The sequence below is a fragment of the Schistocerca piceifrons genome, chromosome 7, assembly GCF_021461385.2.
Source record: "Schistocerca piceifrons isolate TAMUIC-IGC-003096 chromosome 7, iqSchPice1.1, whole genome shotgun sequence".
NCBI lineage: Eukaryota > Metazoa > Arthropoda > Insecta > Orthoptera > Acrididae > Schistocerca > Schistocerca piceifrons.
The window spans coordinates 503,554,415-504,707,847 of record NC_060144.1 but is presented as its reverse complement, the minus strand read 5'-3'; the positions used below and the strand labels follow the sequence as shown (position 1 = coordinate 504,707,847).

General features: G+C 43.1%; 2 protein-coding genes, 3 non-coding genes and 1 pseudogene across 6 annotated transcripts; 2 read left to right on the top strand and 4 right to left on the bottom strand.

The window, feature by feature from the left end:
- The first annotated feature begins 145,634 nt into the window (after window positions 1–145,634).
- Window positions 145,635–145,718, top strand: Trnas-gga. Its single transcript is given in 2 exon segments — window positions 145,635–145,674; window positions 145,684–145,718. It is a non-coding gene; the product is annotated as a tRNA-Ser (tRNA).
- Window positions 145,719–174,348: 28,630 nt separating this feature from the next.
- On the bottom strand, window positions 174,349–174,423 carry Trnas-uga. The gene has a single exon. It is a non-coding gene; the product is annotated as a tRNA-Ser (tRNA).
- Window positions 174,424–187,570: 13,147 nt separating this feature from the next.
- On the bottom strand, window positions 187,571–864,447 carry LOC124804965 (cyclic AMP response element-binding protein A-like). Its single transcript, XM_047265356.1, has 9 exons — window positions 863,878–864,447; window positions 294,495–294,738; window positions 223,137–223,498; window positions 215,896–216,019; window positions 212,904–213,121; window positions 208,242–208,385; window positions 197,498–197,734; window positions 192,091–192,176; window positions 187,571–191,216 (listed from the first exon to the last, which is right to left on the bottom strand). Exons 1-8 carry the CDS (start codon window positions 863,959–863,961, stop codon window positions 192,141–192,143), a joined length of 1,449 nt encoding a protein of 482 aa, XP_047121312.1. The 5' UTR covers window positions 863,962–864,447; the 3' UTR covers window positions 187,571–191,216; window positions 192,091–192,140.
- Window positions 380,786–380,903, bottom strand: LOC124709151 (annotated as a pseudogene).
- A 29,482-nt stretch (window positions 864,448–893,929) lies between the features above and the next one.
- LOC124805097 (helicase POLQ-like) lies at window positions 893,930–999,266 on the bottom strand. 2 transcript variants are annotated; one of them, XM_047265539.1, is made up of 14 exons: window positions 998,001–999,266; window positions 979,524–979,702; window positions 979,135–979,414; window positions 975,954–976,159; window positions 975,743–975,882; window positions 975,526–975,653; window positions 975,188–975,441; window positions 973,284–973,683; window positions 953,786–953,943; window positions 949,403–949,498; window positions 919,149–919,322; window positions 918,944–919,057; window positions 899,125–899,259; window positions 893,930–894,269 (listed from the first exon to the last, which is right to left on the bottom strand). In XM_047265539.1, exons 1-14 carry the CDS (start codon window positions 999,001–999,003, stop codon window positions 894,168–894,170), a joined length of 3,369 nt encoding a protein of 1,122 aa, XP_047121495.1. In that variant the 5' UTR covers window positions 999,004–999,266; the 3' UTR covers window positions 893,930–894,167. The 2 variants fall into 2 exon arrangements, with proteins under 2 accessions (XP_047121495.1, XP_047121496.1); XM_047265540.1 differs by lacking the exon at window positions 998,001–999,266 and having other exon boundaries at window positions 979,135–979,419; window positions 979,524–979,661.
- A 70,928-nt stretch (window positions 999,267–1,070,194) lies between these two features.
- On the top strand, window positions 1,070,195–1,070,266 carry Trnap-ugg. The gene has a single exon. It is a non-coding gene; the product is annotated as a tRNA-Pro (tRNA).
- The last annotated feature ends 83,167 nt before the right edge of the window (window positions 1,070,267–1,153,433 follow it).

The window sequence follows — 1,153,433 nt, the reverse complement described above, 5'->3', positions numbered from 1 at the left end:
CTCAGGTTACATATATGTCCACTCCGCACAGTAATTTCACCTGTACGTGAAAGCCAATAAAATGGCCCACCTTTGTAAATGTACAACACACTAAACCATTGTCACGAAGCATTTGGTGATCACTTTGAAATTACATCTCAGTTTCTTGAAGTATTTGTATAAATATGACAATATGATGATACACAGCCACCCACAGTTCTACATCTATACGGATAGTCTGCGAATCACATTTAAGCGCCTGGCAGAGGGTTCATCGAACCACTTTCACATTTCTCTATTAATCCAATCTCGTATAGCGCACGGAAAGGACGAACACCTGTATCTTCCCGTACCAGCTCTGATTTCCCTTATTTTATCGTGGTGATTGTTTCCCCCTATGTAGGTCGGTGTCAACAAAATATTTTCGCATTCTGAGGAGAAAGTTGTTGATAGGAATTTCGTGAGAAGATTCCGTCACAACGAACAACGCCTGTCTTTTAATGATGTCCAGCCCAAATCCTGTATCATTTCTGTGACACTGTCTCCCATGTCCTGCGATAATACAAAACGTGCTGCCTTTCTTTGAACTTTTTCGATGTACTCCGTCAATCCTATCTGGTAAGGATCCCACACCGCGCAGCGATATTCTAAAAGAGGATGGACAAGCGTAGTGTAGGCAGTCTCCTTAGTAGATCTGTTACATTTCCTAACTGTCCTGACAATAAAACGCAGTCTTTGGTTACCCTTTCCCACGACATTTTCTATGTTTTCCTTCCAATTTCAGTTTTTCGTAATTGTAATACCTAGGTAGTGAGTTGAACTTTTAGATTAGGCTGATTTATTGTGTAACCGAAGTTTAACGAGTTCCTTTTAGCACTCATGTGGATGACCTCACACATTTCGTTATTCAGGGTCAGCTGCCACTTTTCGCACCATTCAGATATCTTTTCTAAATCGTTTTGCAATTTGTTTTGATCTTCTGATGACTTTATTAGTCGATAAACGACAGCATCATCTGCAAACAACCGAAGACGGCTGCTCTGATTGTCTCCCAAATCGTTTATACAGATAAGTAACAGCAAAGGACCTATAACACTACCTTGGGGAAAGCCAGAAATCACTTCTGTCTTACTCGATGACTTTCCGTCAATTACTACGTCTCTGACAGGAAACCACAAATCCAGTCACATAACTGAGACGATATTCCATAAGCACGCAGTTTCACTACAATCCGCTTGTATGGTACAGTGACAAAAGCCTTCTGGAAATCCAGAAATACGGAATCGATCTGAAATCCCTTGTCTATACCACTCAACACTTCATATGAATAAAGAGCTAGTTGTGTTTCACAGGAACGATGTTGACTGTGTGTCAATAGACAGTTTTCTTCGAGGTAATTCATAATGTTTGAACTCAATATATGTTCCAAAATCCTGCTGCATATCGGCGTTAACGACATGGGCCTGTAATTTAGTGAATTACTCCTACTACCTTTCTTGAATATTGGTGTGCCCTGTGCAACTGTCCAGTCTTTGAGTACGGATCTTTCTTCGAGCGAACGGTTGTATATGATTGTTAAGTATGGAGCTAATGCATCAACATACACCGAAAGGAACCTTATTGGTATACAGTCTGGACCAGAAGACTTGCTTTTATTAAGTGATTTAAGTTGCTTCACGACTCCGAGGGGCCGGCCGATGTGGCCGCGCGGTTCTAGGCGATTCAGTCTGGAACCGCGCGACCGCTACGATCGCAGGTTCGAATCCTGCCTCGGGCATGGATATGTGTGATGTTCTTAAGTTAGTTAGGTTTAAGTAGTTCTAAGTTCTAGGGGACTGATGACCTCAGCTGTTAAGTCCCATAGTGCTCAGAGCCATTTGAACCATTCGACTCCGAGGATATTTACTTCTACGTTACTCATGTTGGCAGCTGTTCTCGTTTCGAATTCTGGAATATTTATTTCGTCTTCTTTTGTAAACGCATTTCGGAAGGCTGTGTTTAGTAACTCTGCCTTGGCAACACTGTCTTCGATAGTATCTCCATTGCTATTGCGCAGAGAAGACAGTGATTGCTTCTTGCCGCTAACCTACTTCACATACGAACAGAATCTCTTTGGACTTTCTGCCAGGTTTCGAGACAAAGTTTCGTAGTGGAAACTGTTATAAGCATGTCACATTGAAGTCCGCGCTCAGTTTCGAGCTTCTGTAAAAGATCGCCAGTCTTGGGGATTTTGCGTCTGTTTAAATTTGGCATGTTTGTTTCGTTGTTTCTGCAACAGTGTTCTAACCCGTTTTGTGTACCAAGGTGGATCAGCTCCGTCGTTTGTTAATTTATTTGGTATAGATCTCTCAATTGCTGCCGATACTATTTCTTTGAATTCAAGCCACATCTTTCTACTCTTATATTATTAATTTTGAATGAGTGGAGATTTTCTCACAGGAAAGCGCCAAGAGAATTTTTATCTGCTTTTTTTATAGGTATATTTTTCGCTTATTTTTGGAGGATCTGGGGATTGTAGGACTCATTCTCGCTATGACAACCCCGTGTTCACTAATCCCTGTATCGGTTTTGATGCTCGTTATTAACTCAGGATTATTTGTTGCTAAGAGGTCAAGTGTGTTTTCACAACCGTTTACTATTCGTTTGGGCTCATGAACTAACTGCACGAAGTAATTTTCAGAGAACGCGTTTAGCAAAATTTCGGATGATATTTTATGCGTACTTACGGAATTAAACATGTATTTTCGCCAACATATCGAGGGTAAAATAAAGTCACCACCAACTATTATCGTATGAGTCGGGTACGTGTTTGAAATGAAACTCAAGTTTTCTTTGAACCTTTCAGCAACTGTATCATCTGAATTGGGAGGTCGGTAAAAGGATCTTATTATTATTTTATTCCGGTTGTCAACAATGACCTCTGCCAATACTAACACACAGGAAGTATCTACTTCAATTTCGCGACAAGTTAAACTACTTCTAACAGCAACAAACACGCCGCCGCCAACCGTGTTTAGCCTATCCTTTCGGAACACCGTTAGGTTCTTCGCAAAAATTTCGGCTGAGCTTATATCCGGCTTTAGCCACCTTTAAGTGCCTATAACGATTTGAGCATCAGTGCTTTCTATTGGCGCTTGACGCTCTAGTACTTTCCCAACACAGCTACGACAATTTTGGATGGAGAGTCGTCGACAAATGTAGAGGTAACTTCGGACGTTTTCCAGAGAAGTGTGTTGCGTTTCATGCTATTCTTGTCATACGTTAACCCTTTCGTGGGCAAAATTATTGAGCAAATTTTTTTAAGAATGGAGAGCAGATAGTAGTTAACAGATAGGTATATTAATCATACAGAATATCAAATTTGCTCCAACTGTGAAAGTGAGGTCACACAAGGTGGGAAGTATTCTTCCCACTGCCCTTCCTTGGAGTTAAATGACAAAAACAACTTGTTCAATATATGTCTTATTTATTTGATAAATTTACTTCTCTTGTTACAATGATTGTTCACAATTACTTGCCATGAAATTTTCTGAAACATAGGTCTATGCAAAGTGGTATTTGACAATATGTACAAACACAGCGAGTGCTCTTTTCCGCAGCTTTGGTACTACAATGACGGCACGTCCAGTAGGTTTCTCCTAAAATGGGTTGATGCTCCCCTACAGCCACATGAGGAAAATCTTCAGGTACTTTACCCCTTTTTGTCAGAAAGACAGGTTTTTGTCCACGCCTTTTTTGGGATGAGAAATCAACGATCAATTGTCTGACTAGATGGATCCTGTATGTGAGCTGATCATGCTGTCCACTTTCTCTTTTACTTATTTTCCACAGGATAAAACTGTTCACTACAGCAACGTCCACCAGGAAATAAAATATTCTGTGCCACCATTTTACAGAACGTCTGCCAATAGCATACCTTTTTCGTAATTGATCAAACTTATCGACACCACCCATTATTTTGTTGTATTCTGCCAAAACTTCAGGACAAGAAATCTTTGTACTAGTACCATCCTTGTTTTTCCTTTTCACTGTGACTGTTTCTCATGGGTCATGAATTGAGGACAGGATAGTGACTGGACGGTTGTCCATCCATTTTACTGCAGAAATGCCTCCTTTTGTTTCAAACTGGAATTCTCCTCGTTCCAGTTTTAAGTTTTCCTTCATAAATTGGGGTAAATCAAAAGTATTTACCTTATTCTATTGCTCTGAGGAAAAAATCACAAAATGTCACGCAAGTAACACTGAAAGGCTCCTCTGCAGAGCAACACTCATCTATACAATGCCTCTGCGCGAAGGTATAGCAAAAACGGCGGGAACTTGCGATTGGAAGTAGTACCCTATACTGTTCACTAGAGTGGTAGCACCATACAGAGGTGGGAACTGTGAATCCCACGGGACTAGGAGCGAGTTCATTGTAGTGGGAAGCATGTTTCCCACGGCTCATGAAAGGGTTAAATGACCTTGCAGACAATATTAACAGTAAAATTACCAAATATGCAGCAACCAGTCGCAAAATCATGTTTTATTTATTCACTTTTGCAAATCGATTTCAACTGATTGTCAGCCATCATCGGTGCTTTCAACCAATATGTGCCCTGAGTGGTAATACTGTGACTTTATGTTTGAGCTCAGCTTAAGACAGAGGTTTGCAAAAGTGAATAAATAAAACAAGATTTTGCGACTGGTTGCTGCATATATGGTAATTTTATGGTTTACGGTCGCTGCACAACTAGGGAACCACATGGTGCCCACCATTCATAGTATTAACAGTAACCTCAGACTTTTTGCACATGATGCGGTTACCTATAATTTGCAACGGAATTAAAGGATCGCTTTTTCGAAAACCTATAATTGTCTCCCATTGCCACTAGCAAGTCTGAAATTTGGCTCAAATGTTTCTTTTCTCTAGAACCTTCGCCTCTAAGGGTGCGAAACCACGGCGCCCTGCGACGTCAACCTCGGGCTCGATGACGCTTGAAACAGCAATGCGACACATGCGAGAAACGGCCCCAGTTGGGAAGTTCATGTGACGCGTAAGGTGGATTAATGACGTCACATTCTACATCTACATCTACATCCATACTCCGCAAGCCACCTGACGGTGTGTGGCGGAGGGTACCTTGAGTACCTCTATCGGTTCTCCCTTCTATTCCAGTCTCGTATTGTTCGTGGAAAGGATTGTCGGTATGCCTCTGTGTGGGCTCTAATCTCTCTGATTTTATCCTCATGGTCTCTTCGCGAGATATATCTAGGAGGGAGCAATATACTGCTTGGCTCCTCGGTGAAGGTATGTTCTCGAAACTTCAACAAAAGCCCGTACCGTGCTACTGAGCGTCTCTCCTGCAGAGTCTTCCACTGGAGTTTATCTACCATCTCCGTAACGCTTTCGCGATTACTAAATGATCCTGTAACGAAGCGCGCTGCTCTCCGTTGGATCTTCTCTATCTCTTCTATCAACGCTATCTGGTACGGATCCCACACTGCTGAGCAGTATTCAAGCAGTGGGCGGACAAGTGTACTGTAACCTACTTCCTTTGTTTTTGGATTGCATTTCCTTAGGATTCTTTCAATGAATCTCAGTCTGGCATCTGCTTTACCGACGATTAATTTTATATGGTCATTCCATTTTAAATCACTCCTAATGCGTACTCCCAGATAATTTATGGAATTAACTGCTTCCAGTTGATGACCTGCTATATTGTAGCTAAATGATAAGGAATCTTTCTTTCTATGTATTCGCAGCACATTACACTTGTCTACATTAAGATTCAGTTGCCATTCCCTGCACCATGCGTCAATTCGCTGCAGATCCTCCTGCATTTCAGTACAATTTTCCATTGTTACAACCTCTCGATATACCACAGCATCATCCGCAAAAAGCCTCAGTGAACTTCCGATGTCATCCACAAGGTCATTTATGTATATTGTGAATAGCAACGGTCCTACGACACTCCCCTGCGGCACACCTGAAATCACTCTTACTTCGGAAGACTTCTCTCCATTGAGAATGACATGCTGCGTTCTGTTATCTAGGAACTCTTCAATCCAATCACACAATTGGTCTGATAGTCCATATGCTCTTACTTTGTTCATTAAACGACTGTGGGGAACTGTATCGAACGCCTTGCGGAAGTCAAGAAACACGGCATCTACCTGGGAACCCGTATCTATGGCGCTCTGAGTCTCGTGGACGAATAGCGCGAGCTGGGTTTCACACGATCGTCTTTTTCGAAACACATGCTGATTCCTGCAGAGTAGATTTCTAGTCTCCAGAAAAGTAATTATACTCGAACATAACACGTGTTCCAAAATTCTACAACTGATTGACGTTAGAGATATAGGTCTATAGTTCTGCACATCTCTTCGACGTCCCTTCTTGAAAACGGGGATGACCTGTGCCCTTTTTCAATCCTTTGGAACGCTACGCTCTTCTAGAGACCTACGGTACACCGCTGCAAGAAGGGGGGCAAGTTCCTTCGCGTACTCTATGTAAAATCGAACTGGTATCCCATCAGGTCCAGCGGCCTTTCCTCTTTTGAGCCATTTTGATTGTTTCTCTATCCCTCTGTCCTCTATTTCGATATCTACCATTTTGTCATCTGTGCGACAATCTAGAGAAGGAACTACAGTACAGTCTTCCTCTGTGAAACAGCTTTGGAAAAAGACATTTAGTATTTCGGCCTTTAGTCTGTCATCCTCTGTTTTAGTACCATTTTGGTCACAGAGTGTCTGGACATTTTGTTTTGATCCAGCTACCGCTTTGACCTAAGACCAAAATTTCTTAGGATTTTCTGCCAAGTCAGTACATATAACATTATTTTCGAATTCATTGAACGCCTCTCGCATAGCCCTCCTTACACTACATTTCCCTTCGCGTAATTTTTGTTTGTCTGCAAGGCTTTGGCACCAAACTTCACCTCAATTGTGCCCAAAGCTACCGTGGACTTGTCACATGGTGGATAGGCCGTCACAGGTCCTCTTACCCACATTTCACCACATCTTTGGCACCTCTGGGATGGAGGTCAGAACCACGACGCACAGCGTTGAAATCACGCAGTTTTCTTATGAGTGGCCGAGGAAAACATATTAGAGGCACCGTCGCTCATAATCGGCACGAAAAGGCCTCATGGGGTGGCATAAAGGGCTCAGTGACGTCACCCCTTTCCACCGGGCGTTGATTCCCACACATCTCGTGGTCGAAACTGATGGATCGCAGTGCGATGAGCAACAGGAGACGTTCTTGACAAACTTTGGCACTGCTGGCACCGTCGGACGTTTCCAACCTTGTCTAAGGACAATGTGAGGCCGGATCCCCTTTGGAGGGCAGCGTGGCCGTAACTGTCTCTCGTGAACGGATTGGAGCCGCCAGGGACCTTCAGAAACCGTTCGACGAAATTTGAACGCGACACAAAGCAGCGAAGGGTTCTTATGCTTTTTGATCCCTCTTATTTCACGCACTCCTACGGTGAGATCATGGGGAGGAGAGGTAGGGGTGGGGTAGCGACGTTCGTTGACACATGCATGAATAAAACCGCAAAGGCCCCCTCTAAAACGCCCCAGTTCGGCAAGTCGGCAAAACCTTCTGTGGAACCCGCCCACCTTCACCAGAAATTTTAAAAATGAACGTGTACACGCTACGGTCGTAGGTTCGAATCCTGCCTCGGGCATGGATGTGTGTGATGTCCTTAGGTTGGTTATGTTTAAGTAGTTCTAAGTTCTAGGGGACTGATGACCACAGATGTTAAGTCCCATAGTGCACAGAGCCACTTGAACCATTTGAACGTGTACAGAAAGAACAATTACAGTAGTCCGAGACGCTTGCAGACAAATGGTTCAAATGGGTCTGAGCGCTTTGGGACTTAACTTCTGAGGTCATCAGTCCTCTAGAACTTAGAACTACTTAAACGTAGCTATCCTAAAGACATTACTCACATCCATGCCCGAAGCAAGATTCGAACTTGCGACCGCAGCGGTCGCGCGGTTCCAGACCGTAGCGCCTAGAACCGCTCGGTCACCCCGGCCGGCGCTTACAGACAGGCAACTGGTTTTTCACGGGTGTCAAAGAGTGGCCTAAAGACTGGCAAATTGCTCAAGTCATACCAATACCCAAAAAGGGAGGTAGGAGTAATCCGCTGAATTATAGGCCTATATCACTAACGTCGATTTGCAGAAGGGTTTTAGAACATATGCTGTATTCGAACATTATGAAGTACCGCGAAGAAAACGATTTATTGACATATAGTCAGCACGGATTCAGAAAATATCGTTCTTGTGAAACACAACTAGCTCTTTATACTCATGAAGTAATAAGTGCTGGGGGGGGGGGGGGGGACTGATGACCATAGATGTTAAGTCCCATAGTGCTCAGAGCCATTTTTAATAAGTGCTATCGACAGGGGATGTCAAACTGATTCCATGTTTTTAGATTTCCACAAGGCTTTCGATACAGTTCCTCACAAGCGTCTTCTAACCAAACTGCGTGCCTACGGAGTATCGCCTCAGTTGTGCGACTGGATTCGTGATTTCCTGTCAGAAAGGTCACAGTTCGTAGTAATAGACGGAAAGTCATCGAGTAAAACAGAAGTAACATCCGGCGTTCCCCAACGAAGTGTTATATGCCCTCTATTGTTCCTGATCTATATTAATGACATAGGAGACAATCTGAGTAGCCGTCTTAGATTGTTTGCGGATGATACTGTCATTTACCGTCTTGTAAAGTCATCAGATGATCAAAACGACTTGCAAAATGATTTAGATAAGATATCTGTATGGTGCGAAAAGTGGCAATTTACCCTGAATAAAGAAAAGTGTGAAGTTATTCACAAGAGTACTAAAAGAAGTCACCTAAATTTCGATTATGCGATAAGTCACACAAATCTGAGGACTGTAAATTCAAATAAATACTTAGGGATTACAATTACAAATAATCTAAATTGGAACGATCACATGGATAATATTGTGTGTAGGGCAAACCAAAGACTGCGATTCATTGGCAGAACACCTAGAACGTGCAGCAGGTCTACCAAAGAGACTGGCTAATTTACGCTTGTGCGCCCTATTCTGGAGTATTGCTGTGCGGTGTGGGATCCGCATCAGGTGGGACTGACGGATGACATCGAAAAAGTACAAAGAAGGGCAGCTCGTTTTGTATTATCGCGAAATAGGGAGATAGTGTCACAGACATGATACATGAATTGGAGTGGCAATTATTAAAACAAAGGCGTTTTTCGTTGAGACAGGATCTTGTCATGAAATTTCCATCACCAGTTTTCTCCTCCGATTGCGAAAACATTCTGTTGGCACCCACCTACATAGGGAGAAATGATTATCACAATAAAATAAGAGAAATCAGGGCTCGCACAGAAAAATTTAAGTGCTCGTTTTTCCCACGTGCCGTTCCAGAGTGGAACGGTAGAGAGATATCATGAAGGTGGTTCATTGAACCCTCTGCCTGGCACTTTATTGTGAATAGCAGAGTAATGATGTAGATGTAGATGTGGCCTATCTGCAGACGCCCTCTGACTGCTTTACAGGTTGTTTCAGTGTACGATCATTTTGAAAATCTCAGTAAAGGTGAGCAGGTGCCATCAAAGGTTTTGCCGAAATGGGGCGTTTTAGTGCGACCCTTAGCCGTTTTATTCACGTGTGTGAACGTCGCAGACCCCATGATCACGCCACAGGAGGTCGCGAAATAGGAGGAATGAAAATGCGCAAACCCTTTTGCACCACGGATCACGTTCAGATTTCGTCGAATGGTTGTGAATGGTCCTAATACTTCCAACCCGCACACGAGAGCAAAAATTGCGGTCGCTCTGCCCTCCAAAACGGTCAGACCACGTTTGACGGGAGTGCAGCCCCACAATCTCCTTAGAGAAGGGTGGAAACGTCCGAGTGTCAAAGTTCGTCAAGAACGTCGTTCTCTTGATCATAGCACTGCGAGCCGTCGTTTTCGGCCACGAAATGTGTCGCAGTCAACGCCCAGTGAATGAGGTGGTTTCATTGACGCCATTTATGTCTATTCTGAGTGGCAGTGTGTCTGAAACGTTTTTCTTGGCCACTCCGTCACTGTTCTGACCTCCATCGCAGAGTTTTCAAACGAACTGTGACGACCTTTCCACCATGCGATAAGTACACGATGGCGGTGGACAGAATTGTGGCGAAGTTTGGTGCCAATGTGACATCATTAACCCACCTTACACGTCACATGAACTTCCGAACTGGGGCCTTTTTGCCCATGTTTGGGCACCTGACTGTTTGAAGCATCGCCGAACCCGAGTGTGAGGTCGTAGGGCGCTCTGCTTTTAACTTATACATCGCGACTGGACACAATTGCGAGGTTTAGAAAAAGCGATCTTTTCATTCTGTAGAACATTGTATAACGTAGTACAGTCTGAAAGAAACTGCACAAATGTTCTTGAAAAGATTTCAAAGAGGTGCATAGATTGACAATTTGCTTTAAATGTTCAGAAATTTGAAACTGTGCACTTTAAAAAATCAAGTGTCTACTATATCAGCGAGTCGTAACTGGAACCCGTAAACTCAAACAAATACCTGGGTGTAACACTTTGTAGGGACATCAAATGGAACGATTACATAGGCCCAGTCGTGGATGAAGCGAGTAGCAGACTTTGATGTATTGATGGAATGCTAGGAATATACAATGTCCACGATGAAGATTTCTTACAAATCACTGGTGCGACCCATGCTAGATTATTGCTAAAGTGTGTGGAACCCGTTCGAAGTAGGACTGATAGGGTATACTGAACGTACACAGAGAAGGGCAGCACGAATGCTCACAGGTTTGCTTGACCTGCGAGGGAGTGTAACACAGTTATTGAAAGAACCGAATTAGCAGACTCTTGAAGATAGACGTAAACTATCCCGAGAAAGCCTACTGACACAGTTTCAGGAACCGGTTTTGAATGATGACGTTACGAATATACTACAACACCCTACCAATCGGCCCCATAGGGATTGTAAGGACAATATTAGATTAATTACAGCATGCACAGAGACATTTAAACACTCATTCTTCCTGAATGGGACGGGAAGGAGTCATAGTAACAGGTACAAAGAGAAGTATCTTTCCCATTCGCTTCACAGTAGTTTTCAGAACATGTAAGTAGTTGTTGATGAATACCCGTTGTCGCACTCTGTTCTGTTCTGTCGTCATATCGCTCTACTACCTCAGATACTGGTTGTCTCAGTCGCTTGCGGACGAGGCTTGCCATCGGTAATGTTATTGTGATTCGTTTTCATTGTATTCTCTGCTTCCCCATGCAACGTGTTTATTTTACGAGTCAGGCTGTCTGAACCTAACAGACCAAGTGCGCAGAAAAGTGAGAAGCTATCACAACGCTGCAAAAATCAATATTGCCCTTTAACGAGCAGCATCTGAACGCAATCAACTACGGAACTACATAGCTGTTTCTGCCGCAGATATTCTGCACACCGAAGTACAACTTCGTCCCTTTCCCTGCTCGGCTGTGAATTTTGTTGTTCAGTTCAAGGTACAGGAATCCTTACTGCTTCGTGGTAGACTGTGCAGCTTCTGCCGCTTTCTTGAGGATTGTGGGTTGTCATTTGTTTTATTGACAACAGTCTTTAATAATGGTAATCACACCATTTATGCTTTGTTCATAGCATGTTTAAATCTGATGAAAACAGTGCCCGCTTTCTGATTGGTAATCGAGTACAGCGCAACTATTCCAGACGTTCTGGCGCCGCTGGAGATAACCCATATATATATATATATATATATATATATATATATAACAGAACAGTTATTCCGTTGTTATTCTAGCGTGAATGCGAAAACATTGACATGGACAGTTACTTTCTCTGTCCAGCCAGTAGTGTCCATATGGTCTTGTTTGTATGCGCTGTGAAAATGTGAGAAGTTTCTCCGTGTTCTGTAGTGAAACATAGCCGCGGAGAAATCTAAGAAAGCAGCGAGATACTGATTATGCACAGTGTCTTCGAGATGTTTTTGGAAAATAAAAATCCGCCGCTAGCAACATGGCTGATTTCAAAATTAAACCTAAGTGTACCAAATTTTTCTGTATTGAGCGTATTAGGCAAGTGGAAAAGAAAACGGAACACACTTAAACGTCTACTCTGGAAAGCTCAGCAATAGGCATTAACATTTCACAAATCTCACTCAGGTGAAAAATCCTTTGTTTACGTATAGTTTTTGTGGTTCGTTCTGTATCATATCTTTCGCTTTCTGTTTATTTCGTATGTAGAATAATATGAAATTGAACTGTATATTAGTTAATAGTTTATACTAATTGTACTCAATGGAATTTGAACTTTTTTAAAAAGTTATGCAACGGATTTTGGACAGCATTCACACAACTAGCCTCGGAAAGATTTTTTAACTTTTAAATGTATAACAGTCTGAACTGTTAAAAAACAAGTTCCTCATAACAGCCATTTAACCTGAATGTAAGTCAATGATCTAAAAAAATAAAATACTTTCATTAATATGAAAGGAGGGTTGATAACGCAAATCTTATTCTTTTAATGCATTATAATGTAATTTTTTTTAGAAAAATCACTAAGTGCGTGTGTGTGTGTATATGTATGTGTGTGTGTGTGTGTGTGTGTGTGTGTGTGAGAGAGAGAGAGAGAGAGAGAGAGAGAGAGAGAGAGAGAGAGAGGGAGAGAGGATACAATGAAATCTTACCATCTCTTTTGGGTGCTCAACTTTTTTTGTCAGGCAGTGCATATTACGACGACATTAATATCTTCTTAGAAAGTTCCATTATGATAGTTTCCCAGGAGTGTGGATACCACTTCTGCCTACAGAACACAGAAAAGATACATGTAGAAGTGGCCCTACCAAGAGATGCAGCTTTGCTGTGTCTAGCGTGAAATGAAGGCTGAGTACACCATCCATCACTAAGCTATTTTCAAACAAATTTATTTCAGTATTTCCAAATATTGTTCCAGCTCTTACAATTGACCTTAACTTACATTACCAGTCGCAGTAGTTCACAGTGGAAGATCTTTTTCTAAATTATGTCGCCCCATGTCTCTGTCGGGGCAATGAACCATTCCTGTGTCAGTCAGCAGAACGACATCATAGATAGGGAAGTGGTTGACAGGCTGAAGTCCAGGTACCGTTATGCAAGAGGGTGTACTCAGACGGCAAGATCACTCCTTCAGGACGCTGACAAAGTGGAAATTTGTGGCTGTTCGTTAATGATATTGCAGTGTATGGAAAGGTGACGTCGTTGAGTGATTGTAGGAGGATATAAGATGACTTAGACAAAATTTCTAGTTCGTGTGATGAATGGCAGCTAGCTCTAAATGTAGAAAAATTTAAGTTAATGCAGATGAGTAGGAAAAAAACCTATAGTGGTTGAATACAGTATTAGTACTGTGCTGTCGATTAAATATCTATGTGTAACATTACAAAGCAATACCAAACGGAATGAGCATCTACGGATTGTAGTAGGGAAGGTATATGGTCGACTTCGATTTTTTGGGATAATTTTAGGGAAGTGTGGTTATTTGTAAAGTTGACCGCATATAGGACACTAGCGCAATCCACTGTTGAGTACTGTTTGAGTGCTTGGGATCGACACCAGCTCGGATTAAAGGAATACATCGAAGCAATTCAGAGGTGGAAGGCTGGATTTGTTACGAGTGGGTTACAACAACATGAAAGTATTATGGAGATGCTTCGGGAACTCACAGGGGAATCACTGGACTGAGGGTGACGTTCTTTTTAAGCAGCGCTACTGAGGAAATTTAGAGAATGGGCATTAGAGGCTAACTGCAGAACGATTCTAGTGCCGCCAACGTACATTTTGCAGAAGTACCATGCCGGCCGCGGTGGTCTAGCGGTTCTAGGCGCGCAGTCCGGAACCGCGAGACTGCTACGTCGCAGGTTCGAATCCTGCCTCGGGCATGGATGTGTGTGATGTCCTTAGGTTAGTTAGGTTTAAGTAGTTCTAAGTTCTAGGGGACTGATGACCACAGATGTTAAGTCCCATAGTGCTCAGAGCCATTTGAACCATTTGAACCAGAAGTACCATGAAAATAAGATCAGAGAGACTAGAAATCGTATCGTGGCATATAGCAGTCGTTTTCCCCTCGCTCTACAAGTATTTGCGAGTGGAACAGAAACAGAAATGACTAGCAGGGGTACAGGGGTTCACATACACCGGTGTCCAAAATTAAAGCAACAAACGGAAATTTTGCAAGGTTGCGTTTATTCTGTCAAAAAACAGTACAAACAGGTGATAGTATAGAAGAAACAATGTAATGAATACAAATCCTAAAAAGCTGCAACATGCATAACGGTAGACAACAATGTTCTTCATTTTTTTACAACTTAAGGTATTTGCAGTCACATTCCGACAACTGGTTAACGTGCTCCGTATGGAGTGTGACCACCTCTGACAGCGATACAGGCCTGACAGTATCAGGGAATGCTGTGAACGATATCGCCAGTCTCACGGTGAGGCAATAACGTCCATTCTTTCTGCAGAGCAGCTAAGAAGTCTTGGAGAGTGCTTGGTGGATGCTGAAGTGAAGCAACCCGTCTCCCCAGAGCATCCCAAACGTGCTCTATGGGACTGAAGTCGGGAGAGCGAGCAGGCCACGCCGTGCGTGGAATATCTTCCGTTTTCAAAAACACATCAGCAACCTGTGCTCTATGAGGTCGAGCATTATCGTCCATCAGTACGTTGCCTGCGCCCGAAGCGTCTTGCAGTAACCGCAGATGAGCTCTCAAGATCTTGTTACGATACCTGACACCAGTTAAACCTTTCCGATTCGCCCATATAATTTCACGAAGAGTAGTCTGAGTGGCCAACGTAATCCTTGCCCACACCATTAGGGATCCTCCTCGAAATAGGTCTTTTTCCACGATGTTTGGGTCCCGAAATCGCGTTCTACGTTCCCTCCAGATACGAATCCGTTGAGAATCACTCCCCAGACCAATTCGGGACTCATCTGTGAAAAGAACTTTGGCCCACTTTTCGACCATCCAGGTGGCACGTTCCCTTCTGTGAAGACGCACGTCTCTGACAGTAAAGACCAGACCACTCTGCCGAAGCCTTCTGTGAAATAGCAGTTTGTTGCTTTAACTTTTGGACACCATTGTATACACCCCCCCTGCCCCCCCCCCCCCCCCCCGTCGCCCACAAATGAGACGATCATTCTCTGATATTCGTCGTATTGAGCAGTAAGCAGTATCTTGGTGCAGTAGTATGCTATGTGGCGCAGTCTATGCCAGCTAATGACTGTCTGCCACCCACAGACATAGCTGCCAGTAACCTGAGGCTCCCACCTGATGTTGGTGCCTTTGCTCAGCTGTCTCATCCACTGGGTGACTACCTGCTGTTGCTGGCTACCTCCTTGGTGGATCACGAGTTCAGGCGTGGACTGACTTGCCCCAGCTACACTGTTGCTAGCATCCAGTCTGTGTGGGCCTACACTGTTGCTGACCTCCACCCCATATGGGTGCACGCCGTCGTCTTTGGCCATGCCAGATACCACAGAGCAGCCAAGCCATGAGGAGCTGCCGCGGCCTTCGCTTGAGGGCAGCTTCCCTCACGCATTGCCTGCCTCAAGGCCGAGATGCTTATGCTGAGATGTCGCAACTCGTAGCAACCTACTTCACTGAGGCCAGCAACCTTCTCTCCTACTACAGCTTCATTCCTGTAACTGACATGAATATTGAACAAGTAGAGATAGTTTCACACGCATTTAAATGTTTGACTCAATATGTCCCGGACTATGTATCATACAATGATAGAAATTTGCAAGTACATTCAGTGGCACCTGTGAACACTACCTGCAAAATATGTTACAATTAGCAAGGAAGCAGTAATAAATTAAAACGCCATGCTGGATGCTGAAGTTTTACTCCATGAACAGCGAAAAATAGTAAGTGATAAACTATTTTCGCCGGCCGCAGTGGCCGAGCGGTTCTAGGCGCTACTGTCTGAAACCGCGCGACGGCTACGGTCGCAGGTTCGAATCCTGCCTCGGGCATGGATGTGTGTGATATCCTTAGGTTAGTTAGGTTTAAGTAGTTCTGAGTTCTAGAGGGCTGATGACCTCAGAAGTTAAGTCCCATAGTGCTCAGAGCCATTTGAACCAAACTGTTTTCCTTTGATTTTGTGGTGGGTGTCAGTGAAAAAAAATTATCTTAAGATTTGAAATTACGTGTTAAGTTTGTTAAAAAAACGCTAAGTGCTCTCATTCTCAAATAGTGGATGAATATAGTCTGGGTAATCTGCATACAGCGAGTTGCACAGCCTTAAGACATGTATACAGTTCCTAACCGTAACACTTCATTACTGTGTTAAATATTTAATATAAGATTATACCTATAAATGAGTACATCACGACAGTGTTTTAAATTTTTAAATTCGTTCAATATTTGTATGAAATACTGAAGTTAAATTTTTGCTGTCCGTGGAAGCCGTTACATAGGCAGCCTACAGCTGGGACGGTACACCATGAACCATGAATCAGAGCAGCAGTTTAGTAATATAGATGTGTGATGAGATGATAAATCAAGATTCTACAAAATATGTTTTTGTCTGAATCCTAAAACAAGATTAATATCTTTATTATTATCTTTATTTCATCATTAGAAATGCTTTATGAAAACATGGGACTGTAAAGACAATGCTTCTGTTTGTTATACACTAAGATTTACTGCTGCCAGTCACAATTTTCCTTTGTTATTTTCTGCCCGACGCTTGTCGGGAAATAATTCCGATTATCAAGTGCATTTTTCCTGTGTTGTGTGATTTTTAGGCGTGACGTTAGTGATGTGTGAGCTATTGCATTATTCTTGTTTTGTTGTTATCAGTATCACTCAAGGTATGTGGCGCAGTTGTACGATCCTGCATGGCCGACTGAACAATATGTCTGCCTTCTCAGACCCTAGTTACGCGGAGCTGTTGAGTTCCTACGTTGAGTATGACCTTCCCGAACCCATCGATTCCATATTGAAATGAGTTGTCGGATGTCGACTAATGCAACCAGCAGTGTCCATTGTAGACCTCGATCCTGCCATTGATGAATCTGCCACATGCTGCTACACGTTTATTCTTCTAGGGTGAGGCACGGCTCGATCTTTTCAGAAACAACCAACATTTCTGAATGAAAATACACTGCATTACCTTTTCTTAACGGAGAATTTAGATGGCATTATTCCTACCTAGTTTCTGTGGCTACACTTAATTGCTAATCATTTTCACACCCAAGAATATAGTACCTTTCTTGCCAGTTCAATTTTTGTTGCTTGCTGCCTTCATGGTATGCAATTTTAATGGCTAGTAGTGTATATCAAATATTTTAATATAACTAAAATAATTTGTTGACATTAATGCTTAGTACACCAGAGTAACTTCCAATAAATTGCAATTCTGAGCAGTACATCATCTGAGAAGCACTTGTCCGAAAATCTGAGAATGTCTCACCCAATTGATTTAAGAGCCATAGTAGTGACAAAGTCACACATATTTGACAAAGTCCTAATTTAAACTACATAAAATCACGTGTAGTAACCATTGTCAGTGTTTCACTTAGCACTATGGGTGTGTACAAAGGTCTACAGAGTACAGCTGTGGGAGTAAGCACATGTAAAGAATGCTGTATCTTTCAGTCGTTTCCATCTAAGTTCGAGAACGCCAGTCTTTGTATTATGTTTATTTCTTAGCACAGAATCTTTCCTTTTCTGCATTACCTTACTCAACTCGTATGGTCTGTTGTTTCTACATATACTCTGTGTTAAGCACAGTTCGTTATTTTCCAAAATTTCTTTAGTTTTCGAGACTTTGTTTTCATGCCATACGTTATTGGGGGGGAGGGGAGGGAAGTCTTGACAGTTCCCTCCCCACTCTTCTTCATAGATCCACGCCTCCTGGTAATTGACATACCCGAGAGATATACGTAGTATCTGTTCTTTTGGACACGTCCAAAAGAACGGACACGATTTTGATCCTGCAGCCACTATGAATCAAGACACAAACGAATTAAAGACATTAGCTGCCAGTGGACACTGATTTATAGCAACCAGGCAAGCTGAAAATTTGTGCCAGATCGGGATTCGAACCCAGGCCTCCTGCTTACTAAGATGCGCCGACCACTACACCATCTGGGTACAGTGGTTACTATGACCACACGGACTATCCTGGCATGCCTCGCTCCAGACCCAAATTCTCAACTTATACCACATACATGAAGTAGTGCTCCTGCTCATAAGCCTCACTGCTCATGGCCTCTCACCAATTCCTGTAAGAGTTCGAACTTGGTGTGCGTCTGCACTGAAGTGCTCACTGGCCATCATCAAGTTAATGATGATCAATGATTCCTTCAGTGCAGATGCACACTAAGCTCCAACTCTTAAGAGAACCACCGAGATGCCGCGAGTAATGAGTCTAATGAGCAGGGGCACTACATCAGTAATGTGTGGTATAAGTTGAGAATTTTATCTGATGGGAGGCGTGCTAAGGTAGTCCATGTGGTTGTGATGACCCCTGTGTCTGTATGGCACATCTACCTGATAAGCAAGAGACCCAGCTTCCAATCCCGGTCTGGCACAAATATTCAACTTGCTCCATTGATATAAATCAGTGTCCACTGGTAGCTAATGTCTTTAATTCGTTTGTTTCTTGATATGCGAGAGACTTATCAGTCTCATGTGGGAGACCATGAAGCGCCATCAACATATTTGTAGTTCTTCTTCACTGCATCCCTCAAAAACTCAATGGAGTGTTGGATGCTTAGGAAAGGTGGACTTTGTATTAAAAATAAAAGAACCATCCTTTATTTAAATTTCATCAATTATATATCTTTTTGTTTTTATTCGCAACAGAATGCAGTGACTGCTATATCCCTCGAGCTACAAAAGTTCTGATCAATGAGGATTCATATTTCTCATGTACGAGGTGTGGCTATAAAATAATGGGACTATTACAAAATTGTTAAGGCTTTCGTGGCCACTTGTTGACAAACTGCCTATTGGCTTCTGTCTCGGGTTCTTCGGCCGACGTTCATCTAATGATTTTTCTGACGTTTCGCCAGCACGAGTGGCTGGCATTGTCAAAGCTTCACCCTCCATTGCCGGTGGTGAACTGGAGCCGAGCTCGTGGGCGCAGACTATATGTACCTGGCGCGCCAACGTCCGAGGGCTTCTCCGCGGTCATTTCCGATGCGGTTCTCCTCTTGCTACCTGCGACGGTCGTTCGCTGCAGTACGGGAAGCCAGGATCCGTTGACCTTAAGGCTTTCCTCTTTCTTGTCCAAACTGTTCGCGTGTTTTTGTATTTCTACAGCTTCTCTGAACAAGCGCGTGTGATAGTGCTTCTCTACAGCCAGAACTTCCGTGTCGGCGAATTTTATTACGTGGTCGGTCTCATTGAGTGCGTGCTCTACCACGGCCGATTTCTCCACCTGCCCCAACCTACAATGTCGCTTATGCTCGTTGATCCTGGTGTTGATGGATCGTCCAGTCATTCCGACATAAACTTTTCCGCATGTGCATGGTATACGGTATATTCCCGACATTGCAAGTGGGTCTCTTTTCTCCTTCGCCGATCTAAGACACTCTTTGATCTTCCTTGTCGGTTTGAAAATCGTCTTTACGCCATGTTTGCGCAATATACGGCCGATTCTGTCCGTCACACTGGGAATGTATGCCAGAAAGGCCGTACCCGACATTTCTTTTTCTGGTTCCTTACTTCGCCGAGTGTTTGGCTCTGTTACACTTCTAATATAATTTTTGGAATACCCATTGCTCCTCAGGACAGTTTCCAGGTGTTGCATTTCTCGTTTGAGGAGTTGCGGCTCACATATTCGTCCTGCTCTCGTTACGAGCGTACTAATCATGCCTCTTTTCTGGCTCGGGTGGTGGTTTGACAGTTTGTGCAGGTATCGGTCCGTGTGTGTCGGTTTTCGATACACGCTGTGTCCCAGGTTTTCGGCGTCCCTTGTGACCAGCACATCTAGAAATGGCAGTTTCTTGTCCTTTTCTACTTCCATGGTAAATGGTAAATGTTATGTTGGCATGGAGGCTGTTCAAGTGTCTTAGGAAGTCACCGAGCTGTTCTTCACCATGGCTCCACACCACGAAAGTATCATCGACGTACCTGTACCACACCTTGCAAACCGGAAATGACCGCGGAGAAGCCCTCGGACGTTGGCGCGCCAGGTACATATAGTCTGCGCCCACGAGCTCGGCTCCGGTTCACCACCGGCAATGGAGGGTGAAGCTTTGACAATGCCAGCTACTCGTGCTGGCGAAACGTCAGAAAAATCATTAGATGAACGTCGGCCGATGAACCCGAGACAGAAGCCAATAGGCAGTTTGTCAATGGGACTATTGCTGTAAAACTTTTTACTTAAGAAACAAACATATTTAGTAATTGTCACCCTGAATATACTTCTCTCTGCTATCCCTACAACACTCCATGCGAATTTTCCATTAATGAAGACAGTGCTAGAAGTCTTCCTCTGAGAGCTCCTTGATGAGGCGCGCTGATTTTTCTTTCACTCCTTCAATAGACTGACATCTTGTTTCTTTTAATGCAGGTTTGACATCATGGAATAGAAGAAAGCACATGGTGCTAGATCAGGCGAACAATGTGGGTGTTCAAACAGTGGGATACTGTACTTCGCTAGAAACATCTTAAATAAACAGACAATGCAGTATGAGCCGGTGCGTTGTCTTGCAGAATCCATGACTTGTTCTTCCACAAATCGGGTCTTTTTTCTCATTTTTTCACGGAGTTGAGCAAGAATCTCGAGGTAATAATGTCGATTAATAGTTAGACATTCAGTAACCCAGCGAAGAGACATAGGCATTCAGCAACCCAGCGAAGAGACATATTTCCATGAATACTGGGGAAAAAAATTATCATAGTTTTGGATCTTGATTTGCCCATTTGGACTTTTTTCGTTCTCGGAGAAGTTGGTCTCTTTCATTGCATGGATTGGCGCTCAGTTGCTGGATCGTAAGTGAAAACCCAAGATTCGTCACATGTGATCACTCTTTCCAAGAAATTAAGATCGTTTTCAGTGGTATTCAAAGTGTCTGGACAAAAATCTATACGCGCTTCTTTTTGTTCTATAGTGAGAGTTTTCGGCACCAGTTTCGCACACATTTCTTTCATGTTCAACTGGTTATGTAAAATTTGCCTTACGCATTCTTTTTCAATTCCTAATTTTCAGCAATCGGTCGCATACTGAACCTACAGTCAGATCGAATAAGATTACCTGTTTTTCGATATTTTCATCTGTTTTTGATGTTGAAGGGCGTCTCGGGCGTGTCATCTTCAATGTCTTCTCGGCCATCTTTGAAACTCTCGAACCACTCAAAAATTCGTGCACATGATAAACTGTCTTCGTCATACACTTCTTTCAGTCAAATATAGGTTTCATGTGAAATCTCACAACAATTCGTTGCTTTATTATTGCACTTACGATTTTTTCTGAAAAAACAAATTAACAGCTTTTACATGAACGAAAGCCACGGCCTCTCTGATTTTTCTAGAGACAGCAGAGATGCCACATTCGTCTGTCATTGAGAATGCTTCACGATTCACAGCTACTGGTCGTTCATTTTTGGCTCATACGTGCTTACTCTGTGACAGAACAAGTCCCATTATTTTATAACGCACCTCACAAACACATAAAATGATGTAATTTAGTAGAAGCTTCTCGGATTTCCAGCTTGGCGAGTTGGTAGAAATGGCGGTACGTTCCAAAGCGTGGTACTCTCTCATCTTCTGGTGAGGTATCAGAATGCCATCTGAATATATAAATACATGCTGTACATAAAGTCCGGGAACACTTTCAAGTATTTATTGCACAAGAACTAAACATTGTACAGATGTCATACATATTGCCTTTTGAAGAGAAACTCTGAAATTTTTTTTACAAAAAAATTTTTTTTACAAACATTCGATGTGCGAACCATGAAACAGTTGTACCCTTCTGTAGCAAGGACGATCCATCGATTCGGGAGCTCCGTGTATGAGGCCATTTACGTGAGCCATCTCTGGTGAGTTCTTGTTGCAACTGATCATTAATTCGAGGGTTTTCCCTTTCCAATACTGAGAGGGATCCCTCGATGAAACTGACCCATTGTACAATTTCAAATTCACCAGGCACTCTCTTATGGGTTCCTCTAATCCAAACTTGTCCCCGACTTGGCCTTTTTTGCAAGAAGAAATATATGAGTATATTGAACCAGTCGAGGTCGGACATGGCTGTGATTGCTCTCCTTCGTCGTGGACATTTCTTAATTCTGGTGGCAATAAATGGGTCAACCCTAAATCGGCATCTACATCGTCTTGAGGAGTATGTACAATCGTGGACGAGGTGGATGTGGTCGTCATCATGTTTCCATATGATAATTTCTCCAGGGTAGACTGATGCGATAGAAGCAATTCGTCTACCAAATTCATCAATATCGTTCGGTCTTCTGATGACAATGACATCAGTGTAATACCATCGTTCTGAGATTTCAGATATTCGCAAAAGTTCTGGCAACCAAACGATAATTGTGAACAGGAATTTTCGAATTTCGTCAAACAATTCAAAATGGTGAATATGTATGTTCCTAAGGGTCCATCGGTTGCTCCCAACTGGCAGTGTAATCTCGTAGCAATCCAAATGAAGATTTTCAGGGTTGGATTCGTCAGGTGAGCTTGAACCAGCGTGAAGATGGACTGAAAGATCTCCGTCAGCGTCTCCATTAGAGGTCTGCAAGTAATAAAGCAGGTAAATCATCATCGTCGTCTTCGGAATCAGATACTTGGCTTAATGAGCCACCACAACGTACACTTCTGAATAAAGGACAATTGGCACAGAACATGCACCAAAGGCTATATTGCTTAATTTGTGGAGGACAAATTACACCATTTGAAAAATATGGTGGCTTGGTAACCATATTAATTTTCATATCAGTTAGAAGTGGTTGTAGTAGCGGATTTTGCCAGGAATCTGATAATTTATATAAGCAATTTTCACAAATGGTAAATACGAATTGCTTATAAGTAATTTCATAAAAAAACATTTTAATTTTAAATCGACTTTGCCAGAATGTAGTAGTATCGAAGAAAGACATTGTGGTTAAAGCAAGTGTCTCCCATGCAACTGGAATTCCAGCTCTTATTTTGGAAGCTGCTTCTATTGCATCATTTACAATTTCGTTAATCATTGGGACATTTTCACTTCTATGAAAAATATAGCATTCTGGCAGTCTATATGAATTCAGCATGAAATTGAATTTTGAATATCTGAATTCCAGTAAAATATCATCTCGTATGGTTTGTGGTACTTCTAATTGATACACATCTAAAGCATTTGCAAGTCTTCCACAAACAGCAATACGTGCAAGTTTGTACAAAGTGTCCATTATACAGAAATGTACTTACTGTTTCTGGCAGCTCGTCACAGACAATAGACGTTTTCGACGTGTAGTCAGAGGACATACTGTGAAGAAAACAATTTTATGCCCCTTATATACTAGATTAGTTGCTAAGTTATCAATACTTACATTATTATCACTCCAAAAAGACAACTTTTACACGCGCAACCTTTTGCTGGCGTGGGTGCTTGCTCAGATAATTGTCCTAAAAGGACAAATTATCTCGGCTGGACAGTGACGCCGCCATCGCGACCTTGGGACCCGGGGGGCCCCTTTTTTTTAGCAATTGCAGACCCTCGAATCATGAAACGACGCGCCGCAGTCATGTTTCGATTCATGAGGGTCTGCAATTGCTAAAAAAAAAGGGGCCCCCCGGGTCCCAAGGTCGCGATGAAAGTGGGATTAAGTCCCATCCCGCTGAAAGATGAACGGAGAGTCGGATTGCATTTGAGGCATCAGCCATTGCTGCAACATGTCCTAGTAGGAATATCCAGCGACAGTGCTCTCGGCGAAGAAAAATGGCCCGTACTGTTTTCGACGTACCGTTAGTGTGAAAAGTGGCTTCGTCGCTAAAAATTAAGCGTGTTAACAATGCCATCCCCATCCTCATTATTGCAACTGCGAACAAAACTCAAACAATTGTCTTTGTCGTCTTGGTTAAAATGGCCCTGAGCACTAAGGGACTTAACATCTGAGATCATCAGACCCCTAGAACTTAGAACTACTTAAACCTAAATAACCTAAGGACATCACACACATCCATGCCCGAGGCAGGATTTGAACCTGCGACCGTAGCAGTCGCGCGGTTCCGGACTGAAGCGCCTAGAACCGCTCGGCCACCACGGCTGGCTTTGTCGTCTTCATTGAGCTTTTGCACTAGCTATAATTTGAATGGTTTTATAGAAAGCTTCTGTCGCAGGACTTTTTATACTGTTACTAGAGCCATTTCGAATTCACAGAATGCACGACGTACCGATTTCTTTGGACTCCTTATGAATATCTCTCGTACACGCTGCACATTCACTTCACTCACAGTGGGACGTCCGTTTCTCTTTGCCAGGCGCAAGTAACCCATCGTAACGAATTTGTTGTGCCAGTGGTAAATGACCTTCCTTGTTGGTGGCTTCTTACCGTACTTGGTTCTAAACATACGTTGAACAGCTGTAGCACACTTGTTTTTGTCGAGCTCCAACACACAGAAAGCTCGTTCCGCACCTGAACTCGCCATGTTTGTGACTAGCGCTCACTAACGGTAAATTACCAAACTACGCTGCGCCGATATACATGGAAAAAAATCTTTAAGGGTTTCTCTTCAAAATTACATGTTTATGATATCTCTACAATGTTTGGTGCTTGTACAATAAATAATTGAAATTGTTTCCAGACTTTTTGTACACCCTGTATTTGCTATCCGAGCAGGTGCTCGCAACATATTATAGCCAGTAATGGGCCCCAAGCAGGGCTCAGTTTGTAGCCTCTGTCTCTGTTCATGAGGCCACCACAGGCCATTTTCAATAGCTTCCTTTGCTGTGCTTCTTTTATATACATTGCATCCGGAAAGTAGCTGTGCACTGGACTACAGGATATGGACTTAAATTACGTTGGTAGTTAGAAAAAAACTAGCCAGAACACAAGTTGGCAAACTTATTTCATAAATACATGATTGTTTTTTAACTCGTTCTGATGTTGTATGACATTTAACCGTTTGGTTCAGTTGATGAAAGCTATTGCGTGTGACGTGCGCATTTAGATATTCAATTTGTTTTTAAATTATGGTGCTTTCCACTGGGGAAAGTATACATGGATTTAGTGCTAGAGACATTTGCTGAAAAATTCCCAGAGACGGCTCTGCCTCATCGTAAAGCAGTTCATCAACTATTTGAGAAATTTCGAGCAACAGGCTCACGTCAGATGTCAAATGTAGTGCAAGACCACCTAAAATAAGTAAACAGAAATTGTTGGATATTACTGACTCTATGCATCAGAGCCTGACAAAATCATTGTGCAAGTTGGCAAAAGTAAAAGATACTTGGCTTGCAACTGTGCATAAAGCAGTGAGGCAAACACTGACATTGTTCCCGTATAGACAGTAGTGCAAGAATTGAAAGTCGCGGACCATAAAGAGCGAATCCGTTACTACTTTGAGGCTGGTGACTTCTGGTACCCCCTTGTAGATGCAGCCATTGGATGTCGGTACCTGGGAGTTGTTGGACGGACGCCTGACGGCGCCAGAAAAACAGTCAGAAAATTTTCAGTGCTCTTTATTATTGCATCTTGCCGCCCCCGAGTAAAGGATGGCGGCAATTCACCCGAGGAGATCCACTGCCTTGGGTATTTTTGATGCCTGGGGTAGCTTACGGAGTGCATCGTGGCGTTACCTCCTATGCCACCAGTGCTTCTCTACGCTCAACGGCCCCTGCAAGGCCCTCGTGCTGCTATGGTGCAATCCTCACCCATCCCCTCCTCCCTGTGTTGTTGGAAGGTGGGGACTGGTGACGTTGCAGGTAGTGACTCACTGCCCCTGGCTGTTGGTCGACAGGCTGCTACCCTGGGCCAACGTCAGTTGGCTGCAGTGGTAGCTCCAGGACAGCATCAGGGTGGTTGTCCCCATGTAGAAGAGAACTGTGGTCCTCAATCACCATCCCATATGGTGGCCAGACGACAGCCCCCATGGTGATAGAGCTATGGTACTGACAGAAGTGATTTTAGTACAGATGACTTGGGTATAGATTGATCAGCCAGAACATTATGACGAAATACCTAATAGCCTGTAGGTCCACCTTTGGCACAGATAACAGCAGTGATGCATCGTACCGTGAAAGCAATGAGGCTTAGTAGGTCTTTGGAAGAAGTTGGCACCACATCTGCACACATGTCATTTAATTCTTATAAATTCTGGGGAGAAGGGCAATTGGCTCTGACGCCACGTTCGATCACATCCCAGATGTGTTCAATCGGTTTGAGATCTGGCGAGTTAGGGGGCCAGCATATCAATTGGAAATTGCCGCTGTGTTCCTTAGGCCACTCCCTCACTTGTGGCCTTGCGACATGGCGCATCATCTTGTTGAAAAACGCCACAGCCACTGGGAAACATGACCGTCATGAAAGGGTGTAAGTGGCCTGCAACCAATGCACGATGCTCTTTGCCCATCATGGTCCCTTGCGCGAGCTCCATTGGTCCCACAGATATCCACATGAATGTTTCCCAGATCATAATGGAGCCACCACCAGCTTGTCTCCATCCCACAGTACAGGTGTCAAGGAGCTGTCCCCCTGGAAGACGACGGATTTGCGCCCTCCCATCGGCACGATGAAGGAGGTATTGGGATTCATCAGACCATACAATGCTCTGCCACTGCGTCAACTTCCAGTGCCAATGGTCACGAGCCCATTTCAGTAGTTGTTGTCAATGTCACAGTTTTAACATTGGCACATGCACGGTCTGTCGGCTATGGAGGCCCACTGTTAAGAGTGTACAATGCACTGTTTGTTCAGACACACTTGTGCTTAGCCCAGAGTTAAAGTCTGATGTTAGTTCTGCCTCAGTTCGTTACCTGTTTGTTTTATGAGTCTGCCCAGCCTAAGATGGCCTACATCTGTAATGAGGGTTGCCCACCAAACCCCTCAGTGTCTGTATGTTGTTTTATCTTGGTTTCGCCAAGTATTGAAGACACTCACCACAGCACTCCTCATACACCCAAAAAGTCATGCAGTTTCCAAAATGCTCAGGCCCACCCTCCAGCCCATCACAATCTGCCCTCAGTCAAGCTAAGACAAATCGCGTGCCTTCCCCGTTGTACACAGAGAGCACACTGACTGATAACGCATGCACTGTGTGTTCACCAACAATAATTTCACTGTGCATGAGTTTTGGGCTTCCCTCGCTACCCTGTTTGAATATGCTGTGATCTTCCTTATATAGCACGTCTGCAATTCGGTTTCCTTCATTTTTCATGCCTGCTTTTATCCTCCAAATTTAACAACTGCTGCACCTTTATCTGGACAAACTCCTTCAGCATTCTCCACTTGACTGAACATGCATGGACCGCATTTGACTCTGGCTTCCCTGCTACTGCCAACTAGCACTCATTCCTCGCCAGGTGACGCTGCTGTGGCCTGGACGGCTTTATATTCATGGTAGGTCGGTGGGCACAATGTTATAGCTGATCAGTGTTGTACGTGTTTGGCTTGTGCTACACCATTTGGCACTTAAACATGAGACACTTCGGCGGCTGCTGGTTTGGAAAGGCTTGTGAAACCTTGCTGCTTGAGTACTGCTGTGTTAACTACTTCCACACGATACCAGGCTGACCTGCCTCACAACAATTTCACAAAGCACAACACATGCGCTCGCCTGCGGCTGGCTCTGCTGCAACCCGCTTTTAACTTTGAGCATTTATGGCCTAATGTGGTTGGTCCACTACATTACCCACGCCGTCAGCGAGTCCCTTGGGCCGCCTTAAATCTAGCTTACATTTGTACAGTCTAAAGTAACAAGTTCTCTGTGTGGCTCTATTCTGTTTTCAGCCGCCGGCCGTTGTGGCCGAGCAGTTCTAGGTGCTTCAGTCCGGAACCGCTCTACTGCTATGGTCGCAGGTTCGAATCCTGCCTCGGGCATGGATGTGTGTGATGTCCTTAGGTTAGTTAGGTTTAAGTAGTTCTAAGTCTTAGGGGACTGATGACCTCAGATGTTAAGTCCCATAGTGCTTAGAGCCATTTGAACCATTTTGTTTTCAGTCCTTTACTAGGTTTACCACTATTATTTTCTTATGCAATACCTATCCTAAGTTCTGACGGTTTCTTGCTGGCCCCCTTTGACTCATAAGCACTTCCACTTATAGTGCGTTTAAAATAAGTAGCGACTTTTGACAGTTCAGCACAGAGTTAAGTGGAGGGAAGCGTGTTTGCCAGCGTGTGTAGCGGGCGTCAGCAGATGACCACACACGGAACGTGGGAGTGTCGCTTGACTGTGTGGACAGCAAGCTGACCGAACTGCGATATTTCTGAAACGATTTTAGAGAAACTCTTCGGTAATAAACTCTCATTCTCTCACATCCTATAGTTTAAGCCGTCAGCTTCATGACAAACCATCTATCATTTCGTTAATGGTCATAGTTATTGTGATATTTCACAAGCAAGTAAATTACTGCAAGAAATTCTTAGTTTGCAGTGAAACATTGGTGTCGCTATGAATTTGTGTTTGATGCGTGTTAGGTTACATGTTGCCGTGTATTAAATGTAGATAATACATTGAGTTACTCTTTAAATTTGCCAGAATGTCGCTGTCTGTTTCTAATCTTGAGAAAATGGAATGTTCGAACTCGTGCGTCAGTGAAAAAACTATAATGAAATATTCATAAATTCCTCGTATCTCATAAATATTTTGAGGTATCGAAGCAATATTTTGGTGAACGATAAGGATTACAAGACTTGTTTTGCCGTATGATTCATATGCGGAATTTGCATATCTACAGCGATAGTCAAGCGACTACAGATTTTTTCAAAGAAATAATATAATTATTGAGGGCCATGGTGAAACTAGAACTGCTATGGGTTTCATAACAATATAAGTGAAAAAGTTATACCTTTACTTTCATACTGAGAATTTGCTGTTTCATAAACTACTGAACTGACTTGCATTCAGTTGTTAGTTTAATAATAAACTATTTCAGGATTATGTCGCAATTTCAGTTGCATTACAGTGTTAGTGAGATGAATATTACTAAACTCTGCTGTGTTTTAACAAGAGAAGATTTTAATGTAGCAGCAGGAGAAATTAAATATTCTTCAAAACTCGTCACAATCCTTTATGAATCAATGTCTCGTCAACTACCTTCTTGGTATTATGGCTGACAACTCAAGACCAGCCCTGCCGTGTAACATTTGCAGTAGCTCTTTTTATCAGCATTTTCAGTCTCAGAGAGTGAAACTTCTTGCTGTTTCCTGCCACATTACTTTCCACCTAGACCCATATACTCTGTCGGATTTAAATAAGCATGATACGGATAAAGACTGATTAAACTATGTCCTTTACCGTTTGCCAGTTCATGTGAAGTTTTCGCTTGTACAACACTAAAAGTTCCATTAATTTCGCCTTATACATACTAGGTTAAACTTTATCTCATGGAACATTTCTTTGTATCCAGAGCAAAATATCCACTTTCGTCCATTGCACTGTTGAAGCTTTTCTCATCACAACAGTGTGGTATGGGTTTTGTCCATTACTGTCGTCGAATTCTGAGGAATGTTTCACAGCAGAACGTTATTTTCCCAGCCGGTGAACATGTTCTTGGACGACACTTTTGTTGAAAATCTCGTATTCGGATGTACTGCACTGTTGTCATTAATGCGATGCCAACACAAAACACTTGTTCACAATACCTGACGACCACGCAACACTTCAACGCCAGAAAATACGACTTTACAACGAGAGCTGACAAACGTTGATGCATCTACAGCGTGACACTACATGGTACTATTTACTCATGATTTGGCAACAGGGGCGCTTTACCAGCCAAACCACTGGCGGTGTGGTAGGGAGAGCCAGTTGCCATTGGTGTTACCTGGGCAACGGCGTCATGTGCTCCTCCAGTCAGCTAAATGTCAAAAGCCGGAACTAATTTTAAACGCACTATAATCTTCATTTTCGATTTCCCCCGTTGCCTCTTACACTCTGAAAATACAGTCCATTGGGCTTTGAATAGTAGCTGGTTCAGCCGATTGTTCCATGCTCCGCTTCTTGTAAATGAAAGCAGAGTAAGTGTTGCTGCGGAATTTGACACGACCACTCTGACAAGCAACGCGTGATTTACCTTTTGTTTGATATGTGTTAGGTAACATGTTTCTGTCTATTAAAAGTAGATAATAAATTGAATTACTCTTTAAACTTGCCGGGATGTCGCTGTCTGTTTCCAATCTTGAGACAATGAAATGTACATAGAGCGCTCTGGCACGAGCTCGTGTGTCAGTGAAAAAACTGTAATGAAATATTCATAAATTCTTCGTATCTCATAAATGTTTTGAGATATCGAAACAAAATTTTGGTGAATGATAACGATTGTGAGGCTGTTTTGCCGTATGATTAATGTGCGGAATTTGCATATCTACAGCGATAGTCAAGCGACTACAGATTTTTTCAAAGAAATAATATAATTATTGAGGACCATGGTGAAACTAGAATTGCTGTGGGTTTTGTAACAATATAAGTGAAAAAGTTACACCTTTACTTTTATACTGAGAATTTGCTGTTTCATAAACTACTGAACTGACTTGGATTCAGTTTTTAATAATACTCGTACACTATTTCAGGATTAAGTCGCAATTTAAATTGCATTACAGTGTTAGTTAGATGAATATTACTAAACTCTGCTGTGTTTTAACAACAGAAGATTTTAATGTGGCAGCAGGAGAAATAATGTATTTCTCAAAACTCGTCACAGTCCTACACAAATCACTGTCTCGTCAACTATCTACTTGGTATTATGACTGACAACTCAAGACCAGCCCTGCCGTGTAACATTTGCAGTAGCTTTTTTTATCAGCATTTTTAGTCACAGAGCGAAACTTCTTGCTGTTTCCTGCCACATTACTTGCCACCTAGACCCATATACTCTGTCGGATTTAAATGAGCATGATACGGATGAAGACTGATTAAACTATGTCCTTTACCATTTGTCAGTTTGTGTGATGTTTTCGCTTGTACAACACTAAAAGTTCCATTAACTTCGCCTTCGACATATTAGGTTTCGAGAAATGTTTCACAGCAGAACGTTATCTTCCCAGTCGGTGAACACGTTCTTGGACGACACTTTTGTTGTAAATCTCATATTCAGATGTACTGCACTGTTGTCATTAGTGAAACGTCACCACAAAACACTTGTTCATAATACCAGCCAGAAAAAACGACATTACTACGAGAGCTGACAAATGTTGGTCACCTGCAGCGTGACACTACATGGTACTGTTTACTCACGGTTTGGCCACAGGGGCAATTTACCAGCCGAACCACTGGCGGCGTGGTAGGGAGAGCCGGCTTGCCATTGGTGTTACCTGGGCAATGGCGTCATGCCCCCCCTCCCGGCAGCCAAACGTCAAAAGTCGCAACTAATTTTAAATGCACTATAATCTGCGTTTCCGATTTCCCCCATTGCCTCTTAGGCTCTGGAAATGCAGTCCATTGGGATCTGAATAATAGCTGGTTCAGACCATTCTTCCAAGCTCCGCTTCTTGTAAATGAAAGCAGAGTGAGTGTTGCTGTGGCACTTGCCACGACCACTCTGACAAGCGTCGCGTGATTTACCTTTACTGTAGATGGCTTCCATCACCAAAATTTCTGCTCATTCTTGCCTGCTGCTCTGTTCTCATATCATGTCAATAATCTACATCTACATCTACATGATTACTCTGCAATTCACATTTAAGTGCTTGGCAGAGGGTTCATCGAACCACAATCGTACTATATCTCTACCATTCCACTCCCGAACAGCGCGCGGGAAAAACGAACACCTAAACCTTTCTGTTCGAGCTCTGATAGCTCTTATTTTATTTTGACGATCATTCCTACCTATGCAGGTTGGGCTCAACAAAATATTTTCTCATTCGGAAGAGAAAGTTGGTGACTGAAATTTCGTAAATAGCTCTCGCCGCGACGAAAAACGTCTTTGCTTTAATGACTTCCATCCCAACTCGCGTATCATATCTGCCACACTCTCTCCCCTATTACGTGATAATACTAAATGAGCTGCCCTTTTTTGCACCCTTTCGATGTCCTCCGTCAATCCTACCTGGTAAGGATCCCACACCGCACAGCAATATTCTAACAGAGGACGAACGAGTGTAGTGTAAGCTGTCTCTTTAGTGGACTTGTTGCATCTTCTAAGTGTCCTGCCAATGAAACGCAACCTTTGGCTCGCCTTCCCCACAATATTATCTATGTGGTCTTTCCAACTGAAGTTGTTCGTAATTTTTACACCCAGGTACTTCCAAGGGAACCTCCCCATCGCACCCCCCTCAGTTTTAGTTATAAGTTGGCACAGTGGATAGGCCTTGATAAACTGAACACAGATCAGTTGAGAAAACAGGAAGAAGTTGTGTGGAACTGTGAAAAAATAAGCAAAATATACAAACTGAGTAGTCAATAGGCCACATAAGCACCATAAAGGGGTTTGTGGGATTAGGAGCGCCGTGGTCCCGTGGTAGCGTGAGCAGCTGATAAACGAGAGGTCCTTGGTTCAAGTCTTCCCACGACCGAAAATTTTACTTTCTTTATTTTTGCATAGTTATCTGTCCGTTCATTCATTGACATCTCTGTTCACTGTAATAAGTTTAGTGTCTGTGTTTTGCGACCGCATCGCAAAACCGTGCGATTAGGAGACGAAAGGACGTGCCTCTCCAATGGGAACAGAAAACATTTGTCGCAAGGTCATAGGTCAACCGATTCCTCCACAGGAAAACACATCTGATATATTCTATACGACACTGGTGACGGCATGTGCGTCACATGACAGGAATATATTGTCGACCCACCTAACTTGTACACTTGGCGAATGGGTAAAAAGATTCTTCTACCTTGCCCGATTTAGGTTTTCTTGTGGATGTGATAATCACTCCCAAACAAGTGATGAAAACATAAGAGTTTGTCACATAAACTGAAAATAAAAAATTAAACTTTTCACTCGATGGAAGATTTGAACCTAGGACCTTTCGTTCCGCAGCTGCTCACGTCACCACGAGACCACGACGCTCCTGCGTTCCTACCGTCCTTAATGTTGCCTATCTTCCCTTGATCTACTCAGTTTGTATATTTTGCTTATTTTTTCACAGTTCCACACAACTTCTTCCTGTTTTCTCAATTGATCTGTGTTCAGTTTTTCAAGGCCTATCCACTGTGCCAACTTATAACTAAATCTGAGGGGGGTGCGATGGGGAGGTTCCCTTGTTAGTTGAATTGACAGCCTTGAGAATTGTACTATTTATCGAGTAATCGAATTCCAAGGGATTTCTTTTGGAACTCTTGTGGATCACCTCACACTTTTCGTTATTTAGCGTCAACTGCCACCTGCCACACCATACAGCAATCTTTTCTAAATCGATTTGCAACTGAAACTGGTCTTCGGATGACCTTACTAGACGGTAAATTACAGCATCATCTGCGAACAACCTAAGAGAACTGCTCAGATTATCACCCAGGTCATTTATATAGATCAGGAACAGCAGAGATCCCAGGACGCTTCCCCGGGGAACACCTGATATCACATCAGTTTTACTCGATGATATGCCGTCTATTACTACGAACTGCGACCTTCCTGACAGGATCACGAATCCAGTTGCACAACTGAGACGATACTCCATAGGCCCGCAGCTTGATTAGAAGTCGCTTGTGAGGAACGGTGTCAAAAGCTTTCCGGAAATCTAGAAATACGGAATCAACTTGAGATACCCTGTCGATAGCGGCCATTACTTCGTGGGAATAAAGAGCTAGCTGCGTTGCACAAGAACGATGTTTTCTGAAACCATGCTGATTACGTATCAATAGATCATTCCCTTTGAGGTGATTCATAATGTTTGAATACCGTATATGCTCCAAAACCCTACTGCAAACCGACGTCAATGTTATAGGTCTGTAATTCGATGGATTACTCCTACTACCCTTCTTAAACACTGGTGCGACCTGAGCAATTTTCCAATCTGTAGGTACAGATCTATTGGTGAGCGAGCGGTTGTATATGATTGCTAAGTAGGGAGCTATTGTATCAGTTTAATCTGAAAGAAACCTAATCGGTATGCAATCTGGACCTGAAGACTTGCCCGTATCAAGCGATTTGAGTTGCTTCGCAACCCCTAAGGTATCTACTTCTAAGAAACTCATGCTAGCAGCTGTTCGTGTTTCAAATTCTCGAATATTCCATTCATCTTCCCTGGTGAAGGAATTTCGGAAAACTGCGTTCAATAACTCCGCTTTAGCGGCACAGTCGTCGGTAACAGTACCATCGGCACTGCACAGCGAAGGTACTGACAGCGTCTTGCCGCTTGTGTGCTTTACATTCGAGCAGAATTTCTTCGGATTTTCTACCAAATTTCGAGACAATGTTTCGTTGTGGAACCTATTAAAGGCATCTCGCATTGAAGTCCATGCCAAATTTCGCGCGTCTGTAAATTTTAGCCAATCTTCGGGATTTCGCGTTCTTCTGAATTTCGCATGCTTTTTCCGTTGCCTCTGCAACAGCGTTCGGACCCGTTTTGTGTACCTTGGGGGATCAGTTCCATCTCTTACCAATTTATAAGGTATGAATCTCTCAATTGCTGTTGCTACTATATCTTTGAATTTGAGCCACATCTCGTCTTCATTTGCAATGTCAGTTCGGAAGGAATGGAGATTGTCTCTTAGGAAGGTTTCTAGTGACACTTTGTCTGCTTTTGTAAATAAAATTATTTTGCGTTTGTTTCTGGTGGATTTGGAAGAAACGGCATTGAGCCTAGCTACAACGACCATGTGATCACTAATCCCTGTATCAGTCATGATGCTCTCTATTAGCTCTGGATTGTTTGCGGCTAAGAGGTCAAGTGTGTTTTCGCAACCATTTACAATTCGCTTGGGTTCGTGGACTAACTGATCGAAATAATTTTCAGAGAAAGCATTTAGGACAATCTCGGAAGGCGTTTTCTGCCTACCACCGGTTTTTAACAAGTATTTTTGCCAACATATCGAGGGAAGATTGAAGTTCCCACCAACTATAACCGTATGAGTGGGGTATTTATTTGTTGAGAGACTCACATTTTCTCTGAACTGTTCAGCAACTATATCATCGGAGTCTGGGGGTCGGTAGAAGGAGCCAATTATTAACTTAGTTCGGGTGTTAAGTATAACCTCCACCCATACCAATTCGCACGGAGTATCTACTTCGACTTCACTACAAGATAAACCACTACTGACAGACACAAATACTCCACCACCAATTCTGCCTAATCTATCTTTCCCGAACACCGTCTGAGACTTCGTAAAAATTTCTGCAGAACTTATTTCAGGCTTTAGTCAGCTTTCTGCATCTATAACGATTTCAGTTTCTGTGCTTTCTATTAGGGCTTGAAGTTCAGGGACTTTCCCAGCACAACTACAACAATTTACAACTACAATTCCGACTCTTCCTTGACCCAAGCACGTCCTGTATTTGCCATGCACCCTTTGAGATTGCAGCCCATCCTGTACTTTCCCGAGGCCTTCTAACCTAAAAAACCGCCCAGTCCACGCCACACAGCCTCCGCTACCCGTGTAGCCGCCAGCTGTAGCTAATATTCAACTCCATCTGGTCCATCTAAATTAAACTTATTCTCATCTCTGAAGATCACTTTATACCATTCTGAACTCGATGACATATGCTTTTCAGCAAACTCCAGTCTAGCCTGTTTGTGTTTGATAGTTAGAGAAAGTTGCTGCAGCCGTTTCTTGAATGAAAGATGTTTGTCATATGACAAAAGTTGACGTACACGTCTGGCAGTTACTGGGGACTGTAAATTAGCGACAAGGTGAGAAGAATAATGGTTTGGGGCCGTAACCTTTTCGATGCCTCATAATTTTCTACTTTGCCCACATTTTCCGTTCTGCCCATATCGTGCACCCAATCAACGAAATTATCGATCACTGTACTCGAAAGGTTCAACTTCTCGGCGATCTGACGACCAGAATGTCCCATTCCCTTGTAAGCACCGATTTTTGCTTTTTCAACACATGATAACGGTTTTCCGCGTGGCATCGTCACAATCGTGGTCTATGTGCACAACACACACTGTCACTAATGGTGCCTGTTTCCAGTACGCAGTGAACACGCGTATGCACTCACCAACACCGCACAGAATCGACCCTCTATCACCTGAATCGTTGATGTCCTGTTATGTACTATACTAATGACATCAAATGCAACAACATTTGGCTGCATTTGTCGGTATACTGGATCTCATACTACTGAATATACACTGTGCACAACTATTCCAACTGACAGTGTTAATTTGCCTGGAAATACCCATACCTTTATATTGATTTCTGCTACTGTGCCGGTGTCTGCTGGTGGTTATACCAAAACAATGAAACTTAAAATACACAAATGATAAATCAGTGAGTGTTGTGACATGATGCTGGATATCAACAGTCAGTTCACACATTCAGTTAACTTGATATCGTCACGAAAGCAGCATACGTAGACACACAAATGGTTCAAATAGTTCTGAGCGCTATGGGACTTAACATCTGAGGTCAACAGTCCCCTAGACTTAGAACTACTTAAACCTGACTAACCTAAGGGCATCACACACATCCATGCCCGAGGCAGGATTCGAGCCTGCGACCGTAGCAGCAGTGCGGTGCCGGACTGAAGCGCCTAGAACCGCTCGGCCACAACGACCGGCACGTAGAGACAAGAATCATGGTCATTATTAGCAAATTATCAGCACACCCATACTGCATTCGGACACACACATAACAAAATAATTTAAAGAGACTACTTCGCGCAGTGCAGTGGGAAACGTATTTCAGTAAAGTGTTTTCTATCTGAGTCCAGTGTCTTACGTAACTATTTAAGTTTAATGTGTCAGGACCAAACAATAATATCGAACACATAGCTTCAACTGAACATTGTAAGATTTCAGTTTTTGCACATAGAGGCAAATCGAATGGTTTCAGTTTTCAAACATGCTAAACCCCGACTGGAGCTACAGAAGACAATACGATAAAGAAGAGCAATCGTTACTTCCAAACCTATGATTATGAGAAATTTGCCACGCTTCGAACAACCGTGATCGTGCTTTGATGTCAGCTGACGCAGCCTGCACAGTCATTTAAGCAGCGCCGCCCTCTTCCAATAATGCGCAAGCACGTCCATCTGTGATGACTAAAATCTTCAACTACATCTAAATGGTTACGCCGAAATTCACTTCTGAGTGTCCGGTAGAGGGCGCATAGAACTACTTTCAGATTACTTCTCTATCGTTCCACTTTCGAGCGGAAAGTGAGAAAAATGAAGAACTCAAGTCTTTCTGTGCGAGCTTTGTTTTCTCTTACTTTATCATGATGACAATTTCTCCCATTGTTAGTGAGAGTCAAACAAATTTAATTTTTTTATTCATTGGAAACGCACCCATGCCGTGCAACGGATTACATTCACATTACATTACTTGTCTTTGCTATAAGCTTGCGAATGACCGGGGCAAGCAGTGTATTTAACACTAAATTCTTCTAGAATCTTCTTATGGAAATGATGCTCTAAGCCCCCCCCCCCTTTTTCTATCACCGAATTTTGCTGTTGCACATGGATTAAGAAGAAACGCGAACCGACTGTAATCGACCCTGCAAGTGGAGTAGAAAAGAGTTTGGCACCTGCAATAATTTAATTTGATAGAACTTAATATGATAAAGGAAAGTTTCATTAACGTAATGAGAAATGAAAGGGTTGCTCTACCGATCTACAGAATGAAAGTTCTGTCGAAAATAACAATTTGATTTGTTACGACTAAACTCAAAATAATAAACAAAACACATGAAACATTTACAATACGCCAAACTGGATTCTCAAATAAATGCTGTGAAGGTGAAGTTGTCCATAAACTAGCTCGTGACATTTATGACCAAGTGGTATGTGGAGCCAATTCCTTGCAACTCAAATCTTAAGAGAAATACCAAGCCAACCCAACATTAATTGCTGCTACAGTAGTGAGAACTCAGACAATGAACACCCAAGACCGAACTACTTTAGGAAAGATGGGAACAGGCGCACTCTGCTGAGTTCTGATTATCACATAGCAAAATTCCCTAAACTCCCGGTGCTGCGGACATACATTACCAAGCTGTCTTCTTAACTGCAAGGACACGATCTGGCGCACCGGAGGCAATGGCTGGTTGCTTCGATGTCCCGACGTGGTGATGATAATGTCGCGAGTGTAGCCTGAAACAAATTATCCTTGTCTGGTTGTTCCAGACTAAAGACTTCCTAGCAATACATATGCGCCTCTGAGGGAGACGAAGAAGGTTCGCCACACAATCACTGACGGTACAGTGATTGATTTTAACAAGCGGAGTCACACAGTAACTCCAATACAGTCAACTTTAGCCAAAACTGCTCAAGGCGGACAACATAGGCCGCTTGTACGCAGAATGCTCAATTGCCAACTGTACTCGGAAAGTTACGTTGAAGACGAAACTTCAGCAACTTTGTCAAACAGTTACAATTAAATGAAAGTATATTAGACAGCCAACGGAAGGCAGGTTGTCCAGAGCAGTGAGAGCTCAGTCTTGTAACCTACTCTGACCGAAAGGCGGGACTCGACACTACCAAGCGCACCCGTACAAGCCGAACACAGAACATTACTGCCTGCATCACAGTGGCCGTAGTTAAACGTGCCAATCAGCAACTCGAAAACCGGCGCAAAATTTAACTCTGTTGCCGAAGCACTACTATTCCACTAATGGAGATACTTGGCGCCAATTTCTGCGCCGATTTTGCTACGTCACGGAGCTATCCTCTGGGCAAGCCAATCACAGTTACGATTTTGCAGAAAACGTGTGAATTTTCCCGCCAAGACTGCCTGGGAACACAAGTCATTCCCACGCATCGCTGGTAGCCCATCAGAAAGTGTTTTCACTAAGTTTCTGTGAACTAACAGAATCTCTAACCTCAGCCGCTCCTTCAGGCCTCTGTGGGCTTGTCGCCCCCGCTCTTATGACAATGTTGGCGTCTGGACAGCATCCACTCGACTCCCTCACACCCGTCAGCATAACCCTTTCAAGATCAGCAGAACCCGCCTGTCACCGGACCACCTGGGTGATGAGAGACGCTGCGTGGGAAGTCTGCGTGTGAAGGAATAGCAACTTTTCACTGCATGCAATTAGAGAGGAAAATATTCATATCTCCTGAGTTCTCAATACTAGCCTTGTAATGACCATACTCGGCTATACTTCCCGAAATGGAATTGCTCAGAGAAAAATATAAATATGAGAGGGGGCAAATCACTGTGTGCATAGTAAAGGCATGCCAACTCTCAAGCTATGATGAATTTCTGTCTATTTCTGCATTTCATAATATGGTATCGGTCACAAAAGTCCAAGCACAACTCACACTCACATTCATCATTTGGTTTGTGAAATAGTTTGTTGCAATGCACCTTGTTGTGAAAACCCTGGGTTGCCAGTCTCATCGTCACGTGGTGCATTTCGTGCTTAGCTTCCATCCAGGTCCTGTTTTGCATAGCATCTTTTGTCTTCTCACGCAGATCTTGCAGAAGCTGTTTGAGGGCTGCACTAGCTGGGACTATGAGCTCGCATCTTAGAACCTCTGTCAGGAAGGTCTCCCAGATAAGCATGTACACTAGCCTCGACCATGAGTTCAATTTTATGGCACCAGGAGTTGACTAAAATTTCTTGAGGAGATTAAAAGCCTGCCACATCTTATAAAACTTAAACTGAAAGTGCAAACGAAGTTTTGAACGAGTTTCACCATATTTTCATAGCACATTTTCAAATATTAATCGTAGATAACCGAATCTACCTCGGAAAATCAGAACCTTCGCAAGCGTGACAAGGGTTATTTGTAATGCGTTGCTAAATAACACACACTTAATGTCACTCGAAAAATTATTAAACAGTGAGCAGTTGTGGATCTGAAAACTATCAAAGCTCTGCTCCAAGGTATCCTTACCTGGGAGCCGTAAAATATTACGAAAGGTAGCTAGAGCATGCATAGCAAAGTGATGGTGCTTTGCTTTCAAACCAAACCACACAGGGAAATGGGGCTGGATACCAAAGGCCACGTCATATCGATATAAACTAACTGAGGCACTTGGAAATTATCTACTGCAATTAATACACTTATAAAAATGTGAGAAATGAGTATTATAATGTTCGGAATAATATTACAGAAAAGGTAGTCTGACATGGACAAAATAAAACATCAGTACAAGTGATGCACAAGTTTGTGAATCATATAACCCACATGAATGATTAAGGAGACAATCTGAGTAACTCTCTTAGATTGTTTGCTGATGATGCTATCATTTACCGTCTTGTAAAGTCGTCAGATGAGCAAAACAAATTGCAAAACTATTTATACGAGATACAGTATCTGTAGGGTGCCAAAAGTGGCAATGGAAACTCAGTAATGAAAAGTGTAAAGTCATCCACATGAATACCAAAAGGAATTCGCTAAATTTCGGTTACCTGATAAATCACACAGATCTAAAGGCTGCAAATTCAACTAATTACTTAGGGATTACAATTACGAATAACTTACGTGGAAACCGTCACATACGTAATGTTGTGAGTAAAGGAAATCAAAGACTACGATTTATTGGCACAACATTGATAAAAAACAGCAGGTCTACTAAAGAGGCTGCCTGTGCTACACTTGTACATCGTCTTCTGGAGTATTGCTGTGTGATGTGGGTCCCGCATCAGATAGGATCAACAGACGAAATCGAGAAATTTCAAAGAAGGGCAGCTCGTTTTGTACTATCGCGAAATAGGGGTGAATGCGCAACAGATATGATACGTGAATTACGGTAGCGATCATTAAAACAAAGGCGTTTTTCATGGCAGCAGGATCTTTTCATGAAACTTCAAATGCCCACTTTCTCCTCAGAGTGTGAAAATATCTTTTGGCGCCCACCTACAGAACGATCATCATAACAAAAGAAGAGAAATCAGAGCTCACACAGCTGTTGGAGAGTGGAACGGTGGAGAAATAACATAAAGGTGGTTCGAGGAACCCTCTGCCAGGCATTTAATTGTGAATTGCAGAGTAATAATGTAGATAAAATCCGTAATGAAAGCTGAAAAATGTTTTCTATCATTTTTATAAGAGAAAGAGAGATTGCAAACCATTTATATTCATGGATGGAAACCACCAATTGTTTGCAAACCATATAATCAGTTTATTAAATCCACAGTGAAAGCTGCGAAATGTTTCTTATGGGTTTTACGAGAGAGGGAGATATTGCAAGGCATTTATGTTAGTGGAAGGGATAGTTATAAATGTATACTACAACTCACGTTGCGCATATGGATTCAAATAGGTCACAAAGAAATAACGAAATCCCGTTGCAAATCGTCAACTATGCGACATGAGAAGCTGATTTGAACAAAAATTACTTGAAAATACACTTTCAACGCAAGAACCGCGAATGTAACACTGATGAATTGCACAATGCGAGCCTATAACAGGCAGCAATCTCACCCTGTTGTACCATACAGCATACTGAAGCACTGAAACACCATTATCTTCTGCCAGAACGTCTGAAACACGACATAGCAAAAGCTTCCTCGTTCAGAGCTTATCGGTACACCTAAATTTTAGCGGCCTGCTCCCCCATTGGCTCTCGCCGGTCGAAGTTCGTAAGCTGATCGAGATATGACACTCAGAGCAGAAAGATGTCTGCCGCTGGCCTGTCGAACCTTCTAGGCATGTGATCCTTTGCACAAACAAATGACTCAGGCTGAGCGCGCTTCTGTAGAAAATGGAAATTTTGAAACAAGGCTGAAAGCACTGCCACATTGTATTTCCAGATCTCGCCACAGCTAAAAGGGCTATTGTTTAAATAATTGCAACTAAAACTCGTGTGTCATAACCTGAAATCCTCCCCTACTTCACGATGATACAAAATGAGCTGCCCTTCGTTAAATTTTTTCGGTTTCCTTTGTCAATCTTATCTAGTAAGGATCCTATACCACACATTTATACTCAAGAAGACGACGGACAAGCGTAGTGGAGGCATTCTCTAGGGTAGATCTTTCTGCTGTAAGTGTTCTGCCAATAAAACGCGTTCTATATCTCTAAATTTGTGTGATTTATCCGGTAACCAAAATGTAATGGAATGCCTTAGACCTCATGTGGTAGGCCTCGCACTTTTTATTGTTTCGGACTAATTGCTACTTTTCTTACCTTGACTTATCATTTTGTAACTGATTTTTAACTTCTGATGACTTTTATTAGATATATAGTCAGGGAGAGTTAGCGTCGGTGTATGTGCGGCTCTATGACAACATGCACATTTGTCGATTTGATACGTAAAAACTTGACGAGACTGTGAATCGTGAAACTTAACGACTGACTGTTGAGATTGCCATAGTAGTGCATAATGAAAGCTGAAGCGATCATTATGAACAGAAAGATCGTACGATTTGAGTATTTATTAAGTGGACTGTGTCTCAACTTGTACCTACAATGTTTACGCGAGTAGGCATTAAAGTCAGTGGCGGCCCGTTTCCACAAATTTTGAGATTCAGATAAATCTGAGAGTGTGAAATTAATGGCATCTGCTGTGTAACAGTTATGCTCATCAACATATTTATACAACTACAGTCGATAATAAAAATAACAACGATAATAATAACAATAGGCATAACTTGTCTGAAAAAAGAAAGAATTGTATTTCTGGAGTTTTGTCGTTTTGTACATAATTAAGTACAATTTAGGGCAAGGAGGAAATAGTGTTTAAGCTTTCGCTACTGTCTGTTTGGCATTTTTGTGTAAGTGGGAGTTGACGTGCTTTTTTTAATTTTTTTCAGACAAGTGTACAAGATCCCTAACAGATGTATTAGTTAACGAATTAACGTACAGGCTGAAAATCAGACATTCATTCGTCGCACCCACACAACAGCTTACGCTTATTATACAATTCTTTGTTGAATGTTCGCTTATAGTCACCCATATTTGAATTCGTCACTATCTCAGTCACAAGATGTGGTCTGGGAGGCCATAGTTCCTTTGCAGCTAACTTTTCTTGGGTATTTTCTTTTCTGTTAGCACTTAAAACGGATTCAACAGAGTTCATGTTGCCACTGCACACAGAAGCCGATTCTTGCGCAGTAAACAACCGTTTCTGGAAATGATTAAATCCAACAAGTACTGTCTGCCAACAATAGTTCTTGACTAGAATGCAGATGAGGCGCTGAGAACCGTAGCGACCAAAAGCCATCATCTTCAGCCCAACATTTAAGTGAGTACCAGAGGAACCAGTGAGGCAGCTTTTCGTGAATGTTCATATATACAGTATGGGCCTACAGTACAGATAAACCTGACCCACCAGAAGATCATGTCAGAACCGTGAAAAAATGGTACAGTCTCACAATCGACGATGATGTGCTTTGTGGTTCTCAGCGTCTCAAATGGATTACTGTATGATAAAATCCAAATCTTAATACACTATATTTCATTCAGAATATCACAAAATAGTTTTTCCATCAGTATAACTATATCATGTATTGATGTCCAATCTAATTTTCCCATGTAGTGAGTGAATTGGCATTTCTGAGGAGTGTGCTGCCGTCTAACGAGGTTTATGCCAAGCAAAAGGGGATAAAAGTCTGCTGCAGTGTGCATTAACGTAAACTTGAACAAGGGCACGCCGTGAACTCTGGACGTGGTTTATCAAAGCCGTATGTATTTTGGCCCAGCAAGGCAATTTCGTCACGTCCGTTGCACATGCGCAATAGCTTCTTAAAACATGCACGACTGAAGGTGTGCTCGCGACCCTGATGAAAAGTTTCACGGAGTCTAGAGGAGCAGCAATGTACCATAGCGCGGTAGATTTAGTGCAGTGAATATCATAGTACCGCATCTATGTTGCGTTTAACGGCATTAAAAAATAAATAAATAAAAAAAATTCGCAAGGTGTCAAAAGTTAGGTTGTTCATGTGCTCTTACACAACAGCTGCTAGTAATTACAGTTATTGCTACGGAGTGAGTGAAACTATTTTTATATTTAACCGTGTCGCGAGGGCCAAGGCTCCATTGAAACATGTGTACTGTACAGGGTGTATATAAAGTCTGGGAATACTTTCAATTATTTATAGCGCAAGAAGGAAACATTGTACAGACATCATACTTATGTTATTTTGAAGAGAAACCCTGAAAGTTGTTTTTTTTTTTCATATATACCGCCACAGCGTAGCTTAGTAATTGGCCGACAGTCAGCGCTAGTAGAACACATGGCGATTTCAAGTGCGGAGCGAGCTTTCTGTGTGTTGGAGTTCGACAAAAACAAGTGTGCTACAGGTGTTCAACGGATGTTTAGAACAAAGTACGGTAAGAAGCCACCAAGAAGGAAGGCCATTTATCACTGGCACAACAAATTCGTAACGACGAGAAGCGACTGAGCGACTGCCGCAGTCGACGATACCACGCTAGGACGGGTATGGCCAGAATTCGATTACCACATTGACGTCTGCCAGGTCACTCATGGTTCACATATCGAATGTTTGTAAAGAAAACTTTCAGAGTTTCTCTTCAAAATGGAATATGTATGACATATGTAAAATGTTTAATTCTTGCGCAATAAATAATTGAAAGTGTTCCTGGACTTTATGTACACACTGTATTTGTTTTCTTAATGAACAGCCGAGTGTTTGAAGCCGTAACTGTCGCGGTGAACATAATTGTGGATCAGGTGCGAGCGCGGCTTTACTGACTGTGAATTTGTGACTGTGGTAGTCTTATGCAAACGTGATGAATTGCTATATCGGATTGGAAATTATAGCGAACGGTGTGTAAGGTACTGAAATGAGAAACAGATGTGTCTAACGGGTAATAAACGGGTTCATGTTAAACCTGGGGGATTATCACCAACATTTACTTCTTTTCAGCCAGTGGCCTTTTAAACTCCACGGCAGATGACTTTGTAGCTTAACTGAGAACAGACTTTACCAGCATACTTCGCCGTGAAACTACGATGAACGGCGCTGCTGTGGTAACTTTATCTGCATCATCACAAGCTGCCAGCCTCATTTCAACATTCCGCCACGTCTCTCCAACAATGAACAGATAAGTTGCATTGCTGCGTACTCCCCCGAGTAAGACACTAATAGGATCCAGCGGTTCCTGTTACAAATATTTTGTTTCATTATAAAAGGATACTCTTTCTTTTCCTTTTCTTAACTTTCGCTATGTAAATCAAATTGCTGGAAGTGAGTTACTAACTTTCAGTGTAGCTTACTTGTCCACCATTAGTTATAAGCATTTTTCATTTGCTTCAATTATCCCTTTGTTTTGAATTAATGCTGCTGCATTTGCTTGTTTTTTTTTTGTGTGTGACTTCTAGAGGGAAGTATTATAAATGTATGTGCAGTGTTACTCTCAACGTGAGTTGGCATACCATAATGTCTTATATGGTCACGAGCGTAAACAGCGGCGTCCATTATTATTTTCTGGGCACCAACCAAAAGAATTAAACGTGCTTGTCCACTGCTGGTCTAAGCTCCATGGCGTGGGCAAAACTGAATGTGATAGCTGTCAAACCAAGCAGGCTATGTTTACATCGTACTTAGGATCATGTTACCACACTTTTACGAATAATAACTTGGTTGTTGATGATTATAGGGGCCGGCCGGAGTGGCCGTGCGGTTCTAGGTGCTACAGTCTGGAACCGCGAGACCGCTACGGTCGCATGTTCGAATCCTGCCACGGGCATGGATGTGTGTGATGTCCTTAGGTTAGTTAGGTTTAAGTAGTTCTACGTTCTAGGGGACTGATGACCTCAGAGGTTGAGTCCCATAGTGCTCAGAGCCATTTTTGATTATAGGGGTAAGTGAACAGATGTAGAGTCTAATCCTACAGTGTTTATGCTATCAGTAACAGAACTGTGTGTGATTTACAAAGTTTAGCGACTAGGTTGAATCATATTCTACACAATTCTGAAATATAAGTTCTTCTGGGGGGGGGGGGGGGGGGGGTAATAATCGGTCAAAGAAAGCTGGAACTATTTGTGCTGCCTTTCTCTGTATATGTTCAATATCCCTTGGTAGTCCTTTCTCGTACTGGTCTCACACACTAGAGCAAATTTTACAATGGGCTTGCAAAAGTGTTTTATAAGCACTATTCTTTGTAGACTGTTTGCATTTCTCTAGTATTCTACCAATGAACCGAAGAGTAAAACTTGCTTTATCTATGACTGTGTACTCCACCTGAGTCACATGTCTATGTGATGAGGTTGGAGAAAGTGAAGTGGATTAAAGACTTGTTGCCAGAATATAATGTATGTAATATTGATAAGAAAGGCCATCCCTCATGTACTGTGCTCCAGTCGAAAACCCATGTTGACAAATAGGAAGCAGTGACTGGAGAATTAAATGTATAGTTGTTAGTGAGCCATACTGCAAGGTCGATATCTCGCACCCAATTTGTGAGTATGTCTGTGGTGCTGTGATGTGAGGCTCTCTGGTTTGCTTGAACAGAGCAGTCTGGGGCAGCATAAGGGGAAAGATTTCTGGCCGTTTCCGTTGAAAGAGATCGCAGGCGGTTTTGTTTTGGCTTTGAGGCTGTGGATAAGGAAGGACTTTGGAGCTCACTGGGTGATTAACGACAACACTGGGCGATTAAGGAGGACGTTCCTGCACACGTGACCAGAAGACGTGCGGCTTGTGGCAACACCTGTTTTCCAGATCTCGCTGTTGGTCCTGGTTTATCTGGAGTACAAAGCGATGTTGCTCCTGGACTTAAAGACTGGGTGAGCATTGTAATAATCCTCACGTGTTGGCAGTTTTTCTCAGGTATGGGCAGTGGAGTGTTAGCATAGTTCTGGAATATAATTTGGCGGCTTGCCCGTTTGCGCTGCTTTCTTCTTTATTTCGACATGTGCCCGTAGTGATTATTTAGTGCACCTTTGGCAATCGAGCAACGCAAAGCTCACCCTACCTCTATGATGTAATTTGCTTTTGCTTTTGGCTCCTATTACCAAGCATTTCTGTTTTATTGAGTTGATCTTTATATGTTATCATGTTTGGGCTAGTGTAACCAATGTTAATACTTTTGCTATTTGAGCCACCTTTTGGCATTTCACGTTTGAATTTTTTAAAAGTTGCAACCTTTATCGGGGTACCTCCTTTCTTTTTAATTACTCTAGAAAGGGTGATTTTAATAAGCGTTTTCTCACTTGTCTTAAAGAGTGTTGGTGTGTTATAGAAGTCATTTATAATGTTGTCCCTCATGTCAGCCTTGGTGTGTGCCTGCACAGCCTGGATAGACCTTGTGCATGCCTGTTTTGATCAATGTGTCAGCTGAGAACCTTGACCAGTCTTTAGAGGCCCCATTTCTGTCTGTAATCTGCTTGTTATGTTTGGAATTTTTATCTTTTATCATTTGTAAAGGTTACTATTGTTTGTGTGTATTCCGTTTTCTAAAATAAAGAATCTTAAACCTGTTTACATGGACATTTGGATGAAACTTAAACGAGTCTTGAAAGAGAACCTAAATTCTGTTACCTAGCTTGTAAGTTTTAATGCCTCTGTTTTATTTTATTTCTAATGAAATAGTGATTCCCTTGTTAAAATCACCTTTATTTACAATAATTATCTGGTGCTCAATTTGCATTTGTAGTAATAATAACAACTTTATGGCCCAATAAATCTAAAAATGTTTCGGACAAACAATGCTCAGTTCCCCCACATTTGTTAAGCCAAGCACACACAGTGGTACCATAGTGCCACTCTATGGCTAGAAGAGTGGGGGTGTGGTTGTCAGTTGTGAAATTTCTCATATGACGCCAACAAGTGGAATGGACCTTGTTGTTGAACAATAAAAGAAATGTAATGTGTTTTGTGCAGTGAAATAAATGTATAGTAAAATTTATATCCTGCAGCTGAAAAGTGAAAGAAATGTAATGTTTTCGAACAATGAAATACATGTAATGTTTTTAAACATAAAATATATATATAGAGAGAGAGAGCAATTTTTTTTGTTTTTGTTTGTTCACTCCCTGTAACACTCTACATAAAATAATACACAGTCCAGTCCATTAATGTGACGACAGTGTGTATTCGATGTCAACATGCACTAACCACCCACACATGGTAGGTGGCAGCAGTAGCAGTGGAGAGTATATAAAGCATATTGGGGGGACACAGAAAACAGTGCAGTCGTTGTCGTAATGCAGAAATGGAGCAATTTATCTGATACCCAATTGGACATGATCATTGGTCGTGGGGCCAAGGGTCGACGCATTCCTAAAACCGCTAAGTTTGTAAACTGTTTACACAACACTACAATTAAAGTATACAATGCATGGCAAAATGGCACTATCCAAAACTGACTCCAAGGCAACTGTGGAGGACAACATGCCATATATGACAGGAGTGAACAATGGATGCTGAGATGTGTAGAGGCAAATAGATGTGCAACTGTTGAGCAACTGACAGCCTCGATGAACCAAGGGGCTACCAACAATGTCCCCTCAACGATCGTTGAGCATGTATTACTGCATATGAGCTTCCACAGCAGGCGCCTGGCCCTATACATCCATGCTGACAGCTGTTAATTGGCGATGAAGGCTGGAATTAACACACTACTGGATGTCCATTGAGTGACGACAGGTGGCCTTTTCAGATGAATCACGTTTTATGCCCCATCGGAGTGATGGCCTTTGGCATGTATGGTGTGAAACATCTGAAAGCAAAGACCCTGTGTGGGTTATGTCTGGGAAATGTTTTTGACACATTCCCTGGGTGATCTCGTCATTCTGGTAGGTGCAATGGATCAACACAAGTACACATCTATCCTTGAGGATCGTGTCCACTCCTACATGCAATTTATTTTTCCTTAGCTAGATGGTATCTACCAGCAGAACAATGCAAAGTGTCACTCAACCCACAGTGTAAGTGCGTGGTTTAGAGAGCACCAGGATGAGTTTACTGTACTCATCTGATCACCAAACTCCTCAGATGTAAACCCAGTCGAGAATTTGTGGGACCACCCCAACTGGGCTGTTTGCACCATGGATCCTCAACCGAGAAACCTTGCACAGGCCATGGAACTGGAATCAGCATGGATCCACATCCCTGTTGGTACCTTACAGAACCTGAACAACTTTTGGTAGCTTTCTTCAAGCTGATTTGGTTGGCCTGATTGCGTAATCCAAATACAGTTCAGGTTATAATTATTTATTAATAGTAATCGATGTGTACTCCAAATAATGCATGGATTGCTGTTTCCAAAACTAAACCGGGCGCTGAGGTTGGATATGCTTTTAGAAAAATTTACAGAAAGAGTAACTGAAATCCAAATCATTTACAGACTAAGGTAAGGTTTTACAACAGCCATTTCAAGAAACTGGTGGAGAAACATAAGATTAATCGCTATTCATCGTTTTCCAAATTGAAAGCTCCAGTTGTGGAACTACTCAATAGAACTCTTGAAGGAAAGATGTTCAAACGTTTCAGCAGTCAGAGTTTTTTCAAATGGACAGATATGGTACAAAATCTAATAAGGCCAACATAATAGATCCACAAAAACTAAATTCAGTGTTAGTGATATTGTTAGAATAAGTAAACACAAAGCAGTTTTCGAGAACAACTATACCTCAAATGGATCTATTAAAATTCATGTAGTTCAGGAGACTAAACCAAGAATGTATCTGCCACAAGATGATGTGTCAAAACCTATAGCAGGAGATTTCTACAGCAAAGAACTAAAAACAAAATCCATCCACATATATAGTAGAAAAAGTCATATGAAGGAAAGGAAATAAAGCTTTCATAAAAGGCTTGTTTTTGATGAAACACGCTATACCATCTGAATTACTTTATAAGAGAGAGAGAGAGAGAGAGACATGTTTGTAAGGAGTATAGAATACATAAGAGGTATGGGTGTATGTTTGTGTGTGCATGTGTGAGTGTGTGTGTGTGTGTGTGTGTGTGTGTGTGTGTGTGTGTGTGTGTGTGTGTGTGTGTGTGTGTGTGTAAATAATGTAACACAACATCAAGACATCATTATGCCAGAAATAATGAATAACTTTGACTTTCAAGAGGTATTTACTTTATATTTTATTGTACACCTGTTACACCATTTTAATACTATGCATCAATGTGTTAAAATGAGGGGGGAGCACGATATAATGCATAAAATTGTTCTATTTCCACCATCTGGATGTTAAATACTGTGCTATGATTGGTTGGAGACAAGGTGAGGAGAGGAGGGGTAGAGGGGGGGGGGGGGAGGAAGAGGAGGGTATTCTAAATTTTTCATTAACACAGTTGGGCTATTTCCACTGAGGGAAAATGAGAGAAGGCTTTAAATTTTTCTTTAATCCAGTTGGGCTATTTTCACCATCTTGGATTGTTTTAATCTGTTGTTCCATTTTTAATACTGTGCTACAATTGGCTAAAGATAGAGTGGTGAGGGGGGAGGTGGCACAGCTTCCCACTGGTAAAGATGATGATGTCATGGGAAGAGTGATGGTGTCATGAGTTCAAAATCGCAGCTGACATTATGCGTGACCCTCATGATCATGTGATGCCCTTGAAGGTCAATGTCCACAATGTATGTCAAAGTGTTCCAAAAGTGTGCTGGAGTCACAATAGTGTCACTACTAATACCACATGCCTTCTTACTGAAACTTGGTCCTTTTTTCCCAAAGGCACCGTCTCCTCCTGGATGTCTTTCACTGATGGGCTCGTTAATTTTGTTCAGTCTTGTTACCCCAACAGCCAGCAGCTGGTGCTGCAATGAAGTGAGGGGCTGGTTGGGAATTATCACCCATTTTTACAGTCCTAATGTTACAAAGGGCTGGAAACATATGCGACCAGGAAAGCTTGTCTACCAAACTGCGACATGTGCTGTTAAATATTGCCTGCCCACCGCTTCTACTAATAAATGGAACCCAATGAAGTGATGCCATATCTTGTCATCTTGGATGCATCTAACTCAATCCTACCTGCAGATATGCAATCACTTTATACATTGATTATTACAAGCTAAGTATGGAGATGGTGGTGAACAGGAAGGCAGTATCACAATCATAACAATGGGAAAAGCCCAAATTCTACTCCTTAATTCGGATATATTCTGCATTCAGAATTTACAGAAACTACGGAAAACGAATATTAAGCACTGAAATCAGGAGGAAAGAGTGCACTAGCGTTAAATATCAAGCATCAAATAAAATAAAAGTTACAAAAGTTTAATTAATGAATTGGAGACCAGCGAGCGAGAAAAATTCTAGCAATGAGCTGTTACGCTTTAGCATGATAGTGTGTGTTACTTCGCCTGTAAACCGCAGCATCTCGCTGTGTTGTGCCGACGGCGCCTGGCAGCTGTCCACTAGGTCTTCTGTGATGGACACAGATGCTGCCTGTTGCCTGCTACAGGGCGCCGACAAAAGTGAAGCTGATTCAGCCTGATGTGTCCTGTTTAAAACTCGGTCCCAGAAAGGAAACACCATACTGTAAGGATAGACACTATTTTCTATTGCAACCCTAAATGTACATTCCTACAACAAGCTATATGTGTCTTACCAGCAATTTCTGAGAGAATTCTCCACATTTGTTGGGTTACCATTATCTGGCTGGTCCTAACCGTCAAAGTTTTCTCTGGAATAGACTCCTGTGCTCCTGGCGTCCTTGCTCATACCGAGGAGATTTCAGGGGCCGCCGTCTTGCTGAACACCAATAATTATGGTTGCCTTGAAACTAAGCTGGCCAAAAATTAATCCTTTACAGAGACAATAAGTTCAAGGAATTTCAGTTTCACTCTTGATGACACTCACAAGATAATAGAGAGTCTGGTTTTTTCGTTTTAATTTATTGCTCAGTTTCCTAATAAAATAAATATAATGACACAATCTGAGGGAGGTGTAAAGGATTTGAGATGTGCATATGGCGGTCGCCTTGTGCAGATCATTTTATTTGACAACATTTCGGCGACTTGCGCGTTGATGATGATGAGGACAACACACACACCCAGTCGCAAGCAGAAGAAAAAGTTCCTGGCCCACTGGGGATTCGAGCTCGGGACCACGTGATTATGAGTCGGCAACTTTAACTACAAGACCTCGATTTGCTGACTGTTTAAGTGGAGAAATGGCTATAGAGATTCGCAAATTATGAAGGTAATGTGCACAGCTTGCACTCCAGAAAGAAATTCGAGTAAGGAATGTGAAAAAAATGACTGTATAAATGCTTCTACGGGCGCTGAAACTATTTTAATCTTGCCTTTGCGATCCCTACAAGAACGATACTTAGGGGTTTTTATTATATTTTAGGTTACTCACATAATACTGGTTCACAGGAGAGATGGCGTCTGTTTCCATCAGGCTTTCCCGTGAGTCAAATGAGCTTGTGACATTCTGGCTGCCCTCCTCCATTCCAAGGCAGTATGCTACGTCCTAACTATGTACATACGCAGAGTTCTGTCACAAATTTGCTTAACACATTCGATCGCTCCTTTGTTAATAAGCATTCGTCATGTTTGAGTCAAGTTTCAGGCATCAATAAATACTGCATACATCCAATTGCCTTGGTCCATGGCTTTCAGTATGTCTTGTGAGAGAAACACAAACTGGGTTTATGCATGACCAATGCTTTTGGAATTCAAGCTGGTTGACATGGGTGAGGTCATTCCATTCAAAATACCTTATTATGTTTGAACTCAGAAAATATTCTAAAATTTTACATAAGATCGATGTCACAAATATTGGATGGTAGTTTGTTGATCACTTCAGACACGAGGTCCACCAACACTGATTAATTGGGAGGGGGGGGGGGAAGCAGCAGATAGACTATAAATCACAAGGGAGTCTAAATGGGAGATCCCCTTGAGCAAATGTGAAAAAAAATTGGGATCTAAAACCAATTTTTGAGCATTCAGGATGCCTCAGACAGCACATTTCACACCTAAAACCTGCCAATTTAAGCCTCAGTTAAAACATATTTTTCGATTATGAACAGATGAGACCTCTACATTTTTAAATACTGTATTAGCTTGATTGTTAAAACCAGTTTCAGAAAGTGAAAATAATCCGACAGAAAAACAAAGTGTTTCATAGTTTAAAGTATAGACCTATGATTGTAAAACTGGAAATCTATTACTTTACAAGAATACCCTCCAAAATCCGTACTGCTTAGTTTTCTTTTCCTGAGTAACACGGGAGAAGCTGCTACTGGTGAATTATTAGCTATAAACCTTTTCGTAGGAAGAATCAAGGAAAAATAATATGTGCAGAACATAATAGGCTATATGCTATATTTAGATCAATTTAAAAACCAACTGATAAATACCTACGAACTAGGTGTTCTACAACACTGTTCTTGTAAAATTTAGTAAATTGGAATACATTGTGTAATAAATATTTACTTACCATCATTGCTTGCCTTTTAAAAAAGACAAAATTCATGAACTGCCCTGAACTACCTTCAAAGAATTCCAGTTGACTCTTGCAGTGACTACGACTTTTTTATTACGTCAACGCAGCCCTGTAACTGATTGTCGCGTGGCGTTCGATTGTTAGCTGTCTGCCTCATGGTTATCCCTCCTTCAAACATACGGCAATACCAAGTAGATTCGTGCTTACTTTTCAAAAAATATTGAGTAGTGGTTGGCGGGCGCGTCCTCCCTGACCCCTAGTAATTTGTCCATCTGCAGAATGTGACAGTGGATTTTGAAATACAGAGTGTTTGAAAAAGAACTCCCTAGTTTTAAGTATAAATTTAATGGGGAAATTAATGAAAAATTACATCAATAAGTACATATGATGAAGGAGAATTCCTTCAAGTTTAGTTTAATGTTAGTAAGGTTCAACGGGGGATCCATTTGTTGCCCTGCACACGTCGAGACGATATTCCGCTTCTCGCCACGTATTGACCAACATTTCAGGTGTAACTGTCTCAACCGCCGCGACGATTCTTTCTGGTAAATGATTGATGTCTCTGTTCTTTTCACTGTACACAACATACTTTATGTGGCACCAAAAGAAAAAGTCCATTTGGGTTAAGTCTGGGCTTCGTGGTGGCCACGGTATTGGGCCAGCCCTGCCTATCCATCTTCCTGGAAAGCGAGTGTCAAGAGCTGCACGCACATACCTTTAGGTACTCCTAATTGTAGACTACGTCTGGCCAATGACTTCTTTGGGCTCCGAAAACACGAAACACATATCTGTTCAACAACATCTTCAGAATCTCTCAGTCTACCTGGTGATTTTGCTTTAAAAACACCACTGGTTTCCTTGAAAGACTTTAGCGAATGACATATACTTTTTGCTGTAGGTGGTTCACGAACATACTGACGTCTAAAATTACGGTGCGCTGTTATAACTGACTCAGTATTCACAAGCGAAATAACACACTGCGCTTTCTGTTACAGAGTACACATTGTTGCTGAGTTGCTCTGCACTGCACTGCATGCACACCTGGATTGAACTGAGGGAACAGAGGAAAAAAGCAGCACTGGTGACCTCTCAAGGCGAAGCAGACCTGCCAACTGCAGGGGAGCCAAACTTGGAGAGACGATGAATCAAACACCACAAACTAGAATGGCGTATGTCAGTTTGTATGAATTCTAGGGCACATTAAAACTAGGGAGTTGTTTTTTAAACACACTGTATGCCATGAACCTTTAAATATGTAGTTGTTCCGATTTTCCCATCTGTGCTTAGTCACCAGTCTGACTAAATAAACAATAATAGCCTTAACATCCCTGACTTTGGCAGCAAATATAACTAAGCCTACTCAGCGTTTCCAAGCGCAATCAGAATAAAAAGGCGCTGCAGTTGTTTAAATATTCCACACTGCGCTTGATCTCCTGACAAATTCTTTAAATAAACTACATTCCATGTACCATATTGTATCCTGTAAATTGTTCTGGTATCCTGTAAATTGTTTAAATAAACAATATTCTACACATTGTCGAAATTGTTTAAACAATATTCCACTCACGGCAATCGCTTTCCTGACTAATTCTTTAACTAAATAAATAAACTATATTCCATTCACCTCCTTGAATCCCATATATTGTTTAAATAAACACTATGCCACACATTCTCTAAATTGTTTAAACAATATTCCATATACTGCAATCGATTTCCCTCCAAATGACCGATCAACTGAGTCTTTCCCGCCAGTTTCCAGGAGGAGGATGGGAGAGGGAGGGATGGGGTGTTTACCAGAGGGTAGATTTAATTAATTGATCGATTTAATTACTTAGCCAATCAAATTAATATCAAAAGTATGCTTGTATTGGAGAGGGGAGTTCCCTGAGGGATGGCAGAGGAGGAGATGGAGGGGGAGGAGAAGAAGGGGGAGGGGTGGGGAACAATAGGTGAAGGGTGTGCAACTCAAAACAAAGGATTATCCCCAGGGTGTCATAACCATCAAAAGGATGGGGTATCCCCAGGGGTGTCTTAATCCTCTTATCAGAACAATAGTTCAAGGACTTGTCACTCAAAGGAGATCAATAAGCTTGCCCCTGAATGTATACTTGCCCCTGATGTAGGTGACACCCAAATTGTGCTGATGGCGCTGTTGACCTACTACTAACACAGTGATGCCAGACATCTCTTGAAGAAACAATTTGAGAGTCGGATTTCGCTTCGAGAAAAAGATTCCAAATACAGCGGAAATCGACAAAATTGAGTGGTCAGGATAGAGAAAAACTTCCTCATGTATGCATTCTACATCAGACTGCAGTGCTGGTTATTCAAACTGCAACTGCAGGAAGGGTAGAAAATAATAATATAGTCCAAGACAAATTAATCGGTAGATATGATGGACATGTATAGACAAACAAATGAGTACAAATTAAAAAAAAACTAGATGATTTTTTTCCAGAGATAGAACTTCACAAACTGAGCAAATCAATAGTGGGTACACCCACCTCTATCCCTTATGCAAGCAGTTATTCGGCTTGGCATTGATTGAGAGAGTTGTTGGATGTTCTACTGAGAGATATTGTGCCAAATTCCGTCAAATTGGTGCGTTAGATGGTAAAAAACCAAAGGAGTCATAGCATGACAGGAATGGCACCACAAACCATCAACTATTGTTATCGGACCTTATGGCGAGCGACACTCAGGCTGGTATCCAGTCGCTGTCTGGGCTGTCTCGCTGGTCATTGGGGATTAGTTCAAAGTGGGACTAATTGCTGAAGACAATTCTGCTCCAGTCAATGAGATTCCAGGCCGAATGTCTCCGACACCACTCCAAACAGGCTTGGTGGTGTATGGAAGTCAATGCTAGTCTTCACAAGGGGCGCCTTCAGCTCAACCCCTTGCTGTGAGCTGTCTGTTAATGACCGAGAGAAGTGGCGCAGTGGCTAGCACACTGGACTCGCATTCGGGAGGATGATGGTTCATTTCCCCATCCTGCCATCCTGATTTAGGTTTTCCATGATTTCCCTAAATTGCTCCAGGCAAATGCCGGGATAGTTCCTTTGAAAGGGACTTCCTTCCCTATTCAGATGAGACCGGTGACTGTGCTGTCTGGTCGCCTCCCCCAAAATCACCCCACCCACCCCCATCTGTTAATGGTCCTTGGAGTCACTGCAGCACCAGTCGCACATTGGAAGGAAATTCTCAAAGAATTTATACCTTCGTGTCGGCATGTCCCCTGTTTACTATCGTTATCAGCTGCACAGTGAAATTGCATTGTAGCACCAAACATTTCATTCATCGACTGCCATAGTTAACAATTTTCAATTTCCCACTGATACTTGTATCAATATCTGTCTGTGGCCAATTGGCTTAACTCCTTTGTAGTGCCTCCTTTTCGTCTTAGATTATATTTATGGACATATGGTATAGAACACATGATTAAATATGAAGAATATTTGAAGGTATATAGAATGCGAAATTTTTTACACTGAGCTAGCAGAAATAGTGGCTCTGGGCATCGATTGTAAATGAGATTGGACGACAAATACGGGTAAGTCATTCCATACCACTTCAACTCTATGTCAGAGTTCATCAGTCATAGTAGCAGGCAAGTTCTGATATGACAGTCCTTCGGCAACATGTGACCAGATGTGTCTGTGGGTGAGAGATCTGGAGAACTGCTGGCAATGACAACTGTCGAGCGCCATTTGTATGGAGGTAGGTCAGGACAGCATGGGCAGCAAGAGGTCTTGCGTCATCTTAGATAACGCCACGAAAAGCACGAAGATAGGACAGTGCTCCCAGCCTTAACATGTCAGAAATGCAACAGCTACTGTCCGAATTTCGACTATGCAAATCGGACATGATCCAATTGTGTACCCTATGGCTCTCGTACCATCACATAGGATGCTGGACCTTTATGATGATGATGAATGCAATCTGTTTGTGGGACATAGTCAAACAGTCAATTCGTCCACAAAATCCAGTACCGGCAACACTTTCACAGTTATGGACGGCCATAGAGGCAGCATGGCTCAGTATCTCTGCAGAGGACTTCCAACGACTTGTTGAACCCATGTCATGTTCAGTTACTGCACCACACAGGGCAAAAGGAGGTCCATCCCATGACTTTTGTCACTTCACTGTATGTCTGTCCTTTCAGGCGCTAATCACATGGTGCAATTGAGATCTAACATGCCACTGAGTGTGATCCTATAGAACCCACTGATTCCTTATTCACATGACAGTCATGGGCTCCTGACAAACATAAGCAGCGGTATCCCAAAAGGATAACCAGCAGACTCTGCTCCTTCATCGAGACGTAACTTGGCTGAAAGATGTTCAGGATTAGCCCGGACAGTCGTGTTTTTTTTTTTTTTTTTTTTTTTTTAGTGCTGACATGTAGACACATGCACAGAAGGCTACCATACATGCTCCCAGAAGTTGAGATGCACCGGCAGCTGTCAAACCACACACAGGTCCCCGCAAGCAGGAGACGGCGACATCCTTTTCATACTTGACACCTGAGAAATTCCTCTCAAAATACACGATTGCCTAGGCACCATTGCTGACACGACTGGATGGGAGCGAAGACCTATTTGCAGAGCGCAGACCCTCCAAGAGTGTGCGTGCGTCGACCCCACCGTGAGCGACTGCCGGACACAAGCCAGTGTGAGCCATCACTCTCATGCAGTTGCTGATGGCATGTGAAAGTTCTTTGAATGTTATACTGATGTCACAAGTCTGTCTAAATAAGCGCCAAGTCGTCCTCTGGACCGTGTGTGTGCATGTGTTTGCCACTGCTGACGTCATCCCCTCTCTCTGCCTATTGTCCAGTGAAGACCTATTTGCAGAACTATTCACCCTTGCAGGCGCTGTAGGAAACTATTCCACAACTCGCGACATGTGTGTGATGCACATACTGACGTCACAGGTCGTCAAATTGACATCTGTTCGACCACTCGCGATTCTAACGGGACATACATCATGTGTGGCTCACACATCGCTGCTCATAGCAACATACTATCGCAAGCCCATCTAACAACATTCTCAATATTATACTCAAACCACATCCTTAACCAAAATAAGAACCAAGCCGAACTCTCGGAAATTGTATGGTGCCCCAGAAATACTTAACGCCCGCTTTCTTGATGTCTCAGCTTGTCTGCATGGGAATTCTTGTCCTAACAGAACCTGTTTACGAAAATAGCACATAATAACGTCGAATGCCTTCTTGTTACTCTTCCTGCTCTCAACATACGCAAACGTTCTCACTGTTATGTAGAGACACCAATACCCCAGTACAAAGGATGTCTTGTGAATGAATAGAACATTATGATTGGCTCTTATCGAACTTATCCTCCGAATTACTGATGCCGCCGGTGTGGAAGCACTGTCTGCCTTTTCTTTCTTTCTGCAGATGGCGCTTTCAGAGACAAAAAACTATTTTACACAGATCGCCATATTGCATCGACAATTAAACCCTGCAAAGTGCCACTACATATCGTCAAATACGGAAACACTCTTACTCAATTACACTGCTCTCCGACTGAGGACAGGAGCTTGAATATTAGAGCGTGAAACTGATCTCCAACCCAGCAATATATCACTACCTACTGTCTCGATGTAGTAAACATACAATTCGTATCATGTGCCATACAAAATCATCTCTTTTACATCACTCATACATATACTGCGAAGACAGACAGCGGCATATATACCCCTCACAGCACTAGATATTTCCCTGTGAGGTCAGCTATCATCCACGCCCAGTGGGTGACCAGAACGCCCTCAGAGGACTGAAGTCGCTCTCAGAACAGTTCTATAAATTTGGACTCGCTTCCCAAGGCACAAACGCATTACTGTTTCTGGTCCAGTCGTGATTGCTTTCTTGCTTTTCTACACCCATCTCCGGACTCTGGTATTACGAGAACAGATGTATTTTCGCATGGTTTGCGATAATATTACACCATTTTCGCGCTACTTCTCCGTATCAAGCACACAGCAGCATCCTACTCATGCAACATAATTCCCAAAATATAGACTGGAAATTATTTCTCTACAAACCCCAAACACTAGCGAGGTGGAGCGTGCTGTAGACCACTGAGTAACTAGAAACTTATCCCGTGTGCGAGAACCTTTACGTGAAAAAACTCGATAAAAGAAAAATAGAGGAAACTGGTATTTCCATTTGCAAAAATCGATGTCGATCATGTAACAGATTCCAAATCGTCCCCATAATTTACAAAGTCAAATAACGTGTTTCTCATGTCTAGAGAATCAGCAAATATGTCTTTGACCTGCTAGATGCGCACACCAACTAAATAACACTCAACTAAATAAAGGCGCGAAATATGCAGAAGCAATGACCTGAACAATTTACATGGGCTGGAATAATGACCCAGCACAAACACACGTCCATATTGAATCTTCTCAAATTTCCACGTGATCACGAAAGCTATCCAACACATACTAAGTATTAGTTCGCTATTCTGCCATCTAGAGGACGACAAAGTTAACTCAACTACATTCCTACAATCCTCTCCATTCAGACAGATCCTACCGTTAATGGTAAACGTGAACCATGCCCACCACAGACCACGAATGGGCAGAATCATCCTAGAAAACCGTTCACATATATGTTTTATCATTGCACTTACAATTAAATGTTACAATCATGGTCTCAACTGAACGACATTCGACAATGAGCGAAGTACTGGAAATACACCCTGCTGACCGTTGTGTCTCTGGAAATAGAAATATCTGTACCATTCTTATGACTTGACATACTCCTCAATCTGCTATCACAGTATTCCACAGTCATCTCCTTTGCATATGTCGGAACACAAACACGTACTTTGTAAGCCTGATGCTCAAGCCGAACCTATCACACATCCCCTACTACTACTAAGTATAATATTTGACCAATAAATGATACCACACGATACAAAATAATACTGAGAGAAAATCAGCGATGGGTGGACATGTCTCATACGATTTTCATGCGAGTGTTACCGCTGTGTCTTAGAAACAGAGGCGTAATCGGCCAGATGTTAAAATAACCCGATTGCAACAACTATTGTAGTTACTGTCTCAAGCGGTCTTGGTTCTTCAGGTGCACACAAGTATACATGTTAAAAGCTATACTGGCTTTATAAATCGAGGTATGGCATTATCTACGAATCACGTCGTTTTTCCGGACAAATACCGAGACGATGATCGTATGAGTGTATATTATCATACCAGCAGTCAGGTTACACGTAACCCACGATGCAACCTCGTCATAAAATCGCTCAATTTTGAAAGTGTTTCGGCAAAGGAACGTGGTATGAAACCGCTATCTGCAACTCCCTCACGCTGCTAGATATTTCTACTGTATGTCTAATGTATTCTGTCTCGATACCATGTCAGAGGCTCTGCACTGTATCCACTGAGTTAAAGGCGATGACTGGTTGGGAAGGATCACAAACAGCAGTAGATGGTGTACTGATTAAGGTCGTAAGAAATGTACACTAGCTTTTCAGATCTATAGTGTTACATTATCTGCTAGAAATGATGCCTATGATTTAGAATCGAGCCTCTCCATTCAACCACATACCTGCGTTGGATCCTATGGAGAAGTCCTCTAACGATCACAGTCACTAGTGAATCATATTTCTGGCACTCTAATATCTCGAAACGATACACCTTTCTCGAATCTGTCTGCTACAGTAAAATTCGAAAGTGATTTTAGTCAGTCCCTACGCATCCTGCAACTGCTCCCATTTTTGCAGCTTTGTGCATGTGATCGTTCCAATTTAAGTCGCAACTGAACAGAAGTCGGAGAAAGCCATATCCAGCACATTATGCAACCTGTGTAGAAACAGAACGACGTGAGTCAGTGCAACAGGACCATGTTTTGACCATTCAGTGGAAATGCGCGCATTGTGGTGTGTCTCCAAACTAGATACAGATACTACAATCCGAAGCAGATCCGTATCCATTCACATCCATCTCCCCAACATGCTATCATCGTTATTCTGTACCATCCAACAAAGAAAAATTACGAACCATAAAATCTCCACTAACTTCATCCGATATAGAACTCATCTAGGCGCCGCTGCTAGCACGATGACACACAGCTGCGATGTGGGCCCAATGCAGACAGAGAGTTGTGATGCTTCCCAGAATAGCATTACTAATGGGACACCCCATCCGTCATCGAATTTACCTGTCAAACTGCTGCTGCTGCGGGACGATCCTATTAAATATACAGTGTTTGATCCATTGCAGAGGCCAGTTTAAGGTTACATCACCCATACTGTAGGAGGATGGCTGTATCCCACAGACTATACTGTAAGTCACAAGAGGTGCTCCCTGTGACCCTGTGTCGTTGTTTGAAACATTGTTCTCTAACACGCTTTGTGCAATGCTATACATTTTTTTTCTGCCATGACTTCGAGGTCTGTGTCAGGTCCTAAACTGACATTAAGACGCTATGATCTCACAGAAAACTAGACATCGCACATTGTAAATCATATTGTTACTGTGGCTACAATAACACACCACAAACACTGGATGATATTAAATAAAAGAGAGTTACAACATAAGCAAATTGGGGGAGCTTTGCAGCGTTGTGGATGGTTTCCAAACTACAATCCGAAAGTGATTCACGAGCTCTACATTTCAACTCATCTGTCATGGTCATGGAATAGCTGATGACTCTACGTTCCGTTTCGACTGATTCATCATATTGCAAGCATGTACACGATCACTGTTTCGGTGGTATCCCCCACAGGAGGTGTTGTCCATCCACCAAAACTCTTTCTCCAACTCAAACAAGCGATGTCAGTCATTATGTGGTAACCAACAGTGTGCCAGTGGACGGATGGAGTGGAAAAGACACCATCTTTCAACACCGACCAATGATGGGTCAGCATGTTTCCCAATTTCAGTATCCTAGCTGAACCACCCCTACTCGACTTTGCGAGTATCATTGCGAACGTGGATAGATGACTGTGCAGTACGTCCATTCATTGTTAATTCTCGATCACTTACGCCATTGACGTATATTAAACAGCGCTCTACATATTTATAACTCCTCGAGCTTAGTGCTTAATTTACGATCTTTGCGTATGGGAGTTACAGAGCATTCTCGCTGTCTTAGGGTAAAATTAGAAAGTGAAAGAACCTCCTCACACTGACATTGACCAAACCGCCCTGCAGCACCGTTACCGATTTAATCTGCAACTGACCAGAAGTAGGCCGTCTCGTGAATGAATGGAGCTTGCCAAGTCATCACCCATCCAAGTGCACAAGATTTCTCGAGATGTGCCCATGTCGAGGAGGTTAGCACTCCTTATCGACGAATAGTAGCAGATTTGAAAGTGGCGTGATGTAATAGCAGACGGTTAAGAAGAAACAGAAATGGATGATTTTTATGCAAGATGGAGCTCCAGACGGATGGAGTTCGACCCATTTTTACGTAAATCAATCAAGCTATCAACTCTAAAGTATTGTTCTAGAGTCTAGGATCAGTACCTGGAAGGTATTGGTAAGAGAGAACATAAACACACACACTCATAAGGCTACAACGTTCTGTACTTAAAACGTTCTATAATGTTAGATCACTTGCATTTCCATATTGAATGTGGTGCTGTTAATATTCCAATGTAAGAAATATATTTCAAGCTAATGGCATACGTCCTTCTTCACGGTTTCTCTACGATAAACTATGTTATCGAATGGTAAAACGAAAAAACTACTGCCTTAAAACATAGGCTCTGTGTGATTCAAGTACAATATAGCTTTCGAGAGATGTATAGCGCCCACTGTTCACATCCGATCACAGTTCGGAAATTATACTATGCCTGCATCAGCCCTATATAAAATGATCGTTAGTAATGGCGAATACCTCTTACATGGAAACAGATAAACGCGTAGCAGCAGCGTCCGACATGTGAAAATTACAAATCATTCTGCCACTAACTCTGTAAACAGCACTTCTGTCAGGCAAATGTATACTTGAGGATTGCAGTGCTTCACAAGCATCCATCGCTAACTTAATTATGAAGCTGAAGTCTCGATTTTACACCCAAGATGCGATAGGGGGATGGAGTAAATCGCAAAAATCAAAGTTTGTTTAGAGGAATGTGCCACGTTTCATCGCACATGTGATGGAAGTCCCCTGATGACCGACAGGTTTACCGTTAACGATCGCAAGTAGACAGTGCTTTAAATCACATACAGAACACATGGCCGTATACGAGTCGAACATAGGCTATGTCACGTGACTGATGCATCCTGACAGAACAGTCGAAAAATTGACCTGCAGCAACTTCCCCCTCTCTAGAATGCATCATCAGTCCACCATTAAATTGTACCTCGTTAGAGCTCCATCTCAGTCGATCACCCCATCCACTCTCTGTTATCCTTTAACACAGATGCAAGTAAGTTTAAGGTGGATGGTTCTCTGTCATCCTGAAAAGTATCAAATACAGTAGTCAACTCGCGTGCATCATTGGTACCTCAATAGGCATACAGGATAATGCTACCGCGACGGAAAAAATTGACTGCTTCCCTGATTCCCTTCACTTCAATGTCGACATTTTCTCAGATTCCTCTTGATGCTGTATACTTGTTCCCATGTACGAATTGTTCTGCGCGAACCAGAAGATACACAAGTATTTCCTCAATTTCCCCGCATTTCGGTGTATATTCGGTCAATTTATATCTATTCCCCGTCATTTCTCGCAATTCTGTCATTTTATGTCAATTCTATTCATGCAATCATGACATAACCTCTCCGTCTGCATTCTAAAATTGCTTGTAAATGTAGTACAGCTGCCAACACCTAGCCCAAATGCACTGATCGCAGGGTGTGGTATAGCACTGTACTCGATTGTATCCAGTCACCTCCACAATTTCTTACAACATTTTCAAAAATATTCGAGAAAGTCATGTACACAAGAGTGGTTAGTCATCTCAACAGTAATAGGATATTAGTATGAAGGCTTTCACGAACGGATGAAATATCTTCTGGTAAACCTTGCGGGATGTAAGGTCGTGGTCCATGAAACTCTTCAGCTCCTAACGTTTCGTCCAGTGCTTCGCTGGACATCTTCAGAGGGGTGTTTCTCCTCCGGTGAGTCTTGCCGACTGACGGGTCGGACGTCTGAGAGCGACTTATGTATCGTAGAAAGTGGGCGTGACCAGAGTTACACGTGATATGCAGAGATAACCTTTGTCAGAGATAAAGCTTAACTATCGATCGTAACCTTGTCACGGATAAAACTGTCTAGCAATTCTGTAGTGCTACTGTCCAAATATCACTAAGTTTCATGGTCTCTTCTTTCCGATTAAAATTATCCCTATGTTTATATATTTCAATTGCTTCTCTACAAAGCCGTGGGTAATAGTTCGTCGTCGTAGATAAAATTTTTGTTTCGGAAAACTTCACTTGATGATTTCCTGGCTGAAAAGCGTGTTCTGCTACAGCCTATTTATCTGTTTTTCCTAATCGGCAAAGACTTCTGTGTTCTTTTAACCGTGTATTTACGCTTCTTTTTGTTGTTCCAACATAAACTTTACCACATGTACACGGAATTTTATATACGCCACTGGCTGATAGAGGAGCGCGTTTATCTTTTACATACCGAAGAACATGACAAATTTTCTTCGTTGGTCTAAAAACAGGTCTAATATCATGTTTACTTAAAATCTTTCCAATCTGATCCGTTACTTTCTTTATAAAAGGGAGAGAGACTGTATTCTTCCATCGTTTTTCGGACTTGTCCTTAAGCTTTTTGTTGTTTGGGTGCAGAATTCTGCTTACTTCTTTCTTTGAGTAGCCATTTTTCTCAAAAGCGTGCTTCAGATGTTTTAATTCGTCGTCTAGATACTCCGGCGTGCAAATCCGTCTGGCTCTGTCAACGAGACTTGTAATCACACCTCTTTTTTGTTTTGGATGGTGGTTAGAGTTTTTATGTAAGTATCTGTCTGTGTGCGTTATTTTTCTAAAAATCTGTTGTTTCAAGCTTCCATCCGTCTGTCTCATAACTAACCTTAATAATATAAATCCAAGAATCCAGTTTACCATGGAGAGAGAAAATGATAACAAAATACCGTTTTTGGATGTTTTAGTTATGAGTTAGTTTGAGCATAACATTGAGAATGTTGCTAAATGCACTTGTGATGGTATGTAGCTACGCGCAGCAATGCGTGAGCCACACGGGACATATGTCCTGTTAGAATCGCTAGCAGTCGAACAGATTTCTATTGGACTATATGTGACGTCAGTGTGCATGTCACAAACATGCCACAAATGATGGAATAGTTTCCTACTGCGTCTGTGAAGGTGAGTTGTTCTGCAAATAGGTCTTCGCTGGACCACAGGTAGAGAGAGGGATGACCTCAGCCGTAGTGAACAAATACATGCACATTCCAGAGGATGACTTGGTGCTTATTTAGATAGACTTGTGACATCAGTATAACATTTGAAGAACTTTCACATGGCATCGGCAATGGCGTGAGGGTGATGGCTCGTTCTGGCTTGTGTCTGGCGGTGGCTTGCAGCGGGGTAGACGGGTGCATGCGCTTGGAGTGTCTGCCCTCTGCAAATAGGTCTTCACTCCCATCCAGTCTTGTCAGCAATGGTGCCTAGGTGATCACGTATTTCGAGAGGAATTTCTCAGGGATTTCAAGGGATGTCGCCGCCTCATGCTTGTGGGGACCTGTGCGTGGACTGACAGCTGCCGGCGCATCTCAATTTCTGGGAGTGTGTGCAGTAGCCTTCTGTGCGACCTAGTGGACAGGGTGCGGTGGGTGGTGCTTGCGCATGTCTGTTGCATTACTTTGCGAGCAGATCTGTAGGCTGCGCTTTGCTTTATTTGGACAGTCTAGGAGTTCTCAGTGTGTCTACACATCAGAGTACTGCATTATTTAGGAGGAGTTTGCATGTCGGTACCAAAATTATTTCGGTAATTTAGGAGTTGTTTGCGTGTCTGCAGAGCATTATTTAGGAGTAGTTGACAGGTCTGTGGGCTGTGTCGTGTGACCCCAAACATGTCAGAGCGTGTGTTTTGTATCAGTGTGACATATATACTATCTTTCCAAATCCATCCCTAAATAAATTGTTCCAAAATAAATAAAGTACACTCCTTCCTTACTCTCTCCAGCAGCCCAGTGCAGGCTGAGTCATTTTCGGGCCATTTTCCCCCTCGAGACCACCATCTTGGATTATGTAACAGGAGGGATGACAGCACCCTCTGGTGGTGGTACTGTGTACTAGGTCAGTTGAAGTCCGGACTTTGTGGTGAACTCTCTGGATGGCTGTACTGCATCAACTTGTTTAAATAAAGACTGGTGCATGCAAAATAATAAAGACTTATGTCCAGCATAGGCCAAGTCGTCCCCCATGCCATTTTCTAGGACGAGGTGGCAGTTGGGTGACTTAGCTTAGTGGAGGTAGTCCAAGTGATCTATCTTCTCGCGATATTGTTAGGTTAGTAGAGGTAAGTGTGGTGTGATGCATTATCCTGATAGAATTTGAACTTCCCGCCATTTTCTGGGGGAGGGGAGTCAGGTTAGTGGACGTAGCCCAATTGACCTATCTTCCTGCCATAAATCATACTTGCCGCCAAAATCCGCCATCTTGTATAACGTCATCAGCTGATGTCACAGCCGCCATCTTGGATGACGTTATGTGCTGTTGCCAAGTGAACACGCTGCCATCTTGGATGACGTTATCGCCGCCATCTAGGATACATCTGACAGCAATGGCGAGAGGGGCCGCACCGCCCCTGTCCCCCTACTTATGTTCAGTGGTATCTGGACATAGTATGTGCATACTAAGTGGTTGTAATGTTAGTGATTCATTTGACATTCAGGAGACCTGTCTGTTCACCCTCTGTTTTGCCTATGTAAGCAGTAACTATGCTGAGCTTAGAGATGAACAGTGTTTGCAATATTCATTCTCAGTTATAACCCTGCCTCACCGACGAGTACATACTCATGTTGAACAGCTTCAGCCGTTTGAACGGGGACCCACTGCGGGACTGGGGAAGCTGGATGGACATACTAGCGGGTTGCTGTGTCTTTTTGGTAGGATGTATTGGTGCTGGGTTGTTGCTTTGAGCAATGGGCTGTGGAACATTCCCACACGTGCAGACCAAGTTCTGGACGTCCATACAGTGCAGACACACATCAAGATCGACGCATTGTGGAAGTACTGGTGGCCAACCGAATGTCATCCAGGGGCGAAATATGGCACATGTTGCACTTGCTGCGTAACCACGGACAATTGCGAACTGTCTTCTTGCAGCAGGATTACATCACGTGTCCCTGAGGCCAGGCTTCCACTGACATCACGACACTGACAGACATGGCTACTCTGGTGTGTGAAAGAGTTGACTGCAGAGTGGAATAGCTCTCTGTTGTCTGCAGTGATGAGAATAGGTTCTCTCTGTACGCGAATGATGGATTTTGTGAGCTGTCTATTCCAGAGTGTAATCGCGTGCAACACATAAGTCCTGTTCCAGGCTGCATGGTGTGGAGCGCCGTCAGTTACAAGTCACAGTCACATTTGGTGTTTCTGCGGGGTAAAGTAAGCAGTGCCCTCTACTTTGCACAGGTTGTTATCCCTGTGTTACTACCATTTCTTCGACAGGAGGTTGAAGGAGCATGCACAACTGTTCGTGGTGATCACACACCGTACTAAGAACCGTGTTCCGCCTTTTATAATGTCCAGGGGACCATCATAAAGTGCGGTAACTTCAATGTAATTATTTTTCTTGTATAATAATGTCAATCCTGTTCGTCTCATTGCGTAACCATGTCAGTTACCTTCTCTATTATATTGTTGCAGTTCTTTTCATGCATGGCCCAAGTTTCATTGAGAAACATTACTTGGCAGTGACACATCATGTGAAAATTCCTTTCGTTATTAGGTTTTGCACACCAGTGTACTTCTTGCCCGTGACGTGGTGGGAACGGCAAATGATGTATGGCAATTCAGGACCTCAATGTAGCTTCCATTCGTCTGTTCCCGACGATTTATGGCGAAACTCCGCTTGTAACAACTGCCCCTCTTTCGACCATTGTCATCCGTGCATTCTTCAGAGACAGCTGCACAATCCTTTGATCTTGTCGTGTCATCAGTCTTCTGGCTGGTTTCATGCAGCCCGCCACGAATTCCTCTCCCGTGCAACCTCAGTGTATCAGAGTAGCACTTGCAACCTACGTCCTCAATCATTTTCTGAATATGTTCCAGTCTCGATCTTCCTCTACAGTCTTTGCCCTCTATGGCCCCTTCTAGTACCATGGAAGTTATTCCCTGATGTCTTAACAGATGTCTTACCATCCAGTTCCTTCTTCTTGTCAGTGGTTTCCATACATTCCTTTCCTCGCCGATTCTCCAGAGAACCCCCTTATTTCTTATCTTACCAGTCAACTAATTTTCAACACTCTTCTGTAACACCACAGCTCATATGCTTCAATACTCTTCTTTTCTGGTTTTCCCACAGTCCATTTTTCACTACCATACATGCAGTGCTCCAAGCATACATTATCAGAAATTTCTTCCTCAAATTAAGGCCTATGTTTGTAATAGTAGACTTATTTTGGCCAGGATTGCCCTTTTTCCAGTGCTAGTCTCCTTTGATGACATCCTTGCTGTGACCGTCGTGGGTTATTTTGTTGATTAGGTAACAGAATCCATTAATTTCATCTACTTCGTGATCACCAATCCTAATGTAAAGTTTCTCGTTGTTCTCTCTACTGTTACTTTTCATTACTTTCGTCTTTCTTCTGTTTACGCTCAGTCCATATTCTGTTCTCATTAGACTGTTCATTCTATTCAACAGATGCTGTAATTCTTCTTCACTTCCTCTGAGGATAGCAATGTCATCAGACAATCTTATCATTGATATCCTTTCAACTTTAAACTTAATTCCACTCTTGAACCTCTCTTTTATTTCCATCTTTGTTTCTTCGATGTGCAGGGCGAAAGACTACATCTCTGTCTTACACTCTTTTTAATCCGAGCACTAAGTTCTTCGTCTCCCACTCTTATTTTTATCTGTTGGTTCTTGTACATAATGTGTATTACCCATCTTTCTCTGTAGCTTACCTCTACTTTCTCAGAATTTCGAACATTTTTCACCATTTTACACTGTCGAACGCTTTTTCTGGGTCGACTAATCCTATGAACGTGCCTTGATTTTTCTTTAGTCTTGCTTCCATTATCAAACGCAACGTTAGAATTTTCAAATAACTTCCGGGAATTCAGCCAGGTAACACTTTCAGCGACCGCCGATATTTCGGCGGGAGAACACCCCGCCATTTTCAAGGCAAACTGCAACGGACAGGCGACGTACATGCAAATTTAATACATCGGTTCTCGGACCCAAGCAGGAAAGATAACACACACACACTGAACACTAGTGCCACCAAAGATGGCCAAAGTCAGAGCTATCGATAGTGAGACTATGAATTCGCAGGTGAGGTAGCATTGAGTCTGTCCCTCTGTTTCTTGACAAGGGAGAGAGCCGGATTCCAAACAGAGTTTAAACAGAAACCTCCATCCCTGTTAACAAGGTTGCTCGCGATGGATGGAGGGATGGAGGTTTCTGTTTAAACTCTGTTTGGAATCCGGCTCTCTCCCTTGTCAAGAAACAGAGGGACAGACTCAATGCTACCTCACCTGCGAATTCATAGTCTCACTATCGATAGCTCTGACTTTGGCCATCTTTGGTGGCACTAGTGTTCAGTGTGTGTGTGTTATCTTTCCTGCTTGGGTCCGATAACCGAGGTATTAAATTTGCATGTACGTCGCCTGTCCGTTGCAGTTTGTCTGGAAAATGGCGGGGTGTTCTCCCGCCGAAATATCGGCGGTCGCTGAAAGTGTTACCTGGCTGAATTCCCGGAAGTTATTTGAAAGTTGTATACGCCAGGAGAAACTCAGGTCTAACGTTAGAATTGCCTCTCTGGTCCCTTTACTTTTTCTAAAGCCAAACTGATCGGCATCTAACACATCCTCAATTTTTCTTTTCCAGTTTTCTGTATGTTAGTCTTGTCAGCAACCTCGATGCATGAGCTGTTATGCTGATTGTGTGATACTTCTCGCACTTGTCGGCTCTTGCAATCTTCGGAATTGTGTGCATGATGTTTTTCCCAAAGTCAGATGGTATCTCGCCAGACTCATACATTCTACACATCGACGTGAATAGTCGTTTTGTTTCCATTCTCCCAATGATCTTACAAATTCAGATGGAATGTTGTCCATCGGTTCTGCCTCATTCGATCGTACATCTTCCAAAACTCTTTTAAATTCTGGCTCTAATACTGGGTCGCCTACCTCTTCTAGATCGACTCCTGTGTCTTCTCCTATCACGTTGTCGGACAAGTCTTCTCCCTCATGGAGGCCTTCGATGTACTCTTTCCACTTATCCGCTCTCTCCTCTGCATATAACAGTGGAATTCTCATTGCACTCCTCATGTTAGCGCCTTGCTTTAATTTCATCGAAGATTGTTTTGACTTTTCTGTATGCTGAGTCTGTCCTACCGACAAACATTTCTTTTTCGATTTCTTCACATTTTCGTGCAGCTATTTCGCCTTAGCTTCCCTGCAGTCCTATTTATTTCGTTCCTGAGTGACTTGGATTTTTGTATTCCTGAATTTCCCTGAACATTTTCGTACTTCCATCTTTCATCGATCAACTGAATTATTTCTTGTGTTGCCCATGCTTTCTTCGCAGTTATTTTCTTTATACCTACGTTTTTCTTTCCAGCTTTTGTGACTGTCCTTTTTAGAGATGTCCATTCCTCTTCAACTAAACTGCCTACTGAGCTACTCCTTATCGCAATATCTATAGCCTCAGAGAACTTCAAATATATTCCCTAATTCCTTAATACCTCCGCATCCCACATCTTTGCGCATTAATTTTTCCTTACTAGTCTCTTAAACTTTACCCTGCTCTTCATCGCTACTAAGTTGTGATCTGAGTCTGTATCTGCTCCTGAGTACGCCTTATAATCCGGTATGTAATTTCGGAATCTCTGAGTAACCATGATGTAAACTAACAGAAATCTTCCCGTATCTCCCGGTCTTTTCCAAGTACACTGCTTCCTCTTGTGGTTCTTGAACAGAGTATTTGCTATTTCTCGCTGAAATTTATTACAGAACTCAATTAGTCTTTCTCCTCTCTCATTCCTTGTCCCAAGTCCATATTCTCCTGTAACCTTTTCTTCTACTCCTTCCCCTACAACTGCACTCCAGCCGCCCACGACTATTAGATTTTCATCTCTCTTTACATATTGAATTACCCGTTCAGTGTCCTCATACACTTTCTCTACGTCTTCATCTTCGGCTTGAGACGTTGGCCTGTATACCTGAACTATTGTTGTTGGTGATGGTTTGTTGGCGATGCTGATGGGAACAACCCTATCACTACACTGTAACTCATTCTCTACTCTACCATCCTTTTCATAACGAATCCTATTCTTGCTACACCATTTTCTCTTATCTTGCTGTGGTAGCTGTGCGATCTGCCACAGCTGCCCTTACAATACGACCATCCTAGTGGGCGTCTGGGTTGCATGGACGTCCAGAATCTCGTCTACGAGTGTGAGAATGTTCATGTGACCACTGATAGCAGCACTGTTGCACAGCAGTTGCATCATGTCCAACTTGAGTGGCAATTCTCCAAAGGTACCGTCCCACCACTTAGAAGGTCACAATTTGACCCCTTTCAAGCTCAATCATTTGGCTGCAGGAAGCACGAGTGCGTCTCCATGGCATAGTTGCCTGCTTGCTTCACACGTTTGCGTAACACTGAGCCTTCTGACTGGGCAATCCCTATTATAGGGTAGACAAAGATGGCATTCTTGACTATGCCAGTACGCTATATGTTGGTGGACGACATTGAAACCATTATCAGTACTTCTGCTATGCCCCAGGTGACATATGCCGTCATCAGATCAAAACTGACGTCTTCCTTCCTGGTTATTTACTTTTCCTGGCAGAGTAATATCTGCAGTATTTGATGTTCTGTAAATATAAGTGGGCTGTCTCTCGAGAGCGTGTTTGTCTGATTTTGTGAAGTTTTGTAACATGGTCTGACACGGACTTCCTTTTTGTCTGACATGTTCATGGATACTGAAGTTTTTATTTATGTATGCCACAGACAGGACAACATGACTAGCATGTGGACAAGAGAGGAAATGTGCGTCTTAATAGAGCTAACGTAGGAATTGTACGTGTATTCATTTTTGTAAACAAGCTGTGTAGTTTATGAATGCATGGTAGCGCGGCGATATGAATTAATAAAATTCTCTCGGGCTTCCATCCGCGTCAGGTGGTTAAAATCTCACGAGCTTTCGACGGGAAACCAATGGACACCTCAGCCACAGTGTCTACAGGAAACCGACACACACAGATCGGTATCTGCACGCTCTCAGCCACCACCGTCCGGCACAAAAAGGTGGCGTTCTGAACACCCTCGTCCATCGTGCTAAAGTCGTCTCAGACGCAGAAATTCTGCCACTAGAACTGAGTGAGCCACCTCCGAAAAGTCTTCCGGGAAAACGGGTGCAGCCATGGACAGGTGTCACAGGCTATATCTGGTGTGACACGCAAGAAACACATCAACAGAGAAGAGAACACCACCGAAGAAGAAAGCAAGAAACTTGTGTTTTTGCCTTTCTGTGGTACAGTGTCGGGGAAGATTAGCCGGATCGTGAAGAGATATAACATTCCATCGGTGTTCAGGCCCCCAGCAAAAATTCGTCAGCTCGTGAGGCCTGTGAAGGACGATCTAGAGCTTAGAACGCCTGGAGTGTACAAGATACCATATCAGTGTGGCTGTTGCTACGTCGGCCAAACAGTACGCACAGTGGAGCAACGCCGGACGGAGCACGGGAGGTGCTTACGCCTACGCTATTAAGAAAAATCAGCCGTGGCAGAACGCGCCTTAGCAAATAGACACCGAATTCTGTTCGATGAAACATCTGTCGTTATGAAGACGAAGGGATTTTGGGACAGCGTCATAAAAGAAGCTATTGAAATAACAACCTCTGAAAACGCAATCAACGAGGACGGCGGTTTGCAGCTCAGCGCAGCCTGAGATCCGGCTATCGCGATGTTAAAACGGGCGCGACGGTCGTGGGATGAAAACATTTACCGTATATGGGAGGAAGAGAGCACCAGTGACGTCACAGCCAGCAGTGCGGCTATATAACGATGCGGCCACGGCGACACAGCAGTCATTGTTACCACTTGACAAGGACTGAGGAGAGCTCGATCGGAAGCACGTGGGATTTTAACCACCTGGAAGCCCGAGATAAATTATTAAAACTGTGTAGTTTTGCGGGCCAAAAAAGGCTGACGTTAACCAGTCCGTCCCGTGTGCCGATAGCGCGGTGTTTCGCGAGGTTGGATTTACATCCGCGTCCATGTCAACGTCAGTTGCCTCGTCCCGTGTGAGGAAGACTTCAGCGTCGCGGTAGGACCACTCATATGTTACTCCGTACTCAGAGAGTGCGCGACGGCGTGTTGGCGAGTGCAGAAACTGCCCGACGAGTGCGCCGGCACATAGTCCAAAGCGACTGATGGGGAGCGAACGCTGCCCAGGCGACTTCGCTAGCGAATGGAGCGCTCTAGCGTGTAGCCCCTTCCCAGCGGCTGAGGAAACGCGTCACAGCGCAGCGCGAGGCGTGCAGGAAGGGCAAATTCGTGGTGTGCGCTCATCTGCGTCGCTAGGCTAGCCGCGCAGGTGACTGTGTCATTGGGCGAGGTAGCGTCGGTCACCTCGGGCAAATTCCGTCAGGCTGTGCAAAGTTTATTAGTCCTCTGTCTCGGTTACCCCAATCGAGTGACTACCGTGCCGATACGGCACGCTCTTGCAGTTTTCTGTGGTACGATCCTCAGTGTGTAGGCTTTCTTCTAATAGCCCAGTCTTGCCGGGGCGGAGCGTTTCCGCGCTGGCGCTCACTTCCGACTGCTGGCCGACGGCTTTTGACAGAGCGCCAGCAACCTTGGCGGTGTGTTGAGTGTGTCAAGAGCAGCAGGGAGGCTGTGGCTGTGGCTAAAATAGCGCGGCCCCAGCTGACTGCGGCGCCACGCGCTGTGCCAGGACGCCTCGTAAATCTCCAGACGTGCTTCCGAGGACAGCCGCCGCCAGACCGCCAGAATAGTTCGGCCGCGTCCCGCAGTTGCGCAACTCGCCAGCAAATAGGTCAATGAATCTGCAAAAATAGCTTCGCATTTTCTCTTCTGCATTTACGCAGAGGTGACAAAGGCCGTGTGATACCTCCTAATATCGAGTGAGACCTTGTTTTGCCCTGCATAGTGCAGCAAGTGGACACGGCATGCGCTCAACAAGTCGCCGGAAGTCCCAAGCGGAAATACTGTGCCGTGTTCGCTCTGTAGCTGTCCATAATTGCGAAAGTGTTGCCGGTACAGGATTTTGTGCACGAACCGACATGTCGAATATGTCCCATAAATGTTCGATAGGATCCATGTCGGGCGATCTGCGTGGCTAAATCATTCGTTCGAATTGTCCACAATGTTCTTAAAACCAATCGCGGATGATTGTGGCCCGATGACAACGGTTTAATGTCACCCATAAAAACGCCATCGTTGTTTGGGACCAAAAAGATGCAAATTGTCTCCAAGCAACCGAACACAATCATTTCCAGTCAATATTCAGTTCATTTTGACCAGAGGACCCAGTCCATTCCATGTAAACACAGCCCACACCACTGTGGAGTCACCATCAGATTGCACAGTGCTTGTTGAGAACGTGAAGTTTGTGCCACACTCGAACCCTGCCATCAGTTCCTCCCACCTGAAATCGGGACTCATCTGACCAGGCCACTTTTTTCCAGTCATCTAGGACCCAACCGAAATGGTGACAAACCCAGGAGAGGCGCTGCAGGCGCTGGTAGCAAAGGCATTCGCGTCGGTGGTCTGTAGCCATAGCCTATTAACGCCAAGTTTCGCCGCACTGTTCTAACGGATACTTTCGTCGTACGTCCCACATTGATCTCTGCGGTTCTTTCACCCAGTGTTGTTTTCTGTTAACACTGACAACTCTACAGAAAGCGGCTGCTCTCGGTAATTAACTGAAGGCCGTCGACTACTGCGTTGTCCACGGTGATAGCTGATGCCTGAAATGCGGTATTCTCGGCACACTGTTGACACTGTGGATGGCGGAATTCCCAAGCAATTTCCGTCATGGAATGTCCTATGCGCCAAGCTCCAACTACCATTCCGCGTGCAAAGTGCATTAATTTCCGTCATCTGGCTATAAACACACCATAAGACCTTTTCACATCAATCATCTGAGTACAAATGACAGCTCCGCCTATGCACTGCCCTATTACACCTTGTGTGCGCTATACTACTGAGATATGTATATCTGCATATCGCTATCCCATCACGTTTATCATCTCAGTAGTGATGGGCAAACTGAAACACGTAACTGTTTCGAAACAAAATGAAACACAACAATGTAATGTTTCGATACGCTGTTTCGAAACAGTCAAGCAGTTTGTGTTTTGTAATCGAATAGACCTACACATTTTATCATCTTGAATGTCTACTGTATAAGTATGTCCATATAGACACAAATGAGGTGCGAGAGCGCTAATCATATCGCAGAAAGTATGAAACTTTCACTTAGATGTCTTGGCAGTTTCGTATTTCCTGCAGCAAATGCGCTGCTTTCTTGTCGTGTGGCTTTCATACTTTTCAATTGGATGAGGATAGAGTTTGTACGTTTGACATAATAGATTTTGCCAAACCCGTTTCACTGTATTCTAGCTCCTAGTTTTGATAGGTTTTATGAGTGAAAATCCGTATGTGATCTTGAAAATGCATATCATGAGATGTAATTGACTGAGATTACAGTTGTAACGGTCAGCTTGTTTGTTGTGGGCCCTGAGGTTACAGTTGTAACGGTCAGCTTGTTTGTTGTGTGCCCTGAGATTAGAGTTGTAACGGTCAGCTTGTTTGTTGTGGGCCCTGGGATTACAGTTGTAACGGTCAGCTTGTTTGTTGTGAGCCCTGAGATTACAGTTGTAATGGTCAGCTTGTTTGTTGTGGGCCCTGAGATTACAGTTGTAACGGTCAGCTTGTTTGATGTGGGCCTCTGGGAAGTGAGGCACTGAATTGACATTTATGAATGTGCCACTCACGCCTTTCTTACAGTTAAATTTTCCGTTGTTTGTCACACAGAGCAGGCCTGAAAAGTGACTGATGCATGCATATCAAAAAATTACCGTAACAGACTGGAGCATATAACGCAATGGTCAAGTATAGCAGTTTTTCATCAAACATTCACAAGTCAGCTGTATGCAGCTCTTAATATGTACACTTGATAGAACCGGAAAACATGTTAAGATATTTTAAGGTAACTGAAATGCAGAGATCGATATGTTTCCTTGAAGTATAAAATCCAGACTAAAATTTAAAACAGTTCATACAGTGCAATGCCCTTGTGATATCTACATCATGGCAGATCTGGCTCTTCACCACTTACAATTCTTGCTAAAGAAGTTTGTTTGATGTACAGTCATACGGGGATCACTCAAGTACTCACAGCAAGCGGATATATTTTCATTTTATTGTCAACTTCCCCAGGAAATCAGAGATAGATGAAGTTAAGTTGGTGTTGGAACGTAATTTTTATCACAGTATCCGAACACAAAAACAAAAATATCAAAGTACCATTGTTGAACTGCCTGAGAATTATTTATGATACACTAGTATTCAGACAACTATATTGTGTAATAACCAAACATAGCACATTTACAAAAATAAGCACACAAAAATATACATACATAAATCATATAATTATTCTCAAACACATAAATAAACGTACTTAAAAATTAAACTCACTGAATGGTGAACAAAAACGTGTCTTCTGTGTGCAACAAATTTGAGAAATATGTTCTTGTAAGGTAGCTATATGTAAGATTTAGTGGACTAAACAAAATACAGTCGCATACAAATTCATGCACATTGTCCAGAGAAGAACAAAATCAATATAAATTTTACTGTTTCATTTCTGAGTAGATCTACTGTACCTGTTCTAAGTTGTAGTATAGAAATATAACTTTTGATACCTTTTTGCTTGAAGGACGGGATCGTCTGTCTGTTATTGTCTGCTCCTGCTTTGAAAATATGCGCTCCCATAGAACAGAGGTGGCCATAATACAAAGACATCATTTCATTATTTCAACAGATGATTTTCTTTCCATCACGGCAATAGATCTGGCATCTTCATATATTTATCAACTTCGACTATACTTGTAGCACGTGGATTGTCTTCACTTTGGATCAACCCTTCTACAGCCTGGTCAAAATCTTGCCAAATGTTGCCACTACTAGAGATGAATGTCCTCCCCTCAACTTGTTTGGCTGGTGGTGGATTGTCTGTAGAACAGCTTGTGGGTTTCTGTCGTATTAAACAACACTTGTTAATTATGCCATCTTTTGTTTCTTTTAATCGCTGCCCAGGTTTTGGAAATCTATGCTGCGTGAAGAGAGGATCCAGTAATGTTGCTCCGCAAGCAATTGGTTTATCTGCAAACTTTTGAACGAGGCGCGTACAGATTCCATAGTCAAGTTTAGCAATTACTGTTTTAATGGCTTCATTGCTGTAATCTGAGTTTTTCAGCCTCAGACATTGAATTTGTAAACCTTTTCTTAATAAGACAACTTTTGACAAGGTTACATTTCTTTTGCTGCTAATTTCTGTTGTGACTTGCTCAGAAGGAGATTGTATTTCACAAGATTTTTCAATGACTGATCAGTCTTCATTGGTCAGTTTTGTCTGTGAATCCAAGCTGAGGATGGCGAGGGTGCAAAGGCTGTTTAATTTTCAAAAGCCTGTCAACAATTTCATACATGCAATTCCATCTCGTAGGGTAATCTTGTTTCGGTGTTAAAATACGGAAGCCCATTTGCTCCGGAATATTGTATAATTTCTCAAATGCTCGAGGACTTCTTTTGAAAAATTCCACTATTGACTTCATTTTTATCCTTGTCTATGTAATTGGTTCAAAGCTTACTTGCACAATTAAATTCCGTGTATGTGCAAAACAAAGTATATGCCACCATTTGCACATCATTACTGCCTTCACCATATTAGGTGTATTATCTGTAGTGCGAGCTATAATTTTATTGGTAATACCCCAAGTTGGAATCACATTTTGTAATTCACTGTAAATGTTTCCAGCTGTATGCTTGTTATGGAATTTAAAACTAGATAACAAATATGACTTCAGATAGCAGTTTTCATCAATGAAGTGAACAGTCACTGCAATATAATTCTCATTTTTCACAGATGTCCATCAAGCAGTCGTAAACCGGATGGAGGATGCAGCTTGCACTGCAGATCTTACATTAGTGTGTTCTCGAACATTTGAGAGAGTAAGTTTTTGGAGACGGTTTTTCTACTGGGAGGTACACAGTTTTCATTTAATAAATAACTCATTTTTCTAAACTCTAGACTCTCAACTACATTAAACGGAAGATATTCTTTAACAACAAGTTTAAAATCTGTTCGTCTATTATGGCTCGCTTGGATGAAGGCACTCGTCTTGGTGCAGTTTCAGTAATGTTTGTTTGTCTACCACAGCTACCCAGAACTGTACCGGCAGATACCTGAACAGTTGCTGTGGACGTTGAACTGACTTCGTCACTGCCCAGATTCATAAAAACTGGTTTCGAAGGAGTTTCACTCAAATTAACTCTTGGATGCTTATGTCGCAAATGTCTGTTTAAGCAAGAGGTTGAAATACTTTTAAATGACAACACTGCCGCGCACAAGTTACACTTAATTTCCTCAGGATTCATCTTCATAAAATAATACCACACCGTGATTCGTAACGCCATAGCTGAAGACAGAAGAACCACCACGAACGGAACTGGAGGTGGGAGCAAACTGTAGAAACAACGGATACGCTACTGGGATTGCCACATTCTGTTAGTATGGGTAATATACCCATCCTGCTAATTTCCATGCACACAAAAGGAATCAGTGTGGATAATAGCACAGCGACTATAGACTCACATATAAAGCCAAGTAATTCGAATAAATAACAAAATATAACAGAAAAAATTTTTGTCTTTCAAGGTGTTTCGAAACATCATTGTAAATTCAATATGATTCCCAGCCCTTCCCGTTCACCATTACACTATCAGTGATATGCCTAACAGATTGCTTACAATTATACCTACACCAAATTTATGTATATGTCTAATAACTGTCACTCTACGCCTTTTTTTTATTCAAAATGTTGTAGGCTTACTTGCGTTTCTTAATATGATTACGGTACTGTACATGAACAGAGAAGCGTATGTTATAAAAATGTGTGATTTAACTGAATGATTTTCACACATTTATTATTTTGAAAGTAAATAGAGTGCGTTATTTTATTGTTTGGTTAGTGTTTATAAAGCAGATGTTACACCATTTCGGACTAGGGCAGTTAGCTAGAAACGAAGCTTTATTTTCGGAAATCTTAAGCTTCTTGCTATTGCTTGTCGAAAAGATTTCGACACTCTTGTAAGTGTTTCATGAAGTGGTTTGCTAAATGTGTTTCAATACCTGTGCTGGGCACGAATCTCATCCGACATACAGCGGAATGAAACATCACTGTTTCGATACAATTAGTCCGTTCCAAGCACAGGTGGACTGAAACAGCCGTATTTTGAAACAACAATACAGCTTTTGCGTCTGGCTCGAGATCGAATCTGGTCCGGTTATCCGAGACAGGGGCGGAATGAAACACCACTGTTTCGAAACAGTGAACCATAGCCGTTCCGAAACACTGAAACAGTTCCACGTGTCGATACACTGTATCGAAACATAGAAACAGTGGCCAAGTCTACATCTCAGTGTTTATCAGTACTGCCCAAGTCACTGTAAGGTGTTTTGCAGAGGTTAACAACCTACCTGTTTCATGACACCACCACACCTCGCCTATATATTGAAAGATATTGTTACGATTAAACCATCCTTTATTTTGTGTTGTTCACTAATACGTAGTTTCGGCTGTGTAGCGATTCTAAGGTATCTGCAATACATATCAGATATAGCGTAATTAAAACATAAAGCAACCATCGCTTGTTTCGTCGACAGAATAAAAACAGAACAGGGTAAATGCACGTACTTTGGCCAGCGTGGTTTTCTATGACACATAATTTTAGAAACAGTGCTTGGCTGGACTGACATACAATAAAATAAGCATGAATTGAGTAAAGTTAAAAACTGTAAGTATACAGAAAGGGGGAGGGTATCATACAATAAAATATTTAACAACGTTAACAGACTTAAACTGCTGCTTTCGTAACTCCTGGTATCATAATTATATGGGGAAAATGCTGCAGATAGATGACGCAAAAAAATTACCTATTCAAGATGCAGTAATGAATTTACCAAATACACACTTCAAACCATGGAAACTGACATGGAACAACAACTATGTAAGAGAACAGAGCACGTTTAATGTGACACACATATGGATAAAGGATTGGAAGAACTCGGTGGTCATCAACTAATGAGGACTTGTCGACAGCCTAAGTTCTGACTATGGAGTACCTGAGCAGACTCTGGAAGTGTGTCCTGTAAGAAAATGTTCGGGGTCAGCTGAGGACTTCACAGAAGACACACCTCGTGCTGCAAAGTGGATACTATATCTGGACAGCAACGTACAGTCAACAGCTTGTCTCGCATGCTACATACTTTAATTCTGTGTGTTCGCTATGTGATACTTACATCCTTTATGTCCTCTTATATATGCTGCACAACTGTATTACTTTTTATTATTGAATTTATATTTTTATAAACTTAATGAATGCAAAATTTAAAAATTTGGTGAAATTACGAAATTTACGACAGTCCATACGTTTAACGATGGGTGGTAGTAAAATTAAACAGTGAACTGGGTCCATTAATGCCTATCACACCTGTCTGTTTGTAGAGATTCATAGCAACAGAGCTTTTCATTTGCAGTTAAGAAAACACACCAGGTATAATTTATTATTTGCAGATGTAGTAATAACATATTGCTTCATTTTCTTGTGTTCCTATACGCTAATGTTCTTCACTGCGTGTGTGTGTCTCTGGATGCTGGATGACCTGTTTGGAAGCGAATGCTGGCCTGTAGCATCCCAACAGCCGTAGTGCACGAATAAAACATAAAAGAGCGTTTTATCAAAAAATTTAACGACGTTTTAAAGTGCAAGTATCTATGGATCCACTTTGCTTGGATACCCCAATACCTGGCAACAGCTGTTGCTTGTGCTAAACGTGGAAGGGGAGCACACCAGCATCAGCACATCAGCTTGTAGTGGAAACCCTTTCCCCATAGCTAAACCTAGCAGAAGAAGGTGCTGCACGCCACATGTTGCACGATCCAGATACTTGGAACTAACGGCAAACGTCATTCGTAGAAACTGGCTATATGTTGTATTTCGAGATGCCGTGAAACTTTGTGAATCACGTTTACGTACGTATAAGAGGCGCTGATGCTTCTGTCTAAGGAATGAACAGCTACGTATTGATGCAGTACCGAACGTATAACTCCTTCCTGGAAAGATATCTAGCGTCCGTCAGACGGAGCCGAACGCAAGAAGTGGTAAGTCACGCAGGCCTACATTCACGGAACCAGTGACTCAGTCATGCTGCTGTCTTCTTGTTGGCGTTGCTTCCTGCTAGCTCGTGCATGCGGTGAATGTAACCACGAAGTGAAGCCCTGACCCTATGTCCAACACATTTCGACCATTTTCAGTGTAGTAGTCGGGGAACATGCAAACTATTGATACATAGAAAACATTGTTCTTGTGAAACACAACTGGGGGTTTATTCATACGAAGTAATGAATGCTATCGACAGGTGATTTGCAATTGCTTCCATATGTCTAGATTTCCAGGAGGCTTTTGACACCGTTGCTCACAAGATACTTCTAATCAAATAGCGTGTCTATGGTGTATCGTCTTAGGTGTGCGACTGTATTCGTGATTTGCCATCAGATAGGTAACAGCTCCTAGCTATTTACAGAAAGGCATCCAAAAAAACGGAAGTGTTATAGGCCTTCTGCTGTTCCTAATCTATGTGAACGATTTGGGAGACAATCTGAGCAGTCCTCTTAGATTGTTGCAGACGACGCAGTCTTTTACCGCCTATTAAAATTATCAGATCGAAACCAATTGCAAAACGATTTAGACCACTTTCTAGCATTTGTAGACTTAGAGAAAGCTTTTGACAATGTTGACTGGAATACTCTCTCTCAAATTCTAAAGGTGGCAGGGGTAAAATACAGGGACCGAAAGGCTATTTACACTTTGTACAGAAACCAGATGGCAATTATAAGAGTCGAGGGGCATGAAAGGGAAGCAGCGGTTGGGAAGGAAGTGAGACAGGGTTGTAGCCTGTCCCCGATGTTATTCAATCTGTATATTGAGCAAGCAGTAAAGGAAACAAAAGAAAAATTCGGAGTAGGTATTAAATAAAGTCCATGGAGAAGAAATAAAAACGTTGAGGTTCGCCGATGACATTGTAATTCTGTCAGAGACAGTAAAGGACTTGGAAGAGCAGTTGAACGGAATGGACAATGTCTTGAAAGGAGGATATAAGATGAACATCAACAAAAGCAAAACGAGGATAATGGAATGTAGTCGAATTAAGTCGGGTGATGCTGAGGGAATTAGATTAGGAAGTGAGACACTTAAAGTAGTAAAGGAGTTTTGCTATTTGGGTAGCAAAATAACTGATGATGGTCGAAGTAGAGAGGATATAAAATGTAGACTGGCAATGGCAAGGAAAGCGTTTCTGAAGAAGAAAAATTTGTTAACATCGAGTTTAGATTTAAGTGTCAGGAAGTCGTTTCTGAAAGTATTTGTATGGAGTGTAGCCATGTATGGAAGTGAAACATGGACGATAAATAGTTTGGACAGGAAGAGAATAGAAACTTTCGAAATGTGGTGCTACAGAAGAATGCTGAAGATTAGATGGGTAGATCACATAACTAACGAGGAGGTATTGAATAGAATTGGGGAGAAGAGGAGTTTGTGGCACGACTTGACAAGAAGAAGGGACCGGTTGGTAGGACACGTTCTGAGGCATCAAGGGATCACAAATTTAGCATTGGAGGGCAGCGTGGAGGGTAAAAATCGTAGAGGGAGACCAAGAGATGAATACACTAAGCAGATTCAGAAGGATGTAGGTTGCAGTAAGTACTGGGAGATGAAGAAGCTTGCACAGGATAGAGTAGCATGGAGAGCTGCAGCAAACCAGTCTCAGGACTGAAGACAACAACAACAACATCTGTATGGTGCGAAAAGTGGCAATTGGCTATAAAAATTAGGAAGTGTAACATCATCGACATGAGTTGCATTAATTTTCGGTCACGCGATAAATCACACAAATTCAACTAAATAATAGGGATTACAATTACGAACAAGTGAAATTGGAATGAACACATAGAAAATATAGTCGTTCCAATTTAAGTTGTTCGTAATTGTAATTCCTATGTATTTAGTTGAAATTGTATGACTTATCGTGTAACCGAAATTTAATGGAGCTCATGTGGATCACATCTACATCTACATCTAGATTTACACCTACGTCATTGTTATTTACAATAAAGTGCCTGGCAGAAGGTTCAAGCTGTCTCTCTACCGTTCCACTCTCGAACGGCACGTGGGAAAAACGAGCACTTAAATTGTTCTGTGCGAGCTCTGATTTCTCTTGTTTTATCATGATGATCATTTCTCCCTATGTAGGTGGGTGCCAAAAGAATGTTTTCGCAATCGGAGGAGAAAACTGGTGATTGAAATTTCATGAGAAGATCCCGTCGTAACGAAAAACGCCTTTGGTTCAAATGGCTCTGAGCACTATGGGACTTAACATCTGTGGTCATCAGTCCCCGATAACTTAGAACTACTTAAACCTAACTAACCTAAGGACATCACACACATCCATGCCCGAGGCAGGATTCGAACCTGCGACCGTAGCGGTCACGCGGTTCCAGACTGAAGCGCCTAGAAAGGCACGGCCTCACCGGCCGGCGAAAAAACGCCTTTGTTTTAATGATTGGCACTCCAATTCACGCATCATGTCTGTGACACTATCTCCCCTATTTCACGATAATACAAAACGAGCTGCCCTTCTTTCTACTTTTTCGATGTCATCCGTCAGTCCCACCTGATGCGGATCCCACACCGCACAGCAATACTCCAGAATAGGGCGGACAAGCGTGGTGTAAGCAGTCTCTTTAGTAGACCTGTTGCACCTTCTAAGTGTTCTGCCAACGAATCACAGTCTTTGGTTTGCTCTACCCGCAATATTACCTATGTGAATGTTCCAATTTATGTTATTTGTAATTGTAATCCCTAAGTATTTAGTTGAATTTACAGCCTTCAGATTTATGTGACTTATCGCGTAATCTAAATTTAGCTGATTTCTTTTAGTACTCATGTGAATAACTTCACACTTTTCCTTATTCAGGCTCAACTGCTACTTTTCACACCATACAGATATCTTATCTAAATCATTTTGCAAGTCGTTTTGATCATCTGATGACTTTACAAGACGGTAAATGACAGCATCATCTGCAAACAATCCAAGACAGCTACTCAGATTGTCTCCTATGTCGCTAATATAGATCAAGAACAATAGAGGGCCTATAACACTTCATTGCGGAACGCGGGATATTACTTCTGTTTTACTCTATGACTTTCTGTCTATTACTACGAACTGTGACCTTTCTGACAGGAAATCACGAATCCAGTCGCACAACTGAGGCGATACTCCGTAGGCACGCAGTTTGGTTAGAAGACGCTTGTGAAGAACGGTGTCGAAAGCCTTCTGGAAATCTAAAAATATGGAATCAGTTTGACATCCCCTGTCGATAGCACTTATTAAAAATGGCTCTGAGCACTATGGGACTTAACATCTATGGTCATCAGTCCCCCTCCCCCCTCCCTAGCACTTATTACTTCATGAGTATAAAGAGCTAGTTGTGTTTCACAAGAACGATATTTTCTGAAACCGTGCTGACTATGTGTCAATAAATCGTTTTCTTGGATGTACTTCATAATATTCGAATACAGTATATGTTCCAAAACCCTACTGCAAATCGACGTTAGTGATACAGGCCTGTAATTCAGCGGATTACTCCTACTTCCCTTTTTGGGTATTGGTGTGACTTGAGGAATTTTCCAGTCCTTAGGTATGGAGCTTTCTGTGAGCGAGTGGTTGTATATGATTGCTAAATATGGAGCTATTTTATCAGCATACTCTGAGAGGAACCTGACTGGTACACAATCTGGAGCGGAGGCCTTGCCTTTATTAAGTGATTTAAGCTGCTTCGTTACTCCGAGGATATCTACTTCTATGTTTCTCATCTTGGCAGTTGTTATTGATTGGAATTCAGCAATATTTACTTCGTCTTCTTTGGTGAAGGAGTTTCGGAAAACCGTGTGTAATAACTCTGCTTTAGTGACACTGTCATCAGTGACTTCGCCGTTGTTATCGCGCAGTGAAGGCATTGATTGCGTCTTGCCACTGGTGTGCTTTATGTATGACCAGAATCTCTTTGGGTTTTCTGCCCGATTTCGAGACAGAATTTCGTTGTGGAAATTATTAAAAGCATCTCGCATTGAAGTACGCGCCATATTTCGAACTTCCGTAAAACTCTGCCAATCTTGGGGATTTTGCGTTCTTTTAAATTTGGCATGCTTTTTTCGTTGTTTCTGCAACAACGATCTGACCGCACACTTTTTATTTTTTATAGTCAGTTGCTACTTTCACACCACACAAGTATCTAGTCTAAATAATTTTGCAATTGGTTTTGATCTTCTGATGACTTTATTAGACGGTAAGCGACAGAATCGTCTTATCTCTCAAATGGTTTATATAGATTAGGAAAGGCAGAAGGCCTACAACACTTCTTTGGGAAACGTCAGGTATCACTTGTCCGTCCTCTTCTGGAGTTTTGCTGCGCGGAATAAGACTCCTATCAGGTACGATTGACGGAGGACATCGAAAATCTTCAAAGATGGACACTCGTTTTCGTGAAACAGGGGAGAGAGTGTCACGGATATGTTACGCGAATTGAGGTGGGGAAACATTGAAACAAAGGCGTTTCTCGAGGCGACTGCATCTTTTCACGAAGTTTCAATCAGCAACTCTCTCCATCGAACGCGCCTGCCAAAATAGGAAGAAATTATCGTCGATGTAAATTGAGATAAACCAGAGCTTGAGCGGAAATATTTAAGTGTTCGTTTCTCCCACATGCTTTTCGAGAGTGGAACGGTAGCAGAGTAGACCATTACCCCTGAGTGCAATCAGACATTAGCTAGTAGCATCCCCCAACTCCCCCCCCCCCCCCCCCCCCCCCCGCCCCACCATGTCCCTCATTATCCGCCAACTTTAGCACGTAACTAAACTGTAGAATGAAAAACTTTTCTCGGATCACTTCTATTTTTAAAATGATGAAGAATATTTGATATTTAGTTAGTTTGTGTGTGTGTGTGTGTGTGTGTGTGTGTGTGTGTGTGTGTGTGTTAGAATGAATGACGAAGGATTTCGTGGTGCATCGCAAGTGCTACTCACAATTCCTTCTCAGATAAGAAAGATCGCTACCCACAGTGAGGGCAGACGCTTGTTACAATACGTACTTCCCCTGGATTACACCTCTCGACTGCAGTATGCAGCACTTGCTTCATCTGCACACTGCAACCCATTTAAAATCAACCAAGTTACAATGTGTACACACTATACATACTGCTCGTAAATCACTTTTCTGCTGCACTCCTTACTTCTGAACTGGCAGAAATTGGAAGGCTACAGGCTGTTAATGCTTCGCGTCTGATCGCAGCCACTAATAGTCATAGTAATAACAATAATGCTGTGTACAGCATTAGGTAGCTACTGCTGTGTCGTGCTGTCAGTTAATTCGCTAATCTGTTTCGAAGCGAGTAATGAAGCAATTTCTGGATCAGTAATGTACGGGACAAAGCACAACATACACTCCTGGAAATGGAAAAAAGAACACATTGACACCAGTGTGTCAGACCCACCATACTTGCTCCGGACACTGCGAGAGGGCTGTACAAGCAATGATCACACGCACGGCACAGCGGACATACCAGGAACCGCGGTGTTGGCCGTCGAATGGCGCTAGCTGCGCAGCATTTGTGCACCGCCGCCGTCAGTGTCAGCCAGTTTGCCGTGGCATACGGAGCTCCATCGCAGTCTTTAACACTGGTAGCATGCCGCGACAGCGTGGACGTGAACCGTATGTGCAGTTGACGGACTTTGAGCGAGGGCGTATAGTGGGCATGCGGGAGGCCGGGTGGACGTACCGCCGAATTGCTCAACACGTGGGGCGTGAGGTCTCCACAGTACATCGATGTTGCCGCCAGTGGTCGGCGGAAGGTGCACGTGCCCGTCGACCTGGGACCGGACCGCAGCGACGCACGGATGCACGCCAAGACCGTAGAATCCTACGCAGTGCCGTAGGGGACCGCACCGCCACTTCCCAGCAAATTAGGGACACTCTTGCTCCTGGGGTATCGGCGAGGACCATTCGCAACCGTCTCCATGAAGCTGGGCTACGGTCCCGCACACCGTTAGGCTGTCTTCCACTCACGCCCCAACATCGTGCAGCCCGCCTCCAGTGGTGTCGCGACAGGCGTGAATGGAGGGACGAATGGAGACGTGTCGTCTTCAGCGATGAGAGTCGCTTCTGCCTTGGTGCCAATGATGGTCGTATGCGTGTTTGGCGCCGTGCAGGTGAGCGCCACAATCAGGACTGCATACGACCGAGGCACACAGGGCCAACACCCGGCATCATGGTGTGGGGAGCGATCTCCTACACTGGCCGTACGCCACTGGTGATCGTCGAGGGGACACTGAATAGTGCACGGTACATCCAAACCGTCATCGAACCCATCGTTCTACCATTCCTAGACCGGCAAGGGAACTTGCTGTTCCAACAGGACAATGCACGTCCGCATGTATCCCGTGCCACCCAACGTGCTCTAGAAGGTGTAAGGCAACTACCGTGGCCAGCAAGATCTCCGGATCTGTCCCCCATTGAGCATGTTTGGGACTGGATGAAGCGTCGTCTCACGCGGTCTGCACGTCCAGCACGAACGCTGGTCCAACTGAGGCGCCAGGTGGAAATGGCATGGCAAGCCGTTCCACAGGACTACATCCAGCATCTCTACGATCGTCTACATGGGAGAATAGCAGCCTGCATTGCTGCAAAAGGTGGATATACACTGTACTAGTGCCGACATTGTGCATGCTCTGTTGCCTGTGTCTATGTGCCTGTGGTTCTGTCAGTGTGATCATGTGATGTATCTGACCCCAGGAATGTGTCAATAAAGTTTCCCCTTCCTGGGACAATGAATTCACGGTGTTCTTATTTCAATTTCCAGGAGTGTATGTGTGTAGTGGGTGGACTGCGTGAGGTACCTGTAACATCCATGACATTAATGCTACTAACTGAGAAAAAATAATTATTGACAACTCGTATAATTAATATTAGAGCCTTACAAAATTGTGATGATAGTAATGATCTTTTGGAAATAATTTAGTTTCGTGACTGAAACGGAATCGAATAGTTTAGTTTTTAACACTCAGAAAAATTCTTTTAACCTCTCAGGCCCTAGTTACCCCTCCCCCGGTTGGGAACCATTGACTTAAATTAAAGTAAAATAAAGAAATTTTTCTTGTGCGTGTCAGGTCTCGAACCTCACTGTCCCTGACGAATCGGGTTCAGTATTTCCGTGTAACGTCACATTGACACTGAATGTCCAAAAGACATGGGAAAGCGTTGTGTGTGACGTCGGTCGTCAACGGCTGAAGGCAGAACGACTACGGCCGACCGATGAAGCTCATCTACTGCAGCCAAGTCCGACACACAGCCAGAAACTGAACTGAAGACTTGCCGGATGAGACCGTTCCTGATGTCATAACATGAACTAATGCGAACTGCTCTTAGCAAATGTCTTTCTGAGGCTTGACAAGTAATAGACTGTGCGTTTGGATTAATGACTAATAAACGAAGATTGCTACAAAGTAGTATCGAAATTGATAAACATACTAATATTCGCATCATTGTATTCTTGTTGCACAACATCTAATTGTCAAGTAGAGCGACGAACAAGCAGCTGCATTCACTTGCCACCGAACACAATCGACAAAAACATACACCACTGTCAGTGAGAACCGTGACGTCAGTGCAGCGTGTTCCATTTGAGATAAATTTACGACGTTTATTTACTCGGGGGAAGTGCGCAAATGAAAACAGTTTGAGTTCTTTACAGAATACTAGTTACTTACTTCACCAAAAGAAATAACTTCCATAATAAAATCTTTAAAAACAAAGCATTCTAGTGGTTTCAATGAAATATCAGCAAAGTTAATTAAGGCATGTTCTTGTGAGTTTAGTACAATTCTAAGTTACTTGTGTAACCAGTCAATTATAACTGGGACGTTTCCTGATTGCCTAAAATATGCAGATGTTAAGCCTCTATTCAAGAAAGGGGATAAAGACATACCATCAAACTACAGACCGATTTCACTTTTGCCAGCATTCTCAAAAAGTTTAGAAAAAGTAATGTACAGGCAGCTTCTCAACCATCTGACCACAAATAACATATTATCAAGAACACAGTTTGGATTTCTGAAGGGTTCTGATATTGAGAAGGCTATTTACACCTACAGCGAAAATGTACTTAATTCATTAAATAACAAGTTACAAGCAGCAGGTATTTTCTGTGATTTGTCAAACGCATTCGATTGTGTGAACCACAACATCCTTTTAAATAAATTAGAATTCTATCATGTCATGGGCAGCGCTGCAAAATGATTCAAGTCATACCTCACTAACAGGAAACAAAGGGTGTCAGCGCAAGGGGCTAGTGAATTAAGTCATCAGTCATCATCAGAATGGGAAGAAATTACATGTGGTGTCCCACAAGGATCCATCTTAGGGCCATTGCTTTTTCTTGTGTACATTAATGATCTCTCATCAGTTACACTGCCAGAAGCAGAGTTCGTTTTGTTTGCAGATGACAGAAGTATTGCAATAAATAGTATGTCGAGTGTACTTCTAGAAAGATCTGCTAATGATATTTTCATGGATATTAATAAATGGTTTAAAGCCAACTCACTGACATTAAACTTCGAAAAGACTCACTATATGCAATTCAGAACCTGTAAGAGGTTCCCACCCAGCGTGTGCATAAAGTATGAAGAAGAGCAGATAGAAGAGGTTGACAGTCTTAAATTCCTGAGATTACAACTTGATAATAAATTCAGTTGGGAGGAGCACACCACAGAACTGCAGAAACGCCTTAACAAATCTGTATTTGCAATTCGAGTGTTAGCAGACATAGGCGACATAAATATGAAACAGCTTGCATACTTTGCCTACTTTCATTCCATAATGTCATATGGTATAATATTTTGGGGTAACTCTTCAAGTCACACAAAAGTTTTCAGAGTCCAAAAGCGTGTAATACATATTATTTATGGAGTAAATTCACGGACGTCCTGTAGAAACCTCTTCAAAGAACTGGGTATACTAACTACTGCCTCTCAGTATATTTACTCCCTAAAGAAATTTGTCCTAAATAATATATCTCTTTTTCCAACAAACAGCTCAGTTCATACATACAATACCAGGAACAAAAATGATCAGCACAAGGACTTAAAAGCACTTACTTTAGTTCAAAAAGGGGTCCAGTACTCAGGAACACTCATCTTCAATAATTTGCCAGCAAACATAAAAAATTTAGTTACAAATAAAGATCAGTTTAAAAGGAGCCTGAAAGACTTACTAGTGGCCAACTCCTTCTACTCCATTGACGAATTTTTTAATAGAAACAAATGATGTATTGTATATATTCATACTATTCAGATTTTAAAAAAATGACATGTTCCACATCCACGAGTATCTCCTCAGCACGGATCCATGGAATGAAAAACTAATCTAATCTAAACGTTTGGTTGAAGGCCTTCTTATCTTTCATTCTAAGGAAAAAAATAAAGCGACGCACCACGAAAGAATCATACGAATGGGACGGCAATCGATAGGTGTGATGTGCATGTACAGGTAAGAAAATGGTTACAATTTCAGAAAAAATGGATGATTTACTCAAGAGCAAAAGCTTCAGACATTGAGCAAGTCAGTAGCGTGTTGGACCACCTCTTGCACTTATGCAAGCAGTTATTCAGCTTGCCGTTGATTCGTAGAGTTGTTGGACGGTTTCCTGAGGGATATTCTGCCAAAATCTGTCCAATGGGTGCGTCAGTATCCCGAGATGGTTGGAGGTCCCCGTCCATGATACTCCAAACTTCCTCAAATGGGGCGAGATCCGGCAACCTTGCTGGCCACGGTAGGATTTGCAAGCACGATGACATGCAGTAGAAACTCTCTCCGCGTGCTGGCGGGCATTCTCTTCCTAAAATGTAAGCCCAGGTTGGCTTGCCCCAAAGGCCAACTAAACAAGGCGTAGAAAATCGTCGACATACCACGAAGCTATTAGAGTGCCGCATATGACAACCAAAGGGTCCTGCTATTACAAGAAGTGGCACCATTCCTGGTTGTCGGGCCATATGGTGGGCGGCAGTCAGGTTGGTATCCCACTGCTGTTCGGGGCGACTCCAGTGACGTTTTCGGCTGGAATTCCATTGGCTGGAGTAGAATTGTCTTCAGTGGTGAGTTCCATTTCGAACTGAGCCATGACGACCAGAAAAGACCTGTCCTGAGACACCCCAAACAGCGATGTGATACCAGTCTGTCTGTCGCCTGCCATACGGCCTTACAACCAGCAGTGCTGGCCTGAGGTTCCATTTCTTTTCATAGCAGGACTCCCGTGGTTGTCATCCGCGGCACCCTCACAGCACAACGGTACGTCTACGACCCCATCTTGGCAAGCCATCCTGGGCTGACATTTCAGCAAGATAATGCCCGATCGTAAACAGCAAGAGTTTCGGCTGCATGTCTTCGTGATTGTTAAAGCCTACTCTGGCCAGCAGGGTCCTTCAACTAACTCAGGATTTTGACGATCTAACGCTCCAATTGGTGAGAATTTGGCACGGAATCCCTCAGGAGAACATTCAACAACTCAATCAATCGATGGCAAGCAGAATAACTGCTTGACGAAAGGGTCAGAGGTGGACCAACGCCTTATTGACTTGCTCAGTCCGTGAAGCTCTTTCTCTTGAATAAATCATCCCATTTTTCTAAAATTATAATCATCTGTTCGTCTGTACATATACATCTCATTTACAGATTTCAGTTGGCTAATTCCTTCGAGATACGTCTTTTTTTTGTCTTAGAATGTATTTTATTTTTAAGTATCGCCCCTAGCATTTTTAAGCATTGTTACTGAATGTGCACTGAACGTCAGGTATCACATACTGACTAAATTTGATCGCACAGTATTAGGTTTCTTGCTTCATTAAAGTTAAAGTTTCCACTTAGCTTTCACAGTCACATCCCCAGCAGCTTTCAACCATAGTTGCCTCTGTAATTCGCAGTGGTAATATCTCTTGTCTTGTATATAGCACATTAATCTATTTTCATTCACGTAACTTATAACCTCAACGTCCATAGTTGGTAATTAAGTACGGAAAACAGACTTAAGCAACAACAGGCACTCGCTTGCAGCGACTACGTCCGACCACTCCCATTACGCTGGGATACGTTCGTCAGCCGACCATGTACCGTATGAGGTCGGCTTGATCGGTGCTACATGTCTTGGGATTCGTCGGACGAACACGGTTCCAGCGGACGCTCAGCCTAAGCGGTGAATTTGTCTCTGTACAGTCCTGGTACGCATAGGTTCCTAACGTTTCACATTCTGATTCACAGCAGTAGCCTATCACACTATACGGGTCTGCAGTGACGACGTGACGACCGTTCGTCGGACACCTCAAGTCGTCCTGTGAGGTGGTTTACATGTGTGGAATCTTTGTCTCTGTGATACTGAAGATACATCACAGACACTGTCGGCCACGGAAACTCGAGTTCTAGCGGTATCTGTGATACGCTATGACCTACACCAAGAAGAAATGCAGATGATAAGCGGGTATTCATTGGACAAATATATTATACTAGAACTGGCATGTGGTTACATTTTCACGCAGTTTGGGTGCATAGATCCTGAGAAATCAGTACCCACAACAACCACCTCTGGCCATAATAACGGCCTTGATACGCCTGGGCATATTGAGTCAAACAGAGCTTGGATGCCGTGTACAGGTACAGCTGCCGATGCAGCTTCAACACGATACCGCAGTACATGAAGAGTAGTGACTGGCGTATTGTGACGAGCCAGTTGCTCGGCCACCATTGACCAGACGTTTTCAGTTGGTGAGAGATCTGGAGAATGTGCTGGCCAGGGCAGCAGTCGAACATTTTCTGTATCCAGAAAGGCCTGTACAGAACCCGCAACATGCGGTCGTGCATTATCCTGCTGAAATGTAGGTCTCGCAGGGATCGAATGAAGGGTAGAGCCATGGGTCATAACACATCTGAAATGTACCGTCCACTGTTCAAAGTGCCGTCAATGCGAAGAAGAGGTTGTAATGTCCCCACAGAAAATACCCTCTACCACGCACCAATTAATCGTTGTCAATCAAACCATCCATATTCATTCACTTTGGAAAAGTATCCGATCTGATTTTCTTGTAACATATGCGGCGACAGCTCGACGACGCCAAAGTATTTTCTTGTGCGTTTATTCTTTGAAATAACAGAGATGCATATATGCATTCTCCATGGTTGTTAGAGTGGTAACTAGGACAGCTTCTGGAGTATCTGTTGAGGGATTGACGTGTTTCTGAGAGATACATATTCTGCTTTTCTTCTCGCTAAAGCGAGCCAATTAACATTTGTGCCGCTAGCGGTTTGTTTGAAGAGAATGACACTGTAAACGGAAAATAATTAAGACGTGGATCACCGGAGATCTGGACATGTATTGGAGATGGATTTAATACACGATTTCCTTCATAAATAGGGTTTGTGATTTTTTTGTTCTGGAGTGAATGAACGAATGAGTTTTTCTGAATCATTTGATGATCACGTTGGCCCTGTAATTAGTGGGGAAGTTTCAGATGTGTTGAAGAGAGCCTGCAAGAACTGAGTCTGTGTTAAATCGCCCAAAAAGGCTTCGGACACACCTGGAATTCGCAATCTTTCGTAAAAGGAACAAATTGTCCACACGATTGATTCTCCCGATTGAATGCAGTGTTTAACAGTAATAATAAATGTAAAGATCTCTTACAGTAAGCCAGCCACTGATTACCAAGACGAAGGACTCCACCAAAGATCCTATTTGGCTGATTTCACGTAATGAAATATTATATTAAAAACTGTACAGAGATAAAGGAGAGAAAGAGAGAGAGCGAATGAAAATAGAGATAATACTAATAATCCTCCATGGGAGGCCCTTACTTTACTGTATAGATTTGTGTGAAGGTGAAGGGATCTTAAAGGCAACAGATACACGTCTATACAGACAAGACATTACACAAAGTTAGCGGCTAGCTGCATTCATCATCTATTCTTAGATGAAGAGACGGCAACTTATTATCCTTAACATTTAAAACATGTTAAAAGGTGACCGAGACGTGTTACCAATGGCACCCCATACCATCACACCGGGTGATACGTCAGTATCGCGATGACGAATATACGCTTCTAATGTGCGTACACCGCGATGTCGCCAAACACGGATGCGACCATCATGATGCTGTAAACAGAATCTGGATTCTTCCGAAAAAATTACGTTTTGCCATTCGTGCTCCTAGGTTCGTCTTTGAGTACACCATCTCAAGCGCTCCTGTCTGTGATGCAGCGTCAAGGGTAACCGCAGCCATGGTCTCCGAGCAGATAGTCCATGCTGCTGCAAACGTCGTCCAACTGTTCGTGCAGATGGTTGTTGTCTTGCAAACGTCTCCATCAGTTGTCTCAGGCATCCAGACGTGGCAGCACGATCCGTTACAGCCATGCGGATAAGATGCCTGTCATCTCGACTGCTAGTGATACGAGGCCGTTGGGATCCAGCACGGCGTTCCGTATTACCCTCCTGAACCCACAGATTCCATATTCTGCTAACAGTCATTGGATCTCGACGAACGCGTGCAGCAATGTCGTGATACGATAAACCGCAATCGCGATAGGCTACTAGTCGACCTTTATCAAAATCGGAAACGTGATGGTACGCATTTCTCCTCCTTACCCGAGGCATCACAACAACGTTTCACCAGGCAACGCCGGTCAACTGCTATTTGTGTATGAGAAATCGGTTGGAAACTTTCCTCATGACAGCACGTTGTAGATGTCGCCACCGGTGCCAACCCTGTGTGAATGCTCTGTAGAGCTAATCATTTGCATTTCACAGCATCTTCTTCCTGTCGGTTAAATTTGCGTCTGTAGCACGTCATCTTCATGGTGTAGCAATTTTAGTGGCCAGTAGTGTATGTTTCTTGTACCGATTATCAACCCACGTTCGGAAATGGTACAGCTGTGATCAATACACGGCTGTCTGTAAGACTGCAGTCACAGCGACAACGACGTCGGTGAATTCCGACGACGACCGACATCAGCCGACTAGGGCCGAGAGTTTAAAATCAATTTGCCAGTACGTGCGCGGTCACAGTGCACCCGATCTAATCGTCCGAACCACAGACGCCGATTATGGGTATGATCGACTCACTGATGACATTGATGGGCGGCTGGCTTTTGTAATACACCACTGTAAAATGGTTACCTGAAAACAGACGCGTAACTTAATTCGTAGGAATTAAAATCCTCGTTGACATATAAGTGAAGTTACCGTTTACTAAAAAGTCCGAATATTAAGGGAATGACAGTTGTTAAGTCAATAGTGTAAATTGTAGGCGGTATTTTTAATTATTATTATTGTATTAAATAACTAGAAATGAAGCCGGCTGCGTACAATACGATGAAAACGTTTATACTATGAAGTACGAATTTAATTTGCTGTTTCTTTTAAGATAACCTTTTAATACAACCACATACGTTACCAGTGAGCCGAAATACCTGCTGCGAAGAGCGACCCATCCCTGCTAGTTAAAACATTCTGCCAATGCACAGTACTCATAATAGCTTGGCGAAGTTCTTTGTGCTTTCATTGGCAGCTCTGCAACAATCACGAAACGAATCAACCAGAGAGATATTTTTTTCTTTTAAAATAATGTTGAATTTGAATTTCCAGACTTAAGCAATTGAACGATCAATGAAGTAGTCGGATGTGAGCCAAGTTGGTGACACTTCGCTCTTAGCTTCAGGTTGTGATGGCTTCACTTACACAGCTTGCGGCTGCAGTGAATGGGCACCACTATTGTGGGCCGGCCGTGGGGATCCAACTGACGTCCAGCACGTCAGAGTCCTCCAATCGGTCCTCACCAATGGCCAACCTAGCTACTGCTTGCACTGAGGCTGGCCCCTCACCTGTGGTCGAGTGGGAGGTCGCCCTGGGGCGAAGCAGGTGGCGAAAGTCTTCTCAAGCGGTCCCACATAAGGCCTCCCCAGTTTGTCTAACAAACAGGTTCCAGGTGCTGTCTGTGACTGACATTGTTGCTGAGCCAGATGCTGTTGCCTGTCCTGTTTCAGAGGAAACCATTCAGCCTGCAAGATCTGGGCAATCGCAGATGGTGGGATTATTGGTAGTTGTGAGCTCCAACGTTAGGCGCATTATGGGGCCCCTTAGGGCCTTGGCTGGCACGAAGGGTAAGAAATCCAATGCGCACTCCGTGTGCATGCCGGGTGGAGTCATTCTAGATGTGGAAAGGGTCCTCCCAGATGTCATGAAGAGCACAGGGTGCAGCCAACTGCAGGTGGTTGCTCACGTCGGTACCAATGATGTGTGTCACTTTGGATCAGAAGAGATTCTCTCTGGTTTCGAGAGGCTAACACAAGTGGTAAAGGCTGCCAGTCTTGCTTGCAAGATGAAGGCAGAGCTGACCATTTGCAGCATAATCGACAGGACCAATTGCAGACCTCTGGTACAGAGCCGAGTGGAGGGTCTGAATCAGAGGCTCAGACGGTTCTGCGACCGTGTAGGCTGCAGTTTCCTCGACTTGCGACAAAGGGTGTTTGGGTTTCGGGTTCCGCTGAATAGGTCAGGTGTCCACTATACGCAGGAGGCGGCTACACGGGTAGCAGGGGCTGTGTGGCGTGGACTGGGCGGTTTTTTAGGTTAGAGGGTCTCGGGAAAACACAAGAAGGGGTTGTCACAAAGGGTGCAGGCTGAACACAGGAAAAACGTAGATACAGGAACCACTGGTATAACAGTTGTAAATTGTCGTAGCTGTGTTGGGAAAGTACCAGAGTTCCGAGCGCTAATAGAAAGCACTGATGCTCAAATCGTTATAGGTACTGAAAGCTGGCTAAAGCCACATATAAGCTCAGCCGAAATTTCTGCGAAGAACCTAACGGTGTTCCGAAATGATAGGCTAAACACGGTTGGCGGAGGCGTGTTTGTTGCTGTCAGAAGTAGTTTAACTTGTCGCGAAATTGAAGTACATACTTCCTGTGAGTTAGTATGGGCAGAGGTCATTGTTGGCAACCGGAATAAAATAATAATTGGATCCTTTTACCGACCTCCCAATTCAGATGATGCAGTTGCTGAAAGGTTCAAAGAAAACTTGAGTTTGGTTTCAAACACGTACCCGACTAATACGATAATAGTTGGTGGTGACTTTAATTTATCCTCGATATGTTGGTGAAAATACATGTTTAATTCCGGAGTTACGAATAAAATATCATCCGAAATTGGGCTAAACGCATTCTCTGAATATTATCTCGAGCCCACGCGAATAGTAAACGGTTGTGAAAACACACTTGACCTCTTAGCAACAAATAATCCTCAGTTAAAAACGAGCATCAAAACCGATTCAGAGATTAGTGAACACAGGGCTGTCGTAGCAAGATTGAATACTGTAATCCTCGAAAAATAAGCGAAAAATATACCTATTCAAAAAAGCATGTAAATATTCACTTGACGCATTCCTAAGAGAAAATCTCCACTCATTCCAAATGAATAATATAAGTGTAGCCCAGATGTAGCTTAAATTCAAAGAAATAGTATCGGCAGCAATTGAGAGATTTATACCAAATAAATTAACAAACGACGGAGCTGATCCTTCTTGGTTCACAAAACGGGTTAGAACACTGTTGCAGAAACAACGAAACAAACATTCCAAATTCAAACAGACGCAAAATCCCCAAGATTGGCGATCTTTTACAGAAGATCGAAATTTAGCGCGGACTTCAATGCGAGATGCTTATAATAGTTTCCACAACGAAACTTTGTCTCGAAACCTGGCAGAAAATCCAAAGCGATTCTGGTCGCATGTGAAGTATGTTAGCGGCAAGAAACAATCAATGCCTTCTCTGCGCGATAGCAATGGAGATACTACCGAAGACAGTGCTGCCAAGGCAGAGTTACTAAACACAGCCTTCCGAAATGCCTTCACAAAAGAAGACGGAGTAAATATTCCAGAATCCGAATCGAGAACAGCTGCCAACATGAGTAACGTAGAAGTAAATATCCTCGGAGTAGTGAAGCAACTGAAATCACTAAAAGCAAGTCTTCCGGTCCAGACTGTATATCAATTAGGTCCCTTTCGGAGTATGCTGATGCATTAGCTCCGTATCTAACAATCATATATAACCGTTCGCTCGACAAAAGATCCATACCCAAAGACTGGAAATTTGCACAAGTCACACCAATATTCAAGAAAGGTAGTAGGAGTAATCCACTAAATTACAGGCCCATGTCATTAGCGTCGATATGCAGCTGGATTTTTAACATATATTGTGTTCGAACATAATGAATTACCTCGAAGAAAACGTTCTATTGAAACACAGTCAACATGGGTTTAGAAAACATCGTTCCAGTGAAACAAAACTAGGTCTTTATTCGCATGAAGTGTTGAGTGATACTGTACCACACAAGCGGCACGTAGTGAAATTGCGTGCTTATGGAATATCGCCTCAGTTATGTGACTGGATTTGTGATGTCCTGTCAGAGAGGTCACAGTTCGTTATAATTGAAGGAAAGTCATCGAGTAAAACAAAAGTGATTCCTGGCATTCCCAAAGGTAATGTTATAGGCCCTTTGCTGTTCCTTATCTATATAAACGATTTGGGAGACAATCTGAGCAGCCGTCTTCGGTTGTTTGCAGATGACGCTGTCATTTATCGACTAATAAAGTCATCAGAAGATCAAGACAAACTGCAAAACGATTTAGAAGAAATATCGGAATGGGCGAAAAGTGGCAGTTGACCTTTAAATAACGAAAAGTGTGAGGTCATCCACATGAGTGATAAAAGGAACGCGTTAAACTTCGGTTACACGATAAATCAGTCTAATCCAAAAGCCATAAATTCAACTAAATACCTAGGTATTACAATTACGAACAATTTAAATTGGAAGGAACACACAGAAAAGGTTGTAGGGGAAGGCTGACCAAAGACTGCGTTTTATTGGCAGGATACTTAGAAAATGTAACAGACCTACTAAGGAGTCTGCCTATACTACGCTTGTCCGTCCACTTTTAGAATACTGTTGCGCGGTGTGGGATCCTTACCAGATAGGCCTGACTGAGTACATCGAAAAAGTTCAAAGAAAGGCAGCACGTTTTGTATTATTGCGAAATGTGGGAGAGAGTATCACAGAAATGATACAGTATTTGGGATGGGCATCATTAAATGAAAGGCGTTTTTCGTTGCGACGGAATCTTCTCACGAAATTCCAATCACCAACTTTCTCCTCCGAATGCGAAAATATTTTGTTGGCACCGACGTACATAGGGAGGAACGATCACCAAGATAAAATAAGAGAAATCAGAGCTCGTACGGAAAGATGTGTTCATTCTTCTCGCGCGCTATACGAGATTGGAATAATAGAGAATTGTGAAGGTGGTTCGATGAACCCTCTTCCTGGCACTTAAATGTGATTTGCAGAGTATCCATGTAGATGTAGATGTAGATGTACAACGTGTAACCCGCTGGACGTTAGTGTTCTGTTTGACTTGTGTTACCTGCGTTTGAAATTATATTATGTTTTCATACCTTGCGTGTCAAAATCGTTAAAACGGATAAGTACATAGTGGAATACGAAAGGACGTCGACTGGTAATCGTTATAGTGATGGTGATATTGAATCGACAACGTGTAGCAGTACTGAAAGTGGCAGCCGTAAAAACTATTCAAAAACACTGGGCCAGGATCACGAAAAAGATGACAGATTGCTTTTTTGTAGGTCTATATGCGAAAACAAGAGACTGCCTCCATAAACTGTTACTGCGAACAAGGATTCTTACAATGTATTCGTTAAATATGGCTTTAAGAACTGGTCCGTTGCTCTAAAACGATTCAAATGCCATGAAAAAAGTACTTTGCGTGTGTGTTCAGTCAGTACAAATAATTCTATGAAAAAAGGAATTAATATTCTGTCATCAGTTAGTCGTTCTAAAGCAAAAGATATGCAGGCTGCTTTTTTTAATGGCTGTTTCAGAAACACTGTTACTTCAGTATTGTTCTCGGTTTGCCAAGACAGTATTCTAATTTTGTCAATCTTCTGAAATTACGTTCCGAGGATGTACCCGAATTGAAACTACGGTTTTATCAGGTAGATGTCTCATGACATAATCAATGAAATTATACTTTGATAGGCATGTCTCTTCAGAGAATTGTGATTCGACAAATGAAAGAATATGATTTATATGCCTTCATGTTGGACGAGACATCCGATATATCAATTAGACAGCAGATATCTGTTCGTTTTCGTACTGTTGACCAAAATTTTGCTGTTCATGAGATGTTTTGTGCTTTTTGAGCTCCCATTAACTGATTCAGATACTCTGTTTAAACCTGTGAAGGATATATTATGAAGATATTCTATTTCTGTGAACTATTGTTGTGGGTAGTGCTATGACGGTGCAGCAAACGTTAGCGGTTGCCTGCTAGGTTTACAGTCACTAGCTGGCCGGAGTGGCCGAGCGGTTCTAGGCGCTACAGTCTGGAACCGCGCGACCGCTACGGACGCCGGTTCGAATCCTGCCTCGGGCATGGATGTGTGTGATGACCTTAGGTTAGTTAGGTTTAAGTAGTTCTAAGTTCTAGGGGACTGATGACCTCAGAAGTTAAGTCCCATAGTGCTCAGAGCCATTTGGACCATTTCACAGTCACTGATAAAAGAAACTAAACCCAGGACTATTTACATTCACTGCTTCGTTCATTCCATAAAGTTAGTTGTTCAAGACTCATTTAATAACATTCATTATTAAGAGATATTCCGTCAGTTCGCAAAGATTGGATTTCATTTATTCGTGGTTCATCCAAGAGCCTAGGAAACTTCGAAAATCGTAAACAATTGCTTTCAGATTCTAATTACGTTGAAGCAGGTACTGTCCAACTCGATAGTGCATGCGTGTTGTGTCTCTGTTGTGCATAGACAATAATTATGAAGTTCTTTTACAATTTCTTAATCATAAACAAGATGAAAGAAATGATGTTGGTGCAAAAGCTAAAGGATTTCTAAAAGTCTGCAAAAATTTGAAAATCTGTTTCATTTCAAGATGCTAATTTTTGTATTCCAAAAAATAGAATAACTTAATGCAGTACTTCAAAAAGTTTCACTGAATTTCTGCCATGCTCGTAATTCTGTTGATTCTGTTTTATCTACACATATACATTTTAATCACTATGGGAACATGCTAAAGAAATGTGTGATGCATTGCGCTTATGTCTCCCCACTGTTTAACACCGTAGAAAATTGCCATTAAAATTAGCAGGTGGTGACAAGCACAATTCATCAGATATTCAAGAAAAGTAGCGAATTTCATTTTTTGAGTTTGTGGATCAAACAGTAAGCAGCTTTAAAAGCAGATTTCCGCCCGAAACAATGTTTTACCTTGTCAAAATAGAACAGTTTTTATTAGGCAAAGAAGGAATAGTTGTTACGTTACTTCTTTTTACGGTGACGATTTCGCTTGTGTGAGACTGACTCATTCTTAGAGATATTGTGTTGGATATGTAAAACAGCATAATGTTACGCTAGATAGCTTTGAAAGTGTGATCTCGCAAGGGAACTGAACCTGGAACCTCTGAGCAACGAATTCATGAGCAAAACAACAGTCTGGAGGAGCGCATTCCAGTCTCTCCCTTTTTAAGTGACTGATCATGTATTTTACGTTACTTTGTAGCATTTACATTTACTGTAATTATGTAGAGGGTAATTACGAGTTTTAAAGTGTAACATGATGAGCAAAGCACAAGATTTTCAAAAGTCGGCACCTGTGGTCCAAACTTACAGATTTCGGACGATAATCAGTGAAATTCAGATCAGTTTATTTTCTTCGGTAGAATTGGTCGACGTTCTCAAACACGTAATATGGATTGTGAAAAACTGTTTAGTCCAAGAAAGAAAGAATTTGTGGAATCCTGAGGATGAAAAATATCATAATCGGAAAATGGCTCGGAATCTATGGGTTGAAATTGCTGCTTTATTGGAAACCCCAAGTAGGCAAAATCTTTATCGGAAATTTTAGGTGTAAATTACATTCTCAAAAAATAATATGTTCAAGTGAGAAGGGTGCTTATCTTATGCTTAAAGTTACAGTTGCGGATCTTTTTTGGGTTTTGGTATGTGGGCATTATCTGTCAGCGAATTATTATTACTGATTACTGGCGTTTTTATGCCAGTAGGGTGGTGATTCTGCTATATGAGATGGCTTGCAAATGTTGTGTCTGTTTTCCCACTTTTCAATGCTTTAGGTGTTCAGAGTATCTCGTTCTAAAATTTATGTTCGTCCTTCAAACATACGCTGAATGCCAGTCATTGAAGATTATGTTTGTTTGGCTGTATTTATTTGAAGTTGTGAGAGTGCTTGTAACCTTGGTGTTCATTGTCACATCTCGAGTATGTAAGTGTAATCGCGTTTCTCTCTTCATCTCACATATTCGTAGGCATGTCTGGTTATTCCAGTAACTGAGGACAAAGTGTGCAGTAATCGCTATGTGCTTTTCCAGACAGGTCTAGCTCATTCATATTTTTTTTCTTCTTTATTGTGATTTCATTCTCCTGCCCATACGGAGGGCTGTCAGTAGCACAATCCGTCGCTCTTCAGCAGAGTGACATAACAACTTAAAATAAGAATAAAATGTTACATACATAAGGCGAGAAAGGGGAACTTAAAACAGAATAATGGGAGAAAATGGAGGTAAAGAATAGACTAACACAGAGACGTTCATGGAGGACAGTTAAAAGTCACCAGGAAGTTAAAAACACAGTCGGCGAGTCTTCAAAACTCAGAGAAGACACTGAATGGACATGCACACGTTAAAAGTCGGCCACAGTAGTAAAAACACTCCGGAACAACACACTTAAAACCCACTTGGAGCACACACGACGAAGAATAAAACTGCCAGGCGGGACCTGCCGAGGGAAAGGGCAGAGAGGATGGAAAAGGAGGGGAGAGCAGGGGGCAGCAGGGGAAGCGGCTGGATGAAGAGAGGAGGGGCATCAATGGGTACACGAAGAGGCGGGAGACACGTGGGGTGGGAGGTGAAGAGGGAAGACAGGGCTGGAGGGAGCGCAGAGACACTGAAAGGAAAGATGGAGGGGGAGTAGGAGGGGGAAGCCGCTCAGGAGGAGGGTGGGGGAGGAGAGGGAGCCCTGAGAAGGAGGCAGGAAGATGGGGTTAGAGTTGGTAGGAAGGGTAGGTGTCAGGGCGAAGCTCATCATCCGGGATGGGTAGGCGGTGGAAGTTGCGTTGGGAAAGGAGATGGAGGGTGTGGAGATGGAGAGAGGGTGGGACACAACGGTAAAGGCACGGCAACTGGTTGGGGACTCATTCATATTTTTTTTTTCCTTTATTGAGTTTCGATTCCCCCTGAAGGGGGTGGGCTGGCAGCAGCTTATTACGCCGCTCTTCAGCCTACAGAATTTGTTTTAAAAAGATGAAGATAATAAAAAATAACAGTTGGCGATAAAATCGGTGACTTAAAGGTAAAATGGCAGAAAATTCTGGAACTTAAAACATAAAACACAGGGTTTATGATGCTAATAAAATACACAGGAAGCAGAAAAATAATAGACGGACAATTAAAAAACACGGGGACAGTCTGGTTTCTGTTCGCAAGAGAGATAAAACGCACACCCAGCGACAGCACGATTTCTGTTCGCAACACTGAACACTCACTTAAACACTGCACTAAAAAGTTGGCACAAATATGACATACCACAGCCGAGAGCAGGTGGGGGGAAACTGGACAGGTGACGGGAAAAAAAAGGGGGGTAAGGAGAGGAAAAGTGAAGGGGGGAGGGGGGAAAGGAGCCAATGGAAGATGAGGATCCATAAGAGGGGTGGGGGGTGCTGAGCAGACGTGCCAGGGAGTGGGGAAGGCAGAGGAGGGGAATACAAAAGGACTCGGGGGGGGGGGGGAGAAAGGAGATCGGGAGAGGTTAGGTGGGGAGAAAACACAGGATGGAAGGGGGGAGGAAGAGGGAGCCCAGGGAAAGGATAGAGGAAAGGAGGGGGGTGAGGATCAGATTTGATAGGAGGGATAAATGGTGGGAGAGAGGGCATCATCCGGGAGGGGGAGTTGATGGAAGCCACCTTGGGAAAGGAGATGTAGGGTGTAGAGATGGAGGGTAGGGGGGATACAACAGTGAAGACGTGGCAGGGGGAGAGGATGGGAGAGGAGAGGAGCAACCAGGGGGTGAGGGAGTTCAAGGCAACGGGAGGTGTAGAGGATGCGGATATGTTTGAGGAATAGGAGCAGATGGGGGAAAGGAATGAGATCATAGAGGATCCACGTGGGGGACGGGAGGCGTATACGGAAGGCGAGGAGGAGTGCATGACGCTCAAGGATCTAGAGGGACTTACAAAATTTGGGGTGGGGGGCAGATATCCAAGCAGGACTGGCATAACAGAGGATGGGACGAATTAAGGATTTGTAGGTGTGGAGGATGGTAGAGGGGTGCAACCCCCATGTCCGGCCAGAGAGGAGTTTGAGGAGTCGGAGGCGGTTGTGGGCTTTGGATTGGATGGAGCAGAGATGAGGGATTCAGGTGAGGTGACGGTCAATGGTGAGGCCAAGGTAGGTGAGGGTGGGGGTGAGGTGGACAGGACAGGCGCAGACAGTAAGGGAGAAACCCAGGAGCCGTAAGGAGCGAGTGGTACGACCTACGATGATTGCCTGGGCCTTGGAAGGATTGATTTTTAGGAGCCACTGGTTACACCATGCAGCAAAAAGGTCAAGGTGATTCTGGAGAAGGCGTTGGGATCATTGGAGGGTAGGAGCAAGGGCGAGGAATGCGGTGTCATCAGCATATTGCAAGAGGTGTACTGGAGGGGGGGGGGGTTGGGGCATATCTGGAGTGTACAGGAGGTAGAGGAGAGGAGAGAGGACAGAGCCCTGGGGCACACCTGCAGAGGGGTAGAAGGTGTGGGAATTGGCTTTATGGATGGTAACATAGGAGGGGCGGTGGGAGAGGAAGGAGGCCATCAGACAGATGTAGTTGATAGGAAGGGCGTAGGTTTGGAGTTTTAACAGGAGACCGGGATGCCAGACACGGTCATAGGCCTTTTCGAGGTCAAGGGAGACAAAAATGGCGGAGCGACGGGAGTTAAGCTGGAGGAAGAGGAGATGAGTGAGGCGGAAGAGTTGGTAATCAGCAGAGAAGGAAGGTCGAAAGCCACATTGGGTGTTGGGGAGGAGGTGGTTTTGACGGAGGTGGTGATGGATGCGCCGGGAAAGGATGGATTCCAAGAGCTTGCTGAACACCGATGTGAGACAGATAGGACGATAGGAAGAGGCATCAGATGGAGGCTTGTTGGGTTTGGAGAACATCAGTATACGGGAGGTTTTCCACAGGTCGGGATAGAAGCCAGTGGCAAGGATGACATTGGAGAGGGTGGCAAGGATTGAAAGGAAGGAGGGACGGCAGTGTTTGAGGTGGCGGTAGGTAATGCAGTCATGGCCGGGAGCAATGTTGCGTTTAGTGCGGAGTGTGAGGCTGATGTCCTGTGTAGTGATGGGAGTGTTAAGTTGAGATGGTGGTGTGTGGCCCAAGTACTGGAAGCTAGGAGCAAACTCATTCATATGTCTTCGGCGCCTTTCTAATGGCAAAAGCCGCAATGCAACACCCGTCTCCAAGCATAGCGGTGTCGTTATAACCTATCCCAATGTAGGAAGTTAAAATTTAACCTGCTTCATACATAGAATAGATTCTAAACTAACATAATGTCCTTGATCGCCCCAAAACAGACGAAGGGGATCGGACGCAGTATGACCAAACTGTCGGCCGACATTACTGGGCGACCTCTGGCGATGGCGTCTGACAACCGTTGTCGGTGCCACAGTGAACACAGCCTAAAGTCGGGTTCACACACGCAAGTAATGTGACGACAAGGCTTGTGGCTTTCTGTAATGGCACCATGAGCCACAAATTGTACGTAGTTGCACAGCTTTCAAAATGGCATCGAATAAAATCATATGGACGGTTATCAATGTTGCAGTGCAGTTTATGGAAGGAGAGCTGTGACAAGAGTTAAATACAGGGAAGATGAAACCCAAATGTTGAATCCGAAAAGAGATGTCGCGCAGGGAGAAATCAAGGCTCACACACACTGAAAAAAAAACACTCGGAGACGAAAATGCTGTCTGCAATGCTAACTAACCATACCTGGCATGTAAATATTATCTGCAGACAGCCACTCTTCCAAGATTTTAGAATATTTATTCTATTCGTCGGCATTTCGAATAAATAATTTTTAGTTTAACAGCTGCACGTCACAATCGGAGGCTATATTTCCTGCATATAATCCACAGTTTATACAGTGCTTCGTCTCACAAATCTCGAAGTTTATACGACTCGTTTTTTGGGGGGTGATATGAAGTTTATTTGATTGTTCATCCAATCAAAAATCTTTAAAAATTGTGGAGATACATCATTAGTTTGTACAAACACACACACACACACACACATTTCTACAGAAAATTAAACATATGTTGTTGTTCTCGTAGTTCTAGTAGCTGCAAAACTGTACCTGCCAATAACAGTTAACACTTTTTTCAGTAATAAAATGAAAACACACTGAAATATAATACATGAGCAATTATTCTACGGTAATTGCGACAGAACGCTAGTGTTTCGAAAAAAAGCCGCCAGGGAGCAGTGGTGGAAGGAAAGTGGCGCAAAAAAGTACAACCAAGTTGAACTTTTTGTGGCATGACAAAAGTTGCGTCTCTTAAGTTGCACCACTAAAACCTGGGAGTTCACACATGCAACTGCAGTATGGCAGACGCTGTTGTGAGTGTGAACTTGGCTTAAGAGACAGGTCATGTACCGTTTCTGCACTCGCGCCATATGCGATATCTAGCCGCAACATTTGGGCACCTTGTGTTGCCATATCTAACTGGGACCTCGTCGGCACACTCTGATGACGAAAAAATTTTATTTAATATAATTACTTTTTATTTAGAACACAATTAGATGGAACCTATTGTGGCAGAAGTAGAAGAAAATTTCACATTTTTCAGCAAGTCAGCTTGTAGTTAAACTGCCCCTGTAAGATTTATTGCCGGCCGCGGTGGTCTAGCGGTTCTAGACGCGCAGTCCGGAACCGCGCGACTGCTACGGTTCGAATCCTGCCTCGGGCATGGGTGTGTGTGATGTCCTTAGGTTAGTTAGGTTTAAGTAGTTCTAAGTTCTAGGGGACTGATGACCACAGATGTTAAGTCCCATAGTGCTCAGAGCCATTTCAGATTGATTCCACAGTTCCCGGCAGCAGTCGATTTCTTTAATCAGTCCACTGGGCCGACATCAATGAAAATACTCTTTCCACTGTGGCGTTGTTTGCGGAAAGAGAAAACAAATACTCGCATAATTTTAGCAGTTGGCATTTGCGTTCAAGATTTTCAGTAATCTTACGAAAGTAAACTCACTTTTTTCCATGGAGTGTTTAGGCATCGATTCTTCCAAGTCACGCTTATTGTCTAAAAAGCTCTTCAGATACATGTATTCCTGAAAACAATAGTCGCCTAAGTCTTCACACAATTTTTACTCAGGTATATAATAGTGTTTTCAATCATCACGCAATATGAGGTTTCAGATAGTGTCAGCAAATCAAATGCTTGACATTTATTAAATGAAAGAACCTATTTCTCAAAGGAATGATCCAATAAGACATGTCGAAACCTACCGTGAATTTTTTTACACAGGAAGAAGACGACGAAAGAAACGCACTACCAAAATTTTAACTGCTAAGAGGCACTGCAAATATTTAGTAAAAAAAATGGTGGAAGTCCACATTTTTAGTGCGCTAAGAACAGCTTATAACAGCGGTTTGTGCAGCCCTGCCCGCCTAGTGCGGGAATCACTCATGCAGCGCCGTGTAGCGAAATTAGCCGGAGTTCACAGACACCAATTTTAAGCGCCTAAAGCCTGGTGTACAATGGACCGAATGGAAACGAATACGTGCTAATGAGCATTTGCAGAAAATTCACTACCATTCGCTTGTATATGGGTAGAATCGTTTATACTAGAGGGAACGGAAGAACACGAGGTAGCGAAAATTGCCTATTATTGCTGTGTTATTAGGTTTTACTTTTTGGAGTTAACATCCGGCTTGCAGCGACGCCTACCTTGTTAGAGCCACAATGCGAAACTTTGCTATTCAGTGAGGATTATTTTGCATGGCGAGCGCACTGTTCTTGACGGAGTATGCAAAATGGCGCAGGGCAGGAAGCGTGACATGCGTACAGATCGTGCCGTCCACTTTACACGGAATTGCGTCTCCATCTCTCCTTAGCACTGGTCCAAAATTTTCCTTGTATGTCGGCTGCCATTTTCCCTGCCTTCTCATTACCATTGAGGGGAAATTTATAAACAGAACTCTAACTACCGAAGACGAGCATCATCTCAAGAGGTGACAGCTAGCGTTTCCACTATGCATGTAAGATCCAATGATCATATTCTTTTTTTTTTTTTTTTTTTCTAAAACAAAAATGGTCTAGTGGCAAAGCGCGCGCTTCGTGATCCAGAGAGCGCGGGATCAAATCCCGTTCAGACCACAACTTTTTCACTAAGATTTTTCACCGAGCATTCACTTCTCACAGATGTTGGAGCTGCCACGACAGACATGTGGTTCGGATTCCACGTTAAACTGCAGGTCTCCATTTTCCGATTAGGTAACTGGGAAAGGTTAGGGACACGCAAGTAGCTGACGTGGCGTCAAGTTGAAAGACTTGCAAGAGGCCTACCAGGTACACCAGACAGAGTTCTCTTTTGCTTGTGCTTGTTAGCTTGTTTGCTCCGGTGAAAACATGGCTTAAACTATACCAACATTTTTTTAATAACCTCATATCGACAGTTCAATGCTTGCCCATGTACTTCTGATAAAAGTGGCTAGCAGAGAAAATAAAACAGTGGCGGTGTTTGGTGTCACAGACGACTTCCATCAATGAGGACTTGTAATTTGTTGAAATGAAATGTGTCCTGCAGTACTACTTTTATAACAATTCCTGTAGGCCATTCCTTATAATAATGTTTGAAGTTGTACATTTGACGATCAGTGAAAGAGTTCTTTGTTTGTTTATTCCCTGTAGTCACCACAAAAATGCGAAGTGTCTATTGAATGACAAAAACAAACATTTTTCTTGCACCAGGCGCACCGGACAAATGAAAAATTGATGCAGTCCGGCAGTAACCACTAGTTTTATTTGGACAGAACTAGAATGGAGTCAGAAATGGTCCCGGTCGTTGTTTTGCATATTGCACTGCATACGTGATGAAATTCGTAACGGGTGGCGAAGAAAACTGGTAATGCACAAATGGCTAGAGCTTAAGAATACTGTTCCGCTGATAAACCTGAAATGAGAGATACACTCCTGGAAATTGAAATAAGAACACCGTGAATTCATTGTCCCAGGAAGGGGAAACTTTATTGACACATTCCTGGGGTCAGATCACACTGACAGAACCACAGGCACATAGACACAGGCAACACAGCATGCACATGTCGGCACTAGTACAGTGTATATCCACCTTTCGCAGCAATGCAGGCTGCTATTCTCCCATGGAGACGATCGTAGAGATGCTGGATGTAGTCCTGTGGAACGGCTTGCCATGCCATTTCCACCTGGCGCCTCAGTTGGACCAGCGTTCGTGCTGGACGTGCAGACCGCGTGAGACGATGCTTCATCCAGTCCCAAACATGCTCAATGGGGGACAGATCCGGAGATCTTGCTGGCCAGGGTAGTTGACTTACACCTTCTAGAGCACGTTGGGTGGCACGGGATACATGCGGACGTGCATTGTCCTGTTGGAACAGCAAGTTCCCTTGCCGGTCTAGGAATGGTAGAACGATGGGTTCGATGACGGTTTGGATGTACCGTGTACTATTCAGTGTCCCCTCGACGATCACCAGTGGTGTACGGCCAGTGTAGGAGATCGCTCCCCACACCATGATGCCGGGTGTTGGCCCTGTGTGCCTCGGTCGTATGCAGTCCTGATTGTGGCGCTCATCTGCACGGCGCCAAACACGCATACGACCAGCATTGGCACCAAGGCAGAAGCGACTCTCATCGCTGAAGACGACACGTCTCCATTCGTCCCTCCATTCACGCCTATCGCGACACCACTGGAGGCGGGCTGCACGATGTTGGGGCGTGAGCGGAAGACGGCCTAACGGTGTGCGGGACCGTAGCCCAGCTTCATGGAGACGGTTGCGAATGGTCCTCGCCGATACCCCAGGAGCAACAGTGTCCCTAATTTGCTGGGAAGTGGCGGTGCGGTCCCCTGCGGCACTGCGTAGGATCCTACGGTCTTGGCGTGCATCCGTGCGTCGCTGCGGTCCGGTCCCAGGTCGACGGGCACGTGCACCTTCCGCCGACCACTGGCGGCAACATCGATGTACTGTGGAGACCTCACGCCCCACGTGTTGAGCAATTCGGCGGTACGTCCACCCGGCCTTCCGCATGCCCACTATACGCCCTCGCTCAAAGTCCGTCAACTGCACATACGGTTCACGTCCACGCTGTCGCGGCATGCTACCAGTGTTAAAGACTGCGATGGAGCTCCATATGCCACGGCAAACTGGCTGACACTGACGGCGGCGGTGCACAAATGCTGCGCAGCTAGCGCCATTCGACGGCCAACACCGCGGTTCCTGGTGTGTCCGCTGTGCCGTGCGTGTGATCATTGCTTGTACAGCCCTCTCGCAGTGTCCGGAGCAAGTATGGTGGGTCTGACACACCGGTGTCAATGTGTTCTTTTTTCCATTTCCAGGAGTGTATGTATCGGAAATTATTTTGTCTGATAATTTCCTGAAAAATGCTTTCCACTGTCGAAAAAATTCTTTATCGAGAGGTTGAATCGCACTAGTAGTTCCAGGCTGAATCCACATTACGTCTAGAGATTTTTCGTCGTCCTCCACAAAAACAAAGGCGTCGTTATGTCCAGATCATGAATTCAACAAAAGCAATGAATTAGGAATACGTTTAGAACGAAATGTTGAAAATTATTCTATCCAATTTTTACACATTTTGATACACCGATTACAATATTTTTGCAACTAAACAGTCCATTTTTTATTTTTGGTCCTAATTTGCCTTGCGGTTCTTGAAGACAGACATACAGCTGCGGAAACAGCAAACCACTCATACTTATCACTGTCATTATCGTACATGAATGTGTCATTGCATTCATTAACTGGGCAGCCGACTTCGTCGTTTTTTCACCCCGAAATGATAAAGTGCGATGTGCATCCAGTTGTTTTACGAAACCTGCCTGATCATCGATATAAACAGCAGTTGCGGGGATAACAGCAAGTTTAGTCTTTCTCTATACTCTATAGCACTGTCTATCACTGGTAGCTGCCTTACCCGTTTACGTGACGTAAACTTAGTAATTTTGCGACTTCCTACTCTGTAAGATTTCTTGAACCTGCGTAGCCACGTCGACGAAGCCTGGAAATTAGCAACGTTCATGTCAGATGCATTTCGCATTTCGAAGAGTCTCCCATCAGTAACGGTGCATAGCCTCTCACGAGCAGTTCTAAATCTTTTGAACAATTTTTCGTTCATTTGATTTCGTGTTTCCGTTTGGCGCATATTGTTTACTTAGTGTAATTCATTCTTTCATTTGTACAGTTACCGCTCCGATTTTACGAACCGAAAACGCCTTTGCACACTGCGTAACTTCAAGCGTTTTTTTCCCTCCTCCGTTTAACCAATATTTCACTGCCTTTTCTTTGTGGCTGAAAGCTGTTGCAGTACGTGTTCTTTTTAGGCTTGGAAGGTATTCCTCTTCAGAACTGTTACTGGCACAACTGGAGTCGTCCGAACCACAATTCTTGTTATCGTCACAGTTATTTCCTATTTCCTATTTCTTCTAACGTATCCGTAATTTCTAACGAAATGTCGATATCATTCGAATGAATGTCAAGGAAATCAACTAACAAGTGACACATATGTACGTCCTCAGGAGAAGCAGGTGATCCAGGCTCGAAACCATGTTCTTTATATTTCATCATTGCTAAATTGATAACGTTAACTGGTTTCCACATTACTGTGAAACTGGAAGAAAAAAAAGGTATTATTAGCAGGCATGCCTTACGAAAGCACAATAAATATTAATTCAGCTTTATCTGTATTGTCAATACTTACCAATACTGCAAAATGCAACTGATAATTTGTAATAGATGTTACTTGAGTGGCTAATTCGAGAGAAGAATAACTGTGTACTGTAGTGTCAAAGAAACTATCAACGAACGGTAATCTGAAACGTTCTTTACAAATTACGATCAGGCTGTGTTGTCTTTCCTGTTTACAAATGTACCGCCGACCTTGTGTGTGTGTGTGTGTGTGTGTGTGTGTGAGTGCGTGCCTAGTTGCTCATGCGCAGCAGCTACAGAGCCAGTAGGGGTGTACATTTCTACCGTCGCCTGGTACGCTACGAATTTAGCAATTTCCAACAACTTTTTATAACACTTGCAGTGCCTCTTAGCTGCTAAAATTTTGACATTGCATTTCTTTCGTTGTGTTCTTCCTGTGTAAAAAATTTCAGAGCAGGCTTAGACATGTCTTATTGGACCATTCCCTTGTAAGTAATCAAATGTATGGTATGAAAGTCATTGTCTCTTCCTCAAATTTCGAAAAATTAATTATTTCTTGGTTAGGGTTCTCATTCTTTTTGTTCAAATTCATCTTGGTTTGCATGCCAGAAAAACTGGCAGTCTTCCTTTCACTCTGATATCTTATTAATATATTTCTTATTTCAAGTATCGAGAATTCATTCTTCTCCGCGATTTTTATATATTTTTTCAAACATAGCCAAGTTTGACTGCAGAAACACGATGTATATTTCACTGATCGGACTACTGCAAAAATCTGAAATTGTTTTGGGTAGTCTGCCTTCGGTATCAAAAAATTGTTTTAGTAAAACCCAAAGCTTAAGAATTCTCTCAGCTGCAGGTAATAACGACAGCCATATTATTTTTGAGTGAGACAGAAGAGTTTGATGGTTGACATCCACGTACGAGCAGAGCTCTTTCGGCTTCTCTGTCCTTACAGTGTATACTGTAAAATAATTAAATACTTTCATGACGATTATTGTAATGTTGACTGTTAAGACTCGACCGGACGGAGTGGCCGAGCGGTTCTAGGCGCTGCAGTCCGGAACCGCGCGACCGCTACGGTCGCAGGTTCGAATCCTGCCTCGGGCATGGATGTGTGTGATGTCCTTAGGTTAGTTAGGTTTAAGTAGTTCTAAGTTCTAGGGGACTGATGACCTGAGAAGTTAAGTCCCATAGTACTCAGAGCCATTTGAACCATTTGTTAAGACTCCAGCAGTGCTAATTGGGCAGGGCATCCAATTCCTTCTACATTTTTGCCTAGTTCTCCTTCAGTTTGGTGATACATATGCCGCTGACCGCGTCGATGAAGCCCTTAGAAGTTGGTATTGGTACTGTCTCCACAAAAGCAATTAATTTATCTAATGGAATTTGCAGTTGTCTTAAAGTGTCTAGACAAAACTTTACAGTTGTCTTCGACGTATCAAACTTCAAAAGCTTCTGTTGGATTTCGTCAGTTCCAATAAAGTATTGAACAACTAAAAAATGGTTCAATATGGGACTTAACATCTGTGGTCATCAGTCCCCTAGAACTTAGAACTACTTAAACCTAACTAACCTAAGGACATCACACACATCCATGCCCGAGGCAGGATTCGAACCTGCGACCGCTAGACCACCGCGGCCGGCGAACAACTAAAGGAAATACCTTTTCCACCTCGTGTTTTAATGCGTCGGTGCCTGTACCGTAAAATGAAACTTCTTGCAACTGTTTTACGCATTCGTACATGGACTGCGGTGCGATAAAATTTTTAACACTCGCCGTTGCTTTGGTCCGGCTGTAGATTGCTTTGCGGCGACTTTGGAGTCGTGATACATTGCGGCATTCAGTTTTACGCTACAGTCAAGACAACTGATGGACTGATGATGCTTGACAACTTTATAAGCTGTTGTTAGTTCTGCACTAGGAACGAGCATTCTTCTTGGAGATCTTCCTTAAACATGACTGTAGAAATAGGCTTTGCTGTCGATGCTACGGGGTATCTACTTGTATGATTCTGCGTGTGTGTGTGTGTGTGTGTGTGTGTGTGTGTGTGTGTGTGTGTATGTGTGTGTTTTTAAAGCTTGTGGGCGCTCAACGGCGAGGTTGTCAGCGCCCTTATACTCATTAAAACAAACAAATATGATTCTTCGTAGAAATGTGATGCCACACATCTGCCTTACCTCCTTGAGTTACCGATAGCCACAAATCTCACACAACACTTCCTGATCCGTACGCCCTTTCTTGACAAAAGACCACTCTTTTGCGCAACCATCCGAAAAGTGACACTTCCTCTTTCCTTCCGTAGGCTTTTTCGTAAGCTACGTTAAGTTTATTAGACGGTAAACAGTCGACAATAACAATTTAGTCGTCGAAGTATACGCCACTGTACTCTTCACACCCGCACTAAACACTTCCAACATTACTAGCTTGCACTCGTATTCGTCTTACGTTTAGAAAAACTCGACTTACCAGATCACTGTTCAGACGGGAACTGCCCGACTCTTCCGAGTGGCGCTGCTTAAATAGTTACAGCGCCGTACTGCTGGAGAGGTTTGGAATTTTCTCGAATGACAGCGCTAGATGTAGAAGGTGCTTGCAGCGTCGGCACAGGATATGCAACATGCAACGCCGTTTGTGAGACGACATTGTCGATATAAACTTGTTGACATAAATAAAAACCAACTGTGGCTGCAATTAGACGTTACGCTAACAGATGGCGTTACTTTAGTACTTGAGCCAAGCCCGCAACAGTATTTTGCAAGATCGGGAAAAAATTGCGACTTGTTGGGATGTCGGGACAAGAAGGCGACGGTCCCGATATAATCGGTACTGATGACAACGGTACTAGTACGCCACCTCTATAAATGAGATTACTCTTCCCGTGACTTTTGACCTCCACCAGCACACTGGAACACGTTTCTTTCTTTACGCGCCGGCCGAAGTGGCCGAGCAGTTCTAGGCGCTTCAGTCTGGAACCGCGCAACCGCTACGGTCGCAGGTTCGAATCCTGCCTCGGGCATTGATGTGTGTGATGTCCTTAGGTTAGTTAGGTTTAAGTAGTTCAAGTTCTAGGGGACTGATGACCTCATATGTTACGTCCCATAGTGCTCAGAGCCATTTAAACCATTTTGTTTTCAGTTCCTTACTAGGTTTACCACTATTATTTTCTTATGCATATCTATCCTAAATTCTGACGGTTTCTTGCTGGCCCCCTTTGACTCATAAGCACTTCCACTTATAGTGCGTTTAAAATAAGTAGCGACTTTTGACAGTTCAGCACAGAGTAAGTGAAGGGAAGCGTATTTGCCAGCGTGTGTAGCGCGCGTCAGCAGATGACCACACACGGAACGTGGCAGTGTCGCTTGACTGTGTGGACAGCAAGCTGACCGAACTGCGATATTTCTGAAACGATTTTAGAGAAACTCTTCGGTAATAAACTCTCATTCTCTGACATCCTATAGTTTAAGTCGTCAGCTTCATGACGAACCATCTATCATCTGCTCTGAATCTTCATTGAAACCAATTAAAAAATACTGAACTGTAATATAAATAACCATTGGTAATGTCCAGCATAATAAAATAATAAGGTCAGTGCTTTCTGCAGTGCTCACCAGGATGCTGTAGTATACAGAGAAGTTGCAGCATTAGAAAATTTCAGCGAAATGCAGGAAGATCTGCGGCGAATAGGCACTTGGTGCAGGGAGTGGCAACTGACCCTTAACATAGACAAATGTAATGCATTGCCAAAACATAGAAAGAAGGATCCTTTATTGTATGATTATATGATAGCGGAACAAACACTGGTAGCAGTTATTTCTGTAAAATATGTGGGAGTATGCGTACGGAACGATTTGAAGTGGAATGATCATATAAAATTAATTGTTGGTAAGGAGGGTGCCAGGTTGAGATTCATTGGGAGAGTCTTTAGAAAATGTAGTCCATCAACAAAGGAGGTGGCTTACAAAACACTCGTTCGACCTATACTTAAGTATTGCTCATCAGTGTGGGATCCGTACCAGGTCGGGTTGACGGAGGAGATAGAGAGGATCCAAAGAAGAGCGACGCGTTTTGTCACAGGGTCATTTGGTAAGCGTGATAGCGTTACGGAGATGTTTAGCAAACTCAATTGGCAGACTCTGCAAAAGAGGCGCTCTGCATCGCTGTGTAGCTTGCTGTCCAGGTTTCGAGAGGGTGCGTTTCTGGGTGAGGTATCGAATATATTGCTTTCCCCTACTTATACCCCCCGAGGAGATCACGAATGTAAAATTAGAAAGATTCGAGCGCGCACGGAGGCTTTCCGGCAGTCGTTCTTCCCGAGAACCATACGCGACTGGAACAGGAAAGGAGGTAATGACAGTGGCACGTAAAGTGCCCTCCGCCACACACCGTTGGGTGGCTTGCAGAGTATAAATGTGGATACAGTGAGATATTTTATTGTCTCTGTTCCCAAAATGGTGACCTATTGCGCGTCACATGCATATTTGTATCTTGTCAGTATAGTGACTCAAAGTACAATAATATAAATTTTCGTCTTCGTCTGCCATCACATATGCAAAGGCATATGTAATGACTAGAGATCACAAGCGAAAGCAGAGATTTAAATTACCTGCGCTGTATCCCTTCACTGCTAGACCAGAGACATAATATACTCTCTCGAAAAGTACCGTATTTTAAATATTGTTTTCAACGTTGTAATGTGAAGTACAATACGCGTTTGTCTAAGCGTTGTGTCAGTTCCATGTGATCGGAAAGAAACATATGTCCGAACTGTGACGTAGGACTTTTCGAAAACGGAACCAGAGTGATCTAACACAATTTACACGAATTATTTTACTGCCCTCCCTATTAATATGTTGAAAATAATCGAAATCTTGAGCTCTGCACAAAACTACTGTTGTCTGCTCCCAAGCGTTCTGCGGAGTTGGCTGGCGACTGTTGACTTCCTAGTGGGAGCAGTTCTTGAAATACCGTCCGGCTGCTGCCAGAAACCTCCTTCCATTCTTACCGGCGCACCGTAAAATTCTCGCAGACTCGTTTCACCGCGCTAGCGAAACAGTTACCGGTGAACGAACTAGCTTCTACTCGAAAGAGCAGCCTGCTATCCTCGCCATTGGTGGAGCTCTGGTCTGTCTTGTAACAGCCTGCATCTGCCGTCACACAGGTAGTGCTGCGGGCTGCAAGTTTTGAAATGCAACCCAGGAAATGCTTTCATGGACATATGCGACTACTTGTCATTAATGTCACTAATTTAAATTGTAGCCTACTCGAAAAGCAGCGTATCCTTGTTCTAGGGAGTAAAATGGTAAAGTATTACAAAAAAAAAAGTCAGAAAATTTGTTGTGTGTCTGAAATTTCATTTGAAATTCTGATAGGTGTAGACACAAGAATGGAGCTGAAAACCGGAATTTTTTCTGAGGAGAACGGTAAACTGGAGTTTAACGTCCCGTCGAATACGCGATCATTAGAGATGAAGCATAAGCTCGGACTGAGGGAGAATGGGAATGGAAATCGGCCGTGTCTTTTCAAGGGACCATCACCCTATCTGATGAAAAGTACCCAGACACCTATTAGCAGACATTAATATGGCTCGTGTCTACCCTTCGCCTTTATGACGTCTTGAACTCTGCTGGGGATACTTTCAAGGAGGTGTCTGAATGTCTGGAGGAACGGCAGACCCTTCTCCCTCAAGCGCCTAACGATGGAAAGTAGTGATGTTGGATATATGAAGTCTTCACGGGTTGTCAGCCGAGTAGCGTCGTCGTCTCGTAGCAACATTTCGATGGAATGCGTCTCCATCATCTTCAGGCGAAGTGTCGGGATATCACTGTCACTGTCGCTAAAATGACGGGCCTTGTCCTTGGCCTGAGGCATAGGAGTTTAAGCTTGACTAAGCTATTCCTCCACAATTCCTCGCTGTTTGGGATGTTTTGCCTCTGGTTGTGGATGGGCCTCTGGTTGTCTGTAAAAGAAAGAATTATCGGCCAGATGTCTCTGGTGGCTTTTTATTCTTCTTCTTCTTGTGGTTTCCAGGCTGTCTGACTCGATTTTGGGACTTGTGATCAGGATATCCAGACAGTGTACAGAAAGAAAACACACACAGACTTCTATCTTAATGCCAACAGCTGCCACCACCCTGTGCAACGCAATTCTGTGCTCAACATCTTAGTGCACACGGCCAGGTCGATCTGCAATAAGGCAGGTTTGCAGGGAGAATTGCAACACCTCAAGGACACCTTCAAGAAAAATGGATACTGTGAGACACAAACAAGGAGAGCTCGAAGACCGACCACAAGAAGAGAGAAGACCTTCTCGGTTCAACCAAGGATCCACTAGGTCTGACGGCACCTGGTGTGTACGAGATCGGATGCGAATGTGGGATGCAATATATAGGACAGACGCAGCGTTGCATGTCACAGCGCCGCAGTGAACACATTAGGCATGTACGCTTGGGTCAGACCAACAAATCTGCTGTGGCGGAACATAGTACTGACGAAGCACACCTTCGATTTCGAGTACACAAAGAAAATGTGCAATACAAACGGATTTTGGGACTCAGTAATCAAAGAGTCCATAGAAATACGGTTACATGACAACTTAATCAACCGTGACAGTGGCTACAATCTCAGCACAGCCAGGGAGCCTGCAATCAGGAAAATCAGAGAACAACGTTCCGTTCCACCAAAGGCCACGGACGGAGCAGACGGAGACGGTCGCCGGGACGCGAATCCCGCACACAACTTAATCAACCGTGACAGTGGCTACAATCTCAGCACAGCCTGGGAGCCTGCAATCAGGAAAATCAGAGAACAACGTTCCGTTCCACCAAGGGCCACGGACGGAGCAGACGGAGACGGTCGCCGGGACACGAATCCCGCACACGCGTCCCCCCCCCCCCCCCCCCCGCCCTCCCACACCCGCCAACCGGCTTCTTCAGGCGCATCGGGCGCCGTGGACGCGTGATTGGCCGGCGCGGGAAGCGGAGAGCGGTCCAGCAGAGATATTAGCCCGCGGCCGACGATATCCCGACCCCGCCAAGTACCTTGGCGTAACCTTGGACTCTCGTCTTACGTGGAAACCCCACATAGACGAGGTCCACAGGAAGGTCTGCGCCAGAATGTCCATCCTATACCCTATCCTGAACACAAGCAGTTCCCTTCCCTGCCCAGTAGCAGTAAATGTATACCTGGCCCTGATCCGGCCAGTAATGGAGTATGCGTGCCCTGTCTGGGGATACGCGGCAAAGCAGCACCTGGACAAACTCCAGAGGCTGCAAAACCGCGCCCTCAGATGGGCACTGCATCTACCTCTCGGATTCCCCACAGACGACCTGCACGCCGCAGCCGAAATCCCACTCCTGAGAGAGCGTTTCCAGGATCTGGCAAGGGCCTTCTATGAAGGTACTTCCAGATCCGGAAATGCACTCATCCACTCCCTAGGTCGGTATGACATGTCCCGCAATAAACACAAGCGCCCTATGACGATCTTCGACGATTAAGTCGAAGAGAAAATCCCAATACCCAATCCCTAATCCAGTTCCTTCCCATATATCACCAATCATCTCGCCTACCTCAGGCAAGTCCCAGACACACTCACAACAATTCATCACATATCACAGACACCAAAAATATATAGAAAAATCACACACACATGTACACAGGGGAGTAAAAGCCAAACGGCTACAAACTCCCCCTCACACTTCCCCAAAGAGGGGAAAGTATTAGATGAAAGCAGCAGCAGCGATATCCCGACACTTCACCTGAAGATGATGGAGACGCATTCCATCGAAACGTTGCTACGAGACGACGACGCTACTCTGCTGACAACCCGTGAAGACTTCATGTATGAAATTCGCTGGAATAGCCTGCATTCACATGTAGTGATGCTGGACTCTGGGGTCTGGAGAGAAGTCGACGTTATAACTCATACCAAACGAGTTCCATTGGGTCCAGACTGGGACTCTGAGCAGGACATCATTTTAGGAATTTTATTGTCCACAAACCATTGCCTCATAGAAGCTGTTTCGTCACAAGGTGTGTTGTGATGCTGATGCAAACAACAGTCGCCTTAGAACTATTCATCCACAGTATGCAGCACACAGTGCACTAAAATGTGTTCATATCCTTTCACGTTTAGCGTTTTCGTAAGCGAATAATTTGCCCCAGGTATTTGTCAAAACCAAACACTTCCATCGAATTACTGTAGGGTAAAGCATCATGATTCATCGCTCTAAACCACTCCTTTCAGTCATCCATTGTCCGGTGGCGTCGTTCTTTATACCATCACCAGCGCTGGCTACGGAGGTGCTCGGTCGGTGCACCCCATGGTTTTTAGTTTCCTGCTCACAGTCATTGTGCTAGCTGGACTGCTGGTAACCCTTTGGGGAACTCACGAGTCATTCCTTCTGCTGATTTCATGTGACTTTTTACAACCGTCCTCATCAAAGCTTGACGGTCCCTGTCCGTCAGTATATGAGATCTGCCTGGTCTCAGTTCAGATTTCTCAGCATTTACGTCTCACTGGACAAACAAACCTGCAAACATTCCTGCTGCCCTTCTTTGTGTACATTCAGTATCCACTGTTAGCGCTATTTATATGGGTCCCATGCACTTTAACAATATTCTAAGGGGGGTGGCACGAGCGTTTTGTAGGCAGTTTTCTTTGTAGACTGATTGTATTTTCCTAGTATCCTATAAATGAACCTAAATCTACACTTACTTTGCTGACGACTGTACCTGTGCGATCACGGCATTTCATATCCCTACAAATTGTTATACCCAGGTATCTATATGAGATAACTGGTTCCAACTGTGACCCACTGATACTGTAGTCACAGCACAAAACATTTTTTTTTGTTGTTTTGTGTAGTGCACAGTTTTATTTTTCTGATCATTTACAGCAAGTTGTCAATCTATGTACCACTTTGATATCCAATCAGTGTCTGAGTATTTGTGCAGATTTTTTTTGACAGTACATTGTGATTGATAATGCTTCAGCTACAAAACGGCGGAGATTGGTATTAATCTTGTCTTCAAAGCCATTAACACACAACGTAGCCAGCAAGGATCCCATCACGCTCTGCTGAAGCTAATTCTACATCTGTCAATTTCTCTCCACCCAAGAACACATTATGTATCCTCCTTGGAAAAAAAAAAAAACACAGAATTTAATATCATACTCACGTTTAAATCAAACTTTAGCTAAAGGCTCAGGAAAAGTGAACACATAGACTGCATATAACACAGATCTCATCTCACATTGGCATAATTAACAGTGCCGTTGTTTATTCTAAGAAAAGAGAACTAAATTGGCTGTACCGATTAAGCTAAGATGTAAACGTAGGCTGGTACGTACCTGTGCGATAGAGCATAGAAATGAAATCAAAGAGTAACCTTGCAACGAAACCATACATATCGACGAACTACATGTGAGAACATCGTGGACAACCTGACAAATAAACATTTATGCTACTTATCTAGAGAAAAAACTCATACTTACATTGATTAAATGTACATAGCATTAAATGTGTGTCATAAAGTAGCATCGTAATTTTTTTTAAATAGCGCAATGGTCGTTGTTGTTGTTGTGGTCTTCAGTCCAGAGACTGGTTTGATGCAGCTCTCCATGCTACTCTATCCTGTGCAAGCTTCTTCATCTCCAAGTACCTACTGCAACCTTCATCCTTCTGAATCTGCTTAGCGTATTCATCTCTTGGTCTCCCTCCACGCTTCCCTCCAGTACTAAATCAGTGATCCCTTGATGTCTCAGAACGTGTCCTACCAACTGACTCCTTCTTTTAACAGGTTGGACTACAAATACCTCTTCTCCCCAGTTACGTTCAGTACCTCCTCATTAGTTACGTGATCTAACCATCTAATCTTCAGCATTCTTCTGTAGCACCACATTTCGAAAGCTTCTATTCTCTTCTTGTCTAAACTATTTATTGTTCATGCTTGGCTTCCATACATGCATACATGGCTACACCCATACAAATACTTTCAGAAAAGACTTCCTGACACTTAAATCTATACTCGATGTTAACAAATTTCGCTTCTTCAGAACGCTTTCCTTGTCATAGCCAGTCTACATTTTAATCCTCTCTACTTTGACCATCATCAGTTATTTTGCTCCCCAAATAGCAAAACTCATTTACTATTTAAGTGTCTCGTTTCCTAATCTAATTCCATCAGCATCGTCTGATTTAATTCGACTAAATTTCATTGTCCTCGTTTTGCTTTTGTTGACATTCATCTTATATCCTCCCTTCAAGACACTGTCCATTCTGTTCAACTGCTCTTCCAGGTCTTTTGCTGTCTCTGACAGAATTACCATGTCATCGGCAAATCTCAAAGTGTTTATTTCTTTTACATGGATTTTAATCCCTACTAAAAATTTTTGTTTTGTTTCCTTTATTGCTTGCTCAATACACAGCTTGAATAACATCATGAATAGGCTACAACCCTTGTCGCTCCCTTCTCGACCATTGCTACCATCACATGCCCCCGACTCTTATAACTGTCATCTGGTTTCTGTACAAATTGTAAATAGCCTTTCCCTCCCCATTTTTTACCACTGCCACTTTCAGAATTTGAAAGAGAGTATTCCAGTCAACACTGTCAAAAGCTTTCACTAAGTCGACAAACGCTAAAAACGTAGGTTTGCCTTTCCTTAATCTATCTTCCACGATAAGTCTTAGGGTCAGTATTGCCTAGCGTGTTCCAACATTTCACGGAATTCAAACTGATCTTCCCCGAGGTCGGCTTCTACTAGTCTTTCCATTCGTCTGTAAACTATTCGTGTTAGTATTTCGCAACCGTGACTTATCAGTGACTATCAGTTTGATAGTTCGGTAATTTTCACACTTGTCGGCAGCTGCTTTCTTTGGAATTGGAATTATTATATTCTTCTTGAAGTCTGCTGGTATTTCATATGTCTCATACATCTTGCTCACCAGATGGTAGAGTTTTGTCATGGCTGGCTCTCCCAAAGCTTCCAGTAGTTCTAATGGAATGTTGTCTACCCCTGGGGCTTTCTTTTGACTTAGGTCATCAGTGCTCTGTCAGATTCTTCACGCGGTATCTTATCTCCAATTTCATCTTCATCTACGTCCTTTTCCATTTCCATAATATTGGCCTCAAGTACTTTGCCCTTGTATAGACCCTCTATATACTCCTTCCACCTTTCTGCTTTCCCTTCTTTGCTTAGGACTGCTTTTCCATCTGAGCTCTTGATATTCATACAGGTGGTTCTCTTTTCTCCAAAGGAGTCTTTAATTTTCCTGTAGGCAGTATCTATCTTACCCCTTGTGATATAGGCCTCCACATCCTTACATTTATCCATTAGCCATCCCTGCTTAGCCATTTTGTACTTCCTGTTGATCTCATTTTTGAAACGTTTCTATTCCTTTTTGCCTGCTTCATTTACTGCATTTTTATATTTTCTCCTTTCATCTATTAAATTCAATATCTCTTCTGTTACCCAATGATTTCTACTAGCCCTCGTTCTTTTACCTACTTGATCCTTTGCTGCCTTCACTATTTCATCTCTCAAAGCTACCTATTCTTCTTCTACTGTATTTCTATCCCCTGTTCTTGTCGGTTGTTCCCAAATGCTCTCTCTGAAACTCTTTGCAACCTCTGGTTCTTTCAGTTTATCCAAGTCCGATCTCCTTAAATTACTACCTTTTGGCCAGTTTCTTCAGTTTTAATCTACAGTTCATAACCAATAAATTGTGGTTAGATTCCACCTCTGCCCCTGGAAATGCCTTACAAATTAAAACCTGGTTCCTAATACCATTATATAAACTATCTGAAACCTTCCAGTGTCTCCAGGTCTCTTTCACGTATACAGCCTTCTTTCATAATTCTTAAACCAAGTGTTAGCTGTGATTAGGTTGTGCCCCGTGCAAAATTCTACCAAGTGACTTCCTTTTTCATTCCTTACCCCCAGTCCATATTCACCTACTACTTTTCCTTCCATTCCTTTTCCTACTATCGAATTCCAGTCCCCCATGACCATTAAATATTTGTCTCCCGTAACTAGCTGAATAATTTCTTTTGTCGCCTCATACATTTCTTCAGTCATCTGTGGAACTATGTGTCATATAAACTTGTATTACTGCGGTAGGCATGGGCTTCGTGTTCATCTTGGCTAGAATAATGTGTTCACTATGCTGTTCATAGTAGCTTACCCACGCTCCTATTTTTTTTACTCATTATTAAACTAGCTCCTGCGTTACCCCTATTTGATTTAGCATTTGTGACCCTGTATTCAACTGACCTAAAGTCTTGTTTCTCCTGCCACCGAATTTCACTAATTCCCACTATATTTAACAGTAACCTACCCATTTCCCTTCTCAAATTTTCTAGCCTACCCTCCCGATTAAGGGCTCTGACATTCGACGCTCTGATCCGTAGAATGCCAGTTTTCTTTCTCTTGATAATGACGTCCTCCTGAGTAGTCCCCACCTGGAGATCTGAATGGGACACTATTTTACCTCCGGAATATTTTACCCAAGAGGTCGCCATCATCATTTAACCTTACAGTAAAGCTGCATGTCTTCGAGAAAAATTACGTCTGTAGTTTCCACTTGCATTCAGCTGTTCGCTTTACAAGCGCAGCAAGACCATTTTGGTTAATGTTACAAGGCCAGGTCAGTCAGTCGTCCAGACTGTTGCCCCTGCACCTACTGAAAAGGCTGCTGCCCCTCTTCAGGAACCACATGTCTGTCTGGCCTCTCAACGGATACCCTTCCATTGTGGTTGCACCTACGGTACGGCTACCTGTATCGCTGAGGCACGCAAGCCTCCCCACCAACGACAAGGTCCATGGTTCACAGAGTGATGGTATAAATTTAAGAAATGCTTTTATTTGTAATATTAGCTTCTAATTTATGAGGGTCATCCACAAAGTAAGTTCTGTTTCTATTTCTATCGCGGCAGTGCTACGATCGCAGTTCCGAGCATGCACTGCAGTTACTCCGACTCAAGGAGAAGACATGTACGCCATTTTCAGATCGCTGCTGCCGACGTGTGCCTTGTAGTGCTTATTTGTAAAGTCAGCCTTAATTGAAAATGCCGCCGTGTGTGAAATCAGATATGTGATTTGTTTTCTAAAAGCAAAGAAAGTTAAACCAAAGGAAATTCATCGGCAAATCTGCGAAGTTTACGGAGAAAATGCTATGAGTGATTCAGTGGTTAGAAGATGGCTCAGATTGTTCAATGAAGGACGTGATCAAGTGCACGATGAAGAAAGAAGTGGACGCCCGTCTGTGGTTACTGATGAACTGGTTCACACAATTGAAGAGAAGATTAAGCACAACCGTAAGTTTACACTTAATGCCCTTGCTATGGAAATTCTATAAATCTGACGATTACTAATTCATGAAATTGTTACTGAAAAACTGAAATTTCGAAAACTTTTTTTCCGCGATAATGCCCGACCTCACACGGCGAATATGACCACACAACTCTTACGTGAATTTCACTGGGACGCGTTTGATCATCCTCCGTACAGCCCGGACCTCGCTCCTAGCGACTTTCATCTCTTCTTACACCTAAAATCTGTCCTTGGTGATCAACAATTCAACGATGATGACGAGCTGAAAGAACATGTTACCACATGGTTGAATACACAGGCGGCAACCTTCTGTGAAGAAGGCATACAAAAACTTGTACCACGCTTCTAGAAAATATTACTTACCTGTTCGAATATTCGGTTGCATGTACCTTCGTTACTAGGCGACAGTGCGGAAACATTCCTTTACAGAGGAAAGTCCATGAGTACAGCCCCAGTGTAACTGTCACATCACTGAAAAATCGACTGATACAGGTGTTAGTGGAGAAATACATCCATGGCAGAGGCAGGCGATGATTCAGATTTGACACAACTTTGAAATATGGAAAGGTCCTGATCGCACAATTCTTTATTAAGTGTTACGCGTTTCAAAATTTCACCATCAGGCAGGATCTGTGGGATACACTGTACAACGGAATTAACGATAATGAATGTATACATAGTAACAGAAGTATGCATATTAGTGATCCATATACAGAATTTTCAATTAATTTCATACTTACATTTAAATCAAACTTTAGTTAAAGGCTCAGGAAACTGAGCCCATAGACTCAATATAATGCAGGTCTCATCTCATATAGGCATATTTGGATGTGCTGTTTTCTGTTCGAAGAGAACAAGTGCCAAACTGACAGTGGTGGTTAGTCGTAGAAGTAAACGATGGCCGGTAGGTGGTGCTAGCACTGACCACAGAAATGAAGTTAAAGAGTAACTATACAAAGAAACCATACACAGCGACAAACAACATGTTAGATCATAGTGAACAACTTCACAAAGACACGTTTATGTTACTTATCTAGAGAATAAACTCGTATTGACATTAGATAAAATTTACATAGTGTCAAATGTGCATCATAAGGTAACATCGTGAATGACGAGTCAGAGATACTCGCTATCAGTAATCGAAACAGAAGACACATTTGCAACCATTAACTGGTGTAGTACAATGTAAACATAAAACAGGTATAGATCACAAAATAAAACAAAATATGAATTGTGAAACCATGAGTTGCAACCGTCACAAGCTAACGTGTTACACGAGTATTACCAAAGGTAGCCATATTGCAATAGTGAGAGAGAAGCGTGTGACGAGGGCCTCCCGTCGGGTAGACCGCTCGCCTGGTGCAAGTCGTTCGATTTGACGCCACTTCGACGACTTGCGCGTCGATGTCGAACATTTAATAAATGACATACAAATGAAGCATTTAGGTAAGCCTAGATGAGTGGCGACAACTTGAAATATGAGCTACGTCCACAAAGTAAGTTTCGTTTGGTTATATAAAACAAACGTGTACAGATACAGAAAAAAATATTTCTTGAACAAAAATCGACAGTTGTTAAACTACTTTACTACATAGCTTCCAAAATTTTGTAGGCACTTGTCCTAAGGCTGGAATAATGGGACCGACAAACATAAATGACATGGAATACAACGGCTGTAGCTCTGTAAGACTCCTCACAGACGACGCTGGTAGGTTATTCCATGTTTACATACGCGAAATTGGTTCAAATGGCTCTGAGCACTATGGGACTCAACTGCTGAGGTCATTAGTCCCCTAGAACTTAGAACTAGTTAAACCTAACTAACCTAAGGACATCACAAACATCCATGCCCGAGGCAGGATTCGAACCTGCGACCGTAGCGGTTTTGCGGTTCCAGACTGCAGCGCCTTTAACCGCACGGCCACTTCGGCCGGCTACGCGAAATTAACAGCAGATAGACCTGAATATGATGCTACATACAGCGAAGGTTTGATGAAGCGAGCTGTGTTGATTTGCTACTGAACACAGGAACAGGAAGTGTTACACACATAACAAAACCTTAATTTTTCGTGGAAAGACTCTGGTGCATACTGGGATGTGAAATAGTTAAAAGTATGTTACGAAATGCAGAGAAAGACCTACACATAATCAGTGACTAGTGCAATGATTAGCAGTTGACTATCAACGTTATTACCTAATGTAATACAATGCGCCGAAATACAGGGCTATTACAAATGATTGAAGCGATTTCATAAATTCACTGTAGCTCCATTCATTGACATATGGTCACGACACACTACAGATACGTAGAAAAACTCATAAAGTTTTGTTCGGCTGAAGCCGCACTTCAGGTTTCCGCCGCCAGAGCGCTCGAGATCGCAGTGAGACAAAATGGCGACAGAAGCCGAGAAAGCGTATGTCGTGCTTGAAATGCACTCACATCAGTCAGTCATAACAGTGCAGCGACACTTCAGGACGAAGTTCAACAAAGATCCACCAACTGCTAACTCCATTCGGCGATGGTATGCGCAGTTTAAAGCTTCTGGATGCCTCTCCAAGGGGAAATCAACGGGTCGGCCTGCAGTGAGCGAAGAAACGGTTGAACGCGTGCGGGCAAGTTTCACGCATAGTGATGTGAAAGATTCAGTGTTTAAACCTCCTCTACCAAGAAACGTGCCAGAGCTGCGAGCTCGCATCAACAATGCTTTCGAACTCATTGATGGGGACATGCTGCGCCGAGTGTGGGAGGAACTTGATTATCGGCTTCATGTCTGCCGAATCACTAAAGGGGCACATATCGAACATTTGTGAATGCCTAAAAAAACTTTTTGAGTTTTTGTATGTGTGTGCAAAGCATTGTGAAAATATCTCAAATAATAAAGTTATTGTACAACTGTGAAATCGCTTCAATCATTTGTAATAACCCTGTACATGCCAAGATTTTATGGTGTTTAACTACGTGCTGGGTTATCAGACACAGGAAACAGGGGAAACAGAGAAATATCTATGAGGAGCTGCTTGGAGCTGTTTCGAGTGAACTATCGTATAAATCTAGCTGTGGAAGAATCCTATGGAATCAGAATCCTCATCAAGGTTTGATTACCCCATCACCCATATTGTTCTCATTTACCTCTCTAAACACCATGTAGAACGATTCTGATTTCAAGCTCAATCCTACTATTGCCCAAAATGAGTTACTTACAATGACCACTTAATCCAAGAGTGCAATAACACACATGTCTTCACCGCAAGTCCAGTCATCTCTGAAAACCATGTCTCAAGTAGGAATACCCATTACCCATCCATACCTACACCCATCATTCTGGAAAAAAAGACCCCTCCAAAAAACGTGAAATGACTGTCCCCATCCGCCTCATAGATATACCACACCATTAAAAGAACCCCCCCCCCCCCTGTTCCAGCCACCAGCCACACCACTGAGGATCGCTGTATGACTACTGTCTTCCACGGTAGCCACCGCTTTGAGCGACCCAGTATCCTTCAACAGATCATACTGAAAGCCATGGACACTGGACTTGCATCGGGAGGACGACGGTTGAAAACCACGTATGGCCATCTAGATTCAGATTTTCCGTGATTTCCCTAAATCGCACCAGGCCAGTGCCATGACAGTTCCTCTGAAGTGGCAAGGCCGATTTCCTTCCATATAGTTGACACAATCCGGGCTTGTACTCCGTCTCTAATGACCTCGATGTCGACGGGACGTTAAACCCAATCTTCCTTCCTTTCTTCTAGATACTCCAAAAACTACGTCCATTTCACTTTCTCACACCTAGAAAAACCTTGTTTCATTCCATTCCTATCATTCTATTCGCAGCATTTCCAAATATACTGCATACAGTCACCACCAGAAGTACAAGTTCCTTTTCCTTTATCCTGATTCTCGAAATGTATTCTGAGCTATTCCATTCATCAACCCCTAACATCAGCTTTCCATCTATGTTCCACTTCCTCTTTCTTCCTCATGATCTAATGATCCAACTACACCAATCATTTAACAGGATCTAGCAGGATATCAAGCTTTCGAACATAATGTACCAGTCAACCTAAACAAACGTCAACATCATAAGCAAACATAACATGAGAGTCACAACGTTCACCGTGGAAATCATCATCGCGACATCGAAATTACATTTTTGAGTAGTATCAGCTGCTTGTTTTCACGTTTTATTGTTTATTTTTAGCCACATTTTTCTTAAAAAGCTGTACAACTGAGGAGCGATCGCACTCTGCTACCTGCTCACCACACATCTGTTGAATTACCTGACAATAACAGAAAAAAGGAGGGAAAGATAAGGGAAAAGGAATGTTAGGAAAATGGACTTCATGCACGAACTTTCTCCGAAAAATTCTTCCGTATTTTTGGTCGCTATGGGATACTTACCAAGTAAGCTGAACGGAAGAGATGAAGAGGGCTGTGCGATTCATCGTGAGACCGTTTAATCAACTTGAAGGTGTGACAGAACTAGAGTTGTTATTGTCATTGGCGAATGATTCTGCAGTAGACAATTCTTTGGTCACGAAAATCGTGCTTTCTATACAGAAAACGTTTCATTGGGCAATGGTAGGTAATCACGGAGAGCAACAGAGGGAAGACATGTATGACCTGTTTGTGTTCTTCCAGAGTGCCCCATTTGTATCTACACTGGAACTTTCTTGGTTTGCGTTTCAATCTGTCTAGTTTTAGGATGTAAACACAATGGTGTTGCAAAACTTTTAAAATTGGCCTTGTGGTAAACTTTATTAAGTACACTTGGGGTAGCATTTTATGAAGTGATGATCCTATGAAGGTTTCCAGGTAGCAAAGTTTACTTATGTTAATTATATGTGTCAAGCCATCAAAGTAATCTGGTTTTGAATCATATAAGCTTTGTTCTCTTTCTTGGAGGTGTGTTCTGTCTGTGCAACTAAATGAAAAGCAGTTTGTTCTTTGCCATGCGCGTTTCGCTTCTTTTATTTGTGAAGCATCTACAGTGACATGTGATTCATATTTCCTTTAATATACAAAAGAAATGTATTAGCCGGCCGGGGTGGCCGTGCGGTTCTAGGCGCTACAGTTCGAATCCTGCCTCGGGCATGAATGTGTGTGATGTCCTTAGGTTAGTTAGGTTTAAGTACTTCTAAGTTCTAGGGGACTGATGACCTTAGAAGTTAAGTCCCATAGTGGTCAGAGCCATTTGAACCATTTTTTTTTAAATGTCTTATTAGTAGTTACACTGTGTTATTGTGGTACATTTTGTCATATTTTTCTCTTGTTATTCAGAGTAGAAACAACTTTTGTAGCACAAATATTCTGATGTTAAATTACCATTTGGTGTTACTTACGATTTACAGTGTTGTCAGTCCATATTAGTCCATATTCATGGTCCTGGAGATATGGTCATTCGGTCCTCATGCTCCAGCTGGCCGATTTCCGGCGTTTTTTCACCCACATTTATTATAACACGTCACTCGTACATTTCATTTTGTGATCTGTATGTGTGTGTTTAAAGTGTGTAGTGATACCATTTGTAGCTGTGTGTTTATCTTTCGTCGAGTGTTGCCAACTGTCGTGTGTGTTTATCTTTCGTCTTTTGTTTGTGTTGTGTGTGTATGGTTTGATATTTTTCATTTGTTTTGTATGTGTGTGTATTTTGTTATGTGCCGTTCCTTGTGAGAGTGTTTTTTTTTAATATCTGGATATTTGTGTGTGTGTGTGTGTGTGTGTGTGTGTGTGTGTGTGTGTGTGAGAGAGAGAGAGAGAGAGAGAGAGAGAGAGAGAGATAGAGAGAGAGAGAGAGAGGGAGAGAACAAGAAAGAAAGGGGGGGGGGTTCAGGTTTTTGTTTGTTACTCTTTTTGTGGATAACACGATCAGGGTATTGTTAACCTGTTTCAGCTGCTTGTGAATAGTATTCTCTGAGGAACGATATAGAGTCAGTCTCAGCATTTGCCTGCTTTCTTGTTGAGCATTAAGGCTGTTTCACATGCTACGGTTTGCCTGCACAGGTATCTTTGCGTGCAGTAAATAGGCATAAATATTATGCGTCCACACTACACAGTTTCAGGCTAGTGCTGCTCCGCCATCTGTCGGTCCAGGAAAGGAATTTCGACACCAAGCGGCTACGCTCTCGCTTAAGGGCCCTTCACATGGTCAGATATTTGCACCGACTTGTCTGAAAGGTCAGTGTTTGCACAGACAAATCGTTGCTTGTTAATGATTTGCCGACATAAATTTTTTGAGTTCGTGTCTGTGTTCGGCTTCTGCAAAGTCTGGCGGCGCTTAAACTGACGCAGACTAGGTATGCAGACCAGATGAAGTGCTTTAGTACTTCATGTATCGTAGTAAATGTTAGTGGAATGATTTTGCTCAACGACGCAAATGATACCACAGCATTAAATTTCACATCAGCATAGCTTCTGGCAGTTAGCACCTCAATGTTTCTGTTAGTCTTTCATAAGCATCATTTATACATATACGTGTACTATGTAACACACTGCAACAACTCAAAGTAAGTCTCTCCATCCTCCATACATAATTCTTCACGATAAAGGATGACAGCCAAAAACAGTTGCAGGATAAAAATTTATTAAAATTCTTGACCAAGGTTTCGTTACATATAAATATACCTTCATCAGAAGTAAAAAATCCTGAACACGAAGACACTTTCATTAGAAAAGCCTTAGCATCGGAAGTGAGAAACACAAAAGCTTAAGTAACAGTGAAATTACCAGAGTAATACAGGCATAAAATCTTTAGTTACTTACTAAAATTACATCATGCAATTTTAATAAATTTTTATCCTGCAACTGTTTTTGACTGTCATCCTTTATCGTGAAGAATTTCAACAGTTGCTGTTGCAGCCATTTTTAAAATCTTGCTCCATACATAACCCAGTATTATTTTTCAATTTTTAGCCCTTTCAAAAGATTAACATGGTAAGGCGTTATAGGTTTTAGAGGGCACTCTTTTGTTTTGTCCATCTTTACGGTGCCAATCTTTTTCTTTTTACAAATTTAGAAAAAACAGCACTAGATAGAATAATTATTGTATAAGCAAATTTTCATGGGCAAAAATGCTCTGCACTCTCGGACTATTGAGTGGGGACCGTGCAAAAGCAGCATTGTGATAGGAAGATTTAAGTGCGAACTGAATACTTCAGACCAAATATACAGACAGTCACTGCGGACAGTCTGCTCAGACAAACCCGAACTTGTAAAGGGTCCCTAAGGATATTTTAATTCAGGGCACTTGCGCTTAAACAGCAGAAATTCTTTAGCGCTCTGTGTTCGCAACTTGTCTTGCAAAAATATGCCAAGTCTCAGCTCATCTAAATGGTAAAGACAGTGCCTCATTAAGCGACAGCAGTTTACATATACAAATTTACTTCCCAAGCTGCTGGATGAACCCAATGTCTTATATAATTATTTACAAATGTACATGGAGATGTTGAACTGTACCTCACGAAATACAAATAAATACTTACAAGGCGAAAGCAGTTTCATCACATAAGTGGCTGACAGTGACATTAGGAGACCTTAGCTTTTCCCGGCGAATTGAATGTTCAAATAACTTACGAGTTTGCTGCCGGGTGACATCGTCGACCACCGCCGATATTTCGACAGGAGCACAACCTGCCATTCTCAAGGCACAACTGCAAGGAGGAAGCAATGTGCAAGGGAATTTAATACCTCGGCTCACAGAGGAGAAACTAGTAAAGATACCACACACAGAACAAGTAACCGCAGAGTCAACACACAACCAAAGAAAACAAACATCAAAATTGGTTAAAATGGCTCTGAGCACTATGGGACTTAACTTCTGAGGTCATCAGTCCCCTAGAACTTAGAACTATTTAAACCTAACTAACCTAAGGACATCACACACATCCACGCCCGAAGCAGGATTCGAACCTACGACCATAGCAGCCGCGCGGCTCCAGACTGTAGCGCCTAGAACCGCTCGGCCACCCTGGCCGGCCTGACCAACATCAGAAATGTCGATAGTGACTATTAATCAACAGGTGAGGTAGCACTAATTCTGTACCTCTGTTTTTTGATGAGAGACAGAGCCAGATTCCAAGCAGCATTTAAACAAAATCCACCATCTCTGTTTATAAGGTTGCTTGATAGTTTGATTTCAACAGCTTCCTTAATAACACTACCCCAATAGCTGTACGTGCAAGCCAGAATCTCAGTGTTGTTATATGCCATAAGATGACCGGTGTCAAGTCAATGTTCTGCAATAGCGGATTTGCTTGGCTGTTGTAAGCGTGTGTGATGCTTATGTAAAGTACACTAGTCTTCCACAATCCTGATTGTCTGACCAATTTATGACATGCCACAATTGCAAGAAATACGATAGACACCAGCCTTACACAAACCAAGATCATTTTTTACGGACGCCAACAGGGCCTTAATCTTAGAAGATGGTAGAAAAAACACATTTCACATCGTATTTCCGCAAAATACGGCCAATCCTGTTGGAAATGCTTCCTGCGTAAGGCAAAAAGGCCGTTGAATTAGGTGCCGCTTTATTGCTATCGTCACTCACCCGTTGCACAGAAGGCCGATAGCGCAACTCTCGTTTGATCTGGCTCTCACTATAACCATCCTGACGAAAGGTGACTTCAAGATGTGATAGCTCAGCTGCCAAACTTTCAGGGTCTGAGATAATATGGGTCCTGTGAACCAAGGTATGAAGTACTCCTTCACGGTGAGCTGGATGGTGACAACTATCAGCTCACAGATACAAGTCAATGTGAGTAGGCTTCCTATAAACAGAATGTCGCAACGTAGCATCAGTCTTCCTTCTGACCAACACATCAAGGAAGGGAAGGCATCCATTCTTTTCCACCTCCATAGTGGACTGAATATTCGGGTGCATTGTATTTAGGTGTTCCAAAAACGGGTTTGAATTCTCACTACCATGAGTATCGTCTACATATCTGAAAAAACACGCAAGTTTCAAGGTCGCTGACTCCAACGCACGTTTCTCAAAGTTCTCGATAAACAAATTGGCCACAATAGATAACAACAGGCTTCCCATTGCAACTCCATCAGTCTGTTCGTAGTACTGACCATTGAATAAAAAGTAAGTGGAAGTCAGCACATGTTGAAACAAATTTATTAACTCGACACCAAACTTAACCTCAATTAGCTGCAACGAATCAGAGAGAGGAAAGCGAGTGAAAAGAGAAACCACATCAAAACTGACTAAAATATCAGAGTCATTCAAATGCAATCCCTGCAATCGATGTAAGAAATCTGCAGAGTTCTTAATGTGGTGTTCACACCTACCTACTAGTGGGCTCAACAAACTAGCAAGATGTTTAGCTACACGATATATCGGAGCACCAGTATTAGAAACAATAGGCCTCAACAGGACAGCCTCTTTATGGACCTTAGGGAGGCCATATAATGTAGGTGGTACAACACAGTAAGAAATAAGACTCTTGATAGTCTCCTGTGACAAAGAACTTTTCTTCAGGAGGTTATTAGTCTTTCTCTCAACACTCTTAATAGAGTCAACACCGATTTTGCGATATGCCGGATCAGAAAGTAGACACTGCATCTTTTGAATGTAATCATGCTTGTTCAACAAAACCGTGGCATTTCCCTTGTCCACAGGTAAAATAACAATATCAGGATCCATTCTGAGTTAATGTAAAGCAGCCGCCTCAGCTGCTGTAATGTTTGACTTAGGTGGACGGGCCCCCGTCAACACACAACAAGCTTCCCTCCTAACCTCTTCCGCAGCCTCAGAAGGTAGTTTATCAACAGCCTGTTCAATAGAACTAATAAAATCAACGACTGGTAAACTCTTAGGCGTCAGTGCAAAATTCAAACCTTTCCCCAGCACAGACAAAGCTGTGTCGTCAAAAGTTTTCTCCGTGAGATTGATCACAGAACGTCGAGAATAAAAATTAGAATTAGACACTGAGCCTAGGAAACGTTCAAACTTCGCCGAATGATGAGCAGTTACAGACTGAAATTCCCAGTCAGACTGTGACCAAGAGCCACCATCCACCCAATCCCAAGAAAATTCAGAAACATTAGACGCCATCATTAGATGTAGCTGAAATAATTACTTAGAAACAAAATCTAATTGACGGCGAGTATAGTGGATCCTTTCACGAACAAGAGCTAAACCAGCACATTGCTTGATGCGATTGGCGGCAGGAGAATTAATATGATGCACAACCTTAGCAAACGTTGGAACCACACTATGATTTCGACACTTCAATAAAAACGATAATGCACATTCCAACCTTACTCTGCTGCTGCGAAGTTTATCCAACCTCCACAATCAACGATAGATTTCCTCCCCCTAGAGGTAAACAATGTGAGACCTTAACTTTTCCCGGCGAATTGAATGTTCAAATAACTTACGGGTTTGCTGCTGGGTGACATCATCGACCACCGTCGGTATTTTGACAAGAGCACATCCTGCCTTCTCAAGGCACAACTGCAAGGAGGAGGCAATGTGCAAGGGAATTTAATACCTCGGTTGTGTACTGACTCGGCGGTTACTTGTTCTGTGTGTGGTACCTTCCTTGTTTCTCCTCTGTGAACCAAGGTATTAAATTCCCTTGCACATTGCTTCCTCCTTGCAGTTGTGCCTTGAGAATGGCAGGGTGTGCTCCTGTCAAAATATTGGCGGTGCTGGACGATGTCACCTGGCAGCAAACCTGTAAGTTATTTGAACAGTGACATTAAAATTTCAAAGATTTAGAACATTCAACTTCAGTGTCCAAGCAAGCAATTAGCAAAATAATACCTAACACAAGCAAAGCCATATACTTACTGTTCTGTAGAAACATTTCATAAAATAGAGTATCTCAGTTATGTAATTTATCAATTGTTACAGACTTGTCTTACATTTTTAGATGTCTTTAGTAGTGCATGTATATTACTAAGCCACCAACCCACAACCTGTAACTTCTCTCTAGTTGCAGGGTGCCTATCTAAAGGCTTCCAGGGGCAACAAAAATTTGATTTTCAGCGTTCTGTGTAATAAGTGACTGAATTTCAAAATTTAAAATCGTACCATAATATACTCATGAAGAGATATAATCTTACATTAGAAGTTTAACACAATGTGACAAGTATTAGTTGAAAAACCTATGTTTGTCCTTAAGCAGTGTTGGCTGTTGATCTTTGGTGTGACGTCATAAGCGCGTGACTGCGTGTGAGATCGCTCTCTAAGTTTTCATCTATTTTTAGTTTTCAGATATATATTTTAACTGTTTTTGTGATAATATTTACTATATAAGTGACTTATTAGTGGTTTCTTCATTCACCTCTGCATTTCGTGTGTTGTGGCCTGATATTTGTGAGTGTTTTGTATCGAGCAACTTAACCTCTTACCCGTGTTTACATTCCGCGCTGACCAGTTGCAGCTGTAGCGGCGCATCGAAAGCTAAGTACTAATTAATTGTTTGTGTATAGTATTTTATTTAGGAACTTTAGTGGTCTTCAACCGGTGTTCTTGGTGTTTTCCGGTGAAATAACTTCAGAAGAAATTTTTGCGAACTGCTTTCAGTTTCGTTACTGTCATTAGACGTTTGATTTTCTTTCTGTGTTAGTATTTTGTTATATTCTCATTTGTTGTTGATTAATACTTTCAATAATAGTAGTTACTTCCCTTGTAGAGCAAGTTTGTGATAATTGTAGTCAGTTTTTAACATCTTCTTATTGTAGTAGCGGAACTTAGATAAAGTTGTTTTCTTGTTTCAATAATTGTAAAATTTTACCATGAGTGAGAAGTGTGGGCTTTGCCGTAGGTTCGTGAGTAGTGGATTGCGGTGTGAGACTTGTTCGAAGTATTTTCACTGGGGGGAATGCAGTGGGGAAGCCAGTGGGCATTCTGGTGAGATCCTCTCCTGGAACTGCAGGTTATGTAGCAAGAGTAAGTTGATAGAGGAGCAGGAGCGTAAGATCTGTGCCCTTCAGGTGCAGTTGAAAAACGCACAGGAGGAGCTAGATAGGATGAGGAGGGAGAAGGGGGTTGGGGAATGGGAGCTGGCTGTTGGCAAGAGATCTGCTAGGAGAAGGAGATTTTCAGATAGTTTTACTATTGGTGTTTGTAATAGATATGACCAACTGTCAGAGTCTAGTGGAGAGGAATCTCTAGTAGCTGTAGATGTAGGAAGTATGCAGCAGACCTCAGCAGTTACGGTGGCTAGGACAGTTGCAAAGTCTAAGAGAAAGAAGAAGGTTCTGCTGTTAGGTAGTTCTCATGGTAGAGGTGTAGGCCAGCAGTTGCAGGAAGTTTTGGGGAGTGAGTACCAGGTCACCAGCATTGTGAAGCCTAATGCAGGATTGGCTCAGGTGACTTTTAACATAGGGGGGTTATGTAGGGATTTTACTAAAGAGGATCAGGTAGTGATTGTGGGTGGGGCTGGTAATAGTATTGATAGGGATGGGAAGTATGACATAGATGGTGACCTGGAAAAGATAGCCACTCAGACTGGCAACACGAATGTGCATTTCGTGGAACTGTTTCAGCGTCACGATCGGCCTCATCTTAATATAGCCGTCAGGCGTAATAACATGAGACTTGGGGGTGCGCTGATGACAGAAGGCATGAGTCGCATTTCAGTGGTGTCGGTGGAGTCTATCAGTAGGACGGGTTTCACTAGACATGGCCTGCACCTCAACAGGTATGGGAAGGGGAGGTTGGCAAAACTTATAGGTGACAGCATAGGTGGGGGTGGTGGGATCACTCATGGGAAAATTCCGGTAGTTGTGGGTGTTAGAGCTGTACCTTTTTTAGATTGAAGTCAGCTGATAGGTATTCCTGCTTAAGGGAAGTCTCTCTAACAAAGAAACCACTTTCTACAAAGCTTGGGTATCCGATTAATGAGGGAATTAGTATATTTCATCAAAATATACAAGGTATTCGAGATAAAGTTAGTGAACTGCTTATAGATGTTGACTCTGAAATTATTGGTATATCTGAACACTTCTTAAATAAGGAGATAATTCAGAGGCTTCCTTTACCAGGATACAGGTTGGCTGGCAGCTTTTCTAGGAGCTCTTTGCGGTGTGGGGGAGTAGCCATGTATGTGAAAAACGGTATCCCATTTGAGTCAATTGATGTTTCAAAGTACTGCACTGAAAAGGTGTTTGAATGTTGTGCAGGTGTGGTTAAATTTAGTGGAGCTAAACTTCTTACTGTTGTTATTTATAGATCCCCAGACTCCGATTTCACAACATTTTTGCTAAAGCTAGAGGAGGTTCTTGGTTCACTTTATAGGAAATACAAAAAGTTAGTTATATGTGGTGACTTCAATATTAATTGTATAAGTGATTGTGCAAGGAAAAGGATGCTGGTAGACCTCCTTAATTCATATAATCTTATGCAAACCGTATTCTTTCCAACGAGAGTGCAAGGGAACAGTAGAACAACCATAGACAATATTTTTGTTCATTCGTCATTATTAGAAGGGCATTCTGTTAGCAAAAAGGTGAATGGCCTTTCAGATCATGATGCACAAATTTTAAGCCTAAAAGATTTTTGTGCTTCAACACATGTTAAATATAGTTACCAACTTTTTAGGAAAGCTGATCCAGTTGCTGTACAGACTTTTGTAAACCTTATCAAGGAACAAGATTGGCAAGATGTTTATAGTGCTGATACAGTAGACGATAAATATAATGCTTTCCTCAAGACTTTTCTCGTGCTCTTTGAAAGTTGCTTTCCGTTAGAACGTTTAAAACAGGGTACTAGCACAAACAGGCAGCCTGGGTGGCTGACTGAAGGGATAAGAATATCTTGTAGAACAAAGTGGCAATTATATCAAAACGTTAGAAACAGTCAAAATCTAAATGCAGCAGCCCATTACAAACAGTATTGTAAGGTGCTTAAAAAAGTTATTAGGAAGGCAAAAAGTATGTGGTATGCAGATAGAATAGCTAAGTCTCAGGATAAAATTAAAACCATATGGTCAGTCGTAAAGGAAGTGGCTGGTCTGCAGAGACAGGTCGAGGATATAGAATCAGTGCGTAGTGGGGATGTCCGTGTTGCTGATAAGTCGCATATATGTACAGTACTTAATAATCACTTTCTGAATATAGCAGGTGAACTAAATAGAAACCTAGTCCCAACAGGGAATCATATAGCGCTCTTAGAAAAAAGTGTTCCGAGACTGTTACCTGAAATGCTCCTCCATGATACTGACAAGAGGGAGATTGAGTTAATAATTAAATCACTAAAGACCAAGAACTCTCATGGATATGACGGGGTATCTAGCAGAATACTGAAGTATTGTTCCACGTATATTAGCTCAGTACTTAGCCATATCTGTAACTTTTCCTTTAGCAGTGGTCGGTGTCCTGACCGATTAAAGTACTCGGTAGTGAAGCCACTTTATAAAAAGGGAGACAGGGATAATGTTGACAATTATAGACCTATTTCTATGCCATCGGTGTTTGCTAAAGTTATCGAGAGGCTTGTATATACAAGGTTACTGCAGCATTTAAATTCACATAATTTGCTGTCAAATGTACAGTTTGGTTTTAGAAATGGCTTAACAACTGAAAATGCTATATTCTCTTTTCTCTGTGAGGTTTTGGACGGATTAAATAAAAGGTAGAGAACGTTAGGTGTTTTCTTTGATTTAACGAAGGCTTTTGACTGTGTTGACCACAAAATATTACTGCAGAAGTTGGAACATTATGGAGTAAGGGGAGTAGCTTACAATTGGTTCGCCTCCTACTTTAAGAACAGAAAGCAGAAGGTAATCCTCCGCAATATTGAGAGTGGTAATGATGTTCAGTCCCAATGGGGCACTGTTAAATGGGGCGTTCCCCAAGGGTCGGTGCTGGGGCCACTGCTGTTCCTTATTTATGTAAATGATATGCCTTCTAGTATTACAGGTGATTCAAAAATATTTCTGTTTGCTGATGACACCACCTTGGTAGTGAAGGATCCTGTGTGTAATATTGAAACATTATCAAATAATGTAGTTCATGAAGTAAGTTCGTGGCTTGTGGAAAATAATTTGATGCTAAATCACAGTAAGACTCAGTTTTTACAGTTTCTAACCCACAATTCAACAAGAACTGACATTTTAATCAGACAGAATGGGCATGTTATAAGCGAGACGGAACAGTTCAAGTTCCTAGGCGTACGGATAGATAGTAAGCTGTTGTGGAAAGCCCATGTTCAGGATCTTGTTCAGAAACTAAATGCCGCTTTATTTACCATTAGAACAGTATCTGAAATAAGTGACATTTCAACACGAAAAGTAGTATACTTCGCATATTTTCATACGCTTATGTCATACGGTATTATTTTTTGGGGTAATTCTTCTGATTCAAAAAGGGTATTTTTGGCTCAAAAACGGGCTGTTCGAGCTATGTATGGTGTAAGTTCGAAAACCTCTTGTCGACCCCTATTCAATAGTCTGGAAATTTTGACATTGCCCTCACAGTATGTATTTTCTTTAATGTCGTTTGTTGTTAGCAATATTAGCTTATTCCCAAGAGTTAGCAGCTTTCACTCAGTTAATACTAGGCAGAAATCAAATCTGCATGTGGAATGCACTTCCTTGACTCTTGTGCAGAAAGGAGTGCAGTATTCTGCTGCATCCATTTTCAATAAGCTACCACAAGAACTCAAAAACCTTAGCAGTAGCCCAAACACTTTTAAGTCTAAACTGAAGAGTTTCCTCATGGCTCACTCCTTCTATTCTGTCGAGGAGCTCCTGGAAGAGATAAAAAATTAAGCAAATTCCAGTGTTACATTCTTGATTTTCTTTATTTAAACTAACGACTTGTTTCATTTTATGTGTTTCTACAATCGTGTTATAATTTCATGTATTGACTCGTTCCATGACCATGGAGACTTCTCCTAAATGTGGTCCCACGGAACAATAAATAAATAAATAAATAAATAAATAAATATGATGCGCAAATACCCGGTCTTTATTCATCCAGTGTTTGAGAATGAGAGCACTTAGCGACTTCCAACACACTTTACACATAATTTCAAACCTTTTTCTCACTGACACTCCCCACAAAATGATGAAAGGAAAAAAATTTTATCACTCATTATATTTTCGCTGTCCGTGCAGTGAAACTTGAGCATCAGACATGTGACTATTTCGAGTTGTAGGATAGTAATAACACACTTTAGACGTCGAATATACATTTATTTAGCACAGAAGTAAGTGTACAAACATAGTGCGCCGAGAGAATCAAGAATTTTATTCAGCATAGATTATTTTACTATGATGTTGGCTTCGTCCTACAGGATGTACTAATACATACAGAATAATAAAATAAACAAGTGTCAGTACATTATAGAATACATATCAAGCATGGCAGAGTACCAAATTACACCAGGATAGCTTCTAAAAGTTAATGCAATAAGCTATACTATAATCTAATATAATATAGTATTGTATTGTTTATTGTATACATTATGTAATTGCACACAATTAACCACAGCACACAATAATATGTTTAACTACAGACAACTTTTAAATGCCAATATCCTCCTCAGGCATCTCAATGAATTCTTTAATGTCATAGAATGGATGATCTGACAGCCAGCTGTACCACTTAATTTTTTAAAAAAATTATATTCATAGACTGAACATGAATTGTCAGTTTATTGAACATTTTGAGTGGGTTTATTTTGTGGGAATTTCCTGTTATTACTAATCTGTGGCATGGTACATCTAAATTACCCTTAGCCCTGGTGTTCTGTTCATATATTTCCCCTGTGGCAATAAATTCTGGAATATTATTTTTAATATAGAGTACAGACACATAGATGTATAAATTTATAATTGTCTGTGTTCTGAGTCTGGAAAAAGAGGACGACATTGCTCCCTATGACTTCCATTACATATTATGCATAGTTTTTTTTGTAATTTCAAGATGTTCTTGATGTGAGGCGAGTGCCCCCACATGAGCAGACCATATGAAATATGTGACTTGAATAGCCCATAGTATGTCACCCTAAGGTTCTCCAAGCTCACTACTTCCTTTAGTTTCTAGATAAGGTATGCCACCTGAGATATTGTTTCACATACATGATTGACATGTTCCTCCCAATAAATTTTTGAGTCAATGTCAATACCTTAGAGTTTTACCGACTTATTGCCTACTTCATTTGATGTTCCCATTAAAAGTTGTTGGGTTTTATTAGGATTGCATAGGAGCTTATTAGTTGCAAACCAGTCCAGGGCCTTATCAAATATTTATTTTTTAGTTTATTCAGATCTGCAATGTTGTGATGTGTGGTAAGTAGTGTTGTATTGTCAGCATAACACATGACACAGTGGGCTATGTTTTTAGGTAAATCACTAATAGCTGAAATGAAGAAGATGGGCCCAAGGATAGACCCTTGTGGTACACCTGTGCTGGTTTCCATTACACAAGAATTTACATTTCTGACTGAAACGAATTGTTTTCGGTTACTTAAATAAGAATTTATCACAGCTATTGTGCTCCCTTTCACCCCATAAAACTCTAGTTTCCCCAGTAGTACAACAACAGGAATGCAATAGAAAGCTTTGCTTAGGTCACATAATACCAGTGATACCATGTTATTGTTTTCAAAAGCTGTTAAGGTTTGGTCAGTGATTTCCAAGATGGCCCCTGTTGAGTTTTTCCCTTTGTGAAAACCAAACTGATTGCTACATAGGATATTGTGCCAAGAAGCTGCTTATTTGTGTGTGTATCAGTGCCTCAAATATCTTTGAGAATATTGGAACAATGGAGACTGGTCTGTAGCTTTGGGCAAGACGTTTGTCCCCTTTTTTAAAAACTTGGACTACTTTTAATACATTAAGTGCATCTGGAAAACTCCAAATTCTACATATTTATTAAAAATAAAAGCTAATTGTTTAGCGATTGAGTGTATTGCCTTTTAATTATGTTATTTGATAACCAATAACAGTCCATACTTTTAGAATCTGAAAATTTGGATACAGCTTTTATAACATCAGCAGGTATGACAGTCCTCCATTGAAATACCAGGTTAACAGGCAGTGGTGTTTCAACAAGTTCCATTGCAGATGAGTTTGTTGCTGTAATACTGTTACTTATTTCTTTAAATGAGTTTAAAAAGTACTGATTTAATCCCCCAGGTTCAAGCAGAGCTGTTTCTGTGCATTTTGGTGTATTCTCTTGTTTTATTATTTCCCATGCTGCATTGCATTTATCGGAAGACCCTTCTATATAGTTTTCCACTCTTTGCTTTTTTGCCAGAAGAAGTTTAGCTTTGTAGTATTTTTTGCATTTCATATATGACCTGTTCTGCTCTTCGGTTAGCGGTTTGCTTATGCATCTGGTAAAGCGTATGCATATTTCCTCTAATTTCTGCTAGCTCTTCTGTAAACCATTTCAGACTTTTCTTTTTCATTTCACTTGGATATCTAATTTTCTTTACTGGTGAGCAAGAATACCATAATCTGTGTACTTTTTAAAGAAGTTATCGAAGGTAATTTCAGCTTCCCTTTTTCCAGACTGATAATTTTATATTAAGTCCCAATCTGCACTACCTAATCTATTAACAAACATACTTAGGTATTCTTCCTTTTGTCCTTGTACCATTACTACTTTACGTTCTTCAATTGTAACTGCCTGCCTCTTACAGAGTGTAAGGAGTAGTGGCTCATGGTCTGCAAGGCCACTTCCTGCAGGTCTGACTGTGAAATCCTCCATATGGTAATTCACAACAATATTGTCTATGCAGACATTCTTATGTGTGGCATGGTTATTTGTACAATACAGGTCTAATGATCTTAGCATATTGAAAAATGTTCTAGAAACTGGCCTCTGTGTGTTTACCATTTCCATGTTGAAATCACCACATATAGCAATTCTTAATTTACTCTTCAATATCTTTTTAACTATTAATTCACATTTTTCAATAAACAAATTTACATCACCATCTGGCGACCTATATAGACTAACTACCACTATATTTTCATTCACTAGTTTTACACAACTGAACTCCCCATCTAATTCTGAGGAGTACATAGATACATCAATTCTGGAAAACTTTTTTCCTTCTTTGACAAAAATTCCAGCCCCACCATTCTTTCTCTGTTTTCTACATATCATGTCTCCCACAACATATGCATGGGGAACAAATATATTCTGTTGTTCTTGGGTTGCCGGCCGGAGTGGCCGAGTGGTTAAAGGCGCTACAGCCTGGAACCGCACGACCGCTACGGTCGCAGGTTCGAATCCTGCCTCGGGCATGGATGTGTGTGATGTCCTTAGGTTAGTTAGGTTTAAATAGTTCTAAGTTCTAGGGGACTTATGACCACAGCAGTTGAGTCCCATAGTGCTCAGAGCCATTTGAACCATTTGTTCTTGGGTTAACCAGTGGAGGAGGAGGAGGAGATTAGTGTTTAACGTCCCGTCGACAGCGAGGTCATTAGAGACGGAGCACAAGCTCGGGTGAGGGGAGGATGGGGAAGGAAATCGGCCGTGCCCTTTCAAAGGAACCATCCCGGCATTTGCCTGAAGCGATTTAGGGAAATCACGGAAAACCTAAATCAGGATGGCCGGAGACGGGATTGAACCGTCATCCTGCCGGTTAACCAGTGCTCAGATACACATCTAACATCTTCATGCTCAGTGTTACATAAATGTTCTAATTCTAAAATCTTATTTCTGATACAACATATGTAAACTTGTAGAAAAGTAAGTAGTTTGTCTCTGTCTGTATTCCTCCGAGAGCAATTTGGCTCTATATTTGAAGTTGTAGGTTCAGTTAATGTATTTAATCTTGATGCACTGTGATCATCTGTGTTATGATAGTCACATACCTGTTCATCCACTTGATGACTCACTTTCTTAATTGCTTTCTTCTGTGAAACCACCGTTGATCCCACGAAAAATCCTGGTCCCTTGGTTGCAGTTTCTGTCTTTGGGTAGACTGCCATATTCCAACTGTTGATATTCTCATTCCCTGAGCTTGAGTTGCTGTTCTTTTTGCAAGTAGGTCTCTCTTCTTATATGGTGTCTTCTTTCCTGCCACGTCATTTGCTGCTCCTCAGGAGCAAAGGTTTGCATTTTCGTTGCTGCACTATTAGATTGCTTTCCTTTTTGAACTGCGTTCTCTGTTGTGGTATGCACGCTGTGTTGTGAATCTTGTTTTATGTTGGATGCCTCAAATCTGCAATTTTTACACATTTTTTTCTTGGCTGATTCTCGCTTCTGTAGTTCGTTAGTTAGTACAGGTATAATTGTTTTCGAATACTGTTCCTGTTTTACTATTCTGAGTTCATTCTTTAACTTTTCGCGCACACACGTTTTCAACAGGTCTGTTTAGATTTCGTCCATATCGTCACATTCAGTACGAAAACAATCACTACATTTACAGCTTTTCACTCTATTCGTTGCATTTACACACGAGTAATGGAATTTCCTCTTACTCTTTGCACAACTCACGCCTTTTGTTACTGCTTTGTTACAGGAACACGTTTTATCCCACGCTTCCTCACTTATTTCGTAAATAGTATTCCAATTTTCCGAACTGGTCGCGGCCATTGTGCACGAGTTAGTTACAAAACACAATATGTCCCTTTTCTTTCAACAGATCGCCGTATTTTTCGTTACTAGAAGGGAACAATTACTAATCCACATGTACACACAATAATATGGTTAGCTTAAGTTCATTAAACTATCAAAGTAGCTTATTGTATGCACAATATTGCAATATGGCGGCAAATGTACACGTAACTTTAAACCGCTCTGCAGTTTTTGAGGACTTAATTTCAATCAAGTGTATTGTTTGTGACGAAACAGTGCTAAATGGAGTTAGAATATGCGTGTTTAAGCATAAATGGTGCCATTCATGCTGTTATGCTCAAGAAGGTTTACAAATACAGTGTAAATGTGACATAGAGTGTAACGGCCGCGAGATCGCGAGTGAAAAGTGCTACGCGGGAATAGAAGACAGCGTGCATGACGAACTTCAAAAAGAACTTGACATTATAAAAAAAATATATAAAAACAATGGAAAATTTGGTACTAACCACACGGGAACTGTCTGAATCGTCAAGGCAACAAGATCTCATTAATGCTAGCCATAAAATTCGTAGGTATGCACAACCAAATGTACAAAGTGTAAACAGTACGACTATAACTAGCAATATGAACGAACTGATCACTCTAAAAGACACAAGTGAATTAAACGCAAGAAAAGAAAGTGTTAATAGTGCATCTATGGATAAAAATATGAACAAACTATCCACACAAAAATATACAAGTGGATTAAACGGAGAAAAACACAAGGTAAATATTCGTAAGGAAAAAAAAGTAAACAACCACGTTATGCATAAGCAAGGATACAAGCAACAGACATATATTTTTGCAGATAGTCATGGGAGAGGAGTTACGGAAATTATGAGAAGAAATCACCCAGACCTTAATGTAACAGGCATCATCAAACCAGGCGCGCCATTACGCGAAATTCTGAAAAACAGTGACAACATATTAACGACGGGTAACAGCTGCATCATAATAGGAGGCGCAAATGATGTTTACTGTAATGCAACTTGGCGTGCAACGAGAATCCTAAATGAAACAATCAAAAGGATGCCTCGAGTGCATTTCTACATTGTTAGTATCCCCAGGAGGCACGATCTGATGGAAAACTCGTGTGTAAACATCGAGATTGTTACAACAAACAGGCTATTTGAGAAAATATGTAGAGGTTTCCAGAATACGACTTTCGTAGAGATAAACAGTGTTCAAAGACAGCACTTCACAAGACATGGTCTCCACATGAACGTAAAAGGGAAAAAGATTATTAGTGCCGAAATACTTAAATTTATTAATGAGTCATCTGTAATGGAAGTGTCTCCAATCCCAATTCCGCCAAAACAAGAGTTGTCTGTAACAGTGGAATCATCATTATCTGCAGTAGAGCTACAACAAACACCAGTAGCAGCAGCAAAGGCTCAGATATTCTCAGCAGCAGTGTCAGATAAACCAATAGCAGCAGAATCACCACACTCATCAGCAGAGCTGTCGTCATCAGCAACAGCATCCAGAACAGCAGACCCCATAATACTACCTCAAGGCAATGAAAATGCATGTGAGGAAAACATACAAAGGTCATTAGCCGCAGCAGCTAACAAAGAAGGGCAGTCACCAAGTCGGGGAGCACAGGAGCCACCAGCAACAGCAACCACACAGAAGAGGTGCCTGAGGCCTGGGAGATCAACAGCAGAAGCAGCTTCCAATCAAGACAGATGCCTGAGAACTAGGAGACCTGCTACACTAAGTGAGGATTTTTTATGGTACCGAGTAAGCAGAAAGAGAACATGAAAAAAGATGTAAGTAAAACTGTCCATCTTAAATACCAGTGTGACAATAGTGAGAGGAATATAAACACCGGACAAAGATACGATCCAGGTTTAATGACACAAACCGAAAAAAATCACTGCATAGTACCAGAAGCAAAGAGAGCAAGTGAAGTGCTTAGTATATTACAGGAAGGGGAACTATTACATTTAAAGCCAACTGTTAGAATACTTCACCAAAATGTTCAATACATAAACAATAAAACAGAGGAACTAGAGGTAATATTACAGGAGTATAGGCCAAACATTCTAGTAGTTACGGAACATGGGCTAAAAGAAAATCACATAGGAATTTACAACTTGAAGAATTATGTGAAAGTAGCCAGTTTTTGCAGAACTTCCTATAAAGGTGGTGGGGTTGCCATTTTTTCTAACTATAAATCAACTAAAGCCATAAATATAACAAAACATGCTATAGAATTGAGCTTTGAAGCTACAGCACTGGAAACTAAAATTGCTGGGAATTTATGTTGTGTATTAGGTTTGTATCGATCACCACATGGTATAATTAAAACCTTCTTTGAACAGCTGGAAGATATAATCCAACACCTCTCAGAAACATATGCTTATTTGATCATTATAGGAGATCTGAACATAGACACGAGTAAAAATACAGACAATACTAAGACCCTACTGGACTTATTGTGCATATACAATCTAAAAATAAAAATAGATAAACCAACCAGACGAACAAAGCATAGTGAAACTATTATTGATCATGTAATAACAAATATTCCTACATGCTATTGTGACACACAGGTAATAAACTCCACATTAGCAGACCATTTTGCAATCATGATAGACATAAATATAAAGACTAGTGATTCAGTGCAGAAGATATGGGAGATGAGAAGACAGAACTACCCACATAACATAAATCTGCTAAAAAAGATGTTAGAGGCAGAAAACTGGGAAACAATATATGCAGCTAAAGATGCAAACACCAAATGGAACCAGTTTTATTCTTTATTCAATTATTATTATGATGTTACATGTCCTGTTAGTAAAAGGCTTGTCAAACAGCAACAAAAAAAGAAAAGCTGGGTGACTGGAGAAGTAATCCATGCCACAAATAATCTGAGAGTGTATTATGACCTCTCCAAACAAAAAAATAATGAGGCCTACAACACACTGTATAAAATAAAAAAGAAAGAGTACTGTAGTTTTATCAGAGAAACTAAAGCATCATTCATCAGGATGTCTATAGATAAGGGAAAGAACTACTCAAAAGGTTTATGGTCGTTCATTAATGGAGAGAGAGGAAAAGTAACAAATCGGGCAGAGGACATCTGCCCACTGATGAGTGGGAAAAGCAACGCAAACCCTCTAGAAGTAGCCAATACTTTTAACAGATATTATATTACTGTAGCAGACGAATTAATAAGTCAAAATAAAACAAATGCAGTAAGTAAATTGTTAAACCACCCACATACAAATCATACTATGGTTTTCATACCTACAACAGATGCAGAAGTGTCAAACCTAATAAAACAACTTAAAATTAAACGCTCTTCTGGCTTGGATGGTGTTACATCACATTTCATAAAGGAATGCAGAGAATGTATATTAAAACCATTGACACGCATGCTGAATGCTGCGATAAAAGAAGGTATATTTCCAGATTCACTGAAAGTAAGTAAAGTGAAGCCAATATTTAAGAAAGGGAACAGGGATGAATTAGGAAATTACAGGCCAATATCATTGATCTCAACATTTGCTAAAATCTATGAAATGATAATAAAGAATAGAATTGTAAGTTTTATAACAAAGTACAGTATACTGCATTCATCACAACATGGTTTCAGAGGAGGGAAGTCAACAAAAACAGCATCAATAGACATAATTGAGCACATTCTTAATTTACTTGACAGACAACAAAAGACTTGTGGGATTTTTATGGACCTATCTAAGGCATTTGATTGTGTGAACCACTCAAAATTAATGATGAAATTATATCAGTATGGAATTAGAGGAAAATGCTATGACATACTTAAATCATACATTACAAATAGGAAACAATGCACAGAAATCAGACATACTAGTGGGGGAAATTTAACAAACTACATATCAGAATTACAAACAGTTAAACACGGTGTGCCGCAAGGATCTGTGCTTGGGCCAATACTATTTATACTCTACGTAAATGACTTCCCTAGCTATATAAATCAGAAACTTATAATGTATGCTGATGACACAACAATCATTTGCACAGCTGACACAAAGGAGGAGCTTGAGAAGGAAGCACTCCTGACTATTGAAAATGCAAATAAATATTTAACACAAAACAACCTGTTTATGAATCAGTCTAAAACAATGAATGTAGTATTTCAGACCAAGCATAGTGAAAATTATAATATAAATGTTAATATAAATGGAAAGACTATTAAAGAAGTAACCAGCACAAATTTTCTAGGAACTATAATAGACAAACAATTGGCATGGGGGGAGCACATAGATGCACTGTGTAAAAAGATAAACAAACAGATCTTCATCATGCATAAAACAGCTAAGACTGTGGATGATAAAGTCCTCAGATCAATGTATTATGGACTTGTCTTCCCACATTTGTCTTATTCAGTTCATATATGGGGAAATGCACAAGCTGGCTACCTAAAAAGAATATTCACAATTCAGAAAAGGGCAGTGAGATGCATTGCAAAAATACCACCAAGACAGACCTGTAGGCAAGCTTTTGTACACTATAATATTATGACAGTATATTCACTGTATATATACCAAAGCATAATGGTGGTAAGGTCAAGTGATAAACACCTCCTAAATAAAGATGTACACAAACACGGTACAAGAGGAAATGAAAATTACTACATGATAAACAGAAATCTAAAACTGTCTGTGACTGCCCCAGAAGAAGCAGGCAAAAGGGTTTTTTAATAAACTCCCCAAAATCATTAAAAAAGAAACAGATCTAAAATGTTTTAAAAATCATTTGAAACTATATCTCACAGAGAAATGTATATACAGTTTGAGTGAATACTAAGATGGTGTTTAAATATATCATTACTGAAATGTATCTGTAAAAATGATCATTTCTGTATGTTTTTTTGATTTGTGTGTACGTATAATGTGAAATATGTAAAACCTTTGTATGATTATGGACTATTTCTGTTTAATCATTTGTTTCGTTTATATATATATTGAAATCAAGTTTGATGTTAAAAGGCTATTGTATGACACACCCAATACTCTCAGCTGGATTTTCAGCTGGAGTCCATGGGCAAAGAATAAATAAATAAATAAATAAACAACATTATCAGTACACAGCCATTCCAAAGACATTCGAGTCCAAAGATATAGCGCATGCATTTAAAGACGCATTCAAGAATTACTAAACTTATCTGAAATAGTTACTCGCGCCTTGCCGAAAACGGATGCTGGTACTCATACAGACCTGCAGTGTCAAGTGCTGTGACGTGCGCGCCACCGCTTGAGTTTCTCGTGGGCTTCGGTTCAGGTGATACGATGTCACAAACATTCTGATGCAAGAAAACTAGCTTTTGCACAAAATGGCGCACAGTAAAGCTTCAGCGTCAACGACGATATTTTAATTTGTTATCTCTTTACTACTAATTGTTATACATTTCACAGACAGTATCTACTGAATGTACCTGAAAAATAATGTCATTGTAAGACACATAGTCCAGGAGATATGAAGTCATAAACATTGAGATGCCTGAAATATTTGCTTTTGCTTGGAATGGAGCGCAAATTATCTACGCAATTCCGTCCAGTGTTTAAAGTTTGACGATGAGAGCAATTAGTGGCTGTCAATAAACCTTAAGCACAATGTCAAACCTTTTCCAAACTTTTTCTCGATTACGTTTTTAACATTAAATATTAAATACATTAACTTATTTCGAAAGTAATCAGGCGTTTGAAGCCACTTCACGAGGGCTGTTCAAAAAATTCCGAAACATTCGTAATTTCGCACCAGTGATGTGTTGGAGCGAAATGCGGTTGTCATCCCAGCACATGCGTAATGTGTAATTTCCGGAAGTTTCTTTGTTGTATGTCCGTTAGTTATTGTTCAGTGCTATATTGAGTTGAACGTTGTGTCGTGCAGTTTGCGAATTTCGAGATGGCAGAGTTAGAGGAGCAACGCATCTGGATAAAATGTAGCGTGAAACTCAAGAAAACCTTTACAGAGACACACCAAATGATGCAGCAAGCCTACAGTGAGGAGTCATTAAGGCAGAGGCCCACTCGGCGTTACAAATGGTTCACACGATTTAAAAATGGCTGGGTGTAAGTTAACGGATGGCCCTCATTCAGGACGCCCATCGATGTCTACTGACAACTCTCATGTCAGGAAAGTCATTGAAATTGTGCATGCCAGTCAAAGACTGTCTGTCCGAGAGATTGCAGAAGAACATAACATTTCAGTTGGATCATATCATGAAATCCTGACACAGCATCTGGAATGCATCATGTTGCCACCAAGTTCGTCCCAAGGCTCATGAGTCAAGACCAGAAAGACCTTCGCCTCGCAATCTGTGAAGAGCTTTTAGATCCCGCAAATGAGAACTAGATGTTCCGTAAGAACTGGTAAGAATAAGTGATGAGACGTGTGTCGACAGTTATGTTTTTGAGACCTAGTTTCAATCTTCACAGTAAGTCGGGAAAGGTTCTCCAAGATCAAAAAAAGTTCATTAGGTCACTTCAAATTTCAAAGCCATGCTGATAGTTTTCTTTGACTTTGAAGGATTAGTTTACCATGAAATCGTGCCACAGGGACAAACTGTTAATCAATGGTACTATCAGGACCTGTTACAATGCCTGCGAGAAAATATGAGAAGGAAACAGACTGAAATGTGGTGAGATAATTCATGGCTCCTGCATCACAATAACACAGCTGCATCTTCTTCCTTATTGGTGTGTGACTATTGCACAAAAAACGAAATCACAGTGCTGCCTCATCCTCCTTACTCTCCAGACGTGGCCCCTGCTGACCTTTTTTTACTTCCAAAATCGAAAACCCCATTGAAAGGACGAAGATTTGGAATGATAGAAGAGATAAAAGAAAATTCGTAGATGGTGCTTCACACAGTTCAGTTAGAGGCGTACCATGACTGCTTTCGGAAGTGGAAACAGCATTGGAAGCAATGTATTGGTTGCACAATAAGTAAAAGAATTTTGTGGAAAAAGTTCCAGAACTTTTTAAACAGACCGCATATATATGGGAGTTCTGTTCTTTAAAGAATTGGAGTTTTACTGCTATAGACTAACAATTTATGGATGTGGGCAGTAAGGTATCTTTTACTTTGTTTCTGAGTGTCGGGGATTTCCAATTTGCTATCTGAAGTCTACCAGAATACCTGTTATAGACATTCAGAATTCTGCCTTCTGGTCCCAATTGCTGTATTCCTTGCTCTCAACTATCCACAAACATGTGTGAGACCTATATATTTCAATAAATTCAGTGATGGGCTCTCTAGAGCAGTCATGCATATCAGCCACTAAGAACTTAGTGTGTACAGCTTACACAGGTTTCTGGGGAAATGTTACAGGGGTTGATACAGTCTTCAAATTACAAAAACAAGCAGTGAGATTGATATGTGGGGTCTCTAACAGAACATCTTGCATAGGTCTCTTTAAGACTCGCAGGGTATTTACTGTTACAAATCAGTGTCTATACTCTCTGATGATATTTGTAACCAGCAACAAGGCATTATTCCATTAAAACTGTGACGTTCACCAGCACATCACAAGACACAAAACAGGGGAAAAATTTCCACCAAGGGTCTGCATCTCTTAAAAAGTCACAGCGGAGTAACTGAGTCAGGAAAAAACCTATGTAACAAGCTTTCCACCAGCATAAAAAATGAAACTGATAACACACAGGTACTCAAAAGGAAACTAAAAACATTCCTCACAGAACAAACTTGTTATAAAATGAATAAATTCCTGTAGTAATAAGGCATCCTTCTGAGTAAAAACAGAGGAAAGAAAATCTTTACATATGTCGGATTAGATTAGATTAGATTAGATTAATACTAGTTCCATGGATCATGAATACGATATTTCATAATGATGTGGAACGAGTCGAATTTTCCAATACATGACATAATTAGGTTAATTTAACAACATACTTAAGTTGATATAACAACTTTATTTTTTTGTGTTTTTTTTTAATATTTTTGTCTTTTTTCTTTTTTTCTTAATTTATATCTAAAAATTCCTCTATGGAGTAGAAGGAGTTGTCATTCAGAAATTCTTTTAATTTCTTCTTAAATACTTGTTGGTTATCTGTCAGACTTTTGATACTATTTGGTAAGTGACCAAAGACTTTAGTGCCAGTATAATTCACCCCTTTCTGTGCCAAAGTTAGATTTAATCTTGAATAGTGAAGATTGTCCTTTCTCCTAGTATTGTAGTTATGCACACTGCTATTACTTTTGAATTGGGTTTGGTTGTTAATAACAAATTTCATAAGAGAGTATATATACTGAGAAGCTACTGTGAATATCCCTAGATCCTTAAATAAATATCTGCAGGATGATCTTGGGTGGACTCCAGCTATTATTCTGATTACACGCTTTTGTGCAATAAATACTTTATTCCTCAGTGATTAATTGCCCCAAAATATGATGCCATATGAAAGCAATGAGTGAAAATAGGCGTAGTAAGCTAATTTACTAAGATGTTTATCACCAAAATTTGCAATGACCCTTATTGCATAAGTAGCTGAACTCAAACGTTTCAGCAGATCATCAATGTGTTTCTTCCAATTTAATCTCTCATCAATGGACATACCTAAAAATTTGGAATATTCTACCTTAGCTATATGCTTCTGATTAAGGTCTATATTTATTAATGGCGTCATACCATTGACTGTACAGAACTGTATGTACTGTGTCTTATCAAAATTCAGTGAGAGTCCGTTTACAAGGAACCACTTAGTAATTTTCTGAAAGATAGTATTGACAATTTCATCAGTTAATTCTTGTTTCTCAGGTGTGATTACTATACTTGTATCATCAGCAAAGAGAACTAACTTTGCCTCTTCATGAATATAGAATGGCAAGTCATTAATATATAATAAGAACAACAAAGGACCCAAGACTGACCCTTGTGGAACCCCATTCTTGATAGTTCCCCAGTTTGAGGAATGTGCTGATCTTTGCATGTTACGAGAACTACTTATTTCAACTTTCTGCACTCTTCCAGTTAGGTACGAATTAAACCATTTGTGCACTGTCCCACTCATGCCACAATACTTGAGCTTGTGTAGCAGAATTTCATGATTTACACAATCAAAAGCCTTTGAGAGATCACAAAAAATCCCAATGGGTGGTGTTCGGTTATTCAGATCATTCAAAATTTGACTGGTGAAAGCATATATGGCATTTTCTGTTGAAAAACCTTTCTGGAAACCAAACTGACATTTTGTTAGTACTTCATTTTTACAGATATGTGAAGCTACTCTTGAATACATTACTTTCTCAAAAATTTTGGATAAAGCTGTTAGAAGGGAGATTGGACGGTAATTGTTGACATCAGATCTATCCCCCTTTTTATGCAAAGGTATAACAATAGCATATTTCAGTCTATCAGGGAAAATGCCCTGTTCCAGAGAGCTATTACACAGGTGGCTGAGAATCTTACTTATCTGTTGAGAACAAGCTTTTAGTATTTTGCTAGAAATGCCATCAATTCCATGTGAGTTTTTGCTTTTGAGCAAGTTTATTATTTTCCTAATTTCAGAGGGAGAAGTGGGTGAGATTTCAATTGTATCAAATTGCATAGGTATGGCCTCTTCCATTAACAGCCTAGCATCTTCTAATGAACACCTGGATCCTACTATATCCACAACATTTAGAAAATGATTATTAAAAATATTTTCAACTTCTGACTTTTTGTTCGTAAAGCTTTCATTCAATTTGATGGTAATACTGTCTTCCTCTGCTCTTGGTTGACCTGTTTCTCTTGTAATAATATTCCAAATTGTTTTAATTTTATTATCAGAGTTGCTGATTTCAGACATGATACACATACTCCTGGATTTTTTAATAACTTTTCTTAATATAACACAGCAGTTTTTATAATTTTTGATAGTTTCTGGGTCACTACTCTTTCTTGCTGTCAGATACAGTTCCCTTTTCCGGTTACAAGATATTTTTATACCCTTAGTAAGCCATGGTTTGTTACACGGTTTCTTACGAGTATATTTAACTATTTTCTTGGGGAAGCAGTTTTCAAATGCATTTACAAAAATGTCATGAAATAAATTATATTTTAAATTGGAATCAGGTTCACGGTACACCTCATCCCAGTCTAACTGCTGTAGGCTTTCCCTGAAATTTGCAATTGTTAAATCGTTGACTGAACGTACTACTTTGGAGGACTGCTTAGTGTTGCTGAATGGAGCTATGCCATATATTGTAACTAGCTGTGCACCATGATCAGAAAGACCATTCTCAACAGGCTGAGCATTTATCTGGTTAAACTTATCTTGGTCTATAAAGAAGTTATCTATCAGTTAGCTGCTATCCTTTACCACCCGAGTAGGAAAATCAATAACAGGTGTCAAATTGAAAGAACCGAGTAATACTTCATGGTCATTTTTCCTATTACCCTCTTTCAGAGAATCTACATTGAAGTCCCCACAAATAATAATTTGCTTCCCCCTGTCTGACAGATAGCACAACAAGGAGTCCAAATTTTTCAGAAATAGATGAAAATTTCCTGATGGGGACCTATATACAGTTACAATTATAAATGTGCCTTTATTTAATTTAAGCTCACAGGCACATGCTTCTATATGTTTCTCTACACAAAACTTTTTTGTTTCTATACTTTTTGCACAATGTCATGAAGACAAAATCACGTACTTCAAACATAAATAATAGTGATAAAATGTAAATATATTTATATCATAGGTTAAAATGTACACTACCATTTATTCTACCCTAATGAGTATTCACTTGAACTTATTTAAGTGATGAAGATAACACTTTTGTATTTCAATTCAAATCATAGTTACAAAATGTAAATTTCATTATTTGATTGTGGTACTGGGATAATAATGTGTACTTCCATACATTCTGGTATTTTAAGTATTCACTTGAACTTAAACCAGTAAAATGCAGGTTTTAATATTGTCTACAATCAATTGTTTATAGAAAATAAGTATTTGTATGATATATAAAATGCTCACATAATTTTGTGTCATTTCACTTGACTTGTCCTATATATTACTAGTACACCATTTGTACAATATGTAATTAACATGACCAAATAAAAAATTAAATCAACGATTTGCAGTGATTTCGAGACTACGATATCTGCAGAATTGATTAGTGTCCTCAAATGAGAGCAGTTTTGCTCCAAATTTCAGTTTTGCACACATCTCGTATCTGGTCAAATTTCGGGTCTACGCGCCACAGTTTGTCAGAGAGCCCAATGCCACGGAAGTGGTGGCAATGCCACAACCACAGTGCACACTGAAGAAGTGGCCCATTGTGTTGCAGCCGTCGCTGGTACCAGTGGCGACCTGGCTTCCCTACTCTCCTCGTGGACTACTGTTCTCAACTAGGTGTTTTGTGGTAATGCAGAAATTGCAAAAACAAAGAGAAAGATGGAAAAAACCTGTGAGGTTTCAAAAATGCAAATTTCATAAATATAAACTGTTCAAACAGAATGCACTTCTCACGTCACAGTTTAGGCCTATATATGAACCACAAAGGAAAAGTGGAAATGGTGATATGCATAATAAATGCTTTTATCACTGCAACAAAAGGAAACGGGCAGCAAACAAAAATAGAAATGTGTGACAGATCAGTACCAGTGGCAACAACATCTCGTGAAGCCAGAGAGACTATTTCTGACATTCAATAATCTTATCCAACAAAAACGTCAGAAGAATGTCAGCCTTTACAATTGTATATAGTGCAGAAGAGGACAAATCAAAAAATACAAGCAGCCCTACACTAAAAAAGACTTGATGCTCCACAAGAAAACAGAAACCATCAGCTTACAGACCCAATGAGCTTTTTTTATAGAGACCAAATATGATGGAGCCCTCATGAGTACCAATACTCGTGGTACCCTAGGCAACAGTACAGTCTGTTCACAATGAGGTGAATGAATTCTGAGAGGGAAGGTGGGTGTGGGGTGTGTAGGAAGCAAACTTTGTCCACTGACTCACAGCACATAGGGTACCAAGGTGTGAAGTGGTGGGGGGGAGGGGGGGGGGGATACGCAGGGGGATAAGCTGCAATTAAATCGTGCAGTCGTGGCACTACAACACTATACTTGCATTCACATAGTAACTTATGCTCCAAGCAAAGTTGATAGTGCCATCTACTGGCTGCTGTGACAGCTGTCAGCTGCTGTGTGTATTGCACATCTACAAAAGTAAACACTGAGACACAGGTGTAACAGAATCTTATACAATTCATGAAATCAAAACTGACAGTTTCATGTTGAGTGATGGTTGTTGTTGCTGCTAATGCCGTATCATTTCTGGTAGGGCCAGAAGTAAAATTTACCTTGTGGCAAGAAGAATGATTAAAATGTTGAAAATTCATTACCACAGATGTGCTGAATTGGAAGTACACATAAATCAGAATGAATCTCATTATATTCCTCAGCTATACATAATCTGTTATTAAAGTCACTACTATCCAATTCAGCAGTATCAATAATGATTTCATCAATTTCAAGTTTGATGACACTGTTACTCTTCCAGTAATCTTCTTGTAGTTGTTGCGCCTTCCTGCCGTGCCCTCTGAGCAGTTACTAGAAGATGGGCTCTCTGGCAGTCTTAGACAGATTCTCATTGGATATGTCTCCTAAAATGTTGTACTCCATAAACAATCTTTTCACTTTTGCCCATACCAGTTCCACTCCACTTAAATCACAATTATACAATGGTGAGGGTAAAACAATGTGACTTTTATCTTTAGCCATTTTGTGGACCACATACATCTTTTTGAATTAAAGAGAATAGAGTGTAAGGAGTACTACAATCACTGGTGTTATTGTTGGTTGGTTGATTTGGAGGACGGGATCAAACAGCAAGGTCATTGGTCCTATCGGATTAGGGAAGAATGGGGAAGGAAGTCAGCTGTGCCCTGGAATTATCCTGGCATTTGCCTTAAGAGATTTAGGGAAATCACAGAAAATGTAAATCAGGATGGCTGGATGTGGGTTTGAACTGTCGTCCTCCGGAACGAGAGTCCAGTGTGCTAACAAGTGTGCCACCTCACTTGGTACTGGTGTTATGATGTAATAAATCATACTCCTTACAAATTGCTGGTTTCTGGAGTGTATGGATCTGAGCATGCCTTTTTTTTCCAGGTGAGGACTTTGTCTTTCTATTAATGTCAACAATGTCCAAGTGCTACTGGTCACAAGTGTGCATGTGAGAAGGGAGTTGTTGCTCAGGTTTCATAAGGAGTGGTGTCATCATGAATTGTCTGAATTTTCTAAAATGAAGATTATGAGTTTGAAAGTATTACATTGATTCATAAGGTGAAAGTAATTGATGATTCGGTTTATTCACAGAAAGATGCAAGTGATTATTTATGAAAACTGTAAATGAAGCAGCATCATTTTTGCTATTAGTAGCTCCCATTAGCAAAACATATCACTCTTTGAACTTTGGTAACATGATAGATTAATTCACAAATGTAGTGCAGTGATGGCAACTGCAGCATGATGGTGGAATAAGCATAACTGTTAATACAAATGTGGCTGTTAGGAAGTGTGTTACATGCCAAAGGGCAATAAAAAGAAGTAATATGATTTGTACTGTACACAGACAACATCATCCTCCTGCCAACATTTCCCAATTGTCATATAACTGTCTACCAAAGTTTAACTGAGAGAGAATATTTTTATAGCTGCTTTGTTAATATGTTTCATTTCTACAGTGAAATGCAATTGGAAAGCAATAAGGGCTCCATGCTCTAGCAGTACAGACCTCTTATTTTGCACTTTTTCCATGTGAATCCCATGGACAACAAAATATTACTCAGAGATGTAGTACACCAACTCCAGCTGATCTTTTCCTGGAATCCTGTCAAAGTTTCCATAGATTTGGGGGGGGGGGGGGGGGGGCATCTTCTGCACCAAGTAGAAGTCTTCCATTGTTTGTCTTCCGACACTCTTGTCGATATTATCCAACAGGATTTTCCCAGTACATCTTGGCCTATAAGTGGACGAGAATTTCTTTAAAAAGTCAGAAATTAGGACTACTTTCTATGCAGAAATGGTTACCATTAACAAGGAGAGGTCTTCAAGGGTGGGAACAACTTTTTGAAACCAGCTATGCAGTTGTGTAAGTTATAGTCCCAGATAGCACACCATGCTGCCACAATTAACTGAATAAAAATAATTATGACAATAATTTTAAGGGGTAAAAAAGGTTTAGTTATCTAGTGGATCACAAGAAATTCCTTTTTGTTAATTACTTGCAAATGAGGGCCCATCAGCGTAAATGACTTTCCAAGTAACTTACCCTGTAAATCTATCCTCTATGCTGATGACACAACATTAGCTAATTCCGGAAAGGATATAAACAGATTGAAGGAAGAAAGTGAAGAATGTCTCAAAATATCTAATATCTGGTTTAAAGATAATGAATTAACTATGAACCATGAAAAGACTGTCAAGATAATCTTCAGTCTATCAGACAGTAACACTGAGTTATCCTCTGTTAAACTACTAGGAATACACGTTGACTCGAAATTAATGTGGGACACACATACAGATTATGTATGTCAAAAGTTATCACGAGTTATCTATCTACTAGCCAAACTTAACTCATGTGTTACACAAAATTTATTACTTCAGTATGTATAAACAGTGAAACTTTAATGCATAAAAACTGCACTCAGAATGTACAACCTCAAAGCAGCAGTGAAACTTCAATGTGTATAAACAGTGAAACTTTAATGCATAAAAACTGTCAAACTAGAACGTATAACGACCTTGTGGGAGTATTCACTACTGAAGATTCAATGAACACGCCAACCGAAGTCGAAAAATTTCGAAATGAACCACAAAAAGTAAACAAACCGTTGCACGGTGAACTTCCGACTGCTAACATTGTAAAATACGGAAAAATATGCGTGTTAGGCGATAGCCAGGGCCGTGGAGTTGCCGCATTGGTAACGGAAAAATACAATTACAGGGCAAACGGTTTCGTGAAGCCTGGGGCTCCATTAAGTGAACTGAAAAACCTTACAAAATTACGTGAAGTAACTAGTTTGTGTAAGGATGACTTTGTTGTATTGCTGGGAGGATCAAATGACGTATATAGAAATGAGTCGTTCAAGGCTAGAACAGAATTGAGAAAATGCCTCAATACTTTATCTCACACGAATGTACTCGTTGTAAATACCCCGCATCGTCACGATTTACCGAGGTGGTCGTGTGTAAACAGTGAAATTCATGCCGCAAACAAGAGCTTCAGTGAAATATGTTCTCACTTTGTAAATACAGACGTTATTGACATAAACAGTTTGGAGCGAAGGCTCCATACAGTTCACGGTCTTCATTTGAATGCATTAGGAAAGGAGGTACTTACGGAAAAAAATTTTACTCGTATTTCACGGTGCAATGAAGTACCCAGGACAAGTGGAAATCAATCGCAAGTAACAAAGCGTTATTTTCATGCAGCGAACAATACAGTCATCAATCAGTGTCAAATCACGAAATGGTTTAAAACCAATAGGCCAGAAAGTAACATTCAAGCTGGGAAACAAACTCAAATTACGAAATGGTTCAAGCCAAAAAGAAATGAAGTACAAATTTTGCAAGCTCCAAAAATACTGGAAGACAAACAAGCTGCTGTACGTGTGTCTTCCAGAACAAGGAAAGCTCCAGAGAGGAACAGTGATTTTTTATGGCTGGCACCAGGGAAATCACTTCAGCACCATCCAGATCCAGTGCCATCAAGAATCTAACTATGGATGTAAGTACACAACATCAAAGTGACAAAGACATATACAAGCCAAGTGAGCAAGGTGATGGGATGCTAAAGAAGAATCCAGACCTACCGTTTTGTGAGGATGGCTCATTATTTAAATATTAGGTCTTTAAAAAATAAAATTGATGATCTTAGTAGTAACTATATAATGCATTGTAATATAAATGGTTTCAGTGCTGAATACTCATGTGACAGAAGCTCTAAGTTGGATGAGCTACAAGTTTTTTTATCTGAATTTCTAAGTGTTAAAGTAATTTGTTTAAATGATCACTGGCTTAGTAGTGATACCATAAAAATCTTAAATAAAATTGAAAACTTCAAGGTAGCTACCAGCTTTTGTAGGATAAATAAGTCACGAGGAGGTTCATGCATACTCATTCATTCTGATTTAGATTACCATGTAAGATGTGACTTCAATTGTTTTAATGAAGAGTGTATTTTTGAAAGTTGCTGTGTTGAGTTAAAGGACTTAAATGTTGATATAATATCAATTTATAGAATCCCAGGGAAGGTGACAACTGAGCATTTCTACGTAAATTTCAGAGTTTGTTTGAATACCTCAGTAAAGAAAAGAGGAAAAAAATTGTGGTTGCTGCTGATTTCAATATCAATGTGTTGAATGAAACATGTGAGGTATCAAAGTTTACAGACTTAATAAAAAAATATGGCTTCAAATTAAATTTTTCTGAATCTACAAGAGAAAATGCTCAGTCAGCCACATGCATTGACAATATTTTAACGAATTACGTATTTGAAAATGGATATAAATTTTGTCTAGCTCTAGGAATTTCTGATCATTTAGCATTATTCATTGAGCTACCCAGAGCAGGTAGAGAAGTCCCATGTAAAAAAGCTTATGTAAAAAGGATCTTCAACCAAGAAACTTTGACTCTATTCCATGATAAGCTCAAGGAGACAGAATGGCACTTTGATAAAAATATTTCATGCACAGCAAATTTTGAAGCATTTCTAAGGGATTTTCTAAGTGTTTTCAATGAAATGTTTCCACAAAAAACTTATTTTAATAAAATGACAAAATTAAAATGGATCACTAAAGGTATAAAAATCTCCAGTGCTAAGAAAAGGCAGCTACATAAGGAACTAAGACATAATAAAAAAATTGAATTTATTGAATATGTTAAACGATACAAAAGTACATTTAAGAAAGTTGTCAAAGCAGCAAAGCAAATGACAAATAATAAATTAACCTTAAAACACGAGAATAAATCAAAGGCAGTGTGGTCAGTTGTAAAACACGAATTAGGTATCAAAGCCTCTAGACATGGAATTAGTACAATTAAGCTTGAAGATGAGATCATTGTAAATCTGGCTCAAATTTCAGAATGCTTCAATGAGTTCTTCATTAATGTAGTGAAACCAGATGTTAATGTTGCAGATTATGGGAACAATGTATGTCCCTTTGGACTAAATCATAATTCTGAATGCCTCACAAAATTCAAAACAGTTTCAACAATAGATGTAGAAAAAATTATATTAAAATTAAAAAACAAAAATTCTGCAGGTTGGGATGGAATACCAGTAAAAGTCCTTAAATTTGTGTGTAAAATAATAGGATACCCACTATCTAAAATAATAAACCAATCCTTTGAACAAGGAAGCTTCCCAGAGGTGCTGAAATATGCGGAAGTAAAACCGTTGCTCAAAAAAGGGTCAAGAGAGGATATGGGGAATTATCGTCCCATCTCCCTCCTTCCAGTCCTTTCAAAAATCTTTGAAAATGCTGCTGCTATGCAGATTCGAAATTTTATCAAGAAATATGATATTATTACGGAAAACCAATTTGGTTTCCAGCGTGGCAAAAGTACTATTGATGCAATTAACAAGTTTATCGACAAGATCAGCACATCATTAGACAACCATAATAAAGTTGCAGGAATCTTTTGTGATCTCACAAAAGCCTTTGACTCTGTAAATCATGCACTGCTTATCTATAAGCTTGACAAGTATGGGATCAAGGGTAATGTTCTAAATTGGCTTACTTCATACTTATCAAATAGGAAACAAAGAGTGATTGTCTCATCAAATGCAGCAAATTACTATTCAAAACGGAAACCAGTAGCCCAAGGTGTCCCTCAAGGCTCGATTCTAGGACCTATTTTGTTCTTGTTCTATGTTAATGATTTACCGAACAATATAAATGCTCCATCGATTTTATTTACAGATGACACATCTGTATTAATTGAAAACCAGGAGCCAGAAAAATCCCTCTCTACATAATAAACACAATGAACAAACTAAAAACATGGTTCCAACTGAATGGATTAAGATTGAACATCCCCAAAACCCACATAGTCCAGTTCAGAACAAAACAGTCAAAGCCCCAAGAAATTAAAATAACTCATAAAAATCAGGATATAGAAGAAGTAGATTCTGTAAAGTTTTTAGGGTTAAACCTAGATAAAAATTTAAATTGGAATAAACATGTTGACTACCTGTTAAACAAATTATGTAGCTTTGCATTTGCTATGCAAATATTAGCTGGTGCAACAGACATGAATACAAGGAAAATTGCATACCACAGCTACTTTCAATCAGTTGTAAGGTACGGTATTATTTTTGGGGGAAATTCAAGCAATATATTGCACATACTAAAGCTACAGAAAAGAATAATAAGGAACATGTGTACCGCCCATCCAAGGACATGATGTCGCCCACTATTTGAAAAACAACAGTTATTAACAGTTCCCTCCTTATACATCTATGATATTATCATCTTTCTACATAGCAATTTAAAGTTATTCGAGAAAAACTGTTTCAGTCACTCATATAACACAAGAAACAAAGACAATTTTATGCTTCCCACTCATCGGTTAAACCTGTATGTGCAGTCTCCTCAGTATATGGCAATGAAAATCCATAACAAGCTAAAAGGAAAGAATGTTCTGAGTATGAAGCTAGAGACACTGAAAACAAAGCTATATGATATACTTGTCAAACGCTGCTACTATACTGTTTAGGAGTTCATGAAGGATGAACTGAACATTTGAGCAGGATAAATTTACATATAGTCTTGTGTGTAAATGTAGCTGTCCTTCACAAAAGGGAGGAAAGAAAAATAAAAGTTTATATTAATGTTAAAATTCTTTGTACCAATTAGGCATAAGTTGTGTTATCCATTTTTTGACGTGTCTCCTGTACACTAATCATATGATTAGAAATTGTATGTTATGAGACGAATAAAACACTATTCACTATTCACTATGCCTTTTATCACTGCCATCTGCAATATGGCATTCTTTTATGGGGTAACTTCCCAGGAGCCAAAAAAATTTTCACTTGGCAGAAAAAAGCAATTAGACATCATTATGGAATCACTGACAAGAAGACCTCATGTAGACCTTATTTTAAAGACTTAAAAATTCTCACAGTCCCATCTCTTTGTATATATTGTTGTCTATTAAACATAAAAGAAAACTTAAACCACTACACTGTAAGGAAATTGTTCGTCAACACAATACTTGACAAATAAATATTATTGATATAAACACAACCAGTCTTAAGAAAACCCAATCTAGCTATGAATACACAGGCACAAAATTATTCAACACTTTACCCATACAGGCTCAATTGGTTTCACTGGATATTCTCAAAACTAAAACCAATGTGTGGATGAAGGAAAATACTTTCTACAGTGTAGAAGAACTTAAGAATAGTTGTAAAGATGACCTAATTTATTGATAAGTTAAGGCTTACTGTTATGTATAGAGATGGGTGTAGAGGCAGCTATAAGCTAATAGGGTACAACACTGCTATATTTTTTACCCTGTAATATTTTGCTATATGAAACATAATGTACAAATAGCTATAATTCTTCTGATGGCATCAATTGCATGTCAATGGTGATAAATTAAGGCTTACTGTTTTATATAGATATGGGTGTAGAGACAGTTATAAGCTAATAGGGTACAACACTGCTATATTTTTACCATGTAATATTTTGTTATGTAAAATGTAATGTGCAAATAGCTGTAATTCTTCTGACCACATTGATTGCATGTTAATGCTGAAAGATGGCTAAAATAAATAAATATATTACAGGGTGTGATGTCATACCTGGGACTCTAACCTACACAACCACATTTGTGGTATTAAATAGTTGATTCCTCCCGTGAGGACCTCTCCTTTTAATCCTTTCAGCCCTGAATTATTTAAAAATAGAAAAAAAATATGTTTGCCCTTTTTTGTGTCTATGTGGACCTATTTACCAAAATTGAAATGTGACATACTTAGTGTAAAAAATAAAAAAAAATTTCCAATAAACTGTACATTGGGTCTTGTAGGTAGTGAGGATGAGTAATAAGAAGACAATAGTTACACATTTTATAACATTATTCATTGTGAAAAATCTTTACAAAAGTAGAATTTTTACAAAATATGGGAATCTATACATAATATTAATAATTTTAATTAATGATATTATTTTTACAGAACAATTAATAAACTGAACAGTTACAGAAAATAATTTTTTTAACATTCATTTCTTATGAAAAGCCATATTTTCATGTTTTAGGCAATGTGAACATCAGTTTTGAACAAATTATTTTTGATTTCCCCTGACGTGGGGTGCTTTTACGTCTTTTGATGGAGGTTGTCTCTCTGTTCTGGATCTTCTCTCTTCAATCAGTTTTTCACTTATTCACTGCTAGGCTTACCTCTTTTCCTCTTTGAGTTTGCCTATGTCTTCACAAGACCTTCAGCTACACTCATTCAAAAATGTGGTAAGGCGAATACTTTGTTATCTTGATTTTTTTTTTTTTGATTGCACAGTATTTCAGATATTCTAACTACTGTTGACTAAAGCAAAATCAATAGAATGCCTCAACATGCTAAGAGCCCATTTTCTGGATCTAACAAAGGTTCTATACAGCCCATTCATCTGATCAAACAAGTCTACTGTACCCATTGCTTGTGTATACAGCTTAACAACTTTGGGGCACCTGATTTTTACATATGATCTTGATGATTTAACTCATTGCTCAACAAAATTTGAATGCAATACCACATTTCTGTTATCAGGCCACTTTGTCAGCACTACATTATTGTCTCTACTGACAACCTGGTCAGAAAATCCTCTCTCCTTCTTTCTGATATCACTGTCATTTATCAAAGTTGAAGAAAAAGAGGTATTTACATGAAATGTTCCAGTAGCAAAAGTTTTTTTTGTGTTTTAATACTTGAAGAAGATGAAGTAATTGTGTCCTTTACTTTTTATTCTGTCACACAAATGGAGAATGACGGATGCACCTAAACCAAATATTTTCTTGTTCTGTTCATCAAGCTCAGCAATACTACCCTAATAAATTAGGAAATCGTAAGCAACACCAGCACCAAAACCGAATTTAAGTGAACAATGTGTGTCACAGATGAAAATGTCATAAAATACATACATATTACTGGATAATGTCCCTAAAATAATTTATTAGCTAACATTTTATGCTATGAAACAAAAGAGAAATAATACATTACTTGAAAGAACGTTATAAGAGAGTAGTGGATTGAAAACAGCCATTATATCAAAGCCTACACTGCAGCATACTAGATGAAAAATATTGCCACAGAGTCCTGATGTCCAGAATTTTGGACGACATTTATTTTTATAATAGCTCAATTACGTTCATAGTCTATTAGGTTAAACTCAATCTTTACAGATGGCCCTTTCACAACATTTTCTTTCCTTCCCTTTTTTTTTATTTTAATCAAGAAATGTGTATATTGCAGTAGTCGATATGTAAATATGACTTACCTGGAGCATTTCACAATGGGTCCACCATCTTATCTGTTTTTCAACATAGTACACTATTCCAGCAACAGAGTGCAGCAAGGAGCATGAAACTAAAAGTGACAGATGTCCAGTAAACAGGCCACTAGGCTTCAATGGTGAACAAAATCATTTACTGCTGTAAAAAGTCAATGTACAACATACTGGATGCCAGGTCTGAGAGGGTTTCAGGAACCAGTAACGCAAGTTACTGCAATAAGTAATGGTGTTTTTACATACATAAACAAAATGATAATTTTAAAGTAATTCACACAAAAGGGAAGGTAGTTTCATAGCACTGTCAAAGTGAAAAATTTGAATTGAAATTTATCTCTTTCATCTGGGAATTATTAGTGATTTCCCATGATTCTTTGCAAAAATTTCGAATTCTCACAGAGATGAAGCTTGCTCCTGTGTATTGTTTATCTTGTCATCTGAGAGAGAGCATGGAGCAACACTTTATGTTTGCACTCCTGCTTGCAACATTCATCGACATTACTAGTTATGTTTCTAGTTCCACTCCGTCACTTACCACCCACTGGCTTTCTCCAAAGAGTGGAAAGAATATCCCCCCGTTATGGTCCAGTACACATTTCTACACTCAACAGGAGCTGTATCTGAGACACAGCACAACATGGCACAACAATCCTTTCACAATGGATACACACGTAAGGTTTGTATTAGATCACTGAGGTTGGCAGCAGCTGGGCACAAAATGTGAGTGTGCTGAAGTCTGCCAACTTCCACCAATGCACTATTATGGAGCTTGTGTACATTCCTTTGTGAACAGACTATATAGTCTACTACTCCTGCCAAAAAAATGAGAGACACAACTTTTCTGTATCCAGCCAGAATATATTTAATTAACTCGGAGACATTGATTTCTTACTTACAACAGACTTGAAATATATGACCAGTTTGGTTATTTAGATAAATATGAGGATCAAATATGAAACTTTTAGAAAAAAATGTAATAGTATTGTATGCTGTCATTATTGCTCAACAAGAAATGCAAATAGTTTTCTCAAAAAAATCTTGAAATACTACTAAACAGACTTCACCAAAAAATGTACCAATCTTTTATGGAGACTTTAACGTTGATTTTGAAACTGCATGGCAGTGAGAGAATCTCTATTGAGTCTTACAAGCTCATTCAATCTGAAAGCTACTGTAACATGCCCCATGAGATTAAAAAACGAGACAGCTCTAGACCAGATATTTGCAAACAGTCTTTATCAGTCCAAAGTACCTGCCCATTCAGGCTATTGTGAGCAAAATCCCCTACCTTATGAATGTCCTCCCTTTTAGCTGCAACAAAAAATACATAATTAAAGTAAAAAGTTAGAGCGGCAAAAACATGAGAACCTTCAACAATATCCGAGCATCAGAAAAATAAGCTGAAGCAAATGAAGCAGATGATACAGACAAAAAGTTGGAATCCTTCTTAAATATCTTTCTCTGTTGCTTTGTTATTCCTTGACTTCTCATAGTGAAACACATTAAGTCAATTAATCTAAAAGGAAGCCATGGGTAACAAATGACATAAGGATTTCCTGCGAAAGGAAGAGAGCTCCGTTGTAGTGCATAAAATGTATCTATCTCTCTGCTCAAGACAGATAACTAAATTAAGCAGTATGTCAAAATCTTCACAGTACAAGCCTAGCAAATGGCTAATGATAGATGTGTGGCAACATCCTCAAAAAGGCAAATGCATTTTGGAGTATCATAAGAAATGAAACATATCAACTGCCTCATGCACATGAACTATGATTCACAACAACTCCAGAGTCACTAATCCACAAGAAGTTGCAAATATATTCAACAACTACTATGGAAGTATTGTAAAGAAAGTACTACAAAGTACCAACAAACCCACACCAAATAAACAAAATAAAATAAAGACTTTGAGCCCCAACATTCTTCTGGAAAACTACTGCTGACAAAATTATACACACATCAAAAAAAGTTTTGCATCACCCCAGTTCCCAGAACTCCTGAAGACAGACGTTGACTGTGGATATTGTATCACAGACACAGTCCCTTTGACTGTTCAGAAATGTCACTAAATCCACCCAAAGATGTAAGCAACCATGCATGAGCAGTGCCTATTAGACGGAGGGGGTCTGACAGCTGATCAGTTCCAGTCATTCCACCAGGAAGGAGGTACAAGGCTCATGTTGTCTGTAGCTCAACCATGCCTAGACCACAGTTTGATCATGTCTGCATTGTTACCTTGTGCCAGGAAGGGCTGTCAACAAGCGTAGTGTCCAGGCATCTCAGAGTGAACCAAAATGATGTTGTTCAGACGTGGAGGAGATACAGAGAGACAGGAACTGTTGATAACATGCCTCGCTCAGGCCGCTCAAGGGCTACTACTGCATTGGATGATTGCTATCTACGGATTATGGCTCAGAGGAACCCTGACAACAATGCCACCATTTTGAATAATGCTTTTCGTGCAGCTGCAGGACGTAGTGTTACGACACAAACTGTGTGCAATAGGCTGCATGATGCGCAGCTTCACTCACAATGTCCATAGTGAGGTCCGTCTTTGCAACCACAACGTCATGCAGGGTAGTACAGGTGGTCCCAAAAACACACTGAATAGACCACTCAGGACTGGCATCACATTCTCCTCACCAATGAGTGTCGCATATGCCCTCAACCAGAAAATCATCGGAGATGTGTTTGGAGGCAACTCGGTCAGGCTGAGCACCTTAGACACACTGTCCAGCGACTGCAACAAGGTGGATGTTCCCTGATGGTTTGTGGCGGCATTATGTGGGGCCTATGTATGCCGCAGGTTGTCATGGATGGCGTCGTAACAGCTGTACCATACGTGAATGCCATCCTCCGACCGTTAGTGCAACCATATCAGCAGCATATTGGCGAGGCATTTGTCTCCATGGATGACAATTTGCGCCCCCATCATGCACACCTTATGAATGAATTCCTTCAGGATAACGATACCGGTCGACTAGAGTGGCCAGTATGTTCTCCAAACATGAACCCTACCAAACATGGCTGGGACAGATTGAAAAGGGCTGTTTATTGACAACGAGACCCTCCAACCACTCTGAGGCATCTACGCCAAATCGCCATTGACGAGTGGGACAATATGGATCAACATTGCCTTGATGAACTTGTGGATAGTATGCCACGACTAATACAGGCATGCATCAATGCAAGAGGATGTGCTACTGGGTATTAGATGTACCAGTGTGTACAGCAATCTGGACCACCACCTCTGAAGCCCTTACTGTATGGTGGTACAACATGCAATGTATGGTTTTCATGAACAATAAAAAGGGCAGAAATGTTGTTTATGTTGATCTCTATTCCCATTTTCTATATAGGTTCCAGAACTCTCAGAAACAAGGTGATGCAAAGCTTTTTTTTGGTGTGTGTATTAAGTGCAAAGAGCCTTAAAACTAATCATCTGGCATTGATGACATCCTAAATTTTATCATAAAGAGCTGCATAAATAAAATAGCTGCCCCACTCTCAAATGTATGGAAGTGCAAAAGCCATCTCAGCCTTTAAGAAAGATGAGAAAAATAATGTGGAAAATTAAAGACCCATGTCATTGTTATTGTGTTTGGAAAACTTCTGGAGTGATTCATTTACTAAAGATTAATTAATTTGCAGGAAAGCAACCAAATTGTTTGAAGCCCAGCATGGCTTCAGCAACAATAAATCCATGATGCACAGTATGAACAGTCCACCTTATATGCTTTAGACCAAAAAAGCAATTTGGATCTTCCCACATTTACCAAAGACATTTGATGTCATACCCATAAAATTCTACTATGCATTAGACAAACTGCACTTCTATAGCTTCAGATGCATCCCTCTGAACTGGTTCAGCTCAGGAAACAGAAATTTACTATTAAATACAAAGATCAATGACATATCGGAACTTATTACTTTGATTATGGAGATAGTGACTAAGATGCTTCAACCAATTCTGTCCCTTCTTTACGTAAATGACTTACCATTGAACATCAGTGCCACTACCAGTACACTATTTTCGGATAATACCAGCATCCTCCTTAACAGCAGAAATGACCATGAGCCCTAAGAGGCATGGCTGAAGATATAGGTGAGTTGAGTGATTGGTTTGACAGAAATAACCTGATAATCAACCTGAAGAAACCCACCTTCCTGAACTTTCATCTGATAACAAAGAAATTTATGCCCAGTATGAAAATACATGGCTCTGATATATCCACCACATCAGAAACAAAATTTTTAGGCCTGTGAACCTCATATGGTAAACACACCTCAGCAAAGCTAGTACAGTAGTGAACTGAGTAAAGGGAGCTACATCTTACATATCCTTGCATATTGCATAAATCAAGAGATTGTTCCTACTGTTTACTATGCACAGTTTCATAGTTTAATTCAATATGGTATCATATTCTTGTGAGACTTCCCAATAGCTCAGACATTCTCCTAACTAAGAAGAGAGCTGCAAGAGTTATAAACAGTGCAAAGCCAAATGACAGCTGCAGACTTCTCTTCCAAAAATCACTCATTTACCTTTTAGCAGTCTTCACGTATTATAAATGTGTAAGTTCGTAGACAGTAACATCATGAAATTGTGGAAAAACCATGAATGTCTATGATCTTGGTACAAAACAGAAAGTGAAATTTCCATGTCCAACGAATGCATACAATTGCTAATAAAAATTGACTGTTTAAATAAGGCATTCAACTTTGCAGGAGCCCACCATAAGAAAAAAATAAATAAAAAAGTAAAATAAAGTATGATATCTGTCTTTGTTCAATAAGAAAATGAAAATCTTCTTCCTTGATCATTGCTTTTACACTGTATTTGAATTTTTGAACCAAATTTGTGCAAAGAAATATGAAATTGATTGCAGGAATGATTTTTGTAAAAGAAATAAATGTTTTGTGTGTAGATCATCTGCAACTATGACAAATGCGTGCTTACTTGAAGTATGTGTGTGTGTGTTGTGTGTGTGTGTGTGTGTGTGTGTGTGTGAGAGAGAGAGAGAGAGAGAGAGAGAGAGAGAGAGAGAGAGACAGAGAGAGAGAGCGCGACAAGGAAAGGTGTGTGAAACTGTAATTTCCTTGTAATAAGTTATAATCTGTAACAACACCAACCAGGTCCTTGTTTTGTACAGGGTGATCATAAGTACACTTTTGCTACCCCAGAGGACCTCGACCCCCCCACACACGCACATGAAAAACGAGTGATCATAGGACAATGAAACTTTGTGGAAACATTTGCAAGGACATGTGAAAGAGAAACTATGAATAAACCATAGAAAGAAGCACATTTTAATTTCCACAAAAGTGGGTAACATTTAACTGTAGTGTACCATGTTTGTAGTCAGTGGTATAAATGTTGCTCAAAGTGATGATCACCTGCAACTACAACTGGTGGAACTACACTCAAGAAACCATTTCACAATTGTTTGAAGCACTTTTTGAATGGTGGTCGATTGAATGTTCAGTTCTCATTACACGGCTTGTTCACTGATTGAAGGTCACAAATTGTGTCGAGTATTCTCAGCCACATCAACAGTAACTCTTCAACAGTTTTTGGTGCAATTAGCATTTGGCTGCTCCCAGAAGCAACTCCTGAATCGCCAGTTAATTCGAACTTCTGAATCCCTTTGTTCAACCCCAGTGCAGAAAGAGAACCTCTCTGTACTCCTTAAATGCACTGACACTTGCGAAGAGCACAAGGACTATTGCTGTTGTTATGGTAAAATAGCTCAACTTGAAACTTCCTGGCAGATTAAAACTGTGTGCCCGACCGAGACTCGAACTCGGGACCTTTGCCTTTCACGGGCAAGTGCTCTACCAACTGAGCTACCGAAGCATGACTCACGCCAGGTACTCACAGCTTTACTTCTGCCAGTACCTCGTCTCCTACCTTCCAAACTTTACAGAAGCTCTCCTGCAAACCTTGCAGAACTAGCACTCCCTAAAGAAAGGATATTGCAGAGACATGGCTTAGCCACAGCCTGGGGGATGTTTCCAGAATGAGATTTTCGCTCTGCAGTGGAGTGTGCGCTGATATGAAACTTCCTGGCAGATTAAAACTGTGTGCCCGACCGAGACTCGAACTCGGGACCTTTGCCTTTCGTGGGCACGTGCTCTACCAGCTGAGCTACTGAAGCACGACTCACGCCCGGTACTCACAGGTTTACTTCTGCCAGTACCTCATCTCCTACCTTCCAAACTTTACAGAAGCTCTCCTGCGAACCTTGCAGAACTAGCACTCCTGAAAGAAAGGGTATTGCAGAGACATGGCTTAGCCACAGCCTGGGGGATGTTTCCAGAATGAGATTTTCACTCTGCAGTGGAGTGTGCGCTGATATGAAACTTCCTGGCAGATTAAAACTGTGTGCCCGACCGAGACTCGAACTCAGGACCTTTGCCTTTCACGGGCACGTGCTCTACCAGCAAGTGCTTCTGTAAAGTTTGGGAGGTAGGAGACGAGGTACTGGCAAAAGTAAAGCTGTGAGTACCGGGCGTGAGTCATGCTTCGGTAGCTCAGTTGGTAGAGCACTTGCCCGCGAAAGGCAAAGGTCCCGAGTTCGAGTCTCGGTCGGGCACACAGTTTTAATCTGCCAGGAAGTTTCATATCAGCGCACACTCTGCTGCAGAGTGAAAATCTCATTCTGGAAACATCCCCCAGGCTGTGGCTAAGCCATGTCTCCGCAATATCCTTTCTTTCGGGAGTGCTAGTTCTGCAAGGTTTGTAGGAGAGCTTCTGTAAAGTTTGGAAGGTAGGAGATGAGGTACTGGCAGAAGTAAAGCTGTGAGTACCGGGCGTGAGTCGTGCTTCGGTAGCTCAGTTGGTAGAGCACTTGCCCGCGAAAGGCAAAGGTCCCGAGTTCGAGTCTTGGTCGGGCACACAGTTTTAATATGCCAGGAAGTTTCATATCAGTGCACACTCTGCTGCAGAGTGAAAATCTCATTCTGGAAACATCCCCCAGGCTGTGGCTAAGCCATGTCTCCACAATATCCTTTGTTTCGGGAGTGCTAGTTCTGCAAGGTTCGCAGGAGAGCTTCTGTAAAGTTTGGAAGGTAGGAGACGAGGTACTGGCAGAAGTAAAGCTGTGAGTACCGGGGTGCGAGTCGTGCTTCAGTAGCTCAGTTGGTAGAGCACTGCCCGTGAAAGGCAAAGGTCCCGAGTTCGAGTCTCAGTTGGGCACACAGTTTTAATCTGCCAGGAAGTTTCATATCAGTGCACACTCCACTGCAGAGTGAAAATCTCATTCTAGCTCGACTTGTCCAAACCCATGTTGACTGTCTGCAACTGTAATCCACACTGATGCTTGTGTTTCAACACTATGTCACCATACCAGACCCATCACCTAATGACAGGTCATGACACTAACACTACCAACAACGTAAATTCTGCAGCACTCAGTCTGAACATCACTCCTATGAAGTTGGATACCCCTATGGCAAAAAGTTTTCTGTCTAAACTGGCTTAAGTAGCAAAAGTTTGGTTATAAGCACACAGTCTGTGTGTGAGTGGGTTGTGAAACTAAAATAACATTAGAATAAACAATACCTATGTTTTATAAATTCTCATCACATTGTGATGAATTTTGACTATTCCTTGTTGGTATCTTTTGTTATAGGGTGAAATCAATAATTGTTTCATAACTTAAATTATGTTGTTGACATATAAACAAATATAAATTCTATACTAATTACAAACATTTGGGGGAGCAACTAATAGTATTCTTAATGGATCTATTTGGCTCTATTCGAAAACATGTTAGCAAAGCTGGCTCTTAATTAATTCCAAAGTAATTAACAGTTTTGTCCAAAGTATTGTTTGCGTACTTATATTTGTTAATTTCATGATTTAAACAAATAGTTTGGCCTAACTCTTGTGGTAGAAGAAACTGTTAAAAAGACGGAATTTTTTGATGTATTCAGTTAATGTAATGAGTTAAGTTTTAATTGTAATGTCTGTAAATTAATCACTGCCCGCCCAGTTAGCCATGTGGTCTAACGCACTGCTTTCTGGGTGGGAAGGTGTACTGGTCCCCGGCACGCATCCGCCCAGCAGATTAGTGTCGAGGTCTGGTGTGCCGGCCAGTCTGTGGGTAGTTTTTAAGGTGGTTTTCCATCTGCCTTGGCAAATGTGGGCTGGTTCTCCTTATTCTGCCTCAGTTACACTATGTTGGTGATTGCTGCACAAACACTTACTCCACATATGCGTACACCATAATTACTCTACCACGCAAACATTTGGGGTTACACTCATCCGGGGAGGGGGGGGTCTGGTTCACTGGGGGCCGAACTCCACAATAAACCTGGGTTTGGTGTGGGGCAGCAGTGGCAGTGGGGTGAGTGGACTGCTGTAACCTGTTGTGGGGTTTTGTACCACTGAAGGCTACTGCGGGGACAAAGCCTCTCTGTCGTTTCCAGGTCCCCAGTTCTATACAATACAAATTGAACATCGAACAATGTGAAGTTTCAGTACCTGTTATTATGAGGCTATATAAGGGCCCAATTTTTGGTCCCAAGACAGTCAGTCCATGGCTGAGTTTCAGACAAAGTATCTGTATTGGTTATATCAACAACAATGCATCCGTGAAATAAGTGTAACACAATTAGGCTGTGTGTTAAAACAATGACAGTGTCTGCTCCATATTTCTTCAAGAATTGTGAACTTCGTGGTTAGGTTTTTAATGCTTGTAGATGTTCAATAGTAAACTATTGTAGCAGTATGTGGAGGTTTGCCTGCAAACTATTAATGAGACTTATGGAAAGTTAGAACAACAGTGCACTAGCCATATATAACTGTGTATTATTGGAGGGTTGTGAACAGTGAAAGTAAACTACTGTGAAATGCAACTGTGCACATGTCGGCTACATTATTTAAAGTAGTCAGTGTTGTACTTCCACACCCCATTTTTCAGCCACTATCACAGTGCAGTACGTCGCCACAGAGGACAACCATCGAAATAATAAAGAAGGTGAATCGTCACAATATCAACTCATTTCATCAGCCATCACCTCATAAAATGACTTGTCTAATATCATAATGTACGTTTTGTGCATCGCCATGTACATGTTGCCTACAAGAATGATTCAGGGGACAAATAAGTAAGTAAAAAAACCATCCTCTTTTACATAAACCTGCTAAGATGGACCCAAATGCTGCTCACTTCTGTGCTCCTCCTCCAGATTCTGTGGGTGGAGTGATGGTGTGGGAGAGATTGTGCTAAAATGGATAAATTGAAACAGGTACTGTTCCTCCATAAGGTAACTTCACATGCCATATTTAAACAGCAGTGTACCTAGTCTCATGTTGTGAGAAATGTACAATGAGGGGTACCAGTACTTATCTGCCCCACATGTTCATTTGTCATGTCAGCCATCACATCTGGGATACATTTGATCACCATCTTGTTCGAGGCAACTCTTACAAATTGGATGGTGGAGGAGATTCTCTAGGAATATATCCAGGCTCGCTCTGATTCTCTGCTGCATCATTTCAAGGCTCTGATTATTACATGTGAGTGCTTCACAATTTCAGCAATGTATACAGTTCTGTAATGATTTACAATTGTGCACTGTTATGTATGGCACCTGTGGCAATCCAGACGTACTGAGATATTAGTTATTGAAGATACAAAACTGTTTTCCAGTGGTAACCATGAAAATAGTGTAATGCCTAATTGCATTCAGTTGTTACCAATAGAGCTGTTTACATAAAAAGAGTTGCACATTCTAACCCAGCACTGCACTCTCTTGAAACTGCAACTCTGCACAAGATACCACAGTATTTATATTATCATATTCATTCAAAATTTTTTGTTCTTCTTGGCCACTTTCTCAACTACCTTTGAAAAGACTGGAAGGAGTGATAATATACGAGGGCCGTTCAGAAAGTAACCTCCGGTTGATTTAAAAAAATACACCAAGTTAAATAAAAATATTTTAATATATACATCTTACAACTACATCTTTGCACTATTTTTCTACATAGTCTCCATAGTGATTGAGGCACTTATCGTATCTCTTCACAAGCTTTGAACTTCCTTCTGCATAAAAATCACCCGCCTGTGCCTGGAGCCAGCCTGTGACCGCATCTTTGAGCTCTTCGTCGTCATCAAACCGCTGTGACCCGAGCCATTTCTTCAAATGCATGAAGAGGTGATAATCACTTGGCACCAGGTCTGGGCTGTAAGGTGGATGGTTGATAACGTCCCACTTGAAGGACTCGAGAAGGGCCGTTGTTCTGCGAGCAGAGTGAGGACGGGCGTTATCGTGCAAAAAAATGATACCGGAAGTCAGCATACCACGGCGTTTGTTCTGTATAGCCCGTCGTAAATTTTTTATTGTTTCACAGTACACGTCTTGATTAATGGTCGTACCACGTTCCATGAATTCAACCAACAACACCCCTTTGGCATCCCAAAACACCGTTGCCATCAGTTTTCTGGCAGAAAAATCTTGCGAGGCTTTTCTTGGTTTGGTAGGCGAATTTGAATGTGCCCACATCTTTGATTGTTCTTTTGTCTCAGGGTTCACGTGCTTAATCCAGGTTTCGTCACCGATCACGATTCTGTTTAACAATGGTTCTCCTTCGTCCCCATAACGTGACAGAAAGTCTAATGCAGAGGCCATTCTTTGAGTTTTGTGGTGGTCGGTAAGAATTTTGGGCACCCATCGTGCACAGAACTTACGGTAACCCAATCTTGCTGTCACTATCTCGTACAAGAGAGTCTTAGAAATCTGTGGAAAACCAGTAGACAACTCCGACATTGAGAAACGTCAATTTTCACGAACTTTTGCATCAACTGTCTGAACGAGTTCGTCAGTCACCAATGATGGTCTACCACTCCTCTCTTCATCATGAACGTTTTCTCGTCCACTTTTAAATAAACGTACCCATTCACGGACAACTCCTTCACTCATAACTCTTGGTCCGTACACGGCACAAAGCTCACGATGAATAGCTGCTGCAGAATATTCTTTGGCTGTAAAAAACCTTATGACAGCACGCACTTCACATTTGGCGGGGTTTTCTATTGCAGCACACATTTCAAACTGCCACAAAAACTAAACTAGCGCAGGTACGACGTTCACTCGACCACGGCTTGATGCCGACTGACCTGTTGAGTGCGTGGACGCACAGATGGCGTCGCTACTCCCCCCACAACCCGCACTGTGACCAATCGGAGGTTACTTTCTGAACCGCCCTCGTATTATAAGTCTATAATTGAAGGTGGATTGATTATCTCCAGTTTTGTAGGTGGGTGGCACTACAGCATATTTAAATCTCTGGACATTACAAAAGGCAGAATATGGTTCTTAATAGGGTGTGTGACCACCATGGATGGCAATGCGTGCTCAGCAACATGTTCCCTATCTGGCTACAAGGTTGGTAAGTAGTTTTTGTGGTAAGATGTTCCATCCCTTCACCAGCATTGTTAACAAATGCCGGATGGTCATAGGTGCATGTGGACATGCTGTGATATGGCTCCACAACACATCCAACATATACTGGAAAGCATTTAACTTGGGGAATGAGCAGGCCAGGTCCAGTCACCAAATAACTTCTCATTCCAAGAGCTCCTCCATCTGCACTGTTCAGTGTGGTCATGAATAGGAATCCGTAAAAATGAAATAAGGGCTAAATGCCCCCCTGAAAAAATGAACATGAAGGAGTACAGTGTCACAAAAATTTGAACATTAGTACTTCCATGCAATATTATGCCTCACATGCGATAACACCTGGACCACCAAAACAACTGTGTTAAATGATGTTCCTGGATGCTTTAAATATTCCCACCTCTTGCCATATAAGGGTATATCCATCATTGTCAAAAATGATCTTTTTGGTGATCTAAGTGTTGTGACGTGTAAAAGCTTAATGTTGTATGGGTGTACTAACCTCCAAATCTTTGAACACAGTACACTCACCAGTCAACGTCACTGTTGCACTACTGCTTGAGGATCGCTCCACTCACTTGTGTCACCAGCATTGACACTCAGTGTATTTAGCTGGCTGCCTCAGACATAGCTGCTTCAGATTTACGAGTTCAACATTATGTACCTCTTCTCAATATGTCTTCCTGTGCAACAGCAATTGAATATAACTTGTTAACCACATATTAGTCTGAGATTCTCCTCACATAAAGCAATACAAGACCTCACAAATGAAGTGGTAAAAGAGCTAAACAAGAAAAATTATCCTGTTGGTATATCCTGTGTCCTTGTCAAATCCTTTGTGCGGAACACAAAATTCTGTTTGGCAAACTAGAGTTATGATGCTAATGGCATCCCCCTCGTACAGATGAATTTAAAATTCTATAACAGCAATGAATGGATCTCATTAACAGACAGTATCTCAAGCATAGAAATAACTTCAGAATGGGGAAACATAAAATATGGAGTGTCACAGTGATCAATTCTGAACCGGCTCTTGTTTCTAGCTTACATAAACGATCTTTCAATTACTTTAAAAGGGCAATTCAAAAACTGTGACGTTTGCTGATGACACAGATGTACTAATAAAGAGTCCAAACTCAACCGCAGCAGATACAGCTGAGATGGCAGCTGAACAGGCCTGCAAGTGGTTCACAGCTAACAATTTAAGACTTAATCTTACAAAGACTCATATTTTACAACTTCAAAAAGTAATAGTGCCCCTTTAGCATCTGAAATGGACACTAATGGTCATAAACTAAATAAAGTACACACTAAAATTCCTTTTGGTGGATAAGTAGTTAAAATGGAGTAAACACATGTATAAACTAATGAAAAAGTGCAATTCAGTGCGATAGACCCCTACAATCATATCCAATTGTTCTGACTTAGGATGAGACTGTTGCCTTGTTTTCATTGTTGTATCATGGAATTGTCTACTGAGGCAGTGCATTTGAAATAAATGAAGTGTCTGTTCAGCAGAAGTCAGAAGTGAGAATTTTCTTGTTAATATGTATTTTTAATACTTTTATCAGTGTGGATACCATAATCTCAAAAACTGTTCTGTATTATGATGCAAAAATTTCTTTATTTATTATTTGACAGAGAATAAATGAACCCACTGAAGATGGGGAAACTCCTCCAAAACGTGTTTGAATATTAAAACAAGAAATATTGTTTTTGCTCAATGCAGAGTCACATATTCCTATTATATAAGAATATTGTGTTAAGTTGATATTCATACTTCTTGTGGAACACTTTTTAAAGATCATGGAATTCTTACAATTACTTCCCAATACATTTACTGCTTAAGGGGGCAGTCCTCTTTGAAAATTAAAAAAAAATCTTTTTTTTTACTGAAAATATTCTCTGGGATGACTACTTTATTGAAAGGTTCCACCCACGTTTGCCAGAAACTCTGTTACCAAGTGCTAAGGCAATTTGTGAAAAAGTGTATCCAAAAACCATTCACAGTGGGGAAAAAATAGACAAAATTTTGGCCAATGTGGCAGCATGTAATTTCAACAATGGTGATTATAGAAATTATGATGTGCTTTAACTTGAGATTGGACCAGAACAAAAGCAGATCAAAAGGCTGCCAGAGAGGCCCACAGGATCACCATTACAATGAAGATGATTTAGGACCTCTTTTTGGATCTGGAGGGATTTCTGTATGATTCAGGGATCACTGGCTAAGGGTATGTTTGACTTAATTACAAAAAATGTAACCAGAAACTTCAAACATGTTTCTCTCGAAATTGTATTTTTAAAATTGACAGGAATCATAGCTTGTTAATAGTATGTATGATACTGTTTGTAATTTTATGCCAGCATTCTCTGTGAGCATACATAACTGTTTAGCAATAACATCAAAAGTCTATTTTTGGTGCACACTTTTGCCTCAATTTTTTGAGTGGAGAAAATGACATTTGTTTCAACACCTCACATTTTTTTTAGAATGTAATATTTTTTAATTAACCTATGTATGTTGATAGAAAATATATTGAAAATGACTAAGTAAGATTATTTTGTTACAGCTCCAATAAGGAGACTTCAGAAATTCCCGCCAATGACCATTTTTCCGGCTGCAAGGGGTACTTCCATATGTTGCAGCAGTCACAGGGAGCATCTGACGTGGACACAAAAATGATTTCATATAGACAAAGGTGTAAGGAATAAAACTATACCATCTAATTTAGCATTAATTTTTATTTTACTTGGAGAAATAATTATGAATATCAACTTTTTTTATGCATGCAAAGGCACCCTTAATGGTTGTTTTTGCTGATAATAAAATCAATGTCAGATCAGCTATGATATATACAATCACAATAAAACACACAAAAGTAATTTCCCCTTCTTGCCCAGGGCTCAGAATGGAGTTATGCACTCTAGTGATAAGATATTCAGTAGGCTCCCATCTAACATAAGCAAGAAATTGGGATTCCCACTAATTCAAAAGAAAGTTAAAACCCTGTCTCATTAGCCACTCTTTTACAAATTACTGTGTCTGACTATCTTCACTGGTGTCCAAAATTAAAGCAACAAACTGCTATTTCCTCTTCCTGTTTTTAAATAATGATATAATTATACAATCTGTCAACCAGATGTCCTTAGAATCGTGTTCCGCATGGAAGATGACATTCCGTTCAATGGACAACCCTGCCAGTGGCAATATCAAGTCACCTATGAAATGGGGTAGTGATTGCCGGGTAGCCCGACATCCACAGTCGTTATCTACACATTCACAAATGGTGTGGTACAGCACAGAGAAGACGCATACCAGACTCTCTGTGATGGAGAGGCATAGAAATGATGGAAGCAGGACAGTTGCAAATTGATTTGGGCTGATGGCTTAATGTGAATAATTTTGTTGTTTCTTGGATATGGCAACATTTTATAGAGACTGAAACTGTATCCTGAAAACCAGGACAGGGCGTTCCACATGTAACTTCAGAAGAGAGGACCATTATTTGGGAGACTGAAACTGTATCCTGAAAACCAGGACAGGGCATTCCACATGTAACTTCAGAAGAGAGGACCATTATTTGGGAGACTGAAACTGTATCCTGAAAACCAGGACAGGGCATTCCACATGTAACTTCAGAAGAGAGGACCATTATTTGGGAGACTGAAACTGTATCCTGAAAACCAGGACAGGGCATTCCACATGTAACTTCAGAAGAGAGGACCGTTATTTGGGAGACTGAAACTGTATCCTGAAAACCAGGACAGGGCATTCCACATGTAACTTCAGAAGAGAGGACCATTATTTAGCTGTAAGGGCACAACATTACTGCCATAGTACTGCATGGCAACTGGCACGTGAGCTCACAGCACCCACTGGACATGTTGTATCGAGGCAAACGGTGCGCAGAAGGATTTGGCAGAGTGCCTTTATTGTCAGAGACATGCTGTATGTCTATCTCTGGTGTCTCTTCACAGAAGGGAACGTATACAGTGGAGCCCTCAACATGCCACCTGGGTGGTCAAGCAGTGGGCCAATGTTATTTTCACAGATGAGTTCCGATTTAGTCTGGAGAGTGATTCTCGATGGATTCATATCTGGGGGGAATGTGGAACATGATTTTGGGACCCAAACATTGTGGAAAGAGACCAATATTGAGGAGGATCCCTAATGATGTGTGCAGGGATTATGTTTACCACTCGAACCCCTTTTCATGAAATTGTACGGGTGAATCGGCAAGGTTTAACTGCTGTCAGCTATTGTGATGAGATCTTGGGACCTCATGTGCAGTTGTTGCAAGGTGCTGTGGGCCCAGACATTGTATTGATGCATGATAATGCTCTACCTCATGGAGCATGGGTGGTTGATGTTTTCTTGGAAACAGAAAATATTGCACACAGGGTGTGGCCTGCTCACTCTCCCGATTTGAATCCCATAGAGCATGTCTTGATGCACTAGAGAGGTGGCTTGCATCATGTCATCATCCACCAACCACACTCTAAGACTGCCTCAACATGAGACAGATGACATTATTCACAGCATGCCCCATTGTTGTCAGGCTTGTATTGCTGCCAGAGGTGGTCACACCCCATACTGAACACATTAATTGGTTCCCAGAATGTGTGTGCAAGTCCATTAAGTTGGAAAAAATGAAGATTTTTATCAACTGTTATGCACGTTACACTCGTTTGCGTTATGTATTCCTTACATTGTTTATACTTTACTATCTACTGTTTTCACTATTTTGTGGTATAATAAATGCAACCTCGCAACATTTCCTTTTGTTGCTTTATATTTTGGACACCAGTGTATATTCAGGGATAGAAAAATTCTGTTTGCTATAAGGCAAGTTGCAGTGTTTGTTATAAAGCTATATGATGAGTAACAATGTTGTATTAATAGGACTCTATATTAATAAATATTTAACTATTTTCTGTGAAAAATACCATTGTAATGTAGCAAATATTAAGCTACTAATAGCAGATAAACAGCAACTGTATAATAAATCAGAGAAGGTGGCAGCCCATTTTCAAAGTAGCAACTTTCTTGCCAATTTACTCAATTGGATTTAGATAGCATAATGCATGAATAGCATTAAGCAGTAGGGTGATAGTTCACTGTTAATACAGTACACAGATTAAGTTTCTGTAATGTCTTTGTCTCATGGTAATGCATGCGTTCAACTGTTCATCATCCATGAAAGTTCTCTTTCTTGGTAGAATCTATGGAACACAATGAATGAATGAGAGACTGTCAAAGTTAATTGTCATAGTGGCCAAGAGGTGAGAGTTTTTGGTGATCCTAGGGGAGAGTTACATCAGGACAACAACAGGGTAATCATGAGAGCAGGAGATGTGTTACAGTCTATTTGAGTGCAGGAGCTTCTGAGTGAAGGTGTTCCTACCATCTCAGTTGAAAAGGAAAGGTGAATAAGAATAAGTATGTAAATAACTGAGATACCTATAATGATACATGAATTGTTTGATTATACCGTATTTTATCACTTAGCAGAGATGCTGAGTCTCAAATAGTCACAACGAAAAGACCGTCATAAATAAAGCTTTCACACACACACACACACACACACACACACACACACACACATACACTTGCACGCAAACACATCTCTCACACATCACTGCAGTCTTGGGCAACTGAAGTTACACTGCGCACAGCAGCACGAGTGCATGATGGGAGTGGTGACTGGGTAGGATAAGGAAAAGGCTGGGTCGGGGAGGGAGAGGGATAGTAGGGTAGGGATGGTGGACAGTTAAGTGCTGCTGTGGACAGCCCAGGGACGAGGTGGGGAGAGGGTAGAGCAGCTATATGCAGTTGGGAGGTTACATGGCAGGCAGGGGAGAGGTGGTGAGGAGAAGGGGTAACGGAAAAGGAGAGAAGTAAAAAGACTGGGTGCAATGGTGCAGTGGTGGAATGAGGGCTGTATAGTGCTGGAATGGGAACAGGGATGGGGCTGGATGGGTGAGGACAATGACTAACGAAGTTTGAGACCAGGAGGTTTATGGGAATATAGGATATATTGCAGGGAAAGTTTCCAGCTGTGCAGTTCAGAAAATCTGGTGTTGTTGGGAAGGATCCATATGGCACAGGCTATGAAGCAGTCATTGAAATGAAAGATGTCATGTTTGGCAGTGTGCTCAGCAACAGGGTGGTCCACTTGTTTTTTGGCCACAGTTTGTCGGTGGCCATTCATGTGGACAGACAGCTTGTTGGTTGTCATGCCCACATACAATGCAGCACAGTGGTTGCAGCTTAACTTGTAGATCACATTTTACAGGTAGCCCTGTCTTTGATTGGATAGGTGATGTCTGTGACCGGACTGGAGTAGGTGGTGGTGGGTGGATGTATGGGACAGGTTTTGCATCTAGGTCTTTTACAGGGGTATGAGCCATTGAATAAGGTGTTGGGAGCGGGGGTTGTGTAGGGATGGACGAGTGAATTGTATAGGTTCGGTGGATGGTGGAATACCACTGTGGGAGGGGTGGGAGGATGTTGTTGCATACCATCCTGGATTTTCTATTGTTTGATATTTTATCATTTCCCGTTATCTAAGTGTTGGAAAAGGGGTGGGTCTCAGAGGTCACTAATAACTTGAGATACTCTTTTATGGGTGTTGGCAATATATTTACAGAAGTTCAGTCAGGGTGGTTATAGTTAAATTTTTGCTACCTGAGCTGGTGTAGACAGAAAACTATTTACAGTATGGATACCCAACTTTATAGGAATGATGTTCAGACTGTGCAGGGCAGGATTTGTGTTGTTAGCATCATGACTTGCCATTTGACACCATTGCTGGTAAGGCGATGTTTGGTTGAAGCACAAGCATCAGTGTGCATTACAGTTGCAGACAGTCAACAAGGCCCTGGATGTGCCAAGCAGGGCTTCACTAGTAAAGCTGCTTTATCAAAACAACAGCAATAGTGCTGTTGATTTTTGTGGGTATTGATTCATTAAAGGAAATCTGAGAGGTCATCTTTCCACGCCAGAATTGCAGAACATGTTGTGGAAGTACAAATTAACTGGCGATTTGGGAATCACTCCTGAGAATGGCCACATGCTAATTACACCACAAATTGCTGAAGAAGTTACTGTTGCCATGGGTGAGATTGCTGAATGCAGTGTGTGATCTTCAAGATGTGCCTGAGCTGTGTCAAGACAACCAAACATTCCATGGTTCACCTTTCAAAAAGTGCTGTGAAGTTGTTACATTGTACCCAGGCTGCAATCAATGTGGATGGTCATCACACTGAGCAACATTTGTAAGCTGGAACATAAATGCTACACATTTAACAAATGTTACCTTCTCGTGTTTCTTTCAATGAGTTATTCATTATTTCTCTTCTGCATGTCCTTACAAATATTTCTACAAAGTTTCATCATCTTACAATCTATTGTTTTTGTTGGGAGCCCTCTCAAGTAGCGAAAGCTCAATTATAACCACCCTGTATAGGGAACACTGTTGATGACTGAATAATAAAAAGCAAAAACCTTTTTGGATTACACCAGAAATGGATATATATTTAAGGATATTTGTGTTAAAGGATTGCCTTGTTGCATTAATTTTAAACACATTGTTTCATATCATATTTTTTTATTTATATCTGTTGTCCCCACACTACATACTCAAAAGTGCAAAGTGACATGAACATATATACTTTTTTTTTTACTCCATAAATGCCTGTTGAATTCTGTGGATACACTGCACCACCATACAAACTACTTTACGTAAACTTCACTACTTCCCTTTTTAATACATGTAAGAGATCAACAATAACCTCTCTATTTTGGCAAGATCAACAAATTCAGCCACTTAGGAGGAAGTTAGTAAAATATTGCACACACATGAAGTATAGACAGCACACAATAAAACTTGAATTGTATAGGATTAAAATGCTCAGCTCAATATCAAAATTAAAAATGTGCATAAAACTGTGAAAATGCTTAGCTCATAATAACATATGCAACAACATGATATCGAACGAAGTGAATTACATCACTAAAATGTATGGGTAACATAATTCATGTTTAAAATAAATACATGTATTTTATGTATCTTCATAAATAAAATCTCTATGAAACGAAACACCTCACAATTAAGGAATAACATTGATTTTTAAACAAAAATCTACCATAACAACTCTTAAAAATACTATTCAGTGAACTGATTGAATAACAACAAATTTCATGTCTGATGGTAATGTGAAATGTCTTAACAGTGCCAATATATACAAACAATGCATGACTATTTTATTCATACTAATTTTTGGTTTTAGAGCATATTTTCCACAAAAGATGAGACAAAAATTGCCTTGTCTTGTCAGAATCACAAAATATATATTATATTTACATATACCATAGCAGAAATAAAAATTTATTTTATTTGTTTGTTGCTTTGTTAAGGCAATGATATCACATTTTCAAGACTTATTTCATTTATATTAGCTACCAATGACCATCTGATACACAAGATTCACAATAATATTATAGCTTGATTTAACAATATATTTTATTATATAAACTCTATTTGAAATAGTAAGTACCATTATTTCCTCTTACAGTATGTCTAATACCTCTTGCCATTGGAAATCCGTTGCACATATCTTAAACGTACCTTCAGTAACTCGGTTCTGCAAAGCAATATATCAACTAGCATTTTCTTAAGACGGCAACAGGTTTCATTATGTATAATTCATATGTACAAAGTTACCACAGCATGTTTAGCATCTTTTTGCAGAAATTCTATATACAAGTTGCTAAAAATTCTGCATAATTACATGCTGCTCTTTTAAAACATTATCATTACAGGCTATAAAAATATTTATAATAGTCACATTTTGCACAACTTCTTAAGGAACAGGCACTTAAATGTTTGCATTACTTTCCTCAATTGACGATGAATTATATTATTGGCACAATTTTTTCAATGGTTAATTTAGTTGGACAGAGGAGTTCCAACAGGCTGACTGTGTGGAGTGACATAATTATGGGCATGTTAACAATTCATTGCAGTTGATCAAAATTCATTCTGGAAGAAAGAACACAATTTTTCCATCTTAGCATAGGTATATAAAGCAGGAGGTAAGTACCATCTATCGGAAATTTCATTTTCAGGAAAAATGGTTCTGAACACTGCACAAATTTTACTGAAACAGTAAAATGACTGAGTTATTAGTTTTTGTTATTTTAGTGGCCATAAAATAAAATATGAGCACTGTCTGACAAGTGCACAAAAAGTAATTTTGCATGAAACATTTATTATGTCTGTGTGCATGTATGTGTGTCTGTTCTGTATCCCACAATCTGGAAAGATTTATAGGATGAATCAATAAATCAATTTATATGCATATCTGGTACCTATTATATTTGTCAAATAGTTTGCCTGTTTAACTAGTACAAATGTTATTTTTAAAAGGAACTTCAATTTAAGATGCTTTTCAATACCTTCAAAAATAAAAATAGTTCACACTGTGTTGCAAAGTATCTGATATAATCTAAATGTCACTGTTTTATAAAAACCAATAAGGCAACACTGGAGCAATGTGTTATTCAAAAGTGTGAGATAAAAGTTTGTTTATTTAAACTGATATAAAAATCACCTGTGGTGTAGTACTATGCTGTATATTACGGACAAATTAAGGACGTCAAGACTGGAACTGATACATGTTTCATCTAAAGACTTGGTGTGCATGTAGCCATGATTTTTAAAAGATGATAATGCTGGTACTATTGTAATTTAGTTACAGATATTTTTTCTGAATTACATCTCCTCAAGCAAAATTTCTGGGTACTTTTAAATGTGCTTATATGTACATATATAAAAGAACTTTTCATTTTTTATGAGGCATGTTATAAAAATTAAAACTGCACCTATTTATCATCATGTCGATGTTACAGTGAAGTTAAAAAACAGTTTCATTCAGCAGAAATAGCCAAAATAATAGTTGTAGGCTGTGGGAATTGAATGTGCAGTAACTTCACAATAAACCAATATGGTCAAAGGAGCTAAAACTGTCTGCATAAAACTGTGTTACATGTAAGCTTTTACATACAGCCAAATGAGTCTCAACACCTATGCATCAGTCAACATAAACTGTAAGTACAGTTTTTTTCTGTCAAGCCAAACTCTTCAACACTCACACAATCATACATAAACCATTTTTTCAAAAAATACTGACTATTAATGTACACTGTAGTCATTTGTACCTTTAATTACAACACAGTTATGACACCAATACAACTACAAATTTAAATTATTCAATGGAATGTAACTAGTTCGAGTTAAGCATAATGTTACTTCTTTTAAATTGCCACAAAGTGTCCAGCAGCAGCATCCTTTTATGAAATACACTCAGTATAGTAACATTAGTCACTAGCCTTGCTCCTGACTGATAAGATGAGAACATTCAAAGCTTGGATGCAAAGTTAATTAACCTGCAGCTACTATACTGATAGTACTTAATTAGTTTTAATGTAGGTAATGAGAAATCTACAATTATGACATCAGAGAACAAATGTCACAAAGAGACACACCTTAAATTAGAGCCAAATTAAAATCTATATTGAGAATAGTTTACCACTTGTGCTGTAGTGGCATGCATCTAATTTATCATACCCTGAACAAAAATATCATGCTACTGCTTAGAAATAAAGTCTTATAAAAATATTTTGCATTCCTAGCTGAATAATCTTTTATTTAAATGGCCCCTGAGACAAACAAACAGGGATTGGTGTAGTCTGATAAGAAATGGACGTAACTTTATAATCCAGACTTTACAGTGAAATTGTGATAAATTAGAGCATGATTGCATTTACAATTTCCATCTTTGTCATTCATGTTACATGTACATATTTATGTATGGATGATAATGCATACGTTATTTACATAATGAGAACTTCCATTTCTCTATAATTTGTAAAGTTCATTCTGCACAGAAATTGTGTCATTAAAAAAATTAAATTGTAATTTACCACATCTCACTGCGCAGAGCTTATAGTACATTTTATATTCAAACATTTTATTCTTCCATAGGAATACTAATTTAATTTTGAGTTTTCAGACTGCTTAACAAGTAATAAGCATTCACATTTCAACAATCCACTTCACATTATTTCACACACTTCCCTAATATTCTTTCCGATGATGTATGGAAGACTAGCAGTGAGCTTTTAAAATGATGAATGGGTTGGAACGCTGTGGCAGACTTTCAAACGCATTCCAATCTGTGGAAAGGAAATATGCAATGAATACTTTGTTGTTCAGCAAACACAATATTTCTTTAACACATATTTGACACATAATAACTTCATTTGGAAATTATTCTATATTGACAGTGAAATGAATTAAGAAAGTACATGGACTAGAGGGGCAAGCTTTGAAACTATTGGTAAACTACTCCTAATGACAAAGAAGTGCAGATTATGATATAAAATCTTCATAACACACTGATTGCAGCCATCTGTAGATATAATTGAGTTAATATACAGTCACGGTGTTCAACAATGTGTTTAAAAACAGCCCAGGTCCTCCACTCCCTCCCCCCCCCCCCCCCCCAACCAACACAAACAATCATATGTTTGCTCTTGACTGCAAGTTCTTTCAAAACTAAAGTTTCATTATTTAGGAACTGTAATCTAGAATGGCAATGTATTTATATTTTAATCCAAAAGGGAGAATCAAAAACAATGCAGAACAGCACAGTATAAAACATTTCTTCATGAATTTGCAAATAAAGTGTGATGTGAGTTACAGAGTAAGAAGAATGTTTTTATCATTTCTTACTTTACCAGTAAATATCTTGAAAAATGAAAGAAAAGAAAACCAAAATCACACAAAAATCCTCCTCGTTCCATTTTACCTTTCCATCTTTATTTCCAGAGTATAAAAATTGTCAGTTTTTATGTTATTTTGGTTTTCTTTTCCTCTACTCTGTCGCATTTCTTTTCACTGAATGAGTTCCTCTATTGATCTGTTTAAAATTTTAATTTCTATCTGCTTATCCAAAGTTTGTATTAGTTCTATTTTTTACTACAGTGTCTTACTTTCCAACATTTTCTGAAGACAAAGTTGTATTTATAAAACGTAGATTCCACTTACCACACACACACAGCATAACTGCGCCAGACAGCAGCATTATTGTGAAGGCTCTACTTCATAGAGCTCCGTGAAGAATGCTGGTGTGACTGAAACAGAGGGTATATACTCTCAGATCACAATTGTCTGCTGCCTCTACTCAGCGAGTAGTGGTGTGTTCATAAGCACATTTAGAACATTTAAACAATGGAAAATCCAGGATGGAGTGTAACAATATTATGAGAAGGATAGTTGCTACTCACCATATAGTGGAGGTGCTGAGTCGCAGATGGGCATAGCAAAAAGGCTGTTGGAAAGTGAGCTTTTGGCCAACTCACACATACATGACCACAGTCTCTGGCAGCTGAAGCCAGACTTGGCTCCAGTTGTCATGTGTGTGTGTCTGTCGTCTATTTTTGACAAAGGCCTTGTAGACCAAAAGCTCATTTTCCAACAGTGCTTATTGTTGTGCCTTATCTGCGACTCAGTATCTCCACTATAAGGTGAATAGTAACTATCCTCTTCATATTGTTGTGCTCAGAACATTTGTATTTCATCTTGGATTTTCCAGTACGTCAGTCCCACATTCAAACAATTTGATTATGTGCTGTGCACATTGTTGCTCTTGCCTATCATATACTTATTTTATCAAGAATAGTGTTAAAGAGAAAAAAAATACTTCCACTGCAAAAGTATATGAAAACCCTTCCTATATCATGACAAATATTGTACTGATGATCCATTCGGACTTGAAAAACTACAGTCTAAAAGTGAATCATTTACATTCTTCCCTAATGAGCAGCATTGGGATAATAAGACTTGCAATTTTTAGACTTAACATGTTCAGAAGTTTTGGTTGCAACAATAACTGAGACAAAAGATGCCTCATCTCTCAGCCATGAGAGTCTACAGTTTTTAAGAAGACAATGATGCATGATGTTGGACGAAAAGTGTTAAAGTGCTCAGTGGAAACTATGTATTTAATAGTGTGTATTATCTTAGAAACACATTAACTTTATTGTAATAACAATAATAATAAAAATAATAATTTGTTATACACATGAATAACAATTATTTGAAATTACAGATATAATTTGACAACCATCTTCTATCTTTGTCCACCACATTACATCAAACAATGGAAAATCCAGAATGGAATGTTGTTGTACCTATCTGTGACTCACCATCTCTGCTGTATGGTGAGTAGCAACCACTTTACATCAGAAAGTAACTCACATATCAATCAAATGGAGAATTCATTTGAGTAAACTGAAAACTGCAAGGAGACCGTATTGCTGGTTGGTGATTACCTTCTGGAAGTGAAAATCTAAGTACTGCCAAAAGACACATTTAAAAGTAGAAAAATATCCCTACACCTTGGAACTCTTAGTTCCTTCCTCAGAGGGGAAAGACAGAGATGTTTAAGGAGCAGCTGGTCACTCAGACCACAGATTGAGAGGGATGGTCCTACTGAAATGATGAGGGGAGACAAAGATAATGTGGGAGGGAAGGGGGGAGGGGAGAGGGGAACATCAGAGAGAATAAGAGATCAAAAATAGTATTTTGCTAAGCACTGTATAAGCTTCAATCCAAAGATGATAGAAGGAGCAACTGAAAAGTAAAGATTAATTAAGAGAAATATATCTAAAAACAAAGGTGATGTGACTTACCAAATGAAAGTGCTGGCAGGTCGACAGACACACAAACAAACACAAACATACACACAAAATTCAAGCTTTCGCAACAAACTGTTGCCTCATCAGGAAAGAGGGAAGGAGAGGCAAAGACGAAAGGATGTGGGTTTTAAGGGAGAGGGTAAGGAGTCATTCCAATCCCGGGAGCGGAAAGACTTACCTTAGGGGGAAAAAAGGACGGGTATACACTCGTGCACACACACACACATATCCATCCACACATATACAGACACAAGCAGACATATTTGAAGACAAAGAGTTTTTGTCTTCAAATATGTCTGCTTGTGTCTGTATATGTGTGGATGGATATGTGTGTGTGTGTGTGCGAGTGTATACCCGTCCTTTTTTCCCCCTAAGGTAAGTCTTTCCGCTCCCGGAATTGGAATGACTCCTTACCCTCTCCCTTAAAACCCACATCCTTTCGTCTTTCCCTCTCCTTCCCTCTTTCCTGGTGAGGCAACAGTTTGTTGCGAAAGCTTGAATTTTGTGTGTATGTTTGTGTTTGTTTGTGTGTCTGTCGGCCTGCCAGCACTTTCATTTGGTAAGTCACATCATCTTTGTTTTTAGATATATTTTTCCTACGTGGAATGTTTCCCTCTATTATAATCATTTAATTAAGAGAAAGATAAATGAGATGCATAAAGAAAAGTGCAGTTAAGAAGTAACAGGAAAGCAGGAAGGGAAATGGAGGAAAACCAAGAAGAGAGAAAAAGGGGGAGATGACAAAGAAAGAGTAAAATAATTAAATTTTACTGATGAAGAAAAATAATTCTATCATTGGGGAGAGAGGGAAGAAAAGTGGGGGAAGGAGGGTTAGTTATTATAGAGGTTAGGTCCAAGAGGGCAGTTTGATGTGAAAATATGGTAGAGATCAAGTTCCTATTTCCAGAGTTCACAGAAACTAGTGCTGGATGTTATGACACAAACAGTGTGTTTGCTGCAGCAGGCACTCAGGTCTCTAGAGTTATGCTGTAGAGCATGCTCAGTACTTGTGTACTGAGTGTCCCCAAGGGCACACAGTTTTGCTTTATGAAATGATCGTATGGCATTATTGATCAGAAGACCCAGTGTGGGGTTGTTCAGTGCCGGATGCAAATTCTTTTATTTGTGCACCGAATGAAGATGAGGTGAACAGTTTAGGACAACACAAACACCCAATCCCCAAGTGCATAAAATCTCCAACTCAACCAGGAAATGTACCTGGGACCCTAGAAGCAACAATGCTAACCACTAGATGATGAGCTATGGACACAGTTCTGTTGTGTCTGTTCATTTGCTCAATCAGTGTATTAGTGATCACATATTCAGTGAACACTTGGCATTGATGAACAAAAGACTAGCTTTCACACATTGCTCTGCCTTTGATATTGTAGGATTTTCTAGTGGTGGGGCTAGAGAGCACCAGGTTTCACAATGGGAAACAATTACTAGGATAGGAATCTTGAGTGTTAGGGGTAGGAGTCTGGGAATGTCATATTGTCTGGAAAATATTTTTACAGAGGATAGGAGGACAAATGAAGGTTATAGGGATTGATATGGAAGAGAGAATGGGGAGAGAATTGAACAAGGTTCTCCACTTTCCAGCCAGATGTCTCGGTTGTTATGCCAGCAACACTTTCGATGATAAGCGTTTACCATATGGGAATGTAAGTGGCAATCATAAAGGTTTTGTTCTTAATTTCTGGGAAAATTTGTGCTCATGGACCCATATATGATAATGAAAAATGTTCAGTTCCCAATTATCTATCAATCTAATCAGTTTTGGGTCGATTGCATGTCCTGAACTTAAGGCTGGTTTTTTCAAAAACAGATGGGCACTGAGGCAAAACAACTTTGAGACTTTCATTTTAGGTTGTGCACAAGTGACCTGCGAAATATGAGCAAAATATGTTGGATGTGTCTCAGGCCTTCTACTTGTTACTGGAAACAAGTGTCCTAGTCACTTAATCAGGTTTAATGTGTAAGCAGACTAAGTAGGCACAAATCCAAAATTCTTATTTCAACTTTATGATGGAGTGACATACTATTCTTAAAAGGTGAGCTAGTGCTTAAATTAGTGAAATAAAATTTTATTAGAGATTATCTGCACATTGTATATTGAAGTAAAAGAATATGTTGTAGAAGAAACACTACATACTGCTGAATAGGGGTCACAGAGTTCATTATTGCTGCAGCCCCTGCATGACCTTAAAGTGGTCATATATGCATCAGTTATAGGTAAGGGACAATGAGTTTCGAGGTGTGCTATAGCTCATCATTGTGCTTAATGTTTGCCATCCACAGTATGAAATTCCAAATATTTCTAGCTTGCTCTTTTCCATTCATTCCTCAGTCTCCCTGTTACTTACATATGGTGCTGTGATCAAAATTTCTTCCCTAATCATATCAGTAACTGATACCAGCATTCTTTTCTTATTAAATAACACTTCGTCTTGGCTTAGTTAGTCAGCATCTGGAACATTCTTTCTCAGGTTAATATTTTAATTGTTTATACCTCTTATATATTGTTTATTCACAAACTAATTTCCTCAGTGTGTACTGTACTCAAACCAAACAATAATTATCTTCAGAATGAGATTTTCACTCTGCAGTGGAGTGTGCGCTGATATGAAACTTCCTGGCAGATTAAAACTGTGTGCCCAACCGAGACTCGAACTCGGGACCTTTGCCTTTCGCGGGCAAGTGCTCTGCCAACTGAGCTACCAAAGCACAACTCACGCCCGGTACTCACAGCTTTACTTCTGCCAGTATCTCGTCTCCCACCTTCCAAACTTTACAGAAGCTCTCCTGCGAACCTCGCACAACTAGCACTCCTGAAAGAAAGGATATTGCGGAGACATGGCTTAGCCGCAGCCTGGGGGATGTTTCCAGAATGAGATTTTCACTCTGCAGTGGAGTGTGCGCTGTGAGTACTGGGCGTGAGTCGTGCTTCGGTAACTCAGTTGGCAGAGCACTTGCCCATGAAAGGCAAAGGTCCCGAGTTCGAGTCTCGGTCAGGCGCACAGTTTTAATCTGCCAGGAAGTTTCATATCAGCGCACACTCCACTGCAGAGTGAAAATCTCATTCTGGAAACATCCCCCAGGCTGTGGCTAAGCCATGTCTCCGCAATATCCTTTCTTTCAGGAGAGCTAGTTCTGCGAGGTTCGCAGGAGAGCTTCTGTAAAGTTTGGAAGGTGGGAGACGAGATACTGGCAGAAGTAAAGCTGTGAGTACCGGGCGTGAGTCATGCTTCGGTAGCTCAGTTGGCAGAGCACTTGCCCGCGAAAGGCAAAGGTCCCGAGTTCGAGTCTCGGTCGGGCACACAGTTTTAATCTGCCAGGAAGTTTAATAATTATCTTCCTTTTTCTCAATTGTCATCATGGTCCATCAAAACTCCATTGTGAGGGATCACAATGAGTTATTTACTTCAGCTTTCCATGTGCACTAATACTGTTCAGGCTTTTCAGGCGTGTAACACATTTCTTTTTATGCATGAATTCTTAAGTAGACATTTCCTACGAATTTTCAATACTCAATTGCACTCAGCAATGTCTGTCATCTCAAGCCCTATAAGAGCCACTCAGTACCATAAATCAAACTGTTTCTCACAATTAAAAATAATGTTACCTTCCAGTAATGCACCTTTTAATAAGTTATTTTGTTTCAGTAGGATATATACATAAGATCAGCACACACAATACACTTCAACAGATAGAAAAAACAAGCCATTCATTATAAAATATAATAAGAAACTTACTGTTAAAAATGAAGAGCTATCACTATTCCTTGCTGCCCTTGAAGCTACAGTTCCTGCTGCTCCTCTCGCTACAATGGCCTGTAGTTTCTGCAGCTGACTTAACAGTGAAGCGTTGCTGTCTTCTAGTGTCTCTATCTTCTTCTTGTAGTCTGAATTCTCATTCTGGAGTATTTCCACCTTCCTTTCTAGTGCATCCATGTACTCTTTCTTTTTCCGTCTACTTTCTTGTGCGGATATCTGTTAACAGACAACATTACAATTTACCTTAATAGTCAAACAAAATTTTTTATTTGACTGTTGCTTATTGTTTGTCTAGAATACTGTTCTTATTCTTGATGTATGAGATCAAATACAAAGAAGGTTAAGTCAATATTTCTTATGATTTATCAGAATACAGCTGAAAACAACACTTATTATTCACATTTTCTATTTATATTCTAGATAAGTTATTATTTTTCCAACAACTGTATCATCACATTTATTTTAAAGAGATTTGTTGGTTATGGGTGGTTGTTTATGTTAACATATTGGTGCAAAAATAGTGAGCCCTGGGTGCCATCTGCTGTGTAGTTTTGTGTCTGAATGGTGGAAGCTGGGTTATGAGAGACTGCTCCTATAAACAGTTGGTATATAGTAACAGAACAGTTGGTATATAGTAACAGCTTTAAGGATAAGCAGTGGTAATAAGAGTTTATCAATAACCAAAACAAAATTCATAATGGATCTTCTTGACAAAGGTCATATAGTAAGCTCTTCACATCACTGAGAGTGTCATCCAAACATTTCAAAACATAAACATTTATTTGCTGAAGAAAATGTATAGCTAAAGGCACTTTGTTGTTTGTGTTTTATTTTCTTTTGAGGTATCAAATAACATTCAAATTATTTTTCTCCTTCAATACAACTGACTTTTTAACATCTGAAACAGTGTTCATTAAAATCATTTTTCATCTGTTTACATTTTTATACATGCATAATATAAGCTTTTTCCTTGTCCAGATATTGGAAAACATAAGTAACCTGTTGCTTTCAGATGTGTCAATCAAGGAATGTTGTAGGAAAATACCAAGTCCTCATTCAAGCTTTGCAGTTGTCACAAAAATAGAGAAACAATAAAAATAAATATTAAGAAGACAAAGGGAGGAAGGAAGACTAGCTTTCAACATCCCATCGACTTCATTAGAGGCGGAGCACAGGCTTGGATTGCTTCAAGGATGGGGCAGGAAATTGGCCATGCCATTTCAAAGGAACCATCCCGGCATTTGACTCATGCAGTTTAGGGAAATCACAGAAAACAAATAAATATGGCCAGATATGGATCTCAACTATCATCCTCCCGAATGTGAGTCCAGTGTGGTAATCTCTGCATCACCTCACTTGGTTAGGAAGGAAAAACCTACTACTAGAGTCGCAGTGAGTGTGGTAGGAATTGGTTATAACTTCCAATGTTATCAGACAATGCAACAATCTGCTGTTTCTGAATGTGTGAAGTCTTATACATTATTAGCATTTTAGAACTCTAGAATTTATCATTGATGCTTTAGAAAATAAAGTCACTCATATAAAACAGGCTTTTTAAAATTGTTTTCTGGGGCACTGCACCTAAAGTAAATAAATTATTAATTTAGCACAATGTGTATAAAAAATAACCTAAAATAGATAAGTGTACAACTTGCAGATGTCTCTTTAAGGATATTGGAATACTTACAGTCACTTCCCAGTACATTTATTTCTTAATGGTTTCTGATAATAAAAGCCAGTTTTAAATTAATTGTGATTTTTACAGTCACAATACAACACATAAAAATGATTATTTGTGAAGATTTTGCCATCTTGCCTGGGATTCAGGGTGGCCTTATGCAGTCTGGTGCAAATGTGTTCAAGTTACTAATATAAAGCAAGAAATCGGAAAACATTTCCTATTCAAAAGAAAATTTAAAATATACCCCATTAGCCACTTCTTTTATAAATTATCAGATTATCTACATTCAGTTACTCAACATTTCTGTTAATTACTTGGCAAGTTGAAGTGTGCCTTATAGTGTACTATTGTAAACAGACTCCAGTCTGTACACAAGTGGGTAACTACTTTCTTTGAAAAAATGCCAGTACAGTCTGGTCAATATTAAGCTGCCAATGGAAGATAAATAACATCTATTCAGTATGACTCAGGGGTCATGGACTTCATCCCACAACTAATTAATAATGTTCATCCACTACTGTTTTTCATATAATTTCTGAAAATATTCAGCTGCCACACATAACATCTAAAAATTCCCTAACATGAAAAATGTGGTATACCAACTTCATCAGCAACTTCTTTTTAGAGATTTAGCAATTGCCAATAATTTTGTTCATCACATTTTAACATACTGGGGCATCCGATGTGTTCATGATATTCAAGTTCGCACAGCCTTATTTGAAAAATATTTTATTCATAAAATATTTGACAAAAGTAAAATTTAACATTTACAATGCTTGGTGCTGCATTTTACTCCTTTCTTAAAGTAACATTTAATGCAAATCCATTCTTACAGTATTTTTACAAGTTAAAAAGCACTTAGCTTACTGAAAATGTGTAAACTTCTCGACAACCACCAACAGAGTTAACACTCAATATGAATAATAATGTCAAAATAGATCAGAAAAAGTGACAATTGGACATATAAACTTAGAAAATAAAACTAAACAATTCTGCGTACTATTGATGAAATCTGGTACTGATAGCAATATGATAATAGCTCCTTCACCATGGAGATTTTTGAGCAAAATATGAAGGGAGACTAGGGTTGAATGTGCCATTGATGATGAGGTAACTAGAGACTGAACACCTCTGCAGTTTGCCAAGAGACAGAAAAAGAAACTGATTGTGTGCTTTTCTATGCAATTCTTCTGGCATTTCCCTCAAGTGATTTGAGAAAATTGTGGAAAATCTAAATTTAGATAGCTAGATGAATTTTTGATCCCTGTGTCTAGTGCCAGTACAATTGTGCTAGCACACTTGGCCAGAGGTTGAAAATACTGCTAAAGTTGTAAAGTTCTATTATTATTATCACACAACCGGTTTCAGGCTCTTATGCGGCCATCTTCAGGTGTCATAACTTGGTGCTGTGACCCTCAAGTGCCGTGGTGGACTTGTACTTATACATCTACATATATACTCCGCTAGCCACCAAGTGGTATGTGGCAGAGGGCCTTATTCGCGCTAAAGTCATATTCCACCCCCCCCCCCCTCCCCCCCGTCTGTCCCACTCACAGATCATGTGAGGGAAAAACGACTGTCTGAACACCTCAGTACGAGCTCTAATTTCCCTTATCTTTGAATGGTGATCATAGCGCGATATGAAAGTTGTTGGTAATAATATATGCTCTACATCCTCAGCGAAGATCAGATTTTGGAATTTAATGAGCAGCCCCTTCCGTTGTGCATCATCTATCTGCAAGTGAGTCCCACTTCAAACTTTCTATGAGATTTGTAACGCTCTCATGATGGCTAAATGTACCAGTCACGAATCTTGCTACTCTTCTTTGGACCTTCTCAATCTCTTGAATCAGACCCAACTGGTAAGGGTCCTGTGCAGACAAACAATACTCTAAGACTGGTCGAACTAAAGTATGGTAAGCAATTTACTTTGTTGAAGGACTGCATCACTTCAGGATTCTACCAATAAACCACAATCTGGAGTTTGTCTTACCCGTTGCTTGTGTAATCTGATCATTTCACTTGAGATCATTTCCAATAGTCACTCCCAGATACTTGACAGATGTTACCACTTCCAAAGACTGGGCATTTATTTTGTACTTGAACATTAGTGGGGATTTTCGCTTTGTTATATGCAGTAGGTTACACTTACTAATATTGAGAGATACCTGCCTGTCATTACACCACGCATTTATTTTCTGCAAATCCTCATTAATTTGTTCACAACTTTCATGTGATACTACTTTCCTGTAGACTACAGTATCATCAGGAAACAGTCTAATGCTGTTGTCAATAACATCAACTAGAACGTTTATGTAAATCGTAAAAAGCAGCGGACCTATTACACTGATCTGGGGCACACCTGATGTCACGCTTGTTTCTGTTGAAGTCTGCCCATTCAGGATGACATACTGCTCTCTGTCTGTTACATAACTTTCTATCCAACCACATACATAATTGGATAGATCATAAGCACGCACTTTTTGAAGCAAGCGACAGTGTGGAACTGAGTCAAACCCCTTTCAAAAGTCAAGGAATATGGCATCAACCTGGGAGCTGGTATCTAGAGCCTGTTGTATATCATGCACAAAGAGGGCCAGCTGTGTCTTGCATGACTGCTGGTTCCTAAAACCATGCTGGTTCCTGCAGATGTGCTTCTCAGAGTCTAGAAAGGTCATTATGCCTGAACACAGAATATGTTCCATGATTCTACAACAAATTGATGTCCGTAAAATTGGCCGGTAATTATGTGCATCCGATTTTCTAGCCTTTTTATAGATTGCTATGACCTGGGCCATCTTCCAGTCCTGTGGAACCTTCTGCTGTTCCAATGATCTCTGATAGATGATGGTTAAGAATGGTGCTATATTTGTAGCATAGTCAACATAAAATCTTATGGGGATACTGTCTGGGCCAGGTGCCTTCCTGGCATCTAAGGATCTTAACTGTTTTACAATCCTAGATACACTAAACACTATGTCAGCCATCCTTGCATTTCTTCGATAATTGAAAGGGGGAAAGGTGCTGCAATCCTCGACTGTAAATGAGTTTTTAAAAGCTAGATTTCGAATTTTGCCCTTCTGTTTACCATCATCCTTTACATTACCCATACTATCAGCAAGAGGAGGTATTGAATTATTTGTAGCGTTCATAGATTTTACGTATGACCAAAATTTTTTGGGTTTATTTTTATAATCTGCAGATAAAATATTGCTTTCAAACTTGTTAAAAGAATCTTCATTGACCTTTTGACAGCTGCTTTCATTTTGCATAATTTCTCTTTGTCAGCAGACCAGTGATTACATTTATAATGACTGCGTAAAATTCTCTGCTTTCTCAGCAAGGTGGATCTGTTCTCTCCCCTACATTTTTGCTACGCACATATTTCTCTAGCATGTGGTGGACAATACCTTCAAATTCTGACCAAAGGTGCTCAATATCTTTGTGTCCCATGGTGAATGCTTGGAACTGACTATGAAGATATTCATTAATGACACTTTTATTTACTTTCCAAACAAGAAAACTCTATGCAGTTTCTTTGTTTTTTGTTTTGCAACTTCCACTGACATAGAAGCCACAATGATGTTATGGTCGCTAATACCTTCTTCTAGATTAACTTCCTCAAAAAGATCAGGTCTGTTTGTTGCCAAGATATCTAATATGTTCCCATCTCAAGTTGGTTTTCTAACCAATTGCTCAAGGTTGTATGTTTAGAGTGCTCCTAAAATAACTTCACATGTGTCTTTGCTTCTGCCCCCTGTGATAAATGCGTAATTTTCCCAGTCAATGGACGCCAGATTAAAGTCTTCACCTGTAACTATGGATAATTTGGATATTTATTTCCTATGTACTTTCCCTGAAACGTTCTGTGATGTTTGTTGCAGATGCTGGTGGTCTATACAAACATCCTAATAGAATGGTCACTCCTTGTCTGATTGACAACTTTATCCAGACTATTTTGCAGACCGGCCCAGTATCGATCTCAATTTCATTTAAACAGCTTTTAACTGCAATGAACGCACCACCTCCCATAGCATCAGTCCTATCCTTCCTAAATATTGTCCAATCCGAGTTCAAAATTTCACTGCTATTTATGTCTGGTTTCAACCAGCTTTCAGTACCTAATACAATACTGGCATTCTACATCTACATCTTCATGGTTGCTCTGCAATTCACACTTAAGTGCCTGGCAGAGGGTTCATTGAACCATTTTCATACTACTTCTCTACCATTCCACTCTCGAATGGTGCGTGGGAAAAAGGAACATCTAAATCTTTCCATTTGAGTTCTGATTTCTATTATTTTATTGTGATGATCTTTTCTCCCTACATAGGTGGGTGTCAACAAAATATTTTTGCATTTGGAAGAGAAATTTGGTGATTGAAATTTCATAAATAGATCTCACTGCAAAGAAAACTGCCTTTGTTTCAGTGACTGCCAACCCAACTCGCGTATCATATCACTGACACTCTCACCCCTATTGCACGAAAATATTCCAGCAGAGGATGGACAAGTGTAATGCAGGCTGTCTTTTTAGTGGGTTTGTCGCATCTTCTAAGTGTTCTGCCAACAAATCGCAGTCTTTGTTTCGCCCTCCCCACAATATTATCTATGTGGTCTTTCCAGTTTAAGTTACTTGTAACTGTAATTCCTAGGTATTTAGTCAAATTGACAGCCCTTACATTTCTGCAATTTATCGTATACCCAAAATTTTTTGGATTTCTTTTAGTACCCATGTGGATGACCTCACCCTTTTCTTTGTTTAGTGCCAATTGCCACTTTTCGCACCCTACAGAAATTCTCTCTAGATCATTTTGTAATTGGAATTGATCATCTGATGGTTTTACTAGATGGTAAATTATAGTGTCATCTGCAAACAATCTAAGGGGGCTGCTCAGATTATCACCTAGATCATTTATGTAAATCAGGAACAGCAGAGGGCCTATGACACTACCTTGCGGAATTGCCAGATATCACTTCTGTTCTACTAGATGATTTACCGTCTATCACCACGAACTGTGACCTCTCTGAGAGGAAATCATGAATCCAGTCACACAACTGAGATGGTACTCCATATGCATGCAATATGATTAATAGCCACTTGTGAGGAACGGTATCAAAAGCCATCTGGAAATCTAGGAATATGGAATCGATTTGAGATCCCTTGTAGACAGCACTCATTACTTCATGGGAATAAAGAGCTAGCTGCATTGCACAAGAATGATATTTTCAGAATCCGTGTTGCTTATGTATCAATAAGTCATTTCCTTCAATGTGATTCATAATGTTCGAGTACAGTATGTGCTCCAAAATCCTACTGCAATTTGAGGACAGTGATATGGGTCTGTAATTCAGTGGGTTACTCCTATTTACTTTCTTGAATATTGGTGTGACCTGTGCTACTTTCCAGTCTTTAGGAAAGTGAGCGGTTGTATATGATTGCTAAGAAATGCACTATTGTATCTGCATACTCTGAAAGGAACCTGATTGGTATACCATCTGGACTGGAAGATTTGCCCTTCTTAAATGATTTGAGTTGTTTCGCAACACCTAAGATATCTACTGTTATGTCACTCATGCTAACAGCTGTTCTGGTTTTGAATTCTGGAATATTTACTTCGTCTTCTTTTGAGAAGGAATTATGGAAAACTGTATTTAGTAACTCCGCTTTAGTGGCACCATCATCGATAACATCTCCATCGCTATTGCACAGTGACGGTATTGACTGTTTTTGCCACTGGTGTACTTTACATATGACCAGAATCTCTTCGGGTTTTCTACCATATTTTGAGACAATGTTTCCTTGTGGAAACTATTAAAAGCATCTCGCATTGACATCCACACTAAATTTCAAGCTTCTGTCAAACTTAGCCAGTAAAGGCCAAATATGTCTGCTTGTGTCTGTATATGTGTGGATGGATATGTGTGTGTGTGCGAGTGTATACCCATCCTTTTTTCCCCCTAAGGTAAGTCTTTCCACTCCCGGGATTGGAATGACTCCTTACCCTCTCCCTTGAAACCCACATCCTTTCGTCTTTCCCCCTCCTTCCCTCTTTCCTGACGAAGCAACCATTGGTTGCGAAAGCTTGAAATTTTGTGTGTGTATGTGTGTTTTTTTATTGTGTCTATCTACCAGTGCTTTCCCATTTGGTAAGTCATGGAATCTTTGTTTTTAATATATTTTTAGTGGTTTTAGTTGATATGGTTTTGAGCCTCGCTACAATGACCTTGCGTTCACTAATCCCTATATCTATGATTATGCTCTCTATTAGTTCAGGATTATTTGTGGCTAAGAGGTCAAGTGTGTTTTTTGCAACCATTTACAATTTGTGTGGGCTCATGAACTAATTGTTTAAAGCAAGTCTCGGAGAAAGCATTTAGTACAATTTCATAAGATTTTTTTCTGTCTACCACCGGCTTTGAACATGTACTTTCACCAACAAATTGAGGGTAGACTGAAGTCTCCACGAATTATAGCTGTATGAGTGGGGTACTTATTTGAAATGAGATCCAAGCTTTCTTTGAACCGTTCAGCTATTATATCAGCTGAGTTGGGGGGTCGGTAGAAGGAGCCAATTATTATTTTGGTACAGCTGTTGAGTATAACCTCTGCCCATAGTAATTCGCAGGAAATATCTATTTTAACTTTACTACAAGATAAACTACTACCAATAGACACAAACACACCACCACCTACTTTATTTAACCTATCTTTTCTGAACACAGTTTGCGCCTCTGTAAAAATTTCGGCGGAATTTATCTCTGGCTTTAGCCAGCTTTCTGTTCCTATAATGATTTCAGCTTCAGTGCTTTCTATCAGCCTTCAAGCTCTGGTACTTTTCCAACACAGCTATGACAATTTATAACTACAATACCGACTGTTGCTTGGTCGATTCTCGTCATTTCTTTGCCCTGTACCCTTTGAGACTGGAGCCCTTTTTGATCTTTCCCGAGACTGTCTAACCTAAAACACTGCCCAGTCCATGCCACACAGCCCCTGATACCCGTCTAGCCACCTCCTGTGTGTAGTGGACACCTGACCTATTTAGCGGAACCTGAAACCCCTATGGTGCAAGTTGAGGAACCTGCAGCCTGCATGGTCACAGAACCGTCTTGAGCCTCTGATTCAGAGCCTCCAGGTGGCTCAGTACCAGAGGTCCGCAATCGGTTCTGTCAACAATGTTGTTTATTTCAGAGAGTAACTCGGTGATCTTGCTACAGACACTTCGACAATTTACTAACATGAGATTTAGCATATTTGAATCCTTTGGAATGACCTGTTTAGATGAACTGACAATTTTTACAGTTGGCACACCCACATCAGTGTTTTTCAGGCCAATGGTTGGGTTCACAGCACCGAGTTACGACACCTGAAGATGGGCATATGAGAGCCCGAAACTGGTTGTGTGATAATAGTAAAAGAACTTTAAACTGTATTGGTATTTTCTGTCTTTGGTATAATGCTCAGCTGCAGATGTTCCTCCAAGAGGATTGTTATTAGCTCACTTTGGCTTAGAGCAGTAGGTGCAGTCCATCCTTCATGCAACTCTACGTGCCATATTTTGTGGTAAAGTCATACTCCATGTGACAAGAATTGTGCACCTATTTTTCAAGGAAAGATGGGCACTACCACTTCCTTGGCTTGCGTGGCTGTGTGTACATGCATGGCAATGGAACATGGTTTGTTAGCAATTTATCCATCACAGTCCTTTCAGAACCACTGTTGGTGCCCTGTGGAGTCACATATAAATTGCATGGAGGAAGATTCATCAGGAATATTTTCAGGCTCTCTTCAATTCCATACCGTTATGTTTACAGAGTCTTCGATACTGCTGGGGGTGAGGGTGAGGGTGGGGTGGGTGGAGGTGGGGGTGGGAACACCACAAACAGCCTCAAATGTGAGGCTGGTTGTGATCTCCATCAACAATCTTTCATCAAACAATATCTATGGAGTTCAACAACATTGATAAGAAACACCTACAGATTTTGAATGCAGCATGGAGGTGCTCTACAACATACTGAATTTCGCAAGTGAGACATTATTTACAGTTCTGTGAACTTGTTATTTCTGTACTGTAATGAACCCAATCAGCAGTATAACGTTCATTTCAGTCATACTTCCTCAGTTTTGCAGTTTGCACAAATTAATATATGTCTCATTGATTGTTTCTTGTAATGTCCTTCATTAAGTATACTTTTGCTTTGAGTTTCATGGTGATCACTTTTTGACCATATGAAGGGTTGCAGGAGTACCAGGTCAGTGAGCGATCCCTACGCTCCAGAAATCAATATACATATATTGCTTTGAGTAAAGTCAGAGCCTTTGTTTCCTCTCTCTTATATTTCTAGTTTTTTACTTAGGTACAAATTTCTAAGTTTTGTATGGTATTGAGCTGTTTTCAGCTTCAACTCAAAATAAATATGAAAAAGTAGATACCATAGTTTAGAGAATGGACAGTGATGGTGAAGGTACTGTTACCAGTTCAAAAATTGTCTGACAACTGACTTGTCAAGCAATTAGGATATTTTAGCTGTAAACAAAGTTCTCCTTGCTGTTTGAAACATTTTGCATATTAAAAAAAATAGCATATGCCAGAGAAATATATTGTTTTTGGAGTCATTTGCAAATAAGTTGAAAACAAATCAGGTAAGACTTATAAATACGTAAATGGTAAGGATTTACAACAATTCAAACTTTTTGACAAAAATATTAACTCTCTTTTACAAATCAAATGGTCATAACATACATATTTCATTAAATGTTGTTTGTAAGGACCTATAGTACAATTTCAAATTTTATAATCAGGATAAGACAAATTAAATAAGATGTAGCTGAAAGAAATCTATAAGCAATTTAATGTGTCTTTTTGTATGGCAATGATTGCTCAACATTTATCACACAGTGTGCATTTTGCATGAATATTTCTACAAGCAAGCATTATTATATATATTCTTTAGTGATATAAAAAATATCTTCAGGTAGTAAGAAGAGAGTAAGTATAGTTCAGACTGTTAGTAAACTGCAGCTGCATCAGTAATTACCTTATTCTTGATTTTTCTCCTTATCTTCTTTAGGGACTTTTCCTCAGCTTTTGTGAGTGGAAGTCTTGTTGGGATTGGGTATCCTTCAGCCAGAAGTGTTCTCTTCTCTTCCTCTGTCAGTATCAACATTCCTGTTGACCCTTTCTGTAAGAGATACATTTTTTGAATCAGGCTTTTTCTCACAATGATTACAAATTGTTTTTAAAACTAAAGAGTACTATCCCTCAGAAATCCTATAACATGGAAAGTTAAGCATTATCCAAGTGCAACATTCTGTTTGCTTGTATGTTAACCATTACATTAGCATTACTTAATGGTGAGACCAAATCATCATCACCACCTTCACACAACAAAGTCTGTTTCTAAGGTACCACAGAATTTGCATTTTACCTGAATGATTCCAGAGAAAAATGAAATGATTCATAAGAATAACGCCTTAATATATTTACATCTACAGATACTCTGCAAACCATAGCAAAGTGCATGGGAGGGGTATGTTCCATTGCACCAGTTATTAGGATTTCTTCCTGTTCAATTCATGTATGGAGTGGGGGATGAGAAGAATTGTTTGAATGCTTCTGTGCTTGTTGCAATTATTCTGACCTTGTCCTCATGATCCCTATGTGAGTGATACATAGGGAGTCATCATTTAAAGCTGGTTCTTGAAACTTTGTTAGTAGACTTTCTCTGAATAGTTGTCCACCCCCAGTAGCTGAGTTTTCAGCGTGACAGACTGTCAATCCTAAGGGCCCGGGTTCAATTCCCGGCTGGGTCGAAGATTTTCTCCACTCAGGGACTGGGTGTTGTGTTGTCCTAATCATCATCATTTCATCCCCATCGACGCGCAAGTCGCCGAAGTGGCATCAAATCGAAAGACTTGCACCAGTTAGTTTACATCTATATTCAAGAGTCTACCAGTTCAGTTTCTTCAGCATCACTGTAACACTTTGAATGAGTCAAACAAACTTGTGACCATTTGTGCTGCCCTTTTCTGTGTATGTTTAATATCCCCTGCTAGTCTTATTTGGTATGGGTCCCACACACTTGAGGAATATTCTAGAATGGGTCACATGAGTGATTTATCAACAATCTCTTTCGTAGACTGCTTGCATTTCCCCAGTATTTTGCCAATAAACTGAAGTCTACCACCTGCTTTAGCCACAACTGAGCCTATACGATCATTCCATTTCATATCCCTGCAAAGTGTTGCACACAGCTATTTGTATGAGTTGGCCGATTCCAGCTGTGACTCATTGATATTAGAGTCATAGGATAGTAAGTTTTTCAATTTTGTGAAGTGCACTATTTTACATTTCTGAATATTTAAAGCAAGTAGCCAATCTTTGCACCACTTTGAACAATCTTATCAATCTCTGACTGAATATTTATGCAGCTTCTTCGAGACTGTACTTCATTATAGATTACTGTAATAATCTGCAAAAAGTCTGAAGTTACTATTAATATTGTCTGCAAGGTCATTAATATACAACATGAACAGCAAGGACCCAACACACTTTCCTGGGTCACACATGAAGTTACTCCTACATCTGACAATGACTCTCTGTCCAATGTAAAATGTTGTGTCCTCCCTACCAAAAAGTCCTCAGTCCAGTCACAAATTTAACTTGTTGACAGTAAGTGTAGGTGTGGTACTGAGTCAAATTCTTTTCAGAAATCAAGAAATACTGCATGTTCCTGACTGTCTTGATCTAAAGCTTTCAGTATGTCATGTAAGAAAAGTGCAAGTTGGGTTTCACATCATCGATGTTTTCAGAATCCATGCTGATTGGCATTGAGGAGGTTGTTCTGTTCACGACACCTCATTATGTTTAAACTCAGGATATTTTCTAAGATTATACAACAAATCAATGTCAAAGATATTGGACTGTAGTTTTGTGGGTCATTTCTACCACCCTTCTTGTAGATGGGTGTTACCTGTGCTTTCTTCCAATTAATGTGCACAGTTTTTTGTTTGAGAGACCTACAATAGATTAGAGTAAGAAGAGGGGCTAACTCAGCTGCAAATTCAATATAGAATCTGAGAGGGATTTTATCAGGTCCTGAAGCTATGGAGATATGGGTGTTACTTTTGCTATCTGAAAGTTGATGAAAACCTCGTAACTCCATATGTCACTCAAAACCTCACAATTTAGTACCCAGTAACTCCATTATCAAAGATATATTTGAAAGTGTTTGGGTTTCTCTGATCTGGCAATAACTGGGCTTCTACTACCTTGTTACACATGTATGAACTTTATCTGAATCAGTTTATATAATATTTAAAAACAAAGATGATGTGACTTACCATACGAAAGCGCTGGCAGGTCAATAGAAACACAAACAAACACATACATACACACAAAATTCTAGCTTTCGCAACCAATGGTTGCTTCGTCAGGAAAGAGGGAAGGAGAGGGAAAGACGAAAGGATGTGGGTTTTAAGGGAGAGGGTAAGGAGTCATTCCAATCCCGGGAGCGGAAAGACTTACCTTAGGGGGAAAAAAGGACAGGTATACACTCGCACACACACAGATATCCATCCACACATACACAGACACAAGCAGACATTTGTAAAGGCAAAGAGTTTATATATATTTTTTTAAGGAACCATTTTTGCTTCTATTGTGAAATATAGCAAAATGGAGTTCGAGATTTTCATTGCCTACCGTCAAAGTGCTACAGTACATGTCATGACAGAATTGCACCAAAGTAAACGAATAACTATAGTTTTGTATGCTTCATTAAGTCATTACCATCTCCCACATGTTCACAAATGACAATCATACAATTAGTTAATTATTCAAATAGCTTTCAACAGTTTTGTTTAAATTTTATGATCCCCTTATATTATTGTATTATCTGAGAAACATTGTTTCTGAGTAAATGGCCATGGAATGGTTGTCATGAAGTAGGTGACTAACATGCATATCAGTAATTTTAAAAGACACTGCATATTTGTAGCACAAAACATAATTTTTTAATGTGTACACCTGATACTGTATATTTTATGCATAAAATGTATTGTGTTTTTAATCATTTTGTCTGAATTTGTAAAAGAGTATAATAATTTTTCACGATAATGGATGACAGCCAAAAACAGTTGGCTGTCATTCATTATCGCGAAGAATTTCAACAGTTGCTGCTGCAGCCATGTTTAAAATCTTGAAATAATAATTTTTCCATCATTGCAGATGTTGTATTTAATATCTACTTTTACATAAATACTACATAAGCCATTATATAATATATGGATGAGGGTACTTTGTACCAATATTTTTCCTCCTTTTTCTTTTCTGCACGCAAATGAAGTGGGAGGAGGATGGAGGGAGGGCAGGTAATGGATTGACTTCATTATATGCTTCCATATGTACGTATCTTTCCTTATTCACACAATCCTTCTATGAGATAAACGATGAGAGAAATAGAACTGTTTTACAATCTTTTTCAAAGTTGCCTAATAGCACTTGCAGCAATAATGTCCTTTTTTTTTTTTTTTTTTTTTTTTTTCCAAGGGCCCTTACGGAAACTCACTAAGAAATTCTGTAATATTCTAGTACTGATAAACAGCAAAATTAGATCATCATGTTTCTGAATCCATTCAGTTTTTCCCTCTGATATGACTTTGTCATGTACTAACAATACTTGCACCAAGGGAAATGACACAATTGCTTGACTCTAACTGGAGTTTACAATGTTCTCCCCAATAATTTGCTATGATTTTTAAAAGAGTAAACTGCCGTTTGATGGTGTATTACTATATTTCACTTATGTACTATCTAGATTTCAGCTTTTATGCCATTATCAATTACAATGCTAAAAGTTGTTAGACTGTTATTATGTCATGTCATGTGATGCGTGGTCTTGTTTACATGCTTTGGACTGCCTTAACAGATATGATGTAATAATGGTCTAACAACTTTTGGCATTGTACTTGATAATGGCATAAAAGCTGAAATCTAGATAGTACAGTAGATAAATATAGTTATACACATTGAAATGGCAGTTTGCACTCTTAAAAATTACTGCATGACTGTGGTTCAACACCACTGAAAATTTGGTATGAATACCCAGATGACATCTTAGCCATGGTAACCTCCTTCCTCCTGAACAATATTGGTCTCAATGGAATATTACACCCTTATCTTCACATTTCCTGTTTACAATCAATGATAGCTCATACAGCACTTATCAATGCAGTCAACTTTGTAGCCACACTTAAGTTTCACATAATTTTTCCGAGAAATCTGAAACATCAATCTGCTCCACATAAATTTATTTTGTGTTTTTTTTTCCTTTTAATAATGCTTTACAAAATTTATCTATCAATACACACAGGTATATAAATTGAAGTCATCTGTTATGGTTCCGTCTGTATGTCTGGGCTAATCTCAGGATGACTGTGACTGTAGAGATTTTGATATGATTTTCACTAATAGGTAGACATTTCCAAGAAATGTTTGTGTATATAATTTATAAATATTTCAGAAAGTGCACCAATTTCTGATGTTTTTCCCGAGGACAGCCTTACACAGGTATTTTCTGATATTTTACAGGGGACAAATGTAAATAACGACAGGCATTTTCTATACTGCAGTTTTGTGAAGGATATGAAAGCGCTAATATAGAAGCATTATTTGGTATTGTTTCACTTGGTACACTTACTGGCTGGTTGCTGATGAGTGGCGTCTGGATGGGCTGCCTGCCAGGGGCAGCAAGCAGGAGGCGAGGCTGCTGAGTGGTCGAGCCAGAGCTGGAGCGTTGCACGCGGCCCCCCACACATGCTACACCTACTCCTGGGGATGTCGGTTCGCGCCCTGGAGATGCGTTGCCTTCACTGTCGCTAGTGGTTGAGGACGGTGGTGTCGGTGGCAGAGTGAAACCTGTGTGAGCAATGGCCAAGTCAGCAACTCTCATCTCTGTCTGATGCTACATACAGAAAATCATCAATACCACTAGCTAATGAGTCAGTGACTCTTTTTTTACATTGATCAAGAATGACGCCGTTTCAAAATTAGATTGAAATAAATTTGCTGAATGCGAATAACTTGGCATCCGCAGTATTAGGTATGGATGTTCTACCTGTTGGTGACATGTGAAAATTTGTACCAGACCAGGACTCGAACCCGGATTTCCTCTTTATTGTGAGTGGTCACCTTATCATTAGGCTACCCACGCATGCATCCTGGACAGATCCACATTTCCATATGTCATGCTATCTACAGCCCTATACCACAGTCTTTTTACTTTCAATACTGTAGTATAAGGATGTAGATAGTGTGACATCTGGAAATTTGGTCAGTTTGCATGGATAGCCTGATGGTAAGGTGACCACTCGAGATGGTGGGATACCCAGGTTTAAGTCCCTATTTCGCACAAACTTTCATATGCCACAAACAGGTAGAACACATCTACCTAATAATTATGGAAAACTTAAATATGCAGTCCATAAAAATGAAGTAATTCCCCTCTAATTACAGATCCATTTCATTCCTTCTAGTCCTTATAACAAATTTTGAGAAAATGTCCTACAATAGACTACTGATTCATTTTTATGGCATAACCTGCTGACTGCCTGTAGCCTCCCCCCCCCCCCCCTCCCCCTCTCCAGAGAAAGCTCACAATTCCTGGCAGGGATAAGAATGCAAAATTATCCTCTTGATTTATTCTGTGATCTTGAAAATGCCTCTGATTCCTTGAAATTCTATTCAGGAAACTTAAATGTTATTTATAATGCAATAGACTGGCCAGACAAGGTCCAAAGATGTGCACAATGATAAATCCCAGCAAACTGAAATAATGCAAGGATCGTAGATATGATCAGACACTGCTAAAACCACATTTAAACTGAGGGTTTCTAACAATTGTCCATGTATGTAACACAACTATTAATATTAATAGAGAACAATTTAACATGAAAGAAAAATACAGTATATTATGAAATAGTGACTTCAACATTGATATTCTAAGTTGATTTTCACTTTTACCACACAAACAACTAGACATACTTGTTGTCTGAGTATTATCAACCACACTTTTTCCATACTGATAAAAAGCAGCAGGTCAGATATTGTGAAAATTAAGTTCACATGTATAAAATATACAGAACATTACTATTGTGCCAGCTCACAATTCTAAATAGTCATCTGTAACTCTAGTGTAGCAACTGAAGACAGTGGCCTTGATCCTCACTTTTAGTTATTGTCAGGATGTAGAGGGTGACAGTTAATGAACTACATGAAAAAAATGTAAATTAGTTACAAACTACAGCATTACACACTTTTTTAACATGTAAACGTGACTACAGATATTCAGATTTAGGTTATTACATGTTTGATATATCTGCCATCATTGGCAATGATGTGGCGCAGACGAACAGGGAAATTGTGCATGACCCGCTCAAGTGTTGGAACATTGATGCTGTTGATGACCTCCTGAATGGCTGTTTTCAGCTTAGAAATGGTTTTAGGGTTATTGCTGTGCACCTTGCCTTTGATATAGCCCCGCCAAAGGAGTCACATGTGTTCAGATCTGGAGAATATGGCGGATAATCGAGGCCCATGCCAGTGGCCTCTGGGTCCCCTGAGCCAGAATGCGGTCCTCAAAGTGCTCCTCCAGGACATCAAACACTCTCCTGCTTTGATGGGGGCGAGTTCTGCCTTGCATGAACCACATCATGTTGAAATCAGGGTCACTTTGGATAATGGGGATAAAATAATCTTCCAAAACCTTCATGTACCATTTGGTAGTCACCGTGCCATCAAGGAATATCACACAAATAATTCTGTGACTAGACATTGCACACCACACAGTTACCTGCTGAGAACAAACAGATTTCTTGATATCAAAATGCAGATTCTCAGTTCCCCAAATGCGCCAATTTTACTTATTGACGAACTCATCCAAATGATAGTGGGCTTCATTGTTAAACCAAACCATACTAATTCCCATCATGCCCTGTGGACAACCATGCAGTTTGAACATCCTAATGCATACCATTCAGATGTTATGATGATTTTATTTCATATAGCTCAATAATTGTCACCGTGTACCTGTGAAAGAGGTTTTTTAATATATGCAACATAACCACGAAACAAAATTCAGCTTTGACTAGTCAAGACAATGTGTCACAAACATGCAGACAGTGGACTGACTATGTAAACAATGGATTGAAACACTCTGTGGTTAAGACAGTAATGGTGGCCACCTGTAATGGAAAAAATAACTTTGTGGAGCTACAGTGTAAGCAATGTGTAAAAACATCACTTCAAAATTGTGGCACTTTGTAGCCATTTCGTGGGGCTAGCACAATCCTAGGAATTCATACAGATCACTTAGAACAAGATGCTCCATACATATATGAATACTTACACAGAGGGCTTAGTGCATGAGACATTTTCTCCAGAAGTTAATTTGGTGGTGTTTGTCCAGACATTTCATTGTCTCTTTTCTGTCTGTCTACATATTTCATAAAATTTTTGTTCTATTAACATTTTTACCAAAGAAAGACACAGAAACTTTAACAGTATTAAATTTAAAGGGTGACAGCAGGGGATTATTTGCAAATTTGCATATTTGTACCTTCATAGTATGTGAATATCAACAAAAGAGATATAAAGAGGAAATTATTGACATCGCAAAATGCATGCAAACACACCTGAAGTGTTGGGTTCAACTTTGATGTTGAGCTTTGGTATGACCATTTTCTGCTGTGCGAAGATGGTACCGCGTGTCGCCAGCAGGATGGTGGGTTGCTTCAGGACGCTTTGCTGACCACTTGTCTGCAACAAAAGTCTCCAGCTTTCAGACAACACTCCAAAAATGTCAGCACACACACACACACACACACACACACACACACAGCTTCCAAAGTCACATTTATATCCCTATGCTCTCAACATTTTCTATGGTGTCATCCCAACACTTCAAAGAGGTCTATTCTGGAAATATGAAATGAATTTTATTTGCTCTTTCAGCTTCAGAGACTGGATGTTTTTTGTGTGCAAATTACAGATGCACTAGTCACTTCCAAATTGCACAACACATTAATGCAATTGTTCCAGAAATTGCCGTTAACTAAGTAAAATTTTTCTTTCAGTAGTCTTAACAGTGCAGCCTTGAATAGAATAAACTCTCTCCCTCATTCATTCTTTTCATCCCAATTTTATTCATTCAAGCTTCATTCATTCACACCGGGTGATCAAAAAGTCATTATAATTTTGAAAACTGAATAAATCATGGAATAATGTAGATAGAGGGGTACAAATTGACACACATGCTTGGAATGACATAGGGTTTTATTAGAACCAAAACAATACAAAAGTTCAAAAAATGTCTGACAGATGGCGCTTCATCTGATCAGAATAGCAATAATTAGCATAACAAAGTAAGACAAAGCAAAGATGATGTTCTTTACAGGAAATGCTCAATATGTCCACCATCATTCCTCAACAATAGCTGTAGTCGAGGAATAATGTTGTGAACAGCACTGTAAAGCATGTCCGGAGTTATGATGATGCATTGGCGTCGGATGTTGTCTTTCAGCATCCCTAGAGATGTCCGTCGATCATGATACACTTGCGACTTCAGGTAAACCCAAAGCCGATAATCGCACGGACTGAGGTCTTGGGACCTGGGAGGCCAAGCATGACAAAAGTGGCGGCTGAGCACACGATCATCACCAAACGACGTGAGCAAGAGATCTTTCACGTGTCTAGCAATATGGGATGGACCGCCATCCTGCATAAACATCGTACGTTCCAGCAGGTGTATATCAGCCAGGCTGGGGTGATGCGATTCTGTAACATATCAGCGTACCTCTCACCTGTCATGGTAGCAGTTTTGCTGTCCAGCGTCATCTGTCAGACATTTTGTGAACTTTGTTTTTTTTGTTCTAATAAAACCCTATGTCATTCGAAGCATGTGTGTCAATTTTTACCTCTCTATCTACATTATTCCGTGGTTTATTCAGTTTTCAAATTTATACTGACTTTTTGATCACCCAGTATATTCATTCATTTCATCATAGTTGCATTCACTTAAGCTTCAGCCTCTCATTCTTATTAACCATTTATTCAGTGCTGCCTTCATTAATTCAAAAATATTTAAAAATAGAAAAAGTTAAGGAATTATATAAATGGTCTGTATGTTGCCATATTTTCCACTGAGAAGATGTACAGTAATTATAACACTGACTTGCTCCATTTCATAGTGATAAGTCACAATTATGATCCATGGAAAACGAACACTAACAGTAAGTACCTAGTTTCCTTCATACATTTACTTGTAGTTTGCTACATTCATTCATTCCTCCCTCTGCCTCCTTTCTATTGTTCATTTATAACTTCCTTCTTTAATTTATTCTCCCTTCCTCTTCCATTTACACTAGCTGATCAAACGTGTCCAGATGCTACTACATAACAAGGAATTGATCACTATATGGCACAAGATGTGAAGGCTATTACATTGTCAATAAAAAAAGCAGCAACAGAAGAATGGGTGAGTCAGGAGAGCTCAGCCACTTCAAATGTGACGTCACATGAGTAACAAATACACCAGAGTCATTTTACTCTTCTACATTCCACTGCTGGTGATGTGACTGTGAAGCAGAAATCCAAAGGAACAACCACAGCCATACTAAGACCAGACAGACTAACAGGGACCGCTGAGCATTGTGGAGTGTTATTGTAAAAAATTACATGACATCAGTGGAAGGAATTACTTGTGAGTTCCGAAGTGCCACCAGCAGTCCAGCTAGCAAAATTACTGCCTGCAGGGAGTTATAAAGAATGGGGTACAATGGGTGAGCAGTTAGTCATATGCCACACATTTGTATTTGATGCTTGAGGTGGTGGAAAGAGCAATGCCACTGGACAGTGGATGACTGGAATTGAGTGATTTGGAGTGATGAGTAATGCTAAACTCTGTGTCAATCTGATGGAAGGGTTTGAGTTTGGTGAATGCCTGGAGAACATTATCTGTGATTGTGTGTAGTGCCAACAGTGAAGTAGGGAGGACATAATGTCATTGTATGAGAGTATTTTTCATAATCTCCTGATTGTATTAAGAAAACAATAAATGTGGAAGGATATGAACACATTATGCAGCACTGTTTACTGTGTACAATACAGGAAAAGTTTGGAGATGATGATGCTATGTATCAGCATAACAATCCACCATGTCTTAAAGCAGAATCTGTGAAGCTATGGCTTGTAGACAATAACATTGCTGAAATGGACTGACCTGCCCGTCTGTATGTTGCCATATTTTCCACTGAGAAGATGTACAGTAATTATAACACTGACTTGCTCCATTTCATAGTGATAAGTCACAATTATGATCCATGGAAAACGAACACTAACAGTAAGTACCTAGTTTCCTTCATACATTTACTTGTAGTTTGCTACATTCATTCATTCCTCCCTCTGCCTCCTTTCTATTGTTCATTTATAACTTCCTTCTTTAATTTATTCTCCCTTCCTCTTCCATTTACACTAGCTGATCAAACGTGTCCAGATGCTACTACATAACAAGGAATTGATCACTATATGGCACAAGATGTGAAGGCTATTACATTGTCAATAAAAAAAGCAGCAACAGAAGAATGGGTGAGTCAGGAGAGCTCAGCCACTTCAAATGTGACGTCACATGAGTAACAAATACACCAGAGTCATTTTACTCTTCTACATTCCACTGCTGGTGATGTGACTGTGAAGCAGAAATCCAAAGGAACAACCACAGCCATACTAAGACCAGACAGACTAACAGGGACCGCTGAGCATTGTGGAGTGTTATTGTAAAAAATTACATGACATCAGTGGAAGGAATTACTTGTGAGTTCCGAAGTGCCACCAGCAGTCCAGCTAGCAAAATTACTGCCTGCAGGGAGTTATAAAGAATGGGGTACAATGGGTGAGCAGTTAGTCATATGCCACACATTTGTATTTGATGCTTGAGGTGGTGGAAAGAGCAATGCCACTGGACAGTGGATGACTGGAATTGAGTGATTTGGAGTGATGAGTAATGCTAAACTCTGTGTCAATCTGATGGAAGGGTTTGAGTTTGGTGAATGCCTGGAGAACATTATCTGTGATTGTGTGTAGTGCCAACAGTGAAGTAGGGAGGACATAATGTCATTGTATGAGAGTATTTTTCATAATCTCCTGATTGTATTAAGAAAACAATAAATGTGGAAGGATATGAACACATTATGCAGCACTGTTTACTGTGTACAATACAGGAAAAGTTTGGAGATGATGATGCTATGTATCAGCATAACAATCCACCATGTCTTAAAGCAGAATCTGTGAAGCTATGGCTTGTAGACAATAACATTGCTGAAATGGACTGACCTGCCCGAGAGTCCCAACCTGAACCCAATGGAACAGCTTTGGAGTGAGACGGAATGTCGACTTTGCTCCAGAACCCAGCTTCCGACACCACTAGCTTCTCTGGTTTTGGCAACGAACTGCCGTTCCTCCACAGACATTCAGACATCTCACTGAAATTGTCTTCAGCAAAGTTCGAGCCGCCATAAATACAAAGTCTTGACACACTTCTTATTAATGTCCACTAAAAGGTGTTTGGGTACTTTTGACCTGATAGAGTATAATTCATCACCCTCCCTCCTTCTTCCATTCATTCACTCACTCATTCACCCATGTACCCAACATCACATTACGTCCCATCACACCTTGACCAGAATGAGATTTTCACTCTGCAGCAGAGTGTGCGCTGATATGAAACTTCCTGGCAGATTAAAATTGTGTGCCGGACCGAGACTCGAACTCGGGACCTATGCCTTTCGCGGGCAAGTGCTCTACCGTCTGAGCTACCCAAGCACGACTCACGCCCCATCCTCACAGCTTTACTTCTGCCAGTACCTCGTCTCCTACTTTCCAAACTTAACAGAAGCTCTCCTGTGAACCTTGCAGAACTAGCACTTCTGAAAGAAAGGATATTGCGGAGACCTGGCTTCGCCACAGCCTGGGATATTTCCAGAATGAGATTTTCACTCTGCAGTGGAGTGTGCGCTGATATGAAACTTCCTGGCAGATTAAAACTGTGAGGACGGGGCGTGAGTCGTGCTTGGGTAACTCAGATGGTAGAGCACTTGCCCGCGAAAGGCAGAGGTCCCGAGTTCGAGTCTTGGTTCGGCACACAGTTTTAATCTGCCAGGAAGTTTCCATCACACCTTCTCTACCTTCAGCCCATTTGTGTTGACCTCCTCTAATTATTTTCCCCCTCTTCAGATCTCTCATTCCCACATCCACATATATGGTATGTTGTATATAAGGTCGGTGGATAATTTAGTAGCGTTTTTGTTTTGTATTTTGGTATTCCGCTTGCTAAGGGTATATTTATCGAATGTTATTTTTTATTCGTGCTTCACTGTTGTTATTTCAGTTTACCTATCGTCATTTGGAGATAGTGAGTGGTGCTGTCGATGCTAGAAAATTGAGTGCCGAGTGAGAATTCGGAACATATTCTTGTGTTTTGAGTTCTGTAGTGGGGTGACAGCAGCGGAGGCAGACAGAAACATTTGCGCCTTGTATGGGAATAACGCCATTGGACAGAGCACGGTAAGAAAATGGTTTTCTCCTTATAAGGATGATCGTTTTGACATTAGTGACTTTCCAAGTACAGTACTATCTTCGGGGATTTGGTGCATTAATCCACAATGGTTCACGTAAGTGTGCTCGTGAACTGGCAGATGTGATGAACTGTGATCATTCCACCGTCATGCGACATTTTCATGCAATGGGGAATGTTCAAATATCGCGTGTGCGGGTACTGCATGCTCCGAGCCAAAATTACAAAATGCATCTCTGCTCGCTCGTCATCAGTTGGCTCGTGAACAAAACTTGTCATTTCTATCCTGTATCGTTACTGGTGACGGCAAATGCTGTCTTCATGCTAACATAAGGAAAAGAAAGGAATGGTCGAACCAAAAGAAAGCAGCAACTTCCCGTACCAAGGCCTGCGGGCATCCGCAAAAGTTATGTTGTGTATTTGGTGGAACAGTGACTGTGCGATGTACTACGAATTGAGTTCTCTAGACGTAACTATCAATGCTGACATTTATTGCCAACCATTGCAACATCTTGCTGACGCAGTCCGAGAACAACTAATAAAAAGACAGCGTGAAGTGATGTTAATCCACCATAACGCCCGCCCGCATTCCGCTAGACTGACAAAAAAACACTATACAGGAGTTGAGTTGGGAAGTCATTCCACACCCGCCTTATTCACCTGATATTGCGCCCTCAGATTTTCGCCTTTTCCGCTCTCTATCGAACGGCCTTCAAGAACTTACTTCCGGTTGAAAATGTCCTCTGAACACGGCACGACGATTTCTTCGTCTCGAATCGTCCGATTACTACAGTCGTGGAATCGAAAAGTTACCTCAGAATAATTGGCGCACTATTGTAAGTACTGAAGGAGAGTATATTATTGGTGACTAAAGTCTCTCTTATGTGTATCTGTCGTGTTTATCGAACTTATCGAGAAACGCTACGAGCTTATCCACCAACCCAATACCACAGTCTAACGTAACAGTCGCGACACTTCTCCTTGATTTTGTTACCTACCGCGCCAGCAGCGCCCCAAGCGGCCAATAACTTAATCTGTGAGTTCGGCGCGATCGTGAAAGCTAATAGTGGTTGTTTATTTTGACTTCTACAATGGTTTTTACAAGCGGGAGCGTTTGTAGCGCAATAAATTGCAGCAACAACAGGAAGAAGACACCACAGCTGTCTTTTTTTAAGTTTCCTAAGGATCATGTTACTAAACTGTATCGTCAGGATTCACTTGCAAACTACACGTGTATTAATGATTAATGTTTCGTTTTAAGAGCAGAAAATGGCTAGTTAATAGCAGACAATATTAGGTTTCGTTCGCTACATTTCGAACAAAACCAGTTCATGACGCACACAATAATAAACTCGTATGAAATGCGGTACCCACACTGTTTGACATCCAAAATAAGCCGCCTTAGCTGACGATGAAGAGGAAACTGCCACAAAGTTTCGACAATCCATCTAAACCTGTAAAACAGTCCTATGGCGCAGAAGCAGGCAGTTCAACTCTCCATGTATCAGTGCCAGATTCGTGTGAATCGTCAACACAGACCTGCTTTGACGATGAAGTGGTCAGATTAAGCGCAGTTATTCGTGTCTAACGAAAGTGTAATGTTTGGTATGTATTTCATTCACTTATGTTGTTAGTCACTTAATTTTCCTTGCTTCCTTCATGTGATGACATTATTTTGTTAGCAACTTGTTCACTGACAGATTGTTCGAATATTATTCAAATATTTGGGTTTGCGTGAAATGTAATGTAATCAGCTCATTATAATGTTTTCAACATATTTCTCCCACTATTTGGCAGTTGCTTGTCCCACATAGAATAATATGAAGATGAAGGTCGTACTTGTGACAACAGGCGACGACAATGACAAACACAGTAGGCCTACAGAACGATAAATGAGCTGTCGATCGCTGTGCTACTTACATGTGAATCTGTGTGTTTATATTCTTTTGATATCAACGTGGTAAGCTGCAGTTTTATCCAACGTCACAAGTGTTTCTTCACGAGTGTGTTGTAACTTGCCACCCGATTCACGGCTTTTGTCCATACTTGCGCTTATTTTAGAATCATTTTTAGAAACATATATGCCTTCTGATACTACACAAACCCTTGGAGGCAAGAAAATAACTCAAATATTTCGTAAATTACGTAGGAAATGGTTGCAAAACGAACAGCATGCTTGCGACGTGTCTGACGTTCACCTTACTCGCCGCTTGGAGCGCTAGTGTAGCTCGATCTGTCAAACGGTAACAACTTTTACAGCAGTGAGTGTCGCGACTGTTAGACTGTGCCAATTCCCAATTCGCTCACCCGTACACCCTCGGCCTTTATCTCCCTCCGCACGGCGGCGCCCTGGGGCTGCTGTTGCTGGTGGTCGCGCACCGCGGGGGCGGCGGTGGCCTGCTGGGGCACGTGCTCCGCCTCCGCCTCCGCCTCCGCCTCCTGCTCCGCCTCCATGTCGACGTCCACGTCGACGTCGACATCGACGTCCTGGTCGGAGGAGCCCGGCGACAGCGGGCAGGAGTCGGAGGGCGACGGCGGCTCGCTCAGCGGCTCGTCCTTCACCAGCACCGGAGACCCCACCGACACTGACGCCGACCCCGCAGACGTGGGCTGCGGCCGCGACGTACGCCGGGACCCCGCAGCCAGCGGCCAGCACTCGCCCTCCATCGCTGCGGCACACCAGAACAACGTTACGTAGCACATTTTTCTCCATTACAGAGCTGGAAGACATTCACAGAGACGGTTTCAAAATTTAAATTCGTAGGAAAAATTTCAGAACCCTTCCGAATTAACGCAGAAGTTCGGTAGGGCGATGGGCTCTCGCCGATGTCTACGATTTGGTATCAGGCAAGGTCATGAGACAGTAGGTTAAAGAAATACAAGAGAAAAACAATGAAGGAATCAGTGGATATCCATCTTATTGCATGATCGAGGGACCTACCATGCCAAGTACCAAGTAAGAGCCAGGTACTGCAAGATGGCACGATATTCAGAAATTTTTTTTGAAATAGAAGGTTGTGGCATAGTATCCAAACTGCTATTAACAGCAGTGTTGAATTCACTTGTTATAACTGATAAATACGGAAGCCAATTTGCTCAGTAATCAGTTTAAATTTGTAAACTCGTCACCGGAACTTAAACTACTCACTGAAGCTCGGAATATCGTACCGAAGCCACGTGGCACATACAAGCATATTTCAAGGTGCAACAAATTATAGAATATCATAGATAATATACAGGGTGGTCCATTGATAGTGACCGGGCCAAATATCTCACGAAATAAGCGTCAAATGAAAAAAACTACAAAGAACGAAATTCGTCTAGCTTGAAGGGGGAACCAGATGGCGCTATGGTTGGCCCGCTAGATGGCGCTGCCATAGGTTAAACGGATATCAACTGCGTTTTCTTTGTTTTTTGTTTTTTTTAATAGGAACCCCCATTTTTATTACTTATTCTTGTAGTAAGTAAAGAAATATGAATGTTTTAGTTGGACCACTTTTTTCGCTTTGTGACAGGTAGCGCTGTAATAGTCACAAACATATAAGTACGTGGTACCACGTAACATTCTGTCAGTGCGGACGGTATTTGCATCGTGATATATTACCCGTGTTAAAATGGACCGTTTACCGATTGCGGAAAAGGTCGATATCGTGTTGATGTGTGGCTATTGTGATCAAAATGCCCAACGGGCGTGTGCTATGTACGCTGCTCGGTATCCTGGACGACATCATGTAAGTGTCCGGACCGTTTGCCGGATAGTTACGTTATTTAAGGAAACAGGAACATGCGAAACGTCAGCCACGACCTGCAACAAACGATGATGCCCAAGTAGGTGTTTTAGCTGCTGTCGCGGCTAAACCGCACATCAGTAGCAGACAAATTGCTCGAGAATCGGGAATCCCAAAAACGTCGGTGTTGAGAATGCTACATCAACATCGACTGCACCCGTACCATATTTCTATGCACCAGGAATTGCATGGCGACGACTTTGAACGTCGTGTACAGTTCTGCCACTGGACACAAGGGAAATTACGGGACGATGACAGATTTTTTGCACGCGTTCTATTTAGCGATGAAGCGTCATTCACCAACAGCGGTAACGTAAACCGGCATAATATGCACTATTGGGCAACGGAAAATCCATGATGGCTGCGACAAGTGGAACATCAGCGACCTTGGCGGGTTAATGTATGGTGCGACATTATGGGAGGAAGGATAATTGGCCCCCATTTTATCGATGGCTTTCTAAGTGGTGAAATGTATACTGATTTCCTACGAAATGTTCTACCGATGTTACTACAAGATGTTTCACTGCATGACAGAATGGCAATGTACTTCCAACATGATGGATGTCCGGCACATAGCTCGCGTGTGGTTGAAGCGGTACAGAATAGCATATTTCATGACAGGTGGATTGGTCGTCGAAGCGCCATATCATGGCCCGCACGTTCACAGGATCTGACATCCCTGGATTTCTTTCTGTGGGGAAAGTTGAAGGATATTTGCTATCGTGATCCACCGACAACCCCTGACAACATGCGTCAACGCATTGTCAATGTATGTGCAAACATTACGGAAGGCAAACTACTCGCTGTTGAGAGGAATGTCGTTACAAGTATTGCCAAATGCATTGAGGTTGATGGACATCATTTTGAGCATTTATTGCATTAATGTGGTATTTACAGGTAATCACACTGTAACAGCATGCGTTCTCAGAAATGGTAAGTTTACAAAGGTACATGTATCACATTGAAACAACTGAAATAAAATGTTCAAACGTCCCTACGTTCTGTATTTTAATTTAAAGAACCTACCTGTTACCAACTGTTCATCTAAAATTGTGAGCCATATGTTTGTGACTATTACAGCGCCATCTATCACAAAGCGAAAAAAGTGGTCCAAGTAAAACATTCATATATCTTTACGTACTACACGAATATGTAATAAAAAATGGGGGTTCTTATTTTAAAAAACGCAGCTGATATCCGTTTGACCTATGGCAGCGCCATCTAGCGGGCGCCATCTGGTTTCCCCCTTCAAGCTAGACAGGTTTCGTTCTTTGCAGTTTTTTCGTTTGACGCTTATTTCGTGAGATATTTTGACCGGTCACGATCAATGGACCACCCTGTATATAACAAAAAGTACCACCACAGCTGTATCTTGGAGAATGTCTTTATTCTATCGCACCACTAGCTTCGGCGGCACATTACCACCATCCTCGGGCCCCACCACTACTAAAAGAGTATTTGATTTCCTTGGCGCATCTGCTGTGAGATCCTTGTTACTAGCACACGTGGACTAGCACAAGGAGTCTACACTCCAGTGCCCAATGGGCATGTAGTTGCAGAAAAATAATATTTACCCATGCCACTTAAGAGCCAGGTACTGCAGGATGGCACCATATTCAGAACTGATTTCTTTTCTAGAAGGTTGTCGCATAGTATCCAAACTGCTATTAACAGCAGTGTTGAATTCACTTGTTATAACTTATAAATACGGAAGCCAATTTGCCCAGTGATTAGTTCAAATTTGTAAACTCGTCACCGAAGCTTAAACTACTCACCGAAGCTCGGAATATCGTACCGAAGCCACATGGCACGTACAAGTATATTTCAAGGGGCAACAAATTATAGCACATCATTGACAGCATATTAATCGTGAAAGAAAAGAGGACAGTACAGATATTGATTAGTAAACTGATTCTCTGTTAGTCTGTGGTTTTGGGAAGTTTAGTTAAGAATATAAATAGAGAAGAGATAATCACTCCATCATTACCTCTGCAATAAAATCTCGCGTACATCATGTATCTTCGCAGCAAAAAGTGAATTAATATTTCATTTAGTTTTCACGTAATAACACGGTTCGCAACAGTCGCCAACAGTAAAAGAGTAACTGGAGGACGATAGCGACGAATTCCTTGCGGCACTGTTATTGTTGGGCCATTATCATCTACAAAGCATTGTCTCTCAGTATCTCCACTGTAACATTTAACAATCCGTTATAGTTTACTTGAACCCGGTCTTTAAGAACCTATTCAAATTTAGTTGCCACGCACGACCCGAGATATGATCACCCCGCCTTATCGTGTTAGTCACCTTTCCGGCACCTTCTGTTCCCATGTTTACATCTTTTTCGGTACTTCCAGTGCGTCAGGAAATTCATCACTCTGTCGTTTTAACTTATTGAAGACCGCTCTTCGATGCATTTGCTCGTTCTCGATACATTGTGGGCGGCACGCCTTAGCTGCCAGCACCATGTGTAAAATTTACACAACGTTCGGAAGAGTTATTTATTGAAAAATACTAAAATTAACACCATTGCCATTAGTCTCAATTTCGTGAGACCCCATTTTATAACAAAGCCGTCTTTTACTTAGCAACATTCTACTCTACTTTCTGTAATTAACCCGTTAACGTTGATGTCTCCTGTGGTAGAGCGTTTATCAATGCTGGCTACTGACGAAGAGGTTCTGGGCTCGATTCCTTGCGACCAACCTTGATTTTTCAGCCTCTTTCCTATAGTTTCACAATACATGCAGGGCAGTTCGAAATGAATATAGCGATTACAAGCGACTATAACTATTTAATGCATAGCTACATGCCGGTAAGAATACGGAAAGTTTAAAACTTCTTCTTACATACTTTCTAAGTTTATACGAATTCTACAACGCTACTATTGGTCAGGCAGAAATATCTAAGCGATAATTCATTCCACGCCACACATTCTGAAGAATATACGGAGTCTCCGACACTAGCGCATCAGAAACGCGGATTTTTGAGCTCTGTCAAAGTAGGCACATAAACAAAGTCTTTCACATAACCTCATAAAAAGAAATCTATGGATGTCAGGTCTGAAGATGTAGGTGGCTAAGAGCCGAACACAACGTCGACATGTCCAGCACGACCGATTCACCGGTTTGGAAGGTGTTAAATTAAAAATGTGCAAACGTCTATAGCCTAATGTGGGGAAAGATGTGAAGCGTGGAATCCGTATCAAGCAGTGTCAACAACCATTGCTCAAGGATGTTCAGGTAAATAAATGTTTGTTAAAACACTTATGTGCATGAAGAAAAACAGAATGTATCACACATACGCCAGCTTCCGAGTCACTGCGCCTGCGCAACGACCGGAATTTTGAACTTACTTTTACATTTTTTATAACTGTTATCGGCGTTTGGATGAACATTAGCTACCGCCTCAGTAATCGCTACATTCACCTTTAATAATCCTGTATTATCTGTATTAGTCCAGTTATGCTTCATGAGATAGAAAATAGGTATCTTTTGGCTGGCTCTGAGCACTATGGGACTTAACATCTATGGTCATCAGTCCCCTAGAACTTAGAACTACTTAAACCTAACTAACCTAAGGACATCACACAACACCCAGTCATCACGAGGCAAAGAAAATCCCTGACCCCGCCGGGAATCGAACCCGAGAACCCGGGCGTGGGAGGTATCTTTTGAAAGGAACATCATATAGATGCGTTATTATAATAAAGAATTTAATCATCATTAAATGATTTTAAGTATGATTAGTACAATTACATCACAAAGGGGAGGTGTGTGGAAGCGAGCGCCATCGCCTTTCTCCGGCGTGGTGTACTGCTGCTCAAGTCGCGCCCGCCGGTTTGGAAATCGCATCGCCGCTCCAACATCCCCCCTCACCCTTGAGTGAAGCTACCGAGTTTCACTCCCCTTTCACAGGAGCGACTTTCTTCTCTCATTCAATTAGTAGTGTTAAGTGAGTCTACTGCAGCGCCCCTGGCGTTTTATTTCTGGACAGCCTCGCCTGTCACGAGTGGTCAATTTTGTCGCCGAAATTGCTTGTGTTATGAGCAGCGTTTCCAGATCGAGTTTTAGAAATTCCAGCATTGCAGACAAAAAAAAAAAAAAAAAAATCGCTAAAGGTTACCCCATCGGCAAGTTTTCCCCAAATATCTTCAACATACCAATTCCTTTTAAATTACTATTAATTATCAGTGTTGGCAGCCTGAAGAGGTGGAATTATGTGTTCAGAACTGTAAAATTATCGAAGATATCAAAATATTATAGTACATAAACTAATATTTTTAAGTAGTCAATGAAAACAAAAGCGAACGGCCCTGCGGCAGTGATAACACCGGTACCTGTCAGATCATCGGAGATAAACGTTGTCGGGCTTGGCTACCACTTGGATGGTGACCGTTCGGTCTGCCGCGAGCTGTTGGCAAGTGGGGTGCACTCAGCCCTTGTGAAGCCTGTTCAAATGGTTCAAATGGCTCTGAGGACTATGAAACTTAACATCTGAGGTCATCAGTCCCCTAGAACTTAGAACTACTTAAACCTAACTAACCTAAGGACATCACACACATCCATGCCCGGGGCAGGATTCGAACCTGCGACCGTAGCGGTCGCGCGGTTCCAGACTGAAGCGCCTAGAACCGCTCGGCCACTCCGGCCGGCTGTGAAGCCTGCTGAGGAACTGCTTGATGAGGAAGTAGCGGCTGCGGTCACGAAAGCTGACAAAGGCCGAGAGAGCGGTGTGCTGACCACATGCCCCTCCATATCCATATCCGACGCCTGTGGGTTGAGGACGAGACGGCGGTCGGTCGGTACCGTTGGCCTTCACGGCCTGTTCGGACAGAGTATCGTATCGAGTCCATAAAAAGAAAAGGGCGACAAGAAAAACAGGACTCCTGCTCTAGGAGCACCACACTTGCTTTCTTCATGCTTTTTTCATTGTTCTGTTGATTTACCATCAGTGCAACACCTCTTCGCAACTCGACAATTCTATCCACTACGCTACTGTGAGCACACAAAGTTCGTGCCGGTGTTTTCTACTTACTGCTCCTGAAGGCTCTTAACCTCCGATCTGTCATTGCCTTACATATAACAAATCATACCAATACCGGCGCGTTTTCGAGAGATTCTCAATGTTTCAAACAGCATATATTCATACGACATACATTATAACATAAAACCCAATAAGTACAAGCTTATTTTAAATCGAAGAAATTCAGAATGGCGTCTCCTCAACACTCAATACGACCATGAAAGTCAACAGATATGCCAAACTGTGCAAACTGGGCATGTACCCGTCATAATGATGTCACAGAGAAGTATCACCGCGACGGATCTAACGTCTCCCATTAAAGGAAAGATGTATCGATTGATCTGAAGAGAGAGTGTCATCTAGTGAATATCTAGAAAACTAAGTACGTGTTGTTTGAACTACAATATCGCCGCGCGGGATTAGCCGAGCGGTCTGGGGCGCTACAGTCGTGGACTGATCCCGGCGGAGGTTCGAGTCCTCACTCGGGCACGGGTTTGTGTGTTTGTCCTTAGGATAGTTTAGGTTAAGTAGTGTGTAAGCTTAGGGACTGATGACCGTAGCAGTTAAGTCCCATAAGATTTCACACACCATTGAACATTTTTTGAACTAAAATATCTGAGATGAGATTAGCAGTAAGGCTAGGCAGATAGAAAAACATCCCCAATTTCCCCGGTACCGAACTTTCTTCCCAGAAAATTTCCCCAATGTTTCAGTTTCTGCAAAAGTCCACACACCAATCCAAAAAAAACAAAAAAAATTTTTTTCCTCGAAATTGCGATAAAGAACTCCGATTTGGAGTGATCGGTTGTGAGACCTTTTGGTGTGAATTTCAGCACCCGAAATTTGAAAGTGAGGCAATGAGGCAAAAAAAAGTAACTGAATTAAGGAACTAGCAATGACAATAGTGTTTACTAGTGAACGAGGCAAAATTCATGGTAGATGTGTTTGACAAGGCTCGTATGATAAATTTTCCACACTGCTAAAAACTAGATGAATAGGAGAAGTGTAGTCAAACATTACAGAACGTAAATATTTATTGCTCGAGAGAATATATACATCCAAACACATTAAACTATAGTGAGAAGGCAGTATACAGCACCTTACTGCCTTATCGTCTGTGTCTTGTTTCTTTATATATGTCAAATGACATCCTAAACTATTTATCTCTTTTGACAGAGCTCGTTTTTTGAATGTTGAAACAACTTTCAAAAAATCTGTTGCACTTATTTACGATCTTATTCTTGCACAATGTAGACTTTTTTGTCCAGGTATTGTAAAACGCAGGTACCTTTCTGTTTTCAGACATTTGTTGCGAAAAAACACTAGTAGGAAAAATACCAGGTCTTCGTGCAAACAGACAACAAAATAAAGATTGAGAAGACACGAAAGCACAAGTTCCACTGCTACAAGAGGAGTGTGCGCATCGGCGGACGACGTCACGGCCCCCTCTTTTTGCGCATGCGCAGTCTTCAGCATACTCAGGAGCTTAGGACTCCACATTCGGTAGAGTCACTGGCCCGCTCGTGACACAATGATCCACACGTAGGCACGAGATGTGCACCCACCACGACTATTAGATTTTGAGCAGAAAGTCCCTCCTGTAAAACGAAGTTTAGTCTGCGAGATCTCCGAACCGCGTTTCCACATCTGAGGAGCGCGATAATTTGGCGCCAGCCGCGCCGCTGCCGGAAGCTGCCCGCTGCCATTGGCTCCTTGCTGTTAAGCGGGACGCCAAGTGCTCAGCGTACTTACCTAACGGGAGCCGCAGCAGGAGAGACGCTAACACGCTGGCATTACCATCTTCCACTAACGCTTACGCGGTTCGATAATTGAGTTTGGATACACCACTCGGCGAACCACATCAGGATGTTTCTACTGGACGAATGTTACCTCCGGCGGAAACAAAGACCGTGTCGTGGACTTTCCGACCACAGACTTTGCGACCCGTGACGTCAACGTGTTGTTTCCAACCACAAAATTTTTAGGAAGTTTGGCCGTGGCTTTTCCCCTCTTCAAAGGAAGCCACAACAGTGGGGAGGCTCTGGTAGGATCACCACGGTGCAAAACTGGTTGTTGTTAGCCATGTGTTTTCTGACCGTTTCGTGCTAAGAATATCCTTTCACGCTTTATCCAGGCTTAGGACGATAAGGTTGATTTATCGATGGAGTGCGCATGGCCTGCTGCGCACGTTCTCAACATCAAACTGGGGTAGTCACATGACTTTGGGACGACGCTGCTTGTTTACAATTTCCGAAAACAGCGAAATTTGAATATTACATGTATTCGCCTTGTTTTATATACGTTCTTCACGCTTGAGTTTTACTCACAACTACGGTGCAGTTTTGTCTTTGCTACATATACAAAGAGAAGTGTGTGAAAGGAGGACCAGTTACTTTCCATAGGTATGTGCAACAAATGTATAATTGTCAATGCTATATTGATATGAGGCACTTTGTTGGTTGAATTACATACAGTCTTGCATTGCAGGGACAATTTCTGTGATTTTATTGCCGTATGTTTACGAGACAGGTGGTAGATAAATCTGCAAGTGTGTTCGAGTAAAGTGACAGTGTTTACATACTGGTGCTATGTTCACATGCAAGCAAAATTTATGCATGACAGTCTGATTAATTTACTCCAGTCTACGTAAGTTCTGAAACCCTGCGGTTATCAAAGTAGTTCAGCATTGGACAGTTTCCTATACAGTGTCATCGTAACATAATTAATTAGGTCAGATTTGGCAGTATGAATTAGAGCAATAAAAAGCGTAAAAATATTGTTATCTGTTACTTCTTTTATTCCTCCAAAATTCGAGCACTGATCTTGTATTCTTTTATTTTTTGTGCATAGTATATGGTTCTACTTTTCTGATGAAACGACGAAAAAAATGTTATAGATAGTTTACTTGCATGTAAAAAGCAGAAGGGTAAATAAAGAAAAATAGAAAATAATTACTATAAATAGCTTACCGCATTGACTGTAACAGCTTCATGGTTCCAAATGCGTTGTTTTTTTGTGACAATGCGGCGCCGTCTACAGTGTCGTTGTAAGGTAATTAATCATAATAGAGATTCGACAATGTGAATAAATGCAACAGAAGACGTAAAAAAATTGTTGGCTGTCACTTCTTAGCCCGTTACCGAAAAAACGTAAATAGTGTGGAATCTGAGGTATGATACTGTGGCGAAAAAGCACAGTACCATCACTCTTCACATTTTTAAGCCAACCTCAGTTCCTAGTATCGAATTGCTAAGATGTCAGTAAAACGCGTATACGAAGTTTCACGGTACTTCTGAATGTCATCTCTCTGTAGAATCAAAGTAATAACACTCAAAAAAATACGCTAAACGCTATACGGGCTAAGATGCGCCGTCCCAAAATCACGTGATTTGAGCTGCACTAGGTGATGCGGACAGAATTCTCGTTGTTCCTCTCCGAATGATCCCTACGTAGATATTTATACCCAATACTTAGGACTGGCTATTCGCAGAGTACATGTTTGAGTCTTTTTTTTTTTAATTTAGCTCGACTCTGTTGGACTTCAGCATGAGCCTTAATCCAAATTATCCAGTTTATGCATAACATTCGCAATCCCTATTTTACTCCAAATATGTCACGTATTTATTTGCTTGATTCCATTTGCTGCGATATTTCCATTATTTTTACGCACTTCTACGGTCACTTAGCACTATAAGATTTTGAAAATTTTGATATTCGTCTCGCCCGCAGCAATGACATTTATACTTTTCCTTGTCAGAAATACTTCGCTGTTCATATCCGAATATGTCGCGGTTTCCGAGGATGTTGTTAAACGGGAACCTAAGGATAATGTGTATATTGCCGCGAGTGAAACGAGCACCTATGATGATGGATCTCTCTGTTATTGCATCAAATGAAGCTGCAAAAGTGGGGGCGACTCTGGTCGGGATTACTAGGGTGCGAAACTGTGTGGCAGGAAGTGCCACAGCACCTGAGGCACTTTGAAAAGGGTCGGCAACGCCGTGGTCGGAAAGTCCACGGTGTCACATGCACATTGGGAGAAGAAACCAGCACCCAGCTACACCCGCTAATGAACCGTAACGAAAGAGTCAACGATATGAAAGTACAGTACTCCTCCAAGGACTGCAATATAACCTGGGGAAACGTCCAGGAACCGACTAAGGTCAACCTGGTACAACATGATTAATGAAACAATACTAACGAACACTTGACAAAATACATTTATCTAAAATTGACAATGCAGGCAGTGTTAACTCATCGACACCCTGCCACATAGAAACGTCTGTGGAAAGAACAACGTCATATGAGAATGGTGTAGAGGGAATGCAGCGTTCATTGGCAGAACAGCCAGGCAGTACATCCCACAACCAAGAAAACTGCCTGGACATGGTTGGTAGGACGTACTCCGCATTACGTAGCTAGTAACCGGGAAGAGCGATCGTATCCGGGCGAACCAGGCACAACTACTAACGAAAGGCGCTAAATTTAGGCAAAAGTATGCATATTATATGTCAGCACTGGAAATAATGAAAATATGAGATGAAAGAAAGGGGAAAAAAGAATAGAGGTATGTGAAAGCTGTTATTGCAATTTCTGTCTGGTCGGCTTCCTCCAATGGATTTGGTGCTTTTGCCCCTGGTAATCTACAAACGCACGCTGCATGGGAAAACAGATGAAGCATCTGAGATGGGCGACATAGCTGTGACTGATCACTCTTCTAAGTTAAAATGTGTTATCACATGCACAGTTGCATTGATAGTTCTGAAATGTCTTTCACTGCAGTTAGAAAAGGCCAAGTGACCGTGTTTTCTAACAATACACGCTGAACCGAGACAACCCAGAAGAGGTTGCAGAGGAAGAAACTGATGACACAAACACAGCAGGGCGATGGAACAGTCAAGACGAAAATTCTAATGGACAATTAGCAACAGCAGTGCACAAGTGCTGATATCAGTTGGGGCATGTGGTGGCAGCAGTACAAGGTCTCAATATGAATGGTGATGTTATATTTATCAATAGTTTTTGAGTAATTTATATGACGAAATACGTATGCTGCGTGTTGTGAATGCACTGGTATTTTTAGGGTAATAAACAGTTAGTTTTTGCAAAAAAACAAAAAAAACAAAGATTACACTCGTGACAGGTGACACAGAGAGCCCAACGTGAAAATGGTTCGATGTTGTTTGACTTCCGTTTAGTACAGGGGCAGTTTTAGGTGGTACGTGGTCCGTAGAACTTAATGAACTGAATCACCTTCTTAAATTTTTAAACGTATTACCGTTGCCATCCCTCTGTTTTATAACATTTGTATGTAACGTCTAATACCATTTTATTTAATTAATTTAACCACTAACATATGCTACTCACCTTAATTTATCTGTCAACGTAAGAGACATTAATCGCTAAAACTAACCGTCACAGTTGACTCTTATTAGCGTTATGCGGACATCAAGGAGAAACCACTGTTTACGAACAGTAAGTACCTCCACCATAAACTGAAATAATTTTTTTTTGAACCAGCACCTAATAGGCTGTCTAACAGTAACAGCAACTACCCCTAGTGTTGTCAAACACGATTGAGTGTAGTCTGGGTAATTTACGCTTAATTTTAAGCTAACATAGTTTTCCACACATCTCAGTGTTTATGAGGTCATATCTCTTCCTTTACGCCTCATGAAATGACGTTATTTTGCAGGTATATTCCGTGCTATATGTGGATACTGTTTGCGAAATGTGTTGCGAATAGAGTTAGTAATAAAGAAGTAATAACCTAAAACGTCATGAGTGATGATGATGTTTTACTGCAAGCACAGCGAAAATGTAATAAGTGACAAACATTTTTCCTCCCACTATCTTGTGTGGGGTGTCACCGAGAGAAAGTTTCGAAAAAGTTTAAAATAATATTTAAAGTTTGTGGGAAGTCCCTAAGTGCTGTTATTCTCAAATACTAGGTGAATAGAGTCTGGGTAATTTGCACTCCGTGATTAAACGTAACAGATAGGACCTTTACTCTTCTTTAACGTTAGTTACCACCAGATTCTCATTCGCATTAATTAATTGAAAAGCTAATAACACGTCGACAGCAATCCTAAGCATAGCCAAATAGGGGCAATATAGTCGATACTACGAGGTGTGATTGGAACGTTTTAAGAATGGATCCGCTACTACTCACTGGTTTGTTGGGCAGGTACACGGAGGGCGGGGAGTGAGTCATTGATTTGTCCTTGAACGCCCTCTGTTAGGAAACTGCAATTCCTTTATTCAGTTCGTTGTGGCAGCTGGTTGAGTGCGGGTCTGTTAGGGCTTGTTACCGGATTCTGTCTGCGTGAAAATGGATGTAAAAATGGAGCAACGAGTTTGTGTGAAATTTTGTTTTAAAACCGGGAAATTAGCTTCTGAGACTTACGAATTATTAAAAACAGCTTTTGGAGATAATTGTATGACCCAGTCAAATGTTTTTGTCTGGTTCAACAGATTTAAAAATGACCATGAATCATTTGAAGATGAACTACAGTCCTGCTGTCCTTCACGTCAGAAACGAATGAAAATGTTGTGAAAGTTCGCGACTTCGTGTGCTCTGACTGTAGACTTACAATTAGGGCTGATGAACCTAATTTAAGTTTCTATGCAGTTCAGTCAATTTTATCTGAAGACCTGAAAATGTCCGCAAAATTCATTCCAAAAGTGTTGTCAAGTGACCAGAGACAATACTGTCTTGAAGTGTGCCAAGAACTGATTAATCGGACTAAAAATGACCCAGATTTGTTAAATAGAGTAATTACAGGTGACGAATCGTGGGTATGTGGATATGATACTGAAACCAAAGTGCAGTCTTCACAGAGGAAGACTTCAGGTTCACCACGACCGAAAAAAGCACTGCAAAGTCGGTCGAAGGTGAAGACAACGTTGGTGATTTTTTTCGGTTCTACCGGTATTGTGCATCATGAATTTACCCCTGGAGGACAGGCAATTAACTAGGAATATTACAAATGTGTCATTGACCATTTGCGCGAAAAGGCGCGGAAGAAAAGTCCTGCATTGTGGAAGGACAAGAGTCGGATGATACATCATGACAATGCTCCGGCTCATCGTGGCTTCTCCATCGTCGAATTTTTGACCAAATTCAAAATTCCTGTGCTTCCACAACCGCCATATTCTCCTGATTCGGCCCCTGTTTCCTAAACTGAAATTTTCACTGAAAGGGAAACAATTTGATTCGACTGAAGACATCCAGGCAAATACGGAGAGCGCCCTTAACACACTTCAGGAAAAAAAATACAGAAATTTTTCCAAAAGTGGAAACACCGTTGGGGTCGATGTGTTCATTCAGAAGAGGACTATTTTGAAGGAGATGCATCACAGTAGCATGTAAGCATTGTACAATTACAAGCACATTTTTATAACTTTCCAATTACACCTTTGTACCTTGGGAACTGTTATGATGAAATAAACCTGTACAAAGTATTCCTTGTGCCTCAAGTGGACACTGTAATTGGTAGGAACATTTGAAACTGTAGTCTATAGTTAAAATCACTATAATACCATTAAAATCATTACATATATTTTAAATCTGATGTTATTTGAAATTAAAAACAGTATTAATTTAAAATATGAGTCTCACTATGTAATTGCAAAGCATTATCCTGTCTGTGTGAGATGTAATTATTGTCATTAACAGGAACGATAATTGCAAATAAAATAAAAAAAACTACTTCAAGGAACTTCCAGACTTTCGAAAAACAGACTGTTATTGCCAAAATTAAGTACAATTTTATTGAAGCTAGGGAACATCCTAGGAAGAAACTATATTCGTTTTTTTTTCATGTAATCCACTAAAATGCAATATGTATTGTTATATTTATATATATGCCTATTTTCACTGTGAATGAAACTGTTGTGTAACAAGATACATATACTTCGTAATGTCATGTTATTTTACGACTTATACTATGTTATTTTCTATTTTAATATATGTCAAAATTCATTGTTCTTCATTAATTTTTTGTTTTAACAATCACGGACATTCTAGCAAGATGTATAAAAGGCCCACGTGGGACAACTGTTGTAAGCCAGTTTCGCTCATCTTCCGAGGGGGTCTTCGTGGCGATCTCATTTGTAAATGTGCAATAGATTGTTAGAGGTGTCTGGTGGCTCTCTTCCGGAATGTAGACCCATCTGCGATTGTTCGGAAGTAACATTAAGAAGACGAGTGACCTGACAGCTTGAGTGAAGCCTAGGGGGTGTACTCACAAAGCCTAACGGTTGAATAAACTGCTCGCAAAGACAAAGGAATGTGTGTTGGCGTCCTGGTTTGTCAAAAATTTTCATTAGTCTCGAGGTATCTTTTCATCTCACTGCCGGCCAAATACTGGCGATGAAAACATCTGCCACCACCAGGATTCGAAACCCGCTTGTGCGTTACCGACCTCAGATACGGAGACGGTGTTATCTCTTCGTCATGTAGGGTAGGTCGTCACGAAATGCGGAAACACTTCTGTGATTTACTACCTTTCTTTTCCACTAGTGGTGCTTGGGAATAATGTCTGCTGGTAGGCCTGCACTTCAGCTTGAATGTCTCTAATATCATCTTCATGCCGTTTTCGTGAGATGGATGTAAGGAGAAGTATTATGTTCGTTGATTCTTCTAGCAACGACGCTCTCAGAATTACCACAGTAACCTACATCGTGAAGCACATCTCTTCTCTTGCAGCGCCGTGACGCTTCCGCGTTTATTACGAACCCGTAACGAACCTGCTGATGTTCTTTGGATCTTCCCTGCATCATCTATCAGTCATACGTGGTAAGGGTAGGCGCGAAAATTTTCAGTTGATCGAGGGTTTCGTATGCTACCTCCTTCGTGAGTGGACAATACTTGCTGAGGTTTCTTCTAATGACTCTTGAGTCAGGTACTTGCCTTTCCTAAGATTATTTTTATGTGATCGATCCACTTTAAATCGCTCCGTACGCTTAGTCGAAGACTGTGTAATGGGAGCGACTGCTACCTTTGATTGTTCGGCAATCGTGTAATCGTGCAATAACGAGGCTTTTATGCGAAATACATTACACCTGTTTATGTGTAAGGTCGACTGCCAATCCATGCACCAAGTCTCGATCCTCTTCTGGACGTCCGCCGTTTCGTTACAGTTCTCCAGCACTGCGATTCCTCTTTTTTTCTCAGAGGTTGTTCTGGGATACTGTCTGAGTCTTTCAGTATGAGGGAACCCTGGTCACCGATAGCTCGTTACAGAGTAATACACAGAGAACAAATGACAACTCCTCCAATTCACTGCCCTTTTATACCTCGCGTACGTGATACTATCGCCACCTGTATAGTGCATATCGCTACCCCATAACTTCTGACACCTCAGTGAATGTCTGTTGTGAGCACTAATGGTTCTACAGCACTCCCGTACGGTATGCCCGAAGTTACTTCTACTTGCGGAGATTTCTCTCCAACGCCATCCGTTGTTTTACTACTTTGAAATTTTGCGCGGTGAGGGAATGATCGACAAAACTGAAACATTAGCGCACACATTAGGAAGAGAGGAAATAGCTGATTTAATTGTTCTGAAAGTAGGTTACGAGGGAAAAAGAATCGATGCAATTGAAGAATATGAAGGATAAAAATTAATCTCTGGAGACCATAGGGTACTGTGTCATTTCTTATCGCTGGCCTCTCAGCTACCGACCAACAACACTCTTGAACATCTATATACTTAACTCTTCGAAGATAGACTGCCAAATCTCTTTCCAGATAACAGTATTTAACAGGAGCGCGAGATTACAGTATTGACGAGTTTCACGATGAATATCGAGTTACTGAATTATTATAACGACTCACTTCTTATGTAATGGGTAGTTAAATGAAAGCGAGACAGATGAAAATGAAGTAAGTAAACTGTTTCTTATATCACAAGTAATCGTGATAACTGTTAATATATTTATACCACTGGGAGACAAGATGGTCAATGCCTTCATGGAAAAATTCTTGCGGTTGCCTACAGAAGCATAATTTTAGCTAGGTGTGCACCTTTTCATCCGAAGCAAAGCGACTGCCGGGAATGTCTTTCTCCAGCGCTCTAAAAATATGGAAATTGCATGGGGAGGGATCAGGACTTTATGGAGGATATGGACTTCCGCAGAATGGTCGAAACTACCTGCTTACAAAATACCCGCTCACATGTTGCCAAGGTTGTATCTAGTGCGCTGCAAAGGTTTCCCTGGGAAGCCCTTACACATTCTACGACTTCGCCCCATGCACCATACAATTTCGTTGTTTTTGAGATATATATATCTCAGATCAGAATTGGATGACAACGCAATATTAACTCACTTCATTGTTAGTCTGTTCAGTACAGGTGCAGGTGGGCGTGGCCCACAAGACCTGCACAGGTATAGGACATTATTTGTAACTGCAGTAGTCCACTAATTAGAATATATGCGTAATTCCCAATTAAAACGGATTTCCTCAGTCATTAGAATTTCAAGATCTCATGGCCTCCGTCGCATATCCCACGAAAAGAACAAAAGTACAATATGTTGTTGTTGTTGTTCTAGTCTGTAGTCCGAAGACTGTTTGTTGAGCACTCCACACTAGCCTATCTAATCTTCACCGTACTTCTACAGCACTGTACTTCAAAAGCTTCTGTTCAGCTTCTGTTTTTACTATTTACCGCCCATGTTTCATTTTTGTTGAGGGCTACTCTCTCCAAATACTTCCAGAGAAAGCTTCCTAATGCTTAACTTTAGATTAGGTGTCAACACAGTTCTCTTTTTCAGAAAGAGCTTCTTTTGCTTTTGCCAGTCTACAGTTTACATCCGCCCTCTATTTCTGCTTTCGTCAGTTATTTTGCTGCCCAAACAGCGTAAGTCACTTACTACCTCAGCGTCTCTTTTATCTACCTATTCCCTCAGCATCTCCCGATTTAATTCAACTACACTCCGTGCACTTGTTTAACTTTAGTTGCTTCCAATGCCTTTTCTGTCTGTGACAGAAAATCAATGTCGTAAGAAAATCTTAACTTTTTTTATTTATTTTTCCCGAAGTTTAATCCCTTTCCAAACTTGTCCTTAGTTTCCTTTACAGCTTGTTCAATGTACAGATTGAATAATCTAGGAGCAGGGTACAACATCTTCTGTCTATTTCTTAACTACCGCCTATCTTTAATGCTCTTCGACTCTGGTTCTGTACAGGCTATATCCCCGTATTTTGTTCCTGCTAACTTTAGAATTCCAAACAGTGTTTACCAGCTAACAATGTGAAAAGCTTACTGTAAGTAAGTTAATGCAGATGAGTAGGAAAAATAATCCTGTAATGTTCAAATACGGAATTAGTAGTGTACTCCTTCACACAGTCAAGTCAGCTAAACACCTAGGCGTAACGTTGCAAAGCGATATGAATGGGACGAGCGCGTAAGGACGATAGTAAGGAGGCCAATGGTTGACTCCGGTTTATTGGGAGAATTTTGGGAGAGATCACTGGTGCGACCCATGGTTGACCACCGTTCGAGTGTTTGAGAACCCCATCAGGTCCGATTAAAGGAAGATACCGAAGCAATTCAGAAGTGTGCGGCTAGATTTGTTACCGATAAATTCAATGGTTACGCGAGTGTCACAGAGATACTTCGTGAACTCATACGGGAATCCCTGGAGGGAAGACGACGTTCTTTCCGCGGAAAGTTAGATAACCGGCATTTGAAGCCGACTACAGAATGATTCTGCTGCCGCCAACATACGAGGATCACTCCAAAAGAAATGCACACTATTTTTTTAAAAATTCATCTTTATTCTACATGTTTGAAAGTTTTACAGTGTGTAGATACATCCTTTAGGAACAATATTTTCATTTCTTCACATAATTTCCATCCCTCTCAACTGCCTTATGCCATCTTGGAACCAGCGCCTGTATACCCGCACGGTTAAATTCTGGACCAACCTGTTGGTGCCACTGTTTGGCAGCGTGCACAAGGGAGTCATCATCTTCAAACCTTGTTCCACGAAAAGAGTCTTTCAGTTTCCCAAAGAGATGATAGTCACATGGAGCCAGGTCAGGACTGTAAGGCGGGTGTTTCAGTGTTGTCCATCCGAGTTTTGTGATCGCTTCCATGGTTTTTTGACTGACATGTGGCCGTGCATTGTCGTGCAACAGAAAAACATCCTGCTTTTGCCGATGTGGTCGAACACGACTCAGTAGAGCTTGAAGTTTCTTCAGTGTCGTCACATACGCATCAGAATTTATGGTGGTTCCACTTGGCATGATGTCCACAAGCAAGAGTCCTTCGGAATCGAAAAACACCGTAGCCATAACTTTTCCAGCAGAAGGTGTGGTTTTGAATTTTTTCCTTGGGTGAATTTGAATGATGCCACTCCACTGATTGCCTCTTCGTCTCTGGTGAAAAAGATGGAACCATGTTTCATCGCCTGTCACAATTCTTCCAAGAAATTCGTCTCCACGATTCTCCTACTGTTCCAAAAGTTCGCTGCATACCGTTTTTCTTGTTTCTTTGTGAGCCACTGTCAACATCCTGGGAACCACCTGGCACAAACATTTTTTAACGCCAAACTTTCAGTAATCTGCAAACACTTCCTTCCCCTATCCCAACGTAGCGTGACAATTCGTTCACTGTGATGCGTCTGTCAGCAGTCACCAATGCATTAACTCTATGCACATTGTCTGGAGTGTGTGCAGTACGAGGCCTGCCGCTGCGAGGACAGTCCTCAATATTGCCGTGCCCGCTTTCATCACGTAACCTGCTTGCCCACCGACTAACTGTACTGCGATCGACAGCAGCATCTCCATACACCTTTTTCAACCTCTTGTGGATGTTTCCCACTGTCTCGTTTTCACAGCACAGGAATTCTATGACAGCACGTTGCTTCTGACGAACGTCAAGTGTAGCAGCCATCTCGAAGACATGCTGTGACTGCGCCACTCATGGGAACAGGTTGAACTAAGTTTGAAAACAAGCGGGAAGGATGTATCTACACACTGTAAAACTTTCACTCATGCAGAATAAAAACTGTATTTTTACAAAAATAGTGTCCATTTCTTTTGGAGTGTCCCTCGCACATTTCGCGTAAGGACCACGAATTATGTTAAGAGAAATTAGGGGTCGTACGGATGCACCGTCGTAGGGATGCATATATATAGTCATTTTTTCCTTGCTCTACTTGCGAGTAGAACAGGAATGGAAATGACTAATAGCGGTGCACAGTATCCTCCTCTACGCACCATACGGTAGCTTCCGGAGTATGTATGTAGATGTAGATGTGATTGTAAATGTAGATGATAGGTAAAACGTAGCCCTGGCCATGCAGGTTACAGCGGTTTGCTGTATTATTATGCTCAGGTACATTTGCCACACCAAGACAGAGATGGACTTCAAACACCAATAATTAAGTTCGCTGAAACACAAAATGTATCACTTCATCACCTTCCGAAAGTCCCGATTCCGCACATCGTAGGCATACATTCTCAATGCTCAGTCCACCCTGCCACGCTGTTTCATTCGACTCTCGAAGATAATTGCTGTGTGTTCGCTCTTCTTATCGTTCTTTTACGTCAATGCGTCACGCACCACATCTGAGACACTTTCTTTTATGATATGGACGTCATTTACTAACTGAAGTGTAATATTAGCTCTTGTCTTGAGTGCCATCTCACATCTGGATATATCTGCGTTTGATAGCAGGGCCGCAACGTAAGTAGACGGCCAATGATACCACCTGCAATAGCACGGATTTGGTTTTCGAGAGTCGACGAAGCGTGTTAAGAAATTCGACAACGTGACGTCAGGCCACTGGATAGTTACTAACACTCTGTAACATATCGTTTCCGGGGTGCACCTCTCTGTTCGTTTCTGTGGTTGTTGTGTAGGCCAGGGAAGGAGGTTTCACTACCTAAGGTGAGTGGCCGTATAAATGTAGGAAACGAAACGTAACTTCACAGGTTGACTGGCTGAGAGCGTATGTGAAGTTATTGCAGTGATTAACAGAATCGAGTCAAATTTACAAAGAACTTGGCAGTATGAGCCCATTTGTCAGTAAGACGTTCCTCCAGTTTAGCCCGGATACATCGACTGATTCGGTTCGGAAGGGCGTCATACAAGCCATTGTATCGTCTCCTGAGGCAACCTGGCTCGCAACTGTTACAATTGGTACTTTTAATATCCAGGATACAGGCGTTGACGTCTGAACTGATTCTACACTTGTTCCGTCAGGGACAAATCTGGAGATCTGGATGGCCACGAGAGTACCTCAGTATCACGACAGACACTTTACAGAGTCACGTGCCATGTGTGGACGAACATTGTCCTGTTGGAAAGTGACACCACGATACTTTCACATGAGAGGCAACACATGAGGACGCAGCGTGTCCGTGATGTACCATGGGCACTCAAAACCCTCATGCATTACCAGCCGTGACTGAAGGCGTACCCGATGGCTCCCCATCCCATGATACCAGGAGGAACAACGCTGTGCCTCCCCAAAACACTGGAAGAATGGGCTCCCTCCCCATGTCGAAACCATACTAGCCGACGATAGTCATCAGGGGAGGTGCAGAACTGCGATACCTGATGACCTCAGATGGTAAGTCCCACAGTGCTCAGAGCCATTTGAACCATTGCGGCGCCATTCATGAGCAGTAGATGCTTCCTGGACACGGAAGCTTTCCAAATGCAGCCATTCGTGTTGGCGGCCGCCTCCGCATGGTACGGTAATTCCCTAGTCCGGCCACTGTTAGTCTCCGACCAATGGTGCGTGGATGGCGCAGAATGTTGCAGGGAGCCCAATACTTATTCTCGGTGCAACATTCGGCAATCCTCCCTGGACCTAGTGGTCTGAGGTGGTCAACCGGAATCTTGACCAAGAGTATGTCTGCCCGCACGTTCCCATGTAGTCAAACATAGGACCACCGACACATCAAGTTGCGCCACAAATCTGGGTATTACATACATGATTTAGCTAGCTGGCCAAATGGAGACCCAAAATGAGGCCCCTTTCAAACAGAGACAGGTGCTGATAACATTGTCTCAAATGAGTACACTCCATCTCCGTGAGCTTCACGGTGATCACTCAACACCTGACGCTGTTCACACCCTTTTATATGCCCTACCAGGCGTAGAGGAGGAGATTAACGTTTAACGTCTCGTCGACAATGAGGTCATTAGAGCTGGCCGCTGTGGCCGATCGGCTCTAGGAGCTTCAGTCCGGAACAGCGCTGCTGCTACGGTCGCAGGTTCGAATCATGCCTCGGGCATGGATGTGTGTGATGTCCTTAGGTTAGTTAGGTTTAAGTAGTTCTAAGTCTAGGGAACTGATGACCTCATATGTTAAGTCCCATAGTGCTCAGAGCCATTTGAACCATTTTTGAGGTCATTAGAGACGGAGCGCACGCTCGGATTAGGGAAGGATGGGGAAGGAAATCACCCGTGTCCTTTGAAGGGAACCATCCGGGCATTTGCCTGAAGCTTTTTAGGGAAATCACGGAAAACCCACATATGGATTGCCGGACGCGGGTTTGAACCGTCGTCCTCCCGAATGCAAGGCCAGTGTGGTAACCACTGGGCCCGATCTACCAGGCGAGATAGCAAGATTAAACACGAACAGTACTGCGTTCGGGAGGACGACGGTTCAAACCCGCGTCCAGCCATCCTCATTTGGGCTCTCCGTGATTTCCCTAAATCGCTTCTGCCAAATGCCGGGATAGTTCCTTTGAATGGGCACAGCCGACTTTCTTCCCCATCCTTCAGTAACCCGACGTTTAACGTCCCGTCGACAATGAGGTCAATAGAGCTGGCCGCTGTGGCCGAGCGGCTCTAGGCGCTTCAGTCCGGAACAGCGCTGTTTGGTCCCCTCCCCCCAAAAAACCAACCAGATCAACGAACAATACTAATCCACACTAGGGCCCGTTGTACCTGTCACAATGAATTTCAACTCTAGCCATTTCCATACCCGTGTGTACATGTGCGAAGCTACATTGAATCCGACCACGTCTTTTGGGTGTTTCACGCTCAGTGTTTGTGGGTGAAGTTGCAATACCTCCAATACTACCCACCTTCGATCACAGTTTTTCGTGTTTAGTGCTACCTCTGGTTCATCGCTTTGCGCTATAGTCGTTGTACTGTGGTAGTTGTTGTGGTTATGAACAGTCTGGAATCGCGCGACCGCTAAGGCCGCAGGTTCGAATCCTGCCTCGGGCATGGATATGTGTGATGTCCTTAAGTTAGTTAGGTTTAAGTAGTTCTAAGTTCTAGGGACTGATGACCTCAGATGTTAAGTCCCATAGTGCTCAGAGCCATTTGAGCCATTGAACCATACGGATTTAACGTCTGACTGATACTATATCCTATCTTTTATAATATGTTTGATCGTAAACCTGTGTGCATAACAGTAAGTCTTCCATGTTTTAATTGTTACTTTTACAGTGTGCTTTTTATATGACGAGATAATTTTTGTTATTGTTTTAAGATCCAGCTTCTCAGTTTTATTTCTATCGTCCTAGTACATAAGTACGCTTCAAAATCACAGAATACTCTAAATTATCCAATAATGACGGATAGGTAATTTTTTGTTGATTTAAAACCGCCTTACAGGGAAAATGGCATCAAAGGTCGAAGGAAGGCATGGGCATACCACGTCCGAAAGGACTATGCCTAGAAAATAACTATGGTTCTCAATCAATCTTCGGATTGACGGTAGGTTTTCCTTTTATTGGACCAAACGGACCTTTTTAGAAACAATGTCGTACCTAACAGAGAGAGTGCAAGAAGAGGAAGCTGACGTCTTGAAGCTTAAGTGGACTGCAGAAAACAGAATAAAAGAACGGCGCGATAAACGGGCGAAGCATGGCAGAATGCCAGCCCTTCACGCAGTACATTACAGCATGCCTAAAACTCTTGTCTCAAGGACGGAAAAAAATGCATACGACATCACAAAAAGGGGGTATTCGGCAATTGGAGAGGTTAACACGTACGGGTGATAGCAGCAGGATTCTACGTTACAGGGCGTATAAAAAGAAAGTAGTGTGCTCAGCTGTCAGCGAAGTCCAAGGCCAGGCCAAATGGTCTGAACCGTGATTAAAGTGCGCGGGGTCATGTGGTGTTCGAAGCAAAATGTAGCTTCGTTGTGTGGAGTCACCTTACTCAACACTCTCTCTCTCTCTCTCTCTCTCTCTCTCTCTCTCTCTCACACACACACACACACACACACACATACTCACACAGGTAGGTAGCACACAGGCAACGGGAGAAAGTTCAGTGAAGCATAGTACTAGCATAGTACTAATGTCTCACGAAGACCCGTATGTAACAGAAGCCTGAGGGCTGTGTGTAATTTCACGTCGCAAATCCACGTAGTGTCTTTCATGGAATCCAGTGGAACTGCGTTGCTGAGTTTCCATAAGACCGTACATGGGGTAAACAACGCATGGCGTCTCGATCGGCAGACGGGTAGATATCGGTCGGGGCAGATGACGTTCCTTTCCAGAAAAGATTTGTCAGCGTTTTTCATTTCAGTCAAGTCGCGACAGGTACCGACGAGTGGTTTTTTCGGGTGTGGAGGTGTGCGCGACAGACTTCGCACACACTTTTCTCTTCTTCGTAACAGCCTGGATACGATCGAACGTCGACTGCTTAACACCGCCTCCCCGTAACTGACTGGCCGAATGCACATCTGTTGTTTACACTTGTTCAAAAAATGGTTCAAATGGCTCTGAGCACTATGGGATTTAACAGCTGTGGTCATCAGTCCCCTAGAACTTAGAACTACTTAAACCTAACTAACCTAAGGACATCACACACATCCATGCCCGAGGCGGGATTCGAACCTGCGACCGCAGCAGTCGCGCGATTATGGAAAAGCAGAAGAAGATATCACTTATTTCCCCTCTGACAATGTAAGTTAACGTGATAAATGCAGAGTTACACCGTGATCCCAGTCCCTTATATCTGGCTGAGTAAGCTCATTCGAGGGTAAATGGAAGGTAAGGGCATATATCTCCAACTGCCATGTTCCACCTTACTTTCGGGACCTTATTTAATACGAGGGTCGTTAAGTAAGTAATGCAACACATGTCTTTCTGAAAGCATGTTGTTTTCATTCAGGATTACGATAAATAATGTTATTCCCGACTCTTTTGGCTACGAAACCTTATTTTTAAAAATTATCTCCGTTCAATTCGACGGCCTTATGTCACCTTACTGGGAGTGCCTGTATGCCCGCATGGTACCATCCTACTGGTCGACGTCGAAGTCAACGTCTTGGTTCAAATGGCTCTGAGCACTATGGGACCTAATATCTGAGGTCATCAGTCCCCTAGAACTCAGAACCACTTAAACCTAAGCAACCTAATGACATCACACACATCCATGCCCGAGGTAGGATTCGAACCTGCAACCGTAGTGGTGGCACGGTTCCAGACTGTAGCGCCTAGAACAGCTCGGCCACTTCGGCCGGCGTCAACGTCTTGCTGCATCAATAACCTCCCCATACACCGCGTATTGCTTGCATGGAGTGCATCTTTCACTGTGCCAAACAGATGGAAGTCGGTAGATACGAGATCAAGGATAGAGGGCGGATAAGGAATAACAGTCCATTGAGGTTTTGTGAGCTCCTGTTGGGTGAGCAGACTTATGTGAGGTCTTGCGCTGTCGTGGAGAAGGAGAAGTTCGTTTGCATTTCTGTTACGACAACCACGCTGAAGTCGTTTTTTCAATTACCTGAGGGCAGCACAATACACTTCAGAGATGGACCTTGAGGGAGGACGTCAAACAGAATATCCCTTTCAGAGTCGCAGAAGGCTGTCGCCATAACTTTGTCACCAGGTGTGAGTGCGGCTTTGAACTTTTTCTTCGGAGGAGAGGTGATGTGGCGCCGCTCCATGAACAACCGTTTTGTTTCCGGTTCGAAGTGATGAATCCACGTCTCATCAGCTGTGAAGATGTCTCATCAAAAGTTGTCACTATCAGCCTCATAACGCGCGCAACAACTCCACGTTGCTGTTTATGGGATTCTGTTAGCCGGCGAGAAAAGCAGTGGACACACACCTTCGAGTACCCGAACTCGTGGAAGAGTGTCTTGCCACTACCAACGGAGACGTCAAGTTCTGCAGCGGGGTGTTTGATTGTGATCCATCAGTCATCTCGAATGAGAGTGTCCACACGTTCCAACGTCGCAGGATTGGTCTGCGCTGTCTTGTTGCGAAGATGACAGATGCCTCACCCAACGACTCACCGTGGCTTCGCCCACTGCCAAAGTCTGGTTTTCTGGAACGCACCTCCGTTACGGACGCCATTTTGAAGGCTACGTATAGCACCGCCACCTATCGGAATTTCACGGAAGTACAGAGCTAAAGTGGGTCTATTCGACGATGTCCATAACAAATTCCGCATTTTTTCCACCGAAACTCGCCAAGAAAAAAAGTGTTGCATCACTTTTTGAACGACCCTCGTAATAATAATGAAAGCTGTCGAACTGGAAGGCGCTCTTTGAAGGTTCAGAACGAAGAAAGAGGGCAAAATGTTTTCGTTATGGGTACTGGAACTGACGTTTCGCTACAAGTAATTGCGTCGTAGTGTAGACACGAGGTCTTCTTTTGGCGGGTGGCGACCCCCCGCCGGCCGCTGCCTGCTGCCGCTGCAGATTCCCACCCCGTGCTGCCGTGTGCAGACGACACGAGCTTCCACCAACACGTGTCGGGCCGCCGGCACCGTCACAGCGCGCCCTGCCGATACCGGCGCAGCGCCGACGCTGACGCAAACCGCCATGTGACACGGCCCGTTATGCACGGCCCGATAACCTGGCGAGCCCGGCTGCAGCGAGCGAAAAATTACCCCGGTGCCCGCTGCCGCCCGGAACGTATTTTCTGTTTGCAGTGCGGATCGCGAGCACGTTTAGTTCCTGCATTTGGGGAGCACGGAACGAAAGCCCAAGAGTTGGGAAACTAAATAAAATAACTCAGCTGTGGAACAGAAAAAAAACAAACACAATAAAAGCAGTTTGTGCGAAAGTTATCCTCTTTGAGTTCAAAAACTGCTGATGGGTACCAATCAGTACCCTGTGGCTCCACCTCGCAAATTTTAACATGCTTGGATCCTCACTGGCAGGGTGTCCACAAGCTGGTTGACAAGTTGCTCCACAAGTTCGTCCCAGTCTTCGATGGCGGCCCTACTGAAGTCATCCACTGTCTGAGGTCAGTTTCTCTGACGCAGTCGAACGTGAACTAGCTGTCCAAGTCCACTGTTGGTGACGTGATCGTGAAATGGAAAGGCGAAGGAACCACCACAGCTAAACACCATGACAACGCAACCTGCCATAAAGCTGCACCTGTGAGGCAATGGTTTGAGGACAAAAGCACTCCTGAAACGCGCTGGACTGCACTTGCACCTGAACCTATTGGAATACTTTTGGGATGAGTCAGAATGTCGCCAGACCCCAGCGTCCAACATCACTGCCTTCTATGGTTTCGGCTTTTGAGGAAGAATGAGGTGCCATTTCTCTGTAGGGATTCCGACGTCTTATTGGACCTGTCCCTGCAGAGTTGAAGCCATTACAAAGACGAAGGGTGCAGAGTCGACTAATAGGTGGCCGGATACTTTTGATCAGATAGTTTACTTGTGGATTGTCTTGACAAACGAACCAACTGGCGAAGTGTTGACTGCAGGGATGGACTACAGGGTGCAGTATCCTGCTCCAGTGCTGCACAGCGTTAAAATTACTCTCGATAGCGCTGATGGGCATCCTAGACCGGTACGTGATACTGGCCTAAAACACGAACTGTCCACCTCCCTGCTGAACCTGTGTAACTTCAAGCCTGCGATGAACATCGATACCTGGCCGCCTTCTCTCTCCTCTCCGACGGTCATCAGGCGTCACACAGATCCTGCAGCCGTTGGTGAAGACACACCGACGCTGCTGATTCAGGTTCCAATCTAAGTACGCCGTTGCATACCTTCTTTGTGCATAATGGGCACCTTGCCGGCTAATTGATCGTGTGTGTGCACAGTTACGTTCTGTCCGCGTCGACACAGCATTTCCAGTTGCCGCGCGGGATAGCCGCGCGGTCTTGGTCGCCTTGCCACGGTTCGCGCGGCCGCCCCCTCGGGCATGGGTGTGTGTGTTGTCCTTAGCGTAGGCTGTTTGGTCCCATAGGAACTTAACCACCACCATTCCCAGTAGCCTGCAAGAAGATGACAAACAGTTCTGTTGCATCCTCCTCGGACGACATACGACGCAAAATTTGTAGGCATTGGTCAGTAGCTGACGTTCTTGACCGCGGGCAATCACAGCGGCGCAGGGCGTGGATGTTTTATGTCTAACAATAGCAGCTGAATGTTATGAAGACGCCGCTCTATTCCACACTAAATCGGCGAGCAACTTCCTGTGCTAATAATCATTCTTGCCCAAAGTGCCAACATCTGCAAGAGCTAAACTGGAAATTACCCCTCGAGGCTCGTTGACAGACTGAACAGTGCACGCAAGCCGCATTGTTCCGTTCACAATTACAGAGTGTAAACCTCAAACGCTGTAAGGGCAATTTTTTCGCGAAAGTGTTTTCATGCTGTTGCGTTTTCGCTGCTCTGTTGCATGTCCCTAGACTTGTTCCAAGTGACAAATCTCGGAGAAAACGTTTAAAATATTCATTACTAGACGGTTCATGATCTTTGTGCCAAGCATTGCGGCCCTCTGAAGTTCCAAGTGAGATGTGTCAAGGTCTGCTCCATTTAGTTGACGTACAGTGTGTGTGGTAAGCAAAGTGCATGCAAGCTTTGGACTGTATCAATAAAACGTCATTGTACTGGAGTTTAAAAAACAGTAAAAAAGTAAACAGCAGTGTGATCAAAGGGTATCATACTCATCCGTGTCAAATAGTTACTAAACTTCTTACTCTGACACAGAAGAAAGAAAAACTGTCAATTTATTTAAAAGGGGAAAGATCATGGAAGATGACGCCATGCCGCAAATCAAAAATCAAATGTCTCTACGCGCTATGGGACTTAACATCTGAGGTCATCAGTCCCCTAGACTTAGAACTACTTAAACCTAACTAACCTAAGGACATCACACACATCCATGCCCGAGGCAGGATTCGAACCTGCGACCGTAGCGGTCGCGCGGTTCCGGACTGAAGCGCCTAGAACTGTTCGTCCAGAGCCATGTTTATCAGTTGCAAAGAGAAGGATTTGTTGTCGATGTTGCCAAATTTTCCTCAAGAGCAAGACAAAACCGCCTTCCAGAAAAGGAGGCTCACTTCTGAATCCTCTATACAGCCAGTGCGTAAGGGGTACGATTGACTAGGTTACCATTATTGCTAACAGTACTTCTTACAACCCCTCCCCCCCCCCATATTATTTGTGCGACTGGGTATCAGAAAGCGATTTAAAGTCGTATTATTTTCGTATAAGCGGTATCGATAACAGCAGGTATCTCTGTGTAAGAGACTAAGCAGGTTGAAACACCAGTTTTGAACTAGTAAGTGGCCGGTCGCAGTGACCGAGCAGTTCTAGGCGCTTCAGTCTGGGACCGCACGACCGCTACGGTCGCAGGTTCGAATCCTTCCTCGGGCATGGATGTGTGTGATGTCCTTAGGTTAGTTAGGTTTAAGTAGATCTAAGCTCTAGGGGACTGATGACCTCAGATGTTAAGTCCCATAGTCCTCAGAGCCATTAGAAGTAGTAAGTCGGGTAGGTCGTAGTTGGCAGGATGGATAGATTTGAGGAATGATTTTGGTGGTCTTGGAGCAGGAGGTGGTTGTAAATGTAAAGGATGTGGAGTATGTGGACATTTGAAGAACGAGGCGCGCGAGTAGGTTGGAGGATGTAATTGGGTGTTGGGAGACACAGGAATACCAAAGGTATTGAAGGTGCTGAGAAGGTGTGGGAACTTTTTGAGCTGGTACACGATACGAGTGAGGTAGCGTAAACAGATACAATTACAGAAAACGCAGCAAAGTGCATGACTTTTGACGTTTAGGATGGAGTCGTAACACCTGGGAGGGGTCGGATATTCGTGCAGCATTTCCATAGTTGAGGATGGATGCTTTCTCTCGGTCTGTTGGCTGCTTATCTACTTAATTTGTCGTAACAGTGACTAATCCAGTCACACACGAGACGACAGCAACTGTGCGGCATCTGTCTTTACCATATGCTGGATGCTCTTTCCAGGAACAGTGTGTACCTTCCATGTAATGGTGGTAATTCTGACGAAGTATCACGTGCATAAATCCATCACAGCACATGTCTGTGATATCTAGTTAATTGTAAAACAACCGCCGCCATATTGGTTTTTACAATTCACTGCTGCCACCTGTTGCACTTTTTTTACTCTCAGACTCACTCTGCTTTTCTAATAAGCCACTTTTCTGACCTCCGTCAAAACTGTCCGTATTCCCTTTTATGGAAGCATACACGCTCCGCATCAAATGTTTCCGTAGGGCATCGTAGGCGTTCGCCTTCGCCAGGTTCTTCTCTTGAAATGTGGAGACTCTTTCGGATAGCTGATGTCAATCTGCAAAAGATTAATTGTGAAGCAGTAAGTTTCAGCTGTCATTTTGTCACGGCTATTGACAGACGACTTGTTTTTGAATGTCCAACCGAAGTGACGAGTCCACTTTCTTGCAGATGGGATGTCGACGGCTGACCAGTACTCCGACCGAGACCTGTTGCTAAAAACGACTTATAATTTATAAAAGCATTAGATTCTTTCTCGTTGTATTGGTCACGGGAAAGATACCACATCATATGAAAGCTACAGCCATATTAAAACCTGGGAAAGAAAGTAATAGCTCTCAACTACCGTGAAACTTCTCTACTCAGCAAAATCCAGAAACTGTTAGAAAGAATCATCTTCAACAGAGTTAGCCGTAGAATATCGGAAGCCGCTCGTTCTGAGGCGTCTTGTCACGGCCTGCGTGGCTCCCTCCGCCGGAGGTTCGAGTCCTCCCTCGGGCATGGGTGTGTGTGTTGTCCAAAGTGTAAGTTAGTTTACGTTGGGTTAAGTAGCGCGTAAGCTTAGGGACCGATGACCTCCGCAGTTTGGTCCCATGAGACCTTACCATAAATTTCACGTTTCCAAATATTGGAATGATTTCCACCCCCGACACATCGGCTTCCGACGAAATAGAAGCTGCTCAGACCAGGTTCTTTCTTTAACTAATGGTATAAAAACAATAAAGAAACATGGTTACAAACATAGTTAACTAAATTATCGTATTCAGGAAGTCTTCAACTTTTCCGTGTAGGCTCATACTGAACATGTCCCCACTGCATGCTGGACTGTGTGTGCCTTTTGCTCTACAGTTGCGTTTCTGAAATGTGTTCAGTTTCCGTTTATACAATCAATCTGCTCATTTGCCATGGGGAATTTTCTTGGGGGATCAAAGCTATTTGGTTTTTGACAAAAACATCGGAATTTCTTAATTTCTTGAGATCCCCAGTTAGGCTATCTTTGCAGGCTTTCTTCCAGTATTGCACAATATCAAAATTTTTATTTTCTCAGTATTTAGCTTCCTTAGATGCTGGGTTTTCTAGAGCGGATTCATCCGGCCAGAGTGGCCGAGCGGTTTTAGGCGCTACAGTCTGGAACCACGCAACCGCTACGGTCGCAGGTTCGAATCCTGCCTCGGGCATGGATGTGTGTGATGTCCTTAGGTTAGTTAGGTTTAAGTAGTTCTAAGTTCTAGGGGACTAATGACCACACCAGTTGAGTCCCATAGTGCTCAGAGCCATTTGAACTAGAGCGGATTCGTTTATTATTTATATAATCAGAGACCGAGGAAACTGAAGTTGTTGATTGTTTTGAATTTTTCTAATGATTTTAAGAAGTCCCCTAGAACTTATAAGTACTTAAACCTAACTAACCTAAGGACATCACACACATCCATTCCCGAGGCAGGATTCGAACCTGCGACCGTAGCGGCGGGAGTATTATTAATCCTGCCTTGCATCACTCGTATCGTGCAATTTAGGTCGATGTCTATTTTCTTGGTGTGAGGGCTGTTAAACCAGACAGAACAGAAGTATTCTGCTTGTGAATAAACGCCGGCCGCGGTGGTCTCGCGGTTCTAGGCGCGCAGTCCGGAACCGTGCGACTGCTACGGTCGCAAGTTCGAATCCTGCCTCGGGCATGGATGTGTGTGATGTCTTTAGGTTAGTTAGGTTTAAGTAGTTCTAAGTTCTAGGGGACTAATGACCACAGCAGTTGAGTCCCATAGTGCTCAGAGCCATTTGAACCATTTTTTTGTGAATAAACCAGAGCTAAAAGTGTTGTTCCTAATGCAGAAGTTGAAAAGCCCCATATGGCGGTTGATTCCTGTCCCCTGGCTTGTCTCTCTAATGTCGAGTGCCGTTAAATGAAATGTGTTGACAGTTACGAGGACCGAAGTAAGGAGACGGAAATATCGCCACCACGGTACGATGCAGCGGTGGACACAGACCGTTACTACCCGGCTGACCGGCGGTTTTAGATGTCCTGTTATTGTACAGGGTGGCCAAAATAAAAGAGGCCCCATGTCTTATAAACAGCACAAACACAATTCACTTGTTTATTTTAAGTACAGAATACAGTGTAGTAAATTATTATTATGAAAAACAACGTACTAAACATTCAGTAGGTCAGTAGTTCACAGGAGGTGCTGAAAATGTTCACCATAAACTAAGATAAATAACTCAGCACGTCACAACATGTTTCTGTAAGCTTTTGCCAGTTCATTTGATGCGATTTCCTCAACAGCATGTTTGTTTTGCTCTATTGAACTGTAACCGGGTTGTTGCTGTAGACTTTACCCTTTACACTGCCAGACCCCGTTAGGTGAGTGGCCAGCGCGGCGGAATGCCACGCTGCGGGGTCCGGGTTCGATTCCCGGCTAGGGCAGGAGATTTTTCTCCGCTCAGGGACTGGGTGTTGTGTTGTCCTCATCATCATTTCATCCCCATCTCCGACGCGCAAGTCGCCCAATGTGGCGTCGAATGCAATAAGTACTTGTCCTCGTCGGCCGAATTTCCCCGAATGAGACACTCCCGGCCCACAATGCTGTACGCTCATTGCCATTTTACCCTTTACACTAGCCACAAATAAGAATCACAGATAGACAGATCGGGCGTTCACAGTGCTGTTACAGAAAATGGGTCCTACTTTCAAATCGTGCAGAGGCACTTCAAAGGGTTTCCTGGGATTGTCTGTTGACCAATAGCGTGTGTTTTGAGAGTTCACGTACCGGCTAAGGTGAAACCATGCTTCCTTTGAGTTGAAGTAAAGATTCAGATCCAGATAACCATCAGCGACATTCGTGAGTAGCTATTCGCAGTAGTGTTGTTGTGCGCAATTCGTTGGTTTTAATGCTTGCATCACTCTTACTTTGTACGTTCGCATATGTAACAGCTTCAACATGTTCTGGTATGACGTTCGTTTGATTTTTTATTAGGAGGATAGACGTCTAGTTGATTTCCGTGGGCTTTTTACCATAGTCTCATGAACACATTTAGTGTTTTCAAGTTGACAAATTTTCTTTTCATGATTACGTTTGGCGTTATCGACTGAATATCTTGCTCTAAATTTAGTGATCAATGTCTGCACAACACTTTTTGCAGGAGCAGCTGTCTCCGTATATTTTATCGTGAACTTTTTATTTAATGTTGTCCGCCCCTGGTAGCTGAGTGGTCAGCGCGACGCAGTGTCATACCTAACGGCCCGGGTTCGATCCCCCGGACGGGACGGAAATTTTCTCCGCTCAGGGACCGTCAGCTCGAAAGACTTGCACCAGGCGAACGGTCTACCCGACAGGAGGCCCTAGCCACACGGCATTTAACGTTTTAAACGGTTTACATCAGAAAAAGTTTCAACAATAAACACTCTTTGTTGGATTGGAAATGACATTCTGCAGAAATGACAGACAGAGGAATAGAAAAACAATTGAAATCGCTCAAAAGAGGAAAGGCCGCTGGACCTGATGGGATACCAGTTCGATTTTACACAGAGTACAAGAAGGAACTTGCCCCCTTTCTTGCAGCGGTGTACCGTAGGTCTCTAGAAGAGCGTAGCATCCCAAACGATTGGAAAAGTTCACAGGTCATCCCCGTTTTCAAGAACGGACGTCGAACAGATGTGCAGAACTATAGACCTATATCTCTAACATCGATCAGTTGTAGAATTTTGGAACACGTATTATGTTCGAGTATAATGACTTTTCTGGAGACTAGAAATCTACTCTGTAGGAATCAGTATGGGTTTCTAAAAAGACGATCATGTGAAACCCAGCTCGCGCTATTCGTCCACGAGACTCTGAGGGCCATAGACACGGGTTCCCATGTAGATGCCGTGTTTCTTGACTTCCGCAAGGCGTTTGATACAGTTCCCCACAGTCGTTTAATGAACAAAGTAAGAGCATATGGACTATCAGACCAATTGTGTGATTGGATTGAAGAGTTCCTAGATAACAGAACGCTGCATGTCATTCTCAATGGAGAGAAGTCTTCCGAAGTAAGAGTGATTTCAGGTGTGCCACAGGGGGGTGTTGTAGGACCGTTGTTATTCACAATGTATATAAATGACTTTATGGATAACACTGGAAGTTCACTGAGGCTTTTTGCGGATGATGCTGTAGTATATCGAGAGGTTGTAACAATGGAAAATTGTACTGAAATGCAGGAGGATCTGCAACGAATTGACGAGTGGTGCAGGGAATGGCAATTGAATCTCAATGTAGACAAGTGTAATGTGCTGCGAATACATAGAAAGAAAGATCCTTTATCATTTAGCTACAATATAGCAGGTTAGCAACTGGAAGCAGTTAATTTCATAAATTATCTGGGAGTAGGCATTAGGAGTGATCTAAAATGGAATGACCATATAAAATTAATCGTCGGTAAAGCAGATGCCAGACTGAGATTCATTGGAAGAATCCTAAGGAAATGCAGTCCGAAAACAAAGGAAGTAGGTTATAGTGCACTTGTTCGCCCACTGCTTGAATACTGCTCACCGGTGTGGGATCCGTACCAGATAGGTTTGATAGAAGAGATAGAGAAGATCCAACGGAGAGCAGCGCGCTTCGTTACAGGATCATTTAGTAATCGCGAAAGCGTTACGGAGATGACAGATAAACTCCAGTGGAAGACTCTGCAAGAGAGACGCTCAGTAGCTCGGTACGGGCTTTTGTTGAAGTTTCGAGAACATACCTTCAAAGAGGAGTCAAGCAGTATATTGCCCCCTCCTACGAATATCTCGCGAAGAGACCATGAGGATAAAATCAGAGAGATTAGAGCCCACACAGAGGCATAACGACTATCTTTCTCTCCACGAACAACACGACACTGGAATAGAAGGGAGATCAGATAGTGGTGCTCAAGGTACCCTCCGCCACACACCGTCAGATGGCTTGCGGAGTATAGATGTAGATGTAGAAATGTATTCACGTCGAACTTCAGATTGACTACGGACAACACAGCACTGATCACTAAGTCGCCACTCGACATCACGATATCCCGCTCGAGTGCCACCCTGGCGTTAAGGAATAAAAACACTCAGATAACTTCAAATACCACGTTCAGTATAACACGGGGCATGTTTCCTACACAGGAGAATAAACAAATGACACAAATGAAACATACACCTAATGAATGTGTACAAAGTGTACTCTAACATTTAACAGACTGCTGCAGATTGAAATGTCCGGATTTGCGGCGAGCTGCATGGATGAACGTCCGCAGAAGAAAGAATTTACACCGACAGCATTATTACTTTAAGTTTCGCGGTAAAGTAAATTTTGAAAAATAGGACACAAACAGCTGAAAAAATTTTGCACCGCTGTCGTGAATTACATGTCGTTGTCATTGTTGAGTACGATGAACGGTTTGGCGCAGGTCTCTATGCTAGTCTGTCCTCTGTAAGTCTTTCCATGTCTGCTGTAAACTACAGCCATTCGACCCTGCTTCCAGTAGTAAAGCCTCTGTCTCCATCTGCAATTTTTATCCTCCACATTTTCCTCTACTCCCAAATTAACTAGTCTTGGTACTTCCATACGTGCACTATCAACCGATCCTTTGTTTTACTCAAGAAACTTGAAGTACGTGTAGTAGGTGAGTGTTGCTGTTTGGCCAGCAAACTAACTGATGATGGCCGAAGTAGAGAGGATATAAAATGTTGCCTCGTGATGGCAAGAAAAGTATTCCTGAAGAAGAGAAATTTGTTAACATCGAATGTAGATTTAGGTGGTAGGAAGTCTTTTCTGGAAGTGTCTGTCTCGAGCGTAGGTATGTGTGAAAGTGAAACATGGACATCCCGAACCGCGCTGCTGCTACGGTCGCAGGTTCGAATCCTGCCTCGAGCATGGATGTGTGTGATGTCCTTAGGTTAGTTAGGTTTAAGTAGTTCCAAGTCTAGGGGACTGATGGCCTCAGATGTTAAGTCCCATAGGACTCTGAGCCATTTGAACCATTTTTGAAACATGGACGATAACCAGTTTAGACAAAAAGAGAAGCGAAGCTTACGAAATGTGGTGCAACAAAAGAATGTTGAAGATGGATAGATCACACAACTAATGAGGAGGTACTGAGTAGAACTGGGAAGACAAGAAATTTGTGGGACAACTTGACCAAAAGAAGGGATCTGTTGACAGGATTTATTCTGAGACATCAATGGATCACCAGTTTAGTACTGGAGGGAAGTATGGGGCGGGGGTGGTAAAGGAGACCAGGAGATGAACACTGTAAGCAGATTCAGAACGATGTAGGTTGCAGTAGTTATTCGAAGATGAAGAGGTTCCCATAGGATAGAGTAACATCTAGAGCTGCATCAAACCAGTCTTCGCACTGAAGACCACAACAACAGAAGCCGAAAGAGTGGGCAATAATACGGTGTACAGAAATAGTGCATGAAACCGACCTGCTATCAGAAACAAATGTGTTGCATTATTCATTGAACGCCACTCGTATTTTACGCATCATGAAAATGTTCATGGAACGTGGATCTGTGATTAAAATTTTGCCCGGGCTGGGAATCGAACCCGTGCCACACACGTGATCGCCGAACATTCTACCACATAGCCACACGACCTCTGAGGAAATATTGACCTTGCTTTAGCATAGTGAAGGCTGTCGGAGGGTTGTGTCTAATTGCTTTTGATGACTGGCACTTGAATTCTGAACTTCACGCACGATAAATATAAAAATACAAAAACCTGATTGCCATGTGGTTGCCTTGTTGGTAATTTTCAGCAACCACCTTTAAGTGATGAATCTAGGAATATGCTACAACCCCCTACGTATCGCTCCCGTTGATATCTCGATGACAACAGTAGACTAATTACTACGCGCAGAGAAGCGTTTAAGCAGCCTTGCTTCCCGCGCTCCACACGTAAATGGAACGGGAAGGAGCCCTAATAAGAGGCATTTCCCACGCAGGGTCGTTCCCATCAGCCACCGCGCCGCGTGCAACTTAGTTTGCGCGGGCCGTAACTACTAAAATGGAAAGGACCCTTTGCCATGCACATCACGGTGGCTTGCTGGGTATGGCTGAAGATTTAGAACGTAGGTGAAGAGGCGCACGCCGGCCGGTGTGGCCGAGCGGTTCTAGGCGCTACAATCTGGAACCGCGCGACCGCTACGGTCGCAGGTTCGAATCCTGCCTCGGGTATGGATGTGTGTGATGTCCTTAGGTTAGTTATGTTTAAGTATTTCTAAGTTCTAGGGGACTGATGACCCCAGATGTTAAGTCTCATAATGCTCAGAGCCATTTGAACCATTTTTGAAGAGGCGCACGTTCCGTGTGATGAACGAGCTCCTTCCTGAACGTGCACTGTCCACGTTCAGCGTGCTTCGCGATAAGAAACACGTGCCATTAGACGACAGTTTTATGGTCTTCGTATACGATCAAACAGTTTGTGAAATTTCACTAGTTTGTCAAATTATTTGACAGAGTCTGGCTATGTTTGACGTGATTGGCAAACATAGACCGTGTTCAAGAGAAATTTCGGTTGACGGCAGATTCAACAAGACGGCGGACATTGCTTGTGTTGACGTTTTGCCGCGTATGTTTATCGTGAAAGAGTATAATTTATCTCACTGTATCGTTGGTTCCACAACTGTGAAAACTAGGATCAAGGATGAAAACAAAAGAGCACTGACAAGTATCAAAATGACAGTGTTGTGTCTTTTTCAGCCATATACTACAAGAAAGATGTCGAAGAAAATCAATATTCTACGCACAACATAAAAGAGTGAATGCAATAAAATAAAATGAAATCGAAACTCTCCGATTCTTCCACGAAACGATGTATATGAAGGTCTTATTTCAATAGTGGTACAAGTCCATTTTTGTTCATTCTGAGATACAGAGTCCTAAAGTTAAAAGTATATATACTTGAATATTTCTGGTATCTCAACTGCAGATTTTTCAGCGCTCTTTTAACTTAAGGACCCTGTATCTCAGAATGAACAAAAATGGACTTGTACCACTATTGAAATAAGCCCTTCATATGTTCCCGCGTTGTGGTATTGTAATGAACCGTCATTCGAGGGCCAAGTAGAGGAGAGCAGATTTTCTAGTAACTGTGTTTTCTTTCTCAATTTGAGCACGAAATAAGTCGAACAGGCTATTAAAAGTTTGATTGTGCATCCGGAGAAAGTTTATGAGGCCTATGGTTCTGAGTGTAATGTTTTATTTAGTAGATTTTCGTGGATATATTTATCTCTCTTCCCTGGAGCAGCGCTTTGTTTCCTTTTCCTTATTTACACACAGTGCTAAAGTCAATGCATGAAATGCATTGTCTGCGTTTGTAGTTACTTTCACTAGTGCCAAAATACTTCGCGGTACGAGAGCTCGGAGTGACAGCCGCTTCAAAAGTGAGGTTAAATTTGATAAATTCGGTTGCCATGTCCGTGCGCTTGTTTGACGCGTGGATGGAAACCAGCGAATTTGACAAACTAGTCTGATGGTTACCAGGAACCTTTACACCTGATCCCGTATGCGGCCTTCAGGAACTCGTGCAGCAGGGGGACTGAGCTCCCAGCGGGCCGCAACGGCAACGAGCGGCATGTGCGTGCTTGCAGCGGGCTGCTGGCTTGTTTACTGTGCGCCGGTCTGTCGGCTGTGTTTAGCAGGCGCCCGCAAAGCCAGCCCCGCCGGCGTCGTCAATTAGTTTGAGAATGAGTGGGGGGGGGGGGGGGGGGGGAGCGCTCGGGGTGGCGGGCGTTGGGGGGGGGGGGGGGGGAGGACGCTGCTCCGTCGCAGTCGCAGCGGTCACCGACTCGAGGCGGCGAGGCGCGCCCCAACCGGAACTGCCAACTGCCCGCAAACAAACTTCCTTCCTTCACGCCGAGAATCCGTTTCGTACTCGTGTCTCCCAGTAGCAGGCTGGAATGTAGATGTCTCTCTGGATTCTCCAGAGTTATGGGTCGTCCTTGAATCCCCCCTCAAACAACTCCGCAAAAAAATAACTGCATCGCCAACCTAAAGGCTGCTCCGCACGTGGAGATTCTTCTGCGCTGACAAATCGTAGCGCGTGGACTAGCAATTTAAGCAAATATGAGAAGTGCGCAAACATGGAAGTTGAAATCACAGATTTGAGCACAACTGTTGCTCAGATCTGCGCCGCCCGGCTTGTTGGTCCAAAGGTGAAGCCGTGCCTAGAAACCGAGGGGTCACGGAATCGAACCGCTGTCAGCCCACAGAAATTTTAACTGTAATCTAGCCGTCACCTTTCAACGACGGGAGGAATCACCAACAACAATACGTGATTCTAGGAGGAGATTAATGTAGAACGTCACGTCCATAACAAAGTCATTAGAGATGGAGCACGTGCTCGGATTAGGGAAGGATAGGGAAGGAAATCGGCCGTGCCCTTTCAAGGGAACCATCCCGGCATTTGCCTGAAGCGATTTAGGAAAGTCAAGGAAAATCTAAATCCGGATGGCCGGACGCCGGTTTAAACCGTTGTCCTCCCGAATGCGAGACAAGTGTGCTAACCACTTCGCCACCTCGCTCGCAATGTGGTTCGGATCGTCAATTAAGCTGTAAATCCTCTTTCGCAGGTTAGATGACTGGGGTCAGGTTAGTCGCCGAAGTGGCGTCCAACCGCATGCATTTACTACATTCATACATAAAAATGGTATCGGATTGTCTAGGAATCGCCGCAAATCTGGCGCGCGAAACGTGTTTGAGTCAACTGTTTGTTCAGTCTAGAGGTTCTAGTCTTCATGTGCACGCTGTATTCTAAAAGGGTTCACATGCAGTACCGCTCTAGAGAGTTCATCGCTAAATTTATTGAAACCTATAGGGGTCACATATGACTTCGGAAAGATGAGAGCAAAGAATACAGCGATTAGGATAAGAAGTGATCTTGCAGCAAAAAAACTGTAGTACAAAAATAAAAATGGACACGGACGTTTCATTGTGACGAGTTAAGTAATATAACGCAATATATTCACTCGGTCTCAGAAAATCCTGGGTCAGGGCAGCGTATAGACACTGAAGAGGCAAAGAAACTGGTACACCTGCCTAATATCGTGTAGGCCCCCCGCGAGCGAGCAGCACTGCCGCAACACGACGTGGCATGGACTCGACTAATGTCTTAAGTAGTGCTGGGGGTAACTGAAACCATGAATCCTGCAGGGCTGTCCATAAATCCGTAAGAGTACGAGTGGGTGGAGATCTCTTCTGAATAGCACTTTGCAAGGCATCCCAGATATGCTCAATAATGTTCATGTCTAGGGCGTTTGGTGGCCAGCGGAAGTGTTTAAACTCGGAAGAGTGTTCCTGGAGCCACTCTGTAACAATTCTGGACGTGTGGGGTGTCGCATTGTCCTGCTGGAATGCTCAATGGATCTGAATGGATGTAGGTAATCAGACAGGATGATTACGTATTTGTCACCTGTCAGAGTCGTGTCTAGACGTATCAGGGGTCCCTTATACTCCAACTGCACACGCCGCACACCATTACAGAGCCTCCACCAGTTTGAACAGTCCTCTGCTGTCATGAAGGATCCATGGATTCGTAAGGTTGTCTCCATACCCGTACAAGTCTATCCGCTCGATACAATTTCAAACGAGACTCGTCCGACCAGGCAACATGTTTCCAGTAATCAACAGTCCAATGTTGGTGTTGACGGGCCCTGGCGAGGCGTAAAGCTTTGTGCCGTGCAGTCATCAAGGGCGCACGAGTGGGCCTTCGGCTCCGAAAGCGCAGACAATTGTTGATGGCCCAGCCCTGAAATCTGCAGCAGTTTGTGGAAGGGTTGCACTTCTGTCAAGTTTAACGATTCTCTTCAGTCGTCGTTGGTCCCGTTCTTGCAGCATCTTTTACCGGCCGCAGCGACATCGGAGATCTGATATTTTACCGGATTCCTGATATTCACGTACACTCGTAAAATGGTAGTACGGTAAAATCCCCACTTCATCGCTACCTGGGAGATGCTGTGTCCCATCGTTCCTGCGTCAACTATAACACCACGTTCAAACTCAATTAAATGTTGATAACCTGTCATTGTAGCAGTAGCAACCGATCTAACAACTGCGCCAGACACTTGTCGTTTTATAAAGGCGTTACCGACCACCGCGTCGAATTCTGCCTGTTTACATATCTCTGTATTTGAATACGCATCCCTATATCGGTCTCTTTGGCACTCCAGTGTAGCTTTGCAAGTTCCGACAGAGCTAGCTTGGACAGTGCAATGGAAAATTTCAAATTCTTATCGTGCTTGGGTAGCTCAGGTGGTAGAGCACTTGCCCGCGAAAGGCAAAGGTCCCGAGTTCGAGTCTCGGTCCGGCACACAGTTTTAATCTGCCAGGAAGTTTCATATCAGCGCACACTCCGCTGCAGAGTGAAAATCTCATTCTGGATTTACAAAAGATGGTTGTATATTAATAAGACCATTCACAAATAATTTCCCCAGTCTTTGGACTCGCCGTGTACCTTGCTAAACGAATTAAAGGGAAAGTGCCGTCGCCTTAGGAGCCGCAGTCCTGGCAATCTAAGCCGTTTTTGCGCCTCTGACACTTTGTTTGCACTTTTTGTAAAGACAAATTGCAAACACCGACCACAGAAGAGTAATTAAGAACTGATATCCCAAACTGAATATACGTAATCCCTTGCGAGAGCGAAGCCTCTTGTTCCTGTAAGTTCGTTTTCTAGATTGACAGACGGCAGGTCGGCAGTAGATTCAGACTCTGTCAAGTGGACGTACGAGGTTTATGAAGATTTGTTGCGCGTAGAGATATATGATCAAATAAATCATACCTCGTGCACCCACATTAATCCGGCCACTGTTAAGGTGAAAGTTCTGATGGGAAAAATTTCATTTTGCTTCTGTCAACCCCACTAGCGCTCACTATGTCGAAGAGCCTACAGTATCCTTTCCGAATGACGTGATTAAAAAAGCGGATCATTTATATGGAAACAGTAACCAGTCGTTTTCTTTTTTTTTTTTTTTGCTTTTATTCTCCCATTAGTTACATTTCGGAGCCACTGCAGGGTCACTATCTGGTGGCGGGTATTTACAAGCATTTTTTTATTTTGTATGAAATGTAGGTACTTCCTGTGATGGTGACGACGTAATGTAACCACGGAAGTTGTGAGTGTGACGTTTCAAAAAGATCCATTATGCACCAGCGTGGAGAGCACAGTTTCTACATGCACTTGGTTTAACAAATAGCGTACGATCATTCACTTTACGCGCTAAGAGTAGCGTCTACGTACTAGGAATTCCTGACAGATAATATATATTATTCCTCAAGTAAACATCCCGTTTTCTCAGCTCATACTAATCGTACAGGAAAGAATAAAGTATCGTCAGAAGGGTCTTTTAACCGACTTCTGACACTGCATATCGATTTTGCGCGAAAACGTACTGTTTGTGGAAAATTTTAACACATTGAAGTGCCAAAGAAACTAGTACAGGCATGAATATTCAAGTATAGAGATATGTAAACAGGCAGAATACGGCGCAGCGTCCGGCAATGCCTATATAAGACAAGTGTCTGGTGCTATTGTTAGATCGGTTACTGCTGCTACAATGACAGGTTATCAACATTTAATTGAGTTTTAACGTGGTGTTATAGTCGGCGCATCTCCGAGGTAGCGATGAAGTGGGAATTTTTCCTTATGACCATTTTCCGAGTGTACCGTGAATATCAGGAGTCTGGTAAAACATCAAATCTCCGATGTCGCTGCGGCTGACAAAAGATCCTGCAAGAACGGGACCAACGATGACTGAAGAGAATCGTTCAACTTGACGGAAGTGCAACCCTTCTGCAATTTGCTGCAGATTTAAGGGCAGGGCCATCAACAATTGTCTGCGTGCGAACCATTCAACGAAGCATCATCGATATGGGCTTTCTGTGCCGAAGGCCCACCCGTGTGCTGCCATTGATGACTGCACGGTACAAAGCTTTGCGCCTCGCCTGGGCCCGTCAACACCAACATTGGACTGTTGATTTCCGGAAACATGTTGCCTGGTCGGACGAGTCTCGTTTGAAACTGTATCGAACGGATGGACGTGTACGGGTATGGAGACCATGAATCCACGGAACCTGGATGTCAGCAGAGGACTGTTCAAGGTGGTGGAGGCTCTTTAATGATGTGGGGCGTGTGCAGTTGGAGTGATATGGGACTCCTGATACGTCTAGACACGACTCTGACAGGTGATACGTACGTAAGCATCCTGTCTGATCACCTACATACATTCAGATCCATTGAGCATTCCAGCACAACAATGCGACACTCCACACATTCAACGTCAAAGGGAGCCATATTGGCATGTGAGCGAGTTCGAACGAGGCAGAATGATATGTCTCCGGGAAACGGGGTTGTCATACCGTGATATTTCGGCTCGTGCAGGGCATGCTGCTACGACAGCGATGCGTGTGTGAAAGCAGTGGATAGAGGAAGGTCGTACGCAGCGACGAGCGGGAACTGGACCACAGAACATGACCACAGAATGGGATGACCGTCGTCTTGTCCGCATGGCCATTACGGACTGTACAGTGTCATCCACAGTGTTGCTCGTCGTTGGAGCTCTGCAACAGGTGCGAATTTGTCTGCGTCGGCGGTTCGTCGCCGTCTGCTGCAGGATGGACTGGTTGCACGCATGCCATTACGTCGGCTTCAATTCTGCAGAAACCACAAGCTTCTCCGACTGCAATGGGCACGTGAACGCCGTCACTGGGGTGCTCAGTGGCGATATGTAATCTTTTCGGATGAGTCCCGCTTCAACGCGTCCTACAGTGATGGCTGCATACGTGTCCGGCGGTACCGTGGTGAGCGCAACCTGAAGAGCTGCATTGAGGAGCGGCGTAGCGGACAAACACCAGGTGTGATAAATGATGACTAACTGAAACCCTCACCTGCTGACAACTGTTGTTGATATACGTCGATGTGGACAGCTGAGGGTTTCAGTTAGTCATAATTTATTCCAAGGAAAAGCTGCACGGTCAACAACAGTAATCTGTTCTTTCGAGGACAGTTACTATCTTCATACATACCATGTGTGATGGTTTAGGGCGCCATTGGTTACAATAACCGATCTCGCCTCGTACGTATTGCGGGCATCTCCACAGGCCACCTTTCAAGAGGACAATGCCTGGCCACATATTGCGAGGAATGTACAGGCCTTCTTTGAAGAGCGACGGGTACCATTGCTTCCCTGGCCTGCACATTCGCCAGACATGTCGCCCATCGAACATGTCTGGGATATGGTTGGTCGGCACCTGGTGCGTCACGGTCCTCCAGCAACTGGTGTCACGGATTTGTGGGCTCAGATACAAACTGCGTGGAGGGAAATCCCTCAGGAACGTATTCAGAACCTTATTGATTCAATGCCACGGCGTATAGCAGCTCTAACTGCAGCGCATGGTGGCCACACGACATACTGAATAGTAGGGCTCAAAGGACATGTACAGATTTGAAAAAGTGATCATGTGTTACTTGTCATATACCTAATCTGTGGTATTAAATAATTTGAATTCGTGCGTTTCCTTCTTGGTGTTGCAATTTCCACAAACTGTAGTGTACTTCACACGCCTCGCGTATTGACAAAGTGTTCTAATACTGGATACTGATTCAGTTCGCACCTTTTGGCAACATGTGGAAGCGACGGAAGTACAGTTCTGCAGGCCAGGGACGCCACGCCTTAAGCGAAACCGCTACGTCAGCGCACCGTCCCTCCCCGTTCTCCGCCACCGACAGCAAAAAGCGAGATCGAGAACTCAGCGACTTACAGGAATTCGCCGAGGACGTCTTTCTGACTCTACTAGCATGGATGCCCACAAACTCAGCGTCTCGTTTCCGTCCGCTTATCCTGGAGGGAATACGTTCTATCTGTATGAGGGTGTCATTCAATTGCGTTGTGCGTGTAGATAGTACATACGCGGGTACCATACACGTTCTTGCCGAATCTAAACGAACTTTGGCTACGTCAGCTCTTTTTTTTTTAGTTTAATTCCATTTTAGACCACGAAGAATATAGCAGAGGTTATTTACAGCTATCTGTCCGTAAATAGCACCTCTTTCACACACACACACACACACACACACACACACTCTATTGTGTGCGAACGCGCAGCCGGCAGCTGTGGACGAACGGTTCTGTGCGCTTCAGTCCGGAACCGCGCTGCTGCTATGGTCGCAGGTTCGAATCCTGCCTCGCGCATGGATGTGTGTGATGTCCTTAGGTTAGTCAGGTTTAAGTAATTCTAAGTGTGGGGGACTGATGACCTCAGATGTTAAGTCCCATAGCGCTTAGAGCCATTTGAACCATTTTGTGCGAACGCGTTTTAAATATAGAGTGTTTACCAACCTCATAGAGAAGTAAGATATGGTAGCATCACTTTCAGATGTGACCTACAGCGCAGTTTAAAAAAAAAAAAAAAAAAAGGCTAGGTGCGGAAGGGACTCATACACTGCGGATTTCATACAAAAATAATTATGTATATGTACAGTTCATCCATTCGGTGAATCGACAATATCGACTTTTCTTGCCTATTACTGACATTGATACTGAGAACATATCGGTCCCATAAATTCCAAGATTTTCGAGAATGGCGTAACAAATGACAACAGAAACATTTTTTCGTGTGATATAATTACAGACTGACAATTTTCGGATTTTTGTCCTTTACTTGTATTGCGAAACCTTGCTTCTTGCTAAATTTCATCAGTATAGGTCAAAAGGAAGTAGCCTATAGATTTTGATGAGAGATTTGAGAGTATCAAAATAATTATGTGACATAAATAGCCGTATCTTTAGATTGCATTGACTTCAGTTTTTTTTCAACGCCAACCACAGGCCTTAGCATGTGACATAACTTGATACGTCTACCGATTCCTGAGGAAAAGAGGTTTTTGACAGTCGGACAGACAGACAGAGAGACAGGCAGACGAACAACAAAGTCATTCTATAATAGCTTCGTTTTTACCGACTGAGGTGCTGAGTCCCAAAAACAATATAACAGGTGGCATTCTCTGAAGTTTTTTGCCGTAGAAAGACGTTTATACAAGTCGTCAGAGGACAGTCCATTGTCACCGGATGCAGTAAAGCTGACATCTAGTATCGTGTCTGTGAAAGACGAGAAGTGTTTGGCATCCTCTTTTTTAACTCAGTCGCATAATGGGCACAACACCAAGCCAATGCGACGCAGATGTTTCCCGTAGCAGCCGTGGTTGAACCCGAGGCGTGTTATAGCATTCTTGAATATTCTGGAGCACTAATGTTTCTCGTGACAGAAATTATTCACCAGGAGCGGCTTAATTTATTATGAGTGTGCCATTATGTGTTCCATCTCTCCATGAAGTTATTCTCTATCTGTTGCTAGTGGCTGCTTTGACCAGACTGTTGCCACTTCATTTCCAAGAATGACGCAGTGAGCCTACACCCAGCATACAGTAACACACAAATCCCGGTTGCGAGCTTTAATGTCAGATTCGTGAAGTGTTATCCCTCTGGATGACTGTTTCGTACACTGCAGAGGTATCTCAGTAATTAAAGCGCTGATCGGCGACCAGAGAGGATAAGGATCAAAGCCGCGCGGAGTGGCCGCGCGGTTTGAGGCGCCATACCACGGATTGCGCGGCCCCTCCCGCCGGAGGTTCGAGTCCTCCCTGGGCATGGGTGTGTGTGTGTTTTTCTTAGCATAAGTTAGTTTAAGTAGTGTGTAAGTCTAGGGACCGATGACCTCAGCAGTTTGGTCCCTTAGGAATTCACACACTCACACATAATGATCAAAACAACCAGATCCTTCTAGTTATATAGAAGAACTGCGCCATAAGCTCAGTTGCAAAGATCGTTACTGCCTTAGGAAGCATGAAATTCTTAATCCCGTGACAGCTGCTGCGCGTTTCGTCACGGGATCGTTGACCTGGCGAGAGAGCGTTATGGTTCAAAAATGGCTCTAAGCGCTATGTGACTTAATATCGGAGGTCATCAGTCCCCTAGACTTAGAACTACTTAAACCTAACTAACCTAAGGACATCACACACATCCATGCCCGAGGCAGGATTCGAACCTGCGACAGTAACAGCCGCGTGGTTCCGGACTGAAGCGCCTAAAACCGCTCGGCCACAGAGGCCGGCCGCGTTACGGAGACTCTAAACAAACTCTACTGGCATACATTACAAGTGAGGCGTTGTGCACCAAGGAGAGATTTACTATTGAAATTTCGGGACAGCACTTTTCAGGAGGAGTCAGACAACATATTACTTCCGCTCACATACATCTCGAGTATTAACCACGAGGAGAAAATTAGAGGCAGTACAAAGGCTTACCGACATTCATCCCACGCACTATTCGCTAGTGGAACAGGGTTGGGGCGATCAGACAGTGGTACCGAAAGCACTCGCCGCCACACACTATTAGGTGGCTTGGGGAGTATGGTGTAGATGTAAAAGAAGCCACTGGACAGCCATACGCATATATACAGATCTCGGGAGTATAAATGGTAGTGCATTGGCGGAGCTGTCATCTGTACTCAGGTGATTTATGTGAAAACGTTTCGTAAGTGATTATAACCGCACGACGGAAATTAACAGACTTTGGACGCGGAATGGTGGCTGAGGCTAGACACACAGGACGTTCCATTTTGGATATCGTTAGGGATTTGAGTATCCCGAGATCCACAGCGTCAAGAGTGTGCCGAGAATACCACATTTCAGGCATTACCTCTCAATACAGACAACGCAGTGGCCGACGGCCTTCACATAACGACAGAGAGCAGCTGCGTTTGCGTAGGGTTGTCAGTGGAAACAGACAAGCAACACTGCGTGAAATAAACGCAGAAATCAATGTGGGACATAAAACGAACGTATCCGTCAGGACAGTGTAGCGAAATGTGGGGTTAACGGGCTATGGCAGCAGAAGACCGACGCGAGTGCTTTTGTTAATAGCAGGACACCGCCTGCAGAGCCTCTCCTGGGTTCATGAGCATATCGGTTGAAGTCTAGACGACTGCATAACCGTGACTTGGTTAGATGAGTCCCGATTTCAGTTGGTAAGAGCTGAAGGAAGGGTTCGAGAATGGCGCAGACCCCTCGAAGTCACGAATCCAAGTTGTCAACAAGGCACTGTGCAAGTTGGTGGCGGCTCTGTAACGGTGTGGGCCCTGTTTACACAGCGTCGACTGGGTCCTCTGGTCCAACTGAATCGGTCATTGACTGGAAATGGTTATTTTCGGCTACTTGGAGACCATTTGCACCAAACAATGATGGAATTTTTATGGATGACAATGCGACATGTCACTGAGATACAACTGTTCGCGATTGGTGTGAAGAACAGTCTGGATACTTTGAGCGAATGATTTGGCCACCAAGATCGGCCGACACGATCGCATCGAACATGTATGGGACATAATCGAGAGGTCAGCTCGTGCACAAAATCCTGCACCCACAACACTTTTGCAATTGAGGAAGCATGGCTCAATATTTCTACAGAGGTCTCCCAGAGAAATGTTAGGTCCACGCCACGTCGACCTGCTATACTACTGCATCGACAACACTTTTAAAATTTAGACGGCATGACTCAGAATTTCTGCAGAGGACTTCCAATGACTTTCTGAGTCCATGTCACGTCGAACTGCTCCACTATGCCGAACAAAAGGAGGTACGACACGATATTGGGAGGTATCCCATGACATTTGTCACCGCAGTGTAAGTTGCCCCAGAAGTGGCATGGACCAGCCAGTTCTTATAAAAAGTTTCGGTACAGAAGTGTAGTGTATGAGGTATTTGATTGTATCTGCAAGTGTGGTCATGTAGTGGCGGCTTCAGCGAGACGTAAGCTCCAGTGGGGCAGCGGCGGATGTTGGCTCGATACTGCACCCTTCCGTCAGCTGGCTCTGTCCACCTGCTGTGGCCGGCCTCGGCCGAATGGCAGAGGAAGTCGGCCGTGACATTTCGCTGGGACACCAGGAGGCATGTGTTTTGTATGGGACGGGCTCGGCCATAAACTGCGCTCGCCAGCTGTCTAAACGCGCCACCGCTTGCCTTCCCACGCGGCTCCCGCTAGCTTCCATCCGGCGTTTCGGCGGCATTACATTCCGCGTCGCACATTCCCTCTGCAGATAACTCTACCACTGCTTCCTTTCTACATTCGTACAACAATCGTTCACGGGAGCTGTTGCTATCCACATGCCCGTTCGTCCCATGTACGACTTCGTACACAGGAGAAGTGGGCTGTAGAATGGTGCGCAACTGTTGTCTTGGGAAAGCTGGACAGGAGTAGAAATGATTAGAGAACAAGTTGACACAACAAACAGAGGATTTACTTGTATTTCTCCGAGCAAAAGAAGACTCATTATAAATAATGTAGCAAGAATTAGAGTCCAGATCATGCAATAGAAACTACGATGAAGCTCGTTGTACTAAGCACAATCGGTGGTGTCGTAGCGACGAGGTCCAAGTGCAAGCCGCTACTGGCCACGCTATACTGTGCGGTAGAGGGCGCTCATGGTCCAGAGGCACTGAAGGTGTGGCTCAGCGGGCGCGCATCACTGGGTCCGCCATATCCCACACGACTGCCATTGCCGTTAGATGGAAACCTGCTGTTCCGTTGCCAACATCGCGACGCCTGTGGGGTGGTATCGATTCACGATACCACACTTGAACTAATCAGAGCATATTGCAGGGTCTGTCGTTCTTTTTTCCTCACCGATTGTCTGGACACAATTACACGCCACAGGCAATTACGAAGAAACATCCTTAATTCACCGAATGGAAAAAGACGCCGCGACTGGTAACAGACATGCACTAAACTCAATATAACTCTACCGAAAATCTCATTTTCTTACTGGGAAGTTTTCCACCTACTTACCGGCCGCAAACCTATCCCAAACTATCGAGTCCTCCACAACAACCGACCCCTCCCTGGCAACCTAAGTGAAACAGTCATTTTCGCCTCTTCCTTTCAGGCTACTTTCACCATACTCAACAATACTATTGCAAAGTAACGCAATGCAGCCTCCAATACGGCCTCCTGTCTTTTTTTAGTTTAATTTCATTTTAGCCTTCGAAGAATATAGCGAAGTTATTTGCAGCTATCGGTCCGTAAGTAGCACCTCTTTCATACACACACACACACACACACACACACACACACACACACACACACACACAGAGAGAGAGAGAGAGAGAGAGACACTATTGTGTGCGCACGCGTTTTAAATATAGAGTGTTTACCAACCTCATAGAGAAGTAAGATGTAGCATCACTTTCAGATGTGACCTACGGCGCATTTAAAAAAAAATGGCCAGGTGCGAAAAGGACTCATATACTGAGGATTTCGTACAAACATAATTATGTATATGTACAGTTCATCCATTCGGGGAATCGACAATATCGACTTTTTTTGCTTGTTATTCGCTACGGTCGCAGGTTCGAATCCTGCCTCGGGTATGGATGTATGTGATGTCCTTAAGTTAGTTAGGTTTAAGTAGTTCTAAGTTCTAGGGGACTGATGACGTCAGCAGTTAAGTCCCGTAGTGCTCAGAACCATTTGAACCATTCCAGTAAAATCTCTTTTTATAGACCCATTAGCCATACCTCAGTCTTCAGCAAGGTCCTTGAATCCATCCTTTCCAAATGCATCCACAAGCACCTTAAACAACACCTCTCACTCCATGTCGTCCAGCGTTGTTCCCATCCTGACTCCTCCGCCGATGATCAACCCCTTCCCCTAGTTCATAACCTACACCAACATCGGAACAGGCGCCGTCAGCTTCTCATCCTCTACCAAGACATCATAAAGTCTACCACTGTGTCTGGCATTTTGATCTCCTCTTGAAACTGCACGTATGCGCTTCCAATCAATTACATCCGCCTAACTGCATCCTTTCTGACGTCCATCCTATGTAACTATCGCAAAGCTCGCTCTCGAATTTTCCATCCAGCTGCAGACGTGCCTGAAGGGTCTGTCCCACTACCACTCCTTTATCGCCTATAGACAACCAAAACCAAAACCACCCTACCCTGAGTACCTACTCCTATACATTGACGATATCAACCTCCTTTCAATCCATCCTACCCTCCATCCTTTCCAGCGATCCCTCCATCTCCACAACTTAACCTCCAGGCGTAGCCAGTGGTAACCTAGGCAATAATTATAGGCGAAAACATCTGAGCATCCGTCCCAGAGGCCTTTACCTGGCAATCCACAATCACCCAGTCCACTTATCTAAAACGCTAACGTACGGTGGACTAATACTCGATTAAAAACTAGCATGGAACCCTCAGCTACTAACAGTCCTAAAGGTAGCCCAGAGTAGACAAACTATTAACTAGCCGAACATGTCGATGGCCATTAGCCACACATGTAAAAATCCTCAACCATCCTGCACTTACCTATGCTAATGTATCACGGACTTTCGCCCTTCCCAAGTTTTATTATTCCCTCCACATGCTGAAACTTGCCAACAAGCACTCCGTCTGTTTTTCTGTATTGGACTACTTTCTTCAACCTATACTCTGAAAAAGCTAAAAATTTTGCATACCTCTTCCGAGACACCTTCGCCTCTTCTATGTTCCCCATAAACTTGGGTCCCAGTGACTAGCAATCTCCCAAATCTGTGAAGACCCTGGCTTCCTGCCGCATCTCTATCAACAAGTTTCATTTTCCTCCCAACTCCGTACACTCCATGTTTTATACTAGCATAATTTCAATCGCATTCCCGTCTCATATTCATCCCTGAAAACTACCCTTCCTTTCAGCAATAACCTACCCTACCAGCTCCAGCGTGAGTCGTGCTTGGGTAGCTCAGACGGTGGAGCCCTTGCCCGCGAAAGTCAAAGGTCCCAAGTTCGAGTCTCGGTCCGGCACACAGTTTTAATCTGCCAGGAAGTTTCATATCAGCGCACACTCCGCTGCAGAGTGAAAATCTCATTCTGAAAAGTCCCTGTTTCACACTGAGGCTGCATCTCTCTACCACACCACACAGCTACAAAGCCATAATCTGACTAATTCTCACCCATGCCAAGATCTCCTGTATATCGCGGCACCAAAATTTTACCACCCTTCCAAATCCTCGAACGTCATGTATTCCGCCTCAGCTTACATACCTGTCCCCATCTCCTCCCTCCCTCCCCACCCCCCTTAATCGAGTTCTGTGTCCACTTATTAATCCCTGTTCCTGCCTCCTCTCCAATAATGAACCCTTCGAATTTCCTAAACTTCGTGTAGAACTTGACCCTAACCGCCCTACTGCCTCATCCCTGCAGATAAACTCTCCTTCCTTGCCGCGCTTGTTCCGACATATCTTCGCAATCTTACACATACACGCTCTTCACGTCCTACCTAATGACGCTTTAACTACCTCCTCTTACCTGAGCAAGAAATCCCCCTCAGACATATATGCGTCCTTCCAGCTTTGCAGACTACTACTTTCCCTGTCCGTATCACGGGGTCATTTCGTAAACGAGAGAACATTATGGAGGAGATTAACAGACACCAATGGTAAGGGGCACTGATCATCATGAAGGGGCTGGAATTCCAAGAGCGTACTTTCTGAAAAAGAGTGGGTAAACATATTACTTCGTCCCAAATGCACTATCTAATCTAACGTATCCGGACACCTCTTTGTAGCACGAAAATTGACCACCAGATGCGGGCCCACATGATAGGAACCGGGGACTGTTGTTAGTAGAGAAGCAGTAACAGCAGAATGGGTCTGCCAAGAGGGCTCAGTGACGTCGAATGTGGACTAGTCATTGGGTATCACTTGAATAACAAAGCCATCAACAAAATTAAACCTTCTAAAGCTGCCCAATTCGATTGTTGGTGATGTGACAGTGAAAAGGAAAGCTGAAGGAACAACCAAGACGTGGCGGACCTCATGTACTGGCGGAAACGGTCCGTAGAACATTTCAGAGTGTCGTTGTAAAAAATCGCATGAAATCAGTGGAACGAATGACTCGTTAGTTCCAAAGCGCTACCAGCAGTCCAGCTGGCACAATGACTGAGCAGGGAGCTACAAAAATGGGGTACAGTGGCGGAGCAGGTACTAATAAAAACGGTTCAAATGGCTCTGAGCACTATGGGACTTAACTTCTGAGGTCATCAGGCCCCTAGAACTTAGAACTAATTAAACCTAACTAACGTAAGGACATCACACACATCCATGCAGGATTCGAACCTGCGACCGTAGCGGTCGCGCGGTTCCAGACTGTAGCGCCTAGAACCCCTCGGCCACTCCGGCCGGCGCAGGTACTCAAAAGCCATCCATTTCTGTAGCCAGTTTTGAGCGAAGCATGAGCGACACCACTGGATAGTGGATGACTAAAACGAGTGATTTGGACTGATGAGCCACGCTGTACTCTGTGGCAATCCGATGTAAGATTTTTGGTTTGGTATGCCATCATGTGCCAACAGTAAAGTCCGGAGGAGGTAGTGTTATGGGTTCGGGGTGTTTTTCGTCGTGTGTTCAAAAATGGCTCTAAGCACTATGGGACTTAACTGCTGAGGTCATCAGTCTCCTGGACCTAGAACTGCTTAAACCTAACTAACCTAAGGACATCACACACATCCAAGCCCGAGGCATGATTCGAACCTGCGACTGTAGGATCGTTAGAGTGTGATCTCATTACTGCGCTTGAGAAAAAGCTGACTGTCGAAGAACATGAACACGTTTTACAGCAGTGCCTACTACGTGCAGTAGAGGAACAGTTCGGGGACGGTGAAAGTATTAGTACGACAATGCACCCTGTAATAAAACAGTATTTGTGAGGTAACGGCTTTGGACAGTGTAATCTCTGAAATGGACTGGCCAGCTCAGAGTCCTGAATAGAGCGCAATGGAACACATCTAGGGTGAATCAGAACGTCGACTGCGCTCCAGATCCAAGCGTCCAGCATCACGACTTTCTGTGGTTTGTCTTGAGGAGGACTGGGCTGCCATTCGTCCACAGACATCCTGACACCTCACTGGAAGAGTTAAGGCCGTCGTAAAGGCCAAGTGTGGATACACTCTAATTTCCACGAATAGGTGTGTCCGGATACTTTTGATCAGACAGTGTACGCCTCGTGTCATGAGCACGATGAGAAAATCTGAGAAAACAGAGCTCATATGGAGGTTTATCGACAATGGTTATTCCCACGTGTCATCATCTTTTGACGCAGGTAAGGAGGGAAACTGTAGTGGTCCTACAGTTATCCTCCACCACACAACTTGAAGTAACTTGCTGTGTGTAGATGTGGGTTATCAAAAAAATGTCTAACTCATTAGCGTACTCTTCTACGGCAGTACAGACCGGTAAGCACGTGCAAGTTCCTGACAGCATGCTAAGACGCCCCTGCCAGAGTTCCAAGCCTGCGAAAACAATATCTGGAACAAGTAATGGTTTCTGACGTCAAAGCTGACATTGTGCTTTGTAGCTGAACGCGTGCTACACAAGGAAGACGTTCTGGCATTCAGGTTATGTCACGCAAGAGTCTCTGCACAAGTGTTAACACTTCGCGTGTCCCACAAAAGAAATGCATTTATCTGCTATGGAGAATTTCGCTTGGAAACAAGTCGGCAGAACATACAGCCCGGTGTCTCGAGGAAGATCCACTGTGTTCTAGGGAAGTGCCGAAACAAGTCTTAGTAGAGTATTTCCTCTTGTTGTAGGTACGTATCGTCATCATTCTATAAAAGGAGCAGATGGAGTGCATCGTCCAGTATTTCCTCTTGTAGATAGGTACCATCATCATTCCATGCAAATGTAACGGATGTAACCAGGAAGTCAACGTTTCCCGTTAGGGTACCCTATACTGTACGCTATTCAATTTGTATGTGGAACAAGAAGTACAGGAACCAATGAGAAATTCTGAAAAGAAATTAAAAGTTCAGGGTGAAAAAAGAACAACTTTGAGGTTTGACAATGAAGATGAAAATGTAATTGTGTCAAAGATGGCAAAGGACTTAGAGGACAGATAAACGGAATGAATGATTTTGCAATCCAAATAGCAAAACTAGTACTTGAAGCCTTGTATCTTAATTCTTCCTTAATTCGACAACGCTTCATTATCTGTGCTTTACTTTTTTAGCTGTTCTTCTTATAGACTGTTTTCGAAACATCGCTTGTTCCTTTTTATGCCTTTCATGAAAAGATAAATATAGTATATAAAGAATTATTTCGGTTTACTTGCATTGTAAGTAACGCGAAAATAGAAAACATTCCGTATAAGGACTCACCCCACGATCCTCGGATTACTGTTCGGTACTCTTTCCGTCGCGCCAGCCGGAGCATGGAAACAATGCTAACACACACTGAGGTAACAAAAGTCACTTGATAGCTATAGCCACATGTACAGTTGGCGGTAGTATCGCGCACAGCCGGCCGCGGTGGTCTAGCGGTTCAGGCGCTCAGTCCGGAACCGCCGGACTGCTACGGTCGCAGGTTCGAATCCTGCCTCGGGCATGGATGTGTGTGATGTCCTTAGGTTAGTTAAGTTTAAGTAGTTCTAAGTTCTAGGGGACTGATGACCACAGATGTTAAGTCCCATAGTGCTCAGAGCCATTTGAACCATTTTTATCGCGCACACAAGGTATCAAAGGGTAGTGCACTGGCGGAGCTGTCATTTGCATTCAGGTGATTCGTGTGAAGTTTCCGCCGTGATTGTGACTGCACCACGGGAATTAATAAACTCTGAACGTGGAATGTAGTTGTAGCTAGACGCACGGGACATTCCATTTCGGAAATCGTTAGGGAACTCAATATCCCGAGATCCACAGAGTCAAGAGCGTGCCGATAACATCAAATTTCAGGCATTACCTCTAACAATTTCACTTTTTACGACCGAAAGCAGCGGCGTTCGCGTAGAGTTGTCAGTGCTTACAGACAAGCAATTCAAAAATGAATCAGTATGGGACGTACGACGAACTGTCCGTTAGGACAGTGCGGCGAAAAGTGGCGTCAATGGGCTACAACAGCAGACGACCGACGCGAGTTCCTTTGCTAACAGGACGACACCGTCTGCAGCACCTCTCCTGAGTTCGTGAACGTATCGGATGGGCCATAGATGAGTGTAGGTCAGAGGATCCCGATTTTGGTTGGAAAGAGCGTGGCGCAAACCTCACGGAGCCATGGACCCAAGTTGTCAACAAGGCACTGTGCAAGCTGGTGGTGGCTCCATAATGGTGTGGCTGGAATGGATTGGGTACACTGGTCAAACTGAACCAATCATTGACTGGAAATGGTTATGTTCGGCTACTTGGAGACGATTTGCAGCTGCTCATGGACTTCATGTTCCCAAACAACGATAGAATTTTTATGGAGGGCAACGCGCCATGTCACCTGGACACAATTGTTCTCGGTTAGTTTGAAGAACATCCTGGAAGATTCGAGTGGATGAAATAGCCACCCAGATCGCTCGACATGAGTCCCAAAGAACTTTAATGGGACGTAATGGAGTTTTTATTTATTTATTTACACGTCTAGCTTCGTAGGACCAAATTTAGGAGCAAATCTCCAAGGTCATGTAACGCGTCACTACCTGAAATTACAAGTAATAACCGACAGAAAATACAATGTTTATGAACCCAAAAAAGTCAAACCATAAGTTTAAGTAAACGCAGTCAACAATATAACATAAGAATCATCTTGATTTTTCAAGGAACTCCTCAGCAGAATAGAAGGAGTGACCCAGGAGGAAACTCTTTAGCTTAAATTTGAAAGCGCGTGGATTACTGCTAAGATTTTGGAATTCTTGTGGTAGCTTACTGAAAATGGATGCAGCACGATATTGCCCGAACTGCCCATTTCTGAGCCAAAAATATCCTTTAAGAATGGGAAGAGTTATCCCAAAATGTAATACCATACGACATAAGCGAGTGAAAATAAGCAAATTAGACTGATTTTCGCGTCGAACGATCACTTACTACAGGTATCATTCGAATAGTAAAAATGGCAGCGTTAAGTCTTTGAACAAGACCCTGAACGTGGGCTTTCCACGACAGTTTACTATCTATCTGAACACCTTGAAATTTGAACTGTTCAGTTTCACTAATCATATGCCCATTCTGTGAAATTAAAACGTCAGGTTTTGTCGAATTGTGTGTTAGAAACTATACAAATTGAGTCTCACTGTGATTTGGCGTTAGTTTTTTTTCTACAAGCCATGAACTTATGTCATGACCTGCACTATTTGAAACCGAGCCAATGTTGCACATAACATCCTTTTACTATCAAGCTAGTGTTATCAACAGACAGAAATATTTTAGAATTACCTGTAATACTAGAAGGTATATCATGTATATAAATGAGAAACAGGTGTGGTCCCAATACTGAACCCTGGGACCCCCCCCCCCCCCCTCGCAATTGAACGTACCCCACTCAGACCCCACATCATAGCCATTTTCAACACTGTGAATAATGACATTTTGCTGTCTGTTGCTAAAGTAAGAGGTGAACCAGTTGTGAACTGCTCCCCGTATTCCGTAATGGTCCAACTTCTGAAGCAATATTTAGTGATCAACACAATCAAACGCGTTAGTTAAATAAAAAAAATATTCCTAGCGTCCAAAATCTTTCGTTCAATCCATCCAGTACCTCACAGAGAAAAGAGAATATAGCATTTTCAGTTGTTAAACTACTTCTAAAGCCGAAATGTACATTTGATAGCAAATTATGCGATATAAAATGATCAATTTTCCTTACATACACAGCATTTTCGATAACTTTAGCAAACACTGATGGCATAGAAATCGGTCTTAAATTGTCTACATTATCTCTTTCTCAATTTTTATCAAGTGGCTTTACTACTGAGTACCTTAATCGTTTAGGAAGCTGACCATTCTTAAAGCAAAAATTACAAATATGGCTAAGTACATGGCTAACATTTGCAGCACAGTACTTTAATATTCTGCTAGGTACTCCATCATATCCATGAGAGCCTTTAGTCTTCAATGATTTCTGCTAGGTACTCCATCATATCCATGAGAGCCTTTAGTCTTCAATGATTTCTGCTAGGTACTCCATCATATCCATGAGAGCCCTTAGTCTTCAGTGATTTAATTATTGACTCAATCTCCCCCTTGTCAGTTCCACAGAGGAGTATTTCAGACATCAATCTCGGAAAGGCATTTGCCAAGAGAGTTATATGATTCTCTGTAGAAACTAAATTTTTATTTAATTCACCCGCAATGCTCAGAAAATGATTGTTAAATACTGTACATATATCTAACTTATCAGTAACAGAAATATTTTTACTACGAACTAACTTTATATCGCCGACCTTGTGCTGCTGACCAGACAAAATCCTACACCGGCATCACCCGTTTATAGAGTCAGTATGTCTCAATATTTCTGCAGGGGATTTTCAAGGACTTGTTGAGTCCATGCCACGTCCAGTTTCTGTACTACACCGGACAAAAGGAGCTTCGACTGGTTATTAGAAGGTATTCCACGAATTTTGTCATATCAGTGTCAACAGCTCATGCCTTGCCTGACCCACTCCAAAAATGCTATTCTTTCTAAATGCTTGGCCCTCGAGCTCCCATCATTCTGATTTCAGGCTAAGTGCTACATATAGCATAAACCTGGAGGAAATTGATGATGACGAGTAGGCACGAGAGAATTTCCTTACGATCGTCTAAAGACAATACTTTTCAGTAGATATCTGTGAACTAGTCCGTCAGATTGGGGGCTGAGGAGAAATTATTATATGCATCGGGTAGGCAGGTTAATTTCCGTTTTCTGGTTCATACGTTTCTCCGTTTCAAAACTATCTGAGTTGAAGGCGAAATCGAAGGTGGAATTTCAGCCGGAAGTTGGGACTCATTAGAGACAGAGACGCAGTTCCGTTACTTCCCTAGAATGTGGGCGTCGTAGGAGGTTCTCTTGAGCTGGCGGATAGTGTAGCAGACTGCAAGGGAGAGTGGATTAGAGTGCAGAGCGGCAGTGGGGCGCGCTGGGCTGTGACGGCCCTTCCTGGCACGCCACAAGCTGCCAGAGGTTGTTACCCCCCGCGCCGCACTAGACCGCTGCCCGCGACACTCTGCTGCGAGGCGGGTCGCGGAGTGCCAGGGGCCTCAGCGCTATCTCCTCAGACATCTCTCTCGTCGATACGGAGGATCTCGATTCGGAAACAGCACAAAAATAGCTTCGCTCCACCCCCCACCTCTTGCACTGTTTCTGCATGCATTTTTCTGATCGTCTTAGGTGTGCGACTGGATTCACGATTAATTGTCAGAAAGGTTACAGTTCCTGGTAACTGAAGGAAAGTCATCGAACAAAACAGAAGTAATACAGGGTGGCGCACGAAATGTGTTACCATTTTGTTTTTGAATATAAACTTCATTGTCAATACATTCTGAAAGGAACATATACTACAGTGAAGAGCCGCCCATGGAGATTTGTTCTAACTCAGCACATGCTCAATATGTCCACCATTTCGTTTCCTAACTTCCTTCAAACGAACACTGAAGTTAGTGATTACCCTGCGGCACATGTCTTCCGTAATTTCACTGCAAGCTTGAAGAATAAGTCTTCTGAGCTCCATTAAATCACGTGGACGTTCCGGGAAAATTTTTTCATTTAGGTACCCCAAAGAAAAAAGTCACATGGATTGAGGTATGGACTATTCGGGGGGCCAATTTTGTCCGTCATTGAAGCGACCTGGAAACCTGAGTGAAATGATCCGCATGTCGAAATGCTCGTGTAAAAAGTCCAACACAGTGTTTGCAGTATGTGGCCTTGCTCCATCTTGCATGAACCACTGCGTGTTGAAGGGCAAGGCAGTAGCAAGAAGCTGTGGAATGAAGCTATTGAGAAGCATGCTCAAATAACGCTAACTGTTCACAGTTTCTTCAAAGAAAAAGTGTCCAATAAGTCCGTGACTGGAAATTGCTGCCCACGCTTTAATCCTCGGAGTATAATGTTGTTCATGAAGCACTTGTGGGTTTTCAGTGGCCCAAAAGCGTACATTTTGTTTGTTAACTACACCGTCTAAATGAAAATGAGCCTCGTCTGAAAACTAAACGTTGTTGAGAGTTTCTTCCCTATCCTCCAACCACTGAGCAAACAGTAGTCTCTGGTGCTTGTGTTCTTCACTGAGCTTCTGTGCACAGGTCATCTTGTATGGGTACATATGGAGGTCACTTTTAAGAATGCGTTGAACAGAGCGTCTGGATATTCTTAGTTACACTGCTGCCTTTCTACATTATTTTCCGGGGCTTCTCTGTACAGCAACTCGTACCGCTTCAATATTCTCCGGCGGACAAACAGGATTAGGCCGAGGTCGCTTCGCTTCCAATGCTGTTCCTTCCTGTACAAATTTATAGTACAACCTGTGGATGGTCTTCTTGCAAGGGACCCATCGTGTGTTAAACCGTTGTCGAAAACGCCTCTGAGTCACAACAAGGCCTTTCGTTTCATGAAAAAGTAACACAATTGCCGATCGTTGCTGTGTCGTCAGTCTTCCATTGTCAGCCATTGCTGCTTACTAGTCTCCTAGCCGCAGTATCGTGAATTACACGTCATTTCGTAGCTAATTTGTTTTCCAAGCTCTGCTGGTACTTCTGTAGAGATCCCAGCGGGATAGTATAATGTGCGTCGTAAATTGTGAAAGAAACAATTGGTAACACATTTCGTGCGCCATCCTGTATCCGATTTTCCCCGAGGAATTGTTATAGGTCCTCTGCTATTTCTATATGAATGATGTAGGAAACGATCTTAGCAGCCATCTTAGATTGTCTGCAGATGACGCAGTCATTCACCATCTAGTAAAGTCATCATAAGATCAAAACCAACTGCCAAATGACTTAGATACGTTATCTGTGTGATACGAAAAGTGGCAGTTGACTCTAAATAAGGAAATAAGTCCGTTAAATTTCGATTTCGAGATAAATCACACAAATTTAAAGGCTGTCAAGTCAACTAAATGCCTAGGAATTACAATAACGTACTACTTAAATTTGAACGATAACATAGATAATATAGTGGGGAAGGGAGGCCAGTGACTGCGGTTTACTGACGGAACATTTCGAAGATACCACACATCTACTAAAGAGACTTTCTATACTGTTCTTTTCCGTCCTCTGCTGGAGTATTGCTATGTGTTATGGAATCCTTACCAGACAAGATTGACGGAGGGCATGGAAAAAATCCAAAGAAGAGCAGCTCGTTTTGTATTATCGCGGGATATGGGAAAGAGTGTCAGGTATATGATAAGCGAGATGGATTGGCAATCAGTAAAACAAAGGCGTTGCTCGTTGTGGCGACATCTTTTCACAAAATTTCAATCACCAAGTTTCTCTTCTGAAAGCAAACATATTTTATTGACAGCGACCTTCATCGGAGGAAATGAGCACCTTAATAAAAATCAGCGAAATCAGAAGTCGTACAGAAAGATTTAAGTGTTAATTTCTTCCACGTGCTGTTCCATATCGGAACGGTAGAGAAATGGTCTGAGGATGGTTCGATGAACCCTCTGATGGGCACGTAAGTGTGAATTGCCGAACAGTCAGGTAGATATAGCTATCAACGTTCTTTTGATCACAAGAAGGTGCTGTGGAACGTTTGTTAGTCCTGTCGTAATGCTAGCACACTGATTTGCGGTATTTGTGTCTTATTACTATTTGATCACATTCGACATAAAAGAGTTTATACAGTGACGGACCATAACATTATAACGACATGTTTAATGGAGTGTTGGTCCACCTCTGGAATGGACTGCAGCACAGATCCTGCCTGGTGTGGAGTCGACAAGTTCTTGGGGGAAATTTGGAAATTTGTCGTAAGTTCCTATGGGGCCAAAGTGCTGAGGTCATAGGTCCCTAAGCTTACGCACTATTTAATCTAACTTAAATTAACTTACAGCAAGGACAACATACACCCATCACCGCGGGAGGATTCGAACCTCCGACGGAAGGAGCCGCGCGGGCCGTCAAAAGACGCCTCAGACCGCACGGCTACCCCGTGCGGCAGTTCTTGATGGGTTTCCGTGTTTACGTGGCACCAGAATATAATATACAGATCCAGGGAACCTGTATAAGTATTTTTCCCTGTTATTATTTTACTTTACCCATTACATTTTGCTGTAAATGTCAATGTCAACACATTTTAATAACACATTATTTGAACATAGAGATTTCAACGTAATTCCGTACATCTTTGCTATAAGAGGACCTGTTTCGAGTACAGAGACTAAACTATCCAGTGGTAGGGCGGTGGCGAACAAGAACGATGACTGTTAACGCAACGGCGTGGGTAGTGTGCTGGTTTTTGTGAGTAAAGGAACATATAAACAATTTAAATTACTATATGCAACGCACTGATGTGATCTAGAAAGAGAGACAGTGATTAATATCGAGTAAACTGCGAGCTGTACGCTAAGATTTTATGCATGGATGAACTAAGACAGATTATACATGTGCAATGGACTCATATCGGTGGGTCACTGGTGAAACAGTGCGCGTGTACGACGTCAGGTTGACATTTTTTCGAGGACTGTACTTTGATGTGAGTAAGCCTTAAATTGTGTCGTATCAGTCACTGAACTAAGAGTGTTTCGCGGGAGCCACGGAATAGAACATCGTATAGACGAATACACTCCGTAAATACGTCAGTGCCGCGAAACTCAAATTGTGCACATGCTGGAACTGCAGTTCCACGACATCAAGGTCGCGACGACAGCTGCTACAGTACTAAAGGCTGCAGCAGATGGATAAATGATCTGGAGACATTATTTCCAACGGAGAATCCCGTATTAGCATCGCGCGTCGACGTCGCCACAGTGTCTCGAAAACCTGTAACGAGATGAGCCGCAGCCAAGGCGGAGATATATGAAAAAGGCTGCTAATTACAGTCAGACTCTCAATTGCTACAGTAATGTAGTACTTTGATTTCTCTTTAAATAGAGTGTTGTTCCGGTTGTAAAATAATAATTTGTCGGTTTATGTCAATATGGCCATTGCAACAGTGGTACCATATAAATGTAGTGCATGCCCCGGATCCCTTCCTGCACCCTACTGCTTACTGAAATAATAGTCACACCTGCTGTCACTTGTCATATTTAGTAGCTTCTAGTTTCTCACGTAATAAATAAGTTTGGGACACGAACATCTTTGCAACCCGCCGTTGGCTGAGGATCGCGGCCTGGTTAGTCGAATCTCACAGCTGGTGAACACGTATTTGCGGCTGGTTTGTTTACAATAATACACGAGTTGCATAAGTGTGGCGCATCAGTGAATTCCGAGTAACTGAGTGCTTGCATACTTGTTATTTAACGACATTGATATCACATACTTGTGGAAAATATATTTTTAATGCCAGAGAATGATATTTATTTAATTTTTTTATCCTATTTTTTGCATGTTTGGTAAGGGAACAGGGCGAGTATATGAGTACATTTTCAGTGCTTTTGGGTTACATAGTAAGCATAATTTCGTATTTTAAACTCAGAGTCCCACACGTGTATTTATTCACTTTTGATTAACACACTTAAGTTCATTCAGTGTAACATAAAGAGAATAGGTGCGCGATCTATCCGAATTTAGTCCAGGGCAGATTGTGATAACGCGCAGACTTGGCACGAGCATTTTGCACCACTTGTCGAATGTTCGAGAAGTGCTATGGTGAGTAACTTCAACAAGTGTCGAAACCAAGGTGAGGCCACGCCCAGACGTCGTAGGGTTGGGCGGCCACCCATCATTACAGATGACGGACGATGTAGGCTGGGCAGACAGGCTGCGAACTGTGGCGGAACTAAAATCAGCCTTTAATACTGGGCAGAGTACAAGTATGTTTGAAAACACAGTGCATCGAAAACTCCTAGCGTTGGGAGTCCGCCGCCGACGACCCATGCATATGCGAATGTTAACACTACGGCATCGGCAACTACGACAGGAATTGGCACGTGACCTTCGGCACTGGACGTTGGCACAGTGGCAGAGCGTTGCATGATCTGATGAATTCCGATACCTTCTTCATCACGGCGATAGGAGGGCACAAATCCATCGTCTCCCAGGGGAACGGCTCCTTGTCGCCTGTGCTGCGGGACAGAGACAAGCTGGGTCCATTATGTTTTGGGGAACATTTACGTGGACACCCATGAGTCCGATGGAGCTCTTGCAAGGAAACATGACGGCCAAGGAGTACGGTACACATGCTGGAGACCAAGTACACTCCTTCATAGCGGTCGTGTTTCCTGACGGCAATGGCATTTTCCAGTAAGATAATGCGTCATGTGACAAGGCCAGGAGGGTGATAGAGTGGTTCGAAGAACACTATATTCACGAAGATGCAAAGCTGGTACTTCTTGTCGATGATACAAGTATAGCTATCACACCCAACAGACAAGAATTAACTGGTGAAATTGTAAACGATGTTTTTCAGAAAATCATTAAGTGGTTCTCTGCAAATGGGCTCTCATTAAACTTTGACAAAACACAGTAATACAGTTCCACACAATAAATGGAATGACACCATTAATAAATATAGACTTCGATCAGAAATCTGTAGCTAAGGTAGAATATTTAAAATTTCTAGTTCTATGCATTGATGAGGAGTTGAAATGGAAAAAACACACTGAGTATCTGCTGAAACGTGTGAGTTCAGCTACTTATGCTATTAGCGTCATTGCAAATATTGGCGATATACATCTCAGTAAATTAGCTTACCACGCCTATTTTCATTCTCTGCTTTCATATGGCATCATATTCTCGGGTAATACATCATTGAGTAAAAGAGTGTTCATTGCACAAAAGCGTGTAATCAGAATAATTGCTGGAGCTCATCCAAGTTCATCCTCGAGACACTTATTTAAAGAGCTAGGGATCTTCACTGTAGCCTCACAATATATATATTCACTTATGAAATTTGTTATTAACAATCCGAACGAATTCACAAGTAATAGCAGTGTACATGGCTACAACACTAGGAGAAAGGGTGATCTTCACTACTCAAGGTGAAATCTAACTTTGGCTCAGAAGGGGGTAAATTATGCTGCCACAAAAGTCGTTGGTCACTTGCCTAATAGCATCAAAAGTCTGACAGATAGGCATATAGCATTTAAAAGGAAATTAAAAGAATTTCTTAATTGGAATTCCTTCTACTCATTAGATGAATTTTTGGGTAAAAAAGTGAGTAATTTCCCCAACCCCCACAAAAAATTGAAAATATTAAGTGTCATGTAATATTTTGTGTAATGTAATATCTTATATAGACACCTTTTATTAACCTGACACGTTCCACATCATTACGAAGTGTCGTATTCATGATCTATGGAACAAGTACTAATCTAATCTAATCAGTGGCGAGCTCCAATTGATACGCTGGTCACCAACTGGCCAGATGTGAACGAGAACGAACACGTCTGCGATGTGACTAAACGTGGCGTCAGAGCTCATCGGCTCCCTCACCGGAATATACGGGTGTTAGGTGACTTGTGTGAGCAGATGTGGTGGCAACTCCCTCCAGTGACCTACCAAGACCTCATTGCTTCCATGCCATGACGCGGCGCCGCTGTTCTTCGTGCTAAAGGTGGACATACCGGCTATCAGGTAGGTGGTCATAATGTTGTGGCTGATCACTGTGCTGTGTGCTCCTGCGATTTGATTGTCCCGGTGTAGTGTGTTCGATCTCTTTCGATTCGCTTTGCGGTGCGCGAGTTGGTGCGACCTCTGGGATTCCGTGCGGGAAGCCGAAAGGGAGTCTCGGGCAGAGAGAGACGAGCGGGGCTGGGCGGAGCGACGCCGGAAGATCGCGGATGTCGCGTCGGCAAGTGGGTGAGTGTGGCAGTTGCATTGGGGCCGGCAGAGCAGTGGGACTGGATGTGCTGCAGTGACTCGCTGTCGTTCGTTCTGTTTACGAGGTCAACATTCCTCACGCTGTGGCTACGGGCTGGTGTTATTCTGGCCATCACCTTATTAGCGGCATTTGGTTAATATTGTTAAAGGTGAGCCGTTAGTTTGGTGCATCTTCATCTGGTGAAGGGAAACACGGAAGCGTCCGATCCCGCCCGTCTGCTTTGACCCGTGACGTCAGAAATATGGCGGAAACAAAAACAAACACACACACTTTCCACAAGAAGCCTAATGACACTAACGGGACAAGCGCGGGAAATGGGGTGTTTTGGGTGGGGGGCAAACTAAATATAAACAAATTTAGACGCCTTGCGTAACTACAACGTGTAAGTGAAGACAGCCATGCATGAATACCCACCCACCTCCCCAGGGGTCGTAACCCCTGCAACCCATAGAAGATAAAGATGCTTCAGTAGCTGATTAGTGTTTTTTGTCTTTAAAAAAAAAATCTCACGGGATAGAACGAACAGATCAGAAAGATAAATATAATAAACTAAAACAGAAATTGGAGGAAACAGATAATTAAAATAAGTAATAAGTGTCTTTAAATTTAAAAAAATCTCACGAGATAGAACAAACAGATCAGAAAAGTAAATAAAATAAGATAAAACAGAACTGGAGACAGCCACACTCAAACCAAACTCCGCGCCGCCATGACGTCACACACGACAGCACCCTTACGTCACGGGTCAAAGCCGACGCGTGGGATCGGACGCTTCTGCCGACCCCTGGTGAAGTTACAGCGAGACTTCTTTCTGTCGTATTCTGGCTTGTGCTGCTGAGCAGTGAGTGTTCCCACGTCGCGTGTCGAAGTTCTGACTTGTGCCCTGGTTGATTTACGTATGAACTGGAGTGCCTATGGGGGCGTGTTTGCTTAAATTGTTGATGAAGTGTTTCACAATACCCTTACTTGAGTGTCTTTAAATGGCACTTCAGTTTGTCACTGAACTTATGTCGATTAAGGGACACCCAAATTGTCACTCTAGTCAAGTAAAGTTTAAGTCTACTGTGGCACCACCGTTTACCTGTTGGATTAAAATTAATTCAATCTTAAGCACAGCTAGGAATAATTCAAGGCTAATTGTAAGTGCCGTGTGTGTTTGTTTTTTTGTCCTTTTCTCTTACTCACTACTGTTGAGTGTTAAACTGTTTTGGAAACCCCTTTGACGTCATTTCACGGTGTGGTTTTAGGAAGAGTTCTGTGGGTGCTGTTGTTAACGGCTCCTGTTGCAACGCGGTTTCTGGCCCACACATCTATCGCACGCCGGGGGTTTACTGCCAACCGCCAACAGTGCGGTAACTTGCTATCAATTCTTTTCGAATCACCGTCTGGCCTACGACTATTGATGGATTTATGTGGTAAAATTCAAATGGAGGCACTGTCTTTTTAACTTGTCTGAACTGAATGTGCTTGCCTTGTAAAACAGTTCATTACTGATTCTGAGTAAGTTAAGCAGTGGTAGGGCGCTCGTTATTCTGGACCAGACTGTACTTGGCATTAATTGCACTGTCTTGGTAAATCGGTGTGCTACGTAAGATTATGACGCAAGCGGCATTGTGGGTAATATTTACCATTTAACTATACGAGTTGGTTCTGTGAATCATTGTGGCACACAAGGTCACGTAAGACAGTGCTGTAGTGGACAGATATTGCTATACGTCTGTGATATTATTTCCTGTAAGCTATTGTGCCCATTAGGTTATGTAAGGCTTAAATACAGTGACCAGTTTGGTAATTTTTTGTGTTTCAAATGGTTCAAATGGCTCTGAGCACTATGGGACTTATCTTCTGAGGTCATCAGTCCCCTAGAACTTAGAACTACTTAAACCTAACTAACCTAAGGACATCACACACATCCATGCCCGAGGTAGGATTCGAACCTGCGACCATAGCGGTCGCGCGGTTCCAGACTGTAGCGCCTAGAACCGCTCGGCCACCCCGGCCGGCTTTTGTGTGTCGTAATAACATTTTACAAGCATTAAAATTTTGGGAAAGGTTTAAATCCCATATTCGCAGATTGTTTGATGTTAGATAACTTGTTGATGATTCATGTTAAATCAGCTGATGTACATTTAAATTGAACAAGTTATATGTCAATATGTTGTTACCAGTACCTTGCACGAATTTTCTTGCGTAATTAAATTTTATATTCTATCCTCAATTTGTTGCTCAGTCTTCCACTCCAGCAGCCCCTGTATCCTGATCCCAACCATATCAATCACTGTGTGTCTGGGGAACTGCTGATGACTTGAACACACACACCGTGCAGAGTCGCTGCTGCATTCTAAACGCGGTATCGAGCACGTGGTTGTCAGTGCGGAGAACAGCTGTAGCCGAGAGCAGAGGCGCAGCGTGTCACGCCGGAAATGCATATCCTCCTATTTCCATCTATAGTACTATAAATTTTTTTTCCTTATTTTGTTACCTGAAGGTATGACATTTATATATTGTAATTGTTTTACTATTTGTATATACAGGGTGTTTCAAAAATGACCGGTATCTTTGAAACGGCAATAAAAACTAAACGAGCAGCGATAGAAATACACCGTTTGTTGCAATATGCTTGGGACAACAGTACATTTTCAGGCGGACAAACTTTCGAAATTACAGTAGTTACAATTTTCAACAACAGATGGCGCTGCAAGTGATGTGAAAGATATAGAAGACAACGCAGTCTGTGGGTGCGCCATTCTGTACGTCGTCTTTCTGCTGTAAGCGTGTGCTGTTCACAACGTGCAAGTGTGCTGTAGACAACATGGTTTATTCCTTAGAACAGAGGATTTTTCTGGTGTTGGAATTCCACCGCCTAGAACACAGTGTTGTTGCAACAAGACGAAGTTTTCAACGGAGGTTTAATGTAACCAAAGGACCGAAAAGCGATACAATAAAGGATCTGTTTGAAATATTTCAACGGACTGGGAACGTGATGGATGAACGTGCTGGAAAGGTAGGGCGACCGCGTACGGCAACCACAGAGGGCAACGCGCAGCTAGTGCAGCAGGTGATCCAACAGCGGCCTCGGGTTTCCGTTCGCCGTGTTGCAGCTGCGGTCCAAATGACGCCAACGTCCACGTATCGTCTCATGCGCCAGAGTTTACACCTCTATCCATACAAAATTCAAACGCGGCAACCCCTCAGCGCCGCTACGATTGCTGCACGAGAGACATTCGCTAACGATATAGTGCACAGGATTGATGACGGCGATATGCATGTGGGCAGCATTTGGTTTACTGACGAAGCTTATTTTTACCTGGACGGCTTCATCAATAAACAGAACTGGCGCATATGGGGAACCGAAAAGCCCCACGTTGCAGTCCCATCGTCCCTGCATCCTCAAAAAGTACTGGTCTGGGCCGCCATTTCTTCCAAAGGAATCATTGGCCCATTTTTCAGATCCGAAACGATTACTGCATCACGCTATCTGGATATTCTTCGTGAATTTGTGGCGGTACAAACTGCCTTACACGACACTGCGAACACCTCGTGGTTTATGCAAGATGGTGCCCGGCCACATCGCACGGCCGACGTCTTTAATTTCCTGAATGAATATTTCGATGATCGTGTGATTGCTTTGGGCTATCCGAAACATACAGGAGGCGGCGTGGATTGGCCTCCCTATTCGCCAGACATGAACCCCTGTGACTTCTTTCTGTGGGGACACTTGAAAGACCAGGTGTACCGCCAGAATCCAGAAACAATTGAACAGCTGAAGCAGTACATCTCATCTGCATGTGAAGCCATTCCGCCAGACACGTTGTCAAAGGTTTCGGGTAATTTCATTCAGAGACTACGCCATATTATTGCTACGCATGGTGGATATGTGGAAAATATCGTGCTATAGAGTTTCCCAGACCGCAGCGCCATCTGTTGTTGAAAATTGTAACTACTGTAATTTCGAAAGTTTGTCTGCCTGAAAATGTACTGTTGTCCCAAGCATATTGCAACAAACGGTGTATTTCTATCGCTGCTCGTTTAGTTTTTATTGCCGCTTCAAATATACCGGTCATTTTTGAAACACCCTGTATGTATTTACGCATTTATGTCGATGTATAATTGGTTTGTTATGTAAACGGTCTACCCGACGGGAGGCCCTAGCCACACGACATTTCCATTTATTTTATGTAAATATTATTTGTATTTTTACGCTGGGTCTTACCTAGGGAAAACTATGCTATCGAACGATTACATCGATAGGTCGTGTGGAGAACCAAAGTGTTTAGGATCTTTGGTAGTCTTAACTTTGCCGCATGGAGCGCGGGCAGAGGGGGGGGGGGGGGGGGGGCTCTGGCTGGAGTAGGACGGTGGAGCAGGTGTGTTGTGTGACGCTCCCGCGAGTTGCTGCGCTTTCGCGGTTTGGCAGCATGTAATTGCCCTCGACTTGCTGTGTTAGTTTCTGACATGGTGTCGCGGACGGGAAGCGTTAGCTGGCACACATCAAGAGCCCGTTTCGCCTGGTGACCGTGTCGAGGAGAAGACGCGCCAACGTCCAGTTTCTGCAACAGCGACGGCTGAGAATGAGTGACTGTCGCCACATCCTCGATCGACGACTTCAAACCTTCAATCAACCAACAAGGAAGACTGGAAGCACGTAAAGTTTTATAACTGTATGTCAGACCTCAGCTTTTCAAACTGTTAAATTTTTCTCACTAAATTACAGCAACATAGCGTGAACCTTTGTTGCTCATTGTCCCAATTGCATTACCAAGCAGGGTCCCTTCCTTTTCCGGAATGAACCCGAGTGACGTTGAAATTCAAACGCCAGCATTAAAGTAATATCATTCCATTTCACTGCTTTAATTTTAAAGTTCAGTTGAAGTATTCATAGCTGGCTACAATATTTAGATTACACAAGCAGAAATTAAGAGTGCGAGTTTTGTCACCATATTTTAGCTTACCTGTGACTGCAGCTCAGCTTGGTATGTACTAAATTTTACTATTGTTAATTGTTCAGAATCATTTAATTCAAGTTCAAAGTTAACCCTCTTATTTCTAAATTGCGTAGATTCAAGTAGCTTTTGAAATGATTGTTGAGGTAGCCCAAGACTAACCTTATTTTACTGAATTTCGTAGTGCTTTAGAAACAAAGTTTACTATTAATTTCAGTCACTAAACTGATCTTCAATTTTCCGGTTTTATTAATTCTTTTGCTAAATTAAGTCAGAGTGTAGCGAATTTTATTACTTCTGACAAACATTCAGTTTTCACACAACACGCGTCAACCTTCAGTTGCCACGCTTTTAGTGCTAAATATATATGCATTAATCTTTCATTTTCAGTTATTATAGTAGTTGTCCATGGGACTGACGACCGTAATTTTCCCCAAATCTCAAATATCTAATTAACGCCAATTAATTGTTAACGTAACGACCGGACATTTACTTTCTTTATTAACTTTACCCCTTTTCAAAATTAATTTCCACCAATTTCATTTGCATTTTTCCTTTCATTTGGATGTAACCCTTTACTCCCACTTTACCGACAGGTTAACTTCGGTGACGATTGCTTTTCCCAAATTTCCACTAGGTGTACGCGGTTTAATTTTTCACTGTCATTAAGGTCGATAAGTGAGGGGGAGGTTACAAGCGGCGGCGGCGGCGGCACTCACCGTCCATGACGCGGTCGAGGCTGAGGGGCGAGTCCGGCGGCGAGTCGGCGTCCGCGGCGTCGTGGTCGTGGTCGTGGTCGCCGTCGGAGGCGAGGCTGTAGGAGTGCTCGCTCTTGATGGGCGCGCCCGCGGCGCCGAGCGCGGCGTCCGTCATGAGGCGGTCGTACAGCACGACGTGCGGCCGGGCGTCCAGCAGCCCGCAGCCCCAGTCCGGGTCGTCCGCGTCCCGGAACACGTCCATGCCCTGCAACACGCGGCCGCCGGCTCACGTCGCGAGCAGGGGAACAGCTGCGGCTGTTGCGAAAACACTGTATAACATATGTACACTACTGGACACTAAAACTGCTACACCACCAAGATGACGTGCTACAGACGCGAAATTTAACCGACAGGAAGAAGATGCTGTGATATGCAAATGATTAGCTTTTCAGAGCATTCACACAAGGTTGGCGCCGGTGGCGACACCTACAACGTGCTGACGTGAGAAAAGTTTCCAACCGATTTCCCATACACCAACAGCAGTTGATTAGCTTTTCAGAGCATTCACACAAGGTTGGCGCCGGTGGCGACACCTACAACGTGCTGACGTGAGAAAAGTTTCCAACCGATTTCCCATACACCAACAGCAGTTGACCGGCGTTGCCTGGTGAAACATTGTTGTGATGCCTCGTGTAAGGAGGAGAAATGCGTACCATCACGTTTCCGACTTTGATAAAGGCTGGATTGTGGCCTATCGCGATTGCGGTTTATCGTATCGCGACACTGCTGCTCGCGTTGGTCGAGACCCAATGACTGCTAGCAGAATATGGAATCGGTCGGTTCGGGAGGGTAACACGGAACGCCGTGCTGGATCCCAACGGCGTCGTATCACTAGCAGTCGAGATGACAGGCATCTTATCCGCATGGCTGTAAGGGATCGTGCAGCCACGTCTCGATCCCTGAGTCAACGTATGGGGACGTTTGCAAGACAACAACCATCTGCACGAACAGTTCGACGATGTTTGCAGCAGCACGGACTATCAGCTAGGAGACCGTGGCTGTGGTTACTCTTGACGCTGCATCACAGACAGGAGCGCCTGCGATGGTGTACTCGCCGGCTGGTGTGGCCGAGCGGTTCTAGGCGCTACAGTCTGGAGCTGCGCGACCGCTACGGTCACAGGTTCCAATCCTACCTCGGGCATGGATGTGTGTGATGTCCTTAGTTTAGATAGCTTTAAGTAGTTCTAAGTTCTAGGGCACCGATGACCTCAGCTGTTAAGTCCCATAGTGCTCAGAGCCACTTGAACCATTTTGATGGTGTACTCAACGACAAACCTGGGTGTACAGATGGCAAAACGTCATTTTTCGGATGAATCCAGGTTCTCTTTACAGCATCATGATGGTCGCATCCGTGTTTGGCTACATCGCGGTGAACGCACATTGGAAGCTTCTATTCGTCAGCGCCATACTGGCGTATCACCGTGCGTGATGGTATGGGGTTCCATTGGTTACACGTCTCGGTCACCTCTTGTTCGCATTGACGGCACTTTGAACAGTTGACGTTACATTTCAGATGTGTTACGACCCGTGGCTGTACCCTTCAAAAAATGGTTCAAATGGCTCTGAACACTATGGGACTTAACTGCTGAGATCATCAGTCCCCTAGAACTTAGAACTTCTTAAACCTAACTAACCTAAGGACATCACACATATCCATGCCTGAGGCAGGATTCGAACCTGCGACCGTAGCAGTCGCGCGGTTCCGGACTGTAGCGCCTAGAACCGCTCGGCCACACCAGCCGGCGAGTACACCATCGCAGGCGCTCCTGTCTGTGATGCAGCGTCAAGAGTAACCACAGCCACGGTCTCCGAGCTGATAGTCCGTGCTGCTGCAAACGTCGTCGAACTGTTCGTGCAGATGGTTGTTGTCTTGCAAACGTCCCCATCTGTTGACTCAGCTATCGAGACGTGGCTGCACGATCCGTTACAGCCATGCGGATAAGATGCCTGTCATCTCGACTGCTAGTGATACGACGCCGTTGGGATCCAGCACGGAGTTCCGTATTACCCTCCCGAACCGACCGATTCCATATTCTGCTAGCAGAATTATTGGCTGATTTATTGTTCATTCCCTGTTTGTTTTTGTGGAAATTTAAACGTCAAAAAAAAAAAAAAAAAAAAAAAGGGAAACGCTAGAGCTTACAGGCCTATCCAATAGCAAACCTGCCGTCGGTAATGCGGTCCGCTATCCCCTCTCGTCAAGTAAGTAGCATACTGTGCGTTAAGCCGTACGATCACGTCAGTAACAATGAAAAATAGTGAATGTGTGTAATTGGAAATTTTTTGCAAGTTCTATAAGACCAAACTGCTGAGGTTATCCGTCCCTAGGCTTACACACAACTTAATCTAACTTAAACTAACTTACAGTAAGGACAACACACACACCCATGCCCAAGGGAGGACTCGAACCTCCGACGGGGAGAGCCGCGCGAACCTTGGCAAGGCGCCTCAGACCGCACGGCTACACTGCGCGACAGTGTATGTGTACGTATGTGTGTGTGGAAACGGAAGGGGGGGGGGGGGTTTATACAACTACTTGTCCGTGTCACTGGCAGAGTTTCTGGTCACGACTCAACTTGCGGTGCCGTGCCGGTGAGTAGGAGAAAGTATGTCCACTCAGATATAACGACCCGCGATAAGCAGCTACCGTTAACAATTGTGAAAGCGCAGGCTCCGTGTTTTCGGTGGACAGGCCTACAGTGTGATGATGTTTTGAACAACCTGCAGGTGGTGGAATTGTTTAGATGGTTAATCAACATACAGGGTGGCGCACGAAATGTGTTACCATTTTGTTTTTGAATATAAACTTTATTATCAATACAATCTGAAAGTAACATATACGACAATGAAGAGCCGTCCATGGAGATTTGTTCTAACTCAGCACATGCTCAATAGCCGGCCGCGGTGGCCGAGCGGTTCTAGGCGCTTCAGTCCGGAACCGCGCGACTGCTACGGTTGCAGGTTCGAATCCTGCCTCGGGCATGGATGTGTGTGATGTCCTTAGGTTAGTTAGGTTTAAGAAGTTGTAAGTTCTAGGGGATTGATGACCTCAGATGTTAAGCCCCATAGTGCTCAGAGCCATTTGAACCATTTGAACATGCTCAATATGTCCACCATTTCGTTTCCTAACTTCCTTCAAACGAACACTGAAGTTAGTGATTACCCTACGGCACATGTCTTCCGTAATTTCACTGCAAGCTTGAAGAATAAGTCTTCTGAGCTCCATTAAATTACGTGGACGTTTCGGGAAAATTTTTTCATTTAGGTACGCCCAAAGAAAAAAGTCACATGGATTGAGGTCTGGACTATTGGGGGGCCAATTTTGTCCGTCATTGAAGCGACCTGGAAACCTGAGTGAAATGATCCGCATGTCGAAATGCTCATGTAAAAACTCCAACACAGTGTTTGCAGTATGTGGCCTTGCTCCATCTAGCATGAACCACTGCATGTTGAAGGGCAAGGCAGTAGCAAGAAGCTGTGAAATTTAACGGACCTCAGAAGACTTATTCTTCAAGCTTGTAGTGAAATTGCGCTTGTATCGCCAAGACCCAACCAAACTGTCACCTTACAAGAGAAACTAGATCTCTGGAAAGGTACAGACCCGTTAGCACAACGTACATCCCAAAAAAGAAATAGTGAAGCAAATTAATTATTGGTGGTCTTCTGTCTTATTTTGTGTGTGCCCGTATGATGACGTCACATCATCGATTAAAGTCGAACAAGTATCGGTAGGTGCAACACCTTACTGTGTCTCTCCCCTCCCCACATTTCAAGAACTGTGCTCTACGTACCTTCCGCCCCGGGTCATAAACAGTACTGATGGGCCGCTAAGCTATTGATAAGCAGTAACAGGTTACAACGATCCAGTGGCAACCAGGCAATGGGTCCCAGAAACCCGTTAATTATGTGGTACGTTACATTGAAACAGCGATACAGTTTGCAAAACTGCTGTAGCACGCTGTGAATGGATAACTCTTACTGTTGGGTGCCTTCGTTGCAGGTATTTTCCCAGGATACTCACAGACGTTTTGAAACAATGTTTGACCAAAAATATCGCACGGTGCACAGTTGTTACTTCCGTCTCCTACGGAAAAAATATTTCCATAAATAAATAGAAACTTACTTCCGATTGACAATCACGGGCTAATATACATAAAATTAAATGATAAATTTCTATACTTCACTTTGCTTTGCAGATGCAGGCAACTATAAGTGCATAATAGGTTCCGAAACTAAAATCTGAGGCTACCTGTCCCAGTGGCAACGCACGAATGGTATTGATCTGTGTCTGAATATTAAAATTTGAACAGCATGTGATGAGCGGTGAAAACTCGATTTCCTTTTGGTGAATCCTACCCTACTATAAGTCACGTAGGGTCAAACATGGAACGTATTATTTGCTCAATAGGTACGACTGAGAAATAGTGTTGTTTTAACGGTTATATTTAATACCACCCATCCTTAGCAAACAGTGCGAATGTGATACAGAGACCTCTACCGACCTGGGACGATCTCTCACATTTCGTCACTATTATCTCCTCCCATTCCCCCTCCCCCCTCCCCCGCCTCCATTCACATACGCACAGTGTACACGGTGAAGTTGTGGTGGAGCGGGGAACGGCAGAATGTATACTGGAGGAAAACAGGAGTCCTCCGCGATTAGATTAGTAAAGCCACGCACAGGAAGTGAAAGCGCTGTTACCCACCGTCCCTTTCGTAGATAGCACTCGTGGCTCCTCTTCGTGACAAACTGCACGAAGCATAATGTTCAATAAATGTGGTCTTAGGGCTGGAGAACTAACTGTAAGTGGAAAGAGTACAGTAGCTGAGACGTGTATTGGACCATACACTAGCTTTCTTTTCTAAGACTCGTCAGGATAATTTTCTGTTTTGCAACATGTATATATGGCCAGTACAAACAAATACTGCTCACACGTGTTTCAAATGACACGCTGAGTCAACAGAAAACGACGATTTATTTTCTTGTCGTATTTCTATATGGCCATTCTACCGACAAAAGGTAAACTCCCCTCTTACTCCCCTCAGATTTAGTGATAAGATGGCTCAGTGGATTGCGCGTCAAAAACTGAACACAGATCAAGCATGAAAACAGGAAGAAGGTGTACTGAACTGTGAAAAAAGAAGCAAAATAGAAACAGTGAACGGTCCACACTCAAGATGTGCAACGTCGAGTGAATTTGAATAGCCGCTGGGTCGTTGTTACGTGGTCACGGTGTTAGATTGCGAAGGAGGGATCCGCGTTCAAATCGCTCTCGTGATTTTTTTATTTTTTTGTTCACAAAATTATGAAATTTCCGTCCTGTCACTGACGTGTCTGTTCGCTATGTTCAAATTTGTGTATGTGTCGTGGTGCGGCGTCCGGTTTGCAACAGTGAGAAATGAGACCAGACGTACGTACCTCCGATCTGTTCTATACAAGTACCACACGTTATGAATCTTGAGTTCCGTTTTGGAGGATTTGACTCTTGAATTCCTTTGTTGTAACATAGTTCACACCCGTTTATTTGTTGTTTTCATTTCTGTGAGAGGTCCAGGCAGCGACGGTAATATATTGTTACCAGATGACTCATATTCTATAACAAATTTGTAGTATGACAACTCCAAGACTACAAAAGGAGAACAGACACATCAGTGGCCGGACAGAAAGTCCATAATTTTGTGAACAAAAAAAAAGGCACATGAGGGGTCTTTGAACACGGATCTTCCGCTTTGCAGTCCAACACGGTGGTTCTTGCAGTTCCCTGGATGTCGCACATCTGGAGCCTGGACTGTTCGCTGTTTCTACTTTTTCTTTTTTCACAGTTCAGTACACCTTCTTCTGTTTTCATCCTTGATCTGTGTTCTGTTTTTGACGGGCTATTCACTGAGCCATCTTACCACTAAATCTGAGGGGCGTGAGAGGGGAGTTTCCCTTGTGAGTGATCCCACATTACTCTACTGCGATGTTTGGTTTAACGACATGTGTTAAGGAGCAGAGCGAAACACGAATAATAAACTGAAATACGAGGCCGTATCTATAAAGGATCATGGCTATGGTCCATCCTCCTATAACAAAAACAGGTAGCTAAACTGAAATTTAAAGCCAAACTGTATGAGATGGGAGAGGGGGAAAGCTTGTGAGGCTGAATTACCACTATGGCGCCCATTTTCAAGGCCATGATCTTGGAGCCAACTTGTAATTGTCAAACGGAAAAGAGGTCATGTAACATATCAGTCAGGTAGAGATACACAAGAAAAATTACGGTGCCCTTCATTTGGTCACAGCTTTGTTCGTTGTAGCCTTCTCCGATTTACCCCACGTATTTACGTGTCGTTGCCCGGATATCGATTTTCTAAAACAGTAAGACGCAGTTCTCTCAAAAACTCGAAAAATCAACATTGAAGGTTAGATTTTCGAGCACTTGTTAATTAAAAAACATTTGTTGATTATTAACGAATTAGTCGGAAGCTCAGCCTGTAGCGCAATCGTTTTGTAAGTACAATGTTGCTATTTTGGAATTTCACTAGTAGCGTGCCTTTTCTCTTTTCCTTTCTTTATTTTTAATTCCTCATTTATTGAACCACAATTGTTAATGAAAACAACGTATTTTTTATCCTTATTAGTGGTTGTAAGAAAATAAATTAAAATCTGATACAAATGCCTTTTTGTAATGGGAAAACATTAATGGGGTGAACAACAAGGTTCAGAAACGGAAGACCCCGTTCAGAACACATTTTCGACCTGAAATCCGTAATTCGTCGCAGATTAATAAACTTCAAAGACATAATTACAACATTTATTTATATAAAAAACCTTTGACTGTGTTGATACGGGAACCTTAGATAAAATAATTCGTGATTTTGGGGTTAAAACTAAGTTGGCAAACATAACTCGTGAAACTCTGACAGAGACAATTTCAAACGTAAAATGTGTGGGTGAGAGATTTCAATGTTTCAAAATAAATAAGGGTGTCAGGCAAGGTGGCGGTTTATATCCACTTCTTTTCAACTGAGTCATGAATAAAATTGTAAGAATTTGGAATGATAAGCTGAAACAATCCAAAATATCACCATTAGTGCTAGGGAGAAAGAACAAAGGTGTTATAATAAACTGCCCAACTTTTTCGATGATTTTGCCATACGTTCTGAAAGCATGACTGAGGAAGCAATACAAGTCAACCTTTTGGAATATACAGCCAAATGGCAAGCATAACAATCTCTACACAGAAAACAAAATTGATGACAAATATTAAAAGTGGTCCAAAACATTTAGGAACAGATACTGGAGAAATAAAGACAGCAAGAAAATCTACTTTAGAGGAAAGGATACACAAGATGTTATAACTGAGAATACCTAAAACAAGCGGTCGGGAAAGACTTGGTATGGAGTAAGATAAGAGAAGAAGTAGTATTTTAAAATACATTTTTAGGGGAAAAAGTTTTAAACTGGAAGAACTCCAAGGCAAGAGTGTAAAGGAAACTGGCACAAAGTGGTCAGAAGACAGGAAAAAGGAACATAACAAACAATACAAGATAACTGGAAAAAAGAAAGAACAACAAAGGATAAAGAACTGAAATTTGAATGTGGTCTCTAACAGGCCTCAACGCAAGAATAAGAAGAAGAAGAATACTGTTCAGTCCTTAGAAATAAAATAGTATTTGATTTTGTAAATGGATTTCGCAATTTTGTGCGACATTATAATTATTTATTGGGACTACTTGCATTTTCATGCAAATAGTAATTCAATGTAAAAAATGTTGTCTTTACAAAAAAATAATTTGTCAATAAATACTCTCATTTTTAATGACTATGAAATTCACAGAAAATGAAACACAAGGAACGCTAAACGCGGGATTCGAACAAGCGACAGTATGATTACCATACGATTACATCATGTGCTGAACAATCGGCGAATTCGTTAATAATCTACGAAAGCTTTATATTTAATAGTGCTTGGACATCTTCTAATCCTCAAAGGTGATTTTTTTTCGATTTTTTAACATTAGGTCATCGATGACCAGGCTGGTACACACAGGTATGGTGAAAATCGGAGAGTCATTCTGTGGGGGGCATCTTGTGAGTTCACAAGCGAGAACGCAACCCTGGACAGGGCAGCACTGTACACTGTACAGGCTCCTGGTCGGAAACAGCTTGTCAAACTTCACCTGTCCTCTCCTGCGGACAACCTGGCATTTCCCAGGACTCCAGGAAACGTGTTTCCTAACGCTCCGGGAGAAGCGCACGTTGCGATGTGAGATCCGCCTACGACATTAATTCAGCCGAAGGCCGACTACATCTCCCGGATGTCTCGGTACGCATGCCAACACTGCGAGAAATTAATCACATTCCAAAGTCGACGTCGCTCGATGTTATCACTTTCAGGGCCCTCAGATGCAGACGTCATTCGTTCTCTCTCAGTTCGCCTAAAAACTATAGAGTCTAGCTTTGTAGACTCTATCACACAGTTTGGTCTGGTGAGTATTTCAACTATTTTCTGTTAGTCATACACTGTGCACGTTTTCACTCATCTGCCTTTTATTCACGATTTGCGTATCCCACTATCAACATTGGGATTTTGCAATCCCTCCTTCAGGTGTCCAGCAACATAACCAAGACGAAAACAGTGCGGTAAGAGATACAACTGTCCACAGCCGGAAGACTGTTTGAGGTGGCAAGCCGTTACTGTACTCTGACGTTGGAATGTCCTAACCAGCCAGTTGTAGCGGGACCTATGCAGGCTGAACATTAATAACACAGACAAACTGCAGGGACGGATTCCAACTGCAAATGAAGGAAAAAAGGTCATATCAACATGTGTCCGAAAATGGACGATGAGCGTGCACGCATCCACGTCACAACAGATGTTCAAAGTGGCTTCAATGGGACGCAATGCACGCATTCACACGCCGCATCTTGGATTGCCGCACCCTTCCGCGCGTTACGGCCTCTTTCCGAATAGCGCCACAGGGGTCGTGAACATGCCGTTGAAGGGTTCGAAAATGTTCAAATGTGTGCGAATTCCTAAGGGACCAAACTGCTTAGGTCATCGGTCCCTAGACTTACACACTACTTAAACTAACTTATGCTAAGAACAACACACACATCCATGCCCGAGTGAGTACTCGAACCTCCGGCGGGAGTGGCCGCGCAACCCGTGATATGACGCCTCAAACCGCGCGGCCACTCGGCGCGGCACTGTTGAAGGTTCTGCACATCAGGAACTGGTTCAGCATACGAAACATTTTTCAGATGCCCCCAGAAGTAAAAATCCATGGGGTTTAAGTCAGATGATCTAGCAGGCCTTGCTACAGGGCCTCCTCGTCCTATACGACGTTCAGGGAAGATGCTGTTGAGGTGTCGGCGAAAAGTAAGGCGGTAGCAGGCTGGTGTCACATAACCTGTCGTATTGCCAAAGGCACATTCTCCAGCAGCCCAAGCGACGTATTCCACAGGCAGTCCAGGTACGTTCCTCCGTCAAGACGTTATGGAATAATAACCGGTCCAAGTATGTGGTCGCCACATGTGTATGTGGCCCACACACATTGATCCTGAACTGATCCTGATGAGATACCTCAACCACCCTCCGAGGATTATTTGTATAGCCCACAGATGACTATTGTGCAGATTAATGATGTCAGTTCTAGTTAAGGCTGCTTCGTCGGTAAAGAGGAGTGATGACACAAATCCCAAAATTGTCATGATCTGGTACAAACACCTTCGACTAAATACTTCCCATAGAGGGAAATCCGCTGTTGATAACACTTGTACTCGTTGCAGGTGGTAGGGATAGTAACGGTTGTCACGCAGGATGCACGTAATAGTACTTTGGCTCAGACCATGCTGGCGGGCCACTCACCTAGAGCTTGCACTAGGATTTATCTCAATATCCTGTAGATCCTGGTCCTCCAAATCTGGTGTACTCACAGTCCTCGGCCTCCCTGCATGTTCGTCTGAAAGGACCCGTGATCACCCGAACGTCCAGAAAGGGCTTGAAATGTTGTGCGAGGTGGTTGGCGTCTGTGAGGATACTTGTTTTAGTATAGCCGTACTGACTCTCGACCGTTTCCATCTACTTGACCTTTCACAAACACCATTTCGGCTTATTCTCGACATGAATATCGGACCATTCTGCTGTTTACAGTAAGCTACGTCAATCACACAGCCTGCAACATACAAGGAACACGTGGTTCGTTCTCAGAGGAACTTCCATTCGTCAGCGCCTCCTACCGAGGCAACCATGCATATCCGGACACATGTTCAAAGGACCCCTTTCCCTCCATTCAAATGGTTCAAATGGCTCTGAGCACTATGGGACTCAACTTCTGAGGTCATCAGTCCCCTAGACTTAGAACTACTTGAACCTAAGGACATCAAAAACAACCATGCCCGAGGCAGGATTCGAACCTGCGACCGTAGCAGCAGCGCGGTTCCGGACTGGAGCGCCTAGAACCGCTCGGCCACCACGGCCGGCGTTCCCTCCATTCCCAGTCCGTAATCCGTCCCTGCAGTTTGTCAGTTTTATTACTGTTCACCCTGTAGTTTAACGTGGACTTTGAACCACCGTAAAACTCAATATTTTCACAGTAACCAATCATAAAAAATGGTTCAAATGGCTCTGAGCACTATGGGACTTATCATCTGAGGTCATCAGTCCCCTAGAACTTAGAACTACTTAAACCTAACTAACCTAAGGACATCACACACATCCATGCCCGAGGCAGGATTCGAACGTGCGACCGTAGCGGTCGCGCGGTTCCAGACTGAAGCGCCTAGAACCGCTCGGCCACTTCGGCCGGTAACAAATCATACACAGAGGTGAAACAAGTCATGAGTCACAGGAAAAAATCTCTGAGCGAGATATGGATCGAACACTTGACCTTTGGAGTAACAGTCTGGTTACTCACAATTAAGTTATTGTGACATGCCTACTGGACAATACACCAACCTACTAAATACAATGTCACCGTAGTAGAAGCATGAGAGAGATTGCTGTGTCCCGTAGAGATACGAGACACAGCCTTACACAGCAGAGCGCCGAGCAACTACGGCAGCACTGAGTTACGTCTTGCGTCCACAGGGGGAGTCCACACGGTAAGAATACTTTACATATACGCCATAGGCTATTGAAATAGTTCCACACTAGACGTCCATCCGCGAAACGCAGATGTACGTACGTGCACTTAGACGAAGCAATTTGAGTATCCAATCTCATCTGCTATGTTTTTCGGCCTCCCTAGATTTTCTACATTTTTTTTATAAACTATGATAATGGTAACATTATAGTATACCTAGTATCCAGTCAGTGCATAGTAATATGAGATTCATAAATAAGCTTAGTTCCATTGAATTTCATTGCTCACTACATACTACTTGCTAATGTAGTTGCAGTGATCTAATTAGCTAACTCAGAAACTTCGTTAATTGTGAAATATTGTTAATTGAATGCAATTCGACGTTGTATAGTTAGTGAGCGGTAGGTGACGTATTTCGGCGTATTAACACCTATACTTTGGAAGTATATATCTCCAGCTTTTCCGCAAGGTGTCTAGAACTGTTTGAAACTAATTATCTTCCAAATTAATTAACATTAAAACTTTAAACCATTGCTAACTTCAGTTACAGATTATGTCAAAATTACTGTTGGATTCTGAATCTTGGTATTATAATTTTGTTGATATATTTTTTATGTTTCCTTTGATGTGCAGCACTTGTTAATTAACTCATTAATTAGAAAGCATGTATATAGCACATCTGACGTCAGGAAGTCTGCGGCTGACAGTAAAGTGAGCAACACCTATGTCTCTTGTGAGATATTCGCATATATTGCGACAGATCGTTTTCTTCACTCGTGGGTTTATTTCCTGACTTCTGTGACAGTAATTACGAACACAATGATTAACGGTGAATGGTTAACAAGATATTATTGTTTGGACTTACTGATAATTTTTGCGCACTGCCTTGTTTCGAGTTCCTTAAATATACAGGGTGTTACAAAAAGGTACGGCCAAACTTTCAGGAAACATTCCTCACACACAAATAAAGAAAAGATGTTATGTGGACATGTGTCCGGAAACGCTTAATTTCCATGTTAGAGCTCATTTTAGTGTCGTCAGTATGTACTGTACTTCCTCGATTCACCGCCAGTTGGCTCAATTGAAGGAAGGTAATGTTGACTTCGGTGCTTGTGTTGACATGCGACTCATTGCTCTACAGTACTAGCATCAAGCACATCAGTACGTAGCATCAACAGGTTAGTGTTCATCACGAACGTGGTTTTGCAGTCAGTGCAATGTTTACAAATGCGGAGTTGGCAGATGCCCATTTGATGTATGGATTAGCACGGGACAATAGCCGTGGCGCGGTACGTTTGTATTGAGACAGATTTCCAGAACGAAGGTGTCCCGACAGGAAGACGTTCGAAGCAATTGATCGTCGTCTTAGGGAGCACGGAACATTCCAGCCTATGACTCGCAACTGGGGAAGACCTAGAACGACAAGGACACCTGCAATGGACGAGGCAATTCTTCGTGCAGTTGACGATAACCCTAATGTCAGCGTCACAGAAGTTGCTGCTGTACAACAACGCTTCTCAACAACAGATTCGGTGACCGATGGATTGGTAGAGGCGGACCAATTCCATGGCCTCCACGCTCTCCTGACCTCAAGCCTCTTGACTTTCATTTATGGGGGCATTTGAAAGCTCTTGTCTACGCAACCCCGGTACCAAATGTAGAGACTCTTCGTGCTCGTATTGTGGACGGCTGTGATACAATACGCCATTCTCCAGGGCTGCATCAGCGCATCAGGGATTCCATGCGACGGAGGGTGGATGCATGTATCCTCGCTAACGGAGGACATTTTCAACATTTCCTGTAACAAAGTGTTTGAAGTCACGCTGGTACGTTCTGTTGCTGTGTGTTTCCATTCCATGATTAATGTGACTTGAAGAGAAGTAATAAAATGAGCTCTAACATGGAAAGTAAGCGTTTCCGGACACATGTCCACATAACATATTTTCTTTCTTTGTGTGTGAGGAATGTTTCCTGAAAGTTTTCCGTACCTTTTTGTAACACCCTGTATATCAATGGCTCTGAGCACTATGGAACTTAACATCTGTGGTCATCAGTCCCCTAGAACTTAGAACTACTTAAACATAACTAAGCTAAGGACATTACACGCATCCATGCGCGAGGCAGGATTCGAACCTATGACTGTAGCGGGCACGCGGTTCCAGACTGAAGCGCCTAGAGCCGCACGGCCACACCGGCCGCTTAAATATACAGGGCGTTTCAAAAAGAAAGAGCAGATTTCAAACATTTATTTCTCAAAAACTACAAATGATAGAAACACAATTCCAACGGTCCTTCACTCAATATGAGTACCAAATGTTACACAACAAATATCAAAACTGTACCTCAATATGAGCACCATTTGTTACACGACAAATATCAAACCGGTATCTCATTTCTTGCCACACACGACGCAACTGGTCTTTAGTTACCGAATTCACGGCCGCAACAATTCGATGTCGTACCTCTTGAAGAGTAGCGGGCATAGGTGGGACATAAACACAGTCCTTTATGTACCCCCACAAATAAAAATCGCAGGGAGTAAGGTCTGGTGACCTGGGAGGCCACAGACGATGACATTGATCTTGTGCTCCTGCTCTTCCAATCCACCGTCCTGGAATGGTGTTATTTAGGTACCGTCGTACAGGTTCAGAGAAGTGTGGTGGGGCGCCATCTTGCATGAAGATGAAGTGATTTGAATCTTCCTGAAGTTGAGGAAATAGCCAGTTTTCTAACATGTCCAGGTAAATGGTTCCTGTGATAGTTTTCTCCATGAAAAAGAAAGGTCCATAAACTTTGTTTACCGAAATTGCACAAAAGACGTTAACCTTTGGTGAGTCTCTTTCATGTTGAATAACGTCCCTCGGAGTTTCACTCGCCCAAATTCGTACGTTATGCCGATTAACTTTACCAGAAATGTGAAACGTTGATTCATCTGAAAAAATTAATCGTTCGGCAAAATTGTCCTCTTCCATGTCCTGTAGAATTGCAGTTGAAAATTCGAACCTTTTGTTGTGGTCGTCAGGACGCAATGCTTGCAATAACTGCAGTTTGTACGGCTTCATGTGCAGACGCTTACTCAGAACGCGCCATACCGTTGTTTTAGACATGTTTAGTTCGTGACTTGCCCGTGTCGTGGATTTTCTAGGGCTCCTTTCGTAAGCTGCACGGACACGCTCGACATTTTCATCCGATGTGCGTGGACGACCCGTGCTTTTTCGCTTGCAGATGCAACCATCTTCTACGAATCTGTGATGCCACTCATAAATTTGCTTATGACGAGGCGGCTGTTTGTTGAATTGACGGCGGAATGCACGTTGCACACCAACAATGGACTCTAACTTTGCAAATTGCAGCACACAAAATGATCGTTCCTGTGGTGTCGTCGCCATTTTCCTACAAACAAACGCCAGCGCCACTGCGGATTTGCATGGAACTTCTGCGCGGACCATTGAAAAACTTTGAACCTTTCTCTGACAAGAAACGTTTGAATTGTGTTTCTATCATTTGTAGTTTTTGAGAAATAAATGTTTGAAATCTGCTCTTTCTTTTTGAAACGCCCTGTATATCAGGATTGTGATATGGTGAGTTGACACGTTAAGTTTTTGCCACATGTGAATCGCTTTGAACCGCTGGAATCTGGTGTGTGGTCCCTGCACTAGAGTAATTTAACAATCTATGAACTAGTGTAGTAGATAACACGCTGCATTCTTTTAATTTGAACTATATGTGAGACCCCAACAGGCCATATCAGTGAATGCCTTACGCCAAGATTGTAACTAACGTGTTTTAAATCTACTTCTGGTGTCGATCACATACTGCTATAGACTATGAGTAGAATAAACATCTTTCTCCTAGTTTTGGAGCCAGCGCAACTACCGAGAAGAGCAGAAGAGGTTTGTGCGGAAGGAAGGAGGTTTGTTGCAGCAAGTATAAATATGAATCTTTCTGGCAGATTGAAACTCTGTGTGGGACTGGGACTCGATTCGTTTGCCTTTTGAAGGAAAATTTTGTTCCAACTGAGTTACTCAAAGCACGGCTCACGACCCGTCCTCGTATCTTGACTCCCGCCTGTGTCTCATATCCTACCTTCGAAACTTCACAGAAGCTCTCCTGCGTAGCTTACGGGACTATCACTCCAGGAAGAAATGATTTACGGAGACGTAGCTTAGCCACGGCCTGGGGAATGTTTTCAGAAAATACTTTTCTCTCTGCAGCGGAGTGTGCGCTGATACGAAACTTCCTGGTAAATTAAAACTGTGTGCTGGACCGAGACTCGAATCCAGGACCTTTGTTTTCGTGGCAAATTGGTCTATTGGATAACCCACAGAAAGATTTATTACTCTGATTTTTTATAGGACAACATTCTATGATTTTCGACATTATGTTGAATAGGTTTTCTAATTTTTTGTGTGCATTTGGTGTCTTTCACATACATCTTACATGTAGGACAGTGAGCGGAAATTCGCACAGTATACCATTATTAAGACTAGGTTGCAATCATGATAGTGCACCGTCTGTGTACAATGCCACACGTAGCTCTACCAAACCATTTTCGTAGGGGAAGCTATGAACTGCATCAGTCGTGAGGAACCTGAGGGACAAGTGGCTCCGAAAATCGACGTTAGCGGCCAAGTGGGGAATGGGGAATCCAATCTGCACTCCGCAAGCGCTCGAAAGGAGTGCAGCCATGGGTTTGTGGCGTACCGGAGTCATTTCCTTCCCTCCTGTTCCATCTGTGAATAATACGGCACAAGAAGCGTTCTCAGTACCTCTTCATACACTCCTGAATTTCTTTGAATTTGATAATGGCGATAGGAAACGACTTTTTTAAGGTCTTGCACTTGGCTTAAGAACATCTGAAGCAAATAGTTTTACTTCAAGCACTTGCCAAGAATAGCCACGCCTTCTTGATCTGGAATAAGTATGAAAAAGTGCAGGCGCAAGAACCAGACAAACATGTAATTTGTTACATACAGACATAAAAGCAATAGAACAAAGGCTGTGTGTGTGTGTGTGTGTGTGTGTGTGTGTGTGTGTGTGTGTGTGTGCGCAAGGTCTGCAAGAAACACAGTAACCAGCAGATGGAAACAGTAATTGGTCCATTATTTATTATTCGTCTCCTATGCATTTACAAACGTGGTGTTTCAAAGCCAATAAAACACTTGGGCTACCATAATTACGTGTAGCTTACAATCTGAAGTCGCCTCCTACAAAAATGTTCTAATTGTATTTTCAAATATTATAATAAACTAACAATTTGTAGAATTTACATAAATATATTTATGTAATTCAGCAACGGCCTTGCCGCAGTGGATACACCGGTTTTCGTGAGATCACCGAAGATAAGCGCTGTCGGGCGTGGTCAGCACTTAGATGAGTGACCATCCAGCCGCCATGGGCTGTTGCCATTTTTCGGGGTGCACTCAGCCTCGCGATGCCAGTTGAGGAGCTACTCGACCGAATAGTAGCGGCTTCGGTCAAGAATCCCATCATAACAACCGGGAGAGCGGTGTGCTGACCCCAAGCCCTCCTATCCGCATCCTCCTCGGAGGATGACACGGCGCTCGGATGGTCCCGATGGGCCACTTGTGGCCTGTAGACGGAGTGTTTTTTTATATTTATGTAATTCACCTGTTAGTTTATAAGTAAAATCAATGAAAGGAACCTCTCAAAACATGTCATTACTAGGATTAAAACGTGTATGAGCCGTGATGTAGCCTGCCCTAACATTTTGATGAATCACACCAGTTTTTTAAATTGAGTGTTTTAGTCTTTTGCCCCAGAACAACACATTGGCGACTAATATAAACTTTTAATTCACAAAATCTAAGCTCAGAATTGAGGAGGATAAAGTGGTTACCTATTAAGCGGCAAAATACAAGATTTAAATTGTTGAAAATATTAAATGACTGTGAGGGATAGCTTTTTCAAAGTGAGAACTCGTAAAGATTACTTAACTGGTGGTGTCGATAAGCTAGACGTGCACTAGATCCAGGACGGATGACGCCCGCCTGTAGATGCGATCCACTCTAATAGTTGGGATTCGAAAGTGTGCGCTAAAAAGCCGGAATAAAAAAATTGATAAATCAAGTTACTATGCGACAAGTGCGAGCCGGCAGAAAAAGGAATCCGAAAAAACTAAAGAACAAAACTACTGGGAGAAGACATATCACAACAGGTCAGCAAATACTTCGAAGATGGCTTTCTTAAGGAATCGCTTTGTTCATTTAACCACCGTTGCGCGCATTTTTTCTTTTAATTAGTAAAAATTTCAGACTTCTCAAGTATATCCAAACGGCATCTTTTAGGAATATATTGACAGATACGAAGATGATCTTCGGTTCCTGCTTTGTCTGCATCTCTTTTTTAAAATGAGTACAAATAGGTGTATTATTATTGTCTACGTTACAATGTTATCAAAAGATCTGCAGAATTTGGGACAAGCACTACAGTTCATCTTATAGCGTAAGGACAATTCTTTAAAAAATCCAAAGAAATTGTCAGTGAGGACGGGAAACATTGAGAATATTAATAACGGCCTAAATGTCTCTTTGAGACTTGGAAGGTGCATCCACCGAAAATGAATCAATATAACGCAAATTTTCGTGCCTTGTGCGTTTCTTCAACTCCGAAGCGGCTTAGGCCAGCTTACACACGGTATGCGATGGAGAGAGAGAGAGAGAGAGAGAGAGAGAGAGAGAGAGAGAGAGAGGGAGAGGGGGGGGGGGGGGAGGGGAGGAGAGGTACCGGTGTGTGGTCCAACCGCCCGTCGCCGACTCCTCCAGTGAGCGGCTCCTAAGGTCGCTGACCCCTGGGACGGGCGCACTGCCGCTTTCCAGGGGCAAGGCCGTGCCAGCCGGTCACTCCTCTCCCCGAGGTCTCCTTGTGCAGACTAAACTGCGCCATCACGTCTGAGTGTCAATCGCCGCAGTTTCCGCGCGACCGTGAGATGCTCCGTTTTGGTCATCCACATCCAGTGACGGTGCAAGAACAATATTGATCTGCTTTGTGGAGAGATATAGTTTCTATGAATGAAATATTTTTGTTGTTGTTGAACAAGTTGGGCAAGTCAGGTGTAAACTTGATACTTCACAGCATATTAAAACTGTGTATTGGACACGGAATCGGAGTCGAACCCAGAACCTGTGCTTTTCGCAAAAATGATCGCACCGATTGTGCTACCCCAGGGCGGCTTACGACCCGCCTTCGTCGCTTCTCTCCTCCATCCCCAACATACAGAAGTGCTCCTTCGTACATTGTTGGAATAAGACACTTGGAACGAGGGGTATTGCGGACAAATGGCTTAGACACAGAGGTTCGAGTCGTCGGTCCGAAAACGAAAACTAATGTAATGACAGTAAAAAATTCAGTCAGTAATAAAACAGAACAGTATTTGGATGACTACATTTCACAAATTTAAAACCAAAGATAGACAGAAAATAAGTTATTAAGAACGTTCTAACTATCATACCAGAAGACTGACTTGTTCTAAGTGCCAGCAACAAAATTTTTGTTTCAAGTGTCATTAATGCAGAATAACTACTTTTTTTTGAGGAAGTAACATGCAAAACACGAATATGTCCACTAAATGCAGTTTTTCACAATTAACACAAAACTTCTTACAGGCATACTTATGAGCGAAAATAACATGTTGCAAAGCAAACGTCTTTACTTTTGTGCTAAAAGTCAGTTTATGTCTGTAAATCAACTCTACAATGAAAATATTCCTTTAAAAGCTACATTTAAATGTGGACGTATTCTCATTTGCGTGAACCATTTGCACATGTTCGGTTTCGAATGATATGTTGTTTTTTCAAAATAACTTACATATTATTATATAATGCTTGCTATACTTTATCAGATTAGGTGTTTGCAACAATTTAGTACATAATCAAGGAAAAATTGTTAACTGTTTAATGTAACATTGATATTCAGAGTTTCATCGTAAAATCTGAGTTTATTGTTACTTCCTAATTATTTAAAATATTTCATATCACCATAACAGAAAACAAAGAGGTAAAATGGCATTACCTATTATCAGAACGGTTCTTTGACGTAACTGTTACGCTGAAACATATAAACCAGATGCATCGTCTAAACAAACACGAGCAATTTCCTCCACCTCTTTGTTGAAGAAAATGGGTAGATCGTCATTGATGGATGTACACCAACTTAAGTCCTATTGATTTTGCCAGTCCTCTCTGAAAATAGCGTACAGCAAACTATCAACATCTTTCTTCTTGTCATCCGAGATTGGATGGCTGAGAAGTTCATCGGCTCGTGGTTAAGAAAATATTTTCTAATGGTCCATTCGCGTTTCTAAAGCGACTTCTGCTCTTGTATATCCTGCCGTGACCTGTAGAATACAGTTGGGACCTTATCAATATGAGTGTTTCCCGTATCTTCGTATTCGTATATGAAAATTCGTTTCCCTTCCCTTATGTGATCTAAATTTCGTAGATCTTTACATAGAAATCTCCTGTCTGGAACTCTTCAATCTTCACCAATGTATCTTATTTCATCCACTCAATGATAGACCTCATTATATTCCTCTTTTTTGGAATTGTTGGTCTTTTTCGTAGAAGCTCTAATCTACCGAAAATGCTGTCACCAGGTAAGTAAGTCAGCAGGTAAGTAACTGTGTCCTCGTAATAATAATTATTAATATTAGTACTATGCAATATTATCAGGACGGAGGGCAGAAGCACAAACTGATGCTAACAGCTGCTTTGCGCGGTAACGTCTGGCCATAAATAGAATGGAAATCACGTGACTGGATCAGCGTCTGCTATTGGCCGCAATGGACTAGTTCCTCTACGCACGAAATTTATATGTGGACAGGTTCATGTTTGCTGCGAACCATGTATTTTGACAGGCTTGTGTCATGGCACTTTTTTTTTTTAAATTGTGGACATGTTCGCCTCTGCGTGCAACGTCCTCATTTGTGATAAGGCAAATACAGAAGTACATTAGTAATATTTCAAATAGTAAAACTATAGCCAAAAAGCAATTTCTCATTTATTTTAGATTTTGTTTACAAGAGATTAACAAAATTAAATTCATAAGTAAAAATCTCTAGGTACTGACTTCTGTTTCTTACACAATTCCATTCCTGGGTTCAGACGATGTAAAGTTTAACATAAACTTCCCGTGCTGTTGGCGAAGAAATCTTCTGTTTTGCAACTGATAAACATGGCTGATCTTTAAGACGAAGTACTTCATGGCATACATCTATCATGGACTTTCCTCTTTTGATCACATTGCCATTTTCCATTCTTATGTTTCGGAGTTAGAATTTCAATAGCTATTTGAGACAATAGCTATTTGAAACAACAGCTATTTGAGATTAGAGTATGAGACACTGTCATCATACAGCATTTGGAGACATTACACGCCAGCATTGACAACAATGTTTCAGCAGCATCATTAAAATCAAAGAAGTTAGTCGTTCGCACTGGGTTGGGACCTGGAACTTCTGAGGGAACCGCCGCTTGGCACGACGACCACACATCAAGTAGAAATGCGTGTTTGAAACATCTTCTCCATTACTTGATACTTGGAGCAGGTCTGTGGGCATGCACAAGAGTGCCGAGTAAAAAACAGCTCTGAAGATGCGTCCGTTGCCACTCTTTACATCGGCAATGGATTGAACAGTTTATGTAGTCGCAGAAGGAAGAAAATACCCAGTGCTGTGAATGGATGATGACACTTTTTGTGACTGTGACGACGATGGTGATATTAATGTTGGTAATGGCGGTGATGATGATACACTGAAGCGCCAAAGAAACTGGTATAGGCATGCTTATTCAAATACGGACATATCTAAACAGGTAGAATACGGCGCTGCAGTCGGCAACACCTATAGAAGACAAGTGTCTGGCGCAGTTGTTACAGCGGTTACTGCTACTACAATGGCAGGCTACCAAGATTTAAGTTAGTTTGATCGTAGTGTTATAGTCGGCGCACGAGCGGTAGGACACAGCATCAGCGAGACAGCGATGAAATGGGAATTTTCCCGTACGTCCATTCCAGAAGCATACCGTTAATAACAGGAATCGGGTAAAACATCGAATCTCCGACGTCGCTGCGGCCGGAAAAAGATCCTGCACAACGGCACGAACGACGACTGAAGAGAAACGTTCAACGTGACAGAAGTTCAGCCCTTCCGAAAATTGCTGCAGATTTCAATGCTGGGCCTTCAAATAGCGTCAGGGTGCGAACCATTCAATGAAACATAATCGATATGGGCTATCGGAGCCGAAGGCCCACTAGTGTACCCTTGATGACTGCACGACACAAAGCCGTACGCATCACCTGGGCCCGTCAACACCGGCATTGGACTGTTGATGACTGCAAACATGTTACCTGGTCAGACGAGTGTAGTTTCAAATCGTATCGAACGGATGGATACGTACGGGTATGGGGACACCCTCATGAATCCATGTACCGTGCATGTTAGCAGAGGACTGTTCAAGGTGGTTGAGTGTCTGTAATGGTGTGGGGCGTGAGCATTTGGAGTGATATGGGAGCCATGATACGTCTAGATACGATTCTGACAGGTGACACGTACGTAAGCAATCTGTCTGATCATCTGCATCGGTTCATGTCCATTGTGCATTCCGACGGACTTGGACAATTCCGGCAGGACAGTGCGACACCCCACACGCCCAGAATTGCTACAGAGTCGCTCCAGGAACACTCTATGTGTTTAAACACTTCCGCTAGCTCCAGACATGAACACTGTTGAGCATATCGGGGATGCCTCACAACGTGCTGTTCAGAATATATTTCCTCTCCCTCGTACTCTTACGGATTTATGGACAGCCCTGCAGGATTCATGGTATCAGGTTTCCCCAGCACTTCTTCAGACATTAGTCGAGTCCATGCCACGTCGTGTTGCGGCACTTCTGCGTGCTAGCAGGGGCGTGCACGATATTAGGCAGGCGTACCGGTTTCTTTGGCTCTTCAGTGTATAATGGAAATGGAGTCATCTATTCGTTCCAGCATGCTCCTTGACTGTCTAAGATTGGGCAACAAAAGTGCATCTCCCTGGTCGTCTTTCGGAGTTCGGGCGCTAGGGATTGTCAGGAGAGGTGCTGAAGTCGCCTCGTCGGCTCCACGTCTCCCGCAGCCCTCAGTGTGTGCACGTGTGGAGCCTCGTGGCCTTCCGTGACCGCCAGAGACTTGTGTTGAGGTCTGCGGCAGCTGCGGCGCTACAGATGCGTGCCCTCCGTAAACACGTCGCGCTCGCGTGCATCACGGCACGGGGTCCTCGCTGCTCGTCCTACTTCTGCTCGTAGCAGAATGCTCCGTGGTCTTTACGAGACATCTTCACAATGCTCCCTTTACACTGAGGGTTCCAGACATCAGCGATAACTCTTGTTACTTCACGTCCTGATTCTTTAGCCCGCGTACACTCGACACCGAAGACACTGGAGATGACGCAAGTTCACTTACATCCGACGCATTATCGTTGCAGGTATGGAGCTCGACGTAGCATCATCTACGTCATCATCTTCTTATATACTCTACAAACCGCTGGGGAGTGCATGGTGGATGACACTTCGTACTAATACCAGCGATTTTCTGTAATTTGTTCAATCTTGCCTTCGCGGTCCCTGTGGGAGTAATATGGAAGGGATTTGTAGCATATGCCTGGATACCTCACTCAATACTGGTTCTTGAAACTTTGTAAGTAGGCTTTCGAAGGATAACTGGCGTCTGCCTTCAAATTCTGACAATGCAGGTTCTTCAGCATCTCGGTAGCGCTCTCCTATTGGGTTAGCAGAAGAGACAGGGAAGATCCAACGAAGAGCGGTGCGTTTCGTCGCTGGGTTGTTTGGCCGGCAAGGCAGTTTTACTGAGATGATCCTCCCAGATAGCTGAGAGCGTTAAAGCTCCGCTTCCGGGATACGGGGAGACGAGCCTGGCCTGGAGGTAATCCGTATCGAAGGTTAACGACGAGGGCTGGAGAGCTGACTAGCCTGGATGTCGTTTTTAGGTTCAAATGGTTCAAATGGCTCTAAGCACTATGGAACTTAACATCTGAGGTCATCAGTCCCGCCGACCGTTTTGGCCGAGCGGTTCTAGGGGCTTCAGTCTGGAACCGCGCGACCGCTACGGTCGCAGGTTCGAATCCTGCCTCGGGCATGGATATGTGTGATGTCCTTAGGTTAGTTAGGTTTAAGTAGTTCTAAGTTCTAGGGGACTCATGACCTCAGATGTTAAGTCCCATAGTGCTCAGAGCCATTTGAACCATCTTCATTATGATTATGCTGTGAATACTCCCGGCTTTCTGTTGAGTTCCAAGGCACTTCGGTATTGCGGGGAACAAAAAGGCGGATGTAGCAGCCAGAAGATATTTCGTGATACTCAGTTGCTTAAGTACGCCATCCCCCTGCGTGCTGTCGCCTCGCTGTTGAGGTACAGAGTCTTGCGGAGTTGGAAAGAAGAGTGGCTGGAAGTGACAGACAGTAAGCTGCGTCTGGAAAAGTCCTCTACGCCGCAACGGCGTACCTCCTTCCAGGCACGCAGGCGGGATGCGGTCCTCCTAACTTGTCTTCGCTTAGGGCACAGCCCTAACATGTTTGGCTTCTTGATCCAGTGGGAGCACCCTCCACCGTCTGTTGATTAAGGCGTACAGATTACAGTGCAGCACATTTTACTACACTGTGTTTTATTTTCAGACCAAAGGGCGGCGACTCACTTGTCGACGGATTTCCCAGCTATTTTAAATGTCAATCAAACGACTGTGGTACAACTTTTAAGCTTTCGTGCCACGTCCGACATGTTCCCTAAAATTCTCGGCAGAAATTTTTAAGGTATTACCGGCGTGGCTGGCTCATTCACGCTTTTTTGTAAGTTGTTACCCGGTCACATTGCCCTGTGTTTTTATTTTAGCTCTTTTCTTGTTTTACTTGTATTTTCATTACATTTTTATCTCATTCGAGGGTTTTTACGTTATCTTCCGCGATGTGAGATAGTGTGTGTCTCAGGGCGACCATGAGTGAGGTTGGGAGAGAGTGACTGCAGTTCTGTCCATTTACTCCTCAATGTTTGTTAAATTTTTATCCATTTCAACCGCCTTCGTCCCTACTGATTTTCGTGTAGGTGTTGATAGCTTTACCACTGAGCACCCGCAAACGGCGAAACCACACACACACACACACACACACACACACACACACACACACACACACTCCTGTCTTCCAAGATAACTGCCTTGGTCACTGTTTCGGCGCACACACACGTTCCTGGTTGGTTGCCGTACATTCGGGCACCCTATCCCATCTCGACTGACCCGATAAATCAGACGATCTTAATACCACTAAACACGTATGAGACTGTCTGCAATAGCGGTTGAAACGTAGCAGTCAGCATCCCGACAGTTTGGTAGCTGTACGGAAGCTAATCATTAATGAGTGGCTACAACTGCATATGCCATGCCAAGAAGTTAGTGAACTGTGTCGCTCGTGAAATGGCGGCCGTTATCAAGGCTAGAGGCGATAGAGGCGATGTTACACAATATTAGCGTGATGGGTCCCGGCTATAACTAATTTTTTGCCTAGTGTGCTTATGTTGGCCATACACACTACTTTTCTACCAAGGCAGGGCGAGTGTCCCAAATGTCAACCACACCTGATCTGAAGGCAATAGCCCCACCACACCATGTTTGATCGCATGCAGTCAGATCCCAGCTTTCGGGCGACACAACACTTGGCGGTGAGATCGAGTCCCAAATCAGTGATAGACAAGATACGGACGGAGGTGGGAGATTTTTAGCTTCATTCGCCACTTCTTTGCCTCCATCCCGACTGGGGACGTGAAAAGTAAGACACGATTTCTTCATGTTGATACCAGCTGAAAAGGCGTTAAATGAAGAACCCAGTGGAATAATATTTTGGGCTTTCATTAAAGCTAATGTGCCAACTGTGTTATGTTCTTAATATACCTCATCATCATATGTCCTATATCGCCTGCAGGCTATGTCGGCAATACCGGTGTTTTAGATCGCGTGCATATTTCCTCGTACGTTTTTTAATTATTTTAACTATTATTCAACAGTTAAGTTCCCTGATTATTGGATCAATACGGAATTCAATTTTTCAGCCCTACTCGGGATGATTTATTGCAGTTTCCTTTCCATCTAGTTATAAGAGACAGTCTTCAGCTTCCAATTTGCATCGCAAACGACGTGCTGACCGAAAACAGTCTGCTTCATTTTTGAAGAAGAACCCAATGTTGTCGGTCATCACACGGCAAAATGGCTCTGAGCACTATGGGACTTAACATCTATGGTCATCAGTCCGCTAGAACTTAGAACTACTTAAACCTAACTAACCTAAGGACATCACACAACACCCAGCCATCACGAGGCAGAGAAAATCCCTGACCCCGCCGGGAATCGAACCCGGGAACCCGGGCGTGGGAAGCGAGAACGCTACCGCACGACCACGAGATGCGGGCATCACACGGCATTCTAGAGGTAGGATCTAAGAGTTCATTGGCCAATACATGAGATTTCTTTTTATTAAGCTGCAAGAACATAACTCGATAATAAAAATAAAAACTGTCTTCAATAAAACAATTAATGCATCTCTGTGTTGGTCTTTACATTCCGTCCAGATCACGTTGCAATGGGGATGTGTGCCAGACTAGCAACTGCTGTGGCATATACTACTAATTCCGTGTGGCAGGCTACATTAGGAACAAGGATAGGCAGAATTAGGTATACGTTTGCAGAAATTTACACTTTGAGGTTTTTTTTTCAAACTCGCTTGAATAGTTTAACCTAGAAGTGGGTATAAAGGCAAAGGATTCCTGAAAATTATAGTAGGATAGTATCTTGTACATATTTAGTATCCAGCTTCATCTGACGTCATAGGAGGGAGAAGCGAGAAAAAATATTTAAGGACGGCTGTATATGGGACACTCATTCTATGAAATGCCTCCACATAGCGGTGAACGATGGTTTCGCCAAGACGATATGTGTGTACAGCGGAAACAACAGTCCACTGAAATTTTCATAAGGGCTAACGGGTTGTGTGTGCAGCCGTGGTGTGGGCGAACGGTGCGACTTGTACGTATGAAATGTTAACGCCCCCGGTACTTCCCTGATACGAGCTATCACCCGCGTTACGCTTTCAAAGCGAGGCTACGCTTATACTGCTAATGGAAATCTTATCGCCCCTTCCGTAAACCTAAGCAGTTACACTCGTGTGTGGCGAAGAGTCAGTGACGCACACATGGGTTTCGAGAGCTCTTTTCATAATCAGCATCCTCAGCCATTTGAGATCCAGTGCCTAGTAAATGTGTCCTTTACACTTGCCCGCGCATTAAGGCTTCAGCCTTATGTACCGATACTGGACCGGTATGTTTTCTTTTGCTATCTATTCAGGTTACATTAGATCGTCGTTTCGGTATTCCTTTACCTATTACAGTCCATCAAAGATCTTCGTCCATACACCATTCATTACTATCATAATTACATCTTCAACTCCAATTAGTTCCTTGATGCATTTCTGCCGACCGCGGTGGCCGAGCGGTTCTAGGCGCCTCAGTCCGGAACCGCGCGACTGCTACGGTCGCAGGTTCGAATCCTGCCTCGGGCATGGATGTATGTGATGTCCTTAGGTTAGTTAGGTTTCAGTAGTTCTAAGTCTAGGGGACTGATGACCACAGATGTTAAGTCCCATAGTGCTCAGAGCCATTTGAACCATTTTTGATGCATTTCTGTACACGATGACATAACAGATGAAGTTCTCTTATGAAAGAAACATCTGATTACAACGTAGATTTTGATTTCCGCCCTGAGCACCCGGGAACAACAGTCCCTCCGCTGCCTGCTCAGGGCGAATAGAATATTTACAGGAGCAGTATTCTTGGATACAGAAAATGCATTGACCGCGTCTGGCACGGTGGATTCGTATACATTGATATAATAGGATGCCTGAAACATTTTATTTATTTACACATCAAGCTCCGTAGGACCAAATTGAGGAGCAAATCTGAAAGGTCATGGAACGTGTCAGTACATGAAGTTACAACATAAAAGTAATAACAGATAAAAATAAAATGAAACTTCCTGACAGATTAATACTGTGTGCCGGACAGATGCTCGAACTCGGGACCTTTGCCTTTCTCGGGCAAGTGCTCTACCATCTTTTTTTTTCGTTACTTTTGGTTTGGGCGGACGTCAACAGATATCCGTTCAAGTTTATCGTTGATTCCTTTGCTCAGTTTTTTTATTACAGAAGGCGCGCAGCCCTCTGACCGAACACACTGAGCTACCGTGCCGGCATCATCTGAGCTACCCAAGCACGACAAGCAGCGCTGTCTCCGCCTCTTTCGTCTCCATCTGGATTTCATTGTCTTTAACGTTCATGCCAAACAACAGTATTTTCTCCTGTATGATGATGTTACTACATGCGAGCTTTAATTTGGCGGCGCGTCATGGGCGGGGTTACTGTGAGCGGGGCGAACAAGCTCCGCCTCCAATAGGCAGCACAAACCTCTCTTTTCGAATCATAGCATGTAAGCTTTCACGGCCGGCGTCTTCATTAATTAAAACTTCCGGGCTGAATTGCCGTGGTCCATATATAAAACTTTTTCTCCTTCCTGATGTTTTGTTGCCGACTGCGGGCAACATCTTCTGAGGTGAGTCGGCGACTCTTTTTCGAGCTTCCACACGACAACAATGTGCATGACGGCGGTAATGATAGTTAAATCGAAACTGACAAGAGAGGAAGATTACTCATAACTGTATCATTTGAGCTGGTTGTTGCCTCTGGCATTTGTAACAGATCTGACAGTTAAACTAAATGAGATAAACAAAGAACTTCAAGGAAAAAAAAAGATCGTGATAACTTTTATGCCTTCTATTAAGTGTTTTGTGGAAAAACTTTACCTTTGGATAACACAGTTACAGAAATTAAATTGAAATACTTTCCTCAAATACAGTTAGAACTGTCGGATCAGCAAACGTTATTGAATCACGAAGCTGCAATGAAGTATTCAGCCACCTTGACAGCAATGAAGTATGAGTCCGAAAACCCACTTTCAGATTTCAAGGGAATGAAACCTGTTCTAGTTTTCACAGCTCAACCTTCCCAAAAAAGTGACCATGGAAGTTATTTCAATGACAATGAGTACACTCTTCTCTTGTTGCGACCTTGAACTTGAAGCGGAAATAATCTGAGTTCAAAATGACACCTTCTTAAAGTTACAATACAATGAAGATAAACTTCTGAGAATTAGTGAATGTAAAAACCTAGGCTAACACTGTAAAAGTGGCATCGCATGTTTTACCGTATTTTTGAGTCAACTTATCCATACGAGGCAGCACTTTCAACGAGGGACGCGGTGAAATATAAGTGTAGAAATAAGCTAACTGATCCTATCCTACAGACTGTGTGCGGTTGGCTCTGAAAAATTATTGTTTTGTACTTGATTCTTTATGGCATTTGTAAGTCAGTAGATGTGTAAATGGACTAAATTGCTTGTAATAGATCTCAAGCCTGAAAAGGTTGAGCACTCCTGATCTAAAAAGAGTTCAGATTTCAGTGTTAGACAACTAAACACAGTAGCTAAGATATCCGGTCTTGAAAGCCATCATTGTACGAACTCCACAGTGTGTTGCAGTAAGCAGTGACAACAGTCGTGACACACGGATCACAGAGGGCTAACCAGTTCTCAACTGTTGGGAAAACAACGCATAGGATCAGACCTTATATCTGTCAACGCCTTAGGGAAACCACAGCTTCTATCACACCACAGCACGTTACATTCAGCCAATTTACGAGTTAAATGCTCACTGAAACGAATATTTTTCGTAATTGTATTATAAACGTGTATAAGCCCTGGTTTACCATATGCAGTTTCCTACTTACATACATTTTCACGAAGGGTCGTCGAACTAACGCAAACACCTACATGCCAATATCTCTGAAGTCAATCTGTTGGAGAATTTCGTAAGATATTTTATGCTCGCGGATTATGGCATTTACAAAGATAGAAAATCTCTTCTGTAGGAGTCAACCACCCAACCTGCCCTGTTCGTACACGAGACCCAGTTGGCTGCACTCCATGATGCTGCGTCCCTTGACAATCGGATTGCGTTAGACACAGTCCTGCACTGCCGGCTCATGAACGAAATACCAGCTGGCGGAATATAAGGCTAGTTGTGTGATTGGACAAAGGAGTTTGTAGCAAACAGAGCACAACGTGTCTTTCTCAACGGAGAGAAATCTTCAGAAGTAAAAGTAACTTCGGGCGTACCTCAAGAGTGTGTTACATAGGACCATAGTTTTTCACACTGTCATGGAAAAAAAGTATTCATACACCGTCGTTCGTGTAGAATGACTGTATTTATCAGAACTAAAGATCATAGCGTGAGATGTTATTTCGTAAACTAACTGTATGGAGTTTCCTCACTAATCTGCACACATAAAAGGATTAACTACCGGCTGGCGTCACACAGTGAGGAAAAAAGTATGCGTACATACTCGTACAAACAACATTACAATGTACTTAAATACACTACTGGCCATTAAAATTGCTACACCACGAAGATGACGTGCTGCAGACGCGAAGTTTAACCGACACGAAGAAGATGCTGTGATATGCAAATGATTAGCTTCTCAGAGCATTCACACAAGGTTGGCGCCTGTGGCGACACCTACAACGTCCTGACATGAGGAAAGTTTCCAACCGATTTCTCATACACAAACAGCAGTTGACCGGCGTTTCCTGGTGAAACGTTGTTGTGATGCCTCGTGTAAGGAGGAGAAATGCGTACCATCACGTTTCCGATGTTGATAAATGTCGGATTGTAGCCTATCGCGATTGCGGTTCATCGTATCGTGACATTGCTGCACGCATTGGTTGAGATCCAATGACTGTTAACAGAATATGGAATCGGTGAGTTCAGGAGGGTAATACGGAACGCCGTGCTGGATCCCAACGGCCTCGTATCACTAGCAGTAGAGATGACAGGCATCTTATCCACATGGATGTAACGGATTGTGCAGCCACGTCTCGATCCCTGAGTCAACAGATGGGGACGATCAGTTCGACGACGTTTATAGCAGCATGGACTATCAGCTCGGAGACCATGGCTGCGGTTATCATTGACGCTGCATCACAGACAGGAGCTCCTTCGATTGTGTACTCAACGACGAACCTGGGTGCACGAATGGCGAAAAGTCATTTTTTCGTATGAATGCAGGTTCTGTTTACAGCATCATGATGGTCGCATCCGTGTTTGGCGACATCGCGGTGAACGCACATTGGAAGCGTGTACTCGTCATCGTCATACTGGCGTATCACCCGGCGTGATGGTATGGGGTGCCATTGGTTACACGTCTCGGTCACCTCTTGTTCGCATTGACGGCACTTTGAACAGTGGACGTTAATTTCAGATGTGCTACGACCCGTGGCTCTACCCTTCATTCGATCCCTGCGAAACCCTACATTTCAGCACGATAATGCACGACCGCATGTTGCAGGTCCTGTACGGGCCTTTCTGGATACAGAAAAAGTTCGACTGCTGCCCTGGCCAGCTCATCCTCCAGTTCTCTCACCAACTGAAAACGTCTGGTCAATGGCGGCCGAGCAACTGTCTCGTCACAATACGCCAGTCACTACTCTTGATGAGCTGTGGTATCGTGTTGGGCAGCTGTACCTGTACACGCCATCCAAGCTCTGTTTGACTCAATGGCCAGGCGTATCAAGGCCGTTATTACGGCCAGAGGTGGTTGTTCTGGGTACTGATTTCTCAGGATCTATGCACCCAAATTGCGTGAAAATGTAATCACATGTCAGTTCTAGTATAATATATTTGTCCAATGAATACCCGTTTATCATCTGCATTTCTTCTTGGTGTAGCAATTTTAATGGCCAGTAGGCCGGAGTGGCCGAGCGGTTAAAGGCGCTACAGTGTGGAACCGCACGACCGCTACGGTCGCAGGTTCGAATCCTGCCTCGGGCATGGATGTGTGTGATGTCCTTAGGTTAGTTAGGTTTAAGTAGTTCTAAGTTCTAGGGGACTTATGACCACAGCAGTTGCGTCCCATAGTGCTCAGAGCCATTTGAACCATTTTTGAATGGCCAGTAGTGTATAACGACGATGTTTGTATTTGACAGGCATTCCTCTTCTATGTGTCACTTCCGCTAACCTCTTTTTTCACGGATTGAACCTCGTCTCGTCTGTGCGCTTGTTTCGCAAACCGGTGGATAGGAAGCAGCTGATCTGAGAGATAAGTTTGAAGGTTAGCATAGGCCTTTATGGTGGCGCCGTAGCAACTCTAGCGGCAGCTGCATGCAGTGCCGGAGTACCTAAGCGGCGAGACTGCACTGCGAAAGCGCAGCAGACACTGCACAGGCCGGCCCTGGCGCCGCGGTCCGTCGCGACCTCGGCTGCTTTCACGCGGCGCGCACAGCCGCTGCAACTTGTGTTGCGGTGCGCGCCTGCAGCAGGCAGAAGGCAGAAGGCCGCCACTGGCTGTTTTTGGGAGCTGCGCCGCCGTCGGCCGTCGCGTGGTCGGGCTCGCTGGGCCTCTGCGGTCTCGCCCACGGGACGAGGCGACATTCCAGCGGGCTCGGCCAGTTCTTCAGGTTCCGGGCCGCCGGCGCCGCTGCTGCAGGTCGCAGCTTCCCGACCTCTCACTGGACGCCGCACGGCAACTCCTGAATGTGTCCTGTCGTCCCGCTCATAAACGCGCAAGTCTATGTGAAGCACTTCCATGGGTGCCCTATAGTGATAGGTTGCAATCGATATGCACTGCCTACCAAAAACAGTGAAGCATCCAAAGAGATGGCCGAATGTCAGTATAATGTCGGACATGTACACACCATGGCTGCATATGTATATTATAAGAGCTGCAGTTCTGACAGGTAAAACGACAACCAGCTGCATTTGGTCGCACGTAAAATCTACGAACGTCTACAGACGTTAAAGTAACCTCTGGCGTGCCACAAGGGAGTGTTATGGGACCATTGCTTTTCACAATATATATAAATGACCTAGTAGATAGTGTCGGAAGTTCCACGCGACTTTTTGCGGATGATGCTGTCGTATACCGAGAAGTTGTAGCATTAGAAAATTGCAGCGAAATGCAGGAAGATCTGCAGCGGATAGGCACTTGGTGCAGGTAGTGGCAACTGACCCTTAACATAGACGTATGTAATGTATTGCGAATACATAGAAAGAAGGATCCTTTATTGAATGATTATATGATAGCGGAACAAAAACTGGTAGCAGTTACTTCTGTAAAATATCTGGGAGTATGCGTACGGAACGATTTGAAGTGGAACGATCATATAAAATTAATTGTTGGTAAGGCGGGTACCAGGGTGAGATTTATTGGGAGAGTCCTAAGAAAATGTAAGTCCATCAACAAAGGAGGTGGCTTACAAAACACTCGTTCGACCTACACCTGAGTATCGCTCATCAGTGTGGGATCCGTACCAGGTCGGGTTGACAGAGGAGATAGAGAAGATCCAAAAAAGAGCGGCGCGTTTCGTCACAGGGTTATTTGGTAAGCGTGATAGCGTTACGGAGATGTTTAGCAGACTCTGCAAGAGAGGCGGTCTGCATCGCGGTGTAGCTTGCTGTCCAGGTTTCGAGAGGGTGCATTTCTGGATGAGGTATCGAATATATTGCTTCCCCCTACTTATCCCTCCCGAGGTGATCACGAATGTAAAATTAGAGATATTCGAGCGCGCACGGAGGCTTTCCGAAAGTCGTTCTTCCCGCGAGCTATACGCGACTGGAACAGGAATGGGAGGTAATGACAGTGGCACGAAAAGTGCCCTACGCCACACACCGTTGTGTGGCTTGCGGAGTATAAATGTAGATGTAGAAATAATTCAATGCCTTCTCTTGCTGCCAATATGGGTAATGTAACGGATGATGATAAACAGAAGGCCGAAATTCTAAACCTAGCTTTCAAAAACTCGTTTACGGTAGATGACTGCAACATCATTCCCCCTTTCAATTATGGAACAAACGCAAGGATGGCTGACATAGTGGTTAGTGTATCTGGGACTGTAAAACGCCAGGAAGGCACCTAGCCCTAACGGTATCCTCGTAAGATTATATGTTGACCATGCTACAAATATAGAACCATTGTTACCCATCATCTGTCAGAGATCATTGGAACAGCGGAAAGTTCCACGGGACTGGAAGAAGGCCCAGGTCATAGGAATCTATAAAAAGGGTAGAAAATCGGATGCACATAATTACCGGCCAATTTCACTGACACCTACTTGTTGTAGAATCATGGCACATATTTAGTGCGATCGAGCGAGGTGGCGCAGTGGCTAGCACAATGGGCTCACATTCGGGAGGACGACGGTTCAATCCCGCGTCCGGCCATCCTGATTTAGGTTTTCCGTGATTTCCCTAAATCGCTCCAGGCAACTGCCGGGATGGTTCCTTTGAAAGGGCACGGCCGACTTCCTTCCCCTTCCTTCCCTAATCCTATGAGACCGATGACCTCGCTGTCTGGTCTCCTCCGCCAAACAGCCCAACCCAACATATTTTGTGTTCAGACATAATGACATTTCTAGACTCTGAGAAGCTCATCTGCAGAAACTAGCACGTTTTAGGAAACAGCGGTCATGCGAGACACAGCTGGCCCTCTCTGTGCATGCAGGCTCTAGACACCGGCTCCCAGGTTGATGCCACATTTCTCGACTTTCGAAAGGCGTACGACACAGTTCCGCACTGTCGCTTGCTCCAAAAAGTGCGCTCTTACGGTCTATCCGATGACATGTGCGGTTGGATAGAAAGTTTCCTAACGGGCAGGGAGCAGTATGTCGTCCTGAATGGGGTGACTTCAAAAGAAACAAGCGTAACTTCACGTGTGCCCCAGAGCAGCGTAATAGGTCCGCTGCTTTTTACGATTTACATAAACGATCTGGCTGATGGTAATGACAGCGGCATTAGACTATTTGCCGATGATGCTGTAGTCTACAGGAAAGTAGTATCACACGAAAGTTGTGAACAAATCAATGAGGATTTGCAGATAATAAATGCGTGGTGTAATGGCTGGCAGTTATCTCTCAATATTAGTAAGTGTAACCTACTGCGTATAACTAGGCGAAAATCCCCATTAATGTAGGAGTACAAAATAAATGCCCAGTCTTTGGAAGCGGTAACATCCGTCAAGTATCTGGGTGTGACTATTCGAAATGATCTCAAATAGAATGATCAGCAACGTGCAAGGCGAACTCTAGATGCGGTTTATTGGTAGAATTCTGAAGCGATGCAGTCCTTCAACAAAGGAAATTGCTTACAATACGTTAGTTCGTCCAGTCTTAGAACGTTGTCCGTCTGTATGGGACCCTTAGCTGTTGGGTCTGATTCAAGAGATTAAGAAGGTCCAAAGAAGAGCGGCAAGATTCATGACTGGTACATTTAGCCATCGCGAGAGCGTTACAAATCTCATACAAAGTTTGAAGTGGGACACACTTGCAGATACACGACGCGCTAAACGGAAGGGGCTGCTCACTAAATTCCGAAATCCGATCTTCGCCGAGGATGTAAAGCATATATTACTACCATCAACTTTCAAATCGCGTAATGATCACTATTCAAAGATAAGGGAAATTCGTACTGAGTCGTTCAGACAGTCGTTTTTCCCTCGCGCGATCCGCGAGTGGAACAGAGGGGTGAATATGACTATGGCGCGATTTGTGCCCTCCGCTACACACCGCTTGGTGGCTAGCGGAGTATATATGTAGATGTAGTGCTGTTTTGCATTTAATGTTGTTCTGAGGCTAGGTAGGGTATACACTGAGGTGACAAAAGGCATGGGATAGCAACAAGCACGTACACAGATGGCGGCAGCATTGCGTGCACAAGGTGTAAAATGGCAGTCATTGGCGGAGCTGTCATTTGTACTCAGGTGACTCATGTGAAGATATTTCCGACGTGATTATGGCCTCACAACGGAAACTAACAGAGTTTGAACGCGGAATAGTAGTTGGAGCTAAACGCATGGGACATTTCATTTGGGAAATCCTTAGGGAATTCAATATTCCGAGTTCCACAGTGTCAAGAGCGTTTCGAGAGTACCATATTTCAGACATTATCTCTCACCACGGACAAGGCAGTGGCAGACGACCTTCACTTAACGACCGAGAGCAGTGGCGTTTTCGTAGAGTTGTCAGTGCTGACAGACAAGCAACAGTGCGTGAAATAACCGCAGTAATCAATGTGGGACGGACGATGAATGTGTCCGCTAGGCCAATGCGGCGAAATGTGGCATTAATGGGCTATGGCAGCGGACGACCGATTGCGTGGATTTGCTAACAGCACATCACCTGCAGCGCCTCTCCTGGGCTCGTGGTGATAACCTGTGGACCCTAGACGACTGGAAAATAGTGGCCTGGTCAGATGCTTCTCGATTTCAGATGGTGAGAGCTGATGGTAGGTTTCGAGAGTGGCGCAGACCCCACGAATCCATGGACCCAAGTTGTCAAAAAGGCACTGTGCAAGCTGATGGTGGCTCCATAATAATGTGGGCCGTGTGTATATGGAATGGACTGATATGGTCTGATCCAACTGAACCGATTTTGACTGTAGATGCTTATGTTCGGCTACTTGGAGAGCATATGCAGTCATTCTAGTGACGATGGAATTTTTATGGGGCCACAAATGTTCGAGATTGGTTTGAAGAGCATTCTGGAGCCAATTATTGGGCCACCCAGACCGCCCGACATGAATCCCAGTGAAAATTTATAGGACTTAATCTGGAGGTCAGTTCGTGAACAACTTCTTGCACCAGCAATGCTTTCGCAATTATGGACGGCTACAGAGGCAACATGGCTCAGTACTTCTGCAGGGGACTTCCAACGGCTTGTTGAGTCCGTGACCATCGAGATGGTACGCTATTCCGGGCAAAAGTCGGTCAGACGACACGATATTAGGAGGTGTCGCATGATTTCTGTCACGTCATTGAACTCTGAAAAAAAAAAGCACCCAAAAGAAATGGTTGGATGTCAGTGTAACTTCATACACACACTCACCATCGCCGGGTATGTAAATGATTAGGGTTGCAGTTCTCTGTGACAGGTAGAAGCACCACAATTTTGCTTTAGTATTGCCAGTGTTTAGTGTTGCTATCAGGCATATACATAAGGAAAGTGAACAGCATCAGATGTCGAATTCATCACGGTGAAGAACGCAGAGATGCCCTGTGCTCGTGTGAGACAGCGTAATCAGACATATTCTGAAAGGGGCCTCACTGTTGGTTTCTGTTTGCCTAGCTGATCTAACCATGGAATATCCAAATTTGTGGGATATTCGGATGTGACAGCGGTGCAATGCTGGACTGCATGGGAATGTGAGGACAGGCGTAATCGTCAAGCTTCCACGTCTCACCACCACAAAGGAGGCTCGAAATACTGTGCACGGAGCACATCGTAATCTCTTCACATGGGTGTCTGCCATTCGAGAACAAGTTCTGGAGTCCCTGCAACATTTCGTGTCACCCCGCAACGTTGGTCAGAAACTAGCAGCAGCCGCACTAGAGAATTACTGTCTCATGCGTAAACCGCCGTCAACGCCACGACACGGACGGCTGAGTTTGTAGTGGCACTGTGACCGAGAAGCATGGACTGCTGAAGAATGATGTCGCACTGCGTTCAGCAATAAATCTCGCTTTTGCACTACTCTGGATGGTCGCCGTCGGGAAGTATGACGGTCTTATTCTTACAATGTTTTGGAGAGGCACGGTAGTGTTGCTCCCGTTATCATGGTATGGTTAGCCATCGGGTATGACATCAAGTCATGGCTGATATTGGGTGAGGAAACAGTGACGGGACAACAGTACGTGACAGACATCCTGTGACATCATGTGTTACCTCAGTTTCGTGGTGCCGTTTTTCAACAGGACAATGCTCGTATACGTATACCCGCCAGGGTAGCCGAGAGCGCTAACGCGCTGCTTCCTGGACTCGGGTGAGCGCGCCGGCCCCGGATCGAATCCGCCCGGCGGATTAACGACGAGGGCCGTTGGGCTGGCCAGCCTGGATGTGATTTTTAGGCGGTTTCCCACATCCCGCTAGGTGAATACCGGGCTGTTCCCCACGTTCCGCCTCAGTTACACGCGTCGCAGACATTTAAAACGCGTTCGCACTATTTCACGATTTACTCTAGATGCAGATAGCTGGGGTACACTGATTCCATCCCTGGGGGTACGGGGTGGCGGCAGGAAGGGCATCCGGCCATCACTCAAACTAACATTGCCAAATCCGTTCTAACAGCGCCGACCCTGCGATCGCTGCGGGACTATGGCGTAAGCGAAATAAAGAAAGAAAAGAAAGAAAGAAATGCTCGTACACTATGGCACATTTCTCTATGAACTGCCTGCCTGATGGTGGTGTAGTCCAGTGCCCAGTACGATTCCCAGCCAGATCTGTCTCAGGTACAACATGTGTGTTTCCAATTACAAGAGGATACAATACCCTTATGGCAGCCTTGTTGAAAGAGTGCCTGCATCCGGACCAGACGGGATGCAAAGCCATACTGGTAAGTGGGTTCATAATGGAAAGTTTTTTCTAAATTTGACTTCATATTGTTATCACTGAAATAACGTCAAATGTCTTCTAGAGTGAAATTTTCACTCTGCAGCGAAGTGTGCGCTGGTGTTAAACTTCCTAGCTACTTAAAACTGTTTGCCGCGTCGAGATTCGAACTGGGGACCTTAGCCTTTTTTGCGGGCAAGTGCTCTAGCGACTGAGCTACCCCAGTACGACTCCGACACGTCCCGACACCTTTATTTCAGCCAAGACCTCGTCTCCTACCTTCCAAACTTCACAGAAGTTCTGCGAAACTTGCAGGACTACCACCTCTGGAAGACGGGATAATGTGGAGTCCTGCAATTTTCGCAGGAGAGCTTTTGTGAAGTTTGGAAGATAGGAGATGAGATCCTGGCGGAAGTAAAGCTCTGAGGGAGGGTCATGAGTCATGCTTTGGTAACTCAGTCTGTAGAGCACTTGCCCGTGAAAGGCAAAGGTCTCCAGTTCGAGCCTCGATCCGGAACACAGTTTTAATCTGCAAGGAAATTTGCTCATATGTCCTCTAAACTCGTTAAGTTTCATTTCGTTTCCCGCTCCCCTTCAGAGTGGTTCACTGTTTTTGCTAGACAATGTATTTTAGAGATCATAACCAACGCAACATGAAGTATTTACAGTTCATATAAATCACGTTAAAAATGTTATTACACTTACTACCCCATAACTTACTCTAAATGTGACCGTTTCTTGAAGAACAGGTCTTTATACTTTCGGGCTTTATTCGTAGAAGGAATTGCTAGAGGAGGAAATACCTCACGGTTTATATAATCGACATAATAATCATAAACTTTTTCCGCAAGGCATATTGTGTAAACGGTGATACGTTACGCAGCAAGCATAGACACGAAAAGTGTTGCCATACCTGAAAAAAAATTGTTCCCGTTTTTTATTAGACTTGTAGCCACACTTTCCGAAAAATCCATGTAACTCGCAAATGGCGACCAGGAAAGTGCACTCACGGTCGCTGAAGATGAAGAGATAAAAATGGGTTGAAACCTAGTTCTGATGACGTTAAGTCCGAGGAAACCGCTGTTATCAACACTGCTACCCTACTTCACTCCGAAACGCACTGTTACAGATATCGGAAACGAACTCTGCACGTTCGTGAAAAATCTGACGATCAGAAACAGAAGGCACCGTGTCATATCCGTTGCTGGCGAAATACTGACGGCAACCGAGCGAGGTGGCGCAGTGGTTAGCACACTGGACTCGCATTCGGGAGGACGACGGTTCAATCCCATCTCCAGCCATCCTGATTTGGGTTTTCCGTGATTTCCCTAAATCGCTTCAGGCAAATGCCGGGGTGGTTCCTTTGAAAGGGCACGGCCGATTTCCTTCCCAATCCTTCCCTAACCCGAGCATGAGCTCCGTCTCAAATGACCTCGTTGTCGACGGGACGTTAAACACTAACCACCACCACCACCACTGACGGCATTGATTTCCACTATCTGGATTCAAACCGGTTTCCTCCGTGCCAAACATCAACTAAGAAACGTGTACGTTTCTAATATGCACTTGAAAGTAAACAGCAGTAACGGCCAAGCTAAGGCATCGAGTTTATCGGTTGTACTACAGCTGCCACCTGGCACGCTAAAAGGTCTACAAGTGCGAATATTAAAATCTGAGAAGCACTCACTCGTTTGTAATTAGCGCTAGCGAATGGAACGATTAGCTTTGATGTGCTAACTCGTCGGACGATGCGTCGCGAGCCCGTTCAATGACCGCCACAGTGGGCCAGTGCTTAGCGGTGCTGACTACTGAACAACAGATCTCTGCTTCACATTTTGCTCAGGTGGAAAGATCTGCAACGAAATCTGATCCTCTTACGACCATACGAGGAGCTCTTTGAGTGCGCGTGCGGCAGAACTACTCGAAAGCCTAAGAAGTGGCGTCAGACTGAAATACCTGAAGCTCATTGGAAGTCAACCTTGTTTAATTTTGTCCTGTATAATGATTGCAAGCTACTGCCTTCGTATTCCTTAGCTTTTTTTGTAATTCCCACTTTTATGCAAAACATCAACAATTGTTATTACTGGAACATTATTATACTGACTCGAGAACTTTCATAAGACTATTATCTCCAGAACATCGAATCTGAAGCAGCGCGGAAGGTGGCTTACACGTCTATTAACCGAACACCTGTCCGGGAAGATGGGGTATTAATCCCCGACCGTTCGCTCTCTTTTATACCCTCTGCATACAGTATAAAAAGTACCGAGAGTCTGCAACAATTTACAACTAAAGGTGCATCTTTACGCTGCAAGTGTGTGCCGAAGGGTACTTACATACAGATTATAAAAGACCGTAAAACAGTTTGGAAATCCACCGTGGCTGTCTTCCGTTAGTATATTAACGACATTAACAAATCTACTCTGGTAAATTGGTATTTTCGGTCCTTCAAGTAAATCAAGCCAGTTTCTCAGCATTTTCGTGGCGTTTTCCCCTGATTCAAACAAAGCTGTGGACATTCGTGCCGCCCACCTTCGTATAGTGCAATATGGCTTGTTAGTTCTGTTAGGCACGAGGCGCACACACTTGAGCAACACTGCAGGTAAGGTCAGCCAAGACGCAACCTCCTTTGTAGACTGACTGCATTTTCCAATATTCTACCAATGAACCGAAGTCTACCACTTGCTTTACTTACAAATGACCGCATATTATTTATGTCTCTGCGCCTTTCATGCTAGTATAAAATTAACTTAATGTAATTGGCCATAGTCATCAGATCTTTTCATTGTTACATAGAGAAACGTGTAATCCATTGATATTATTTTTCCTCCTTTCCGTGTCAAAACTAAAAATACTTTTTTTACTTTAAATTCAGTTGTTATCTTCAGACCTTTCCACGACCTTCCAACACTTTCATTCTTAGTAAATTAAATCCGCTTACATTTTACCAAACAAAAGCCAAGTTTTATGCTGCCGGGCATTTAAAGGCGTATATTTTATACATTCTTTTCCTCTATATTCGTAATCTACAGTTCGTACGAACTCGATAATTTCCCAGTCAGAGGTATAATTTGATGGACGCAGCGATCGTTAGGAATCAACCAGTAAATTTTCAGCCCAGGCTCTTTAAACAATCGAACTCCCCTGGATAAAACATCATATCTCCCGAACTATGCGTTGTAAAATTATATAATTTTGCTAATAATAAATGAAAAGCACGAGTTTGCTTTTGTTCTACAATATTATTTTTATTGCTAACCGGTTTTCGGCTTACAAGGCCATCTTCAGGCATTTACTGAGTATTATCACCAAAGAAGTTAAACGTTAGCAGACAACACTGGAAGAGAAGTAACACATCTAGAGTGAAGTAGAAACATACAGTGAGTAACATCTTTGCAATGAAATAGTAAAAACTGAACCGTACATAAATAACAATGGAGTTGACAGGAAAACATTTAGCACAATATAAGAATAACATGCCTACATAACGGTATCTATTGATAAACAAAACTATTGAAATAAGATAAACTTAGTACTAGGCAAGGCTGCATCAAGAGGTATGAAACATGGAGAGTGATACACAACCAATTAAAAAAGAAGAGACAGTTGTCAATGTAAATACAGAATACACGAAGAACTTAAGCTATATCAATACGATAAACAGAAAATTAATAAATGCAGGAAAATTGAGGTGTTTGAGGGAACCTACAGTTTGAGAGTGTGGTGGTACCGCATTTTAACATTAACTTTATAATCAAAGCAGTGGCTGTATACCAGTTTACATTAAATAAATGAGCAAAGTAAAATATGAACAGTATTTGATGAGACAACTACAAGGGGAGTTAAACATGGACAGTAATAAAAGTACAAGTTAAAAGCAAACCCTTAACTATTGAAACTACAGCATATGTGGAATACAAAGACAACTGCAACAAATAAAACAACTTAATGACTACAGGAAAATGGGAATATGTAGGAAGAGAGGGTGTGGGAAGTAATGAACAACAAAGATGATTATATGAAGTTTAGGAGAGGGGAAGTGTTGAGTTGTGTCTGGTCATTTAGGATGAGATCTGGACTGTGAGCAAGATGTTTGTTAATTTCCAGGGCTTCCAGCAGGTTGAGTTTATGGCCTTTGTTTGCTAAGTGAAGTACATGGGACACTGGCTGGTAGTTGTGACCCTCACTCAGTACATGCTCAGCAAATGCAGAGTCTGAATTCTGCAACCTCCAGCTGCGTTCATGTTCAGCCAGCCTAGTTGATATGTCTCTGCCTGACTGACCAATGTAAAATTTGTCACAATCAGAACAGGTGATTTTGTATACCCCACTGTTGGCTAATAACTGGATCTTATCCTTGCTATTAAAAACACACTGGGCTGTAGTGTTCCTGACATAGTAGGAAACCCTATACTTGCAGGATTTCAGTGCTTTGGCTATAGTCTGTGATACCTTACCTAGAAATGGTAGAGTACACCATTTCTTGCAGACAGTGGATGGGGAAGCAGGTGGGGCATAGAGGAGGGGTATAATTTTCCGTTTTTGTTTCCTGTGCAAGATGTGGTCAATAAGAACTGGATTGTAGCCATTGGCTGAGGCAATAAATTTTATTGTATCTAACTCTGCTTTAAAATCATCTCTGGACATGGGGATGGATATGAGACGGTGTACCATTGAGTGGAAAGCTGCATGTTTGTGAGCTATGGGGTGTTGTGAGCAAGAAGGTATTACTGTGTCTGTAGTTGTTGTTTTTCTGTAAATTTTGAAACAATGTGTGTGTGTACTGATGTCAATGGTGAGATCTAAGAAGTTTATGGATTTGTTGCCAATTTCCATAGTGAACTGGATATTTTTATGTTGACCGTTTAGGTTTTTCAAGAATGTGTTGAGTTGTCTTGTAGTACCAGTTCACATACACAGGATATCATCTACATATCTAAACCAGTATTTGATGTTTGCACTCAAAGTTTCTGTTTTTAGAAAATTTTGTTCAAAATGGTCCATAAATATTTCAGCCAACAGTGGACTAAGAGGGGAACCCATAGCTAAGCCATCTAATTGTTTATAAAGAGTGCCTTGGAACTGGAAATAGTTCTGTGCAAGGCAGGTCTGTGTGGCAAGTCTCAAGTCATTCAATTCCACAGGATTGACATTAGAATTGTGCATCAGCTCTGTCAGAATGTCTATACATTCTACTACTGGTATGTTAGAAAACAAACTGCTGACATCAAAGGATACTAATTTATCACTGTGTGAGACAGATATACCTTTTAACTTGTTTACTAGGTCCACGGAGTTTGAAATTCCATGCTTTGGTTTAAATTTAGTCTTGCTCTTAATTAGGACATCAAGTTTACTGGCTAGTTTGTAAGATGGAGCAGTGAATGATGATACAACTGGACGAATAGGAATATCTTGTTTATGCAGTTTAGGAAGGCCGTACATTCTAGGAGGCATTGGATTCATGTTAGTTAACAGCTTTACTTCAAATTCAGAGAATATGCTTTTGCATGAAATGATTGCATATTTAACATCCTCTTTGAACAATTTAGTAGGGTCTATGCCCCACCTGCTTCCCCATCCACTGTCTGCAAGAAATGGTGTACTCTACCATTTCTAGGTAAGGTATCACAGACTATAGCCAAAGCACTGAAATCCTGCAAGTATAGGGTTTCCTACTATGTCAGGAACACTACAGCCCAGTGTGTTTTTAATAGCAAGGATAAGATCCAGTTATTAGCCAACAGTGGGGTATACAAAATCACCTGTTCTGATTGTGACAAATTTTACATTGGTCAGTCAGGCAGAGACATATCAACTAGGCTGGCTGAACATGAACGCAGCTGGAGGTTGCAGAATTCAGACTCTGCATTTGCTGAGCATGTACTGAGTGAGGGTCACAACTACCAGCCAGTGTCCCATGTACTTCACTTAGCAAACAAAGGCCATAAACTCAACCTGCTGGAAGCCCTGGAAATAACAAACATCTTGCTCACAGTCCAGATCTCATCCTAAATGACCAGACACAACTCAACACTTCCCCTCTCCTAAACTTCATATAATCATCTTTGTTGTTCATTACTTCCCACACCCTCTCTTCCTACATATTCCCATTTTCCTGTAGTCATTAAGTTGTTTTATTTGTTGCAGTTGTCTTTGTATTCCACATATGCTGTAGTTTCAATAGTTAAGGGTTTGCTTTTAACTTGTACTTTTATTACTGTCCATGTTTAACTCCCCTTGTAGTTGTCTCATCAAATACTGTTCATATTTTACTTTGCTCATTTATTTAATGTAAACTGGTATACAGCCACTGCTTTGATTATAAAGTTAATGTTAAAATGCGGTACCACCACACTCTCAAACTGTAGGTTCCCTCAAACACCTCAATTTTCCTGCATTTATTAATTTTCTGTTTATCGTATTGATATAGCTTAAGTTCTTCGTGTATTCTGTATTTACATTGACAACTGTCTCTTCTTTTTTAATTGGTTGTGTATCACTCTCCATGTTTCATACCTCTTGATGCAGCCTTGCCTAGTACTAAGTTTATCTTATTTCAATAGTTTTGTTTATCAATAGATACCGTTATGTAGGCATGTTATTCTTATATTGTGCTAAATGTTTTCCTGTCAACTCCATTGTTATTTATGTACGGTTCAGTTTTTACTATTTCATTGCAAAGATGTTACTCACTGTATGTTTCTACTTCACTCTAGATGTGTTACTTCTCTTCCAGTGTTGTCTGCTAACGTTTAACTTCTTTGGTGATAATACTCAGTAAATGCCTGAAGATGGCCTTGTAAGCCGAAAACCGGTTAGCAATAAAAATAATATTGTAGAACAAAAGCAAACTCGTGCTTTTCATTTATTATTATAATGTTGTTCTACCAAGAACCGACGGAAGATTCTGTTAATATGATATAATTTTGCACTTACATTCAATGGTATATTAGAGTAGCTTCTGCAAAATGTGTTGCGAATAGAGTTAGTGCAAGTATAAACGAAAACATCATGCCTGACATGCCTACATGAACCCCGACCAGAGTAGCCGAGTAGTTCTAGGCGCTACAGTCTGGAACCGCGAGACCGCTACGGTCGCAGGTTCGAATCCTGTCTCGGGCATGGATGTGTGTGATGACCTTAGGTTGGTTAGGTTTAAGTAGTTCTAAGTTCTTGGGGGCTGATTACCTCAGATGTTAAGTCCCATAGTGCTCAGAGCCATTTTTGAACCTACAGGGTGTTTCAAAAATGACCGGTATATTTGAAACGGCAATAAAAACTAAACGAGCAGCGATAGAAATACACCGTTTGTTGCAATATGCTTGGGACAACAGTACATTTTCAGGCGGACAAACTTTCGAAATTACAGTAGTTACAATTTTCAACAACAGATGGCGCTGCAAGTGATGTGAAAGATATAGAAGACAACGCAGTCTGTGGGTGCGCCATTCTGAACGTCGTCTTTCTGCTGTAAGCGTGTGCTGTTCACAACGTGCAAGTGTGCTGTAGACAACATGGTTTATTCCTTAGAACAGAGGATTTTTCTGGTGTTGGAATTCCACCGCCTAGAACACAGTGTTGTTGCAACAAGACCAAGTTTTCAACGGAGGTTTAATGTAACCAAAGGACCGAAAAGCGATACAATAAAGGATCTGTTTGAAAAATTTCAACGGACTGGGAACGTGACGGATGAACGTGCTGGAAAGGTAGGGCGCCCGCGTACGGCAACCACAGAGGGCAACGCGCAGCTAGTGCAGCAGGTGATCCAACAGCGGCCTCGGGTTTCCGTTCGCCGTGTTGCAGCTGCGGTCCAAATGACGCCAACGTCCACGTATCGTCTCATGCGCCAGAGTTTACACCTCTATCCATACAAAATTCAAACGCGGCAACCCCTCAGCGCCGCTACCATTGCTGCACGAGAGACATTCGCTAACGATATAGTGCACAGGATTGATGACGGCGGTATGCATGTGGGCAGCATTTGGTTTACTGACGAAGCTTATTTTTACCTGGACGGCTTCGTCAATAAACAGAACTGGCGCATATGGGGAACCGAAAAGCCCCATGTTGCAGTCCCATCGTCCCTGCATCCTCAAAAAGTACTGGTCTGGGCCGCCATTTCTTCCAAAGGAATCATTGGCCCATTTTTCAGATCCGAAACGATTACTGCATCACGCTATCTGGACATTCTTCGTGAATTTGTGGCGGTACAAACTGCCTTACACGACACTGCGAACACCTCGTGGTTTATGCAAGATGGTGCCCGGCCACATCGCACGGCCGACGTCTTTAATTTCCTGAATGAATATTTCGATGATCGTGTGATTGCTTTGGGCTATCCGAAACATACAGGAGGCGGCGTGGATTGGCCTCCCTATTCGCCAGACATGAACCCCTGTGACTTCTTTCTGTGGGGACACTTGAAAGACCAGGTGTACCGCCAGAATCCAGAAACAATTGAACAGCTGAAGCAGTACATCTCATCTGCATGTGAAGCCATTCCGCCAGACACGTTGTCAAAGGTTTCGGGTAATTTCATTCAGAGACTACGCCGTATTATTGCTACGCATGGTGGATATGTGGAAAATATCGTACTATAGAGTTTCCCAGACCGCAGCGCCATCTGTTGTTGAAAATTGTAACTACTGTAATTTCGAAAGTTTGTCTGCCTGAAAATGTACTGTTGTCCCAAGCATATTGCAACAAACGGTGTATTTCTATCGCTGCTCGTTTAGTTTTTATTGCCGTTTCAAATATACCGGTCATTTTTGAAACACCCTGTACATGAACAGCGAAAATGTCGTAAGCGATAAACTTAATTCATCTCGTCATTGTTTGAGGGGAGACATCGAAAAAAAGTTTCGTGAAGGTTTGAAATTATATGTAAAGGTCCTTGGTAGTTGCTAAGTGCTCTCTTTCTCAGGTAATGGACGAATGTAGTCTTCGTAATAGGCGCGCCGTGAGTTGTGGTGCGTCTACACATACACACACTGTTAAGCCTTTGACATACGATTATATCTCTTCGTGAGTAGATTATGACAGCATTTTAAATGCTTAATGGGAGGTTTACTATCTTTTGATTCAAAAAGTCGATTATTTAAATTTCATTTTTGGATCCATAAAAGAGTTTAGAATCCACCCCTGAAACGGTTTTTCCGAATACGGAACGGAAATGTTTGTTATTCGCGGTTGAACAAAAAAATGCACCTGCCTGAAATGGGCCTTTTTCACGCACCGGTTTTTTTCTTTAGTACCTAGCGACTGGAAGAAAGCGCAGGTCGTTCCCATTTTCAAGAAGGGTCATAAATCAGATGCGAATAATTATAGGCCTATTTCGCTTACGTCAATCTGTTGTAGAATAATGGAACATGTTTTGTGTTCTCGTATTATGACGTTCTTAGATAATACAAATCTCCTTCATCATAACCAACATGGATTCCGCAAACAGAGATCATGTGAAACTCAGCTCGCCCTATTTGCCCAAGAAATTCACAGTGCCGTAGACACTGGCGAGCAGATTGATGCCGTATTCCTGGACTTCAGGAAGGCATTTGATACGGTTCCGCACTTACGTTTAGTGAAAAAAATACGAGCTTACGGAATATCGGACCAGGTTTGTGATTGGATTCAGGATTTCCTAGAAGAAAGAACACAACATGTCATTCTTAACGGTTCAAAATCTGCAGATGTAGAGGTAATTTCGGGAGTACCGCAGGGAAGCGTGATAGAACCTTTATTGTTTACAATATACATAAATGACTTAGTTGACAACATCGGTAGCTCCGTGAGGCTATTTGCAGATGACACGGTTGTCTACAAGAAAGTAGCAACATCAGAAGACTCGTACGTACTCCAGGAGGACCTGCAGAGGATTAATGCATGGTGCGACAGCTGGCAGCTTTCCCTAAACGTAGATAAATGTAATATAATGAGCATACATAGGGGCAGAAATCCATTCCAGTACGATTATGCCATAGGTGGTAAATCATTGGAAGCGGTAACGACCGTAAAATACTTAGGAGTTACTATCCGGAGCGATCTGAAGTGGAATGATCACATAAAACAAATAGTGGGAAAAGCAGGCGCCAGGTTGAGATTCATAGGAAGAATTCTAAGAAAATGTGACTCATCGACGAAAGAAGTAGCTTACAAAACGCTTGTTCGTCCGATTATTGAGTATTGCTCATCAGTATGGGACCCTTACCAGGTTGGATTAATAGAAGAGATAGACATGATCCAGCGAAAAGCAGCGCGATTCGTCATGGGGACATTTAGTCAGCGCGAGAGCGTTACGGAGATGCTGAACAAGCTCCAGTGGCGGACACTTCAAGAAAGGCGTTACGCAATACGGAGAGGTTTAATATCGAAATTACGAGAGAGCACATTCCGGGAAGAGATGGGCAACATATTACTACCGCCCACATATATCTCGCGTAATGATCACAACGAAAAGATCCGAGAAATTAGAGCAAATACGGAGACTTACAAGTAGTCGTTCTTCCCACGCACAATTCGTGAATGGAACAGGGAAGGGGGGATCAGATAGTGGTACAATAAGTACCCTCCGCCACACACCGTAAGGTGGCTCGCGGAGTATAGATGTAGATGTAGATGTAGATGTAGATGAGAACGAGTTATTGTACCGGTGCTTGGGAGGAAACACACAAAATTCAAATGAAAGTTTGAACGCGTGTGTTTGGAAGTTAAGCCCCCAAGAATTTGCATTCTTGTGCGAAGACTGTGGAGATTGCGACTTTCCTGGCAGTGAGCAGCTTCAAGGAAGGGTATTCAGCACTTCTGAAGACCATGACAACGATGGACGTCATCCTGGGACTCTATTCGGCGCAGTTCGCCAAGCATTCGGACGACCACCGGACTCAAGAGGCCGAAAACCGCTTGTTACCGGCCGTACGAGCGGCTCTGGAGCAGCGCAGGATGGCCCAGATCGAGCAGAATGCCAAGTTGCATAATATTACATTTATATGTAGTCAAAACTTCAAACGCGTTTTGCTCGAAATGACTTTTTTTTTATCGCGCGGTATGGTAACTTCAAATCTACTGAACCGATTGGCATGATACTTTGTTTCCGACGAATCTAACTAAATTCTCTAGGAGTTGTACAACTTTTTTTCCGATCCATCAACTATAAATATTTTTACTTGGCCGACGAAGTCGAAAAATCGATGAAAAAAAACTATTTTCTTGAAATGGCCCCCATTTTGTTTCCTATGGTCCACATAACTTAAGCGAGGTATAACTCCTGAAGAATCTTATATACTTCGCTAACGTCAACTCAGTTTTGATTTCAGACGAGCCGGCTGACCTGTGACATACCGCGCGTGGAGGTCTACATCGAAATTTTGTTTCGTTCCGACGGCACTTCGCCCAGTTGGTAGAGGAAATATCAATAAACATTTTGACCAAATTTGACATTGATATCTATAACATATCCCGAGAACAATATTCTCGAAGAACATGCTTTTTTCGGGCCAAAGATAGTAAACCTCCCCTTAAGTTCGGTCAATTACTGTACGAAATACTGAAAATGAAATTATTGTTTCTCCTGGTAGCCTTTAGATAGGCAACTTGCAACGGAGCCCACGCCCCTGGTTAGGCATTTAGTAATATAAATGTACAGATAAACCACCACCGGTCACGTATTATTTGATGTATTACCAATTTCGCTCATCAGGCGAAAGCATCTTTAGTTATTCATTGCCGCGGTGGTGGATGCTCACATTGATGAGCGTAACTGATAATAAATCACCTAACACCCGACATCAGACGCTTTGCCTGTACATTAACCACAAAAATTACTGTATCCAGCGGTGTCAGCAACTTCTGACGGAAGTGGCACGAACCCTTGACCTCCAGACAAACCGCTCCGCGGCCAGCAGACATCCTGCGACTGCGTGCTGTTCGCCATCCGCTCTGCCATACCTGCTGTCGAGGTCGGCCGGCTGGACCGTAGCACGGCGACGGCGCGCGGCACATCTAGCGGTACGCAATCCTCGTAGCTCCAGCCTTGCCTCGGGCGGGAATCGAACCCAGGCCGGTCGCTCACAGCACGTCGGCGGCCCTCACCTACTCCGCCACTCTCTACCAACACCCTTGTGCACTACTGCCTGGCTCTCACAAAAGACGCCTAAGTGGACTCGATCACTGCCATCGAGGAACAAAAAGGTAAGGCTGGCGTCAACCCGAAGGTTCCAAAAATGAATTTTCTTCTAGGTAATGATGTGTGTGCTGAGCCGATCTGATAGCCGCGCACGTCTGGGATTCGGGGTGGTACCCCGGTCTCATATCGAATCCGCAAAGGCATTAGCAACGAAAGTCGGTGTGCCGGGTAGCCGTGACGTGGGACTTCGCGCATCATCTCGTCTAAATCGTTTTGCGACTGGTTTTGATCATATGATGGTTGTAAATAGACCTAAACTAGAGCATCATCTGCAGACAATCCAAGAAGGTTGCTGATAGTGATAAAAATTCTTCTGGGTATTATGCCGCGTCATTGCTAAAAGCCGGCCGGAGTGGCCGTGCGGTTCTAGGCGCCACAGTCTGGAGCCGAACGACCGCTACGGTCGCAAGTTCGAATCCTGCCTCGGGCATGGATGTGTGTGATGTCCTTACGTTAGTTAGGTTTAAGTAGTTTTAAGTTCTAGGCGACTGTTGTTGTTGTTGTGGTCTTCAGTCCTGAGAATGGTTTGATGCAGCTCTCCATGCTGCTCTATCCTGTGCAAGCTTCTTCATCTCCCAGTACCTACTGCAACCTACATCCTTCTGAATCTGTTTAGTGTATTCATCTCTTGGTCTCCCTCTACGATTTTTACCCTCCACGCTGCCCTCCAGTACTAAATTTGTGATCCCTTGATGCCTCAGAACATGTCCTACCAACCGATCTATTCCCCTAGTCAAGTTGTGCCGCAAACTCCTCTTCTCCCCAATTATATTCAATACCTCCTCATCAGTTATATGATCTACCCATCTAATCTTCAGCATTCTTCTGTAGCACCACATTTCGAAAGCTTCTATTCTCTTCTTGTCCAAACTAGTTATCGTCCATGTTTCTCTTCCATACATGGCTACACTCCATACAAATACTTTCAGAAACGACTTCCTGACACTTAAATCTATACTCGATGCTAACAAATTTCTCTTCTTCAGAAACGCTTTCCTTGCCATTGCCAGTCTACATTTTATATCCTCTCTACTTCGACCATCATCAGTTATTTTGCTCCCCAAATAGCAAAACTCCTTTACTAATTTAAGTGTCTCATTTCCTAATCTAATTCCCTCAGCATCACCCGACTTAATTCGACTACATTCCATTATCCTCGTTTTGTTTTTGTTGATGTTCATCTTATATCATTCATCTTATATCCTCCTTTCATGACACTGTCCATTCCGTTCAACTGCTCTTCCAAGTCCTTTGCTGTCTCTGACAGAATTACAATGTCATCGGCGAACCTCAAAGTTTTTATTTCTTCTCCGTGGATTTTAATACCTACTCCGAATTTTTCTTTTGTTTCCTTCACTGCTTGCTCAATATACAGATTGAACAACATCGGGGAGAGGCTAAAACCCTGTCTCACTCCCTTCCCAACCACTGCTTCCCTTTCATGTCCCTCGATTCTTGTAACTGCCATCTGGTTTCTGTACAAATTGTAAATAGCCTTTCGCTCCCTGTATTTTACCTCTGCCACCTTCAGAATTTGAAAGAGAGTATTCCAGTCAACATTGTCAAAAGCTTTCTCTAAGTCTACAAATGCTAGAAACCTCAGAAGTTAAGTCGCATAGTGTTCAGAGCCATTTTTTTCATTGCTAAAAACTAACAAGAATAATAAACTATAACCGACCTTTCGGCCGAATTGCAACGGCCTTTCTCAGGGCACGACTGGTTTTGCATCGGGATAGGTGCTTCTATTTATTACAGACTATGGATGTCTGACGTCACTGTTGTAAAATTTTTAATTGGCCCTCTAATATGATTGGTTAGTCATGACGTAAGGGATGATGGAAGGAAAGAGGATGTCCATGTCGTCTACGATTGGTAGTTGTCCGCCAATCACCGTTCTGCTCCTGGTTGGCAAGTTTTCCTCCTGGTGTGCGCGGAAGTGGACTGACAGTTGCTCTACAGCTGTTTGTGCAGATACGCCCGTGTCCTGTGTAGCTTCTGCCCCGCGACCGCTGAGGGCCCGTTGGACTGGGATGGCCGGCAGCCAGGACGCCGGGAGTTTGTAGCCATTTTCTCTGTTGATGTTGTCAGGCTGCTTAATAATTTCGATCGCCTCCCGTGTTTTGCTTTCTCTCATCCACGATTCTTTCGCCAGTATTCGGGCTTCCTGGAACCTGATAGGTTTTCCACAGTCACGGTGGTGTTCCGCTATAGCCGATTTATTATGTTGTTGTAATCGTATATAGCGTTCGTGTTCTGCTACTCATAAGCTGACAGGTCTCCCTGTTTCTCCTATGTAGGTAGCTCCGCAGTTCGTAAACACCTGCAGTGTTAAGATTGTTGGCTACATCCTTGGTGGAACCTATCATTTCGTGGATCCTGTGACTACTTCGAAAAATCGGTTTGAAACCTCGTCGGCGGACGACGTTGCCTAACCGTTCACTGACGCCTTTTACATATTATAAGTGTACCAGTGGAAACTTCTCTTCTTTGCCGCCTTCTCGTGTTCTGCTGCCTTTGGTTTTAGCTACCTTTCTTATGATGTTGTGATCATAGCCGTTGGCACGAAACGTGTGTTGTAGGTCCTTTAATTCATCGCTTTTCCAGTTGGCTCGGGCAGTTAACGTATGCAGAACAGAATACTTTTGAGCAGCGCGGTGGTGGCTCTTCGCATGCAGGTACCGATTAGTGTGCGTTGTTTTCCGGTACACTTTGTGTCCCAATTTACCTTCTGCAGCTCTGTATACTTCCACATCCAGAAATGGCAAGATACCATTGTTTTCAGTCTCATGTGTGAACTTTATATTTTTGTGCAGGCTATTTAAGTGCTGGAGGAAGTTTCCCAATTCCGCTTCACCGTGAGGCAAGATAACGAATGTGTCGTCCACATATCGTAGCCAACAACTGGGACGTAACGGAGCAGAAGCTAGGGCCGTTTGCTCAAAGGCTTCCATGAAGATGTCTGTAATAAATAGAAGCACCTATCCCTATGCAAAACCAGTCGTGCCCTGAGGAAGGCCGTTGCAATTCGGCCGAAACGTCGGTTTTAGTTTATTGTTGTTGTTAGTTTTTAGCAATGACGTTGCATAATACCCAGAAGAATTTTAATCACTATGACACCGGCCGCGGAAGCCTACGTTCTCAGGGTTGCTGATATTTGTACTTAATCGCAGAGAGCCTATAACACTTCCGTGGGGAATGCCAGATATCACTTACATTTTACTGGGTGACTTTTTGTCAATTACTACCAACTGTGACCTTTATGACACGAAACCACAAATCCACTCGCAAAACTGAGACGATACTCCAAAGGTACCAAATTTGGAACTTCCTGGCAGATTAAAACTGTGTGCCGAACCGAGACTCGAGCTCGGGACTTGAAGCTCTGAGGACGGGTCCTGAGTCGTCCTTGGGTAGCAAAAGGTAAAGGTCCCGAGTTCGAGTCTCGGTTCGGCACACAGTTTTAATCTGCCAGGAAGGTTCATATCAGCGCACACTCCGCTACAGAGTGAAAATCTCATTTTGGGCACGCAACTTGATTATAAGCTGCTTGTGAAACAGCTTAAGAAGCCTTTTGGAAATCTAGATATACGGAAACAATTTGAGATCCTTTGTTTATAGCGCTCTTCACGTGAATAGAGAGCTAGTTGTGTTTCACAAGACCGATGTTTTCTGAAGTCTTGCTGACTGTGTGCCAACAGAACGTTTTCCATGAGGGCAATTCGAACACAATATATGCTCCAAAATACTAATGCAAATCGACTCCAGTGATATGGGTCTATAATTCATCGGATTACTCCCACTCCGTTTTTGAGTATTCGTGTGACCTACGCAACTTTCCAGTCTGTAGACACGGATCTTTCGTCGAGCGAGCGGTTGTGTATGCCCGAATCCTGGAAGCGGAGTGCTTCTAGTCAGTATCCATTACATGTTGTGGTTTTCTTCAAACTGGTATCCGAACACCTTGCCCGTCACTGGGTAAGCCCTCTGACATCAACGAGTCTGTAAGCATCATTTTTGGAGCTGAACTGGCATCGGAATAATGTTGGTGATTCCCCGGAATCTGAACGATGGATACAGGGAATAAGGATCCCATCATTTTCCCACGCGAAGAATTGCAGACATTGTGATCTGATATGATTCGGCCAACGGTGTCAATTGACACGCATGTATCAGGAACGCCACACGTCATCAAAAATGACGCATTCCATCAGAAAAAAGATCTGTTTCGGCAACCTGCAGAGACGCTCGCAACAGCGAGAAGGAATCATGGTGGACCACAACCAGTTCACACACCGGATCTGGAGAAGCGAATGTTGCGAAAAATATAAGATGATCCTGAAACAAACGTTCGAAGAATTGGAGCTGCAAAGGGCACAACACACGCTCTTGCATGGTCAGTTCCGCACGATTAGTTACTCTGCCCATATTACAGCATACGCAAGTTCTTAGGCCACGAAACAACAATGCCTCATTACAGTTCTCATAATGGAGCACCTCGCAGTTGACAGCTAGCACTTAATTTACGGATGAGGTACAGCTAGGATTCACGTAGTGTGGGATGATGAACTACCACAGTAACTTCGTATGAGTAGGTTCTAATTCTCACGTTGTCCACTAGATCCTACACATCTGCCGTTCTTCTCTATACTTCAGAGTTTATATTAACATGATGAAAACAGACAGCCCAGCCCATATGTTGTTAATTTGGGCTGTACCAGTGTGGGTTTTTCCGCCACCGCGGTATATGGTCAATTATCCATTATAATATGTTACATATGTATGTTGATGATTTTTTGCAGTAATAAAAGTTTAATATAACAATCTGTTGTTCTGTGTTTTCTTTGTCACATGAGCGTCGCAGAACTCGGGCGAAAGTTAACGGCTGTTCGTCATGCGGCACAGGAATTTCACGTCACCGGATAAAATCTTGACCGTGTCGATGGACGTCTAGCGCTAGAAGAAGCCCGAGGCTACGCAACATCTTCTGCGATGACTAATAATAATAACGAAAAAATCCATTTCTAAAGTTTCATGTTGATTTTAATGTTAAAATAAGTTACTTTCCGGTGACTATAGAGTTAATGTCTACTTAATAACTTTAAATAAAATTTTAAAACGTGGCAGTTTTTGTACTCTGTAGCGATAATAAAGCAGCTTGAAGTTTTTGTGCAGATAAAATATTAATGTTTTTGTGGGTATTTTATGATAGTTACAGCTAGCTCAACCTTTACTTTCACTTGGACCGTCATGAGTGTTAAAGACTACGATTGGTGACTTTAAAAAATAAAAGGGTAAAATAGTGAGCATTACAAGCAGCGGAAAATACTAATACCTTTGATGCTTGAAATATGTTAACGGAATTTGGTTTTTACTGAGCCTGAAGTGTCCAAAAGAGCAATAAAATTTTATCAGAAAACGAGTGAAAACTATTGAATGGCGTTTAACTGAAATTCTTACGAAATATTAATTTTAATTTTAATAATCAACAGCCTTAATTGCACCGTTTACCTAGAATTTACCTAGGTTTCAGTCTGGATAACCCAACCTTCTTCAGAATAACAGTAACTACCGTTTGTCCATAGTGGACATCGTCAAGCTAAAATTACAAATCCAGTATAGCACTCACGGCTGCCGCATCGCGGTCGCGAAGTGGGGCCGAGGCAGTTCCAGATAAGTTTTATAGTCTGACGATAATTTATGGATTTGTAGTTTTAGCTTGACGATGTCCACTATGCACAAACGGTAGTTACTGTTATTCTGAAGAAGGTTGGGTTAACCCAACTGAAACCTAGGTAAATTCTAGGCAAACGGTGCAACTGAGGCTGTTGATTATTAAAATTAAAATTAATATTTATACATTTGCTGACAGGGCCGCGAAATGTTGAAGATATTTAAATTCTTGCAAAATACTTTGAAGTTGGGATCTTCTAACTTCAGTTTTAGTGACTTCATGAAACAAATTCAGCGATAAAGTATACAGAAATAAGCAAGATCTTGGAGTTAAAACGACGGGAGGAGGCGGTACAGACTTACGCTTTGAGGCCGGCGCCGCTATGTTAGATGTCCCAAAACAATAGCAGGCTACTGTTAAGATTGTTGCTGCCTCTTAATTTCTGTCGTGTGGACGCAACAGTCGTTTCAAATAGGAAATGTTATAACGCTTTTGTGTATAACACAGTATCAGGAAAGCATTCTCAGACGTTTCTCTGGTCTTGAATCATTATTTGATGCAGTAATATGATGCATTGGCCTCGTTAATGTTCAAATGGCTCTGAGCACTATGGGACTTAACTTCTGAGGTCATCAGTCCCCTAGAACTTAGAACTACTTAAACCTAACTAAGCTAAGGACAGCACACACATCCATGCCCGAGGCAGGATTCGAACCTGCGATCGTAGCGGTCGCGCGGTTCCAGACTGTAGCGCATAGAACCGCTCGGCCACCCCGGCCGGCGCCTCGTTAATGTAACTTTCTTTTTGTTATACGTTTAGACTAACCAAGAAGAGAAGTTTAGGATTTGAAAAGGCCGGTTTCGTAATCCAGCATTTTCCTTAATACGGACTGACGAAACTAATGTTAGATCTATTTGTCCTTCCCTTAAATGATAACACATTTTGCTTTGTTTGGTCGGTTTTCAATCTTTCCCTCTACGACGTTCACACAGAGGGCTTTTCGAGGTGCACTGGTAGGAACAAATGTCAGAAATAAAACCGCAACAGGAAAAGTAAAAAATGCAACCAAAACCTATATATAAATGCAAATATCGCTTGAACGATACCACAAAGAGTGAAATGTAATTCCTTTACACTTTAAACTAGTTGTTCCCAGCCTTCCTTAGATCATTATCCCCTCCCCCCTGCCATCTGTTGCCCCGCCTCCCGCACTTCATCACCAACTTTAGCACCTAACTAAACTAGAATGAAAGACTTAAGAAAGCTAGCTATCCACAGTGAGGGTACACACTTGTTACAAAACATGCTTCCCCTGCATTACTCTTCTCCATTGCGGCACTTGCTTCAAGTGCACACCGAGCGAGGTGGCGCAGTGGTTAGCACACTGGACTCGCATTCGGGAGGACGACGGTTCAATCCCGTCTCCGGCCATCCTGATTTAGGTTTTCCGTGATTTCCCTAAATCGCTTCAGGCAAATGCCGGGACGGTTCCTTTGAAAGGGCACGGCCGATTTCCTTCCCCATCCTTCCCTCACCCGAGCTTGCGCTCCGTCTCTAATGACCTCGTTGTCGACGGGACGTTAAACACTAATCTCCTCCTCCTTCACGTGCACACTGCAACCCCATTTTATAATCAAACAAGTTCAGATGTGCGTACTATACTTACTGTTCGTACATCAGTTCATTGCTGTGCTCCTTACTTCTGAACTGGCAGAAATTGGACGACTTCAGGCTGTTAATGATTTATATCTAACCACTCTAATAATAATAATAATAATAATAATAATTCGCTTACATGAAGCCCCATGGGCAACGCCAGTGCCCCTGTGGACAACAGCATGCTGTAGCCAGAGAGAGGAGCCGAAAGGCGACCCAATACAACAAATATACAAAAGAAAATAGGAGAAAAAAATTGAAAAATACATCCAACTGGCTGAGGAAGTCAAAGACATGTAGCATCAGGATAAGTTGACATCATACCAATTATACTATCAACTACAGGAGTCATACCACACAATATCCACCAGTACATCAATGCAATACAGCTACATCCAAACATATATATACAACTACAGAAATCCGTAATTATTGATACATGTTCAATTACCCGAAAAATGCAATATAACACATACCGTACAGTTAAGAGGAAGCGACGCTTGATCAAGGTCCGCGTCATTCCATTTTTAGCCGGACTTAACGTCTGAGAAAGTGAAGGAAATAATAATAATAATACTGCGTACATCACCCCCACCGCATTAATACTACTAATCGGGAAAAGTAATTATTGTAACTTACATAATCAGTATTAGAATCTTACAAAATTGTGATAATGGCAATGATCTTTTGAAAATAATTTAGTTTTGTGACTGCAACAGAATCGAATCGTTTAGTTTTTACCCCTCAGAATATTTCATTTTACCCCTCAGGGGGTCACTACACCCAGGTCGGGAACCACTGCTTTTAACTAAAATGAGAACGATTCGTAAACCCGTGAATGACGCAAGCTGGCATTTTGGATCAAAAAACTTCCACCAGAAGCTAATGCTTGGGGCAATTAACATGGGAAACTTCGGCTTCAAATCTGTGACGTCATGGAAACTCCCCTTATATGGCTCAGCACGATAATAAACATGACAAACAACAGCGCTAATCCTACGCGAGACTTTAATTGAAATTTTTACACGATAAAGGTAAAATCGACTGTCTAACTGTTCTCTCTAAAACTTAGACGAACCTACAATATAATTCTTCAAAACTAGTGGGTAATACTGATCCATAAGTCGCCAGCCAATTTCTTTTGTGGCGTCGAATGCAAAATAATCACGACACGCACCTATCCTTACACTACGTATACGGGTCGTAGCACTTTATGGGCCTCCCAGTAACACAGGACAATCACACTTTAACGTGTTGGCGTTGAGCAGCGTTTTAGAGGAAAGGCGCGACTTATTCGCCAGGTGGTCGTGGACGTCCCGGGCGGCTGTGCCCCCTGGGCTGACAGCGGTGTTCTAATGAGAGGTAAGTGGAGACGCCCGCCGGTATAGGCTAGCTGCAACTGGCGCGCACTCGAGGAATGCGCCGGAAGTGGGCCGCCTAACGGACACGTGCAGGAGACGGCGCGGCCGCCGCTCCAGACCTCCAGCATTCTCCAGCACAGCGTCCGTCCGCGCCGGCCGCGTCACGCCGACGTCACAGGCGAGAGGCTCCTTAAGACTCCAGACTGGCTTCCCGTCCACATTGTTCTCATCAGAGGCCTAAATCAGCTGGACAGCAGATGAGCAAAGTCTCCAGTCTCAGCACCTCTGAGCGAACCCTCCCGAATCGCCAGTCCGTCACTAGAACACCACTACTGCCCAATACCTGGGGATATCACTGTGAAGAGATTTTTAAATGAAACTACATCTGCATCTACATGGATACTCTGCAAATCACATTTAAGTGCCTGGCAGACGGTTCATCGAACCGCCTTCACAATTCTCTATTATTCCAATCTCGTATAGCGCGCGGAAAGAATGAACACCTATATCTTTCCGTACGACCTCTGATTTCCCTTATTTTATCGTGGTGATCGTTCCGCCCTATGTAGGCCGGAGTCAACACAATACTTTCGCGTTCGGAGGAGTAAGCTGGTGATTGGGATTTCGTGAGAAGATTCCGTCGCAACGAAAAACGCCTTTCTTTTAATGATGTCCAGCCCATATCCTGTATCATTTCTGTGACACTCTCTCCCATATTTCGCGATAATACAAAACGTGCTGCCTTTCTTTGAACTTTTTCGATGTACTCCGTCAGTCCTATCTGGTAAGGATCCCACACCACGCAGCAGTATTTTAAAAGAGGACGGCAAAGCGTAGTGTAGACAGTCTACTTAGTAGGTCTGTTGCATTTTCTAAGTGTCCTATCAATAAAACGCAGTCTTTGGTTAGCCTTTCCTACAACATTTTCTATGTGTTCCTTTCAATTTAAGTTGTTCGTAATTGTAATACCTAGATTTTTAGTTGAATTTACGGCTTTTAGATTAGACTTATTTATCATGAAACCGAAGTTTAACGAATTCCTTCTAGCACTCATGTGGATGACCTCACACTTCTCCTTATTTAGGGTCAACTGCCACTTTTCGCACCTTTCAGATATCTTTTCTAAATCGTTTTGCAATTTGTTTTGATTTTCTGGTGACTTTTTTAGTCGATAGACAGCGCCATCTGCAAACAGCCTAAGACGGCTGCTTAGATTGTCTCCAAAATTGTTTATATAGATAAGGAACAGCAAAGGGCCTGTAACACTACCCGTGGGAACGTCTGACATCACTTCTGTTTTACTCGATGACGTTCCGTCAATTATTAAGAACTGTGGCCTCTCTGACAGGAAATCGCAAATCCAGTCACATAACTGAGACGATATTCCATAAGTACGCAATTTTACTACGAGCCGCTTGTGTGGTACAGTGTCAAAAGCCTTCCGGAAATCCAGGAATACGGAATCGATCTGAAATCCCTTGTCAATAGCACTCAGCACTTCATGTGAATAAAGAGCTGGCTGTGTTTCACAGGAACGATGTTTTCTAAGCCCATGTTGACTGTGTTTCCTTCGAGGTAATTCATAATGTTCAAACACAATATCTGTTCCAAAATCCTGCTGCATATCGACGTTAACCATATGGACCTGTAATTTAATGGATCACTCCTACTATCTTTCTTGAATATTGATGTGATCTGTGCAACTTTCCAGTCTTTGGGTACGGATCTTTCGTTGAGCGAACGGTTGTATATGATTGTTAAGGAACCTAATTGGTATACAGTCTGGACCAGAAGATTTGCCAAACAAATACTGCTATGCAGAAGGAAGTGGGCTCAATTCTAAGGGAGTATTGTTCATCTACAACTAGACTCCACAAACCATCTTGCGATGTGTGGCGGAAAGTATTTCTGGCACAACGATTCTCTACGCCATTTTCTTTTCCTTTCGCCACTGGCACGTGGGATAGACATCTGTAGGTAAGATTCCGTATGAGCCAGAATTCGCTACTTTTACCTCCACCGTATTTCCACGAGATACACACAGGAGGGAGCAATATGTTGGTTGACTTTTCTTGGAATGTACGCTCTTTGGATTTTAACAGCAAACATCATGATGCGCAATACAGCTCTTATAATGTGTGGCACAGAAGTTTGATGACCTTTCCTGGACCCGCTCTCGTTTCTACTAAGTGAACCTCTCACAAATCGTTCTGCTATTCTTCGAACTACATTTACTGACAAAAAAGTTAATCACCCGAAAGGCGACGAGGAAACGAAATGAAACTTTATGGGTTGAGAAGGTATGTGTGGTTACTTCAGACATTGCAAAATCGGGTCAAGTTTACGAAGAACTTGTCAGTTTGAGCCCACTTACCAGCATGACGTAGCACGCCCTATATCTGGATGCATCTACCGTTTAGGTAGCGAAGGATGTCAGAAAGCCGTTATATCCTCAGGGACAAGCTAGCTCACAACTGTGGCAGCTGGTCTTTCATATCCTTGATACTGACCCTGGGTGGGATTGACGTCCGAGCTGGTTCCACATGTGTTCTATCGGAGACTGGCCTGTGGATCTTGCTGTTCACGGGAGTGCCTCAACATCACTCAGACACTTCATAGAGACACTTGCCATGCTTAAATGAGTATTGTCCTGTTGAAAAATGGCACCACGATACTGCCGAATGGGAGGTGACACATGAGGATCAAAGCTGTCTGTTATGTACCATTGCACTGTTGAGCCGTCAAGAGTTCCCCCAATCACTACCAGTCGTGACTTGAAGTCACACCAGGTGGCTCCCCACACTATGACGTCAGGACTAACACTGCTGTGCTTGTCCAAAACAGTGGAACAATCGGACCTCTCGCTAGGTCACCACCATATTCGCTGACGATGGTCGTTCGGGGTAGTGCAGAACCACGATTCATCACTGAACACACTGCGGCGCCATTCGTCAGCAATCCATGCTTCCCGCACGAGGCACCACTCCAAAGGCTGTGTTAACGGTAGGCTACGCATGGCATTATAATTCCCTAATCTGGTCGCTGCAGTTCTGCGACCAATGATGCCGGATGACACAGAATGTTGAAGGGAGTCCATTACTTGTTCTCGGAGGGTAGGCGCAGATGTGAAGGGATTACGATGTGCTCTGTGCACAATGTGGCGAACCTCACTTGTGGTTGTCAGACATTGTCCACTGAAAAGTTGAAGACGAGTATGCCAGCTCTCAGGTTGCCATGCAGTTCAACACAGCGCCAAAAGTCTGGATATCATACGATTCGAGTGCCATGACCCTTTTCAAACTCTGTCAGGTGCTGATAATATTGTCTCACACGAGTATGTACCATGTCTATGTCTACCGCTGAGACTGCTGAAAATTTAATGTTGTTGACACCCCTTATATACACGAGCAACACTAACACACTCTGGTAGTCATTCCACTTTCATTCCACTTATCTCAGAGAACTGCAGCTCCAATCATTTACATACCCGCGATGTAAGTATGAAAGCGTATATACGATGTCACTTTGACATCGGATCATGTTTTCTCCATGCTTCACTCTTTTTGTAAGGCAATGTGTTTGTGACTCTTCCTTTGGTCAGTCTTGATGAGGGTACCAGACTCACGAAGAGTACTCAAGAATTTGTAGTACTAGAGTAGTAGAACATCAGTTTCTAACCTCTGTATTTGACTTTCACAACTGTGTGTCAGTATGGGATTTTCATCGAGTTGGATTAATGCAAGATCGAGGAAGGTTCAAAGCAAAGCTTCGCGTTTCGAGACGGCTGTCTCTAGCCACCTTAAAAAAAAAAGTTCAAATGTGTGTGAAATCTTATGGGACTTAACTGCTAAGGCCATTAGTCCCTAAGCTTACACACTACTTAACCTAAATCATCCTAAGGACAAACACACACACACCCATGCCCGAGGGCGGACTCGAAACTCCGCCGGGACCAGCCTACGAATGGGTGAGAGAGAACGTTCCAGCACGACACAAGAAACATATAACTTCTCCCAGCTTACCTCTCACGTAGTGAAAATGAAGCTAAAAGAAGAGAAATGTGGCTATCCACGACTGGAATGGGAAAAGACCTGGACCAGAAATGGGTCACTTATAATGTGCGTCCTCCACAACATGGCGCGCGTTGACTTGCAATATAGCTGTAGGCGTAGAGAGAAACGGTTCTTTTCACGTCATCAGAGGTAATCAGCATGACGGTGGCTAGTTTTCCATAATTTCATACTTTGCTCGGTCCTATTGGGGTGGCTACGTGACCCTTTCGCTGATCGAGCCCGTGCGCTGTGGAGACAGCGCGACTGTTTAATGTCAAGTAACTCTATGTGCCGGGATTAATTGTTGCCCGTCCAACTACCGAACCCAGAAAACTGCAGTTTGTAATCTGTCATACCTTCCTGGGTTCGGTTACTCTAAGCTGAAATGGATATAGGTAGTACGTGGAGAAAGAAAAAAATGGTCAAAGGGTGTAACGATGTGTTTACATGCAGGTTTTTCTGCATTAAGACTGCGACACCAGGAAGGCGGCCGGCAGGAAACGTCAATTTGGCATGAAGCGTATTGCATGCTTAGACAAGCAAATGATTAGCATTTCAACGCAACCCATTGCCGTGGCCAGCACGTTCCCCAGACCGCTCACCCACTGATCTCACCTGATCGTGGGTTGTAGACGCACAGGCATACCGCCACTTACCAGCTCCTACCACTGCCGACCTCTAGCGAAGAGTTGAAACAGCATGGAGGCGCATACCCGTACCTATTGTCCAGTCTCAGTTTGACGCTATGCATAACAGCATTAGAGCCGTTGTTGCTACCACAAATCGTAGATCTACTAGATTAGCGCTCAGTGAACCACCAGAACACCTACAAATTTGATCATGTAGTCTTCGTACTACACAATACGCGCAAAGTAAAAAATCGTTATTTGCTATCTGCCATAGCGTTGCAATTTTAATGGGCAGCAGTACGTAAATGTCTGCTCATCCGTGAATTTTACGCCGACACCACAAAGAATAACGTTTTCATGCAAACCTCGATCCGGAACGAACTGTTAGTAGCATCGTGTCTAGGCAGCAACTGTTTGTTTATGTTCTGTTGTACATACAATACTTCATCTTCGTGTACGCTCGGGGATGATCGTTTCATGTTACGATCGTTTGTCGTTTTCATTAAGTGTAATGTGTTGACGTTCGCACATTATTGTGGTGTAAAAAGTCACTTTAATAGTTAATAATTAACAGTGAGATGGAGGTGTTTTGACGCCTGAATATGAGCTAAAGGTGCCGTAGAGTAATCATGCTCCGTTTTCACGACTTCAGCAATGCTCCACCCCAGCGTCAGGAAATTACTTGTTGCTGAAATGAACCATAACCGCTTGTCTGTCTCTCTCTCTCTCTCTCTCTGTGTGTGTGTGTGTGTGTGTGTGTGTGTGTGTGTGTGTGTGTGTGTGTGTAAGCGCGCTCTGACAAGCTGCACCTCTCGTATTCTTTAATAACACTGTATCAACAGCACCAGTGACTCAGTGGGAAAGAGCCATACTACATATGCAAATGTCAGGCGTTTATCACCCTCATTTGTATCCTTTTTGTATGTCACCGCTTCTTTGACCTTTGTCACCGTTCGTTATTGAGAAAAATTTCGAGTTCATGGTTCGCGGTCCACATTAAGATGTCGGTCCTGCCTGTAACAGGTTGCGTAAATCATTTCGTAGGCCGCAGGAAGGCAACAGCACACCACTTCCAGTAGGACTATGTCTAATAAAGCACAGCAGTGTTTAGACCAACCTTAGTATTAACAAATACGTCGTCCATAATGGGCTATTCGTCAAGGGGTCCGACTGATTAGATAGTACACAAAAGGTTACTTATTCAGTCACTTTTTTTCATACCACCAAGAGTTCCGAAGGCCATGACATCATCGTCTTCAGGTGGATTAAGATATGTTTACGACCTCGAATTTGCTTCCGACATTCGCACATCCTGTGTACTTGGCAGACAGTGCTGTGGGAGGGAGGTTATGTGTGGTCTTCCATGCGCGTGGGCAAATAAATTTGTTGCACGCTGCCATTCTCAACTCCGTGTGTTTATCACCACATATCTTTTACTGTAACACTGAAAAGTGTGTAGTGACAAACACGTGGAGTTCACTAAGGAGCATACGGAAAATGAATTCGCCAGGATATGCATGCAAGATGACACTTAACCTCCCTGTCACAGCGCTATCAGCCAAATAAACAACACGTGTGTATGTCACAAGCGACTTGGACCACCTAAGAGTATATTAATGATGATCGACTGACCATTCAGATGCGTAATGGAGTTAAAAATAAAGCGAATGAAGCAGTCTAGCCGGCCGGAGTGGCCGTGCGGTTCTAGGCGACTCAGTCTGGAGCCGAGCGACCGCTCCGTTCGCAGGTTCGAATCCTGCCTCGGGCATGGATGTGTGTGATGTCCTTAGGTTAATTAGGTTTAATTAGTTGTAAGTTCTAGGCGACTGATGACCTCAGAAGTTAAGTCACATAGTGCTCAGAGCCATTTGAAATATTTTTGAAGCAGTCTAACAATATTGTTTGTATATAAAGACTGTAGTGGCGAGACAAGAATGTTATACATCCAATTCCAAAGAAAGCAAGTGCCGACAGCAGTCAGTCTCATAAGCCATGCCAACAAAATACTGACGCAAACTATTTACAGAAGAATGGTAAAACTGGTAGAAGCCGACCTTGGTTACCAGCAGTTTGCGTTCCGGAGAAATGTAGGAGCATGCCATACTGACTCTATGCCTTATCTTAGGACACAGAGTGAAGGAAGTCAGATCTATGTTTATAGCGTTTGTAGATTTCCAGAAAGCTTTTTCCATTTTTGACTGGAATACACAATCTGAAATTCAGAAGTTGGCAGAGGTAAAATACAGGGAGCGAAAAGTTATCTACAATTTGTGCAGCAACCAGACGCACTTGAGAAGGAAGTGAGGGAAGATTGTATCCTCTCCTCGATGTTATACAATCGACACATTGAGGAAGTAGTGAAGAAAACCAAAGTGAACTTTGGAAAAGGAATTAAAGGTCGTAGAGAAGAAACTTGCCGATGACATACAGACTTGCTGCAGCATCTAAACGAAATGCGCAGTCTCTTGAAAAGAAATCATAAGATGAATAGGAAAATAAGGATAATGAAATGTTGTCGAATCAAATCAGGTTATGCTGATGGAATCAGATAAGGAAACGAGACACTAAAAGTAGTCGAAGAGTTTCGATAATTGGGCAGCAAAATAAATGACGATGGCGTAAGTAGAGACTAGGAATAACAAGAAAAACATTTCTGCAAAAGATAAATTTGTAAAGACTGGATATAGATTTAAAGCTCAGAAGGTCATTCCTGAAAGTATTTGTACAGAATGTAGCTTTGTATGGCAGCGAAACGTTGGCGATAAGCATTTGAGACAAGAAGAGAACAGAAGGTTTTGAAATGCGGTGTTACAGAATAATACTGAAAATTACGTGCATGGACAGATTATTTAATGAGGCAGTGGCTCGAAGCCGGCCGCTGTGGCCGAGCGATTCTAGACTCTTCAGTATGTAACCGCGCTGCTGCAACGGTCGCAGGTTTGAATCCTGCTTCGGGCATGGCTGTGTGTGATGTCTTTAGGTTAGTTAGGTTTAGGTAGTTCTAAGTCTAGGGGACTGATGGCCTCAGATGTTAAGTCCCATAGTGCTTACAACCATTTGAACCATTTAGTGGCTCGAATTGGAACAAAAAGAAATTTTAGGCACAACTTGACGAAAAGGACTGATCGGTGGACAGGAAACATCCTGAAACATCAAGAAATCGTCAGTTTGGTAATGGAAGGAGTGTGACAGTGTGAAAATTATGGAGGAAGATCAAGGCTTGAATAAAGTATGCAGGAACAAATGGATGCTAGTTGCGGTAGTTATGCAGAGATGAAGCAGCTTGCAGAGGAAGGACTAACGTGGAGAGCTGCACCAAACCAGTCTTTGAATTGGAGACCACAACAACTTTTTTTAAGGCGTTTGCTTGAGGTGTGTGTACACATACGGGCTGAGAGGCTCAAGAGCCGCTCGCGCGATCATGTTGCTCGCCAGTTACACGCACCTTTACGATATCTGATAAGCCGGCCGGTGTGGCCGTGCGGTTCTAGGCGCTTCAGTCTGGAACCGCGTGACCGCTACGGTCGCAGGTTTGAATCCTGCTTCGGGCATGGGTGTGTGTGATGTCCTTAGGTTAGTTAGGTTTAGGTAGTTCTAAGTCTAGGGGACTGATGGCCTCAGATGTTAAGTCCCATAGTGCTTACAGCCATTTGAACCATTTAGTGGCTCGAATTGGAACAAAAGGAAATTTTAGGCACAACTTGACGAAAAGGACTCATCGGTTGACAGGAAACATCCTGAAACATCAAGAAATCGTCAGTTTGGTAATGGAAGGAGTGTGACAGTGTGAAAATTGTGGAGGAAGATCAAGGCTTGGCTATGAGCACTATGCGACTTAACTTCTGAAGTCATCAGTCACCTAGAACTTAGAACTAATTAAACCTAACTAACCTAAGGACATCACACACATCCATGCCCGAGGCAGGGTTCGAACCTGCGACCGTAGCGGTCGCTCGGTACCAGACTGTAGCGCCTAGAACCGCTAGACCACCGCGGCCGGCGAAGATCAAGGCTTGAATAAAGTATGCAGGTACAAATGGATGCTAGTTGCGGTAGTTATGCAGAGATGAAGCAGCTTGCAGAGGAAGGACTAACGTGGAGAGCTGCACCAAACCAGTCTTTGGATTGGAGACCACAACATCTTTTTTTAAGGCGTTTGCTTGAGGTGTGTGTACACATACGGGCTGAGAGGCTCAAGAGCCGCTCGCGCGATCATGTTGCTCGCCAATTACACGCACCTTTACGATATCTGATAAGCCGGCCGGTGTGGCCGTGCGGTTCTAGGCGCTTCAGTCTGGAACCGCGTGACCGCTACGGTCGCAGGTTCGAATCCTGCCTCGGGCATGGGTGTGTGTGATGTCCTTAGGTTAGTTGGGTTTAAGCAGTTCTAAGTTCTAGGGGACTGATGACCACAGATCTTAAGTCCCATAGTGCTCAGAGCCATTTGAACCATTTTTGATATCTGATAGAAAGTACCGAATGGAATAAAGCAAGAGAGAACTGTCACACGAGCACCAACTGTTCCCGCGATGCATTGCAAGACGCGGCCAGCCAGCCATTGTTACCTGTCGTGAAGCAACGACAGCCGCAATGGCGAGGCGGAGAGTGGAGTGCGCAAGCCTCGGCATTTTCATGTAAAACAGTCGGGCGAGCTGCGCTGCGGCGCGCCGACCAAATGGGTAATACGGCGAGCCGACGAGACAGTAAGCGCCAAAGGCCGCGCGCGGCGAATGCGTCGCCTCGCACCTCCTCCTCCAGGCTGTCGGTAGGCAGGCGGGGGCCGCGAGAGAAAGCCAGGTGGCGCCTGGGCTGCAACGGAGTACTGTGACAGAAGTTCCGATCTGGCCCGGGGACGGACTGCGGGAAGCCACAGGTGGGGACGCCCAGTCACGACTTCCTTTCGGAAGCATCGAGCAGGCGAGCCTCGTTGATGGTGCTGCCAGATGTCCAGATGGGTTGTCCCGATTTTTTACGAATGTCATCTACATCTATATCTACATTTATACACCTCAAGCCACACAACGGCGTGTGGCGGAGGGCACTTTACGTGACACTGTCATTACCTCCCTTTTCTGTTCCAGTCGCGTATGGTTCGCGGGAAGAACGACTGCCGGAAAGCCTCCGTGCGCGCTCGAATCTCTCTAATTTTACATTCGTGATCTCCTCGGGAGGTATAAGTAGGGGGAAGCAATATATTCGATACCTCATCCAGAAACGCACCCTCTCGAAGGCTGGACAGCAAGCTACACCGCGATGCAGAGCGCCTCTCTTGCAGAGTCTGCCACTTGAATTTGCTAAACATCTCCATAACGCTATCACGCTTACCAAATAACCCTGTGACGAAACGCGCCGCTCTTCTTTGGATCTTCTCTATCTCCTCCGTCAACCCGATATGGTACGGATCCTACACTGATGAGCAATACTCAAGTATAGTCCGAACGAGTGTTTTGTAAGCCACCTCCTTTGTTGGGCTCAAATGGCTCTGAGCACTACGGGACTTAACATATGTGGTCATCACCCCCCTAGGACTTAGAACGACTTAAACCTAACTAACCTAAGGGCATCACACACATCCATGCCTGAGGCAGGATTCGAACCTACGACCGTAGCGGTCACGCAGTTCCAGACTGAAGCGCCTAGAACCGCACGGCCACACCGGCCGGCTACCTCCTTTGTTGATGGACTACATTTTCTAAGGACTCTCCTAATGAATCTCAACCTGGTACCCGCCTTACCAACAATTAATTTTATATGATCATTCAACTTCAAATCGTTCCGCCCGCATACTCCCAAATATTTTACAGAAGTAACTGCTACCAGTGTTTGTTCCGCTATCATATAATCATACAATAAAGGATCCTTCTTTCTATGTATTCGCAATACATTACATTTGTCTATGTTAAGGGTGAGTTGCCACTCCCTGCACCAAGTGCCTATCCGCTGCAGATCTTCCTGCATTTCGCTACTATTTTATAATGCTGCAACTTCTCTGTATACTACAGCATCATCCGCGTGTGTCTTAGCAGCACGTACGTGAAACTCAGCTTGCCCTTTTCTCACATGGTATCCTGCAAGCCATAGATTGAAGGCAACAGGCGGATTCCATATTCTGTGTTTCCCAAAAAGCGTTTGATGCTGTTCCTCAGTGCAGACAGTTAATGGAGGTCTGAACACACAGAATAGTTTGACATACACACTGAAGAGCCAAACAAACTGGTATACCTGCCGAACACCGTGTAAGGCCCCGTGAGCACACACAAGTACCGCAACACGGGCGTGGCATGGACTCGACTAACGTCTGAAGTAGTGCTGGAGGGAACTGACACCATGAAACCTGCAGGGCTGTTCATAAACTCGTGATAGTACGAAAGGTGGAGATCTCTTCTGAACAGCACGTTGCTAGGTATCCCAGATGTGCTCAATAATGTTCATGTCTGGAGAGTTTAGAGGCCAGCGCAAATGTTTAAACTCAGAAGAGTGTTGCTGGAGCTACTCTGTAGCAATACTGGACGTGTGGTTATCGCATTGTCCTGCTGGAACCCTGACGAATATGTCTGCCCTCAGGTTCCCAAGCAGTCAGTCACCGGCCCACTGTCACATCTGTATGCAAGATTAAACCAGCAGGCCACACTGAGATCCACATTGAGCCCCCTTTCAGATTCCGCCAGTAGCTAATATCGCTGTGTCACATGAGCATCTCCTCAGGTCACTCAACATCTGACCGTGTTCGCTCGCCTTGTATAGCCCGCCAGGCCTGGTAACAACACTAAACACGAACAACGCTATTTCATTCTGGTAGCTGATCTGTCACAGAGGAACTGCAGCTCTAATCATTTACATACCAGCCGATGGTGTGTATGTGTATGAAGTTACACAGATATCCGACCATGTCTTCTTGGTGCTTCACATTTTTTGTCCGACGATGTACATAGGAAATGCAGTACGATAGGAAGCTTTGGAAAGATCGGATATTCTGGTAATCAATGAAGGAAAAAACCATTTCAGTGAGTTCGACAGCTTACGAGATATGGTGTTATATGTTTGATGATTCCATGATTAGAAATCTAATGTGCATTCTCTGCAGCTGGTAAGGTTGTACGTTTTCCCTTTAGGGATACACCCTAGCTCCTCTTATTCTTTGATTACAGCAGAAAGCTGAAGAGTTGCAATGCAATGTACAGCCACTGCCAGTAATATCCGCTTTGCCGCTGTTGCTACAAGAAATACCAGGAAATGCACCAACATTTTTCTAGGCGGCTGCGCTTGTAAAATTTATGCAGTGTGACGCAAGCTTCACAATGCGACCCCATAACGACTTCATGGCACAAGACTAAGCATTGTGTTGTTTGCTTATGATGCCTTTTCAGAAGTCGTTAAAGAAACGTAAAACCGAATAAAATCCCTCGAGCAGTACACGTTGGGAAAAACAATGAGGAATGAAAAGGAATGAAGCCCTTTGTACTTTATACAGACTCAGAGGTCCAAAGGTTAAGAAATACCCAGTTAGTTCGAATAAGAAGGTTGTGACTCACGTACTTCATTGCACGCGAGAGTTATTGAATTGCTGAAGAATGACAATTTTATTTTCTCTGATTTTGGCTGCACTTTGTGTACGTCCGCACACCCGTCTCTCTGTGTGTGTGTGTGTGTGTGTGTGTGTCATTATCACGAGTTCAAATGGTTCAAATGGCTCTGAGCACTATGAGACTTAACATCTGAGGTCATCAGTCCCCTGCAACTTAGAACTACTTAAACCTAACTAACCTAAGGACATGACACACATCCCTGCCCGAGGCAGGATTCGAAACTGCGACCGTAGCAGTCGCGCGGTTCCGGACTGAAGCGCCTAGAACCGCTCGGCCACCTCGGTCAGCGTATCACGTGTAATTATGCAGTATGACTGAGGAAATCTTCGTAAGTTCTGCTTCCTATACAGCAATAAGACTGGTGTTTTGTGGGTGCGGAGTTTGCGACCCATCGTCAACGGGAGCTCACCACCACGCTTCTCAAATACTGTTATCACGATTATCGCCTTGTGACATGGGCAGTTATTATGTTGGAAGATGCCATCGCCGTCGGTGAAGACATCAAGCTGAATGGATGCAAGTGCTCAGCAATAATGTTCACGTAGTCCATGCTTATCACGGTGCCTTCGGTTACCACAGGTTCCATGGAAGCGCAAATGAATTTTCCCGTTAGTACACTACTCGCCATTAAAATTGCTACACCACGAAGATGACGTGTTACAGACGACAAATTTAACTGACAGGAAGAAGATGCTGTGATATGCAAATGGTTAGCTTTTCAGAGCATTCACACAACGTTGGCGCCGGTGGCGACACCTACAGCGTGCTGACATGAGAATAGTTTCCAACCGATTCCTCAACCAAAAACAGCAGTTGACCGGCGTTCTCTGGTGAAACGTTGTTGTGATGCCAGGGGAAATGCGTACCATCACGTTTCCGACTTTGATAAAGGTAGGATTGTAGCCTATCGCGATTGCGGTTTATCGTATCGCGACATTGCTGCTCGCGTTGGTCGAGATCCAATGACTGTTAGCAGAATATGGAATAGGTGGGTTCAGGAGGGTAATACGGAACGCCGTGATGGATCCAAACAGCCTCGTATCACTAGCAGTCGAGATGACAGGCATCTTATCCGCATGGCTGCAACGGATCGTGCAGCCACGGCTCGATCCCTGAGTCAACAGATGGGGACGTTTGCAAGACAACAACCATCTGCACGAACAGTTCGACGATGTTTGCAGCAGCATGGACTATCAGCTCGGAGACCGTGGCTGCGGTTACCCTTGACACTGCATCACAGACAGGAGCGCCTGCGATGGTGTACAACGACGAACCTGAGTGCACGAATGGCAAAACGTAATTTTTTCGGATGAATCCAGGTTCTGTTTACAGCATCATGATGGTCGCATCCGTGTTTGGCGACATCGCGGTGAACGCACATTGGAAGCGTGTATTTGTCATCGCCATACTGGCGTATCACCCGGCATGATGGTACGGGGTGTCACTGTTTACACGTCTCGGTCACCTCTTGTTCGCATTGACGGCACTTTGAACAGTGGACGTTACATTTCAGACGTGTTACGACCCGTGGCTCTACCCTTCATTCGGTCCTTGTGAAGCCATACATTTCAGCAGGATAATGCACGACCGCGGGTTGCAGGTCCTGTACGGGCCTTTCTAGATACAGAAAATGTTCGACTGCTGCACTGGCCAGCACATTCTCCAGATCTCTCACCAACTGAAAACGTCTGGTCAATGGTGGCACAATAACCCAGTCACTAATCCTGATGAACTGTGGTATCGTGTTGAAGCTGCATGGGCAGCTGTACCTGTACACACCATCCATGCTGTGTATGACTCAATGCCCAGGCGTATCAAGGCCGTTATTACGGCCAGAGGTAGTTGTTCTGGGTACTCATTTCTCACTATCTATGAACCCAAATTGCGTGAAAATGTAATCACACGTCAGTTCTAGTGTAATATATTTGTCCAATGAATACCCGTTTATCATCTGCATTTCTTCTTGGTGTAGCAATTTTAATGGCCGGTAGTGTATAATAGTGCCCCCATCTCCCTGCATCTGAGGCGCTTTGTATGTTTCGAGCAGCCGTTCACCTCAATGTAGGTGTATCTGGACACGACCACCGACCTGATGCAACAAGAAACGTGATTCATTCGACATGCTGACACCTTTTCACAGTTTCACGGTCCAATATCGATACCGTCCCATTGTAATCGTAATTGACGGTGATGGTTGTCAACATGGGAACATGTAGCGATCATTTGCTATGGAGGCCACGTTTAACAACGTGCGCTGAACGATGAGCTCCGAAACACCTGTGGCTACACCAGCGTGTTACTCAGTCGTCAGATGTCGAATAGACTGTCTCCTGTCCTGATTTACAGAGTGGGCACGCCTCTAACCTTCACGTTCTGTGATGAGGTGTGGTTGTCCAACAGCTTCTCACCCACTCGTGGTTTCAACGCCCTTCAACCACCTTCCACAGATTCTCACGACAGTAGCACACGAACGGCCCAGAAGCTTAGCCGTTTCTCAGACGCTCGTTCCCGGGTGCCCGTCTACAACAATCTGCCCTTTGTCACAGTCCTTGATGCCAGTGGACTTCCCCACTCGCAACTAAAATGATCCCCTATTCGTCTCTGCTCCCCTAACATGTTTAATTTACCACATCACCACCAGGCGTCAGAGACTGGAAAATTGCACAGTTCACACCAATATTAAAAAAAGGTCGTAGGAGTAACCCACTAAATTACAGGCCCATATCGTTAACGTCGATATGCAGCAGGATTTTGGAACACATATTGTGTTCAAACATTATGAATTACCTCGAGGAAAACTGCCTGTTTACACACAGTCGCCGGCCTGAGTGGCAGAGCGGTTCTGGACACTTCAGTTTGGAACCGTGCGACCGCTACGTTCGCAAGTTCGAATCCTGCCTCGGACATGGATGTGTGTGATGTCTTTAGGTTAGTTAGATTTAAGTAGTTCTAAGTTTTAGGGGACTGATGACCTCAGATGTTACGTCCCATAATGCTCAGAGCCATTTGAACCATTTGACAAACAGTCAACATGGGTTTAGAAAACATCGTTCCTGTGAAACACAACTCGCTCTTTATTCACATGAAGTGTTGAGTGCTATTGACAAGGGATTTCAGATCGATTCCGTATTTCTGGATTTCCGGAAGGCTTTTGACACTGTACCACTCAAGTGGCTTGTAGTGAAATTGCGTGCTTATGGAATATCGTCTCAGTTATGTGACTGGATTTGCGATTTCGTGTCAGAGAGGTCACAGTTCGTAGTAATTGACGGAAAGTCATCGAGTAAAACAGAAGTTCAAATGGTTCAAATGGCTTTGAGCACTATGGGACTTAACATCTGTGGTCATCAGTCCCCTAGAACTTAGAACTACTTAAACCTAATTAACCTAAGGACACCACACACATCCACGCCCGAGGCAGGATTCGAACCTGCGACCGTAGCAGTCCCGCGGTTCCGGACTGAGCGCCTAGAACCGCTAGACCATCGCGGCCGGCAAAACAGAAGTGATTTCAGGCGTTAGCGAAGGTAGTGTTATAGGCCGTTTGCTGTTCCTTCTCTATATAAACGATTTGGGAGACAATCTTAGCAGCCGTCTTAGCTGGTTGCAGATGACGCTGTCTTTTATCGACTAATAAAGTCAACAGAAGATCAAAACAAATTTCAAAACGATTAAGAAAAGATATCTGAATCGTGCGAAAATTGGCAGTTGACCCTAAATAACTCATCCACATGAGTGCTAAAAGGAATTCGTTAAACTTCGGTTGCACGATAAATCTGTCTAATCTAAAACACGTAAATTCAACTAAATACCTAGGTATTACAATTACGAACAACTTAAATTGGAAGGAACACATAGAAAATGTTGTGGGGAAGGCTAACCAAAGACTGCATTTTATTGGCAGGATACTTAGAAAATGTAACAGATCTACTAAGGAGACTGCCTACACTACGCTTGTACGTCCTGTTTTAGAATACTGCTGCGCGGTGTGGGATCCTTACCAGGTAGGACTGACGGAGTACATCGAAAAAGTTCAAAGAAGTGCAGCACGGTTTGTATTTTCACGAAATATGAGAGAGAGTGCCACAGAAATGATACAGGATTTGGGCTGGACATCATTAAAAGAAAGGCGTTTTTCGTTGCGACGGAATCTTCTCACAAAATTCCAATCACCAGCTTTCTCCTCCGAATGCGGAAATAATTTCTTGACACGGACCTACATAGGGCGGAACGATCACCACGATAAAATAAGGGAAATCAGAGCTCTTACGGTAAGAAATAGGTGTTCGGTTTTTCCGCGCGCTATACGAGATTGGAATAATAGAGAATTGTGAAGGCGGTTCGATGAACCCTCTGCCAGGCACTTAAATGTCATTTGCAGAGTATCCATGTAGATATAAATGTACAATCTCGTGGTTACCAATGGTCACAATTTGTTGACTGTCTCTTTCTCGCAAGGCGCAATCAAAAAGTTTTCGTTTGGGGGCCGTAGGGCGGAACAATTCAGAATCGGGATGACAATTAGACAAAATCGCCGTGAGCTTTGAGACAGTCATCTCAACGACGCATCAGTTGTAGATACGCGTCTGATAAAACACCGTGTCTTGCTGCGTGTGGTCCCTAACTGCCTGTTGGACATCCTCGCCCGACAGGAATCGTCTATCCTAGAAGGTCTTTTTTATGGCACCGAAGGCGTGATAATTACATGTGAAGAGATTAAAACTACAGGGCTGGTGCTCGGTTGTCTGCCACTTGAAATAACATTGGCTTCCCAGATCGACTTCCGTCTTGTGTCGACCACTCGAAACATGGCGTGCCATTCGACAACGGTGGTTTTCGACCTACAAGCTGCCCCACACACATTCTTCATTCTATGATGGATATCTAGTGGTGTTTGTCCTCCGACAACCAATAAAAGAGCAACAGTTCGTTGGTCCTAGTTGGACGTCGCCATAGTTCACGTTTTCGCATTTACCGCACCCATGTCGGAAAGACACGAATGCCGCTCTGATCCCTTGCCAACATGCTGGTGCTTGTACACCCGCATTGGAGTCGCGCTACGTTGCAATACACTGCAGTAAATTGAGGAAGCGGGCAGTACATCTCAGTTTCAGTTAGATTATTCAGTATTTACCAGTTGAAGTCACAAGCGTTTACAGTTTTAAGGAACTGTCGAAAAACACACGTTTAGTGAAAATACTGAGGCAGTGAATAGAGGTAAATGTAGATATTCATCTACATTATTATTTCAGAAGGAATAATCATCACAAAAAAATCTCTGCAACATAAGAAAAATGTAGCTTACCCATCACTAAACTTCTGCGTAAAAACCGGTGATATATGAAACTCACCTGCAATAAAAAGAGGAAAGACACTAAATTAGTAACAGCTCCGAAGACAACAACTAAGAATATGGTATAGTCAGCAAACATTTACTTAAATTATTACTGTGTCGATTCCTTACAAAGTAGTAAGTCTACTTGTTTTTCGGTTTGTAAGTAACAGGTTCGTGTTCATGTTTCACAAATCCAAGAAAGTATCTATTTGTATTTCCCTTTTATGGAGCTGATGACGCCTGTAAAAACAGAAACTCGAGATATGTTCGAATAAAATAAAACGTTACCAAGCCGGTGAAATTTACGGTTTGTTTAGGTATGAGGGTTACCGCTCTGCTCCATAGCTCAAAGCGTCCTCATTTCGTGTTTTGTATTTTTCTTTTACTGCCCACGCAGCCGTTGTGTTCATCCACCCCTAGTACAACAACTCATCAACTGATTCTATAATTCTTTATTTGTGCAATTTCCTTTTCAAAATGCTGATTATACATTACTGTACTCCTGTTACAATTGATTTTCAGGTCTAATTTCACATTATTCTTATCAGAAGATTAGTTTGGATTCCGGAGATTATAGATACACGTGAGGAAATACTGATCCCATGAATTAATTTAGAAAATAGGCTGAAGGAAGGCTATCCTACATTTGCAGCAATTGTAGATCTTGAGAAAGGTTTTGACAAGATAGCTGGAAAAACTCTTTGAAATTTTGGAGGTAGTGGGAGTAATATACAGGGAGCAAAAGTTATCTACAACATGAATAAAAACCTGTTGGAAATTACAAGAGTCAGACGACATGAAAGGAAAACCGTAATTCAGATGCGAGCGAGTCACGGTTGAGTCGATCCCCGACGCAAGCTGTGAATGAAATCGGGAAAAAATCTGCAAAGGAAATTGAAGTTCAGGGAGAAGAAATATAAGCTTTGAGGTTTGGCGATGACAGTGTAATTTTGCTGGAGACAGCTAAGGACTTGGAAGAGCAATTGAATCGAATGGATAGTGTCTTGAAAAGTGGATGTAAGATGAAGACCAGCAAAAGTAAATGGGTAATTGAATATAGCAAGCTGAGGGAATCCAATTAGAGGATAGTACACTAAAAGTGGTTCATAAACTTTGCTGTTTGGGCACAAAACCAGTGATGATGGCTGAACTAAAGAGGACGTGAAATGCAGACCTTCAGTAGCAAGAAAAGTGGTTCTGAAATAGAGAAATAAGTTAAAATCGACTATAAATTTAAGTTTTAGGATTTCTTTTGTGGAGGTATTTACCTGAAGTGTAAGCTTGTACGTAAGCGGAATGTGGACGATGAACAGTTCAGGCACTAAAGTAGAAGGTTTTGAAATGTCGTGTTGAAGGTTAGATAAGTAGATAGGGTAACTAATGAAGAGGAACGGAATCGGATCGGGGAAAAAAGAAATTTATGGCACAACGTAACTAAAAGAAGGAATCAGTTGATAGAACATATCGTGGATTTGGTAGTGGGGGGAACTGTTGGGGTAGAAATTCTAGAGAGAGACCAACGCATGAACACAGTAAGCCGGCTCACTTCGATGTACGTTGCAGTAATTATGTAGACGAAGAGGCTTGCACAGTATAAACTAGCAAGGAGATCTGTATCAAACCGCTGACTTCTGACTGAACAACAACAGCAACAACAACTGATTTCGTTAAGCTACAGAATATTTTCGAATCGATTGTAGGTCCAGCGTAAGCAGTCATTTTCAGATGATGTACACGCTGTCCACAGGTCACCTGACACTGACTGGTTACTCTCCAACTACAATTGATCCAAAGATGTTTTGTAATTGTATGAAACTGGTTATCACTGTGGAGAAATGGCACAGTAGGGTGTAGCAAAGTGTGTTTTAATTGATCTGTTCAGTCCTTCTATTCGTTGTAGTATATGTGCAGTAGAAGAAAAACAGTACAATGGCATCAGTAAAAAAATGTCAATCAGATATTCGCTTTATAAATCCAGGATCAGATGAGAGGAAACGCAGATTTTGCTAGCACAAACAGTTAACTAGTCCACTGAAGATTCCTTTAATACAAAACGAGGAAACTGTCTGAAAAGTACGTAAAATATCATACTGCAACAAGAAAAAAGGGCTTGGATTTATAGAACAAATATGTCTATACTTTCCTCGGAAAACACACAAGCAAAGAAACTTGTTTAAGTTTCTATACCAATGGAAAAATGCTCCTATCGGAACACAATAAATGCGAACATGTTCCCGTTTACTTGAAAGACTGACTAAAAAGTGAGGTACCAGCTGCTACATTCTACCTGCCTGAACACCTTTAAAAATTTTCTCAAAAATTTTGGGATGCGAAAATATTCGCGCTTTTTTTAACTTGCAACTCACCTCTAACTCTCGTAAGTTCCCCAAACTGTAACTCACTCACTTCCACTAGTCCATAGCTGTAAGTCGCTCATATCCATCCTCTCCCAGTTGTCCTTGCTAACTCACTCATTCAGCTCAACTAGTTGTCATTATTTGTTTGTGTCTGTCATTGTCACCTGTGCCACAGTCACAATCCCTTCCGTTCTGTCCTATTAGTCTCCTTTCATTGTCAACGTTTCCCTCTCGCTCTCTCTTACTGGTAATATCTCATTCCTTCCTTTCTACTGCTGCTGTCTCTTCTCACTGTCACTTTTTTTCTCTTCCTCGTTGTCATTGTCATATACTCTGTCTCTCATTATCATTGGCTCTCACTTTCTCTTAATTTTTCCCCCACTGGCACTGTCTCCTTGACTCTTTTCCTTGCACTGTTCTGTCACTGCGAACTATGTTGCACTGCCACTGTTTCGCTCTCTTTCTCTCAAACTGCCGTCGTCTCCTTCGCTTTTTGTACAACACAACCACTGTCTACTATCTTCCAATATTTATTACTTTTCCGTCTTTTTGCCACTGCCACTGTCTTCTTTTCTCTCAGCAAAAAAATGAGCGAATACGTTCGCATCCCAATACTTTTGGGAAAATTTTTAAAGATGCTTAGGAAGGTAGTTTGGTACAGCTAGTATCCTAGTTTTCAGTCAGAATTTTTAAAGAACATATTCGCATATTTTGTGCTTGTTGCCTTCTTTTCCCTGCTGCAGGACATGTATCTCACATGAAAATAAATGTACTGTCCAGCAAAAATTAGATAGTTAACATGTATGAAATCGAAATAACACAAAACTAATTTTACGCCTCCGAGCGGATCTAACGTGAAAAAAATGAATTTGATTTAGCATTACAAAATTGGATTGCCGGATGATAACGGAAACACTGTACAGCATATTTCTTCGTGCTATGTCATTTCACAAACTGCTTTCTTTTTTTTACGTGCGCATGTAGGGTAACTTTGAACCTCTATATATGAAAAAAATTTTGAAGGCTGTTCGAGATCGATATCTTAGGAATATATCGTATAAATTTAAGCCATTTTCTGTGCTTAACCGTCGTGGAATTCTCAGCTGGTTTTTGGTCCACTGGCGATGGCGAAAATATAGTAAAAACACTTTTTTGAGATTTTCAGAGGAACTGCCTACGAACAAATGGTGCCTCGAGATAAAGCCCACCGCAGACCAGATCAAATGCAAAAAGAATCAATCGATTTGTTCCATTTGCCTAAGCAGGTTGAAGTGTGTAATATGCGTAATTTGACCATGTACTGTAGGGCAGTGACACTAAGATGATCTTCCTGTTGGGTACACAGATGGTCGGTAGCGCAAAACCTATTCAAAATATTTGACCCTACCCTTTTATCATAAATAGAAATCGAGGTATGAGCACTGGAAAATCCCGTTCTTATGCGCGGCGTTTTGGACCATACTGGTAAGTGCACTGTACCGAATACTAAACAGGTAACCAGGCGCATAGGCCCAGTTGGAGGGTGGCCTATCTAAGGTCTTCCAGGGAAAGCAAAAATTTTATTTTCAATATTTCATACGGGTACTGAGCGAAATTAAAAATTTAAAATGTCGTCATAATTTCCGCGTTAAGAATAATAACTTTATGTTAAAGATTGAACGCAACGAGGCAAGTGTTGTAGTCTGTGTGTATATCTCGAGGCAGCGTAACTGACGGGGCGCAAATTACGCAGATTATATTCATCCAGTATTTGCGAATGAGAGCATTCAGCGACTTGCAACAAATTTTATACATAACTTCAAACCTTTACGAAACTTTCCCCTGCTGTCACCTACCACGACATAATGAAGGAAAAAGAAACTGTCGCTTTTTAAATTTTCGCTGTTCATGCAGTAAAATTTCAGCATCAGGTGCGACGTTTTAATTTATTACTTCTTTACTACTGACTTTACTTGCAACACTTTTTGCAGACGGTATCCACATATACCGCTGAATGTACCTGCAAAATTATGTCATTGTACGAGATATGACGTCGTAGACGTTGAGATCGCGAAAAACTAGCTTTCCTTAAAACGGAGCGCAAATTAGTCTAAGCATATAAGAAAGTGAAACATAACGTCAGACCTTTTTCTTAAAGCTCTGTCGCTTACATGTATAAGGTCAAATATGAAGGGCGCTCAAGAAGTAATGTAACACTATTTTTCTCGGCCATTTCGGTTAAAAATGCAGATAATTTTGTGGGGCATCGTGGAATATTAACGTTTCAACTCCCTCATATTTCATGAAGTTCCCGTACACTGTGGAGATATACGTAGTGGAGGTGCATTCCAAGCAGAGAGGTGTCACGGAGTGTCTTTTAGCGGAAAACCACAGCATCGCGGATACCTATATGCGCTTACAGAATGCCTGTGGAGACCTGGCAGCGAACAAAAGCACGATGAGTCGTTGGGCGAAGCGTCTGTCATCATCGCAACAAGGTCGCGCGAACCTGTCCGATCTCCCAGGTGACAGCCGGCCGGACACAGCTGTGACTCCTGCAATATTGGACTACAGAGTTTTTCGCCACAAAAATGCGAACGATCTTCTACTGGTCCATGACAACGCAAGGCCTAACACAAGTATGCGCACCCGAGAGCACCGCACAGAACTTCTCTGGACTGTTCTTCCTCATCGCCGGCCGCGGTGGTCTAGCGGTTCTAGGCGCGCAGTCCGGAACCGCGCGACTGCTACGGTCGCAGGTTCGAATCCTGCCTCGGGCATGGATGTGTGTGATGTCCTTAGGTTAGTCAGGTTTAAGTAGTTCTAAGTTCTAGGGGACTGATGACCACAGATGTTAAGTCCCATAGTGCTCAGAGCCATTTGAACCATTTGTATCTTCCTCATCCACCCTGAACCTTCCGGTTTCTATCAGTTTGGTCCAATGGAGGATGCACTCCTCAAGAATCAGTATGCGGATGATGGGTAGGTTACTGATGCAGCAAGACGTTGCTTCCGGCGTCGACCAGTACAGAGGTAACGTTTCGCATTCAGTCCCTCACAATCAGGTGGCAAAAGGTCGTGTTATTGAACGGAGATTATGTTGAAAAACAAAGTTTTGTAGTCAAAAGAGTAAGGAGTAATATGTTATATTAGAATCCTGAATAAAACCAACTTGCTGCCAGAGAATAATGTGTTGTATTACCTACTGGACACCCCTCGTATGTAACACGTTAACTCTTTTGTCAAGTAATCAGTAGTGTGAAGCCTTTTCTTACAAGGTAGTTCGATTGTGTAAGGAATCGTGGGCTGGCGAATTTACTGATTTTTAATAAAAACGTATTTAGTATTCTTTCATGGATCTGAGAACTTGCTGTACGGTTGCTGGGAATAATTCTCCGCCGACCAGGGTGGCCGAGCGGTTCTAGGCGCTACAGTCTGGAACCGCGCGACCACTACGGTCGCAGGTTCGAATCCTGCCTCGGGCATGGATGTGTGTGATGTCCCTAAGCTAGTTAGGTTTAAGTTGTTCTAGGGGACTGATGACCTCAGAAGTTAAGTCCCATAGTCCTCAGAGCCAATAATTCTCCTTGTCTGGCCCTCCTAAAATTTTGAATTTCCTTATGTCATAGCGCAGGCGCGTTGTTAGCAGCAACTCCACGAAATTGGAGTCTTCCCGGGCACGTCTCGTCGTGCCGTGTCGGATGTGGCCCGCACAACTGTGCTCACAGACGCGCTTACGCAATGCGTGCGTGTTTTATGCCGCAGCCGTCACCCAGCACGCAAATGTTAATATTTTTCCGCACGACTTAGTTTACAGAGTCCTATGTCCACACAAGTTGAGGTACGGTTTCAGTGCGTTGGTAAACAGGATTCCACCGTTTAAGGAAATTCCGTTACACAAAAAAAAGAACACCGACGGATTACCTAATTATATTTATTTAATTATTTACACTGCTCCAAAGAAAACTGGATGTCACGACTACTACGAATACATAAGCAAATAAATAACTCACACGAAAAACGGTACTGCTGCGAGCAAGCCAGACTAACGCGTGAGGGATAACATTTGTAGTACGCAAATGTAAACGGGTAGACCGTTCGCCGAGTGCAAGTCTTTCGATTGGACGCCACTTCACCGACTTGCGCGTCGATGGAGATGAAATGATGATGATTAGGACAACACAACACCCAGTCCCTGAGCGGAGAATATCTCCGACCCAGCCGGGAATCGAAGCCGGGCCCTTAAGATTGACATTCTGTCATTCTGTCAATTCAGTTGCCGGGGGAGGACTGTAGTACGCAAGCTTATGGGGCCGTAGGCTGGATCATCTACTTAGGAATGTTGACTGTAAGACAACGAGATGTAGCAGAACGGAAGAATTCAGTAAAAATCTATGCTTATTTCTATACAACGTGGCACTCTTCTCAAATAACAGCCTCCACATCAGCTGATAGCACTTTATGCTGGACGAACAGAGATCAAGAACGCATACGTACGTTCCGATGTTTTTCTGCAATTGCATCCCCAACTTACGTGATACATGGGGTGAACACATTACCTGGAGACTTCCTGATACTTCTCAAACGTCTCATGAATCGACGGCCCAATGGATGGTGCTGAATAGAATCTTTGATGAGACTTTGAGGCGGCAACATGAGTTAATGTTCATGAACTAGTCGCGAAAGTTTAAGACAAATAGTATCATAATAGTGGAACGTGAAGATCAGGTTGCAGCTATTACCGTTAATTGGCCACTGTATCTAGTGAGGCCAAAGCTTGAATGAAAGAATCTACGTGAAGGCGAGGACTGAACAAGAGCTTACCGGAGGATCACATGCTTGTGACCAGGTCTGCAATATTGTGTTGGACGAAGCAGAGGAAATTGTAATCACTGTGCAGATTGATGAAAAAACATCTGAAGAAGTCTATAAGACAACAAAGAGAAACATTGCTGTGTTTGTATTCTTGTATCTCATTTGATTACATCAGATTGTACATTGGTGAATGCATTGTAAAATACTTGAGCAAATGTGTGCTACAGAATCTGTTGTCAAAATACAGAAATCGTATTGTTGTCAACAGAGCAAATTAATAATGAATTTGAATTCTGTAACACGGGAAAGGATTACAACAAAAGAAGAATGGGTAGATTTCAGAGATGAAATAGTGATGACAGCAGAGGATCAAATAGACAAAAAAACAAATCCTTGAATGGCATGCGAGATATTGATTTTAACTAACAGAAGGAGAAAATACAAAAATACTGCAGATGAAGTAGATAAAATGGAATAAAGACATAAATAATGAGACCGAAAAAAGTGCAGTAGGGCAAGACTTGAATGCCTATAGCACAAATGCGAAGATGTGAAAGCATGCATAGCTGTGGAAAGATAGGTGCCATATGTACGGAAATTAAAGAGACTGACAGCATCAAACTAGTTTGCAGATTGGAGAACACAATAACATAATACAGAATCAACAGTTGGAAGCATTTATGACGTAAACAGCGCAACAAGTAATATCTGCCGCAGAAACATGCACAAATTTTATTTGTTTATCAAGAATCGGAAGAGATGAATTAGATACAAGTAGATTTGGACCGTGATAGCAATGGACGTCAGAGAAGAGATGATAAGGGAGAGAAAGAAGATCGTGGTATAACACTAGAAATGAAGAGGGAAAAGTTACGGCCAATGGTTGAGAAACTAAAAGAAAAATAAGCGTAACTGTGACATGAAATTAGCGTTTGCTTCATTGTTTCACAGGAAGAAATTTCGAGATACATTAATTTTTGAGGGGAAACTTATAAGGGTGACAAAAGGAAGTACTTCCGACATTTCCTAAATGCAACGGAGCACTGAATTATCTCCATTAGGCGTACAGCAGAACAGTAGTTGGTTACATGTGCATGTGGAGGAGTGAATGGCGTGAATGGGCGCCGCTTGAGTCCGAAGCTTGAGGTCAGTGGCCGCCGTGTTTGGCTGACTCTGCAGCTGCGATGCAACGTCGGACTTGAGCAACACGGGCGCTCACACACAGTGTTTGTAATTCCTCTCTGCATACTTGTCTGTCCGGGCGCGCAGCTGCTCCTGCTACCAGCTACTGCGTCCTCCCGCCTCTACCCTGCTCGAAATTATTTCCACGGAACTGAAAATACATTATTTAATCAAAAGTAACTGGACGCTTACTAGTGGATATTAGTACGGGGTATGTCCGCCCTCCAGCTTAATGACTGCTTGAGCTCAGCTGGCGACAATTTCAAAGAACTGTTTGAATGTCTGTGGAGGAATGCTAGGCATTTCTTTCCCATGAGCCGAATCCAGAGGAGCTAATAGTTCGGCACTGAGGTCTGAAGCCAAGTGGCGTTCTAACTCGCCCCAAAGGTGTTCCATTGGGTTCAGGCCGGGCCTCTAGGGAGGCCAACCCATTTCAGAAAGGTTATTGTTCATAAGTCATTGGCTCACAGATGCTGCTTTGTGGCAGGGAGCACTGTTATGCTAGCACTCACCAAACCCAAACTCTTGCATCGGATTGTGACAAGGTATAGCATGATTTATCATACCAAATCACTAACTTCCAATCACCCAACGTCCAGTGGCGTAGACTATCTCAAGCGTCGCATTGTGTTGACTACAGAAATGTGTGGTTTATGAGGAGCTTCTCGACTGTTCTACACCATTCTGCTTAATTACGTACGCAGTCATTGTACTAGCTGGAATGCTGATAGTACTTTGGAACACACGAATGCTTCCTTACGCCGATTTCATACTATTGTTTACAACTACCCTCAGCAATTCAAAAAAATGGTTGAAATGGCTCTAAGAACTATGGGACTTAACATCTGGAGGTCATCAGTCCCCTAGACTTAGAATTACTTAAGCCTAACTAACCTAAGGACATCACACACACACACACACACACATGCCCGAGGCAGGATTCGAACCTGCGACAATAGCAGCAGCGCGGTTCCGGACTGAAGCGCCTAGAACCGCTCGGCCACATCGGCCGGCGATGTGACTAACGTGGGAGCTGATTGCTTGATGGACAGATTTGGGGGAGGGATCCAAACATCAACTTCATCGGTCCCGCTAACGTGTGAGCCAATGAGGTGAGGAAGCGAAATAAATAGTCGCAAAAGAGCGAGAAAAGGAAGTTGTCTGTTCCGTACGCTTACGTTAGTGTAGTTCACAAGATTGATACGAACAGAGCTACAAACATAAGAATAATCAAATAACACACAAACGTGAGGAATCGGCCTAAAGCCAATCGGAAAATGCCTAGAAGCCAACGTGACAGTTCATCACAATAAAGAGATATAAAAAAAATACAACTGAAATAGTGGATACAGATGATAAATATATCTAAAAACTGAGCAATAGGAAAACGAGAGGTGAGGTGTGATAGGGAATAATGCAAACTGTTAGGATCGGTAACTATGTTTAGACTCGTCCTTAAAGAACAAAAACACCTCAGTATAAAAAGCTTACGTAGACCTAAAATGAGAAATGCAACAGGACTAACAATGTACACATCTCAACGACAGCATTTGCATCCGCCCAGTATCAGACGTAATATAAATAAACAAGGTTTAAAACGGCTGTACATTAGGAGTGCTATATAACACTACTCTCTCGTCCCGCACAGGCCATGAAGGTCCAAAGGTACCGACAGGCCGCCGTGTCATCCTCAGCCCACAGGCCTCACTGGATGCGGATATGGAGGGGCATGTGGTCAGCACACCGCTCTCCCGGCCGTATGTCAGTTTCCGAGACCGGAGCCGCTACTTCTCAATCAAGTAGCTCCTCAGTTTGCCTCACAAGGGCTGAGTGCATCCCGCTTGCCAACAGCGCTCGGCAGACCGGATGGTCACCCATCCAAGTACTAGCCCAGCCCGACAGCGCTTAACGTTGGTGATCTGACGGGAACCGGTGTTACCACTGCGGCAAGGCCGTTGGCACACACAACACTACGCTGCAGATAAAACATTTAAATAATCTATTAACTCCGTCGGAACTGTTTTCGCTGTCAACAAACTTATCACTATCTCTCTTTTACTCATAGATATTCTATTTCTTATTCCCCTACACAGCTTCCAACTTCACTCACAAAACTTCCTAAGCAGCTAGCAACTTAAATTTGTTCTAAAATCTTTCGTTCCGATGATTTTTAACAGAACTTTTACATCTGCTGATTCTCATGACTTTTGTCTTTCATGAGGACTTGTCCCCATCCGAGAAGCGAATTATAGGCAACAACTTTGAGTCTTAGCTTCATAAGGCGCTACAAAGAGGTTTGGACTTTAATTCAAGACACAGGCGCGAAGTCTAGCGATCGGTAACTACATGCTAAGACTTTTCAACCCTTTTGATTGTTAAAAAAAATCTAACCGTTGTGTCGAGACTGATTGCCCAAGCAAAAGGCTGTTGGCTTGAGAACGTGGCAGGCAGATAGCTGCAGCCGCAACCGCACCTGCGCGACTTTCGTCTAGAGTCCGGGGAAAGGTGCCGTGGTGTACGAGCGTTTCCGTAATGCGAGTCAGCCTTGGGATGCCTGTCAAGGCAGCTGGGAGGAAGCGGGGCCAGCCCTGGCATTTGCGGCCGGGGAGTAACACAGCCCAGCACAGCCGAGGCGGCCTGCTTTTACGACCAACTCGCGCGCCAATAGCACCTGCTACTCTCCGCTAGAGGCCTCCCAGCACCAGATTCCACATTACGAACCTGATAGCGAAAACTGTGGCGATACATCTACATCTACATAAATACTCTGTGAGCATGACAGGGTATCGTGCATTGCTTGTATGATCTCCACCTTTTGTGCCCTTTTTCTGTTCCATTCTGTGTTTAAAGAAACTGAGAATACTACTGGAAACGTCAGAACGGCTACGGCAAGCGATAACATACCACACACACTGTGGTGACAAGCCAAGGGATATTGTTGTTGTTGTGGTCTTCAGTCCTGAGACTGGTTTGATGCAGCTCTCCATGCTACTCTATCTTGTGCAAGCTTCTTCATCTCCCAGTACTTACTGCAACCTACATCGTTCTGATCTGCTTAGTGTATTCATCTCTTGGTATCCCTCTACGATTTTTACCCTCCACGCTGCCCTCCAATGCTAAATTTGTGATCCCTTGATGCCTCAGAACATGTCCTAACAACCGGTCTATTCCCCTAGTCAAGTTGTACCACAAACTCCTCTTCTCCCCAATTATATTCAATACCTCCTCATTAGTTATATGATCTACCCATCTAATCTTCAGCATTCTTCTGCAGCACCACATTTCGAAAGCTTCTATTCTCTTCTTGTCCAAACTAGTTATCGTCCATGTTTCACTTCCATACACGGCTACGCTCCATACAAATACTTTCAGAAACGACTTCCTGACACTTAAATCTATAGTCGATGTTAACAAATTTCTCTTCTTCAGAAACGCCTTCCTTGCCATTGCCAGTCTACATTTTATATCCTCTCTACTTCGACCATCATCAGTTATTTTGCTCCCCAAATAGCAAAACCCCTTTACTACTTTAAGTGCCTCATTTCCTAATCTAATTCCCTCAGCATCGCCCGACTTAATTCGACTACATTCCATTATCCTCGTTTTGCTTTTGTTGATGTTCATCTTATATCCTCCTGTCAAGACACTCTCGATTCCGTTCAACTGCTCTTCCAAGTCCTTTGCTGTCTCTGGCAGAATTACAATGTCATCGGCGAACCTCAAAGTTTTATTTCTTCTCCATGGATTTTAATACCTACTCCGAATTTTTCTTTTGTTTCCTTCACTGCTTGCTCAATATACAGATTGAATAACATCAACATCGGGGAGAGGCTACAACCCTGTCTCACTCCCTTCCCAACCACTGCTTCCCTTTCATGCCGCTCGACTCTTATAACTGCCATCTGCTTTCTGTACAAATTGTAAATAGCCTTTCGGTCCCTGTATTTTACCTCTGCCACCTTCAGAATTTGAAACAGAGTATTCCAGTCAACATTGTCAAAAGCTTTCTCTAAGTCTACAAATGCTAGAAACGTAGGTTTGCCTTTCCTTAATCTGTCTTCTAAGATAAGGCGTAAGGTCAGTATTGCTTCACGTGTTCCAACATTTCTACGGAATCCAAACTGATCTTCGCCGAGGTCGGCTACTACCAGTTTTCCCATTCGTCTGTAAAGAATTCGCGTCAAGGGAGACCTCCTAATAATATGTCGGCCTGCATTTTGCCCGGCTAGTGCAGCAACTTCACGTGGTATGCATTCAACAAGGCGCTGGAAGTCCATGCTGCCTCTATAGCCGTCCATATTTGCGAAAACTTTGCCGGTGCAGGAAAAAAGAACACATTGACACCGGTGTGTCAGACCCACCATACTTGCTCCGGACACTGCGAGAGGGCTGTACAAGCAATGATCACATGCACGGCACAGCGGACACACCAGGAACCGCGGTGTTGGCCGTCGAATGGCGCTAGCTGCGCAGCATTTGTGCACCGCCGCCGTCAGTGTCAGCCAGTTTGCCGTGGCATACGGAGCTCCATCGCAGTCTTTAACACTGGTAGCATGCCGCGACAGCGTGGACGTGAACCGTATGTGCAGTTGACGGACTTTGAGCGAGGGCGTATAGTGGGCATGCGGGAGGCCGGGTGGACGTACCGCCGAATTGCTCAACACGTGGGGCGTGAGGTCTCCACAGTACATCGATGTTGTCGCCAGTGGTCGGCGGAAGGTGCACGTGCCCGTCGACCTGGGACCGGACCGCAGCGACGCACGGATGCACGCCAAGACCGTAGGATCCTACGCAGTGCCGTAGGGGACCGCACCGCCACTTCCCAGGAAATTAGGGACACTGTTGCTCCTGGGGTATCGGCGAGGACCATTCGCAACCGTCTCCATGAAGCTGGGCTACGGTCCCGCACACCGTTAGGCCGTCTTCCGCTCACGCCCCAACATCGTGCAGCCCGCCTCCAGTGGTGTCGCGACAGGCGTGAATGGAGGGACGAATGGAGACGTGTCGTCTTCAGCGATGAGAGTCGCTTCTGCCTTGGTGCCAATGATGGTCGTATGCGTGTTTGGCGCCGTGCAGGTGAGCGCCACAATCAGGACTGCATACGACCGAGGCACACAGGGCCAACACCCGGCATCATGGTATGGGGAACGATCTCCTACACTGGCCGTACACCACTGGTGATCGTCGAGGGGACACTGAATAGTGCACGGTACATCCAAACCGTCATCGAACCCATCGTTCTACCATTCCTAGACCGGCAAGGGAACTTGCTGTTCCAACAGGACAATGCACGTCCGCATGTATCCCGTGCCACCCAACGTGCTCTAGAAGGTGTAAGTCAACTACCCTGGCCAGCAAGATCTCCGGATCTGTCCCCCATTGAGCATGTTTGGGACTGGATGAAGCGTCGTCTCACGCGGTCTGCACGTCCAGCACGAACGCTGGTCCAACTGAGGCGCCAGGTGGAAATGGCATGGCAAGCCGTTCCACAGGACTACATCCAGCATCTCTACGATCGTCTCCATGGGAGAATAGCAGCCTGCATTGCTGCGAAAGGTGGATATACACTGTACTAGTGCCGACATTGTGCATGCTCTGTTGACTGTGTCTATGTGCCTGTGGTTCTGTCAGTGTGATCATGTGATGTATCTGACCCCAGGAATGTGTCAATAAAGTTTCCCCTTCTTGGGACAATGAATTCACGGTGTTCTTATTTCAATTTCCAGGAGTGTATTTATTTCTACGCATGTTGTGTGGATAGTTGAAGGATGACGGGTTAAATAGAGTCTGCATCATGGCCTTCGCCTTTTGAGCAAATTATTCGATTACGCAATTTCATTTCATAAGTACATCTAATTAAAAATCCCTTCACACAACAGTACAGATGCGCACGCCCTTCTACTTACAATCATGATGCAGAATTGAAGAGTGAACGCGTTTGCTAGTGCATTACAACTATAGCGTTTCAGCTCTGATTCAGCGCAGCTTCGCTGAACGTGATCAGCAGACGCATTGACATTGGACTTGAACGGTAGTGGAACGAAGCTCTTGTAGTAACTTATTGAGCTTAAACGATAAAATTCTTTAGCTGTGCCATTCAAAAATGGTTCAAATGGCTCTGAGCACAATGGAATTTAACATCTGAGGTCATCAGTCCCCTAGAACTTAGAACTACTGAAACCTAACTAACCTAAGGACACCACACACATCCCTGCCCGAGGCAGGGTTCGAACCTGCGACCGTAGCTGTCGCGCGGTTCCAGACTGAAGCGCCTAGAACCGCTCGGCCATATCGGCCGGCCGTGCCATTCACAAGAGAGACAGAGCGAGAGAGAGAGAGAGAGAGAGAGAGAGCTTTTATGACATCAAGTTAATTTAACGATAGAGACAGTAAGATAATATCTGCGTCAGGCTATACATTATCGTAGAAATACTCTACTTGTCATTCACTTTCCTGCTCCGTTCGCAAACGAAGAGAGAGAGAGACACGACTGTCTATATGCTTCCGTACGAGTCCTGATTTCTCTTACCTTCTCGTCTCGGGAGCTACGCGAAATTTACGTTGGTAGCAGTAGGACCTTTTTGCAGTCGGTCGCAAATGCCATTCCTTTAAACTTTCTCAACAGCATTTCACAAAGAGAATGTCATATTTCAAACATGGATTCCCATTAAGGACACGAAGTAATTCCGTAATACTCACGTGTTAATCGAACCTATCGGTAGCAAATCTAGCAGCACTCCTCTGAATCTCTTTCATGTCTTCATTTAGTATGATTCTTCATTTAATGTGACATTGTGCGGAACCCATATACTCAATCAGTACTCAAGAATGGGCCGCACGCGTTTTCTGTACGCGGTCTCCTGTACAGATGAAGAACATTATCCTAGAATTCTTCCAGTAAACCGAAGTCGATTATTCGCCATTCCTACAACCGACGTTACCTGCTCGTTGCATTTCATGTCGCTTTGCAAAGTTACGTCTACATATTTAAACAACGTGATCGTGTGAAGTAGCACACCACTAACGCCGGATTCTAACATTACATTTTCCCCTACTCATCTTCATTAATATACATTTTCCCAAATTTAAAGCAAGCTGCCATTTATCATAGCAAATATAAATTCTGTCTAAATCACGTTGTATCCTCCTCAGTCAATCAAAGTACATTACAGTGCATCAGCGAACAGTCGCAGATTGCTGCTCGCCGTGTCCGTCAGGTGAAAATATATATATATATATATAAAAAATAGTCTTCGACCCACTCGCATATACGAGAACTTGGTCTGTACGCATGGGCGTTAGTTAATAGTCTGAAGTGTGGCACTGTCTCAAATGCTTTCTGGAAAACTAGGAATATGGAATCTGTCTGTCTGCTCCTCGTGCATGGTTCGCAAGACATTACGCGAGAAAGGGGCAAGTTAAATTTCACGCGAACGATGGTTTCTAAACCCGTGTTGCGATGTGTGGACAGAAGTTTTTCTACCTGAAGTAAATACATTGTAATCGAACTTGAAACATGTTAAGAATATGACGATGATATCGGAACAACAGAATCGGCACCGAAAGCATCGCAGTTTTTATTGAACTGAAAATGATTCACTGATGAATATTTTCGGGATATCATCCCAGTGTACTGGTAGATGTTTCGGCAAGTTTCTCACTTGCTATCTTCTAACCATTAGAATGCACACACCACGCTACCCGTCGCTGCCTCCAGCGTCCCCACCTGTTCTTACTCTCATAAGGGAGACTGAGTAGCCCATAGCTGACCCTACCGGTAAAATTGTGCGATTTGACAGAGGGTTTTGTCGTAGCCTCGGGAGGAATTCGGGTACCCAACTCAAATGACTGGCCTAACGTTCACCCCCATATGACAGCAGCATTCGATGCAGTAGCACAGTTAGAATGAATATAAGCTAAAAATGCCAGAGGTGCGGCGGAAATTCGTTCCGTCTTCCTCGTCGCAGTTCTTTAGCGTGACACTGAGTATAGCAACCGTGTGCGTCATCGTCGATCTCGAGCAGGACTCGTGACGTGCAAGCAAGAGAGACAATTTGGGGAGCGGCTTGTTTACCTTCAGCGAATGGCACCGATAACGAAGATTGCAATGGCGAAATTGACGTGTGGAGTGGAGTTGAGACAGCTCAGTCGAAAGGCAGATAAGCTTTGGAATGGCTGGAGTGCTTATGCCACTGTGAGACGATCCGATCTCGTTGGGGATTTACACGTCTCCCTCATGTCTACTGGCCCTTCTCTCATCTGGCCCTGCTACCCTGCCATTGTAGCAGCAGTAACCGATCTAACAACTACTTAGCAATCATATACAACCCCTCGCTCACCGATAGATCTGTACCTACAGATTGGAAAATTGCGCAGGTCGCACCAGTGTTTAAGAAGGGTAGTAGGAGTAATCCATCGAACTACAGACCTATATCATTGACGTCGGTTTGCAGTAGGGGTTTGGAGCATATACTGTATTCAAACATTATGAATCACCTCGAAGGGAACGATCTATTGATACGTAATCAGCATGGTTTCAGAAGACATCGTTCTTGTGCAACGCAGCTAGCTCTTTATTCGCACGAAGTAATGGTCGCTATCGACAGGGGATCTCAGGTTGATTCCGTATTTCTGGATTTCCAGAAAGCTTTTGCCACCGTTCTTCACAAGCGACTTCTAATCAAGCTGCGGGCCTATGGGGTATCGTCTCAGTTGTGCGACTGGATTCTTGATTTCCTGTCAGGAAGGTCGCAGTTCGTAGTAATAGACGGCAAATCATCGAGTAAAACTGAAGTGATATCAGGTGTTCCCCAGAGAAGCGTCCTGGGACCTCTGCTGTTCCTGATCTATATAAATGACCTGGGTGACAATCTGAGCAGTTCTCTTAGGTTGTTCGCAGATGATGCTGTAATTTACCGTCTAGTAAGGTCATCCGAAGACCAGTATAAGTTGCAAAGCGATTTAGAAAAGATTGCTGTATGGTGTGGCAGGTGGCAGTTGACGCTAAATAACGAAAAGTGTGAGGTGATCCACATGAGTTCCAAAAGAAATCCGTTGGAATTCGATTACTCGATAAATAGAACAATTTTCAAGGCTGTCAATTCAACAAAGTACCTGGGTGTTAAAATTACGAACAACTTCAGTTGGAAAGACCACACAGATAATATTGTGGGGAAGGCGAGCCAAAGGCTGCGCTTCATTGGCAGGACACTGCAACAAGTCCACTAAAGAGACAGGTTACACTACACTCGTTCGTCCTCTGTTAGAATATTGCTACGCGGTGTGGGATCCTTACCAGGTGGGATTGACGGAGGACATCGAGGGGGTGCAAAAAAGGGCAGCTCATTTAGTATTATCAGGTAATAGGGGAGAGAGTGTGGCACATATGATACGCGAGTTGGGATGGAAGTCATCAAAGCAAAGACGTTTTTCGTCGCGGCGAGATCTATTTACGAAATTTCAGTCAACAACTTTCTCTTCCGAATGCGAAAATATTTTGATAAGCCCAACATATATAGGTAAGAATGACCATCAAAATAAACTAAGAGAAATCAGAGCTCGAACAGAAAGGTTTAGGTGTTCGTTTTTCCCGCGCCCTGTTCGGGAGTGGAATGGTAGAGAGATAGTATGATGGTGGTTCGATGAACCCTCTGCCAAGCAGTTAAATGTGAATTGCAGAGTAATCATGTAGATGTAGATGCGCCAGACACTTGTCTTTTATAGGTGTTGCCGACCGCAGATATGTATCCTGCCTGGTTACATATCTCTGTTTTTGTAAACGCATGCCTATACCAGTTCCTTAGGCGCTTCAGTGTATGAGTGCCAGTGAGTGTTCGCCTGATTTTATGCATCCCACACAATTTAACTGTTACGCATTTCCTTCTTCATGAAAATTCTCGGCCGCACACTGGACAGACAATGAGGACACTCCTGCAGCGTTTTCGATGGGAATTGTTCGATCATCCACCATACAGCCCGGACTTACCTCTTTCTAATTTTCATCTTAGCTCACACGAACCGCTGGTAATGAAGACATTTTGACACAGACAACAAGCTGTATATCACCGCAGAGAATCAGCAGAAATCATAGGCGGCTGCCTTCTATAACGAGGATATTGGGAAGCTGCTACAACGCTACAATAAATGTCTCAGTCGGAGTGGCGACTATGAAGATAAGTAACTGGAAGGTGTAGCTAACTGTCGCAAAAAAAATATTTTTGAGTTTCACTGTGGGTTGCATTTCGCGACCAATCGGACCTTACTTTCCGAATAGCCCTCCTAGATAAATGACCTTTATGACTGGTGGAACAGACACATTCGTAATATAAAATGGGTGTTATACTGCTGTTAGAACTGGTGTAAATCCCCCGCAAGTGCTTTATTGGAGCTTCCTGTCCTGAGCCCTCATGATACATGCCTACGTGTTAGTGGATTTTTTCTACCCTACAATGGTAGCAACTAAGCGCAAAATAAAAGAAGTCGTATCTCACTAACAACGATTCGTAGGGTTACAGACACCTCTGACAGGTGCCTATAACCGGACCGGCTTCGGAACTTTGTTGTTTCCGAAACAGAGTTCATTAACCCTACTTGATATATTTGTTTCTCCACCATACTGAAATGTTTATTCCATAATAACTGGGAGATGCCGTACACGCAAGTTGTTGACTAACCTAGTATGTTAATAAAGTCCTCTTGTTATTCACGGCTTGTTCTACTTTTGCGTCTCTTACTGTGTGACACTACTAACCAAAGAAAGTCTCTACGCAAGTAGTGCCCTTGTACGTAAAAAAATTTACTTTTTTAATTGCACAACTTCATGTGTAAGTTTGTTCATGCTGGTCTTTAACGCTGTCACTCCGGTGTCCCTCGTGTGTGCCCTACAAAGGCACGAGTCCGCGCGAGCTTCATTCGCGTCTTCTGCAGGAAAACACGTCCTTCCACGCACGACGCGCAGAATGTTTACGCGGATATCCACGTGTAAACATGCCCAGGCAACATATGCGTCCTCGTCGTGCGGCACCGCGCAACTGTTATCTGCATCACTTCGCGGAAGTTCCGGCGCACGCCGTCTGCGAACCGGAAGGCAGCACAGATACGCGATCGCTGCAAAAATACGGCAGCGGAAATAAACGTATTCCTTTGCAACCCAGCGCTAAAGTAAACATCAACTTTCAGCCCCAAGCGTTAGTGTCGGTATCGTCGAAAGGAAGCGTCTGGTCGGTTGAAATTTATGTCTCTGCTGTGTTCGGCAGTGCCCTTAGATTTTCCTTCACGCTGCAACATAAATTTTGACGGCGAGTAAACCGACACATTTCCTACCTCAATGTGCAGTCAATTAAACTCTCGCGTTTTGGAATGCTGCCTCTAAAAAAAAGAAGCAATTCGAGCTGAAAAATTATCCAATTGGGAAGGAAGATGGCAGGTTCAGAGTGACCAGAAAAGTAATGAAGTACGATATAATGGAGATCGCTTAAAAATTCTTGTCTGATCAAGCCTCGAGTATAGTTCGTCAATTTAGAGACCCAATTTCTAGAATTACGGCGCTGCTGACATTACGCGAGATTGTTGTAGAAATATGTTTGTTTGTTGGCTTGTATCGGAAGTGGGCTCTCCGGATTCCGTAAGTTAGGCTCTGCGAGATGAACATGCTTCTTGTAGCGCCTACCACAGCAGCAATTCATTGCACATTTCTTTAACTCTCGCTATGACTAATCCAACCTGGTAGGAGTCCCACACTGACTAACAATGCTGTCGATCGATTTTTCTGCGAGCGACCTCCTTCGCGGGTGAATTATATTTTGTAAGGGTTCTTCCGGAAAAGCATGTGTCTGGTTTCTGCTATCTTCGATACTACATTTACGTGGTCGATCTCTCTCTCTCTCTCTCTCTCTCTCTCTCTCTCTCTCTCTCACACACACACACACACACACACACACACACACACACACGCTGGTCTAGCGGGCGCCGGGACGGTATCTCAGCGTGTTCTGTCTGTAATAAAAACCTGAGCGAAGTATTCAGCGATGAACTTGAAGGGGTGTCATCTGACTTCCGCCCAGATCAAATGCCGAGAACAATGACATACAAAATGAAAAAGGAAGCGGGTAGAACAGTAGACTCCCATCCTGAAGGTCGCGGATTCAATCCCGGATAGGTGCACGGAATTGTCCTCCTTTCCTCTTGATCCAGTCATCCTGCTATCAGATGAGTCCCATGGCCACCTCGCCCTCGGCAGTCCCCTTCCGGAGATCCGAATGGTAGGTTGGCGAGGGAGGGGGGGGGGGGGGGGAGGGCGCTCGGAGGGAGTGGGGAGGGGGGGGGGGGGGGCAGGAACAGTGTTCTGAGTTTAAAATCTTCGCTGGGCACCAGACTCCCCAGACATAAACATTATTGAGCATATCTGGGATGTCTTGCACATGCTGTTCAGAGGAGATTCCACCCGCTAGTATTCTTACGGATTTATGGACAGCCGTGCAGGATTCATGGTGTCAGTTCCCTCCAGCACTATTTGAGACATTAGTCTGAGTCCATGCCATGCCGTGTTGCAGGACTTCTTCTTGCTCCCTGGGGCCTTACACGATATTTGGCAGGTGTACCAGTTTCTTTGGCTTTTCAGTGTAGTAGTAATATGGATAATGAACCACTGAGTAAAAAAGCGGCCATATATTCCGTTACATCTTGATGAAGAACCAGGCTTTGATCCTATGGGAGGATAAAGGGAAAGCGTAGTCTACAGGAGAGACTGCCTACGATGCAGTAGAACATTGCTCAAGTGTGTGGGACACACATCAAATAGGACTAACGTGTGATATTGATGATAACAAAGGTCACCTGTTTGCTTCACGCGGGAGAAATCGTCAAGCTTAAAAAACTAAATTTTAGGATAGGAGTTAACTATCCTGTGAAAGCCTACAGACCAAGTTTCGAGGAGGACTCTAGGGATATTGTACAGCAGCCAACTCAAAATAAACGAAAAAACGTAGTCACATCCTGGAGCAAAGACATATTTGGAAACAACCAATTGTTGTAGGTCTAAGTTATGATACTAATGCGGCACTGCAGCTTTTCAACGATGTCTGCTCGGTGCTACTCGACCTGACATGCTGCCCACGTTAGGAAATTCTGCACAATGCGTGTATTTCACCGAGGTCGACTGCACTGTCGTTCTAGCCGGCCATGATACTCCACGTTGTGATGTCATAAGCTCGTCACGCTTCGTGTTCAAGGTCCGTTAGAGGATAGCGGTAGGTCGATCAAGTATCTCTATTGTCTGCATGGGCAACTCACTGTACAGGTTTTGTAAGGGAGGCGAAATAGTCTCAGAGTTCTAGAAAAATGTATTAATGTCGATAGGAAAGAAGGCAAGGGCTGACAAGCTTGAATTTTACCGAAATGTCAGTTTATTAGGTCATGGCTGCAAAGTACTAACACAACTTATCTACAGAAAAATGAAAGGACTGATAGAAGCTGACCTGAGATAAGATTGTTTGAGTTCTGGGGACTTTTAATACACGAGTCAATACTGACCCCACGACTTACATTAGAAGATAGGTTATAAAAGACAAACAGACATTTATAGGTTAAGAAGAAGCCTTTGACAAAGTTGAATACAGTACCACTTTTGGAATTCTCAGACTACGAGAAATAAAATACGAGAAGCGAAAGGTATCAACAACCTATACAGAAACTGGAATGCAGTTATAACAGTCTGAGAACACGTAACGGAGAAAGTAACTGTTGCAGTAACCCCATGGCGTTCCAACAGAACATCGAGTAAACACTGGAAGAAACAAAAGGAACAAAAGAGAACTAGGATCAGGGTGACGAAATAAAAGCTTACAAAATCATTTGAACAGAGTGAGTGGAGTCTTGAAATACGTTTACAAGACCAATAAAATAATGATAACGGAAGGTAGTCGAATTAAGTGACGTCATGCTTCGTAATTACACAGAATAGGAAATGAGACCCTGAAAGTGGTAAACAAATGTTGCTAATTCGACAGAAAAATCCAACGAGGCGGCGCGGAGGTTAGCACACTGGACTCGCATTCGGGAGGACGATGGTTCAAATGTTCAAATGTGTGTGAATTCCTAAGGGACCAAACTGCTGAGGTCATCGGTCCGTAGACTTACACACTACTTAAATTAACTTATGCTAAGAACAACACACACAACCATGCCTGAGGGAGGACTCGAACCTCCAATGGGAGAGGCAGCGCAATCCGTGACATGGCGCCTCTAACCACGCGGCCACTCCGCGCGGCACGACGGTTCAAACCTGATTTAGGTTTTCTGTGATTTTGCTAAATGGCTTCAGGCAAATACGGGGATGGTCCCTTTGAAATGACACGGCCGACTTCCTTCCCCATCTTTCCCTAATCCGATAGGACCGATGACCTCGCTGTCTGGTCCCCTCCCCCAAATCAACCAATCAACCATCGACAGATAAATAACTGAACGATGGCAGAAATAATGAGGGAATGAAATACTGATTGACAATAACTAAAGAAAAAGCACTTCTGGAGAAGAGAAAATAATGTTAACAGTGAATATACTCGTAGATTGAAGTATACAGAAGTCTTTTCTCAAAATACTTGTTTGGCGTGTGGGCCCAACGGAAGTGGTGCATGGATGGTCAACAGCAGAGACAAGAGGAGTACGGAAGTTTTTGAAATGTGATGACAGAAAAACACTGGATATTAGATGGGTAGATCAGAGAAGTAATGATGAGGTACTGAACCGAATCGGCTTGGAAAGAAATTTACGGCACAACTGATTAAATGGAGAGATAAGTGGATAAGTCACATTGTGTAGATTCAAGGATTAGTTAATTTGGTAATGGAAGGAAGGAAGATTGAGGTTAACGCCCCGTCGACATCGAGGTCATTAGAGACGGTGCACAAGCTCGGATTGTGTCAAGGATGGGGGAAGGAAATCGGCCGTGTCCCTTCAAAGGAACCATCCCTGCATACGCTTCGTTATACTTAGGGAAATCATGCATAACCTAAATCTTCGTGAACGGACGCGGGTTTGAACCGTCGTCCTCCCGAATGCCAGTCCCGCGTGCTAACCATTGCTCCACCTCGCTCGGGAATTTGGTAACGGAGGAAAGCGTGGGGCGTAAACATTGTAACGGCTTAACTAAAATAAGCAGTTCCAAATGGATGTAGTGTGCAGTAATTATGCGGAGATGAAGAGGCTTGCACAGAATAGACTTGTTTGGAGAGCTGAATAAAGCCAGCCTTCCGTCTGAACAAACCACGAAGAGGAAACAATAACTGCTACTGTTATGAGCAGTGTCACCGTTTGATAATGAATAGTGTTGTAAAAAACTGTGAATGGAATACGCGTGCCTTAGTAGAAAAGTAAGTTCGTCTTTCATTTCTGCGCTCGGCGCTGAAACGCCAGTTCGAAAAGGTGGCGTTCCTGCGACTGCCTCGAGAAGCGGCTGCTGAGCTAACGAACGGTGTTGTTCTGCATTCCTACCAGCTGTTCACACGCAGCTGTGGCACCGGCTAAACAACCTCTCATCACTTGCAGCCACGCCATACTGTCGGTTCTGGGCTACGTTCTTGTCACCGATATATGCGACGAAAATCACCTCCTGTAAAAGCCTCGGTAAGCATTATAATACCAAAGTTGTGTGTCCACCCTTGAAAGTTGTAACAAGGGAACTACCGAGTTGGAAAGCCTAAAACTGAATAAAAACGAATATAAGAGATGGAGATGTGTTCGTTCTACTAATCAAGGTCTTTTTCTACAAAACTCTGCATTTATGCGCAATCAGTGTATAAACCATTGATCAGAAAGTGGCTCGAAACAGCATATCCAGACACTCCTGGATGATGATGGCATTGAAACAGAAGATGAGAAGCGTAAAGCTGAAATACTAAACACCTTTTTCCAAAGCTGTTTCACAGAGGAAGACCGCAATGCAGGTTGACATCGAAATAAGCGTCCAAGGAATAGAAAAGCAGCTGCAATCACTCAACAGAGGAAAGTCCACTGGATCTGACGGCATACCAGTTCGATTCTACACAGAGTACGCGAAAGAACTTGCCCCTTCTAACAGCCGTGTACCGTAAGTCTCTAGAGGAACGGAAGGTTCCAAATGATTGGAAAAGAGCACAGGTAGTCCCAGTCTCCAAGAAAGGCCGTCGAGCAGATGCGGAAAACTATAGACCTATATCTCTGTTGTAGAATCTTAGAACATGTTTTTTGCTCGCGTATCATGTCGTTTCCGGAAACTCAGAATCTACTCTGTAGGAATCAACATGGATTCCGGAAACAGCGATCGTGTGAGACCCAACTCGCTTTATTTGTCCATGAGACCCAGAAAATATTAGATACAGGGTCCCAGGTAGATGCTATTTTCCTTGGCTTCCGGAAGGCGTTCAATACAGTTCCGCAATGTCACCTGATAAAGTAAGAGCCTACGGAATATCAGACTAGCTATGTGGCTGGATTGAAGAGTTTTTAGCAAACAGAACACAGCATGTTGTTCTCAATGAAGAGACGTCTACAGACGTTAAAGTAACCTAAGGCGTACCACAGGGGAGTGTTATGGTACCATTGCTTTTACAATATATATAAATGACCTAGTAGATAGTGTCGGAAGTTCCATGTGGCTTTTTGCGGATGATGCTGTAGCATACAGAGAAGTTGCAGCATTAGAAAATTGTAGCGAAATGCAGGAAGATCTGCAGCGGATAGGCACTTGGTGCAGGGAGTGGCAACTGACCCTTAACATAGACAAATGTAATGTATTGCGAATACATAGAAAGAAGGATCCTTTATTGTATGATTATATGATAGCGGAACAAACACTGGTAGCAGTTACTTCTGTAAAATATCTGGGAGTATGCGTACGAAACTATTTGAAGTGGAATGATCATATAAAATTAATTGTTGGTAAGGCGGGAGCCAGGTTGAGATTCACTGGGAGAGTCCTTAGAAAATGTAGTCCATCAACAAGGGAGGTGGCTTACAAAACACTCGTTCGACCTATACTTGAATATTGCTCATCAGTGTGGGATCCGTACCAGGTCGGGTTGACAGAGGAGATAGAGAAGATCCAAAGAAGAGCGGTGCGTTTCGTCACAGGGTTATTTGGTAAGCGTGATAGCGTTACGGAGATGTTTAGCAAACTCAAGTGGCAGACTCTGCAAGAGAGGCGCTCTGCATCGCGGTGTAGCTTGCTGTCCAGGTTTCGAGAGGGAGCGTTTCTGGATTAGGTATCGAATATATTGCTTCCTCCTACTTATACCTCCCGAGGAGATCACGAATGTAAAATTAGAGAGATTCGAGCGCGCACGGAGGCTTTCCGGCAGTCGTTCGTCCCGCGAACCATACGCGACTGGAACAGAAAAGGGAGGTAATGACAGTGGCACGTAAAGTGCCCTTCGCCACACACCATTGGGTGGCTTGCGGAGTATAAATGTAGATGTAGATGAAAGATTAGAGAATTACAGAAGCACAACTCGCTCAAGGGACAATACCGTCCAACGTAATGAGTACCATATTCACAAGGGTCACAGCTGAGGTATTTTTTTGCAAAAAATTAACGTTTGTATGAAACAAAATGTCTTAACAACATACGCAGTACTCTCAGTCGTATTTCCCAAAACGTGACTTGCAGTGTTGTCTGATACGCCCTGCTGAACCCGCAGGGCAGGACAAGTAGTAGGAATCGTGGAAGGGGGCCAGAATGAGCGGCTGTCAGTTACACTCCAAACATAACACTTTATTTGGTTGTCCAAACATTACAGTGCAACTTCTAAGCTTCACTATCGACAGAAAACGCCTCTCATTCTAAAACGGCTTAAGGCCCATAGATTTAAAACAACATAACTACAATAACCTTTCAATAGGCAGAAGGCCCAAGCTTTATGACCAATAAGAAGCCTTACTTCAAACGGCTGAAGGCCTTCGTTAAAAAAAAAAACTGGAAACAATTCTCCAAGGCAGAAGACCCCAAGCTTTTAACCTTAAATAGTATTTAAGCCCAAGTGATGTAAGACCTGATAAGTAAGAATCCAAAATTTTAAAGCGGCTGTTTAAGAACCAAACAACTACAATAAATTTTCAACAGGCAGAAAGCCCACAGCTTTATCTTAGAAAAGGTAATACTTGATAAGTAAGATCCTTAAAACTTAAAGCGGCTGAAGGCCGATGCTTTTAAAAACAATACAATAAATTTTCAACAGGCACAAGGCCCAAGCTTTATCTTTAGAGAACGTAAGACTTGCTCCATTTAGAAAAACTTACTTTTAAAACTGCTGAAGGCCTTTGGTTAAATGGCTCTGAGCACTATGGGACTTAACATCTGAGGTCATCAGTCCCCTAGAACTTAGATCTACTTAAACCTAACTAACCTAAGGACATCACACACATACATGCCCGAGGCAGGATTCGAACCTGCGACCGTAGCGGTCGCGCGGTTACAGACTGAAGCGCCTAGAAGCGTTCGGCCACTTCGGCCGGCCCTTCAAGGCCTTTGCTTTTAAAAACACAATTACAAGTATACACATTCCAACCATCGGTTAGAGCCATTAAAATACACAATTAAACGCTAATAAGAATGCAGTATGGGCAAAGCGCTCAGAAGTTTCCAAGGGGCCCGGTCTGCCCTTGAAATCTTAACGTTCGTTTAGGTGAGACAAGAAGTCAGCCCAACTATACTCGATCCGCTGGCAACACAACCAAGAGACAGCCAGGGATCCACCGACAAGACGACTTGCTAACCACCGACCAGTTACAGACATAGCCGCCCACAATCAAAAATACATTAAGCTCTCAAAAACTACACACCATGTTGGACAGTGACAACAGGTGAGGAAAGGACACGCCTGAATTTACGTCAGCGACCAGTGCAGGTAACCGGAACACTAACGGCCAAAAGACAGAAAATTCCTCTGGTGAACTTGAATTTCAAACCGACAAATATAGTTAATTCCACCACATTGCGGCTAAATCTTCACCAACTCGAACACTCGCTGTTGCTCCCAGGAATAGCGCCAACAGCGAACCACCAACCAAGGGGACAACGTGAACAGACGTGGCTTTGGTAATTAAATCACCACTCAACTTCCATGTCCTGGGTCGGTGAGCCACGAACTTCGTAGCACTCGGAACAGCCCCCACACGCTCTCACACCGCGCAGAGATCGCCAGCGGGCCCGGCCGACTGCGCCGTGCGGAGACTTGCTTGCTGATCCGCTCCAACCGACCGACTGACTGCCAGTACGCCGACAACATTTAAAACAAGTTGTTAATGGAAATGACACCAACTACACACACAGTTTGACAAACAGTTGCACGAAGACTTGAGCGACACTCAGCAGTGGCTGTGCAATCACGAAGACACACACACACACACAGCCAACCAATAAGCGATCGGCGAGCCAATTCACGTCGTCCAGTAGGACGACCGACTGACGATCCACGAAGACCGTTCCCAGCGTGGCAGCAACGGTCGGGTGAGCCATGGACATCCGGCCTCACTGCTGGTCCAACCCAGCTGAACTACTGCCGCTTTCCAACTCCACGACTGGCTGGTCTGAACTGCCATCCTGGCACATTCCAACTCACTCTACGGCAGACGTCAACCGGGAAGTAATAGCGGTGCAGCAAAGATAACAAGTGAGGGCTATATCGATAGGCGCTGCTGCTGCCGCTGACGGGCAGACAAAGCAGCAACTCAGTGACAACAGAAATTGAAACTAACGTAACGAGGTGGCAACACGAAAAAAACAGGATGTAAAATAAGAGATGGCACGAGCGCGAGTCACTCACGGTTCATTGTCATACGTGTTCATTTATTCGTCAATGAAGTTTCAATGTGGTGGTCAAAACGCAGTAGAATGGAACAGCTTGTGGAAAAATTCTTGATTTTCATTTATTCGTGTGGCTCACAGGCCATTTAAAAATACAGGTGTATAGCATTACTATATATATATGTCAAGAATACTAAAATACGAAACTGCATATAAAACTAACCAAATGTCAATATCTAAGTTCCTAATGCGCATAAGAGCTGTATCATCAGCTTTCGTGAGATCGCTTCAGTTGCGCTGGTATGAACGCAAGGGACATTCATCTCTAATGTGCTTGATTGTCTGGTTCAGAGTACCACAGTCACAAACCAGTGACTCTGTAGCACCCCATTCAAATGGTTCAAATGGCTCTGAGCACTATAGGACTCAACATCTGTGGTCATAAGTCCCCTAGAACTTAGAACTACTTAAACCTAACTAACCTAAGGACATCACACACATCCATGCCCGAGGCAGGATTCGAACCTGCGACCGTAGCAGTCGCGCGGTTCCTGACTGAGCGCCTAGAACCGCTAGACCACCGCAGTACCCATTAGTAAAGAGTCTGCGCATTGGCCATTCCCAGTGCGAGTTCTATTCAATTTGACCTGTAGTTTCCTGTCGAGTTCTGTGCCAGCAGTATCACAGTTATACTTTCGGTACCACTCACGCTCTTCAGGATTTTCAGTTGATAGTTCTGACGCCCACAGGTCTCTCATCCCGGTATTACTGACATCTAGCTGTAATGTTTGCCGTAATGGTGAGTTTCTTGAACAGCGTATATTTCGTCATAGACCTGGTATGTCTTCCTGTGTGGGTAATTCCAGGTTCTCCTGTAGCTTCCGGTATTCCCTCAGCAAAGCGTCGCTTCTACCGACTGCGGGTTGATAGATGTTTCTCAGCGGAGGAAGCCAATAAATCAGTGTTGGTCGGACCGTCCCAGTTATTAACCTCATAGTGTGGTTCAACTGGACATCGATCAATTTGGTGTGGCAGTTGTTAGCCACATCGGGACACAATAATCGGCTTCTGAGAAGACCAGCGCAAGGGATGATGTGAGCAAGGTACCTGCTGAAGCTCCTCATGTCATTCCACACAATTTTGAATGATATTCTTACGATTTTTTATCTTAGGAACAGTATTTTGAAGATGTTGTCTATATGAAAGGGCGAAGTCAAGGGTGACACCAAGGTACTTAAGTTACTTGTTATGGCGAAGAGTGTTTCCGTTAATTTTCACTCTGAGCTGCGCTTTAGCTTGTTTGTTATTCAGATGCAACGTACATACTTCAGTTTTAATTGTACGGGATTTAAGTCGCCACTTTCTAAAATAGGAGCTCATAACGGCGAGATCTGTGAGAATTGTCTCTGCTTTACCGAGATCCTTGGTTCTACAAGCAAGAGCGATATCGTCCGCATAGCAGAATTCTGCTGACATGGTATTGGGGATATTGAGATATATGGGTTGAATAATAGGTGGGCTAAGAGGGAGCCCCGTGTAGACCATTACTTAATTTCCTCTCCTTGCTCACATTTTCTCCCTTGTAAACACGGAAATATCTACTGTTTATCATGCTGTTGAAAAGAGTTACAGTTCTTCGCCATCAGATTGTCTTTAGTAATTTCTATATCATCGCTTCTCTCCAGACTGTGTGTTCGCCTCCGTAGCGTACGCGGTAGCGTTACCGCCTACCACGCAGAGGGACCAGATTCAGTTCCCGGCAGGGGACTGGGTGTTGTGTGTCCATCATCATCATTTTCATTATCATTGACTCGCAAATCGCCGAAGTGGTGTCAACTAAAAATGACTTGCAATACGGCGGCCGAACTCCGCCGAATGGGGCCTCCCCGCCAACAATGCCAAACGCCCATTTCCATTTCCAGACTGTGTCATATAGCGCGGTTAGATCTACGAAGGCGACAGATATCTTCACGTTTTCTTGGAAAGCAGCCTCTATGAAAGCTGTTTAGGGCCAGTACCTGGTCGCAGCAACTTCTCTGTGGCCTGAAAGCCGCTTGCTAAGCTGGGGCATGTTCCAGGACGAAGCCGAAAATTCTGTTATAAATGAGACTCTCCAAGAGTTTACAAGTACAGCTCTAAAGGGAAATTGGTCTAAAACATTGAGAGTGGTCAGCTAGTTTACCTGGTTTCAAAATTGCCACTATTTTTGTTCTCTAATTCTTGATTATGTGATCAGAGTGGCTTCTGATAATCCACTACTACAGTGTCGGCACACCGCAAGTAGTATAGCATTTCGACGAGTTGCACTTGTCAAGTGCGCGTACTGTTATATTCCGCTGCGGTTTCATCACTTCGTTTGAACTCCACATTTGAACTTCAATGTCGAATAAGGGAAGTGTAGTATCTAGGAAGCGTGCATACTCGGTTCGCTAGACAAGTAATCAAACAAGATTTATTAAATGATTCTTTAGTTTCTCCCGGCGTATTTGATAGCCAAAATATCCACGGGTGTACTGCCGGTCTACAGTGTCCAACGGGCACAATATTTCGGCGATCATACATGTCGCCATCATCAGGTGAACTCATACCTCATAAACCGTGACTGTGGCTATAATCTTAGATAGGCTTGGGAACCAGAGATTGGGTTAATCAAGAGTAAATCGAGCAAACGTATAGTTGTGACGACCACGGCGGACAGAGCCATCACACCGACGTGATCTCAGACGCCGTCGCAATCTGTTCCACCGCGCGACCGTGGCGCGGAGCGCGGACAGCGGAGGGAGCGCGCCGCGGACGGAGGGTATTTAAATCGGCCGCCGCCCCCGCGACCGAACCCAGTTCCCTCTGAGCAGCCACAGCGTACGAATCTCCGTGCCGGCACGATCACAGGAGCTCAGTCCGTCAGTTCACCTGATGATGGCGACATGTATGATCGCCAAAATATTGTGCCCGTTGGACACTGTAGACCGGCAGTACACCCGTCGATATTTTGATTATAGTAAAATTTATTAAGAAGTTTTATCACAATAAGAAAAGATACAATACTTGGGCAATCACACAGATGTGTCGTAAGCAGAGGGCAACATACAAAATAATGAATCTTCTTCAGTATAGACATCCCAAGTCTGTGCTACATAGAGAATACAACAAAAGTGACTAGCGTTGACGCTGCTATCGAAGTCCCTAATCTTGAAGCTACTATTGAGCTGGGCTGTTACCAGTCGGTGGCGGCGCTTATGTCCTCTTTTGTGGCGGCGTTCGTAGCGACAAGCAATTCGCTGTAGAAACGGCTTACGAAGTCACCGCCACACTTTTAATAGCGGGCCGACCGGTCCGCTGGAACAGTGAACAGAAAGATGAAAACCCAAACACTCTGATTAATTAAAAGTCGGTACTTATCTTTATTAACGAAGATACAGAAACATAGTAGTGACTCCGTGTCTACAGAGATCTGTCTAGTTCGAGTCGGAGCGGCTAGGTCAGCGTCGGCTGACGACAAACAACAACTCTGCTGCGATGAACACACAACTGACTAGCAAGTACACAATTCGGTGGCGAGTATACAACTGAGCGGCGAATACAGAACTGTCCTAGCGCTCGCGACTCCAGCGCTTAAGAAGCTAGAAGCCAGCGGTGGCGCGCGCAGACTTGCGGCGATTTCCTGTCTCACTGGCGCTGCTTATGCGGACGGCGTCCGGACTTTGATGCTGCCAACCTTTTGGCAGCGGGCTCGGGTGGCATTACTGGCTAGGATATAACATCCTCCTCTTCACATAGAGGCCGCTGCTGTCGCGTTATCGTCCTGGAGGGCGGCCCGGTCAGCGTGCGATTGGCTGTCGTCTTCTCACAGCCTTCTCTTCCCTTTCGTTCCCGACTGGGGTGCCGGCGCTTGACTTTACGCCGTAACAGGAAGAATGTACGGCAACACCTGACCGATACGACGTACCATCAGCTATTAAGTAACATTATTTTGCTAGCGTTGTAAGTAGGCTGTTTAGGTTTTTATGTTGGGAACGCCACATAGCGCTCTGTATGAATATCACTGACTGTGCTGTGTGCAGTCTGTGGCTGCTTTGCGTTGTTGGAAATTTTGCTATTGTAGTGTTGGGCAGTTGGATGTGAACAGCTCGTAGCGTTGCGCAATTGGAGGTGAGCCGCCAGCAGTGGTGGATGTGGGGAGTGAGATGGCGGAGTTTGGATAGCGGATGATCTGAACGTGTGTCCATCAGAGAGAGTAAATTTGCAAGACTGGATGTCATGAACTGGTATATATATTATGACTTTTGAACACTATTAAGGTAAATACATTATTTGTTCTCTATCAAAATCTTTCTTTTGCTAACTATGCCTATCAGTAGTTAGTGCCTTCAGTAGTTAGAATCTTTTATTTAGCTGGCAGTAGTGGCGCTCGCTGTATTGCAGTAGTTCGAGTAACGAAGATTTTTGTGAGGTAAGTGATTTGTGAAACGTATAGGTTAATGTTAGTCAGGGCTATTCTTTTGTAGGGATTTTTGAAAGTCAGATTGCGTTGCGCTAAAAATATTGTGAGTCAGTTTAGTGTTGATCAGAACAGATAAAGAGAGAAATGTCTGAGTACGTTCAGTTCTGCTCAGCTGTTTGAAAATCAAATAATGTAAGAGGTTTACCAGCACAGTAATTCACTGATTTTTCTAAGAGGACGTTTCAGCGTGAAGAGCTGATTCAAACCATTCTTCGGACCGTAAACAGGAAAAGCAACTGGAAATAAATTCCTGCTCTGAGACCGCGATCAAAATTAACTTTACGAAGCCGGCTGGAGTGGCCAAGCGGTTCTAGGCGCTACAGTCTGGAACCGCGCGACCGCCACGGTAGCAGGTTCGAATCCTGCCTCGGACATGGATGTGTGTGATGTCCTTAGGTTAGTTAGGTTTGAGTAGTTCTAAGTTCTATGGGACTGATGACCTCAGAAGTTAAGTCCCATACTGCTCAGAGGCATTTTTAACTTTACGAATAAAACTGACTAAGACTTTTTTATATAATTTTTAGTGAAATATTCTCGTTATTGTCATCTCGAGACTAAATTTAGTACTTCCGAAATAAAGTTCAGAGCTATTATGTAGTAAACTGCATGCCGAAGAGCGGTGAAAGTCGAAAACAACTACGTGGCAGTACCCCTGACCAGCATCCTTGATGGATATTCTGGGTGGAACGCTGGGTGACGCGCGCACGGGCTGTTGGCCGCGCTTCGGCAGGCTTCCTTTTAATCAGCGCCCCCTTCCAACCCCCGCCCCCTTGCGCCACCCTGCCACGCGGGACGTAAACACGACGGCGACGCCCACGCGACGGGTGGGCGCCAGCAAGGGGCGCCCGGCGCCTGTGTCTCCCATCGTCTGGCCAAATCTCCAGGGGGAAAAGGCACTGTGCGCGAAAGACGGTTCTGACTACCGCACATGCGCATCCGACTGCTGATCGCGGCGCGTGTTACTCCGATGCGTGGTATATACGACTCTTCTCGTTTTAGCTGTACCTGTCAGACTCATTTTCCATTCATTATTTTCCGTTTATTGGCCCTCCGTCCTGAAGCTAGTTATGGTTTAGCAGCAGAGAAACGAGGAACTGGTACAACCTACGTTAACACTAGGTGAGGAAAATAAATCGAGCCACCCAAAAATTTATATTACTAAACGGTTAACCAGATCGTGGTTTCATGATGCATGATTTATGGTTTACAATAGCAGTTGCAGGTTGCCTATCTAACGGTTTCCAGGGGCAACAAAAACTTAATTTTCGCTTAATTATAGACCGAATATAAAAATTTAAAATGTTATAATCTACTTAATAACACGTATAATATTACATTAAAGGTTTAACACAATAAGTCCAGTTTTACAATTACAAACTGTGTAAATGTCGTGAGGCAGCATAACTCACCGCACGCAAATACCCGGATTATATTCATGTAGCATTTGAGAAAGAGAGCTCTTAGAGACATGCAACAAACTTGCAGATAATTTCAAAGCTTTACGAAACTTTTTCTACATCTACATCTATATCCATACTCCGCAAGCCACCTGACGGTGTGTGGCGGAGGGTACTTTGAGTACCTCTATCGGTTCTCCCTTTTATACCAGTCTCCTTTTTTTCTTTTTTTTTTTTCGTGGAAAGAAAGATTGTCGGTATGCCTCTGAGTGGGCTCTAATCTCTCTGATTTTATTCTCACGGTCTCTTCGCGAGATATACGTAGGAGGGAGAAATATACTGCTAGACTCCTCGGTGAAGGTATGTTCTCGAAACTTTCATGTATTTCATGTATTGACTCGTTCCATGACCATGGAGACTTCTCCTTAATTTGGTCCCACGGAACAATAAATAAATAAAAAAAAAGCCCGTACCGAGCTTCTGAGCGTCTCTCTTGCAGAGTCTTCCACTGGAGTTTATCTATCATCTCCGTAAAGCTTTGGCGATTACTAAATAATGCTGTAACGAAGCCTGCTGCTCTCCGTTGGATCTTCTCTATCTCTTCTATCAACCCTATCTGGTACGGATCCCACACCGGTGAGCAGTATTCAAGCAGTGGGCGAACAAGTGTACTGCAACCTACTTCCTTTGTTTTCGGACTGCATTTCCTTAGGATTCTTCCAATGAATCTCAGTCTGGCATCTGCTTTACCGACGATTAATGATATATGGTCATTCCATTTTAAATCACTCCTAATGCCTACTCCCAGATAATTCATGGAATTAACTGCTTCCAGTTGCTGACCTGCTATATTGTAGCTAAATGATAAAGGATCTATCTTTCTGTGTATTCGTAGCACATTACACTTGTCTACATTGAGATTCAATTGCCATTCCCTGCACCATGCGTCAATTCGCTGCAGATCCTCCTACATTTCAGTACAATTTTCCATTGTTACAACCTCTCGATATACTACAGCATCATCCGCAAGGAGCCTCAGTAAACTTCCGATGTTATCCACAAGGTCATTTATATATATTGTGAACAACAACGGTCCTACGACACTCCCCTGCGGCACACCTGAAATCACTCTTACTCCGGAAGACTTCTCTCCATTGAGAATGACATGCTGCGTTCTGTTATCTAGGAACTCTTCAATCCAATCACACAATTGGTCTGATAGTCCATATGCTCATACTTTGTTCATTAAACGACTGTGTGGAACTGTATCGAACGCCTTGCGGAAGTCAAGAAACACGGCATCTACCTGGGAATCCTTGTCTATGGCCCTCTGAGTCTCGTGGACGAATAGCGCGAGCTGGGTTTCATACGATCGTCTTTTTCGAAACCCATGCTGATTCCTAGAGAGTAGATTTCTAGTCTCGGGAAAAGTTATTAAACTCAAACATAATACGTGTTCCAAAATTCTACAACTGATCGACGTTAGAGATATAGGTCTGCGCATCTGTTCGACGACCCTTCTTGAAAACGGGGATGGCCTTTGCCCTTTTCCAATCTTTTGGAACGCTACGCTCTTCTAGGGACCTACGGTACACCGCTGCAAGAAAGGGGGGGGGGGCAAGTTCCTTTGCGTTCTCTGTGTAAAATCGAACTGGTATCCCATCAGGTCCAGTGGTCTTTCCTCATTTGAGCGATTTTAATTGTTTTTCTCGCTGATACCCACCACAGAATGATCAGTCGCGGAGCCTAACCAACCTGTCAGCGGACGCCACCTCCTTTAGAACGGAGTGTTCCTGCCGCATTTTCGTAACTGCTGAATTCCACACTGTGCTTACTTCTTAGGCTCTTCTGACTAGCCCACTCTCATAACAGTTCAGCGGACCAGGGCTATATAGATACGCAGAACACAGCATCCCGACACTTTGCTTGAAGATGATGGGTATGAAACTCACTGAAACGTTGCGATGACACCACCTCGGATGATCAACACCGGAGAAAATTTTATCATTGGAATAAGCCGAGAAAATTTGCAATCAAATACAGGACTCAATGCATTTATTGGTTTCCGATGTGTCCTAGTTACCTGTCCGCAGGTCGTGGTCTAGTGGTTTCGGTCAGAGAGACGGTGGTCCTCTGTAATAAGAAACAAAAAAAACTGAGTAAAGGAATCAACGATCAACTTGAATGGATGTCATGTGACGACCACCCAGACCAAACGCAACGAACAGTGCCAAACAAAATGAAGAAAAGTAATAATAATAATAAAAAAAAAATGTTGCTAGCGTTGCTGTCTCTGGATCACGAGGTTCCGCGTTCGATTCCCGACCGGGTCGCGGATTTTGTCCGCCGCGGGACTGGGTGGTTGTGTTTTCATCATTTGATCATCATTCGGGAAAGGGGCGAGACCAGACAGTGAAGAGATTGGGATTTCGTATAGGCGCTGATAACCACGCAGTTGAGCGCCCTACAAACCAAATATCATCGTCATCTTCGTTACCTCACCCTGCATGTTTTAAAGTCTGAAAACACATTACTTTCCCATACGCCTCGAATCTCGTTGTGACGTCAACAGTAAGTACTCTAAGAAAGACAAACAGAAGTTTAGCCAGTGTAGCCCTGAAAGCTTCGGATGGTCTTAGGAGCAGTGTCCGCTGTGTTGCTTATACATCTGTGCTCTGCAAACCACCTCCCAGTCGCAGATGGTCCGCAGGAAAAGCGACTGAAGATGAGCTTACGCATAGTTTCGGATATCTCTGATTCTACCTTCGTGGTCTTTTCGCTATACAGAAGGGTCCAAAAAAATGTATCCACTGTTTAAAAGCCCATAACTGGCAAACTAATTGACGGAATTGTCTCATCTTTGGTAGTGTAACAGTTTGAAGTTACGTGAAGTTACGGCAATCGACACACAAGCGTTGTATTGCGTTGTTTTATTTTGTCAGATGACAGGCGCCAGATAGTCAGTGTTTTGTTCTTAGTTGCACCTAGTTATTCGAGTAAACATGGCTGGCGCGAGGTTTACATTCGATGAAAGGAAGTCAGTTTTGAAGTGGTATTTGAAGTACGAAAACATAAATGAGGTTCAACGGCAATGGCGAAATGAGTATCAAACAGACGGACACGTTTAACGATTCGTTGAATTCGAGACAAATTTGAAGCCGAAGGCTGTGTTAAAGATGTACACAAACAACGATCTGGACGACCTGTAACAGTAACAAGTCTAGTTAACTCCCGTCTTGTGTTACAACAATCCACTCGCTCACCACAGACGTCTGTGAGATAGTGTGCCCGTGAAACTGGAGAGAGTCGCTCAAGTGTTCGGCAAGTTTTGAAGACAGCAAAGTGGAAGTGCTACATCACACGATTGTTACACGCAATGAACGAGGACGGCCCAGATCGTAGAATGAAGTACTGAGAGTGGTTTACTAACATGGTGCGGAACGATGAAGAGGTTGCAGAGATGATTGTGTGGTCTGATGAGGCACAGTTCAAACTCAATGGTACAGTAAATCGCTACACTTGCATCTACTGGGCCGCTGAAAATCCGAACGTCCATGTAGACAAAACAGTGAATTTGCCAGGAGTAAATGTGTGATGTGGGTTGTCTTACCGGGGCTTGAATGGGCCATTCTTCTTTGACGGCACAGTTACCGGTGAGTGTATCTTCAGAAGCTTCAGACACCCATTTTACCTGCCATCCGAGACTTGTATGGAGACGGAAGAGTTTACTTTGAACAAGATGGTGCCGCAGCCCACTACCAAAATCGTGTTAGGGCGTATCTCGACGCAAATCTACCAGGAAGATGGATAGGCCGTAGAGATGCTGTGGAGTATCGACCACGTTCCCCACACCTAACTCCTCTGGACTTTTACCTGTGGGGAACACTAAAGGACGTAGTTTATCGACAAAAGCCATGCACATTTGATGAACTTCGAGAATCCATCGTACATTTATGTGCAAATATCCAAGTGAACACGTTGCACTCCGTAGTTCGTGCTGCAGTTCGGCGGCATCGTTTGTGTGTGGATGTTAATGGTGACCATTTCGAACACCTACAGTGATATATTTAAGTTGGACTTTAAGCTACACTTTCACCAAAAATGAGACAACTCCGTCAATTAGTTTGCAGGTTATGGACTTTTAAATAGTGGTAACATTTTTTGGACCCCTCTGCATATACGTAGGAGCAAGCGGTACATTGGTTGACTCTTTCAGGGATGTACGAGATCTAAACTTTACCAGTAACCCACACCGTAATGCAATCATCTCACCTGTGGCTTCTGCCACTGGAGGTGGATGAGCAGCTCCGTTATGCTCTTCTTTGTATGTTGTTTATTTCCGCTCTCAGTCCTCTCAGGTAAAGGTGCCAGAATGAGCACCAGACGAGGATTTTGTAAACTGCCTGCTTCATGGCTCGCTTATACTTCCTGAGCGTACTTCCAGTGGGTGTCAGTCTGGCTTCTGCCTCACCAGGGATTATTTTTTCGTAGTCGTTCCACTTTAAATCATTCCGTGTGTCCTGTCGGGGTGAGGCACAGCTGGGATCCAGCCTGCGGCGGCGCGCAAGCCTCACCTCGATCGCAGACGGCAGGGAAAGCTCGGCCGTGGGTAGCGGCGAGCGACTCCTCTCCCATTCCCAGCCTGCAGCCAGCGGCGAGGACAAGGACGGCTTGGGCAACGGCTCTCCGCTAACGGCCGTTCCTCCCAGACGCGTCGCTCCTGTCCACCCTCCGCCAGCTACGGCACCCAACTCTAACCAGCACTACGTTTGCCTAGGCCTGCCTACCGTTTCTTAGCCCTCTCCTCTCTGCACTACAACTTCTGTTGCAAGAGTCGCTAATTTAAGAAGATCCTTTTCTGCTCCCCCTACACTATGTACCGTATGATTCGTTGGGAAAAAGCCTTGAGGGAGCGGAAGAAAATAACATGGGGATTTTACAGTTCATAAACTAACGAATCTTGGATATGCACCATACAATCACTAACTGCATCAATACAAACAGCAAAAATTTTTTTGCGTGTCCATCCTTTTGGCAGGTCTTTGAGACTACGGCCGTTTACTATTGCGAGAAAATAAAACACCCTCAGCCGGTTATTTTGTTGCAACCAGTTTCGGCGCTTCTGTGCACCATCTTCGGGATGAATTTGACGCAGAAGGGGTTGACACAATCCCTATATATATCGCATCAGTGGCCAGCATATCTGGATACGAAGATTATCTGAAAACTTAGGTGTGAGCACTCTAACCATCAACCGCCAACAGTTTTCAGACAACCTGCGTATCCAGTTATGCTGGCCATTGATTCGATATATATAGGGATTGTGTCAATCCCTTCTGCATCAAATTCAGCCTGAAGATGGCCCACTGAAGCGCCGAAACTGGTTGCAACAAAATAAATAAAATCTTAAGAATGGCTGTAGGTGTTTCATTTTCTCACAATAGCTAAAAAAAATTCTTTGTCCGCGCTGTAGTTTTTTCGTGAAAACGCCACGATGAAATTATAACAAGTCTTACGTATTAATGTGTAATTTACATCTACATCTACATGATTACTCTGCAATTCACAAGTAGGTACCTGGCAAAGGATTTATCGAACCATGTTCAGACGATTTCTCTACTGTTGCACTCTCTAACATCAAGTGGGCAAAATGAACACTACAATATTTCCGTACATGCTCTGATTTCTCCACCACGATGATAATTTATTTCCATGTGGGTTTGGGTGAGTAAAATAGTTTCGCATTCGGACGAGAAAGTTGGTGATTGAAATTGCCGCAAAGAAAAAAGCCTTTCTTTGAATGAGTGACATCCCAAATCATATATATATCTGTGACACTCTCTCTCCTCTTTCACGATAATACAGAACGAGTTTCCCTCCTTTGAAACTTTTCGATAGTAAGGAACCCATACTGCGCAACAGAACTCCCGAAAAGGACGGGCAAGCGTAATAAAGGCAGTCTCTTTTATTCGATCTGTTGGACGTTCTAACTGTTCTGCCTATACAAGGCAGTCTTTGACTCAAATTCCGCACAACATTTTCTTTGTGACTGATCCTGTTAATGTTCTTCGAAATTATAATCCTAGGAATAAATGCACGATGAGTATGACGGCGACCTGGAGCGGTTGCATTCTTCCAATGTTTAGAAAACGAGCAGTGGTGTTACTCATTGCGTCATGGTTGTGGGTCGCCATGGAGTATGACTTCAGGCCACTGTTAGCAGTGATTGATGGAAGTCTGATGGCACAATGGTACGTCATGGACATCGTGCATTCTCATGTGTTGCCTTTCAAATAGCAGTATCGAGGTGCCATTTTTCAACAGGACAGTGCTTGTCCACATATGGCACATGTTTCTATGAACTGTCTGCGTCATGTTGAGGTAGTCCCATAGCCTACAAGATCCCCAGATCTGTCCGCCATAGAAATAGTGCACGTTAACCCTGTCATAGTTGCAGAATCCAGGATATCAGGGATCAGTTAGAACAGTCGTGGACCAGCTTGATATAACGGCTTGATTACATCCTTCGAAACCGAATCAAACCACACATCCAGGCAAGAAGGGGTGCTACGTCATACGGCCAGTTTTTTTGTAAATTTTACTCGATTTTGCAAACACAGAAATAACGTCACATACCCGCTCAACCAGTGAAGTTCCATTTCGTTTCCTCCAGCTTTCTGGGTACGTCACATTTTTTCACGGTGGGTATTTTGAGCAGTTTATTCAACCAATACGACGTGCTCCAAGCGTTCGCCTATCTCAGTGTCACAGGAGTTGCTAGGTCCTTCGTTTTATTACTAGGTTCCAACTTGTTGTAAGAAGGCCGGTTTTTTTATTACCTCACTTTCACAGCCGACAGCGCTCTGGAGATACACAACTTATAAAAACGACCACTTGTGACAAGCCAGTCTCAGTACAAGTGTGATACTCCAGGGCCACCCTGGAAGCCACTCATGTGGAAAAATCTTGATAGTTTCTAGAATGGAAGGTAGGGGACGAGGTACTGGCAGCAGTATAGCTGTGAGGACGGGACGTTAGTCGTGCTTGGGTAGCTCAGTTGGTAGAGCACTTGCCGGCGAAAGGCAAAGGTCGCGAGTTCGAGTCTCGGTCCGGCACACAGTTTTAATCTGCCAGGAAGTTTCAGTCTTGATAGTATCAGAAACGTGTGAACTATTGACCTTTTACATTAGCCGTCCATCTTGACAATGCAAGTGAACTAATGCAAGTAGTGCAACACATCTTCTTCTGAAACCAGATTGGTTTTATTTAAATTCCAACACAGCATATTATTCCTCGCTCTTTAGGGCCAAAAAATCATGTTTTTCAACATAATCGCGATTCAGGGCGACACCCTTACACTACCTTACTGGGAGGGCCAGTATACCCACATGATATCACTTTACTGGTCGACGCACATGTTTGGTCAGGTGTTGGAACATGTGAAATCCAGGTTGCAGAACAGTTGAGGAAGAACAGTCCAATGGAGTTTTATGAGCTCCTCCCGGGAACGCAGACTTATGTGAGGCCTTGCGCTGTCACGGAGAAGGAGAAGGTCGTCTCCACTTTCGTGGCGACCAACTCGCTGAAACAGTATCTTCAATTTCATGAGGGTAGCACAATACATTTCAAAGCTACCGTTGCAAAATGAGGGAGGACATCAAACAGAGTAATCCCTTCCGAAGTCCGTCGCCATGGTTTTACCGGCTGAAGATGTGGCTTTGAACGTCTTTTTCGGACGAGAGGTGGTGTGGCGCTACTCCACAGATCGTCGTTTTGTTTCCGGTTGGAAGCGACGAACCCATGTTTCATCGCCCGGGACGATGTTCGACAAAAACAATTGTGACGATCAGCCTCACAACGCGCAAGCAATCCGCACACATGGTCCTTTCGTTGCCCTTTATGGTCTTGTGTTAGACGGCGACGAGTCCTGCGGCCGCACACTTCTGGATACCCCAGTTGGTGGACAAGTGTCTCAGTACCACCAACAGGGACGTCCAGTTGAGCAGCGAGGTGTATGATTCTGATCCGTCGATCACCTCGAATGAGAGTGCCAACACGTTCCAGTATTGCAGATGTCACAGCTGTGTGCGGCCGTCCGGCACGCTGGAGATCGGACAGATTTACACGACCTTGTTGCGATGATGACAGACCCCTCGCCCAGCGACTCACTGTACTTTTGTTCACCGCCAGGTCTCCATAGACATTCTGCAAGCGCATGTGAGCAGCTGCGATGCTGTGGTTTTCTGCCAAAAGAAAATAAAAGCTCTGTACTTTTGAACGCTACGTATAGCGCCGCCAGCTAGCGGAACTTAATGAAGCATTAGCATCCGAAGTGGGAATATTCCAAGATTAACTGAATTATGTCTTCGTTCGAGCTATTTTAAATACAATGGTGAATTCTATGAACAGGCTGACGGCCTTGCTATGGGCTCACCCACTTCGCCAGTTGCAGCTGACGTTTTTATGGAACATTCTGAGCAACAAGCGTTAAGTAGTGCTCCTTTGAAACCTTCTTGCTGGCTCCGCTATGTGGGCGATACATTTGTTATATGGCCACACGGCGAAGAAGAACTTCATGCGTTCCACAATTTCTTAAATGAAATTCACCCCAAAATCAAATTCACCTAGGAGGTTGAGTGTGAGGTCGGTCTCCCGTTCCTAGATATGTTGGTATACAGAAGATCTGATAACACTCTACAGAGTGTACAGAAAGCCGACTAACACAAACAGGTGTTTAGATGCCACTTCGCACCACCACCCAGCCCAGAAGCAAGCAGTACTCAACACTCTGTCTTCACGTGCCTTCCGTATCAGCGATGACGACAACTTGGAATCGGAGTTGAATTTTTTAAAGAAGACATTGAAGGCAAATGGGTATGATAGTTATTCAATCGACAGGGCTTTTAGGCGGAATATTTATACCGCTAATAAGAATGACGAGGAGCCGCCTTCTCACTCCGTCATGTTACCGTTCGTTTCTGGGGTCACTGACCGCATGAGCAGAATTTTAAAGAAAAATGATATGCAGACATCTTTCTTTAGTCAAAACAAAATAAAAGACTTTTTCCGACGGAAAACAGATGCACCTGATTACCTCCACAATGCAGGCGTCCATGGAGTGTCATGTGGCTGCGGCAAAGTGTATATAGGCGAAACGGGAAGAACTATTAAAGAACGCATTAAGGAACACGAACGGCAAATGCGGCTAAAACGAAGTGCAAAATCGGCAGTAGCGGAACATCACGAGAACTGTGGCCCTGACATCGATTTAGTAACGTACGTGTACTGGCTAAAGAAACAAACATTTATAGAAGAAAGGTCCGAGAAGCAGTTGAAATTTGTAAGAATGCATCTAATTTCAATAGAGAGGACGGCTATAGGCTTCCGCCATCGTGGCTCCCCGCCATCAACGAATACGCAACCGCGGTGTGTGAGCGGCAGAAACAACGCGCTGCAAGTCACCTCGGCGGACAATAATATTGTGGGTAAACATTCCCCGTCTCTTGCTTTGTCCGTTTAGAATCTAGCCACTGATGACGACCAGCCAATAGTGGCAGCAGGCATTTCAATCAATAACCCTTCTCCAGCATAAGTGCGGAAATAGTGCGTTTCTATCCAATGACGATGGACCACCAATGGTATCCACAGGAGATGAGCTACCAACGCCCCTGCTTCTGCATCAGAGCGGGAAATTTAGCCTATGACTGTTGTTGTTGTTGTTGTTGTTGTTGTTGTTGTGGTCTTCAGTCCCGAGACTGGTTTGATGCAGCTCTCCATGCTACTCTATCCTGTGCAAGTTTCTTCATCTCCCAGTAACTAATGCAACCTACATCCTTCTGAATCTGCTTAGTGTATTCATCTCTTGGTCTCCCTCTACGATTTTTACCCCCCACGCTGCCCTCCAGTACTAAATTGGTGATCCCTTGATGCCTCAGAACATGTCCTACCAACCGATCCCTTCTTCTAGTCAAGTTGTGCCATAAACTCCTCTTCTCCCCAATCCTATTCACTACCTCCTCATTAGTTATGTGATCTACCCATCTAATCTTCAGCATTCTTCTGTAGCACCACATTTCATAAGCTTCTATTCTCTTCTTTCCCACACTATTTATCGTCCATGTTTCACTTCCATACATGGCTACACCCCATACAAATACTTTCAGAAACGACTTCCTGACACTTAAATCTATACTCGATGTTAACAAATCTCTCTTCTTCAGAAAGGCTTTCCTTGCCATTGCCAGTCTACATTTTATATCCTCAGCCTATGACTATGGCCCACCAATGGTAGCCATATGAATTTTAACCAATACTATCACTTGAAACTTCCTGGCAGATTAAAACTGTGTGCCGGACCGAGACTCGAACTCGGATCCTTTGCCTTTAGCGGGCAAGTGCTCTACCAACTGAGCTACCCAATCACGACTCACGCCCCGTCCTCACAGCTTTACTTCTGCCAGTATCTCGTGTCCTACCTTCCAAACTTTACAGAAGCTCTCCTGCGAACCTTGCAGAGCTAGCACTCCTGAAAGAAAGGATATTGTGGAGACATGGCTTAGCCACAGCCTAGGGGATGTTTCCAGAATGAGATTTTCACTCTGCAGCGGAGTGTGCGCTGATGTGAAACTTCCTGGCAAATTAAAACTGTGTACCGGACCGAGACTCGAACTCTGGACCTTTGCCTTTCGAGGGCAAGCGCTCTACCAGGAGTGCTCTTTCAGGAGTGCTTGTTCTGCAAGGTTCACAGGAGAGTTTCTGTAAAGTTTGGAAGGTAGGAGACGAGGTACTGGCAGAAGTAAAGCTGTGAGGACGGGGCGTGAGTCGTGCTCGGGTAGCTCAGTTCGTAGAGCACTTGCCCTCGAAAGGGAAAGATCCCGAGTTCGAATCTCGGTCCGGCACACAGTTTTAATCTGTCAGGAAGTTTCATATCAGCGCACACTCCGCTGCAGAGTGAAAATCTCATTCTTTTCAATACTATCACATCTCCAGTACGAACGCCAGAAAACTCCCCCTTTATAAGTGGACGCGGCACTCTTCTCTGACTGTGTTCTAGCTGTAGTGGGAAACAAAATATCCTGAGGAAGATCCCAGCAGAGGGGTCGAAATTTCTAATATTTTAGAAGGAACATGATTCGGTCTAATAACCTAGAAGATTTTAACTTCAATATTCTAAGATGTACAATAACAAATTCAGCATTTTTTACCGCAAATTGCTGTGAAAAAAATGTGTTGCGTCACTTATTGAACGCCCCTCGTAACTTTCACGAGAGTCATCGCCGCGTGTAAAGCCTTATTCGGGAGCAACGAAAGGGGCCGTCTAATGTCCCCACAGTAAATACCCTCTACCACGCACCAATTAATCATTTTCAATCAAGCCATCCACATTCATTCACTTTGGAAAAGTTATCTGATCTGATTTTCTTGTAATATATGCGGCGACAGCTCGTCGACGCCAAAGTATTTTCTAGTGCGTTTATTCTTTGAAATAACAGAGCGTATATATGCATTCTCCATGGTTGTTAGAGTGGTAACTAGGAGAGCTTCTGGAGTATCTCTTGAGGGATTGATGTGTTTCTGAGAGATACATATTCTGCTTTTCTTCTCGCTAAAGCGAGCCAATTAACATTTGTGCCGTTGGCTGTTTGTTTTGAAGAGAAAAAGATTGTAAAAGGAAAATAATTAAGGCGTGGAATCACCGGAGATCTGGACATGTAATGGTGATGGATTTAATACACGATTTCCTCCATAAATAAGGTTTGTGACTTTTTTGTTCTGGAGTGAATGAACGAATGAGTTTTGGCTCAAATGGCTCTGAGCACTATGGGACTCAACTGCTGAGGTCATTAGTCCCCTAGAACTTAGAACTAGTTAAACCTAACTAACCTAAGGACAACACAAACATCCATGCCCGAGGCAGGATTCGAACCTGCGACCGTAGCGGTCTTGCGGTTCCAGACTGCAGCGCCTTTAACCGCACGGCCACTTCGGCCGGCAATGAGTTTTTTTCTGAATCATTTGTTGATCACGTTGGCCCTGTAATTAGTGGGGAAGTTTCAGCTGTGTCGAAGAGAGCCTGCAATCACTGAGTCTGTGTTAAATCGTCCAAAAAGGCTTCGTACACATCTGGAATTCGCAATCTTTCGTAAAAGGAACAAATTGTCCAAACGATTGATTCTCCCGACTGACTGCAGTGTTTAACAGTAATAATAAATGTAAAGATCTCTTACAGCAAGCCAGCCGCTGATTACCAAGACGAAGGACTCCATCAAAGATTCTATTTGGCTGATTGTTTTTATCACGTAATGAAATATTATATTAAAAACTATACATAGATAAAGGAGAGAAAGAGAAAGAGCGAATGAAAATAGAGATAATACTAATAATCCTCCATTAGTCTAATTTTTCGCCTGTCTTATCACGGATCAGCTAAGAACTGGGAGGGCCTTACTTTACTGCATAGACTTATGAGTGAAGGTGAAGGGATCTTAAAGACAACAGATACACGTCTATACAGACAAGACATTACACAGAGATAGCGGCTAGCTGCATTGATCATCTATTCTTAGATTAAAGAGACGGCAACTTATTATTCGAACATTTAAAAATGTTAAAGCCGGAAAGAGGGACGGAGTGGTGCGGAGAGGTCCCTGCGTGAGGGTGTAGCGGAGTCGCGAACTGCCGGGCGTGCAGATAGTGGGGGCGGGCCGGCCTGCGCCGCGCGTGTGACAGATAGCAGCTATCTGGCCGCCTCGCTTCCTTCCGGCACAACACAGGGGGCCACACACACCGCGCAGGGCCTCCCTACTTCGCCACTGGCGGCGGGCAAAGCGCACGCAGCCAGGCAACGTCGGCACTCATAGTGCACTTGCTGGTGGCGCAAGCGGTGCTTTAAAGGTTGCTTCAACCATATAAAGTAATGGCAGTACCAAGGTTTTTGTGTCATTGCGAGTGTTGGACACTTGCTGAATGACGGGGCTAAAGGATAGACAGTGCAGAGGTAATACACTGAAGAGCCAAAGAAACTGGTATAAAGCACTCCGTCTTCAGGCCACGAGTGGGCTACCGGGACCATCCGACCGCCGTGTCATCCTCAGTGGAGGATGCGGATAGGAGGGGCGTGGGGTCAGCACACCGCTTTCCCGGTCGTTATGATGGTATTCTTGACCGAAGCCGCTACTATTAGGTCGAGTAGCTCCTCAATTGGCATCACGAGGCTGAGTGCACCCCGTAAAATGGCAACAGCGCATGGCGGCCTGAATGGGCACCCCTCCAAGTGCGGATCACGCCCGACAGCGCTTAACTTCGGTGATCTCACGGGAACCGGTGTATCCACTGCGGCAAGGCCGTTGCCACAAAGAAACTGATATAGGCATGCATATTCAAATACAAAGGTATGTAAACAGGCAGACTATGGCGCTGCGGTCGGCAATGCGTATATAACAAGTGACTCGCGCAATTATTACATCGGTTACTGCTGCTACAATGGCAGGATATCTAGATTTAAGTGAGTTTCAACACAGTGTTATAGTCAGCGCACGAGCGATGTGACATGGCATCTCCGAGGTAGCGATGAAGTAGGAATTTTCCCTGACGACCATTTCAAGAGAGTATATCGGGAATCCCGAAAAACATCGCTGCGACCGGAAAAAGATCCTGCAAGAACGGTACCAACGACGACTGAAGAGAATCGTTCAAAGTGACAGAAGTGCAACCCTTCCGACAAACTGCTGCAAATTTCATTGCTGGTTCAACGAAACGTCATCGATATAAGCTTTCGGAGCCCAAGGCCCACTCGTGTACCCTTGATGACTTTACGACACAAAGCCTTACGCCTCGCCTGGGCCCCTCAACACCGTTAATGACTCTAAAAATGTTGTCTGGTACGACGAGTACCGTTTCAGATTGTATCGAGCGGATGGACGTGTACGGGTATGGAGACAACCTCATGAATCCATGGACCCTGCAGGTCACTAGGGGACTCTTGAAGTTGGTGGAAGCTATGTACTTGTGTGGAGCATGAGCAGTTGGAGTGATGTGGGACCCCTGATACGTCTAGATACGATTCTGACAGGTGATACGTATTCAAGCATCCTGTCTGATCACCTGCAGCCATTCATATCCACTGTACATTCCGATGGATTTGGGCAATTCCTGCAGGGCAATGCGACATCCCACACGTCCAGAATTGCTACATAGTGGCTCCAGGAACACTCTTCTGAGTTTAAACACTTCCGCTGGCCACCAAACGCCCCAGACATGAACATTATTGAGAATATCTGCGATGCCTCACAATGTGCTGTTACGAAGAAATTTCCACCCCCTCGTGCCCTTAAGGATTTATGGACAGCCTTGCAGGATTCATGGTGTCAATTCTCTCCAGCACTAATTCAGACATTAGTCGAGTCCCTGCCACGTCGTGTTGCGGCAATTCTACGTGCTCCCGGGGCCCTACACAATATTCGGCAGATGGACCGGTTGCTTTGCCTCTTCAGTATATTCTGACATGAGCAGCTGAATGTACGTGTCTTTACTGGAAAAAAAGTAAAGATGTCATGTGAGAATTAAACATATTTAATTCCAATGAAGAAATACCGAAGTACAGGAACAAATGGAGAGAGCATCTAATAATAATACAAGAAAGCAGGATACTAAACTCACTGCTGATGTATAAGCCAAAACAAGGAAGAAGGAAGATCGATCGGCGAAAGAAAACATGAGTGAAGCAAGACTTGAGGTCAGAATAAACCAAGGTTGATTTAATTCTTGCTGTTGATGATTGAAATCATAATGGCTTTTCGTAAACAGTGTTGCTTTATAGCAACATTGTCCACTTGTCAGTTACATTTATTTCTCACGTGGTGAGCCATAGTATCAGATAAGATAGTGGACAACAACACGGTAACAGAGCTCCACGATACATTTCGTTTCTACTCGGCTATATTCGACAATTTTCGGGTGATGACAGGATGCTCCGACGGTTGTGCAGTTAGGAATAAATAGCTTCTTTTCCCCTGAATGACATACGGCCATCTCTCACTGTTTTGTAAATTTTCTAGGATTTTAAGGGATAAGATTACATTTAAATGAATGTTTCATAATTAGGTTTATAATTAATATACGATAAATGTCATGCGAATTATGGAACTCATAAACATTTTATTTGCCATAGTTTTCTGGAAGCAGGGTTTCGAGGGCGTATTTGTCCATAATATTTCCTTTTATTGCGAATTGCTGATTGATATTCATCTTTCCTTTGGCGCCTTGCTCTTCTGTAGAACATAGTCCTTAGGCCTGATGGCGGTAATAAGATGTTTTTAAATGGGTCGTTTTGGGTTGCGGTGTTCGCTAAGTCGCAACTGTTTCATTGTACACACATAAAAAAAAAAATTATCATCACCCCGGTTCCCAGAACCCCTAAATATACAGAACTCCTGAATGTACATTGACTGTGTATATTGTATCACCGACACAGTCCCTTTGACTGTTCAGAGATGTCACTAAACCCGCCCAAAAATGTAAACAACCATACATGAGCAGCGCCTAATAGATTAACCAAACACCTATTAGTCATTCCACCACGAAGGAGGTACACGGATTGTGTTGCCTGTAGTTCAACCATGCCTAGATGGCCAATATCGCGGTTCGATCGCATAACCATTGTTATTTTGTGCCAAAAAGGCTCTCAACGAGGGAAGTGTCCAGGCGTCTCGGAATGAACCAAAGCGATGTTGTTCGGGCATGGAGGAGATACAGAGAGATAGGAACTGTCGATGACATGCCTCAGTCAGACCTCCCAAGAGCTACTACTGCAGTGGATGACAGCTACCTACGTATTATGGCTCGGAGGAACCCTAACAGCAACGCCACAATGTTGAATAATGCTTTTCGTGCAGCCACAGGACGTATAGTGTTACGACTCAAACTCTGCACAATAGGCTGCATGATGCGCAACTTCACTCCCGACGTCAATAGCGAGGACCATCTTTGCAACCACGACACCATGCAGCGCCATGGGCCCACCAACATGCAGAATGGACTGCTCGTTCTCTTCACCGATGAGTGTCGCATATGCCTTCGACAAGACAATCGACGGAGATGTGTTTGGAGGCAACCCTATCTGGCTGATCGCCTTAGACAAACTGTCCAGCGAGTGCAGCAAGGTGGAGGTTCCCTGATGGTTTGGGGTGGCTTTATGTGGGGCCGACGCTCGCCGCTGGTGGTCATGGAAGGCGCCGTAACGGCTGTACGATACGTGAATGCCATCCTCCGACCGATTGTGCAACCATATCGGCAGCATACTGGCGAGGCATACGTCTTCATGGACGACAATTCGCGCCCCCTTCGTTCACCTCTTGTGAATGAATTCCTTCAGGATAACGACAGCGCTCGACTAGAGTGGCCAGCATGTTCTCCAGGCATGAACCCTGTCGAACTTGTCTGGCATAGATTGAAAAGGGCTGTTTATGGGCGACGTGACCCTCCAACCACTTTGAGGGATTTACGCCGAATTGCCATTGAGGAGTAGGACAATATGGATCAACAGTGCCTTGATGAATTTGGGGATAGTATGCCACGGCGAACACAGGAGTGCATCAATGCAAGAGGACGTGCTACTGGATATTAGAGGTACCGGTGTGTACAGCAATCTGGACCACCACATCTGAAAGTCTCGCTGTATGGTGGTACAACATGCAGTGTGTGGGTTTCATGAGCAATAAAAAGGGCGGAAATGATGTTTACGTTGATCTCTATTCCAGTTTTCTTTACAGGTTCCGGTACTCTCGGAACCGTGGTGATGCAAAACTTTTTTTGATGTGTGTATTAAAATTGACAATATCTCTTGATCCAAACAAATTTTACCTCGTCCCGAGTTTTTTAGGTTTCTTGATCGTTCTCATAATGTCCATTACTAGTAAATTAGTTTTCCTGGGAAGGACTGGTGTTTGCGTATCTTGGAGAAAGTTTCTACAATCTATAAAAATCAAAATATTTTTTACTGTGAGGTTCTGGAAGTAGTGTACTGTTGAAAGTATAACAGTGGCTTCAGCAGAAGAAACTAGAAGTCTCGCTGGAAACTGAAATTAATTCCTCCTGCGGATGTTTTCGTTAGCTGATCTAGTAAAGTGTCTGAAGTATATGCTTTTCAAGCTACTAAAGGTCGGGGAATTTCACCATCTATTTCCACATCATCGGAATGTTTCTCGCAGCCGGCCGCTGGTGGCCGAGCGGTTCTAGGCTCTTCAGTCTGGAACCGCGCGACCGCTACGGTCGCAGGTTCGAATCCTGCCTCGGGCATGGATGTGTGTGATGTCCTTAGGTTAGTTAGGTTTAAGTAGTTCTAAGTTCTAGGGGACTGATGACCTCAGAAGCTAAGTCCCATAGTGCTCAGAGCCATTTGTACCATTTTGTTTCTCGCAGTGAGAGACTAAACGGTGAGCAGAAGAATACGTCACTGACCACGGCCATTATGCCAAGAAACAGATATCTCCGAAGTAGCGGCCACCGTCCGTGCGAGCCTGCACTGTACGACTACATTTCTTACGACGTAATGACTTCGACTGTCTCATCGTCGCGAAATCGGTGCTAACAACAACTCGTTAGTGCTAACAGGCGGCCGTTCCCTTCTGCCTGCCGAACGCTTTCCGCAGGGTCAGAAGTCGATGTGCCTGCACAGATGGCAGCGCCGAAACACAAGCTTCAGCCGGCGGAAGCGACACCACGAGGCGCCATCTAATTGGCATGACTCGCAGCCGATCCGTTCTAATTGGCTGTCGAGTCTCCCCTGAGAACAGCTCTATCTCTCTCTCTGATTAAATGCCAGCCGTAGCTGAAGATTAGGTACGGAAGTCAAGTGTACTAGCGGCCGACGGTACCTGCTACACGTATCACTTAAAACTCACATCAGTAGCGTTTTGAATCCACACTTATCTTTAACACGTACTAATCTACAAACGTACGAACGGTAGATTTTAGTGATGCGCCACGAAATATGGAAACCTATGTGTAGTAGCACTGTTAAAACAAACGTTTTGCACCTAGTCAAACTACATTAGCAGACTGCAATTTTCTCAGTCATCATCATCATCGAGTTCGATCACTTGATGATGTGGCCTCTTTGATAGGCGTGTAACATAGGATCCTTGCTGGTGCTTCCATTTCTGTCCCATCTGTCCGATGGTCTTCCCCTTGGTCTTTTTTGGTAAATTGGGCTCCATTCTAGTATCTGTTTCGACCACCTACATGTTTTCTAAGCATATTGCAAAAAATTTTATGCCATATTGAATTATACCAGTATTTTGTATTGGAATTCCTTGTGTTGAACATCATTAATATGCTACACCGCAGCGATGGAAAGAATGCCTTGCTTAAATTTCCTTTAATTTAACTTTAAGATACTTCTTTATTTTTTATCACGCATATCTTAGATACAGCTCGAAAGAAACGAATGATAATCATGTAGATGTAATTAGGGATGGAGGGCTATGTCACTTGAAAGAAACAAGGGTAAAGTGTTACGGCGTAAAGTTAGTGCCGGCACGCCAGTCGGGAACGACAGAGAAGGCTGTGAGAAGAAGTCAGCCAATCGCACGCTGATCGGAAAAAGTCATTGCAGTTCGGTTGACAGTCTTTTGTTAGTAGCGGTCGCTAGGACCAGAAGTGTTACTTGTGTTTGTCTATTCTGAAGAAGACATTATTTTGTATGTCGCCCTTTTCTTTGCGACACGCCCGCATCTCGTGGTCGTGCGGTAGCGTTCTCGCTTCCCACGCCCGGGTTTCCGGGTTCGATTCCCGGCGGGGTCAGGGATTTTCTCTGCCTCGTGATGGCTGGGTGTTGTGTGCTGTTCTTAGGTTATTTAGGTTTAAGTAGTTCTAAGTTCTAGGGGACTGATGACCATAGACGTTAAGTCCCATAGTGCTCAGAGCCATTTGAACCATTTTTGCGACACATTTGTGTAATTGAATCAGTTATTATGAAAAGGTCATGAGTCCAATTTTTCACAAATTCAGATTTCAGTACTTTTGCATTCTCCATTTGTAGACGCATGTATCTGTGTTGAGAATGTAATGAGTTTCTGCCTTTAAAGCCAAGAAAATCGTTGCCAAAATTTTTAGTTGGTATGAGAATGTCATGAGCCCAGGACTCATGACGTTTTCATACTACATCTTCTCATTAGTTTTATGTAATATTTTTTAAATCACCGGAAGTAGCCCACGGTTTATGTCCCTATATTAACAATAATAAAATTTTACCAGTACCTATTCCATGATATATTGTTGGCACCACATTGTAAGACAAATCTTGTGTGATTGTTGTCTAATCTTTCATTAGTAGTGGCAATTTGATCAGAAAAGAGAGCATGGACTCAAATGAAGAAGGTAACAGCCATACGGCATTATGATAAATACAAACACATCATAATAGAGAAGTCTACATTACGAGGAGAAGCGTACATAAACTACAAAGGACAAAACATATTTTTTCAATGCTTTCCTATCCGGGAGCACTCTTTCCTACCTTGTGATAGGGTGTTTGGGGGTATAAGAAGAAAGTTACGACAAACTGATAGAGTTTACACTGTGAAAGAATACATTGAACTTATTCTTCATTCTGCCAATAAAAAGAACTCATTAATTGTCAACTACCTTGAGGATAACAACATTGTTAAGAACTATAAGGACTGGTGGCCAGATCATTTTAAATGAATTTCTCAGAGTTTAGAAACAATGGGAAAAGACAGTTCAATGAAAGTCAACGTCAGTGTTTCACAGTACAATATGTTTGAGTATGACAGTCACAACCCAGGGGTATTAGTAGCACGATCATTCACTGATGGACTGACTCAAAACTCTTTCAGACTTTTAAAACCCCTAGCAAATATCAGACTCCCAACAACCTTAGCACACGGAGTGAAATGTCCTATAAACAAAGTTAAGATTGTTGTTGTTATGGTCCTCAGTCCTGAGACTGGTTTGATGCAGCTCTCCATGCTACTCTATCCTGTGCAAGCTTCTTCATCTCCCAGTACCACCTCCATTCCAGTTAAGATAAACGATATAAAAAACTGGAACAGTACATCCAAGGGGTGCACAAAAACTTTTATATTGATTTATTCACTTGGCGTGCAACATCTGAAGAAGATGAAAATGTACGAAACCTACAGAAAATGTTCCAACAATGCTTATCTGTAATGATGATTAACTTATGTTAAAATACTATTTGTAATTTGTGTTTGTTAATAAATTCTCAAAATTCTATAGTTGTACTATCATTTATTTTAATTTGGTTCAGAAAGGTCATGAGTCCAAGATAAAAAAAATTAATCTGTAGAATGTGAAAATAAAAATTGATGATTTGATGTAGATGTAATGGTTTTCAGGTACACCAAGTATAAAAGTCCAAGTACTTCATATCTTCTACCATTGACGCATAAACCAGTTTTCTTTGAACATCTCAAAATCATATTTTATGGACTTATGACCTTTTCATAATAACTGATTCAATTGCACTTGTGGATCATCATGTATAAAGGACTACAAGAATTCACAGATCAGAGTTAAGTGTTTGTCCTTGTCTTGTTGTAATAAAATTTATTAATACGAATTGTCTGACTGTTTGTCTAGCGAACCGAGTATGTAGGATTCCTGGACGCAACAGAAGGAAGCGATCGTGATCTAATCACCAGCAGTAATTTAGGCTAACAGAATGTCCCGATTGGGATTTGAATAGCTATCCTCCTGAAGAAGAGTCCATTGTCCAACGACTGCGCCAGCTGCCTCTAAAAAGAAAAGCAGATATTTCGCCAGCTGCTATATGCTGGGTAGTTCATAGCTTCACAATGGCCAATAACCATATACATAAATATGACATCAAATCTCGACAGCAACAACATGAACAAACATTATATAAAGAAGAACATACAACTAAACAAGGGTGTAGCCAGCAGTGGGCAGTGGGCGGGCAGGGGGGGGGGGGGGGGTAGGGGGTGGAAAGGGGGGGCAGCATTTGGGAAGACTGTTGTCTCGCCCGTTTTCCGTTCTCCCACCGCCAGCACATAAAAAAAAAGAAAAATTGGAAAGTTGGTACAATGCTACGACAAATATCTAAGTCAGAGCGGCGGCTATATAGAGAATAGCTGGAAAACGTAGCTAAACGTTGCAAATAAAACATTTTTTATTTGATTGGTTTCCATTTCGCAACCGATCAGAGGCTAAAAAAACAAAAAAAAAAAAAACCTCATGTATTCTGCCGGCCAATTTAGTGTGTGGTGGGGAGTACTTCTGGCACGACTGTCTTTTTCCCTTCTTGCATGTTTCATCCGCAGGTGACGTTTGTGAAGAACGACTGTCGTTGAACCACCGTATGACCCCTAAATTCTCTTTTCTTCTAGACGTGATCATTTTAGAGAAGTCTGCGAGAGGTAGTAATATATCGGTTGACACTTCTTTGAACGTACGCTCTCGGAATTTGAACAGCAAACCTTTCCGAGATGCAAGACGTTTCTCTTGCAGCGTCCGCCACTTCTTGAGCATCCCCGAAACTCTCTCACATTTACCAAGCGTAAGGCGCCTATCTACTGCCATGAATCCTTTCGTTGTTGAACTTTATGTTACATACATCTGAAAAATGAAAGGTCAAAAACTGTCTTCCGTTATGATCAATAATACACTTCCACTACCAAAAACATTTTAAAGTGACCTATTCTGACAATAGGTGGACCTAAATTGTTCCATGTTTTCATGTGAACCTAGAATTTTCGAAGTTAATTTTTTTTGTAGAACGATTTTATAAATAAGGAAAATATCGAAAAAAGTGTAACAAATCAGTACCAAAACACGCTATATTTTCGTGGCAGTTAAAACATGAAATGTCGCACACAAATTTTCAACATGAAATTTAAAGACGGCTTTAACGTAACATATACCAATGTTCTTTTTTATTTTATTTTTTTTTAAAGTTTGCTGGGTCATATACGTCCCACTGAATGCAAACTATGCGCAAACTAGCAGAGTTGCTGAGGAGTGTAGTAATGTTTCAGAGCCAAGCTATAACGGGAAAAAACGCAAATAGTTAATTCCCTGAAAACTTCTAGCTACGTAGCAGCACTAGACAGTTATGGGATGTAGAAGGTTCAGAGCTCAAAACTGTGTATTACTTCAATGGGACATAAATGACTCATCAACCACGAAGGGGATCCAGCTTGGTATCTACATCTACGTGATTACTCTGCTATTCACAACAAAATGCCTGGCAGAGGGTTCAATGAACCGCCTTCAAGCTCTCTACCGTTCCACTCTCGAACGGCGCGTGGGAAAAACGAGCACTTAAATTTTTCTGTGCGAGCCCTGATTTCTCTTATTTTATCATGACGATCATTTCTCCCTTTGTAGGTGGGTGCCAACAGAATGTTTTCGCAATCGGAGGAGAAAACTGGTGACTGAAATTTCATGAGAAGATCCCGTCGCAACGAAAAACGCCTTTGTTGATGAGCCCCAGACTGACGAACAATACTCTAGAATCGGTCCAGCGAGTGTTTAGAAGCCACTTTCCAGTGGATGACTTACTTGTCCTTAAAATTTTCACAGTGAATTTCAGCGTGGCATCTGCCTTCTCTACAATTTTGTTTTATATGGTCATTTCACTTTAGAGCCCGGGTATTTCGCGGTCTGTGTTGTTTTCAGAGACCTGTGCCAAGACTCATATCCCTTCAGTTATCCATAGTTAGGTTTTCCGTGGTTTTCATAATCGCTTAAGGAAAGTAGGGGGATGAATCCTGTACGGACACGGCCGATTTCGTTCCTCAATCCGAGCTCGTGGTCCGTTTCTAAAGGCCTCGTCCTTAAGCCGTCGGCACACGAGCCGTGCTGCCGAACGTTAACGTCGAGCGTGCCAAGTTCAACGTGCTGCTGAGCGCTCAGGAACGATTCGACTTGTGCATACGGTACGTGGGCCCCAACGTGGTATACGCGATCGCAACGCACTCCAGCGGCAGTTGAGGGATGTTTCTAGTTCGTAAATAACGCTGTTTACGCAACGGGCCCGCGTAAAATTCCCACGTTAGCTCTATTAAAACGCACATTTCCTCCATCTTCCACGAAAAGGAAAGTAGCATGTCCAATCAATAAGGCCACAGGCTTATAAAACTTCCATTACAAACAGTGCGGTACAAATTTGGAGTACTTCTCCGCATAAGAATAATAAATAATGTTTATTATTTCATCATTCCCACATTGTAGTAAAACCCCAAGGTCAGTCTTACTTGATCACTGTTCCTACCCAGTAGCAGAATCTTTGCAACATGTGAATTACGAAGCGTAAAAGATAAAGGAGCAAAATATCTTTATACAAGTAGCGCAAGCTGTCTGGTAGATTAAGCCAATCGAACAAAGTCACCCCTCAGAAAAAGGTGAACTTATATTTACACAACATCAAATATTATAGTATATACTTATATTAAATCAATTATAAAGTATCAGAACCTAATAAAGACGCGAATGTTAGGAAAAAAAATTGGAGGCCCCGACAAACAACTAATTTCAAGACGATGATTCTACTCATTACGCTAAGCCTACAACATATCTTCACGCCATGCTGAAAACCTTAAACGTAGATATGTTACTAATTGAAATTTAATTATAACGAACTGAACCAAGAACAATGGGTTTTGGGTGGATCTTCAGCGTGACGCTGCCTTCAAATAGCCTACTCTCATAATACGCAAGTTACAATAACACTTTTGCCACGAATATGATGCTTCTCATTATTTTATTGGAACGAATCACACAGTTAACAACTGGTTTTCCAGTGATTCTCAACTTGCTGGTGCTCAGAAACGGCATATATACATATAGGCTTGAAATGAATGCCAATATGGCGCCTCGCAACCCTGCACTGAAGAGAGACGGCGCGCGTGTGACGTAGGTGGCGTTGTGCCATCTCAGTGGTCAACGCTCAGACGCACGCTCAGAATATCTGACATGCCAAATATTGCTCTGCACGTTCGGAAAGACTCCCGAACGTGCTATTCCACGCTATGACGTCAGAAACTCGGCTCGCTCAACGCTCAACGTTCGGATGCACGGTCCGTGTGCCGACGGCTTTACTGTGTCATATGCGAATGGAGCAGACGACAGCGCACGTCTTTCATTGGGGGGCGGCCGAGTGTCACAGCTGCTCAAGAGACGCGGACATTTTATCGCCCGCCTCCCTACACCCCGCCGCGCCTGTGATGAAGAAATCGGCTCCAGGAAATGCGACGGCCGCAGCTGCGAGCGGACCGCGTCGTGACTGCGATGAGAATGGCGGGCGAGGGGAGGGGGAGGGAGAGGGAGAGGGCAAATGCGCTTAGTAGTGACGTCACAGGCGCTGACGTCACGACCAGGGCGCCTTCTCTCCGCCTGTCTGTGGGCTTTCGCGGATGCTCTTCTGGGCTGCTAGCCCGTCGGACGTCGTCTGAAAGGCTCTATAACGGAAGCTGTGTCTGAAAAATGTGCGCGAGTCTCACACACGCCATGAAAATAAGTTCGTTATATGTGGTGACAACTGTCCTAATGTCAGCGGGTATAATCGGTGTCTCAGTAGCTGTTGATGTGCACTGAACAGTAATAGTGCGGTTCCTTGTGCTACATATTTTACTCTAATGAATTTCACCGGTATACACGGTAGACCAGAATTCCACCGACAAACTTTTAGAGGTTCTTCAGGGATACCTTATCGGTATTTTAGTGTACGGGCCCCACGGTCTGCGGTGATCCGATACACAATTATTGCTTTTCGTTTGGTTTCTTGCCACAATTAGCTTTGTATCCGTATTACACAGTAGTGCTCAACAGCGCAAACGTCGACAGTGTACGTTGTGTTTTGAAACTTTTTCCATTCACGCACGGTACTTGTTGTTAGGAGCCACACTGAAGCCAGTTTGGACAACAATGGATTGATCGCGGTGGTCCTTTCCCATGGCCAGGTCGCTCACCAGACGTGACACCATTGGACTTCTTCCTCGGCGGGCGCGAGAAGTGCCTAGTTTACGAGACTAGGATCGACACTCGCACGGACCTGGTTGCTACGATCATCACAGCCGCAGAAGCAGCACGCCAAACTCCCGGGATTCTTGTGCGTGCGAGACAGTTGATGGTGCATTGCTGTGTACTACTGCGTGTAATAATGGTAGTCGAAATTTTGAACAATACCTGTAAGATAACAGTTCTGCGTTTGTTACGTGCTATGCTGTACGCTGACAGCACAGATTCTTCACTATTGTGAAGGTATTATCACAGAGAGAAAGATGACGGCGGCTACAAACCCAGTAAACTACAATTACATTGGTTGGTTGGCTCTGAGCACTATGCGACTTAACAGCTATGGTCATCAGTCCCCCAGAACTTAGAACTACTTAAACCTAACTAACCTAAGGACAGCACACAACACCCAGCCATCACGAGGCAGAGAAAATCCCTGACCCCGCCGGGAATCGAACCCGGGAACCCGGGCGTGGGAAGCGAGAACGCTACCGCACGACCACGAGATGCGGGCTACAATTACATTATTACTATGTAACGAGCCGTCGAAGATACTTGGTCTCTTACACCAAATTACTCCGAAGGTATCCCTGAACAACCGCTGAAAGTTCGTCGAAGGAGTTGTGGTTCATTCTGTATAAAAATCTTACGCAGCCGTCAACACAGAGGTTGGAAGCCATCTAAGAAACATAACTGCTGACGACAGTGTAGAAGTGGAAGAACTGTGCTATCTATGAAATAATATTACACAAGAAGGAAGGTACAGGAGCGTACAGTATTTACAGGAAAGACGAAAAACAGAGGGTATAAAAAAAGTCTGCTTGTGTCATATACTAGCCTAAAATTATAATTCGGAAAACAGTTCCTGAAAGAGAAAGGTTGGGATAAAGCGATCTACTGAATGAAACGTGAACTGTAGAGAGATGTTAAAAAAAAATACAGGCAACACCGCCAAAAAGGTCCTAACAATTGAGAAGGTCGACATAAATCCGGAGTGAAGAAGTTTAAACTAAAGGAAGAATTTGGGATCCTTATTGTTGTTATAAAAATTATAATAATTGTTGCTAGGTATGGCGTGGCTGAATGTGCACAGTGAATTTACAGGTTAATGTTTAAATTTGAGAATCAGGTCGCTGCACTCGACAACGCTTCATGCAAGTCTTTCAGACCACCTTTAAAAGCATGGAGTGGGCAGTTGTCTACAGTATATCCCACTGTCTATTCTTTCGCACCGCAGTCACATGTAGCACTTCCATAACACCCCCACTTCTTCAAGATGTGGCAACACCATCCTAGTCCCGTTTGGATTCGGTTGAGTCTCGACTCTTCGCGGAGAAACCTGCACCCTTTCTCGGGGGGGTTCTTGAATAAGGTGGGCGTTCTGAGGTGGCTGTTGAAACGAACGCTCTTTCCACTTATCGGAGACATCGAAAACGGGTGTGACCTGAAGAGCAACCTGTGGTGACTAGAGTGAGTTCAGGCGTCTAGTTGGTGCCTTCTGGAAAGCCTCCCTGACCACTGTTGAAAGTCCAATCGGGTGTCCCTCGGGCAACGATGTATTACCCGCAAATTTTTCCACATCGGCGCAATCACTCAGAAACAGAAGATATGGGACGCTGAAGTGTACCAATATATTTTCAATATAATGTAAACATAACGGAGCGTTAACGCCCAACTTTCCTTTCTTTCTTCTGCATGAGTAAGTCAACTGAGGACGGTGTCTCGGGCAGTGGAAATGTCGAAACCAACGTCACTGCAGTTAGCAGGCTTGAGACCATCCCGAAGCTAACTTTTAATATTAGACCGACTGACGTGTGTCCCAAACGGTGCGCCCCACTTCCGATACAACGGTACGGCTGGCGTGCACACTTGTAAACTTGGCGACCAGCTCTACCAAGCTGCAACGGTCCCTCACGGTAGAGGTCAGTTTATATTTGGATAGTCAACACCGATTAATACCTGTAGCATTGCACAGCTGCTCATAGTGCGAGTTAACGTGTGGAGTGGAACATATCGCACGAATTTTCGGGCGGAGCGCTGAAAGTAGGGGTTCAGACTCGTTAGCTCTTTCTCTCTTCGTGGCATCTATGGCGCTTTCATTTTAAATACGAGGCGTATTTTTTAAGTAAGTACCGTTTTGAAATTAAAAAAAAGACGTGCTAAGATACCTCAATTTTATTTTTACACGAAAGCCTGTACCTTAATCTACTTTTTTACATAATTTGCGTCAATATTGAGGCACTTGTCGTAATGTTGTACCAGTTTTTGAATACCCTCCTAATAGAAGTCTACCGCCTGCCTTGTTAACCACTGTAACACCACTGTTTTGACTTCGTCATCGTCTTGAGGACGCTGACCGCCCAGGTGTTTCCTCAAGTGCAGGAACAGATGGTAGTCACTGGGCGCAAGATCGGGGCTGTACGGAGGATGATCTAGAGTTTCCCAACGAAAAGATGTGGTGAGAGCTTTGGTCTGATTCGCCACATGAGGACGGGAATTGTCTTGCAGCAAAACGGTGCCCTTGCTCAGCTTCTATGGACTGTTGCTTCTTTGATTCAGGTGTGACCTAGGCCACCCATGTTTCATTGTCCGTAACAATTTGGCTTAAGAAATCATCACCGTCGTTGTGGTGCCGCTCAAGGAAAGTCAATGCAGTGTCTAAACGTTTGGTTTTGTGCACATCCGTCAACATTTTCGGTACCCAACGTGAGCAAAATTTTCGGTAATTCAAGTACTCGGTCACAATGCCATACGAAACACTACGAGAAACATTAGGAAAGTCATCCCGCAAGGAGGAAATCGTAAAGCGTCTGTTTTCTCTCACCTTATTGTCCACTTCCTGCACCAAACTTTCATTAACGACCGAAGGACGCCCAGTCCGTTCTTCATCATGCACGTTTGTGCGGCCATCTTTAAATGCTCTCACCCACTTTCTTACCATTCCATCATTCATAATGTTTTCTCCGTAAACTACACAGATCTCACGATGAATATCGATCGCTTTTAGGCCTTTAGTACTAAGAAATCTTATAGCAGACCGTACTTCACAGTCGGCGGGACTCACGATTATCGGAGGCATCTTAAACACTCAGAACACAACGTAAACAAGGAAGAATCGGACTGTAATGGCGTCAGTGCGTAGATTAAGGTACAGGCTTTCATGAGAAAATAAAATTATTGAGATATCTTAGCACGTCTTTTTTTAATTTCAAAACGGTACTTACTTAAAAAACACGCCTAGTAAAATCAGCAATTCTGCACGTGATATAACTAGGGAAAATACTTCGAATTACTGTCTGTTAGCGATTGCCTATTGAGATTCTGTCTTCTGAAGCTCTTGTCATAATCTGAATATAATATGAACCTTTTATTTGCCAGGACAGTTAGATAAATAAACAAGTATGTATTTCTAAAGTGTTAGCTGCAGCGTCGTGTAGGTAACGAAACGTGGAAGTGTTGAACAATATTAGTTTCAATGTTACTTATCACGCACACATTGTTAGTTACTCATGGCGTAAACGTACCATGCGTATGGATCCCCAATTCAGTTGTGTTTGGAGCCTGAATGATGTATCGTACCACAGGTAGCTTATGGTTGATTGTCAAAAGTACACTACCTGGTCAAAACTGTGGGACACCCTTATGTAACGCGGAATTGACCAGTAGATGTCACAAGAGGCAGACCAGTCAGTAAAAAAGGAGGCGGGAAGTATTGTGCTGTCAATAGAAAAGCAGTAAAAGCAGAATGGAATGGTTGGGATAACAAGAGTAGTCATTGGATATCGACTGAGTAAAAAATTTATCAGCGACAATTCAACATTTCTAAAGCTGCCCCAGTCGACTACTGGTGATATAACCGTGAAGTGGAAACGCGAAGGAATAAACACAGATAAACAAACACCAGGCCGACCTCAAGTAATGACGGACAGGGACTACAGAGGGTGGTTGTGAAAAATTGCACGAAACAACTTGGAAGACTCACCCTGAGCCCCCATAGAGCTACCAGGAGTCCAGTTACCGCTATGACGGTGTGTAGGAAGTTAAAAATAAGTGGGGTATTGTGGTCGAGTAGCTGCTCGTAAGTCACTCTTTTCTGTAGTCAGTACTAAACGATGCTTGAGGTGGTATAAAAAGCAGTGGCTGACTGGATATGAGGGATTTGGAGTGATAAATCACGCTACACACTACGACAATCAGGCGGAAGAGTTTGGGTTTGGTGAATGCCCAGAGAACATGACTGCCACCGTGTGTAGTACGGAGGGGCTGTTTTTTCGTGGTAAGGCTTCGGTCCCATCGGCCGCTTAAGGGGAGCCGGAGGTGCCTATGCTGACCATGTTAAAATCACTAAGTTTGAGGAACATTTATGCATAAACTACCAAATAGAAAAATTTGAATTTTTTTTTACATATAGAGTGGTTTAGTATTGCAGTTATGACAGAGGGATTTTGGAGTATCTTTTCTAGTTTCCTTCCAATTATTTTTTTTATTAATTACCCAATTTTTTTTTACAAATAATTGCTTTATAATTAAACTGAAATGAAACTACTGAACATATTGCCAAATGGCTGTGTTACAATATAAGTTTGACCACTAGGAGTGCTGTATAAAAATTTCATCTCTCTAGCTTGAGTGGATTTTGAGAAAATGTTCCTTATATTCGAAAAATTTTAATTTATGGGAAATGGCTATCAAAGTTTCTCAAAACGTTCTTGCACTATAGGATGGATTATCAGGGTCTTCTTCTTCATCCTCCAAAAGCTTCCTCTTCTGTCTTCTTTTCTGGCCTGTTGTTCCATCATACTTCATATGCCTTTCTCTTCTTTCTGCTCCTCTTATCCTTTCTCTGTCAATATTTCTTAGTGCTCGTAAAGTGTTCACCCCAGCTGTAAATCCTAATGCCTTCAGAACTTCACACTTCACACTGTTCCCTTGGTTGTAGGTTGCTATTGGATCATAAATGCCAAAGTGCAGTGTTTTTATGCTTACAAACACCCTTTTAGGAATCACTTTCCAAATAAAATTGTTTACGCTCTCATTGGGATTCTGCGTCTTTCCGTGTAGACATTTGTGTAACAATTCTGGCTGTTTCCAGAATTAGATTTTCACTCTGCAGCGGAGTGTGCGCTGATATGAAACTTCCTGGCAGATTAAAACTGTGTGCCCGACCGAGACTCGAACTCGGGACCTTTGCCTTTCGCGGTAGAGCACTTGCCCGCGAAAGGCAAAGGTCCCGAGTTCGAGTCTCGGTCGGGCACACAGTTTTAATCTGCCAGGAAGTTTCAATTCTGGCTGTGCTAAGTCATGAAAAATATCATCACTGTCACTAACATATTCACGAAATCTGTCACTTCCACCAGTTAGCTTCCTGCTAGAAGATGTCACAGGTCTATGGCTGGCCATGTGTTGCTTAACAGAAGAACGCACTGTTTCAGTAATTGTAGTATCGCAACTTGGTATTACTGTTAATTTTCTTTTCCCTACGTTCTTCCTCTTCTTATATACACGGTTACTAAAACGTGCCATCGTAACCAGAACAACGCTTTACACAAGAAGTATAATACTACCAACAACAGGCGCAATACTGAACTAATTCGAAACGGTAAACAGCAAAGAGACGATGTTCCGCGCTCTTAGCGCTTCATTTGTCACAGAAAACAATGTAGCCAACCCTTGTACACTCGCTGTATGCGTAACATAAGGCGCTGTATGCGTAACAGGCCGAGAAAATCCCAAGCAGTTCGCCAGGAAGTCACGAGAGGGTGTTAGATGCATCAGCACCCGCCCATTTCCTCTGCAGGCGTGGGGGAAAATGGTAATTACTCTACTTCCAGGGCGAGTAGAACAATAATTCAAAGTTTACATTAAAGAGGAATGTTCCAATTAATTTTCGGTAGCAAAAAAAAAATTGTAATTTTTTGGATTTGACCACCTCCGGCTCCCCTTAAGATAATGCTAAATGCAGAATCATATGTTCACAGTTTACTGCTACGTGTACTGCGTACAGTAGAGGTACCGTTCCGAGACGATGATTGTGTCCCCATGACATTTCACTTTCTCATAAAGCATCATCTGTGAAGCAACGGTTAATGGACAGTAACATTCTTGAAATAGACTGTCCTGCCCAAAGTCCCGCCTACAATCGAATGAGACACCTTTGGGGTGAATTATAACGTCGACTTTGCTTCAGACCAGTGTCCCTAGCAGAGATCAAGCCGCCATAAAGGTGAAGGGTGCACACACCCCGTATTAATGTCCAATAGCGGGTGTCCAGATTTTTTGATCACATAGTGTAAGCTGATACTGATATCTAATATCATGGATGTGATGTAGGCCTATATTCTACTTGTGTTTTAAGCCACTTATTTCGATGGCACTATGTAGATAAGTAATAATTAGAATAATGAGCATATGGTATACATAATTTTTCCACTATAAAATACGTACTTAATGACATAATATGATTATAATATTATATATGGTTTTTTCTTCGGGAAACTGTACGATCTTATGTATTATGTCACGTTTCGCCAGATTATGACATGCATTTGCGTTTCTAAACGCAGCATTACAATCATTTTAGCAGCTTTTTGGTGCTGATGTATATAAAAACGTCCGAGTGCTGTTCTTAGTCTTCTACTCTGATTGCTCCCCTTTGGTTCTCGTACGATTACGTACTGTGTATTACCAGTCATTGCTAGTAGCCCTCGCGGTTCTAGGCGCTCAGTCAGGGACCGCGCGACTGCTACGGTCGCAGGTTCGAATTCTGCCTCGGGCATGGATGTGTGTGACGTCCTTAGGTTAGTTAGGTTTAATTAGTTCTAAGTTCTAGGGGACTGATGACCACAGATGTTAAGTCCCATAGTGCTCAGAGCCATTTGAACCATCTTGCTAGTAGCCTGCGCCTAATTTTCTGCCGGTTTCAAACGTCCTGAACCATTTTACGTTAACGAACGCTTGTGCTTGATCCACAAATGGCATGAAGCTGTCTTGACTTTTCTTTAATTTCTGTCTCCAGTATCAATTACAACGTCAGAACTAATTGTGTGGTCCCTTTACCTCTCCATTAGCAAACCGGATATCTGCCAGTTTACCACTGAACCTTGTATCCATTAGAAATTTTCAGTAGATTTGTTGAAACATCATATTCACCACCACTTGTGTGTTTTTTACACTGTCATAGAAATTAACCAGACTTATCAATACATCCACAGAATTAAAAAGAAGTTCTCTAGACGTGGACGTCTTTCCTGTGATGACAGGAATAATCTGATGTCTCGCGAGCTGCTAAAAGTGAAGTAATGAAATTAAACACCGGGCCTGTACAAAGCTGAAGTGCACAGAACCAGAGTCCACGCATAACGTTAGAGAGCAGCTAGCCTCGTCAAAGATAAAAACAATTCCCTTCGTTTGCATCTCGCAAATATGGAGCAGCGGGCACCGTATAGAGGTAATTTTTAAACTGCACACGAGAGCTCCGGAAGAGATTCTAACGAATGCATCTGAATGTTTGAACTTGTACTTAATTTCCAAGAAGCAATGCAAAGTGCGTAGCAGAGGGTATTTTGTAATACTATTAACGGATATTCTGTCCTTATCCATTCGCGTACAGAGTGAGGGAGAAATAACTATATGCTTCTCCACGCGACCTAATCTCTCTCTGATCTTTCTTGATGCACTTAATTTCTCTAGAATCTTTACAATAGAGCAGTCTTCCACTCGCCTTTTTCGCGACTGAGTTTATATCATCATCTTATTTCGTACCCATTCTTAGTATAACCCCTATATACGTGGATGATAATACGTATTTTAGAAGTTCGCTATGGAACGTAAAGGCCTAATCGAATATTTATGAGTTGTTTATGTTTTTATGGAATTTTTTCCATTCTTCTACTATTAAAGAGAGCTGTCATTGGTTACAGCAAGCGAAAATTCTATTCAAGCGTTTCTGGACGTAAATACGACCACCTAATGACGATGCTTTCCTGGAGACAATAGCATCGTTAGCAAACGATCTTAAAGAACTGATGACCATATCTGATAAACAGTGTACACATATGAAGGATGGTAGACGTCTTAATTACAGTGAACATTCGTCGTCCAGTATGACATACTGGGTTGCATTAGTCAAATAATCACCGAGCCAATAACATATGTATGTTGTTTACTAGTCGAAGCAGTGGTACTGTGCAGAATGCCTTTCGGAAATCTGCGAAGACGGAATCTAACTGTTCATCTGCTTCTACTGAAAGATATCGTGCGCAGATGAAGCAAGCCGTGTTTCCCAGTAGTGATTCTTCCTGAAGATTTACATACAGGCAGAAGGTCGGAAATATGAATGTTAAACAGCACTCAGAATTTACAAGAGGCTAAATGTTGACACGGATATAAGAGTCGACAGTGAATTTATCCTGGTTTCCGAGTAGGTAATAGAAAAAGGTATGATTCGATAAGTCTTAAAGCGACGCTCAGATGAGCTCGTTCATGAGACGTGTAATTAATGACGCACGAGAGCATCTTAAAACGTCATCCGATGTTAACGTCTGACATCTGTTGCATGAGAATTTCTGTTTGTTTGACAAATTTAGAGAACTTGCAAAGAGGCGCAAGGCGTAATCTTGTGTGAGTATTTACAGAGCTGTTAATGCGAGCCGCGAGTTTGTCCTGTGATTAAGTCTTTAACTCGTATCCTCCGTACTTCAGCCTTTATAACCTCACACCTTTCGGCTTGTTGTCCGCTCTGTCTTTTAGCCAAACATTTCGCTGGACGCGATGGATTCATTTTCTGCAACAGTATCTTCATCTCATCACAGGGGATGTACGCAACATCTTCGGACGTCTTGCTTACGTACTGCGTACTGTTGTCTATGGCTTACTCTGCATCTGTTTTTCTTTTCTTCTACTACTAGCTTCTCTTGGATTAGATTAGACTCATGTGCGTTTCGCAGATCCACAGTTAGTAGATGCTCGAGAATATGAAGCATGCCAGGAAAACGAAACTGAAAAAAAAGAGGCGTATCGAAATTCAGGAGCCTGTTGGTTATATTGAAATGCTGGCAGTTCAAAACAAAAATGCTTGAATACAATGCCTTCCACAGACTGCTTGCGAAGCCGTGGATGTCATTTGTTTTGATCCAGTAGTCTTTTGACAATAGCTATAAGCAAACAATAGTGATTAATTGTTTGCTTTAGGGTGTTCTGCCGAGCTGTTGTTTCTGTTTCATGCACAATATTTCCATGATTGACACGGCCGTCTTCTTCATGTGATGCGGGTTTGGTATTAAGCGTACTTGCCGTCTGGACTCCAGCTGGGCTGGAGACTATTGTTGGTCTCGCACCACTCATGGAGCTTGTACTGTAGCTCATTTTCTGAGTCTTTATAGCCTTTGATGAGGTTCCCGGCATTAGGACAAGGAACACAAGGCACAGATAAATGTTTTGGACCACGGCGTCAATGCACATAATAAAAAAGTCACTAATCTCGCATAATTACCACGCCGCTAAAATTAGAGAAATTTGAACTTAGACGCAAATGCATAGATAACTTCTCTTCATGAGGAACATTCGTGAAAGGAAAAGTAAGACGGAACGTGATAGAGAATGAATCTATCACTGTGCAGAGGTATGTGCTCTGTTTCGAAAGTTCCTGGAAGATTAAAACTGCTTGCTGGACCAGGACTCGTACTCAGGACTTGCCTTTCGCATTCAATGCTCTTATCCACTGAACTGTTTTTTAGTTACTAAATCTTTTATTGAACTGAAATACAAAGAATTACAATGCTTTACAAATGTTGGCTCAAATGGCTCTGAGCACTATGCGATTTAACTTCTGAGGTCATCAGTCGCCTAGAACTAACTAACCTAAGGACATCACACACATCCATGCCCGAGGCAGGATTCGAACCTGCGACCGTAGCGGTCACGCGGTTCCGGACTGAAGCGCCTAGAACCGCCGGCCACCGCGGCCGGCTTACAAATGTTGATGCATAGCTTAACCATTATCGATTATCCTTAAAATCATTTATATTGACCAAGGATTAATAGTAATAGTAATAATAATAATAATAATAATAATAATAATAATAATAATAATAATAATAATAAAAAGTCTAACCACAGTAGTGGGCATTTTGCATATACAAGAAACCATTTTTAATAAACAACGTAATATTTTTAAGTTCTTCATGCAAAACATTTTCTTTATGCTATGTTAATATATTGTTTGGCCTGCTTTCAAATGTAAGTTACAGGAATTAAACAACAGAATTTCAAAAATTTCTATACGATTTAAGTTGTGAACATGTGGTATTTATGTTAACGATGTGAACGATTTGTTCACATATTTGTAGATGAAACCGATTTGTCCAGTTTCGTCAGTTAATTTGTATACATAATAAAAGTAACGTGTAATGCAAAACTCACTCTCACAGCTACACTGCTGTCGATATCTTGTAATATACCGACTCAATACCGCCTATAGAATAACTTGTCCGTGGAACAGACCTTTTGTCAATATTCTGAGTGGAGGTGCATTGAAGGATACAGCGTGGTTGCAACTGAAGTGCAGCTACTCATTGAGGTCCACTGTGGGCTGTAATTATTGAATGGAAACGAAACTTCGTAGTTATGCCAATGCGTTAATGCGTAACCGATTTACGCTGAAAGAAAATTAATTCCAATTTTCGCCACCAGGTGCAAATCTGTCGCTGTGCAGCGTCTTGTCGTCGTCTCCGGTGCTCATATCGAACAAACTATGTAAGCGGCGGTTAATAATAAAATCAACATTATGCCTTTCTCACTTGTCTGACCTGTTCTATTCACTTCCCTTTCCTAATCTATTACATATGGAAAATTGCTGTATGTTTTTCTTGCCTTCACAGCGTCAGATTTGCACCTGGTGGCCCAAAATGAAACTAATTTTTTCCTATGTAAATCGGTTCCACATTAACGCATTAGAGTATCTACCAAGTTTCACTGTCGTACGATAATTGCAGCCCACACTTGACCTCTGTCACTAGCCGCACTTTAATTAAAACGACCCGGTATATTCACTTCGTTAAAATATAACTTTTTGCTTAGCTGATTCTCTTGAAGTTGGCTTCGTTTGTTTTCTTATTGACGTATGATAATGCCCGCAAGCCTGGTTTGTATGAAGAACATCTACGGATGTTAGGGTTCTGAATCACTGTCTAATCACTAGGTGCGAAATGAAAAAAATCTTGACTTTCGTATATTTGTATTTTAACTCTTCCAAAATCGGAATAACAAAATTAATTTGCTTCCTCGAGCTACAAGTTCCAACTACAATGTCTGCTTTCTCCTGTATCACAAACACGACTTGCCTCCATTGCTTCATAACTTCCTGTCAAGTGTGCAACGACAAAGTGAAGAGTTTTACATCTTTATTAATGACGTTAGCTGATAAATATTTAGCAAAATTTGCAGACTTAAATTTAAGTTAAAACTTCAAAATCTTTCCTAAACACGTAAGATATTCATATTTATGCATAAAGTAAAACTTCAAAATTTGTTCTAAACACGTAAGATATAAATAGTTATGCATAAAATAAAATAAAACGAACTTTTGGTTTATAAAATGAAATTACAGATACACGTCCGTGTCGAAGAATGAAGAATATGTCTCAGGCTTGATTACATCAGAATCTACGTCCACATAAGTACACCTCAAGTCAAGTACAGTGCATGGCGGGATGTACACAGTACTGGTATTATAAATTTCCATCCTGCTTTCCAAAATATATGTCCGTAAATGATGCTGCAAAATCGTCACACACTATGTAGCAGCAGGCAGAGTACAGATGTAGGAGCAGACTCGTGGCACTTCCAACACAAAGTTGTACGCTGTTGCAGTCAAGAGGTTCTGTACTGCTTCAGTAAGTGTGCATGTAAACCGAAGGTCGGCAGTTTACCTGTCACGTCAGTATTGCCCTACAGGCTGACAGATAACACCAGAACGTGGCATTTTAAATGTTATCTAAGGACGCGCACAACATGCAATACTTTCGCGGACACTCACTGTTTTAAGCACGTCTTAGTACTTTTCCCGCTACGTACTAGGTGTACTTTATTTGAGTTGAGAACTACGTAAATATTTTTCATTAATAGCTCATACCGAGATACATTTTTTGATGATACCTCACAAAGGACACTACGGTATATACGGAAAATAAATTAAGGTCAGGGAGAAGAAATAAATTCTTTAACATTTAAGATGGCATCCCGATTTTGTCTGAGATGGCGAAGGACTTTGAAGAACTACTGCACAGAAACAATAGTGTCTTGGAAAGAGATAGCCTAACTTAGACATAAATAGAAGTAAAACACCCGTAATGGAGGGTATTCGAATTAGATCAAGTGATGATGTGAGAATAAAATTGGAAAATGAGACGCTGAAACTAGTGCACTAGTTTTGTTGTATGGGCAGCGAAACAGATAACGATGACGAAGTAAAGAGAGGAAAAATGTAGACCGACATTAGCAAGAAAACTTTTTCTGGATAAGAGAGATACAGTGTGTTTAAAAAGAGCGTAACGTATCCTTACAGGAGGTACTATTAGCCAAAACTAGAAGAAGAAATGTTCCTAAAATTATATGTCCGGAAACCAGTACTTATTGAGATATGGGCTATTTTTCAAAAATTGGTTCAAATTGCTCTGAGCACTATGGGACTTAACATCTATGGTCATCAGTCCCCTAGAACTTAGAACTACTTAAACCTAACTAACCTAAGGACATCACACACATCCATGCCCGAGGCAGGATTCGAACCTGCGGCCGTAGCGGTCACGCGGTTCCAGACTGAATCGCCTAGGACCGCACGGCCACACCGGCCGGTTGGCTATTTTCCTTGTGTCGAGTAAAGTGTAATATTCGATTGTTAAAACAGGATTCACAAGAGATGGCATAGTTAATTATCACAATATACACGTGCGGGAAGACGCAAATACTCAAGCAGTCATGAAGGTAAAGCATCAGAATCGCTAAAGTATCAATTTATGGGCAGGAATTGTAGGTGATAGAGTCATAGTGAAAACAGAAAAATTAACAGGTACTGTGTATCACATATTTCTGCACGATGACTTACCAGCGACATTGCAGAAAGACGACGGCTGTGTTGCATTCTCGATAGAACAGCATCCCGTTTTCTACGGATCATGTCACAGTACCCAACCGAAACTTGTCGTGGGCGATGGATTGGTCGAGGAAATCCAGTAGTATGGCCTCCCCATTCACCGGATTTGAATCCTGGCTAAGAGGACATTTGAAGGCAATGGAGTAAGCCCGGTCCTTCGACAATACGCAGAAGTTACAGGAGCGTCTGACAACTCCATATTACGCAATCCGACTGGAACCAACGCGTATTCGGAAGAATGAGTGATTCACTGTGAAGAAGGGCTTAAGATGTTCCCGGTTGCGTGGTAACCACATGCAGCTCTGCCTATTATGTCTGCTTCCACTTAACAGATGGGAACGAAAGGACAGATTGGCCCATCTCGCGACAGGTATTGGTGTCTGGACATAGCACTGTAGGAACTTTTCTTTTAGTTTTGACCAATACTACCTACTGTGGAGATATCTCACACTTTTTTAAAGACACGCTGTATGTAAACATTTTAGGAGCGCTTTTCAGACAGTCGTAATGGATCTATGGATAGAGAGAGACCTGACCGCCACCGTTCCCAGACCGTGGTTACATCTATAGAGGGCAAGCAGGCATCGATGGATCAAAAAGGACCCCCTCCCCAATTTCTGGGACATCAAGGCTATCGTCCGCCAGACTGTTTTGTCTGTGCTCTTGAGAAGACTAGAAGGGGTGCAGAGTCCAACACCTTTTAGAATGAGATATGAAGTTTGCAGTGTACCACACGAGGGCACAACTGGATTTCTTTGCAGGACGTGGAAAGTTAATGAAAAATAACGATATGCAGTTTACTAAGGGAATAAATGCTTGTTGCGAATGCCTTTTAGCGTCTGCGTGTGCTCTCTTGTCGACAGGAGTGTGGAAAAAACGCACTAAAGAGGAGGAAGGTTTTAGAGGAGAAATAGGTGGAGGCGACAAATGGACAGGACACAGGACGTCTATTCTTGTTGGCGCTACAAAAATGTTTAACAATGATAGTGAACAATAACGTGATTAGCCAGAAGAAGATTATGAGCCAGCCAGTCACATGTATGCCTGCGTCCAAGAACATAGTTCTGGAGGATGTAAAGAGTTCGCCTTGAAGGGACGCCGAGCCAGGATATAAGACACTTGCCGTTCGGACCGAAGAGGGAATTCTCCTAGGAATGGCAGTTGTCACCGAAACAACCGATTTCCAATTGTATCGTTTTTTCTTGCGCTTGTTTAACATGAATATTAAAACCGCTCAAAATATCCGGTTTCTGAAATAACTGATTTTCGGTTTTTTATTTCTATTATTTCCTGTAATAAACGTAGAAATCGAATAAAGGCTGAAAAGTTTTGACTCTGTTTCAACATACATATAGCCAAATATTAAATCAAATGGGCAAATAAAAGAAAACTTAGTCCGTCCATCGTTCGCTGCTTCTCTCGTAAAGCTGACTACTACAAAAAAATCACCAGCACTTTCCCCCTGATTCCAATTTTTTGAAGCTCTGCTCAAAAATCACGTTGTAATCGGGGATCGCGCCACTATGTGGACATTGCGAATAGTTAATGCTAAAGAGTGAAAAATGAGGTTGTAGAACGCTTTTTCTCGTGTTAATTTGTCTGCTTTCACGGTCTACGAACAGATAAAGGCATATTATGTAAGTCACAAGCAAGAGATCAGCTACTTTCTACTTTTATTGTATACTATGAATGAGTCGTTAATTTGGTACTGTAACCATAACTTGCTTCCTCTTTTATTATTTCATAGAAACGGCAGACAAATCAATAACCTTCCAAGCAAATGAAGCACTGTCCTTCATTGCTAGGTCACTCTGTAAAAATATTTCCAGACTTGTGTTTGTGCCACTTCGCAGTGCAGCGGCTGTCCAGTGACGACAGCGAGAAACCACCGTACGGATGAAGCAGGAGGAAGTCATGCACACCGTACGTACACGAGTGCCTTAGGCCGCTACACACGGCAACAGGAAGATTATTGTCTCAGCAATGCTGTACCAATTGTTATGCCATGCGTTTGTTGCTGTTTTCTTTTGGCATTGTTATTACACACTGCACCGCCAAAGAAACTGTTATAGGCATGCGTATTCAATAGAGAGATACGTAAACAGGCAGAATACGGCGCTGCGGTCGGCAACAGCTATATAAGACAAGTGTCTGGCACAGTTGTCAGATCGGTTACTACTGCTGCACTGGCAGGTTATCAAGATTTTGAGTTTAAAAGTAATGTTATTGTCGGCGCATGAGCGATGGGACACAGCATCTCTGAGGTAGCGATGAAGTGAGCATTTTCCCAAACCGTCATTTCAAGAGTGTACCGTGAATAACAGGAAGCCGCTAAAACATCAAATCTCCGACATCGTTGTGGCCGGAAAAATACCCAGCAAGAATGGGACCAACGACGATTGAAGAGAATCGTTCGAAGTGACAGAAGTGCAACCCTTCCGAAAATTACAGCAGATTTCAATGCTGGGCCATCAACAAGTGTCAGCGTGCGAACCATTCCACGAAACATCGGCGGTATGAGCTTTCGGAGCCGAAGGCCTACTCGTGTACCCTTGATGAATGCACGACACGAAACTTTACGCCTTGCGTGGGTCCGTCAACACCGACGTTGAACTGTTGATGACTGGAAACATGTTGCCTGGTCGGACGAGTCTTGTTTCAAATTGTATCGATCGGGAGGACATATATGGGTATTGAGACAATGAATCCATGGAACCTGCATGTCAGCAGAGGACTGTTCAAGCTGCTGGAGGCTTCGTAATGTTGTGGGGCGTGTGCAGTTGGAGTGATATGGATGATACGTAAGTAAGCATCCTGTCTGATCACCTGCATCCATTCATGTCCATTGTGCATTCCGACGGACTTGGGCAATTCCAGCAGGAGAATGCGGCACCCCACTCGTTTTGAATTGCTACAGATTGGCTGCAGGAACACTCTTCTGAGTTTAAACACTTCGGCTGGCCACCAAACTTCCCAGACACGAACATTATTGAGCGTATCTGGAAAGCTTTGCAAAGTGCTGTTCAGAAGAATATCCAGCCCCTCATACTCTTACGGATTTATGGACAGCCCTGCAGGTTTCAGGATGTCAGTTGCCTCCAGCACTACTTCAGACATTAGTCGAGTCCATGTCACGTCGTGTTGCGGCACTTCTGCGTGCTCGAGGGGGACCTACACGATATTAGGCAGGTGTACCAGTTTCTTTGGCTCTTCAGTGTAATAGCACTGACCGGTTTGTCCATTTTATATAATAACGCTATATCTCAAACCAATGCAAATTTTACGAATAAAAATTTCGACAATTCGGATTCAGCAACCTCGAAAACACATACAAAGTTTGTATAAAAAAGATATAAAAAAAACCTTCTATAACGCTTTCCGCTATTTGGACTTTCAGCGCGCCGTCTGACTGGACTACATGAGCAGGACGCCAATCAAGCGAGAGACGGAGGAGCGCCAGGGGTGTCGGTGCCCTGTCGGCAGCGGCGGTGTCCGGTGGAGTTTTCCCAGCCCGGGTCAAGGCCGGCGCGTAATTGGATGCGAAGCCACAGGCCAGCGCACGAGCGTGGCGCACGACGTGTTGTCACGGGCGGGTCTTCCCGGCTCCTCGTCATCGGCGCACTCCGCCCTCAGTGAAATTCCGCCATCAAAGAAGACGAAGTAAATATTCCAGGATTCGAATCAAGAGCAGTTGCCAGTATGAGGAACTTAGGTACCCTTTGTGTAGCGAAGCAGCTTTAATCATTTAGACTGAGTTTTCTCACATGAAAGATTTTAGAAGAAGCAATCTATGTTTGATTGGGAAAAACTTTTCAATAGTGAGGAGAGCATAAATTACTATTTATTGTTGATAAACGGTTCCTACAGTTGTAATTGTTACGTTCTGATCTTCACAAATTGTTTCGTTGTAAAACTTGGTCCATTGTGAGTTAGTAATTCCTGCCATTTTGTCATTATAGTGGGTATAATACATAATATTACACACATGTTGTCGACAGTAAAATCACTTACTGTTAAAGAGGATTTTGTGTACATGGGCATGTTCGCATATGTGACACTCACAGAGGCTTGTTAATTCTTAAAATGCACGTATACAGAAAAATGTTTATGTTTGCGTGACATGTTATACATATCGTAGATGCACCTTGAGGATGTATACGGTGGAACACATTTTATAACAAAATTTTTTGAATCGAGAAGATTACAGTTACAACAGTGGAAACCGGTGGTCAACAATAAATACTAATTTATGCGATTTTGGCTACTGAAAGTTTTTTCCCCAAATTAAATCATTTAATAAAGGCAATTCTACACGTTCATATTGTATACTAATTAGGTTTATTTCAGGGTACGCTGATGCAACAGCCACAGCTCCATACAACCGCTCGCTCAACGAAGTTCTGTACCTGAATACTTGGAAGTACAGCACATACCCATAGTCAAAAAGGGAACAGGAATAATCTACTGAATCCAGTCCCACATAACTGCCGTCGGCACTCAATAGGATTCTGGAACATATATTGTGTTCGAAAATTATGAATTATCTCGGGGAAAACCTTCTATTAACACAGTTATCACGGATTCAGAAAATATCGTTCTTATGAAACACAACTACCTTTTTAGAGGTTTGCAAGAGAGCTTCTGTAAAGTTTGGAAGGTAGGAGACGAGGTACTGGCAGAAGTAAACCCGTGAGGACGGGGCGTGAGTCGTGCTTGGGTAGCTCGGTTGGTAGAGCATTTGCCCGCAAAAGGCAAAGGTCCCGAGTTCGAGTCTCGGTCCGGCACACAGTTTTAATCTGTCAGGAAATTTCACAACTACCTTTTTATTCACACGAAGTGAAGAATGCTATCGACGGCGAATCTCAAATTGATCATACATTTCTAGATTCCCATGACGTTTTTTTACGCTGTTCCTCACAAACGGATTACAACCAAATTGTGTGCCGATGGAGTATCATCTCAGATGTACGACTGGATTCGTAGCTTCCTATCAGGAAGGTCACAGTCCATAGTCTCTGACAGTAAGTTATCGAGTATAACGGAAGTGATACCTGGCGCTCCTCGGGGAAGTGTTACACGCCCTCTGTTGCTCCTAATATGTATAAATGAATATAGGAGACAATCTGAGCAGCTATTTTAGAATGTTTGCAGACAGTGCTGTCATTTACAGTGTAGTAAGCTCATCAGAAGATCAAAACAAATTGCAAAAGATGAAAGTGATGAGAAGTAACAGAAATGAGAACAGCGAGAAACTTAAAATCAGAACTGGGGATCACAAAGCAGACTAAATTAAGGAATTCTGATACCTAGACTGCAAAATTATCATGATGGACAGAGCAAGGACACAAAAAGCAGAATATCACTGGCAAAAAGGCCATTCCTGGTCAAGAGAAGTTTGCTAGTATGCTTGAAGAAGAAATTTCTGAGAATGTACGTTTGGAGCCCAGCATTGTATGGCAGTGAAACGTGGACGATGGGAAAACCGGAACAGAAGACAATCGAAGCCTTTCAGACGTGGTGCTACAGAAGAACATCTAAAATTAGGTGGACTGTTAACGTAAGGAACGAGAAAGTTCTCCGCACGGCATGGTAAGGAATATATAGAAAACACTGACAAGAAGAATAGACTCATGATAGGACATCTCTTAAGACATCAGGAAGTAACTTCCATGGTACTACAGGGAGATTCAGAGTGTAAAAACAGTAGACGAAGGCAGAGATTAGAGTACGTCCAGCAAATAATTGAGGACGTAGGTTTGCAATTGCTACTCTGAGATGAAAAGGTTGACACAAGAAAGAAATTCGTGATGGACCGCAAGTCAGAGGACTGAAAAATAAGTCATCTGAGGATCAAAAGCAATTGCAAAGTGAGTTCGACTAGATAATGGTATGGCGTGAAAAGTCGAAATTGACCGTAAATAATGAAAAATGTGAGGTGATCCACACTGGTACTAAATGGAATCCGTTAAATTTCGGATACCCAATACATCTTACAAATCTAAAGGCTTTCAATCCAAATATTATCCAGAAATTACAATTACGAACAGAGAAAACGTTGGGAAGAGGGAGTGGGGGGGGAGGGGGGGGGGGAGAACGAGAACCATAATAGAGTACATTTTACTGGGAGAGCATTTGGCTCTTGCAACAAAACTAGTGAAGAGACTGCCTACATTACGCATGTCCGTCCTCTTCTGAAGTATTTCTGCGAGATTTGGGATCCTTATCAGACAGGATTGACAGAGGAAATCTAAAAATTTAAAAGAAGAGGACCTCCTTTTGTATTATCGCGAAAAGGTGGAGAGAGTGCCTTGAATATGATACGCGAATTCGAGTGGGAATCATTACGACAAAAGCGTTTCTTGTTGCGGCAGGATCTTCGTTTGAAATTTTAGTCTTCAGCTTTCTCCTCACAATAGGAAAATATTTTGCTGACTCTCATTTTTGTAGGGAGAAATGACCATCGTAAAAATATGTAGAAATGAGAGCTCGCATGGAAATCTTTTAGCATTTGTTTTCCCTAAGTGCTTTTCGAGAGTGGAACGGTAGACACATTGTCTGAGTGTGGTCCGATTAGCCCTCTACCAAGCGCGAAAGTGTGAATTACACTGTACATACGTGTCGTGCGACTAGGGCCTCCCGTCGGGTAGGCCGTTCCCCGGGTGCACTTCTTTCGATTTGACGCCACTTCGGCGACTTGCACGTCGATTGGGATCAAATGATGATGATTAAGACACAACACCCAATCTCTGAGCGGAGAAAATCTCCGACCCAGCCGAGATTCGAACCCGGACCCTCACGATTGACATTCTGTCGCACTGACCACTCAGCTACCGGGGACAGACACTTACACTGGGATCAGAGCGGAGAAAATCTCCGACCTAGACGAGATTCGAACCCGAACCCTCACGATTGGCATTCTGTCGCACTGACCACTCAGCTACCGGGAACGGACAGTTACACTGGGATCACGCAGATGTAAATACGTAAGACACCGACTCGCATTTATGACAAGCAGAGGTCAAATTCGTCTGCGACTATCAAGATTAAGTTTATAATAGTTTGCTTTCACATGCACACGGCCGAGTTCCTTACTCAGTCCTCTTTGAGTTCTGTCCCTAGTGGCCCTGCCGCCGACGGTCGCCTATCTCCCTTCCTTCGCAATGCTGCGCAAGAGAGAAGTTATTGCACATAATCGCAGTAGGAATGTGGGGTTCAGTGACGTGCGAACAACTTCCTTTTTTCTTTTTTATTTATTTTATTTTGTTTATTTTTTAAGGAAGGATGGGGAGGCGGGTGGGCGCCGTAGGGTGCACAGTCTTTTGTGGCAGACGTACTCTTTTATGGTCGCGAACGAGTTCCAGACTTCCCGTGCTGAATAAAACGCTTATTTATACGCCGTCCCGACGTATTTATACCACAGGGAACAGGCGTTTGCCGAGGCCAGCACGCATATGGCTGTGTCGGTGCCATACAACGGAACAAGCGGATGCGAAGCAGCCAGATGCGCCCTCGTACTTGCGTTACGCAAGAGCACGCTGAATAACACACGCAGGCCGCACATGAAACTGTGTCGCTATCCATTGTACGCCCGTCACCTGCCGATATCTGCCCCTGTGTGCAAAACTACTTATGGAGACTCACATTACAAATACGTGCGTCAGAGCCCGCGGGAGGAGGAAGGGGGAGCGGCGATCTTGTGTCAGTAATAATGGGGTTCGCTCTTTTTTTTATGTTGTGAGTGGCTAGCAAGCGTTCACTGCGAATGCACAACGCGTCTGACTTAATTTTAGTCGAATAACGTTATTTCAGTTAAAAACGAGATAACAATGCGGTCGCTTATGGTTGAATCTGTTATGCGCAACAGAATCTGAATCATGATCTAGAAAGAAAACTGGCAGTTGTGGGCAAGGATTATTTCTGAAAGAGTATCGTAACATCATGAATTTTGAGAAAGTTCAGCATATCTGAGCAGTTTTCATGTAATTGCATCTTCACTGATTACATACGTATCGATCCATTCTTTCGTCTAAGTACATATTGTAGGAAACCTCACTTGACAAAAGTCTGAATAGGCATTTTTGCGGCGCGGACCACTGCGGGACGGGCGGAAAGAGACTTGATGAGGTTCTGGAAGGTATCGACAGAGATGTGGAGGCACGCTGACTCCAGGCAACTAACGATACACCAGACCATTAATAAACAGTGTGTGGACAAACGTCGACTGATATCCGGTCTTTTACAAGATGATATATCCTGATTTAAAGCAATCTGACGAATCTAAATTGTGTCCAAGTCATCCTGAATCCCCCTACAGCTATTCAAGAACGATACTTTCGTCCACCAGGACGTGATACGTGGAAGCAGTCTACGGCAGAGCGTCTGACGTAGAGTAAAAGCTATCTAGAGCCTGGTATTTACGGAAGCACCGCTAGATACGGCGCCGAAGGCCGGCGGAACTATTCCGGGAGGGGACAGAAAGTTGAAGAGGAGGGCAGGTGGTCGTGACGAGGTAGGAGTGCGTTAGCAGGGCGCAGCCGCAAGTCCACAGCTCCCACCGCCTCGCCGACGTGTTTACGACTGCTCGATAGGCAGATGGGTATTTGAAAGCCATTAGCATCGGCCGCCAAGTTTGGAAGCAAACAGGTGCTCGTCTCGAAGCCACGCCAGACGGCATCGCTAGCATGTTAGCTCGGCTCCAAAGTCTCCATCTATATTGGCGGTGCTTTGCACGCTGCGGAGCCAGACAGAGGTAACAAACTGTGGAGGATTTGTTAGAGCGAGCCTCAACCCTATAGGGCTTCTCTCTCTAACTACGTGTTATTTGGTGCAAAATGTGTGTGCCCGCAGAGATTCTGTGATAATAAATTACACTGTCTCATCAAAAGTATCCGAACACTGTTTAGTGGATATTAATATGAGGTGTGTCCACCCTTCGTCTTTATGGCGGCCATGATTCTGCTGGGGTCACTTTCAATGAGGTATCTACACTGAAGCGCAAAAGAAACTGGTATAGGGACGCGTATTCAAATACAGAGATATGCAAACAGGCAGAATACGGCGATGCTGTTGGCAACACCTACATAAGACAAGTGTCTGGCGCAGTTATTAGATTGGTTACTGATGCTACAATGGGAGGTTGTCAAGATTTAAGTGCGTTTGAATGTAGTGTTGCCGGCCGTTGTGGCCGAGCGGTTCTAGGCGCTTCAGCACGGAGCCGCGCTGCTGCTACGGTCTCAGGTTCGAATCCTGCCTCGGGGATGGATGTGTCTGTTGTCCTTAGGTTAGTTAGGTTTAGGTAGTTCTAAGTCTAGGGGACTGATGACCTCAGAGAAGTCCCATAGTGCTTAGAGCGATTTGAACCATTTGAACGTGGTGTTTTGGTCGGCGCACGAGGGATGGGACACAGCATCTCCGAGCTAGCGATGAAGTGGGGATTTTCCCGTATGAGCATTTCACAAGTGTACCGTGAATATCAGGAATCCGGTAAAACAACGGATCTCCGACATCGCTGCGAACCATTCCGCAAACTGCTCCAGATTTCAATGTTTGGCAGTCAACAAGTGTCAGCTTGCGAACCACTCAAAACATCATCGATACGGGCTTTCGGAGCCGAAGGTCAACCAGCGCACCCTTGATGACTGTGCGACACAAAGCTTTACGCTTCGCCTGGGCCGGCCGGAGTGGCCGTGCGGTTCTAGACGCTACAGTCTGGAGCTGAGCGACCGCTACGGTCGCAGGTTCGAATCCTGCCTCGGGCATGGATGTGTGTGATGTCCTTAGCTTAGTTAGGTTTAATTAGTTCTAAGTTCTAGGCAACTGGTGACCTCAGAAGTTAAGTCGCATAGTCCTCAGAGCCATTTGAACCATTTGCTACGCCTGGGCCCATCAACACCGACATTGGACTGTTGATGACTGGAAACATGATGCCTGGTTTGATGAGTCTTGTTTCAAACTGTATCGAGCAGATGGACAATCTCACGAATCCACGGACACTGCATGTCAGTAGGGGACTCTTCAAGCCGGTGGAGGCTCTGCAATGGTGAGGGGTGTGTGCAGTTGGAGTGTTGTGGGACTCCTGATACGTCTAGATACAACTCTGACCAGGTGACACGTTCGTAAGCATCCTGCGTGATCACCTGCATCCATTCACGTCCATTGTGCATTCCGACGGACTTGGGCAATTCCAGAAGGACAATGCGACACCCCGCACGTCCAGAATTGCTGCATACTTGTTACTAAATTACCCGCCAGGTACTAATGCGCTGCTTCTTGGACTCGGATAGGCGCGCCGGCCCCAGATCGAATCCACCCGGCGGATTTACGTCGCGGGTCGGTGTGCTGGCCAGACTGGATGTGATTTTTAGGCGGTTTTCCACATCCTGCTAGGTGAATACTGGGCTGGTCCCCATGTCCCACCTCAATTACACGACTCGCAGACACTTGAAAAACGTTCACACTGTTTCATGGCTTACACTAGAGACAGACAGCTGGGGTACACTACTTCTGTCGCAGGGGGGGGGGGGGGGGGGGGGTTGGGGTGGTGACAGGAAGGGCATCGAACCACCCCTTAAATTAACCTTGCCAAATCCAATACTAACCATGCCGACCCTGCATAGATGTGAGACAAGGGCACTAGCAAAAGAAGAAATAAGAAGAAGAAGAAGAAGAAGACTTGTTACTCAATTGCCACCAGTGACTAGTCCATGTTCGACATCACTAGTTCTCCTAACTATCCTATTGTGTTGTTACTGCTTGTGTAATGATAACTCAATACTTCCTGCCTCCCCCCTACTTTGATACTGACGGATCCACCTGTTGTGACATCTAGTGATCAGTTCTGTATTGCATAGACCTGTCCAGATAATTTTGATAAGATACTGTACGTACGTGGTACAAACGTTCTCTTGAACTGTGTTTCTTAAGTTTTGCACGCGGATAGAATATTCTATCATATTCTGGGAGTGCATATGTGACAGCAACATTTCTTCTTGAAATATTTCGGCTGATACCTGTTAAGTCATTTTCATCACGAGTCGGTAACAAAATTAAAATCACTCGCACGGCTCCGGCACCTCAGCAAAAGATTCAGAGAATATAGTTATCATGCTCCCAGAGTCCGCAGCTTGCCCAAGTTCTTTGAGTTTTGTATTACGATGACAGAACCGTGCGACAGGCTGTAATGATCTCACAGAGTAACTCTGAAGATGGCTGTGCGATTAGCAGCCGAAATGTAGGACGAACAAGCATTGCTGTCCCGGATACACGCCCGGAATATTTTCTTTTGCTGTTTATATACGACGAGTTCGTGAAGCAGGACCCGCTGCCCCGTCCTTGTACAGCAGGGGCTGCCTCTCTGTGTGGAGAACACGACATCCCCGCGCTGTGCCCGCGCCCTCTGAGAACGGAGAGGTAGGTAGGTGGGTTCCTTTCACCGCCGCTTTCGCCTTAGCTTGGAGCTCTCACTGGGACCTGACTGCTGCTACTGCTGCTTACCCCGCTCTGGTCTGGTCACGACCGTCTTATAGGCCGAACTCTGTCCACAGCGAGCTGCCGCCGTATCTCCTGGAATAGTCCCTCCCGTGCACCTGGATCTTCAGCTTAGTGACTTCTGGCACGTAAAGCAGACTGTAGTTACAAGAGTCGGAGCAAACAGAAGAGAGGGAGTTGTAGCTGACGTGGTAGTGTAGCCTATCACACAGATTATTCACGATACACACAGGGAAAGCAGGAGAGAAACCAAGGAGAAACATGGAGAAGAAATTAAAGTTCGAGCAGAAGAAATAAAGAAATATTGAGATTCGATGACGACATTGTAACTCTGTAAGAGACTTCAAAGAGCTTGGAAGAGTAGATGAACGTTATGGGTAGTGTACTGGGAAGTGGTTATAAGACGAAAAGATCCCGATAAGAGAGGGTAGCACTCACACACCGAGGGTTCTGCATCAACTTAATTATGTATAGAGACAGTCCATCCATCCCACGAACTAAGAATCTCGCCTGTTATCGAAGTAGACACACGGCTACCCACCCCTGAGAAAAAGTGCAACAAACAGACAGTCTGATAACAAATGAAAAATTTTTTTGCGTGTGGTTGCATTATAAATTAACAATTTTCGGATTTGTTTCGTTTACTTTTACTGTGAAACCTTCTTTCGTGTCAAATTTGATGATTCTAAGTCAACAGGAAGTACGCTATAGGTTTTGATGAGTGATTTTGCGAGTATCAACATATGCGACATAAATGGCGGTGTTATTTGACTTCATTGACCTAGAATCTTACACTTACTATAGCGCCACGGGACTGTAGACCTTAGTATGCGACGTAAATTTCAACTTGATATGTCTACCCGCTACTGAGAAAAGGGATTTTTAACAGTCGGGCGGCGAGACAGGCAGACAGACACACACAACAAATTGATCCTACAAGAATTCCATTTTTACCGTATGAGATATGGAATCTCAAAAATCAACAAAAATAATACACGGTATTGGAATGCAGTCGGATTAAAGTATGCGATGCTGAGGCAATTAGATGAGGAAATGAGACAGTAAATGTAGTAGATGGGTTTTGCTATTTGGACAGCAAAATAACTGACGATGACAGGAGAAGATTTACACAGATTATTAAGTCCTCCGCTACGTTTTTCTGTTTGTGTGGGACGGCTAATTGGAGGAACTACTGTTGGGATCTTGATACGGTTTTCTCTAATGCATAGGCTGACTCACAGGGGATGGTTGTTCATTTAATTCATTACTGCTACGCCAGACAAGTCGTCCGCCCGTAGATGCATAGCGCTACTCGTGCAAAGCCGGAGCGGTTCGCTAATAGTATATAAAACGCAGACTGGCTATAGTAGCTAGGAGAGATTCTTTTAATAAAAGAAAAAATGTCGTAATCGAATGAAAATTTATGATAAAAAATATTTGTTTTCAGTGTATCTTCAATTGGAAGTGATCGTGAACGACGAACAGTACAGCCAATAACACAATAGAACCTTTTGAAATGTGCTGCTAGAGAAGAATGCTGAAGACAATTTGTGCAAAGTTACCTAATCGATTCGGGGTGTAGAAACGTATGAGAACTTCACTGACAGAAGGAGTAGGTTTAGATGACACATGTTAAGGCAACAAGGAACAGATAATTTGGTAATGGTTGGAAGTGTGAGGTGTAAACACTGAAAACGAAGGCCAAGTCTCCACTACAATAATCTTCTTATGGATTCAGGTCGCTGTTGTAATGCGCAGATGAGGAGACAAAGCATGTTTGCTGAAGTGGTGAGCAGGATCAATCCAGCATTCGAGTTGAAGAGAGCAACACCAGTCGGCTGGTTCGATTCGGCCCGCTACGATTTGCAATCCTATGGTGATCTCTTCATCTCAGAGTAGCCACCTACACCAGCGTCCTCAGTTACACCGAGTGGCCAAAAGTCAGGAGAATGCGAAGGGATAAGAGCTGTTCGTCGTCTGCTGAAGCGTTCGCGATGCATTTGTCTCCGAATGGCCCAGGCAGAAATGGACTCCTGACGCCCCACACTGAAATCGCCGTCGATCTCAACCACAGCAGACGTCGATCTCCTCGTATGTCTCTACGAGGGGGCGACCTGACCTCCGTCCGACAAAAGCTTCTGGCCGTCCTACGGTTTACGCGTAACACTGTCTCTGCTTATTGAAGATCCCCAGTAGACACTGTTGCCCTCGGACACCTTAATTCCTGAGTAATCTCCGCTATGCTGTATCTAAGGAGGGGAAAAGATTATTTATATCTTATGGCCAAATTCGGTGCTATTTTTTTCCAAACTCGGTGATATTTTCTGCGAGATTCGTTGTCATTTATGCCAAAATAATTATTTTTTTATAAATTCATATATTTATTTTTTGACAAACTCTTTGCTATTTTGCCAAAGTCTTTGTTACTTTTTGCCAAATTCGGTGTTACATTTTTGCAAATTCGGTGTTATTTTTTTGCCAAATTCAGTGTTACTCTTTGCCAAATTAGGTTTCTTTCTTGCCAAATTCGTTGTTATTTATATCAAATTTGCTATTATTTTTTGCCAAACTCGTTATTCTTTCTGTATTCCTTGTCATCTTTTGCCAAATTCGGTGTAATTTTTTTTCAAATACGGTATTGTTTTTTCCTAAATTCGGTGTTACTTTTTCCAAACTCGGTGTTATTTTTTAAAATTCGGTGATATTTTTTTGCCAATTTCGGTTTCTCTTTTTGGCAAATTCGGTGCTAATTTTTCTTGAAAATTCGGAGTTTTTTTGCCAAATTCTGTCATTTTTTGCCGAATCCATTGTTTTTTTGTCCAATTCAGTTTCTTTTTTTGCCAAATTCGAAGTTATTTCTTGCCAAATTCGAAGTTATTTTTTGCCAAGTTCGCTATTAATTTTAGCAAACTCGCTGTTTATTGTCAAATACTTTGTCTTTTTTTGCCAAATTCTATGTTGTTTTTTGCTGAATTCGGTATTATTTTTAGCCATATTTTTCTCTTTTTTGCAAGATTTTTTATTCTGGTTTTGACAAATCAATGTTGTTCTTTAGCAAAAACAGTTTTTTTGCCAAATAAGGCATCGACGTTTTTACCAAATTGTTATTTATTCCAAGTTCAGTGTTATTTTTTGCCAATTTCACGCCAAAATTCGGTATGCGAGAAATGAATTGTCATTTTAAGATTATACACGAATCTCAGGCTTTACTGGATTAGAAGTCAAAATACAGTTTCAACATTCAGTAACAATTACCTACAAATATTAGTAAACTGCCGTCCTTAGATTTAAAACTTTTTATTCGGCAAAGTTACAAATTTCACGAAATATCGAAAAATCGCCGATTCCGCGTTATTTCGCTAAGAACTGGTAAATTAGCTTCTTTTTCTGGCATCATCATCTTCGCGAAATTTTCATGTCCCTGGTCACGTTCGATGCGTCTTGAACCGATTATAAACGCACGTTTAAAGGCGGTTAGCTCGTGACGTGCTGTGATGTTCACTACGCATCTGTCTGGATCAGATTGCCCACATATAGTGTCCACACTCTTGCCATAAGCCTGACATAGCGCCAACATACTGGCGTAATTCTTGGTGTATCTTCAAATGGGACAACCCTTCCAGAGATATTTGGGCACTCGGTTTGTTAGAGGGGTTGAAGGAAAGAATACTTCAACCCCTTTCTTCTCCAACATCTTCGGCTTCCACGTCTCTCTCTATTACCAGGGAAGTTATTGCCTGACTGTCTTAACACATGTCCTGTCATTCCTGTTAATGCTTTCCACATGTAGTTTTTCTCACCGACTGTGCGGAAAACGTCCTCCTTTGTTAGGCATCAGTTCATTACAAAAATAAAAAACAGCCACTATTCTTATGCATCAACTCATTACAAAAGTAAAGTATTAAAAACTTGACTACACTGTGTTAATGTTCCACAACAGCATTATTGCAGAACATTAATTCTGTGCATTCAGATTCTTCATATGCACTTCCTCCTAGTACAGACAAAATATTCCATGAATATTACCGAAATTAAAGTATCTTTAAAGTAACAGATAAGAGCACCAACTAATGCCCGCTACACTAGTAAACGCTGCCCGACAAAAACAGTGAAACACGCAGAAGTGGAAGAGAAAACGGAACTTCACACCTTAAGAGGGTATGTGATGTAATTTCGGTGATATCGAGTCAAATTTGCAAAGAATTTCCTAGTATGAGCCCACTTATCACTACAACGTTGCACCCCCTCTGACTTGTATGCATGCACTGGTCCAATTGAGAAGGGTGTCATAAAGCCGTTGGACCTTCTCATGAGGCAAGCCGGTCCACAACTGTTGCAACTGACCGTTGACATCTTAGATACTGACATGGGGCGGAGTTGACGGTCGAATTTGTTCCGCACAGGTTCTATCGCTACGGATATGGAGATCTTTCTGGCCGTGGGAGTACCTCAGCATCGCGCAGCAGGTCATAGAGATACGTGCCATGTCTGGACCAGTGTTATTCTTTAAGATAAGTGTCATTTATTGTTCCGTCTCACTTTCACATTTTTCATTAGATTACATGTATCGCTCACTCAGATCATCTTCAGATCTAAGTAGTTGCCTCAGCAACCAATCTTATCTACTCAGAACGGATATCGAATTAATCTGATATGTACTCTGATGTGTGGTTCTGAGTGGATAAGACCGGTTGCTGACGCAACTACTTAGATCCGAAGAGGATCCTGAGTGATCGAAACATGTAATCTACTTAAAAATGTACATCTGAGACAGAACAATAAATGAGAATTATCTTAAGCACACTTTCTCACTGTCACAAGACGAATATGTCGGTTTTAGTGAGTATTGTCCTGTTGAAAAATGGCACCACAATACTGTCACATGAGAGGTAACACACGAGGACGTAGGATGCCCGTGGCGTACCGTTGTGTCGTCAGTTTCCTCAATCAATATCCTCCGTGTCTTCAAGTCATACCGGCCCCCCTCTCCCCCCGCCATCACCGCCCCTATGATGCCAGGAGTAACACTGCTGTCTCTCTCCAAAAAATCGGAAGAAAGCTACTTCGATGGTCATTCGTGTAGTGTCTAGGAAGCATGCATACTCCGTTCGCTAGATAAACATTCAAACAAGTCGTATTAGTGAGTTTAATTACAAAAAGAAAACTACAATACTTAATTTTTGTAGTTACACAGATGTGTCGCAAGCAAAGGGCGACATACAAAGTAATCAATCTTCTACAGTATAAACGATCTCAAGTTTGTACTACATAGAGACTACAAGCGAAGTGACTAAAGTTGACGCTGCTAACGAAGTCGCTAATCTTGAAGCTGCTCTTGCACTGGACGTCGCCAGTCGGTCGCGGCGCTTATGTCCTCTCCACACAGGGGCCGCTGCTGTCGCGTTGTTGTCCTGGAGACGGGTTGGTCAGCGTGAGATCGGCTGACGTCTTCTCACAGCCATCTCTTGTCTATCGTTGACTGGCGTGCCGTCGCTTGACTTTACGCAGTAACAATTCGTGGTAGTGCAGAGCCGCGATTGATCACGGAACACAAAGCGACGCCATTCGACAGTAATCCAATATCCCCGGTCACTTCGTCACTTCAAACGCAGTCGTTTGTGTTCTGGTGTTACCGATGGCGTAAACAAGAGACAGTAATTCTCCATCTACATTTAGACTCCGCAAGCCACCCAACGATGTGTGGCGGAGGGCACTTTACGTGCCACTGTCATTACCTCCCTTTCCTGTTCCAGTCGTGGGAAGAACGACTGCCGGAAAACCTCCGTGCGCACTCGAATCTCTCTAATTTTACATTCGTGATCTCCTCGGGAGGTATAAGTAGGGGGAACCAATATATTCGATGCCTCATCCAGAAACGTACCCTCTCGAAACCTGGACAGCAAGCTACACCGCGATGCAGAGCGCCTCTCTTGCAGAGTCTGCCACTTGAGTTTGCTAAACATCTCCGTAACGCTATCACGTTTACCAAATAACCCTGTGACAAAACGCGCCGCTCTTCTTTGGATCTTCTCTATCTCCTCAGTCAACCCGACCTGGTACGGATCTCACACTGACGAGCAATACTCAAGTATAGGTCGAACGAGTGTTTTGTATGCCACCTCCTTTGTTGATGGACTACATTTTCTAAGGACTCTCCCAATGAATCTCAACCTGGCTCCCGCCTTACCAACAATTAATTTTATATGATCATTCCACTTCAAATCGTTCCGTACGCATAGTCCCAGATATTTTACAGAAGTAACTGCTATCAGTGTTTGTTCCGCTATCATATAATCATACAATAAAGGATTCTTCTTTCTATGTATTGGCAATACATTACATTTGCATTACCCTGCACGGCTGCTTCTAATCTGTCCAATGGTTGAGGAATGACACAGAATATTGCAGGGAGTCCATTATTTGTTTTTGGGTGGCAGGAGCAGAGAAGAAAGGGTTGCGATGTGCTTGACGCACAATACTTCGATGCCCCTTCGAGGCGTTCAGTCGTGGTAGAGCGGAACCCTAACGACGACTAAGTCTGTCCTCATGTTCCTATGCAGCCCCAATATCGCGCCACTACAACATCCAAATGCAGCACAAATCTGTATGTTGCACGATTCCAGCAGCAGGGAAAATGGAGACCCCTAGAAGGAGGTCCCTTGGAAACTATGTCAGGTGCTAATAACACGGTCTCAAACCAGTACGCAGCATCTCTGTGCCCTTCACAGGTTGTCACTCAACATCTAACGCTATTCACGTCCCTCCTATACGTCACCATGCCTGGTAACAACGCTAAACACGAACAACACTACTGCCCTCTGGTAGCCTTTGTACCAGTCAAAAAGAATTGCAATTCTAATCATTTACATACCCGCTAATGGTGTGTACGTGTGCATGGTTACATTGAATTCTGACGATGTCTTCTGGGTGCTTCATATTTTTTTGCCAGGCAGGACGCACAAAGACACTGGCAGCAGATTTAAAACCGATCGGACACCCGAGCCGGAATTGGAATCCTGGATCTCCTCTTTGCGACGCAGCAACGCTACTAGGAGCCTGCTGTGGATCAACCGAACAAGGTAAAATGTGAATAGCTACAGTTATTGTTCTTCTAATGAGAATTATCTGTCGGATTGCCTGACATAACGAGGACCACAAAATGTTTCTGTTTTGTGTTTTTCACTGTTGAACAGTTCCAGCTGGCTATTACGAACATATCTGGGTTTCATTCAAAAATTTTAGTTCTGTCGTACACTGCTCAAATACTGTTGGGTGGGATGTACACCACAACTGAAAATGGCTACGCAGCGGAAACTGTGAAAAAGTGGAAAATAAAAAAAAAATTAATCCAAGCCTAGTGCGACAGATCATCCTTTAAAACACCTATTTTGGCTGTGGAGTCCGTGTAACAAAAATATTGTTATTGGTGACCGTGTGTCCGTGCACAAACATGATAAACATAACATCTGTGGGCCTGCAGAGAGGTACCCGCATTCGTGTTTGGCTGAACGTACGAAATAACAGTAAGCGAGTGGAGATTAGCACATGGGGGGACAGCCCTACCCCAGCCCCCGGCTCGCGCCAATGAATGTTCCCAAGGTCGCGGAGCCGTTGCTGCTCGCATCTGCGGCGGAGACAACGTGCCTCTTGTTTGTGTGGTGGTGGGCGGCGCAGCAGAGGCAACCGGAAGTGCTGCCCGGGGGCGCCTCTTCCACCAGTCCCCTAGATAAAGAAAAAATTCAGTCGGCGCGTCTGAAACCTACCCACTGGCGTTGCCGCGGAAGCTCAAACTGTTTTTGCCAGAAAGCCGTGGCATTCTTCCGTACATCTTAAATATTCTTGAAATAAATGCCAGCATCAAGATGATCAGAAAACCTGAGTGACAGAATAAAGACAGTTTTCGCTAGGACGAGACACTGTAACTATCCTTGAACTGGTGCCTCTCTTTATTTTAACGGATGGCAGCCATAGTAGCTTAGATGACGGGCCCGCGAGCACACATACTGTCGGTATGTTTTAGTGACGAAGTTCCATGACACCAGCCTATGTGCGTACGTCCTAGAATAAATAACAAACCTTCCTGCTTTCACTCATTGGGAGAGGACTTTTATTTTTAAATTTTTAATCGAATTTGTCGTATATACCGTGCAGATAGGTAGAAAAGACAGAATAACTATCGGTGAAATTAGAGAAAAGGCGTCCACATTAGGAATGCAGTACGAATCGCTTTGTTAAATGCAGAGGAGAGAGAGAGAGAGAGAGAGAGAGAGAGAGAGAGAGAGAGAGCTGACAAGTGGAACGAGTACGTTGATGGCCTTTACGAGGAGGAGGAAGTGTGTGATGACACGATAAAAGATGAAATTAGGAAGACGTAAGCGATCCAGCATTAGGGTCAAAGTTACACATAGCTTTCGAAAATTTGCAATCAAATAAGGAAAAAAGGACAGGTAACATTTCTTTAGAGTTTCTAAAATCGTTGAAGGAAGTAGCGACCAAACGATTATTCAAGCCAGTGTGCAGAGTCTACGAAACTGGGGACATACGATCGGAATTTCGGAAGAATGTCATCTACACAACTCCAAAGATAGTATCGGCAGATAGTTCATGCAATCAAATTGCTGACAAGAATAATATACAAAAGAACTGGAAAGAAAACAGAGTTTGTTGGATGACTAACGGTCTGATTTTCGGAAAGGAAAATGGCACTGGAATGGCAGTTCTGACGTTGCGCTTGATAGTGAATGCCACACACCAGAAACATCAAGACACTTTCATAGAACTGTCGACCCGGAAAAAGCTACCAATAACTAAATGGTAAAAAATGGTGGAAAATCTTCAGAAAAGAACCTGTAAGCCATAGGGAAAGACAATTAATTTACAATATCTGCAACAGCAAAGAGGGTATAATAAGATGGTAGACCGTGAACGATGTGTTCAGTTTAGAAAGGGCGTAAGGCTGCGATGTAGTCTTTCTCCTCTACTATTCAAACTATATGTTGAAGAAGCATTGACGAAACTTTAAAAAAATGTTGTGAAGTTTGAATAAAATCCAGGATAAAAGGATTACAATAATAATATTCATTGGTCACATTGCTATCATCTATTAAAGTAAGGAAGAGTTGCAGAAATTATTGTACAAAATGAAGAGTCTAATAACCACGGAATATGGTAGACCAAAGAAAGACGATAGCAATGTGGAGTAGCAGAAATAAGATTAGCGATAAACTTACCATAAAAATTGAGAACCACGCAGTACAGAAAGTGAAGGAATTAAAGTACGAAGAAGGAAGTAAGTTTAGGGTTCAACGTCTCGTCAACAACCAGACGGAGACGGAGCACAAGCTCGGATTGTTTTAAGGATGGGGAAGGAAATCAGTCGTGCCCTTCCATATCTGTATGAAGTGATTTAGGGAAATCACGGAAAATCTAATTCTGGATGGTCGGAAGCGAATTTGAAACGTTGGCCTGCCAAATGGAAGTCTATTGGCGAAGGAACTGTGCTACGTCGGATGTTAACCAATGCATGACAGATGAGCACAGGCCCAGAGAGTATTTCTCATAAAAAAAGCAGTGTACTAGTAGGTATCAAACATCGGAGTTAATCTGAGAAAAAAAAGCGTCTGGCGAACAGCGTTGAATGCGAGTGAATCACAGACTGTCGGAAAACCGGAGAAGAGAATCGAAACATTTGAGATGTAGTGTTACAGAAAAATTCTGGAAATTAATTCGAATAAAATGGGGATGTCCTCCGTGGAATAGGAGGAAAATATGGTGTAGAAGACGGTTTAAGGTGACAGACATGAGCTAAGACGTCAGGGATTAAATTCCATGGCAACAAAGGGAGCTATAGTTGGAAAAACTGTACAGAAAAACGAGATAGAAATACACCCAATAAATAATCGAGGACATTGGGTATATGTGACAGTCACAAAAAAAAAGAGATTAGCGAAAGGGAAAAATTGTGGTGGTCCACATAAAACCAGTCAGAAGAGTGATGACCGGAAAGGAAAAAACAAGCATACATGTAGCCAACGTCTCATTACACATCTGATTAGAAAAATGAGTAACATCGTACAAAACACATACTAATAACACATCACAGTAACTGGTAACAGAGTCTTTTAGACAGTAGGGGACAAATAAAGTGTAAATCTAGTAATTTGTTCTGAAGTGATAATGCGGCACTATCTTCTGCTTATACAATGGCTTCCAAAAGGCAAGAATGTACACTGGTGTGCAAAACTTAAAAACGAAAGTGACTTTTACATGAAGTGTCAGTGCCAGATGACGTAGCTCGATGAAACTTGGACCCCAAATAGAAAGAAGTGCTACACTATAGTACGGAAGGAAACTGAAGGAAATACGCAGCAAGAGGAACAGAAATGACAATTTCGTTCAAAGATAGTAGTTACACTGGAGTTACCGCGATTCAAGACGGTCGCCTGGACGTTATAAAACGCGAGACATGGTTCTTAATAGGGTGTGTGTTCACCATGGACGGAAGTGCATGTTCCGAAACGTGCTCTTATCGTGGACACAAGGTTGATAAGGAGTTCTTATGGTATGGTGTTCCATTCATCCACCAGCGCGGTTGACAGTTGGTTCAAATGGCTCTGAGCACTATGGGACGTAACATCTGAGGTCATCAGTCTCCTAGGACTTAGAACTACTTAAACCTAACTAACCTAAGGACATCACACACATCCATGCCCGAGGCAGGATTCGAACCTGCGACCGTAGCGGTCGCGGGGTTCTAGACTGAAGCGCCTAGAACCGCTCGGCCACACCGGCCGGCGGTTGACAGTTGCTGGACGGTCCTTGGTGCCTCTGAATGTGCTGCAGTACGTCTTCCCAACGATCCCACACGTGAGATTTAAGTCAGGAGAACGGGCAGGCCATTCTTCGAATATCTTATCGTTACGAGAGCTGCTCCATCCGCATAGATCGATGTGGTAGAAGACTGTCAACCATAAAAATGAAGTCTGGGCCGAATGAACCGCTGAAAAGATGCAAGTTCGGATGAAGTACAATGTCACAATAACGTTGACCGGAAAGTGTATCGTCTTCGAAGATTTCGAGGAAAAAATTTGGAAATTTGTGGTAAGTTCCTATGGGACCAAACTGCTGAGGTCATCGGTCCCTAGGCATACACACTACTTAATCTACCTTAAGATTTGGAGGTAAAAATTTGGAAATTTGTGATAAGTTACTATGGGACCAAACTGCTGAGGTCATCGGTCCCTAGGCTTACACACTACTTAATGTAACTTAAACTAGCTTACGCTAACGACAGCACACACACCCATTTCCGAGGGAGGACTCGAACCTCCGACGGGAGGAGCCGCGCGAACCGTGGCAAGGCGCCGTAGACCGCGCGGCTACCTCGCGCAGCTATTTGGAGGTCACTACGTCCGTGCAACATTACACCTCCCCACACCATAATAGCGGGACAAGAAACACGATCACGCTGGACATGCTGGACGTACCCTCATCTGAGGAGAGGTAGGAACACTCATGACCCCAATAGAATTTGGTCCCACCTCTCGCCATATGAGGGTACGTCCAGGATTTCATGGGAGCATGCATTACCCTCCCTGGTGGTCATACACACTATTAAGAAATATGTCCCGCCGTTTCTAATGTCCGGGGGACAATCATAAACTGCGTTGGCTTCAGCGCAATTATTTTCTGCGTATTTTTTAAGTACTATTGTGTGGCACTTCTTTCTGCATTTGCTCCAATTTACACGGAGCTAGTTGAAAGTGACATATCACGCGAAAGTTATTTTCATCCTTAGGGTTTGCACGCCAGTGTTGATGTACGAAAATGAGGCAATGTCGCCTTGCAAATTTCCAGCGTGCCTTATATTTACTTGACCCGTGTTGCTCAAAAACTCACTTCCGGTCTGTGTTATTCTTATGGAGATTACGGTGCCGATAACGAATAACTCCGGAAAACGACTTCCGGTGCGCGCTGCTCGCGGCTTGTACAGAAACACCCCATGGTGTTGGACACTCGGTTATATGCACAGGTTACACTCTCTTAAAAAGTCCACGATGATTGTGTAAGTATTCGGTATTTTCCTGTGCGGGGACAGTGGTGACGGTGAAATGCAGAGAGAGTAAAGCGAGAGCGTCCGGTGCTGGCAGAGGTAGTCCGTGTTGAGCTAAGGCGAGCGTGAAGTGTGTCCCATCGCAGACGGGGCGAAAAGCCGGCGCGCTCAAGTGACTCTTCCGTATCCGGCTGGTTGCACCACTGTTCAGCAAACTAGCAGTTCTGACCACTGCCGCAGTTCTTCGCCGCTTTCACTCGCAGGTTGTTGCAGAATCGAACAAAATAATAACTAATACTCAATTAAAGAGGGCGCTCTTTTTTGGAAATATTCCATTACGACAGTAGCTCAGTACATACATTTCATAGTTCACAATTCATTGCAGACTTGGTTCATTCTGTAAATAATTTTTCTTATTCCTTGTGGCTGTTTCCACGCTGTTTCAAAAGCACTTGGATAGCACATTTTCGCAATAGAAGTATCTCTTGACCTCACTTATACGTGGACTGTTGCGCTGAAGGCTCAGTGCCCTTTCTGGTCACATCTGGTCCGACCTTTTTTGCTGGCAGACAATGCTTTTTCTACGGGACACGTCTTTATCTTCCAGCTCCAGGCCATGTGTCAGTCGGCCTGTTGTCACAGCTTTGATACTATCATCAATTTACGTTCGACGAGCTCGACATTGCAGTGATATAATCGATGAAACATTCATGTACAAATAAATATGTCGTCAAAAACGAAAATTTCTCCCATACGAAGATTCGAAGGCGGATCCCCGGTTATCGCGAGCAGTGAGTCTTCTAAAATTTCCACTGATAGTATTTTCCGAATGCCATCTTTTCACGGAATGGAAGTTCATAGAGAATGATCAAATTAACGTATGCAGAATTACAACATTGATGCAACGGATGACTGGTGGACTTAGTGTATTCCTTTAAGAGAAATAAGTCTTCTTTCAGTAAGAAAACGAGAACAGAGGTGACCTGATTCAAAACGCACTTGTCTTTTACTACTAACAGTTCATGAAATAATGTTACACTCTACGGCTTCTACACCTGTATGTAACAACCATTGCATATTATATTGCGTTTGGTACGAAATTTCCGCATAGGCTGGAATAATATGGCATTTACTATAATCTGGTGTAGTCGATATGGCCTGGTAAACAACATCCACCTTCAGTAAGAAATCATTTACAGTCCGAATGGTGGAACGGGCTGGTCAGCTTACCTGTACACCACAGAGCAAACATTTGCTCCACATGCTCTAAGAAGCTGCAAAGGCTCCTTACTCGCACTCTGTGTACCTTGTCTCTAATGGAGTATCACCCGAGTGCAGTTAGGTGGATTTACTACGAAGTTGTTAGTATTTTTTGACATTTGTATGGTAAACGCTTCGCCGAAATGATAATCTGTTTTCGCCTGGCCTCTAATTTAGACTGTAAATCTCACTTCACGGAGCAAATGTGCAGTGTTTACCTGTAGACGCAGAGATGGTGCTACTGATGTTATTAACGAATGGAAGACACTCTTAGAGTTTAATGACGCCTCTTCAAGAACTACTGTCATTAAAACCCTGCAAAAATCTCTAATGTTTATCTCCCCTGTTGTCACGTTTTTTTTTTATAGAGGTAGTAGGTAAGGTTTTGTCTAACATGAATGTGTGCTGTTATTAATCACTTTCTTCACAATGTTTGCATTCATTGTACAGGTTAACCTTGTCAGCTTCTGTTTGTTCTTCCGTCCGCTAAAAGCAGTATACTGAATGTGGAGTTCATCTGGGACAAACTCACAATGGCAGTTTTAAATTAGTTATCATCGTATATGGCTTAGAGTATTTTACTGCAAAGGGAGTTACCTACAACTTTTATCAAACAATCAGAATAAAGCTTTTTTTGTAACTACCGTTTCAAAATATTAAAATCGTTACTACCCGAGTTTGTGTCAACATGTCGGCGCCTTAAACTGAGCTACCAAAATTCATGAGAATGGTTGTCCCATCTGAAGACGTGCCGTGTGCGACGTCCGAACCCTACTGTTGAATGCACCGTATGGCGCGTGTGCAGATACGATATTTGAGCAGCCTGTTACAGCCAGCTGTGCACTTAGTGTCTCAAGTAGAAAAGAATTCCCAGCACTAAATAAATAATTGAATGTATCGAAGAAAAACTGCTGCCAGTAGTAGTAGTAGTAATACGTAAAGGTACAAGCAGGTTGCTATCATCTCAACATTCTTACTTTTTGTCTACCAAGATATAGCACGATGAAAATATTTGAACGGCAGTAGAAAGTTCACAGAAAGAATACTGGAGTGGTAGAAAGCAAATTAAAACGGTCTTAAGGTTCTTTGACAACTCAGTCGTTGCTACGTCTACAGATAAACTCAACAGGTAACCGCAACTTATATCTGGTGTGCCCTCTTTTTAAAATTAATTGCATCTGAATAGCTCTCTTAATACCGATGTTTGCAGAGATGTACAGAAAAACTAATTGTGTGTGTGTGTGTGTGTGTGTGTGTGTGTGTGTGTGTGTGTGTGCGCGCTTATATATATATGTATATGTGTGTGTGTGTGTGTGTGTGTGAGTGTTGCAGCATATCAATGGAACATCTGGAAATATTTCAACCGAACTTGGTACACACCTGAATTAGTGGCCACAGACAATTAGCGCGTGGAAAACAAACCTAGCATGCCTATTTGTTAGAGATCACATTGGAAAGGGGGACATGTAAGAGTAATTGAAATGGACTGAAATTAGTACCTAATCTAAAGATTATGATGTGTGTAAAGAAGAAGCGGGCAGTTTAAATGAAGTGGCAGTCTCAACAGAAAAAGGAGAGGGTGACACATTCTTTATGCCACGGGTACCACTCATACCGACGGTTATTCCATTTTAACGTTCCAGTGAGACTAGTATTTTACATAACGGGCATAAATCAGAGGGAAAATATGTAAGTATTTGTTTTGCAAATCATTTGAGATCTCGTTGCCAGGTAAACGACTTTGTGTTGCTGGTCGTTACCTGGATCCTTCACTAAATTAACAATGTAATGTTGAGTAAATGCTTCACATTTTTAAGTAAAACAACAGTGTTTCTGATTAGATTCTCAATAAATTCATTATTTAATTTCGTTTTTCACAATACATTACTTTCAGCTGCCATTCCACCTTCTAACTGGATGCTACTTAATCTACTACACAACTCGTTGTGATCTAAAGTATATGTGTCTGGCAAAGGTGGCATGAAAACTATAGGTATATTTTTCAGCTGCACGGGGTGTTAAAAAAAGAAAAGAAAATGATCAGTAAACATGGGCTATGAAAGCTAAGAGGTATGAGCACTTTTTCATCTTCGCTACTGTGAGATACGTCGCTCTTTGCTATTGCAAATGATCTACAGAAAGCTGTAAACAAATGAGAGCTAACTATTCCGTTACTGTGAAACAGCAGAGCTTCTAATGAAATCTGCTTGCTGTTATATACGACATGCACTTGTGAGTCACCGCCAACGGAGGTAGTCAATGTGGTGTCCATTTAAAGTAAGTCACGCTTCTGTCAGACATCTCAGGGAATCACACACTCTCTGAAAAACTCCAGGTTTGTCACGGATGTGTTGGTACGCAATGATGACGTCTTTCTGTAATGTCTGTATATCAGTAAAGGGGGTTGCGTACACCAAAGATACCAAGTGTCCCCACAATGAATAATTCAAAGGATTAAAATTAGGGGAATGAGCTGTCCAACGTGCTGGACTTCCCCAACCAGTTCATTGCACATTACGTGTCTGTGTGAAGTGTTCTCGGACATTTTGGAGAAAAGGGGCTGGTGCTCCATCATCCGATACAGTACCGGCCGTTGCTGGAGTTACAGAGTCAAAATTTGCTAGTCGCTGGAAAAAGACGGCTGAATAATTGTGCAAATGGTACTCTGGGTTCTGGATATTTTTCAGTGAACAGGACTTGAGCACGACGGTTGTTTCCTTTTGCCATACCCTAACCGAAGATCATGTCTGCCATTTCCCGTAAGGAATAACAAACTTCCAATATGCTGGTAATTGCAACTACAATGTAAAAGCATTTCAAAAACTTATCAAAATACAAACTGATTCCATTAGAAATAATGTATTCGCTGCATTTACCCAGAACTATGAGTATGGTTTAAAGTATGAACAACAACAGAAGTTTATTGCATGCTATATCCATGGATACTAACAGAGGAGCAGGAGAGTAGTATTTAATGTCCCGTCGACAGCGAGGTCATTAGAGACGATTCCAGAGAAATCTGTCCTCATTTGTTTATTACTTTCTGTTGGTCGTTCGTAACAGCAAAGAATTGGCTGTGGAAGATATATGTTTCACAGTAGCGAAGGGGAAAGAGTGCTCATAGCTCTTGGTATGCATTTTAGAACATGTCTTTGTTGGTCCATACCACCATCTCTCAAAATATGGAATATTTTTTTAACACCCTGTAAAAATAGGTATATTGTAAAATATTGTCCTATAACGCAATTGATTTATATAGCATTTTTCGAATTCTAATCTGATTATTGCAAGTGTCCCAGTTCAGTGTTACAAAGTGATGTAATTCTTTGAATTTTGGATATTTGTACGAAGACTCAAATATATAAAACGCACCATAGCGGATTTCGGTGTGACATAATCGCACATATTTGTTAATTTAATCAGACTTATTTCTAGAAAACTTATTTCTAGAAAATTGATATGATCAAACTGAAAACGTATAATTATTTAAGCGACACCATCTCGTGACAATAAGTGAAACATCGATACCCAGCAAAATGAAATTCTACAGCCCTAAAAACATTACGTAGTTCGAGTTTGGGTTCATCACAGAATTTATTTATTTTTGCACCTGGAGGAGAAACTAAAAATATTGTGTATAAACAATTCTGTGTTGAATTAATATTACAGGGAATGCGTAAAAGATTCTAATTTATAGTTTTTATGTTCGTATATTTTTAAACGCACAGAAATAAATTAAGTTGTTTTTTACACAATAAAATTATACAAATTCTTTCTGCAGCTAATAAAAGGTCGGGACAAAAAATTAAGTGGGCAATGCTTGATAATCAGTTAGCTCTAAATACAAGATGGCTGTAGGAGGTAAGAAAGCAGGAACATTCAGGCATATATCAAGCCATGTAAGAAGTAAAAGGCGAATGTAGCAACGTGCGTAGCTAGAAGTGACAAGAGAAGCGCCTTGTGGAGGTCAGGGTAGACTGTACCGCGCAACAAACAGGCCTTGTACCAACGTGTCTGACGACGGCGCTGTGGCCTTGTGTGGAATGTCGGAATGCGGTGATACAGCTGCGTCGATTCTGTGGAGGAAAGGGGGAAGTGGGAGGAGGGAGGAGGGAGGAGAAGCGGGGGGGGGGGGGGGGCGATCGGCGGTTCACTGACCACAGCCGTAACCTGTGTACTGAAACCTTTAGTGTGTATGTCGCCACCAAGGCGAACTGCGGGCCAGGATAGCGCTGTGTTTACGTCCAAGCGAGAGCAAAAGCATTCACACCTGTGCTCTTGCAAGTGGTGCGCTATCACCATGCGTGTAGCCTCAACTAAACATTTATCAGAGAAGAAACGGAACATTCAAAGAAGAACGGCACGTTTCGCCTAGTTTCTAACTATAAGGAGTCAGGCAACAAATTTCTTCCTCGTGGGTACACCTCGCCGAATGACCATGAAGATGAAATAAAAAAATGGTTCAAATGGCTCTGAGCACTATGGGACTTAACATCTGAGGTCATCAGTCCCCTAGAACTTAGAACTACTGTCCGCAGCTCGTGGTCGTGCGGTAGCGTTCTCGCTTCCCGCGCCCGGGTTCCCGGGTTCGATTCCCGGCGGGGTCAGGGATTTTCTCTGCCTCGCGGTGACTGGGTGTTGTGTGATGTCCTTAGGTTAGTTAGGTTTAAGTAGTTCTAAGTTCTAGGGAACTGATGACCATAGCTGTTAAGTCCCATAGGGCTCAGAGCCATTTGAACCAATTTCAGAACTACTTAAACCTATCTACCCTAAGGGCATCACACACATCCATGCCCGTGGCAGGATTCGAATCTGCGACCGTAGCAGTCGCGCGGTTCCGGACTGAAGCGCCTAGAACCGCTCGGCCACCGCGGCCGTCTGAAGATGAAATAGATAAACCAGAATTCATACGGAGATTGCCTACAAGAGTTTGAAACATTCCGTCATATCTTCCACTGTAGAGGCCGTGGAGTTGTACGCACGTTTGCGGCTGCGGCTGGGATGTGTTCGTTCTTTGCGATGCACAGCGCACAAGACAAATTGAGCGACGTATTGCGCGTCAAATTCAATCGAAAACGTTTACCGGCAGACCCAGATCAATTTTCGGCGTTGACACACTTATAAAAACATCTCAACAAGGGTCGCCTGTCTCATATTTGATCTATGTGACAGGTTTAAATTGTCACTGCTCCAGCACCAGAAATAAATGTCCTTGAGCTGTCAACTACAAGCAGGAAGACCCCTAGCTAAAAGGAATACGGAAAGTGAGACGGAATTAATGGCATTCGAGTATATGATGGATCGGAAATGTAAGCGGTTTGGCAGGGGCTGTGATAGGTGGTGTCAACAGTTTTTAGGTGAGGGGTACGATAAAGAGATGCAGTCGCTAGTTAGTAGTCGCTTTTTGTTGAATGTTTATTAGGTGAGGTACTGACACATTTTGTCATTCGTCTCGACGTATTCATTACATTTGCAGGCTAAATGTTTGACGGATTTTCGCAGAAATCATTTCATCTGACATCATCTTCACTGATTTCAATCCCATTGATCTATTCATGACATTTCAGTACATGTAATTTATTTCATATACGGTAAGCCACATCCCCCAGTCACGCTATCTCCAGCATCGCCTGGAAGTTTTTAAAAGACATCATATTCGTCGTTGACTGTAGAAAATATTTATTTCACAGTTGCGTTTTCCGGTGGTACTGCAAAAGATGTCATTGTCAAAAATAAGCCTTTGATGAAGATATTTACACAAGTCGGAGGATTTTAAAACCTGACATGTGCTGAAGCAAAACTCTTTTGCACTACCACTTGAAAATGGCCCAAACGCCAGAACTGCAATCGTGAAATAAATAATGTCTACCGTCAATGCGTATATGCTGTCCTTCAAAAAGTTCTACGTAACTGTCAACCCCAGCCACCCACGAAGACTTAATGCCCTGAGAAGATCTCTGGCAACAGTGTTTGGAAATCATATGTAGAAAAACCGGTGTCGATGAAAGTTTGAATGAGTAATGCAGGCGTGATGAGCTAGCCTTATGGTTAAGGTGACTTGACATATAACAAAACACTCTTTGTTAGTCAACGTTACAATATGCATAGTTAGATTTTCCCTCTACCAAAACTACGAATTAGCAGTTTAGGTACACTACATAAGGGACGTAGTAAATTGTAGGATTACTGGTAGTGTTGGTAGAGAAATAAACATAAATGAATGTATGAGAGAGAAACTGGGAGCCGACGACTTCTCTTTCGATTTGTTCATTATATGTTTGTTTGTTTTGCGCATAATTAGAATTGTGCATCGTTCAGTGTTAGTCCAAATGGCTCAAATGGCTCTGAGCACTATGGGACTTAACTTCTAAGGTCATCAGTCCCCTAGAACTTAGAACTACTTAAACCTAACTAACCTAAGGACATCACACACATCCATGCCCGAGGCAGGATTCGAACCTGCGACCGTAGCAGTCGCACGGTTCCGGACTGCGCGCCTAGAACCGCGAGACCACCGCGGCCGGCAGTGTTAGTCCATTGTGTATTTTATATACTTATGAAATATAAATTGCATTTTATAAATAATAAAAATTAGTTAATCAAGTAACTTCCGTGTTTTTGCAACCAAAGCAATTGCTTTTGACGCAAGTGGAGTATACATAAACGAATATAAAACAATCTGTATAATTATTGCTGTTGTTTCGTACTCAACAGAACGTTCTTTATCGTGATCAAAGGCAAGAGTTTCCTGTTGTTATTGATAAATGCCGACGTTGTTTTTGAATAACAGAAGCATGCTTTATATAAGCTTGTCGACGTTCTGAAGTAACATTCGATATAATTCTGTTTAGCGTTTTTTTCTAATTTTACATTTTTTAAGAAAATTGTTTTTCTAGCGCTACATGATAAACCTGTATAGATTTTTCTAATTTTTGCTACAAAAGCCCTCCGTTTCACGTTACAGATAAAAAATTTTCGAATAAAACTTAAATAAAAAATTGACAGGTTCAATCTTGCTGTAAATACCATTTATTTTTAAGTAACAAACACGTGGATAACTATGAAGAGCAAAAATGTTCCCTAGGTTGTGTGGCCTTTTATGTATCTTCACTCAGTTTCCAGATTATTCACCGTTCCGGTTTCTAGGGGAACGACACTGATCGCATACGCAAACAAAGCGATCAAAATAAGGTAAAGCCCGATAGGTATGCAACATACCTAACGTTATGTTCTTCGTTGACGAAAGCTACTTAAGCTACACAACTAGCTATTTATACTCATGATGTAATAAGTGCTATAGACAGGGGATGTCAAATTGATTCCATATTTTTAGATTTCCAGAAGGCTTTCGACACTGTTCCTCACAAGCGTCTTCTAAGCAAACTGGGTGCCTACGGAGTATTGCCTCAGTTGTGCGACTGGATTCGTGATTTACTGTCAGAAAGGTCACAGTTCGTAGTAATAGACGGAAAGTCATCGAGAAAAACAGAAGTAATATCCGGCGTTCCCCAAGGAAGTTTTATAGGCCCTCTATTGTTCCTGATCAATATTAACGACATAGGAGACACTCTGAGTAGCCGTCTTAGACTGTTTGCAGATGATGCTGTCATTTACCGTTTTGTAAAGTCATCAGATGATCAAAACGAATTGCAAAATGATTTAGATAAGATATCTGTATGGTGCGAAAAGCCGGCCGATGTGGCCGAGCGGTTCTAGGCGCTTCAGTGTGGAACCGAGCGACCGCTACGGACGCAGGTTCGAATCCTGCCTCGTGCATCGATGTGCATGATGTCCTTAGGTTTGTTAGGTTTAAGTAGTTCTAAGTTCTAGGGGACTGATGACCTCAGATGTTAAGTCCCATAGTGCTCACAGCCATTTGAACCAGTTTTTTGGTGCGAAAAGTGTGAAGTTATTCACGTGAGTACTAAAAGAAATCAGCTAAATTTTGATTACGCGATAAGTCAGACAAATCTGAGGGCTGTAAATTCAACTAAATACCTAGGGATTACAATTACAAATAACCTAAATTGGAACGATCACATAGATAATATTGTGGGTAGAGCAAACCAAAGACTGCGATTCATTGGCAGAACACTTAGAAGGTGCAACAGGTCTACCAAAGAGACTGCTTACACTACGCTTGTCCGCCCTATTCTGGAGTATTGCTGTGCGGTGTGGGATCCGCATAAGGTGGGACTGACGGATGACATCGAAAAAGTACAAGGAAGGGCAGCTCGTTTTGTATTATCGCGGAATAGGGGAGATAGCGTCAGAGACATGATACGTGAATTGGAGTGCCAATCATTATAATAAAGACGATTTTCGTTGCGACAGGATCTTCTCATGAAATTTCAATCACCAGTTTTCTCCTCCGATTGCGAAAACATTCTGTTGGCATCCACCTACATAGGGAGAAATGATCATCACGACAAAAATAAGAGAAATCAGGGCTCGCACAGAAAAATGTAAGTGCTCGTTTTTCCCGCGTGCCGTTCGAGAGTGGAACGGTCGAGAGACAGCATGAAGGTGGTTCATTGAACCCTCTGCCAGGCACTTTATTGTGAATAGCAGAGTAATCACGTAGATGTAGATGTACTTAATATGATAGTCTACCGTAGCCTACAGTAATTTTACAACTTTATACACAGTGCGTGAGCAAACATTATAATAACAAAAAAAAAGTTCAAATGGCTCTGAGCACTATGGGACTTAACTTCTTAGGTCATCAGTCCCATAGAACTTAGAACTACTTAAACCTAACTAACCTAAGGACATCACACACATCCATGCCCGAGGCAGGATTCGAACCTGCGACCGTAGCAGTCGCGCGGTTCCAGACTGTAGCGCCGAGAACCGCTCGGCCACCCCGGCCGGCATAATAACAATAATAATACTGGTTGACAATAGTATATTTTCCCTTTACAGAGATGTTCTGCGGACTTAGATCGTCGCACAGGGAGCTAGCGGCCCAGCGGAACCTCAGCTGCTGCCGCTGTGAGCCGCTCCGCTAACGGTGCCATAGCTCACGTAAGCACACCACAGCCGGCATGCAGCACCAGATTCCTGTTGCAGACACCACACGACACGGTAACGGCCCTACTTTCCCTACAGTGTGCTCCCCGCTGTAAACAATTTCCAAATTTCTGGACAGCCGCACCCTGTTTGTTGACGCGTGTACTCCAATTGTACCGAAAAACATCTACGACTGCCTTTACGCAAACACTCGGCAAATCGCTGTACAGTACGCGGCAGAGGGTATTTCGTACGTTGCTAGCAGTTCCACGTCCTGTTACACTCGCAAATGGAACGAGAGAAAAAAAAGCTAATCGCACGCCTCTGTGCGAGTCCTAGTCTCAGAAATAACTACATTTTCCGTCTGGGCTCTTATTAAATGTCTCTATTTACGATCACAATTTCGGCTGTCGTGCCGTTCTCAATTTATATTCATTCATCTTAAGGGAAGATCGTCCTCGTGTCAACAGTTTTTACATATGATGTGAACGACTAGCTATTTACAACATGCCGCAACTGTTTTGGAGAACTCGAGAGGAACAAAATGATACAACTCTACTAATTTCCAGCATTCTGAAAAGCACGACGCCAGCAACTATATGGTTTACAAAACTATGTAATAAACTGCAGAGAACCGTCTAAGTTCGAGTATTAATTTTCTATTTGACTTGATGACCAGGAGGGAGGAGGAGGAGATTATCGTTTAACGTCCCGTCGACGACGAGGTCATTAGAGACGGAGCGCAAGCTCGGATTAGGGAAGGATTGGGAAGGAAATCGGCCGTGCCTTTTCTAAGGAACCATCCCGGCATTTGCCTGGAACGATTTAGGGAAATCACGGAAAACCTAAATCAGGACGGCCGGACGCGGGATTGAACCGACGTCTTCCCGAATGCGAGTCCAGTGTGCTAACCACTGCGCCACCTCGCTCGGTCTTGATGACCAGTTTCGAGCCTAAGATAATTATCAAATCATCCAATAAGCTACGCAATAACATCCATTACGACAGTCATATTGGTGTTAGTTTTAGTTAAACACATGTTGCAAAGCAGTGCAGGGCAGAACTTCATTCACAGGAGTGAGTTAGGTGAATGAGATTCAGTCCTGCACTGCTTTACAGTACGTGTTTGAGTGAAAAGTTATGTGGCTATCGTAACGGATGTTATTGGATAGCTTATTGGACGATTTGATAATGAGCGTAGGCTTCAAGCCAGTCATCAAGTAATAAAGGAAACTGATACTGCGACTTCGACTATTCTCTGCCACTTATTACGTAATTTGGTAAATATGATACAAGACACTTGTGGTCTATTTAGCCGGGAAACAACCTCAAGCTGCTCTGTAAAAGAACTAAGTTACGGCGCAAGCGCGCCATTTGCAGTTATCGAATTTCCTCTCCCTTTGTATGCTTTCGTTAACATTAGTAGGTTTGCCTTTTCTGTAAGGGTAACGAAAGAAAAATACAGTTGAACACTTTATGCAAAGATTAATTATGTTTGCAGTTCGATCTAAACTTAACCCTTACAAGAGCAGTTGTCTCTCAGTACAAATGCAAAAAAAAAAAAAAAAAAAGAGATTTAATTCTTGATTTTACTCTGTTAAATTCACAAAATTGTAAGGTAAAATTTACACAAACGTCAGTTTTATAATTTTTAACTGCAGGACTAAGACGGTGGCGCAGGAAAGCCGGAGGGGTATTCTAAAATTTCGTGCGGCGCGCATACTCTGTAACTTTGGTGACTTCTGTAGATCAATTTGAGGATTTTCACGACTTGACGGAGTGCAAGTGTCCTTTATCTAATCATTCGTATCGACTTCCCCCTACTCCAAAATCGTACGATGTAAACAATTATCGTTTTCACCCCGTATATTTCATATGCATAATACAGCAGTGTTCGTAGTAATTTGTATAAAAGGGTGCAGCACTTCTTATAATCATTACTATTAAATTGGTTTCATACTGCCCCTTCATTTGTTACTATTAAATTCGTTTCATACTGCCCCTTCATTTGTAACTGCGTGCGTGGTACCTATTGTGACATTGTAGAACTTGCTTTGGTGCACTTTGTAGCGAGCTGTTAGTTCGGTATGGCACAATATTCGAAACTGCAATCGTAAATGCACTGCCTGACAAAAAACTGAAGTATCCAGAAGATATGGTCCGATATCAACGTAAATTCGTACACATACACACCATCGGCGTGTATGTAAATGATTGGAAATGCAATTCTCTGTGATTGGTAGAACGTCCACCGGAGAGCATTAGTTGAAGTTTGGTGTTGTTACCAGGTCTGCTAGGTTATATAACGGGCGTGAAAAGCGTCGGTTGTTGAGTTATGACTGTGAAGGCCACGCAGATGCCACATACACATATGAGGCAGCGTTATCAGCACCTGAGAGAGTCCGAAAGGGTCTCCATTTGGCGTTTTGGCCGAACCGTGCAATATCCAGACATGTGGGGCATTCGCATGTGGTAATGGCCCTATGTTGGACTGCATGGGAACGTCAGACCAGGCATACTCGTCGTCAAGGTTCTGGTCGACCAGGTCTGTCCACCGACTCACCAGAAGGGAGGATCGCCAGTCTGTGCCCGAGCGCATCGTAACCCCTTCATATCTGCGACTACCGTCCGAGAACAGGTAATGGACTCCTTGCAACGTACTGTGTCTTCCCACAGCATTGGTCGGAGATCAGCAGCAGCCGGACAAGGGAATTACTGAAACTTCCTGACAGATTAAAACTGTGTGCCGGACCGAGACTCGAACTCGGGACCTTTGCCTTTCGCGGGCAAGTGCTCTACCAACTGAGCTACCCAAGCACGACTCACGCTCCGTCCTCACAGCTTTTCTTCTGCCAGTACCTCGTCTCCTACCTTCCAAACTTTACAGAAGCTCTCCTGCGAAATTTGCAGAACTAGCACTCCTGAAAGAAAGGATATTGCGGAGACATGGCTTAGCCACAGCCTGGGGGATGTTTCCAGACTGAGATTTTCACTCTGCAGCGGAGTGTGCGCTGATATGAAACTTCCTGGCAGATTAAAACTGTGTGCCGGACCGAGACTCGAACTCGGGACCTTTGCCTTTCGCGGGCAAGTGCTCTACCAACTGAGCTACCCAAGGTAGGAGACGAGGTACTGTCGTAATTAAAGCTCTGAGGACTGCCCGTGAGTCGTGCTTAGGTAGCTCAGTTGGTAGAGCACTTGCCCGCGAAAGGCAAATGCCCTGAGTTCGAGTCTCGGTCCGGCACACAGTTTTAATCTGCCAGGAAGTTTCATATCAGCGCACACTCCGCTGCAGATTGAAAATCTCATTCTGGAAACACCCCACAGGCTGTGGCTAAGCCATGTCTCCGCAATATCCTTTCTTTGAGGAGTACTAGTTCTGGATGGTTCGCAGGAGAGCTTCTGTAAAGTTTGGAAGGTAGGAGACGAGGTACTGGCAGAAGTAAAGCTGTGAGAACGGGGCGTGAGTCGTGCTTGGGTAGCTCAGTTGGTAGAGCACTTGCCCGCGAAAGGCAAAGGTCCCGAGTTCGAGTCTCGGTCCGGCACACAGTTTTAATCTGCCAGGAAGTTTCATATCAGCGCACACTCCGCTGCAGAGTGAAAATCTCATTCTGGTAGGGAATTACTGTTCCGTGCGTACGCTGCCGTTCACAACAACACAGCCGGCTGCGGCTCGAGCGATGCCCGGGAACAATGGACTGCTGATGAATGGAGTCGCATTGTGTTCAGCGACGAATCGCCGTTCTGCACCATTCCGGATAATTATCGTCGGCAAGTACGGCGGCGACTGGGGAGAGGTCTCATTCTTGGAATGTCTTGGAAGAGGCACAGCGGCGTTACTCCTACTGTCGTGGACATCAGGTCGCCGCTGGTAGTGACTGAGGGAGCTCTGACAGCACAACGGTCAGCCACGGACATGCTGCGTCCTCAGATGTTACCCCTCATGTGACTGTATCGTGGTACCATTTGTCAACAGCATCCTGCTCGTCGGCAAGAGAGTCGTGTCTTTATGAAGTATCCGCCTGATACTGTGTTACTCCCGTGGCCAGCTAGACTGACAGATCTGTCCGTGATACAATATGTATGGTATCAAATCGTGTGTCATTTCACGGTATCAAGATATCAACGGATGTGGGACAAATTATCCCAGGAGACGATGCAACAGGTTTATGACAGCCCTCGCAATCGAATCAGTGTGATAAGTGTGCATTTCTTCTTGAATTGGAATCGCCATTATAATCACTGCAATAACATCACATGTCCTCTCAATCCGTGACGTTTCATTTCGTTTAATTCTCCCATTCTGGGTGCTTAATTTTTTTTTGTCAAGCAGTGCAAATACAATGAATAATAGTCGAGGCGTAAAACGTTGTCATTTGTAAAAATACTGTGGACGCACGTAAAGGGAAAAAAACCCTAATCTCCCTTATTTTACCCACACGAGATGAACGTTGGTGGCAGTAAGATCGTTCTGACGCTCTGTTGCAAATGCCGGTTCCCTAAACTTTCTCAATACTGTTTCCCGAACAGATCTTCGTCTGCCCCCAGCTTTTCCTCTGTGAGTTGTCTGGGCAATTCCATAGTATCTACATCCACATCTATACTCCACAAGCCACGGTACGGTACCTTTATTGGTCATTCCGTCCCCTGCTCCACCCGTAAATAGAACGAGGGAAAAACGACTGTCTATCTGCCTCCATATGAGCCCTAACTTATCTTCGTGGTCCTTACGCGCAATGTATGTTGGCGGAAGTAGAATCGTTCGGCAGTCAGCTTCAGAAACCGGTTCTCTAAATTTTCCCAATAGTGATCGTCGAAAAGAACGCCGCCTCTCCTCCAGGCATTCCCATTTGAGTTCCAGAAGCATCTCCGTAACGCTTACGTGTTGTTCCAGCCTACCGTTAACGAACCTAGCAGTCCGCCTCTGAATTGCTTCGCTCTCTTTCTTTTATCCGGCCTGGTTCGGATCCCAAACACTCGAGCAGTACTCAAGAACAGGTCGCACCAGCGTCCTATATGCTGTCTCCTTTGCAGGTGAACCACTCTTTCCTAAGATTCTCCCAATACCTTACCTACCACAGTTTCCACATCCTCGTTCCACCTCATATCGCGCTGCAACGTTACGCCCAGATATTTAAACGACTTGACTGTGTCAAGCAGGACATTAGTAATGAAATGATCGTATGGCATTGTTGGCCGGGGGGGGCCCCATGCGGGGAACTTCGGCCGCCGTATTGCAAGTCCTTCTTAGTTGACGCCACTTCGCCGACTTGCGAGTCAATGATGATTAAATCATGATGAAGAACACACAACACCCAGTCATCACGAGGCAGAGAAAATCCCCGACCCCGCCGGGAATCGAACCCGGGACCCCGTGCGCGGAAAGCGAGAACGCTACCGCAAGACCACGAGCTGCGGACGACTCTAGTAATACTGTATCCGAACGTTACAGATTTGTTCTTCCTACTCATCCGCATTAACTTACATTTTCCCACGTTTAGAGCTAGCTGTCATTCATCACACCAACTGGAAAATTTGTCTAAGTCGTCTTGTATCTTCCTACAGTCACTCAACTTCGACACCTTAGCGAACACCACGGCATCATCAGCAAACAACCGCAGATTGCTGTCCACCCTGCCGCCTAATCATTTACGTGTACAGAGAACAACAGCGGTACTGTCACACTTCCCTGGGGCACTCCAGACGACACCCTTGTCTCTGATGAACACTTGTTGCCGAGGACAACATACTGAGTTCTATTACTTAAGATGTCGTCGAACCGCACACATATCAGTGAACTTACTCAATATGCTCGTACCTTCGTTAACAGCCTGCAATGGAATACCGTGTTAACTGCTTTTCGTAAATCTAGAAATATAGAATCTGCCTGTTGGCCTTCATCCATAGTTCACAATATTCATGTGAGTAGAGGGCAAGCTGACTTTCGCACGAGCGATGCTTCCTGAAACTGTGCTGATTCGTGGACATAAGCTGCTCAGTCTCAAGAAAGTTACATTCTAGTTGAGAATATGTTTAAGGATTCTGCAGCAAACCGAAGTTAGGGATATTGGTCTGTAATTCTGTGGATCCATTCTTTTACCCTTCTTATATGCAGGAGTCACCTGCGCTTTTTTCCAGTCACTTACTGATCGAACCAATCGGTAAGAAATGTTTGAACAGCTACGTCTTCTCTTAGTCCTATCTGCTACAGGTCCCAAACACTCGAACAGCGCTCAAAGATACATGGCACAAGCGTTCGCACGCAGTCTCTTTCATAGATGCACAACACTTCCCCAAAACTCTCCAGCAGACGGTGGTCGTCCGTTCGCCTCGCTTGGAACTAACCTAATGTTCCCGTTCCATGTCAGGTTATTCCAAAAGGTTACGGTTACATTTTTAATCCACGTGAGTGATTCAATCAGCATACCATTAATACTATATTCGAAAATTAAAAGAACGGTTCTCCTGAGCGCTCTCATTAACTTACTTTTATCCTCATTTAAAATAAGTTGCCCGACCGGCCCATATGGGGCCAGAATCGGAACTTTACTTTTACTCTACCCTATTTGGAACTGAATGTCCAGAACGATGAGCGATTCTCAGTTGCTAAATATATTCACTTTTATTTATCAACTGCAGAAACATGTTTCTACAAAGATTGCCACGGTAAGTTTCGATAATTACTACCATGATAAGATGGCGTTTCCTCTATTACAGTTCTTTCAGTCGCAAATGCGTTATTTAATAATAATGTGGCCACCCACTACCACTTTCGAGAATTATTGCTATAATCATATGGCCTTTTATCCATCACAGTTGTTCCATGGAACAACTATGACAGAGAGAACGCCGTAAGTGCCCGAAAGTCGTAGTTTGTGCTTCAAAATCCATGTATCCACTATGGAGACAGACCAGAATTGATCCAAGTGTGGAATAATGATCGATGCAGACTGTCAAAGTAACTGAAGATGAGCTCCCTGGGCTCGAAATGCATCGTACATTGAAATCACATCACGTTTGTGACTGAAGGCGGTTGTTCTCCATTTTATGGAAGTAATACAATCACGGAAGAAACACTGACAAAAAAGAGATAAAATTAAGTTAATAAAATACGCGATTGCGACTGATTAATAACAGAAACGTCCATCTGATGATGACAGTAATTGTCGAAACAGGTCGCGGCAATATTAATAAAAAATACGGTTACGTGTTATCCAAGCAACTAGCTCAAATAAGTAATGGTTGTGAACTGCTAGTTCATGAAGACGGCAACAAGACGTGCCAAGTTAAAGTTTAACGACCCGTAGGTTTCGGGGTCATTAGGGATTCGACGGACAACAGGGGCATTGCGTAACGCACCGTTTGTGTTGCCGAGGATTGAACGCAATCGATCGGTCGCGGGATGACTGGTTTCGATATCCCGTGACATTATTGATGTAGGTCGCTGACTTACGTAACACGCCGTCCACCAACCACGCCCGTTGGCCTACAGCCGGTACTGACAGGTCGCCAGGACTCGGAATTAAGGAACTACTTTTCACAATGGCGTTATTTAAAGTTTTCGTCGATGGCGTAATATGAGGGCGACAAAAATAAAAGTCCTAAATGTTAAATAAAAGAAAAGCGAAAATGGCACAAGTAACCTGTGAATAGTTAGACACGTTCCCAATAGCGCACCGGATATTCAATAGTTGAGAACCGTGCGCTAGTGTACCAACACCCATAGAGTATAAGCATTCGCCATATTATCAGATTTGTTTCTCGTGACCTTGTTATAATAAAGGTTATATAGCGTGACAATTATTAAACTATATGAAATAAAATCGTCACAACTACTGAACGGTTTGCGTTAGGACGTTCAAACTGCACGGTTGGCTGCTGTGCAATATAGCAATTAGTATGGTTCGGTTTAGCGGAAAAAAAACCACTTTCATTTGGATGGGTTCGTCAATATGGAAAACTGGCTCGTTTTGGGGACTGAGAATCCGCATTTCGCGATCGGGAACTCTCAACCAGTGACTGTGTGGTGTTCAATGTCCAGTCACGGAATAATCGGTGCGGTATTCCTTGATGGCACGCTGACTACCGAAGGTTTTGTAAGGTGATTTCATCCCCATTGTCAAAAGTGGCCCTGATTTCGACGAGATGTGGTACATGGAAGACGGAGTTCGACCTTATCGAGGCCGGAGAGTATTTAATGTCCTGGAGGAGCACTTTGGGGACCCCATTCTGGCTCTGGGGTACCCAGACGTCACTGGCATGGGCCTCAAAAATCAAATGGTTGTGAGCACTATGGGGCTTAACTTCTGAGGTCATCAGTCCCCTAGAACTTAGAACTACTTAAACCTAACTAACCTAAGGACATCACACACATCCATGCCCGAGGCAGGATTCGAACCTGCGATCGTAGCGGTCGCGCGGTTCCAGACTGTAGCGCCTAGTACCGCTTGGCCATCCCGGCCGGCGCATGCGCCTCGATTGGCCGCTATGTTCTCCGGATGTGAACACATACGACTCCTTTTTGTGGGGTTACATCAAAGACAAGATGTACAGAAATAATCCAAATACCGTTGCTGAGCTGAAAACAGCCATTCAGGAGTTCATCGACAGCATCGACGTTGCGACACTTCAGTTGGTCATCCAGAATTTCGCTATTCGTCTGCGCCACGTCATCGTCAAGCACGACAGGCATATCGAACACGTCATACCCGAAATCAGAATATCTGCATTGCGTTTACATGTTGAATAAAGTGAATGCACGCCGTAGTTTGTAACTAATTTAGTTTTTTATATAGTTAGATAATTTTCACCCTGTATGTATGTACTTCAAGTAGTCACAGTGTTTAAGGCTATAATCCATTAATTTTACAGCTACGCGTTTTCATGTCTGGAGCACTCAAAGAAATAATAGCCGGCAAGGAGTTCTATTCTGCTGGATCCGTACGCCTTGCTCATCTTCAGAAGTCAGGTATTTAGTGTCGCCACTAACGGCAAAATCTGGATGGATGACAACCCTAATATTAGTAATGCACATTACTTGGATTTCATAAAAGTCGTATCCAGTTTGGACTGAAAGTGAAACATCGTGAACTGCTGAACGTAGTTCTGTCGTAATGTGACAACGCACGGCCTCATACGATCCGTATAACAGTTGCGACAGTCACAGACTTGAAGCTTGGGAGTACCTCCCGCATCCGCCGTACTCACCTGACGTTTTCCCGAGAGACTTCCACATGTCTGGACCACTCAAAGAAACAATGACGGGCAAGAAGTTCTATTCTGCTGAAACCGTATGCCTTGCGGTGCACGAGTGGTTGCACAGACACCCAAAGGAAGTCTTTCCACAAGAATTCAGCGACTTCCTAGTCTCTGATAAGCTTGCATAGAGCATGGGAGAAATTACGTCGAAAACTGATACATATTTGTGTCGTGTGTAGGTCATAGTATAAGTATGAAGCAACATCGCTGGATGAAATGTACAGCGTTTGGACAAAATGACACGAACATCTCATTTGCGGAGTTTCTTTTCGGACTTCTCTATATCGCATTGAAGTAGCCTTTTGTTTTAACTTTTTACGTTTGCATGGTGTAAGCGACATGATCATCATTCGAGACGTGCTGCACCACTTGTTGCAAACTGAGCCACGTGTTGTCGGCTACAAGGTGTTGCTTGTATATGACCGTGCACCGTCCCGTTTCGATAGTAATGTCCGTGAGCAAGCTAAGCCACAGATACACTCGACTGTCAGGGGTAGTGACGTCACATGGTCAGCGCTATCGACTTATCTCAGTCACATGGATTTTATTCCTGTGGGGGTTATATGACGTCTCAGTAGATACAAAAGGAGAACTGTCCGATAGTAGTCTAGCTGTCGATTTCAAAGGTACTGCTCATAATAAGCATCTGAGAGAGCGAAAAATTTTATGCGCCACCGTCGTGGGTGCATCGAGACTGGCGGTGATCACTTTGAACAGCTGCCGTGAGATAAAGTTGTTGCTATAATGCATATGTTGTATAAATCAGTAAACAACTAAATATTCGTTCCGACCAAACTTGGTAAACATAGCACTTAAAATGTGGAAAGAACTGGTGTTGAGGCATGCTTAGCACTCCTATGTGTATGGGTGCGCAGATCCGGTGATCCTGCGCCCCTGACAGAACTGCCAAAGCTAACACTGCCTCCCCCTATAAAACTATCTTTTCGTATTTTTTCTACGCTCAGATACGCTCATGCCAAGACGTCCATAGTGGCACCACTGCACAGCAAAAACGACTGACTAGTTACAGATGGGACAACAACCACATGGGTTAATCGTTTAGCACGGTGACCAGTAACCTACCCACCACCGATTTATTTAAGATTCGAAGTGCCGTATTGGAAACAACTAGTTTTCGTGCATCTCAACGTTTACGTCACATCACTTGAACTATGTATCATACAATGATATAATTTTGTAGTTTTATTCAATGGCATATGTGAGTACTGTCTGTAAAATATGTTACTAATAGAGTTAATGGTAAGGGAGTAATAAATTAGAGCCTTATGCCTCATGCTGAATTTTATTGCATGGATAGCGAAAATGTAGTGAGCGATAAATTTTTTCCTTTCATTATTTTGTGAGGGATGTCAACGAGAAAAGGATTAGAAAATGTTTGAAATTTTGTGTAAACTTTGTCGGAAGTCACTATGTGATCTCATTCTAAAAAACTGCATCAATACAGTCTGGCTAACATGCGCGGCGTGAGTTGCCTCTGCCGAAAAACACATACACAGTTTCTAACTTTAATATCTGACTTATTGTGTTAAATCTGTAACGAAAGTATATACCCCTTCATGAGCAGAAAATAACAGCATTTTTAATTTCCAAATTCGGACAATAATTATATGTTACACTGAAAATATTTTTGTTGCCTCTGGAAGTAGTAGACAGACAACACTGTAACTAGGATCGGGTGACGGTTTTAAGTGTTTCGTAACATAAATAAGTAACAAACAATTAAGATTTTCAGTGGTTTAGCGTTCGAGCTTCATTCGTGTCAGAATAACAACGAAATACCTGTTATACGAGTGGTATTACGACGCCACATACTTGAGGAATGGAGCCGCCGTCCAATGGTAGGGTATAAGTTTGTTTACAATAGGGTACAACTTGTTGTTAGATGAACAGAGTAGAGCTGTCTACACAAAGAACGACTAACAATCCCTGCATAGTAATCAGCCACAGAAGGATTATTCTCGAATTATTTTTTATTTGCATAGTGGATTGTATGACTGGAGGAGCAAATAAATTACGCATCGCCTCCACCTTTGTCGTGCTTCCTACATCAGTGTCTCGCTCTTTCCTGACTCGGCAGAAACCAGCAAAAAGAAAAGCCTTCGGGTAAATTGGATACTTGTTTCAGCACCTGATCGCCGACCTTTGAGACCCTATAATATCGTAGCAAAGAAGCAGCAGGAACTCCACTCAACATGAGCGAGCTGAGAAGACGGCAGCTGTGTGAAACAACCGCACTTTACCACATGAACCAAGTTAGCGACAAAAGTCTATTCACTGGTGGTCACCTTTTATGAAGAAAATTGGACGGAATGAGACTTTAGTAATGACACTGTGGCCGGCCGCGGTGGCCGAGCGGTTCTAGGCACTTCAGTCCGGAACCGTGCGACTGCTACGGTCGCAGGTTCGAATCCTTCCTCGAGCATGGATGTGTGTGATTTCCTTAGGTTAGTTAGGTTTAAGTAGTTCTAAGTTCTATGGGACTGATGACCTCAGATGTTAAGTCCTATAGTGCTCGGAGCCATTTAAACCATTTGAATGACACTGTGAATGTTAATAAAAATCACTGCAGCTGCACTGGTACACATTTATTATATCAGTCCAGTGTCGTTCGAAAGAACATCATCAGATTACGCTGCCAACATACATCTTGACAGAGTTATGCTAATATCATGACTCAATATGTCTTGTTATCTTATGTAACGTTAAAGACAAATCCTAAAACATGCCGATCAGACAAACGCTATGTCGACAGCTGGCAAGAAGTACGGCGAACAGTGAGTGCTAGCAATATAGCACGCTGCATACGCTAGTACGTTATGTAACATAACTACACTTCTTAACTTATGATACTGTCAGAACTCTGTGAGGATGTCTTTTGAAGACTGTTGGCAGCGTAACTCGATGATGTTCTTTTGAGTGAAACAGGTTTCGATGTAATAGACTAGCTGACAAACCCGGCACTGCACGGGTATTCATTTTTCCAGTTGTCTTTTAGAAACGAAAAAAAAAGAATGTATTCGTAGTTAAGCATCGAAAAAATTTCCACTTATTAGTGGAAACACCTTTGAAATTATAAACAGTCGAACAAAGAAATATGCATAAAGTACAAATGCACAAGTATAGCTGTCTGCAACACGATTTCGCAAATGTCTCTATGGCAAAGCTTCTTCATAGCTACACAGGCGTACATAGCTTTCACCTGCAGCCTTTTGCGCTTCACAGTTGAAATGTGCCAAAAGCCCTGCCTGGTGTCAGAGACTGCCTTATGTTGATTTGACTATAGGGCTGTATTAGTAATAACGAATAAATCTATCAAAACTTCCATCACGATGCAGCATTTTTACACGAACCTCAGTGTTTATCATATCATATCTTGAACTATGTGACGTACAATGATGTATTTGTGTCGGTATATTCAGCGGCATAAGTGGAGTCTATCTGCGAAATATGTTGCGAATAGAGTAAGTAGCAGAGAAGTAATAAATTCAGACGTCGTGCACGATGCGGCACTTTTCCACGAGTCTCAGTGTTTATAACGTCATATCTCCTGAACTAGGGGTGGTACCTGGTATTATATTGTAGGTGCATTCAGCGACATATGTGGATATTGTCTACGAAATTTATTGCGAATAGAGTTAGTAGCACAGAAGTAATATATTTAAACGTCATGCATAATTCGCGATTGTTTATGACGTCATATCTCCTGAACTATGATAGGTAGGCAATTCTTAACTCCATAGCTATTGTTGCCGGACAGTAACGGGCATGTGTAAAACATCTAGGTGAAATCGGTCCAGTGGTTTAGAAGGAGATGTGGTACACACACACACACACACACACACACACACACACACTCACACTCACACACACGCACATAAATACATTTTTATAATATGTACGGATGCGTATCACTATAACTGTAGTGGTCCCATTTCATGACGCTCTGTGTACAATGTATGTTTACAGTCGTGGGTCGAAGGAGACGTTTCTTCTCGTGGACAGAAGACAGGAACAAGAGGGTTAGGAGAACTAGTGTACATCTCCTAGCTAATTCTTAAATCGTCTTTCTTTCTTTAATTTGAGTCTCCCCCCCCCCCCCCCTCCTGTGCCTACCCCGTACGCCCTTGGCGGGTTCGTATCTCGGCACGCCATGGGTTCGGCACTGTGTGTGAGGTTGCGAATGTGGTGACAGAAAAATCGAAGATGACTGATCTTAGTGTTGTACCCAAAGGCCGTCGGAGTCGGTGCCTGATCGGTGACAGTCTCAGTAACATTTCAGCCCTGCTGATGATTATGGGGTGGGAATGAGGTGAGATAAAAATAACTAACCGGACTACGTCACAAAAAATAATTCTCTTACATAAATAAATATAACGGAAAATTTTACACAAAAATGGTAAATACGTGAATATATATTCCGCCACCGACTTCGACTAGGTAACAACTGTTTGTCTAACAGCAGACTTCTGCTGTGATGGAACCACTTCCGTCAGATCCCTACACCGGAGGCCTCCCTTGGGGACGCGGAAGGTCACACAGAAGGGGACGCGGTCGCAGTCGCGTTGCCCGAGGGCCCACCTCCATATTCATGTGCATACATTTGACGACGCCGAATAACGAGATTCAAATTTACTGCCCGCGAGCAGAGTCGCGCATTGACACGGGTCGTGACAAAAGAACGGGGCGCTTCCCTTCCTTCGGCTTTGGGCAGGAAGTAACAGGGTCACACGCAGACGGATTACGGTTACGTAACATCCGGTACACCGGCAGCGACACATTTCAGAAATCTCTCCTCTATTTCAAGACACGAGTGGTGAAGGATATCTTGAAGCATAGGTGAACATGAAGTGAGTAGGTTGCGTAGTGTACGTAATCGACCGAGCGGTGTAGCGCTGTGGTAAGACACTAGTCCTGCACTCTGGAAGACACCGGTTCAAATCCATATCCGATTATCTAGATTAAACTGCGTGAGGCACTGTACAGTGCGTGGTAGAAGTTATTTCGTACCAATACGACCAGTTTTCTGTGCTGTTCCCAGTAGCGTACTGAGCGATGGAAAATGACTGTCTATATGCCTCTGTATGTGCCTAATCTTTCTCATCCTCAGAAGTTTCGGACTTATGTTAAATCAGTTCAAAATGTTTCAAATGGCTCTGAGCACTATGAGACTTAACTTCTCAGGTCATCAGCCCCCTAGAACTTAGAACTACTTAAACCTAACTAACCTAAGGACATCACAAACATCCATGCCCGAGGCAGGATTCGAACCTGTGACCGTAGCGGTCGCGCGGTTCCAGACTGTGGCGCCTAGAACCGCTCGGCCACTCCGGCCGGCGTTAAATCAGTAAACTGGTCGAAGCTATCTGTCCAGACACTCAGTCAGCATAATGGTACCGAAACGGAGTTGACACTGAGTAGGTCTTTTTCCAGAACTGTTTCACTGAGGAAGATCGAACTGTAGTTCCTCAATCAAATCGTCACACGAACGACAAAATGACATGTATAGAAGTGACCACAGAATAGAACAGTAACTAAAATCGTTTAATAGAGGAAAGCCCACCGGACCTGACGGGAATATGAATAGGATTCTGCATACAGTACGCAAAGATCTTGCTCCTCTTGTGACAGTGGTGCACCATAGGTGGCTGGAGTGGTGAAGCGTTCCTAATTACTGGAAGTAGCGCAGGTCATTCTCGGTTTCAAGTAGGGTCGTCGAACAGTTATAAAGTGGAACGGACACACACAACTAATCGCAGGTAAGACAGACGCGGAGCTGGGATTTATTGGAAGAATCTTCAGGAAGTGTAGTTCATCCACGAAGCAGATAACTGACGAAACCGTCATTTCACCAGAAGGCCTATTTGGGTACTCCTCGTCAGTATGGGATCCTTAACAGATACGACTGATGGAGGAAACAGAGAAGACCGAAGAAAGCAGTGGTTAAAGTATACCAAAATGGTTCAAATGGCTCTGAGCACTATGGCACTTAACATCTGAGGTCATGAGTCCCCTAGACTTAGAACTACTTAAACCTAACTAACCTAAGGACATGACACACATCCATGCCCAAGGCAGGATTCGAACGTGCGACCGTAGTACTCTCGCGGTTCCGGACTAGAACCGCTCTGCCACCGCGGTCGGCCTGGTCAAAGTATACTATGCATAGTAAAAACGCGCTATCCAAAACCTGTGTGTGGCGCATCGCCGACCATAGATGACAGGGGTGAACGACGGCTACGCAGATGTGTGCAACTGTTGAGCAACTTATCGCCCAGATGTGCCAAGGGGCTGTCAACAGTGTCTCCTCGACGACCGTTCAGTGAACACTGCTGTGTACGGGCCTCCGCAGCAGTCTCCTGATTCATGCACCCACGCTGATTGCTATTCATCGGCTACGAACGCCCTGTTTGTATCCCAGTACCGCAACTGAACGTGCACCGAGTGGCGACAGCTGCCATTTTCATATGAGTTAATCTTTATGCTCCGCCAGACAGATGGTCGCTGGCGCGCAAGTGTTGTAACGTCTGAAAACAAACGCCCTTCAACAAGCGTCAGAACTGTCCAGGCCGGATGATGATGACGTTTGGTTTGTGGGGTACTCAACTGCGCGGTTATCAGCGCCCGTACAAATTCCCAAACTTTGCTCAGCCCAACCTCGCCACTTTCATGAATGATGAGGACAACACCTAGTCATCTCGAGGCAGGTGAAAATTCCTGACCCCAACGGGAATCGATTCCGGGACCCCGTGCTCGGGAAGCGGGAACGCGACCACGAGCTGCGGACTCCAGGCCGGAGGTCGGAACGTTTGGATCTGGGGAATGCTATAGTCACATTCCCTGGGCGACCTCGTCATTCTAGAAGGTGCAATGGACCAACAAAATTATGTATTCATCCTTGGGGACAATTCCAACCCCTACATGTAGTTTGTTTTTCCTCATTACGATGGCATCTACCAGCAGGACAATGCAACGTGTCACAGCTCGCAGTGTACGTGCGCGGTGCGAAGAGTACCATGATGCGTTTGCCATACTGTCCTTGATACCAAACTGCTCGGATTTAAATCCAATGGAATTACGTCGATGGCGCTAAAGGCGCCATGGATCCTCAACCGAGAAACGTAGCACAACTTTTCAAGGCACTGGTGTCAGCATGGCTCATAGCAGCCCGCGGTGTAAAAGGTGGTTATTCGGGCTTTTGACAGTTGGCCACATTAATACGAGGGTAATCCCAAAAGTAAGGTCTCCTATTTTTTTATAAGTACATAGACCTGTTTATTTCTACAGTGGTTTACATCAGTTTACAGCTTGAACTTTTACCTGTTTTTCGACATAATCACCATTTCTCTCGATGCATTTTCGTAGACGCTGTGGAAGTTTTTGTATGCCCATGTCATACCAGCTCGCCGCCATGCTGTTCAGAAAGTTATAAACCTCTTCTAACACCTCGTCATCGGAGCTGAATCGCTTTCCGGCCATATTTTCTTTTAACCTAGGGAACAGTCACTGGGCGCGAAGTCAGGACTATAGGTTGGGTGTTGATTATGTTCCACTGAAACTGTTGCAGGAGAGCAACGGTTTGCCGAGCGACTGTGGGCGAGCGTTCTCATGGAGAATGTGTACGCCCTTGCTAAACATTCCTCTTCTCCGGTTCTGAATTGCCCAATTGAGTTTTTTCAGAGTCTCACAGTACCTGTCAGCGTTAATTGTGGTCCCAGTGGGCATAAAGTCGACCAACAATACCCCTTTCCGATCCCAAAAAAACGGTTGTCATGACTTTACCGCCAGACTGTGTTTGTTTTAATTTCCGCGGCTTTGGCGAAGAGGGATGCTGCCACTGGCGTCATTGTTGCTTGGTCTCAGGTGTAAAGTGGTATGCCCAGGTTTCGTCACCCGTGACAATTGAGTCCAGAAAGTTGCCCCGTTCGGCTGCAAGACGGTGGATAAATGCGCGGGAAACATCAACTCGTGGCCGCATGTGGTCCTCAGTCAGCATGCGTGGCACCCATCTTGCTCACACCTTCCGATAGTTCAATGTTTACGTTAAAAATCCGTGAGCGGTGCTTCGGGAAACCTCAGGATCCAACGCGCATAGATCATCCAGGGTGATCCGCCGATCTTCACGCATGTTTTGCTCAACCATCAACACTGTCTCCTCAGAAATTGACGGTCTCCCGCTCCTTTGTTCGTCGTGAATTTCGGTCCGACCAGCTGCAAACTCTCTACACCACTTACGAACATTTTTGACATACATGCACTCACCATACATTTCCGTCAATTGGCGATGGATTTCATTCGGTGCAGTGCCCTTTGCGTTCAAAAACCGAAAAACTGCGCTCAATTTGCACTTGGCATTAACATCCAACCGGAGCTCCATTCTCAACGGCTGCCAAGCCAAGACTGATCACCTCAGCGCGGCGTGCGCATTTTTACACACAGCGCTTGAAGGCCTCTTCATAACAGTGTGACCAACTGCCACACAAACAGAGTTCTGTTCTTATAAAAAAATAGGAGACTTTACTTTTGGGATTACCCTCGTACTACTGGACAGTATGGATCGGGTAATAGAACAACAAATTTAAAAAAGTACAAAATGTTGTTAATTTGTAATTTGTTCTTGTTTTCAAGATGCGTTCACCAATAAATATTAATGATTGGAATCAGATCATTCTCTTCGTTACAGCCTTTAGATAGAGAGCTCATTGGCAGCGCCGAGGTGCGGGAGAAACCCGTGGAGTGTCAGTCAGTTTGTGAGTGCTGAACACCGATTCGTTGGCCACGGCGAAACACGGGCTGCTGATAGCGCGTCACACGCCGCCGTCATGTTGGCGCCCGCATGGCGCACGGCGCAGCGCCGCGACGCAGGGGGGCGAGCAAGTCTGGCGACCCCTCCAGGAACCGACGAAACGGGGCTCGGGGACAGTGAAGCTTTTTGCGTGCTTAGACTGCGGCAAGCTCCTCTTAAGGAAGGACGTATGGGAAAATACAGGGTTCATACGAGGTCATGTAACTTGTACCGTTTTAGAGATGTTATTGTTGTTGTGGTCTTCAGTACAGAGACTGGTTTGATGCAGCTCTCCATGCTACTCTATCCTGTGCAAGCTGCTCTTCCATGTCCTTTGCTGTCTCTGACAGAATTACAATGTCATTGGCGAACCTTAAAGCTTTTATTTCTTCTCCATGGATTTTAATGCCTACTCCGAATATTTCTCTTGTTTCCTTTATTTAGAGACAATTGAACCAAAATTTTGCACACGTTATCGTTATGTTATTGGCTACAGTCCCGAGTGTTTCAATTTCTTGTCAGATAATTTGATCAGGACGTTGCTGTGTACTTTTAGAACATATTACATTACACGGGGAACACTTTCTGAATGGTTACTTCACTTATCACTTTCAAAATGTTGTAGGTTATTCTTTGTATTCAGATAAACAAATCTGTGTAGCAGTTTCTTAATGTTAGTCGAGGAACTTTTGCAACAGCTTTTTAAATTTATGTGGAAGATAAGCAGCAATTTCTATTTCACTAAATTTAAATAAATTTGACACTAATGTACTCTGAACAGTTTTTTACCACTGGAAGTTGTAGTGTGTACAAAGTCTACCTTTCTATCTGCAATGGTTCAGCAGAAAATGTACTTCATACATTGAAAAATAAAAGTTGCGGAAAATGCAGGTAAAATATTTTCTTAGCGTACCTTAATGAAACTTCCTGGCAGATTATAACTGTGTGCCGGACCGAGACTCGAACTCAGGACCTTTGGCTTCCGCGGGCAAGTGCTCTACCATCTGAGCTACCCAAGCACGACTCATGCCACGTCCTCACAGCTTTACTTTTGCCAGTACCTCGTTTCCTACCTTCCAAACTTTACAGAAGCTCTCCTGCGCAGGAGGTACATAAAAATATTTGGATACTGCGCACTTACTGATAGTGAAGATGTGGTCCAGAAGAAGATAACTCACCTGGAACAAACAGAGACATAAATCAGTACCTAGTATTGTAATTCACTTTAGATATAACGAAACTGTCCGACCATTATGTAGTGAACTTGTGTAGTTGCGTATTACGAATTACTAATTTCGTAGCTTTTCTCGTACAGAAGTTAAGAGAAGGAGGAAAATTGAAGATTAACGTTTCTTCGAGGATTAGTTCATTAGAGACGGAGAATACACCTGCGTAGAAGAAAGATGAGCAGTGGAATTACTGTAGCGTTTCCAAAAGATGTATCCTGACATTCGCGTCAAGTAGACGACTTCGCTCCGTACCCCAGAATCCAGCATTGCAACCTTCTCCGGTTTCGGGTTGGCACTCCTCCACAGACATCTCAGTGAAAGTGTCGGCAGCACAGTTCAAGCAGTCAGAAACCGTAAGGGTGGACACAACCCATATTAACTTCCACTAATAGGTGCCCGGATGCCTTTAATCAGACAGTGTATTACAGCAGCAGCCGTTGATGAAAACTTTAATTGACGGTATGGTTGAAGTAAGGAAGTCATAGAAGTGAGTACATAAAGCACATCGTCGCTGATATGAGATGTACTAGTTACGCTGAGAAGAAGATAGCTCACAAGTTACAGAACTGACGAACTTCATAAAACAACGTTAGGTTTATAGTCTCTTCCTGGCACGTTAAAACCGTTTGCCAGACTGCGACTCAAACCCGGAACGCTGCATTTCGCAAGCTACTCCTCTTTTCGATTAAGCTATTCAGGTACGGCTACACCTCGGCAACACAGTTTCAATGTGTTTTGGTTATTTACGTGTTCGATTCTTTGGTCAAATGTTTGAGCGGAGCAAAAACGAGATTGCCTAGAAACTAGGCACAGGATATTTGTCCGAGTTTACACACCAAAACAAAGAGTGGGAAGTGGACGAATGGGGTATCAAATTGAGCAGCGTGACGTATAGCTTTACAAAAAAGATTTAATTGCTTGAAGGCAATCAGGGTAACCACCCCCCAGGAAAGCTGAGCGCGTTAGCACGCCACTTCTGGGATCCGGTGAGGCACGCTGGCTGCGGATTGAATCCGCCTGGACGACTAACGGCGAGGGCTGGTATGACACGGGTATGGTTTTTGGGCGGTTTCTCACATCCGACATGGTAAATATCGAATTAGTATCCACGTACCTTCTCATTTATACGATTTGCGAACATTTAAAAAACGTTGTCGCTGAGTTTGCCAAATCCAATAGTTAACATGCTGATCCGCTGTAGGTACAGGAGAAAGAAAAAGAAAGTAATCAAGAAAATTAAGAACAACTACGTGATTTTAAAGCAAATTAGAATAGAGCTGGCGCTAGGTAAGCGAAGTGCCAAAATATTTATCTCTTCAAGGCCTTGCTACTGTGTGCATAAAGTGTTGTATAAGTAATTTTTGTTTAATGTAGAATAATAAAATAAATGTCACGTTATAGCGTAATTTATTTGTGATCTCTTGATATCATCATCATCATCATCCTCACAAGTCGTTGTGTCCATTGCTGAGCGCCGTGACCCCATGAACCAAGCATCTCCATCCCGGACAGTTACCAGCTTTTCTTGAACCTGCTGGAGAGGCAGACTCAAGATCTTCTTGATTTGATCAATCCACCAGTTCGCTCCCCTTCGTCTCGGTCACTTGTCCTCTATCTTCCCTTCCATGGCTATTTTCCCCAGGTTTTCTCCATCTCTTCTCACAGTATGGCCAAAGAACTGCAGAATTGTTTTTTGGTTGAAACGAGAAGAAAGGCGCGTGGAGATATTGACCTGCTCAATAATGGACATATATTTGTTCTTCTTGCACTCCATTTTATGCGCAGCATCCTGCGCCAGCGCCAAAGCTCAAATGCATCCATATGCTGTTTGGCTCTGGGTCTGTGTCTCACAAGCATAAAAAAGATACAAAAGACGAGTGTTTCAACAAGCCGGATCTTTGTGGTGTTCGTTATTGTTCTGTTCTGCCAGATCTTGGTGAGCTTCTTCATAGCCAATCGCCCTAGCACGATCCGTCTTCTTGTGTGATCTTCACAGCTTCCAGCGTCACAGGTGATTGACACAAGATAGATGAAAGGATGCACGATTTCCAGTTCTTTTAATCGACCTGTGAGTTGTATCTGTACTCCTCGATCAATTATCATGGGTCTGGACTTGCTGGGATTGAAGTCCAATCCGTATGATAGACTGATTTACTTTACTTTTGTTAATAGCTCAACAAGTTCGTCTTTGCTGCATCTTTTTTTATGATTATGATCCAAAAACAAGCAGGGTGTTATCAGCAAACCGAAGGTTATTAATAGTTCTCTTGAAATATATATTCTTAAAACTGACAGAATACCGAACGATATTTGAATATGTTTTCTGAAGAAAACTTGTAAAAAATGTGAAAAAAACGCTCAAAAATTTTGCAAAATTATTTTTACAGGATGGGGCAAATAAAAGTGTCCCGGAGAACAGAGTTCCCGGGTACAAAGAACCACAGCAGAGGAAAGGAAAGACAGTACTAACCTGACTATAGCAGATGTTAAAAGTGACCACTATTCATCTCTTGGCACTTTTGGGCCCTGGTCAGCAATTTGCTGAAGGCGGATAGAAGCTGGACTGGTGGAATTGCTGGAGCCTCATCCGAAATGTTCCACTGCAGTTCTTGCAGATTATGACGGTTGTTGCGATACACCTTGGACTTGAGGACTCCCCACACAAAGTAATCGCACACTGATAGAGCAGGTGACGTGGGTGGCCAGCAGGGGACGCGACTAGACTGACTTCTGCTAACTGCACTGTCAGGCGTGAAGATCGTGTAAATGTGTTCCAAGGTTCGGCCGACTGAATGGACAGTTGCTCCATCCTGTTGGAAGTATCTGTAGGTCTTTTCCTCCTCCGTTAATGCTGCCTCAAATGGTTTCAAAATGTTGGCAATGTATCGCGCCAGAGTCAGCGTCTAATGCAATAAGATGGTAGCAATAATACGGTGTGCAGACACTGCACACAAAATCCCAACCGTCTAATCATGCACTGTTGTTTCGTAGAAGCTATACGGATTATCTGCTGCCCAGAACCTACGATTCTGTGAGTTGACATAACCACTCAGATCCATGTCCAAACTAGTCACTGTTATCACAGTGAACAGCCACTCACAAAACCGGAGGCGCTGAGGAGCATCTGCCGGTTTTAATGCATGAACTACAGACACTCGGTAGGGTACACGTCCTGGTCCAGGCGGAGTATTCGTCCGCGAGATCGACGTGATACGCTGGTCTCTTGAGACAGGCGTCGGGTTGATTTGGTAGGACTCTGATGAATTTCTGGTGAATTGCAGCCACATTTTCTGGTGCGCGGGCACGTTTTGGAATATTTTTTGCTTTATTCAAAACGGTCATTTTTTGACTAAGCATTGATGGATCTCTTTGCTGGCACTTTGGCACCATTAAACTTCTCAGCAAACAACTGACAACACAGTTTCCACGACTTTGTTGTCATGTAACACTCCACAACGAACACTCGCTGCTCCACTGTAAGTACGATCGTTCCCTTTGCACTGCTCCACTCACACTGACACAGCCCGCACTACGCTCTGAACCGGTGTGGGTCACGTGGTGCGCGTACACAGGGGTACAGAGTCACAGGGTCTGGTTATATGCACACATTCACGTCCAATCGTATCTACTCGTCCGGTCAATTTTTGTTTGTCCCAACCTGTATAATTTAACAACGAGGATCACTCCAAAAGATACGCACACTATTTTTTTAAAAATACAGTTTTCATTCTGCATGTGCGAAAGTTTTACGGTGTGTACATACATCCTTCCTGCTTGCTTTCAAACTTAGTTCAACCTGTTCCCGTGAGTGGCGTCGTCACAGTATGTCTTCAAGATGGCTGCTACACTTGACGTGCTGTCATAGAATTCCTGTCTTCTGAAAACGAGACAGTGGCAAACATCCACAAGAGGTTGAAAAAGGTGTATGGAGATGCTGCTGTCGATCGCAGTACAGTTAGTCGGTGGGCAAGCAGGTTACGTGATGAAAGCGGGCACGGCAAATAGAGGACTGTCCTCGCAGCGGCAGGCTGGGTTCCCAGGATGTTGACAGTGGCTCACAAAGAAACAAGAAAAACGGTATACAGCGAACTTTTAGAACAGTACGAGGATGGTGGAGATGAATTTCTTGGAAGAATTGTGACAGGTGATGAAACATGGCTCCATCATTTTTCACCAGAGACAAAGAGGCAATCAGTGGAGTGGCAGCATGCAAATACAGCAAAGAAAAAAAAAAAAATCAAAACCACACCTTCTGCTGGAAAAGTGATGGATACGGATTCCGAATGACTCTTGCTTGTGGACATCTTGCCAAGTGGAACCACCATAAATTCTGATGCATTTGTGACGACACTGAAGAAATTTCAAGCTCAACTGAGTCGTGTTCGACCACATCGGCAAAAGCAGAATGTTTTGTTTTAGCACGACAATGCACGGCCACATGTTAGTCAAAAAACCATGGAAGCGATAACAAAACTCGGATGGACAACACTGAAACAACCGCCTTACAGTCCTGACCTGGCTCCATGTGACTATCATCTGTTTGGGAAACTGAAAGACTCTTTCCGTGGAACAAGGTTTGAAGATGATGACTCCCTTGTGCACGCTGCCAAACAGTGGCACCAACAGGTTGGTCCAGAATTTAACCGTGCGGGTATACAGGCGCTGGTTCCAAGATGGCGTAAGGCAGTTGAGAGGGATGGAAATTATGTGGTGAAATGAAAATATTGTTCCTAAAGGGTGTATCTAGACACTGTAAGACTTTCAAACATGTAGAATAAAAGATGGATTAAAAAAAAAGGTGTGCATATCTTTTGGAGTGACCCTTGTAATAAAAGAATTTAGAGAAGCATTTGACTTGCTTTTAAACCATGCTCGAAATTATGTACAGCAAACCAGGTGTGTCAACTGCTTCCCTAATCTCTTTTATTTCTTACTTTTACACAAATCATTTCACCAAGCATTTGACTTATTTCTGGAAATTTTTTTATTGTAATGCTTTATGTACTTTATTATTACCCCGTGCTCTACTTTCGTGTGAAATGGTTTGCTTTGTCTGCGTTAATGCTGTTTTCATGATTTTTCCCCCCTTGCAGTTGATGGAAACGCGTGTGCCAGCACGGCCATTCAGTTTGAGGCAGGCATTGACAGAGCGCTTATCGCACGCGGCCAGCTGCAAGCGGCCACGGGCCCGCCGTTCGTCTGCGGTGGCGGCTGTGGCAGCGTGCGAAGGCACCTGTTGCAGCGACGCCGGCGCCGCCGCGGCTGCAGGGTGGGGCAGGGGGGGAGGGGGCGCACACCATGCGGGCGTCGCGACGCTCAATAAGCCGCGGGCGTCGGGCGCCGGGGTGAGCGACGCCGAACAAAGGACCGGCAACAGCTGGTGGCGGAGGCCATACGGGCACGCTCACCAAACGATGATACGGCCGGTCGCCACGATCATAGCTGTGTTGGATTCAGGTGAAGTCCATTTGACAAGATGCAGTTACTTCTGTATGAATGCATGGTTTCGCGGCGATATGAATTAATAAAATTTTCTCGGGCTTCCAGCCGCGTCAGGTGGATGAAATCCCAAGAGCTTCCGACCGAGCTCTCCTCAGTTATTGTCAAATGGTAAGAATGACTGCTGTCTCGCCGTGGCCGCGTCGTTATATAGCCGCACTGCTGGCTGTGACGTCACTGGTGCTCTCTTCCTCGCCATATATGGCAATGTTTTCATCCCGCGTCCGTCGCGCCCGTGTCAACCTCGCGATGGCCGGTCCCTGGCTGTGCTGAGCTGCAAACCGCCGTCCTTGTTGATGGTGTTTTCAGAGGTTTTTATTTCAATAGCTTCTTTGATGACGCTATCCCAAAATCCCTTCGTCTTCATAACGACAGATGTTTCGTCGATTAGAATTCGGTGTCCATTTTCTAAGGCGTGTTCTGCCACGGCTGATTTTTCTTAATAGCGTAGGCGTAAGCACCTCTCGTGTTCCGTCCGGCGTTGCTCCACAGTGTGTACTGTTTGGCCGACGTAGTAACAGCCACACTGACATGGTATCTCGTACACTCTAGGCGTTCTAAGCCCTAGATCATCCTTCACAGGCCTCGTGAGCTGTCGAATTTTTGCTGGAGGCCTGAACACCGATTAAATGTTGTATCTCTTCAGGAGCCGGCTAATCTTTCCCGACACTGTACCACAGAAAGGCAACAACACAAGTTTCTTGCTTTCTTCTTCGGTGGTGTTCTCATCTCTGTTGGTGTGTTTCTTGCGTGTCACACCAGATACAGCCTGTCACACCTGTCCATGTCTGCACACGTTTTCCCGAAAGACTTTTGGGAGGTGGCTCAGTTCTAGTGGCAGACTTTCAGCGTCTGAGACGACTTCAGCACGATGGACGAGAGTATTCAGAACGCCACGTTTTTGTGCCGGATGGTGGTGGCTGAGAGCGTGCAGATACCGATCTGTGTGTGTCGGTTTCCTGTAGACACTGTGGCTGAGGTGCCCATTGGTTTTCCGTCGAACGAGGACGTCAAGGAAGGGCAATGCACCATCTGTCTCGACTTCCATCGTAAACTTGATGTGGCCATTACTTACGTCAATGAGACAAACAGAATATTTGTCGGCTTCATTACGAAATCGTTATGCATGCGGCAGCATGCGTACCTAATACGTTCCAAACAGCCTCGTATGAAAACGGGATTTTACGGTGCTCATATCTAGGGTTCTGTTGGTGGTAAAAGGGTAGGGTGAAGTGTTTTGGATAGCCATGGGCTAGGGACCGTTTGTATACCAAACAGAAGGATCATCTTAGTGTCACTATCCTACAATATAGGGTCAAAGTATGGATATTACACACTTCCGCCTGCTTAGGCAAATGGAGTTAATCGCTTGGTTCTTTTTGCATTTGATTTGGTGTGGTGGGCTTGATGGGACTTACGGCGGAACATCAGTTTATGGGCGGTTCCTCGGAGAACCCCAAGAAGAGGTTTTTTTTTTTTTTTTTTTTTTTTTTTTTTTTTTTTTTTTTTTTTTTTTACTATATTTTCGCCGTCACGAGTGGACCAAAACCCAGCTGAGGATTCCAAAGCAGCTAAGCACAGAAAACGGCTGAAATTTTTATCATATGTTTGTAAGATCCCGATCTCGAACAGCCTTGAAAATTTTCTAGATATCTTTATCCGTTTCCTAGACACAAACGTTCAAAGTTGTCCCTCTTCTACACGTAAAATTCGGTATGAGGCGAAATCTAAATAACAAATAACCGCAAAAAATTGCTCAGATTTTAATGGTATATTCTCTAGGTATTTATCTAGGACAGCGATCTCCCCGTTTTCAAAATTATTTATCCATTTTCTGAAAACTCCACAAAAACTTGTTTTTTGGATACCAAAACTCAACCGCCGATTTCGAGACGGCTATGCACAGCAAATGGTTGTAATTTTTACGATGTATTCCGTAAGATTCCGATCTCGAACAACCTTTAAAATATTGTTCTTATCATTATCCGTCTCCGAAATACAGAGGTTCAAAGTTACCCTACTCAGACAACGTAAAATACGCATATAAACAATTTCAGATTGCTATTGGGTGTTAGAGGAAGGGCGACGAGTGGGGGGAAAATCATTTTATTAATGGCTTTTGGAAAAATTTGTTGAGTGTAATCGACAAAGAACTTTCGAGCTGCCACCCAGCTTCGATTTCCGAGGTCTGCAGCAGCCAGAAGACGAGTGCGTTTGCAATCGAGGCGTGGGACAACGGATCAAAAGCCACGGAATCCACAATTTGGTGTGGCTGTCCAGAAACAAGGAGTTTCTACAACTGTATCAGTCAGCCTTTGCTTTAGATCCATTCTTCGCTGACGTGTTTGTATTTGCACCGTGATAGACTACTGCAGCTATTTTTAAAATGTACCTGAAGACAGTTCAGAAATTATTACGGTGAGGCGTAGGAACTGCAATGGTGTGAAACCTAGATTACTAATGCTCCATGTGAAGTCCGACGCCTTTTTGTTCCTCTGCAGAGACCCAAGTACTTTGAATGCCCATGGCATCAGTGGACGAACACAAATCGTATCCGAACAGGACACGGAGTCAGTGCATGCAATCCGCGCAAATGGTGTAAGAATACCATCGCAAGTTGTGATTGTGGAGCATCGAACCAGATCATCCGGCACATTGCCGAGGTGTGTAAATTGCAGCGTGCCTACGTGACCCAAAAGACTTTTTTGTGGCTACACCATCTAGACTTGTCTGGAAATTAGCATACAACAACAGTTTGTTAGTTTAATATATCATTTGTATTAACGTATTATTTTTCCTTGTACTTTTGATTGCTTTTCTTGTGTAGCGCTATGCCCTAAATAAGTATTTAAAGAGTGTATAACTCGTTGTTAATCCAATAGCTGGTCGTTTCCTTCACAAAATGAACTAGAGCTAAAGTGACATTATTTTGTTTTATACCAGTTCGTCGATTATGCAGTTTTTTTAACTGCCCGTGGAAGTGAGATAGTTATTTACTCCTTGTTTCGTCAATTAGTATTCATTGGAATTCGAAGCAGGGGACATTATTAACAGCAGTCAGAAGCACATTACAGGTCCGCAGTTATGATTTTTATAGCGCTAAAATAATTTTTGCAGTAGCCCCCTTATATCGGTGATCAACCCGAGACAGCCACCACATAAAACACAATGTATTACTTTTTTGTGAACAAAACAAAATAGCTTACATTTACTTATCGGTTATGAACTGTTTCGGCCGTATTAGGCCATCTTCAGATTTAAAATTAACATACAGAACTATTGCTATTATCGGCGTCAACTGGGGTGCATCTTTACAACTAAACCGCCAAATTTTGAACTTCCCTTTTAAAGAGACTAATGAAACGTTAAGCACCAACATTCTAGGTTAGCTTTTACCGTGACTGTTATACCTATCGATTAAAGCAACAAGTTAACTGTTACCAGTCACAAGGTATTTCCACTATACGTTTAAGACATTTAATCATCTGTCGTCAGTTGAATTTATGCGTATTAATAAAAAATGTATGTGTTAGGCGGACGACTTTCGGATAACATGTGGCGCTGACTACTAACACAAGACCAAATCGATACACTGTTTTAGTACATGCTCAAAGTTCTTTTGATGTCATTATTGCAGAGGTGTATGTATGAATGTAAGAATACCTCCAAAGGTCACAGCCTCCTTTTCTTGTGATTACATCACAACAAAAGACCTCCGCAATACTGGCGTTATGTCTTTGTTTGCAACACTGTAATTTCATATGTCCTTTGCACTTATTAGATTCTGGGCAAAACCTTTGATTATTTCAGTGTTTACAAAGTGTATGTAGACGCGACAAAAAAAGGAAAGTATGAGCGCTGACGGTATTTTTACCCGACCCATCTCCTTCTCTATTAATATGCATCACTAGTCCGTGTGGTTCACTTGAAATTTTGTCATTTTCAAAAGTCACAAGATAAAAACATAAATGTTGCTCACCACAAATCATCATTCGACATAGTGGACTGTAAATCACCAAGAGCAATAGCTGAGGCTAACAGTTTTACATGGTGCTTAGCGCTAGTAGCAGTCATTCCGAAAAGTTGTTTGCACGGAAACGTGAAAACCTAGTGTTTGATATTATGGTTATGTAGCAGGAACAGGAAAAAACACGTTACTTCGACTGTGTTCCATTTCAGGGACTGTATTGGCCGTATTCATCTTTTTTGAAAAAAATTTAAAAAATAATTTTTCGGTGAAGACCTTGCGGAGGTACGTATTTCAGGACACAAACTGCTTCTCGAAAGGCGTGTCATGCAGTAAGGGCTGTAGAGGCGTTCGGCCGCATGACTTCCTCTTTGAAGCTTTCCGTGTGGTTTAGTCGAACAGCAATCATTGTTCACGAGTTTTTCTGTTACTCTTTATCACATCTCAATTTCACGCCCTCTGCCAAAGCCGGCTGAGCTTTCCCCAGTGTCCGTTTCATTTTATGCACTTTCTCTACTGTTTTATTCTTCCACAACTTCCTCCGCCTCTTCCACTTTATCCTGGTGTTCCCGCTTTTTCTAACAGCATTTTCTTGGATAAGTAATTTTGGATTTTTTCATTGACTGTTAAGATATGCTTGTCAGTCGTGCGAGCATCAGAGGAAACCGAAGAAGCAGAATAAATATGAGGATAAAGAATTCACGTACTTCAGTATCGCCAAGTTTCTCGGCGCAGATGGCAATTAACGAAATGCTTACACGCTCAAGGTAAACGCCAAAGCGGCTTGTACCTCTCCAAAGGACGCACGTGACCTTTCACATCAGAGAAACGAATTTTCATCGTTCTGAAAAGACCATGCATGTCATCGTGTCCCACTTTCATGAGTCCTTGTCAAGAATCGTTGCTCGTTTAGCCGCTTGCATTAGACGGTAGTGTGGCGCTGTATTGGATGAATCGATAATACAGTAAAGGTTAGCCACTGACGAATAAGTTAGTCACCTGTTGTGAGTTCAGAGACGGTGTTCGATGTCTCCTTCAGTAGCAACACGATAGTGCTGGTCGTAGAGGTAGCCAAGTAGAAAACCTAGACAAGAAATGTTTGTTGCCACGACGTGACTGGGAGAGAGCACTATTTCTTGCGCCACTGTTCTGCTTCCCGACCACTACAACTTATACAATGTACTGTGTCGAATTACAGTTCTATGCGCGTTGTATGAGGAGGAAACACGAAGTAACGTAGAGAATTTTTTAAAATGAGTTATGAAGTAAGAATAGAGCCGTCCCTACACGGGACGTGAAAGGTAGCGTGGACGTGAAGAACTAGTATTTTTGTGACACCACAACGCAGAATTTCAAGTTGCGAAGTACTCACGCACGTGAAGAGGCATAAAGATCTGCCGGTAGTTTGGGGACGTGCTACGAACTGTGAACCAGTACAATGCAAGATCGCTTTTTACATCACAAGCTGAACCGGACAGTCGACATATTGGAATATAGCTTTTAAACCCGGTAATCTTTGTAACAGAACTTGCAAACTATGAAAATGTCCTGGCAGAATGAATATTTCACTCGTCAGCGGGGTGCGCGCTGATCTGAACCTTCCTTTCAGATTAATAACGCGCGCCGGACCAAAATTACACTACTGGCCATTAAAATTGCTACACCAAGAAGAAATACAGATGATAAAAGGCTATTCATTGGACAAATATATTATACTAGAACTGACATGTGATCAGATTTTCACGCAATTTGGGTGCATAGATCCTGGGAAATCAGCACCCACAACAACCACCTCTGGCCGTAATAACGGCCTTGATACGCCTGGGCATTGAGTCAAACAGAGCTTGCATGGCGTCTACAGGTACAGCTGCCCATGCAGCTTCAACACGTTACCGCATTTCATCAAGAGTAGTGACTGGCGTATTGTGACGAGCCAGTTTCTCGGCCACCATTGACCAGACGTTTTCAATTGGTGAGAGATCTGGAGATTGTGATAGTCAGGGCAGCAGTCAAACATTTTCTGTATCCAGAAACGCCCGTACAGGACCTGCAACAAGCTGTCGTGCATTATCCTGCTGAAATGTAGGGTTTCACAGGGATCGAATGATGGGTAGAGCCACGGGTCGTAACACATCTGAAATGTAACGTCCACTGTTCAAAGTGCCGTCAATGCGAACAAGAGGAGACCAAGACGTTTAACCAATGGCACCCCATGCCATCACGCCGGGTGATACGCCAGTGTGGCAATGACGACTACACGCTTCCAATGTGCGTTCACCGCGAAGTCGCCAAACACGGATGCGACCTTCATGATGCTGTAAACAGAAGCTGGATTCATCCGAAAAAATGACGTTTTGCCATTCGTGCACCCAGGTTCTCGTTGAGTACACCATCGCAGGCGCTCCTGTCCGTAATGCAACGTCAAGAGTGACCGCAGCCATGTCTCCGAGCTGATAGTCCATGCTGCTGCAAACGTTGTCGAACTGTTCGTGCAGATGGTTGTTGTCTTGCAAACGTCCACATCTGTTGACTCAGGGATCGAGACGTGGCTGCACGATCCGTTACAGCCAAGCGGATAAGATGCCTGTCATCTCGACTGCTAGTGATACGAGGCCGTTGGGATCCTGCACGACGTTCTGTATTACCCTCCTGAACCCACCGATTCCATATTCTGCTAACAGTCATTGGATCTCGACCAACGCGAGCAGCAATGTCGCGATACGATAAACCGCAATCGCGATGGAGTACAATCCGACCTTTATCAAAGTCGGAAACGTGATGGTACGCATTTCTCCTCCTTACACGAGGCATCACAACAACATTTCACCAGGCAACGCCGGTTAACTGCTGTTTGTGTATGAGAAATCGGTTGGAAACTTTCCTCATGTCAGCGCGTTGTAGATGTCGCCACCGGCGCCAACCTTGTGTGAATGCTCTGAAACGCTAATTATTTGCATCTTCCTGTCAGTTAAATTTCGCGTCTGTAGCACGTCATCTTCGTGGTGTAGCAATTTTAATGGCGAGTAGTGTAGAACCTGGATGCTAGTGATCATATTTTAATTTTCTCATGTACATGCGATCTAGGCATTAAAGGATCTACCTAAAAATCTTTTTTTATATTCCATCAAATTATATGAAGACTCTTGCTCCATTTCTGTTAAAATAAGTCGTTACTAATTTCACCAATGACTTTTCGTGATAAAAAAAGACACCCAGCTTCCGGTCTCTGCCAGGCCGTTATTTTCATTAGTCGGGAGATATTCACTAAGGCACACGTCTGGGATCTAAGTAGTTCGACAGTTAGCTTAGTGCACACAATGGGAATGAGGGCTTACGTAACAGACACGTTTAATACCGCTGGAAGCGGAGGTGCGGACAGGCGAGTTGTGGTGTGTGTTGTGGTGTGGTGTGGCCGCTGGCTCGTCTCACCGCAGTTCAATTGACGGGGCGAACGGAGCTGCCGGCCGCATGTGTGTCAAGGAGTTAGGAGGGGTGAGGAAGAGAGGAGAGGAGAGGAGGAGAGAGCAGACACTCCACTCCACAAATGTCAGCGCCCTGCAGCCGCAGACGGCGCGGCTGCTCCGGTCAATCCTAAACCAACAAGCCGCCGGCATACACAGCCGCCGCTGGTACCTACCTCTCTACTGCTGCTTATACCCTTATAAAGGACCTACACAGAAGTCGGCACTCTGGATGACGGCCTGCCTCAGTGTCACCCACTATTGTATTCAATTTCTGTATCAACGACATTTTCTGCGATCCACACGTGCAAACCCTCCAATAATGTGGCCTTTCTCACGACCATATGCAGACGAGAGGCAAACATTTGTCCTCTCCATTGCCAGTTGGATCGTTGTAGCATAGGGAATGACGCCGAAAAAAAAGGCAATTTGAACGGAGAGAAGACAACAGCGGTCCGCTTCATCAAGAAAAGGCCTGTATTTCGCGACACGTTGCGACTACAAAATAGGAACATCTCATGTAGCCCTGCTGTTCGGTACCTGGGCATAAAACTGGACCGACTACGAAACAAAAACGCTTGTGGTGGCAAAAAAATTCTTCCCTCATTTCCTGAATACTGAACTATACTATACTTCGACTATAGAAGAGTACGGTACTGTCAATAACACTCTATGGCTGTAATGTCCGAGGTTTGACGACTAAAACTTGTCTCAGCGAAATGCAAATAGTCCAAAACCAGTATACAATCAATAGCCAGTAAAACAGGAACACCTTCCTAATATCGTGTAGGGCCTCTCGAGCAGTCAGAAGTCCGCAACACGACGTAGCATGGACTCGACTAATGTCTAAAGTAGTGCTAGAGGCAATTGACACCATAAATACTGCAAGGCTGTCCGTAAATCCGTAAGAGTACGAGAGGGATGGAGATTTCTTCTGAACAGCACGTTGCAAGGCATCCCAGATATGCTCGATAATATTCATGTCTGGAGAGTTTGGCAGCCAGCGGAAGTGTTTAAATTCTGTAGCAATTCTGGACGTGTGGGGAAATGCCCAAGTCCGTCGGAATGCACAATGGGCATGAAGCGATGGAGCTGATCAGACAAGACGCTTACGTACGTGTCACCTGTCGGAGTCGTATCTAGACGTATCAGGGGTCCCATATCACTCCAGCTGCACACACACCACACCATTACAGAGCCTCCGCCAGCTTGAACAGTCGCCTGCTGACATGCAGGGTCCATGGGTTCATGAGGTTGTCTCCATACCCGTACATGTCCATCCGATCTAGCAATTTGAAACGAGACTAGTCCGACCAGCCAGTCATCAACAGTCCAATGTCGGTGTCGACGGGCTGAGGCGAGCTGTAAAGATTTTTCTCGTGCAGTCAAGAAGGGTATACGAGTGGGTCTTCGGCTCCGAAAACCCATATCGATGATGTTTCGTGGAACTGTTCGCACGCTGACATTTGCTGATGGTCCAACATTGAGATCTGTAGCAATTTGAGGAATAGTTGTCTTCTGTCACGTTGAACGATTCTCTTCAGTCGTCGTTGGTCCCGTTCTTGCAGGATCTTTCTCCTGCCGCAGCGATGTCGGGGATTTGATGTTTTATCGGATGCCTCATAGTCACGGTACACTCGTGAAACAGTCTTGCTGGAAAATCTTCACTTCTTCGCTGCCTCGGAGATGTTGTGTCCCATCGCTCGTGCGCCGACTATAACACCACGTTCAAGCTCACTTAAATCTTGATAACCTGACATTATAGCAGCAGTAACCGATCTCTAACAACTGCTCCAGACACTTGTGTTATAGAGGCATTGCCGACCGCAGCGCCTTAGTCTGCGTACGCATGCCTATACTGTTTTCTTTGGCGCTTCAGTCTAGATGAGTTCTGAGAGGGAAGAGATACTTGTGATTCACGGACTTGCACTGCCACACCGACATAGATATCTTAGAATTAGCAGCGATTCCACAAATATACACAGCAACATCCAACAGTTGTACAGGGTTGTGAGACCGCTGGAACAGAGAGGTACAACGAATCTACGTCCCCAGCATGCGATTCAGAGTTGCACGTGGCATAAAAATTTCCAAGTGACATAAAAAGATAATTTAAGAAAAATGCTGTCGGAGATAGCATTGTGGACCCATGTGGCTCTAAAAACTTTTCTGCAGTCGGCAAATGTGACGGTGACATAGGAAGAGGTCCTGTTCTTCTAATGCTTTGGAGAGGCATAGCGTCAAGGCATAGAGAGCCGTCGGTGGTGGTGGTGGTGATGGTGGTGGTGGTGGATTTGGATTTCGGGGAGGGGACCAAACAGTGAAGTCATCGGTCCAATCGGATTAGGGAAGGATGGGAAAGGAAGTCGGCCGTGTCCTTTCGAGGGAACCATCCCAGCATTTGCCTGAAGCGATTTAGAGAAATCACGGAAAACCTAAGTCAGTATGGCCGGACGCGGGTTTGAACCGTCGTCCTCCCGAATGCGAGTCCAGCGTGGTAACCAGTGCGGGAGCCATCGGGTATGACTTCAGGTCACGGATGGTGGAGACTGACGGAACTCTACGATACGGCACTGACATCCTCCGTCCACATGTGTTACCTCACATGCGACAGTACTGTGGTGTCATTTTTCAACAGGACAATGCTTGCCCACGCATGAGCCGTGTCTCTACGAACTCTCTGCGTAATGGCGAGGTACTCCCGTGGGCAATAGGCTATCCATATGTGTGTCCGATAGAACAAGTGTGGGAAACCTTTCACGTCAAATCCATCCCAGGGTCAGTACCCAGGATACCAGTGGCAGGTTTGAAACAGTAGTTGTCCTGATTGTCTCAGTAGAGGATAAAACGGCTTTATGACACTTTCCAATCCGAATCAGTTCATGCATTCAGATCACGATAAGTGATCTCAGAGTGGAAAGTTATTTGCAAATTAGACTTGGTTTTATAATCACTTAAATAACTCACGTATTCTCTCTGGCCGTGAAGTCTCATTTGGTTTCCTCCCACCCATCTGGGTGTCCCACTTTCTTTCAGGGAGTGTGACTTACATACGAGGTCTGTGAGAAAAGTAATGAGACAGATCTTTTATCTACAAAAGTTTTTATTTTTTACAAACAACAATACTGCCCTCTTAAAGTAGTGCCCTTCGGCAGCTATGCACCGACGGAGTCGTTGTTTCTAATCTTAGTTGCAGCACTGAAAGGCTGGTAGGACATTTAATATGTCGGTCCCATTCTCTTGAATGGTCTCCAGAGTCCAAAAATGACATCCTTTTGAGACATTTGTGAATCTAGGGAAGAGAAAAAAGTTACAAGGACTCAGATGAGGTGAATAAGGGGACTGTGGAATAACAAAAACGCCTATTGAGGTCAAAAAATCCGGGATGTTAGTGACTGTGTGACATGGGGCGTTGTCATAATGAAGCATCCACATGTCTGGTATGTCCGTTTCACTCCATTAACCCTTTTCCTGAGCCTTTCAAGGGAATCTTTGTAAAACACTTGATTGACAGTTTGTCCTCGATGAATAAATTCTTTATCCGCTACATACCTACTGTCAAAAACTCAAATCAGCGTTTTCTTATCTTAGATTTCCTCATTCGAGCTTTCTCCAGTGGAGGAGACGTCTCAGTGTGCCATTCCTCACTTAGCCACTTTGTTTCAGGATTGTACTCAAAGATGCCGCATTCATCACCAGTAATCATACAACTGAAGCGTTCGTGGTCATTAGCAATCCTCTCAAGGTGATCCACGCACACGTTTCTTCGAGTGTCCTTCTGATCAGTTGTAAAGTTTTTCGGCACCATTTTGGCACAAATCTTTCACATGTGCAAAACATTCTTCAAAATCTGATATACGGTGTAAGCGTTGGACGTTGGTCTGATCTCAAAAGGCCACGCACGTGTTCGACGTTTTCGTCGGTTTTTAAAGCTGAACATCTTCCTGAGTGGGGCACACCTTGAACAAGTTTTCAGCCATTCAAAAATGTTGTGTGCCAGCGAAAAACTTGTGCTCTTGACAACGAATGCTCCCCGTTCTTTGATCTTCTCAAAGCTCACACGCGTGGATTCCCCAAGTTTAATACTTGATTGCATAATGTGACTCTAAATTCCTCTGTGCCATTTCAGTTGTTGTTGTTGTGGTCTTCAGTCCTGAGACTGGTTTGATGCAGCTCTCCATGCTACTCTATCCTGTGCAAGCTTCTTCATCTCCCAGTACCTACTGCAACCTACATCCTTCTGAATCTGTTTAGTGTTTTCATCTCTTGGTCTCCCGCTGCGATTTTTACCCTCAACGCTGCCCTCCAATACTAAATTGGTGATCCCTTGATGCCTCAGAATATTCCCTACCAACCGATCCTTTCTTCTAGTCAACTTTTGCCACAAATTTCTCTTCTCTCCAGTTCTATTCAATACCTCCCCATCTAATCTTCAGCATTCTTCTGTAGCACCACATTTAAAAAGCTTCTAATCTCTTCTTGTCTAAACTATTTAATGTCCATGTTTCACTTCCATACATGGCTACACTCCATACAAATACTTTCAGAAACGACTTCCTGACATTTAAATCTATACAGGATGTTAACAAATTTCTCTTCCTGAGAAATGCTTTCCTTCCTATTGCCAGTCTACATTTTATATCCTCTCTACTTCGACCATCATCAGTTATTTTGCTCCCCAAATAGCAATACTCATTTTCTACTTTGAGCGTCTCATTTCCTAATCTAATTCCCGCAGCATCACCCGATTTAATTCGACTACATTCAATTATTCTCGTTTTGCTTTTGCTGATGTTCATATTATATCCTCCTTTCAAGACCCTGCCCATTCCGTTCAGCTACTCTTCCAAGTCCTTTGTTGTCTCTGACAGAATTACAACCTCATCGGCGAACCTCAAAGTTTTTATTTCTTCTTCGTGGATTTTAATTCCTACTCGAAATTTTTCTTTTGTTTCCTTTACTGCTTGCTCAATATACAGGTTGAACAACATCGGTGAGAGGCTACAACCCTGTCTCACTCCTTTCCCAACCACTGCTTCCCTTTCATGTCCCTCGACTCTTGTAACTGCCATCTGGTTTCTGTACAAATTGTAAATAGCCTTTCGCTCCCTGTATTTTACCCCTGCCACCTTCAGAATTTGAAAGAGAGTATTCCAGTCAACATTGTCAAAAGCTTTCTCTAAGTCTACAAATTTTCTTAACATACACCAAAAATAGAACTTTACTGGTGGCGCTCTCAAAAACCACGTGATGGCTGTACGGAGCTGAAACTCGGCCCGAGCATCTCGGAAGGGATGAACACACCGGTCAACACAAGTACAACTACGCAGCGTTGCCAGGTCGCTCGCAGTGTAATCAGTCTCACTACTTTTCTCATACACCTCGTAAATGGATTCCCAAAATGGACCTATCTCGTAGCACGAGGAATACTGTGTAGGCGGTTGAAAGCGTCTGCAGTTGACGCGTTCCCTGTGAGCGCGGTTCGCCAGCGGAGGCGGGGCCGGCGCCTGGTACACCCCCGCGTCGGCGCCGGTGCGTCGCACCCAATTACAGGCGCCGCGCCGCGCCGCGCCGCACCCCGCCTGTCCCGTCGGCTGCACTCCTGTAACTTTGTTTAGCGGCGCGCGTGGGCAGCCGGCAGCACAACACGCCCACCGCTGCGTGGGCGGCGCTGTGCACGGGCTTTAGTTGCGGTATGACGCTGCCGGCACGTGGCGCAAGACGGGTTGCCGAGGGACGGAGCGTGCTCTGTCAGACAGGGATGCAGTCGAGGGAGCGCTGGCGGATATCAGCCGTAGCACTGATGTAGCTTGTAGGTGGGCTGCCTCTGTGTTGGCAGCGCTGTGTAGCTCTTTGCATTGGATCTTTGACTGCGCTTTCTTTGTAAGAGACTCTGTGGCTGGTTGGGCTCGTTGTTGGAAGTTAAGCTCCAGTAGTGTTGGGCGGTTGGAAGTTAGTCGGCAGCAGTGATGGAAGTACTGTTGGGCAGTTGGAGGTGAACAGCCAGCAGTGATGGGTGTACTGTTGGGCAGTTGGAAGTTAGTCGCCAGCAGTGATGGAAGTACTGTGGGGCAGTTGGAGGTGAACAGCCAGCAGTGATGGGTGTACTGTTGGGAAGTTGGAAGTTAGTCGCCAGCAGTGATGGAAGTACTGTGGGGCAGTTGGAGGTGAACAGCCAGCAGTGTTGGGTGTACTGTTGGTCAGTTGGAAGTTAGCCACCAGCAGTGATGGAAGTACTATTGGGCAGTTGGAGGTGAACAGCCAGCAGTGATGGGTGTACTGTTGGGCAGTTGGAAGTTAGTCGCCAGCAGTGATGGATGTTAAATGTGAGAAATTATCATTGATGTAGGGTACAGGTCTGAAGTGTTAGCATAGGCTAACGATCTGGAAGTATCCGACTTGGAGATTGAAAATTCATCATGATTATACAGGGTGACTCAAGGGAGACGGACGGTTTTTAATGAAATAATACTCAGCCAACTTTAAAATTAATGCATGTTTATTTACACAAAATCAAAGCTCATTATTTTCCATTTTAGTTAACAAAGTTATTTGTGAAAAATAATAAGGTGATATTCATCATTTCGAATGCAGGACTCAAGTTTCTTCTTAAAATCCTCCATCACACGGACTAAAATCACTGCAGGGATGGCAGCAATTTCTTGAATGATTGCATTCTTCAACTCGTACAAATTTCGTGGTTTGTGGCTATAGACACAGTTCTTAAGGTACCCCCACAGAAAAAAAGTCACATACTGACAAGTCGGGAGACCTGGGAGGCCAAGGAACATTGCCAAAACGTGAGATAATCCGGCCAGGAAACATGCTCTAAGAACTGTCATTGAAATGTTTGCGGTGTGCGATGTTGCCCCATACTGATGGATCCAAACGTGTTTTAAAGGGATTCGTAGTCTTCTTAGTTCTGGTTTCAAGAATGTTTCAAGCATACGAATGTAACGAACCGATTTAACAGTAACTGTAACCCTTTCTCTTCAAAACAATAAGGTCCAACAATGCCAACAGAGCCAAGAGCACACCAGACTGTTACTTTTTCTGAGTGTAGAGGACGCTGGTGGATAAGGTGTGGATGCTCTGGAGCCCAGTAACGTAGGTTTTGCTTATTGACGGTCCCGTTTAAATGAAAATGAGCTTCATCGCTCATCAATAAAATTTCATTTTCATTCGATCCCAAAATCACTTGCATTCTGTAAGCGAAGTCTTCTCGTACAGCAAAATCAGTTTCCTTAAGTTGTTGGACAATGAGCATTTTGTAGGGATGGAATTTTAATTCTTTATGCAAAATTCGTCTAACCGATTCACGATTGATTCGTAACTCACTAGTATGACGTCTAGCTGACCGTCCTGGGCTTCTGACTGCCGCTTGCCTTACCCATTCAACATTTTCTGGTGTCGTTACTCTGCGTCTCGGGCCAGGATGCTTCTTATCCAGTATGTTTCCAGTTGATCTGAAGTTTTCCACCCATCTGAGGATTGTGTTACGCCTCGGAACAGCTCCATGTCGACCGACATTCAACCGCGCACGAAACAATAGCTACGTAGCAATAATAGACTCACCACTTTTCACGAAACTGTCATAGACAAATACTAGACGTGGCAAGACCCACTGCTCCATAGTGACTGGGTAAATGAAATGGCGTCTTGTGTGGATCAGAACTATCCCCACCACGACCACCTCCCACCAACGCAGTTCAAAACCGTCCGTCTCCCGTGTGTCACCCTGTATATCTTTGTACTGGATGTCAATGACGATTTATATTCGTGTTTGAACTGGATGATGCCGATCGTCGTGGCCGAGCGGTTCTGGGGGTTTCAGTCCGGAACTGCGCTGCTGCTACGGTCGCAGGTTCCAATCCTGCCTCGGGTGTGGATGTGTGTGATGTTCTTAGGTTAGTTAGGTTTAAGTAGTTCTAAGTCTAGGGGACTGATGACATCAGATGTTAAGTCCCATAGTGCTTAGAGACATTTGAACCATTTTTTTAACTGGATGTCACATTATTAAGGTAAAAAATACATTATTTGGTTTGCAACAAAATCTTTTCTTTGCTAACCACATGCCTATTAGTAGTTAGTGGCTTTAGTAGTTAGAATCTATAATTTAGCTGGTAGTACTGACGCTCGCTATATTGCAGTAGTTCGCGGAATGATGTTTTTTGTGAGGTAAGTGCTTAATGAAATGTATATGTTATTGTCAGGATTGCTTCTTATTCATGGTCATTCTTCTATGTTAATTGCTTGAAATCAGGCTGTAATTTTTTTGAGCAGTCAGATTGCGTTGCGCTAGAATGTTGTGGGTTAATGTTGACATGATAAGAAAAATGGTTCAAATGGCTCTGAGCACTATCGGACTCAACATCTGAGGTCATCAGTCCCCTAGAACATAGAACTACTTAAACCTAACTAACCTAAGGACCTGACACACATCCATGCCCGAGGCAAGATTCGAACCTGCGACCGTAGTGGTCGCGCGGTTCCAGACTGAAGCGCCTAGAACCGCTCGGCCACTCCGGCCGGCTGACATGATAAGAAAAAGTAAAGAGAAAGTGGGCTCAGTACGTTCAGTTTTACTCAGCTGTTTCAGAATCAAATAACGTAGAAGTTTCGTCTTCACAGTCATCTATCAATTTAAGTACAGAAACACACATTTCAATACATAAGTTTCACACTGTCTGATGAAAAGTATCCAGACATCTATTATTGGGCATTAATATGGGGTACGCCCACCTTTCGCCTTTACACTGAGGTGTAGAAAGTCAGGGGTTACATTCAAAATCGTGTCTGACCTCCTTTTGCCGGATGTAGTGCAGCATCTCGACGTAGCACGCACTCAACAAGTCGTTGGAAGTCACCGGCAGAAATAATGAGCGATGCTGCCTCTATAGCCGTCCTATAAATGCGAAAGTATTGTTGATGCACCATTTTCTGCTCGAATTGACCTCTAGATCACGTCCCATAAATGTCCGATGGGATTCACAGGGGAAGATCTGTGTGGCCAAACCATTCGCTCGAACTGTCCAGAATTTTCTGACACGGCGCATTATTATCCACAAAATTTCCGTCCTTGTTTGAGAACATGAAGTCCATGAATGGTGGCAAATGTTTTCCAAGTAGCCGAAAATAGCCGTTTCCAGTCAGTAATCGATTGAGTTGGACCAGAGGAACCACTGTATTCCACGTAAACACATCCCACACAATTATGGAGCCACCACCAGCTTGCGCAGTACCTTGTTGACAACTTGGATCCATGGTTTCGTGCGCTCTGCACCACGCTCGAAATCTACCATCAGCTCTCATGAACATAAATCGGGACTCCTCATCTGACCAGGCCTCGGTTTCCCGATCGTCTAGGGTTCAACCGATATGATACGGGCCCTGGGGGGGGCTGTTAGCCAAGGCACTCACGTCGGCCCATTAAACCAAATTACGCCGCACTGTCGTAACGGAGACTTTCGTCGTACGTCCCATATTCATTTCTGCGATTGTTTCACGTACTGCTGCTTGTCTTTTAGCACTCGACTTATTTGTTCATGAGACCCAGAAAATATTAGATACAGGCTCCCAGGTAGATGCTATTTTCCTTGACTTCCGGAAGGCGTTCGATACAGTTCCGCACTGTCGCCTGATAAACAAAGTAAGAGCCTACGGAATATCAGACCAGCTGTGTGGCTGGATTGAAGAGTTTTTAGCAAACAGAACACAGCATGTTGTTATCAATGGAGAGACGTCTACAGACGTTAAAGTAACCTCTGGCGTGCCACAGGGGAGTGTTATGGGACCATTGCTTTTCACAATATATATAAAGGACCTAGTAGATAGTGTCGGAAGTTCCATGCGGCTTTTCGCGGATGATGCTGTAGTATACAGAGAAGTTGCAGCATTAGAAAATTGTAGCGAAATGCAGGAAGATCTGCAGCGGATAGGCACTTGGTGCAGGGAGTGGCAACTGACCCTTAATATAGACAAATGTAATGTATTGCGAATACATAGAAAGAAGGATCCTTTATTGTATGATTATATGATAGCGGAACAAACACTGGTAGCAGTTACTTCTGTAAAATATCTGGGACTATGCGTCGGAACGATTTGAAGTGGAATGATCATATAAAATTAATTGTTGGTAAGGCGGGAGCCAGGTTGAGATTCATTGGGAGAGTGCTTAGAAAATGTAGTCCATCAAGAAAGGAGGTGGCTTACAAAACACTCGTTCGACCTATACTTGAGTATTGCTCATCAGTGTGGGATCCGTACCAGATCGGTCTGACGGAGGAGATAGAGAAGATCCAAAGAAGAGCGGCGCGTTTCGTCACAGGGTTATTAGGTAACCGTGATAGCGTTACGGAGATGTTTAATAAACTCAAGTGGCAGACTCTGCAAGAGAGGCGCTCTGCATCGCGGTGTAGCTTGCTCGCCAGGTTTCGAGAGGGTGCGTTTCTGGATGAGGTATCGAATATATTGCTTCCCCCTACTTATACCTCCCGTGGAGATCACGAATGTAAAATTAGAGAGATTAGAGCGCGCACGGAGGCTTTCAGACAGTCGTTCTTCCCGCGAACCATACGCGACTGGAACAGGAAAGGGAGGTAATGACAGTGGCACGTAAAGTGCCCTCCGCCACACACCGTTGGGTGGCTTGCGGAGTATCAATGTAGATGTAGATGTAGATAACTCTACGTAAATGCCACTGCTGTCGATCGTTAAATTGAGGCCGTCGGTCACAGCCTTGTTCGTGGTGAGATATAACGCCTGAAACTGGGCATTCTCGGCACATGCTTAGTAAGCTCGTATTTTTTCGCTAAACTGCGGAACTGTATGGAATGCGTTCCGGAAGTCAATGAGGACGGTATGATGTCCGGCACCGTTGATTATGGGCGCTGTGGATTTCGTGGAGAAACGGAGCGAGCAGAGGTTCGCAAGATCTCTGTTTTCGGAGTGAATGTTGTCTTATGTAGCCGAAATTTTTGTTCTTCAATAAAGTCATACTGCGCGCTCGTGAAACATGATACAATCTTCTGTAATAGGTTGGTTTTAACGATCTTCTTTTTCTGGCGTTTATCCTGTATCTTCAAGGGTCCGCATATTAATCTGGGTTTCGCTGCGTTTATGGTATAGGGTGGCCGGACGCCCTTGCTGTCGTCACCTGGTCATCATGACTGTTTTTAATACTGCATTGTTTTCCTAGGTATGGTCCTATTGCATGTTATATACTGTTGCCTTCTTGCGACCTTTGAAATGTCTTACCGAGTCAGTTTAACCTGGACTCTGAACCACGTGCAACTCGGCATTTTCCATCCAGAATAAAAACTGTGGCAGAGGTGATACAACTGATAACATAAAAATCTTAGGACTCACTGAGGATGGAACTGGAGAGCTTTGGATTAGTAGTCTGACACCTTACCGCTGACTCACTAAGCCGAATATAACGAAAGTAATAGGTAAGACCACAGGAAAGAGTATGTTTCAAGATGCATACAGACAGATAGAAGTAGACGTGCAGGATGATGGACGTTTAGGTTTTAACGTCACGTCGACGACCTGAGGCAGAGCACAAGCTCACATTGGGAAAAGTTGGCATGGAAATTTTCGAAGGAACCATCCTGGCTTTCATCTTAAGTGATTTAGGGTCACCACAGGAAACCTAATCTGAATGACTGGTTGCGGATTTGAATGTGGCAGGCTGTTCTATAAAGAAAGCTATAGTTTATACTAATATATAAAAGGAAACATTATTTTAAAAAATCTCGAAATGTTCTTGACTGATTTACTTGAACTTTTTACATGATAGTCTAATAAACATTAGGGTAATTGACATAGGCTGTACATTTCTTAATACATATAATATATAAATATATAACATATAAAAGAGAAACATTGTTAACAAAAGTGCTGGAAAGGTGTTAACTCATTTATGTAAAATTTTTACACAATATTCTAATAAGTATTTGAAGGAGAGAAGTGAGCAAAAACGTGCTTTTCCAGCTCCTGGCATGGAACAGTGTTGGCCTGCCAAATCTACATTCTTAGGAGTGCAGCCTACACATGAGGGGCAAACAAACGTTTTCCAAGCCGTGACATATACATTGCCATGCATGACAGGTGTGTTGCTTTGGTGTAGTATTGACCAGTTTTATCGACCTGATTTACATGGAGACCTGTATGTCAGGGGTAAATAAATGATTTTCAGTTACCTGTTGCGTAGCCTGCCCTTCACGACAGTCACGGTGTGGGAGTGGTATTGACCTTCTTTACTGAAGTGTTTTGCAGGGGATACACATGCATATGCGTGGCTGGGAGCAGACTGAAACGGACTGAGGAGGGGATGGAAAGAGCGAGGGGGAGGAGAAAATAGACAGAAAGAGGGAAGGAGTGGGATAAGCTTGGCGCAGGTGGAAGATGTAGAGGGGTAGTGGGTAGGTGGAAAAGGAAGCATGGAAGGCTCAGGTGGGAAGAGAGAAGGAAGATGGTATGGTCAGAGGGAGGGAGGAGGAAGATATGGCGAGAGAGAGGAGGAAATGAACAAAGAAAAAGGGAGGAGGAGATGAAGAAAGAAAGAGAGTGGGGAGGAGGAGATAGAAAGATATTAGTGGGAGGATGAAGTGGACAGGTAGAGAGGGGAAGAGTTAGAGAGGAGTACATGTGTCGAATGCATACATGGGTGGAGATGCAGGGTAAAGGTTAGTATACTTCTGCTGTGAAAATGTGTTGTTTTGTTTTCTTTCTCACCGTCGGTTTTAACTATGATAGCAGGGCATTTAAACAATTAGACAATTTTTTTGCATGGTCATTTGCGCTTTCACGATCTGGTAGTTGAGAAAACCAGTTCATGCTTTTACCACACAGTATTATACAAAAAATGAAAAATGACGTATATTCTGAACTTATGTAACTGAATTGTGTAGAAAATTTTTAAAAATCCCTTAAAATAACATAAACTAGGAACGAAAAGAAATGAGTCTTTTTCATTGACGTTCTGTATGTTTTATTATAATTTCGAGTTCCATATCTCCCGAGAGAGCTAAGTCACGGCAAGGAGCCGAAATTTTCGTCCTGACGTAATTTTCAGGTATCCCCGGATTAGGACGTACATGGTATTTAACAATTGCCGAGCATCGCCGGGGTCGCTAGCCCACGTACAACCAGGACGAACATTCTGTCACACTGTGGTGGACGGTACACCAAGTGAGGAATCCGGCGACGCGACAGAAACCGAACGCGATTTATTCCTCTCGTAACAATACATGGCAAAATCACATGCGAGATTGTCATTAACTTAGATTCGCTGTAGAAGGCAGAAATAAAAGGCGATAAATATTGTTTGAGCACAGACTAAGCGACAGAAATAAAACTATTGGGTGGACTGGAGCGGCTGTGCTCCGGTTATATCGATGTATTTCCCCGGAAGGGCTTTAAAGCGGGCGTCCGGTCCGAGCAGTCGCGGGTACTTAACTGCCTGTCCCTTAAACTGGAACAAAGGGCCGTTAAAGGGGAACTTCTCGATAAGGCTAATGGAATCTTTGTGGCAGGGAATAAAGACCTCTTTTATAGCTCTGACATTTCCAAGTCTCCGCGAAAAACGCGTAGCTAAGGGCCGGTCCCGAAACCTGCATACGAAACAGTTCAGAGCGTTCGACGTGACAAATGCACATATCGTGTCATAATCTCGTAGAACAGTCTTATCCGTAGGAGGCGTGTATCTTGTTGCGTGGGAGTAAACGCTGTCCTAGAGCTATGAAATATGGCCGGGAAGTAAAATCGCTGGCTGAGAAGTCTAGGATACAAAACAGTTCTGGGAAGGTTACGAAGCATACGAGTCGCTGGTGCGACCTTTAAGGCGATGTAACATAGCTTCTTACTTTTGGTTTTGATAAACGTGATGTGAGTTCTTTTTTTATTGAAGGAGTCATACTTCATATATGTACACTGGGTATTTCCCAGAGAGAGATCTTTAACAGTCGATATTTTACGCCACACAAGTTGTGAGTACAAGCAATGTGATCTTTGGTTGTGAGTAGTTTTGTCGTTGCTGGTGTAGCATTCTGGTGTGTTAATTGACAGAGTCTGGAGTCGATTACGCTACTGAGCGGTTTTGGGAAAATGAGTAGCAGAACACAGAGATGCAGACACAGAGGATGATGGTTTTTGGAAACATGGTTTTGCAAAGATTGATTTTAGAAGTATGAACACATTCAGGCAATATTGCCCCTGCATTGCTTGCCTGCGTGTGATTTCTGATAAGTTTGAGAAAGGCGAATTTTTTCGGTACGATTTTTCTTTATTGATTCGGATCGGTTAGTTCGACTGTCGAGACGAAATTAAACAACATTATCTGGTGACAAGGCTTGGACTGAGTCATAGATTCACCACTCCCTTACCGTTTCATTAACGAGTAACATAGCAGAGTGAAAAGCTTTTTATAACAAGTTAATTTTGTAAAGATCGTTGTAAGCGTTAAATGTCAGTTTCATAATACCATTTTTAAACGCTAGTCTCTTTTATATCTTTCAGTAGCTGCAGTTCTTTCACCGTCCCTTTACTAATACTTTATTTTTTAATCGAGTGTCACCGCATTCCACTTAGCGAAACACAGTTACTAAAAGCTTAAAGTACGATGTGCTTAGCACAGTTGCTTTTCCTTGCATCGCACTTGGTCAAGGCTTTCTTTGGCTTGTTCGCTGCTGCGCTGTATTGCAGCATTCACCACTTCAGAGGCCGGCCGAAGTGGTCGTGCGGTTAAAGGCGCTGCAGTCTGGAACCGCAAGACCGCTACGGTCGCAGTTCGAATCCTGCCTCGGGCATGGATGTTTGTGATGTCCTTAGGTTAGTTAGGTTAAACTAGTTCTAAGTTCTAGGGGACTAATGACCTCAGCAGTTGAGTCCCATAGTGCTCAGAGCCATTTGAACCATTTGAACCACTTCAGAGCATTACCAAGACCCGTTCCCACAAGGTAAGTAACGAATGTTTTCTGGGGCCAGTTTAACGTCACTTTTAGGACACAGTAACATTATTTACTGCCAAAATTGCATTTTGAATTATTATCATCGTCATTTCAGTTAACGTTTAGTTCAGACCTCATTTCTTTTGTCAGACATTCTTAACTCTTAGAGCGCAGTCTTACACGTTCGGAATTTTACTTAGTTTGGGTTCGTAAGGTTGCAGGGCATTTTAACAAAAGTATTTCGGGCATTATTTCTCTCGAAGTTCAGTTTGTAATTTTATGCAGGATTTTTACTCTGTTGGTTTTGTGTGTTAGAATTGGAAGATACGTACTGTGACGTCACGCACTGTAGCATTGCTCACTCGAACGCACTATACAAATTTTAACATGACAGATTATTCTGTATATAGTTTTAAGTTTTCTAATTATTTTTAGTTAAAGTTAACTGGAATACAGTTACACGATTGCAGATGGATTTGGCGAATCCTTTCATCAGACAGAGTTTACGTAAACATACCACTTACATTATTCTGTAGAAAGAACGTCCACATTATGATACATACAGATACAAAAATTAGGAATAGGAGACCTTTATACAAGTTAAAGAAATAAAACAGTTACACTCGTGAAATATGGTGAAGAAGTAAAATCAGTAGCTGAGAAGTCTAGGAATTGTTGAAACAGTTCTGGAAAAGTGAAGCTCATTTACAAAGCATACAAGTCGCTGGTGCGACCAATTGCCCTAGTGTTTAGCGAGCTTATCAGTAGGTACAGCACATCTCGAACAAATACAGAGAAATGCTATTAGCTTTGTTAACATGTCTATGCAGTCAATACGAAAGACTAACAGTCATTCTCATGAGAAACGGCGATGATGCTCCAGCAAAACAAAATGCGTAAATTTACAGAACCAGTATTCAAGGAAGGCAGACGGATTTGAAAGTCCTTTCGACAGCGAGGTCATTAGAGAGTAGGAGCAGAAACTCGGATAACGGAAGGATGGGGAAGGAAATCGGCCGTGCCCTTTTCAGAGGAACCGTCTCAGTATTTGCTTGGAGCCCTTTACTGGGAAATCACGAGAAACATAAATCTGAATGGCTGAACGGGTATTTGAACCTTCGTCCTCGCGACTGCGAGTCCAGTGTGCTGACCGCAGCACAACCTCCCTCGTCCAGTATTCAAGAAAAACATGTCTCAATCCTTTTTCAACTGCTGCCTTCCATCCGCGTCATTCGATTCTTACAAGTGGAGTCCGTTTTCTGTACAAGTTGCAGATAGCCTTCGCTCCCTATAGTTTATCCCTAACAACTTCAGAATTCCAAAAATGATTCTTCAGTCACTGTTGTCCAAAATTTATTGGAAGTCTACATACGCTATAAATGTCTGTTTCTCTTGCTTCAACAAAAGATGAAACGTAAAGTTGCCGTTAACTGGAAGGTCGGTTTGCGCGACACAGGGCTTCGCTAGGCATGGTCGTATGCTCTTGGCCCTCCTCTGGCCTTTGAATTCACTTACTCAGCCAGATATAGGAGGACATACAGTTCAAAGAGGAATCTCAAAAGCGATGCGGGTCGGCATTTCTCGCATGAATGATCTACGATAAGATGTAAAACCAGTATTGCCTCGCCTGTCCTTTCTTCCGAACGCAAATTGATCTCACACGTTTTCTTCTACCAGCCGTCTCACCCATCTGTACATAACTGCGTTTCTATTTCGCTACCATTACCTGCTACACAGACTGTTCAGTAAAGTGAACACAGATGCATGATGCCAATTAAGTTTTAAGAACAAGTTCTTGTTCAAAATAACACCGGCTCGGACTCTAGTGCATGCCCTCAGTGTGCGTAGGGCGATTTTGGAAACAAGCTGTATGGGACTCGTCAGTGTGATTCTTCGAAAATGAAAGGAAGATAAAGTTTTAACATTCCAACGACGACGATGTCTTTAGAGACGGAGCACAAGTTCGGACTGGAAAAAGGATGTTACAACGGAACTAGTTAATGATACAGTCTCATTCTCTACTAAAGAACACGATACACTGCATTAATATATATATAACACGACCCAATACAACTTCATATACAACATTTACATCTATATTTATAGCTTACGTGTCTTTTATACGTAGCATGTTGACAATCGATCAATAAAAAATGCATAAGAAATTGTGTTTACGGTCCAGGGTATAATCTTACATAAGAAACTGGGAAACGGAGTCAGGATTTGTCCAATGCAATAAACGGCTAATTATAATAAGAACTGAAACTAAACCAAAGGATACTGTCATAGTTCAAGTCTATATGCCAACAACAGAGGAGGAAGAAGGAGTGGTGTAAAAATATTACGAGGAGCTAAGCAAATTGATAGAGAAAATATATGGGGAAAAATCTTATTTTTATTGGAGACTGGAATGCTACAGTAGGAGAAGGAATCGGAGGAAATGCAGTTGCTAAATACGGAATGGGACAAAGACATGAGAGAGAGGAAGAGTTGCAGAGCTCTGTATATGACATAAGTTAGTCGTAAAGTATGCTATATTACAGCATCATCCAAGGAGGAGATATACGTGGAAGGCACCAAGAGTAGTCACAAATAGACTACATATTGCTAAGAGAAAGATATAAGAATCAGGTAAAGGACAGCAAAAGCTACCCTGGAGCTGATGTCAACAGTGACCATAATCTTGTTACGATGCGCTGTGAACTAAAGTTCAAAAGATTAAACACCAAAGAAAAAGACAGTAAGAAGAAGCGTCTAAGCTTAAAGATGAATCTACCCGATATCAGTACATGACACAAACAAACACTGTAATTGGCGATACCAGAGAACACTGGGAGTAGAACAAAAAGGAAATAAAATAAAGTAATGCATTTTAAACACAGTAGAAGTGGTATTAAGGAAAAAAAACAAAAAAAGGAGAATAAGAAAGAATGGACAAGTCACGACATCGTGACTGTGATAGAGGAAAGAGGACAGTAGGGTCTATATAAACTCGAAGCATGAAGGAGGAATGAAGAAACACAAGACCTTAAAGAACAAGATTAATAAGAGAGCAAAACAAGAAAAAGAACAGCATTTATAAGAAATTTGTGTACACATAGAAAACTGCATGCGGGCGGGACAAATTGACATGGCATACAGAGACGAAAAGAAGTTCATCGACACAATAAAAGCAAAAACAATGAACGCTAATATATGATGAAGAAATTATAGTGAAACGATGGAATGGATACCTGCAACAGTTATACAAAGTAGACTACATCAATCTGACTATCGAAAAGGAAGAAGCAGTAGAGGTAGATGGTGTAGGAACTCCTATCATAAAACAAGGGTACGAGAAAGCACTACTTCACCATGGAGAAACCAAGGCTCCGTGAGCTGATGGCATACAAGGAGAATTATTTAAGAAGTTGGATAATAAAGCGAAGATGGTACTTTATGATTTCGTATATGATAATTACAGGTCTTGAGAGCTACCAGAAGACATTTGGAAATTGTAAATCAAACATGTGCAGCAACCAAAATTCTTCTCTGTTAAAATGTTAACGTGGAAATTAATGGACTAACTTTGTATTGTAATATCTGTGATGTAAAAGTTTGGCGAAAGTATTGGAATGATGTCGAACTTGTCCACGTAGAATGGTTTAATGGACCACGCGTTAGTTGGGTGTGATTAGCAGAGACAAATGTTAGGAAAATGTGGGAAGTTGATGTAAGACCCTATGGCATTTCATTCGTTGACGTGTCTAAATGTATGTAAGATCTTGGGAGTGATTTTGCAGGCAGGTATATCATCCCCACACACAAACGTTTGTCAACAATGAGAATGAGTAGTAATGAACGACGAACAGAAGCAGGTAAATTAAAATTATATTTGATATTTAAATTGAAGGAAGTCCTAGCCTCAATCTTTTGTTTCATCTCAGAGTACTGAAAAAAATCAACGCAAATCATATCACATTAGCATTTTGTGAGGTTTGCTGAATATTACACTACTGGCCATTAAAATTGCTACACCACGAAGATGAGGTGCTACAGACGCGAAATTTAACCGACGGGAAGAAGATGCTTTGCTATGCAAATGATTAGCTTTTCAGAGCATTCACACAAGGATGGCGCCAGTGGCGACACCTACAACGTGCTGACATGAGGAAAGTTTCCAACCGATTTCTCATACACAAAAAGCAGTTGACCGGCGTTGCCTGGTGAAACGTTGTTGTGATACCTCGTGTAAGGAGGAGAAATGCGCACCATCACGTTTCCGACTTTGATAAAGGTCGGATTGTACTCCATCGCGATTGCGGTTTATCGTATCGCGACATTGCTGCTCGCGTTGGTCGAGATCCAATGACTGTTAGCAGAATATGGAATCGGTGGGTTCAGGAGGGTAATTCGGAACGCCGTGCTGGATCCCAACGGCCTCGTATCACTAGCAGTCGAGATGACAGGCATCTTATCCGCATGGCTGTAACGGATCGTGCAGCCACGTCTCGATCCCGGACTCAACAGTTGTGGACGTTTGCAAGACAGCAACCATCTGCACGAACAGTTCGACGACGTTTTCAGCAGCATGGACTATCAGCTCGGAGACCATGGCTGCGGTTACCCTTGACGCTGCATCACAGACATGAGCGCCTGCGATGGTGTACTCAACGACGAACCTGGGTGCACGAATGGCAAAACGTCATTTTTTCGGATGAATCCAGGTTCTGTGTACAGCATCATGAAGGTCGCATCCGTGTTTGGCGACATCGCGGTGAACGCACATTGGAAGCGTGTATTTGTCATCGTCATATTGGCGTATCACCCGGCGTGATGGTATGGGGTGCCATTGGTTACACGTCTCGGTCACCTCTTGTTCGCATTGACGGCACTTTGAACAGTGGACGTTACATTTCAGATGTGTTACGTTCCGTGGCTCTACTCTTCATTCGATCCGTGCGAGACCCTACATTTCAGAAGGATAGTGCACGACCGCATGTTGCAGGTCCTTTACGGGCCTTTCTGGATACAGAAAATGTTCGACTGCTGCCCTGGCCAGCACATTCTCCAGATCTCTCACCAATTGAAGACGTCTGGTCAATGGTGGCCGAGCAACTGGCTCGTCACAATACGCCGGTCACTACTCATGATAAACTGTGATATCGTGTTGAAGCTGCATGGGCAGCTGTACCTGTACACGCCATCCAAGCTCCGTTTGACTCAATGCCCAGGCGTATCAAGGCCGTTATTACGGCCAGAGGTGGTTGTTCTGGGTACTGATTTCTCAGGATCTATGCACCCAAATTGCGTGAAAATGTAATCACATGTCAGTTCTAGTGTAATATATTTGTCCAATGAATACCCGTTTATCATCTGCATTTCTTCTTGGTGTAGCAATTTTAATGGCCAGTAGTGTATTTTTTAATTATTTTAGAGCAGCGAAAATAAGAGAGTGGTTAGAATGGGGAGAAACATCGACACGCACTTTCATAGGAACCATCCAGAATTTGCCTTAAGTGAAATAGGAAAAGCACTGAAAATGTGTATCAGGGTGGCAGGCCGGATATTCCACCCTCCATTGAAAGCGTGTATCACGGTGGGAGGCCGGATATTCGACCCACCGTTCTCCCGAATGTGATAATCTCGCACAGCTTGTCGCGTGGTACGCGAAGCCACACAGCCAGTTGCAGAGTAGCTTTGTGTTGGTGAAGGTGGGTGGAAAGGGGGGGGGGGGGGGAGAGGGCCAGATGGAAACTGCGCTCGTGGGCGCAGGCGGGACTGCTGAGTACCGGAGAAGCGCAGGTCGGCGTCCTCCCAGGAATTTGGGAGGTCGCTCCGGTCGCGGCCGTAGGCAAGTCGTCACACGCACCTTGCGTCGCAGTTTACAGCCGGCGGTCAGGCACGCTAGAGCGTCACCCGCTTATTTTACTACGCACACGAATGATTGAATGAGTCTGTTACTGTCGACGTTATTACGAGAGGCAAATGTCCTGGTTAGCGGCAGAGGACAGAACATCATAAATATCAGGCTGTGATCCACGACAGCTTTTCTCGTTGCGTTAAAAACAGTGAGCTGAGACTACTGCGACCAACATTTGATCATGGGTATGAAGATGACCAACATCTGACAAGAATATTAGGGGATGTTTAAGGGAGATTTTCTATCTATCTATATCCGGATCCCACTCCAGCTACTGCCGGGTCTGGGTGCTGACGAGTCCTCTCCATTTGGCTCGGTCCTCCCACTACTTTTCTTCCTCCACCTGCTGCCAGGTCACACCTCTCCTTTCCACAGATATTCTCACTCCCATTTTCCACCGTGTTCTTGGACGCGCTCTAGGTCTTTTCCCATCCATCTTTAGTTCTTCCATAATTCTGGGGGGTTTCTGCCCATTCAACCTCTTAACATGCCCATACCATCTTAATCTCTTTTTTTTTTCAGTTTCTTCACTCATACTTTCTTGTTTAAGGTCCTTTCTAATCTCTACATTCCTTGCTCTAAAATGGTTCAAATGGCTCTGAGCACTATGCGACTTAACTTCTGAGGTCATCAGTCGTCTAGAACTTAGAACTAATTAAACCTAACTAACCTAAGGACATCACACACATCCATGCCCGAGGCAGGATTCGAACCTGCGACCGTAGCGGTCACGCGGTTCCAGACTGAAGCGCCTTTAACCGCACGGCCACACCGGCCGGCATTCCTTGCTGTGTCCATTCTTGTTTTTCCCTTAACTGCTCTGTGAAATTTCATTTACCCTGCTTGCAGTCTGCTCCAGTCCCTTTCTGTCATTGTCCATGTTTCTTCACCATATGTGACAATAGGGAAGTAATAATTCTTATCCATAAGGAGTTTTGCTTGTTCTGAAACTTCCTTATTCCAAATCAGGTGTTTTATTGTTTGGTAGAAATTGTCGCCCTTCCACAAGCTCCTATTAATTTCGTTAGTTATCTTCCATCCCTAGATATTTCACTCCCTAAATAAGAAACTTTCTACCACTTTGAGGGGTTCTCCATTCAAGGTAATATTTCCGTTGATCCCTTTCTCTCTTCCAAATACCATTATTTCACTCTTATCTTTATTTGCTTTTAATCCATACCTTTTCATTATTTCCTTCCACGCATCAAGTTGTAACTGTACATCTACCTCTTTATCACCCCATATTACCATATCATACGCAAAAAGCATATTTTTGTCTTTTTCTTTTACGATATCTTTAACTGTCCTATTCATTCCATCCATCACAACATTAAAAAGTGCAGGAGATAGAATACTTCCTTGCTTAAGTCCTTGTCTTATTTCGAAGTATTCAGAATTCCCCAATGGTGTTCCAATTCTACAATTGTGTCCTCTGTACATTTTCTTTATTACAGTAATGAATCCATCTTCTATATGTCTTCTTCATTTCTTCCCAGAGTCTTCCCCTGGTAACTGAGTCATATGCCTTTTCTATGTCTATAAAAACCATTATCACCCTTTTGTTATACTCCCAACTTTTTTCCATCAGTTGACGGATAGAAAATATCAGGTCGATCGCACTTCTTCCTTTCGTAACCCCATGATGTTCTTCACTCAGCTCCTTTTCTATCTTTTGTCGCTATAAATTTCAGCTGCACAGCTACACGGAATGGCTCACAATGGAGATACAAATGTAAGAATAACTGGGATACTCTCCTAATTTACTACATTATATCATACAATATCGTAGTTTGGATAACTCACAAAGCGAGAAAAGAATGTAGCACACAGTAAGTTTGGCAACGCTGGGGTCCGTGGGATTTAACCTAGAATGAAGTTTCTTTCCTCCCACTCTCCTAAAAAAAAAGAAAAAAAGGACACCTTTCCTCTGTTTTCTATTACTGCCACCTTAAGCAAATCTATCAACACTGGCTCTTCCGAAGCGCTGCGAAACGTTCTTATGTTGCATAAATCAATTGAGAAATAAATAAAGTAACAAGTGTGTGGAATCGTGCATGTCTCTGTAATCTGCGAGCCCTCATTACGTGTTATTTGTACCATGGCTGTTGATCAGCACAAGGTGAGCGCCTCGGTGGACTGCCAGTACTTACCAAGAAACAAGTAAACGTTCCCCAGCTCACAGCCCGTCTAGACGCATTGGCTACCTCATTCTTTCTCCACTCCTTCCATTCCTTTGCGTGTGACGCTTTTTTTGTTGGTAATTGCTGCTTCAAACTAGGGCCTTTGATTGTTCTTAGTTATCTGTCGGACTGTTCTTTGCTTTTTATCTCTCACTCTGACTGGCGGAGCTTAATTGTCGCTGTGACTTGAAATTTTCATTCACAGTTAGGTGCTAAATGCCGCCACCAGTCATGAATATTGTTCTGGAATATTAACAGTATCGGGAAATTTTTTATATTAGCCTCCTAAGACTGATGGTTCATCCGAACAAAAAACTTAAATCTTTTTACGGTACGTTTGCGAACTGATGGTTGAAATTTTTTCAATTAAACTCAGTCATTCAGTGCCGCATAGAGCCACCACAACCTATTCTTTTTAGTGTTTCACTTCTATCCACTTCATTTTTAACATTCTTTGATACATCCGGATGTAAAACTAGAGTAGTTTCTCCTTCTTGTCTTGTAGATGGTGCACGTTTCTATCCTATACGATACTGTGCTCCGTAAGTGCACTTTAAGGAATTTTTTCCTCAGTTCCGCATCAAAGTCTGATACAGCTGATCTCTTTTACTGAAGAAGCTTCCTTCAGCTGTGCCAATCATTTTCTGATATCTTCCTTGCCTAAATAGAAGAATTATTTCACTTCTTCTATTACTGCGTGGTTTTCAGTTATGAAATTAAGGAAGTTGTTATTTTCCGTCTCCGTACCTAAGTGGTCAGAGTGGCTGAATCCTATACAGAGCATCCGGGTTCATCTCCCAGTACAGCCACGCATTTTTCGTTTGCGGGATTACTAGAACGGGTGCACTCAGATTCGTTACGCGCTGGAGGATCTACTCGAATGAGAAATAGCGGCTCCACGGTGTGCAAAGCCAACAACGGCCGAGAGAGTGGTGTGCTGATCCCGTGCCCCTCCTTGCAGCCTCTCCAAGTGATGCCATTGACTGAGGGTGACACAGCGGCCGGTCTGAGGCCAGAACGGTAGAGCTTTGCTTTATTTACCTTCGTATTTGTTTCGTTAATCGTTAAGTCATATTCTGTGCTAACAAGGAGGGGTCCCCAGTGGTGCGACTGATTTTTTGAAACTATCTATACGGTGATTTAGGCTAAGATGTTAGGTACCACACACTGCAGGCATGCACCCTGTTCAGCACTAATTTGCGAGTAATTGACGAAAAAAAAAAAATTCGGAACTTTGTGTGACACTCAATAACGTTGAAATAGGTTCTTGATGTAGTCTGGTTGCGTGGTACAATTGACACGGTGACAGCTTCACAAACAAGAAGGTTGTAGGTTCGAATCCCATCAGGTGTACCAACTTTTTATTTTTAAATCTCTACCAACACTATTTCCATAATTATTTTTATTCAGTTAATTGATTTAAACTTAATTTTTTATTTCTATTCCTTTGTCACATAATTCTAATCACCATACGAACTTTTTCATTTGTTTCTTTTTCACTTATAGCATTCTTTTTCCAGTCGGAATTTTTGTGACTATGAGTTTGATTATATTTACCTAGTACACTATTTAATTATTTGAAAATTCCGATCTATCAGTAAAAAAAAAAAAGACAAAATAATCTACTTGTATTGGTGCAATGGTGTCAAAATAGTATTTTTATTACCAGATATGCTATTTTATTGCTCGGTAATCGTCCTCCAACTTTTAAAACATAATCTAAACACCTATTGCACTATGGACAAAATAACGCAGATGAAAATTTAAATGAAAGACAGGTTTATAAGTAAAACGAAATACAACCAAAATGAGAAACAGATATAATGAACGCCATAATGTGGACAAGAAAAACAGGGTGGTAAAAAAAAGAAATTAAATAGACATTAATTCATAGAATTTCTTAAAATACATGAACAAAGATCTCAAGTGTAGAAAGAATGACAGGAAGAAAAATGAGAGCAAATGAAGAACTTGATATTACGATTAAAAATAAGCGATAAAGGAATAGAAATAAAAAAGTACATTGAAACCAATTAACGGAATAAAATTAATGAGCGAAATAATCTCGATAGAGATTTAAAAATAATAAAAAATTTGTAGTGCACCTGACGAAATTCTAACCGACTACCTCCTGTATGTAAAGCTGTTATCCTATCCATTATACCACGCAACCAGACTGTGGAAGGCACCTTTTTTAACGCTATTGAGTGTCACATAAAACAGCGATTATTTTTCGTCAGTTGCTCGCAAACGATGGGGCACAAGCGAGAATGGTGTAAAATGGCTCTGAGCACTATGGGACTTAACATCGGAGGTCATCAGTCCCCTAGAACTTAGAACTACTTAAACCTAAAAAACCTAAGAACATCACACACATCCATGCCCGAGGCCGGATTCGAACCTGCGACCATAGCGGTCGCGCGGTTCCAGACTGAAGCGCCTAGAAGCGCTCGGCCACCACGGCCGGCACACAAGGGAGAATGGCTGCAGCGTGTGATACCTGGGATCTTAACGAAAATCGCCGTTTAAATAGTTTCAAAACGTCGATCGCGCCGCTGAGGACCTCTCTTTGTAAGTATGTTGTTACTCCTATCTGTTACTCCTAACTGTTTCTTACATCTGGTAGGGGGGGGGGGGGGGGAGGTGGGTAAACAGTCTGCTAACCTTAGCGTTGATATCTGTTCCACCTGATCCTTTGTTCCTGTTCCGAAATTTTCTTGGACGTTCATTATTGAATCGATGGCGTACAAGTTGATTAATTGTCGTACATTGCATCCCTGTGTTACACCCGAATATGAATTTCTCGATCCTTCATTCTCATCACCCTACTAAAGTTTCTTTTATTCGTATGTCCCTGTGTTTTAGGTCCCAATCGTCTAACCAAGCGAGGTCGCGAGGTAGTTAAGGCACTAGACTAGCATTCGGGAAGACGACAGTTCAAATCCGCGCCCTTCCCCATCCTTGAAACCAACCGAGCTTGTGTGCTGCGCCTCTAATAACTTCGTTGTCCACCGGTCAATAAAGCCTAATCCTCCTTCCTACCTTTCCTCCCTACACGTCTCAGAATGGTGAAGCTTTTATTTCAGTTCACATTGTCGAAGGCTCTCTCTAGGTCCACAAACAATAAAAAGCTACCTCGTTTTTCCTTCAAGCTGCCTTCCATAACAAGTCTGAGTCGCTTCTGACGCGGATAACGCTACTCTGCGAGCTGTTCATGGCCACTTCTCGCAGTACTACACTGCTCGTCCAGGAATTAATGCACGTCACAGACCGAGTGTCGTAACCGAGATTCCCGTGACAGCGAAAGGAGTTTTTGCAGAGTTTACTGCGTCGCTGTAAGCTGTGCAGATACAACGACAAACCAGTTTTGATGGCTCATCTCTAGCTTTTCGCATCACTGGTCTCTGTCTTGCGCAACACAGTTGGAGCGTTAAAAATTCTAAACGTTTCCCGGCACTTCTTTGCTCCAGAGGTTGAATTTCCATTTGCATCACAGTACCACAAATTTTAATCGATAAATGTTGCTTATAACTTGACAATTACCTGGCAGTACGAGTACACTACACGTACGATGTGGTGGACAAAGATAGGATTGTGGACAAGGCAGAATGAAAGACGGCCCTGGTGCCTGATTCACTGCTTTCGAAAAGCATCAAAAGCTTCGCAGAGCCTAACTGACAAGCCGATTAGTGATGTTCTTAAAATGCTTTTCTTGTTATTCCAGTCTTCATTTTATATACCCTTTGATTCGGCCATCATCAGTTGTCTTTCTGCCCAAACAGTACATCTCATCCCCTACTTTTACTCGCCAGCTTCCTAATCTACACTCCTGGAAATGGAAAAAAGAACACATTGACACCGGTGTGTCAGACCCACCATACTTGCTCCGGACACTGCGAGAGGGCTGTACAAGCAATGATCACACGCACGGCACAGCGGACACACCAGGAACCGCGGTGTTGGCCGTCGAATGGCGCTAGCTGCGCAGCATTTGTGCACCGCCGCCGTCAGTGTCAGCCAGTTTGCCGTGGCATACGGAGCTCCATCGCAGTCTTTAACACTGGTAGCATGCCGCGACAGCGTGGACGTGAACCGTATGTGCAGTTGACGGACTTTGAGCGAGGGCGTATAGTGGGCATGCGGGAGGCCGGGTGGACGTACCGCCGAATTGCTCAACACGTGGGGCGTGAGATCTCCACAGTACATCGATGTTGTCGCCAGTGGTCGGCGGAAGGTGCACGTGCCCGTCGACCTGGGACCGGACCGCAGCGACGCACGGATGCACGCCAAGACCGTAGGATCCTACGCAGTGCCGTAGGGGACCGCACCGCCACTTCCCAGCAAATTAGGGACACTGTTGCTCCTGGGGTATCGGCGAGGACCATTCGCAACCGTCTCCATGAAGCTGGGCTACGGTCCCGCACACCGTTAGGCCGTCTTCCGCTCACGCCCCAACATCGTGCAGACCGCCTCCAGTGGTGTCGCGACAGGCGTGAATGGAGGGACGAATGGAGACGTGTCGTCTTCAGCGATGAGAGTCGCTTCTGCCTTGGTGCCAATGATGGTCGTATGCGTGTTTGGCGCCGTGCAGGTGAGCGCCACAATCAGGACTGCATACGACTGAGGCACACAGGGCCAACACCCGGCATCATGGTGTGGGGAGCGATCTCCTACACTGGCCGTACACCACTGGTGATCGTCGAGGGGACACTGAATAGTGCACGGTACATCCAAACCGTCATCGAACCCATCGTTCTACCATTCCTAGACCGGCAAGGGAACTTGCTGTTCCAACAGGACAATGCACGTCCGCATGTATCCCGTGCCACCCAACATGCACTAGAAGGTGTAAGTCAACTACCCTGGCCAGCAAGATCTCCGGATCTGTCCCCCATTGAGCATGTTTGGGACTGGATGAAGCGTCGTCTCACGCGGTCTGCACGTCCAGCACGAACGCTGGTCCAACTGAGGCGCCAGGTGGAAATGGCATGGCAAGCCGTTCCACAGGACTACATCCAGCATCTCTACGATCGTCTCCATGGGAGAATAGCAGCCTGCATTGCTGCGAAAGGTGGATATACACTGTACTAGTGCCGACATTGTGCATGCTCTGTTGCCTGTGTCTATGTGCCTGTGGTTCTGTCAGTGTGATCAAGTGATGTATCTGACCCGGAATGTGTCAATAAAGTTTCCCCTTCCTGGGACAATGAATTCACGGCGTTCGTATTTCAATTTCCAGGAGTGTATAAGCGGCAGTCAAACGAAAACATGACAGAAGGGGAAAAAAGTAAGCAAACTGCATATTACCTCAAAAGGAACCACTATAACTGTGAGACAAGACGGTCGTCGCCTTCGTGGAACCATTATTGAGACCAGACGAGCACCTGTTCGTCCGAAGCAAATCGACGAATGTCCTCAGGGTTCCAAAAATATGAAAATCGCACGGGGAGAGATCAGACCTGTATGGAGTTTGTGTAAGTGCTCCCCAGCGAAACTATTGAAGCGTAGTCGAAGTAATGTTGACAGTATTATGACGTCCGTCACCATTCCTGCGTGTTTGGACTTTATTCTGCGCACAGTGGTACGTGGACACTTTGCAAAAACTGAAGCGCGCCATCCAGTCCAAAAGCCCAACAATATTGACGAGTGGCATGATTCTATTGCAGAATAATGCCCGCCCACTTGTTGCGAAGGTTGTTTAGAGTACACTGCAGAAGTTTCACCGCCAAGCCCTTACACATCCCCAACACGGTCCCGATCTCTCCCTATGCGATTTCCATATTCTTCAAGTCTTGAAGAAAAATATTCGTGGCCGACGATTTACTTCGGACGAAGATTTGGACGCCTGCATACAATTATGGTTCCGTAGTCCGTCGAAAACATTTTTCCATGAAGCCATTGACCGTCTACTCTCTCAATGGTAGAAATGTATTCATAGTTACGCCAATTACTTTTGAAGTACCTAATCATTTAATTTCTCTTTTCCATCTATCTCGTTTCCATTTCACTGCCCTTTATAATTCCCACAACATTATCTGATTTAATTCAAATACATTCCATTATTCTTGTTTGTTGATAGCCACATTTGATCACCTATTTTCAAGGCCTTATCCGTTCCGTTCAGCTGCTGTTCCAAATTCTTTGCCTTCTCCGGCAGAATTACCGTGTCATCTCCAAACAGCAGCCGGCCGCGGTGGTCTAGCGGTTCTAGGCGCTCAGTCCGGAACCGCGCGACTGCTACGGTCGCAGGTTCGAATCCTGCCTCGGGCATGGATGTGTGTGATGACCTTAGGTTAGTTAGGTTTAAGTAGTTCTAAGTTCTAGGGGACTTATGACCTAAGATGTTGAGTCCCATAGTGCTCAGAGCCATTTGTTTCGACTTTATTCTGCGCACAGTGGTATGCGGACACTTTGAAAAAACGGAAGCGCGCCATCCAGTCCAAAAGCCCAGCAATATTGACGAGTGGCATGATTCTATTGCAGAATAATGCCCGCCCACTTGTTGCGAAAGTTGTTTAGAGTACACTGCAGAAGTTTCGCTGCCAAGCCCTTACACATCCCCAACACGGTCCCGATCTCTCCCTATGCGATTTCCATATTCTTCGAGTCTTGAAGAAAAATATTCGTGGCCGACGATTTACTTCGGACGAAGATTTGGACGCCTGCATACAATTATGGTTCCGTAGTCCGTCGAAAACATTTTTCCATGAAGCCATTGACCGTCTACTCTCTCAATGGTAGAAATGTATTCATAGTTACGCCAATTACTTTTGAAGTACCTAATCATTTAATTTCTCTTTTCCATCTATCTCGTTTCCATTTCACTGCCCTTTATAATTCCCACAACATTATCTGATTTAATTCAAATACATTCCATTATTCTTGTTTGTTGATAGCCACATCTGATCACCTATTTTCAAGGCCTTATCCATTCCGTTCAACTGCTGTTGCAAATTCTTTGCCTTCTCCGGCAGAATTACCGTGTCATCTCCAAACAGCAGCCGGCCGCGGTGGTCTAGCGGTTCTAGGCGCTCAGTCCGGAACCGCGCGACTGCTACGGTCGCAGGTTCGAATCCTGCCTCGGGCATGGATGTGTGTGATGTCCTTAGGTTAGTTAGGTTTAAGTAGTTCTAAGTTCTAGGGGACTGATGACCACAGATGTTTAGTCCCATAGTGCTCAGAGCCATTTGAACCATTTGAATCCAAACAGCAAAGAATTATTTCTTTTCCCCGAACATTAATTCCCATTCAAAATTTTTCCTTGGTTTCCTTTATTTCATGTTCAACGTACGAGCAGCAAAATCGAGGATAGTCTACAACCCCACCTCATGTCTTTCTCATCTACTGCCTCCTTTCATACCTCTCGACTCTTTATAGCTGCAGTCTGGTTTTCTGCTTGTGAATAACGTATCGCTACCTGTATTTATGACTACCCCTTTTCTCTAAATCTGCAAATGCAATCAACGTAAGTTTGCCTTCTTTATAACTCATCGTCTGAAATAAATCATAGGGGCAGTATCATTCCCAAAGTAGTGGACAGTCTTCTCAAAAAAAGGACGAAAGGAATTATGTTTTAACGACCAGTCAGCGACGTTGTTACTGTTTTTATCATCAGTAACATAATCACTGAAGGTGGAGTGCGTCAATGGGTCATAAAATTTAAAAATGGCCGAACTAACGAAGACGAGTGCTAGATGCTGGTCTATCATCTGCAAGTAGATACCTTTCTGCTCAGCTACCACACTCAACAGCCACTTGAACCAGCGCACTGTATTCAAGCGTTGGAATCCCTCTTGGATTTTTACTCTCACACTTCCCCGCATTAGCAAATTCTTATCTGATATTCAGGATGTGTCTTATTAAACCATACCTTCTTTTGGTCTTGTTGCTCCAAAAAGCTCGCTTCTACCGAATTCGACTCAGTACGTCCTGATGAGTTATTCGATCTATCCACCTAACGTAGCACCACATTTCAAAGACTTTAATTCTCTTCTTGTCGATCCTGTTTATCGTCCACGTTTCACTTCATGTAACGGTACACTCAAGAACATCCATAAAACACTTGCAACACTTAAATTTTTATTCAGCGTTAACGCAGTTCCGTTTTTAAGAACAACTTTTCTTGCTGTTACCAGTCCCTATTTCTCGGCGTAAGCGCCACCTGACTTTTTTGATGTATAACTACATTATTTGTACCAATGCTCCCATACTGTTACAACGGGAGTGTTAATTTCCTTCCTTTTTTTATTGATACTCTACCTAAGGACGTTATTAATACTGATAATTTACACGTTGCCTTTGTACGCCAATTGGCACATATTTCTCGGCACGAGCGCCAACTGCCCTGTTTTCAGAGTAACTACGCTCGCCGATTACACTCAGTCGGTTGTGAGCTCTGCAAGATTCGTGAGCTATTTTATATTAACGTGACAAACTCTAATTTTAGAGCTATATTTTATTTTTGGCACATGGATCTATGCCGACAATTGTAAAAACGGCGATGGTACATTAGTCCTTACTAAGGTAAAATTGTAAGTACCAGTCGTCGTTATCGTACTTCTGTAATAATAGAGTTCTCTAATTTGACTTAAAATTTATTCTTGGCTTATAAGTTTCATACTTTTCTAATGTAAGCAATGATGTTCATTGTCGTTAGGTTACCTTCTGAAGAAGACAAATATATATTTGTCGAAACCTAGGTGAAGAATTTCTTTATCCATTGCAACTGGTCGGCTGTTTATAATTTTATTACGTGAAACCGTTGCTGTTGTGCAGCTATGTTTAAAATATTTCATATATTGCTTACTGCTGCCGTCGACAATTACACTGTCGGAAGAAAATATCACATCATTAAGAAGAAGTTATGCTACATAAACAAAAGCTGACAGGAGTCTTTCTGCATCCGAAAGATGATGTCTAATCAGGTTCCGCGGAAGTAGCATAAGAATGGCTTTAATAGTGTCACTATGACGTTGCAAGTTAGGTTTGCTTTAAATACACGCTGTAAAGGTTGCGAGCAGTAGCAACCTTTGAGATTGGACGTGGTGAGTTGATATTACTCAAGAATGCGTTTAGGGCGATAAGACGTCATTACCAACACCTCACTGAGTTTGAACGAGGTCGTGCAATAGGGCTACGAGAAGCGGATGACACTTCAACGGTCGCAACAAGACCAGACTCCGGACAGCCATGTGGCACTACCGAAAGGGAAGACCACCGTGTTCGGCGCATAGTACTATATCTGCTGCAGCAATTTGCGTTGCTGTTGGCACCACAGAGAGCACAACGAACTGCTACTAATCGGTTACTTCAAGGATAGCCCTGAGCCAGAGACCCTGTAGTGTACTTTCCGCTGACCCCAAGGCACCGCCGTTTGCGACTCCAGTGATGTTAAGCGAGAGCTCTTTGGAGAGCAGGGTGGAGGTGTTATGTTTTCTGATGAAAGTTGGTTCTGTCTCGGTGCCAGCGATAGCCCTGTGTTGCATAGGAGAAGACCAGCTGAGGGCTTGCAACCAATCTGCGTGCTAGACACACTGCACCTACACTTGGAGTTATTGTCTGAAGTGTGATTTCGTATGACAGCAGGAACACTCTCGTGTCTATCCTACGCACCATGACTGCAATTTTGTACGGTAATCTGGTGATTCGACCTGTTGTGCTGCCATTCACGAACAGCATTCCAGGGGGTTTTTCCAACAGGATAACGCTCGCCCACATACCGCTGTTGTAACCCACCATCTCTAAAGAGTGTCGACACGTTGCCTTAGCCTGCTCGATCACCAGATCTGTCTCCAGTCGAGCACATATGGGACACTATCGGATGACAACTCCAGCGTCATCTGGAAACAGCATGACCGTCCCTGTATTGACCGACCAAGTGCAAACGACATAGAATTTCACATCATAAACTGACATCCGCCACCTGTGCAACACAATGCATACACATTTGCATGCTGGCATTCAACATTCTGGCTGTTACACCGGTTATTAGTGTATCAGCATTTCACATTTGCCATGGCTTATCTCGCGCTTGCATGAACTTGTGAGCTTGCAATGTTAATATCTTAAATATGTTACCTATACAAATGTGTCCCCGAAATTTCATTACTCTACATTAATTACGAGGGCTATCCACAAAGTACATTACGTTTTGGAATTAAAAATAAATAAAGTATTGGAATTTTTTTTTATTATATACAGATGAAAGCCACACTTAAATACTACTTTTCTACATAGTTGCCATTTAAATTAGGGCACTTATCGTAGCGATGGACGAGCTTGGAAATTCCTTCGACGTAAAATTCGGCCGTCTGCGCCTTCAACCACGTGGTTACCTCTTCTTGAAGCTGTGCGTCGTCATCAAAACGCTGCATAGCCAACCACTTCTTCATTGCTGGGAATAAGAGGAAGTCACTCGGTGCCAGGTCGGGACTGTACGGCGAATGAGGAAACAACTCCCACTTAAAAGATTCGAGAACTTCACGAGTGGCATTTGCCGTGTGGGCCCGGGCGTTGTCGTGAATCAGCAAGATCTTTGAGCCCAACTTTCCCCTGCGCTTGTTTTATATTGCTCTTCTGAGGTTGTGCAGAGTTTGGCAATACCTTTGAGAGTTTATTGTAGTGCCTCTTTCCAGGAAATCCACAAAAATCACACCTTTTCTGTCCCAAAAGACAGTCGCCATCACCTTCCTTGCCGACATTGTCTGCATGCATTTCTTGGGTTTTTGGGGGGAATCTGTGTGCCCCCACTGCATTGACTGCAATTTTGTCTCGCAATTCACATGCTTAACCCATGTTTCATCACCAGTAACGATGCGATCGAGTAAAGAGTCGCCATCTTTCTCGTAAGCGTCCAAAAACGTTAACGCTGCAGTCATTCGCTGATTTTTGTGAATCTCTGTCAAGTTTTTTGGTATCCATCTTGCATAAAACTTGTGGTAACCAAGCTTTTCGGTAATGATTTCGTGCAACAAATTTCGTGAAATTTGTGGAAAACTCATAGAGAGTTCCGTTATTGTGAAATTACGGTTTTCACGGACCACGGCATCGACTTTTTCGACAAGTTCGGCAGTCACTACGCTGGGTCTTCCACTTCGCTCTTCGTCGTGAACGTTAGTTCGGCCATTTTTAAATTTTATGACCCATTGACGCACTCCACCTTCAGTGATTATGTTGTCCCCATACACTTCACAAAGCTGCCGATAGATTTCTATCGGTGTACAGTTTTTTGCAGTCAGAAACCTTCTTACAGTACGCACTTCACACTTAGCGGCATTTTCAATTAACGCTGACATTTCAAACTGTCACAGTAACTCAACGGAGTACAGCACGAACCTCTCACCAGCACGGCAGGATGACGAGTGAGCGACGGAATGCCATGACACCAAGATGGCCGCGCTAGCCCCGCCCCAAACGGACACAAACGAAAACGTAATGTACTTTGTGGATAGCCCTCGTATGATATTTTTTCCGTCAGTGTATTTTTCTGACTAATATCAAAAGGCATCATCTACTTTTAGCGTATCGTTTCTAATTTAATATCCTCAGCATCATCTGGCGTAATTCTCCTTTGCCTTTGTTTTATTGTTACGCTCATCTTGTAACCTCACGACATCGTTATAGATGTTAATGTCCCTTTCGAATGCAGTAGAGTCTGAGATAGCAGTAAAGAACACACCTATTGATCACTGACACTATAAGAATCTTTGCACTAAAGGTGTACACCGCGCCGGCCGAAGTGGCCGTGCGGTTAAAATTGCTGCAGTCTGGAACCGCAAGACCGCTACGGTCGCAGGTTCGAATCCTGCCTCGGGCATGGATGTTTGTGATGTCCTTAGGTTAGTTAGGTTTAACTAGTTCTAAGTTCTAGGGGACTAATGACCTCAGCAGTTGAGTCCCATAGTGCTCAGAGCCATTTGAATCATTTGTACACCCATCAGGGGTAGTACCGTGTACCTCGTAGTTGTGTTGTGGTTGCACCAGAGGAGTTCTGAGTACGCAATGGCACAGTGCTGACAAGGGAACCTCCCCATCGCACCCCCCTCAGATTTAGTTATAAGTTGGCACAGTGAATAGACCATGGAAAACTGAACACAGATCGATCGAGAAAACAGGAAGAAGTTGTGTGGAACTATGAAAAAAATAAGCAAAATATACAAACTGAGCAGTCCATGCGCAAGACAGGCAATATCAAGGACAGTGTGAGCTCAGGAGCGCCGTGGTCCCGTGGTTAGCGTGACCAGCTGAGGGACGAGAAGTCCTTGGTTAAAGTCTTCCCTCGAGTGAAAAGTTTAATTTTTTATTTTCAGTTTATGTGACAAACTCTTATGTTTTCATCACTTTTTTGGGAGTGATTATCACATCCACAAGAAAACCTAAATCGGGCAAGGTAGAAGAATCTTTTTACCCATTCGCCAAGTGTACTAGTTAGGTGTGTCGACAACATATTCCTGTCATGTGACGCACATGATGTCACCAGTGTCGTACAGAATACATCAGACGTCTTTTCCTGTGGAGGACTCGGTTGACCTATGACCTTGCGATCAAATGTTTTCGGTTCCCATTGGAGAGGCACGTCCTTTCGTCAACTAATCGCACGGTTTTGCGGTGCGGTCGCAAAACACAGACACTAAACTTATTACAGTGAACAGAGACGTCAATGAACGAACGGACAGATCACAACTTTGCAAAAATAAAGAAAGTAAACTTTTCACTCTAGGGAAGACTTGAACCAAGGACCTTTCGTTCCGTAGCTGCTCATGCTACCCACGGGACCACGGCGCTCCTGAGTTCACACTATCCTTGATGTTGCCTATCTTGCGCATGGGCTATTCAGTTTGTATATTTTGCTCATTTTTTCATAGTTCCACACACCTTTTTCATGTTTTCTCGATTGATCTGTGTTCAGTTTTTCAAGGCCTATCCACTGTGCCAACTTATAACTAAATCTGAGGGGGGTGCGATGCGGAGGTTCCCTTGTGAGCATCGTTCGCGCAGAGAAGAGCCAAAGCTTCGAGAGTCATGCTGGCTGCCACTCCTATCTTCTGGGAATGCCCACCGGTCAAGAGGTTCCGAGAAATTCTGAGTCCAACGCGACTGCTAAGACCAGTGTAGAAAGCCAACAGAATACCCTACCAATGGGCGCACGGCCCCCAGACTTGAACCTAGCGTCTACACACGCCAATGTGCTAACTCGCTTATTACGTTATGCAGCATTCAGGCAACACTGGACGTTGCCCGTTTAACTGCAAATGCTCAAGGTGATGTAGAAGGTCGAATTTTGCCGAGTGGGTGGTGTGTAGCTTTTTGTCATGTGTGTCGAAGTGCCCTAATCCACTTAAGTGTTATAACGTTGTTGTGGTCGTCAGTATGAAGACTGATTTACTGCAGTTCTCAATGCAAAAAAACCTTTACGATTAAAAAGAAAAGTCATGGAAATGGCAATTTTGGTCTTTTAAAAGAAGCGTCAGGTCTTCATTGGCTAAATTTAAGATGAGGTCCTGAGCCAAAATTTGCGATTCGCGTAAGATTAGTGTGAGTTTTGCAGAATGAGGGCGTTGATGGTTGCCTAAGTAGTCTAATATCTGTGCTTTGTTGTGATACATAAAATTTAGTTCTGAAAGGTTTCGAGATGCGAAAGATAGGTAACCCAAGGAAGACTGACAACGTTCTGAAAGATTAAAACTCGGTATCGGAACGGGACTCGACCCTGGGACCTTTGTCTTTCGTGAGAAACTGCTCTACCGTCTGGTCTATCCAAGCACGATTCACGACAGGACCTAAACAACCTTAATTTGCCAGTAGCTAATCTCTCAGCTTCCAAACTTCACAGAAGCTTTCCTGCATGCTTACGGAACTGGCATTCTCAGATGAAATTACTACCTGCCAGGAAGATTCGAATCAGAGCACACTCCGCTGCTGACTGGAAAATCATTCAAGAAGATTTGTGGTTTGCTTCCCGTAGTGAAAGATTGTTATAGACGGAGCACACGGTTGGGTGTGGGAAGGACTGGGGCAGGAAATCGGCGGTGTCCTTTTCGAAGGAACCATTCCAGCATTTGACTTGAGCGATTTAGGGAAATCATTGAAAAGCAAAATGGCGGACGTGTATTTGAACCGATTTCGCCTCTATTGGGGAGAAAGATTGGTATCTGACGCCACAGACCACATAATAATGTAAAATATAGGAAATTCATTTGCCAAGAAAAATTGCAAACCCTTTGGAATATTGTTATTACCGCAGAGATGAAAGATGAAATTACTACCTGCCAGGAAGATTCGAATCAGAGCACACTCCGCTGCTGACTGGAAAATCATTCAGGAAGATTTGTGGTTTGCTTCCCGTAGTGAAAGATTGTTATAGACGGAGCACACGGTTGGGTGTGGGAAAGACTGGGGTAGGAAATCGGCGGTGTCCTTTTCGAAGGAACCATTCCAGCATTTGACTTGAGCGATTTAGGGAAATCATCGAAAAGCAAAATGGCGGACGTGTATTTGAACCGATTTCGCCTCTATTGGGGAGAAAGATTGGTATCTGACGCCACAGACCACATAATAATGTAAAATATAGGAAATTCATTTGCCAAGAAAAATTGCAAACCCTTTGGAATATTGTTATTACCGCAGAGTGAAGTAGTAGTAAGCTAACCTTTGATGTGATCGGACATACTGTGATATAGTAAAACGAGAGACAGTAAATTATCGCAAAAACTGTTTCCCACATTCTGTTCAACAGCAAAGATAATATTACACCTTTAGAACTGGGTGGAACCTACAGGATTTCCTGCAGTCTGTGTGGCAAACTGTATGTAGGTGAATCGGGTATGGCTCTAACTACTAATCTGACTGATCACGAAAGGAGTAGAAGACTGAAAAAGAAAGATTTCTCCTTAGATGAATATGCTCTCAATGAATTATATTAAATGTGATGTTTGCCATAGAGGAAAAAGAGGTAGAGAACTAACATTACTTGAAATTCTGACCATTAATACGATAGTGGAAATCAATATAAGGCATGGGTATTTGCAGGAAAATTAACATTGTCGGTTGGAATAGTTGTGCACTGAAAACAGCTTCCAGTCGTTTCTGAATGGATAAAAACAGATCCTGTATGGCTTTCTTGGGAATGTAATACCGATTTTCCTTCAAAACAGTGGAAAGTTTAGGTATCTACGATGGATGTGGATAGCGACCACTCACACTTCTGTCCAAAGTAGACCACAAAGGTTCAAATACACTGAGATCTGGTGACCGTAGTGGTCAGGGGAGATGGACGACTCATCCTCGCGCACAAAACCAGTTCTGGACGATGCGAGATGTGTGAACAGGGTCCAGTCGTCTTGGAACACATCATCACCGTTGGGGAACAAACACTGTGCCGTGGGATGGGCCTGATCAGCCAAAATGGTCACATAATCCTTGGCAGTAATGTGACCTTACAGAGTGGTCATGGCGGCCATGGAATACCACGTTATGGCTGCCCAAATCATCACGGAACCTACGCCATGGCTCACTCTTGGGACGTACACTCGGCGAGAAGTTGGAACCAGTGTGCGACAAGACTCATCCGGCCAAATGACATTCTTGCCATCGCTCCATAGGCCAGGTTCTATGGCTTCGGCGCCACGTTTTCCTATTACGGGGCATTTGCATCAATGATGAGTGGTTTTGGAATTTCAGCTAGCCTTGAAATTCTCTGCTTATGATGCTCCCATCATGATGTTTTAATGCTGCTGGTTTCGCAAGTGCGACATTCAGTTCAGCAGTGACTTTTCAGCTATCGTCCTCCTATTATTCGTCAAAGTACTCTTCAATGAATGTCCACGGCGATCACTCAACACACAATTTCGTCCGCTTTGTGACTTAGTGGATGATGTGTTTCCGCTCTCCCTGAATCTTCGAGACGGCGCCTCTTGAAACACTAAATTCTTCGGCTACTTTGGTGCTGGAAGAACCCACCATGCGAGCACCGGAAATTCCGAATTCTCGTAGCTCCGACGCTTACAACTACACAGAACACTATTCTGACCGTGACTGACATTTACAACGTATGGAGGACACTGCGCCGGCCGCGGTGGTCTAGCGGTTCTAGGCGCGCAGTCCGGAACCGCGCCGCGACTCCTACGGTCGCAGGTTCGAATCCTGCCTCGGGCATGGATGTGTGTGATGTCCTTAGGTTGGTTAGGTTTAAGTAGTTCTAAGTTCTAGGGGACTGATGACCACAGATGTTAAGTCCCATAGTGCTCAGAGCCATTTTTTTAGGACACTGCACAGGTGCCCTTGCTGGTCAAATACAACACCGCATCCTTCAGGAGTGGCTGCAATCCGCATTAATGTTCAAGCACGTATTTTTCGTGCTGTCTCCATGTTCTTGTCCAACCTGTGTAACTCATTCTTGTGGGTAGTCTGCAGAATGGGAACTGTAAGTAGCACAGAATCTTCTGGTAGTCCTGCCTCAGTCGATCGTGTCCGGATGGAATCAACACTACTCCTTACAAATAACTAGCAGACCAATGAAGACGCAGCCGCAAATGAAAGCGCTTGCTTTTAGCTGCACACATATTCTGCTATGCGCATTCGCTTTCGTCTTTCAAATACGAGATTTCCGTTGTTAGCTGAGGCATCAAGCGGCTACGGTTGAAGAGGCGGCAGTGTTTAGAGGAGGATTGCCGCGCTCGTGTAGGCGCATGCACTGTCGGCGTCCCCGCTAACGTGCAGAGGCGATTTTTTGCGGCCGCGCGCTGTGATTGCGAAGCTGTGCGTAGTGTGGCTCGACTGTGACGTAAGAGCCCTGCCAAAAAAAAGCTCTGTTTCTGACGATGAGCTGCGTCACATGCGCGAAACAGCCTGCCCCGCCCAGCTTCCAGCAGCGCCTGCGTCTCCAGCCCTCACATCGGACAAGTTACCAGGATAACCGGCGATAGCTGCTGTACCATTCCCGCGGAAAAAAATGGACAGATGTGAAGGTAATTTCGGATGTGCCCCAGTGGCGTGTTATAAGACTCTTACTGTTTGAATCAGAGTGTCCGAGAAGTCGCCATATTATCCCTCTTAGCTTTGTTGAACTTTGCTTCGTTTTACTGATATTCCTGCTTTGAAGGTTATGAAAGCAGTCCATACAAAAGTAATGTGGTTTTCTGGCCCAAAGAAAATCACCATTATGTGCCAGAGTTGGAAAGGAACCCGATTCATGTCACGGTATGGCCGGAATGTCATCACAATACCCGTTCGACTCATTTTTCTTTTTTTGAGGGTACGTGAATAGAAATCCTTATTTGAGCAAAATGTTTAACACGTTAGCTCGAAGAAACGGAAATCATTGAAAATTTCTGGTTAAACAGGACGTAGCTCAAGCACACTTTGACATAGAGATGGGTGGCTTCCTTGGTGAAAAAATTCGAGGCCAATGGATTGAGTGTGGTTGAACGAGAGAATCAGTGATATGGCCATCCCGAAACATGGACCTGGCAATCCTAGGCAACTTATTACGGAGAGTAAGCAACTCTCATGTGGCTCAACATCGGTCCAAGACTAATCAACAGTTGCGTAAAAGTACTGAGGAAGCCTTTCGAAGGATAGGTACTGAGATGTTCCGCAAAAGCCAAAGAGGATGGTACGAAAAGACCTCTCTGCAAGGCACGAGCAGGGTAGTACACATACAGAATCTCAGGATGCATAATTCTGTGAATGCAAGTACTCCAATACGCACATATATTATAGAAGTGGATGAGTGTATGTATGTGTGTATTTCACATTTCCTCCTAAACCACTCGACCGATTTCAGTCAAACTTAGTACACATATCTTCTACTATCAGGTAACAATCGCTGGGGGGGGGGGGGGGGGGGGTTACGAAGCAACTATCTGCCAAAGTTTAGGAGTCACGAAGTCATAAACAATGAGATGCTTGAAAAATTGCCGCATGATGCATGACTTTTAAATTTATTTCTTATTTGCTAGTAACTCTATTCGTAACATATTTCGCAGACAGTATCGACATATGCCACTCAATGTACGTATACAAATATATCATTGTACGACACATAGCAGAAGAAATATGACGTCAAAAACACCGACATGCGTGAAACAATGCCGCATTTTGTATTACGTCTTTACCCCCATCAGTATGCGCAACAAAGTTCACAGACAGTATACAAATACACCGCTGAATGTGTATGCAGTATTGTATCTTTGTGCGAGCTATTGTTCAGAAGATATGACGTAATAAAGATTGAGCTGCGTGAAAACGAAACTGCAGGGCGAAATTCACTACATACACATGTGAAATGTGTGTAAAACCAGGTGTGAAATATGTTTGACATGTGCATACCCTGGCAAAGACGCGAGCAAAAATCTCTACCAAAACCACTGGCTCGATTTCAACCAAATTTGGTACACATATTACTTACTGTCTGGAATGGAGTACTAGGGGATAACAATCACCAGCCAGCTTTTGGGGTGGAGGTGATAACTTGGTGAAAGAAGATGGGGAGATGGACAAAGAGGGGGAAGAAGAAGATGGAAACAGATGGGGGAAGGACGAGATGTACAGAGAGAGGGGCACGAGGATATAGACAGAGAAAGGAAAGTGGATGAGATGGACGGAGAGGGCAAAAACTGTGTGCTGCAGGATTTGCACTGTTAGCAGTGTTAGTGCCACGAATTTCTGTTAGGCGCCGCTACTGCTGTGGCTGTGTAGGTGCATTAAAGTTGTAGACAGTCAACATGGGTTGGACAAAGTGAGCAGGGCCTTACTCGTAAAGCTGTTTTATCAAAACAACAGAAATACTACTGCTGCTGGTCGTCACGAATATCAGTGCAGTAAAGGAACACGGGGAGGTCCAGTTTCCTCACCGAGGTTGAAGTACATGTTCCGGAAATTCGAATTAACTTGCGATTTGGGAATTGCACCTGGGAAAGACCGACGGCCAATTTCGCCACAAATTGCAGAAGAAGTTACTGTTACTGCTGAGAACGCTGGAAGCAAAGTGCGATTTTCGAACAATTCACGAGCTGCCTCACGACAATTTAACGTTCCATGGTCCACCGTTCGAAAGATGCTGCGAACAATTGTGCAATGATATCTCTAGTGCGGTTCCAGGCTGTCGTGGGTGCCGATGATCGTGGCATTCAGCAACGCTTGACCTGGAGCGTAAACAAGCTACGCAATTAACAAACCTTACCCTACTGTGTGGAAATTAAAATGTGTTTCTTTCAATGGTTTATCTGTCATTTCTCTTCCCCATGTCCTTACACATGTTTCCACAAAGTTTCATTGCCCTACGATCACTCGTTTTTCATAGGGTCTCTCCCAAGTACCGAGAGTTTAATTATGAGTATAACCATCCTGCACATAAAAGATGATGTTTGGAAAGAAGAAAATAGCGACCACGCAAATATTGTTATTTATTTAAACAAATAGCACCGTTAATGGTTTCGAACTCACAGGTTCATCTTCAGACATTTGTTCACGGTTATACACTGAAGCGCCAAAGAAACTGGTGTAGGTATAAGCATTCAAATACAGAGACATGTAAACAGGCAGAATACGGCACTGCCATCGGCAGCGCCTATACAAGACAAGTGTCTGCTGCAGTTAGATCGGTTACTGTTGGTACAATGGCAGGTTATCAAGATTTAAGTGAGTTTGAACATGGGACACAACGTCTCCGAGGTAGCGATGATATGGGGATATTCCCGTACGACCACTTCACGAGTGTACCGTGAATATCAGAAATCTGGTAAAACATCAAATCTCAGACATCACTGCCGCCGGAAAAAGATCCTGCAAGAATTGGGCTACCGACGACTGAAGAGAATCGTTAAACGTGACAGAAGTGCATATTTCCATGCTGGGCCATCAAAAAGTGTCACCGAGCGAACCATTCAACGAAACATCATCGATATGGACTTTCGGAGCCGGAGGCCCACTCGAATACCGTTGATGACTACACGACACAAAGCTTTACTCTTCGCCAGGGCCCGTCAATACCCACATCAGACTGTTGATGACTGGAAACATGTTGCCTGGTCGGACAAGTCTCGTTTCAAATTGTACGGAGTGGATGGACGTGTACGGGTATGAAGACGACCTCTTAAGCCCATAGACCCTGAATGAAAGCAGGTGACTGTTCAAGCTGGTGAGGGCTGTTTAAAGGTGTGGGGCGTGTGCAATTGGAGTGATATGGGACCCGTGATACGTCTAGATCTGACTCTGGCAGGTGACACGTAGTAAGTATCCTGTCTGATCACCTGCATCCACTCATGCACACTGTGCATTCCAACGGACTTCAGCAATTTCAGCATGACAATGCGACAACCCACGCGTCTAGAATTGCTACCGTGTGGCTCCAGGAACACTCTTCTGAGTTTAAACACTTCCGCAAGGCCATCAGACTCCCCAGATGTGAACATTATTTAGCGTATCTGGGCTGCCTTGCAACGTGGTGTGCTGTTCAGAAGCCGGCCGGGGTGGCCGAGCGGTTCTAGGCGCTACAGTCTGGAACCGCGCGACCGCTAACGTCGCAGGTTCGAATCCTGCCTCGGGCATGGATGTGTGTGATGTCCTTAGGTTAGTTAGGTTTAAGTAGTTCTAAGTTATAGGGGACTGATGACCTTAGAAGATAAGTCCCATAGTGCTCAGAGCCATTTGAACCATTTTTTTTGCTGTTCAGAAGAGATCTCCACCCCCTCGTACTCTTACGGATCTATGGACAGCCCTGCAGGATTCATGGTGTCAGTTTCCTCCAGCACTACTTCAGACATTAGTCGAGTCCATGCCACGTCGTGTTGCGACACTTCTGCGTGTTCGCGGTGGCCTGCACGATATTAGACAGGCGTACCAGTTTCTTTGGCTCTTCAGAGTATTACATTTTCTGTTGTTTATATCCGTTGCTGGTTTTTTTCCCCCCTTGTAGCGATAGTTCCTTGGGATGTTGGCGCCTCACAACAAAAAACGATATGACAAAGAGCATATTTAACTGTAACTTTCCTAATAATGAATGAAAACAATGTAAACGAATAGTTAATGTAGAACTGTTTGAGTTTTAGTTTACCTGACGTCGAAATTCCGGCGTCAGTGTTTTACACTGTTGACAGCTTGTATGCACTACGTAGTAAAAAATACATGAAGCACTTTTTTATATGCGTAAATGTGCACATAGCGTAGAGCACAACACACACACTGAATAGATTTTTCCAAATGGAGGACTGTGGGCAAAGATGGTGATATATCACAGATGAACCAGTGTGTGATGCTCTACACGGTAAAGGAACGTCCAGCACCCAGCCTCATACTAAAAACATGAAGAGACTACGAAACTAGTTCATGCAAATGAAGAAATATTTCATAAGTTACCGGTCACACTTATTGGAATTTGTATTTGCTCTTCCAATCCGTTTCGAAGTGGATACCGTGGAGGAAACTGTACCAGGTGTGGATATTTGGAGCAGAACTGCCAGAAAGAGATGCAACGCGCACACGATGCGGGACTTTGGCGGTTCCCTCTCCTCCTTGGTCCCCGTGACCTCTCGGGCCAGCAACCAGCGGTGTCTGCTGTCCGGGCCCGCTAGCTGCTACCCGATCTGCGCCTCCGCCATCCTTCCGCTGGGCGCCGGGAAGTGTGCTGTGGCGCTGGGGTCATCAACACGGCGTGACGTCACGAGAGGCGCAGACGTGCCGGCACGCTGGAGGCGAAGGCGAAGAAGAAGAACGGCTAGCGCCTCTCACCTGCTTCTCACCACGCCGCAGAGATCGTGGGTGACTGACGTGTGTATGGGTACTTTGTCTGGGCGAGTACACTGGACAAAGGAGGCAAAGAACGCGTGAGGGTCCAATCAATGGACGTTAATGAGCGATTGAATTAGAGAGAGGGACAGTGATGGAGAGAGAGCTGCTATCGCCACAGCTCATGGGTTAGATTGGTGAGTCACGTGACCGGGATGTAGACAGCCACTGTACTGGCTTACGGAGTGACGATCTAACGCAAGGTGTGTAACCGGCGCTGTATCAGTACGTCGGATCGTAGCTACTGCGTGACTGAGATGTCATTGTAGGTTTTTCAGTTATCATAATGTCCAAGATGCTTCCTGAATAGAGAAGCTCCTATTTTAGTGGCACGTATAACCTCCTCAGTTCTCATACATGCTACATCCAACGTCCACTTTTTTCTAGCTCAGGCAATAAACGAAACTATCTGTGCCTGATTATGCGCTTTCTCTGCACCACTTGTTTCCGATTCTGTAAGCTCCCAGTAGGTTTCAGTATCTGATTGAAGAAAGCCGTTTATCGCAGTCTTTGGGTGGCTTTGAGAAATACAGGTAATTTCTCGTTCTTTTTAGCATCTTTGAACTAGAATGTGTTTATAACATTCTGTAATATACTAATACACCCTATGCAATCGAATACGTGAATGTTTATTACCTCACAACAATACGCCCATCTTTTGCAGTTGTAAATAGCCTCTGTTGTTTTTTTTTTTTTTTTTTTTTTTTTTTAGTGCAGCCTGAAGATGTGACTGGCAGTCCTGGAATCGATTATGCATTGAAATTGAAGAAAATAAACACCATTTTCGCAATCAGAGGCTATTTATTTACAAATTCAAAATCGTCGAACACTTGTGTGCCCCCCATCAACTACATTGCAAAGTCAAAATAAATACGGCAATACTTTCTTTTTCGATGTACCACAGGGGTTTACATTCGGCAACAACCTATACTTTCAGATTCACCAGAGACTACACGAGGAAGAAATGTGTTAAAGAACAGAAATACAATGACAAATATGACGCATTGCCTATGACGTAACGGCCGAGAACACCAAAGCTGCACAATTATCAACAGCAACGGTGTTCCATGCTACGCATCTACGTGAGGCGATTAATAAAACCTAGAGAAATTACTACGGTTACGTGTTGGCTGGATGTACGGGTTTCACATTTGTGCAAAACACACCGAAGAGCCCAAGAAACGGGTACACCTGCCTAATACCGTGTAGGGCCCCCGCGAGCACACAGAAGTGCCGCAACACGACGTAGCATGGACTCGAATAATGTCTGAAGTAGTGCTGGAGGGAACTGACACCATGAATCATACAGGGCTGTCCATAAATTCCATGTCGCAAGGCATCCCAGATATGCTCAATAATGTTCATGTCTGTGGAGTTTGGTAGCCAACGGCGGTAGCAATGTTGGACGTGTAGGGTGTCGCATTGTCGTGCTGGAATTGCTCAAGCCCGTCATATGCACAACGGGCATGAATAGCTGCAGGTGATCAGACAGGATGCTTACGTACGTGTCAAGTGGCAGAGTTGTATCTAGACGTATCACTGACTGCCAAGGTTATAGTCCCATATCACTCCAACTGTACACGCCCCACGCCCTTACTGAGCCTCCACAGCTTGAACTGTCCCCTGCTGACATGCAGGGTCCATGAATTCACGAGGTTGTCTCCACACCCGTATACGTCGATCCGCTCGATATAATTTGAAACGTGACTCGCCTGACCAGGCAACATGTTTCCAGTCATCAACAGTCCAATGACGGTGTTGACGGGCCCAGGCGAGGCGTAAACCTATGTGTTGTGCAGTCATCAAGGGTACACGGGTGGGCCTTCAGCTCCGAAAGCCCATATCGATGATGTTTCGTTGAATGGTTCGCACGCCGACGCTTGTTGTTGGCCCAGCACTGAAATCTGCAGCAATTTGTGGAAAGGTTGCGCTTGTGTCACGTTGAACGTTTGCCTGCAGACGTCGTTGGTCCCGTTCTTGCAGGATCTTTTTCCGGCTGCAGTGATGTCGGAGATTTGATGTTTTACCGGATTCCTGATATTCACGATACACTCGTGAAATGGTCGTAAGGGAAAATCGCCACTTCATCGCTACCTCGGAGATGCTGTGTCATATCGCTGGTGTGTCGATTATAACACCATGTTCAAACTCACTTAAATCTTGATAACCTGCCATTGTAGCAGCAGGAACCAATCTAACAACTGCGCCAGGCATTGCCAATAGCAGCGCCGTAATCTACCTGTTTACATATATCTGTATTTGAATACGCGTGCCTATACCAGTTTCTCTGGACCTTCAGTGTTTATCTTTGTTCCACAGAAAAAGAAACTCTTTCTGCAGTGTCATTAAAAGTAGCAAAAATTGACCATATCCGTAGGGACTCCAAAAAGTAAGTTACAGACGTCGTTCCATGCTAAGGCCGTTGCGCAGCAAGTGTATCTCATTGTCAGAAGAGACTACATCAACTCGGTATCCTGCAGTCACTTCTACTGCGGTATGGGTAACAGGTGCATCACTGCATAGGAGTGAAGTGGTGTGGCAAATGCGGGAGGGATATTACGATTCTTGGGGGCAATAATCTAAAAGCACTCAGATTCAAGGTAAAATTTTGTGCAGCCTATGGACCAAACGCTGTGACGTATCCTTCTGTAGCGAAATGGTGTCAACAATTTCACCAAGGACAAGAGGGGTAGAAAGTTGGTTTTTTATACAGAGCGCTCCGGAGAATGGCCTTGTTGTACCGGTAGAAAACTCGAACATGGCTTTCCGTTGCCAGCAACACGGACTGACTTAGCTGCCAAGCTTTCTGGGAATTAGTTAGCAGGCTTCTTAACTTGCGCGTTAACCGGTAGGTGAAAAATTTGCACTGCGTTGCTCACCGGGAATACCCAGGATGACCAAGGCCGATACGCGCTCGACTCGAAGAAGCAGACAAAAGCTCTGTCGCTTACGCACTGTCGCACTGTGGGCGGGTCATCCCCAAGCTCCATTACATCTAGATCGAAGTAAGAAAGTGACTAGCAGTCGAGCCTGGAAGAGGCGACGTTGCCGGTTTAGGTTTCTCTGCGCAAGAGAATACAGGTGCCGCAGCAAGAGTTGTGTGTTTCCGTTATGGGCACATGGACACGGTGTCCGTTAAGTCTTTCGTGGTTGTTGGGTCATATATGTTCCACTAATATAAATGTAGCTTTGAGTGTTGGGACACCTACACTGATCAGCTAGATCATTATGGCCACTTACCTAACAGCCTGTATGTCCACCTTTGGACGGATAACAGCGGGGATACGTTGTGGCACGGAATAAGTGAGGCCCTGATAGGTAGCTGGAGGCAGCTGGCACAGCTGCACACACAAGTCAACAAATTCCCGTAAGTTCCGGGGAGGGGGACGAAGAGCTCTGAGGCCACATTAAATCACATCTCAGATGTCTTCGATCGGGTTCAGATATGGCGGGTTAACGGGCCAGCACATCAACTGGAACTCGGCACTGTGTTCCTCGAACCACTCCACCACACTGCTGGCCTTGTGACATGGTGCGTTATCTTGTTGAAAAATATCACTGCTGTCGGAGAGCATTATCGTCACGAAGGGGTGTACGTGGTCTGCAACCAGTGTACGATACACATTGGCCGTCATAGTGTCGTTGTACGAGCTCCACTGGAACGCTGGATGCCCACGCGAATGTTTCCCAGAACATAATGGAGCCGTCGCCAGCTTGTCTCCATCTCGCAGTACAGGTGTCAAGGAGCTGTTCCCTTGGAAGGCGACAGATTCGCGCCCTCACATCGGCTTGACGAAGAACGTATCGGGGTTCATCAGACCATGCAACGCTCTGCCACTGCGCCAACGTCCAGTGCCAAACGTCAGGTGCCCATTTCAGTCGTAGTTGCCGATCTCGTGATGTTAACTGGGGGAGGGGGGGGGGGGGTCCTGCCCACTCGTGTCGTATAGGGTCCCTTCGGATGATGCGCTCTAGGAATGCTATACAACAATTCAAGCAAATCATATTAATAGCCAGTCCTGATAAAATCATTTTAAAATTTAACTCTGAAAATCCTTAGTTAGGTTCATGGGACGCGTACGTCGCACTTCACCGATTTTCAAAATCAGTTAACTTAAAAATTGTGTGGTAGGGGAAGTGAATTATTTGTGACAAAGGAAGACAGTTTTTGACTTTTTTTTTCAAATATATGAATGATAAATTTTAATCATGGAAGGGTTAACGTGCAGAACTTAGTAGAGTAATGATAGTCTTATCAGTTATCTACGTACTTTCCCAACTGGTTTAAGACATTCTGTAGCGTAAAATCAACACGCTGCGCAGAGAAACAATACGATTAATGAAAACGAATGGCAATTGTTACGTTACCGGCAGAAAGTGTTCACTGAAGCTGTGGCAACTGGCGACCGAGCTAGCAGAGGGGCATCATAACGGCGAACACAACAGAAGATTTGGCCAAGCTCACTGTCTAATCGGTTATTGCTACGGTAGTTGTCCTGTAAGCCATTAACCGTCAATCTCTCTGTTATACTAACCCAGAACAGAGGCGCCTTGCTGCCGCATACTCATTAGTTCCACGTTGAAAATGATAGATCTATAATCGGAATGAATTTCTCTCTCTCCTAGGGGTAGGGGGTATACGCTTTTATAAAACTTCCTGATACATTAACTGCGAAAGACTTTTTGTCAGTGACAACAAAGCATTTTTGGTTTCTTAAAATCGATCAAAATACGCTACATATTTTACTGTACGATATTACTAATTTTATGCCCGATATCTACTGGTTTTAGTGTCCGCCCCCGGTAGCTGAGAGGCGCCGGCACGGTAACTCAGCGTGTTCGGTCAGCGCGACAGAATGTCAATCCTAAGGGCCCGGGTTCGATTCCCGGCTGGGCCGGAGATTTTCTCCGCTCAGGGACTGGGTGTTGTGTTGTCCTAATCATCATCATTTCATCCCCATCGACGCACAAGTTGCCGAAGTGGCGTCAAATCGAAAGACTTGCACCCGGCGAACGGTCTACCCGACGGGAGACCCTAGTCACACGACATTTATTTACTGGTTCTAGTTTCTCTGTCTGTATGCACATGACATTAAAGCATTATAAGCATTATTTGTATACGAAGTCGTTTGCAGGAACATTTCCAAAATCAGTTATGGTTTCACAACTCCTGAAAAAAAATGATAACCCAATGAATGCAGCACAGAACATGCTGAAACATGTGTGGCGGAAGTGAATCAGGGTAGTTATTTTATTCCATCAAAGTAATTTAACCCAGTTTTCGAAACTGAAATTCTAACTTGCTTCAATTCATGAATCTGTTATTTTTTTCAAGATGTCATGTTTTGCTTTACTAGCAGCCACTGTCTCAAACCAATTTTTCTTTGTTGCTATGTCATTTATAACGGATTATTATTAATTCAGCTACGAATGAAAACATGATATACAGGGTGAGTCACTAACTATTGCCACCAAGAATAACTCTGAAAATATGATAGTAGCTGAAAAGTTTGTGGGGCGAAAATTGCATGGGAAAACGGGACCATAATATGATACGAATGGTCATCACTTCAAACACCTTCAGTAAATGGACGTTCATGCCACCTTTTCGACCTTCGTTGATCTTCAAAGACCTTACTGTTACACATCACTGGATTCGTCTCGATAGCCACTATCAGAAAAAAAGTACCAAATTATAGCATCTCATTTAAAAGAAACAAAGTTGACCTTCATATCTCTGACGCGATCCCACCTAGCAACAAAAAAATCAACGTCATGTTATGGCCCCCATTGTCTATACAACATCTGTCGGACAAACTTTTCAGCGACTATCATACTTTCGGAGTTATTCTTGGTGACAATAGTTAGTGACTCAACCTGTATGCGCAACAGAAGATTTCTTGTCGTTCAATAAATAATTTTCAACTGTGACACTAAGCAGGAAAATTGTTACAGATAATTTACCACATTTAGTTATAAATATCATTCCTTCAAAAAAAATCAATGACGATGCAATATCTACATTATCGCATTTCACATAAAAACACAGAAGAGTACACATAAGGCCTTATTATTAGTAATTGTATAAAACTTCCGATAAAGTAACAGAGAAGAGTAAACACGAAAATGCAACACAGACCACTCAAAATTGTTGATTACTTATCACTTCTACTAGTTCTACGTTCTCTGTAGAAGCAAACCTGTAAATATACTTACAAATTCATTTTCGTTTAAAAAGGTGTCTTGAATTTATCTCTGGGTTATTTAATCTGACTCATTTATGGAGAAGCTTAATTTTCAATGAACCATGGTTGAATGTCTTTCTAATCATGACAATAATGTGTACGAATGTAAATTGTATTCACTGAAGTATTCTCACGTCCTATGTATAAGTAACTTCGATTCAGTCACGTGTCATGTTTCTGAATTTTGTAGCTAGTTGTATGGACCATTGCCCAAAGTTACTTGAAATAAAACAAATAATATTGCCGAAGAATTCATACATGAGAAATCACGAAAAGGAACTTATACTCTGAAGAACTATTGTAATTTTTACATATCACGAACAAACTAATAATACCTTAATGATTACTTCATGCCCATTTTGATCAGAGCATAAAAAACTACTGTAAAGCAGGCAAACTTTGTACAAAAAACTAAATTTCTGCTATGAGAAAGAACTATGAGGCAGATATGTGTACTGAAATAATTTAAACATGGTTAGCAAACGTTGGCTAGAAGTGTTAAAGATAGCAGCAAAATTATCATAATATGTCTTATTATACTGTCGCTCAAAAAGGATAACGAGGCATTTGCATAACTGGGGCATTTTAAGCTAAATACATAACAAGGTCAGTGAATACCGGTCGCACCAATGTGACTGCAGGAACTCTCAGAATTGGTGTAAATACGTCGTTATCCTTCAGCTACCAAATTTCTTGTGCGATTGCATTTTGCTGCTCTCCTGGAATGTTACATTGTTCATAGTTATGCTATCATCCCTTTGAGCTGGCGATGTATTAAAGTATATTTGCTATTTTGTTGTCTGTTCCTCTAATAATTGCAAGGACACACCGGTCAAAACCAACGAAAAATTACAAAATACATTTGCGGAGGAAAGCTATGGACTTGAAGTATATATCCGTTATCATACTAGAATGTACACAACAGTATAGTTTGGATTGCAATCTGTTAATAACTCTAAAAAACACTTAATGCTAACAGCTATTTTCAGAATCGAAAGCAAAGGAATGTATGCAAAATTTTTCGAAGACTGGTCTAAACCAGCTAATTTACTAATAGAACTGGTATGATTATAACCAGTCTGACACGACAACTTTTATCTATTTCTGTTCTTTTGATTCTGAAAATGTCTGTTGGACTAACAAATGTTGTTAATAAATTGAAACACAACACGTAAATATCTTACACCTGCGTTACCTCGTAGTGACCCTATGATTCTGTTTGACAAACCATATGTAGGCATGTAGTTGAGTCGGCGAAAAGAGATCACTGGCAACTGTAACGGGCTTGGCATGGTTGCTTCGCGCTTCAACCTCTACCAGTCACGTAAAGCGATTTTGTAGACGTATCTATGGCAACGCCTCAGTTTTGTCGCAGCTCAATTGTTTCCGCCTGCAGTCGTTTGCGCTTCTTGGCTGAAAGCTGGCAACAGCGCTGTCAGCTGCCAGGGTTCTTCTTTCGCTGATTCTATTGTAGTTATTAGGAAGGTTATTGTGGTATTTCTAGCCAAAGGACGCCTTTCGCTGGTACCTTGTCGCATCAAGTCGGATGCAACATACGGGAGTCAGGCAGCTAAGATAAGTCACCGCAAATATATCCGAAATGAGTAAACATATAGAGTTGAGGTTTTCGGAAAGTTATATCAAACAATATTGTGAATTTTTTCACGAACACAAGTAATTTAGCTGCCAAATTACTACAGTGAATTAATTTTTTTTTTCAAAAAAGGAACTACACGCAATTTCTGTGGAAATGGAAAGAGTCATCGAACAAGAGTTCAGCAGTATAACATGAGTGGAACGTGATTACATGATAACAGGATAACAGCACCGTAAACCTCTGTCCAGTCGTCAGCAGAAGAGGTCCGAACAAATGTACAAAGGGCGTTCAAAACGTTTTGCACAGTCGTCTCTAATTTTTTTATTTTTTGCAGGAGGAGAATGAAATTTTTTGTGAACATATTTGGAACATTTAGCTATAAGTTGGTATATAAAAGTATTTTCTTTTTTTTTACAGGTGAGCCAGAATGGGCCGTGAAGTAGATGTCAGGTTACGACAAGAGGCGGTTATGGAGTTCCTCTTCAACACTGGCGATGACTGCGACATCAATTCACAGGAAGTTGCTCCCTGTTTATGGGGAGGACACAGTGGATCGCAGCAGTATCCAGCGGTGGTTGCAGAGGTTTAAAGGTGATTTCTCTCAACTGGACAATCCACGATGCGGTAGACCATTGACGGCAGTGAGAGATGTGAATAAGGAGATCATTGATCAAATCATCAAAAATGACAGATGTGTGACGACAGGACAGCTTTCTGATATGACTCTTCTGTCACTGGGTAGTGTGGTATCACTGGTACAGTCACTAGGGTACAGAAAAATCTGCGCACGTTGGGTGCCTAGATTATTGACAAGAGAAATGGAAACGATGAGGAAGAATGTGTGCGAGGGTCTCATGAAGAGCTCTACTGAAGACTGGAAACAGTGTTTTGAGGGTGTCATTACCCAGGATCATTTTTACCTCTTTGGTCGTCTGAAGGCCCACCTGCGCGGTAAAACATTTGATAGTGAGAAAGACCTTATTTCCTGTGTCAAGCTATGATGTAAAAGTCAATCCCCAGAATTTTACCAAAGTGCATTTATACCATGGAAAGAACGTTGGGCCAGATGCGTCACAGCTGACGGAGGCTACATTGAGTAGGCTCAATGTATAGCTAAATGTTCCAAGTATGTTCACAAAAAATTTCATTATCCTCCTGCAAAAAATAAAAAAATTAGAGACGACTGTTCAAAACTTTTTGAACGCCCTTTGTATATGCATTTAGATGTACTTCGACCTGTATTTTCGAGAAATCTGTTTGGCATACTGTGTGCCATCATCGTTTGATTGTTTTTCTGAATATTTTTTTGTTCGCCAGTAGTTTGAAAATAATCCCTGGTTGGTTGCTGATTAAGTTCATTTCATCTTCACCGAGATGCAAGAGTAACTGTGTACTGCGCTGCTAAAGATTTTAATAAAGTATAGTGGAACCAATGTTTGTGTGGATCAGGCGTATTTGGAAATAAATTTAAAAAAAACGACGACGCACCACGAAGGAATTATCTCAATTGGTAGGAAATCGGTATGATTTACACGTACAGACAAACAAATGATTACAATTTCACAAACATTGGATTTATTCAAGAGAAAGAGCTTCACAACATGAGCAAGTCAATAACGCGTTGGTCCACCTCTGATCTTCATACAAGCAGTTACTCTTCTTGGGTTGATCGACAGAGTTATTGCATGTCCTACTGACGGATATTGTGATAAATTATGTCCAACTGGAGAATTAGATCGTCAAAACGCCGAGTTGGTTAGTGGGCTCTGTACGTTATACTCCAAACGTTCTCAGTTGTGGAGAGACCGAGCGACGTCACTGGACAAGGTACTGTTTGGCAAACAAGAAATACAAACTCTCGCCGTGTGCGGGCGGACATTTTCTTGCTGAAGCGTAAGCCCAAGATGGATTGCCGTGAAGAGCAATAAACCGGGACGTGGAATTCCGTCGACGTACCGCTGTGCTGTAAAGCTGTCACGAATGACAACCAAAAGGGTTCTGCTAGGAAAAGAAATGCCACCCCCACATCATCAGTCCTGACTCAGCAGGCGGCAGTCTGCTTGGTATCCTACTGCCGTCCAGGGTGTCTCCAGATACGTCTTCAGTGGTCATTGGGGCTCAGTTGGAAGCGGGGTCAGTGAGCTTCGAGGATGAATGTAGCCGACACCAATGCAAAGGGACTTGGCGTATCTACATCTACATCTACATTTATACTCCGCAAGCCACCCAACGGTGTGTGGCGGAGGGCACTTTACGTGCCACTGTCATTACCTCCCTTTCCTGTTCCAGTCGCGTATGGTTCGCGGGAAGAACGACTGTCTGAAAGCCTCCGTGCGCCCTCTAATCTCTCTAATTTTACATTCGTGATCTCCTCGGGAGGTATAAGTAGGGGGAAGCAATATATTCGATACCTAATCCAGAAACGCACCCTCTCGAAACCTGACGAGCAAGCTACACCGCGATGCAGAGCGCCTCTCTTGCAGAGTCTGCCACTTGAGTTTGTTAAACATCTCCGTAACGCTATCACGGTTACCAAATAACCCTGTGACGAAACGCGCCGCTCTTCTTTGGATCTTCTCTATCTCCTCCGTCAACCCGACCTGGTACGGATCCCACACTGATGAGCAATACTCAAGTATAGGTCGAATGAGTGTTTTGTAAGCCACCTCCATTGTTGATGGACTACATTTTCTAAGGACTCTCCCAATGAATCTCAACCTGGTACCCGCCTTACCAACAATTAATTTTATATGATCATTCCACTTCAAATCGTTCCGCACGCATACTCCCCGATATTTTACAGAAGTAACTGCTACCAGTGTTTGTTCCGCTATCATATAATCATACAATAAAGGATCCTTCTTTCTATGTATTCGCAATACATTACATTTGTCTATGTTAAGGGTCAGTTGCCACTCCCTGCACCAAGTGCCTATCCGCTGCAGATCTTCCTGTATTTCGCTACAATTTTCTAATGCTGCAACTTCTCTGTATACTACAGCATCATCCGTGAAAAGCCGCATGGAACTTCCGACAGTATCTACTAGGTCCTTTATATATACTGTGAAAAGCAATGGTCCCATAACACTCCCCTGTGGCACGCCAGAGGTTACTTTAACGTCTGTAGACGTCTCTCCATTGATAACAACATGCTGTGTTCTGTTTGCTAAAAATTCTTCAATCCAGCCACACAGCTGGTCTGATATTCCGTAGGCTCTTACTTTGTTTATCAGGCGACAGTGCGGAACTGTATCGAACGCCTTCCGAAGTCAAGGAAAATGGCATCTACCTGGGAGCCTGTATCTAATATTTTCTGAGTCTCATGAACAAATAAAGCGAGTTGGGTCTCACACGATCGCTGTTTCCGGAATCCATGTTGATTCCTACATAGTAGATTCTGGGTTTCGAAAAACGACATGATACTCGAGCAGAAAACATGTTCTAAAATTCTACAACAGATCGACGTCAGAGATATAGGTCTATAGTTTTGCGCATCTGCTCGACGACCCTTCTTGAAGACTGGAACTACCTGTGCTCTTTTCCAATCATTTGGAACCTTCCGTTCCTCTAGAGACTTGCGGTACACGGCTGTTAGAAGGGGGGCAAGTTCTTTCGCGTACTCTTTGTAGAATCGAATTGGTATCCCGTCAGGTCCAGTGGACTTTCCTCTGTTGAGTGATTCCAGTTGCTTTTCTATTCCTTGGACACTTATTTCGATGTCAGCCATTTTTTGGTTTGTGCGAGGATTTAGAGAAGGAACTGCAGTGCGGTCTTCCTCTGCGAAACAGCTTTGGAAAAAGGTGTTTAGTATTTCAGCTCATCCACTGGATCATCAAAGTTTGCATTTTCCGTCGATACCTATATGAATATCAATTTGTGACTAGTTTGTGTATATCCTTCGTGGTATGTCTCTTCTTTTTTTCGACTTACAGTGTTTGTTGATGTTTGCTGCTAGGAAAATATTTTGAGTTGTAGTGTATTTTTTTTAGGTTTATAATGATTGTTACATAAGAAAAACACAATCGCTACTGTACAAAGTTTTGGTGAATAACACCAAGTGCATAAGAAGAAGCAAAACTAATCGAAAACTACCATTTTGTAATTAAAAAACAGCAAAGTTTAATTTGAAATTTACTGGCACTCGCATACGAGGAGGTTGCCTGTACCATATAGTATCCATCCTCCCTAACCTGCATCCCTCCTCCTCATGATTTTGTTCAACACTGTCTACTGCCCGTCCCGAAACTGCGTAGGTGCTACCACCTTAGCAATATCGATGCAGTGACCGCTTCCTGAAATATGGGCATAACATGAAAGTCCTAGACATTGTATTTTTCAGCTGTTAATCATCACAACTCCGTATTTTGGAAAAGTAAAGGTTAGCCGTTGCTGGGTCCACCCACCATCAGCCAAATACGTAGGTCGCAGGTAAACATTCTTCCAGCGAAACTTATTCACTCTGGCAGTAGTCACAGTTCCAGTTGCTGTTATCAATGTGTCACCACCAGTTATCAACACGTATCGTCACACTGCCACAATGATCGCCGAATGTCACGGTGTTTATCTATTAACCGAGCCTGAACCAACGTACTGTTACTGACAGCTGTCCAGACTGAACTACTGATAGATTACCCGTCGTTTGCTGAGTTAACTTAGATGACTGTTCAGAACTTTTGCATCAGTGCCATGCCTTCTCATCAAACAAAGTTAAGTGTCTATTTGTTTGTCTATTATTTTAAGAAATGATTATTAATTGTTTCTTATTGCGTTGCCCACATTACTTGTGTTTTAGTTCTACTGTTCCCCGAGATCAGACAGTTTCAGCGTGAGAGCACTCCATCTGAATTCAGCAACTGATTTCTGTGGTAGGAGTTCACACCCTGCTAATTTTATTTTGGGCGCCAAACTTGGTTGGTGAACACAAAATAAACGTCGTGCAAACCTACCAGGTCGACGCTTGCGGCCTCTCAAGTAGAACTTCAGGCTGTCTATATCTGCTGACCCACAGAAACAGGTTCAGCAGGGGCTGTTGCAGCCGTACCTCTGTGAGACGACTGGTGTCAAACAAGCGTCCGGCGAATAACTGCTGGCGACGCCGCCGCACGCAGCCGGTTGCTAGGAGACGCAGCTCCGCCTGCCGCGGCTGTTCCGCTGTTTACTCGCGCGCCTTGACGCCGTGACGCCTGCCGCCGTCTAATGCGGCCGCCCCCGCTCTCCGTCGTTTTCCGCCCCATTAGACATTCGGGCCGGCTCAGGCTCAGCACCAGCGTCTGCTGCCTGCCTGCAGCTGCCGACGACAGCTCGGGCGGTAAGTCTGTACCACACCACAACACGCTGCGCGTCGGAGCGTCATGCCCATTATCTAGCGCCGGACGGCAGTCCGTCAGAAACGAGAGCCCGCAACGGGAAACTCGTCTGCATTCGCGTGGCATCCACTGCATTTCAAAGACTACAGACAGTGTTTACAGTGTGGAAACGACAATTAAGTCAAAGCGCTAGAGACCACCTTCGCCAGGGAGACTTTTTAAGGTGGCACTAAACCTGTAGCATTCGGCGTGCGTTGAGCCCTTGGCTGCCGAACGCCGAACACGCGAGGTGCTCTCCTAGATGTAGAGGAGCGCCTTGAATCAGACAAGCGCATTTCACCGTACACTGAGTCACTAGACGAACAGCCGGCCGGAGTGGCCGAACGGTTCTAGGCGCTACAGTCTGGAACCGCGCGACCGCTACGGTCGTAGGTTCGAATCCTGCCTCGGGCATGGATGTGTGTGATATCCTTAGGTTAGTTAGGTTTAAGTAGTTCTAAGTTCTAGGGGACTAATGACCTCAGAAGTTAAGTCCCATAGTGCTCAGAGCCATTTGAACCATTTTTTGAACTAGACGAACAACAAATTCTCGCTGTTCAGCAGCTCTGCGGAATGAAAAGCGGCTCGGCACTCGTAATTACTGGATATGCTTTTATGGTGCTAGCTTGTGGCAATACGTTAAAGAAGGAGAAGAACCCGAGAGAAAAGAAGACAGTGCACGGCGTCACCTAATTAAAGCCGAAAAACAAAAGTGTTGATTAATTGAAAGCAAAATTATACTCATAACCTCCTTTTGCAAACTTAACTTTATTATTTAACTTACTTCTTTATGTACATGAGAACTGCAGTTGTTCTAATGGCACAACCTTAACGGGAGTCTTGCTAACAGAGCAATCTGGAAAGTTGGAAAATTTCTGCAGAATGTCTAATGAAGATTGTATCGTACGGGTGCAGCATCTGGCATGCCGTTAGGTACAGTTCGCGATCACATCTCGTTCGCACAACTGGTGATTTGGACAGCAGCCATTACACTTCTGATGTGTTGAGGTCCGTGGCTGCGCCCCGTTTCGAGGCGTCCGAGACGTTATTCGTTAATAAGAGAAAGCAAGGCGCTTCCCTCATGTACATCGATACATTGTTAGACGAGTGTCCTGTCCGACACGTTCGCCATGCCTCTGACCTGTTGAGAACATCGTCACGGGTTGCTGAGGGATGGGATCGACACCATTAGCCAGCCACTGTTGTTGACGAAAAGAGCTTCGAATGACATACAAGTTTAGTTTGACTCAGCGTCCAGTGGAATTAGATTCGTTGTAACTGCCGAAGATGACAGCTTTGCATTCCCTTAAAGCACCTACAAATGCAACCTGTACTTTTGCTCCAATGCTGTATACGCACAACGACTTCAATTTTAATTATTTGCTACCTATCCTAGTGTTGCAGTTTTAATGGGCAGCAGTCTGTTTGTCAATGAACTTACTATCAGTCACTCTCGAGCACTCTCACAGCCACCGCGGACGGAATGTAATGTCAGGAGGGTCCTAGCGAGAGTTACACCGCACCTTGGGCAGAGACCGCAGGAGCTCTGGAGTCTAAGGAGCTGGCAGCGTGCCCCGGAGAGTCGGCCACCTTGGCATTCTGCTGGAGTGGCGCGGTGGCCACTGGAGCGCGGCGTGTCCAGACTCCCACGTGACTCTCCCAGGCGACACATCGCCTCTGGAGGCCGGGCACGTACACGCCGGTTCGTGGAGCCACCCAGCGACAACTGGGGGCGGGCGCATTCTGCACTCCAACACACGCCCCGTTACATCAGAGCATAATTACGTGCTTTGTTGGTTTCATTTCATGCACAATATTCCCACGAGTGACCAGTCCTCTTCTTCAGGTAAAGCGAGCTGTGTTGTTATTAGGGCTGCTGATAAAAATATCGATATATCTATATTTTTCCAAAAAGTATCGATATGTATATAGGCGATATTTTTTTCTACGGGTATGTCGATATTTAAATAACAATATAGTGTGCGGTTATTTTTATTTTATATTATATTTTTTTACAATTTTTGGTAAATATTTAAAGTTGTTCTTTTGAGGTTGATGTAGAACATAATTTTACTTTCACTGTGTGAAGGAGTCTTACTACTTTTTCAGCTTTCATCGCGTCCGATTTTTCTCTCTGGCTAAGCGAAGCAAGTATCTGTGGCAGAAAAGAAGAACATCGATTGCACTGGGGGGTGGCGGTGAGAATGGAATAACACGATTTTCCATGTGAAGAAGCAGCACATCAGTTGCGTTAAAAAACAGTTTTTAATGCAACTAGTGTGCTGTTGCTTCACAGTGACATTCTACAAAAACCGTTGCTGATAATGATGAACAAAATCGAAATGACAAGATTGGTCTTTACGATGGACGGAGACGTGTGAGAGGGAATGCTGACGTAATCGGCGTTTGGGGCTACAAACGGAAACTGCAACATTTAGCTTCAGTACTTAATTTTGACATCACAACTGGCGCTGGCAGAAATGAAAAAAAAAATAGGGAAGTCGACATGCAGTGTTCCGGAAAAACCCTATGTGTGACGAAACCTAGCGACGGACCCACTTACAAACAGTTAAATGGTTCAAATGGCTCTGAGCACTATGGGACTTAACATCTGAGGTCATCAGTCCCCTAGAACTTACAACTACTTAAACCTAACTAACCTATGGACATCACACACATCCATGCCCGAGGCAGGATTCAAACCTGCGACCGTAGTGGTCACGCGGTTCCAGACTGAAGCGCCTAGAACCGCTCGGCCACTTCGGCCGGCACATACCAAAGCGGTTATCGTCAAGCGTGAACGTGCATTGTTTTCCTTTAAATACTTGCTCTAAGGGGAATAGGCAGGCTGCTAGTTTGTGATGTACAGATATCTAATAATAAATCAATATAAAAGTATGCAGCTCTAAAACTGGCAGTGTATTTACAATGTGCACCCGATATTTTTATAGGCAGGTACGTCGATATTATTCCGGCCATATATCGATATCTCGACACTCTTTGTCCAGATATCGAGAGACGATAATGATGTATTTTAAATATCGATATACTGGATTTCTGATATTTTTAAAAATATCAACAGCCCTAGACATGTTATGCATACTCGCTGCCTTGAATCCAGCCAGACTGTGGTGCAACGCGGCTATTTATACCAGAGTTCGAATCCCGGAGGCGGCTACGCCCTTCGAGGCTCGCTTGTTTTTCGGAACTCCCACTGTTTTTCCTCCCTCATAATATCTGAGATTCTCGTGAGAGCCAATCACGACAAAAGTATTCCACTTGGTGGGCAAGATATAGGAGACAGGTGAAATACCCTCAGGCTTAAGACAGAATGTAATAATTTCAATTCAGAAGACGGCGAGTGCTGACAGGTGTGAATACTAGCAAACTATCAGTTTACTAACTTGTGGTTGCATAGTAATGACACTAGTTATTTACAGATGAATGGAAAGATCAGTCAGGTATCCAGAGAAATGTAGAAAGACGCGAGGCAATACTGACAATCCCAAGCGACTGGAGAAAAGCACAGGTGACCCCCTGTATATATGAGGGGTAAAAGAACGGAGTCACAAAATCACGGACAAATATCCTCAACGTCGGTTTTCGGCGGAATTGTTGCACATATTCTGCGTGTCAATATAACAAATTTCCTTGAGACGGTAAAGCTTCTGTCCACAAATCAATATACATTTCGCTTCTGCGAAACTCAGCTTGTCCTTTTCTGACATGATGTACTGGGAACCGTCGGTCAAGGGCAGCAGGCAAATTTCTGGATTTCAGGAAAGCATTTGACACGGTACCTCACTGCAAACTGTTAACTGGGTTCCCAGATAAGTGAATGGTTCGAGACTTCTTAAGTAATAGATCCCAGTACGTTGTCCTCGACTGGGAGTGTTCGTCAGAGATAAGAGTATGATGAGGAAAGCTCCAGGGAAGCGTGATAGGAGCGTTGTTATTCTCTTTACGCATAAATCTAATCAAATCACATGCCTGTGCAGTGTCACCTCAGTTGTGCGAGTGGATTCGTGATGTCGTGTCACGAAGGTCGAGCACGGAGTAACAGACGGAAAATCATGCAGTGAAATAGAAATGATATACGGCGTTCCCCGAGAAAGTGTTATATAGGCCCTATGCTGTTCCTGATCTATATAAAATGTGGTGTCACCGCCAGACACCACACTTGCTAGGTGTTAGCCTTTAAATCGGCCGCGGTCCGTTAGTATACGTCGGACCCGCGTGTCGCCACTATCAGTGATTGCAGACCGAGCGCCGCCACACGGCAGGTCTAGAGAGACTTCCTAGCACTCGCCCCAGTTGTATAACCGACTTTGCTAGCGATGGTTCACTGACAAAATACGCTCTCATTTGCCGAGACGATAGTTAGCATAGCTTTCAGCTACGTCATTTGCTACGACCTAGCAAGGCGCCATTACCAGTTACTATTGATGCTGTAAAACATGTACCGTCAAGAGCGACGTTCACCATTAATGGATTAAAGTTAAGTATTCCACCAGCTACGTTAGTTTTTTCTACAGTCAAATTGTCCTGTTACAGACCTCCCGCCAGACTGCGTGAGCTAAAACGCGTGCCTTTCGGCTTCCTCTCATACCGCTGTTGGCTCTCCTGCCAACCCACAACATAAACGATTTAGGAGACAATCTGAGCAGCCCTCTTAGACTGTTTGCAGATGATACTGACGTTTGCCGTTTAATAAAGTCCTCAGAGCGTCAAAACTATTTGCAAAACGATATAGACAAGATATCTCTATGGTGCGAAGAGTGTCAATTGATTCTAAATAAAGAAAACTGGAGTCATCCTCATGACTACTAAAAGAAATCTGCAAAATTTCGGTCACACGATAAGTCAGACAAATGTAAAGTCTGTAAGCTCAACCAAATACTGAGTGATTACAGTTATGAATAACTTAGGTTGTAACGATTATTTAGATAATCTTATGGGGAAAGTAAACCAAAGACTGGGATTTATTGGCATAACATTTAGGAAATGCAACATGTCTACTAAAGAAGCTCCTTCCAGTTTGCTCGTCCACCCTCTTTTGGAGTATTGCTGTGCTGTGTGGGATCCGCATTTGATAGAATTGACGGAGGACATCCAAAAAGCTAAAAGAAGAGTAGCTCGTTTTGTATTATCGCTCATTTTGTATTGACGGATATGATACGTGAACTGTGGTAGCAATATTTAAACCGTAGGCGTTTTTCGTTGCGGCAGGATCTTCTCATGAAATCAACACCAACTAACTTTCTCCCCGGGCGGTCTAAGGCGCTGCAGTCATGGACTGTGCGGCTAGTCCCGGCGGAGGTTCGAGTCCTCCCTCGGGCATGGGTGTGTGTGTATGTCCTTAGGACAATTTAGGTTAAGTAGTGTGTAAGCTTAGGGACTGATGACCTTAGCAGTTAAGTCCCATAAGATTTCACACACATCTAAACATTTTTTTAACTTCCTCCTGAGAGTGTGAAAATATTTTGCTGGCGCCCACCTACACAGTGGGAAGGGGGTGGAGGGATGATCATCATAGTAAAATAGGAGAAACCAGGGCTCGAACGGAAAGATTCAAGTGTTCGTTTTTCCCGCGCGCTGTTCGAGAGTGGAACGGTAGAGAGATAGCTTGAAGGTAGTTCGATGATACCTCTGCCAGGCACTCAAATGTAAATTGTAGAGTAATTATGTAGATGTAGAAACGATCTGGCGGACAGGGTGGGCAGCAATCTGCGACTATTTGCTGATGATGCTGAGATGTATGGAAAGATGTCCTCGTTTAGTGACTGTATGAGTGACTTACAAGGGAACCTCCCCATCGCACCCCCCTTAGATTTAGTTATAAGTTAGCACAGTGGATAGGCCTTGAAAAACTGAACACAGATCAGTCGAGAAAACAGGAAGAAGTCGTGTGGAACTATGAAAAAAATAAGCAAAATATACAAACTGAGTAGTCCATGCGTAAAATAGGCAACATGAAGGAAAATGTGAGCCCCCGAGCGCCGTGGTCCAGTGGTTAGCGTGAGCAGCTGCGTAACTAAAGGTCCTTGGTTCAAGTCTTCCCTCGAGTGAAAATTTTAATTTTTTATTTTCAGACAGTTATTATCTGTCCGTCCGTCCGTCCGATGCGAGGTAACTGCGCCGTAGTATGGGGACGCTACAACTAAACAAACATCGAAACACATGACGTCAGTCGGCTACAGCGCACGGAAGAGAGAGTAATCCTGCTAACGAGGTTCCCTGGCTGGCAGTTGACTGTTCGCTACTTTCGACGAGAGTGCATTAAATACGTGAGATGTATTCCGTGGGGTTTTGCGATGCGGTCGCAAAACACAGACACTAAATTATCACAGTGAACAGAGACGTCAATGAACGAAAGAACAGATCATAACTTTGCGAAAATAAAAAAAAGTAAACTTTTCACTTGTGGGAAGACTTGAACCAAGGTCCTCTAGTTCCGCAGCTGCTCACGCTAAGCACAGGACCACGGCGCTCCTGAACTCACACTATCCTTGATGTTGTCTAAACAGCGCATGGACTACTCAGTTTGTATATTTTGCTTATTTTTTTCATAGTTCCACACAACTTCTTCCTGTTTTCTCGACTGATCTGTGTTCAGTTTTTCAAGGCCTGTCCACTGTGCCAACTTATAACTAAATCTGAGGGGGGTGCGATGGGTAGGTTCCCTTGTTAGACAAGAGTTCTAGTTAGTGTGACGAATGGCAGCTACTTCTGAATGTAAAAAAAATGTAATTTAATGCAGATGAGTAGTAAAAATAATCATGTAATACTCGGGTACAGCATTAATAGTGTGCTCCTTAACACAGTCACGCCGATTAAGTATTTAGACATTGGAAAGTGATACGAAATGGAACGAGCACATTATTGACGGCGGAAGAGAAGGTAGTGTACAGGAATGGAAAAGGTAATGGAGTAACTAGAATCGGTACATACAGTCCTCTGCCACGGCGTGTACAGGGTCTGGAGGAGTATACACACAGATGGAGAAATTATGTGGGTGCTGTGATATTTATCGCTACTTAAAATAAAATCACGGTTTGCATCTCAGTTAACAATATTATTAGGGGTAATGTTTAAATCTCTCGTAGTTCTTCAACATAATGTCGGTCCTCCTCCTAGTTTTGTCTCGTTAAGAACGGAAAGGAGAATAACAAAGAGTCTCGCAGTTTCCCACGTGATCTGAAGCTGGTAGGTAGAGGTTGCTGACGCGATCAGACCTTGATGCTTAGTGGCAGAAACAGCAGCGTTGCCTCACGTCGTCCACCTCACGCCTCTGCAATTACTATAACCACTTCTCCGTCACCCCTCTCCACCTTCACCCGCCGGCTGTTACTCCCTCTTTCAGTCAGCAAGAGTATGCGGAACCGACATGTGCTTCCTTTGCGCAACTTTGTTAATGTTCTGAGGACGGAGCCGAAAGACGTGTCGAAGCAGCGAAATCCTATGCGTTTCCTGCAAGACAGTACTCTCACCAAGCTCCGAATTTATCTGGTAACACATTTACAAACACTTGGCCAGCCCTCGTATGATGGCGCATGTAACACCGCAGCAATTCGTACTAATCTGGAGCTGGAACCGCGCTGCTGCTACGGTCGCAGGTTCGAATCCTGCCTCGGGCATGGATGTACGAGGTGCATTCAAGTTCTAAGGCCTCCGATTTTTTTCCTAATTAACTACTCACCCGAAATCGATGAAACTGGCGTTACTTCTCGGCGTAATCGCCCTGCAGACGTACACATTTTTCACAACGCTGACGCCATGATTCCATGGCAGCGGCGAAGGCTTCTTCAGGAGTCTTTTTGACCACTGGAAAATCGCTGAGGCAATAGCAGCACGGCTGGTGAATGTGTGGCCACGGAGAGTGTCTTTCATTGTTGGAAAAAGCCAAAAGTCACTAAGAGCGAGGTCAGGTGAGTAGGGAGCATGAGGAATAAAGTCAAACTTGTTATCACGAAGAAACTGTTGCGTAACGTTAGCTCGATGTGCGGGTGCGTTGTCTTGGTGAAACAGCACACGTGCAGCCCTTCCCGGACGTTTTTGTTGCAGTGCAGGAAGGAATTTGTTCTTCAAAACATTTTCGTAGGATGCACCTGTTACCGTAGTGCCCTTTGGAACGCAATGGGTAAGGATTACGCCCTCGCTGTCCCAGAACATGGACACCATCATTTTTCCAGCACTGGCGGTTACCCGAAATTTTTTTGGTGGCGGTGAATCTGTGTGCTTCCATTGAGCTGACTGGCGCTTTGTTTCTGGATTGAAAAATGACATCCACATCTCATCCATTGTCACAACCGACGAAAAGAAAGTCCCATTCATGCTGTCGTTGCGCGTCAACATTACTTGGCAACATGCCACACGGGCAGCCATGTGGTCGTCCGTCAGCATTCGTGGCACCCACCTGGATGACACTTTTCGCATTTTCAAATCATCATGCAGGATTGTGTGCACAGAACCCACAGAAATTCCAACTCTGGAGGCGATCTGTTCAACAGTCATTCGGCGATCCCCCAAAACAATTCTCTCCACTTTCTCGATCATGTCGTCAGACCGGCTTGTGCGAGCCCGAGGTTGTTTCGGTTTGTTGTCACACGATGTTCTGCCTTCATTAAACTGTTGCACCCACGAACGCACTTTCGACACATCCATAACTCCATCACCACATGTCTCCTTCAACTGTCGATGAATTTCAATGGGTTTCACACCACGCAAATTCAGAAAACGAATGATTGCACGCTGTTCAAGTAAGGAAAACGTCGCCATTTTATTTAAAACAGTTCTCATTCTCGCCGCTGGCGGTAAAATTCCATCTGCCGTACGGTGCTGCCATCTCTGGGACGTATTGACAATGAACGCGGCCTCATTTTAAAACAGTGCGCATGTTTCTATCTCTTTCCAGTCCGGAGAAAAAAAATCGGCCTTAGAACTTGAATGCACCTCGCATGTGATGTCCTTAGGTTAGTTAGGTTTAAGTAGTTCTAAGTTCTAGGGGACTGATGACCTCAGATGTTAAGTCCCATAGTGCTCAGAACCATTTGAGCCATCTGGGGCTATGTCAAGTAGGCTGGATGATGTGAGGCGTGTCGTAAGAGGATCCTGTACCACTACTTCGTCCCAAATGTTGCGCAGTGCTAAGCGATGGTTTCTTGGAGTGGACAGGTGTATTGCGGCTAAACGTCCCCATGGAGGGATACTGTCTGATCAAAAGCACCCGGACACCTATTAGTAGACATTAATATGGGATGTGTTCATCCTTCGGCTTTATGAACTCCGCTGGAGAGACTTTTAATGAGGCATCTGTGGAGAAAGAGCAGCCCGTTCTTTCTCTAGAGCCGAAACCAGAGACGGTAGTTGTTGCGGTGTAACTTCAAGCGCCGCACGTCGGACAGGAACGTTACAGCAGAGGGGGCTGTGAGACGGCGTCAGCCAATGGTACGCTGACGGACCCCTCTCTGGGACGACACCGAGACAGGAGCGGCCTTTACATGAGATCCACAGCGCAGTGGACAACGGCTCTCAGGCTGATGCCGTGTTCTTTGATTTCAGTAAGGCATTTGACACCGTCCCGCACTGCCATTTAATGAAAAAAATACGAGTCTACGGAATATCGGAGCAGACTTGCGATTGGATTCAAGAATTTCTTGCGGATAGAACTAAGCACGTCGCTCTTAACAGAACTAAATCGGAGGATGTAAAGGTAATATCCGGAGTACCACACGGAAGTGTAATAGAACCGTTGCTGTTTACAATATATATATATAAATGATGTAGTAGAAAGCGTCGGATGTTGTTTAAAGACTATTCGCAGATGATGCAGTTGTCTATACGAAAGTAGTAAGAATTTTCAGAACGACCTGCAGAGAACTGATGAATGGTGCAGTCTCTGGCAGTTGACCCTGAACGTAAATAAATGTAACATATTGTGCATACATAGGAAAAGAAATCCACTACTGTACAGCTACACTATTAATGACTACAGCTGGAGACAGCGTCTGCCGTAAAATACCTACGGGTAACTATCGAGAGCGACCTTAAGTGGAATGACCACATAAAAAAGATAGTGGGAAAAGCAGACACCAGACTCAAATTCATCGGAAGAATCTTAAGGAAATGTAACTCATCCACGAGCGAAGTGGCTTTTAAGGCGCTTGTTCGCCCGATTCTTGAGTATTGTTCATCTATCTTGGATCCCTATCAGGTAGGACTGATGCAGGAGAGAGAGAAGATTTAACGAAGAGCGGCGTGTTTCGTTAGGGATGGTTTAGCTGGCGAGAGAGCGTTACAGAGATGTTAAACAAACTCCACTGGCAGACGTTACAAGAGAGGCGTTGTACATCACGGAGATATTTACTACTGAAATTTCGGAACAGCACTTTTCAGAACGAGTCGGACAATATATTATTCCCCCCCCCCCCCCCCAACACACACACACACACACACATATATCTCACATAATGACCACGAGGAGAAAATTCGACAAATTAGAGCCAATACAGAGGCTTACCGACAATCATTCTTCCCACGTACTGTTCGCGAGTAGAACAGGGTTGGAGGGATCAGATAGTGGTACCGAAAGTACCCTCCGCCATACACCATCAGGTGGCTTGCGGAGTATGATGTAGATGTAGATGTACACGAAGAGAATATAAGCGCCGCACTGCCTAAGCGCGGCCCGAGTTGATGTCGAGCCGACCTACGAACGCAACAGAAGCAACTTACAAACTGTATTGGTTCAATTGTAATACGAATTCTATATACTGAAGAGTTTGCTTGTTTTTGTCTGTTGCCCCTTGCTTGCAACACGTCTGTATCTCACAAAGTTAACTATTGTATTCATTTCATTTTGTAATAAACTCCAGTAATACGATTTGCTTGAATTATTGTCTAGCTTCCCCAGGCACCCTATATTAGATGAGTAAGCAGAACACCACAGGGGAAAAAGAATTACAGGATTTGTTGGACACCGCTGAAGATAACGGAAAAAAATATGGAATGAAAATTAACTCGAAGAAAACAAAAGTATTGGCACTAGGAGGAAATAAAGAAACAAAAATTATGATGAATGGAGAAATATTAGAACAGGTGCAATATTTTAACTATCTCGGAAGCAGGATAGACACGGACTGGAAGTGCACCACAGAAATTAAAACAAGGATAGTAATGGCAAAAGAGGCATTTTATAAGCAAAAGAGAATTTTCTGCAGCGGTCTGGACAGAGAACTAAGGAAGAGACTAATAAAATGTCTTGTATGGAGTGTTCTTCCGTATGGCGTTGAAACATGGACTTTGAGGAAGAAAGACAGAGAAAGAATGGAGGCTTTTGAGAAGTAGACATGGCGGAGGATGGAAAGAATAAGTTGGATGGACAGAGTAAAAAAATGAAGAGGTACTGAGAAGAGTGGGAGAGAAAAGAGAGTTACCAGATGTAATAAAAAGAAGAAAAAGAAATTCGATTGGGCATATATTAAGGAAGAATGACGGACTGATGAACACAGTTTTAGAAGGTCATGTAGAAGGGAAAAGGAAGCGAGGAAGGATTTCAGATAGTGGATGACGTGATGGACGGTACTACATATATCAGCCTTAAGAAGGAAGCAAAGGGTCGCAGAAAATGGAGAGGCAAAGGACCTGCTAATATAGCAGAAAACTGATGATGATGATGAGGCAGAACAAAACATTAGTGAATTTGGACGCTGGTCACTGAAGCAAGTGCGACCTTCTAAGTCATCTCAATGGTCTTCCGTTGGGTTCAGGTCTGGATTCTGAGCAGATCAGTCCATTCCATTAATGTCATCGTCCACAAAACATTTCCTCGCCATTGCTGCCTTATAGCAGTGCGCATTTTCGTGCTGTTCATCTACTGTACGCAGTACACAACGCTCTAAAATGTGTTAATATGCTTCCGAATTTAGCGATTTCTCAAGCGCAATAAGGGGTCCACACCCTAACCACGAAAAGCTCCCCTACACCATAACACCACCTCTTCTGTACTTTAGCACTACAGCTGATGGCAGGCAACGTTCTCGAGACATTCGCCAAACTCCCTCGAATTACCACAGGGCGCAGCGTGATTTATCACTCCAACTGATTCGTTTGCGGTCATCCACTGTCCAGTGGTGCCGCTCTTTACACCCTTTCAAGCGTCGCTTGGCAGTGACGACAAGGAATGTCGGGCTTATGAGGATCTGCTCGACCGTCGTATCCCACAACTTTCAAATCCCTACACAAAATCACGACACTAGCTGGACTGCTGGTGGCACTTTGGAACTTACGACTGATCCCTTCCGGTGATTTCATGCAATTTTTTAGAACCAACTTCCCGCAACGCTCGTCGGTTCCGCTGTCAGTAGATGATCTCTGCGTGGTCTTGGTTTATCTGTGGTTGTCCCTCACAATCACTCCTCCAACAGTCGACGCGGTCAGATTTATAAGGGTTCAAATGTCCCTTATTTCTTTGCTACTCAGGTGACATCCAATGATTAGTCCACGTTCGAAGTCAGTGAGCCGTCCTGAGCCGTCCATTCGCTTGTTACTGCTTCTCTGCTGACGACACAATACTGCCTGTCTTCTCTTATACTGCGGCTCCTCCTCTCGTGACGTCTACTGGTCAGTCATGCGTTATATAGGAGTTATTATTTATTCGTGTCAAAAGTACCAGAACGCAGATTGTGCCAATTTAAAAATATACATATTTGTATACAAGAGTAATTCAAAGACATATAGACGTAATAAAATGAACACATAGGGGAAAAAAGAGTTAGAAATCAATATTTACATAAATATTTACAGTACGATCCTGGCTATACTTTAATCTCTGTCAATTGTAACAGAAGACTGTAGATTGTTCTTCCTGGACTTCAGTCGAGGTGGTGGTGGCTGATGTTCGTGCAAGGGGTGGGCCGGTTTATTGCAAACCTTGTACCTCTCGTTGCTAGCAGCTACCTCGCGTGTAGTATCGAGTGGGGCTATACCTGCAAGTGTATACAGCTTCTGTATTGGCGTTGGCTTCAGACAGCCAGTGATCTGTCTGCAGGTTTCATTCAGGGTGATGTCCACTTCTTTTTTTGCAAGTGCAGAATTGTACCGCACTGGAGCGGCATATTCGGCAGTGGAGTAGCAGAGTGCCAGGGCAGTTGTTCTTAATGTCTGGGGGTGGGCACATCATCCAGAACGAGTCACCTAGCGCGGTAGGCGATTTCGCGATGAAACCTTAGCTTTAAGGTTGGTGCAGTGTGTTTTGAAGGTCCAGGGTAGCACCAAGGCAAACTGGAGCACTGCAGTGTTCCAACTCCTTTCCACTCCAGTTCACAAGCAGCTGTCGAGAAGCTTCTCTGTTCTTCAGATGAAAAGCACATGTTTTAGTTTTTGATGGATTTGGCTTAAGATGATTTTCCTCATAATATTCTGAGAGAACCTTCAGAGCAGCAGTGAGATTTTCTTCTACTGTCTCAAAATTATTACCATGAGTTGCAAATGCCAGGTCATCTGCATATAGGAAGCTTCTTGTGTGGAGAGGAAGTGCTTGGTCATTGGTGTAGATATTAAATAGCATTGGTGCTAAGACACTGCCTTGCGGGAGTCCATTCTTTTCTATTCTCCATCTGAACTCCTGACGTGAGAAGAAAAGACACAAGGTCAACCAAGAGCTACACTAGGCGATGAAAAGTATTCGGACACTCCTATATAATTAAGAGAAGTACCAACAGTTATTTATATAGGACTGTCCGGATACTTTGGAACAGCTAGTGAAGGTGTGCATGGTCTTTGTTTAGCTGTGCTTGGTTTCTCATGTTTCCACTTCGGAATCACATCACCAAGAGTCGACCTGAGTAGCTTCAGAAGGGTCCAAAAGTACCTGGCGAATAAGTTACACAGGTGACAGCCAATGACTAGTCCACGTTTGAAGTCACTGACCTCTCCTGACGGACTCTTTCTGCTCTTACTGCTTCTACACTCACAAAAAAAAAAAAAAATACTCCTCGCCTCTTTTTATACTCGTAGGAGCGCTTTTCGTGGTGTGTTGTTGTTGTGGTCTTCAGTCCAGAGACTGGTTTGATGCAGCTCTCCATGCTACTCTATCCTGTGCAAGCTTCTTCATCTCCCCATACCTACTGCACCCTACATCCTTCTGAATCTGCTTAGTATATCCATCTCTTGGACTCCCTCTACGATTTTTACTCTCCACGCTGCCCTCCAGTACTAAATTTGTGATCCCTTGATGCCTCAGAACATGTCCTACCAACCGGTCCCTTCTTCTTGTCAACTTGTGCCACAAACTCCTCTTCTCCCCAATTCTATTCAATACCTCCTCATTAGTTATGTGATCTACCCATCTAACCTTCAGCATTCTTCTGTAGCACCAAATTTCGAAAGATTCTATTCTCTTCTTGTCCAAACTATTTGTCGTCCATGTTCCATACATGGCTACACTCCATACAAATACTTTCAGAAACGACTTCCTAACACTTAAATCTATACTCGATGTTAACAAATTTCTCTTCTTCAGAAACGCTTTCCTTGCCATTGCCAGTCTACATTTTATATCCTCTCTACTTCGACCATCATCAGTTATTTTGCTCCCCAAATAGCAAAACTCCTTTACTACTTTAAGTGTCTCATTTCCTAATCTAATTCCCTCAGCATCACCCGACTTAATTCGACTACATTCCATTATCCTCGTTTTGCTTTTGTTAATGTTCATCTTATATCCTCCTTTCAAGACACTGTCCATTCCGTTCAATTGCTCTTCCAAGTCCTTTGCTGTCTCTGACAGAATTACAATGTCATCGGCGAACCTCAACGTTTTTATTTCTTCTCCGTGGACTTTAATACCTACTCCGAATTTTTCTTTTGTTTCCTTTACTGCTTGCTCAATATACAGATTGAATAACATCGGGGATGGGCTACAACCCTGTCTCACTCCCTTCCTAACCGCTGCTTCCCTTTCATGCCCCTCGACTCTTACAACTGCCATGTGGTTTCTGAACAAATTGTAAATAGCCTTTCGCTCCCTGTATTTTACCCCTGCCACCTTTAGAATTTGAAAGAGAGTATTCCAGTCAACATTGTCAAAAGCTTTCTCTAAGTCTACAAATGCTAGAAATGTAGGTTTGCCTTTCCTTAATCTATTTTCTAAGATAGGTCGTAGAGTCAGTATTGCCTCACGTGTTCCAACATTTCTGCGGAATCCAAACTGATCTTCCGTGAGCTCGGCTTCTACTAGTTTTTCCATTCGTCTGTAAAGAATTCGCGTTGGTATTTTGCAGCTGTGGCTACACCAACACGTTAAATCGTAAAACAAGAGATATTTATCTTTCCTAATATTCATCCCGTCATATGAGGTCCTCTGTTTTCATAACATATAAGCACTCCGTCTTCAGGCCACGAGTGGCCTACCGGGACCATCCGATCGCCGTGTCATCCTCAGGGGAGGATGCGGGTAGGATGGGCGTGGGTTCAGCACACCGCCCTCCCGGTCGTTATGATGGTATTCTTGACCGAAGTCGCTACTATTCGGTCGAGTAGCTCCTCAATTGGCATCACGAGGCTGTCTGCTCCCCGAAAAATGGCAACTGCGCATGGCGGCTGGATGGTCACCCATCCAAGTGCCGGCCACGCCCAACAGCGCTTAACTTCGCTGATCTCACGGGAACCGGTGTATCCACTGCAGCACTGTTTTCATGACTTACAAAATTTAATTCATTTTAACTCTTGTACTGACTGCACTTTCCGTCATCGCCGCGGTTGTCAGTTGACCTAAGAGAAGGAAGTGTTCGACGTCTATCTGTACATCGTGTGAAACTTCGTCGTGTGTCTTCTCGTATTTTAACTGTTTGTGACTTGTGTTTTACGAGACCGAGTTTGATGACCAGACCAGCATTTGTTTGAACGACCCTGGAAAACCGCCCGAAAACCATATTCAGCCTGGCCGGATTTTATCCGTGTCTCTGTCATCTCCGTGCGCGGTTTGCTATACGAGGAAGTTTTCAAATCGCTAGACAAGCAACAGCACTGGCGAATTCCCCGAAACTTCGTAAACTGGGGCCTCGTTTAAGAAGTGTAAAACAGCTAGGAGTATCACGATCAAGCAGAACGGGGATCTGTTTACACAACACTGATGGAAAACCAATGCAGTCCGAGGCAGACGTCGCCAAGGACGTGGTCGCAAAAATTTAACAGTTTATCTGATAACAGGTACAGAGAAAGACGAGGAAGGTAGCTGGGTAGACACTGAACATTTCCAGACGACGTTTGACAGCCGTTGTTGTACTGTCGACTCTTTTTATTTTCTACGAGATCGAGTTTTCCACGAGTGCTTGCAAACAATATGGCGGCATTCGTTTTATTCATTTCAAGGTTAAAAAAATACAAATTCGGCTGAACTCCTGTAAGTGCACCTTTAGACAGTGGAGAGCTTAGTACGAGTGGGTGCGTCACTTTCTTGTCCGGGGACGTCCCCTCCGAACCGCTGGACACGCCGTCGGTTAGCCTGTCCTTGGGCCAGGGAGGTGAGGTCCCAGTGTCTTTGAACCTAGCTGGCTGGGCGCATTGGCCCGCTGCCCTCCCCCCCCCCCCCCCATCTTCCCCCCTCCTCCACCCCCCGCACGTCCTTCCACACTCCTAGTATGCCATTCCCCATTTCGCCATTTCCAGCTGGGTATGCCTTCTCCGTGCAAACACGCACGGTTCGGGCGAGACCAGCGGCTCAGCGTAGCGTGCTTACCTCGCGACGCGCCTCACCTTCTGCTTATTCCCACTACCTGCCGACAGTCGTGTAATGAGGCGTCCGACACGAGCAGATGCTGTTCAACGTTTCTGATCCGAGTAGAGTGCCTTGTGTTCTGTGACTCGCTTCAGCCACACGTGTTTCAGCGTGCGTGCGGGTGTAGCACGCCGGCATCGCTGTTGACCCGCATAGCGGAGGGCGCGGGATCGAGACTCGACTCGGCCGTGACTCATAAATATGGCGGTTTTCTCACGTGTGCGGATGCAGAGTGCGACTGCGTGTGTGTGAGGGAGTGGAGGGCGTGGGGAGGAGTGGGTCACACGGTATCTACATCTACATCTACATGGTTACTCTGCAGTTCACACTTAAGTGCCTGGCAGAGGGTTCATCGAACCATTTTAATACTACTTCTCTACTATTCCGCTCTTGAATGGCGCGTGGGTAAAAGGAACACCTAAATCTTTCCGTTCGAGCTCTGATTTCTCCTATTTTAATACGATGATCATTTCTCCCTACGTAGGCAGGTGTCAACAAAATATTTTCGCATTCGGTAGAGAAAGTTGGTGATTGAAATTTCGTAAATAGATCTCGCCGCAAAGGAAACAGTCTTCGTTTCAGAGACTGCCACCCCAGCTCGCGTATTATTTCAGTGACACAGTCACCACTATTGCGCGATAACACGAAACGAGCTGCCCTTCTTTGTACTTTTTCGATGTCCTCCGTCAATCCTACCTGGTAAGGATCCCATACCGCGCAGCAATATTCCAGCAGAGGACGGACAAGTGTAATGTAAGCTGTCTCTCTAGTGGGTTTGTCGCATCATCTAAGTGTTCTGCCAACAGAGCGCAGTCTTTGTTTCGCCTTCCCCGCGATATTATCTATGTGGTCTTTCCAATTTAAGTTGTTCGTAATTGTAATTGCTAGGATTTAGTAAAATTGAAAGCCCTTAGAATTGTGCAATTTATCGTATACTCAAAATTTATCGGATTTCTTTTAATACCCCTGTGGATAACCTCGAACTTTTCTTTGTTTAGTGCTGATTGCCACTTTTCGCACCATACAGAAATTCTCTCTAGATCATTTTTTGTTACTGCTTCTATTCCACTGCCCCAACAAATATGAATTGCTGTCAACCCTGCTTTTAACATGCCACAGTACCTACTACACTCCCGGAAATTGAAATAAGAACACCGTGAATTCATTGTCCCAGGAAGGGGAAACTTTATTGACACATTCCTGGGGTCAGATACATCACATGATCACACTGACAGAACCACAGGCACATTGACACAGGCAACAGAGCATGCACAATGTCGGCACTAGTACAGTGTATATCCACCTTTCGCAGCAATGCAGGCTGCTATTCTCCCATGGAGACGATCGTAGAGATGCTGGATGTAGTCCTGTGGAACGGCTTGCCATGCCATTTCCACCTGGCGCCTCAGTTGGACCAGCGTTCGGGCTGGACGTGCAGACCGCGTGAGACGACGCTTCATCCAGTCCCAAACATGCTCAATGGGGGACAGATCCGGAGATCTTGCTGGCCAGGGTAGTTGACTTACACCTTATAGAGCACGTTGGGTGGCACGGGATACATGCGGACGTGCATTGTCCTGTTGGAACAGCAAGTTCCCTTGCCGGTCTAGGAATGGTAGAACGATGGGTTCGACGACGGTTTGGATGTACCGTGCACTATTCAGTGTCCCCTCGACGATCACCGGTGGTGTACGGCCAGTGTAGGAGATCGCTCCCCACACCATGATGCCGGGTGTTGGCCCTGTGTGCCTCGGTCGTATGCAGTCCTGATTGCGGCGCTCACCTGCACGGCGCCAAACACGCATACGACCATCATTGGCACCAAGGCAGAAGCGACTCTCATCGCTGAAGACGACACGTCTCCATTCGTCCCTCCATTCACGCCTGTCGCGACACCACTGGAGGCGGGCTGCACGATGTTGGGGCGTGAGCGGAAGACGGCCTAACGGTGTGCGGGACCGTAGCCCAGCTTCATGGAGACGGCTGCGAATAGTCCTCGCCGATACCCCAGGAGCAACAGTGTCCCTAATTTGCTGGGAAGTGGCGGTGCGGTCCCCTACGGCACTGCGTAGGATCCTACGGTCTTGGCGTGCATCCGTGCGTCGCTGCGGTCCGGTCCCAGGTCGACGGGCACGTGCACCTTCCGCCGACCACTGGCGACAACATCGATGTACTGTGGAGACCTCACGCCCCACGTGTTGAGCAATTCGGCAGTACGTCCACCCGGCCTCCCGCATGCCCACTATACGCCCTCGCTCAAAGTCCGTCAACTGCACATACGGTTCACGTCCACGCTGTCGCGGCATGCTACCAGTGTTAAAGACTGCGATGGAGCTCCGTATGCCACGGCAAACTGGCTGACACTGACGGCGGCGGTGCACAAATGCTGCGCAGCTAGCGCCATTCGACGGCCAACACCGCGATTCCTGGTGTGTCCGCTGTGCCGTGCGTGTGATCATTGCTTGTACAGCCCTCTCGCAGTGTCCGGAGCAAGTATGGTGGGTCTGACACACCGGTGTCAATGTGTTCTTTTTTCCATTTCCAGGAGTGTATATTAATTTAAAATAACACTAATTCTTTAATTTCATTAATATAAATTATTTTAATATATTAACAATAATAATAATAATAATAATAATAATAATATCAGTTCATGCCAAGATGCGGCGTTTCTACACACTGGAGGCCTTATGTGCTGCAGAATGCGTTGCTAAGAACAGAAGAGGTATGGTCGGGAAATTAGAAATAAGAGAAAGACAGATCTTGAGGATAATCCTAGGCCAGATCAAAGAAAATGGTAAATTCACAACCATGTGCTCGTATACACAAGTACGAGGGGCGTCCAATAAGTAATGCAACAATTTTTTTACAAAACTGATTTTGCTTGAAAAAACGCAGAATTTGTTGTGGTACATCGTGGAATATTCCCGCTTCAGCCACTGTAGTTTCATGAAGTTCTAACAGGTGGCGGCGCTACACGAAGCCTTCAAAATGGCGTCTGTAGCGGAGGTGCGATCCACGCAGAGAGCGGTCGTTGGGCTTCTTGCGGTTGAAAACCAGAGCATCGCAGATATTCATACGCGCTTGAAGAATGTCTACGGAAATCTGGCAGTGAATAAAAGTACGGTGAATCGTAGGGCGAGGCGTCTGTCATCATCACAACAAGGTCGCGCAAACCTGTCCGATCTCCCACGCGCCGGCCAAACACACACAGCCGTGACTCGTGCAATGTTGGAACGTGCGGACACTCTCATTCGAGGTGATCAACGGATCACAGTCAAACACCTCGCCGCTCTATTGGACGTCTCTGTTGGTGGTGTTGACACTCTCCTCCAGCATTTTGGGTACTCGAAGGCGTTTGTCCGCTTGGTTCCTCGCCTTGGCGAAAATTGTCACAGGCGCTGAAACATATGTTCATCACTAAAAACCGGAAACAAAAAGGCAATCCATGCAATGGCGCCACACCCACTCTCCCCCAAAGAAAAAGTTGAAAGTCGCACGCCGAGCCGGTAAAGTGTTGGCGACGGTCTTCTGTGACTCCGAAGCTGTTACCCTGTTTGGTGGCCTCTCTCATGGTGCAACTATCAACTCTGATGTGTGTTATGCTATGTTCAGGAAACTGAAGACACGATTTCAGCGCGTTCGTCGCCACAAAAATGCAAACGAACTTCTCCTTCTCCATGACAACGCAAGGTCTCACGCAACTTTCCGCTCCCGGGAGGAGCTCACAAAACTTTATTGGACTTTTCTTCCTCTCATCCACCCTACAGATCGGGTCTCGCACCTTCCGACTTCCATCTGTTTGGCCCAATGAAGTATGCGCTGTTTGAAAGCAGTACGTTGATGATAGAGAGGTTGTTGACGCAGAAAGACGTTGGTTCCGACGTCGATCAATAGAATGGTACCGTGCGGGCACACGAGACCACCCAGTAACGTGGCGGAAGGCCGTCGCATTGAACGGAGATTGTCTTCAAAAACAGGTTTTTCTAGCCAGAAGAGAGTGGAATAATATGGTGTATTGGAATGCTAAATAAAACCAACCTGCCTTCAGGAAAAAGTGTTGCATTAATTATTAAACGCGCCTCGTAATAACAAAAAGTAGTATTAGTTGATGCAAAGAGACTGCATAGTAACATGAACCGGGGGCCTTAAATGCCGGAGAATGCCTTCCTATGAACAGAGAAGATCTGATCGGAAAATTAGATAGAAGAGGAAGATAGATCTTGAGGATAATCCTAGGCACGAAGTAAGAGAATGGTGAATTCTGGAAACGTCTTAACCACGAAATCCATAAACACCTAGAAAAGATTACAGACACCACTCGTAGAAGGATGAATGTCTATGGCCTTGATCATTTCGAGGAACACACCTGATTAATAATTTCGTGTTGCTCACTGGCATGGTACACTAATATTAAAGATTAATAAGGACCACCACGACTATACTGACAAACATTTATTGTGTCACAAGCGGTTTCGTTTCGTTAGATCATCATCAGGTTGCCTGGAGTAACAAAACAAAAAATTACGCTAAAAATCTACAGTGTCACATTACCAACACGTGAGTACTTGTCCTCTGTCGGGTGCGATACATCGATGATGGTATCATAATTGTTGCAAGTGAATACAAAACCTAAATACAGAAACGATATTAAAGTACAAAAAATCTGTGAACAATTACTCAAAACAATTAAAAATTGTACCGGTATACAAACAAAAAAAAACAATTATGCACGATAACAAAGGAACAGACACATTGCTTACACAAAGGTGAATCGTCATTCGATAGATATGACAGTGACTGATTATACCAAACAGTTGTCAGTTACTTACTTAGATCTCTTAAATCGCGGTATTGACACATCTCACCGCGGGTTTATTTTAAGATTGTCATTATTGTGAGTTGATTATTTTATTCGCTGAGGTACGATAATTTTAGGCTAACTTCCTGTTTTCGTTTAGCTGCAAGCAACCTGATGATTTGTTTCTAAGAAAACCCGAAATTAAAAACTGGCAAAACATGGACTGAAGGGAGAAAGGAACAGCAAAGGAAACGACGGCGGGAATTTTGGACTAAGTTAAAGCACGGGTACAAGGAAAAGGGAAAGTGCAGTTGAGACAGTGTTTTACGGAGATAGCTAACACGAAAAGAATAATAATAACAACTCCGATTCTCCGCACGCTGGAAACAGTGCCAAAATATCTTAATGGGCACTTCAAAACAGCTGGCACTGATAAAATATCAATCTGCCAACTACAAAAAGTAGCAAGAGTGTAGTCCAGACCGGAAATGATTCTGAGATGTTTTGTGATTGTTGTTCGTGCCACAACTTGGGTTCACTCATTCACGTCACCTTGTATTCGAACCAGCATTTCAAAATTATCGGTGATCAAGTGTATTCTTTTCTTCTACATATGCTGTGGACATTCACATCTTCCAAGAAAACAACAGTTGTTTTTATAGAGCTACACACGTATGTTTCTGGTTCGACGAACAGTCAGGAACGACCACCACACCTTGACTACTTGCCGATTCAACTGATCTTACTCTAACGGAAATATTGGGCAAAATGTCCCAGTCAATATCGCCGCAGTTTGGCAACTCTACGATATATAATCATCAATCAGTGGTTTCAGCTGGGTACGGCATGCGTGAAAAAACTTAAGAGCTCTCTTGAGGCCATTATCAAGGCTAAAGGTGGTGTTAAAGGATATTAGTGTGATAATTCCTGAGTAGACTTATTATTACTTATTAAAGTTCAAAAACTGGGGGAATTTAGATATTGTGATTCATTTCACGCATTTTTCATTTCCTCTGACCTTTTTTAGGATATCTTTTTGCAGATAATTCTGTCATAATACTGAACATATGTTACCTTCTTTATTACCATAAGATCAACAACAGCTTTACATTTTCAACAGTGAACTTATTCTGCTCATCGTTACTGACAATTCACAGCGGAAATACTCTCTCTATAGCAAGTATTACGAGCGGGTGTGCCAAAATAGTACTATGCCACTTTCAACAGTTCAGTGAGATCAACACTAGTATTCATGCACTGGTACCATTTCTTAGCAATATTTTTCCCCACAAAACTTGCAGATTTCATTATGCAGTGTGTTCTTCTTTCATCAAAGAGTACAGAGTCATGAATAACGATATTAACACCTCTTAAAGATAACACTTCTTTTTCCACCGATTAGTTTCACTACACGATTTTGAGAAAAAACTTGTTACACTTCGAGTTGCATCCCGTGCAGCTTTGTTTTTCTTGTGTTTGTTTGCCACTTTATGGTTTAGCAGATCAGAACGATCTCCATGCGAGATGGAAAAAATAGCAGCTGAAACAAGAACAAGTCTTAAAATCCTGTCTTAATACAAAACTGTTTTGCGTATTTATTTACTGTGCTGTATTACCATAAAATTATTTAGTTCCTAGATGGATTGGGTACTTTCTTTATATAACACATTACAATAGTGACAATGAAAATCAGTAAGGATTGAGGTTAAGTCCATCAAAGTGAGAAGAAATTCATAACTGATAGTAGGAATACAGAATTACGTGTAGATATCGGTATATGTTATATTACAAAATTAATAACGTAATGTACATGATCGAATAGACAAATAAGTAACAATACGATTATAAAAATAAATTGCTACTTGTATATTGTTCATTTTGCCTCTATGGTTGTTCCATCCTGCTGAACAGAAGAAAATTTAGTTTTGTAATAGACTTAAAACGCACTTGTAGTTATCTTTTGGCATTCTAATTCCTATAAAGATATACTGTACCTCTTATAATGCACACTCCTTAATACGTAGGTCCACTGACAACGGTACTTTTAAGCATCTCTTGGTGACCGTGTCTTCACACAAGCGTCGATAAACAGCGAGCAAATAGACCGTGTGTTGTAAACTTTAAGCAGAGTTCAGCAAAGACTCGCTAGAGAGCAAACAAATCATAGCAAAATATATTTCCTGTATCACTATTGCCAGAGGCAGGATACAAAATAAACTGAAGTGATAAATAAATAACACCTATTTATTGTGCACTAAAAAGGGTTGGTTTTGTAAAACAACTCCAAAACTGGGGGGAGAGTTGGGGAAGGGTCTAAAAACGGGCGGCAGCCGCTAAATTGGGTAATATGTGAACCCTATTCCTGAGGATTACTAACTTTTTGTCCGATGCACGTAGCGGGATACAATGAGTAAAACAAAGCACGGTGTAAGAGCAGTGGAGTAACGTTCAGCAAGCGAATCTACTCCAGAGAGACAGTTTCACAAAAAGCAGCAGTGGAAACTATTGACAGGAATGCCAACTGCGCGTTAATCGTTCTGCGTCGTGGGCTAACCCAGTTCGACAACATTTCGTGTGTGAAAGGTGCAGAGCCGGTGTTGGCCGAAACAGTTCAATGCCGCCACTGACCGCAAACAAGTCGCTGCTTTCACCGCAGCTACTGCAGCTAAGCAGACCTGGCCTAACATCCAGCGCGGGATTTTATCTCTGGCGATGTGATGGGGAAGTAGTTGAACGGCGATTTTACTGCTACGCTCGACGTATACTGACCTGCAACAGCTGATTTAAGGATGAGTCCGGAATACACGCGGTCAGATCGCATTTAATGTCTCCGGTTTTATCTGTACAGACGATAGAGAGAGAGAGAGAGAGAGAAGTGCACTGAAACGGTGGGTTCTGAGTCGTGGCTGGATAGCTCAGTAGTGGACTTTGGGAACAAACCCGGCTTAATACACACAACTAATTGATCAGAAGAATGCTCGCTACGAGTGCAGAAAGCTCTTCGAAGCACCACTTTGTCTGTCACCCATGTGTCGTTCATGCGGCATGAAAGACGCAATAGAGCACAAACGATATACAAATGGACGAAAGAAAAACTAGCTGTTGTAATGAGGGCACCGTCGCACACAGTAACAACAGAAAATATACACCGAAGCGCTATGGAATCTGGTATAGGCATACTTGTTCAAATACAGAGATTTGTAAACAGGCAGACTACGTCGCAGCGATCGGCAACGCCTATTTAAGACGACAAGGGCCTGGGGCAGTTGTTAGATCGGTTACTGCTACTACAATAGCGGGTTATTAAGATTTAAATGATTTTGAACCTGGTGTTATAGTCGGCACACGAGCGATGAGACACAGCATCTCCGAGGTAGCGATGAAGTGGGGATTTCCCGTACCACTATTTCACGAATGTACCGTGGATATCAGGAATCCGGTAAAACGCCAAATCTCCGACATCACTGCGGTCGGAAAGAGATTCTGCAAGAACGGGACCAACGACGACTGAAGAGAATCTTTCAACGTAACAGAAGTGCAGCCCTTCCGCAAATTTCTGCAGATTTCAATGCTGGGCCATCAACAAGTATCAGCGTGCGAACCATTCAACGAAACATCATCGGTATGGGATTTCGAGGACGAAGACTGACTAGTGTATTCTTGATGACTGCAGACGCAAAGCTTTACGCCTCACCTGGACCCGTCAACACCGACATTGGACTGTTGGTGACTGCAAAAATGTTGCCTGGTCAGACGAGTCTCCTTTTAAATTGTACCAAGCGGATGGACGTGTACGGGTATGGAGACAACCTCGTGAATCCATGGACCCTGCATGCAAGCAAGCACTGTTCAGGCTGGTGAAGGCTCTCTAATGGTGTGGGGCGTGTGCAGTTGGAGTGCTATGGGATCCCTGATACCTTTACATACGAGTCTAACAGGTGACACGTACGTAAGCATTCTGCCTGATCACCTGCATCCGTTCATGTCCATTGTGCATTCCGACGGACTTGGGCAGTTCCAGCAGGACAATGCGACACCCCACACGTTCAGAATTGCTACAGAGTGGCTCCAGGAACACTCTTCTGAGTTTAAACACTTCCGCTGCCCACCAAATCCCCAGACATGAACTTCATTGAGCACATCCTGCCTTGCAACGAGCTGCTCAGAAGAGATCTCCACCCTCTCGTACTCTCACGGATTTATGGACAGCCCTGCAGGATTCATGGTGTCAGTTTCCTCCAGCACTACTTCAGGCATTAGTCGAGTCCATGCCACGTCGTGTTGCCGCACTTCGTGTTCTCGCGTGGGCCATGCGCGATATTACGCAGATGTACCAGTTTCTTTGGCTCTTCAGTGTACTTCTTCCAAAGAAGACGCCGCACCCGAAAAAGAGAAAGAAAGCGTGCTGCTAGTTGCTGGCCATCTACGCAAACTACTTGATATAGAGGAGAAATAAAGCAAACCTGGAGGATTACGTCATGTACTAAATTAATGTGGAACATAAAAAATACCGAAATATCAAAAATAGAACGAAAACGTCGCAAGATTCTTGATAGTAATATGGGGCATTAAATTATCAAATTTTAAAACAAATACAGCACAAAAGGAAAAACCACCAGCACAACGGGAAGCAGACGGCGCACGCAACATACAGAAGCTACAAAGGAACTTTTTTATAGACTGACTTCCCACAGACGACGAACAAGATGCGCAACAAGTGGAAGAGGCACTCTGTCACTTTCTGTACTGAAAATTGAAGCGTGAATGTGTTACAGTTACCAGTGTACATGATTCCTGATAAAGTTTTCTTTTACTCTAATGTAACTGCGTGATTTTTTACTTGTGTAATACATTTCTTGCAAAAAAGGAAGCCGGTAAGAGCATTTTCTGTGAAAGGCAAGAGTCCGAATCCCAGTTAGGTGCACTGTTTTAATATGTCAGAAAGTTTCAGATACGAACATATTTGCTATAATCCATCACCTTTAGGGCGTGTATCCAAGATTGCAATGGTTCATTTTCCGACATTTCGAATGTTAACCGTACAACCATCTTCAATGAGTGCCGGTGAATGAATTAAAACCACTTAACACACTGTACTGGATTGATGCCCGAAAAATGATGGAATATTCGATCCGTCGGGCAAACTTCAGTAGCACATAGTTGTCATAGTTATTCGACAAAGTGAAAACTACGAACCGGCTATAGTAAGAACTGACTAGGCCAGCCTAAGAGTGCGCTTTGTTACCTGTTTGTGCGGACACGAAACTGATCGCAGAAGCTGACTTCCTCAACGAGCGTGAAGATTTGCTAATAACATCGTTAAAGGTAATGTCGACTGGAAAAAGATACGAGCAACAGTGCCGAAGTCGGAAGTCACGCATCCTTGTTGCAAAACGTTGAAGTCGATTAAAGTCCCTGGTGCGCAAATTATGGAAAGAGATCGACCATGCGGTTGGAGAGATACCATCAAAATGGTATCAAGTGATCACAGTAAGCGTTATATCGACGACACTAATTCACCGAAATCGTCACATCTCTCGTTAGTGTAAGAGTCCCTCTTGAACACAAAACTTTTTTTTTTAAATACCAATATGAGGGTTTACAAAAAGCATTAAACGTACGTATAAAAAGTATACACAATGGAAACATGGAAGGAAACATAGAAGATGTTATCTGCTCATAATCACAAAGACCAGAAAGTTCATAGCAAAATGGAGTTCCTTACAATGACTACTTTCGGGTAATTTCGTAGGACAGCTACTTCCAAATACTATCGAAATTTACAACGGAATAAGTTGAATTTCGCATTAGCATCTCCATTCATATTTACCTCATTCAGTACCAGCTCTTTTAACTTATTCTTAAAACACTGAATCCTGATATTATTAATAAGTCTCACTGCTTTGTACGAACGTGCCTTACAGTTGTTTCCTTCCATTAATCATGCATCATGATCAGATAGTCCATTAACAACTGCGTACACATTAATTGTTTCACAGTGAACATTGGCTATAAGAATTTATCACTCAGAAAGCTGTTATCTTGGAGCGCACGACCTGAAAAATTCGTGTATGAAATCAGACTGAAACAGCCAAATAATGATTCCAGTTCATGCTTCCTGTCAGCATCTTTGAGAGAATCTACACTGAAATCTCCATAAACTACTGCCTGCTTTTTCTTCTCTGACAGGAAACTGAATAATCAGTTGGATTTCTCACAAATAACTAAAAGTTTCCTAGAGGAAACCGTAGACTGTTAGAATTACGAGAGAAGTAATCTGTAATAACACTTCACAAGCGCATGCGTATGGGTTCTGATGTACACAAAAACTGCTTGTTTAAATATTTTTGACTTTGTGTCCAACTTTCACATGCGTTGCAACTCATGATTTTTTCCTGATACCTCTACACAATAATGATGCCAATCTGTAATTCGTGATTTTTAATGTCTCTGTCTCTGTGGTGAAATGGTGTCCAGTGAGGCATAGATCACTTCGGAATTTTTCACGTTTTCTAGACGTACAAGAGCCTCATCTACCTTGTTTTTCTAGCCCTCTGATATTGTGATGAAATAACTTTAACTGTTGTATATATTATGGTTCTGTTATATTCCAAATTCTTTCAACTCTGTCTATAGTTTGACTCTAGCTTGAAAGATGTGTCCTTCTGATTCCAGTAACCGTTGGGATTTCGCCCTGTGTGCTGCTCGTGCCAACCTCCCACCCTCCTCCCTCCCCCCTCCCCCCTGTTCATTACGCTTTCTGTACGATGCACGAAGCTCAGTTAACCTGCCGTTCCTCTACTAGTCAGGTGTGGGCCATGATTTTTGTATATTCATATCCCGCATGGAGTAGCAGGTATAGCACGGGTATGAAACTTCGTTTCAGTCAAGAGCAGTCCACTCAGCGCTTTGTTTACACAGCTGACAGCTGTGTTATCCTAGGGCTGGTCATGGCGCTACGAAACCTCTACAAACCACTCTCGAGTATGTGCTGTTGGTGGTCCCATTCCATCCAGGTTACTTCTAATAGTATAAGCTGCCAGCCAGGCTGTTTCCTACTTCTCCTACTATAAGTACCTGATATTTTTGGTTAAAATTTCCGCACAAAGCCCTTTCGTTCCCTGTCGAGTAGCTAAACTTAGTACTACGATCCACGAAGATTGTGGCCTGGTTTTCTACACCTAGCTTTTCTGTAGCCTTTGGCCTATACATCTTTCCTCTTTCTATACGACTTTTCTACCGATCTTGCCTTTAAGATGTTCCTATTAGTCTGCTGTAGTGTAATCTGTAACTGGATGAGGCTCTTGTCCTGTTTCAGAAAAAAAACTGGAACTAAATGCTAACTGGAATTTGAAAAGCAGTTTCGGGGGTATTCTCATTTTGCTTACTGCTTGTTACCATTTCCAAGTTTCCATTATCTCCTTTCCCCTGTTGACGCCCATTATGCATCGCTTCCTTACTCGCTCCTTAACCTCCAGGTTTTTAATGTTTTTCGCATCAAAAAGTGCACGTTTCAATGATATAAGACAAAAAAAGGTAACGCACAGCTCCTGTAAACACTCCGTACCTCACACATAAGAAACATAACTTTGATACACCTCTATTTTCTCCAGGACGTTTTTACTCTACTGTCTACTTCTTATGCTATAATACTTACCAAGTGTACTGAGCACTCGGAACACTGTGCTTTATTACCAAAATCAGCGTCGACTGTGAGAAGTGATTCGAATACTCACCTGCAACAAAGAAAATGTAAAATAAGACAATAGGTAAAACACCAAAGAATAATTTCACAGTATAATCAGGAACCTTAAACATATACAAACGACAGATAATGTAATAGAAACAGTTAAATATGATACACAAGTCTTTATGATTAGGTCGATGCTAAATTTTGTAGCATTTATTAGGAGCGAAATAATTTTTTCCTTCAAATAAATAGCATACAGATCTTAACCAGAAACGTATTCTTATCCGTTACCTAAGTATCTCTCCTAATGTTGAGGCAGATTCTCGATTTTACCTGTGATGAATTGTGGTGGCTAGAATTACAGACATTGTAAGGACACTGTGATTAACATCGCAGCTATCAAGGGAGATCCATCGAAACCAGTTGTTTAGTATATTACAGTATTCTCGAAAATGTGAACAACGAAACGCTTTGCATGGACCTAGAGGGTAGCGCAGAGGTTAGCACAACGGAATCTTATTGGGGAGGACGACGGTTCAAACCCATGTCTGGCCACCCTGATTTAGGTTTTACATGATTTCCTTAAATCCCTCGAGGCAAATGCCGGGATGATTCCTTCGAAAGGGCACAGCTGCTTCCCTTCTTCATCCTCCCCTAATCCGATCTTTTGCTCCTCCTCTAATGACCTCGTTGTCGACGGGAAGTTACACTCTAACCTCCTCCCTCCTCCTCTGCACAAAGTGGGAGCCGCTACTGGGTATTGTTTGACCAAATTGGGATCCGAAGAGCCGGCCGGAGTGGCCGTGCGGCTCTAGGCGCTACAGTCTGGAACCGAGCGACCGCTACGGTCGCAGGTTCGAATCCTGCCTCGGGCATGGATGTGTGTGATGTCCTTAGGTTAGTTAGGTTTAAGTAGTTCTAAGTTCTAGGGGACTGATGACCTCAGAAGTTAAGTCGCATAGTGCTCAGAGCCATTTGGGATCCGAAGAGTTCAACGTGGAACTGGCAATGCTGAGGCGTATTTTGCACAGAGTAGTGATTCACCGACATACTTCTGATTACAAACTACAATGAAAATAATGATGAAACGCATTTGAGAGTTCATCAACATATAAAGGCGGTAGTCAAAGTTTTCTCGACTCCCATGGTGTAACCCTAACAGTTTACTCGAATACACGACTGAGTCCCAGTGTGCTTCATTATTGGATCATTGTAACATTAAGTGCACAGTTTTATATATCAGCGAGAAGAACTAATTTTGTGCCATGTAACATTAGGTGTCACAAAGTCTTTGCGACAAACGTCTATCGATGATAGATCACGTCGTGGTGAAAAAAATTTGTTAGACATAAGATGCTCGCTGACCCTTCCTCGCTGCGCCACTTATCATTTAACACTGGTTTTGCCCTTGAGAAGCAGTAGAGCATAGGCACTTTGCGGCGTTCGTCTGCAGTGTGTGCTGCCTACCACCCAGTCATCTGCTCCGTGTGAATGGCAGTAGGCCCAGCAAAATAAAGTTCCGCTTTGCTTTTGAAATACTTAAAAGACACTCAGTCTTATACTTTGCTGGCTGACAGTTACTCATCAGTTTATTGTGGCAGAGAATATGCTCCACAGCTGCTTAGTAGACCCGCTAGTTTGGTGAAATCTTCTCGTCACAGGGCGGAAAAATACTAAAGATTTTGGTTTGGCGGTTGCCTGGAGAACGGTACGTGCCATCATGTATAGTGCCAACAGTGAAGTACGTAGGAGGCAATGTTACGATAAGGAGTGGCCGCGCTACAGTCTGGAACCGAGCGACCGCTACGGTCGCAGGTTCGAATCCTGCCTCGGGCATGGATGTGCGTGATGTCCTTAGGTTAGTTAGGTTTAAGTAGTTCTAAGTTCTAGGCGACTAACGACCTCAGAAGTTAAGTCGCATAGTGCTCAGAGCCATTTGAACCATTTGCTACGATAAGGGGACGTTTTTCGTAGTTACGGTGTGGTTCTCTTATTGTACTTACGAAAATACAATATGCGGAAAGATGTGAACACATTTTACAGCATTATGTACTGTGTACAGGAGAAGAACAGCTTGGAGACAATTATCGTTTGTATCGGCATGACAATGCACCCTGTCACAAAGCATCATATGTGAAGCAATGGTTTGTTGATGACAACATTCATGAAATGGACTGGTCTGCCCAACGTACCGACCTGAACTCTTTGGGGTGAGTTAGAGCGTTGACTTCTCCTCAGCCCCTTGCGTCCAATATCACAACCTTCTCTGGTTTTAACTCTTGAGGAAGAATAAGCTGCCATTCCTCGACAGACATTCATCTTATTAAAACTGTTCTCAGCAAAGCTCAAGCCGCCATATAGGCGAAGGATGGACACACCCTTATTTACCAGCAGATGTCCAGACACTTCTGATCAGATGATGTATATAGTCGTCGATGTTGAGTACCGTTCAAAAAGAACCAGCGTCATTTAAACGATTTGACATCCTCTTGTAGATAAAGTTTTCCTACGGACTTCTTTACGTCTTAGTGTCTTCAGAGTTACGTATTCATGTTGCTCCCACATATTTTCCAACACCACACAGCCACTTTTCATTAGGTCATCGCCTCGGTCTTTTCTCTTGTTAACTCGAACATAGAAATTCCTTATTGCTTCTACCGTGCATTCGGCCAACTACACGTTCCACTCATCTCGAGTTCACGTTCATTACATTCATAATTACCTCTTCCACTCTAGTCTGTTCTCTGGTCAATTCGTTAGATATTCTGTCTCTACTAATAATTCCTTAACTACATGTTTTCCATCATTTTTCAGCGAGCATCGTTTTATCAAAAGCTTTTGCACTTTAAGTCCATGTCTCGCTGCCATATCCGTCAGTGCACATTACTTGCTACGAGAGTGTAGTGTTTATAGTGGGACTTGTACTTCATCAGCAGTGAGGCTAACGTGGACTATTATGGAAGAGCTTGTACCACAACACATGGAGTAGCTTAAAGATAAGTAGCTTTCTGTTCTGATAAATAAAGAACCCTGTTAATACATGTGTGCAGTTCTGTTGTAAGATACCGGCCACCAGATAACATCCTCTCCTTGCTTCCCGTGGTACAAGACTGTACAGTGACAACGAGACGATACAAAACTTATCGTCTAACATCAGCAAATATCAGCACACAGTTTGGTCCTCTTGGCGTAAAGACAACGATACGCTAAAATGCCTAGATGTCACATGAACAGAACACTGACATATCATAAATACCTTTCCAGCACATCCTCAAATATACTGTCATGGGTGAACCCGTTGAGGAAGCTAGCAGGTAGTACATGGCGGAACAAATAATTCCTCCGCGGAGCATTCCTTGCGTTGGCATAGTCTGTAGCAGGATAATGCGCACCAGTTTAGTTCTGCAGCGCTCATGTGAAGAAAGTTGACGTTCATTTGAATGCAGCTAAAAGAACCATTAATGGCATAGTCAGCTCTACACCTACATGGTGGCTACTAATGTATAGATATATATTGAACTGGGGACCTAGAAATGACCGGAGAGGCTTCGTCCCTGCCGTAGCCCTCAGTGGTACACAACCCCACAACAGGCTATAGTAGTCCACTCGCCCCATCGCCGCCCCACACCGAGCCTAGGGTTATTGTGCAGTTAGCCCCTAGTGGACCCCGCCGGGAACGTCTAATTCCAGACGAGTGTAACCCCAATGTTTGCGTGGTAGAGTAATTACGGTGTACGCGGACGTGGAGACAGTGTTTGCGCAACAATCGCCGACATAGTGTAACTGAGGCAGAATAAGGGGAATCAGTCCGCATTCGCAGAGGCAGAGGGAAAACCGCCTTAAAAACCATCCACAGGCTGGCCGGCACACCAGACCTCAACACTAATCCGCCGGGCGGATTCGTGCCGGGGACCGGCATACCTTCCCGTTCGGGAAGCAGTGCGTTAGACCGCACGGCTAGCCGGACGGGCTTGGTTACTAATTCTTTTGTCCAGCTCACGTTCGTCGAAAAGCGGCTCACTGTAATCTTTGCCAATAAGTTTCTAAAAATGAATCAATCCCTCTTCACGAAGATTTTGTTCCTCTGTCTAGGAAACGCCTCAAATCCAGGAGACCGGCATATGAAAAAGCAGTCCAAATGCTCTCCTCTGGTTTCAATGGAAACGTGAGGGGCAAGCTACGAAAATCCGGAAGCGCGAAATTATTGACAACCTTACATTTCAAGTTCCCGGCTTTCGTCATTCTAGAGAGATGTGGGTATAGCTTAATGGTTCGGAGAAGGTATATGCAAACACAACATGTAATAGTGGGGCTTTTGCACTGAAGTACAAGTGACTGTGGTGATACACAGTGAGCCTTACTGTAACTGAGTGCCCTAACAGACGTTTCCCTGGTGGTACCAAGAGTCTTGAGTGTAGCATCCGACGAGGCGTTCACTGGATTGAATCTTCGAACATTCGTGTTTTAGTCGGGGCAGTTGAATGTTTATATAGCATACACAGTTGCGCACGTGTATTTTTTTGATTAAATATGTAGAACAATTTTGTCGTCGTAACCGATGCATACGACAACAACAACAAAAATAGCAATAATAATAATAACAATAATAATAATAATAATCAACATCATCTTGGTCATCATCTTCGGATGATCAGTTTACCAAACGATCTTCAGGCTTCTTGTGTTTAAGAAGAGAACAAAGTTATTCTGTTGTGGTAGACAAGTAATCGTATCCACGTGTATACACAAGAACCAATGACAAACAGAGCCGTGTTGTTCGGGCAGAAGGCCGCGGCGTGTTTTGCAGGAGGAGGATATTGCAACAGCGTCGCGGTTCGTCCTTCATCGAGAGCGAGCAGCGGCGCTAACTGTACCCGGAGTGCGCCGAACCCGTTCCCATTACGAAAGCAAGGCGCGCCGCGGCAGCGGCGTATATGGCGCGGTGACTCAAACGCAAGGTTAGGAGACGAACCCGGCGTACAGGCCTGCTCGCCGAGCCCTCACGCCCACGGACGTAACTTGCAGCTCGACCGCGTGCCTGCGTGCGCGTCACCGCCTGCTTCCGATTGGTACTGCGTATGTGGCGGCCCCTACTCAACACTAGTAGTACCCTGCGTAGAATACGTCTTACTGTTGTCTTCACTGTTCGTGAAGAATAGGCATCAGTCACGCATCTACATAAATAAAAATGAAATGTTCATAACCGTCTAGAGGTTCTTGGTCGACTACTTTGAAATTTTGAAAAGACGTTGCGTTATAATATAGGCGTTTTTTAGGTATCCATTTCTTTAATATATTATATATAATGTACAGGTAACTGTTTTAAAATTTTTTGTAGCAACAATTCCCTATTATTAAATTTATAAAAACATTATATACAACAAATATTAAACAAATAGGCATAGAAAAGCGCACGCGTACACCAGCGCAACGTTGTGTCAAAATCCCAAAGCATTCGGTCAAAAACTTTCGGTGATTTGTTATTAGGAACATTTACAGTTTTTATATAAGTACAGAAGTAGATTTTAGTTTCTTCAAAGCTTCAAATTTCCAAAAACTCTACACTGATTGCTTTGAAATTTTGATTCAACATTGCATTCGAATACTCACGTGTTTTTATATACCTACAGCAACGCATCCGGTATGTATGTAATGTATATGTAATAAAAGGAGAAATGTTATAAAAATGTAAATGTTGGTTTATTCAAAATCGTTAATCTCCAAAGGTTCTTGACCGATTGCTTATATATAAGGTGGCGTTCCATTAGGTATATAAAAGCACTTGAGTACTCGAATGCAACGTTGTGTCAAAATTTCAAAGCAGTCGGTCAAGAACCTTCGGAGATTAACGATCTCAGACCACCCTCAACCTTTGTGACATTTGCAACAATCTGACATCTTGGGTTCACTGTCATCGATCATCCTCCATACAGTCCTGACTTGGACCCATCCGATTTTCATCTGTTTACAAAGCTAAATGAACATGTTGGAGGACTTCACTTTGGTAGTGATGAAGCGGTGCAAACAGAGGTGAGGTCAACAAAGTCATATATTCTACAGTGACTGTATGAACAAACTGGCGCCTCGTTGGAAGAAATATTTTCGGCAGCAAGGTGACTATGTTGAAAAATAGATATGTAGGCATGAAGAATAATGAGGTAGACTGTCAATAACGTTTGTTTTGATAAAAAGCTTACAGAGTCTTCACATTAAAAATTCAGAGACATTGCTTTTCAGTACGGCCTCGTAAAATAGATAAGAGAAATATTTGAAGCGCCTTTCAATGATGCTCAAATCATGTACAGCAAATGAGGATCGTCAAATGTTTCTCTAATCTATTTTATTACTTACATTTAGACAAATCATTTTACAAAATATTTGACCGTTTTTTCTTCAACTTTTTTTTACTTTCATGTTTTTTTCAGTTAGAATGAAATGTAATATATTGAAACAGCTATCAGTAGTCTATTATTACTATGTTCTGGCGTAACCACAAGCGCCGGAACGAAGACGAAGAAAGCAAGAGAGGAGAAGGCGGTGAAATGACATCGGCCTATGGTGCGCTGATTAGGACCGCACCACTACAGGAGCGGCCTCTACAAGAGGAGAACATAAGCGCCGCTCCTGGTAGCCTCGGCCGCTCAGAATCGGCTCAGTATTAGGCGAGTATTCGCACAGTTGTAGACCAGCACTCGCAGAACAGTTGTCAATGACCCATATCCATTGCTTGTTTGGACATTGTCTGTAGCGAAGAACATTACTGTTTTCATGTCGCCCAACGCTCGCCACACCAGTTGACAATACAAGTAAAGTATTGTCAATCTACTTTATTTCAATAAAAACTATTAAAGAGATTTGCTTGAATTGTTGTATAGCATTCGGAGGACGCAGCATCCTTTAGGCACTCTATACGAGACGAGTGGGCAGGGCCCCACATATTAAAAGTATGTAGATCAAGAGAAAACAGAGAAGTTTCAATTTATGTGTGATTTGATATTTATTTTGTTCCTACAACTTGAGACATCACTAGTGTAACTTTTTATGCGCAAAATAGTGAGTCCTTGAAGAGATGAACTTTTTTGACTCAGTTACATATCTCGCAGCAACTGTTTCTGAAATAATTCAATTCGAAATCATTAACTAGCCCTCCGTCGTCAGGCCTCGAATGGCCTACCGGGACCATCCGACCGCCGTGTCATCCTCAGAGGAGGATGCGGATAGGACGGGCGTGGGGTCGTTATGATGGTATTCTTGACCGAAGCCGCTACTATTCTGTCTAGTAGCTCCTCAATTGGCATCACGAGGCTGAGTGCACCCCGAAAAATGGCAACAGCGCACGGCGGCTGGATGGTCACCCATCCAAGTGCCGGCCACGCCCAACAGCGCTTAACTTCAGTGATCTCACGGGAACCAGTGTATCCACTGCAACAAGGCCGTTGCCCAAATCATTAATTAAGTTTTTTTAATTACCATGATTACTTTTTTTGAAAGTTCGACCTCACGCTGCTCAATTTTAAACTCCATTTGTCCATTTCCCACTCTTCGTTTGGTTATGAAAATCAGAAGAAAAATCCATTGTATAATTTCTAGGGCGTCTTATTTCCGCTCTGCTGAAACATTTGCCCAAAAACCTTAACTGCAAGACGTTTGACGATAGTCACTAACCATCCCACAAAAGGATTCTTGCAATGTTCCAAAAACCATTATTAAGTAAAGAGTCTAGGGATGTACTGTAGGTCGTTACGTATTGCCCACACAGGAAACGCGAAGGTACGAGCAGACTAATTGTACCGCGGAGAGATGCACTTAAACAACCATTCTGTCCACGATCCACACGCGAACGGAACGGCGAGAAACTCCTAATTCGTGGTACGATGGGAAGTGCCCCCTGTCAGACACATCGCAGTGGTTTACAGAGTACGGATGTAAATGTAGATGTACATCTAGATTGTAGACAATGGCTGCAACTTTCTCACACGAAGTATCGGAAGAGGTGTCTGTGGAGCAGCTACGAGGTCAAGATACCAGCCAGTTAAATGGACAGGAGAGAGGGCACAGCAGCCGAGGCGGGCCGGGAGGGGGAACAGTGAAGGTAGGTGCGGGTAACGGTGCCTCGGACGGCGTGGGAGGCGTCCTACGTCACGCCGCGTCACGTTCCACAGCGCCGGCGCAGAGCAGGCAGTTCTGCAGCACTCCGGAGGATGCCTATCTACTTCTTGTCGGTCTGTAATTTTGCAAGCCACGTTAATAGATATAAAAAGTTATAAATCACTTTGAGTGTTCAGAATGACATTTTCTCTCTGCAGCGGAGTGTGCGCTGATATGAAACTTCCTGGCAGATTAAAAATGTGTGCCGGACCGAACCACGAACTCAGGACCTTTACCTTTCGCGGGCAAGTGCTCTACCAACTGAGCTACCCAAGCACGAGTCACGCCCCGTCCTCACAGCTTTACTTCTGCCAGTACCTCGTCTCCTACCTTCCAAACTTTACAGAAGCTCTCCTGCGAATCTTGCAGGACTAGCACTTTTGAAAGAAAGGTTATTGTGGAGACATGGCTTAGCCACAGCCTGGGGGATGTTTCCAGTATGACATTTTCAATCTGCAGCGGAGTGTGTGCTGATATGAAACTTCCTGGCAGATTAAAACTGTGTGTCGGACCGAGACTCGAACTCGGGACCTTTGCCTTTCGCGGGCAAGTGTTCTACCAACTGAGCTACCCAAGCACGAGTCACGCCCCGTCCTCACAGCTTTACTTCCGCCAGTACCTCGTCTCCTACCTTCCAAACTTTACAGAGGCTCTCCTGCGAACCTTGCAGGACTAGCATTCCATTCTGGAAACATTCCCCAGGCTGTGCCTAAGCCATGTCTCCACAATATCCTTTCTTTCAGGAGTGCTAGTATTGCAAGGTTTGAAGGAGAGCTTCTGTAAAGTTTAGTACGTAGGAGACGAGGTACTGGCGGAAGTAAAGCTGTGAGGACGGGGCGTGAGTCGTGCTTGGTTAGCTTAGTTGGTCAGCCGGCACGGTAGCTCAGCGTGTTCGGTCAGAGGGTTAGCTCACTCTGTAATAATAATTAAAAAAACTGAGTTAATCGACCAACAACGAACTCAAACGGATGTCTTACGACGTCCGCCCCGAGCAGATGCAACGAACAAAATCGAACAAAATGAGATAAAAAAAAAAAAAGTTGGTAGACCAGTTGCCCGCGAAAGGCAAAGGTCCCCAGTTCGAGTCTCGATCCGGCACACAGTTTTAATCTTTCTGGGAGTTACACTATGAGTGTCATTTTCTCATCTCATAATTTCCATCGTTCGGAACGCGCGGGCGTGGTGGTATAGTGGTACCATTACCAGCGGCATCTCACAAATAACTGGGCGAAATTTGGAAAAAAATCAATAACCTGATACTCCCAACAAACATTTTTTCTAACTGGTACGAGGCAGTGAAAAACGTCATACCGACTGCCGAAAAACTACACAAAATAAAACTGGGACCCACGGTGCAATGCACAATCTGCCAAATGACGGGCATTTCAAGCACTTATTCACATGCAGGAACCAAACAGAAATATGGAACTGGTTCCGAAAAAACCTTATTGAACAATGGAAAATAGGATTAATTTAAATCACGTACTAGGCTACGACCAGACTGAAAACTGTTTACCAATTCAATAAAGCAGCGACAACACCTAACTAATGGGGTACTGTTTTTATTCCGTTATATGAACGGTAAATTTTTTATCTCCAGACAACAAAATATCTCAAACTACGCATCGGATTAGAAAACGGAAAAAAACATGTTCAATATTTTTAAAAGTGCTATCCAGCGATACCAAGTGTGACCTTCTAACCTCCCTCCACCCAGAGGGTGTGGGGGGGGGGGGGGGAGGGGAGGGGGCGGCGGCTTCTCTGAAATCTCAAACAGGAACATTCCATTTTCTTATAAGAAATAGAGAACTGGGAAGGAATGGGAAAGGGTTGGTGGGAAACTAGTGACTTACAGCCGCACATTAAAATGCAATGGCGAAAGTTGGAAACATGTGCCGGACAGGGACTCGAAGCTGGACTTACAGTTTCTCGTGAGCTTTTACTTTAACCGCTTCGGTCATCCGGACACAGTCCCTGACCGACCCCAATTTCCAACTCACCACACGCCGCAGCGCAGCGTATCTCGTCCGTCACCACCGACTCGCATATTATTTGTTCCCGATATTAGTGAATCCAAACTGAAGCAGACGTCCTGGAACAATCACGCTATTGCAGGAATATGTATACCACTTTTATTGTAGATTGGGACTCTACGGGAAAAATATTTAACAGTTTTGGCGTTGCGTGATAGATGGCGCTGTAATTGACAAAAAAATGTTCAGATGTGTGTGAAATCTTATGGAACTTAACTTCTAAGGTCATCAGTCCCTAAGCTTACACAGTACTTAACCTAAAGTATCCTAAGGACAAACACACACACTGTGGGGCGGCGGGTGGAATAATTGTAGAATATGTGTTTTGTATTTATTTATGCTGTTGTTTGCCGTTCTCAACGCTGGCTCTCTAACTACAATATTGGCAACCAGAAAGTGATTAGCAAAACGTGAAGCCTGCAATTAGAATTCCTAGTGCCCACTTCATCTGAGAAATACATTTATAGCTACAGCTTATAGCTCTGAGGAATTAGGAGATTGTCTGGGATTCATAATCAAAAACCATTCTCTCTAAAATGTTCACTATATTCTGAAAGTCGCAGACCAAAAAGAATCCACACAATCCAACTACCAGAGCAGTTCAGAGTCTAATGCGCTGATGCAACTATAACTGTTCAAATTAAATGTTTAAGTGAATGCTCGCCATAATTTGATGATAATGTTCATCAAACGCCACGCTAAATAATGGTAGAATGTCTGTCTTGCGGCGGCACGTGAAAATACGACATACGCAAATTGAAGATAGATCATTAAAGTCATCCCAGAATTAACACTTCACTCGAAAACGATTTCATGGTTACGCGTATCCCGAGTAACTTATTACGGCATCCGAGGCTGTTTATAGCAATGATACCGACGCGACGCGACTCCCGGCACAGGTGGTGCGCTAATCAGCGTCTGGAGAGAACTGGGGCCTTGCCCTCTCGCGCAGCGTTCTTACATATAAAGCCGCGGTGCGGACGGCTAGGGGAACGATTGATCAAATCCGCTCTCCCGACTAGCCGCTGGGCTAGTAATGCACCACTTTGAGTTATAGAATAAATCATTGCTTCCTTTGCTGATGGCCGATGAAGCTCTCAATTTAAATGTGCAATCAGCACACGTGTAAGTAATCATAATAAAAGTCTGACGTGGCTAAGTCAACACTACACGCAATAGACGAGCTCTGAACTTGCTCTTTGGAGATACGCTACTGCTATAGTTTTATAGTTATTCAGTTGAAACTTCTCACATCTTTATGATTATAGCGGATCTCCCTTCTATTAAATTTAAACATCCTAGCCTTATTTATTCGCCTACTTAATCTATCTTGCTTCCTTAATTTTTAAGACAAAAACCAGAAAATCAAGAATTTCAACTAAAATTTTAATTTGTGAGATCCAGAATACTGTTTCTACTAAATTATTGTGAAAAAGGAATCTAAATATAAATTTTTAAGTTTCTACCTATTTTCTGTTGCGCCAATGATTTTTACAGAAAAACATCCAAATTTCTAAAATGGTTAAAGTTATTGAACTGATATTCAACACATATTGATTTAGCATTACTCCTGACATGCTAGAAACGTTTCAGGTTATTTACTTGATTTTTAAAGTATTGCGCAACATTTATGACGTCAGAGCTAGTTACAGCGGACTAGGCTGGCACACAATGGAAAGACTGATGTGAATTTTATACGGCGTGAGCAGGCTGCTTCCCTACAACACCCATGCCCAAAGGAGGACTCGAACCTCCTCGGGGACCAGCCGCACAGTCTCTGACTTGTGATCGACAAAAAAACAAAATTTAATAAGAAAACGGTATTATCTCGAGAAAAATGCATTGGAGCAAAAAAAAGAATACGAGATGTGTTATGAAAAAAAGTTGTCTGAGGAGTGTCCTCTCACCATCTGGGTACTTGTTTGTAAGAACTGTTTAACAGTAATTGCTAAAAAAGTCTCCACACGCTGCGATGCTCTTATGTAACCGCACATGGAATGATTCAACAGAACTGAGAGCTGTTTCGGATGCAATGTTCTGACACGCATTGGTGATACGCTGAATCACGTTATCGCGCATTGTTGGCACTTCATTATAAACATCACTCGTCACGTTATCCCACAAACAAGTCGGGCAAGGTGAGATTGGGCGATTTTGCAGGCCAAGATAATGGACTGTATCTTCCGACGATTGTACTTACCATCTAGTACTACCTGTGATGCCAAAGGATAAAGTGCTATGCAATCAACGTCTTGAAACCGCATTATCTGTTGCAAGTCCAAGGGAAGTTCAACAAGCAATAACAGAAGATCGTCTTGCGAGAATGTTCGACATTTGTCACCATCTAAGGTACCATTGATAACGAAAGGAACCAGTGAATTTGTCACCAGTTATTCTACACTAAACATTCACATTCCACGGACGATGATGTTGAATTGCTGGTTTTCTGCATTCCAATAATGCCTGTTGTGTCAGTTATTTGTACCGTGGCTCATGAACGACGACTAGACGGAGAACAACACTCGAGTAAAGAAATTTGGGTCGCCCTATACTTGCTGAACCGGCCGCTGACAAAGAGTATATGGGGGATATGATTCACTGCAGTTAATATCGCATTCTCTCCAGCAATTGTTCCTTTGTTGTTGTTATAAGTTCCCTCAGTGGAGAACTGTCGAATAACCCGCCAAAAAAGCGTATGGTCGTACCCTCTTCGCAAAACGTTGAGCATAAACGGTTACAGCATTAGAGACATTCCTGCTACTTTTTCCATAATAGTAAACCATTTCAATTTCCTCATCTATCTTAAAAATCTGCATTCTAACTCATAATGCAGTCAGGTTACGAAAGAGAGTATTTAGGAAATTAGGAACGATATGGAAGCAATGAGATCAAGTCAAGTAACAAATAAATGAATGAATGAATGAAATTTTCAAAACAGCTACACGGAGAGAACTTCTAAACACTAAGTCGTTTGCACAAACATCTTTTTGTTATGTTTCTGATACAATGTATTTTCTCGAGATAATCCCGTTTTGGATCTCAGCTGTGTTATTTGTTGATTACAAAGTCATCTATCAACAAACGAAAAAAGCGTTACATACTAAAGTTACGGATTTTTCCCGTAGAATCCGATTCTTCAATAAAAATAAGACTTTCTTATTTAAGATTTCAAAATTCCTCGCCGCCCCACACCCTGGGGCTGGTGCAGGTGTTTCAACATTGGTAGAGCCGGCCTCGGTGGCCGAGCGGTTCTAGGCGCTTCAGTCCGGAACCGTGCGACTGCTACTGTCGCAGGTTCGAATCCTGCCTCGGGCATGGATGTGTGTGATGTCCTTAGGTTAGTATGGTTTAAGTAGTTCTAAGTTCTAGGGGACTGATGACCTCCGATGTTAAGTCCCATAGTACTCAGAGCCATTTGAACCATTTTGAACACTGGTATCGTTGGGCAGCATTTTTATAAATATTGTTCTGTTTTTGAAATTGATGCGTAGTATTTTAGATATTTCGTTGTCTCAAAGACAAAAAACTCATCCTGTGTAATGTAACACGATCTTTAGAATAATACAAATTATATATGAGAGATCACCATCAAATACTTGCCGCAAGATAAATGTACAGAAGTTTTCTGAATTTTATTGGTGTTTTTTGTGTTTTAACAGGTGTAAATATCCGTCTACTGGCATAATTAACTGTCATTTATCACTCTTTATCAGTGAAGTCTATTTTATATTATTTTATAACAGTTGCACGATGTTATACCGGATCAGCATTGAGGTTATGTTCAAGGGCTGTTTTTGCAACTAGGTTTTAGCCTGAAATGTCCGTTCGGGATTGATAGTCATAGAAATATCGAAGATGGTTGTCACATGTGGCAACCTATTGTGGCACGTTTTTTCAGCCTGTTTCAGGTAAAAAATTGAGAAATTACATAAAAAGACAAATTGAGGAGAAGTTGTTACAGAAATCATGTTTTAGCAGTGAGAAAAGTAAAAAAGGAGTGATTATCAGTTGATATATTAGTCTCAAAATGTATTCATATTTTGTCAGTACAATTTTTTTTATTTTTCTGTTGATAATAGAACTGTTTTTCAGAAATAAAGAAGTCATGATAAGCAACCCCAATGCATGTGACGACCAACCCAGAATTACGGCACGTTGTCACAAAAATTTAGTCCTACAGAACTCTTTTTTTTCTGAAAATCCAAGTGCTGCTATAGCCTCAAATTTGTGGAAAGATGTAGCCAAGGATACATATTAGGTGATACGTTAGTGATAGAAAGAGAAACATTTCCTCTTCAAAAATTAAGAATCATAGATTGTGAAGGCCTGCCCCGATCTCTCCTATTAGTCACTACTGATACACATACCAGAACTTGATAATACGGTGGTGTTCGAAATACTGGTTGAAACAGCTCGGTAAATCGCTCGTGTGTGGGGCCCTTGACGTTAGCAACTCGCGGGGAAACAAGGTCTGGGCCCCGCATGTCGTTAGTATGGCGGCAGATGCTTATGTTGTGCACAGTTCTCCATATACCACCCGTCGCAGTGCTGGTGAGGCGTGCATTTGGCGCGTCGCTTCCTTTGCTGACTGCGTTGCACGCGGAACGTAGGGCACGCGCAGCGCCAGCAGAGTGTGTGTGTGTGTGTGTGTGTGTGTGTGTGTGTGTGTGTTTGGCCAGTTGCGAACAACGGCTGCTGCCCTAAGCTGAATTTGAATCCGACTTGTGCGGTCGCAGCACACAACTTGTTACAGTCAGCTCGGCTATCCGTATAGCTGCACGCGTCGGAACACAGAACATAATACTATAGAGTCAATACTACAGATACTGAGTGCAAGAACCCCCACCGCTACTAAACCTCCAGAAATGTCTCAGCTTAGCTCGTGAGTTCGTAGATAGTGGCATGAGGGGTGTACAGTATAACTGCCCACGCTTTCCCACCCGAGTTTTGAGATAATTAAGCCAGTCCGCCCTTGAACTGACTTAGCGAACCGCCGCGCGCGAATTCTTCCTACCTGTTATGTGGGCATGCCCTCATAGTTTTATGTCCCTTAACAGAATCGTAGCAGCGCCTTCTGATTCTGAAAGAGTAATACTTCTGTCTATGTCTTACGTAATGAAGCAGGATGAAGCTTTTTGTGCTAATAATTTTTACACAGAATGCCTTTATTGTGCGTTTATTTAAGAAACACCGCAAAATGAACTTGTTCACATTGATTATAAGGTATTAGCCTACCACATGACTAGGTCGAAAGACATCCTATCGATGACTGCCGACTATGGCCCGCAGTCAGCAAACTGAGCATACTATCGTCATAGTTCGTATAACATCGTGCATCTTCGGTTATGCCAAATTTATTCATTCATTTATTAATATCAACGTTTCCTGCCATTGTAAAATTACTTACATATAGTATTTATGACCCGTACACTCCTGTCTGAGTGGCAAGAGGCAACTTTTGTTAGCAAATATTTATTAATAACAATTACTTGATTCGCATGAATGTACTTTCCCGGCGTTTCTCTTTGTTGACGTCACGAGCGCCTTCTGCATCGGCACCTCAACCCACTGACTCTGAAAGTGTTGCCCAAAGTGGGAACCTACCGCTCGTTCCTTACTCCCCATGTGCAGCACCGCTGATAAATTCACGAACGTGAAGAGCAAAACTGGAAATAAAGTAAAATGCGCTCTTATCTGCAAATAAGGGGTACCTTACAGGAGCGACTGTGTGACTACAACTTTAAGTTTCCACATGTAATGCAGGTAGTTTTAAGAATTCCAGAATGAATTTTCATTCTGCAGCAGAGTGTGATTTGATTTGAAACTTTCTGGCAGATTACAATTGTTTGCCGGATCAGGACTCGAACCAGGAAACTTTGCCTTTCAGTCTACCGACTGAACTACCCAAGCACCCCTCACGAGCCGTCCTCACATCTGTACTACTGCCAGTACCTCGTCCCCTACCTTCCAAACTTCTCACAAGTTTTCCTGCATACCTTACGGGATTTTCACTCCCGGGAGAGTGTGTCGTACTTGGACAGCTGAGACGGTAGAGCATTTGCCCAAGAAGAGCAAAAGGTCCCAGTTCCGAGTGATTTAGTGATTTTAAGACACTTCAACATTCATATTCACTCCTAGAAAGTACTCTGCTATAGAAGTTGTGCAGGATAGTTGTCCAGTTTCTCGGTCAGTAATAAGGGCTTCAGCAGGTGTAGAGTTGGAGCGACTGAAACTTCGAGAACACGCCACCGTATTCGGGTTGACTAACGCCATTACTCGGGGTAGTCAGTTTGCATGTTTTTTGTTTTGTTTTGTCTTTTTTAAATTAGTTTCCAGTAATCCCATTCAGACATCTACATACATAGTTGTTGTTTTTTATCCTCTCTCACTGTTAACTATTTAGCAAACTACTTTGATATTTAATACGTTTACAAGCAACGCAATTATCTGAAACTACCTGGCAGATTAAAACTGTGTGACAGACCGAAACTCGAAGTTCGCGCACAAGTGCTCTACCGATAGAGCTATACGAGAACGACTCGTCCTTACAGCTGGTCAGTGAAAATTCATTCTGCATACACTATTATCTGGTATGTTTTCAATCATTTTTCGATTCATCAGACCCATCGTAATTGTGCTGAGATTGTTCACAGCTGACAGTCACCGCGCATTCGTGGTACGTTTTATGGGGTTCGTCACTCGAAACAAATACTGCTAGAGACTGTGGATTAAGCTGCGAATTAACCAGCTAATGACTACCTGGCAGCAAACGTTTCCTTCTTCTGGCACCAGTCTTGGAGTCGATTAAATAACGCCACTGCTATGACTCGATGGCTTTCGACTGTGGAATTCATAGATTTGCTGAAACTTTCGTACTATGGGAACATAGTTTTTCGGCTGTCGGGCCAATATCATGGCATTTATAGGTAGGAGAAGTCCCTGTTTGACGATTGCCATATAGAGTTCGGCTTCATGAATGGCGTAGTGGAAAAAGCTCACCTGTACCAGTTCTGAAGGACGATGTTCGTAACATCGTGAAGTTAAAATTTAGAATCTATGGAGATGTGCACAGTAACGGCATCCGGTCGACTGAGCATTTTATTTTTAAAGTTATGTGATTTGTGTAATCTGAAACTCTGAATACCATGTTACTTTATAGATGAGAGGTGAATTCTCGCAAAGTATCGTCTCATCGTCCGCAAGAGACCGATTTCCGAACGCACACCGTGCGCGCGCGCTACCTCTGAAATTCTACAAGTATGTATGCAACACACATAACACGGAAACGTTGCGGGTTGCAGTTATTCGGGTAATTGCCACAGCTGACATCACATGCGAGCGCTAGAGCTCACTATTTAACCTCATTTGTCACACGCTATATGCAGCAATATGCAAAATGGCTGCACGATACTTAACAGAACGTCGTTCTTGTAATTTATAAAGTTTTAAAGAACACCAAATCTCGACTGTAAATCATGTCGTAACAAAAAGTGCTAGAAAAAAGTAAAGCTTTAGTCATTTCGAAGGTTGGTTTTAACACCATAGTGCTTTAGAAACCATTGTTCTGTTGGTTCTTTGCCGTCGTCTATATCTGACCTCTGAAAGCCTTACCCACTGGTTAACGTGGGCCGCGAATCAAGATGCAACATTTCCAGAAGTAATAGAACTGATAAATGATAGATCTGCAACGAATTGACGCATGGTGTAGAGAATGTCAATTGAATCTCAATGTAGACAAGTTTAATGTGCTGCGAATACATAGAAAGAAAGATCCTTTATCATTTAGCTACAATATAGCAGGTCAGCAACTGGAAGCAGTTAATTCCACAATTTATCTGGGAGTAGGCATTAGGAGTGATTTAAAATGGAATGACCATATAAAATTAATCTTCGGTAAAGCCGATGCCAGACTGAGATTCATTGGAAGAATCCTAAGGAAACGCAGTCCGAAAACAAAGGAAGTAGGTTACAGTACACTTGACCACCCACTGCTTGAATTCTGCTCACTGGTGTGGGATCCGTACCAGGTAGGGTTGATAGAAGAGATAGAGAAGATCCAACGGAGAGCAGCGCGCTTCGTTACAGGATCGTTTAGTAATCGCGAAAGCGTTACGGAGATGACAGATAAACTCCAGTGGAAGACTCTGCAAGAGAGACGCTCAGAAGCTCGGTACTGGCTTTTGTTGAAGTTTCGAGAACATATCTTCACCGAGGATTCAAGCAGTATATTGCTCCCTGCTACGTATATCTCCGAAGAGACCATAAGGATAAAATCAGAGAGATTAGAGCCCACACAGAGGCATACCGACGATCTTTCTTTCCACGAACAATACGAGACTGGAATAGAAGGGAGAACCGATAGAGGTACTCAAGGCACCCTCCGCCACACACCGTCCGGTGGCTTGCGGAGTATGGATGTAGATGTAGTTAAAGTTCTAGGAATGACCGCGAATCGAACCAGTGACCTTTGGATCCGCAGTCTGCCACAATACGATTGAGCCATCGAGACGCATGAGCGCTGCGCTCACTTTTTACAAGCAACTACTCGCCTTGTGTTCACAAAATAGACAGCTTATTTCTACGCCTGACGAAATTTTATGTAGCGCAATTCACCGCTCCAAATCATTCGTTTCCAGACATTCACTGTCCACTGCCGTCACTCTTTGCTTCATCTCAAGCGCTTCTTAGCAGTGACTACACAAAAGTGTAGCTTACGAGGAACTGCCCGACCGTACATTTTAACGCCCTAAGCGCAGGCACAGCGCTAGCTGTACTGCTGGTAACACATTGGAACGCACGAGTGATTACTCCCACTGATTTCATGCGACTTTTTTACAACTTTCCTCTGCAGTGCTTGACGGTCCATGCCCAACAGTAACTAAGGTGTGCATGGTCTTTGTTTAGCTGTGCTTGGTTTCCAATGTTTCCACTTCGGGATCACATCACCAAGAGTCGACCTGAGTAGCTACAGAACGGTCGAAGCGTACCTGGCGAATAAGTTACGCAGGTGACAGCCAATGACTAGTCCACGTTTGAAGTCACTGACCTCTCCTGACGGACTCTTTCTGCTCTTACTGCTTCTACACTGACAAAAAAAAAAAAAAAAAAAACTCCTCGCCTCCTTTTATACTCGCATGAGCGCTTTTCGTGATGTGTTGTTGTTGTGGTCTTCAGTCCTGAGACTGGTTTGATGCAGCTCTCCATGCTACTCTATCCTGCGCAAGTTTCTTCATCTCCCCGTACCTACTGCACCCTTCATCCTTCTGAATCTGCTTAGTATATCCATCTCTTGGTTTCCCTCTACGATTTTTACCCTCCACGCTGCCCTCCAATACTAAATTGGTGATCCCTTGATGCCTCAGAACATGTCCTACCAACCGATCCATTCTTCTAGTCAAGTTGTGCCACAACCTCCTCTTCTCCCCAACTCTATTCAATACCTCCTCATTAGTTATGTGATCTACCCATCTAATCTTCAGCATTCTTCTGTAGCACCACATTTCGAAAGTTTCTATTCTCTTCTTGTCCAAACTAGTTATCGTCCATGTTTCACTTCCATACATGGCTACACTCCATACAAATACTTTCAGAAACGACTTCCTAACACTTAAATCTATACTCGATGTTAACAAATTTCTCTTCTTCAGAAACGCTTTCCTTGCCATTGCCAGTCTACATTTTAAATCCTCTCTACTCCGCCCATCATCAGTTATTTTGCTCCCCAAATAGCAAAACTCCTTTACTACTTTAAGTGTCTCATTTCCTAATCTAATTCCCTCAGCATTACCCGATTTAAGTCGACTACATTCCATTATCCTCGTTTTGCTTTTGTTGATGTTCATCTCATACCCTCCTTTCAAGACACTGTCCATTCCGTTCAACTGCTCTTCCAAGTCCTTTGCTGTCTTAGACAGAATTATAATGTCATCGGCGAACCTCAAAGTTTTTATTTCTTCTCCATGGATTTTAATGCCTACTCTGAACTTTTCTTTTGTTTCCTTTACTGCTTGCTCAATATACAGATTGAATAGCATCGGGGAGAGGCTACACCCCTGTGTCACTCCCTTCCCAACCACTGCTTCCCTTTCATGTCCCTCGACTCTTATAACTGTCATCTGGTTTCTGTACAAATTGTAAATAGCCTTTCGCTCCCTGTATTTTACCCCTGCCACCTTCAGAATTTGAAAGAGAGTATTCCAGTCAACATTGTCAAAAGCTTTCTCTAAGTCTACAAATGCTAGAAACGTAGGTTTGCCTTTCCTTAATCTTTCTTCTAAGTTAAGTCGTAGGGTCAATATTACCTCACATGTTCCAACATTTCTACGGAATCCAAACTGATCTTCCACGAGGTCGGCTTCTACCAGTTTCTCCATTCGTCTGTAAAGAATTCGGATTAGTATTTTGCTGCTGTGACTTATTAAACAGATAGTTCGGTAATTTTCTCATCTGTCAACACCTGCTTTCTTTGGGATTGGAATTATCGTGATATCTAGTGATTAATTTCGCGTTTCCTAGGAGTGTCCCGATACTGTTGGTCAGATAGCGTACAGCACCTTTCCTCCTCGTTCCTCGGGCGCACGAAGGGGCTGCCTCCCTGGCCGGGCCTCGAGTTCGCTTTGCAGGGTAACAAGTAACCAGCCGCGGGAAGGAATCCGCGGATACGCTACGGATGTCTGAGCTGCACCGGCTGAGCGGGCAGCATTCCAGCCGGCACTCCACTGCTCTCCCCCGCAAGAAGTGCTGCCCCGCGGCGCAGCAAGAAACTCACCGCGCCGCCACCGCTCTGCGTCCATCCGTACCTACTCCACTGCGCCGGAAACGCCGGGCAGTTGGATCGACCGTACCCAGCACGGCCTCGACACGAAAGGAACGTGACTTCTTAGTCTATACCTCTAGACTACTGGCCATTAAAATTGCTACACCAAGAACAAATGCAGATGATAAACGGGTATGCATTGGACAAATATACTAGAACTGACATGTGATTACATTTTCACGCAATTTGGGTGCATAGAACCTGAGAAATCAGTACCCAGAACAACCACCTCTGGCCGTAATAACGGCCTTGATAAGCCTGGGCATGGCGTCTACAGCCGGCCGAAGTGGCCGTGCGGTTAAAGGCGCTGCAGTCTGGAACCGCAAGACCGCTACGGTCGCAGGTTCGAATCCTGCCTCGGGCATGGATGTTTGTGATGTCCTTAGGTTAGTTAGGTTTAACTAGTTCTAAGTTCTAGGGGACTGATGACCTCAGCAGTTGAGTCCCATAGTGCTCAGAGCCATTTGAACCATTTGGCGTCTACAGGTACAGCTGCCCATGCAGCTTCAACACGATACCACAGTTCGTCAAGAGTAGTGACTGGCGTATTGTGACGAGCCAGTTGCTCGGCCACCATTGACCAGACGTTTTCAATTGGTGAGAGATCTGGAGAATGTGCTGGCCAGGGCAGCAGTCGAACATTTTCTGTATCCAGAAAGGCCCGTACAGGACCTGCAACATGCGGTCGTGCATTATCCTACTGAAATGTAGGGTTTCGCAGGGATCGAATGAGCCACGGGTCGTAACACATCTGAAATGTAACGTCCACTGCTCAAAGTGCCGTCAGTGCGAATAAGAGGTGACAGAGACGTGTAACCAATGGCACCCCATACCATCACGCCGGGTCATACGCCAGTATGGCGACGACGAATTCACGCTTCCAATGTGCGTTCACCGCGATGTCGCCAAACACGGATTCGACCGTCATGATGCTGTTAACAGAACCTGGATTCATCCGAAAAAATGACGTTTTGCCATACGTACACCCAGGTTCGTCGTTGAGTACACCATCGCAGGCGCTCCTGTCTGTGATGCAGCGTCAAGGGTAACCGCAGCCACGGTCTCCGAGCTGATAGTCCATGCTGCTGCAAACGTCGTCGAACTGTTCGTGCAGATGGTTGTTGTCTTGCAAACATCCCCATCTGTTGACTCAGGGATCGAGATGTGGCTGCACGATCCGTTACAGCCATGCGGATAAGATGCCTGTCATCTCGACTGCTAGTGACACGAGGCCGTTGGAATCCAGCACGGCGTTCCGTATTACCCTCGTGAACCCACCGATTCCATATTCTGCTAACAGTCATTCGATCTCGACCAACGCGAACAGCAATGTCGCGATACGATAAACCGCAATCGCGGTACGCTTCAATCCGACCTTTATCAAAGTCGGAAACGTGATGGTACGCATTTCTCCTCCTTACACGAGGCATCTCAACAACGTTTCACCAGGCAACGCCGGTCAACTGCTGTTTGTGTATGAGAAATCGGCTGGAAACTTTCCTCATGTCAGCACGTTGTAGGTGTCGCCACCGGCGCCAATCTAGTGTGAATGCTCTGAAAAGCTAATCATTTGCATATCACAGCATCTTCTTCCTGTCGGTTAAATTTCGCGTCTGTAGCACGTCATCTTCGTAGTGTAGTAATTTTAATGGCCAGTAGTGTATATTAAGACAAGTGGTTGTTGTAGTAAATCTCCCAAAGTTGTTGATTTCAGATTTTATATACGATACTCTACTTAACACTAGGACGGACGTAAGCTATACACATTTTGATACATATAATGTTTAACAGTGAAATGACCTTAGCAAAACTCTCGAAAAGTTCTTGACCGATTTACCTCATAAGTTTACACGATGCTCTAATAAACACTGGGGTGGACATAGGCTATAAACAGGGTGTTAGGGGAATAGGTACAGATATTGTGATCATTGGTACCTTAATGTGAACCCACTACAGTGTGTTAGCTCTTTTATCTCTGCGTCTAAAGGTCTTCCAGGAAACACGTCTCATAATTTACTTCATCATTTCATCCACTAAGTGGACTACACCTGTAAGTATATACTAATAGTTTTCCGTTCACGTGTCCACACTTCCACACCTGACCCACTATATGTTTGATGTTATGAACAAAACAGTGTTGATACATCAGCTGATCAGGGGTCATCCCAGTGATGCCAATTTAAAGCCATAAAAGTACCAAACTTACCCTACCAACAGTTTTTCCCCAGACCAATTTTCTGTTTAATTACTGAATGGCCATATATATAGAGACAAATAGGTCTAGGGATAAAACTGTTGGTAGGGTAAGTTTGGTACTTTTATGGCTTTAAATTGGCATCACTGGGATGATCCCTGATCAGCTGATGTATCAACATTGTTTTGTTCATAACATCGAACATATAGCCGCGCGGGATTAGCCGAGCGGTCTTGGGCGCTGCAGTCATGGACTATGCGGCTGGTCCCGGCGGAGGTTCGAGTCCTCCCTCGGGGATGGGTGTGTGTGTTTGTCCTTACGATAATTTAGGTTAAGTAGTGTGTAAGCATAGGGACTGATGACCTTAGCAGTTAAGTCCCATAAGATTTCACACACATTTTTGAACATCAAACATATATTTGAAGATGGCGAGTCCGCTTGAAACGTCCACATTGTTGAACAACGTTCTGTTATTCGTTTTTTACTTGCTGAAGGCGAGAAACCAGTGAATATATACTGTAGAATGTCTAAAGTTTATGGTGAAGGTTGTATGAATAGTGGAAATTTTTATAAGTGGGTAGAGCAGTTCAAAAATGGTCGCGACTCAGACATTATTTGTGTCGATCGCCATGTGACGGTGGAAATGATAGTTGATAAGGTTCAAGTTAGTACTGGTACAGTTCATAATATTATCTGTAACAAGATGAAGTACCGCAAAACACGTGAAAGATGGATCCCAAAGGAGACAACGTGGCTACACAGGGAAACAAGGTTGAGAGTGTGCACAGAGCTAAAGGAACGTTAGAAAGAGAAGGTGAGCACTTGCTCAACAAAGTTTTAACTTGTGATGAAACTTAGGTTCGCTATTATGAACCAGAATGGAAAAGACAAAGCATGGATTGGATGCACATCAACTCACCTGTCAAATTGAAAACCCAAGCATCAGCAAGAAAAGCCATGTTGAAGGTATTTTGGGATGCTGAAGGTCCATTTTTTGTGATTATCTCGAATAGCAGCGTACAATGAACAGCCAATACTACTCGGATTTGCTTTTAAACAAGATGAAACTAGCCATGAGAGAGAGTCGTCATGGATCTCAGAGAAGAGGTGTGATTACCCAGCAAGACAACGCACGTCCTCATATTGCTCAACTAACCCGTGAAACCTTCAACAAAATGGGCTGGGAAGTACTGCCTCATCCCCCTTACCGTCCTCATTCAGCAACTAGTGATTTCCATTTGTTTGACGCACTGAAGAAGGCATTACGTGGGAAGAGGTTCCAGGACAACGAGTTCGTGAAAAAGATTGGGGGAAATTGGTTGAAACATCAAGATAAAGAGTTCTTTGCAGCCAGAATAAAAAGGCTTGTAGCCCGTTGAAACAAGCGCATAAATATTCAAGGGGATTATGTTGAAGAGGAGAAAAAGTATTGTTTTGTAAAAATAAACGCTTTTTTCTCCAGACCAATTTGACTCTTTAATTATTGAATGACGCTCTTATATATTCACAAGGTACAATAGGAAAATGTTAGCAAGAATTTCTAAAAGAACTTGACCCATTTATTATAAATTTTTACACGATACTTTAATAAACTTTCATATGGACATAGGTTACATATTCTTTTACACAACAATATATAGATTTCTGTTAAGAAGGACTGACAGAAAGGAAATGCTGTGCTCTGCTGTGCAAATGGGCGGTTTCGTATTGTCTCGCAGTTAGTTTTAGGGCGTTTAAGCCATTAGACAAACTGATCGTCCCAATGCATGTGTCTCTCCTTATGTTAAATCTTGAACAAAAATTGTTTACAAAACAATGTGCTGCTTTGTTTTCTTCCCCGCAGTCGGATTTAACAGAAAATAGGGAAGTTGTATTTATGATTTATGGGCTTATGATTATTCTTACTACAGAATCCAAACCGTCCGAAACCTTGTGATCCTACACGTTCGCAGATTAAAACTGTGCTAAATTCTGTCACTGGACCTACTATCCATACACATGTAGTAACTGGAGAGGTGTCTCTCATACCCGTTATACCAATGATCCCAACCGATTTACCCGTTCATTTTAACTGGCTTCATTTCTAAATAAAGGTTTCGTTTGCAATACCAATCAAAACGGCTGAAGGGCAGAGAGAGTGGGGAAGAGAAGACGGACAGATTGGTGGGCAAGGGAGAGAAATGAACATAAAGACGGGAAGGAGGAGGTGGAAAGAGAGCGGGAGAAGACGAGATGGAGAAAGACGGAGGGGGGAGGGTGATATGGACAAGAGTGGGGGGGGGGGGGAGGGAGGGAGGAGATGACAAAGAGAGGGGACAACAAGACAGATAGGGAGGCAGAGAGAGAGGAGAGAGGGGTTTAGGGCGTATAGCCGTGTGCGCCAGTAAGAGATTATTTCCGATCTCCGATTAAACCAACCCGTTCATGGTCTCAGACTAACAGCGTTTCCGGAAAATTCTTCTGGGGTGCAGACAGCGCCATTTTTTAAAATGTAGTAGCAACGAAAAAAAATGGTTCAAATGGCTCTGAGCACTATGGGACTTAATATCTGTGGTCATCAGTCCCCTAGAACTTAGAACTACTTAAACCTAACTAACCTAAGGACATCACACACATCCATGCCCGAGGCAGGATTCGAACCTGCGACCGTAGCAGTCGCGCGGTTCCGGACTGAGCGCCTAGAGGCGCACGACCATTCCGGCCGGCCAGCTCGTTTTGTATTATCGCGAAATAGGGGAGATAGTGTCACAGACATGATACGTGAATTGGAGTGGCAATCATTAAAACAAAGGCGTTTTTCGTTGCGACGGGATCTTCTCGTGAAATTTCAATCACCAGTTTTCTCCTCCGATTGCGAAAACATTCTGCTGGCACCCACCTACATAGGGAGAAATGATCATCACGATAAAACAAGAGAAATCAGGGCTCGCACATAAAAATTTAAGTGCTCGTTTTTCCCGCGTGCCGTGCGAGAGTGGAACGGTATAGAAAGCATCTTGAAGGTGGATCATTGAACCCTCTGCCAGGCATTTTATTGTAAATAGCAGAGTAATCACGTAGATGTAAATGTAGATGTGCACCGGTTTGCACAGGTGTGGAGGAAGATGCCAGTGATCGGGGAGCGATGGTGATCTAATGAGTGTCTTGATGTGAAGCGCAAAGGACAGTGACGGCGAACAAATGCTTGAATATATGGTACACTCCTGACTGTTATTATTGAAACCTATTAAGGACGGCATGCAGCAAACGTCAAACTAGTATGAGGTGTTGGACACGCATATCAAAAGTATTTCATCGTAACTCCACAAACTGCGTTATGCGAGTTTTCGGAGGCCAATTCACGTATCATGTCTGTGACATTATCTCCCCTATTTCGCGATAATACAAAACGAGCTGGCCGGCCGGAATGGTCGTGCGGCTCTAGGCGCTACAGTCTGGAACCGAGCGACCGCTACGGTCGCAAGTTCGAATCCTGCCTCGGGCATGGATGTGTGTGATGTCCTTAGGATAGTTAGGTTTAATTAGTTCTAAGTTCTAGGCGACTGATGACCTCAGAAGTTAAGTCGCATAGTGCTCAAAGCGATTTGAACCATTTTGAACAAAACGAGCTGCCCTTCTCTGTGCTTTATCGATGTCATCCGTCAGTCCCACCTGATGTGGATCCCACACCGCACAGCAATACTCCAGAATAAGGCAGACAAGCGTGGTGTAAGCACTCTCTTTAGTAGACCTTTTGCGCCTTCTAAGTGTTCCGCCAATGAATTGCAGTCTTTGGTTTGTTCTACCGACAATATTATCTATGTGATAGTTACAATTTAGGTTATTTGTAATTGTAATCCCTAAGTATTTAGTTGAATTTACAGCCTTCAGATTAGTGTGACTTAACGCGTAATCGAAATTTAGCTGATTTCTTTTAGTACTCACGTGAATAACTCCACACTTTTCCTTATTCAGGGTCAATTGCCCCTTTTCGCACCATCCAGATATCTTATCTAAATCATTTTGCAAGTCGTTTTGATCATCTGACGACTTTACAAGACGGTAAATGACAGCATAAACTGCAAACAATCTAAGACGGCTACTGAGATTGTGTCCTATGTCGTTAATATACTGGGTGATCAAAAAGTCAGTAGAAAATTTGAAAACTTAATAAACCACGGAATAATGTAGATAGAGAGGTAAAAATTGACACACATGCTTGGAATCACATGGGGCTTTATTAGAACCAACTAAAAAAAAAAAACACAAAGTTCACAAAATGTCCCACAGATGGCGCTGGACAGAAAAACGTCAGTGACTGCGCGTGACAATCGTGTATAAAAGGAGCTGTAATGAGAGAGAGAATCAGATCCGCCAGCAGTCGCAGCATTTTGAGGTTACCTGAAAAGGCGCTTTTAGTGAAGCTGCATTATCAGAATGGGAAATGTGCTAGTTCAGCGTTACGATCCTATCGCCATAGGAAGGGGATTCGAACGGGTAAAGGCCCGTGTACCCTCCGATGCTATCCGTACAAAATCCATCGGCATCATGAACTGTTACCTGGCGATTTGGTGGAACGTAGGGCATTTGCGGTGTGAGCGTTTTAAAAGATGGCGGAAGATGACGATAGGTTGAGTAACATGTTGTGGACCGACGAAGCTCATTTCACGCTCCGAGGGTCTGTCAACGCCCACAACTGCAGAATTTGGGCTACCGAAAATCCTAGAACTGTCGTGGAAACTCCATTGCACGACGAGAAAGTCACGGTACGGGTTGGATTTACCACATCCACCGTTATCGGGCCTTTTTTCTTCGAGGAAATGCGTGATTCTGGTTTTGTAACTGCTACCGTGACGGGTGAGAGGTACGCCGATGTGTTACAGAATCGCATCATCCCTAGCCTGGCTGATAAACACCTGCTGGAACGGTCGATGTTTATGCAGGATGGCGCTCCACCCCATATTGCTAGACGCGTGAAAGATCTCTTGCGCGCGTCGTTTGGTGATGATCGTGTGCTCAGCCGCCACTTCGTCATGCTTGGCCTCCCAGGTCCCCAGACCTCAGTCCGTGCGATTATTTGCTTTGGGATTACCTGAAGTCCCAATTGTATCGTGATCGACCGACATCTCTAGGGATGCTGAAAGACAACATCTTCCGACAATGCCTCACCATAACTCCGGACACGCTTTACAGTGCTGTTCACAACATTATTCCTCGACTACAGCTATTGTTGAGGAATGATGGTGGGCATATTGAGCATTTCCTGTAAAGAACATCATCTTTGCTTTGTCTTACTTTGTTATGCTAATTATTGCTATTCTGATCAGATGAAGCGCCATCTGTCGGACATTTTTTGAACGTTTTGTATTTTTTTGTTTCTTATGAAACCCCACGTCATTCCAAGCATTTGTGTCAATTTGTACCTCTCTATCTACATTATTCCGTGACTTATTCAGTTTTCAAATTTATACTGAGTTTTTGATCACCCGGTAGACCAGGAACACCAGCACTGCGTCTCGGCGGACTGCTTGGTGGTGCTGGTTACACGGCTGCGAGGTGCGGGCCGCGTAGCGCTGGCGGGCCCCTAGCCAGCGGCGGGATGCGGCGATTTCGCAGCGCGGCGCGGCCGGGGTCGCGTTTCGCCGGCTTTCACTCACGAGCTCGCCCGATCGAACTGCCGGGTAGGCCTGCTTTGCGCACCCAGAAGTGGTCCAGGGGTTGCGCAAGTCGGGCCGAGGCGGCCGAGTGCTCCAAATTGCTTCCAGGGCGCCGGCGTTCCGGGTTACTCGGATGAGGAGGAAACGTGGTTACAACAGCCACCGATTAGCTGCCGCTGAGACTACACCGAAAGTTATACGGAAGTTATTAACTGCGGCAGATATTTCAAATAGCGCATACATGGAATGAAATTTTCAGTATGCAGCGGCATGTGCGCTGATATGAAACTTCCTGGCAGATTAAAACTGTGTGCCAGACCGAGACTCGAAGTCGGGACCTTGCCACGTCGGCGACTTGAGCGTCGATGGGGATGAAATGATGATGATTAGAACACAACACCCAGTCCCTGAGCGGAGAAAATATCCGACCAAGCCGGGAATCGAACCCGGGCTCTTAGCATTGACATTCTGTCACTCTGACCACTCAGCTACTGGGGGCGGACGGAGATAGACAGGGAGAGGATGAGATGGACAGACAGAGAGGGAGAGGAGGACACGGAAAGACAGAGAGGAAGGAGGATGACATGAATACAGATATGAGGGAGGAAGTGAGGGGGAGAGGGGCAGAAAAAGAGGAGGACAGAGAGATGGGGAGAAGGACAGAGGAAGGAAAGAGAAGGAGATGGACAGAGAGATTGGGAAGTGGCCTGAGTATGGTTGGAGGAGGGGATGAGCAAAGAGATAGGGAGGAGAAAATAAACAGGAAAGGGAGGAGGAGACTGACAGAGAGGGGGGGGGGAAGGCAGAGATTGACCGACGGAGGGGGAGGAGAAGGAGGACAAAGAGAGGGAGCAGGAGGTAAAAGGAGAAGATATGGAGGCGGGCGGAGAAGGACGGGGTGGTAGAGATACACAGAAGGCAAAGGAGCAGATGGGCAAAGGGGGCAGGAGCGGATGGACATAGAGAGAGAGAAAGAGACAGGTAGAAATAGAGAGTGGGGGATGGGAGATGGACAGAGACGGGGGACAGACGGAGATGGACAGAGAGAAGGGCAGAAGAGATAGACAAAGGGAGGGGGAACGAGGAGATGGGCTAAAAGACTGGAATAAATAAATACCTGGGCAACGCCAGGTACTCACAAGGGTACCTCCCCATCGCACCCCCCTCAGATTTAGTTATAAGTTGGCACAGTCGATAGGCCTTAAAAAACTGAGCACAGATCAATCGAGAAAACAGGAAGAAGTTGTGTGGAACTATGAAAAAAATAAGCAAAATATACAAACTGAGTAGTCCATGCGCCAGATAGGCAACATAACAGGAGATTGTGAGCGCAGGAGCGCCTTGGTCCCGTGGTTAGCGTGAGCAACTGCCGTACGAGAGGTCCTTGCTTCAAGTCTTCCCTCCAGCGAAAAATTTAATTTTTTTATTTTCAGACAATTATCAAAGTTCAGGCACTCACACATAATCAACTTCGCTCTCCAAAATTCCAGGACATGTTCACATTTGCTTGGACATATGCAGGATTTGACGGTCTACGCACGGAAAAATTTGAAAACGTTTAAAACATATGTTTTGACAGAACAGGGAAAACTGTGCGACTGTGAAACTGTTGCATTCATTTGTTGCAGTTTATGTGACAAACTCTTATGTTTTCATCACTTTTTTGGGAGTGATTATCACATCCACAAAGTGTACAAGTTAGGTGGGTCGACAACATATTCCTGTCATGTGACGCACATGCCGTCACCAGTCTCGTATAGAATATATCAGACGTGTTTTCCCGTGAAGGAATCGGTTGACCTATGACCTTGCGATCAAATGTTTTCGGTTCTCATTGGAGAGGCGTGTCCTTTCGTCTACTAATCGCACGGTTTTGCGGTGCGGTCGCAAAACACAGACACTAAACTTATTACAGTGAACAGAGATGTCAATGAAGGAACGGACAGATCATAACCTTGCGAAAATAAAGAAAGAAAAATTTTTCACTCAAAGGAAGACTTGAACCAAAGACCTCTCGTACTGCAGTTGTTCACGCTATCCACGGGACCGCGACGCTTATGAGCTCACAATCTGCTGTGATGTTGCATATCTTGCGCATGGACTACTCAGTTTGTATATTTTGCTTATTTTTTTCATAGTTCCACACAACTTCTTCCTGTTTTCTCGATTGATCTGTGTCCAGTTTTTCAAGGCCTATCCATTGTGCCAACTTATAACTAAATCTGATGGGGGTGCGATGGGGAGGTTCCCTTGTCAGTGTAACAATATTTTTGTTACTCTTCATTACAGTTGTGATATCCTCCCACCTTTACCAATATTCAACAGATGAGCGATCCTCTGCAAGAAGTAACATTTCCATCACCTTATAAAATCGAATACTGGGCAGGTAATCGGCTGGAGATCTCTGCGACCTGTTGACATTTCGGCCGCCCAAAAGCTGGTGCAGACTCCTTTCGTTTTCATCGCCTGGGATTGTAAGAGCTACGGAAGACAGCGAGGTGAAGAAGAAACAGCTCCGCCGCTCGGCTGGTTCCTAGACGGCGACGAGCCGCCGCCCGCCCTGGTTCTGGGGGCTGGATGGAGCTGGAGCACTCTGGAGTGGAGCACGCCGACCTATGGTGCTCGACGCTTCCGGCGGCCGCACTCGGCTGCGACCGTGACGCGGCCGCTCGTGTAATCACTTCCTGTCCGCGGAACGTGCCAACCAGAGGAGCGACTCAGCCGCAAAAAAGCGTATGTGGGTCGCAGAGGACCACCACCGCTGCAGGCTGCAGCGACCTGCGCAGTATTCCCGCTCCCTGCTCTGCCTACTGTCAGAGTGTGCCGCTGTGCTGAGCTAGCCAGGCAGGCGCAAGTGCTGCACGCGGCACCGCTGAGTGCTCCCCGTCCGTAAGGAGAGGAAGGAAGGAAGGTCCACATCGAAGTCATCAGAAGCAGAGTGGATGCTCGCAATCTTAAAAAACCGGATTTCTGTCGGTAATCCGAGTCGAACTTGCACTATAGGTGCGGTTATCGCTGAAACAACCAGTTTTCGGTTATATCTTTTGTTTCACGCCAGTTAAACCCGAATATTAAAACTGCTCAAAATATCCAGTTTCTAAAAATAAGCGATTTTCGGTTTTCCTGCCTATTATTTCCTGTAATAAATTCGAACGAAGGATGAAAAAAATTTTACCCTCTCAGCTTCAGGATACATACAACCAAAATATAAAATTAAAGCAAATAAAAGAAAATTTAGCTCGTCCACCGTTCGCTGATTTTCTCGAAAAGTTATGTCCTTCAATTGATTCGAATTTATTGAAACTCTGATCAAAAATCGTGTTGTAATCGGGGATCGTACTAGTATTTGGGCATTACGAATAGTCAGTGCTAAATTGTGAGAACTGAGATAGAACAACTCTGTTATTCGTGTTAATTTGTCGGTTTTCAAGGACTAGAAGCAGATAAAGGCATATTACGTAGACACAGCAGATCAGTAACTTTCTATTTTTATTGTATACTGTGAATGAATTGTTGTCGACTTTTTAATGTACTTACTCTTACCGTAACTTCCTTCCTCTTACTACACTATCAGCCATTAAAATTGCTACACCACGAAGATGACGTGCTACAGACGCGAACTATAACCGACAGGAAGAAGATGCTGTGATATGCGAATAATTAGCTTTTCAGATCATTCACACAAGGTTGGAGCCGGTGGCGACACCTACAACGTGCTGACATGAGGAAAGTTTCCAACCGATTTCTCATACACAAACAGCAGTTGACCGGCGTTGCCTGGTGAAACGTTGTTGTGATGCCTCGTCTAAGGACGAGAAATGCGTACCATCAAATTTCCGACTTTGATAAAGGTCGGATTGTAGCCTATCGCGATTGCGGTTTATCGTATCGCGACATTGCTGCTCGCGTTGGTCGAGATCCAATGACTGTTAGCAGCATATGGAATCGAAGGGTTCAGGAGGGTAAAACGGAACGCCGTGCTGGATCCCAACGGCCTCGTATCACTAGCAGTCGAGATGACACGCATCTTATCCGCATGGCTGTAACGGATCGTGCAGCCACATCTCGATCACTGAGTCAACAGATGGGGACGTTTGCAAGACAACAACCATCTGCACGAACAGTTCGACGACGTTTGCAGCAGCATGGACCATTAGCTCGGAGACCATGGCTGCGGCTACCCTTGACGCTGCATTACAGACAGGAGCGCCTGCGATGGTATGCTCAACGACGAACCTGGGTGCACTAATGGCAACACGTCATTTTTTTGGATTAATCCAGGTTCTGTTTACAGCATCATGATGGTCGCATCCGTGTTTGGCGACATCGCGGTGAACTAAGCGTGTATTCGTCATCGCCATACTGACGTATCACCCAGCGTGATGGTATGGGGTGCCATTGGTTACACGTCTCGATCACCTCTTGTTCGCATTGACGGCACTTTGAACAGTGGACGTTACATTTCAGATGTGTTACGACCCGTGGCTCTAACCTTCATTCGATCCCTGCGAAACCTTACATTTCAGCAGGATAATGCACGACCGCATGTTGCAGGTCCTGTACGGGCCTTTCCGGATACAGAAAATGTTCGACTGCTGTTCTTTCCAGAACATTCTCCAGATCTCTCAACAATTGAAAACGTCTGGTCAATGGTGGCCGAGCAACTGGCTCGTCACAATACGCCAGTCACTACTCTTCATGAACTGTGGTATCGTGTTGAAGCTGCATGGGCAGCTGTACCTGTGCACGCCATCCAAACTCTGTTTGACTCAATGCCCAGGCGTATCAAGGCCGTTAATACGGCCAGAGTTGGTTGTTGTGGGTACTGATTTCTCAGGACCTATGCACCCAAATTGCGTCAAAATGTAAAAACATGTCAGTTCTAGTATAATATATTTGTCCAGTGAATACCCGTTTATCATCTGTATTTCTTCTTGGTGTACCAACTTTAATGGCCAGTAGTGTAAATTTCGCAACCCAAAAACACGTACATAACACCTAAAAATTAATCATCTACTGTATAAGCACAGTAAATAAATTTATTATATTTTCTATCCCTCCTGGTGTACCCGATTTAATTGTGTATAGTCCACGGTTTGTTGGCGTAGACCATCTTTAAAAAATGCCCGTACCTCTGGCGCTAGCCATTTCGCCAGAACAGGCAGGGCCCTATCCGGTACAGACAGCGGCCAGACAGCGACCTCTGGGTGATCCTAACGGGTCCTGAGACTGCTGCTGCCAGGCATTCTCTCCGGTCAGGTGGTCCACGGAAGATTTCTGGCTGCTGTTATATCACGTAGTGCCCGGTGAATACTCACTCGTTCGACAGGAAAACTGGCCCGGCATACACGACCACGAGTGAAAGATCTATCTCATCTCCTTATGGAGATGTGAGTATCGAACTTCCGACTGACCGCATAAGACTATTCTGCTTTAGCGTCTTTAGAGGCGAGTTAACTAACGAGGTACAGTACTCGTTATCCTTTAGTCAATGGTATGCAAGACTAAAAGAATGGATCGGTTCATAGGACACATGCTAAGGGAATTTTGAAATTTGTGGTAAGGTCTTATGGGACCAAACTGCTGAGGCCATCGGTTCCGAAGCCTACACACTACTTAATCTAACTTAAACTAACCTACGCTATGGACGACACACACGCCCATGCCTGAGTGAGGTTAGACCGTCAGTGAGAGAGCACTTCGATTTCCTGCTGCTAATAAGGCGAGTACACCGTTCGCTTGTTACACATTTTTGCGAGCTTCAAACAGGTACAACTTATTTTCAGTTATCTGGGTAGTTACTATTTTATTTTTGTAATTTCTTGCGTGTTGGAGTGCCTACTAGACACAACCGTTTATTTTAATAACAGTGTAGTGTACAGTATCGCCGTTGCTATCGACCCTCGTATCGTACAGGCTTTTGTTTGTTTGGTTAGAACAGCTCAGTGTCGGTTAGACCGTCAGTGAGAGAGCACTTCGATTTCCTGCTGCTAATAAGGCGAGTACACCGTTCGCTTGTAGGGTAAACATAGTCATGTGTAGGGACTGTGGTTGTTGTGAGCGGACGCAAGGAGAATTGGCCACTCTTCGGGGGCAGGTGGAGGCTTTGTCTGTTAGGCTCATCGAGCTCGAGGCGCAGGCGTCGGCTCGTAGTGGCGTTGGGGCAACTGTGGTGAGACCTATGCCTACTTCGGTGGCCTTGGAATCGCATGGAACCCCTGATGTCGCTGCGTCTTCCGGCAGTGAGCATCTTACCGGTCAGCCATCACTCCAGGGTGAATGGCGGACAGTGGTGGGCTCGCGCGTGCCTGGCCGAAAGGCGAAGGTGGGATCTGGCCGCGTGGCAGCTGCCTTACCCCTTTCCAACAGGTACGGGGTGCTTCCTAGTGGTGATGACATCGTTTCCGAGCCACCACAGGATGCCTCGCCTGTTGGGCCGATTCTCCGGCAAGGTCCCGACAGTCACAGAGGGCGGGCCTATTAGTTATAGGGAGCTCCAACGTTAGGCGGGTTATGGAGCCCCTTAGGAAAATAGAGGGTAGGTCGGGGAAGAATGCCAGTGTGCACTCGGTGTGCTTGCCGGGGGGTCTCGTCCGTAATGTGGAGGAGGCCCTTCCGGCAGCTATTGAACGCACTGGGTGTGACCGGCTGCCGATAGTAGCACATGTCGGAACGAATGACGCCTGCCGCTTGGGTTCTGAGGCCATCCTTGGTTCCTTCCGGCGGCTGGCTGGTTTGGTGAAGACAACCAGCATCGCACGCGGAGTGCAAGCTGAACTTAATATCTGCAGCATAGTGCCCAGAGTCGATCGCGGTCCTCTGGTTTGGAGCCGTGTGGAGGGTCTAAACCAGAGGCTCAGACGACTCTGCGACTATAATGGTTGCAAATTCATCGACCTCCGTTATTGGGTGGAGAACTGTAGGGCCCCCCTAGACAGGTCAGGCGTGCACTACACACCGGAAGCAGCTACTAGGGTAGCAGAGTACGTGTGGCGTGCACACGGGGGTTTTTTAGGTTAGAGGGACCCCCCCTTGGGCGAAACGATAAAATACCTGACGGCTTACCAGAGAGGACATTATCATCGTTGATAAAGAACGTCCGTCCTCAGAGACCAAAAACAGGAAAAGTCAACGTAATATTGGTAAACTGCAGGAGTATCCAGGGCAAGGTTCCTGAATTAGTATCTCTTATTGAAGGAAATAGTGCGCATATAGTATTAGGAACGGAAAGTTGGTTAAAACCGGAAGTGAACAGTAACGAAATCCTAGACACAGAATGGAATATATACCGCAAGGATAGGAAAAACGCCAATGGTGGAGGAGTATTTATAGCAGTAAAGAATTCAATAATATCCAGTGAAGTTATTAGCGAATGCGAATGTGAAATAATCTGGGTTAAGTTAAGTATCAAAGGTGGGTCAGATATGATAATCGGATGCTTCTATAGACCACCTGCATCAGCAACCGTAGTAGTTGAGCGCCTCAGAGAGAACCTGCAGAACGTCGTGAAGAAGTTTCGTGATCATACTATTGTAATAGGGGGAGACTTCAACCTACCAGGTATAGAATGGGATAGTCACACAATCAGAACTGGAGCCAGGGACAGAGACTCTTGTGACATTATCCTGACTGCCTTGTCCGAGAATTACTTCGAGCAGATAGTTAGAGAACCAACTCGTGAAGCTAACGTTTTAGACCTCATAGCAACAAATAGACCGGAACTTTTCGACTCCGTGAATGTAGAAGAGGGTATCAGTGATCATAAGTCAGTGGTTGCATCAATGACTACAAGTGTAATAAGAAATGCCAAGAAAGGAAGGAAAATATATTTGCTTAACAAGAGTGATAGGGCACAAATCGCAGAATATCTGAGTGACCACCATCAAACGTTCATTTCTGAGGAAGAGGATGTGGAACAAAAATGGAAAAAATTCAGAAACATCGTCCAGTACGCCTTAGATAAGTTCGTACCGACTAAGGTCCAAAGCGAGGGGAAAGATCCACCGTGGTATAACAATCATGTACGAAAGGTACTACGGAAACAAAGAAAGCTTCATCATAGGTTTAAGAGTAGTCGAATCATAGCTGATAAGGAAAAGCTGAACGAAGCGAAAAAGAGCGTAAAGAGAGCAATGAGAGAAGCATTCAACGAATTCGAACATAAAACATTGGCAAACAATCTAAACAAGAACCCTAAAAAGTTTTGGTCATATGTAAAATCGGTAAGCGGATCTAAATCCCCTATTCAGTCACTCGTTGACCACGATGGCACCGAAACAGAGGACGACCGAAGAAAGGCAGAAATACTGAATTCAGTGTTCCGAAACTGTTTCACTGCGGAAAATCGTAACACGGTCCCTGACTTCAGCCGTCGCACGGACGCCAAAATGGAAAATATTGAAATAAACGATATCGGAATTGAAAAACAACTGCTATCACTTAGTAGCGGAAAAGCATCCGGACCAGACGAGATACCCTTAAGATTCTACAGTGATTATGCTAAAGAACTTGCCCCCTTTCTATCAGCAATTTATCGTAGATCGCTGGAAGAACGTAAAGTACCTAGCGACTGGAAGAAAGCGCAGGTCGTTCCCATTTTCAAGAAGGGTCATAAATCAGATGCGAATAATTATAGGCCTATTTCGCTTACGTCAATCTGTTGTAGAATAATGGAACATGTTTTGTGTTCTCGTATTATGACGTTCTTAGATAATACAAATCTCCTTCATCATAACCAACATGGATTCCGCAAACAGAGATCATGTGAAACTCAGCTCGCCCTATTTGCCCAAGAAATTCACAGTGCCGTAGACACTGGCGAGCAGATTGATGCCGTATTCCTGGACTTCAGGAAGGCATTTGATACGGTTCCGCACTTACGTTTAGTGAAAAAAATACGAGCTTACGGAATATCGGACCAGGTTTGTGATTGGATTCAGGATTTCCTAGAAGAAAGAACGCAACATGTCATTCTTAACGGTTCAAAATCTGCAGATGTAGAGGTAATTTCGGGAGTACCGCAGGGAAGCATGATAGGACCTTTATTGTTTACAATATACATAAATGACTTAGTTGACAACATCGGTAGCTCCGTGAGGCTATTTGCAGATGACACGGTTGTCTACAAGAAAGTAGCAACATCAGAAGACTCGTACGTACTCCAGGAGGACCTGCAGAGGATTAATGCATGGTGCGACAGCTGGCAGCTTTCCCTAAACGTAGATAAATGTAATATAATGCGCATACATAGGGACAGAAATCCATTCCAGTACGATTATGCCATAGGTGGTAAATCATTGGAAGCGGTAACGACCGTAAAATACTTAGGAGTTACTATCCGGAGCGATCTGAAGTGGAATGATCACATAAAACAAATAGTGGGAAAAGCAGGCGCCAGGTTGAGATTCATAGGAAGAATTCTAAGAAAATGTGACTCATCGACGAAAGAAGTAGCTTACAAAACGCTTGTTCGTCCGATTCTTGAGTATTGCTCATCAGTATGGGACCCTTACCAGGTTGGATTAATAGAAGAGATAGACATGATCCAGCGAAAAGCAGCGCGATTCGTCATGGGGACATTTAGTCAGCGCGAGAGCGTTACGGAGATGCTGAACAAGCTCCAGTGGCGGACACTTCAAGAAAGGCGTTACGCAATACGGAGAGGTTTATTATCGAAATTACGAGAGAGCACATTCCGGGAAGAGATGGGCAACATATTACTACCGCCCACATATATCTCGCGTAATGATCACAACGAAAAGATCCGAGAAATTAGAGCAAATACGGAGACTTACAAGCAGTCGTTCTTCCCACGCACAATTCGTGAATGGAACAGGGAAGGGGGGATCAGATAGTGGTACAATAAGTACCCTCCGCCACACACCGTAAGGTGGCTCGCGGAGTATAGATGTAGATGTAGAACCCCCGACGGGGAGAGCCGCACGGACCGTGACAAGGCGCCTGAGACCGCACACATGCTAAGATATGAAGGAATTCTCAGTTTGGTACACACAGCAGACAACGTGGCTGCAGTTCACCAGAAAATGCTTCAGAGTCCTACCAAATCAATGAGACCGGCATATCAAGTGGACCATGCGGACCAATACTCCACCTGGACCTGCACATGTCTCCCTACCGAGTGTCTGTCGTTCACGCGTTAAAACAGGCGGATGCTCCTCAGCACCTCCAGTTTTTTTGAGCGGTTGTTCACTGCGATAGTAATGAATGGCTTCGACATAGATCTGTTCTTTATGGCTGATGAAGCTTGATTTCACCTGAGTAGTTATGTCAACTCACAGAATCACAGGGTCTCGGCAGCGAGGAATCCGCATAACTTCCACGAAACCCCTTTGCATGTTCAGAAGGTTGGGCTTTGGTGTGCGGTGTCTGCACGGCGCATTGTGGTCCCATCTTCTTTCATCAGACGCTGACTTCGGCGCGTTACTTTACCTTCATTTTGAAACCATTTGCGACAGCATTAACGGAGGAGGAAAAGGCCTATAGTTACTTACAACAGGATGGATCAACTGCCCTTAGAGCCGCCCGAACCATGGAGCAAATGTTCACAATCTTCCCTCCTGACAGAGTTGTTAGGAGAGGCTAGTCTAGTCGCGGGTTTAGCTTGCACCCAGGTCACCTGATCTGTCAGTGTGCGTTTACTTTTTGTGGGAAGCCCTCAAGTCCAAGGTGTATTGCAACAGCCCTCGTAGTCCCAGAGAACTGCAGCAGAACATTTCGTATGAGATTGCAGCAATTCCAGCAGACCAGCTTCGATCCGTCCTTAGCAGCTTGCTGACCAGGAATAAATAGTGCCAGGATATGAATGGTGGTCACTTTCAGCATCTGCTATAGTCAGGTTAGTGCTACATTTCTTTTTCTCTGCTGTGTTTCTTTGTAACCTGGAACTCTGTTCTCCGGGTCACTTTTATTTCCCCCACTCTGTACAAAAAGAAACGAGAAGGAGATTTCAGCTGTATATGTAGAGAGAGGAGATCTAATAAAACATTTTATTTACTTATTAAAACATGACCACAACTTACATTTAATGTTTGCGTTCAGTAATGTTCGTCTATTATGCTTTTGACAGATGACTGCAATGTGCGTTCATATGGCAACAGATATTTTTATGTGATATAATTAAAATTTAACGAGTATCAGATCTTTTACTTTACTTTTACTGTGAAACCATCCTTCTTGCCGAGTTTCATGATCCTAGGACGACAGTAAGTACCCTACAGGATTTGATGAGAGAATTTTCAAGTACCAAAATATGAGACATAAATCACCGAAGCCTTTGATTGCATTGCATAAAAGATTAGAATTTCTACGCCGCCAAGGGGTCATAGACCTTAGTATGTGACATAAACTTGAGTTTGATACCCCAAAATGCTCTACAGAAAAAGAGTCTTAACAGAAGAACAGACAAACACACACAAGGAAAAAAAAGACAAAAAATTTTCGTGTTATATAATTACAAATTAACAATTACCGGAGTTTTCTCTTTACTGGTACTGATGAAACCTTGATTCTTGCCAAATTTCATAATGCTACGTCAATCGGAAGTACCCAGCAGGTTTTCATGAGTGAACTTGCGAGTTTCAAAACATGTGACATAAATAGCAGTATCTTTTGGTTGCATTGACTTAGAAGCTTAACCTGTTTACACCGCCAAAGTACCGTAGACCATAACACGTGACATAAATTTAAACGTGACGCATCTACCCGTTCCTGAGAAAAAGACTCCTTAACAATAAGACAGACACCATATTATCGCCCACTCTTTTGGCTACAAAACCCCATTTGTCAACATAATCTCTGTTCAATGCGACGGCCTTACTCCGCCTTACAGAAACGGCCTGTATTCCTGCGCTGTACCGCGCGACCGCTACGGTCGCAGGTTCGAATCCTGCCTCGGGCATGGATGTGTGTGATGTTCTTAGGTTAATTAGGTTTAAGTAGTTCTAAGTTCTAGGGGACTGGTGACCTCAGATGTTAAGTCCCATAGTGCTCAGAGCCATCTGAACCTGCGTTGTACCACTCTTCTGGTCGACATCGGAGACAACGTCTTGCTGCATCAATAACCACCCCATCATTCATGTCCTGGTTCCAGCGGAGTGTATCCTTCATTGGGCCGAACCCGTTGTTCTTTATGGTCTTGTGTTAGGTGGCGACGGACCCAATGGGCACACACCTTCGAGTACCCCAAATGCTGTACGGGTGTGTCAGCACTACCAACAGAGATGTCCAGTCATGGCCGGCCGCTGTGGCCGAGCCGTTCTAGGCGCTTCAGTCCGGAACCGCGCTGCTGCTACGGTCGCATGGATGTGTGTGATGTCCTTAGGTTAGTTAGGTTTAAGTAGTTCTAAGTTCTAGGGGATTGATGACCTCGCATGTTAAGTCCGATAGTGCTTAGAGCCATTTGAACCATTTTTCGTCCAGTCATGCAGCAAGCAAGATGTTTGTGGTCCATCGATCATCTCGAATGAGAGTGTCCGCACGTTCCAACATTACAGTAGTCACAGCTGTATGCGGCTGGCTGGCGTGAGGGAGATCGGACAGGTTTGCGCGACCTTGTGATAATGACAGGCGACTCGCCCAACGAATCACCGTGCTTTTGTTCACTGCCAATTCTCCGTAGACATTCTGCAAGTGCCTGTGAATATCTGCTCTGGTCTGGTTTTCCGTGAAAAGAAACTCAATGACAGCTCTCAGCGTGGAATGCACCTCCGTTACAGATGCCATCTTGAAGACTACGAGCCGGCCGCGGTGGTCTAGCGGTTCTAGGCGCTCCGTCCGGAACCGCGCGACTGCTACGGTCGCAGGTTCGAATCCTGCCTCGGGCATGGATGTGTGTGGTGTCCTTAGGTTAGTTAGGTTTAAGTAGTTCTAAGTTCTAGGGGACTGATGACCACAGATGTTAAGTGCCATAGTGCTCAGAGCCATTTGAACCATTTTGAAGACTACGTGTAGCTTCGCCATCTACTGGAACTCCGTGAAACTATGGGGGCTGAAACGGTAATAATCCTCAAAGTCTCACAATAAATTCCGCATTTGAATCCAAATTGGCCGAGAAAAATATGTGTTACATTACTTGTTGAACAGCCATCGTACTTGCGTACATCAGAAAATTCGCAATATTATCCGCTATAACTCAGAGAAAACAGCACATTAATACAGCCAATCGTTCGGGATACATTTGCGGCGACCTGTCTGCTATTCTGAGTTAGGATTCATTGCATTTCTTGGTTCACAACTGACATATACGATAGTGTGTGTGTGTGTGTTTGTGTGTGTGTGTGTGTGAATTCCTAAGGGCCAAACTGCTGAGGTCATCGGTCCCTAGACTTACACACTAGTTAAACTAACCGCGCGACCAGTCCGCGCGGCCGACAAACTTTAGTGTGCATTGTTTCTCCAACACGTCTGTAATAGCATTATACAGCATTCTTGCTATTACTGCTGCATATTACTGTTTTTCCTTGAGAAACGTAGCTGAACAGTCCGTCAAACGTTTTCGCAAACGCCACTCTTGTCATCCGCGCCGGCCGCGGTGGTCTAGCGGTTCTAGGCGCGCAGTCCGGAACCGCACGACTGCTACGGTCGCAGGTTCGAATCCTGCCTCGGGCATGGATGTGTGTAATGTCCTTAGGTTAGTTAGGTTTAAGTAGTTCTAAGTTCTAGGGGACTGATGACCACAGTAGTTAAGTCCCATAGTGCTCAGAGCCATTTGAACCATTGTCATCCGCACAGGAAGTTTCTCCTCGCACTTACAATGGTATGTGCGAAGTTTGGAAAGTTGTGTTCGTAGAAAAACGTGCAGTTTTTCACACACAGAGTTCGCAAACGATACGCCGGCATGCTAGTACTGCTGAGGTGTCATATGAAAGCTATTAAGAGATAAGGAGCAATAATTTAGAAATCCACTGCAGTCCAGCCTGGTCGTAAGTTTCCAGTATCTGGAGTAATTAACTTTGGTCCCCAGATAACGCGACACTTTACACACGTCCTCCTTGAGTTTAGACTCAGGTTATGCGTGGTGATGTTGGCACCAACTGGAGATACTTCAGTCTAAAAATATCAAGCAGCCAAGATATAATCGGTTATGCGTGACTTCTCGAAAGACGAAGAAAAAAAGTTGTTAAACTTCCCGTCGACGACACAGTCATTAAAGACGTCTCCGCAGAAAGTATATTTGTCCATGTCTGATGGTGAACTTCATCTACGCAACGTAAAGTAAACTAGGTTGCCATTAATGATCGAGCAAAGTATTTATTTCCAGTCGTTGTGAACTGGATATGGCATAGGCTTTTTTTCCCTTTATTGTGATTTCATTTCCCTGGCCCATATGGGTAGGGGAGGGATGTCAGAGGCACAATCAGCCGCTCTTCAGCCGAGTGACATGACAACTAAGACAAGAATAAAATGTTGCATATATAAGGCGATAAAAAGGGGGAACATAAAACAGAGTAAGGGGAGATAATGGAGGTAAAAATACACTAACATGGAGACGTTCATGGGAGGACAATTAAAAAACCGTCATAAAGTTAAAAAACACAGTTGGCGATTCTTAAAACACAAAGAAGACACTGAAGGCACATGTACAGGTTAAAAGTCAGCCACAGTATTAAAAACACTCCTGAACAACACACTTAAAACCCACTTGGAGCACACACGATGAAGAATAAAACTGCCAAGTGAGACCTGCCGAGGGAGAGGCCGGAGAGGATGGAAAAGGAGGGGAGAGCATGGGGCAGCTGGGGAGGCTGCGGGAGGAAGAAAGTAGGGGCGTCAGCGGGTAGAATAAGAGGCAGGAGACTGGAGGGGCAGGAGATGAAGAGGGAAGACAAGGCAGGAGGGAGTGCAGAGACGCTGAAGGGGAGCACAAGAGAAGGAGGGGGAGTAGGAGGGGAAATCCGCTCGGGAGGGGGAGGAGAGGGAGCCCTGAGGAGGAGGCGGGAAGAGGGGGTTAGAGATGGTAGGAAGGGTAGATGTCAGGGCGAAGCTCATCATCCGGGAGGGGTAGATGGTGAAAGTTGCGTTGGGAAAGGAGGCGGAGGGTGTGGAGATGGAGAGAGGGTGGGACACAACGGTAAATGGCATTGGCTCTGCCCCTCTCAATATTATTTTTTTCTTTATTGAATTTCGATTCCCCCCAAAGGGGGCAGGCTGGCAGCAGCTTAGTATGCCGTTCTTCAGCCTACAGACTTTGTTTTAAAAAGATGAAGAGAAGAAATAATAAAAACAGGCGATAACATCGGAGACTGAAATAGTAACATGGCCAAAAAATCGTGGAACTTAAAATATAGAACAAATGGATGATGATGTGAATAAAATACATACGAAGCAGACAGGTAAAATAATAGACAGACAGTTAAAAAGCACGGCGACAGTCTAGTCTCTGTTCGCAAAAGACATAAAATTCACACCCAGCGACAGCATGGTTTCTGTTCGCAACACTAGAAAGACGATGAACACTGAACATTCACTGGAACACTACAACACTGCACTAAAAAGGTTGGCAAATGTGAGATACCACAGCCAAGAGCAGGTGGGGGGAAACTGGACAGATGATGTGAAAATAAAAAAGGGGGGAAGGAGAGGAAAAGCGAAGGGGGGAGGGGGGAAAGGAGCTGATGGGGAATGAGGACCCATAAGAAGGGTGGGGGGTGCTGGGCAGACACGACAGGGAGTGGGGAAGGCAGAAGGCAGAGGAGGAGAATACAAAAAGGACTCGGGAGGGGGGGGAGAAGGGAGGTAGGGAGAGGTTTGGTGGGGAAAAAACAGGATACAGGATGGAAGTGGGGGAAGAGGGACCCCAGGGAAAGGACAGAGGAGAGGAGGGGGGTGAGGATCAGAGTTGATAGGAGGGATAGATGGAGGGAGAGAGGGCATCATCTGGGAGGGGTAGTTGATGGAAGCCACCTTGGGAAAGGAGATGAAGGGTGTAGAGATGGAGGGTAGGGGGGACACAAAAGTGAAGGCATGGCAGGAGGCGGGGACGGGAGAGGTGAGGAGCAACCAGGGGCTGAGAGGATCTCAGTATCAGTGACGTATGCCCTCATTAAAGGTTTACGTTGCACTGTTGCAAATGTCTGCATGTATTTGTCTCAATTTTTCCTGCATCAGTGTCAACAGTTCTGCAATCAATGAGCTCGTCTTGTCTGTCTGTCAACCGTCATAGGGTTTCTACCTATACAACAACAGAGTTTTTTCCGCGATCGGCGGAAGTATGCTCATCTGCTATCTATTTGGCGGATGTAGGAAGTAGCCCTCGACTTCAGCGTCCCCTGTGGCTTCTGATGTAACTATTGGCGGATTTAGCGGTCTATTTGCACGTCTTGCGGCGGATCATGAATAGGTTTCTGGCACATTCACCATCCACTTTGCGACTGACTGGAACTGTGTGGCCTTTCGCTGGAATCTGCCTGGCTAACTGCGCTCTCTGTGGTTATAGCCATGTATTATGTACATCATACTTTGCAAGCCACCTAACGGTATGTGGCGGAGGGTACCGCTAACTGATCTCCCCTTCCCTGTTCCACTCGTGAAAGGTGTGTGGGAAAAGTGGTTGCCAGTAAATTTCTGTATTAGCTCTCATCGAATTTTCTCGATGTGGTCTTTTCGCGAGATGTGTGCAGGAGGAAATAATACGTTGTCCGACTCCTCCCGGAAAGTGCTCTCTGAAAATTTCAATAGTAAACATTTCCATGATGCACAACGACTCTCTTGTAGCCTCTGCTACCGGAGTTTGCTGAGCATCTCTGTGATGTTCTCGCGCCGACTGAACGGTGCCGTAACGAAACGAGCCGCTGTTCGTTGGATCTTCTCTACCTCTTCTATCAGTCATACCTGGTGAGGGTCCCATATTGGTCAACTACACTCAAAAATCGGTCTAACAAGCGCCTTATAAGCCACTTCCACATCTACATCTTCATCTACATTTATACTTCGCAAGCCACCCAACGGTGTGTGGCGTTGGGCACTTTACGTGCCACTGTCATTAACTCCATTTACTGTTCCAGTCGCGTATGGTTCGAGGGAAGAACGACTGCCGGAAAGCCTCCGTGCGCGCTCGAATCTCTCTAATTTTACATTCGTGATTTCCTCGGGACGTATAAGTTAACTGCCAGAGCCTGCAGGTCATTCTGCAAATCAGTATTGTCTTCTGGCGTTACTGGTTTCTTCTCAGAGAAGCCATGTGGATGGTCTTAAAACGCTTCGGCTGCCCTGAACATTTTGTTGACCTGATTGAAGCTCTCCACGTTGATATGACTGGACAGGTCCTCTGCCAGAATGAAATGACTGGTGAATTCCCAATAACAAGTGGGCTTAAACAAGGATGCGTTCTTGCACCTACATTATTTGCATTGTATCTGGCAGCTATGCTTTACGAGACAACCGTAAACAATGCAGGAATAGAACTAAAGTATAGGTTTGATGGAGGATTATTCAACCAGTCCAGACTCCATTCAAAAAGGTTCACCAGTACCACTCGTGTGACAGAGCTGCAGTATGCTGATGACAATGCCTCTCCAGCTCATTCACCTGCAGAGTTGCAGCTGTCATTTCATTCCTTCAGCAGGGCGTACGAACGATTTGGTCTCTCCATCAATATTCCAAAGACAAAGGTGATGGCGCAGCCAACTCCTGGCTCCTCCGTTCCTGACTTCAGCATATCCATCTATGATACACTCTTGGAACAAGTGGACCATTTCCTCTACCTGGGAAGCATACTGTCATCCAACTGCTCATCTGGAAAAGATGTGGAGAATAGATTACGTGCTGCACATGTAGCATTTGGTCGTCTTACAAAGCGTGTCTTCCTGAATAAAGACCTAACACTGTACACCAAACTGATGGTGTACAAAGCTGTAGTCATTTCCACCCTGCTATATGGTTGCGAAACCTGGACGTTATATCGCTGCGATCTGAAGAAACTAGAACGCTTCAACCAACAGAAGCTAAGATATATCATGAACCTGAAATGGGATGACTTTATATCCAACACGGCTGTTCTAGAGAAAGCAAAAATGCATAGCATGGAAGCTCTTATCATTGGGCATCAACTCAGATGGGTCGGACATGTCCAGCGGATGAAAAATGACAGACTTCCACGCCAAATGCTGTACAGCGAAGTGAGCACAGGTAAAAGGCCACGAGGTGCCCCTCTCAAACGTTATAAGGATCAGTACAAGAAAAATCTGAAAAACTTGAACATCGATCCGAGTAACTGGTCCACAATTGCAGAAGACCGAAGTCGCTGGCGCTCAGTTACCTCAAATGCTCTTCAAAACTTTGAGCTGGAACGTCGAAGAATGGAGAATGACAAACGCCAGAGACGTAAACTCCTCCAGGCTCAGCCACGTGCTCCACCTTCCATCAGCTGTAATGTCTGTGGCCGCCTGTTCCACGCTAGGATTGGATTGCTAAGCCATCAACGACACTTCCACGCCTGAACCGTGACAAAGGAAATCTCAGGAGAGAAATGAAAACTCGGATACGAGTATCAGCCGACGACGACGACGACGACGACGATAGACAACCACATCATTTACGAATAGTCACAATCTTCAGACACTTTCTGCTAGATCATTTATATATATTGTAAACAGTAAAGGTCATACCACTCTTCTCTGGGGTACTGCAGAAATTAGCTTTACGTCTCACGAGTTGGTTCCGTTAAAAGCCCGACATTGAGTTCTGTCTGCAAGGAAGTCCCCAATCCGTCGCAAATCTGTTCCAATATTTAATAATCTCGAATTTTTTTCACTAAACGACAATGCGGAACGGTGTCAATAGCCTTGCTGAGGTCAAGAAACACGGCATCTATCTGAGCGCCGCTGTCTACAGCACTATGGATATGCAGGAATAGAGCGAGCTGAATTTCAAAGGATACCTTTTTGCAGAATTCACGCTGATTTTTATAGAAGTGATTTTCGTTCTCCAAAACATCATAATTCTTGAGCATAAAACATGTCCCATAATTCTACAACAGATTGACGTCAATGATATAGGCCCATGTTTATGCCCACCGGTCCTATGAACCTAGTTGAAAACGGACTGCCGGGCACGGTGGCTGATCGGTTCTAGGCGTTTCAGTCCGGAACCGCGCGATTGCTACGGTCGCAGGTTCGAATCCTGCCTCGGTCATGGGTGTGTGTGATGTCCTTAGGTTAGTTAGGTTTAAGTAGTTCTGAGTTCTAGGTGACTGATGACCTCCGATGTTAAGTCCCCCGCTAGATACCTTTCGTTGCTCCAGCAGCATACGATAAACTGCTGCTAGAAGGGGAGCAAGTTCTTTCGCATAATCTATGCGACAGTGGACGCGACACGTACGCCAGCTCCCTCTAGTGCGGTAACTAGAACTACGCGCTACCGTACCTACGGTTCGGTAGTTTTGGTAGACTATAGAAATGACGTAGCAAATGGCAGAATTTCCGGTAGTATCGGCAGAAATGAATGTGAAAGAGAGAAAATGAAAGCCCACAACTTCTCTTTGTTTTTTCTTTGTTTGTTTGGATCTTCCATTTGTACATAATTAGAATTTCATGTCACTCGGTATTAACCCATTGTGGATTTTATATCCTTACAAAATATAAACTGAATTTAGAAGTAATGAAAATTAGTTGAGCGTGTAACTTCTGCTCTTTTATGTAACGAAAGCAATTACTTTTGACGCATGTACAGTTTACATGCACAGACACAAAATGAATATAATTATTGTTATTATTTTGTACTCAATAGAACGTTCATCATAATCAAAGGCAAGAGTTTCCTGTTATTATTGATAAATACGAAATTTATTTATGCATAATGGGAACATGTTTTATATAAGTTCGACGAAGTATTGAAGCGATGTTTTATATATTTTTGTTTTGCGTTTTTTTTATTTTTCCTTTTTGTTGAGGAACTTGCGCCTTGTAGTGCTATATGATAAATCTGTATTGTTTTCTTTGTGTTTACTACAACATCCCTCTGTTTCACTTTTTAATAAAACTTGAATTACACTTTGCCAATTTCAATATGGCGGCTGGAAGAGGATCTTGCGAGAACGGGACCAACGACGATTGAAGAGAATCGTTCAGCTTCACAGAAATGCTACCCTTCCGCTAATTGTTGCAGATTTCAATGCTGGGCCATCAACAAGTGTCAGCGTGCAAAACATTCAACGAAAAGTCATTGATATGGGCTTTCGGAGCCGAAGGCCCACTCGTGTACCTTTGATGATGACACGACACAAAGCTTTATGAACTGTTGATGACTGGAAACATGTTGCCTGTTCGGAAAAGGGGTTGGTGGTGTACGGGTATGAAGAGAACCTCACGAATCCATGGACTCTGCATATCAGCAGGGGACTGTTCAAGCTGGTGGAGGCTCTGTAATGATGTAGGGCGAGTGCAGTTGGAGTGATATGGGACACCTGATAGTCTTGATACGACTTTGACAGATGACACGTACGTAAGCATCCTGCATCCATTCATGTCCATTGTGCATTCCGACGGACCTGGGCAATTCCAGCAGCACAATGCGGCACCCTACACGTCCAGAATTGATGCAGAGTGGCTCCAGGAACACTCTTCTGAGTTTAAACACTTCCGCTAGCCACCAAACTCCCCAGACATGTACATTATTGAGCATATCTGGGATGCATTATGATGTGCTGCTCGGAAGAGATCTCCACCACCTCGTAGTCTTACGGATTTGTGGACAGCCCCGCAGGATACATGGTGTCAGTTCCCTCCAGCACTACTCCAGACATTAGTCGAGTCCGTGCCACGTCGTGTTGCGGCACTTCTTCGTGGTCGCGGGGGTCCTACTCGATATTAGGCAGGTGTACCAGTTTCTCTGGCTCTTCAAATGGTTCAAATGGCTCTGAGCACTATGGGACTTAACATCTATGGTCATCAGTCCCCTAGAACTTAGAACTACTTAAACCTAACTAACCTAAGGACAGCACACAACACCCAGCCATCACGAGGCAGAGAAAATCCCTGACCCCGCCGGGAATCGAACCCGGGAACCCGGGCGTGGGAAGCGGGAACGCTACCGCACGACCACAAGATGCGGGCTCTCTGGCTCTTCAGTGTACGATTACACTCACAGGTAATGTGTCCAGAAAGGTTGGAAACCGCTATTCTAGACGGTTCACAGCTTCCGGTTTTTAGGGGAATGTAGCAAGACACTGATCGCATACCTAATGAAAGCGATCGTTATGGGATAACGCCCGATAGTATGCAAGACACTCATCGTAGAGGTAATGCGCGTACGACCTTAACTGGCCAAAACTACAAGGAAAAGTACCGTAGTCTACGCTTAGTTATGGTAGTCTACAGTGGCCTACGGTAATTTTACAACTGTAGTGGTGACTAATGTCAGAAAAGTATTGATAGAATAGGCTTTGTTCTCAATAAGAAACCTGAGGTCTGGAACCCCCAGCACTATGGAAGCAACAAGGTCCTTTCGATTTCACACATCTTCACCGTTTTCTAATTTTAGTACCCTCAAGTCCATTTCTGTCGCCCATCCTCACTTCGTTTCGCAGTCTCAAAACGGCGCCCCGGCTGCCACAGCTAGCCGCGCCGCTGTGTGGGAGGCTGTCTGCGGCAGCGCCGCTCTGCAGCGGGCAGACACCAGACGCCCACGCGCCGCAGACCGCCACCGCGCCGCCCCCACAGCGCAGCTGCAGCGGCTACAGCCGCAGCCGCGCGCCAATTGCTCCCAATGAGAAGATTGCGGCTGAGCGGCAAGCCGGAGAAAGCCGAGCGAGCCGCGGCAGCAGCCACAGACACAGGCACAGACGAAGACACGGTCGCTTTCACGCCTGTCGCTGCCGCACAGTCATCGCCTCACACAAATACCACCCATTCTCCGCTCCTCAGCGCCCCCACACCGACTGAGCGCCCACTGTACACTGGAAGCTCTCGCCCCGGTTGCTCACTGCTAAGAAATGGACAGAAGCTGTAAGTGGCCGGCGGTACAACGCTCACAGCTTGAAACATGATACGGACGCACTCTGACTGTCGGTATAATTGCTGTCATCAGCATGGAGTCCTTGGCTGTCGATTCCATGACCGATCACATCACTCGCAGAGGCTGGCAGCCTGAGCCATGTGAGTTGCCGCCAATCCGCGTCCTCCAGTGGTGAGTGCCTCCGCAGATATGGTATGCACCAATTATTCAAAATGACAGTCACAATCGCATTATTTATTTTGCCGCCAACCGGTTGGTGCACAGGCAGGGTGATGACTCCAGCGAGCGACCAAATGGTGTAAATTGCCCTGAAGGATCCTTTATCGTATGATTATATGATAGCGGAACAAACACTGGTAGCAGTTACTTCTGTAAAATATCTGGGAGTATGCGTGCGGAACGATTTGAAGTGGAATGATCATATAAAATTAATTGTTGGTAAGGCGGGCACCAGGTTGAGATTCATTGGGAGAGTGCTTAGAAAATGTAGTCCATCAACAAAGGAGGTGGCTTACAAAACACTCGTTCGACCTATACTTGAGTATTGTTCATCAGTGTGGGATCCGTACCAGATCGGTTTGACGGAGGAGATCCAAAGAAGAGCGGCGCGTTTCGTCACAGGGTTATTTGGTAACCGTGATAGCGTTACGGAGATGTTTAATAAACTCAAGTGGCAGACCCTGCAAGAGAGGCGCTCTGCATCGCGGTGTAGCTTGCTCGCCAGGTTTCGAGAGGGTGCGTTTCTGGATGAGGTATCGAATATATTGCTTCCTCCTACTTATACCTCCCGAGGAGATCACGAATGTAAAATTAGAGAGATTAGAGCGCGCACGGAGGCTTTCAGACAGTCGTTCTTCCCGCGAACCATACGCGACTGGAACAGGAAAGGGAGGTAATGGCAGTGGCACGTAAAGTGCCCTACGCCACACACCGTTGGGTGGCTTGCGGAGTATAAATGTAGATGTAGATGTAGATGTAGACCCCATCGCGAGTTGAAACCGGTTGGCGGCAATATAAATAATGCGATTGTGACTGTCATTTTGAATAATTGATTATAAGTAAATTAATCGCTGTCATCTGTGTTGTCTAAAAAAAGGTATGCACCGCCCCGTCGGAAGGGTTGAAAAGGCGCTGATCGGCCAGTTCGTGGGCAAAAATAAGCTGAAAAAAATTGAGAGAGTCCAGAAGAGGGCACTTCCATCATTTCAGATGCACCAAGATTCAACAGCAACAAAGAGATTCGAGACATGCTGTGACACGTTACCATTTGTCAGCTCATCAAAGAAAAATCCATCTCATTCTATGACGAATGCCATAACTTACACTTTCATCTCATCAGTTCAGTTGGAGAAGAACAAAACGCCCATCACGAGACACCCATCACCAGTGTCCATCATCAGTTTAGACACCAGGCACCAACATCATCATTTAGCGTATAAGTCAAAATCTCACAACCATCAGAAATTCACCATTATCAACACCATCATATATTAGAGGTCAGGGTCGCCCCATTACTTACATTCTCGCCATTTTTCAAAGCCCCAATTTAGCTAAGCGGAAGACAGAGTGTCACAGGATGCTGGATCTTCCTAGACAAACGGCTGAGAATACAGCCACGTCGATGCTCGTAGGCAGCCTTTGTTCAGTCTTGGTGTCGTCACCTCGAGGTTGACGTGGCCTGCTAATCAGTCGTCGTTACCGTACTTTGACTTTTCCGACCTCAGCCTGAACGTATTGGATTTGAGTTGCTTTACTGAACAATTTGCGTGTACTATGGCCTGCCGTATACCTGACACTGCATCTAATAAAGTTGAGTAGTATCAAGCTGTTCGTCCCATCGCTCTTTTGTGTTCGAGTGCCACCTCATCTTCGTCACTTACCCCTGAGCGACACAACAATCAGAAACTTGGCCAGAACCCTATGGAACAAGCAGTGGGAGACCGATCTTTAAAAGGGCACCTGCTGCAAGCTAAACGTAAACGTAAACTCCGTCCACAAGCCCTGGTGGACCCAGCGGTACCGACCGGCCGCCAAGTCATCTTCAGCCCCCGAGCGCCACCGGATGCGGAGATGGAGGGGCATGTGGTCAGCATACCGCTCCAATCCACCCACATATATCGAAAGCGCACTGATACTCTGAAAAGTAGGGTGTGAAATGCTATTCCACCGGCAAAGGGGACGACATAGGGTAAGTTCTGAAGTTTCCTAAACTGAAATTCATTCACGGCTCCTACTGACAACACTGTAACAGAATTGGCGTTACGCTGTCACCACACTGCGACAGTGAAAAGATCCAGCAGGTCAACCACCACATACTCTAGCTGTTAAGAGCGTACCCAAGTTCTGAACTAGGAGAGGGAAAGTAGCCGGACACCCTTACGTAAAGCGGAAGAGCCCGCTATGTGTGACGAGAGATGGACCCGCCAGTATAAAAGGAAGCGGTAAGTATTGTACTGTCAGTAGAGAAGCAGCGACAGCAGAATGGGTGGGTCATGACAGCTCAGTGACTCGGAGCCCGGACTGGTCCTTAGATGTCGCTGGAATAATAGATCCATCAGGGACAGGTGTCCAAGTCGACTGTTGGTAAAGTGACCGTGAAATGGAAAAGCAGAGGAACAACCACGGTTAACCCAAGGCCACCGAGCGAGGTGGCGCAGTGGTTAGCACACTGGACTCGCATTCGGGAGGACGACGGTTCAATCCCGTCTCCGGCCATCCTGATTTAGGTTTTCCGTGATTTCCCTAAATCGTTTCAGGCAAATGCCGGGATGGTTTCTTTGAAAGGGCACGGCCGATTTCCTTCCCAATCCTTCCCTAACCAGAGCTTGCGCTCCGTCTCTAATGACCTCGTTGTCGACAGGACGTTAAACACTAACCACCACCACCACCACCACCACCACTCAAGGCCAGGCAGACCTGATGTGCGGAAGAAATGATCCGTCGAGCATTACGGAGTGTACAAAAATGGCATGAAATCTGTTGAAGGAACCAGTTCTGAGGTCCAAAGTACTACCGGTGGTCCAGCAACCACAATGACTGTGTGAACGGACTAAGCCACACGTTTCTGTAGGCACTTGAGGTGGTGTAAACAGCGACGCCACAGGACAGGGGGTGACTGCCAACGAGTGATTTGGAGTGAGGAATCACGATGTACCGTGCAGTAATCTGTTGGAAGGGTTCAGGTTTGGCGAATACCTGGGGTCCATTACCCGCCATCATGAGTAGCGCCACCAGTCAAATATGGAGGATGTGGTGTTACGGTAAAGGGATGGTTTTCATCCGTAGGGTGCCGTCTCTTTATTGTTCATAAGAAAACACTGAATGCGGAAGGATATCAACACATTTTAAAGCATTGTGTACTGCGGACAGCAGAGGAATAGTTCTCAGCCGATGATGGATGGTATCAGCATGATAGTGCACCAATCATAAAGCAAGAGTGTCTAGAGCTATTCTTCTTGAAATCCTACAGCTGCTCTGCCTGACCAAAAGTACCTGGACGCCTAGTGTAAGCCGATGTTTTGTGGAAAATAACATTTCTAAAACGGATTGGCCTATCCAGAGTCCCGACCTGAACTTAATGCAACACGCTAGGGATGAGTTACAACGTCGTCTTCGCTCTGGGTCACTGCGTCCAACATGACTACCTTTTTTTTTGTATCGTCTATTGAGGAGGAGTGGACTGCCATTCCTCCACAGACCTTCAGACACATCGGTAGCCGCGCGGTAAAAGGCGCCTTGTCACGGTCCGCGCGGCTCCCTTCGTCCTCCTTCGGGCATGGGTGTGTGTGTTGTCCTTAGCGTAAGTTAGTTTAAGTTAGATTAAGTAGTGCGTAAGCTTAGGGACCGATGACCTCAGCAGCTTGGCCCCATAAGACCTTACCACAAACTTCCAACTTCAGACAAAAAAATGTTCAAATCTTATGGGACTTAACTGCTAAGATCATCAGTCCCTAAGCTTACACACTACTTAACCTAAATTATCCTAAGCACAAACACACACACCCATGCCCGAGGGAGGACTCGAACCTCCGCCGGGACCAGCCGCACAGTCCATGACTGCAGCGCCCTAGACCGCTCGGCTAATCCCGCGCGGCCAACTTCAGACACATCATTGAGAGAGACTCCAGCATAGTTCAAGCCGTCATAAAGGCAAAGATTGGGAGCACGTCCTATTACTGTCAACAACTAGATGTCTGTGTACTTTTGGTCAAGTAGAGGAGTTGTACGATTTCATGAAGAATAATTCTAGGCACACTTGCGTTTTCTGATGTTCTCCAAACACCTACTAGACTGATAAGTCTGTCTGGTTGGTGGTGCAGGACACCAGTTAACGAAGATTGTTTTTCTAGGTGTAGGGGTAAGATTCATCTGTCCTCTGCTGGGCCTCGCTGAGTACGCCATTGTTCATTGCTCTGGACACAGAAAGGAATCAGATGGGCTGCTTACGGAGCTGATTAAAATGAAGAAGAGTTTTCCCCGAACGCGTTGATACTCTTGACTACACCGAATACAAATGTTTGTAATTTTCTAGTACAGTTCTTATTAAAAGTTGGAATTAAAATATAGTTAACTGATATGGGGTCGAATGGGAGCGCGCGCGAGAGAGGAAGAAAAGAGAGCGAGGGAGAGGGAGAGGGAGTAGGGGAGAGAGAGAGAGAGAGAGAGAGAGAGAGAGAGAGAGCGGGGGGAGGGGGAGGCAGAGAGAGAGAGAGAGAGAGAGAGAGAGAGAGAGAGAGAGCGGGGGGCGAAAGTGTGTGCATTCGTTATCACGGCGAGGCAAATACCATTCCAGCCATACAGATTTAAGGTTTCCGTAACTTCCCTAAATCGCTGAAAGTGAATGCCAGATGCCAGAATCATTCCTCCGAAATGCACGACTGACTTGCTTCTCCATCTTTCCCTAATCGAGCTTGTGCTCTGTCCCTAATAACCATTTCGTTGATGGATTGTTCATCACTAGTCTTCCTTCCTTTTACTTATTAAAGCGTTGACGTTAATGTCAATGAAATGTGTATCTTAGCATTTTCCCATCAGCATGTAGATCTTGATTTTAATATACCTGAAAGTATCAAAAGCGGTGGAAGTAAAAATATACGGAACGTTCATACATCTTCTCTTCAAAAAAGCACTCTACACCCAGCTAGAAGGACCATACCCCAGATGTCTGCCTACTCAGATTTCAGCAGACACACAATACCGTCTCGTACTGACACACCGTGAATTCGGCTAGTTTACCGTTCTCTCACCATAGTTATTCCCCATATTCGCCAAGGGTAAGTTGTTTTTTCCCTGGATACCGCAACTCACAAGGGGTGGCCACGACGTTCTGATCACTGCTTTACTTCGAACTACATACCCTTTTAGTTGTCCATTAGGACAATTTGACGTGCAAATAGTAAGGGATACACTTCGACGATTTCGAGAAAATCTCAAGAGAGGTTTTACGCGTCATTGAAATGCCGGTGCGTTGCGATCCTGAGCACGACATGGTGGCTGTCATTTGGTTAGCATTTAAGCTCCGTAGTCGGTGGATCGAATTCCGCTCATGTTTGTTTTTTGAATTCGTGTATTTTTCAACACTAGTCATATTACTTCATACATATTATATTTGAAAGGTAATGCGATGAAAATACGCGTGTATTTGCATGAACCTTTATTGAAGTTCCAATGTGATTTGGTTGTTTGCTAATTTTTAAAATCACAAGAAATTTAACTATCGACAAGTAAACGACGAAACGCATACACTTTTCCTGAAAATATATGAATGTCGAGATTTGCGAAATCCCATATACCTGCAATCGGGTAAGGTGCCGAGAAGTGCTCTGCACCTAGACGCTTCGATCTGCAGACACGGGTTTTAGGGACCAGGTACAGGCTTGTTTGGTAATACAATGAGTTACAATACGCCAGAATATGAGGATAATGTACGATTAATCGTCGGATGCGCTTACGATGTTACATGCTGCAGGATGATATTTTTCTTGCAGACACGGTAAATATGAATTATTACGGCATCTACTCACATCGGATGAATGCAGATTTCCCGCATCCACAACGAATCTTCGGAGTTTCTAAAACAATGCTCGTTGGCATTTTGAAAAATTCTTCTTTCTTCGGACAAGTTGGATGCAAACAATGGGCAACGCAACATTTTCGTAGATATCGGTGCCGAAAATTGGCGATGTACGATTGATTGTTTTTAACGGCAGCTTCACGACAAGCAGTTTTGCTTTGATTGCCTGTCATGAACACATTTGAAGGTGCGTGATAAAGTTTTTAACTTGCCTATAGAAATAAAAATCACATAATATTTCTTTTAATAACAAAAATTAGTAAACAGCCAAATAACATTGGAAATTCAATAGAAGTTTACGCAAATACACGTGCCTTTTCATCATTTTACCTTTCAAATGTAATAGGTACGAAATAATGTGACTAGTATTAAAAAAATATAAATAAAAAGACAGATGAGTGGAGCTCAATCCAGCGGTCCACCGATTACGGAGCTTAAACGTTAACCACATGATCGACGCCAGCTCATGCAAAGTATCGCAGCGCACTGGTACATCACTTCTTTTGCGATTTCCTCGAAATCGCCTAATTAGTACACCTTACTACTTACACGTCCTGACGGACTACTAAAGATGGAAACGGTCTGAAGTAAACCCGTGATCATTACGTCATGGTCTCTTCTTATTAGTGATATGAGTCTAGTACACTGGGAACGTAGCTGGCGTACTCACTGTGTCATTTAAGCGGCCTTTCATTATGTAGAAATATTGTTTATTGCCCACCCATTATTTTCCGCATGCGGCTTAAGTTTTGTATTTACGAGGCTGCCTCCTGTATGTTTATCGCTAAAGCGTTGCCTTGTCCTCCTTCAGTACGAGGAAAGTAATTGCAGTCGCCGGTGTACGGATACAAGTCAGTACACGGTTGCGTAACGCTGCTTTCTGCAAATTGCACAACAAATCGCCTGATTTGTAGCGGGTTGTCATTTGAGGAGGCGGTACCAGATTCATCTCACAAACCAGCAGTTACACTGTAGCGATGTTACGAGGGTTAAATTTTCTCTTTTATTTCAAATACATTCTCATTAAACTTACATAAGGCTACAGTTCTTCTTATACCTGCACAAGTCTGTAACGACTTAGCTCACTAGAAAAGTTCCTGAAGTGGATCGGTGTATACAAGGGCGAACTCAGCGAGGGGCATGGGAGGGTAGCTACCACTCCAGCCTCCCACTTACGGTAGAAAAAAAAAAAATCACAAACTGAACTCACATCCAGTTCCGCCAAACAGACAGACGTAGCGGTTTAGTATGAATCTTACAGGCGGGGTACCTAACGCAAGTGTATCAAGAGTCAGTATTCATGAAATCTCGAAAATATTACTTCATTCATTGCGAAACTAACATGAGTCCACTGAACTCTCTTGACCGACCCATTCTGCTGCTAATGTTTGTCTACTGGCAATACAATGCTTCCAGCCTCCGTGCACGTTGGCGGATCCCCCCCTCGTGACGTCTAGTGGTCAGATCCACATTACATACGAGTCTTTGGATGCTTTTGAGCGGATAGTGCATGCGCAGCTGCTTTGTCTACGTCTACGTGATTACTCTGCTATTCACAGTACAGTGCCTGGCAGAGGGTTCAATGAACCACCTTCATGCTGTCTCTCTACCGTTCCACTCTCGAACGGCACGCGGGAAAAACGAGCACTTAAATTTTTCCGTGCGAGCCCTGATTTCTCTTATTTTATCGAGATCATCAATTCTCTCTACGTAGGTGTGTGCCAACAGAATGTTATCGCAATCGGGGGAGAAAACCGGTGATTGAAATTTCACGAGAAGATCCCGTCGCAACGAAAAACGCCTTTGTTTTAATGATTGCCACTCCAATTCACGTATCATGTCTGTGACACTATCTCCCCTATTTTGCGATAATACAAAACGAGTTGCCCTTCTTTGTACTTTTTCGATGTCATCCGTCAGTCCCACCTGATGCGCATCCCATACCACACAGCAGTACTCCAGAATAGGGCGGACACGCGTAGTGTAAGCAGTCTCTTTGGTAGACCTGTTGCACCTTCTAAGTGTTCTGCCAATGAATGGCAGTCTTTGGTTTGCTCTACCCACAATATTATCTATGTGATCGTTCTAATTTAGGTTATTTGTAATCGTAATCCCTAAGTATTTAGTTGAATTTACAGCCCTCAGATTTGTGTGACTTATCGCGTAATCGAAATTTACCTGATTTCTTTTAGCACTACCGCGCGGTATTAGCAGAGCGGTCTGAGGCGCTGCAGTCATAAACTGTGCGACTGGTCCCGACGGAGGTTCGAGTCCTCCCTCGAGCATGGCTGTGAGTGTTAGTCCTTAGGATAATTTAGGTTAAGTAGTGTGTAACCTTAGGGACTAACGACCTTAGCAATTAAGTCCCATAAGATTTTACTCACATCTGAACATTTTTTCTTTTCGTACTCATGTGAATAACTTCATACTTTTCTTTATTCAGGGTCAACTGCCACTTTCGCACCATACAGATATCTTATCTAAATCATTTTTCAAGTCGTTTTGTTCATCTGATGACTTTACAAGACGGTAAATGACAGCATCATCTGCAAACAATCTAAGACGGCTACTCAGATTGTCTCCTATTTCGTTAATATAGATCAGGAACCATAGAGAGCCTATAACGCTTCCTTGGGGAACGCCGGATATTACTTGTGTTTTACTCGATGACTTTCTGTCTATTACTACGAAATGTGACCTTTCTAACAGGAAATCACGAATCCAGTCGCTAATGTCTGAAGTAGTGCTGGAGGGAACTGACACCATGAATCTTGCAGGCTGTCCATAAATCCACAAGACTACGAGGCTGTGGAGATCTCTTCCGAACAGCACATCGTAATGCATCCCAGATATGCTCAATAACGTTCGTGTCTGGGGAGTTTGCTGGCCGGCGGAAGTGTTTAAACTCAAAAGAGTGTTCCTGGAGCCACTCTGCAGTAGTCATAGACGTATAGGGTGTCGTATTGTCCTGCTGCAATTGCCCAAGTCTGTCGGAATACTCATTGGACATGAAATGATGCAGGTGCTTAAATAGGATGCTTATGTACGTGTCACCTGTCAGAGTCGTATCTAGACGTATCAGGGGTCCCATAGCACTCAAACTGCACACGCCCCACACCATTACAGAGCCTCCACCAGCTTGAAGAGTCTTCTGCTGACATGCAGCTTCCATGGATTAATGAGACTGTCTCCATTCCCGTACACGTCCATGCGCTCGATGCAATTTGAAACGATACTCGGCCGACCAGGCAACATGTTTCCAGCCATCAACAGTCCAATGTCGGTGTTGACGGGCGCAGGCGAGGCGTAAAGTCCGTGTCGTGCAGTCATCAACGGCACACGAGTGGGCCTTTGGCTCCGAAAGCCCATATCGATGATGCTTCGCTGAATGGTTCGCACGCTGACACTTGTTGATGACCCAGCATTGCAATCTGCAGCAATTTGCGGAAGGGTTGCACTTCTGTCACATTGAACGATTCTCTTCATCCGTCGCTGGCCCCGTTCTTGCAGGATCTTTTTCCGGCCGCAGTGATGTCGGAGATTTGATGTTTTAACGAATTCCTGATATTCATGGTACATTCGTGAAATGGTCGTACGGGAAAATCCCCACTTCATCGCCACCTGGGAAATGCTGTGCCCATCGCTTGTGCGCCGGCTATAACAAGACGTTAAAACTCACTTAAATCTTGCTAACCTGCCATTGAAGCATCAATAACCGATCTAACAACTGCGCCTCGCGTGGATCTGCACGGAGATAACTTGTCCTCCGATGTGTGATGGAGTTCGCAGCAGTTATTGCTTTGCCTCCTATGCATGCCGATGTAATGCGTCTTCACATGTAGATTGTCTTCGTGGGTGTCTCCGCAGCGAGCAGGTGTGGCCATCGGGTGGTGACGCTGCGCGGCAGTTTGCGGCCCAGCGTCCGGATTTGGGCGTTGTGCGACCGGCCAGCACGTTCGTAAAAGGTGCGCGCGGTCGTCTGGAAGAGGTCACGGAGCAGAGGTACTTCCGCGATGTCGTGAAGATGAGCGGTGGGGAAATCGTAAGGCAGGTGTAAGGCCAGCCGAAGGATGCGATTCTGCAGTAACAACTGCGCCAGACACTTGTTGTCTTATATAGGCGTTGCCGACTGCAGCGCCATATTCTGCTTGTTTAGATATCTCTGTATTTGGAAACGCATGCCTATACCAGTTTCTTTGGTGCTTCCGTGTAAATGCAGGGAAACAAATACGACAAACAGCGCAGAGTATGTCCAGAAGGAATACATATGTCGAGGTGCAGTTTTCGCTAAATTTCAGCAGACGATGTGGCAATTTTTTCTGACATACACTAATAATTCTTAAAGTTTGTAGCTTCTAAATAACTACAACGTTTTACTTTTTAATAGATCCACTTACTTTTATTTGTGGCAATGGAAAAAGCCTTCGGAAAGAACTATTACGACTTACATGTGTGTAACCGTAATATTGACGATATGACAGTCGTTTGCGACGCTAATACAATGTTATCTTTTCATATATATAAGTTTTCCAGTGGCATTGGAATATACATATATGTCTGTCTTAATTACGTAACTGTAAACGTTTATCTGCGGGTCCCAGAAAATTCCTCACAAAGTAGTGGAAACCACATCTCCATATACGTACTTATTCTGGGTATATCTGCGGTGGCCTATCTTAAATGTCTCGCACAGTGTATATAAATAAAGTAGTGGACAATGTCAGAAGCTCTTTGGGGTCGTTCGCAAATGATGCCATGTCGCAAATAATTTAGTTCGGTAGCGAATAACTTCGATGCAAGACAATATCGGGCGAACTTATTTAGCCAATTTTTTTACTAAAGTAACTTTATGGACTGGATCCAGTAAAGCATAACCAACTTACAATGCCGCGCCAATCGACACGCCTGAACTCATTTTGTTCAGTCTGAACTCACTATTCTCAGTAGGCACTTTCACGCTGACTAAACGGATCCCTGATGAATCATGACACTTACTTTTTTCCTATCTTCTCCGTTAATCGAATTTAGTAAGGGTCTCAGAATGACGAATGATAATCAACACTTGGTACAGTGAAGGTTTTACAACACGTTACGATTCTTCATTAAATCTGAGTCGCGTTTGTTTTCTGCACGGCTACATTTTTATGTTAGTTCCGTCTATAAATCAGCTCATACGGAAACTGCAGGATATTTGAAGACTGTGACTGACTCCAGTGTCTGATCACCGATCGTGTAGCAGTCAAACTATATCGTTATGTTTTGTCAGTTGTCATGCCGCGGGGCCATCGAATAGCCTTCTAGGGCTACAGACGTTATCAACCACGTTAGGTGACTTTTCATGTGTACGGAAACGTCCCCTGTAGATAATTTTCCGAAAAAATCGTGTCCCAATTTTTGTTTCGCCAATGGTTTACTCAGTCACCATTTAGCTCTCCTCTCATGTTTCCTCAAAGAACCGAACTCCAATATACAAAAGAACACCGTTTTAATAAAACCTAGTTTTTCACGCATCTCAATGTTTATGATGCCTTATCTCTGAACTATATGTCGTACGATGATATAACTTGCGAGGTACATTCATTGGTACGTAAGGATTTCATTTCGTTATTTCATTGGTGACTGTCACCGAGAAAAACTTTCTAAATGATTTGAAATTATGTGTAAAGTTTGTTGGAAGTCGCTTAATGCTCCATTTTCCAATGCTGGATGAATATAGTCTGGGTAATTTGCGTGCAGCAAGTTACAGTTTATTACACAGGGTCTGCCAAGAACACAGTGTCAACGCTTAGTATGTTGTGCGGGAAGGCAAAATGATCGGTTTTCAAGAAGGAACCCATACCCAGAAACGCACGGCTTGGGCGCTGGAACGTGCCGAAGTCTGAGAACGAACAGTTGTGATAATTTATTCTGATTCGTATTGGTGTCTGAATATGGAAGGTGTGCTACCCGTCAGCCGTCTGTGTACTGCGGATGGACGATCTGAGCCCTGTAACATAACATACCTGCGCATGCGTTACAATCCTCTACATAGCCATCTTGCGCATCCTCCTGCGGACCTTGTGTGGTCTGCCAGTGGAGTAACGCTGTTCATCCAATGCTGGATGAATATAGTCTGGGTAATTTGCGTGCAGCAAGTTACAGTTTATTACACAGGGTCTGCCAAGAACACAGTGTCAACGCTTAGTATGTTGTGCGGGAAGGCAAAATGATCGGTTTTCAAGAAGGAACCCATACCCAGAAACGCACGGCTTGGGCGCTGGAACGTGCCGAAGTCTGAGAACGAACAGTTGTGATAATTTATTCTGATTCGTATTGGTGTCTGAATATGGAAGGTGTGCTACCCGTCAGCCGTCTGTGTACTGCGGATGGACGATCTGAGCCCTGTAACATAACATACCTGCGCATGCGTTACAATCCTCTACATAGCCATCTTGCGCATCCTCCTGCGGACCTTGTGTGGTCTGCCAGTGGAGTAACGCTGTTGACAGCAGTGCTACATGTACCAGCACACAGCTGCAGAAATGACCGACATGGTGTTTGTATGTAAGTCTGCAGGCGGTAGTAGTGGTAAGTCTATGGGATCAAACTGTTGAAATCGTCGGTCCGTAGGCTTACACATTATTAATCTAACTTAAACTAACTTACGCTAAGACAACAAACACACACACACACACACACATGCCCAAGGAAGTACTCGAACCTCCAACGGGGAAAGCCGCGCGAACCGTGGCAAGGCGCCTTTGACCACACGTCTACCCCGCGCGGCTAAATCAAAAAATGTGTGTGAAATGGCTCTGAGCACTATGGGACTTAACATCTATGGTCATCAGTCCCCTAGAACTTAGAACTACTTAAACCTAACTAACCTAAGGACAACACACAACACCCAGTCATCACGAGGCAAAGAAAATCCCTGACCCCGCCGGGAATCGAACCCGGAAACCCGGGCGTGTGAAGCGAGGACGCTACCGCACGACCACGAGCCGCGGACTGTGTGTGAAATCTTATGGGACTTAACTGCTAAGGTCATCAGTCCCTAAGCTTACACACTACTTAACCTAAATTATCCTTATGACAAACACACACACCCATGCCCGAGGGAGGACTCGAACCTCCGCCGGGACCAGCCGCACAGTCCATGACTGCAGCGCCCTTGACCGCTCGGTTACTACCGCGCGGCCCGCACGGCTAGTCTGCAGGCTTTCGTGGCCGTTGTCACTAAACTTAAAATCTTCTGGGTTGTTAGGCCGCGTCATATTTCTTCTAAAATAATCGACGTTACGGCCCCTCTGCTGGGATCTTCTTCGGGATCTTCCGGTGTCCAATACTGCTAGAACAGTGTTGTTGTAGTATTGTACACCGGAAGATCCTGAAGAAGATCCCACCAGAAATTTTTTAAATTGTCAATGAAAGTGCCTGAAAACAAAAGAAATATATGCTTCTCACACATGAAATAAGTCTTTATATTCTCTCGCTTTCACAGGAGAAAGATGCACATATACACAAGTTCGAAAGCAGTTCTTCATGAATTAGTTGTAGCTTTTGTAATTGAATCAGTGTGCTTCAGCAGTTTTTACATCCGTTTCACGAAAATTCGTGTCACCTGGTAATCTATTAACGCATGGAACGCAAAAATATAACAACTGTTTAGTTAATTAAGTAGAAAATGACTGAAAATAAACACTATCCCTATGACTCATGTGACTGCCTGCTATCTCACCGCTTGGAGTGCTGGTATCGCGCCTGCTGTCAAATGGTAACAACTTTCGCACCAGAGGGTGTAGACTATGTATTAGATTGTGCTAATACCTTCATTCTTCCCATGTCCCTATCACTAAATACAAGAACTGCATCGTAAGTTGCAATTGTGACGACTGTAGCAGATGAAAATGTGTTTTTAAAGCATCGTTTCCGTGTGAGTGAATTTAGAGACTCATTTGAATCCTGGGTTTTGTCGCGTTTTTTAGAAGTAGCAGATGATCTACAGAACCAAAAAGTGTATGTTATAACTTTCTATTCCGTACAAGTTTTCGTGAAATTGATCCGCGGAATGGTTGTTTACTGAGCTATTACTGAAGTGTTGCTTCAAAAAGAGGGCATGGCAGGAAGACTGCGTCACACATTTAATTATTTTTCAAGCACTTCGGATGCGATTTCATCATTGAAACTTTAGGAACTCATCGTCCATGAGTTCTATAAATAAACTAAAAATAAACTGAAAAACGATATTTTCGGTCAGTTTCATGAACGTTCCCCCTTAACAGACAACTGTGCTAGGAACTGTATCAAAGGTTTCCTGGGAGTCAAGAAATACGGTACGATGCTGAGCTCCACCGCCCGCTGTCTCCTGGATGTAGGTCCAGCGGCAGTGCAGCCCCGTCTTATCTGCGCCAGCAGGACATGCGAACCGTTTGCGGTGGCGCTGCATCCCGACAGGAATACCACCGCCACGCAGCGCCGTTTATCGTGAGTGTGGAGCTCCTTCAGCCGAATAAGACTCCATTGCTAAACACCGCCATAGCCGAGGACGGTAAATCACGCTACTCGGCCTTAACTACTTTACCCGATCAAAAGTATTCGGGCACCTGTTAGTGGAAATTAAACTGGGGTGAGTCCATCTTTCGCCTTAGTGACTGCTTGAATTCTGCTGGCAACACTTTCAATAAGGTACCTTTATGTTTGCGTCGGACCCATTTTTCCTCAAGAGGAGGTAATAATGCTGGACACAGAGATCTAGAGAGCAGTTCTAACTCATCCCAAAGGTGTTTCACTGGGCTCAGGTCGGGACTCTGGGCATGTCAGTCCATTTCAAGAATGTTACCTCCCACAAACAATTGACTCACAGATGCTGCTTTGGGACAGAATGCATTGTTACGCTGGTACAAATACCCAATCTTCTCCCATCTGTTTCTTTACTGTAAGCAGTACACAAAGTTGTATTATGCGTTCATATCCTTCTGCATTCACCGTTTCCTTCAGCAAAATGATGCGACCACAACCTGACAAAAAAAAAAGCTCCATACCGTCACACCCTATTCTCCGCACTTCACTGTTGACACTACACATGAAGGCAGGTAACGTTCTCCAGGCATTCTCCAAAGCAAAACCCTTCCATCGGAGCCGGCCGAAGTGGCCGTGTGGTTAAAGGCGCTGCAGTCTGGAACCGCAAGACCGCTACGGTCGCAGGTTCGAATCCTGCCTCGGGCATGGATGTTTGTGATGTCCTTAGGTTAGTTAGGTTTAACTAGTTCTAAGTTCTAGGGGACTAATGACCTCAGCAGTTGAGTCCCATAGTGCTCAGAGCCATTTGAACCATTTGAACCTTCCATCGGATAGCTACAGGACATAGCATAATTCATCACGCTGTACCATTCCAGGCTTATAGTTACCACCCCTGCATTACGTATTACTAGAGCAATACTCTTATATCTCCAGCTATAATTAAATTCAATTACTTTTCGATAATAGAAAAAAGGCTTTTAGAAGAATAATATCAATACCAAACAATAGTAGTTACAATACCCTTTGTACCATAAACAGTCATAATCAGATTCAGGAAGTTAATATATGGAAAATGTTTAGATAAAAGAATAATATATTTCGTTCTCATAATCTGTAAATAGTGGGAATTATATCTCGAGCCTAATTAACAAAATATAGATAATTGATCATTTAGCATTGGTTAAAATGTCTCTGAGCACTATGGGACTTAACATCTGAGGTCATCAGTCCCCTAGAACTTAGAACTACTTAAACCTTACTAAACTAAGAACATCACACACATCCATGCCCGAGGCAGGATTCGGACCTGCGACCGCAGCAGTCGCGCGGTTCCAGACTAAAGTGCCTTGAACCGCTCGGCCACCGGGGCCGACTATTTAGCATTGTTAGAATGCTTATTTCTGCAATTTCAATATTAATGTGATTTTTGTGTTTAGAACATGTCTTTAACTTGTTATAGCAAAGTAGGGAATATTATAGAGTGTTTGATAATGTTGTTAAACTATTTCATATTATAAATTACGTTTCGCATTATTATAACCAGTAGCACATTGTAGCAAGAGTAAAAATACTCGGCCTCGAGTATTGTTAGGGCAGATGAGTGTTGGACCCACTAGAGGACAGATCTGGGCGTACAGTTGAGATAAGTTCTTGGTGCATGACTCAAGTTTGGATTTACAATAGAGAAACTCGTGTGTTGGACATAGTCTAAAACAGCTTATTAGAACGGTGCAGTGACGGATTATTTGAGAGTGTTAAACAGTTTGATTTAATATGGCAAAAGGCAGATTGATATGTGACTTAATATTCGTACATTGTTGAGTATTAATGTTGAACAATGCAATGGAACTCACACACGCATTTCTATCAAATTACTGCATCTGGACTACTTAATATAGCCAGTGTAGTGTGTAATACCGTCGGTTAGCTGTAGTAGTAACAACGAGGCTTATTAAATCGAAGACTGATCATGAGGTGATAAGATACAGGTTTTGAAGTGAATAAATCTACGTACTTACTTTACTCCAGTTGTGGCCTACATCACTGTAGTGAAAACCATTATGGTATCCTGTATTTACTGAACAAGCATATTTTAGCTCATGTATGCAGTCGTAGAGGGACACCGAAGCAAGATATTCACAGGTATTTAAACCATTTTTGACTACTCACTAACCGGTGGGACGTTACAACGCGTTCCTAGCCACGCACTGTTCGATTGCGTCGCTCTTTATGTCTCAAGCGTAGCTTACCATTGCTGATAGACATGTCTGGCTTATGTGGAGTTTTCCGACCATTGTACCCCATTCTTTTGAACTCCCTAAGCACAGCCATTCTGCTAGCTAGACTGCTGGTATCACTTTGTAACTCATAGATTTCTTTCGCTAACGTCACCGGACCATTTTACAACCACCCTCTTCAGCGCTTGACGCTCGCTATCCATCGGTACATGAGGTCTGCTTGATCTTGTTTTAGCTGTTCTTTCGCGTTGCCACTCACACAATCACGTGACCAGCAGTCGACTTGGGCTGCTTTAGAGGCGTTGTAAAGTCCGTGATGGATGTGTCACTCAGGTGACATCCAACGATTAGTCATTATTCTGGATCAGTGATCTCTACTGCCTGCGTCCGCAGCTCGTGGTCGTGCGGTAGCGTTCCCGCTTCCCACGCCCGGGTTCCCAGGTTCGATTCCCGGCGGGGTCAGGGATTTTCTCTGCCTCGTGATTCCTAGGTGTCGTGTGATGTCCTTAGGTTAGTTAGGTTTAAGTAGTTCTAAGTTCTGGGGGACTGATGACCATAGATGTTAAGTCCCATAGTACTCACAAGGGAACCTCCCCATCGCACCCCCCTCAGATTTAGTTATAGGTTGGCACAGTGGATAGGCCTTGAAAAACTGAACACAGATCAATCGAGAAAACAGGAAGAAGTTGTGTGGAACTATGAAAAAATGAGCAAAATATACAAACCGAATAGCCCATGCGCAAGATAGGCAACATCAAGGATAGTGTGAACTCAGGAGCGCCGTGGTCCCGTGGGTAGCATGAGCAGCTGCGGAACGAAAGGTCCTTGGTTCAAGTCTTCCCTAAAGTGAAAAGTTTACTTTCTTTATTTTTGCAAAGTTATGATCTGTCCGTTCGTTCATTGACGTCTCTGTTCACTGTAATAAGTTTAGTGTCTGTGTTTTGCGACCGCACCGCAAAACCGTGCGATTAGTAGACGAAAGGACGTGCCTCTCCAATGGGAACCGAAAACATTTGATCGCAAGGTCATAGGTCAACCGATTCCTCCACAGGAAAACGTCTGATATATTCTATACGACACTGGTGACGGCATGTGCGTCACATGACAGGAATATGTTGTCGACCCGCCTAACTTATACACTTCGCGAATGGGTAAAAAGATTCTTCTACCTTGCCCGATTTAGGTTTTCTTGCACATGTGATAATCACTCCCAAAAAAGTGATGAAAACATAAGAGTTTGTCATGTAAACCAAAAATAAAAAATTAAAATTTTCACTCGAGAGAAGGCTTGAACCAAGAACCACTCGTTGCGCAGCTGCTCACGCTAACCACGGGACCACGGCACTCCTCAGCTCGCATTTTCCTTGATATTGCCTATCTTGCGAATGGACTACTCAGTTTGTATATTTTGCTTATTTTTTCATAGTTCCACACAACCTCTACCTGTTTTCAGATTGGTACAAATGGTTCAAATGGGACTGAGCACTATGGGACTTAACATCTATGGTCATCAGTTCCCTAGAACTTAGAACTACTTAAACCTAACTAACCTAAGGACAGCACACAACACCCAGCCATCACGAGGCAGAGAAAATCTCTAACCCCGCCGGGAATCGAACCCGGGAACCCGGGTGTGGGAAGCGAGAACGCTACCTCACGACCACGAGATGCGGGCTTTTCAGATTGATCTGTGTTCAGTTTTTCAAGGCCTATCCACTGTGCCAAATTATAACTAAATCTGAGGGAGGTGCGATGGGGAGGTTCCCTTGTCAGAGCCATTTGAAATTTCTCCTGTCTGACCTATTCTACTGTTACTGCTTCTCTTTCGACAACTCAGTATTCCTAGCCTCATTTTACACTGTCGGGTCCGCCTCTCCTGACATAAAGTGGTCAACCGCGGTATGTCCGGATACTTTCAGTCAAGCAATGAACATACGGACATCAATACACCCTAAGGGGAAAAAATGAAAAAAAGAAACGACGCACCACACAGGATTTATCCGTAGAAGTGATGTACATATAAAAGCACACCGTCTTCGGGCCACAAGTGGGCCATCGGGACCATCCGACCGCCGTGTCATCCTCAGATGAGGATGCGGATAGGAGGGGCGTGTGGTCAGCTCACCGCTCTCCCGGTCGTTACGATAGTTTTCTTTGACCGGAGCCGCCACTATTCGGTCGAGTAGCTCCTCAACTGGCATCACGAGGCTGAGTGCACCCCGAAAATGGCAACAGTGCGTGGCGGCCCGGATGGTCACTCATCTAAACGCCGACCGCACCGGACAGCGTTTAACTTCGGGGATCTGACGGGAACCGGTGTATCCACTGCGCCATGGTCGTTGCCGATGTACATATACACACAAAGAAATGATTACAGTTTCAAAAAAAATGGATGAATTATTCAAGAAAAAGAGCTTCACAATTTGAGCAAGTCGGTAACGCTTTGGTCCACGTCTGGCCCTTATGCAAGAAGATATTCGGCTTGGCATTGATTGACAGATTCGTTAGATGTCCTCCTGAGGTATATCGTGCTAAATTCTGTTCAACTGACGCGTTAGATCGTCAAAAACTCGAGCTCGTTGGAAGACCCTGCACATAATGTTCCAAACCTTCTCAGTAGGGGAGTGATCCGACGACCTTGCTGGTCAAATTAGTGTTTGGCAGGCACGAAGACAAGCAGTGGACGGAGTGGCCGTGCGGTTCTAGGCACTACAGTCTGGCACAGCGTGACCGCTACGGTCGCAGGTTCGAATCTTGCCTCGGGCATGGAGATGTGTGATGTCCTTAGGTTAGTTAGGTTTAAGTAGTTCTAAGTTCTATGGGACTGATGACTTCAGATGTTAAGTCGCATAGTACTCAGAGCCATTTGAACCATTTGGCCGCGCGGTTTGTGGCGCCATGTCACGGACTGCGCGGCCCCTCCCGCCGAAGATTCGAATCCTCCCCCGGGCATGGGTGTGTGTGTTGTTCTTAGCATAAATTAGTTTAAGTAGCGTGTAAGTCTAGAGACCGATGACCTCAGCTTAGGAATTCACACACCTTTGAACAATATCTTCGACGTACCGCTGTGCTTCGATGTGCTGCGCATGACAACCAAAGGGGTCCCGCTCTGAAATGAAATGGCACCGCAGACCGTCACTCCTGGTTGTTACACCATATGGTGAGAGACAGTCAAACTGGTGTCCCACCGCTGTACAGGGTGTCCCGGGACACGTCTTCGCTGGTTCAAAAAATGGTTCAAATGGCTCTGAGCACTATGGGACTTAACTTCTGAGGTCATAAGTCCCCTAGAACGTAGAACTACTTAAACCTAACTAACCTAAGGACACCACACTCATCCATGCCCGAGGCAGGATTCGAACCTGCGACCGTATCGTTCGCGTGGTTCCAGACTGTAGCGCCTAGAACCGCTCGGCCACTCCGGCCGGCTCGTCGCTGGTCATCGGGGTTCAGTTCAAAGCGGGACTCATCTGTGAAGACAATTATACTCGAATCAGTGAGATGCGAGGCCGAAGTCGTGTCTGAAGACGCGCAAGACATCTTTGGGATGCTAACCTGTCGCCTGCCATATGGCCCGAAAGCCGGGACTGACGGTCTGATGTCGCCAGGACTTTTGGAGCATTATGGGGAGGGTCTTCCAAGCAGCTCGGTGTTTTAACAGTCGACAACTGGACAGAATCAGGGACGATATCCCTCAGGAGGACATCCAATAACTCTATCAGTCAACGCCAAACCGAATAACTACAAGTAATAGGGTCAGATGTGGATCAAAGCATTACTGACATGTTCAATTTGTAAAGCCCTTTATGTTGAATAAATCATCCACTTTTTCTGAAAACTACGATTCTTTTTAATTACTTCAGCGTAGATAAAAATATTAGAAGAAAGTGGTCCTGTCTTCGACTGTGTGTGTGTGTGTGTGTGTGTGTGTGTGTGTGTGTGTGTGTGTATGTGCCTGTGTGTGTGTGCCCCACGGACATATGCACTAAATTATGATGTCCAGATGTAGTCGTAATTTGTTCATGTGAACACTACCTTACATTCGTTGTGCAGATAGAGGGAACAAACATCCCATATCTACGCAAAATATGTGATATTCCATATAATTGTGAAGCTATAACGTATTAATGCAGAGAAAGAATAACTCATCTCAGGATGGGAGCGTCCTGTTGAAATACGTTTGAAATGTACTGAATTCCGTAGAGATGTTGGAACACGTGAGGCAATACTGACCCTACGACATAAATTAAGGAAAGGCAAAACTACGTTTCCAGCATTTGTGGACTTAGAGAAAGCTTTTGACAATGTTGACTGGAATACTCTCTTTCAAATTTGGAAGGTGGCAGGGGTCAAATACAGGGAGCGAAAGGCTATTTACAATTTGTACAGAAACCCGATGGCCGTTGTAAGAGTTAAGGGGCATGAAAGGAAAGCAGTGGTTGGGAAGGGAGTGACACAGGGTTGTAGCCTCTCCCCGATTTTATTCAATCTGTATTTTGAGCAAGCAGTAAAGGAAACAAAAGAATAATTCGGAGTAGGAATTAAAATCCATGGAGCGGAAATAAAAAGTTTGAGGTTGGCCGATGACATTGTAATTCTGTCAGAGACAGCAAAGGACCTGGAAGAGCAGCTGAACGGAATGGACAGTGTCTTGATAGGAAGACATAAGAGGAACATCAACAAAAGCAAAACGAGGATAATGGAATGTAGTCGAATTAAATCGAGTGATGCTGAGGGTATTTTTTAGGAAATGAGACGCTTAAAGTAGTTCAAATGGCACTGAGCACTATGGGACTTAACATCTTAAGTCATCAGTGCCCCAGAACTTAGAACTATTTAAATCTAACTAACCTAAGGACATCACACACATCCATGCCCGAGGTCCATGCCCGAGGCAAGATTCGAACCTGCGACCGTAGCAGTCCCGCGGTTCCGGACTCCAGTGCCTAGAACCGCACGGCCACCACGGCCAGAGCTTAAAGTATTAAATGAGTTTTGCTATTTGGGGAGCAAAATACCTGATGATGGTCGAAGTAGAGAGGATATAAAATGTAGACTGGCAATAGGAAGGAAAGCACTTCTCAGAAAGAGAAATTTGTTAACATCCTTTATAGATTTAAATGTCAGGAAGTCGTTTCTGAAAGTATTTGTATGGAGTGTAGCCATGTATGGAAGTGAAACATGGACATTAAATAGTTTAGACAAGAAGAGATTAGAAGCTTTTGAAATGTTGTGCTACAGAAGAATGCTGAAGATTAGATGGGTAGATCACATAACTAATGAGCAGGTATTGAATAGAATTGGGGAGAAGAGAAATTTGTGGCACAACTTGACTAGAAGAAGGGATAGCTTGGTAGCACATATTCTGAGGCATCAAGGGATCACCAATTTAGTATTGGAGAGCAGTGTGGAGGGAGACCAAGAGATTTATACACTAAACAGATTCAGAAGGATGTAGGTTGCAGTAGGTACTGGGAGATGAAGAAGCTTGCATAGGATAGAGTAGCATGGAGAGCTGCATCAAACCAGTCTCTGGATTGGAGACCACAACAACAACAACATGTATTAAATACTGACTGAAGCAGAAATTTGTGTTTAATTTATTATACATACCGTGAGAGTCACTGGCTTCTATTTTTTAAATGGAGATCGTCAAGTAATTAAATCATATTTTGCGGAAAAATGTTGTTTGTAAAAGTAGCCCGTTGAATGATAAAATTTAAGCCTTCTTTGTAGTCACGGATTCCAACCCCCTACTTGCTGGAGTCAAAGGTTAGACATTAAGTCGAGTAATGGCAAGGATGAGTGCCTCGGCTGCCGTAAGTCACCTACTATCTATGCACGTGGCACACTTCACATAAAAAAACTACTGCAGCGATAAAGAAGGCGTGAAACTGGCGCGTTCTGCAGTTTCGCTATCGGCGTTCACGTGCTGTGACACTAGAGAAGCCATCCTAGCGAAATTTACGCTAGCGTACGGACGGCTCTGCTATGCAACGAGGGGCAAGGAAATCAATTTGTCGGCGCTGGGCGCTCTTTGTGAGACAACAGGGTCGTAAACGGCGTTGTGAGGCTCTGTAACATATAAAAGAACTTCCGGAAGACAAAATCCGCATACAGGATGCTAGCTATTATTTTAGTAAAGAAGTGTAGGATTTTTCGAAAATATGACTGCATATATTTAAAGCGATTAAAGGAATTTGAGTTCCATAACTCGCATGTTTTTTAACCGGGGATCGTTCCCTAGCCATTTCCACTAAATACACGACCGTAATAATCAATATCGTGACAGCGCGAGCGTAAATAAGAGCTAAAGGGACCGAAAGTACTGTATTTATCGCTAACATAGGTTCAAAAGTGTCTTTTCTCACTTGTAGAGCTTTTTCTTAATCTAGTTTAGTAACTACTTCTTCAGGAAAGCTTAAGAAAGGAAGGGAAACAGGATTGGAATGCCAGTGGGATTATGATATACGGAAATATCTTATAACGTAATCATCATAAAACTGTGTTCCGTTTTCTACTTCTCTATATTGCTTTGCCTTCCCATTTCACGTCTATACAAAGACACACTTCAGGAGAACTCTTTGGGAAAAGCCTTCCCAACTACTTAAATTTATATTACCTGTCAACACATCCATCATGTTAACTTGATTATCTTTTTCACAGAAGCTTTTCGCCATTGCTATTCCATTTTCTACTTCTGTTGTTGTCCGTTTGCTACCAAAATAGCAAAATTCATCTACTACTACGCTACATTACTGGTTAGTTGTTTCCTTTCTTTTTTAATTGGCGTGTGAACCCGTAAAAACTTCTGTTTCTCTGCTTTCCGCATTGTTGTCTATTTTTCCATTATTCTATCTTTTCCCCATGCTGCAATTTTTCTTTCTTCAATCCATGTCGTTCTTGCTTTCTTTCTGCTTTGGTTGCCTTCTAAATTGTGGATCTTTGATCTTTTAAGGTTTCTATCCGTTGTTTTGAATTCTTTGATGTTGTTTCTTTCCAGTTGTTTTCCAATTTCAGTGATCCAGTTCATATTCTTTTTTCAGATATACGTTAACATTTGTGCTGTTAGCCTGTCTTCTTTCATTCGGAAATATGTCTAAAGAAGAAAAATTTTCGCTTTGTCATTATCTCCAGTATTTTATGTATATCTATTGTAGATCTTTTCACGGATTCTCATTTTCCAGCCCTCTTTTGTCTGTGTTGTCCTCATTATTTTTCTACCATTCCAGCTTTCAAGTACTAATCCAACCAGTTAATAGTTCAGTATTGCCCACTCACATGTATATAAACATTCCGAGTAAACCACTCTAGTACAGTTTCTCATTTTATTTGTTTCTTAGGACGCACTTCTTGTTGAAAATGTTTTTTAATTAAACTGTCTGCTATCTCCATTTTAATAATTCTTACGTCTTTTGCAGATTATTATATTGTGCGATTTTTTGTTTTATTATTATCTGTGATTTTTTATCCAGTTAGCCAAGATATACTACGTCAGTGGCGGCCAAGAATTCGGATCGCAAGCCGTGGCAAGGCCTGCGTACCCTAGTGTTCAGTGAGACTGCACGTTTCCCCCACCACAACGCGATGCTGTCTGAATGGGAACAGGGGTAGACAGCGAACGCGTCGTATACCGGATGTTTCCGTAAAAGCGTGCAAAAATGTAACAGGACATAGGGAATGCTCCACTGAACAATTTGACGTACGAAACCTGGGGTCGGAGAAGCCAGCTTAAGGAGATATGAAGTAAACATGTCTACCACTTTGTGTAACATTACTGTTTTCCAGCTTATTTACAACTAACATGCGTACAGGTTTACACGTACTGTGCTGTTTGTTTACACATACATTATTTATTTCCTGCAAGGAAACAAGGAGGACGAGCTGATCACTAGGAAGTCACGATGCACGTTTTGTTTACTAGTGCGTAAGGGGGCTATGTTGCATCGTATTTATATCGTCCCATCACAGAACGTGCTCTGAATCAACGACAGACCCATTCATTACTCAGTGCTATTCAGAGACGTACGGTACAATGCGATGGAGCAGTACCGGTACAACTTCGTATAACTAACTGACATGCACCTTGTGTATGAGGAAGTACGTTGCAATGATCTCTCTGCTGAAAGGTTGTAAAGGGAACGATATCCTAACAGGCATCATCCGTCACTTGTGTATGACACCCCAGTGGATACGGAGATGGAATTAGTTGCCAGAATTGTAGCTGCCTGTGATACGATTCGGAACACACCAAGTATATTCGTCAAGGTGCTTCAGAATCTTGTTCGCCGACGTCATGATCTCATTGAGGTTGATGGCCGTCAGTTTCAGCACATTTTCTAAGATACAGTAAAAATGGTACGTTCATTGCATCAATGACGGTATTTGCCGTTAATTGTAACTAATGTACATAAAAAGTACATATTAATGTGATTTTATTCCTATTATCTCCTTAAGCTGCCTTCTCCGACCCCATGTGCCCTACATCAAACTGTTCAATGGAACATCCTCTATGTCCTGTTAAATTTTTGTACGCTCTTTCCGAGACACCCTGTATAAACGGCAATGCAGTCGTACTGTATACGACTTTATTTCGTATTTCTCAACAAGATGGATCACAAATGAAACAAATTTTCAGTAATACTTAATTATTTTTGGCTCGCTGAAGGCATAATACTATTTTTATCTGTACAGACTAAAAATGGCTCTGAGCACTATGGGACTTAACTCCTGAGGTCATCAGTCCCCTAGAACTTAGAACTACTTAAACCTATCTAACCTAAGGACATCACACACATCCATGCCCGAGGCAGGATTCGAACCTGCGACCGTAGTGGTCGCGCGGTTCCAGACTTGAGCGCCTAGAACCGCTCGTATCTGTACTAACTGCCGGCTTTGACAGGCGGAGACAGTTTCACAGATTTTCGCAGTCATGTTTAACGTAATCGTGACTCATTTGATTTCGTAATATAAAAAATGCCCTTCACACACATATTCTCATCGAAATATTTTATGATGTTTGCAAACTCATTACGGAAACGTGGAAACCCTTCCTGAGGAAAACAATGTGGACGTCCTGGTCAGTTGTAAAGTCAAAGGATTTGTCTTTAAAACGCGAATTATGCTGCAGATCAGTTAGTCACGCACAGGGGCGCTACACGTTTTCTTTAAAGCCTGTGAGCTTAGGGAACTGGACTGTGTTTTTTGTCAGAAAATGTCCCTTCTACAACGCTAATTGCTCTTGAAATGCATCCTCATCAAATCAGGAATAAGTTGTTTCTCACCTCAATGTCTTACTATGGTCAGTGTGCAGACAAGGCTATTTAAAATGCACAGGTCCGCAATCCTGATGTTCTAATTTTCGCTCCTCCACACTTTTTCCTTCATAAATTCAACAATAGCAGGTTTTAAACAGGAAAATCGTTCGAGGCATGCTCCTTGCGCTAATCAACGTACTTTGCAATAATACATAAAGTCTCTGTACTCTTCGTTCAGTTCCATCGGAAACTGTTTCAACAGACACTGGAATAATGCGTGCGACTTCGAAAATCCAATTCAGTTGCTTGACGTGCTCCATTTTTGAAAATATGACACAAAGTGTTTCTTGATGTAGGCTGCAGAACAATGGACCTCGTCTGTCGATCGCTGTAATTTTTTGCTCCTTCATTGTCAGATAAATCTTTTAATCCTTTCTGCATTGTGTTGTGGCGTCGTTTCATAGCATATTTACAGTACACGTCGCTTATGCGACTCCATAATATATACTGAGAATTCTCTTCCCTCTCTTCTGTCACCCAAATTCATTTGTAAAGGTTTATAGCGATAGATCGCCATACTGCCTCTTTTTTGTGCAAACAGCCAGTGAACCTGTGAACGTCCGTCATAGCAAGAGCAAATAGTGAAGGGTAAGTATTGCCAACACGGCGATTTTGTAGAACTGAAGAGTGTCGTACCGGCTGAAAAATGTCGCACCGCAGCGCTAAATGAAATGTCGCTCTGTGCCGAGTACTTCCCAGAACGAACGGGCAAATCCGAGACAGATCGAGGCTTTGGCGCGCTCGCGGCCCGCACACCATTCCCTCCCCATACCCCTGCTCTAAGTAATTTTCTCTGACCGTTAGAAAGGCAACATTCATTTTGGCCATCATTTATGCAGACACAGTACTAGCAGAACGTTGCTGGAGTGTGCAATCTTGCAGGTTGCCTACACGCCATACGCTAAAATCAACACGAGAGCGGCAACTTCAAACGTGGCGCCAGCCTCTCATACCATGTAACGCCACTAGTCCCGCAGCGGACTGCAGCCGCGCAATTCGCCTTCTGCGCATGCGTCATTTCGGCGCTTTCTGATTGGTGCCAGACACTGCGGCCATACCTATATAAGCGAAAACAGCGCCAGTCCCGACAGTTAACGGTTTTTTACTCCTTGCGACGACGGCGGAGACAGCCATCGAAAGCTTGATTGTTTTATTCGAAATGAAGCTGCCTGAAAACTTGGAAGATTTTATTCACGCATGCTGCCACGAAGGACTCCTTGGAAACAGAATCAGCACCAGTTTCATCCTTCATGTCCTGTCTATTATAACACCATTACATCGCAGACAATAACTGGAAGTGGACTGAAAATATAGTAAGAAATGTAACAGAGAAGTTCCTAAAAACTCCAGTATCAAAAAATTCTCGCCCATCTTCCACATGTCAGGCTTAATTTCTAGAAAACCTATGTGCGATCTCAACTTTGTCAGGCTTAATTTCTAGAAAACCTATGTGCGATCTCAAGAGTGGGCACGAGCCTTCTCCTAGCGATTTAGAAGTGAGATGGACTTCTAATTAGACACTGTCCGCTGGACGAGGCCAGGATGACTCAGTCGTACCACCTCCAAGCACAGAGCTGCTGAGAAAAACGTGGAGCTGCCTCAACCGCATCAGAAACAGGCATGCAAGACGCAAAGCATGCTTTCACAAATAGGGGATCGCACAAAGCAACGAATGTCATTGTGACACAGTGGAGCAAACAGCTGGCCTCATTATTTGCGAGTGTCTGATAAAAAGATTTCAGGCAGACTAGAATCACTTCATGAAGGTCACTGCAAAGGCAATAGTTGAGATACCATTGCTCACAGTGGCACATGAACTTGCGCCCCTGCAATGAACAAAACAATACAGAAAATGGACAATAGCTCACCGGAGGCAGATCGTACGATCTGATCAGTCCCGATTTTGGCTCAAAATGGTTCAAATGGCTCTGAGCACTATGGGACTCAACTGCTGAGGTCATTAGTCCCCTAGAACTTAGAACTAGTTAAACCTAACTAACCTAAGGACATCACAAACATCCATGCCCGAGGCAGGATTCGAACCTGCGACCGTAGCGGTCTTGCGGTTCCAGACTGCAGCGCCTTTAACCGCACGGCCACTTGGGCCGGCATTTTGGCTCAAATGATGCAATGTGTCGAATATAGCGACGGCATAATGAAGAGTTTAACCCCTCAATATTTGGAGGGTACAGTCAAGCCTTAGGGGTCTGTGATGTTCTGGGGGTGGTTTTCGTACTTTCGGCACTCATTTACGGTCACCGTCAACACGAAGCAATATGTTTGTTTCAACATTCTCAGTGACCAAGTGTTGTTCTTCCTTCAGTATTTTCATGCTGAGTATGCTGCGGACTCTTCTGTCTCTCAGTATGGCGGCAGTCTTGTACACTTGGCTGCAGGAATACGTTCATTGTTTGAAACAGTCAGGCACCGTGTAATACTTCGATTGTTCCCCGAAATCAGAAGATCGTAATTCCATAGAAAATATCTGGGACTATTTGGAACAGTGGGTGAACCAACATCCCCGCAATTTCTTGCCTCAGCGAGATCTAGTCATGGGCGGCTTAGCTGGATAAGGCGTACCTGAACAAAGTTGTACTCTCTCCACTCCGCCAAATTCCAGCCATTATCGAGGCTACAGGCGATGTTACGCAGAATAACCGTGATGTCGCCTGTCCTATGTAGTTATTAGGGCGTAGACAGCCAGTCTATTCCGTGGTTGAAGACAAGTTACAACACGCGTTACAATAAGAATGAACGGTTCAGTAAACCTCTTAACTGATTGTTATATTTGTTTTTTTAAACTGTCATATAGAAAACATATTTTGTTCCCTCGTTCACACGTCGCAGTAATCGGTGTTATAGGTCTCTGTAGGCGCTTTTTCCTTCAGCAACTGCTCCGGTAACCCTGCTGGGTGCTGGTGACTCACATTTGTAACGCGAGGCAGGTTTAAGCTGCCAGTGGCAGGATAACACGGTGAAAAGCGGTGCGGACACTTCAGCACACCACACCCCTGCCCGCGGCGGTACCGACCTGCCTGAATGTAGCTGCCAGCTCTCGCATTATAAAGGACCACGCCTTCCGGTTTCTCGGGCACGTCGCACAGGACAGTAGCCCAAACCTAGCGCGCAGCTTATCAGCACCCATTGCACAGTGGCGGTAATGATTACGGGAAGTCTATAAACCGCTCGTACACCATTAAAGCATTCTGGTTAACGAGAAGACCAGCAGACTGCCTAGGCTCCATGGCAAAGTGGTAGATTCTTATATGATCTCGTTCTCTTTCCAGGCGAGCTGAACCTGCGGCTCCACACCTCCAAGGAGTGGCCATAAACATTATATAAAGTCTCACGTAAAGCAGAAGAAATCAACTATGCTGAAAATGCACTCGTAAAATGTATTAGCTTATAATTACTTAAATTTCATTATTAATTTTATGTGTCTTCCCGACATGAATGATATATGACAATAACGTAATGATGTTTCTCGACTACAGGAGTATTTTTTCCAACTTTTGTGGCGCAGTTAGTACTGGCGATAGTACGTTACCATATCTTCATAAAGATGTTGGAAGTTAATAGGTTACATTATGGCTCCTTTCTGATGCTGTGTTGTTCTACACCTACATCACTGAAAATCACATTTAAGTGCCTCGCAGATGGCTCTTGGAACCACCTTCACAATTCTCTACTATTCCAATCTCACATAGCGCGCGGAAAGAACGAACACCTATATCTTACCGTACGAGCTTTGACTTCCCTTATTTTATCGTGGTGATCGTTTCTCCCTATGTGTCAACAAAATATTTTCGCATTCGGAAGTTAAAGTTGATGATTGGAATTTTGTGAGAAGATTCCGTCGCAACGAAAAACGCCTTTCTTTTAATGATGTCCTGCCCAAATCCTGTATCATTTCTGTGATACAAATCGTGCACCCTTTTTTGAACTTTTTCGATGTACTCCTTCAATCCTATCTGGTAAGGATCCCACACCGCGCAGCGGTATTCCAAAAGAAGATGGACAAGCCTAGTGCAGGCAGTCCCCTTAGTAGATCTGTTACATTTTCTACAGTCACGGTTCTAAAATATCCGTAATGGATAAGCATAAAACGCAGTATTTAGTGAGCCTTCCCCACAACATTTTCCATGTGTTCCTTCTAATTTAAGTTGTTTGTAATTGTAATAACCAGGTATTTAGTTCAATTTACGGCCTATAGATTTGACTGATTTATCGTGTAACCGACGTTTAACGGATTCCTTTCAGCATTCATGTGGATGACCTCACACTTTTCGTTATTTAGGGTGAATTGCCAATTTTTGAACCATACAGATATCTTTTCTAAATCGTTTTGCAATGTGTTATGATTTTCTGATGACTTTACTAGTCGATAAACGACAGCGTCGTTTGCAAACAACCTAAGACGGCTGCTCAGATTGTCTCTCAAACCGTTTATGTAGATAAGGAACAGCAAAGGGCCTATAACACTACCTTGGGGAACGCCAGAAATCACTTCTTTTTACTCGATGACTTTCCGTCAATTACTACGAACTGTGACCTCTCTGACCGGAAATCACGAATCCAGTCACATAACTGAGACAGTATTCCATAAGCACGCAATTTCACTACCGGCCGATTGTGTAGTACAGTATCAAAAGCCTTCAGGAAATCCAGAAAGATGGAATCAATTTGAAATCCCTTGTCAATAGCACTCAACACTTCATGCGAGTAAAGAGCTAGTCGTGTTTCACAAGAACGATGTTTTCTAAATTCGTGTTGACTGTGTGTCAATAGACCGTTTTCTCTGAGGTAATTCGTAATGTTCAAACACAATATGTGTTCCAGAATTCTGCTGCATATCGACGTTAATGATATGGGCCTGTAATTTAGTGGATTACTCCTACTACCTTTCTTGAATATTGTTGTGGCCTGTGCAACTTTCCAGTCTTTGGGTACGGATCTTTCGTCGAGCGAACGGTTGTATATGATTGTTAAGTACGGAGCTATTGCATCAAAATACTCTAATACTTGTTTGCTGTTTTTAAACTCTTGTTGGTTAGTCGTGAGTGACTAATTCCGTACAATACTTCCCCGATAAGAAGACCATGTCCGTGGTTACTGCGTGAGTACAAGGAATAATTCCTGATCCTGGACAAAAACGGAAAAAGTGCAAGGAAAATGAACACGCTTCGCCTCTGATGTGTTTAGTCACACAACGTGCTGCCGCGGGAGAACTTACAAGAAACGCGTCGTACATCGCGGAGAGCGTGACTCACAAAATTCTTGGAGTCCACCCTCTAAAAGGAGTCAAAAAACATTTCACATATTCCGCAAGCCGTTGTACGGTGCACGGCGCAGAGTGTCTTTACCACTGATAATCGTACCCTTTCCTGTCCCATTTGCAAATGGAGCGAGGCAAAAAACGACAATCTTTATGTCTCCGTAAGAGCCCTGATTTCTCCAATCTTGTCTCCGCTGCCATTATGCGATATGTATGTTGCTGGCAGCGGAGTCATCGTGCAAACAGTCGCAAATGCTGGTTCTCGAAACTTCAACAGTGTTTCGCGAAATGAACGTCTTCTTCCCTCCAGGGATTCCCATTCGAGTTCACCGAGAATTTTCGCAATACTCGCGTTTCGATATAACCTAACGGTAACAAATCAAACACCGCGGCTGTCAATTGCTTCATAAATGTAAATGTCGTGTGACTAGGACCTCCCGTCGGGTAGACCGTTCGCCGAGTGGAAGTCTTTCTTTCGATTTAACGCCACTTCGGCGACTTGCGCGTCGATGGGGATGGAATTATGATGATTAGGCCAACACAACACCCAGTTCCTGAGCGGAGAAAATCTCCGATCCAGCCGGGAATCGAACCCGGGCCCTTACGATTGACATTCTGTCGCACTGACCATTCAGCAACATGTCTTTCTTAAATCAGACCTAGTGGCAACCCCAAAATTCGACCAGTACTGACCGAGCGAGGTGGCGCAGTGGTTAGCACACTGGACTCGCATTCGGGAGGACGACGGTTCAATCCCGTCTCCGGCCATCCTGATTTAGATTTTCCGTGATTTCCCTAAATCGCTTCAGGCAAATGCCGGGATGGTTCCTTTGAAAGGGCACGGCCGATTTCCTTCCACATCCTTCCCTAACCCGAGCTTGCGCTCCGTCTCTAATGACATCGTTGTCGACGGAACGTTAAACACTAATCTCCTCCTCCTCCTCCGACCAGTACTCGAGAATAGGTCGCGTTATTGTTCTACACACCGTCTCGTTTATAGAAGAGTTACGCTTCCCAACAATAAACCGAAGACGACCATTCGCTTTCTTTGCAACTGACCTTGCATTCTCGTTCCATTTATTGTCGTTTTGCAGCATACCAGCAGACAACTGTGAAATTAAAATTTTCCCGGCGAAATAAATGTTCGAAGTGATTTCGGGATTGCAGCTGGTCGTCGTAATCTTCACTCCACGATGATTCGATCGGATACCTGCCAGTCATCTTCAGGTGAGCCATCGAAGATGACTGGCAGGTGTCCAATCGAAATATCGTGGAATGAAGATTACGACGGACTGCTGCAATCCAGAAATCTCTTCAAACAGAGGCTACTGTGTCAAGCAACACGCTAAGCAATGCTGTATTCGAACATTGCGGGTTTGTGTTTCCTACTTACCTGCGTTAGCTTACATTTTCTTACACCTAGAACAAGCTGTCACTCATCACACCAAATAGAAATTCTGTCCAAGTTATCTTGCTTCCTCCTACAGTCTCTCAAACACAACATTTTTCCGTACATTATAGCATCAAAAAGTAGCAGATGTACGCTGGTCACATAAATTTCCTTGCGAGAGAAAAGCTTGTAACCTCCCCACAGACTGTTTACGTATAATGAAAACACGAGCGGTTCCACTACACTTTCCTGGAGCACTGCTAACGTACCTTTGTCGCTGATGAACACTCGCCGTCCAGGACAAAGTGCTGGGTTCTATTATTAAAGAAGTCCGCGAGCTACTCGCATATCTGAAGAACTGCTCCCTATGCCCGGACCATTCTTACAAGGGAACCTCCCCATCGCACCCCCCTCAGATTTAGTTATAAGGTGGCACAGTGGATAGGCCATGATAAACTGAACACAGATCAATTGAGAAAACAGGAAGAAGTTGTGTGGAACTGTGAAAAAATAAGCAAAATATATAAACTGAGTAGTCCATGGGCCACATAGGCAACATCATGGAGAACGTCAGCTCCTGAGCGCCGTGGTCCCGCGGGAGCGTGAGCAGCTGCTGAACGAGAGGTCCTTGGTTCAAGTCTTCTCACGAGTGAAAATTTTACTTTCTTTATTTTTGCATAGTTATTATCTGTCCGTTCGTTCATTGACGTCTCTGTTCACTGTAATAAGTTTAGTGTCTGTGTTTTGCGACCGCATCGCAAAACCGTGCGATTAGTAGACGAAAGGACGTGCCTCTCCAATGGGAACCGAAAACATTTGATCGCAAGGTCATAGGTCAACCGATTCCTCCACAGGAAAACAATCTAATATATTCTATACGACACTGGTGACGGCATGTGCGTCACATGACAGGAATATGTTGTCGACCCACCTAACTTGTACACTTGGCGAATGGGTAAAAAGATTCTTCTACCTTGCCCGATTCAGATTTCCTTGTGGATGTGATAATCACTCCCAAAAAAGTGATGAAAACATAAAAGTTTGTCACATAAACTGAAAATAAAAAATTAAACTTTTTCCCTCGATGGAAGATTTGAACCAAGGACCTTTTGTTCCGCAGCTGCTCACGTTACCACGAGACCACGGCGCTCATACGTTACCAGTGTCCTTAATGTTACATATGTTCCCATGAACTACTCAGTTTGTATATTTTGCTTATTTTTTCACAGTTCCACACAACTTCTTCCTGTTTTCTCAATTGATCTGTGTTCAGTTTTTCAAGGCGTATCCACTGTGCCAACTTATAAATAAATCTGAGGGGGTGCGATGGTGAGGTTCCCTTGTTAGCAGACTGCAGTGCGGCGTTGGATCAAACTCTCCGGAAATCTAGGATTAAGGAATCTGTCCGTTTCCCATTCATTCATGTAGGAATCGTGCGAGAAAAGGGCAATCTGAGTTTCACACCGATGTTTTCTAATTCTTATTGACTTTTGGATATAAGCTTGTAAGAGGTCCATGTTTAAGAAATTTGTTGCTAGCGCACTCGAGCAGATGTAATTTCGATGGATTGCTCTCGCGCTGCCTGCGATATGTAAGCTATAAGAGAATCTCAGACCAAAGAGCGGTGTTGTATGCAGTAGGAACTGTGTAGCAGTTGTAGTAGTAGCTAGCAGTTGTGTGTGTGGAGTTGGCTGGGCCGGTCGTGGGAGCGATGGCGGTGGCTGAGCGTTGTAGTATAAGGTAAAAGCAGCCTCGCGCATATGTAGTATCGTTATAACAAGTCCCATGTAAATGCTTTTAAAAAGAAATCTCTTAATAATAATCTTTCTTATAAAAATTAACTTTCGACAATCATTCAACTCAATTTAAAGATTTTACTAATTTCTCCAATCCTTGGTCATCCTGATTATTGTAAAGAAAAATCAGTTCTTTCTTTTTATACATGACAAATCTATCGGCCAGCATTGCACTGAGCTGCGCCAGAAAAATTTCTTATAGGAGCAGATATATACGCGTTATCCGGCGACCTTATTGAGGTAAGAATTTTCTATTTATTCAGTATGATCTTTCAGGGCCATGACGCAGCACCGCTGACGTCCAAAATTCACCAGTTTAGATTCACAGTCATTATTGAAAGGTTATAAGTGAGTGACAATTTTTTATTGAGAGATTAGTCACATTTTATTATTGGTAGGTTACGGAATTTATCTGTTGGGCAGTTACACTGAATGTGAATTATATAATTGTATTTTTTACTGTTGGGAGGTTTAGGAAATTTTTTTGTGGGGAGGTTACAAGCTTTTCACTCGCAGGGAAATTTATTTGACCAGCATACATGGTACTACGACGCTAAAAGTAGGGTTCATACAGAAGGGCACCGGTAGTCTTCCTTGCCACTTACTCTTCGCGAAATAGCCGGCCGGTGTGGCCGAGCGGATCTAGGCGCTTCAGTCTGGAACCGCGCGACCGCTACGGTCGCAGGTTCGAATCCTGCCTCCGACATGGATGTGTATGATGTCCGAAGGCTAGATAGGTTTAAGTAGTTCTGAGTTCTAGGGGACTGATGACCTCAAATGTTAAGTCCAATAGTGCTCAGAGCCATTTGAACCTTTTTTTTTCTTCGCGAAATGAAGAGGAAAATGGAAAATGAGACTTGCGCAAGATGTTCTCCTCGCCACACGCCATAGAGTGTCTTGTGAAGTGCAGATGTAGATGTAGATTACCGCAAAGATAGCGATTTCCGAACAAACGTAGCCTATATATATCCCGCTTTTACGCGCATGGATCCATCATTAAGGCAAATTTGGTGGTAGAAATGTCGCCAGAGCCAAAAACCGCAAAAAACTGCGGTTCCTTAAGATCTGACTGCAGATACGCCCTTTTAGATTGATCACAAAAAGTAGTTCCACCTTCTTTAGATGATTGATTGTCCCCGGGTTCGATTCCCGAGTGGGTCAGAGATTTTTTCCGTTCAGGGACTGGGTGTTCTGTTCTCTTCATCATCATTTCATCCCCATCCGGCGCGCAGGTCGCCCAGTGTGGCGTCGAACGTAATAAGACCTGCACCAAGGCGGCCGGACCTTCCACGCAAGGGGTCTCCCGGCCAATGACTCCAAACGCTCATCTCCATTTCCATTTGTCTCTAAAGAAGAGTCTTTTACCAGCACCCAGATGCATCAGCTACCCCTACTTTTCAGCTGGTCTTCGAACAGACAGAGCGCTCTTCAGCGATCGGTCCAAGTCTAAAGCCAGGAACAACAGTTCAGGCACCAAGTTGGAGGAACCCTCAGAATAACAGGAAAGTCAAGAAATTCGATAAGCAGTTATTTTTTTAATATACTTCATCACTCGCGATTTGCGAAACCACATCTGTTGACTCAATGATGGCCCTGCTAATGGATAATAGCCGGCAAGCCTAGAGATCGGCCACGCTGTTGCTCATGTAACCGCCGAAGAGTTCTGCCGCTAAATTATTACTCGCAAATCTCTCTCTCTCTCTCTCCTTCTCTCTCTCTCTCTCTCTCTCTCTCTCTCCCTCTTTCTCTCTCTCGGTCGTTGGCTCGCTTAACCGCCTCAGGTTACAACGAATTACTATCGTTTACTGCCGAATTTGTTCCTGTGTTCATCTTTAATTACTTATGCAATCTGTGCCGCCTTTTCAGTGCTATTCTCATCCATAGTGCTTTGATTGTTTGTACTTGTGAAGACTATAATACTTCATATTTTTAGTCATATTACGAGTCTCGTTTGACGAGGGTTAGCCAATCTCCCCTTTCGCCCACTAAATATAAAGCCTGTTTCCAAAATAGAGGGGATTATTTTGGGTGCGTATTCCCCATATGTAGACAATAAAAATTTATTTCCGGAAATGCTTCACTTCCGAGTTATGGTCTTGAAAACAGCGATATTCACGGCACCGTTTTTCTTCCCGCGGGTAGTTGTGACAGAAGTACAGTCAATTCCGAGACGAATGACACATTCAGTGTTGTGTTCGGCGTTCGACACGTACTCAGACAAGGAGCTGACGGGTGTGTACAATAAGGCGGACGACGATGGCACGTCGTTTGCACCAGGAGAAGTACCCACAGCGAAGATGTCCAGGTCTGTAGACATTTTAATGTCTCCAGCGCCGTCTGAACGCTTATCGGAAGCTTAAATCTCGTGGTTTAGAGAGGGGGTGACTAACTTCTTCATCTTTAGATGCAGAGGAAGGTATTCTGGATTCTGTGCACACGATTCCTTCTATCAGCACACAACGGTTGGAGTGCAAGTAAATGTGGCCCATACGGCTGTATGGAGACTGTTGCAAGACCAACAGTTGTATCCTTATCATATGCAGCGTGTACCGGCTCTGTTACCAGCAGATTACCCTCCACGAGCTATATTCTGCCAGTGGTTCTTGCAGCAGTGTGCTACAAATCCCATCTTTCCTGCCGCAGCATTATTCACATATCAAGTACAGTTCACAATCCACTGGTTATTAGTCAACAAGCTCACTTCTTGCACGATGGCACTCCGGCGCACTTCAGGCGTACGTTCACCCGTACTTGGATCGAATGTTTCCCGATAAGTGGACAGGTAGAAGCGCCCCAGTCCCTCTGCCTCCACATGTGTGATTTGAAAGCAGTCGATTTGTACTGTGGAGTCATTTAAAATCATTGGTACATTCGTCTACAGTGCCTGACATGGAATCACTTCCGAATCGAACTGCGTAGTTTGTGAGGAAATACGCAATGCTTTTGTAATTTGGAATCATATTCACAGGGCCATGGACAACCGATGTGAGACATGAATTCAAGCACATTCTCTGTAAAGGCAACTACCTACAGGAAGAAAAATGTTCTCGTGAATATCACTGTTTTCAAAACCGTGACCCGGAAACCATGAAACACACAACTTTCTAACTGAGCAAGGTGGTGCAGTGGTAAGACAGAGACTTGTATTCGGGAGGAAACCGGTTCAAATCCCTGTCCTGTCGCCCAGATTTAAGTTTTCCGTGGTTTCCCTAAATCACTTTAGGTGAATGGCAGGGTAGTTCCTTCGACATAGCACGGCCATTTCTTTTCCCCATCATCTCCAGACGAGCTTGTGCTGTCTCTAAAGAGATAGTTGTCGACAGAATATGAAACTGCCTCCTTCTGCAACTTTACGCTTCTCTGTCTCATGAACAAGTTGTCAGTTTTTGCACCACGAATTTTTTTTCCCAAGATCATGGATCTCGTCAGGTAATTGTTCTTCACAGATAAAGTATGAAGCCTGCAAAAAGAGATGGCTATCAAATCTCCATTTTGACAACTTGATTTAGATGATTGCCTCACAAAGGTCCCATCTTTGTCCCATTAAGCTCTATCTCTAGGGTTTACGGAGCCGTCGGGTAGTTAATTTTTATGATCCTCATTAACTTGGAGCTGGCACGCAGATAATCTGCTACGTCGAAACTAAAGAATTTAGTTTTTCATTGTGTATAATAACTATTGCTCCAACATTTCGTTAATTATCAGGATAACACTATCTAGTTACTGAGTTTATCAACACACTAATTAATTAATACTAATTAAGATCACAGTCCCTACTCGACTGTACTTAATTTCAAAATAGATGCCGACAGGTTTGTGGCCTCCGGTAGTAGTGTTTCTGGAATCTGGACGACCATAACAAAGTTTAACAGCTCAAATCCGATAACCTCTGCAATTCTTTAAAAGTTTGCATTGATCTGCAATACGTTGTCACCGTACCACTTTTGTCGCCCTCAGCACTGTATGTGCCGCGCTTCAAATGTTCCCTCCATGGCTCCTCTAAGGACATACGCTACAACAACGGCGAGTGTCCAGTTTCTTGTGTTCTTTGGTCACTGTACAGCAATATGGCGCGGAAGACAGCTCCTGGGTCCACAGAAGTTTTAACTCCTAGTACTCTCCAACATTTATCATCCCGACACATGCAGCTCAACACATTTCTACCCCGCGATCTTCACTTATACGAGGGAGCATCGGAAAGTAACGCCGAATAATTTTTGAATTTTACAGAGCATATTTTATTTTCACGTGTAGCTCTAGCGAGAGAAGCCTGAACTACGAAACAAAAATGGCGGTCACGTTAATGACGTCAAATTGTGAAGAGCAGAGAAATGTGGTTCGATATTTGTGGGCCAAAGGGCATAAACTGAGTGAAATTCACAGGGGCCTGCGTGGCATGTATGAGGATCACTGTATGGTCCGTAGCAGTGTGTCGAGGTGGTGTGCATTGTTCCAGGAGGGCCGTGTCGTCTTAGTGATTCGCCAGGCTCCGGGCGATCGGCAACAGCTGCAGTCCCGCAGAATTTCGGAGCCATCGAGGCAACAATTTCGAACGACTGGCGTGTGCAATTGCGAATCTTCTCGCAGCAATTCAACATTTTCTGTGGTGCGGTGTACGATATTGTTCATGACACGTTGAAATTTTGTAAAGTTAGTTCCTATGAACCTGACAGACAACCACAAGGACCAGGACAAAGTTGGATCACTTAACGCGTTACGCCGCAGAATTGTATGACTCCCTGAAAGAAATCGTTACTGTTGATGAGTCGCGGGTGTACCACTACACGCCCAAAACCGAACAGCTCTCTAAGGAAAGAAGATATCCTGGTTTCCCAGTAAGAAAAAAAAAATCAAAATGACTCAGTCTGCTAGAAAAGTGCCTATGACAGTGTTGTGGGATACGTGTGGTATGTTACTGGCGGACTTCGCTAAACACGGGACCACTGTGAATGCTGCAGCCTATATCAAAACTTTGGTTAAGTAGCGTCGTGCCCTCCGTAACAAACGCCACAACATTAATGCTGACGGTGTCAAAGTTCTTCACGCCACTGCCCGACCACACGGTGCTGTTCATGCTCGCGAGAAAATCGCCAAATTTGCGTAGGAGATGCTCCAGCATCCACCATACACTCCGGACCTTGCACCGTCGGACTTCCATCTATTTGATCCTATGAAGAAATTTACGGCCGGCCAACGCTTTGGGACAGATGCGGAAGTGAAACCAGCAGTCCGCAGATGGCTAAACTCCAACCGAACGGACTTCTACAAGCAAGGCGTACTGAAACTGGTACCACGACGGGAAAAATGGGTTGAGAACGTTGGTGACTGTGTAGAAAAGTAGGTAAAGGATGTTAAGTTCATTTGTGACTTGTTTTGTTACCAATTAAACTTTTTGGTAGTAAAATTGTCGTGTATCATTTTCCGATCCCCCCTCGTAGTTACTCATTCATAGCGAATAGGTTATACTCTCTTTGCCGCGCGGTCTTAGGCTCGTTGAGCCGGCCAGTGCGGCCGAGCGGTTCTAGGCGCTTCAGTCTGGAACCGCGCGACCGCTACGGTCGCAGGTTCGAATCCTGCCTCGGGCATGGATGTGTGTGATGTCCTTAGGTTAGTTAGGTTTATGTAGGTCTAAGTTCTAGGGGACTGATGACCTCAGATGTTGGGTCCCATAGCGCTCAGAGACATTTTCTTAGGCTCGTTGAGACGGTTCGCGCGGCTCCCCCCGTCGAAGGGACGAGTCCTCTCTAGGGCATGAGTGTGTGTGTTGTCCTTAGCGTGTTATCTTAAGTTAGATTAAGTAGTGTGTAAGCCTAGGGACCGATGACCTCAGCAGTTTGGTCCCACAGGAACTAACCACAACTTTCCAGTTACTCTCATTCCGTTCACCACGTGCAGTCTCGATGCACTGTGTCGCACAGCTTTGATCAACTCTGTTTGCTGCAGGCGTGTGTTAACACTGCCGGCCACACGGACTCTAATGAAGCGGCGAGCGTTAGAGAGTGTGTTGTCAGCAGGGGAAGTGGACGCGCGCCTCCTTACGTAAGGTACGGCCTCTAATCTCCGGTGTGTCCACTCCCCCCGCCGCTTCCCTCTCTCCCTCCTTTGACGCTCGCTGAGCATGTTGATAGTGATTACATACAGTTGGGTAGCAGGGTGCACGCGCTCGTACGTTACGTAACACCCACGGGATGGTGGGACTGCTTGGCTCTCAATCCGCTGTCACCAGCGATTAACGCCGCCAAAACAAACTAAACCGCAAATCGGTTGTCTCTTCTAACACCAAGTAACAAAACGACCCCGAGTGCTGACTTCATTGGAAGACTAGAATAAAAACAAACGAATAAACCAGCTGTAGTCTAGCAAATACCAGTTGATTGCAAAACTCACCTATTCGCTGACGGTTAGATAAAATGCGTCCAGTAGTGAACATGCCATCCATCAAAACTCATTGTAAACTTCCCTTTTCAGAAACATAGGAAGTGTAGTTTCGTACATCCTATTCAGTTTACCACAAGGATTCTCCGGACATTAATCACACACCTACTAAAGAAACAATAGGGATTACTACTGTCCCTATACGCACTCGTTACCTTTCTACATCGTTCTTTCCAACAAGATCTTCCTCATTTTCCAGTATTCTTAGCTGATGCAGTCTCCTTAATTTTCCTTTCCCCAGAAGTAGCTATATCAGAAAGCATCTATTTCGTAGACCTACAAATTCTTTTTACATCTGCCACTATCATTATTGTTAATATTGTCATTATTATTGTCATTATCATTATTACTATTATCACTACTAGTGACAGCAGATGCTGTAATTCAAGTACTGTTAGCATTATCTTTATTAGTTCATAGTTAATATTATTTACTCACACTGCCACTTGAAACACTCAAATCATTTTAATACTATTTGTCATAGCAAAATTCTTATTTCTTACGAAACTGTGATGTAAAAACTGTACTGTATGTGGGGAAAAAAATGGTCCGTTGTCAGAGAGGGCCTGATGACCATAATCAGATCAGGTTAAATATTTAATAAATAAAATAACTGTATATGCTTCTCTTTATTTATTTTGCTGCCCTTAACAGTCATTGTCTTTAAATGGCGTAAATAACAATAACTTGTCAACTGATACTATGATTTGACTCGTTGTACCACAGTCCACTGTCAGATATAAATTCAAACTTGCTCAACTACGCACTTCTTTCGTTGTAATTTATATGTACTAGAGGCAAGGAGTTCAATGTTATTAACAAGGCGAAGGTGGTTCAGGGACGTTCCATCGTCCTCCCAATTTAAGGATGTGAAATCTTCCTCTAGGACTGTTGTTGATAGCTTCCGTGATCTGGAATCTCCTTGCACATTTCCTATTTCAGTTCAGAGTTTTCCACTATCCTTATGAATTCTAACGGAAGCTGTGGTATTATCGTATACAGTTTGAACCTGACACCCACGCACATAATTTCGAAGATTGCATTTTGAACGCTGCAACTGGTTTTTGTTCTGTAATTTGTATCTACCTTTCCTACATTCATACGGATAGCGCAAACACTTTTACATACACTGATACAGAGGAGCAATTGCAATATGACTGACGGATGCGTTTGTACAGAGTTTGGTAAAACTGGGTCAATATCTTTCTCAAAATGTACGAATCTCAGGCAAAGTTGTAATTTATAATTGAATGTTGATACATCGGCAACTCAGCTTATTGTTTGATGGTACGAAGAAACGCGACTGACGCCTTCACGTGTTATTTGTTTATCCTTTCCCGACAGAATCGAATATTATTGAAGGTGGCGGTTATCTGCCACAATGAAGCAGTCGGTGATTATTCACGGAGCTGCGGTTTGCGTGATGTGGTGGTAGTAGCCGTGCCGGGCCATTGCGTCACTTTTCCCCGTTGCACGCCAGCTGCCCCTTAACCTTTCCTGCTGATATACGCTGAAAGGACGCAGAAGGCCAGGAAGATACCCGGATTCTGCCTTCCCAGAATCTCAGGAACAACAAGCTCAACGGACAGCTGCTATGAAAAATAGTTTTAAAAGTGTCCGATCAAATCTCTTGTAAAATAAAAGCGTTGAAATTTTCCGTTAGGGTTACTAGGAAAGTTACGTTTACTCTTTCAGTGTCCACAGCATTCGATATATTTCCTCTGTTCTGATTTTGTAAGCTGAGTACAGGTGCTCCGATTAACGACTTATTTAGGCGTTCACAACACCGTTGATATAAGCCACGGATTTGATGTATTCAGTCTGAGTCAGCGATTCCACTCGATATATTTCTAATCTTGAAGCGTGAGTTTCTCAAGCGAAATCCTTATCCTCTCAGATCTTCAGAATCAGCCGTGTCTGTGAACATTACAATAAGAGTCGTTAGGAATAGATGTGTGTAGCACTTTTCCTCAACAAACACCGATAGTATGAAGTTGTAAGATATGTGTGAAAATATCGTTTGCCATTTCTCGTGAATGAGTAGCTTCATCTTTAAGTGTCTCAAGAAAACACGTATGAAGTACTTGGGCAGACGAGTGACTGACAATAGATAAATAAAGCAAGTGGCAATATAAGAAGAGGGAAAAAGTAGCAAGCACACGTTAAAAAAAAGTGTAAGGAAGGATTGTAGTTAGTGAATTTGGAATTTAACTCATGCAATATGTGATCAAAAGCATACGACACCTATTAGTGGACATTACTAAGGCATATGTACACGCTTCGCCTCCGTGACGGCCTGGACTCTACTGGAGGCGCTTACAGTGAGGTGTGTGAATGTCTGTGGATGATTGGCAGCCCATTATTCCTCAGAAGTCGAAACCAAAGAAGGTTGTGATGTTGGACAATGGGGTCTGGAGCGAAGACGACTTTCCAACTCATCCCAAAGGTATTCCTTTGCATTCAAGTTGGCACTCACGGCAGGTCATTCCATTTCAGGAATGTTGTTGTCGAGGAATCGCTGCCTATACGTGCTGTTTTACGACAGGCTGCGTTGTCATGCTGACACAATCACCGTTCCCTAGCTATTACTCTACTTTATCAGCACACAATATTGTAAAATGTATTCATATCCTTCCACATTTAGCGATTTAGCGCAATAGGGAGACTACAGAGTAACCACAGAACACCCCCATATCGACACACCACCTGCTCCGCACTTCACTGATGTTACACACGACGGCAAGTAACGTTCTGCGGGCATCCACCTAACCCAAACTCTTTTATCGGATTTCGGCAGGGTATAGCGTCATTCACGACTGCTTATCATTTGTTTCCAATCGCGTACCGAGCCTACTAGTAACAAATCTAGCAGCTCGCCTCTGAATGCTCCCATGTTTTCCTTCAATCCAACCAGGTGGGATACCAGACACTCCAACAATATTCAAGAATGTATCGCAGTAGCGTTCTGTACGTGGACTCCTTTATATATGAACTACACTTGAATTCTCTCAATTAACCGAAGTCAACCATTCGCTTTCCCCTACTACCAACCTTACGTACACGTCACTTTGTAACGTTACGCTTAGATATTTAATCGACGTGGCTATATCAAGCAGCTCTCCACTAATACTGTATTTAGACATTACAACATTATTTCTCCTACTCATAAACTTATATTTTTCCACATTTTGAGCAAGCTGTCATTATCACTCCAAATACAAATTCTATCCAGGTCGTCGTGTATCCCCCAACAGTCACTTAAAGACGACAATGTCTAATACACTACAGCGTCATCAGCAAACACGTGTCGCTGCACACCCTATTCGTCAGACTGTTTATGTACACAGTGAACAAGAGCTGTCATAACATACTTCTCTGGGACACTCCTGACTTCTGTGTATTATTATATTACTGATGTTATTATATATTCTCAAAATACCATATAAGTAGACTGAATACGAGAAATCATTTTCATCACTGAATTGAAAGAATTTTGAGAAAGTGAAGGTATATATTATGCAGAAATTACGAATGTAAATGATTTTACTAGTGACGTTACTGTAAGCAGTTTCAACAAATTTGCGGAACATGTGGTTTTGAGCAATTATAGATATATTTTAAGTACCTTATAAAGTACTTCATGAACTGACGAACACAAGGTTCTATTTTTAACCATCATGACGTACGGCACTGTTACAAAATGAAATTATATTGTATGTAACAGCAACAATTGTAGTTTATCAGACTGGTGACAGTTATAGTAAAGTATTTGTTTGTTTCGTACTTAAAATATCCAGTTTGTAGATAGTTAAAGCATTCAGAACACTGTCATCAGTAACATAAAACATAATTGTCGTTGCTCCGTACAACATAATGTGATTTTGTTACATTGCCATATGTCATTATGTGAAAAAAACCTAATTAATACGGTAGAATCTGTTAGCGAATTTGTCTACCTGGAAAAACTGGTAACATCACAAAATGATATTAGAGTGGAAATAAAGCGGCGTATCCACCTAGCTTATATATGCTGTTATGGGCCGCACCCATAACACAAGTTCAGAAATCTGTCCAGACGAACAAATTGTCATTTGTATAAAACTTCCAGTATTAACATATGGCTCGGAAATCTGGACACTGACACACAAAGGTGCTCCGCAAAATCTACTGGGCGACTAATGAAGATGGAGCATGCCGTAGACGACATAATTTTGAACTTTACAGATTGTATGAAAACCATGAAATCACGAAGTTCATTAAAATAAACCGCCTGAAATGGATCGGCAACGTTTTTCGCATAGAAAATGAGAACCCAACAAAAATTACACTCCCGCAGAACCCAGTCGGACGAACAAGCAGTGGAAGACCAATATTTCGATACTTGGATGGCATACAAGAAGATTTAATCTGGGCAGGGGTGGATGGAATGACGCCCTAGAGCTGCCCAGCGCCCATCAACGGCTGAGCCAGGAATAATAAAGCAAGACGGACCACTTTTACCACTGGAATATTTGTTAATAAATCCTCAGTATACATATTGAGTCAATGTTTTTGCACCAGACGTCTAAGGGTGACAGATTACTGAAGGAGGACAGCTTTTGTTACGGGCAAAATGTTCGCCGACGCTATGTAGCAACGCTAGACGTCTTTTAACACAGATTATACCCCTGAAAGGCGAAGGGGGATAGGCCCTCTGCAGTGTGTGTATCCAATCTGTGTTGTCTATACTCCAGTCACCAGCCCCACGTGAAAGAGGATTGGTCGAGTTCCCGATCCGCTAGCAAAATACCGCATTCTTAATGTTATCTTGATGAAAATCATTCTGTTTGTTTACGGGGGTAGGTAGTATTCAAAACAATTAGTTAGCAGACACTGCTAATTCGGTAAAATTTCGTCGTTCCAGGGCCGGAGAAAAAAATAAAAACGCCTAATGTCGCCGAGAAGCGTTATTGAATGTGTTGTCACTATCAAAAGTTGTTCCTCGCAACGTGATCTATCATCCCTGGTACAAACATTGAAACACCCTGTATATGACTGGATGACGATTAGTGAACTATATGAAAAAAAACTACTCTGTTCAACATTTAAACGTCACTACAGATATGCGGATTTAGGCTACGACATGTTCAATATGCCTGCCATCATTTACGATGATGTGGTGCAGACAAATAGCGAAATTCTGCATGACCCGCTGAAGTGTCGGAACATCGATACTGTCGATGACCTCCTGAAAGGCTGTTTTCAGTGCAGCTATGGTTTTCAGGTTGTTGCTGTACACCTTGTCTTTAATACAGGCCCACAAGAAGGAGCCGCATGTGTTCAGATCCGGAGAATTTGGCGGCCAATCGAGGTCCGTGCCAGTAGCCCCCGGTACCATAGAGCCAGAATGCGGTACCCAAAGTGCTCCTCCAGGACATCAAATACTTTCTTGCTTCAATGGGGTCGAGCTCCGTCTTGCATGAACCACATCTTGTCGAAATCTGCTGTTCATTTTTGGAGCACAACCTACGACCAGCTTAGAGACAGAAGCGATGACACTTTCTGCAGGACCTGACCATCATTTTGCAGGACAATGCTCAAGCACGTACAGTGCACGCTGTCACTGATTCGTTTGACTGATGGGGCTGCTAAGTGCTATACCACCTACTGCACTCCTCTGACTTAAGCCCCTGTGAGTTCAACTTGATTTCTAAACAGAAGGAAACACTTCACGGCATTCGCTTCAGGACTATTACAGATTCGTCGTGCAATAGACCGCGCCGCTCGAACTGTCAACACAACAGGCACTGCTAAGAGTATCCTACGGCTTCCACATCGCCAGCAACGGGTTATACACAATGCTGGTGACTACTTTGAAGGTCAATAAAACTTTGAAACACGTATCTATCTTGTACGAGCTGTAAATAAATAGTTGCCACTATTCAAGTTCCAACCCTAGTATTAAATATTTGTTGGAAATGTTGACGATAATATTAAGAACAGCGACAATTGTGGACTGCTTTACGAACACAAAAATGCAATCTCTCTTACAAATAAATATGTTTAAAAAATCGTCAACTTCCTTTCAAGTAGCCGGCTGCTGTGGGCGATCGGTTCTAGGCGCTTCAGTCTGGAACAGCGCGACCGCTACGGTCGCAGGTTCGAATCCTGCCTCGAGCATGGATGTGTGTGATGTTAGGTTAGTTAGGCTGAAGTAGTTCTAAGTTCTAGGGGATTGAAGACCTCAGATGTTAAGTTCCATAGTGCTCAGAGCCATTTGAACCTTTCAAGTAGTACTGTTCATCTCGCGTCGTAAATTATGACTTCATAAACGGAGCATGTTATCTGTTTCTGCAAAGTATTTCCCTGTACGCCCTTGACGTAGTTCCTTCTAGGTGTTTCCGCTTCCTTATCTCAAAGGAAAGCTGCAAGACTGGTGCTAAGACTGCTGTAACAGTTTTATACCGACGCTTTCGAACTACAGTATTACGAGTGTGCATGCGCAGGAGAAAAAGAGGAAGTTTTTCTTCATGTCTGGTGTTCGGCCTAGTACAAACCTTCGTAGCTAAAGGTATTTACGTGAGTAGTCAAAAGTCTTTGGTGTAAGCTTTTAGTGCAGGTATGTGCCACGATCAGATCAAAAACAAACCATTGTACAATAAAAGATTTTTTATCAAATGTCATTCTTCAGCTGATTGGTTGTCAAATTGGCACGGCTGTATAACGGAGATAAATGCGGCGCTATTCCTGGAACGTTAATGAATAAACATTAACTGTAAAAGTTTATTAAATTACGAACCTTACAATACTTCTAGGTTGTAAAAGTATGGTAGGCAAAATACAAAATGCACAAATGAAAATACTGAGAAGAATAAGATGTCTACATCTGCATTTACACTCGAGAATTACTGTGAAGTGTGTAGCAGAGGGTACTTTCTATTGTACCATGTACACTGCCTGACATATAAAATGAAGCGCCCAGAAGACATGATCGGATGTCATTGTAACCTAGTACACGTACACACCTTCAGCGTGTATCCAATGATCAGAGATGCAATTCTCTGTGACAGATAGAACGGCCACCTGAGTGTAATTCTGTTGTTCCCGTTTTGGCAAATGGTTCTAATGGCTCTGAGCACTATGGGACTTAACATCTGAGGTCATCAGCCCCCTAGAACTTTGAACTACTTAAACCTAACTAACCTAAGGACATCACACACATCCATGCCCGAGGCAGGATTCGAACCTGCGACGTAGCGGTCGCGCGGTTCCAGACTGAAGGGCCTAAAACCGCTCGGCCACTCACCACGTTCCATCTCAAAAGTAACTAATGCTACCGACCGTTACAGCGTATATTTAAAGCAGAACCTGATTTGCATCCTCATATTGGCGCTACTTGCGCCACTCTTATGCGACTGGCGCGAAATTTGAATAGACATCATCTTTCAGATACAGAAACTCGTCTGCCAACTTTGGTTTATGTCGCACAACCCCTTCTTGGTATTGCGATACTGCGGAGTCCGGAAACATATTACTTCCTTCGACATACACACTCGCAATGACCACGACGCTAAAGGCAGATAAATTCTGGCCCACACAGGGATGTATGAAAGTTATTTTTTTCTCGTGTACCATTCGTGTCTGAAGCAGGGAGGGAGAAACAGTCGGATCTGTACACCATGTACCCTGCATCATACACGATAGGGTGGTGCGCAGATGTAGATGCAAAAATACAAACATACAAGCAGAATACAGATTTTAGGGTAAGTGATGTACACAAATTTTCACTCGCAGAGTAACACGGAAGAGCACCCGGCCACGGAAGTAATGAAAAGTAATTGAATATTTGTCAAATGTGAGTGGGCGGTTTGCCATGATCAGCATACTCTGCCACATGCTTCGCTTCAGAATGCAGACGAACAGATTACAGTTAATGGACGCGGCCCGCCAAGAACAGCAGACTGTTTTACTCACCACGTGCTCCAAGCTGTAAGAGAACGGCGACGTTGCGTCCAAAACGAACGTCGCGTGAAGTCCACTCACCTGAAACAAATGCCCGTTTCACTAGAGACCAGTCACCACATAATATACGTCGATATGTTACCACATTTAGACGGCAGACATGGCCACTAAATCCTAGATTCTTTAAAGAATGGAACAGTCATGGATAAAACGATTTCAGACATCTGATTACAAGCGAGTTAATGTGTTAAATGTTTGACGATAAGCTTGAAAGCAAGAAAAATGTTTGAAGTTATGCTACATTTGACGTTAAGCATATAAGTAAGAAAAAGTTTAGAGAAGATTTGAAATTATGCTTACAGTTAGTTGGAAGTCGCTAAGCGCTGTCGATGTCAAACACCGGATGAGTATAGTGTGGATAATTTGTGCTCCGTTTTAAGCAAAAGTGAGTTTCTTACGCATCTCATTATTTATGATGTCATATCTCCGGAACTATGTGTCGACAATGGTGTAAAAAAATGGTTCAAATGGCTCTGAGCACTATGGGACTTAACTTCTGAGCTCATCAGTCCCCTAGAACTTAGAACTACATAAACCTAACTAACCTAAGGACATCACACACATCCATGCCCGAGGCAGGATTCGAACCTGCGACGTAGCGGTCGCACGGTTCCGGACTGCGCGCCTAGAACAGCGAGAGCACCGCGGCCGGCGACAATGGTATAATTTTACAGGGACATTCGGTGATATGTCTATTATACGCGCAAATAAGGTTGACACTCGGCGCGGTGGCTGACGGTAGCGTCCGTAAATTCATTTCGCATTTACAGTCGCTCCCATCAGCCACCGCGCCAAATCTCAGCTTTGTTTGCGCGAATATTAGATAGTGGCTGTAAAGCGTATTGCTTATAGAGTTGGTAACAAAGAAGTGATATATTAAAACGCCATACTTGCGCTCAAGTTTTATTGCATGAACAACTAAAATGTAGTCGGCGTAAGCGACAAACTTTCTTCCTCTCATCTTTTTACAGGGGAGGGAGGGGGGGGGGGTATCAGCGAGAAAAGCTTTTTTAAAGGTTTGAAATTGTGTGTCAGGTTCACTGGAAGTCGGCAAGTGCTCTCATTGTCAGTTACTGGGAGAACATTGCCTTGCTAACGTGCTGGCCGTGAACTACATTCACTCAAGACAGTTTCTAACTGCAATACTTGTCCTGCTATATTCAACACAAGATTATATCTCTCCATGAGTGGATAATGACAACATTTCAGATTTTTAAATTCGATCAATATCATGCGAAATATTGAAAATAAAATTTTTGTTACCCCTGGAAGCCCTAGGCAGGCAACCCGCAACTAGGATACCACGACAGTGCACCGGGCTAGCCATCTGGTAATGGAGATAGTGGTTGGGATGAACCAGTCGGTTACTGCTGAGTTAATTTACAAGTCTTCTTTATGGATTATTCCGTTACTTCTTGGTACAATAAATCCATACTGAAGGTTCAATAACAAGTACACTGCTTTTGTTCTACTGATTTTTATTTCTAACAAGTTTTCGTCTTATTAGGCCATCTTCAGGAAACGGACACTAGTTCTCAGGCAACCAAACATTAAAATCAAAGATACAATCAAGTTGCTCCAAACTTGTTTTTTAACGTTGAAAATACGCTTTACGCAGTGGACAATATTATTCTGTTTAAGCCGGACGAAGTGGCCGTGCGGTTAAAGGCGCTGCAGTCTGGAACCGCAAGACCGCTACGGTCGCAGGTTCGAATCCTGCCTCGGGCATGAATGTTTGTGATGTCCTTAGGTTAGTTAGGTTTAACTAGTTCTAAGTTCTATGGGACTAATGACCTCAGCAGTTGAGTCCCATAGTGCTCAGAGCCAGCCATTCTGTTTAATTTGCTTACAGCGTACTTGTTATTCAACACAGAAGTTGCTAGCGTTGCTTGATTGTGATTCCGGTTTTTCTTGCAGACAAACAGCAACAATGTAATCTTCAAGATCTTCTCCTAAGCTATTTATGAATATCCTCAAGCATTAGGCACTTTTTTCATTTCCTCAAATGAAGCAAACAATTAGTTGTGAGATGAGGAAATAAACATCCCAAGTTTGAAATTGTTTTTCCCTTGTGGAAAGACTTTTTTCTCAGGAATCGTTGGGCAGAAATTGGCAAGGGAATTGCTCTGACGGCACAAAATCTGGACCGTATAGAGAGGTGGGTCACTCCCAACCCAGTTAATCCGGAGAGAGTCGTATCAGCCACAGTGTACCAGTTGACCTTCTTTAAAAAAAATAAAAAATAAATAAAATAAAAAAAATCGTTAAATGAAACTCGCATCCCGTCCCACTACACACAAATACTAATTCGTTAGAGTTGTCCCCGCCTGCAGGTCAGGTCCTGGGTACGCCCTTGTTTTGAGAAACGCACTGAGGTGACGAAAGTCATACGATAGCGACACGCACATACATAGATGGCGTTACTATAACTAACACAAGGTATGTAACGGTAGTGCATCAGCGGAGCCGTCATTTGCACTCAAGCGATTCATGTGAAAAGGATTCCGACATTATCAAGGCCGCACGATGGGAATAACGGACATTGAACGCGGAATGGTAGTTGGAATTAAACACATAGAACGTTCCATTGCGGATATCGTTAGGGAGTTAACTCTCACCGCGGACAACGCATTGACCGACGGCCTTCACTTAATGACTGACAAGGGAACCTCCCCATCGCACCCCCCTCAGATTTAGTTATAAGTTGGCACAGTGGATAGGCCTTGAGAAACTGAACACAGATCAATCGAGAAAACAGTAAGAACTTGTGTGGAACTATGAAAAAAATAAGCAAAATATACAAACTGAGTAGTCCATGCTCATGATAGGCAACATCAAAGAAAAGGTGAGCTCAGGAGCGCCGTGGTCCCGTAGTTAGCGTGAGATGCCACAGAACGAGAGGTCCTTGGTTCAAGTCTTCCCTCGACTGAAAATTTTACTTTCTTTATTTTCGCAAAGATGTGATCTGTCCGTTCGTTCATTGGCGTCTCTGTTCACTGTAATAAGTTTAGTGTCTGTGTTTTGCGACCGCACCGCAAAACCGTGCGATTAGTAGACGAAAGGACGTGCCTCTCCAATGGGAACCGAAAACATTTGATCGCAAGGTCATAGGTCAACCGATTCCTCCACAGGAAAACACGTCTGATATATTCTATACGACACTGGTGACGGCATGTGCGTCACATGACACGAATGTGTTGTCGGCCCACCTAACTTGTACACTTGGCGAATGGGTAAAAAGATTCTTCTACCTTGCCCGATTTAGGTTTTCTTGTGGATGTGATAATCACTCCCAAAAAAGTGATGAAAACATAAGAGTTTGTCACATAAACTGAAAATAAAAAAATAAATTTTTCACCCGAGGGAATACTTGAACCTAGGACCTCTCGTTCCGTAGCTGCTCTCGCTAACCACGGGACCACGGCGCTACTTGACTTCTATTGTCCTTGATGTTGCCTATGTTGCGCATGGACTACTCAGTTTGTATATTTTACTAATTTTATTCCTAGTTCCACACAACTTCTTCCTGTTTTCTCGATTGATCTGTGTTCAGTTTTTCAAGGCCTATCCACTGTGCCAACTTATGACTAAATCTGAGGGGGGTGCGATGGGGAGGTTCCCTTGTGAGAGCAGCGGCGTTTGCGTAGAGTTGTCAGCGCTAACAGACAAGCAGCTCTGTGTGAAATAACCGCAGAAATTAACGTGGGATCTACGACGAACGTATCCGCCAGGACAGTGCGCGACACGTGGCGTTAATGGGCTATGGCAACAGACGCCCGATGCGGGTGGCTTTGCTAACAGCACGACATCGCCTGCAGCTCCACTCCTGGGCTTGTCACCACATCAGTTGGACCCTAGACGACTGGAAAACCCGTGGACTGGTCAGATGAGGGCCGATTGGAGTGGGCAAGAACTGATGGTAGTGCGGCAAAGATCTCACGAAACTATGGATTCAAGTTGCCAACAGGCACTGTGCAAGCTGGTGGTGACTCCATAATGGCGTCAGCTGTGTTTTCATGGAATGGTTCAAATGGCTCTGAGCACTATGGGACTTAACATCTGAGGTCATCAGTCCCTTAGCCTTAGAACTACTTAAACCTACATTACTCGCCATTGAAATTGCTACACCAAGAAGAAATGCATATGATAAACGGGTATTCACTGGACAAATATATTATACTAGAACTGACATGTGACTGGGTGCATAGATCCTGAGAAGTCAGTACCCAGAACGACCACCTCTGGCCGTAATGACGGCCTTGATACGCCTGGGCATTGTGTCAAACAGAGCTTGGATCGCGTGTACAGGTGCAGCTGCCCATGCAGCTTCAACACGATACCACAGTTCACCAAGAGTAGTGACTGGCGTATTGTGACGAGCCAGTTGCTCGGCCACCATTGACCAGACGTTTTCAATTGGTGAGAGATCTGGAGAATGTGCTGGACAGGGCAGCAGTCGAACATTTTTTGTATCCAGAAAGGCCCATACAGGACCTGCAACATGCGGTCGTGCAGTATCCTGCTGAAATGTAGGGTTTCACAGGGATCGAATGAAGGGTAGAGCCACAGGTCGTAACACATCTGATACGTAACGTCCACTGTTCAAAGTGCCGTCAATGCGAACAAGAGGTGACCGAGACGTGTGAGCAGTGGCACCCCATACCATCACGCCGGTTGATACGCCAGTATGGCGATGACGAATATACGCTTCCAATGTGCGTTCACTGCGATGACGCCAAACACGGATGCGACGATCATGATGCTGTAAACAGAACCTGGATTCATACGAAAAACGACGTTTTGCCATTTGTGCACCCAGGTTCATCACTGAGTACACCATCGCAGGCGCTCCTATCTGTGATGCAGCATCAAAGGTAACCGCAGCAATGGTCTCCGAGCTGATAGTCCATGCTGCTGCAAACGTCGTCGAACTGTTCATGCAGATGGTTGTTGTCTCGCAAACGTCCACATCTGTTGACTCAGGGATCGAGACGTGGCTGCACGATCCGTTACAGCCATGCGGATAAGATGCCTGTCATCTCGACTGCTAGTGATACGAGGCCGTTGGGATCCAGCACGGCGTTCCGTATTACCCTCCTGAACCCACCGATTCCATATTCTGCTAACAGTCATTCGATCTCGACCAACGCGAGTAGCAATGTTGCGATATGTTAAACCGCAATCGCGATAGCTACAATCCGACCTTTATCAAAGTCGGAAACGTGATGCTACGCATTTCTCCTCCTTAGACGAGGCATCACAACAACGTTTCACCAGGCAACGCCGGTCAACTGCTGTTTGTGTATGAGAAGTCGGTTGGAAGCTTTCCTCATGTGAGCACGTTGTAGGTGTCGCCACCGGCGCCAACCTTGTGTGAATGCTCTGAAAAGCTTATCATTTGCATATCACAGCATCTTCTGCCTGTCGGTTGAATTTCGCGTCTGTAGCTTGTCATCTTCGTGGTGTAGCAATTTTAATGACCAGTAGTGTAACTAACCTAAGGACATCACGCGCATCCATGGCCGAGGCAGGATACCTGCGACCTCATGGAATGGACTCAGTCTTCTGGTCCAACTGAACCGATCATTGTTTGGAAGTCGGTATGTCCGGCTTGGAGACCACTTGCATCTACTCATTGACTTCATCTTCCCAAACAATAATCTCATGTCACCGGGCTACAATCGTTCGTGTCTGGTTGGAAAAACGTTCTGGACAACTGGAGCGAATGATCTGGCCACGCAGATCGCCCGACGTGAATTCCGTCGAACACATACGGGATATAATCGAGAGGCCAGTTCGTACACAGAATCCTGTACCGGTAACACTTTCGCGATTATGGACGGTTATAGAGGCAGCATGGCGCAATATTTCTGCACGGGACTTCCAACTACTTGTTGAGTCCATGACACGTCGAGCTGCTGCACTACGCCGAGCAAAAGGAGGACCGACACGATATTCCCAGGTATCCCATGACTTTTTTCACGATCAGTGTATACTTTTTAAATGATGACTAACTGAAACCCTCAGCTGCCGACAGGTGTTGTTGAGATACCTCGATGTGGACAGCTGAAAATGTGTGCCCCGACCGGGACTCGAACCCGGGATGTCCTGCTTACATGGCAGACGCTCTATCCATCTGAGTCACCGAGGACACAGATGAATAGCGCGACTGCAGGGACTTATCCCTTGCACGCTTCCCGTGAGACTCACATTCCCAACTGTCCACAATTCTACATATGTAATGTACCTTATAGACATTTGTCCATTCACCCATTACTCGCGCACGCTTTAGCGATTCCCGTAAGAGTTTGGGCAACCTGTGCGCATTCGCACAGAAGAAGGTCAATGGCTGGGTAGCCTCTAACTATATATATGAAGACAGTAACTGTTCTCGTCTGTGCGAACGCGCACAGGTTGCCCAAACTCTTACGGGAATCGCCAAAGCGTGCGCGAGTAATGAGTGAATGGGCAAATGTCTAGAAGGTACATTACATATGTAGAATTGTGGACAGTTGGGAATGTGAGTCTCACGGGAAGCGTGCAAGGGATAAGTCCCTGCAGTCGCGCTATTCATCTGTGTCCTCGGTGGCTAGAGCGTCTGCCATGTGAGCAGGACATCCCGGGTTCGAGTCCCGGTCGGGGCACACATTTTCAGCTGTCCACATTGAGGTATGTCAACAACACCTGTCGGCAGCTGAGGGTTTCAGTTAGTCATCATTTATTCCAGAGAAAAGCTGCACGGTCATCAACAGTATTCTGTTCTTTCGAGAACAGTTACTGTCTTCATATGTATACTTTTTAACTTTTGCGGAAGAAGCACGAATCGCTACGGCTCTGTCACGTCAGGTACTTGTGTGTGAATAGTCCCTGGTGGTACGTAGTCGCTTTTCCGCTAGCAGGTCGAGCTTCCACAACGAACAGAGGCAACACACCCGCGGCGTTCCGGCGTGGCAGCCCCGCTATTCCAGATTCTCGTCAGCGGAGTCTGCGGGAGGTCCGCCCACGCGCAGCGGGGGCGGTGGCTGCGCCACAAAGGCCCGGTCACAAGCACCCTCCATCCTCTGCCCATCACGCGGCGGCGGCGGACCCATCTGCAGCCAGCAGCGCAATGAGGCTGCGTGCGGGGCGATGGGGCCCGAGTGGTGCGCCTGCACGCAGCTCGTCCGAATTACTCGTCCATTCACAGGAACGCAGAGAACGGATCTATGGGGACGAAATCGATGAACACACCTCTGTGTCTGCAAGCAGCTGTTCCACTGTCGCGTGGTCGCCCTCACCCGGCGTTGTTAGCTACCTGTCACTTCCAGCCATTCTTCCTCCCAACAACGCTTGGTCCACTGGATCAACAACTAGGACACTGCGTAGTGGAATATGCGAGTTATTCGTCCAGGGTCCGCGATATAGTAAGCACCCCAACACCCTCGTGCCTGAGAGACCCACTTGGCTTCAGCTGCTGTGGCTCTCAATTTTAATACATTTCTCGGATACTTTCGTGAAAAGTTTCATCGTCAACATTAAGAAACGTCATATCACTGTACTAGTCTTATCAAAAGCGTTCGAATATCGTTCAGAATAAGTATACGTTCCGTTTAATCACTGCAGTGGACAGTTTTTAATGGACACTCCTCTGGCGTTTTTAGTGAGCCATGAGGGTGCAGGGTACAACACCATTAAGGAGTGGCCACAGGTGCGGACTGTACATTTGTAGCCTCATGACTGAGTGAAAACACGAAAGAAGCGACCATTAACAGCTCTCCACTGCAGTGGGCGCTATGTGCCAAAAGGTTAAGAATATCATACTTGCTTCAATAGCTCGGTTAAAACAAGAAACATGGTGATGTAATAATAAACAGGGCGGAAACTTCAATATTCTTAGCGTCCATATTGATGTGAATTTCAACAGCAAAAGCACTTCTTGCAACTCCTAAAACAGCTTACGTCAGACACGTTCGCACTTAGAATCGTGACAAAGCTTGGGGAGAGACAAATCAGTTAGCTGGCATATTTTGGATACTTTCATTCAGTAATGTCATACGTAATAACGTTGTGGGATAGCTTATCTACAAGAAAGAACGTCTTCATTTTTCAAAAGCGTGATGTAAGAGTAAGGTGTAGTCCTCATCCACTGTCATATTGTAGACATCTGTTTAAGGAGTTGGACATTATACATTTATTCCCTCATGAAGTTCGCTGTAGTATAAATAATGATGTACATATTTACAATACCAGAAGAAAAATTACATTACTCCACATTAAGGTTGTGTTTAGCATAAAAAGGGGTGCACAATGCCACAATTACAATTTTTGATAACTTACCCAGTGATATAAAACGTCTGAGAGACAGCAAAGTAAAATTTGAAAAAGAAATGGAAAGTTTCAACTTGACAATCCATTCCAGTCTGTAGAAGAATTTCTGTTATTGTAACATGTAAAAAAGGTGGTGGCAGGAATTACAAATCCACATCTGTATATTTGATAGTAAAAAACCTACAAATGTTCAGGATGCAGTCACGTTAACAAATTAATTTCGATGTGCCACAGCATTACGATTTGGCGTGCAAGTGATACATGGAACATGAAACTAACTAGCTAAATGTAGAATAACATTACGTGCCCGCCCGAGTACTATCATTTGCCGAAAATCTCATTTCGATATATAAAAACGCTTCTCGTATACTGATTTCGCAGAATCCTTTCAGCGCACTAATATCTGCCATCTACTCGAGAAAAAAAGCGGTGTTGTATTTGATTATCTGTCATTTAATTCGGCAACCGTACAGGAATTTATTCGCCGTTATCGAGCACACATGTGAATTCACACACCTGTCTGTCAGAGATAACTAAGGATGCCATGTTACTCGTCACACGCTTGCATTCACCAGGGCTGTGAAAATAACCAGATGAGTGAAAGTGAACAGCATCAAGCTCTCGACGGGGCACAGTCTAGATGATGGTCGGCTGCATTACTATATCAATGAATCTACAAGTGTGTGTGTGTTATGGGTACAAATACAAAACAAGAAATTACTAGCTACAGAGTAAAGGGCAGCTCCAACATTAAAAATAGAGTCGACAAGAGTGTAGTGTCGATGAAAATGTAAATGTATGACGACAACTGGAGAAAAACCGAAACGCGTCTTAGCATAAATAACGTCTAAAAAAGTGGCTGGTTGCTATATTTCAAGTAAGTTGTTTATTGTCATTTGTCCATCTGGGTGAGTGCGCTATTTAGTCATCCATAATTGCAAAAAAACTGAGTAGTGAGCACATCACTTTAAGGTAACCAGACAGCACTAGCAAGAAAGCAGAAGCTTCTCAACTTCGAAACACAGAACTAATTATCAAATGTTTCTACGCGAAAATTGCTTACACACAGGTGTGTACAGCCATAACTATTTCGGATGCAAACATTTTTATAATTAACCACTAACAGTGGTAATTCTCTATTGGTCTGTAGTCTGATTTTTAAAATGCGAATTAAAATTAATGTCATCAGACATCTAAGAACAGCCTCATCATTCTTTGTTAGAAGACGAGTAATGCTTCTAGGGAATGGTAACCCAAGCTTTCATTTTTATCTGTGTTACTGGAGCTTGCAATAAACGCAGATTAGTTGAGTAATCTCTCCAGCGTCTGAATTACTGCAGTCACAAGTCTCTGAATTTCCTAGTTTTAAGCAGTATAAACAAGTAAGGAGGCTGCCATGATTGTGTGCCATCTGATTGACTGTAGAGAGAGCACACGACATAAAGATGTGTACTAAGATGTTACGAAACCTAAACAACCAAGACTTTTGGAGTTGAAAAATTCGTAATACAGTCATTTACTTTGGATGTTTCTCATTCCTCTTCCGACTGCGAGCCAACTCCCATTTTGACGAGGGGCGTTCAATATAGAACGCAACGCTTCTTTTCCCTGCAAGCACGTTGGTTTTATTCAGGATTCCAATACACCATATTATTCCTCACTCTTTTTGTCTACAAAATCCTATTTTTTCGACAAAAAAAAATGGTTCAAATGGCTCTGAGCACTATGAGACTCAACTGCTGAGGTCATTAGTCCCCTAGAACTTGTTGTTGTTGTGGTCTTCAGTCCTGAGACTAGTTTGATGCAGCTCTCCATGCTACTCTATCCTGTGCAAGCTTCTTCATCTCCCAGTACCTACTGCAACCTACATCCTTCTGAATCTGCTTAGTGTATTCATCTCTTGGTCTCCCCCTACGATTTTTACCCTCCACACTGCCCTCCAATACTAAATTGGTGATCCCTTGATGCCTCAGAACATGTCCTACCAACCGATCCCTTCTTCTGGTCAAGTTGTGCCACAAGCTTCTCTTCTCCCCAATCCTATTCAATACTTCCTCGTTAGTTATGTGATCTACCCATCTAATCTTCAGCATTCTTCTGTAGCACCACATTTCGAAACCTTCTATTCTCTTCTTGTCCAAACTATTTACCTTCCATGTTTCACTTCCATACATGGCTACACTCCATACAAATACTTTCAGAAATGACTTCCTGACACTTAAATCTATACTCGAAGTTAACAAATTTCTCTTCTTCAGAAACGCTTTCCTTGCCATTGCCAGTCTACATTTTATATCCTCTCTACTTCGACCATCATCAGTTATTTTGCTCCCCTAATAGCAAAACTCCTTTACTATTTTAAGTGTCTCATTTCCTAATCTAATACCCTCAACATCACCCGACTTAATTCGACTACATTCCATTATCCTCGTTTTGTTTTTGTTGATGTTCATCTTATATCCTCCCTTCAAGACACTGTCCATTCCGTTCAACTGCTCTTCCAAGTCCTTTTGCAGCTGTGGCTTCTTAAACTGATTGTTCGGTAATTTTCACATCTGTCAACACCTGCTTTCTTTGGGATTGGTATTATTATATTCTTCTTAGAACTACATAAACCTAACTAACCTAAGGACATCACACACATCCATGCCCGAGGCAGGATTCGAACCATATTTTTTCGACATAATCGCTGTTGAATGCGACGGCCATCTTACTGGGAAGGCCTGTATGCCCTCATGGTACCGCACTATTGGTCAATGTCAGAGCCAATGCACTGCCGCATCAATAACCTCCCCATTACCCACGGCCGGCCGCTGTGGCCGAGCGGTTCCAGGCGCTTCGGTCCGGAACCGCGCTGCTGCTACGGTCGCACTTTCGAATCCTGCCTCGGGCATGGATGTGTGTACTGTCCTTACGTTAGTTAGGTTTAAGTAGTTCTAAGTTCTAGGGGACTGATGACCTCAGATGTTAAGTCCCATAGTGCTCAGAGCTATTTGAACCATCACCCACGTACTGCTCCCCGGGGAGTGCATCCTTCATTGGGCCATACAGATGGGACTGTAGAGTGGATGAGGAAGAACAGTCCCATGAAGTTCTGTGAGCTCCTCTCGGATGCGCAGACTTGTGTGAGGCCTTGCTTTGACAGGGAGAAGGAGAATCTAAGCGGTGAGGTGTTTCACTGTGATCCGTCGATCGCCTCAAATGAGAGTGTCCGCACGTTCCAACATTGCAGGACCGTCAGCTGTGTGCGACGGGCCGGCAAGCGAGAGATCGAACAAGTTTGCGCGACCTTGTTGCGATGATGGCAGACGCCTCGCGCAACGACTCACCGTATTTCTGTTCACTACCAGATACATGTAGACGTTCTGCGTGCGCCTATGAATATCTGCGATGGTCTGATTTTCCGTACGAGCTCAGATTTCCCTTATTTTATCGTGGTGATCGTTCCTCCCTATATAGGTCGGTGTCAACAAAATATTTTCATATTCGGAGGAGAAAGTTGGTGATTGGAATTTCGTGAGAAGATTCCGTCCCAACGAAAAACGCCTTTCTTTTAATGATTTCCAGCCCAAATCCCGTATCATTTCTGTGACACTCTCTCCCATATTTCGCGATAATACAAAACGTGCTGCCTTTCTTTGAGCTTTTTCGATGTACTCCGTCAGTCCTATATGGAAAGGATCCCACGCCGCGCAGGAGTATTCTAAAAGAGGACGGACAAGCGTAGTGTAGGCAGTCTCCTTAGTGGGTCTGTTACATTTTCTAAGTGTCCTGCCAATAAAAGGCAGCCTTTGGTTAGCCTTCCCCACAACATTTTCTGTGTGTTCCCTCCAATTTAAGTTGTTCGTAATTGTAATACCTAGGTATTTAGTCGAATTTACGGCTTTTAAATTAGCCTGATTTATCGTGTAACCGAAGTTTAACGAGTTCCTTTTAGCACTCATGTGGATGACCTCACACTTTTCGTTATTTAGGGTCAACTGCCACTTTTCGCACCATTCATTTTTTCTAAATCGTTTTGCAGTTTGTTTTGATCTTCTGATGACTTGATTAGTCGATAAACGACAGCGTCTTCTGCAAACAACCGAAGGCGGCTGTTCCGATTGTCTTTCAAATCGTTTACATAGATAAGGAACAGCAAAGGGCCTTTAACACTACCTTGGGGAACGCCTAAAATCACTTCTGTTTTACTCGATGACTTTTCGTCAGTTACTACGAACTGTGACCTCTCTGACAGGAAATCTCAAATCCAGTCACATAACTGAGATGATATTCCATAAGCACGCAATTTCACTACGAGCCGCTCGTGTGGTACAGTGTCCAAAGCCTTCCGGAAATCCAGGAATACGAAATCGATCTGAAATCCCTTGTCAATAGCACTCAGCACTTCTAGTGAATAAAGAGCTAGTTGTGTTTCACAGGAACGATGTTTCCTAAATCCACGTTGACTATGTGTCGATAGACCGTTTCCTTCGAGGTAATTCATAATTTTCGAACACAATATATGTTCTAAAATCGTGCTGCATGTCGACGTTAACGATATGAGCCTGTAATTTAGTGGATTTTTCCTACTACCTTTCTTGAATATTGGTGTGACCTGTGCAACTTTCCAGTCTCCGGGTACGGATCTTTCGTCGAGCGTACGGTTGTATATGTGTTTTAAGTATGGAGCTAATGCATCAGCATACTCCGAAAGGAACCTAATTGGTATACAATCTAGACCAGACGACTTGCTTTAATTAAGTGATTTGAGTTAATTCCACGGATTAACAGCAGTCATAATGGCGGAGGAAAGCCTGAAAATGGTCTGAGTAGTAGATCGAAACCGGTTGCTAGTGAATGAAAACAAGATCTGAAGATGAAGAAGATAGCTGTGAGAAAGCCGGGAGGGCACGGCGGTGTGGCAGCAGGTACGGAATGCCAGCAGCGAAGCGGACACGATGCACTGTGGGCCGCTTCCGGCCGACCTGCCAGTGCGTTCCGGTCGGCGCGGCCCGGCGCGGTCGCATGCCGTTGGTCGCGGTGGTTGCTTTCCGCTCGGCGGAACACCGCAGCCGCAGCCCAGACCGGCGGCAGCGCTTCGCCCTCACGCAGGACCTTCGCCAACCGCCGTTTCTCTAAACGTCAGCTCTGGCGGATATCCTTTACTCCGTGCTTCTACTTCGACAAGCAACAGGTAACTGGCAAAGGTGGTCAACTGCGAATCGTGAATTTGAATGAAATGCGTGATTCCAGAGGCAACTAAGGCAGGCTATCCCAAATATAAAAGCTGATCAACAGTATTCGAACACATAATAGTGAACTTAAACTAGGGGTGTGTCTACCCTCAGCCTCTATGTCGGTTTGAACTCTGCTGAGGATAGTTCCAGTGAGATGTCTGAATGTCTTTGGAGGAACAGCAGCCCATTCTTCTTCAAGAGTCTAAATCAGAGAAGGTAGTAATGTTGGATGCAGGGACCTCGAGCGAAATCGATGCTCAAACGCATCAGAAACGTGATTTACTGAGCTCGGGTCCGTCCGCAGCCCGTGGTCGTGCGGTAGCGTTCTCGCTTCCCGCGCCCGGGTTCGATTACCGGCGGGGTCACAGATTTTCTCTGCCTCGTGATGACTGGGTGTTGTGTGATGTCTTAGGTTAGTTAGGTTTAAGTAGTTCTAAGTTCTAGGGGACTGATGACCATAGATGTTAAGTCCCATAGTGCTCAGAGCCATTTGAGCCAGTTTTGTCTGGGCAAGTCAGTCCATTTCGCTATTGTCGACAGACCATTACCTCACAGATGCTGCTTTACGACAGGGTGTACTGTTGTGCCAATACAATCATCGTCTCCGAACTGTTCCTCCGCGTACTGCACGCAGTACCTAAGCAGTGCTGTAGTAAGTGTTCCTATTCTTCCGCCTTTAGCGGTTTCTCGAGCGCATTAGCGGGACCATACCCTAATCACGAAAAACACCACCCTGTCCTAACACCATGTCTTCCACACTTCTTTTCTGGGACGATACATGACCCTCGAGGCGTACGCGTAGCGCTAACCTTTCCTCCATACGGGAAGAGAATATAGCGTGACTCATCACTCCAGATCGCTCCGCTGTCCTGCGATGTCGCTCTTTGCTCCATCTGAAGCTTCCCCTAGCCTTTGCTACACTATGTGTGGCTTATGAGCAGCTGCCGCTGTGTCACTTCGAGTGGTCATTACTGCGTTACACAGCGGTTTTCGGTTACTGTTAATCGAAAAGTGTATATTCCGTATGAGTAAGTGTGGTGTCCTCCGAAGAGCGGGATGTCAGAGCAAGGTTTGGGCCTCGCATCGAAAAGGGCACAGTAGTTGCTTGCCCCACCGACGAATGATAAACGCCGGCGAACCCACGCCTCCTAGAGTTTTCCTATGCCACCGCAACGGCTTGTCTACTTACGACTGAGCAGAGAAACTCTCGCCGTAGTTCGCAGTCAACCATGAAGACGACGGTGCCGTCTTACAAGTCAGACAGGCCGCCGATGTATTAAATGACTTATGCAAAATGCTATATGCACATTAAGTTAGTCAATCTTCAAGTGAACAGTCTTGTAAATTTATCTGTATCAGGTGATGCTTCAGGCGATACTTTATTACTCATAGACAGTTATACTCCAAACATTCTTGAGGTAGTGGATTGTACCAAGTAAATCTTTATAGATATATATGTATTGCAATAAAGTGAACTTATATTGTTGTTACAGTTGCGCTCAGCCTCATCACGGAGCGAACCAAAGAACCCACCGTTGTGACAGCGACAGTATTTTCGTACGGCGAATAGTAAACATACCGACGTGAGGTTTTTCCTAAGTAATGGCGGATAATGTGGATAATTTTCTAACGAGAGCAAATAAGATTTAACTTGCGTAGTTGGCGAATTATGACATTGACTTTTTTTATAATGTAAGAGTTTGCAGAAAAATTCACGCACGCAGACTTCACACAGTGATTCCTAGCCTACTAGGATTACAAAGAAGTTGTAATGGAGAAATAACACATCGAACCGGAAGTGCCGGCCGTTGTGGCCGAGCGGTTCTAGCCGCACCCGTCCGGAACCGCGCTGCTGCTACGGTCGCAGGTTCGAATCCTGCCTCGGGCATGGATGTGTGTGATATCCTTAGGTTAGTTACGTTTAAGTAGTTCTAAGTGTAGGGGACTGATGACCTCAGATGTTAAGTCCCATACTGCTCAGAGCCATTTCTGAACCGGAAGTTTAGGGCAGAAATTCTCAAGTCAATAATTAAGAATTAAAAGCGTTCCAGCCTTTGGTACGTACACCTTGCAAGGAATAGCAGCAGACTGACATGTCTGCTCTAAACTTTGATTATCGCTTTCTCGCAATGTTACTTATCGGATTTAAAATTTTCATTCCTTTGAAGACATTCTTAGAGGTGTCAAAATCCAGGTGAATGTATTAAACAACTATTTGCTACCATTTGGTTGCTTTACTTCTCCACTGAAATGTATATACGATAGATGAAAGACAGCCATGTTCAAGCCTGTAATACAAAAATGTTTATAACAACATTTCGTCCCGTGCGGATTTTCGGTAGAAAATCGATGTCAAAGAATGGCAGTTTGAAAACAAGGTATTCAAACGTTCGACAACTAATATCATTCAGAGCACAGTAGCAGTGCTGCTCAATTACTGCAGTAGGTACGCTATTGAGTTACAATACTCTACGTGGAGAGTTTGACTCCAGCAATATTTTTTATTTGTTAATTTCAGACTGTATGGTATGGCATTCCACTTCTGAATCGTTATACAGCAGTTACTATACCAAATGCGTGAAATCACTTAATATAAATATAAAAATGAAAGCGGAAAGTAAGTATTCCCCATCGGATACTGAATACCACACAATGCCAACCGGCGGCCTCGTTGCGGATCAACAACAAAAAAAAAAAAAGTTCAAATGGCTCTAAGCACTGTGGGGCTTAACGTCTGACGTCATCAGTCCCCTAGACTTATAACTACTTAAACCTGACTAACCTAAGGACATCACACACATCGATGACCGAGGAAGGATTCGAACTTCAAGTACCTTTTCAAAAATGGCTCTGAGCACTATGGGACTTAACATATGGGGTCATCAGTCCCCTAGAACTTAGAACTACTTAAACCTAACTAACCTAAGGACATCACACACGTCCATGCCCGAGGCAGGATTCCAACCTGCGACCGTAGCGTTCGCGCGGTTCCAGACTGTAGCGTCTAGAACCGGTCGCCCACCCTAGCCGGCCAGTACCTTTTCCCGCCTCAGTATTTTCTTCGCGAGTGGGACCAATGATTGCAGGTAACTTCAGTATTAGCTCTAATTTCACTGTCTTTGTCGTTGTGAGCATTTCGCGAGGCTTACGGGGGACGAAGTACGAGGGTACGAGGGTAATGCCCCACATTTTTTTTTTTAAAAAGTGATTAATATACATAGACAAACGTCCTTGTTACTGGTTTACATTTGATGTTTGTTCTGTGCGCCAGCGAAGTTTCGAACCGCTCTGGCAGATGGTAGAGCCGTAGTACAGCGTCAAAATGGAGTCTACATACGAATCGCGTTACAAGCAGCGTGCCGTTATTGAATTCTTACGTGCAGAAAAGGAACCCGTGATGAATGTCCATAAACGTTTGTATGAAGTGTGTGGCAATGCTGCAGTTGATAGGAGTACAGTTGGGCGAATGGTAAAGAAAGTTACAGCCTCAGGAAATGCTGAAACAGAGCTCCATGATCGGCCACGCTCAGGACGTCCTATCACAGCCACTCCACCAGACATGCTGAATCGTGCGGATGACATTATTCATGCCGACCGGCGCATCACAACTCGACAATTGGCTCTACAGCATTTGAAGTGCGTCTGCAATGATCGAGACTCTCGGACATTCAAAGAGGTGGTCACGATGGGTTCCACGAATGCTCACAGCGGACAACAAGATTCAAAGAAAGGCCACTTCATCTGAATTGTTGGTGCGTTTTGAGTCCGACGGAGAGGCCTTTCTATCACGGATCGTTACCTTGAAGATGACGAGAGTGTCAGTCATGCAGTGGAAACATGGCTACGCATACAGGACAAGAGCTTTTACCAGCAGGGAATACATTATCTTCCACAACGTTGGCGTACGGCCATAGAACTTGATGGAGACTACGTAGAGAAACAGGACATGGACAAGACATGTTGATGTATATTGACACCAAATTCTGACTCTTAATCATAAATGTGTTCTGAGAAAAATATATTATATTTCCTGTCTGTTCAAAGCACTCTCTCCGGATTTCAACAGTAAACTTCTACGTAATGCTTACGCCGGTGTATTTGGTGACGGTTCACTAACAAATTAATATTGCAGAGCATCGACCTTATGTGATTTTCATTCACAAATTTTTAGACAAACATATGTATACCTTTGATCGGAATATCTTCCTACAATGGTCAACTCTGGCAGGACACTGACTACACTCATGCTCGTAAATTAAGGATAATGCTGATACACGGTGTTGGGCGGTTTGTGGATTTAAATCACCTCAGGGTATGACCATGCGGTGCATTTGACCTGTGGTCGTCGTATGGTGGCGCTGGCAGCAGTCCATATACGCAGAGGTGTGTTGGTGCATGTCAGAGTACGGTGCAGCGAGTAAGTGTGCAGACGTTTCCAGACATGCTAATGGTGTCTGTATGTTGAAAATGGCTCAAAGAACACATATTGATGTTACGAGGGGTAGAATACAAGGGCGATTGGAGGCTGGTCAAACACAGCAGGTCGTATCACGGACCCTTCGTGTGCCACAAAGTGTAATCTCAAGATTATGGCAACGATTCCAGCAGACAGGAAACGTATCCAGGCGCTACAGTACGGAACGTCCACAGTGTATAACACCACAAGAAGACCGATATCTCACCATCAGTGCCCGCAGACGGCCACGGAGTACTGCAGGTAGCCTTACTAGGGACCTTACCGCAGCCACTGGAACAGTTGTCTTCAGACACACAGTCTACAGACGACTGAACAGACACGGTTTATTCGCCTGGAAACCTGCAAGGTGCATTCCACTGATCCCTGGTCACAGGAGAGCCCGTAAAACCTGGTGTCAAGAACACAGTACACGTTCGTTGGAACAGTGGTCCAGGGTTATGTTCACGGACGAGACCAGGTATGGTCTGAACTGTGATTGTCGCCGGGTTTTCATCTGGCGTGAAGGAGGAACCAGATAATAGCCCCTTAATGTCCTTGAAAGGGACCTGTATGGAGGTCGTGGTTTGATGGTGTGGGGTGGGATTATGATTGGTGCACGTACAGCCCTGCATGTTGATTGGAGACTCCATGGCGTGTTGTGTGCACCACGACCAAAATAGTGGATAGAATTGGAAGGAAAATCAGCATTGGTCGTATTTTGTTGTTTTATTGTCAGCAAAATCGATTTTCGGTCACTAAGTGACCGAAAATCGATTTTGCTGACAATAAAACAACAAAATACGACCAATGCTGATTTTCCTTCCAATTCTACCCCTGCATGTCTTTGACAGAGGAACTGTAACACGTCAGGTGTATCGGGACGTCATTTTGCACCAGTATGTCCACCTTTTCAGGGGTGCAGTGGCTCCCACCTTCCTCCTGATGGATGATAACGCACAGCCCCATCGTGCTGCCATGGTGGAGGAGTACCTTGAAATAGAATACATCAGGCGAATGGAGTGACCTGCCGGTTCTGCAGACCTAAATCCCATCTACCAGGTCTGGGATGCTCTCGGTCGATATATCGCTGCACGTCTTCAAACCCCTAGGACACTTCAGGAGCTCTGACAGGCACTGGTGCAAGAATGGGAGGTTATACCCCAGCAGCTGCTCGACCCCCTGATCCAGAGTATGCCAACCCATTGTGCGGCCTGTGTACGTGTCAATGATGATCATATCCCATATTGATGTCGGGGTACATGGGCAGGAAACAGTGGCGTTTTGTAGCACACGTCTTTCGGAACGGTTTTCTCATCTTATCACCAATACCGTGGAATTACAGATCTGTGGTCGTGTGTGCTCCCTATGTGCCTATGCTATTAGCGCCAGTTTTGTGTAGTGCAACGTTGTATGGCACCACATTCTGCAATCATCCTTAATTTATGAGAACGAGTGTAGAATGGGGTCAATGTCCTTTGCTATGAACTCATCCCACGCCCCTCTTCCCCGTCTCTCTTCCATCTCGCCTCCCCCTGCGCTTGTTTATGAGAGATTGGGCGCTACCTGCGATGCTGATTACGACTCGGCTACGAGAAGAACGGTCCAGACGACGAGCACAAACAGCGGAAAGCCATCGAGCCTATCTGCTGTGGTGGCAGCCGCTGCGAACCCGGCAAGCGTCTATCGCCTATCGGCATGCGACGCGCGGAGCGGTCGCGCGACAGACCGTGGAAACCCTCCAGAGCATGGCGCGCGCCTCTGGAACGTCGTATAAGAGGGGGTCAAGGGGGGATGCCAGGGAAAGTCCCTCCCAACCTGGCAGCGTTCTCCTTACCACCTCTCAGCATCTCCTCCACGAGCTCAGGCTACGGGGGCGCATATACACTACTGGCCATTAAAATTGCTACACCACGAAGATGACGTGCTACAGGCGCGAAATTTAACCGACAGGAAGAAGATGCTGTGATATGCAAATGATTAGCTTTTCAGAGCAATCACACAAGGTTAGCGCCGGTGGCGACACCTGGAACGTGCTCACATGAGGAAAGTTTCCAACCGATTTCTCATACACAAACAGCAGTGGACCGGCGTTGCCTGGTGAATGTTGTGATACCACGTGTAAGGAGGAGAAATGCGTACCATCACGTTTCCGACTTTGATAAAGGTCGGATTGCAACCTATCGCGATTGCGGTTTATCGTATCGCGACATTCCTGCTCGCGTTGGTCGAGATCCGATGACTGTTAGCAGAATATGAAATCGGTGGATTCAGGAGGGTAATACGGAACGCCGTGCTGGATCCCAACGGCCTCGTATCACTAGCAATCGAGATGACAGGCATCTTATCCGCATGGCTGTAACGCATCGTGCAGCCAAGTCTCGATCCCTGAGTCAACAGATGGGGACATTTGCAAGACAACAACCATCTGCACGAACAGTTCGACGACGTTTGCAGCAGCATGGACTATCAGCTCGGAGACCATTGCTGTGGTTACCCTTGACGCTACATCACAGACAGGAGCGCCTGTGATGGTGTACTCAACGACGAACCTGGGTACACGAATACCAAAACATCATTTTTTCGGATGAATCCAGGTTCTGTTTACAGCATCGTGATGGTCGCATTAGTGTTTGGCGACATCGCGGTGAACGCACATTGGAAGAGTGTATTCGTCATCGCCATAGTGGCATATCACCCAGCGTGATGGTATGGGATGCCATTGGTTACACATGTCGGTCACCTCTTGTTCGCATTGACGGCACTTTGAACAGTGGACGTTACATTTCAGATGTGTTACGTTCCGTGGCTCTACCCTTCATTCGATGCCTGCGAAACCTTACATTTCAGCAGGATAATGCACGACCGCATGTTGCAGGTCCTGTACGGGCCTTTCTGGATACAGAAAATGTTCGACTGCTGCCCTGGCCAGCACATTCTCCAGATCTATCAGCAACTGAAAACGTCTGGTCAACGGTGGCCGAGCAACTGGCTCGTCACAACACGCCAGTCACTACTCTTGATGAACTGTGGTATCGTGTTGAAGCTGCATGGGCTGCTGTGCCTGTACACGCCATCCAAGCTCTGTTTGACTCAATGCGCAGGCGTATCAAGGCCGTTATTACGGCCAGAGGTGGTTGTTCTGGGTACTGATTTCTCAGGATCTATGCACCCAAATTGCGTGAAAATGTAATCACATGTCTGTTCTAGTATATTTGTCCAATGAATACCCGTTTATCATCTGCATTTCTTCTTGGTGTAGCAATTTTAATGGCCAGTAATGTAGATATAAGAGTCTGTCTCAGCACTGTGGGCTCTTTGCATATAACACGTCTAATGAAGAATTTTCTTAATTTCCAGTACACTGTGCGAAAAACGTACTGAAACGGTCTGACTTTATCCATTTTGCACCTTTGTGACACTATAACACTGATGCGCCACCTATGATTCTTTGTAATTTTTTGAGTTGCAAATATTATATAAAAATCTTTTCTGGGAACCAAAATTGAATACGTTTTTGTGAACTACGTAAATTATTTGTGTAATATGATGTAATTTTACTAGGTTAATGGTGTTAGGGAATTTTAGGGAAATGTAGGCTCGTTTCTCAGGAAGCTCGCACCGCCTCCGGACGACAGTAATGTGACGTCAGAGCGAACACGTACGACGAAAGGACTGTACTGCGAGACACGAGAGTGAGTAGACGCTCGAGCTTCGAGCGTTGTGTAAAATCAGGCCTACGTAAGGCGTAGTTGTTACCTGCGAGGCACAAGGCCATGACAAGTTGGGCAGATGCACCAGGCTCCAGGAACATCAAGGCACTGCACCCATAATTGGGCAATGCTAATTAAAATGTGCTCGCTGTAATGGAGCAACAGGAGCATTGTCAACGACAGCGAAGATAGCGTCTCGACGTCAACGACGAACTGTAAGGTCGTTGTATTGCCATTCACGTTTTGAAACATTGTGAGACATTACCCAGTGACTTTAACTAAACTTAATTCCAACGATACGAGAGACCACTTTGTTGATACTGCCACAACAGAATGTTTGACTTAGCTGACAGAGCCACAACCTCACCTATGCTTGCACCGCTTCGTCACTACCAAAGTGAAGTCCTCGAAAGTGTTCTTTAAGGATTGGAAACAGATGAAAATCGGTTGCGGGCAAGCGAGGCCTGCATGGAGGATGATCGATGACGGTGAATCCGAGACGTCTGATCCTTGGAGATCCGCAGCGCTTGTATGTTGCATTGTCATGCTGAAGCAGAGGGTGCTCCATGCGTGGACGGAACTCTTCGAATTCGAAACTCGATTACAGCACGCTGTTTCTCACGCGTCGGCTTAGTTACGTGTCAAACCGCCATGTTACACGGTATAATTCGGAGCCCTCTAGCGGCAGAGAGCTGCAAATATGCAGACATGAAGAATAAAGATGTAGAACGTTAATAATATTTGTTTTATTTAAAAAGCTTTCAGGCTTTTCAGATAAAAAACTCGCAGACATTATTTTTCAGAACGCCCTCGTAAAACTTTACATTCCCAATCTTTTTACTATCGTATGTTATTGCTACCTTCATAGGGTCCTAATCCTTTCCTGTAATTGAATATCCGAGTGTCACTGCTTAACTCTAAAAGAACATTATTAAGTAAGAATAATAATGCCAGTTCGTCTGCTTGCTACTTTGGGAATGTAACTGAAAGTAATTAATAATGATGCCTAAGTAAGCTAATTGTTGGGTGATATAGTAATAATCAGAGCAAAAGTGCATTCTTCATGTCTAAACTGAACTAAAACTAAAGTTAACTTTAGTACTATTTCTCCGGCCAATTAACATTCTGATTAAAGCTAGAATTCTTGCCGGTCCCTCGCGCCGAAGGTTCGAGTCCTCCCTCGGGCATGGGTGTGTGTGTGTAGTTCTTAGCATAGGTTAGTTTAAGTTAGTTTACGTAGTGTGTAAGTTTAGGGACCAATGACCTAAGCAGTTTGGTCCCTTAGAAATTCACACACATTGCAAATGTGTTGAGGGTCAGTGACAGTTTATTCATTTGACTTGTCTTCAAATTAGTTACGATACTACAACGTGTTTCGCTAGGAAATTTCAATAAATCAGCACGCGTAAGTAAACGTTATTTAATTGTTGTCATTACAAAAGTGACCTCTAGTACATCACGAGTGCACACACACACACACACACACACACACAAATTTTAACAGTAACTACACAAAAATTGTATTCGTTAAGTTTCCACTACCTACAAAACTGAAGGAAAGCAAACAGCACAGACTATGAAACAAGTGGAGGAACAAACTTCGTGGGTTATGTGGAATACGAAATGTCTGGATTTAAAAATGAAGTGAACAAAGAGACCAACAGTTCAAGAAAGAGTGAGCTTCTAAAACCTCGGAAAAAGACACCACAAAATGTGCAGTACACGTTTTCTACTCTCTGTCGAAAACGAAATGAAGAACTAGTAGGAGCAGCAAACTCCGGCGGCAGATGCTACAACAGAAATGTTGTTCTTCCCGGAGTGGCTAACTATTATTACTGATGAAAAAATGGCTCTGAGCACTATGGGACTTAACTTCTGAGGTCATCAGTCCCCTGGAACTTAGAACTACTTAAACCTAACTAACCTAAGAACATCACAAACATCCATGCCCGAGGCAGGATTCGAACCTGCGACCGTAGCGGTCGCGCCGTTCCAGACTGAAGCACCTAGAACCGCTCGGCCACTCTGGCCGGCTTTACTGATGAAGAGCGCATTTCCAAGTAGGTTCTGACAACGTATGACTATCTCTAACATACGTCTCACGACATAGCCAAACAGAGAAACCAAGGAAACGCGCTCATTCGGGTGTTTATCGACATTAGTTCTTCCTACGCATCATTCACGAATATAACAGGGAACAGGGGGAATAGACAGTGGTCCCACAATTACCCTCTGCCACACAGCGCTTAGTAGATAGTGGAGTGTAGAGTAGATGAAAGTAGCTTGTAAAAGCAATTTCATTTTAAGCAAAACTCTTTAAATATCCAGACGTTTATGTACTATCCACTGAGTGTAAATTGGCACTCTGTGCAAGGGATGCAGGGAGCGTATCTGAGGAACTCTCCTTACTTCGCCACTCTCAGGAACCGCTGCGGGAAGTGCCTAGCTACAGTGGGCATATAGTATTCAGAATCTTCACAGTATCACCACTGAGGGTCCTTTGCAAATAAAGCGAAGAATGTCTGATGAATCATTTTCTTAACTTTCAGTACGCTTACAACGGAGAACAGGGGAGGTAATAATTCTTATAACAGCTGTTGCAGAAGTTAGTCACCCACAAAAGACTTATTAAACTCAGTTTTAATTACAATGTAAACAAACACAGTAATATAAGCGAATTCTTTTTCGCCATTACACAAGTTGAATACCCAGTGTTGGGAAATCCATGTTAGCGTCGTACTACACTGTGAAAAGACGCTAGGCAAAAATTGTTGCTGAAGTATTACATTACGTATTGAGAAATGTATGTCAGCAGAACTACGGGCTATTCATTTAACATGCTTCGAGACTCTACACAACGCATCCATTTTCCCCTTATTAGTCTGAAGTGTCATAACCAGTCTGCTACGTAATACAGGAACCAGTCGGAACTAATTACGAATACATCACTTACGGATAAGCCACTCAGAACTTTTAACCAGTCCTCGTCGTTTAAGTTCCTACGTGACTGGTGTAAAATGATACGGAGTCTCCAAGGCCGCAATATCAATACGACACACATAAAACGTACAACTTGGATATATCAACGCTTGGATATATCAACGTTCCTGTATTTGCTTTGTCGTCGGTGATGCCGTAGTTAGTGCAATGAAAATGAAAGGCACAAATCCAGGTCTCACTCTGCACGTAAACTCATGTTTTCATGTGGGATCTCTAGGCACGCTATCAGTATCTTGTGCGCCCTTGCTTAGACCTTACAGAAGTAGTCGTTCAATACAAAAACTCATCGTCTGGTATTATGACTTCATTGTTATTAACACCTACTTTCCTTTCCATGTGGCGATTATGAATTCTTTTACTCTTATAAGACTATTATTTCGCACTATACTGATGAAGTATAAACAAGCTGGAGCTAAATCAGGCTACAGGAAATAATTACATGACGAGTAAATATATTCAAGCTCGATTTTCGATAACTTATAGCGAATAACGCAACGAACTTGAAGCACACAGGCAATTTGTAGCGATCTACTTTTTCCCCTGATTTTCTTCTTCACAGGTTCAGCATGGTATTCTGGATTTGGCTACGTGTTATGCAAGCAAAAGTATGAGAATTTTTTCGAAATGCGTGCGAATCGTGTAACTGAGACGGTGCTAGGTTCTGACCCGGTATCCGCCTAGTCGGATGTGGGGAACCGCCTAAAAGCCCCATCCAGGCTGGCCGGCACACGGGCCCTTGTCCTTAATTCACTGGGCGGATTCTATCCGGAACTGAGGCACTTCCCCGAATGTCAAAAACTGGAGTCTTGACGTGCGCTACTATCCGGGAGAGTTGCATATAATTTTTAGGGTTGCATCTGCTGAATTATGACACCGAATATTTTTTTTAAATACAAACTTTTTCTGTATCACTGGATAGAGCATTCAAAGACGACTGGCTCAAACAACATATGTGAAACTTCATCAGACAGTAGCAAGATAGCTGCACCACCACCGTACGACCAATCCAGCGATCTCTTCGGACTGTCTTGCTGGTACCACATGCACTGCCTTAGGCGCAGTGAGATATCTTCCAATAACTGCGGTAGCAATTCTGTTACGAACTGTACACAGAGTCCTGTGGATGAAATTCTTGAACAGTGCGCAACACACGTAGACAGAAAAGGTAGTTGTTTATCCATTACTCACAGCCAGTGTAGATTTTTAACTGGCCGGTAGTGCATTTTGCGGCGATTTATTTGCTCATGCTTCGTAAACGACGCTTCTGCCATAAACAAAAGCTTCCGCACAGACGCCACACCATTTTGCTTTGGGAGAAATGCAACTAATTTTGAAAGTAATTGCTATGAAGCAGTTACGGAGCGAAATGTGGAAAGGATGGAACGCGTCAGAATGTTCGGCAATGTTGGACGGCGAGAGGTAGTTACGAGGAGATAATGCACCCAGTAAGCCGGCCGAAGTGGCCGAGCGCTTCTAGGCGCTACAGTCTGGAACCGCGCGACCGCTCCGGTCGCAGGTTCGAATCCTGCATCGGGCATGGATGTGTGTGATGCCCTTAGGTTAGTTAGGTTTAAGTAGATCTAAGTTCTAGGGGACTGATGACCTCAGAAGTTAAGTCCCATAGTGCTCAGAGCCAATGCACCCTGTAACACTGCCGAACATGATTGTGTTGGTGGCCCGTGTGTTATGGTATGGGGAGGCATAATGTTGCATAGGCCCACTACCCTTTATTGTTATCGTAACACTGTATTCCTTCCCCTTGCGCGCCCTTTCAGGGTTGCTTTTGGCCCTAAGTAAATTTTTATAGGTGACAATGTGCGACCACATAGAAATGGACAGGACGGGGAGCGCTTGGAACGAGAGGATATTCGGTGAATGGTTTGGCCTGCCCGTTCCATCGGCTTAATCCCATCGGATGCGTTGGGGACACCTATTGCAGCCCGTCCAGCAGTTGTCAACCACGTTGATGGAGGAATGGAACACCTTGCGATAAGAACTCCCTATCAACCTTGGGACCAGCATAGGTACACCTAGAGTGTGGGTTCACCGAATGCAATGGAAGAACTGGAGAACGACACGACACTATAGTGAGGTGTTACTTGAGATCAGCGAGGTCATCAGTCCCATCGGATTAGGGAGGGATCGGTTAGGATGTCGGCCGTGCCCTTTCAAAGGAACCTTCCCGGCATTTGCCTGAAGCAATTTAGGGAAACCACGGAAAACCTAAATCATGGTGTCACGCCGGGGGCCGAATCGTCGTCCCCCCAAATGGAAATCCAGTGTGCTAACACTGCACCACCTGGCTCGGTTATTAAATATGTTGTACCTCGGAAAACCTTTCAGAGTGGGACGATATTTTTTTCCTTCAAATGAACGTTTGTGTCACATCCGTGAATATTGACCGTTCTTCCTGGAACATCCTGTACAGTGTAGATGTTTCAGAGCTTCCACGGCGGGTAGCCTCCAGAAGCCGTGCAGCGCGACTAATGGCGGCCTGTGAAGTTACCGGCAGCTTGTTGCCGGCCCGAGGTTTACGTAACAGGAAGCACTGAGCGCTGGACAGCGGCGTGCTGCGACAGCGCGTGCCGGACTGCACGGGACACCCACCGGCCGACACAGCCGGAAAACGGCCCGCACACGCTGGTACGCCCGGCCAAGGGCGGCAAATCAGAGTAAGTGGATAGAGGCAAGGTAACGAGGAACGATGCGGCAGTTACACGGAACACAGCTGTTAATACCAAACCTTGACAGCTAAAATCATAGGCACCTAAAGAACCTCAGTCCATTACCCGCCCCACCCCCCTCCCCAAACACCCACCTGAGACTTCTCGATTTTTTTTCCAATCTCTTGTATACAGTCGTCGTCATTGAGAGACCCTGAAACACTAACACACATACGAGGGTAATCCCAAAAGTAAGGTCTCCTATTTTTTTTTTGTAAGTACATAGATATATTTATTTCCACAATGGTTTACGTCAGTTTACAGCTTGAACATCTAGCTATTTTTCGACATAATCACCATTTCTGTCGATGCATTTTTGTAGACGCTGTGGCAGTTTTTGTATGCCCATGTCATACCAGCTCACCGCCATGCTGTTCAGAAAGTTATGCCTCAAATGGTTCAAATGGCTCTGAGCACTATGGGAACATCTGACGTCATCAGTCCCCCAGAACTTAGAACTACTTAACTAACCGAAGGACATCACACACATCCATGCCCGAGGCAGGATTCGAACCTGCGACCGTAGCAGTCGCGCGGTTCCGGACTGAAGCGCCTAAAACCGCTCGGCCACAGCGGCCGGCGTTCAGAAAGTTATGAACCTCTTCTTTCACCTCGTCGTCGGAGCTGAATCGCTCACAATTAACGCTGACAGGTACTGTGAGACCTTGAAAAAACTCGAATGGGCAATTCAGAACCGAAGAAGATGAATGTTGAGCAAGGGCGTACACATTCTCTATGACAACCCTTGCCCACACATCGCTCGGGAAACCGTTGCTTTCCTGCAACAGTTTCAGTGGAACATAATCACCCACCCACCCTATAGTCCTTACTTGGCGCCCAGTGTCTATCACCTGTTGCCTAGGTTAAAAGAACATTCGGCCGGAAAGCGATTCAACTCCAAAGACAAGGTGAAAGACGAAGTTCATAGCTTTCTGAACAGCATGGCGACGAGCTGGTATGACATGGGCATGCAAAAACTGCCATAGCGTCTACAAAAATGCATCGACAGAAATGGTGATTATGTCGAGAAATAGCTAAATGTTCAACCTGTAAAATGATGTAAACCGTTGTAGAAATAAACTGGTCTATGTACGTAGAAAAAAATAGGAGACTTTATTTTTGGGATTACCCTCGCACTTAACAGTTACTAACATTATCATTTCAACCTTGTCCTCTTTAATACTCCTTTCTGTTCCTGACGACATTAATCATGGGTCCACCAGTGTTAAACTAAAAACATTATTGTTAATGCCTATTATTATTTGTTATTATCCTCACTACAAGCTTCCATATCTACATAAACTGAACCACAAATACGAACAGAAATTAACAATGCTTCTTAACGCTTGCTGATAAGTAGAGGGAATTCCTACCAACGTTTGAAAAGCTCCGAAGCGACGTTGGTGACGCTGAGGCCGATAATTTTGTATAACACACATAAGGCGGCAAATGTGGGGAAGTGCGCAAAACTGGATGACAAATGTTGAACGAGGCCCACGGGAAAGACAGCATGTGACACTGCAAGTCTCAGGAGTGCCAGCACCCGTCTGCGGCGGTAAGCGAGTAAGTATTTCACATGAGTTTAGTAATTTTTAACTGCATCTTTAAATGCATGTGAGTTTCCGATAGCACACGACAAAACTGACACCTTTAATGCGTACCTTTTCAATCAAACATTGATTTCCCGTGGGCCCTCGACGCAGCTGAATGTTCCCGAAGTGTGGCGGACAAGCCTACTAGTGTGACATCACAATTTTGTTGCAGGGCCCGTATATCTCGTAGGCCCCGATGTTGGACGAGACACACGAGGAAGACAGGCCATGAAGCGCGCGTCACGAAGGTAGAACTCGCCCGCTCGCTCAGCTCGGCAGACAAAACGCGTTTCTGAACCTGTTAACTCGCAGCTGAGCGTGTACGTGCTAAGGAGAATTGCATCTTCTACAGGAATCTGCTGTTATGAAGTCTTAATTATTAACGGTACTACAGCAAAATTTAATTTAAGATCAATACTCGATATAAATGCTGTAACGGTTTTTTTATAGCATTTAGTCTCTTCTGTTTAAGTGCTCATTTCATACAAGAAGTGGTGCCTTATGTAACTGGTAATCATTTTGGCATGATTTTAATTTTATAGTACACCAGTACATCTGTAACAAATTATGCCTATGGACTCCGACCATTGTAAGACTAATAACAATAAGACTCCATAAAAGCGGATTCCAGCAGAAGATGCAATTCTCATTCGTACGTACACGCCTAATTACGAGTTAACAGGTGTACAAACGCAGTTTGTCTGCTGAGTTGAGCGAGCGAGCTCAGACCTACCTTCGTGACGTACGCACCGCGGCCTGTCTTTCTCGTAGGCTTCGACTTTGGACATGTGACGTCACCACACGACGTACCTGCTTCCTATCGGTCTGTCGTACAACTGATCATCCAAATCCAAGCCCAGTGTTCACGATGGGGTGGCTCTGGGCCCACGTGAGCGACTGCAACCTGCACCACGCAAGTAACGAGCAGCCCTTAGTAGCTCGCCATCACAGTTTTCTTTATCTTAAATGTCTTTAAGACTAATGCACTTTTGGAATATTTATTATTTTATAAATGACATATAAGTACTGCCAGTCTTTTACGATGATTCCTTACTTATACCCTATCATACGTTTTCAGTCATATTTCTGTGACCATGTTATAGAATATAGACCATTCTTTGATTTAAATTCTGAGGTAGACACTCCTAGTAGTGTTGAAATCAGGTTAATTTGATAAAAATAGTGACCGAGGGCTGTTTTTTCTTTCACTTGATAGACATTACTGTTCTTCTCATGTTGTGATGGATTATGTACGTCGGCTTTAATTGGTTGTAATGCCTAACTCCTCAAACAGGTACCTACAAGATGACTGTGGGCGACTACGACGTATTATTATCACTGCTCGCTTGTGGGAAACCCATACATTCTTTCTGAGAGACGAGTTATCTCAGAACATTCAAAATGGTTCAAATGGGTCTAAGCACTATGGGACTTAACATATGAGGTCATCAGTCCCCTAGACTTAGAACTACTTAAACCTAAATAATTAAAGGACATCACACACGACCATGCCCGAGGCAGGATTCGAACCTGCGACCGTAGCAGCCTCGTGGTTCCGGACTGAAGCGCCTAGAACCGCTCGGCCCCCGCGGACGACTCAGAACATTGTTCTAGAAGATATTATTCAGTGGAAAATATGTTAGAAGTCTGATACGTTTGTTTCCAAGACTAACAGCAAAAGTAGCTGAACTTAAATGTTTGAGCAGTAGAATGCTTCTTTCAGCTAAACTTTTCATTAATATATGCACTCCCAAATTTAGAGCAGCCTATCCTGTTTACTGACTCCTGTTGATGGTCTACATCAATTGCTAGTATGACCCTGTTGCACATTTTCGGAGGTGACTGTCTACAGCTGTTAGATACCGTGAAAAAAGCATCAGTTGTACAATTGTATTTGTATTCTCTACCAGTTGCGATCATTACAATCATCTTCACAGGAGAAAAACAGGGTACATCAATGGATCAATACAGTACGTTTTCTCAAACATAATGGAGAGCCCATTTTCAGACAACGACTTAATCATTCTTTGAAATCATAATTAATCATTCCTTCAGCTGCTTTATCTGTAATGGGATTTATTATAACACTAGTTTCAGCTGCAGAAAGTATCAGTTCTGCTTGATGAATGTTAAGTGGAAGGTCATTGATACATACAAGGAAAAGGAGTGGACCGTAGCTGAACCTTGTGGGAATCCCTTCGCTACTTCTCAACAAGCCGACAGTGTTACTGAAAGCGCGCACCGTAAGGTAGCTTCCAAAGCATAAATGTAGATCTGGACGTAGATGTCTCAACCAAAACAGCGGCACGTCGCTGGCCTGGGACGGAGTCCGTTTCACGGGAAACTGGTGGGACAAGGCACCTGCAGCGACCAGCCGGTTCTGCAAACCGGAGATTCCAGACGGCAGCTCCAGCTCCAGAGGAAGACAGATAGCGAAACCTCTTGGACTGGCAGGCCGCGTGCCCTGGCCGACCGAAATTTCTGTCAGTCAATACATCATCCGCCCACTTCATCTGACGGCTCCTATTTGCTAACGTGCATTTACATCCTGGCTCACATTTGAGATCATTGACCGGGTGACGAACCTGTTCTACGGTATCCTCAGCATACACCAACTGTATTTTCGATTTCTCTTCTTGTGCAACGATGACGCAACAGAGATTTTACGAGGGGCGTTCAATAAGTAACGCATCACATCTTTTTCTCGGCCATTGCCGGTTGAAAAAAATGTCACATCTTTTCCTCGGCCATTGCCGGTTGAAAAAAATGTGGAATTTCTTGTGAGACGTTGTGGAATATTCCTGTTTCAGCCTGTATTGTTTCATAAAGTTCCAATTGGTGGCGGCGTTATATGTAGTCCTCAAAATGGCGTCTGTGACAGAGGTGCGTTCAAAGTAGAGAGCTGCAATTTTCTTTTGGCGGAAAACAAGAGCACCGCAGATATTCACATGCGGTTTCAGAATGTTTACGGAGATCTGGCAGTGAACAAAAGCACGGTAAATCGTTGGGCGAGGCGTCTATCATTGCAACATGGCAGCGCAAATCCGTCCGATGTCCCGTGTGCTGGCCGTCCGCACGCAACTGTGAACGTACGGACACTCTCATTCTAGGTGATCGACACATCACACTCAAACACCTCGCTGCTCAACTGACCGTCTCTGTTGGTAGTGCTGACACACTCGTCCGTCAGTTGGGTTACTCAAAGGTGTGTGCCCGCTGGGTTCTTCGCTGCCTAAAATGGTTCAAATGGCTCTGAGCACTATGGGACTTAACATCTGAGGTCATCAGTCCCCTAGAACTTAGAACTACTTAAACCTAACTAACCTAAGGACATCACACACATCGAGGCCCGAGGCAGGATTCGAACCTGCGACCGTAGCAGCAGCGCGGTTCCGGACTGAAGCGCCTACAAACGCTCGGCCACAACACAAGGCTTTCGCTACCTAACAGATGACAATAAAAAGCATTTGTGCGGAACTGTTTGCGCTTTGCGAGGCCGATCGTAACAATGTTCGCAGGTAGATGCCGTGTTTCTTGACTTCCGCAAGGTGTTTGACACTGTTCCCCACGGTCGTTTAATGAAGTAAGAGCATATGGAGTGCCAGACCAATTGTGTGATTGGATTGAAGAGTTCCTAGATAACAGAACGCAACATGTCATTCCTAATGGAGAGAAGCCTTCCGAAGTAAGACTGATTTCAGGTGGGGCGCAGGGGTGTGTCGTAGGACCGTTGCTATTCATAATACAGGGTGATTCAAAAAGAATGCCACAACTTTAAAAATGTGTATTTAATGAAAGAAACATAATATAACCTTCTGTTATACATCATTACAAAGAGTATTTAAAAAGGTTTTTTTTTTCACTCAAAAACAAGTTCAGAAATGTTCAATATGGCCCCCTCCAGACACACGAGCAATATCAACCCGATACTTCAACTCGTTCCACACTCTCCGTAGCATATCAGGCGTAACAGTTTGGATAGCTGCTGTTATTTCTCGTTTCAAATCATCAATAGTGGCTGGGAGAGGTGGCCGAAACACCATATCCTTAACATACCCCCATAAGAAAAAATCGCAGGGGGTAAGATCAGGGCTTCTTGGAGGCCAGTGATGAAGTGCTCTGTCACGGGCTGCCTGGCGGCAGATCCATCGCCTCGGGTAGTTGACGTTCAGGTAGTTACGGACAGATAAGTGCCACCTATCAGGAGGTTTAACACCATACTTCGTTCGAAATGCACGCTGAACAACTGTCGTCGATTCACTTCTGCCGTACTCAATAACACAAAAAGCTTTCTGTTGAGCGGTCGCCATCTTAGCATCAACTGACGCTGACGCCTAGTCAACAGCGCCTCAAGCAAACAAATGTACAACTAAATGAGACTTTATAGCTCCCTTAATTCGCCGACAGATAGTGCTTAGCTCTGCCTTTTGTCGTTGCAGAGTTTTAAATTCCTAAAGTTGTGGTATTCTTTTTGAATCACCCTGTATATATAAATGACCTTGTGGATAACATCGGAAGTTGACTGAGGCTTTTTGCGAATGATGCTGTAGTATATCGAGAGGTTGTAACAATGGAGAATTGTACTGAAATGCAGGAGGATCTGCAGCGAATTGACGCATGGTGCAGGGAATGGCAATTGAATCTGAATGTAGACAAGTGTAATGTGCTGCGAATACATAGAAAGAAAGATCCCTTATCATTTAGCTACAAAATAGCAGGTCAGCAACTGGAAGCAGTTAATTCCATAAATTATCTGGGAGTAGGCATTAGAGTGACTTAAAATGAAATGACCACATACACTTAATCGTCGGTGAAGCAGATGCCAGACTGAGATTCACTGGAAGAATCCTAAGGAAATGCAGTCCGAAAGCAAAGGAAGTAGGTTACAGTGCACTTGTTCGCCCAGTGCTTGAATACTACTCACCGGTGTGGGATCCGTACCAGGTAGGGTTGATAGAAGAGATAGAGAAGTTCCAACGGAGAGCAGCGCGCTTCGTCACAGGATCATTTAGTAATCGCGAAAGCGTTACGGATATGATAGATAAACTCCAGTGGAAGACTCTGCAAGAGAGACTCTCAGTAGCTCGGTACGGGCTTTTGTTGAAGTTTCGAGAACATACCTTCACCGAAGAGTCAAGCAGTATATTGCTCCCTCCTACGTATATCTCGCGAAGAGATCATCAGGATAAAATCAGAGTGATTAGAGCCCACTCAGAGGCATACTGACAATCTTCCTTTCCACGAACAATACGAGACTGGAATAGAAGGGAGAACGTATAGAGGTACCCTCCGCCACACAACGTCAGTTGGCTTGCGGAGTATGGATGTAGATGTAGAATGTTTTGTCGAACATCGTCACAGGCGACGAAACATGGGTTCATCACTGCGAACGAGAAAGAAAACAGTAATCCATAGAGTAGCTCCACACCACCTCTATTCCGAAGAACAAAGCCGCACACTCAGCCGGTAGTCATGGCGACGGTCTGCTAGGACTATGAAGGGTTATTCTGTTTGACGTTCTCCATCATGGTGCAACGATCAACTCGGAAGTGTATTGTGCTACCCTCGGGAAACTGAAGAAACGACGTCAACGTGTTCGTCGCCACAGAAACGCAAACGATCCAACTTTTCCATGACATTGCAAGCCCTCTCGCAAGTCCGCTCACCCGAGAGATGCTCAGAAAATTTCATTGGACTGTTCTTTCTCATTTACCATTGGACTGTTCTTCCTCATTTACCATTGGACTGTTCTTCCTCATTTACCCCACAGCCGGGACCGCGTACCTCCTATCTTCCATCTGTTAGGTCCAATGAAGGATGCATCCCACGGGAAGAAGTAAGTGGATGACGGAGAGGTTATTGACGCATCAAGACATTGACTCCGACGTAGATCAGTAGAGTGGTACCTTGCGGGCATACAGGTCCTCCCATCAAGGCAGCAAAAGGCTGTCACAATAAACGGAGATTAGGCTGAAAAATACATTTTCGTAGCCAAAAGAGTATGAATAATATGGTGTATTGGTATCCTGAATGAAACAAACCTGCTGTACGAAAAAAATGTATTACATTACTAATTGAACACCATTCGTACAAATAAACGTACCTTTTCCTGAAACAGTTTTATTATTAAGTCATAGACTATGCCTTAATATACTTCGCAACGTAATTTCCATCACTATTAAGGCACTTACCGCTACCTGGAATCGCGTTCTGATTTCCGTTCTCGGAAACTGTGCCACCTAATTTGACCGCGTATCTGTTCTTTTTCAAGTACTGCAACAAGTGGTTATCATGCGGCGCTACATCTCGGCTAACCATCAGGTGGTCAAGTTGCTCCCAGCCACATGATGCGGTGAGATCTTGTATTGATTGAGCCGTATGTGGATACACATTGTCATAAAACAAAATGAGGAAAATAACACATTTATTGAGCTTGCAGTTCTTTTCGGGTAGCTAGGCACAGTTTAATTAAGGTTTCACAATGTGCCTCAAAATTAATTGTGTTATCCTGAAGAAAAAATTTACAACCAACTCCCTCTGTCTATTCCAAAATACAGTGCACACGATCTTTCGAATTGAAATAGGCTTCGTTAACCTCACTTTTTTATGGTTATGCAATATGCCTCCATTTCGTGGACTGGTATTCCTATTCTGGTGTAATATGGGCCACCTATATACAGAATGGAAAGAAAATTCGGTTGAATAATTCATTACATTACCGTGCCGCTCACAAAAAATCAAAGCACTGGCTTCCTGTCTGGTTTTTAACACCTCGTGTGGCAATTTCGGTGTCAGCGTGAGTGCACCTTCCGGTAATTTAAGCGTTCTCTGAGAATTTCATAAACAAAACTTTAGGAAAAATCATTACTAAGTATGAATCTGTAAAGCTATCGGAGATTTTCTCCGCTCGGGAACTGGGTGTTGTGTTGTCCTCAAGTTCGTATCGTCATAATTGATACGAAAGTGCCCTCCAAAGTGGCCGAGCGGTTCTAGGCGCTGCAGTCTGGAACCGCGCGACCGCTACGGTCGCAGCTTCGAATCCTGGCTCGGGCATGGATGTGTGTGATGTCCTTAGGTTAGTTAGGTTTATGTAGTTCTAAGTTCTAGGGGACTGATGACCTCAGAAGTCACGTCCCATAGTGCTGAGAGCCATTTGAACCATTTGATACGAAAGTCTCCTCAAACACACTGCCGTATCTTCTTTCCACTACTGAGATGGCTGAATGGACACGAACCGAAAGCCACTCAAAGAAGTAAAGCGTTTGTTATCTTGAACTTTTGCATTAACCTTCAGCACCAAGACTTCAGTGATGATAGATGATCAAACATTACTCCGGGCACTTTTGAATTGCTCACAGTGTTTTTTCCATAAACTCTGCAAATCCGCCTATGAATTTTGACCGCTTTCGCGTATTTGCACACAGAAAAGAACCACTGCGCGCATTTTCCATTCCTGAGGGGCTTTTAATTAAGAGAGGCGTTTTTAATCAGCAGAAACAAACCTAAACACGATCGAATGCTTTGGTTATGGCGTGTGTGAGTAGCCCATGTAGCCAGGTACTCAACGCGCATACGCAGTTCGTCACTAGAGTGCTGCAGAGGCAGGTAAGAACACGAAAAACTCGAAAATTAAAATAAGTATTTCTGGATTACAAATTTTGATCTTCGCTTTCCGACAGAATACTGTGCCACAGACTTCTTAGCCAGTCCTGAGAGAGAGCTTAAATCAGTACATTCACATTTACCAAGGATGGAGTTTCAGATACGGGTTTGTTCGCTGGAAAGCATTTTACGTCATACTACACACTATGTCTCACACGTTGATTTCGAGCCAGATTCAAACTATGTGGACCCAGGAAGGGAGTCGCCCGAGAACCAGAATGTAAGAGCTCTGTATCAACACACACAGCTTTAGGAAACATACAGAAAGTTACAGTTTGTTGAAAATTCAATTATTAAAAGCTATGTTGTACAATAAGATCAAGCTGCATGCTGTTCTATGCAATGTCACTATAACAGAATGATTTGGAAATTCATATTTTATGCCACACTTCAAAACGAAGGAAGATTAGGCCTCAACCCTGCGGTCAACGACGGGTTCATTAGACACAGTGCACAAGGTCAGGACAGGGAAAAATTTCGTACGCGTTCATCTCATAGTTACTACGCTCACATTTGCATCAATTGATTTAGACAAATCACGACAGAACTAATTCTGAGTTGTCGTACGTGGATTTGAGCCACATTCAATTCGAATGTCAGCGCTTGAATTCGAATAGTAGCACGAAAACGCATTCCTGTTTGATTGCGACACATTGTAGTTTCCATAGCTTCCACGTACATAAGATAATCCTAAATGTAACATACGGTATAACAATATTACAGAAATGTTTCAAAATTCTCAAAACAATTTACTTGACACGCGAACTGGTTTTCGTTAGAGTGACCTCACTTCGCGAAAGTGGCCATGAATGCAGTATTCACAATGAAATAAAACATCCACGGCAAAAGCAAGAGCATTGCCAAAACCTGATCAGGGGCAGAAGAAAAAAGTGACCTTAAAGTAGACAGTCTTCAGTTTATTAATGACTGAGTGGGGCAGTAATTTGGTTAGAAGACGGCTCGCATTCGGGAAGAGGAGGGACACATCACATAGACCATCCAGATTTATTTTTTCGAGTCCCAGTCATGTACGCAGTTTTAATCTGCCAATAAGTTTCAAATCAGCGCACACTCCGCTACACTGTGAACTTTCATTCTGGTACTTTTCCCATGTTTTCCTCAAATTGTTCAAGGCAAATGCCGGGATAGTTCCTTTGAACCGGAAGACACAACCGATTTCCTACCCCAATCTCGCCCACATCGAATTTGTGTTCCGTTTGTAATAAAGGCTCGCGAAACTTGATGTTCTCTCCATTTTTACCGCTTCCAACTAATTATTAATTTAAAACCCAGATTCTGATCACAGTACTTTCCTTACATTACCTTGACGAGTAAGACTACTTATGTGTGCCACAAGCCATCAATTGGTGCGTGGCGGAGACTTAACGATGCACCAGAAACATTTTAGCCCATTACATTTCCAAGGCCCTGACGATTCTCGTGGAGGATTGTGTCTACTCCATATGTATACGTAGAATTTCGCTAACTGCGGGCATAACGCGAGATACAAGTTGGGAGAATTGTTTTCTAAACATGAGATCTCGGCGATGTACAGCATATTTCTCGTAGCATCTGTGACTGCTGTTTGTTGAACACCTCTATGACGTTCTCTCACTGACTGAACATACAGGTAAGAAACGCGCTGCTTTTCTTTGTTCTCTCTCTCTCTCTCTCTCTCTCTCTCTCTCTCTCTCTCTCTCTCTCCCCTCTCTCTCTTCCGTCGGTCCAAGATGGCGTGGGTCCCAGATTGGTACTCAATAAATGATCTAGTGTTTCCATTCTATATACCACAGAGGAAGCGAAAGAAAGAAAGCAAGTTGTCCTGCTGGTAGCGAGCACAAGTAACGCGGAACAGAAGGGAGTCAGCGAATGGCGGTACCAGCTGGCCGCTGCGCCTTTTTAACGAGGCGTGGCTGGCCAGGCTGCTCAGGCCGTACATTCCGTCCGCCTGGTCCAATTTCCCTGTGCGGAGGCGAGGCGCGGCCGTGGGCGGTGGACCACCAACGCCACGCGCCTGGTCCGGACTAACCGCCCCATACTTGCTACGGTGCGTGGCTGGCTCTCGATGTACACTGAAGCGCCAAAACAACTGGTGTAGGCAAGCGTATTCAAATACAGAGATATGTAAAGAGGCAGAATAGGACGCTGCGGTCGGTAACGCCTATATACACTACTAGCCGTTAAAATTGCTACACCAAGAAGAAATGCAGAGGATAAACGGGTATTCTTTGGTCAAATATGTTATACTAGAACTGACATGTGATTACATTTTCACGCAATTTGGGTGCATAGACCCTCAGAAATCAGTACCCAGGACAACTACCTCTGGCCTTAATAACGGCCTAGATACGCCTGGGCTTGGATGGCGTGTACACGTACAGCTGCCCATGCAGCTTCAACACGATACCACAGTTCATCAAGAGTAGTGGCTGGCGTATTGTGACGAGCCAGTTGCTCGGCCACCGTTGACCAGACGTTTTCAATTGGTGAGAGATCTGGAGAATGCGCTGGCCAGGGCAGCAGTCGAACATTTTCTGTATCCAGAAAGGCCCGTACAGGACCTGCAACATGCGGTCGTGCAGTATCCTGCTGAAATGTAGGATTTCGCAGGGATCGAATGAAGGGTAGAGCCACGGGTCGTAACACATCTGAAATGTAACGTCCACTGTTCAAAGTGCCGTCAGTGCAAACAAGAGGTGACCGACACGTGTAACCAATGGCATCCCATACCATCACGCTGGGTGATATGCCACTATGGCGATGACGAATACACTCTTCCAATGTGCGTTCACCGCGATGTCGCCAAACACGAATGCGACCATCATGATGCTGTAAACAGAACCTGGATTCATCCGAAAAAATTACGTTTTGCCATTCGTGCACCCAGGTTCGTCGTTGAGTACACCATCACAGGCGCTCCTGTCTGTGGTGCAGCGTCAAGGGTAACTGCAGCCATGGTCTCCGAGCTGATAGTCCTTGCTGCTGCAAACGTCATCGAACTGTTCGTGCAGATGTTTGTTGTCTTGCAAACGTCTCCATCTGCTAACTCAGGGATCGAGACGTGGCTGCACGATCCGTTACAGCCATGTGGATAAGATGCCTGTCATCTCGACTGCTAGTCATACGAGGCCGTTGGGATCCAGCACGGCGTTCCGTATTACCCTCCTGAATCCACCGGTTCCATGTTCTGTTAACAGTCATTGGATGTCGACCAACGCGAGCAGCAATGTCGCGATACGATAAACCGCAATCGCGATAGGCTACAATCCGACCTTCATCAAAGTCGGAAACGTGATGGTACGCATTTCTCTCCTTACACGAGGCATCACAACAACGTTTCGCCAGGCAACGCTGGTCAACTGCTGTTTGTGTATAAGAAATCGGTTGGAAACTTTCCTCATGTCAGCACGTTGTAGGTGTCGCCACCGGCGCCAACCTTGTGTGAATGCTCTGCAAAGCTAATCATTTGCATATCACAGCATCTTCTTCCTGTCGGTTAAATATCGCTTCTGTAGCACGTCATCTTCGTGGTGTAGCAATTTTAATGGCCAGTAGTGTAACACAACAAGTGTCTGGTGCAGTTGTTAGATCGGTTACTACTGGTAAAATGGCAAGTTATTAAGATTTAAGTGAGTTTGAACGTGATGTTATAGTCGGCGCACGAGCGATGGGACACGACATCTAAATGGCTCTGAGCACTATGGGACTCAACTGCTGTGGTCATTATCCCCTAGAACTGAGAACTACTTAAACCTAACTAACCTAAGGACATCACACACATCCATGCCCGAGGCAGGATTCGAACCTGCGACCGTAGCACTCGCACGGCACAACATCTCATACGTAGTGATGAAGTGGGTATTTTCCCGTGCGACCATTTCACGAGTGTATCGTGGATATCAGGAATCCGGTAAAACGTCGAATCTACGATGTCGCTGAGTCGGAAAAAAATCCTGCAAGAACAGTACCAACGACGACTGAAGAGAATCGTTCAACGTGACAGAAGTGTAACCCTTCCGCAAATTGCCGCAGATTTCTATACTGGCCATCACAAGCGTCAGCATGCCAACCATTCAACGGAACTATCGATATGGGCTTGCGGAGCCAAAGACCCACTCGTGTACCCTAGATAATTTCAGGACACAAAGCTTTATGCCTTAACTTGGCCCGTCAACACCGACATTGTTGAACAGAAACATGTTGCCTGGTCGGATGAGTCTCGTTTCAAATTGTAACGAGCGGATGTACGTGTACTGGTATGGACACAACCTCAAGAACCCATGGACCCTGCATGTCAGCAGGGGACTGTTAAAGCTGGTGGAGGCTCTGTAATGGTGTGGGGAGTGTGCAGTTGGAGTGATATGAGACCCCTGATGCGTCTAGATATGACTCTGACGTACGTAACCACCCTATATAAACACCTGCATCCATTCATGTCCATTGTGCATTCCGACGGACTTGGGAAATTCCAGCAGGACAATGCAACACCCCACACGTCCAGAATTGCTATAGAGTGACTCCAGGAACATTCTTCTGAGTTTAAACACTCCCGCTGGCCCCCAAACTCCTCAGACGTTATTGAGAATGAAACTTCCTGGCAGATTAAAACTGTGTGCCGGACCGAGACTCGAACTCGGGACCTTTGCCTTTCGCGGGCAAGTGCTCTGCCAGGAAGTTTCATATGAGTGCACACTCCACTGCAGAGTGAAAATCTCATTCTGGAATCATCCCCCAGGCTGGGGCTAAGCCATGTCTCCGCAATATCCTTTCTTTCAGGAGTGCTAGTTCTGCAAGGTTCGAAGGAGAGCTTCTGTAAAGTTTGGAAGGTAGGAGACGAGGTACTGGCTGAAGTAAAGCTGTGATGACGGGGCGTGAGTCGTGCTTGGGTAGCTCAGTTGGTAGAGCACTTGCCCGCGAAAGGCAGAGGTTCCGAGTTCGAGTCTCGGTCCGGCACACAGTTTTCATATCAGCGCACACTCCGCTGCAGAGTGAAAATCTCATTCCGGAAACATCCCCCAGGCTGTGGCTAAGCCATGCCTCCGCAATATCCTTTCTTTCAGGAGTGCTAGTTCTGCAAGGTTCGAAGGAGAGCTGCTGTAAAGTTTGGAAGGTAGGAGACGAGGTACTGGCAGAAGTAAAGCTGTGGGTACCGGGCGTGAGTCGTGCTTCGGCAGCTCAGTTGGTAGAGCACTTTCCCGCGAAAGGCAAAGGTCCCGAGTTCAAGTCTCGGTCCGGCACACAGTTTTAATCTGCCAGGAAGTTTCATATCAGCGCACACTCCGCTGCAGAGTGAAAATCTCATTCTGGATTATTGAGAATATCTGAGATGCCTTGCAACATGCTGTTTAGAAGAGATCTCCACCAGCTCGTACGCTTACGAATTTATGAATAGCCCTGCAGGATTCATGATCTGAGTTTCCTCCAGCACTACTTCAGACATTACTCTAGTCCATGCCACGTCGTGTTGCGGCACTTGTGTGTGCTCGCAATATTAGGCAGGTGTACCAATTTCTTTGGCTCTTCAGTGTATATGTATATACTGCCCTGTACTACGATTGTCCCCATTTCCTTTAAAGTCATCTGTCTTCTGACTGGTTTGATGCGGCCCGCTGCGAATTGCTCTCCCACGCCAACCTTTTCATCGCACACTAGCGATTGCAACGTAGCTCCGCAGTTATTTGCTGGATGTATTCGAATCTATGTTTTCCTCTACAGTTTTTAGCCTCTACGGGTGTGTCTAATACCATGTGAGTTATTCCTTAATGGCTTAACAGATATCTTACCATCCTGTCCTTTCCTCGCCGATTCTCCAGAGAACCTCCTCATTCCTTATCGTTCCATCTTAGTTTCAACGTTCTTCCGTAGGACCTCATATCGAATGCTTTGATTCTCTTCTTTTCCTGTTTTCCCACGGTGCATGTCTCACTATCATGTAATGCTTTGGTCGAAACACGTACTCTCTGTAAATTCTCCCTCGAATTAAGGCTTATATTTGATTCTAGTAGACTTCTGTTGGCCAGGAGCGCCCTTTCTGTCGCCCTCGTAACAGAAGCAGTCAGGTCAGGAAGTTCAGATGTCACAATCCAGCAGTGAGAGTGTCTGTTGAGACATATCAGGACGCCCAGCTGAGAAGGGTCACTGCATTGTTATAACGGAGAGTCATGAGCGCTCAAAGCGGACTGACGTGTGTCTCGAGCATTGAGGTCCGACGTGCACTATTCGACCAAAACCCCTATGTAATGCGAAACTAGCCACCAGATGTCACGACAGGCGGTAGCATAAAAGGAGGCGGGGAGTATTGCGTTTGCCAGCAGACAAGCGCTAACAGCAGAATGAGTATGTGGGGAGAGCTCAGTGACGTCGAACGAGAACTAGTCTTTGGCTGTCTCCTGAGTAACAGTTCCATCAGCGTCATTTCAACCCTTCTAAAGCTTCCCAAGGCGACTATTGGCGACGTGACCGTCAAGTGGAAACACCTAAATCAAGACCAGGCACATCTCATATACTGACGGAAACGGACCGTCGAGCATTGAGGAAAGTGGTTGTGAAAAATCGCATGAGGGCAGCGGAAGGAATCACGTCTGACTTCCAAATCGCTACCAGCAGTCCAACCATCAAAGTGACTGTGCACAAGAAATTAAAGGCAGTGGAGTACTATGGTCGAGCAGCTCGTCATAGACACACATGCTAACCGGCGCTTTAGGTGGTGTGAAGTGTGGCATCACCTGACAGTGGATGACTAGAAAGGAACCATTTGACGCGATCAGTCACGCCATACTTTGCGACATGATGGAAGGGTTTGTGTTTGGAGAATGCCTCGAGAACGTTATCTGCTTTAGTTTGCAGTGACAACAGTGAAATGTAGAGGAAATGGTGGTGTGACATGGCACTGATTTTTGTGGTTAGGATTGGTACCGCTGCTGCACTTAAGCAAACGTTAAATGCGGAGGGATATGAACACATTTGGTAGCACTGTGTGCTGCGTACAGCGGAGAAACAGTTCGGAGACGATGACTAGCTGTGCCATTATGACAGTGCACCCCGCCATTAAGCAGCGTCTTTGAGGCAAAGGTCTGTGAGCAATAACATTCCTGAAATGGACTGGTTTCCCCCAAGTCCCGACCTGAAAAACGTAATTCTTATATTCTGAAGGTGCCTGTCTTGGGCACAATTTGTTTATTTGTTTACTGTGATAATGTTTTCGCACCTTTTGACTGTACTGGCTACGTTGGCTACAATTTTCTTATGTTTTGTTTACTAGTTCAGGATACAGACGCATCTGATGATAATCTAACAGATCGAAACCACTTATAAAATAAAGTAAGAAATTTACAATCGAATACAGGTTCTTAAACGATGGGTCGTTGTGTAATTCGACGCAATTTTGGCACACTTTAAGGCGGAAAAAAGTTTGCACGATCCACAGACGGATGGCGTTCACGACTTCCCTTCCTTAAGCCAAATGACGCCTTTGTCGACAGGAAGGGCATCCGGCCAAAGAGCTAAATAAAAATAAAATTTGGCGACTGACGAAAACTGCAGACTCCGTACTGTAGATATTACGAAAGAGATATTTGGTGGACCAGTCGCAGTCTTCCTTAGGCTCGTAAATACGAGTATGTAGCGACAAAGTCGCGGGGTATTGTATACAGACAGTCGTGGTACACTGCATCGCTATAGTCGCTATACAAAATTGTCCATACATACATTCTGAGTCAGACTGTTGTATGAATACAACGATCAGAACGCTATGCCGAGAGAAACTGTTCTCTGAGAGTTTAATTTGTATATAACTGATTTAATATTGTTAAAAGAGAAAAAACTAAACGCAAACGTAACTCCGATAGACCCTATTTTCGGGAGGCATTATTGTTGCTATGAATCTTCTCAAAAGCTTAAGACTAGAAGGAAATGATTCCTAACGAGTTCACTCTATTTAAGGAAAGCATTCCAGTATCGGTCAGCTAGCTGTCACACTGTGGTCCCTCGCCAGTGGTGGATCTTTCACCATCCTGATGATTATATTTACAATTTCAAAACAAGCGATCTCATGTATCGTCGCAGTAATACGTGAAGCCGTAATTACTTAGCTGAAAAGCTTTGTTAATGTAAGATATAATACTACATTTATTGACAGTATAGTTTATGCTAATAATGATTTTTTAAAGAATAAAACTATCATTTGCTTGTATTTGTTACTTAAATTTGTGTAAGAATAGTTCTACTGTTTGGTTTTGGGTGGTCTCTGAAATTCGGACAAGAGTTTCACACTGTTGCGATGTATACAAAAAAGAAGAGTGGATGCTACTTCTGCTATAGGATATCAAAGGCGTGTAGCGGATTGGAGGTATTATTGTCTGACATTTTAATTCGCCATCCTTCCATAATATCCCATTACTATTTTCGAAAAATAGCTTCCATTAATTTTTTTCATTTCACTCGCATAGCTTTTTGTGTTCTCTCAAGTACTTTTAATTTTTTTTTTCGTAATGTGTTGTGAAATTTCTGATTTTTTTGACCAAATGCTCCGTAGTATGCCTCCATTTGCTTCTGTCTTCGTGGTCTTGGGATGTCACACCCCAAAGACAGCAGATAACCTGAAAATCTGTCTTGATGACGTACAAGTAGAATGTAATTCGGAAAACGTGCTGAGTCCAATAAGACGTTGTCCCCGAGATTTGCGACGAGAGAAACGTCGCGGAACAGCCCTAAAACTTGCTCCGCAACTTTGACAGTAGGTGTGCACGCGGTTTTTGCCGGTAAGAGTTTGTTCGCGCGAAGCGGCCCGTCTGCCGGCGCCCTGTAGGTGACGGGTTAGCACGTGTGCGGGCCCGCTGATAGCTGGGGTTTACACAGCGGCAGAGCACGTGCCGTATGGCTGCTGCCGCTACAGCCTTCCTCCCTGCTTGCCTCGGCACTCGCGTGTTTCCGGTCTGCAGCGGCAACAGCCACAGCAACAGGTGTCGCTGCATCCGGGCGACGGCGGGGCTCAACTGCGTGTGTGCCCTTCAGAGAGAGAGAGAGAGAGAGAGAGAGAGAGAGAGAGAGAGAGAGAGAGAGAGAGAGGGGGGGGGGGGGGGGAGGGGGAGGAGGCTCTCAGGCCACGTCGCTATGGCACTCAGCCACCGTCCACAATCCTCTCTGCGCCTATCATTAATTTCACACCTATGTGGATTACGATAGTAGTGGCAAAACAACAGCATTTATACAGATTGTAAATTAAAGTCGTCCGTTGCGTTTTTCTATCTGCATGCGAAGGCTTATCTCAAAACCTGCTATAGAGCTTTTGATATTGTTTCCACTAGTACATATACTGATTCATGAGGAAAGTTTCAGTATGTAATTTAAAACTATGGCAATGGTAAGTGTGTAATATTCGTTCTGTCATCTCACCCATGTTTAATTGTCAGATAGAGTGACATCTCATGGCACTTATGGGAGCTACAAGCTGATCAGCTACAGAAGAGGCGGTATCTGGCGGAAAAGCCAGTAAACAGTTCCCGCAACTCCAGAGAGCAACGGAGCTTAACCAGTTCGAAGTCAACGTGCAATACCCACTCATAGACGGCAAGTGTCAGGACTAGCAGCGGAATGTATACAATGTGAGCCGGAAAACAGTGCAAAAAAATGGTTCAAATGGCTCTGAGCACTATGGGGCACAACTGCTGAGGTCATTAGTCCTCTAGAACTTAGAACTACTTAAACCTAACTAACCTAAGGACATCACACACATCCATGCCCGAGGCAGGATTCAAACCTGCGACCGTAGCGAAAACAGTGCAGAAATAGAGCTGTTATCTCAAGTCCAAAAGGGTATGATCACTGGCTTTCGGGCTAAAGCCTAGTTTACACGACGACATTGGGTTGCGCCACTCGTTGCGTGCAATCAGTTGCACGCAAGTATTCAAATGTGTGTGAAATCCTATGGGACTTAACTGCTAAGGTCATCAGTTCCTAAGCTTACGCACTATTTAACCTAAATTATCCTAAGGACAAACACACACACCCATGCCCGAGGGAGGACTCGAACCTCCGCCGGGACCAGCCGCACAGTCCATGACTGCAGCGCCCTAGACCGCTTTTTTTTTCTCGTTTTGTTCGATTTTGTTCGTTGCATCTGCTCGGGGCGGACGTCGTAGACACCCGTTTAAGTTCGTTATTGATCGATTAACTCAGTTTTTTTTATTACAGAGGCAGCTAACCCTCTGACCAAACACTCTGAGCTACCGTGCCGGCGACCGCTCCGCTCATCCCGCACGGCTGCACGCAAGTGGTTTCATACATGACTGTAGACACGGCGACACCAGTATACACTTCAGTTTCGTCGTTTTGCGGGTCCCTGAGTCGTGTCTGAAATGAAAGTTTTGGCAGCTGCACGTCGCACGAGTTGTGATGGAGTTAAAGTTTGTTCCGTGGAATCGCTACATAAGAAAAAAATAAGAAACGTGTTTCGATTCGTGAGTGGATGAAGAAAAGACGTCAGCTCGGTTGCTCAGCAATCTTGCTGAAATAATTTATAACAGAAGATCCAAGAAGTTCTTTTAATTATCTTAGAATGTCACCAGAACTGTTCACGTTTGTTCTAAATAGAGTAAATTATGCAATAAGGAATAAAGGTACCGGTACTGTAATGCATGAAGTACTGTCGCCAGAACTGAAATTACATATCATATTGCGTGCAGTACAATTGAAAACACACGGCATGCTATAAGATACTGTTTTAGTTAGTGATGACGTTATTTCATTAACACCAACATTAACAGTAATAATTGTTAACATTAGCAAAATAATTATTCGAAGCATGCCGCATTAAGGAGAGGTTGGTTTGCAAAATGGTGCAAATGGCTCTGAGCACTATGCGACTTAACTTCTGAGGTCATCAGTCGCCTAGAGCTTAGAACTAATTAAACCTAACTAACCTAAGGACATCACACACATCCATGCCCGAGGCAGGATTCCAACTTGCGACGTAGCGGTCACGCGGTTCCAGACTGAAGCGCCTTTAACCGCACGGCCACACCGGCCGGCTTGGTTTGCAAACTACTCTCTTGAAGATAGATCTCTACAGTGGCAATATTTCAAAATTCTAACATATGTGAATGGGGACCACTGCAGCGACGTTTTAAATAGATGAATATTGAATAAAGAATGCAGCTTCTTGAATTTGTGTAGCCTTCCCTCCTGTCAACAATATTCCTTAACAAAGAGTTGGCCAACTCGAATGATGTGATTTTAGTCTTGTAGACGAGAGCATTGCCACAGCTAGTATTACACTTGCTTGTAGTTTTCTTAATTCAATTGCATATGTGCTCCTAACTCAATAAATTTTGCCCTGCAGTTCAGATATTGTCAAACCATCTATGTTATGATCGCACATGACGGTCTCAGCGGCAGCAATATGTTGCTCATTTTTGTAATGAGCTTCATTGAAATCCCACAAACACCTATGAAAAGCATAGATATTCAAAAAGCGAACATTATTCTCGGTTCCCCACTTCATATTTCAGTTTGTGTACACTCTACATAACCTCAAAACTGATGCAGCTAGTGTCGCCAAAGTTGGAACACGCCGAAAGTGCTTAGTTTCATCAACGAGTTGCACAAACGCGCGGCGCGCATGTGTAGTGGCCGGTAGCTCAGTTGTCTGCAACCTAGTGTCGTAGCGTAAACTAGGCTTAAGGGAGGTAGCATTTCCGAAACGACTGAGTTTGAAAACTAATTATAAAAATCTTCCATGACAAAGATTTTTTTTAGTGTAGCAGTATTCACTCTAATATTCACAAAATCAATGTCTCTCTGTCTCTCTGTACTGGTGTAAAAGGTATTTCCGTTACATAAGTGAATATATGATCTTTTTCTAAACATGGAACATCCTTATAATTTTACGATATATCGTAGCATCTTTGACACTCACACATTTGTAAACACTTTGTATCTATCAAAACAAGCGGTGCATATTAGAAGTCTGTTCTGTGACTAATACGAAGTGCTCAGTGATACAAATTTAAGTGTGCAACGGTAGAAATATGATCGAAATGTATTCAGTGATAAATCTGAAGCGCTCAGTGCTACAAGTTTATCTGTGCAATGATGGGAATGTGGCGAAAACTACGAACGCCGTCTGCTGGATGAAAACTATGAAAACAAATACTCCAAACCGGCATTTCACGTGAGTCACATCCCAATGCAAATCTGTAACGCAACGATCTGTGTGACGTGCTTATAATATGTATTATTTACATTGTAGGACAACTAATCAGTAAAAAATGCACCACATGTTATAATGAAAGCATGAAACCCGTCTGACGATGAATTGTAATGATTCGAAACCGGTAACGGCATCATTTGAAGAAAGGAACTTAAAATAAATTTGTGGCTGATTGCTGTCTCAACACCATCAACATTTTGGAAGGAGACTGTCAGATGAGATCAATAAAAGTAAAATAAGGGTAACGGAGTTTTCGTTTGTTTGTTTATCTACAACATGCTCCATTACATACTACCTGTAATACTACTCTATGTATTGTGTGTGTGTGTGTGTGTGTGTGTGTGTGTGTGTGTGTGAAATCAATCTATTTAGTGGTGTATAACGCCCTCGATTTTTTTCGACATTTTGCGAGTTAGAAGCAATAGTTTTCAGGTTGTGGTACGTTTGTCCCCCCACGAATCACATAAAGAAAACACTCTCCACAAACTGTATAGTGTGCAAGGCAAGGGAGAAGAAAAGTGATACGCGGCGTGAGTGTGAGAATTGTCTAGTGGCGTTGCATATGGGTGTATTTCTTCGGGTATACCACACCAACAAAAACTTCTAAAATGGTATTATCTGCACACCTAATTATTTCACTAAAGAGTAAAGGATTAGATTTACAAAGATTAGATTTATAAAGAATTCCTATCAAAAAATTACATAGTTTTGAGAAAAGGGTCTAAGAGAAAATGTGGTCATTTCCGTAAATAGTAAATATAGGGTCGACTACGGGGAAAAATAGTAGTAAGTGAATGTTTAAACCAGGACGTTGGCGCAAGGATCAGGAACTTTACGCCTCCACCTGTCCTGCCCTTGCCGGCCAAATATTAACAGAGAAATTTTTTTCCGCCACCTGCATTCAAACCAGCTTACAGCCGGGTCGAGCTCCGCAGCCAAAGCCCGCTTTAGGGACCTCGGCCACGGCGGCGCGATAAGGGTAACGCACTGTAACCGATGAAATCAGGCGACGTTGAAGGAATTAGTTCACCAAATGAGATGCTAAAAGCGGTGACGAGTTTTGCTATTTAGGTAGCACCATAAGTGACGAAGGAAGAAGTAAACAGGATATTTATTTCAGAACGGAAATAACGATAGCTTTCCTGAATCCAGAACTATACAGGGTATATCAAAAAGAATCATCCGATTTGGCGCGTCTATACTTCTGAAACTAATTAACATATATAATAAATTTTGTTTTTTGATGAACGGGAAATTCAGAAAGTTCTTTTTCATAACTTTCCATAGGTGTGCAATATATCCAGCTTGAGATGCACGGCATATGTCAATGCAATATTCAAATTTTCGACGTCTGTGTCGGATACTCGGGGACGGCCCGGCGATTTGCCTTTACACAAACAACCTGTTTCTCAGAACTGCTCATGCTATCGTCTAATGCTCCCTAGGAGGATCCACACCAAACCCAGTACGAAAGTCACGCTGGATAGTTATTACCGACCCGCACTGCGCAAAACATAGAACACAAAACACTTTCTGTTGTCCCGACATTTTTACTAGAACTGAAGTGGACGCACATTGCTGCTACCTATCGGGAACCATGTAAAGCTCGAGAGTTTAGTCTTTCCAGCAGTACGTTGTTCACGCACCCATCTTAGATAACATAATATAGTTTTTTTAATCGGGTGATTCTTTTTGATACAGCCTCTAGATTCAAAAGCCCTTTCTGTGAGGACTGCATTGGTAGATGGAGCAAATTATGAAGATGTGCTGCTTCTAAGTGGAGAGATAAAAATTCATAAAAATTGACTAAAATAAAGGTACAGGCCGATAGGAGACATGCTCCTCCACCTCCACACCATCTCCTTCATGAGCACAATTTCCAGCTCCTCCCCCTACCGGATGTTGAACTTTGCTGTTACATCTACCCTTCCTTCCAACTGAAACTTGGCCTTGTCCCTCCCCCCCCCCCCCCCCTCCCCGCCCCAGAGCTCCCCTTTTCTTCTCACCTCCTTCTCCCCGAGCGGATTTTCCTCTTTCCCCCCTGATTCCCTGCGCCACTTCCTCGACTGTTTCCCTCCCACACCCTTCCCTCTCCGGCCTTCTTCGCCCCCCCCCCTCTTCTTCCCTTCTTCCCTTCTCCCTCGTGTCCATGCCGTGGCAGATCCTCTCAGTTTGCTCATCGTAACCAGTGTGCTACATCAGTGTTGTGTTTGGTGCTGTTCTCCCGTGCGTCAAGAGCTGTGATTTTCATTGTGTGCTGTACATAGTGTTACTGTCAGTGCTACGGCGTCCGTCTATACTTTTATGCTCCGGCCATTCTTCGCCTTATGTTCTTTAATTGTCCCAGAGTGTGGTTTTTTGTGTGCACTACTTTTTTACGGTTTTTATCTCCATGTTACAGTCGCCCCCCTTTTTGTCAGTAATGTTCCCCCTTTTTACTTCTATGAACGCCATATTTTCTCCTTTCTGTTCTTTTAAATGTCTTCTTTGTATAATTGCTGTCTTTCGGCTGAAGCACAGAGCACATGCTGCTGCCAGCCCGCCCCAGATGGGGCATTGAAACATAATAAAGAAAAAAAAGGAGACATTCTGTAGCGCCAAGGAATAAATTTGATGATGGGGGAAACGGGGACGATACTGGGAAAAGGGGGGGAGGTGCTAAAAACTGTAGCCTGACAACTGCTACTCTCTCGGTCGTTAAGAAAAGGCCATTGACCACTCTGTTGTCCGTGATGAAAGGTAATGCCTGAAATTTGGTATTCCCAGTATATTCTTGACACTGTGGATCTCTGAATGTGGAATTCCCTCACGATTTCTGAAATGGAATGTCCCATGCGTCTGGTTCCAACTACCAATCTGTGTTCAAAGTCTGTTAATTCCCAACGTGCGGCCACAATCACGTCGTAATCTTCCGCACATGAGTCACCTGGGTGCAAATGACAGCTCCGCCAATGAACTGTCCTTTTATACCTTGTGTAGCGATACTACCGCCATCGGTTCAAAAATGGCTCAAATGGCTCTGAGCACTATGGGACTTAACTGCTGAGGTCATCAGTCCCCTAGAACTTAGAACTACTTAAACCTAACTAACCTAAGGACATCACACACATCCATGCCCGAGGCAGGATTCGAACCTGCGACCGTAGCGGTCGCGCGGTTCCAGACTATAGCGCCTAGAACCGCTTGGCCACCACGGCCGGCTCCGCCATCGGTATATCTGCATATCACTCCCCGTGACTTTTGTCACCTCAGTGTATCTCCGTTATGAAGGCCACAGGGGAGCCCCCGAGAGTGTGCTAGCTGGTCTGTGACGCCAGAAGAGTATTTCTGCTTGTGTTCTCGCCGCGAAGAGCCTATCTCGCAGCTGGGATCAAGCCAGAGCTAAGCCACACCTGCCGCTAATACGCAGAGTCATCGCAAACAGCAAGGAAAAGACGCATCGAAGGTAAAGCGAATCATAGGATCAAGTAGGTAGAAAGACGAGGGCTAGCAGAAATCCTTGGGTAACAGAAGAGATACTGAATTTAATTGACGAAAGGACGAAATACAAAATGTAGTAAATGAAGCAGGCAAAAAGGAATACAAACCTCTCAAAAATGAGATCGACAGGAAGTGCAAAATGCGTAAGCAGGGATGGGTAGAGGGAAAATGTAAGGATCTAGAGGCTTATCTCACTAGAGGTAAGATAGATACTGCCTACAGGAAAATTAAAGAGACCTTTGGAGAAAAGAGAACCACTTGTATGAATATCAAGGGCTCAGATGGAAACCCAGTTCTAAGCAAAGATGGGAAAGCAGAAAGATGGAAGGAGTATATAGAGGGTCTACACAAAGGCGATGTACTTGAGGACAATATTATGGAAATAGAAGAGGATGTAGATGAAGATGAAATGGGAGATACGATACTGCGTGAAGAGTTTGACAAAACTCTGAAAGACTAAGTCGAAACAAGGCCCCGGGTGTAGACAACATTTCATTAGAACTACTGACGGCCTCGGGAGAGCCAGTCCTGACAAAACTCTACCATCTGGTGGGCAAGATGTATGAGACAGGCGAAATACCCTCGGACTTCGAGAAGAATACAATAATTCCAATCCCGGAGAAAGCAGGTGTTGACAGATGTGAAAATTACCGAACTTACAGTTTAATAAGTCACAGCTGCAAAATACTAACGCGAATTCTTTACAGACGAATGGAAAAACTGGTAGAAGCCGATCTCAGGAAAGATCAATTTGGATTCCGTAGAAATATTGGAACACGTGAGGCAATACTGACCCTAAGACTTACGTTAGAAGCTAGATTAAGGAAAGGAAAACCTACGTTTCTAGCATTTGTAGACTTGGAGAAAGCTTTTGACAATGTTGAGTGGAATACTCTTTTTCAAATTCTGAAGGTGGCAGGGGTAAAATACAGGGAGCGAAAGGCTATTTACAATTTGTACAGAAAGCAGATGACAGTTATAAGAGTCGGCGGACATGAAGGGGAAGCAGTGGTTGGGAAGGGAGTGAGACAGGGTTGTAGCCTCTCCCCGATGTTATTCAATCTCTATATTGAGCAAGCAGTGAAGGAAACAAAATAAAAATTCGGAGTAGGAATTAAAATCCATGGAGAAGAAATAAAAACTTTGACATTCGCCGATGACATTGTAATTCTGTCAGAGACAGCAAAGGACCTGGAAGAGCAGCTGATCGGAATGGACAGTGTCTTGAAAGGAGGAAATAAGATGAACATCATCAAAAGCAAAACGAGGATAATGGAATATAGTTGAATTAAAACGGGTGATGCTGCGGGTATTAGATTAGGAAATGAGACACTTAAAGTAGTAAAGGAGTTTTGCTATTTGGGGAGCAAAATAACTGATGATGGTCGAAGAAGAGAGGATATAAAATGTAGACTGGCAATGGCAAGGAAAGCGTTTCTGAAGAAGAGAAATTTGTTAAAATCGAGTATAGGTTAAAGCGTCAGGAAGTCGTTTCTGAAAGTATTTGTATGGAGTGTGACTATGTATGGAAGTGAAACGTGGACGATAAGTAGTTTGGACAAGAAGAGAATAGAAGCTTTCGAAATGTGGTGCTACAGAAGAATGCTGAAGATTAAATGGGTTGATCACGTAAGTAATGAGGAAGTATTGAATAGAATTAGGGAGAAGGGAAATTTGTGGCACACCTTGACTAGAAGAAGGGATCGGTTGGTAGGACATGTTCTGAGGCTTCAAGGGATCACCAATTTAGTATTGGAGGGCAGCGTGGAGGTTAAAAATCGTAGAGGGAGACCAAGAGATGAATACACTAAACAGATACAGAAGGACGTAGGTTCTACATCTACATCTACATCTACACCCATACTCCGCAAGCCACCTGACGGTGTCTGGCGGAGGGTACTGCAGCGGGCAGTGGGTACTGGGAGATGAAGAAGCTTGCACAGGATAGAGTAGCATGGAGAGCTGCATCAAACCAGTCTCAGGACTGACGACCACAACAAAAATATAATATGTGGTCTAACGCAATGCGTTACCCAAGATCTTTACGAAAGGCAATGCCTTACCCGCTGCAATGCTCGACTGTCCCCGTCCGTATGTACCTGACTGTGGTTGTTCCTTGGCGTTTCCACTTCGCAGTCAGACCGCCAATAGTCGACGTGGATAGCTTAGAAGCGCTGAATTATCCCTGATGGTTTTGTTACTCAGCTAACCCATTCTGCTGTTACTGTTTTTCTACCGGCGACACAATACTCTCCGTCTTTTCTTATACCGGCGGGTCCGCCTGTCGTGACATCTAGTGGACAATTCCGCACTACATAGAGATACCCGGAAACTTTTGATCAGATAGTGTACTAGTATTCGTTCCTACTATCGTTTGTCGATATCCCTATTACGGACGCCGTCAGCCGTTGCTTCCAACACACAGAAGTATGGAATCTATCATGCTACACACGTAAGAATTTTTACTGTGATGTAACTTGGTTCTAGGGGACTGATGACTTCATATGTTAAGTCCCACAGTGCTCAGAGCCATTTGAACTATTTTTTTTTTTGTAACTTGGTAATGCCACAGGGCACGAAATAGCTAATTTATAAACTGTGAAATAAAGTGGTTATTTCAGAATAAAACAACAGCCTACGCCGGAGAGCGACTTTCCTCAAGTTAATGAATACTTTGATCGCTGACTGAGGATCACAGACATTGCACGTCGCTTGTTCACGACGCGAATCATTACGAAGCTGCATCAGGGCCAGTATTTCAAAGGCCTGCTGTACATCTACATCTACATGATTACTCTGCAATTCACATTTAAGTGCTTGACAGAGGGTTCATCGAACCACAACCGCACTATCTCCCTACCATTCCACTCCCTAACAGCGCGCGGGAAAAACGAACACCTAAACCTTTCTGTTCGAGCTCTGATTTGTCTTATTTTATTTGGATGATCATTCCTACCTATGTAGGTTGGGATCAACAAAATATTTTCGCACTTCTGACGAGAAAGTTGGTGACTGAAATTTCGTAAATAAATCTCGCCGCGACGAAAAACGTCTTTGCTTTAGTGACTTCCATCCCAATTCGCCTATCATATCTGCCACACTCTCTCCCCTATTACGTGATAATACAAAACGAGCTGCCCCTTTTTTGCACCCTTTCGATGTCCTCCGTCAATCCCACCTGGTAAGGATCCCACACCGCGCAGCAATATTCTAACAGAGGACGAACGAGTTTAGTGTAAGCTGTCTCTTTAGTGGACTTGTTGCATCTTCTAAGTGTCCTGCCAATGAAACACAACCTTTGGCTCGCCTTCCCCACAATATTGTCTATGTGGTCTTTCCAACTGAAGTTGTTCGTAATTTTTACACCCAGGTACTTGGTTGAATTGACAGCCTTGAGAAATGTACTATTTATCGAGTAATCGAATTCCAAGGGATTTCTTTTGGAGCTCATGAGGATCACCTCACATTTTTCGTTATTTAGCGTCAGCTGCCACCTGCCACACCGTACAGCAATCTTTTCTAAATCGCTTTTTATTTACAAACATCATCAAAGAATAGCATCTCGAGGAGTAGTGCGTATCACTACAACATGAAAGTAAACACAACCGATCGGGTGTCAGAGTGAAGTGTAAGACGTAGTTGTGAGCGTGAATAAAGTGAAAAGGATGGCAAAAACGTACCTCGGCCTGTAGCCTGACAGTCAGTGATGTCAGTAATGGAGCGGACAGTGTTTAACTCCCGCCAGCTTGCAGCCGGCCTGCGGTGTCTGTGCCGACAGTCCGGCCGCCTTGTTTGCCGCAGGGACAGATAGTGCATGCAGTGCCTCCCTGAGGCAAAGCCGCCACCACGTTGTAACACACTCGGCGTGTTACACAACGCGCCCGTAATCCGCGCGGCCCAACACGAGCTGGGAACGCCCACTCGGCAGACGCTCTGTCGTTCGTACTTCTGCATCTACAGCTGTACTCCGTGAACCACTGTGGAGTGCGTGGCGGAGGTACTTTTTATTGCCACGCGGGATTAGCCGAGCGGTTAGCCGGCACGGTAAAACAGCGTGTTCGGTCAGAGGGTTAGCTGCCCTCTGTAATAAAAAAACTGAGTTAATAGATCAACGACGAACTGAAACCGATGTCTTGTGACATCCGCCCCGAGCAGATGCAACAGAATAAAAGCAGCCTAAGGCGCTGCAGTCATGGAATGTGCGGCTGGTCCCGGCGGAGGTTCGAGTCCTCCCTCGGGCATGGGTGTGTGTGTTTGTCCTTAGGATAATTTAGGTTAAGTAGTGTGTAAGCTTAGGGACTGATGACATTAGCAGTTAAGTACCATAACATTTCACACACATTTGAACATTTTGTACTTTTTATTGTCCCATAAGTTAGAGTTTCTTCCCGTTCCATTCAAGGGTAGAACATGGGAAAGACTCATGCTTGCAAGGTGTTGAGATATTTGTTCTTTGGCTAACTTTATCTACACGATCTCCGCTGCTTATGTAAGTTTCCTCGTCCATTTTCTTCTCGTTCCACGGTGCTGGGTGTTTGTACTGTTTTTGAAGTTAGTATAAACTTCCATTTACATCTACACGCTGTCACTTGCCCCCGCTCCCAATCGCAAATGTTGCGAGAGGAGAAATATTCTTTGGTGAGCCTCCGTGTACATTCGAATCTCTCTAATTTTACCTTCACGGCCTTGTCCCAGATATACGTAGGAAAAAGGTATATATTAGTTGACTCTTCTACGAACGCACGCTTTCGGAATTTTTGCGATTTCTATATGTTATACCATCATCCGCGAACAGCCCTATAGAACTTCTAGAATAATCCACTAGGTCGTTTATACATACACACCCACAGCTTACGACCGAAGTTACTTTCACGTCTGAAGATATTTCTTTCTTAAGAACGACTTCCCGTGCTCTCTTTCCTAGGAACTCTTCAGTTCAGTCACAATGCTGGAGTGATATTACCTTTAAACACTACAATGCAATACTACTTTTTAAATATTTTTCATTAATATTATCTAATTTTATCACAGTAAAGATGGCTTTGTCGCAGTTTAGAAGTTTAACCTGTAACTAAAACAAAATATGTTTCTATATTTAATGTGATTTTTGTGAAACGTATTTTAAATGACCTGTGTAATGTTATGAAATAGCAGTAGTGACAGTTGTTGTTGTTACTGTACTAGTTGGACTAATTTTATTTATCCGTAGGCCACTTTTGCTAGGATTTGGGCATGCCTTGGTATTAAAACTTTCAGGACAATAAAAATAAGATAATTGATATATACCAACATTTACATACTTACATTGTATGACAGGCAAGGGACAGGTAGTCGGTTGTAGCCTTATAGTAGGAACCATCCCGGCATCTGCCTGAGGTAATTCAGGAAAACACGAGGAAAACCCAAACCAGGGTGGCCGAATGAAGATTGGAGTCGCCACCCTCCAGAATCCTAGACTAGCCTATTTAACATTGCGCTATCTCATTCGGCTTTACGTTTGTGCACTATACTGTTTTACAAAGAAGTTACTTAATTATGGAAAAGGCTAGTGCCACACCGATGATCACTCCCATCACTGCACACACTACACACACACACACACACACACACACACACACACATTGTTTCACAATGTTACAGTACACACAGCATCATCTGAAGTCACGACCATGGCGTCTATGCCAGATTTCCATTTTCTGTGCCGCAACTTCCCATTTGCTAACCTGAAAAACTGAGTCAGCATCCCCTATAACAAGGGAGACGTTGAGTTGAAAAGGAGTATGCTATGCATAGCCATGGGAGTAAGTTTTCCCAGAAAGTAAAGAAAGGAAAGAAAAGCGTACCAAACATATAATCAGTATTACCTAAGCAATCCTTCAATGTATAGAATGTATTGCTTAATAGGTATAAAAACTGCCTTTTTAAATAAGTTTGTTTTAGTAATCTCTTTAATCTCATCGGGAAATTTATTCTATAGTTTTATTCCTAGGTGGAAAATGCTCTTTTTAGTTTTGTGTTTATTCTTTCTTGTAAACCTACATTCATTCTAGATCTTGTTCCATGGTCATGAACAGAGCCGTTTGTGCGGTAATTATCAGCGTTATTTTTTATATGTACAACTCATTGGGAAATATACTCACACGGTTTAGTGGTTTGAACAGGTTTTACAGTGAGCTCAACTGCTATTTTTGGTTATTATCCTTATAGCCCTTTTCTGCATTTCGAAAACGGAGTTCGTATTTTGTGTATTTGTACGCCAGAAAAGAATTCCATAACTAAGAGCCCAGTGTACACACGAGCTAATGGTAACTAAAAGACACTGGCAGTTACACACTGATGACAGGGCTATAAGGGCAGAACACGCTGATGATGTTCTGTTTCCAAGTATCTTAATGTATTCATTGCCAGCCCAACTGAGAATCAATATTCATTCCTGGAAATTATGTGTTTGTCATACAGTGTCACTTTTCCTCTTCAGGCTTAAATTCACGGCATTTGTTTCCTCTGTGTAAATTATTATTACACTGCGTCACTGCCAACAGTGAAAGTTGACGGAAAGTTTGGTATTTTTGTGTATTTGCCAAAGAGTAAACTGTAATGGTAGCAACGTCTCTGTACAGAGAGTGCGTGCGCTAGGCAATCCACGACAACGTTTGGAAGTATGCACCGCGTGCAAAACGGTAACTTGGTCCATGGGAGCCTAAAACCCAATTTCCGAGCCACTGTGGAAGCGACATGTGAAAGAATAAGCACAAAATTACGATGGCGTGCTGAAAAATAATGCCGTAAGAACTTCGGAGGCATTATTTTTCAGCAAACCCTCCCACATTATGCCTTATGTGAAAAATCTTAATGCTTTTAAATAAAACAGACGTTATTAATGTTCTACATCTTTATTCTTCGTGTTTACATACGAGGGTTGGGACTTTAATGGTGGCAACTATTTATTTACAGGTCGTACAAAATAGATACGTGATTCGAAGTTTTACTGCCCTTCAAAGTAGTCACCAGCACTGTGTATAACCCGTTGCCAGCGATGTGGAAGTCGTAGGATACTTTTAGCCGAGTTGTGTTGTGTTGTGTTGACAGTTCAAGCGGCGCGGTCTATTGCCCGACGAATTTGTATCAGTTCTGAAGCGAATGCCGTGAAGTGTTTCCTTCAGTTTAGAAATAGAGTTGAACTTACGAAGTCTTGAGTCAGGGCAGTGCAGTAGGTGGTATAACACTTAGCAGCCCCATCAGCCAAACAAATCAGTAACAGCTTGCACTGTACAAGCTTGAGCATTGTCTTGCAAAATGAGGATCAGGTCCTGCAGAAAGTGTCATCACTTCTGTCTCTATGCTGTTCATTTTTGGAACAGAACCTACGACCAGCTTAGAGACAGAAGTGATGGCACTTTCTGCAGGACCTGACCATCATTTTGCAGGACAATGCTCAAGCACGTACAGTGCAAGCTGTTACTGATTTGTTTGACTGATGGGGAGGAGGCTATGTGCCGGCACCAGACTGCACCGTCTCCCTCCACTCATCATCTCCAACACGAACGCTGTACTAGGCACACACCCACTACAGTCACCTACACTTAACAGTTCTCATACTTAGCTACGGAAAGGCGCCTGCAGGCGCGAGGGACAGGGAAAACTTTTCCAATTAAGCGGCTGAACCTTCCCTTCGTGGTCTCGAAGCCATTCGTGCCATTCTACTCAACTTTTACAGATCTTTTTCAACAGATTGCAATTTTTTTTCATCTTTATGTATTTTACTCTTCACAGAAACACTCGTAGAACGTGAACCTTCGTTTAGTAATTTACCATGGCCTGGAATCGAACCTCGCCCAAATTGCAAGCAAGCACTCTACCACAGACGCTCGCTGTCTGTCAAAAAATCGACGTTTCTTTAGGATATTAAAGACTCTCGGAAAAGTTCAAAGTTGATTTTGCCGAGGTTTTTTGGAAGTTGCATCGAACAGCCTTGTGAAACTGGTATTTGAGCTCTTAACTTCGTGTACCATAAATATAAAAAATTACATAAATCCGACTGTCTTGTGGTCTCCTTGTTGGTACACCTTGTAGATGTGGCTCGCTGCCTGAGAGGGTAATTGTCTACTAACCTGAAGTTCGATCCTCAGTGGAACCCAGGATATCTTTTGTCACTTATCGCTTCTTTCCCATCTGGTAATGACGTTTTGGTGTGAAAAATGCCAAGTGGTACCATGATTCGGAGCCCTGTTGAACTGTAGGTTGCCCTGCTAGCTGTGTGGGTCAGTCAGATCAAGGATGGGAGGAAGGCAAAGTATGACGTCCAAAAGGTACTGAGGTGTTCAAACTAAATTTAACGTTGCGGATTGCTTTGCTTTAGATGTTGGGGAGAAGGCACAAATAGCTACCATTACTGTTTTTGGCTGCAACATACGAGGTGGTGGAGCTTAGTCTCGGTTGTCCATTACATCCATCTCTAAACTACACCGGAAAAGTACTTGCTGCACGTGGAACACAATGGAAACAGGCGGAACTGCGAGAGAGGGGTGGGGGACAGAGTGACAAAAGAGCTACAACAATGCCAAATGGGCAGTAAGGACGCATTACGTACTGCAGAACAGCACCATAACACTGGATGTGTCACGTTTCGCAGAAACAACACTCGTAAAGTGCATTATTCCTCGACAGTTCTGTTTTTACTTGACGTTTGACGTTCACAAGGCGTTTACGGTCTGGTGACCCTTCCCAAGTGAAGTGTAAGATACGGCTGTCATAACATTAAAGGCAGAGCATTCAAACAGAAAAGGAAGTAAAAACACCAAGTCCAACTAATGAGTAGCTTTTCAGAGATTATGACTGTTGGGACATCATTTGTTGCGGAACACTACAGTTACAATTACCAGGAACTATGTTGGTGTGACTGTTTCCAGTGAAGTTTAAACTTGTTTTTATTTTATACATACCAATTTAGACTTCTAGACATACAAAAGTCACATGATAGCGTAGCGATATGTACACACAGAGATAGCGGTGGTATCGCGTACACAAGGTATAAAAGGACAGTGCAGTGTACTCAGGTGATTCGTGTGAAAACGCTTACTACGTAACTATGGCCACATGACGGAAATAAACAGACTTTGAACGAGGAATGATTGTTGGAGCTAGACGCATGGGGCATTCCATTTCGAAAATCGTTTGAGAATTCAACATTTCAAGATCGACAGTGTCAAACAGTGTGCCGAGAACACCACATTTCAGGCGTTACCTCTCACCACGGACAACGCAGTGGCCGACGGTCTTGTCTTAACGACCGAGAGCAGAGGCGTTTGCGTAGAGTTGTCAGTGCAGACGCATAAGAAACACTGCGTGAGATAACTGCAAAAATCAACGTGGGACCTACGGGGAACTTACCCATTAGGACAGTGCGGCGAAATGTGGCGTTAATGGGCTATGGAAGCAGTACGACATCGCCTGCAGCGCCTCTCCTGGACTCGCGACGATGTCGGTTGGACCCTAGACGATTCGAAAACGGTGGCGTGGTCATATGAGTCCTGATTTTAGTTCATAAGAGTTGAATGTGGGGTTCGAACGTAGCGCAGACCCCACGAAACCAACAATCCAGCTAACAATCTTATAGTGCTGCTGATGCTATCTGATGTATCATCTTGTATGTATTTACACTTCCTTTGCGGAACATTCATTGTCCAGTACGACATTACGCGAGTATTCTTTGAGCCAATCGCGTATTTACCAAGAGATTCCATATGACAGTGCCTTTATTAGTAGTCGGGGATGTGACACAGTTTCGGAGGCATTACGCAATCCGCGGAGACGGGTTCTACCCGTCCTATTTATTTTTTTATAAGATGTCGTGTCCGAATATGAATAAGTTTGATGTGGTGTTTTACATTGAAGAGCCAAAGAAACTAGTTGTTGTTGTGGTCTTCAGTCCAGAGGCTGGTTTGATGCAGCTCTTCATGCTTCTCTATCCTGTGCAAGCTTCTTCATCTCCCAGTACCTACGGCAACCGACATCCTTCTGAATCTGCTTGGTGTATTCATCTCTTGGTCTCCCTCTACGATTTTTACGCTCCACGCTGCCCTCCAATACTAAATTGGTGCTTCCTTGATGCCTCGGAATATGTCCTACCAACTGATCCCTTCTTCTAGTCAAGTTCTGCCAAAAATTTCACTTCTCCCCAATTATATTCAGTACCTCCTCATTAGTAATGTGATCTATCCATCTAATGTTCAGCATTCACAAGAAACTGGTACACCTGCCTAATGTCGTGTAGAGCCACCGCGAGCACGCAGAAAAGCCGCAACGCGGCCTGGCTTCGACACGACTAATGTGCTGGAGGGAACCGACACCATGAATCCTGCAGGGGTGTCGATAAATCCGTAAGACTATGAGGGTGTGGAGATTTCTTCTGAGTAGCACGTTGCAAGGCATCCCAGATATTCTCAATAATGTTCATATATGGCGAGTTTGGTGGCCAGCAGAAGTGTTTAAACTCCGGAAAGTGTCCCACGATCCACTCTGTAGCAATTCTGGACATGTGGGGTGGCGCATTGTCCTGCTGGAATTGCCTAAGTCCATCGGAATGCACAATGGACATGTATGGATGCAGGTGTTCAGACATGATGCTTACGTACCTCAGAGTCGTATCTAGACATATCAGAGGTCCTATATCATTCCAACTGCACACGCCCTACACCATTACAGAGCCTCCACCAGCTTGAACAGTCTCCAGCTGACATGCAGGGTCCATGGAGGTTGTCTCCATACCCGTAAACGTCCATCTGCTCGATACAATTTGGGACGTGACTCGTCCGACGAGGATACATGTTTCCAGTCATTAACAGTCCCATGTGGATGTTGACGGGCCCAGGCGAGGCGTAAAGCTTTGTGTGGTGCAGCCATCAAGGGTGCACGAGTGGGCCTTCGGCTCCGGAAGTCCATATCATTGATGTTTCGTCGAATGGCCCGCACGATGATACTTGTTGATGGCCCAGCATTGAAATCTGCCGCAATTTGCGTAAGAGTTGCACTTCTGTCACGTTGAACGATTCTCTTCAGTCGTCGTTGGTTCCGTCCTTGCAGCGCCTCTTTCCGGCCGCAGCAATGTCGGAGATTTGATGTTTCAGCGGATTGATGATATTCACGGTACAGTCGTGAAAAGATCGTACGGGAAAATCCCCGCTACATCTCTACTTCGGAGATGTAGTGTAGCATCGCTCCTGCAACCGACTATAACACCACATTCAAGCTCACTTAAATCATGATAACCTGCCACTGTAGCAGCAGCAACCGATCGACAGACACTTGTTGGCGTTGGCGAACGCAGCGGCGTATTCTGCCTGTTTACATATCTTTGTTTGTCAATACGCATGCCTATACTAGTTTCTTTAGCGCTTCAGTGTATAAGAAGGTGAAAGAAATCTGTTGTTAATTTCAATTAAGAACTACGTTAAACTTTTTCTTCCAAGAGTCGAGATTTTTGCGGCCAGGAAAGCTGCCCACTTGGCAACTGGTTGCCATAATGATTCGTGCAGCGGAAGTGGAACCACGGTTGGAGCTATCTAACCTGTTGGCGGCGGCAGTCCAACCCGCTCGCTGTCACATGACAGCTAATTTCAATATGATTGTAAATGCCGCAGTTGGATTAGCACTGCTGCAGTCCTGAGATGCTGTCATAGAAACGCAAAACAAAATGGCTCTACATGCCTGGTCCCTACAAACCCACGAATCGCACTTTAACTGGCAGAGTCTTTCACTTGTCACAGAGACTGTTGTGTGCAAGAAACCAAACACTGAAAACTAACACCGCTCTACCGTCTACAGAGGTGTGTAACAGGAACTGTGAAACGAACTGTAGACGCCGCCGATCTGGCAGACGCGAACACAGTCCCATGCGCCATCGACCGTACCGAACCATCTCAAAGTCTCGGACCAGCCCACACTGGGCACCTTTCTCCCTACTCCTACTCCCGCCGCCCCGTTCACTCAGTGGGTCACCGGCCCTCTGCTGCGTCGGAGTTTAATGTACTGTCGGCCGGGTCGTTGCGGTCGAGGATAGTAAATCTAGATCGCCTCTGCAGCTGGGTGCCGACTGCTGAACCGAGGACCCGGGTTCAACTCCTGGTACAGCCATGGTTTTTTTTTTTTTTTTTTTTTTTTTTTGTGGGAGGACTGGAGCGGGGCGCACTCGGCCTGTTGATGCCAACTGAGGAGCTACTTGACAGAGGAGCAGCAGCACCAGGTTATCATTTTTTAATTTCTGTTGTTGTTGTTGTGGTCTTCAGTCCTGAGACTGGTTTGATGCAGCTCTCCATGCTACTCTATCCTGTGCAAGCTTTTTCATCTCCCAGTACCTACTGCAACCTACATCCTTCTGAATCTGCTTAGTGTATTCATCTCTTGGTCTCCCTCTACGATTTTTACCCTCCACGCTGCCCTCCAATACTAAATTGGTGATCCCTTGATGCCTCAGAACATGTCCTACCAACCGATCCCTTCTTCTGGTCAAGTTGTGCCACAAACTTCTCTTCTCCCCAATCTTATTCAATACTTCCTCATTAGTTATGTGATCTACCCATCTAATCTTCAGCATTCTTCTGTAGCACCACATTTCGAAAGCTTCTATTCTCTTCTTGTCCAAACTATTTATCGTCCATGTTTCACTTCCATACATGGCTACACTCCATACGAATACTTTCAGAAATGACTTCCTGACACTTAAATCAATACTGGATGTTAACAAATTTCTCTTCTTCAGAAACGCTTTCCTTGCCATTGTCAGCCTACATTTTATATCCTCTCTACTTCGACCATCATCAGTTATTTTGCTCCCCAAATAGCAAAACTCCTTTACTACTTTAAGTGCCTCATTTCCTAATCTAATTCCCTCAGCATCACCCGACTTAATTAGACTGCATTCCATTATCTTTGTTTTGCTTTTGTTGATGTTCATCCTATATCCTCCTTTCAAGACACTGTCCATTCCATTCAACTGCTCTTCCAAGTCCTTTGCTGTCTCTGACAGAATTACAATGTCATCGGCGAACCTCAAAGTTTTTATTTCTTCTCCATGAATTTTAATACCTACTCCGAATTTTTCTTTTGTTTCCTTTACTGCTTGCTCAATATACAGATTGAACAACATCGAGGAGAGGCTACAACCCTGTCTTACTCCCTTCCCAACCACTGCTTCCCTTTCATGTCCCTCGACTCTTATAACTGCCATCTGGTTTCTGTACAAATTTTAATTTCTGAGTTTTGAAAAAGTCATTATCTTTTCAAATCCATACGTGGAGCTGCTGGTTATCAAATGGTTCCAATGGCTCTGAGCACTATGGGACTTAACTTCTGAGGTCATGAGTCCCCTAGAACTTAGAATTACTTAAACCTAACTAACCTAAGGACATCACACACATCCATGACCCAGGCAGGATTCGAACCTGCGACCGTAGCGGTTGCGCGGTTCCAGACTGTAGCGCCTGGAACCGCTCGGCCATCCCGACCGGCTGCTGGTTATCACAGAATGTATTAAAAGATGTTTTCAGCCAAACACTAGCAATTTTTTCGTTTCGACAATTTGTGATTTCTTCAACGAAATTTAAGTATAGCTACATTCTTAACATTGGATACATACAAAAAGTATAAATCACTTACAAAAATTATGTGACAAGAATTTAGCGTAAAATAAGCTTACTATGACATTATACAAGCCGGAACCGCGCTGCTGCTACGCTCGCAGGTTCGAATCCTGCCTGGGCCTGGATGTTTGTGGTGTCCTTAGGTTAGATAGGTTTAAGTAGTTCTAAGTTCTAGGGGACTGATGGCCTCAGATGTTAAGTCCCATAGTGCTCAAAGCCATTTGAATCATTTACAGAACATTACGATCACCGACCTACTATTGACATAAACCCGTCCCGGCGATAGCAGCGTCACTTGGCGCGGTTCATGATGTATCATTGAGCACACTGTCCGTGTGTAGAATGGGAAAGGTGCGCGATCTATCCGAGTTTGACCAAGGGCACGAGCATTTTGGAAACTGCACGTTTTGTCAGCTGTTCAAAATGTTCAAATGTGTGTAAATTCCTAAAGGACAAAACTGCTGAGGTCATCGGCCGCTAGACTTAGACATTGCGTAAACTAACTCATGCTAAGAACAACACACACACCCATACCCGAGGGAGGACTCGAACCTCCGACGGGAGGGGCCGCGCAATCGTTGACATGTCGCCTCTAGCCGCGCGGTTGTCAGCTGTTCTAGGCGCTCTGTGGTGTCTCCAACACGTGGCGAAACCGATATGAACCACGTGCAGACGTCGTGAGGTCGGGCCACCGCCCCTCATTACAGATGTTCAAATGGTTCAAATGGCTCTGAGCACTATGGGACTTAACATCTGTGGTCATCAGTCCCCTAGGACTTAGAACTACTTAAACCTAACTAACCTAAGGACATCACACACATCCATGCCCGAGGCAGGATTCGAACCTGCGACCGTAGCAGTCGCGCGGTTCCGGACTGAGCGCCTAGAACCGCTAGACCACCGCGGCCGGCTACAGATGTCGGACGTCGCACGCTGGTCAGACTGGTAAAAAACGTCAGGCGACGAACTGTGGCCGAACTAACATCAGACTTTAAAGCTGGACAGAGTAAAAGTGTGTCTGAACACACTGTGCAACGAACGCTCCTAACGATGGGCCTCCACAGCCCACGATCCGTGCATGTGCCGTTGTTAACACTACGAAATCGGTCACTACGGTTGAAATGGGCACGTGAACATCGGCACTCGAGATTGTCCCAGTGCCAGAGCGTTGCATGGTCTGATGAATCCCGATACCTTCTTCATCATGCTGATAGGGGGGCGCGAATCTTCCAGGAGAACAGCGGGTCGGAGACAAGTTGGCGGCCGCTCCTTTACGCTCTGGGCAATTTTCATTTGGTCATCCATGGGTCCAGTGGCGCTCGTGGGTCAGCATGAGGGCCAAGGAGTATTTTACACTGGTTGCAGACCACGTACGCCTCTTCAAAACGATCATGTTTTCCGAAGACAGTGGCATTTTTCAGCAAGATAATGCGCCGTGTCACAAGGCCAGGAGTGTGATGGAGGAGTTCGAGAAACACAGTGGCCAGTGCCAATTGATGTACTGGTCTCCCAACTCACCAGATTCGAACCCGATCGAACACATCTGGATTATAAGTGACGTCAGAGCTCATCACCCCCGTCCCCGGAATTTACGGGAATCAGGTGACTTTTGTTCGGAGATATGGTGTCAATTCCCGCCAGTGGCCTACCAAGGCCGCATTGCTTCCATGTCACGACGCGTCGCCGCTATTATCCGTGCCAAAATTCGACACGACTGTTACGTAGGCGATCATAATTTCTGGCCGATCAGTGTATGTTGTGAAAAGTAATGGTCCAATAATACTTCCTTGAGGTACGCCTGAAGATAGCAAAGACAACAAATTTTACTATCGCGCAAAGTTGACATTTGGCGCGGTGGCTGATGGGAGCGACCGCAAAGGCATTATCCATTTTCAGTAGCTCCCCTCAGCCCCCACGCCAAGTGTCAACCTTGTTTGCGAGAATATTACCTATTTCAGACACAGATCGAACACACTTTATTCCTCCCTCTTAGCCGAGCGGTCTAGGGCGCTGCAGTCACGGACAGTGCGGCTGGTCCCGCCGGAGGTTCGAGTCCTCCCTCGCGCATGGGTGTGTGTGTTTGTCTTTAGGATAATTTAGGTTAAGTAGTGTGTAAGCTCAGGGACTGATGACCTTAGCAGTTAAGTCCCATAAGATTTCACACACATTTGAACATTTTATTCGTCCCTCAGTTTCAATGGCAACTTTGGCGACAGAAAGAACGTCCAGCCATAGGATTATATAAAATAAATTTGCCAAATCACGAAAACAGAGTATGGTGTGCCATGGGATAAGCGCTGTCAAAGAGAGGCTAGCATCCTATTAGAGTTCGATAAACCGAAGTATTAGTGACTTCGATCCATTGCGGATATACTTGAGCAGGAACGCCATCATTAACTAGGGGAAGTGGCCCAGTGGTATGAGGAAAAGTAAAGTTATGCCGCTTTAGACTCAGAGAGACCGACAAGGACGGACCGGCCGACCGCCGTGTCATCCACAGACAATGGTGTCATTTGAATGCGGTATAGAGGGGTGTGGGGTCAGCACAGCGCTCTCCCCGCCGTTGTCAGCTCTGCAGACCTTTGGAGCCGCTACTTCCCTCTCAATTAGCTCCTGAGTTAGCCTCACGAGGCCAAATAGACTCTGGTCCTGTTCTTTCAGCAAGGAAAAATTCCTAGCAGTATCGGGAATTAGACCCGGATCCTCCACATGGCAGATAGCCACGGGGACCATTCAATTTACGACGGCGTGCGAATAGTACGGGTACGGCGTTACAATAATTATCGTCAGTCTCCGTGGCGACGGGACCTCCAACACACCAGCTACCTTTTATACGGTTGCCCTCTGCTTGTGAACATTTTGTCATCTGCAGCAGCACTGACTTTGTCACGTCCTACAATGCTTCTAAAATAAATCTGTCACACATGGTCTATGTTATGTTTGTGGATTTACGCATTGATCTTGGCCACGCGGAGTGGCCGAGCGGTTTGAGGCGCCATGTCACGGACTGCGCGGCCCCTCCCGCCGGAGATTCGAGTCCTCCCTCGGGCATGGGTGTGTGTGTTGTTCTTCGCATAAGTTAGCTTAAGTAGCATGTAAGACTAGGGACCGATGACCTCAGCAATTTGGTCCCATAGGACTTAACACGCATTTGAACATTTGCATTTTTCTTGATATGTGGGAAGTGTCGGATGCATAAACTTAGATATAGGTTGCTGTGCCAATTTAAAAATAATGTCTATTTCTGGTTACAATGTGCTTATTGCCCGTTGATGTTTTTTTTTGTAGAAATTACACGATTTAGTGTATCAGTGCGTGGAATCGTATATGTTAAACAAAACGACTTATCCGGCTGAGCAGTGGCTGTAGGATTTCAAGGAAACTTTATTAGCTCGACAGTCGACGTTTCGCGGAAAAGCGTTATTCTGGGAAGAACCTACGCAATGCGTTTTGCATTCAAAGACAAACAGAGCGCGTCTTTCCCATTTCCCGTCTCTCTCTGAGTTTAACTGAAATGGAGACAGTAACCTCTGCGACTTATGTGATATCTTTACTCCCGGTGTTATCGCAGTTGCTCCCGTATCGTCATGTCCTCGTTGGCACGGACTCACATTATCCAGGAAAGTCATACAAGTCTTCTGTTCTGTTAATACAAGCTGAATCCGAACACGACAGCCAAAATTTTGGTGACCGTTCACGGATATTTATTTACGATTTATTCGTTTGCTCACCCCAGTTACATTTATTTAGTTGAAAGTACCTTCACCACAGTGTAAAAAGCCTCTAATATTCAATCAGCAAAAGTACAATGAAAGCCACAAAGGCCTGCGTACAGGTGTACAAGTAACGTGTTGTAGTTGCCGTCGCTGCGTGGACAGCTAAGCATTACGTCACTGTGCATATCTCCCGTTGCAATCAGCGAACACATGTGCGAGGTGGACATCGGTCAACCCTTCACCAGTCTTCTTACGCATACTGCTGTGCATCTAGGTTAACGTGCAACAGTCACAGCTGGAAAAACAGACACGAGGCAGAACCGGTCGGTACTTGGTTCAAATGTCTTCGGTGTCTTCGAAACAACAACATTTTGTATACGTAGTTTTTAAGCACCATATACACACTGCGTTTTGACATCGGCATGGTAAGGCGAACAGTATATGACGAAAACAGAGGAAAAATAAAGGGCACATTATTCTTTATTATAAGTACAATAATATTATAATAAAAATATAACGATTCTAATAAGAAATATTGGTTTGGATGCTGGGATGATAATTGTCGATAAAAACACACCTAAAACACTTTTTAAGGAACAGGTATTACTAGAGAAAAAGAAGTCTACTTTTAGTACTACGTTTTTTTACTTTTTCTACATAATTTTGATTCTAGATTTTTTCAGTCAAAGTATTATAAATGAAATGGCAAATTCGTGTCTACTGTCTACTGGTTACACCTATATATTGGATGCGACATTTCGCGTCGGCACTTAACGTACATGGTTGAATTCAACGTAAGCCAGCTATGAGAAGAGTGGGACAGTCTCCGGTTGGAAAATCCGTATATATATACCTCTCGGAGACTGGTGGTGTACCGAGTGGAAGTTCCCTCATTAGCTGTGACGGCTGCAGCAACAACATGATGACGACAGGCGTTTCCCGGTAGGCCAAGGGCACACAGGCTTCAAGAGTCGCTACCTGCGAAGGTTGCGCTGGGGCTACGGGTCCAGACGTGCCGTACGGAAGATCCCGCTCGCGAAAATCGGACGCTTGCTCTCCACACTGTTTGTCGGGGTCTACTGGTCATTCTGTTGGGGGTCTCAACCCTTTAAGGATGAAATTACAGATCCAGCAGTAAGGTTTTTCAAAAAGAAGGAGCGCATTCCAAGAGTTTACCACAAAAAAAAAAAAAAAAAACACTCAGCTTCAACGTTTGTAGGTGGGGAAATGTTGAAATTTTTTAACATTCCGCGTAGAAGTTCCTTTCAGAGCCGCAGTAGCGCTGTATTATGTTTGAAAGAAAATAGCAACGCCACAAGAATGATCGTTTAGCAAAGTTTGAGTACCACGTTTAAGTCCAACGTGCATTTCGCCAATTATCCCACAAAGAGCCGCCTCATCATAAGGAAATATATGAGTGGCATCGAAAGTTCCTAGAAGATCGCTGCATCAGCAAGCGGTAAAGCACGGGTGATCCTCGTACATCGGACGAAAGTGCCGAATACACCCCAGCAACTTACGAAAGGAGCCCTAGGATATCCACAACACTTGCGAGCAATCAACGTAAAATCCCTCAACCAACGGTATAGCGAATCCTGAAAGAAAGTCTGTATCAAAAGCAGTACAAACTGTGCTTATTGCAAACATTGGACGCTGCGACCATAACAAAAGGTTCGAATTTTGCACTGAAATTCTAGAGAAGCACGCTTTTCTGAGTGATATATTTTTCAGATGAATACACTTTTCATTTTTCTTGTACAGTTAGTCACGATAATATTAGATTGTAGGCTAGTGAAAATCTTACAGTAATCAACACGAAAGAGACTAGCCTAAGGTTAAGATCTCCTGTAACAGCTCTGCAAACTGAGTTTACAGACCATTCTTTTCTTTTATTAGGAACAGTATCAAAGGAATCTCGTACCTAGACATACCAGAATCTGCCTATTTCCTCAACTTCAAAGTGTCTCATGTAACTCCATATTTGTCCAGATCTCACCTTGCCCTGCTGTACGCAATTCACCTACGTTTTTGCCCATGGATATAACCACCTTCTTTCTCTTTGATGTAAATTTACGTTCACAACAAATTAGGCAATGCAGTACTGAACAACTCGGTCTTAACTTGTTAACTGACACTGCCAAAATCCATGTCTGGGGGTTGGCTGGATTAAAATTTTTTATGATTGCTGTTGACCATTACCTCAGTATCAAATACTGTACATTAATTGTACTTCAAAAAAGAAATCCGACATGGTTGAACAGGAGATCCGGATTAACGAGGATGGAATAAACGAGGTACCACTGTACTTTAAAGAATTATCTAATAAATTTTTTTGAACTATTCCAAAATTTTATTGTATAGTCAAACAGGGGGTACATTCTGGTAGGCCTCGTGTAAATTGCAAGTGTCTTAACGTCAATAACAAAAATAAATTTTTCATTCCGGCCGATAGTTACTAATCTCACTCACGTCAGGTTAAGGTATTCTACATACTATAAATGGCTGCATATACAGTATGTTGAGTACCTTAAGCTGCTTGTGATTAATAACTAACGCCCACTCTGAGAAAGTTAACATACGGTACATGGCGGAGGGTACCTTTTCCTGTTCCATTTGCAACTGGAACGAGGGAAAAAAGTTTGTCTGTATGACTCCGTAAGAGCCCAAGTTTCTCTTATCTCGTCTTCGTGGTCCTTATGTGAAATACACGTTGGCGCCAGTAGATTCGTTGAGCATTCAGCTGCAAATGCTGGTCCTCTAAATTAAAAAAAAAATCGCAAAAAGAACGCCGTCTTCCCTCCAGGGATTTCCATTTGAGATCACGAAGCATCTCCGTAACACTCGCTTGTTGATCGAGTCTACCAGTAATCAGTCTCTCGCCTCTGAATTGCTTCGATGTCCTCCTTCAATCCGACATGGTGCGGATACCAAACACTCGAGCAGTGCTCAAGAAAGGGTCGCCCCTGTGTTCTGTTCGCTGTCTCCGAATTTATAGATGAGCTACACTTTCCCAGAATTCTTCCAACAGACCGAAGCCGGCCGGTCGCTGTGGCCGAGCGGTTCTAAGAGCTTCAGTCCGGAACCACGTGGCTGCTACGGTCGCAGGTTCGAATCCTGCCTCGGGCATGGATGTGTGTGATGTCCTTAGGTTAGTTAGGTTTAAGTAGTTCTAAGTCTAGGCGACTGATGACCTCAGATGTTAAGTCCCATAGTGCTCAGAGCCGTTTGAACCATTTGAGATTGAAGTCCACCATTCGCTTCCCCTTCTACCGCCGTCGCGGTGCTCGTTCCGTTTCATATCGCTTTGCGACATTACTCCTAGATACCACCGACGTAACTCTGTCAAGAAGCGCCTCACTAACGTTGTATTCGAACAGCACAGAATTGCTTTCCGTACTGATCCGCATTAACTTACAGTTTTTGTACATTTACAGCAACCAGCAGTTCATTACACCAAACTCCTGTCTAAGTGATCTTGAATTGTTTTACAGTCCCCCATACTACAGCGTCGTCACGAAACAGTCACAGACTTCTGCTCGCCCTATTCGTCATATCGTTCACGTGTATCGAGAAAAGCTTTGATACACGTTGTGTAGAAGCGGGGAGGTACCCGCCTCGGGTACTGCGACCTCGGGCGGGACTCGAACCCCGGAGTAGCGACCGGTCAGTGGTGCGGAGCTCTGCGCGCGCGCTGGTCTGTCCTTACCGGACGCCCGCCAACTGCGGCCGTAATTTCATCCCGTTATGCTGGCTTAACAAGCCATACAAATACCGCGCCGGCCCGCCGCGAGACGCGCTCTGTACGCAAACCGACGACTCCTTCCCCTCAAATGGAGCGACCCTTTGTAAAGACGTCCGTCGCCGGGAGCATACCATCTCCGATACTCGACCCGGAGAGGGGAAGTGACGTGAGATTACTTAGACGACCGGGTCCCCACCCGCCACGTCTCAGGAGTCAATGAATTATCAACCCGAGGCAGTGATCGCGAAGTCTCCAACTCTATCTAGGGTGAGGCATACCATGCAAAATATATCCAAAAAGACTTACTGTATCTAAATCTATATTTATTTATTAATCCACAACGCAAAAAGAGGGGTGTTGTAAGTTTCACACTTGTATCTGTCTGTCACATAGCAGCTCTCAAATGAAAGGTCCGAGTTACAGGTTTTTTTAAATTTTTTCTTTAATTTGGAAGGTTCTTAGCTAGGTTCCATGAAAGTCAGTTCAACCGTTTAAATTTCATCAGGTAAATTGAGTAAAAATGTTTCCCACCATCGGACTCTTTTCATATACGCTACGTAATATACAAGGGCTACATCAGAAAACGTAGTATCAGACTGTAGGACTGAAAGAATTAAATGAAAATCTACGAGAACATACGTTTATCTTTTACGGTTGACTAACAATGATAAGTCATGCTTTTGAAGTCACTTGTTTCATAACTTACCAAGCACAGAAAAGGAGATTCTGACTCAACATATGCTCTCGTAGACATTTTGTATTCTTTTTAAGGTTTACAATTCAGTAATAAGTCAAATGATTTTGCCCTAATATACTGAAGAGCCAAAGAAATTGGTACACCTGCCTAATACCGTGTAGGGCCCATGCGAGGGCGCAACACGACGTGGCATGGTCTTCACTAATGTCAGAAGTAGTACTGGAGGGAGCTGACGTCATGAATCCTGTAGGACTATCCACAAATTCGTAAGAGTACGAGGGAATGGCGATCTCTTCTGAATAGCACGTTGCAAGGCATCCCACATATGCTCAATAATGCTAATATCTTAGGAGTTTGGTAGGCAGCAGAAGTGTTTAAACTCAGAAGAGTGTTCCTGGAACCACTCTGTAGCAATTCTGGACGTGGGGGGTGTTGCGTTGTCCTGCTGTAACTGCCCAAATCCGTCGGAATGCACAATTGACGTGAATAGAAGCAGGTGATCAGACAGGGGGCTTACGTACGTGTCACGTACACGTATCAGGGGTCCCATATCACTCCAACTGGACACGCCCCACACCATTACAGAGACTCCACCAGCTCGAACAGTACCCTTCTGATATGCAGGGTCCATGGATTCTTGAGGTTGTCTCCATACCCGTGCACGTCTAACCGCTCGATACAATTTGAGACTCGTCGGACCAGGCAGCATGTTTCCAGTCATCAGCAGTCTAATGTCGGAGTTCAAGGGCCCAGACAAGGCGTAAAGCTTTGTGTCGTGCAGTCATCAAGGATACACAAGGGCGCCTTCGGCTCCGAAAGCCCATATCGATGACGTTCCGTTGAATGGTTCGCACGCTGACACTTGTTGATGGCCCATCGTTGAAATCTGCAGCAATTTACTGAAGGGTTGCACTTATGTCAAGTTGAACGATTATGTTCAGTCATCATTTGACCCGTTCGTGCAGGATCTTTTTCCGGCTGCGGCGATGCCAGATATTTGATGTTTTACCGGATTTCTGATATTCACGGTACGCTAGTGAAATGGTCGTACGGGAAAATCCCCACTTCATCGCTACCGCGGAGATATTGTGCCCCATCGCTCGTGTGCCGACTACAACATCATGTTCTGACTCACTTGAATCTTGATAACCTGCCATTATAGCAGTAGTAACCGATATAAGAACTGCACCAGACACTGGTTATCTTATATAGGCGTTGCCGACCGCAGCGCCGTATTCTCTGTATTTGAATACGCACCCCGTATCAGTTACTTTGGCGCTTACGTGTAGTTTGAGCAGCCTATTGCCTGAGAGCGCAAAGGTAACCCACTTTCTTCCGACTTCTTTTGAAAATTATCACCAGTGCTTATTGCTTATGTTACCTAAATTAACTAAACACACACTAAGACACAGTCAATGAATATACGTGTGAATTAGAAAAAGAAACGCATAAATAGTGTCGCCATATCGCGATTCGTCCAGGAAGGTATTTCCGTGAATGTGGCCGTAGTGTCGATCGTACCGTGTATAGTAGTAAAATATGAAGCTTAAAAAGCGTTAAATAAGAACTTAAATTAAAAATTTAAAAAAGCAACACAAGAAAACCTCTAAAAAGTAAAAAAAGATATTGTGTTGTCCCTTTCAGTTTAATATAAGTAGTAATATTTTGATTCAAGCGTCGTTGCTTCGGGGGACCGCTAAATAAATAAAATAAAAAAAGATTACATCTAAAAAAGATGAACTATGAAATTTAAATACAAATAAGCTACCTAGGCAACGTTGGTAAATAACAAAACAACGATATCTAATCTTCGAGTCAAATCTTAATTAATTTACAGCCAAAAATTCGGAATACAGCCACAACCGTCAGCGACGCCTGCCCTCACCTCACGTGACTGGCCGTTCGGGTCGCCACTCTGTGTCACGCCCCACGTACAGAAAACCTTGCACCGTGTGGTTAAATGAAGCGTGAGTTAGTACGCTACCATAAACCACTGCAAAAAACATACCTCGTAAGATAGATTAATGCGTGAGATTAAGTTCGTACGTAATTATGTAAAATATGGTATAAAATAGATAGCTAACTCTATTCTGCAGCAATGGTAGACTAGTTAAAGACGGACAGTTTTTCATATTTTATATAATAAGTAATTATAACTTCACTACCTATTTTGAGATGTGGATGCGGGACGCACATGATTGGAAGAGATGCCGACAATCAGAATATGCTTGTACCCAGCAATAAAGAAAGTGTGCTGCTCTAGAAAGGAAGTTCCAGCTAATTTCTCATTTTTTTTTTTTTTTTAAATTTACTTAGCGGTCCCCCAAAGGGACGACGCTTGCAACCAGATATTACTACTTATATTAAACTTAAAGGGGCAAAGGATATTATTTTTAGACCTTCTAGAGGCTTTTCTGTGTCGAGCTTGTTTTAAATTTTTAGTTTAAGATTTATTTATCTATTGCTTATTTAGCCTGATTAGATGAGGGCCTTAAGGGCCTCTCTTACATCTAATCACAAACAACACGTATAAAAAAGGTTACATAAGAAGCGCCAATATATTAATTAGCGTTATTAATAAAAACAATAACTGGCAATAATAATAATAATAATAATAACAATAATAATGGAGACATTACGAATGATATTGATTAGTTCAGCACTTTTAAAGCGTTCTTGATATTAGAAGACGTGGAAGGGATAATGAAAGAGGATAGGATTGGAAAGAAAATGACGATGGCTGCTAGGAAAGAACAGAATTTCAGTAGAGAGCCTGTGCTGTGATAGTGCCACGCAAAACAACAATGAGTGCAAGCCCCCTCCACGAAAAACACGACTACACCATAACACCGCCGCCTCCGAATTTTACTGTTGGCACTACACACGCTTTCAGATGACGTTCACCGGGCATTCGCCGTACCCACACCCTGCCACTAGATCGCGACATTGTGTGCCGTGATTCGTCACTTCACGCAACGGTTTTCCACTGTTCAATCTCCCAATGCTTACGCTCCTTACACCAAGCGAGGCGTCATTTGGCATTTACCGGCGTGATGTGTGGCTTATGAGCAGCAGCTTAACCATGAAATCCGAGTTTTCTCACCTCCCGCCTAACTGTAATAAGACTTGCAATGGCTCCTGATGCAGTTTTGAATTCCTCTTGTGATGGTCTGGATAGATGTCTGCCTATAACACATTACGACGCTCGTCAACTGTCGGCGGTCTCTGTCAGTCAACAGACGAGGTCGGCCTTTACGCTTTTGTGCTGTACGTGCCCCTTCACGTTTCCACTTCACTATCACATCGGAAACAGTGGACCTAGGGATGTTTAGGACTGTGGAAATCTCGCGCACAGACGTATGACACAAGTGACACCCAATTATCCGACCACGTTCGAAGTATGTGGGTTCCGCGGAGCGCCCCATTCTGCTCTCTCACAATGTCTAATGGCTACTGAGGTTTCTGATATGGGGTGCCTGGCAGTAGGTGGCAGCGCAATGCATCTATTATAAAAAACGTATGTTTTTGGGGGTGTCCGGATACATTTGATCACACAGTATATATAGGAACCAACGCAATGATTGACTAGACTGTACGCCACCGCAGAGTATACTAACCTCTACGTTTATGGGCATGTATTCATCAAATGTGTTATAGTCAAAATAGGGAACATCACAAATTTATTGCACAGAAGCATTCGTCGCTAGTTCCAGCCGATGTGCGCTCTCGCACGAAAGTTCTTGGAGAATAAGAGCATCTTAATCAAGGATGTCAAGTATTAATGCCGCTACGAGTTTCTTTATAAGCTCAAAAGGAAGTAGTTTTTATATTTCTGTTACGCTGACACTTTTTTTCAGACTGCAGTTGTGTGTTCAGCCCAATCCGAGTGATGGTCCTGAATTATCCCCAAATTCTTTACAGCAGAAGAAAAGGTTATCTCTGTGCTGTTTTTAGGATTAAGCGTGGACGAGATTTTCTGAACTGAGGAGTAATAAGTCTTTTGGGAGCGACTGTACTCCACAAGCCGTCGTACAGTGTGTGGCGGAGGATACTTCGTGCACGACTCATCTTTCCCCTTTTCCTGTTCCAATCGCGAATGGTTCGCTGGAAGAACAATTGCTAGTAAGCCTCCGTGTAACCTTGAATCTTTCTCATTTTACCTTCATCGGCTTTTCGCGAGATACATGTGCGACGAAGCAATATACTGGCTGATTCTTCTAGGAACGTACGCTCCTGGAACTTTAACATTAAACCGCATCGTTGTGCAGAACCACTTTCTTGCAGAATCCGCCACTAGAGTTGGCTGATCTCCGTGACGCTTTCGGGCTTTCTAAATGAACCTTTAAGGAAACACGCTCCTCTTTTTTCTAATCATCAGATCCGTTTAATCGCCAGACATCCTGAGTAGATATGTGACCTACATTCATATATAATTTGTGTTGTACACTCTTTCCGACTTTGTTGTATCACAAGGTGCCTGAGTAGATGACGTGTAGGCGCCAAAAACAGTTCTGAAAGTATATTTTGTGAATGACGGAGAAAGCAACCGAACAAATCTGTGATGATTAAATCTGATCCAGTGCGAATGAGTCTAAAGCTACGAACACAAACGTGTTCTGGGATAATCACCAGTGGAGTACCAGAACCTATGACTCTTCCATCGTGCGATGTAACAAATTGATTTGTTGGAAAAACAGTACCGTGCAGCAGGTAATTACGACCAGCATATTCACAAGAATCATAAGTGAGGTATTATTTGCCAAAGAATTAAATATTTGCTTTTAACAACTTATGACAACACGTGCAGCAGAAACCGTAGGTCGCGGTACACGATCGATATGTCGCCATCCGCCTTCCTTCTGTTATCTGCGACAACATTCTGGACCGAGGTACCGAGCTATGTTAACATATGCACGGCAAAGATCTGGCTACCAAGTTCCTATTCCTGCTGCATCATTTAATGATGGGATCCTCGCAGTGCGACACACCGGAAATGATGCAGCATGTCCACACAAAGCCCTTGCCACAACCGAGCGAGGTGGCGCAGTGGTTATCACCCTGGACTCGCATTCGGGAGGACGACGGTTCAATCCCGTCTCCGGCCATCCTGATTTAGGTTTTCCGTGATTTCCCTAAATCGTTTCAGTCAAATGCCGGGATGGTTCCTTTGAAAGGGCACGGCCGATTTCCTTCCCAATCCTTCCCTAACCCGAGCTTGCGCTCCGTCTCTAATGACCTCGTTGTCGACGGGACGTTAAACACTAACCACCACCACCACCTTGCCACAAGTCCCACTCGGTTGGTTTTTAAACATTTCACTCAACTTCCATTTGCAATCTGATGACGAATAAGAAAATAAAGTACAAAACAGCAATATATATTTTGCGATATATGACTCTGTGAGTACTGCATGTGTGAAGACACATCGTTTCAAGTAAATGTTCAGCTTTTTGCCAAATTATACTTCATTTATCAGCCTTGCGTGTCTGCTGATAAAAATCATCTTCCACAAAATATTGTTTCCAGAGCAGTCTTTGCTTTTGCAATCGTTTACTTAATCATTAAACAAAAAGAACAACGGAAAATGCCAAGAAAATTTTTGTTTCCGTTTGTGTTGGGGGAATCTGGATGAGACGGAGCTATAACGAGTTACATAAAAATTTTGAGCAAATCTCTGACGCTTTCAGGGGAAAAAATTGAAATTTTGAGACCACATTCTGAGAATGAACGATAAAAGACTGTCCAAAAGCATTATCTACATTGTCCTCGCAACTTAAAAACAAATGGAGACTTGAAATATAAAAAAATCTTCAGGAAAAGGGGATTAGAAACAAAATTCTACAGGGAAGATTTGCTATCAAAACTTTAATTCACTAGCATAAATTTAAAATCAAACCGAGTGTTGCATCTAAGAGGACATGGACAGAAGAACGTAAGAAGCACCACAGTGAGAAGATGAAGAGATTTTGGGAGAAGAAGAAAGCAAGCATATCAGTGAAATAAGTTCAATCGCACTCCGTAGCTGGCCATAACGATCTAAAAATGGAAATAAATGCAGAGTTTTGCAGATAAATGAACACGATGGATTGCAAAACAAACTCATCTCCGTTAGAGCAGGGATATTTCCTTTGTTAGAATCTTAAATCTAGGGTAAAAATAACTTTAAACATTATAATACTATTTGTCCTGTAACTAAAAATTGAATATTGTTATATCCCCATATCATTCATGGCTAACTATGTTTTCGCGTTAATGGTCAACTGTTGTTTACATTTCACTCTTCTGTGTATGGAGTGATCTTTTTTTAAAACATGCTATACGACTATCGCTGATAGTTTGCGTCATTCTGACTGGAAAAAAACCGTACATCACTGGACCACAGCCAGTGTACTTTGGTTAAAACAGCAGTAGAGATCGCAATAACATTTGTTATTATGATGAATTCCGACTTATGTTAAAACCACCCTCAGATGTTTTGGGCCACCTGTGGTTGGTGTTGGTGGCTTCTCGGTTTTTCACGTGATACAACGATCATACACTGTCAATGCACCAGCCAAAGGAGGCCCAAAAAATCTGAGAATGGCTTTAACATAAGCCGAAAGCGGTCATAATAAACAAATGTGACAAAATGTCTCAACGTTCTGTACAAATTTTACTAAAGGAGACGCTTTTCAGGTAAGCTGGAACTGCACAGGCTAAATGAAGGTCACTTTTACTTTCAGCGATAAAGCGTTATCACTATTTAGTGAGCACGCTAACGAAACAGGTTACTCACAACTGCCAGTTTCTTCAGGAAACGCAGTGAAGAAGAAAAAATATGGAAATGGAAAGAAAAAGAAGTGTATATTCTCTCGTCACAGTTTCGCACAATTTACACCATGTATGTTGACGCGGAATAAAGCAATACCGAAAACTCTATATTGTGATTATGCGGGTTGTAGAAGCCGCATATGTGCCCCGGCAGTAACTCTGATATCTTAAGAGCACGTGATAGTGTTTCAGTATCTGTTGCAAGACTACCAAAATATCTTATCACTCACGTAATTCGATAGCAGCTGCTCCCCATTTAGCTTGCCATTAAGCTGAAACGCGCCATGTGACTCAGGAATGAATATGAAAAACGTCTCGGGCAAATATATTTCGACGTGTGATCTTTGGCACACAAATCCTGTGCACAACTGGAAAGTATTATCGAATATTCACCATAAAAAATAGGGCATTGATTAATATATAATGGACGATCAAAAAGTTAACGTCCGAAGACCATACAGTCAAGAATCGGTATGCCAATCAGACAAAATCGCCGGCAGCACTGACAAAGTCACCCCACTGGCGTACCAGGTTGAAGATGCCCGTTTGGTAAAACACTTTATGCTGCTGCGTGAAGAAGTCCATAACTGCCTGCTACACATCCTCGCGCGACAGGAATCGTCGACTCTTCAAGGTCTTTTTTTAAAAGAACCGAAGACGTGATAATGGGGAGAGACCAGCACTGTGAGGCGGGTGCTCTAGCGTCTTCCACGCGAATCAGCGATATGGAGACGTGCGTTATCATTAAACACGAGTACCCCTTGCCTCGTAGTTTTCCAAGACGTTTCGCCTTAATTACACATTCTTCATTTTCCGATGAATGTCTACCGGTCCTTGTCCTTCGGCAGCCAAGAAAAGAATAATAGCTCGTTAGTCCTGTTTAGGAACTTAGAACTACTTAAACCTAACTAACCTAAGGACACCACACACATCCATGCCCGAGGCAGGATTCTAACCTGCGACCGTAGCAGTCGCACGGTTCCGGACTGCGCGCCTAGAACCGCGAGACCACCGCGGCCGGCAGTCTCAAAATAAAGAGAATACTAAGTAACACGGAAGGTAACTGCAGTCAGTTTCAGTAAGTCCAACGTTACGCACATGGAAGATCGATTGAATCTAGGAAAGCAATAAAGTAATACAGACTTACTTTGTTTCAGACTGTGGCAGCAGAGCTCGCGTGGATGACTGGTGTCGTCCAGACTATAATAATGTTTCATAAAAAATTTATCTTTCGTAACTGAAAGCCAACAATGATTGGAGCTAACTGCTGGAGAATTAACAGAAAGGTACTGAAAATGGCGCGATCTCAGTCCCGCCCAGTCAGACAAAATTGAGTGGGAAAGTCATGTCGATGACGAGTGTCATCCGCGCGAGCGACGGAGGGTCAATATGTTTACAAATCGTGATTCTGCTATTGCTGGAGCGTCCTCGAAGAACTGTAACTTCAGTTCTGGAACTCGAAAACTATTATCTCTCCGACGCACCGAACTGATCTATCCGTGTATCAAACAACACAAAACGAAAGAAGTGCCACTTGTCTGGGTAGCGCTCTGCCGTGCTTGCGCGGTTGTGGTTATCGCAGGATCGCAGGTGCGAGGCGCAGGGAAGCTCTCTCGCCAGCTAGCGTCCTCCTTCCGCAAGCGGAGGTCAAGGCCTGCGCGAGTCTGTGGCGTGACGCGACGCAGCCAGACAGCCCGTGCGTCCCGACTTTCAGAGCCAGCCGGTGAGTGCGTGTGAGTGAGTGAGTGTGCGTGCCGGACTTTCCCGGCGGATGGGCGACTCCCCGACTCTGCGGTGACTCACGGGACAAACGGGCGCACCTCTACACCCCCCCCCCCCCCCCCCGCCTTCACCCCTTTCCCGGACGTCAAAGAGCTACCTTAGTCAGCGTCCTTCTGACAACCTGTAACAAGCTCGTGGACCTAAAATCGTCAAGTTACTCTCCGTCCGAAACAGAATAGTATCAGAAAGGCTCAGCAGCACACTGACTGTGCATTGTGTGGCGTGTGTGACAAAATACAATTACTGACGGACTCATATCAATTATACGCACTGCTCCAGTGTTGAAGCGGTCTACGAGTCGCCAGCCTCGCTTTAACCTGTGAGTCAGGGTTACAACTGTCACAATTGTTATACCACTATCCAAAGTCCTGTAAAATCTAACTACTTCCAGAATAACACAGAGACCCCATCTGCTGAACTGGTAAATGTGCACAGCTAGTGTGCGAAAAAGCATCAGTTAAACTTCTGTTACACTACAAATCAATCAAATTTAAAAGCCGTACATTCAATTATTTACGAACAACTTAAATTGGAAAGAACACAGAGAATGTTGAGGGGAAGGCGGACAATAGATTGCGTTTTATTGGCAGAACACTTAGAAGATGCAACAGATCTACTAAACAGACTGCCTACATTAAGCTTGTCCGTCTTCTTTTGAACTACTGCTGTACGATGTGTGATCGTTACCAGACAGGGTTAACGGAGTACATCGAGAAAGTTTAAAGAGGGGCAGGACGTTTTGTGTTATCGAGAAATAGGGGAGGGAGTGTCACGGACATGATACAGGATTTGGGGTGGACATCAGTAAAAACAAAGGCGTTTCTCGTTGTGACGGGATCTTTTCACGAAATTTCAATCATCAGCTTCCTCCTCCGAATGATAAAATATTTTGTTGATGCTGACTTATATAGGGAGAAGCGATCAATAAAATAAGGGAAATCAGAGCTCGCACGGGAAGATATAGGTGTTAATTTTTTTCGTGCGTTGTTCGAGAGTGGAAAATACAGAATTATTCTGACGGTGGTTTGATGAACCGTCTGCCTGGCACTTAAGTGTGATTTGCAGAGTATCCATGTAGAAGCAGATATAATAACTCATAGACTGTCTCCAGCTGGCTCCTAGAAACTTCAACGATAATCTCTTAACCTTTTAAGTGACAACATGTCTTATCCAGGATAACAATGAAATACGTACCAGTATGTGCTCTTTGGGAATGCTAATCAATAAAACTGCTGAATTTATTATATATTTCTAAATCGACCATGAGTTGTGGGATGGTATATATTCATATCAATGAATCAGGAGCAAAAAAGCTGTACTGAGAAAGTTTAAGCAAATTTGGAGATGTGAACTTCAGTTCGTAAACATATGCCATCACAAGTGTTGTATATCCCAAAAAAGTGGGGTTCAGAACGAACCTTAGACCATGCGTGTAAGATAACAGGTGAAGCTGTGTGCCTACGAAGGAGTTGTCCACAAATACGTAAAGCTATTAGCGTCTGCGTGTGTATTTTGGACTGATAATTAATTTTCTATGTATATTAACAAATTTACATGTTAATAACTGCACAGGAATTTGAATAACATAATGCGAAACGGGTAAGAAAGAATAAAGCAGACGAGAAAATATAATAGTATGTATAACAAGAGTTGTGTACAGAATTGTGTATTGTATTTGGCTAAAGCATTGAATTTTGTAAAAAATGTTTATAAACAAGTGATGGTGAGCTATACGGATATTAATTTGACTAGAGTAGTGTGTCATTAGGAAAAACTAAGAACAGGGCATGCACAGCAGAGATCGAGGTCTTTTACACGTGGGTTCCACGTGGGTAAGGTGGGCGAAACGAGTATGAGTTCTGAGGTAGGAGCATTACTCGTATTACTCGGAACTTAGTCTTCGGTGTGTCAGTTTGCGAGTTGAGAATGTGAACAATGAACGTCGTGCAACTTATAGTGACTGTGATATAATGATCTGTTTATTTGCTTGCAACTTCTCTGCTAGAACTATTTCAGATACCGGCTATAACATTGTGTATAGTATGTGCATGGCCATAATTCATATCAAAGTGATCGTCTATAAGCCGGGCGGTGTGGCCGAGCGGTTCTAGGCGCTTCAGTCTGGAACCATGAGACTGCTACGGTCGCAGGTTCGAATCCTGCCTCGGGCATGGATGTGTGTGATGTCCTTAGGTTGGTTAGGCTTAAGTAGTTCTAAGTTCTAGGGGACTGATGACCTCAGATGTTAAGTCCCATAGCGCTCAGAGCCATTTGATTTGATCTTCTATATGAATAAAGCAACAGTATAATTCAGACTTGTAGTAAGCTTACATTAATACCATGAGGGATCGTAGGGTTAATTCCCTATTCCATTACTTAATATACTCATGTCTTCTTTATAAGCATTTCATAGGCTGACCTGCTAGGCCATCTTAACAATCGTTATTCACTCACGTAACGACATAATGCAACCGTGTGCAACAAAACCCTTGTGCAGATGAGCCATTTAACAGGATTTGCACTCGTGCTCTGCTGGATTGGCAGCAGTAGACTTATCACTAACCAAAAGGGTAATTTGCACCCGTAAATATCCACATTGGCAGTCCCATCAGTATCAGAATCAGTTTCACTAAGTGTATCAGTTTCACGACTTCCACAAAATGCTTTTTTAGCACAGGTAAAGAGTCTCTCCTCCCTACTGCAGCTGTATTACACGCTTCACCCACTGGCCCACGGTCCATCCGAAATCCTGTATCATTTCAGTGACACTCTCTCCCTTATTTCGCGATAATACAAAACGTGCTGTTCTTCTTTGAACTTTTTCGGTGTAATCCGTCAATCCTATCTGGTAAGGATCCCACATCGCGCAGCAGTATTCTACATGAGGGGCAAAGCACTGAGAGGCTCCAGAGTGGCACTTGGGTGTCTTGCAAACGGGCCGCCTACAAGCTGAGGGCTGGGGCTCCGTGAGGTGAACGAGCAGGCCGATGACCTGCCGTGTTTGTTGCCGTTCTGGCTACCGCCCTGCCTGCGAGTGCCTCCGTCGGCGTATCTCCGCGCAGGCAGCTCGGGCTGCGGGCTGCTGGAAACTCGCCAGCCAGTTGGATGTGACTGGCTGCCACTGCGGACCGTTCCAATCTGTCAGCCGTGCTTCACTGCACTGCGTGTACCAGGCTAAGTGAAAAGCAGTCCGTCTGCTGGTGAAACACTTTTCAGCCACTCGCGTGCGCTCAGTTTTCATCACAGTTGCCTCTTAGGTGAATGTACGATGTCCAGTGTTTTTCCAGAGAATTGGTTCCAAGTTCCGATACTGCAGAGTCTGCTACATATACATTTACGTCACAAACAGACCGGTCGTCTTAGGCTGTCCACGATCGTAGTTTGTAAGTTCCGCATATTTTTATTTTTCTGTTCACGTCCAATGCGTTCCGGAGCCACAACACTACCTTCAGAAAGTGCCGTATGTCTTTTAAGGCCTTAAATCTAATTCTGTTTATCACTCAACATTAAATGAGCGACACAGATTTTTAACCCACGAGAAAACCGGCTCAGACGAGACCAACAACAAAGTTTTATTAGTCGTTAACTTCATTTGGCCACAAAAAGCTCATTCTTAGCAATTACACTTCAAATTATGTTTAAGATTGTATGGCACGACTCAAATAACACAGTTTAATTTATTGTTAAAGGATGTATTAAAGTAACAAATGTGATAATTGTTTCGTGTACATAAATACGGGAAATGTAATCATATCACTCGTAGGAGTACCGCACAATCCACGAGATAGAGCCCATTTTATTAACATTCTGGGTCGCCCAAACTGCCAGCCGTTGTGGCCGAACGGTTCTAGGCTCTTTAGTCCGGAACCGCGCGACTGCCGAATCCTACCTCGGGCATGGATGTGTGTGATGTCCTTAGGTTAGTTAGGTTTAAGTAGTTCTAAGTTCTAGGGGACTGATGACCTCAGATGTTAAGTCCCATAGTGCTCAGAGCCATTTGAACCATTTTTTGACCCACACTAAGCTGATAATTTTCTTCTTGATAGTATGTAATTCATACGTTTGTGAGGTACCTTAGACAAGTTACCCCAAATATATCTACAACGAATAAATATATCGAGGTGCGATTGACAAGTTATGGCGGACATTATGACGAATTTTCTCAGGTCGCAATTAATTTTTAGCCTTCACAGCTGCTTTATGGTTTTCAGTACTGTTATCTTATTACTGCTTAAAGGTTATAAGCGTTGTTATATTTTTACTTCTTAATTGTTTTAAGTGCTGTTACCTTGTTACTGCTTAATAGTTTTCAGCATTAGTATCTTGTTACTATTTGATCAACATCAACAAGTGTTCTGTCGTCGAAATGCCCCTAGATCGCTCTTTCCAATATCACGGAAAAAATTTACAGTTTGATTTTTAAAAAGTCTGTGTTATAATTTCGTAGCTTCGAACGTAAAAAATTGCTACTGTTCATTAGAAAATTCGAAGCACTTCCTGCTATCTTTCAGTGCAAACGGGGCCTCGTCATAATTAACTCATTCTGCCTATACACTGCTCTGCCAAACTTACGGACGATATAGATAAAGTAACATAACATATTAACACCTACGTGGAAATGAATCAAAATGTGGGAGCATGTTTCCAGAGGCCTCCCAGTCTCGCACAGAAAGCTGGACGTCATACGCCGTGAGGCCAGTGTGACTATAGCACTAAATGGGGCTGGTCCCGCAATGCGAGGCAGTTGAAGGAACGGTAAAAATCAATGAGTGTCAATCAGGGTGCCGTTACGGTACACTGTGGTGTGTTCTTCATTACAAAATGGCCCGGAGACGACATTTGTATGACTTCACCACGGGAAAGAATCATCGGGAAACTGGAAGAAAGACAAAGTCTGGCGAATGTAGCCCAGGACTTTGGTACTTCTCATAGTATTGTTTCACGTGCGTGGGAAGCGTTCCCAACCAAAGGTACCGCTGCCCGAAGGACAGGAGGTGATCGACCAAGGTCAACTACAGCAACAGATGAGCGCTACATTGTGCAACAGGCAAGAAGGGATACACGCAGAACAGCGGATGCTATTGCAGTCACATCTAACGGGTCTGGAAAGTACGCACTCTCACACTGCACACTGGCACGGTGGCTGTATGACGGTGGTCTGTTTGCTCGCCGACCAGTGCGTTGTGTTCCGTTGGCATCCTTACATCGGCAGCATCGTTTCCGATGGTGCCAAGAGCATAGGGACTGAGCCAAAGAGGAGCAGGGTCGAGTGCTCTTCTCGGATGAGAGCACAGTCAGTCCAAGTAGTGATTCTGGACGTACTGTCATACGGCGAGATGCGGGAACACGTAGTGTACCCAGGACATAGGTTGGTTGGTCGTGGTGTTTTGGTGCGGGGAGGCATAACTTTGCATTGGCGTACCAACCTCCAAATAACTGAGTACGGTACACCCATCGATCTACGTTCTGAGCTCTTTTCAGGAGTCCATTAGGCCCTGTCGTAATTTTTATGGATGACGGAGCGTGACCGCGTCGAACAGCTCATGGAACGATAGAGTACTCGGCGAGTGGACTGCCTGCCCGTTCACCCAACATTGTCATCGAGCACGCGTTCGGGAGAGGTCCACCAATGTCCGTCCGCCAGTTGTCAACCGCGCTGGTGCTGGAATGGAACGACCTACTACATGCACTCCTTACCAACATTGTGGCCAGCGTGGGAGTGCCTTGCAGAGCATGCCTTGCCGTCCGTGTCTATCACACGCCCATAATGAACAATATGGCGCTTTTTGAAATGTCCAGGAGACCATCATAAGTCAGTATATTGTCTTCACAATATTGTAGCAGTTCTTTCTGTATAGGTCCAAGTTTCATCGAGCTATGTTTCTTGACAATGACACAACATGCAAAAATTACTTTCGTTCTTAAGTTTTGCACAGCAGTGTATTTTGGGATATATTTATTCGTTCTATATATACAGGGTGGTCCATTGATAGTGACCGGGCCAAATATCTCACGAAATAAGAATCAAACGAAAAATCTAAAAAGAACGAAACTCGTCTAGCTTGAAGGGGGAAACCAGATGGCGCTATGGTTGGCCCGCTGGATGGCGCTACCACAGGTCAAACGAATATCAACTGCGTTTTCTAAATAGGAACATCCATTTTTATTACATATTCGTGTAGTACGTAAAGAAATATGAATGTTTTAGTTGGACCACTTTTCTCGTTTTGTGATAGGTGACGCTGTAATAGTCACAAACGTATAAGTACGTGGTATCACGTAACTTTCCGCCAGTGCGGACGGTATTTGCTTCGTGATACATTACCCGTGTTAAAATGGACCGTTTACCAATTGCGGAAAAGGTCGATTCGTGTTGATGTATGGCTATTGTGATCAAAATGCCCAACGGGCGTGTGCTATGTATGCTTCTCGGTATCTTAGACGACATCCGGACCGTTCGCCGGATAGTTACGTTATTTGAGGAAAGAGGAAGTGTTCAGCCACATACGAAACGTCAACCACGTCCTGCAACAAATGATGATGCCCAAGTAGATGTTTTAGCTGCTGTCGCGGCTAATCCGCACATCAGTAGCAGACAAATTGCGCGAGAATCGGGTATCTCAAAATCGGCGATGTTGAGAATGCTAAATCAACATCGATTGCACCCGTACCATATTTCTATGCACCAGGAATTGCATGGCGACGTCTTTGAACGTCATGCATAGTCCTGCCGCTGGCCACAAGAGAAATTAAGGGACGATGACAGATTTTTTGCACGCGTTCTATTTAGCCACGAAGCGTCATTCACCAGCAGCGGTAACGTACACCGGCATAATATGCACTATTAGGCAACGGAAAATCCACCATGGCTGCGACAAGTGGAACATCAGCGACCTTCACGGGTTAATGTATGGTGCGGCATTACGGGAGCGCCGGCCGGAGTGGCCGTGCGGTTCTAGGCGCTACAGTCTGGAACCGAGCGACCGCTACGGTCGCAGGTTCGAATCCTGCCTAGGGCATGGGTGTGTGTGATGTCCTTAGGTTAGTTAGGTTTAATTAGTTCTAAGTTCTAGGCGAATGATGACCTCAGAAGTTAAGTCCCATAGTGCTCAGAGCCATTTGAACCAACCATTATGGGAGCAAGGATAATTGGCCCCCATTTCATTGATGGCAATCTAAATGGTGCAATGTATGCTGATTTCCTACGTAATGTTCTAGCGATGTTACTACAAGATGTTTCACTGCATGACGAAATGGCGACGTACTTCCAACATGTCCGGCACATAGCTCGCGTGCGGTTGAAGCGGTATTGAATAGCATATTTCATGACAGGTGGATTGGTCGTCGAAGCACCATACCATGGCCCGCACGTTCACCGGATCTGACGTCCCGGATTTCTTTCTGTGGAGAAAGTTGAAGGATATTTGTTATCGTGATCCAACGACAACGCCTGACAACATACGTCAGCGCATTGTCAATGCATGTGCGAACATTACGGAAGGCGAACTACTCGCTGTTGAGAGGAATATCGTTACACGTATTGCCAAACGCATTTAGGTTGACGGACATCATTTTGAGCATTTATTGCATTAATGTGGTATTTACAGGTAATCACGCTGTAACAGCGTGCGTTCTCAGAAATGATAAGTTCACAAAGGAACATGTATCACATTGGAATAACCGAAATAAAATGTTCAAACGTACCTACGTTCTGTATTTTAATTTAAAAAACCTACGTGTTACCAACTGTTCGTCTAAAATTGTGAGCCATATGTTTGTGACTATTACAGCGCCATCTATCACAAAGCGAAAAACGTGATCCAACTAAAACATTCATATTTCTTTACGCACTACACGAATACGTAATAAAAAATGGGGGTTCCTATTTTTAAAAACGCAATTTGACCTACGGCAGCGCCATCTAGCGGGCCAACCATAGCGACATCTGGTTTCCCCCTTCAAGCTAGACAAGTTTCGATCTTTGTAGTTTTTTCGTTTGACGCTTATTTCGTGAGATATTCGGTCCGGTCACGATCAAAGGAGCACCCTGCAGACCAGGTGGCTCGTCCCAGCTCCCTCACCCTGCATGTGCGTACATTCGTCCATTCTACTAAGAGCTCTGATAAAGTATTGTTCACTCATCATCTATATGTTCCACACTGTCTCCGCGTGCTCGTGGCTCTTTTGCAATGGCCGTTCGAGACACCGCAGTGGTTTTCACACTGGTCTCGTATTAGGGAGTGACAGGGTTCAAACATCCACGTCTAGCAATCCTGATTAAGATTTTCCTCGGTTTTCTGAAGCATATCCGGTAATTACTGGGGTGTTTCGTATCCAACCGTGGCTGAACTAGTGGCCTCATCTCTAATAACAACGTCGCCGACAAGACGGCGTCTTCTGACTCTCTGGCCCTCCCCCTTTGCCTTGGACGGTGAGCAGCGCCTGAAACTCAACGGATTCGATGTGTCAGATGAGAGACGCACGTCGCGCTAATGTCACGCCTCATATCCGGCGAGCGCACACAAACAGAGCGGCATGTTCGCGTAAACTCGGCGCCGGCACATGCGAGGCGGGGTGCGGCCTAAACTTGGGGAGTGACGTCAGAGCTTGAACTGTATGGCCTGGGAAGGCGCGGCGCTGGAATCCACACAGGCTGCGAGCAAAGGCCGATCCGCGGCGCTCAGATAAACCGACTGACTCAGTCTGCCCGTCCAGATACAGAGCGTGGCCCGGTCTAGACTCTTGTAAAACGCCCGCAGTCTGCGCCCTACAGACCTCCATACGTCACAGCACAAACACGACACACCGCACGACGTCTACAGAAACCCGACCTACAGTGACGAACCAAACATTGTGATCACTGCTCCCCGCTAGTTTCAATGCTGCCTCGTGGTGTTGTGGGTACACAACGCGGTGAGCAAAGAATGAAACCGGAGCAAAGACTAGTGGGGAATTACAGCAATGATTCTCGCCGCAGATGGGGAAATCAACTAACATAAGTGACTTTGCACACTATTGGCCATTAAAATTGCTACACCACGAAGTTGACGTGCTACAGAGGCGAAGTATAACCGGCAGGAAGAAGATGCCGTGACATGGAAATAATTAGCTTTTCATAGCATTCACACAAGGTTGTAGCCGGTGGGAACACCTACAACGTGCTAACATGAGGAAAGTTTCCAACCGATTTCTCATACACATACAGCAGTTGACCGGCGTTGCCTGGTGAAACGTCGTTGTGATGCCTCGTGTAAGGAGGAGAAATGGGTACCATCACGTTTCCGATTTTGATAAGGGTCGGATTTTAGCCTATCAAAATGGCTCTGAGCACTATGGGACTCAACTGCTGAGGTCATTAGTCCCCTAGAACTTAGAACTAGTTGAACCTAACTAACATAAGGACATCACAAACATCCATGCCCGAGGCAGGATTCGAACCTGCGACCGTAGCGGTCTTGCGGTTCCAGACTGCAGCGCCTTTAACCGCACGGCCACTTCGACCGGCTTTAGCCTATTGCTATTGCGGTTTATCGTATCGCGACATTGCTGCTCGCGTTGGTCGAGATCCAGAATATGGAATCGGTGGGTTCAGGAGGGTAATACGGAACGCCATGCTGGATCCCAACGGCCTCGTGTTACTAGTAGTCGAGATGACAGCCATCTTATCCGCATGGCTCTAACAGGTCGTGCAACCACGTCTCGATCCCTGAATAAAAATATGGGGACGTCTGCAAGACAACAACCATCTGTACGAACAATTCGACGACGTTTGCAGCAGCATGGACTATCAGCTCGGAGACCATGGCTGCGGTTACCCTTGACGCTGCATCACAGACAGGAGCGCCTGCGATGGTGTACTCGACGACGAACCTGGGTGCACGAATGGCAAAACGTCATTTTTTCGGATGAATCCAGGTTTTGTTTACAGCATCATGATGGTCGCATCCGTGTTTGGCGACATCGTGGTGAACGCACATTGGAAGCGTGTATTCGTCATCGCCATACTGGCGTATCACCCGGCGTGATGGTATGGGGTGCCATTGGTTACACGTCTCGGTCACGTCTTGTTCGCAGTGACGGCACTTTGAACAGTGGACGTTACAATTCAGATGTGTTACGACCCGTGACGCTGCCCTTTATTCGATCCCTGCGAAACCCTACATTTCAGCAGGATAATCCACGACCACGTATTGCAGGTCCTGTACGGGCCATTCTGGATATAGAAAATGTTCGACTGCTGCCATGGCCAGCACATTCTCCAGATCTCTCACCAACTGAAAACGTCTGGTCAATGATGGCCGAGCAACTGGCTCGTCATAACACGCCAGTCACTACTCTCGAGCCGGCCGATGTGGCCGGGCGGTTCTAGGCGCTTCAGTCCGGAACCGCGCTGCTGCAGCGGTCGCAGGTTCGAATCCTGCCTCGGGCATGGATGTGTGTGGTGTCCTTAGGTTAGCTAGGCTTAAGTAGTTCTAAGTCTAGGGGACTGATGACATCAGACGTTAAGTCACATAGTGCTTAGAGCCATTTGAACCATTTAAACTACTCTCGATGAACTGTGGTATCGTGTTGAATCTGCATGGGCAGCTGTACCTGTACACGACATCCAAGCTCTGCTTGACTCAACGACCAGGCGTATCAAAGCCGTTATTACGGCCAGAGGTGGTTGTTGTGGGTACTGATTTCTCAGGATCTATGCACCCAAATTGCGTGAAAATGTAATCACATGTCAGTTCTCGTATAATATATTTGTCCAATGAATACCCGTTTATCATTTGCATTTCTCCTTGGTGTAGCAATTTTACTGGCCAGTAGTGTAAAAGGGAAAACTGTTACTGCGTGGCGTCTGGGAACACGCCTCTCGGAAACGGCGGAATCTACTGTCGCGTTCTATGGTCGTTAGCCTCTATGGAAAGGAGTTGAATGACGGTGAAACCAAGAATAGAGCGACAACGTGATGTGTGTCCATGTCTATCACAGAACGTGGAGATCGAAGACTTGCCCGATTTCTAAAGCGGGATAGGCAGCGACTTGCGGCAGATTTGACGACAATGTTGGTGTCGTAATAAATGATTCAGAGCACACCTTTCATTGCATATTGTTGAACATGGGACTCTGGAGCGGTTTGCGACCAGCGGGAAAACATATGGAGGACAAAAGCAAAGAGCAAGTGCGAAATGGAAGAGTGGTACAAGGAATGGATAGAGCTGAAAAATACTAAAATGGGAATGGGGCAGAGTTGTATGAAAGGGAATCATAAAGAGATTCGGATTGGACTATGTTGAGCAATAGTTCTGTGACTTGATTTCAGGAGGGAGACGAAACAACATTGGTTTTAAGCCCGTGTCGTCCGCCCCGAAACTCGTTACAGGAGGCGTCCGCTGAAGGAAACGAGATGTTTTGATGAGGGCAGTTCCGTAATTGCTGCGTGCGACAGCAGAACAGTGCCCAAAGCCATTAGAACGCAATCTCTGTTTTCCTGCCGGCAACTGGTTATACTTTTACCGGGAACGTTCGCAGCTCATTCTACGGCAGCACTGGCGTCTGACGTCAGTCAGTGGCTAACAGCTTCCCAAGAAACCGCGGCCCCGTCCAGCAAAGAGTATAGGTCTGCGCACGCCAAGTGGCTATTCTTATGTGGACGATTAATACCCGACACATGCCAGAGAGCATGTAAAAGTTTTTCTACATGTACATTTCTTTTCCCGAAGCTTCCTTGCAGTCCGTATGGGAGGGTACATCCGGTCTGCGGGAAGCTAAACGTCCGCATGAGTTGCAATTTCTCAGATCTTGCCATTTTGCTAGACGTAAGCGGTACAGATTAATATTTACGAACTTCCAGCATGCTGGATTACCTGTTGGTCAGCAACTTCTGTTAATCAGTACAACAAAATACAGTCCACAGGCCGGCCGCTGTGACCGAGCGGTTCTAGGCGCTTCAGTCCGGAACGGCGCTGCTGCTACGGTCGCAGGTTCTAATCCTGCCTCGGGCATGGATGTGTGTGATGTCCTTAGGTTAGTTATGTTTAAGTAGTTCTATGTCTAGGGGACTGATGACCTCAGATGTTAAGTCCCATAGTGCTTAGAGCCATTTTTGAACCAGTCCACAGTTGCAAATATTACTTTCTTTTTATTCAGTCGATGACTAGTTTCGGGCCCTGACCCATTTTCAAATCATCGAAGCATAGTCAAAAATCGTATTTCCGAATATTTGAAAATCATGCCAAAAATTTGCTAGGAACAGTTACAGAGCATACCATTATCTGTATGCGCTGTAATTGTTCGTTGCACATTTTTGACATGGTTTTCACATCTTCGGAAATACCGTTTTCGACTACGTTACCACGATCTGAAAATGGGTCTCGGCCCGAAACTAGTAACTAGGATGTAGTTTTCCACATCCAAATAGATAAACACTAGGGTGGCACCCATGTCCCACCTCTGATACCCGATACACAGAAACATTTAAATGTTGTCACCCTTGAACATGAGATTTAGGCTAGACGCAGACGGATAGGATACACACTTTCCGTCCTGAGGGCGGGGGGGGGGGGGGGGGGGTGAATAAGAGGCTGATACCATATGTGTTAGTCGCTTTAAACCCAAGATCATTATTCAGACGAATCAACGAGCAATTATGACGCTCCGGAATCGCTTTATACACTACTGGCCATTAAAATTGCTACACAAAGAAGAAATGCAGATGATATACGGGTATTCATTGGACAAATATATCATACTAGAACTGACATCTGATTACATTTTCACGCAATTTGGGTGCATACATCCTGAGAAATCAGTACCCACAACAACCACCTCTGGCCGTAAGAACGGCCTTGATACGCCTGGGCATTGAGTCAAACAGAGCTTGGATGGTGTGTACACGTACAGCTGCCCATGCAGCTTCAACACGATACCACAGTTCATCAAGAGTAGTGACTGGCGTATTGTGACGAGCCAGTTGCTCTGCCACCATTGACCAGACGTTTTCAATTGGGGAGAAATCTGGAGAATGTGCTGGCCAGGGCAGCAGTCGAACATTTTCCGCATCCAGAAAGGCCCGTACAGGCCCTGCAACATGCGGTCGTGCATTATCCTCCTGAAATGTAGGGTTTCGCAGGGATCGAATGAAGAGTAGAGCCACGGGTCGTAACACATCTGAAATATAACGTCCACTGTTCAAAGTGCCGTCAATGCGAACAAGAGGTGACCGAGACTTGTAACCAATGGCACCCCATACCATCACGTCGGATGATATGCCAGTATGGCGATGACGAATACACGCTTCCAATGTGCGTTCACTGCGATGTCACCAAACACGGATGCGACCATCATGATGCTGTAAACAGAACCTGGATGACGTTTTGCCATTCGTGCACCCTGGTTCGTCGTTGAGTACACCATCGAAGGCACTCCTGTCTGTGATGCAGCATCAAGGGTAGCCGCAGCTATGATCTCCGAGCTGATAGTCCATGCTGCTGCAAACGTCGTCGAATTGTTCGTACAGATGGTTGTTGTCTTGGAAACGTCCCCATCTGTTGACTCAGGGATCGAGACGTGGCTGCACGATCCGTTAGAGCCATGAGGATAAGATGCCTGTCATCTCGACTGCTAGTGATACGAGGCCGTTGGGATCCAGCACGGCGTTCCGTATTACCCTCCTGAACCCACCGATTCCATATTCTGCTGACAGTCATTGGATCACGACCAACGCGAGCAGCAATGTCGCGATACGATAATCCGCAATCGCGATAGGCTACAATCCGACCTTTATCAAAGTCGGATACGTGATGGTACGCATTTCTCCTCCTTACATGAGGCATCACAACAACGTTTCACCAGGCAACGCCGGTCAACTGCTGTTTGTTTATGAGAAATCGGTTGGAAACTTTCCTCGTGTCTACACGATGAGTCCGCAGGTCGTGGTCGTGCGGTAGCGTTCTCGCTTCCCACGCCCGGGTTCCCGGGTTCGATTCCCGGCGGGGTCAGGGATTTTCTCTGCCTCTTCCCTCGTGATGTCCTTAGGTTAGTTAGGTTTAAGTAGTTCTAAGTTCTAGGGGACTGATGACCATAGATGTTAAGTCCCATAGTGCTCAGAGCCATATGAACCATCTACACCTTGTAGGTGTCGCCATCGGCGCCAATCTTGTGTGAATGCTCTGAAAAGCTAATCATTTGCATATCACAGCATCTTCTTCCTATCGGTTAAATTTCGGGTCTGTAGCACGTCATCTTCGTGTGTAGCAATTTTAATGGCCAGTATTGCAGTATGTACCAGTAGTCTGATCACTTGACATGACAATTATGCACCTGCTCGTATGGCGTAGTGCGCTAGCTGGTATTCAGTGAGGCCAGCAAGATCCTGATCCAATTCACGAGGAGAATCAGCGACTGTAGACTGGCACAACGGCCAACCTGAGCGTGTGGTTGCTATGTGGTTTCCCACGCTCGCTTAGGTGAATACTGGGCTAGTCACCAAATTCTGCTTCAGTACGAGACAGAAATGTGTTATGACGCACAATAAAGTTTACGTGATTCACAGACAGATGGCGCACACGACATCCCTCCCTCAGGTTAGTCGACGACCGTAGCTTAGCTTAACGGCTTTGGCGTCAGGAAAGACCTCCGACCACAAAGTTAAATGATAATATAAAATTTGCCATATCCTCAAAGAGGAGACGTTGTACTGGATGGGACAAACGATAGCAAAAAGAAAGAAAGGCTTGACAATCAATATAAAAAGCAAACGAACCGTACGTTACGGTTTTCTTACATTTGGTAAACTCGAATAGACGTTGGTGGGACCATTTTTCCCAATTGCGGGTCAGTGGTTTGCCAAACTGTCATCTTGCTACTGTTTTAGCAAGTTCGACACATTTTACGTCGCTGAAGTCCTCTTCGAATCGCGACGTCTTGGACGCCTTGTCACGGTTCGCGCCGCTCTCTCCGTCGGAAGTTCGAGTCCTCACTCGGGCATGGGTGTGTGTGTTGCCCTTAGCGTAAGTTAGGTTAAGCTAGATTAAGTAGTGAGTAAGCCTAGGGACCGACCACCTCAGCAGTTTGGTCCCATAGTCCTCGCCACAAATTTCCAAATTTCCTCTTCGAAGGCTCTTTCCAATGTCACAGGAAAAGTGTATAGTTTGCTGATTCGAGGGATGCTGCCCCGGGATGGTGGGTCCGCAACTGTTAATTACTGAGAAAATTTCAGAATTTTCTTTCATTTTGTCCGTCTCCGTTACAGTGGTTACCGGCTTCGAGTTGACACGCCCATCTTCAAACCATACACCTTGTTATTAACTTTAACTAGTCATACAATACTGAGCCAAAAGGCACGAATAGCTTCTGTTCAGAAAGTCAAACTGTGGCCAGCAAGTACTACCATTGGTTCTGTCATTCGTGTGCAACAGTAGATACATAGGCCAACTTATCAATGAAAGTGCTTCGTATCCACAGTTTAATTTCATGTACAGAAGCTATCCGTGCGTTTTGACACCGTATTGTATGGATAGTTACAGTTGGTAACAACGTGTGTGGTTTGAAAATGGGCGTGTCAGCCCGAAACCGGTAACCACTGCAACAATTTGGAAATTTGTGGTATGTTCTGTGGGACCAAACTGCTGAGGCCATCGGTCCCTAGGCTTACACACTACTTAATCTAACTTAAGATAACTTACGCTAAGGACAACACACATGACCATGCCTAAGGGAGGACTCGAACCTCCGAAGGGGGCAGTCGCGCGAACCGTGGCAAGGCGCCCTAGACAGCACGGCTACTCCGCGCGGCCCACTGCAGCAAAAATTGAATATTCGTGCCACTGAAACGGTCAAAATAAAGAATAATACATAACAAAATTATCAGATTTCCTCAAACTGTGTAGTTCCTCTACAAAAGAGTTCATAATTTGCCAGGTACAAGTGTCAAATGTTACTTCATTTCTGCTCTGTCGGGGGAAGACGGAGTCAGATGATAGTGTACGTGGATCCATTAACGTTAGTTATGCATTTTACGAGTTAAGGTTGTTACGTAGGATGTTCATAGTCAGAAAGCTGCCACACAGAATGTTTTAAGATACCTGAAGATGGATCATCTACGATGATCGAAAACAGTAATTAATATAGATTTATTTATGGGTCGCTCTCATCGGTTCTGAAATAGACCCTAAAAAAGGGCAGAAGAAAAGAAAATGATGGTGCCCACAAGCTATAATTCGATTTGACGAATCACACTGTAGCGCTCACGACGCTTTTTGCAGCCCGGTACCACCAGCTGGCTGGAGGGGAGCTGTTGCGAGTTGTGTACACAGCGCTGGTTCTCGGAACCCTAACCAGCCGGAACTCGGCAGCGCTTGATTCGCTCGCAGTCCCCGTTTCAGATCTCCATAGATTTCCATAAAGTCCGCCCGAGAGCGCACCATTTCCATCTCATGCATAATCTGCACTCCGCACTTCTTCTCCGGCCGGTCGGAGTCCGGTTGCACAGCTCGTGACAGGCGGAAATGAATCCATGTGCATTCTCGCCAGAAGCTCAGATCAATTTCCATTTGTGCCAGTGCAGTTTTCATTACGCGCGATTGTTCTTCCTCGCGTTGGATAAATACGACAGAACCATAGTCCCTCCAGGAGTCGTACGCAGCTGGTGCTCTTATTACTTGCTGAGAAACCTGCGTAAAGATAAAACATTCTTAATATGTACAATGAACTTACCCTGAAAAAACTACTTCGAAGAGTTGTAAACAAGGTTAACGTTGGGGGTACTGTAAAAGATGAAATTATGAACGACTGAGGATCAATTGCATCCGCCAGAATGGCCGAAAGGTTTAAAGCGCAGTTTCCGTGATACGGTGAGCCGAGCCACACTCAGATCGCATCCGCTTCGCGCCTTGTCGATTCTTTTCAGCCAGCCTACAACATAAGCGATTTTTAAGATACTTTTTCGGGAAAACTAATGAAGCAATTAACGTAAATCTTTTTGTACATTATTTCTTGAGTCTTGGACAGAATTTTCCGATTTTTTAAAGAAATTCAGTCATCATTAAGCCTCCCCTCTGAGGAGTTAAAGATTCTCTGCCCAAAGTGAGGTGCGTCCTGACGGAAGCCCTGCAGTTTGCAAATATGATCTGAAATAAAAAACCAAACAATTTTCTTAATCTATAGGATGGAAATGCCGTGTGGCTAGGGCCTCCCGTCGGGTAGACCGGTCGCCTGGTGTAAGTCTTTCGAGTTGACGCCACTTCGGCGACTTGCATGTCGATGAGGATGAAATGATGATAAGGACAACACAATACCCAGACCCTGAGCGGAGAAAATTTCCGACCCAGTCGGGAATCGAACCCGGGCCATTAGGTATGACATTTCGTCGCGCTGACCACTCAGCTACCAGGGGCGGACATCTATAGGATAATGTGCACAGAGTAACAGCACAGTTTTTTTAATTAAAAAAAATAATAATAAAATGGAGGACGTTTCAAACAAAGATGTAGTTCAATCGTATGTTTTAGTTATATTTTTTGCATTAACTAATGAATAAATTACAATAAAAAACTGCCTATTACTCCTTGCGGATATGCCCGAGGAGAAATTCAGCCAAATTTGAGTAGGACATCTTTATCAGAGTACCCGCGATCTATTTCATCAGCTTGAGATACACAACAAAACTACATCATTATTTAAAACGTCCGCCATTTTTTTACTTTATCAATTTAAAAAAAACTGCTATTAATCCATGCGCATTATCCTACAAATTAAGAAATTTTTTGTTTTTTGACTTCAGATAAGATTTGCAAACCGTAGGACTTCCGTCATGGATGCACCTCCTTTTGGATAAAGCAACTTGAGCTCCTCGGATGGGGAGCTTAATGATGGCTGAATTTCTTATACATAAATAAAAAAAATCAGAAAATGTGTCCACGAATCGATGCAAAAAGATTTACATTGAGTGCTTCATTTGTTTTTCAAAACAAAAATCATAAAAATCACTTTTTTAAAGGCTGACTGAAGATAATGGACCCTTAACGACGAGGGCAGGTGAGCCGGCCAGCCTGGATGTAGCTTTAAGGCGCTTTTCCACATGCCACTAGGTGAATAATGGGTTGGTACCCACGTCCCGTCTCTGTTACAGGGATCGCAGACATTCAGTACATGTTCGCAGGGATGTAGAGTCGCATACTTGTGTTCGTTCATTGTGCTTCTCAGAATAACGAGATGACTCAAGGAATGCCACGAAAACATTCCCCCGGCCTGGACCATTCCGACGATTGTTGCACGGTGTTTGCTTTTAGACGTTTCAATCCATACACACCAACGGCCATCTGTCCGTAAGGGCATAAAAGGTGATTCATCCGAAAAGACTAGCTGTCGCCATTCAGTGGACGTCCAGTTGCGGTAATGGCGTGAAAATTCCAGCTTTCGTCGCTGATTAACTGCAGTCAGCATGGGTGCATGAACCAGACGCCTGCTGCGGATGTCCGTATACAGCAACGTTCGCCGAACGGTCGTTGAAGGTCACTGCTGGTAGTCCCTAGGTTCATCTGGGCTGCCAATTGTCCAATATCTGCACGCTTACTCGCCCGTACACATGTATGCACCCGTTGTTCACTCCTATGGCCCGTAACGAAAATGTTCAAACGTGGATGAATTCCTAAGGGAGCAAACTGCTGAGGTCATCGGTCCCTAGACTTTCAGGCTACTTAAACTAACCAATGCTAAGAACAACACACACCCATGCCCGAGGGAGGACTCGAACCTCCGGCGGGAGGGGCTGCGCCATCCGTGACGTGTCGCCTCAAACCGCGCGGCCACTCCGCGCGGCGGCCCGTAACACACGACAGATGCCTAGGCGGCCGTTTTGGATAGCACCATTTTGCCATACATGTTATACTTTAACCACAGTGGCACGCGAACATTTTACAAGCTCAGCCGTTTTGGAAATGCTTCCAAAAGCCAATGATCATCACATGAATCGCTCTGTTTCCGCATTATGACAACGAAGTCCCGCCGACACGCTTTACACACCCTACACTGCTAGTCTGCCACCTGCTCGCTGTGAGTGGTGAGCCGTGGCGAGCTGGCGCCAGTGTTCTTTTGTTCATGTATCGTTGAGATCGATTGTGGTTGAGCTAAGTTATCTCTGCTTTCGCGTGTCTTATCTTCCAGGCGAAGCGAAGTTCTTTGTTGTTAGCCTTCGACGGGTAACCCTCGAGATCTGGTGACATTCGCGGGGAGACGAGTGTCACCGGCCGCCGAACGAGTGTGATGACCGTTACACGTTGTGGTGTGAAATCGGTTGGGCATTTTGCCGAGATGGGCAGCTTGGAGATACAAGATCTGTGACTTCGCTGGGAACAAAATTTGAAGGGATGCGGTGAAGCTGTGGAACCCGCTCCCTCGTATTGTGGACCTGATATGGAGTAAGTCGTCGTGATTGTGTTTGTTCACCGACGCACTCAGAGATTTTAAACTTTATTATTATTATTGTGAGACTTTCATAGGCGAACCTTAAGACTGTGTGGAAGAGTTCAGTTGGCCTAGTTAAATGGTGGCTGTTATTTGAGAATTTTCTCAGAAGTCTTACTAGTGCTTTGTGTCTCTTGCAATCAAATGATTTTATATTGCCGTCCTTAAAGACTGCACTCTATTAATACAGTTGTCCATGTGTAAGTGAGTCAAAGGTTCTGCCGAGTGTTTCTATGTTTCAGAGTTATTGCAATGTCTTTGTGACTCGCGCAGAAACGTTTGATTGTGACAGCGCCTTGGCGGGGAGTGAAAAATCGGAGCCGGCCGCGGTGGTCTCGCGGTTCTAGGCGCGCAGTCCGGAACCGTGCGACTGCCACGGTCGCCGGTTCGAATTCTGCCTCGGGCATGGATGTGTGTGATGTCCTTAGGTTAGTTAGGTTTAAGTAGTTCTAAGTTCTAGGGGACTGATGACCACAGCAGTTGAGTCCCATAGTGCTCAGAGCCATTTGAACCATTTTTTTGAAAAATCGGAGGTCTAGGCCTCGCAGTGTTTAAGAACCTGGCCACTACCGGAGCTGTTCACAAATCGCATTCCAAAGTTTAGTATTTATCTTCCTTCCGTCAAGGCGGGTTAAGCTGATATATATTGTATGTAAGGTGTTTGTGTATTGTTGTTGTTGTGGTCCTCAGTCCAGTGACTGGTTTGATGCAGCTCTCCATGCTACTCTATCCTGTGCAAGCTGCTTCATCTCCCAGTACGTAGTGTAGCCTACATCCTTCTGAATCTGCTTAGTGTATTCATCTCTCGGTCTCCCTCTACGATTTTTACCCTCCACACTGCCCTCCAATACTAAATTGGTGATCCCTTGATGCCTCAGAACATGTCCTACCAACCTATCCCTTTTTCTAGTCAAGTTGTGCCACAAACTTCTCTTCTCCCCAATTCTATGCAATACCTCCTCAGTAGTTATGTGATCTACCCATCTAATCTTCAGCATTCTTCTGTAGCACCACATTTCGAAAGCTTCTATCCTCTTTTTGTTCAAACTATTTATCGTCCATGTTTCACTTCCATACATGGCTACACTCCATACAAATACTTTCATAAACGACTTCCTGACACTTAAATATATACTCGATGTTAACAAATTTCTCTTCTTCAGAAACGCTTTCCTTGCCATTGCCAGTCTACATTTTATATCCTCTCTACTTCAACCATCATCAGTTATTTTGCTCCCCAAATAGCAAAACTCCTTTACTACTTTAAGTGTCTCATTTCCTAATCTAACTCCCTCAGCATCACATGACTTAATTCAACTAGATTCCATTATCCTCGTTTTGCTTTTGTTGATGTTCATCTTATATCCTCCTTTCAAGACACTGTCCATTCCGTTCAACTTCTCTTCCAGCTGTTTGTATATGAACATGTTTTCTTAAATATCAGGGACTGGCAACTGGCTGAAGCTTAAACTGCATAGCATCTGCTTAGTTCCATGTGCAGCTTTTTCTAGTAATTTTTTTTATTAACACGTCTGAGCACGTGAACATTTATTTTTTAAAGATCAGTGTTTCTGCTGTAGTTTTTTTTTATATAAGTGGTTCTGTCATGTTATGTAATGGCATCTTAGCTTGGCACTAGTGTTTAAGTGTTATTAAGTCATCCTTTACCTGTAATTGTTCTCATTATATCTATTTTGAGAGAAGTCCTATATGGGAGTTCGAAGTTCTAAAGTTTGTCAGTAACCCTTTTCTCTTAATTTGTTTGTTGGAGACTGAGTACGTTGGGTTTCTAATAGTATTTGCAAAGTTTTATCTGGTGGCTCGTTCACAATTTGTAATTATCAATTTTTTTTTAAGGGGTAATGTCAATAAACTGTCTTAATTATAAACTGTGACTACCAACCATGATTCCATCCCGCCTCCTCTTTTGTGACATTTAAGATATGTTGTGTAAGTGTGGTACGATTAAGGAATCACGTATCAAGTGGTTATTCCACATTGACGTGGAAAATAGGCAATGGTCACATTAGTTTGACTGCACTATGTATTTCCTTAGGATAATTCTACACATGCTCGGTGAGTAATCTGCATTTCCTACAACCATTTCCACGTGACTCTTCAATTTTAGATCTTTCCCGACGGAAACTTCTAGATTTCGCTTGAAATCCTCTTTCTCCGTCGATACATTTCCTTTAACTGCAGCAAGTTACTCCGATTTTCCCTATCCAGCTCGACTGACGTTCTGCCCTTTTCCCACTCTCCTTGCACTTAGAAGCTGCATGCAAACAATGTAGACGTGAGGCAGAGTGCTTCCGTGCCTCAACTGATTGTCACGTACTTATTTGCAGAACGTAAACACCAAATCGCGCGTCCAACAGCCGCGGTCGGTGCTATCTAAACACAACGAAGGCAGCACGTCTTCCAATCGACATCGTGGTTGCTGCAGCTCCTCGTTCGTCTACGTCCAGATCATTAGTGCGGCCTCTGAAACGCGTGCCTCCTCGTAACCGACAACTGCAGCGGAGGAAAATATTCGCAAAGTCACAAAACTGGTAAACATATACATGTCGCCTCTGTTAAATGCCCAATGCGACACAGAAATTACGGAGCTGGTTTGGTTCAAAAATGGCTCTGAGAACTGAGGACTTAACTTCTGAGGTCATCAGTCCCCTAGAACTTAGAACTACTTAAACCTAACTAACCTAAGACATCACACACATCCATGCCCGAGGCAGGATTCGAACCTGCGACCGTAGCGGTCGCGCGGTTCCAGACTGTAACGCCTAGAACCGCTCGGCCACCGCGGACGGCGAGCTGGTTTGGCTTTGGAGCCCTTCATCCGTGATATGTCCCATATACGACTGCAACAGGTCTTTGACAATGATGCGTGTTCGATCAGAGTATTGTAGTGTTGGTGTTGTTTATAGAGGATAGTGAAAGGAACGTAAAGCCATATGGCGTTCTCGGCTGGGAAGCACCATGGGTTTTTCCAGTCGCCTAGTACAAAAATTTCCGTCACTTGCGCTCAATAAAAAATGGAAATGATCGTATGGCATTCTTGGCCGGGAGGCCCCATGCGGGGGAGTTAGGCACTTGCGCTCAGTGGCAGCTTTCCACCGCAAAGTACGGGTAACGTGCGCCATTTGTGAATCTCTGAAGTGTATCTGACTGTGATGAATGCGTGGTTAGGGTTAGTGTCATATTTGTGTTTTTAATGACGATAAGAGAGAAGGGCAAGGCTTTCTCCTCCAGAAGATCACGAAGGGGTCCGCTGCGCTTAACATCTGTAGACGTCGGACGGAGCACCATTAACAGTGACACATCCCCACACAGCTTGAGACACCGTGGGCATATTTTGAATTTAACCCATATCTGTACGGCAGTTTCTCGCTGTCGTCCTCAGACATCAGCTGTATTCCAGAATGGTACCGTCCCTAGTTTGGAAATATTTCACAAAGTGCAGTAGCAATGAAGCACAATGATCCATTTGCTTTTAAAGAGTAAAAACGAATGGAGGCACAACAGACTAGCGACATTATATAAGGAGAAAACATTAACGGTGGTTCTTAGATGAAAGCTAAATTTTGTTGGTATAATTTTATTAACGTGCTATACACTCAGGATAATAATAGAACCTTTAATTTTGTGGTAGCTCCAGGGTTTTATTTACTCGCGTCCAGAACATCACATACATATATAGCCGATAGACAGCAATTTACAAACAATATAAGTACATGATTAAATTCCATATGACATCCAAAAGTCCGCCGTTTGAAGTGCTGTATCACTGGCGATATCCAGATCGTCCATCGGGTATGGGGCTGGGAGGTTTCTACAGTTGAGCAGGTGTTGGTGATCCTACTGTTCGCCACATTCGCATAGTTCATCTCCTGGGGAGAAACCGCATTTCTTCAAATTTACCTTACATCGGGATACACCATTTTTCATCCTGTTGAGGACCTTCCATGTTTTATATGGGAGGTGACGTCCTTTAGCAAGCTCATCTTTAAGGTTGTTCCAGTACCTCTCCGATGATGAGTTACGCGAAAACTGTATTCGACGATTTGCAGGTGGCGATAAAAGTGATTCTATTGAACGGAGGAAACTCTTTCTTGATCCTAATCGTGGATGTTGGTATTAAAATCCGAACAAGGGGTGTCTTGGAACTGTCTCCTGTTTCCGCTTCTCTTTTTCTGCTGCTGTTCCTTCTTCTGATATGTGGAGGTGCTATGCCCATGAGATGATATACACTCCTGGAAATGGAAAAAAGAACACATTGACACCGGTGTGTCAGACCCACCATACTTGCTCCGGACACTGCGAGAGGGCTGTACAAGCAATGATCACACGCACGGCACAGCGGACACACCAGGAACCGCGGTGTTGGCCGTCGAATGGCGCTAGCTGCGCAGCATTTGTGCACCGCCGCCGTCAGTGTCAGCCAGTTTGCCGTGGCATACGGAGCTCCATCTCAGTCTTTAACACTGGCAGCATGCCGCGACAGCGTGGACGTGAACCGTATGTGCAGTTGACGGACTTTGAGCGAGGGCGTATAGTGGGCATGCGGGAGGCCGGGTGGACGTACCGCCGAATTGCTCAACACGTGGGGCGTGAGGTCTCCACAGTACATCGATGTTGTCGCCAGTGGTCGGCGGAAGGTGCACGTGCCCGTCGACCTGGGACCGGACCACAGCGACGCACGGATGCACGCCAAGACCGTAGGATCCTACACAGTGCCGTAGGGGACCGCACCGCCACTTCCCAGCAAATTAGGGACACTGTTGCTCCTGGGGTATCGGCGAGGACCATTCGCAACCGTCTCCATGAAGCTGGGCTACGGTCCCGCACACCGTTAGGCCGTCTTCCGCTCACGCCCCAACATCGTGAAGCCCGCCTCCAGTGGTGTCGCGACAGGCGTGAATGGAGGGACGAATGGAGACGTGTCGTCTTCAGCGATGAGAGTCGCTTCTGCCTTGGTGCCAATGATTGTCGTATGCGTGTTTGGCGCCGTGCAGGTGAGCGCCACAATCAGGACTGCATACGACCGAGGCACACAGGGCCAACACCCGGCATCATGGTGTGGGGAGCGATCTCCTACACTGGCCGTACACCACTGGTGATCGTCGAGGGGACACTGAATAGTGCACGGTACATCCAAACCGCCATCGAACCCATCGTTCTACCATTCCTAGACCGGCAAGGGAACTTGCTGTTCCAACAGGACAATGCACGTCCGCATGTATCCCGTGCCACCCAACGTGCTCTAGAAGGTGTAAGTCAACTACCCTGGCCAGCAAGATCTCCGGATCTGTCCCCCATTGAGCATGTTTGGGACTGGATGAAGCGTCGTCTCACGCGGTCTGCACGTCCAGCACGAACGCTGGTCCAACTGAGGCACCAGGTGGAAATGGCATGGCAAGCCGTTCCACAGGACTACATCCAGCATCTCTACGATCGTCTCCATGGGAGAATAGCAGCCTGCATTGCTGCGAAAGGTGGATATACACTGTACTAGTGCCGACATTGTGCATGCTCTGTTGCCTGTGTCTATGTGCCTGCGGTTCTGTCAGTGTGATCATGTGATGTATCTGACCCCAGGAATGTGTCAATAAAGTTTCCCCTTCCTGGGACAATGAATTCACGGTGTTCTTATTTCAATTTCCAGGAGTGTATTTTATTAATAGGATTTGCCCGCAAGCAGCCAGTGACTATGCGTCCTGTTTCATTAAGGGCAATGTCCACTTGTTTGGCATGGTTGGAGTTCAGCCGCACGGGTGCTGCATATTCAGCAGCTGAGAAGCATAAGGACAATGCAGATGTGCGAAGAACATCTGGTTGTGCGCCCCAATTGTTACCTGTCAGTTTCCGAATGATGATGTTCCTAGCAGATACTTTCGTTTTTGTGTCCTTGCAGTGGACTTTGAAGGTGAGGGAACGGTCTAGCTTTACTCCCAGGTATTTTAGGGTATCGGAGTTGGTCAGTTGTTGTCGTCTCCACGTTATGTTTAGGTTCCAGGGTGAAAGACTGATACCATTCACAAGTGATGACGTATGGAAGTCACCAAATTGTAACCCTTTGCTCTCGCCGTCGCCGCGCCCGTCTCCTTTACCTTTTGTAACCTTTGCCGGAGACGACGGACCGAATTCTGCCACATTCTCAAACACCACCCCGCACTATGATCGTAATCTCCTGCTCCTTCACCTTCATTAGAATTTTCAGTCTTTGTTCGTAGTCCACGTTCATTACTGGAATTAATAGCAATCGAACAACCGAAAATCGATTTTGCAGAAACCAATTATTTTGAGTGGTTTTCAACACTCAGGTTGAACTGAAGGCGAAAAGAACCGGTTGTTTCATAGATAACGGCTATCCCTCCTTCATACCAGCAGGGTAAACAGTATGAGATGCGCTATTGCCGGATAATCGGCTACACAGATCGCAGCTTACCGTCCCTCACAGCCAGACACTCTTCCTCTCACAGTCGCATATCTCTCTGACTCAACATCGAAGTGTCAGCCTGCAGGCCAATAGCACAATGTGTTCGCTGCAGCCCTCCTTGGCTTCTTGCTCGTTTCTCCGTATTCTCGCGTGACGTGCCCTGGTACCCATCAAAGTGATAGATGTTTCCCCCAACTGTTGAAGAAGGTTAGAGCGGTGCCCAATATATCTTGTATCATTTTCTTCCCTTGGTAAATTTGCTGCAATGACAATAGGGCACTAAGGAAATCGCAGCAGATGAAAAGATTGTGCTTTGAAGACGTCTCATCTGCTCCACTGCTAACAAGACTGCGTGTGTATTCACTGAGAGGTCGAATTTTTAAGACACGGTCTGGAAATACGACTCAACAGCTAGCGGACTTCCCCTTGTTATAAAGAAGATATGTTTCTGCTTTCAGTTCCATTTTCAAGTAATTTGCGAATACAATGTTCATGACATCAGTTACGTATATAGTACGCCTTGCACATTTAGTTGATTACATATTGGAACTTACATCTACGGTGAACTTGACGACCATATTACATGGATAATAAACTGTAACGTAACTGTCAGGGCTCAGTAGTTGGTAAAATTACATAATTGTAATGTTTGTTTAACATTGATTATGTTTTGACAGTAATTTGACAGCTCTGTTACTATGAAGTTATCTGTTTGCAAAGTATATGCAACCAAGCAGCGACGGTGTTATTTCTGACTGGCTGAACTTCAACGTAGGTTATTTTTCACTGTTGTGTATTATTTGTTTTTAATTTCATTCCTTTACGTGCTCCAATATTTCCAATAAAATTTTTAGGTGGAATTTGTGTTTAAAATCTATATCTTCGTTTAACACAAATTCTACCTAAAAGACGTTATTGAAATACCGGGTGGTTATAATTAAACTTTTCCCCCGCCGGAGGTTCTAGTCCTGCCTTGGGCATGGGTGTGTGTGTGTTGTGCTTAGCGTAAGTTAGTTTAAGTTAGCTTAAGTACCGTGTAAGCCTAGGGACCGATGACCTAAGCAGTTTGGTGCCATTGAACTTGCCACAAACTTGCAATTTTTAACTAAACTTTCCCTATTTAATACGTTATAACATGCAAACTAATAACTGTACGAGTACCAAACTTGGTAGCATTAATGTCAAGGACACGGGGAAGAGAAATAATGCAGAATCAATTCAGTTGAAACACTTTTAATGTGCTGCTACGCTACATCATACCATTAAATAGCGGGACTGTTACAAAAGGAGCCAATATGGCACCCATCAGTGTCCAGAAGAGTCTGAAAGCTCAGGATTGCATTCTGCACAGCAGAACGAAGCATGTTCGTAGGTGTTGATATGCTGCGCTTCAGATCAGCAAACCCGTCCTTCAGGCAGATCCACAACCAGAAATCACAGGAAGTGAGATCAGGTGATGGTACCGGCCAAGCATTTGGAAATGATCGGCTGATAATTCAATCGTTTCCAAATGTGTTTCGGAGAAGCAGGTGAACTTCACGAGCGACGTGCGATGGAGCCCCATCTTGCATGAAAACTTTAGTTCAGTGCGTCTCTCTCCTTTAGGGCGGGTATGACATGCCGGCGAAGCATATCGCACTAACGTTGGCCAGTCACGCTACACTTCTTTGGTCCTTGAGGGCCAATCTGTTCAAAAAAGAACAGGCCAATGATGAACGTAGCCGTGAAGCCACACCATAAGGTGACACGTTCTCCATACAGAGGAACTTCATGCACAGTGACTGGAGGTGAATATCCTCACACTCGGCAATTCTGTGTGTTCACCTCACTCGTGAGAGAAAAATGAAATTCGTGTGTCCATTGGATGGTCCAAGGCCAGCTCTCGTCAACGTCAATCTTTGCGAGGAAGTGGAGATCAAAGTCAACACCTCATTGTGCGTCCTGTGGTGCAAGATAATGTACGATACGGATCTTGTACGGATACCATTTGAGAATGCTTCGAAGCACTTTCATACAGTGGACCACGGGATGTTCAACTGTCGTCACACAGCACGCGCACTGCCTTACGATCGGGAATTGGGCGCAGTGTTATCTGCCATAGCAATAGCGATTTCATCAACCACCTGTGGTGCAACCGGTCGTCGGCCTCTTACCGGAGCGACGCCCAGTTCTCCAGTCGATTCGAACTTCTTCATCGCGCTCCGCACAGCAGGTGGAGAAAGAGGATCCTTTCAGCTGGCGATATTCTCGAAGTGCAGCTGCAGCATTACTGTTGTTTAGAAAATAGAGCTTCACCAATAATGCCCAGCTCCTTTTGTTCAAGCTCATGTTGACGCGTCAACAAGAGCACTGCGACTGGTTAGGTGTGTGAAACTACGAATCACGATGACTAACCACGCCGCATGGTGGCCATAGTTGAAACTAGACGGTGGCACTGTGACACATGGAATCAAGCGCCCCATACTCTGGAAATTAATGCTACCAAGTTTGGTACTCGTACGGTAATTAGTTTCCGTGTTATAAAGTATTACATAGAAAAGGTTTAACTATAACCACCCGCTACTTGAACACGAGAGGAGATAAAATTAACAACAACCAACAACCAAAGATAATGTACATCGAACTCCAAACATCGTCGCTGTCTATTTTCATATACTTTGTCCGCCTGCTTAGCTTAGTGGGGTGATGGCGTGCCTACCACGGTCCGGGTTCCAGATTTTCTCCGCTCCTGGGCTGGATGTTGTGTTGCCCTCGTCATCATTTCATCCTTATCACCCGCACACGCCCAATGTGGTATCGACTGAAATAAAGACTTGCACTCGGCGTCCGCACTTCCCCGGATGGTGCCTCCCGGCCAACAATGTCACACGACAATTTAATTTCATATACTATGTAAACATGCAACATCATAGTAAGAGAAATGTCAAATTACTGTCATAACACTTTAAACGTTTAACAAATATATCATTTACGTAAACAAACAACTGAGCACTGATACTTACGTGACAGTTTACTATCGATGCAATATGGACGTCAAGTCCACGTTCGACGTAGGTGCCAATATGTAATCAATCAAATGTGCAAGACGTTACTGCGTACGCAAATGATATCACCAACATTGCACTCGCATGTTACTTAAAAATGGCAACGAAAGTCGAAACGGATCTGTCGTGAAATAAAGAATGATTGCAGCTCTTTTGGGTCTACTTTATAATAATGTCATTATGTGACTATACTATACTACACGCCCAAATGAACAAAAAATTGGACTTCTCTTGCTTTGAACCATCACTGATCACAATATTAAAAGCATTATGCATATCTAAAACTTTATTAAGATTTAAAGGTCAAATCTGAGAGCAATTCAATCTTAAATTTTGTCAGTTATAAAATAATTCTGGCCCTCTCCAAGAGCCAAGGTGGGGACCTGTTCCAACCTTGTCGTAAAACCTAAAATCTGCCACACCCATATCTAAAAGGCAGTCGTTTTCGTCACTGTGTGACCAGCGGAATAGTATGGAAGTGTGTATGGTATGCATATTGTCTTATAGGCTTGTCGCATCATGATGTTCCTGAAGTAATACACTATGCGATCAAAAGTATCCTGACATCCCCAAAAACATACGTTTTTCATATTAGATTCATTGTGCTGCCACCTGCTGCCAGGTACTACATATCAGCGACCTCAGAAGTCATTAGACATCGTGAGAGAGCAGAATGAGGGGCCCCATGAACTCACGGACTTCGAACGTGGTCAGGTGACTGGGTGTCACTTGTGTCATACGTTTGTACGCGAGATTTCCACACTCCTAAACATCCCTAGGTCCACTGCTTCCGATGTGATAGTGAAGTGGAAACGTGAAGGGACGCGTACAGCACAAAAGTGTACAGGCCGAGCTCGTCTGTGAACTGACAGAGAACGCCGACAGTTAAAGAGGATCGTAATGTGTAATTGGCAGAAATCTATCCAGAGCATCACAAGAGGAATTGCAAACTGCATCAGGATACACTGCAAGTACTGTGGCAGTTAGGCGGGAGGTGAGAAAACTTGGGTTTCATTGTTTGGCGGCTGCTCATAAGCCACACATTCCGTCGGTAAATGCCAAACAACGCCTCGCTTGGTGTGGGGTGCGTAAACATTGGACGATTGAACAGTGGAAACCAGCAGCGGTGGCCGAGCGGTTCCAGGCGCTTCAGTCCGGAACCGAGCGACTGCTACTGTCGCTGGTTCGAATCCTGCCTCGGGCATGGATGTGTGTGATGTCCTTAGGTTAGTTAGGTTTAAGTAGTTCTAAGTTCTAGGGGACTGATGACTTCACATGTTAAGTCCCATAGTGCTCAGAGCCATTTGAACCATTTGAACAGTGGAAAAACGTTGTGTAGAGTGACGAATCACGGTACATAGTGTGTCGATCCGATCGCAGGGTGTGGGTATGGCGAATGCCCGGTGAACGTCATCTGCCAGCGTATGTAGTGCCAACAGTAAAATTCGGAGGCCGTGGTGTTATGGTGTGGTCGTGTTTTTCATGGAGGGGACTTGCACCCCTTGTTGTTTTGCGTGGCACTATCACAGCACAGGCCTACATTGATGGTTTAAGCACCTTCTTGCTTCCCACTGTTGAAGAGCAATTCAGGGATTGCGATTGCATCTTTCAACACGATCGAGCATCTTTTCATAATGCACGTCCTGTGGCAGAGTGGTTACACGACACTAACATCCATGTAGTGGTCTGACCTACACAGAGTCCTGATCTGAATCCTATAGAACACCTTTGGGGTGTTTTGGAACACCTACTTTTTGCCAGGCCTCACCCACCGACATCGATACCTCTCCTCACTGCAGCATTCATTGAAGAATTGGCTGCCATTCCCCAAGAAACCTTCCAGCACCTGACTGAACGTATGCCTGCTAGAGTGGAAGCTGTCATCAAGGCGAAGGGTAGGTCAACTCCATATTGAATTCCGGCATTACCGATGGAGAGCGCCACGAACTTGTAAGTCATTTTCAGCAGATCTTCGGATACTTTTGATCACATAGTGTAGCTGTACTAAGGAATGATAGTTTCGAAGCCCTGTACACGTTTAAGTAGCGAGTAGGGCGGTATTTCGGAACACGACACGGTCATTGACCGACTGCGCCGGGCAGATATGAAGCCCGCTGTGGCGCCAGGAAGTTGGGTGCCAGTGTGTTTCCGCGACAGCTGACGTCAAGATTTACTGTACGGCGAGTGCTGCTCTATCAGCAGATAACAGCGCGCAACAGTTGTTGCATTGGCTATCACTGCGGAAGCACTACGGCATGAGACTGTTCAGTAGCTAACGTATCAGAACGGCACCAAGTCCATCACGCACTGTTCTGACGTACCAGTGCCAGCACCAGGTTGAAAGACACTTCAATGTATATATGGGGAAAAAAGATGATGGAGGGGAGGGGTGTGGTTCGTTGCACATTACACGCTTATTATCATGCAAATCCCGTTCCATGTGACGTTACGCCTCCAACTATAAACCAAGCCACCACTCCATAAGAGACACAGATCCGTCTCATTAACTCGATTGACCATCCAGGCAAAATTACTTGTTTGGAAGACGGTGATCCATCTTGTTGTTTTACATGGATGTTGGATCTGGGGCATGGCTGGCGGGAATCCATCTACAGCAAATCCAAATCTTTCGAAACAAAGCCTTTAGAATTATTGTTAACACGTCTTGGTTCGTTCTCAAACTCAGAAAATTCATCACACCATCTCTTTTCGTCCTTAGGTTCAGATCCATTCAAAGCAGCCTGAGAACAACACTAATCAACATTTTAGAGCTTAATGCTTAATAACACAAGTACGAAACTACAAAAAATGCAAGTAAGTTATACCGTTAATTCAAAGCCCCGTAATTCATACAGAAGGCCTTTGCCGACGTCACATGATCCTCCAGAAGTCTCAACGACCCCTTCATCTTCATTTACTGCCATTTTACCTCCTGCTGCAACTAGCGACTCCTCGAAATCAACTCTTCTAAGCAACAATTATATAAGTAGTACGAACTACCTGCAGCTTACGGCCTTTGACTTCAACCTCGCCATTTACAACCATCCGATACAGTTAACTACCACACTGAAATATCTCGGACTAACGCTGGTTCGTAAGCTGAAACGGCTAACCACACCTACCAGCCAACCAGCAAAAAAAGTCCACAGTAGATTAAAACTGCTAACAGACCGAATACGGGAACTCCATACTCCACACGACAAAGCCTTATACCTACCATTTCTCTCTGATACCAATGTCGCATGCATTTCCGCTCGAACAAAATTTTACCGCTTCCACTCGCCTTCTCTGTCCACTTCTCTATCCCCTCCCCCCTCCTCACTACGATCTTGTATGAACTTATTAATTTTTCCTGTGTCCTCTCCCCTAATGAATACTTTTGCGTATCCTACATTTGCCGCATGTAGCAAGACACCATTCTAACATCAGAGACGCCATACTCTCCGTATCCTATCCCACTAAATCTTTACCCACCTCCTACCTGACAGCGACATCTGTCCACAGTTCTACCAATCCTTCCAACAGTATAATCGCCTTCTTCTCCATCTCAGGATTCCTCTTCGCCAACCTGCCCTACTTTTCTCATTTTTGTTTCCAAATGCTTTGTTCAGGATCTTCTTTACCAACTCTTATATCCCTCATCCTTCCCGGAACATTTTCGCTTCAAAAACCTTCCTCAACTACTGCTCATTTCCTACAACTCCAGTAAACAGAAGTGCTCTGTTTTATCAAGACTATCGTCTTTATCAATACTATGTTTTACATAAAAGCCCCACTGTACCGTGGCCAATTGTAATACCTTAAAAATGTACTTATTTTATACTTTTTTGAAACCCGTGTTTGTATATTTTACAGGTGTTTTAGACTGACAGCGGCAACATTCCGCTGCCATCCACCCCCGCCCTGACAGGCAGGGAAATCAGTCAATAATAAATAAAAATACAGTTTCTGCGATTAGTCAGTTCCTGATGAAGACGGTGGTGAATGTTTCTGAAAACTAGAATCTTGACCCACATGTGACCCGCCTTGAGCAACCGAGAAAATTTTGTACAACAATGTCGCAGCTGATGCGGAATCTAATAATGAACCTCTCGGTGAACTTACTTTCGGCAGTTGTCTTGTGTACCTGAAAATTCGTCGTTCATTTTCTTACGGAGAGATTACACTCGTTTTAATTATGTCTTGCATAAGATACTTTTCAGATAAAAAATCCTGAACGTGTTGATATCGTTAGTTTCCACCTCCGGCGACATGTGTTGTATTCCCCTGCATCCCTTTGAAGACTGGAGCAATGCTGGCGAAGGCTGTGGTCGCAGAGCTGTCTTTATGCATCACAAATAGTAAACATAGAACATCTGTGTGTCCGTTATCGGCCTCAAGTTTCACCCGCACGATATTCTTCGAACTCCCAGCCCATACTACCTGTTGCTGCACGGACCTTCTCTTGGTAATGTAATCGTTGCATTCATCGCCAGAACCAACTGTGATATCGATTCAAACACTCAGTTGCATACCATCCTCTGTAGTTTTTACCGAGAGGATCCAGAACAAGCTAAAATTTGCTAAAACACAATGATGCAGCTATGATAAACAGATTCTGTACACTACATCGTCCGCACCGTGTAACACACTGGACTCGTATTTGGGAGGAAAACACAGTAGATTTCCATCCCCATCCGTTCCCACTAAGACCTTGTGCTCCGTCTCTAATGACCTCGTTATCGACGGGATGTTAAACGCTGGTCTTCCTTACTATCTTAAACACTAGCTGTCAATGAAGAGACATGCCTTATGTCACTCGTGAGAAACATTTGCCACGCTTCGCTTCAGGGTTTTAAAAAGCTGAAAAATTACCGTGTTACGAAATTTCCAGTAAAGGTACTGCAGCACTTCAAAAAACGTGACTGCTTGTCTCCATGGTGCTGAGCGAAGCAGCGCAACTGTTAAGAACAGACGAAAACCCATCAGATACTAAAACTGTAAGCTAGCACTTGTTCTTGAGGCGAAATTTTCTTTTCACCACTCGTTCGAAAAAGTTCCCTTCAGTCCGTTCGCTTTCGCGTTTCTGCTAACTACAGGGGATGACAGCAGGGTCGGTCAGTACAAATGTTAATAATCACTGAAATTGCTCGTAAAACGCAGTTATATTATTTCTCATTTCAACATCCTCTTTTCTAAACATATACTAATCGTACAGGGATGAAAGAGGTACCGTTAGAAAGGTTTTTTGAGCGACTTCTAACACTGCATACCGATCTTGCGCTAAAACACACTGTTTGTGGAAAATTTGAACATGAAAGAGATGAAGGCAAAAGCGTATCAGGGATGTCAAATGGTTCAAATGGCTCTGAGTACTATGGGACTTAACTTCTAAGGTCATCAGTCCCCTAGAACCCAGAACTACTTAAACCTAACTAACCTAAGGACATCACACACATCCATGCCCGAGGCAGGATTCGAACCTGCGACCGTAGCTGTCGCGCGGTTCCAGACTGTAGCGCCTTTAACCGCTAGACCACCCCGGCCGGCTCAGGGATGTCGAGCTTCATACCTTTTCATATTAACTAATTACAAAAACCATTTTGTTTGTTGTAAAGTACTTATTAACTGGATAATTTACATGCAGCATTGTCATACACACATCAAAAAAAGGTTTGCATCACCTCCATTCCGAGAGCTCCGGAACCTGTAAAGAAAATTGGAACAGAGATCAACATAAACACCATTTCCACCATTTCTATTGCTCATGAAAACTACACATTGCATGTTGTACCACCATACAGCGAGTCCCTCGGAGGTGGTGGTCCAGACTGCCGTACATACCGGTACCTCTAACACGAAGTAGCACGTCCCCTTGGAATGATGCATGCCTGTATTCGTCGTGGCATACTATCCACAAGTTCATCAACGCATGCTGGTACAGATTGTCCCACTCCTCAACGGCGATTCGGCGTAGATCCCTCAGAGTGGTTGGTGGGTCACGTCGTCCATAAATAGCCCTTTTCAATCTATCCCAGGAATGTTCGATAGGGCTATTGTCTGGATTACATGCTGGCCACTCTAGTCGAGCGTTGTCGTTATCCTGAAGGAATTCATTCACAAGATATGCAAGACGGGGACGTGAATTGTCGTCCAAGAAGACGAATGCCTCGCCAATATGCTGCCGATATGGTTGCACTATCGGTCGGAGGATGGCATTCCCGTATCATACAGCCGTTATGGCGCCTTCCATGACCACCAGCGGCATACGTCGGCCCCACATAATGCCACCCCAAAACATCAGGGAACCTCCACCTTGCTGCACTCGCTGGACAGTATATCTAAGGCGTTCAGCCTGACCGGATTGCCGCCAACACGTCTCCGACGATTGTCTGGTTGAAGCCATATGCGACACTCATCGGTGAAGAGAACGTGATGCCATTCCTGAGCGGTCCATTCGGCATCTGTGCCGCGTTGCATGGTGTCGTGGTTGCAAAGATGGACCTCGCCATGGACGTCGGGAGTGAAGTTGCGCATCGTGCAGCCTATTGCGCACAGTTTGAGTCGTAACAGGATGTCCTGTGGCTGCACGAAACGTATTATTCAACACGGTGGCGTTGCTGTCAGGTTTCCTCCGAGCCATAATACGTAGGTAGCGGTCATCCACTGCAGTAGTAGCCCTTGGGCGGCCTGAGTTCCTGTCTCTCTGTATCTCCTCGATGTCTTAACAACATCGTTTTGGTTCACTCCGAGACGCCTGTACACTTCCCTTGCTGAGAGCGCTTCCTGGCACAAAGTAACAATGCGGACGCGATCGAACCGCGGTATTGACCGTCTAGGCATGGTTCAACTACAGACAACACGAACCCTGTACCTCCTTCCTGGTGGAATGACTGGAACTGATAGGCTGTCGGACGCCTCCGTGTAATAGGCGCTGCTCATGTGTGGTTGTTTACATCTTTGGGCGGGTTTAGTGACATCTCTGAACAGTCAAGGGGACTCTGTCTGTGATACAATATCGACAGTCAATGTTCATATTCATGAGTTCTGGGAACCGGGGTGATACAAAACTTTGTTTGATGTGTGTAAATAATAACCGTGTCCACTGCGGTAATCCATTCTCTCTGGCCATTGAACAAACTGACTTTTAGAAACAAATATACTTTGCGGAACGATAAACATATTTCTCACTGTCGCCAACTGCCCTTAGCCTAACAACTACAATTATTCCAAATACGGTCACTATTTACAACGATACAAGCTTGAAAATTTCGCACGTGTTCCCTGTTTACAATTGATATCGGGAAAGCTGCTATAATGCCACAGATGGACTTAACACCATCTGATCCAAGCATGCCTTTTCGAGTGACACGAAGACAGTTACCTACTGAAATTGCATTTGTGATCACTACAAATAACTCGCAGGGACAAAGGCTTAAAAGAGCTGAATTGTATTTACCAAATACCACTCACGAACGACTGTACTTAGGGTTTTCAAGGATAGCTTAATCAGCTAACATTTTTGTATCTGTTAAAGAAAACGAAAAACAAAAATTACAGGGAGAATGCATTCTTACGTCAAACACCGTTTACACCGGTAATTGTAATGCTCTGTAAGGAATTTTGAGCCGGTCGAAGTGGCCGTGCGGTTCTAGGCGCTGCAGTCTGGAACCGCGAGACCGCTACGGTCGCAGGTTCGAATCCTGCCTCGGGCATGGATGTGTGTGATGTCCTTAGGTTAGTTAGGTTTAAGTAGTTCTAAGTTCTAGGGGACTGATGACCTCAGAAGTTGAGTCCCATAGTGCTCAGAGCCATTTTAAGGAATTTTGTTCAAAATTATGTGCCTGGAAATGTGTGTACAAGAATCTCTCATAAATTCATGTTTATTATTTCACGTCATTCGGTTCATTTTTTAAAGGTATCTCCTTTCCATCCGCATAACTACCCTTATTCCAACGACTACATTTATTCCAAATACTGTTTTTATTTACAACTGTAAAAGTCTGAAAGTTTCGCAAGGGTCCTCTGGAGTTCGCAAATGTAGTCACTATTAACAGGGGCTGTCGGGGGCCACATTCCCGTCAGTTCTCTGTTGTCTACCTTTGCAAGACAGTGAGGTAAAATGGGCTCAGTAATAATAAATGCCGCCAGTTGCATCCATCAGTGGCGAGATTTCTAAACGCAAGTCGACGAGATGCTCAGTCGATCCATCGGCAGTCGTGCGACACTTATAGACCTGCAATAATGAGTGACGGAAAAGTGACCTAACGAAGTCATGAACTTAACGAGGCTTTTCAAATGTTCACGAGGAGGAGAAAGATTACGGCCCACGAGAGGTTGTCAAAGATTTAATTACAGAAAGACAAAATAAAGTTACGTAATTAATTGTTTGTTGCTATGTAGGTACTTGTTTACAGTCCTGCTACACATCAAATCCACGCGCCACAGTACTGTAACACACCACTAGAGGAGCCAGAAAGTCATGAACATAAATGCGCAGCACAGCACCACTTTATCAGTGAGCTGCGGCATTGTCATTCAATTCTTTTTATTTTTAATTATTTTTTATTTATTTTTGTGCCTCTAGCGATGTGCTACGGCACTACGACGCCCGTATTTCACTGTGTTCCAGGTCGACAGAGATGTATCTACAGACAAAGAAAATATTAATTACGTAATTTTACTTTGTCGTGGAGATAGTTCAAACTTTATGAATAATGTTCTTATGCACGTAAACGATCCTATTACGCGGTCTTGGGGCACACTAGATATTTCTTGAGTGTCTTTCGATGACTCTCCATCCAGAATACAGTGTTGCGTCCTGTGTGTCAGGACAACTTCGATTCACATGCAGATGTGATTAGATATCTCGGTAGATCCAGGGTCAGTGCGGCAGATTGCTAACTGAAGGTTTCCGGATTCGATTCCCGGCCGGGTTGGAAATTTTGTCCGCTCCGGGACAGGTTGTTGTCATAACTGACACGAAAATCACCTGAATGGCGCCTCGTTGTGGGTCTAAGGATATGTAACTTCGTAACACACTGTCGTATCTTCCACTGTTGAGATGGCTGTAGGATCACGCTTCAAAAGCCAAATAAAAGAAAAGAAAAGATGTCGAGGAGATACTGAATTTTCAAACAACTTACGGGAATGCAGCCGGGTGACGTCTTCGATAAGCGCCGATACTTCGAGGGCTGAACAGCCCGTAGTTTTTCAAGGCATAAATGCAGGGGAAGAGAGTTGCGTAAGGCAATAAAACCCTTGGTATGCCGGGCTACCCCCATCAACAATCATAATACGGCATATGTAAAAAGACAAACACACACACACACAATAAAAACCTAACGTCACTACACAACCAAAGATGAACAAAGTGGGAAATTACTGATAATGAACAGTAATTACCGGCAGGTGAGCAAGTAGCATCAACTCTGTTCCTCTGTTGTTTGAACACGAAGACAGCAGAATTCCAAACAGAATTTAAGCAAAGCGTCCATCTCTATATATAATCTATATATATTCTCAACAGCTGTAGATACGCGCCAGAATATGTTGTTATATTCCATAGGATGACCAGCCAAAATCTGTTCTTATATTCCGTAGCATAAACAGCACCTGTTTATAGCGACATCATGCAATAGCAGATTAGCTCGGCTGTTGTAAATGTCCGAAACTCTTATGCTCTACACAGCAGTCCTCCAGGTTGCCAATTTATGACATGCCACCACTGAATGGGATACGGTGGCCACCAGCCTTATGCACACCATGATCATCCTTTACACACCCTAAGCTTGTAACCAGTTGCTTCGGTATAGCGCGTTTAATTTCGTCTGTACAGGGTGGTCAGAGACAGTCTGAAAAGCTTGCTGGAGTGCCACGCGGTACGTTGCGCTGAGAAATTACTGTTAACAAAAAAACTGTAGACGTTTCCGAGCTAATAAGCATTGAAGTTAGCTAATTAGGACGCTGCGCAAGCAAATTCAAGCGGTCCGCCAGAGACAGTGTCCTCGAACGTGTTCTTCGTTTGGTTTCCCGAAGAGCTGAGCAGCCTCATGCTTTGTCTTCTACGCTATGAGGACAACTGGCACTAATTATTATATCTGGCGCACCGCTTGAGTTTCCGCGCGCAACGACATGCTTGGATAACACTTACTCGGAAACGGCACAACCTATCGAATTTTTTTCTTAACAATTATTTCTCAGCACAATCTACCCTGCAACACCCTTACAAGCCTCTCAGGCTGTTCCTGATCACCCCTTATATTCTGTATATTCCCCACAATTAGGTACGTCTACGCCATTTTCATCGTTGCAGAAAAAATCGTGAATAGCGTCACCAATGAAACGAGCCTCTCTAAAGTGTCCTGAAGACTTCCCTGCAGTGTCCAAAATCGTCCAACAGTCAACAGCCATACAAAGCCGCATAGCATTAGTCCTCTCTCGCTGGCTCGCTTTCTTTGGGAGTTTGCTAGCTCGATTTCCAAGTCACCCACGTACAGCTTCCAGTGGAGTGCATCTTTCATTGGGCCAAACAGACGAAGTCCGAATACGGGGAACCTAGCGAGCACACACATAAAGGCCGCTGTCGCAAAAATGTTCACGAGTGCGCCTGTGAACTCCCTAGACATCTGACAGAGAGCATAAGCGTGAACGTAAAATGAATCAAACATTCGCTAGCAAATCAGATCCTCAGAGCGAAAGTTTTCACACTTGCAAAACGAAGCAAACTTCAAGAAGCATGCCGTAAACATTTATTTGAAGCAAGCGGTTCATGCGATCGTACTGTATTGTGATGGGGTCGGACGTCGTCTATTGTCTCCCACAGCGTGAAGTACGCGGTTAATCGTTGAAATCACGCGGGAAATCTTAATTTCTACACAAATTTCGGCACCAGAATACTACGGACACAGAATATCGTGATTCCAATGTAACATTGATTATTTTCTTCCAAAAGGAACGTACCTCATAATGTGTCAAACATACACTACTGGCCATTAAAACTGCTACACCACGAAGATGACGTGCTACACACGCGAAATTTAACCGACACGAAGGAGATACTGCGATATGCAAATGATTAGCTTTTCAGAGTATTCACACAAGGTTGGCGCCGGTGGCGACACCTACAACGTGCTGACATGAGGAAAGTTTCCAACCGATTTCTCATACACAAACAGCAGTTGACCGGCGTTGCCTGGTGAAACGATGTTGTGATGCCTCGTGTAAGGAGGAGAAATGCGTACCATCAAGTTTCCGACATTGATATAGGTCGGATTGTAGCCTATCGCGATTGCGGTTTATCGTATCGCGACACTGCTGCTCGCGTTGGTCGAGATTCAATGACTGTTAGCAGAATATGGAATCCATGGGTTCAGGAGGACTGGATCCCAATGGCCTCGTATCACTAGCAGTTGAGAAAACAGGCATCTTATCCGCATGGCTGTAACGGATCGTGGAGCCGTGTCTCGATCCCTGAGTCAACAGATGGGGTCGTTTGTAAGACAGCAACCATCTGTACGAGCAATTCGACGACGTTTGCAGCAGCATGGACTATCAGCTCGGAGACCCTTGACGCTGCATCACAGACAGGAGCGCCTGCGATGGTGTACTCAACGACGAACCTGGGTGCACGAATGGCAAAACGTCATTTTTTCGGATGAATCCAAGTTGTGTTTACAGCATCATGATGGTCGCATCCGTGTTTGGCGACATCGCGGCGAACGCACATTGGAAGCGTGTATTCGTCATCGCCATACTGGCGTATCACCCGGCGTGATGGTATGGTGCCATTGGTTACACGTCTCGGTCACCTCTTGTTCGCATTGATGACACTTTGAACAGTGAACGTTACATTTCAGATGTGTTACGACCCGTGGCTCTACCCTTCATTCGATCCCTGCGAAACCCTACATTTCCGCAAGACAATGCACGACCGCATGTTTGCAGGTCCTCTAGGGCCTTTCTGGATACAGAAAATGTTCGACAGCTGCCCTGGGCAGCACATTCTCCAGATCTCTCACCAATTGAAAACGTCTGGTCAATGGTGGCCGAGCAGCTGGCTCATCACAATACGCCAGTCACTACTCTTGATGAACTGTGGTATCGTGTTGAAGCTGCATGGGCAGCTGTACCTGTACACGCGATCCAAGCTCTGTTCGACTCAATGCCCAGGCGTATCAAGGCCGCTATTACGGCCAGAGGTGGTTGTTCTGGGTACTGATTTCTCAGGATCTATGCACTCAAATTGCATGAAAATGTAGTCAGATGTCAGTTCTAGTATGATATATTTGTCCAATGAGTACCCGTTTATCATCTGCAGTTCTTCTTGGTGTAGCAATTTTAATGGCCAGTAGTGTATTTTCATCAGTCACCCGATTTGACCACAACCGTAACTTGTTATTCGTTTGAATGTTTTATACGCTCAGAAAAAGTTAAGTTTCACAGGTATGAAATTAAAAACGTTCCAAAAACCTAGAATCTCACCCTGGCTTTCTCTGTTTGTGGCTCTGATGATGTTCAAATGGTTCAAATGGCTCTGAGCACTATGGGACTTAACATCTTAGGTCGTCAGTCCCCTAGAACTTAGAACTACTTAAACCTAACTAACCTAAGGACATCACACACATCCATGCCCGAGGCAGGATTCGAACCTGCGACCGTAGCACCCCCGCGGTTCCGGACTGCAGCGCCTAGAACCGCACGGGCCGCCGCGGCCGGCTTCGGATGATGTCGTAGAAACTTCTTAAAATGGTGAGAGGTAACTTTACAGCCTACATACCCAAGTGTAAAGAAAATAACGGTTTTAGGAGCATGCAGAGAAAAGCCGTCGGTTGAGGAAGGCACCTCGTGGCGTTGCGGAAGTCGGGATGCTGTCGGGCAGCAATGCAGCGGCGAACAATGGCAGAGGCACTCCCACGGCCTTAGCTGGCGGGGACCGGACCTCTTCATTGCACACAAGGTAATGTTGAGACCGCTGCTCTTCGCAGTCACCTGCGTCCGCAGCAACACATCGCGAAAATACAAACGTGGGAAATTATAGGGCTACAAGACTGGCGTCAGTCTGTTGTAGAAATTTGGAGTACACTTCATGATCGTGTATTGCTACCTTTCCGGAGAGCGAAAATCTCGTCTGTAGGAATCAGCGTGGATCCCGTAAATGACGATGTCAGAAGCCCAGCTCCCTCGTTTCGTCCACGAGATCCAGAAGGCACAACATATCGGCACCCAGGGCGATGCAGTGTTCCTTGATTTACGGAAGACGTTACGCACTGCCGCCTGATGAACAAAATATGAGCGCATGGAATATCGGAGCAGTTTTTTAATTAGACTGAAGAATTCCTAGCAAACGTAACAAAGCATGTCATTAACGAATAGAAATCTTTAGACGTTAAAAGAACTTCGGTCGTATCCCAAGGGAGTATTAGGGGAACACTTTTCGCAATATACAGTGCGTTTACCGAGTGAAGTGGCGAAGTGGTTTGGACACTGGACTCGCATTTGGGATGACGACGGTTCAAACCAGCGTCCGGCCATCTTGATGCTCTCCGTGCTTTCCTTAAATCGCTCCTGGCAAATTCCGGGATCGTTCCTTTGAAAGGGCACGGCCGACTTCCTTCCCCAACCTTTCCTATCCCGACGGGACTGATAACCTCGCTGTTTCGTCCCTTCACTCAAATCAACCAGCCAACCAGGGTGTTCGTATGAATTTTTCGCAATAAAATTCAGTTGTCCGGTGCAAATATATTTTTACTATACTTTATCGATTTCGGCAAATTAATTTGTTATCTTCAGACGTTTAGTGTTGGTTTGGCAGAAGTCAATATCTTCTTCACAAAAGCTCAATACTATGATATGTCCAGAGATGTACATATTGTATGTATATTAACATGAGACAACTGAATGTCTCGAAAACGACGCATCAAATGGTTCAAATGGCTCTGAGCACTATGGGACTTAACATCTGAGGTTTCGTGGTTCAAATGGTTGAAATGGCTCTGAGCGCTAAGCGACTTAATATCTGAGGTCATCAGTCCCCTAGAACTTAGAACTACTTAAACCTAACTAACCTAATGACATCACACACATCCACGCCCGATGCAGGATTCGAACCTGCGACCGTAGCGGTCGCGCGGTTCCAGACTCAAGCGCCTAGAACCGCTCGGTCACAGCGGCCGCCCAAACGTGGTTATTCAGACTTTTGACTGTTGGTCACATTAATGTGAGTGAAGAAGGAGACATGATCCGGACCTCTCTAAAGTGAACCTAGCTTTGGAACAGAGAGGAATGCATTACTCAGCTATAAACCTCTTTGATGATCTGCTCAGTGAAACAAAATGTCTCATACAAAGCAGAAGTTTTCAGAAATGTAGATTAAAGCTGTGTTTCCTTAATAATTCTGCAACAGAAATAATTTGTCAATCACAACGCTATAGCCGTAATAGCAAACGAACGTGTTCGCTTATTAAGCGCGAATGCAGGACACTCGTCGCACCTGCACTGGCAACACTACAAGAGACGCGTTGTGCATCAGGGTGAGATTTCCTGTTAGAATTCCGAGAGCTTTCTTTCCTAGAGGCGTTAACCACTATATTTCTTCGTCCTAAATACATCTCGCGAGAAGGTCATCAAGGTAAAATTAGGGGATTCGGGCTCACGTCGAACCTTACCGAGAATCATCCTTTTCGCACACCATTTCGCTTGTAGAGTATTCGTGTAAATGTGTGTGTACTCCATATTTCCTTAACTTTGGGACGAAACACAGTTTGGGAATGAAGCAGGAAGCACGAATGCCCTGTAGACTGGAACGCTGGAACACGACACACTGCACGCAGCAGGATACCGGTCGCTTACGCAAATGACGCGAGCAGTTTGCGCCGTACAGGGAAGTTCACGGACAACACCGAGCAAAGATGTCCGTGGAAGAGCTTGCGCGCGTCACCGCATAGGCTAAGGCTACGAGGAACTCTTGACGCCGGAAGGTAGCGCAAAAAACCGACGCCGCTCTTATCGCAGAGAAAGCCGCGCCGGGAAGCCTTCGGTGTTTACGTTTTCACTGCCATATTTAGGTCGGTGTGTCGTGTGAAACATCTAGCGACGGTCCTCGCCGGGGATCATAAGGGACACTATCTGAACTGGACGTGTTGCTCGGTGGCGCATGAGGCAAGCGCCCGATCACTCTTGGTAATAAATGAATGGCGGCTCTCTTTAAATAAGGAGAGACAGGAGATAACCAGTGAACCACCCACTCTCGATTCTGGAAGGAATTGGACTCCCATGTATAAAACGACTTCAAATTTCTGCTTACATCACAAATGAGTTAATGTAACAACGAAAACAGTTAATTATTGACAAAATTATTTAAATGGATAGGAAAAAAAATCTACTCACCAAGCGGCGGCATAACACACACATAAAAGACTGTTGTAATTGGCAAGCTTTCGGAGCCAGTGGTTCCTTCAGCGAAAAGGGTTGAAGGGGAAGGAAGAAGGGTGAAGGTGCAAATGGTTCAAATGGCTCTGAGTGCTACAGGACTTAACATATGAGGCCATCAGTCCCCTAGAACTTAGAACTACTTAAACCTAACTAACCTAAGGACATCACACACATCCATGTCCGAGGCAGGATTCGAACCTGCGACCGTAGCATCGGTCTGAAGGGCCTAGAATCGCTCGGCCACCGCGTCTGGAAAGGGTGAAGGAAAAGGACTGTGGAGGTCTAGGAAAAGGGATAGAGTTCGTGAAAGTCACCCAGGACGGCGGGTCAGAAGAGACTTTCCGTACGGGATGAGAAGGAAAGACTTAGTGTGTTACATTTTTCACTTTAAGCATATAAATAAGAAACATCTTAGAAAAGGTTCGAAATTATGTTTACAGTTTGTTGAAATTCCGTAGGTGCTGTCATTGTGAAACACTGAATGAGTGTACTCTGGCTAATTCGAGCTCCGTTTTAAATAAAAGCTAGTTTTTCTCGCATCGTAATGTTTAGCACGTTCTATCTCTTGATTTATGAGTCGATCAACGATGTAATCTTGCAGGTGCATTCACGGCTATAGGTGGATACTGTCTGCAAAGTCTGTTGCGAATTGAGTTAGTAGTAACTCCATTCGAACAGGCCTCGGAGACCCCAATGGTACCGACCTACCGCCGTGTCACCCTCAGTCGAAGGATGTCAAATCAAACACCATTCACCTGTCTAATTTCGAAACCGTTGTTTTATTTGGCTACTAGTTTCAGCGATTTAGTACGCCATCTCCAGGCCCCTGACCGACATGTAGGAAGATTCCATCCTCGGTTCCGGTCGAAATAGGGGCCACCATCCAAATACTGTATCTGTAGATTTCCGCTAGATACAGCGATCACTTCAACCATCATCTGCCCCAGATGATGGTTGAACTGATCGCTCAATCAGGCAGAAATCTGTAGATACCAGTATTTGAATCTGGCCCCTGTTTTAACCAGAACCGAGGTTGGAATCTTTCTACACGTCGATCAGTGACGTGAAGATGGCGTACTAAATCGCCGAAACTGGTAGCTAAATAAAATAACGGTCTGGAAATAAGACGGCTGAAAGGTGTTTAATTTGACATGCTGTAGCGAACAGCCGAGTCCCGCAACCATCTCTGAAGAAAAGGACATGGAGGGGCGTCACTGGATGTGGACATGGTGGGGCATGTAGTCAGCACACCGCTTTCCCTGTCTTTGTCAGCTTTCGTGACCGGAGCCGCTACTTCCCAATCAGGTAGTACCTCAATTGGACTCGCAAGGGCTGAGTGCACCACGCTTGCCAACAGCGCTCGGCTGACTTGAACGGTCATCCATTTAAGGCCATTGGAAATTATCAATAAGGAAGTAATAAATTAAAAAGTCGTGCATGATGCTGCACTGTTAGTGCATGAACAGCAAAAAATGTAGCAAGCGATAAAGCTTCTTCGTGTTTTCATCACTATGTGGGGGTGACAACGAGAAAAAAATTCTGTACAGGTTTGAAATTATGTGTAAAATTTATTAGAAGTTGCTAAGTGCTCTCATTCCCATATACAGGTGGAATACAGCCTGGTTTATTTGCGCACTCATAGCTCTTAAGGGATGCATTTTAAGGCCCCTGTTTACGAGACATTTTTCCCTCGTTTTGGTCCACACTACCACCTCAGAAAGTTGCCTATCCTGATATCGTAGCAACAATAGTACCGGCACGTACATCCCACTGTTACAAGTCTCATAACGATTTTTCGATTGAAACTGTCGGCTCAGTCGTTTTTTGACGATAATCCCTTACGTCGAATTGCTACATTTATCCATCACTGAAACCTAAGAAGCTATATGGAATGGTACGATCACGTAAAACCAGTATTAGGGAGAGCGAAGGGAAATTACGAGAGAGGTAGCGATGGGAGTGAGGCTGTGAAGACGAGTCGTGAATCGCGCAGTCCGTAAAAGCACTGCCCACGAAATGCTCCGGGTTGGAGTCCCGCTCCGGCACACAATTTTAATCTGTCAGGAAGTTTCAAGAAGTATAATTACTTGATTCCTTTTTCTGCGTGGCAAAACGGCACCGTCATACGGATTTCCGTCTCATACGAACTTCTCGCACAGTTAGTGGCATTCCAAGGCCCACAGCTTCCACTAACTCCCAGAATAGCGATCGCCAGCCGCTAGCGAGCAAGAATGTTGCAGTCTCTTTGGCGTATTTATACGTAGTCTTTCCATGCTCTTCCTCGCTAGTTTGAGATGACCGTACCAACAGTCGCTGAGTTGTTTTCTTTCGCAAATGGACAAAATAGACTTTGTTGTACAACTCTACTGGTGTTCACAAAATGTTGTTCACGACATGGCTGCTCGTAACGAAATTTCGTGTTATTAGATACTCACTGCAGTAACTTACTTTATGCATTCCGTTTGCCCATGCCTACAAACACGCAATTACATGAGACGGATATCGGCAAAATGGAAAAATCGTGCGATGTACAGCCACAGACGTTACATCGACAAACGCATTACAAACAGAATTTACATCACTTGCATTAAAAAATGCATTTCACTGACGCATCGTATGTAACGTCTAGGTATAGGATTAAAAATGGGAAAACGACGCCGTGAGCATTTTTACGCTTTTTTATATATGCCGAAGGGCAGGGTCGGGTGTTAGAGATCTTACGCTTTGAATAGCCCAGTTTTATTCAGCCAAATGCCACATGAGATGGTAATGGAATACTTGGAGGGTGCTTCCCGTTACGATGTTTGTCTTACAACCATGGGAACCCCTACCGATAAACTTGGTTGGATCCGGTGGAGTGGAGCTATTTTTATTTTTGCGGCAATATAAGAGCCTAGTGCGTGTTTGAGTGCCTTTTTATGTGTAATCGAATATACTAGATGATACTGTACCTGTCCGTGGAATACCATTGGAACATAGTGATTCCCGTTGTATAACTGCAGAATATTTCAGAGAAGAGGAGAACACCACACATGTATCTATTAGGCGTAAGTGTAAATCCTTACCAAGCTATCAAAAATCACTTCATTAACAAAATACTGAACATTATCACACTTATGTGTGCCCACATATAAACTTCAATAAAATAGTGTCGCTCTCTGCATAAAAGCATGCCAAAGATCTCACAACTACAGATAGGATTCTTACCGATACACTGTAAAACCATAGATAATGTAACTAAATAAAAAGATGTTGTTATAATGATAAGACGAAGCGGAAACAGTCTCCAACTTCCTTATTTGCATTATATCAAAACTCCGCTTCTTGGCCTACAGCACTGCTAATTTACGCCACATTCAGAATAACTGCCACCATAATATTCCACTATTTTTAGAATACACTCCGTGGAATTTTGGAGCTACCACGGATAAAATACAGGCAATCAAAGGTTGTCTACAACTCGTACATTAGCAATACTTCAGTCCTAAGAGTCGAAGGACGTGAAGGGAAGGCAGTAGTTGAGTAGGCTTCTAGTCTATCCCCCGTGTTATTCAATCCGTACAATGAGTAAGCAGTAAACAAAACCAATGAGACATCTGGGAAGGGAATTAAAGTTCAGGGAGAAGAAATAACAACTTTTGCGGTTTGACGGTTACAAGGTAATTCTGTCAGACACGACAAAGGAAGATAAGTTGGACGGAATGGACAATGCCTCGAAAAGAGACCATAAAATGAAAGTTAACATAAGTAAAACACCGGACTGTAGTCTAATTAAATCAGGTTATGCTGGCGAATTTAGATTAGGAAATGAGACGCTGAGGAGGGTAAAGGAATATTTTACTAATTGGGCAGCAAAATAACAGACGATGGCAGAAGAAAAGACAGCATAAAATGTAGACAGCCAATAATGCGGGAAGTTTTCCTGGAAAACAATATGCTTGTATCGAATATAAATTTAAGTGTTACATCTTTGTAAGGTATTTTTCTGGAATATAGCCTTAGACTGAAATGGACCAGCCTCATCACATTATAATGAGCTGCTACACAAGAAAACTAAATATTACGTGAATAGATAGCGTAAATATTTTACTGATTCGAATTGGAGAGAAAAGTGTTTTACGGTCCAGCTTGACTAAAAGAAAGGATCGCTTGATAAGGCACATCCTGAGGCGTCAACGAACAGATATTTTGATAATGGTGGGGGAGGGGGAAGTGTGGCGACTTGCACAGGATAGCATGGAGGGATGCATCAAACCAGTCTTTGAACTAATGACAGCAACAGTTTTTACAACTACTAAGATCAGTGTATAGGAAAGTCATAGCAACCTTTGGTGAAATTAAAAGCAATGGTGGTAACATTAAGGGTGCAACGGGAGTTCCACAGTTCAATTCAGAGGAGAGAGGGGATATGTCTAAAGAGTACAATGAAGGCCTCTATGAGGGGGAAGATTTGTCTGATGAGATAGAAGAAGAAACAGGAGATAGAGGATCCAGTATCAGAATCAGAGTTTATGAGAGCTTTGGAGGACTTAAGATCAAATAAGGCAGAAGGTATAGATAATATTCCATCAGAATTTCTAAAATCACTGGGGGAGATGGCAACAAAACGACTATTCACGTTGGTGTGTAGAATGTATGAGTCTGGCGACAAATCATCTGACTTTCAGAAACATATCATCCACACAATTCCGAAGACTGCAAGAGCCAACAAGCGCGAGAGTTATCGCACAACCAGCTTGACAGCTCATGCATCCAAGTTACCGACAAGAATAATACACAGAATAATGGAAAATAAAATTGAGGCTGTGTTAGATGACGATCAGTTTGGCTTTAGGAAAGGTAAAGGCACCAGAGAGGCAATTCTGACGTTACGGTTGGCAATGGAAGCAAAACTAAAGAAAAATCAAGACACGTTCATAGAATTTGTCGGCCTGGAAGAACCGTTAGACAATGTAAAATGGTGCAAGATGTTCGAAATTCTGAGAAAAGTAGGGGTACGCTACAGGGAGAAACAGGGTATATACAATATGTATAAGAACCAAGAGGGAATTATATGAGTGGACGACGAAGAACGAAGTGCGCGGATTAGAAAGGATATAAGACAGGGACGTAGTCTTTCGCCCCTCCTGTTCAATCTGTTCATCGAAGAAGCAATGATATAAAGACGTCAAAAACAGACTGGAACTGACAAGAAGGGCATTTCTGGTCAGGAGAGGTGTACTAATATCAAACATAGGCCTCAATTTGAGGAAGAAATTTCTGAGAACGTACGTCTGGAGTACGGCATTGTATGGTAGCGAAACATGGACTGTGGAAAAACCGAAACAGAAGAGAATCGAATCATTTAAGATGTGGTGCTACAGACGAATGTTGAAAATTAGATGGACTGATAAGGTAAGGAATGAGGAGGTTCTGCGCAGAATCTGAGAGGAAAGGAATATGTGGAAAACACAGAGAAGGAAAAGGGACAGGATGTTACGACATCTGTTAAGACATTAAGACATCAGGGAATGACGTCCATGGTACTAGAGGGAGCTGCAGAGGACAAAAACTGTAGAGAGAGACAGAGACTGGAATACATTCAGCAAATAATTGGCTACTCTGAGATGAACAGATTGGCACAGGAGAGGAATTCGTGTCGTGTGGCACAAACCAGTCAGAATACTGACGACACTAATATATACCTCTAACGTCATCTTTCGTCGCACTTAAACGCCTCACACGCCATATATTGTACATCTTAGGTGTGTCTGTACAGGTTTATCTGCACAGATGTAGTCTTCACACACGTGGTGGTACCCCGGAGAGGTTGCAACTTCAGATGTGACCATGATTTCGGCAGAAGAGAACGCGTCGGCCGTAGTAAGCCCTTTATTTGTACCAGGAAAACACACAAGCGACAGTTCTACAAAGGCAAATCGTAAACGTCGTGTGAAGAAGTTACAGGTTTCAGTGAAGCTTTATTGCTTTTTTTGGCGTTTCCAATTACTGCTTTGAAAACTACTCATGATTTTAACGATAGTGTTATTGTTGCAATTTAACTCGGACTCTTTAAGTTCTTCAACGGATTTTGTGCGCTCAGCTTTTCCATTTTCATGATCATGGTATTGCTTGCTTTTCACTTTCGTAAACAAGGTTCAGGTAACACAGTTTAATTTGCGGTGTTGCTTTTACGACTTGTCATGTTGAATAGGCGATCTAAAAACAAAGGATAATACTGCCTGCTCTACAAACAACAAGTCTCCCTTCTGGAGGCTCACCGGAAGACATAGGGCTTACCGAGCTCCAGACCAGAAACCTGGGCAGGCGACTGCATAGACGCCCCAGTCTGGACACATGACGCAGGTAAAGAGAATCTATTCTCCTCCGGTCCAATCCACAGTCATGCTCACGTGCACAATGTTGCTAGCCCATGCATTCCTCCTCATCTCTACATGTGACCTAAATCTATACTTCTAAAGCCAATACAAAGATCATAACGTTATTTTTAAAAAATCTGATTCAGTTAGTGTTAATTAACATTTACATTCTTCAATAACTAAAGGATTTAAATAAAAGTAAAAAAAAAATGTTACTGCTAGGAAGATTCGAACCATCACCTCGACTTTTACACTGCGTAGTCAGCTATCGACGACTCTATTAAATACTTATATATGTTTTATACTTAACAGCGCTCAGAAATCTCATACTCCTCAAAGGCGATGTTTATGAGATTTTTCATTACTGCGTCTTACTGATTTAGGAAACTGATATCTGGGCATTCACCTTCAAATCGAATAAGAAGCAAGATATTCGAAGACAGCCAATCCGTAGGGTCCCGTTGTTAGACAGAAAACAAGGCACAAAAAAATATGGGTAGATGTGGTTTTATGTATATTTTCTCTCGAGCAAATAAATATTGAACATTGGATGTTTCGACGACACTTTTCCTGTTTTTCAGATCTCAGTGGTGTGGAGATTGATTACCCATACGACCTTTCACAGGAACATTCGCTACGAATTTTGGTCTGCTCATGGATAAACTCTATTATCTTAGCTAGTTCCTTAACGCTATTACTACGTTCGCGTTTTTTTTTTTTTTAATTTTATTTTTATTTTTAGAAGGACTGTTACTTAAAATCTTCTTTCACCGTTCAGATGCCATAGTGCACCGCAGATAGCTCTCACAACACACGCAATTTTGGTAGCGTGTGTCACATTCGATCACTCGTGACGATTGGATCCCGCCACAGAAACAATACGTCAGGTGAGCTGCAGTTAGTGATGGGAACAGCCGAATAAAAACATTAGACTCATTCTGTTGTAGTTTTACGTGTCGGTTGAATTATTCACTCAGTGTTTTGAGTAAAACCAGTCTATGGGAACAGAAGAATGAAAACAATCGATTCAGTCGTCAGTAGTTTTGCATATCGGTTAGATTAATTCATTCACTTCTTTCGACTGAAACCAGTCTATGGGAGCAACCGGATGAAAACAAAACGATACACTTCGTTGTTGTTTTGCATATTGACTTAATTATTAATTCTTTCTTTTCAAGCGAAGCCAGTCCTTTTGCTGGCCAATCTGAGTGTGGTTTTTAGGCAGTTTCCCCATACTCGTGTGGGCGAATCATTGGCTATTAAACATCTGAAGAAAGTTAGCAAATGATGGAAAAATATCTTTCGCGAAGAAGGGGGCAGTATATGCTTACAAAGCAAGTAATTAAGTTTTCGAACACCTTAAAAATCTGTATCGTATGTATGCATTCTGTTCACGCTGTTCATGTAACTTTAGTATTTACCGAAGGAGAATAATCAGTTATGGGTGCAAACTGACAGGGAGAGTGAACAAGCTTCAATACATTTAAAGTAAAAAAGGAATTGTTCATTTCTTTGAATATTACTTTATAATATAGAACCCGCTATTAAACATTTAAAATCAACCAAAAATTGATGTTTAATGTCAAAAGCACAAAAAATTCGTATTTAAGTAAATTAATAGATTCATTTTGAAAACATTTCACTTACAGAAATGTAGTTCTCATATACCTCTCCTTGAAATGAATAAGATATGATATTTGTCTCTAAAAAAGTTGCAGCAATAGTCAAGGCTCATATATAATAGAAGAATCTGAAGAACTATGTAAGTGGAAACATTCCTACCTGTAGGCTGAGTTAAAACAGTCATATAATTGATATAGCTGTCGGAGGCTTGTCTCTTTTCTCCCGTCGAGTGAGAACACTCAAATTTGGAGAATGAGCGGAACTCATTCATATACTTGACATGGCCATAGAGACTAATTTCATTCGCTTTGAAAAATGCATGGTACTCACTATGCTGTCTTACAACATATATATTTTCGATCGGTTTCGATCATGGACCATCTTCACTGCGGAAAAATATCTGTTGTGACAACTTCACATTAGATGCTATTCATCCAGGGAAGTATACGCCATTACAGACTTGAAAATGTAGGGAAATTCATACTTAATGCCATAATACAGGCTCAACCGTTGTTCCTGAGCAATGGTGCTGCCCACTTATTGCTCTCACAAGTTTTCATGTTCTCACCGTGGTGTTTGCTTGGTTATGCCTGTATTGCAGGATTAAGTATCAATTTTCTTACGTTTTAAAGTCATCAGCGCCTTATATTTCCCCGGTTACATAATATCTAACTGGGGTGAAATTACATTAGGTGTTCCACAAGGTTCCATCATGGGTCCCCTCCTGTTCTTGATATATGTGAATGACCTCCCTTCTTATGTGAAACAAGATGCTGAACTGACACTGTTTGCTGACGATACAGGCATAATTATTAATCCAGTAAAGGAAAGTCCGATAGAAAATGATACAAAAAAGGTCTTTGGTAAAGTTATTAATTGGTTTTCTGCGAATGGGCTTGCTCTGAACTTTGAAAGAACACAGTACATCCAATTTTCTGCTGCAAAAAGTATAATTCCTTCAATAAACATAACACATCAAAAGAAGTCAGTAGCCAGGGTAGAGCATACTAAGTTTTTGGGTGTACATATAGATGAGAATCTTAATTGGAAAATTCATATTTTGGATCTTCTAAAGCGACTAGGTTCAGCAACTTTTGCAATCAGAATAATTACCATTGAGGATGTAGAAATTAGTAAGCTAACATACTTTGGGACAACTCAACACTTAGGCAAAAGGTATTCACTGCTCAAAAGAAAGTAGTTAGAATAATGTGTGGGGTTCATAGTCGCACATCTTGCAGGCATCTGTTTAAAAGGTTAGGAATTCTTACAACTGCTTCACAGTACATTTACTCAGTAATGAAATTTTTTCTCAACAACATGGACAAGTTTAAAATCAACAGAGACATTCATGATTACAATACCAGAAAAAAGAAAGACCTACACTATCCTTTACTTAACCTATCTTTGGCACAGAAAGGGGTAAAAAATGGTTCAAATGGCTCTGAGCACTATGGGACTTAACTACTGTGGTCATCAGTCCCCTAGAACTTAGAACTACTTAAACCAAACTAACCTAAGGACATCAAACACATCCATGCCCGAGGCAGGATTCGAACCTGCGACCGTAGCAGTCGCGCGGTTCCGGACTGCGCGCCTAGAACCGCTAGACCACCGCGGCCGGCAAAGGGGTAAAATATGCTGTTATAAAACTTTTTGATAAATTACCAGATGAAATAAAATGTCCGACAGACAGCATTAATAGTTTCAAAAACAAATTGAAATCATACCTCCTTGACAACTCCTTCTATACTATAGATGAATTCTTGAATATGAGTAAATAAATCTGGAGATATAATGTATACATTTTGCGCCATTTAAGGGAATGGGATAGATAATAGAAATATTTAGGATATAACACTATAATGTAAAAAAAACTTGTTTCCTGTGCGCATTTCTTGCGCATTTGACACGTTCCACATCAATGGAACACGTAACTAATTAACTAACTAACTAACTAACGTGTATGCCAAGTGAAGTTATAACAATACATATTTTTCCACTGTGAAGATGGTTGTGGTCGAAACCTGTAGTAAATAAATATATTGTAAAACAGCATAGTGACTACCATGCATTTCTCCAAGTATATCGATGCTGTTGACAGGTGTCTCTTTTATTTTAATTTCATTCGGTTGTTTCGTTTGACTAGAACAAAACAAGTGAACGAAACAACAATCGACGGCCAATCGACTTGTCAAAAACAGACGGTTGAGCCATCACTAGCCTGCAGTGGACTGCCTCGTCACGAGTAATCGACCGAGACAAGAAAATCGACGGCGTAAAAGGGTCTTTACTCTCCGTCCGTAGCCGCTATTTCGGGAACGCAGACGTTTCGGAGGACAGGCGTCGGCCTTGTCAGGTGGAAGTGCCTGACGTCCAGATGGGAGCGGCGGCGGTCAAGGGCGCGGTCCTTGGGCAGGCCAGCGAACGGCCGCTAGCCAAGGCCAAGGGCGAAAGTCAGCGGCCGGCGACTCCAGCACCTGCTGCCGGCCAAGACTGCGTGCCAGCCTATTAGCGCACCGAGTTAAGTGGCAAGACACGGCGTGTGACTGAACGAACCAGTGTTCGGGTTCTACTGAAAACTACCAGTACACTCACAGGAATGTCTTCACCTGTATAGGTATATACACTACTGGCCATTAAAATTGCTACACCGAGAAGAAATGCAGATGATAAACGGGTATTCATTTGACAAATATATTATACTAGAACTGACATGTGATTACATTTTCAAGCGATTTGGCTGCATAGATCCTCAGAAATCAGTACCCAGAACAACCACCTCTGACCGTGATAACGTCCTTGATACGCCTGGGTATTGAGTCAAACAGAGCTTGGATGGCGTGTACAGGTACAGCTGCCCATGCACCTTCAACACGATATCACAGTTCATCAAGAGTAGTGACTGGCGTATTGTGACGAGCCAGTTGCACGGCCACCATTCACCAGACGTTTTTATATGGTGAGAGATCTGGAGAATGTGCTGGCTAGGGCAGCAGTCAGACATTTTCTGTATCCAGAAGGGCCCGTACAGGACCTGCAACATGAGGTCGTGCATTATCCTGCTGAAATGTAGGTTTCCGCAGGGATCGAATGAAGGGTAGAGCCACGGGTCTTAACACATCTGAAATGTAACGTCCACTGTTCAAAGTGCCGTCAGTGCGTACAAGAGGTGACCGAGACGTGTAACCAATGACACCCCATACCATCACGCCGGGTGATACGCCAGTCTGGCGATGACGAATACACGCTTCCAATGTGCGTTCACCGCGATGTCGCCAAACCGGATGCTACCATCATGATGCTGTAAACAGAACCTGGATTCATCCGAAAAAATGACGTTTTGCCATTCGTACACCCAGGTTCGTCGTTGAGTACACCATCGCAGGCACTCCTGTCTGTGATGCAGCGTCGAGGGTAACCGCAGCCATGGTCTCCGAGCTGATAGTCCATGCTGCTGCAAACGTCGTCGAACTGTTCGTGCAGATGGTTGTTGTCTTGCAAACGTCCTCATCTGTTGACTCAGGGATCGATACGTGGCTGCACGATCCGTTACAGCCATGCGGATAAGATGCCTGTCATCTCGATTGCTAGTGAAACGAAGCCGTTGGGATCCAGCACGGCGTTCCGTATTACCCTCCTGAACCCACCGATTCCATATTCTGCTAACAGTCATTGGATCTCGACCAACGCGAGCAGCAGTGTCGCGATACGATAAACCACAATCGCGATAGGCTACAATCCGACCTTTATCAAAGTCGGAAACGTGATGGTACGCATTTCTCCTCCTTGCACGAGGCAACACAACAACGTTGCACCAGGCAACGCCGGTCGACTGCTGTTTATGTATGAGAAATCGGCCGGAAACTCTCCTCATGTCAGCACGTTGTAGGTGTCGCCACCGGCGCCAACCTTGTGTGAATGCTCTGAAAAGCTAATCATCTGCATATCACAGCATCTTCTTCGTGTCGGTTAAATGTCGCGTCTGTAGCACGTGATCTTCGTGGTGTAGCAATTTTAATGGCCAGTAGTGTACATAACGGATGTGCGGTTGCAAGTTGTAACACATGATTGACGACATACGGGTCTGCCTGTGAAGTGTGATCGGATAGCCCTAATTGCAAGACGACCGCTCGCGATAAGCGGGAAATCGGGGTTCCAGTCCCGGTCCGGCACAAATTCTCATAGTCGTCACTCCATTATAAAGCTAATGATTGTCCATATTCGCAACTGCGAATGCATTTCATGTACAGCAGCAGTTGTGGCAGTAGATCCGACGACAACAGTACAGGTGAAGATGGATCAGTATAGGATAAGGACCATATCTACACCTACATCTATACTCCGCAAGCAACCTTATGGTGTGTGGCTGAGTATATTTTGTGAACCATTCTCTCTCCCCCCTTTTTCTGTTCCAGTCACGAGTGGTTCGCGGAAAGAACGATTACTCGTAAGCCTCTGTGTGAGCTCGAACTTCTCTGATTTTTTCCTTCGTGGACTTTTCGCGAGGTGTACGCAGGAGAAAGCAATGTGTTGGTTGATTCTTCTGGGAACGCACGCTCGCGGAATTTTAACAGTGTACCATACCGTGATGCAGAACACCTCTCTTGCAAAGTCTGCCACCGGAATGTGTGAGCATCTCCGTGAAGCTTTCGCGCTTACTCAATGAGCGTGTAACTCCTACTTCCACTATCAATCCAACCTGGTACAGATCCAAGGCTGACGAAAAATATTCGAGTATTGGTTCAATCACGTTTCTTAAGATGCTTTCTTTGAGGATGGACTACATTTCTTCAGGATTCTTCCAATGAATTGCCTGCCTTACTTGCAAGTTAGTTTTGTGTGACCGTTTCACTTTTAATCGCTCCGTACGCACACTCCTACCTAATTTATAGCTATGGCTACTTCCAATGATTGTATTGCAATCGTGTGAACTGACAATAATGGCTCTTTATGCCTATTTATCCACAATGCGTTAACGTTCTTTATGTTCTGGGTCAATAGCCAACCCGAGCCAGATGTAAGGTCACGCCATATGAGGACGAGAGGTTTCAAGTATCACTGAAGTCCTCGAGTAATAGTAGATCGGGCGGTGGGTGTGGACGAGTGAAAGGCTCATTGTCTTTCTGAGGTATTCCCTCCTGGACAGCGTCGGTGGTGGCATTCGACAAATCTAAACTCTTTCCTATCTTCCTATTTTCCAATATTCTTAATATATGAAGTGTTAGTTTTGAGCATTTTCGTTTCCTAATTAGTTTTACGTTTCTGAGTATGAAAGGCAACAACACTGTTGAAACACTAGATGGCAGGTTGGATGTAAACAGTGGCAAATAAATTAAAATAATAATAAAGAAAAACTACTGAATGCAATGGGCTATCTCGATCGGCTATCGTATTTCCGCAGATACAGGGCGAGATCGATAAATATTTGTTCGTCAAACGTTTGAGCAGAGCAGAGGCTCACCTGCTGCTAGCTATGTAAACAAAGTGTCGTAAAGTTCATCTCTTCATGGCTTAGCTACCTATTTTGCGCTTAAAAAGTTACTGGTGTAGAAGCTGAGACATTCTTTCTTTCATGTTGAAAAAATAAACTAAATGTCAAATTACAGCATAAATTGAAACTACTCTGCCCTCGCATAATCTGTAAGATCTCAATAATAATAAAATACCGATCGATATTTAAATGTATTATGTTAAGACCCGCCAGGGTAGCCGAGAGCGCTAAAGCGCTGCTCCCTGGACTCGGGTAGGCGCGCCGGCCCCGGATCGAATCCGCCCGGCCTGGCGGATTAACAACGACGGCCGGTGTGCCAGCCAGCCTGGATGTGGTTTTTAGGCGCTTTTCCACATCCTACTAGGTGAATACCGGGCTGATCCCCACCTCCCGCCTCAGTTACACAACTCGCAGACATCTGAAACACATTCACACTATTTCACGATTTACACTCGACACAGACAGCTGGGGTACACTAATTCCGTCCCGGGGGTATAGGGTGGTGGCAGGAAGGGCATCCGGCCCCCCTTACAATTAACCATGCCAGATCCGTACTTAACCCTGTCGACCCTGCGCACAATGCGGGATAAAGGCGGTAGCGACAGAACAAATTTAAATATATTATGTTTCATACTGTTTGCAGAAAACTTGAGATAAAAAATTGAAAGAATGGTCAAATATTTTGTGAAATGGTTTGTCTAAAGGTAAGAAATATAGATATTAGAGAAAGATTTGACCTGCCTCATTGTTTATATTCTATAATGAGTGATCAAAAAGTTTCCGCATAAGGACGTTGTTGCAACGTGAATGCAACCCAATGCGACTCCGACGCAGGTACATAAGAACCGACATGTAGGCAAGAGCCTAGTGCGGCCTTCGAACGGAAACTTTTTGATCGCCCCTTACATATCTTACTTTTACACAAATTATTTCACATAAAATCTGACTCTTTTTTTCCAATTCTTTGGCGAATAGAACTCACACTTTGCACTGCACGGTGAACGTTCTATAGAAAGAGAGTAACATCGTGTCCCAAGGACACCTCTGATTTTACCAACATACATAACTCTTTTAACATACAGGATTAGCAGCAATATACATTGTTCGCTGTCGATGCTGTTGGCTACGTGCATGTGGCATCATAGGACGATCGAAACGAAGTTCAGAAGGACTTGGACTAAATTGCCTTCTTGGTATAATGATTGGTAGCCCTCATTAAACGTGGAGAAATGCAAGATAATGACTGTGACAGAAAGAAAAAATCGAGTAGTATCTGATTACAAGAACGGTGGCGAACATCCTGAGACCGTCATATCGTATAAGGATTTAGGGGTAATAGTAAGAAGCTACACGAAGTGGGACGATCGCGTAAAATTAATGTTACGGAAGGGAGTGTGTTAAATGATAGTGCTACCAGAAGTACCTCCCACCACACATCGGCAAATGGTTTGTGGAGAATGGATGTAGGTGTGGATCACGTGCAGTTCTATAACCGCAGGTATTTTTGTGTTGCCGTGTCTCTAACTCGTGGTCCACAGTTAGTTTCAGTCACACGTATCCTTCATCTAGGAATTATCACACATTTAGAGCATTCTAGTTGCGGACTATACCTACCTGTATTAGTTTTCACCAGATCTGCAACTTTTACGACAACACGCTTCGTCTTATTTGGCTGTAAAAGACACCATCTAATGACAAGAGTGCATTAGAATGGAAACTACGAGATAGTTAAGGAAACATTTCGAGCGACAATCGAAGTAGTTATTATTTCTACATAAAGTAACTCTGTGGCGCAAGCCCATGACTGAACTGTCTGCCTAACTCTCGGTGTAGCGCGGCCCTTCTGTACCCTGTGGCACTAGTAGGGGGGAGGGATGGCGAGTCCCTCGCCTCGGCCGCCCTTTACCTCAGGGAAAGGTCCCCGGTACTCATCCCGACAGCAGGCGGCGTGGACCTGGGAACATCCTGGAGGAAAAATTCCCGCCCGCTACTGGAGACTGAACGTGGGACCTTCAGCACCGAATCCTACTGCTCTAACCGCTAGATCACCAGGGCTCCCATTATAGATAGATATCCAGTGATCACAGGCCCTGCAGACCACGCGCTGCTTCCACAAACTGCCTCCATTCCTTCCTGTTTTGTGCCCGGTTCCACCAGATGTCTTCAGTTCCCAGGGTTGCTAGGTCCTTCGCTGGGTCGTCCATCCAGCGAAGCCTTGGTCGTCCAATGGGGCGTTTGGTGTTTGGTTTCCCCTCTAGTGCCATCTTCGCCTGTCTTCCATCTGGGATAGCGGTACATGGCCCACCCATTGTATTCTTTTTCTCTTTATCTTCTGTAGGATAGTTGGTTGTCGCATCAGAAGGTAATTTTCCTCGTTTTTCAAAAAAAAAAAAAAAAAAAAAAAAAGAAAAGAAAAGAGTCTCTGAGCACTATGGGACTTAACTTCTGAGGTCATCAGTCCCCTAGGGCTTAGAACTACTTAAACCTAACTAACCTAAGGACATTACCCACATCCATGCCCGAGGCAGGATTCATCGAACCTGCGACCGTAGCGGTCGCGCGGTTCCAGACTGTAGCGCCTAGAACCGCTCAGCCACCACGGCCGGCCCTCCTCCTTCATTCTCCGTTATCTAAAACTGGTCCCCATATCTTCCTCATTACTCTTCTTTCAAATATTAATAGTTTTTCCTTTTCTCGCTTAGTCATGCTCCATGTTTCTGAACCGTACATTACTGCTGGGCGTATCAGTGTGTTGTAGATTTTCATCTTAGTGTTTACTGAGGTCGATTTAGAGCCGAGCGTCTCTCTGAGGGAACGCATGCATTTCATTTCCACTGCTATTCTTTCCTTGATGTCCATTTTTATGTTGTTGTCCGTGGTAAACCAAGATCCCAAGTATTTGAACCTCTTTCCATCTGTCTCAAGAAATTCTTCCTGCTCTTGTCTTCTTCCTAATTGCATGAACTCTGTTTTGTCTTGATGCGCTTTGAGCCCTACCTTCTGTGCATAATTGTCCATTTTCTGGTACATTCCTTTCAACTCGTGCTTTCATTCACTTAGTGGTACTATGTCATCTGCATATGCGAAACAACTGAAGTTACCGTCCATTTCTGCTCCAGCCCACGCCTGTTGCCTACACTCTTTTATGAATTTCTCTAAGAGTTAATTCATAGTCACAGAGTACAGATCGATAGTAGGTAAGATAAAAAGTGCGCTGGATACTTTCTTTACGCAGATCATCTTGCTCTAACCATACACGATTGAAATTTGAAAAAGTTTAAATTTCGAAGATCACCTTACATATACCCTGGTTACTTTGTTAAAATATTGCGGTGATAATGTATTGTAACCAAATACATTAAAGTTTGTGCGTACTTTCCTTCCGCATTCAAGAATAGTACGACAGTAATATGATTGTGTTACGGAAAAACCAGGTTTTGAAATGGTTCAAATGGCTCTGAGCACTATGGGACTTAACGTCTGAGGTCAGCAGATCCCTAGACTTAGAACTACTTAAACCTAACTAACCTAAGGACATCACACACATCCATTCTCGAGGCAGAATTCGAACCTGCGACTGTAGCAGCCGATCGGTTCCGGACTGAAGCGCCAAGAACCGCTCGGCCTGCCAGGTGCTAAAACATACTATTACACCTAGATAGCTGGGCGTTATCTGACACATGTCTGTCATCTACAAGTACCCGGGGAGTGTGCTGTCAAGGAAATTAAAATAAGAATTACCAACTTAACAAAAAAAAAGGCATGTAGCAAATTGAGCATGTGGTGTCGTCGGAAGAGCAGGGTGTCAAATCAAGGTTGACGCCTCGTAACGAAACCACAGAAGAGTGTAACCGCAGCATACCACATCGACGAATGAGAAACGCCGGCGTATCCACGCCTCCTGGAGCTTTCCTATGCCACTGCAACGGATCGTCCACTTACGGTTGAGCAGAGGAACGCTTGCTCCAGTTCGCACCCAAGGATGAAGATGACGGCGTCGTCTTAGATAGTCCATAAGTGTCTAGGTAGAGGGGAGCGCGCGTGGTAACTACGACGATAAATCATCGCTCGCACTACCGTCACTTGCTATGAATACTTTCACTTTCGCAGCGTATACACAATGCCTGTACCATAGAGCGCTTACTACAGAGAACTGATCCGGCAAAGATACAGTTGTTCTTGCTACAGTAGGCCAGCGATATTACTGGGTGGTAGAGCCAGTGGTTTTATGTCCCCACAATTGTATTAAATGTCTTAGGAAGAACATTATGTGAATAATGTCAGTTATTCTTCAAGTCTGCATCAAGGGTTACTTTAATATTTAAGAGACAGTTGTGAATACTCATATCAGGCCTGTGGAAATTGAGTCTACAAAGTCAAAACCCCATATCTATATTGCGATAAAGTGAACTAATATTTTATATGTTATAGTTCGCCGCGCGGGGTAGCCGTGCGCTCTTGAGCGCCTTGCCACGGTTCGCACAGCTGCCCCCGTCGGTGGTTCGAGTCCTCCCTCGGGCATGGGTGTGCGTGTTGTCCTTAGCGTAAGTTAGTTTAAGTTAGATTAAGTAGTGTGTAAGCCTAGGGACTGATGACCTCAGCAGTTTGGTCCCACAGGAACTTACCACAGATTTCCAAATTTGTTACAGTTCCGCTCAGTCTCCTCCAGGAGCAAACCAAGCACCCACCGCTGTGCCGGCGAATGTATTTTCGTAAAGCACAACAGAGTGCAAACACTTTTTCCCAGAAACTACAGCTAATGGCTCGTGTTTCCTCGCAGTCCAATATTTCGTCTTGTTATCTAACAGATCCGTCCATGCGAAGAAAACTATCCTTAATTAAATAAGCTCAGAATAACAAGTTGCATGAAGGGCATGTTTATGGACAAGCCGTACAAACCAACAGGCACTTCGGCCCCAATAAAGCGACGTGTAGTCGATGAATACAATGAGAAATTCAAGTACACCATACGCGAAAGATATTTCGTATATGGAGTAGAGGGCACATTCGGTGAACCAGAACTACTTTCATGTCATAGCTTAGCGGAGAAACTCCAAGCTGGTACACAACTCAAGAGGCTGGGCCCAGTAGTTCTACCTTTCATGGAAAGCTTGAAGTATAGTCAGTCGGCTACGAGCAGATGTCGCGCCTGTAAAAGCAAAGTTAGCAAGATGGGACCTGAAGGATGACGACGGCATCCTTTGTGATAGCGATCAAGTTCAAGACATGCAGTATATTTAGGAGCGTCCTGCTTCTCCACTCTGGTGTACCAATAAAGATCTATGGGGAAACAAATAAATGCGATAGTGATTCAGATCAGTATTGGGAAGTTGTAAGGGTGCTGACTTTCGGAGAAGGAAAAGAAATGAAGAAGATAAGATTTTATTTTAATTATAGGGCTTCTGAAGCGACTGAAAGATTCTGCTAGATGGTTATTTTACGTATAGTTAACAAGAACTCTTTCATTATTCGTACCTTCAGTCTAGTTCGGTAGCTCAGTGAGCAAATGGCAGACTACATCTATATCTACACTGCGGTACTTCTGGTACCAGTGACTGATCCCCCTTCACTGTTCCGTTAACGAATGGCGCTTGGGAAGAATCACTGTAAGTGAAGCTCCATACGAGATCCAGTTTTTCTGGATTTCTTCTCGTGATCTATCTGCGAGACGTATGTGGGAGGAAATGATAAGCTGCCCGACTGTTCTTGGACCTCTCGCTCTCGAAATTTCGCGAGTAAATCTCTCCATGATGCACAACGTCTCTTTTGTATCGACTACCACTGGAATTTGTTGAGCATCTCCGTAACGCACTCAACAGACTGAACGACCCAGTGGCGAAATGCACCGCTGTTCGTTGGATCTCCACCATCTCTTCTGTTAATAATTGCTCCTGGTAAGGACATCAGATACCAAACTAATGGACAATACTCAAGAATCGGCAGAATAAGCGTTTGGCAGGATATTTCTTTCTTGGATGAATTACATTTCCTTTCGATTCTCCCTATGAACCTGAAACCTGCTTTCCATACAGTTTATTTTATGGTTTTAATTTTTTAGTTCGCTCCGGATAGTTGCTCGTAGATATTTTAAGGTAGTTACTGCGTCCAGTGGTACATGACCAAATAGTCTATCTTTTCGTCCACTTATGTGCAGTACGTTTCATTTATTTATATTTAATGTCAGCTGCCAGTATCTGTGTCAGTCGCCGATACTTGCAGGTGTTCGTGGATTATACTGGGTTTCACAGGAGGAATGGTCAATATTCATGGATACGACAGGAATGCTTCTTTGAAACAAAAAACTTCATATGGACGTATGTCGTATTCCAAATAGTTTCCAAGATAGAGCACCTTTAATGCACATTGTTATTTATGGAACTGATGGCTTTATACACTACTGTCTTGAATCACTCTTAGAAAATAGAATCCAAAAAGATGTGCTAGATTATTCAAACAATGCTGGAAAGGCAGAAAAGTTTAGTGGCTGGCGAGAAATTACAAACGGATTCCCACAGGGTTCAATTTTGTGTCCACTCCTATTCCTACGGCAGAAACATATCCCGAGCAAAGACGCTGACAAACGTCAAAGACGCTGGGTAGGTAATATATATGCGTGAGTACCACTAGCCCAAAAACAAATTTACATTAAAAATGGGTACTTCAAATGGGTCTGAGCACTATGGGACTTAGCTTCTGAGGTCATCAGTTCCCTAGAACTTAGAACTACTTAAACGTAACTAACCTAAGGACATGACACACATCCATGCCCGAGGCAGGATTCGAACCTGCGACCGTAGCGGTCACGCGGTTCCAGACTGTAGCGCCTAGAACCGCTCGGCCACCCTGGCCGGAAAAAATGGGTACTATCCCGGAAACCATTCCGAATTGGGCATTTGTCCAGTTTTTTTTTTTTTTTTTGCTTTAAATGAGCTTTCCTGTCGTATCCTTGAATACTGACCATTCCTCCTATGACACTCTGTATATGGTGCTGTGTCCACTGTCAGAGGGCGCCACACACTAGGCAGTTTCTGGCATGGTACCACAGAAATGCAACAGTCGCCACATAGATGGCGCACGTTAACAGGAACCAAATTATGCTTGCGAAACAAGACGTTAAAACCGTCTTATATCTATCCCCGATGATTGTGTCTGACGCAACACAGAGCGCTGAACCGAAGACTTCTACATCCTCCGGATGGATCGCAGATGCACATTCATCCGCTGAGCTCGGACAAAAGCGGCCACTACAATGCACTTGATCGATTGTCGCCGTGTCCAGCTGCCGACCAGTTGCAGTTGCTGTTGTTACAGCCCAGCAACAATGAACGAGTGACCGCCGGTCAATCAGTGACGAGCGTCGAAGTGTAATACAGAGTCTGAACTAAGATACTGTTTCTAACAGCAGCTCACACGGGTCAATTATTCGATTAGTTATCCGGTGTTCAATGAGTAGGGTATACCGGCTTCAGAACATTTACTACAGTGCCACACCTTATCATCAAACTAACGCTGAGTCTGCGTAAGTATAATTTTATGTAAGTATTATTTTATTTTATGTTTCCAACATAACCTGTGTTTCAGTTAGTATTGCCCTGTGACGAGTGTAGCCGGCCGGAGTGGCCGAGCGGTTCTAGGCGCTACAGTCTGGAACCGCGCGACCGCTACGGTCGCAGGTACGAATCCTGCCTCGGGCATGGATGTGTGTGATGTCCTTAGGTTAGTTAGGTTTAAGTAGTTTTAAGTTCTAGGGGACTTATGACCTCAGAACTTAGTCCCATAGTGCTCAGAGCCATTTGAACCATTGATGAGTGTAGGCAAGCATGCAAGTACGCAACCTTCAGTACAGCAATTACTTTTCTGTGGTAGGGGGTTTGCTTCCCGCTGCTTTTATCTTGGGCGCCACGCTTGGTTGGTGGGCCCAATATGTTGTGTAAACACAATGGTCTTTTCACACTTCCTTGGTCTGCTCTTCAAATTACTTTTACATCTTTCGATTTTTTCCCGTCAAGAGTGAAGTGCTGAATTCTTTCTACAAGGAATGCCTGAATCCAGTCACAAATCTAATCCAATACTCAGTAGACCCGTGTTTTTCAGTGCGGAAGGAGTTTCGCGAGATCTCTGTTTGCGGTACTACAAATCTGAATGTCGTGGATTCTATCCTGGAGCTATTTCTATCGTTTATCGCTTCTTTCACCTCTGGAAATGATAGTTGACATGAAAAATGCCGAGCTGTGCTGTGATTCGGAGTCCAAGTCTAAACTGTAACGGTAACTGAGTTGGCTGGGTCAAATCAAAGGTCGGGCCAAGGCAAGGATATACCACTTCCATAGGGACCTTGTGGTGTTTAAACCAACCTTATGCTTCAGGAAAGATTTACTTCAGCGCGAATTTTTAGCCATGGGTCTAACACATAACTGAGATAACCTCCTATCACATATAATCATTGCAGCACGACCTATTCCCGCTGCGCGAAATTTTCAGAACAACTCGAATCTTCAGCACAGCTGTCCAAATGCCAATACGTACCGCCGGAATACAGGACAGCGGATTCGCCGAACGAGGTTTGTAGTGGCCTGGAAAGCGTTCTCCAGGCGCTAGTGTTTGCCTTTGTGACCGTGGGTGTAGCTTCCTCGGCGACGGATTGTCAGCAATCGATTGTGAAGAGCAGCGTGATAAGATAGCGGCCTTCCCACGACAAGGCTTATCTCGGATAACAGCGGTTGTCCTCCTACGTAGATGGCACCGCTGAACGCGTCAGGCGCAGGGAGCAAATGTATGTCAGGAACTCGTGAACGCTTTTAATGCGCCCCAGTGATGGTTTTCGATAAATTCCAAGGAACGACATACGCGCTTAATTGAAAGTCGTGCTATCTCCCGTGCCGCTATCACCAGCACCAGTTGGCCTCCTATCTGGACCACACCCTACAGTGAATGCGTCAGAGGAGCTGCGAATTCCTTGTACACCTGCACCGTGCGAGGCGGACAGTCCACGGATTGCATGCACGTTGCTAATGGTTAAGGCAGTGGTTGTAAAGTCAGTTCTCTAAGGGGTAAGGACAACACTGCTATCCTCAATGAACGCAAGTAAGAGGGTTGGGGGTTGGGTTGTTTTGGGGAAGGAGACCAGACAGCGAGGTCATCGGTCTCATCCGATTAGGGAAGGACGGGGAAGGAAGTCGGCCGTGCCCTTTGAAAGGAACCATCCCGGCATTTGCCTGGAACGATTTAGGGAAATCACGGAAAACCTAAATCAGGACGGCCGGACGCGGGATTGAACCGTCGTCCTCCCGAATGCGAGTCCAGTGTTTAACCACTGCGCCAACTCGCTCGGTCGCAAGTAAGAACTGTAGGACCTGTTGAAAGGATAAAGCCTAATGGACACATAATATCGGCTGAGAATAAAGCAGAGAAAGATGTTTGGAAAAAATTGCAAATCGTCCATGGAGATCAAGTGACTGATTGATTATGTTCCTTTATTTTTTATATTTTTCACGACAAAAACACATGACGGCTTCACAACGCCCTACAGTCTTTCGACCTGTCAGTGGTCATCGTCTCACTAAAGGCAGATGCTGCGAGCTGTTTCACCAATATTCAACAATATTGTTGACGACGCAACGGAAAACACAAAAAAAACTAAAGAACAAAGAGTACTGACGGGTAACAGAAATAAGATTATGTTAACAGAGTGTCCCACTGCTTCATGGTAGAACAACCTCACAATAATAAATAATACAACCGAACAACTGCGATAAGGATCAAAGCTCTGAGGGCTCCAAACAAACTTAATTATGTATATAGATAATTGATCCAGGGGTTCTGATGAGTGAGCTTGCACGTATCAAAACACGTGTGACATAAATAGCAGTATCTTTGTTTTGACTTAGAAGCTTTTTTTTTCAGTGACCCGTAGACCTTAGCATTTGAACATAATTTCATCTTGATACCTCTACCCGTTCCTGAGAAAAATGGATGTCAGTTAGGGTTACCGTATCTGGCTGGAATACCCTCGGGACACTCTGCGATGGGAGTGTAGAAATGAAGTAAAGAATTTATTTAATATAATTACTTTACGTTTAGAACACGATTACTTGGAACTTGTTACAGAAGAATTAGTTGGTACACCACACTTTTAGAAAGGTTTCAACTTTTTCAGCATGACTTTTTTTTCCCTTTTGCGTATTTATAAAACTCCATGCATGTCAGCTTGTAGTTAAACTGGCACTGCAAGACTGATTCTACAATCCCCGGTAGCAGTCGATTTCTTTCACTCCGCCGACATAAGCGAAAATACTCTATGCATAGTGGCGTTGTAAATATGAAACCTTTTAAAGAAACTAACTGAGTTTGTGTCCAATCTACTTGTACAAATACGAAAATGTCGAGCCTTTCTGTGATTTAAGCAGCATTTTTTTAAGTCAGTGTTTATGCTTTCGAACTTGTGTCCTTGTCTCTGGTGGGAGTTGCTACTGCTGATCTAGAATGTGTAATGTGTCGGAAACCGTTTATCTGTCCTTCAATTCGGCTTGTATATTGAACAAGACATTAGTAGATACCAGCGTTTGAGTGAATGTCAGCGTTACTTTCAGTGTTATGGAGTTTCCTGTAGCTTCAAATACTGTTAGTCGAGAAAGTTGTTCTAATACTAACAGATAACTCCCCCCCCCCCCCCCCCCAAATTCTTTAAAGAATCGAACTCCCATGTATGAAAACTTCATACGCCTGATTGGTTTACAAGTGAGTTAACGTGTTGAATATTTGACTTTAAGCAAGTAAGCGACCAAAAGTTTATAAAAGGTTTGTAATTATGATTGCTGGGAAGCGCTAAGCACTCTCATTCTCAATTACTCGATTAATATCTTCCCCACGACATAGATTATGAGAGCATTTTAACTTTTTAAATTCTGTGAATTTTGAAAATTATAATTCTGTTGCCCATGCAAGCCGTTACATAGGCAGCCTGCAACTGGAATTGTGCACCATGAACTGCACCTGGGTTAGACGTTTAATAGTATAGGTATGACTTGATGCCGCACGGGATTAGCCGGGCGGTCTAGGGCGCTGCAGTCATGGACTGTGCGGCTGATCCCGGCGGAGGTTCGAGTCCTCCCTCGGGCATGGGTGTGTGTGTTTGTCCTTAGGATAATTTAGGTTAAGTAGTGTGTAAGCTTAGGGACTGATGACCTTAGCAGTTAAGTCCCATAAGATTTCACACACATTTGAACATTTTTATGACTTGAGGATGGTATGACCGGCGAAAGGCGCAGCGGTTCTAAAAATAAAAGTAAATGATTTGTACATTTCCCAAATCGCGTAAGGGGAGACAGGCACGAGCCATTTCGCCTATGCAGGCAATACAAATTTTCAAGGTATTTAGGCATCATTACAGAACAAGCTATTAAAGATAGAGCCTTCAACTTGGAAATGCGATTTCCAGTAATTATTGCTTTAATCTAGTGCAGATTCAGGCACACTGAATTTGTAGAGTTCTGATGATATTTGTTTAAAAATTGGATTACAATTTTTTTTAAGTGAGTCTTCTTTCTGAGCCTCAATCAAAAGAAGTACACTTACAAAGCCAATAATCCATTTTTTTGTTCATTTGTTGTCTTGGAACAACTGCTGAAAATTTCAAGTTTCTGTGACACACACAGTTTTGAAAATAATGACACCTAAAGAACAAAAAATGTAGTTTTGAGAAAGTATGTATTATTTTCCTGCATCATATTCAGCATCACCTGAATCGTAGGCCTCTTATTTTATTCTTGGCTCTTTCGCCTCTTTTGCAGATATTTCTCTGAGTGCAGCTATTTCTACTTTACGACTTCTTGAAAAATCGGTATTTGCACCTGCATTAACTCCTAGACTCTCCAGTACTTCAATTTTCCTTGATATTCCTCCATTAAAACATAAAACAAGATCTAATACACCAAGTTTTAAAGTTTCATAGCATAGAAATGCCATATTTGGCAGACGATTCCAAATTAGAGAGCTGAAACTTTTATTGAGATTTTGAGTTTTACTATATAAGCATTTCTTGAGTAAGTCACTATTAACACGGTTCCTACATAAAGGCTTCATTGTGCTCATGACTGGTAGAGGTGTGATGTGTTTATGCTCATAATTTCTGCCAGAATATAAGGCCCATTTATATTTGCACCAACTTTTTTGCTTGGGCGAAGGCTGTGTTGTAGGTCTTCGCCACCTCACACCTTACGGAAAAAAAATTGCCCATACAGCACTTCTTATACTTCATAAAACATTACATTCCCTTCTTATGGTTAACCAATAACAAGTTTCCGGCTTTCTATTTCAGAATTTGTGAGACGTCCTTTCCCTCCAAGGTGCCTTTTTCTTTTTTTTTCAAATAAAAAAAAAGAAACATATATTCATCTCGTATCGACGAACGACGTTGAGTTGTCACCTACGCTGCAGGCTGGGAAAGCCACTGAAATATAAATCAAAGATGCTTACATCACATGGCGACAGCACGAAGTCGTATCCCCGAAAACTTTCAGTAACGTGAAAACGGGCGTGGCACTTGATGCGAAACATTTGTAAAATTGTCAGTATGTCAGGAACTAATCCTCAGATTTTTATCAAACAAAGGAAACTATAGAGCATTAAAAAAAAAGAAAATCAATATCTTGGGCCGATTTAGCGCATGTCTCCGCCTAGCGAATACGACGATGGCTTCTTTCAAAAGGATGTGGTGTGTTTCCTTTCCCAATACGAGTGTCTGCTCTTTCCCCAATGACTTTGTCGTCGAAGGGGCGTTAAGCTCTAATCTTCCCTCCCTCGTCCAGTGTTATCGGTTGCTCATCATGACCGACATATCCAGAGATCGGGCTGATTATGCGGCAGATTCACAGTTTCTGAATCACGCGAGAGGGTGGACTGTTTAGCTTGAGAACTGATAAACCGCTTCTGGCCGTCTCTGCAAATGGCACACGCTCTACCAGCGAAGATGCACGGATGCCGGCCGGCCCGGCTGGCTTTCGCCAGCCGATGGAGCGCCAGCTAAAATTAGCCTCTGGTCCAGACAAGCTGGTGCAGCGAGTTTGCAGAGCAGTTCCTGTAATCAGCGGGGAAAAGCCGCTGTGGGCCTTGAGTGGCCGACTGCACGCTGTCCCGTTACCGCGGCTAGTTTCTTTAGCAGCGCACGTACTTTCACATACCACGCCATTCTATTTTCTCCCCGGCCAGCGGAGAGTATGCTTAAGTCTGCTACAGCACTACAAGTTTTCAGTACGGCTGATAAACGGTGCTCTGAAAACACTGGATCAATGCACAGCCAAAATCTCGCTAATGCGTCTAGCAACGAAATACAAAACACGTCACTTTCAATAGGTAATACAAGCGTATCAGTCACAATCTTGTTCAAAGTCTACATAGCTAAAGTATTCTGCAGTGGTGAAGACTACTGACGTTGCTGCTGTTCGTAGTGTGTTTGCATCTGCACCCCAAAAATTATCAGCCAATTTTCTGATGATATTATTTCGTTTCTTCTGTTTCTAAACAACGTTTTTAATATTTTCTTCCTAGCTGAAGGACCTATACTGCATAATTCCCAGATATTTAGGATAGAATTTGTGTTTCACTCACTATTGATTAAATAACAACTTCAGCTGTTCATTGTCGATATTCTTGTTGAGATGAAAAGCACAAACTTCTGTCGTAGCTGGATTCGGACACAAATTTTTGTCAGGCGTCTTATGATCAAGAGTCAGAGTCCTTGCCTCTTCCTCAAGGGATTAACTTAACAATGGTGCTGGAACTGAACTTTGGGGTAGTCCATTCTTGATCTTAAATGACTCCTGGTCTGGCAGGAAAATCGCCATACCAACAAGGTAGATGTGTGGCTCCACAAAACGATGCGTACATCCAGCAGTGCAATAAGGACTACTCCACTACTATGGCTTTCTCCACCAAAGCTAAAACGACAACAACAACTATTAAAGCATGGGAAAAATACTACAGATATACCGCGCAAAAAATTACCTATTCAAGATGTAGTATTGAATTCTCCAAATACATGCTTGAAATCACGATAGCCAATATGGAACAACAGCTGTTAAGAGGACAGAACACCTATAACCTAAAAGATGTATGGAAAAAGGACTGCGAGATCCGAGTAATCATCATCTCATAACTGATCCGTCAAAACCCCTGCGAATGTTCAACTGCCGGCCGCTGTGGCCGAGCTTTTACAGGCGCTTCAGTCCGGAACCACGCTGCTGCTACGGTCGCAGGTTCGAATCCTGCCTCGGGTATGAATGTGTGTGATGTCCTTAGGTTAGTTAGGTTTAAGTAGTTCTAAGTCTAGGGGAGTGATGACCTCAGATGTTAAGTCGCATAGTGCTTAGAGCCATTTTTGAATGTTCAACTTCACAGTAACTACAGCTGGACTAGACTCAACCATATCCGGTACATCCACACAAGATGCAAGCCCATGCCTTATAAATGAGGACTTATGGACAACCTAAATTGTGACTGTGGAAAACCTGAGCAGACTCTAGACTACACAGTAAAAATATGCCCTATAAGAAAATGTGGTGGATCAGCTGCTGACTTTATAGAAGCCACACATGATGCATGAAGAGGATACAAGGTCTGGACATCAGGATGCGGTCAACAACTAATCTCTCAGGGTGTAATAATGTGTTTGTTATTTGATACTTATTACGTTCTTTTATGTGGGTTGCACATTAGTATTACTTTTTTTATTGCCGTACCTGTATTTAAATTGTACTGCTGCCATGTGCCATACTACAAATAAATAGCTGGATAATGAAAATTAGAAGTAAGAGCGGAAAGGGTGATTCACGACGATCGAACTATTTAGTGCAGTCAGTATTTTCTACAGACTACCTTCATGCTCTACAAACCGCTCTTGCAGTGAATTTCGGTCATCTGCTTTTCCTACAACTACTAGATCCTCCTCCATTTACAAAGCATGTATCTCAGGATCTACACTTGTGTCTTCTTATTCATCCACACATGTTTTTTTCTGTCAGTATATGAAGACTAATACAGGCACTACTGTAGGAATTTATATAAGGTTTTCGCTCATAAATAGACTAGTTCACGAGGAAGATTTGTGCGCATAATTTGTAGTTATAGTAATGATGAGGATGTAATATATGTACTGTTAATTGTTTCATATTTAACTGGAGTTTTGAGTGACATCTCGCGGCAGTGATGGAAGCTACGATCCACTTAGCTACAGAGAAGGCGGTATCTGGTGGGAAAAGCCGCCTCAGCTCCAAGAGCTACGAAGCTTGGCCAGAAATTATTCATGTCTTTTGTACATATTATAGCTATTGAATTTGGCTTAAACAACAGACATTATTATACTGAAACGTTGTTGTCAATGTAGGTATGTAAGATCTCCAAATACAGTATGGTTAAAGTGTCTCATACTCATCCAGCTCAAATAGTGAAGATTAGTACACTCGAACAAAAGAACGGAAAAACGTTAATTTATTTCATATGAAAGAGCAGCCATTTTTATCGGTTGTAAAACAGAAAGACCTGTTGCAATTTCTTCCTCAAGAGCATAGGGACATCTTCGATACAGAGCGAGGAGCGAGGTGGCGAAGTGGTTAGCGTAATGGACTCGTATTTGGGAGGGCGACGGTTCCGACCCGCTTCCGGCCATCCGATTTAGGTTGGCTCAAATGGCTCTGAGCACGATGGGACTTAACAGCTGTGGTCATCAGCCCCCTAGAACTTAGAACTACTTAAACCTAACTAACCTAAGGACATCACACACATCCATGCCCGACGCAGGATTCGAACCTGCGACCGTAGCAGTTGCGCGGTTCCGGACTGCGCGCCTAGAACCGCGAGACCACCGAGACCGGCCCGATTTAGGTTATCCGTGATTTTCCAAAATCGCTCCAAGCAAATGCTAGGGTGGTTCCTCTCAAAGGGAACGGCTTGAAACATTCTGAGCATGTACTCCATCTCTAATGACCTCGATGTCGACGGGCTGCTAAACCGTGCCTTTCTTCTTTCACTTTTCCAGTGGATTTTGCAACAACTGATCCCAGGAACGGTATAGTGTAAGAGAAGTCAATACTGAGAGATTCTTACTTGATAATTTTGTTATTCTCTTGTAAAAAAATTAACAGATATCAGAAGATGTTTACTGTTAGTGAAACGCTACTGCTGTATTTCTGTACTGCTATTATCACAGATAAAACGTACTGTCCCAGTATTTACGGAACTTGGAAAACAAACTTTCTTATTGGCACTTAGAACAAGACAGTTCCCTGGTATGGCACCCAGAACGTTCTTAATAATGTATTCATTTTCTAATTTGTCTACCTGATTTTTGCACTGATTAGGTGAGCAGCATAATTATGTGGTATCAGAATGCCTTCTCAATTTTTAGACACAAATAAGTTGTATAAAAAAAAGGATACGTTGCTTTTTGTTTCTCCTGACAAATGCGAGATCTGGCACTTGGAATGTTTGACGTTTCCACTCTTCAAATGACGGTAATTAAGAAGAAACAATAACCAACAAGGAGAGGAATAGCCCACTTACAAATAAAGTGATCAAGTGGAGAGGTCATAGTTTCAAGCGCTCGGCCGCATACCCTGCGCCTGTTTCTCAGTCGTAGCCACGTGTGACACCCTGCCGTTAACAGATACGCGACAAACCGCTGCGAAGTCGTAAGCTCCGCGAAACACGCGGTCAGGTCAGTCAGCTATTATGCAACGGGCACGCGCGGCCCCTACGCTATTATAAGGTCGTGCGCCAGAGACGCTGGCTTGCTGCTGAACCAGCGATGTACATACTCGCGCGTGTGGTCCACTCAGCAGCCGTCTTATCGGCGACCAGACTTGTCCCACAGGGTCATCGAGGCACGCCAGATATTATGGCCGTCTTCTGTTCGGCCAATACACAGCGAAGGAACCGGCTGCCGGCGTCTACCGAATGGGCTCTCGTTGACGCCTTCCACTCCTGCCTTTACGACCACTGTGTTTTAGAGATGGGAAAACCCGACCGGTTAAAACCAGTACCGGTACTTTAGTTCTGAATAACCTGTACAGTCATACAGGAATGGTATTCGCTGTAGCCGTGTACCAAAATGAAAAGCTACAAGTGCCGCTGCTTTGGTATCACCTGTCACTTCGATATCTTGTTATAGCCGATAGGTGACTTACTTCACGTTGCAAGGCTACCTAATTGTAGATCTCGCGCGCAATCTCAAAAAAAAAAAAATCCGCCTGGGAATTGGCCACTTTCTGCCTATATATGTCTATACGGTATAGGTATGGCATGTCTAACAACGGCACGCCACCTGCGTTGTGTGGAATGCGCGCGAGGCGTGCCTTTCTCCGCGGACCGCTACGTCTGCTTGAGCCGAACTAGTTCTACCTGACAGCGGTGCGGCCGGTAAACGGCTCGTCGGCTTCTGCAGGCGGTGGATAAAAGTTGGAAACACCAAAAACACAACACTTTACCATGCCTGATACGGTTCAGGAAAACCGTTGGCATTCAAAACAGCTTCCATTCGTCTCAGATTGGATAAAAACAGGTCTTGTACGGTTTGTAAGGGAACATTAGTTCATTCTTCCTTCGAAATAGTGGCATTTCCAGGTGACGATGGTGGAAACGTATAGCGATCGCGCATCCTTCTCTAGACGGCAAAGGCTCAATAACACTGATATCAGCTGACAGTGATGGACAGGGGAGATGAGACAAATGGTTCAAATGGATCTAAGCCCTATGGGACTTAACTTCTGAGGTCATCAGTCCCCTAGACTTAGAACTACTTAAACCTAAGTAACCTAAGGACATCACACACATCCATGCCCGAGGCAGGATTCGAACCTGCGACCGTAGCTGTCGCGCGGTTCCAGACTGTAGCGCCTAGAACCGCTCGGCCACCCCAGCCGGCGAGATGAGACAATTCATCCTCGTGCTCGCAAAACAAGTCCTTGACAATGCGAGTTGTATGAACGGGGATCCTGTGTTCTTAGAACACAGCATCACCATTGGACAACAAACATTTTACCATGTGATGGGCCTGTTCAGTCAAAATAGTCACATAATCTTTGGTACCAATGTGACCTTGCTGAGTAACCATGGGATCCATGGAATGTCATGTCATTGTTGACCAAATGATCTCCGGACTCCCGCCATCTTTCATTCTTGGGACATAAACTCGCCCAGGAATTGGAAACAGTGTGCAGCAAGACTCCTCCGACCAAATTACTTTCTTCCGCTGCCCTATAGTCCAGGTTTTATGGCTTCGGCACCACGTTTTCCTGTCACGGGCATTTGCATCACTGATGAATTGTTTCGGAATTCCAGATCGCTTCGCAATTCCCTTAATGTTGTTGTAGTGCATTCACGTCTGCAGTGACTTGGTCCTCTTATTTTTCGTGAAAATCCTCTTCAATCACCGTCTGTCTCGATAACTCAAGAAACAGTTTCGTCCGCATTGTGACGTAGGGGATGACGTACATCTTGAAGCACCAAACATGGCCACCTTGCTTACCGAAACACGCACCATACGAGCTCAAGCAATTTGCCCTCGTTCGAATTCAGTTAGCAGCGACACAATGCACTCTCAAGAACACAGAACACAGTTCTGCTTACGTCTGACGCTTGCAACGTACTGAGTACATTACACTGGTGCCGTTAACCCTTCGGTGGGCGCGCCTGCGGCAGATAGCCGCAAGATTTAGTTTTCTATTTGTATCACAGGTAGCGTTACAGTTGCGTCCACGTCCATGTACGTATTTGTTGTTCTCAACGGATGTCACCACTTACTACATTTGCGATATTCATGCTTTCAGCAGTTTGGTCGCTACTGTTATTTGAAACGTGAATGTTGCGTTTGCCGTGTGTTTGCCGCTACGCGCCTTCTGATGTGAGTATTTTCTATACTTGTGTTTTTCTTTCGCCTCAAGGCAATCTTTCTTTTATATTAGTATTAATCAATATTCGAATAGGATCGAAGTTCCCATATGCAATTTTCATTACTTTCTACAGTCTTGGGTATTGATTTGCTACAATATATTACTTTTACAAAAACATGTGTTTCATTAGGTCTCATAAAAGCGTGGAAATGGAGAAAAAGAAGGCATTTGACAGGCACCGTCTAATTGTACGTCCTGAAGACTATGAGAAAATATTGCGAGAATTGTCAGTAGAAGAATGAAAAGAATTGTCAGATTCATGGGAATCTAAGTCGGAAGAGGAAGTTATTGAAGAAGAAAACCACAGCAGTGACTCCGAACAACCAACAGAGGAAACAAAAAAATGGTTCAAATGGCTCTGAGCACTATGGGACTCAACTGCTGAGGTCATTAGTCCCCTAGAACTTAGAACTAGTTAAACCTAACTAACCTAAGGACAGCACAAACATCCATGCCCGAGGCAGGATTCGAACCTGCGACCGTAGCGGTCTTGCGGTTCCAGACTGCAGCGCACAGAGGAAACAGATGACCACCTGGTTGAAGAGGGGAGACAACAGAGGATTACCGATTTTACCTAGGAAAAGATAAAGAAACTATTTCGATAAGTGAACCGCTTCCTTCTCCTAAAACCAAGGCCAAGAACATCCTAAAAGTTTTGCCAGCTCAAAAACAAGTGCTGAAATTACGGAAAAAGAAATTGATGCATTTTACCTATTTATTACTGATGGGATGATTATTTTTTCCTTAGGTTAAAAATGTAAAACTAATTGCGGTGCAAAGGCCGCAACGCGCCCACTCATAGAAGTATAAAAGCCGCTCCCACCGAGGGGTTAATGGTCAGATGCAACAGCGCAAGCTGCAGGCTTGGTCAGCACCTGCATTTATCTTCAAGCATGCATTTTTCGCGTTGTTTCCATGGTTTTCTCCAACCTGTGTTCCATTCCGTGAAATGTGTGGTAGAGGGTACTTCCCAATGTACCACTCTTACGTTTACATCGTGTATGAAGACTAGAGAAAAATGGCAGCCTAAATGCCTTTCTGAGCGCTGTAGTTAGCCTATCTTGCCTTTGCAGTCTATACGGGAGAGTTCGGTGAAATAACGTTCGTTAGGTTTCACAGTGAAATTTTCCCAAGGATATCTTTAGGCAATTTTCTAAATGCAACCGCCCAAGGCAAGAGACTCTCTATTCCGTTCATGGCGTAAACATCGATGAACAAGACTCTACCAGATGTTGCAAACAGTGCTTGGCAAGGGAATAACAGCGTCTACCAGTCTTCCTTGACTCTTGTGTTTAGATAATTATACAGCTATTTCTTTTTCGAAAATTTCACTGTAAATCTTTACAAACGTTATATCACTGAGCTTACTAACGACAACGTCTCTGTAGATATAAAAGACGCAACTGTTTCACATATATGAAATTACTTGCCGCTTTCCAAACTGACATTGCCGGAAACTTAGTTGCAATACCTAGAAGCTTTTACGCAATATTCAGAGTGTGCAAATTACACGAAGATATGAAGGGACGTAGCAGCAGTGCAGTGGTTAGGAGACTGGGACCGACTTTTCATTTAGAGGAGGTTTCAGCCCAGTGCTGTGTCTCTCATGGTTTCCTCAACCTACCTCACGTTCTTAACATGGTGGTTTCTTCGAAAAGCCTTCGCCAGTTCCTTCCCTATTCCGTCCAGCTAAGCTCGTCTTTAATGACCCCGACGTCGACCAGACATAAAATTCTCTGCCGCCTTCGTTTTTCTGGCGAATCAATTAAAAAATCGGTGCTCTCTTCATCGGCTGAGAATTCAGCAAAACTTTTAACTCTTACCGCGCCAGGGTCGAACCTTCTCCTGCTGCTATTTTATGAATTGGCTCCAATGTTGCACGCCATCCTTTCCGTCGTTTTTCGTTGTATGAATATGGCGGGCGGAAGGCGTATAAGTGACAGTGACGCTGTGAAGTGGATTTTGGAGGATACTGTGGACGAGGGAGGATTTCTTGATAAGAGCGAAAATGAGGAGTACCTTCCTCTGTTCAAACGCGGTATTCGATGACTATTTTACCGAATATTGATTAAACAAATCTACATTTTCAAGGTGCTTCCATGTCGTCTTCTATTTTCTTTTTTTAAATATCCACTAACCATTTTTACTACCCTAAAGAAATAGTAGCTGAAGAGAACACGACTGTCAAAAACTAAGAGTGGAAACTGTTAAACTGTAGCTCCTCCCATAACTTGCTGGGTAAGTCAGTTCAGAAGTCACAGGAGGGACAGGGCCATCTACTTCCACCAGTGTCACATCTAGTGAAGTACCGTGGCCCATATGTTTTCGGAATGCGCCATTTTGACCAATATGAGGCGGAAACTGAAATTGGACACTTCCCTACATTTTGTGCCCTCAGTAGATGAAACAGCCGTCAAGAAAATCATGCCTTTCATGATAAGTTATGATAGTCGTTTTATTTCTACTCTGTTGTAGGGGTGTGAAGGGAGGGTGAGACGTTGTGTGCAGTTTCGGCTTGCCCCTCCTCCCTGTTCAGGCACCAGTAAACAGGCCCCCAGCGCACTACCAGAATACCGCATCAGAAATCCATTTATCATACTTATCACCCTTGTCATAGGTCCTGTTGGAACATTTTGTTATCACCTCCAGTTTCCCGGAAAGGAAAACCCATCGCATTTATTTCGTATCGCCGACAACTGTTGAACATCCCGTTGCCGAAAGAGCAGATAACCACTCAGTTTGGTCCCGTAAAACAACAGTCGACATCATTATTATTTCTTGTCATTAGTTTCTACTGATAGGACTTTCATCGTTGAAGTTAATAGTCTCTAAGCTTTGAATACCTGTTTTTCGTCTCCAGTTTAATATACGTTCAATGGGTCGTTGTGGACCTAATAACTTTTGTCTTATAGCGGACAATTTCAGAAAACTGACGAATGCAGAAGCTAAAAAATAAGGAATCGGAAAAATAATTTCGCAGTATCAGATTTTCGAAAACGAAACATGTTTAATGTCTACATTGACACAGAAGTAGTACAGTAATGCATAACAGGTACTTCATTATCCACGTTATACGCGCTAGCAAAATAACCGCTGCCAGATTTATAGCCATTTTCCAAAAATTTTCCCTGTGAACGCCAGTACATATCAGTTAAAAAAATCAGTTCGTAAATAAAAAATATGCAATCTGTAAATTGGATGTATTACTGCAGGCATGTCTCTCAAGACGCAAATCAAATTTTTCACGTTAACAAAGGCGAAGGAACTGGTAACTGAAAAAAAATCGATAAATAAAAAAAAATAAAAAAAGGAACTAACTGAGACAGTATGGCACTATACCACTTGAGCACCAAAACACATACTAAAATAGGAAATTAAATAGTTATGGACACACTGGGTTATGTACTAAATGATCTCTGTAGGCCTATTACTAAAATCATTGTGTGACATCTCTTTGGTAGTAAAAGGGTGACTTCTCTATTCGTCTTTGTGCCATCAATATACAAACTGTGTACTGTTTCTAACATTAACTACCCACTGCTTAAGTCTTTCTTTATTTTCCCGGAATTTAACAGCCGCCAGCGGAAAAATCTGGAAGTGCTCTTTATTGTCCTAAAATGTTACGTAAGTCACATTAGTTCCATTAATTAAATTCCCCATCAATAAAAGTTTAGTTTAGAACAGCTTATGTGAAACTTTAATGCGATAATCATCACCGGGGATTAAATTTGTGTTTTGTAATCGATGTTAAATCACGCAAAATAAACCGACAAAGGACATCCGGACGTCCGCCTGCAAATAGTTGTGGTACGGAATAAGTATTGGGAGCGTTAAAAACACACTACAACAGCGCCACATGTTCTGCGCCAGCTACAGTAAACACAACACAGGAAAAAAACGTGGCGTCCTGCCAATCAGCGTCGATATCACCACTGGACTCTCTCTCTCTCTCTCTCTCTCTTTATGGAAGTTCTCTAAAACAGGCGGTCACAGAGATACGAGCCAGCGCTTATCTGAGTGAGGCGATTGGGAAACGAGCGTCTTAGGGCCTACCTCGTCTGCCCATTGATATTGTTAAATACGGGAAAGCGGTTTCGATTCATGAGGCTGTACATGGATAACGCTGTTGTATACAGTCAAGTCACAACGCTAGAAAACTGTAGCGAAATCCACTGACATCCGCAAAGGATTGCCGGTTGAACTTCAGCGTAACAAATGTAACGTGCTTCTTGTAAATAGGCGAAACGGCGCCTAACTGATTGATTACGCGATTGCCGAATAATCACGGGAGACAGCCACAGTCATTAAATATCTAGGAATACCCATATGTGGCTATTCAAAGTGGAAATACTACACCGAACTGATCGTAAGAAAGGGAGATTGCGACGGAGGTAGCTCACAAAACTCTCGTTCGGCCGATACTTGCGGTTTATTTCTCCGTCCGGGATCCTTATCGGGTAACATTAATAGGTTAGATGGAGAAGACAGAAAGCTGACCAGTGCGTATCGTAGTGAGTCCTTTAAGTAAACTCGAAAGTGGCGCAGAGATGACCAGCCTGCTCCAGCGCCACAGCCTTGAATATGCACTGTAAATCACGGTGTGGTTTACCGTTAAAATTACTAGAGCGCGCGTTCCTAAACGAGTCAACCAGACTATTGCTTCCTCGTACGCATAGATCGCAAAAAGACCATGAAGATGAAATTAAAGACACCCACTTTGATGCGAAGGCTTACCAACAATCGTTCCTCCACTGTACTATTTGTGAGTAGAGCAAGAAAGACGAGGAAATGGATGTAAACTTAGTTCAGTAAGCCGCGTACTGTATGGTGGCTTGCAGATTGTAGCTGTAGATGAAGTGTAGAAAGGTAGGTGCGAATATCTGTTGCGACTTTAGACTCAGCCACTGCACTGCAAGCTACAAGCACCTAGAGGCACACTAAACGCCATCCATTAGATGTCTGCCGAAGCGTCTGAATAAACAGACGAGCTGTAACTGGAGTTCTACGATTAGGTGACATATGTGCTCACAATAATCAGAATGTACCGTGCTTGTGGACGTTTCACAATGATGCCGAAAAACTGCAAGGTCCTGCAGAAGCTGTCTAGAGCAGTAAGGTGGGCAGAGGAACTCATCTGCGGGAACACTATCTAAGGACGCTACAGGATGGTACTTGGAATGCATGGGGAGCTGACGCCTAACGGCACGCCACCCGAATGGCATTCACCGACATTTTCGCCACTCGACACAGACCGCGACCACATGCGACACAGTTTGCGGAAGTTGAAAATCGCGAACCGATCTTCTCTTTTTTTTTTTTTTTGCCTGTTAGGCCTAAATCGATTTTGCTAGAATCAAATATGGCTTTTCTAATAGTCAGTCGCTTTACACGGAGGGCGCCTGCAAAGTAGCTGCTCCGATTTCGTTAGCGCTTGATGTGGGATTACCGGTAGCTTTGTAGCATTATCCATAAAGATAGAGACTGTGATTTCTGTACAGGTGTCAGCTACTTCGTAAGAAGAAGGACGAGGAGATTCTTCAGTAAGTGACGTTAAAAAAAAGAATCATTTCCCCGCCAGTTACTGTGTGCGTAACTGTTTTGCTACATCCGCCTAAATAACGCGTGTCGGGGGAAATAGGAGAAGTGATCAGTAGTTGAACATTGTTATTATATTCTAGCATTTTGAAGACTTGTAATGGTTAGAAAACTTCGGAATGAGTGGACACCCAGTCGACAGAATTGTCACCAGTCACTGATTGTGTAGAAAAGCCTCTGCCACTAAGAGTAAGAGTGAGTCTCTAGCATTATACAAATGTAGGGTTGTTGCAAATCGCTTCGTAGTTGCAAATTTAGCAAATATATAAGCTTTTCTCTATTTTTCCACCTAATAAAAAAGTAGAATGCGCTTCTCTTGAATTAAATTAAGGGAATTAATAACTTTGAGGTCAAACCAATACTACCTACTTCTTTCGCTCTCCACAAAATCACTTCTTCCACATAAGAAATATTTTAAAAAGCAAGTAGCAAACCGCACAGCGTAGCCACCACTCAAATGCGACAGAGAATTTACATCCAGTGAAGAATATTCCGCTAAGGCGCAGAAACCTAATCTCAGTTACAAATTCAAATGTTCGGAGTTCGCTCCGCAGACAGCATTGTGGTTGATGAAAAGCTCTCGGGATTCCAGCCGGGTGGCAGAGATACCGCTACGTTCCGACGACTGCCACAATCGCAATCTTTGCCCAAAAAGGGATTTTCAGCAGTAGTGTACTGCAGCAAAGTCTACATTCAATACTCTGATTTCTTCAGCCACTTAACGTGAATTTCGTAACTGTAAATACTCGCAATTTTCTGCCTTTCAAAAATCCTAAATTCGAGGTTAAACTGGCCACCACTCTATGACCGTATGGTAACGCCGCTTTCAGAACGGAGGGATGCTATAGCTGTCTCGTAATCGAGAGATGTTGAGTTCATGGCAACTGTGGACTCCCTTCAACCTCCTAGTCCAAGTGAGTTAGTGTTCCGCCGCTTTTGTCAAAAGCATCACGCTTAGGCAAAGCAAGCCAGTTTTTATGTTAAACGCCGCCTTAAATTTATGTACATAAAACGTAACATCGCTTTAGCATTATCTCAGCATTCCACATCGCAAGCAAGACAAAAAAAAGTTGTTATAATTCAGAACTGGCGCAATCGGCATAGTTGTCTAAAAAGATACGCAATCCCATAAAAATTATAGCAATACCCAGTCGGACCTGAACAAACTTCCAGTGTGCGGCTATCACTGGCAAACTAGCTGTTAATGTCGAAAAAGTTAGGTGCTCTGTGAAATGTATAACTCTTTAACTACAGAACTGAGTCACAAACAGAGTCAACCATATCGCACAAAAATTGGTGGAGATATGAATGGATTTGATGCCATGACCCCAGATGCTGATAAAAAACGCGGCAGGTGTCGATTTAAGTGCACTGTACAGGGAATCTGCATCTTGTCTACAAATGAGATTTCTTAAAAAAAATGCGAAGTTGTACGCCTCTACAAAATAAGATTCTGGAGGAATACTAAGTGTGCTCAGCCTCCACCAAACCAGGGTGTGGGGCAAATTCTGATGAAGAGTTAGTCAGTCACTCTTCTGGTATATATATGCAAACATGTGTGACCCATATCAGGTGAGACTAACATGGATAATCCAGCGAATGCAAAAAAAGGGTGGTGCAAATGTTGACACGGTAGTTTGTCCCACGAGAGTGTGCAACGTAAGGACTGCAAAACCTAGCTGATAAATAAACGAAATAAGGCGCCGAATACGTCCCGAATTCCGAACTTAGAAAATTGCAAGTACCCACTTTCAATAAGAAGCTGCAAAATATTCTCCAGTCCTTCACTATCTCTGCTGTAGAGAACGTGAGGATAAGATTACAACAATAACAGTACGTATAGAGGCATCAAGCGATCATTCTTGCAGCACTGCGTCCGTGACTGCGACAAAAGGGAGCTTAAGTGCAGGCTAAGCACATGCTGTGCACTTCATAGATTTAATGTAGACCCATCGGGGGAAAAAATGCTTATAGTTTTTGCAGTAAGAACGAATACGTTCATTTTTAAAATTTTAGTATGGAAATTAATAAAAGTACTATTTTTAGATAGCAGCACATGTTAGAAAATGTGAAATTGGAAAACGAATAAAAGTTTGTTTGTAGAATTCGAGAGATCCCGAAGTGCAGTAAAAGAGAACGCCAGTCCACGCCTCCCGTCTCCCCCCCCCCCCCCCCCCTCCCACGCAATCCGTGCCGGCTAGCTACCATATGGAGAGCGTCTCCGCCGGCTGATGTCACGCACGCCAGCACACGCACTTTTTGTCGACCACTACGGTCCTCTTTGCGTACACACCCGCCACCGGCCAAGTCGCCGCTTCCAGATGTGCGATAGACCTCATCCCACGCCGGCGTTGCTCCGCTGCGGCGAGCCCGAAGCGCAGGTTTAAATCCCACCCGTCTGTGACACTCATGACAAACCGCCCGATTGACTTCCAGGCTGCTGTTTGTTGCCGCTTTACGGCCTTCCTTTTCTTTTCCACGGCGCACGCTAGTCCGAATCACCGAGGCGCTTCTCTCTCTTGAGCGGTCGCCATCGTCCAACCACGTGCCTCCGGAATTCGCACGCAGAAATCGAACAGTTTGCGGAAAATTTCAAAAATAACATTACGTACAGCGTAGTAACAGACGACGACAGTCATATTGAAATAGTCTCTGCTGAAGCTTCAGTGGTTTCGCAGCAACTAGCAAAAATATGTTAGGCAGAGCACCGCCTCTCGCAGCTAGTGGGTAGCGCTCTCTTCGCGCAGACAGAAAGCGGTGAAAGGTGGCAGCGGAAAAAAAAAGAAACTGACAAGAACATTGTGCTGACATTCGGAGATCGCAGATTGGCATTACTTAAAACGTTTAAAAGAAGACTGTAACTGAAGCTTACCGTTTCCAAGTCGGAGTCCCAAAGCTCCTTCAAGTCGTTCACGCCGACATCGTAGAAAGATTTGTCTCCTGGATATGTTTCCATTTTTGCTTTTCCAAACTTTTTCGTTCTTACACACCGTTCACCACACAGCACGACACAGTTAAGCAAGCCACTTAATCCTTGGGAACTGCCTGTTCACTCGCTATGATGTTTAATTAACTCTCTTCACGCCCGCAGCGTCCGAAAAACAGTAGCGGCACACGGAAAAATGCACTGCGTGACGCACTCGGTTTTTTCTTATCCTGCACACGGACACTACCGTTTACGTTACGTAAAGAACGTAAGCTCAATTTAAGATTTTTTTAATGGGGACTCGTTTCTCCTTACCAATTTTTTTCTATGCTTTAAATTATTTTTTTCCGGGGAAAAGATCTTAGACTGTGGCGTTGAAGCGGACGATTTAAATTTCTGACACACATTTACTCTTTTTACGTGAATAGTAGCAAAATTTTACAAGCATGTAAAGGCCAAAGGTATGTTTCAAAATCGCGCGCAGTCTGCGCTACCCTTTCCACGGTACACCCACTACGGCAGCCACCTGTAGACTGCGGGCGACGTGAGAGCAGCGTTACCAACACAACGCCAAAGCGCTTGCCGGCTTATCACTCCAGAGAGAAGTTTCAAAGATGTACACAACAACGAAGCTCTTTGGTGCAGAGGGCGGAGTCAAGTGTTTCAATGACCTTCCAATTGCCGAGATGCATTCTAACACGATCTCCTTTCTGATTGGTTGGAAGCTGTTTGCATACTCCGACATATGTGTGCGCGAAGCTTTTATAATTTATATTATTAGCTCTCTCATAGTACGCGTTTAGAGTTTTACACGTTTGATCAATTTTTCTTTCCAGTTATATGCCGGTATTTCACTTCGTTATGTGAAATTTAGTCGAGAGTGTACTACATGAAAAAGCGAAAATTGTTGCTATTAAACCATAATTTTTGTTAGTTTCCCACAAAAGAAAATACAGAAGCCAAAATCGAAATGCGGATGGGAGTGTAAATGCGTAAGGTCTATTGCAAACTGTGTTCGTTATGAGAGGAAAAATATACGACCGTGAAACTACTCGGCAGCATAGTTATAACAGGACAGTTCATTATGGAGAAACATTAGTCTCCGGTTCACGTCGCGTTAATCAATAATTCTGACCCCCCCCCCCCTTTTTTTTTTTTTTTTTTTTTTTTTGATTGCGCTGATGTCACTTCAAGTCATTGGATCTTCCCTGATTTCGTCCCTCTTGATACATTCATTTTATTCCATCTAATGTAATATAGTTCTAATCCAGTCGCATTGTATTTTTTGCCCCACTGCAAAAAGCTGTTATCTGTGTTACGCAGCAAATACATACAAATACATACCTTGTGTTAGTTCACAAGAAATCATGACTTATGGCATGTTCAGATTCTGCCAGTAACGTATAAGTTATATTTGATTTTAAATTAATTATATCACTTGTTGAGCAATCTTAATGTTCAAACCCGGCGAAAGTATCCAGCTGGAATTTATGTTGTACATTTTAAGTTTCAGCAATGCTACACTGCCATATTAATAACATTTTGTGGTGAAAGGAGTTGTTAAAAGACAATTATGTACAGTCACAAGTCACCAGGTAAAACACTCTGTAAAAAATTGGAATTTAGAATATTTTTAAAACACGTCAGGTATCTGTTGGCTTCATGAATGACAATGCATACAAAGAAGAGGGAGAAAAAGACCACACTTTTGAAAAAGAGTAGTTAAGGTTGCCAGTTAAGATAATCATCTTCAATAATATATGAATTTATTGGTTCTGTGGACTGTTTTCAGCACATTTATAGATAGACAGGTTGAATAGCAAACCAAACAAATATGAATTTCTATTGCCTTACCTCCTCCAGTTTAGCATTGGGTCTACACACTGATTGCAGGCAATAAGATCATCTCCAGTTTTTCAGCGAGACCTGTGACATTGTGGTTGATGATGACATTGACTGCATGAAAATGCTTGAAGATGGATGAATAGATAAATGAAAGCCATACTAATTTTTGATGAAATGCAAAAAATCTGAGCTGGAATGGGCTGCTTGAATATTAACATGGGTCTACTTAACTCAAGATGGTAGTACATAAATGCTTTGCAGTGTCACTCTCAGACTGAACCACTACTATAATACAGTACCATATCCCCAGTCTCACATTCAGGACAATCGGTTTCCATCAGATATTTCAAAGAATATTTACTAGAATATTTAAATCATTTGGGTAGCTTAACTGACACAGAGTAAAACTTTGTGATTTCATCAGCAGTGTGGGTCTATTTGGGCCACTTCAAGAGTATTTATTTTATCAGTAATTCATAATTAGGAAAATATTTACAACATAACATAATTAATCATAATGTTCGGTAGATATGTGGGGAAATGTTTTATAGTTTTCAGTTGCTCTCACTTAACTGCAAGGCTGCCACATAAGAGTCAGATCTGTATGAATCCTCATGGAAACTGAAGACATAAGATTTTACCTAACATCATGATTCGGCTATTCAGACCTTCAAGTAAATTTCACTCTCTGGGACAGCCAGACTATATTAAATGAAGGCCTAAATTGTTGTTATGTAGAGGTTTTATGTTTATTTCGTACATTTCTTTTAATTTACAGAATGTCAGAAAACAGGTTAGCATCATATTCTTTCCAGTCTTATATGACTGGATGTACCAACCGGGTGTGACGTGACAATATGGGCACTACATGTTTCTAGACACCAACTAATATGTCTCTGACCACCTGATGTTCTTTGTATTTCTTAATGTGAAATGTGTGGCTTGAAAGAATGTTAATTTCATCTACCAAGTATTTGTGTGTTTTTGAATGGCTTTAAAAGAAATAGCAAGAAAATATTTGTTAGAAAAACAACTGTAATAGACTGAAGAGCTGTAAGAAGAAGTCACAATGTTTACGAAAAACAAATTCTCAAAGATAGTATTACACAGCTGAGCAACATTATGGCCACCTGCTTAATAGCTTGTTGGATTGCCTTAGCAACCCAATACAACAGCAATTCTGGAAGCCATGAATTCACTTTATGGAGATATGTAGCCACAGATGTCTATCCACAGGTCATGCAATTACACTGAATTACAGGCTAGTATTTTGTGGGTGAGATGCCAGTAACTGATACTGTCCCAAGCATTTTCCATCGGGCTCAGATTCAATGAATTTGGTGGGTAAGACATCAGTGTGAGTTAAATGTCATGCTCCTCACATTGCTGTCAATTGTGCCCTTGTGACACAGACAGTCATCTTGCTGGAAGGTGCCATCATTGTCTGGGAAGATATGAAACATGAAGGGGTGCAAGCAGTTTGCAATTATGTTCAAGTGACAGTACAGTCTGAAAACTTGTACCTGCACCAGCATTGTATTCTGCCACAAATCATGGCCTGTCATGGTTTGTTGAGCAGGCAAGCCTTCAACTTGCACATTCTGTGACGAGGGGTGCATACCCAATAGCTTCTCACCTACTTGGTGATCCGCCATCTTTCAAACACTTTCCTTAATGCTCGTGAAAGTAGCATGTGAACAACCAAGCAGCTTTGCCATTTTCGAGATGCTCGTTCCATGTACCAGGCCGTATAAATCTTCCCTTTTTTCAAAATTGCTTAATATAGTAGATTTCCCTATTTGTGGCCTATCTCATCACTGGGATGATTTCCCATTCTTGAGCACAGCTTTAGAAAGCAACACTTGTATGAACCTCTGTTTCCTCTTTTCTTGCATGATATCCTGTGGACCATGGATGAAGGGCAAAAGGTATACTCTATATTCCTAGATTTCTGGAAAGCATTTGACACAGTGCCACTCTGCATACTGTTATAATGGTATGCACATAAGAAGCTGGATGGTGCGGTGATGTGCAATGCAAGGAGCAATGTACATGGCAGTACAGCCAACAGCATCTTTCTTTCATGTCTACCTATAGCACATGCATTAGGGAGCCTGCAGAACAATTAAACACTGATTTTCACATTAGTTTTAAGTGTGGTGTGGTTACTGAACCACTATAGTTCTCATTATGGGTGACATAAAGTAAATAGCAGGGTTGGCAACAGCTGGAGTGAGAGTCAAGGGACATAGATGGAGAGCACACTGCCACAAACTATTCTCTGTCTCCCTCTGTACAGAACATATGGCACTGTCGCATTCTTATGTCTTCTCCACCATATTAGGTTCTCAAATGTGTTGGTGGGTTGAAGATTTTTAAGTAATGGAGTCCAGAATGGTGAGTGTTCATCACAGACAAGAATATCATCAGGAGTTTCCGAGAGAAGTATCATAGGACTACTCTTGTTCTCTGTGCACATAAATGTTCTGTTGCACAGTAATCTGAGACTGCTGATGACACTTTAGTTGTATGGGAAAATATCATCACTGAGCGACTTCAGGATGCAGAATGATGACGTGGATAGAATTGCTGTTTGATGGCCTGAACGACAGCTTGCTCTGAAAGTAGAAAAACAGAAGTAATGCAACTAAGTAGGAAAAAAAATCCTGTAATGTTTCAATACAGTATTGGCGGTGAGCTGCTCGACATAGTCACATTGATTAATTGTCTAGGTCTAACACTGCAAAGTTACATTAAATGGAACAAGCACGTAAGATCAGTTGTAGGGTGGGTGAATGGTCGACTTCATTTTATTAGGGAAATTCTAACAAGGGAACCTCCCCATCGCACCCCCCTCAGATTTAGTTATAAATTGACACAGTGGATAGGCTTTGAAAAACTGAACACAGATCAATCGAGAAAACAGGAAGAAGTTGTGTGGAACTATGAAAAAATAAGCAAAATATACAAACTGAGTAGTCCATGTGCAAGGTAGGCAACATCCTGGACAGTACTAGCTGATGAGCACTGTGGTCTCGTGGTTAGAGTGAGCAACTACGATGCGAAAGGTCCTTGGTTCGAGTCCTCCCTCTAGTGAAAATTTTACTTTCTTTATTTTCGCAAAGTTACGATCTGTCCGTTCATTCATTGACGTCTCTGTTCACTGTAATAAGTTTAGTGTCTATGTTTTGTGACCACAGCGCAAAACCATGCGATTAGTAGACAAAAGGATGTGCCTCTCCAATAGGAACCGAAAACATTTGATCGCAAGGTCATAGGTCAACCAATTCCTTCACAGGAAAACACGTCTGATATATTCTTTACGACACTGGTGACGGCATGTGCGTCACATGACAGGAATATGTTGTCGACCCACCTAACTTCCACACTTGGCGAATGGGTAAAAAGATTCTTCTACCTTGCCCGATTTAGGTTTTCTTGTGGATGTGATAATCACTCCCAAAAAAGTGATGAAAACATAAGAGTTTGTCGCATATACTGCAACAAATGAATGCAACAGTTTCACAGTCGCAAAGTTTTCCCTGTGCTCTGTCAAAACATATGTTTTTTACGTTTTCAAATGTTTCCGTGCGTAGACTGTCAAATTCTGTATATGTCCAAGCAAATCTGAACATGTCCTGGAATTTTGGAGAGCGAAGTTGATTATGTGTGAGTGCCTGAACTTTGATAATTATCTGAAAATAAAAAATTAAACTTTTCACTCGAGAGAAGATTTGAACCAAGGACCTCTCCTCCGCAGCTGTTCACGCAACCCACGTGACCACAGCGCTCGTAAGCTGACACGCTCCTTGATGTTGCCTACATTGCGCATGGACTACTCAGTTTGTATATATTGCTTATTTTTTTCATAGTGCCACACAACTTCTTCCTGTTTTCTCGATTGATCTGTGTTCAGTTTTTCAAGGCCTATCCCTGTGCCAACTTATAACTAAATCTGAAGGGGGTGCGATGGGGAGGTTCCCTTGTAAGAAAGTGTAGCTCACCTATAAAGGAGACGATGTACAGAACACTTTTGTGACCCATTCTTGAGTACTGCTCAAGTTTTTGGGATCCACACCAGGTGAGATTAAAGGAAGACATTGAACTAATTCAGAGGTGTGCTGCTAAATTTGTTGCTTGTTGATTCGATCAACACATGTATGTTAAAAGAAATGCTCTGTGAACTCAAATGGGTATCCCTGGAGGGAAGAATACATTCTTTTCATGAAACACTATCAAGAAAGATTAGAAAACTGCCATTAGTGACAGACTGCAGAACAAATCTACTGTCACAAACATACACCTCATGTAAAGACTATGAAGGCAAGATGAGAAATTGGGGCTCATATGGAAGCATACAGATTGTCACTTTCCCCTCACTGCATTTGTAAGTGGAACAGGAAAGAGAATGACTAGCAGTAGTACAAGAAGCTCTCTACCATGCACTGTATGGTGGCAGAATGACTAGCAGTAGTACAAGAAGCTCTCTACCATGCAGTGTATGGTGGCTTGTGGAGTATGTTTGTAAGTCAATGTAGGTCTCTTCTCTGCTTATATACTTCTTACCATACCATGTTACATCCTCACAAAGCCATCAGTTAGCATTCAATATTCTGGCTCATCAGTGTATTTTATGAGCAGTTTTTACATTAATTTATAGTTTTCTTTTTTAACACACTTGATCTTTTGGTGTACAGCCAATCAGCTAATGAATCAGAACAAAGGAAAGGGAATTGATGGTGTGTGTTCATTGTATGTGTAAGTAAACCTACATTAATGAGCCTGGCCAAGAAGGGATCAAGCCTAGAAAATGTAAAAATCTAACCCTGTAATTGTCGAACATATACTGACAGACACTGCTAAGTCTTCCACTTGCCTACTAATGCTCAAACACTGAGAGTTTGGAATTATTGGCAGTTCTGAATAATCAGACAGTCTTCATGTTTAGGTTTCATCTGTCCTTTCATATCCACTTTCCTCAAAGATCATGCCCTGGACATCGGCTGGGGCCGTATTTGCCCAACTAACAGTTTGTTCATAGAGTCATACAACTGTGGCCAATGCATGTAGCTCGTCCACTGCAGCTGACAAACGACCAGGCCACCAGTCAGTTGTAAGGCAACTGTACTGCTTGTTTGGACAATGGACAGTGATTTGTACTTTCTAGAAAATCCATACCTCACGAGGCAAAGAACCAAGCTGAAGCAAAGGGAGTTCTGGGCCAATCCTATAGTAAGCAGACAAAGCAGACTAGGTGCTTTCATCTTATATGAAAAACTGTAGAGAGACATGGGAAAATTTTTCAACTGCTACAGGATGAAGATGGAAACATTTCAGTATATCCTTACAGTTCTTCAACCCACATTTACAAAATAGTTGAAATTCAGGGAAACTTGTTTGGCCTTTAACACCGAGGTAAGTTGCACACACATTTAATGATTGCAAATGAAAAAAAATACTGCACAGTGTTAGTCTTATAATAACAGTCCCAAAGTATATTAGAAAATAGTTTGTGAAAAACATATCAATATAGTCAACATTTGTAGCATTTTTATTGCTGTATCTTGGAGTAGACTGTTCCTCTTGATGAAACAAAGTGCTCCCAGATGGTATGTATCCAGAACATTGACTGATTGATGACTGAGGAGATATAATGTAGGATGGGTGGTGGTAGACAAAGCACATTGTTTTTCATCAAGAACAACTTGTTGCAGTTTATGACAAACTGAAAGTTCCCTATGGATGTGAACATTGTTTAAAAAGTGTAGCAAGCTCAAAAAACATGTAATCACCGTTTTCCTTCAAAGCTACTGGCAAACAGTTTCAGATTTCCTTCTGTAGTGTTTAGTTCATTTTGTATTGATTGTCACTCCCACTATAACTCCTGCAAAGTAGCAGTTTCAAGTGTGTCTTGATTATGCATAAAGATAAGGATATAGTACTATCTACTGTCAGCAGATGGTATTGCTGCTTGCCATAGGTAGCAAATTGCAGCAGCACTTGTTCCAGCTTGCAAGTATGTTGATGGACATCAATAAGACAACAGGGAATCAGGCAAGCATAGGCAACAGTGGACAGTGTGGCTTCTCTGGAGGAAAGGGGTGACAGCTTCAGACATCTACAAGAGGTTAGTCGCCATATGTGGAGAACAGCACCAAGTCGCAGATCCATGTTTCATTGGGTGTCAGAGTTTGAGACGAAAGCATGATCTGTGCTGAAGAATGAAAAAGCATTGGGTGTCTAGCAAATGTACGCACAAACTGAACAATGCCCAGCTTGTCAATGACTTGACAATGGGCCACAGGAAAATCACATTTATTGAACTACAGAATGCAACAGGTCTATCACAGGGAACACTCCACACCACCATCCATGACGACTCGATCATGAAACAGGTGTGTGCACAACGGGGCTGCGGAGTTCTGCTCTAACATGACAATGCACAGCCACATGGCAATCACCATACCACTGTCATGTGTGAACAGGGTTTACCATGCTGCCATATCTTCATGTTCAACTCCTAGTGGCTGCATCTTATTAAACACAAGAAAAGAGTCATGTGGGGTAATAAGCTCACCATCAACGATAAACTTCTTGCAGTTGTCACAACTGGTGCTAGGATACTCCCAAGTAATTGTCTGCTACAGAAATATGGAAACTGCCAGAAGGATGGCAAAAGTGAACAGACATTGGCAGGGAATACCTGTAATATAATCTGTATTCATTTGTGCAGTAAATGGCTAGTGTGAACCCAAAAAAAAAAAAAAAAAAAGGTCATCAGATGTATCTGGCTGTGGTTTGTGTTTGTTGCTGACACTTTGTGTCAACAGGATAGGTGGAGCTTCCATGGTTCTTGGCGAAGAAGATGGTGGCTGAGGACAATGTGTTGGCTGTGAAACACAAGTGGACTATTGGGTTGAGCCTTCAATTTACAATGATGGATTGCTTGTTGAAGATGAATAAGATGTACTAGACACAAGTTCACTTTCTTCTGATACATCAGATACAAACTTGGTTTTAGTCCAAAGCCAGCAGTGCATGATATTGCTTTCTTGGAAGGTGAAATGTTCCCATGGAGTCTTCTGTGCTCAATAATTTCCTTAAAAAATAGCATAAGTTGAATGTGTAGCCATGTTGAAATGTTTCCTAGGGGTGTCACGCCTCGACTCCTCTCCTTTCTACAGATTTTCTATATTCTCTGTGAAAAATGTCCCTTAAGCTATGACATTTCTTCCTCACCACGTCAACTCAACTCAAATATAATAAAATTCAAAATAATACAAATAATAAATTTGTCATGAATAATATTACAACAAGTAACAGTATATTAGTTTTTTAGTCATGTCACTTGTTGAGACTCCCGTGTATTGCATCTAATATACTGTCAACGATGTTGGCAGTCCACATCCCGAAGGTGACGAATAGTTGCTCTGTGGAAATATGTAGTTTCATTGACACCATCCATAGCAAAATCAAACAGTCTCTACAATATTTACTATGCTGAGAAAGCGTTAAAACAGCTTATTCCACAGTTTATATTAACAAAAATAATCAATTTAAAAAAAAAATATAATGTAATTTGATAGATAAAAAGTCTACTCACTGAGTGGTGGCAGGAAAACACACATACAAAAGGTATTACAGTTTGCAAGCTTTCAGAGCCAGTGTCTCCTTCTGGCAGAAGGGTTGACGTGGGAGGAAGAGGGGTGAAGGAAAAAGACTTGTGAAGTTTAGGAAAAGGGGTAGAGTTCAGAAAAGTCGCCCAGAACCCCATGTTGGGGGAGGCTTACTGTGGTTCTGGGCGACTTTTCCAAACTCTACCCCTTTTCCTAAGCCTCACAAGTCTTTCTTCTTCACCCCTCTTCCTTCCACTTCAACCCTTCTGCCGGAAGAAGAAGCCACTGGCTCTGAAAGCTTGCAAACTGTAATTCCTTTTGCATGTGTGTGCTACTGGTGCTGCTTGCTGAGTAGATCTTTTTTTAGCTATCCAATTACATTATGCCATAGCTTGTTGCAAGTTACTGGCATCTGGTTCTTTCAAAACCATGGGATATCCATTTAGAATATCAGATGCTGCAGTTGTGAGAATAGTGAAGGAAGCTTATCAAGATGATGTCAAGCCAACAGTCAAGGCTTTTCAGGGCAAGTGGCAGTTTCCAAATTGGGCAGGGTGTATAGATGGCAAGCATGTGAGAATAAAAAAATCCACGTCATTTGGATAGGATGTTCATAAATTATAAGCAGTTCTTTCAAGTATCTTACAAGCTTTAGCTGGTCCAAACTAAAAGTTCCTAGCCATACACATAGGGGTATATGGCAAAGAGACTACGGTGGTACGGGATTGCTTGGTGATGAATGTCGCTGTTCCGTTCCAGGAACAAACATTACAGTACCTTATGTTTTCTTGGGCGATGAAGACTATCCACCACAGACTTACTACTTTATGGGACCATACCCCATGTCAAAACTTGGACCAAGGCAAACAATTTTCAACAAACACTTTTCAACAAGTGGTAGACTGCACCTTTGGAATAATAGCTGGTAAATGGAGATTTTTCCAAAAAAGTACTGAAATTGATAAGTCTGATGATGTTGGCATTATAGTCAAATGTACATACCTGTTACACAACATCGTGACTGATAAGGACGTGGAAGAACCAACAGCTGCTAACACAATCAACAAGATATGCTTCTGTCAGCAAGACCTGTGGTATCAGTGCAGTGTATACCATCCCAGACAAATTTATGAAGTTCTTTCACTAAAGCGAATTGCACAAATGAAGGCGGTTTGAGTACTTTACAGAACACTAATCGCACACAGCTAAGGTATGGTTGAAGTTGGTGTTCTCTGTTTTGTTTTTAAAGACGGTTACTAGACTTTTTTAATAAGTCTTACTGAATGTACGCAGTACTTCACATATTTTTCATACTAGTTTCTAGTAAAGATATGGCACATGTTCAATAAGTCTGATAGCACAATTTTATGTTTTTGCTAAGTTATGGTTAGCATTTCTACTTACCTTCCACACTCATGTCCCCTGCAACTTTTAACCATAACCATAATTTCCTTTGTGAATCTCAGTGATGATATCACTTGTCTTGCATATCCCACAGTGGCCTGGTCTCATTCACAAGACATATAAGCTTCTCTATGCCTATAGTTAGTATGAAAGACACCCAGACACAAACAGTAACTGGTGCTCATTTGCACAGACTACCTCCAACTAACCCATTTCACAGGGATCCATCTGTCATCCACCTGTTTCCTATCATATGTGGCCAACTTGGTTATGTGCAGTGGATGTGGGCCAATGGTGCCACATGTCTTGGGATTATGCGGTCATATATGGTCATCCAAAAAGTCAGACGAATAACTTGCAACGGGCGCTCAGCCTTAGTATCAGCATGTTTGTTCAAATGTTAGTCACCTCTCACTTGCATTAAATTAAATTTTAATAGGATGGCAATATATAATTTCTTGGCTAAATTGTGATTTTAGTTCATCATAGCCTCCCTGACATTGTGATTCTATGTCTGTGTTCTTCTGCATTACAAAAGTCACCTACATGCATTCCATCTGTAGACAGTTCTTACTCACGAATGATATGCATTTAAACAGACGAACAAATTTCTAAACGATTCAGATCACTTTCAAAATCCTACACCTTAAGTTAAAGAGCTGAGATACAAACTCTGATATTTGAACACATACAGATCTATCCATTATGGCTTCTTTATAGCTGTAAGATTTGAAGAGTCACTCTACAGCCCACTAATGTGATTTATATACTGCCCTAAATGTTTCTTGGCTATGTGAAATCTGACACAAAAAACTTTTAACTTATCAGAGAATTGATGATAATCCACTTACTTCTCCAAATCTTCCTCTAACACAAATTACTTTACACAAATGTCAGTATAGTTCCTGCCTCATTCCTGTTCAAACTGAGGATGTAATTTTAAGTCCACAAGGGTCCATACCTGTATATCAGTAGAAAATCAGTTACAGGTAATGATATAAGCTACCTGTAAGGGCAATAGATTAACACATTTGCAAAACAAATCTCAGACACATCTAAATTTTTGTACTTAATAAGTCACATTATGAAAGTGGAGTATCCGATGTCATCACATAGTACATTACAAAATTATTGTGGAAGCTGACAGAAAAGGTGGTTAATATCTGGGATCAAAGTATACTGTGGCAGTGAGAGAGAACTTTATTTAATGCACGGGGGGTTAGCTCTAGTTAAGAATTAAATGGCCACTGTAAGCAGTACTGCAAAGTGCTTCACCAAATAATCATAAATGGAAAAACCATGTATTATGCACAGAAAAATCAAAATTTTGAGAACAAGGTAATGACATTTTGAACAATATTAGGCATGAAAGGAATAAATTTGGTTAGCTAACGCCCCACTGATCCAGACAATATTAAATTTAAAATAATACTCCATAATCTCAATGAATTCTTCCTAACAGTAGCAGAAAACACAGGGATGAAAAATAAAAGTTCATCAAAAGTAGATTAACTACACTGGAATTGCATACTCTAACTTCAAACATCAGTTTTCTGTTGAAGGATCACAGAAATTGTTAGGTCACTAAAAAGCAGCACCATTAACTCTTCTGGCTATGGTAATATTTTAATGAAAGTACTGCAGTCACATGCCAACTTGGTAGTGTCCCCATTGAGTTACCTGTGTAACCAGTCAATAAGCCAGGGTGTATTTCCTGGAAGACTGGAGGCTGCAATAGTGACTCCCATTTACAAAAGTGGAGATAAATAATTGATCTTAAATTATAGGCAAACCTTCCTCCTTCTTGTCTTCTCAAAAATGTTTGAGATGCTACTTTATGACATTTTTCTGAGAATGAACTTTCTAACAGCAGCTCAGTTTGGCTCCCGTAAGGCCTTCTCTACTGAGAACACATAAGGTGACATCACAAACTCAGTTATGGCAGAATTAAGCAAGAAAAATTACCCTGTTGGAATTTTCTGTGATCTTGCCAAGGCCTTAGATTGTACTAGTGAAACTAAAATGATAAGGTTTTGAAGTTACTGCACTTGCATGGATGAAATCTTACCTTAACAACAAAAAACACAAGGTCACATTGCAAATGAAATAGCAGGGATAACTCTAAATTCGAAGTGAGGAAACATTAAATATGGTGTACTACAAGGTTCCATGCCTGGTCCATTCCAGTTATTGGCCTACACAAATGATTTACCTGGGACACTGAAGGACTCTTCAAAAACGTATGTATGCTGATAACACAAGTATGCTGATGCAGGATTCAAACAAAGTATCAGAAACAGTCAGAAGAATAATGACACTGGTTTACAGTTCACAGATTAATTAACCCTTTTTTCTTACAAAAACGCATATATGCATATTCGAACAAATAAAAGTTACTTTCAGGCAACAGAAGTAGAGACAAACACTGTATAAGATTCCACGTGTGAAGGGTTAAGTTAACTAAAAGGCTTTGTGGCAGTCTTTAAAATTTCACCCCTTGGAGGTAAATATTGGTGAGTAAACCTATCTCACAGTTATTTAGGTCTCTCAATTAGATTTTATTTTTGATACAAATCATTTTAATGTCCATATTAAATAAATCTTGTTTTTTCCGGTATACTGACAGCTGATAGTGTGGGAAAGGAGTTTATAGGCACAACTGTAAATAGACGAGTTCTTATTACTGGTAATCCACTGAGACATGAGGGACTCATAAAACAGTAATAGTGAGACAGACCAGTGGAAAAACAACTAGAGAGGACAATGGAGACTGCTTACAAATCATTTGAGTGTCCCATCTCGGAATATTGTTCAACTGTGTACGAAACACAACTAAGACAGAGAATTGAATGTATGCAAAGAAGGCAAGCTCGAATGGTCACAATTTGTTTAACTTATGGGAAAGCATAACTGAAAAATCTGAAGTAGACGGCACTTGAATAATGATGCCAACTATCCTGCAAAAGTCTACTTACAATGTTCTGGAACAAGTATTTATGAAGTCTCTAGTAGTCTACTACAGCTCTCCCCATATCACTTCCATAGGCCAGGGTGACAAAATTAGACTAATTACAGCATTGGTGCATAAGTGATTGCAACTGAAAGAAACTTTAATTTGTGGTATCATGCAAAGTACCCCTCTGTCATACACTTCACAGTGGATTGCAGAGTTTGTTCAAAGAAGAAGACCACAAATCCTGAAATGAAGCACACAGGTGAAACTATAAAAGATGCTGGCTGTATCTCCTACACAGAAACCAAAAAGAAGACAGAAAAGAATGAAGATCAGAGATCTGCTGCTAACCAGTCTTCTGCCAATCAACTCCCTGGTGGAGCATTTAAGGAAGAAAGGGATAGTGTTGTGTGTAAAGTTACAAAGTTACATGAATGTTTTGTCTCATGTGTTACATAATGACAACATCTGAATGGTTTAATAGTATAAGGAGTGGCCTTTATCAAAGTAACAGTTTTTCTGCTACTATACATATATACTGATGATGTACCCAAAAGTATAATGACCGCTAAACATGGTGTTGCAGGTACATTACATGTTAAGGAAAATATATAAGCAGAGCAAAGACAAATGGGGAATCATTCTAGTTGCAAATGAGAGAACCCATTGAGAAAAGGGCAGACTGTTATTGCCGAGCACCTGGGCAGGTGCATCTCAAAAACAGTGAAGCTGCTTGTTTGTTTGCGTGCCACTGTAGGTGACAAGATGTTGAATATCCACATCTCATCACTAAACACGTTCAGAAGCGTGCCCACTTGCAAAACACAATGGGCGGCAATCCGTGGCAGAGTACAATGCTTATGCAGGCACCATTGTTTTTAAGCACACTGTTCAGCACACAGTGATAAAGAAACAGAGATTACTGCATAACAGGTGTAAAACAAAGTGTAGGGCTATATATATAGAGAGATGCTGAAAGAAACATATTTGGCTGTCAAGAGAGCAATGCATGATGGCTTCAGTGGCTACTGTAGCAAAATATTGTCAAGTGATCTTTCACAGAAGCCAAAGAAATTCTGGTCATATGTAAAGGCTGTTAGAGGCACCAGAGTTAGTGTCCAGTCCCTAGTGAATGAGACAGGAACTGAAATTGAGGGTAGTAAAGCAAAAGTTGAAGTGCTTAACTCCGTTTTCAAATATTTCTTTACAAATGAGAACTCAGGAAAACTGCCACAGTCTAATTTTGTGCCACTGAAAAGACGAATGAAATAAGATTAGATTAGATTAGATTAGATTTACTTTCATTCCAATTGATCCGTAGTGAGGAGGTCCTCCTGGATGTGGAACATGTCAGAAAAACAACAATACATGACAAATATTTACAACTAAAACAAATAAGCTAATGTACCATTCCACAGGTCCCAAGTGGAATGATCGTCATTTTTAATGAACACTAAGAGTCATTTTACAAATACTAATGCACTGAATTTAAAATAAAAAACGTTTTTTATTTATTTATAAGGTAATAAACATGTAATACAACTACTGTAATACTTATTTACAATGAACACATTACTGCACTGAAATGGTGCAGAAGTTAGATTATACTTACACACACACACACACACACACACACACACACACACAAATTTTCAGTGAACACATTACTGCACTGAAATTGTGCAGAAGTTATGTTGTACTTATATACAAATCAGTTGGTTTTACTAAGAAATTCATCAATGGAGTAGAAGGAGTTGGCCACCAATAAATCCTTTAGGCTTCTCTTAAACTGAATTTCATTGGTTGTTAAGCTTTTTATGGCTGCTGGCAAGTTATTGAAAATGTGTGTTCCTGAATAATGCACACCTTTTTGTACAAGACTAAGTGACTTTAAATTCTTGTGAAGATTATTCTTATTTCTAGTATTGATTCCATGAATTGAGCTGTTGGTTTGAAAAAGTGATATATTTTTAATGACAAATTTCATTAAGGAATAAATATACTGGGAAGCTGTAGTTAGTATCCCTAGTTCCCTAAACAGGCTTCTGCAGGATGTTCTTGAGTTCACACCACATATAATTCTTACTGCACGTTTTTGTGCCCGGAAAACTTTAGCTTGGCTTGATGAATTACCCCAAAAAATAATCCCATATGACATTATGGAATGAAAGTAAGCATAGTATGCCAGCTTTTTCATTTTTATATCCCCTACGTCTGACAAAATTCGCATTGCAAACAGAGATTTGTTAAGACGCTTCAGCAGTTCTGTGGTGTGCTCCTCCCAATTGAGGAGTCAGTGGCGTTGAGAAACATTGATTTCTTGTACAATCTTAGAACACGTTCTGGGCTCAAACATAATGAGGTACCTTGAACAGAATGACCTCCTCCATGGCATCTAGCATAGGTTTCAAAAACATTGATCATGTGAAACCCAACTTGCAATTTACTCATATGACACACTGAAAGCTTTGGATCAAGGCAACCAGATAGATGCAATGTTTCTTGATTTCCAAAAAGCATTTGACTCAGTACCACAACTATGCTTATTGTCAAAAGTACAATCATAAGGGGTATCAAGTGAAATTTGTGACTGAATTGATGACTTTTTGGTAGGGAACATGTTATTTTGGATGGAGAGTCATCTTTGAATGCAGAAGTAACATTGGGTGAGCACCAGGGAAGTGTTTTGGGACTCTTACTGTTCATATAGTACACTAGGGCCTTGCAGACAATATTAATAGTAAACTCAGGCTTTCTGCAGATGATGCAGTTACCTGTGATGAAGTAGTATCTGAAAGAAGCTACATAAATATTAAGTCAGATCTTGTTAAGATTTCAAAGTGGTGCAGAGACTGGCAAATTGATTTAAATGCACTTAAGAAAGACATAGTGCCCTATGACTATAATATTTATCAGTCATTGCTGGAATCGGCCAACTCAACTCATACAAATAACTGGGTGTAGCACTCTGTAGGGATGTGAAATGGAATGATCACATAGGTGCAGTCACTGGTAAAGCAGGTGTTAGACTTCGGTTTATTGGTAGAATACTGGGGAAGTGCAATCAGTCTAGAAAGGAGATTGCTTACAAATCACTCATGTGACTGGTTCTAGAATATTGCTCATGTGTGTGGGACCCATATCAGATAGGACTAGCAGGGGATATTGAATGTATACAGAGAAGGGCAGCAAGAATGGTCAAAGGTGTGTTTAATCCGTGGGAGAGTGTCACAGAGATACTGAAGGAACAGAACTGGAAGACTCTTGAAGATAGATGTAAACTATCCTGAGAAAGTCTCTTAACAAAGTTTCAAGAACCAGCTTTATGTATCACTCACTCAGGGATCATGAGGACAAGATTAGAATAATTACTGCAAACACACAGGCATTCAAACAATCGTTCTTCCTGCACTCTGTACATGAGTGGAATGGGAGCAAATCCTAATAACTGGTACAATGCGATGTACCCTCTGTCATACACTTCAAGTGGTTTCCAGAATATAGATGTAGAACATGAGGCTCACATCATCCCACGTTGACCCAAGCACATTGTCAGTCACAACTGCAGTGGGCACAGGATAACTGAGGTATCAATGGAAACTTGTCACCTGGTAGGGTGAATCACATTTCTTGTTACACAAGGTCAATGGTCATGCCTGGTACATTGTCATCCATTTGAAAAGCTGCTTGAAACAAGCACCGCACTATGAATGCAGGCTAGAGGGGAAGTATTATGCTGTGAGGGACATGGGGACATTCACCTGGGCTTCCATGGGACCTGTGGTGGTTATCAAATGCACCATGACATCTGTGGGCTACATGAAAATTACTGCAGACCACCTGCATCCCTTCACACTTGATGTCTTCTCCAGCAGTGATGGCATTTTTTAGCGGGACAACAGTCTGTGTCACAAGGTCATAATCATACAACAGAATTTGAGGAGCTTGATGGATGTTGATGTTTTAGCCACCAAATTAGTCTGATATGAACTCAACAGACCAAATCTGGTTGGTTGGTTTAAAGGGGGGGGGGGGGGGGAGGGACCAAACTGCTTGGTCATCGGTCCCTACCACAACTCGAACGCTGCTGGGTGTCAACTTTGCACCCACAGGGTCCAAACTCACTTAAGCAGACACAGCTCAGATGACAGCTGAACAGGGCACAAATGGTACTCGGCTATCTGTTTAAATTTTAATAACTCCAACACTAATATTATGCGATTTCAAAGAAGCAATAATGATCTTTTAGCACCAGAAGTAGACATTAATGGTCATGCACTGAATGAAGCTCATTGTGTAAAATTCCTTGGGGTCTAACTGGATGACAAGTTAAAATGGAGTCAATACATGGATAAAATAATCAAGCAACTCAGTTCAGGGTGCTACGCTCTCAGAAGCACCTTTCATGGTGTTGACCTAAATACAAGAGTTTTGACCTGTTTTGCATATTTTCATTCTCCATTGTCTTTTGGATTTATCTTCTGGGACTGTGCACCTAAAGTAAATTAAGCACTTATTCAACAGGAGTGAGCAGCAAAAATACTGTATAAAGTATAACCACGCGTCCTGCAGAAGGTGTTTTAAAGATCTTGGAATTTTTCCACTCTCTTCCCAATACATTCACCCTTTTGTGGCTTTTGTTGCTGATAATAAAAATCAACTTCAACTGAACTGTGATATACAGAGTCACAAAAAAAGTAAGAAAAATAATTTTCATGTGAACTTTTACTCTGGTGATAAGACAGTCAGCAAATTCCAGTCTAATGTAAAGAGAATGTGAACCTCAACCAATTCAAATGAACATTAAAAACATACATCACTGGACACACTTTCAACAAATTATCTGAATATCTAGATTCAGAGATCATAAACTTCGCTTAACTACAAGGCAATTAGCAGTGTTTGTTATAAAGCTGTATGACAAGTAATGATGTACTATAAATAGGAATAAGTATTTATAAATGTAAAAAACTTTTCTTTGAAAAATACTATTGTAATAAAGGAAATATTGAACAACTAATGGCATATAAACCGATGCTATGGAATAAGACTGAGGTAGCTTTTTTTAAAGTAGAAACTTCCTTTCTAATTTACTTGGTTAAATTTAGTTCAGATAAGTGTGAATAGAATTAAATAATGGAAACTCCAGGTTGTTGAATAGCATCAAGGAATATAGCACTAATTTACCCTTAGTAAGATACACAGATTAAGATTCTGTGATGCCTTTTTCTTATGTTAATATTTATGTTGATCCATTTCACATTCTTGAAGATTCTGTTCCTTGATCAGGTCTGCTTAATATGATGAATGAATGAATGAATGGAGTAGCCATAGTGAAGCTGAGCTACTTAAAATCAGGGGTCTATCAGATTTTGTTGTTAAAAATAATAGGACACACAAAATTACAACCATATAATATTCTGATAAACTTAATTCCCAGGTTGCTTACAGTAGTTCATGCCTTACATAAGATAGGTGACAAGTGACATTGTAGTAGTAGTAGCTTTATTCATCCATAGATCTCTTTTTACAAGGAAATAGGACATGTCAAAGTATTTACAAGTGTAGGCCAGTTTAAAATAAGCTAATTCGTATACAGATATATTTACAGACTTTTAGTTAGACACAACCATTAGATTTTACAAATAACTTATTAAATAATGTAATGCCACACAATTCACTCAAATCTCACTATCAGTCACTGCACGCATTATACACACATTGTTTCTTAACACTTCACTCACTACACAAAAACACTCACTGGTGACCTCTGTGCCATTTTCTGTACCGCAACTTCCCATTTGCTATCCTGAAAAACCGAGTCAGCATCCCTCCATAATGAGTGAGATGTTAAGTTCAGAAAGAGGTGTTAGTATTATGCTGTGCATAGGTTGGGGTAAGTATTTCTAGAAAGGAAAAAAACATAAAGTTAAGGTCTTATGTGGAATGTTGGATGTTTTATAATCATTATTATTGATATTTATTTGTATGACTTTTTTTTATCAAACCCCTGCTCTGTTTTATCTACGTAATCCTGCAATGTATAAAATGTATTGCATAACAGGTACTTTTTAGCTGCCTTTTTAAGTACGTGTCTTTTTGCAATTTCTTTAATCTCTTTTGGTAATTCATTGTACAGTTTTATTCCTTCGTAGAAAAAACTGTTTTGAGTTTTATGTTTATTTTTTCTTGGTAAATGTAAGTTGAGTCTATCTCTTGTTTCATGGTCATGGACAGAGCTGTTTGTGCAATGTTATTTTTGACGTGTATAACTGACCGGTAAATGTATTCACATGGAGCAGTTAAAATCCCCAGTGTTTTAAACATATCTTTACAATGAGCTAGACTAGTATTTTTGGTTATTATTCTTATGGCTCTTTTCTGGAGTTTGAAAACTGTGTTCATATTTTGTGCATTTGTTCCCCAAAAAAGAATGTCATAGCTAATAACTGAGTGTACATATGAATAATATGTAACTAAAAGACACTGCATGTTACATACTGATGATAGGATTCTAAGGGCATAACATGCTGATGAATTCTATTTGCAAGTACCTTTGTGTGTTCACACCACCTCAACTGAGAATCAATATTCATTCCTAGAAATTTTGCATTTGTTACACAGTCTATAGAGGTACCATCTACATTTAATTTAACATTGTCATTTTTCCTCTTCAAACTGAAATTCATGGCATTTGCTTTCTTTATGTTCAATGTCACTTTATTGCTTATTGACCAACCAAACTTCCTTGAGAGTTTCATTTGCTTTTTTGGCAAGGAGTTCTCTTGTTTTCTCAGTGATTATAATATTGCTGTCATCAGCGAAGAGAATTTTTTCACCATGAGTAACACTAGTGGGAAAGTCATTGATGTATATCAGGAGTAGTGTTGGTCCTAATATGCTACCTTGCGGAATGCCTATATTAATGTAGTTTGGTTCTGATAAGTGTTTTACTAAATGTTTGGATCTATTTGAAGTATGTGTTCTCTCTACTCTTTGTACTCTATCTGCTAGGTATGATCGACACCAGTCATTAGCCACCCCTCTTATTCCTAATGCTTCTAACTTAATAGAATCTTGTAGTCGACTGTATCAGACGCCTTAGAAAGATCCAAAAACTTGCCTGTGACACACTCATCTTTATCAAGAGCATCAAGAGCAACTTTTGTGTATTCTACTGTGGCTGACTCCGTATTTTTGCCACTTTGGAAATGAAACTGTGATTCACTTAAAAGATTGTATTTATTCAGGTAATTCATTAATCTGTCTTTCATAATTGTTTCTATTATTTTGGAGAATGCTGACAGCAGGGAAGTGGGCCGGTAATTTTCTATATCTTCTGCATCACGTTTCTTAAGCACAGGTACAACTCTTGCCTGTTTTAACTGCTCTGGAAATGTCCCTGATTTGGATTCATTTATTATATTTGTTAAGGGGCCTTGTATAATCCCTATGCATTGTTTCAGTACACACATTGGTACATCATCTAAGCCTACTGACTTTTTATTTTTGAGCAGTTTTATTGACCTCATTTTCTGTGGTTGGAAGTAACATCATTGTATTTAGTGCAACATTATTTATGGGTGTTATATTTGTTTTGGGGAATTTTTGCTGTAACTTCTCTGCAATACTTGAAAAATGCTTGTTTACATAGTTTGCTAAGTGTTGTGGATCATTTATTACCTTATCCCCCTCCCTTAGCAGTATGTTATTCTGCATTTGTTTGCCTCTTCCAGTTTCCTTTTTTATAAAATTTTTATTTATTTTATTTTATTTATCCACAAAATCATGTTCATGATATGGGATACTAGTTACAGCAATGAATCGTTGAAGCATAATACTTTTTCTTACATTGACTATATGACAGAATACATAAAATACATATCTACATTACAGTCATTCAAGACTGACATATTAGACTAAATTAAAGCTACACGCAACACAAATTGGTCTCCATAAATTCAGCAACAGAATAAAAACAATGCTGGAGCAATATACTGTTAACTTTCTTCCTGAAAGAGTTTTTATTATTATTGACCGAGCAAGGTAATTTATTATAAAGTATGCTGCCTATGTGCCTCATACCATCATGGCATTTACAGAGTCTCTGATTATCTAGACGAATGTTGCTTACACCGCAGGTGTCATGATCATGAATGCCATTATTTGTTTTGAAGAGAGGAAGATTCTTACTGACAAATGAAACAGTCTCTAGGATGTATATACGTGGTACAGGTAATATTCCGAATTCTTTAAAGATTGGTTTGGTAGGTGTGTGCAGTGGCAGTCTTAACATGACCTTGACAATTCGCTTTCGCATAATGAATATTTTCCTATTCCAGAATGGAATGCCATATGAGAGGACTGAGTTCACTAGTGCGAAGTATACAGTTTTAATGGTGATCACATCACAGCTTTCGCTAAGAATTCTGAAGGCACAGCACAGGCTACTTAATTTACACAGTAGTTTCTCTCTGTGGATATTCCACTGCAGTGTGTTATCTATCCAGAGACCTAAGAATTTAGTCTCACTGACTTGTTCAATAACTTTCTTGTCCATAATTAGTGGTTCCATATGTGTTGTATGGTTGTTTGATAGGCAGAAGACCATATGAGTCTTTTTTCCATATTAAATAGGAGTTTGTTCTCACAGAGCCAGTATAGGAGCCTTTCACGGCTGTCAACTAGGTCAGCTCTCACCCGGTGTTGAGAAATGTTGCAAGAGAGGTGGTTTGTATCATCGGCGAATAACACAGGTACTGTTGAGGGTAAGTGTTCTGGGAGGTCATTAATGAAGATAAGGAAGAGGAAGGGGCCTAAGGTTGAACCCTGTGGGGCTCCTGATGTGACTGGGTTGGGTTGTTTTGGGGGAGAGACCAAACAGCGAGGTCATCGGTCTCATCGGATTAGGGAAGGATGGGGAAGGAAGTTGGCCGTGCCCTTTGAAAGGAACCATCCCAGCATTTGCCTGGAGCGATTTAGGGAAATCACGGAAAACCTAAATCAGGATGGCCGGAAGCTGGATTGAACCGTCGTCCTCCCGAATGCGAGTCCAGTGTGCTACCACTGCGCCACCTCGCTCGGTCTGATGTGACTGGTATTATATCTGAATGGGCTGTTCTTCCGTCATTTGCTGCTATTTCTACCAGCTGCCCTCTGTTTGATAGATATGACTGGAACCAGTCATTACAGGCTCCTCTTATACCATATGCATCCAGTTTGCAGAGTAGTAGTGTGCGGTTGACTAGATCAAATGCTTTTGTCAGATCAATAAAAAGTCCAGAAGCATAATGTTTTTCATTAAATGCTTCTATTATCTCATCAGTAAACGAAAAGAGAGCCTCATTGATTGGTCTCACGATTCTAGGCGCGCAGTCCGGAACCGTGCAACTGCTACGGTCGCAGGTTCGAATCCTGCCTCGGGCATGGATGCGTGTGATGTCCTTAGGTTAGTTAGGTTTAAGTAGTTCTAAGTTCTAGGGGACTGATGACCACAGCTGTTAAGTCCCATAGTGCTCAGAGCCATTTGAACCTCATTGATTGATTTATTTTTACGAAAACCAAACTGCTGTGCTGTTAGTAGGGAGTTGTTTACAAGAAAGGACACTATATGGGTATATATAATTTTTACAATTATTTTGGACACAGTTGGGAGAAGGGATATGGGTCGGTAGTTGTTGACTTCATGTTTGTCCCCTTTCTTGTGTAACGGAACTATCTTGGAGGTTTTGAGAGTTTGAGGGAAAATGCCAGTATTCATTGAACAATTGATTATGTTGCAGAGTGGTTGTATTATTTCATTGGCAACATGTTTTATTATATAGGCAGGTAGAGCATCAAGGCCAGATGAGAGGGAACTTTTCATATTCCTAATAGTTAGCAGAGCCTTTTTCAAAGTTGCAGGTATTAGAAAAATTGATTTGTCAGATCTGATACATTTTGGAGGATAGGATTTTGTTGGTGAAGAGCGACCAAATGTTAGGGTGTTAGCTATTCCTGAAAAGTGTTTGTTAAATGTATCACATATATGTTTGATGTCCGTTATTTGTTGGCCATTGTGCTCAAGATATTCCGGTGTTTTTTGTTTAATGTCAGTTCGTAAAGTTTTTCTGACAATATCCCACGCTGCTTTACATTTGTTATTAGACTCATTTATATTGCTTTATTTGCTAATCATTTTGCTTCAGATATTACTTTACGAAGTATCTTCTTGTAATATTTGAAATAATTGTGGAAATTTGTATCATCTGTTTTAATGCTCTGCTCAGAGAGTGATCTCTTAGTCTTACATGATATTCTTATACCCTTCATGATCCACCTGTTATCAGTTTTTCTTGCTGAACGTTGTACTTTGATTTGTTTTAATGGAAAGGCCATATTGAAATGATGACCCAATATGTCAAGGAATACTGAAGTTTTCTTATCTACGCTATCTTCCTTGTAAACAATGTCCCATGACTGAGACTGAAGTAGATTTTTAAACATTCTAATATTGCTAGGGTCCCAGGCTGCTTTGTTTTTATTCTTTGCATTATATATTATTTTGTCATTAAATGACTTTTTTGCAGCAATCAGTACCTTCCTACAGATCTTTTTGTATCTATGATAGAAATTTAAGAATTCTGGATCATTGTGAAGCTTTTTCATGGAACTGAGGTGTTCAAGTGTTTGGGAGGACTTCTTAATACCTGCTGTTATCCATTTGTTTTTGTGAGATGTTGATACAGACATGCTTACTTTTGGAAATTCCTTTTCAAAGTTCAATTTAAACAATGTGGAGAATTTCATATTCACATTGGTTTCCTTATACACTTCATCCCAGCTTTGTTTTTCTAGTTCTTTTGAAAAATCTTTTATTTTGATTTCTGGTAGATGTCGTTCGTAGGCTTGTAGTTTATGGAACGATTCGATGCCTGATTTTACTGTTGTTACTTGGCAGAGATGGTCTGATAGTCCGAGCTCTTTTACAGCTACAACACACTTTTCCCTGTCCATATTTGTGGCCACATGGTCAATTACTGATTATGTCATTGTAGTGACTCTTCTTGCACTATTGACCGATAGGGACATGCCGAAACTTTGAAGGATGTTTATGAAGGTGCTGCTGGATTCATTTATGATATTAGTATTGATGTTAATGCCCTCACACAGAATTATGTTGACCTTTGTACTTGAGACTTTATCTAGAACTCCTGTTAATTTATTGAAAAAAGTGTCCACACTACCACTGGTAGATCTATACACATACAAAATGATTAATTTCTTGGTGATATCAAACCCCGTTAATTGAATAGCTGATATTTCAAAGTGTTTGTCTTCACTTACTGTACTGAGGTCATGCCTTGATTTGAACTGTGTTCCTTTTCTGATATAAATGCATGATTCTCCACCCCTTGAAGTGGTTCTGCAGTATGAGTTTGCCCTTTCATACAATGATAATTCTACACGTTGGGTTTCTGTGTGTCTACACCAGTGCTCAGTAATACAAACTACTGTGCAGTTCAAAGATTGGAGCTCAACTTCTAGTAGTTATATTTTATTTTTTATTGATTGCATGTTTTGATGGAGGATTGTTAAGTCTGTGAAATGCCCCATGTTACTCTTTCCAATGGTTTGCTTTTCTTTGTGACATCTGGTATGTGTGATATTTGAAGTGTTAAAATCTGTCTTGTGAGTGATTGTTTCAGTATTTTTTAAACTCCTGGAGATACTCTTTAGGCAGGGGAACCTGTTGTCTGGATTTATCCTAAAAATACAGACACTGGAAAAGAAACTTAACATGATTCTTTGGAATGGAAAACAGACTGGTGGCATCTCTGAGAAGTAGCAGAATCCCTAAGACTGGAGACTTTTCATTGACTCCTCTAAGTTTAGCTTGAAAGCTGTTTTACTTCACAACGGAAGCACAATGTTGTCCGTTCCTGTAGGTCACACTGTACATATGAAGAAGAGTTATGAAAATGTAGAACTGCTGCTTGAAAAATTAAATTATAAAGTCTAACAATTGCAGATATGTGGATATCTGAAGATTGTTGCTATCATACTCCGAATGCAGTCAGGATACGCCAAGTATTAGTGCTTCGTTTGTGAGTGTGACAGTCACAACATGAACTGACACAACATACATTAAATCTGGCCTGAAAAGAAAATGATGGAACCTGGCAAAAAGAATATACAGTACTCTCCCTTAGGTCCCCATGATAAAATCTTACTGCCACCTTTACACATAAAGCTAGGACTTATGAAGAATTTAGTGAAAGCAATGAATCAAGAAGAAAAAGAAGCATTCAAGTATTTAAATACAAAATCCCTACATCCCAGTGATGCTAAGATCACAGAGGAAATCTTCATTGCACCACAAATTCAAGAACTGTTTAAGGATGGAAAATCTAATAGGGTCATTGAAGAGAAAGAGTAAACAATTTGGGAGGCCATGAAAAATGTTGTTCGCAGTTTCTCGGGAAATGAAAGAGCTGAAAATTAGAATCCAGCTGATAATGAACTGCTGAGAACATACCACGAACTAGGTTGTAATACGTCACTTCAAGATCCACTCTTTGGACTCACATCTCAACTTCTATCCCAGCAATTGTGGTGCTGTGAGTGACGAGCATGGAGAGCACTTATATCAGTAAATTTCACTGATGGAAAGAAGGTATCAGGGCAAGTGGATGCTTGCAGACTTGTTGTTAGAATGTCATGACAGATGGGTTGGGTTGGGTTGTTCGGGGAAGGAGACCAGACAGCGAGGTCATTGGTCTTATCGGATTAGGGAAGGATGGGGAAGGAAGTCGGCCGTGCCCTTTCAAATGAACCATCCCGGCATTTGCCTGGAGCGATTTAGGGAAATCACGGAAAACCTAAATGAGGATGGCCAGACGCGGGATTGAACTGTCGTCCTCCCGAATGCGAGTCCAGTGTCTAACCACTGTGCCACCTCACTCGGTGTCATGACAGATGCCGCAGAAGTAGATTACAAACAAAAAAACAGAAATGTTCAAGTAAATAACTAGACAGCTAAGAGACCAAAGGGAAAACTTCCATGTATAAAAACCAAGAGCTAACAAATCATCTCTAGTGTAATATTCTTGTTCTCTGGTCTCAATTAAATTGGAATTGACTATTTTTGTAAAGGACAGACAACTTTAATTATTTTGTAGACCAGTGATAATCTGTTAATAATTATTGTCCATTTTCTTAAAATACACGAAGAATGTTTCATGTAGCAACAAATCTGTACACTTTTCATTTATAATGGAACTCTAGCTAACTATCTATATAGTTTTAGCGCAAGCTCATCAACACTGAAGGCTTTTGAAAATGTTATCTTAGTAATGATTAGTGTCTTTGAAGCAAAGTGCCTGTGATTCCATGAAAGCATTTGATTCTATAAGCCATCAAATGCTCACAGATAAACAGTGGTACTACAGCACTCAACATATAGACCTTTCACTTATAGAACTGTATCCCTGTCATAGAAAGCACAAAGTAAACTTTAACATTAAGTGCTCAGAAATTCAAAATGTCTCATGAACAATCAATTATTCACAAAATTATTTAATTGTATAGATAAAAAAAATCTACTCACCAAGTGACAGCAGAACACACATATAAAAGACAGTTGTAATTGGCAAGCTTTCAGAGCTAGTGGCTCCTTCAGGCAGAAGGGTTGAAGTGGAAGAAAGAGGGGTGAAGGAAAAGGACTGGATTTCTGGAAAGTCACCCACAACCATGGAGATGCTGAGTCGCAGGCAGACACAACAAAAAGACTGCTAAACAAGTAAGCTTTCAGCGAAAAGGCCTTCTTATTACGTAACACACACACACACACACACACACACACACACACACACACAAAAAAAAAAACCAAGACTGCTAAACAAGTAAGCTTTCAGCGAAAAGGCCTTCTTATTACGTAACACACACACACACACACACACACACACACACACACACACACACACACAACCACAGTTTCTGGCTGCTGAGGCCAGCAGACAGTGGGCTTAGTGTGTGTGTGTGTGTGTGTGTGTGTGTGTGTGTGTCCCTTGTTTGATTTCATGTAATTGAGAAATTAATGGTTATAATAGAGGGAAACATTCCACGTAGGAAATATATATCTTTCCTGATGAGGCAACAGTTTGTTGCGAAAGCTTGAATTTTGTGTGTATGTTTGTGTTTGTTTGTGTGTCTGTCGACCTGCCAGCACTTTCATTTGGTAAGTCACATCATCTTTGTTATGAGAAATTAATGTGTTACAGAAAGGAAGACTTTATATTTTGACTCCTACTGTCTGTAAATTTGTGTAAATGGATGTATTTATTGTTATCTTTACTATTGTATTTTATAGTTATCTAATTTAAATTGAGTATTGTCTTCACTGATGTGTTTCCTCTTATCTAATACACATTGTTTTCCTTAGTACTGAGTATGATTGTAGTCCACTCAGAACCTTCCATTATTGTATTTGCTTTGTATGAACTATGGGAACGTTAACAGCACGTACAGTGTCGAAGATGGAAGAATATATTAAAACTGAATGTTCTTGGCAGATTAAAATTATGTGACAGAGAATCAGGGTGAAACTTTTCCTTTCGCAGACAAATTTCATCATTCCTGTCTGCAATTTTTCACTTGTTGTGTCCAAGGAAAACAGTTCTTTAGATGTTATCATTGTTGAACCAAAAATTACTTAAAATAAAACATATTTTCGCAATAATTGGACAGTATGGAAAAAGGAAAAGAAAGGGTTGAATCGGTATTGTATATTCCTGTAGTGATATAAATAATGAAACTTGCCAGACAGCAGCATACTCGGACACAAAAAAGGCAATACAAATGCTATCTGTCGGAACCACCTGTTCCTTCATCTGGGAAAAATCAAGACATGGTAATGAGATAATCAAGGATTGAGTAGTAAAGTCACTAAGGACCCTTGCTCAAGAGAGATAAATAAGGGATTGAACAATGTAGGGAAAGATAGATTGCTACTTACCGTAAAGATGACACATTAACTTGTGACAGGCACAGTTAAAAGACACTTGTCCAAAGCTTTCAGCCACAGCCTTCCTCAGAAAAAGAGAAAGACACACCATTCATACACACAAACAAGCACCTCTCACGTACACATGACCAGCAGCTTGGGCCAGAATGCAATTATCACGTATGATGAAAGTAGCAGTCTGGAGGGGCGGGGAAGAGGAAGGTATAGTAGTGAATTGGTGTGGAGGGTTAGAATGCCAACAGGCACAGTATCAGGAGGTTGTGGGAGTGGGGATAGGTGGGTGGATGCATCTGCAGACGATGGTAAACAAAGAGGGTGGGAGAAAAGAATGGGGACAAGGTTACAGGACAGAGGGGGTGGTAACTGCGCAGTTCAGAAAAGCTAGTGGGGAGGGAAGGATCCAGATGGCTTGGGTAGTGAAACAGCCACTGAAATCAAGAATGTTATGTTCAGCAGCATGTTGTGACACAGATTGGTCTACTTTGCCATTAGCCATAGTTTGTTCATGGCCATTCATCTTGGTGAACAGCAGGTTGGTAGTCATACCAAATATAAAAAAGCTGTGCAATGATTGTAGCAGAGCTGGTAAGCAATGTTGCTGCTTTCACAGGTGGCCTGGCCCCTAAAAAGTAGCCCCTTCCATATAGCTGCTTCCATCCCATGTGACAGCTGCATTCTGGCACGAGCTGTCAGAGTTGACTTTCCATTGTTTGACGTAAGAAATTGACAATGAAATGCTAGTAAGATGAGATCTGAAAATGATGATGATGATAACTGACATGATTCTCTTCCTGCTCCAGTTTATGTATCTGTAAATACTTTAAATGTTGTCTTTGCCTTACAGTAAAGAATTTAATATAAAACGAAAGGAGGATAGTCATACAATACTCATGGAGTAATAGTTTAAGTGAGTTACGTCACAGTCATACAACAGAATTCAGCTGGCAAACAGATTTAATGCTCTGCAAACCATCTTCCCTTAACGGATGGGCAATTTTGATGATGACGATGATGATGATAACACAACAACCAATTCCCGAGCAGATAAAATCTCCAGCCCAGCCGGGAATCAAACTTGGGCCTCCGCACTGCAGTCAGCCGTTCTGACCACTCACTATGAAGACAGACAATAACTGAAAATGAAGTCTGAATTATAAAACTATTGTTCTCAATACATAACCTTTATTGTTGGCAACATCAAAAGTTTCAGTGAGACTCTATGCTTATGCTCATGATTTCAATTGCTTCTTTTCCAAAACACAAACAGTACAACAAAAAACTATCAAAATAGGTTTTAATTATTTTCACAGCACCACATGATTAGACAAGGCCAAATACATTTCTGTAGCTAAGTTAACGACATGAATCTGTTTATAACATTCAAGACTAGATTGATACTCCTTAACAAAGAAAATTAAGTTTCTTCTTCTACCTCCTCTTTCACTTCAATGTTCAGCCCATCTAAGACAGATTCGGCTTCTTCTCTGAGTGTTTCTGCTTTCTGTATCAGCAACATCTGCAGGTAAACAAGATAAACACATATGATATTTTTGAAATGGCTTATACATGCCTGCAAAAACAAAGGCATTTTATTATTAACAGCGCTCTGAAATTAAGAAATTACAGAATGATCTGCTGCAATGAGCACAGTTCCTGAGAGGGTAACAATGATTTTACTGCAGTTAAACACTGTAGGGTTGTAAAATAAAACATGAAAAGTAGTATTATTAACCACACCTCACATCAATCAAATATTTCACATTATTCGAGACAAAATGTGGGTTATACTCTGATTAAAATTACTTTGTGATTGAAATAATGCAGTGGTGAAGTGTGCAGCCAGCCACACTAGGCAATGCTCTGCAAGTACCTACAAAACTGGCAACACAGTCAGCACATGGTGCTCAAGAAAGAAGTACGATTAGCTGGTGGTTGGCCCCTACTGCTTGACTGGCTGAAACATGTATCACAAAGTAATTTTGATAAGAGTATAGTGGATAGTTATTGAATCGCAAATCTGAAGATCTAAGATTCAATTCTGTTGTTCACACTAGCTTATTTCTGTCGGTTGTTGTTTCTTTCATCTTTGGCAATCATTTGTATATGTGAAAACTGTTAGGTTCAACAAGGTTCAGAGTACATATTAAAACTATAGATCCTTCACTAGTGGTTGGGTAAGTCAGTTCAAATGCTAAAGGGAAGCAAGGGCATATATATAACATAAAATTGTTTACTGTATCGTTTAAATCTGAGAAGAACCAGTGATTACAGTGAAAAAAATTGGAAATACAGGATTTCAAAAAGTGACAACTATTATGGAAAAGTTTCTTTTTGTTGCAAGCTTAATTGTTGCTTAATTGTGGAATAAATGGGTTACTCGTTAAACAACAGCATGTTCACTGTCACCTATTATATTGGATGGCCTAACTATGTCAACACTCAGAATGTCTTTTCAGAAATATAGGATAAGATACACAAAACAAATCCATCCCAAACCATGTGTATGATAAGTTCCAGAAAACAGGAATGTGACAGACAAAAAAAAAATTATTGATGTGTAAGTGTCATATTCTTTGAGTCAAATGAAGTCTGTGCTCACACAACATGCACAAGTGTTTGAATACGAATTCATAACATTTCATTCTGTTTGTGAATTGTTATCTGAAGAGAATAGAAAATATGTAGTGTTCTCGCAATGAATATGGCATATATAATGCTAGATGGTGAAGAGTTAGTTCTATGGTGGTTTTGGTCTGCTCTCAGAGGCATGATTCCACCTTGATTGATATGTAAATGTCCAGAATTCACTCATTTGGGCTTCAGAAAATGCATGTCATCTGTACAAGTCCACTTCGTAGGCACAAGAAGTTGTTTGTTTATGGTGCAGTGTCATGAAGATGTCTTATTCACATTATTTCAGGGCACAGTGAACAGTGAGGGCTCAATATACCATACAGTGCATGATGTAGGATACCTTGTGCCACTAGTAGCCATTCCCCTTCCTGTCCAACTCACAAATGGATTGAGGGAAAAATGACTTGCCTATATGCCTTTGTACATGCCCTAATTTCTCTTTATCTTGTCTTCACAGTCCTTATGCAAAATGTATGTTGGTGGCTATAGAATTATTTTGCAGTCGGCAACAAATGCCAATAGTCTATATCCTCTCAATAAAGTTTTGAAAAACAATGTTGTCTTCCCTCCAGGGATTCCCACTTGAGTTCATATGATATCTCCATAATAATTGCATGTTGACTGAAATCTAGCAGCATGCCTCTGAATTGTTACAATGTCTTCCTTTAATCTGACCTGGTGGGTATTCCACATACTAGATCAGTACACAAGAATGAGTTGTGTTAGCGTTCTACCTCACATTCTCATTCTATTTCATATCCCTTTGTAATGTTACACCTAGATATTTAGCCAACCTGACTGTATCAAGTGGCACACAACCAATATTGTATCCCAATGTCACAGTGTTGTTTTTCCTACTCATCTGCATTAACTTACATTTTTCTACATTTAGAGTGAACTTCCATCCATCACACTACACAGAAATTCAAAGTTATTTTGTATCCTCACAGTCACCCGATGATGACACTTTCCCATACACTACAGCATCATTAGCAAACAGTTACAGATTGCTGCTCGCTCTATCTGTCAGATTATACACATGGTGAGCCATTTTAATCCATAATCAGGAATCACTTGGGATAGAGATGAGATACAGCAAAATGTTTTAGATAAAAGTTGTGGGTGGTAAAGAGGGTCACACATTGCTACTAATGGTTGTGACCTTTAATGCAATTTGGAGTTTAAAGTGAATTTTTAAAATGGAAGTCCTGCTATTTGATTCAAGATTCAAAAAGAATGGCAAATTTTGTAAATAAAATGATTACATTATTCAAGGTCATGGCAAGGTTTAATGTTGATCAAATAAGCAAATATGTTTTTAGTCCTAGTGGGGATTAAATTTGAACAGAGAAAGGATACAGCAAAATACAATGTTAGATACAAGTTGTAAGGGGCATAGGGGGCCCAAATATTATTACCAATAATCATGATCTTAATCGTAATTATCGAAGCTCATTCAAACCTTGGGCTTTGTTTTGTGGAAACCCCTATTTATGATGTCAGATCTGGAAAGAACGAAGTTTTAATTGACATGTTTACTGACAAAAATAAATACATTACAACATATAAATGTTATTTTGATATTTGCAAGACAGAACAAACATAAATAAAATATAGATCACTGACTTGCAACTCGTTGAGTGAGTCCCTTCACCTTTAATTCCTCGGGACGCATGATTTAGAGTCCTTTGTACCTGGAAATTAAGCGCTGAGCATGCGCTCAAAGTGACATTGTGCTCAAAGTGACAACCATTTGCTGTATCCCTCCTCTGTTCTGAGTTAATCCCTATTAGAACTAAAAACATATTTACTTCTTTGACCTTCACTGAACCTTGCCATGACCTTGAATAATGTGTCATTTTATAAGTCAAATTTTCCACTCTATTCAAATCTTAAATTAGGGTTGCTAAAAAAAAAAAAAAAAAAAACCACGCTTTTTAATGCGTGACCCTCTCGCAACTTTTATCTCAAACACTTTGCTGTATCTCACTTCTGTTCCTAGTTATGTCCCATTGTGGATTAAAATGGTCCACCCTGTGATGAATACTTGCCATCCAAGACATCATACTGTGTTTAATTATTTAAGAAGTCTTCAAGCCACTCGCATATATGGGAACCTACTCAATACGCTCAGACCTTTGTTAACAGTTTGCAGTGACAAACTGTGTCAAATAATTTCTGGAAATCTAGGCATACAGGATCTGCCTGTTGTCCTTCATCCAGGTTTCACATGAGTTATGCTTCTAAATCTCTGCTGATTTATGGACAGAAGCTTTTCTGTCTCAAGGAACTTTATTATACCTGGACTTAGAATACATTCAAGAATTCTGCAGCAATACAATACAGTATTGGTCTGAAATTTTGTAGGTCTGTTCTTTTCCCCTACACATACAAAAGAGTCATCTATGTTATTTTCCAGTCACTTGGGACTTTGCACTGGGCAAGAGACTCGCGATCAATACATGTTAAGTAAGGGGCCGATGCTGTAGGGTACTTTGTGTAAAATTGAACTTTAATTTTAGCTGTAGCTTATGGTGCAGTGGTTAGTGTCACTGCCTCTACATCACAGGGTCCCAGGTTTGACTCCTGGACAAGCCTGAGATTTTCTTCATTTAAGGACTGGGTGTTTGTGTTGTCCTCATCATTTCATCTCATCTTCACTGATGCACAAGTCGCCTAAGTGTTCCTCCTTTCCATTGACAGTGTAGCATGTCAAAAACTGAAGTGCACTACCCATCCATTGTTTTTTGTGTTGTTTAATAAGAATTTTGGGTACCCAATGTGAGCAAAGTTTTGAAATTTCAGTTTTTCAGTAACAATTTCATGAATTAGTAAATGTGAGATTTGTGGAACTTTCATAGCAAGGGCACTAAGTGTAAACTTAGGATTGTTCTTAATCTTCAATTGTGTGAACCAGTTCATCAGTAACCATAGAAGGGCGTCCACTTCATTATTCATTTTGCAATTGATGATGTCCTTCATTGAACAGTCTGACCCATCTGCTAACCATTGAATCATTCATAGCATTTTGTCCGTAACCTCACAGATTTGCCAATGAATTTCTTTTGGTTTAACTTTCTTTGCATTTAAGAAACAAATCACAGATCTGATTTCACACATGTCAGCATTTTCAATTATAAAGAAGCACTACAAAGCACACGTTGTCAGCAGCGATCTGAAAATGGCGTACATGTCTTCTCCTTGAGTCAGAGTAACTGCCGCGCATGCTCAGAACTGCGACTGTAGTGCTGCCACAGATAGAAATAGAAACGGAACTTACTTTGTGGAAGACCCTCGTATGTTGTGATGCACTGACTAGGAGACAAAGAGTCATTGGGGTCATGAAATTGCTACCATTCCATTTCTCTGAACGAATGAATGGACTACTACTGCTACAGCTACTAATCTTACCACACCATAAACTAATGTGAGCGGTGTGCATCAGTTAGTATAGCACTATTCACCTTTTAGTATGTAATTATGATGCAGCTGAGATTATTAAATCCATTTCTGATGGAAGTATTATTGTCACAACGGCCTCCTACTACTGACAAAATGAGGAAAGTCTGTTGGTATTGGTGCGTAACTTAGGACTGCAATATCACAATCAAGTGGCACGTAGGAAATGACACTTCACCTAAAAGTTAACTTTCCATCACAAAGTATTCATTTAATTTCTTACAAATTTCTTGTGCTTGCATTTATGAATTCACTCAGTGTGATGTACAAATTCTCACCTTTGCTGCTGAAACAATCTGTTTAGCTACCCGTGTTGGCAAATGGTCAACCATACGAACAAGCTGTTTTGGATCAGCATTTGCAACATCAGTTATGGTTTTAAAACCAGCATTGTACAATTGTTTTGCTCGACCCTGCAAAAGAATGGATGTGTACAATTTCACATCAACTTACACACAAAAGCAATGGAATACAAATTATGTTATATGACTGTGTAATTGAAGGAAAAAAAAGTTTATAGTATCAGAATTATGCTGGGAAGTTGTCGGGTGTCTAGGCATATGGTTATGTAATTAACAATTTGGTACAGGTACAATACAGCCAAAATATTACAATTAGAGGTACACGAAATTAGCAAATAAACTTACAAAATTTAGCATTTTGAAATTTTAATTCAGCATTTACAGGGTGTTTCAAAAATGACCGGTATATTTGAAACGGCAATAAAAACTAAACGAGCAGCGATAGAAATATACCGTTTGTTGCAATATGCTTGGGACAACAGTACATTTTCAGGCGGACAAACTTTCGAAATTACAGTAGTTACAATTTTCAACAACAGATGGCGCTGCAAGTGATGTGAAACATATAGAAGACAACTCAGTCTGTGGGTGCGCCATTCTGTACGTCGTCTTTCTGCTGTAAGCGTGTGCTGTTCACAACGTGCAAGTGTGCTGTAGACAACATGGTTTATTCCTTAGAACAGAGGATTTTTCTGGTGTTGGAATTCCACCGCCTAGAACACAGTGTTGTTGCAACAAGACGAAGTTTTCAACGGAGGTTTAATGTAACCAAAGGACCGAAAAGCGATACAATAAAGGATCTGTTTGAAAAATTTCAACGGACTGGGAATGTGACGGATGAACGTGCTGGAAAGGTAGGGCGACCGCGTACGGCAACCACAGAGGGCAACGCGCAGCTAGTGCAGCAGGTGATCCAACAGCGGCCTCGGGTTTCCGTTCGCCGTGTTGCAGCTGCGGTCCAAATGACGCCAACGTCCACTTATCGTCTCATGCACCAGAGTTTACACCTCTATCCATACAAAATTCAAACGCGGCAACCCCTCAGCACCGCTACCATTGCTGCACGAGAGACATTCACTAACGACATAGTGCACAAGATTGATGACGGCGATATGCATGTGGGCAGCATTTGGTTTACTGACGAAGCTTATTTTTACCTGGACGGCTTCGTCAATAAACAGAACTGGTGCATATGGGGAACTGAAAAGCCCCATGTTGCAGTCCCATCGTCCCTGCATCCTCAAAAAGTACTGGTCTGGGCCGCCATTTCTTCCAAAGGAATCATTGGCCCATTTTTCAGATCCGAAACGATTACTGCATCACGCTATCTGGATATTCTTCGTGAATTTGTGGCGGTACAAACTGCCTTAGACGACACTGCGAACACCTCCTGGTTTATGCAAGATGGTGCCTGGCCACATCGCACGGCCGACGTCTTTAATTTCCTGAATGAATATTTCGATGATTGTGTGATTGCTTTGGGCTATCCGAAACATACAGGAGGCGGCGTGGATTGGCCTCCCTATTCGCCAGACATGAACCCCTGTGACTTCTTTCTGTGGGGACACTTGAAAGACCAGGTGTACCGCCAGAATCCAGAAACAATTGAACAGCTGAAGCAGTACATCTCATCTGCATGTGAAGCCATTCCGCCAGACACGTTATCAAAGGTTTCGGGTAATTTCATTCAGAGACTACGCCATATTATTGCTACGCATGGTGGATATGTGGAAAATACCGTACTATAGCGTTTCCCAGACCGCAGCGCCATCTGTTGTTGAAAATTGTAACTACTGTAATTTCGAAAGTTTGTCTGCCTGAAAATGTACTGTTGTCCCAAGCATATTGCAACAAACGGTGTATTTCTATCGCTGCTCGTTTAGTTTTTATTGCCGTTTCAAATATACCGGCCATTTTTGAAACACCCTGTATATTTTGTGATGTCTTTATCCATTTAAATGACCCATAGACATAAGTTTGACTTTTTCTTTTTAACTATTCACAGTTTTCTTATACAGAGGAAATTGATTATTTATGTAACATAACACCATTGTGTTAGTTGTCATTCAAATTAACACAGTTTTAGGCCTATGTACAAATGTTGATCTATTGAATGCAATCACTGAAGTTGCAATCAAATGTCTGGCTTCATTGATCACCTTCTGTCACTTACGTCTAAATTCTATATCGAGAAATACATCTCCACATCCACACTACTGACAGGAACCCAAATTGCAGATAAAGCAGCCCTTCCATTTCAGCATATTTATGCTTTTTACAGAGTAGAAATTGCATTATATCATGCTTCCCATCACATCTCCAGCACTTAACAAGGTGCTGATGTAATGACAAAGTTGCTTAAATTTTTTTTTCTTTTGCTATATTAACAATAGCACTTTCATTCAAATATGGCTATGCACCACAAACTGCCAGGCTGGAGAGCTTGCCAATGGTTTTGCAAAAAAATATTAGCTGGGCCTGATGTGTGTTTATGGATTGCTACTCATCGTAAAGACGGCACATTGAGTCGCAGACAGGCACAACTAAAAAATACTTACACTCTAGCTTCTGGCCAAAGTCTTCTTCAGTTAACACACACACACACACACACACACACACACACACACACACACAAGCACAACTCTCACAAACATTATCAAATCTCCGGCAGCTTGAACTGGAATGCTGGTCTGAACTGCCAGAGATGGTGGCCACATGTGCATGGGCTGTGCTCTTTTGTCATCTTAATATAGTGATTTTACATATAATTGTGGCTATATTAAAAACAGGACAAGTTGAGCATCTGTATATTCAGATATCTTAGCACTTAAGTAAAGCATCTGTATATTCAGGTCTCTTAGCACTTAAGTAATAAACTTCACTGAAATTTTGCTGAAATATACCAATTTCACATTTAAGACCATTTGAAGTTGACCAAAAATATGGTGTTGTAGCATATGTGACTTTCATGTAGCTCTAACTATAATTTAATCTGTATGTAGCTCCTGAATTATAGCTTAGAGAGCAAAAACGGAATGTGCTAAGAATGAGATGTCAGTCGTCTCTAGTGCATTTAGTAGTTAGTGTGTTTTGAACATAGTCAACAAATCACCTTCCAACTTCTGATGAATGTGGTACAAGGAGCCATGAGGCAAAGAAAGAAAAATGAGGAGAGGTAATATATGAGCTGCCAAAAACAAAGTGTACTAATGCATTATAATTAAGGTTTAAGATTTTCCATGATGATTTCATAACTCTATGAATCACATACATACCTATTATAGCTACCACTATACACATATTGCAAATTGTGCATGATGATTATGGAAGACATATCTGATACAAAGAACACCAGTTAGAATTTTTTTTACACATATTATTTCTGAATATTTTTAAATTTAAATTACAAAATGTGAATACTTCATTTACCTGGGAGCTGCATAGACAAAACTGTAAATAATAAGGCATCAGGATCAAGAAATGACAACATCAAGATGATGTAAACTTAGAAGATTATCTTAATCCACTGTTGAACACAGTGTATGTACTGCAGTGATTAGTTTTGGTAAATTCTATTATCAGAAACAAACTTGTAAAATTGCATAAAATAAATAAATTAACAGATATGTGATGAAATTATAACACAATAAAAATAAAGCTATATTATAAATAGAAATAGAAAGTGGATGTGGGGATTCATTTACCTGGTGAAAATGAAGATTTTGAGGAAACAATACTATTCAAAGAATATACATATCAGCAGAAAACATGGTAGAAAACACATCACAACATTTTCCAGAAGTAGTACTTACAAGTTGCTCACATTAATAACAAGCACTCTTCAAGAATTTAACACTAACAATGAATGTGTATGTTGTTGTTGTTGTTGTTGTTGTTGTGGTCTTCAGCCCTGAGACTGGTTTGATGCAGCTCTCCATGCTACTCTATCCTGTGCAAGCTTCTTCATCTCCCAGTACCTACTGCAACCTACATCCGTCTGTATCTGTTTAGTGTATTCATCTCTCTTCTGTAGCACCACATTTCGAAAGCTTCTATTCTCTTCCTGTCCAAACTATTTATCGTCCATGTTTCACTTCCATACATGGCTACACTCCATACAAATACTCTCAAAAACAACTTCCTGACACTTAAATCTATACTCGATGTTAACAAATTTCTCTTCTTCAGAAACGCTTTCCTTGTCATTGCCAGTCTACATTTTATATCTTCTCTACTTCGACCATCATCAGTTATTTTGCTCCCCAAATAGCAAAACTCCTTTACTACTTTAAGTGTCTCATTTCCTAATCTAATTCCCTTAGCATCACTCGACTTAATTCGACTACATTCCATTATCTTCGTTTTGCTTTATACCCTCCTTTCAAGACACTGTCCATTCCGTTCAACTGCTCTTCCAAGTCCTTTGCTGTCTCTGACAGAATTACAATGTCATCAGCGAACCTCCGACTTTTCTTTTGTTTCCTTTACTGCTTGCTCAATATACAGATTAAATAGCATCGAGGAGAGGCTACAACCCTATCCCACTCCCTTCCCAACCACTGCTTCCCTTTCATGTCCCTCGACTCTTAGAACTGCCATCTGCTTTCTGTACAAATTGCAAATAGCCTTTCGCTCCCTGTATTTTACCCCTGCCACCTTCAGAATTTGAAAGAGAGTATTCCAGTCAACATTGTCAAAAGCTTTCTCTAAGCTAGAAATGCTAGAAATGTAGGTTTGCCTTTCCTTAATCTTTCTTCTAACAAGGGAACCTCCCCATCGCACCCCCCTCAGATTTAGTTATAAGTTGGCACAGTGGATAGGCCTTGAAAAACTGAACACAGATCAATTGAGAAAACAGGAAGAAGTTGTGTGGAACTGTGAAAAAATAAGCAAAATATACAAACTGAATAGTTCAACGGCAGATAGGCAACATTAAGGACGATGAGAACGCAGGAGCGCCGTGGTCTCGTGGTAACGTGAACAGCTGCGGAACGAAAGGTCCTTGGTTCAAATCTTCCATCGAGTGAATAGTTTAATTTTTTATTTTCAGTTTATGTGACAAACTCTTATGTTTTCATCACTTTTTGGGAGTGATTATCACATCCACAAGAAAACCTAAATCGGGCAAGGTAGAAGAATCTTTTTACCCATTCGCCAAGTGTACAAGTTAGGTGGGTCGACAACATATTCCTTTCACGTGACGCGCATGCCGTCAACAGTATCGTATAGAATATATCAGATGTGTTTTCCTGTGGAGGAATCGGTTGACCTATGACCTTGCGATCAAATGTTTTCTGTTCCCATTGGAGAGGCATGTCCTTTCGTCTACTAATCGCACGGTTTTGCGATGCGGTCGCAAAACACAGACACTAAACTTATTACAGTGACCAGAGATGTCAATGAACGAACGGACAGATAATAACTATGCAAAAATAAATAAAGTAAAATTTTCAGTCGAGGGAAGACTTGAACCAAGAACCTCTCGTTCTGCAGCTGCTCATGCTACCACGGGACCACGGCGCTCCTAATCTCACATGGTCCATTATGTTGCTTATGTCGCCCATGGACTACTCAGTTTGTATATTTTGCTTATTCTTTCACAGTTCCACACAACTTCTTCCTATTTTCTCAATTGATCTGTGTTCAGTTTTTCAAGGTCTATCCACTGTGCCAACTTATAACTATATGTGAGGGGGGTGCGATGGGGAGGTTCCCTTGTAAGATAAGTTGTAGGGTCAGTATTGCCTCACGTGTTCCAGCATTTCTACGGAATCCAAACTGACCTTCCCTGAGGTTGGCTTCTACCAGTTTTTCCATTCGTCTGTAAAGAATTCGCATTAGTATTTTGCAGCTGTGACTTATTAAACTGATTGTTCGGTAATTTTCACATCTGTCAACACCTGCTTTCTTTGGGATTGGAATTATTATATTCTTCTTGAAGTTTGAGGAAATTTCGCCTATCTCATACATCTTGCTCACCAGATGGTAGAGTTTTGTCAGGACTGGCTCTCCCAAGGCCGTCAGTAGTTCTAATGCAATGTTGTCTACTCCCGGGGCCTTGTTTCGATTCAGGTCTTTCAGTGCTCTGTCAAACTCTTCACACAGTATCATATCTCCCATTTCATCTTCACATATATCCTCTTCCATTTCCATAATATTGTCCTCAAGAATATCGCCCCTGACCCTCTATATACTCCTTCCATCTTTCTGCTTTCCCTTCTCTGCTTAGAACTGGGTTTCCATCTAAGCTCTTGATATTCATGCAAGTGGTTCTCTTTTCTCCAAAGGTCTCTAATTTTCCTGTAGGCAGTATCTATCTTACCCCTCATGAGATAAGCCTCTACATCCTTACATTTGTCCTCTAGCCATCCCCGCTTAGCCATTTTGCACTTCCTGTCGATCTCATTTTTGAGACGTTTGTATTCCTTTTTGCTTGCTTCACTTACTGCATTTTTGTATTTTCTTTTCATCAATCAAATTCAGTATCTCTTCTGTTACCCAAGGATTTCTACGAGCCCTCATCTTTTTACCTACTTGATCCTCTGCTGCCTTCATTATTTCATTCTTCAAAGCTACCCGTTCTTCTTCTACTCTATTTCTTTCCCCCATTCCTGTCAATTGTTCCCTTATGCTCTCCCTTAAACTCTATACAACCTCTGAATGTGTATAACATACTAAATAAAGATGACCTGTTGAGTTGCAGACAGAAAAAACTGTTACACATTGGCCAAAGCCTTCTTCATCAAAGAAAACACCCACTTATTCACACTAGCAAACACACTTCATGCACACATGACTGCTGCCACCAGCAACTCTGACCAGAATGCAACTGTCAGGTGAAAAATAATCTTGAGAAGGAGGCAGGGAAGGGGTAGGGATAGCAAGATATAGGTGGGTGAGGGGATGGGGGAGAACACTGTCTGGCAGGACATGCACTGACTAGAGACTGCCAAGTACAGCATAGGGAGGTGGCGTGTGCGTGTGTGTGTGGGAAGGAGGGGAGGGGGAGGAAGGGAACGGATGGGCGTGTACATTAGCAGAAGGTGGCGGGGAAAGGGCACGGATGGGCGGGCACAGTGGCAGTGGGTGGTGCGGAAAGGAAATGGCTGGGTGGGTATATTGGCAGAGGGTGACACGCAAAGAGCATGAGGGAATGTCAAAACGGAGGGGGTATTAGGACAATGGAATGGAAACAATGGCTGCTTCACAACCTGGGCCATCTGGATCCTCCCTTCCACCACTAGCTTTTCTGAACTGTGCAGATAGGAGTCATCCTTACAACACATTCTCTGCTGCAAAAATTAACCTGGCCTCAATCTAAGGTAACCTACTGTTCCTACACTCTCCAATCAACAGCTCCGGCCCCCTCATCCTATTGCCTCCACCTGTGTGTGCTGCCCTCTGCCAATGCACCCACCTGTCCTTTTCCCTTCCCTGCTCCTCTCCTTTTCCGTCCACCCCTACCTCCCGATGCCGAGCCTGGCGGTCTCTAGTCACTGCACACCCTGTTAGACATAACTCTTCTCTCCCACCACCCATATCCTGCCATCTCTCCCACCACCCATATCCTGCCATCTCTCCCACCACCCCTACCCTGCCATCCCTCCCCCTTCCCCACATCACTCCAGATTGCTATTAAGGTTGACAGCTGCATTCCCATCAGACCTACCGGTGGTAGTGGTCATGTGTGCATGAGTTGTGCTTGCTTGTGTGAATGTGTGTGTGTTTTCTTTGTTAAAGAAGGCTTTGGCTGTATTTATCAAACAATGGAAAGTCCAAGTTGGAATATCAACAATGTTATGAAAAGGGTAGATAGCTACTCACCATAAAAGTGACATGTTAAAACTATTGGCTCTGATGTGATAACAATTGTTAGTAAACAGCTGAGAGGTAATTGCAATAGACCTCTACATTCTGGTGGAATTGGTAGACTATTAGGGCCCTCTTTTTTACCATTTTATTTTGTTTTCAAAATTAAAAAGCTGCAACTGTACTAGGTAGTATAATTATTTAATAGTTGCTCTTTAGTAATAACGGCATTTAACTGATTTTCAGAAGCTGGTATTCCAATAAAACGGTGATGCAAACAAATTTCGGCAGAAAAATCAATCTATTGCATAATTACTCGAAATTAAATTGTCAAATAGACATAAACATTATTTTATCCTAAAAGGTTTTTATACCCGTCTGAAAATTCTTACATAATTAATGAAGCAGGTAATGATTTACCACCATAACTCACCTTTGTTGTATTTTCTGTAACACATCACTTGCAGTAATTTAAGCAGCACTATTATCAATAATAATGTTTACGAGATGTCCTACTTGGAACAATGGGTGTAATTTTCCTTTTCTATTGTATTTCAGTTCATATATGTATTGCTATATTAAGGGTGCAAATTAAAGTAGAACTATTTACATAGCCAGCATATGAAAATACAAAGCCAAATATCATGTAGGGACTACATTTTATAAATTATTTTGTTTCTCCATCATTCATTACATTCATTCAATTTCCACTTTCCTCATCTACAACTGCTTTTGCTAACCATCTTTTGGGATACATAGCTGCAATTCCTTAACCTTGGCATGTATGGAATCCCTGTAGAGAGTGTAATCCTGCTCCCTGGGGAGACGCTGACTGACTGATTAATAATCATTTTCTGTCACGCAGTCTTAGTTCTCACTTATAAGGATTAAACATTACACTTTAGCAAACATTTATTAAAAATATTTGGCGCACAAGATATTTTTGAGTGTCACACTTTGTGATTCATACGAAATCAAAATGTTACCTTAAAACCTTATATCTTTATTGTATGCTTTTACTGTGTTAAAAGAACATGGTGTCTAACATCATTAATTTGCACTATACTCGATTTTTGTCAGGGATGATGTCGCCTAAAATAGGAGCCTGATGCACTCAATTTGAATTTCTGGTTGTTAAGAATTATAGTAAAACTCATTACGGCCATTTTAACTTCTCATTTCTGTTCTTGCTGGCTTCCTCGACTGACAGATGTTGAACCCAAATGTATTTATATATAAATAAATGTAAGTATTTACTAAACATCACATGTGCACACTGCATTCTTATTATGTTCCTTCACTCACTGAATTATTTATCATATTAAAGAACAAATTTAAGTGCCAAGGAATATTTCTAGATAATTTACATCCAGAAAGGTGACTGCAAGAGACAATATACATTCAGATTAGTTATGGTAAAGAAACAAACCTACAGATTTACAATTTATTTTGGAATTAATTTATACGACATCTTACGAAAAAATTACTTTTCTGTTATGCAGTATATTGCCAGAAAAGACAGGTAGTTATGATATCCCTTATTTTTGCTTACTGAATATGTATGCGAACTGTGAACTGTCAAAGCGAGACAGGACATGTTAACAGAGTTTTGTAATTATTAATGAAATATCATAACAAGTTGTATATGCTTTCTCTTCTAAGTGGAGAGAGAATAAAGACAATATCAAACTGTGGTACACCTGGAGAAGAGAAAGTATCATCAGTGGAGCAGCACATGCAAGTCGAAGTTCATGTGTTTTTATACTGGCTTACTCGCATCAAACCAAATGCTTATAATGACTCAACATTCAAACACCAATGTTTTATCTATCATTATAGTAGTTCTTTTGTGTAGTAATAAATAATTTTCTGTTGTTTGTGAGAGACACGCATGACGACACAACAACAGAACCGTGAGCTGTTAGACAGTTTTTTTTATTTTTTAAGTACACTTTATGATGCAACCAATATTCTTGCAATTTAGCAAACTGATTGATAGATCCTAATATTAATTACTTTAACATCATATCCCTTATTATTTTCAGGTTTCTGATGAAATCCACACCGTGATAAAGATTGCCAAGCAAACAACCACGGATGCCAGAGCAGCGAGCGATGTCAAGTTGAATACTGAAATGGGAGAAACCCGCACTCAGAAAGTAGGCTATGACTGATAGAGTTCATAACAGAAATTTTAAAGAAATTTGCATTGTGGTGTCCAAGAGGTGTATGAAATTTCAAGAAGGCAGGTAGCTATGTTGGCCAGAATTTCAGAGAATTCGAAAAAGCAGGATGCAATCACAAACAAAATTTTAGGGATGTCTAACAAAATTTCAGAAATTGTAGCAGAAAAGGAGGACAGGTTCCTGTCTGAACTTAACAAACTTTCAGGACAAGATAGTGTAAAAGTTTTCCCTGAAATATCAGAGATGAAACAAGCATGTGGTGGTGTACCAGGGGTGGTGCAGAACCAATGAGGCTGTAGAAGTAAAATGAACGCATTTCAATTTTCACCAACTTTCCAATAAATTAGATAAATTGCTTCAGAGAAGGAAAAAGCACTGTATGAACAATTTGAAGGACAAAGGAACCAATTTTTGGAACAGTTTCTGGCATCCAAAAAGGATACACATACCATAGAACTGGTAGACAATAAGAAGAATAGGTAACCATTGGGAAAATTTTGAATGAAGTGGTGGGCATAGCTGTTCTAGCAGTAAGACAGCAACTGAGTTCCATAACATAAACAAAAAATTAGCCAAGATTTATTGGTATGGCAAAATACTGTGAGGGAACAGATCAAAAATGTAAAAAATAACTAGCAAATGTAATGGTTATTGTGCAAATGGTCAACCCGTAGCACAAGGTTCTGAAAATAATTTCATTCCTAAATCAACATTGAGTGGGCTGCAGCAAACGCAAGCCAAGCCCACGACTACGCTATTGCACGATACTCAGAGCAATGTGGAAGACGCGCCGCTTTTATGCTGCGTTACTAGAGAAGAATTTAAAATGCCATCAGATATTCCAAACATTTTTATCAGGCAAGAAGTCTATTCACCCTATCATATCCATTCATGCATTTCATGGAGCTATGCCAAAATCATGTTCAGATAGGCTAAAAATACGTTTCATCACCGTTTACATCCAGGAAGACACTTCAATGTGGCCCAGTGAAGCTGTGGAATATTGCAAACCAATTCATAAAAGAGTGTTTAACCAGGAGCGGTTACAGGCTTGGTTGGGCAGTTTATGCAAATACTTCGGCAAATACATTAAGGGGAAGTTCTGATCAAGAGGCACAAAAAACGGGTGAAGTGTAGAATTTTGTTTCATGTAGTGAATGTTTTTACTAAAATGACAGTTTTATTGCTTTATTACACATACATTCCTGTATGAATTTTTTCTTACTGCACATCAAATGAAAAATGGCAGCTGCAGCCCTTGTCAAAGAATGCACCTTGCGACACATCCTGATTTGCGAGAAGCATTGTATAGACTCGTGGCTATTTCTGAAATCCATGAAAATAGAAAATTCCTAAATTAGAATGAATTTGAGGGGCAGTCTTGATGAGTTTTGAAAAATACCCCAAGTAAATAAATATGGCAGCTATCTGAAAAACATGTGAATTTATTGGCATGTTTTTCTAATTTCAAATGTTTAAAAATAATGTTTTAATTTCGATTAAAAAAAAAAGAGCACTTGCTAAGACCCCCTAAACTTAATTATATTTCTTAAAAAAAAATAATAATAGAAGAATCAGTCAATCTGTCAAGGCTCTAAAGTGCTTTGCACATGGAATTGCTTTTGAGGACCACCACCACCACCACCACCACCATCACCACCGTTTCAAAACTTACGGTTAATCCAGAATTGCAGGACCTTTTTCAATCCAGGCTCTTTTAACAAACTGAGACATTCCTTGATCTGTGGAGCCATGCGTTTCCTGTCACATAAGTCTGCAAAGCTTTTGCTGTTTGCGACCCCCCCCCCCCTCTCCCCCAAGATGGTTCCTGATACGTTCACGGTCTTCAGGATAGATGAATAACCTTCAACAAATATACCTGTAGCCATATATGCTGCTATTTCAACAGTTTTTGCCCCAAAATGAACATTTTTTCATACCTGTTTCCAAATGCATATGTGTAGCTCCTCATTTTGTGTATTGGCACCACTGCATCTTTCAAGTAAATCCTCTTTGGACAGTAATTGATATACCAGTCAAATCTTTTCTTGAACTTATTCATCAAGCAATAAACAGAAATGGCATAGTTCAGTTCAGGCACAAAAAGTGGCAGACAATAGACCTCACCTGTCAACATCACACGTGGAAAACTGATTCCAATCATGATTAGCCTCTAAATGATGGTTGAGAGATGGAGAGGGGGTGGAAATTAATTGATACGACTTGAACACATGTATGACATCAGGGATGACTCACATTCTGATGACACTAGTGCAATAGTTGGCATATTACCATGCCGCAGTCCATTGTGAATACATATGTAGATGATGTCTTAAAGAGAGTGGTGCTGTGTACAGGTGCTGTAATGAACTATCTTCACTGACTTGTACAAAAGGATTTGCGAGAGTATGCATGTACCCATTTGCCCATTAGCGATTGCAAAGATTTTCAGAGTGATAGGCACCAGATCTTGCAATGTTAAGTGGCATGTCCATATACAACTTTCCTAAGATATGTAGCGATATTATGTACATTCTTAGTGGTAGTTTTATTGGTGATGGACTGCATATTAAGAATGGGTTTTCTTTCTAAAAGCAATGTTATGATTGACCTTTCGACTGGAAAATGTCAACTGGATTATGAGTGTGTCAGTCTAGTGGTGGAACTGCTAAAAAGCAACAAAGGTCATGGCAAATATTACCAAGGTTTAAAAATTCATTTCATAAGCAATGGGCGTAACTATATGACCAGGCAACTACCTCAATTAGCTCTTGTGATCAGTATCAAGGAACTGGTAGTCAGCAAAGTAAGTGAGACAGCACACTCGACCAATGAACAAAGTAATAATTTGATGAGCATTGCTTTGAAACGTATTTGGCAAACGATCCGGTATGATACAAGACTATCTGTGTCATCTCAATGTCATATCACATCATACATTCAATAACAACAAAAATAATCAATTATTGATAATATAATGTAAATGGATAGAAAAAAATATGTACTCATGAAGCGGTGGCAGGGGAATTCTTTTGTGTGTGTGTTTCCCTGTCGCTGCTTGGTTAGTAGGTTTTTTTTATTTATCCATTTACATTACATCATACTTTCTGTGATTCCTGCTACTCCATCTCCTGGTCAAAGAGAGCTGCTATCACTCGGGAGACAAGAAAAACATTGGACAAAACGTTCTTCTTAGAAATCATCCTAAATATTCATCTCTGAATACAAATAACAGAAAGTGGCAAATGCTTTACATTGTGCCATCCGAAATTGTAAGTGTAGCTCAATGGAGCGTACTTGCAAATGCATCCTGGAACCAACAGAATTAGAAGCATTAACCCCCTCAGGATATGAGAAAATGCTACTAGCATGGTATGTACAGTAGATATAAATTCATGTTAGTAAACCATATCTTGTGTGGATGAGATTACAAAACAGGAATAACAGACACTTTGCTTGGGAAGTAATACAAATCAAGGAATGGTGTATGCACATTAGCATATATGATATTCCAATTAATGAACCATGTACAGGAAAGTAATAAGGAGAGAACCTTTCCTGTACTAATTGGGACCGGACCTCGTTCGGATTAGTTGCAATTACGGTGATGAGTTTCTAGAATGAAGTATACGAAGCAGATAAGTAGGTACTCCATGGTAACAAAAGGGAGCAAGTGTGGGGACAATGGCTCACTTTCACTCCCTGCCCTTGTTGTTGTTCATTGTTGAGACCTCTGTAGTGTGTGAGGTCGGTGCACTGCCAGTTAGCTCGCAAAGCGCTTGGTTATGTTAGATATCGATCACTGGCACGCGTGACAGTTGTATTGTATTCGTTCTGGTGTAGTGGTGTACGTATTTTGTCATGAGTAAACAGAAACATACAAAGTTAACTCTCAAAGAAAAACTGAATGCTTTGAATTGGACAGACAATGGTGAGTATGTATCTAAACTGGCATTGGAACTGGGTGTTGGTAAAGCAACCATTTGTGATTGGAAGAAGAACTGAGTGAAGCTTGAACAGTCCTGTGCAACGTCTTCGGGAAAAACACTCGAAATTCGGCAGACTTGGAAACACTCCCAGTATGATGAAGTGGATGAAGCTCTTTTCCTTTGGTTTATGCAGGAAAGAGAAAGGGGAACTCCTTTGTGTGGAGCACTGGTTCAGGAGAAGGCTATTTACCTGAACAAGTTAATGAATGGTAGTGAGTCTTTTAGTGCGAGTACGGGTTGGTTGGACAGATTCAAAAAATGTCATGGAATCTGTCAGCCAACAATTACTGGAGAGAGGCTTTCTTCTGACCATGATGCAGTGGAGGAATACTTGGGTGAGTTTGAAAAAAATGATAAGAGTGGGAAGTATTCTCTCCAACAAATTTATAACACTGATGAGACTGGCCTTAATTTTAGGGCATTGCCAACAAAAAGCCTGGCCTCAAAAGCAGAAGACCATGCTCCTGATTTTAAAATATGCAAAGATTGTGTGACTATTAGCATGCAGCGATGCTGATGTAATCACAAGCTGCCTTTAATGCTGATCGGCAAATCTGCTAGGCCCAGAGCTTTTTAAAACCTGCAACATGAAGTCCCTGCCCGCATATTATTGCAACCAGAAAAAAGCATGGATGGATGGTAAGCTGTTCAAAGAAAGGTTTCATGGCCAGTTTGTTTCCTCTGTTCGACAGTTTTCTAAGGAAAATCATTTGTTTCCCCGTGCAGTCCTTTTGATTGGTAATGTACCATCTCACCCCAGCACTGAGGAATTATGTGATGGAGAAATTTTGGTGAAGTTTTTGCCATAGAATGTTACACCACTTCTCTAGCTGATGGACCAGGGTGTACTGCAAACATAAAAACTGACTTACTGAAAACAATTTTTAAGAATCCTGTTCCAGGATGATAGCATTCCTTTAGTGGACAAAATAAAAAAGACCAATGTGAAGGATGATGTTTATTGGACTGCTGAGGCACGGCATAATATTTCAGAAAATACTCACAGAAAATCATGGAGAAACCTATGGACATCTCTTGAATTTCAGGACAACCTAGTTGAAAATGGAGAGGAAAATCTACTACAAATGATACAGACAATCCCTGGACGTGAAGAAGCTGTTGAAGGAGACGTAGATGAGTGGATGGTAGCGGTTGGGGCATGTGTGGAGAACTTTACTGATGCCAATATAGTTGCTGCTGTGACTAAAGACCAGGAAGAAGTGGACTGCTGTGACAGAAGTGACAGTGAGCCTGAAAGTGAAAAAGCAGAGCTGTTGCCATACAGTGATGCTGCAGAAGCCCTTAGACCTCATGCTACGTTATTTGGAGCAACAGCCCACTGCCACACCTGATGATTTGATTTTTATGAGATGATGGTGCAACTATGCATCATAGAACAGACTGTCTTCATTACGCCAAAAAACAGCGACTGAGTTTTTGTCATCTAAAAAGCAGGGATAAAATGTCTGCTGTATTTTAGTAAGTTTGACAGCTTTTCTTTCATTGTTATGCATTGTTTAAACCTAATGTTTTCTTGCCAATTTTTCTAATCCATGTTTACTGTACTGTGTAAATTAAAATAGTGTGTATGTACAGCAGTTTACTGCACGGTTTTTCATACTTAGACTAACATTTTTCATGTTCGGATTAACCAAACGTTCGGATTAACCAAACGTTTGGATTAAATGAATGTTCGGATTAGTGGGACTCTGCTGTATACTTAAATGTGTCTGAAAAAGGATGTATATGAAAGCATTCATGCAATGGCAAAGCAATTAAACAAAGTTTACACAACAAGGACTGTCCTTTCCCCATTTAATACATTAAAACATCAAGATTCAGTAATTGCTGACTGAATAATTCTAAGCCCAGTACGAAACATTAAGTTTGGTGTGGTATTTTATGGATTTGTGTGTGTTTCTGATTTTGTTATCTTTCTTAGTTTTTGAGCTGAGTGTTTTCCCTTCTGAGCTTGGCACAAGTGGGTGCAGTGGAAAACACATGGGTTATGAGGAAACAGCAACCTGCAGCATTTCCTGCATTTGCACACACTGGCTGTTTGTGCACTAGCTACTAGTTGAAGGTGTTCTTGAGGCAGCCCTGAAGTGGAGGTGCTTAGTGGAATTTTACATGGTTAGATTATGAGAAATAATTGTATGATAGAAGAGTTTCATTGGTGGGAGGATAGTTTACAATCATATGAGATTTGGGATGGTAGTCCCACAGAACGTTATATTGTGAGATCGTGATATAAGTGACAAATCTGTAAATTCAAACTGACAATATAAACATTAAACTGTCAGCCAGTCTAGCTATGTATGTGTCAGCTAGTACTGCACAATGAACATGAAGGTTGAACTGTAGTTGTGGAGATGATAATAAAATTACAAATTGCACTTACTTGCTGATAATGAGTTTGATGTCCAAGGAACACTTTCTATGAGGTACAACTGATGAAACATGTACCCTGTGTGATTTAAAGACCCTGCATTCCACACACTACCTAGAGTAAAGTTTCACTAAGACTGAACAAGTGTCGCTGGAGTGTCAATGAGGGTGCATATCGACATTATTAATGAAAAATCGGATGTTTGACGCTTTCAAATTTCATAATGTATTACCAAGTCAGCAAGTGCCTGATTACATTGACATCATGTGTGTGAATGTGTAGCAGTCACAGTGGCATACAACTGTAATGGCATAATGTATTGTAAGTCAATAGGTGGCTGACAATAAACTGGTTTAACAAGAAGGCAACTTCTGCCTTGACACTGGAATAAACTACAACATACACTGTCACTTCCTAATTCACAAGAGTCTTATTTGGAACAGATTATGATGTTTTAACAACACAGCACACCTCTACCTGCTGTTGATAATTAAAACTATTGCCATGTTTTTTCTTCCCAAGAATTTGTTATTATTTACTTGTTCTTGATACTTATGTGTAACTGTTTCATGTGGTGCTACCACCAACTCATGGATGGTGTTCATACAAGACATACTTTATGCTGCTGTCATGAGGATCCTTTTGATGTATCAACATATACACCTATGTCTGGGATTATCAAATGCTGCCTCACTGATGAATCCAGAAGTCAACAACAAGAATAATTCCAACTTTAACTTTTGTTAATCAAGCAACTGGATGACATTACTTTGTAAAAACCCACAACATTATGACCAAAGCTTTTTAAAAAAAACACTCCACGAACCACATGAAAGCTCATGCATTTCTCCCTCTCTCTCCATAAAGTGAAGAGTGTAAAGAAGAGGGGAAAGTGCAACCATTACGTAACAAAAGCTTGTTGAACGTTACATGCACATAATGTATTTTTATTATTTCCTTATTCATAGGAAAGAGCAAATTTAAAAGCCAAGGAATGACACGATTTTTAGACGACTTGTAGTGTTTTATGTAAGTGTGCTCTTATCCAGAGAGATAACTGCTAGAGACAATATATGCTCAGATTAATTGTGGTAAAGAGACAAACCTGCAGATTTACAATTTATTTCAGAAATTACTTTTTACTTGTACAATCATTTATGGATTAATTAGTTTTCATTTTTCCTATGTGATACCAGATAAGACAGGCGGTCATAATCTCTCTTATTTTTGCTTGCTGAATATGTAAGCACACGATAATCTGGAAATGAAATTTAACATAAAATATATTGCTAAAGGGTTGGAAAGTAGAGTATCAGATGAATGATGCATGGCTAAACAAACAAACAGTACATATTTGTCAACACTCAAATTCTGGAGATTTTTTTTTTTTTTTCCTGAAGTTCAATGGTTGATCTTTTCGTAAGGCACAAATGTTTCCAAAAACCCGTCAACCAGAGCAAATGAAAGGAATATTAGTATTTAACATCCTGTTGACAACAATGTCATTAGCGATGAAGCACCAGCTTGGGTTGGGGAAGGACGGAAAGAAAATGAGCCATGTCCTTTGCAAAGGTTTTGCCTTACTAAATTTAGTAAAATGATGGAAAACCTAAATCTGAATGACTGGATGGAGAACCAAACCCAGGTCCTCCCAAATGCAAATCAATTGCCTTTACCACTGCACAACATTATTTGGCGATAACGAAATGTGGGAAATTTATTGCACCACGTTAGTCCACTCAACATGTCTCACTATTGAGTGATGCTTCCTTTTCTTGTACAGTACTGAGTGTGGGTTTGGGTGACTGTGTGGTTGTGTGTACTTTTGTTAGAAAAAGAGCTAGTGCTCGAAAGGTAATGTGAACGCTGTTTTCTGTTAGATGTTTCTGTACTCCAAGTGTGGATCCACTACAGGTGAGTGGTTGCCCTTCCCAGGAATTTCTATTTTTGTTTTACTTTAACTTGGTACCCTTAATTTTCAGTGATACTTAATCTTTGTGGGAATAAACTTCATGATACAAAAAGAAGTTCTTTTACTGACAAACCAGAATTTCTTGTTATCTTTAAATAGTATCACTTAGTATTTTATTACATGTACACTATACATAAATGCCATTATGGGTGTATATGTATGTATCAAGTAACAGTATCAGAAGAATCTGTTGCTTACTGTATCTGAGCTGCCCATAGGGAGTTATACGTTGCCCCATTATTCCAAGGTAGCATCAGAGGTGAACATGCCTTATCATTCCAAGGTAGCATCAGAGGTGAACCTGTGCACTACTCTTCCACTTCAACAAGAATCAAACATCAGCAACAGCTCTATTGGTTGTAAAAGAATAGCAGTTTATGAGGAAAGTAAAGAGATTCTTTGACTATACTCTCCACCTATTTGATACAGTAGTCACAATTCAGTATAAATTAAAGGAGTAAGTTATACATGTATCCTGCTCGAATGCAACCTTATTCCCTGTTAAATCTATACATACATCGATGGTGAAGACTGTGAAGATGGACTGGTTTATTTAATACAAAGCATAATTCTAACATTTCCTTGAATAGAAAATCAGTGTATTTGATCCAGTGAGATTCAAATTTCTTTCACTCTCTCATAAAAAATTGCTTCCCACTTCATATAATATATATTTACAGTTTACTATGGTTTAACATCTTATCCAGAACAAGATCATTCAAGGAGAAGCACAAATTTGGATCGGGGAAAGAAAACAGACATGACCTTTTCAAACGAACTGTCCCAACACTGATATTCAATGATTTAGGAAGACCACAGAAAACGTAAAACTGAACAGCTGTATGAGGATTTGAGCCACCTCCTAATGGCAGTCCACTGTCTTACCATTGTGTCACCTTTCTTTGTCAGCTGAGTTCATTTTCTTGCGTTTGCACTTTAGTTACATACAATATTTCTTAACTAAAATACAACATATGGAAACTGAAGCCCGTTACTACAAGCCAGGCAAATTTGAATCTACTTATCATTCATTGGGGTACCTAGTCAAATGACTTAAAATCTGTCCCACAATTTAACAGTACGTGATCTGCTGAGCCTTGCATATTACCATTTGGTTATTACAGCAAGAAAACATTTCTTGCAAAAAAAAATGTGTCACCATAGGTTGCTCATTTCTCTTCTCTAAAATGAGCTCTAACCATTGTGACAGTTGTTTTTAGTGTCTCCCTAATCATGGCAGTTTTATTTGATATGCCATGCTCTGATGAGACACTGTGTAGCAGTATTGTAAGCCATCAATGAGGCCCACTAGAGGACGATCTCTGGCAGCAGGCAGGAAATAAGGCTTTTTCTCTGTAGGTACCATCTGAGCTACAAGTAAGCCATACTTAACACTTCCTCGCTGCTCTGGTACCACACTGAAATTTCTCTTGTGCAGGAATGTACTCACCCTTTTCACAGCAGGGAGTTCCATAAGAGGGATAAGTTCAAGTGTGCAACAATGCGATAAGCGCTGTGTGAAACTTGACAAAAGATCTTTAAATGCCCAGAACTCTGGTAACTCCTGCAAGCCAAAAACAAATATTATGTTAATAACAAGAATATAATATAAAATTACGAAGTTCTCAGACATTTCTGGATGGTACCTAACTTACCTCACAGAATCGCATAACACATGAAGCAAATGTTGATGAATTAACCATCAAGGTTTGAACAAATCCTCTTGGTAACTGAAATTTTTCTGCCACCACCCAAACTGGAGTTTCATTCCAAAGCTCATATATAATTAAAGTTAAATAGAATCGTTTTATTACTCTTTCTGGCAGTGACTAAAAAAAGAGAAAAATGTATGCTAAATTTTACATGTAAATTTCTCTCGAGAGAAAACAGTAAAATAACTAAAACACTAAAAATATAGTCTACTGGCAATTCCACATGAAGAGAACTGTATTTATTTGGAAATGCTGAAACATCACTGGAGAAGAGAGATTAAACAATTTTTTTCTTTTTTTGGGACACGAGGATTTGTAATCGTGGTTTAGATATTTTTGAAAGTCTCATTAATAAAACAAAAACCAAAAAGGGTAATTGCTTTCAACACTTACTATTTGTTGCTAATATATTTTACACTGTTGTAATTTTTCACATTTACAATCCACTAATAGGCAGGCAGAAAAGGGCATTGGTGTAAAATTTTGTCAAAGTTATGAAAATCTACAAGGTGTACAACTTTGCTTCCGCTGTTTGCCGATAGGTGGCGACAACGGTAAGTAGCGGTCGAAAGAAACAGATCACAGACATCAGGTAGTTAGCTTGGACCTCAGTCAACATAACCTCATTCAAACATTAGTTGATTTGTGTCTGCATCATAAAGTTGTTCTTGATTAAAAATGTCAGTTTAAGAGCCTAATTCTCGTCATTTGTGAGAGATGTTACTGTTTTGTTTCAATATGAAGAAAACTGTGGCTGAGTCTCTTCAAATGCTCTCAAGTACATATGGTAAGGACACTGTTAGTGAAAGAACATGTCTTCAGTGGTTTCAATGCTTCAAGAATGGTGATTTTAACATCGTAGTCTACCATAGTGGTGGAAGAGAGAGTGTTTTCGAAGATGTAGAAATGGAGACTTTGCTGAGTGAAGACTCCCATCAAACTTAAGAAGAACTGGCACGATTAGTGGGAGTGACAAAGCAAGCCATTTCAAAACATCTCAAGGCTATGGGCATGATTCAGAAAGAAGGAACTTGGGTCCCGTGTGAGCTAAAACCAAGAGACATTGAACAGCATTTGTGTGTTTGTGAACAGTTGCTTCAGAGGCAAAAACAGAAGGGATTTCTGAATCGCATTGTGACCGGGGATGAAAAATGGGTTCATTGCAATAACCTTAAATGCAAAAATACATAGGGTTATCCCGGCCATGCTTCCACGTTGATGGCCAAACCGAATATTCACGGCCTCAAGACCATGCTCTGCATTTGGTGGGACCAGCTCGGCGTCACGTACTATAAGGTGTTAAAACCAAGTGAAATAATCACAGGTGCTCGTTATCAAATGCAATTAATGCATTTGAGCAGAGCATTAAAACACAAATGGCCGCAATACAGCGAGAGGCACGATAAAGTGATTTTGTAGCACAACAATGCTCGACCCCCATGTTGCAAAAGAGGTCACAACGTAATTGAAAATGATAAAATGGGAAGTCCTACCCCACTCACCGTATTCTCCAGACATTGCTCTCTCTGACTATCATCTGTTTAGATCTATGGCGTATGGCTTGGCTGACCAACACTTCCGATCTCATGAAGAAGTCACAAATTGGATCTATTCGTGGATCGCTTCAGAAGATGAACAATTTTTTAAACGCGGGATTCGTACACTGCCCGAAAGATGGGAGAAAGTAGTGGCCAGCAATGGAAAATACTGAAAATACTTTGAATGATACATGTGTAACCAATTTGTTTCTTAAAGTCTCAAATGTTGGCGAAAAAACGGCGGAAGCAAAGTTGTACACCTTGTACTTCTTTGTGTTTTTCCACCAGGGCACCATCACAAATTTTCCTCAGAAAATATATATGCTCAAAAAGGCCAAAAACATGCAGTTTTCTTTCACTTTTTCTACCCCTAACTTGAAAACAATTTTTCTAGTAAAATTATTCTGTACTAAATTAAGCAAGTCTACATTTCTTACAATTTTTATCATGATGATTTTGTTTGCCTCAAACACTGTCTGCAAGCAAGTGCACCCTGAAATAATAAAACTCATTATACTTGCAGGTGGAGCTCTTGGTTTGTTCACCTAACTTTCCACCACTATCATCTCCTAGTGACCCTACCTTGTTTTTATGAAGATTGTTTAGTTATCCTCTCATTCAGCATGTTCTTACACACTGATTTTTTTTTAAAAAAGTGATGAGTTTGTCAAGTTTCATTTTTGACACTGTAAGGATTATAGTGTGCTGGAAAGTGCAAGTGCAATGACAGAACTGAAACAAATATTTTGTATAGAAAGTTTGCAAACAGAGTATGGGTCAATCATTACTGTGGGAGAACATTACCAACAGTTCGCAACAGATGTCAGTGGAAATTTTGATTGCTGCCAATGAAGAGAAGGTTCAAAAACGACAAGCATAACAAATATGTTCATCTATACCTATCTGCCTTTGCAATCAAAACTAGTTATTTTTTATGTGAATTGGCGATAACATTAAAGTGATAAAAGCTGACTTCCGAAGGCTAAATGCAATTTCAGTACTGTGTTCAGAAAACAAAATTGTGAGAAAATACACTGTAATCATAAAGGAACTCAATGATGAGTTTGGACAAGTGATGAGTTCAACCAGTCCCAGATTTAAAAGTACTGAAATTCACTCATGAAATTCAGCTGAATTGTGATAGGTAAATTCCAGTATTTGAAATTGGAGTTCATCATCAAATATAAATAGTCATGGATAGGCAAGCAGGCAGCACTATCTTTTTTGCATGGAAAGGCTTTGTGCTCAAGATCACAACTGACCCTTTCACGAATGAAATTGGAGCAGCCATGCAGGTAATTTCTTTTTGTCAAAAATAATGATGAGGGCTGTCAGTTTTCTGCATATTAGCAGCCTGACAAGACTCAAGATGACTTTTATCTGGACATAAAATCTATGAAATGTCAGCTTCTTAGAATGTATGGAAACGGCATATGGATAACCACAAATGCATTAAGTGCTAGTTGTATGTTTCAACAGAACAGTCTACAAAATCGTATTGGGTTTCTGATACCAACAGAAGTCTTAAAAGATGGAGAGTTCGTATGTGAGCTGGAATTATTTTTACAGATATACAGTTACATGCTTTCACTGCTATACAATACAATCGTAAAATATTTTCTGGAAGGACAGAGGAATCTTGTTTCTAACAATGATTGTGTTTTAGCTGACACTGTTGTGCTAACCAAAAAACTTTGGGGGATTGCAAAATAGAAAAAAAGTCAACTACTATGTCACGCAACGAAAACTATTTCTTTTACTACTCCACATAGGTTTACCACCCATTTACAAAGGTCTGCCCGTCTTAGGTATTTACAAAAAATATGCTCGTGGAAGTTACTTTATATAATGGGTTTCTTTTCATCTTACAATAGGCCTTCATATTTTGAAGTGTCAGGAATCAAGAGCCTAAATCTGAAAGTTCTCACAATCTGTATAAGAAAAGACAGACTTTAATGCTTGGGTGCTTGATGGTCTCAACACTTTTCACACGATGGGAGGCATTGCTTGTTTCACCTCAAAAAGTGTAATTGTTTCACAACAAAATATCCATTTAATGGGTCATAACGACAACACAATTTATGCAAACTTGCAAAGCTTCTTGGCTGAAACACTATGACATAAACAAACGATGGAAACTCCAGGTAGGAATATCAACTATATAGGAAAAGACAGGTTGTTACTTACACTTTAAGTTGCAGACAGGCACAATTAATAGACACTTCTTTAATTTATTACAGAATGATGTTACTTGAAACATACATTCCTTAACATTTATGAGCAAAAAATTGAAGAAAGCACAATTTTTATGGTTTTTCTAGTTGAAATTTATAATCAGCATCCACAATAAACATAAATGAGCTAATTTTCAGAATTATTCCAAATCTTAGCATGAACTATTAACACCCATGTGGATTCTGATACAGGTTAATTTTAATTTCAAAGTATGGTGATTTACGATTCTCTTTTCTTCTTGAGTTTTCTTAACTACACGTTTCACTCACAGAAAACTGGCACTGATAGACATAAATTAGCTTTCCTCTGCAGTTTCATGAGTAGGTGATGCCATTCAAACCAATTTAATGGTTACCCTACAGCAAGAAACTAGCAGAAGAAATTTATGGATTACCCTTGATACAAAATCAATTTTATTAAGACTGTAACACACAAAAATAATTTGTTATAAGGGTCTTGGTGTATATTCTGGCACATATCCTGTATTACAGAGGAAAGCTTGGTTGTGTAGAAAGCAATATGAAGCACATTAAGACATTCAAATATTTATAAAGTGACTAATAAGACACTCTGAAATCACTACCGCCCCCCCCCCCCTCCCCCCTCTCTCGCAGACTACTCCTCCACTGGCAGGTTGATTCTACATCTACATCTATACTCTGCAAACCACCCTGAGGTGCATTGGTAATGTTTATGTCCCATTGCACCAGTTATTAGGGTTTCCTCCTGATCCACTCACACTTGGAGCATGGGAAGAATGGTTGTCTGAATGCCTCTGTGCGTGCAGTAATTTTTCTAATCTTATTCTCAGAATCCCCGTGAGAGCGATACATAAAGCCGGTTCTTGAAACTTTGTCAATACACTTTCTCGGAATAGTTTACATCTGTCTTCAACAGCCTACCACTTCAGTTCCTTCAGTATCTCTGTGACACTCTCTCATGGATTAAATAAACCCGTGGCCATCCATGCAGCTCTTCTCTGTATAAGTTCAACATCCCCTGTTAGTCCTATCTGGTATGGGTTCCGCACACTTGAGCAATTTCTAGAATGGGTTGCATAACTGATTCGTAAGCAATTTATTTTTTAGGCTGATTACACTGCCCCAGTGTTCTACCAATAAACCAATCTCTACTACCTTCTTTATCCATAACTGAACCTGTGTGATCATTCCATTTCATAATCCTAAAAAGCGTTACACCCAGGTATTTGTAGGAGTTGGCCGATTCCAACAGACTCATTGACATTATAGTTATAGGATACCATGTTTCTTCATTTTGTGAAGTACACAATTTTACATTTCTGAATATTTAGAGCAAGTTGCCAATCTCTGCACCACTTTGAAATCTTATCAAAATCTGACCTAATATTAAAGCAGCTTCTTTCAGATAGTATTCACTACAGATAACTGCATCATCTGCAAAAGCCTGGTTTTACTATTAATAATGATGTTCAAGATCACTAACATACAACATGAACAGCAAGGGTCCCAACACACTTCCCTGGGGCACAACCGAAGTTACCGCTACATCTGATGATGACTCACCATCCAAGAAAATATGCTGTGTCCTCCCTACCAAGATGTCTTCACCCCAGTCACAAATTTCACTTGATACCCCATACGATCGTAGTTTTGACAATAAGTATACGTGTGGTAATGAGCCAAATGCTTTTTGGAAATCAAGAAACACTGCATCTACCTGGTTGCCTTGATCCAAAACTTTCAGTATATCATGTGAGAAAATTGCAAGTTGGGTTTCATATGATCAATGTTTTCAAAAACCATGCTGGTTGGCACTAAGGAAGTCATTCTGTTCAAGATACCTCATTATGTTTGAGCTCAGAATATGTTCTAAGATTCTACAACAAACTGATGTCAAGGATACTGGACAGTAGTTCTGTGGATCACTTCTATTGCCCTCCTTGCACATGGTTGTGACCTGTGTCTTTTACCAAGAACTGGCCATCTTTTCATTCGAGGGATCCACAATAGATTATAGTGATAAGATGGGCTAACTCAGCCACAAATTCGGTACAGAATCTGACGGGGCCTGGAGCTTTGCTCAATTTTAATGATTTCAGCTGTTTCTCAACACCACTGACACTAACTCTTATTTCATTCATCTTTTCAGTGGTACAAGCATTAAATTGGGGCAATTCTCTTGGGTTTTACTATGTAAAGGAACATTTAAAAATGGAGTTAAGCATTTCAGCTTTTGCTTTACTGCCCTCGATTTCAGTTCCTGTCTCATCTGCTAGGGATTGGATACTAACTTGGTGCCACTAACAGCATTTACATACAATCAGAATTTCTTTGGATTTTGTGAAATGTCACTTGACATTCTGCAACAGTAGTCACTGAAGGCATCATGCATTTCTCTCTTGACAGTCAAACACATTTCATTCAGCATCTCTCGATCTATAGCCCTATGCTTTGTTCTACATCTATTACGCAGTAATCTCTGTTTCTTCAGACGTTTCTTCGGGCTGACTGTATACCATGAAGGTTCCCTCCCATTATGAACTGTTCTAATGGGTACATATCTATCCAGTCTGTGGTCACCTAATCTTTTAAACTTGAGCCATAGTTCCTCTACATGCTCCTGACCTGTGCTGAAAGTTTCAAGTTCCTCTTTCAGGGTGTATACGCGGACTAGAAAAAGAAATTTCCGGATTTCCCAGTTAAAATTACACTTTCTCCCAGGTAAAAATACATGTTACGTGACAGTATACTTTTCCTTGGAACTGTAAAACTTATCAATCCTTTGAATGGATATGGTTTTATACACCGGCATAGAACTTCCCGGACCTTTAGAAAACCTAACTCAGTAGAAAAAAAAAAGAACCCATGTTACTTTCCGAAGCATTGAAATCAAGATTGCAATGCGCTTTTGTAGCCAGTCATAGCTCATCACGTGATCTCGCCAGCCGATGACAGCGAGTCTTCTAGCGTAGGATACGTGATGTAGTCAGCCAATAGCAATATCACTGTTAAGTAGCGCGTACACACAAATGCGAAAAGTTAATGGTTTAAATTAACATACACAATGTTACTACAAGAATAAAAAAGCTTCCACATACAATACTGATATCAAAGATTAATAAGCTGCAAGAGAAGCTAAGCTTCCACATATAATGTTGATTTTTTTTTGCACACGTTACACTTTAAGGTACATCACACAAATGTGCCATTAAAATTTTTAATAAAGACATAAATGTCTGATCTTCTGAGCTTGAAATTTTTCTAAATGTACGTCCTCAAAGACTTGATTTTTAAATAAGAGTCAAACGCTCTGTGATTTAAGAAATTCATCGTACATTCTTGCACATAATTCATCTTGCATAAAAGGAAATTTACTTTGAAAGTAATGTTATTCAAACAACCATTTGCAATATTTTCCTGTGACCTGTTAGAATAAAGTTCGTTTCAGTAGTTGCCAGAGAGCGCCAGAAACAGGCGTCACCGCACTTGCGCAGCTACGATAATCCAGGAAGCCTGTATGTTCTTAGGTGTAAAATATTAAAAGATCTTACACTATGTCATAAAAGAAACAAGACATCATCAGAGGATACTCCAGGAACATCGGAATTTCATGAACCATACTACAATGCGTAATTCGGCTTAAAGCGCACATTCGCATGTCCAGATTCACACGTAAATTTTCTTGAGTACCGGTACTGTATTATGTCATGTTTGGTTCTTTATTATGGCATAATGCCATACGTGCTAGAAGATGAAAACATGCACTTTTGAAATGCAGCAAATATTTGAAACTAGCCCATTGTATGGAATCAAACACTTTGTTTCAAATAAATTGACTGCCCCAACAGACAAGATTAATAAAAGCCAAATTTCTTTAGCAAACCGACAAAAATAACTTCATTGTTCTGCAAGGCAATTAATGCTTGACTGTCAGAAAGGTGGAGATAAAACCTGAAACTAATGACATCTTTTAGCCTTCCGTAATCATGCGAACGTATTTTAATTCATTTGATAGCTCACGGCCATAGATATCAATTCTGTTTTCGTTTAATGTGAGAGCAATAAATAAAGAGCAAACAGCAAAATCACTAAACATAAACACGGGTCATGTGGAGACTCCCCACTACAACTCAGACTGCTCTGTGGATCAGTGCCGGATCTCCGATATTTCTGAACCGGGGCAATATTAGATAGTGGCGCCCAACCACATGTCTGTAGCCAGAAGCGGGACAAGGTACTTTTCATATGCGACTCAACTGCACATGCACAAGAGCCCGCCCGCAACTGCTCAAACAAATCTAAAGTAAACAGTTGTGACGTCACGCTCATCGGAGACAGTTTGTTGTTAGGAAGCATTGCATAGTCTTCCCAGAGCCTTTGACACACTTTGCAGCTGGCAAACGCTTGTATGAGCACCATGTTTTATTGTTGTATATGGCGTATTTCTTTTGCGACTTAAGTTTTATTTTTTTCTCTTGTTCATGTTTTTTTGCTGCAGTATTATTCTGCAGAAGCGGGATACAGTAATATCCTTTGTTAGGGTATTGGTTCTTAACTGTCAAAATCACAAGAATTTAGCTGAAAACTAAAACAATGAAAAATTTCCGGAATGCTGAAAAATTCCCGGGTTCATCCCGGTTTTCTCCCGGATGAAAAAATTCCCGGGATATTCCCGGATCGTATACACCCTGTCTTTAAGATATGACATTACTGATTTTCCATCTAGTTTACTGAACATATATATCTTCCTTCTTGTTTTAGTAGTCCTTTGTACTTTGGTAATCATTGTTGCCACAAGTGCATCATGATTACTGATACCAGTTTCAATGTGCGAATCCTCATTTGTTGCCCTTAGAGCCAATATATTTCCATCATGAATGGGTTTCCTAACTATCTGTTCTAGGTTGTTTTCAGAGAAGGCATTTCATAAAGTTTCACAGGATGTCTTATCATGTCCATCACTAACAAAATTCTAATTTTCCCAATTAACTGTTGGATGATTAAAGTCTCTACAATAATTAAAGAATGATTGGGGAACTTATGTGCAAGTGAATTGAGGTTTTCTCTGAAGTTTTGGGCACATCAGGAGAGTCATTTTATGCCCACCCCTGATACCGAGTCTTCCCCAATCAATCTTACAAGCAGCTTCAATTTATACTGTGACAAATACATCACCTCCATTTCCCTTTTGCCTATCCATTCAATATACACTTAAATTTCCCCTAAAAATCTCACTGCTATAAATTTCAATTTTAAACCAACTTTCAGTACCTACTATTATGTGAACTTTACTTTTTTTCATGAGCGCTTAAAACTCTGGCACTTTGTTGTGAATACTTCAGCAGTTTACCATTAGGATTTTAATACTCTCACCTGTGGGAGGCATTGTTTCGATCTTACACTGATACCTCTTGGTTTCCTACAGCTATCGTTATTTGGCTAGGTGGCGTTACCTAATCTAAAAAACCCTTGTTTGCACTCCACACACAGTCTGCTACCTGAGTAGCAGCCTCTGATGTGTAGTGCACACCTGACCTATTTAGAAGGACCCTACAGTTCTCAACCCTATGGCGCAAGTCCAGGAAGTCACAGTCTAGCTTGTCACAGAACTTTCAAAGTCTCTGGATCAGTCCTTCTACTCGACTCAGAACCAAAGTGCCATGATCAGTTCTAGGGGACAATGTTGCAATTTGTGAGCTTTGTTGAAACATGATTAGTATGTCTTTTCTAAATTTTTTTTAGCAAGTAGAGACAACATCATTTTTGTTTTTATTTGTGTAAAAGCTGTGTGTTTCAGTTAAAAGTGTTGTTTATTATTCTGATTTCTAGAGCCTCTTTGGTGACAGAACCCCTATATAAGCTCATACATAGGGAGATTTTCATTCCTTCAGACTTCTGATTTACAACTTTTCTGGGGTGTAAGTTATAGTGAGCACTTTTCAGAATTGTCAACGGTATTTTGTAGTCCAATAAAATAATGTTGCATAGGAGTGAATTGTGTATGGTGAAACCAACTAGCATTTATTTATGATACTAAGTCAACTAACAGCCATAGCACAATTGTTGGAGGAGGTGACTCAAATTTGAAAGTTGTAGACCTTAATAAGAGCAATGAACTAGCATTAATAAGAATGAGTATCTAAATTCACCTGTAGGTGAAGATTCAAGTCTTAATTCCAATGTCCAGGCACAAGATTTGCTTATGAGCAATCATACATCTGTGATGTGGCTAGAGAGTAATAACTTGATATTGGAAGGGCTAAAAATGATGCAATGAGGCAGGGTCATTCCATGTCAAAACACGCAATAATTCAAGGATTTGTAATCTTCTATCTCACATTTTGACAAAACATTGCACATTTGCTTATACTTACAACACAAACGTTTGCAAAATCTTTTTGGTTTCAGACTAGAACTTCATTTTATATCAAATTTTAAATGTAGTGGTATTCCGATAACGAGGTTCTGCAAGAATGTCCATGCAAAATGGTACTTATTTACATAAATGCCCATAACTCAGGTGTTTACGAAGCTTTTGATTTGGAATTTTTTTTCAGAAGTTAAATAAGGAATATAGTTAACAGATATCCATTTACTGAAGCAGTAAAATTACAAAGAAAAATTGTGAGGATGTGAAAAAGTGCTTATATCACACTTCTCCAACCTGCTGGGAACCTGATTTTGGCCTTAAATAATCCCCTAGATTGTAAACATACTAATAAAGTAAAAATTTTAATGGGTCTTCTGCTAACTGACACACACATCTGAAATCAAAATACTTTTTGCTGTGAAAGAAAAGGATCATTTTAACTAAGTTCAACCACTCGCTGTCTCAGATGCAAGGGTATCAAATTAGCATATTTCAGTATAACTCATTCTAGGCAGGGAAGTTAACCTTAAGTGTGAAAATTTATTTCCTTTCATTTGACTAATTCGGTAATTTTTAAAGACGATTTATGTGTTCAGCCAATCACATGCTCACAGTGATAAAAATGTGTTCTTAGACAGCAGTAGCTTGTTTGAAACCTTTAAGAGGCATGAAAACAATGCAACAATTGCTGAAATTCATTGTTGAGAATAACTGGCATCCAAAAATTTGTGTATTTGGCCTCAGTTGCTCTTCATCTTTCTGTGAGACAGGTCATATCTGCTTGTGGTGCGGCCCTATCATTCCACTTGTATGAAGTATGTTTTAAGTGCATTAGTACTCAGTTAATTGCAATGGAAATTGTGAATTCATGCACTGTTGTAAAATTACTAAAAACACCATGTCATTTGACAACCTATACCTTAGTAAAAACTCTACAAAAAATAGAAGAGCTGAGTGAAGACCAACGAGATTTGATATTGCTGCAACCAATATACGCTTTCCACAAGATCAAGATAGTGGACATCACAGAAACTATTACTTAAAAGTTTCTGAAAGTCGTCAAAGAGCTCGCTGTGATCCTTTCAATAAACACAGACAAAGAGTTAAAAGATCTTTGAGGTTAGTTTGCTTGTCTTTGTCTAAAAGATTAACTGCTAGTAGAATCTATGTAAAGGCAGGCTAAAAACTGTGCACAACGTGTCTTAAGTTTTATGAACAGAAAACTGACATCAGTGATAGAAACAAAAGTTATACAGATGAATGATGCAGGTGACATTTCATGAATCAGTACTGAAAGGTCAAAGTATTGAGGACGCAAATAAAACTTTACATGATTTGGGGTGTTCTCTCGTAAAACTTCACTCCATTCCAAATCACAAGACTTCATGTTACAGAAAGATGCTAGAAAAAGTGAAGCATGTTTTGGAAAGATAAGTGTGCTGGGCATTAGACTGCAGTATTGATGATTCTGACCATAGACAAGAAGAATTTGATGATGAATTGTTAAGAAAGCCAAAGATTTTGATGCCAGGACATTTTTAATGAAAGAAAAAGTGGCTAGAGTAAGAGTACCTGAAAAAATAAAACTTTTAATTTTAGCTCCACCCTCTTGGTCAAAAGAAAACATAACATCAGAATTCAATGTTAGTGAGTATGTGGTTTGTCAAGTAAGGAAACTAAAAACAGAAATGAGTATTTTAGCAATTCCTAAACCAAAAAATGGGAAAGTTATTGTTGATGAAGTGGTAAAGACTTACTGATTTCTACCAAAATGATGAATATACATGAATGTTACCAGGAGCAAAAGACAAAGCTAGCATTCAGAAGAATGTGTACATGCAAAAAAAGATTCATCATTTGCAACTTATGAGAACTGTACTCTTAAAATTAAATGGGAGAATCCAAACATTAACACTGGTCTTTCTAAATTTTATTCGCTAAGATTGAAGTTACGTATTTTAGCTGGTCCTGCCAGCACTCCTTCAGTGAGTGTGTGTGTGTGTGTGTGTGTGTGTGTGTGTGTGTGTGTGTGGAATCCACCAAAATGTAAAACTGCTTTTGGATGTGAAACATAAAAAGAACTTATAAAATTTCTTGTACATGACTCTAAAAACTACAACTGCATGTTTAATCACAGTGATAGTTGTCCCAGCAATGACAAACTGTCAGAATTATTGAAACAGAAATTAGCTTACAAAGATGCTGATGATAAAATTGAGTTCAGCCAGGGGACAAACACAGATCATCAGGCAGACTGGCTGCAACTGTTGGTGAATAAGTAGACTTCTTGGTATCAAAATTACAGGCACTTCAACCACAGTCATTTATGTCTAAGTACCAGTCAAAGTCACTGAAAAAATTGAGAGAAGATTTAACCCCGATAAAAGCAATTCTATTAGTGGACTTTGAAAACTACAGTTTTGTAATTCAGAATGAAATTCAGAGTTAACACTGGATAAGAAGCAGCTGTACAACCCATCTCGTGTGTGTTTATATGGTAAATTGAGAAAGTAAAATTGGGAACAGTAAACCACTGCTTTATAAGTCATGATATGGAACGTGATGTAGGATTTGTAAATGCTGTCCAGAAAGAAATGGTTAACTGGCTGGCAGAGCTTTACCCACAAGTGAAGAAAGCGCATTATTTCACTGATGCATGTGCTGCTCAATATAGGAATAGAAATAGCTTTAAAGATTTGTGTGAGCACAAAAACAATTTTTCTACTGATGCTGAGCATTCCTTTTAACCACGGTAAATCTGTGAGCAATGGTTTGGGAGGAACTATACAACAAATACTGAGAAGTGCTAATCTTCAACTAGTGGATTGTGCACAAATAACAACTGCATCTGGTGTTTATGATTTCTGCAAAGCTAATACTGACAAATATTTTTTTCATTTCTTAGAGAAAGTCAATGTAGATATTCTAGGCAAGAAGCTCGAGAAGAGATTTTCGACAGCCCGCACTATACCTGGTACCAAAAATTTTCACCATTACAAACCACTTTCTTGTGATTCTTTAGAGATTAAAAGAGTAACTTCTTCAGAAAAGCCTTCCTTGATATTTTCATTCAATGAAAATGCCCCACAATGGACATCCACTCGTCCTCAACAAAATTCTTTTGTAGCAGCTGTATATGGCGACAGGTGGTACTGTGTCTTTGTCAGATATGTCTGTGTTGAAGGATGAGACATTTAACTACTTTTTCTCCACCCACCTGACTAGCAGTATCATTATTTTGGCCTGAGAAGGAAAATTCTTGTTTTGTGCCTTTGGGAAACATTTTATGTGCTGTTGGTGTACCTAAATCAACATCATTAGGCAGACTGTATTACTTTAATGAAAAATATATAAAGTTAACAGAATATAATTTTTCACAGTTATTAAAAACAGAGATGCCCTCAAGAAGTTTCATTGACAGTTTCAGGGATCATCACTGCAGAATATGTACATTTAAAATTAACATTGTTGTTTAAAGATGCTAATTTGACACCCTAAATAGTGTAATGAAAATGTTTCAATTAAATTTATAAGTTTTGGCTCTGTACTTTCCCGAGGCAGCCTTACTATAGGTTGTCAGTTTACATAATCTGATTTGAATGATCTTCTGAACAATGGAAAATCCAGGATGGAATGTAGCAATATTACGAAAAGGAAAGTTGCTACTCACCATATAGGGGAGATGCTGTCGCAGATAGGCACAACAAAAATTCTGTCACAAATTAGGTTTCGGCCAGTATGGCCTTTGTCAAAAATAGGCAAAACAAACACACACACACACACACACACACACACACACACACACACACACAAACTGCACATCTGCAATTGGAGCCACACACTTCTGAACAATCATGTGATATGTGTTAAATGAACATCCAATATCTATCAAAACTCAGAGTGCTGCTTCTTTTCTCATTTTCAAAAATAATATCAGAGTTTCAATAAAAAAAATTGTATCAGCTGTCAGAAAGTGATTTACATATTTTAAAATCATTGTTTGAACCACAACAGCTTAAGTCGATTTTCTGTATTCCCATAAGTAAAGAATAGTTATTAATTTTTTTTCCAATAAAGATACATCCCTTCTGTGACATCTGGGGAAATCTTACAGTGATGCATTGAAAATAAGACAAATGGTTCAAATGGCTCTGAGCACTATGGGACTTAACATCTGTGGTCATCAGTCCCCTAGAACTTAGAACAACTTGAACCTAACTAACCTAAGGACATCACACACATCCATGCCCAAGGCAGGATTCGAACCTGCGACCGTAGCGGTCATGCGGTTCCAGAGAAAATAAGACACTTTCCGTTATTATTATTATTTATTATTTTTGTCTCACATAATGCAATCCAAATGAAAAACTGCAGTATTTGCAAAAAAATTCCATATTTTCCCTTCAAACTACACGAAGTATGTGGAGAAATTTTGCATTGATTATTTCCATGCAGAAAGTAACAAGTAGAAAAAGTTCCGTGAAAGTCTGAAACAGTGGGTGTCAGGTATGGATGATCTTTCATAGAATTATCTTTTTTTTTTTTTTTTTTTTTTTCATCATAACACAAAGCATCGTGGTTTCAGATTTATTTGTGTGTCCATTCATACAAAACCCTTAATGATTTTATTTTATTACAATATGTACTGTCTTGAGAATTATTTAAGATCAATTGTAAGTTCCCAATAAGTTGGAGAAATGTGATAGTAGCTGTTGTGACTCGCCGAGCATCAAACTGCCGCCACGCAATTATGCGCGTCCTCTACATGCGGCACTGTCTGCCAGCCACGCAGCAGCTGCACCACCTAAGCGGCCAGCCAGCCAGCGGCCGCTAGACTTGGACTCAGGGCTCAGTTGAATGTTACCATGTTCACATGTCCTGCTTTGTCAACTTGCTCAGTGACTTACATGTGTTATGTCATTTTGAAATATATGTGTTCAACTTGACGTTATAACAATTGGCGATGAGGATGGGGGTTTTTTCCTTTTCATCGTTGACCCACAGGTTTCCATGGCTACTTTAGAGCAACTATTGCAAGGTCCCATTGAACAGCACACGCTTCTCACATCGGCGATTCGCGATTTCGTCATGGCATCCAATGCGGGCCGTTTCTCGTCGTTGTCTATACCTCCTTTTCCTCCTTACGACGAGACGGTGGAAGACTGGTCTGATTACAAAAAATGTCTTCGACAGCACTTCTTGGCATTTCATGTCACAGACGAACAAACATGTAAGTCTCTGTTCCTTTCATGGATTTCACCTCAAATGTATCGACTGTTGTCGCAATTGGCTCCTTTTAAAGATCCTGTGTCTTTGTCCTTTGCTGAAATGTGCTCAGTTCTGTCAGTATATTTTCATAAGCAAATGCATGTGGTAGCCTCTCGTGTTGCCTTTTATCATTGTCAAAAACAACCGAATCAATCCTATCGCGCTTGGGCTGCTGAGCTTCACAGCCTCAGTTGAAAGTGTCAATTTGTTACTGACGTTCACAAAGAATGCTACACGGACTCCATGGTACGGGATGCTATTATCCGGTCGGCGCCCGACAAAGAAGTGAGGCAACGTGCCCTTCAATTGACAAATCTGACTCTAGATGAAGTCCTATCCATCGCGCAGTCTTTTGAAATTTCTCGCGCCGCCGGAGCGCGAATAGAGGCGTGGGGTGACGTCGGGAACATACAACCTCTGTGCGTTGTTGACGACGCGTGCGGCGTGTCCCCGCCGGCCGACGTGGCCGCAGTACGCTCCCACGTGCAGCCTCGGCCTAACCGTAAACAACCCTCTCAGAAACTGCAGCAAAACCCCCAGCAACTTCCATCATATCCGCGGTGTTTTACGAAACATTCACGCGAGGATTGTCCCCAACATTGGGCCGTGTGTCACAATTGCAAAAAGGGTCATGTGTCTTCCTTTTGCAAATCCGACCGCATATATGATGTTCATGACCGTGATGCTGATTCTGCTTCTGTGTTGTCTGTCAATTGCACTTCTTCCCTTTCAGGGAACTTATTCCTCACAGTCCAAATCCTTGGTCGGAATGTTCACATGCAGGTGGATATCAGTTCTGCTGCCACTATCATTAATTCTCAGACGTATCTTCAGTTGGGTTCTCTACTCTTATCACCTGTCACTCAGCAATTCCGGACATACAATAAACAGAAGATTTTTCTCTTGGGACAATTTAATGCTGAGGTATCTTACAAATCCGTCGTTCGCACTGTTCCCATATTTGTGGTTGACCAGAGTAACGTAGAAAATCTTTTTGGTTTCGATGCCTTTCGCGTTTTTGGGTTCTCCACAAATGACTCTTGTCAATATCGTCTCTGATGCTATTCCTTATGCTCAATTGGATTCCTTGTCGACGACATTTTTGTCCCTTTTTTCTCCTGGGTTAGGCCATGCAAACGACTTTGAAGCTCATATCACGCTCAAACGCACTGCTCGGCCTAAGTTTTTTCGGGCTCGGCTCATTCCTATGGCCCTTCGAGATTGGGTAAAATGGGAGCTGGATTGTCTCACTACTTCAGGGGTCTTGCTTCTTGTCACTTCCAGTGAGTGGTCCTCTCCTGTTGTTGTTGTTGTTGTTGTTGTTGCTAAGCCCAATGGTGATATTCGCCTCTGTGGCGATTTTAAAGCCACTGTAAATGCACAATGACTCATTGACACTTATCCTATGCCCCGACCTGAAGAATTGTTCACTAAACTTGTGGGTGGCCAGTATTTTTCTAAAATTGACCTGTCAGAAGCTTATCATCAACTTCCTCTCGACGCTGCTTCCTGGCAGTTTCTGGTCCTTAACACGCCTTTCGGCCTCTATCAATACCGATTGCCATTTGGGGTTGCCAGCGCCCCTGCTCTCTTTCAGCGATTCTTGGAACAATTATTGCTCCCTGTTCCTGGGTGTATCAATTACATGGACGACATTGTTGTCACTGGCTCCACCACTGAAGAACATCTACAGAATCTCCGCACACTCTTTCATGTCTTACAGACTGCGGGTCTTAAGTGTAATCTTTAGAAACCACAATTTTTTCAGGCATCTATCACGTACTTGGGGTTTCAACTCTCTCGAGATGGTATTCGTCCGCTTCAGCAAACTGTCGCTGCGATCGATGACCTTCCTCGCCCTAGATCTGTTAAGGAACTGCAGGCCTTCTTGGGGAAAATAGCATACTATCACAAGTTTTACCATCGGCTGCTGTGGTGGCTCAGCCGTTGCATCGCCTGTTGCATAAAAACGTGCCTTTTCACTGGTCCGCGTCATAAGATGCGGCTTTCCAGAAATTGAAGACTATTCTGAAACAGGCCCCGTGCCTGGCTACTTATCGACCTGGCCAACATCTTGTTCTTGCCATGGACGCCTCTCAATACGGGGTCGGTGCAGTCCTTGCGCACCGTTTTTCAGACGGTTCTGAACAACCCGTTACTTATGCCCCCAAAATGCTCATGGATGCCCAACAAAAGTATTCTCAAATTGAAAAAGAAGCTTTGGCCATTATTTATGCTCTTCATAAGTTTGGTGTTTTTCTCTATGGATCCAAATTTCACCTTGTTATGGATCACAAACCACTTGTTTCCTTGTTTCAACCATCAATGTCACTTCCCAACAAGGCTGCACACCGTCTCCAGCGTTGGGCTCTTTACATGTCTCATTTCAATTACGAGATTCATTTCTGGCCGGCGGCTCAACATGCGAATGCTGATGCACTGTCTCGCCTTCCCATGGGTCCTGATCTGGCATTCCATAGGGACGAACTTTTGTGTTTCCACCTGGATGTTGCCGAGCAGCGGGTTGTGGACAGATTCCCCATCACCGGGGACCGGCTGGCGGTTGCTACGGGTTCTGGCCCTACCCTCTCCTGGGTTTTACGCTGTATTCAGAAGGGTTGGCCAGATCGTCCGTCCGCTAAGACATCTGATCCGTTGTGGAACTACTACGCTTTGCGCTACCACCTCATGGCTAGGGATGGTGTTATCCTCCTTTCCACCGACAATGCTTCGCCGTGTGTTGTGGTACCTGCGTCTTTGCATGCTTTGGTCTTGCGCCTCCTTCACCAAGGGCACTGGAGTGTCTCTCGCACAAAATCTCTGGCGCACCATCATGTGTACTGGCCCGGCATCGACTCTGAAATCGCACACATGATTGCTGCCTGCGGCCCTTGTGCGTCACAGGCCGCCGCCCCAAAGTCATCTTTGTCACCGTGGCCTTCGCCTGAGAAGCCCTGAGAGCGTATTCATGCTGACTTCGTGGGACCTTTTTTAGGTACTTATTGGCTTCTCGTTATTGACGCCTACTCTAACTTTCCTTTCATTGTCCGTTGCACGTCGACTACCACCGCAGCAACCACAAGTGCTCTCGCCCGCATTTTTTCTTGGAAGGCCTTCCCTCTACTCTTGTTACTGATAATGGTCCGCAATTTGCCTCTTCCAAATTTGCGGATTTTTGTGCTCATCACGGCGTTATGCATGTCACGGCCCCTCCATCCACAATCAAACGGTGAGGCTGAACGACTGGTCCGCACATTTAAGGCTCAGATGCAGAAACTCCTGACTTCTTCTGCTGCTGATGATGATGCGCTTCTCGAATTTCTGGCTTCTTACCGTTTCACCCCCATGGGCGACCACAGCCTGGCTGAGCTCTTACATGGCCGACAGCACCGCACGCTACTTCATCTTCTGCGGCCTTCCACCTCACGGCCGTGGGTGCCTTCGCTTGGCCAGTTCACCGCTGACGACCTTGTATGGGCACGGGGATATGGCAGGCGGCCAAAATGGAGTCCAGGCTGCATCTTACGACACCGTGGCCAATGCCTGTATGAAATCCAGACGGACACGAGTGTTGCAGTGCGTCATTCGGACCAGCTTTGGCTGCGTGTGCCAGCAACACTTGTTCCGAATGCCGCTACACCACCTTCGGCTCTACCTGACGCTCGGGATCTTGGCATCTCTCATTACTCACAACACAGCCCTCTCACCGTCATCTCGGTGCCAGTACAAGAACAGACACCACCAGGAGACGTGCCCATGCAGGAACCAGATGACCATCATCTGTCGGAGCAACTCTACTCGCCTCCTCCTCCTACGGATGCCGACACATCGCCCATGTCTCCTGTTATATCAACCAGACTTGCCGCAACGGGCAGATTGGTGCACGGGGGCCCAGCAGATTCGACCGCTACGTCTCCTGTCATCTTGACCCGTTATCATTGGGGACACTTCAGTCCGTACGGGAAACCACCTCCTCGAGACTTTACGGCCAGTCAAACAACGCCTATGGACGTTAGCAATCTACAGGCCACCTCCATCAAGACCAGTGCAAAAATTTCAAAGGGGGAAAAGTGTTGTGACTCGCTGATCATTAAATGTGCCGCCGCACAATTACGCATGTCCTCTACATGCGGCGCTGTCTGCCAGCCATGCAGCAGCCGCGCCACCTAAGCGGCCAGCAAGCCAGCAGCCGCTAGACTTGGACTCAGGGCTCAGTTGAATGTTACCGTGTTCACATGTCTTGCTTTGTCAACTTGCTCAGTGACTTACATGTGTCGTGTCGTTTTGAAATATATGTGTTCAACTTGACGTTATAACACAAGCCTTGTTCAATGTGTTTGTACTTTTTATGGAAATTGGAAAGTGACACTTATTATTAATTTTTTTAATTGTTCTTTCTAACTTTACCACTTAAACAATTAAATGTCTGCGAAGTACGTGCTTCTCTTAACTCAGGAAAAAAATTCAACCAAAAGCTTCATAAACACCTGAGTTAGGAGCCTTTATGTAGATAAGTACCATTTTCCACTGATATTATTGCAGAGCCCAGTTATCAGAATATCAATAAATTTAAAATTCAGAAGTTTTAGTCTGAGAGCAAAAAGATTTTGTACATGTTCTTATGTTATAAGTATAAGCAAATGTGTGAAGTTTCATGAAAATCTGAGATGATGGGTAACATGACCTGCGTGATTTGATGTGGAATCACCTGGCAAAAACTACGCAAGGAAGTCAGGTAATGAGAGAAGGAAACAAAGGAATGAGCAGCAGGGAGGGGGGGGGAAGATAGATAGACAGAGACAGAGAGAGAGAGAGAAGAGGCACATACTCTAGAGCAGGCCTGGCTACACAATACTCTGCAAATGCTCTGGCCACGTTCCTGCCTAGCGCTCCAAGTGCAGCAGCAAGTGAGGCTAAGGGGTGGGGAGGAAAAGGAAGAGGAAGGCTGTAGCTGAACCCGATAGAGGGAAGTGGTTTGCCAACAATACCAATGGTGTTAAATTAGATTTACATTCTGTATTAGGAATACCATGGTGTCTACACACTTGTCCATAAAGAGATGGAAAAAAGTGTGGATAGGCCACATCATTTAATACTGAACGGGAATTGCTTTACATTTCGTATAATTTGAAAGCTGTTCAAAGTGCTTAATACTCAATTATGCTATTATGAGCTGGAAAAACATTCACTGGAACATCATTACAACACCAACCACAAAGACAGTTTCAAGCACTTTTCTTCTGATGAACAAAAGTGAATGGCGGCTGAACTTAAGGTGACCATTAGGGAAAAAAACTGAGGTAAGGGTGAATACAGTAGAGCAGTGACAAAATCTTATGGTCTACAAATCTATTATTTAATTTCATTATGTCTTTTAATGCAAGGGGAGAATCATTGGTAACACACCTGGCAGAGAAGATTGATGTTATCAAACAAAAATCAATTCCTCGGAAAAATCACCTTTGCATTTCTCGAAACTCAAAACAGTCATCTCTGGGCCAGATGTGAGTCACTGTGTTTCAATAATTGAAATATTTCATCATTAGCTCTCAAAGACATTCCAAGACTTTGCACATATCAAACTGTTCTTGCTTTTGGCTGATGAGGTACCTTTTCATTATCTCAACTTTAAGTGACAGGCATACAGTGTAGCATCTGATTTAACGTGCAATTCATCCAGTCCAAGAATCTATAAAGTTACCACAACAGCAATATCCTCAACCGCACAGGCAAGTTGCTAAAGTTATTTCAATATTTGGTGCAACATATGTGTGCAAACTTTTTTAATTGAGAAAATCCTACTAACTTTCAGGTTTAACAGGTATTAGCACTTTCTAATATACTTATTGCACTAAGTAGTAAAGTTATTGCTTTGGTGGAAAAATAAAAACTAGAACATAAACATTAGTGATAAAAATCTCCTTATAAATAAATGTATGGTGCTACAATCGCCTTTCAGAAGTAGTGACACAGTTTTGCAAACACGTCTCCCTGAGTTTCCTGCATATACAGCCTTCAGCATTCAGCCATCTCATGCACACACCTGCTTGGCTGAGCAGACTCAGCTGCACTCGCAAAGTGCGAGCATGCTCCAGGAGTGTAAATCTTGGCCAGACCTGCTCCATTGTAAAAGGAGTTCAAATGCAAGATTTAAGTACGATGATTTTTATCAGCAGATTGAGATGAATGTGACCAGTGTGCAGCAACAGCATTATAATTTAGAGAAAAACATCAAGGAATTTGATAATGCTACATAATGCTTTCAAAGAGATAAAAACATGCAGCTCACCTGCTGGTACAAGTTTAGTATTAAATGAAGTTAGTGCTGTAATGAAAGACAACCATAGTAGGAACTGCTGTACGAACATTGTTAGGGAGGGTCTTATGCGTAAAAGTCAGTTTAAAGAATTCCACCCATGTAAACATTTTCACCCACTTGATTCCATGAAGCAGTTCAGAATTGTCTTTCTATGTATTGTGTGTGAAGCCTAAAAAGTTGATATGTGTAAATGGCAGACAAGTGTGATGTGGGGAAATTGCATTATCAATCAATATGCCCTGTTCGATGAGCTTGAGAGCACATTCTATCACAAATATTGGTGTAACAGAAAACATTGGAGCATCAAAGATAAACTGTTGTCACTCAATAATTATGAATCAAATGGAGGAATGATGAAAAGTCTCTCGCATTACAACTGAAACCAAAAGGCCTTGATCCCTGAGACGAAGGAACATCTGCTGTGAAATATTGCACGGAAAGATAATTGCAAATGTTTGATGAATTATTGCACCTTGTTAACAAGTTGATAAAAACAAAACACAAGCATCACACTACAGTGTTAATTTACATAACATAGACTGGCCGAGACTGCTCTCACTGACATTAATAACCCAAGCACATTGAATCTGGATAGAGTTAAGGAATTATATTTCTGTACCAGTGTATTTTTCATGTGGTGTGTATTCATGTACTGCATTAACTTTTTTGGCATATAGTTTGGAAGAGGACCAAGACATTGTCTACAAATGATCATTTCAATAGATTTCTATGTGTGTGCGCACTGCGTGTATGATATCAAAAGAACAAATCACTGCAGTTTTCTTGAACAGCATCAACATTTTAGCTTTGAGATCCCACCTGTTAACCTCCTTTTGTTTATACCAAACTTTTGTTAACATGAGGGGATTCATGCGAACTTCCAAGGTCATAGTTACATTAGACCTGGTACAGCAGCTGATTCTGTTACCTGCTGCCCTTCTCGTTGCAATGTGGGCAATACACTTGCACAACTAGTCAACCCAGGCTTGCTTGATAAAGTATAATACCTTACAATGACACAGTGAAACCATCACTCCGATCTAGATTCACCATACTCCTTTCTTAGAACTGCTGCGAGAAGATGCCACCATCTTCCCATAACCTACCACAAGAGGAACCTACATAATTCAAACATAGTTTGTGTGTGACGATGAGAAAGTGCTAAGCAGGCTAGTACCTGCAAGTGTTTTAGAGTGGTGAGAGAAATTGGCCCCCTTTCCCAGGTTTTTACAATTAGGTTTATGAAATTATACTGACAATTTCCAGTTTCTTCACTTTCTCCTTCATATTTATCTACATGATGTTTTATATTTTTTAAATATGTTTACAGTATGAAACTAGAGTGGGCATAGTTGTTACTGCTATAATCCTGTACATAATACTAAGATATGTGCTGTGACAATAGAAGGCCAGTGCACTACACTCCTAATATTCCACCAATGGCATCTGCACAGGCCAGTCACCAGAGGCTGCCTGTGGTAGGCCACAGGATTTGTGCATACAACATGCCATCTGCCACGCCATATACCAGAACCCTCTTTCATATCGTGTTCAACTTATTGTCAGCAGCTACTTGTATCAGTACCTGGATTGTTTTTATTATTGTGTCTTCATTCTCACCTGCTGTTCACTTGTATGTGGAAGAAGAGAAAACTTTGGTTTATTGTAGCCACGCTGTTGTTTGCAATACAGTGACCAATTGGATTACATGGTAGACAGTGGTCTTAATTTCATGTATTTTCTTATGCTATAATATTTACATTGAAGAAATAAGTATATGAGTTTAAGTTTCTCAAATTATTCACTGGACTACAGTTTGTTTACATACACCACTGTGAATCATTATTCTTGACACAGTAGTAGCAAGTTCTAATTATTTTTCAACATTCACAGTGATGAACATGGCATTTATGATATATTGTTCTCATTTATATTTTTCAATTCGTATTTTGGTACATTCACATGCTTATATTAATCAAACAAAAAACATTTCACGTTTTCTCCAACAGGTGGGTTGCTCTCATATTGGGGTCTGCAACTTGCCCTCCTTTTTTAACCTTCCCCAACCTATCATTCTCTCCTCCTCGTGAAAGGAACTAATACTTCAGAAAGCTAGGATAGTCTGTGTTCTATGAAATATTATTTATTTCTGTAATTTTTTACTTATCCTGTTACTTGGAGGCTGCCTGTGGTTACATCAAAGTTAGTCAAATAAATTCAGATGCTGAAAGAATAAGGGAAGCATCTACATACAAACTCTGCTAGCCACCATACGGTGTATGGCAGAAGATACCCTGTAGCACTACTAGTCATTTCCTAGCCTGTTCTACTCGAAAATAGAGCAAGGAAAAACAACTGTCTATGTGCCTCTGTATGAGGTCTAATTTCTCAAATCTTGTATTTGTGGTTCTTATGTTAAATGAATGTTAGTGGCAGTAGGATCTTTCTGCAGTCAGCTTGAAATGACTGTTCTCTAAATTTTTTCAATAGTGTTGCTTGAAAATGCCGTCTTCCCTCCAGGGATAACCATTTGAGTTCCTGAAGCATCTCCATACCACTTGCGTGTTGTCTGAACATACCAGAAACAAATCTAGCAGTCCACCTCCGAACTGCTTTGATGTCTTCCTTTAATGTGACCTGGTATGGATACCAGGATGACTGACTGATCTGGCCTTGTAACATTAACCAAAACGGCCTTGCTGTTGTGGTACTGCGAACGGCTGAAAGCAAGGGGAAACTACAGCCGTAATTTTTCCCGAGGGCATGCAGCTTTACTGTATGGTTAAATGATGATGGTGTCCTCTTGGGTAAAATATTCCGGAGGTAAAATAATCCCCCATACGGATCTCCGGGCGGGGACTACTCAAGAGAACGTCGTTATCAGGAGAAAGAAAACTGGCATTCTACGGATCAGAGCATGGAATGTCAGATCCCTTAATCGGGCAGGTAGGTTAGAAAATTTAAAAAGGGAAATGGATACGTTAAAATTAGATATAGTGAGAATTAGTGAAGTTCGGTGGCAGGAGGAACAAGACTTCTGGTCAGGTGAATACAGGATTATAAATACAAAATCAAATAGGGGTAATGCAGGAATAGGTTTAATAATGAATAAAAAAATAGGAGTGCGGGTAAGCTACTACAAACAGCATAGTGAACGTATTATTGTGGCCAAGACAGACACGAAGCCCACGCCTACTACAGTAGTACAAGTTTATATGCCAACTAGCTCTGCAGATGACGAAGAAATTGAAGAAATGTATGATGAGATAAAAGAAATTATTCAGGTAGTGAAGGGAGACGAAAATTTAATAGTCATGGGTGACTGGAATTCGACAGTAGGAAAAGGGAGAGAAATAAACACAGTAGGTGAATATGAATTGGGGCTAAGAAATGAAAGAGGAAGCCGTCTGTTAGAATTTTGCACACAGCATAACTTAATCATAGCTAACACGTGGTTCAAGAATCATAAAAGAAGGTTGTATACATGGAAGAATCCTGGAGATACTAAAAGGTATCAGATAGATTATATAATGGTAAGACAGAGATTTAGGAACCAGGTTTTAAATTGTAGGACATTTCCAGGGGCAGATGTGGACTCTGACCACAATCTATTGGTTATGAACTGTAGATTAAAACTGAAGAAATTGCAAAAGGCGGGAATTTAAGGAGATGGGACCTGGATAAACTGAAAGAACCAGAGGTTGTACAGAGTTTCAGGGAGAGCATAAGGGAACAATTGACAGGAATGGGGGAAAGAAATACAGTAGAAGACGAATGGGTAGCTCTGAGGGATGAAGTAGTGAAGGCAGCAGAGGATCAAGTAGGTAAAAAGACGAGGGCTAGCAGAAATCCTTGGGTAACAGAAGACATATTGAATTTAATTGATGAAAGGAGAAAATATAAAAATGCAGTAAATGAAGCACGCAAAAAGGAATACAAACGTCTCAAAAATAAGATCGACAGTAAGTGCAAAATGGCTAAGCAGGCATGGCTAGAGGACAAGTGTAAAGATGTGGAGGCTTATCTCACTAGGGGTAAGATACATACAGCCTACAGGAAAATTAGAGAGACCTTTGGAGAAAAGAGAGCCATTTGTATGAATATCAAGAGCTCAGATGGAAACCCAGTTCTAAGCAAAGAGGGGAAAGCAGAAAGGTGGAAGGAGTATATAGATGGTCTATACAAGGGCGATGTACTTGAGGACAATATTATGGAAATGGAAGAGGATGTAGATGAAGATGAAATGGGAGATACGATACTGCGTGAAGACTTTGACAAAGCACTGAAAGACCTGAGTCGAAACAAGGCCCTGGGAGTAGACAACATTCCATTAGAACTACTGTCAGCCTTGGGAGAGCCAGTCCTGACAAAACTCTACCATCTGGTGAGCAAGATGTACGAGACAGGCGAAATACTCTCAGACTTCAAGAAGAATATAATAATTCCAATCCCAAAGAAAGCAGGTGTTGACAGATGTGAAAATTTAATAAGTCACAGCTGCAAAATACTGACACGAATTATTTACAGATGAATGGAAAAACTGGTAGAAGCCGACCTCGGGGAAGATCAGTTTGGATTCCGTAGAAATGTTGGAACACGTGAGGCAATACCGACCTTACGACTTATCTTAGAAGAAAGATTAAGGAAAGGAAAACCTACATTTCTAGCATTTGTAGACTTACAGAAAGCTTTTGACAATGTTAACTGGAATACTCTCTTTCAAATTCTGAAGGTGGCAGGGGTAAAATACAGGGAGCGAAAGGCTATTTACAATTTATACAGAAACCAGATGGCAGTTGTAAGAGTCAAGGGGCATGAAAGGGAAGCAGTGGTTGGGAAGGGAGTGAGACAGGGTTGTAGCCTATCCCCGATGCTATTCAATCTTTATATTGATCAAGCAGTAAAGGAAACAAAAGAAAAATTCGGAGTAGGTATTAAAATCCAGGGAGAAGAAATAAAAACTTTGAGGTTCGCCGATGACATTGTAATTCTGTCAGACAGAGCAAAGGACTTGGAAGAGCAGTTGAATGGAATGGACAGTGTCTTGAAAGGAGGATATAAGATGAACATCAACAAAAGCAAAACGAGGATAATGGAATGTAGTCGAATTAAGTCGGCTGATGCTGAGGGAATTAGATTAGGAAATGAGACACTTAAAGTAGTAAAGGAGTTTTGCTATTTGAGGAGCAAAATAACCGATGATGGTCGAAGTAGAGAGGATATAAAATGTAGACTGGCAATGGCAAGGAAAGTGTTTCTGAAGAAGAGAAATTTGTTAACATCGAGTATAGATTTAAGTGTCAGGAAGTCGTTTCTGAAAGTATTTGTATGGAGTGTAGCCATGTATGGAAGTGAAACATGGACAGTAAATAGTTTGGACAAGAAGAGGATAGAAGCTTTTGAAATGTGGTGCTACAGAAGAATGTTGAAGATTAGGTGGGTAGATCACATAACTAATGAGGAGGTATTGAATAGGATTGGGGAGAAGAGAAGTTTGTGCCACAACTTGACTAGAAGAAGGGATCAGTTGGTAGGACATGTCCTGAGGCATCAAGGGATCACAAATTTAGCACTGGAGGGCAGCGTGGAGGGTAAAAATCATAGAGGGAGACCAAGAGATGAATATGCTAAGCAGATTCAGAAGGATGTAGGTTGCAGTAGGTACTGGGAGATGAAGGAGCTTGCACAGAATAGATTGACATGGAGAGCTGCATCAAACCAGTCTCAGGACTGAAGACCACAACAACAACAGTGGATACCAAACAGTCAAGCAGTACTCAAGACTAGATCATTCTAATGTCCATATGTGGCATCCTTTAGAGATGAACCACACTTTCCCAAAATTCTGCCAGTAAACTTAATTCGACCGTTCGCTTTCCTCACAGTCTCCTTTCGTTTTACATTGCTTTGCATAATTATACCCAGACATTTAAATAATGTGACTGTGTCTAGCAGGACACTACTAACTCTGTATCCAAACATTACTGGTTTCTTTTTCCTACTCATCTGCATTAAATTATATTTTTGCACATTCATAGCTAGTTGCCATTCATCACACCAACTAGTAATTTTGTGTATGTCATCTTGTATCGTCATACAGTCACTTAACTTTGACACCTTCTCATACACCAAAGCATCATCGGCATACAACTGCAGAGTGCTGCTCATCCTGTCTGACAGATCAATTGTGTATATAGTAAATAACAATGGTCCTATCACACTACCCTGGGGCACTCCTGACGACTCCCTTGTTCCTGATGAACACTCGCTGTCAAGGACAACATATTGGGTTCTATTACTTTAAAAGCGTTCAAGCCACTCACTTAACTGGGAACCTGTTCTATACACTTGTACCTTTGTTAAAAGTCTGCATTGGGATACTCTGTCGAATGCTTTCTGGAAATCTAGAAATATGGAATCCACCCTTCTTCCATCGTCTGCAGTGCATCATATGAGAAAAGTGCAAGCTGAGTTTTGCATGAGCAATGACTTCCAAAACCTTGCTGATTTGTGGACATAACGTTCTCTGTCTCAAGAAAATTTATTATATATGAACTGAAAATATATTCAAGAATTCTGCTGCAAATCGATGTCACGGATTTAGGTCTGTAATTTTTGCCCTTATTATGTACAGGTGTCACCTGCTCTTTTTTCTAGTCACTTGGGACTTTACAATGGGCGAGAGATTCGTGACAAATGCCAGCTAGATACGGGGCCACTGCCATCCAGTACTCTTGATAAAACTGAACTGGAATTCCATCCAGACCTGGTAACTTATTTGTTTTCAACTATTTCAGTTGTTTCTCTACACCAAGAGTGCTTATTACAATGTTGTCCATACTGGTGTCCATTTGATGATCTAACGAGGATACATTTGTACGACTCTCCTGTGTGTCAGATCTTTTGCTAAGACTGTTGCTGACCATCCAACAATGGGTCATTAGAAATTCATAGTAATTCATTGTAGGCCACAATGCAGAGTAGTCGCAGAAAAGGGCTGTGGTAGAGTGGCAATGCAGTAATATGAGGAACTTTTGAATAGAGCATGAGAAATTGATTACTGTGTTGCGAAATGAAGTCACAGATCTGCATCAAAAGCAAGTGGATGATCTAGAATTAATGTGTAAGAAGTCTTAGTTGTACGTCATGCCCACAGTCTACAGGGTTTTACTGTGAAATTTTACAGAGCACAGAATAAAAAATAATTTAATGCAATAATGTTTGTGACACTAAATCACACGAGTTCTTATATTAGAGTCTTCCCTGTCCACACTGTGGAATAGACATAAATGTGGAGCAGGAGGAAAAGCAATACTACATACCGCAAGGAACATATTGGCTACATGAACTACGATTTTAACGTAGTGATCTTCAAAAAAAGGTAAAGGTGTTCCCCATTCACAGAGCAATCTGCCTATCGAATCCCCTCCTTTTTATGGAACTACAGCCAGCAAAATAAGTAGGTTCTTTGGCACATACAGCCCATGGCCTATTCTCTGCGTCCAATTAAGGGCTGTGTTACAGGAGTTACAATCCCACAAAGCAAAATCATCAGTTAATCAATTCACACATTTCTGAAACTGGTTCAAAACATTGGTGGCTCCTCAAAACTTGTTATTTTTAACAGCATTGCATAAGTACAGTTTCAAAAATAAGCATCAGTTTATGTTTGACGAAACAAAAATCTCATCCTATATATCAACGGACTCTCGTCAAACAGGTGGTAGACACAACAGTGTGCATCAGTAACTGTAACTGGGACAGCAGCTATAATCTTAGCTATGCATGGAAGTGGGCTTTAGAATTTGGCACACTAAAGATAAATCTGCCATTTTATTGAGGTTCTAACAGACTTAATTAGCACTATGGCCATCAACATAAATTCTGGTAGCACCCTGTTAGTCAGTTGTTCTTGACAAAACAATGATAGCTCAAATTTTTATTCTTATTTGAAATGGCAAGCTTACCAAGAATGTTCAGACAAGAATTCTGTCACAAGAAATTCCCCCCCCCCCCCCCCCCCCCCCTCCATATACATTTATATAGTGTTCGTTTTGTTTCAGCAAGCAAATACTGATAATACCATACCGGAAACACTTTTGGTTCATAAAACAATAATATCACAAAAAATGTAAAGGAACTTTTTATCACCCTTCATATTTAATTATCGTTTGTGAATCAAAAACATTGTTCTGTGCTTCCTAGAGTGGTTATGCCGCTGACGTCAATTTTTTTTACCTTTAAGCTAACTGAGAAATGGGAGTTCAGGCAGTACTTCAAAATTTTCCATTTTCTATTACTGATGAATCTTTTGGAACTTGTTAGCTGATTAATTATTTCAATCAAGAAAATTTCCGCCTTGTCTCATTAATTCATTCTAAAATGAACCGTTTCACGCAATTTAAATGGCTGCAGTAGTGATTAACCTTCAGACTATGAGCGATCTGGTACACCAAGTGAAGATTATATTTGTCAGTATATATTACCTTGATTCTCTGCCCCTTCATTATTTTTACCATTGTGGCTTCTGAGAAGCCTATAACACGAGCTGTCTGCCAATCCTTCTTGTTCAGCCTTTCACACTGGCAGGAAAATAAAAAGTAGTTTAAACACTCACAACAAATTAAGTAAAATTTATGTAATTTTATTGGAAGTTAAAAAATGCTACATTTGACAGATTTAAAGTGATACATACAGAAAATTTTGTACATTTTAATTAACAACTACCACATTAAAAAAAAAGGGACTCAAACAAACAAGAGGAAATGGTTTGTGGAAGGGAAGTTAATAAATAGTATAGTATTTTGTCACTTATTTACCCCCTTCTTTTTTAGTTTTGTCTGATTTAATGGAAGATATTAGAATTATGCGAGACGATCGTGCAATTTTTATTTATTGCTACTTTCTTGAGCAAAGCAACCATAATTCCTTCATATATAATATCTAAATCATTATACACATCACATACGTATCGTGATTTACACACTGCTGTACTCTGCTTCCAACAAATGTAAAACACAGTAATATCATTGTATATCTTGATACATTAGTACGTAGGCTTTTGCCACAGTGGTAATTCGAATCGCAACTGTGAAACCAAGCTGATGCGTCAGGAGCAGTGGCATTTTCTGTTTATGCACAAGATTTAGTTAATTTTTTGTTCTAAAGTGTTGTTGTGAGATCTGAATTGTATCTGTGTATTTTACTGTGTTGACTAGCATTTCTAGCTCATACTAAGTTTGTGTGTAAACTTCAGTGCATTTGCGTTATCAGAGTATTTTGGAGTGTGGTATAAATCAGTAGTAGTGTAGCAGCACTACTTCAACTGCATCCAGTGACTACTTGGGTTAGGATCACATTCCTTGCAGTACAGATGAACACTGATTAAACATGGATAGGGCCTACTCTGCTGCCTTCTGATACATGGGGAATCGGTCACTGTCTGTAAACAATTGGAAGCCACATTTGGCTTCTGGCTGCTGCCCTGGGTTGTGACTGCAATGGGTCACCTGTGATGACACCTGGGGTCCCTGATGTCACAGCGCTTTCGAATTTGCTTGTGCTGATGGTAATGGCAGACAGTGGCAGTTTTGCAATCTCTGGGCGCAAGGTGGAAGGGGTACTGGTCATTCAGCTGTCCTTTTATGTCTTAAAAACAGTTATGAGGTATCGGCCACTGCTGAAAGTACACCTAAGAAAGCACAGGATACCTCATTTCTTGCGACTGGGGCCAATCTCCCTGGAAGGTTTGATGCACAGTGGGTGTGACTGCTTATCATTGGGATATACAATATTAAGACAGGAGATTGGGAGCAACAATGTAACAGTGGCCAACTCAGGAATGATGGTCAGTGTGCACTCTGTTTGCTGGGTGGAGTCTCTGCTGGCAGCGATGGAGTAGATTAAGTGAATCTGTCTGCAAATTGTGGCTCATGTCAGCATGAAAGACACACGATACATGGGTGCAGTGGCCATACTCAGTTCCTTCTGGTCCAATGTGTGAGAGGGTCTGGTTGGCCTAATCAGATCAAGTAAAATAAATAAATAATGCAGGTGGCTGGCTGCTTTGGTGAAACAGCTACCCTCACACATGAGTGAAAGCAGAGCCAGCCTCGTATGAGGAGGGATTGAAAGCAGCATAATTGATGAACCAGTCATGGTCCTTTGGTTTGAATCAAGTGGAATGCTTAAACAAGAGGCTCAGACAATAATGTGGCAATCTTGGATGCAAGTTTTCTTGACCTCCACTATTCGGTAGAGCACTGTAAAACCTCCTTAATAGGTTACGCATTCGCTGCACACAAGAAGTGGATACTAAGGTAAAGGAGTACATGTAGTGTGCACAAGTGGGTTCGTTTTGATGGATAATGTGATGTGACATGGCACTCGAAAGAGTCCGTGTTGGAGTGTTCAACAGGAAAACAATGTGGTTTATGTACATACTTTGGATCTATCCATACAAGAGCTCTAGGGTAGCTACTATACTATTCTTGACAATATAATTTAACATGATAGATAAAAAATCTACTCACCAAGTGATGGCAGAACATACACATAAAAGAAGGTTATAATTAGCAAGCTTTTGGAGCCAGAGGCTTGTTCTTCCAGCAGAAGGGTTGAAAGGGAAGAAGGGGTGAAGGAAAAGGACTGGAGAGGTCTAGGAAAAGGGGTAGATTTCAGAAAAGTCACCCAGAAGAGCAAGTCAGGGGAGACTTACTGGATGGGATGAGAAGGAAAGACTGATTATTTTGGACTGCACTGGAGCACGCGCTCTCTCTCTCTCTCTCTCTCTCTCTCTCTTCTCTCCACCCACATGTGCACGCACACTCTCTCCCCCCCTCTCTCTCTCTCTCTCTCTCTCTCACACACACACACACACACACACACACACACACACACCCCTCTGTCCCTACATGGTGCTGGCTGGACTAATAGTGCCAAGTGGTAGTGCACAAAAAATATTTCCCACACCATTTCTTAATCCTCCCCACCCCTCCCGCGATCTCCCACCACTCTAAAAATCATACACAAAGGAGTGGTGGCCTCCTTGTCACCCAGTATCATCCAAGAGTGGAACAACTGAACCATATCCCTCACCAGGGCTTTGATTACCTCTCATCCTGCCTTGAAATGAGGGACATCCTATCCAAGAACCTTCCCACCCCTTCCAAAGTGGTGTTCCACTGCACACCCAACCTACTCCACCGTCCACTGAACCTACACATTGTAGTCCATCACTCCGGCGCCTAGTCCCTTTCCATAGAGATCAAACCCCTGTAGCAGACCAAGGTGCACGCCTGCCCAATCCACTTATCCAGCACCTCTTACTCCAGTCCTGTCATGGGCTTATCTTATCCCAGCAAAGGCCGGGCCAAATGTGAGTGCAACAATGTTGTATACTAGCCTTGCTGCAACTATTGCACAGCTTTTTATATTGGCGTGACAACCAATCAGCTCTCCACCAGGATGAATGACCACCAATAAACTGTGGCCAAGAGTAGACTACATGTGGCACAACATGCTGCTGAACATAAAATGTTTGGTTTCAATGGCTGCTTCAAAACCTGAGTCATCTGGATCCTTCCCTCCACCACCAGCTTCTCTGAACAATGCAGAAGGGAGTTATTCTTACAACACATCCTCTGCTCCTGTAATTGTCCTCATCGCAACCTAAGGTAACCCACTGCCCTGCGTACTCCCCATAACAGTTTTCCCTTCCTCCATCCTGTCACCCCTCCCAATTTATATCTCCATGTTGCCTTCAGTGCATGCCACTCCTAACCAGCCCCTTCAATCGTACATTACATGTGTAGCCATATATCTGCCACCCCTCCCTCATGTATTTCTAGCTAGCAAACTGACTTCCTCCCTCCGAGCCACTAGCATCCACCTCCAGTCCCTCTACCTGCTCAACCCAACACTATCCCCACCAGAAACGGTCCACTGTTAGTCCAGGCAGCCCCATGTAGCGGAAGAGGTGTGTGTATGCAGGCATGCGTGTATTTCACTCTAGCTCACCAAAAGATAACTCCAATAGCTTGTAACTTTTCTTTCATTTGTGTGTGACTACTGACAAATTCATGTTTCTGATTTTCAATGATTGGTCTCCTTCAGTCCAAAAGAAATTATCATTTGTCACATGGAAACAACAGCAGCAGCTGCAGTAGTAGTAGTAGTAGTAGTAGTAGTAGTAGTAGTAAGACATGTGGATATTTAATATGATTAAAAATAGAGCAGTGCACTGAGAAATGCTGCTCTGAAATTCAGAAACTTATCAACCTTCCTCTTTTCCTCTCATCCAAAAAAGATAGGTCACACATAGTCTATGATATTTCCTTAAAAATCATTGAACTATTATATTAATGCATAGAGACAACATTTACAAGTAATTTTCTACACTGAACCATTATCTGGTGTCTTACTGAGTTAGGACAAGTTTTACTGGGTTCACACAAAATAACTGAACTACATTCCACTTTTTATTTCAACTTGGAAGACCAATACAGATGACAGAAATAGTTTTTACTGCTTGATGACATCACATAATTTACATCCAGGCAGACAGCAAAGCGCAAGAGCAAATTAAAAAGTATAAACAAAAAACAGACCAGCCTTCAAACAAGTCCACATTGCATGGAAACAAGCCAACTGGAATTATTGTTCACTCAGATGATAAATAACGACACAGTATGGCTAGCTTTCTATGACAATCTTCTGATAGTTGTATTGCAGAGATCTTCACATTATATTCATTTGTGACTAATGCAAATACCGTGCATCAAATTTGCATAATTTAAACCTCTAAATATGTAACTAACCAAGTACATAGTTTGAAAGATAACTATAACTGTGTAAATATGTTTACTCACCACAGAAAAATAAATATTAGGGATAGGTGTGATCTGGTTAACCATATCATATGGCGTAACTAAGTACAGAAGATGTAAGCATGTTAACAGGACAAGGCTTGCCTGTGCTTGCACAAGATCAGATTTTAGCTGCTGCACATTATGGAGGGGAATTGGGCCTGAAAGAAACAAAATAAGAAAGTGCTTTATAGCAGAATAAAACTGACAAACATATCTAAAGAAAAATTTCAATAGTGGAGGGCATAATGCAGCAGACAAGGAAATACAATAATGAAGTGATTGATACTATGACCAATGCACACACTGATACATTTTATAAATTACTGTTAACACTGCCTTACTCGATTTCATTTGATTATGATTTTATAATTGTCATTATGCTTAAGTAGAGTTGATTCCAGTTTTCAAATTATCTTTGTCTTACGTAAATCTACTTTTGTAGAAAACTCAAAAAAAAAAAAAAAAAAAAAAAAAATCGGTTAGATATCAGTTCTTGAAATCACATTCCCAAACAAATTAACAAATTATTTATTTCTGAGTTAATAATATATAATGTCAATTAGTAGATCATGATCCTGTGAAAATATCAGTACCGAAAACTATGATATAATTAGAACAAAAATTAATACTTTTGTAAACTGATTATTCAAAATAAGACACCTTTTAAATTTTATATTAAAAACATGCATTCTAAACAGTTTGGTTTACACCAAACAAAGCAATTCCCTTTTTAGAATCAAATTGTATATTGAATTCTTCCAGAATTACAAATATTGATTGTAAGAACATTTATTCAGTCCTGTCATTAATGTTATGTGAAATACATATTGGAACCTGTTATAAATAGCTGGGTGCCTGTTTTTCTAGCTGCTTGTTTTAAGCAGTGCGTCACATGCTCAGTACTTGTTTACATTCAGTGTCGCAGTATGCCAGGTTTACAAAGATTGGTGTATTTGTTGTGACTCTAAGGTGTGAGCATGTGTAATCAAACAGCAAGCAATACAAATGCCTCCACAGTTAGCCTGGAGAGGTTGCCTCACAACCTGGACAGAACATGCAGCAAGCACTGTGTCATGTGCACAACAGCCCAGTATAAGCCCAGCACACCATGCCCTTGGCTTTACTTTTGTGGACTATCTTATTGTGTGCTCACCTACGAGATTTTATGTTGATGTGTTTCATAGTGAGTGGAATTCGCCCTGTTCTATACTTCATTCAGTGTTATTGTGGATTTCTTTATGTGGAAACAGAATAAAATTTGGTTGGTGTTACTTCAGATATTGTGTATGTACAATTTACAACAAACTTACCGACGAGTGTGATATACTCCACGTGTTTCATTGCTTTGATTCAATACACAGCCAACATGTCAGTGGACGTGGTTCTTCAATCTCTTGTTGAACAACAGTAAGCTCTCACCTACTATCAGCAGGCTCTTGCCATGGCACGAAAAAATATAGCAGCCTCATTGGCATGCCAAGTTCCACCGCAGTTGATGCAACCCCCACTGTTTTCTCTGTATGACGATACTGTGGAAGGTTGGGCAACATTATTTTCAAGCTTTCAGAGTCACAGACCCCAACTGTTGTAAGTGTTTATTTTTGTCAAGGATTTCTCCTCCTGTTTGTCACCTTTTGTGTCAGCTGGCTCCTCTTCAGGTACCAGCCATCTCTCTGTTGATGAAATGTGTCAGTTTCTCTCTAATTATCATTAGAAACATACTCATGTTATTGCTGCTCACACTGAGTTCTACCATTGTAAAAATGGCTGCAAGAGCCATATAGAGCTTGGGCAGTGGAACTTCATGGACTTAGCAGTCATTGCCAATTTATTACTGAGGCCAACCAGGACTCATATGCAGATCCCTCACTCACAGATGTTCTGAACATTTTTCAGTCTTTTGAAGTATCTAGGGCAACAGGAAATCAGACAAAAGCATGGTGTGAAGTAGCCGCCACTGCTTCCTCTCCTCTCCTCCTCAGTCACTGTCAGTTAGCTTATGGGGGGGGGGGGGGGGGGGGGGGACGTCACAGCTGTGCTCTTCTCCATTCTGCATGGGCAGTTCCAGGCTCAGCAGCAGCAGCATCCAGCATCATAACAGTGGCCAAGTCCTCCTCTTCCATTGTGCCTTTATTGTTTTGTTCAACATGGGTGGGTCACATGCTCAAAGCGTTGGGTGATGGCAACCCAAAACAGAAGGGACAAATTACATCTGTGTGCAACTCTCAACCTCCTTCACCAGACATGAACAAGGATGAGAACAGTATTTCCAAAGTGATGGTAGCCCCAAACAAACTCTACATCAAAGTACATGTAATGGACAAGATGTTAAAAACACAACTAGACACGGGTGCAGCAGTGACTTCGTTAAATTTTCAAACCTACATGGATCTTGGATCATCAGTGTTGTCCCCTTTCTCTTGTTGGTTGGTTGGTGAGTTACAACAACTACCCATACTGGGACAGTTTTCTACTTCCATAGTACACGAAACAATTGTTCGGCCTTTTAACATTTCTAGTAGTAGATAATGACAACACTGAAAATTTATTTGGGCTAAAAGACTTCAAAATTTTTGAGGTCTCCATTTCTGACAAAGAGCATCCGATATCAGATCAAGTTCCATACCAACAACAGGACACACTCTGCTCAGAATTTATCTCTGTTTTTGGAAGGTTTAGGATTTGCTGTCAACTTCAAGGCTCACATCACAATGAAACCAACAGTGGACACCCATTTTTGTGTCTGCGCAGTCCCAGTAGCTTCACCAGTGCTAGTCAAGTTGGAACTAGATCAACTTACATCTTTGCATGTTATTACACCTGTATCCTCTATCGGATGATCTACTCCACTGGTAATTGTCAAAAAACCCAATGGCAACCTTTGGTCTGTAAATTCACCATTTATTATTAATATCTATCCCTATGAACTCTCAGCACAGCTTTCCGGGGGTCAATATTTTTCCAAAATTTACTTGTCAGAAGTCTACTTACAACAACCATGACTCCAAACATGTCCTCTCAGTGTACTGAGGTTATATGAATACCAGCACCTGCCATTTGGTGTGGCTAGCACTCCTGTCATTTTCCAACAATTTTTGGAGCAACTCATGGCCTTCATGCCAGCGTGCTTTAATTAGCTGGATGATACTGTGGTGTCAGGTTCCTCAACAGATAAACATTTGCAGAATCTCCATGCCTTGCTCACAATGCTACAGGCTGCCAGTCTGAAATGTAAATTGGACAAATCAAAATTTTTTCAGCTGTCTATTGGCTGTCTCAAGTCTGAATCTCACATGCTGGCACTGAGGCTTTACGCCAGTATGTCGATTCCACTAAAGCTTTGCCATGTCCTACCAATGTCTATGAAAGATTTCCTACTACCATAAATTTCTTTGTTGTGCAGCCACATTGGCTCAGCTACTGCATGCTCTCTTATGTAAAGATGTTCCTTTTACCTGGTCACCAAAATTACACTTGAAACTGGGCTTGGTTATCTTCCAACCAGGCCAACATCTTGTTTCGGGCACAGACACCTGTCAATATGATCTTGGGGCCGTTCTCACACGAAAATATGCAGACGCTTCTGAACACCCTATTGCATATGCTTCCAAAACTTTGAACCAGGCGGAATAACACTAATCACAAGTAGAAATGAAGCCCTTGCTATTGAGTATGCACTCAAAAAATTTAATGTTTTCCTATACAGCTTCAAGTTTCATTTGGTTACTGATCATAAACTTCCAGTTTCTCTTATCCGTCCTTCGGCATCTTTACCGGACAAAGCAGCCCGTCACCTAAAACACTGGGCTCTGTTCTTGCCATCCTATAACTATGAAGTTCATTTCCAACCCACAGCACAACATGATGATGTAGATGCTCTTTCTCAATTGCCGACTGCCTCTGATCAAGCATTTCATCAGAATGAAACACTGTGTTCCCATTTAGATGTTGAAGCCCAAAACACTGTGGATGGTTTTCCTATTTCCAGTTCTTGGATTCTGGCAGCTGTCTGGTCCAATCCTGTCTTATGTCAGGTTGTTCAATTTGCCCACCATGGCTGGGTGGATAAACCACCAGGCTGAGTGTTGTATCCTTTGCATAATTATTATGATTTCTGCCAACACCTCTCAGTTCTTGATGGTGTGTTACTGTTGTCTACTGAAGAATTGGTGCCCAGGATTGTGATCCTGTCTGCATCGCTCTGGGCTAGTATGCACCTTCTCCACCTGGACCATTGCCATCACACGTTTTTGCTGGGTATTGACAATGAGAGCGGATGCATTGTGACAGCCTGCCTGCAGTACGCCACTTGTCAAGCGGTGCCATGGCACACTCTTTCACTATGCCTCCCCCCTCCAAAGCATATTCATGCTGATTTTGTGGGTCCATTATTTAAATCCTTTTGGCTTTTAGTATTTGATGCTTTCTCAAAATTTCCTTATGCGTTCCACTGCCCACCCATGTCGACTACTGTTACAACCCTCTCAAAGATTTTTTCTTTAGGATTGCCATATACGCTTGTAATGGACATCAACTTACAGTTTGTGTCTCAAGACTGAGGATTTTTTTTTACAAAAAGTGCCACCCAGCATATTACAGCCCCTCCCTTTCATCCCCAGTTTGAGCGAGAGGCGGAGTAGCTGGACTATTCATTTAAAACTCAGATGAAAAAATATATCACTCAGTCTTCTCCTGAGGGAGCCCTCAACAGGTTCTTGAGTTCATATAGGTTCACTCCAGTTGGCTACTGTTGCCTGGCGGAACTGCTTCATGGCCACCAGACACTTATGCTGCTTCATCTGCTCTACCTGACACTCAGCCACACACTGGTGCCCACCTCACAGCAATTCCATCCGGGCTCCGCCATCTGGGCCTGGAGGTTTGGCCAGTGGCCTAAGTGCATACCAGTAGTCACCCAATGTTGCTGGAGCCGCCGCTTCTGCATCGTGGTGCACATCTCCGATAGCTTGGTGCCATGACAATACGACCAGCTCAGTACAAGCATGACTGACTGTGCACCAGAGAGCTCTCTGCTCCTGCGGCTGCCTCCACCAATTGTGCTGGCACCTACAGTGCAATCCATGCCTCCTATATCTCTGTTTTCATTCTGCGTGCCACCGTCACCAAGCGGAGTAGTCAGTGTGGGGCTACATCACTCTTCACAGTACCTGTTTCCACCATCTTCTCTAGTGCCTCCATCGCCATGTGCCTGCCTGGATGGGAACACGGATACAGCACCATCATCACCAGTGCTCCCTCCTGGCCTCTCCCCATATCTGTCCGTGCCTGCACCATTTCAGACCATATTCTCGTGACACACCACAACACTTGTTCCACCAGTCATCACCTACCGATAAAGACATGGACATCTCCACAATAAGCACTTTTCCCCAATAGGGAAGGAGTGTTGTCACCCTACAGTTTGAGCGTGCGTAATTGAACAGGCCACGGTAGAAGTTCCTCCAGCCATGTGCACAACAGCCCAATGTAAGACCAGCATGCTGGGCCATCAGCCACACTGATGTTTACTTGCTTATAGTACACTCACCTTCGAGACTATATACTGATGTGTTGTATAGTTATGAGATTTTGAATTGTACTGTACTTCATTCAGTGTATTGTGGATCTAGTCGCGTGGAAGCAGAATAAAACTTGGTTGGTGTCACTTCTGATACTGTGTCTGCACAATGTTACACAAGTATTTTATGAGAATTTATACTATACAGTGAGAATGGAAGAGGATCTGTATACATTATTTACTAATCAGCCTTTTCCATCAATATTTTGAAATATTGTTGTAGCAGAATCTTACAAGGGAAACTAGAATTTGACAAGAAAACAAATCTATATATGTTTCATCATGTGTGAAGTTAAGGCAGAGAGATACTGTTAAACCAGTGGAAATGTATCACAAGATGAAGGCACAGTCTGGTAATCCATGAGTGTCCTGCAGCAAGTATACAAGTGGTTGTTGTTGTTGATGTTGTGCTCTTCAATCCGAAGACTGGTTGGACGCAGCTCTCCATGCTACTCTATCCTGTGCAAGCCTCTTCATCTCTGAATAACTACTGCAACCAAGATCCTTCAATCTGCTTACTGTATTCATCTCTTGGTCTCCCTCTATCATGTTTACCTCCAACACACCCCTCTAAGACTAGTTTGGTATCCCTTGATGTCTCAGAACATATCCTATCAACTGATCCCTTCTTTTGGCAAGTTGCGCTACAAATTTCTTGTCTCCCTACCTTCAGAAAAGACTTCCTAACACTTAAACCTATACTCAACATTAACAAACTTCTCTTCTCCGGAAATGTTTTTCTTCCCACTGCCAGTTAACATTTCATGTCCTCTCTACTTCTACCATCATGTTATTTTGCTGTCCACGTAGCAAAACTCAAATGCTACTTTAAATGTCTCGTTTCCCAATCTAATTCCCTTAGCATTAATCAAACAATGGAAAATCCAGGGTGAAATGTACCAATACCAGAGAAGGAAAGTTGCTACTCACCATATAGTAGAGATGCCGAGTCACGATAGGCACAACAAAAAGATTCACACAATTATAGCTTTCAGCCATAAAGACCTTTGTCAGCAGTAGACACACATACACACATACACACTTGCTCGCACACACACTCACGCAAACACAACTTGCACACACGTCTGCAGTCTCAGAGAGCTGAAACCACACTGCGAGCAGCAGCACCAGTGCATGATGGCAGTGGCGACTGGGTGAGGATAAGCAGGAGGCTAGGGTGGGGAGGGGGAGGGATAGTATGGTGGCAATGGCGGACAGTGAAGTGCTGCAGTTTGGACGGAGGACAGGAGAGAAGGTGCGGAGGGGGGGAGGGGGTAAATATTGGAAAGGAGAGAAATAAAAAGAAATTAAAAGATTGGGTGTGGTGGTGAAATGACAGCTGTGTTAGTGCTGGAAAAGGAACAGGGAGGGGGCTGGATGGGTGAGGACAGTGACTAACGAAGGTTGAGGCCAGGAGGGTTATGGGAACGTAGGATGTTTTGCAGGGAAAGTTTCCACCTGCGCAATTCAGAAAAGCTGGTGTTGGTGGGAACCCTCCTGGCCTCAACCTTTGTTAGTCACTGTACTCACCCATCCAACCCCCTTCCTGTTCCCATTCCAGCACTACACAGCCAGCATTTCACCGCCACATTCAGTCTTTTAATTTCTCTCCTTTCCAATTCTTACCCCCTGCCCTCTCCACACCCTCTCTCCTGCCATCCGTCTAAACTTCAGCACTTCACTATCCACCACTCCCACCATACTATCCCCCCCCCCTTCTTGCCCCAGCCTCCTCCTTACCCCCACCCAGTCGCCACTGCCATCATGCACTGGTGCTGCTGCTCGCAGTGTGGTTTCAGCTCTCTGAGACTGCAGACGTGTGTGCAAGTTGCATTTACGTGTGTGTGTGTGTGTGTGTGTGTGTGTGTGTGTGTGTGTGTGTGTGTGTGTGTGTGTCTACTGCTGACAAAGGCCTTAATGGCCGAAAGCTATAATTGTGTGAACCTTTTTGCTGTGCCTATCACGACTCAGCATCTCCCTTAGCATTAACTGATTTAATTCAACTACATTCCATTTAGTATTGGAGGGCAGCGTGGAGGGTAAAAATCATAGGGGGAGACCAAGAGATGAATACACTAAGCAGATTCAGAAGGATGTAGGTTGCAGTAGGTACTGGGAGATGAAGAAGCTTGCATAGGATAGAGTAGCATGGAGAGCTGCATCAAACCAGTCTCAGGACTGAAGACCACAACAACAACATTCCATTATCCTTGTTTTGCTTTTGTTGATATTCACTTTTTGTCTTCCTTTCAAGATGCTGTCCATTCTGTTCAACTGCTCTTCCAAGTCCTTTGCTGTCTCCAACAGAATTACAATGTCATCAGCAAACAAAGTTTTTATTTCTTCTCCCAGAACTTTAATTCCTACTCCAAATTTTTCTTCGGTTTCTTTTACTGCCTGTTCAATGTACAAATGGAACAGCATCGGAGATAGACTACAACCCTCTCTCACTCCCTTCTCAAACACTGCTCCCCTTTCATGCCCCTTGACTCTTATAACTGTTGTCTGGTTTTTGTACAAGTTGTAAATAGCCTTTCACTCCCTGTAGTTTACCCCTGCTACCTCCAGAATTTCAAAGAGAGTATTCTACCCAACAATGTCAAAAGCTTTCTCTAGTTCTACAAATGCTATAAACTTATGTTTGTCTTTCCTTAACCTATCTTCTAAGTTGTAGGGTCAGTATTGCCTTGTGTGTTCCTATATTTCTCTGGAATCCAAACTGATTTTCTCCGAGGTCAGCTTCCACCAGTTTTTCCAATTATTCTGTACACAATTGGTGTAGTAACACTGTTCACGTTTACGTCGCACTTCACTTGGCGTAGACCAGGACTGTGTCCTATGCATGCCCGATGTTAACTGACTGGGCACGGCCCGTGCTGCCTGAGTTGTTCTTGTTGTTGTTGTTGTTGTTATGCCGGCAGAGGTCACCTCCGAATTCTCGCGTGCCCTCTGGTGGACGGGACTCTACTTGCGGCACCTACCGTCCGTGACGCGCCGTGCCGATGTGCGCCTCCCGCGATCTTTCCGGTGGCTACTGCAATTCGTGTTAGTATTTTTGCAACCATGGCTTATTAAACTGATAGTTCGATAATTTTCACACCTGTAGGCAACTGCTTTCTTCGGAAATGGAATTACTACAGTTTTCTTACGGTCTGAGGGTATTTCGCCTTTCTCATACATCATGCATGCCAGATGGAAGAGTTTTGTCATGGTTGGTTCTCCCAAGGTTGTGATGGAATACTGTCTACACCTGGGACATTGTTTTGACTCAGATCTTTCAGGGCCCTTTCAAATTCTTCATCTATGTCATCTTCCCTGTCTGTAATTTTGTCTTCAAGTTTGTCTCCCTTCAGTTTTCCCTTATTTCCTTAGGACTGGTTTTCTATCTGAGCTCTTGACATTCATACAGCTGCTTCTCTTTTTCCCAAAGATCTGTAGGTGGTATCTATTTTTCCCCTAATGAAATATGACTCTAAATCCTTACATTTGTCGTCTGGCCATTCCTGCTTAGCCATTTTGCACTTCCTGTCAGTCTCATTTTTTAAATGTTTGTATTTCCTTTTTCCTGCTTCATTTGCTGAACCTTAAAATTTTCTCCTTTCATCAGTTAAATTCAATATCTCTTGTGTTATCCAAGGACTTCTACTAGGCCTTGTCTTTGCACCTATTTGATCCTCTGCTGCTTTCATTATTTAATGTCTTCAAGCTACCTCTTCACCTTCTACTGTATTCCTTTCCCCCGTCAACTGTTGCCTAATGCACCCTCTGAAACTTTAAACAATCTCTGGTTCTTTCAACTTATCTAGGTCCCATCTTCTTACTTTCCTACTTTTTTCCAATTTATTCAGTTTTAATCTACAGTTCATAACCAACAAGTTGTGGTCAGAGTCCACATCTGCCCCTGGAAATGTCTTACAATTTAAAATCTTTTTCTTAAATCTCTGTCTAACAACTATATAATCAATCTGAAACCTTCCCATGTCTCTAGGTCTTTTTCATGTAAACAACCTTCTTTCATAATTCTTAAACCAAGTGTTAACGACTGGGCTAAATTCTACCAGGTGGGTTCCTCTTTCTTTCCTTTCCCACAGTCCATATTCACCTACTATTTTTCCTTCTCTATTTTTTGCTGCTACTGAATTTCAGTCCCCCATCATAATTAAATTTTCATATTCTTTAAGTAATTGAATAAATGTCATTGTACATTTCCTCATTTTCTTCATCATCTGTGGAGCTAGTTGGCATATAAACTTGTACTACTGTGGTAGGCGTGGGATTCATGTCTATCTTGGCTACGATAATGCATTCACTATGCTGTTCATAGTAGCTTACCTGTGTTCATATTTTCTTATTCATTATTAAATTCACTCCTGCATTACCCCCATTTAACTTTGTACTTATAACCCTGTATTCACCTGATCAGAAGGCTTGTTTCTCCTGCCACCACCCTTCACTAATTCCCGCTATGTGTAATTTCAACCTATCCCTTTCCCTTTTTAAATTTTCTAACCTACCTGCCTGATTAAGGGATTTAATGTTTCACGTTCTGATCTATAGAATGCCTGTTTTGTTTCTCCTTGTGACAACAATGTCTTGAGTAGTCCCTGCCTGGATATCCAAATGGGGGACTATTTTACTGAAGACGACATCATGATCATCATTATTTAACCATACAGTAGAGCTGCATGTTGTTGAGAAAAATTTCAGCTGTAGTTTCCCTTGCTTTCAGCCATTCAGAGTATCAGCACTGGAAGGCCGTTTTGACTGAGGTTACAAGACAAGACTTTTATCAGTCAATTGTCCAGACTGTTGTCCATACAACTACTGAAAAGGATGTTGTTGTCCCTCTTCAGGAACCACACATTTATCTGGCCACTCAACAAATACGCCTCCATTGTGGTTGCGTCTGGGGTATGGCTATCTGTATCACAGAGGCACGCGAGTCACCCCACTGACAGCAAGGTCCATGGTTCATAGGCAGGGGAGTACAAGTGGTACAAAATGTTTAAAAGAGGTGTTAGTTCCACAGAATACACCCCACACCCGGTCCAGATACACCATGTGGTGACGAACAAATATGAAACAGCTTTTGAAGAAAAACAGGTGTATTACTGTAAAAAATAACCACTATTCTGGAAACTAGTTTTGGCTCAGCAGGCAATACTGTGCTTGATGTTTTGCGATTCAATCAAGTGACTACAAGATGTATGTCATGTCAGTTGACAGGTGAATTGAAAGATACTTCACTGTCTGCCACCCTCACCATACTACCCCTCCCCCTCCCTGCCCCAGTCTCCTCCTTACCCCCACCCATTCGCCATTCCCATCATGCCCTGGTGTCGCTGTTTGCAGTGTGGTTTCAGTTGCCTGAGACTCTAGTCATGTGTATGAGTTGTGCGTGTGCAAGCATTCCCAATGAAGAGAATTCTTCTTACGAGGTATCCATGCACTTCTGAACAGTGGAATGCGTGCAATACACATCACAGGGATTATGTTGAAAAATGATAATCTGTAATTTCTCTGTATTACCTCATTTGCATAATAATAAATGTTAAGGTTTTCATTTGATTCAATCTCATATACAGCTTCAAAACTAGTTGTGTTGGATGTAGGTAGTTCACACTAACAAACTGGAATGTTGTGCTGCCATAAAATTCTTTGTTAAGTAGAGATTATTACCAATGGAAATACAAAGTTGGTGATTATTTAAAAGGGGTATGCACTTTTGTTGTCAAGTTTACCTCAGTGTGGCTGTATTCTCTTAATGAAAAAGACTAGTTTATTAATGTTTAGGGCATTTAAAAATGAATACAACTGATTTTTGTGTGTAAATTTGCTACTGTAAGTGAGATGGATCTCTCCCACTTAATTATAGAAACAAAACAATAATCACACTTGTGGTTAAAAACTGACACTTCCACACTAAAACAAAGAAGACAACTAAGACTGATGACCGGCATTTTTTAGTTGCAAACAGGATATTTCTTACTGATTGACTTAGAAATGGTAAAATATGAATTGGCAAGTACTGTAAAGTCTTCTGATCCAACTGGCAGGAAGAGAGAGAGAGAGAGAGAGAGAGAGAGAGAGAGAGAGAGAGAGAGAGAGAGAGCGCAGCCATTCACAGGAACATCAGGTAAGTTTACTTAAAATCTTTCCAATCTGATCCGTTACTTTCTTTATAAAAGGGAGAGAGACTGTATTCTTCCATTGTTTTTCGGACTTGTCCTTAAGCTTTTTGTTGTTTGGGTGCAGAATTCTGCTTACTTCTTTTTTTGAGTAGCCATTTTTCTCAAAAGCGTGCTTCAGATGTTTTAATTCGTCATCTAGATACTGCAGCGTGCAAATCCATCTGGCTCTGTCAACGAGACTTGTAAGCATGCTTTTGAGAAAAATGGCTACTCAAAGAAAGAAGTAAGCAGAATTCTGCACCCAAACAACAAAAAGCTTAAGGACAAGTCCGAAAAACGATGAAAGAATACAGTCTCTCTCCCTTTTATAAAGAAAGTAACGGATTAGATTGGAAAGATTTTAAGTAAACATGATATTAGACCTGTTTTTAGACCAACGAAGAAAATTTGTCATGTTCTTCGGTCTGTAATAGATAAACACGCTCCTGTATCAGCCAGTGGCATATATAAAATTCCGTGTACATGTGGTAAAGTTTATGTTGGAACAACAAAAAGAAGGGTAAATACACGGTTAAAAGAACACAGAAGTCTTTGCCAATTAGGAAAAACAGATAAATCGGCTGTAGCAGAACACGCTTTTCAGCCAGGAAATCATCAAGTGAAGTTTTCCGAAACAAAAATTTTATCTACGAAGACGAACTATTACCCACGGCTTTGTAGAGAAGCAATTGAAATATATAAACATAGGGATAATTTTAATCGGAAAGAAGCGACCATGAAACTTAGTGATATTTGGACAGTAGCGCTACAGAATTGCTAGACAGTTTTATCCGTGACGAGATTACGATCGATAGTTAAGTTTTATCTCTGACAAAGATTATCTCTGCATATCACGTGTAACTCTGGTCACGCCCACTTTCTACTACGATATATAAGTCGCTCTCAGACGTCTGACCCATCAGTCGGCAAGACTCACCGGAGGAGAAACACCCCTCTGAAGACGTTCAGCGCAGCTCTGGACGAAACGTTAGGAGCTGAAGAGTTCCATGGACCAAGACCTTACATCCCGGAAGGTTTACCAGAAGATATGTCATCTGGTCGTGAAAGCTTTCATACTATAATGACTATTTTAAACACTTTATTTTGGCTGAAAACCACAGGCCAAGAAAATATTATAGTGAAATAGCAATTCCTTTCATTCATGAGCCTTTCAATTTTATATATTCATTTATGAATTATAAGGCATGGCTATAGCAAAATATACTGTTATTCATTCATTCATTCATCCATCCATCCATCCATCCATCCATCGATCAATGGAATGACACCCTTTGTGAGCCTTGGCCTTCTGTAGAACATCATTCAATTCTTTCCTGTTTAGTGGCAAACTCCTTCAATTTTGAATTCCATTTCTCCTCGTGTCCTTTCTAACACCTTCCTCCCCCCTTAGCAGTTGTCTTTCAACCCTCCGAGTTCCTTCAGGCATTGTTGAATATCTTCTTAATCATTCTGTCTCTAGCTCGTACAGCCTGTTCATTCCAGTGTTTTAATCACAATGCAACTGACAATGTCTGGTTAGTTACATAATTCATATTTGCAGTTCCTCCTCCTGGCACCATTTAATTCCACTGGGCCAAGAATTTCTCTCAACATCTTTCTTTCAAATATGTGCAGTTGGGTTGGGTTGTTTGGGGGAAGAGACCAAACTGCGAGGTTATCGGTCTCATCGGATTAGGGAAGGAAGTTGGCCGTGCCCTTTCAGAGGAACCATCCCAGCATTTGCCTGGAGCGATTTAGGGAAATCACAGAAAACCTAAATCAGGATGGCCGGACGCGGGATTGAACCGTCGTCCTCCCGAATGCGAGTCCAGTGTTATGTGCAGTTGCTTTTCATCAAATTTCACAGGGTTTCTGCACATTATATTAGTGCTGGGCTCATCAAAACTTTGTACACCATCATAACTTGAGTTTTCCTAAAAATCAGCTTAAAAGATGTCTCTTATTGACATACAAAATTCATTTTTGGATTTCAGAGCTGACACTGTTTACAGAGTTTACTTCTGATCCAAGGTAAGTGAAACTAATAAAAATATCGAACTTCAATGAGGGTTCATTAGGATAATCTTTCTTAGTTACAAGCATTACTTAGTTTTTCGTACATTTATCTGTAAGTTCATTTTTCCAGCAGCACTTTCAAGACTTGTAAAAACTTCTTTCACTGCTCTTGGCGTTTTTTGAATTACATCAGTATCATTTGCATATGCCAGCATCTGAACTGATTTGTAATGGATAGTCCCCCTTGTATTGATGCCCAAATCTCCTATAACCTTTTCCAAGACTATATTTCAACACAACACAAGATAACAAATCTCTCTGCTTAATCCATTTTTACGGTCACAGGACTTGATAGTATATCCTGTATCTACATCTGACCCCATGCGCTCTCCATAGTAGCATTCACTCAGGCAATAAACTGTTTTTTTGTGATTACTATATACAATTTCACGAAGGTGATGAATTGTTACTGCGATTACTACATACAATTTCAGTAAGTTGATGAATGGTGATTGTGATTACTGTATCCAGTTTCACTATGGTGATGAACTGTAACTGAGATTACTATACACAGTATCACTAAGGGCATGAACTGTTATTGTGATTACCATATACAACACCTTTCTGTCAATACTATCATAGGCAGATCTGAAGTCCACAAAGTGGTGATGTGCATCAATCAAAATGGACCAATTTAACAGTTCATCAAAGCACTGAGCTTATCTTACACACATTACTTCATCATTACTCAATATTGAGCCATCTGTATTTATTGATAAATTTGTCTTGGGTGGTTCTTATTCAACTTTAGAAAAAAAGCTCTAACCTTGTACATCCCTTTCAACTGATTCATTCCTTTTATGTTCTCTCTATCTTTTTGTGAAGCCTCTTCTCTTCTCGCTATTTTATAATCTTCTACAGATTTTCAGGTATAGTTTACCTGTAGTATTCTCTTGTAGGCCTAATTTTTAACCTGGTGTTAATAGTGTGCGCTCTCCCTCAAACCAGCCACTGTATGTGGTTTGGTCTATTCGTCTTATACCTTTCTTCATACCTTTTGTAAGGGTATTCTTTAGGTTTTTTTCATATTTGTTCGATTCTCCCAATGTTGGGACAAGTGTGCCAGGTTTTTCATGAGTGAATTAGGAAAACTTTAGAGAAGCTTGGGCTCCTTGAGCTTATCAACATGAAATTGTCTTGCATGAGATCCACATACCTTTCATGCATTAGATGACTTGACTTCTGACTGTTGCCATAAGGTAGCAGCCTGAGTCAGCATTAGCACCCCCAAAGCTACTAACATCCATTAGGTTGGAGACTACATGTCAGATCCTTCTTATCCTGGGGACTTAGTGATGTGCCCTTTTTTTAAAACCTTTCTCAACTTATCCATCTCTCCTCCACAAGGAAGGATCTACTAGTTCCAAACTCTAAGATAGTGTATCACTTTTATGTGTGTCTAACCATGGTACTACACATATTTCACCACCTGAATGTACAAAATGGCCAGCTATTCTGTCTCATAATTTGAGTTTTTTTCCACTGAATTTTGCTTTGATACAATTAATGAACACATACTGATAAATTCTGGGGGAAGATGAGAAAAACTGGCAAGACAACAGAAAAGGGGGAGGGGGAGTGGGGAGAGAATAGTCTTCATACCTTTGGGAAAGAAAAAGAACAAGAAACATAACAGTTAATGTAATTTATTGTTTTTTAATTATTTTGTTCTGAAGAATCAAGTGTATCTGAAAATTCAATACCTGAGGAGTGACTTGAAGCAATGGACAATATTTTCCATGAGATTTTCTCAAATGTCTTCATTCAGGAAGTAAATTTTAGTGTGGAGTACACTGTTAAGCCTATCTGACAGTAATGTCATCAATGGAAATTTAAGCAAATTTGATTCTAAATGTGCAATTTCTGGATGAGTCATCTCCTTTCACTAGTGCACCTACATATATTATTCTCAGCTGTATTCAAAATGGTGAGGGGGCCTCCTCACAACCTCGTGCCCCATTTCTGTTACTAAACTGTCAATTTCAAATTGACTGTATAAGCACTTGTGGTGCCAGAATTTCTTAACACCTCTACTTTCATATAGCAATCCACAAATGAAATAATTTTCTCTTTTGTCAACTGCACAATTCCTCCACTTTGTGTGTCTGGATTGCGAATTTTCTCTTCTGATTTTAATGACAACTGAAGTTATCCATGAGGATCACAACACTTTCGTCTAAACCACACAATAAATCTAAGAAACATTGTTTGAATACATTACTGTTCATCTCTTTTATGATAATCACTTGTTGTAATTAATAGCTTTGCACTTCTGACAAAGTCAAAGCCACTTGACCCTACATGTTAGACAGTAAGTTCATTTTCCAAGCTACGACATCATCGCGAAAAAACACTGACCCGTATAGGTAATACGTTTCCTTTAATTTACGTCTATGGTCACAAACTTTTTGTTAACAGATTACTGGTTTCGGTCTTCAATGACCATCATCAGATCTGTTAACAAAAAGTTTGTGGCCACAGACGTAAATAAAGGAAACTTAAGTTTCTTTCCTCTGCTAACCAATTTTTCAAATTACTCTTGCCCACTGAGTGAGCCAAGCTCATTAACATGAATAATATGGTGCTGATCACTTTATTTCCTGATGTCACGCATTTTTCTCAGAAAAGTTGCCCTTACTGTTACAATATTGGATTTCATCAGCAGAATGTGTGTACCATCATTACCTCTTCTGTACTTGAACCCCCATATATTTCAGAATTCTTTCAATTGAATGGCAGCCCCTCAAACACAACTCGTGTCATATAAAGTATCTGCTGCCTTTTGCCTTATGAGAGGACTGGCATGATCATTTCTTCTGTCAATATTTTTCTTCAGAAAGACCACTGGATCACAGGTTCCCATTCTCTTCTGGGGTCTTTAAGGACACAAAGAAATTCTGACATCTTGTGTATGACTATTTCTCTCAGTGTGTCTTGTTCCATATAGTAAATGATCAGCAGCAACAAAGTTGCCAAGTCGAGTCATCAACAACATGACTCAAGCACAGTGTTGCCACACTGACAGAGTGAGTGCGTGTGTGTGTGTGTGTGTGTGTGTGTGTGTGTGTGTGTGTGTGTGTGTGTGTGTGTGTGTTCTTATGATGATACCTGGATGGTAGCTGTGGCAAAAATGACATATCGGCAACTGTGTTCATTTCAAATAATGGACCAAGCCAGATCAGGTCACAGATAAAAATGGCAGTTTAAAATGGAGGGTGATGGGTGGGAGGATTGGAGATTTAAACATCGACACATCGAACACAGGCGGATTCTGCAACACATATTTGAACATTATGTACAGCTATAGAATATCACCGTTGACTAATTAATACAGCCACAAGGGTAACTAAGCACTCAGCATCAATCACTGACCTTATACTAAATGACTTGGAGAAAGAAAATTGTGATATGGTTGTAGGTAGCCCGGGCCTTTCAGATCATTCCACTCAGCTGTTAAAATTAAAAATAGCTGTACAAAACCAAACTAAAATACTCAGCTATAGAAGGGTCTTCTCTTTAACAGCAAAAAGGTCTCAAAATGACAAAATTATGGAAAAGACAGAAAATAAAAGCATCCCAGAATGTCACCAAACTGGAGACAAAACAGGTAAACATACAATTACAGCGCACTGATACCACAATACATGATTTTAAAAAATGCAGGCTTTGCAAATCAATATTTTAGCAACACAGGTACCAAGCTACAATACAAATTTCACAAATTACAACCTGTACAAACACTGAACTATGTTCGAAACACAATGATGTTACAGCCCTCCTTTTCAGAAGAAATAAGTAATGTTGTTTGGAACCTAAAAAATAAAACCTCAGCAAGTATACATTAAGTACCTGTGTGCTTCCTGAAGGACTGCACAGAAAGTATCACGGACCCTTTAGCGCACATAATAAACGAATCATTTACCACACGTTGCTTCCCAGAGGCACTGAAGCACGCGAAGGTTCTACCACTAAATAAGAAAGAAGACCCCAAAAATATACAAAATTATAGGCCCATCTCTTTCTTGTTATCATTTTCAAAAGTAATGGAAACCATAATGAAAGTTGGACTCATGGGGTACCTAACAAAGTACAGTTTTCTGTGTAAAGAACAGTTTGGTTTCAAGCCTAGTAAAAGCACACATTCAGCTACAGTTCATTTTACAAATGTTTTTCTGGAAGCACTAGATACAGGAGAGCATATAACAGGCATCTTCCTTGAATTCAGCAAAGCCTTTGATACAGCAGACCACACAATTCTGTTAAATAAACTGAAAACTGTGGGTAGCAAACAAGTGGTTTTGTTCATACCTTGAAAGAGTGCAACAGGTAGAGATCTCTCAGACAAACTCCAATCATACCATTAAATACCTTTCTGACTCAGGATACGTTAATATAATGGAGTCTCCCAAAGAAGCATGCTTGGCCCAATACTCTTATATGATTTGCCCCAGCATCCCAAACAAGGTGAAACAGAATTGTTTGCTGATGACAGTAACATTCTAATCAGTGAAAGATCACCAAGTGTAAAAGGACAAAGCTGAAGAAAGACTCATGCATGTATGCACATGGGTAGACAACAAGAAATTAACTTTAAATGTAAAAAAACCAGTTGCATTAGTTTCCACATAAGCAGGAAACCCAAAAGTAACTCTTTAAAAGTGAAAGATGAGCTCATAGAATGTGTATCACAAACAAAATTTCTTGGGGGTTGCATCTTGACACACAACTAAAATTGACTGAGCATGCTACTGCCTTCAGGAAACAAATAGCTACAGCAACTTTGTAATGAGAACAACAAATTCTGTGTGTAGTAGATCTTGAACCAGAACAAAATATTTTGCATATATTCATTCTGTGATGAGTTATGGGATAATGTTCTGGGGAACAAATGAACAGAACAGAAAAACAATCTTTAAGCTACAAAAAAGTGCTGAACGAATTATGACAAAAAGTAGATAGAGAACACAGTGGACTGAGTTGCTTAAACCTACAAAAAACTTGACTGTTGCATATGAGTACAGTGTGCAAACAGTGATCCACATTAAAAAGGATGATGATCAGTACCGAATGAGAAGGTCTCTACATGAACACGGAACCAGATCCAGCCACCACTTATACCTCAATAGAAAAACAAAACAAAAACCCACAATAGAGGGCTATATAATGAAATTGAACTATATAATACCACACTCACAAGAATCATCTCATTTTTTGGGTCTGTGGAACGAAAACTGAATTTAATCTACCACAAGAGATCAAAGACAAAAGTGAAAGACATGTCTTCAGGTATGTGCAAAAAAATTATCTGTTAGAAAAGTGTTTTATACTGTAGAGGATTACCTAAAATTATGTGTAAGTTTTGTTGAGAATTGTGCTAATGAGCAATTACTGCAATTAAGAAGCATTTTACAATATGTCCAACAGAACAGTGAAGTGTCCAAATGGGTAACTCAGTAAGACAGGAAATGTATGTATCTATTTATGTATATAATTGTGTATGGTTATGTATCTCTACATCTACATTTATTGTATTTACATGTTGACAACATCCATACATTTTACAATGTCTATGGAAGGATAAATAAAAAAAAAATTCTTGCCTCCCAACTGCCAGTTTTACTTCTTCCCAGTACAATTAATTTGCTAGAGGACAGTTTATTAAGTTGCTCCATACCTTTCATGGCAGCACGTCCCAGTTTACTCACAGTAAGTTCAGTCTCTGAGTGTAATGTGACCCGGGATTTCCTTTTGCTGGAAGACACACTGCATGCAGTGGGCATGCTTACTGACAGCACATTGCTTTCATTTACCACTGCTGGTGAACTCACAATAGCTACTGCCCCAGTCCGAACAAGATGAGAAACAGCAGCATCTGTTAGCTGCAGCACATCAACTTCAAGTCTTTTTTCTTGAACTGAAAGGAGAGTGGTCCGTGCGAGATCATGCAGACGAGCACGTGTTGTTGCCAACCCTAGACCAATTGCACTGAGCATTAGTGTCTGGAGACCGACATTATCTGGCTTGTGTAGAGTGCTGCAAGCGTCATCAACTGGAGACTGAATTAAGCTGTTAACCTGAAAAGTAGTTTGAGTATTTGCATTAGCTGAATAATAGGTTTTCCAAATGTGAATATTGCACAATCTTTAAGAACTTTTTTTGCACTAGTGGTATTAACATATTTAGTGTAGCAACACTGAAATAAAATGGTTATTTTCCCTCATCCTGAACACCACCTTCTGGTTTTCACCACTGTATGATATTCAATGGGTATAAATTCTTAACTAAACCATTTTGATGTAAACCACTGCAATCTTAACCCGGAATTTCTTTGATGGCAAACTGCTCAGATTCTGGAGAAAGTTGAAAATACTGAATTTAAAACACATGAGAGAGGAGAAATGATCAAATGTAACATAACACAAAATTTAACTCTTACATTCCTTTGGTCAAACACAATAATCTGAGTGCATGGGAGATTAGACACTGGGACGGTCATAAATTTGGGCTGCTCTTGGAAGCATGCTTGGATAGCAGAAGTGTTTAAAGTAACTGCTATCAACAAGTGGGAAATCCAAGTTCGAGACCAGGTCTGGCTCAAATTTTCATTAGTTCCAAAATATTCTACTGCAGAACCATAACTACAATCTGAGAGTTCATTCCATAAATTATTCATTCATTCCATTTTCTTCAACACACCTAAGAACTTAGTATGGAATAAATTAAAGCTCCTTGAAAGCTGAATCACAACACCAAAATCCAGGAAAATGACTAAGTAGCCAAAGCTGTGACTTCCTGTTAGATACTTTCCAATAGAGTTCTTTTGTCCAAACAATAAAAGGTATGCTGACAGAAATTACTTGGTCCTCAATTGTTCAGTGCTCAGGATCAAGATCAGCCCCTCATCCTTTGAGCAACTTCTTGTGTATAATTCTACCTGTTCTTTGGTTTTAAACCTGAAATCTCATTGATCCCTTTCAGTTCTATCTTTCACACTTGTCAGAAGACTTCCTTTCTACAATTTATTGATAGGTTCAGTAGAAAGAACTTAAATTCCAAATGAACGTGAGTGACAATTTCAACAGTGTGGCAAACTTAGATTCAAATCTGGATACTTGCATTTTATAGATTTTGCACTGTTGGTTATACTACCTGAGATACCTTATTGGCTGACTTGAAGTCTCAACTTGCCACTCGTTTCTGCTTTGTCTTTCAAATCAAATAAAATCTCTGTGGAGTTTGGAAGATACAAAGGGGCTTCAGTGACATACTGGTGCCTTCAGTTGTTCCACGAAGCACCCAAGGACTGTGTAATTGAATAATAAACTGCTTGCATGAAGTAAGTATGGGACACCGAGTTTCAGATCGGAAACAGTTTTCATTTTTCACATGTGTTCATCTAAGATTACATTTTGCTAATGTGTAAAATTTGTCATAGAAATATCTTGAAATGTTGGTGCAATTACTGGTTACTACTATTTTTTTTAAAAAAATTGACATCCTTAAATGTTTGAACTTTTAACATTGTAACGTCACTGTATTTGTTTCATTTATTAAATAAAATAAAATAATTCTACAAACCATATGAACTTCTGAAGGTTTGCAAATTAGAATGCTTTCACCAGAGGCTCCAAAACCAGCACGACCAGCCCTACCAATCATTTGCTTGTATCGGCTGGGACTTAGAAATTTTTGTCCAACATATGGAGAACGTAGGATAACTCTTTTTGCAGGAAGATTCACACCGGCTGCCAATGTTGAAGTGCAAAAGAGGCAACACAGTGTGCCAACAAGGAAAGCCTCTTCTAAAAGCCTACGTTCATCGACTGTAAGACCTGAAATTTTTTCAACATACCCTGTGGAGCTTTCGTATTAGCCAAGTAGTCTTATAATGGACAAATATATTAGGGAAGTGGTACCTGAGTGGTGATATCCCATTCCATAAGGCAATGTCTTCTGCAGTACAGGACAAAGACTACCATTCAATTCAGATATAAGAGTTCTTATCAGGGCTTGTTTCTCCTGTTTCCTGTGGTCCAAGATCTCTCTGCAATAGAAGAAAGATGAACACAGACACCAGCCAAAAAGAAAATACTTGATTTTGTATAAGATAATATATATTTTGTTTCAAGTTACCTTGGCAAATTCTTAGACACAAGCAATGCAACATTTTCACAATTTTTCTTTGTGGCACAAAACACTAGGCAAGAATCATGTGGTATTACTTCACACACTAATCGAGCAATATGGTCTTGGTCTCCATTGCATGATGGGGGCTGAAACATTCTTTTATTAGATACAAAATCATAACAATAATAAAAAGGTAGCAGACATTCTCCTTGCTTACTGGCATATCCATGGTCCTAACAAGAGAGAGCATTTCTTCAGAACCTTTCAATTTCGAATTGACCTCAAAAATATTTCTTTCGCATTTCACATATTCCTTCAGTTCCACAGGACGAAAATTGCGTGAGTAAATTTCAGCATTTAGGAATGTAGCAACTTCCTGAATGTTGCCAATGGTTGCACTCATTCCGACTATTTGGACATGCCCTAAAAATTAAAACACACACACTATGACAACAGTTTTTAAGAAATAATTATATGTACATGTTTCAAAAGTGTGCTTCAGTGGATATCAAGATGAATATCACACTGTAAATCTGAAGGCCAGAATTAAATCCCCAGTTGGTTAAAATAGCTTTTCACTTATTTAATATGACTTCCAGTTCCACCAACATTCTGTGAAAATGAAAAATTCAACATTGCAAGAAAGCAGTGTTTAGTCCATAAAAGAAAATTTACTTATATTGCTGGCAATTAAAATTGCACAACATGAAGCTTGTATGCAACAAATGTCAAATTTGCATATAGTGTACTACATGCTTGCATAAGCAAATAATTAGCATTTCAGAACCACACAAAGTAGGTGGAAATAGTGCCATCTACATTCTGTATATCTTACTCATTCAGAAACAGCATTTGAATGTTGACTAATTGTGAGAAGATGGTGTGATGCCTCATGTCAGAGGAGGAAGGTCTACAAGCATGTGTCAGATTTGACAGCAACAGGGTCATGGACTATCAAGACAGTGGTTTATTGTTCCACGACAGTGCTTCTCACATTGGTCAATTACAATTGCTATGTGAATATTGAATGAAGGGTTAGAGGAGCGTGAAACTCCATGCCATGCAGGGACTCAACGGCCTCAAGTCCAAAGGGACAGACATTTTGTTCACTCAGATGTGAAGGACCATACAGCCATGTTACATACCTTATGTTATGAAACGGGCTTGTTTACAGAAAGACAGGTACTCAGACGGTGTAATGACTTCTTGAGCACCACGGACTGCCAACATTTCGGTTATTGTTGTGGCGGCAAAGAAAGACATGCCAATAGCGATGCACGCAATGATGACACTGGAACAGGAGTGGGTCATGCTGTTATTTCAAATGAGTCCCCATTCTGCATACAGCATCATAATGCACATATCCATGTGTGGAGGCTCCAAGGAGAACAAACAAAATCAGACCACATTTGGCATCATTATAGGGTCAGCATCTGGCACGATCATATGATATGGGATACCCAAGTGGTTTAAAATAATAAGAAAATGTAAGTCTGTATGTTACTCATGCTGTTCTGCCATATGACATATGTGAGAAAAGTAATGAGGCTGACAACACAGCAAGTGACCTGGTAAACCTGTGTTATTATACTTGTGTGGACCAGTGTAATCATCCCTTCCAGATGCTCAGTCCAAGTTTCAGCTCTGTAGTGCCATCACGTGATTTTTCAGAGCACCATCAGCAAAGTTGTGTTTTTGTTGTGTGTTACAAAAATGGAACAGCAGAATTTAGAACATTGTTACACAATCAATTTTTGTGTTAAACTTGGGGAATCCATGAGTATGACCCCTGAAAAGTTGAAACAAGGCTATGGGGAACATTCCTTATCAAGAACACAAGTTTTTCACTGACACACATCATTTCTGGAAGGATGAGAACACGCTGAAGATGAACCTAGCTCAGGGAGATCTTCAGACTGAGTAAGCTTGTATCTTACCAGAGAGAATTAGTCACAAGCTCAAACAGCTAGCAAAGGAGGCCTTTTTCAGAGGGTGCCCAGTGTTAAATGTTTCCTTATATGGAAACTGTACACTTTCTGCTTCACTCAATGCTTAAAATTCCTTCCAAACTACTGAGAGGTTAAAATTAAACTTTCGCTACTTGAGCCAGTGTAGACAGAAAAGTATTTACCGTATGGGTACCCAACTTTATAGGGAAGGATATTCAGGCTGTGTGCTGCAAGATTTGTGTTGTTACTAGAGTTACTGTCATTAAGTGTCATTAGGCATCGATACTGGTACAGCAACATACTGTTGAAACTTAAGCATCAGTGCATATTACAGTTGCAGACAATCTACATGAGCCTGCAAAAGGTGAGCAGGGCTTTAATCATAAAGCTGTTTGAGCAATTCAACAACAATAGTGCTGCTCCTCTTTGAGAGTATCAAAGCATTACAGGAATACAGAGAGGTGCTCTTTCTGCACCAAGGTTGAAGAATGATTCAGAATTTCGAATTAACTGTCAATTTGGGAATTGCTCCTGGGAGAAGCCGATGGCCAATAGTGTCCCAAAATGTTGAAGAAGTTACTGTTGGCATAGCGGGGAATGTTGGACACAATGTGCAAGTTTCAAGCAGTGCAAGAGCTGTGCCATGACAGATGAACATTCCATGGTCCACCATTCAAAAAGTGCTGCAAACAACAGCGAAATGGTATTCATACAAACTTTACATTACTCATCAGATCAGATAGTCATCACATTGAGCAACGTTTGTAACCTGGAATGTAAGCATGAAAGGCAGTTAAAAATGCTACCCTCTCAGGTGAACCTTAAAATGTTTCTCTTTAAATGGTTTATTTGTTATTTCTCTTCCACATGTCCTTACAAATGTTCCCACAAAGTTTCACTGTCCTACGCTCACTCATTTTTCATGGGGGCCCACTCAAGCAGTGAAAGTTTAATTGTAACCAGCCTGTAGTTACTTCTTAATTAGTCATGACACAGCTCAGTAGAAATTGATGAAGTCATTGGACAAGAGACTGAGAGGTGATTATGGTGGTTAGATGCAATATAACCTTTAAAGTTCTGGAAAATCTGCCTGATAGCCAAGCAAGGAGGGTGCCTGCAGGAAAGCCGATGGCCAATTCCAGCAAGCGCTATAAGTGTAAAGACTGGAAATTGTAACATATTATACGTTTGACCCTCGATTTAATCATTTATTCCACCATATTATGAGAAAAATATCTCACATACATAATCAAGACCGTTCATGATTACAAGATTTGCCAGCAAAATAAAAGTTATTTTACTATTGTGTAAGCCATAAGGTAGAACAAATACATCAAAATGGTATAAAAAACACATTGTGTAAACTACCTTCATTTCATTTTCTTTACATTTTGTTACAGCATCAATACAACATAAATTTCAATATACAGTACAGTTCCAAATACCTACTAGCACAGAAACGAAGCTTTGTGAGGAGGATTTCCAGAGTTGCTGACCGTGAACTGTCTGTGTCTCCAATTAAATGCAATTCATCAACCACTACAAGCCCTATTTCTTCCATTCGCTTTGTCTCAAGTAGGCTGTTGACAATGCCAAGTGCTTTTTCCATTGTTGCTATGTATACAGAATGCCTCTTTCTTCTCTTTGTTGGAGGATATTGTCCCTTACCAGCTGCATACTCTTCTAGCATGAAGTCCAGGTCAACAGCAAAAGGGGCCATAGAGCGTACCTTTACTTGAAAGAAAGAATTTAATAGCAGAAAAAAGAACAAAAATTTCTACGTTTCTACACATTGCAACACAGCCGAGAATTACATTTTCCATAAGAAACTTCCTTACCTTCTCTTGAACAATTGAGACATATGGTAAAACAAATATAGCATTTCTCCTGTGGCACAGTATTTCCCGAAAGATTAAAATCTCAGCAACTAAAGTTTTCCCTCCACTTGTAGGAAGTGCATAAACCAAATTCTTCCTGTCATTCAAAGCTTTTAAGTTCAAGCACTCTTCCTGCCATTCTGAAAATGAGCATACAATCCAATTTCTTAACAATACAAACAATACACAAACCAACTCCTACAAAGGGACACTGACTAACTGATATGCATTTTTTGTGTTCTTAACACCTATTAAAGATAAAAGATGATGATGATGATATGCAATCATCATTCTTATTAAGACATTACAAAGTTCCATATGGCAATAATTAATGAACAAATGAAGAGTCAAATAGATAGTAACTGGATAGTATTCCTGACATGTAAACTGGTCAAAAGGAACACTAGTTCTTAGATAGATCTGCATGCTTTTGCTGGTCAATGTACACATCAGGTACACTATCTAACCACATCCTAAACAACATTTCACTTATATATGCATTCCGTAACATGAACTTAATATTATAACAGAAAATCAATAATTGTTGTTATTACATCTTGACTACAAATTTACATTCATTAAGAACAATGAGCAGAACAAAACCAAAGAGAAGAAAACATCATTTATTCAAGATGCGAAGATGCAAGCCAAATACATCTATCTAGCCTGAAATTTCAATTTTTAGTGGAGTGTTCACCAGAATTAACTTATCTTATACAAAAGTGTCATATGCTGAATTGAGACTCTAATCTGTATCTTTAGCTTTGCCCTCATAAAATGAAGATGTGTGTTTGTGTCCTTGTTTGATACTTCTTCAATCTGTTAGGCAGATTAATTCTTGTATGAAGTTGGAATCAAAAGGCACTTATGATTTATCATTTAGCTACCATTAGAACAGAAAACCAATTTATACTGTAAAAGTACATGTGATTACAGTGCACAGCAATTTGTAACATATCTTTAACAGTTAACTGGCAAGTCAAGCTGAAATGGAACTGCAGAAGAATCATAAGAGATGAAGCAGTCAAGACAATGGATGTTACAATAATTCCGAATAAATTACTTAGCGTAGTTTATAGACAGCCAGATTAATGTTCGCATTTGTGAAAGAAAGTAACTTTAAATCAGCTGCAAAGTGTACACTGACTTCGATTAAAAATGAAAACTATGCACATATGTGCAGATTTAAGTTCCAGTCTAAAATAGTTTAATTTATCACAAAAGTTTACAATGTCAAATCCATGCTGTTAAAGGGAGTTTATCCAAATGAGATGGTAGAAACCACACAATATTTTGGTGCCTTCATGTGCTTCCTTCATCAGCTGACATGGCAGACAGAGGGGCATATTGTATCTGTATGTATGATGATACATATCTTCCCCAATTTCACCCCTGTCCTAACAACACTGTTTGTAGTTTGCTATCACATCAACTATAATGTTATCACGGAGAAAAAATGCCTCAAATTCAATATCAAAGATGAAAGCAATCACTGGGTCATGATGAGATCCTTGGTTTATGTCCCTGTACCAACAGCTCATGGCTGTTTCTTGCTCTGTAACAGCACAGTTTCACCTGAAACTGGGCTTTGACAAAGCCTAAGGCCTGTTTCGGTTTAATACTCAACTGTAATCTGTCGTGTTGGTTTATTTAAATGTCTGCAATGCAAATTTCTATAAATTCCTTTGTGATGCTTTCAGTAACTTGTTTCCAGGGTAAGGTGTTGTGGAGGAGACAACCCTAGTCTACCTATACCATCTGCAAGCCACTTTGTGCAGTGTGGTGAAGGGTACTTCCAGTACCATTATCATTTTCCCCTTTCCCTGTTCCCTATGTGTATGGTACATGAAAAGATTGATTGTTCCGAAGCTTCCAAATAAGCTGTAATTTCTACGATTTTTTCAATGTGGTTATTTTACCAGATGTGTGTGGGATAAAGTAATCTGTTGCCCAACTCTTCTTGGAAAATACTGTCTCAGAATTTTAACAGTAAACCTCTTCATAATGGAGAATGCTTCTGCTGTAGCATCTAGCACCGGATTTTGTTCAGCATCTATGCAATGCTCTCATGCTTGAGTTGACAAGAGACTGATGACCTCTGACATACATGGAATGATGTACCTTTATCTTTCATTTGTTTGACTTTATGCACAGCCAGGTTAAAGTTATTGTTGCTGCCAGAGCTAGCAGCTCGGTATATAATAACCTACAAATTTAATTGTGTGTTCTTCCTATTATAATGTATATACACAGATAAGTGAAATTTTGTAATCTGATATCCTTCCTGGAGTTACAGTTTTAACAGCCAACCAGGTATGCTGAAGCGCAATTTTTACTAAGACCTAGTGGACAAATTGATATATTTTCCGACACAACCAAGTCATATTTAATGTTTATAGCTGTATAATGATGACACCGACTATTCTTTATTTAAATGGAAGTATTTACTTTTTCCTGTGGTATTGGAAAGGGCCTTTGGAGACGACTTCAATAATGTAACACGAGTGGAATTTGATCGGTAGCTAATGTGATAACAGTGCTGCGCAGTATCAAATAGAACACCTAATTCACATATGATTCATCTGCATAGCTGTGAACTTTAAGACCAACAGTCTTTGTTCTGCTGTTGTGGCAATCTCACAAGTTGCTAGTGAAGCTATGTACACTTTTACAAGCCTATAGCACTCCGTCTTCAGGCCACAAGTGGCCCATCGGGACCATCCAACCGCCGTGTCATCCTCAGCGGAGGATGCAGATAGGAGGGGCGTGTGGTCAGCACACCACCCTCCCGGTCTTTATGATGGTTTTCTTTGACCAGAGCCACTACTATTCAGTCGAGTAGCTCCTCAATTGGCATCACTCGGCTGACAGCACCTCGAAAAATGGTAACAGTGCATGGCAGCCCTGATGATCACCCATCCAAGCACCGGCCACACCCGATAGCGCTTAACTTCGGTGATCTGACGGGAACTGGTGTATCCACTGCGGCAAGGCCGTTGCCTCTTTACATCAGAACAACAATGCAGTTGCAAGCTTAGATATATCAAAGGAATTTATATTGTGGAGGCAAAAAAGGCATATGATGAGACAAACGCAACCAACATTTTACAACTGTAACACACACCACACCTCACTACAAGACAGCTTGAATGTGTTAGTGGTATCACGATTCTTTCCACATTTCATTCCAACACCTTCACGGGAATGACTTTTGAAACTGGTAAGAGAACTCAAAATGGCATCTGTGAAAACTGAAAAATGACATGAATGCTTCTATGCAATATTTTGTATTGTTTACAAGCCATGGGCAATATGCACTACTCAACAGTTGAGAATGAGGCCTACAAGGAAACACCAACGACTTTCAGTGACACGAAATGCTGAACAATATGAGCCTGTGCTGCAGCGATTCCAGATAAAACTGAACAAGCAGTATTGTCCATCTGAAATCGTGTATAATGCTCAAGAGCTACATTATGAGCTCTAGCTACAACGGTTACAATGATCAATACACGAAGCGTATCACAGTTATGTGTTTGCTTAAATTTCGTGCAGTGGGGCAGATGTTTATTTTTCTCATTACATTGGGACACTGGTCTGTGGCAGCTATCTTTTCACTATTTGATCAAGTTCCTCACATGTCATGCCAGTTCTCTTTGAAGGCTCTTTCCTTTGGTACAGTAAAAAGATTTCCACAGTTATAATCAAACAAAACAAAGTTGGAATCTTAATTTGGCCAGGATAGACATTCACATGCATACAGCAGAAAAGTCATCACACTGCCCATAATCACAACCACACTCTGAGATATTTATTTTTAAAGATACAGTGGGTGACGAATCTTAGTGGCCTTATCCAGTATACAATCATTTATTTATTATTCATCCAGGGACAATCTTACAATTATATAGGACTTGTCATCATAATACAATGAAAATAAGTAGCGCAAAAATATGCATGCACACAGAATATATAAGCTCAGTGACTTAAAAACTGCACTGGCTCATTCTGCCAGCACCTATTACAATGTTCTTTGATACACACAGAATTTGCTCCAGATAATGTATAATAAAAAAACATCATTTTGGTATTCATTGCTGCAGGCATCAAGGACACCCACTAATGACTCCTGAACCATGAACTTGACCATTATGGAACAATCTTCATGCACGTTAGACACTGTATGGACAGTCTTGTACACCATCTTTGCACACAAAGAAGACAAATGGAGGTCACGTGACTTCCAAGTGGTGATACATAAATCCTTATGAGGCTTGAGGGAAAGAAGACGAACTCTTGAACCTACAGACCTGAGTGAGGTATAAAAGGGGCTCTAGTTTTAAGAGTCCGAACATCTTTAAACACTCTTTCTTCCAAAATTGAGTGTCTTTGTAAATGATAAGCTCATGTGTTCTTTTTTAAGTAATTTAAAACATTTCCTACTCTATAGTTCATTTAACACTACAGAAAAATATTTGAACCTTAATGTGTAAGAACATAAACTTTCCATATAACGTTTCATCCTCAGATCACTGTGTGTATAAATGTGTGTATTATTGTAACTGTGTTTAAATATTGCATTTTTTTCATACGATAACATGACTAACCTGCACTTATTTGTATATTTAATTGATTAATACTGTTTATTTGACCATACTGGATGTTGTATTGTAATAATTGCAAGGTCGTAAAACTGGCTTATTCCATATCCTATGGTCTGTTATCACGACAGATATGGAATACTAAATAAATAAAATCAAAATAAATAGTTATACGCATTACAGAAAAACAATATTCTGCTAGGCCTACAGAAAAACTGTTGTAAAAGTTGTGCTTGGTGCTGGTGTTCCTTATGGGCAATAGTTTGTAGTGTCAAAAAATTGCTTACACATTCAGCAGCTTACTTCGAAAATACTGTAAATGGGTCTATGAAAAAGTACATCACAGTCACTGTTAATACGCACCATATAATGGAGATGCTTAGTCGCAGATACGCACAACAAAAAGACTGTTGTCACAACGGTTGTCAGAGACTGCACACGTACGTCTGTGTGTGTGTGTGTGTGTGTGTGTGTGTGTGTGTGTGTGTGTGTGTGTGTGTGTGTGTGTGGCCTATTTATGATGAAGGGCTTACTGGCTGAAAGCTTTTTTGTGGCAGTCTTTTTGTTGTGACTACCTGCAACTCAGCATCTCCGCTATATGGTGAGCATCAACTGTCCTTTTATAATATTGTTACATTCCCCCTGGATTTTCCATTGTTTGATTTTCACTGTTAATACTCTGAAACAGCCTATTCAAGTTGAGCAACAGTCTGGAAGCTGACATATCTACTCAATGACCCACACTGGTACCCACTGCAGAGTATAGGGCAGGCAGTAGTCAGCATGGATATACATCAGGGTCTCACTGTAAACCACTGAATACTTTCTTTTTATTCACTTCATTATTCATTCATGAATTTCTATTGATTAAAATATGAAGCAGAATCTTCTGGAACGCGAGACAAATCAAGTTAAATGTTGCTTTTGAAGTGATCACTGCAGAGTTTGGTTCAATGCAGCTTTCAAAGATAGTCTATCTTATGCAGATCTCATCATCTTTGCAGAGCAACTGCAACCTGCATTTACTTGGCCCCGTTTATTTTACTCTATCCCTTGATCTCCCTCTACTATTATTCCCCCCCCCCCTCCCCCAGTTTCCCTTCCTTGCCAAATAGACTATTCCTGTATGGCTTAGGATGCATTATACCAACTGAGTCCTTCCATTTGACAAGTTGTGACATAAATTTCTTTTCTTCTCAATTTGATTCAACACATCTTCATTAGTTATCCAATCCGTCCATCTAATCTTCAACATTCTTCTGTAGCAGCACATTTCAAAAACATATATTCCCTTCTCATCTGGACTGTTTATTGTCTATGTTTCACTTCTGCACATAGCTATAATCCAGACAAATACTTTCACAAAAAATTTTCTAGCAAATGTAGAGGGTGGTCCATCTGAAGTTTTGGATGAGATTATCTCAAAAACTATACATTGGGTAAAATAGTGGGTTAAGTCAAGTTCATAAGCTCAAATGGGGACATCAAATGATACTAAACTTGACCCACAGCCCCCGCCATCTTGCGTGGTGTGGGGGGAAACTTTTACATCTTAAATGGAAACCCCCATTTTTTTGCAGATTTGTATTCTCAATAAAAAAGTTTCATCTGAAACATTTTTTAAACCATTGACAGAGGGTGCTGAAATTGAGAAACATTAAAATTGGGAAAGAACTCTGATTTATTTAGAATGATCCGAGAAAGATGCATCAAATCGATGCAAAATTTGCACCAATTCTTTCATTATGCCAAATTAAGCTATATTTTCACAAAATATATCCTACCTGCCACAGTTTTTGATGGAGGGAGGCGGAATGGTATTAAAATTTTGTTAGGGAACTCTTCACAATAGCATTACTCACTCGACTGTCGTGCTACTGTGGCCAAACTGTGAACTATGGCTCAGTATAAAGGTCGGTGCAATGCCATCAGATGTCACTTCACTTTCAGATTGTGGACCGTTAACATCAACTGACTAAAGTAAATTATTCTTTAGTGAAACATGGCTCACTATCCTCCTACAGAGATTGTTGATACGGTGTCAATTTTAGGTGAATGCCGTAACAATTACACTGCAGCTGCGCAATTGTATATTGATCGTTTCCCAAACAGATGACATCCAAGCAAAAACATTATTCGAAATTGCACTCAAAGAGCTCGAAATGGATACATGTACCATCCACCTCGTCATCGCGAATACAATGAAAATAACGCTGTTACCCATACCGTTCTCGCCTGTGTTCAACTGGATCCTGAAATTAGTAGTCATGCAATTCAGGGACAAACTGGAATACCGAAATCAACTGTTTTGAGGATTTTTAAGGCACGCTTATCATATCACACTGACACAGGCATTAATGCCAAAAGATATGCAAATACACAAGCATTTCTGCCAATGGGCCTCGGAAATGATAATAGGTGACAATGATTTTTTTTTGATACGTTATGTTCACTGATGAAGCCACATTCAAAAACAATGGTGAATTAAATCATCATGATTGTCATTATTAGTCCCCTGTCAATCCACACTGGCACAGACCCATTGACAATCAACACAAATTGTCATTAATGGTCTGGTGTGGAATTTTAAATGGTTGCTTGATAGGACTGTATTTTTTTGGGTGAAATGTTACTGGGGAATCATATTTACAACTTCTCCGCGATGATTTGCTGGAGCTAATGGAAGATGTTGATTTAGAAACTAGGCAACGACTGTGGTTTCAACAGGATAGAGCAGCTCCCCATTATGTTAAAAATGTGCGGAATGTTTTAAATTTACGGTACCCTGGTCGGTGGATAGGATGCGGCGGATCAATTCAGTGGCCTCCACGTTCACCAGACCTACCATCTCCTGATTTTTTCTTGTGGGGTTATTTAAAAAATATTGTCTATGAAAGACAGCACACAACCTGAAACGATACAGAGCAATGCATTCAAAGAGCATGTGCACCCATACCACAGGATGTACTGCTCAAAACTGTGGACAACTTTTGCAGACAATTGACTTTATGCATTGAAGCAAATGGGGATAATTTTGAACAATTTCTTTGTGGCTAATTTCATTAATTAAGCACACCAAATTGTGAGAGGTAAGAGGACTCACACTAATGAAGCACCTGAACATGTGAGAGGCAAGGGGACTCTCACTAATGAAGCACCCCATGGGAACATCATTCCACTACGTCCATGTCGTCGTTCCTGGGTAACGCTAAAAGTAGGATACAGTATGTTTTGTACAAAAATAGGTTAATTTGGCATAACGAAAGAATTGGTACACATTTTTTATTGATTTGATGCGTCTTTCTTGGATAATTCTAGATAAATAAGAGTTCTTCCACAATTTTCCTTTTTCTCTATTTCCGTGCCATCTGTCAATGGTTTTAAGAAAAATGTTTCAGACAAAACTTGATTACTTTTTTATGGAGAATCCGAATCTGGAATAAAAAATGGGTGTTTCGATTTAAGATTTAAAAGTTGACCCCCACCCCACCCAAGAGGGCAGGGGCTGGTGGTCACGTGTAGAATCATTTGATGTCTCCCTTTGAGTGTGTGAACTTGTCTTGCCCACTATTTTTACCCAATGTATAGTTTTCGAGACAATCTCATCTGAAACTTCAAATGGACCACCGTGTATATTAGGTGTTAAATATTTCTATTTTGAAGAAACACTTTTCTTGCTATAACTAGTCTGTAACTAACACACTTTCTAAGTCAGGCATCATCAGATGCCCAAGTACCAAAACATGTTTAATTTTAATGTCTCATTTCCTAATCTAATCCCCTCAGCATCACTGATTTAATCCAAACACACACCATTTTTACAACTGTTTACGTTCATCTTACATCTTTTCAAGACTATCCATTCCATTGAACTTACCTTCCATATCCTTTGATGACACAATTACAATGTCATCAGCAAATCTGAAAGTTTTTATTTCTTCTCCTGAACTTTAAAACTCATTCCACATTTACCTTTGATTTCCTTTTACTGCTTGCACTGTATTTATCGAATAACATGGGAGAACAGGATTTAAACCTATCTCACTGCCTTCTCAATTATTGCCCCCTCCCGTAACTTCTGACTCTTATATATGCTGTTAGATTTCTACACAAGTCATACATAACATCTGGCTTCTTGTAGCTTATGACTGCTGCCTTGAGAAAGTACCTAAGGGACCTGAACAAACATCTGGCAACTTCCAAGTTCCATTTGCAGATTAGTGTACTAGATCTGTTTTCACAACATTCACTATTTTGGAACTGGAACCATCCAAACAAATCCTCAAGTTGGGTGAGCCACTGTTTCTTTTCTAATGGAGCTAGAGTCCACAACTTGTCATCTTGACTTCTGCAGAACACAGAAATACCACAATGGAAGATTAGAAAACAATATTCTAAATATAATTAGGGTGTTTTATAAAATGCATTTTAACCATTAGCTGTTTATTGACCATTACTCATCTACCGGTTTTTGTTATTAGCCACACTCCAGAATGTAGGATACAACAAATTAGTCGTCGTACCCTACATCCTGGATGACGGTTAATGACAAACTGGTAGATGGCTAATGGGACAATAAACAGCTGACAGTTAAAATGCATTTTATAAAATACTTTATGGCTGTTGAACCTCACCTTATGGAAACATTATAAATCAGGGCGGTTATTGTATGGCATTTTTTAAAATTTTTGATACTGTTCCATGGGCAACAGCACCCTTTCCCCTCCTTCAGGTTGGTTTCATTTCATGAAAAAATTAGTTGTGTGAAATATGTACCAAGTAGAATAAGGAGAGGATGTGCCCCTGAAAATTCAGAAAAAAAGAAAGAAAGCCTTCAACAGAGAAAAATATTACTTCTGTAAAGTACAGTCATTAAGAAGTTAATGTAGAATGGTTTTTAAAAACAGTATACATGACGTGATTTTATTTTCCTGTGACCCCATGACACAATGATGAGAAGGCAAAGTGATCTGAGGCCGTCCTTTTTATGGCCCAGCCAGCACCACTCCAGACACCTTTCAATTTCGACAAGGTTAATTTATTGTTCGGGTATTACTCAAAGAAATACATGGAAGCAAACTGTCAACAGGATCTTAACGGTTTTCTTTTACAATTTGAGGTTGTGCAAATTAACTACGTGTCAAATTGAAACAGTAGCTGTAGAGTAAATGATGATTTATCAGCAAAAGTAAAAACTGTCACAGGAGCTAAGAAAAAACATACCAAACTTAGAAACTTTGTGTAAACAATGGAGTCAACTAAAAAAACGGTGGTGGGGAGCTGGAAAACATCGGAAGTTCACAGGGGAAAAGAAAATGAGGTTTCCAAAAACTTGAGGACTAGCACATGTTAATGGCTAGAGGAAGATAACCCATTTGTGATAAATCATTGAATTAAAGGAGGGCCAACATTTGTGCGTAGAACTGACCGCAAGTCATTTTAGAAAGAAAGCTAGTAAGTTAACTGGGACAGGCCTAATGAGTAAGAGAAGCAAACCTGAAATTCTGTGATTATGTAAGTGTGATAAAAATTTTATGAGTAAATTGATTTGAACATTAAGTAAAATCTACCAATACTTTAATTTTGATAGTGTCACCCATTTTGTAATCTAAATTACTCTCTGAAAGAGCAAGAAAATATCTTTGAAACTCTTGCTGAATGGTGTTTCCAGTCATACCTTCAAGCATTAGTTTCTGGCACATCAAATAAAGACTCTTTTAGACACATTTTTAGAAACATTATCAGGAAACGATCTCAATGTATTTACCCTGTAGGCATCAGATATGGAAGTACTACGGAATGGAGAACCAGCTGAAGTTCTCTGAGGCTATATGTATTATGATCATGAATAGCTCTACAGGCAGTTCACTTGAAGAGGAATGGGCACCTCTAAAAAGGGCATTCACAGAAACTGGAAACAAAAACATAAGCACCAAGAGGATAGCTGCGAAAAAACCATGGGTAACAGAAGAAATACTTCAGTTGGTAGATGGAAGAAGAAAGTATAAAAATATTCACGGAAATTCAAGATTAAAGAAATACAAGTCACTTAGGAACAAAATAAGCAGGAAGTGCATGGAAGCTATGAGGAAACGGCTGTATGAAAAATGTGAAGAAATCGGAAAAGAAATTACCGTTGAAAGGACTGACCCAGGATACAGAAACGTAAAAACAACCTTCAGTGAAATTAAAAGCAAGGTTGGTAATATTAAGAGTGCAATGGGAATTACAATATTAAATGCAAAGGAGGAAGCAGATATGTGGGAAGTGTATACTGAAGGCCTCTATGATGGGGAAAACTTCCTGAAAAGATGATAGCAGAAGAAACAGGAGCTGATATAGAAGAGATAAGGGATCAAGTATTAGAATCAGAATTTAAAAGAGCTTTGGAAGACTCAAGATCGAATAAGGCAGAAGGGATAGATGACATTCCACCAGAATTTCTAAAATTGTTGGAGGAAGTGGCAACAAAATGACTATTCACGTTGGTGTGTAGAATGTATGAGTCTGCCAAAATACCATCTGACTTTTGGGAAAAATTATCCACAGAATTTCAAAGATTGCAAGAGCTGAAAAGTGTGGGAATTGTCACAAAATCAGCTTAAAAGCTCATGCATTCAAGTTGCTGACAAGAATCATACACAGAAGAATCAAAAAGAAAATTGAAGATGTTTTAGTTTGGCTTTAGGAAAGATAAAGGCACCAGAGAGGCAATTCTGACTTTGCGGCTGATAATGGAGACAAGACTAAAGAAAAATCAAGACACCTTCATAGGATTTGTCGACCTGGAAAAGTATTTGACAATGTAAAATGGTGCAAGATGCTCAAAATTGTGAGAAAAATAGGGGTGGCTATAGGGAAAGACAGGTAATATACAATACATACAAGAGCCAAGAGGGAACAGTAAGAGTGGAAGACCAAGAACAAAGGGCTCAGACTAAAAAGGGTGTAAGATAAGGATGTAGTCTTTCACACCTACTATCCAAACTAAGCACTGACGAAGCAATGACAGAAATAAAAGAAAGGTTCACAAGTCGGATTAAAATTCAATGTGAAAGAATACAAATGATAAGATTCATTGACGACATCATTATGCTCAGTGAAATTGAAGAAGAATTACGGCTTTGCTGAATGAACTGAACAGTCTAATGAGTACAGAATATGGACTGAGAGTAAATCAAAGAATGATGAAAGTAATGAGAAGCAGCTGAAATAAGAGCAGCAAAAAACTTAACATCAGCATTGGTGATCACAAGAGAAGTAGACGAAGTTCAGGTATTCTGCTGTCTAGGCAGAAAATAATCCATGATGGACGGAGCAAGGACATAAAACACATCTTAGCACAGGCAAAAAGTGCAGTCCTAGTCAAGAGAAGTCTACTAGTATCAAACATACGCCATAATTTCAGGAAGAAGTTTATGAGACTTTACATTTGGAGCACAGCATTGTACGGTAATGAAGCATGGACTGTGGGAAAACCAGAACAGAAGAGGAAGGATTGGGTTCTCTGGAGAAATGGTGAGGAACGAAATACTTGGAAAACACTGACAAGAAGACACCACGGAATAACTTCCACGGTTCTAGAGGGAGCTGTAGAGGGTAAAAGCTGTAGAGGAAAACAGAGAAAGGAATACATCCAGCAAATAACTGAGGATAGAGGTCACAAGTGCTACTCTGAGATAAGAGGTTGGCACACGAGAGGAATTTGTGGTGGAACACATCAAACCAGTCAGAAGACTGATGGCTTTAAAAGAAAGCATGAACCCAAGAGAGCACTGCAGGTGATTTTGTGCTGTTAGCAAAGGCACTCACGTCAATCACATGCTGCCATAGCCCATTAACATCATTTCACCACACTGTCCTAATGGATACATTCATTGTACGTCTCACATTGATTTCTACAGTTATTTCACATTGTGTTGCCTGTCTGTCAGCACTGAAACTCCAAACAAATGCTGCCGCTCTTGGTCATTATGTGAAGGCTGCAGGCCACTGTGTTGTCCTTGGTGAGAGGTAATGGCTGAAGTTTGGTATTCTTGGCACACTCTTGACACCATGGATCTTGGAATATTAAATTCCTTAATGAACTTCAAACCTGAATGTCCCATGTGTCCAGCTCCAACTACCATTCTGCATTCAGAAGCTGTTAATTCTGTCATGCAGCCATAATCAAGTCAGAAATCTTATAACGTGAATCACCTGACTACAAATGACAGCAGCGCCAATGCTTTGTGTATGCAATACTATCACCACCTGTATGTGCGCATATCGCTATCCAATGACTTTTGCCTCATCCATGTAGATAATTGCATCATATGCAAAATTTCTGAGGTTGTTATTAATATACAACATGAACAGTGAGAGTATCAATACAATGCCCTGGGGCATTTCTGAAGCTATATCTATGTCTGCTGATGGCTCTCTGTCCAAGCTGCATCCTTGATACCAAGGAATCCTCAGTTCAGTCACAAATATAATTTGACACACCATATGATCATATTTTATTTCATAAACTTTGCTATGGTGCCAATTCAAGTGCTTTTAGGAAATCAAGACATACTGCATTTTCCTGAATGCCTTGGGCCACAGTTTTTAGGATGTGATATCAGAAACATGTGAATTGTGTTCTGCATGACTGATGTTTTGGGAATACATGCTGGTTAGCATGGAGGAGGTCATTCTGTCTGAGATACCTCATTATATCTGAGCTCAAAATATTTTGTAATATTCTATGACAGATGGGCATCAATGACATTGGACGGCAGTTCTGTGGATCACTTCTGCTGTCCTACTTGTTTAAATGTGACCTGTGCTTTCTTCCAATTACTGCATCTGCTTCTGTATAGATGCTAATAGGGATTCCATTGAGCCCTTGAGCATTGTTCAATTTTAGTGATGTAAGATGTTTCTCAACACCACTGACAATAGCACTTACTTCAGCAGCCTCCCTTTTAAAGGAATATTTGGTAATGGAGTTGAGCATTTTTACTTTCAATCTTCTAACCTCAATTTTAGTTCCCAACTTGTCCAAAGGTGTCTGGACACTAACTTTGATGCCCATGACAGCCTATATGTAAGAACAGTATTTCTTTGGATCTTGTGGTAAGATTCTACTACGGTAGTCATAAAAGGCTTTACGCATTGCTCTTTTGACATTCATTCACTACTATCTCTCTATCCTTTGTACTTTGGTAATCATTGTTGCTAAAACTCGACAATTACCACATGGTTGCTGGTACCAGTTCCAATATAGAAATCCACAAAGAGGTCATATCTATTTGATGCCCTCAGATGTAATATATTTCTGTTATGAGTGGGCTTCCAAACTATTTGTCCTAGACAGTTTCAGGGGAAACATTTATTGTTGCTGAAAAGGACTTTTGTCATGCCCACCACTTCAAAAACTTGAACTAACCCAATCTGATTGTGGGGTGATGAAAATTCTCTCCAATGATGACAGTACAATCAGGGACTTGTATTAGTGAACTGAGGTTTTCACACAAGATTACAGTTACGTCTGGTGGTGAATCTGCTGCTTAATAGCAAGATCCAGTTTCAAGTTACATCCAACCATGAGTCTGAGTCTTGCCCAAACAACTTCACATGCAACTTCAGTTTCTCTCTTGGTGGATCTGCATTGGACTACTGCCACAAATACACTACTTTCATTTACCACTGGCCAATCCTTTTGACACACAGTTGGATTTATCCTATAAATGTAACTATAAACATAAGGGTTACATTTAGCACCTTTCTGTACCTGGTATTATGTGAGATCCACTGCATTTTAAGTGGCAATTGAAATTGTGGCACTTTGTTGCAAATTCTATGATTTTAATAGTCCAGTAGTTCAGGGATTCATAAAGCTATCACTATCTAGACTGGATGTAGAGTCACAGAATCTAAAAAACCCTTTTGTGTGTACCAGAAATACGAGTACAATTGGCTAAGAGGGTAGCAAGCTCTTATGTTTAGTGTAACCTTGAGAAATTTAGGATGGACATTACAGTTCTCAATCCTATGGCAGAAGTCAAGAAGGTCAACTCCTTCCTTGTTACTGAACCTTGAATGCAGCTGGTTAAAGCCTCCCAGTCAATCTATACCCCGGTGGCCATGATCAGTTTTGGTGACAATGCTGCTGACTGTCAGCTCTGTGGGAATTCAGTTAGCAAGACTGGTGTTCTTAGCCTTCTCTGCCAGTCATTGGAATGATCCAAGTATGTCCTCAAAATGCGGGTGAATGGTATCATTTGTTTTCACATGTACCAGAGTATATAGCTAGTTGCACCCTGCTCTTTTAATGGCTACTGGAACTCTCTTCAATATGTGCAATACGGCCGCCAAGGCACACACTACAAGTGTACAAGGTGATCCTTCTCATCCCTTGCAGCCAATTACATATGGGGTACCATTATTCACTGTAAGTTTGAACTGCTTATGATTGACAGTCAACTACTCTTCTGTGTTCGCTTGCTATTAACAAACCAAAATCTTTCTTGAAACTAGTAAGCGAAAGGCACTAGGAATATTATCATTTGGTAGCATATATGGTCAGTCTGACAGTAGAAAAATTAGTGAATTAAGAACTTTCAACTAAATGAATTCCTGAATGCCTGAAAAAGAGTAAGCCTGCAACTACTTATAAGCATGGTGATATGAAAATTCTACAAATTATACGTCAATTACTACTACATCCATCTTGCCTAAAATAGTGGGAACTGTCACAAAAAATTGTATGTTACATTTTACAGAGGAGAATAACATACTCAAAGAGGCACAGCATACTTCTGGAAAAATGCAGATATATCACGACAGCAGCAGTTAACATTGCAGGCAATGTAACTGTGGCACTAGATCAGCAAAGAGAAGTCTGGGGCAATTTTCCTTGTCGATGCTAAAGCATTTGATTGTGTATGTCACATCATACTAATACATAAACTAATACTGTCATGGTATCAGAGGAATAGCAACTGAAATAAAAGAATATTTTTTCTGGAAAAGAGAGACCCATGTGTGGAAGTCAAGCATAAAATAAATTATGCTATTAATTTATCACTGGTGTACCTTCGGGATCAGTAATTCCGTAGCAACAAATTCAGAGAAGTTCATATTTTGACTGTCCACTCACTTCACATATTCACAACAATAATGTACTTGAAAACAAATCGCACTGCTCAGTTCAATACATACTTACATTATCAGAATATGGGAAATAAGGATGTTTATTTTGTTCATAGAGAGCAACATAATTTAACTGAAAAGGAACCCACAATTTTGGGTGCAGCCTTTACAATAAACTAACATACAAAATAAAATGATGAGAAGACTCCCATAGTCAGAATTAAATTGAGAAGCTATTAGGTCCCATCTTGTCTATGTAGTCTAAAACAGTTCCTAAGGCTAGACATTAGAGAGGAACATATTCAAATTACAAATTATTAAGATCACTCTGGATCCATAAACCAAGAAATGTAAGTATGCAGTGTCATTATTTGTTTATATAAGAATGGTCCCACGGTTGTTATTCTCTTGCATGTGTTCCAAGTAGTGCTGAAGTAATGAAGCAGCCAAAAAGTAGAAATGTGATTATGAGTCAGTAAATTGGTGTTTATTTCCAAGTATGGTTTAATTGTGGTTTATCTTGATTAGTGTATGTTTGTGAAATGTGTATTAAGTACTGCAGATATAATACCAAGTGAGGGGTAACAGAGAGCACCTAGCCCGCACCTCCCCACACCGCTCTTTGCTACCGAAAAAACCCCACTTCGCAAACTGCACACACACCTTGCCCTGCCAAAGAAACAGGCATCATATCAATTCTTAAGGTAGCTGAAAAATGGATACTGAGTAGCAGCACATGTACTCAGTCATTTGTCAAGAAATCTAAAGCACTATGTTGAGGATATTTTCCACACTGTAGGCGGGTATGCGACATCTACAGCCACCTTAGGTTTTCCGGACATTTTCACCAACATGACAGTGGAAACATGTACAAGATATGTTTGGATCAATAAGACCAGATATGCATAGTAATTGTTATGCCTATGCCATCAATTTGATCCCATCAGCAGATCTCTAGAATCATACAGAACAATTCTGATGGGTACTACAAACATTTGGCCATAGATTTTACCTATGTACCAATTTAAAGAGTCTGTACATTAGGTATAAGTAGCTAAGGTAGTGCAACTGTTCTGTAATGTAATCCAAGGAGAATTAAATTACTGATACTGAACTTTATGATCGAATGAGTACATCACACATCCTTATTTGAGAGCTTTATGAGAGAGATGGGGCAGAGGATTTTATAACATATTTAATTACATCTTCTTAATATCTAATGTGATAGAAACAATAATTTTATACATTTGTGTTGCGTAAAATTGCTTAAGTTATGTGATTTGAAATGCTGAGCATTTTATCAAGATTTTATTCGAAATATAAAAAACTGTAAGTTCCCTGAATGAAATTTTCAGTCTGCAGCACAGTGTGCATTGGTGCAAAACTTCCTGGCACATTAAAACTGTGTGCCACACCGAGACACAAACTCGGGATCATTAGCTATACTTCTACCAGTACCTTGTCTTCTTCCTTATGAACTTCACAGAAGCTCTATTAAAAAACTTCCACGGCTATCACTCATGGAAGAAAGGATATTACGGAGACATGGCTTAGCCACAGCCTAGGGGACATTTCCACAATGAAATGTTCACCCTGCAGCGGAGGTCCCGAGTTCAAGTCTTAGTCTGGCACACAGTTTTAATCTGCCAGGAAGTTTCATATCCTAATTACGTTTGTAATCCCAAGGAGGTTGACTGGAGTCAGAATCATTTCTGAACTTTCACAAAAAAAGGTACGCCTAGTTCCTTTATAAATAAAATTTTCTAAAGATGATGTTAAACTTGTCTCACGACTGACTGCAGCAGTATGCCATTCTCAGCTGCTTGGAAAAGCATTAGTTATTAATATTTGAATACATTTTATTCTCTATTTTGTTATTTTTTTACTTTTATTCATAGAGATTTCACTAAGACAACAAAGTATAAACACCATGGAACTATAAAAACTACACCATCCCATGGAGAAAACAAATCATAATAACAAGAGCCGATGATTGGAGTGCACCAATGTTAAGCATACATGCTTCTATATTCATTATTGTAAGCTTGGATATTAATTCAAGCTGTTTACCACCCACAGTAACATAGGGGCCTATTATGAAAAATCTCCCTGCCCCCTCCCCTCCTTGAAACAACTATTGCTAAAGAACACAAGACTTGTCTTAACCAACTTTCGCCCTTGCCCTTTCTTTTGCCATTGTATTACCTCAATTATTCTATCAAAAGCAAATATTTAAATTCAACAAAAGTTTTAAACATTTTTGTGTGTCAGTTCTGTTTCAAGTGCCTATTTCTATGACAGCTACATGTACACACCTACCCCTAACATTGTTGCAAACTGGTTAATGTAAGTGTACACACAGAATGATCAGTGAACATTTTCATAACTTAAAACCTCTGGAGAGAGCGGAAAGTATTTTACAGCTATTGGTCAGAGTGTACTATCTGTCACAGTACTGTGGTTGCAAGTACAAACATACAGGTAGCAATACTGTTACCCAACACAGAGAGACATAAATCAGGTGTGTAATATGCTCTACTCAGGAAACTATCCACAACATAAAAGCTTTAAAGTGGGTGTGAAAGAAAGTGTAATAGCTGCACACTGTATGAAACAAAGTTTTGTATGTATAAATTGTATTTCTGAATCATTGCCAAAATGGGTTTCATGCAAGGGGGCAGTGAGTCTAAAACTATGTAACTATGTGAGCACATACCATAAAGCTTATCGATGCCTTTACAAGACTTGATGAGCGATTCTACTTTTTTTGGTAGTCCAAAGAACGGACCATCAAGACGACTTAGATCTTTGCTACTGTCCATGCTTATGTTTTCATTACAAAACAATTTTGGTGTTACAGGTTTCTGCGCATTCATTACCAATGCTTGTCGTATTTTTTCTTGCATTGTGATAGCCGGCGTTTGTTCTAGGCCTATACATTTAGATTTATTTTCATTTAGTACGCTGTGAATCATAGATTCATTGGTCCAGTTAATGGACAAATCTTTCAAATTATCATGTATTTCATTATGGTTAACTATTCTTTGTTCAGTATCATTGGCACATTCAAATTCTCCTGCGTTGGTTGCACATGTATCAAAGCCTTGACTTGCGAAGAAGTTTTTAAGTTCGTCAGGTATCTCATCAGTACCTGTTTCTTTAGTCTCGACGATACCGAGATCTATGGCCTGTAAAACAGAATCATCTTGGGTAAGCATCTGCTTTTGTGTGAAACTAATAGTTTCAGTCGAAATGCTGGGGCACAAGTTGCCATTTACGTTTTTAAATAATTTCTCTCTTAATCTTCTACTTACTGGAGATTTTTTTGTAATGATTCGTTTCTGCTTCGAATTTCTTATAGGCGTTATATTCTCGATCAATGTACTAAATAGAGCCTGATCTGTTTTAAGCAGCTGCGACACGTATCCAGTTTCTTTAGTCTGTTGTGAAGCTCTTCGTTTGCTTTTGTTTTCTACCGAGTCATTAACAGTGGTCCTTTTCCTTCGAGGGGTGGATTCTGATAGAGGTAAGACTGTTGTCGTTGGCAACTGGCACATAGAAATGTCAAGAATATTAACCTGCGTTCCTTCTAGTACAGCCTCTTCGCACTTTCCCAAATTAGAACACGATTTACTTTTACTGCTCCACTTAACGTACCCCATATCAATATTTGCTTCTTTATGTCGAATATTTAACTTCATAATCTTCTTGTCAGTCATTTTCGTAATTAATTTGATGCAGAGAACACATTATCACACAAAGCCACAGTTCAAAACACTAACTTCGGCCTTCATCAGCACAGTATACCGGCAATATGTTGTCATCATTTCAAATCTTAAGTTCTTCACTATCACAACTATTTGTCCTTCAGGTCAGTTTTTAAACTACACTACGGGCAATCAGTTATCGATGATCAAATAATTCACACGACTTTTTTTAACTCATACGCAACGATTCACCAACTTACAAGCCCATACCTCCCGCCTTCTTTGTAAAAGGTGTCGGCAGGCGGCGCGGTAGTCGCAAACAAATGAACCACATCTAATTCAAAGTGAGTTGTCATCGAGTATTCCATCACAAGTGAGATATGGCATAGGCTACAGAATCTCAAAAAGCTTACATGTCCTTGACTTTTCTGATACTTATTGTACAACGGTTTTGTTATCAACGCTCAAGAAATAAGGCTACCAAATAATTGCAACTTCCTTTTGCGTCTCTCTCGCTTCTGTCTTAAGTAACGTCACATTATTTAATAGTAGACGAATATCCTGCATTACCTTACTTTTATGGCAATACACATATTAGTTTTCATATAATCACTTCCAGAATTGTCACCGGTTTGTTTGAATGTGAATAGTAAATCTATATCATGAAAGCATTCGTGTTAATCTAAAAAACTACGGTGTAGTAAGAGTATGTTTAATTTTCGTCTTGTCGTTTCTTGGATGTGCGATGCAAGAACCAAGAATTACACCTGATTAGGCATTTGTTGGAGATTGCATAAGTCAACTACAAGCGTGTCAGGTAATGCGCAATCATTTTGTTTGAAATTAGTGAGAGATTGTTATTAATTTTTTTATTTCCTCGAGAATGTGCCCAATTTTTTTATAAGCTAAATTAAACTTCACGAGAACTACTGCTGGCGCAAATAAGCATCACAACAAATTGATGACGCGCTTGTATACAAAAACAGACATACATTGCTTCGTTTCTGTAAGACGTTAAGAAATGAGAACATTCTTTTGAATATGGGGTCTCTCGGCTCAGGTGAATGGAAATTTTCTAAGTATTTTGCAGCGAAAAAAGAAAAGAATTGTTTTTTTCTGAAAAACGATCTGCTTGCTTTCAGTCTTAAGTATCAGCTAAAATTTAAGAATTTTTCCCACAGAAAAGTCTGTAGTCTCGTGCTCAGGAGCAACGACACGGTGGTTATGATTTGAATAAGCCGCTAGACCTCACGGTAACAGCGAATGTACGACTTTATAGTTCCACGAGCGGCCACTAGTGGCTCTCGCTACTTTCAGCGTTAGCGTCTGTGGTAACACTGTGGGAAGCGCGCCAGTCTCCGTTTACGACTGTTGTACGGGCGAATCCGCTGGTGCTTACATTTTTTATCTTGTGCGGGCGTGAGTGGTTTTTCGCACATGCACGTTTTCGAACATCCGATGCCGCGGCCGGCATATGATGCGGAAAAGCAGGTACAGCTTTTACTGCTAATCTTCTTTTATGGATAGAAAACTAAAATTATGAAACGGAATATGTGCTGATTTGCTTGAACGTGTAATAAACCAGGGAAAAGTGTCTTAAATACCACGAGAACATACCGGAAACGAAGCTGTTGTCATGTAAAAATTATTTAAATGGTGAAAGTAGGTAGCTGTTTAGTTTTCTCTTTTCTCAAGTACGTGGAATTTTGTTTGTGTCTTCGTATTCTTCGAAACTTAAACTTAATAACTGTTCGTTCATTGCATTTTCAACATATTAACTGTTTCTGCAATTATTACTGGGGAGATACTCATTTTCGTCTCGTAAGAAATGATCTCTTCGTTTTTCAAAGGTAAATTTGAAAAAAAATGTTGATTATTAAATTAAGACATGAATTAATAACTTGACTGGCGGCACAGCAAAACAGATATTTTCTTTATAACAGACACAGTACCAATGCTTATTTAATATGGTCACAGTCAATTCTGATAGAATAATATATTCTATTTAAGAGTCCATATTTCTCCAGTTAGCTGAAGTGTTTTCTGTTCTTATTCTAAAATGTATTATTTCCCGGCTACGTTAAAAATTTGATCATCTCCCACGGCAAGTAGACTCGGACTCAACAGTTAAAAATATTCTATTATATGCATGAGGGTTGCGTTTTCAAAAACAAATTTTTATTGGAGAAAGTATAACACGCTGTCTATTAGTAGTATTGATTGTAGATCACGTCCTTGTGGACAAGACTATTTTTTCTTTTTTTTTTCAGCGAGCAGGGTGGCACAATAATCAAGGCATCTGACTAGCGTTTGGAGAGAGTGGTATTCATACTCTAGACTGGCCATCCAGATTTCTGTTTTCCGTGATTTCCTTAAACCTCTGACGACACCTTGGGAAAGTACGCAACCAATTTTCTACTTCATCCTCGTCCTATACAAGGTTGTGATTAGTCCATATGACCTTATCAGCAACAGGATGTTAGTTCCTAGTTTTTATTTTCTTTTTTTCCTTGGTTTTAGTGAGTTATTTAAGCCGTGTTCATTCGTTATTTGATGTACAGGCTGTGTTTACGTAACGTCAAACGTACTTTTGCTTCTGGCACCAGTCACATGATTATATTCCCTACAAGACCTGGCAGCCAAGAATAATTTCCGTGAAATCTGCCATTGATGCGAAACCACGGTGCAGTTCTAATGTGATGGGGAAATATTGCGCTTTCCATCCCCAGCAGGCTAGGGTTCATAGTAGCGACTACAGTTTCACGGCAATACAAAGTACGAAAATTTTGAAACTAGCTTGCTTACAGAAAGGTTCATCTATAAGAAGCAGTCAAATGAAAAAGAGACACGGAAAAATAGTAACTTAACTTTTTAATATTCCAAAAGTAATCGGCTTAGCTGTTAATACATTTATCCCATTGTGAGGCAAGACACTCAGTAGTTTCATGGGAAAATGTTTGCAGTTTCCTATGGAACCATGATTACTCCCTGACGTGTACGTCATCGTCCGAAGCAAATCGCCGGTCACGAATGTCTCTCTTCAGTGTCCAAAAATAAGGAAAAAGCAAGGGGTGCGCTCGGACTGTATCGAGGATGTGTAAGGGCTTGCCGTCAATTTGGCTCAGACGAAGACGTGCACGTCTGGGAACAAACATCATTCCGTAGGCAACCGCAAATATTTTTCCATGAAGAAACTGTCTATCTCCTCTCAACTGAGGTATAAGTTTTAACAGTTATGGCGATTATTTTTGAAGTAATAAATAGTTTACTTACATTTTCCCACCTGTCTCTTTTTCATTTGTCTGCCAGTTATAGAATGAATACATCTACATGGATCTCTGCAAATCACTTTTAAGTGCCTGGCAGAGGGTTCATCGAACCAAATTCACACTTCTCTGTTATTCTAATCCCGTATAGCGCACAGAAAGAACGAACAGCTATACCTTTCCGTACGAGCTCTGGTTTCCCTTATTTTATCATGGTGATCGTTTGTTCCTATGTAAGTCGGCGTCAACAAAATATTTTCACACTCTGAGGAGAAAGTTGGTGATTGGAATTCCGTGAGAAGATTCCTTCGCAACGAAAAACGCCTTTGTTTTAATGACGTCCATCCCAAATCCTGTATCATTTCTGCGACACTCTCTCCCCTATTTCGTGATAATACAAAACGTGGTGTCCTTCTTTGAACTTTTTCGATGTACTCCGTCAGTCCTATATGGTAAGGATCCCACACCGCGCAACAGTTTTCTAGAAGAGGACAGGCGTAGTGTAGGCAGTCTCCTTACTAGACATGTTGCATTTTCTAAGTGTCCTGCCAATAAAACGCAGTCTTTGCTTAGCCTCCCCCACAACATTTTCTGTGTCTTCCTTCCGGTTTAAGTTGTTCGTAACTGTAATTCTTAGGTATTTAGTTGAATTTACGGCCTTTAGATTTGACAGATTTATCGTGTAACCGAAGTTTAACGGATTCCTTTCAGCACTCATGTGGGTGACCTCACATTTTTCGCACCAAACAGATATCTTTTCTAAATCGTTTTGCTATTTATTTTGATCTTCTGTTGACTTTACTAGTCGATAAACGACAGCGTCATCTGCAAACAACCTAAGACGGCTGCTCAGATTGTCTCCCAAATCGTTTATATAGATAAGGAACAGCAAAGGGTCTATAACACTACCTTGGGGAGCGCCAGAAATCACTTATGTTTTACACGATGACTTTCCGTCAATTACTACGAACTGTGACCTCTCAGACAGGAAATCACGAGCGATGTGTCAACATTTCGTTAAACGTCGCTTTGAGGCGAAAGTTCTGGCTTGTCCTCTATGAATATACGTCCCTTGTACCACATACTGTGCTTGAGATGGTATTGTTTCATTCATGGTGTTTCGCAGATTTCTTTAAGAAAGAGAAGCTCCAAGAAAGTGAAACGAGTCAAACTACGTAATACAAAAAGACAGTCAACTCGGAGAAACGTAACTTTATTAGCCCTAGAACACTAAAGGGGGGGGGGGGGGGGGGCGAAATGTTGCACCATCGTAAATTTTACTACACGTTTTATTCAAAGGAAGTCATAATTTGTAGTTCTTGCGCTAGTTAATTACAATTATAAGGTCTCCAGTGATACGTCACTTATAAAATATCCTCTCTTACACTCTATACTGACGACACCAGATTAGCGGAAACCGCGAATTTGAACCAACTGCGCCGGCCGAAGTGGCCGTGCGGTTAAAGGCGCTGCAGTCTGGAACCGCAAGACCGCTACGGTCGCAGGTTCGAATCCTGCCTCGGGCATGGATGTTTGTGATGTCCTTAGGTTAGTTAGGTTTAACTACTTCTAAGTTCCAGGGGACTCATGACCTCAGCAGTTGAGTCCCATAGTGCTCAGAGCCATTTTTTTTGAACCAACTGCAGTCGTAAATTTTAGGAGGGCTTAGTAATCAAGGGTTAATAATAAACTTCCACTATACTGGTTAATACCATTTTTGATTACACCAGCTGAATATACAGGGTTTGGACAAAAATACAGAAACACCGCTGGAAATGCATGCTTGAACATAAGCGCAGATGGTAGACAAGCCTGCAGGTTGTACTGTTGTATTTGACCACGAACGGCACCTGTGCAACGGCCTCCATACGTCTGCAGGTGTCGTTCGTGCTCATAACAGTGTTCTGGTAGTTGTGAGTGCGTTATGTCGGAGCTTGAATTGGAGCGTGGGCAAATTATTGGTGCTCATGTGGTAGCTACTTCCTTCCGAAGACTTAGCCCGCATACGGCAAAAACGCAAAAACATTATCCACTAAGCGGGCAAAGCAGACGAAAGATTGTGCTGAGTTTCGTAATGGACGTTCGTTGAAGAGCATTGTGACGAAATATAAGTGGACACTGCAGAACTGAACGTCGCATTTGCGAAGCCTGTCGGCACCAAAACAACACGAATGGAGCTCCTTAAGTAGGGAATTGCAGAGCTAGCTGGAATCCGAAAATCACTCAACAGTGACGCAAATGTCCGTAACAGGAAAACGTGGTGCAAAAGCCACAAAAGCTGAATTATAGAGCAATGGAGAATGCTGAGCCCTGTTCCACACTGAATCTAACTTCTGGCCGAGTTTAAAATGGCTCTGAGCACTATGGGACTTAACATCTGTGGTCATCAGTCCCCTAAAACTTAGAACTACTTAAACCTAACTAACCTAAGGACAGCACACACATCCATGCCCGAGGCAGGATTCGAACCTGCGACCGTAGCGGTCACGCGTTTCCAGACTGAAGCGCCTAGAACCGCACGGCCACACCGGCCGGCGGCCGAGTTTATATCCGTGCAGTAATACATGGCGAGGGTTCGGCATTGATTTGGGTAGCTGTGTAGTAGTATTTCATGGGCCTCTTGGTTACTCTGCAAGGCCGCATTAATGCCAAGGATTGTGCGATCATTTTAGCTAAGCAGGTTCATCCCATGGTACAATATTTGTTCCACAATGGTGATGCTGTGTTCCAAAACGACTAGGTCCCTTTTCACACAGTTCGCATCTTCCAGGACTGGGTTTGTGAGCTTGAGAATCAATTGTCGCATCTCCCCACCAATGCAGTCACCATACTCAATATTATCGAGCCTTTTTGGTCTACTTTGGAGAGAAGCGCGCGTGGTTACTACCCACCTCCATCATCGTTACCTGACCTTGCCACTGTTTTGCGGGAAGAATTGTATAAAAGTTCCTCGAGAAGCATATAGGACTGTGTTTATTTATTCTGAGACGACTGGAAGCTGTTTTGAATGGGGAAGGCTTTCCTACGCCGTACTAGGCATGGTAATGTGTTGTGTTTCCGATGTTTTCATATTTTTGTACACCTATCGTATCCTAGTAAATTAGAAAAAAAGATGCTGCTTTGAAGAAAAGGTGCTGCTCTCTGAGTTGTATTAAATTGCACCTGTTTATCTTATACTGGCGATTTTATATTATACACTGGTATTTTTCGAAGAAAATGGTTATATACCTACATCTGAAGAAGAGAAATTTGTTAACATCGAGTGTAGTTTTAAGTGTCAGGAAGTCGTTTCTGATAGTATTTGTATGGAGTGTAGCCATGTATGGAAGTGAAACATGGACGGTAAATAGTTTGGACGAGAAGAGAATAGAAGCTTTCGAAATGTGGTGCTACAGAAGAATCCTGAAGATTAGATGGGTAGATCACATAAGTAATGAGGAGGTATTGAACAGAATTGGAGAGAAGAGAAATTTGTGGCACAACTTGACTAGAAGAAGGGATCGCCTGGTAGGACATGTTCTGAGGCATCAAGGGATCACCAATTTAGTATTGGAGGGCAACGTGGAGGGTAAAAATTATAGAGGGAGACCAAGAGGTGAATACAGTAAACAGATTCAGAAGGATGTAGGTTGCAGTTGGTACTGGGAGATGAAGAAGCTTGCACAGGATAGAGTAGCATGGAGAGCTGCATAAAACCAGTCATTGGACTGAAGACCACAACAACAACAACCTACATCTACACGGTCCAGACACATTAATGTCATCGCCGCCGGGGGGACGCGAAAAACAGTGCAGTCGTTGTCTAAATGCGGAAACAGAGCGATTTATCTGACGTCAAAAAGAGCGTAATCATTGGCTTTCGGGCCAAGGTTGGAAGCATTTCCGAAACGGCTAAATTTGTAGATTGTTTGCATGCCGCCGTGGTTAAAGTATAGCGTGGGTTGCAAACTGGTGCTATCCATAACCGGGCCGAGGCAACTCTGGTGCACCACAGGTGATACAGGGGTGAATGATGGCTGCGGAGATGAGTACGGGCCAACAGACGTCAACTGTTAAGCCCAGATAGACGAAGGAGCTGGCAACAGTGTCTCCCAAACGATCGCTCGTTCAGCGAATGTTACCGCATGTGGGCTCCCGCAGCAGACGCCTGATTCGTGCACCCCTGCTGACTGCTGTTCATCAGCCACGAAGGCTGGAATTTGCACGCTAGTACCACAACTGGATCCCAACTGAGGGGAGCCAGGTGGACTTTTCAAATGAGTTAAGCTTTATGCTCCATCATACTGAAAGCAAACATCCTGCAATAATCGTTGTAAGGTTCCAGGCCGTGGGGAAGGAGCATTATGGCCTGAGGAATGTTTTCGTGGCGTTCTCTGGATGATCTCGTCATTCTGCAAGGCACCATGGATCAACACTAGTATGCGTCTACCCTTGGCGACTATGTCCGCTGCTATATGCAGTTTGTTTTTCCTCGGCGCGATGGCATCTACCATCAGGACAATGCAACGTGTCACACAGCTAACTGTGTACGTAGATGGTTAAAAGAGCACCAGGATGAGTTTACCACACTCCTCTGACCACCAAACTCCCCGAATTAAAACCCAATCGAGAATTTGTGGGACACCTCGACCTGGGCACACGCGCCGTGGATCCTGATCTGAGAAACCTATTGCAGCTGGCCACGGCACTTTTGTCAGCAGTGGCTCCACATCCCTGTCGGTACCTTCCAGATCCCCAGTGACTCTCTTCCTGCACTTCCCGTTGCGGTCCGCGCTGTAAAAGGTGGTTATTCAGGCTTTTGAAGCCGGCCGCGGTGGCCGAGTGGTTCTAGGCGCTTCAGTCCGGAACCGCGCGACTGCAGGTTCGAATCCTGCCTCGGGCATGGATGTGTGTGATGTTCTTAGGTTAGTTAGGTTTAAGTTGTTCTAAGTTCTAGGGGACTGATGACCTCAGATGTTAAGTCCCATAGTTCTCAGAGCCATTTGAACCATTTGAACCAGGCTTTTGACGGGTGGTCACATTGATGTGATTGGGCAGTGTATAGCAACAGATGTCTGCTTACAACATAATAATACTTCTCACGTAGTTTTACAGTGAATCCTGGCGCTTGTCATCTAGGTAACAGGAATTTTCAGTCATAGAATCTAGATAATCATAACGGTAGTTAGCCATGTGTCCAGGGACAATATACACCTGTACTAGGTTCCTGAATCTACTTTCAGCTATACACAGGGGCGTTATTGTGGTAATCTCTGAAGATGTCCGTCACGCTATGCTGTACGTACATACATCTATACTTCATCTGCTGTCATAAATTATATAACGGGAAGAGATAAAAAGAAATGTGAAACGGCCGAAGAAACTGGGACTTTCTCAATGTCTACGCGGTGGAGCACGGCGCCACATACAATCATTGAGTTAGGAATCCTGCGGTCCAGCTGGGGTGGGTGCACAATAATGTGTCAAACTGGGGAAACAAGGACCACTTCGGTCCAGTCCTAACGTGTTACACCGAGCGAGGTGGCGCAGTGGTTAGCACACTGGACTCGCATTCGGGAGGACGACGGTTCAATCCCGTCTCCGGCCATCCTGATTTAGGTTTTCCGTGATTTCCCTAAATCGTTTCAGGCAGATGCCGGGATGGTTCCTTTGAAAGGGCACGGCCGATTTCCTTCCCACTCCTTCCCTAACCCGAGCTTGCGCTCCGTCTCTAATGGCCTCGTTGTCGACGGGTCGTTAAACACTAACCACCACCACCACCACCACCTAACCTGTTAAACCGAGCGAGGTGGCGCAGTGGTAGCACACTGGACTCGCATTCGGGAGGACGACGGTTCAATCCCGCGTCCGGCCATCCTGATTTAGGTTTTCGGTGATTTCCCTGCATCGCTCCAGGCAAATGCTTGGATGGTTCCTTTGAAAGGGCACGGCCGACTTCCTTCCCCATTCTTCCCTAATCCGATGAGACCTCGCTGTTTGGTCTCTTCCCCCAAACAACCCAACCCAACCTAACCTGTTAAAAGCTGATTTGAGAGTCGTTTGGGATGATTCTCACGCTCATATAATCGAATGTTGGCCCTTGATCTCACTTTACTAAAACAACCCCAAAAAATTTGTTTTCGGAACACATTTTGTTCAACTTTACTTATGGTATTAATCATTAAACAACATAAGACATGAAAATACTGCAATAAATGCACTAACAAGTTCAAATATGAAGTTTTGTAAGTAAATACTGTGTAGTAGAATACGTAACACTGAACAACACTGTATGGCAGAATCTTCTCAATCATTCGGAATTTTTTCTATTTCACATTTTTCATTTTTGGTGACATCTACGTCTGCAGAAACATGATCACTCTGCAATGCACATTAAAGTGTCTGGTACAGGGTTCTTTAAACCACCTTCAGATTACTTCATAACCGTTACAATCTCTAACAGCGTGCGGGGAAAACGAATATTGAAATATTTAACTGGAAACTCTGATTTCTCTTATCTTCATACGATGATCATTTCTCCCTATGAATGCTGGTGTCAAAAGAACATTTTTGCATTCAGAAGAGAAAATTGGAGGTTCAAAGTTTGTGAGAAGACATCGCTGAAGCGAAAGGAGCTTTTATTTCAATGATTGCCAGCCCAACTCGCGTATCATATCTGTGACGCCCTTTTCCCTAATGCGCGACAGTACAAAATGAACTGCCCTTCTTTGGACCTTATGGGTGTACTCCGTCAGCCCTCGCGGAGGACTGACAAGCCGGTCGCTGTGGCCGAGCGGTTCTAGGCGCTTTAGTCCGGAACTGCGCTGCTGCTGTGGTCGCAGGTTCGAATCCTGCCTCGGGCATCGATGTATGTGATGTCTTTAGGTTAGTCAAGTTTACGTAGTTCTTAGTCTAGGGGACTGATGACCTCAGATGTTAAGTCCCATAGTGCTTAGAGCCATTTGAACCAATTGATTTGGGGGCTGACAAGAGTAGTGTAGGCAGTCTCTTTAGTAAACCTGTTGCATTTTCTAGGTGTTCCGTCAATAAAGCGTTCCCCACAACATTTTCTGTGTGGTCGTTCCAGTTTAAGTTGTTCGTAATTGTAATTCCTACGTATATAATTGAATCGACAACCTTTTTGTGTTGTGTGTCGTGCAACCGAACACTAACGGATTCCTTTCAATAGGCATGCGGATGACTTCACACTTTCAATTAATTAGGATTAAAAAAAAAAAGTTTAAATGTGTGTGAATTCCTAAGGGACCAAACTGCTGAGGTCATCGGTCCCTACACTTACACGCTACTTAAACTAACTTACGCTAAGAACAACACACACACACACACACACACACACACACACACACACACACACACACACACGCCCGAGGGAGGATTCGAACCTCCGGCGGGAGGGGCCGCGCAGTCCGTAACATGCCGCCTCAAACCGCCCTGCCACGCCGCATGTTTAGGATCAATTGCCACTTCTTGCACCATATAGATAACACGTCTAAATCATTTTGCTACTGCTTTTGATCATCTGATGACTCTGATAGATGGTGAATGACAGCACCATCTGCAAATAATCTAAGAGGGCCGCACAGATCGTAAATCGTTTATATAGATTAGAAACAGAAGAGGGCCTACAAGACTTTCTTGGGGAAATGCTGGAATCACTTTGTTTGTCTGTTGATTTGTATGTACTGTTACTTTTTTGACACGAAATCACGAATTCTGTCGCACAACTGAATCGATACTCCATAGGCACAAAATACAAAATGTGATTAGAAATCTGTCGTGAGAAAGGGTGTCAAAAGACTTCTGGAAGGCTAGAAATATGGAATCAGTTTGAGATCCCCTGTCGATAGCACTCATTACTTCGTGTGCGTAAAGGCATAACATTATTGATGTATGATGGTGATTTGAAGTTCTCGGAATCACCAAGACAAGCCGGCCGCTGTGGCCGGGCGGTTATAGGCGCTTCAGTCCGGAACCGCACTGCTGCTACGGTCGCGAGTTCGAATCCTGCCTCGGGCATGGATGTGTGTGATGTCCTTAGGTTAGTTAGGTTTAAGTAGTTCTAAGTCTAGGGGACTGATGACCTCAGATATTAAGTCCCATAGTGCTTAGAGCCATTTGAACCATCACCATGAGAGATCAGCGCTAGCGCAACGAGTTATTTCACTGATATTCATTGGACTGTTACCTGTAAACACGTGCCACGTCAGTGCTCTTGGAAGAGAGCAGTGGCGGTGACGTGGCTTTGTTGTTTTTCTCACTTAGTGATTTGCGAAGATGGAAAAAATCGAGATTCGAGCAGTGATTAAGTACTTTGTAAAGAAAGATATAAAAGCAAAGGACATTCGTGCCGATTTCCAGAATACACTGGGGGACTCTGCTCTCTCATATTCAACGGTTGCCAAGTGAACAAATGAACTTAAATTTGGTCGTGAGAGCTTAAATGATGATCCGCACATTGGTCGCTCAAGGTGTTTCACTACTCCAGAAATCATTGCAAAAGTGCAAAAAATGGTCATGGAGGATTGCCGAATGAAAGTGCATGAAATTGCTCACGCTTGACAGGTGTCATCTGAAAGGGCATATCAGATAATTTTTTAATTTCTAATTAATCACAATCTGCAGGATGGGTGCCGCGGCTCTTGACGCTAGACCAAAAACGCATGAGAATGGACATATCGGAACAATGTTTGGCCCGTTTTAGGAGAAACGAACAAGAGTTTTTGCGCCGGTTTGTGACCATAGATGAAATTTGAGTGCACTACTATACCCCAGAGACAAAACAACAGTCAAAGCAGTGGAAACATGCTGATTCTTCGCCACCAAAGAAAGCAAAAAGAATTCCTTCGGCGGGGGAAAAAAAATGGTTCAAATGGCTTTGAGCACTATGGGACTTAACTTCTGAGGTCATCAGTCCCCTAGAACTTAGAACTACTTAAACCTAACTAACCGAAGGACATCACACACACCCATGCCCAAGGCAGGATTCGAACCTGCGACCGTAGCGGTCGCGCGGTTCCAGACCGCAGCGCCTAGAACCGCTCGGCCACTCCGGCCAGCTCAGCGGGAAAGATTATGGTGTCAGTCTGGTATGCGAAGGGGATTCTGTTTGTAGATTATCTCCACTCTGGGCAAACAATTACTGGAGAATACTATGCTAATCTCCTGGACAAATTGCAACAAAAGATACGCGAAAAAAGGCCAGGTTTAGCAAGGAAGAAAGTCATCTTCTATCAAGACAATGCACACATGTACCGTCGCCTTGGCAAAATTACACAAACTAAGGTATGAATTTTGTTGCCACACCTGCCTTATTCATCTGATACAGCTCCGTCAGCTTCCATCTCTTCCCAATACTGAAACATTTTCTTGGTGGACGAAGATGCACTTGAAACGAAGGATTGATAGCCGGAGTTGTTGAGAACTATTTTGCAGGCCTGGAGGAAACTCATTTTCGAGATGGGATCAAAGCACTGGAACATAGTTGGACCAACTACATTAATCTGCAAGGAGACGACATTGAAAAATAAAAGAAAAGTTCAGTGATGTAATAACTTTTTTTCCTTCCTGTTCCGAGAACTTTTCAAACCACCCTCGTACAAGTAAAAATACGGTGTGCAACACAATTAAACTATAACTTTTTCGAAATGCCATAATTATCTTTCAAATTTGAAATTTGACTCGAAGATGCCTGCAACCTTCGTCTGTAATGGTGCAAAAGCGACGTCTGCTTCGGGCTCGGCGATTCTTCAAACAACGAAGTGCCGATACACTGGAAAAAAATTCCAGAGCTTAGAATGTCATGTGAGGGGTAAGGTAGGGTAACCATGTCACACTGGCTCCAAATTTCACCACAATTCTGCTCAGCGCCACCGTGAACATATCAGATGGTGGGTAGGTCGTCACACCCTCTCTTACCCACATTTCACCCCTTCTTTTGACTCCCCTGCGATGGAGGACAGAACCGAGGGGACCAGCGTTGAAGTCACGCGGTTTTCTTAAGGACGCCCTAGGAAAACATTTCAGACCCACCGCCGCTAATAGCTGACACGAGAAGGCCTTAGGTTCTCGCTAACAGGGCCTCAATGAAATCACTCCATTCTTGGGGCGTTGATTACCACACATTTTGCGGTCGAAAATGACAGTTCACGGTGCCATGAGCAGCAGGACGGCATCCTTGACAACCTTTGACTCTGCTACTAGCACCCCTCCCCCATACCCCCCCCCCCCCCCCCCCCCCTTGCCCGCTGGCTGCGGTGGCCGAGCGGTTCTAGGCGCTTCAGTCGGGAACCGCGCTGCTGCTACGGTCGCAGGTTCGAATCCTGCCTTGGGCATGGATGTGTGTGATGTCCTTTGGTTAGTTAGGTTTAAGTAGTTCTAAGTCTAGGGGACTGATGACCTCAGATGTTAATTCGAATAGTGGTTAGAGCCATATGAACCATTTTACTTTCTGGCAACCCTCGTACTAATGTACTCGGCTGGTCCAGTCCGCTTGCTCCGACGGAACTGGCTTACTGTCGCTCTCGCTTCTTCGGCGAGCTTTTCTTGCTCGGCATGTTGAGCAGTGTAAGCAGAAAAATGCTGTTCGTGTTGTTCTTGTGGCGATGAAAAACCTTACCTATACCAATTGGCCTTGGGTGGCGTGATGATGATTTTCTGTCTCTTCTGCGAAAAAATTATTCTGGCCTGCGTGTGGTTGGCTTGTGATGTGGTTCATGGCCCAGTTCACGAAGGAGCCGGCTGCGGGATTTCCCCGCCTTCTCGTAGAACGACCTCGTGATGATCCTGAATCTGTTTTGCAGGAGCAGGAAGCCTGTGTCTTCGTGTAGTAGACCAATGCAGTATACCCTCGGAAGGCGTAGAGCGGTCTTCAGAGCTCGGTTCTGGATCGTTTGCAGCGTTGCGATGAGTGAATCTGCGGCTTTTCGCCACACCGCAGGTGCGTACTCTTAACACCTTGGGACCAGTGTTAGGTACAGACTGACGCCGTATTGCGGCGGCAGCGTCCTCTGCCTGTTGAACATACAGAGCGCGAAGGCGGCCTATGGCTCCGCTTCTGACGTCTCGGATATGAGGTGCCTGGGAGGGTCGTTGGTCTAGGGCTACCCCTAGGTAATTCGCCGTCTTGCACCACGGGACAGGAACTTCCAGGATATCGACTGGCGGGAGATCTGGCGGCAGCATTCTTCAGGTGAAGATCACTGCCTGGCTCTTCGCTTGCGGTGGCACAAGTACTGAAAAATGTATAAAGTTCCACTCACTCTGTGGTGAATCTCTTCTAACACTCACGCCTCCTTGAAGTTACTGACATGCAGTCACCAGCAGCAAAAAGCTGTAGATATCATCGTAAATGCAAGTCGCACTAAAATTGTTTTGTCTGTGGAAGGAATAGTTAAAAGTATTTATGTGCATAATGTTTCACTCTATTTCGATAAGGCCGGCAGCGATGGTCTAGCGGTTCTAGGCGCTCAGTCCGGAGCCGCGCGACTGCTACGGTCGCAGGTTCGAATCCTGCCTCGGGCATGGATGTGTGTGATGTCCTTAGGTTAGTTAGGTTTAAGTAGTTCTAAGTTCTAGGGGACTGATGACCACAGATGTTAAGTCCCATAGTGCTCAGAGCCATTTGAACCATTTTTCTATTTCGATAAGCTTGCATACACCAGTAACTATAAAGCCTAATTCTATACTCTACATAGTCTGAAAAGTTCATAAGCACACATCATTCATAACTGTAACCAGTTTATGGTAATCCCTCACAGAAAGTTTACAAATGGATTGTTTCTTTTAGAAGTGCTCGCTCAAATGTTGCTAATATCAGTCTGACGTAACAAAATGTTCACGTTCGCTGGCAAGCAACACGCCAAGGGGAATTTAGTTACTTAAAACGTCACTAAAAGTTCCGAATGTCACACTGTGTTTTAAATCGAACTCCCTTCAACACTTTACGGCACTTTTCAAACATTTGGTACCGAAATATCACAATGTTAATTTTCAGCGGCGCACATATCGAAGAGTCGATGTCTATGAGATCCAAGCCTCGACTGTACTTCTCTCTCCACACAAAAGCTCCTAGTCCCCTCCCCCCCCCCCCCACAAAAAAACAAACAAACGCGCGAATATGCTAATTTCTGGCTGGCAGAGAAACATCAGCCAATAGGAAAGCAGCATCAAACCCGCTCAGTCCTGTGCATATATACAGAACAAATCAAAATTTGTCACTGAATTCCAACAGTAAATTGTCTTAAATAAATTTAGAAAACCTACAAATATAAAATTAATTCCCTCTTAACAAAACTACTTTTCCGAAATCATAATCTCATTTCTACAGTATCTGACGAAATGGTTTATAACAAATTCCCTGTACGAATGACTAACACACACATCTTTCTCGAACATTCCTCACGTGACCAATTACTTCATTGTATACTATAAAAACTTTAAATAAAACAGTATTTCACATTCATACCTTCATTAACTCTCAGAACTAAGCATAATTATAGCAGTAATTAATAAACAATTAGAAATTAAACAAACAACTGGAAATAAAATTGACGTATTGACTGCAACTCAAATAGTGTCAGTCAGCTAGTGAGCTTTACCAGATCGCGTACAAACTACGTACACTCGAGCTATCTGGCGCCACCTGTTGCACCGCAACTTCTTCCTTTGTACTAGGCCTAATTATGTCGTCTTCACTCATCAAAATCTACATCTATATCTACATTTATACTCTGCAAACCATTGTGAGGTGCGTGGCAGAGGGTATGTCCCGTTATACCATTTATTAAGGTTTCTTCCTGTTCCATTCACGTATGGAGGGCGGGAAGAATGACTGTTTGAATGCCTCTGTGTGTGCAGTAGTTATTCTGATCTGATCCCTATAATCCATATGTGAGCGACACATATGGGGTTGTAGTATATTACTAGAGCAATCATTTAAAGCTGTTCTTGAAACTTTGTTAAGCACTTTCTCGGGATAGTTTACGTCTATCTCCAAGAGTCTTCCAGTTCAGTTCCCTCAATATCTCTGTGACCCTCTCCCACGGGTTAAACAAACCAGTGATCATTCGCGCTGTCCTTCTTTGTATACATTCAATATCCCCAGTTAATCTTATCTGGTATGGGTCCCACACATTCGAGCAATATTCTAGAATGGGTTACACGAGTGATTTGTAAGCACTCTCCTTTGTACACTGACTGCACTTCCCTAGTATCTACCAATAAACTGAAGTCTACCACCTACTCCAACCACCACTGAACCTATGAGATCATTCCATTTCATAGATCTACAAAGTACTACACACAGGTATTTGCATGAGGTGGCGGATTCCAACAGCGACTCGCGGATATTAAACGAGGGCTATCCAGAAAGTAGGGAACGTTTTGGTATTAAAAAAAAAGAAACTAACTACAAGAAATATATTTTATTATATACATCTGAAAGAGCGACTGACAAACCACTTTTCCACATAGTCACCAAACACATTGAGGCACTTATTATAGCGGTGGACAAGCTTTGAAAGACCTTCCTCGTAAAATTCTGCCGCCCGAGACTTCAGCCAGTGAGTCATGCCCGCCTGGAGTTGCAAGCCAGTTCGTCATCTTGGGAAACAAGATCGAGGCTGTAGGACGGATGAGGGAAAATTTCCCATTTGAATGAATTAAGGAGTTCTTTAGTACGGTTTGCCGTGTGAGGTCGGGCATTGTCGTGCAAAAACAAAACTTTGGAGTCAGCTTTCCTCAGCGTTTGTTTTGAACTGCTCTTCTAAGGCTCTGCAAAGTTTGACAGCACCGGGCAGAATTTATGGTTGCTCCACGTTCGAGAAAACGAATAAGAAGCACACCTTGCCCTTCCCAAAACACTGTCGCCATCAACTTTCTTGCTGACAAGGTTTGCAAACATTTTCTTTTGGTCACCGGCTATTATTCTATCCAGTAATGAATGTTTGAGGTAGGCCTCCAGAAATGTGAACGTTGACCCTATTCGCTGTTCTTTATGGTGATCTGTAAGCATTTTGGGCTCTCATCGTGCACAAAATTTGTGGTTGCCTAGCATTTGAGTGACAATTTCAAACAAAAGTCCGTGAAACTTGTGGAAAAGAAAGCGAAAGCTCCGTTATTGTGAAGCGACGGTTTTCACGAATTGTTTCATCAACTTTAGCGACAAGATCGTCAGTCAGCAATGCTAGGGCGTCCACTCTTCTCTTCATCATGAACGTTGGTTCGGCCATTTTTAAACCAAATGCACCATTCCCGGACGGAAAATACACTCATTACGTTGTTTGTGTATGCTTCGCACAGTTCACGATGAATTTCTATAGGTTTTAGGTTTTTTGCCAACAAAAACCTTATCACAGACCGCACCTCACATCTGGCGGGATTTTAGATTGCAGCACACATTTCAAATTCGAATATCGAAAAAACCAGACGCGCAGAGACGTTCCCGCTGTCATTGACCGATGCCGACTGAGCTGCCGAGCACGCACATACCAAAGTACACGCGATCGGCGCGCGTCTAGCGGGATCAGATGGAAACGTTCCCTACTTCCTGAATAGCCCTCGTAGTTATAGGATACTACGTTCTTTCGCTTTGTGAAGTGCAAAATTTTACATTTCTGAACATTTAAAGTAATTTGCCAGTCTATGACCAGTTTGAAGTCTACGCAGCTTCTTTCAGATAGTACTTCATTATAGATAACTACATCATCTACAAAAAGCGTGATTTTACTATTAATGTAGTCTGCAAGGTCATTAATATACGACACGAACAGCAAGGTTTTTAACAAAGAAATTCGCCGAACAGCGATGCAAATTAAGAAATTATTTTATTTTATTTTCGCTATCAGTTTTGGCAAATAACTTCTTAGGTTGAACGGCTGTTTGGAGAATTTTTGTTTGTTAAGTATTTGACCAGCCGCCCTACCACGTGCAGAATGGATCAACAGAGACTGAGCAGCAAGGGTCCCACACACTTCCCTGGGCCACACCCGAAGTTGCTTGTATATCTGACGATGAGTCTCCATCGAAGATAACATGCTCGGTCTACCTAAAAGTCATCAGTTCAGTCACATAGTTCACTTGATACTCAGCACAATCGCACTTTTGACGATAAGTGTAGTGTGTATACTGAGTCAAATGCTTTTGTGAAATCAAGAAACACAGCATCTACAAGATTGCCTTGATCCAAAGCTTTCAGTATGTCATGTGAGAAGAGTGCCAGTTGGGTTTCACATGATCGGTGTTTTCGAAATCCATGCTGGTTGGCATTGAGGTCATTCAATTCAAGATACCTCATTATGTATATATTCTAAGATTCTACAACAAATCGTTGTCAAAGATACTGGATGATAGTTTTGTGGATTGTTTCTACTATCCTTCTTGCAGACTGTTGTTACCTGTGCCTTTTTCCAAGAACTGGGCACGGTTTTTCGAACGGGGGATCTACGACAGATTACTGTTAGAAGAGGGGCTAACTCGCCCGCAAATTTGGTATAGAATCTGACAGGTACTTTTTCGGGTCCTGGCCTAAGGAGATGGGGAGGTGCTCATCGGCTCATCAGCTGTGAGCCTCGTCCACGACACTGGTCGCTGACGTGAAGATTGCAGTGAAGCTGGCTGTTGCATCAGTTTCGTTGAAGTATTCGTTGCCGACTTGTACGGCTCTACGCTCTGTCGGCGTCACAGGCGCTGCCGTCGTCTGGATTGAGCGTGGACACTGGGTCTGCCCATTCTCTTTTCTTAGGTTCTTCGACTGCTGCCTTTACCACCTGTTCCAGGCGGCTGAGGTGGCCTTGGTTTCTCATTGACGAGTGAACTGCCATTCGCGGAACAGTCGGCTCGTCTCAGCGATCGCCGCCAGGACGTGCGGCGGAAACTGACGCGAGAAGTCCCGTGTCTGCTGCGGTTGTCTCTAAATAGCAGCATTTGCTGCACGGAGTAGTCTTAGGTTGAGGAAAGCTAGGGCTACGTCGGCCCCGTCAACTTTTCCCTTCATCGAGGGACTCGAGTATTTCCATGTGAAAAAGTTCTCAGTCCAAGTTTCTGTAGCTCAGACTCTGGTCTGGAAGGGAGGCTCCACTCGTATCCATCTCATAGATGACTGGGGCGTGGTGGGATGATAGGACATTCCGCGTTTCACCGTACGTGAACTGTAATATGCCTTTCAGGGGTGCGGATTCACCGCTTCCAGTTGGCCCTGGCTGGAGAAGTGCGTGAGTTCTAACGGCCTCAGGCAGACGACGCCGTTTCGATGGAATATTCGGGAGAGTCGGCGCCCGCTGGTGTTGCCGAGGCGAGAGTTCCATTCCGGGTACCTCGTATTGAAATCCCCTGCAATGAAAAGTTGCCCCTCCAATAAGTACAATGCACTGAAAACTCCTTCGTGTATCGGTCTATCAGGCCGCCGATACACCAGCATGAAGAGAAACTTTCAGGCGATGACCCCATGGCACCCAACATGAAGAGCTCTGGCAGGTGAACTCGATAATGCCGCAGGGACCTCCTGACGAAAATGAACGTTCTTACCACTTCATCATGGTATGTAGGTGTTTCATTCCACATAAATTTCCTACGATCCACAGTCACTGATTTTATTAGAACCGCAGTGAGCTTCATCATCATCATCAGTGTTCTGCCTAAAGGCAGGTTTTCACATGGTAGTTCTCCAGGTTGTCCAGCCCTGTGCCATCCTCTTCAGGTCTGCATTATTTCTTCTTCCCTTTATGTCGACTATCATCTTGTATCTCCTTCTTCCTCTCAGTCTTCTCCCACAAACCAATCCTTCCAAAGCATCTGCTAGCAAGCACTCCCTTCTCAATGAATGTCCCAACCATTTCTTTTTCGTTTCTCTTACAGCCTTCAGCAGACATCTTCTCTCACGAACCATTTCCAATACTCTTTCCTTACTCACTCTTTCCATCCAGCTTATTCTCTCCATTCTCCTCCACATCCACATATCAAATGCTTCTAACCTTTTTTCATCCTCTCATCTCAGCGTCCATGTTTCTGGCTCATATAGTGCCACACTCCAGACAAAACATTTGCCAAGCCTTTTCCTCAGACCTTTATCTAATTTGCCACCTAAGAGTCTCCTCTTTCTGTTGAATGCCTCCTTCGCTATGACAATTCCAGTTTTCTCCTCCTGGTGACATCTAAGGTCTTCAGTTATTGTGCTTCCGAGATATTTAAACGCACTTACTTGGATAATGGTAGATTGTCCTATTTTAATATTGGACTGTCTGCGTCTTGTACTGATGACCATACTCTTTGATTTCCTGTGTTTATTTGCATCCCATATTCCTTGTCTAACACCTCGTCCAATGCTGCTTCCTACTGACATTTCATTTCCAATCCTTATCCTTACTTTCTGGTGTAAATATAGATTCTGCATCAGTTGCCTAATAGGCGTACAGGTCTTCCTGCAAAAAGTCCGCTCTTCTGCTGTTTACCAGCCATTTATTTTCCTTAAAAGAAAACGTCATTCTTCAGTAAATATCTGCAGGTTACAAGAAAATCTTAAATAAATTGTTCGGTAATGTACTATCTATACCTCCCAGGGTTCGAAGGAAACTAAAGGAAGACAAATGTGGTGTCATTTTTTATAGTTATTGGCGATTTTTACGGCACTGGATAAGCTGTCTGTTGTAAAAAATATATATTAAAAATCAATGTAAACTATACAGGTCGCATATATCCGGTATCGTATTTATAAGTGAAGCTTTCTGACTGCTTGGTTCAAAAATGGTTCAAATGGCTCTAAGCACTATGGGACTTAACATCTGAGGTCATCAGTCCCCTAGAACTTAGAACTACTTAAACCTAATTAACCTAAGGACATCACACACATCCATGCCCGAGGCGCGGTTCCAGACTGAAGCGCCTAGAACCGCTCGGCCACTCCGGCTGGCGGACCAGATAACAGTTACAGAATGCCTGTTTAAAGACATTCCAGTGTCAACAAAAAAAAAGTTTCACGTAATTGTTTTCCGAATTTAAAATGGTGTCATAATCTACCCATTAACAAGTATAATGGTATGCTAATCGTTTTGAACGTTAAGAGAAGTATGACGGAAACAGCGTGTTCACCTTGAGGCAGCTACGCGCAATTTCCCTCGACTACATTCATCCAGTATTTGAGATCGAGAGCACTTAGCGACTTCCAACGAACTTTAAAGATACCCCCCTGCAGGCCTGGCGGTTAGAATAGGCCTGAGGTATTCCTGCCTGTAGTAAGAGGCGGCTAAAAGGAGTCTCACACGTTTCGGCCTTTATGTGATGGTCCCCTGTAGAGTTTGACCATGTTTCAAAATTTTCCCGAAGAGCGAGCCAATTGGCGAAGGGCGCCTTACATGGTGCATCATGTCCATTGTGCACTGAAATCTTTAGCCCACTTTCTCGTCGTCGTATTGCAGTCCCGCCCATTCTCCATCTCTTGGGCGAGTACACCTTCCTGGGTGCGTTTTCCACCATGCACCATGCAGCGTCACATTCTGTGCCAACGATGACCATGGACGTCTTTGCACCTCATATCCAGCATGGCAGCCAGTCTGTTGTGGTGGAGCCGCCATGTTCCCTGTTTGGTTGTAGCCCCCTGACAACACAGGGATCACTCTGCTGGTGCCTGCGCCGTTAACTCTACACGTATGACAAGGAGTGGATGCCTGTCACCCTGGGGCATCGGGGCTCCCGGCAATGACCATCCTGCCAGGTGGCCTTTGCTGCGGCTGGGCGACGCCCGTGGGAAGGGCCCCTTGTCAGAGTGGGTGGCATTCAGGGCGGATGACATGCTATGAAGCGTACTACATCAACGCTTACTGGTGGTCCACCACCAGCAGTCTCTAAGAGGGCAAAGTCTAACTTCAATGCTAAAAAATATGATCGCAAGTCGTTTCCCTCTATGGCCACACCATGGGAGGATCGCCAGGCTAAAGAGGCAGTGAAGCTTATCTGCCCAAGTACCTCGTATGTACGAGAGTTGATGGGGGATCTTTCATGTCTATGAAGCCTCAGTTTTTTGTGGAGCATTTGTAGGACAAGTTTGGGGAGGTGGAGGGCTTGTCCGAAATGCGCTCTGGATCAGTTTTGATAAAAACGGCATGCTCTGCCCAGTCATGGGCACTACTCGCTTGTGGCAAGTTGGGGGATGTTTCTGTTACCATCAAGCCTCATAAGAGCTTAAATATGGTCCAGGGTATTACATTCCATAGGGACCTTCTTTTTCAGTCCGACGACGAGCTGCGCCCAATTTAGAGCGGTGAGGTTTTAATTTCTTCCATGTGTCCGTTGGGGTCTGAGGTATAACCGGGTTGCCACTGGTGCCTTCATCTTGGTATTCGAGGGTGACACATTGCCCAATGAGGTCAAGATCATGGTCTACTGCTGTGATGTCAAGCTATATATCCCTCCGGCGATATGGTGCTTTATGTGCTGGAAGTTCGGCCATATGTCTTCCCACTTTACTTCCTGCCCCACCTGTTGACATTGTGGACGCCCATCGCATCCCAATACTCCATGTGCCTAGCCTCCCATGTGTGTAAACTGTGGAGAGCATCATTTACCTTGCTCGCCAGACTGCAGGGTTTTACAGAAAGAGAGGAAAATCATGTAAGACCGACTGACCTATACTGAGGCTAAGAGGAAATTTGAGCGCCTACGTTCTGTGGCTATGACCTCCTCACATGCCGCGGCTATGAGAACAGTTGTTGTCCCATCAGTTCCTCGAATTCCTGTTGCCTCTCAGAACCAGGAGACTACACCTGCCCCCTTTATGGTGGGGGGGGGGGGGGCACTTCCCTCCCTGTTGCTCCTGCACCGCCCACTTTAGGAGCGGCATCCCCCCTCCCAACGACTGGGGATTTCAGTTCCCACTTCTGAGCCAGAGAAGCGTAAGGCTTCTTTGGCTCCTCTCACTAGGAAGGGGTCTCTTGGATTACTCCTCCCCAAGCTTCTGCTAGTGGGTAAGATGACACACACCAGTGGCTAAAGAGCCCAAAAGCAGCTGGTTGTAGGGCTTCACGCTCATCCTCAGCCCTGGACACTGATTCAGTGAAGTCCTCCCATCCAGGAAACCCAAGGAACAGCACGAGAAATCAAAAAAGGAGACGCCCAAGAACAAGGGACTTGTGGTGGCACCCATACCACGCCTACCTACAAGCTCTGCATCTAAGGATGAGGAGGTGATTCTGGCATCTGCTGAGGACCTGGATCTCGCCAGAACCTCAGACTCAATGGATGTAGACTGCTCAGGCAAAAAGTCGGCGGCAGCAGGTGACCCTGAGGCGTAAACTACCTCATTGAATGAATGTTCCATGCCTTCCCAGTCTCATGATGATGTCATCCTCCAGTGGAATTGCTGTGGTCTTTTCCACCACCCGGCTAAGCTATGGCAACTGTTAAGCTTTACACCTGCTTTCTGCACTGCCCTCCAGGAAATCTGGTTCCCGGCAATGTGGAACCCTGCCCTCTGCGGCTATAAGGGATATTACAGGAACCATAGCGACTATAATAGTGTGTCAGGTGGAGCTTGCGTTTATGTCCTAAACTCAGTCTGTAGTGAAACTGTGCCCCTTGAAACCCCTCTTGAAGCTGTAGCTGTCGGAATATGGACGATTCGGGAAATAACGTTCTGAAATGTATATCTTCCTCCAGATGGCGCAGTACCCCTGAATGTATAAGCTGCACTGATTGATCAACTCTGTAAACCTTTCCTACTTTTGGGAGATTTTAACGCCCATGACCCCTTGTGGGGTGACACCATGCTTACTGGCCGAGACAGTGAACTTTACTGTCTCAGTTCGAGCTTTGTCTCTCAAATAATGGGGCCGCCACACATTTCAGTGTGGCTTGAGGTAGCTACTCAGCCATTGATTTATCAATTTGCAGCCCAGACTTGGAGAACGCATGACGACCTGTGTGGTACTGACCACTTCCCCATCTTCCTGTCACTGCCCCGGCGTCAGGCCCACAGACACCTGCCCGGATGGGCTTTAAACAAGGTGGACTGGGAAACTTTCACCTCTGATGTCACCGTTGACTCTCCCCCACATGGTAACATCGATGTGATGGTTGAGCAGGTGACTATCAGAGTCGTTTCTGCGGCAGAAAACGCGATCCCTCGGTCTTTAGGGTGCCCCCGGCGGAAGGCAGTCCCTTGGTGGTCGCCGGAAGTCGCTGAGGCAATTACAGAGCGTCGGTGAGCTCTACAGCGATATAAGCGGCACGCTTCCCTAGAGCATCTGGCACCGTTTAAGCAGCTCCGTGCCCGTGTATGTCAGCTTATAAAACGACGGAAACAGGAGTGTTGGGTGAGGTATGTGGCGACCATTGGGTGCCATACGTCATCTTCCCAAGTCTGGACGAAGATCAGACATCTTTTTGGGTACCAGACCCCAACAGGTGTCCCTGACGTTACCATCAATGGCGTGCTATGTACCAACGCAAAAACGATTGCCGAGCACTTTGCTGAGCACTATGCACGAGCCTTTGCGTCGGAGAACTACTCCCCCCCCCCCCTCCCAGCCTTTCGTACCCTTAAACGGCGGATGGAAAGGAAAGTCCTCTCGTTCACTACACCCCACAGCACAGTGAACCCTATAACACCCCATTTACGGAGTGGGAGCTCATCAGCGCACTTGCACATTGCCCTGACACAGCTCCTGGGCCGGATCAGATCCACAATCAGATGATTAAACATCCTCCTCGTCATCTTCAACCGGATCTGGCGCGATAGCATCTTTCCATCGCAATGGCAGTAGAGAACTTTCATTCCGGTGCTCGAACACGGTAAAAACCTGCTTGATGTGGATAGCTATCGGCCCATCAGCCTCACCGACGTTGTTTGTAAGCTGCTGGAACTTATGGTATGTCGGCAGTTGGGTTGGGTCCTGGATTCACGTGGCCTACTGGCTCAATGTCAGGGCGGCTTCCGCCAGGGGCGCTCTACCACTGATAATCTTGTGTCCCTCGAGTTTTCCATCTGAACAGCCTTTTCCAGACGCCAGCACCTTGTTGCCATGTTTTTTGATCTACGCAAAGCTTATGACACCACATGGCGACATCATATCCTTGCCATATTATATGGGTGGGATCTCCTAGGCACGCACCCGATTTTTATCCAGAATTTCCTGTCGCTCCGTACTTTACTTTCTGTGTCCAAGTTGGTGCCTCCCATAGTCCTCCCCCCCCCCCCCCCCATATATGAGGTCCTGCAGGGCACTGTATTGAGTGTATCGCTATTTTTAGTGGCCATTAACGGTATAGCGGCAGCTGTGGGGCCGTCCGTCTCAACCTCTCTTTTAGCAGACGACTTTTGCATTTCATACTGCTCCAATGGTACCGTTGTTGTTGAGCGGCGCTTACAGGGAGCCATCCACAAGGCGCAGTCATGGGTTCTCGCCCACAGCTTCCAGTTTTCGGCCGCACATGCACTTCTGTCAGCGTTGTACTGTTCATCGGGAACCAGAACTTTACCTTTATGACGATCAACTAACTGTAGTGGAGACATATCGCTTCTTAGGACTAGTTTTCGACGCCCAATTGACTTGGCTACCTCACCTTGTCAGCTTAAGCGGAAGTGCTGGCAGCACCTCAATGTCCTCTGCTGCCTGAGCAACACCAACTGGGGTGCAGATTGATCTACTCTGTTGCAGCTCTACAAAGCCCTTGTTCAATCCCACCTTGACTACAGGAGTCTGGCTTATGGTCCGGCGGTGTCCTCAGTGTTGCGTGTACTCGACCCAGTGCACCACTGTGGCGATCGCCTAGCGACGGGAGCTTTTAGAATGAGTGCAGTGACCAGTGTCCTGGTGGAGGTTGGAGTCCCTCCATTGCAAATCAAATGTGCACAACTGCTCGCACACATTCGCAGTTCTCCTGGGCATCCGAATTACAGTTTCCTTTTTCCATCCATGGCAGTTCATCTCCCGCATCGGCGGCTCAGTTCAGGGCTAATTATTGCGGCTCGCGTGCGATCCCTTCTGTCTGAACTGGAGTCCTTCCCTTTGCACCTCCCATCCAGGTCCGTCCGCATACACCTCCATGGTATACACCTAGGCTGCAGATTCGTCTGGACCTTTCGCATGACCCTAAGGACTCAGTTACTCCTGCCGCTCACTGCTGTCACTTCCTCTCGATTCTTGACGTGTTCTGGGGCTCTGAAGTGGTTTACACCGACGGCTCGATGGCTGATGGTCCTGATGGTCATGTCGGTTTCGTCTACATCAACAGAGGTCATTTTGAACAGCATTCCTTGCCCGATGGCTGCAGTGTATTCACTGCAGAGCTGGTGGCCATCTCTCGTTCGCTTCAATATATACGTTCATGCCCCGCGGAATCGTTTCTTCTGTGTACTGACTCCTTGAGCAGCCTAAAAGCTATCGGCCAGTGCTACCCTCACCATCCTTTGGTAGCGTCCATCCAGGAGTCCAGCTACGCCCTGGACCGGTCCCGTCGTTCAGTGGTGTCTGTGTGGACCCCAGGACACTTCGGCATCCCAGGCAACGAACTTGCTTACAGGCAGGTCAAACACGCTATGTGGGAACCGCTTCTGGAGATGGGCACCTCTGAACCTGACTTGCATAGGGTTTTTCGGCTTTGGGAGACGGAATGGCATAACAGTACACACAACAAACTGCGTATCATTAAGGAGACGAATGTCCATGCGGGCCTCTCGCAGGAAATCAGTTGTCCTCTGCCGGCTCCGCACTGGCCACGCTTGGGCGACCCACGGTTACCTCTTGCCCCATGAAGACCCCCCCTGAGTGTCGGTGCGACGCCCGGTTGACAGTGGTCCATATTCTGGTGCACTGTCCCACTTTGACTACCCAGCGACGAAATCTTGAGTTACCGGACTCGTTGCCGCTAATTTTATCTGACAACGCCTCATTGGCTGATTTAGTTTTACGTGAGGGTGGGTTTTTTTCATTTGGTCTAAGTTTTAGTGCATGTCCTTTGCCCCTCTGTGTCCTCCACCCTAGTGCTTCTATGGTGGAGGTTTTAATGTGTTGCAGAGTGGCTGGCTTCTTTTTTATTCGCATGGTCAGCCAGCCATGGTGATCTGCATTGTTGTTTTAATCTCTTCATCCCGTTTCTTGCGTTTCTGTGGTTTTCTTGTCCTCTTTTGTCCATTTACATGTTTGTTGTCCTTCATCGTTGTTGTGATTTTTCGTTTCATTCCGTTTTGAGTTGTCAGTTTCGTTTATTTTATTCTCACACTTGTGGCATTGTTTTATTCGGAACAAGGGACTGATGACCTCGTAGTTTGGTTCCTTTCCCCGTCTTTTAATCCAACCAACCAACCAACCTTTAAAGATCATTTCGAACCTTTACAAAACTTTTACTCTCAGAAAGCCCCGCGATATAATGGGCGGAAATGAGTTTGTCGCTAACTACGTTTTCGCTGTTCTTGTCGTCAAACTTCAGCATCAGGCAAGACGTTTTAATTTGTTACTTCTTTACTGTTAGCATTATTCGTAACACATTTTTCAAGCGGTATCCACATATGCCACTGAATGTACCTACAAAATTTTATCGTTGTACGACACATAATTCAGGAAATATGACGTGACAAACATTGAGATGCGTGAAAAAGCAGCTTTTGCTTAAAACTGTATGCAAATTACTGAGACTATACTCAGACAATGTATTACAACGGAAACACATAGCGACTTCCAAGAAACTTTAAACATGTCAGGTTACCTTCCCTTAGGAAAGTGGGTGCACTCAGCGACTCTGATGTGACTTACTAGAAAGAACTGTGACTGACGCTCGAACAACAGAGAACTGACATGCATCGAGACTAGAAAATAGTGCATTGAAATCACCCTTACTGTTCAACCTATATCTATCTGATCTACCTGACACTTCGTCCAGAAAATACTGCTATGCCGATGACCTGGCTCTAGCCGTAAAACACCAGGAAATGAAAACAACAGAAGAGATTCTAGCGAATGACCTGTCTGCATTAGATAATTACTTCAAAATCTGGAGACTCCAACCCAGTGTGAGTAAAACAGAAGTGTGTTGCTTCCATCTAAATAACCGGTTGGCGAACGTAAAACTGGAAGTAAGTTTCAGAGGCAGAATTCTTCGTCATAATTGGAACACAAAATATCTTGGTGTCATCCTGGATCGTACACTATGCTTCAAACGACACCTTCTTAACTTAGCTCAAAAGCTGAGGACTCGAAACAACATCCTCCATAAGCTATGCGGAACTACCTGGGGATCTTCAGCAACCACCCTGCGATCTTCAGCTCTGGGCTTGGTGTACTCAAGTGCTGAGTATTGTGCACCTGTTTGGGTGAACAGTCATCATACAAGGCTTGTTGATACCCAGCTAAATACGACAATGCGCATAATATCTGGCGCAATCAGATTTACTCCAGTTTATTGGCTTCCACTGTTAACCGGTATAATGCCTCCTGATCTACGCAGATGTACTGCCCTTATGAGAGAATTTCACAAGATCTGCCACTTTTAAATCGAAAGAGACTGAAATCACGCCATCCAACTCTGTGCGATGCTGCTGACATGGTTGCTAAGAATTTCAAATCTCTTGAAGAATGGAAAGGTCGGTGGGAAGCAGTGACAGATTTGCACCTGCATAACTTCTTCTCAGGTGCTAAACTTCCATGTGGATTCGACTTACCACGCAAGACCTGGACTACTCTCAACAGAATCCGTACCAGCCATGGGCTATGCAGGGATGCTCTCTTTAAGTGGAAGAAGCTGCCTGATCCAGCTTGTGACTGCGGGGCTCCATACCAGACTGTTCACCACATTGTCAGTGAATGCAGGATTCCAGCCTATCACGGCGCCAAAGAGGACTTCCTGCTAGCAACTCCAGTTGCAGTGCCCTGGACTGAAGGACTGGATATTCAGTTATAAAGACAAACTTAAGTTTCTTGTGTGTCAATATGTGCATATGTATAAGTAATTTAATTTCATGATATGTCTGTATTAGCCATACGCTAAATAAAAGTGCATTGATAATCCGGATTTGCTAAATAAAACCTGCAAAAAAAGGACGACTGATTGCTGAGCACTATAATTTATAAAACTTTAAACATAGTTTGAAACAGTTTTTAAATTTTTGCCGGTTACGTACTTAATATCAAGTATTTAACATATTAACTAATTTGTAAAGTAATCGAAAATTTGAAACTGTTTTGTACGTGGAATTTCTATTCTTTAAGGAACTGGGGGTTTTCCGGTGTTTTACTGATAGATTGTACTGGACAGTGACTGGCCCATTGAGACGAGAAGAAAAGAATCTATGGCACAACTTGACCAAAAGAAAGCAATGATGGATACGAGACGTTCGGAATCGTCAATTTAGCAACGGAAGGAAGTGAGGAGCGGTGATTCACAATCTTTCATAGACCATTACCTCAGAGTGCAATTAGACATTAGCTAGTACCCCGTCTTCCTAACCCCTCTGCTGTCTACATCTACATTTATACTCCGCAAGCCACCCAACGGTGTGTGGCGGAGGGCACTTTACGTGCCACTGTCATTGCCTCCCTTTCCTGTTCCAGTCGCGTATGGTTCGCGGGAAGAACGACTGCCGGAAAGCCTCCGTGCGCGCTCGAATCTCTCTAATTTTACATTCGTCATCTCCTCGGGAGGTATAAGTAGGCGGGAGCAATATATTCGATACCTCATCCAGAAACGCACCCTCTCGAAACCTGGACAGCAAGCTTCCCCGCGATGCAGAGCGCCTCTCTTGCAGAGTCTGCCACTTGAGATTGCTAAATATCTCCGTAACGCTATCACGCTTACCAAATAACCCTGTGACGAAACGCGCCGCTCTTCTTTGGATCTTCTCTATCTCCTCTGTCAACCCGACCTGGTACGGATCCCACACTGATGAGCAATACTCAAGTATAGGTCGAATTAGTGTTTTGTAAGCCACCTCCTTTGTTGATGGACTACATTTTCTAAGGACTCTCCCAATGAATCTCATCCTGGTACCCGCCTTACCAACAATTAATTTTATATGATCATTCCACTCCAAATCGTTCCGCAGGCGTACTCCCGGATATTTTACAGAAGTAACTGCTACCAGTGTTTGTTCCGCTATCATTTAATCATACAATAAAGAATCATTCTTTCTATGTATTCGCAATACATTACATTTGTCCATGTTAAGGGTCAGTTGCCACTCCCTGCACCAAGTGCCTATCCGCTGAAGATCTTCCTGCATTTCACTGCAATTTTCTAATGCTGCTGTGCCCACCCCCTAGACATTTTTTACAAAACATACTTCCCGTGCATTACTCCTCTCTATTGCTGCACTTGGTTGACCTGCACACTGCAACCCCATTTAAAATCAACCAAGTCAAAATGTGTACACTATACTTACCGTTCGCAAATCACTTGATTGCTGCATTCCTTACTTCTGAATTGGCAGAAATTGGAAGACCTCAGGCTTTTAATGCTTTGTGTATGGCCACAGCCACTAATAGTAATAGTATAATAATAATAATAATCATAATACTGTGTACAGCGTTATAGTAGCCCTTATGTAGTTACTGCTGTCAATTAATTCATTTATCTGTTTCGAAGCGAATAATGAAGCAGTTTCTGTATTACTGCAGGTATTATCTACAGCTTGGAGAAGGTATTTTCTTGAGATATTTAGTGTTTGTTACGTATATGTCCCCCCCCCCATGAACCATGGACCTTGCCGTTGGTGGGGAGGCTTGCGTGCCTCAGCGATACAGATGGCCGTACCGTAGGTGCAACCACAACGGAGGGGTATCTGTTGAGAGGCCAGACAAACATGTGGTTCCTGAAGAGGGGCAGCAGCCTTTTCAATAGTTGCAGGGGCAACAGTCTGGATGATTGACTGATCTGGCCTTGTAACATTAACCAAAACGGCCTTGCTGTGCTGGTACTGCGAACGGCTGAAAGCAAGGGGAAACTGCGGCCGTAATTTTTCCCGAGGACATGCAGCTTTACTGTATGATTAAATGATGATGGCGTCCTCTTGGGTAAAATATTCCGGAGGTAAAATAGTCCTCCATTCGGATCTCCGGGCGGGGACTACTCAAGAGGACGTCGTTATCAGGAGAAAGAAAACTGGCATTCTACGGATCGGAGCGTGGAATGTCAGATCCCTTAATCGGGCAGGTAGGTTAGAAAATTTAAAAAGGGAAATGGATAGGTTAAAGTTAGATATAGTGGGAATTAGTGAAGTTCGGTGGCAGGAGGAACAAGACTTTTGGTCAGGTGATTACAGGGTTATAAATACAAAATCAAATAAGGGTAATGCAGGAGTAGGTTTAATAATGAATAATAAAAATAGGAGTGCGGGTTAGCTACTACAAACAGCATAGTGAACGCATTATTGTGGCCAAGATAGACACAAAGCCCATGCCAACTACAGTAGTACAAGTTTATATGCCAACTAACTCTGCAGATGATGAAGAAATTGATGCAATGTATGACGAGATAAAAGAAATTATTAAGGTAGTGAAGGGAGACGAAAATTTAATAGTCATGGGTGACTGGAATTCGTCAGTAGGAATATGGATTGGGGGGAAGAAATGAAAGAGGAAGCCGCCTTGTAGAATTTTGCACAGAGCATAACTTAATCATAGCTAACACTTGGTTCAAGAATCATGAAAGAAGGTTGTATACCTGTAAGAATTCTGGAGATACTAAAAGGTATCAGATAGATTACATAATGGTAAGACAGAGATTTAGGAACCAGGTTTTAAATTGTAAGACATTTCCAGGCGCAGATGTGGATTCTGACCACAATCTATTGGTTATGAACTGCAGATTGAAACTGAAGAAACTGCAAAAAGGCGGGAATTTAAGGAGATGGGACTTAGATAAACTGAAAGAACCAGAGGTTGTAGAGAGTTTCAGGGAGAGCATAAGGGAACAATTGACAGGAATGGGGGAAAGAAATACAGTAGAAGAAGAATGGGTAGCTCTGAGGGATGAAGTAGTGAAGGCAGCAGAGGATCAAGTAGGTAAAAAGACGAGGGCTAATAGAAATCCTTGGGTAACAGAAGAAATATTGAATTTAATTGATGAAAGGAGAAAATATAAAAATGCAGTAAATGAAGCAGGCAAAAAGGAATACAAACGTCTCAAAAATGAGATTGACAGGAAGTGCAAAATGGCTAAGCAGGGATGGCTAGAGTACAAATGTAAGGATGTAGAGGCTTGTCTCACTAGGGGTAAGATAGATACTGCCTACGGGAAAATTAAAGAGGCCTTTGGAGAGAAGAGAACCACTTGTATGAATATCAAGAGCTCAGATGGCAACCCAGTTCTAAGCAAAGAAAGGAAGGCAGAAAGGTGGAAGGAGTATATAGAGGGTTTATACAAGGGCAATGTACTTGAGGACAATATTATGGAAATGGAAGAGGATGTAGATGAAGACGAAATGGAAGATAAGATACTGAGTGAAGAGTTTGACAGAGCACTGAAAGACCTGAGTCGAAACAAGGCCCCGGAAGTAGACAACTTTCCATTAGAACTACTGACGGCCTTGGGAGAGCCAGTCATGACAAAACTCTACCATCTGGTGAGCAAGATGTATGAGACAGGCGAAATACCTACAGACTTCAAGAAGAATATAATAATTCCAATCACAAAGAAAGCAGGTGTTGACAGATGTGAAAATTACAGAACTATCAGTTTAATAAGTCACAGCTGCAAAATACTAATGCGAATTCTTTACAGACGAATGGAAAAACTGGTAGAAGTGGACCTCGGGGAGGATCATTTTGGATTCCGTAGAAATGTTGGAACATGTGAGGCAATACTAACCTTACGACTTATCTTAGAAGAAAGATTAAGAAAAGGCAAACCTACGTTTCTAGCATTTGTAGACTTAGAGAAAGCTTTTGACAACGTTAACTGGAATACTCTCTTTCAAATTCTGAAGGTGGCAGGGGTAAAATACAGGGAGCGAAAGGCTATTTACAATTTGTACAGAAACCTGATGGCAGTTATAAGAGTCGAGGGACATGAAAGGGAAGCAGTGGTTGGGAAGGGTGTAAGACAGGGTTGTAGCCTCTCCCCGATGTTGTTCAATCTGTATATTGAGCAAGCAGTAAAGGAAACAAAAGAAAAATTCGGAGTAGGTATTAAAATTCATGGAGAAGAAGTAAAAACTTTGAGGTTTGCCGATGACATTGTAATTCTGTCAGAGACAGCAAAGGACTTGGAAGAGCAGTTGAACGGAATGGACAGTGTCTTGAAAGGAGAGGTTTGCCGATGACATTGTAATTCTGTCAGAGACAGCAAAGGACTTGGAAGAGCAGTTGAACGGAATGGACAGTGTCTTGAAAGGAGGATATAAGATGAACATCAACAAAAGCAAAACGAGGATAATGGAATGTAGTCGAATTACATCGGATGATGCTGAAGGAATTAGATTAGGAAATGAGACACTTAAAGTAGTAAAGGAGTTTTGCTATTTAGGGAGTAAAATAACTGATGATGGTCGAAGTAGAGAGGATATAAAATGTAGACTGTCAATGGCAAGGAAATCGTTTCTGAAGAAGAGAAATTTGTTAACATCGAGTATAGATTTAAGTGTCAGGAAGTCGTTTCTGAAAGTATTTGTATGGAGTGTAGCCATGTATGGAAGTGAAACATGGACGATAACCAGTTTGGACAAGAAGAGAATAGAAGCTTTCAAAATGTGGTGCTACAGAAGAATGCTGAAGGTAAGGTGGGTAGATCACATAACTAATGAGGAGGTATTGAATAGGATTGGGAAGAAGAGAAGTTTGTGGCACAACTTGACTAGAAGAAGGGATCGGTTGGTAGGACACGTTTTGAGGCATCAAGGGATCACAAATTTAGCATTGGAGGGCAGCGTGGAGGGTAAAAATCGTAGAGGGAGACCAAGAAATGAATACACTAAGCAGATTCAGAAGGATGTAAGTTGCAGTAGGTACTGGGAGATGACGAAGCTTGCACAGGATAGAGTAGCATGGAGAGCTGCATCAAACCAGTCTCAGGACTGAAGACCACAACAACAACAACAACGTATATGTCTCATTCTTATTGTCAGCAATGCACGGGAAAAAGCGCAACATATGTGTGTAGTGGATGGACTATGTGAGGAACCTGTCATCTTCACCGCATTAATGCCAGTAGTTGATAAAAAATAACTATGGATAACGGATATAATCAGTACTAGAGTCTTAAAAAATTGTGATAATAGTAATGATCTTATGAAAATAGTTTAGTTTCGTGGCTCAAACAGAATCGAGTCATTAGTTTTTACCCCTCAGAAAATTTCATTTTACCCCCCAGGGGGTAATTACCCTCGAGTTGGGAAACACTGGTGTAGAGGGTACACACTATATAGAGAGAACAGGGCTTGAGTAGAACAGGCAGGTTCATATACAGGGTGGTCCATTGATCGTGACCGGGCTAAATATCTCACGAAATAAGCATCAAACGAAAAAACTACAAAGAACGAAACTCGTCTAGCTTGAAGGGGAACACCAGATGGCGCTATGGTTGGCCCGCTAGATGGCGCTGCCATAGGTCAAACGGCTTTAACTGCGTTATTTTTAAATAAGAACCCCCATTTTTTATTACATGTTCGTGTAGTACGTAAATAAATATGAACGTTATAGTTGGTCCACTTTTTTCGCTTTGTGATAGATGGCGCTGTGATAGTCACAAACATATGACTGACAATTTTAGACGAACAGTTGGCAACAGGTAGGTTTTTTAAATTAAAATACAAAACGTAGGTACGTTTGAATATTTTATTTGGGTTGTTCCAATGTGATACATGTACCTTTGTGAACTTTTCATTTCTCAGAACGCATGCTGTTACGCGTGATTACCTGTAAATGGTGCATTAATGCAATAAATGCTCAAAATGATGTCCGTCATCCTCAGTGCATTTGGCAGTACGTGTAAGGGCATTCCTCTAAACAGCGAGTAGTTCGCCTTCCGGAATGTTCGCAGATGCATTGACAATGCGCTGACGCATGTTGTCAGGCGTTGTCGGTGGATCACGATAGCAAATATCCTTCAACTTTCCCCACAGAAAGAAATCCGGGGACGAAGATCCATCCTGTCACGCAGTGAAACATCTTGTAGTAACATCGGTAGAACATTACGTAGGAAATGAGCATACATTGCACCATTTAGATTGCCATCGATAAAATGGGGGCCAATTATCCTTCCTCCCATAATGCCGTACCATACATTAACCCGCCAAGGCCGCTGATGTTCCACTTGTCGCAGCCATCGTGGATTTTACGTTGCCCAATAGTGCATATTATGCCGGTTTACGTTGCCGCCGTTGGTGAACGACACTTCGTCGCTAATTAGAACGCGTGCAAAAAATCTGTCATCGTCCCGTAATTTCTCTTGTGTCCAGTGGCAGAACTGTACACGACGTTCAAAGTTGTCACCATGCAATTCCTGGTTCATAGAAATGTGGTACGGGTGCAATCGTTGTTGATGTAGCATTCTCAAGACCGACGTTTTTGGGATTCCCGATTCTCGCACAATTTATCGCCTACTGATGTGCGGATTAGCCGCGACAGCAGCTAAAACACCTTCTTGGGCATCATCATTTGTTGCAGGTCGTGGTTGACGTTTCACATGTGGCTGAACACTTCCTGTTTCCTTAAATAACGTAACTATCCGGCGAACGGTCCGGACACTTGGATGATGTCGTCCAGGATACCGGCAGCATACATAACACACGCCAGTTGGGCATTTTGATCAGATTAGCAATACATCAACACGATATCGACCTTTTCCGCAGTTGGTAAACTGTCCATTTTAACACGGGTAATGTATCACGAAGCAAATACCGTTCGCACTGGAGGAATGTTACGTGATGCCACGTAGTTATACGTTTGTGACTATTACAGCGCCATCCATCACAAAGCGAAAAAAGTGGTCCAACAAAAACATTCAAATTTTTTACGTACTACACGAATATGTAATAAAAAATGAGGGTTCCTATTTAAAAAAAACGCAGCTGATATCCGTTTGACCTATGGCAGCGCCATCTAGCGGGCCAACCGCAGCGCCATCTGGTTTCCCCCTTCAAGCTAAACGAGTTCAGTTGTTTGTAGTTTTTTTCGTTTGAGGCTTATTTCGTGAGATATTTGGTCCGGTCACTATCAATGGACCACCCTGTAGAATGTGGTAGCTATGCACAGATGAAGAGGCTTACACAGGACTTGACTAGCATGGAGTGCTGCGTGAAACAAATCTTCGGACGGAAGACGACAATAAGAGCTGAATTGCCACGTATCCCGAAGACTTCGTGGCAGAAGAGAGCGTACGAGCGCTACAGCGTGAAGTGCCGCGTGGCGGCGTGTTCAGCAGTAGGCCGTTGTGTGGTGAAAAGCGCCCACCGACGGCCCGTTGTCTGTCGTGTCGTGCGCCTCTTCGCTGCGTGATGTGATAGCGGCTCGGCGCCGGCCGTTTCTGTTGTGTGGCGCGCTGGCGCCCCACAGTTCTGGCGTCCCCGCAGTCGCGTTCGCTGTCTTCGTATCTTCTCTCCTGTCGGCACCATCCGCTTCAGTGCCACAGCTTCTCAGTCGAATTCTAGAATCGCCTACGATGATGGACCTGTGAGATTACGTACACTGAAGCGCCAAAGAAACTGGTATAGCCACGCGTATTCAAATACAGAGAAACACTACTGACCTTTAAAATTGCTACACCACGAAGATGACGTGCTACAGATGCGAAATTTAACCGACAGCAATAAGAAGCCGTGATATGCAAATGATTAGCTTTTCAGAGCATTCACACGACGTTGGCGCCGGTGCCGACACTTACAACGTGCTGACATGAGGAAAGTTTCCAACCGATTTCTCATAAACAAACAGCAGTTGACCGGCGTCGCCTGGTGAAACGTCGTTGTGATGCCTCGTGTAAGGAGGAGAAATGCGTACCATCACGTTTCCGACTTGGATAAAGGTCTGATTGTAGCCTATCGCCAATGCGGTTTATCGTATCGCGACATTGCTACTCAAAATTCAAATGGCTCCGAGCACTATCGGTCTTAACATCTGAGGTCATCAACTCCTTAGAACTCAGAACTACTTAAACCTAACTAACCTAAGGACATCACACACATCCATGCCCGAAGCAGGATTCGAACCTGCGGCCGTAGCGGTCGCACGGTTCCGGACTGAAGCGCCTAGAACCGGACATTGCTGCTCGCGTTGGTCGAGATCCAATGACTGTTAGCAGAATATGGAATCGGTGGGTTCAGGTGGGTAATACGGAACGCCGTGCTGGATCCCAACGGCCTCGTATCCCGCGCGACCGCTACGGTCGCAGGTTCGAATCCTGCCTCGGGCATGGATGTGTGTGATGTCCTTAGGTTAGTTAGGTTTAAGTAGTTCTAAGTTCTAGGGGACTGATGACCACAGCAGTTAAGTCCCATAGTGCTCAGAGCCATTTGAACCAAGCCTCGTATCGCTAGCAGTAGAGATGACAGGCATCTTATCCACATGGCTGTAACGGATAGTGCAATCACGTCTCGATCCCTGAGTCAACAGATGGCGACGTTTGCAAGACAACAACCATCTGCACGAACAGTTCGACGACGTTTGCAGCAGCATGGACTATCAGCTCGGAGACCATTGGCTGCGGTTACTCTTGACGCTGTATCACAGACAGAAGCGTCTGCGATGGTGTACTCAGCGACGAATCTGGGTGCACAAATGGCAAAACGTCATTTTTTCGGATGAATCCAGGTTCTGTTTACAGCATCATGATGGTCGCATCTCTGTTCGGTGACATCGCGTTGAACGCACATTGGAAGCGTGTATTCGTCATCGCCATACTGGCGTATCACCCCGAGTGATGGTATGGGGTGCCATTGGTTACACGTCTCGGTCACCTATTGTTCGCACTGACGGCGCTTTGAACAGTGGACGTTACATTTCAGATGTGTTTACGACCCGTGCCTCTACTCTTCATCCGAACCCTGCGAAACCCTACATTTCAGCACGATAATGCACGATCGCATGTTGCAGGTCCTATACGGGCCTTTCTGGATACAGAAAATGTTCGACTGCTGCCCTTGCCAGTACATTCTCCAGATCTATCCCCAATTCAAAACGTCCGGTCAATGGTGGCCGAGCAACTGACTCGTCACAATACGCCAGTCACTACTCTTGATGAACTGTGGTATCGTGTTGAAGCTGCATGGGCAGCTGTACCTGTACACGCCATCCAAGCTGTGTTTGACTTAATGCCCAGGCGAATCAAGGCCGTTATTACGGCCAGAGTTGGTTGTTGTGGGTACTGGTTTCCCAGGATCTATGCACCCAAATTGCGTGAAAATGTGATCACGTGTCAGTTCTAGTATAATATATTTGTCCAATGTATACGCGTTTATCATCTGCATTTCTTCTTGGTGTAACAATTTTAATGGCCAGTAGTGTATGTAAACAGGCAGAATATGGCGCTGTGGTAAACAACGCCTATAGAGGACAACGAGTGTCTGACGCAGTTGTTAGATCGGTTACTGCTGCTACAATGGCGGGTTATCGAGATTTAAGTGAGTCTGAACGTGGTGTTGCAGTCGGCGCACGAACGATGGGTTACAGCATCTCCGACGTAGCGACGCAGCGTGGATTTTCCCGCACGACCATCTCACGAGTGTACCGTGAATATCAGGAATCCAGTAAAACATCAAATCTCCGATATCGCTGCGGCTGGAAAAAGGTCCTGCAAGAACGGGACCAACGACGACTGAAGAGAATACTTCAACGTGACAGAAGTGCAACCTTTCCGCAAATTGCTGCAGATTTCAATGCTGGCCCATTAACAAGTGTGTGTGTGAGAACCATTCAACGAAACATCTTCGTCATGGGCTTTCAGAGCCCACTCGTGTACCCTTGGTGACCGCACGACACAAAGCTTTACTCCTCGCCTGGGCCTGTCAGCACCGACATTGGACTGTTGATGAGAGGAAAGATGTTGCCTGGTCGGACAAGTCTCGTTTCAGATCGTATCTCCATACCCGTACACATCTGAGACACTGCGTTTTATGACGGTCCTCTGCTCATTACAGAAGCAAAGGCATGGCTCACTTTTGACTTGAGCACAGCTGCTCATGGTTCTTAATACACTCCTGGAAATTGAAATAAGAACACAGTGAATTCATTGTCCCAGGAAGGGGAAACTTTATTGACACATTCCTGAGGTCAGATACATCACATGATCACACTGACAGAACCACAGGCACATAGACACAGGCAACAGAGCATGCGCAATGTCGGCACTAGTACAGTGTATATCCACCCTTCGCAGCAATGCAGGCTGCTATTCTCCCATGGAGACGATCGTAGAGATGCTGGAAGTAGTCCTGTGGAACGGCTTGCCATGCCATTTCCACCTGGCGCCCCAGTTGGACCAGCGTTCGTGCTGGACGTGCAGACCGCGTGAGACGACGCTTCATCCAGTCCCAAACATGCTCAGTGGGGGACAGATCCGGAGATCTTGCTGGCCAGGGTAGTTGACTTACACCTTCTAGAGCACGTTGGGTGGCACGGGATACATGCGGACGTGCATTGTCCTGTTGGAACAGCAAGTTCCCTTGCCGGTCTAGGAATGGTAGAACGATGGGTTCGATGACGGTTTGGATGTACCGTGCACTATTCAGTGTCCCCTCGACGATCACCAGTGGTGTACGGCCAGTGTAGGAGATCGCTCCCCACACCATGATGCCGGGTGTTGGCCCTGTGTGCCTCGGTCGTATGCAGTCCTGACTGTGGCGCTCACCTGCACGGCGCCAAACACGCATACGACCATCATTGGCACCAAGGCAGAAGCGACTCTCATCGCTGAAGACGACACGTCTCCATTCGTCCCTCCATTCACGCCTGTCGCGACACCACTGGAGGCGGGCTGCACGATGTTGGGGCGTGAGCGGAAGACGGCCTAACGGTGTGCGGGACCGTAGCCCAGCTTCATGGAGACGGTTGCGAATGGTCCTCGCCGATACCCCAGGAGCAACAGTGTCCCTAATTTGCTGGGAAGTGGCGGTGCGGTCCCCTACGGCACTGCGTAGGATCCTACGGTCTTGGCGTGCATCCGTGCGTCGCTGCGGTCCGGTCCCAGGTCGACGGGCACGTGCACCTTCCGCCGACCACTGGCGACAACATCGATGTACTGTGGAGACCTCACGCCCCACGTGTTGAGCAATTCGGCGGTACGCCCACCCGGCCTCCCGCATGCCCACTATACGCCCTCGCTCAAAGTCCGTCAACTGCACATACGGTTCACGTCCACGCTGTCGCGGCATGCTACCAGTGTTAAAGACTGCGATGGAGCTCCGTATGCCACGGCAAACTGGCTGACACTGACGGCGGCGGTGCACGAATGCTGCGCAGCTAGCGCCATTCGACGGCCAACACCGCGGTTCCTGGTGTGTCCGCTGTGCCGTGCGTGTGATCATTGCTTGTACAGCCCTCTCACAGTGTCCGGAGCAAGTATGGTGGGTCTGACACATCGGTGTCAATGTGTTCTTTTTTCCATTTCCAGGAGTGTAGATTGTGTAAGCACCAAGGACGGCAATGCATGCGCTGAAACGTGCTTCCACGCTGGCCATGCGGATGGTAAGGACTGCTTCTGGGAGTGTGTGTTGCATTCCTCCACCAGCGCGGGTGACAACTGCTGGATGGTCGTTGATGCATGTGGAGGTACCCTCATATGGCAAGTTTCATTTTTATGGATGAACGGTCCAGATGGAAGATCTGTTGTAGCAAGAGGATATTTGGCGAGTGGACTGTCCTGCCAGTACCTCACACTTAAATCCAATCGAACATGTGTGAGATGCGCTGGAGAGACAAATTGCAGCACGTCACAAGCACCAACGACCGTACAGCCATCTACAATCTCGCTAGGGGAGGAATGGAATGACCTACAAAAAATGGATCAAATGGCTCTAAGCACTATGGGACTTAACATCTGAGGTCATCAGTCCCCTAGACTTAGAACTACTTAAACCTGACAAATCCAAGGACATCACACACATCCATGCCCGAGGCAGGATTCGAACCTGTGACCATACCAGTAGCGTGGTTCCGGACTGAAGCGCCTAGAACCGCTCGGCCACAGCGACCGGCCGAACGACCTACCAAAAGAACTCCATACCTAACATTTGGCCAATATGGGAGCACATTGTTGAGCATGCGCTGCCGTCCATAGTGTTTGTACACCCTTTTAAGAAGAATGTGTCACCTTTTGTAATGTCCAAGGGACCATTGTAAATCGTGGTGACTTCAGTGTAATTATTGTCTTTGAATAAAACTGTAATTTCTGTTCTTCTCATTGCGTATTTCTTTCAATTAACTACTGTACTGTACTATACTGTAGCAGTTCTTTCTATGTCTGGTGCAAGTCCCATCAAAGTGTGTTAGTTGGCAGTGACTGCATTCGAAAGTTACTTTCATCCTTAAGTTTTGCTGACCATTGTATTCCTGTAAGCCAGTGTCCTTCACAGAGACTCGTATGTTTCTGAGCAACTTGGAAGCAGTGGGGCTGTGCCAGTATGAGGCCTAGCTGCATTGTTGCCAGATTTCTGATAACATCGTCAATGACATAATCATGCAATGTTGCCAGATTTCCGCTACTCCTTTCCCACATCTCTGACGTCACAGACCAATTGCCAAATGTGTAAAATGATGAGTAATTGAAATAATGGGGAGAAATTCAAAATAGCCCCATTGTGCTAAGCATAGAATGGCAGGAAATTAAAAATGTAGGATGGTGAAGCTAGTTTAATTGTCATAAGTATAAAATCCAAGGTGGTGGACCTGACGCCAGCGTCTATGATGTCAGAAGTAAATATGGTGGACCTACACATTAAGAGGCCAGCCTGCATTTGTGCCGAGTCGCTCGGCATAAGCATAGATTCCATAAAGGCAGACCTGATGAGGCTATTCTGCATTGTTTCCAGATTATCCGTGCTACATACAGAATTCAAAGTAGCTGACGACACAGCCCGCTTGCAAATCCAACAGCTCAGTTCAAAATGAAGGTGACCTAGTTGTCCTAAAATTAAACGTATTCATCCACCCCTCTGGTATCACATTTCTCCGACGCAGCTTGGTTGATTAAATAATACTACTGTCCTTCACTCAACATTCCAATAGAGAGCCTGCTTTCCCTACCTGTAAAACTAGGCGCTGTTTAAACAGTTACAGTGCGATGGGTATATGAAATTGCTTTTTGTGTATATATTTTCCACACTGGAGGGCACATCTGCAATCCACTCGGGTCTCTGCAGCAGTGGAGCTATGAGGCACTGCCACCACTGCTGCCAACTGCATTACCAGGACAGGCATAGCCAGCTGTAAATGCTCTGCTGCTGCAATCGTGGCACACCACAAATGGCTGCGTGGCATATATTCCATAGCTGCCACAGCTTAACATACTTTCCCTTTGCTATTTCGGTCACACATAATATTCATAAACTTTCAGTAAGGAAGCGTGAATTCATCTTTTCTTATAGAAAAAAAACGTGCTATGCAGATGTTTCTGCCCATTGTACTTGGCGAAATTCAGCCCAGCAATAGTTTTAACCCATCCTTTATGTAGAAAACACACATGAAATGTAGCTGTAACTTCACAGTATATGGTATGACAATCTGATTAATGAATTCTTCTCGGGTTATCAGCTGAGGCGTGGCGTCGTCGTGTCGCAACGTTTCAATGAGTTTCGTATCCATCATCTTCGCGAGAAGCCATCTGAACCATTTTTTGAAAACACGGGAGTGAGTCAATCATTTTGTAAACATTGTATGCACAACTTTTGTTCCCTGTTTTTCTGTAAAAACGTTTAATTATTAACTGAATTGTAACATTGTGCGAAGTGGACCATTTTGTGGGACACACATTTTGAAAAACATATTAATAGCTGGAAAAAGTGAGTGAGTTGTTAAATGAAAAACTTTATTCAGAAAAAAATTATGAATAAACCTATTTTGTTACGCTCTAGTCACTCGTTTCTCTTTCTGAATCAACCTAAGCACTTTTCTAAATAAATTTTTACATTTAACAACTCCGTTACTTTTTCCAGCTAATAATATGTTTTTCAAAATGTGTGTTCCACAAAATGGTACACTTCATACAATGTTACAGTTCAGTTAATCATTAAACGTCTTCACAGAAAAACAAGGAACAAAAGTTGTGCATACAATGTTTACAAAATGATTGACTATGGGACTTAACAGCTGAGGTCATCAGTCCCCTAGAACATAGAACTACTTAAACCTAACTAACCTAAGGACATCGCACACATCCATGCCCGAGGCAGGATTCGAACCTGCGACCGTAGCGATCGCGCGGTTCCAGACTGAAGCGGCTAGGACCGCTCGGCCACACCGGCCGGCTTCTGTGTTTTCAACAACCTGAAATACATCTTAAAAGTTTCCTATGACCACCATACGACACAGAATATTTACAGTTCGCCTTTGAGACATAACGTAAAGAAAGTAAATATTGTCCTGATTTGTACGGCCAGCAGCAGGAAAGGAACTAGTTACAGGATGAGGCGCTTAAATCCGGACAACTGAAACTTTTTAAAAAAACAAATTTATTAAAACACAGTGGTAGTGAAAATGAAAATTCTTTTACATATAAGTACAGGTATCTTTCATGAGTAACATTACTCGATGTAACCCCCTTCAGCCGCTATGTCCGCCTCCAATCTTGTCCTGAAGCGATCGCATGCGCTCTTTAAAATAGTGCTGTCCATATTCGAGAGTGCTGCTTCGATAGCAGTGCGGAGAGATGCCATCAGGGTGTCTTGTCTTATTGGTAACTCTTTCGACTAGGTTCCAAACGTAGCAGTCGAGAGGGTTCAAATCAGGGCTATTTGGGGAACCAGAATTCCTTTGACCAGAACATGTCAGTGTTATCCGAGAACCAGTCTAGGACTAAATGGGTTTTATGAGGTCCTCCTCTGCCATCCGACGCACTGTTCGCTCGCTGACATTCAATACTGACGCCAGTTTCCTCAGCGATTGCCTCGGGTCCTCCGAAACCAGCGCCTGAGCCTTTTCGATGACTGCTGCAATTCCTGACACGCGTTTCCTCGAATGAAGATTCCTCCCCAGGTTAGCGGAACCTTCTGCAAACTTCTCTGAAACATTATACTTGGCCAAAATCTCGAAAACAGTCGATCTCGGGTACCCGCAGATTAGAACTATTTCAGTGGATGAACGCCCAGAGCTAAGACTTTCGATAATCGCAACTCTACGGCTGTACTCCGCACTTGTCCGTTACATCTCGGTCATTTTGAAGTTCTGACTGTTTACTAGATGCCTATGGGTTTAAAGAAAGCCAATCGCGACCTCCTGCGGAACTACGGTATGGAGGGAAATTCAAATTGACATTTGTTTGGATTTAAGCGCTGCACACCGTATATTGTAAACAATGTAACTTGCACACACGGAATGCAGAGTATGCAGATAATATAACTCCTATATCTAGGGTACACAACACACAAACTTAACACTCTCTCTCTCTCTCTCTCTCTCTCTCTCTCTCTCTCTCTCTCTCTCTCTATATATATATATATATATATATATATATATATATATATATATATATATAAAACAAACAGGTTGTAATATTTATTCCACGTACACATACAAGAATTTTCGCTATGTATATATAAAACATAAGTCCACTGTACCACTCAAGCGAATAGTGTGTGTTCCGATTCTGTTCTCACAAATTATCCGCTGTTCGTCTTGACGTGCCAGGCCGATTTTCAGTTATATAGTACGTGTCTCAAGGTTTTGCAATTGAATATTGACTTGGTGCACCATATGTAGAGGAGGGGGAGTAGTAGGAGCAGGAGGAGCGCCACCAACACAACTAATCGGACACTTCAAGTAATTTTCAGCTTTAAGAGACATTAAGGGCACACGCTGCACACCCTTAACCTGTCTCTGGATGGTCTTAACACACCTCTGGTCGGTAATAAGTGAATGCTATTGTTTCATTGTGTGCACGATTCCACTTAGCGCGCATAACGTAGTTTGAACCAGACCTGTAAGGAAACGTGCTATTACTCACCAGGGATTTAGACTTCAGAAGAAAAGCTGCCATCAGTGTTCCTAAAATATTTCAAAGAGGTTGGAAGGGGACCTGTATCTTAGAATAGACAACAACTATTCCCTGTAATTGTATTTATGGGAATCACTTTTGACATGATGGGTTATTACAATGCACAAGAGCAACCTCGGGTATTAAATTTCTCAAATAACATAAAATATGAACGATCAATAATATCACAAAATCCAGGATAGTTAATTATTTTAACTGAGAGAAAGATTCTCTGGTGGAAGACTATTCTAATGTTGAGCTGAACTATGTTAGTGGCTCTAACAAATTTTGTCCTTTTCCCACAAACGTTAACCAAACGTGGCTATCGAGCACACGAAGGAAATACGTTAATTTCGCGAAATACTACAAGGAGGACATGCCTTCCTACTTTGAGCTTCGTATCGCTGGAGTAAAAACTGGCTTGTGACAAGACATGTACATTTAATGGCGTGCTGCGTTCTTTACCTTGTGTTGTACAGCGTCGTCGGCTTGGCTTCTGTCGTGTCATTGGATCTGTAAATCTATCAAAATCCTATACTGAGCCTAGCTTATTCTATATCAGCAAACTTACCCTACGTTTTCATGAAGCCAAAAACGTTAACTTCACCCTAGTCTGCTTTTAATGGCTAAGCACACGTGCAAGGCTGGCTCGCCATGTGTTACTCTCCCCTCACTGTTCTCACAAGAATTTAACTATATTGGGTCTCTTTATTCTCTGCTCAGGAGATTTACGAAAAGAATTCAGCCAGATCTTGACTGAATTTTGGAGCGTTCACACCAATCTCCTTACCCTGTCGTCATGTCAGAGAGGGATGCACTCTGACCGCACTCGACAATGTCTCAAGGGAAATTGCCTGTCTTGCTGGGCAGCTGCTCGTCTCCTTAGCGTAGCTCCCTTTCCCTCTACAGTGGGGTTGGACAGTGGATGGAACAGCAAATGGCAGTCGCTCTTTCATTTGTAGTAGTCATGGCTGCCCAATCAGCAAATGGCATAGTAAGTACAGTGTCATGTAATTGGCTGGCTTTTAGGTGAACAGCCAGGTCTGTTGCCCTCCCCCCTCCCTTATTAGCACTCCATCATCCACAGGACTGGTAAGGTACGTCCTCACACGCCACTCACGTGATATACTGTTCTTCTTCCAGTTCTCTGCCATGTCTGATACCTGCACTTGACATTGTCTAGGCTGCTGCTCTGCAGGACATTGTGTCACAGCTTGGTTAACTAAAACTGGCTTCCATTCCAGTGATGCTTCCTCCCCATTTCTACCTAACACAACATGCAAATTTACGTAAGAGTGTTATTCTCGTCACTCTCGATTCCACATATATCAAACCTCAAACAACGGAAATATACATACAAAAAACCCATCTCATATTGTAAAACTAGGGTCTTGCAACATTATAAACTAAATGTAACACTAAGGCACCTGGCATGTAAGGTGTCCAAAATCCTGAAGCCTTACAATGGCACCGATATTTGTATGTGATGCATATACACTCCTGGAAATGGAAAAAGGAACACATTGACACCGGTGTGTCAGACCCACCATACTTGCTCCGGACACTGCGAGAGGGCTGTACAAGCAATGATCACACGCACGGCACAGCGGACACACCAGGAACCGCGGTGTTGGCCGTCGAATGGCGCTAGCTGCGCAGCATTTGTGCACCGCCGCCGTCAGTGTCAGCCAGTTTGCCGTGGCATACGGAGCTCCATTGCAGTCTTTAACACTGGTAGCATGCCGCGACAGCGTGGACGTGAACCGTATGTGCAGTTGACGGACTTTGAGCGAGGGCGTATAGTGGGCATGCGGGAGGCTGGGTGGACGTACCGCCGAATTGCTCAACACGTGGGGCGTGAGGTCTCCACAGTACATCGATGTTGTCGCCAGTTGTCGGCGGAATGTGCACGTGCCCGTCGACCTGGGACCGGACCGCAGCGGCGCACGGATGCACGCCAAGACCGTAGGATCCTACGCAGTGCCGTAGGGGACCGCACCGCCACTTCCCAGCAAATTAGGGACACTGTTGCTCCTGGGGTATCGGCGAGGACCATTCGAAACCGTCTCCATGAAGCTGGGCTACGGTCCCGCACACCGTTAGGCCGTCTTCCGCTCACGCCCCAACATCGTGCAGCCCGCCTCCAGTGGTATCGCGACAGGCGTGAATGGAGGGACGAATGGAGACGTGTCGTCTTCAGCGATGAGAGTCGCTTCTGCCTTGGTGCCAATTATGGTCGTATGCGTGTTTGGCGCCGTGCAGGTGAGCGCCACAATCAGGACTGCATACGACCGAGGCACACAGGGCCAACACCCGGCATCATGGTGTGGGGAGCGATCTCCTACACTGGCCGTACACCACTGGTGATCGTCGAGGGAACACTGAATAGTGCACGGTACATCCAAACCGTCATCGAACCCATCGTTCTACCATTCCTAGACCGGCAAGGGAACTTGCTGTTCCAACAGGACAATGCACGTCCGCATGTATCCCGTGCCACCCAACGAGCTCTAGAAGGTGTAAGTCAACTACCCTGGCCAGCAAGATCTCCGGATCTGTCCCCCATTGAGCATGTTTGGGACTGGATGAAGCGTCGTCTCACGCGGTCTGCACGTCCAGCACGAACGCTGGTCCAACTGAGGCGCCAGGTGGAAATGGCATGGCAAGCCGTTCCACAGGACTACATCCAGCATCTCTACGATCGTCTCCATGGGAGAATAGCAGCCTGCATTGCTGCGAAAGGTGGATATACACTGTACTAGTGCCGACATTGTGCATGCTCTGTTGCCTGTGTCTATGTGCCTGTGGTTCTGTCAGTGTGATGATGTGATGTATCTGACCTCAGGAATGTGTCAATAAAGTTTCCCCTTCCTGGGACAATGAATTCACGGTGTTCTTATTTCAATTTCCAGGAGTGTATTTTCGAATGAAGACTACAAACACCTACAAAACCCATTCGCTTGATCTTTCAAATGGTTCAATTGGCTCTGAGCGCTATGGGACTCAACTGCTGAGGTCATTAGTCCCCTAGAACTTAGAACTAGTTAAACCTAAGTAACCTAAGGAAGCCACAAACATCCATGCCCGAGGCAGGATTCGAATCTGCGACCGTAGCGGTCTTGCGGTTCCAGACTGCAGCGCCTTTAACCGCACGGCCACTTTGGCCGGCGCTTGATCTTTCATCAAGCCAATACCCATATTGTTAGCCAGGTTTATGCTATGGGAATTATCAGCTGTGTATCCAGGAGTGTTGTATACATTGGGGTGGCACCTTATCACCTTATTACATTAGAAGCAGTCGCCTTGGACAGCTTTAGAAGGACTGACATGTCCCTGATGGATTGGTTATTTAGGTGACATCCAATGACTAGTCCTTACCGGAGGTCACTGAGCTCTACTGACTGGTCCATTCTGCTGTTAAAACTCCTCTACTGACAAAATAATTCTCCCTGACTCCTTTATTCTGGCAGGTCCTCCTCATACGACACCTGGTGCTTCATTCCTCATTGCACAAGAGTGTCCAGACACTTTTGATCACAAAGGGTATCTTGCCAAAAATTGTCCCAGAGATGAGTACTAATACTGCAAATATGACAACTTATTCCATCAACAGGCTGTTAAATGTCATGACATGTGTTGCAGTTCTACAATGTCCTGCAAAACATGCACAGTTAATGGAACTTGACAATTTTAATAAATTGGTCTTAATTTTCTTTTACTATTTGTAAGTTGAAAACCATAAGAGAGTGAAAAATGTTCGTTGGAAATGTCTTTCAAATCAATTTTTGTGTGGGATGTTAGTTACTGATCAGAAGCAAAGATACACTATGCACTGGTTTCGTGTTATGAGTGGCACAATCTTTGGCTGCACACATAGAGTAGAAAAATCTCTGGATTGAGCATTCTGATGCTCAGAACTGATTTTATGCTGTCAACATACATTGCCATTGTGGTCACATGACTTTGGGATGGCATAGATTTGCCTGTGATGCGTCCTACGAGTTTTGAACGACATTATATCGCTACTAGAGACAGATTCCCTTCGTAGGTGCTGTGGATTTGCTACAGGCGTTTTACAGAAAGCATAAAAATTTGCATATAATATCTGGAATAAACAGGGATTGAAGAGCAAACTGACATTGCATCATGGCACCATCACATCAGAGTGTACTCATACTTTGTCAGATCATGTCATGTCATTTCGCTTAGCCCAGTACTGAATGTCTTAAGTGCAGCTATGAGTCACCATCCATGATAGAAAAGGTCAGAATATAGTATCAAAATTGAGGAACTAATAATGACAAATTTTATTAACAGTCAAAGCAAACTTTGTAATGTATGTTCTTGATCAATTTTGTTTGATAAAGTACTGAGAACTGAACAGCATTTCAAGACATTGACATATACTTGCTAGCGAAAAGATATACATATAAACACAGAAAACATATGCTATAAAGGAATGAATAGAGCCTGTTTACCTAACCCATCATGTTTTTTCCTTACATAAATAATGATGTCATAAAGAACTGTACTTCCCCCTTCATTAAAGCTGATTATTACTATATAATGGAAATTGTTTCATCAGTTTATGCACTTATTTGTATAACTTGTGGGCATCAGCTCATTGTAAAACCTAGATAATTTTTCGCTTTATGATATCTGACCACGTTCGTGTAAGAACATTAAAAAAAAAAGGTCCAAGTCGTCATGCAACATCTGCAGTGTGCCTCGAAAACAAAGTATACTAATAAAAATAGAGATTACGAAGAAATAAAAGCCCAAAATCCACTACAATAATCCGAGTGAGCACACCGAAAATGGGTTAACTAACAATGTTAGCAGACGATGGTACCATCAAAACTTTCTTCACGAGACATCGAGAAATGTGCAATGATGTGATGTGATGGTCACATTGACGACCCATGTAAATGCCGCCATCTGAAATGCATTGTGGAATGTTTTGATGTGATGTGATGGTTAGTATGAATTAGCAAACAGTGTTGTCCCAAGATCACCTGACAGTTCCAGCTTAATGTTGACTACATGCGCAGAACACAATGCCCACTCCAGAAATATTTGCACCCTGTAGCTGCTCAGTGAAGGTACATTTATATACTATACATTAGTGGAATAGTTACATGAGCAATTCAGTGTCAGTATGGCAGAATTTTGAGAAGCATGCCCAGGCAGACTGGTAGATTAAGCACACTCATGTTTCTGTTAGCACTGGGACTAGATGAATTACAAGAATGCTGCCTGCCCTATTTTTGATGATGTTTCATTTCAATGACCCTTTTTATATGCTGCAACATACAAGAATTTACAGTGAGGTCATGGCTTTCTTGCACACATTGGTGTAATATTTCATTTGAATAGTTCTCAGCTTTGTAATATACCATCTTCATGATCATGGTGAAGTCCATTGTTCAAAGTGAGAGGCTTTTTCAATATACAAGTATCAGTGTTGGTATTTCATTTATTCATCCGTGAATGTAGCTCATGGCATAAGTTGGTGTCCAACTTATTCATCATTATACACGAAACTAAGAGTATACAGGTTTTTGTTTTATTATAATTCAAATACCTGGTGGAACTGTACTCCATGTGGTGCACTAGAGGACAAATATAACATTGCTATGACACTTTCTTACGCTCTACAATAATTATAAGATGTTTCTTTAAATTCGTCTTCAGTTATTTTCATCCCACAGTCATTTCCCAAAAGAAACATCTTTTGGTTGCAGTTGTGAGCACAATTGACTAGACACATTCTGCCCTCAGCAGAATCTTTTTCAGAAGCTGTCATCAGCAGAAGTATAATTAAATATTTGCATAAATTTTACAGAAAGTATAAGGTAGGTTTTTGTTCCTGAGAACTTCGAGAATTTCTGCTGACTCTCAACCGGTTTGGAGTGGTTGCCATACTCCATGATCATTGTGAACACGTGTTAGGCCATACAAGTGAAGGTTTACATCCTCATTACATATATCCTCTCTGTGAGAAAGGATACAAATATGGTTCCAGACTGTGTTAGGATACTAGAGCGCATTGACTGTAATGTTGTGTTCATATAAATATATGTTAATGCTCCCATTTAATGCCAGTCAGATGATGTTACTTGTCTTTGATAGGTTTAAATTTTGCATAAAATGGGGAGTATTTTCAGGCTATTTACACTGAAGTCATACCGCTTATGTACTGAACTTAATTTTTTAAAAAGGAAGTGGAAGCATTTAAAGAGGTCAGAAAACTCTTAGCTGATCTTAAGAATTGCATTATTCTGATTATGTGGGCACCTTGTAAGCAGTTTCCTGCTTCAGATAATGTTACAGTCAAAATAGTAAGATTTATAGTTAGAAATAAATAAATAATCCTTAATGACATAAATATAGATTGAAACTTATTGTCTAAGTATAACATGGAAGATGATGCAGGCCAGAGTTCTACATCATTGGTTCTATAATAGCCATTGCACATCTAGGTGGTTACAGCTTAACAGAAGTTGGAGTTTAGTATGTGAGTTGTGATATATTTATCACAAACATCAAAACTCTGCCTGTTGTCATTTAATGAGCACTGAAGTCAGTTGAATTTTATAAATCTAGCATGTTTGTGTTGCTAGGCAAAGATTGCATATGAATATCATGTACATCTACACTTTGCAAATCTCTGAAAAGCATATAGCATTAAGGATTTTTCACCTCCCGTAACTATGGAACTTCTTATGTCAGAAGAAATTGTATGTGTATGTGTGTGAATGTGTGTTTGTACTAGTTGTGATGCAGGAATGAATATGTAACATTTCTCACTCAACCCTCTCAATGAATCAAGGGGCATTGTCCCATTGGGATGACTTGCATACCTTAACAATATAGACAGCCATCATAAGGGGATCTGTGGATATTACTGTTACTGGTATTAGTATTAGTAGTAGTAGTTTCATTTATCTACAGATCACATTCAAAAGGATCCTAGACATGTCATGGTATTACAGTTTAAAAATAACAAAAACATTGTACCTCATATACATAGGAACATACTTCTACACAGGAGTAGATTGACATGGATGGACAGATGTAGAATGTAGTCTCCACCCTCCACAATACAAGCCCAGTCTGTTTAAAGTAGTTCTGCCTCATCTGGTTTATCCCTAATATAGAATAGGGTTTTGCAAATAAGTTACTTAACAATGCAAGGGTTAGTGTTACACTGTTCATTCATTTCTCAGCTCCAGTCACTGCACATGCTATACGCACATTATTTCATAATCTAACACTACATACATTATCAACTGACATCAGGGTCAAAGTGATGATGTCTGGTTTCCACCTTGTGAAAAGAAACTTCCTATTTCCTAGGCTGAAAACCTAGGTCAGCATCTCTCTATAATGGTTGAGATGCTGAGCTGAGAACACAGATAAGGTATTAGTATTATACATTGCATAGCTTATGGAGTAAGGTTTTCCAGAAAAGAAAACAAAGGCAGTGAAAGAGAGTGAAACTTTACATGAAATGATATACGTTCTTTCATCATCATCATCATCATCATTGTTGTTGTTGTTGTTGTTGTCTTCAGTCCTGAGACTGGTTTGATGCAGCTCTCCATGCTACTCTATCCTGTGCAAGCTTCTTCATCTCCCAGTACCTACTGCAACCCTCTACACTGCCCTCCAATACTAAATTGGTGATCCCTTGATGTCTCAGAACATGTCCTGCCAACCAATCCCTTCTTCTAGTCAAGTTGTGCCACAAACTTCTCTTCTCCCCAATCCTATTCAACACCTCCTCATTAGTTATGTGATCTACCCATCTAATCTTCAGCATTCTTCTGTAGCACCACATTTCGAAAGCTTCTATTCTCTTCTTGTCCAAACTATTTATCGTCCATGTTTCACTTCCATACATGGCTACACTCCATACAAATACTTTCAGGAACGACTTCCTGACAAATCTATACTCGATGTTAACAAATTTCTCTTCTTCAGAAACGCTTTCCTTCCCACTGCCAGTCTACATTTTATATCCTCTCTACTTCGACCATCATCAGTTATTTTGCTCCCCAAATAGCAATACTCCTTTACTACTTTAAGTGTCTCATTTCCTAATCTAACTCCCTCAGCATCACCCGACTTAATTCGACTACATTCCATTATCCTCGCTTTGCTTTTGTTGATGTTCATCTTATATCCTCCTTTCAAGACACTGTCCATTCCATTCAACTTCTCGCCCAGGTCATTTGCTGTCTCTGACAGAATTACAATGTCATCGGCGAATCTCAAAGTTTTTATTTCTTCTACATGGATTTTAATGCCTACTCCGAATTTATCTTTTGTTTCCTTCACTGCTTGCTCAATATACAGATTGAATAACATCTGGGAGAGGCTACAATCCTGTCTCACTCCCTTCCCAACCACTGCTTCCCTTTCGTGCCCCTCTACTCTTATAACTGCCATTTGGTTTCTGTACAAATTGTAAATAGCCTTTCGCTCCCTGTATTTTACCCCTGCTACCTTCAGAATTTGAAAGAGAGTATTCCAGTCAACATTGTCAAAAGCTTTCTCTAAGTCTACAAATGCTAGAAACGTAGGTTTGCCTTTCCTTAATCTAGCTTCTAAGATAAGTCGTAGGGTCAGTATTGCCTCACGTGCTCCGATATTGCTACGGAATCCAAACTGATCTTCCCCGAGGTCGGCTTCGACTAGTTTTTCCATTCGTCTGTAAAGAATTCACGCTAGTATTTTGCAGCCGTGACTTATTAAACCGATAGTTCAGTAATTTTCACACCTGTCAACACCTGCTTTCTTTGGTATTGGAATTATTATATTCTTCTTGAAGTCTGAGGGTATTTCGCCTGTCTCATACATCTTGCTCACCAGATGGTAGAGTTTTGTCAGGGCTGGCTCTCCAAAGGCCGTCAGTGGTTCTAATGGAATGTTGTCTACTCCTGGGGCCTTGTTTCGACTCAGGTCTTTCAGTGTTGTGTCAAACTCTTCACGCAGTATTATATCTCCCATTTCATCTTCCATTTCCATAATACTGTCCTCAAGTACATCGCCCTTGTATAGACCCTCTATATACTCCTTCCATCTTTCTGCTTTCCCTTGTTTCCTTAGAACTGGGTTACCATCTGAACACTTGATATTCATACAAGTGGTTCTCTTTTCTCCAAAGGTCTCTTTAATTTTCCTGTCGGCAGTATCTATCTTACCCCTAGTGAGATAAGCCTCTACATTCTTCCATTTATCCTTTAGCCATCCCTGCTTAGCCATTTTGCAGTTCCTGTGGATCTCATTTTTGAGACGTTTGTATTCCTTTTTGCCTGATTCATTTACTGCATTTTTATATTTTCTCCTTTCATCAATTAAATTCAATATTTCTTCTGTTACCCAAAGATTTCTACCAGCCCTCGTCTTTTTACCTACTTGATCCTCTGCTGCCTTCACTACATCATCCATCAAAGCTACCCATTCTTCTTCTACTGTATTTCTTTCCCCCATTCCTGCCATTTGTTCTCTTATGCTCTCCCTGAAACTCTGTACAACCTCTGGTTTAGTCAGTTTATCCAGGTCCCATCTCCTTAAATTGCCACCTTTTTGCAGTTTCTTCAGTTTTAATCTACAGTTCATAACCAATAGATTGTGGTCAGAGTCCACATCTGCCCCTGGAAATGTCTTACAGTTTAAAACCTGGTTCCTAAATCTCTGTCTTACCATTATATAATCTATCTGAAATCTGTCAGTATCTCCAGGCTTCTTCCATGTATACAACCTTCTTTTATGATTCTTGAACCAAGTGTTAGCTCTGATTAAGTTGTGCTCTGTGCAAAACACTACCAGGCGGCTTCCTCTTTCATTTCTTAGCCCCAATCCATATTCACCTACTACGTTTCCTTCTCTCCCTTTTCCTACTACCGAATTCCAGTCACCCATGACTATTAAATTTTCGTCTCCCTTAACTATCTGAATAATTTTTTTTATTTCGTCATACATTTCTTCAATTTCTTCGTCATCCGCAGAGCTAGTTGGCATATAAACTTGTACTACTGTAGTAGGCGTGGGCTTCGTGTCTATCTTGGCCACAATAATGCGTTCACTATGCTGTTTGTAGTAGCTTACCCATGTCCCTATTTTTTTATTCATTATTAAACCTACTCCTGCATTACCCCTAATTGACTTTGTATTTATAACCCTGTATTCACCTGACCAAAAGTCTTGTTCCTCCTGCCACTGAACTTCACTAATTCCCACTATATCTAACTTTAACCTATCCATTTCCCTTTTTAAATTTTCTAACCTACCTGCCTGATTAAGGGATCTGACATTCCACGCTCCGATCCGTAGAACGCCAGTTTTCTTTCTCCTGATAATGACGTCCTCCTGAGTAGTCCCCACCTGGAGATCTGAATGGGTGACTATTTTACCTCCGGAATATTTTACCCAAGAGGATGCCATCATCATTAACCATACAGTAAAGCTGCATGCCCTCGGGAAAAATTACGGCTGTAGTTTTCCCTTGCTTTCAACGGTTCGCAGTACCAGCACAGCGAGGCTGTTTTGGTTAGTGTTACAAGGCCATATCAGTCAATCATCCAGACTGTTGCCCTGCAACTACTGAAAAGGCTGCTGCCCCTCTTCAGGAACCACATGTTTGTCTGGCCTCTCAACAGATATCCCTCCGTTATGGTTGCACCTACGGTACGGCTATGTGTGTCCCCATGGTTCATGGGGAGCATCATTATTATTATTATTTAATCATCATTATTATTATAACATGATTATTAATCATCATTATTATTATATAATTGTGTTACTTTCTTACCAAACCCCTACTCTGTGTTGTCTCAGTTACCCTTCACTGCATTGACTGTACTGCTTAACAGGCACTTTTTGATTGCCTTTTTAACTAAGTGCATTATAGTAATCTATTTAATCTTTATGGACAATTTATTGCATAGTTCTGTTTGTTGGTACAAAATTCTATTTTGAGTTTTATGTTTATTTTGTCTTGGCAAATGTAAGTTCCATCTAGTTCTTGTTCCATGATCATGGACAGAGCTAATGGTGCAGGAACTACAAAAGTTTTTTTTTATTCTTATGGCTGTTTTCTGTAGTTGGAAAACTGTGTTCGTATTTTGTGTGTTTGTTCCCCAGAAAAGAACTCCACAGCTGAATATAAAATGAATAGTATGTAATAAAAAGACATTGGTTGTTATACAATGATGACAGAACTCCTAGGGCATAACACACTGATGGCATTCTGTTTGCAAGTACCTTTGTATGTTCATACTACTTCAAATGAGAATCAATATTCATTCCTAAAGATTTTGTGCTTGTTATGCAGCTCAGAGAGCTAATGCATTTAAGTTAACAAGCTGTTTCCCTGAAAAGAGTTCTCTCGTTTTCTTAGTGACTATAATACTGCTGTCATCAGCAAAAAGGATTATTTCTCCATGACTACAATTACTGGGATAGTCATTGATGTATAAGAGGAATAGTACTGGTGTTGAAATGCTACCCTGAGAGACTCCTGTATTAGTGTATTTTAGTTCTGATAAGTGTTTCACTAAAAGTTAAACATTAATTTAGGTACATTTTATCTCTTCTATTTATACCATATCTTCCTGGTATGATCAGAACCAGTAATTAACTACTTTTCTTATTCCTGAAGACTCCATCAACAGAATCAAAAGCCTTAGAAAGATCTAAAATATTCCTATCACATATTCATCGTTGTCAAGAGTATCAAGTACCACTATTGCGACTTTTCTATGACCGATTCTGTATTTCTACCACTTCCAAAGCCAAACTGGAATTCATTGTAATCCATGAGTCTCTTGAATGAATACAACCTTCTGAGAATTTCATTGATCTGTCTTTGATAATTGATACTGTACTTATCTGGTACTAATTGGTACACAATAACTGCTTTATTTGTATCACTTATCACAAGCATAAGGCCCCCCCCCCCCCCCCCGCCCCAGGGGCTCACTGCTCTTAGGTGGGTTCGTGCTTGAATACTAGGGGACCCCATCCTTTCATCCCCTGCAGCATCTTTTCTTCTCCATGCTGCATGGCAATCCTCTTGCTATTCTTTTCCCCCTCCCATGGGGAACATCTGGGGTGTCTTTGGGAATCTTCTGAATTGTCTGTAACTGAGATAGGAACAGTCTCACCACTGTTTTTCGTTCCTTTTTCCTTTCTTCGTTCACTTTCTCCTATCCTTCCTCCATTTCGGCATTTGACGCTTCTCTTTTTCTCCTTCCTCCCAGTGCGCTCCTGATGGCCAGCCTGCACGTCTGATGCATAGCAGGCGACTGGACAATGCATAATTCCAAGTCCTAGATTGACAGGTAGGGTGCGCATACATACCCTGGTTCAGGCCAGGCCCTGGGAACAGTCATTGCTTGAGCTGCTACCTTCCCAAATTGCCGATTGGTACGTCTGGTGTTCAGGAGGTGTGACCAGAGGTGTGAACACTCGCCTAAGGCAGGTGCGCCCCCTTGTGAAGGAGCGCGCCATCAGAGACACTGGCAATCATGTGGGATTTTCGCGCAATAAGCCAATCATCTTCACAGTCAATGGCTACGAAACGTAAACAGAATGAGGCTAACGATTCACAGACCTTTCCAGCTGCACCACGGTTCCTTGTGATTTCATGTACTGAAGACAGTCAGTCCTTTGCAGCTGTGAATCTGTTTTTTATTCAGAAAGGTGTTGATGCAATTGCTGGCCCTGTGAAATCCTGCTCTCGTTTACGCAATGGCATTTTGGTTTGGGAGATTACTTCTGATTCTCAAGCACAGCAGCTGCTTGCTGCTTCGCCTCTCCACGGCATTCCTGTTTGTGCCGAGGCCCATAGAGCTCTGAATTCTTTCTGTGGTGTTATTTACACAAGCCTCCTCGACAGTCTGACCAAAATCCAAATGTACGTCTCTGATCAGAGTGTCTCTGCCATCTATCAGGTGATGAAAAAGGTAGATGCCTCCTTAGTGCCCACGCACCCTTTTTCTATCCTTTGATAGAGTGGTACTTCTGTGCAAGGTCAAAGCACAGTTTGAAGTTATCACAGTTCGACCATACATTCCAAATCCAATGTGCTGCTATCGGTGTCATTGTTTCAACCACACTGGAATGTCTTGTTGACACCTGGCCAAATATGTAAGCTGTGATAGGGATGCACATGAGGCTGATTGTCTGCCTCCTTCTCCCTGCTGTATCAAGTGCAATGGCGACCATTCCATCTTCTCTCGTGATTGTCCCATACCTCTCGATGAGCAGGATGTCCAGGAGATCGGAGTAAAGGAAAAAAAGTACCTTACCCGGTCACTCACAAGTTATTGGCTAGTCGCAAACCCTGCATTCTACCACCTGGTACTTACGTACTGTTCTTGCTACATCTCGCTCCATGAAGGACATGGCCACACACACATGCAACCTCAATTTCAGCTCTGAGGTTGTGAAATCGCCCAACGTCGTGGTAGCATCGCCGTCTGCTCGTCCAGCTGTGCAAAAAGCCATCAAAGTCTCACCTAATAGGGCGAAGTCACCAGCTACACAACTGGCTGACCAGAAAGTACAGAAGGAATACTCCCATGAAGACTTCTTATGTCTCCCCAGCCAAACAACACCTGAGTCTTAATCTGCTAACAGGAAAGGCTTGAAGAAGTCAAACAATGCCAAACGGTCATCTCCCTCACTGACTAGAATATCCTCTTCGACGTTGTGGCCTCGTGATACCCTCGCCCGGCCGGCCTCCATGTCGCCATTACGCACCACCAACCGTTTTCCTGCATTGGGCGCCGTAGGCTGGCAGCAGAAGGAAACCGACGCTGCTGTAGACCTCATGGAACATGATTCTCCTGCCTCTGTGCCCTGAAGAAGCGAATCTTCACAGGCTGGCACTTGGCAGCTCTTAGAATCGCAGCATCCATTTGTTCTCTGCCTTCAGGGAACAAAATTGGGTCCTCATGATAGCTTCGAGCTTCCACATTTCTTCCCAGCCCGTTTTGACTTTCCTCCCGAGGTCAGCATTCCATTTCATGAGTTAGTCATGCTGCTTGTACTGGATGACGTTTACAGTCAGCCCATTTCCCTGACTACCCATCTTCAGGCTTTTGCAGTTTGCCTTTTCCTTCCTCACTTGACATTTTCCCTTTGTGCTATTGCATCTCTCCATCATATCATATTCCTAGGACAGACTTCCTCCAGCTTATTTGGCAGCTACCTTACCCCTTTCTGCTGCTCTGTGACTTTAATACACACCATCCCCTTTGGGGTTCTCCGAGAACCTATTCGAGAGGTGTCCTCTTCGCTGACCTTCTGCCTTAACACAGGAGCACTCATGTTCCTTTCAGACTGGACACACACCTATTTCCATTTGGACCTATCCTTCTGCACTGCCCAGTTTGCCCATCTTCTCGAGTGGTCCATTCTCTCTGACACATACTCGAGTAACCATTTCCCATGTGCTATCCGTTTGCTGACTTGTATCCAACCTACCTGCACATCCAAATGGCAACTCACTAAGGTCGACTGGGGGCTTTTACTCCTCCCTGGCGACTTTCGACGAACAAGATTTCCCCAGTTGTGATGACCAGGTGGAATGTCTTATAAACGTTATCCTTACAGCCGCAGAACGTTCCATTCCTCAGAATTTCTCTTTACCATGCCATGTATCAGACCATTGATGGACTGAGGCGTGCCGCGACTCAATTTGCGCCCGGAGACGTGCTCTCCGCGTTTTCAACTATCACCCTACGATGTCAAATTACATTCATTATAAACAGATGCGTGCACAGTGTCTTCCCATTCTTGAGGATAGCAAAAATGCTAGTTGGATTACATTCAGTAGTTCTTTTAACAGTTCCACTCCCTCTTCTACGTGTGGGCCAACCTCCAATGGCTCTCTGGGACCAAGATCCATTCCCCAATTTCTGTCCTAACAGTAGCAGACGATGTCATCGTGTACCCTGTTGCTATCTCCAACATCTTGGGCCCCCATTTTGCAGAGATTTCGAGCTCCTCCCACTATCACCCAGCCTCCCTCCATCGGAAACGATTGGAGAAGGCTCGGACGATACCCCTCTTCTAATAGTGAGCGCTACAATGCCTCCTTTACTATAAGAGAGCTAGATCATGTTCTCACTTCATCCTGATCCTCTGCCCCAGTGCCAGACGCTGTTCACATTTAGATGTTACAGCACCTTTTTCTTGTGGGCAAGCACTTTCTGCTTAACACGTACAACAACATCTGGGCAGAGAGCACGTTTTCAAAACACTGGCGTGAAGCAACTGTCATACCCATACGTAAGCCGGGTAATGACAAACACCTTCCTTCTAGCTACCGCCCCGTTTCTCCCACCAGCTGTGTTTGCAAGGTAATGGAACGTATGATTCGTGTGCCCGGCTGTGTGGTGGCTCGAGTCTTGCAATTTACTAACCACTGCACAGTGTGGATTTCGAGCGCGCCGTTCTGCAGTTGACCATCTCGTCACTTTGTCCACCGATGTCATGAATGGTTTTCTGTGGAAATCTGAGACTGTGGCCGTGTTTTTCGGGTTGGAGAAAGCTTACGACACCTGTTAGAGGACTGGTATCCCCTGTACTCTCTACACGTAGGGCTTCTGTGGCCGCCTGCGCCATTTCCTTCAGGAATGTTTAAAAAACCGAGTTTTCAGGGTACATGTGGGCTGTGCCTTGGTGGACTTATTTATCCAGGAAAACGGTGTACCTCAGGGTTCCGTCCTATCGCCATTAAGCCTATAATGGCCTGTCGCTCGCCAGGTATTTCCGTCTCCCTTTAAGGATTTTGCCATCTATTGCAGTTCTCCATCGTCTCGTTGAGCGCCGTCTTCAGCGGTGTCTCGATCGTCTTTTCTCATGGAGCATCAACAGTGGCTTTCATTTTTCCAATGACAAAACCGTTTGTACGAATTTCTAGCGGCGCCATTGGTTTCTTTCACTGTCTTTCCATATTGGGCCTGTTGCTCTTACATTCGTTGAAACTACGAAATTCCTGTGGCTCATGCTTGATAGGAATCTTTGTGGTTCCTCCCACGTGTCTTATCTGGCAGCTCACTGTATGCGGTACCTCAATGTCCTACATGTCCTTACTGGTACTTCCTGGAGTGCAGATCGAGCCACCCTCCTACGTTTGTACCGGTCTCTTGTTAGTTCGAAACGAGACTATGGGTGCTTCGTTTATGCATCTGCACGTCCAGCCCTATTACACCCTCTCAATACTATCCACCATCGTAGCATCCGTTTGGCCACTGATGCCTTTTACACTAGCCCGTTCGAGAGTCTGTATGCTGAAGCTCCTGAACCACCGCTGTCCTACAGCCGTGACTTTCTCGTCAGCAGATATGCATGCCGTTTGTCTGCCATGCATGGCCACCCATCCTATGGCTCCTTCTTCGATGACTTCTTTAAGCACCAGTATGGGGCGCGTTCCCCTTCTCTGTAACCTCCTGGAGTTCGCTTTCGACTCTTGCTCCCGCAGTTTAACTTCACGCGCCTTGCAACTTCCCCGGTGGGTGTGTCCCTTCACCAACCTGACTTCGTGTGGCGGCCCGTGTTCACCTTGGCCTTCATTAGCTTCCTAAGGACACTACTCCAGCCTCGCTCTATCGCCTTCAGTTTCACGACCTTTGCATAGAACTTCGCTTTAGTTCCTTCGTGTGCACTTGACAGCTCTCGGACTGACCGTGGTGTCGGGTGTGCCTTCGTCATTGGCGCCAACGTTTTTCGGTATCGGCTTCTAGAACACTACTCAGTATTTACAGCAGAGTTCTTCGCCCTGTATCAGGCCACACAGTACATCCAGCGACACAGGCTTTTCAATTGCGTCATCTGCTCAGACGCTCTCAGCGCCCTACAAAACCTCTGTGTTCGCCACACCGTCCATCCCTTAGTGCAACAGGTTCAGGAAACCTGTCACTTGCTCACTCTTGATGGAGCCAGAGTGGTGTTTATGCGGGTGTCTGGTGACGTCGGTCTGGCAGGAAACGAGGCTGCTGACGCTACTGCCAAGGCAGCAATCCTAGTACCTCAGTCCGCTAGTTCCCTCCAATGATCTCCGTGTTGCCATCTGTCAGCAGGTGGTGTCACTTTGACATCACCACTGGTCTTCCCTTCATGGAAGGGGATTATTAAGGCTCTCCCAGCGTCTTGGACGACCTACTCTCGGCCATCGCGCCGCGAGGAGATCATTTTAACTAAGTTGTGTATTGGGCACTGTCTTTTTAGCCATCCCCATTCGTTAAGTGGTGCTCCCCCACCACTTAGTGGACATTGCGCTCAAGTTTTAACTGTCCGTCATTTCCTGACGGAATGCCCTGTTTTTAACCGCTTATGTCCCCGTTTGTGTTTGCGTCTGAGCTATCGGCCGTTTTAGCGAACGACGCTGTCGACCGCGTTTTCCTTTATATCCGTCGTTGCAATATAGCCAAGACCTCTTAATTTTTGGTTATGGACCTTCGATTCTCTAAGGCGTGTTTTATAGACCTTTCTCCACGTCTCTGTGTTTAGTTCTCTTCTCTTTCGTCGATTAGGATTGACGTATAGTCGTTTTTAACTCCTCTCTTTGTCTTCGTGTTTTGTAGTTTTGACATTGGCGCGTATGACCCTAGGTATTTTTGCGCCCTAAACCAAATAAAAACAAACAAGTACAAAACACGTTCACTCTCCTTCATGTTACCAAACCAGAAATCTACCAAATCTACTAAAGACAGTGGACTTCTCATTCTTTTTTTTTACATGGGAAGGTTTGTTTTTTCCATATATCGATACTTGTCACTTCAATTATCTTAGAATTTTAATATTATTGTTGCTGTTACATAGCCCTCTGCCACACAGTGTAGAGTACTAGGTGATTGGGAGATGTACTACTGTCCATGTAGTGTTTCCATCATACGCTATACGACATGTTAGTGGAACAATGAAACATGAAATGCTTGAACACACACATTACGTTACATTAGTACTTGTTCCATAGATCATGAATACGACATTTCGTAATGATGTGGAACGTTCTAGTTTAACATGTTTCTTTTACAAAATATAATCAATACTTTGTTAATGTTACTACTTCATATCTAAAAATCCACATACTGAGCAGGAGGAGTAAATTTATTTTGAAATGTTGGTTGGCTATCTGTCAGACTTTTAATGCTATTTGGCAATGACCAAAGATTTTTGTGGCAGAATAATTCACCCCTGTCTGTGCCAAACCCAGATTTAACTCGGAATAGTGAAGATCATACTTTCTTTTAGTGTTGTAGTATGCACTTCGCTATTATTTTTGATTTGGGATGGGTTATTAATCACAAATTTCATAAGTGAACACATGTATTGTGAAGGTACTGTGAATATCCCGAGTTCTTTAAATAAATGTCTGCAAGGTGATCTTGGGTGCGCTGCTTTTGTGCAATGAATATTTTTTCTCTTAATGATGAATTACCACAAAATATGATGCCATATGAAAGCAGTGAGTGAAATTAGGCATATTAGGCTAATTTACTGATATGTTTATCACCAAAATTTCCAGTAACCCTAATAGTGTAAGTAGTTGAACCTAACCATTTGAGCAGTTCATAAATGTGAAACTTCCTGGCAGATTAAAACTGTGTGCCCGACCGAGACTCGAACTCGGGACCTTTGCCTTTCGCGGGCAAGTGCTCTACCAACTGAGCTACCGAAGCACGACTCACGCCCGGTACTCACAGCTTTACTTCTGCCAGTACCTCGTCTCCTACCTTCCAAACTTTACAGAAGCTCTCCTCGCAGGAGAGCTTCTGTAAAGTTTGGAAGGTAGGAGACGAGGTACTGGCAGAAGTAAAGCTGTGAGTACCGGGCGTGAGTCGTGCTTCGGTAGCTCAGTTGGTAGAGCACTTGCCCGCGAAAGGCAAAGGTCCCGAGTTCGAGTCTCGGTCGGGCACACAGTTTTAATCTGCCAGGAAGTTTCATATCAGCGCACACTCCGCTGCAGAGTGAAAATCTCATTCTGGAGTTCATAAATGTGTTTCTTCACACACACACACACACACACACACACACACACACACAAACAAATAAATATATACATAAGTTCAACAATTCTGCACGCCAATTAGTATGTCAAGAAAGATAAAAACTGTATGTTATATAATTGAATATATAATTGTTACATACGTAACGTAACCTTCAGTGACAATTTAAAGTTTGACAGGACTTTCAGAAGAATCATCACATCAACTGTGGCAAAGCCAGTGACATCATCTAGCTGATTATTCCCTAAAGATTCTGCATCATGTACCTGAATAATATGACATGACGAAACAATTTTTGGTTATACACAAGTATAAAGTAACTACTTCTTCAGTTGTAGAATGTACCTGTAAGAGAAAATAAAGCAACAAGAATGGTGGCAGTCATATGTTTAAAATTGTCTCTTCGCCATTTAGACGGCAATTAATTTAAATAAAAAATTTGACAACATCAGTATGGCACAGTTTTGCACTCTGAATAATAGTTCTTCAACCTATTCAACGAAATAGTCCTCCAAGAGGGCTAGTGATCTTCGCCAACATCCATTGTTAATTTGTCGCGTCAACTGTTGCTGTGCTAGGGATGATGCGGCGCTTAGTATAGATCATGCAACTCTTCCTGTAAGGTTAATGTAGCTGATGCATGTGCTGTGTCTCCATCTTGCAGTGTCCACGCCGGTTTCTGCCGAAGTACTGAAACTGTTGATGGTCTTCTGTTTGTTACCTCCTCAGTGTAGCACTATGTGTAGACCCAAAAATGGCTGTAGGAGCCATGGCTTTACTGTATCATCATGTAACATTACAAAATCACAGTGTTTCTGTTCTTTATGACGCACATTCATGGAATATCGCGAAACTGCAGAGGTGTTGTATGAATATTGGCAATATGCAGTTCCACATGTTGTAACAGTTCTGCCAAATCGATGAAATCCAGCAAAGCCTCTGCTTTGACAAACTCTGCTGGTAGCTTTAGTGTTTGTCCATACAGAATTTCCGTCAAGGAGACTTGTAAGTCCTCCTTGACTGCAGATCTCTCTTTTAATAAAACACTAAGATCAGATTAAAGCCACACTTCCCTGTGACACATTAACATGGCTTTTAATGTGTGACGCTACCGCTCTACCCACCCATTGCTTTGAGGGTGGCAGGCAATGGTTCAAAAGTGTTTAATTCTGCTTATTTTATAAAGGTTTGAGAACAGGGCCGACTGAAAATGTTGGTCCTGGCGCATTGTGGTGGTTGTGGGGCATCCGAAGCATGCAATCCACGTCTCTATAAATGCTTTTGCTGTTGATTCTGATGTGATGTCAGGCAATAGAGTGGCTTTCACCCATCTTGACACTCTGTCAACAGCTGATAAGGTAATATGTAAATCCCCCTGACACAGGAAGAGGGCCACTCAAATCCCGGTGTACATGCCGTAAGCGATCAGCTGGAATGTCAAATGTGCATGAAGCTGGTCTCGAATACCGTCTTATTTTGCACCTCTGACATTCCTCACATGCCTAGGTCCAAAGTCTGAAATCTTTTTTTTATATCAGACCATACAAACGTCCCATCAACAGATGGGCGTATTCCTGGATAAGCCAATCCGTGCATGTTCTTTAAGACGATTTTCCTATGTATTTTGGGTACAAACGGCGCTCTAAAGATATTTCACGCTATATGTAGTTTACTGTGCAATTCATTTGCCGCCTTTCTAATTTTAGATTCGTTATATTGTTTTTAACAGCTGTTGGAGTGTTTGTTTTCTTGTGATGCTGTGAGGTCGCCGCAGTTGAGGCAAGCTGACTGGGTATTGATTTTGGAAAGGTAGTCACCAACGTACTATTCGCCCCTTTTCTCTGTACTACGTCCATGGAGAATTGGCTGATCAAATACAAGTGCCTAACGGATCGAAGTGAACAATCTTTAGTGGGATTCCCGCTCGCCTCCACTCGGGAGTGCTGTTACATAAATATTTTAAGTTTTCGTACTTTAAGGTCCGCCTTAAAACATCAAACGGCCTCGTAAACCATTCCCATTTCACAGTCAAATGAATGCCACTGCACTGAGCTATAGTTAATTTTTTTTGAAAAGAATCGCAATGGCTATTCTTTTCTGTCAGGTATCTGATGCAATACTGAGCCAGTCACCATGTTACTTGTATCAGCTGTCAGAAATAATCGGGCACGCTCCACTGGATGTGGTAGTGTAAGCTTGAGTTTGATTTTCTCAGATGCTTGTTGCATGCTGTCTGTCCATTGAAGCACATGTTTCCCATGATTATCTTTTCCCACCAATGCATCCGTCCAAGATGCCTGAAATCGCTCCACTAGTGACAAATATCTCCTACAAAAGTTAATTGTCCCTACAACTCGGCGCAGTTCCTGGAAGGTTGTAGGTCTAGGCCTGGAATTGATTATTCCAACCTGTTCAGTTGTGGGTTTAATTCTGGTACTGTTTATTGAATGACCCAAAAAGTTTACTTCATTTTTCCGAAGTAGGCACTCCTCTTCATTGACGATGAGGCCATGTTTCTGAAGAGTATCAAAAATAATTTTTGAGAGTCTTTCACGCTCTTCAACAGTTTCTGAGGAAACCATTATATCATTGAAATAGCCAAAAAAGAACGAAAATCCTTTGGATATTGAATTGATAACACGCTGCCACATCTGGACACAAATTCAGAAAGCCTAAAGGGGGTTATAACCACCGTTTTGGGTATGTTTTTTGAAGCCATTTGGTGGAAGACCTCCTTCCGGTCTATCACACTAAATATATTTGCACCTGCCAGAGCATGTGAAGAAACCCTTAAATTGGGAATAGGATATCTATCCAGTACAATAAGGGAGTTTAGTGATTGGTAATCTCCACTTAATCTAAAAGAATTGTCTTTCTTGGGCACTAAGCCTATTGGCTGGCTAAAGACTGTACTACTTTTGCCTAAAAGGGCTCCTCTACCATTCGTTTAGCTGCTCGACGTCGATCTGGTGCAACTCTCCATGCTTTTGGTAGACTGGAGAGTCTTACAACGTTTGAATGTAACGCTGTGTTCTCTGTCTGACTCCTCCTGTAATTTGTTGTTAGTAGTGCTGATACAGTGTTTCATATTATTTATCAGGACTTACTTGCCAGTACTACCCATAGCCTTCAACGACTGCACTGATTGTCCTATTGTAGTACATCTAATCACTCCCATAGGTAAGTCTTGTGAAAGTTGGTAGTGGCGGAGAAAAATCTAACCCCAGTATTGGCACTGACACATTCGCTACCACAAAGACCCACTGCACTGAAGTCCGTTATCCACTGTCAGGTGTCTTATTACACAATGACAAACAGGTGTGTCATTAATAGCGTGTAGAAAAGCCCTCATTGAACTTACTTACCAGTACTACCCATAGCCTTCAACGACTGCACTGATTGTCCTATTGTAGTACATCTAATCACTCCCATAGGTAAGTCTTGTGAAAGTTGGTAGTGGCGGAGAAAAATCTAACCCCAGTATTGGCACTGACACATTCGCTACCACAAAGACCCACTGCACTGAAGTCCGTTATCCACTGTTAGGTGTCTTATTACACAATGACAAACAGGTGTGTCATTAATAGCGTGTAGAAAAGCCCTCATTGATTTGCTGACTGGACGACTTTGTTCCTGTCGTATGCTGCTGACTGCCAAACTTGAGTCTGTCAGGACCTGGCAGCCTGACAGCCACTCCCACACGAAAAGTCTGGTATCCGTAGGCTGATAGAGCTTGTTTTTGCATTCTGCACCTCATAGCCTGCTCTCATCTTGCGTTTTTGCATTCTGCACCTCATAGCCTGCTCTCATCTTGCCTTACACCATCCACCATACCTGTAATAGACGGTTGTTGCTGATATTTGAAATCGCAAGCTGATAAACATTTGTGCAGCATTGTGCCATACTTCTCTTCATACCGACATATTTGTCGAGGACGTAAGTCACCGGTACGCGATGTGGTGCGTTGTGATCCCTCCTCGAGGGCGACATCTCAGGGCAATGTCCTACAGCCGTGAGGGGTCGGCTGCTTCCGTGATAGCTCAGTTCACCGTCGTGCCGCATCATCGTTGTGAATCCCGCGATTCTTCGGATCTCGCATGACCGACCTCAGGCGAGTTCGTAAGTGCCCGTATTTCATTGGGCCCACACTCTTCTTACCGTACAAACGTAGCTGACTACGTAGCACGAGGAATATATCTAATGGTCGAGTAGAGCTCAAAAATGGTTCTAATGGCTCTGAGCACTATGCGACTTAACTTCTGAGGTCATCAGTCGCCTAGAACTTAGAACCAATTAAACCTAACTAACCTAAGGACATCACACACATCCATGCCCGAGGCTGGATTCGAACCTGCGACCGAAGCGGTCGCTCGGCTCCAGACTGTAGCGCCTAGAACCGCACGGCCACTCCGGCCGGCACGAATAGAGCTCATTACGTAACTTACATATTGTTTGGGTTCTATAGGCCAAGTCTAATTTGACCTCCATAGGTTTCTGTTCTCTTGAAATAAGCGTGGTTTGCAGTTACGGTGGAAGTTTGAGTATCCACACTCTCCACAAGGTTTCATCTGAAAAGATGTTGGATCCTACAGCTTGTCTAAGGTGCCTTCACAGCTGAGTGGGTGTATTGTTTCAATTTCTTCTTCGTACGAGAACTGTGATATTTATCATTCAGCTGTCTTCGACAAACGTAATAAGCCTTTTTTGTCCTGTTATACTTGTTTGATGTGTGTGGAGAGGCAACTAGAACTTTTGTGTATCATCTTTTATTCCGTAACCCCGTAGAATTACTTGGACTATTTGATACCCTAATCTGTTTGGCCGGCCGGGGATGATTCTAATTTTGAAATGGTTCCTAATCTCGGTGGCTTACCGCTAACCACTTGTCGGAAGGCCATCATTCTGCTAAATTCGGACGTGAAAGTCTCTTCCATACTTCCATACTCGTGACGCGATAGTACTCGGTGCACATCTCGCTCGGCTGTGCAGGTGTTACGGACGCAGTGAAAGGCGAGCGGAAACATTAAATAATGATCCGGCAAGGTGGAATCCGGCGTGGTTGTGTGCTTCGAAAAAATTGTCTGATCGAGGAAGTGTCCCCCACGTGAGATTTTGAAGAAGGTTTGATGGCCTGTGGCACCATTGGATATGCTTGTGCCCACACAATTCGAGAGGTGCTGTTGGTTTCTACCCTCGCAGCTTGGTCTCCCATTATCTCTAGCGTCCGTGCAGCTTCGTGCCTCCTCCAGTTAGTTTTGTCCTGTGCTGACGGAATGATGCAATTCGCCGTCTGAGTCTTAGTTCTGATTAAAAAACTCCGCTTCTTGCTGGTGATGTAAATTCACCAGCGTGGGCAAAGGTCCAGTTTTGCACATCACGCTGTTAATCCAGAATTGTGAAGTATCTGCTGCCTCTGGGTAACCTGTGTAGTTATCTGGCATTAGCGGAACGAAATTAATCACGATCGAACACAATAACTAATTTATTAGTATTACTTATCACAAGCACAAAGTATGGTCACACTCATGTTACCAAACCAGATTCGAGTCAAAGCTCTGCTCCATACAGTTCATTTCTCAGTCTTTTTATTTGGGAATGCTTTTCTTCCCCATGTATATCTATCCTGATCCATTCGACTATCTTTGAATTTTAATATTATTGTTTTTGTTGTTGCTGCAATGCTATTATTTATTTTAGAATGGCGCCAATAGAGAAAGGAGCTGGTATGTTTCTGTACCTTCAGTATGAGGTACCTTCCTTTAGCAGAGGCACGAACACATTGGAAATTTACCTGATCTGAATGACTCATTTATTATGTTTCTCAAGGGAGTTTGTTTATTATATATGCAATGTTCCAGCACGTACATTGAAACTTAATCGAAATCTACTAACTTATTATTTTTTAAATGGTTGGTAGACTAAGCACCTGAAGTCGGAACAGCAGCCGGTCTTGTCAAGGAGCAATCTGGCCTTACCATGTTGGTACTCTGAACGACTGAAAGCGTTGCGAAACTACAGCCATTGTATATCCTGAGGACATACAACAGATTAATATTGGTTTTGGATTAAGAGTAAACTTTTTTATGAGTGCACAAGGACTATTTAAGCAACGTATATATACTTGTCATAATAGACCTGTGATTAATAATATAGTTGTATCATGAATTAGTTAACTTACAATAAACCGGAATATGTTGAATTATATTGAATAATTGTAAAAATATTCCCTATATCTGATCTTGTGATTCCGATGCTACTTTGTGTTCTCTTAATAATACCTTTCCACCTGACATTTGTTATTGCGTTTCTCACATCTGTTACTCTTTAGCTCAGCATATGGTATACTGTTGACAGCCTAACATTTTCATCAAAAAACAAACACAGCTACAAATTACTATTCCTTGGAGCCATGTTATAAAAGGAATGATGACGTTTCTTCCAGATATTAGAATGTGAGAGATTAGCGGTTGAGGTGAAATGAGAAGAAAAGTAATTCAGAATGTCTCGCAGATCAGTATAACTAGTGGTCTGAAACAACCGCACCCCAGAAGAACATAGATTACCACTGTGTTCTGATCTTACAACAATTTAATACTTTTGCTGTAGGCCTTTTGGTACGTTGTGATTCCTGTACCGCACCTCATTACTCCAGTCTAGAGTCTGTGGCACAGTGGTGCAAACTCTCGTGGGAGATAGTATGTTCAAGCGCTAAACCCAAAAATTTCAGCGACAAACAAACGTAAATTTTCAATTCAATTCTAAATGCTCCTTCTACCTCAGTGGGTAGTATCTCAATGCAGCAGTAAAACTTCGTCGGGCTCAGTGGTCTAGGGGTATGATTCCTGCTTTGGGTGCAGGAGGTCCCGGGTTCAAATCCCGGCTGAGCCCTTAAATATTTTAACCTTCCTTTTTAGACGTATTCTTCTCTGTAAACAATAAAACTGTGCGTCATCCCTTGCTTTTCTGTGTTGCAACTATTGAATTGTAATAGTAAATCGCAATATACGAGCATCGAATATACTTATAATTCGGCCCAGATTTTAATGAGCTAAAAAACAGCGAAATATGCAAGCGTTTATGACCTTAAAAATGAAATATAATTTTAAATCAATTTATTTAAAAATGCCCTTGTTGGCTTTTTTTTATATACCTTGCAATTCAAAATTCACATCTGAAAAACTGTGAGCATTGTACCTACTTTTTGCAGTGTCTGAATCTAACCAGCGCTTATTTTTGACATATCTGCGTGTGTTTGAAAGAAAAAAAAACCAAGAGGACATATAGTAACACCTACCCAAACAATAAAACCACGTTTTTACTACTGCACACCACTTATTTAAAGTATGCCAAGTTAGTTACTATGTCCTGTAAAACTTCAGTTTCTACAGAGTTGCATTGGATCGCAAGGTGCATCTTCAGGTTTTCCATTTTCAAAGATATGCAGTTGTCGCTGAGGATAGTTTTGTACTTGGGAAAATTCCTCTCCACATCACAGGAGCGTATTTGTAGGCTGCGAGGTCACTGTATGCCAGCTTTGGTTCATTGTCTTCCAATTTATGTGACATTCCAGAAAGCCTGTCACTAATTTTGAGCATTGTACAATATTCAGGATTCCACTGTAGAATTTGTAGTTCACTTCGTCGACCACATGCCTACGAACTCGACGCAACACACTCTGCACATGTTGCACTACATCCAAGGCGTTACTCAGTTCAGTAAAAGCAACTTCCAGTCGTATGATGGCTTTTCATAGCGCTGAATAGTTTCCGTTGACGTATACCAAGTTTCTAGACTGGCTATCTTACATGGAGTACCTTGAGAGCGATGTCGCAAGTTTCAGGCTTCAGTAAACCCTATTTGAAAGTCTTGTGTTAAGAATTATGACAGGAAAAATATCACTGTGTGCATCAGGAGGGCAAAAGAAAATAAGTGTCAGAGAGGTGTAGAGATCATCCTTGTATTGGATGGAAGTATCGCACTTCACAAAATTGATATCGTCGACATTCAATAAATGTTCAGAATGAAACATTAACTTGCACCATGAACACAGAACGAAAAATGACGCATCACAGTGATCACAAAGGTTCGCACCATCAAGATCGAAGGCGAACTCCTCGGGAGTTACATACAAACTGTGCGGGATCTTCTGCTGGGTGTCCACTCTTAAAGAATGCATATAGAATTACATTCGCGTAACGGAGTGATGAGAATTGCTGGTATGTAATGGCATGCAGGCGAATGCTAAACTGCCGTGGAGCTTATCGTGAAACTGGCTGTCCTTTAAGGCGTAGTAGCAGACAGTGAGATAATATATTTTATTGGCACGGATAAAATACGCATCCAGGGGCTCAGTTTTTCCAGCGGTTCCACGCAATATGAATTACAATGTCACACACTTGTCAGAAGTGCTCTGAAGGTGTATAATTTTTACAAGGAGACCAGGAATCGCAAAAACAAGTTATTTTGACGAGCTATTGGCCAAAAGCAATGCTGATACCATAGTTATAGTTCTCTTGCACTCATTTTACCACTCTTGCTTGCAGTAACGTAAATGTTTCCTACTGTCCTTGCAAGATAACGCACACGAGAAAGAATCGTAAGGGACATACCAACTCCAATTTTCCACAGCACAATAAAAAACTTTCCAGCCACATTACTATCCAGATTAACAGTCGGCATAATTGTATACAAGTGAGTCAAGGCCTTGATGTTAGTTGATCGTAATACAATTCTCTTGGTACCTCTAATTTCAGGGTTCCATTCACATGAATTTCCTCTTTGGATCCCTATTTGTCGGAGATGAAAACAGATTTTTTACTGGACGATGGGATAAGTTTGTTTATCTCATTACAAATCTTCGGGCCGATTCCGCAGTTTGCTGTGCATTCCAAGATGTCGCTTTGTTTGAAATTTCGTCATCTTACGTCTTGCAATTCTGTAGCACTGTTTGATATTATGCTGCCATCTACTGCTTTCCTTGCAATCAATGTAATCTCTGTCGCGCTCAATTTGATGGGCGTAACGTAGTAGATCGCTATCACGCACATCCCGTAAATTGTATCGAGCATCCTTGAAAGGCGCAGACATCGGTTTTTGTAACAAGTGTCCTCCCTTGAATATCCGTAGCTCTTCTTATGCACTACACGCTCATACTGCTGCGGATTTATTTGAAATCTGTTCATAAGTGTTCTATACTATGCTGCGGGTGATCTCCCATCTACGTAATTATGTTTAGTACCCGCTCCTTGGACAACGATTGTCCTTTACTACGTTTCACTGGAAACGGGATTTGTGGCTCCGTGCCTGACATGAATGATGAACTACATGGCTCGGCACCTGTTTCAATATCACTTTCAGTTATTAAGCACGTACCATCATCATTGTACTCCGCATGGACATTGTCCGCACCGTCGAGCGTAAACGACACCACACATTCCACTGACTCATCTTGCAGAAACGCTACTATTTCATTTGCCACTTCTTTCTCACTGTGCGAAGTTCCTCGGGTTCCATTCTGACGAAATGTCAACATTCTGCAACTGTTATTGTAGATATGATGCAATGTTAGCTTTGTTTATCGTTGCCGTTGCTCTGCTTTGTATCAGCAACACTAGCACTATAGCACTCTTGTGAATTACTCGTCGACTAAGCTGTTCTACAACGTAGCCTCAGGCTGTGATCGCCAAATATGTGACCTGCCAGGGTAGCCAAGAGTGCTAACGCACTGCTTCCTGGACTTGGGTAGGCACACTGGTCCCGTATCGAATCTGCCTAGTGGATTAACGCCTAGGGCCAGAGTGCTGGCCAACCTGGATGTGGTTTTTAGGCGGTTTTCCACATCCCACTAAGTAAATACTGGGCTGGTCCCCACGTTCCACCTCAGTTACATGGCGCGCAGACATCTGAACACATTCACACTGTTCCATGGATTACACTGGATGCAGACAGTTGGGGTACACTCATTCCTTCCCGGATGGTACGGGGTGGTGACAGGAAAGGCATCTGGCCACCCCTTACAATTAACATGCCACATCTGGTTACCCAGCAGACCCTGCATGTCGGGATTAATGCTTGGAAAGAGAGAGATTGTAGACAATATGTGGGGCATCAAATGCCGTAAATATCATCGGCCTTTTGTGACCTCACATTCACGGAATTCCTTGTTAGACCTCTTGCAAATTTCAATAGCACTTAATTCATCACTGTGAAGCTCACAAAAAATTGTCTTTATTTTGGTGTAGCTGGTACTGTAATACTCAGCAGCACCAAGCCAAGACCCATTGTGTAGGAACAGGCTGGGGACAGAGCAGCGGTGAACGTGTTTCTTCTTCGATTTTCGGAACCCATAACAGAGTTCACATGTAGATTTCCTTTCCATCAGTGTAATTTGATTGCACATGCTCTGCAACTCTGTGTAACGCATGTGCAAGGCAAGTGACATACACCATATTGAGGTAGAGACTCTGAAAGCCTCTTGATTGCTTTAGCCATGTATGAAGCATCATTTGTTACTAACTGGAAAATGTTGTCTCTGTTCAGACCAGAAATGCACAGTAGCTTCATAAAGTTGGCAAACAAAATTGTATCTGTCGACTTGTTTACTCTCTCAAGAGCTTCACACGTCAGGAGGAACAAATTCTCCAAGCCCGCCAACTTTTAGAACGCCATCAGCATATGCAATGTAACACCCACCCATATTGGTGTTTCCATCTGTGGACACAAAGACCCATTGGTCAGCAACATTAATTCGTATTTTGTTGAGCACCTCTTCGTAGAATGCGGATAAATAGTTCTTTTTCATTGTAGATTAATCTGAGTACTTTTCCAAAACTACCTGATGAGTGGATTCTTCAGCTTCTCGAATGTGGTGTTTAAAGACACCATCATGTCACGCAAGTTACTAAAGAATACATAGTTGAAGATGACCAGTCTGCTCAAGTAACAGCGTTTGTCTGCTGTCGTTTTCAGCACTTCTCTTCACACAGCTGCTACGTTTGGCGGTATTAGAGCGTTGTTGCACCTCAAAGCGCTTTTCTGCACTAACTTCATATAGTTTACAAAATAATTTTTCTCCATCAGAGCTGAAGAACTTCTCTCCAAAAATATGAGCAAAACCTCTCAACTTCAAGCTGCTGGAGCACTTTACGTTCAGCATGTTGAACCAGACAGAATAGTGCGACCACTTGTGCGATGCTTATTACTTTGAACGCCGCCTTTGTTGCTTCGAGAGCGTTTTGTCTACCCTGCACAAAATGTCTTCCATCGAACTGATTACTGTGTTACGCTGCTTGTCTACTATAGTCTTGCAAATTAAAACTTTGCAGTAATTATTGTGTTTATTTGTGACAACACCACCTCAAACATTGTCATGTTTTTATTCTTGTGTCCTTGAAGATACGACCGATATAGGCATTTTTGGAAAAAGGTGGTCGAAAAGTGACCTATTACTAAAAAGGTGTAAATATGACTTTATATGCACAATAAAAATGTTTTTCTTCACTACAGTACCTGAATTCGTGCGTACATTGATCTAAAATTCAACCTAACGTTCAGCAGAAAGATGTTATTTGTTACTAAAATCCGACCTCGTAATAAGAAATCTAGATTACAAGGTTCGAATTATGTATAAAGTATGACTGATGGCGCACTGGTTGCTCGCAATCGATATGTCACCAAACCATTTACTTCCAACATAGTTAAACGGCTGAAAGACAAACTAAATCTCTATACATTGTTAGTAAATGAATATGCAGCAGTTGCTTCCAAGTAAATCATAAAGGAATAAAGAAAGTATTAGTATTATAATCAGAGTTACAGAGAACAAGGGAATGCACTTTTTTTTGCTCCAGTACAAAAAAAAAAAAAAAAAAAAAATGGTTCAAATGGCTCTGAGCACTATGGGACTTAACATCTGAGGTCATCAGTCCCCTAGAACTTAGAACTACTTAAACCTAACGACATCACACACATCCATGCCCGAGGCAGGATTCGAACCTGCGACCGTAGAAGTCGCGCGGTTCCGGACTGAAGCGCTTAGAACCGCTCGGACACCGCGGCCGGCACTCCAGTACAGATGACTAACGCCTTAGAATATCTGTACTATGAATTATGTTATAATCTTATTTATGATTGTCAACACAGTTAACACTTGCTGCTTATTACCTATATATTTGTCCTTTCTATCATTTTCATGACGTAAAAGTGATGCAACACTAACACTAATTTGACATAAATGTTTCATGATCTTCACATCAACCTGTCAGTTAATTTTTCAAATGATTCTTAAAATGTGATAGTTCTTAAAACTTTTTCTGGTTTCATATTTTGGTTTAATTTTACGCTAAGTTTACCACTCCAATAGTTCTCTTTATCAGTTTTCTACAGGATCCATGAGCCATAAAGTTTGTAGTACTGTTAATGTCAAAAACGAATTTATTCTATAGAAATGTCCAGTAAGAATATTGTGTAAAGTTGATAACTGAAAACCAGGCAAACATTTCTTCAGGGACTTACAGATTCTTACATTTATGTGACAACTTATATATTCCCAGGTGATATCTGTAGATGATATGAAGAATGAATTTATGATGAATTCTGCAGTTCACAAGCACAATATTAGAAGTAGAAATAATTTCTGTGTGGGGTATGCATCACTAACAGGTTAATGACTGATATAAGGCAGAAAATCGACATTTCGGGATACTGACTAATAAATTAAAAGAATACCATATTAACTACTCTTAATCATGCAGTTTGTTAGAGCGATTAGACTCATGGAAGTAATTTCCACATAATTCTACTATTTATAATGGACATACTTTGATTTAGATAGTATATACTCTGTGCTAATAGTAGTCTGTGTAAATTTACGTAAATAATTTGTCTGAAGTGTCCTCATAAATATAAAACAGGATGTATGTGTGTGTGTGTGTGTGTGTGTGTGTGTGTGTGTGTGTCCAACACCCCTTCCTAAATCAAATTTGGTACATTCATAGATTGTCACACGAGAATCAACATTGTGGTAGTTAGAACCTCCTTGCTCTCGTAGGAGTGGATGTATGGAGTCAAAAGATTTTTCAGCCCTGAAATATAGGCTGCCCTATGCAACAGGCGTATTATGTAGTTAGTATTGACATGTCTTTCCGCGACTACATGTGTCGATGAGTACAGCTGAGCAATGAATATGATGGAGACATGGATAGTAAGAGATGGTGAGGATGAGGGGACAGAAAATGGGGTGAGGAGGAGATGGACACAGAGAAAGGAGAGGAGGGATGGATAGAAGGAGTGAGGGAGTATAAGGTGGACAGAGAAAGTGGTGAGGAGGAGGAGATGGAGAGAGAGACTGTGGAGGAAGAGGAGGAGGAGGAGGAGGAGGAGGAGGAGGAGATGGATGAAGAGAGTGGAGAGGAGAAGGAGATAGACAGAGAGTGTGTGGAGGAGGATGAGATGGACAGAAAGAGGGGGTAGATTAAATGGAAAGATGGAGAAGGAGGAAGACATGGTCTGAGAGAAGGGGTGGAGGAGGTGGACAAAGAGAATGGCAGGAGGATATGGACAGAGAGATGTGGGACGGCAAGGCGTACAGAGAGACTGGGTGAAGAAGAGGGGGACACAGAGAAGGGGTGGAGACGATGTTTGCAGTATATGTGTCAAACGTGTATAGAAGCAAAACTAGTGGGAAAAGGAAAGCCCACTTACATATAAATGTTGATTGAGCAGTAGAAAAGAAGTAGTAGTGCCACTTTTTTCCTTAGGGACTGTTTTCCTCCTAATGTACATGAACAAATATAAAGTAATTTCCACAGTTATCAGTATGTATAGTAAAAATCTTGAATGCTTGATGCCCTGCAGATTTAAGATATTTATGAGAGAAAGCTTCTGAACACTATGAGCTGCACTAGAAACGTTTATTTGTCAAACTGATATTGGCATGTATAACCCAACGTCAGTAACATATTTTGGTACTGATAAATTTTAGAGAAATAGGCTTCAGTGGTTGCTTATGCTTCTTAATGTATAACCTGACTTGGTCCACATCCCTTGAGCTCTCTCTTCAGTGCAGGGATTTACAAAACATAGTGAGTGAATGAATGAGTTTCATTCTTGGAAAACTAATATAAAACTCCTCAGGAAAACTCTTCCAACAAAATCACAAACAATTAGAGCCATTCACTTTAATTTATTTTGTTCTGAAAATTACTTTAACTATTTAACTGAATTTCAGTTTGCACTGCCTCATAAAGACTGAAAATCTTCTGAATGTTTCGTCTGAGTTTTTAGAGAGTGTCAAGTTTGAATAGTGAATAACGAAAGATCTTTTCTATAGTATCACTTTTCAAAGCTAACTCCTATAAAGGAAAATTGATAAAAGTATTCTTTCACTGTGACGACTGATTATAACTATCTACAAATAATCGTTAACTTATTCTCACGTTTCAGATTTATATTTGAATCCTCATCTGTGCTCTAGATTTTATTTGTTTTATAACTCATCGCCTTTATCCTTTCAATCCTTTCTTGTTAGATGTAAGTTTGTGTTATTTTCTTATATTCTTTTCAATTCTAAGTACTCATTCTTTCAGATTTTAACTTTTTTCACAATTATTGTCCAATTTGTTTCTTGCCTTTCTTAAATCAGCCAACAAGATAATTGTTTGGTGCCTTCGTTTTCAGACTAATCTATGGATTCATCTGGTGAGGACTCAGTATCAACGATGGGCAAAAACTCATAATTGGGACGTTTTATTACCTAGTAGGCTCATCTTAGAGAGAACCTCACTCAGGTAATACACGTGGTCCCCAGTCACAGTGTCGTCATTGGAACACATATGAAGCATCCAAAAATAGACTGGTATAACTATGTGGATGTGACAAAAGCTCCTATGAAACATAACTAACTGCTTCTTCTGACAATCACTTTGAACAGGTTGTTTGAAAGTATTTACATCTAATGGTAGCAAATAGACTGGGCTTCTTTGAAGACCTGCACATTGCAACTGGTATTAGTGTCAGTGAGGTAGTTGTAGCAAAAACTAGTACCGAAATATGAAGGGAAGCTAACATAAGTGGAATGATTTATTTATTTAGTAAACAAGGTGAAGCGGCAGTGGTGTTATTTCCCAAGTAGGAATTTTAAACGTTTAGCACTGTGCAGGAGTATGAAGAGCGACTGTGACTCAAGGTTTGCAGAATTCTCGATCAAGAACTAGAGAGAAACGTGTGACGTACAACTGTTCATAGGGCCAGGCGGACGCCCCATGACTTTGCTCAGTTGCTCAGTAGTAATGTTCCAGACTACAAATCCATCTCGAGTTCAATCCCCGGTCGATCCTAGGATCTTTCTGTCACTTTTCACTTATTTCACCTCTTAGAATGTTTATTGATGTGGAAATGCCAAGATGCAGCATGGTTTGGAATCTGCGTTAAATCATTGGTCCTCCTATAACTGGGTGGGTAAGTCACTTCAAAGGTTGGAGGATAATGCATACCACCTCCTACAGGACATGTCTAGCAATGCACTGTGGAGTTCAAAACAATCTTCAGATGATGACTGCCTTACTGAGTTAAGGAACTTCTAAAGACACAGTGACTACTGTCTAAGAGATGCAGAATGAAACATGTTTGACTCCGAAAATAAATAAACAAATATAAGGTAATGCGTGAGGCCTTCAACAGCTACTGTAGCAGAATCTTCTAGAAAAATCCTCTCACAAGGTCAAAAGAAATTCTAGTTAAGCTTTCACTGGCATCTAAGATAGCGTCTAAACATTCATGGAAGACACAGGACCCTAGGCAATAGAAGCAGAAGCAGGAATGTTGAATTCCATATTCAGGTCTTCCGTTGACGAAGAAGTACGGTAGTACTGTTTCAGTTGAAAGCTCGTACTGTAATCGGATTGGGATGGTGGACCTAATTTTAACAGTAGAACTGACTGTGTATACCAGTGATGCACTGCTCGTTATGTTTAAATTGGTGATACTTAAATATAGTCTATGGGCACATACTTAGAGCAGATAAAGAAACAACAGTAAAACGTCGGTTTTCGTTGGAAGTCGATTGTAAACGATCTGTTTGGAGGTCGAGGCAACGTTGGCTACAAAAACCTTAGTTTCGAGACATGTACGTCGTGAACACATGACACATTGATAATAACGGAACGCAATTCTGCGTACAAGGATCGGGATTAGCACACGGTCCGATTCCACACATCTGCTTTGATAAAAGGCGTCATATTTGGAGTATACAGCATAGTTTAGACCCTTATCAAGACAACCACAGCTAATATTTAATAACAGGCTCCTTATATCTTTCGAGATGGCAACCTTAAGACACACAAACATAAGAACAGGTGAAATAGTTCAGTCACCTAATGAGATGAAACTAACGAGACAACTGAAAAAATTAGGGATTTTTTGGGGGGGACAAACTAAAAATAGGACAATAAGTCTAACATCATTCCAAGATATCCACATAATCGAAAAATAAAACACAAGAATTCATTCAGTATAAATCGAATAAAAATATACAAATAACACATAACTGGAATCGAATATTGGCTTGACCTACAAGCTGAATCGAAGACAGCGATGCCAGACACCCCGTACAACCATGTTAGTCGGTATCGCAAATTTACTTTAACCTGTCTAGCTGATACGAAGACAATTATACCAGACATCACCGCAAACAACTCTAATAATCCACACCTCACACATTCGGGAATGAGCTCAATCGATTGCAGAAATCTAGTAATGATAGGCTCATCTTCGTCCGTAGCAGCACAAGCGCCGTGGTATTTAATTTTGCAGTCTGGAGTTGTTCGTGTTGATACCGTTCACATACTGTTTTCAACTGCTGGTATATCTGTCAGTAGTATCTGCGAAACTGTTCTTGCCTATGCAGTTGAACGCCACAGTTCGCCGTTTATTTTGTGTTAGTAATTGTCCTCCCGCCGTCCGTACTAATCCGGCTCACGCGTTTGGTTTTTCAGCGTTGTGACAGTGCCGTCACACTCGAAAACAGCGAACAGTTATAGATATTGTACAGATTCATAAAGAAAGATCACCTACTCATACATTTCAACTTCGTTATCTAACTAATGCATGGACAAGGCCCGCAGGGCCCTATGAAATACGAGGGTTGGAGCTCAAATAGGGGCAACTATTTGTTCACAATGGATACAAATGAGTTAATGCTTGCACCTGTTACTGTCCTTCAAAGTAGTCACCAGCTTTGTGTAGAGCCCGTTGTCAGCGATGTGGAAGGCGTAGTACACCGTTAACAGAGCGTGTTGTGTTGATGGTGCGAATGGAGCGGTCTGCTGCCTGTCGAATCTCTGGAACAGTTCTGAAGCGAATGCCACCGTCAGTGTACAGTATTACTTTTCGTTTTTGGAGCATCGCCTGCGATCAGCTTTGCGAAAGAAGCGGTGATACTTTCTGCGCAACCCACCCATCATTTTGTACGACATTGCGTGGACTCATACAGCGCAAGCTGTGGTTGCTCTGTTCGGTCGATGGGACTGGGAAGTACTGTACGAGCCGCCATGCTCCCCGGACTTACGTCCTTGTGACTTTGATTTGATTCCGGAGATGAAGGAACCACTTCGTGGCATTCGCTTCACAACTGTTCCAGAGATTCGACAGGTAGTAGACCGCTCCATTCGCACCATCAACAGAACGGGCTCTGCTAACGGTATACTACGCCTTCCACATCGCAGGCAACGGGTTCTACACAACGCTATGCTTAAGCATACATTTAGGTGACAAAAGTCAGGGATAGCGATATGGACATATAAAGATGGCGGTAGTATCGCGTACACAAGGTATAATAGAGTAATGCATTGCTGGAGCTGTCATTTGTACACAGGTGATTAGATTAAATTAGACTATATTAGATTAGATTCAGTTTTCGTTCCATGGACCCAAAAATGAGATGATTCTCGTGGGTGTGGAACATGTCAGAAACTATAACATAAAAAACATAAAACATTCGAATATAATGCTCTCTACTTTGATCATTTGTCAAGGGATTTTCAAAATAGGTGAAGACTTTACAGTAAACTGGTACTGCTAATATTTATAGAATTAATACACCTTCACAACGAAAATAGTTAAGCACTCCTAATAAATGTCTAATAAATGTCTAATCTTGACTGTTGTGACCAAGTGCTGTCGAAACTGAAATCTAACCGACATTTCAACTTAAACTTGCCTAACAGTCCCTGTTAACATAATCGTCTATGGAGCAGGAGGAGTTGCCCATCAAAAAATTCTTTCAAACTTTGTTTAAACTGTGGTTTATCAGAAACCAAGTATTTAATGGTTGCTGGCAATTTATTGAAAATGTGTGTTCTTGAATATTGGACTCCTTTTTAGATCGAGGTAAGTGATTTTAAGTCTTTATATAAATTGTTCTTATTCCTAGTATTGATACTATCTATTGAGCTATTGGTTGGAAATAGAGACAGATTAATTAGAACAAATTTCGTCAAGGAATAAATATACTGAGAAATAATGGTTAGAATACAAAGTTCCTTGAACAGGTTTCTACATGATATTCTTGAATTTCCATGACAAATGTATCTTATTACACGATTCTTCACACTAAAAGCTTTTGCTCATTTTGATGACTTATACCAGATCATGATTCTTTATGACATAATAGGATGAAAGTATGGAAGTTTTTTATATTTATGTCTCCTACATCCGACATCATTCTCACTGAAAGTATAGACACGTTGAGGTGCTTCAGCAGTTCTGTGGTATACCCTTCCCTATCGAATTAATTATCGAGTTGTAATTCCAGAAATTTAACACTGTCAAACTCTTCGATCTGCATGTCTTTATATGTTATACACATGCTGGAAAGAAATCTCTTACAGGTTCTGAACTGCGTGTAGTAGGTGTTTTCAAAGTTTAGTGACAGTGAATTAACTTTAAACCATTAATTAATCTCAGTGATAGTTTGATCAGTAGCCATTTCTAAATCTGTACTTGGCTTACTACTGATTGAAATGTTTCTGTGATCTGCAAACAAAAGAAACTTAGCATCTGGAAATATAACAAGTGAGAGGTCATTAATGTACACAAGAAAAAGCTATGGAACTGAGATGGAACGTTGAGGATAACCACATGTAATTCATTCCTAATCAAATGAAGACTGACTGCTTACTGCACAGGTATTTCGCAACAACACCCTTTGCTTCCTATTAGTTAGTTAAGACTTAAACCATTTCACAGCATTGCCAGTGACATTCTAATTTACTTAAGAGAATCCTGTGATTCAAATGCTTTTGGTAGGTCACAGAAAATGCTAATAGCCTCCAGTTCTTTATCTAATGAATTAAGTACATTCTCACTGTGTGTGTAAATACGAGGGCAGTTCAATAAGTAATGCAACACATTTTTTTCTCGGCCAATTTTGGTTGAAAAAACCGGAAATTTCTTGTGGAATATTTTCAAACATTCCCGCTTCGTCTCGTATAGTTTCATTGACTTCCGACAGGTGGCAGCGCTGTACGGAGCTGTTAAAATGGCGTCTGTAACGGATGTGCGTTGCAAACAACGGGCAGTGATCGAGTTTCTTTTGGCGGAAAACCAGGGCATCTCAGATATTCATAGGCGCTTGCAGAATGTCTACGGTGATCTGGCAGTAGAAAAAAGCAAGGTGAGTCGTTGGGCAAAGCGTGTGTCATCACCACCGCAAGGTCAAGCAAGACTGTCTGATCTCCCGCGTGCGGGCCGGCCGTGCACAGCTGTGACTCCTGCAATGGCGGAGCGTGCGAACACACTCGTTCGATATGATCGACGGATCACCATCAAACAACTCAGTGCTCAACTTGACATCTCTGTTGGTAGTGCTGTCACAATTGCTCACCAGTTGGGATATTCAAAGGTTTCTTCCCGCTGGGTCCCTCTTTGTCTAACCCAACACCATAAAGAGCAAAGGAGAACCATCTGTGCGGAATTGCTTGCTCGTCATGTGGCTGAGGGTGACAATTTCTTGTCAAAGATTGTTACAGGCGATGAAACATGGGTTCATCACTTCGAACCTGAAACAAAACGGCAATCAATGGAGTGGCGCCACACCCACTCCCCTACCAAGAAAAAGTTTAAAGCCATACCCTCAGCCGGTAAAGTCATGGTTACAGTCTTCTGGGACGCTGAAGGGGTTATTCTGTTCGATGTCCTTCCCCATGGTCAAACGATCAACTCTGAAGTGTATTGTGCTACTTTTCAGAAATTGAAGAAACGACTTCAGCGTATTCGTAGGCACAAAAATCTGAACGAACTTCTCCTTCTTCATGACAACGCAAGACCTCACACAAGTCTTCGCACCCGAGAGGAGCTCACAAAACTTCAGTGGACTGTTCTTCCTCATGCACCCTACAGCCCCGATCTCGCACTGTCGGATTTCCATATGTTTGGCCCAATGAAGGACGCAATCCGTGGGAGGCACTACGCGGATGATGAAGAAGTTATTGATGCAGTACGACGTTGGCTCCGACATCGACCAGTGGAATGGTACCGTGCAGGCATACAGGCCCTCATTTGAAGGTGGCGTAAGGCCATAGCATTGAATGGAGATTACGTTGAAAAATAGTGTTGTGTAGCTAAAAGATTGGGGAATAACCTGGTGTATTTCAATGCTGAATAAAACAACTCCTGTTTCAGAAAAAAAGTGTTGCTATACTTATTGAACTGCCCTCGTAGCTTTGTCTATATCAGAACCCTTAAGAAACCTAAACTGTGACTTGGACAATATATTATTTTCTGTCAGATTCTTAAGGAGACACTTGAACATAGCTTTTTCAATTAGTTTTGAAAAATTTGGCAAAAGTGAAATTGGTCGATAGTTTGATGGTATCTCTTTATCCCCATTCTTGTAAAATGGCTTAACTTCAGCATATTTTACCCAATCTGGAAATGTTACACTGATAAGAGATTGATTACACAAATAAGTTAGGATAGAACTCAACCCACATGAGCACTATTTAATTTATTTCGTTGATATGGTGTCATACCCACTGGGATAACAAAGTACTTGTTTGAGAGGTTTACAACACTACATGCACTTGTTACCACTGTCTCATTAATTTTTGGAGCCAACTGTTCCTCTCCCTTCTTGGCCCCACATGTGTCTTTCTTCACTATATCACATGCAGTTTTCATTTTGTACCTGATGTAATTATCTTTTCCTTAAAATACAGCTGCTTTGATTTCTGGATTAGTTGCTTCAGTACTTTGCAGTATTCTTCGTAATCATTTACAATGCTAACATCAGAGCTGTTCCCAGATAGTAGACAGTCTCCTTTTTGTCCCACATGGTACTTTATTCCTTGTGTAATCCATGGTTTATTTTTAGACTTACGTATGATTTGTGTTACCTTTAGGGCAAAACAATTTTTAGAAAGAGGAAGTAACTTTATTAATCAATGCTTTGTATTTTCAATATGAGTCAGAAGTATTGTAAACCTCTATCCAGTTCATGTTTTTGAGCAATCTCCTAAAATTCTCAATTTTTGACTGCTTTATTACCCTCCTGTAGTCAGATTTAATAGATTTTTTTATCCTGATAAGTTTCAGCAGTTAATGTAAGATTATGTATGTCATGATCAGATAGCCCACTTACTGTTGGTTTTGTCATATGAGGTTTTTTTCTTAGATTTGTCTACAAGGATATTATCAGTAGCAGTCTCAGAGCATTTACAAAACCTAGTTGCCAAGTTCACAGTAGGAATTAAATTGAATGACAATGTCACTGATTGCAATAATTGTTCACTGATAGAGCTTTTCAAGAAATCCACATTAAAATTACTAGCAACCTCCATTTCGTTGTTTTTCTTCTTTTTTACCATGCAGTGGGACAACAGAGTTTGCAGATTTTTAATGAAGAGATTAAAGTTTCCTGAGGTTGCTGTGTATATACTTACTGTTATAAAGGTTTTATCATGAAATACTTCTTCTGTTGCAGAAGCTTCTAAGTGCTGCTGTGAGCAAAATTTTTAATATAAATATACTTGAAATCAAAACAGTTTCTGACAAATGTAGCAACTCCTCCTTTCCCAATATTTTCTCTATGGAAGTAAGAAGCTAACTTCAATACTGTAACATTTAACATTTTTATACCAGTGAGCACATGATGTTCAGTGAGGCAGATTATATCAACTGGTTTGCTCAACCCTAATTCTTCAACACAAATAAGCAACTCATTAAGCTTACTCCTTAGTCCTCAGATATTTTGTGCAATAAGGATAACTGATTTTGTGGACTGGCTGAATTACAACTGGATGAGCCTAATTTTTCTGTCAGTTTTTGAATATCTCTAGTTTCAATCAGAGTTTGTCTGCATGAATTGTGTTCATTAAAATTTGCTTTCTAGTTGCCTGTTTTATCACTGTGAATGACATTTTCAGCCAGTCTCTTAACATCTTTCACTTCTGTGCTGCCAACCCTAAAGAAGAAAACTGCTTTTCTATCACTTGTAACCACTAATACTTTACCATTTGTGATAGCACCCCCTTAAGTTATTTGCTATTAGTCCAACATCAGTACCACTCGTTGCTGAAGCTATCTTTACCAGATCACCCTCAACTGAATAACTGGGGGTCCCTCTCTATGCTGTTGCGTGCCTCACCCACTATTATCACCGTGTCTTCCTTTCTGAATTCTTTGCAAAGTGATCCTACATCCTCTATCACCTGATCCAGACTTCCACTAGGTTAAAAAAAAACTTGTGACATGGTAACCTGATCCTAGTTCATCCTGCAACAGTTGGTCAACACCTTTATCATGTGAGCTACCTAACAACTAAACTTTCTCCTTCTTCACAACTTTTTCTGACTTCTTACTTTTCAAACATTTTTTGACAGTTTGTTGTATCCTGTCTACTTGGGGCTCATCAGTTTCCAACTGTGACAACAGAGCAAACCTGTTTTCCGCATTCACACTAACACTGTTTGAGAAAGTCCTATTCCTATTTCTTTTATAACCTGTTGTCACTTCCCACCTCTCTGTTCCCTTCTCCCCTCTTAACTTTTCCAGATCTTGTTTTGCTTTATCTACTTCCACCTGAAGGGCAGCGATCTACTCCTCCTGTTCCTCTACCTTCCTTTCTCTGCAGCAGATCCTACAAGACGATTGAGCCTTGTTTGTTACCCCAATTCCCACGCCGCTACAGAGATCCAGATGAAGGAAACTGCAACAACCTTCACACCACACCCTGGAACTAACAATCCTATGGCAAGTCATACACTTCTCACTCATGTCAAACAAATTTTAGCTTTAGTCTAAGATAAACAAGATTAACTTCCTAGACCACTCAACTAATGTATTAAATTTCTTAGAAAGTTTATGCCTAAAGTTCAGATACCAATTCAGAACTTCCGGTGAAATAGAAGCGATTGAACCTGTATTGCTTACACGACGAAACAAAAGTAAACAAAGAACTGAGCCTACACTATATGAACTTTTTACTTATTTCGAAACTTTTCACTTCGGCTGCTTATTAGAGAATCAAATAGATAGAGTGTAAGAATACACTAACAACACAGACTGTACTTTACTGAAATAATCACGTAACTTTCATTATACGATAACAATTCGTGCCTATGAAAAGTTTTCTTTTTGCGGAAAATACGCAAAAATGTGAAATCTTCAATTGATAGCTTACAGTAGGTATTAATTTACTTATTTGTGATACGCTATTGCCTGAACTAATTGTTATTATTCAATTAAACACTTATCTTTACGAATGCTCTGAATGTACACCACTCGTCAACCAAATGTCCAAATGTATGTGAATTCCTAACGTACCAAACTGCTGAGGTCATCGGTGTCTAGACTTACACACTACTTAAATTAAATAAACTTATGCTAAGAACAACACACACACCCATGCCAGAGGGAGGACTCGAACCTCAGACGGGACGACCGCGCAATCCGTGACATGGCGCCTCAAACCACGCGGTCACTCGTCAACCAAAGATGCTACACTGTGATTCACGCGAAAAGGTGTTCGACGTGTTTACGACCGCACCATGGGAATTAATAGACTCTGAACGCAGAGTTGTAGTTGGAGCTAGACGCATAGTACATTTCACTTTGGAATTCGTTAGGGAATTCAATATTCTGAGATCCATAGTGTCAAGAGTGTGCCGAGAGTACCAAATTTCAGGCATTACCTCTTGCCACAGACAACGCAGTAGGCGACGGCCTTCACTTAACGACCGAGAGCAGTAGTGCTGGAGTGGAGTTGTCAGTGTGAAATAACCGCAGACATCAATGTGGCACGTACGATAAACGTATCCGTTAAGTCAGTGCGGCGAAATATGGTGGTAATGGACTATGGCAGTAGACGGCCGACGCGAGTGCCTTTGGTTATAGTCAGACATCGCCTGCTGCATCGACCCTGTTGGTTGGATCCTAGACGACTGGTAAACTGTGGCCTGGTCGGATCAGTCCCTATTTCAGTTGTTTAAGAGCTGTTGGTAGGGTTCGAATGTGGCGCAGACCCACGAAACCATGGACTCAAGTAGTCAACAAGGCATAAGACGGCTCCATAGTGGTGTAGGCTGTGTTTACACGGACTGGACTGGATCCTCTGGTACAACTGAAACTTTCATTGACTGTAACTGGTTATCTTAGGCTACTTGGAGAGAGTTTGCAGCCATGGAATTTTTATGGATATCAGTGTGCCATGTTACAGTCAACAACTGTAAGAGATTGGTTTGAAGAACATTCTGGACAGTTCATGCGAATGATTTGGTCACCCAGAGCACCGATGAGGGACGCAATCGAGAGGTCAGTTCGTGTACAAAATCCTGTACTGGCCAGACTTTTGCAGCTATGGACGGCTATATAGGCAGCATGGCTCAATGTTTCTGCAGGGGACTTCCAACGACTTGTGGAGTCCATGCTACGTCAATATTGGGATGTATCCGATGACTTTTGTCACCTCAGTGTAAAATACACTGTACATCCTAGATCAAAGTACTGTGCCCATTGGTTGAAAGAAAGCACAGGACTTATCCGCCTATGAAGAGGGCAGCAGGAGTGATACACAAAATTACCATGCATTATCATTGCTATCTATCTGTTATAGTATCTGAATTCTCAGCCCAGAAGCAATGAGGTATTTCGGATAGAACAACCTTCTTCTTACGAACCAGCATGGATTCCCAAAACATCGGTCTTGCGATACCTAACTAGCACTTTCGTCATATGATGTGCTGAAAGCCATGGATGAAACTAATCGGGCAGATGAGGTATTTCTCGAATTTCGAAAAGCATTTGACTTAGAACCCGAATAAAAGTTGTTAAAGAAGTTACGGACATGAGGCATGTAGAACGAAATTTGTGACTGGATTGGGGATTTCTTGGTAGGGAGGACGCAGGATGTTATCTTGGATGGGGAGCCATCGACAGGCACGTCCCAGGGAACTGTACTGGGGACCCTTACTATTCATGTTGCATTTTAATGAACTGGAAACAATATGAATAGTTTCCTCAGACATTTCCCAGATGACATGATTGTCTATAATAAAGTACCATCTTTAGTCAGATTTACATAAGATTTAAAAGTGATTTAAAGACTGACAACTAACTTTATAAATATTTTAAAAAGCAAAAGTGTGTTTTTCTCTAAGCGAAAAATCTCACTGTTACTATGACTAAAATGTCGATGTGCTATAACTTAAATCTGTGAACTCATACAAACAACTGGGTGACACAAACCGGATTTGTGGTGATACGAAATGTATTGAGCAGTTAGACTCAGTCATGTAAAATGCATGTGGCAGACTTAGTCCAGTGATAGGATACCGGAATAATGCTGTAAGCCTACATGTGAGATTGCTTCAAAAGCTGTCGTGCAACTCATCCTAGAATTTTGATCAAGCCTGTTCATATCATACCAAATATGACCAGCTGGGAATACTGACTGTATACAAAAAAGAGCAGCACTAATTGTCACATGCTTCATTGACTCTCAAAAGAAAGGGCTGAAAAATCTGAACTGACAGACACTTTGAGATACATGTCTTCTAGTCTGGTGGAGCCTATTTGCGTATTTTCAGTGCCCAATATTAATTCAGGAATCTAGGAATATACTAAAGGCCCAAACATGCCTCTCTAATAGAGACCACAAGGATAATAACTTGTACCAGTTCTACATCAGAAAGTGTTTGTTTCCCCTGCAGGATCAGGCCTGTCAGTTAGACAAAATATGCCAGTCTACTAATCTGCTTAACACGTCCCCAAAACAACTATTCACTTACAGATGTAAGACAAGAAGACAGGCCTAGAATAGTGACACTACTCTATAACATGAGAATCCAAGGTGTTAGAGGGAGGGAACTAACTTGCATGCTAAAAAGCACTGGGTCCTGTAAATACCTGTAGGGCTATTTATAGTAGTCAGGTCAGTTGTTCTAAGTTGTGGATTTCCATCCTGCCTCTCAAAAGTTAAATAATTCCCCTCTTTAATCATAGTTTAAAGTTTGGACACGACTTGCCTTAAGTTTCATTCTAATCAGCATTCAACTACCATCTCACAGTCCAGCATAACATCAGTCAGTAGTCACACCAACATCAGCCAGCCACATTAACGCTGACTCATATAGTTCGGGCCACAAGCACTGACTCCCACTCACCATGGAGTCACTCCACGATTTACCATTGTCAGCTCTGTGCACAGATAATTCATATGCATACTGTCGATTCAGCTCGCTAATGCGAAGTGGAGGATAAAAGTTCTGATCTCCGCCAATAGTATGTTGTTTGTGATAGCGCTGCAGCCACAGCCTACATGACCTGAATTAAAATGATGGGAAAGATGAAAACATGAGACGCACTTTCGTCCTCTTGGTAGCGAACACTAGCGCTCTGGCTCTGAAGGAAACAGAAAAAGACAAGATTTAGGTGCTGTGCCTGTAAAATTCACCACAAAAATTTATTTTGGGACTAGATGGTGGCTGGATGGTGGCTCTAACATAGCCAGCCACCACAGAGGGGTCAAACACACGAAATTATATGTATCAAGCATATACACTGATCAGCCAGAACATTATTACCACTGACCTACTATCGATATAAACCTATCCAATCGATGGGAACCTGACCTGGCGAGGAATTACTGCTAGTCTGACACACACATGGTGCATTTAGTATCAGTGAGCATGCTGTCTGTGTGTAGAATGGGGAAAGCAAGTGATCTATCTGAGTTTGACTGAGGGCAGATTGTAATAGCCCAGAGGCTTGGCACGAGCGTTTTGGAAACTGCACTACTTGTCAGGTGTTCTAGGATTGCCATGGTGATTGTTATCAAGACATGGCAAAACCAAGGTGAAACCATGTCCACATATTGTGTGGTTGGATGGCCACTCCTCATTACAGACGTTGGACATGGTACGCTGGGCAGACTGGTAAAATAGGACAGGGGAACTAAGATCAGACTTCAATGCTGGACAGAGTACAAGTGGGTCTGAACATGTAGTGCATCGAAAACTGCTAACAATGGGCCTCCGCAGTCAATCCATGTTTCTGTCAGTGTTAACATCTGGACATAAGCAACTATGACTGAAATGGGCATGTGACAATCAGCACTGGAAGTTGGCGCAGTGGCAGAGCATTACACGGTCTGATGAATCCAGATACCTTCATCATCATGCCGATGAGAGGGCGCCAATCCATCGTCTTCCGGGAGAAGAGCTCATTGGCACCTGCACTGTGGGAAGAGACAAGCTGGTGCCGGCTCCATTATTCTGTGGGGAATATTCAAGTGGACATCCATGGCTGCAGTGGAGCTCGTGCAAGGCATCAGGATGGCCAAAGGGTATTGTACACTGGTTGCAGTCCACTTAAACCCGTTCATGGTGATGATGTTTCACGACGACAGTGGCGCTTTCCATCATGATAATGCACCATCACACAAGACCAGTAGTACGATGGAGTGGTTCAAGGAACACAGAAGCGAGTTCCACTTGACGTGCTGGCCCCCAAACTCCCGAGATCTGAACCCGACTGAACACATTTGGGATGTGATTGAATGTGACATCAGAGCTCATCGCCCCCTTCCCGAGAACTTACGGGAATTAGGTGAACTGTGTGTGCAGATGTGGTGCCAATTCCCTCCAGCGACCTACCAAGGCCTCACTGCTCCCATTCCATGATGTGTCGTCACTGTTATTCGTGCCAAAGGTGGACATACCGGCTATCAAGTAGGTGGTAATGATGCTCTCACTGATCAGTGTAGCAACAATGAATGAATGAAACACACTTACTCTTATAATTATTTACAAGTCGCATTTGCAGCCTTCGAAAACTTAGCAATACTTTTAACGAGACAGCATAATGTGTTCTGTGAGAGTAATTTTCGATATCTTACTAGTACATCGCTTTCAAGATGAAAAAACTGGACCACCATCACAAACAGAACCCGTTGCCATCTAATGGATGTACAAGCAAGATGTGGCCTTGAGCCCACAGCACAGGCCATGTAATAGTCTCTTCGCTACCAGCAGTGGAGAAAGCGGCGTGCCTCCGTAAATGCACTGGAGTTACGTGATTCACATACCCTAGAAGCACTGAACAGCCAGCTACCGACTGTACACACCTGCTGGCAAATGTGCCTGCAGCCAGCTTGTAAGCACATTTTGTGCCATATCATAGAACTATTACATCTACGTGCTTATGCTTCACTAGGTGTTTTGTAAGAAAAACGATCACAGGCTATAGGGAAAGTATTGTAATAAACAATATATAGGAGAACCTACTGGAATGTAAGCTTAAGAGCGACATAGCTGAACTGACAAAATGTAACACAAAGTTATTGCCTGCTAACCTATAGTTGATCATGTACTGCAAAGAACGAGAGCCACTGCAATGTTACAGACAGTTGTTCCTCAGAACACCAATTTTAACGCCAACTACAGTTTATATGGTATGACTGCAGGTCTTTTGCATGCTTTCCCACTAATTCTACCCAGTATTCCTCCTGCCATCATATTGTCATCCCTATGAAGGAGAAATGCTTTGCAGCCTTGAAATGAACTTGAAGAACTTATATTAACAGAATCTTCCGTCGGTTCTTGGTAGAACAACATTATAATAAATGAAAAGCACCAGTTTGCTTTTGTTCTACAATATTACTTTTATTGTGAACCGGTTTTCGGCTTACAAGACCTTCTTCAGACATTTACTGAGTATTATCACCAAAGAAGTTAAATGTTAGCAGACAACATTGGAAGAGAAGTAACACATCTAGACTGATGTAGAAACATACAGTAAGTAACATCTTTGCAGTGAAAAAGTAAAAACTGAACTGTACATGTACAGTTCAGTTTCTACATCAGTCTAGATGTGTTACTTCTCTTCCAATGTTGTCTGCTAACATTTAACTTCTTTGGTGATAATACTCAGTAAATGTCTGAAGAAGGCCTTGTAAGCCGAAAACCGGTTCACAATAAAAGTAATATTGTAGAACAAAAGCAAACTGGTGCTTTTCATTTATTGAAGAATTTAGCTTATAGATAGCTTTTAAATGTACCATACACATTTCAAAGCTTTTCTTTCAGTTGGACTCATTGTCCTACCAAGCAGCTGTAGGTTCTTAGATACTTCAGAGCAGGTCAGGCTTACATGACGAATCACGATCATACATAACGGGAATTATATGTATACTTGTTATGTAAATAAAACTGCCTTTTACTGCTGCTAGTTACTTTATTTATCCCATACGCGTTTCGCCTTCTCCTGTTGTAAGGCATCATCAGTGTGATCTGTAACGATACAGTTTTGTTAGTTTTAGATTATTAAACAGTTCACTTCGCGTTCTGGAGGAAATGCAGATCAGCAAATCGTAAGTAATAGTGAGCATTGAGGCAGTGATCCCACCGACTCACCAGGTTGAAGATACCCGTTTGGTAAAGCACTGTGTCCTGCTGCACGAGGAAATCCGTAACTGCGTGCTACACATCCTCGTCTGACAGGAATCGTCAATACTTCAAGGCCTTTTTTAAGGGACCGAAGGAGTGATAATCGCATGCGGAGAGATCAGGACTATTGGGCGGGTGCTAGAGTGTCTCCCACATAAGTGAGCGTAACTTCTGCGTTAATGCATTTGCGATGTGGAGGACATGTGTTATCGTGAAGCAGCAGACCCAGCACGGAACTTGGCACACCATTCCGCAACGGTGGTTTTCGATAGCCATGCTGCTCCATACACATTCTTCACTCCACGATTGATGTCTATCTGTGTTTGTCCTTCTGCAAGCAACAAAAGACTAACAGCAAGTCAATCCTGTTTCGAATTATTTGGTAATAACGTCGGCATAGTTCATCATCAATGACAGACAAATCCCCTACTCAAATGTTGGTGCTTGCTTTCGCGCATCACGTTTGCGCTACACTGCACAAAAGCTGCAGCAGCGCCCTCAAATGGGAAGTTTTTGAACACCATTCATAAATTAAATGAGAAACTCTTTTATTAATGACTAGTAATTCCCGACTCCATACTTTCACTGACACTGATGCGAAACATCTCTCTTAGCTCCAGTACTACCCTTATAAACTACGAGGCACTCTGTGAAATAGTCACTTTAATAGGAGACTACAGGTCCTCCAGTCTACTAAAGAGAAATATTTCGTCCCATCTGGAAAAAAATGATCGTATGTCATTGATGGTCAGGAGCCCCCAGGTGGGGTTGTTCGGGGACCGAGTTGCAAGTGTTTTCAGTTGGCGCCACACTGGGCGTCTTCACGTGTCGATGATGATGGGGACAACACAGGAGCCAGTCCCTGGGTGGAGAAAATCTTCGACCTGACTGGGAATCGAACCTGGGCCCCCTGCATGGCAGTCAGACGCGCTGATCACTGAGCGAAGGGGGCGGCCTTCATCCGGAAGTTAACGACAGACTTCCCTTAGACACTTTACCTTGCACTGCGAAGACTGCCTCTCCCTACTGTTCAGCAGGTCCTGTTGGAACTGCCTGTCTCTTCCTTCCTGCTGCTTACTCCCACCTCCATCTCTCTGACAGTACACCAGCCTTACATACTACATCTACATCTATATGGGTACTCTGCAAATCACATTTAAGTGCCTGGCAGAGGGTTCATCGAACCACCTTCACAATTCTCTATTATTCCAATCTCCTATAACGCGCGGAAAGAATGAAAACGTACATCTTTCCGTACGAGCTCTGATTTCCCTTATTTTATCGTGGTGATCGTTTCTCCCTATGTAGGTCGATGTCAACAAAATATTTTCGCGTTCTCAGGATAAAGTTGGTGATTGGAATTTCGTGAGAAGATTCCGTCGCAAAGAAAAACGGTTTTCTTTTAATGATTTCGAGACAAAATCCTGTATCATTTCTGCGACACTCTCTACCATACTTCGCGATAATACAAAACGTGCTGCCTTTCTTTGAACTTTTTCGATGTACTCCGTCAGTCCCACCTGGTAAGGATTCCACACCGCGCAGCAGTATTCTAAAAGAGGACGGACAAGCGTAGTGTAGGCAGTCTCCTTAGTAGGTCTGTTACATTTTCTAAGTGTCCTGCCAATAAAACGCAGCCTTTGGTTAGCCTTCCCCACAACATTTTCTATGTGTTCTTTCCAACTTAAGTTGCTCGTAATTGTAGTACCTAGGTATTTAGTTGAATTGACGTCTTTTATATTAGACTGATTTATCGTGTAACCGAAGTTTAACGAGTTCCTTTTAGCACTGATGTGGATCACCTCAGACTTTTCGTTATTTAGGGTCACCTGCCACTTTTTTCACCATTCAGATATTTTTTCTAAATCGTTTTGCAGTTTGTTTTGATCTTCTGATGACTTGATTAGTTGATAAACGACAGCGTCATCTGCAAACAACCGAAGATGGCTGCTCAGATTGTCTCCCAAATCGTTTATATACATAAGGAACAGCAAAGGGCCTATAACACTACCTTGGGGAACGCCTGAAATCACTTTTGTTTTACTCGATGACCCAGGCCGACCTCACCAGTCCAAACCTGACAGAGAACACCAGTATTCTACCATATTCTGACAAACTCTATTCCTTTTTGCCTCTTTTGACTGGTTGTCTAATAAAGATCCATAATACCGAGTTCCCATTAGTCACTCAGCTCCCTTGTTCTCCGCTGCCATGCCAGGTCCCCCCACTGTGTGTCACCTGCCTGGAAACTACAAACATCAATTTTGAAAAGAAGAGCAAAACATTGCACCCAACAACTCTTATCAGCTTCATATAATGGCCTTGGAATTTCTGAAGTCGGTATGGTGCCAAAAGTACTCCAGCTACCACATAGGATTCACAACAAACATTGCCATGAATGTGCTAACTTTTGCTGTGTCCTGTGTCCCTCGGTTCTTCGCCCTGTACGAATAGATAAGCCTACCCTCCGGCATCACAGAGTCTCAGCACAATACACGTGCCCTCTTTCATTGGGAATTGCTAGCCATTACGTGTGCCTGACATAGCTTCAATTAAAGAATGATAGGTACTGAGCTGAAACATACCATCCAATTACAGCCCCACGAGATGAACCCATAACAACACATTCATGTATAGAGTGGATGACTCACAAGATACCTGTGGACTTAACATGGAGAAACTCACAATAGGAATGTTGGATGGTTCTTAGATAACAAAACTCGTGCAGGACCTACACAACGGGTGTTATAATTAAACTGACGGTATTCGATGTGCTGCAGTGCGGGCAGTATACATCACAGGACGCTAAAAAATCGTAAGTATCTTCATTAATCGGTACGCTCACGGAGTATGCTTAAAAAATAATAGTTATCTTCTTGCCACAAAGTGACACATATTTAGCGCTGTAAGCAATCAGAATGTGAAAGTTTTCCTATTTTGACGGCAGTATGCTGTTTTTTACTTGGCGAAGCATATTGATTTCTTTTGTGAAGTGATTGTTGATCTAAAGGGTTAAGAAGGTTGAAGTTTTCTGCATAAAATGCAATGATTATCGAGAAGAAAGACGTTGCACTGCTGATCAAATTGTTTTTCCAGAATGGCACCAATAGTAGCCCTGAATTGTGTGAGTATCTCCAACATAAACAGTTGTGAATACGTCCCATGTCAATAAATGTGCTAATATGATCAACAAAGGTGAAAAAACAGATGAATTAGATGAGGCAGCAGGGCGAGGGAGGCGACCCCTTCCTAAGGCAGTTGTTGACGAAGTTACTGTAGCTATAGTCGACATGCAGCACATGCCTCAAATTCTACGGGCAGTGCTTGACTTGTGTCATGGAAATTGTCTCTTCCCTGGTCAACTGCTCGAAAGATTTTACCGGCACATGTTGCACTTGTATCTCTACAAGATTCAGAATGTGCACAAATTGAAGCGCAAGACAGGCTACAAGATGTGACTTCTCCCTTAGTTTTTTGGCAGGCATGAAAATGGGTGAAATGGGTGACAAGTGGCCGGGGAATATTCTTTGGATGGACGAAGCACATTTTACTCTGCTTGGTGCCGTGAATGAACAGAACTGTCGCATGTGAGACCCTACTCAGTCACACGTTGAGCAGGAGCACTCACTGTTCTCGGCTTATGTGACTGTGGTGTGATTTCATAAGCTCCTTCATTCTTTGTCCGTTTTCGCTCGAGGAGATGAGACCTCGTGCGCCTCTTAGGTGTGCAGCAGCATCTACACATTATAAGGGCCCCTTGTGCAACACGTGATTCCAGCTTTGCAACAACGCAACTGTTTCCACACCACTACTTTCATACAAGATGGGGTGACACCACATGTCGTTTACCAGGTGAAAGTTCTGCTTCGAGAAATATTCGCTAACGACCGCATCATCCGTAGGCGGGTGTCCTTCCAGGTCCACCGATCTAAATCCATATGAGTTATGTTTACAGGGATACCCGAAGGACTGTATCTGTCAGGGATGTATCAGCACTCTTATGATCTGAAAAATAGCATACGATGACGTATTGCTCTGACTACATCGAGTACGTTGCGAGCAACTGTCGATCACGCCGTGTTACGATTGATTACAACATGTTGCTGAGTCGGGAGACCATACTGAACACCTGTTGTAACTTGTGACCATATCCCAAAAAAACGTGCCAGAAGCACCGTTATGATGTGTTTGATCGTTGCTCCCCTTTTCCAGCAACGCCACATTCTGATTGCTTACAGCACCATATTTTCATCTGGTGGCAGAAAGTTGAACTACTGTTTTTTCAGCGAACTCGGCAGGGCACAGATTCATGAAATTCCTACGATGATTCAGCGTCCAGCGATATACACAGCCTGCACTGCAGCACGCGGAACACAGTCAGTTTCATTATTACTACCCGGTATTTTGAAAGTTGTGTTTGTACACGTGTGCGTTTGAAAAAACTACAACTACTCTCATAGGAAGGGATGAGTAAGCCCTAATATTCTAGTGGTGCACATGATGAAACATGAACCGACCATGAAAAAGTTGTTAACGCCACCTGACTCGAAAAAGGACCTCTAAAGTAGTCACATAGCACACAGTTCGATGTAATTGAACTTTAGACATTATCTCGCACCACGGACAGAGGAGTGACAGACGGCATTCACTTAACGACCGAGAGCAGCGGCGTTTGTGTAGAGTTGTCAGTGCTGCCAGACAAGCAACACTGAGTGACATAACCGCAAAAATCAATGTGGAAGTGCGACGAACGTATCCCTTAGGACAGTGCGGTAAAATATGGCGTTATTGGGCTACGGCAGCAGACGACCGCCGCGAGTGCCTTTGCTAACAGCACGACATCGCCTGCTGCATCTCTGCTGGTCTCGTGATGCTATCGGTTGGACTCTTGATGGCTGGAAAAACGTCACCTGGTCAGGTAAGTCCCGATATCAGTTGGTAAGAGCTGATGGTAGCGTTCGAATTTGATGCAGCCTCACGAAACCATTCACCCAAGTTGTCAACATGGCACTGTGCAAGCTAGTGGTGGTTCTGTAATGGTGTAGGCTGTGGTTGGATGGAATGGACTTGTCCAACTGAACCGATCACTGATTGGAACTGATTATGTTCGGCTACTTGGAGACCATTTGCAGCCATTCATGGACTTCATGGAATTTTTATGGGTGGAAGTGTGCAATGTCACTGGGCCACAATTATGAACGATTGGTTTGAAGAACATTCTGGACATTCGAGTGAATGATTTGGTCACCCACATCGACCGACATGAATCCGATCTAACATCTATGAGATATAATCGAGAGGTCAGTTCGTGCTCTGACGTCGCTTTCGCTATTGTGGTCGTCTATAGAGGCAGAATGGCTCAATATTTTTTCAAGGGACTTCCAACGACCTGTTGAGCCCATGCTACGTCGAGTTGCTGCACTGCCTGGCCAAAAGGAGATCCGTCACGATACTAGAAGGTATCCCATGACTTTTGTCACGTCAGTGTAGTTTAGCACAATATATAAATTGGAATGATCTTACCGGCCATCTTGCATATGAGAAGACAGTTAAATTAAAAAACCCTGACTGTCTGTCAAAAAAAGTAATTTCATAAGACCAGCTTCGTAACTAGACGTGTCTTAATGCTCCAAGGTACTGAGAAACGCATGTAATGCAGCTGTCTCATGAGTATTAATGGCTGGCTTCCTTCCGAACAAGGAAGCACATAGCGTTCTCAGTCGTTAAAGCACGCTATTGGCTGATGGCCAGCCACTCACCAGCGACAAAGTATCAGATGCACTGGTGTTGCAAGGTATTTGCGAAAGTATACGAAGTGATATATTTTAAAGCTAGCTAAGTCAGTATCTTAGAGATTGTTTCAAAACAGATATTACAGATCTTGAAGAAGGAAAATAGGTGGCAGGACATGAAAGAGCCCAGTAGCAGACACCTTTCAACAAGTAAATAAGGTACTAAGTCGAATAATTTGTTTGGCCATGTGAAAACCTTTCTCGATAGTAATTTGGTTGGTAAACAGAAACTGTTGTCAGAAGTACACTCTTTCACTTCTACTAGAGTGGCCGTGAGGTGAGGGCAAAAACCGATTCTATGTAACATTAACTGAATTCTCCATCGGCGCTGAGAAGTACATGACAATTGCAACAAAAGGAAACAATTTTTTGATGTTGTGCAAATATTATTTATTTGTTCACAAATATGGTTGTGGTTTCCTATTCAGAAGATTGCATTCCACTAGTACTCCAGTTCCGTTTCAATAACAATTTTTTGCAAATTCGCTAAATTGATGTTCTTGTTGGACAATGTCAGAATACGTTCGTGCACACTACTCAAATATTCCCTTTGCGTTTCTTTTGCTTCCACCATAAGCATGTAGCGTATGTAGTTTCTCTTGGTTTATGAAAAACATTTATTTTTTGAAATTAACCTTCACTCGTCGCACGAGAACGCCACAGTCAGAGTGAGAGCTAAATTTCTTCTGTGTCCCTTTTATACTGATATAGCAGCGGTCCAACACTCTCTTTCATCCTTATCCGATGTGACAGATTTGCTGTACTGGGCATGAGATCACGAACTTTCGTATAAGACAGCAATCGGTTATATTCAGAACAGATAAATCCTAATTTCTAAATATTGTAACCGTTCCAAACCACTTACCAGGTTTTGAACGGTGAAACGCTATTGAAATCTGTCTTACCTTCCTCAGCTTCCTACTGCTTGCCATTTCTGTCTGTGGACTCGCAAGTAGTCTAATACAGGTTGTTGATAAGGATGATCAGCCTGTAAATGGGCGATTGTTCCTCGCTGGAATGTTCTGTGCGGGTGGTCTGGCTGCAAGTTCATCCACGTGGACATGATCTCACACAAGCAGGTGAAAAGTATCCTGCATTAAACATAGCTAATAATTGTGGTATCATGTACTGATACCACTCCGTGGGCGTCATGGGAACGTAATTGCCAGTTTCCGTCGGACGCTGATAGCGCTTGCATGGGATCTGGCGGACTCAATGGCACATGCCCACTGAGAAACACCTCGAGATGCTCCGTACCACAACTACCCTCTGCCGCGCCGAGGTAGACGGCTGGTGGCAGTAGCTCAACGCACTTGCACTTGGAGTCTCTTTGCTATGACACCACCATTAGTACTTAGTACAACGAGATTCATCCTAGCTGCTACTGTATGAACTGGACTCCAATTCTTGCTGCATTATTTGTAATGAGTCTTTGTTAGCTGGAGAAATACATGTTAAGCTAATCTTGTGTTTGTCATCTTTATTTGTTCGATAATAAGTTCTACTATTGTTCGGCTTCCCTGCGACGACAGTTGCCACATCACTCTGTAGCTCACTTTTCATTACCATTGTGTACACAACAGTACTTTATAGAATTCATTTTTGTGGGTCTTGGGGGTGATGGATGCTTCCATTGCAGTGACTGGAACTTTGTATCTGGATCGTACTCATAAACCCAGGACTCGTCACCAGTGAGCATAGTGTTAAGAAAGTGGGGAATACTGTTTACAGTATCCAACTAAAACGAAATGAATGGAGCCAATACTGATTTTAACCTTGTCTGTGAGTCCTCTGATCGTGGTTCATCCATATGAGATCTGCATCTACATCTACATCTATACTCCGCAAGCCACCTGATGGTGTGTAGCGGAGGGTACCTTGAGTACCTATATCGGTTCTCCCTTCTATTCAAGCCTCGTATTGTTCGTGGAAAGAAAGTTTGTCGGTATGCCTCTGTGCGGGCTCTAATCTCTCTGATTTTATCCTCATGGTCTCTTCGCGAGATATATGTAGGAGGGAGCAATATACTGTTTGACTTCTCGGTCAAGGTATGTTCTCGAAACTTCAACAAAAGCCCGTACCGAGCTACTAAGCGTCACTCTTGCAGAGTCTTCCACTGGAGTTTATCTATCATCTCAGTAACGCTTTCACGATTACTAAATGATCCTGTAACGAAGCGCGCTGCTCTCCGTTGGATCTTCTCTATCTCTTCTATCAACCCTATCTGGTGTGGATCCCACACTGGTGAGCAGTATTCAAGCAGTGGGCGAACAAGTGTACTGTAACCTACTTCCTTTATTTTCGGACTCCATTTCCTTAGGATTCTTGCAATGAATCTCAGTCTGAAATCTGCTTTACTGACGATATAATTTTATATGGTCATTCCATTTTAAATCACTCGTAATGCGTACTCCCAGATAATTTATGGAATTAACTGCTTCCAGTTGATGACCTGCTATATTGAAGCTAAATGATAAAGGATCTCTCTTTCTATGTATTCGCAGCACATTGCACTTGTCTACATTGAGATCTAGTTGCCATTCCCTGCACCATACGTCAATTCGTTGCAGATCCTCCTGCATTTCAGTATAATTTTCCATTGTTACAACCTCTCGATATACTACAGCATCATCCGCAAAGAGCCTCATTGAACTTCCGATGTTAATTCACAAGGTCATTTATATATACTGTGAATAGCAACGGTCCTACGACACTCCCCTGCGCCACACCTGAAATCATTCTTACTTCGGACGACTTCTCTCCATTGAGAATGACGTGCTGCGTTCTGTTATCTAGGAACTCTTCAGTCCAATCACACAATTGGTCTGATAGTCCACATGCTCTTACTTTGTTCATTAATGCCTGTGGGGAACTGTATCAAATGCCTTTCGGAAGTACAGAAACACGGCATCTACCTGGGAACCCGTGTCTATGGCCCTCTGAGTCTCGTGGACGAATAGCGCGAGCTGGGTTTCACATGATCGTCTTTTTCGACACCCATGCTGATTCCTACAGAGTAGATTTCTAGTCTCCAGAAAAGTCAGTACACTCGAACATAATACGTGTTCCAAAATTCTACAACTGATCGACGTTAGAGATATAGGTCTATAGTTCTGCACATCTGTTCGACGTCCCTTCTTGAAAACGGGGATGACCTGTGCCCTTTTCCAATCTTTTGGAACGCTACGCTCTTCTAGAGACCTACGGTACACCGCTGCAAGAAGGGGGGGGGGGGGGGGGTAGTTCCTTTGCGTACTGTGTGTAAAATCGAACTGGTATCTCATCAGGTCCAGCGGCCTTTCCTCTTTTGAGCGATTTTAATTGTTTTTCTATCCCTCTGTCATCTATTTCGATATCTACCACTTTGTTATATGTGCGACAACCTAGAGAAGGAACTACAGTGCAGTCTTCCTCTGTGAAACAGCTTTGGAAAAAGAAATTTAGTATTTCGGCCTTTAGTCTGTCATCCTCTGTTTCAGTACCATTTTGGTCACAGAGTGTCTGGACATTTTGTTTTGATCCACCTACCGGTTTGACATAAGACCATAATTTCTTGGGATCAACAACAAACTTATTTGTGGATGTTGGGCCGGCCACTGTGGCCGAGCGGTCCTAGGCGCTCCAGTCTGGAACCGCGCTACTGCTACAGTCGCAGGTTCGAATCCTGCCTCGGGCATGGATGTGTGTGATGTCCTTAGGTTTAAGTAGTTCTAAGTCAAGGGGACTGATGACCTAAGATGTTAAGCCCCAAAGTGCTTACAACCATTTGAACCATTTTTTGATGTTGAGGGCCTACATCAACTTTTTCACTCTTTATTGATGAGTGGGGCCATCTTTGAAGCGGTTGCGCCGCTTCTTTATCTGTCTGGTACACATTGCTTCGTCCTCACACACTTGTCGAATCTTGCGAATTGTTTCAAATTAAGAATGGCCAAGTTTAAAACAAAAAAAAAAAAAAATTTACCGAGCGAGGTGGCGCAGTGGTTAGCTCACTGGACTCGCATTCGGGAGGACGACGGTTCAATCCCGTCTCCGGCCATCCTGATTTAGGTTTTCCGTGATTTCCCTAAATCGCTTCAGGCAAATGCCGGGATGGTTCCTTTGAAAGGGCACAGCCGATTTCCTTCCCCATCCTTCCCTCACCCGAGCTTGCGCTCCGTCTCTAATGACCTCGTTGTCGACGGGACGTTAAACACTAATTTCCTCCTCCTCCTAAAACAAAATTTGATGCAATAGCGTTGTTCCAATCTTTCTGTCATTTTGCCCACAATACAAAATCCAACTACCACTTACATACGAGTATGTTCTCTTGTCAATGGGTGGCCAGCGACTGGTTTTCTCAACAGTCATGAAAAACATCATGGATGTGCACTACCTATGCCTACCAACATAGTGAGTGCGCATGCCCCGATACCACTGTTGATTTCACAATAAAAAATAAGGTCGGATACTAATTGAACGTCCTTGTAAATGCCCCGAGGTGTAACAAATCATTGTGTTTCAATAATGATACCTATAAGATTATATTTCAGAGTGTGAACTTTAATTCAGTGTCATAATTATACTTGTAAATATTGAATTTCTTCTGTTAAAAAAATGATAACGGATAGTCAGTCTTTCTTCTTCTTGAATAACTTTCTCACTCTGCTGCGTAATGTGTTCTGATAACAAACTTACTTGCATATTAAAGCTGTGTGTGGGCCCAGACTCGAGCCCAGGACCTTTGCACCTTTAATCTGCAGCAATTTTCCTTCTTTTTCGAGCATCGCTATTAGAAGGTGGTCTCATCCATTTATAATGAATTTAATCCAGAAATAATAATATTTTCAAGTCATTTACGAATTTATTTTAGTACTTGAATGTGTAACTAATGAAATCTTTCCAACATTCTTTCAGCCTTTTAAACTAATTGGAAGTAGTCAATTTGGTAATGCAACGATCGCACGTCATAAGCGCGCTGTCGTACTCACATTTGAGCATTCATAGGTCGAACTGCAATCTGCGTCTTTAAGGAAGTCCGATTACAGTCATAAGTGCTAATACGTGAACACGGAAATAGAAGTACTGATTTTTAATATTAATTGTACAAGGAGGCCAATGATCCTTTTATAATTCGAAAGTTACTTTGCCATACATGTAGGCAAAGAAAAAATAATGTGTGTATGTGGCCGTTAAGAGTGGGAAAAGGAAATTGAAGCTTTGACATCCATAATACTGATGTTACATTGTCTATCACGCATTAAAAGCTCCAACACATGACCATCGAATATTGAAGAGCTACCAACCTCAGTCCTGAGCACCGATGAGATGCTGTGGTAGAAATGAGACATGAAAGTAATAACATTTCGTGAAATCGCATCCTAGGGGCTCTCATGTTTACATGGTACTTTCACAGTAAAACATATATACCGGCCAGCAACAGCTGCTAGGTCGATGATGATGTCAGCAGTGAAAATCAGTATATCGTAGCATTGAAGTCTGTAAATAACATTGTATATTGGCGACATTATTTCGTTTAATTGCCTGTAAGAATAACTGTGCGGTCATTTGCTGCCATTACCAGAAAATTTGAAGTAAGTTACTAATTTTTAATTTCTTTACTTTGAATCACTAAGACTTCCGAATTCCCTTAATATGTGGAAACTATATTTGTTTTAGGGTATACCTGGAAGGAGAATGATAATGGGTCAGAGTGAAAGATGCTCAGCAACACAGACACAATTTTTGCTTAGAGAAATGTAGCATGTGGGCATTCATAATGATAATGCATCTGTTTTATTTAGCGGTAATAATACTAACACGTGAGCATCGAAAATTGCAATACCGATTTTTCAAATAATTACATAAGGACGCCAATGAAACATCTATAATTCGAAAGGAAATTTGCTGTAGATGTGCATAAAAGAAAAAAAAATCGTGTGTATACATAGCCATTAGGAGAGGAAGTAGACACACACAAACACACACACACACACACACACACACACACACACAATATTAGCCTATTCCCAAGACTTAGCAGCTTTCACTCAGTTAATACTGTCGGCCGCGGTGGTCTCGCGGTTTTAGGCGCTCAGTCCGGAGCCGCGCGACTGCTACGGTCGCAGGTTCGAATCCTGCCTCGGGCATGGATGTGTGTGATGTCCTTAGGTTAGTTAGGTTTAAGTAGTTCTAAGTTCTAGGGACTGATGACCACAGATGTTAAGTCCCATAGTGCTCAGAGCCATTTGAACCATCAGTTAATACTAGGCAGAAATCCAATCTGCATGTGGAATGCACTTCCTTGACTCTTGTGCAGAAAGGAGTGCAGTATTCTGCTGCATCCATTTTCAATAAGCTACCACAAGAACTCAAAAATCTTAGCAGTAGCCCAAACTCTTTAAAGTCTAAACTGAAGAGTTTCCTCATGGCTCACTCCTTCTATTCTGTCGAGGAGCTCCTGGAAGAGCTAAAAAATTAAGCAAATTCCAGTGTTACATTGTTGATTTTCTTTATTTAAATTTACGACTTGTCACCTGAATATGTTTTTTTTTTTATATTTCATTTTATCTGTTTCTAATATCGTGTTATAATTTCATGTATTGACTCGTTCCATGACCATGGAGACTTCTCCTGAATTTGGTCCCACGGAACAATAAATAAATAAATAAATAAATAAATAAATAAATAAACACACACGTTTGAGAAAAGTTTTCCTTTTTCTCTAACATTGCTACCAACTTCGAACACGCATAACGATCAGGTGCTCTGGTAGAAACGACTCACGAATATAAAGTTTCGTGAAATAGCATTCTATGGATGTTCATGTTTAAATGTTTCAGATAATTCATTTGCAGTAACAGAAGTAAACTGGACAGCTACAATGCAGCAAATGCTACGTCGTCGATGTTGTCAACAGTGGGAAACGAAACGTAGTAAAGAAGCCATTGTTTATTAGCGTAGTTTTTTTTCACTTTCTTTGGTATAGAACGGAACTAATTCTGTGTTCGTTTGACGACGTCATCACAAAGTTTCCTGTGTTCTTAATTTTCAGTGTATTCATTTTTGGTAGCCACGTTGTCCCTTATTATAAGGAAACTATATCTGTTTTAGGCTATGCCTCGAAGAAAAATATTGACGAATCGGACTGAAAGACGAAGAGCTAGGGAGACACAATTTTTGCGTAGGGAAAGGAATAGGAATAATGCAGGTGTTGAGAACGATGATTCTATTGTCGTGCTGAAAGACACCTGTAAATGTGACTGAACATAATTTCATATAATTCTGAGTACTGTAATTGGGGTTTGATAAATTTACAGTACAGTATATCAAAGATTCCCTTTAAATGATCGAACAATGAAAGAGAAATCAAAGAATTATTTCTAGAATACGCGTAGCTATGATGCAGCATTTGTCACGGATCAGTTCTGCTGCTAAAATTTCAGAGACTTTGAGATACGTGACATTCGCTATCACAGATGAGGTCCATTGACACAGTTGATCGAATTTCGACCACAAGCGATACTAGTAACTGTTATGCAAACTGTTCCTTTGCACTGACAATTAACAATATATGGTGTTGTGTCCCCAAGTTTACTGCCTTCTCGGTCCTTAACAGAACTCTAATGAGTAATGAAATACTCTCTTGTAGAACTATTTTGTACCGCAAGAGCAGTGTAAGGTTCAATGCCTTCCTCTAATTTTCACAGCTGTATGTTTTATCTTTTTTGCTCGCAGTGTGATGTCCCCTTCCGTCGCCAACATTTTACACTCTAATTTAAATTTAAAATCACAAAAAATTAACACCATACGAAGGAGGTAACATTACACAGATGAACTGGAGCATTCCCCGCTCCATTCACAGGTCGAATGTGCACCAGAGCTAAAGAGGGCTGACAAAGTATGGAAAAACCACAAACACAACTCATTAGCAGGTCTAATACGATGTAGGAAAACCGTTGGCATTCAAAACAGCTTGCAGTAGTCTCAGAATGAACAGATACATGTCGTGTATGGCTTTCAGGGGTCTCTTATATTTTTAATAGAGGTGGAGCCCCTCCACGCCCACACCGGCATGATGGCCAACTCAGAAGGTCTACTGCCATCTCTGCATGAGGGTTTGTTTTCACTTAAGTGTGGTGTCGCACGATGTGGGTACTGCGATGTTTGCGTACGTCTGGCTAAAATAAACTATTAATACACTCTCATCTGGAGATAGATTGGGTCGAAAGTCGAACGAAGGGTAGCGATAGCAGAGGGGAAAAAAAGTGCTAATGCAAGTGCCAAGGGAAGAAAACCTCTGCGATAGTTAGGCTGGGTAGTAAGAGCAGTCGCGGATGTCTTGCTGCCTGCGACAGGTCGTGCAAGGGTAGGCTTTGTTAGTAGTGGGTATCAATATGTAGATACCTTTGACGTTGTGCGGTGCTGTTACTCGGCGGCTGCCGCTGGGTGCCGATGTTGATCTCTCGGTCAGCGTCAGCATACCTGTAACAGTTAGGTTCATCATCGTTTTGTGTCTGATAGGTCATACATCAGATGCACAGTATAGGGTGATGTTGGCGACTTGTTAGTGCGTCAGTGGGCGAGCTCGTCGGTTTCCCTGCTGTGGCCTGTTGGTCGGCTTTAATAGCAGCTGGTATATCCAGTCAACGTTGCTGATATGCAGGGGCTTGCCGACGTTTGTCGCTTGTTGGTGTATGTTAGCTTTTCATAGGTGGTTATGCACTAGCCAGTTGTGTCTTTGGCCGCTTATGCTTCCACCTATGGTTGTGCTCATAGTTTCCCAGACTAAGGATGAAAGGACTGTTCGAGTGTTTCGAGTTCCTGTATAGTCGTGTGGCGTGTTTTTTGAATACTTCCTTGAGGGTTTCAAGGCGTTATTGTGAAGATCCACGGTGCGTGTGTAGCGTGGAGCGTTGCTAATGATGCGTAACACTTCGTATGATCTGCAGGCGGCGCAGGCGTGTAGGAGCTGCGTATCACCAGATGGGAGCTGCGTACGTCATCAGATGTCTAACCAGTGTCATGTATATCGACCTCGATACCGTCCTATTCAGTGTGCTTTCTCTTATACCAATTCTTCCTGCAATATAGCGGCAAGCTGAGGTAACGTTGATGGAATTGGATAGTGACCACGCATCCTTCTCTCCAAAGTAGACCACAAACGCTCAGTAATATTATCTGCTGATTACTGTGGCCAGAGGAGCTGCGACAGTTCATCCCCTTGGTAATAAAACCAGATCTGAACGACAGGAGTTGAGTGAACAGGGGCGCCGGCTGGAGTGGCCGAGCGGTTCTAGGCGCTACAGTCTGGAACCACGCGACCGCTACGGTCGCAGGTTGGAATCCTACCTCGGGCATGGATGTGTGTGATATCCTTAGGTTAGTTAGGTTTACGTAGTTCTAAGTTCTAGCGGACTGATGACCTCAGAGCCATTTGAACCATTTTGAAAAGGGGCCATGGCGTCTTGAAACATAAGATCACCATTGGGGAACAAAAATTGTACAATGGGATGGAACTGATCACCCAGACTGGTCTCATAATCCTTGCAAGTAATGCGATCTTGCAGAGTAACCATGAAACCCATGAGATACCACGATATGCCTGCGCAATTTATCACCGAAACCCTGCCAAGTTTCACTATTGGGAGGTAACCTCGGCCAGAAGTTGGAAACATTGTGGAAGAAGACTAATCCGACCGAACGACTTTCTTCCATCGCTCCGTAGTCTCGATTTTGAGACTTCCGCGCCACGTATTCCTGTTACGGGCATTTGTATCTTATGAGTGGTTTTGCAATTCCAGCTCGCCCTGCAGTTCTCTGCTCCTGGACGTCCTTGGGTGTTGTTTTAGTGCTGACAAAGTTCGAGAGTTTGAAGTCATTTCCGCAGTGACTTTTTCAACTGTCGCCCTCTTATTTTTCGTCAAAATCCTCTTCAGTGACCGACTTTTTTGACCACTCAGCACACACCTTCGTCCGCGTTCTCATTTCCGTTGTTCGGTTTTCTTCGATACGGTGCCTCTTGAGACACCAATCACTTTAGCTGCCTTAGTTATGGAAGCACTCACCATAGGGGCACCAATAACTCGCCCACGTTCGAGTTCAACTAGCTGTTGTTGTTGTTGTGGTCTTCAATCCAGAGACTGATTTGATGTAGCTCTCCATGCTACTCTATGCTGTGCAAGCTTCTTCATCTCCCAGTACCTACTGCAACCTACATCCTTCTGAATCTGTTTAGTGTATTCATCTCTTGCTCTTCCTATACGATTTGTACCCTCCACGCCACCCTCCAATACTAAATTGGTGATCCCTTGATGCCTCAGAATATTTCCTACCAACCGATCCCTTCTTCTAGTCAAGTTGTGCCACAAATTTCTCTTCTCCCCAGTTCTATTCAATACCTCCTCATTAATTATGTGATCTACCCATCTAATCTTCAGCATTCTTCTGTAGCATCGCATTTCGAAAGATTCTATTCTCTTCTTGTCTAAACTATTTATCGTCCACATTTCACATCCATGCATGGTTACACTCCATACAAATACTTTCAGAAACGACTTCCTGACACTTAAATCTTCACTCGATGTTAACAAATTTTTCTTCTTCAGAAACGGTTTCCTTGCCTTAGCTATGACGTAATTAATTCGCAAGTGTACAGAACGCTGTTCTGACCACAGGTGACACTTGCAACGTATTGAAGACATTGCACAGATGCCGTTCGTGGTCAAATAGAACAGCGCAACCTACAGGCTTGGGTAGCATCTGCGTTTATGTTCAAGCATGCATCTTTCCCAGTGTTTCCATAATTTTCTACAGGTCTTTCATCGCAGCGTGATTGGTTACTGTCACCAAACAGGCGAAGACACTGACCTACGTGCCGCCAGTTAGCCTTGATGGTTCCAGGCTCGAAACTGGATCCGCCAATGCAATACTGCCCCTTGGATGCCATAGCCTGACATTCCGCCTAGTCTCCGAGGGTCCTGAACTCCACTTCTGGAGATTCCACGTTCCTGCCAGCTGCACAGGGGCGCGTCCAGGACACTCTAGCCCAACTAGTAAGCCTCGCGGCACCTGTCACCCACCTTGCGTCAGCGCGGATACTGGCCGCTGACTTCGTACCCCGCCTCACCGAATGTCACTTGCTGGCCAGTAGCTACGATCGGAACGAGGCTCGCAGCCGTCGACGTTCTATACTGGGGATCCAATCCCACACCTTCCCACACTCGCTGCTCTGGAGTCAGAACTGGACATTCTGCGACACTGGTATCAGCCAGCTGCATCATTACAAAACACACTATATGTCACGTTTGAAAGCCCATTTCATTACTCGCCTGAAAATAACATCTTACTTAAAAAATTGCAATTAAGACACAGTACGTCTTATCACTTATTTTAAGTTCAATTTTGGGAAATTATGGTCCAACTTTTTGTTGTTGCTGTTTTTCATTCACTTTCTTCCTGACGATGGACCTAATTTTCTAGAGAATCAGAGTATCGGAATTTTCAAACGACGTTTATACAGGGCTATTACAAATGATTGAAGCGATTTCATAAATTCACTGTAGCTCCATTCATTGACATATGGTCACGACACACTACAGATACGTAGAAAAACTCATAAAGTTTTGTTCGGCTGAAGCCGCACTTCAGGTTTCTGCCGCCAGACCGCTCGAGAGCGCAGTGAGACAAAATGGCGACAGGAGCCGAGAAAGCGTATGTCGTGCTTGCAATGCACTCACATCAGTCAGTCATAGCAGTGCAACGACACTTCAGGACGAAGTTCAACAAAAATCCACCATCTGCTAAATCCATTCGGCGATTATATGCGCAGTTTAAAGCTTCTGGGTGCCTCTGTAAGGGGAAATCAACGGGTCGGCCTGCAGTGAGCGAAGAAACGGTTGAACTCGTGCGGGCAAGTTTCACGCGTAGCCCGCGGAAGTCGACGGATAAAGCAAGCAGGGAGCTAAACGTATCACAGCCGACGGTTTGGAAAATCTTACGGAAAAGGCTAAAGCAGAAGCCTTACCGTTTACAATTGCTACGAGCCCTGACACCCGATGACGAAGTCAAACGCTTTGAATTTTCGGCGCGGTTGCAACAGCTCATGGAAGAGGATGCGTTCAGTGCGAAACTCATTTTCAGTGATGAAGCAACATTTTTTCTGAATGGTGAAGTGAACAGACACAATGTGCGAATCTTAGAGAATCCTCACGCATTCGTGCAGCAAATTCGCAATTCATTAAAAGTTAACGTGTTTTGTGCAATCTCACGGTTTAAAGTTTATGGCCCCTTTTTCTTCTGCGAAACAAACGTTACAGGGCACGTGTATCTGGACATGCTGGAAAATTGGCTCATGCCACAACTGGAGACCGACAGCGCCGACTTCATCTTTCAACAGGATGGTGCTCCACCGCACTTCCATCATGATGTTCGGCATATCTTAAACAGGAGATTGGAAAACCGATGGATCGGTCGTGGAGGAGATCATGATCAGCAATTCATGTCATGGGCTCCACGCTCTCCCGACTTAACCCCATGCGATTTCTTTCTGTGGGGGTATGTGAAAGATTCAGTGTTTAAACCTCCTCTACCAAGAAACGTACCAGAACTGCGAGCTCGCATCAACGATGCTTTCGAACTCATTGATGGGGACGTGCTGCGCCGAGTGTGGGAGGAACTTGATTATCGGCTTGATGTCTGCCGAATCACTAAAGGGGCACATATCGAACATTTGTGAATGCCTAAAAAACTTTTTGAGTTTTTGTATGTGTGTGCAAAGCATTGTGAAAATATCTCAAATAATAAAGTTATTGTAGAACTGTGAAATCGTTTCAGTCATTTGTAATTACCCTGTATAAGGAGCGATCAAAAAGTTTCCCTTTGAGGGTGTTGTTGCAGCCTACAAACCACTTATTGAAACTCCGATGCGGGTATACAAGCACCGACATGAAGGCAAGGGATTAGTGTGGCATTAATGTCTTTCCGACAGGCGTGCGGTAAATGCGGAAACATGAACTATGGCGAAGTTGTCACCAAACGCGTCCTAATAGGACCAACATACTGTTATTCTTTTCATGGCTGCAGGAGGACAAACACCGGTAGACATCGACCGGAGAATGAAGAATGTATATCGGGCAGCATTTCCACCTTTGTGGACAAGTGGTGCTGCTGCATCGTGACGATACACGTCCCCATATCGCAAATGTCATAGCGCAGAAGTTACACCAACTCAAGCGGGAGACACTTGAGCAATCGCCCTATAGTTCTGATCTCACCCCATGCGATACTCACGCCTTTGGTTCCGTAGAAAGGACCTTGAAGAGTCGACGATTTTCGTCGGACGAGGATGTTCAGCAGGCAGTTACGGACTTCTTCAAGCAGCAGGACACGCTGTTTTACCGAACTGGTATCTTCAACCTGGTACGTCTGTGAGAGGGTTGCCTTAATGCTCACGGTGACTTCGGCTGTCTGGCGTTCCTATTCTGTATTGCACGGCCTTCGAACTAAAACTTTTTGATCGTCATAGTTTGATAAAGTATCAACCAACGCTTCTCAATTCCTCGTGAGTGATATTGGATTTGTCGATCTCTTTGTATTCACTCTCTTCTTCAGCGTATCATACAGTGTTAAATATATCTGGGTCACTTAGCTTCTCAAATCCCGGTTCATAAGCTTCTTTATTTAACCACTCGCGAATGTTTTCCTCATATACCTCTTCACAGCTAGTAGTCTGTATTCTAAACCAAAACCTTCATTTCGATTTTAACAGAATATCCCATGTTTTTTTCCAGAAAATCACTGAACTTTGTACGAATATTCTGCAAGATGGATGATAGGGAGGTTGGTGTAGAAGTAAAATACAAACATACTTACTAAAACGTTTTTTACCACCTCACGACCCCATAAAGCTCCCCACTCTCCATCCCCTCCTCCCCCACCTGCCGTCCCACCGCCTTTCCTTGAATTCAAACCAGGCAGAATTGCACCTATTGAGACAGAGAACGCGAAATGCCTTTTCTTCCTGTGTTATGACCATATTGACTCAATGTACAGTAAATAATGAAAGACCGAGAGAGCGCGTTCTAAAAATGGTTAAAATGGCTCTGAGGACTATGGGACTTAACATCTGAGGTCATCAGTCCCTAGAACTTAGAACTACTTAAACCTAACTAACCTAAGGATACCACACACTTCCATGCCCGAGGAAGGACTCGAACCTGCGACCGTAGCGGTCGCGCGGTTCCAGACTGAAGCGCCTAGAACCGCTCGGCCACAACAGCCGGTTGAGCGCGTTCTAGTTGGATCATAAAGACCCTCACCAGCAACCACACGAACCGACAACTTACAACTGGCGCCGATGTAAAGCTTTGGTTTCGATGTGTAAGTAAGAAAATAAATCCCAAGTTTCTATCTTCATTCATGTAGAGCACATAGGCTTGTGACGTTGGATGAGTCTCGTTGAGAAATCCCGAGCGCCTAAAAGTGTAGAGCAATGATTTGTCTACCACTGGACGGCAAATTATTCACGATTATAATGTTTGTTCTGGCTGAGGACCATGGCCAAATGAGTAGCGTTATATAGGAGATACAGCGTCTGACCAACGCTAACTGGGCACGTATCTCTCACATTAATATGGAGTGTGCCCACCCTTCGACTTTATGGTGACTTCATCTCTGCTAGGGACACTTTATACGAGGTGTATAAATGCCCTTGGAGGAATGGTAGCCCATTATTCCTCAAGAGCCGAAACCGGAGAAGGTAGTTGGACGCTGATGTCTGACCGAAGTCAACGTTCTACCTTAATCCAAAGGCGTCCCACTGGATTCAGGTCGGGGTTTTTGGGCAGGCCAGTCCATTTCAGGGGTGTTATTGTCCATGAACCGCAGCCTCACAGATGCTGCTTTGTGAGAGGGTAAACTGTCATGCTGATACAATCAATCGTCTTCCCCAGTCTGCTCCTCCACTGTACACAGTACACAGTGCTATGAAATGTGTTCATATCTTTGCACATTTAACATTTTTAAAGCGCAGCAAGAGGACCACTCCAGCACTGTTGATTAGTTAGTTATTTGTTCAATAGATCATTTGAACAATTATTTTATCAAAATGACGGCGAACGAATCAGTTTACAGGATATGTATACACGATTACTCTTAACATTAATGAGCAAATTATTTTTTGTCCTACTCATACAACTACACTTAAAAACTGATTCCTTTGATGGCTACCAGTTTTTAAATATTAATTCGTCAATGAAATGGAATGGATTGTACAGGAGAAACACTGGATGAGTGAAACTACAAATAACATTCACAGTCGATCACTCCTTCTGGCCTTCAAACTGTGATATCCCAAGTAAATTGTTCCCACTTATGTGCGTGACTACCCTTCAAAGATGTCAAGAGGGAAATTAGACGATAATTGTTTAAATCTGTTTGGTCACCTTTTCTTATAAAGAGGCTTAACAATTGTGTATATTGTAACCTCTCTGGAATAATTATCTGTGCCTGTGATGCACTGCTTATATCACTAAGGTCATTACATATTAAGTTGGAACAACTTTTCAGAATTTTTAATTTTATGAATTTCAGAGAAGGACATTGCTGCTATTTGTAGTTGCTTAAAGTCTTGTGGAATTACGTTGTTAATATATTCTCTCTCGCTTTTTTCAGCTAAACATCAGATTTACAAAGTGATTGTTAAAAGTAGTCGCAACTTGTGAATTACAAGTCACAATTTGTCGTTTAGACTAATTGTTATAGTATCTTGGACACTGACTGGTTGTCCTGTCTCCCATTTGACAATATCCCATATAATTTTAATCTTATCCCTTTCACGATTTGTTTCTGTCATAAAGTGCATACTTCTGGATATTTTAATGGGTTTCCTTAAAACACTAAAGCATTTTTTGTAGCATGACAGAAAATCTTGACATACTTCGGCCGTTATATAAATTTCGCTCTTACATGAGATTTTGATTGCCTTAGTTATCCACAGCTTAGTTTTATTTTAATGGATCTTCTGGATAATTTTTTAGGAAAGGAACTTTCAAATCCTGACAAACCTACTATGGAATAAATTGAATTTGACATTAACACCTCATCCCGTATATACCTCGTCCCATAACACCCCTTGTAAAATACTCTTAAAATACTTTATCCTGTTCTCACGAAGAAGACTTACTGATTTGTATGAGCCTGCTGCAGGTTTGTAAGGTCCCATATTATTTATTTCTTAATTGTGCTTCGTGATTAGATAGTGCATTAACAATTGGGTGCACATTAACGGTTTCAGTGTAAGCATTGTCTATAAAAAGTTATCAATCCTTGTCCTACTCTCTTGCTGCGCACGAGTTGGAAATCGATTGCTGAAATGGCTCAAAGAACACGTACTGATGACGTTATGAGGAGTAGAATACTAAGGCGACTTGGAGGCTGGTCAAACGCAACAAATCATAGCACGGGCCCTCCATGTGCCTCAAAGTGTGATCTCAAGATTATGGCAACGATTCCAGCAGACAGGAAGCGTGTCCAGGCGCTACTGTACTGGACGTCCACAGTGTACACCACCACAAGAAGACCGAGATCTTACCATCAGTGCCCCCAGACGGCCACGGAGTACTGCCGGGACCTTACCGCAGCCACAGTTGTCTCCAGACACACAGTCTACAGGCGACTGAACAGACATAGTTTATTCGACCGGAGACCTGCAGAGTGCATTCCACTGACCCCTGGTCACAGGAGAGCCCGTAAAGCCTGGTGTCAAGAACACAGTACATCGTCATTGGAACAGTGGTCCCAGGTTATGTTCACGGACGAGTCCAGATATAGTCTTAACATTAATTCTCGCCGGGTTTTCATCTGGCGTGAACCATGAACCAAGTACCAACCCCTTAATGTCCTTGAAAGGGACCTGTATGGTGGTTGTTGTTTGATGGTGTGGGGTGGGATTATGATTGGTGCATGTACACCCCTGCATGTCTTTGACAGAGGAACTGTAAGAGGTCAGGTGTATCGGATCGTCATTTTGGACCAATATGTCCACCTTTTCAGGGGTGCAGTGACTCCCACCTTCCTCCTGATGGATGATAACGCACGGCCCCACCCAGCTGCCATCGTGGAGGATTACCTTGGAACAGAAGATATCAGGCGAATGGAGTGGCCTGTCTGTTCTCCAGACCTAAACCCCGTCGAGCACGTCTAGGATGCTCTCGGTCGACGTATCGCTGCACATCTTCAAACCCCTACGACACTTCAGGAGCCCCGACAGGCACTGGTGCAAGAATGGGAGGCTATACCCAAGCAGCTGCTCGACCACCTGATCCAGAGTATGCAACCCATTGTGCGACCTGTGTACGTGTGCATGGTGATCATATCCCATATTGATGGCGGGGTATATACCCAGGAAACAGGGGCGTTTTGTAGCACATGTGATTTGGGACGGTTTTCTCAACTTATCACCAATACCGTGGACTTACAGATCTGTGTCGTGTGTGTTCCCTCTATGCTACTAGCGCCAGTTTTGTGTAGTGCCGCGTTGTGCGGCACCAAATTCTGCAGTTATCCTTAATTTATGAGCATGAGTGTATTTCCAGAGTTTCATTACTCTACATCAACATTTTTTGGCGCTGCTATTTTTTTGCCTTCAGCGTATTCCACGTTCGAAGTCATTGAGCTCTCTTGACCGGCCCATTCTGGTGTCCCTGCTTGTGTACTAACAACGCTACACCCACCCCCTCATTTTACTCGAATGGGTCCGCTCTCGTGACATCTAGTAGTTTCACTTTATATAGGGGTCTGCAGATACTTTCGAACATATGGCGTAGAACTGAACATCACGTCCCGTCAGCCAGTGTCCAGAGAGTGCACGGCTTCTGCTCCAGTTTGTCTAGTAACGCCCTCAACCCTCAGCAATGGACACAGCCCGCGGCTCATTCCAGCGGCAGTTGGCATAGCGTGCAGCGATCGCACAATCGATCATCCGTGTTCTGGCTACTACCTGCCTCGCTGCCATTACATAAGCGCTATCAGCTGCAATGGGTCCATGTGACGCGCATGATTGCATTACGGAGTCCACTTTATTCTGCCGTTTCACTGCTGTTACGAAAGCACTGCTCCGCGATCGTCATTTTGCGCAAATATACGTCTGATTTATGGAGCGACAGCGCACTGTCCACTGGGCCTATACGTTGCCTCCTCAATCCCGTTCGTTGCATTTCAGTGATGTTCAGGCGCCGTTTTACAAAAACGAGACGAAGTTGCACTACCTACTTCCCAAGTTAAATTCTATGAAACTTAAACTAAGAACAGATCGATTCTGAAACGTGGTTCACTTAGAGTGAGTGAGTCAATAAAGTAATTTCGTTTCTGTTGATGAAACATAAGCTACTAGTGTTTTTCAGATACCTTAAACCGGGTCTATTTTGACGATTTTCAAATTCAAATGTGATTATCACGACTGTTTTATAACTTCTGTGATATTTATTGTAGTGAACATATGGGCTTACATGAGAGTATTACCTACTAATCAGTACAATACATTTCATAAAACGCAGACGAAGTCGTGGAAAAAATTGTAGGTGGCCGAAGTTAACATGGATTTGGGAATACATTGACCGGCCTACTCTTCCACCACAACTGTCAGCTACCATTACCATTTCAGGTCGGTATTTCAAAAACGCAATGAAACTTTTACCACGCAGAAATAAATACATTGATCTAAAGTTTTCGTGAGTGCTTCATTAAGCCTCATAACAGAAAAAAACCATGTTCGGAACATAAATCAGTGCGATCCATCGTCAAAATTATAAATATAATAAAAGCTACTAAGATGGAGTACCGCACACATAACTCCATATTTATTTGAGCATATTACCGCCAATTTCATCCTTCTTAAACAGAAATCCTCGTTTCAAAATATCCAGTGTTATTAGAACTAAGGTTATCTGCTTTTCATTTATAGAGTCAGTATAAGGCATTGTGGCCAAACAAACTTAGTTGCTTGTTACCGGAGATATTTGAGATTATATGTTATACTTGAATCGCTGGATCAACCACAACAGCTCGCAATTTGAGCAGTATGTGAATGCCATTTGTTTTTCTTAGTTATAGGCACATTAAAGGTTGCAAAATGGTTCAAATGGCTCTGAGCCCTATGGGACTTAACATCTGAGGTCATCAGTCCCCTAGAACTTAAAACTACTTAAACCTAACTAACCTAAGGACATCACACACACCCATACCCGAGGCAGGATTCGAACCTGCAACCGTAGCGGTCGCGCGGTTCCAGATTGAAGCGCCTGGAACCGTTCGGTCACACCAGCCGGCTTAACGGTTACAAATGAACCTTCGTTACTGTCGTTGGAGTCAACACTGTTTAATAAAACGTATATCTGTTATGCTGAGGCAGCAGTGACTAGTGGTCAAAGTAATCCCGAAATCTTGAAATCATGTACATGATTTCAGAAATCGTTGTATACTGGCACGTATATACACGTGAACAAAAAACTAATCAGTGATCTGTTTTGAGAATTTTTAAAAATATGTGTGAAATCTTATGGGACGTAACTGCTAAGGTCATCAGTCCCTAAGCTTACACATTACTTAACCTAAATTATCCTAAGGACAAACACACACACCCATGCCCGAGGGAGGACTCGAACCTCCACCGGGACCAGCCGCACAGTCCATGACTGCAGCGCCTCAGACCGCTCGGCTAATCCGGCGCGGCTTTTGAGAATTAATCCAGTACCATACGTGATATAGTTCAAAACACCGATGGATTTCCAGATACAGTAATCGATAACGATGAATCTTGCACAACCAGATTTTAACGTACTTTTTCGTATACGACTTCAAGTCGCAATATGTTCGTCAGAGGTTGCGCAGGAAAATGGGCACGACATGGCGCGATGTAGCGTATATTTATGGAGCTTTACCACCGAACAGTATATACTAAACACCCAACTGACAGCCAACAGAGAGCTGTAAAACTTTTGGTGTATGAGCGTCAGAGTAACCGCGGTGGTCGAGATATACCCGCTTTACGGTACACTGATAAAAAATGAAAATCTTGAATGCGAACTCCCCTGTGAATGAATCTTTATTCGGATATTATAAAAAATTGTGTACTGTACGTGGAAACAAACCATATAACTGTTTTTTTAACCTTGAAAAAGGCCGAAAACTAGTTTGATGCAGCTCTCCATGCTAGTCTGTCTTGACGAAGTCTTTTTCATATCTGCATAACTGCTGCAATCTTCATCAATTTGAGGGTGTTTACTCTTTTGAAGACTTGGTCTCCCAGTTGTCAATATTCCCTTTTTAGGCAAAATGAAACACAAAACTCTATTCTGTTCGTTTAGATTCGGTGTTTGTTCATTAGTAACTCGATTTCCCATCTAATCTTCATTATTAATTTCCAGCAGCACATTTCAGAAGCTTTTGTTCTCTTCATGTCTGTGCTGTTTGTCTTCCAGATTTGATTTTTATTTAATGCTACATCGGAGACAAATGCTTTGAGAAGCTGACCGTGCCCTTTCAATGGAACCGTCCCGGAATTTATCTGAACCGATTTAGGGAAATCACGGAAAACTGAAATCAGGATGGCCGGACGCGAGTTTGAACCGTCGTCGTCCTGAATGCTAGTCTAGTGTGGCTTTTTTTTAACGGTTTAATAAAATTCGGATCTGTCAACCATTGCCTTCTACTGACATTTTTCAGATACATAGGCAGAAAATGAACATCATGAACCAGTGGTCCACGTGAATGTTTTTTTTTTTTTTTTCATTTTATACACACTGCACAAGTAGATGACGACATTCTACGTGCCTATGCACTGAGAATCACGCATTAGAGTTGCAACATCTACACAGATTCCACCGGGTTCAATACAGTGTCGTAACTGTTGTCATAGGTCATGACAAAGGTGGTGCTGTTTTATCAAATATTTCCATTATTGGAGAACGGTGGCTCTTCTGTGATACAATGTGTTCATAATATACAACGGAAACAGGCCACAATTTGATTTTGGTTCACTTAATTGAAAAAGCGACTTTACCGGACTCAAACTGATAAATTCGTCGTTAGACAGATTGCTTGCTTTCAGCAAAACACATGGTACGATGATTTACAGGCTGTGTGGCTGGATTGAAGAGTTTTTAGCAAACAGAACACAGCATGTTGTTATCAATGGAGAGACGTCTACAGACGTTAAAGTAACCTCTGGCGTGCCACAGGGGAGTGTTATGGGACCATTGCTTTTCACGATATATATAAATGACTTAGTAGATAGTGTCGGGAGTTCCATGCGGCTTTTCGCGGATGATGCTGTAGTATACAGAGAAGTTGCAGCATTAGAAAATTGTAGCGAAATGCAGGAAGATCTGCAGCGGATAGGCACTTGGTGCAGGGAGTGGCAACTGACCCTTAACATAGACAAATGTAATGTATTGCGAATACATAGAAAGAAGGATCCTTTATTGTACGATTATATGATAGCGGAACAAACACTGGTAGCAGTTACTTCTGTAAAATATCTGGGAGTATGCAGTGCGGAACGATTTGAAGTGGAATGATCATATAAAATTAATTGTTGGTAAAGCGGGTACCAGGTTGAGATTCATTGGGAGAGTGCTTAGAAAATGTAGTCCATCAACAAAGGAGGTGGCTTACAAAACACTCGTTCGACCTATACTTGAGTATTGCTCATCAGTGTGGGATCCGTACCAGATCGGTCTGACGGAGGAGATAGAGAAGATCCAAAGAAGAGCGGCGCGTTTCGTCACAGGGTTATTTGGTAACCGTGATAGCGTTACGGAGATGTTTAATAAACTCAAGTGGCAGACTCTGCAAGAGAGGCGCTCTGCATCGCGGTGTAGCTTGCTCGCCAGGTTTCGAGAGGGGGCGTTTCTGGATGAGGTATCGAATGTATTGCTTCCCCCTACTTATACCTCCCGAGGAGATCACGAATGTAAAATTAGAGAGATTAGAGCGCGCACGGAGGCTTTCAGACAGTCGTTCTTCCCGCGAACCATACGCGACTGGAACAGGAAAGGGAGGTAATGACAGTGGCACGTAAAGTGCCCTCCGCCACACACCGCTGGGTGGCTTGCGGAGTATCAATGTAGATGTAGATGTAGAAATACCCCTTCTGGAACATTCGATTACAACGTCTTTCTCCTATGTTGTTCTGGATGTGTTCACATTCACCCACAGCGCTCTGCGTTATTATTATTCTGTTTTGGGCCACTACACAGATTATCAAATGCATCACGTGTTTTGCTCGCTTATATTAAATATAACCCGTTGGTAGTACCTTTTTCCCTGACGGAGGGGCAGTTGTTTGCGGCACTGTACTCTTAATTAGATCAAGTTTCTCATATGCCTCTTTTGAAGGTTCTATCCAATACCACAGACAGAAGTAAACAATTCGATAAAAAAAGAACAAAGTCGGCGCCACAACCCTGCATCTCTAAATGTAGAAAATTACTTGCGTGCTTCAGGGTGTTTGTTGTATCTTGAAACAACTAATATCTCCAAAACACCGCATTGTACGGAAAAATGTTCCAGGTGAAAATATTAGTAAAGGGAACGTCTGTCTGAGCTGCAACTGACCACCTCCCAACCACCCCTCCAGGGTGGGCGGGGTCAACTTAGTATTTTCAATTGGGAATCTGCCGTTCTGGTTGCATATATTTGGATACTAATCCAAAGAATACGTACGGTTTACACAAACAACTGTTTCCCATTCGTGGTAGATGACGCTATAATCGACAAATGTAAATTGTGTCTGTTTTTGAAATTAAGAACCGACGCATTTGATTCTACATTTCATTAACGATGTAAACGTAAATCTTTGTGTTCTGACGGTTGGTACTGATGTTCAAACGTTACTTGAGTGTCGCAAATCTGGTTGTACAATACAAATAACGTGGGTAGACATTAAAATTTCTGGTAGGTAAGTTACTTTTACGGTAACTTACTTTTCTGTTCCTGATGTGGCTGATAGTTTTGAGAGTACCCAAGGCATCGGAATGCTTGAATTTGGTGTCCGCCCTCGAACCCCAGCATCAGGGCGACCAATTTCGGTGAGTGTTTCCATCCAACCGCCAAACTTTCGCACTTGTCGTTACGCGGCTATCGGTGGAATGATGAGAGGCAAGGCGGCTCACCGATATCAAGCATCCAGAAAACTATTACATCCACATCGTTGTTACTCGATCACACTAAACGTAGTTTCTAAACAGACACTGAAATGCCTAACCATATTGTACTGTGCAATAAATTTACGATACTTAATTTCAAACATAAATATCAACCGTTAGAACACAAAGTTTTACCTTTACATGTAGCGCAGACAAATGTTCCCTACACTAATAATAAATTTACACTTAGTAAATTTTTTTCGTACATTATGTCGTTTTCGAGATCTCTATTTGTCTCAAGCTAAAACAAACACCCTGCGTATTTGTGAGACCTTGGTTTCTTCCCGCGTATACAACGTTCGAATAACTTACGGGATTGCAGCCAGGTGACTTGATTGACAACATTTGTCGACGACTTCACCCGGCTGCCTTCCCGTAAGTTATATGGAGCCTATATATTTACTGGTTCTGCGTATGTCTTGGATGGCCTGTCTTAGCTGCCTCACTGTGCATTCAGAGAATCTCCCTGTTATTTATTGTAGCACTTCTACCTATGCAAATCTTTCCTTTTCTGAAACCATATTCATCTTACCTTTTCGTGACTTCATTTAATATAAAGACTATTGCAGATATGTGTAATGGCAACCAGACACCCATCAGAAGTTCAGTCGTGCAATCGCGGACTCGATGTAAATGTTGGCAAATATCAAGACAGTAGCCTTTGCCCACTGATCTTAATCACTGCTACTAAGTCTCTGATTGCTAAAACACTGAAGCCTACACCCCATACAGTCTTCTGTACGGCATTGCGGTAATGTTAAACGAGGGGTCTTGAGTTACGCTTGTTCATAGGTCTAAACTTGAAAACAGCTTCGGTCTGGCGATGACGTTCAGTAAGCGGTGGTCACTGAATAAGACCCCTATGTAAAAACTTCATTTGGTCCTTACTGAGAGAAACTTGCAGTAGCCCTCGCCTGTCTATTGAAGACGCCAGATTAAACACATCCAGATTAATATGTCAGCAGCGCTATGCTGTATCACAAGAGGTCATCATAGACTCAAACGCTACCTACTGGATACTCGCATCATGGAATAAGTATATAACTGATTAGATCCTAGGAAAACAGCTATCAGTCCGGTGATGACGTTCAACTTTAAGATGCGACCGTGGAGTAAGACTCTTGTGTAAAAAGCTTTGTTTGGTCCATATAGAGTCTGGCAATTTACAGTTGTTATTACGGATAACGCCTGTAGAAATAGTTAACGGCTCCTTATAAAATGTCCCCAATTACAATGAGGTTGACTGAATTTAGTTTGAGATCGTGCGGAAACGACTTCAGGAGACTAGTTGACTGTAAGGTGAGCGACTCTCTCTGTATGTCTGCAGTTGAACAGGAAAGGCTATTTGGCCACTTGACTAAAAGCTGCCCTTGTGGATAGGGAACTAGTCGGTCTTATCGATCAAGATGAACACAATTGAAGAAAAAATGTGAAGTATCATTCCACCTTAGTAGTGTATCACAGTAACATAGTACGCAATGAAAACTGATTGTAAAGAAACAAAATCTACCAGCGCATCAGGGAGTGCGACAAGACTTTCCAATGTTACCAGGCAACATTGGTGTCTCCAGCTCCCCATCATCTTCATCTACCTCTTCATCATCAATCTTGTCATCGTCAAAACTCTCCCCTCGTTAATCTGTAACGACGGCCGTCCGTTCCATCCTGTTTCATACTGTTCAGTTGCCGATCAGAGTGAATTTGCTCTTGGTGTGGAATGCTTTTAGAGACAATATTTTATGCAGGTCTGCTTTTAGCGCGAAAGAAAGGCGTTATTCAAGAGCAATGGAAGCTAATATATGATTTGCAGGTCCGCTTTTTTGATGCGAACACTAAAGTGAGTGCACTTATTAGGGGCACGTGGGTCAGTTAAGAGATTCAGTGCATAATGATCAGCAACCATAATTCGATAGGTAGTACGAGGAACAGGTGTTGGCCAACAAAATATTAAGCATACGCTCAGTGCGAATTTTGCAGAATGTCAGAGTTCTCCTCGAAGGTCGTCCACGACTACGGTTCTGAATGAAAATGATGACGATCGGAATTATTGCTGTTAGGCAACTGGTTTTTCTGGCCTGACCGTAGCTACGGAAACATGCACTGTGCTACACGTGCTGTTTGAAAACCTAGAGTCATTTGAGGCCAACACGCTAGTCACACACTGGCTAGTAATCACTTGCACCAAAGTACCCCAATCAAGTCCACCTACCAATGTTCTGTTTGTCTCAAACCCATTAATAAGTCCAGAATGAGATTTTCACTCTGCAGTGGAGTGTGCTTTGAGATGAAACTTCCTAACAGGTTAAAACTGTGTGCCGGATCGAGACTCGAACCGAAGACCTTTGCCTTTCGCGGGCAAGTGCTCTACCAACTGAGGTACCCAAGCATGATCGAGTTCGAGTTCGAGTCTCGGTCCGTCACATAGTTTTAACCTGTCAGGAAGTTTCATTAATAAGTGTTACTCAGAAATGCAATTCTGAGATTATCTATAATAAAAATAGACATATTATTGGTTTTAAATCTTAGTATATACTGGAAATAAGATGTTTTTTTTTCCTTTTTTTTGCAAGTTTTCGTTGATATTAATCAATTTTGTAAAAGATAGCCAATCACCACCAGCTTCATTTTGGTCTAAAATAGATTATTCCTATGAAAAATACGATGAAATGTAATTACATTCCTGCAGCTGCTCCATTTAATACATTTATTTTGATTGCAAATGCCCAACTTAAGCTTTTTGCTTTAATTAGTGTGTTTAATTGTTACTTGACGGACTCACCAAAATTATTTATATTAGCAAATGTGATTAATATAAATTAGGTCTACAAATCTACAAATTGAGAAAGCGTAATTAATCGATCACCACAAATGGTTCAAATGGCTCTGAGCACTATTGGACTTAACATCTTAGGTCGTCAGACCCCTAGAACTTAGAACGACTTAAACCTTACTAACCTAAGGACATCACACACATCCATGCCCGAGGCAGGATTCGAACATGCGATCGTAGCGGTCGCGCGGTTCCAGACTGAAGCGCCTAGAACCCCTCGGCCACAAACGATCACCACATAAAAGGCTATTCCTAAGTACGTACAGTGAAGGGTATCACGTAAAATATCCTCCCAAAGTAGAGCTAACAAGTTGTTCACCACGAGGTCTATGATTTGATGCATTGTGCCTGCCCTTACCAGGACCCTGTAGCGTGACGTCAGACAGATCACATTCAATGGGATATCTTGATATGTCTGAGACACGGTGTGTCTTTCAATAGGAGGTCAGTGTTTTTGGCAGTCAGCCTCCAAGATTGCTGGGAGTGCCAGGAGAAACAGAACTCATTGCTGGTGAGCGAGGAGGGGCATGGATGTATGGCGATACGGCTGGTTTCATCTGCTACTGGCCGCGACTGCTCGCCCGTATGCCAGCACATTTCAGACATCGCCAAGTATTCAGCGCCGACGGATGAATGGTCAGTCCTACCAACTGCTCAGCGAGTGTGTTGGTCAACGTTGCCTTCCGTGCACTGGTACGAAACAGTACTATGCAAGATTAATTATAGAGCGACCTGCGCGGTTGTTAATCACTGGATTGGCATTCGAGAGGGCCAGGGTTCAAATTCCAATCTGGAAATTTTCGCTGTAGTTTGCATGAATCGCTTCGACCACACCTACGACTAGTTCCTTTGGAAATGGGACGGGAGGTTTAGTTCCTAAGCCTTGTCAATTGATAACTTCTGTTCCGTTTCTATCGATCTGTCGACGGAGGGGCGTTAAATTCTGTCTTCCTTCCTTACTGCGCAAGGTTAAGGGCTCTACAGGATATTATACATTCGAAGTATAGTGGTGGGCCAAAACATTATGACCACTGCCCGTCGCGAAATTCAATGCCGTCTGGGAGTGTTGCGGGCAGGCATGTGACGCGGTAACCAAAGTAAATAGTCGCAGCAGAGAAAAATGAGGTATCATCGCAATATTATGAGAGCCATACTGAACGTAGTGAGGAAACCATTGTTGAAATTCCAATTCCGACAATGTAACAAAAACGGCTGCAGGATCATAATCAACAGATTTTGTATCACTTGTTGCCATCTTGTTTCGTGACGACACGAAGTACTTAGAAAATGGCTGACATCAACGTTTCGTCTCGACAGCTTTCTGACGTTGAATTCCTAGTTAAAGAGGGATAGCGTGCCGCTAAAATTCACTTCAAACTTCAGAGTGTCTATGGAGATCTCTGCACGGGCGCCAGCAGTGTTAAGATAGGGGTAAAATATTTCAAAAGTGGAAACACGAGTATCCAAGATGAGCCTTGTAGTGGTCGCTCACGAACTGCCTTCACGAAACACAGCAAGGAAAGATTCGATGAGCTCATTAGAGAAGGCAGCCGTGTCACAGTGAATGAAATCGCTAGAAAACTTGCAGTAGGACACAGTGCAGTGAATAAATGATTCAAAGCTTAGGTTGCCGAAGATTTTATGTCCATTGGTTCCGCTGTTTATTGACCAAAGACCACAAACTTCAGAGAATAACCACCACCCAAAACCATCAAATGAAACCTCCCTCCAGTCCTTACTTGGCCGACCGCGTTGACCGAGCGGTTCTAGGCGCTTCAGTCAATAACAACGCGACTGTTACGGTCGCATGTTCGAATCCTGCCTCGGGCATGGATATGTGTGATGTCCTTAGGTTAGTTAGGTTTAATTAGTTCTAAGTTCTAGGGGACTGATGACCTCAGATGTTAAGTCCCATAGTGCTCAGAGCCATTTGAATCAGTCCTGACTTTGCACAGTCCGACTACCACTTTTCGTGTCTATTGAGAAACAGAGGCGAGCCCAAAGCTACCAGTCGTTGGAGAATGCTCGGCGAGCAGTACGTCAGTGTCTTCGGGAAGCTGGAACGAACTTCTTTCGTAAGGGTATTTTCAAACTTTCAGGCCTATGGGAGAAATGTGTGCAGAGAAATGGAGACTAAGTTGAAAAGTAGCAGAAAGTAAGTACATTAAAATGAGGGACTTGGTTTGTCTAAATACTGGTGACTAGAAATTTTAAAAACTGTTGGTCATTACTTTCAGTATGGCCTTCGTATTTTTGGGCTACAATTCGGAAAATCCACTGATGTAAGCGACGTTGGAAGAGGGCAGACTGTTATGACCCGGCGCCTGGGGACAGGCATCTCGGAAACGGCAAAACCGGTCGGATGTTGGTGTGCTATTGTCGTGAGCATCTGTAGAAAGTGGTCGAAGGACGGGGAGATCACGAGTAGACGGTGACGTCATACAACGTGGAAGCTTGCCAGCTATGTAAAATAGGATATGCCGCGATCTGACGACAGAGTTGAATAATGATGCAAGGGCAAATGTTTCGGAGCATACCTTTTAGGGCACATTGTTAAACATGGGGCTCGACAGTAGGCGACCCCAACGTGTTCCCAAGTTGTTTCAATGACACAATCAATTACGATTGCAGTGGGCCAGAATCACCGAGACTGGACCGTGGATCGATGGAATCATGTCGCCTGATCGGATAAATCGCGTTCCTTGTTACACCGGGTCGATGTTCCTGTCCTGATACACCGTCATCCAGGCGAACAGCTCTTGGAATCGCACTCCGCCTCTGACGCAGGGAAGTGGGCGTACTGTTATGCTATGTGTCACATTTGACTGGGCTTCCAAGGGACCTTCAGTAATAACCCAAGGGACCGTGACAGCTGCGGACTACGTGAGCATTATTGAGGATCACCTGTATACCTTCACACCTGATGTCTACACAGACGGCTGTGGCATCCTCCACCAGGATAACAGTCCGCGTCACAAGGCGTGTGATAGTGTTACAGTTATTTGAGAAGCATGATAGTGGTCTCACGTTGATGTCTCGGCCACAAAATTCGCGTCATCTGAACACGATGGAACACATCTGGGACGCTATGGGGTATGGGGTATCAGCTCCGCGTTCACAACCCAAAGGTCATAATTTAGGAGGATTGCATGATGCATCTGATGTTACATACTTTCGGAAATCCTAGTACGGAATTTTTTAATTCGTGCGATGCAGAATCGATGCCGTAATAAGCTCCCAGGGTGGACCAATACGCGGTTAAACAAGTGCTCATGAAACCTGAGTTTCTCCTGACGCATACAACTCTCAAATAACTTCTGGGAATTAAGCCAGGTAAAACTTTCAGCGACCGCCAATATTTCGGGGACAGACAATATTTTGGACAGTGTTATTAAGGAGGTTTTTGTTTGAACGCTGTTTGGAATCCGGCTCTCTCACTTGTCAGAAAACAGAGGAACAGAGTCAATGCTACCTCACCTGCGAGTTTGTAGTTTCACTATCGATAGCTCAGACTTTGATCATCTTTGGTGGCACTAGTGTTCAATGTGTGTGTTATCTTTCCTGCATCAGTCCGAGAAGAGGTTTTAAATTTGCATGTACGTCGCCTGTCCGTTGCAGTTTGCCTTGAAAATGGCGGGGTGTTCTCTCGCGGAAATATCAGCGGTCGCTAAATTCCCGGAAGTTATCTGAAAGTGGTCATGAAGGTTTGAAGGTTTGGCTCATCAGTATAGGTAGGTTCGTGATAGTGGTTTGAAAGGTGAAAATAACCCCGCACATTGTAGCTAAGTATGACATCTGTATGCTGTGGATCACAGTCGGATACCGAACGTCCTCATCTGTCCCGGTTTTCGACGTGTTTATTTCTTTCACTGTTTCTGTTATCCCTCTGTTTGTAGCTATCCACTGATCTTCGGGATTTTCACATGTTACACAACTATGAAAGAAACGCATGCATCCTCTTTTCATAGTTTTATCACCAATCATGGCTTAGATGTTAGACCTGATCCGTGCAACGTACTCTTGGTCGTCGCTTTTCATTCCCCTTAAGTCATCAGTCCAGTAATCGTAATGTCAATATGTCAGTTTTAATTTCTCTCACATATGCCACTTATTTTTCTCTGTTTTTAGTTTGTTTTATAGCTTTAATTCTTTACCAGGTTGCGAGGACAAAGAGACTCAAAACTACTTGGTCATAGGCTGATTCGGTACCTAGTTCACAGAATGCTGACCAGTAAATTTATAAACAAAAGAAACTAAAGAAATAATAAAATACGAAAGTAATTGCGAGGAAGTAAATGTATGATAGACACATTGTAGAGAAAAGTTCTCAACTAATGCGATGATTTCCTATACAGAGTAGAAGGAGTTTACCACGAGGAAACCTTTCAACTTAGTTTTGGAAACTTGCGATTTATCATCCAATTTTTTTCAGTTTGTCGGGAGCGCAATGAAACTCAGATCTGCTCAGCAGTGCACACATTTATGTGCAGTGCTTAAGGAAACGTTATCCAAATGCAGACCGTTTTCCCGTCTAGCTTTCATTAAAGGAATGCTGGAGTTTCTATTGAGTGAGTCAATACAGTCAACAACAAAATCCCACGACAGAGTATGTGTAGGAGATGATGAGATATAATCGGGTAGCTAAGGAGAAAGTTACACTGTAATATGTTCACTTTCAATTTCGTTGTCACTATATGATCCAACATTGGTTCCCAAACTGTCCTCAAACCATTTTAAAACAGTATCCCCAAAGTCAAGATCTTCTAAACATGAGCGGTAAACGAAGACATAGCAACTGAATCCATAATACAAAGTCCCAGGTGCGGTTTCAGAGACCACTAGCACGAAAAATGCAGTAGTAGTACAGCTCCACGTCACATTCAAGTGGCTACTGACAAAGGAAAGCACGGCAACTTCGGGCAAGAACAACTAGACAACGCTATAATCTCCTTCCGCACCATTAGGCATTAGTAACAGAGTACCAATAAACGCTATCGGTCTGTGCGGCCTTACCTGGGACGTCAAGGGTTAACCTGCGGGGAAGATGCTTTTATTGTATTGAGTTCATTTTCTAGGGAGACTCCGTGATCATTTTCCTCTTCACTTGGTCTCTCCTAATGAGGAACTGGCTTTACACAGTGAAAGAAGACTGTTTGCACGTCAGATCACGGACGACGATGGGAAGAAGAAGCAGTAACTGACTGTTGTGTCTTGTGAATCTGGCATTTTTCTTTCTGTTGTGTCTGATGGTGCAGATTCCTGTTCGCCAAACGCATTTACATTAAGCGGGAAAATACCCGTCTTTTTATACCTAGATAGGTCTTTTTGCATTGTTGCCGTTCTAGTGTATGAAAGCACTAACAACTGAACTGTTTGCTACTAGGTTGCCACTTAAAATATACCTCTTGAATAAGGGATACTTAATCAAATGATTAGTGACAAAAATTGGCGCAAAATAACTGTAAATTGTAGTTATTAAAACGTATACATACGGGTACCGTTGAAAGCATTTACTTTTCACACCAAACATATAAGTGACACGTAACGGAGTCATGGGGTAGTTCCGGTTTTACCCAATTGTTTCTACCCGTTCTTACCCCAACTGCACCTTATCTGTGAATTCCTTCTGCATAAGAAAGAAGGTGAAGAGTGTTTGGCTTGGCGTATGATCATAAAACCTGTTAAAAGTATTATTCATTGTGTTTCTAGTTTCCACTTGTAATACGGCGGTATAAGCTCCTTATTGAACACAAAATTTCACAAAGAAAGATACACAATCACAAAAATTTAATTAATTATTTTATAACAACGAGAACATACAGTATCTATTCAATTAAATAATTTTAACAAATTATTTTGCTCAACAACTACTTATCTGTCGTCATTGTCTAATGGCAACAAACCAAAGTTACCAACTCGTAAAGAGAAATATGAGGTTCTCGATTTCATCCCCGTACCCGAACATATTTTATTTTGTGGGCTAAGGATCTTCTTGATGAGTGCACAAAGCTGCCCAAAAATCTGATACCATCGGGGACAACAGTGTGTCAGTGAGCAGAGTAAACAATCCGCGATCCAGTGTCACAGACAGTGGAGATAATTCTCGCGTGAAGAGATCACCAATGTTTCTCCATAAGATCTTGAAAGTTCGTTATTATATCATTAATAGAAACTTGATGGCATTTTCTTCTGATGTACATTCGTTTCTCTATGGCTCACGCCTTGTTACAAGTTGTGACTTTTCTTAGGAATCTCATTTAAGATTTTTATGTAATTTGTGTCTTCTTCGTGACTGTCCAATTCTTGCTTCCGGATGTTAATATCGCTATGACTACTGGCTTGTATAGTTTCGTAATAATTTCAAAAATCTCCTCATTTCCTACATATCCAATTATTGAATAATTTGTTTATTGAAAGCAATCTTGACTACTTTCGTCGCTTCTAACAACATCCATCTGTGTTCCGATTTCTCTGGCAGGCTTAAGATTTTCTGGTTCAGCGTTTAGTTTCCAGTCTTCGGTGATATCATCAGAGACAGAGCGTTTGCTCAGATTGTCAGTAATCGGAGGAATGTAGGTCCTGGCACTGAAAATTGGCTCAAATGGTTCAAATGGCTCTGAGGACTTAACGTCTATGGTCATCAGTCCCCTAGAACTTAGAACTACTTAAACCTAACTAACCTAAGGACATCACACAACACCCAGTCATCACAAGGCAGAGAAAATCCCTGACCCCGCCGGGAATCGAACCCGGGAACCCTGGCGCGGGAAGCGAGAACGTTACCGCACGACCACGAGCTGCGGACCCTGGCACTGAAGAAGAATTAGTGCAAAGTAGTTTAGAAAAAATATTTAAAACATGAGTGCAGGCAGCCGAATGTAGATTTCAACCGCTGTCGTCTAAAATGTGAGTTCATTATCTTATCCACTGTGCTACCTGTCTGAATGATGTAAGTTACTGGATGAAGTTCATGATATGGGCCTGTTTTTAGTCGTTTCATTCTGACGCACTGACTTTGCTTCCTCCAAACAGCTAAGTTTTCTAAACTGTTCGCTTGCCACCGTTGTTAAAGTATACCGTGCATAGAAAAATGGTGCTGTCCAAAACAGGCGCCGAGACCACTATGGTGCATAGACGACAGGGTTAAGGGGAGACGGAAGGCAAATGGGCTTCAAAAATTCGATTTTTAGATTTTAGCATATTTGAAATGCCTGGTCTTTTCTGCGTGAAACAGTTTTTGTTTTATATAAATACGACATTTTTTTCGTGAGATATGATGGTTTTCCTGAGGCTCTGTGCACTCTGGCATTTAATGCCACGCCTTCTTTTTTGCGCCATGCGGAGATAATGCACAGCATTCTTTTACTCCTTCTATTGTTTTATCGCTTCAATGTTTCCTACCCTGTATTTAGTATCGATACTCGTTTCTCCGATTGCGTGACGGTGACAGCAAGGTTTATGACCGGGTATGTGCAGAACACCCTATGGTCCTAATGTCACAATTTCTAAATTAGAGTGCACTGGGTATGTCCAGAAGAGAATGGGGTCCAGGTTGAGAAGATTATTGAAAGAAAAGTCAAAAATAGTATTGGAAGATGGTCAGAAGATAGGTGGGAAAGGTCGCCTGACAAATGTTGAAATACCGGGTGATCAAAAAGTCAGTATAAATTTGAAAACTTAATAAACCACGGAATAATGTAGATAGAGAGGTAAAAATTGACACACACATGCTTGGAATGACATGGGGTTTTATTAGAATAAAAAAAAAACAAAGGTCACAAATTGTCCGGCAGGTGGCGCTGGACAGCAAAACGTCAGTGCTACCGTGACGGGTGAGAGGTACGCCGATATGTTACAGAATCGCATCATCCCCAGTCTGGCTGATAAACACCTGCTGGAACGTACGATGTTTATGCACGATGGCGCCCCACCCCATATTGCTAGCCGCGTGAAAGATCTCTTGCGCGCATCGTTTGGTGATGATCGTGTGCTCAGCCGCCACTTTCGTCATGCTTGGCCTCTCAGGTCCCCAGAGGTCAGTCCGTGCGATTATTGGCTTTGGGGTTACCTGAAGTCGCAAGTGTATCGTGATCGAGCGACATCTCTAGGGATGCTGAAAGGCAACATCCGACGCCAATGCCTCACCATAACTCCGGACATGCTTTACAGTACTGTTCAAAACATTATTCCTCGACTACAGCTATTGCTGAGGAATGATGGTGTACATATTGAGCATTTCCTGTAAAGAACATCATCTTTGCTTTGTCTTACTTTCTTATGTTAATTATTGCTATTCTGATCAGATGAAGCGCCATTTGTCGGACATTTTTGAACTTTTGCGCTTTTTTGGTTCTAATAAACCTCATGTCATTCCAAGCATGTGTGTCGATTTGTACCTCCCTATCTACAGTATTTCGTGATTTATTCAGATTTGAAATTTATACTGACTTTTTGATCACCCGGTAGATAGATTACGGAATTATTATAGCTTGGCCAAGAGAAGAAATGTAGGGAATTTAGAAAAGATGAAAAAAGCTGTATGGGCTTTTTCCATGGTTACCACAAATGAAAATCCAGTGCACGGCCTTTGCCCGAATGATCCTGACAGTTGGTGCAAGTACGAGTACAGGAGAAGTGCCACATATGATCACAAACATTCTTTACCTATATCAGTAATGAATGAAATTAAACCCATATTTAGAGACCTTTGTAAAGGTACCTTGTTGAAGAAATGTCTTCATGGGAAATCCCAAAATTTAAATGAATTTGTGAATCCTATCATTTGGAACCGGTTACCGAAAACTGTATTTGTTAAGCTTACAATCCTCAAATTTGGTGTTTAGGATACTATTTTATGCTTCAGTGATGGTGTAATTAGAAAACTTGATGTTTTGTAATTATTGGGCATAAAATCTAGTAGAAATACTGCAAAATCCTTGGTGCAAAGAGATAAAGAGAGAATCCGCAAAGCAGATATTGCTAATTTAAAATGCACACAAGGAGCCAGACAGTAAAGAAGAGGGACCAAGAGAAGAAGAGAAGATCAATATGATTCAGATGATGCTCAGTATGGCGCAGGAAAATATTAGTGGTCAACAATTCTCATCAATAAGTTTAATAGAATTGCAATATTAAACTTCAAATGGATTTTTCTCAAAACTACATTTTTTTTACTTTCAGGTGCCATTATTTGATAAACTAATGGGGTTAGAAACATAAAATTTGGACAGTTTGTACTGCAGATAGTAATAAGTTATTACAAGTAAATTGGGAACCACCAAACAACCAGAAACTGTTTTATAATAATTAATGTACAAAAAAGTTAAATTTTACTAGTGAGAGAATAAAATTTTTTCTTCAAAACCGTAAGAGGTATTATGTTCATTTTACTTGTAAATTGAGGCATATATATATAATATGGAGTAAAAATTTCATTGCTTTATCACTTCTACATCTACATTTATACTCCGCAAGCCACCCAACGGTGTGTGGCGGAGGGCACTTTACGTGCCACTGTCATTACCTCCCTTTCCTGTTCCAGTCGCGTATGGTTCGCGGGAAGAACGACTGTCTGAAAGCTTCCGTGCGCGCTCTAATCTCTCTAATCTTACATTCGTGATCTCCTCGGGAGGTATAAGTAGGGGGAAGCAATATTCGATACCTCATCCAGAAACGCACCCTCTCGAAACCCGGCGAGCAAGCTACACCGCGATGCAGAGCGCCTCTCTTGCAGAGTCGGCCACTTGAGTTTGTTAAACACCTCCGTAACGCTATCACGGTTACCAAATAACCCTGTGACGCAACGAGCCGCTCTTCTTTGTATCTTCTCTTGTAGTTCTTTTGAAAAGTGTACCTATTCAAAGGGTAAAATAGCATGGGCAGACTAGGGATAAAAATTGCCTTCCGTCTCCCGTTAACAGCAGCTGCGGAGATGCGTACGGGCGATTAGACTGCCTAGATGAACCGAGGAGATGCCAATAGTGTCTCCTCAACGATCCTAAGCGTATGTCGTGCGGTAGCGTTCTAGCTTCCCGCGCCCGGGTTCCCGGGTTCGATTCCCGACGGGGTCAGGAATTTTCTCTGCCTCGTGATGACTGGGTGTTGTGTGATGTCCTTAGGTTAGTTAGGTTTAAGTAGTTCTAAGTTCTAGGGGACTGATGACCATAGCTGTTAAGTCCCATAGTGCTCAGAGCCATTTGAACCATTTGAACCTAAGCGTATGGGCACCCGCGGCAGTCACCTGGTTAATGCGCGCGTGCTGACTGTGTACATCAGCGACGAAGGCTGAAATTCGCACGCCAATAACGCAATTGGACGTCGACCTAGTGGCGACAGGTGGCCTTTTAAGATGAATCACGTTTTATGCTCCATCGGACACATGACCGTTGGCGTGTGCGGCGTTAAGCGTCTGAAAGCAAACACCCAGCAACAATCGTAGTGAGGAAAGCACAATAGATCAACTCAAGTAAGCATCTATTCTTGGAAACCATGTCCACCACTACAAGCAGTTTATTTTTTCTCGGCACGATGGCATCTTCCAGCAGCGCAATGCAACACGTCAGCGTACGTGCTCGGTTCGAAGAGCACCAGGCTAAGTTTGTCGAACTCTCCTGGCCGCCAGAGTACTCAGATTTAAACCCAATCGAGAACTGTGTAGCCACCTGGATCGGGTTGTACGCGACATGGGTCCTCAACCGAGATACCCAGCGCAGCTGGTCACGGCAGTGGAGTCGGCATGGTTCCACACCCCTCTCGGTTCCTTCCAAAACCTCACTCTCTTACTGCACGTCTCTCAGCAGCCAGCGCTACAACAGGTGCTTAATCAGAATTTTCACAGGTGGTCACATCATTAATGTGACTGAATAGTGCAGGAGGTGATGTAATGCAGTTTAGAATAAATTCTGTGATCAGACTGAGGTATTTTTATAACTTTCTCCTTACACGTCCTAATTACTTAATACCCTAGTTAAATGTAAATGTCGTGTGACTAGGGCCTCCCGTCGGGTAGACCGTTCGCCGGGTGTAAGCCTTTCGATTTGACACCACTTCGACGACTTGTGCATCGATGGGGATGAAATGATGATGATTAGGACAAAACAACACCCAGTCCCTGAGCGAAAAAATCTCCGACCCAGCCGGGAATCGAACCCGGGCCGTTGGGTATGACACTCTGTCGCGGAAGAATAATCTCTAACATGAAACGACGAACATAATTATTACGCGAAAACACATACGCTATATTAATTGATACATGATGAGTGCTCTTTTGTACGTCGTTACAGAATCTCAGTAAATTAGTAAATGGAAAAAGCATAATTACTAAAATTACTAATGAAATTATTAACAGATGCTATTGCCTTGAATTTGTCCTTCATGACTGAATGCACGTAGGGATATTCAGGGTGACAATTATCGAGCTATATGAAATAAAATCGACATAACTTTTGAACGGTTCGCGTTAGGGCGTTCAAAATGAACGGTTGGCCGCAGGGCATGATGGAATTAGTATGGTACATATGGTTTGATTTAGCGACGAAGCCCACTTTCATTTATTTGAATGGGTTCAACGGACAAGCAATTTAGGCGCGTTTGGGGGACTGAGAAGTCTCTTCACCCTCAACGGCTGACTGTGTGGTGTGCAGTCTCCAGTCACGGTGCGATATTCCTTGATGGCAGGGTGACTACCGAACGGTACGTTAAGGGTTTGGAAGATGATTTCATCCCCATTATCCAACCTGACTCTGATTTCGATAAGACCTCATCGAAGCAGGAGAGTCTTTGACGTCTTTGCACTTTGGGAACAGCATTCTGGCTCTGATCGAGACGGACTGACTGACTTCGGTACCGAGAGACCACTGGCAAGGGCCTCGATTGGCCGCCATATTCTCCGGATCTGAACATGTAGCTCCTTTTTGTGCGGATATATTAAAGACAAGGTGTACAGCAATAACCACAAAACCATTGCTGAGCTCAAAACAGCATAGATGTTCAGACACTACAGTGGGTTATGCAGAATTCACTTTTCGTCTGCACCACATTATCGCCAATGATGGAAGACATATCGAACATGTCATAACCTAAATCCGAATGTCTTTAGTGACGTTTACATGTCGAATAAAGCGCGTGCACGCCGTAGTTTGTAACTAATTTACGTTTTTTTTCCCATATAGCTCAATAATTGTCACTCTGTATGTAGCATCCTGTTCAAATCAGAGCATTAAATGGGCTGAAACGTGACGTTGTAAAATGCATTAATTTCCAATACAACAAAGCTGTACTCGTAGGGTGTGCCACATTTACTGAAGCACACCGTCTCTCTGAGAGTCTTATATCAGTCGAATCTGACGGAATCAATGTGCCATAAGCAGAGTTAGTTATCTTCGGTATTTTCTAGGGATGAAGATGTTAGTAAGTTAGACAGAAATCGTGATTATAATTTCTCAGACACTGTTGAGGTGAGGAGGAGGGCTTGGATAGGGATCAGACTATTGAATACTGAATTCATCTGCAAGCAAAGTATCCAGTTTAAGTTTCTGCTTCATTATATTTTACTATATTACATTATTCATTATGGGTGTAGTTGAAGAGCTATACTTTCGACAGGGGAGCTAAGAGTCCGATATCTGTGCAAACAGAATCGGAGAATTAGTGTTTCACAATTTCAATCTTTGTCCACTACGATGTTTCTCTGTCTCCCTCCTTCCTCCTTTCTGCCACTCCTTCTACACCTCCCTCTTCACACTCTCTGCCTCTCTCTCCCCCCCTCTCTCACCACCTTCCGTTCTCCATCTCCTTGTGTCTCTCCCTTCCCTCTCTGTCCTTCTCACATACACCCTCCCTCTCCTCTCCTCTCTTTCTGCCCTGCTCTCTCTCTCTCTCTCTCTCTCTCTCTCTCTCTCTCTCTTCCCCCCTCTCCCTGTTTTCACTCTCTCCCTCTCTCTTCCTCTATGCACTCTCTCCTCCCTCTTAACTCTGTCATCCTCTCACTCTCACCTTCACTTCGTCCCCTTAATTCCTCCTATCTTTCTCTCTCTTCCCCCTCCTTTTTCTCACCTCTCTCCCCTCCCATATTTCTTTCTCTCTTCCCTCCCCTCTTCTCTTCTTCGTCTTTATCCCCCATCCCCTCTTCCTCTCACACCCCTCAATTTCCAACTTGTCTCTCTCTCTCTCTTTCTCTCTCTCTCTCTCTCTCTCTCTCTCTCTCTCTCTCTCTCTCTGTCTTTTCCACCATTATTTCTGTCATATGACCTCCTTGTTGACGAGACAATAACTTCTAATCTCTTTTTCTTCGGACATTATTAATAGACAAGCTGAATGATAACATTGACGTCTGAGAAATAGTCGAGTTCTTGATTTTCTTGTGCTTCAAACCTATCACAGTCCGTTGTCCGTTGTGACAACTATAGAAATCCTATGAGCATAGCGGCGTACACACACTAACACGGGGCGGTGCACCTGATATATGCAGGGAGTGCAACCGTATGACACGGACGTCGCACTTGGCAGAGGAGCTTGGCATCGGACTTCGCGTCTTCTCTTTGCAGGCAATGCTCGCACGCGTGGTACGCTATGATGAGGGTATTTTAAGAGCTGACGTGTCATTCGTAAATACAGTCCCCGTGTTTTCATTCACGTCTGCCGTAGCTTTGCGTGCACTCTGACTATTTTCTTTTACAAGTTAAAAAGTTCATTTATTCGGCAGTTTATCAAGGCCAAGTTAGGGCGCTCGAACTTCCTCTTAGATTGCACCAGATATAGAGATAACGGGAGAAAGGAAGTTAGTTATTTAGTTAATTAGTTCGTTGCTTGTTGCACAGACCATATTCTCGATAAACATTAAATTGTGGAACGCGTGAACAGAGCTGACGTAAAATTTAAATACGCGGGAAAACAACAAGTAACGCAAGACTTTTTTCTGAAAGCAGGTTCGTTTTATTTAGTATTAAAATACGTCATATTGTTGCCCACTGTTTTGGCTAGAAGACCACGTATTTCAACATAATCGCCGTCCAATGCGACGACCTTACGCCAACTTACTGGGAGGGCCTGTATGCCCGCATGGTACCATTCTACTGGTCGACGTCAGAGCCAACCTCTTGTTACGGCAGTAACCTACGTCAGTAACATCAACGTACTGTTTTTCGCGGAGTGCAATATAGAGCCAACCTCTTGCTACATCAGTAACCTCCCAACATCCACGTACTGCTTTCCGCGGAGTGCAACTTTCATTGGGCCTTTCAGACGAAAGTCGGAAGGTGCAAGATCCGGGCTGTAGGGTGGTTGGGGCAGAACAGTCCGGCTGGTCCCGGCGGAGGTTCGAGTCCTCCTTCGGGCATGAGTGTGTGTGTTTGTCCTTAGGATAATTTAGGTTAAGTAGTGTGTAAGCTTAGGGACTGATGACCTTAACTGTTAAGTCCCATAAGATTTCACACACATTTGAACACTTTTTGCAGAACCATCCAATGAAGTTTTGTGAGCGCCTCTCCACTGCACAGACCTACGTGAGGCCTTGTGTTTTGTTCGAGAAAGAGAGGTTCGGTTGTATTTTTGTGGCGACGAACACGGTGAAGTAGTCTCTTCTAGTTCCTGAGGGTAGCACAATATACTTCTGAGTTGATTGTTGCACCATGAGGGAGGACATCAAACAGAACAACCCATTCAGAGTCCCAGAATTACAGTCTGGAACCGTGCGACCTCTACGGTCGCAGGTTCGAATCCTGCCTCGGGCTTGGATGTGTGTGATGTCCTTAGGTTGGTTAGGTTTAAGTAGTTCTAAGTTCTAGGGGACTGATGACCTCAGAAGTTAAGTCCCATAGTGCTCAGAGCCATTTGAACCATTTTTTTGAGCTTCTTCTTCCGAGGAGGAGTGATGTGGCGCCACTCCATTGAATGTTGGTTTGTTTCCGGTTCGAAGTGATGAACCAATATTTCGTTGCTTGTGACGACGTTCGACAGAAAGTTGTCACGATCAGCCTCACAATGCTCAAGCAATTCCGCACAGATGATGCTCCGTTGCTCTTTATGGTCTTCTTTTAGGCGGTGAGGAAGCCGACATGCACACACCTTTGAGCACCCAAACTGGTGGACGTGTGTGTCAGCACTACGAACAGAGACGTTCAGCCGAGCAGCGAGGTGTTTGATTGTGATCCGTCGATCACCTCGAATGAGAGAGTCCGCACTTGCTAACATTGCAGGAGTCACAGCTCCCTGAGGTCGGCCGACACGGGGGGAATCGGACGGGTATGCAGGACCTTGTTGCGATGACAGATACCACGTCCAACGACTCACCGCGCTTTTGTTCACTGCCAGTTCACCGTAGACATTCTGCAAGCGCCTATGAATATCTGCGATGCTCTGGGTCCCTACCAAAAGAAAATGACAGCTCTCTGCTGGGAACGCACCTCTGTTGCAGACGCCATTTTGAGGCTATCGGAACCTCATGGAACATTTGGGGCGAAATTTGTAATATTCCACGATGTCCCACAACAAATTCCGCATTTATTCAACCGAAATTGGACGAGAGAAAAAAATGTATTGCATCACTTATATTTATGTGCGAAAGAAAGTGTGTGGCTTTATGCTGGCCGTTAACAGGTTTTTCTGTAAAAACGATCGTTGTATTTGTTCAAGAATTCGTCCATCGTAAACAAGGAATTGTTAAAAAGAAACAGCTTTAATCCACGTACGAAAAAAAAAATTGCTCTGTCGGACATTTTATTTGCATGGATGGATATTCAAAGAGTTTTATAGCTCCCTATTTCACACCTTTTGTGTCAAAGTTAGATTCGCTAAAGGATAATTGAAGCCCACCCGGTTAGCCGTGCGCTCTAACGCACTGCTTTCCGGACGGGAAGGCGTGCCAGGAACCTGCACGAATCCGCCCGGCGGATTGGTGTCGAAGTCCGGTGCGCTGGCCAGTCTGTGGATGGTTTTTTAGGCGGTTTTCCATCTGCCTCGGCGAATGCAGTCTGGTTCCCCTTATTCCGCCTCAGTTACACTATGTCGGCGATTGCTGCGCAAACACTCTCCATATAGGCGTACACCATAATAACTCTGCAATGCAAATATTGGGGTTACACTCGTCAGGTGTGTGACGTTCCCAGGGGAGGAGGGGGGAGGGGAGGGGCGACCGAACCGCACAATAACCCTGGGTTCGGTGTGAGGCGGCGGTGGGCTGAGAGGACCGCTGTAGCCTGTTGTGGGTTGTGTACCACTGGGGGCTACGGGAGGGGCGAAACCTCTCCGTCGTTTCTAGGTCCCCAGTTCCGTACAATACAATACAAAGAGTAATTCAGATCATTTTTCCTTCTAGTGTTGCAGTGTCTTTTACAGTAAAGCTCAGATGCGCTATTGCTTACAAATTTTACAAATACTATGAGGCTGTGGTCAATAGTCCCAGGTGCTTAAAGGAATGCCTGCATTATGTACGAGTGTGAATTCGACACATAATTCTAATTACTTTCTTTTGTGTCATGTATACATCTTGTACAACTGATGAGTTATCCCAGAAAAATATTCCGTCAGACATCATTGAATGTAAAGTTGTAAAATACACTGAAGACCCAAAGCAACTGGTGCACCTGCCTAATATCGTGTAGGGTCCCCGAGAGCACGCAAAAGTGCCGCAACACGACGTGGCATGGACTCGAATAATGTCTGAAGTAGTGCTGGTGGGAACTGACACCCCGAATCCTGCAGGGGCATCCATAAATGCGTAAGAGTACAGCATTTTGCAAGGCGTCCCAGATATGTTCAGTAATGTTCATGTCTTTGGAGTTGGGTGACCAGAGGAAGTGTTTAAACGTAAAAGAGTGTTCCTCGAGCCACTCTGTAGCAATTCTGGACGTGCGGGTTGTCGCACTGTCCTGCTGGAATTGCCCAAGCCCGTCGGAATGCACAATGGACATGAATGGACGCAGGCGACCAGAGAGGATGCTTACGTACGTGTCACCTATCAATGTGGTATCTAGACGTATCGTCCTGTATTACTCCAGATGCACACGCCCCACACAGTTACAGAGCCTCCACCAGCTTGAACAGTCCCCTGCTGACATGCAGGATCCATGGATTCATGAGGCTGTCTCCATACCCGTACACGTCGATCCGCTCGATATAATTTGAAACGAGACTCGTCTGACCAGGCGACATGTTTCCCGTCATCAACAGTCCATTGTCGGTGTTGACGGGTCCAGGCGAGGCGTAAAGGGTACACGACTGGGGAATCACCCGGGAAGTCCATGTCGATGATGTTTCGTTGAATGGTTCGCACTCTGACACTTTATTGATCCACCAGTATTGAAATCCGCAGCATTTTGCGGAAGGGATGCACTTCTGGCGCGTTGAACGATTCTGTTCAGTTGTCTTTGGTCCCGTTCTTGCAGGATCTTTTTCCGGGTGCAGCGATGTTGGAGATTTGATGTTTTACCGGATTCCTGATATTCACGGTTTTCTCGTGAAATGATCGTATGGGAAAATTCCCCCTTCATTGCTACCTCGGAGACGCTCTGTCCCCCATCGCTCATGCGCTGACTGTAACACCACGTTTAACCTCACTTAAATCTTGATAACCGGCCATTGTAGCAGCAATAACCGATCTAACAACTGCGGCAGACACTTGTTATCTTATATAGGCGTTGCCGACCGCAGCACCGTTTTCTGCCTGTTCACATATCTTTGTATTTGAATAAGCATGTCTATACCAGTTTCTTTGGCGCTTCAGTGTGTATTAACTTACTTTTACACCGCCGGAAAAAAATTTGTACAACTGGAAAGAACACACCGATTTCCATCCGATGACGGCATATGCCATCTGGGGGATGGTAGATGTACTGATTATGATTTCAGTATCGTCTGGCAGCTGATAGCGTGGTGGTACAGCTACCAGAGCACCATCTGTGTCTACGCTTTAATACACAATGCTCGCAGTCAGAACGCTCAGAGTGGCGCAAACGTGTGAAGCAAGCAGGTAACCTTGCCACGGAGACGCACTCGTGCTTCCTATAGCCAAATGAGCGAGTTTGAAAGAGGTCAAATTGTCCCCTTCCGAACGGCGGGATCGTCCTTTCGGAGAATTGCCACACGAGTTGGACGCACTGCGCCAGGGGTGCAATGATGCTGGTATCAGTGGTCACGTGAACATTCTCAAACCTGTAGACAAGGCTCAGGACTTCACGCAGCACAGCCGCCCACCAGGATAGCCGTAATGTACGGGCATCAGAGGCAGATCTTACAGCTACCACAGCACAAATAAGAGGGCTTGTGAGCCCAGACGTGTCAACGAGAGCCGTTACCAATCGTTAATTAGCGGTAGCACTACGGGTACGGACGCCTCTAGCCCATCTTCCACTCATATAACAGCAGCAGCGTGCACGGCTCGACTGGTACAGTCAGAAGACCACTTGGAAGACGGAATGGCGCGCCGTGGTCTTCAGCGACGAAAGCAGATTCTGCCTGCACGCTAGCGATGGTCGTTTGCGCGTATGACGCAGATCTGGTGACCGCTGTCTCGTAGAGCCCATTCATGCAAGATACACCGCCGCCCCCCCCCCTCCCCCTAGTCCCTCCCCCCCCCCCCCCCCTCAGGCCTTATGGTCCAGGGTGCGATGAGCTACAACTGTCGTTCACCGTTCACCTCTTGCGTTTCTGGAGGGAACGCTAACCAGCTCTCGCCACTTGCAGAATATTGTTAGACCCGTTCTTTCGCTGTCCGTGCAACAAGATGGTGGTACGTTGTTCCAACAGGATAATTTTCGGCCACACACTGCCCGTGGTACGCAACGCAAGACGTGTAGCATCTTTACTGGCCAGCACGATCTACAGACTTGTCTCCCGTCGAGCACGTGTGAGATAGGATGCTACGGGAAGTGACTCGTGCGACTTGTCAACCAGCATCTGTTACAGAACTACGTGAACAAGTCGAGCAGACGTGCCATACCGTATCCCAGGACAGTGAGCCGTGCGTGGCCCGTGTTCGTGCCATCTCTTATTTTACATCCTGTTTTTTTACCGTACTGCCACCTCGTTATGTTAGTTTCAATTACTTGTGTCACTGAGTTGCTGCCTTGCCTGCCCGTGAGCGGCAGCAGCAGCTCTTATCGATATAAGCCCTGCCGTATTATCTTTGCTGGACTGCTATTACTTCCCGGTCGTCGTGTGTTGTGAGACAGTTCGGAGCAGGCAGTGTTAGAGTTGGCACGCGGTACAAGTTCAGTCGGGGCGCGGCAGCAGTGAGGTCCGGACCGCCATGACTTGCCCGACGGTTACTGACACACATGATTGGAGTGGGGACGACTTTGGTTGGTCGTCGGTCGGTCGTCTTGCCGGAAGACGTGCATTTGGCCGGCGATCGCTTAGGGGTTGGCTGTGTGTGTCGACTCGTGATTCGTCCCTGTTATTGTACAGACACTGCCGTTAGCATTGTCTAGTTCTTCGTGCAAATGTTCGTGAAACTGTGTGTAATTTGTGTGATTTTGACTGACAAGTTATTTTAAATGTTGTCTGCGTACTGGCTCTGAAGAGTCGGTCGATTGGCGTGGAGCAGTGAGGAATTCTCGGCGGGGCGTAGTTTGGCCTGTCCCGCTGGCGGTCTCTACTCGGTGTCGGAGTGTGTGGGGCTGTTCCCATTGCTATGAGGTCCATGGCTCACCGACCTTGCACACGAAAATTGAGTTTTGATTTAACCTACCAGCAAGTCAAGACTGTTCACATTGTGTCGTTTCGAGTTCGTTGTCGGCTGTTGGGATATTCCCGCGAGCAACAACGTGGTTTTCAAGTTGGAAAATTCTAGCCACCTTCCGGTGGAGAAACTGTATTTGGTTATTTGAATTGAAGTGCACCAGCGGAATCTTCTGCCTTGTGGCCGTTAACGTTCCGGTTACCTGCCCTGGGCGTTGACGTAAATTTCAGGCAGTGTAGTTTCGTCATCGTGTTGTTGCTGTCCGGCACGGTATGTAGTTTGACAGCTCCGTGTGTGGGCGTTGACGTAAATTTCAGGCAGTGTAGTTTCGTCATCGTGTTGTTGCTGTCCGGCACGGTATGTAGTTTGACAGCTCCGTGTGTGATTGGTTGTGGGCGCCAATATCTTCTACGTTGTTCCGTTGAACGCCCTGTTGTGCCCTGGTCGGGTGAAGTGGAAGTTATCTTGTCGGTTGGTCCTCTGTCAGCCGGTTGGGTTGTCGTTGGATCGTGAATGGTTGGCTTGCCTGCCTATCTCACCTAAGAGAGCGTTAGTGTCTGAATTATAGGGCGACCCTCGAACATCTGGGCGGCCTTGTGTGGACTGCCTTAGTTTTTTATTTGTTCTTGTTGTTGGTAGTTGTATGGCTTCTAGCCGGTTTTGAGCTTTTAAATTAGAGTTATTTTACTCTTAAGGCCTTCAGCCTAGTTTAAAGTACTGTTTCACATATGCCCTTTGGCATTTAAATTTTTTTTTGAATTTTTAAGTCTTCAGCCTTCAGCTGATTTGAATTTAACTTGTTTACTTCAGTCTAATAAAGAACTGTTTTAAGATAAGGCTTGCCTTTTAAATGTCTGATTATGCTTGCATTTTATATAATTGGCCTTCATCCGTTTCTAAATTAAAGTGGCTTTCAGCCGGTAATTAAGTCCCAAAGATTAGAGCTGTGTGTTTAAATAAATTTTTTGCGCTCTTGCAATGTTTGATCAAATAATAAAGTTGTATGGTCGAGTGTAACTGACAGCCCCTTATTTTGGCCTTTTTCCACAATTTATTCTATTTGCCCTGTCCTGCGGGTTAAGCAGGGCATCTCAGACAGTTTTCGCCATCTGTACGAATGACTGGATGCCAGAATCAGCACCTACATTGCCGCCCGTAGAGGCTACACCACATACTAATATAAGAATTTCAGTATGATTCGATACCTGGTTGGTGAGAACCGTCATTTCCATTTATCTGTAAATGTAATCATTTCATGTACTCCATATCCACTGTTGCAACAATAAATCTTGAGTAAACTGGAAACCTCTAAAAAAGTGTATCAATTTTTTTCCGGCAGTGTATATGGCCACAGTTGGGAATCGTCGTTATAGCAGTGCTATTTGGTTTTTCCACTCAAAAGTTTCATCAGAAAGCGCACCTAAGAACTTGCAACTTTCTACCTTATTTGTTATTTCTTTTTGGTATACTAGGTTAATAAGGTGTGGGGTATTTTTGACAGTAGGAAAGTGGACGAGTTATGTTTTTCAAAGTATAATTCTAGTCAATTTTTGCTAAGCCAGTCCGTACCTACCACAAAAAATTCAGTTGCAGTTTTCTTTGTTGATTCTTCTTTGCTCCGTGTCACAACAATGCTTGCATTGTCTTCAGATAAGATTAATTATGCCTCCTGGTTCAATTAAAATAGCCGATCATTAACATTAAGCAAGAACAATAGTGGACAAATGATCGTACCACGTGGGATTTGCAATGTAAGTTTACCACATGTAGATAATGTGTCTGCCTTCTTTGCATTATTCGAACAGTCTAGGGCAATAATTGTGCATTGTGATCTTTTAAAAAAAATAGACATGTGCTAAACTATTTATTCCATAAGATCTTTATATCTCTAATAGAACATTATAAATGACGCAATCAAATGCCTCCGATAAGTCACAGAAGATTTCAACTGGTGATATTTTATCAAGCAAGGATTTTTCTACTGAATCGGTAGAATGAACCTTCTGAAATCCATACTGTGGTCGACTAAGTATCCTGTTACTTACAAGTGGATAACAACCCCGGAGTACATTACCTTCTGAAAAATTTTAGAAAATGAGTTGCGTTATTTGGAGGAAGAGACCAAACATCGAGGTCATCGGTCTCAACGGATTAGGGAAGAAGGGGGAAGGAAGTCGGCCGTGCCCTTTCAGAGGAACCATCCCGGCATTTGCCTGGAGCGATTTAGGGAAATCACGGAAAGCCTAAATCAGGATGGCCATACGCGGGATTGAACCGTTGTCCTCCCGAATGTGAGTCCAGTGTGCTAACCACTGCGCCACATCGCCCGGTTTTTAGAAAATGACGTAAGGATGCAGCATAATATAAAAACACATATAACGTTGAGCCTACATGTCGTACTGGACATAAATTCTGCCTGAAGTGAATACAGAAGTAACATTCGATAATAACAGTTAACTTTGAGTTTCCTATTGAAAGTGAGAAGACTACTCCGATGTTCACCATCTCTATCAGCATCCTAGAAAATTTGTCTAGGTGTGCTGAGAACAGTTGATGTGATACTGAATCTGTTTGCCTGGCTTCTCTTTCAGTTCAGAATTTCTCTCTGCTCTGATGAAGAAAATGGAGGGTCTAGTACTAAGGTATAAGTTCCTCAGTGTGCTACCACAGGTTGAATACAAAATATAAATCAAGGTTAGTCACTGTTTAATTTCCTTTCTCTTCACTGCATTCCCTGAACATCCGCACCCTCTCAGTAAAGATAAGCTAGTGGCGAAAGTTTAAAACCAACAGAAGGAACTTTAGAAATAATTACACGACCGCTTATAATTCGCAGTTACACTTGGAAAATCGTGACACGCAGAGTGTCTTTTAAACGTCTTTCAATTTATCACTACATCAGGAAGTGAGAATTTGAGTTTGTGTCCAGCACATCAACAAAGAAATACTTCCGCTGCAGCGATAGGAGGTAATAGACATTGATTTAAAATGCTGAGGACTATTTTCGAGTAACCTGCTCATTCTAACGATTATTTTTATATATTTTTTTCAAAAAAATAGGATGGCCCTCGGTAGGAATTAAGTTATTCTGGTGTTTAAAATGTACTTTATTTTGTGTGAAGCAACGTAAACGTACCTATACATGTTTTATAAAAGCGAAATGTCAACGTCTACGTGGAAGTCTTCCCTGATTTGCGATCAAACTTGGAGCACGTGCCCACAGTTCTCGTGGAAGCCGCCTTATACAGGGTGATTCAAAATTACTATTACAGGCTTCTAGGGACTGTGAAGGGGACTTAAAAGATGACGTTTTGATAAGGAACCATGTCCGAGAATGCAGCGTTTGGATATAAAATCAGTTTGGGTATCGGATCACTTTCGAATCTCCCGCTTTACGGTACGCACATAGTGGAGACGACGAACTGTGACCTGTGTGATGTGGGAGCACATGGCATGGACACTCTTTCGAGCACTTGTCGTCGGGTTCTCTTTTCTACGTGACGAAGGATGTGCTCTTAAAAGCACAGGGTGTAGGTATCCGTGCAGCCCCAAAGCAAGCCTTCCTACTGTCGAAGATGCTATTTTCTCGCAGCCGTTGTTCTATCTGGACTGGGACTATTGACAAAATATCGATACACCGATACGTCGAAATCTTCCACAAAAAGTATCGTAATATCGGCGTTAGTTTTCACCCGATATATCGATATCAAATCGGCTATATACAGTACCAATATTTTTATTTTATGTTATATTCTTTCAAAATTTTCAGAAAATGTTTGAAATTGTTCTTAATAAATTGCAGTAGGACGTAATTTTATTTCCACTGTGTGCAGGAGTCTTACTACTTTTCTGAGCTTTCATCATGTCAAATCTCGCTATTTGACTGTGTGAAGCAAGTATTTGTGACTATGTGGCACAAAAGAAGAACACTGATTGAACGGGGGGAGGGGGTGAATAACAAAGATTTCCGATGTGAAGAAACAGCATACCAGTTGCGTTGTGAAACAATTTTTAACGCAACTAGTGTGCTATTCCTTCACATCGACATTCTTCAAAAGCCGATGCTGAAAATGATGATCGAAAATCTAAATGACAAGACTGGTCGTTGTAGTGGACGGAGATTTGTGAGGGGAAATGCTGACGTAATCGCCGCTCGGTGGTACCAACAGAAACTGCAACGTTTAGCTTCAGCGTGCAATTTTGACATTACAGCTGCTAGGTTACTGTCGTTTGCAGAAATGAAAAAAAAAAAAACAGGCAACTCGACATGCAGTGTTCCGGAAAAATCCGATACGTAACGAAACCGATCGATGGATGAATCAGACGCTTTCTGTTGTGCCACTTACGTACAGTTAACGTTTGTAGCAAAGTGATTATCGCCAAGCGTGAACGTGCATCGTTTTCCTTTCAGTTCTTGCTCGAAGGGGGATAGGCAGGCTCCTAGTTTGTTGATTTACAGAATATCTAATAACAAATCAGTACTTAAATATACAGCTCTAGAACCAGCAGCATATTTACAATATGCAGCCGATATTTTTATAAGCGGGTTTGTCCATATTTTTTCCACCGATATATCGAGAGCCGATAATGATGTTTTTTTAAATATCGATGTATCAGATTACCGGTAATTTTAAAAATATCAACAGTCCTAATCCGGACGAAGGTCTTATACGATGTCGTATTTGCAACAGGGACTGTCGACGGTGCCCTCTTTCAGCTTGTGTGCGTAGCGTGAAGTGGAAGATTTGAAAGTGATCCGACCTTCAAGCTTATTTCGTATCCAAGCGGTAAATTTCCGGACATGGGTCCCTTATCAAAATTTCGCTTACTAAGTCCCCTCTACAACTCCTAGACTCCCGTAACAGGTATTTTGAATCACCCTGTACATGCCATCTGGCTACAAAAGACGGCACTATAATGTACCCACAAGCTACCCTGCAAAAGCGTAGAGCGCGCGATGCCGATGAGTGCTGGCAACGGAGCGCGCGCGTCCGAGTCAGCCGGCTGGGTCGCGCTGGGGCCGGCCGCTGGTCGACCCGCCGGCCGCTCCCCACAGGACGGATACAATGGCGACGACCCCTGGAACGACAACGGATTCTGAAAGGCAACATAATGAGGACAGGACCACGACGAGCGCTATGCGAATGCAGAGCGGACGACAACTTACGTCAAACCCCTATGACGTGAGGCATCAGCTAACACAGAACGATCGGCAACAACGGGAACTAAGACGTGAAATACAACACATGATTCTGCAAAGTCAGGAAGTATACGACAACCGCACTAGTACAGTTCCTACTTCACAGCCTGAAGAACAAGTAGGCGACGTGGAACAATTTTCTCCACCAGAAGACGACGACGAAATGGAGGGAGTCTCCTCTGAAGAAGTTTGGACCGTGCAGCCCACCGACGGAGAGTGCGATTTTACACTAGTTCGCCAAAGAAAACGACTCAACGCTTCTCCTAAGCAGAACAACTCTCGGAAGCGACAACGTCCAGAAGAACTGAAAACTTCCAACCGTTATGCGGCTATTGCGACGGAAGATACTCAGGATGCTCCAGAACGTATGGACCAGACGAGTGACGTCAATTTCGAAGCAGATAAAGAGGGGACAGATGGCTCTGGCAGGAACTTACTACGCAAAGTCCCGCCCGTTACTATTTACCATACCAAGAACTACATGGAACTCAACAAGGCGCTGAAAGCGAATATTGACGGCAGTCTTAAGGCCATCTACCAACGAGACAGGATCAAATATCACTTTGACTCCTATGAAGATCAACGACGGGCCATCAATTTCTTTGTGTCGAATGACATCCACTTTTTTACACATCAGGCCGTAGAGGAAAAGGACCTCAAAGTGGTTGTCAAACGTCTACCTGCCGAAGTTACGGAGGAAGAACTGAAAGACGCACTGATAGAGAAAGGTTTCCCCGTCATCAGCGTCCACCAGTTTAAAAATCGAGACGACAACACCAAGGAATTACGACCTCAAGCTGCTTACTGCGTCACGTTGCCAGCCCAAAACTACAAGATTTACGACATCAAATACCTTCTATATACTAAAGTCGTTATTGAAACCTACAACAGACAAGAAGGACCTGTTCAATCTCACCACTGCCAGCGATTCGAACATACAGCTAATGTTTGCAGATTGCCTGCTCACTCGTTCGATGTGGAGTGCAACACCGATCTTCATCATGTACTCATCCCCGAGGGGCTCCGCCGAAATGTGCTAACTGTGTAAAGGACCATCCTGCCACATGGCGTGGCTGCCAGAAGTACCAGGAACTTCTCAGGAAATACAGACAACGGTCTTCCCCGCAGCCCTATCAACGGAGGACTCGTGTAATACGGAACTCCAACCTGACGCCTCACCCTCCGCCCCACCGTCAGCAAACGCCACAAGAACAGCCGGCGGCGACACGGCAGCCAGTAACACAGCCTCCTCCTGAAGCACGCCGACAGCACCGCCAGCATTATTCATACACCCACGCACCATCACCACGACGACCGGAACCGGAAATCTATATCTCACCAGCTCATTTGATGGAATCCATAGCTCCAGCCCTCTCTGATGTCGCCAACTTCTCACCGCCGTGCAGCAACAACTAGTGGGGATACTTTCTTTAATCGAAAGTGTATTGAAGGTCTTTGGAACACCTTAAGATGGATCGCCCTGGGACCACGAGAAACCTGAAAATCTGTATATGGAACGCCAACGGAATGAAACACAAGAAAACAGAGTTCACTGAAGTTTTACGTCACAAAATCGACATCGCACTTGTATCGGAGACGCACCTTCGTCCAACAACTGAGCTCAGATTTCGTAACATGTACGTGTATAGAACGGACAGCCAAGGCCAACGAGGCGGAGGGACCGCAGTTCTGCTTAAAAGGGAACTGCGGCACCATCATGAAACACCACCACACCTCCAACATCTGGAGGCAACAGCAGTAACGGTTCGATCGGCGGCAGGCAACATCACTTTCATCGCGGCGTACAACAGCCCCGGTAAAAACCTGGTGCCAGAGGACCTACGGAATATCTTCACCAATTTTGACAAAATCTTACTAGGAGGTAACCTTAACAGCAAGCACGTCGATCGGCAAGAAGCGGACGTCCTAGATATTGTTCTCATCAAAAATATTGAGACGAACCTCGAGCTCCACACCGTCGACGATCTTTCGTCTGACCACCGACCTGTTATCAGCATAGTGGAAAACGCAACGGCCAAACTTCCGCCCCCCACCCCACAAACTCTGAACTGGGGTCAATTTCGGACATATCTTGACAACAATATCTGGCCGACTCAGGACGTTTCAACACCGGAAGCCATCGACATCGCGGTACAAACTTTGACGCAAAAGATTAAGGTAGCGAAACGGAGGGCAACTACTCACACGGTCTACCCTGTAGTAGCTTTCGACGAGTTCCCGCCTCTACTCCAAGAACTGAAGACACAGAGAAACAGGAGCAGGCGACGTTGGCTCCGCTATAGAAACCCGATCGATCGACGAGAAACACACGTCTTAACACGAGAACTGCACAGGAGAGTGGCCGAGTGGCGACAGCAGGTCTGGGAAGATAAGATGGATGAATTCTTACTTCGAACCAAGAACGAATGGCAGGTAGTCAAGAACATACGACACCAGCGGCCACCTAAACGAGCCACCAGAGGACCAGATGGCCTCCTCTATGACGAACTCGCCCAGGCGGAGCTGTATGCTACGACTTATCAAGAACAGATGTCTACACCAGCGACCCCCGTGAACGACGTCCGCCTGCAAGAACAGGAAGCCGTCGTTACAGCAGATTGGACTGCTTTTCGTACTGCGCCTGTGCAGAGCCGCCCACAACTCACCACACCAGCAGAGATCCGTAAAATTATCCGGAATACTCGGAATAACGCGCCAGGCAACGACTCCATAAGCAACACCGATTTGAAACAGTTGCCCAGGAAGCCAACTGTGCTCCTTACCGGAATTCTCAACAGCTGTCTTCTGCAGGGATATTTTCCTACGGCATGGAAGACGGCTCGAGTAGTTCCAATACCCAAGCCAGGTAAAGACCCAGCAGAACCCCACAGTTACCGGCCAATGTGCCTCTTGCCGACCCTTGGCAAGGTTCTCGAGAGAGTGCTGTTGAAGAGGCTCCATGACACGCTTACAGCGCATGATGTTATATGACCCGAACAATTCGGCTTCAAGGACAAGTTATCTGCCGAACTTCAACTTCCTTGGATCACCGAACGGATACAAGAAGGATACAACAAGCAGCATTTCACGATTGGTGTCTTCCTTGACATCGGAAAAGCTTACGATAAGGTATGGCGGCCCAACCTTATCGTCAAACTGCATCGCACTACCCCTATTGCGGATTGTTACACTGGACTCATAGACAGCTTTCTGCAGGACAAGAAACTGTATGTCCGAGTCGACGATAAAAACTCCGAAATGAAACGGATCTCCGCAGGAATTCTGCAGGGCTCTGTCATTTCACCTCTGCTTTTCAACTTATATATAAATGACATCCCAACAGTCCCCCTTGTTACGGCGAGTTTTTATGCTGACGATACGGCCTTTCTGACAACTGGACGACACTTGGACCAGCTAATCGCTAGGATGCAACGGCAAC

What these genes read in the sequence shown, in the direction of transcription:
- LOC124804965 (XM_047265356.1), bottom strand. Translation starts at nt 863,961, where the DNA reads ATGGAAACATATCCAGGAGACAAATCTTTCTACGATGTCGGCGTGAAC. An exon ending in TAAAGGCCGAGGGTGTACGG is followed by an intron (nt 216,020 to 223,136) that starts GTGAGCGAATTG and finishes CTTTTGTTGCAG; the next exon opens with ACAAGTGGTCAGCAAAGCGT. An exon ending in CACTCATCAGCAACCAGCCA is followed by an intron (nt 208,386 to 212,903) that starts GTAAGTGTACCA and finishes TATCTCTTACAG; the next exon opens with AAAGGGTCAACAGGAATGTT.
- LOC124805097 (XM_047265539.1), bottom strand. Translation starts at nt 999,003, where the DNA reads ATGACTGACAAGAAGATTATGAAGTTAAATATTCGACATAAAGAAGCA. An exon ending in TCTCAATTGTTCAAGAGAAG is followed by an intron (nt 979,415 to 979,523) that starts GTAAGGAAGTTT and finishes TTTCAAGTAAAG; the next exon opens with GTACGCTCTATGGCCCCTTT. An exon ending in TGAAGGGGCAGAGAATCAAG is followed by an intron (nt 919,323 to 949,402) that starts GTAATATATACT and finishes CTCTTTTTTTAG; the next exon opens with TCACTGCCAGAAAGAGTAAT.